This window comes from Schistocerca americana, chromosome 4 (assembly GCF_021461395.2).
Source record: "Schistocerca americana isolate TAMUIC-IGC-003095 chromosome 4, iqSchAmer2.1, whole genome shotgun sequence".
In the NCBI taxonomy this organism is placed as follows: domain Eukaryota; kingdom Metazoa; phylum Arthropoda; class Insecta; order Orthoptera; family Acrididae; genus Schistocerca; species Schistocerca americana.
In genome coordinates this window covers 194,853,349-196,006,781 of record NC_060122.1, presented here as the reverse complement: position 1 = coordinate 196,006,781, position 1,153,433 = coordinate 194,853,349, and the positions used below count along the sequence as shown (strand labels likewise).

The 1,153,433-nt window shown below is 42.9% G+C and overlaps 1 protein-coding gene and 2 pseudogenes across 1 annotated transcript; all 3 read left to right on the top strand.

Annotated features, from left to right (window-relative positions):
• Window positions 1–238,216: 238,216 nt before the first annotated feature.
• LOC124614258 lies at window positions 238,217–238,334 on the top strand (annotated as a pseudogene).
• Window positions 238,335–426,678: 188,344 nt separating this feature from the next.
• On the top strand, window positions 426,679–426,795 carry LOC124614458 (annotated as a pseudogene).
• Window positions 426,796–558,574: 131,779 nt separating this feature from the next.
• Window positions 558,575–1,070,935, top strand: LOC124613343 (nephrin-like). Its single transcript, XM_047142040.1, has 16 exons — window positions 558,575–558,599; window positions 558,686–558,815; window positions 638,287–638,495; window positions 704,816–704,926; window positions 736,287–736,499; window positions 835,482–835,633; window positions 925,315–925,459; window positions 938,391–938,521; window positions 945,139–945,298; window positions 1,015,531–1,015,824; window positions 1,027,998–1,028,294; window positions 1,054,298–1,054,412; window positions 1,054,476–1,054,600; window positions 1,061,568–1,061,773; window positions 1,068,602–1,068,697; window positions 1,068,800–1,070,935. The coding sequence occupies exons 1-16, from the start codon at window positions 558,575–558,577 to the stop codon at window positions 1,068,932–1,068,934; spliced, it is 2,544 nt and encodes an 847-aa protein (XP_046997996.1). The 3' UTR covers window positions 1,068,935–1,070,935.
• Window positions 1,070,936–1,153,433: the final 82,498 nt, after the last annotated feature.

Here is a 1,153,433-nt window from a genome sequence, read left to right as displayed (position 1 = left end):
AGGATTTCTGGTGAGGGGAAGACAGGGTAATATCAGCAGCAACAGACGATGACATAATGGGAGTAGGATTCCTTATTTATTGGAAACTAGGACAGCGGGTAACCTTTAGTTCAGTGATAGGACTGATCTCAGATTCGACAGAAAACCTGTGACAAGAACGATCGATCATGTATACATGACGACATTGCAAGCAGATGCTGAAGATATAGAGAAAGTATTTGAGGACATTCGACGGGGAATTCAATACGTAGGCGGAGATGAAAATTTAATAATCAAAGGAGATTAGAAGGCGATTGTAGGGGAAGGAAAAGCAGAAAGGGTTATGGCAGAATATGGGTTAGGCAATAGGAATGACAGAGAAGAAGGAAAAATTAAGTTCTGCAATAAATTTCAGGTCGTACTAGCGAATACTGTGTTCAAGAAACGTATGAAATGGACGTATACTTGTAAAAGACCCGGAGACACAGGAAGATTGCATCTGTATAACATCACGGTCAAACAGAGATTCCTAAATCAGATATTGGATTGTAAGGGGTACCCAGTAGCCAGTACAGACTCAGATAATAATTTAATAATATAGAATTGAAGATTGAAGTTTAAGAGGATCGAACGGTGTGAAAGAAAGTGGTACACCGAAGTACTAAGCTGTGTTACCACAGTATAAAATTCAGTAAAGAGGAGTGGACGTCAGTAAAACTGGCAAACACAAATACTGAACAGGCAGGGACAGTTCGAAGGAAGTTAAATGCGAAGAAACATTGGGTAACAGGTCCGCAGGTCGTGGTCTAGGGCTGGCGTTGTTGCGTCTGGACCACGGGCTCCCGGGTTCAATTCCCGGACGGGTTGGGGATTTTCTCTGCCCGGGTACTGGGTGTTTGTGTTTTCATTACATAATCATTCTCATTTGCGAGAGTGACTAGATTGGACTGTGAAAATAAAATTGACTGCGTAAAAATTGAGAATTTGTACAGGCGCTGCTGACCGCTCAGCTGAGCGCCCCATAAACCAAACATCATCATCAAAACGTTGGGTAACAGACGAATAACTTCAACCGATCGACGAAAGATGGAATTGCAATAATATCAAGGGGGAGCCAGGAATGCAGCAGTAATAATCACTTAGGTATGTAATCAAGGGGCAGTCCACAACAGCCAAGGAGAAATGGCTGCAGCGAAAAATGTGAAGAAATCAGATAGGAAATTATAGTCGGAAGGACGGATTGATAAATAAAAACAACCTTCACTGAAATAAAAGCAAGGGCGGTAAAATTAAGAGCGCAATGGGAATTCAGCTGTTAAATGCAGAGAAGAGGGCGGATAAGTGGAAAAATACACTGAAAGTCCTTGTGAGTGTGAGGACTTGTTGGATGACTTGATATAAGAAGAAGCCTGGGTCGATGATGAAGACGTAGTGGTTTCTGCATTACCATCAGAAACTGCAGTAGCTCTGGAAGACATGATATTCCATCAGAATTTCTAAAATAGATTGGGGAAAAGGCAACCATTCACGTTAGTGTGTGGAATCTATGAGACTGGTGTCACACCATCACATTTTCGGAAAGGTACGATGCACACAGTTCTCAATACATTAAAGGCAGATGAATGCAAGGTGCCAGCAAGAATAATGGACAGAAGAACGGAAAAGCAAACTGACTATCTGTTAGGTGACGATCAGTTTCGATAAAGAAAAAGTAAAGGGGCCCATGAAGCAGTTCTAACTTCGCGCTTGATAATGCAAGAAGGAATTAAAAAAAAAAAAAGACAAGATACGCGATACGACTTGTTTGTGTGGTAAAATATTCGAAAATTTGTGAATAATAGTAGCAATCTACAGGGACAGACGTGTGATACACGATGTGCACAAGAAACATGAGGGAGTATTAAAATTGGAAGACTAAGAACGAAGTACTCGAATTAAGGAGGGTGTAAGACAGCTATACAGTCTTTTCTCCATACTTTTTAATCTACAGGGTGGTCTATTGATCGTGACCGGGCCAAATATCTCACGAAATAAGCGTCAAACGAAAAAACTACAAAGAACGAAACTCGTCTATCTTGAAAAGGGAAACCAGATGTCGCTATGGTTGGCCCGCTAGATGGTGCTGCCATAGGTCAAACGGACATCAACTGTATTTTTTAAACAGTAACCCCCATTTTTATTACATATTAGTGTAGTACCTAAAAAAATCAATGTTTTATTTGGAGCATTTCTTTGGCTTTGTGATAGATGGCGCTGTAATAGTCGCAAACGTATAAGTACGTGGTATCACGTAACATTTCGCCAATGCGGACGGTATTTGCTTCGTGATACATTACCCGTGTTAAAATGGACAGTTTACAAATTACGGAAAAGGTCGATATCGTGTTGATGTATGGCTATTGTTATCACAATGCCTAACGAGCGTCTGCTATGTATGCTGCTAGGTATTCTGGACGACATCATCCAGGTCGGATATTTGGCCCGGTCAGTATCAATGGACCGTACTGTATACATCGATGAAACAATGACGCAAAGAGCAGTATTGTGAGTACAGAATATACATTAAGAGTAAACCGAAAACAGGTAAATGCAAAGAGAAATAGCGGAAATGGGAACGAGGAACGTAACATCAGAGTTGGTGGTGAAGAAGTAGACAAAGTTACGGAATTCTGCTATCTTGGAATCAAACTAACTCGTGACGGACGAGGCTAGGAAGACGTAAGAAGCAGGATAGACCGGTAGCGAGGGTAACCACACTTCTAAGTCCTGTCACATACTAGGTGTGATGTGTGGTGTACTCGAGTTTTGTTTATTAGGTGTCAGTTCTTAACTGTACTGAATACGGAAATCGAGGAACACGGAAATCTAGGAACGTGGCTTTACCACGGCGCAGGTATCTATCTGCCGCTTTGTGGATCTCGCGGACGAACAGAGCGACCTGGGTTTCACATTACCGTTGTCTCTGGGACCAATGCTGATTCCTGCAGAGAAGATTTTTGGTCTCCAGAAATATCATAATACGCGACCATTAAACATGTGCAACTGACCGATGTCAGAGATAAGGGCTTACAGTTTTGCAAACATGTCCGACAAACCTCCTTGACCACGGGAATGATCCGTGCCTATTTAAAATCATCAGGAACACTTCATTCCTACGAAGTCCTACAGTACACTGCTGCTAGGAGCCTGGTAAGTTCTCAAGCATAAAATCCTACTCGTACCTCGTCATGTTCAGTGGCCTTCCGCCCTGTGAGAGACCAGTTGCTTTTCTATCTCATTGTCACTTCTTTCAGTATCGGCCGTTTTGTCTTTTTTGCAGTGATTTAAAGGAAGAAACAATTGTGGAAAAAGGCGTTTAGTATATGGGGCGTTCAAAAAGAAACGAGCCGGAGTCTGGAATGCGCAAACAAGTGACAGGAGGGTAATATAGTGGCGTGTGTAACAACGTGTGGCTCCGACCAGAGCGTGGAACTTCACAGCCCGTCGCTAGAGGGGACAAGTTGCACGTCACATGACTATACAGAGGTATCAGCTGCATGCATCAATGGTCCAACGCTGCCAGTCGCACTGCAAACAGTGACATGGTGGCGTCAAACGAAGAGCAAAGAGGTATTGTTCGTTTTGTGACAGCAGAAGAAGTAGGAGGAATGGGCATTCACCGACGAATGTCACAAGTGTACGGCGAACACTGCATGTCCTTTGCAAGGGTCAAGGCCTGGCACAAGTGCTTCAGGGAAGGACGGGTGTCGTTAGCCTATGATGCACGGTCTGGAGCACCACACTGCATTACCGATGACATCGTCCAGTTGGTGGATGCACTCATTACCCAGGACCACCGACTGACAGTGGAAGCCATAGCCGCCTTGGTCGGAAGTGTTCACACCATAATGAAGGAACGATTGCACATGTGCAGAGTGTGCGCCCAATGGATGCCCCACAGTCTTCAACCACACCAGGAAGCACGCCGAATGACCCACTGTCTTGCTCATCTGCAGCGCTATGCTCGGGAAGGGAATGCGTTCCTGGCACGAGTGGTGGCAGGAGATGAGTCATGGTGTTATCACTTCGAACAAGAATCAAAACGACAAAGTCTCCAGTGGAAGCATTCAGGGTCACCAGCACCAAAAGAGCCAAGGCCATCCACACGAGTTATGCTGACGTTCTTCTTTGAACAAGATGGCCCCCTTCTGATTCACTTTCGGCCGAACAGGACATCATGGAATGCCCAGCGTTACTCGCAAACCTTGACCACCCTTCGCCAAGCGATCAAATCAAAACGACCAGGCAATCTCACCCGTGGGATAATTCTGCTCCACGACAATTTAAAGCTTCATACGGCCAACACAGTCGTGGCACACTTGCGAAAATTCATAAGGGAGGTTCCCGGCTATACTCCATACAGTCCGGACCTCTCTCCCTGTGATTAAGTCATTTTTGGTTCTCTTAAAAAGGCTCTGATAGGCAGACGATTCATCTAGGAGAACGACGTCAAGCTGTACGTGCGGAACTGATTATCATCGCGGCCCCGGGAATCTTATGAGACAGCCATTCACCACCTTGTGCCACAGTGGGACAAGTGTAACAACATCTACAGTCAATTCTTTTAACATACAGGTACTGGTTTCTGTACTTATGCCTCCGTTTCGCTGCTTTTTGAACGCCCCTTAAATTTCGTACTTTTTTGTGTCGTCCTCGGTTTCTTCTGTCAAACCTACCTCATTCAATTGCGAGTTCTGAACTATTGACACCAAGTGTAAATTATTCTTGTATGGAGAACGCAGATGGTGATTTGCCGTTGCGGTGAAATGTGAATCATTTGCACCTACAAACACGTATCATATTTCATGCTAGTTTGACCTTTGACGAACACAGGTTTCATGATACAATAATTTTATAGGTCAGCTATGTATTTAAACCGTAAGTTATCTCCTGCCTCCGTAGTCTCAGAGTACATATATTTCCATGTGGCCATCAAAAATCTATCTGAATTTGATAGCAACACAGATATTGAAAAGTACAATATAAGGGGAAATTTAGTCTCCAAAACACTTTAATGAATCTCTAATAAAGGAAGCGGTAAAATAATTGGCTGTAAAATTCTTTAACAAACTACTCACCGAACTAAAATAGCTGACACGTAACGGTTTCAATTGTAGATTAAAGAAGTTTCTCTTTAACAACCCCTTTTATACTGTTGACGAATTTTTAAAGAGAAGTAGTCATTCACACTGAAAAAAACCTGTAAATTGTCACCATTTGCCTTTATGTAGTTTTTAAAACGTGTGTTCTGTGTTTGTTAAACTTGTAACGGCACTTGCACGCGATCCGGGCAGCAAAAGAATTGCAAAGAATCATTCTGTCCAAACAGTGTCCAAAGTTGCACTTATTCGATGGTGAATACTGATTTCATCTCACACGAAAACACTGCTACATCAGCTAGAGAGAAAAACAAGTTAAAGCATTTCGTAGTATTAATAACATTGTCATTGCTATGTGCGAGTCCCTCACAGCTTCGTTAAGGAAAATGGAACACGAAAGAATTCAACGACTGCGAAATTTAAAATAATATGTTCACCTATACCTGTTTACACTTGTGCAACAGCTTTCGTCAAACAAAATTTGGAGGTACTATGTGACAAGTATAACTAATCAATATCTCAGTGAGATAACAGCAGTTGGGACTGAACAGATCTTGACCAAGCCATTTAATTCTAGTTGCTAAACCTCACCCTTTCTTTCGTCAGATTGAGATTTAAGTAAAACAAAAGTGCAATGGATTCCTGTTGATTACAAGTTATTACGGAAGAAATAATTGACTTTCATGGACCAAATATGTCCGGACAGACATAATGAAGAACAGGTAACTAGAGAAGAACTAAAAAAGCAAGACCAAAGAACTCATGAGAAACTGAAAGAGATACTCTTTTATTCATGTTAGCGAATGTTATTAATCACCATTATAAAATATTCATGTTGCAACCCCATACAAGTTCGATTCGTGTCATAATATAATTTGATACATTTTTTCTCCAAACTACATATACATGTCAAAATGCACGGCGAGCTTCAAACTTTTTCCTCGAGTTTCGTAAAAAGTTGGCTGCTCGTAGATGACCGTAGAATTATTTGCCAGGAATTGCTCAGTCACATAATTATTCACAAAGCCACATTCTGTTCACATTTCAACTGTCTGTGAAATAGCTGGTTCTACACACTCACTAGTCAGTAACGTACTATGTAGAACAGTTCACTCCAGTGACTTTATTTGTCATTTGATTAAACCGAGCAATCTCTAGTTTACATCAGGGAAATTTCTCGGAAATTCCATTATAATGTAGCGCAGTTAGCGTCCTGGTACTGCTAGGCCTGCCCAATTCCACTGTAGTGACTGAAACCTATTACACAATAGTCAACAGGTAATCAGTTTGGTCAAATACAATCCCAGGCGTCCTCGAGTGCACTGGGGCGCTCTCCATTATCGCCGTATCGCACCTCGCTAATACGTACACTATTAGTGCGGTAGTTCAAACGCAGCGCTCTCCACCAGCGAACTAGCCAGAGGGCTAGGACATTCTACGCTCATAGGGTGACTCCGGGCACATTCCCGTGGTGCAGGCGATTCAAAGTTCTGCCAGTAATACAGGGTGTTTCAAAAAGAATATACGTATTTCGGATGCATATACAGGGCTATTACAAACGATTGAAGCGATTTCATAAATTCACTGTAGCTCCATTCATTGACATATGGTCACGACACACTACAGATACGTAGAAAAACTCATAAAGTTTTGTTCGGCTGAAGCCGCACTTCAGGTTTCTGCCGCCAGAGCGCTCGAGAGCGCAGTGAGACAAAATGGCGACAGGAGCCGAGAAAGCATATGTCGTGCTTGAAATGCACTCACATCAGTCAGTCATAACAGTGCAACGACACTTCAGGACGAAGTTCAACAAAGATCCACCAACTGCTAACTCCATTCGGCGATGGTATGCGCAGTTTAAAGCTTCTGGATGCCTCTGTAAGGGGAAATCAACGGGTCGGCCTGCAGTGAGCGAAGAAACGGTTGAACGCGTGCGGGCAAGTTTCACGCGTAGCCTGCGGAAGTCGACGAATAAAGCAAGCAGGGAGCTAAACGTACCACAGCCGACGGTTTGGAAAATCTTACGGAAAAGGCTAAAGCAGAAGCCTTATTACCGCTTACAAATGCTACAAGCCCTGACACCCGATGACAAAGTCAAACGCTTTGAATTTTCGGCGCAGTTGCAACAGCTCATGGAAGAGGATGCGTTCAGTGCGAAACTTGTTTTCAGTGATGAAGCAACATTTTTTCTTAATGGTGAAGTGAACAGACACAATATGCGAATCTGGGCGGTAGAGAATCCTCACACATTCGTGCAGCAAATTCGCAGTTCACCAAAAGTTAACGTGTTTTGTGCAATGTCACGGTTTAAAGTTTACGGCCCATTTTTCTTCTGCGAAAAAAACGTTACAGGACACGTGTATCTGGACATGCTAGAAAATTGGCTCATGCCACAACTGGAGACCGACAGCGCCGACTTCATCTTTCAACAGGATGGTGCTCCACCGCACTTCCATCATGATGTTCGGCATTTCTTAAACAGGAGATTGGAAAACCGACGGATCGGTCGTGGTGGAGATCATGATCAGCAATTCATGTCATGGCCTCCACGCTCTCCCGACTTAACCCAATGCGATTTCTTTCTGTTGGGTTATGTGAAAGATTCAGTGTTTAAACCTCCTCTACCAAGAAACGTGCCAGAACTGTGAGCTCGCATCAACGATGCTTTCGAACTCATTGATGAGGACATGCTGCGCCGAGTGTGGGAGGAACTTGATTATCGGCTTGATGTCTGCCGAATCACTAAAGGGGCACATATCGAACATTTGTGAATGCCTAAAAAAACTTTTTGAGTTTTTGTATGTGTGTGCAAAGCATTGTGGAAATATCTCAAATAATAAAGTTGTTGTAGAGCTGTGAAATGGCTTCAATCATTTGTAATAACCCTGTATTTATTAAACCTTAAGACACACGAATATGAAACTTTACACACATATTAACGAACCTCTCAAGCTCAGATTACCGATGTTCAATATGTCCTCCATCAGTGACACGAAGAATATCACATCGATACTCGAACTCTTCCCATACTTGGGCAAGCATGTCCTTCGTCACTGATGTTATGGCAGTAGGGATTCGGTACTTCAGCTCTTCCAGCTTCTGTGGGAGTGGTGGTACATGAATGTTGTCTTTAACGAAACCCTACAGGAAGAAGTAAGAGGGTAACAAATCCGGTGACCGTGGAGCCCTGCTGAGATATGTTAAGACGCCAGCTCCTTGACGACCAATCCAGCGATTCGGTAGAGTTTCATTCACATAATCACGCACTTGGCGATTCCAGTCAGGGGGTGCCCCGTCTTATTGAAAAATGAAGCTGTCTTCGTTCAGCCTCGGAAACAACCAGTTTTGCAACATAGCGAGGTACTGCTGACCGTTAACCGTGTTTCCATCAAACAAGAATGGCCCGTAAGTAGATGATCGGGATATCGCACAAAACACAATGCCTTTGTGCGAATCAAGTACATTTTCAATGGCTGCATGTGGGTTCTGTAGGCCCCAAATTCAAACAATGTTTTTGTTTACCTGACCACTAATATGGAACGAAATTAGAACTATATATTAATATCTACAGCTGCTGACGGGCATTGATATATATCAATGGGGACAGGTAAAAATGTGTGCCCCGCCCGGGACTCGAACCCGGGATCACCTGCTTACAAGGCAGTCGCCTTATCCATCTTAACCACCGAGGGCAGTGAGGATAACTCGACTGCAGGAAGTATCTCTCTCTTGCCTCCTGCGGGACCCACATTCCCAACTTAATGTCCACTCACTACATTCGTAGTGTCTCACCTGAACACACTCATTACTCGTGAAAGACATTCTTACCAAGTCCTGTAAAATTCGGGGAATATGTGTGCATCCGCACAGAAGAAGAAGGTCATGGTCGGTATTGCCAGAACTATATACTTATATGGATATGGCGTCTTTTCTCAAGGACATGTCCGAAAAAAAAGACACCATATCCATATAAGTATATACTAACATGGAAAGTCGCTTCATCGCTGGACACGATGCACTATGCGAAAGTGTCATCATTGTCAACAGCATCTCGTTACAAAATGCCACACATTTTCGTGTGTCATCAGGACGCAGAGCTTGTAATAGCTGTAACTTGTACTGTTTCATAACCAACTGACGTCTCAAAACACGCCAAATTGTTGTTGTAGGTAGCTGTAATTCCGGATTGGCACGACGAGTTGATTTTGAAGGACTACATTGGAAAGCAGTTTGAATTCGGGCAACATTTTCATCAGGAACACGAGGGCGGCTAGGACTGTTTCCTTTACGGGGTGTTCAAAAAGTCTCTCCGCACTGCCGTGTGATTGTCAGCTGCACGTGCCGTATGCCGCAGTGAATATACCGAAATGGAACTCAGTGAAATACAAGTTACTGATTTATTGAATATTCATTTTTACTTACAAATTTTCACATTAAATGTTGAAAGTGTCTCCCCTGTTGTTGAATACACAATTCAATTCGTGTAATCACGTTTCCAAAAAAAAATGTTCAAATGTGTGTGAAATCCTATGCGACTTAACTGCTTAGGTCATCAGTCCCTAAGCTTTCACACTACTTATCCTAAATTATCCTAAAGACAAACACACACACCCATGCCCGAGGGAGGACTCGAACCTTCGTCGGGACCAGCCGCAATTCACGTCTCCAAACAGAAGCAGTGAAAGAGGATACTGCAGTTTTCAATTCATCGATCGAGTTTGGGCGGTTTTTATAGACAGTTGCTTTCGCTGCACCCCAGAAGAAAATGTCAGGTGGTGTTAAGTCAGGCGATCGTGGAGGCCAAAGTCCCTGTGCAATTATGAGGTCACCAAAAACATCAGCAAGCAGTGACACTGAAATGCGAGCTGTATGTGCGGTTGCACCATATTGTTGAAAATAACCGTATTTCACTTAACACAAGTCCACCTAAGAATGGGTACAGAATAACACTGCAGTATCGTTGTGCGTTTATTGTTTCGTTGAGAAGCATGGGACCCACAGTCCGACGTCTAGAAATTGCAATCCAAACTCCTAATTTCACAGAATGAAGTGGTTCCTCACGAATACACAATGAATCTGCAATATTCCACTTACGAGAATTTGGCGACTTCATGTACCCGGATAAATGAAACCAAGCCTCATCAGTGCAAAACGTTTCATTAAGAATATCCCTTCCAATTTTTTGAACAAAATTTTAGAATCATTGACAATAATGCAGTCTCTCGCCATGATCAGTATTATTCAGTTCTTGCACGACTGTCACTTTGTGTGGAAAAAGTTCTAATTTATTCCTTACAGCTGTGTGGGCCATTCCGACACTAACATCGATTTCCTGAGTGAGTTTTCTTACTGACTTGTTCGAACTCGTGGACATTTTATTGGAAATATCGAGTAGCTTATCCTCAGACAAAACGCTAGGACAACCACTTCTCGGTGCATCTGTCACTGAATCCTTACTTCGAAATCTGTTAATCAAATCTCGCACGGTATCGCGATGTGGGAGTGTTGTCTCCGGGAAAACTGAATTAAATGTTTTACGAAATGAAACTGTGTATTTACAGCCAGCTTTCAACACTTGTTCGACTAAATACACACGTTCTTCAATGGTTAGCATTTTAACAGTGACAAAAACGAAACAAATGAACAAACGAGCTAAGCTTAAACGCTCACGCCAACACTTAACGACATACACCAACGATACTAGTGACGCTGGATGTGATAAACGAAGCAGTGGAATGTTGGGAGAGTCCACTTGAAGGGAAGTAACCCAGGCAGGCGAACCATCATACGGCATGCGCGGCTAATAACCATACGGCACTGCGGAGAGACTTTTTGAACACCACATACATCCTGTATCTAGAAACTGTCGTTAACATCTGTGAATGTTCCTCAACCTGAAATGTCTTAGCACTTGCAATCATGGAATAGCACTTCGCAAACTCGAGAACACGAAATGTGTCGAAGTAGCCATTTTAAACATATGACGGTTACCGACCAACTCAGAAGACAACTAACATCTAGCGGCTATTAATATAAACTAGACCATGTATTCGTTTCTCCAATAGCCGAGCCGAGGCACAGCGATCGATACTTTGGACAAACTTATACTTTGTAATGCGAATATTCTTTTTGAAACACCCTGTAGATTTTTCCGTATATTGGTTGTATACATGTGGTGCAGGATAGGTTGGAAGTGGTAAGCACCTGGGGATTCTGTATGCATAAATCCTTTTAAACTTACATATTATTTGTTAATAAGACAACCCAACTAATTAGAGCACGTGAGATTTTTAGCGATACTTGCTACGTAGAACAAAAAGGACGTACCTTTACAGTCAGATGCTAAGAACATCTTTTAAGAAAAAACAACACTTGAACCTAGAATACGTCTTTTGCCGACCTCCTGATTACAAGTCATGCACCCAAAGCTCTTCAAGACATCAACATTTGGCACACTGAGAAGAAAGGCCGTTGATTAGATGTTCTCGAAAAATTAGAAATTTTTTAACATCTTTCTCGTAATGATGACCTCTTTCGTAATAAGCATCTACACTTACGTATTAAAAGCTTCTTCAGCAGTATAAAGACGTTACATGAAATTTGGTTTTGTGTTCCCTCGTGTAGTTACCGAAATATATTTTCTATTTAAGTCGACTCATATTTTTTCTTTACTTTTTTAAAAGTTTATATTACCGTACCTGAATTTCAACTTATATCATTCTTTTCTGCAATCTGAGTTATTCAGCTCCCTTTGTGTTTCTAAAATGGCGTTTTCAGCCTTTAAACTGTATTTATAAGCACTTATGTAGACAATTTGTTACGGTGTCTACTGTTGTCAGATTAAATTACTGTCTTTTAATTCATGTACAAAATAATGTTCGTCGTAACATTCGTCTGTCTACATTCTGAATGTTAAGTATCCTGTTTGAATTTGCGGCTACAAGATGGCACTCTGATCGCAGTTGGTAACGCGGGAACCTCAGTCTGATGCTACCGTAGCTCGACGCCTGTGAGCAGCCCATGGTGGCTTGCCTTTTATGTATTCTGTTTTGTAAATTTTGTGAGTAAAGCTTTATCGCTTGATTTTTAGTTTAATATTTGACATGTAAGTATTGTTTCTTTTCTTTTTTTTTTTTTTTACTACTAGCTGGTACTTACACTTACGAAATATTTTATTTCCTGCAATTCTGTAATTATGTTATAGGCCAATTGGAGAATTTTATTGCCGCGCGTAATTGCCGTACCGTTTGAGGCGATAGGTCACGAATTGCGCGGCCCCTCCCACCGGGGTTTTGAGTCCTCCCTCGGGCATGTTGTTCTTAGCATAAGTTAGTTTAAGTAGTGTGTAAGTCTAGGAACCGATGACCTCAGCAGTAAAGTCCCTTAAGAATTTACACACTTTTGAACATTTTTTGAGCGTTTTATCTCTGATGAAGGCACTCGTAGCAGTGCCGAAACCTTGGTCAAAAGACTCATTTTTTCCAACCGAGGATGCTATTGCTGTTAATTTTATATGGATATACTGTCTTTTAGGTAGCTTTACCTTTATGACACTTACATTTTTTGGATGCTGTCCTTTTCCATCGGCTACTTGCATATAGATGCATATGTGTTGTTGATCCTGAATATTCAAAAATGATTAAAATGGCTCTGAGCACTATGGAACTTAACATCTGAGGTCATGAGTCCCCTCGAACTTAACTACTTAAACTTAACTAACCGAAGGACATCACACACATCCATGCCCGAGGCAGGATTCGAACATGCGACCATAGCGGTCGTGCAGTTCCAGATTAAAGTGCCTAGAACCACTCGGCCACATCGGCCTGCCTCCTGAATATTATCTTAGGTTTTGTATATTCTGCATATGGTATGACAGAAGTGTTTTTTTACATTTGGTTCTTTTGACTTTTTCTTCGATATTCGTTTCTTGCATTTGATATAAATACATCCCTATACAGTTTTCATGTCAGCATTTTATATCTTCGCCATGACATAGACATAAATCTATAACATGATTTTTATAGCATTACCTGTAGTGTCTTTTTACACACCAATGCGTATTTCTTTGGTTTACTTATTTCTCACGTTGTTGTAGTTTCTCTCTACATCTATTATTTTCTACAATAATTTTTGTAATTTGGTAGGTTACATTAGTATTTTACATTTTAGTGTATCATCTATCCACAACGTAGAGAGTGTAAAGAAATTCGTTATGGTATTCTATACATAATTCTATTTTAGATATGTGACTATGGTTGAATCTGTTCTTTTTTGTCAAATAACTACTGCAAATTTTTTCTGTAGTATTGTCCCTGCTTTTTATTGTTTTAACTTGTCTTTGTACAGAAACCGTATTGAGTCACCGAAACTGGTTGCTATATAATAAATTATCAACAAAACAATGGATGCAGGTGTTTCATTTCATTACGCAAATGAACGACTGAAGTCCCGCAGACGTTCCGTCACTAGGACAGACATAAAAAACTAAATGTGTGTCAGTGGTAAGCACGGTTTGTTTAAAATGTTGCTGTGTGAATAGCAAAAACTTATGTTATTCCACGGGTAATATAAGTAATTAAATTAAATTTCATTCCTCCTCCTATAAACCTTTAGTCTTAGACAACCACAGCGGTTAGTGACTCATGGGAAAAACAACTTAAACACTAAAAAATTTACAAATGGTTCAAATGGCTCTGAGCACTATGGGACTTAACAGCTGTGGTCATCACTCCCCTAGAACTTAGAACTACTTAAACCTAACTAACCTAAGGACATCACACACATCCATGCCCGAGGCAGGATTCGAACCTGCGACCGTAGCAGTCGCGCGGTAAAAAATTTACATTTCGTATCGTTAAAGTTAGTTACCCACGCACGTACTACACAAATTCAGATCAAAACATGATTTCATTTAAGTACAGATTTCTTAATGTAAGAAACGGCAATGACCATTTGAACTTTACTGATAATAATACGAGGGCCTCCCGTCGAGTAGACCTTTCGCCTGGTCCAAGTCTTTCGATTTGACGCCACTTCGGCGACTTGCGCGTCGATGGGGATGAAATGTTCATGATTTAGGACAACACAACACCCTGGCCCTGAGCGGAGAAAAGCTCCGACCCAGCCGCGAATCGAACCCGGGCCCTTGGAGTGCATTCTGTCGCGCTGACCATTCAGCTACCTGGGGCGGACAACATTACTGATTTAAACAAAACAACAAAACTCACGTTCACCAGCTGAGAAGTGTATACTCTGCGCATGCTGCAGCTCTCAGTCAACGACAACAACCTACAGATTAGGTCAGGCTAGTGCATACACAGCACGTTTGTGCACTTCAGACTTATCCATATTTCTTACAAGCAAAATTGCCCCTGATCTTGTAACTTACATACATTTATTTATAGTAGATCTGTATAGTATTATTAAACTTATTATTAAAATTTTTATGAATAAAAGAGGCGAAATATTAGCCTTATGATGCTCTTTGTTTCTGTAGCGACAAATAATACTGATGAATTATGAGAGACTCCAATATAGCAGAATCAGTTGTGATTTTGATTGTAACACAAATTCGTTTTTTTTTTTTTTTTGTTTAGTTTTGATACAATCCGACGTCACTGACAAACATTTAGCAATCTATACTACTGATGGAATTATATTTACACAGGCGGAAAATCAGTGTTTGTCAGTTTCAAGTTATAAAAATAAAATATCGCGGATCATTGTCTAGTATACCTCAATGCTGTATTACATAACTTTCTTTAGCAACTGTTAGTTGGTACACATCAAGGACATAAAGAAATTTTCTTAATTACAAAACCAACAATGTTCAGGTTAACTAGTGCAGAAGTGAGAGGACGCGTTGTGCTTCTAAATACCTTAACCAAGGATTTAGAAGCAATCTGTTCGATAGCGGTTCAGTTATATGACATTACATGCATCATGTGACGTTCAAGACGATAGAGGCATGTTTTTAACTTGTGTGTTCCCATGTAGCGCCAACGGATTTGCTGCAGTAATAACACTCGTTTCCATCAGATCACATAAGTTAATCTCTGTCGTGCTTGGCTAACACTTGGATGGGACACCGTTCGCGTCTCCCGTCGGCAAGCGACTTGCACTCAGCCTTTGTGAGGCCAACTGAGGAGCTACTTCACTGAGAAGTAGCGGCACCGGTCACAAAAATGACAACGACCCGGAGAGCGGTGAGCTGATCACGTGCTCCTCCGTATCCGCATCCGGTGACGCCTAATGGCTGTGGATGAAACTGCGGCCGATCGGTACCGTTGGGCTTTCCGGGCGTGCTTCTCGTTCCCAAGTAGTGCTAAACAGTTTTTAAATATGTCATATTTTTCAGCTACGCATCTGCACTTTAAAATGTCCTTAGTAACGTGATGCAGTATGTAAAAAAAGTTCATCAGGATAAAGAAAAACAGTTCTGACAGCCTATGGTGGCAGCTAAAAATTTCAAGGCAACAGGAAGCGATGGAATGAATTGTGGAACGTAGGAGACCATAGCTGATGGTATGATAATAGTGGCAGACATAGATTTGGTAGTAGATGTGCTTTTTATTAACTGTACAAATAATTATGATGATAGGAAGTAGTACAGTGTTGGATGTAATGAAATACAGCGTGGTTATAATTAACCTTGAGCCAGAGAAAATGGAAAACTGTTAACCGTATGGAGTATCGAACTTTGTAGGAACGATGTTCAAACCGTATGCTACAGGATGCGCGTTCTTAGCAACGGTAGCGTTGTGACTTGCCATTATGAACCGCCACTGGTGGATGGTAGCACACAGTCAACATGAGTTTGGACAAAGTGAGCAAGGTTTTACTAACATAACTGAGTAGCCCAGATGCAAAAGCTAACTGCATGATAAGTGAAACTGAGATAATCGCGAAAAACTCGTGCCATCCAAACTATTAAATTTAATGAATTCATTTCTTTTCCAAAAGTAAGTAAAAATTAATTAATTACACGATATTAATGACTGAAATCAGCTATTATGTTTTATATGTAAAATTTTTAAGTGAAATACTGACTAAACAGTTTTTGCACCTGATTTATGCAGTTAGCGGATTTTGCAAACTTATATATCCTATTACAGAACCGACATTCGCTTGCAAAATCCGCTACTCAGCGACCTGTTAGGAATGACAGTAATGTGGAAATTAATTATTTCAAATATAAACAGAATACGTTTAATGTCAAAGAGAAGTCTGAAAATTCTACAGTTTTGGCATCTAAAAATACGAAGATGACATTATTTTCCCAGAAAAACTGACTTACTTAACGACAAAGAGATAAAAAATAAGAATGTCCTAAATTAAATTTAATAAAATACACCATCAGAAAATATTGTAGAAAAGCAAATAAGCCGGAAATTGCGTCTTAATAAAGCATCGGTACAATTTCAGAAAATATCTAAATTGGTGGAAAGTTGAATCTTAATTAAATCAGCGAAAAAATTTCTAGAAAATAAATTAGCCGAAAATTGCTTTTAAGTCACGTTTATCTCAACACTGCCCATCAACTCAAAATCGTTTCCGGCGTCTCCTGGTGATTTTTGGCGTCAGAAGTGACTCTGGAGTGCCTTCCTGCTCGTCTAACACCTCGCTGTAGCATTTGAGTTTGTCGTTGCTCGCCCATTCTTCCAAAAGCTTCTTCACGCCTCCGAGTTTGGCTTTTGATAGTTCTACTTCAGCTGTAATTGGTGTTGGGCTCAAATTTTTTCCCCTCTTCAAGATGATCTTTCCCTCTACATCTTTAAAGTTGCGGAAGGGCTCTCGATTGACTAGGCAAATCTTCTTGTTTTTGGTTTTCGTGAACCCGATTTTGTTTTTGCTTTTTTCATTATGGAAATGCTAGTTACCAGTAACATTCACTAATCCTACCAGGTATGTCATAAAAATAAGTGAAAACACAGTTTTCATTGCGTAACATTGGTCTAATAATACTTTCACGTTGTTACCTTCTTCTTCTGGAAACAGTTCTTTTCCACTGATCAGGACGCCTCTCCCTTTCCGGGAAAGATCGTGGCCTTCTGTCTCGTTCCCGTCATTTGCATCTTTCTTGCAGAATACCTAGTATTTCAATTACTCCCACTTCGTTTGTACTATTTAACTCGTTCTGGTCATTTGCATCTTTCTTGCAGAATTCTTACAATTTCAATTACCCCCACTTTGTCTGTACCATCTACTGCATTTAAACCGCCCACAACATTACTTATTTCCTTCAAACCGCCCACGGAAATGTGTCAGAAAGCAGTCTACTGAATAGCTGAACTGAGCTCATTCGCGTTTTATTCGGCAAAGCATCGACAGCGAGAGCTTCATTGTTGCGTACACGTTCGCTTCAGCGCAGCGAACACAACTCTGAATAAGCAAAATATTCCTTCTAATCATACAAAACTGAGGCGTTGCTTTGAATCTCTAGATTAGTAAGTCTGATGTCAGCTGGCATGCTTTTAATCCGGATATGGCGCGGTAACTGCCATGCCTGTTGAACTTCGGGCGTTTTGCAAACATTGGATATTTAGCGGGCTTCGCACCCGAAGTCAATGTGCAGTTAACGGCTTTTGCAACAGAACACGATTTTTACAGCGATTTTCAACGGTTTATAGCCCGTTTTGCACCCTGAAACCTATTCCATCATGCAGGCTCTAAAAAAAAACTGTAAGGTAGTGTTCAACTCAAAATCGACAAGAAATTTATTTAGCGGCCTTTACATATGGGCTGCTCAATTGTTTTTTTTTTATTGAAACAGCAGCTACATTCCTGCTGCCCTTCGGGAATACCGACGCATTACAGAAATACTGAAATTACGATGAAATGAATACCCCTAGCTGCATGTTGGAATTAATATAAGTCAACGGGGACAGTTGAAAATGTGTGCCCCGACCGGGATTCGAATCCGGGATCTCTTGCTTACATGGCAAACGCTCTATCCATCTGAGCCACTGAGGACAGAAAGGACAGTGCGACTGCAGGGACTTACCTCTGTCACGCCTCCCGTGAGACCCACATTCCCATCTTATTGTCCCGCACTATATTCATAGTGCCCCTGTCCATTATACTCATTACTCGCGACTATTTCCCGCGTCCCGTAAGAGTTCGGGCACTGTTTATGCATCTGCACAGGAGAAGAAAATGGTCAAATGGCCGGTGAGCCTTCCCGGTGGGCACTCCATCTTCAGGACATGAGTGGCCCACCGGGACAATCCGACCGCCGTGTCATCCTCAGAGGAGGATGCAGATAGGAGGGGCGTGGTGTCAGCACACCGCTCTTCCGGTCGTTATGATGGTATTCTTGACCTAAGCCGCTACTAATCGGTCGAGTAGCTCCTCAATTGGCATCTCGAGGCTGAGTGCACCCTTAAAAATGGCAAGGCACCTCTTTCGGACATGGGCTGGTTACTGGCTGTTTTTAGACGCCAATTTCAAAGACGTAGTGCTGCTGGTATCTTTGTCCTCGACTGATACTTTCGGTTGCGTGCCGTTGGTCGGGCGGATGGAATTGATTAGGTTGTTGGTCGGTCGTTCAGCCGTCCCTGGGTCGGGTTGCCATCCGATTATTTAACCTTACTCTTGGCTGCCTGTCCCACCCCACCTTACGTTGGAGCTACCTCCTCAGACCGACCCTTGGAACACTTCTGAGCAACACTTGTTCTGTTCGTTTTACATTGTGATTTTCATTTTAGTCTGAAGTAATGTGCGAGGCCTTCAGCCATCTATTAATTTAGTTTGTTTTAATTTTAAAATAAGACCTTCACCCGACTTAAATTAAAATTGCAGATTGATCTGTTTAAAAACTAAATTATGAAAGTTTGTTCTATCTCAAAATCTTGTTATATAGGCCTTAAGCCCTGAGTTGTTCAATGCCCAATGTGTGGCCTTCAGCCGAGCTTTTAAGTGAAATATTTTTAAAATAAGGCCTTTATCCAACTTAAATTAAAATTTGAAGATTCATTTGTTTAAAACGAATTTTTTTTCAGTTTGCTCTATCTGAAATTCTTGTTATTCATGCTCTAAGCCCTGAGTTGTTCAGTGTCTTGTGTGTGGACTTCATCCGAGTATTTACGTGAGATAAGTAAGGCCTCCAGCCGCATGTATTCTTTAAAGCAATTTTTATAACTTGTGTTCAGGCCTTCAGCGGTTCTCCTTTGTGGTGTGGTTATGGGCCTACAGCCCAGGAGGTATTTCAAATTTTCTTAACTAGGCCTTCAGCCATATTGTTGTTATTTTGATCCTTTTAAGGCAATAGGTAATAACGTGGTTCTTAGGAAAATAAAAGTTTGTGTGTTTTGTGCAACTGACAGTAGCTGATTATGGCCCCCTCCCCAACCATAACCTGATCCGTTCTGTTCTGCGAAACCAGATTTCAGTGACGTTGCTGTCAGGGTTCCTCCGAGCCGTAACTAGTAGGGAGAGGTCATCTACTGCAGTAGTAGCCCTTGGGGGGCCTGAGCGAGGCATGTCATCGACAGATCCTATCTCTCTCTATCTCCTCCATGTCCGAACAACAATTCTTTGGTTCACTCCGAGACGCCTGGACACTTCCCTTGTTGAGAGCCCTTCCTGGCATAAAGTTACAATGCGGACTCGATCGAACCGCGGTATTGACAGTCTAGACATGTCTGAACTAAAGACAGCGCGAACCGTGTACCTCCTTCCTGGTGGAATGACTGGAACTGATCGATTGTCGGTCCCTTCCGTGTAACAGTCGCTGCTCATTCATAGTTGTTTACATCTTTGGGTGGGTTTAGTGACATCTCTGAACAGTCGAAGGGACTGTGTCTGTGATACAATATCCGCAGTCAACGTCTGCCTTCAGGAGTTCTGGGAACCGGGGTGATGCAAAACTTTCTTTTTAAACGTGTATATGGCGCCACATAATAAAATGTCGATAGATGAGTGTTAATAGATGACGCAAAAGAACAGACTGTGAAATTAAATAACGATCAGTTGTTATGAAAAAAAGGTTGATCAGATTCATCGAATACCTAATCAGACGTTTCTTCTTTGTCTATCTATGATCTTGAAATGTTCTTGAAATGTGTGGAGCTAGGACGTTACAGATTGTATTTAAAATACCTTAAGAGTGTATCCAAAAGAATGTAGAGTTGAATGAAAGTTGTAGGACACAAATAAGCGATAATGAATGGTTATTTGTAGCACCAAAATATGAAGGCATTACAGTGTTATGTAGCGATAAGAAACTTACTGATGTAGTTATTCGTGGTATAGGAAAATTAAAATTTCTGGCAAGTGTGGAGGATATGGTGCTCAAATATTAATGACATCTTATGACAACAAATGTAACAAATAATGATACTGTTCCGAATTTGGAACCGAGCGCGGTGGCGCAGTCGACAGGACACTAGACTCCCCTTCGGTAGGTCGACGGTTCAAAACCACGTCCGGCAGCCCAGATTTAGGTTTTACTTGATTTCCCTAATCAGTTTAAGGCAAATGCCAGGATGGTTCCTTCGAAAAGGCATGGCCGACTTCCTTCCCGTTCGTTCCCTAGCCCGACGGAACCGATAACCTTACTGTTTGGTCCCCTATCACCCTCCACACCCTCAAATGAATGAACGAACGAAGCGAATTTGAATATGGACATAGAGTGTTACATTGTCAATCAGGAAGAGAGGAAGAACAGAACTTACTTTGAATCTGCCTGTTGAACATGCAGTGAGATAGATGATTAAAATGCAGCAGGGACGAGTGTAAAACGAAATTTTCTATCAACAAAGGACTTTTATTGGATTGTCATTAAGCAGCACACCTGTTTGGAGCTATGTAGGGTCAAACATTGTAATCGCGATTGTAGTAATTTGCATCGGTAAATATTGCAAATATTGTAGAGTGTTTTGGGTTCATGTGTATAAGAATGGGTGACTATTGTTATAAGAAACTATATGTAGAGAACAAGAGTGTATATCAGTATTCAAGTAGAAGATTGATAAGATATCAGCCTGCTCGGAGAGATTTAGGAGAAACAGTAATTTACAATTGAAAGAATGACAATAAGATATGAGGCTAGAGAAAGCGGTAATACAATTTATGAAAGAAGTAATGTTGCAACAAGACGTGTGGAAGATGTAGAAAGAATACAGCCCTTTGCGGCCGCTACGGTCGCACGTTCGAATCCTGCTTCGGGTATGGATGTGTGTGATGTCCTTAGCATGGTTAGGTTTAAGTAGTTCTAAGTTCTAAGGGACTGATGACCTTAGAAGTTAAGTCCCATAGTGCTCAGATCCATTTGAACCATTTTAATACAGCCCTTAATGGTAACGCCAAGAACAGATAAGAGATAAACAGGAAAGTCAAAGTGCTAAATAAGAGAAATGTATAATTATGTGTGGTAATGGTTATGAGAGTGTAGATGAAACGACATTTTGTGAGACCTTGAGAAGGAAGAATTCGTAATGTGTAGATAAGGGAAGGATTTCTCCTACGCCCTTTTACAAGAAAGAAACTATGATGTGTTTTAGAGAAAACGATATTGTGTATATACCCATCATAAGTGAAAGATCATTATGAGCTCATGATGAACTGCTTCACGCAAACGGTTTATTATTAAATGTATATCCGCAAGGTGCTTGTAGAAAACTGCTATGTATCTGAGGATAAATAGTAGCTTATGATGTGCTTATGGTAAATACAGTTGCTTTGTGTTAATGTAAGCCTGTAAAGGAAATCGAGACCAAAGAATTTTTTATGTGTCTCATGTAAAGTAAATTATTATTTTGTGTATCTAAGTTCAACGAAATGCTTTCTTCAGCTGTACATATGTTCCAAGAAATTATTCAAATTAACGTGAAGAGTTAATGCTGCACTGTTTTGATATGAGTGCTATAAAAGAATATAAGTACAAGTAAAAAATAGTAATTGTGAAATATCTGCTGAAAGAAGTATGTGATTAACGCTGCATAGTTATATAATATGTGCTATAAGAGTAATGATTAACTGGAAGACGAACTAATTATGAACAGAGGCAACTTAGTGTAATTTGAAGGAAGGATGGATAAAAGAAGGGGGAGAAATAATTTTGTTTTGGGAAATGTATAGATGAATGTAAATAAAGAATCGAATCCAAGAGTCACGAAATAAAACAGCCGAAAGAAAAATTTTGCAGTCTCTGAGGGCAGCGCGTGACAGCGCGGTACACGCGTGATGTGAGCCTATTTAAGCGACGCCGGCGGCACTGCTGGGGATTGAGATTAGGAATCCGATCTCAGCCTGCCTGGAAGTGCGTTACTCTGCCCCCAGGACGGGACTTTGTTTCTCGTGCCATTTAGGTGCACAGGGTACATGCGGGATTGGACATCATAGTCAATGTGTTTGTGAATCGTAGGGTTCAGCAGTAGTTTTTAATTGTTGTGTACATAGTTCCGCGTAGTCGGCGCGTACACAACTTTCTCACTAGAGCGCGCCCCGTTAATCACAACAGAGCAGGCACAGCGCTCGTCCGTCTCCGCACTACGAGATGGCGCTATCTTAGAGACGGACCAAATTCTGCTTCCGCCGATCCGCGTATTAATATGTAACGCAGACAATGAGATTGCTGCTAAGGTAGAACCTTTTCTCCTCGCGGATCACACTCGCGCAGTGATACCTGAACGCGCGGGGTATTATAACGAGTGTACAGACCTCCCATTAGTCAGTCTGCCTTAGTCTGCATTTGTCTGCACCAGTCTGTACCAGTCTGGATTTGTCTGTACCAGTCTATAGTCGAAGTTTCAGTCTGCGCCTAATAAGATTATCATATTCCTGTAGACAGCCATGAAGAGAAAAGTATAGACAGTTTGTCAAGTATCAGAGATATGTGAGAATAAGATTAACGTACCAAGACCAAAGGAATTTCAGATTGTCAATTGTAAATAGCATCCAGAACCAAGTTAAGTAATTTTTATTCAGGTTATTATTTCAATAAACGTGTGTGAAAATTAATCAAGTTCTGTTTAAAGTGGGTCACCGTCAACCTGCTACTTTAAGCGTGCAAGTGGCATTTCTATCGTCTGACCTAACGACAGAAGATAAACACGCTATAATAAGACCACGAGACATATTGCTGACATTCGCCTACTTCGTTAGAGCGACAAGTCAAATAATCTGATGGTGCGTGTACCGAAGGTCTTACAGTACGCACACCACACTAATCCTGCTTTGTTGTTCAGTCTCTATTATTCAGAGTACCTCGTTCTTTTCGCACCAAGTTTCTTTACCTAAAGATATTTCTGCTTGTATTCTCAGGCACCATGTGTACGAGCTGGACGAGCCACTTCACTACTGGAGACAGCGTCAGCTCGCATCCCGATCCAGTTGCAGCACACTACAATGTTCCTTCCCAAATTATCCAGATAAGCCTGTCGGATATTGCTCCATTCCTCCACAGCGGCCTCTTTGTGGTCTCTCGTGGGACAGAACGATTGTGAACCACTCGTTTTAGCACGACCCAAGCATTTTAAATGCAGATGGGATTTGGAGAACAGGGGGGCCATTCCATACGACTGTTTGTATTCTGCATTAAGAAGATGCTCACAAGATTATGACGATGGGGGCGCGCACTGTCGTCCATCAGCGTGAATCCTGTTCCACTATGATTTTCTCCAAACGGTCCCACAATGCATACAAGGATGGCGTCCTGATACTTTACGCCAGTCATCTTACCATGTATTGGTATAAGCGGTGTCCTGCGGCCATACATGATTCCACCTCAAAACATGATTGAACTGCTTTGATACGGATGGTGGTCTTCGATACAGTGGGAGTATCCTTTGTCCTCCTTGTCTCCACGCACGAATGTGAGTATTGTCAGCGTGGAGACTGATTCGGCTCTCATGAGGAAAGAGCGTTGTGTCTCACTGCTGCCTAATCAAAAAACGGTGGTTTAGTTCGTGTCCATGCGACACGAGCGCCACTCCGAACACGATTTAGTGGAGAAGCCCTGAGAAGCCTTCTGGCACGTAATCCCTGCTCATGGACCCAATTTCGTATCATTTGTGTAGACACCTGTACTCCTGTAATGGTTCAAATGGCTCTGAGCACTATGGGTCTTAACGTCTGAGGCCATCAGTCCCCTAGAACTTTAACTACTTAAACCTAACTAACCTAAGGACATCACACACATCCATGCCCGAAGCAGGATTCGAACGTGCGACCGTAGCAGTCGCGCGGTTCCGGACTGAAGCGCCTAGAACCTCTTGGCCACCGCGGCCGGGTGCACTTCTGTTTGGAACTGCCACCGTAGACATGTAGCATTGTGTAGAGTGTGTCTACTTGCTGTTGTACGTAGATACCGATCCTTGACAACTGTAGGGTTTCTTCCGCGGCAACTGATACGACGATCCTCAAGAGATCCCGTCGCTAGAAACGTGTTCGAGATTCGACAATCACCACTTTGGATCACATCAACACTCGCCACCATGTAAGCCTGTCTAATTGCCTATCCAATTGTGGAGACTATACCGAGCCTCTGATCGTACGTTATTGTTGTCCAAACGATTCTGAAGCGACACAACTGTAGTGGTCACACCCAGCACAAGTACTGCAATGTTTACTGGTGACACGGTTGCCACGGGGTGCACGTACTGCCCCCTCACACGGTAGAAACATGGACTGTTTATGCTACAGTTACATCACAAACCAATCAATATGCTGACATTATAATGTGATTCTGGATCACAACGTCCAGTTTTAAAGTTTCGGCAATATGCAACATTTATTTTGACCACTGTACCTAACGGCCTAGTGAAATCTGTTCTCCCGGCGAAGAAGATGGAGAAAGCCGTAGAAAGCTAGAAAATGACAAATCGAACATGCAAATTCTTCCGTGAAGAATGTTGCAGCGAAAAACTGCAATCGTAATAGCCCTACTTGATTATCCGTTCATTTCAGGTTCTGCTCCGTCTACTGTCCTCTTAGTTTTGTCATATAAAACTTTAATTTTTGGAGGCTACCTCTATCAACATGTACACTACATGAAATTAACGTGGAAATATGCCGCAACATGTAGATGTGTTCCTCCTCTAAATCTGCAATAATAACTCTTGGCGGGAAGGGGAGGGGGGGGGGGTCTTAATGTCTCTGACTACATAGTAAACCATGTGTGCTCATGCAGCTTCTATTGCAGGAAGTGAACCATCATTAAGGTTTAACATGCCTACTGTTCGAAAAGGACGACACCGTCAAGAAAAGCACAATATGACATTATATCAGGTTAACTTCATTTGAACTAACAAGGAAACTTACAAGGAAAGTTAATGACCTACAACGGAAGTCAGATCAGCTTATAAAAATTTTTTTATTCATTCTAAAGTTGAACAAAATGAGTCAAAAGTTATTTGACGTTAAAAGAAGTTTTAAATTCTTTATGTCAATTTAACTGGTGTGCAATGCAATTAATCTACTTTAAGCAGAATCCTACATTCTCCAAAATGCACGTAACAAACGTAAACAGTGAGATAAAGTCAATTCGCCTTTGAGCTGTGTTAACGAACAGGAAGACTGCACGGGTCCTATAGCACCAGGATACTCTTACCTGTGCAGCTCGCTGATGCAAGGTTAAGGAACACAAACGGAAATTGGAGTAATGCCAGCAACTAGGGGTTGTGCATCCAAAATATATAAGAAGCGAAATGCTCCAATTGCGGATCGCGCTACTGCGGATTGCGAAAACTTACCTCGGCTCCAAGCTACCAGAGTGCTGTGAAACAGCCACAGATAGCTGTCTGACGATCAGAGTCCACAAGTCTCTAAATTCCGTTCGCGACGGCCAGAAAAATCCCGTCCCCCTGCCTAACATGAAACTTCTCAAAATAGGAGATGGTGAGGCTGAATCTGTACGAGTGCCAACGTGACAGCTGCCAAGTACCACATAATTTTTTAAAAATCGGGGAAAAGACAGAAAACAACGTCTCTTCAGCGTAAATTATGCACAGTTTCCTTTACGAAGTTGGCACGAGATTGATACCGTGTTATTTCCGATTAGTCTGTTCGTCCATGCTGTACGCTAGGTGAACCGATGCAGGCTCATTGTCGAATCAAGATTTTGATGCGAAAAACGGAAGTGCCATTCTAACGCTTGTACTACCTCCAGGGTGTCAGTCGACAAGGCACAAGCACAGAAAAGCCTCATTATCGTACCAGCTGATCTCCATAAGGTGGGGAGTCCTACGCGAAACACTGTGCACCTCTCACCACCCGCCAACACACAAAAGGCGATTGCAGGAGGTGTTTACACTGACACCAAGTCTCGGCCACGCACAACGGTGGTGAGGCTCATGCAACGAGATTTTTTGTCGGTTTGTCAGGCAAAACCATCCCGATGTAAAGCTCTTTTCTCTCCAACACAGCCCACCAGACTACCAAAGAAAATAGAAAAATATGTTGAACCTGAACTGAATATATACCCCATAGCGGTACATGACATTACTGTCACAATGTGTCTGTGCCATGTCCTATTCTCACATTTAACGTATAATGCCTGCATTTTTGTTGTTGAAAAGCGTTTACAGATATTCTCTAATATTTTCGGCAGGATATTACTCTCCTAGTTCTTCGTGGAGGTCTCTACTTTCCGTGTACATGGGAGATCTTAAGTCACCAGTTCAGGGAATTGTAATGAAAGAGTTGTAAGTTCCTAATGCCGAAAGCACAGTCTGTTCCCAGTGATGTCGCTCCAATAGGATTCTTAGCTGCATCGTAACTGCGTAAAACTTTAGCTTTCTCCCAGTGTACAAAGATATCAGAACTCTAATCATCTTCGACTATTTTTCTTCATCTCACTGCTCCATAGCGTTTGCACACCTCTAATGTGTGTTCGGAGTTTTTTTTTTTTTTTACTTATTCAGTCACTTGAGATGGTTTGTCATATATATATGAGTTACACATATTTCTGGCCGCGATCTGATCTTTTATTTTAAGAGATAAATAAGAATCTTTGGAGCCAAGATCACATGTTGGCATGTTTGTAATTTTTGTTTCCTCAATAAACAGTTTTGACAGTTTCAGCTGCCAACTTCAGATCTTCTTGATATAATATTACTGTGAGTTTCCATGAGAACCGAAGATGATCTGTCGCGACCGGTCACTGAGGAACTAAAGGTATTTCAGCATGAGATCTTGGCAGCTAAAATACTTATTTATTGCCAAGGGATTTGCCTATGCTCTCCATTTCTACATCTACATCTACATTTATACTCCGCAAGCCACCCAACGGTGTGTGGCGGAGGGCACTTTACGTGCCACTGTCATTACCTCCCTTTCCTGTTCCAGTCGCGTATGGTTCGCGGGAAGAATGACTGTCTGAAAGCCTCCGTGCGCGCTCTAATCTCTCTGATTTTACATTCGCGATCTCCTCGAGAGGTATAAGTAGGGGGAAGCAATATATTCGATACCTCGTCCAGAAACGCACCCTCTCGAAACCTGGCGAGCCATCTACACCGCGATGCAGAGCGCCTCTCTTGTAGAGTCTGCCACTTGAGTTTATTAAACATCTCCGTAATGCTATCACGGTTACCAAATAACCCTATGGCGAAACGCGCCGCTCTTCTTTGGATCTTCTCTATCTCCTGACGGGTGTGTGGCTGTAGACGTGTTCCTGGGCTGTTTCTTTTCTCGGAAATAGAAGGCAGTGCTTCTGTGCAAGCTGAGTTGAATTTCGTTGTTTCATTTATGTTATTTGGTCTTGAAGTTTCTTAATGTTCGCCAAATGACATCGTCCACTTGTGAGAACTGCATTATCGTTGGGAAACTGCGTGAAGATAAAAGTAATCACGAGCAGATTTTGTCTTATCTGTTGAACTTTTCTACCCACAGTTCAAATAGGATTAATCACTGTCCATTTACCGTCCGCATTAAGCCATCTCACCACGGCCTGGTTCATCAAGAACAAGATGAAAACTGAGGAGGACGAAACACACAGGATGGTATGAAGCCTCAGTGGAAGTGGAGCACTGAGTGACGCAGCAGCTGTTAAGCTTCTGGGTGTTTTCATTGATGGCAAGTTAACCTGAAAATAGCGAACTAAACATGTATGTTCCAAACCGTCACCGATTTTATACCTATTGTGGAAACAGAAAAGTGTTATATTTCAACAGTATCTGCGAACAACCTCACAGTACCTCCTACGCAATGTTTCACAGCCATATCAGCTTGTGGCTGTAACTGTGGGGCCATTCTGGAGGCTACTAGAATGTGCTTTTGTTGCAAAAGAAAGCATTGAGGATCATTACCTCAAACAAGAAAGCACCTTACAATTGCTAACCATCCCTTTCCAGATTAAGAGTTCTGACTGTTTTCAGCTACTGTATTTGCAGTTGTCTTGTTCACACACAGACAAATAATTAGACCCTCAGAAGAAGAAATGAAGTTCAACAACGATGCACTCACTGCAAAGTCAGTACAGACAGGCTACTACAGGCATCAGTGAGCGTATGTGTTTCTGGCGGGTTTGTACACCACGTCTTGGAATTCCGGTTTTACATGTTTTCGCGACGTTTGCAGAATGACGTGACGTTCGTAACGTGGTATTTATTTTGGCATGCATGCGAAACGGCTAGAGATATGGTCTTCGAAAATTATTCGTGATGCTTCATACTGTCAGCTGTAACTCAAGATCCGAGCTGTGCAATCCGATTGAAATCCTGTATTCGATTTCCTTAATAGTGTTTGCACCATTCGTGCAGTGAGTTCAGTCATGTGCTACGAAACCTGCGCAATTGGATGCTATGCTGTATACCCCTGGAAGTGGGAGTGTCTTTGAACTGTTTTCTGCGCTATCACAAGGCTTATTTCCTTGCCATGGAATGTGAAGGTACAGACTAGCTTCGGCCATGTTCCATCAGCAATAGTTTAGGCTCTGTTTCCTACGGCTAGCGCCGACGAACTGTTGTTAGTGTGGGTTTGTTGGCTGATATAAGTGTTCCTGGAGTGTTCGGGGATCGGTTGTAGCTCCAGTGTGAGTGCTCCGCCATGACATATGTTCAGCGATTAGAGAGACATGTTTCGTGTGTTTTTCGGTAGTCCATCTACTTGAAAGATCGATGGCTTATAGTTCACGTGTCTCGTATTGCATTAGATGTTGCTTTGAGACCCTTGTGACGTGTGTTTGAAATATGATTCATTCCGCACCTCAGTTGTATTGTAACAGCAGAGAATTTTCTTGATGAGGAAATAAGTTCTGCATGTCATCTGGGAGGAACGACAAGAGAGTGCCTCGTGTTTTCTGTGTTCAATCTCGAGCAACTAAATTAAACCTGTGGCACCACTGTGCGTTAGATACATTATGGTGCTGTTCGACGGCTATTGATTTGGGGGAGGTGCATCCCAAACATTGTTAAATGTAACTGGCTGATTTTTGTTAACTGGTCACGATCTTGATGATAGCTGGGTAACACACTTAGTTGTGTAACCGCCTGGTGTTCCTCTGTACGTCTTGAGTGTTCCCATCGTGAATCACATGTTGATCTGCATGAGGCTTTACGATTGCCGTTAAGCGTTACGGTTGGTTCTAGAGAACGAGGTCCTCGCTGCTTTTTACGTGAATATTTCATGTGCTCGTCTGTGTCGAACAAGTGTGTTGTGTCAGGAACAACGGACGTACATGCGTTGTCGACATGGTCTAACTTCCTCAGTGGCGATCTCTATCTTTCATCTGCAACATCCTACACAGACAAATGTTCTAATTCTTTCAGATATAAATTAACCTAGGGCGCAGGTTATTATAACGCTGCTGTGCCGGGTTCTAGTACTACTCAGGCCAGTGCCTGTCTATTTATAGAAAAAGGTTCAGTCCTTCACTTTAAATTGAAAATCTTTTTTACGCTACTTGCCCACATTTTATTATGAGGGCATACGGGCATAATAGCGACGTCAAGCTCATTAAAGTTAAGAAACTGTGAGCTTCGTAGTTGAAGTAGCATTGGGTGTAGCTCAGAGCGAGCGCTACTCTGTCATCTAATGTCTAGTAACTGGTATTACTAACTGGGCACTTGGCAAAATGTTAAGTATATAGCTGCTTGACAGTGAAGTCTTTTAACAACTGTATATGTTGCTAACACGTTCAGTGTTCGTTGAGACAGAAGTTTTATTAAATGCATTTCTGATTAAGTTTCCGGGCGTCGTTCAGTTGAATGTTTTAGTGTGATTTTAAAGGCCGTCAGCCTGCGGTGTTGGTGCTTGAAGTTAAAGTTTTTACTCCCATTTCTGTTTCAGAGCAAGAGTGCTTCTATTCGTCTTTCGTCTTAACACTCCCTACAGTCAAGGTGTGTGCTGCTCCAGCTGTTAATGGTTTCAGTCTGTCGTGTGTTCTTAATAGGTGTCGCATCCGAGCACTCGTTGATGAAATTTGAGAGGAAAGAAAAAGAAAATAAAAGAAAATTGAAAAATAAATTTCTCAGCCCATTCGAGTCACAAACAACTCTGCGGTCCACTCTCCTCCCAGGCTTCCTGCCGTTTCAAATTGGATTTACCATTATCTGATCTCCAAATACTGTTAAAATTTGTATTTTGGAAAGTTTTCAGTATGTTCAGATGTTTCATTCACATCAGATAGAGGCCACTAGGAAATTCTCGACAGGTCATTCCTGATAAAGCTCCTTGCATATCCATCTTCTGCAGCAGCTGTCATACATCACTCATTGGATTTTCCTTCTTAAGCTTACTACAGCTGACTTTCAGCCGAGCGCGTTACGCTTTTATTTATAAAGCATATTCTGTGGACGTTCTGTAAATATGACATACGTACCATTTTGGTATTTGTAAATGAAACACGGTATATTATTATTACTTTTCGTGAAATTTACTTACGGTGTTTTTACCTCTTGTTTACATATTCTCAGGTCCAATATTTTTCCTTTTGTTGTCAGCGAAGACACAGGTCGAAACAATATGGCCGCGCGTCCACATTTTTCGAATTTTTAACTCATTTTGTCTTACACTGCATTTGTATTTGTTCCCTTCCATCTCACTTTTGTAACCTGTAGGGTAAAGGTAGTTTCGCATGTTTTGCACTCAGCATAATTAATTTGTCTTCTATGTAAATTGCGAGCATTGCCAACACAACAGACAAACATATATGATGGTGATGAGGATAATCAAGACATCCTCTTAAGCTATAAGAAAGCTGTCACATTTATAAAACCGTAACAGTACTCTAACTACGCCTAAATGATTATATCATACAGTCAAAACACACTTCTTTTAAATTATTAGACCGGTTAGTAATACTGAAATGCTCAATTCGATATTTGTTACCCACTGCCTGAAAGCTCCGTCACTACTACTCACTTCCCATTCGCCCGAGCCCGAGCACCTCCTGTCATGTCGCATAGTACTCAGAGCCATTTGAACCATTTGAACAAGATGTAGAAACTTACTCTGCTTATAATACATCCATATTGGCCATAGAAGATGCTTTACTAACAAAAACTAAATGGTTTTCGAAAAAAAAAAATCCTTAAGTGCAATAAACTTAAGATTGGCGGTCCAATAACAATAAAGAGAAAGAAGATCCTGCAGAGGATCGTCATGCAAAGAAATATTTCAAATCACTGACGAGTATGGAAGGTTGCTCTTGCTCGTATCTACTACGACAGCTGTGATATTTGCAAATGACAGATAGGAATTCACAGTTGAAAATGATTAACAGTGGAAATCAGCTGATCGTGTTAAATTAATGCCGGCCGTTGAATTGAAATAAAGGAGAACATTGAAACTGTTTTGTAATACACACATATGTTTGAAAGAAAACTTCAGACTGGCAAAAGGTTAGTGTTGCTAACATCGAGTTATCAGTCGTTGATTATTTTAGACGAACATTGGGCAGTGCATATGGTCTCTCACAAGTAGAGCTATTTAACACGACTTCGAGTAAAACTGGTGAATTAGTACTTGAAATATAACTTACAGAAATTACTAAATTTAAATTTAAAAGATATTATATAGATTTTTAATAGATATTATATGATTTATAGTATGCTATGTGCAAATTACCATACAATTTACATGTCTCAATTCTTTAGTTTATGAAATACCCTTGGCATTACTTGCATATGCAGGTGTCATAGTAGCTGCAGACGTGTCTTCTTTCCACTCTCTCTGTTGGTCTTGTCTTTCACTCTCTCTCTCTCTCTCTCTCTCTCTCTCTCTCTCTCTATATATATATATATATATATATATATATATATATATATATATATATCCTCTCACACCTCGTTGTCTTTCTCATACTTTCTCTTATCTCTGCACATCCACTCCTCCCTACTCTCTGCATCCATCTCCCCCTTCCCCCTCCGTCCATTTCCTGTGCACTTCCTCAATCTCTCTGTCCACTTCCCTCCCCTTCTCTGTAGCCATCTCCTCCAACCCCTCTCCTTTCTCACATCCTTCATCTGTCGTACTCATCCTTCCCCTTCTCTCTGTCCATCTCCTTCATGCCTCTGCCTCTATCGATATCTCATCCTCCCCATCTGACTCCTCCTCCCCTATTCCATCTGCTCCTCCTCTCTTTCTGTGTCCTCCATTTCCTCTGTCCACTTCCCATGTCAGCTCCACCGCAACAGCTGCTTGGTGGTCATTATTCCTGCACTCTTTCCAGACAATAAGTGTTACGTGGATCAATTTGAATGACACACACACACACACACACACACACACACACACACACACACACACACACACACACACACACACACTTTATATAAATATGTAGATTAGATTCCCAGAGGGTAATAGCATTAAAGTTATTGTACAGTGAATACTGCATCGTAGAAATTTACATGTTCATTAGCACTTAATATGTGATTTTCATTGTGATTCGAATATGAACTTTTGATAGCCGTTTAATTTGATTGAAGAAACTGCTAATTTATTTATTTATTTATTTATTTATTGTTCCTGGGGACCAAATTAAGGAGAAGTCTCCATGGTCATGGAACGAGTAAATACATGAAATTATGACACGATATTAGAAACAGATAAAATGAAATAAAAAAAAACATATTCAGGTGACAAGTCGTAAGTTTAAATGAAGAAAATCAACAATGTAACACTGGAATTTGCTTAATTTTTTAGCTCTTCCAGGAGCTCCTCGACAGAATAGAAGGAGTGAGCCATGGGGAAACCCTTCCGTTTAGACTTGAAAGAGTTTGGGCTACTGCTAAGATTTTGGAGCTCTTGTGGTAGCTTATTGAAAATGGATGCAGCAGAATACTACACTCTTTTCTGCACAAGAGTCAAAAAGGGCATTCTACTTGCAGATTTGATTTCTGCCTAGTATTAACTGAGTGAAAGCTGCTAACTCTTGGGAATAGGCTAATATTGCTAACAACAAACGACATTAAAGAAATTATGTACTGTGAGGGCACTGTCAGAGTTCCCAGATTTTTGAATAGGGGTCGACAAGAGGTTCTCGAACTTACACCACATATAGCTCGATCAGGCCGTTTTTGAGCCTAAAATACCCTTTTTGAACCAGAAGAATTACCCCAAAAAATAATACCATACGACATAAGCGTATGAAAATATGCGAAGTAGACTACTTTTCGTGTTGAAGTGTCACTTATTTTAGATACTGTTCTAATGGTAAATAAAGCAGAATGTACCTTCTGAACAAGATCCTGGACATGGGCTTTCCATAACAGCTTACGATCCATCCGAACGCCTAGGAACTTGAACTGTTCCGTCTCGCTTATAATATGCCTATTCTGTCTGATCAAAATATCGGTCCTTGTTGAATTGTGAGTTAGAAACTGTAAAAACTGAGTCTTACTGTGATTTAGCATCAAATTATTTTCCACAAACCATGAACTTATTTCATGAACTACATTATTTGTTACTGTTTCAATATTACACACAAGATCCTTCACTATCAAGCTAGTGTCATCAGCAAACAGAAGTATTTTTGAATCACCTATAATACTAGAAGGCATATCATTTATATAAATAAGAAACAGCAGTGGCCCCAGCACCGACCCTTGGGGAACACCCCACTTAACAGTGCCCCATTGGGACTGAACATAACTACCACTCTCAATATTGCGGAGAATTACCCTCTGCTTTCTGTTCTTAAAGTAAGAGGCGAACCAATTGTAAGCTACTCCCCTTACTCCATAATGGTCCAACTTCTGGAGTAATATTTTGTGGTCAACACAGTCAAAAGCCTTCGTTAAATCAAAGAAAACACCTAGCGTTCGCAACCTTTTATTTAATCCGTCCAAAACCTCACAGAGAAAAGAGAATATAGCATTTTCAGTTGTTAAACCATTTCTAAAACCAAACTGAACATTTGACAGCAAATTATGTGAACTTAAATGCTCCAGTAACCTTGTATATACAACCTTCTCGATAACTTTAGCAAACACCGATGGCATAGAAATAGGTCTAAAATTGTCAACATTATCAATGTCTCCCTTTTTATAAAGTGGCTTCACTACCGAGTACTTTAATCGGTCAGGAAACCGACCACTCCTAAAGGAAAAGTTTCAGATATGGCTGGGAACTGGGCTAACATACATAGAACAATACTTCAGTATTCTGCAAGATACCCCGTCATATCCATGAGAGTTCTTGGTCATTCATGATTTAATTATTAACTCAATCTCCCTCTTGTCAGTATCATGGAGGAGCATTTCAAGTAACAGTCTCGGAACACTTTTTTCTAAGAGCGCTATATGGTTTCCTGTTGGGACTAGGTTTCTATTTAGTTCACCTGCTATATTCAACAAGTGATTATTAAATACTGTACATATATGCAACTTATCAATAACACGGACATTCCCACTATGCACTGAATCTATATCCTCGACCCGTCTCTGCAGACCAGCAACTTCCTTTACAACTGACCATATGGTTTTAATTTTATCCTGAGACTTAGCTATTCTATCTGCATACCACATACCTTTTGCCTTCCTAATAACATTTTTAAGCACCTTACAATACTGTTTGTAATGGACTGCTGCATTTAGATTTTAACTGTTTCTAACGTTTCGATATAATTGCCACTTTGTTCTACAAGATATTCTTATCCCTCTAGTCAACCACCCAGGCTGCCTGTTTGTGCTAGTACCCTGTTTTAAACGTTCTAACGGAAAGCAACTTTCAAAGATCATGAGAAAAGTCTTGAGAAAAGCATTATAATTATCGTCTACTGTATCAGCGCTATAAACATCTTGCCACTCTTGTTCCCTTATAAGGTTTACAAAGGTCTCTAGAGCAACTGGATCAGCTTTCCTGAACAGCTGATGACTATATTTAACACTTGTTGCAGCACAAAAATCTTTTAATGTTAAAATTTGTGCATCATGATCTTAAAGGCCATTCACCGTTTTGCTAACAGAATGCCTTCTAGTAATGAGGACTGAACCAAAATGTTATCTATGGTTTTTCTACTGTTCCCTTGCACTCTCGTTGGAAAGAATACGGTTTGCATAAGATTATATGAATTAAAGATGTCTACCAGCATCCTCTTCCTTGCACAATCACTTATACAATTAATATTGAAGTCACCACATATAACTAACTTTTTGTATTTCCTATAAAGTGAACCAAGAACCTCCTCTAGCTTTAGCAAAAATGTTGTGAAATCGGAGTCTGGGGATCTATGAATAACAACAGTTAGAAGTTTAGCTCCGTTAAATTTAACCACACCTGCACAACATTCAAACACCTTTCCAGTGCAGTACTTTGAAACATCAATTGACTCAAATGGGATACCGTTTTTCACATACATGGCTACTCCCCCACACCGCAAAGAGCTCCTCGAAAAGGTGCCAGCCAACCTGTATCCTGGTAAAGGAAGCCTCTGAATTATCTCATTATTTAAGAAGTGTTCAGATATACCAATAATTTCAGAGTCAACATCTATAAGCAATTCGCTAACTTTATCTCTAATACCTTGTATATTTTGATGAAATATACTAATTCCCTCATTACTCGGATACCTAAGCTTTGTCAAAAGTGATTCCCTTGTTAGAGAGACTTCCCTTAATCAGGAATACCTATCAGCTGACTTTAATCTAAAAAACGTGCAGCTCTAACACCCACTACTGCAGGAATTTTCCCATGAGTGATCCCACCACCCCCACCTATGCTGTCACCTATAAGCTTTGCCAACCTCCCCTTCCCATACCTGTTGAGGTGCAGGCCATGTCTAGTGAACCCCGTCCTGCTGATAGACTCCACCGGCACCACTGAAATGTGACCCATGCCTTCTGACGTCAGCGCACCCCCAAGTCTTATGTTATTACGCCTGACGGCTGTATTAAGATGAGGCCGATCGTGACGCTGAAACAGTTCCACGAAATGCACATTCGTGTTGCCAGTCTCAGTGGCTATCTTTTCCAGATCACCATCTACACAATACTACCCATCCCTATCAATACTATTACCAGTCCCACCCACAATCACTACCTGATCCTCTTTAGTAAAATCCCTACATAACCCCCCTATGTTAGCAGTCACCTGAGCCAACCCTGCATTAGGCTTCACAATGCTGGTGACCTGGTACTCACTCCCTAGCACTTCCTGCAACTGCTGGCCTACACCTCTGCCATGAAAACTACCTAACAGCAGAACCTTCTTCTTCCACTTCGACTTTGCAACTGTTCTAGGCACAGTAACTACTGAGGTCTGCTGCATACTTCCTACATCTACAGCTAATAGAGATTCCTCTCCACTAAACTCTGACAGTTGGTCATATCTATTGTAAACACCAATAGTAAAACTATCTGAAAATCTTCTTCTCTTGCCAACAGCCAGCTCCCATCCCCCAACCCCCTTCTCCCTCCTCATCCTATCTAGCTCCTCCTGTGCGTATTTCAACTGCACCTGAAGGGCACAGATCTTACGCTCCTGCTCCTCTATCAACTTACTCTTGCTACATAGCCTGCAGTTCCAGGAGGGGATCTCACCAGAATGCCGACTGGCTTCGCCACTGCATTCCCCCCAGTGAAAATACTTCGAACAAGTCTCACACCGCAATCCACTACTCACGAACCTACGGCAAAGCCCACACTTCTCACTCATGGTAAAATTTTACTTTTTCTAAGTTCCGCTACTACAATAAGAAGAAGTTAAAAACCTGACTACAATAATCACAAACTTACTGTACAAGGGAAGTAACTACTATTATTAGCAGTATTAATAAACAACAAATGTGAATATAACAAAAGACTAATACAGAAAGAGAATCAAACGTCTAAAGACACAGTAACGAAGCTGAAAACAGTTCCCAAAAGGTTCTTCTGAAATTATTTCACCAGAAAACACGAAGAACACCGATTGAAGACTACTAAAGTTCCTAAATAAACCAATATACACAAACATTTAATTAGTACTTAGCTTTCGATGCGCCGCTACAGCTGCAAATGGTCAGCGCGGAATGTAAGCACAGGCAAGAGGTTAAGTTGGTCGATACGAAAGACTCACAAATATCAGGTCACAACACAATAAAGGCAGAGGTGAATGAACAAACCACTAATACGTCACTTATATAGTAAATATTATCACAAAACCCGTTAAAATATGTAGCTGAGACCTAAAAATATATGAAAACTTAGAGAGCGATCTCACACGCAATCACTCGCTTATGACCTCACACCAAAGAATTCAATTGTTGAATGTTGAATATTAACGCTATATGTAATGCTTTTAATAGTGAAGAGTCGAATACTGGTTCTACAACGAACCAAACATCATCTGCTTGCAAAGTGTGCTACTGTTACTTTTATGGAACACATTATTTCTATGACTCGTGCTGTTTTAAGGACTTCGAACAAACTTAAATCGTTTTATCGTATCACAAAAGAAAATATTAGTGTATTTTTGTACTCAGTTTCCTTTAACGCCATGTTAAATGGTTCAGTGAGTGTTTTCATGTTATGTACACGAATAAAACAATCCGACAGGAAAGGTAAAATGGAAATGTCGTGTGGCTAGGGCCTCCCGTCGGGTAGACCGTTCGCCTGGTGCAGGTCTTTCGATTTGACGCCACTTCGGCGACATGCCCGTCGATGGGGATGAAATTTTGATGATTAGGACAACACAACGCCCAGTCCCTGAGCGGAGAAAATCTCCGACCCAGCCGGGAATCGAACACGAGCCCTTAGGATTAACAGTCTGTCACGCTGACCACTCAGCTACCGGGGCGGACACAGGAAATGTAAGGATATATGAGGTTCGTTCATATGATTTCATTTAAGAAACGATAAAGCACAATCTGCCAAGAAGCATGTCGCCACTACACTTTCTCTTGTCACAGTTATTGCGTTGTACTGGATATATCAGAGCTTTATACTCATGTTTATGAAGCCCTTGCATTAGGACGGTCGTTTTTTGATTTGTGTTTGTAACTACGTATGGGCAATCTGTTTAAATGAGATGTACAGTCATGCTCAAAAGTATCCGAACGATCTGAATTGCATTTCGCCTGATTCGCGTGCAACCCGCATAATGCAGCTGTCTAGCAGGTCCTCTAATCGCTCCTTGGTACAGTCGTTTGACTAATGAAAATAATTCCAACAAGTCACCACTAGAAATCTCTGCTCTGTATCGCAAGAACTCAAGATGTAAAGTAATACCACGATACTACAAATATCAGGGAACACTTTATCAAAGATAAGGCTTTTAAGCTCACATTTATTGCAATAAATGACATACCTGAAATGTTACCACTCTTATTACTACGTCAGATAGGTAATGCACGTAGTAAGTTCGTCGTATTCATGATTTCCTCTTCAAAGTGACATAGCGTACTTGTTATTTAACACAAAATGACATTAAAAATTTAAGTTGTGCACAAGCAGCTAGTTGAGAATATGTATGAACTTCAAATGTCACGACGAACCGTCTCGTTCTGCATTAATCTGAGTTATTATCGCTTGAGTTGTAACAAAAGATTGTAAATTTATGGTTTTCAGTCCAGGAAAGCCGTTGAACGTGGAAATCGCAATTAATCTCGTCCTTAAAATAGCGGTTTACGAGTTTTAGTCACTATTGGCCTTGTAGGAGGACGGCGCAACACATACCTCTTCGCTAGGTGTGTGGGGACGTACTGACCTATGAAATAGCGTCTGTTAAGGTTCGCGGTTCCAGTCTCACTGACTTTTTTATCCCTTCTCTGATAGAGTTATATGAAGTCAGATGAAACATCAGTAGGGAAATCGCACGAAAATACTTTCAGCTCATAGTGCTATGGTGAAACACATACAATGCTGCACAACAGGTAACGCTTCTTTCCGCTGCTGACAAGCAAATTTGGGATTTCTAGGCACACATAACTTTATTTATGAGATGCCACATTTGCATACCTGTTGAGTATGACACAGCATACCAATGAAACACAGACCCAATCGAAATCTAAGTAAGTGGTATTTTACTAATTCGTGCCGATAGAAGCACGCTTGTATACAGATTCTCAGTTTTATTAAAAAAGACTTTCGCCGTAAGGTTATCGTGGGTAGCTTTATTTCATTTCTTATAATAAAGAGCACAATTTTCGTAAGGCTTCTTTTAGTTTTGTTAGAACAATACTAAACAGGAGAGAGAAATTAGTTATCAACGATATATGCGAATTCTCTGTTATTATCTACAGCAGGCTGACAATGCACATGCCGTTTATTGATTACATGCATGTAGAAAGCAGTCAAACAAGGTTTGAAGAAGAATAAAATGCCACTACCAGACGACAGCTAATGTAGAAAATACTTTTCTGACTATTTTGGCACTATGCGCTCGCCCCATACATAATACAAAAGCCTCGAGATGCATCTGCTGCCTCGCCGTCTATTAAACCTGAAAAGAACAAAATGTCGCAGAAGTTAGCCCTTTTTCCACATGCGGCTATTTTGGGTTGAGAAGTGAAGGGAATTATGTTCAAAGTTCCATTAAATTGATAACTTCAGAAGACAGCAGAATTACGTTTTAAAAAATGTAGCAGCGAATGTAATAGAACTCGCGACGTCTTATCCACAATGCGCGACGCTTACCATTACGCTAGTAGTTTTCATGTAGCTACAGTGTCTCCAGAAGTCGAGAACAGTTCCTCCAGAACTTCTGCATTCCACAGTACTGTGAGATAATGCATATGGCCGGATCTAGACTTCTGAGAGACAGACAGTTACAGCTTCTCGTCTCACTACACGACGTTTTCAACAAACAGATAACGCAATAGAGTAGCTCAAATGGAGAGGAACACTTCCTACTTAATTATCCGCGTCCTACACTGCTGGCATTTCTGTGTAGGTGGGAGTTGCGTGATTTTATTTCGGTGATTACAATATAGAGTCGAATGTATGCACTGGATCGCCGAGGCAAATAGTTCATGGCGATTCGGTCAACCATGTAAATGGATGTGCTGAACATGCTGCAAACCACCACATGGAGCCTGTGTGTAAGAATTCTCATCGAGTGTGCCGCAACGGTGTTTTGATAGAAAAATGAGTCTGAGAGAAGAACGTTAGGTGGTCTGTTGGATTAAGTCGGCTTTTGGCGGCCGTGGTATGCGGACCTACAGTGTGTGTTGTGCGCTGCGGGTCTGCTGCGCTCCGCTCGGTAAGTCAAGCGCCTGTTGCAGTACTTAGCTGCGTTATTTGAGACTCTTGATGGATTCATATCAGAAGGAGAGATGGATAAGCCTAATAGAAGAGACACATCGAAATTTGTTTTTGACCAGAAAGGGCAGAGACCGAATTCGTTCGAAATTGAGACACGGTTAGAGGAAGTTGTGAAAATTTCGTTTGAGGATATTATAGGTATTCACCTTTCAATTGTGAGTTTCATTGTGTCTGTCAAGCTTAAAAACACGGAATTGTGTGACAAAATTGTTGAATCTAGTGGCGGAACATTTAAGTTCAAACATCACGATGGCAATGTTAGTGAAGTTCGTGTTACGCATGCTGGCTTTGGATTAAGGACAGTCCGTATCTTAGAGCTACCATTTGAAATCACCGCTGAGCAGATCAATTCCGTGATAGCTCCTTATGGGAGAATAATTAGCAATTTTGCAGAAAAGTGGTCTCCTGCTCACAAGTTCCCCGTCTTGAATGATATCCGGCAACTGCGAGTTGATTTACACAAGCACATACCCTCGTATATAAATGTTTGTGGTTATCGGGCTACAGTAATATATGATGGGCAGCCAAGAACCTGCACGTCTTGCGGCGGTACAGGCCATGTCCGCTCGCAGTGTATACAACGCCGAGTGGCCCAGCTACCTGCGGGCGAAGCAGTGAGACCCCCAGCCATGTCAACGTTGCCTTTAACTTACGTAGCGGCAGCCGCTGGACAACTCCATACGCGTGACGCTCCTGACGCTACTCAGGATGATGCAGCTCGCGACAATGAAGTGATAGTGGAAGTTAGCGACTCGACGGTGACAACACAGCCAAAGAGTCAAGAAAAAGAACCAAATATCTCTTTTCAAGTAGAACAAACTCCTGAACCGGTTATAATCCTTCAGAATGAGCAGTCTCCAGAGAACCACAAGGAAACCAACCCATCACTTGCCAGCGAACAGGACCGAGCGCAAGAAACCCAAGAGGTAACGGAAAACGATGAAACCTCCCCAAGAGTCAGTCCTCCAAGGAAACATAAAAAGAGGAGACTAGCTCATAAGGGCGCCGAACAACTGGCACCGTCTTTGCGAGAAAAAGCAAAGCAGATTAGCAACAAACTGCATGAAGAACAACATAGTAATCCGGTTCTGAGTATGCAGGCACCTGACCCCTTGCAAGCCAAATCAAATACGCCATGCCCCATGTCAACGGACCATTCGTCACACGAGAGGTTGAAGCTGCTAGCAAACTTCCATGCAGACAAGGTTTTCCCTGATACTAGAAATGCAGAAAAAGAGACATCGAAAGCTAATCAAAACTTGGGATGGTGAATGGGATGAAATGAATCAAGGTGAAGAATTGAATGAAACTGTAGGAACGGAACAGACTCCTGCCCCAAGAGATCAACTGAACACGATGGATACATCATTGCCGGAACATACATGTGAAAAAGGATTTTCCTCCGACAGCATTTCGTATGACGAATATTGACTTCGGTAATGAATAGGACAATATGAACGCAGCACAAGCCCACAAAATCGCTACGTTGAACATTAGTAAGATACGCTCCTCCCTGCATTTACAACATTTGCAAGACTTTCTATACGCAGCTGACGTTGATATACTACTGTTACAGGAAGTAACAGATATTAAATTAGAAAACATACGTGGATACAACGCCATAATAAACCCCGGTATCGGTGCAGAGCTGGGAACCGCAATTCTCACGAAAGAAGGCATCAGTGTCACACAAACAGCAAAACTTGAAACCAGCAGAGGGGTTGCAGTGACTGTTAATAATGCCCGCATCATCAACGTTTATGCACCGTCAGGTAACAATAACAGGCGTGCTAGAGCGGATTTTTTCTAAAAGTGAAATCATTCATCTCTTTGGTACACGTCAAGATTATGTAATCCTAGCCGGCGATTTTAATTCTGTACTTAGCCCGAAAGACCAGACACCGAATTTCAACAAGTCTTTAGAACTGGAAAGAATAGTCCACCAAATGCAGTTCACCGATACCTGGGAACATACCAATGGCGCACAGGCCGGTTTCACATATTTTGCCAGTCACTCAGCAAGCAGGCTAGACAGAATTTACGTCTCGTCCAACCTTAAGAACCATGTACTCCAGTCTGAGGACTGGCCCGCTACGTTTTCTGACCACGCCGCGTACATCACCACAGTAAATTTGGAAAAACAAGAGACTTACCGAGCGAGGGGCATATGGAAACTCAACATTACACATCTGCAAGATGAGAAATGTTGCGTAGCATTTACTAATGTGTGGCAAGAATGCGAGAAACGATTCCCGCTATACGATTCTGCCATAGCTTGGTGGTTACAATGTGCGAAGCCTAAAAGAAGAAGAATGCTGATCGATTACTCACGACAGAAAAGTTTCTCGGTTAAAAAGACGACTGAAATTTATTTTAGATGCCTTACAGACCCGTACACCTTGGACACACGATTAATGGAGAACTTTAGCCGGATTCAGAAAGTTAAAGCAAAACTTTTAGCACTGAAGAGGCGACAGTCAGAAGGTTTTAAAGTCAGAGCGAGAATACACAACACTGTAGAAGGGGAAGAAACAGCTATGTGCCATGTAATGCGTGAGAATAAGAGAGGAAACAGAAAAATACTGACAGAAGTTAAGTTACCTGATGGGACCAGGCACACAAAACAGCATGAAATTCGAAACGCTGTTCATAAATATATCTCAGATATGATGTCCACCAAACCTACCGTCGTCGAGGCGCGGCGTGATCTTGTTAGAAACGTATCAGGACGAATTAGTACAAAGCAAGTAGAAAATCTCACGGCTGAAATAGAAGAGGACGAATTGAAAGACGCAATAGCACAGAGTCCTAAAAATAAGTCTCCATGACCTGCTGGTATCCCCGTGGAATTCTACCAAGTGTTCTGGCCACAAATGAAAAGCTAGTTGCTATGTATGTACAACGAAATCATGAATGGCACTGTTGCCGCTCTCAAAGAATTTCCTGAAGGGATCATAGTTCTCATTCCTAAAAACTCACTTAGCAAAGCAATTGAAAACCTTCGTCCAGTAACATTACTCAACAGTGATTACAAAATTATGGCCCGCGTATTAGCAAGAAGAATAAAAATGGTTATTAACTCTGTAACTGGTACGTACCAAACATGTGTAGGCAAAGACAGAAACATCTATCAGACTATATGCGAATATAGGGATATAATGTCAACCGCAAATGTATGCCGAATAAATTGTGCTTTAGTGTCATTAGACTTCGAGAAGGCGTTTGACAGAGTAGATCATAAGTATCTCCTTGGTATCATGGAAGTAATGGGATTCCCACCAAGATTCGTGAGGATTATTCAGCAAATTCTGAAAAACAGTGCAGCACGAATAATGACAAACGGACAACTAAGTAGAGAGATTGAATTGACTGGATCCGTACGTCAAGGTTGCCCAATGTCAATGGCCCTTTTCGCAATAGCAATAGAACCTCTCCTCGCGACACTCACGCATCACCTGCAAGGATTGTGTATAAACGGCAAGAAAATAGTGTTCAATGCCTACGTAGATGATGTGGGCGTCCTGGTAATAAATGAAGATAAAGTGGTGAAAGCTCTTCAGATTGTACACACATATGAACTTGCTTCTGGCGCCAAACTAAATAAAAGGAAGTCAGGCATCATGAACCTAGGCAGAGGAAAATGCATGCAAAATCGGGGACAATTGACGGAAGTATCCACATTGCAATGTTTGGGTATTGAATTTGGGAGCAACATCCAACACACTACTGCCGTCAATCATAAAAAACTACTTGCAAGCATACGAGCATCTGTACAAGGAAACAGTATGAGGCAACTGGACGAGATACAGAAAACCAAACTAGTAAATGTGTACATAACATCCAAACTTAACTATGTTGTCCAAGCTTTTCCGATACCATTAGAAACAGCCAGAAGAATTTTATCCGCGATAGGAAGCTTTGTATGCCAAGGCAACATTTTCAAAGTGAAGTTCAATACACCAACACTCCCAACAAGGAAAGGAGGTTTAAACCTTGTTGATGTCAGTTACAGGTCACGAGCGTTATATGAGTGTCGAATGTGCAAGCAATGGAAACAGATGCCCGACAGCTTAACGGCCCATTTGCTGAATGAAATTGCTCCAGCAAGGATGCAGCCGCCAATAGATGTGAAGCATATACCAGCTGGTCTTTGTCACCTAAAAACTTTTCTCGTTGAGTACAGTTATATCTCCTCGAGGCTCTCAGAACAGCAGTTGAGGAGAGTAAAGGACATCTATACATATTTGATGGAAGCTAAGGAAGGAAATATTATTGAAAGAAAATATCCCAACAACGACTGGTCTGCAATTTGGAAAAATATCCACGATCGGAACTTACCCTCTAAGGTGAAAGCAACTTCGTATAATGCAGTCAACAGGAAAATATCAACTAATTCCAAATTGCATGCTATACATCTCACAAATTCGCCCTTGTGCGCGTCATGCAACCTTCTTGACACTGAAGAACACCGATTCGTGTGTGAAAGAGTAAGAGACATATGGCATATATTTAAGCAGAAATTAGCGACCGTTAATAGAACATCTCCATCCGTATTCACCGCCGCTCCAGACGTAGTGTCATATCCTAATACGAAAAGAAATGCTGTTAACTGGCTAAAAGGGCACACAGTGCACTATATCTTGAAGGCAGAAAATAACAGCAAAGAAGATTACTGGGTGTATCTAACGACTCACCACCATCATCTCATGCGGACAAAAGACTACAAAAAAAATTACGCACGCTTCATAAATAGAATCATGGGATAAAATTATACAGAGAACAATAACACATTAAGATTGGTACGGAATTCAGAGATGTCAGCCTTGCATGATTACAGATAACTGGAACCGGAATGTCTTCGATCCTTTCACGAGACACTACAGAAAAGAAATTAAGTCCGTGGCAAGACGCACCGGACACATCCTCATGAAGAAATTAGACATCAAATTTTATGCATTTTTTTTAATCATCTTATGCAATACGCACAGAAGTTTTAAGTTCTAAAAAACGTTTTTCAAGGAGATGCAAGATTTTATGTTTTCCTTATGAAGATGAGAGACTTCAAGTTTCAGTTTATTTTAATATACTTGTCTTTCCATTAGCAAGAGGAAGATTCATTACCTTTAATTAATATTAAGAAGAAATATTCATTCTCATTTATGTTAGCTAAGGTAATTTAGGCATCCAGCTTACAGAAAAAAAATAAGAAGCCGAAATAAAAAGAAAATAAAATATATACAACAAATGAAAAAGTGGTCGAGCACTCGCAAGAAGTAAGAAAAATGAGGATTTGGCATCAAAAACATAAAAAGTACATATAATGAAAAAGTAAAAAAAAAGTTGGTAGAAGGATGGACTCTTAATAACAAGTATAATAATAACAAAAACGACAAAAGCAAAGAAGCTAGCCGAAGAAGGCAAAACAAAGTGAGCGTTTGGAAGGGCTGTAAGGGGAGAAGGGAGGCCCTAAAAAATATAAAAAAATAAAAAAAAGGATTGATTATAGGTTCCTATGATGGTGGTCTGGGTTCGATTCCAGTTTCTGCCGATGATTTTTAATAGAGAGCGACAGAAGATTCCATTCTCTTCTGGCTACGCCAAGTGAAGAAAGTATTAATACCATTGTGGTACGAAATTCACATTAAACAAGTACGGTATGTTACTTTGAAGAGTAAATCATTCTCTACCAAGTAGACGTTACGCTGAACCGGAATAAAGTCAGGAGTGCCGAAATGTGGGCACTCTATCACCAGTAACCTTTATTATACTAGTTATTTATTTCTAGTGACGAAAAAAACGCTATGTGGGGTCACAGGACACTTATTCCATCTTTTATTTGAGCTTCTGTATGTCAATAAAATTGGTTCTGAGCTGGGAATGGAACTCAGACCTCCCTTAACGCGGAATTTGATCCCTTCGCGACAATACAGCTCGACTACAATTTGTTGTTTGTTCAGAACTGCAGATTCCTCAACATGTCCACATATTGCGCGTGAATGGGTTCGAATCCTGGTCCGGCACTAAAGTTTTCATTATGTATTATCAGGCTCTAGCATGAGAACACCTATCTGCTGGTGGATAATAATTTTGTTCTTAATGCATTTTCATTCGTTGCCAACACTAACGATATCTGACGTTTTTGACTTCCAGTGAGACGCAGAACTATTTCAGAGATCGCTGTAAGTTCAAGGATGTTATTCCGAGCTGCTGGTGCAGAAAAATTCGGTAGCTGACGTCTCTTTGTGTGTAGTTAACAACGATATGTGTGGGGTTCGATTCCCAGTCAGCACTGAACACTTCGTCTTATTATTTCTTGTTCAAACATGCTCACCTGTCGCTGCTGGTGTAACAAACCCATATTTAACGTTCGGTTTCTCTAGAATATAACAGTGGTAGGTGCCGGGTTGGGGTCCTTAGAAGGAAAAAATTTGTGTTTCGTCTCGTCATATCAGTTAAAACACCTGGCCACTGCCGAGAAAATCTGATATGTCACAGTTGATTGTGCTTCGATAACAATCCGATTAGGTTCTGATTTCGAATCCCTGTCCAACACATAGATTTACCTCACGGCATTTCAAGTAAGTTACTTGTGAAGAAGCAATATTTAACATCTCTCGTAGTTCGTTAACAGGGACAATAGATGCTGGGTAGGAATTCGCGTCCGTTAAAAATGTTTACGTTATATAATTTAAAGTTGATATTTGCTAACTGATACTGTCTAAAATCGAGGTATATCACTGTCTGTATGCCTAGTCAGGAATGGCTGTTAGTTTCCGTCAGTCACGAAATCTTGGTCTGCATGACCTGGGTTTGAATCCATATGCAGAAGGAGACGGTTCGTTGTGACATTTGAAGTTCATACATATTTCAAATAGCTGCTCGTGAATAACTTAAATTTTTAATGTCATTTTGTGTTAAATAACAAGTACGGTATGTTACTTTGAAGAGGAAATCATGAATACGACGAACTTACTACGTGCATTATCTATCTGACGTAATAATGAGAGTCGTAACATTTCAGGTATGTCATTTATTGCAATAAATGTGAGCTTAAAAGCCTTAAGGTCTGTCTTATCTGTGATAAAATGTTCCCTGATAATTGTAGTATCGTGGTATTACATCTTGAGTCCTTGCGATACAGAGCAGAGATTTCTAGTGGTGACTTGTTGGAACCATTTTCATTAGTCAAACGACTGTACCAAGGAGCGATTAGAGGACCTGGTAGACAGCTGCGTTATGCGGACTGCATGCGAATCAGGCGAAATGCAATTCAGGTCGTTCGCATACTTTTGAGCAAGACAGTACATCTTACTGCAGTGTTGCGAAGATTTATCGAGTGACTCCTTTGCGCGATCGAAACAAATAACCCATTTAGAATACATGCAAATAAAGTGCTTGAGAAACAACTGTATTTACGATGGCTGAGGGAATAACGCTGCTACTTTCATAAAAATGTATATATGATGAATACTGGAGAACGACTGTGAAAGTAAATGGAAATATGAAATGCGCACTGTTTCTTTGTCAAATTGGCAACGTAACTGCAATATGTTTGACATTATCGCAACAAAGACTACGATGTGAACTTAACTTCAAAGGTGAAGTTACGAAACCACTACCATCCTGAATTCTGACTAGTGAAACTGTCATACTGAATGACTATTCAACGTAGGGTGTGATATTTCCGCAAATTTTATGTTTTAGAGATGACGTAGTATGCCAGCATTTCCAGGAGAGTGCATCGGACTATAAATAAGGTAAAGTGAACTGCAATAGCTACGTTTTGCTCTATTCTCTATCTTTGCCACTAGTTCGAACAATTCACGGTATATATCATGACCGCCTTTTTGCCGAGTTCTTCTATTTCACACGACACATTATGTCCTGTGGCAGTACATGTGCGGAAACAGCAAAGCAACGCTAAAATATTCGGACCCTCTGACGTTGACGGAGCTGACTATAAATGAAAACTGACGGTCCCTACGGCGTGATTCTATTGTCACTGACAAACATAAAAAAACACAGAACCGATGTTCATTGTGACCCTGTATACTTTACCATGTACCCTGTGAAGCCACTTTAGGAAACAAAAAGGAAGAGACCAGCAGGTCAGTGCATTAGCACATTAAAACTACGTCAGAGGAGTGCCAATTACAGATTGATGTTATTTACGTCATCACTTTGAATATGACAGAATTATGCTTCTATTACCTTTTCTGACAATACAAATTCCCTTTGTGATGAAACGTGCATTACTACACTAGAACACAGTGCCTCATAGTTATTAGTTTAATAATTTTGCAGTCTTGAAATTAATTTTCTGAATATAAATGAAATACCTTATTATTTTATTTGTTACGATCCTTAACTGAAGTACTATAATGTGTGTTTGTGAAGAAATCTTCAATAATAATACAGTAAAAAAGTATTATAAACGCTGCCAAAGCCTGGAATCATGCTCTGTGCAGAATCCAAAGACAATGTTAAGAGTGTCACATTAACACCGTTGGGGGCTGAGCGCGCACAGACAGGCAAAGAGTTGCAAGTGAACAGAGGTCGACTGCGATCCAAAATGATTGTGCAAGTGTGTGTAATTAAATGTGCTGTCACTGTGATTCTCAAAATGTGGCGATACTCTGTAAATGTTTAATGAGCGAGCATATATCTGGGACACAGTATACAGTTAATCAAGAAGAGTTGGTAAATGGAATAACGGGACGCAAGTAATGTCTGGGCGAGGAGCCTGTTGTCAACTATTGTTTCTATGGAATGCATTACACCACATGCTCTGTAACTCATAACCGAATAAGACTGTGCCACTTAGCTGTGTAGTTCTGTAAACGACTTGCCACTGACTAACATTTATATATTTCGAAGATTATGATAACTTCTGGTAAACTGTAATTAGCATTCAGTGCTTATGATTAATACCATCAGCAGGATCGTTTCCTATCATCGTTCTTTCTGGGTGAAACGTTACATATTATTTCACATGAATGAACATGAATACCCTTGCTATTAAATTTCAACAGATTGAAGGAACTAGAAGCACTGATAATTAACTGATATTCAAGTTTCATTGTAGCACATCCGCTGCATTCTAAAATGATTTGTGAAATAAGTTTATTTCATATTGAGACTAACTTGAAATTACTGGCAATGTGTAGTGTGTCTCTGTATTCAAACAAAAGTGGTTATTTTTTATGTATTGCATATACTTATTAAGGAATCTTTGCCTTCGTAATTTCGGCATTGTTCACAGTGACTGCTGCTTTTTACAAAATCATGGTCGGCGTAACTACTTTAAAATCTGTTGTGAAATACTGAATAGTGCCAGTTACTGCTTCACAAAACCTGACAGTAGTTGAGATTATTGTGGGTGCCGGTATTTACTCCAGTCGCACTACGTATTGCTCATAGATCAGCGGTATTGTTTTCACTGATTTTGAAGTATTTTATTCCATTAATAATTAACTGCCACTCATGTTATTGTACAGGACATAGCATACCATGTTCAACTGCAGAATGCAGTTCAACATGTAGTGTCATTTTCATTCGATTTTCCACGTGCGAATTTGATGTTATGCCTAAGCAATTTTCGTTATTACAGAATATTATTTACAACTAAACACACAAATTCATAACTTTTGCTCCAGATTGGGCCAGCGACCATAGATTATCATTCAGTAGCTGATATTTCAGCTGACCTCAGTTATATATTTATCCAATTCAGCTATCTACACTAAATTAATTAACTACAGTACAGAGACGTCTGCGATGTTTGTTGTACTGTGTATGTAAACATTTGATGACGATCAATGCTAGTGAAGCAAACTTTTATATAGGATAAAGTTTATTTTTCGTGATGGATGCTTTTTCTGTGAAGTGCAGAACTTTAGGTTACAGGGGCCATGAATATACACAAGTGTACAGGAGCAGTTGCAGCCTATGAACATGGTATTCACTTGCTGCCAACAGATGAACCGCACCCACATGTTACATCAGGCTGTTATGATACTACTGAGTCAAACTGTGGTTTCACCGCATCGTAATTAATCGAAGGCAGCAACTCGAATTCACTGATACTGAACCTAGACGTTTTACTCACGCCATGTATCAAAATACGATTACTGTAAGTCCAATAAACCAACAGTGGCTCATAGGTCCAGGAATCAAAATCTCCTTAATTTTTGTAGATTGGGAAGGGCAAAACACTACACTTCTATACGGTCGAACTAGTTGAGAGATTCTGCAAGAATTTGGCATTTTTCTTGTTCCCGACTGGAGGTTTCAACATTTTTTTTTCGGGTCAGTTCGTCATAGATAACAAAACTGCCTGCGTTAAGTTTGATATTCGAAAGTCACTTAGATATGAACAGCAATGGCACCATCACACTTACCTAGGAACACCTGGAATCGATTCCATGTGCCCTTCGTAGTGCACATTGAAGGCTCAAAGGTCATAGGATATCTTCTAATACCGTGTCTGACCTGCTTCTGCCTGGAATAGTGCAGCAACTCTAGCTGGCATCGACTCAACGAGTCGTTGGCAGTACACTGCAGGAATACTAAATCATGCAGTATCTATAGCCGTCCATAATAGGAAATGTGTTGGTGGCGCAGGATTTTGTGCACCAAATGACCTCTCGATTCTGTGTCATAAATGTTCTATGAGATTCACGTCGAGCCATCTGGATGGCCGCATCATTAGCACGAACTGGTCTTCAATCTGGTACCATAGCGCATTGTCATCCATAAAAATTCCATAGTTGTTTTGGAACGCGAAGTCCATGAATGGCTGAAGATGGTCTCTAAGTAGAGGAACATAGTCATTTCCCATCAATGGTCGGTTCAGTTGGACCAGAGGACCAAGTCCATTCTATGTAAACACAGCCCACAACCCTGTGGAGCCAGCATCTGTATGCACAGCGTCTTGTTGACATCTTGGATCCGTGGGTTGGTGGGGTTTGCGACACATACAAACGCTATCATCAGCTCCGATGAACTTAAATCGGGACACATATGACCAGGCCACAGTTTTCCAGTGCCAATGGTCCAACTGATATGGTCACAAGCCCACAAGAGAAGCTGCAGGCGATGTCGTGCTTTTAGCAAAGGCACTCACGTTGGTCATCTGCTGCGAAAGCCCAGTAACGCAAAATGTCACTGTATTGTCCTAATGGGTGCGTTCATCGTGTGTCCCACATTGTTTTATGCGAAAGATAATGCCTGAAATTTTGCATTCTCGGCTCATGTGGGGACTGTGGAACTCGGAATATTGAATATCCTAGCTATTTCCAAATTGGAATGCCCAGTGCGTCTAGCTCCAACTACCATCCCGAGTTCAAGGTCTGTTAATTCCCTAGGGGGGCCATAACAAGGTCGGAAACATTTTCATATGAGTCACCTGTGTACAAATGAAAGCGCAGCCAATGCACTGCCGCTTTATAAATCGTGTACGGAATATTACGACCATCTGTATGTATGTATATCTCTATCCCATGACCTAGGCCTCCTCGATATATTTGTCACCTCGGTATATTGTACAGGCTGTCTTCTGGCTACTATGGGGTAGGGAAATAATCAAGGTTGCAGACAGCAAACGTACTCTAAAACCAAAAATCTCTAACTTCAGTTTTATTATACTGTCTTTCATAGACTTACGGCATTACTGAACAATGACGTAACCAGATGCGAAACATGTTAACAGCATGCAAATTACATATTCGAGCAAAATCATCCAGTAGTGAATTAAATTCGCAACTTAATAATTAATGTCAGTTTATTATTTATCTACGTGTAAAATCTGCCTTTTTATGTCCGTTCATTTGGATTTTTCCTACACGTTTTCACCACAAATATGTAATCACTGTTAAATGTTAACAAGTGAGTACACCAATGAAATTAATTTATTGTAGGTACAGCAAATAGTTCAGATTATTTACGCACGAACCTTCGATTAGCTAGATAATGTAATTATCCAATTACCCGTACCAAAATTATAAAAATACGCGGCATTAGTTATCTACGGCAAACAGCAAACCTCGTCAGTAAAATAAATAAGTCTGTGTGGGCAGGTGCTTAATTAGTTGGTTGCCAAAGGCGAGTAACAGCAGACGAGTTCCAATTTATCCGTCTGGGAAAGGAGTAGCCAAACAAACCACAGCAATGTTTGAAAGCACTGTGATAAAAAGTTTTCGTTAATTTTCTAAATACACTAAATTGCAGCAGGATTTTTTCTCCTAGTGCCTATAAAAATGCATAAATAAATAAGAAGACTCATCCAACATTTACGATGGTACTGCCAAAGGAAATTATAACATTGTCTGGCAATGAATGTTCAAAGAAACTGAATAATCCTACCACTTCTTCATCTCTAATATTGCAGAAAAGAATTGGAGTAAAATAACCTGAATTATTTTAGGGTGAGGATGGCCTAATAAACAGAAAGTTGGTTCACAACGAAGTTTAAAATACATGTCAGGTAACATCAGTGCTGTGTATTTAATATCTAACAACTTTATTTTGTTACATTCCTTCCATACTTCGAACAGCATTTTCTGTTCGTTGTGATGAAATTATTTCATTTCTTGCAGAACAAATATGTATTCCAAAAGAGATGTTAATAAAAGTTTTGTGTCTTGACCATCTTTTCTTTAAAAGCAGTGTCTCTGGTCGTTTTTTTCTTTGTAGTTACTTCACAGAAATGAACAGAAAAGTCGTCATTAAATTGTATTAATATTTTTGTCTCGAGGTATATCTTCCAAATATATCACGACTGAGCCATTAGTGTTTGGAAAACAATAGGTATAACATCGGAAAACCGTTTCCTGCGGAGAACTGTACATTTTACCGATCAACACGCTGTAGTAGCTGAAAGAACGGTAGCTGCAGGATTTATGCTCCCGTTGCTAAATTAGCACGACTACTGTTACGAATTGTCAGTAGGAAAGAAATAAGACTTCCGGTGAGAAAAAATTATGAGGCCTAAAACTACCCTCCAACCCAAAGGTATGTACAAGCTACTACGCATTTTAGTGTTTGAGTGTCATTCTACTATGCTAGTGTGGAAGCGAGGAGAGTTGTCGAGAGTTAGCAGTGGTTGGCAGACGCTTCGTATTTAAAAGAAAGATGTCGAGAAGGACTTCCCTAATGGAAATAATGAGAAGCAGTAACATTTCTGGGAAGGACCGAATGGGTACGTAAAACCGAAGAGAATGAATGCGAAAAATGCAGTGTAATCAAGGCCATTAGATCGCATAGTCATTCGTAATACGATAAGATAACAGAATGGATGAGGATTTACCCAGAGAGAAGGAAACGAGCGTGTTTCGGTTGCCACTGTAGATCTTTATTCTAGATTTAATCAGTGGCTGGGTTCGAACCAGGCACCTGGGACGTTTCGATTAGAAGTGAAAGACCCCAACGCTAAACCAAAGACCCCAAATTCTATGTATCCACACCAAAACTGTCTATATTCGTGTTCTGTAACTGTATGAACTGCATGTTAGCTATTGTAATAAGTTTATCAAGTCTCAGAATATTATTCAACACTTAAGAAGTATGTCCACAACAGAGTACTTCCACTTGTGGCGATGGTGAAACCACACACTGTTGGTGGTGGGTGGTTAGGGGAAAGGACAGACTCACATCCAAGATTCCAGAAATTTATGTTAAGGAAACAATGAAGAGTATTGCACTTTCCTTGGAGCATAATAACCCTTGCAGAATTATCATATATCATTTACCATGTTACATTAACAAAATATGTTATTATCATAAATTCATTAAAATTACATTTTAAAAGACAAGGAATTCAGTTGAGTTATAATCAGCAGTTGATTTTTTCTCGTGGAGAACAAATTACGTCAGTCACGTACTTTACTATATATGATTGACGTCTTCATGTCATGAGGATCTAGATAAACGTAGAACAGGCAGGAGCGCTGCTGTACAGCATTAATTGTGATGACCAGTTTCAGCAAACTATGTTGTTATCATCTGATCTTCTGCAGTACATTTTAGTAAATCTTGATCAGATGCATATAACACTGTGTCATATCACAGAACGGCACTTCATGAACATGAGGAATATAGTTCATAAGTAAGCCAAGCATGAAGTAACTACTACGTGAAACCAGGTACATCTTACATTGTTCTATATAATAGTTATTTCATGATAACTTGCTGATATACTATTGTTCTCATGTTCTTGTGGTATCGTTATATGGTATGCTTTTGAACATGATTCAGTGAAATATACTGCAGAATCTCTCATGATGGCAACGTAGTTTGTTCGAACCAGTCATCACAATAAACGCTTTACCATAGCGATCTTGGATGTCTGAAGTTGAACTTCTGTTTCCAAGACAATATTTATAATCAAGATATTTGTGCTGACCACTGACAATTAAATTAAAATATTTAATAAGAAATGCAGCCTCCAAAAGGACTCAAAATCACAAGATTTAAAATACAAAACAATAAGCGTTAACCACATTAGCATCCTGTCCATAGTCTCTGGCTGGAATTACTCCAAATTCGCTTTAGGAGTAGAACAAGGTGGGATGTATTATTTTCTGTTATCCACACCAACAGAAATCTGGTGTATGGTCATGCCCCTTACACGCAAAAGGAAGCTTTTCATTTTTTACTTACGCACAGAGAGTTCCCTGATACACTAGTACTACACGAACAAAACATTTGGTTGGTTTTTACACAGGCACAAGACAGTTGCACACCAAATCCTCTCCAGAAGCATCATAGATTACTAGTTGTTCACCATTATGAGAGCAAAACCAAAGAATCCATGAAACACTTAGATTAAAATGGTCATATCATTGTTTATGGTGGCATATATTTAGGAAGTGTACACAACTCTAACTGCCCCATATACTCGCGTAACATGCCACCGATGCAAGACGTACGGAACCTACCACGAAAATACGTAGTCACATTGAGTCTACTTATACAAGGAGCGAGCCACTTCCATCACACGACGCTGAACAAACCCGTTATGCACGACGGAGTATCCCAGGGCTCAGCTAAAGGGCAAACATGCTTAGCACTCAGGTCGTTACGTGTGGTTTCCGTACTGCTTTCACTGAGATGAACTTGCACTCCATACTGTACAGTGACTTACGATTCTTGTAAACGACTACCCAGCAATGGTAGTCGAATGCCTCCACTATATCATCCAGTCATTCAACTGCCCAGCAGTAACTCCTTTCCAGCACAAGGAATTATTACCCTGTTCCATCCTGGTAATTCCGAAGCTTAAACAATTTATAAACAATTACCAGTCCGCCGCAGAGTGTATTCAACGCTGTTGTCATCCTCCCACTGCCACTCTAAATTGTCTGTCATTTGATCAAAAATTAAGATATGGAGCTGGAACGTGGTCCGATCTGAGATAGGTTCAGCATGTATGTTAGTTCATTCCTCCAGATCCAACAAAAGTATCGCCAGGGGCGTTGTAACTTTCCGAATCTGAAATGGCCCGTCAAATCTGGGCAGCATATCTTACAACTTTATCAATCCTTTTACTGGATTCCTGAACATTCCTAACAAAAAACTGGTCATCTATCTGCATGGGTTTGGCGCTTTTCCATACTGTAGTGCTGCTTCTGAAGTTGACGTGCTCACAAAATATTCCTCTTTGACCATTTTCACTGAACAGCCAGTTGACCTAGGTTAATTTTTTTCAGGAAAAGGGTCACTAATAGACCATAAGTTGCTCACTGGAATGGCAGTCCTAAGGCTCAGCAGTAACTCTACAGAAGTAGACTTCTGGCTCTCATCGTTTGCTGTCAAAGGCAACCATTGACCATTGGAGCGTACGGTCCCATTTTTCCTGGTCTTTACTATGTCAGGTCACCAGTGGTGCCATCAAATTCTGATTCACCTTTTCCACATATGACTAGCTTGAATAGTAATGGTTTATGGTTCCACGTGTGATGCAAATGTCTGTGGGAAAATTTGTAAACCCACTTGATGTAAAACGCAGCATAATCCCTTGCACTGTATTAAGGTCGCCAAAAAGTGCTAAAAATAAAATTTCTTAACAACAGCTTTTGTTGTCACTACTTTGGTGGCTAAACCCAAGTGAGAAGGGTAAATGGGTCAACACACACCAGTATATATTGGTGCCCCAATCTAGGCAAGAGTCAAACAGGATAAGTGTATAATTTTTAGAAAATGCAGTCAACAGGTGTAAACACCTACCATCCAGCCTTAGTATTTTGTGCAGGTTTTGACGTAGAGCAGACCTTGCAATTACCATCTCTGGTTTTTATATCACTGTCCATCACTTTTCTAATGAATTGTCAGATTTTCACTGTAGTTTTAACACACATTTTATACGTGGAAATAGCATTGACAGACATACAGTGTTTGTGTTCTTAAGTATTTCTGATAAATAATAAAGATGTGGGAGTACCGCAACTGACACACTTTATGTATTTTAATAGACATGTCAGAGATGGAGATAACATTGTGACACTTGACATAAATACTGTCCGTCGGTGGCAAAGCTTACGTATTTTACATGATGATTTAAATACATGATATACTGTAAGTTACGCCTCGTACGTATGTTCTGCAGACATTTCAGATTCGGAAATAGCATTATTTACAGACACTTTGTGTTGGGGGAAAAGTCTACGTTTTTGTGATAAATAATATAGACATTTTAATTGGAGGAAATTTGGTAAGTTGCAGCAGTATTGTCAACGCCATTAAGTATTTTTGGTAATAATTCAGCTCATTCAGATATTTGTGGACTGTGACAACCGAGGTGTGACAAAACAAAACTGGGCTACATCAGCCGTCTTTGGTTTTCTAATTTCCTGTCACTGCCATATTGGTCTGGCGTACCTAAACAATAGTCTGGAGTGAGTCAGGATGCTTATAGTGCTACTAGTGAATATCTATTCAAAGTTGTGATTCAGCTGCTTAATAAACTGCTGTTGTTGGGTAACTAGTTTCAGTCTTGGTACCGGAAAATACTCTGAAAATGCATACCTTACTGTGAGTTCTTCAAGATGGTGTAAAAAAACGAAAATTATGTTAAAAAATAGCAGTTCACGTAGCTATAATCGGTGTGATTATAGACAGTTTCATAAAACAGTTGTAGTGTAGGTGAAAGAATTGCTTTCCTTAAGAAATATTTGGACTCCTCAGGTCAAGGAACAGAAAAGAGGAAATGAAATTTGGTATACGAAAAACTTAGGCTCCTAGTTTTGCTGCAGTTACACTTAAGTTTCGTATCACTGTCTAACATGTTTCAACTATCATCTGAGGATTAAATGAATACCAGCTGTATTGATTCTGTCGTTCTCATGAAGTAGCTATAATGTCTCAGAACAATTGTTTTGTTTACAATTGGAAAAAGAACGCCGGACCTTCTGTACAACATTAACATACCAAGCCTAGAACCCACTGTGCTTGCCTATGCGATTTCTTTTGAAACAGCTCATTCTGATTCCATTACAACCAATGACGTAGATTATGGGTACAAGTGATCTGGAGAATAATTCTGGAAGAACGTGTAACAAGCACTGTGTTTTTCTTTTTTATTCTATTTGTTCAGATGCGTAAACCATTTCTGCAGCGTACACATACACATGTGCGAAAGGGTGTAAGGAGTAGGTTAAGCAAGTAACATCCTGTCCGAAGTTTTCTGCCATTCAAGAGCGAGAGAAAGAGAGGGAAACAGAGAGAGAGAGGGAGGGAAAGAGAGAGAGAACTATAAAGCTATGACTAAAAGGAAGAACAGAAGCAATAAATAGGGACTTCAGAATGTAAGTTACACGTGTCATGTCACGCTAAGAACACTGGCGCATTGTCAGAAGTGAACTCATTTTTCAGGTTCCTAGCAGCCTCCGTTGCTCTGTTGTACGGACGGCAGATGCATCATACTGCAGTAGTCAAACGACGCGGCAACAGGAGACGTACTCCAAAACAGAAGTACGCGGGACAGAACGATTCTTGTGTACTTAACGTCCTAATTTCATAAAGATTCCCCGTGAAATTCTGTCGATATTTCAACCAAACGCAATGTCGATATTTCAACCAAACGCAATGTCACGTCCAGCACCTGTAAAATGACGCCAACAATTTGATCGCGTCAGCACAGACATGGGTGATGCTAATCGGTAAGTCTAGAACTTTCACCAAGCAGTTTCCACCTTTTCGTCACACTGAAAGGACGTCTGATTGACAGGTGTGTCAGCGATGAAGATGTTCACACAGCAGTTCTCGAATGGGTCCAAGTCTCTAATGACCTCATTGTCGACGGCCTGTTAAGCCCTAATACTCCTCTTTTTTTTCGAACCGGTCGTGACCGAGGACCGGACTTCTATCGTCGAGAAAATGAATCAGTTTTAGAAAGGCCCGACCGTTGATTGGTACATTGTGACTGTGTTGAAAAATAGTGTCATATGTCTGTGTCATCTGTGTCACTTTGGATTGTAGTGGAGCATTCAGTGAAAGTTACTTGCCCTCCCACAATAATGTGTTACTTGCATTTAGAAATGCCCTTGTATTACTGCACTAGGCTGTTTCTGCTTTACTGTCGGGCACTGATTATGGTTACCAGAGAACAAGCTGCTCTTGTGCAACTGACGCCAATGCGACCAAGAACTGCAGACTGCATCAGAACAGAACTAACTAAAAGTACAGCAGTAACCACACATAATCCTGCCACACCGACAGAATATGCTGCCGATAGTGTATGCATTTCGTCATTTCATCAAAAAGCTTCAGTTATTACTTAATTATCTGAAGGTTAAAGTGTATGAAAACTAATAGGAACTGATAATGTACACTGACGCAGAGGGGAAACAGTGAATTAGATAAAAAAAGTACAAGCACACACAGCTGCGGCGGAAGAAGATATAGGGAATGATGTAGGTAAGCACAGGAAAGCCGATTAATTTGAGATAATATGATCATCAGGTCAATAAGACAACACCATTAATGGACAATTTTGTAATCGGAAAAATATTTTAAAGGAAGTTAAATGAAACACATGCGCTATGGCCAATGTTTATAAAATGATGAAACAGTTAACTTCTGAAAACGGTTAAATCAAATGTAATACATAGAGCTTACCCTGAGAGTGTTTAAGTATAATAAGTATAAGTTTCTCGGTGGACGTAATTTGCCATAGCTTGACGTCGACGTCTCAATAGTACTCAGCTAGGTTGAGATGGGCTGTAGCACAGTATAAATGCGCTAACCCACAAGTGAACTCGTGTTTCAGCCGTCTATACGAAACGTGCAAAAGTTAGACACTTACCACTACTGGCTTAGACAACTATCTGAATCAGATATTAATTTTAAAGACAGTAGGGATCAGATTTTAAAACATTTTATCTTTGTACATACAAAAATTTTGTTGTTATTGCACGGCATCTGGAGTCGAAGAGGCTACTCAGAAATGAATCTTCACTAGAGGAAAGTGTCACATCGTGTCAGACGAAACCCTTTGCTGCGTATCGAATTCAGAAGGAGCTCTCCGCCCTAAATTTCAGAGAAGGTGTAGCAACTGGTAGGAAATTCTGCGGATTTAATGGTGGTGTATTAAAGGAATAATTGCAGTGGGATACCGTAACTGACATGAAATAGTTTAACAGCTAATTGCGGAAGTGAGTGGCATTTATGCAGATTTTAAACACTGACGACTATACAAGATGCTATTATTCACTTGGAAGCCCTACCTTACATGCCGAATCCATTCAGACGTCTCGAGCACTAGCGTAACAAACTTGCTAATACGTAATGGCCAAACCACATTGTGAAACTTTAGCAAAGCAGACTACGAACTTTGAAGCTCATACAAAATACTGCAACCACGTGTTAACTTAGGTGTTGGCCTCGTCTTTACACAGAGTGGATAGAAAAAGTCTGCAGAGCTTATGGGGGTGTTGCAGGGTAGGTTGTGCTGAGAAATAATTGCTAATATGTTGCACTGTTTCCGATTTAATCAGCGCTGACTTTAGCCAATCAGATCGTTGTGCGATCAAATTCAAGCACCTGCTTGCGCTCAAATGCGGTAATGCACAGAGATCTTTAGATCCTTCAGTTACCACTTGCTCTAATGCTCAGTACTAGTTAAAATGTGTCTTTTTCGGGAGTGAAAAATTTAAGCTTGTTGACCAAAAGCTGCATTTTGTCGGGCATAAGAAACCAAACTAAGACACGTCTGGCCACATTGTCCCTGGCAGGCTACTCTGATTTGCGTGGACGACGGCCTATTTTGTTAACTTCAGTGCTAAATAAACCGGAAATGACGCAACGTATCGTATTTGTTCCTCAACAGTTATTTCTCAGCACAACCTACAATGCAATACCCTTACAAGCTTACCCGATTCTTTCTGACCATCCTGAATATATAGGGTTTATCGAGTGTAAGTGCAGGTACTTTAGTATGTAGTACCTTAATATGTCCTCCCATGAACCATGGACCTTGCCGTTAATGGGGAGGCTTACGTGCCTCAGTGATACAGATAGCCGTACCGTAGGTGCAACCGCAACGGAGTCGTATCTGTTGAGAGGCCAGACAAACGTGTGGTTCCTGGAGAGGGGCAGCAGCCTTTTCAGTAGTTGCAGGGGCAACGGTCTGGATGATTGACTGATCTGGCCTTGTAATACTAACCAAAACGACCTTGCTGTGCTGGTACTGCGAACGGCTGAAAGCAAGGGGAAACTACAGCCGTAATTTTTCCCGAGGGCATGCAGCTTTACTGTATGGTTAAATGATGATGGTGTCCTCTTGGGTACAACATTCCGGAGGTAAAATAATCCCCCATTCGGATCTCCGGGCGGGGACTACTCAGCAGGATGTCATTATCAGGAGAAAGAAAACTGGCGTTCTACGGATCGGAGCGTGGAAGGTTAGATCCCTTAAACGGGCAGGTAGGTTAGAAAATTTAAAAAGGGAAATGGATAGGTTACCGTTAGATATAGTGGGAATTAGTGAAGTTCGGTGGCAGGAGGAACAAGACTTCTGGTCAGGTGACCACACGGTTATAAACACAAAATCAAATATGGGTAATGCAGGAGTAGGTTTAATAATCAATAGGAAAACAGGAATGCGGGTAAGCTACTACAAACAGCATAGTGAACGCATTATTGTGGCCAAGATAGATACGAAGCCCACGCCTACGACAGTAGTACAAGTTTATATGCCGACTAGCTCTGCAGATGACGAAGAAATAGAAGAAATGTATGATGAAATAAATGAAATTATACAGATAGCGAAGGGAGACGAAAATTTAACAGTCATGGCTGACTGGAACTCGTCAGTAGGAAAAGGGAGAGAAGGAAACGTAGTAGGCGAATATGGATTGGGGCTAAGAAATGAAAGAGGAAGCCACCTGGTACAATTTTGCACAGAGCATAACTGAATCATAGCTAACACTTGGTTCAAGAATCATAAAAGAAGGTTGTATACATGGAAGAAGCCTGGAGTTACTGACAGGTTTCAGATATATTATATAATGGTAAGACAGAGATTTAGGAACCAGGTTTTAAATTGTAAGACATTTCCAGGGGCTGATGTGGACTCTGACCACAATCTGTTGGTTATGAACTGTAGATTAAAACTGAAGAAACTACAAAAATGTGGGAATTTAAGGAGATGGGACCTGGATAAGCTGACTAAACCAGAGGTTGTACAGAGTTTCAGGGAGAGCATAAGGGAAGAATTGACAAGAGTGGGGGAAAGGAATACAGTAGAAGAAGAATGGGTAGCTTTGAGGGATGAAATAGTGAAGGCAGCAGAGGATCAGGTAGGTAAAAAGACGAGGGCTAGTAGAAATCCTTGGGTAACAGAAAAAATATTGAATTTAATTGATGAAAGGAGAAAATATAAAAATGCAGTAAATGAAGCAGGCAAAAAGGAATACAAACGTCTCAAAAATGATATCGACAGGAAGTGCATAATGGCTAAGCAGGGATGGCTAGAGGACAATGTAAGGATGTTGAGGCTTATCTCACTAGGGGTGAGATAGGTACTGCCTACAGGAAAATTAAAGAGATGTTTGGAGAAAAGAGAACCACTTGTATGAATATCAAGAGCTCGGATGGAAACCCAGTTCTAAGCAAAGAAGGGAAAGCAGAAAGGTGGAAGGAGTATATAGAGTGTCTATACAATGGCGAAGTACTTGAGGACAATAATATGGAAAGAGGATGTAGATGAAGATGAAATGGGAGATACGATACTGCGTGAAGAGTTTGACACAGCACTGAAAGACCTGAGTCGAAACAAGGGCCCGGGAGTAGACAACATTCCATTGGAACTACTGACGGCCTTGAGAGAGCCAGTCCTGACAAAAGTCTACCATCTGATGAGCAAGATGTACGAGACAGGCGAAATACCCTCAGACTTCAAGAAGAATATAATAATTCCAATCCCAAAGAAAGCAGGTGTTGACAGATGTGAAAATTACCGAACTATCAGTTTAATAAGTCACGGCTGCAAAATACTAACGCGAATTCTTTACAGACGAATGGAAATACTAGTAGAAGCCGACCTCGGGGAAGATCCGTATGGATTCCAAAGAAATATCGGAACACGTGAGGCAATACTGACCCTACGACTTATCTTAGAAGAAAGATTAAGAAAAGGCAAACCTACGTTTCTAGCATTTGTAGACTTAGAGAAAGCTTTTGACAATGCTGACTGGAATACTCTCTTTCAAATTCTGAAGGTGGCAGGGGTAAAACACAGGGAGCGAAAAGATATTTACAATTTGTACAGAAACCTGATGGCAGTTACAAGAGTCGAGGGACATCAAAGGGAAGCAGTGGTTGGGAAGGGAGTGAGACAGGGTTGTAGCCTCTCCCCGATGTTATTCAATCTCTATATTGAGCAAACAGTGAAGAAATCAAAATAAAAATTCGGAGTAGGTGTTAAAATCCATGGAGAAGAAATAAAAACTTTGAGGTTCGCCGATGACATTGTAATTTTGTCAGAGACAGCAAAGGACTTGGAAGAGCAGCTAAGCGGAATGGACAGTGTCTTGAAGGGAGGGTATAAGATGAACATCAACAAAAGCAGAACGAGGATAATGGAATGTAGTCGAATTAAGTCGGGTGATGCTGAGGGAATTAGATTAGGAAATGTGACACTTAAAGTAGTAAAGGAGATTTGCTGTTTGGGGAGCAAAATAACCGATCATGGTCGAAGTAGAGAGGATATAAAATGTAGACTGGCAATGGCAAGGAAAGCATTTCTGAAGAAGAGAAATTTGTTAACATCGAGTGTAGATTTAAGTGTCAGGAAGTCGTTTCTGAAAGTATTTGTATGGAGTGTAGCCATGTATGGAAGTGAAACATGGACGATAAATAGTTTGGACAAGAAGATAGTACAAGCTTTCGAAATGTGGTGATACAGAAGAATGCTGAAGATTAGATGGGTAGATCACATAACTAATGAGGAAGTACTGAATAGGTTTGGGGAGAAGAGAAGTTTGTGGCACAACTTGACCAGACGAAGGGATCGGTTGGTAGGACATGTTCTGAGGCATCAAGGGATCACCAATTTGGTATTGGAAGGCAGCGTGGAGGGTAAAAATCGTAGAGGGAGACCAAGAGATGAATACACCAAACAGATACAGAAGAATGTAGGTTGCAGTAGGTACTGGGAGATGAAGAAACTTGCACAGGATAAAGTAGCATGGAGAGCTGCATCAAGCCAGTCTCAGGACTGAAGACCACAACAACAACAACCTTAATATGTGCTCTCATTAGTGTGCTGGTTGATTTTTATGTGTAACGGTCTTCCCACAGACACGTCACATAATTAACTACCAGATGTATTCTGCGTGGTCGTAGTTGTGTCATTAAGTGGACTACGCCTATCAGTATACACTAACAGACTAAGCATTTGGCGTCCAAGTGTCCACGCTTCAACATCTGACCTGCTGACCAGGGGAGATTAACTCTTGCCACATGTACTTGGAGGTGCCAACCAACATAGGAACATACTACTCCTAACAGCTGTAACTATTACTCTGGAAATGAAGTTAATACTGGTGTAATGAGGTTCAGTACACTGTCCTCAGTCACCAATAAAAATATCTGCACTTTCACACGTTATACCCCATAAACGGTTCTTTCTCCACTGGAGTAGGTAGTTCGAGATCTGACTCATTGTAGAGTCTAGTTGATTTCCCCAGAGTTCAAGGTGTGCTACTAGTAAGGGAAAGAGAGATACAGAGTGAAATTGAGGGATAGAGAGAGAGAGAGAGAGAGAGAGAGAGAGAGAGAGAGAGAGTGAGTGAGCTGGAGGGGGGGGGGGGGGGAGAGGGACACAGGGAGAAGGTGACGGAGAGAATGAGAGGGAAGGGGGTCCCAATATGTGATATGTCTAACAGGAGTTTCATTTCTGGTGTTTTAAATCCAGTGTACTTGGAGGAGAATTGTATTCAGGAAATTAAAGTGTCCCTGCAAGTGTTAAACAATGAAGCGAAGAGGGCTATACTACGCAATTATAGCCTGCATTTTCAATGTCAGTTTCGACTATTGTGAAAAAACTGGCAGACAAAGTTATCACGTCATTAGAGCCACAGGAGAGCATTAGAAATAGGAAACGTGTCCATACAAAGACATCTGTAAAAACGCAATGCACAAAAGAACCGGTTACTTCCTCTAATCAGATAACGACAATTATAATTATCCGTAACTACAAATGGTCCGGTGAACATAGGTCTCTGTTCTTGGACTTAAATACCATGTTAAGAAGAAACCTAAGGCTGAACTTGGGATTAAGTCACAAATACGTAGGGAAAGTAACAGGTCGCCAGATCAGTGATCCCTTGCTACATCTCAAGAGTCAGATGACACCGAGTGAAGCTTCGCAGTGTTACATATGGTGAACTGGACGTCAGGAAGAGATAAGTTCATATCTGACCAGGCCGTAAAATATTACGTTTCCCATGGCTTCCATTAATCGATTAAAAATAATGCTGAAATGGTTACTTGGAAAAGGATGTGGCCAATTTCCTCCTCCATCCTTTACCCGTCCAAACTCCGTATACATATGGCCGTCATGGTCCCAATGTTTTGGCTGCCTTCATTCTCACCGGGGCCCATAGATCTTGCTTCAGTCAATTACGATGCTCGTAGCATTGTAGAAACTTTGGAAGTTACCTATGTAATTCCCACGGAAAAATATAGGTGACCTGAGGCAATAACGCTACGAAAGACTTACCTTCGAAGAAAGTTACGACATATCTTCTGGTCAAAGCCCCATCATATTATATTGCAAAATAAAGCACATGTGGTCTAGGGGAATCAGCCACTGGTGTGGAAAACGGTACACCATCAATTTTTGCCAGCCCCCGTGTGTTCGACGTAGTATCAAAAACAAGAAGAAATACGTGATGAAAGACCGGCTCCACGCTACCGGATTAACGGACTCTCCACTTTATCCAGACTGTCCCTTCCTGGAAACTGATGAACTTCGTTCCACGTGCGTCTCGTCGTCCGGCGTTAAGAGACTGGCACAGAAGTTCTTAGTTTGTTCAAAAATGGTTCAAATGGCTCTGAACACTATGCGACTTAACGTCTGAGGTCATCAGTCGCCTAGAACTTAGAACTAATTAAACCTAACTAACCTAAGGACATCACACACATCCATGCCCGAGGCAGGACTAGAACCTGCGACCGTAGCGGTCTTGCTGTTCCAGACTGCAGCGCCTTTAACCGCACGGCCACTTCGGCCGACCTATCGAAGACAGGATGACCTGAATCGCAAGAAATGAGAGAGGAAACAGACTGGCTGATTTGTGATACGCTGCATTTAGTAAGATATCAGCAAAGCAGCTTGAGTCTTAGATCCTTAGACGGCATTGTTGGAGACAGAAAACTTCAGTGACAGAGGACAGGAAAACCTCAGTTGCACCATTTATTGAAGGAAGGTACTTTTAGTTGAAGTACCGCATATATATACAAAGTTACGAGGGTCGTTCAACAAGTAATCCCCCACCTTTTTTCAAAAAGCCATTCATATACATAGACAAACGTCCTTGTTGGTGCTTCACATTTGATGTTTGCTCTGTGCGCCGGTGAAATTTCGCACCGTTCTGGCGACTTAACGACTGAGGTCATCAGTCGCCTAGAACTCACGTTATAAGCAGCGTGCTGTTATTGAATTCTTATGTGGGGGAAAAGAAACCTTGCTGAACAGCCATAAACATTTGAGTGCAGTAAATGGCGATGATGCAGTTGGTAGAAATACAGTTGGGTGATGCGTAAAGGAAGTTACAGCCTCAGGAAATGCAGAAACTGAGCTCTATGATCAGAAACGCTGGGGACGACCTGTTACAGCCACTGCTCCAGACATGTTGAATCGTGCGGATGCCATTATTGGTGCCGACCGGTGCATCACAACACGACATTTGGCACTATATTGTCGGTCAGCATTGGAAGCGCGTCTGCAATGATCGAGACTCTTGGATATTCAAAGAGGTCCTCACGATATGTTCTACTGAAACGTCCCCTTAGAACAATTATACATGACTGTGCTTAAACTGACACACAATATTTTTAGCGCAACGAAATCTGACTTTCAAAAATCCGTACAAAAGAATGGCCCTGACTAACATTAACCTATACCAGAATGAGATTTTCACTCTGCAGCGGAGTGTGCGCTGATATGAAACTTCCTGGCAGATTAAAACTGTGTGCCCGACCGAGACTCGAACTCGGGACCTTTGCCTTTCGCGGGCAAGTGCTCTACCATCTGAGCTACCGAAGCACGACTCACGTGCGGTACTCACAGCTTTACTTCTGCCAGTATCTCGCCTCCTACCTTCCAAACTTTACAGAAGCTCTCCTGCGAACCTTGCAGAACTAGCACTCCTGAAAGAAAGGATATAGCGGAGACATGGCTTAGCCACAGCCTGGGGATTGTTTCCAGAATGAGATTTTCACTCTGCAGCGGAGTGTGCGCTGATATGAAACTTCCTGGCAGATTAAAACTGTGTGCCCGACCGAGACTCGAACTCGGGACCTTTGCCTTTCGCGGGCAAGTGCTCTACCATCTGAGCTACCGAAGCACGACTCACGTGCGGTACTCACAGCTTTACTTCTGCCAGTATCTCGCCTCCTACCTTCCAAACTTTACAGAAGCTCTCCTGCGAACCTTGCAGAACTAGCACTCCTGAAAGAAAGGATATAGCGGAGACATGGCTTAGCCACAGCCTGGGGATTGTTTCCAGAATGAGATTTTCACTCTGCAGCGGAGTGTGCGCTGATATGAAACTTCCTGGCAGATTAAAACTGTGTGCCCGACCGAGACTCGAACTCGGGACCTTTGCCTTTCGCGGGCAAGTGCTCTACCATCTGAGCTACCGAAGCACGACTCACGTGCGGTACTCACAGCTTTACTTCTGCCAGTATCTCGCCTCCTACCTTCCAAACTTTACAGAAGCTCTCCTGCGAACCTTGCAGAACTAGCACTCCTGAAAGAAAGGATATAGCGGAGACATGGCTTAGCCACAGCCTGGGGATTGTTTCCAGAATGAGATTTTCACTCTGCAGCGGAGTGTGCGCTGATATGAAACTTCCTGGCAGATTAAAACTGTGTGCCCGACCGAGACTCGAACTCGGGACCTTTGCCTTTCGCGGGCAAGTGCTCTACCATCTGAGCTACCGAAGCACGACTCACGTGCGGTACTCACAGCTTTACTTCTGCCAGTATCTCGCCTCCTACCTTCCAAACTTTACAGAAGCTCTCCTGCGAACCTTGCAGAACTAGCACTCCTGAAAGAAAGGATATAGCGGAGACACGGCTTAGCCACAGCCTGGGGATTGTTTCCAGAATGAGATTTTCACCCTGCAGCGGAGTGTGCGCTGATATGAAACTTCCTGGCAGATTAAAACTGTGTGCCCGACCGAGACTCGAACTCGGGACCTTTGCCTTTCGCGGGCAAGTGCTCTACCATCTGAGCTACCGAAGCACGACTCACGTGCGGTACTCACAGCTTTACTTCTGCCAGTATCTCGCCTCCTACCTTCCAAACTTTTCAGAAGCTCTCCTGCGAACCTTGCAGAACTAGCACTCCTGAAAGAAAGGATATAGCGGAGACATGGCTTAGCCACAGCCTGGGGATTGTTTCCAGAATGAGATTTTCACTCTGCAGCGGAGTGTGCGCTGATATGAAACTTCCTGGCAGATTAAAACTGTGTGCCCGACCGAGACTCGAACTCGGGACCTTTGCCTTTCGCGGGCAAGTGCTCTACCATCTGAGCTACCGAAGCACGACTCACGTGCGGTACTCACAGCTTTACTTCTGCCAGTATCTCGCCTCCTACCTTCCAAACTTTACAGAAGCTCTCCTGCGAACCTTGCAGAACTAGCACTCCTGAAAGAAAGGATATAGCGGAGACATGGCTTAGCCACAGCCTGGGGATTGTTTCCAGAATGAGATTTTCACTCTGCAGCGGAGTGTGCGCTGATATGAAACTTCCTGGCAGATTAAAACTGTGTGCCCGACCGAGACTCGAACTCGGGACCTTTGCCTTTCGCGGGCAAGTGCTCTACCATCTGAGCTACCGAAGCACGACTCACGTGCGGTACTCACAGCTTTACTTCTGCCAGTATCTCGCCTCCTACCTTCCAAACTTTACAGAAGCTCTCCTGCGAACCTTGCAGAACTAGCACTCCTGAAAGAAAGGATATAGCGGAGACATGGCTTAGCCACAGCCTGGGGATTGTTTTCAGAATGAGATTTTCACTCTGCAGCGAAGTGTGCGCTGATATGAAACTTCCTGGCAGATTAAAACTGTGTGCCCGACCGAGACTCGAACTCGGGACCTTTGCCTTTCGCGGGCAAGTGCTCTACCATCTGAGCTACCGAAGCACGACTCACGTGCGGTACTCACAGCTTTACTTCTGCCAGTATCTCGCCTCCTACCTTCCAAACTTTACAGAAGCTCTCCTGCGAACCTTGCAGAACTAGCACTCCTGAAAGAAAGGATACAGCAGAAGTAAAGCTGTGAGTACCGCACGTGAGTCGTGCTTCGGTAGCTCAGATGGTAGAGCACTTGCCCGCGAAAGGCAAAAGTCCCGAGTTCGAGTCTCGGTCGGGCACACAGTTTTAATCTGCCAGGAAGTTTCATATCAGCGCACACTCCGCTGCAGAGTGAAAATCTCATTCTGGAAACAATCCCCAGGCTGTGGCTAAGCCATGTCTCCGCTATATCCTTTCTTTCAGGAGTGCTAGTTCTGCAAGGTTCGCAGGAGAGCTTCTGTAAAGTTTGGAAGGTAGGAGGCGAGATACTGGCAGAAGTAAAGCTGTGAGTACCGCACGTGAGTCGTGCTTCGGTAGCTCAGATGGTAGAGCACTTGCCCGCGAAAGGCAAAGGTCCCGAGTTCGAGTCTCGGTCGGGCACACAGTTTTAATCCGCCAGGAAGTTTCATATCAGCGCACACTCCGCTGCAGAGTGAAAATCTCATTCTGGAAACAATCCCCAGGCTGTGGCTAAGCCATGTCTCCGCTATATCCTTTCTTTCAGGAGTGCTAGTTCTGCAAGGTTCGCAGGAGAGCTTCTGTAAAGTTTGGAAGGTAGGAGGCGAGATACTGGCAGAAGTAAAGCTGTGAGTACCGCACGTGAGTCGTGCTTCGGTAGCTCAGATGGTAGAGCACTTGCCCGCGAAAGGCAAAGGTCCCGAGTTCGAGTCTCGGTCGGGCACACAGTTTTAATCTGCCAGGAAGTTTCATTAACCTATACGTTTCACAAAGCACTTACCTCACAAAAATCTTCGTTCGTCTAATTACTCCAATACAGCGAGCGCCACTACTGCCAGATAAATAAAAGATTCAAACTACTGAAGGCACTAACTACTGATAGGCATAGTTAGCAAATGAAAGATTTTGATAGAGAGAGTATCTACGTTATAGAGAGTATCTACGTTAATAGTGTTCAAAAGTCATAATATATATAGCAGTTCATGACATCCATTCTTACAAATGTACTGTTTCTGATGGACACACGTCCAGATCATCCGCTCTCAAAAATCCGCCATCTCACTTCCCCACATCCACCACTGCTGGCGACTCACCTCCAACTGCCCAACGCTACGCGCTGTTAACAGCCAACAGCCCAACACGACAATGGCAGACAACAATGCAAACTAGCCACAGACTGCACAGCCAGTAATTTTCATACAGAGCACTACGTGGCGTTACCAATAAGAAAACATAAACAGCCTACTTACACCACGAATGCTCACAGCGGAGCACAACATTCAAGGAAAAGCCATTTCGTATAAATTGCTGGAGCTTGAAGATTCTCTACGGGCAACACACCCTGACGATGATGAGAATGTTAGTCATGCAGTGAAAACATGGCTACTCCTACAGGACAAGAGCTTTTACCAGCAGAGATTACATTCTCCTCCACAACGGTGGAATAAGGCCATAGAACGTGATGGAGACTACGTAGAATATAGGACATGGACAATACATTTTAATGTAAATTGTCGCCAAAATCTTACTCTTAGCAATAAATATGTTCTGAAAAAAAAGTGGGGTATTACTTATTGAACGACCCTCGTAATTTAGCTTGTGGTTTGAACCACATTTGTTATAACAGTTAGCTTTATAGAATTTCCATTTGTACACATTCACCATTTATAATCATGTAATAAAAAATAAAGAAATAAATCAGTAAATAATTATTGCCGTGGGAGAAAGTTTGGGAATAGTTACGGTCAACGTCACAAGAGGGATAGCTCACTCTTTTACGGCAGCATAAAAGTGGTTGTGCCAAGTAAGGGTAGAGTTGTTTAATAACGAGACAGATGCACAAAAAAAAGAGAGGGGCAGCTAAAGAAAAGTCGCTCCTGGGTCTCAGGTAGGTGCATCGGCTCAGGATCTAATTCGCCTGGCATTCCACGTAATAGCGTTTTTTATTAGCAATCATAACGTCCTTTGTCCAGGGCTCGAACCTAGCCACCGCTTAAATTTGGATTAATGATTAGCATTGGCGGCCCAAGGCCCTGTCAAAGACGGTGGAGGAGCGGACAGAGGTTCAAAGCCCTTTCTTGTCCTTGGTGCTGGAAGCTGCCCGTAAAGGCTGAAGAATCGATCAACGGTATGAGACTGCAGAAGACAATGGAAATCACTGGATTAGAGACACATAACCTGTATCCACAGAACATGTGGCCTGTACTTGAAAAGGTGTCATTCTGATTTCACCGCGGGCATTAGATTCCAGACTAGACCCCCATTCGGGCCTCCGTGAGGTGACTGAGAAGGGATAGGAGACCATGTGAAACTGACTGATTAACAAACGACAACATAATGTTCTACGAGTGGTGGCGTGGGATGTCAGAAGTCTGAACATGGCAGGGCAGCTAGAAAATCAGAAAAGGGAAACACTAAGGCTCAATCGAGACATAGTGGGGGTCAGTGAAATGAAATGGAAAGGAGGCTCCGATATCTGGTAGGACGAGTACAGAGTAATATCTACAGCAGCAGAAAATGATATAACTGAAGTAGGATTCATTATGAATAGGAAGGTATCTGAGTTACTGTGAAGAGTTCAGTGACAGGGTAGTTGTCACCAGAATCGACAGCAAACTAACACCAACAACGATAGTTCAGATATACATGCCGACATCTCACGCCGAAGATGAAGACATACAGAAAGTATATGATGATACTGAACGGGTAATTAAGTATGTAAAGAGAGAGAGGGGTATCTAACAGTCGTGGGTTACTGGAATACACTTTTAGGGGAAGGAGCACAAGAAAAGGTTACAAGAGAACATTGGCTTCGTAAAAGGAATAGGAGAGGAGGAAGACTAAATTCTGCAATAAATTTCAAATCGTAATAGCGAATATTCAGTTCAATAATAACAAGAGCTGGAGGTAAACTTAGAAAATGCCGGCAAACACAGGAAGATTTCGATTGGACTACATCATGGTCAGGCAGAGTTTCGGAAATCAGATATTGGATTGTAAAGCGTACCCAAGAGCAGATATTTCCCCAGGTCACATTTTGGTAATGATGAAGAGTAGGCTGTAATTTAGGACAGGAAGTCAGTAAGAATCAGTGGGCAAAGAAGTGGTTTACGGAAGAACAAAGGATCGAAAAGATACACTCGAATTTTTTCTGAAGCTATAGATACTGCGATAATGAACAGCTCTGTATGCAGTTCAGTTAATGACGAATAAACATCTCTAAAAAGGTAGTCACAGAAGTAGGAAGGAAAACTGTAGGTTTACGAAGATATCTGCGAAGAAATCGAGGGTAACGGAAGAAATACTTCACTTGATCGACGGAAGAAGGAAGTACAAAAATGTTCAGGGAAATTCAGCAATACGGATATACATGTCACTATGGATCGAAATAAAAAGGAAGTGCAGGGAAGATAAGGCGAAATGGCTGCATGAAAAATGCGAAGAAATCGGGTAAGAAATGGTTGTCGGAAGGACTGACAAAGCATATAGACACGTGAAAGGGCGGTAGCATTATGAATGCAATGGGATTTTCGTTGTTGAATGTAGAGAAGGGAGCGGGTAGGTGTAAAAGTACATTGAGCGCCAATATGAGGGGGAGGAGTTTTCTAGTGGTGTGATAGAAGAAGAAACAGGAGTCGACAGGGACGAGATAGGGGATCCAGTATAAGAATCAAAATTTAAAAGAGCTTGGAACAACTTAAGAATAGATAAGGCAGAAGGGGTCTCTAAAAATTATTCACGTTAGTGTGCAGAACGTATCGGACTGATGATATACCATCAGACTCTTGGAAAAACATTGACAACACAACTCCAAATATATCATGAGGATTATCACACGAGAATTATCATACAAGTAGTTTTTCAGTTCATCCATCCAAGTTGCTGGATAAGAAAACGGAGGATGTGTTGGATCCCAATCATTTTGGCTGTAGGGAATGTAAAAGTACCACAGAGGCAGTTCAGACGGAGTGGCTAGTACTGAAAAAAAAGTGAATAATAATTAAGACACGTTCATACGATCTATTTACCTGTAAAAAGCGTCCGACAATGTAAAATGACGCAAGATGTTCCAAATTCCAAGAAAAGGAGGGTAAGCTATTGGGAAAGTTGGGTACTATACAATATGTACAAGAACGAGGACGAATCAATGACACTAGAACAACAAGAAAGAAGTACCCGAATTAAAAATGGTGTAAGGCAGAGATGTAGTCTTTCGCCCCTACTGTTTAATCTACACACACACAAAAAAAGTTTTGCTTCACCTCAGTTCGGAGTGTTCCAGAACCTGTACAGAAAACTGGAATAGAGATCAACATAAATATCATTTCCACGCTTTTTATTGCTCATGAAAACCACACTTGCATGATGTACCACCACACAGCGAGACCAGACTGCTGTACACACCGATACCTCTAATATCCAGTAGCACGTCCTACTGCATTGATGCATGCTTGAATTCGTCGTGGCATACAATCCACAAGTTCATCATGGCACTGTTGGTCCAGACTGTCCCACTCCTCAATTTCGATTCGGCATACATTCCTCAGGGTTGTTGATGCGTCACTCGTCCATAAAAAGCCCTTCTTCATCCGTCCCATGCACAGTCCATATGATTCATGTCTGGAGAACATGCTTTCCCCTCTAGTCGAGCGATGTCGTTATCCTGAAGGAAGTCAGTGCCTCGCCAATATGCTGCAAATATGGTTGCACTATCGGTCAGAGGATGGCATTAACGTATCGTACAGCCGTTACGGCGCATCCCATGACCAACAGCGGTGTTCGTCGGCCCCACAAAATGCCACCCCAAAGCAGCACGGAAGCTCCACCCGGCTGCACTCGCTGGTCAGTGTGTCTAAGGCGTTCACGATGACCCGGTTGCCTCGAAACACGTCTCCGACGATTGTCTGGTTGAAGGCATATGCGACACTCTTCGGTAAAGAGAACGTGATGCCAACCCTGAGTGGTCCATTTGAAATGTTATTGGGCCCATCTGTATCGCGCTGCATGGTGTCGTGGTTGCAAAGATGGACCTCGCCAAGGACGTAGGGAGTGAAGTTGCGCATCATGCAGCCTTTTGCGCACAGTTTGAGTCGTATCACGACGTCCTGTGGCTGCATGGAAAGCATTATTCAACATGTTGGCGTTGCTGTCAGGGTTCCTCCGATCCATAATCCGCAGGTAACGGTCATCCACTGCAGTAGTAGCACTTGGGCGGCTTGAGCGAGGCATGTCATCGACAATTCCTGCCTCTCTGTATCTCCTCCATGATCGAACAAAATCGTTTTGGTTCACGCCGACACGCCTGCACGCTTCCATTGCTGAGAGCCGTTCCTGGCGCAAAGTAACAATGTGCACACGATGTGACCGCGGTATTGACCGTCTAGGCATGGTTGAACTACAGACAACACGAGCTGGGTACCTCCTTCCTGGCGGAATGACGAACAGATCGGCTGTCGGACCCCATCCGTCTAATAAGCGCCGCTCTTTTACGGTTGTTTACATCTTAGGGCGGATGTAGTGACATCTCTGAACAGTCAAAGGGATAGTGCCGTGATGCAGTGTCAACAGTCAACGTCTATCTCCCGAAGTTCTGGGAACTTTGTTTGATGTGTGTATATCGAAGAAGCAGTGACGGAAATAAAAGAAAGTTTCATGTGTGGGCTTAAAATCTTGAGCAACGGGATATCAATGATAAGATTCGCTAGTGGCATTGCTATCCTAAGTGCAAGTGAAGAAGGATTATAGGATGTGCTGAATGGAGTGAACAGTCCAATGAGTACAGAAATTGGACTGAGAGTGAACTGAAGAAAGAGGAAAGTAATGAGAAATTCAGAAATGAGAGCAGCGAGAAACTTAACATCAGGATTGGTGATCAGGAAGTAGATAAACTTAAGGAATTCTGCTCTCTAGGCAGCAAGACATCTGCGAGTAACTTCCATGGTCCTGGAGGGAGCTCCAGAAAGTAGAAACTATAGAGGAAGACAGAGTCTGGAATACATACAGCAAATAATTAAGGATGTGTGATGCAAGGGCTACACTGAGATGGGGAGATTGGCACAAGAGAGGAATCCGTGGTGGCTGCATCAATCGACTCAGAAGACTTACAAAAAAAAAAAAAAAAGAAAGAAAATATTCAGCACTGGGCATATTACTCAGTAAGTATAATAAAATCAGTATCAGTAATGTAGCTAAGGCTGGCTCCCAGTTCAAAAGTAATTGTTAATCAGCTCTGCAGCCGCCGAAAAATCGAATTTGATGCTGGCAGTAAAACGAGAAATAGGGAAAATTTGAAAAATGTAGAATGGCATTTGCAGAAAAATTAAAAACTGAAGATTACTGTGCCGAGAATTTAAAAACGCAAGATGGCGAGATTAGTATGGAATTCAAAAGAAGGAATATAGTGGGACTAGCACAGTTGCCCCACTCTAACCTATGACAGCATAGTGTTTTAGTGGGCATTGTGTGAAGGAAACCAATCACAATGTAGCAACGAAATTAAACAAGATCCATTTTAGTTGCATACAAATTGTGCCATTTTCATAGCTATTTCAAATCACACACTGAAAATATATCTAACCTCCAAATGAATTGCCTAAAAAAGTGGTTCAAACGGTTCTGAGGACTATGCGACTTAACTTCTGAGGTCATCAGTCGCCTAGAACTTAGAACTAATTAAACATAACTAACCTAAGGACATCACACATATCCATGCCCGAGGCAGGATTCGAACCTGGACCATAGTGGTCGCTCGGTTCCTGACTGTAGCGCCTAGAACCGCACGGCCACTCCATCCTGCAACTGCCTAAAATAACGCCTTGTTTCAAAATCAGTATTATATGAGGTTACTTGAAGCCATGTGTAAATGTAGTGGCTACAATCAAAATAATTTGTTTTGAAATTTGTTTTAGAGATCTGTGATTTCATTGCTTCCTGTAGTGGATGTTTTTCTATAACTTATAAGGTCGTTTTTTTGTAATTTCTCTTGTTTGCTTTAATGGTATCTTTGTGAATAGGTTTGTAATAGCAAACGAAATAAGTTTCCAATTTTGTTGTATTTGTATTAATTTTGTGCAATCTACTAATGTTCTCGAGCTTTTATAGTTCACTTTTTGTTGTAGGTAAACAGCATGGAACGAAAAATTTACAACACTTCAATTAAACAACTTGTAGTCATAGCGTTATGAGAAAACTTCCAATAAGGAAAGACAATAAACTGTCAATAAAATTGAAAAAGTAATTACAGAAAAATATGCAACAATCAAATGCAAATCGACAACAATATTCTCAAGACCATAAATCAGAAACTACAACAACAAAACGCAATTCCTATAAAATCTGATAAAGGGAGCAAATTAGTTATTATAAATCACAATGGATATGTAGACAAATTAATGACTTTTTTCAGAGACAACAAGATTAGAGAGTAGTTAATCAACTCAACAAACAAATATTTCACACAAACAAAGAAATGCATTAAAAACTGTGACATAATTTCAATAGACCCACATACACCAACAACAATATTATATTCAACCTAAGATACACAAACATTTAATTCCAATCCACCTGATTATTAACTGTATTGACAGCCCGTCTTGTTTGATGAGTAAAACATAAAGCGTTACTAACCAAACTGTATACCTGTAACAAAACGTACACCATTAGAAACTAGACAACATTAGTACATGCCATAAAAGACATACTAGTACTTAGATATTACAAACCTATAACGAAGCATGCCAGTACAGCAAATAACAAATTATAGAATGTTACTCTCTAAAGTGTAGAGACACATCCTTCACAGGAACCAGTCTCCTAAAACTAACTGTAAATTAAAACTATTCTGAATTGAACCACTAAATTTATACATAAGCTGATGGAGTAGCAGAGGGAAATAACCGCAGACATATTTATCAGCAAACTGGAAGAAAAATTTTGTCCAATTGGTCATTACTCTACAGAATTATATATTACCATTGTTATGTAGACGACACTTTGATACCAATATATGCAAACGACGAAAATATCTTATAGCATCACCAAGAGCTCAACAGTTTGCATTCATAAATTAAATTCAAAATGGAAACAGAAGCAAATAAATCCATAAATTATCTCAACAGTAAAATCAGCAACATTAACAATCATTACCTCTCTGATCAACATAATTAAATAATTCTTATCACCCAAAATCGCAAAAACACACCTATTTTAACTCAATGATCAATAGAACCATCAATTTAATACTGAAACATAAAAAAATGAGCTTAGAATTCTCCAGTACATTGGTCAACAAAATAATTTCAGCCCAAATATAGTGCACAAAAAACCAGCCCCTGCACAAGGACATTAAACTAACAAAAGAAGAATCTAACAAAAAATCATCACTTGTACCAACAATAAATTTGGGACAAATGACGAATAAAATAAATCCAACTCTTACACAAAACAGACATAGGATTATCCTTCGGAACAAACAACAATCTAGAGACGAGAATTCGATCAGGAGAAACCAAAATTCTTGATTTTGCCTACGCAAGCATTCAAAAATTCTTGTAACGATCGCCCGCATCTCGTGGTCGTGCGGTAGCGTTCTCGCTTCCCACGCCCGGGTTCCCGGGTTCGATTCCCGGCGGGGTCAGGGATTTTCTCTGCCTCGTGATGGCTGGGTGTTGTGTGCTGTCCTTAGGTTAGTTAGGTTTAAGTAGTTCTAAGTTCTAGGGGACTTATGACCACAGCAGTTGAGTCCCATAGTGCTCAGAGCCATTTTGAACCTTGTAACGATTGCGCTAAATTCTGTATTGAGAAGAGGGAGACGAAGACCTCGGCCTAATGAAAGAAGAAGAGAGAAGAGCTCCTCACGACGTCAGAGGTGTTCGGTAACTCAGTCCAGGTTCTAACCAGAGCTTCTGCCGCTGTGTAGAGGTGCCAGAATACGCGAGCTCTCCCTCTATCTTATAAAGTAATTGAGGAAGTGGGTATTTTATCAAAATCCGGTCGTTTTACAAAAGTTTTGCTGCCATTTCTTCGTGTGATTTTTCAACTAGATATACAGAAGGATATCTCATTGTTACGAGTATGTTGTACTGTAGAAACATCCTGTTACAGACAGCAGCATGTCACCTTCCAGCAGATACATTCTTGATCTAGTCTCCTGATGGGCTCGAATTTAGTCTACGTGTTTTCTCTCCTTGCCTCCCTCTCCATTCAGCATCCACCTACGAACACCAACCTTCCCCTGCTTGCGTCTAATGCACTTATCTCCCTTTCTGTGTCTGACACTACCTCAGAATGCACCTCTGATAGTGTTCTAATGATCTGGATGGGTGGGACGTCTGTTTCCTGGGCAGACGACCCCGTTTCTGAGGGTGGACGGTCTGGAGGTGCACAGAGCTCCTTGTGCGTCACCAAGCTTGTATTGCTCGTCCTCCTAACGATGGGAGCTTTGCGAACTTTTCAGATAGCCACTGTCAATGTCAATATCATTCTTATGAGCCCGTACTGGCATTACTTCATGAAATGATGTATGCTGTGGACGTTGACTTTGCCCTCCTCCAGGAGATGCATGATTCAACCTTTTGTAGTCTCCATAGCTTTACGGCACGCGCCTCCCATGCGTCCCCCGCAGCTAACGGGATGGTGATACTCCTATGTGACGGTGCCCTCGCTGATGTGATTGCCTCTCTCCCTGATGCCAGATGTGTGGCTCTCACGTTTGGTGGCCTGACGATCATCAGAATCTAGATCGTGTCGCCCCCATGAACGTTCTATTTTCATCTCTGAGGCAGTCACGCCTTTGTTCCTGGGTCGGCAAGAAGCGCTAATGATGGTAGGCCGTTTCACCTCCATTCAGGCGCCTAAAGACCATCTGCCACGTCGCTCTCTGTGCGCAGCGCTAGCGACAATTCTCCAGTACCTCTACGTTTGATAACAATCGTCTGGCTTTTACATATTTCACTAGCCATTCTTCCTGTCGCCTCGATCGTTTTATATCTCCCGCGATGTTGGCGACGGGTGCAAGTTGCTGTAGTCTGGCCTATTATATTCTCTGACCATAATGCACACATCTGTGCCATTCATTTCTGCCTGCAAAGAGTGTGGAGCGGCCGGGGACAACGGAAAATGAACACGATCCATCTTTCCTTTCCTGACTGCCGGCAGCTCTTTGAGACAACGTGGACAGCCTGTGTTGTTTCAGTGATGCGTAACAGTCTGCCCTACCTTGGTGGATCCTCGGTCCAAAGCCTGCCTTCAGCAATGCCTTGATCGGTTACAGAAGGGAAGTGACGGCCTGGCAGCGACGAACCCTGCTTCACCATTCTCCGTGAATGCACTACGACGTGTATTCGCCAGAGTTTCAGGCAGTCAGGCGATAATGAATTGGGCCAAGACACAGATCACATCCCTCTCTCGATGTCACCTTGAAGGAGCTACGGTCAGAGCACACGCACATAATAGGTTGTGCAGGACTGTCCATGTATGTACCACAATGTAGTGGAATGCTGCCACCATCGGAGGACTCTGGTTAATGTTCTTATGATGTAGATACCCCTTCCATCTTCCCTGTACTCTGCACAACGTCACCATCCTTCCAACATTACGGCGGTCTCCCAACTCTCGTTTATGAGTCGGTTCCTGGGGATGCAATGATGGTTCTGCTTGCTGACGTCACAGAGAACGAAGTCCATGATGCCATCCAGGCGGGTACTACAAAGAAGTCGCCTGGCCCCTACGGAGCACTGCCTCATCTCACATATATAATAAGAGATATGGAAGCCGTGCATTCTTTCATCTGTCAAGGGTCAACCACCCGTGATCAGAAAGCGATAAAGACGATATAAGAAGACGGAACCCGCTAACGTGAGTGGCTGTTTAGAAGCTCACCTAGATCTGGCAGAACAGAGCTATAGCGAACACCACAAAGGTCCGGCTTGTTGAAATACTTGTGATTTCGGTCTTCTTCATGTTGCGAAACGTGTACCGTTAGAGTGTTGTCAGACATTTCGTCCCCGGACTGCTCCAGTGTGGACGGAAATTTGTTGGAACCTTATGTCACCTATCGTGTAGATCCCAGACGGTTTGCTCGACAGTATCCACATTCCTATCAGCAAGCGTCGGATACATCACGAATATGCGATTACCTCCCATTGAATTTGTTCAACAGTGTCATGAAGATCTTTACCTGGCTGCTGGTTGCACAGGGTAAACGAACAGGCCAGTACATGGTTTTCCTGATCAAAGTTCTTAAGCAGACGCCAATATCATCCGCACTGCCCTCTGTCACTATCGAGACTTAATAGCTCTTGTTCACGCTCGTCATCTGCACTTTTGGCAGCTCTTGATCTCAGTCAAGCTTTCGATCCGGTCGATCGCGACTACCCGGAAGGACTGCTCCAAAGTATGGGATACCCGATACTACTATCGACATCTTTTTCATGAAGTTACATCCCGTGTCCTCTACAATATCCGTCTCACTTCTCCCATCTTGATCCATCGTTCAGTGCATTAAGGCTGCCTAATCTCCTGCGCTGTTCTATGCTTACACATTGCTCTGCGGCCTTTGTCAGTGGCTATTTGAGTTGTATCTCGGTAGTGATGTGTTCGTTCATATGCACTGGTTATGTGGACCATCTCGTCATCACAGGCTCGGGTTAACCCCGAACGTAAAGCTTCTGGTAGCTGCCTTAACGTCCGCAAATCGAGCACCAGGGCTATAGGTGAAGGTGCTTCATGGGGAAAGCGATGTTCCATTGTGTGTAGCTGCTGTTCTCAGATGTGTAGGCCTTGATCACGCACGAATACCCTCAACTGGCGACGCTTACAGTCCCAAATACGAGACGGGCTCCCACGTCATCGTTTACGACCCTCGAACTTCTGCAATAGATACAATATGTGGTTATCTGTTTGGCATCACATATCCCCTGCCAGTCACAGGCAAGCCACATTCCAATGTCGATGGCCCACTGCATGTTAGCGGTATTGGTCTGTTTGCCACAGCTTGCTGTTCCAGATATGGTATGAGACCCTCACCTACTCACAGTTCAGAGCCGGTTTAGGCCTGCATCATGCCCCTGGCAGAGCGATAGCCATTTTCGTCAGCTCTCAAATGGTGTTGTGGCGCTGTTGTCCCATGCCTTAGAGTTGCTGGAACCTGGAGGCTGGAGGCACCACGCTCTCTCTAAGTCCCTATACAGCTTTCGGACGACCTGCCACCCTTCTTTTGCTTTCGCTATTTTTTCGTTGAACTGAGCTACTGTATTTCCATACTGCGATACTGCCAACGCGCTTGACATCCGCGAAGGCGATCTATGGCTTTCTTCAGCAGCACAGGTCACTGAATGTGGCTACGGAGAAGCATCCCTAGATCGACTGGCGCGCCGTCTGGCGATCGGTGTGCGCTTCTTGCATTGCCGCAGACGTCCAGTTTGCATGGTACCTTACTGTCAATGTGAACCAAGTACGCCGGTCACGCCTTCACTGGATTCACCTTGCAGACAACCCACTGTGTATCACCTGTGGTGCTCTGGACACGGAAGAGGGTCACCTTTTGTGGGAATCGGCGACAAGCGCTGGCCCTAATTACCCGCACGACTCCTCATCAGGTACCTCCTCACCCACTCGTCTTTGCGGACTGAGGATACTTTCCACAAACGAAGACAAACTCCGTGGAGTCGATTTGCGGACACGCAGTTCACTACTTGTTTGATGATGGCGGAAAAAATGTCCTTGATTTTTAACGCTTCCTTAATGAACGTCATTGTGGAGTTATCTGCAATCCCAAATACAGACCATTTTTCTCCAGGTTCCTTTCCAGTGCCTTTCTCTGTCCACTACAGAGATGGGGCGTTACTGCAAAGAGCAGTTGATCCTGCCTTTTCCACCTTTTAGAAGCAGTTATTCTCTAGTCATCGGTATGCTCTCACTAGGCGTCGATATTCTCGCAGAATACAGAGACTGGAAACCCCATCCTATTCGCGACGTCGCTTTCCTGCTCTTCTCGGTGCTATTAACAACGATAAAAGAAAGAAGGAAAGAAAATTTAATAAATAAATCATTGATGTTCTTTCTACCTTTACTCCATGTTCCCTATGCTTTCCTGGCTCTCTTGAGGGAGGAAACTGGAGATGTTGGCCAGGCTTCGGGTTGCGACTCGTGCCCAGTTTGCTCTCGCCCCCTCCTTTGGGACCAAGGAATGTCCCTTGGAAGGAAACAAGGTCAGAGCATACACCTAGTGAGCAGAAACCCTCGTTCCAATCCAAGTCTGCCAAAAAGTATCAACTTACCCCTTTGTGCCGGCCGAAGTGGCCCATCGGTTCTAGGCGCTTCAGTGTGGAACCGGGAGACCGTTACGGTCGCAGGTTCGAATCCTGCCTCGGGCATGGATGAGTGTGATGTCCTTAGGTTAGTTGGGTTTAAGTAGTTCTAAGTTCTAGGGGACTGATGACCTCAGATGTTAATTCCCATAGTGCTCAGAGCCACTTGAACCATTTTTTTACCCCTTTGTCTTAAATTAAGGCCTACTCGCAACCAATGTCTGTAATTCCTTTGTGCTTTATTTCTTGTTTGTCTTACTTCTGTCAATGTTCAGCAGTACTTTCTATGATTCTGCTGTGTATCTACGACATTTGACATGATGGGAAAAAACTGATTTAACCAGAGAACGTTACACTCCAAAATTAGCTAAATGTTTTGCAAACCATATGCAGAAATAGATTTTAAAAAGTTGACTAGTGCTATTAATAAATTGACAGAATAAGTGACGTTTCTGAAAAGAATCTCCTCATCATCGCAAATTGTAATGCTTACCGCAGAACTTCGATCTCATGAACCACGCGTCTGCATCACAGATGGTTGCCAGCTTCTATCGAAGCCTGCTGAAGAGGTACACAAACCTTCTTTGTTTGAACTCTCTGTCTGCTCGCTGCGCTTCCTCTGTGTCCCCAGCCATGGGCCTTCCATTCATGATTATTTGTCTATATTTTCTCTGTCCAAAGAAATGGAATATTTTTTGGTTGACACGAGAAGAGATTATCCTGGAGATACTGACTTGCTCAGTAAGGGACACCTTTGTTCTCCCTTGGGTCCATTTTATGAAACGTACCCTGTGGCAGCACCAAAGCTCGAATACATCAATAAGCTGCTTCGGTCGCAACCATAAGTAAAGCGAAAACCACGAGTGTTTCGAAAAGGCGAACCTTTGTGGTGTTCGTTATCGCTCTTTTCTGCCACATCCAGGTGAGTTTCTAAAGATTCACACGCATCTGCGTGATCCGTCTATTTATCTCAACTTTACTGCTCTCTGTGCCACAGATGGTTGACCCAAGAAAGGTGAAAGAATTCCCGGCTTCCATTCCTTTCAATCTACCTTTTTGCTGATCCTGTGCTCATAGATAATCTATCGTTAGTTCGGACTTGCTATGATGGATGACTAATCGATCAGATAGATTAATGTTCTTTAGTCTTGTTAGTAGTCCAGCTTGTTCATCTTCCCTTCTGACTAAAAACATGGTGTCTCTCTTCGATCTGGAATAGAAGGTCATAACAATACAGGGTGATTCAGTTGAGCTTATCGATATCATTGTATGCAACCCGCGATTGTATAACTGGCCTTCGATAACCACGCGCGAGATATTTATATCCTCTCGCCCAATACGTAAAAACTATTAGTCGCACAGAAAAATAGAACAGGACCGTAACTTACTTGCCACATTAAAACTGTGTGTTTCAGACGAGACACGAATTCGAGAAAATTGCCTTTTGTGGGCAACTGCTCTACCAACTCAGCAACCTAACCACAACTCGCAAACCCTCCTCGTAGCTTTATTTCCGCTAATACCTCGTCTCATGCCTTACAAACTTCGCGGAGGATTTCCTGCAAAACTTGGAAGAGTAGCTCTCCTGGAAGAAAGCATACTGCGAGGACATGTCTTGGCCACCGCCTCAGTGATGTTTCCAAAATGGTTTTTGGAAGATAAGAGACGAGGTACTGACGGAAGTAAAGCTCTGGGGACGCTGCCTGAGTCATGCTTTGGTAGCTCAGTTGGTAGAGTACTTTTTCAAGAAAGGCAAAGTTCCCGAGGTCGAGTCTCGTTGTGGCACACAGTTTTATTTTGCCAGGAAGTTCCACATCAGCGCACACTCCGCTGCAGAGTGAAAATTTCAGTCTAGAATTGGACCGTTTTGTAGGAAATTTAATGTAGTCAAATGTAGTCTCGGGGTACGTCTTCAATGAAGGCCACGTTTTTCGAGTTATCAAGAAAAACGTACAATATTGACCTTCGAGCTCGCCTCCACAATCACACTCATTCCTCACCAGTGAGGATGTCTAGTATATCGTTCGTGGCACCCCCTCCTACCACTGAACAAAAATTTCCGACTACAACGGCTATTCCCTCTCTATTTATATACGTTACCAGCATCGTCAGACATTTCGTTAACACAATTAATTTAAACGTTCCCATGAGGATAATGAAGGAAAACCGACATTTATAGAAGTTACACTAAAACAAATCACATTGACAGTTTTATCCAAACTTAACCCACGCAAGCACAATAGTTCCGTAGTCAGAAGGCCTGTCGAATGTAACAATGTCTTTGTTTATTCTATGCTGATAAAATTCACAAAACTATGAATCAAAATTTACAGAAACGTCAGTTTTATAATTTGTAAGTGCTCGACAAAGCCGCTGGCGTAATAATACCAGTAAGTAGAAGCAAAGATGTTGAATGTGAGAAGTAGTTCGTGCAGTCGTAAATTTTTGTAAGATGGTAGGACGGAGTGCTGTGAACAGCATCCTAGAAAACCACAAAGTGTGCGAATGGGGGTGTGTTTGAAGGTAATTTTTGTACTATTTCTTGCATAGCTAGAAAACTACAGCCTGTACTCGAGAACTACATTAAATTGCCTACAAAATGATAGTGTTCATTTTTTCTGTAAGACTTCTACACTGATTAGTCAGAATATAAATACCACGTATCTACCCTACTGGCCATTAAAATTGCTACACCACGAAGGTGATGCGCTACAGTCGCAAAAATTAACCAACGGGAAGATAATGCTGTGATATGCAAATGATTAGCTTTTCAGAGCATTCACACAAGGTTGGCGCCGGTTGCGACACCTACAACGTGCTGACATGAGGAAAGTTTCCAACCGATTTCTCATACACAAACAGCAGTTGACCGGCGTTGTCTTGTGAAACGTGGTTGTGATGCTTCGTGTAAGGAGGAGAAATGCGTACCATCACGTTTCCGAAATTGATAAAGGTCGGATTGTAGCCTATCGCGATTGCGGTTTCACGTATAGTGACATTGATGCTCGCGTTGGTAGAGATCCAATGACTGTTAGCAGAATATGGAATCGGTGGGTTCAAGAGGGTAATACGGAACGCCGTGCTGGATCCAAACGGCCTCGTATCACTAGCAGTCGAGATGAGAGGCATCCGCATGCCTGTAACGGATCGTACAGCCACGTCTCATTCCCGAGTCAACAAATGGGGAAGTTTGCAAGACAACAACCATCTGCACGAACAGTTCGACGACGTTTGCAGCAGCATGGACTATCATCCCGGAGACCATGGCTGCGGTTACCCTTGACGCTGCATCACAGGCAGGAGCGCCGGCGATGGTGTACTCAACGACGAAACTGGGTGCACGAATGGCAAAACGTCGTTTTTTCCGAAGAATACAGGTTCTGTTTAGAACATCATCATGGTCGCATCAGTGTTTGACGACATCGCGGTGAACGAACATTGGAAGCGTGTATTCGTCATCACCATACTGGCGTATCACCCGGCGTGATGGTATTCGATGCATTTCGTTACATTTCTAGGTCACCTCTTGTTCGCATTGACGGCACTTTGAACAGTGGACGTTACATTTCAGATGTGTTACGGCCCGTGGTTCTACAATCCATTAGATCCCAGCGAAACGCTACATTTCAGCAGGACAATGCTCGACCGCGTGTTGCAGGTCCTGTACGGGCCTTTCTGGATACAGCAAATGTTCGACTGCTGCCCTGGCAAGCACATTTTACAGATATATCACCAATTGAAAACGTCTGGTTAATGGTGGCCGAGCGACTGGCTCGTCACAATACGCCAGTCACTACTCTTGATGAACTGTGTGGTATCGCGTTGAAGCAGCATGGGCAGCTGTACCTCTACGCGCCATTCAAGCTCTGTTTGACTCAATGGCCAGGCGTATCAAGGCCGTTATTACGGCCAGAGGTGGCTGTTCTGGGTACTGGTTTCTCTGGATCTATGCACCCAAATTGCGTGAAAATGTAATCACACGTCAGTTTTAGTATAATATATATCCGATGAATACCTGTTTATCATCTGCGTTTCTTCTTGGTGTATCAAGTTTAATGGCCAGTAGTGTAATAGCTGGCACGTAAACTTTGGCACTAATAACAGCGGTGACGTGTCATTGCATGGTAGCAATGAGGACTTTGTAGGTCGCAGGAGGGAGTTGGCACTACGTCCACACACAGAACTCACCTAAATTCCCGTAAATTCCGGGGAGGTGACGATGAGCTCTGACGCCACGTTCAAACGTGTCCCATATGTGATCGATCGGGTTCATATCTGGCGACTTAGGGTGGCAGCACAAGAACTGGAACTCACCGCTGTATTACTCTAATCACTCCATCACACTCCCGGCCTTATGACGTGGCGCATTAGCTTCCTGAAGAATGCAACTGCTATCGGGAAACATGATTGCCATGAAGGGGTGTATGTGGTTTCCAACCAGTTTACGATACCCCTTGGCAGTCAGGTGCCTTGCAACTGGTCCACTGGACTCATGGATGCCCAGGAGAATGTTCTTCATGTGGTGTCACCGCCAGACACCACACTCGCTAGGTGGTAGCCTTTAAATCGGCCAGGCGGGGTCAGAGATTTTCTCTGCCTCGTGATGGCTGGGTGTTGTGTGATGTCCTTAGGTTAGTTAGGTTTAAGTAGTTCTAAGTTCTAGGGGACTGATGACCTAAGATGTTAAGTCCCATAGCGCTCAGAGCTATTTGAACCATTTTTTTTTTTTTAAATCGACAGCGGTCCATTAGTATACGTCGGACCCGCGTGTCGCCACTATCATTGATTGCAGACCGAGCGCCGCCACACGGCAGGTCTAGAGAGACTTCCTAGCACTCGCCCCAGTTGTACAGCCGACTTTGCTAGCGATGGTTCACTGACAAATAATGCTCTCATTTGCCGAGACGATATTTAGCAAAGCCTTCAGCTACGTCATTTGCTACGACCTAGCAAAGCGCCATTACCAGTTACTATTGATGCTGTAAAACATGTACCGTCAAGAGCGATGTTCACCATTTACGGATTAAAGTTAAGTATTCCAACAGCTACGTCCTTTTTTGCTAAAGTCTAACTTCCTTGTCCTGTTCCAGACGTCACGCCAGCCTGCGTGAGGTAAAAAACGTGCCTTTCGGCTTCCTCTCATAGTGGGTTGGCTCTCTTGCCAATCCACAACACTTCACATCGTAGTGGAGCCGCTGCCAGCTTGTCTTCGTCCTGCGGTGCAGGTGTCAAGGAGCTGTATCCCTGGAAGGTGCCGGGTTCTTGCTATCCCATGACGAAGTTACAATGATTCATCAGACCATTCAGCGCTCTGCAACTGCGGCAAAGCCTAATACCGATGATCATGTGTCTTTTTCTGTCGTAGCTGCTAATGCCGTGGTGTTAACATTGCCAAATGCTTGGGTCATTGGCTGTGGAGGCCTAGTGTTCTGTGCACTGTGTGTTCAGACACACTTGTACTCTGCCCAGCAATAAAGTCTGATGTCAGTTCCGCCACAGTTCGCCGCCTGTCCTCTTTTACTTGTATGCCCGGCCCACGACGTCCGGCGTCTGTAATGAGGTGTGAGGCCACCCAACCCCCACGACGTTTGGACGAGGTGTCATCTTGGTTTCACCACGTATTGAAGACACTCGCCGCAACATACATCTAACTCCCGACAAGTCGCTTCTGATCGAACTTCCAGGCAATTAACATTTCCCTTCGGTCCAACTCTGATGGATCTACATCTACATCTACATCTATACTCCGCGAGCCACCTTACGGTGTGTGGCGGAGGGTACTTATTGTACCACTATCTGATCCCCCCTTCCCTGTTCCATTCACAAATTGTGCGTGGGAAGAACGACTGCTTGTAAGTCTCCGTATTTACTCTAATTTCTCGGATCTTTTCGTTGTGATCATTACGCGAGATATATGTGGGCGGTAGTAATAAGTTGCCCATCTCTTCCCGGAATGTGCTCTCTCGTAATTTCGATAATAAACCTCTCCGTATTGCGTAACGCCTTTCTTGAAGTGTCCGCCACTGGAGCTTGTTCAGCATCTCCGTAACGTTCTCGCGCTGACTAAATGTCCCCATGACGAATCGCGCTGCTTTTCGCTGGATCATGTCTATCTCTTCTATTAATACAACCTGGTAAGGGTCCCATACTGATGAGCAATACTCAAGAATCGGACGAACAAGCGTTTTGTAAGCTACTTCTTTCGTCGATAAGTCACATTTTCTTAGAATTCTTCCTATGAATCTCAACCTGGCGCCTGCTTTTCCCACTATTTGTTTTATGTGATCATTCCACTTCAGATCGCTCCGGATAGTAACTCCTAAGTATTTTACGGTCGTTACCGCTTCCAATGATTTACCACCTATGGCATAATCGTACTGGAATGGATTTCTGCCCCTATGTATGCGCATTATATTACATTTATCTACGTTTAGGGAAAGCTGCCAGCTGTCGCACCATGCATTAATCCTCTGCAGGTCCTCCTGGAGTACGTACGAGTCTTCTGATGTTGCTACTTTCTTGTAGACAACCGTGTCATCTGCAAATAGCCTCACGGAGCTACCGATGTTGTCAACTAAGTCATTTATGTATATTGTAAACAATAAAGGTCCTATCACGCTTCCCTGCGGTACTCCCGAAATTACCTCTACATCTGCAGATTTTGAACCGTTACGAATGACATGTTGTGTTCTTTCTTCTAGGAAATCCTGAATCCAATCACAAACCTGGTCCGATATTCCGTAAGCTCGTATTTTTTTCACTAAACGTAAGTGCGAAACCGTATCAAATGCCTTCCTGAAGTCCAGGAATACGGCATCAATCTGCTCGCCAGTGTCTACGGCACTGTGAATTTCTTGGGCAAATAGGGCGAGCTGAGTTTCACATGATCTCTGTTTGCGGAATCCATGTTGGTTATGATGAAGGAGATTTGTATTATCTAAGAACGTCATAATACGAGATCACAAAACATGTTCCATTATTCTACAACAGATTGACGTAAGCGAAATAGGCCTATAATTATTCGCATCTGATTTATGACCCTTCTTGAAAATGGGAACGACCTGCGCTTTCTTCCATTCGCTAGGTACTTAACGTTCTTCCAGCGATCTACGATAAATTGCTGATAGAAAGGGGGCAAGTTCTTTAGCATAATCACTGTAGAATCTTAAGGGTATCTCGTCTGGTCCGGATGCTTTTCCGCTACTAAGTGATAGCAGTTGTTTTTCAATTCCGATATCGTTTATTTCAATATTTTCCATTTTGGCGTCCGTGCGACGGCTGAAGTCAGGGACCGTGTTACGATTTTCCGCAGTGAAACAGTTTCGGAACACTGAATTCAGTATTTCTGCCTTTCTTCGGTCGTCCTCTGTTTCGGTGCCATCGTGGTCAACGAGTGACTGAATAGGGGATTTAGATCCGCTTACCGATTTTACATATGACCAAAACTTTTTAGGGTTCTTGTTTAGATTGTTTGCCAATGTTTTATGTTCGAATTCGTTGAATGCTTCTCTCATTGCTCTCTTTACGCTCTTTTTCGCTTCGTTCAGCTTTTCCTTATCAGCTATGATTCGACTACTCTTAAACCCATGATGAAGCTTTCTTTGTTTCCGTAGTACCTTTCGTACATGATTGTTATACCACGGTGGATCTTACCCCTCGCTTTGGACCTTAGTCGGTACGAACTTATCTAAGGCGTACTGGACGATGTTTCTGAATTTTTTCCATTTTTGTTCCACATCCTCTTCCTCAGAAATGAACGTTTGATGGTGGTCACTCAGATATTCTGCGATTTGTGCCCTATCACTCTTGTTAAGCAAATATATTTTCCTTCCTTTCTTGGCATTTCTTATTACACTTGTAGTCATTGATGCAACCACTGACTTATGATCACTGATACCCTCTTCTACATTCATGGAGTCGAAAAGTTCCGGTCTATTTGTTGCTATGAGGTCTAAAACGTTAGCTTCACGAGTTGGTTCTCTAACTATCTGCTCGAAGTAATTCTCGGACAAGGCAGTCAGGATAATGTCACAAGAGTCTCTGTCCCTGGCTCCAGTTCTGATTGTGTGACTATCCCATTCTATACCTGGTAGATTGAAGTCTCCCCCTATTACAATAGTATGATCACGAAACTTCTTCACGACGTTCTGCAGGTTCTCTCTGAGGCGCTCAACTACTACGGTTGCTGATGCAGGTGGTCTATAGAAGCATCCGACTATCATATCTGACCCACCTTCGATACTTAACTTAACCCAGATTATTTCACATTCGCATTCGCTAATAACTTCACTGGATATTATTGAATTCTTTACTGCTATAAATACTCCTCCACCATTGGCGTTTATCCTATCCTTGCGGTATATATTCCATTCTGTGTCTAGGATTTCGTTACTGTTCACTTCCGGTTTTAACCAACTTTCCGTTCCTAATACTATATGCGCACTATTTCCTTCAATAAGAGATACTAATTCAGAAACCTTGCCCTGGATACTCCTGCAGTTTACCAATATTACGTTAACTTTTCCTGTTTTTGGTCTCTGAGGACGGACGTTCTTTATCAACGATGATAATGTCCTCTCTGGTAAGCCGTCAGGTATTTTATCGTTTCGCCCAAGGGGGGGTCCCTCTAACCTAAAAATCACGGGCCTTCCCCGTTCGACACACAGACAGCGCGCTCATTGGTATTACATGCACTGTGCGTGTGTCTGATCAGCAGTCATTCCCCGTCAGGTGATGTTGCTATTGCCTGGACGGATTTATGTCGATGGTAGAGCGGAGGTCATAATTTTCAGGCCGAGTGGTCCTAGACGCCAAAGTGTGGAACCGTGAGATCGCTACGGTCACAGGTTCGAATCCTGCCTCGGGCGTGGGTGTGTCTGATGTTCTTAGGTTAGTTAGGTTTAAGTAGGTTCTAAGGTCTAGGGGCTGAAGACCTCAGAAGTTAAGTCCCATAGTGCTCAGAATCATTTGAACGATTTGACCCATAATTTTCAGGCTGATTAGTGCAATACGCGCGCAGTGAGCGAGAGGATATGAAAGTCTCGCACGCCGTTTTTGTAGGCCAGATATATTGAGGGTTGCGCAAAGCGACATCGGTAGGGGCAGCTGAATCATACTGTATATACATCATTCTGGAGAAAGTATAAACAATTACTTAGAGTTGCTCACACATAATGATCATAAAAAGTAGATGTCTCACAGCAAGCTATAAACACCAGTACAAACATAGAATAATGAAACGTTACCACATCACAAGAACGATGAGTGTTGTTAAAATATCAACTGATATTTGCCGGCCGGAGTCGCCATGCGGTTCTAGGCGCACAGTCTGGAGCCGAGCGACCGCTACGGTCGCAGGTACGAATCCTGCCTCGGGCATGGATGTGTGTGATGTCCTTAGGTTAGTTAGGTTTAATTAGTTCTAAGTTCTAGGCGACTGATGACCTCAGCAGTTGAGTCGCATAGTGCTCAGAGCCATTTGAACCATTTTGAACTGATATTTTTTGAGTAACAAAACTGCTACCTTCAGCTCATCAATAATAATTCAGGTGTTTTACCTGGTGAGATACGAGCAAAATTCAAAGTAAGCAATTTACAATCTTTGTTCGTGTTTTGTAAACTGTATGCCTCTTATCTTCTAAAGTGCTGTCAGAATGTAATTCGTAAATGTTCGTCTTGAGAGTGTATACGAATTTTATATCCTGCACTGTTAATTTCGGAGCAGTCTTAAGTGCTTCAGCAGTAATATTAAAAGGAAATATTGTGAGCCAATATGTGCTTGTGTACACGACGGCTGTCGTTCCTTCCGCACCTATTAATAAAGTGACGCGCCGCCGAGCTTCAAAGAATACAAATTGGCGTAACGCACACCAGCCAGCGAATCTCAGCACCAAAGCAAAAGGAGCTCCCCAGCAACGTGTAGGCAGTGTGTTGGTTCACACACGAGCTCTGCTTCAGGCCGCGCATGCGCACTCGGCAACAAACTCAAATAATTGGATTTCGTATCCCATCAGGCAGGCAGTTATCCTAAATAAAACTCGTCCGTGGTGGCTCGCGCAACCCAAGCATTTTTATTCACAACCGACTTCGCCGTCTCGCCGCTTTCCCCACCCAACTAATTTCCATGCTTATTCCAACGTGTATGACCCTAAATAGAGTGACAGCTCTCAGCCTAGGCAACACATCAAATTTATTCCCCCCAAACTTTTAATAAATCACAGAAACATGACACAACGCTGGGAGGCGTAAGGTTGATGCAAAGTTGTCGGCGACTGTTAAAAAACAAACAAAAAAAGGTATTTTTTTAGATAAAATTAAAGCAACAACAGCCCTTTGTCGCAAAAATGAAGTCTTTTGATCTAGGTTTCGGCAGCTACTAAGAGTGCCTTCATTAGTACAAAGCTATAGGAAAATTTTTAAAAAAATGTAGGTACTGACTAGCTGTTCAAAAAAGAAAAGAAAAGGTACTTACATGTCACGTATGAAATAAATATCAAGAGATAAAGTTTTAGTCTCAAAATTTTCAACATAAAAGATAAGACACTAAGAGCTGCTCGCACGTGTTGAGCTACGGGAGCATCAGACTGAGGCGCCAGAGTTAGCAACTGCAGGCAGGTGAACATAACACCAAAAGTGCCATCTAGTAGCCGCAAATGCAAACAGGCTACTCAACATTCAGAATATTGACAGACGACTATTATGTGAATATTATTTAATAAATGAAGTAAGAGGCAATATTTTATCTGACAACGGCAGACAAGGTAACAATTAGTCTACATAAGATCTTAGAAGTACAGTTTAAAGGCTGAAAACGCCATTACAAAATTACAAAGGGGGCTGAATACCTCAGCGAGTAGAAAAACGGTGTAACATGAAATGTAGTTAATACAAATCGTTTAATCAACAAAATATTATGAATCGACTTAGACAGAAAAATATTTCGGTAACTGCACGAGAAAACACGAAGTCAAATATCAAGTTCGGCTTTATATCGTTTAAGAAGCTTTTATTATGTAATTTTAGCTGCTCATTAAGAATGAGGCCATCATCTGCGTGTGCAAAATGTTGACATTGTGAACAGCTACAGACGCGTGACCTGTAATCAGAAGGTGGTCGGAAAAAGACGAATTTTGGGTGATAGTAACAATTTTTCTTAAAAAATGTTCTTTGTATCTGACTGTAAAGGAACGCCTTGTTTCTCCTATGTAGTAAGTGACGCAAAAAATCTTATAGACACGAGAATTTTTCAAAGGGGAAGGGGTCGATTTTAAAGTATGAATAAAATTTTTTGGTTGAAAAGTCGCAATTACAGTTGTCTTTCTTACGAAGAAGGCGTTGACTCCGATGGGAGATAATCCCCAAGAAAGGAATAGACTGAAACTTCTTCTTTAGGCTGGACTCAATGATACAGGGGCCGAGTGTAGTAATTGTTTAACAGTTTTGTTTTTAAGGATGTCATCCATTATGGCAGCTTCGTATTCCTTATTAACTGCTATCGTTTCGATTACATTAATTTCATCTTCGAATTTTTCTTTCGAGAGTGGAACAGGAGTAGGTCTGCGAATAGCAGAATGAAAGACAGCTTTCTTATGATACAGTGGGTGCATGGAAGACTCAGGTACGATCTGATCGGTATATGTTTCTTTAAGAAGAACATTAAATCATATTTTATTTTCTTGTGCTGTAAGCGTCTAGAAAATTCAATTGATGGGCCTCGTTGTAGAGTTCGCTGGTGAAGGATTTTTTCTCGTAAAGTTCATTAAAGAGACTGAAAATACGGTCAATGTTTTTGGATTCCCTTTGTAATTCTGTAATGGCGTTTTCAGCTTTTAAACTGTACTTCTAAGCACTTATGTGGACAAAGTGTTGCCATATTGCTGCTGTCAGACAAAATATTTCCTCTTACTTCATATATTAAATAATATTCATCATAATATTCGTCTGTCTATATTCTGAATGTTAAGTACCCTGTTTGTATTTGCGGCTACTAGGTGGAACTTTTGGTGTTATGTTCACCTGCCTGCAATTGCTAACGCGGGCGCCGCAGTTTGATGCTACTGCAGCTGGACATGTGCGAGCAGCCCATAGTGGCTTGTCTTCTATGTTTTCTATTTTAAAATTTTGTGATTAAAGCTTTACCGTTTCTATTTTCTTCGTGACATGTAAGTAGTGTTTCTTTCCTTTCTTATACTGCTAGTCAGTAATTACACTTAAAAAAAATGTCCTATAATTTTGTACTTTGAATGTTTTACTTCTGACGAAGGCACTCTTAGTATTTGCCGAAACTTAGGTCAAAGGTTTCATTGTATCGAGCGAGGGCTGTTATTGCTTTACTTTTACTCTGTAAATGGTCGCTGACAACGCAGCCATGTTCAGAACATCTGTTGTTGACAATTGTAACTACTGTAATTTCGAAAGTTTGTCTACCTGAAAATGTACTGTTGTCCCAAACATATTGCAACAAACGGTGTATTTCTATCGCTGCTCGTTTAGTTTGTATTGCCGTTTCAAATATACCGGTCATTTTTGAAACACCCTGTAGTTTAAAATTGTGGGAAGGGGGCCAGAATATGGGCTGTCAGTTACACTCGAACATACAACTTTATTACTTGACCAAACATTAAAAGAGAAGAATTCTTTTTTTTAACACACAGCTTTAATCTCTGGGACTTAATTACTGGCTGAAAGCCAATTTAATTTAAAAAGGGCTGAAGGCCAATAACTTAAAACGCAAGCATAATCAGAAATTTAAAAAGGCAAGCCTTATCTTACAACAGTCATTTATTTGCGCTGAAGGCTCAAAGAATCTGAGATTTTCAGAGAAAGCAATTTGAATTCAAAATCGGCTGAAAGCCCAACATTTAAGGCTACACAACATAAATTTAAAAAAAAAAAAACAGAGGCCTTACGTAAAACAGTCCTTAATTAGGCAAAACTCAACCAAAACAGAAATTTAAAAGGCAAAGCCTTATCTTAAAACAGTTCTTCAGTTAAGCTGAAGGCCCAAAGAATCAGACACTTCAAGAGCTAACAAGTTAAATTCAAATCGGCTGAAGGCCTAACACCTAAAATCCAACAACACTAACATTTTTAAAGTGCCAAAGGTCTTACATTGAACATTTCTTTAAATTAGGCTGAAGGCCTAAAGAATCTACCGCCTTAATGGCAAAACAATCTTAATTTAAAGACAAAAGTCGGCTACTAGCCATACAAGTGCAAACAACAAGAACAATTAAAAAAGTGCAGTACACCCAAGGGCACTCAGATGTTCGAGAGTCGGGCTGGAATTCAAACACTAACGCTCACATAGGTGAGACAGGCAGTCGGGCCAACCATTCACGATCCGACGACAACCCAACCGACCAACAGTCATCGGACCCACCGACGGAATAACGTCCACCCCACCCGACCAGAGCACAACAGGGAGTTCAACGGAACAGCGTAGAAGATATTGGCGCCCGCAACCAATCATACATGGAACTGTCACACTACGCCCGTGCTGGACAGCAACAACAAGATGAGGAAACTACACTGCCTGAAAATTACGTCAACGCCCAGGGAAGGTAACCGGAACGTTAACGACAACAAGGCAGAAGATTCCGCTGGTTCACTTCAATTCAAATAACCAAACACAATGAAACTCCACCGGAGAGTGGCTAGAATGTTCCAACTTGAAAACCACATTGTTGCTCGCGGGAATATCCCAAAAGCCGATAACGAACTCCAAACGACACAATATGAACAGTTTTGGCTTCCTGGTGGATTAAATCTAAGTTCAGCTTTCGTGTCCAGGGTCGGTGAGCCACGGACCACGTAGCAATGGGAACAGCACCACACACTCCGACACGCGCAGAAACCTCCAGGGGCCCCGACCAAACTACGTCCTGTGGAGAATTCCTCGTTGCTCCACTCCAATCGACCGACTGGTCGCACGCCGCCCAGCCAGAAACTATATGTGCCAGGTCAAAGATAGTCCAAGGTGCTAATATCGATACGTACCGCTGCTGCCACCCGCGGAAGGAGAGGATAACAGTATAATCGCGATAATCGCGGGAGACTGAACACAGAATCGTAACGAACGTTTAATCCAGCGCAAAACATGAGCCAGCCACGGCTCACTTATGCAGAAACTTCGAATGGTTCATTGTCATAAATCCATGCAGTTATCTTCCCCTGGTATTGACACATAAACCCAGTTAACTATCATTGATCAAATACGATGTTATGAAAATGTTGGTTGAGCGTTGTTCGATAGCAATGTATAAGGCTCAAATGATCAAATGTGTGTGAAATCTTATGGGACTTAACTGCTAAGGTCATCAGTCCCTAAGCTCACACACTACTTAACCTAAGTAATCCTAAGGACAAACACACACATCCATGCCCGACGGAGGACTCGAACCTCCGCCGGGACCATCCGCACAGTCCATGACTGCAGCGCCCTAGACCGCTCGGCTAATCCCAATGTATAAGGTAAGACAAAGAATTATTGCGTATACATATAGTGAGTAATATGATAGTGTCTAGCCCAGCAGTATTTTTCATCATATCAGCTACGATGAAACATACTCAAGGATACATATAAAATATTAATAGACAGTAACCACTTGCTAGTCAGCACCAAGTCATAGTAAATTGTGGAGCACACCAGGGAATAACACAGATAGTCCAGGGTACAGAAAATGCGTGATTAATAAGTTGAAGAACATTCCTAAACCTGGCGCAGTTGAAATCCAATAAACAGCCAGGTCATGAAAGTAGAGTGTAAGTGACGTAGACGCTTCAGTACAACACAGTTCAGATTCATAGTATAAAGGCTTTCACGACCAGATGACATATCTTCTGGTAAACCTTCCGGGATGTAAGGTCGTGGTCCATGAAACTCTTCAGCTCCTAACGTTTCGTCCAGAGCTGCGCTGGACATATTCAGAGGGGTGTTTCTCCTCCGGTGAGTCTTGCCGACTCGGCAAGATGTCCAGCGCAGCTGTGGACGAAACGTTAGGAGCTGAAGAGTTTCATGGGCCACGACCTTACATCCCGGAAGGTTTACCAGAAGACAGTTCAGAGTGTCATGCAAAACTAGAGGTGTATTTTACCTGCGGCTTGGAAGTGAGTGACCTGACTATTGTTACGGTCCACTATATCTTCTGACAGGCCATCGGAGGAGTCGTTTATAGTGGACATTGTAGGGTTTGACCTCGTTGCTGGATGACACAGATATTGAATCCATACCACCTGTAATTGGCGAGTAGGGTCAGAAGTGTCTCGTTTGCCATAGCAATAGAGGGCAGTTGTGGTGGTCAAAACAACAAGAGGTTCAGTGTCCAACGCTTGCAGGGAACGGGGGAGGGGATTCGTACTGGTGGTGATGGCTGGAGATGGTGTCCTGGTCTCCGGATTCTTGCTGGACGGCCAGTGGTGCTGGACTTGAAAAAGGATCACATTCCACCGGAGACCAGCACTAGCGGTACTTTATCTGCGAATGTAAGTCTGCCAGGCATCTGAAGGTGTATTGAGCCAGCTCAAGGGGAGGTTGTGCTTGTATCGAAGTGGAACGTGCTAAGCGGCCCCTTCGGTACCAGTGTAAACACAGATAGTCATCATGGGACCTCTCGATTGGGCGAGCCCTTTCGTACGTATCCAGAGACGACGTAGAAAGTGTGGGCTTGTTGTAGGCCTCTGGACGTCCCAGAGGATCCGGTGTCTTGGCCAAGCAGCAGTTCCACTGTATCGGTATGGTCATAATGAAGGCCAAGAACTAGATCAGGACCTACGCTGCTGACAGCATTTTTCGCGCTTCAGATTGAAGATGCGGATGAACTACTCGGAGGCTGGGTGGAGTAAGACCATTGTCAAGCACGCTATGCCGTTAGAACAGCAAAAGTCCTGAAACAGATTCCATGAAAATCGAGGGGCATTGTTTAAAGCGATTGTTTCTGGAGCTCTTCAATGATGAATATATTCTGCAAGATGTTTATTGTCTCCACTGAGGTATTAATTGACGTACGATCAGGAAGCTTGTAAAATGAGCCAAATCTCCCTGAATAAGTGGCCTATCAGGTTCACACGGACGCTGTCGTGCTGGTCAGTCAAGGAACCTTTGCGGAACTGCTGAATGCTTTGGCACATAGTTCTCGTAGTAGCGGGCTGTACTCTCGATATCCTCCGTGATGCGAAGCCAGCAGACATTCTCCCTTCTGAGCGTCTTTATACAGGTCACTTCCTCGTGCTCAGTGTGCAGTAATGCAGTAAGGGGTGGGGGGCGGGAAGGGGGGAAGGGAGGTGGAGCCACAACTTGGCAGTCCTCGTCGCCCGATGTCAGCGTTAGTACTCCCAGTACAATCTGGATAATGTTTTTTGGGGAAAAAAGTCTGCGCGCTTCTGGAAGGGAGTGGGGTGGAGAGATTTCAGCTCATCATTGTTGAATATGTTTCTTAACTTGTTTTGGCGTAATATCCTCAGCTGTATCCTTCGCTATAACAGATGAACTAAGGTTTTGTACGGCGTAGTCTATTTGGAAGTTGTGTAATGTTTGCCAAAAGTCAACTGAAGAATTCGGTCCCGTAAGTAGTTTTCAATGTGTTGTGCAGTTGGCCGATTTTGTATCGAATAACTGCAATTGCTGAGGCAGAGTGTCGTAGACGTTTTGCCATTTTCTCTGGAAAGGCCAACAAGAAACGAAATTGTTTGTGGTCCGCTATCATGTGAAATTTTGTGCCATAAGGCTATGTCTGGAAATTTTTGATTCCAAGTATTACAGTCAGTGCTCCTTTATGATGTCTGAAAGATTGACGTGTGCTTAAGTCAGCGTTTTAGATGTTTATATAAAAGGTCATCCATGTCCACCATCACTTTGTGAGAAAGAACTGCCCCGATGCCACGTTGAGTCCCGTTGGTCGCTCGCATAAGGAGTTCGATGCTTTATAAGTCGCCAGACTAGAGACGGTCTTTACATAATATCGTAACTTGCGAAAACCTTCCTGACATTGTTGCAACCGTTCCGATTTTGTATCTTTCTTGTGTGTATTGTTAAGTGGTCCGGCAATCTGTTCGGAATTTGGTGTGAATTTAGAAACGTAATTTATTCTCACGAGAAATGATTGAAGTTCTTTTAAATTTGAAGGTGACTAGTATTCTTTTTCTATGGCGTTTAGATGTTGCTTAGTCATTTAAGTATTTATGATCCAACACGTGGCCTAAATGCTCCACATGTTCTTGAAAAAATTCAGTCATCGCAGATTGCACTTTATCCCATATTGTTGAAGTATCCGAAACAGCAGATGTAAGTTCGAAAAATGTTGCCCCATGTAGCTCCACTTTCTAATGCATCTCTCGGATAATTAACCGTGTTCGGGATGTTTCGAGTTAGCTACTCTGAAGAACGTTTGAAATTGCTGTAGCAGTAGCAATGCCAGAAGACAAAAGGTTTTACTTACAAAATACAAATGAGGTGTTAATGAACATTAACTGGTTCAAATGGTTCAAATGGCTCTGAGCACTAAGGGACTTAACTTCTGAGGTCATCAGTCCCCTAGAACGTAGAACTACTTAAACCTAACTAACCTAAGAACATCACACACAGCCACGCCCGAGGCAGGATTCGAACCTGCGACCGTGACGGTCGCGCGATCCCAGACTGTAGCGCCTAGAACAGCTCGGCCACACCGGCCGGCAAACATTAACTGGAGGGATGGTTCGTCTAGTGAGAATGGTAAATAACCTTCAGGTAAATCTATCTTAGAGAAGTACTTTAAAACAGATAATTTTTGACATGAGCTCTGCTGCACTTGGAATGAGATTGACATCAATCTCTGATTAAAAGTCATCACAATGGAGGTAATCAGACACTGAACAAACACTGCCACCAGTGACTATTATTTATTTTGCCCACTGGATGTGAAGAGTTTGTAGATGTCTTGTTGCACCAGACGGTCTATTTCGGATTTGAGGTTATCTTGCAATGCTACTAGCTCTGGTATTGCTGTAAGGTAGAGTGATGCTGCAAAGACTTTAGGGAGGGTGGGGGGGTGAACGTGAGGTTCAGAATTATTTGCGCACATCAAACTTGGTAAAAATAGGTCTGGAAGTTTGGTGCCTAGTGTATCAAGATCACTGAATGGTACAACTACTAATAGAGGGATAGAGTGATAGAAAAGCATCCATCCCTAAAATGTTTTGTTTTTGCCTTGATGGCACAACTAAAAAAGTAATCTAACGGCTGACATTTTATGCAGATTATTAACTCTATGTATTTACCACGCAAAAGTATTTAACGCTTGTCGTAATACTGTAATCTTTGTGATGTCAACTGAAGAGGTGGGGACTCAACTAGATCATAAGCTTACTCCGTTGTAATAGAAACTATTGAACATGTACGATTTTATTAACTAGTATTGATCGTTAGATGGAGAGAAAAATTCTGCGGGTGCTCTGTGAAAGGAATCTACTGTGGCTGTAATGTGTATTTGCGCTTCTGCGGCATTGCCAATGCAAAGCTGTGTTACTCTCGCCAAATTTTGTGACACGTTCCCGTTCCCAACACTGCACACAGGATGTTTCGCTCTAAGGCAACTGAAGGCGCATATATTTAGCAAAACAATCTGAGCCCTCTGCGTATCACTTCCTGCTGTTGTTCAAAAAAAAATGTTCAAATGGGTGTGAAATCTTATGGGACTTAACTGCTAAGGTCATCAGTCCCTAAGCTTACACACTACTTAACCTAAATTATCCTAAGGACAAACACACACACCCATCCCCGAGGGAGGACTCGAACCTCCGCCGGGATCATCCTGCTGTTGTTATAATTAGGTGTGGCTGTAGAGGCCTACATTAGCACTGTGAATGACAAATATGACGTAGCTGACTTGTTGGTCATGGTTTATAAATAGACGCAAGTGGTTTGTTTCCTGAGTAAGACGAAAGCAAACGTGATGAGCTCCGATCACCTGTACTATTGACATGATAATTTGACTGATAGAAGATACGCTGCATTCTTCGCAATAGTGTAGTGCTGCATCTGACGTTTCAAAAGGTATGGTATTGTAAACACTTCTTTGAAGAAGGATTTGTTAGTATCAGTGCCTGTCGACAAACGTGTAGTGTATGTATTATTGCACCAGACACTAACGATTCAGCACAGGATAGTTTGCAATATAGATTTCACAAAAAGTCAACATTTACGGGTCAGCGCTTTGGGACCAGCTGTCCGTGCATCATATTATTCCTCTGCAATAGCGAAAAACTGCGAGGCTTGTTCCAGCAATATCTGATTGCTGCTGATAATACATACAGCAAAAAAAGCATTGCATCACCCCCGTTTCCAGAACTCCTGAAGACTGTGGATATTGTATCACAGACACAGGACCTTTGACTGTTCAGAGATGTCACTAAACCCTCCCAAAGGTGTGAACAACCATGCATAAGCAGCGCCCATTAGCTGGAGGGGGTCGTACAGCCGATCAGTTCCAGTCATTCCACCAGGAAGGATGTACACGGCTCGGGTCGTTTACTGCAGCGTATGACCGCTAGCTACGGATTATGGCTTGTAAGAACCCTGACAGCAACGCCACCATGTGAATATTGCTTTTCGTGCAGCCACAGGACGTCGTGTTACGGCTCAAACTGTGCACAATAGGCTGCATGATGCGCAACTTCACTGCCGACGTCCATGGCGAGGTCCACCTTTGCAACGACGAAACCATGCAGCGCGGTACAGATGGGCCCAACAACATGCCGAATGGACCGCTCAGGACTGGCATCACGCTCTCTTCACCGATGAGTGTCGCATATGCCTTCAACGTCGGAGACGTGTTTGGAGGCAACACGGTGAGGCTGAACGCCGTAGACACACTGTCCAGCGAGTGCAGCAAGTTGGAGGTTCCCTGCTATTTTGGGGCGGTATTACGTGGAGGTGACGTACGCCGCTGGTGCTCATGGAAGGCGCCGTAACGACTATACGATACGTGAATGCCATCCTCCGACTAATAGTGCAATCATATCGGCAGCATACTGGCGAGACATTCGTCTTCATGGACAATTCGCGCCGCCATCGTGCACAACTTGTGAATTATTTCCTTCAGGATAATGACATCGCTCGACTAGAGTGGCCAGCATGTTCTCCAGACATGAACCTTATTGAGCACGCCTGGGATGGATTGAAAAGGACCGTTTACGGACGACGTGACCGACCAACCACTCTGAGAGAACTACACCGAATCGCCGTTGAGGAGTGGGACAATCTGGATCAACAGTGCCTTGATGAACTTGTGGATAGTATGACACGACGAATACAGCCATGCATCCATGAAAGAGGACGTGCTACTGGGTATTAGAGGTATGGTGTGTGCAGCAATCTGGATCAGCACATCTGAACGTCTCGCTTTATGGTGGTACAACATACAATGTGTGGTTTCATGAGCAATAAAATGAGCAGAAATTATGTTTATGTTGATCTCTATTCCAATTTTATGTACAGGTTACGGAACTCTCGGAACCGAGGTGATGCAAAAACCTAAAAACTCCGTAAATCGAGATGGCGTAATTTTTGGGGATTAATAAAATCACAGCGCACACAATTATAGGATCACTTTTAAGCAACGTCGTAATTCTCTCCCAGTTCGCCGCAGAAATTTGAAATTTGGCTTAAAGCTGTAATGATGCAAAACCGTGGACCCCTGCGATGTCATTCATGGATTCGATGACACACACTTAAGGTGTCAACGTTGCGGAAAAAAGGCCAGAGAGCAGAAGTTCTTGTAAGGTATAAGGTAGGTTAATGATTTCACACTGACTCAAAATTGTATCAAAATTCTAACTCAGGATCACCAAGGAAGCTCGTCACATCTTGCCCACATTTCACCGCTTCTTTTGACTCTTCTGCGATGGAGGTCAGAAACGCGATTCCCAGCTTTGAAATAACTTGGTTTTCCTATGGGCCGCGAAAAAGACCATTTCAAACGCATCGCCGCACAGCGTCAACACGAAGGGCCTTTAGGGGTTGCTGGCACAAAGGGTATCGATGAAACCGCTCCCTCCCGGGGGCGTTGATTCCCACAGTTCGCAGTGCAATAAGCAGAAGGACGACGTACGTGACGACCTTTTACAATGCTGATCAGCAGCGGACGATTCAAACGTTCTCTAAGGCCATTGTGGGACAGAAACTACCGTGAACGTTATAACAAAAATTCACTGCGACCGCAATACTTGCTATGGCGTACAGAGTGGAACTATTCAATAACAGTTGAACGTGATCTACAGCGGCAAAGGGTTTTTGCGCTTTTTCAGCCATCCCGCTCTGATCCCTATGGGGGACAAACTGTGACGAGAGTCCTACGTGGCTTCAGGCACTCTACGCTGGCGACCTTGCTCCGGTTAGCAGGTATGCTGCATCCCGAGGGGTTGCCGAGAGATCACCAGTGGATGACTATCTGCAGGCACCTAAGAGTCAGTCATAGTTTCTGTACAAGTACAGTTTTAAAGTGCCCAGCAATGGCAGTCGGATGGCACAGAGGGTTGGCGGAAATGGAAAGAGAGTCTTATAGGGACCGTCTTATTCTCGCGGGTGTCAATGTCGCACACCTCTGTGATCACGCCGCGCAGGACGACATGAGACATGAGTGCTGATGAATCATAAGCATAATTCGCTGCTTCGAATTATGTTCAGATTTCGTCGAATAGTTCTGAACGGTTCTTAGTGGTTTCACCCTAAAAACCAGAGCAAAAAATGTGGTCGCAGCGGATCGTCAAAGGTGTGTGATCACCTACAGTGTATTTGCTGCTCTACGATGGCCTTACAAAAGTATTTAATTGTCGGAGGGGTGTGATCAGCGTCAAAGGTTGCAAAGCAGGACGTCCTCTTGCCCATCACAGTGAGAAGTCCCATTTTGACCGCGAAGTGTGTGGGAATCAAAGCCGCAAGGAAACGGGTGCTTTCATGAATGCGCTAAAGCCTTTTCGTGTCAATCCTAAGCTGCGGTATGTCTGAAATGCTTTCCTCAGCCACACATAAGAAAACCGCGTAATTTCTACCCTGGGCGTCATGCTTCTGACCACCACCGCACAGACGTCAAAGGAAGGGGTGATATTCGGGCAAGATGGTTGTCACGAACTTACCATCGTGCAACACGTCCACGGTGGGTTTGGGCAGAACTGTGGGGAATTTTGGTGCCAAAGTGACATAACTAACCCACCTTATACTTCACATGAACTTTTGCGCTCTGACCGTTTTTTCAATGTCTCGAAACCTCTCTGTCTGAAGCGTCGCCAAACCCTAGGATGACATTGCAGAGCTCCTCAGTTTATTTCTATTATAAAGGAAGGTGGTGGGCTCCTTTGAGGTAAATTTCGAGGTTCTACGTCTCAGTGGGAGGAAATTATGGCATTTCGAAAAAGTGCTCCCTTAATTGTATTGCGCACTGTAGCGGAGGAGTACTTTGTTTATGCAACGTCGCTTATTCTGATCGCCTGGAAGTGAAGCTGTTGGTATCTGTACTTTGATTCCAAAGTCTTCACCTTAGGCACAAAATGAGCAAATAATGGTTGTGAATGTTATTCTAGCTTGACGATACGATGTAGTAATAGCTGTTGTCACATTTGTATAAACTGTTGCTGCATTTGTTGTTCCAGAACTTGCTTTTTTAGTTCTTCTTGTTGTGCGTGATATTGCGTTTGATGTTGCATCTATTGCTTTCGTTGTTCTACTTGATGTGCTTGCTCTTTCATTTGAATGTGGACGTGACCAACTTTGGAATATACACTGATGAACCAAAACCTTATGACCACCTGCTTAATAGCATGCTTGTCTGTCTTTGGAACGAAATACACCACTGATTCTGTGCGTCAGGGATCCGACATGTTTCTTACTAGGTTTGTGGAGGTATGTGGCATTAGATGCCTACGCACAGGTCGTGTAATTCGCACAAATAATGGGCCATTGACTTGAGTACGCAGTGATGTCTCCCTAAAGCGACCCAGATGGATTCCATAGGATTCACATCAGGCGAATTTGGTCGCCGAGACATCAACGTGAGTACAGTACAATGCTCCTCGAACCACTGTAGCAGTGTTCAGGCTCCGAGACACGGACAATAATACTAATGATAGATGACATCGCCGTCGGGGAAGACATCAAGCATGACCGGATAAAGGTGCTTCGCAGCTGTCAGGTTGTCTTCGATTACTACTTCGGGTCCATTGCGAACGCAGGACAACATCTCCCATAGCATAATACTACTCCCAACAGCCTGCGTCCGTGGCGCGCTGCACGTTTCGAGCCACCGTTCACGGTGTTTGTGGAGACGACCATCGACATGGTGTCGGGCAAATGAAGCGTCGATGCACTTCCACTGACCGACGGTCGAATCTCGGTGGTTCCGTGCCCACTGCAGTAGTAATTGAGGAAGTCGTTGGGTCAACATGTGAACACGTAGCGGTGGTCTGCTGCGGAGCTCCAGTGCTCGATGGATCGAGTGCTCCGAAATACTTTTGCGTGCACCAGCACTGTGCTCTTTTGGCAGAGTTGCTACAGATCACCAGCTATACAGCAGACGAGCCTCCGAATCCCATGTTCTGTGACGAGTCGTGCACTCTAACCATTTAGGGCCCAATGGTAGTTTCACTGTCTTGCTACCTCTTTCGTCGATGCTCACGACAATAGCCGGTGAGCATTCGACCAGCTTCGCCGATTTCGAGATACTAGTTCACGCGTTCTGCGTAATAAGAATCTGCCGTTTGTCAAAGTCTCATCTCTCTATGCATTTTCCCATTTGCCGCCCATATCATCGCTAGCGTGAACCCTCGTCTCTGCTTGCTCCGTTTACATGCTTTTATATCGTGTCTCGTGCCTGTGACGTCACCAGACGGCATTCAGTGTCGCCGTGGGCAGTGATCATAATATTTTGTCTGATCTGTGTACTTCCCATCATCAGATGTAGCTGGGACATTAATACTATCTATATCAGTTCAATGATATATATCGACGTATGGACAGCTGATAACTACTGGTATACTATCACTTTACCGCGTAGGTAAACTAACTGCCGCGCGGGATTAGCCGAGCGGTTTAAGGCGCTGCAGTCATGGACTGTGCGGCTGGTCCCAGCGGAGGATCGAGTCCTCCCTCGGGCATGGGTGTGTGTGTTTGTCCTTAGGATTACTTAGGTTCAGTAGTGTGTAAGCTTAGGGACTGATGACCTTAGCAGTTAAGTCCCACAAGATTTCACATACATTTGAAACAAACTTTTAGTATGTTTGTTTAAGAACACACACTAAACCAAAACTAACCGTAGAACACACCAGTCAAAATGGGTTTTGTTTGGTACACTGCGAAGTCCCAACAGGAACCTGGCCCTCTCATTTGTGTCGAATTCGACGAATTCTCAAGCACAGACAGAAGACTTAACACAAAACTTAATGTGGCCTCGCTGCTGCAACGCCATTTTCGGACGCCTGTTAGGCATATACTGTTGATTTCGCGGCCAGGACACATGCTCCAACGATGGTAGCACTTTTGGATTCTACACGACTGTTATTGAAACTACAAGGATCGTAAAGCCGCAACTCGCAATGAGATACCACTGGAGTTTGAAATTTCATGCAAGCAGTCCTAACAGAACTGGGACCCACTGTGTATGTTGATGAGTTCAAGTTCAATATTCTCTAATGACGTAACAACCACGGTCTGCATGTACACATCGAAATTACTGTGGGAAACATTATTCTCAGGCAAATAAGAGGGTCGCTCCAAAAGAAATGCACACTATTTTTGTAAAAATACAGTTTTCTTTCTGCATGTGTGAAAGTTTTACAGTGTGTAGATACATCCTTCCCCCTTGTTTTCAAACTTAGTTCAATCTGTTTCCTTGAGTGCCGCCGTCACAGCATGTTTTCAAGTTTGCTGCTATACTTGACGTTCGTCAGAAGCAACGTGCTGTCATAGAATTCCTACGCTGTGCAAACGAGACAGTAAGAAACATCCACAAGAGGTTGAGAAAGGTGTATGGAGATGCTGTTGTCGATCGCAGTACAGTTAGTCGGTGGGCAAGCAGGTTACGTGATGAAAGCGGGCACGGCAATATTGAGGATTGTCCTCGCAGCGGCAGGCCTCGTACTGCACGCACTCTAGACATTGTGCAGAGAGTTAACGAATTGGTGACTGCTGACAGACGCATCACAGTGAACGAATTATCACGCTACGTTGGGATACGGGAAGGAAGTGTTTGCAGAATACTGAAAGTATTGACGTTAAAAAAGGTTTGTGCCAGATGGGTTCCCAAGATGTTGACAGTGGATCACAAAGAAACAAGAAAAACGGTATGCAGCGAACTTTTGGAACAGTACAAGAATGGTGGAGATTAATTTCTTGGAAGAATTGTGACAGGTGATGAAACATGGCTCCATCATTTTTCACCAGAGACGAAGAGGCAATCAATGGAGTGTCATCATGCAAATTCAGCCAAGAAAGAAAAATCAAAACCACTCCTTCTGCTGGATAAGTTATGGTTACGGTGTTTTTCGATTCCGAAAGACTCTTGCTTGTGGACATCATGCCAAGTGGAACCACTGTAAATTCTGTTGCATATGTGGCGACACTGAAGAAACATCAAGCTCGACTGAGTCGTGTTCGACCACATCGACAAAAGCAGGATGTTTTACTGTTGCACGACAATGCACGGCCACAAGTCAATCAAAAAACCACGAAAGAGATCGCAAAACTCGGATGGACAACACTGAAACACCAGCCTTACAGTCCTGACCTAGCTCCATGTGACTGTCATCTCGTTGGGAAACGGAAAGACTCTCTTCGTGGAACAAGTTTTGAAGATGATGACTTCCTTGTGCACGCCGCCAACATCGGCTCCAACAGGTTGGTACGGAATTTTACCGTGCGGATATACAGGCACTGGTTCCAAGATGGCGTAAGGCAGTTGAGAGGGATGGAAATGATGTGGAGAAATGAAAATATTGTTCCTCAAAGATGTATCTACGCACTGTAAAACTTCGAAACATGTAGAATAAAAGATGAATTAAAAAAAATAGTGTGCATTTCTTTTCGAGTGACCCTGCTAGTTTTTTGTGCAGCAGCGATCGCTGGGAGCTGCTATTTCTGTGCTGCGACACTATCTTCCTCGAACGCAAGTACGGAGAGAGTCTCAGGCAAGGGGTGTCTTCCCAGCTGGCAGCGTCGGATCGCCGACGGCGACGGTGGAGCTGCCTGGTGGCGCGCGGCGGCGGCAGCGCCGGCTCCGCGGAGGAGCGGCCCGCCAGTTGCGGCGCGACTCTTGTGCGTTGCGGAGCTGTGTGGGGGGCGTGTACCGCGCCAGTCTGCTGGCGCCATCCGAGCGCGCCGGCGCGCCAACACATTGTCGAGCGGAAGCATTCCCTGCTACCTTTGGTAGGCCAGAGGCGGTAGCAAACAAGAACTCGAAAACTGTCAGCCTTCATAACAGTTAGGTAATGGAGTAATACACGTGTTTGAAAAGAACCAGTGATTGAAGGAGAGGTGACATAAGATTGCGTGGACCAGTAGATTGTAAATAAACAGTGCTCGTGCCGAGGGAGCGAAAAAATAAATTTGCTAGCCGACCTATAGGGGGTGGTCAGTCACGAATGGTTAAGTGCGCTAATAGGTCTGAATACCGGACGAGAATTGTTGGTCCGCTGCAGAGATGACCGGTGCTTCGGAGTGCGTAGTGCCGGAAGGAGTGGCGAAAGGTGCGTGAGGCCGGTCAGCAGTAGCGGTCTCCAGGAGGGTCCAGTGGGAGCATCCGTGGCATGACGGGCGGCCGGAGGCGGACGACGTCGTCTTCGGCGGCGGCTGCGGGGGCGGTGGCCGCCCGCTACGAGGCGCACCTGCTGCTCGCCGCCGCCGTGCTCGCCGCGGTGCCTGCGCTCGGACAAGGTCTGCACACACCTCACACTACCTGCTCCCCAGCGCCGCGGCCATTGTCGGCAGCAAGCGCTTCCAGCCGCAACAATGTGGTGTAGACAGAGGACGATTCGGGCAGGAGCGGGGATAGTGCGCGATGTGTAGGCCGCTCCGCGTTAGCGCCGCTGCTTGGAAAAGTGGATGCCACAACACTTTCTCTTGTGGGTTGCGGATGACACGGCGGCCGGTCGGAACCGTTGGCCTTCATTTAGTTTCTCTTTCGGGAAAGAAGACTGCCACTGTTATGTATCAATTTGGTTTCATACGTATAACGTTATTTTCACGAGGACTAGCTGCTGCTTCACTATAATATTTTACTGATTACCAGAATCCAACACACCGGTCATCATCATGTCCTTATAGAACTAATCCAATGCCCGTAACAATTGGGAAATACTATAACTGTAACAAATGGGCAGTACTGTAACTCATAAAATAAATGTTTACTGAACATTTCATTTCGAAACATGTCAATGTATGTCACTAGATTTCTTCTGGCTTTACACGAGAGCCTTAAAAAAAATAAAGTACCGATAATAAGACGCCGCTGCTGCCGCTGTTAACCCGTAGGCAGCTAATCTCCTTCTAGATAGTATTCTAAAGTTGTATTTGCTAACTAGCTGGTTTCAAACTCTGCTCATTCTCAAGTGCATAATACATGATGCACAAAATAACAAGGCCCCCAAAACTACTTGATGCACCTTGAGATAGGGAACTCAGCTCATATCATCTACATACATAGGAGATGTGTGTTGGGTTGCCTATCGCAATTTTCCAATGCAGTTTTACTTTTTTCCTCCCTCCCCCCCCCCTCCCCCTGTAGATGTTGATACACCATCCTCGCTAATTGTATAAATCTAAAATTATGTCCAAAATTACATATAGCATAGTAGTCAATGGGCAAGAACTCGGAAAAGGTATCCACAAACAACACATGTGTGTGTACGTGTGGTTGTACATATGTATGTGTGGCTTGTGGATAACTATTCTGTGGTTGTGTACATTGACGCCCATGCTATGCGTAACTAATTATTTATGACTCTTTCAAACAACTTATAAGGCAGATTTAGCCACTGTAATGTACTTGAGAATAAGTAACGATTTAGAGCACAGTAACGTATTATTTTTAAAATAATTTCCTTGTGGAAACGATAGAAGTCTTTATATTTGTCGACGTTGTGGATACGGTTATAAATGAACTAGTCAGGCATCATTATTATTGACGTTATCACTTACATGCTACGCACACTGGATTATTTTCATGGATCTGGTGGTGATCTGTCTCATAGAATCTGGTAGTTATAATACTTGCATTAATTTTTTGTATTCATTGTCCTAGCAATCGTAACGATTTTAAATATCAACGAAGTTGCTTGGTACCACATACATGTTTTTAAAATTTTGTATTACATACATTATCAAAGAAGAAAAGTAACATTAATTTCAAAGGACAGCTGGGGGACGTGAACCCACTTTTCCGGCTCATCATACGTGGGACACGCACTGTTTTTCAACTACAAACCACGCGGGAGTCAAATCATAGTGGCGAGCGATTAAGAGGTTGCACAGTGTTCCTAATTACTGCCTGGCACTACCTACTATGATGAGATCGCGTTTGCTGAGGAAATTAGGTCAAATTACTTAATTTGGAAATACAAAGCAATTAAGTTTTCTGATTTGTAGCTGAAGCTGGTTATTTGGAGTATTTCTCATAGGGCAACTATTAAGAACACTGCAACTCATGTAGACTGGCACATACATATACTCTTTCTGCTACACGCTGACAAATACATGTACTCTTTCTGCTATACACCTTATTACCTAACACGTTAATGACATTACAAGTCTTCACAGCAAAGCTATCATTCTTTTCCCGTACCTCCATGACAGTTAATTTGTGACTTAATATTACTTCATACATTTTTGTTTGATTTGACGTTCTCCACCCATCTAAGGGATCAATGCGAAAAATTTATAGGAACATTTCGTGGGATTTCGTGCATTAGGAACGAAAAGGAGCTACAGCAAAATTCATTACGCATCAGCGTGGAGAGTCAACGTTCATGAAGTATGTGGGTTACTTACTGCATAGACTCAGCTGGTTGCTGTTTCTGTCCGAATCAACCTCTGTCTACACCACAATCACAGTGTCGGATTGTGGATAATACAGACAAAGTAAATTAGTACCTTTAGATTGCCTCCCATTTGCACAATGACACGTTTTACTTGTACTCATATGTCGTATTAAAACGTGGACGTCGCGATAACAAAAAATTACTGAAACAGCACTATTTCTCTGACTTGAGAAGACTGGAGGTGAATTTTGTAATTTTTTCTGCATACAGGAAGACAATTGAGGTTTCTTTCATGCAGTTATCAATAATTGACTGTCCACATTATGGAGATAAAATACTTTTTTGTGCTAAAACTTCGCGTTAAAACTTAAAATTTGTGTTAATATGGAGCAATGTGCTTTCAAATGAGGTTATACAGAAGGTGGTCCATTGATAGTGACCGGGCCAAATATCTCACGAAATAAGCATCAAACGAAAAAACTACGAAGAACGAAACTCGTCTAGCTTGAAGGGGGAAACCAGATGGCGATATGGTTGGCCCGCTAGATGGCGGTGCCATAGGTCAAACGGATATCAACTGTGTTTTTTTTAATTGGAATCCCCATTTTTTTGCATATTCGTGTAGTACGTAAAGAAATAAGAATGTTTTAGTTGGACAACTTTTTTCGCTTTGTAATAGATGGCGCTGTAAGAGTCACAAACGTATAAGTACGTAGTATCACGTAACATTCCACCAGTGCGGACGGTATTTGCTTCGTGATACATTACCCGTGTTAAAATGGACCGTTTACCAATTGCAGAAAAGGTCGATATCGTGTTGATGTATAGCTATTGTGATCAAAATGCTCAACGGGCGTGTGCTATGTATGCTGCTCGGTATCCTGGACGACATCATCCAAGTGTCCGGACCGTTCGCCGGATAGTTACGTTATTTAAGGAGACAGGAAGGGTTCAGCCACATGTGAAACGTCAGCCACGACCTGTAACAAATGATGGTGCCCAAGTAGGTGTTTTAGCTGCTGTCGCGGCTAATCCGCACATCAGTAGCAGACAAATTGCGCAAGAATCGGGAATCTCAAAAACGTCGATGTTGAGAATGCTGCATCAACATCGATTGCACCCGTACCATATTTCTGTGCACCGGGAATTGCATGGCGACGACTTTGAACGTCACGTACAGTTCTGCCACTGGGTACAAGAGAAATTACGGGACGATGGCAGATTTTTTGCAGGCGTTCTGTTTAGCGACGAAGCGTCATTCACCAACAGCGGTAACGTAAACCAGCGTAATATGCACTATTGGGCAACGGAAAATCTACGATGGTTGCGACAAGTGGAACATTAGCGACCTTGGCGGGTTAATGTATGGTGCGGCATTGTGGGAGGAAGGATAATTGGTCCCCGTTTTATAAATGGCAATCTAATTGGTGCAATGTATGCTGATTTCCTTCGTAATCTTCTACCGATTTTACTACAAGCTGTTTCACTGCATGACAGAATGGCGATGTACTTCCAACATGATAGATATTCGGCACATAGCTCGGGTGCGGTTGAAGCGGTATTGAGTAGTATATTTCATGGTCCGCACGTTCACCGGATCAGACGTCCCCGGATTTCTTTCTGTCGGGAAAGTTGAAGGATGTTTGCTATCGTGATCCACCGACAACGCCTGACAACATGTGTCAGCGCATTGTCAACGCATGTGCGAACATTACGGAAAGCGAACTACTCGCTGTTGAGAGGAATGTCGTTACATGTATTGCCAAATGAGATTGACGGACACCATTTTGAGCATTTATTGCATTAATGTGGTATTTACAGATAATCATGCTGTAACAGAATGCGTTCTCAGAAATGATAAGTTCACAAATGTACATGTATCACATTGGAACAACCGAAATAAAATGTTGAAACGTACCTACGTTTTGTATTTTAATTTAATAACCTACCTGTTACCAACTGTTCGTCTAAAATTGTGAGCCATATGTTTGTGACTATTACAGCGCCATCTATCACAAAGCGAAAAAAGTGGTCAAACTAAAACTTTCATATTTCTTTACGTACTACATGAAAATGTAATAAAAATGGGGTTCTAATTTAAAAAGAAAACGCAGTTGATATCCGTTTGACCTATGTCAGCGCCATCTAGTGGGCCAACCATAGCGCCATTGGTTTCCCCCTTCCAGCTAGACAAGTTTCGTTCTGTGTAGTTTTTTTGTTTGACGCTTATTTGGTGAGATACTTGGCCCGGTCACGATCAACAGACCACGCTGACTCTTGACGAAATGTCTACAGTGCTACGGGTGTTGTTAAAACTCACAAGCTTGGAATTTATTGAACAACAAAAAGGCTTCAAAGCACGTCGTTCAGCCAGATTGTCTGGAGTACTTCGAATCATCGTGACACACTTCCTCTTACACGACACAAAAATGTCTATAATAGTTACGTTGGGATATCGTGGTTTTCAAGACCCATCCGTGACAATTCGAAGGTTGTGGCAAACAGCCTGGTGACAGACTCTTTACAGATATCTAGTGGGAAAACATCTAATTTATTCCTGCCAAAGTTTAGTGTTTTATTGTGTCTCCTCAACCGAAGTACTGTTACCAAATTCTTTTGATATTCTCTATTCCGATGCATATGTGGGATTTAAGTCGAGCGTGACGTAAAACTGATCAGTATCTACATACCGCAGTGGACTCGCAGTTAGAATTTATCGCAAAAGGACTTTATAATTTTCCAAGCCATGCACTACAACTCATTACACAGTGTCTGCAGATCTGTGGGAGGATAAAGAGTATTCAATAAAGGTGACCACATTTGACAATTAAAATGCAATCTGTTGTCATCGTTCCCTTGACATACTACGGCAAAGACTTAGGTTAACAAATACTATTCAGTTATTAGTGAAGCTTCAAAGACGGAATTACCGTATTCCAATTTGGATTTTTTTCAATGGTTGGCTTTACCTTCAATCACGAAGGCTTTGTCCCTACCGACAGTATATACCTAATAATTGAACATCGGAACTCGTAATAATGTAGATATTCATCTTGAAAAAAAGTTTTAAACTCGCATGAAAAGAACATTAGTTCAGATATTATTTTAAAGAAACACATGATAAAAAAATGTGGGTAACTGCTAATGAAGGCTCTTCTTCAATAATTGCTGCTAGATATTGTCAGATCGCGTCAGAAGTTTCAAGTGGGTACCTCAAAAGAATAACGACAGAAAATTTGCATGGGGTGACAAGAGATCTACTGAGGACTCCGCGAAGACCAGGATCCAATCTTTAGTCATAAAGTGTAGTGCAGATACGGAAAAAAAGGAAACGATCCCACACAAATTCATTACCACAGACATTTGTAGAGCGCCTAAGGACGCATAAAGACACAAAGAAATCTCCAGGGTCACTCGGAATAATGAGTTAAAAAACAAATATAAGTCCAAATAATATTTACTATATTTGATTACCGTAACTAGTTTATTACAACCACAGAAGTGTTACAATATTTTTTGAATACGTATTACTTTACTGCGTAAAACGATTTTACCGGTCAGTTTGTTGTGTAGATAAACTTTGAAGAAGAGGTATCAGGTGTATTTTCACAAATTTTACTGGAATATCTAACCCGTCGAAGTGGGTTCTACTGGCGACATTCCGTTCGAGAGCGACCTGCTTTAAAACAGTGTAATCGAAATGGAATCGATGTCTTGCCTTCCATTGACTTAATTGAACAGGAAGGTGGAGAAGCATTTAATCTTTGGATTTGTTTTCAGTAGAGCCAAAGTGAAAACTGAGATTGTGCATCCAGACTTTGAAAGGTAAAGGTTCCGTATTCGAGCCCCGGTGCAGTAGACATTGTGAAACTACCGGAAAACTTCATATCAGCGCATCTATCGGAGAGTGAAAATTCATTCTTGAAATAATCCCCTATGTTGTGACTAAGCCATTCATCCGCAATATCGTTTCTTCCAGCGATGGTGGTTCCGCAACTTACTGAGGAGAGCTTCTGTGAAGTTTGTAACATGGGAGAGAGATATTGGCGGAAACAGAGCTGTGATGGCAGGTCGTGATTCGTGCATGGATAGCTCGGCTGGTAGGGCACTTCCACATGCCGACGATAGAGGAAGGTTCCGTTTTCGAGTCCCGATCTGGCAAATAGTTCCAGTCCGCCAGGAAGTTTGAAAATGAGTGCAGACTCCAGTGCAGAGTGAAAATACATTGCAGATCTTGAGTCAACGTAATTCCCTATGCCAGCGATCACCAAACTTTTTTTTTTTTAATCCTACTGTGAGCTAACAAAAGAAAATAGGACAGACGTGACTCTTTTAAAAAATCGTACATATGTTTATTGTCTATAAATTTATATTTTAATAGTATGAAATAAGTATAAATTAAATGTTTTTTCGAAACAATCAAATAATGTATCTGCAGATTATGAAAACATAACATTGCTTAATTCACCTTCTTCGTATGGTGTCTTGTTCTGGGCAACAATTTTTGAAACGCGGAATGATATCTCAGTTCCTACTTTATTCTTGTCAAATTGCTTTAGAAAAGATGTTCTTGAGCATCAAGTTTGAATTTTAGCTGTATTTCGTCTCCTTTCCTTGAAACACATTCGACAAGGAGACCCATTTCAGTCCGTCAATGAACGGTTTTGAAGTGACGTTCAACATTCCTTTCTTCACAAATGATACACGTGAATAGCATAGCAAACACACATAATTTAGTCCTATATCTCGTTAAAGAAGTAATCGGTTCTCCATTCCGAGTGTGCGTAAATCAAACTCACCACGTGAATACTTATGTCTGCTCAGGTCACACCAGTATTCAAGAAAGTAAATAGAAGAAATCGGCTGAATTATGACTGATATCACCAACGTCGATTTGCAATCGAATATGGAACATATACTATGTTCAAACAGTATGAATTACCTCTAACATAACTATCTATTGTCAGCAGTCAGCACACATACAGAAAATATCGTTCTTGTGCAACACAGCTCTTTACTGTCATGAAGTATTGAATGTTTCTGACAGGGGACCTGAAATTGGTTCCAGAATACTTTTGATATCATTGCGACTAGTAATCAAATTGCGTACGTAAGGAGTAATGTTTCCTCTGCGCGACCAGGTTCGTGCTTTGCTTCAGAAAGGTTACAGTTATGCGGCGTTCAAAATGGTTCAAATGGCTCTGAGCACTATGGGACAACATCTGTGGTCATCAGTCCCCTAGAACTTAAAACTACTTAAACCTAAGGGTATCACACACATCCATGCCCGAGGCAGGATTCGAACCTGCGAGCGTAGCAGTCACGCGGTTCCGGACTGAGCGCCTAGAACCGCTAGACCACCGCGGCCCTTCGCCGTTCTTAATCTACATAAACGATTTCGGAGACAGTCGGAGCAGCCCTCTTAGATTGCTTGCATATGATGCTGCCATTTTGCGTCTAGTAAAGCCATCAGAATACCAAAAACAGTTGCAAAATGATTTGGACAAGATACCTCGACGATGCGAAAGGCGGCTGCTCAGCCTAAATAATACAAATTGTGAGGTCATTCACATGAGTACGTGAAAGCATCCGTTAAATTTAGGTTATATGATAAATCACACAAATATAAAGGAGGTCAATTTAATTAAATACATGGGGATAACAATTATGAACAACTTAAAATTGGAACGATCACATTAATGTGGAAGGCAAATCAAAGACTGTGTCATGTTGGTAGGTCGCTTAGGAGATGTTACAGGTCTACTACAAATACTACCTACACTACTATCGAGTGAGGTTGCGCAGTGGTCAGCACACTGGACTCTCATTCGAGGGGACGACGGTCCAAACCCACGTCCTGACATCCTGATTTACGTTTTCCGTGATCACCCAAAATTTCTTCAATTTTATTTGTATTACTGTACCTCCATTTGTGGAAATTATAATGTGTAACCCATGGAGCACTGTGCGAATCACGATGATACTGATCATAGAAAGAAGAAAAACGTCAATTATTGCGAAAAACAGTACATGTAATTAAAGCGGAATTTTTATATATGTCTATTGAAAAACAAACTTGGTTCAAATGGCTCTGAGCACTATGGGACTTAACATCTGAGGTCATCAGTCCCCTAGAACTTAGAACTACTTAAACCTAACTAACCTAAGGACATCACACACATCCATGCCCAAGGAAGGATTCGAACCTGCGACCGTACCAGTCGCGCAGTTCCGGACTGTAGCGCCTAGAACCGCTCGGCCACCCCAGCCGGCCGAAATTTGGTTCACATTCATTAACGGTTCTCTGTGATCAAAACAATTTAGCCGCGTACGACGCATATCTGCTATTAGAATTACGGGGCATGAAAAAACCAAGTATAATGGCATCGCGATTCGATGCGGAGATCTGGTGATTGTGAAATTAGGCGCCTACTCCTTCGACTGCGGCCTCCAAAATACTAGCGTCCGTCATACGAAGTACATTTATCTTTGAGTCATCAGTCTACTGACTAGCTTGATGTAGCACATCCGTGTCAGCCTCTTCATACCAGTGTGGCACATAACGACCTACGCCAGCAACAATTCGCTGCGTGTATTCCAATCTCTGTCTTCCTCTGCAGTACGTAAGCACTCCTAAAAAGTTCAAATGCGATTTTCTTATAACTTCTTGAGAGTAGGGTCTCCCTGTTTACATATGATATAGTCCTAGTCATGCCTACACACCCTGCAAATGTCAATCAAATAGGTGGGGGGGAAGTACGTACGGTATTCTTGTTAGTGATGTAGATCAAAATCTACATCTACATCGATAAGCCACGAGCCACCGTACGGTGCATGCCGGAGAATACCCCGTATTACTATACTCATTTCGTTTCCTGTTCCACCCAAAATAGAGCGAGGAAAAAACGATCACCTTTATGCCTCTGTACGACCCCTGATTTCTCGTATCTTATCTTCGTGGTCTTTACGGTCAATGTGTACTGGTGGCAGAACAATCGTTCGGGACTAATCTACAAATGCCGGTATTCTAAATTTTCTCGAATAGAACTCTGCCTTCCCTCCAGAGATTCCCATGTGGGTTCCCGAAGCTTCTCCGTAACACTTGCGTGTAGTTCGAACCTACCGGTAAAATAATCTTGCAGCCCGCTTCTCAGCTGATTCAATATCTTCCTTGAATCCAACCTGGTACGGATCTGAAACACACGAGCAGTACTCAAAAGTAGATCGCAACAGCGACCTATGTGCGGTATACTTTACAGGTGAACCACTTGTTCCCAAAATTCCTACCACAGTTCTCACACGTTCGTTCCATTTCATATCGCTTTGCAACGTTACGGTCAAATAATGAAAACGTCTTGACTGTGTCAAGCAGGAGACTAGTGATACTGCATCCGAACATTATACATTTGTTTTTCCTACTCTCCTCATTCACTTACTTTTTTCAACATTTAGAGCAATCTGTCATTCTTCGCACAAAATTTTGTCGTAGTCGCCTTGTATCTTCCCTCAGTGTCAGCTTCTGCACCTTACCGTAAACCACAGCATCAGCAGAAAACAACCGCAGAGTGCTGCACGTCCTGTCCGCCAAATCATGTATGTATACAGAGAAAAATAGCGGTCCTGTCGTATTTCCCTAGGACACTCCTGACGATACCCTTGTGTGGAGGACGACGTACGGTGTTCTATTACTTACGAAGTCTTCGAGCCTCTCACATATCTGTGAATTTATTGCATATGCTCGTACCTTCGTTAACAGTCGGCAATCTGCACAGAGTCAAACGCCTGTCGGAGATCTAGAAACATGGCATCCGCCATTTGACCTTCATTCATAGTTCGCTAAGTATCATGTGATAAAAGGGCAAGCTGATTTTCGCACCCGCGATGGTTTCTAAAACCGTGCTAATTCGTGACCATAAGCTTCTCGGTTTGTAGGTTTGATATATTCGAAATGAGAATATACTCAATATGCAGCAAACCGAAATTAGTAATACTGGTTCGTAATTTTGCGAGTCCGTTCTTTTACCGTTCTTATATACTGGAGTCACCTGTGCTTTTTTCTAGTCGCTTGAGCCTTTGTGTTTGGCGAGAGATTCAGGATAAATGCTGACAGTGTAAGAGGCTAATGCCGTAAAGTAGTCTTTGTAAATCCGATTTGGATTCCATCCGGATCTGATGATTTGTTTGATTTCGAATATATTAGGTTTTTCTCTACACCAGGGATGCTTATTACTGCGTCGTCCACACAGGAGTCAGCCCGATGGTCAGATGACGGTATGTTTGTCCGATTCTCCTCTGTGAACGATTTCTTGAACGTCAAATTTATAATTTCAGCTTTCGTTTCGCAATCTTCAACTGCCATTCAGACTGGTATACAAGGGACTGAATGGATGCCTTAGACTTGCTTAGCGATTTTACATAGGACCAGAATTTTCTCGGGTCTCTGTCGGATCTTCACTGGTCAGGGTATTCTTTACTGTCATTTCTTGTGAACAGTATTAGCTTATTCCCAAGAAAAAGCAGCTTTCACTCAATTAATACTCGGCAGAAATCAAACCTGCGTTTGGATCGGACTTACTTAACTCTTGTGCAGAAAAATGTGCAGTATACTGCTGCATCCATTTTCAATAATCTACCACTCGAATTCAAAAATCCTTGCAGTAATCCACGCGCTTTCAAATCTAAATTGAAGAGATTCCTCATGGATCACTCCTTCTATTCTGTCGAGGAGTTCCTTGAAAAATTATGCTGATTCTTGTTGTATTTTTGATTGTGTTTACTTAAACTTATGGACTGGCTTTTTTCGGGTTCATAAATATTTATTTTTATCTGTTATTACTATTATGTTGTAATTTCATGTAGTGACACATTCCATGACCTTGGAGATTTGCTCCTCAATTAGGTCCTACGGAACTTGACGTGTAAATAAATAAAATAAGTATTTCGCTAAAATGTGACCGTTGTAGCACGTGTATGCTTAGGTTTTTTCACAGACGCTCGAATCTCTACTAACCTTTGCTTGTCGTCATTTGTACGTTCTCTTTTGAATCGAGAGTGCAACGGCCTCTGCTTCCTCAGCATCTTGCGAATTTCGTTATTAAATCACGGTAGGTCTTTTCCGTCCTTTATCCATCTGCTAGGCACATAACACTCGAGACCAAGATTTACAATTTGCTTAAAATTTACCCCTAATTCCCCTATGTGCATGTTACTGAAATTAAGTGACACAAATTCACTGTCTAAGTGAGATGTTAAAAACTACTTTCTGTGGTGTCTAGCAGTTACTACAATGCAGAAAATCCAGGTCGTAATGATTGTGATGTGTTTGTGGGAAATGCTCGACATAGAGGAAAAAAACAGCCGACGTACTGTGTGTACATATTAAGATGCGACACATAAAAATATCTTCATAGTTGGTGACTCCTATTGCCGACGACACATGAAACCTTAATCCAGCCCTTATACCTAGAATCTTAAATTTGTAAATCGAAGGAGCGAAAATTAGGCTTCAACGTCCGCGCGACAACGTGGTCGTTACAAGCAGAGTATAAGAATGCCTAGGGTAATAGGTAAGGATGCCGGCCGTGACTTTTTGAAGGGCAACTATCAGGCAACTCAGACCAGGATAGCCGCACCGGATGTGTAAGACCGCCCTCATGAGTGCGATGCTAGAGTCTTGCCACTGTGTCACCTCAGTCGGTTTGTAAGAGAGGATCTATCCAGTGTGCAGTGTGATTATCCCAGTACCCACCGGAGATAAGCTGCGAAGGCGCGTACGCGCTCCTGTTCACTGCTTAAGGCACAGGAGCTCATTAAGCTTGTACCGACAATATGGCGCCACTGCTACTGCTGTTAACTCGCAGGCACCTAATCTACTAGCAATATTGCGCTTCCAAGTTATGTAATACGCGGTAGTAATTATGAATCATCGTAACATGGCTTTGTGTGTGTGTGTGTGTGTGTGTGTGTTTGTGTGTGTGTGTGTGTGTGTGTGTGTGCAGTCGCGAAGAGAGGAGGGGCAGAGAGGCTAGAGGCTGGAAGAAGGTGAATGAGGCAGAGGAAGAGCGGAGGCGCGAAGGAGGTACAGCAAGTGAAAACTAAATGGAAAGAATAAATGAACTCTGCCATCGTTTAAATACCTGTGTGTTTTGCGGCTGATTACTTGATTTCAGAACCCAGAAGTGAAGACATAATTTGTCCCTCATCGAGATGATTGTGATAGGCGTCAGTAACGGAGGTGACCTTAGTCTTCGTTGATAACTCTTATAAAAAAAAATGTTACCTAACAGCAAAAAATGTGCAACCTAAGTGCTAAAGCTTTCAAGTGAACCGACATTTTAAAGTCTGGTAAAGTTGAGGCCGCGCTTTCTTGAAACTCTTTCCTGTGCTCCACACAAATTCGTAATCTCCTGTGACCTATCTGGTGACGCCACGCAGTAAATGATCGTGTCATGTAGGAATCACACCGTCTTCCTGTAACAAATGTGGACAAAGATTTCAGAAACGAGAAAATGACTTCAGAATTTCTCTCTTAGTTTCTCGTGATGATGATGTTAGATACCGCCGGCCGGAGTGGCCGAGCGGTTCTAGGCGCTACAGTCTGGAACCGCGCGACCGCTACGGTCGCAGGTTCAAATCCTGCCTCGGGCATTGATGTGTGTGATGTCCTTAGGTTAGTTACGTTTAAGTAGTTCTGAGTTATAGGGGACTGATGACCTCAGCAGTTAAGTCCCATAGTGCTCAGAGCCATTTGAACCATTTTTGTTAGATACCAATAAGACAGGCGCCCTTCAAAAAGTAACGCATAAGAACTTATGCTTCTAAGTGAACCAGTATGTCTGTGTTCCGTAAATTTGATGTGCTCTTTACTGGAGCTCTATGCTGTGTCCCAGAGAATTTCGTACGTTTTCTGTCACTTTTCTTACGCGATGCCACACCATAAAATTTTGAGACATACAGGTATCATAATCTTCCCCTGTAACATATATAGATTATACGTGCACCGTAAGAAGATTTCAGGAGACAGAACTGACTACAAAATATCTATCTCTAAAGTTCTCGAGATGATGGTGTTAACACTAAAGCGTGGGTGAGGTTAAAAAATGCCACGTAACAGCAACAATTGTACAACACTACTATAACTATATCTACAGGGTTACTCAAAAAGATGGACTGAATTTAACTAATTTGCATTTCACGAGATGTAAATGGGCCATGAACAGTATACATATCTAAGGAAAGAGGTAGGTCCTAAGTTAAGTTTTGTTAGCCACTAGTTGCGTAGACAGCCGCTAGGGCGGTGATAGTTCTAAACGTTCGCTAGGGTGCTCGCGCTAATAACCAGCTGTGAGTAAGGTAGCTTCATTGGAACAGACTGTTTTCAGCGTTTCAAGAATCCTCAAGAAGTGCTTGAGCTCTTACAGTCCAGCGGGAATTCATCGCCGATTCGGCATTGAACCACCGACTAAGAAAATCATAAGCTGTTGCGGTGAACTCCGTGATGCAAGACATGCGTCTTCGTGTGGGGTTGAATCTGGCTATCACATAAATATTTGCTGTGGCGCAAAGGGAGGATACACTGAACATTTACTGTAACACGTGTTTAGAAAAATGGTACATCTTTTTTAATAACGGTTAATTTGTATTCCGTTATTTTAATGCTAGAATTCTTATTCAGTTCTATTCTTTGCTATGCCGCCGTTAATTCCATATGTTCCTTAGGACTCTTTTTGTGCAATGCCATACTATAGAATATCTTGTCATTTAGATAAAACTCGCTTTCTTCTATTGTTACTTAAACTCCTCTACGAAGAGGAGTATGTTGGGAGTATGTGAATCGCTAGAAAACGAATAAAATCGACGGGTATTGATTGCTTTCGAGTTGTCCCCTTCATAGTCTAACAGATAAAGACGTGTTCAGTGCTACGTCTACAAAAGCACAAGTGACATACATAGTTGTTGATCCCTGAAATGTTATATGCACTTTGAAATCATCTTTTTTATCGGCATTTGAGAATCATTAATCACATCTGCTAACTAAGACTGGTGGTGACCGGAATTCGATTTTCACCGAGTCAGCTGTGTCCATCATCCACCTCGTGTAGAATGAGGGTTTAGTAATCACCGCCACACACACACACACACACACACACACACACACACACACATACACACACACACGCAAACAAGGACACGAGTGTAACAACTACCAACGTGACACAGTGGTTTGTAAATAGGAAAGAGTGGAACTGAAACATGCAGTTCGAAATCCGCATATATTACAATTTGCTACGGTTTCCCTCAAAAACTGATAGCAAATGTCGGGATGACTGCTTTGATAAATGCGAACCCTCAATCAGAGCTTGTGTTGCATCACTAATAACTTCGTCATTAACGCGATATTAGTTCCTTCTGTTCTTTCCCCTATTATGTTAGCGTAAAAGATATTCCTAAAGCCGGTACGCGTACAGAAACAAAAATTTATTGCAATGCATTTTTATCATGTCGTGTGCCAAAGGGAAAAATTTGTTAAAAGACGATTTCATTCACCATCTTGGCTGTCATTTATTTGAAGCGACCAGCTGCCACCGTGGATGTTTCATTTTGAAGTGTTTAGTTATGATCTCGTAATTTTGCTCAGTATCCTATGTGGGGAAATAAATGTATTTAAGTGACCTACAAACATACTATGCACCCACATACGACGACAGGGCAAAATTACGATGTTATCAGCCAAAGTGCAATGGTACTCTTTTTCATTCCAACCCAAGTTAAAAGAGAAGGACTCTTACTTGTCTATAAAAATAATAAAACACCTACGACGTCTTAAGGAGAAAGATTTGGAACATTACAGGCGCATCGTGTCTAGTTAGGAAAGATAAAGTTAGCGTTGTAATGGCTTATGGTAAAAGTTTTCCAGAAAACGAGTGCGGAGCTTTGTTAAGACTGCTGTCGTAGTGAACTCTCAGCCGTGTTACGTTCAGCTTAGAAGTGAAGCTAAATGCAACAACACTAAGCCGGCAGCATTAGTTCTACAAGTATTTATGTACCAGCTGTCTGTCATAAGAGTCGTCGAGCGCTTTATTTCCGGCGTGTCGGAAGACATTAGCAGTTTCGTTTCTGGTTTGTTTAAGTGGAATAGTCCTTTCAGATAAGACTCGTCATGTGTTTAATTCGACGTCTAACATCAATGGGAAATGTGAGCTTGTTTGCCTTTACAGTTCACTTTAATCTCTTTTTTATGGTCTCCTGTAAGAAACTAATACCTCTATGGAGTTCAAGAATATCAATTAGTCATTCATTAAACTCACTCAGGCTATGCCGAGCCAATCTTATTACGAGGTAGGCATCCACCGTCTGTCTTTATTTATATTCTTCGTAGTTGCAGTTGTATAGGCGACGGTGTGAGGTACGTCTCTGTGCTTAGCGCTTGGTCTCCTAATGATGGAGACATCAGTTGAGGAACCAATAAGCCCGGAGATATGCCCTACACCACACCCTAATGCCCACACAATTAAAGCCACCAACAATCTGGTTTTTCGTAGTTCATATAAATTACTTAACTTGATCCAAATTTATTTATCTTATCTCTCTTCATCCGAATTAGTTTTCCGTGCCTACCGATTTGGATGCTGCAGATAAGAATGAAACTGCAGCTGCAAACAGAAAGAGCTGAACATCAATGCTGTGAAAGAACATGTAATAGATTCCATTAAACGGAACCCCTCGTAAGGTAGAGACATCACTTGTAACTACAAGGGAGACCACTGCTGTAGCCACTTCTCTCGTTAGTCATTGTAGTAAACAACTGATCTGATCGTCTGCTATTTGGCTGGAAACTCTCTGTCTCTGTAACTGTATAACGGGTCGTTACTGGAACAGACCGTTCAGGAAAAGGAAAAACAAAACCGTGTTATTACTATTTGTAGCTATTTTGTAATTTTACTGCCTGTCACTTCTAATACACCATCAGTTGACTGAGTCCTGTGCGTAACTGAGTCAGTAGCCTCGACGACAAAGAAACTTCGCCGCGCGGAGTGACCGCGCGGATAGAGGCGCCATGTCAAGGATTGCGCGGCCTCTCCCGCCGGAGTTTCGAGTCCTCCATCGGGCATGGGTGTGTGTGCTGTACTTAGCATAAGTTAGTTTAAGTAGTGTGTAAGTCTAGGGACCGATGACCTCAGCAGTTTGGTCCCTTAGGAATTCATACACATTTGAACATTAGAACAAAGAAACATGTAGATCATCGGACACGGCGTATTAACTGAGCTGAACAAAGATGGAGATTTCGTTCACACGACTCGTAAGTCAGCCATTTAAGTGATGTTTCTCTAACAGTTTACTAAGTCCCAAAGGCGATGCGTTGTGCTATTATTTTATTGACATATTGATCTGAGCAAAGTTTCAATTCTGTGATATGAGATTGGTCATCCTCTTTGTATTTTTGATATTATCTGTTAAGGGATGGAATGTCATTCATGTACCCACAAGACACTATAATTCCAAGACTCTTTCTTCTTGATGATAAGTAGTAACATCTGAAACTTGTAGTAACAATAAAGATACCCACGGATGTTACTGTTAGAAGATTATGGTTTCAGATATTCAGTGATAATAATAATAACATTGTGACAAGAGTAGACGCAGCTGCATCCATGGGTGAAATGAAAGTGCGATATTATTGCAAGGCGAGTTCTAAGAAAAAAACATTCATGTGGGATGCACCAGCTGGTGTGTTTGGGAAGTGAGAATGGTGTGGTGGGAAATGAGGGTAAAGCTGAAATGGCGCACAGGATGACTTTATTTTCTGCATTTCGTAGCTGCAGGAGTCTTTCACTTCGTTGATGTGACGGAGGACAGTTATAAAAGATATGGCTCTGAGCACTATGGGACTCAACTTCTGAGGTCATCAGTCGTCTAGAACTTAGAACCTCTTAAACCTAACTAACCTAAGGACATCACACACAGCCATGCCCGAGGCAGAATTCGAACCTGCGACCGTAGCGGTCGCGCGGTTCCAGACTGTAGCGCCTAGAACCGCTCGGCAACCTCGGCCGGCGAGGACATTTAGAAGTCAGGTTTTAGTTGCTGAAAAGGGACAAAGTGTTTATGCGATATAGTGGGACAGGAAGGATTCTTAACAAGTGTATTCGCGATAGCGAATATGGACAATCATCAGCTGTAGAATGGAATGACAACAATGATAATCTGTGCCGGATCGGGACGCGATCTCGGATTTCCCGCTTATCGCGAACGGTCACCTCACCATTTGGCTATAGTGGACGACTCACGGCTAGAACCAAACTTCCATATGTCGTCAACCACGCGTCTAGACCTGTACTCGTACATCCATTTCGTATATTCAGTTTCAGGTGTGACATTTTTCTTGAAACTGACTTGTCCGATGTCAGTAGATAAATATGATATTGCAGTGCCTGTGTTATTCTGAATTACGACGCAAAGTTCCTTTGGACATGCGTGCATCTCCAAAGAAACTTTGCATCGTAATTCAGAATAACTCAGACACCGCAATATCGTAGGAAAGATTCTGATGAACGTAAGATAAATGTGTTAAAGCCAAGCAAATATAGAAGTGGTTGTAAACGTTTATCAGAGGGTAAAACCGAAAATTAATCAAATTCTGCGCACTTGTACTTAGAAAGGACAGCTAGGCGTGAGATGGTGAAACATAGTCAAAATGACGTATATCACTGACTTACGACACGCAAGCATGCATCACCAGATCCAAGCGCGGTGAATTTTCCTCGCAAGTGACGTTGACGTAATGAAGAAGTGTTTTAATCAGGTCTCAAGAAAAGGATGTGCAGAGATGGTGCCTTTTGCATGTTTTTGTTATTTTCTCTAGTGCAATTTTGAACATCACCAAGATCATGCTGTCACCGATCTAGGTACATGTTATCTACTACCATGTCTTATTAAGAGTGATGACCATAAATCTTCGCTACAGATTAAATCTTTGCGCCACACCGGGACTTGAAGCCGGGAACTTTCCCTTTCGCGTGCAAGTGGCATATCAACTGCCCTACCCTAGCTCGTCGTCACGCCTTTGAGGACGCGGAGTCGTGCTCGGATATGGCAGTTGGTATGCCACAAGCACGCGAAAGGGAAACGTTCCGGCATCGAGTCCCGGTGTGGCACACGGCTTTAACCTCCCAAGAATTTTCATGTCAGCGCGAATTCTGGTACAGAATGAAAATTCATTCCGCAAATACTAAAATGCTAAAGTTCTTCCATCATGTTATGCAACGATGCGTACATTCTGTATTTCTGTAAATTATCGCTTGTTGCCATTAATTCTCAGTCTTTTGTTGCTGCAATCAGGAGTGTACGTGTGTTACTTTCTTGTTAAGTGAACGTTAACTCCTGCTTTAATTCCTCTTATGTTACTGGTAAGTAACAGTTTTATCAATTACGTCGAATAATTTGACACACTTTGCTAACGTGTAGTCCGTTTCCAACCCTTGATAAACACATTTTTAATGAACTATTATGTAACTTGTAGAGTCACGTGTTCTGTGCACTTGGCACAAATAAAGGCATTACTCTGTCACTACCACCGAGAAGGAAAGAACTGCCTACAGAGCTTGCACGAAGCTTTGCTTCGCTACGGCTCTAATGCTCTTCACTTCTGAAGGAAAATGATACGTTTGGCTGTCACGGCTACTGACACGCTACATGCACGTTTACATGTCACGCCAGTTAAAAGTCACTTAGAGACTATATTATAACCGGATATAGGATTTTTCTCGTTTCACGCCTTCCCCATCGTATCCTGAAGAGCTGCAGTATCATCGGGTACAGGTAAATATAGTGTGTCACGAGAAGTACAAAACAGTACTAAAAAGGTATATAGGGGAAAACATAACATTAACATTCGCGTTGTTTTTAAGCCGTTCTCAGTAACCTTTTGTGCAAGACTAAATACACAGCTTGATATGAATGTGTGTAGGGCATTGCCGGCGGCCTAGAAGTGGTAATATCTTCCAATTCCTCAGGAAGTCATGATGTGACATTTGTTCCTGTAAGCTTTTAGTATTTTCACTAGCAATTCGTATCGGAGCAAAAGATGCTAATGCATTTTTCGAATTAATGCCTTAGACAGAAGTAATAAAATGAAATAAAATTTCCCATAGTTTCGTATCACAGGGTGGGGAGAGTTAGGACGTATATGACCCACTTCTTTTCTGACGTGGTAACTACGTCCGCAGTGGTAATGAAATGAATGGTCTTCAATACTGAGTGGTTAAAACTAAAGTGCACGTACTTATAGAGGTCCAGTGTGAGTATTAATCATCATATGGTGGAAAGTCTAATGCATTAATACGTAACCGGTTTACGCTGGAAAAAATTAGTTCCAGTTTTGTCCACCAGGTATCAATCTGACACTGTGAATGCAAGAAATCGTATAGAAACGTTTCCATATGTAATGGATTAGAAACGGAACGCGGGTATAAAAGGATAAGCGAGTGAGAAAGGCAAAATTTCGATTTCATTATTAAATGCTGCTTTCACAATTTGTTCAGTACGAGTAGCAGAGACGCCCACGGGTAAACTGACGCGATCAACTGTTGCTCGCAGCATTTCCGGTGGAACCTGTATATTGGCCTCCACATCAGCTACCGTACAGAACGAATGTGTCCCTGGTAAACGTTAGATATCCCCTAGCTGAAAGTCACATGGATCAGACCATGTGGTCACGGAGGTCTTTGTGGTACATTGCACTAAACAGGACTTAGACTAAGCCAGCGGTGTGAGTTGTTCTCCCATCTTGCACTAAAACAGTGGTTTCCTCACAGTTATGCTGAAAACAGTAAATGCTGTCCAAAGAGTTCTTTATAACGTGCAGACGTCACGCTACACCCGAAAGGCCCTCTGTGTGTATTGTCTCCAAAGGAGAGAGGACCGACAGTAAACATTCTTGTGAACTCACATCACACTGTCACATACAGTGAGTACAATGGTTCTTCATGCACAACATGCGGTTTAACAGCACCCAGTTTCGACAGTTCTATGTATTTACTACATCCTGTAGTGTAAAATGTCCTCCGTCACTCCACAGAATGTTGCCCGGCTGCATGTCATCAAATTCGAGTCATGCCGGAAACCGACGAGGAAATTCAGAACGTTGCTGCGGATCATGAGGTTTCAGTTGCTGCATCGTCTGCATCTTGTACGGGTACCAGTGTAAAATACCGCGCAAAATTTTCTGTAGTTTTGACCATGGGATATACGATTCTCGTGGCACTGTACGATTACTAGCGCTATCCAGGGTACGTGCTGCATAGCCAGTTAGTAACAACAACCTCCTCAATGGCTTCTAATGGGACAGGTTGCCATACTTTTCCAAGTGCCACACCAGACTCACCAAAGTTTTCAAACTTCATTATAACTGCCTTTGAATCTTTGCAAACATGGTCTAGGTATAGCGTCTTAGATTACTTAGCCACTTCGGTCCCCTGTTCGAAACCCACCACTGCTTAAATTTTTATTAATAATCAGCATTGGTGGCACTCATTCTGCCAGCGGCTTTGTCAAAGAGGGTGAAGGGCCGGACAGAAGTACAGGGCACTCTCTTGTTCTTGTGAGGGGGACTGCCCCTAAAGGCGGAAGAATCAGCAATGATCAAGGGGCATGAGGATGCAGAAGTAAATGGAAACCACTGCATTAAAGACACATAACGTGGATCCACAAGACATGTGGCCTGTAATTGAAGAAGTGTCATGATGATCTCTCCATTGGCAATAGTCCCCCATTCGGATCTCCGGGAGGGGACTGCCAAGGGGGAAGTTACCATGAGAAAAAGATTGATTAACCGACGGAAGGATAACGTTGTACGAGTCGGGATGTGGAATGTCAGAAGCTTGAACATAGTACGGAAGCTAGAAAATCGGAAAACGGAAATTTAATGACTCAATCTAGGTATATTAGGGGTCAGCGAAGTGAAATTGATATAACAGAAGGATTTCAAATGAGATGAACCTAGGCTAAAATCAACGGGAGCAGAAAATGATATAAAGGCAGTTGGATTCGTTATGAATAGGGATGTAGGGCAGAGAGTGCGTTACTGTTAACAGATTAGTGATAGAGTTGTCCTTATCAGAATCGACAACAAACCAACATTGACAGCTATAGTTCAGAAATATATGTCGACGTAGCAATCTGAAGATGAAGAGATAGAGAAAATATATGAGGGGACTGTACATATAATACAGTATGTAAAGGGAGATGAAAATCTAACAGTCATGGGGGACTGGAATGCAGTTGCAGTGGAATGAGTAGGAGAAAAACGTTACAAGAGAATATGGCCTTGCTACAAGGAATGAGAGAAGAAAAGGCTAATTGAGTTCCGTAATAAATTTCGGCTAGTAACAGTGAATACTCTCTACAAGAATCACAGGAGGACGAAGTATATTTGGTAAAGGCCGGGTGATACGAGAAGATTTGAGTTACATTATATCATGGCCAGACAGAGATTCCGAAGTCAGATAATGGATTGTAAGACATACCCAGGAGCAGATATAGACTCAGATCGCAATATAGTAGCGATGAAGAGTAGGCTGAAGTTTATGAGATTAGTCGGGAAGAATCAATACCCAAAGAAGTGGGATAGGAAAGTACTAAGGAATTACAAGATACGCTTGAAGCTGTCTAAGGCTATAGATACAGCAATAAGGAATAGTTCAGTTGAAGAGGAATGGTCATTTCTAAAAAGGGCAGTCACTGAAGTTGCAAAGAGAAACAATGGTACAAAGAAGGTAACTGTGAAGAATCCATGGATAACAGAAGCAATATCTTATTTGATGCATGAAAGACGAAAGTAAAAAACTGAATACAGAAGTAAAAGTTGCTGTGGAATGAAATAAATAGGAAACTGGCGAAATGGCTTCATGAAAAATGTGTAGAAATCGAAAAAAAAAAGATTGTTACAAGGACTGACCAACATACAGGAAAGTCAAACCCACCCTAGGTGCATATAAATACAAATTTAGTGAACCATCGGTGAAATTAAAAGCAAGGATGATAACATTAAGACTATAACGGGAATTCCACTGTTAAATGCAGAGGTGAGAGCGGATAGTCGGAGAGAGTGCATTGAAGACCTCCATGAGGGGGATGATTTGTTTGATGGAAGAAGAAACAGGAGTCGATTTCGAAGAGATAGGGGATCCAGTATTCGAATTAAAAGAGGTTTGAAGGACTTTTGATCAAATGAGACAGAAGACATAGATAACACTCCATCAGAATTTCTGAAGTCGTCGGGGGAAGTGGCGACAAAACGACTGTTCACTTTGGTGCGTGGAATGCTTTGGTCTGGTGTTATACCATTTGACTGGATAAATATCATCCAAACAATTCGGAAGAGGGCAATAGCTGACCAGCGCGAGTATTATCGCACAATCAGTTAAGAGCTCATTCATCCAAGTTGCTGACAAGAATAATGTATAGACTAATGGAGAAGAAAATTGAGAATCTGTTAGATGTCTATCAGTTTGGCTTTAGCAGAGGTAAAGTATGAGAGAGAGGATTCTGACGTTGCGGTTAATAATGGAGGCAACATTAAAGAAAATTGAGGCACGTTACTAGGTTCGGACAAATCATTCGACAATGTAAAATGTTGGAAGACGTTCGAAATTCTGTGAAAATTAGGAGTAAGCTATAGGGAGAGACGAGTAATATACATTACGTACAAGAGCGAAGAGGGAATAATAAGAGTGGATGTCCAAGAAAGAAGTGCTCGGATTAAAAAGGGTGTAAGACAAGCATGTAGCCTTTCGCCAGTACTGTTCAATCTGCACATCGAAGGACCAATGATGGAAATAAAAGAAAGTTTCCGGAGTGGAATTGAAATTAAAGGTGAAAGGATATCAGTGATAGAATCTGCTGATCACACTGCTATCCTTGTTTAAAGTGAAAGAGAATTACATAATCTGCTGAATAGAATGATCAGTCTACGGAATAGAGTTTATGGACTGAAGACAACTCGAAGAAAGTCGAAAGTAATGTGAAGTAGCTGAAATGAGAGCTGAGGGAAACTTAACATCAAGATCGATGGTTACGAGGTAAATGAAGTTAAGGAACTCTGCTACCTATGCAGCAAAATAACCAATGACGGATGGAACATGGAGAACATCAAATGCAGACTAGCACTAGCAAAAAGGGTATTCCTGTCCAAGAGAAGTCTACTGGTATAAAACATAGGCCTTAATTTGACGAAGAAATTTCTTAGAATGTACGTTTGGAGCACAGCATTATATGGTGGCGAAACATGGACTGTGGAGAAAACCGGAACAGAAGAGAATTGAAGGATTTGAGATGTGATGCTACAGACGAATGTTGAAAATTAGGTGGACTAATAAGGCAAGGAATAAGGAAGTTCTGCGCAGAACCGGAGAGGAAAGCAATATGTGGAAAGCACTGACAATGAGAAGGGAAAGGATAGTAGGATATTTGTTAAGACGCGAGGGAATGACTTCCAAGGTACTAAAGAGGGTTGTAGAGGGCAAAAACTGTAGGGGAGGACAGAGATTCTAATACATCCAGGAAATAGTTGAGGACGTAGTTTGCAAGTGCTACTCTGAGAGGAAGAGCTTGGCACTAAAGAGGAATTTGATGGCTGGCCGCATCAAACCAATTAGAAGATTACAAAAAAGAAATATTCATTTTGGACCTTAGCTTTCATTTACTTGACGCGATGAGCTGCCATCGGCGATGTTTCGTTTTCAAGTGATTAGTCATGACCTCGTAATTTGGCTCAGTGTCCTAAGTGGGGCCGCGCGGGGTAGTCCTGCGGTCTAGGGCGCCTTGCTTCGGTTCGCGCATCTCCCGCCGTCGGAGGTCCGAGTTCTCCCTCGGGTATGGGTGTGTGTGTTGTCTTTAGCGTAAGTTAGAAGTTAGTTTAAGTTAGATTATATAGTGTGTAAGCCTAGGGACCGATGACCTCAGCAGTTTGGTCCCATAAGACCTTACCACAAATTTCCTAATTTATTCCAAATGACAAGATCTGTATCATTACATGCATGTTCGAGCATATCATGAGACACAGACATCGGCCCTTCTCCTCACATCTACATCCACAGCATGCTCCTCAGGATACTTAATGATGTGTTGCAGGGGGTACTTTTTGTACTGCTAACTGTTCCATGAGCGAATAGCACGTGGGAAGAATGATTGTCTGTAAGCCTACGTATTTTCTCCTCGTGGTCATTACCGGAGATGTATGTGTGGGGCAGCAATAAGTTGTCCGAGTCTTCTCGGAAAGCGCTCTTTTGAAATTTGGGTAGTAAATCTCTCAGTGATGCACAACTCCTCTCCTGCAACGTTTGACGATGGAGTTTGTTCAGAACGTCCGTAACGCTCTCGCGCCAACTAAACGGTCCCGTGACGAAACGCGCCGCTTTTCGTTGGGTCTTCTCTATCTCTTCTATCAATCCTATCTGGTGGGAATCCAAGATAAATGAACAATACTCAGGAATTGGTCGATCAAGTGCCTTATCAGCCACTTCCTTTTTGGATAAGTTACATTTCCTTAAGATTATTTCTATGAATCTAAGTCTGGAATCTGTTATTCCCTCTATGTGTTTTTTGTGGTCATTCCACTTAAGATTGCTCTGGATATTTTAGGGTGGATACTTTTTCTAGAATTTTGTCATCAATAGCGTAGCTGCACTTATGGTGTGAAATGGTTTCAGCACAAAGCAGGTCGACCCTTGGTAGATAGCAAAAACATGCAGCAAATTCCCACTGGTTCTCTGATAACCAGTTACGGCACACATACACCTAACTAGTCGTGAAAGGGTTGACATACGCGTTACATCATCCTTCTCAACGTAGGTACACAGATGTAACGTAAATATTTCAGTATGAAGTATTTATCTGTATCTTTATAATAACAGGAGTTTTACTCTCCTCAAGCAACATTATCAGTATGCAGGAAACTGGGAGCTAAGGCATCTGCTGATCGTCTCACTCAGCCCTGAATGTAGCAGTTAACCTGTTTTGATCCACCTCAGTAGCTGCGGAGTCATGCGGCGGGTTCCTAACGGAAGGCGCCGGGTTGATTCCGAGCCGGGTCGGAGGTTTTCTCCTTTTGGGAGCCGGGTGTCGTGTTTCCCTTACGTTAGTTTCGTCGTAACTGACATTCCACACTTGAGGTAATTGTATAGTTGCGTACCGAGAGGTACTAAATTTTAAAAAATGCTAAATAAAATAAACTTCTATTACTGCTGTTAATCGGAGAGGTAAAATTAGGTGTCGCCACAAAGATTTACTCTCTCAACTTAGCCAATGTTTACGACACTGGTATTCCATTCATGACAATCGGCCTAACAAGATGTAAGTTCTCCGTGAATTCCCTAAATCGATTACGACCGTTTCTATAAATATTTGGCATAGTGCTCATCGTCACTAACTGTTAAACCTAAATCTTCGTTTCCATCCTTCTCGAAGGCCACATCGAGGGCATCCATATAGTGTTTGTCATGATCTAGAATTATACTGGTGTTTGTTGCTTATTTTTCATAATTTCTGTACACTGTCCCACAGTTTATGTCTGACGATAATTTTTTGAAGAGTCCCATACTTAATAAAAAACTGTGCTATCAAGACTTTTCATAATTTGCAATTTGTGTCAAATCTGAATACTATTGAACAATTACTGGATCGAATAATCCACGAGAAACATGACCAGCATTCACTCCAACAACTACACATTAATATCTATCATAACATGTCAGCATGGTAAAATTCTTGATAAATAATCGGCAACCATACCACTGATAGTTATACGAACTGGAAGGAATGTCAAGAAAAATAAAATCGCTGGGGTCTAGATATAACCACAACGGATAAAAATTAACTATCTAGACTTTACACGTGAAAGCCCAAAATTAATGTAAATACAGCAAATCGACAAGAGAAGCCGCGCCGAAGCAACCTTCACAATGCTGCCAAACGGGTAAGGTACATCAGACAATTGTTTATCATAATGGTAGAGCAGCTAACCACAACTAACAATAAAATGAAGAAACTCATCAAAGTAAAGTTCGCAAGAAACTCCTCCTACTGATACATATGTCAGGTAACAACACTAGGCTATGCTTTGCAAATATAAAGAAATAATATCCCCAAAGAAAAAGCTGAAACATAGTCACACACAACCGTCCACCCATCATTGTTTATGCCTAGCACAAACGGTACATAATGCTTCTTACGCGCTGCCATTTAAGAGCAAACTTCACCATTGTCATCCGCTTGTGTTTGGTTAACACCTCCTGGAGACAAGACACTATGTGCTGACCTGAACCATGATACAACGTCTCGTGTTTATAACAATTCACCGCTAGCTTAGGTCCAGAGTTAATCAGGCTGTACCCACTGCAGGCCACGTACACTTCCCCATCCATGAATCCGGCCCCCAATTCAGCTGTTGGTTTGTTGTCCTTCCTCGCTGGCCCTCTGCGTACAGTGCCGTCGAGACTCCGTTTTCTTCCAGTCCCCGATAACAGGAGCCGCCTTATCGTCCATCCACAAACTGCGACCATCACTGATTATCAGTAGCCCACCGCCACCATCCTCCCAAGTGCCTCAGCTTGCAGAACCAACCTTCAGGGATGTAACAGCGGGCTAACCATGGCTTGGCGCCACATGCTGAGGTTCATTATGCTATTGTTGCTGCCCGTGGTCCTTAGAGATGACTCCAAGTGGTTTCCTCTTCCCTCTCCCACATCAGACTGCTCTCTGGGGGTCACCACCGACCAATCGTTGCCTCGCTGTGATGCTACACAGTGGGTGACGTTGGTGGGTGGTACACATCACTAGCTACACTTACCAGAAGGGGCTGATATGTGGGGGCACCTGACATAATTGCATATAAAAGAGCTTACTTTGGTTTGATGCGGCCCGCCACGAATTCCTTTCCTGTGCTAACCTCTTCATCTCAGAGTAGCACTTGCAACCTATGTCGTCAATTATTTGCCTGACGTATTCCAATCTCTCTCTTCCTCTACAGTTTTTGCCCTCTACAGCTCCCTCTAGTACCATGGAAGTCATTCCCTCATGTCTTAGCAGATGTCCTATCAACCTGTCCCTTCTCCTTATCAGTGTTTTCCACATATTCCTTTCCTCTCCGATTCTGCGTAGAACCTCCTCGTTCCTTACCTTATCAGTCCACCTAATTTTCAACATTCGTCTATAGCACCACATCTCAAATGTTTCGATTCTCTTCTGTTCCGGTTTTCCCACAGTCCATGTTTCACTACCATACAATGCTGTACTCCAGACGTACATCCTCAGAAATTTCTTCCTCAAATTAAGGCCGGTATTTGATATTAGTAAACTTCTCTTGGCCAGAAATGCCTTTTTTGCCATAGCGAGTCTGCTTTTGATGTCCTCCTTGCTCCGTCCGTCATTGATTATTTTACTGCCTAGGTAGCAGAATTCCTTAACTTCATTGACTTCGTGACCATCAATCCTGATGTTAAGTTTCTCGCTGTTCTCATTTCTACTACTTCTCATTACCTTCGTCTTTCTCCGATCTACTCTCAAACCATACTGTGTACTCATTAGACTGTTCATTCCGTTCAGAAGATCATTTAATTCTTCTTCACTTTCACTCAGGATAGCAATGTCATCAGCGAATCGTATCATTGATATCCTTTCACCTTGTATTTTAATTCCACTCCTGAACCTTTCTTTTATTTCCATCATTGCTTCCTCGATGTACAGATTGAAGTGTAGGGGCGAAAGGCTTCGTTCTTGATCGCCCACTCTTATTATTCCCTCTTGGTTGTTGTACATATTGTATATGACCCGTCTCTCCCTATAGCTTACCCCTACTTTTTTCAGAATCTCGAACAGCTTGCACCATTTTATACTGTCGAACGCTTTTTCCAGGTCGACAAATCCTATGAAAGTGTCTTGATTTTTCTTTAGCCCAGCTTCCATTATTAGCCGTAACGTCAGAATTGCCTCTCTCGTCCCTTTACTTTTCCTAAAGCCAAACTGATCGTCACCTAGCGCATTCTCAATTTTCTTTTCCATTCTTCTGTATTTTATTACTCATCTTAACAAAACTACTCACACATGAGCACAGCCACAGTAACAGCTATATCTGTGAATGTCTGTGTATGTGCATGTATTTATATACGTACACTTCCTGACAAATAAGTGAAGCAACCAAAAGGTATGGTCACAGGTCTATGTAACTTCGTACATGTACACTCGTGAACAGGCATGTAAATGATAGGAGTACCAATTCTCTATGGGAGGTACAACCGTCACCAGAGTGCATTGATGTTCATTTTCAGTGCTATTACCAGGCCTGGTAAGGTAGGTAAGGGGCCTTAAAAGCATTAGATGCTGAGTCATCACTGTTAAAGGCACTGAAATGCTTTGGTCTAGCGGGATATCTTGATAGAGTTCGAAAGAAGACTTCTTTTATGGGTCTCTTATGGCCAGCAGGTCGAATCATGCAGTATCCAGATTTATTATGCATTCACCTGTGACAGTGGCTTGATTTTGGGCTGCTCATGGGTACATGAGAATAGGCCTACTCGTCATGAAGGTCCAGGACGTATCATGTCTGACCACTCCAAGGGAGAATCAATGCATTGTGCACCAAGCACATTGTAACGCCTTCACATCAGTTCTTGATATGTGAGAACAAGTAAGGACTCTCTGAAACATTCTGTGTCATCATTGGTTGTAGACTATCAACAGCCAGTCTAGGGAATGATTGTTCAATGTGCAGTCTGGCATTAATACTGCAACACAAATGGGTGCTGTTGGAATGGTGCTGCGACCCGGAAGTATGGGCTGTTGATGACTGGCATTGCATTTTCCATGGCAAATCCCTTTTCTGCAGTACCTCAGAAGACAATCGTACCAGGATATGGTGGTGACCTAGAGTAAGATTTCATTCAAGTGTTTTCGAAAGGCCTAGGGATGTTAGTCTTGGTGTCATAGTGTGGGGATAAAATGTCCTACCTACACTACTCTTATAATAATTATCGATGGGATATCCTCACTCAATTCATTTCTTTCCAGTCTTTGCAATATTAGTTCACATGTGGTAACATCCATTGTGTTTTGAATTAGAATACTGTATGTTTCTTCATAAGGTCTCAGGTAATCAATCCATGTTGACAGACGATGGTGAAAATTTGTCCTGATGAATCTGTTCAGCTCCCATAAAAGATGAACGAATGTATTTGACTCAAGGTGGTACGCTGTAGTCAGAATGTTCAGATGGTGCGGAAGTGGAGCATGAAATAATCCGGTAACGATCTTTGCAGAAGCACTGTAACAAACTGCACTCCACCACCGGGAGACATTCTTCTATGATACATTCGGAAGTGGTTCTGCATTCATCACTTGTTAATATAAAATATGATGCTATTCCTAAAAAGATACCCACTGTTGTGATCAGATAGCAGAGGAATTTTATGGGTTTTATGCCAAACTCTAATTTCTTTAGATTAGTTGTCATAACAGACTTATTTCTCCTATACTCCTTACACCACTGTACTATTTTCAACCCACGTCTGTGAGGTTATTGAAATGTTGCCTTAGGGTAGCCAAATAAGTAAAGTCTGGGCAAGATCCAGGGCAGATATGAATAGCCAGAGATAACAGAGAGCCCTAATAGCAAGATGGTAAAAGACAACTCCAGCCAGAGCATATCCTCCTGTAATGCCAGGATGATATCTCAAATCGACACTGGTGAGGTTTTCGATGTCAAGATATTCCTGTAAGTGCTCTTCGGTATTTTGCTGTCTCGTTCACACAGGTATGATAAATTTATTATTTCTTGGCCATCCAAGAATAGATCCTCTGCTTTCGGTTTCATGAGTAATGGAGTGCAATAATGATTGTCCGACGGTTACATACGAGAGGCAGTCAATATACACTGCAACACTTTTTACTGAAAACAGGTTGGTTTTATTCAGGATTCCAATACATCATATTACGCCCTAATCTTTTGGCTATCAAACACTACCTTTCAACATAATCTCCTTTCAATATACGGCCTTATGCCACCTTATTTGGAGGGCTGCTTGCCCTCACACGGTACCAGTCTAGTGGTCGATGTTGGAGCCAATGTCTTGCTGCATCAGTAACCTCCCCATAATCCACGTACTGCTTCCCACAGAGTGCATCCTTCATTGGGCTAAACAGAGGTAGTTGAATGGTGTGAGATCCAGGACGTTGGGTGGATAACAGTCCCATGAAGTTTTCTGAGCTATGTTTATTGCATGATGCCTCTTGTACTGACGACCTATAGACATCATAAGCTGGATCAAAATGAATCTATGCGCGGTGTAAAGGATAACAGTGATTGGTGATTTGCCTGTAAATCATTATAAATAAACAACCCTGATTCACCCCCCCCCCAAAAAAAAAGGCTACACACTTATCTTGCCAGAAGCTGAGAAAGGATTGTTGTTACAGGTCTCAGGGGCACTCTGGGATGGTCTCTGTGGGAGGCACGTCTGTACATGTCTGTGAGTCACAGATCGATTGCGTAGTGCAACACAGAGCTGTATTGCCGAGCATGGTCGTGCGAGTAGCCTATGCTGTTGCCCACCACACCGGCACTAGAAGAAGAAGTTCATTTCAATTTTTGTTATAGAAATGGAAATGCCGTGCTGCTATGGCCTCCCTTCGGGTAGACCGCTCACCTGGTGCAAGTCTTTCGAGTTGACGCCACTTCGGTGTCGATGGGGATGAAACGATGATGATAAGGGCAACACAACACTCAGTTCCTGAACGGAGAAAATCTCCGACCCAGCCGCGAATGAACCAGGGCCGTTGGGCATGAAATTCCGTCGCGCTGACCACTCAGCCACCAAAGGCGGACATTGCTGTTCTGATGAAGATGCTGAATTTGTTTCTTCATTTTCACAGCTGTGTGCTGCCGGTCAGCACATGGGAGATCAGGCATGTTGTCATCACCTTGTTTCAATGATGAAGGACACCTCACCCTCTGATTCACCATGATTTCGTTCACTGCCACGTTCTCCATAGACATTCTTCATGTACCTCTAGATATGTGCAATCATCTGGTTCTCTGGCAGAGGAAACTGAACGACAGTTCTCTGCTTGGAACACACCCTTGTTTTATATGCCATTATGAACACTATGAATAGTACTGCCACCTACTGGAATTTTATGGAGCTATGGGGGTTGAAGCGGCGATATTCTGCGATATTCCACAACATACTTTAGATTCTTTCAACCGAATGTGGTCGAGAAAGAAATGTTTTGCATTACTTATTGAATGACCCTAATAATTCCCCATTGGAACTTTCTCCTAATCTCACAGTCTTTGGCTGATCTTAACGCCCAGGGAATTTCGTAATGACTATAGCAAGTGCTAAAATGACACATATGTCCTTTAATTATTTCAGGCCTCTCTTCTAAAACTGGCTCGAAATTCGTTACAAGTTCTGACAGTTAAAATCTGCTCCATGGTTGACGAGGTTGAGGACTCTACGATTTTAGCGCTAATCTGTTCACAAATCAGTATCATCTCTCCATTGATAGGTACCTCTTTTGGTGTGTGAGCCATTCACCTTCTTGTAATAGAATTCCCAAGCCTCAGTAATACTTCCCATGGACATGTTCCTTCATTAAGATGGGTACAGTGGTCTGGGCGCCATTGGTCGAAAATGTTAGCTTGTCAGCAGCAAAGTCAATATCTGTATCCTTCTCTTGGAGACAATCGATGTCTAATATGCAATGAAAGACAAAATTTGGCAGAAGTAGACAACTGCCAAATCTGCTTCCATTACCCAGAATAATTTTTAGTTGTGTTTGCCGGGAATGTCCTAGAACAGCACCTGTTATTCGACATGTCGCTGCTGGAAGAGTAGGTATATTCGCTCCTTCTTTACTTCTTTGGAGCAGAGCTAGAAATATGGCAGTAATACATGTATTGATGGTTAGGCATCTCAATCTGGATTGATGGCTGTGGAGTCTTTGTTGACCTAACATTACATGGATGCAGATTCTGAGTTAGTTTCTCCTGTATCCTTCCTATCTTAACATTACCGATACATCACTCCTGGTACTACTATAGCCTCTGTTACTACTTCCTACTAAAATTTTGGTGTGACAGTTTTTCTGATTATCTGCACAGCATGCATTGCCTCGGATTGTACAACTTTCGACTCAACACCTTCTTGAGCAAACGTTGCTGAACCGCTTCGACCAGCATTTCTCAATGAACGCTTTGTCATACTCTTCATGGGTCCTATAGGAGTCGGTCGCAGCCCTAAACACCCTGCAGTCTTGGATGAAGAACCTTGCTTCTGCACTTCAATTTACAGGCGTGACTATCTTCCTCTGAAAGCACGAATAAACACAAGTGGATAGGTAACTGTCTTTTCAGGGATAAACATCTGAAATTGTCTATGTTTTCATCAACTTTTCCTCTGTCGGAAGCATGGCACAATCATAGTCTGAGCTCCTCAGTAAAAACAACTGCAGTGACATGTTCGGTTTGTTAACGTATACTTATTGTGCCACTTCGTGAAACTGCAAACACAACTAAAAATAATTCAGGGTAATGGAAGAAGATTTTTCAGTTGTCTATTTCTGCCAAATTTAGTCGCTGTTACTTATAACAAAATGATAGTCTTGGAATCCCGCTCTTAAACCCATTAACTCGCGATTAACCGGTTCTACACACTGACTAAGCTCATTGTGCCACTGAGAGCAATTTTCGGTGATCCGAGTCTAGAACTCACTTTAACGTCCCTGGTACTTATTCATTCAATTTATCTTTCCTTGACTTAAGAGTGTCGACAACAGTGAGAACCCCCTCATGTACCTTAGCAGCGAGCTACTCGTCTTTTCGGTTCAGGCACGTGTGGAAGTCTGGATTTAGTTTAGCTTCCTGTTAACTATTGCACCCCGCAGTAGCTCTGTTATAACCGAGAGTCATTCTTGACACATGGGTATTTAAAACCTCTACAGAAAACGCTAAGGTAGAATAACCTTGGTTGGCGTTCATCGTTTCACCATTTGAAGTTTGAACAACGACAACACTTGGAAATCCCTTTCAACAATAAAGAACTCAGCTAAGAGAATTCTTGAATTTTCGTCTTTAAGGCATTTTCAGTAAATTCCCTTTACAGTTTTTTGTTTTTGTGCTGAATTAATGTCTTTATGTAAGCCATTCTGAACTACTTGCAGTTACTTTGATAAATCACACTTTAATTTCTCTGTTAGAGTCTGTTTCAGCCCTTCTGATAGTTATTGCTTTAAGCTTTATGATAATTCTGTTAAAGAGTTCGGGCTCCCAGCACAACTCTTGTTTTAGCTGTAGGGATTCTTCTTGTTTACAACTTTTTTAATAATGTCGAAGTAGTTCACAGGTGAACTGCAGGGTGTCAGTGTGGACAGGGCACAATATTTCTGCAAACGGCGAGTTGCTATCAGCAGGTGAGCTGATGAACTGACTGACGAGGTCCGGTGCCGGGCCTTTATCTCCTCCCACCCTCTCTTTGGTCGGCCGCCCTGTCTGCTGTGGGCGCTCTATCTGCTGTCTCTTCCATGTGGTCATAGGACGATAGTGTCACCTACATAACGGAGGAGAGAGGCAGGTTTCTGCTAGGCTGATTCAAGGGCTCCCTCCTCGAAGTACTCCGTATACATATTGGTGACAAACGGTGAAAGTGGGTTCCCCACGTTTACACCTCCAGTCTGCTTGTACTAGCCACCGTCGAAAAGAAACTGTATGGACGTCAAGACGCCTCTGCGTGAAATATCTGGCCAGTGAGTTCTATGGGTTCTTGTAAAGGCTCTCTGGTAAAAAGAGAGACAACATCGAAACTGACAAGGATGTCGGCACCTTTAAGCTTAAAGTTGTTAACAAGTCCCACAAAATCCACAGAGTTGCGAATGTCATGTGAGCAGTTCCAGAAGTAAGGGCTAAGTAAATTGTTTACGTACTTCACGAGTAAGTATTTTGCATAATTCTTGTTCATGAACGTCTAACATTTGGATAAACGGATACTGCTGTTACTGTTCTGTTGCGGCCTGTTCTTCGCTGTTCACCGCCTACTCAATACTAATTCTGCTCGGTAGTCCCATGTCGTACTATTTTCACGTCAACACCACAACAGAATATTCAAACCGAAAACTCCTACCAGTTTCCTCCAATTTATAAGAAATATTGTCCCTGATCTTCATCAAAGACCGCATTATAAATAATAATAATGATATCGTGAATTGTATCCACACGATGTCAACGCCTGTAAAAAAGAAAATAAATATCTAGTTAAATCTAACTACTGAAGGAAGACGCACAACTTACTGACTGTCTCGAACTGTCCAACAAGAACCTTTATACTAAGAAGCATCGACAGACAAGACTTAACCAGTGTCGAAACATTTCGCAGCCCTGGGTAGAGACAATCATATCTCGTTCGCATACTCGTTGTGATTTGGTCAACATTACGTAAAAACAAAAATACAGTCATTAATTCCCTGTTCTAAAAATTATAAAGAATATAAAATATTTATAACATGAGGTGTATTTCTCACTAGTCAGGCAGTGAATCATTAGACTGAAATGTCCAACATACACAACTGTCACAGTAATTACATGAGTTTCAAATCTTTAAATAAATGAATCTTCGTTTTCCCGACCTTCCTGAAATGATAACAGTAATAATAAAAATAGGTTAGTTATGGCCGGTGGACAACAATTGGTGCGCTGTTTCTCCCGACATGGAGGACATAGTTCTCATAGCGGCGTATAGGAATACAGCTGACCGTTTACTACAGGCTCGTAGGCAGAACTGGTGTTTCTCTATCACGGCCATGCCATCGATCTAAGACCTTTATGACTGATTGGTGCAATGTGTTGGCGTAGAACTGAAATTTAGTCTCACTAGCAACAGAGCAATGGAGACATTTATTAAGTTTTAAATTCTTGCAACCACATAATACACAAAAATGGTTCAAATGGATCTGAGCACTATGGGACTTAACATCTGAGGTCATCAGTCCCTTAGAACTTAGAACTACTTAAACCTAACGAACCTAAGAACATCACACACATCCATGCCCGAGGCAGGATTCGAACCTGCGACCGTAGCGGCAGCATGGTTGTAGACTGAAGCACCTAGAACCGCTCGGCCACACCGGGCGGCCCACATAATTCCATTGACAACAATATCGTAGTTCCTCACTCACCGTATTACAGCTCCTTTCCACACTTCAACGCAAAACTTAATACAAAAACAAATATCTCTCTTGACACAACTGAAGTCAAATTTAGGCCAATGTAGTATCCATACATCGAGAGTTAGCCATAGATCAAAAGCAAAGTGTAAATATCGCATGGAGCGTCAATAACAGAACAGTTCCAACGTTTATTACATCTCCGCTCAGCAAGTAGTTTTACTCCAGTTCTTAATTACTATCACTGTTCGTTTTATATAAGCGTGAACAGCAGTAGAATTTGATCACGATAGGGTATAATGTGGAAGCCGTCGAATTTGACTGCAAGTAGTGACTGAGAGATTCTGAGGGCACAAGGTTACGTCACTATCATCCTAATCCTTATGTGTTACCTCCCAGACTATAGTATCTTTGTGACGATATTCAGCAGGGTAATGCTCGTCCAACTGTAGCACATGTTTCTATGGACTGTAAGTATGACGTTAGTGTACTCCCGTGGCCAACGGGTCTCTCAGATGTGCCACCAACGAGTGTGGGGACAACTCGGACATGAACTCTGTCCCAGTGCCAGTATCGAGAATTTGTTCTGAAGAAACTGCCCATACCAGTTATACTTTTATTTAAAATCACAATCAATTTCGGCCTCCGTGCTATTTACACAGTATCAAACAGCAAAGTGGGCAACGGCCTTGCCGCAGTGGATACACCAGTTCCCGTGAGATCACCGAAGTTAAGCTTCGTCGGGCGTGGCCGGCACTTGGATGGGTGACCATCCAGGCCGCCATGCGCTGTTGCCATTTTTCGGGGTGCACTCAGCCTCGTGATGCCAATTGAGGAGCTACTCGACCGAATAGTAGCGGCTCCGGTCAAAGAAAACCATCTTAACGACCGGGAGAGCGGTGTGCTGACCACACGCCCCTTCTATCTGCATCCTCACCTGAGGATGACCCGGCGGTCGGATGGTCCCGATGGGCCATTTCTGGCCTGAAGACGGAGGGTTTAACAGCAAAGTATTACATGGTTTGTAAAATGGTAGAAATAAGCGTCGCGGGCAAGAGAAGAAATACTTCAGTTGATTTGTGAAAGAAAGAAGTAGAAAAATGTTCAGGGAAATTCAGGAATACAGAAGTCAAGTCGCAGAGAAAAAAAATGCATAGGAAGTGTAGGGAATCTAAGAGGAAATGGCTGCATGATTAATGTGAAGAAATCGAAAAAGAAATGATTGTCGGAAGGACTGACGCTACACGTTGGAAAGTCAAAATAACCTTCGATGAAATTAAAAGGAAGGGTGATAACATTAAGAGCGCAACAAGAATTCCACTGTGGAAAGCAGAGGAGAGGGCAGACAGGTGAAAAGAGTACACTGAAATCATAATTTAAAAGAGCTTTGGAGGACTTACGATCAAATAAGATAGAAGAGACTGGTAACAGTTCATCACAATTTCTAAAAACATTGGAGGAAGTGGCAACAATACGACTATTCATATTGGTGTCTTGTGACAGCCAGAGCGAGAGCACCAGCAGCAGCGAGTACTGTTTGTATAAAGCGTCTATTTTGCATTTTGTTTACGACCTTCCACTAAGGAAGGGATTCTATTTGTGTTTATCTGCTCTGCATAGTAACTAACAGTTCTTGATAAAACTTTACGTAGTTTTCGTGTTAGATTTCTTAGTGTTTTCTTGATCGTTTAGAACAGAAAGCGCCCTAAAACCGTCTTTTGTTTGTTTCGCGGCCGTTAGCCACTAGTCACTTGAATCAGCAGTTGTCTTGTGACAGCCAGAGCGAGAGCACCAGCAGCAGCGAGTACTGTTTGTATAAAGCGTTTTTGTACTTATTTGCTGCGCTTAGCTTTTAAATAGTTTTTCTGGGAAAACCTAGCGTAGTTTTCGCGTCTCGTATTTCAGTGAGTGTTTCTTGATTATCAGAGTAGCTCATCAGAAGATTATCTTGGGAATTTGTCACCGTATAGAGTAGGGTAAACATAGTCATGTGTAGGGACTGTGGTTGTTGTGAGCGGACGCAAGGAGAATTGGCCACTCTTCGGGGGCAGGTGGAGGCTTTGTCTGTTAGGCTCATCGAGCTGGAGGCGCAGGCGTCGGCTCGTAGTGGCGTTGGGGCAACTGTGGTGAGACCTATGCCTACTTCGGTGGCCTTGGAATCACATGGAACCCCTGATGTCGCTGCGTCTTCCGGCAGTGAGCATCTTACCGGTCAGCCATCACTCCAGGGTGAATGGCGGACAGTGGTGGGCTCGCGCGTGCCTGGCCGAAAGGCGAAGGTGGGATCTGGCCGCGTGGCAGCTGCCTTACCCCTTTCCAACAGGTACAGGGTGCTTCCTAGTGGTGATGACATCGTTTCCGAGCCACCTCAGGATGCCTCGCCTGTTGGGCCAGTGGCCGATTCTCCGGCAAGGTCCCGACAGTCACAGAGGCGGGCCTATTAGTTATAGGGAGCTCCAACGTTAGGCGGGTTATGGAGCCCCTCAGGAAAATAGCGGGTAGGTCGGGGAAGAATGCCAGTGTGCACTCGGTGTGCTTGCCGGGGGGTCTCGTCCGTAATGTGGAGGAGGCCCTTCTGGCAGCTATTGAACGCACTGGGTGTGACGGCTGCAGATAGTAGCACATGTCGGAACGAATGACGCCTGCCGCTTGGGTTCTGAGGCCATCCTTGGTTCCTTCCGGCGGCTGGCTGATTTGGTGAAGACAACCAGCATCGCACGCGGAGTGCAAGCTGAGCTTAATATCTGCAGCATAGTGCCCAGAGTCGATCGCGGTCCTCTGGTTTGCAGCCGTGTGGAGGGTCTAAACCAGAGGCTCAGACGACTCTGCGACTATAATGGTTGCAAATTCATCGACCTCCGTTATTGGGTGGAGAACTGTAGGGCCCCCCTAGACAGGTCAGGCGTGCACTACACACCGGAAGCAGCTACTAGGGTAGCAGAGTACGTGTGGCGTGCACACGGGGGTTTTTTAGGTTAGAGGGACCCCCCCTTGGGCGAAACGATAAAATACCTGACGGCTTACCAGAGAGGACATTATCATCGTTGATAAAGAACGTCCGTCCTCAGAGACCAAAAACAGGAAAAGTTAACGTAATATTGGTAAACTGCAGGAGTATCCAGGAAAGGTTCCTGAATTAGTATCTCTTATTGAAGGAAATAGTGCGCATATAGTATTAGGAACGAAAAGTTGGTTAAAACCGGAAGTGAACAGTAACGAAATCCTAGACACAGAATGGAATATATACCGCAAGGATAGGATAAACGCCAATGGTGGAGGAGTATTTATAGCAGTAAAGAATTCAATAATATCCAGTGAAGTTATTAGCGAATGCGAATGTGAAATAATCTGGGTTAAGTTAAGTATCAAAGGTGGGTCAGATATGATATTCGGATGCTTCTATAGACCACCTGCATCAGCAACCGTAGTAGTTGAGCGCCTCAGAGAGAACCTGCAGAACGTCGTGAAGAATTTTCGTGATCATACTATTGTAATAGGGGGAGACTTCAATCTACCAGGTATAGAATGGGATAGTCACACAATCAGAACTGGAGCCAGGGACAGAGACTCTTGTGACATTATCCTGACTGCCTTGTCCGAGAATTACTTCGAGCAGATAGTTAGAGAACCAACTCGTGAAGCTAACGTTTTAGACCTCATAGCAACAAATAGACCGGAACTTTTCGACTCCGTGAATGTAGAAGAGGGTATCAGTGATCATAAGTCAGTGGTTGCATCAATGACTACAAGTGTAATAAGAAATGCCAAGAAAGGAAGGAAAATATATTTGCTTAACAAGAGTGATAGGGCACAAATCGCAGAATATCTGAGTGACCACCATCAAACGTTCATTTCTGAGGAAGAGGATGTGGAACAAAAATGGAAAAAATTCAGAAACATCGTCCAGTACGCCTTAGATAAGTTCGTACCGACTAAGGTCCAAAGCGAGGGGAAAGATCCACCGTGGTATAACAATCATGTACGAAAGGTACTACGGAAACAAAGAAAGCTTCATCATAGGTTTAAGAGTAGTCGAATCACAGCTGATAAGGAAAAGCTGAACGAAGCGAAAAAGAGCGTAAAGAGAGCAATGAGAGAAGCATTCAACGAATTCGAACGTAAAACATTGGCAAACAATCTAGACAAGAACCCTAAAAAGTTTTGGTCATATGTAAAATCGGTAAGCGGATCTAAATCCCCTATTCAGTCACTCGTTGACCACGATGGCACCGAAACAGAGGACGACCGAAGAAAGGCAGAAATACTGAATTCAGTGTTCCGAAACTGTTTCACTGCGGAAAACCGTAACACGGTCCCTGACTTCAGCCGTCGCACGGACGTCAAAATGGAAAATATTGAAATAAACGATATCGGAATTGAAAAACAACTGCTATCACTTAGTAGCGGAAAAGCATCCGGACCAGACGAGATACCCTTAAAATTCTACAGTGATTATGCTAAAGAACTTGCCCCCTTTCTATCAGCAATTTATCGTAGATCGCTGGAAGAACGTAAAGTACCTAGCGACTGGAAGAAAGCGCAGGTCGTTCCCATTTTCAAGAAGGGTCATAAATCAGATGCGAATAATTATAGGCCTATTTCGCTTACGTCAATCTGTTGTAGAATAATGGAACATGTTTTGTGTTCTCGTATTATGACGTTCTTAGATAATACAAATCTCCTTCATCATAACCAACATGGATTCCGCAAACAGAGATCATGTGAAACTCAGCTCGCCCTATTTTCCCAAGAAATTCACAGTGCCGTAGACACTGGCGAGCAGATTGATGCCGTATTCCTGGACTTCAGGAAGGCATTTGATACGGTTCCGCACTTACGTTTAGTGAAAAAAATACGAGCTTACGGAATATCGGACCTGGTTTGTGATTGGATTCAGGATTTCCTAGAAGAAAGAACACAACATGTCATTCTTAACGGTTCAAAATCTGCAGATGTAGAGATAATTTCGGGAGTACCGCAGGGAAGCGTGATAGGACCTTTATTGTTTACAATATACATAAATGACTTAGTTGACAACATCGGTAGCTCCGTGAGGCTATTTGCAGATGACACGGTTGTCTACAAGAAAGTAGCAACATCAGAAGACTCGTACGTACTCCAGGAGGACCTGCAGAGGATTAATGCATGGTGCGACAGCTGGCAGCTTTCCCTAAACGTAGATAAATGTAATGTAATGCGCATACATAGGGGCAGAAATCCATTCCAGTACGATTATGCCATAGGTGGTAAATCATTGGAAGCGGTAACGACCGTAAAATACTTAGGAGTTACTATCCGGAGCGATCTGAAGTGGAATGATCACATAAAACAAATAGTGGGAAAAGCAGGCGCCAGGTTGAGATTCATAGGAAGAATTCTAAGAAAATGTGGCTCATCGACGAAAGAAGTAGCTTACAAAACGCTTGTTCGTCCGATTCTTGAGTATTGCTCATCAGTATGGGACCCTTACCAGGTTGGATTAATAGAAGAGATAGACATGATCCAGCGAAAAGCAGCGCGATTTGTCATGGGGACATTTAGTCAGCGCGAGAGCGTTACGGAGATGCTGAACAAGCTCCAGTGGCGGACACTTCAAGAAAGGCGTTACGCAATACGGAGAGGTTTATTATCGAAATTACGAGAGAGCACATTCCGGGAAGAGATGGGCAACATATTACTACCGCCCACATATATCTCGCGTAATGATCACAACGAAAAGATCCGAGAAATTAGAGCAAATACGGAGACTTACAAGCAGTCGTTCTTCCCACGCACAATTCGTGAATGGAACAGGGAAGGGGGGATCAGATAGTGGTACAATAAGTACCCTCCCCCACACACCGTAAGGTGGCTCGCGGAGTATAGATGTAGATGTAGATGTAGAATGTATGAGCCTGGAGACATATCACGCGACCTTCAGAAAAATATCATCCACACAGTTTCGAAGACCTTAACAGTTGACAAGTGCGAGAATTATCATAAAATCAGCTTAACAGCTCATGCATCCAAGCTGCTGACAAGAATAATATACAGAAGAACGGAAAAGAAAACTGAAGATTTGTTACATGACGATCAGCTTGGCTTTGGGAAAGGTAAGGCACGAGAAAGGCAAATCTGGCGCTGCAGTTGTTAATGGAAACTAGTCTAAACAAAAATCCCGACACGTTAATGGGATTTGTGGACTTGGGAAAAACTTTCGACAATATCAAATTATGCAAGATGTTCGAACTTCTGAGAAAAATAGGGGTAGGCTATAGGGAGAGACAGCTACTATACAATACGTACAAGAGCCAAGAGGGAATAATAAGAGTAGACGACCAACAGTGAAGTGCTCGTATTAAAAAGGATTTAAGACGGGGATGTAGGCTTTCGGTCCTATTGTTCAAACTGTACATCGAAGAAGCCAGTGACGGAAATAAAAGAAACAATCAAGGTGAAAGATTTTCAGTGATACGATTCGCTGATGACATTGCTTTCATGACTGAAAGTGAAGAAGAATTACATAAAATGCTGAATTGAATGAACAGTTTAATGAGTACTGAGTATGGATTGAGGGCAAGTCGAGGAAAGACTGAAGTAATGAGAAGAAGCAGAAGTAAGAATTGCGAGAAGCTACCTAAACAGCATAATAACCAATGGAGAACATTGAAAGAAGATTTGCACTAATAAAAAGGGCATTCCTGACCAAGAAAACTCTACTTGTATCAAACATAGACCTTAATTTGAGGAAGAAATTTCTGTGAATGTACGTTTGGTGCACAGCATTGTATGGTAGTGAAACAAGGGCTGGGAAAACCGGAACAGAAGAGAATTGAAGCATTTCAGATGTGGTGCTAGAGACGAATGTTGAAAATTAGGTGGAATGATAAGGTAAGGAATGAGGAAGTACTGCACAGAATCGGGGACGAAAGGGATATGTGGATAACACGGACAAGGAAAAGGGAAATGATGCTAAGACATCTGTTAAGACGGCAGGGAATGACTTCCACGGTACTAGAGGGAGCTGTAGAGTTCAGTAACTGTAGAGGATGACAGAGACTGGAATACATCCTGTAAGTAATTCAGGACAGGTTGCAAGTGCTACTCTGAAATGAAGAGTTTGGCACAGATGAGGAATACGTAGCGGGCCGCATCAGAGTCAGAAGGCTATCGACAAAACAAAACAAAAAAGAGGTTCCCCAAATGCAATTGAGGTACGTAAATGAAATAAAGACCCTACATAACATTAATTTATTACTTTCATGAAGTATGAGGACGATCTGTTCTGAACATTTGAATTGTTGTTGACGATGCTTATTGCTAGCATTTGAATTATTCGGTTTTACTTTGTTGGTTGATACCTCGCAGATATCACTAGTTAAATGCCCTGGGGCCAAAAGCGTCTGTTGTTTTGCAACTGATGCGGACGACGTTTTCTTCAAAACCATTACAACACTTTCGAAACTATCACCAAGATTTAGTACATACTGGACAAAAAAGTAAAAGTGTCAAGAATATTTAGGATCAGTTGCAAGTGTTGCGGGCCTGCTTGCCTGTAGGGAGGAGACAATGGCGTTGTCATACCTCTTCCAACCGAATCAGTTCATGCATCCAGGTCTGAGTAGCGTGCGCGGTCGTATTGATAAGTGCGCTTTTACTGTCAAGTTCTTTGTAAATTTTACCCAACTCTATACTGACTGAAGTAACATCTCATACCCGTACTCTCTCAAGCTGTGAAATTTTGGTGTTAAGTTTCCGCCTTTCCTTATGGATGCTTGACATTCTTTGTGAGGCAATATATATTATTTAGCTGGCGGTTTTAATTTTATTACTCGTATTTTGCATGCCACGTAGTCACCAATCATTTCTGAACACTTTCTCTCTCTTGCATTCCTCGTCATCTTCGAAGATTGCTTCAATTGAAAGAACAGGTGATAATTGCTGGGTGCGAGGTCTAAATTGTGAGATGGGTGTCGGAAGTTCCCAGATGAAACTCTGATTATTATCCTCGATACGGGAACGGTGTGTGGACGTGCGTTGCCATGGGCAGCTCCCACGAAAACTCAATAAATAGTATTGGGTCCAGGAAGAGCAAATCCATTACCACCAGTTGTAAATCGCCTATAGAATCGAAGCTTTTTATCTAATTTTGGTATGATTTTAACGGTCTCGATACTAAGCCCGCATTTCGGCCCTCCTTTACGCACATTTGTACGGTAGACGCCACTGCCTAACCTTTCCGTCACTCCTTACTGTAGGCCCATAAACTAGGCACAACTGCTGATCGGCCAGTCGCAAACCGCTATACACATATCTAGTTTCAGTATACACTTTACAGCTCCTGGAAGCAACGAATTTAGGAGCCATTGTTGATTGCTTCCAGCTATCGTCAAACGACTGCCGACACGAACCGTTCCATTCTATGGGTTCGCAAAGGATTAGTATATGGCGCTGCAGGCATACCACTTTGTTCCAATCTGCCAACATTTATATACAAGGAAACAGTCCTTACTTTTCGAATACATCTCGTACATTTCAGTATATGCATGTTATGCGGGAATTTTGCTCTAAGAGGCTACGTGTATTCATAAAGTCACGTTCCACGAAGAACTGAAATGTGAGATTTTCTCTTCTAGTACGCAGAAGATTTTTGTATTAACTGTAACATGTGACTCGCACTGTGAGGAGTGCTCGTCCAAAACTCTTAAATTATGATTCCATAGCTATTACATGTGAATACTGAAATTGTTGACTGCTTTCCCTGACGATTCCAGCAGTTGTGCGTTCTTGGCTTAAAGAAATAAAATGAGTGGTGTATGACGGAGTACACACAATTGTGCACCTCTCGCGTCGTGGTAAAGAACCAAATAATACATATCACGTTGCTTGTCGATAACACTCATTGCTCCGAGTCGTCAATGCTTCGACAGTAAAAGTAGCTTACATTAAATTGTTTTATCAGTATCGTCGGTCCTGCATTTATTTCTCGCACCGAAGACCTTAGCGAGGCGTTTGCCAATAGAAGCTTCCGCAGCGCATTTCTGTTCCGTTTCTCGTGTAGTTATCACGTCATCTATTATGTATGATTCTCTCCTCTTGTTGAAAGCATCGCCCAAGCGTCCTCGCTGCCCCATTCATCATCCTGCATTTGCACGCGCACAATAGCTGGTAGCGTGCGCTCCTTAAAGGCGTTGAATACAGAGAGCAACTCCGCGGGACGTATTGACGGGCTAGAATAATGTTTCCGAGGCGCCCATATTTTGGTTCACTGTGGCTGGTTCCACGCAGCTAATATCTCCAGTTTGAACTTCTCATGTAAAGGTACCTAACGCTCTGCAGACATTACTTTGCCGTAGACTGAGCGGCAGCAGTTGATACAAATCGTTGAACGTGAAACATGTAAGGCTGAAAGCATATAAAAGTTGCTAAAAATGGGTTGAAAATTTTTAGAGGCGGTAGTTATATTTAAGCAAGGAAACTGTGACCAATAAACTTAATTACGTGTACGCATATTAATTCGGGTGTGAACGCTTCTTCATAACAGTGGCTGAAAGACGTTCAGTGGCGGCTTTGAACATCGTCGTTGTGTAGGCTCTCCGGCAAAGGGCAACAGGAGGTTTTGAGTATTTATGCGTCGCAGTGATGTGTATACATTTTAGTAAGATCATTAGGTAGCCTCCATTTGATTATGTGTAATGTATAATACAGTAGTTGCAGTAGTGCTGGGGTGTATTATATTGTAATTACCACTGTTTTTGTCGTAAGAGACCACCGTGGTTTAGAGGATAGAGCTCTAGACTGCGAAACAGGAGGTCCCTGCGTTCCATTTCCTCCAGGAAGGCACCAGGTTGAAAAGCATGTTCTCAAAATTAGTACCAGATACCTCTTTGAGGGGTAAGAGCACCTGGGCCGTGGAAATCCCTACTCGTCTTCCTAGTGCCACGGTGAACAGGAAGGCTGCGCTCTTGCTATGGTCAAGCTGGTAGTTTGTTCAGAGCTTGTACCACAGAATTAAAAAAGAAAAGGATCGAAAATTTCGAGATGACAGTAATAATCAAGTAACAAAACTGAGATTTATAAATACTGTTTCGTGAACGTACATTACCTGAGACGAGGGCGCTTCTTCATAGAAGTGCCTGAAAGACGGTTAATAGCGCCTACGAACACTCTACTTAAGTGCTGCCTTTTGTTATATAGACGCACACCAATTCTTAACTTTTTTTTATTTTACTCTTTGTTCAGTAATGCTTTTTTCTCTCTTCCGACCATGTAATTACCATGGAAACTTACTATACCGTGAGTGATACGGCCGAAATGATTTTTTTCTGTGAGTTAACAGAATTGGCCTTCGAACTTGTGGCACCTTACGCTGAAAAATACACACATTAAAAAAAGTTTTGCATCACCCCGATTCCCAGAACTACTGAAGATAGACGTTGACTTTGGATACTGTAACATACACACAGCCCCTTTGACTGTTCACAGATGTCACTGAACCCGCCCAAAAATGTAAACAACCATGCATGAGCAGCGCCTATTGGACGGAGGGGGTCCGACAGCCGATCAGTTCCAGTCATTCCACCAGGAAGGAGGGACACGGCTCGTGTTGTTTTCTTCAGCCATACCTAAACGGTAAATACCGCGGTTCGATCGCGTCCACATTGTTACTTTGTGTCATGAAGGGCTCTCAACAAGGGAAGTATCCAGGTATCTCGGAGTGAACCAAAGCGACGTTGTTGCGGACATGGAGAAGGTACAGAGAGACAGGAACTGTCGATGACATGCCTCGCTCAGGCCACCCTAGGCCTACTACTGCAGTGGATGACCGCTACCTACGGATTATGGCTCAGAGGAACACTGACAGCAACGCCACCGTGTTGAATGATGCTTTTCGTGCAGCCACAAGACGACATGTTACGACTCAATAGCCTGCAAGATGCGCAACATTACTCCCGACGTCCATGCCAAGGTCCATCTTTGCAACCACGACACCATGCAGAGCGGTACAGATGGGCCCAACAACATGCCGAATGAACCGCTCAGGATTGGCATCATGTTCTCTTCACCGATGAGTGTCGCATATTATGCCTTCAACCAGAAAATCGTCAGAGACGTGTTTGTAGGCAACCCGGTCAGGCTGAACGCCTTAGACACACTGTCCAGCGAGTGCTGCAAGGTGGAGGTCCACTGATATTTTGTGGTGGAATTAAGTGGGGCCGACGTACGTCGTTGGTGGTCATGGATGGCGCCGTAACGGATGTACGATACGTGAATGCCATTCTCCGAACGATGGTGCAATAATAACAGTAGCACATTGGACGACAATTCGCGCCCCATCGTGCACGTCTTGTGAATAACTTCCTTCAGGAAAACGACATCTTTCGACTAGGGTGGCCAGCATGTGCAGCCAAAAATATCTCACCAAGTGCAGTGCAATGTTTTCGCTCATGCCTGATGTCTCGCAAGCATAAAGACACAATGGAGGCAGTTAGAATCAGGCGTCTCCGGCACACTAGACTCGCATTCGGGAGGACGACGGTTCAATCCCGCGTCCGGACATTTTGATTTAGCTTTTCCGTGATTTTCCTAAATCGCTCCAGGCAAATGCCGGGATGGTTCCTCTGAAAGGGCACGGCCGACTTCCTTCCCCGTCCTTCCCTAATCCGATGAGACCGATGACCTCGCTGTTTGGTCTCTTCCCCCAAACCAACCAACCAACCAGGCGTCCCCAAGGGTTCGGTATTAGGTCCTATACTCTTTTCATTGTAAGTCAATAATGTGACATCAGTCGTGTCCTACTAAAAATACCATATGCATATTGGTGACCTACAGTTGTAACTACATGCAAAACCAATAAACATGAATACAGCTGCCGAGAATCTAAACACCGACCTTTGTGCGGTGTCAAAATTGGCATAGGAGACAGGATTAACGCTCAATGCATCAAAAACCCAAGTAGGTTGGTCGGTCAAGGCTCAGTAATCTGAAATATCGGGAATCAGAATCATCTTTAACCCTAAAAGGGACAAACATCAATTTCTCTCCTTCAGCAAAGAGTCTAGGAGTAACAATAGACAAGAATCTAAATTTGACTGTGCATATAACTGTAACTTACAAGAGGGCATCAGCATCTCTCCATGCCCTACAAAAATATAAAGGGCTCTTCCGTTTTAATCTGAAAAAGGAACATTTACCTTTTCAGTTGTTGAGTGGAGTGATGTTCTCTTGCAAGGCCTTTCTCAGGAAAGCTCACGGAACTGGTTAAAAATGCCTGTTTTCGTTATACCTGTCATGTTCGACTCTTGTCCCTATTTCACCACCATATGCACAATTGTCCACCCTGCGTACAGACATGCACAGAGGTATCCATGGTCTGTGTCTTCTCTTCTGTCTCAACAACTTACACTGAGGATACAACTGAAGCTGAGACACAACAACAATAGTGTACGCTGGATCAGAATCTGAGGCTATGAACATCAGTCTTCTGAATCAACTATCTCGATGAATTATAGCAGAGTGAGCAAGGCTGATTACAAACTGAAACTGTAGTGAAAATTCTGTGGCAATCTCGTGTGTAAATTGAACATTTTACGCTGTCAGGTCAAAAGTATTTGAATAGCTATTAGGTGCCATTAATATGCATGTGTCCACCCTTTATTATGCCTTAATCTCTGCTGGCGACACTTTCAAAGAAATGTCGGAATATTTGTAGATGAATGGCAGCCCATTGTTCCTCAAAAGTCGAAACCAGAGTAGGAAGTGATGTTGGATAAAGGTTTCTGCACCAATGTCGGCGATCTATCCCATTCCAAAAGTGTTCCGTTGCGTTAAAGTGAGGATAATGGGCGGGAAAGTCCATTTTAGAAATGTAATTGTCCACAAACTATTGCCTTGCATGATAATGCTCTACGACGGTGCATACTGTGACGCTGATACAATCATAGTCCCAGAATTATTCTCCTACTATACACAACGCTACACAGTGTGTAGGGTGTAGTTAAACGCAGTAGGTGGACCAAACCGTAACCACGAAATCACCCCTGTACCATAACACAATTTCTCCTGTTCTTCATTTTTCGGACTACACACGACGGCATGTAACGCTCTAAAGGTATTCGTCAGCCCCGAATCCTGTCATCAGACTGCCAGTGAGTGAAGCATGATTCATGACTCCTAATCACTGGTCACCAGTCTTCACTGTCCAATGTCTTTCGCTTTTTACACCACTCCAGGCGTTGCTCACTGATACAGAAATGTGTGGCATACCAGGAGTTGCTCGATCATGGTAATCTAGTCTTTTACTCCCTACGCATAGTGATTATGCAAGGTACACTGGCAGAAGCTCTTTGGAACTCGCGAGTGATTCCTTCCGCTGATTTCATGCGACTGTTTACAACCACCTTCCGCGATTTCACGAAGTCTACCTGGTCTTGGTTTAGTTGTGGTTGTTCCTTCACGTTTCCTCTTCACAGTTACATCACCAACAGTCGATTTAGGCAGTTTAGAAGGGTTGAAATGTCCCTAACGTGTCTGTTACTGAGAGGGGCAGACCGTGACTATTCTACCTTCCAAGTCACTGAGTTCTCCTAACTTACCGATTATACTGTTACTGCTTCTTTACTACCAACGCACTACTCCCCATCTCCTTTTACACCGGTTTCTAGTGGTCAGTTTTTCGTTGAACAGGAGTGCCCGGGTACTGCTGATCAGATAGTGTAACTAACATTTGCTAAAAATTCAACCCGAACATCACCACGAATTTGAGTCCAGACCCGGGCCGTTGCTCTGCTGCATCATTCACTTTAAGGGAAGGAAGGGGGGGGGGGGGGGGGGGGGAGGAGGACATCAATCGGGATGTTTGGATCAGGAGAGGCATCACAGGACAACTTTAATTTCCATTATGTATACTTGTGCCAATAAATTCATAAAACTTTGTCAGCATGACCAGGAAGGATTCAGGATATTCAAACTCTCACACTCATACCAGTGGAAGTTAAAAATAAATAAATAAATAAATAAAATTTTACATGTGAAATTTCATCGTTTTTTCACTTACTATTGGCTGCATTTGTTGCTAGAGGTACACTTTTCTTCATAAGTAAGAGAGATCCTTCGATGAATTTTGCACAGCATACAGACCATACTTACAGGTGTAAAAACTATAGAATTTTCCAAATATATTAAAAATTGCGGTAAAATTCAGATAATTAACCATAAAATTTGAGTTTTTTTCTAAACATGGAGTTTAAAACGTAAATGCTCATTCATTCTTTCATAAATTAAATTCTAGAGTTACAACATCTGTAAGTATGGTTTGTATGCTGTGCAAAATTCATTAATGAATCTCTCTAAATTTGAAGAAAAGTGTACCCATAGCAACAAACGCAGACAATAGTAAGTGAGAAAAGTATGAAGTTTCAGATGTAAAAAAAATATTTTGTTATGTTTTTTAACTTCCTTATCTCTGAGTGTGAATCTTGAATTCATCCGTGTCATGCTGACAAAGTTCTATGAATTTATTTTTAAAAGTATTGACAGTGGAAATTAAAATGTCCTGTGGTGCCTCTCCTGGTTCAAGTCGACCGCCCTTAAACAGACAAATACGGCTAAGAAACAGGCATAATTTTCTATATCCTTTTGAATCACCTCTTCTCTTCAAGAAAAGAAACTTGTCCAGGACACAAAGAGATACTTTTGAATGAGTCTATATTCGTGTACCATTCTCAAACAGTAAAGAGGTCATTTACATTATCTTATCAGGATTAGTCTCCTTCCAGGACACAGGCAACTACAGAGCTTCTCTTGTACATGTCTAGATTGGAGGCCTGGTCCAGTTAGTTTTCTAACATGTATAGGTTCGAATAAAACAGAAATAAAGTCAAGTACTCCTCAGAATGTCCTACATCTGTACGGTCTAGTCACTTCTATGTGATCACCGCCTACGTTTGGTTATTCGACATGCAAGAGCTATTCACAAACTGCAGCCATTACGCTCCCTAGCAACGCAGGGAATATAAAACGTGTCGGGAGGACGAAGATAACAGAACAGTCGTTCTCGTAACGCGGAAACAGACGTTCGATGTCGACATGCAAGAGCTATTCACGGACTGCTGCTAGTACGCTCCCTAGCAACGGAGGGAATGTAAGAGGTGTCGGGAGAAGCTCCTGGACCTCGGTGTGCCACTGCCATACGTCCGTCTCTTGAAATCCTACCTCGCCGACAGAAGCTTTCATGTACGCACGGAGGACTTGTCGAAGCGCTGCTGGGTCAGGGCTGGAGGTCCCCAAGGCTCCGTCCTCGGCCCCATACTGTACATCCTGTATACCGCACACATGCCGCGGTGGACAGGGTCCACCTCGCTCTCTATGCGGATGATACGGCGATGTACACGCGAAGCATGAATGCAGCTCTGCTCCAACGACGCCTGCAGTCAACAGCTGACACACTTAGCCAGTGGGCCAGGCGATGGGGCCTCAGCTTCAATGGAGCTAAGACGCAAGCCCTCCTCATCACCAAGAAGCATATCCCAGTCGACCTTCAGCAGACAACCATCAGGGGAACCGCCTTACCTTGGAGCATTACAGCCAAGTACCTGGGTGTGACGCTGGATCCGGGGTACAATGACTCAACTTCACCCCTTCCCAAATCCGACAACTGCACTCTCGCCAGAACTGGGTGTTGCACTTTATCTTACACTCACACGCCCGCTCATCGACTGCGCCGTTGTGGTTTGGGGCAATGGTGCAGCGACCCACGTCGACAGACTCCAGAGACTTCGGAACTGGATTCTACGTCTGGCATTGCACCTCCATCGGGACTTCCTGTCGGACGACCTTAAACGAGTCTCCAACATCCCAACTGTTCGAGACAGGTTTCGTCAGGCTGCACGGCACTTTTGCGAAAAGAACGCGCGGTCCGAAAACCCGCTCCTTCGAGTACTGGACCACCGGGTACAGCGTCTTAACGCAACCAGATGGCCCCACCTGCTTCGCGACCAATAAGTTGCCAGCACGTCAAGAACACCGTCCCAGCAGACTGACAGGACATAAAACAAGAAGAAAGGACAACTCACACGCACTGTCAGTTTGGAGGAATAGTCTTCCGGCGTAGACTTCACCAAACCACAGCGGCTCATCTGTCCCTGTCAGGCCGCTTCAGCAGCAGTCGTTCTCGCAAAGCGGAAACAGAAGGATGTATCTGATGTTCAAAAGGCTATGATCATTGGCTTTTGCGATAAGGGTCGAAGCATTTCCGAAACAGCTCAGTCTGTAGACTGTTCGCCTGCTGTCGTAGTCACAGTATGCCGTGTACGGCAGTGTGGTGCTGCCAAACTCGGTGCTGAGGCAACTGTGGTGCACCACGGGCCACAGACGACAAGGGTGAACGACGGCTGTTGAGAAATGCACTGGCGAAAAGATCTGCTACAGTCCAGCAACTGACCGCCAAGATGATGCAAGTGGTTACCAACAGAGTTCCGTCAACGGCCGTTCAGCGAACGTAGCTGTGCACGGGCCTCCGCAGCAGGCGTCTGGTTCTTGCACCCATGCTGACAGCTGTTCATTGACGACGAAGGCTGGAATTTGCACGCCACTACGGCAACTCGACGTCCACTCAGTGGTGACAGGCTTTTCTAATGGATCACGCTCCACTGGACAGAAGGCCTGTAGCAATTGTCGGTAGGGGTGAGGCCACAGGAGAGAGCGTTATGGTCTAGTGAAGGTTTCGCGGCTTATCCTGTGTGAGCTCGTCACTTTGGAAGGTGCCGTGGATCAACGCAAATATACATCTATCCATGGGTACCACATTAACCCCTACATGCAGTTTTTTTCCTTAGAACAAAGGCATCTACGAGCAGTGCAGTGCGAAGTGTCACACAGCTGACACTTTGCGTGAGTGGTACGAAGACAATCAGGATGAGTTTACCGTATTCCCCAGAGCACCAGACTTCCCACATTTTAGGGAACCCGTCCCTGAATAGGCTGCATTTTTAACGTTACCTTCCTCACACAATATTGCTAATTATGAGGCAGAAGTACCTCAAAATTTGTTCAAACAATTACAGTTAATAGTCAAAGCATTTCTGAAAAAAATATATAGACGTCAATGATATTATGATGTTGGCAACAATATTTATCAAAGTCTGAAAACAGATCATTCTTCAACGGAGATATCATTTTCTTTGATACCACTCACTGCACAGAAAACATTAAGGCTACAGATAACATGCAAGGCCGCGCGGGATTAGCCGAGCGGTCTTAGGCGCCCCAGTCCTGGACTGCGGCTGGTCCCGGCGGAGTTTCGAGTCCTCCCTCGGGCATGGGTGTGTGTGTTTGTCCTTAGGATAATGTAGGTAAAGTAGTGTGTAAGCTTAGGGACTGATCACCTTAGCAGTTACGTTCCATAAGATTTCACACACATTTCAACAAATTTTTGAACAACATGTAGGGAAGTACGTATTGCCAACTTCTTTAACTCGGAATAGCACTTGCTAACTGTATTCCAGCCTCTGTTTATCTGTACAGATTTTACCCTCCACTGCTCCCTCTAGTATCAAGGAAGTTATCCCCTGGTGTCTTAACAAAGTCGTACTATCCTGTCCCTTCATTTTGTCAGTGTTTCCTTGCCTGGTCTACGGATCCCTCCTCAGTCCTTACATTACCTCTCCATCTAATTTTCAACATTCTTCCGTAGCAACAAATCTCAAGTGCTTCAATAATCTTCTTTTCGGGTTTTCACACAGTCAACATTTCACTGCCATACAATGCTACACTCCAGACGTACATTCTCAGAAATTTCTTCCTCAAATTAAGGCCTACGTTTGACGCTAGTGGACTTCTCTTGGCCATTAATATCCTACTTTCCAGTGCTAGTCTGCTTTTGATGCCCCCCTTGCTACATCCGTCATAGGTTATTTTGCTTCCTCGGTAGCAGAATTCCTTAACATTTTACTTCGTGATCACCAATCCTGATGTTAAGTTTCTCGCTGTTCTCATTTCTTCTACTCCTCTTTAATTTCATTTTCCTTCCATTTACTTTCACTCCATAATCTGCTCCCTTTAGATTATTCATTACGCTCAGCAAGTATACTTTCCACCTCACCAAATAACGTAATTCTTCTTCACTTTCATCGAGGAAAGCAATGTCTTCAGATCCTTTCACATTGAATTTTATTTCCACTCTGTAACCTTCCTTTTACTTTCATCATTGCTTGTTAGATGTATAGATTGAACTTGGAGGCGAAACCATAAATCCGTGTCTTAAACCCTCTACATCCGAGCAGTTTTTCCTTACTCTTCCACTCTTATTGTTCCCTCTTCGATCTTAAATGTAAGTTAGAACTTAAATAGTGGCAACCCGTCCCCCGTGGATTATGCATTTTTGTAATCGGCGTGAAATCCTCTTTTATACAGAACAGAAATATTTTTAAAAAATTTGCGGTAATTTTTCACTAGTAAGTCCCCTTAAACCAATAGAGAAACTATGCATCCCCATCGATCGCTGTGTTCGAGCCCTGAATCGCCAACCAATCAGCGTAGGACAGTTGGCCACGGCAGTGGCGTCGGCATGGCTCTGCACCACGCTTGGTACCTTCCAGGACCTCACTGACTGTCTTTCTGCACGTCTAGCAGCGGCCTGTGTTCCGAAATGTGGTTATTTAGGCTTCCGACAGGGCTCACATTAATGTGATTGGACAGTGCATACCTGTACTACATCCTAATGTGAGTCCCTTTCCAGCCGTGATTCAGCTGCTCGTTTAAAATGTCCAGATCGGAGTTCCAAACCGGCAGAAAGTCAATTGTTTGAATACATCCAATCCAGCACGTAATAAGCGACGTTTCGACATGGAAATATTTGGGTCAATTTCTATTGTGGTCTTTTCTGGATGCTTTCATATGTCCACCTTGACTTCCACTTCTCTGCTGATCTCTTCATCTAGGGTTAGACTAGCACACAACGTCCCCGCTTATTTGTTGGATGTTTTCCAATCTCTGTCCTCCCAAATGCTTTTTATCCTTTTCAGTTTCCTCATGTACCTCAAAAGTTATTCCCTGACAATTCGACACGTACCCCACCGTCCCGCGTTTTCAACGCATGTCTTTCCTCGTCGTAACTGCAAATAACATCCTCTTTCTTTATCCTCTTAATTTTCAGTACGTCTCTGTAACACATCTCAAACTATTTGATTCTTTTCTTTTCTGCAAGCAACTGCGTGGAGTCCCAATTAGAAACCCAGTAACCCGCATAAAACCTAGTTCCGGATATGTTCAGTAATCTGTCATATGCCGTTAAAGTTCATCACGAAACTTCATTGCCGTTTCTAAACCAATAGTTAAATATAATAATTACATTTATTTCTTTATTTTCAAAGTGTAAAACAGCTGTAGAGTCATAATTCTTCGAATGTATACAATAAATCCCATTAGTCCAGTTAACAGAACAGCATAAATTATAGCCAGTGTTCCGAATGATTCAATTTTTCCGCTTTCTTGACAAACAATATTGAAATAATACCAGATCCTGGTAAAATTAAAACATATACCACGATATTCACTTATTGCGTCAATGAACTGAGAGCTGGAGGCTACGATGTACTTCTTCCTCCGCTGGAACTAGCATTCAGTTTCCAGTATTAACTTACTGCAGTTTACTGCTGGCTGAAAACAGTGATGTGTAGCATTTTGCTTTTTTTTTAAGTTACTGCAGGAACTTCAATACCATATATAAAGAATAGGCTTTGGAATTTACACTAATACCAGTTTTAATCCTCATGGTACACTTTGTAAATTCCATATTCAGCACAAACTCTGTATCACAACTTCTCACTGTGGATCCTTTGCGTCTTGACTTCCAACTAGATATACGCTTCTTGCAGCCACTGTGGAACATTGACGCAGTCCGTTGTGAACACCTGGCGAAACAAGTCCGTCTCAGATATAGGTCGCGAGTTTCCTGTCCAGATCAAGGCCTTCAGATATTTGCAGCGTTGTCTGTCATAATGTCAAACGCTAGTATGACATGGTTGAGCTTTGCAGCCTCAGTTGGGTGGAGTTTGCTGGGACATGCTGAACTTTTATCCCTGAAGGGTAACATCCGTGACCCAGCCGGATGCGCGTTTTATTAGTGGTGTGTTGCCCAGGTAGGCTGATTTTTCGTTGAATACTTGGTTGTACTGCTGCATAATGTGGTGCAGTTAGTAGCCTGATAATCGTACGGAAAACATTGACCATTACATGAAAGTGTTGCTATTGTAATATGAGTGTTACGACATGCGATAAATTATTATCTCTAAAGTGAGTAAGAAGTTAAACGCACTGCTTTTTAACTGCACATGAACTTCCAAATGTGCGCTACGTATAGCTTTTAATAGTTGTTTTTCTCTGTAGATTCACTTGGAGCTTTCTGTCACCTGTATCCTCGCCTGCAGTTGCAGCTGGAAATCTTAGCGCAAAGGTCCTGAAGCAATGACTCTACTCACAGAATCCATCAAAATTGGTGCCCAATTTTTTCATGGAATTACAACGAACTGAATTAGAGAAACTGTGCTTACATTATTTGTAATATTGATTTTATTAAACTTTTCTTCTAGGCTTTGTGACTGCTAGATGTACGAAAGGTAATGAACAATAGCAGGACGACCATCCACATTACATTCAGTACTATTTGGTAATCGGTGAAATTAAGACAGCAGAAAGACATTTTTAAAAAAATTCGAGCAGAAGTTAATATTTTATTCCAATACTTCTTCAGGCAGTTATTAACAACATCGATATTCTTGGAAAAAGGTACAATGAACACATCGTGGTCATGTAAATTATTTATTCACAACTGATTTCAGACACAGAGCATCTTTACAGTGCTGTGCATACGTATGACACAAAAATAAATCCATGAACGTTGGAAAAAACACAATTACCATAGGAAACCTCAATCCAGACTTCAGATATTCACGAAAACAAAAATTTCCCCCATACAGTGCCAGCATCCCATGACATGCATACTAGTACTGTCCATTCATGTCTAAGGGCATGAATACCATGTAATATTTCCACTGCACAAAACGGAGAAAAAAAGAATGCGTAAGCATATTAAATTTTCGATTAAATTTTCGATTAAATTTTCCTTTTATTATTGTATTTCGTTTCGTTATTCATGTCTTTATTATTGTCTCATTCGTATATAAAGGACTGTGAAGATGGTCTATGACCGAAACTGGTCGTGAATAAATAATTTTCAGCCAAGCACTATGTTCGTCATACATTTTTCCGACTAATTTTCTTTGTTGGTCGTGATAGTGGTGGTGGTGGAGGTGGAAGGGGCGGGGGAGGGCAGGGGTGGTAATTGTCAGTCTTCTGTGACTCTCCAGTACTCTAGTTTGACTGGTTTGTTGCTGTCAGGCATGATGACATCTCCTGTGTCAACCTCTTCATCTCAAGTAGCACATGGATCTAACGACCTCTATTTATTCGTTACCGATATTCTAAAATCTCGAAGTTATTTCCTGAACATCCAACACTTGCCCTATCATCTTGCCCCTTCTGCTAGTAGTTTTCTACCTATTCCTTCGATATTTCTACGTTCAATACAGTTCATTTCTATATGGCTCTCATTATCGAATAAATGCAGCTGCAGAGTAGTTATTTTGAGAAATAAAGCTTTCTTTTTCTACTGAAAGTGTAATGTATTACATTATTTAATAACACATATCATTCCGCCTTCTTACGTTGCTAAATAACTACACATTTAGTTGATGTGGCTCTGAGTAACTGAGACAACGTGAAAATCGGTGAAACCTAAGCGTGAACTTAACGTGTTGTCAAAACGTGGGCGACTAAAGTCGTTTCGAATTCAACAACCTTTTCTAGAATTCCAGAGAAGGAAAAGAAAATTTAGAGCTCAAAACCCGTCAATGTTGGAGTCATTGTGTACGGAGTTCGTGCTCTGCTGATTCTGGACAAGGCTGGTAGAAAGAAGCGAGGGCGCTGTTTATGAAGATTTCTATGAAGTAATTTAAGGAGAGGTGGAAAACAGAGATTTAAGACATTGCTACAGCTCACTCACTCTGGAGATTTACGGTAATACTAGAACTCACACGGTCCTCACGAACAAATGCCGTGTGTATCGCTTAGTAACGAAGATAAGAAACTATCTTCCTCGAGCCGTTACAAATAGAAATAGGAGAATGCTGGAATGGCATCTCTTAATGAAAGCTTCGGGTTAATCAAACCGACATGGCGCAGTGTTCAGTCAGAGATGTTCCACAGAGATACGTGGGACCACACGGTCAGTTGGTCATCTGCTGGTTCCGCACTTCAAATCGTGTGCTGAAATGGGAACGCGCATACATATTGGTTCATTAATTCGATTCGTGCTGAAGGCCGATAGGAGTCACTGTCAGGAAACGGAAACCTGGCCTACGAATTTCCTCACCAATTACGTTGCGCATACTGTTCCTGCCGGGAACGTCGAAACTCGTTTAGCAGCCTACACGCATTCGATTACAATGACTAATAATTAAAATCACGCCATCAATGACGTCAAAAAATAGGTGCAATTTGTTATTTAGGCATAACAATATTATTTTCTCCCACAGAACTTCCGAATGCATCCGTATTATGGATTCAGCAACACTGATCGTTCGGGAAACTATTCAGTCTTTTCACATGCGGTTCCTTTCGTGGCATGATGTAATCCTGTAGCCGAATCCCACCCAACAGCTTTGCTTAAAGTTGCAAGTATACGGAATAAGTTCTAAAATCTTTTATTGTTTCTAAAACTTTGTGTGATGTACGTGAGTACGCTCCACTTAAAGGGTAGTGTTAGTAAAGGTAACATCGGGAGTGTACTGGTTTTCCAAGCTCACAAAGGATCGGTTAGATACGTTGGGCAGCAACCTGCCGATCGTGCTAATGTATTAGAGAATGTGTCGCTCATGAGTGACTATAGGATGAAGAGGGACAGAATTTCTGTTTGATGCGACGAATGAAAGAACATATAACGGAAATGGATTTTAAAACGGAAAATTGTAACATAATACAGCTCTTTAGGAGAAAAAATCCAGCAACGTTTGTGGAGTCTACCACGTGCCGAAGATCCACAGAACTACCGGCTGTTATTTATTTATTTATTGCAGTGAATGTAAATTTCCTTGAAGCTGTATTTTTATTATATTCCTCGAATTTTATTCTGTTCTGCTAATGTAATATATGTCCCTTTCTGATGCATAAACATCAAAATTAGAGAAAAATTACATCTGCAAGGAATCTGACTTTCAGTGGAATTAAATTCTCTAATATTCTATTACAGCGTAAGTGGTATACTGCATATGTCCGTTAAGTCGGTTTAAATACCTATCGGTAACGTTACGAGACAGTATTAAAGGTAACGAGCACTTAGGTGTGTTGTACGGAAGGTTTCGTTCAGCTGAGTTGAAATCCTCAAATGTGAATTTGGTTCCGCTAACGTCAGATACTGACAGGAATAATGTGAAAAAGGAGCTTCATCTTGATAGGTAATCTCGTCCCCTTCCCCTCGCCCCCGATCGAGTTAATAGAATTTAGGAAGATGATTAACTAACTCTCAACGATAACTAAATAAATTCAACTACGTTGCTATCGTTACGCGGAGAAGTGATATTATTGGGAGAGTTCTGGGAAATAGGGCACACCTATAAAGTAGACCACTCTCTGAAAGTTTGTGCAGCCCATTATGAAGTACTGCTTGCCTGTTTGGGATCTTCTCCATGTCAGAATAAACGAAAACAGCGAAGCAGCTCAGAGGCGGGCTGCTGCAATTGCTGTCGATAAATTCGATAAGTTCTGTAAAGGTTTCGGAAATTCTCCTTGCGCTGAGGTTACAATTATTTTTATGAAGCAATGCTTGGGATGCTCAGAGACTCAGCGTGTGCGACAGACTGTTGAGCGTTTGTGCTACCTCTGTCCTTGATCTGGAATAAGGTCTGTCAGTACAAAATGTGATAAATTAGGGCTCTATGAGGGGCACGTAGGTCACAATTTTTCCCTCGACGATTTGCAAGTGGATTCAAAAATGGGAGGAATACCAGTGTGACGAAGTAATCACCGCCATTCCATGTATGGCAGCTTTTGGATTGCGTATTTTTATGTCGAAGTAGATACTCTTTCTCTTTGCAGTACTCCCATATAGTTCATTAACATCACATCCCACTTCAATACCATTTCTAACTCTTAACTATTTAGCACCTGCAAATGAAATGGACAATTGCCTCATTACGTGCATATGATATGTACTGTACATCTCAATTTACCAGTGTGTTCTGAGAAAACATAACGCAGTTCTGCGCCACTTCTCTCTAAACTCCATACATGTGTCCTTTTTTGCTTCTTTTTTATTTTGGTTATCCCCTTATCATGTAGTCCGCAGCGGGAGAGCTATATGCATAACCGAAAGCGAAACACCACTACGATAAAAGCTGCTCGCAGAAAATAAAATAAAAAAATAAAAATAAAAAATAAAAGCCGGAGGTAGCCGCGTATAAACAGCCCACTACGTGCTCCACGCGGAAATTCTGTTGTGTTTTCGCTGCCGAGAAATGTCCCTGTGCCCTGCAACACAATGGACGTAAACATGAGCTCCATGTAACTGAGTAAATCATTTTACTGTTTGCGTCCCCCACGGAAAGGTGGCTTGCATTTACGTAAGGAAACGTCCTCAACAAGTGTTTCTCTCTTCAGTTCTTGTTTATTTATTTCTTGAGACTAAGTAAAGTAGCTTCTTCAGAGAAATATGGATCATAGTACGTTACGAAGCTATGAATCTACGGTAAACATTTGTGAAACTGTATGACATTTTAGGAAAAGCTATTAGTTATTTAAAATTACATCAGTCTGTGACATCACGTGCAAGGTCTAAATATTCTCAGTGACTAAATATGTAGGAAAGCAAAACCTGAATCATTTCTTTCAATACATTATTGATATAAATAAGTAGATGTATTACTATGTAGTGGAACTAATACACTTCTACACGAGTTCTCGTTTAGAATCTAATGTGCGAGATATAGGGTAGTTCAGATTACTCCGCAAAAACAAATAGAGAAATATGCAGAAGATTCTGGCTCTAAAACGATTCCTGAAGGTGCTAGACTGCAAATGCGGGTTATGTAACGACAGACTGAAAAACAATGAAACGATAATTGGTGTTCAAGTAAATGTTTACAAGACACGTTACGACACAAAACAATGTTTGGTGACTATGTCCCTATATTTATTGAAGAGAGATTCAGAAATATCTCTTTATGCTTGAAGCATGTTTACATGGCTGGCTTAAAACAGGATGAAAAATGTAATTAAAGAGGTCTTTGCCGTAAATTATTGCAGTTATCGTAAGAAATTATCGGAAGGAATCACATGTTTCAGATGGCAAGCGAGCAGATAGTTGCTGGAAGTTAGGCAACCAGCTCTACTGCTATGCATGTAGCATCAGTCTCCTAGCAAATAGCGGTGAAACACTGAACACCCGTCGTCAGACTGTAAACTTACGAATGTGTAGGCATGTTTCCATTATGACAAACAGTAAGCTTCGAAGACGGATCGTTGTTTGTAATTATTGAAATGCGAGGATGCGTTATCGGAAAGCTGCTTGATATAACATTCAAACTAAGTAGTTTTATCAAAAGCAATAAGATTATCCAGTCTTGTTAAAAAACATAAATCCATTTGCAGATAACATATTGTATTAATACAGTGCAAAATTAATCTAAGAATATATATATGTCCTTACAGCAATGGCATAATTTTCTTTTCTCAAAAGTAAAACGTGTTGTAATACTACTAAGGACCATTCGTGTAGTGGAAATCAGTATATGTTTTTCGACGTTTTCTCATTAGCATGGGAGGAATTCCAGTCGTATAAATGCATAAGTACGGATTTTAAACATAGATGTCGTCTCTAGAACAACGCTATGAGAGTTTATAGGCTACTGTGTGCGATTGAACTTACTTATCGCGAATAACAGAATGAGTAAATGTCATTTGCTGAAGAGAGGCGTTGATTTTTCGTATTCCAGTAGATTAATATGTTCAGAGAATGCTAATTATAAATTATTAGGCTGTGACTTTAAGTCGGTCTAAGAACCTTACTTAACATAATTAAACGATTAAATTACCATCTTCTGTCTCGAAGTATTACAATATGCGTTTTACCTATTCGTCTCTCTCTCTCTATATATATATGTCTATATATGTGCCTCTATGTTCCTTTCAAATTGTGTGTGAGTATTGCAGAATCAGACGTTCTAAAATTTTATTCTTTTTAAAATATTGTTCGGAAGTGTATCTACTCAAATGACAGCTTAGATAATGCTTAAATTTCATAATCGGTTACCTGTTTGTGGACAGGTGTTCAAGTTAGCTTACATACCTAGTTTGCGTTATAAAAGGAGTATTCTCAGTGTCACTGCGATTCAAGACAATCGTATTCGAAAATAATCCTACTTTAGCAACTAGTCCATAAGCTTGTATTCAAATTTAATTGTCATTTCTCATTATCAACCAACCTTAATGATTCAGTAGTTCTTTCAAGAATGTTCGTAATGATTTCACTTTTGCTGAATGTCAAGGTATAACCTACCTGTGCTTGTACAAAGGTAATAATTTATTCGAAGTCCTCCAGTCTTTAGGGTAAATATCACATGTAAGGAAACAACAAGAATTGTAAAAGCCAAGAAAACCCTCCGCAACGACAAAAAAGTCAAATGTTATCAAGCTAGCACGTCCCAACTCATTTCTTACAACACTCTTTTCCTCATTAACTTCGCAATTAGCTCGTCGAACGCTTTCCCACCAAGCTTCATACCTCGTACTGAATTCTTCATATCTTCGTCAGTATGCATGGTTTTCTTATTCCAGGCTTTGTCATTCTACACAATATTTACGTTATATTTCGCGTTTCTGTCGAAAATGACTGCTCCTGGGTCTCGTAGCAGATGCCTCTCTAACAAACTCCTTCTTGTGGAAACTCTGTTTCATTAGTCTCTTCTGGCCCCTTTTTTCCACTGTAGCATGTTCAAAATGTTACCAATTTATTCTCTTCCAGTTTTCCATGGATATCGTTCCACTATAGTGCAGCTGTGTACGCTAGGCTAAACTTTTTGTGGACTACTTCCTGAAACCGGTGTCAAGACTTCACAAAATTATCACAAACGAGGGAGAGGGTAATGCTATTAAAACGTAATTATTCTGTCATGTCTCACATCTCACACAATGTGTCAGGTGCAGGACGCTGGAGGGAAAGTTGTGGGCATTCATTTATTTTCTAAGTGATAGATCTGGTGACTAGCTTTTAGCAGTGGTCCATCTATTTCCATCTTTCACTTTCTTTAGAAACTCTACAAACAAAATCTATCCTGTGATCTCCATAATATAATTCAGACTGTGCATCAAAGACAGTAATTATTTAAACAAAATTTTATTTATCAAATGCTAACGGCATTTCTACAGTTGTAACAACAGTTCCCCACTGATCACCGAAGTTAAGCACCATCGGGCTTGGCTAACGCTTGGATGGATGACCGTCCTGGTCTGCCAAGCGCTGTTGGCAAGAGGAGTGTTCTCAGCCCTTCTGAGGGCAACTAAGGAGCTAATTGATTGAGAAGTAACGGCTTTGGCCTTGAAAGATGACAACGGTCGGAAGAGCGGTGTGCTGACCACCTGCTCCTCCGTATCTGTATTCAGGGAATCCTAAAGACTGGGGATCACACGGTACCTTCCACAGCCTGTCGGGGTGGAGTTTATTTATCAAGATTAACCGTTGGTTGTACACAACTTTTATTTAATACCAGTACTCGTAGCTTAGAGCATCGTCTGATACCACAGAACAGCAAGCGAGAAACATGCTGCTGGGTAAAAAATGGATCAAATGGCTCTGAACACTATGGAACCTAACTTCTGAAGTCATCAGTCCCTTAGAACGTAGAACTACTTAAACGTAACCAACCTAAAGACATCACACACATCCATGCCCGATGCAGGGTTCGAACCTGCGGCCGTAGCGCTCGCGCGGTTCCAGACTGAAGCGCCTAGAACCGCTCGGCCACTCCGGCTGGCATGCTGCTGGTTAAACAAGTATTTTATTTAATACAACAAAATGACACATGAGATGTTTCCAATACCTGGTGGTGGGCTGTGTTACCGAAACTGGTAATAAGGTTCTCGTCTTTTTCAAGAAGCTGTAAGGGCATACGTCTGTCCTTCAATGTTCCTTAATTTATTTAGTGTTTTCTAATTTTCATCACTACCTACAGCCTCTTCTCTGCGCTGCTACCTCCCACCAGACTATTTATGAGCAAGTCTCAGCACTCTGTCTATTTGCCCGCTATGAACGGCTCCTTTTCTACCAAACGAGAACAACCAAATAACAGGTCAATATTATTATTATACAAAGCGCCTTATGAAACGTTATTCTTCAAATGTAGAAGCATTATAAGCAGAGCGCCTCACATTATTACAAGATAATCTTTAGAAAAACACAGTTGCTACGCCCAATCAAACTCTCAAGATGTTCCATTCTTACTGAAGCTGCCAATGTGTAACGAACATGTAAACATAAAAGAGGAAATTGTGTCAAACCTATTCTCTTACTCTGAAGTGATTTGCCCTAAGAGCTTATGACAGAGGTTTGAGGCATTCCGAAGGTATATTATTATCGAAGTATTTAGCCTATCAACAAGTGAAAGATTTTAAAATGCTCTCAATTTCGGCTAGTCATTGCATTAATCAAGTCTTACATTATTTATTTGCTCGTTCCATCAATAAAAACATTTAAACTGTCTAATCAACAGCTCACCTGTAACAAAAGTACCGCATACAAACATAGTGTATTTGTAGAGTTACATGACTTTCTGCAAAACCCACTTTTAGCTAATAATGTCCCGTGGAGTAAAGGACCAATAACGGCTTTAGAATCCATTACGTCTACTGCTAATAACGACTATGTCATTATACTTTATATTCCAAACATTATAACGTTATAATGAGGCCAATGTCATGCCATTATAAGATAAAAATGTAAAAAAGCACAGATATCCACATTAAAAATGTTAAGCCCAGGTCACATAATTACAGTGTAATAGATATGTCCAAATAATTAATAATATTGCATGTTCTTGTCAGAAGCTAAGTAACATCGAACTATTTATCGCATATTGCGTCTCAAATTTACTTTTCTTCGAACAGTTTAAAATAGAGAGATGGTAAATCCACCTCACAGTCGGAGGATAACCGATACTTTAGCTTATTTAATCATACTGTGTAATTCCTTTTGTAAGGAGTTACAATAAGGTTGGTGTATACATATTGTACTGAATGTTATACTATATCGTCACATGCCAACAAAAGCATGAAAATAATGCAATCAAAATGTCTGTCAGAGCCTGATGCTGAAAAACAGTAAACGTATTTATCACATGAATTTTGCTGAACCTAATTTTTTAAATTGTTAAAACCAAGCGACTGCTCATGAACCGCCACACAATTATAAGGTAACAAATGTATCAAAGTGTTTAATGAGATTGGATATATTATTAGAGAGTTAAAGGAAAGTGAGTGCATATGTGAAGCAATGATAGTTGTTTCCTGCTATTATTGTCACATAAATGTGTATTCTGATAATACATAAAAGTGTATTCTGATAATAATACAGGAGAGGTTAATATTTTCAAATTATTACAATTTGTTTCCTCCAAATTTCCTTTTTTAAAGAGTTTAAAGTGAAAAGATTATCATCCACCTATATACAATTACAAAAAATCAAATTCCATTCCATCTCACATGATAACTATATCCTTAGGAGTTCAAAGAATCTGACAAAGCATCTAATGCACTGATGCCTATGTCACAAAACTACAGGTATTAAGGTACATTCACATGCCTGCAGTTGTATGACAGAGGCATCCTCACTTCGTTTGAACTTTTCATGAATATAGTCATCCTGTCTGATTAAATACTGTGATGTATTTGTATCTACCAATAGTGTGTAGGTACAAGGACAGTACTTTTGTTTTAAACTGTTTAAAGAAGAAGATCTGGGGAAAAGTAAAAAAAGGGAAGGATGTGATAATTTCTAAATTTTAATTGTTTTTCTTTATGAAAATGTTTGTCAGTAGGAATACATGAATATGTGTGTGATGGTGCATGGACGAACTCTTGGTTTTAAACTGTTTAAAAAATAAATTTCTAAAAATAGATGTGATAAATACGTTGATGTATTTTTGGCACTGGACTTAGGCAGAATAAATCTGTTTATGTTATTTGGCTTCCGAAAGTGCATGCAGTATTATTAAAGATTTTGATAATATGTGGGCCTGTAATTGTGTAACACTGGCCTCGTTGCACTGTAGGTGCACCCACTTTATTTCATCTCTTCGAGAATGTGGGTAATTATACAGTACAGTTGTGTGCCTTGTTGCATTAGTTATCCTGTAATTGCATGACATTAGCTTCAGTACATCACTATAAGGTTTCGCATGTGGAGGTGCAATGATATAGTCCTTATTAACACTGTAACTAATAATGTATAACACCTTTATTAGCTTTCCTCCACTAAGGAATATTATTGATCTTAACTGCATACATTGTTGGTAGACTATAAGCTCAAGGTTTTGCAGTACACCATATATTTCTACACATAGTCTTTTTTATAGTTGTCTCTAAATCTTATGTATTGTTTCTCTTATTGGCATGCTTTCACACGTGTGTGGTTTAAATGTATTCATTGATGGTTCTATAACAGTGTAATTGCATAACTAATGCTAGATAAGGAACAAATAAAGAAATCAAAGCTCGAATCACACCATAACAGTCGCTTTTCAGTGCATTATGATATCTTTGACATGTTGGTAAGCTGAATACAACGATTGTCTTTGAAATGTCAGGGACCCCTATACCATGAGCTCTATCGCCGATCCAATTCAAAGTAAGAGAAAAGGACTCGCACTAGCTTTTTGACGTTTAAAAGTCATTAAATTGTAAATTGTAAAAATGGTACTGTCAAGAATTTCAATGGACATAGCAGTTGTGCAATGCGTAGCCGAATACCTTCGTGTAAGAGTTACCTTGTAATAATAATACATGATGCTCAGTATTTAATACTGCTCTGTATTTAATACTTCTACTCATGATAATTAATGTTTCATACGGCTCTTCGTATAATACACATGTATTTCTATTATTCTCCTTCTTTACAAAGGGCCTGCATCTGGAGATACATCACCGATGTCGATCATCCTTAACAAAAAATAATGTATTTTAGAGACTTCTGTGTCGCCTGCGAGACCGATTTGGACTCGTTCCTGTTGCCGTTTGAGGATTACTTTCTGCTTCGATATTTTCTCTAGTTTTCTCTGCTCCTTCTTCAACCCACAATCTACACGATACTCGCAATGAACTACCGTTTCCTGGCATTCTTCTTAAAGCCTTCATTAGACCTTAGGGAAAAGAAAAGAATAAGAACGACGAAGAGGATGATAGTGGTATACTGCTGATGATTTACTTGTTAACATATACTGAAGTGGACGAATTCTCTATTCAGATACGAATGTGGGTAGATATGACTTTCCTTGAAGGTGAAAGCAACTCCTTTTCAATTTTATTACTTCCGTTATGTTGCTTTGGTCGCTGTACATTACATGAGTTCCTGGATTTTATCCCACTACGTCTGAAAATTTTCGTAACTTTTTTTCTGTAAATAGTCCAAGGTTACGTCTAAGACCTCCCATACACTGCTCTACAAAATTATAATCACACACAACAGATAGTATCCTGTCTCTATTCGGCATTATCATATAAAATGTTAGGTGTATCATGGTATGCCACAGTCCCTAGATTCTGACGAGGAATTCGGCCGCGTGTATATTCACATGTTGTTGCACTCACGCCGATCAGCCAGAGCATTATGACCATCGACCTATTACCGAAATATCCCCACGCAGGCGATAGCAGCGTGCCTGGAGAGGAATGACTGCTAGTCAGACACACGCACGGTGCATGTGGTATCGGTGATCGTGCTGGGGAAGACACGCGGTTATCTGAGATTGGCTCGGCACTTGAAATTCGGAAACTGCACGACTGGTCGGGTGTTCGACGAATATGTGCTGAGTGTCTTCAATAGAAGATGAAACCAAGATAAAGCCACGTCCAGACCCGTCATTACAGATGTAAGACAGCGTAGGCTGGCAGACTGGTAAAACAGGGCAGGCGACTAACTGTGACAAAACTAACATCAGACTTTAATGGTGGGCAGAGTTCAAGTGTGTCTTAGCGCACAGTGCACCGAACACTCCAAACGATAGGCCTCCGCAGCCGAAGATCCATGCATGTGGCAATATTAACTAGACGACATCAGAAGCAAAGAGTGAAATCGACACATGACGTCGACATTGGATAGTGGCGCAGTGGCGGAATGTTGCATGGTCTGACGAATCCCGATACCTTCTTCATCATGCTGATGGGAGGGCGTGAATCCGTCGTCCTTCTTGGGAACAGCTGTTTGACACCTGTGCTACGGGATGGAGACAAGCTGGCGGCATCTCCATTGTGCTCTGAGCAACACTCACATGGAGCTCGTGCACAGTTACATAACGGCCAAGGAGTATCGTACACTCATTGCACACCACGTACACCCCTTCGTGACGATCGTGTTTCCCGACAGCAGTGGCATTTTTCAACAAGATAATGCACCATGTAACAAGGCCAGGAATGTAATCAAGTGGTTCGAGGAAGACAGCGGGAAACTCTAATTGATGTTATAGCCTTGTGCTGGCCCCTCAACCCGCCACATCTGAGCCCGATGGAAAACGTCTTGGATGTGCTTGAACATGGCGTCACAGTCCATCGCCCCGTCTCTGGAATTTAAGGAATAGGCTATCTGTGTGTGCAGATGTAGTGCCAACTTCCTCCTGCGACCTGCAGGGCTTCATTGATTCCATGTCACGGTCCGTCGCCGCTGTTATCCGTGCCAAAGGTGGACGTAGCGGCTATTAGGTAAGTGGTCGTATTGATCTGGCTGATCAGTGTAGACGATTGTGGGCGGGTAACATCTAACAGTTAGGAGGAGATTTTTACATGGCTTTTCCTCCTTTTCACTTAACTGTGCTCATGCTGTGTCATTTCGTTTATGGTTCAGCGCGTCGTAACGTCGGCGGGAAACGAGGCACGCAATAACACAATAGAGCTACGTGCGTCGCTCCTACATGCTGCCACTGAGTCGCACGAACCTCTCTCTCTCTCTCTTTCTCTCTCTCTCTCTCTCTCTCTCTCTCTTACACACACACACACACACACACACACACACGCGCGCACACAAATACACAGACACGTACACAGGAGCGCAAGTGCGCACGAACACGGTGTTGTGTTGGGGCATAAACTCGACTTTTACCGTCAACTGTTCTGGAGTAGGTGTGTGCTCTAAGGTAACATATGCTACAGTGCGGATCATTGTAGGGACTGTTTCACACACATACGACCCTGTTTTTCTTCACTTAGCGATAGCGTGACCGACTTTGCAAAGTGCAAAGGGGATGTTATGCGCCGGGTATTATCATATTGCGGTAAGACAAATTGTCTCGTTCAATGAAGTCAAGTCTCATTATTCAGTGTAATATCTTCCTATATGCAGCAAAAGGTCATTTTGTGTGGAATGTCAAGGTGTAAGAAGACGTGATTTCGAAATCAACGTTCACATAACCCAGCACATGCTACAACACTATAGAGGCTGAAGTACCATGGTATATTGCGTAGGTACATTTTGCGTCATATGTTGATACTGTCAGCGAAATTTGTTGCGAATGAAGTCCGAAGCAAAGAAGTAATAAATTTTAATGTCTGGCATGATGCGACAATTTTTTACGCATCTCTGTGTTTGCGACATCTTATCTCGTGATCTATGTACTATACGAAGGAGTAATTTAGTACGTACATTATACAGCATCTGCGAATACTGTCTGAAAATTGTGATGAGAATAGAGTTAGAAATAATAAATTAGAAAGTCACGCACAATGCTGCAGTTTTTCAAGCATGTCCTTGTTTATGTCATCATTTCTCCTTAACTATGGTAGTTAGATGGTTCTTACCTCCACAACGATTGTTACCTGACATAAGAGAAATGTGTATCAAGACTGGTTGAAACCGGTCCAGTCGTTTAGGAGAACAGCAGAACATACATACACACACACACACACACACACACACACACACATACACACAATGTACACGTACCTTCATGCATTTGCGGTTATTTATGTATTCCCCTTCGATTAGTTAATCTGCTCCTGACTGTCCACATTATACTACACTCTATCTCTGTCCATCTCATCCTCCCCCCCCCCCCCTCCATTTATTCAATCCATCTCATCCTACCACTCTCTCTGTCCATCCCGTCTGTCTCTGCTCATCTCTACCTCCCCTCCCTCTCTCCACGTCCTGCCCAATTTGTGTCTTCTTTTTCTATCTCTCTCTGTCCAGTTGCTTCTATTCCCTCTATGTCGTCCCATCTTCTCCTCCCTCCACTCCCTGCCCATTTCCTCCCGCCCCCCACTCTTTTCATCACTTCGTCCCACGTCCTCCCACCTTTCTCTGTCCAATCACCTCGTTATCTACCCAACACTACTGGATGGTTGGTGGTTCTTGGACCCACAGTTTCCTTTCCAGACACTGTTAGTAAGAATATATGTATTAATTTTCATTGAACTTGATCCAGGGAATTGTGCAGGAGAATTAGAACATACTCGTATACATGTCTGTCATACATTGCACACATATAGCGGATATCCAGGAAGTTTTTCCTTTTTCATTTTTTACAGTCACGTTAAGTAACTTCTCCCATTTACGTATGAAAAATTATATCTTCCATATGATCACCCTACGCCGCGCGACAACAATCAATGTGTATATTTAAGTTCTCGATGACGCGTTCACTAACATCTGGTGGGATGCCATTAATAATCGTTTTAATTTCTACATCTCCATCTGCATCTACGTGATTACACAAGTAAGTGCCTGGCAGAGGGTTCAATGAACCTTCAGGCTGTCTCTCTACCCTTCCACTCTCGAACGGCACACGAGAAAAACGAGCACTTAAATTTTTCTGTGCCAGCCCTGATTTCTCTTATCGTGATAAACATTTCTCCCATTGTTTTCGCAATGATTGAAAACTAGTGATTCAAATTACATGACAAGGTCCCGTCGCAACGAAAAACGCTCTCATGACTGCCACTTCAATTCACGTATCATGTATGTGACACTATCTCTCGTATTTCGCGATAATACAAAACGAGCTGCTCTTCTTTGTACTTTTTCGATGTCATCCGTCAGTCCCACCTGGATGGCTCTTAGCACTATGGGACTTAACTTCTGAGGTGATCAGTCCCCTAGAACTTAGAACGACTTAAACCTAACTAACCTAAGGGCATCACACACATCCATGCCCGAGGCAGGATTCGAACCTGCGACCGTAGCGGTCGCTCGGTTCCAACTGTAGCGCCTAGAACCGCTCGGCCACCCCGGCCGGCCAGTCCCACCTGATACGGATCCCACACCGCACAGCGATACTCCAGAATGGGGCGGACAAACGTGGTGTAAGCTGTCTCTTTAGCAGACCTGTTGCACCTTCTAAGTATACTGCCAATGAATCGCACTCTTTGGTTTGCTCTACCCACAATATTTTCTATGTGATCGCTCCAACTTAGGTTATTTGTAATTGGAATCCCTAAGTACTTAGTTGAATTTAAAGCCCTCAGATTTGTGTGACTTATCTCGTAATCGAAATTTAGCTGATATCTTTTAGTACTCCTGTGAACAACTTCAAACTTTTCTTTATTCTGGGTCAATTGCCACTTTTCACACCATACAGATATCTTATATAAATCATTTTGCAAGTCGTTTTGATCATCTGATGACTTTAGAAGACGGTAAATGGCAGCATCATCTGCAAACAATCTAAGACGGCTACTCATATTGTCTCCTATGTTGTTAATATAGATCAGGAACAAAAGAAGGCCTATAACTCTTCCTTGGGGAACGTCAGATATTACTTCTGTTCTACTCGATAACATTCCGTCTATTACTACGAACTGTGGCCATTCTGACAGGAAATCACGAATCCAGTCGCACAACTGAGGCGATACTCCGTAGGCACGCAGTTTGGTTAGAAGACGCTTGTGAGGAAGGGTGTCGAAAGCCTTCAATAAATCAAAAAATATGGAATCAATTTGACATCCCCTGTCGATAGCACTCGTTGCGTCATGAGTATAAAGAGCTAGTTGTGTTTCACAAGAACGATATTTTCTGAATCCGTGCTGACTATGTGTCAATTAATCGTTTTCTTCGATGTACTTCATAATGTTCGATTACAGTATATGTTCCAAAACCCTACAGCAAATCGACGTTAGTGATATAGGTTTCTAATTCAGCAGTTTATTCCTACTCCCCTTTTTGTGTATTGGTGTGACTTGAGCAAATTTCCAGTCTTCAGGTACGGATCTTTCTGTGAGCGAGTGGTTGTATATAATTGCTAAATATGGAGCTATTTTATCAGCATTCTCTGAGAGGAAGCTGACTAGTATACAGTCTGGACCGGAGGCCTTGCCTTTAATTGGTGTATTGTTTCTCGTTTGTTCACGTACACTTTTAATGTCACAAATTCCCACAAAAAAGAGGCACAAGGCGTAAGATCGCATGATCTGGCAGGCCATTCCTGGTTGCCACGAAAAGAGATAATTTTCTGAGGAAATTTCTTATTCAGCAAGGCAATCGTTTTACGTGATGTGTGACATGTAGCACCGTCTGGTTGAAACAAAAGCTCGTCACTTTCTTCAATAAGAGGGAAGAAACAATCAGAAAGCATGTTTCGGTAACGGTCATCGTTTACAGGGGCAGCAGCTCCCCCATCAATTTCAAAACATTACGGGCCGATCTCTCCTTCTGCCGAGAATCCACACCTCACAGTCCTGCGTTACTGATGCATCTCATTTTTAGCGGTCACTCGCGGATTTTCGCTATCCGAAATTCTGCCGCTCTGCCTACTGACGTACCCGCTGAGGTATGAGTGCACTTCATTCCTAAAAATTATTCTTTTTGTGATGATCACGTTCCCCGCTTGTCGAGCCAAGACCCATTGATCGAATCGATGTTTCTTTCCACGATCTGCGGGCTTCGACTCTTGTATAAGTTGAACTTCGTACGCACGCATTTTCACGTCTTTTTGAAAGGATTTCATGCAGTGAACTTGGTGATAGATACAATTGCTTAGCTCTTTGACGAACCGATTTTCTGAGGTATGATTTCCAGAACTGACTACTCGGTTGGTGCAGCATTACTTTCGAGTGTCACACGCGATTCACGAATCGTTGCCTGGGACTTCCTCTGTTTTTATAATAACTTTTTACCACTTGGGTTCGTTGCTCAGTTTTCATCTGCTCCATGACGAAAATGAACATCAAACAACAATCTTCGCCACACAAAAGCTAATGGGAAGGATCGCAGATAACAAACATAAGAAAACCAAGGCTGCCATACGTCGGCATATGAGGCAATGGTGCAAAATTCAAATGCGTCATTACTTCCCGGACACCCAGAATTTCTAATTTTCTGCTATTTTGCTCCACAGTACTGCAGAAAGAGTGTTAAGTTTATATGTGATACTCAGACGTGTGGTTTGATCTTGGGTCGCAGAACAGGGTGACACAGTTATTGACACACTGCAGAGGTCATTCAAGCGACATGGTTGACACACCGAACAACACAAAATAGGAGATAAACTGCACTTCATACTTTTAAAGTACTTCAAGTCAATAAAGTACAGGAAATAAAACACTGGGAGGTCCTTTTCTCATTCGCACCAGAAAAACTGAAATACCTTACTGGAGTATCTTAATTCCACAGTACTTTTATACAAATAATAAACCATGTAACTATCCGCCTCCGTAACTCAGCGGTAGCGTTACCGCCTACGACGCAAGGAGGCCCGGGTTCGATTCCCGGCAGGGGACTGGGTGTTGTGTATCCTTCATCATCACTGACACGCAATTCGCCGAAGTGGTGTCAACTATAAAGACGCAATACGGCGGCCGAACCACGAAAGGGATATCCCGGCCAATAAATGTCATTCGATCATTTCATTTCATCTCAGTCATGTAACTAACATTTTTTTAAAAAAATTACTCCAGGCGCTACTGTGTTATGCTTCACTGTCACGCCCTTCCCAATCTCGACCTCTCGCCCCCCCGCCCCCCTTTCCAAGGATTTAGGTGATTCTTAACTCCATAGCACTCCTTCCCGAACTGTAACTAACCAGTAAACCATCAATTCTTTAAGATATCGAACTCACCTTCATAAATCAGCTTCAAACTTCTGATTATTTTACGAACGAATTGGTGAGTTAAAACTTAAACAATAAGTGTGAAACAGTTAAGAAAAACTTCGAAATTATTTTGGAGTTCTTTGGAAGTCTCTTAGCGCTCTCATTATCTAACACTGGATGAATATAGCCTGGGTAATTTGCGCTCCGTTTAAAGAAAACAAAGTTTTTTACGCCTGTCTGTGTTTGTGTTGCCATATTTTCTGACTGGTACAATTATGTAATTCTTCAGGTACATTCTCTGGTATACGTGGATACCGTCTGCTAAAGTGTTACAAATAGAGGTAGTAGTAAACAAGTAACAAATTAAAGCGTCATGCCTGATGCGACAGTGTTACTGCGTGAACAGTGAAAGTGTAGTAAGTGATAAACATTTTTCCTTTCAGCATTCTGTGGCTGGTGTCAGCGAGAAAATGTTTTGTAAAAGGCAAACTTACCAATAAAGCTTTCATAGATTCGGACAAAACTTTTGACAGTGTTGACTTGACTACATTCTTTGAGATTACTACAGTGGTGGGGACACATTACTAGAAAATAAAAGTTGTTCATAAGGTATACAGAATCTAGACTGAAGTTATAAGAATTGAAGGACATGAAAGGAAGCATTATTTCACAAAGGAGTGAGAGACGGTTTTTACGCATATGTCATTGAACCAGTACATTGAGTAGGTGGTGAAGGGAACCAAGGGAAATTTGGGGAAGGAGATTAAAGTTGAGGAAGAAAAGTATTGCAATGTAGTAGAAATAAAACAGGTGATGCTGCCGAATTTAGACACGGAAATAAGACACTGAAAATATTAAATGAGTCCAGCTACTTCTCCTAGAACGCCATTCATCTGGTTTCTCTATTTTTATTAGGGTATGTAGTCTGAATAAACAAGGTTTTGTTTCCGTGATACTATTCTTTTGCACCAGGTCGACTATGCATACATGTACATCAACAACCGTGCTCTGAAAACCACATTGGAATGTGTTGCCATTTCCCCTCTTGTTAGTAACAGTCGCGAAAAAGCGTACGAAGGTCTTCTCGGGCCGACATGGGAGCTCGAGCCTCCTAATATCAGCTCGATGCATTTCTAAGAAATATATGTAGTAATCAAAAATTTATCGTCTCACCACTAGGAAATAAGCCTTCGAATTTTAATACTAAATCAACTAGTTATGCGAACGGCTCTTTTGTAGCTCCTACTATTGGAAGTGGGTGTGAATCAAGTTGAAGGGACCGATCGAAAAACGCGTTTCTCTTCAATGGATCTTTTGTATTTTTCCTATCATTTCTATGAAATGTGGGTTTCAGACCGACGAGCAACAAGTATCCGTCATAGAAGGTTTTTGTGAGCCTCCTCCTTCGTGAGTGGAATACACTTCATGAGGAATCATCCAATGACCCCGGTCTGGTATCTGCCTGCCTTACGACTAGTTTTGTGTGGTCGTTCAGTATGTATATTCCAATACTGAAGAGGTGTGATTATTCAACATTTGTGTAAGGGATGTTTGTCAGATCCCTCTCATATCGTTTTGCTTTGCTAACTAATTATTGGCTTCTCCCTTTTGTAAAAGTTTTCAAATATAACAAGCTTCTCCGCAAGAAGTGTGTCATTGTGTTCTTTAGGCTTGCATGCAGGATAAATGATAATCCAGCTATAACGAAAATCAAGTACGGCAATGTATGACAAAGAAATTAATTATTTAATAAAGGGACTCTACAAAGATGCTTGCGTAAGGGTCATTACTTGCATTCTGAGTGAGACATCCGCCTGCAATGATTAAAATTCGTTTAAGATTGTTTCCACCAGTAATTCCATTGTTAGAATAAGCAACCTGTCTAATAGTTATCTCCCTTCACTAGAATCCTAGCAGGGAAAGGAATAAGAAAGTCAGATTTTATTGAAACAATAGTAGTTTTCGTCTGATGAAATGTCTTCTCCTGACCGAATTCTTACTTAAGGCGCATGCCTCTTAGGCCAGAGCAGTCCACCGTGTCTCACACAACAGAGACCCTCACACAATGTATACAGGACACTCTGCCTTGGGAAGTAGCTTACCAGTTCTTTTCAAAACTGCCAGGGATTCGCCAAGCCAGGATTTTGGTGGAATATGTTGTGATGGTCAGCCTTCTCACTAACGGCGGAGTTATGCGCTGGCACGGACTTGGACAGCTTAGAAATTTGCGATGGGGTAGGTCCAGACAGATTTGATGGCACCAGTCGAGAGTTGACAGTCTGTTGATCAACTGTAAAGTTACACTCCAGTCAAACTTAGTGACTCAAGACACGTTTAAACGATCATGAGAACTTACGCTGTTTAGCTAAACCGCTTGTCAAAAACAGTAGGAATGGTAGGGGAAAATGTGGGCATTTGCTCATGTCCCGCTGGCTAACATCGAGACAAAAACTCTCACTGGCCGCTAATAAGTGAGGGCAGTTGAGTCGTAAATTTTATCCTTTCTGATAGCTTAACAAGTAATAGAGAGTCCTGGTTGGACGAAACAACTTTATGTCGGAATTATTTTTGGTGAGGCGCCAAAATTTGGAACACGAAAAGTCCAGGGTGTATTCGGTTTTGAGAGTGATGCAGAGAGCATACTGTTTCGAAAAGCGTTGGAGGGCAGCAGCTTTTATGATTCTGAGATCGATGGAGAGCCGATGGTGTTCATTCGAAATCCAAGACGGCAGCAGAATGATAAACTGATTGGCGACTCCATAGAGTGCTGTGTGCACAACAACCATATACGTGAAATTAGAAAGTAGGCTACCGTTGGCCGTAATGTTGATGGTTTATTGACAGTAAAATCGATTTTCAATCACACACCACTGAAGATGATCACTATGTGATTGAAAATGGGTTTTGTTGTCAATAAAGTATCAATATGACGGCCAAAGCTGACCTTCTTTCTAAGAATGATAAATGTTCTCGCTGCAGTGCTAGCTTGTAACTGAGGTTAACACTGTGTGAAGTTTAAAGACCTTGTGAGGTACTTACAGTCGTTTTAGAGACGTATTCATGATTCTTAATTTAATCATTTCAGTTCCTTACACTTTCTGACTTAGCGTTTTTTTGTCTGCAATGTGACTTCAAAATGGTTCAAATGGCTCTGAGCACTACGGGACTTAACATCTGAGGTCATCAGTCCCCTAGAACTCAGAACTACTTAAACCTAACTAGCCTAAGGACATCACACACATCCATGCCCGAGGCAGTATTCGAACCTGCGACTGTAGCGGTCCCGCGGTTCCAGACTGAAGCGCCACAACGGCCGACAAATGTGAGTTGCTATGACTTGCTCGTTAACTTGCCAAGTAGACATATTAATTCCGGTGCTTGTCTAGCTACTCCTTGTACCATGGGTAACGAAGTTCTTTCTATTGCAAGATTAAAAATCGATTCGGTCATGATCTCTGGAAGTGAGCCCCATCTATTACTGAGCGTCCAAGTGCTTTAGGGAACCACCGTTCGTGTATTACTTGTAACTGAGACAATTTAATACTGTGTGTTTGTTGTATTTTGAACGAAGATGCTCATTTAATCTTTCCCAAGTGTGTGGACTCTTGTGAAATAAATATGCACTAATCGAATCACGCTTTACATCTTTTTGTTAATTAGTTAACCCTACGTCACCTGAAAGTAGATTAAACAAGCTAAAAAACCGTTTTTATGTTTCAGAGACATTGCTTCTTTTGACAATCCCTTGGCACAAAGCTCCTGTTGAATAACATAGGGCTTCCAATCAGTCGTAGGATATACTCCTTTATTTCAGTGTCAGACACTGTTGCTCAGGTATCTGGCGACCCTTGTAGTGAGTTATTAGTAGAAGCAGTAGCTTGCATAGCCGCCCCCCCCCCCTCCAAAAAAAACTCGATATTGGACCCTTTTCATACCACTTCCATTTGTCTCACATCCTGAGGATAATTCTTCGGGTAGTAATAGACATCTCTCACGTGTAATCATACACTAAAATGTCTTCATGCCTTTTTCTGCGCAGTACGTTACGTTTGGTTTGCTGAGACAACTGTCAGTACCTACGACAGGCGTCGATCCTCCACTTATCTCCATTTCGCTGAAGTTTGCCAGAGTCGTTACTTTTTTGTGTGTACAACAGAATCATCCGTAAACATGCTCATGCAGCTTCTAGTGGTATCAACCAGGTCATTCGTTGTTTATAATTTAAAGATTTTGAGAACATTTTTCGTGGAGAAACAGCAGTCTGGTTAAAAATACGTTAAAATGGGTTAAAAATGTCTTGAGAGCAATAAAACTTTCATTTACAATCGTTACCAGTTTCGGTCAGAATGTGACCATCTTCAGAACAATTACATCTGGATTCTAGGCGGTGGAGGTGAACGGGGCAGGTAGTGACTCAACGAATGTCAATTGCTTAGGCTGTCGTTTATTGAGCAAAATACGAGCTTACCAAGTGTCGAGCCAAATTTATGATTGGGACCGATACTTTCTCGCAAACCAAGATCAGCACTTTGTTTTTAACGCAACAAAATCGAGAGAAATGACTCTGCGTATAAAGTCGGGAGCTCCATCGGGCAGACGATGCGGTTGTCTGTACGAAGATAGCAACGAAAGAAGATTAAAGCGAATTGCAGGAAGACCTGCCGGAGATCCATGATTAATGCGCGTACTGGCAATTGACTTTGAACATAAATAAATGTATTGCTCGTAAATAGATTAATAAATCCACAGCAGTTTGATTACTTTGTTGACTTCAATCACTGCAAATGTTAACTAATGTAAAATACCTAGAAATATCGATCTTGTGGGAAAATTTAAGAAAACATGTAGGAAACGCAGATGCCAGACATAGAGTCATTGGAAGAAATTTATACAATTGTATTACATCTAGTGGCAGCCACTGCAAGACAGGCGATGTATGTCACGGAGAGGCTTACAGTTGTAATTCCGAGAGCGTATGTTGCAAATTGCAGATGGCTCCAAGCATTATGGGGCTTACAAGGGAACCTCCCCATCGCACCCCCCTCAGATGTAGTTATAAGTTGTCACAGTGGATAGGCCTTGAAAAACTGAACACAGATCAACTGAGAAAACAGGAAGAAGTTGTGTGGAACTGTGAAAAAATAAGCAAAATATACAAACTGAGTAATTCAAGGGAAGATAGGCAACATTAAGGACAATAGGAACGCAGGAGCGCCGTGGTCTCGTGGTAACGTGAGCAGCTGCGGAACGAAAGGCCCTAGGTTCAAATCTTCCATCGAGTGATAAGTTTAATTTTTTACTTTCAGTTTATGTGACAAACTCTTATGTTTTCATCACTTTTTTGGGAGTGATTATCATATCCACAAGAAAACCTAAATCGGGCAAGGTAGAAGAATCTTTTTACCCATTCGCCAAGTGTACAAGTTAGGTGGGTCGACAATATATTCCTGTCATGTGACGCACATGCCGTCACCAGTGTCGTATAGAATATATCAGATGTGTTTTCCTGTGGAGGAATCGGTTGACCTATGACCTTGCGACAAATATTTTCTGTTCCCATTGGAGAGGCACGTCCTTTCGTCTACTAATCGCGCGGTTTTGCGATGCGGTCCAAAAACACAGACACTAAACTTATTACAGTGAACAGAGATGTCAATGAACGAACGGACAGATAATAACTATGCAAAAATAAAGATAGTAACATTTTCGGTCGAGGGAAGACTTGAACCAAGGACCTCTCGTTCTCCAGCTGCTCACGCTACCACGGGACCACGGCGCTCCTGATCTCACATAGTCCATTTTGGTGCTTATGTGGCCCATTGACTACTCAGTTTGTATATTTTGCTTATTTTTTCACAGTTCCACACAACTTCTTCCTGTTTTCTCAATTGATCTGTGTTCAGTTTTTCAAGGCCTATCCACTGTGCCAACTTATAACTAAATCTGAGGGGGGTGCGATGGGGAGGTTCCCTTGTTAGCATCTGAGGTCAGGAGTCCCTAGACTTAGAACTACTTAAATTTAACTAACCTAAGGACACAAACCCATACCTGCGGCAGGATTCGAACCTGCGACCGTAGCAGCAGCGCGGTTTCAGACTGAAGCACCTAGAACCGTTTGGTTACAGCGGCCGGCCCGTATGTTGCACGACGATTCGGTCAACATTACTTCCTCCAACATACCTCTCACGAAATATGAAAATCGGAGAAATTAGAGTACATACGGAAACTTACTGACATTCTGCCAACTGCCATTTGATAACGGAACAAAGAAGGTGGCAAGAATAAGCGGCAGCAGAAGTACCGTGCGCCACACACAGCAAAGTAGCTTTCCGAGTATTGTTGTGATGTACAAGTAACAACTGCAGTGCTGATAAAAGCCAAAGGGTACACTGATATCGGTGGGTGCGAATCCCTATTAAGCCAAACCCTAATGGCTGCAAGGCAAAGGTAAAGGACGTCGCTTCCACTGTTTCGTAATAGGTGGCACTAGCGGCAAGTGGTTGTGCACGTGGCAGGTAGTAAACGTCATACAATAAGCTTCTATAAACACAACGTCATGAAAATATTAGTGGATTTGTGGTTGCATTATAAAGCTATTCCCAACTGAATACGTCTTACGAGCGCAGTTCTCGTCATATGCGGGAAGTTCTAATTTTATGCGGGAAGTTTTAATGTTCTGCTTTAACATCAAGAAACCTGCGTATGAGGCTCATAAAACGTTGGGTAATACCTAAGATGAGGAACCTATTAGGGAAAGAACGAGCAGAGAATGGCTTCACCGCTGCAAGAACAGTAATTTTGAGCCGAAGAATGGCATGGCGGTGGAAGAGAGAACGTTTTCGTACTGAAACCGACGGAAATAAAATGGTTCAAATGGCTCTGAGCACTATGGGACTCAACATTTTAGGTCATAAGTCCCCTAGAACTTAGAACTACTTAAACCTAACTAACCTAAGGACATCACACACACCCATGCCCGAGGCAGGATTCGAACCTGCGACCGTAGCAGTCCCGCGGTTCCGGACTGCAGCGCCAGAACCGCTAGACTACCGCGGCCTGCCGACGGAAATAATCACAGGAGACTGTTGTAGAAAGCAGTTGATGAGTCTGTGCCGAACACTGAAAGACAACAGGTCATAATACAGCGATAGTCATCGAAAAGCGATTTTGTAGCATGACAGTGCTCGCAAAACCAGCCTAAACATATCTGGAAACGTTGAAATGGGAAGTTGTACTCCATCAACCGTATTCACCAGACAATGCTCCTTCTGACTTGCACGTTTTCGATCAATGGCACTTAGTCAGGCTGACCAGCACATCCACTGATATGAACAATTGCAATAATGGATCGATTCATGAATCTCCTCAAAAGGTGGCCACGTCTTCCGCCGAGGGATTTGTCTGCTGGGCGGAAAATGGGAGAAAGGAGATCCCAGCGATGGCCAATACTTTGGATAGTAAATGTTCTGCAAGTCTTGCACAATGAAGCCTCGGACTTCGTGAAATAAAGGAAGAAGAAAACTTACTGACCTAATATACAAAATTCAAAATCACTTTCCGTCAGTTTTGTTTCGTATTTGTCGATACATTCATAAGTATCTTTTGATATTTCCTGTACGCTCATCTCGGATAACTATCTTCAGATCCAGTTGCTGCAAGAATCGTCACACCTATATATCAACTGCATCTGGAGATGGCCATTTGTAAGGCCGCAACTGGTTGTCTGAAGAAATGCTTGATTTATGACGGAACATATGAAACACTGTTTTCGCGGTATAATGAAAGTGGTTCAAGTGGATCTGAGCACTATGGGACTTAACATCTGAGGTCATAGAAAAATATAAATTCAAAGATTTCCTGCCTTATGTTGAAAGCCCATCGCCGTAAATACAATAAATACTCAGCAAGCACATGGTAAAAGTAATTTTTCGTCCTCCATCCAAGATAGCACTCTTGAGTTCCGTGTAACATGAGTTCATGTTCCGGGAGGCTGTCGTTGTGAGTGTGGCCCTTTATTCACTGGACAAACGCCTCGTAAGGTAGAAGAAAGATGCCATAGGTACATGGTATAAGCGGGTCTTACAGCCCACTAAATCGACGTTACTGATCACTGTACGGTATACCATAACGTCGAGATTCTAGCGTCGAACTCATCTTTTTGGTACTCGATAATAAAAGCAGCAGCTGAAATTCGTTTGACGACCAATTAAATTAATAGAAATAGCTATTTCAACTTGGATAACTCATGTAATCCGGCGTTTCCTTTAATAAATTCGCAAAGAGGTAGCCACAGTGTAGTTATCATTGAGATATCGAATTTCCAGAGTGGATCGACCGCGTAGCCACGGATCTAATTCATGGAAAGGCGTAGTTCTCCGCCGCCGGCCAGAGTCGCTGGCTCCTACGTATTTTAGGTCGTAAGCGCAGTGCCGCTGTCTGCGATTTTAAAAGGAGGGGGCGAGTGCTGTAGTGTCAGTCTTTCCTGAAGATGGCAGAACGATGTACGGTCTAAATACACTACTGGCCAATAAAATTGCTACACCACGAAGATGACGTGCTACAGACGCGACATTTAACCGACAGGAATAAGAAGCTGTGATATGCAACCAATTAGTTTTTCAGACCATTGACACAAGTTTGGCGCCGGTGGCGACACCTACAACGTGCTGACATGAGGAAAGTTTCCAACCGATTTCTCATACACAAACAGCAGTTGACCGGCGTTGACTGGTAAAACGGAGGAGAAATGCGTACCATCACGTTTCCGACTTTGATAAAGGTCGGATTGTAGCCTATCGCGATTGCGGTTCATCGTATCGCGACATTGCTGCTCGCGTTGGTCGAGATCCAATGACAGTTAGCAGAATGTGGAATCGGTGGGTTCAGGAGTGTAATACAGAACGCCGTGCTGGATGCCAACGGCTTCGTATCACTAGCAGTCGAGATGACAGGCATCTTATTCGCATGGCTGTAACGGATCGTGCAGCCACTTCTCGATCCCTGAGTCAACAGATGGGGACGTTTGCAAGACAACAACCATCTGCATCAACGGTTCGACGACGTTTGCAGCAGTATGGACTATCAGTTCGGAGACCATGGCTGTGTTTACCCTTGACTCTGAATGACAGACAGGAGCGCATGTGATGGTGTACTCAACGACTAACCTGGCTGCATGAATGGCAAAACGTCATTTTTTCGGATGGATCCAGGTTCTGTTTACAGCAATGATGGTCGCATCCGTGATTGGCGACATCGCGGTAAACGCACATTGAAAGCGTCTATTCGTCATCGCCATACTGGCGATATGGGGTGCCACTAGTTATACGTCTCTTGTTCGCAATGATGGTAGTTTGAACAGTGGACATTACATTTCAGATGTGTCACGACCCGTGGGTCTACCCTTCATTCGATCCTTGCGAAACCCTACATTTCAGCAGGATAATGCACGACCGCACGTTGCAGGTCCTGTACGGGCCTATCTGGATACGGTAAATGTTCGACTGCTGTCCTGTCCAGCAACATTCTCCAGATCTCTCACCAATTGAAAACGTCTGATCAATGCTGGCCGAGCAACTGGCTCGTCACAATACGCCAGTCATTACTCTTGATGAACCGTGGTATCGTGTTGAAGCTGCATGGGCAGCTGTACCTGTACACGCTATCCAAGCTCTGTTTGACTCAATGCCCAGGCGTATCAAGGGCGTTATTACAGCCAGAAGTGTTTGTTCTGGGTACAGATTTCTCAGGATCTATGCACCGAAATTGCGTGAAAATGTAATCACATGTCAGGTCCAGTGTAATGTATTTGTCCAATGAATACCAGTTTATCGTCTGCATTTCTTCTTGGTGTAGCAATTTTAATGGCCAGTAGTGTATTAGAAGATGAATTTATGCTGTTTCACGCCCGAAATGTAATGGAGCATAAAGTATTTTAACTATTACCGAAGTCACGGTCATCTCCAAAAGCTACATAAAAATAGTGTCGTGCTTTGCATATCAATCTTCCAATTTTGAAGGTGGAAAGATTACACTGAAGGCTTCCGAGAGGCAGAAAAATTGCAGTGTCACAGCTCCGAAAAGTGCAAAGCAAGGACACAGCGGTCGACTAATATTGTCAGGGTTTTGGAAGTTTTTAGATCAGGAAAAAAGAAAGAGAAAGAAACCTTTAGATTTAACGAGAACTAACAATCAACAAACCATGTAGAATAACAACCAATGTGCTTTAAAAATATTGGGTCTTGGGTGGATTTTAAAGCGTATAAATTTGAATTAACTTTTTTGTTCTATATTATTAGATTTTAACTTTGGTTTTCGAAGTGTTAGACGTGCATAGATCTAAGAAATGACTGGCCATTCCTCCGGTTTATTCCGTGGTCATTGTTTTTTACCGAAGCGCAGCTGTTACTTACATTCAGTCACCTGAGATTTCAAGGTGTGCTAATTATTTAGTTCTTTTAGATTCACATTCTCTGCACCGACTGTTTGTAGATCGTCACATAAAACAGCATTTGTGCCTCCGTTTGAAAGCATCACCAACGGTACCACAGGGATTAAGTTCACTTACGTTTGCATGGTCACATAAACTGTTATTTAGTTACGTTACGTTGTATTCCAATTCCATGTCGATTACTTCGTGTACTTTCTGTACAGCTAAACATTCGAAAATATTACAGCAAGAGTAGATACTTTTCGCCGTCATTCGTTGAACGAGATACTGGCTTGGCTTGGCATGTTCGCTGTGTACGTCCGAACGTAACTTCCTTTCAAGATCACTCGAAAGAATAGACAGCTGAAGCTTCCTAGCAGATTGAAACCGTGTGCCGGACCGAGTCTCGAACTCGGGACCTTCACTTTTCATGAACAAGTGCTCTACCGACTGAGCTACCCAACCACTACTCACGACCCGCCCTCACAGCTTCAATTCTGCCAATACCTCGTCTCCTACCTTCCAAACACAGAAGCTCTTCCGTGAACCTTGCAGAACTAGCACCGCGCGAGATTAGCCGAGCGGTCTAGGGCGCTGCAGTCATGGACTATTCGGCTGGTCCCCGCGGGGGATTCGAGTCCTCCCTCGGGTATGGGTGTGTGTGTTTGTCCTTAGGATAATTTACGTTAAGTAGTGTGTAAGCTTAGGGACTGATGAACTTAGCAGTTAAGTCCCATAAGATTTCACACACATTTGAACATTTTTGAACATTTGCAGAACTAGCACTCCTGGAAGAGAGGATATTGTGGAGACATGGCTTAGCCGTAGCCTGGGGGATTTTTCTAGAATGAGATTTTCACTCTGCATAGGAGTGTGCTCTGATATGAAACGTCCTAGCAGATTAAAACTGTATGCTGGACCGAGACACGAACTCGGGATGTAGAGTGCCCCACAGACCATCCCAGAGTGGCCCGGAGACCATCCCAGAGTGCCCCAGATGCATGGCTGTGTGCGCCGCCATATTGGCGGTTGACCTTGAACGAGTTTCGCTCGGCCGCCGCTAGAGCTCGGCGGATCGCGCTACGGTTTTAACTAAGCGCGATCCGCTACTAAAAATGAAATGCTGCTGCCTCGTAATATAGAGGCACTACAAGTCGTCAACTGGCATCCCAGAGACGAAGGTCCCGAGTTCGAGTCTCTGTCCGGCACACAGTTTTAATCTGCTTTTAAGTTTCATATCAGCGCACACTCGGCTTCAGAGTAAAAATCTCATTCTGATTAGACAGTTGTTCGTGCGTTATCTAAATGCTACCAGATCTGACGACATGGCAGTCGACAGATATGAAATCCAATGTACGACGTATTTAGAGCAAATTGGAGACATGGACGCGCAATCGCACACGCACGGACATTACGGAGATGGATTTTCCGACAGTCCAGTTCAGATCGCCAACGCCGATGACGACCGGCGACCCACATTTCGTTTGGCTGTCTCCGAATATCGCGTCCGTCTCTGTGGCAGAGCCTAATTACAGCACTGCCCTGGCGTTGGTTCATCCCACCGCGACGCCAACATCCCATCGCACGGCGCGCCATCGCTTCGGCTATTTACACGGGCGGGCGTTTGAGCCGCTCGCCGGGTGATCCCCACTACGGTAACCGGTTTAATTTAGTGAACGCGACGATAAAGCCGTTTAAGCTGCAGTTAACGGGCCAATACGCTGATGAGGAGGCGTCGCGTAATAAGCGATGCTGTTATCCCGCTGTTTGCGGCCCGACTTCAAGGGGCGCAGCGCCATCAAACGCACGCCCGGCTCTGCAGGCGCCGAAAACAATGGCGTTATCTCTGGCTTTTCACTGGGGCAGGTGATCCGCGCTCGCGCCCGTTGTCGATATTTACACTCTCCTTTGAAAACATCTGCACCGGGCAGTACAATGCTGCCACCCCGGTTAAAGGCCACCAGAGGGCGGAAAACCGTACGTTTGAAACACAAAACGTTTTCAGGACGGCGAAGCGTTGTTCGGGCTGGTCACTTCCCTGTTACAAAACGGTCTTTCGTTAGTTTCTGTGGTGTTTGAGTAGGATATCTATATCGAAAATGGTGCGATCACACTTTTGAGTAATATTTCGTGAATTCTTGTGGTTTTAAATGTACCGCTGTTTGGAGGACTATAAATTTTCTGCCCCTTACACCGTACTACACTCGACTAAATCCGCACAAATAAAATGAACCTAGGATATAAAGTCTCATCGTTGACGGATAATTAGAGACGAGTTTCGTACTATGTTAGATCAAAGTCTAAGAACCAAATCCGTCGCACCATTTTCATGGCATCTAAACCGCCATTTTCATTACGTGGTTTACGGAAACCATGGAAAACTTAAAATCTACATTAAATAAAACAACAAGTTTACTGTTACCAGTCACTGTCTGTTTATCTCCACGATGCGTTTCAAACGTTTAAACCTCCATCACCAGGTGGATTTACATTTATTACTATGACGTGTGTATGTGTATGTTGTGTTACGCTTTTTTTTTTAACTTGGGGCACTGTCCAGTGGCGACACAAAACACTGTTTCAGAACATGATTTGGACTTCTTTTGACAAAAAACTATACGTATATCTAATGGTATAAATAAATAAGTAAATTAGAGTACTTCCAGTGGTCACAGATCCCTTTTACTGTTGTAAAACATCATATTGTATACTATCATATATTGTACACAAATATGGCGTCCGGAAATTATCAGGTGCAAGGGTCATATAGCAGAAAAGTAACATTGTCACAAAGAAAAAACAATATACATCGTAACAATATCATTAGAGAAAAAGTTTTAAAGGATTTTGTGCATCTTTGTTTCGAGGTGTTGAACACTTGAGTTGGTGTAGTACTTTTTGCTCACTACCAGGTATTAATCAGAATAGAAAGCACTTTCCATACACCGTCTTTAAGTAAAATAGCCAGAGAATACAATCTCAATATCTCCATCACAAACATAAAATCAATAGCAATTTAGTACACCGGGGCTAGTTAACACATTTAAATTTTTCGGGTGCTGCATTATATACAGGACAAACAATAAAATACAAAATAAGTTAGACCTACGTAACTGTTTCTGTGAAACTGTACGCAGAACATAGGAAAAGAAAAGCCACAGAGATATTCTACTAAAGTTCTATAAGGTTATAGCCTTACGAGCATTGCGCTATGGATACGAAAACTGGTCTCTTCAGAAAGAAAGGTGAAATATAATAGAATCAAGTGAAATGAATTTCCTTAGATATGTGGCTGGATATACTTTGCTGGATAAAAAGAGATATTGTGGCATCGGAGCTGATCTGAATATGGGAAACCTTACTGACATAATAATACAGTATCATTAATGATGTAAAAACCATATAGACCATTTGACAGATGCAAGAATCACTTAAGCCCTGAAACGATATAAAGTAAGAGGCAAAAAAATCTTTAAGAAGACCAATTAAGAGATGAAATTACAATTAAATGTAGACCCTTAGCTGCTGACAGGTGTTGATAAGTATCAACGGGCACAGTTGAAAATGTGTGCGCTTACCGGGACTCGAACTCGGGACTTCCGGCTTACATGGCAGACGTTTTACGCCCCTTTTTTTATTATCAGAATAACTTAGTGCTATCTTGACACTTCAGTAGACCACAGTCAAATTATCACGTAATATAAGCCGCAAATGGGAGAAAAAATTAATTATAATAACAGAATAATAATAAAAAAAATGGAAATAAAATAAAAGAAAAAGACAGAGAACATAACCGACAAACACCACCAAGCTCACAAGATGTGTGTCAAAAATTATTTTTATATGTTTTTCGTGACTTTTTTGTTATTTTTTAAATTTATTTTTGTAGTTTGTAATAAAATGTACAACTAGAAGGAAAACGAAACCAGATTAGATTCGAAATATCAAACTAAGAAAACCCTAATCTGATAGCAAGGATTGTCGATGCTCATGTGTATCTATACTTCATCTATACACATTTTACAGTAGAACTGGATCGATCCTGAGTCAATACACGAATCAAAAGAACAGGGAAACCAAGAGAAGACAAGCCGAAGCAAATCAGATGGGAACATACGTAACAAAGGAAAACACTTATTAGAAAAATTAAATTAACCAACACCTTGCCGACGGAAAACAAGATTCAGCATGTTGCGAAGAGGTCTCGATCTCGAGGCATTCGCAAGCAAGTCCAGTAGGGAGTGATCATGTACTGAATGAAGCTCATGTGATCCTCCACCTCGCCTTCTATAACATAATGAACGAAGTGTCCCAGCCACCACATAACGGTGTGGGTTTTCGGCCGTGGAAAGAAAGAAGAATCTGGGCGTAATATGATGTCAGTAGTGTATGCAGTCTCAGAAGATCGAGTAAGGAAAGCCACGCACTAATAGATATAGTCCTGCCGGAAAGCGTCCAACCTGTCAGCTGGGATGCTAGCATCCGAATCAGCGGCTTCAGAGACAACACAAACAGTCATGGACAGCGGGCTTCCTTGAGGCACTCCCCTACGGATATTTATTGGGGGGCGTCAGTTGGCCATTAACAAACACCGAAGCCGAAATACCCGTAAACAGATTTGAGAGCACTTGCCGCGTGTCAAAACAGTGAAACCAGAATCCGAAGTAGAAAGTCGTGATTAACACGATCAAATACCTTATCGTAGAATAGGGAGGGCACAATGAACGGACTTTACAGCGGCAACGAAAACCACGTCACGACACTTAACTATAGGGGTAAGAATGGTACGACCGGGTACGCAGCTTTGATGTTTTGCAACAATCGTCTCCAATAGAGCCGACATTCAACTGTTAACTGCCCTCACCACAAAATCAAAGTTTAACAAAGTAAGTGGGCGACAGCTATCAGGGACAGCCGGTGGAGTGCGTTTCGGGATTAAAATCATTTTTCCCACTTTGAACGAGGATGCACTACTCTACTCTGTAACGCTTCATTCTAAAAGTAAGTAAAGGTAGCACCCAACAACGGCCAAAAGCGCACGTAAAATTCCTTGGAAAGTACATCTAGTGCCGGGTATTTTTGAGAAGGCGATCCCACAATAATTTTGTAAACTTCCTCAGGCTGAAAGGCAGCTAAGAGCGTTGCATTATGTGCGGGTGTAATTGTCGTATCCAAGATGCTGACAAGTGCGTCGTGAAAGGTTTCATTGGACTCATTGACATCATAGATTTCTACAAAGTACTGGTGTAAGATACGCGCTATATCTGCTTGCGCCATTGCGCTATGGCCACCATTTGTCATGAGAGAATGAATACAAGCGCGTCGGCAATGGGTCTGATGCCGAAGCAAATGATATAAGGAAGTTAATTCTGCTGTCACCAATGAACGCGGCTTCGATCGGATTTTCAAACCTTCCATTTGTATTCTCTTCAAGGTCAACAATTTTGCTTTCACACGCCTAACATCCGCAATTCGGAGAGGGGCGTGATCCGAACCAGCATAAAGTTCACGCAGGATGGAATAGTAATATTCATAAGTTCTCCGAAAGTTTAGCGTTTTGGCAGCACGAAAAAGTATCAAAATTTGCCTGAGCCTCGGTTTTGCTAGCTGTGTCCACTAGTCAAAAGTGGAAGAGTATTTTCCAGAGGACCGTAGAGTACGCTCCCGCACGACTCGCATCACGTCATCGAGAGAGGGGTCAGCTAGGTGAGCGACGTGTAACATCCACGGGAGGGGGCGAAACAGTTTGACTGGTTGCCGTTCAAGATTGAGAGCTGTGGCCACAGCACAGTGATCCGTAAAAGAAGCTGGGATGACTTCAACACTAAGAATACTATCGCTCAGGCAGTCTGATAAGTAAAACCTATCTAACGTGCTACTAGAAGTCGCAGTAGAGTGGGTAAATTTAGCTAACGTCGGGTATTTACATATCCAAACGTCTTTTAGGCGCAAGGAGACGACGAATTAATGTAATTCACGAGAGAAATTAAAATTAGGAGATTGATCTGCAGGACGCAATACATAGTTAAAATCACCACCCAACATAATACCCAGAGGGCTCTTGCGCAGCAAATAAACAATATCCTCTTTATAAAAACGCGAACGGTCCACTGCGATACCAGTGCCAGAACGGACATATAAAAGAACCAAGGTGAGATTAAAAAGTGGACAACCTATACCGCTCCCAGGACATTTCCACCTCAGCAATAGGAATGCCTTCGCGAAAGAGTAGGGTAGTTCGCGTAGAATATTCGCGTGCTACATTAAAGATCATACGAAGACCAAGTAAGGAGAAACTACAAAATAACACCTCCTGTAAGAAGACTATGTCCGCACATGAATCATAAATGGACTGGCGCAGCGAAGCCAATCGCATTTCTGATTCCACACGATTAACATTTAAGCAAGGGAACGTATAGGCTTGGGTCATTGATCGCAGCTGGACAGGGATGTACGGAACCTTCGAGTAGAATTAGGTAGACAGCTGAGAGGCAAGGTCCATTGCGAAATCCACAGAGGAATCCGCCATGGGAGGACCAGAACCCCCGTCATCGCAAATTTTTTCTTAGATTTCTTACGTGCCACCGCACGGTGAGGTTGTATACGCTGTTTCTGTCGGCTAAGTGGGATGGCGGCCTCTGCAGACGGAGGTGTGGGAGGGGTGAAAGGAACAGCTACCTGCCTATTAGAACCAGGGTCATGTAATTAAGTTCCAATCACTAAGGCGGATGTATTCTGTGGAACTGCCATTGCAACAGGTGATACTTGGTCGCTAATTTTATTCTCCTCCGGAGTTGCTGTAGTCGGCAAATGCAGGAAACCGTCTGCGGCTGAAGATGAAGGAGCAGGAGGACATTGCATTGTCTCAGACTGTAACGGAGGTCACAAAGACGAGGGGGGTGGGGACTCCGCTCCCTCTCCACACACAGGCAGCGCAGAAGGAGAAACTTCGCGATGAGGAGGGATGCTGGAGACAACTTCTGCGTCACTCAGCCTACTACGGACGGGAGATACCGTAGCATCGAGAGGAGCAGGGAATATAGTTGATTCGGAGGAGGTTGGTGCAGAAGGAACAGCCAAATCCTCACCATCACCATCCTGAGTGCGACGACGCTTGTTAGTCTCCGTTATTAGTTCTGTCCTGGGGCCAATAGGACTCTGAAGCGGTCGCGGAGGCAAAGGCGGAAATTCAAAAAAATAGTTCAAATGGCTCTGAGCATTATGGGACTTAACATCTGAGGTCATCAGTCCCCCTAGAACTTAGAACTACTTAAACCTAACTAACCTAAGGACGTCCCACACATCCATGCCTGAGGCAGGATTCGAACCTGCGACCGTAGCAGTCTCGCGGTTCCGGACTGAAGCGCCTAGAACCGCACGGCCACCGCGGCCGGCTTTCCGCGGACAATTAGACCGAACGTGTCCACTTTCATTACATAGGATGCAGGTTCCTTCTTGACTAGTATATATGACACGGACGCGGTAACCACACACTGGTAAATGTGATGGAATTTTACGCTTGACATGCATTTCCAGGGAACGAATACCACAATGACATTGTAATCTGACTTGAATAGACCAGCGTTCAAGACGAACGTTTTTCACGTTACCATATGGAGTCAATATGTCCTTCAGAAAGTTGTCATCAACTACCGGTGGGACGGCGAACACTCGAACATTGGTATATTCCATTTCAGCATCTGTGAGGGACACCATTCTAACGGAATTATCGCGATGCAGGAATAGGACTTGAGAGCCATGTCGCCACAGTAATCTTTCAACGTGAAGGGGATCCGTAAATATCACGTAAAACACGTACGCGTCTGCATCAGAGTAAGCGGTGTGGATCTGATCAGAGTTCACATGAATTGAATCGACAAGCCAACCGTGGATATCTGCACGTGTCGCGTTGTTTTATCGAAAGTAAAGCTCACAGTACCTTTTCGAGGAACACATGTAGAAACCATGGTAGCCATAGCGGAGCGGCTAATGCTCTGCGAGTAGACAAACACAAACAGACAGTATAGCGGAGCGGAGGCGCTATGACTCACTCGGCTGACAGAACAACACTAACGAGGAAAACACACAATCGACGCTGCGGCAAGTGAAATATACAAGATCCTTCCCGCTCGGCGGTCGAAGCGGAACTACCTCTACCAACCACCGAGGAGACAGAGGATAGTGCGACTGCAACGACTTATCTCTGGCAAGCTCCCCGTGAGACCCACATTCCGAACTTACTGTCCACACGCTACATTTGTAGCGGCCCTGCCCACTATACTGATTACTCGCGGCAGTCAATCTACCGGTTCCCGTAAGATTTCGGGCAATGTGAGTGCATCTGCACTGAAGATGATCATTGGTCGGTAAGCCGTATCTATATAAAGATGGTATCTGTTCTTTCGGACATGTCAGAAAGAGCGGATACCCTCTTCATATTCATATAATTAAGAGATAGTTTGACCAAATTTGAAGGAGACGGAATGGACCAAAGGGTCCAATCCTTGAGGTAGATGTAGATCTAGATGTTCACCTGAAGACGTGGCTGTAATGCCACGAAACCGGTTGTGAGTCCAACAAAATGGTTTTTGATACAGCTGAAGCGGTGTTATAATTTCAGAGAACCTGTCATAAGGACTGTTACCAGGAAACTAGCGATGGAAAACTATGAATTCACAACTGAAACTAGTCAGATCCCAAACTTTCTACTCTGTTCCACTGCTACCAACCCTACCTTTATTCCTAGGAGTGAGACGCGGTTTCCTTCTTAGCCAGTAACCCCAGCGACAACGCAAATTATAGTTCTGACAGGAATAAATGCTCCTTTTCGTATTACTTAGCAACTATTTCCTGTAACTTTCATCCCTCTCGTTGAGGCAGCATTCTGGTATCTTATCTCCTGCAGAGTACTTTTAAGTCAGTCAGCCACGTGTGAGACGAGTGAGAAGTAAACTGTTACAGATGTTTCACCCTCACATCCTAGTCTCATCGGAAGTACGAGAGGAGCTTTTGTGCAACATTACCACAGCCAGACATATCACGTGGGCGTTGCAGATAGAGGCACACTTCAGGCACGCGTCTTGAATGCCCTAACTAATCTTCTTGCGTCTTAATAGCTGTGTCTGCAGTCGCAAAGTCGTAGGCCAGTCGGTAACAATCAACTTCACGGCACAGCTGGCTTCATAAGACTAGGAAGTTTGTTTTCTCTCTGTTCTTGTACAATTTTATTTCTTAAATTCTTTGCTTGATTGTATATTTAAGAGATGTTCAAATGGTTCAAATGGCTCTGAGCACTATGGGACTCAACATCTTAGGTCATAGGTCCCCTAGAACTTAGAACTACTTAAACCTAACTAACCTAAGGACATCACACACACCCATGCCCGAGGCAGGATTCGAACCTGCGACCGTAGCAGTCCCGCGGTTCCGGACTGCAGCGCCAGAACCGCACGGCCACCGCGGCCGGCTAAGAGATGTAATCTCACGTGTTAGTGAACTGTGTTGTGCAGATTTAAGCAGTCTTTATCTCAGTTGTCATCTGTTTTGAACACCTGGCGATCGTTGGAGACAGCACAGTCAGGCACCAACTGCCATTTGTGGTACAATAGGAGAGTAGTTAAGCTACACAGCTGTAATTGTATGATTTTACAGTTTAATTGAAGAATTAGTAGTAGTAAGAAGGATAGTTTATAAAATTCCAGTATAGGGACGCAAGAGGAGTTGCTCGCAGGTTGCAAACGGCTGAAGGCGGCCGCAATCGTACATCTGCAGGTTGCTGCCTGGGGCCACAACGGCGAAGGAGAGTCTGGTGCGTCGCGTGGGACGCCTCAGGTGTTGCTTGTTTCGTCCACGAGCTGTGCCTTACAGTGTACCCGACGCGAGGTGGAGAGTGCAAGTGGAGACTGGTGGTCCGACACAGCCCGTTCACCTCGTGAGCGGACAAGTGACCGCACATTCAACGGGGTCTGAGCAGACATACGACGTGAGGGGCTAAGTTGTTATCGGTACAGCTAGTAGCTCTACGTGAAATCTGCGTATACTATAAATACAAAATACTGTGAAAGTGTAAATAAATGGTTAATTCAGTTGTTCCTGGGTACAGCGCATCATGTTTCCAGCGAAATTTATTAAAATTATTATATTTTAGCGAAATTTATACTTAAGTGCAAAAAATATCTGAATATACAGTCGCTAGACATCTACTGTTTTCATTATCTCCACGATTATATGTGAGATCACCACATAAAGATGACAAAAGAGTGAAAGCTACTGTAAACAAATACGAGTTGCGTAACTACATATTTGCAGATACAGATGATATTGCTATAGTCTCGGAGACAAAAGAACATCTAGAGAGTAATGGAAAGTTTTCTATGCAATCGGTATGGAATGAGAACCAACAAGAAAAAGACTAAAGTGATGGTATGCTGTAAAGAATCAGAATTTGAACTTCTAACAATGAGAATTGAAAGGGAGGAGCTGCAAGTGGTAGAGGAATTTACCTACCTGGGAAGCGTAATCAGAAGGGAAGGTAGAAGCCGGGAAGAAACTGTGAGCAGAAACAACAGGCCAAAACTGCATTTAATCTGAGGAGGAACCTACTCACCAGCTATTGAGAGAAGGAATCGGCGGGGGCTACCAAGGATATCATACATACAACAGATCACGTACGAAGTTGGATGTAACAAGTACGCGAAAATGTAGACGAAGGCAGACAGAAGAGAGGAAAGGCGCTCTGCTGCAAACCAACCTCAGGGATGAACACTAAAAGAAGAAGAAGATCTACATATGTGCATACCGCGGATTAGGCAAAATAAAATGCGTCTCTGTGATATTTTACGTCACTGAAAAGTGAACATTGAAAGAAAGATGTTTTATTTATACGTGGATTGCGTAGTGAACAAATAAAAGTCAGTTAGGAAAGAAACATCAGTTTCGAGATACACAGTAGGAAATCAGTGTCTGCTGCTTACAAAACCTTACTAGATGAATTCGAACAGTACTTTTCTTGCTTTGTTGCCTGCGAAATTATAGTGATGCAGATTTTTTTAAAATTTGCTGCTTACCAATCGTTCGGCTCTGAGCACTATGGCTCTGAGCACTATGGGACTTAACATCTTAGGTCATCAGTCCCCTAGAACTTAGAACTACTTAAACCTAACTAACCTAAGGACATCACACAACACCCAGCCATCACGAGGCAGAGAAAATCCCTGACCCCGCCGGGAATCGAACCCGGGAACCCGGGCGTGGGAAGCGAGAACGCTACCGCACGACCACGAGATGCGGGCACCAATCGTTCGCTTCTATTTTAAAATTGTTCATTCAAATCTGTGTGAAATCTTATGGGACTTAACTGCTAAGGTTATCAGTCCCTAAGCTTACACACTACTTAACCTAAATTATCCTAAGGACAAAAACACACACCCGTACCCGAGGGGGGACTCGAACCTCCTCCGGGATGAGACGCACAGTCCATGACAGCAGCGCCCAAGACCGGCTTCTATTTTATTTTCATTTTCTATCCATATATAAATATATCATCCTTGCACTAAACACAGACATGTTTGCTAGGAAGTCGACGAGCATACGTCGGTCGCTTGAATTTTTGGAATCTGCTGAATTCTGCACGCTTTAGTTTTCGTAACTACTGAACAAGATTTTCTAAAATACGAGAAAAACTACAATTTTTTGTAAATATTTCCGCCAGGTAGATACGGTGCCACGCATTCGAGCGTGCAGAGCACAGTCGTTTGCATGTTGTGAAACGTGTCAGCACCAATAATGCTTGTCGCTTACGTTCTGAAGCTACCGTCGGTTCAAATGGGTGGCTGGCGTAAGTGGTGAAGGCTGCTGGCCTCAATCGCAGGGTGCAAGTGGAGCTCACGGTTTGCGGTATCGTACCCAGAACTGACCGAGGTCCTTTGGCTTGGAGCCGAACGGAAGGCTTCCATCCATTCTGTGATAGCGTTAGCCGTCGATTGCGGGAGCAGCATTCAACGTTGGAGAACTGTAGGATTCCCCTCTAAAGGTCAGACGTTCGCTGCAGACAGGAAGCCGCTACTCGGGTAGCACAGTATTTGTCAAGTTTACTAGGGGTTCTATTAGGATAGGTGGTTGTTTAGGAACTCTGTTGAACGCTCGCCAGTTGATACACAGAGAGAAAGTTAAGGCACTTTTCCTCTCAAAATTTCAGTGGTGAGTTTCCGAGACATTCGTAACAAAGTTCCTGTGCCAACCAGGACAGTTCTTTAGCTCAAATTATTCTTGGAACAAAGCTGGAAGAAAAACGTATTAGAATGATCTAAACTAATTAACGAAGCATGTAATACATACAGGAAGGGCGGGTTAGAGGTAGTGTACTCACTGCAGTACACTAAATTATCGAATGTATTGAGGTTTAAATCAAGTCTAACTCGGATTTTACCAGGATACGAGTAACAGGCCTAGGTGAACTCACTAGTAGGATGACTTTCTCCGCCGCCTAATTCCGCATTAACTATTTCAGAATCATTCGAAGGAGATCTACGCTCAGCAGCTAGAAAACACCCCGACGATGCAATATTAGTTGGAGGGACTTTAACGCGTACAGACCGAAGCGCCCTCTAACATTCTGCGTGGTGTCTGTTTGTTCTAAGTCGTGTCTCCCTACCACTTTCGCGCAACGACGCTCTGCGCGTGTTTTTTAGGGAATTGACTAGTTTGAACCTGGAACTTGTTGCTGGTAAGGAGACGTCAGACCACACATGACATCTAGAGTTCAGAAGAGTTCAGTGAGACTAGCTATGATATAATCAAATACTTAATGATTTCAGCGTCAGCTCCACTGCACTCCCTGTAAAGGAATCTTAATACTAACTAAATTTAGTGGAAGGGGTTCAAGGCTTTCCAATTTTTAGTTAGCTGGTAAAATAACGTCGAAAAAGCAGTTAAGGTTACCACTGGAAATTTTATTCTACTCACAAAACATTGTTTATAAATTGCACTATTGATAAAAGGAAATATTTTAATACAGGATGATAAAAACCAACTGTGTTCAACAAAAATGTGAACGAATATTCCCTGAGTGGGTTTCCAAGTTCTACAATGGATCAAAGGAAGACCTATGCCATATCACATCTATAATCTAGGTTTTAATTAAGTTTCACAATAGAGAAATCTATCAAAATGGTCTACAGTGACCCTCAATTATCTTTAATTACTTATCTAACTTGTCGTAAATTATAGTGGCTGATGTGGCATCTCAATAATTATATAACAGAAAAATCATCGTGTTTCAGATTTTAACTTACGTAGCAAATGTGAATACCATGAGCCTTAATTGACGATCGACACTAGTATTATGCAAAAAGGGGGTGTAACAGATGAGACTTCTGAAGTTCTGAGTGAAGCTTTATGCGCTGTTATGCAGCATCGCATGCGTTCATTACCTTGTCGATGTTCGTCAGGGAGCGGCGGACAGCACAGCTCCGCTCACCTCGCCGTCTCGGAAGCAACTCTCTCCTAACTTCTCCTTACTATAATTTACCGAAGTTGGTTTAAATAAAACAATCTGGCTTTGTTTTCATCTGACCTATCAGGGTCTGAATGTTAACCTTAAGCTCCGCCTACAAAAATTCTGTCTGTCCGATGAGAAACGTTATACTTTTCGTGGTAGGGCCATGTTTTTAACGTTTGCACCGTAACGGAGACGCGTAAAAGTATCACGCTAAAGCTTGCAGCTGGTGTGGCCCTTTTAGTGTTATCATAAGATCCCTACTGTTCTTCTGGGGGGCTCTATCTTTTAACATGGGCTGGGAGGTGGTCCTGGCAGTTACTTTTCGTGGTGGGGCAATGTTTTAGCGTTTGCAACGTAACGGAGACGCGGAAAGTATCACGCTAAAGCTTGCAGCTGGTGTGGCCCTTTTAGTGTTATCATAAGATCTATACTGTTCTTCTGGAGGGCTCTATCTTTTAATATGGGCTGGGGGGGGGGGGGTCCTGGCGGTTGGCTGGCGACGTGGGTGTCCGTCGCTTATCGTAAGGCCTTCTAGCTTAACACGGTTCTGCTCTCGGCGTATGTTCTCGTTTCTCCCCTCGGAACTGCGTCTGTCTCACAGTGGGAAGGTATGACATGCATTTAGGCATTCTTGTGTTAGTCTGTGGTATTCCATTAGCTCACTCGTTACTAGTATTACTTTGGTTAATTTAATGTCATTATTTATTCGGAGCTATGTGACATACTGCTGGATTTGCTTATCATGTCAGGGTTTTCATGGAAGGTGTTGGATTTGCCTGACACCTTACAGCCCGTGGATTCATTGCAGGTGGTACGGATAGACAGTCTCTTGAAATAGATCAGAAAACATTTTCAGAAAGCTGTCTTGAGCAGTTCGACAACCCCTACCAAAGAGAAATGTTTTAGACCTTTCAACTTCAGACAAGCCTCATCTCATCGGCGGTGTTAGCATAGAGACAGGAATTTTTGATCATGACATCATAACAGATCCGGATAAGAAGACTAGGGGAGTATTTGCGCTAGAGAGACTGAATAATCGGTTCTAGCATCCCACTTGAAAATGAACGGACATCATTTGGTCCCAACATGATAGACTTAGAGGAGTTATGGGCAAGTTTTAAATGGATTGTAAAACATGCCTTGGAGAATTATGTGTCAAGCAAATAGATTAAGGACGGGGAAGACCCACAGATTCTGAAATGAAGAGGCTGCAGAGATTATTGCACCCTGGAGTCCAACGGGAAAATGACAGGAAAAGTTAACAGAAATTCTTGCGTCTGTAGGAAGATCGATCTGCGAAACAATCGCCAACTTCCACTGTAATACCATAGTGAAGGATCTTCCCAAAAACCCGAGAAAGTTATGGTTCTACGTAAAATCATCAGGCGGGTTGAAAGCTTTTATCCAGTCACTTGTCGACCAGTCTGGTGTGACAACAGAAGATAGTAAACCGAAAGCTGACGCCCTAAATTCCACGTTTAAAAAATTATTCATAAGGGAGTTTCGTACGGACTGCCTTATGGAGGACATAGGCAAATTGGAAGAGGAGCAAATAGGATGAGCCGGAAACAAATAAGTTGACAGCTTCGTACTACATCGCAGTTCGGTTTTACGGAGAGTACTCTGGGGTATTGGCCTGCTATTTAGCTTGCATTTATCGTGAATGTCTCGCTCTGCGCAGTCCCAAGCGACTGGAGAAAAACGCAAGTGACTCTAGTATATAAGAAGGCCAAAAGAACGGATCCTCTAAAATATGGATCCTTGTCGCTAATGTCAGTATGCTGCACAAGTCTTGAACATTTTTTTAATTTCGAATGTAATAAATTTTCTAGAGCTAGCAAACCAGATTATTAGATATAAAAAACTGGAAAGCATCACTCGTGTGCAACTCAGCTTGCCCTTTCCTCTCATGATATCCTGCGAACTATGAAGGAAGGGCAACAGATGGATTTCATCTTTAGGAAAGCGTTTGATACTGTGCTCCACTGCAAAGTGTTCACGAAATTCCGTGCATACGGAATGGGTTAACAGATATGCGATTTATTAACAGAGCACAGTACGTTGTCGTAGACGGCGAATGTTCATCAGGGACAAGCGTATCGCCAGAAGTGCTTCAGAGAAGCATAATAGGACAGTTCATTCTCTTTGTTTACTAGTACATAAAGGTTAAACGGATAGGGTGAGCAGCAATCTGTGGCTGTTTACTAATGTCACAGTAGTACATGGGAAATTATCGTCGTTGAGTGGCTGTAGACGGGTGCAGGATTAGTTAAAATTTCTGTCTGAAGCGGTGAACGGGAGCATGCTGCAAATATAGAAAAATGTAAGTTAATACACACGAGTAGGAAAAGCAATTATGTACTGTTAGAAAACAATATTACTGGTATGCTGCTAGAGAATGTCACCTCGATTAAATATCTACGCATAACGTTTGAAAGCGATTTGAAATGAAACGAACTCGCAAATCTGGTAGTAGGGAACGCCAATGGTTCAGTTCATTGGGAGAATGCTAGGAAAGTGTGGCTCACCTAAAAAGGAGACCTCGTATAAAACATATGTGCCACCCTCTCTTTAGTACCGCTCGAGTGTTTGGGATCCCCACCAGTTCGGGGAAGACATCGAAATAATTGCAAACTGAGCGGTTAGACTTGTTGTCGGTAGATTTGATCAACACGTTAATGTTACGGAGACGCTTCATTAACTCAAGGGAAATATCTGGAGGGAAGACGACGTTGTTTTCGGGAGCGCTGTTAAGAAAATTTAGAAGACAGTCATTTGCAGATGACTGTAGAACTATTCTACTGCTGCCAACGTACATTTCGCCCGTGAAGGCAAGAGAAAGTCTGCGCTCGTACAGAGGGATATAGACAGCTGTTCTTCCCTCGCTTCATTTGACAGTGGTTTAGGAAAGGAAATCATTGATGTCATACGTGGTAACCTCCGCCAAACACCATAGGGTGGCATACTGAGTCAGTACGTAGCTCAGTGAGAACACCTACTATTTTAATAATCCGCTGAACTGTCGGCAATGAATAATTACATATAATGAGAGATGGTCTAATACTTTTTAATAATATTCATTGAGGTATGCGTACCAAACTTTATCACAACCACTATGAAAACAATGAAACAGAATTTAAATTCAGTAAAATGACAGTCTCTCACTTTCATCTCCAGAGATATTCACCCCTAAAATGACGCCAATTGACCCGTGGGCTAGGGGTAGCGTCTTTGATTCATAATCAAAACGTCTTCGGTCCCGGGTTCGATCCCCGCCACTGCCTAAATTTCGATAAATAATCAGCATCGGCGGCCGAAGACTTCCGGCATAAGAAGTCATCTTCATTCTGCCAACGGCCTTGTCAAAGAGGGCGGAGGCGCGGATAGAGGTTCAGGGCACTCTCTTGTCCTAGGGGTTGGAAATTGCCCCTAAAGGCGGAAGAATCAGCAATTATCAACGACATGAGGATGCAGGAGGCAATGGAAACCACTGCATTAAAGACACGTAACGTGTATCCACAGGACATGTGGCCTGTAATTAAAGAATTGTCATGATCTCTCCATTGGCAAAAGATTCCGGAATAGTCCCCCATTCGGATCTCCGGGAGGGGACTGCCAAGGGGGAGGTTACCATGAGAAAAAATTGAATAATCAACGAAAAGATAACGTTCTACTAGTCGGGGCGTGGAATGTCAGAAGTTTGAACGTGGTAGGGAAACTAGAAAATCTGAAAAGGGAAATGCAAAGGCTCAATCTAGATATAGTAGGGGTCAGTGAAGTGAAGTGGAAGGAAGACAAGGATTTCTGGTCAGATGAGTATCGGGTAATATCAACAGCAGCAGAAAATGGTATAACAGGTGTCGGATTCGTTATGAATAGGAAGGTAGGGCAGAGGGTGTGTTACTGTGAACAGTTCAGTGACCAGGTTGTTCTAATCAGAATCGACAGCAGACCAACACCGACAACCATAGTTCAGGTATACATGCCGACGTCGCAAGCTGAAGATGAACAGATAGAGAAAGTGTATGAGGATATTGAAAGGGTAATGCAGTATGTAAAGGGGGACGAAAATCTAATAGTCATGGGCGACTGGAATGCAGTTGTAGGGGAAGGATTAGAAGAAAAGGTTACAGGAGAATATGGGCTTGGGACTAGGAATGAAAGTGGAGAAAGACTAATTGAGTTCTGTAACAAGTTTCAGCTAGTAATAGCGAATACCCTGCTCAAGAATCACAAGATCAGGAGGTATACTTGGAAAAGGCCGGGAGATACGGGAAGATTTCAATTAGATTTCATCATGGTCAGACAGAGATTCCGAAATCAGATACTGGATTTTAAGGCGTACCCAGGAGCAGATATATAGACTCAGATCACAATATAGTAGAGATGAAGAGTAGGCTGAAGTTCAAGACATTAGTCAGGAAGAATCAATACGCAAAGAAGTGGGATACAGAAGTACTAAGGAATGACGAGATACGTTTGAAGTTCTCTAACGCTATAGATACACCAATAAGGAATAGCGCAGTAGGCAGTACAGTTGAAGAGGAATAGACATCTCTAAAAAAAACATCTCAGAAGTTGGGAAGGAAAACATAGGTACAAAGAAGGTAGCTGCGAGGAAACCATGGGTAACAGAAGAAATACTTCAGTTGATTGATGAAAGGAGAAAGTACAAACATGTTCCGGGAAAATCAGGAATACAGAAATACAAGTCGCTGAGGAATGAAATAAATAGGAAGTGCAGGGAAGCTAAGAGGAAATGGCTGCAGGAAAAATGTGAAGACATCGAAAACGATATGATTGTCGGAAGGACAGACTCAGCATACAGGAAAGTCAAAACAACCTTTGGTGACTTTAAAAGCAACGGTGGTAACATTAAGAGTGCAACGGGAATTCCACTGTTAAATGCAGAGGAGAGAGCAGATAGGTGGAAAGAATACATTGAAAGCCTCTATGAGGGTGAAATTTTGTCTGATGTGATAGAAGAAGAAACAAGAGTCGATTTAGAAGAGATAGGGGATCCAGTATTAGAATCGGAATTTAAAAGAGCTTTGGAGGACTTACGGTCAAATAAGGCAGAAGGGATAGATAACATTCCATCAGAATTTCTAAAATCATTGGGGGAAGTGGCAACAAAACGACTATTCACGTTGGTGTGTAGAATATATGAGTCTGGCGATATACCATCTGACTTTCGGAAAAGCATCATCCACACAATTCCGAAGACAGCAAGAGCTGACAAGTGGGAGAATTATCGCACAGTCAGCTTAACAGCTCATGCATCGAAGCTGCTTACAAGAATAATATACAGAAGAATGGAAAAGAAAATTGAGAATGCGCTAGGTGAAGATCAGTTTGGCTTTAGGAAAAGTAAAGGGACGAGAGAGGCAATTCTGACGTTACGGCTGATAATGGAAGCAAGGCTAAAGAAAAATCAAGACACTTTCATAGGATTTGTCGACCTGGAAAAAGCGTTCGACAATATAAAATGGAGCAAGCTGTTCGAGATTCTGAAAAAAGTAGGGGTAAGCTATAGGGAGAGACGGGTCATATGGAATATGTACAACAAGCAAGAGGGAATAATAAGAGTGGACGATCAAGAACGAAGTGCTCGTATTTAGAAGGGTGTAAGACAAGGCTGTAGCCTTTCGCCGCTTCTCTTCAATTTGTACATCGAGGAAGCAATGATGGAAATAAAAGAAAGGTTCAGGAGTGGAATTAAAATACAAGGTGAAGGGATATCAATGATACGATTCGCTGATGACATTGCTATCCTGAGTGAAAGTGAAGTAGAATTAAATGATCTGCTGAACGGAATGAACAGTCTAATGAGTACACAGTATGGTTTGAGAGTAAATCGGAGAAAGACGAAGATAATGAGAAGTAGTAGAAGTGAGAATAGCGAGGAAATTAACATCAGGATTGATGGTCACGAAGTCAATGAAGTTAAGGAATTCTGCTACCTAGGCAGTAAAATAACCAATGACGGATGGAGCAAGGAGGACATCAAAAGCAGACTCGCTATGGCAAAAAAGGCATTTCTGGCTAAGAGAAGTCTACTAATATCAAATACCGGCCTTAATTTGAGGAAGAAATTTCTGAGGATGTACGTCTGGAGTACAGCATTGTACGGTAGTGAAACATGGACTGTGGGAAAACCGGAACAGAAGAGAATCGAAACATTTGAGATGTGGTGCTATAGACGAATGTTGAAAATTAGGTGGACTGATAAGGTAAGGAGAAAGGAGGTTCTACGCAGAATCGGAGAGGAAAGGAATATGTGGAAAACACTCATAAGGAGGAGGGACAGGATTATAGGACATCTGTTAAGGCATGAGGGAATGACTTCCATAATTGAGGACGTAGGTTGCAAGTGCTACTCTGAGATGAAGAGGTTAACACAGGAAAGGAATTCGTGGCGGGCCGCATCAATCCAGTCAGTAGACTGATGACAAAAAAAAAAAAAAAAAGAATGACGGCAATTAGGTGCCAGACCATAGTGGAAGCTCCATCCTCGTATGGTAGCCAGTCACAGATCAGGAAACGTAACACCTCCTTTTTATGGAAGTACTCTGGACAGCCAGTGCGAGACCACGACATGCATTTCTCAGCTGTTAGACGTGATCCACCACAAATCCACACAACGTATGTTAAGAACCCGGGTTTATCAGTTATAGCACAATAATAGGTTACAAGATACATTATTAATTTACTGTAATAACTGTCTCCCAATAATCCATCTTGTATGACAGTTATCAAGGCTCATCATAGGGCCAGTAGGCTATAAATATTAGAGGTTGTCTTACCGTAATGGTATTTTCTTTCTCATAGTACATTTAACAAGTTCTGTTGTGTCACACTAAAAACGTTTTCGGTTTTCATAAGTCACGGTAGAACTTAGAAACTTGCTGGCAGAGTCTGTTATCCTACCTGTTTCGGTTTACAAGACCTTTATAAAGTCATTTATGTGAGAAATTATCACTATGAATACTGTGCCGCTAATGGCTCTGAGCACTATGCGACTTAACTTCTGAGGTCATCAGTCGCCAAGAACTTAGAACTAATTAAACCTAACTAACCTAAGGACATCACACACATCCATGCCCGAGGCAGGATTCGAACCTGCGACCGTAGCGGCCACGCGGTTCCAGACTGAAGCGCCTTTAACCGCACGGCCACACCGGCCGGCGCTGTGCCGCTAATAATGGAATCTGGAAGTAAAACGTTTTCAAGAACAAGTGCAGCAAATAATTGAGGACGTAGGTAGCAAGTGCTGCTCTGAGGTGAAGAGGTTGGCCCAGGAGAGGAATTCGCATCAAACCAGTCAGAAGACTGATTACTCAAACAACAGTATGTCTGTCTAGTTTCTTTCTACAATTAATGACGTGTCACATTAATACAAATAGCTTCACTGCAACAAATACATAGCCGTAGAATGATGCGTCCTTTTCGGAGAGATCTACGTACTCATTTCATCGAATATCTAGGTAGTCTGGAGTCAGCAGTTTTGCTGTGTTTCGCTCATAATTAGGTCCACGCAAAGAGTGCGGCTGTAATATTGCAAGTGACAGCTTATCTACTATGTGTGCGCCTCTAATCACAATGGCGCGAAGGTGATGGGGTTCTACATTTTAGCTAAAATGTTTCTAAAGGCGTGCCTTTAAGGTACTTAGACGCAATCGGTGTCGCTGTCGTCGGAATAGCAGCGCCGGTGATGGTGCTAGAACACGCGCGCCGGGCAATTTTCCGCCTTGCCTGATAGCACCACAGTCGATACAGGCCTGCGTTGGCGCGAGGTGCGTGACGCATGTGAACTAACTTACGACACTTCAGCGCGTGCTCTGAACAGGTGCACATATTGTACTCACCATCATTTTGACAAATGTGTCGCGACATTTTATGCTTTCTTGTAGAACAAACCTGTGCCGGATTGTCACGTACCGTTACGAGAAATCAATGGGAAGTTACGGTGTCGTAGCACCTTGAAGGGTTATAACGTACTCCGGCAATGGAGGCTCCCTGTAAGAAAAGGGGCACGCTCTGTGCTACGAGGGAGCTTTAGGTTGTATTCTGTACGTTACTTTCTAGAGCACTTTGCCTGCAGTAACGTAAACAGAGGCACGTGTAGTGGTCAGATATTTATGTAAACTATCTATTAACAGAACCAGCTGATGATACTGAAGTCTTCAGTCAGAAGGCCGACCTTGTATAGCTTTTCACTCTAGCCTATCACGTACAAGAGTCCTCAACTCTTCACAGCTTCTGTAATGAACGTCAATATGAATTTGCTTAGTGTTAGATGACGATCACTTTCACTTTACGAAAGATAAAGGAACCAGGGAGGCATTCCGACTGCGCTTGATAGTGGAAGCAAGACTGAAGAGAAAAACTAAATACACATTCGAAGGATTGTCGACGTGTAAAAAGCGGTCGACAATGTCAATAGGTGCAAGATGTTCGAATTTCTAGGAAAAAACGGGGTAAATGATTAGGAAAGACGAGTGATATACATTATGCAAAAGAGCCAAGAGGGAACAATAAGACTGGAAGACGAAGAACAAAGTGCTCGGATTAAGTTGGGTGAAAGCCGGGAATGTACTCTTTCAACGCTGTTATTCAATCTGTACATGGAAGAAGCACTTACGGAAATGAAAGAAAGGTTCAAGAGAGGAATTAAAATCAAGGTCAAAGGATATCAATGAAAAGACTTGCTGATGACATTGCTATCCTTAGTGAAGAATTAGAGGACCTGTTGAACGGAATGGTCTAATGAGTACACAATATTGGTTGAGACTATATCGAAGAAAGACGAAAGTAATGAGAAGTAGCGGAAATGAGAACAGCGAGAAGCTTAACATCAGGACTGATGGTAGCGAGGTGCATGAAGTTAAGGAATTCTTCTACCTAGGCGGCAAAATTACACAAGTCGGACGGAGCAAGGAGGACATCAATAGCAGACTAACCCAGACAGATACGGAGTTCCTGGGGAAGAGACGTCTGCTAGTATCAAAAATAGGCTCTAATTTGAGGAAGAAATTTGTGAGAATGTACGTTAGGGGCATAGCCTTGTATGGTAGTGAGACATGGACTGCCGAAAAACGCAGAAGAGAATCGAAGTATTTGGGATGTGGTGCTACAGAATAATGTTGAAAATTAGGTGGACTGATAAGCTAAGGAACGAGAAGTTTCCGCGCAGAATCGGAGAGGAAGGAATATATGGAAAACACTGACAAGAAGAAGGGGCAGGATTACAAAACATCTGTTAAGACATCAAGGGAGAGCGTCCTTGGTACTAAATGGGGATAAAAACTGTAGAGGAAGACAGAGACTGGTAAATATACAGCAAACAACTGAGGACGTAGATTGCAAGCACTATTCTGAGATGAAGAAATTGGCACAGGAGAGGAAATTGTGGCGGACCGCATCAGTTTGTCAGAAGACTGAAAGAGGCTAAATAAAAACGAAGTTTCCGAGACTTGGTCTGTCTCCAACAATTTTTACCCCTCGAACTTCTTTCCATTACAAAACTGATGATTCTTTGATGTCTCTGGATGTCACAGCTCGGAGCACTATGGGATCAACATCTGAGGTCATCAATCCCCTAGAACTTAGAACTACTTAAACCTAACTAACCTAAGGACATCACACACATCCATGCCCGAGGCAGGATTCGAACCTGCGACCGTAGCAGTTGCGCGATTCCGAACTGAAGTGCCTAGAACCGCTCGTGCACCGCGGCTGGCCGTGTCTTAACAACCTGTCCTTTCTTTAGTCAAGTTCTGCCATACATTTCTTTTTTACCCATATCGTTGAAGTACCTCTTCATTTATTATTCGATCTACCCATATAATTTTCGACATTTCAAAAGACTGTACTTTATTCTTGTCTGAATAGTTTCACTTCGGTACAAGGCTTCACTTCATACAAATACCTCCAGTAAATACTTACTAACATCTAAATTGCTATTTTGGGTTAACAAACTTCTCTTTTCAGCCTACATTAAATAGCCGTTATACGTCGTCCACAGTCATCTAATGTGCTGCCCAAAATAGCGAAACTCATGGATTACTTCTAGTGTCTCACTTCTTAATCTGATTCCGCCAGCGTCACCTGATTTACTTTTGTTGATATTCGTCATTTAGCTTCTTTTGAAGATACTGTCCATTCCGTTCCTCTGTTCTTCCTCATATTTTGATTGCTGATAGAATTATTATGTCATCACCAATCCTCAAAGTCTCAATTTCGTCTCGCTTTGCCGTAAGTCTCTTGCCCAATGTACACGACTGAATAACAGAGAAGAGTGGCTACACATCTGTGATAGGGGCTACTCATATACACTGACTCCTCTCTCAGTTACTGCTTCATTTCCACGTCGTTCGATTCATAACTGGGGGCTAGTTTCTGTACAGGTTGTAGATAACGCTTAATTTCTTGTACTCTTACTGCTGTTACTTTCAGAATGAGCGTAATCAACATAATTATTAATCTGGACTGCATAATGAAATAGCAACTTTAGTATATAATTAAAATTTTTATTTAATTATGCAGTGCAAATGACCACAGGGATGTAATTCTTTTAATTCACGTTGGGGAGAGTCTCGTATTTTAAGGCTAGGGTACGAGGATCACATCCTGTTACCTCGTCGGTGTTTCAACTTAGTGACTGATTTTAATATCTCGTGAAGCACTGTGCTGTAAAAGAGACCATAGGCAGTTTATGATATTATTTAATGTTCTTATAGATGTGAGACATGGGGTTCTGTTTTGTGTGGCATTTATAAATATTAAGAGCTCTGTACAGTTATTTGGTTAATAACTTTGTAGAGTTATTTGGAGGATAATATCAATTTTTCAGTTTTAGGATTATGTGACGATTAAACTTTACATTTTTTAAAAATACTTACATAACGTGTTCAGGGTTAAGCCATACTTTCCCGAATGTGCACCATTTGCTACCTTTGTCTTCAACCGTTAAATTCGTGATATTCGCAAATGAATCAAATTTCTTTAACGTCTTGACTTCCGGCATAAGAAATCACCTTCATTCTGCCAACGGCTTGTCAGAGAGGGCGGAGGAACGGACAGATGTTCTGCGCAATCACTTGTCCTTGGGGTGGGAAACTGCTCGTAAAGGGGGAAGAATCAGCAATGATCAATGACATGGGATGCAGAAGGCAATGGAAACAACTGCATTAAAGATACATAATTTGCATCCCCAGGCCTTGTGGCCTGTAATTGAAAAAGTGTCATGACGATTTCTCCTTTAGCAAAAGATTGCAGACTAGTCCTCCCCCATTCGGATCTCTGAGAGGGGACTGCAAAGGGGGAGGTGACCATGAGAAAAAGCATGAAGAACCAATGAAAGGATAACGTTCTGTGAGTCGGGGCGTGGAATAACAGAAGGTGGAACGTGGTAGGGAAACTAGAAAATCCGAAAAAGGAAATGCAAAGGCTCAATTTACTGTAGGGTTCAGTGAAGTGACATGGAAGGGAGACAAGAATTTCCGGTCACATGAGTGTAGGGTATTATCAACAGCAGTGGAAAATGGTATAACTGAAGTAGGATTCGTTATGAATAGGAGGGTAGGGCAGAGTGGGTTTACTGTGAACAGTTCAGTGATAGGGTTGTTGTTATCAGAATGGACAGCAAACCAACGCCGACAACGATAGTTCGGGTATGCATGACGACGTCGCAAGCTGTAGAAGGAACATAGAGAAAGTATATGACGATACTGAAAGAGTAACACAGTGCGTAAATGGAGATGAAAATCTAATAGTCATGGGGGACCATAATGCAGTTGTAGGAGAGGGAGCAGAAGAAAAGGTTAGAGGAGAATATGGACCTGGGACAATGAATGAGAGAGAAGAAATACTAATTGAGTTCTGTAATAAACTTCTACTAGTAATAGCAAATACTCTGTTCAAGCCGGCCGGTGTGGCCGTGCGGTTAAAGGCGCTTCAGTCTGGAACCGCGTGACCGCTACGGTCGCAGGTTCGAATCCTGCCTCGGGCATGGATGTGTGTGACGTCCTTAGGTTATTTAGGTTTAATTAGTTCTAAGTTCTAGGCGACTGATGACCTCAGAAGTTAAGTCGCATAGTGCTCAGAGCCATTTGAACCATTTACTCTGTTCAATAATCACAAAAGGAAGAGGTATATATGGCAAAGTCCGGGTGATACGTGGAGATAATGGTCAGGCAGTGGCTCCGAAATCAGATACTGGATTGTAAGGCGTACCCAGGAACAGATATAGCCTCAGATCACAACGTAGTATTAATGAAGAGTAGGCTGAAGCTTAAGAGATTAGTCAGGAAGAATCAAATGCAAAGAAGTGGGATACAGAAGTACTGAGAAATGACGAAGTACACTTAAAGTTCTCTAATGCTGTAGATACAGCAATGGAGAATAGTTCAGTAGGCAGTACATTTTAAGAGGAATAGACACCTCTGAAAAGGACAATCACAAAAGTTGGAAAGAAAAACATAGGTCCAAAGAAGGTCATTGCGTAGAAGCCATGGATAACAAAAGAAATACTTCAGTTGATCGAAGAAAGAATGAAGTACAAAAATGTTCTGGGAAATTCAAGAGTACAGAAATGCAGGTCACTGAGGAATAAATAAAAAGGAAGTGGATGAAAAATGTGAAGAAATCGAAAAAGAAAAGTTTGTCTGAAGCACTGACTCAGCATATAGGAAAGCCAAAACAACCTTTGGTGAAATTAAAAGCAAGGGTGGTATCATTAAGAATGCAACGGGTATTCCACTTTCAAATGCAGAGGAGAGAGCGAAAAGTTGGAAAGAGTACAATGAAGGCCTCTATGAGGGGGAAGATTTGTCTGATGTGATACAAGAAAAACCATGAGACGATTTAAAAGAGATAGGGAATCCAGTATTAGAATCAGAATTTAACAGAGCTTAGGACGGCCTAAGGTCAAATACAGCAAAACAAATAGATTACAGTCCATCAGAATTTCTAAAACCATTGGAGCGAAGTGGCAACAAAACGACTATTCACATTGGTGTGTAGAATGTGTGAATCTGGCAACATACTCACCGACTTTCTGAAAAATATCATGCATACAGTTCCGAAGACTGCAAGAGCCGACAAGTGCGAGAATTATCGCACAATCAGCTTGATACCTCATACATAGAAGTTGCTTACAAGAGTAGTACTCGTGTACAAAAGAGTGGGAAAAAAACTGAGGTGTTATATGACGATCAGTTTGACTTCAGCAAAGGTAAAGGCATCAGAGGGGCAATTTTGACCTTTAGGTTGATAATGGAAGCAAGACTAAAGAAAAATCAAGATGCGTTTATAGGATTTGTCGACCTGGAAAAAGCGTTCGACAATGTAAAATGGTGCAAGATGTTCAAAATACAATTAGAGTGGACGGCCAAGAACGAAGTGCTCGGATCAGAAAGGGTGTAAGGGATGTAGTCTATCGCCTCCACTGTTCAATCTGTACATCGAAGAAGCAGCGATGGAAATAAAAGAAAGTCTCAGAAGTGACATTAAAATTCAAGGTAAAGGGATATGAATGACAAGATTCGCTGATGACATTGCTGTCCTGAGTGAATGTGAAGAAGAATTACATATCTGTTGAATGAAATGAACTGTATAATGAGTACAAAATATCGATGGTAAGTAAATCGAAGAAAGAAGTATCAGGATGATTGGATATCTGTAACGGCATCAGGGAATGAGTTTTATAGTACTAGAGGCAGCTGTGGAAGGCAAAAACTGTAGAGGAAGACAGAGTTTGGAATATGCGCTGGAAATAATTGAGGACGTACGTTGCACGTGCTCCTCTGGAATGAAGAGGTTGGCACAGGAGAGGAATATGTGGCTGGCCGCATCAAACCAATCAGAAGACTGATGAGTCAAATGAAAAAGGTCTTGAGAATTTTCATTGTTTTGGAAGTGGATATTTGTGTTAGTTGCCATTAAATTCTCTTTCAAACTCTTTTGAACCTCAGACTGGTTTCTAATAATACTTCTTCTTAATTTTATTTCAGTTATTGATTATTTGTGTGTCGTAGAGTAATAACGTAACACATAGACTATTAAATACAGTAATGACAATATTTTCTCGATTGCAAAACGTGTATGTTTTAATGGAATATTTGTTTCTGGGTACCTTGTAAAAGTTTTTTTTATTTAGAAAAAAACTTTTCCGGAATAATTTATGTAATTTCAAGAAAACTTTGAAGGTAAATTTCAAAACGGAATAGGAAAATTTGTCAAACTTATATTACAGGGCCAGCTGGAGGCGAAATTTTGAACAGTGATCCAAGACGTTAATATTACTCAAATGATATATTAATTTCTATGACAAATTAAGTATTTTGGGTCCAAATGCCTCTTAGAATCGTAAATGAATAGCCGGTAGTACAAGTGCCTTTGTATTACAGTTGGTTTCCGATGTTACGCGTCATTGAGTTTTCCAGAACTGTTCACATTTTTTTATCCATAGAAAACACCTGGTATAATACTTTCCACAATTGCAGCACTCTAAACTAATGGACCAAAGATGGTAGAACTTGGCGTGGAAGTTTCTCATAACATGAGGCACCGTAAAATTGTAGCTATACGGACTTGTCCTCAATAAAATATATTTAATTTAAAATTGGTATTAATATTGTGAGAGATTTCCTTCCATATCAAAAGCTAAAAAATATACACTGTACATGTGGTGTCTGTTCTTTATGACATCTCTCAAAGAAGATACATGAACGATAGACTGCAGCTACCCTTATATTTATAACTAAAGGGTAATTTGTATGACTTAGGTGCTTTGGGTGTTTAAATAATCCAGCAGCTTCACAGCTGCGGACATGTCCGAAAGAACAAACACCAAACATGTAACTGTATAGATCCCCCTCGATGGGCAGTGCGATTGTTTCAATGCGGATGCATACCAAAGTTCGTCGGCTTTCGGAAAGACAGTGGGGCTGTGAGGAAAGGGAAAAATGAAAGGTGTCACAATGTCAGCGGTGAGAAACACCTAGGAATTTGAGTCGTACGTAAAGCGTGCCTGGATAGCTGAGGTGGTCACGGAGTTCATTCGAGAAAAGCAGGGGATCCGGGTTCGAGTCCCGATCCAGTCACAAATTTTCAAGTGCAGCTGTTGAATTATTTCAACACCCAAGGCGGAGAAGTCATACAAATTTTCCCTTAGTTACTGAAAATTGTTGCATATCATGTGATTCTAGACAGAGAGGCGACTCTTCTCTGATCGCAGATTTTTCACTACATCACCGCCTGCCTATCTAGCAAGGAATTTTGGCCTTTCACCTAAAATATATCTGCAACACAGCGAAATCAGCACTTCGATTTCGAGGTAGTACGTTGTCGTCCTGATATTTGTAGACGTAATATCCCTGTTTTCGATTGTTTAAGAGTTCTACCAAGTCTGTAACATATCCTCTGTCATGACTTCTCGAAAATCAAAGCACGGTGACCTATATCGTTTCGCAGAAGCTACTCTGGGATAATCCACGACAGGTATGTCGAAGCTCGTTGAAATAAGTGTGTAGTATGATCTTTCCTTGTAGGCTACATCGTCAGCTAAAGCCGACACTCCGTTGTACCACGTACACGTCACATAGTGCCAAGCGCTACATTGACTTCTGATCGAATGCAGCCGAAAGCCGTGCAATGGTTACCAGGAACTTACGGAAACATAGTAGTGGAAGCTCGGTAGGGATACCGAGATGCCATGCGTTGTTTACCTCTGACACCGTAATATTAGTTGGTGCACAAGTTCGTAGCGGTTTTGTTTTGCATTTTGGTATTCCGTTTTCCATGGGTTTATTTGTCGATTGTTATTTTTTTATTTTTAGATCATGGTTGCTATTTGAGTTTAAATACTGTCCTTTTGTCTTTCGGAAATAGTGAGAGGCCCTGTGGACGCTAGAAAATGGGGAACCAAGTAGAAATCGGAGAATTTCCGACATATTTGTGTTCAATGCAGGGGTGACAGCAGAGGATGGAGACAGAAAAATTTGCCCCATTCCAGAGAGCACGATAAGAAATTGGTTTTCTCGTTTTGAGGAGAATCGTTTCGAGATTAGTGACTCTTCACATCCAGGAAGATATTCGGGGTTTGGTGCATATCGTTTAAACGCATTATCCCACAATGATCCACTTCACTGTACTTGAGAACTGGCAGATTTGACGAACTGTGATCACTTCACTATCGCGCGACATTTTCATACAATGAAGAAGGTTCAAAAATTTGGTGTACGACTACCACATACTCTAAATCAAAACCACAAAAATCAAGAGGTGGCCATATGTGCATCTCTGCTTGCTTCTCATCAGTTGGCTCGTAAACGAAAACGACGATTTCTAACCGGTATCGTTACTGGTGACGAGAAACGGTGTCTTTGTGTTAACATAAAGAAAAGAAGGGAATAGTTGAGACCACACAAATCAGCATCTCTCCGTATTAAGGCCTGCGCGAATACACAAAAGATAATGTTATGCATCAGATGGAACAGCGACGGTGTGGTTTACTAAGAATTGCTTCACAGAGGTGTGACCATCACTACTGACATTTCTTGCTGACATAATCCAAAGACAACGACCAGGGAAAGTGTGTAAAGTGTTACTACTCCACGATAATGCCGGTCCGCATTCTGCCAGACTGACCATATTCTGTATGTCATTCCACACCCAACTTTTCCCCTCTTCTTGCGCCCTCAGATTTTCACCTTTTCCGCTCTTTGTCGAGCAACCTTCAAGGAGCTTCCTTTCATGATGAAAATCACTCCAAAAAGGCTAGAGGATTTCCCGCTTTAAAACTGTGATTTTTACATTCCAGGATTCAGAAATTTACCGCACCGTTGGAAGACTGTTGTAAACATTGAAGGAGAGTATAGTATTGATTATTTAAGTCTCTGTTACGTGTATCTGTTGTGTTTATTAAACTTAAGGAAACCACTACGCACTTATGCACCAACCCAATACACAATACAGAGACTTGTATACTGTAGGACCAGACTGAGTTGGAATACTAAGTAGAAAGCCGGTCGCGGTGGTCTAGCGGTTCTAGGCGCTCAGTCCGGAACCGCGCGACTGCTACGGTCGCAGGTTCGAATCCTGCCTCGGGCATGGATGTGTGTGATGTCCTTAGGTTAGTTAGGTTTAAGTAGTTCTAAGTTCTAGGGGACTGATGACCACAGATGTTAAGTCCCATAGTGCTCAGTGCCATTTTTTTTACTAAGTAGAATTCTATGGTATTCCGTGGTGACTCTCGCTTCTGTCTGGAGCGGTCAGATCGACGCCGACGTGCCGAGACCCATCCCATGGTTTATGAACAACAAGTCACTACTTTATTTTGTTCCCTCTTTTTTTCCCCTTTATGTTTTTATAATACACTACTTTATCGTATGTACCACTCAGTCATTTCTGAAATTTAGTAAATGTAGTTAGGGATTCAAACGAAACCTCTAAAATTTAATTTTATTCTCGAACATTTTTGGAAAAAGCCACAAGGTTTACTCTGACGGCCTCTTTGGAGTCATTTCCTTGATACTAAAATTGGAAGACCTAAGCATATGGCATGCTGCTATTCAGTCACACTAACAGATTACAGGAAACATAAAGAAAATTGATGTAGTTAGAGAACTAGAGACGCAACAGTTCTTCACTAGCGGCATCAACGAAAGGCTTTAATTCCACAAGTTGGGTTGACAATGCACTTCTATGAATGGTATCGTCACATGCTAGAGTTGGAACGGAAGGGATGGCTAACCAGATTAATAGAAAGGAAAAGAGGTTTATAGTAGTTGAAGGACACCCGACATTCTAGAATTTATAATAAATACATGAAAGGGATTGAACTGACGGATTTTCCAGTTGCCCTTTAAAGGAACGTTACTATAAACTACAGGTGATACATGAGGGTTTTCTAGCACACGCTGAAAGTAACTCCAGTAAACGCCTGAAGAGGAAAATATGGATCTATTAGCACTCAAAAATAGAGTGGTCCCTAAGGAAATACACAAGGAAAAAGGAAAGATTACAAGCAAGAAGCTGAGAGCACGTAGCTGTCGGGAGAGTAAAAAACAAGTCTGTTATCTCCAAATCCAATGAAATACGATCTAATATTGGATCGCTGTGGCACTCTTAGCCTAGTGATCTAAAATGGCAGCACATTTTATGATCCAGACTGTTGACGTAAAACACGTCACATCTTTCAGAAGTGAAATGTTTCTGCCTGATCTTGGTATACGTAACAATTTTATTGAACAAAATAGAATTCAAATCAGCGTGTTTACTCATTCGATGTATTTCTTGTGATCACTAACGAAAGTTCTATGTAGGACGTAATCATTTTCACTCTCACTGTTCCTCCATAAGGACACATCTCTATTACTAATAAATACAAGACATTTTGCGTTCTTACTTTCCTCCTGTAAGGATATCTCCATTGGTCCACAGAAATAATTTTGGGGCTGGTTGTTAAGTGGTAGCTCATATGGTACTAAAAGGTAAATCGGAAGTTTTCTTCAGTTTCGAATTTGATATTTTGTGCATGAGAGCGTTATCTTCGGTATCAGAATTGGATGCTTTCTTCAAACATCAGTAAGTAGTTTTCCCGACGCTCAGTGTGCACAGTACCGGTTCTTTGGGAGAACGGACACTCAAAGACAAAAGAGAAAGCTACCAACGTTCTTAAGGTTGGGTGACCTTGCTGGCCAAGGTAGGGTTTGTGTAGCACAAAGACAAACAGTGCGGGCGGGCGTTATCTTGTTGAAATGTAAGAGCATGATGGCTTGCCATGAAGGGCAACAAAACAGAGGTCGAATATCGTAGATGTACCACTGCACTGTAATGTTGCCGTGGATATAACCAAATGGGTTTTGCTATGAAACGAAAACCATTGTCGGGCTGTACTGCAGGCGTCAGTTTGGTTGGTATCCCACAGCTGTCAGGAACGTCTCCACACACGTCTTTGTTACTCATCGGGGCTCAGTTTGAAGCACAACTCATCGCTGAAGACAGTTCTACTCCAGTCAATGGGTTTTCAGGGCGAAGAATTTTCCCACCGCTGTTTAGGGAGTCTCCACATGCGTCTTCACTGGTCAGCGAACCTCAATTATAAGCGGGAATTATCGCAGAAGACAGTTACATTCCAGTCAATGAGATTCCAGGCCCAAGAGTTTTCTGGAGAAGCCCCGAACACCATTGTTCCGACTGTCACTCCCTATACTGCCCGAGAAATAGGAGTGGCGTTCCAGGATACTACCTTTTTTCATAGCTAAACCTCTTTGGCCGTCATCGGCATAACCCTTACGGCACAGGGGTTATTGAGAATATTTCAGGTCCCCTTTTGTTGCCCTTAATCGCAAACCATGCTAATGTTTTAGATACATAATGCCCGCCAGAACACTGCGTGTGTTCATATTGCCTGTCCTCGTGCTTTCCAAACCCTGCTTTGGTGAGCAAAGTCATCAGATGAGTCCCGAGTTCAGAACGTTTGGAGCATTATGGACAGGGCCCTCCAACCATGAAAGGTTTTTGGCCATTTAACGCGCCAGTTGGACAGAATTTGGCACGCTATCCCTCAGGAGGCCAGCCAAAAACACTATCAATCAATTCTTCGAATTTCTTTCTCTTGCATCAATCATCCAATTGTTTGTTTGTAAATGTACATCACTTCTTCCCATTTCCGTCCCATTTGGATAATTCCTTCGTGGTACGTCCCTTTCTTTTGTCTTATAGTGTTTGTGGATTTATATATGGTGCAGTTGTTAGTAGGATGAAGTAAAACGCCACATAGCTTACAAAGAACGAAACTTGTTTCCTTGGATCTGCTTGTTAGAGGATATGGTTGACTGGTTTCCCCACAAATCTGCGGGGTCACGCCGTAGCGCCGTGGGCTGCCTCTTATTTGGTAAACATGTAACAGGGGCCCGTGCCAAGCCGCCAGCGTTGGAGATGAGTGGTATCCTAGGGGAGGACGTGGCCGTGGGCCGCTCCGATGTGAATTGCAAAGTGGACGTGTGGGGGGCGGCCAGCATCTCTGCTGGCATCGCGGCATGCGGGGCTTTTTAGATTCCGATTTAAATGCAGCAGGCAGAAGTCTCCCTCCTTCCCCTCCCCACTCCTACATCCACGGCCGCAGATCGTGGCGACCAGACACCCGTGTCCTCCAGAGGAAATGAAGGCCTCGCTCTGCTATCGCCCTCTCTTAACGTTTAACGGCTCCCCCCATAGCCTTTTTTCAGCCGGTGACTCTTCCCTGCAGGCGGCTGGTCTGTAGAATTGTACCTTTTCCTCGTTCCCCAGTAATACGTGGAGAAAACACTCTGCCCCAGCACTACTTCAGATGTTCACTTTCAAGTCCAGCGTCCAGTGATAACAAGAAGCTGTATGTACACAAAAAATGTAATATGAATTATAATTTTGTATTCATCATAATATACTTCAGTTTAACTTTCTCAACGCCAAGTCCCTAGATTTAACGGGCCGCGCTCCCTTCATAAAGCGCCAAGCGGTATTTTGTTGATTAATAAGCGCTGGGCGTTGTTTTCGCCCCTCCAGCTGTCAATATACGATGTTTATACTGTTATTTATTAGTTTCACGGATAGATGGCGTGAATGTGCGTCTTGTTTTCGCTGTATTTCGTTTATTATGAGACGTTTCTCCTGCGGATAGAGCACATTATTGGTGTTCTGTGCAAAAGAAATAGCGCTCCATGGTTTATTTGACGGATTTTGCAGACATTATCGATGATGTAGGTGGTGAAGATGATTTGACGATACAGGTGTCTTTGAAGGCGACTACAGCACAATGTGTTCAGGCACAGAACTGTAAAATGGTGGCGGAAACATCTTTTTTTTTTTTTTTTTTTTTTTTGTTCTACGAGTTACGAATGCATTTTCGTTACACGGTTTATTTCAGACTAAGAAAATGGCAATAACTAGTTTCATTACCAATCTTGCTAACAGCTCTAAATAACCAACACGGACCTGTAGGCTGAATAAGACAGAGACATTTTCCTGCAACATTTACCTTCCACAAACAAAAAACTTGCATCCCGCGTATTTTATGTCTGTTCTTGAAAATCGAAGAAAGAAAGTGTGTAAACATATCGCAAGGAGACACGGTGTCAGTGCGGACGGTGGTGGGGGTGTCATGTATGAAACCCTGTTTTAAAATATTTCATACGAAAACGCAGTGTAAATCCCTGTAGGAAGTGCGATTGTATTTAAATACGAGATTCAGCACTGGTCATTATGTATTTATGAACTAATTTACTCTACCTATATCAATGTATGACTTTTTTAATTTTACAAAAAGTATGTCATGAATAATAATATAATTTACACATGTTATACCAGACAGTATTTTGTTCATACTTGCGTGCTAAGGAAGACAAAATGGGATTGAAATAGTGTTAATTTTGTGTTTATGTGTTCGGTATATTCCAAGATATCAATTTTTGACGACAGCTAAAATTCCCTCGATTCTGTGGAAATGGACAAGTACAGGAGTGGTAAAACACATACGTTTGAATTTTACAAATGAAAAATTGTCAGTGGGAGAGGAAGGGAATGGATTTTTCTGCGAGGGATTATACAGAGTGTTTCAAAGTCTCTGCAACAAAGTCTAGGTATGGTAGATCACGTCGTGAGGAACTAGTTTTCTCAGGTACAAAAGGTTAGCCGACGCTTCTCGGTCTCACCAGGCGTTGTTGTGCTGAATTTCTGCGGCCCTCGGGCGACGGTATTTATCTGAATTAACAGGATCTGTTAGACAGAGGTCCTGCATCCGCACACTACGTATCCTAGTAAATTGAAAGAGTGATTTTTTTTAAAAAAAATCTGTCATTATGAGTGCCTCTAACTGGTGAAAGTCATAAAGCAGATATCAAATGCCTGGCACACACATTGCAGAGTGTCTAAACCATGCCGTGTCTCAGGAGCATAAGCAATTAATGTAGATGCCTAGCATCGCTTGGAAGGTTCGGCGAACATTTTGTCTCTAACAAACGGTGTTTCCCATTACGTGAGCCGTCAGCCCTAGACTTATGCCACAAGTACTTTGGGACACTATGTATATGAATTTTTACTTGTTTTTGATAAAATTTCTGTTTATAGAGATGTTCGTAGACTTCTAGATGATCAATCAGAAAGTAACGCGTCTTTTTTTTTCATCAAATAGGAAATATAGGTATCACGTATTACCCGCACTCCGCAAACCTCATTCTACATTTCACTGCCGTATCAAAGTCCTACATTAACAGATTTCAGCAGCGCTGTGTAAAGTTAGAAGACAGTGAACATTAACGTACATAAAAGACAGTGTTCTGTGATTGAATTAAAGACGCAATGGGCTCATGACATGGCCCCATACCAAAAGTAATTACTATACGCTTTAAGACATTTACCTCACTGGGAGACGACAGGATCAACTCCTGTTTCGTAGAACGCGGTCGGCAGCTGACAGATACACAACCGCATATACTCCTGCACTTCCTCGTCCGGCTGAGACCGACATCCCCATATGATTTTCTTCAGGTCGCCAAAGAGGTGAAAACTAAGCTGAGAAAGATCTGGGCTGTGCGGATGACGTTGCAGTGTTTCCCAACAAAATCGCTGAAGTATGCCTTTGTCCGACTGACAGTGCGGGTTCAGGAGTCATCGTGCAAGAGGATGTTTCAATCCGACAGCATTCCTCGGCGTTTTGACTTCGTGGCGCGTCACAGTTGCTGCAAAGTCTATTCATAGCGCTGCTCGTTGATTGTGGTTTCACGCTCGAAGAAATCGAAGGGTAGAGGAGTCCTGCAGCAGAAGATGTTGGTCATCATGACATTAGCGGGATCCGTGCTAACAGCTTGGGAGTTTTTGGCGGAGGAGATGTGGGATACTCCAACTGTTGGCTTTGTCGTTTGCTCTAGGGCTGTCGGAATGCCTTCGGATGGAGTCACACTGTTTCATGATAGCGCCCGTCCCACACTGCCAACTGGACAAAGACTGAGCTTCAGCGATTTGGTTGGAAGACAATGCAACAACCTCCGTAAAGCCCGTGTCTGTCACAGTGAGATTCACACACATCTGGCAACCTGGTAAAAGACGTGCGTGGACTTCAGTTTCAGTCGGAAGAGGAAGTGCAAGATTAGGTGAAGTTGTGGATAAGTCAGCAGCTGACCGCATTCCACGATATAGGAATTGATCATTTCGTTTCCCAATGGTATAAATGTCTTAAGGTGCATGGTGATTACTTTTGTATGGAACCCATCCTTGGTCCCTTTGTGCCGGGTGTTAGTCATTCATTTGACTGCACCAACCGCGGAAGGTGAAACGATCAGTCTCATTCATTAAAAGTTGAAGTAGATGTATGTTAAAGATACGATGGGCGTCAGCTCGTCTAGTAAAGTGATCACAAATGCGAAATGATTTAGACGAGATATCTGTATGGCGCGAAGAGTGGAAATTTTTTTTAAATAACGAAAACTTTAAGCGCATCAACATGAGTACATAAATGAGTCCGTTAAATTTCGTTTACACTATAAATTACACATCTAAAGGCGGTCAATTCAACCAGTTACGTACCTAGAGAAGCCAATTACGAACTACTTGTAACGAACACACAGATAATGTTATCGCGAAGTCGAACCACAGACCATTTTTTCGGCAGAACACTTACAAGATGGAATAGGTGTAGTAACGAGACTGCCTAGATTATGCCTGTGAGGCCTCTTCTGGAGTATTCCTGCAAGGTATGTTGTCCACGCTAGACAGAGTTGATGCAGGATATTGATCAACTTAAAAAAGGTAGATCATTTTTTTCACCACGAGATAAGGGAGACAGTGTTACCAATATGATGCATAAGTTGGGATGGCAACCAGTAAAACTATGGCCTTTTTTATTGCACCGAGATCTTATCACGAAATTTCGATCATCTGCTTTCTCATCCGAAGGTGCAAATATTTGGCTGGCGATATTCTACACAGAGAAAAATGACCGTCGTAATAGCGTAAAAGGTATCAGAGCTCACACGAAAATATTTAAGTCCTCGTTGTTCCCATTACCTGTTAGGGAGTGGAACGGTAGAGAAATAGTCTGAAGGTGAATCGATGAACACTCTGCAAGGTACTTAAATGTGAGTAATCATGTAAATGTGGATGTAAGTCGTAATGTTTACCACAAAAAATGTGGACTCACATCACTGTTCACGTGTTTCGGTTAGGCGACACTTTGGTGCCTTGCGCTTCAGTATCGACGTCCTTATAAAGCAGTCCCTCATCTGACTTTATGAGAGTGATTACACAATGTACCAGACAAACTCGCTACAGATAAGCACAATGAAAAACCAGTCAGTTTTTACTTTTTTTATTCACTCGATGACTAGTTTCGAGCCGAAATCCATTTTCAAATCATCGTAACATAGTAAAAAACGATGTTCCCGAAGATGTGAAAACCATGTCAAAAATGTGCAACGAACACTGTGCACACTCTAACCGTTCGTTGCACATTTTTGACGTGGTTTTCGGAAACACCATTTTTCACCGTGTTACAATGATTTGGAAATGGGTCTCGACCCGAACTTGATCATCGAGTGAACAAAAAAGTAAAATTTGGAACTTTGGGCTGGTTTATCGCTGTACTGATTAACAGAAGTTGCTGACTCACAGCTACTGCAGCATCCCTACAAATAAGTCTGACATGGCCGCCAGAAAATCGAACCGGACTCTCCAAGCTAGTTGACAGCCACGCCTATCACCACAGAGGGAATTTAGCCATTGTTATCAGATTTATGAATTCCCACATTTAATTTCCTTCCTTCTTTACCAACAGCACAAGTTCAACGTCCATAGAAAGTCATGCTATTGCTGTACAGTTTCCGATACATCTTTCTGAAATTCATATCAGAATTTTACAGACGTATACCTGGTTTCCTTATGGCGGTATAATTCATCTGCCACACTCATCTCTTATGTCTCCCTGTTTGCGACCACCCGAAGTAATGCAGAAGTGATCCAGACTTCCAGATAGTAGAAATCCTTAGAGTGGTCTACCCCTAGTTTAGCCCAATTTCAGTTTGAAGGAAATGATTATTTTGCATTCTGCAACGATTTTCATATGTTTCATCTTAATCCTATTAATTGTTTGTGTTAAGCTGCCTATTTGCTCTAGACATCCATTACACTAAGACTATCCTACTTAATGGCTTGCAATATACTGGCGGAAAGGAGCACGATCGAGGTAAGGTGCAGATTTCAACATAGCAGGTAAGACGAAAGGTTGCTACGAGATAGATTATCCTAATTATGGCAACGGCTGGTCAGTGAACTAATGCCAAGCCCAGTAGGGCTGTAAAAATTGCAACAGTCGTAAATGAATTCACGAGTGTCATACTGAGAATTATGAGCCATAAAACAGATGAAAGAAGATATCACAGATAAAGAGCTACTCTGTGAATGGAATACCATGGTAATTATAGACCTGAAATTTGGACTAATCATGATAATTAAAAATATTGGAGCTTTTATTCTTATACGATAATCACAAGCAATACGTCACCAGAGAGTGCTGGAGCTGTGTGGTGCGAACAGTTAGTGGTGATAGATCGGGAGTGTTTGTGCGATTTCGTTCATTAGCGGTGTGGCAGTTGCTGTTTGAAAAAGTTGAGAGGAATCCGGGCTAACTCACTATTTCACTCATATTTTTCGAGTTTATTGGAAACAACTTTCTAGCTGTTCCTGTTGTAACGTATAATACTTCAAGGTGTATTATGTACGATCGGGGCCATGATTTTGTGGATTCAATGAACATTAATTTGTGTACCAGGCTTTTTATATCAGGAAAACCTACAATTTATCGCCACATTACAAATATCTGAACTCTGTCATAAAGACCGGTTTTACTTTAAAATTTAATTTGCATTTGTCAACTTCAGTCACGTTTATCACGCCTGCATCTTTTACTCAATCCCACTGAACAATTTTTATGACAATGCAGTGAATGTGTGGCCGTTTCCTATACGACAAACTGTTTATCCTGTAACGCCGTTGCACTTTGTGTCCTGCGTGTTCGTGAAGTCGTAAGACTATCGAGGGTAAATTTATTTTTTATAGTCTTGGCGTAACATGTGTGAGGAAGTTCGATGCACAAGGACAGATATACGCCCCTAGGCGCTCCACCCGGCGACCCCGGCACGCAATGCGTCATATCTCATGCTGAAACGTGACGGATGTGGGACAAGCGACACACGACACCACATCGCGCACACACACACTCACAAAATAGCTTAGAGTGGCGTTCCATGACCCGTTGGTAGGTTATGAAGGCCGTGGATGTGACGATTCATCACGCGGAGGAATGATTTAAGAGAATTAACTAAGCATTCACATGAACACGGTAATTGGCTTTTATTCCCTACCCATGAATATTTCGCACACATAAAGCATGTGATGTGTGAAATTGGAAGTGACAGGAATGAAGCGGACACATGACAGAAACGTGTAATTCTACTGAAATACAGGGTGTCCGTAAATTATCTTTACAACTTAATACTTAAATACAAGGGTTATTCAGAAAGTAAGGAACGATCGGTCGCGAAATGGAAATTACAGTGAAAATGTGATGAAGCCTTGCACAGATGCTTTTGGCACTGTCTCTAGTATGCCCGTCGATCGCATCATGTCGCTCTTTTCACTTCTGAGCTCACAGTGAGAACGTAAAGAGGGCTAGAAATTACCGTGTCCCACCAAGTATGAGGGCCTGGCGAAAGATTTCGCCTGAAGCTATGCAATCCACATATCATAATTGTCATGCGGTTCGTTCTACACGAAAATTCTCGGCTGCACTCTACCGGAGCAATGAAGATGCTCCTGCAGCGTTTTCGATGGGAAGTGTTTGATCATCCACAATACAGCCCGTAATTGGCTACCTCTGATGTTCACCTCTGCTCAAATGAACCGCTGGCAATGAAGACAATATTTTGACACAGACACCGAGCTGCAGTCCGGAGTAAAAAATTGTCGAATAACTCTGGCGGCTGTCTTCTATAACGAGGAAATTGAAAAGTTGGTACAACGCTACGACAGACGTGTAAGTCTGAGCGGCGACTGTCTAGAGAAGTAGCTGGAACTTGTAGCTAACAGTTGCAACGAAAACAGTTTTGATTTTCGCTGTGGTTTCCATTTCGCGACCTATCGTTCCTTACTTTCTGAATATCCCTTGTATCTTGAAAACTGTGCTATATATTACCGAATGGTTTTCAACATGTGATAACATAATTCACAAAGTTTTGTTTCCTTATCCATACACATTAATAAGTGCACCTTTAGCGGCACGGATAATGTCTAGTCGGAATTCCAATTGTCTCCACCTACGAATCGAGATCGCCATGCTGAGATGTTCAAATGCAATGCGAATTTATGCCTTCAAGTCCTGTATGTCTATAACCCTGATTTGGTACGCCAGATCCTTTACAAAACCCCACAGTAACAGTCTAACGTAAAAGATGTCAGGAGATCGTGGCGACCATTGAATTGTTCCATTTCATCCAATCAACCAATTAGGAACTTTTTATCTAGAAGTTGACGGACATTTAGGGACCAGTAGGATGCTGCTCCATTCTGCTGGAATATGACATAAGGTGGGAGAGCTCTCTAGGCAAACTGTATTGTTCTGACATAGTGTGAGCTCTGTATATGAGTGTTTTAAGCACGCTCATAGTTTTCGAAGGGTGATTACAACTTGACGAGTGTGCTTGATACATTCGTACACAGAGCTCACACTGTCTCAGATCTAGACAGTTCCCCTAAAAATCTCGCCAACCTAACGACAATGTTTAGAAAGAAAGGAATATTCCGCCCAGCAGATTAACAGGGTACTGTCAGTTGATAGCATGAATTAGCAAGTGGAGAAAGAGAAGAATGCGCTAGCAAATTTAGCTTTTCTTCCTTTCGTGGACAACATTTCGTTTAAAGTAGCAAGAATACTCTGTAAATTTAAAGTAAAAGTAATTTTCCGTCCACCACCTAAGATTGCAGATCTTTCGGAGTCGGTGAAGGACGATTTTTTCCGTTGAAGGCCGGAACTTGAAAAAAAAAATAGTAGAGACTACACACGCTGTGAAAGAACACTGCACTCGCCTTTTGCAACGAAGCAAGTCCGCTATTGCGGAATACTGTATTGACACTGCACATTCAGTGATATATGATAAAATTGAGATTCTGAAAACAGCAACATGTTTTTGCTACTACACTATCAAACAATCCGTGAAAATACGTCTGGCTGAAAATCTGATGAATCGTGATAGTGGCTAGCAGTGGGACAGTGGATGGAACCCCATCATCTCCGCGATTTGTCCTTATCCTAGACGTCAGAGTGCGCCAACGGCAGCGGCGAGCGCTAACACTATGACCTGGTAGAGTCCGCGGTCCCACCAGCAAAGGTCATACCACAGGGAAGTGTGGCCCGTCTGTCAGTTGGAATTTTGGGGCATGCGCGGAATATTCGCGCCGCGCTTTATAGGACAGAACGAACCAAGTCTTCGTCAGTATTCGATGCCCCACCTGAACACCTGAAGATGACTGGCAGGTGCCCAGTCGAAATACCTTACAATTAATTCAACGACGACCGCCTGCAAGGCCGAAATTGTTTGAACATTCAGTTTGCCGCGAAACTTTCAAAATTTGTACAAGTCCTTGAATGACTCCCAGTAGCCGAACATAACTATTTCCAGCCAATGATCGGTTCGGTTGGACCAGAAGACCAGTCCATGTAAACATAACCCACAGAATAATGGAGCCATAACGAACTTGCAAACTGCCTTATTGATAACTTGGGTCCGTGGCTTCGTGAGTTCTGCGCGCTACTCGAACTCTACCATCAGCTCTTACCAACTGAAGTCGGGACTCACCTAACCGGGCTACTCTTTTCCAGTAGTCTATGGTCCAACCTATATGGTCACGAAACCAGGAAAGGCGCTGCAGGGCATGTCATGTTTTTAACAAAGATACTCGCGTCGGTCAACTGCTGCCGCAGCCCATTAGCGCCGGATTTCGCCGCACTGTCCTAACACATACTTTCGTCATACGTCCCACACTGATTTAAGCGGTTACTTCGCTTAGTACGTGCCTGTTCTCGGTCGTCAAGTGAAGACCACTGGGACTCCGTTGTCCGTGGTGAGAGGTAGAGCCAGAAATTTGGCTTTCTCGGCACACTGTTGAGACTGTGGGTCTCGGAGTACTGAACTCCCTAACGATTCCCGAAATGAAACTGTAATCGGTACTACCCGGCGTATCATAAAACGTCCAAAGGGCTAAACGGAAGGACTGGACCTTAGAGTGCGGGGAGCACTCACCTTTTATTGTTCATAATATTTATTAAAGTCAGTCAACAGATAACAGATGTCATAATCTTCGAACGAGAGAAATTTGTACATGAAACCGATCAGTTAGCTTTTGATAGTAAAAAAGAAAGGGCTACAGTAAGTTACCTCACCGTTTTAAAACCTTGCCGCATTCGGGAGGACGACGGTTCAATCCCGTCTCCGGCCATCCTGATTTAGGTTTTCCGTGATTTCCCTAAATCGCTTCAGGCAAATGCCGGGATGGTTCCTTCGAAAGGGCACGACCGATTTCCTTCCCCATCCTTCCCTCACCCGAGCTTGCGCTCCGTCTCTAATGACCTCGTTGTCGACGGGACGTTAAACACTAATCTCCTCCTCCTTAAAACCTTGGCCAAACATATTCATTTAAAAGAAAGAGTAACCTTACACACGAACTGTGAATAACAGTATTTGGCAATAACAAATAGTGAAAAAATAATATTTTTAATAATAAACTCACAGTCAGAGAACATTTATACATAAAGCCTATCAGTTGGCTTTAGTTACTAACATATGTATAACAACTTTTGAAATGAGACTTCTTATAGAAAACAGAAAACACTGCACGGCCAAACGGCTCTCGTAAGTTCACTTACTGATAGTTTTAAAACCTTGCCCAAATATATTCGTTTAAAAGAAAATGTAACCTTACATACGGACTCCCAACTAGACAGGCAATAATCTACATCAGACACATCTCTTACTAATAGTTTCCAGCTTACGGCATCTGCCAAGTGCGGACATGAACGTCCTACGGAGCGGTCAACACGGCCCACACCAGGTTGTGCCGCTCGGATACGATTTATGGGACCGACCGAGGGTGCGGTGTACAGTAGGTGCGTCCCATTTCACCTCCCCCACAAACGGTTAATTCAGAGGACTGTTATTGGGTGCACCTGGGTCTTAACGGAAGGTTCAATTCCGTCAGATTGAAGAACAACCGAGAACCCGTAGGTGTAGCCGGACCCACCACCTAATCGCAGATGGAGAACAAGTTGTCAACAATTATAGTCCAAGAAATAGCGTGTGAAGACGCAGCAACAGCATGATACAACCATATGTTTCAAACAGTGCTATGTTAACAAAACCAAAATCATCAACTTAAAACAACTTTAAATAAAAATGCGTAGCAAGCAGTATTGCAAGAGTTAAAAGAAATCGCGATTGCTAAATTTAGCTTACAAGTATCAAGTAAACACACTCAGGCCTGAGATATTTTAAGTGAGCGATTGAACTCTCTTCAACACGTGTTGCTCCCCAAAAAACACATAAAATATTTTACCCTTACGATAACTGAGCCCTTGTTGAGCGCAGACATTCAAACATCAGCACAAATGTCTCACGGAGTTAGGGTACTTTGCTATATCAAACAGTTCAAGGGCAACGACCTTGCCGCAGTGGATACTCCGGTTTCCGTCAGATCACCGAAGTTAAGCGCTGTCTGGCTTGATTGGCACTTGGATGGGTGACCATGTGGGACGCCATGTGCTGTTGCCCTTTTTCGGGGTGCACTCAGCCTCGTGATGCCAATTGAGGAGCTACTGGACCAAATAATAGCGGCTCTGGTCAAAGAAAATGATCGTAACGACCGGGAGAGCGGTGTGCTGACCACACGCCCGTCCTACCCGCATCCTCAGCTGAGGATGACCTGGCGGTCGGATGGTCCCGATGGGTCAAACTAAACACTCAGTTTTGAGACATTATACAGAATAAGCCCCACGGCTTGGGTGGCAAGGCAGAATGCCGACGCTACTAGACATCAAACAACAAGAGTTCCATCAAACTGGTGCAACAAATTGTGTAGAGTCCGACCACAACATGGATTACTAACAGATTTTCATAACTCAGCACTCACTGATAGTTTGTCTCAGGTGAGGTACACTTGCAATACGGAAGGCAGAATGTGCGTGGCCAGTGAAATACATAAATAGAATGATGTCATCTTATCAGGTCAGCAGAATAGACGTCCAACAGGATCAGAGAAGTAGGTCGCCACTATAACCTCGCAGTAAAATGTAATCGGTTAACGGCCACCAACTGCTTTGCTGCACAGACCATCTCAAGACACAGCCATTACAACTGTCACCTGTACAACACCTTTTCAAAACAGCTCTTCACCGACCGGGTTACCTCCCCTCCTTGGGCAATCGCACCGTCGACTCTCCACCACCAAACTAACCTCATTCGCGCTCGCCTGGCGATCTCCTCACACCTCGCGACCGACACACAAAAGCTGAAAGTATAGCATCTCTGAACAAATATGGATATCAACAAAGCCGGCAGGGCTCAGGAATATCCCACTCTTCTACCTCCAACTATCTTTCTGTGTTTCCCCCTTTCCATCCTGTTTTTCCCCGCCTACCCTTTCTCTTCCTCCCTTCTCTCCGTCGAGTCCTTTTGTTCTCCCCTCCACTGCCTTTCCCACTCCTTCTCGCGTCCGCCCAGCCCACCCCCCCTTTTCTATGTCCCCTCCCTCCATCGGCTCACCCCTTTTTTTCTTTTCCTCTCCTCCCCCTTTTTGCCCCTTCACCGGTTCGGGTCTCCCCCCCCCCCCCCAAATCAACCACCGTGTCGCCTCTACAGTGCTGTTTTAAGTAAGTGTTCAGTGTTGTGCGCCCCCTGTCAGTGTTGCAAACAGCCACCACACCGTCGCTAGTTGTATTTTTATCTCATGCGAACAGAAACCAGACTGTCGCAGTGTTTTTAATTGTGCATGTCACCTTCTTGTGTGTCATTATCCGCATCGTCCACGCCGTATTTTTGTATTTTAAGTTCCGCAACTTTCCGCCATTTTGCTGTTATTAACAACGTCACCGTTTTATCGCCTTTTGCCGGCTGTTTTGGGTAGCACAGGAGACTGATATTGCCACCAACTTCGTCTCAAATTTCCAGATGAGTACTGTATAATTGCTTGTACCGGTTATGCCTTTTCTTTTTCAGTAATAAGTTTGTGAACTTTGTTTTGAACACCTGTATTTCATCCTTAGTCGTTTACCTAAACAGGATCCAGTCCGAAGTGCTATTATATTTCCGAGTACCCCACTTTACTGAACTGAAAATTCACTTCAGTAAACTTTCACTGCAGTTAATAAACTTTGTGGGGTTGTAAAGCTCATAATTATTTAGTGAGAATAAGTTTTTAAATACTCCACGTAACTTTTTTTAAAGGATAGTTAAAGTTTCATCAACGTACAATTATCAAGAGACGACTTAATGTATTCAGTTGAAAGATTCTTCTCATTGAAATGACAGCGTTTATAATTTCAAGCGTTACGTAGTTAATAGTGTTTCTAATATTATGTTATGACTAAAAAGTGCAGCTTAGATCCGAGTCTACTGACAGACTAGTTTCTGGGTCCCCATACTGATAGCTGAGCCATATTTAAATTTCATATGCCAATAGCAGTACTCAAGAAGCGGAACTTTCATTCTTGTAACTTGTATGTACTATCGTAGCGACATAGCTATAACTATTGGAACTATACTAGATCAAGATATCACATGCCCCATCTGAGTTAAATAGTATAAGGAAGTGAATCCCTTTGACAATACAAATAATAATCACTACAAATAATACGATTACTTCAAAATTATTTCAGTGGTTTTAATTTCTAAATAATTAAACTGACAAAAGAACCCCTTGTCCAAGTTAGTAGCTCTTTGATTAGTAATCATTTACCCGTAATGCTCATTAGCATCTTGCTGTAATGTACAGGCAGTAAGTGTTATTGAGAGACAGTTGTTGCCTAAACTCCTCATGTGTAGTTCATGTTAAACGATTGTACATTACTTACTAAATTCCGCTACAGCATAGTATGTTGTTGGGAAAACAGAATTTCATTATCAAATACAGTCAAACCCAATAGTTAACTTTCTTTATGACCCATTTAGGTACTTGGTACAATTTTACCTAATTAGGCTCGTGACCGTTCCTTTTTACATAATTACAGATTGCTTTATTACTAATAGAACATTTGCTCGATTCCCGTTTGTTCTGCTACTGCCTACTTTCGATAGAAATCTTTACAGAAACAAAAATAATCCGATATCTTTCTATTACGTGCGACCACGGTTGAATAAGCATATTTTACAGGAGTAACATTATCGATGTACTGTTAATTTAGTAGGAGGCTGCAGTGCAATAAACTCGCTGGCTAATACAGAAGCTTCCTGAATGGTGGTCGGTGGCTGAAGGAGTGGTAGTAGCCGCACGGACATATCATGTCAAATCACCTAAGCAACTGCGCGGTAGAGGGTGCTCGCGTCAGTTGAGATCGTTGAAACACAGTAGTTGGTGCACAGAACTCCTGATACTCATGAATGTGGAATATAGAAATTAGGGCCCTGATACGGAACCTTTCTGGTCACCACATGTTGCTGTTTCCCAGTCGGACAAGGACTGATTCCTTAATACAAAATTGTCTGCCGTTGGCTGGAGACTGCAAACTCTTCACCTCTTATACCACATTTCCACAGAGATTATTGTGCAAGACAAAGGCTTTCATAAGGTAGCAGGTGTCTCACGCTCAGTACCTCTCTCATTCCGATTGCAGAAGATAGGCACCGAAACGAGTCCATATGCTTTCACATTTTGACTCTTCCACTTACCTTAGAAACGTGGTTTGAGTGTATAGGCAGAAAAGAACCTCGGTGCTACATTGTTCACCCAAAAATGATACTGGGCTACAAAAAATTCCTTAAAGATAGGAAACCTAGCTATAAACCGATTTTGAAGTTGTATTTTGAGATACATCATACCAGCCTCACAACAACTTTGAATTTAAATATAAGACTTTCTTTACAATCTGTAATAGAGTAATTTGAATTACCAGTCTTATGATCGAATACCAGTTTCATGTCGTGAACTGAAAAGTTCTGTCATTAATATTGTTCAAGTAAGAGCGCCGGGTGTTGCAGATGGTTCCAGTCCATGAGAAAAGTTAGTCAGAATTATGATTATCATTGCAACTGAAATTCTAAGTTTTAGCGAGGTAGCCACAGGAAATAAAGCAGACCAAGACAGAGAGAGGTGATTGGCTTCAGAACTGGAATGTTATCAACGACTGCTGATATCTATCATACTAAAATAAAATATATTCCCTTTACACGCTTCTCATACGACACAAATTGTAAAGGTTTGTATCAAACAACTTACATAGCGAAGTGAGTCACCACCATTTAATTACAAAACTACCTTTCAACTATAGTGCAAATTTAAAAGATCCTGCTAAAATCTCAGATGAAATATTTTCTTGTAATGCATCACCTAATAGAAAGGACCTGAAAATATAGAGGCGTTTTACTCAGCGTAAGCCCAATGCACCCAAATCTCGGAATCCAACATCATGTAAAAAAAAAAGAGAACATAACTAGATGACGACTTGGCCCTTTGTGAAGGGATTTTAACGTCCGCAAGTTCTCTTTTCAACACTCTTAACAGTGGTCAATCGTCCAATAACCCATGGACAATTAAACCTTAGCTGGTCATCTGTGAACAGTACTTCCAGCTTTTTTACCTTTAACTCTTTAGATGGAATATTCATTCTTAGCACCCTGACGTTTAATCGGGTTTTTTATTAGTAACGTAATAAAAAAAAACGCCGTGACACACTGGAAAATGATTCAAACTTTATGTTGTATTTTCTTCAATACGTAGCGAGTACTGCAACTTGCCAGTCCAGTATTTTGAACTGAATGTTTGCTAACCACGAATCCAACAGCGTCAATTTGTTTATTCATTTACTTTATATTTATTTTACACATTTGGCAAATGGCCAGCGAGTGTTTTCATCCGTATTTCAATAAAACAAGCCATCGCTGCCTGTCAAAATTAATTTTAATTTTCCGCATGGCGCATTCGACGACCGACACCGATGGTAGATACATATGAATACAGACCATTTCCTCCCACTGACGGAATTATTTGCAAAATCCTGGGTTTCATCACAGTTCCCGTTACAAATTCTGGCCGCCTTTATCGCGACGGAAAGCACTAAATAGCGTGTGAAGTGGTGCGAGGGACTTGCTTACATTACATTGTTAGGACGTTCAGTTGCATCTTAGTATGGGCGTGAAATGTTTCTTTCTCTGACGTTGAAAAATAATAGCACTACTTTGGCATACACACTTCTTAAGAAGATCTTTGTTTCTAATTATATGTTTGGATGTTTCATCTGCCTTTTGAGTGAACTGATTCAGCCTGCCCCTATTTCCTCTCCTCTGCTTATCTACCCATTACAGAGTTCCACATAAACCCTGCAACACCGTTTGTTATTTAAATCACAGTCTTTGTCTTCCACTCATTTCTCACCTTCTGCGGTTCCATCTGGTATCAATGAGGTAATTCTCTTATAGCCAGCATATGTTGTATTATACTATCATTTCTCGTTAACGTTTTCCATTTGTCGTCCTTTCGCAGAAAGAGCCTTGTCATTTCTTATTGGTGCACCTAATTTTCAGCATACATTTGTCATGCAACTTATCAAATGCATATGTTTCAATCTTCTTTTGGTATTTATACCGCCAACGATTCACTTGCATGCCTGGATATTCTAAGAAATTTCATTCTGAGATTGAAGACTTTGTCTGATAGAAGTAGTCTTACTTTGGCGAGAAATGTTCTGTTCGGCTGAGTTGTGTTTCTTATGTCATTCTTCCTTCGTTTAATTGTTCTACTTACAAGGCAGCAAAAGTATGCCAATTAGTCTACTATTTGGTGCCTCATTTTGGTACCTATTTAGTGACTGATATCATTTCTGCTGTTCCTTAAACCTTTCATCATCGTTTGGTATAGTCTCAGTCAATACTTTGTGCTGAATCTTGATTGATTTCTGGTGTAATTTTAAGTAATTTTTATGTTGTAGTGCCAAACCGAACCTCCAAACTGAATGTGATGTCAATTGTCTCAATCTGCCTTAATATCAGAGCTTACCGACTACGTATCACACAGAATTGACAATTCTGATATAGCTGATCAGTTACAATCTCAAATCTAACATGTGTAATAAAAGGTACAGTGCCTCCCTCCATTCTCCTCCCCAAAAAGTGAACCTTGCGTAGCTGGGCAGATTATGAACTGATAAATACATAATAGGTGCAACCCCATCAGAGGGGTGTAACAATAAAATGGGAAAGGATTGTTGCAATACCACCTCACACAGCTATCCCCTTGACAGGAAGTAGAGTAACGATGATCGTATGTTAATGGAGAGGTTATCATACTTTATTTCATCTCCAGCATGAGCGAGGTATTGGAAGAATGAAAATTAATTCTAGTGGGAGAACAAGAATGTAGTAATGCACAATAAAATACTGTCGCCGGCCCAGAATGTGCTAAGTAATTTCCACCAAAATTTAAGATATTTAGATATTAATGAACTGCGGACTTAAACTTCACTTCAACAAGAAAAATATTTGTAACTGAATACCAATACAGTAGCTGACACTAGAAAAGTGAAAAGTCATAAATTATCCGACATTCTGGCAGATATTGTAGAAACAAACTATTTTATACAAACGTATACTCTTCACATTACATAAGTAAAGAAAAGCGATTATTCCACTAAGCCATTTTCTTGGGGAAAGCACTAATTAGAACGACAGGGATAGACCAGAATCTGTAATTAAGTTAAACAGTACATTCAAAATAGTTACCAAGTACTTCTTTTAACTACCACAAACATCAGTTATATACGTCTATTGATGAGTGTTTGTATTGCGCAAGATATACAAGTGGGAACTCTGAGTTGTTTATGGTTTAAAATAAGTATTTCAGACCTATCTCTTAATTGCACATGAACTTCAAGAGTAAATACGGGAACATTTCATAAAATTCCATTGTTATTGATACTCTAACTATACATGTGGAGAAACTGGAACTGTTCTGTTAATAACTTCCTATTAGATTAGATTAGATTAGATTTACTTTCATTCCAATTGATCCGTAGTGAGGAGGTCCTCCAGGATGTGGAACATGTCAGAAAAACAACATACATGACAAATATTTAAACTAAAACAAATAAGCTAATGTACCATTCCACAGGTCCCAAGTGGAATGATCGTCATTTTTTAATGAACACTAAGAGTCATTTTACAAATACTATTGCACTGAATTTAAAATAAAAAAGTTTTATATTTATTTATAAGGTAAGAAACATGTAATACAACTACTGTAATACTTATTTACAATGAACACATTACTGCACTGAAATGGTGCAGAAGTTAGATTATACTTACACACACACACACACACACACACACACACACACACACACACACACACACACACACACACAAATTTTCAGTGAACACATTACTGCACTGAAATTGTGCAGAAGTTATGTTGTACTTATATACAAATCAGTTGGTTTTCCTCAGAAATTCATCAATGGAGTAGAAGGAGTTGGCCACCAATAAATCCTTTAGGCTTCTCTTAAACTGAATTTCATTGGTTGTTAAGCTTTTTATGGCTGCTGGCAAGTTATTGAAAATGTGTGTTCCTGAATAATGCACACCTTTTTGTACAAGACTAAGTGACTTTAAATCCTTGTGAAGATTATTCTTATTTCTAGTATTGATTCCATGAATTGAGCTGTTGGTTTGAAAAAGTGATATATTTTTAATGACAAATTTCATTAAGGAATAAATATATTGGGAAGCTGTAGTTAGTATCCCTAGTTCCCTAAACAGGCTTCTGCAGGATGTTCTTGAGTTCACACCACATATAATTCTTACTGCACGTTTTTGTGCCCGGAAAACTTTAGCTTGACTTGATGAATTACCCCAGAAAATAATCCCATATGACATTATGGAATGAAAGTAAGCATAGTATGCCAGCTTTTTCATTTTTATATCCCCTATGTCTGACAAAATTCGCATTGCAAACAGAGATTTGTTAAGACGCTTCAGCAGTTCTGTGGTGTGCTCCTCCCAGTTGAATTTATTATCAAGCTGTAATCCCAAGAATTTAACACCGTCCACTTCTTCTATCTTCTTGTCATCATATGTTAGACATATACTCTTGGGACACCCCTTACAAGTTCTGAACTGCATGTAGTGTGTTTTTTCAAAGTTTAGTGACAAAGAATTGGCTAGGAACCAGTGATTAATGTCTACAAATATTTTATTGGCTGATCTTTCTAAGACTACACTTGATTTGCTATTTATTGCAATGTTTGTATCATCAGCAAACAAAACAAACTTGGCATCTGGTAATGTTACTGATGAAAGGTCATTGATATACACAAGAAAAAGTAAGGGCCCCAAAATGGAACCTTGTGGGACCCCACATGTAATTAGTTCCCAGTTGGATGATGCCTGATAGCTTGATACATGTCTCTTTCCTAATAACACCCTTTGTTTCCTGCCAGAGATATAAGATTTGAACCATTTTGCAGCATTTCCTGTTACACTATAATATTCTAGTTTACTTAAAAGGATATTGTGATTTACACAGTCAAATGCCTTTGACAGATCACAAAATATACCAGTTGCCTGCAATTTTTTGTCTAATGAATTAAGTACATTTTCACTGTAAGTGTAGATAGCCTTCTCAATATCAGAACCTTTTAGAAATCCAAACTGTGACTTTGACAGTATGTTATTTGAGATAAGATGGTTATAAAGACGACTGTACATTACTTTTTCGAAAATTTTTGAGAATGCTGGCAACAGTGAAATTGGACGGAAATTTGATGCTATTTCTTTATCTCCCTTCTTAAACAGTGGCTTAACTTCAGCATATTTCAGCCATTCGGGAAATATTCCACTGATAAACGACTGGTTACACAGATAGCTTAATATGTTACTTAGCTCAGAATCACATTCTTTAATTAACTTTGTTGATATTTCATCATACCCACTAGATGTTTTTGATTTTAAAGATTTTATGATGGACATTATTTCTGTTGGGGTAGTGAGGGTCAAATTCATATTATGGAAGTTACTTGAAATGTCTGGTCTAAGGTAATCCATAGCAGCATCTACCGAACCTGACAACCCCATCTTTTCAGTAACAGTTATAAAATGTTTGTTAAAAAGTTCTGCAACACTATACACATCTGTCACCAATGCATCATTTACTCTTAATGCTATTTGTTCCTCTTCATGTCTGGTTCTACCGGTCTCCTCCTTCACTATATCCCATATTGTCTTTATTTTGTTATCTGATATGACTATCTTTTCCTTGTAATATATTTGCTTTGACATCCGTATTACAGTCTTTAATATTTTGCAGTATTTCTTATAATGTGCTATAGCATCAACATTGGAAATGTTTCGGATTGACAGATACAGTTTTCTTTTTGTTTTACAAGATACCCCTATTCCTCGAGTAATCCATGGCTTCTTTGTAGACTTTGCTCTAACCTTGGTAAGTTTTGGGGGAAAGCAGTGTTCAAATAAGGTAAGCACTTTATTAGCAAAAATGTTATATTTTTCATTCATGCCATGAGCACTGTAAACATCAGTCCAGTGAATGTCTCTGAGGAGTGTCCTAAAATAATCAATTTTTGGCTTACTGATTACCCTCTTGAGCTCAGATTTAACAGATTTTATATCCTGTTCAGTATTAACATTTAACAGAAGGAACTGCATGTCATGGTCTGAGAGGCCATTGACTACTGGTTTTGTAATATAATTTTGTTCATTTGACTTTTCTATAAAGATATTAGCAATGGCTGTTTGTGAGCAAGTGGTTATCCTAGTGGGGAACTTTACTGTGGGAATTAAGTTGAATGATAGTGTTACTAACTCAAATAGGTTCTTATTGGGAGAGTCTTTAAGGAAATCTACATTGAAATCACCAGCAACCACTATTTCTTTGTTTTTGGTTGTTAAATGGGCCAGTACAGCTTCAAGGTGGTTTACAAACAGATTAAAGTTACCTGCAGGTGCTCGATATACACTTAATATTATGAAAGATTTTTTGTGAAAATCTAATTCTGTTGCACATGCTTCCATATGCTGTTCTAGGCAAAATTTATGAATGTCTATGTTCTTAAATTTATGACAGTTCCTGATGAATGTGGCAACTCCTCCTTTCTCCATTTCTGATCTACAATAGTGAGATGCTAACCTAAACCCTGTAACACTTAAAAGTTCTATACCAGTGGTCACATGATGTTCAGAGAGGCAGATTATGTCAGCTGGGTTTGAAGACTCTAATTCATCTATGCAGATAGTTAATTCATTAATTTTATTTCTCAGTCCTCGAATATTTTGATGCAATAAAGATAGCTGACATTTCACATTGACTGACTTAAAATTGGATGGAGTTAAAATATCTGCTGACAGTTGAAAATTCTTAACCAATGGCTGTTTATGTTGATGTAATAAGCTGGAATTATGTTTTTTGATTTCTTTCTCAAACTGAAGGTTTGTCTCAGTTCTAACCTCTCTTAAAATTTGTTTTCTTTCTGTCCTCCCTACCCTAAAAAAGGGTCTTTTCTGAATCCTATAACCACTGGTATTTTACCACTCATGACAGTGCCTCCCCCCTTTAACTTTCCTGCTATTTCCCCAGCCAATTTACCCTTCCCCTTCCTGTTGAGGTGAAGGCCATGCCTAGTATAATCCCACCTACTGACAGAATCAACATGAACCACACCAATGTGTGACCCCGCACCCGACATGAGCAGCCGTTCCAGCTCCAAATTAACTCTCTTGACAGAAGAGTTCAAATGAGGTCGGTCATGGCGCCCAAGAACAGATACAAACTCAACACTGGTATGCCTCGATGCTGATGCAATCTTCGCCAGGTCACACTCTATGCTGTACCCAGGATCTCTGTCAATACTGTTACCTGCCCCACCCACTATAACCACGGTGTCTTCCTTAGTGAAATCTTTGCAAAGTGATCCTAAATCCTCTGTCACCTGCTCCAGACCAGCACTAGGTTTAAAAAAATTGGTGACCTGGTATTCTGATCCTAGTTCATCCTGCAAGAGTTGGCCAACACCTCTTCCATGGGAACTACCTAACAACAACACTTTCTTTCTCTTTACTGATTTCCCTACATTCTTACTTTTCAATTTGCTGCTGAAAGTTTGTTGTGCCCTGTCTACACCTGTAACTGCTTGAGGCTCACCAGCTTCTAACTGAAGCAACAGGTCAAATCTATTTTCCACATTCACCATAAAGCTGTCAGACAAAGTTCTAGGCCTGTTCCTCCTGTTGCCTGTTGCCACTTCCCACCTCTCTTTACCCTTCTCCCTCCTTAACCTGTCAAGATCTCCCCTGGCCTTGTCTAACTCAGCCTGAAGGGCAGCAATTTTCCCCTCCTGTTCCAGTATCTTCCTATCTCTACTACAAATCCTACAAAACCACTGATGAGTCTCATTTACTTCCCCTATTCCCACGCCACTACAGTCACCCACATGGAAAAAACTACAGCACCCATCACACCAAAGCCCCGACCTAACAATTCTACGGCAAGTCAAGCACTTTTCACTCATGATAAACGTAATAATTTATTAAGAATAAGTCAGTTAAATTACAGATAAACACGAAAATATGGTTACACAAATTTGGCCTATACGCAACTGTGTGTAAACAAAAACAAAAGTGCAAAGTTTCTGAAACAACAAGTTAAACTTTACGCTACTTTCCGGAAATGCTAGTTAAATAATGAAGAGGTACGCTAAGTTAAATTGCTGGAGAGAGCAAGGAACAACTAAACGAAATTCTATAGATTTGCTGCAGCAGAACGTAAACAGAAAATACGACTGTACGGTCTTTTCGCGTTTTCTGCTATATTACGTAATGAGAAATGAAACCTTTAATGGTACACTTAAACGGCACACTAATACACTTATTTACCACGTAATCAGTACTAATCTATGTGTTTTATAATCTAAAATAACTTATCTTTACGAGAACACCAAACCTCGCGCTAATCGCTTGGCTGCAGGGCTGCAGGGCTCCATACACAATCAAGAACAGGAACTGACATCGCACATAATGCAAACACACACACACACACACACAAACACACACACACACACACACACACACTTGTGTGTGTGTGTGTGTGTGTGTGTGTTTTTGTGAGTTAGAATGTGTGTCTGTAGCTGTAATGTTAGTTTCTGTTCTTGCTTGTGTTTGTCATAGGAAGTTATTAACATATCAGTTCCAGGTTGTCCACATTGATAATTAGAGTATTATTAAGTTAACAGTGAAATATATGTATCTGGAATTTTTATACTTAGTGAAATGATTTTCATAATTATTTTATTATGAAGTGAACTTAGTAGCTTTTAGTACCACATGGAGCACTTTGAACAAAATACTACTTTGAATAGCAAAACAATAGTTCCAAAACGCTATTTAAAGCTTCTTTAAATATTTTAAACATTTTATGGCTGTGAGCTGAGCAACCATATATGGAATTATATAAACTGCCAACTGGTTGCAGAAAATTAAAAAAAAAACACATTAAACTGGTTTCCATAGTTCTAAGACTATCTTCGTCAGTATTGTAAAAGTTACCTAGAAAAATGTACAAGGTATAGATAATATACATAAAATAGATACATATGTCACAATTCTCAAATAAAACCCGATAACTGTACTTGTATGAAATCACATGAATACCTTAAGACCTCACCAACAGTGCTCTCGTCTAACGACATGTTTGTGTTCCATGAGTCAAGAATAAAAATCATAATAAAAACGAGAGAGAGTTGTCAAACAATGATAAAAAAATGCTTACAAGTAATGCGGAAGTTAACTGCCGTAACTGGGTAAGACTGGCACATACACACCACAAGAGGCATCAGACTAAGCGGCATCTTAGCCGACACTGCCATGGGATGGAGACAAGGATTAGTAGTGCCATTAAATAACAAATGGCAGGCAAATCTCTGCGTTAAGAGTAAAATACATGGCTGTAGGTGTACACTAGTAACATATACTACCCAGATAATAGGCAATGTGACGGTTTGCAAGGACAGTAACTCAACCTTTTTACGGGTACTTTTAAACAAGAAATAAACTGACAATGACAGTTGGATAAGGAAAACTGACATTCCCGACGCTACTGTGAGGAAAAATTCTAAAATCAGACAATTCTAAGTAACCGCTTTGAACCGGGAACGCAATTTTAATTACACAACTATAACACTGGTCAACAGCCATTTTGCATCTGGGATGTGATACAACAATAGCATGTATTTTTGAGTGTAGAATGCGAATATACCTTACAAAATGTTGTAGAACTTACCATTTTTGAGTTTTTAAAGTTTTTTTATATTTTTCGTGTTCAGTATTTCGCTTTTTTCTGTTCTTCTGTTTTGATGTTTAATTATTTGTTTTCTTTTGAAAAGGAGAGCAATAAGATCTACAAATAGTCAGTAGATGGTTGGTGTGGTAATCAAGTTGTGTGAAAGAGATCCTCTGTGAGTGTTTTCTATGAAAGATGGTGCAAACTTTTTGTTATTAAAGGTTACACTAAGAGAAACGGCAACTAGTAAATCTCGTTGCTGCCTAACCACCCCAACAACTTTTATTATGTGTGGGAAATTCACTCGAAAAGCCCAAAGAAAACCAGTCACTGATCTGGTTAAGAAGGCATATAAATTGTATTTTCACTGTCCTGTTGGTGATCAAGATAAAAATTTTGCACCTCATATTGCCTGCATAGCCTGTACTACAACCTTAACCGAGTGGTTGAAAGGAAAACGCCGAGGGAAACGCCGAGCCATGCCATTCGCTGTTCCGATGGTGTGGTGTGAGCCTAATGACCATTATTCACACCGTTACTTCACTCTTACAAATATTTCGGGACATTCAAGCAAAGTTAGACATAAAATAAAGTATCCAAATGTATTTTCAGTGCATTTGCCTGTGCCCCATGATGAGGGGTTGCCTGTTCCTGTCTGTAACTTGGTAGCCACGGAACCAGACACCATGTCAGGTGAATCGAAAGATGTTGAACATATAGGAGAGTACTGTCCTCAATATCATGACGCATCGCGTCAGCTCGTTAATCAAAAGGAATTGAACGATTTGGTTCGCGATCTAAAACTTTCGAAACACCAAGGTGAACTCTCGGGGTCGAGACTGCAACAACGGAACCGTCTTGCTCCAGGGTCAAAAATTTCCTGTTTCAGATCAAGAGGTGCTTCCTTCGCTCAGTATTTCGATATCCAGAATTCAATATGTGTAAGTAGAGATGTCAATCGACTGATGATGCAGCTAGGTGTACAACATAATCCACAGGAGTGGCAACTATTTATTGACTCCAGTGAAACCAGCTTGAAAGCAGTACCAGTGCTTAATGGCAATGCATTTCCATCCGTACCTTTCGCTTAAGCAGTAGACATGAAAGAAACTAATGAAACCATGGGTTTACTGCCAGTGGCAATCAAATATAAGGATCATGAATGGCAGCTTTGCTGTGATTTAAAAGTTGTTGCACTGCTTACAGTTTTACAGGCTGGATTCGCGGAATACTGCTGCTTTTTGTGCCTTTGGGAGAGCCGTGACACCAAGCTCCACCATACAGTCAAGGAATGGCCTATAAGGAAGTCATATGTTCCTGGAAACGCAAGTGAGAACAATACGCCATTGGTTGAGCCCGATAAAATGATTTTGCCTCCCCTTCACATGACGTTGGGTCTTCTTAAGAACTTTGTAAAAGCTCTAGATAAAGCAGGTGATGGCTTCAATCACTTAAAAGAAACGTTTCCCAAATTAAATGAGGCAAAGCTGAAAGAGGGTATATTTGTTGGACCACAAATCAGAAAATTGCTGAAAGATCCAGCCTTTGATACCAAACTCACAGATATCCAATTAGCTGCTTCGTCTTCTTTTAAAGAAATTGTGAAGGCCTTTTTGGGTAACAGAAAAAACTATGTCACCATTGTGAAAGACCCGTTACATAACTGTAAAAACATGGGGTGTAGAATGTCGCTTAAAATTCACTTTTTACATTCTCACCTTGATTTCCTCCCGGAAAATTTGGGAGCCGTAAGAGATGAGCATGGCGAACGTTTTCACCAAGACATTCTTACCATGGAACTCAGTTACCAAGGCCGTTGTAATCCTTCGATGGTGGGTGACTACTTCTGGGGTCTGGTTAGGGAGAGTGATGAAACGACAAACGAAAGAAGAGCTATGTCGTCGCATTTTTCAAAAACCAAAGACGATTAAAGATGAAAATATCTTCTGAACTAATGTGGGCCTTTTATTAGCATCATGCTCATATATACATACAAAATAGTATTGATTTCAAACGTTCTAAATGTGTATTTTGGTTTGACTTAATTGTGCCAATTTTTGCTATTACCATTTTTTCTGCTGTGTATCTAGTAAATGTTACATCATAGAGAAAAACAGAGTCTACGAGTGTGGTCAGCACTCCAAAATTAGGTAAATCCATCCATTTACAAACTAGATGCAGAAAAAAATGTTTAAATTTGTTAACTAGTGTAATTGTGCGTTAAGAATGAAACCGTCTTTAAGCGAGAGGTGTTTGAAAATTTAAAATTCTTCAAGGGTATAGAATCTTAGACCGTTTTCCTCGGAGTGTAGGATACTTGAATTTCCCTGTGATTAACAAGTGGTCGGAAAATGATGTATTATGAACATTAGTAGCCTTTTCCCTCTAAATCTTACAGATATAGCTCGCCCTGTTTGTCCTAGGAAATAGACTGGGCAAGAGTCACATACAATTTTATAAACTCCTGACGTTTGCGAATAAGAAAGTGTTGAATCCAAATTGCGAAGAAGATTATTTTTTAGAGAATGATCGATGGAAAAAGCTACTTTGCCATTACATTGGGTTAGCAGAAGACACTGTAGTTTAAAAAGTTTCTAGCTGCTGCCTTAGGCGCATTTCATATTCTAGATATGTTGACGAGATACTGATTATTTATAGAGAAGCGAATAACGAGACAGATCACCTATTCAAATTTTTTAACGAACTTCAAGAAAGAAATTATTATGACCTGCAAGCCTGAAAACGAATTTCGGCAATTACGCTATTTTTGCTAACTCCGACAATAGTAGATGATAAAATTTCCTGTAATATCTTGTGTAATGAAACTTGCATTGATCAAATAGTACCTTCGACTTCAACAGACCGTCAGTCTCATAAAAAGCCTTCTTTCATTCAGCTGTCCATAGAGATCTTTCTATTCTATTTTCCAATAAGAATCTTAAAGAAGAAATACATTTGATCAAACCTGCTGCAGTGAATAATAGCTACGAACAGAACATAGTAAGAAACCTTTTCAATAATAAAACGAAGAACAGAATCACCACTCTGGGCGTTTCCATTATTAACCGAAACGATAGTATATAATTTATTTTAATACCATTTCTTGGACCAGTCTCTTACAGAATACAGCGTCTTCTGCAAAACAAATATGACTGCAAAGTGTCTTTTTCTACCGATAATTCTCTATAAAGTAATCTTATTCGCAATTTGGATTCAACGCAGTCTCATTTGCAAAATTCAGGAGTTTATAAAATCGTCTGTGACTCTTGCCCAGTCTATTATATAGGACAAACAGAGCGAGCTGCATCTGTAAGATTTTTGAGAACATCTTAAAGGTAAAAAGGCTACTAATATTCGTAACTCATCCTTTGCCGAGCACTTGTTAATCACAGGGCATAAACCCAAAGAAGGGCTAACTGTCAGTATCCTACACTCCGAGAAAAAAGGTCTCAGACTCGATATCCCTGAAAAATAGGAAATTGTCAAACACCTTTCGCTTAAAGACTGTTTTATTCTTAACGAACAATTACAGCTGCATAACAAAAACTGCTTTCAAATGTTGTAGCTGTTACTTTGAATGGCCTGATTTTCGAATTTTTCCTCACAGCAGCGTAGGGAATGTCGGTTTCCCTTACCCAATTGTCATTGTCAGATTTTTACTTTATTTAAAACTACCTTTAAAAAGGCCGACTCACTATTTTTGGAAACTTTCATATTGTGAGTTATCTGTAACTATGTTGCTGATATATACCTACAGTAATGTAATTTCGGTCTTCCTTGTTAAGAAGTTTGGTTAAAAGATGGTACAACTAATCCTCGTGTCCATCTCATGGCAGTGTCGTTTAGTCTGATGCCTCTTGTGCTGTATATGTGGCGGTCTTCACTGGCGACAGCAGTTAACTTGTGCCGCTACTTACAATCACGGTTTTATCACTCTATGATAACAGTCTGCATTTTTAATTATGAGTTTTATTCTTGACTCACGGAACACGAACATGTCATTTGAGGAGAGCACTGTTGCTGACGTTTTAAAGTTGTTATGTGATTTCATGTAAGTACAGTCTTCTGGTTTTATTTGGTAATTATCACATATGTACCTATTTTATAGACACATTATCTGTACCTTACATACTTTTCTAGTTAACCTTTGCCGATCTGGTGAAGATAGTCTTAGAACTATCGAAACTTGGTTCGTATGTTTTTTTTAAAAAAAAACCTTTTCAACCATTTGGCTGACTATTACATTTTATATAACTTCTTCAAATGATTTCATTTTGTCATGTCAATATATTCACTTCTTTTTAAAGCTGTGACAATTTGTGGAATCTGAATAGGAGGCTAATAAGGCTAGTGAGGGTAATCAGGGTGTGTGACAAACTGTTACGCTTTAACACATATGTTATGAAATCTTCAGAAGATACTGGTTCATGCGTAAAAGTACAACGCTAAACATTGCTTTGTGTGAAGGTTAATGCGGATATTGTCTTCTGTGCTAATGAAGCGAGACAGTACGATGCATTTGAGACTCTTGATGCAAAGCGCTCTATTGTTTCCTCTTGTCCTCGTTTTTCTACAATTTAAAGCAAACCAAAAAATGCCATGTTGCCGCCACTGATAATGGTTTACGTCCAAGGCACTTTTAATTCTTTCTTCCAGTAACTCTGGTCCCTCTGAGCATTCCAGATGTTAGCATTTCAAGGCTAGCCACAGACGTTTTTTACTCACAAACGTTTAGCACTCTACCTCACGCCTGTCTACATTTTTTATTCATGCCAAAGCCTTTTTGTTGTTGGAAGACCGACCGCCATCTTTTTTTCTAACTACAAACAATATTTTAGTCCCTATGCAGGAACCAGTTAAAACGATTATTTTAGTATGCGTACAATACAGATTTACATGGATTTAAAATGATACTCACACAATATTAAGACATTACATATTTTTAAAACATTTATGTATCTTAAAGTCAAAGAAATTAATGAATTAATGATTACAGCTATTATGCAATCGATACGCTACAAAGCCTTTTCAATAGTTGCAGGAGCATCAGACTGGTTTAGGTTTTGCTTCAATACTATGGTGAACGGCTGAAAGAAATTGTAAACTGCAGTCGTTATATTTTTCCCATGGAAATTTTGCTATACTGTACTGATAGATGATAACATACTCTGGGTAAAAAATTCCGGAAGTAAAACAGCCCTTCATTCGCAAATCCAGCTTCGAATAACCAAAAGGACTTTCGGTCTTTTTAAGCTCTAAGACATCCAAACGAACCTCACCCTGTCTATTTGGAACACTGCGGCACATCACTTTCCTTGAAGATATGTCGTGAATGTTTTCTCTGTTAGACAGTTTGCATGCCGTAAGCCAATGGATGATATTTTGGATCCCGGGTCGTAGCGTTGAGACCACATCTCATGTACACAGATGGCGTTATTTGGTCATTTGGTAACTCAACCTAGTATCGGTCCAGCATGTCTGGACAACGTTCCATTCTGTAACTTTTGGGCCTCGTATAAGCATCTGTGAAATCCGTCTCACACACGCTTTGCGGCAACAGAGGTTGAGTACCATCTTGTGTGAGAGTCTGCAGCCATTATTCAGCTGTGAAAACAATTTCCTGTTCTTGGTCCATCGATATCGTGAATACCTCACTACGTGGCTTTCTGGTGCAATTCCGAGTTCGTGCGTGCCTTGATGAATAAACCTATATATTGTTTCTACGTAGATTTGGCGAAAAGACCATGAAGATAATATTAGGGACACAGGGGAGCAGACAGTGCTGCACGACACTGAATCCACCATACAGTGTTAAGTGGCCTGGTGATTCTAGTTGTAGATGTGGATGAGTTGATCCAGACACTTTTCATTTTGAGGAAGGCATCTAAATACTGTCGACAAAGGCGTGTTTCCTCTTTCACATTCTTCTCATCACTAAGAAAATGCCTTACTCATCGCCTCACATTACTCACGTCCGTCTTAAAGTCACAACACACCCTTAACGTGCGTCAATAGATTTCCCTTGCCGCAGTTTCTTGAGCAGTTGGATTTAAATGAGGCTTTAATATATACACAGCTCGATATTAGACGCCAAATGGGTAGATCCTGTCCCAAGTCAAAGAAGAATACACAGGACGTTAGCTGCAAGAAATAAAACTCAGTAATCCGGCATCTTCGTTAAGCTCGGAAAAAATCCAACATATATTCTGTGAAATCTTTTGTCTAAAAACAAGAAATAGAATTGATTAGAAAAATGCTGATTAAATCGATTCCCTTAGCTGCAAGACATGTGTTGTTGATATATATGATTAGTGACAGCTGAAAATGTGTGCGCGGCCGGGACTTTTACTTTTTTGTTCGATGTTGTTCGTTACATTTCTTCGGTGCGGATGTCCCATGACAACTGTTCAAATTCAGCGTTGAGCCATTGACTCAGTTTTTTATTGCAAAGGGCAGCTACCCCTCTCATAGAAAACGCTGAGCTACCGTGCCGGCAAGGACTCGAACCCGGGACCTCCTACTTACATGGCAGACGCTCTATCCATCTCAGCCACCGAGGGCACGGAGGATAGTGCGACTGCAGGGACCTATCCCTTGCCCGGGTCCAGTGAAACCCACACTTGCAACTGTCCACAACCTACACTCGTAGTGTTCCTAATAGATATTTGCCCGTTCATTCATTGCTCGCGCCAGCGTAAGCTGCTGAGTCCCGTAAGAGTTCGGGAAAAGAGTGCGCATTGGAACAGAAGAAGGTCAAAAGCCTGGTAGCCTTTATCTATATGAAGATGGTGTCTGTTCCCGAAAGAACACTTTGCCCGAACTCTTACGGGTTTTGTCAGATTAGTCTGGCGCGAGTAATGAGATTAGAAAAACATTAGACGCAGCTTTGAATGACGTACGAAACCGCGCACTGCATACGAGATGCTGATTGAGGATACCGTTCCACTTCTTGGGTATTTGGAACATTTTCTATTGAAAAATTTTTAAGGCTATAAACAGTTGTAATTTTTTTTCCCACTTTCGATCACAGATGCCAGAATCATGTCATGGCCATAGAAATGTAGAATCTGCCTTCTACTACTTTTTCATTTCTCAATCGGCTGTACATGACTTCTAGCATAGTTCAAAGGCGCGTAAAATTTTTATCTAATCTGTTTTACTTGTAGTTTTAGAAAAATCAATTCACAAGATATTTCACAGCTCTTTTCATTTTGTTTTTATTTTGACATGCTGTTCGGGTAAAATGGTTTTTCTGACATCTCATTACGTTTTCTAGCGTCATCTGTCCCCGAAATTTCCTGAATTTAGTATATGATTCGAAGGTGATCATTTTCACAGAAATATCGCACCAATGGAACTCTTTATGCTCGGAGCAGCTACGCCTGGATGATATGAATGTTTTGATACCTCATTTGACATCCTAGTCCTTTCTGTTCTCGAAACATCCTAAATTTATTCCCTGAAGGAAGCATTTTCATCGAGCAATATCAAATCAACGCAGCTTTTTTCTCAGTGTTGGTCGGCCATGAAGGAATTAACATTTTGACATTATAAGCAGCTGCTCGCAAAATATATCAATTTTTCGTCAAATGACTAATTAAGTTTCTCACAACTACTTTCAGCCAGTTGCATATGTTTTTACAGAGCTAGACCTGGCGCTGGTCGATTTGATACTTCATTTGTCCGTTCACCACTCCTCGTTTGGCAATAAAAACTCAAACAAAAATGTTCCCTAAAAGCCGACTAAGTTTTTATTAATTCCCCTGATAACTTTTTTGTGTAAAACTAGACCTCGTGCTGGTTATTTTGATACCACATTTGTCCATCCTTTGTCTGGCTGTGAAAATTCAAAAATGGTTCAAATGGCTCTGAGCACTATGGGACTTAACTTCTGAGGTTATCAGCCCCTTAGAACTTAGAACTACTTCAACCTACCTAACCTAAGCACGTCACACACATCCATGCCCGAGGCAGGATTCGAACCTGCGACAGTAGCGGTCGCGCGGTTCCAGACTGTAGCGCCTAGAATGTGAAAATCCGAACACTACTACTCTGTGTAGTTTCCTCTCGAATCACTTGTTAGTTAGTTCTTGATTACCTCGGTTTTCTTCAAGAAAATAATACATATTATGCAAAATTAGACCTCACACTGACCAATTTCCGGCCTCATTTTTTCATTTTCTAATTTTATTTCGCTTAAACGTTTGGGACACAGAAATCTTCCCTCAAATCACTAATTAAATTTGTAGTAATTACTCTACTTATTTTAAAGCAAATAACCGGTTTTTGGGGAAAAAACTGCAGCTCATGCTGGTCAGTTTGATGCCAAATGTCCATTTCGCACTCTGTGAATAGCTATGAAAATTCTGACGAAAATCTATTTTGTAATTTGTAGTCACATTATTTTTCACTACGTTGAGACATCTGAGCAAAAAGCAGGCTGTCGGTTCGGAATGACGCTCGTACATGGAAAGGGTCTTCATTCCCAGAAGAGGCCGCAGGAGTTCGTTAGACGGTGCAGTGGTCAGCGGGAATTGTTGGGAATGTTAGCGAAGGCGGCGGCAGGGCGAAAGCGACAGTGAGGCGAGGCGCGAGCTGCGCAGTAGTTGCGCGCCAGAGTATGACGCTGGCTGGTGTTTACAAGTTTTAATCACATTCCAAAGCCTGCCGCCAACTACGCGCCGGCGTTGCTGTATGGCGCCTGGCGTGAAGGCAACCGGGCGCTCGCCGGCCTGCATACCAACTGGTCCGGGGTGTGAGGCGCGGTGAGGTTTCAACTGCGAGTCGCACCACAGCGCACCGGAAATTTCCGGCAATTCTGCCACGTTCTTCTTTTTTTCCCCTTTTTGTTTTTTGCCGCTCAACCGCTCGGTCGTTGTTTCTAGCGCTCTGCGCCACAATTGGCGTGTAATATTTCCTGCGCTCTGTGGTGTGTCGCATCCTGGTTGACAATCTGTTACCTTCCTGCCTGTGTCTGTATCTGTGTTGTGTGTATGTGTGTGTGTGTGTGTGTGTGTGTGTGTGTGTGTGCTGTAAACAGTAAAGAGCGCACATCTATATGACTTCTTCCGTAATTGCTCGGTGTCCGATTTGACGTAAACATTACATTTTTGCTTCCGCCGTAATTTAACATTTTATTTATATGGATGACTTAGAACTCAGTAAAAATGTGTAGCTATAAAGAGGGACGATAGCTGGTGGTAAGTTGCGTTCCAAAAATGAACAGCATAGAGACAGAAGTGATGACACATTCTGCAGAACCTGACAATCATTTTGCAGGACAATGCTCAAGCACGTACAGTGCAAGCTGTTACTGACTTGTTTGACTGATGGGGCTGCTAAGTGCTATGCCACCAACTGCACTCCCCTGACTTAAGCCCTCCGATTTCTAAAATGAAGGAAACAACTTCACGCCATTCGCTTATGTACTGCTACAAATTCGTCGGACAATAGACCGCGCCGCTCGAACTGTCAATACAACTGGCACTGCTAAGAGTATCCCACGACTTCCACATCGCTGGCAGCGGGTTATACACGATGATGGTGACCACTTTGAAGGTCAGTAAAACTTTCAAACACGTATCTATTTTGTACATATATTCCCAGTGCAGTTCAGTACTTCATTAGTTACTCCATTTACCGATCTAATTGTCATCATTCTTCTGTGGCACCACATTTCAGAAGCTTATGTTCACTTCGTGTCTGAACTGTTTCATTTCTGAACATTTCACAAAAGACTTCCTAACCCATAAATTTATTCACATGAAACTATAGGGTGCCAGAGACCTTTTCACATCTTATACATCTATGGTGTATACATGCAGACTGAAGCAATGAACGAAAATTTATATCAATGTCGGATTTCGAACCTGCATGTCCTGCTTATAGCTAGATGCACTAACCACTACGCCATCCTGGCATGTTGGATTTGAATAACTGCACAGGCTACTCTAGCACGCTTTTTTTCTCAATCCATTTTTATCAGGTATGAACATATTCCTTTTTTCCAGAAATGCTTTTCATGCTGTAGCCAGTCTGCACTTTATAACTTCTCTACTTTGGTCGGTTATTATACTGCTCAAACACCAAGACTCATACGTCACTTTTAGTGTTTTATTTCTTAATCGAATTCTGACAGAGTTACTTGATTTAATTCGAATTGTTTCCAGTGCTTCTGTTATACTTCTGTTGATTTGCATCTTATAACCTCTTTTCAAGACACTGCCCTCTCCCTAAAACTTCTCCTCCAACTCCTTTCCCTTTTCTGACAGAATCACATTGTCATCAACCAACCTCAGAATTATATCTTTTCCTTGAACTTCCCTTTCTTCTTGACTTCCTTTACAGCTTGCTTAATGTACAGACTGAATAACATTGGTGAAGGTCTCAACGCTATCTCACCTCCAGGCTCTGACAGCCCTTCATATAAAGAAACAGCCTCATTACGTTGTACAAGATATTATAATGCCTTTACATATATAGGTCGGTTGCTTATTTCTCTCAGTACTTTTTTAATTGGATAGAGCAATGAAAGAACTTGGTAAAGGTTTGAAGAAATGTATTACATTTGTCGTTCAACTCATCTGTGGGGTGGGCCCCTTGTCAAGATATCCCTTTGCGATTGGCTTTAAATGTCTCCATTTCAAGTAAATTCAAGTTCCTAAATTATTTGTGCACTAATTTTGGATGTGACTGATTTGATGTCTTTGAGTATTACTACATGTGCATGTGCATCTGACACTCTGTTACACATTTTTCTGACACAACACCAATTACGTAGAGAGAGCTACAGAATGTTGCCTTACGCAGCTTTCTTCCTTATCCAGATGGGTTAATCTAGGATATTAGAGGCAGCACTAAGCTCAAGAGCGTACAATAGGACCAAATGAAATGCCTAAAATATATTTTATTTTGGACTTCAACGTCTGCTCAAGGATACTGGCTGACTTTTCAAACTACTGACTCTTTGTGGTTGGAGAAGCTGTGAAAATAAGTCTCTGGAGCATTAACCTCAATGGAAACAGTGTCTAACCATGTAACACGACTAGAAGCGGACGCTTGACAAAGAAATCTCGTAGAGGAACACTGCAAATAATTTATCACTTGATATGCACGGTTGGTCTCCAATTGATGAAGTCCAGCCCATACAAGTGGAATCTCTGACTGCAGAAGGCGGCATCCCCGTACCGGCCATCTCCATAATGCCATTACGACACAGTGAAGTCGGTTTGGTGTTGTCCTCTGTGACATCCTCATCAGTTTACTAGTGACATCCTCATCAGTTTTACAAAGGGCGGACCTAGCCCCAGACAACACAGGTTGAGACAGAAAGGTTGCGTTTGGGTCCGATTTTGCCCCAAAAGATAACAGGGAACCTTTTGGTCCTTAGTACGGGTAATGTTTTGCTTTTCTTCATTCCTGAGACTTGATGCTGCTCTCCATGCTTTGCCCTGTACAAGCCTATTCACCTCTGAATATCTACTGCAGCCTACATACGTTTGTACCTGCTTAGTTAATTCACAACTAAGTCCCCCTCGGCAGTTTTTACATCCTACGCTTATTTACACTACCAATCCGACTGTCCATTGACACCTCAGGATATGTCCTGTTCAGGATTTGTCCTGTTCAGGATATGTCCTGTCCAGGATATGTCCTGTCAACCGTTCCCTTGCTTTTTTCGGGTTATGCTACAAATTTTCTTTCCCCAATCTTACTCAGTACCTCCTGCTTAGTTATTCAATCTGCCCACCTAATCTTCAGCATTCATCCATAGAACCATATTTTAGAAGCTTGTCTGAAATACTTAGCGTCCAAGTCTCACTTCCGTACAGGGCTACACACCAAACAGAATAGATTTCATAACAATTAAGTTTATGTTAGATGCGTACAAGTGTTATTTTTAACACAGATTTCTTTCGTTCTGTTTTCTGTACGCATTTTATATCATTTCTACTTCGGCCATCGTCTATTATTTTGCCATGCAAATGACAAAACTCACATCCCACTTTAAATGTTTTGTTTCCTAATCTAAAACTGTCAGCAGAACCTGATTTCTTTCCACAGCATTTGGTTACTTTGGTTTTATTTTTGATGACGTTCATCTTATAATCTCATTTCAAAATACGATTAATTTGTTCAACTGCAATTCCAAGTCTTTAGCTCTCTGTCTGACAGAATTACAGTGCCATCGGCAAACATCCGAGTTTTATATATACGAAAGTTCTCGAAAGAACGGTTACTGTTGATGACCGTGCAGCTTTTCCCTGGAATAAATGATGATTAACTGACAACGTCAGCTGCCGACAGGTGTTGTTGATATACCTCGATGTGGACAGCTGAAAATGTGTGCCCCGACCGGGACTCGAACCCGGGATCTCTTGGGCAAATGTCTATAAGGTACAATACATACGTAGAATTGTGGACAGTTGGGAATGAGAGTCTCACAGGAAGCGTGCACGGGATAAGTCCCTGCAGTCGCGCTATTCATCTGTGTCGGCTCAGATGGATAGAGCGTCTGCCATGTAAGCAGGAGATCCTGGGTTCGAGTCCCGGTCGGGGCACACATTTTCTGCTGTCCACATCGAGGTATATCAACAACACCTGTCGGCAGCTGAGGTTGTCAGTTAATCATCATTTATCCGAGTTTTATTTCTTTTCCCTGAACTTTAATTCCCTTCTGAGTTTCTCTTTGGTCCTAATTAATGCTTGTTCGGTGTACTGTCGGAATTACACTGGAGTTGGCTACGGCTTTGCCTCATTCCTTTCTCAATTATTGGTTATTTTTCGTATCTTCCATCTGCTTTAACTGCAGCCTGGTTTCTGCACAGCTTACAAAGCACTATCGTTTCCTGTATTGTATCACTGCTACCTTCCGAAACTAAAAGAGGTTAATCCAGTCAACATTATCAAAACATTCTCTAAATCTGCAGTTGCTATAAACGTTTCCCCTTCCTCAGTCTAACTTCTGAGGTAGATTGAAGGGCCAGTATTGTCTAATTTGTTCTTGCAATTCTCTGAAACTCGAATTATTCTGTCCCGACGTCGGATACCATTAAATTTCCATTTATCTATCAGTATCCGAGTCAGTAGTTTGCAACCATGATTTACTAAACTGCTGGCTCTGTAGTATTTACACCTATCAGTGCCTGGGATCTTTGAAATTTGAACCATTACATCCTTCCTGAACTCTCTCACGTATCCTGCACACCAAATACAATATTGATGACGGTTGGCATGATCACTTTGAAGATAACAGCTATACAAGTTTTGACAATATGCAAAAATTAAAATAGTCTGCAGTTGCAAGTATTTGCTTTAATCAGTTACTGGTTTATATCGTAATAATCGTCTTCAGATTGATCCGAAAAAGGAATTCCATTGTGGTGAGTTAACAACATTGTAAGTTGTAGGGTTGATTCACATTTACTGAGAAGCAACTAACAAACACATACCTGTCGCGTTTTAGTTAATAAATAAATGAAATAAAATTTATAGATTGACTTCGTCTCGTGATATGCAAACATTATAAAACTTGCAGTAAACACTCATGGCCCGCAACGTAAGGCCGTCATGAGCATACTGTGCTTGCAGCTACGATACAAAAAGCCACTGTTTGTAATGACGTGTTACATAGCCAGAGATGCTGTCTTCCACATCCTATATGAGGCAAATAGTAGTTAAAATTTAACTAAAAAGAGATACATTTCAATTGTGTGTTCACACTAAAATGTTAATTACAATTATAAACGCTAGCTCTGAAGCAGGGGTCTGCGACGTTTGTAGCACATCATGAAGTTAACTGAAACCACCACTCCGTCTTTAGGCCGCAAGTGGCCCATCGGGACCATCCGACCGCCGTACTATCCTCCGTTGAGAATGCGGATAGGAGGGGCGTGGGGTCAGCACACCGCTCTCCCGGTCATTATGATGGTTTTCTTTGACCGAGCCCTACTATTCGGTCGAGTAGCTCCTCAATTGTCATCACGGGGCTGAATGCACCCCGAAAATGGCAACAGCGCATGGTGAGTGGATGGTCACCCATCCAAGTGCCGACCACGCCCGACAGCGCTTAACGTCGGTGACTCACGGGAACCGGTGTATCCACTGCGGCAAGGCCGTTGCCTAAGTTAACTGAAAGCATCATCGCAAACCACCTAAGAGCCACTGGCACAATGAGCTCATGGAATCAGAGCCAAAAAAATGTGGACAGTGCAGGGCAAGGGCAGAAAAGAAATTGACAAAATTGGAACAGCACGACATGCGAGAACCACAACTGCTTGCCACACCGTGGAAAACAGACGTTCGGTGTAAATTCGTTCCGTTCTCTTAGAAGTCTTGTGGGGTGATTTTTCTTATTTCTGCAGATCTCTGTTTCTTTTTAATGGTCCAATAGGTGGACCTTCGGTGCAGTGTGTATGACCAGCATGTTACAATGTATACTGGTTACAGCAGGCTTTCATACTATCAGGTATTGTCGAAATGGAGTTTAGTCTGTGGATGCGTATCTACCTTAGCACAAAATTCGAGCACCATGATCCGCTGATGACTGAACTGCTAACCAGGCACAATAGTCTGGTGATACGAAGGAAAATAGTTTACGAGGAAGGAAACCGATACGCCAGCCGCGCTGCGCGCTCACCGCCTACAACCCTCGGGCTGCGCACAGTGGTGCCAGGCGTCCCTTCCGCCAGCCGGCATCTCCACCGAGGCTGTCTCCGCTTCCCCTTCGCAGTACAGCGACCCGCCCTAGTTCCAGCTCACCGCAGCAAGCCGCGCCGTCCTCCGCTGTACTGCTGCTGTCCGGGACCAAGTCGGCTGCCGGCGTCTTTGTTCCCGGCCGCATCCCAAGAGACGGCCGGTGCAAACTAGTTCTCCAGCCGCTCGCCGGACCGCCTCCGCACAGCTCGCGTGTGCGATAGAGAACGCCCAACCGCGCGTAACCATTCGTCCATTTCTTTCAGTTTCAAACATCGCGAGCGCGAGCGTACAGTATTTCATGGAATGTGAAATTTTCAATAAAACATTTCGGGTCATGTAACAACTCACCATATACACTACTGGCTACTAAAATTTTTGCTATAAGATGGATAACAAATAATGATATTTTACTTACTGCACCTGTACACAATGAAAGTAAAAAAATAAAAAATAAACAATGAAATTGGTGGAAAGCGAAATATAGAACACTGAACAGCGACTAGGCTGTGCAGAAATGAGAGATACCGTGGTATCATTCTATGTGTTGCTTCATTAATCGCAATGGATGACGAATGGTGCGTGGTGGTCTCTCAGCAACTCAAGACCCGTTGTATCTAGGTAAATGAGGACGGCACGGGTAAAATAGAATCTTGCGTTATTTTGTTGAAAGATAACGTCCTAGAGACATAAGATACAGGTGGTAGAAAAAATACGGAGCACAACACAACCACGCCTAGAACTACGTAGCAAAACCGTTGGCATTCTAAACAACTTCCAATCATTTCGAAATGGATAAATACAGGTCCTCTGTGAGTTTCAATTCCATACCATTATTTCTGCAAAACAGTGTTAAGTTCAGGAACCGACGATGGAGCTGCATAGCGACCAAGCAGTCTTCTCTCCAAGGTAGATATATATAAGTGGTGACTATGGAAGCCATGGGGGATGTGCCAAAACGTCTTCGTTCTTACAAAACTAGTTCCGGATGGTGAAAGCTACACTATGTGATCAAAAGTATATGGGGACCTGGCTGAAAATGACATACAATATCGTGGAACCCTCTATCAGTAACGCTGGAATTCAGTATGGTGTTGACCCACACTTAGCCTTGATGACAGCTTCCACTGCCGCAGGCATACGTTCAATCATGTGCTGGATGGTTTCATGGGGGGTGGCAGCCCATTAATCACGGAAAGCTGCACTGACGAGAGATATCAATGTCGGTCAGTCAGCCTGGAACGCCCGCATCTCGTGGTCGTGCGGTAGCGTTCTCGCTTCCCACGCCCGGGTTCCCGGGTTCGATTCCCGGCGGGGTCAGGGATTTTCTCTGCCTCGTGATGGCTGGGTGTTGTGTGCTGTCCTTAGGTTAGTTCGGTTTAAGTAGTTCTAAGTTCTAGGGGACTGATGACCATAGATGTTCAGTCCCATAGTGCTCAGAGCCATTTGAACCATGCCTGGAACGATGTCGGCGTTCCAAAACATCCCAAGGGTGTTCAATAGGATTCAGGTCAGGACTCTCTGGAGGCCAGTCCATTACAGGGATGTTATTATCGTGTAACCACTAGGCCACAGGCCGTGCATTAAGAACAGGTACTCGATAGTGTTGAAAGATACAATCGCCATCCCCGAATTGCTATTCAATAGTGGGAAGCAAAAAGGTGCTTAAAACATCAGTATATGCCTGTCCTGTGATAGTGCCATGCAAAAGTCCGGGGGGTGCAAGCCCCCTTCCATGAAAAACGCGACCACACCATAACCCCAATTTAATGTTGACATTACACACGCTCCAGATGACGTTCACGGGGAATTCGCCATACCCACACCCTGCCATCGGATCACCACATTGTGTACCGTGATTCGTCACTCCATAAAAACGTTAGTCCACTACTCAATCGTCCAATGTTAAGCTCCTTACACCAAGACAGTCGTCGTTTTGCATTTACCGGCGTGATGTGTGTCTAATGAACAGCCGCTCGACCATGAAATCCAAGTATTATCACCTCCCGCCTAGTCGTCATAGTACTAGCAGTGGATGCTGATGCAGTTTGGAATTCCTGTCTGATGGTCTGGATATATGTCTGCCTATTACACATTATGACCCTTTTCAACTGCCGGCGGTCTCTGTCAGTCAACAGATGAGGTTCGCCTGTACACTTTGTGTTGTACGTGTCCCTTCACGTTTCCACTTCACTATTACATCGGAAACAGTGGGCCAAGGGATTTTCAGGAATGTGTAGATCTCGCGTACAGAAATATGTCACAAGTGACACCCAATCACCTGACCACATTCGAAGCCCTTGAGTTCAGCGGAGCGCCCTATTTTGTTCTCTCACGATGTCTAATGACAACTGAGGTCGCTGATATGGAGTACCTGGCAGTTAGTGGCAGCACAACGCACCTAATACAAAAAAACGTATGTTGTTGTGGGTGTCCGTATACTTTTGATTACATAGTCTATGTGAACATCGGCCCTGTCGTCTTGGAAAACAGTATAAACGTTTTACCACGCGATAGACCTGAAAGCGGAAATAGTTACATAATCATTGGTAGATATGCGACCTCGTAGAGGAACCATGCCCCTACGGAATACCACGAGTTGGCCGCCAAATTATTACCGAACCCCCTCCACTTTTCATTCTTGAGAAGTAAACCCATCCAGAAGACAGAAACGGTGTGATACAAGACTCGTGTGACCAAATCACATTATTCCATCTCTCCATATTACTGGTGTTAACGCTTTCGCTGCGGCATCGGTGCAGGCGCGCAACTCTCCAGTGCGGCACGGCAAGTGCGAGTGTGGGCTGGTAACGCTGGAGTGCGGGCCGACGCTCCTAAGCACACCTGAGCTACAGGCTGACGTCAAGACCTTGTAAGATCTGTAGGATCATGTTCTATATTGACCTAATGATGACACCTTAGGAGCATTACTTCAAATAAGCTTCGACTGTACTGTGGTCATGTTTTAAAGTCGGTTTTCTATCTGACACCTGTAGCGGTCGCAGGCGTCATTCAGATGTTCGTGATTTGTTGATAATGTAACAAAAAAATACAATTTGGATTCCAAAACGCATATTCTTAAGAAGGAAAAAAAGGAAAAAAGAAACTGGATTCATTTGAAATCATATTTACTTTAAATGCGCATTTTTAAGATTGACTCTGATAGAGGTCGTCAATTTAGTAGCATGTTTGTTCCTGGTATGAGAGAATTAGCCGTCTACATTTATCATAGACGCTCAGGGGACGCCCGGATGTTTAGAAATTAGTAAGCGAAACACTTTTCCCGCTCCTTTTCACATTGGAAGGTCCATTAACCGCCATTACGAACAATATACGTTCGATAACTGACCACACAAAACAAACGTTTACACGCTTTGATGCTAGCTTACACGCTGCAACTAGACTGAGTAATCTGACAGTGAGCGCGGACGCTTATAAGCGTCAGCCGCACTGGCTCGTGGCTTGTTGTGACGCTTATAAGCGTCAGCCGCAGCGAAAGTGTTAAGGCTCTAGCACTACGTTTCCCTGTTATGGGCGTTTGCATCATTTATGGGTGGTTTTTTTATTCACTTCTTATGAAGCTCCCTTCATGTTATTGTAGGTGTTGGCACTGTTCTCAAGTGTTCTCTTATATTTCACCTCAATCCTGTTTCGTGGCCGTCCGTCAGGATCACTCGACAAACCGTATGGTTCGCGTGGTTATTTTGACGATTAAGTTATCAGGAGTCCTTGTTTGGGGTATAAATTTCCATATCGTGCCTCTTGACACATCAACGGAAGCACACACAGAAGGAGCACCAATAATGTTCCCATGTTGTAATTCAGTTATGTCCGACATATGAGCTCGTGACTACACAATAATTTGTTCTCATCACGGCTGACACTTACGAGGTATTGAGGGCATTTCAGACGTGTCATTCATGGTCAATACAATAGCACCATCTACAAGCTTGTCTAGCATCTGCATTGATGTTCAAGCATACACTTCTCGCGTTGTTTTTGTGTACCTTCTAAAGGTAATAATCACCGGCCCAAACGCGTCACTAATGTGCTTGTCCATGTAAAAATTTCTGGCTACGTGAATCAGTAGTGATCGTAATCTTAATCCGCTGGCATGTCATATTATACTCCCAGATACTGATGGCGAACGCGATGCGATCTCCTTGGAGACTCCACGAATGGATACTACATTTGGGATGCTGTATGTGGAACCGTTACTCGTCAGAAAAAAACCATGTGGTGGCAGTCCTACGCCTACTGTTGGTGTTGGTTGCAACACTGTTAAAGCACCTGTCTTCGATTTCACGACAATAGAGGGCAACAGTAACAATTTCCGTGATGACTATCCGTGATGCTCCACATGTCGTTGCACTGCCTGTGTGGCTACTTCCCTCACTGAAAACAAGGCTATATCCTGACTCAAGGCCTTATGATTCTGTACCTCTGAGCGCAGATCGCATCTACTTGATACGTAACACAGTTCTCTTCTTTGTCAACAGACTAGCTTTGCTACTGATAGTTGTGGCAGTTTATTTAGTCAACATCTTGCTTGGATATCCTGTTAGGTTACTTTCTCGATTTTTCGTTGCGAGTTCATCCATGGCTAATCTGGTTGATATACCTTACCTGCAAATATCAGAATTATGAAAACATTCACTCTTCTCATAAGTGGTGGTTATAGTTAAACTGACATTACAGCGAGTGCTCCATTACGATGCTGAAATGTCGTAGGAATGCTAGTTAACAGTTGCTGAAAAATGTATTAATTACACTTTCTGCCACGAGGTAAACAATGGCGCTGTCAGCAGTTAAAAATGATGAGTTTGAAGGAAAAGAGGAGCAACCATCAAACGCAAAATAAAAGTGATTCTGGGACGTTTATGGTCAAGAAGCAACATTTGTTCGAAATGGCCTGCCGACTCGGCAGCATGCTGCATACGTAACATGGCTTGGTCGACAGTTGCTCGCAGCATATCTGGTGCAGTCCGAGCGATATGTTGTCTTACGATATCCTTCAGATCAGGAAATGGTTCAAATGGCTCTGAGCACTATGGGACTTAACATCTGAGGTCATCAGTCCCCTAGACTTAGATCTACTTAAACCTAACTAACCTAAGGACATCACACACATCCATGCCCGAGGCAGGATTCGAATCTGCGACCGTAGCGGTCGTGCGGTTCCAGACTGGAGCGCCTAGAACCGCTCGGCCACCCCGGCCGGCTTCAGATCAGGAAGGTTCCGTAACTGACCTATCTCTCAGATCTCCACAGAACCAGAATTCACATGGATGTAGGTTGAGGCGATGCAGGTGTTACCAAAGGTTTCTCAAAACAAATATTTCACCTGGCGGTTGACATACGGTGTCACCTCATCTTGAAAGACAATAGTTTTGTGGCCACAGATACGCCCTTGCAAGTCTGGAATCAGATGTGGCTCAAGGAGGTCTTCATGATGAGCAGATGTCACTGTACACGTAATAGGACCGCGAGGTGTCATCTCCTCGAAGAAGAGCGGACTGAGAATGAAGGAACTTCTGAAACGTAACCACACAATCATATAACCTGAGTGCAGTGGATGTTCCTCCACAGATGTAGCTAAGTAGAACCTCATGTGTGACAATTATGTGCATTAACGGCACCATGCAGAGTAAAATGTGCCTCGTCCGTACAAAGAACATTTATCGGCCACATGTCATCCATTTCCATGCTTGCCAGGACACGAAGGCCTATACTGGGACTTTATTTTGTGCACACCGTGAACCGTATGGGGATACCAGTGAAAAATGCGCCACATGGCCTTTTGAATTGTTAACAACTGCTGCAGCACCTAATTCACCTGTTTCTTCAAATTCCTTGATATATTATTCAGCCCATTCTTAGACAATGGATCCTTATACAGCCGTTTCTGTCGGTGATACTGCCGCAATGTAGCGCAACTGTTGCTGCCGTTGTGGTAAAACAAATTTACCGTTAGCGTACGGTTTTCTTCTCAATATTAATAGCTTTTCGTACAGAAAAATTCAACCATCTTAACCCTATATACCAACTGTCACTTCACAAAACAAAGAAAAGGTGCAGGACCTGTAAACAGGAAAGGCACACCACGAAGTTATCCATGTTTATTGACAGTAAGGTATGTATTTGGTTGAAAGTAACTGTCGGTTAACAGTATTATCGATACAATGCCTCTCTGTCGCTTTATAGTGGTACTGTTCAAATAAGCAACAGTAAAGTACTCGATTCATGAGGATGACTGGAAAACAACAACATTTTTCGACTGATGTAATCAAGAACAAGAACGTATTTTCTTTAAATTTTGTAAGCTACCATTTGAAAAAATATATGCATCACATAAGTACTAGCAACGTTTAGACTGCAGAGTACTCCTAAGAGAAAATGATTAAAAAAGGGGAATACCCCGAGAACTGCCTTCGCTCTTTTTCCACCTCACCTCCCGATTGTCCCCCCCCTTCCCCGGCCCGATCCCCCCCTCCTGCCCAGCGCACGCAGCGGATCATCCTCTTTAACCTCTTCCTGACATCTCCAATATTTTACTGACATTCTGCATTCAGGAATTTTAATAAGTGATTTTAGTGCTCTTCGGTCTTTCTTTAATATGGTCTACCATGCCCATCTGCTTCTCTTTGGGCAGTCGAGATTTTTCGCTTCAGCGATGATGCCCTCCTCAACCCCACCACGTATCAAAAGTCTCATTTCTCAATCCGCTTTGCATAGTCTCCCTCTCTTTTCCTCTCTCCCTCTTTCCGCTTCGGTGGATTTTCTGCTCGAAGCCGCTTTATTATCTCTTTTCTTTGACGGTAAGGCGGTAAGATCTGGGAGCAAAGCAAGCAAAATCTCACACAGAGCAGCTTAATATAAAATATAAGTACTTGAGAATGACCCACTCCGTACCTATGGGCTCTTTGTATTCCTATGAGAACTTTGACCATAGTAAGAATTAACCGAATAAATTAAACGTTACTTTAAAAGAAAATATAAAGCAGGATTTCGCCCCAGCTGCACGCATTAAAGATAACAGTTAAGAAAGAGAATCAGGGCTGGGTTAATAATTTATAGAAAATGAAATGATCACATAGTCCCAATCGTATGCATGGTAGCTGATAAGCTACTGGAAAATGCAATTAATTTGCAAAGGAACTGCTTACGAAATACTCGTACGTCCCATCTTAAAATATATCTCCAGAGTATTAAACCTAAATAACAATAACAGGTGACACTGAAGCTATTCAGAGAAGGGCAGCACGAATCGTTAGTGGATTCACTGACTTACGAATGACGAATGAGCATCAAGGACATGCTGAAATACCTAAATTTGCAGATGCCTAAAAAAAGAAGCTAGGTATTCAATGGAGGTCTGCTTACAAATTTACGAAAACTACTATTATGTAAAGAACATAGGGCGCAGCATATCGCACCTTAGGTACCACGAAAATAATATTAGAATGAATATTGCGCATCTAGAGATATTTCAACAGGTTTCTCCCCACGAACCATACGTGAATGGAAAGAGAAATATCTTAATATGTGGTACAACAGGAAGTATCCTTCGTCATGAGGCTCACAGTATTTTACAGAATATGATTACAGATGCACTCTTCATTTAGAGTAACTTTTATATCTAAAGATCTCAACTATTTGTAGTATGTATTCGTATCTCTGGGCACAATTTTGCCCTAAATGGCTTCCTGTAGTACCGTTCAGTGAAGTCAAAAGACCCATCATCTTGCCCCTTCTTCTGTTTAGTGTTTTCCACATCTTTATTTTCTCACAGTTTGTGTAGAACGCTTTATCTCATAGCATACCTTAATTTCAGCACCGAAAGCACTTTAATCTTCTTTATTTCCATTTCCTGCAGTTCACAATACACATACCTAAAGTATGGTGTTCCAGATGTACATTCCCATTAATTTATTCCTGAAATTAGGAGGTCTGATTGGAACCAGAAAATTTCTTTTGGAGCGTAATACCGTCTACAAATTGTGCTAATGTTTTTCGCAAGTCTTCCTTAATTAATTCCTGATACACTATTCTCCGTTCAGTTTAGCAAATTTCATTCACATATTTAGCTACGTCACCCCTATTTTGACGTAGTGCCACTGAGGTCATCTCTACTACTCATAAGTTCTTTCGTCTGTATTTCCGCTCAACAACATGAAACAGACGAAGCTGAAATCTCCCATCTGCTCTTCTGCACCTCTATTAATAACTGATTTTTCCCTACATTCATTATTCCATTTTGACAGAGTTACCGAAATAATTTGCTTGTAGTATATGCATAAATATTTCAAAACAATAACTGATACGAGATCCAATCGGTTTTATTCTTCAGAGTCTTATCTGTAATGGGCTGACTTCCATAGCCTAGGTAATTTTCATGAAACCCCTGTTAATTAAAAATATGACTAACTGAATTTCTGAATGCAACAGGCAAGAATAAATTTGTAGTTAGTTAATCGGCAACCCTGCTCATACTCACATCACCCATTAAAAAAAACTGTCGTTCCAACGTTTCATTTAAATATTTTATCTGAAACGTTTTACTTGACGAGATACTTAGCATTAAAACGTGTGACCATTTACATTTTCCAATGCAGACTTTGCTGTTGGTCTTGTTAGGTTCCAACAAGTGCCTTATACTTTTCTTCAGCTGATTCTCATTTACTAGATGACATACTTCACTAACTTATTAACCCATTAATCAAGAATTTTGCATAACTAGCCATAATTTTCAGTACGGCGGTTGTACTCGTAAATCGAATATTTCCAATGCAGACGTCCAAAATCGTTTCATAAACTAATATCGTGTGAAATGACGAAACTGATTTATTTCGCTCTGTTTTTTTTTCTAAATTGTTAACACACAACACATTCCATAAATCAAATTACTGTTAATACATAAATTCCATGCTAAGTACAAAAATATAACATAGCCATTTTTCAAATTATAATGTAGTTTCGAAGTTCGCAATACGTCCTTAAGCCCTTCTTTAAATGGTCGGACGTCACCCAAAATTTCTAACCAGACTTGTACAACCTCTATGGGAGATCATGAGGAACCTCGACTAGTATGAATTATGTTGAGGATGTTTCTTGAGTTCGCGGCTTACCACAACAACAATGGTGACCCCTGTATATGAAAGTTGCGGCTCACTATTTCCGTATTGTCATCCAGTACAGCTAATCAGTGTTTGCCAAGTCCGTACTTAACATTTCTGTAAAAATGTTTTGTTTCTGTATAATGAGAAGATTTAATGTGGATTATCTTATCTGACTTTATCAAGCAGTGATTGTATTAATTCTTTTTAACTGATGGAAGTAGTTTAGTTCTGTTGTCGGGTTTTATGCAGTTGTTGTTCACTCATCTCAGCGAATATCTGAAAAACTTTAGTATTCGCACTGTTTTCAAAATCTGCACTTACTGCGTTCTGCTAATAATGTGCCTAATACTGTGTTCAGTCATTATGCTGTTAACACCAAATCTGTGAAGAGGAAAGGTGGAGCTATCTACTTGAACAAAAACATTTTATGTGAAACTCGAGCTATAGAAATGCTTCTTGTATTCATGTACGAGAGGAAACCTTCTTTACCTGGAAATCTGTATAGTGTATATTACTAACACAGTTCTTATAAATAAATTTACATACATCGTTCAAGATTTTGATCATCGAGATTCAGAGGGTCTAATGAATGATGCAGGTTGCCACCGTCTTAAAGTCCCACAATCCTTCCTCATTAATTAAAAATTTACCTATCTTTCGTGAAGTAAAAAACGTCTCAGGTCTTATCTAATGTAAGCCTCGATTAGTTGTCGACCGTTGGTTAGCAGTTTAAAATTTAACCCCTTTTAATATGTCCTTTTACTTCTATTGCTGCTAGCCACTAATTGGCATATTACTTTGTGACAGTATAGACTGTAAGGTTTCGCTACTTTCCTTGTTAACCAATAACGAGAGCTTGTAAATAGGAGCGGCACATGTGCATGTTTTTTTAACTGATGACTGTGGTGCGTTGTTCCACGTTGCCTCTTATATATCCACAGTAAATTTAAAACTTGTTTGCCACTCATGTAAAATGAAAGTTTGCCGCGCGGGATTAGCCGAGCGGTCCAGGGCGCTGCAGTCATGGACTGTGCGGCTGGCCCGGCGGAGGTTCGAGTCCTCCCTCCGGCATTGGTGTGTGTGTGTGTGTGTATGTGTGTGTGTGTGTTTGTTTGTCCTTAGAATAATTTAGGTTAAGTAGTGTGTAATCTTAGGGACTGATGACCTTAGCAGTTAAGTCCCATAAGATTTCACACACATTTGAACATTTGAAAAGAAAGTTTCACTGCGGTTTACGGTTTACACAATAGTTTTATATCGCACCTTCCACTCAGTTTTACCACAGTTCTGTACCGACCTGTTCAATATGCTCCTTTACTGCGCATAATGCACTTTTAAATTATTTCGTGATTTTTTATGTAATTTTTTTTTTTTATTTTAAACGTAAACCACTAAATTCAAACTGTGAGCAGCCGGGCTAGTGGCCCCGCGTTCTTCTCTCCGTCAATAGATGGCAGCACTTTTGCCACTCTGGTTTACCAATTTGCCTCCTCGTTCGCATCCGCTACTCCGAGTTCTGCGCTCATAGGCGGCACATCGCGCCTGATACACGCGGCGCCCGGGGACCACAGCACAACGTAAGTGTCATGATATCATTTATATATTTCCCGTCGTCCGTAGTACTGTCTGGTGCCGCTTTCGCATTGACGTAGGTTTCACAGCACCTAGTCCGACCGGCGGTTTCAAAACGTTTTTTAAAAGTTTATAAAACTTTTTAGAATTTTTTGTTTTCCTTTTATGTGTGTTGCTGCGTGTGAAAATTATCTCCCGTCTTTTGCTATTTCCAATACGATACCTGAAGATGGGCTTATAACAGTCCGAAACCGGTCGTGTGAAAATAAAGAAATTTACAACTCAAGTGGTATTTTCAACCTCTGCTTCTTCATTTTCATATAAGATAGCCATGTAACCCGAGAATCTTATCTCATGAGGAGTATAAAGTTCCGAGCTACATGACACGTTATAGGTCACAAAATATTACAATTCTGTCTCAATTTGTTCGTTTCAAACTGCATATTCTGTCGTGCACCTAGCTCATTGATGTTGCAGAGTAATTATTTTGGACAGTCGGAAACATTTGGGAAGTAGCGGAGCAATCTATCTGCATTTGCTCTGCGAGAGCATTGTGGCTCTTCGCTCAGCTACACAGTAGACGTGCCACTTTGAGATAAGCAAGCTACGGCGAGATATGCTGACCTGCTCGTAGCCGGTGCATTTCCAACACCTGTCAACTTACCCGGTCTGAATGAGACGCAAACAACACGAAACCATGTTACATTCTCTGCCATACAATGATAAAGACATGATGCCACGTGAAATGACAAATCTCATTTATTACTCGCTTTTGTATAAACCATGAGTTGATTTTTTTAAAATAATTGACAGTCAATCGATGCAAGAGGTTGAAATACGGACCCTCAAAATGGAGACCACCGTGTTCCTTTTTGCAACCGGTTATTACTCATTGTGAATGATTGCCTTTACAATTCGAGGAAGTCTTACTGGTGAGCTGTTGTGGTGATCACACCAAAGACTGGTTTGATGCAACTCTCCACCCAAGAATATCTGTGAAAATCCATTCTTCACTGAAAAACTGCTGCAAACTTCATCCATCTGAAGCAGCATACGGTAGTTCTGTCCGTCTCTCCTTCTGCAAAAGTTTATACCTCCCGAAGTTCCCTCCATTGCTAAATTAAATATTCCTTGATGCAATGCGATGTGTACTACAAGCTGTTAACAGTTATAAAAGCAGTGGCCGCGAGGGAAATGACATTTGTTCGGTAATTTTTAAGTTGTGAAAACAAGCAGGGGTCCAAGGCATATTTGTCTAAGTAGCGTTCGCGTCCCTCTACTGGATACATTATCAGAGCCCATAAGGACTCACAAAGCAGTTACAATCTCAAACAAGCTCAGCAAGCCAACAGTCTACACGTATCCACACAACGGTCGGTTCATGACGTCATCTGAGCGCTATCTGAGATCACGGAGTCGGTCGTATGTCCTTCATGAAACTTGGAAGAGTAGACGCTGTTTGTTTTATTTACCACTAAGGCCCACAACTCATAACATTTTAGTCCTTCTTCTTTCGCCTAACGTTCTTGCCGTGCTTTTGAATTTCTATGTGCTCCTGTACATTCTACTAAAGTAATGAGTGGATCATGATGAGCCACAGTATGGGAGAATCTAAACCGGTGTTTTCTTTGTCTGTTTATGCCCATGTATCCGTACAACCCAGCGACTATTACTTATCTGTTCCAAGTGCGTGTTAATGCTTCCTCTTTTAGTTCCCATGCACGCCTCACAGCGTGTGGAAGAGACTTTGCCGGCCAGAGTGGCCGAGCGGTTCTAGGAGCTTCAGTCTGGAACCTCGCGACCGCTACGGTCGCAAGTTCGAATCCTGCCTTGGGGATTGATGAGTGTGATGTCCTTAAGTTAGTTAGGTTTAAGTAATTCTAAGTTCTATAGGACTGATGACCTCAGATGTTAAGTCCCATAGTGCTCAGAGCCATTTGAAGCATTTGGAAGAGACTTTATACACTCTTGCTGCGGCAGGCAAGCGTTGAGCTTCGGTCCTTGGCAGTGTTCACGTATTCACACACTTCGTTGGTGTAAACACTGAGTCAATTCCGAGTCTTCCGAGTACTCTTCTTACGCGATCAGCACCGTTGCTATGAACGGATGGAATACTTTCTGTAGTGTTGCATTTCTTTTACCAATAGCTCCAGATGTCTTAGTGTGTAGTGCGCCATTTATCATTTCTTCTGAAGGCAGTAATCTAAAAGATAATACCGTCCTCCAAGTGCTGTGGTACACATATTCTTTTTGCCTGGCCCATCGTAATTTGAATCACTCCTCTTTCCTGCATACAATTTCTGCGAGAGAGGGCTTTCTGTAGACTTTGAGCCCTGTACGTAATGTCTGCTCTATCCATGGAAAGTAGCGTAGGAATATGGCCTTATCTGTCTACTGAAATCAGTAGGTCGTTCTTAATAGTAAGGAGCTTGTAGTAGAAGAGATGCACTATGCGATCAAAAGTATCCGGACACCTGACTGAAAGTGACTTAAAAGTTCGTGGCGCCCTCCATCGGTATTGCTGGAATTCCAAATGGTGTTGGCCCACCCTAAGCCTTGCTGATGGCTTCCACTCTCGCAGGCATACGTTCAATCAGGTGCTGGAAGGTTTCTTGGGGAATGGCAGCCCATTCTTCACAGAATGCTGCACTGAGGAGAGGTATCGATGTCGGTCGGTGAGGCCTGGCACGATGTCGGCGTTCCAAAACATCCCAAAAGTGTTCTATACCATTCAGGGCATGACCCTGTGGAGACCTGTCGATTACAGGGATGTTATTGTCGTGTAACCACTCCGCCACAGGCCGTATACTATGAACAGGTGCTCGATCGTGTTGAAAGATGCCATCCCCGAATTGCTCTTTAACAGGGGAAGCGAGAAGGTGCTTAAAACATCAATGTATGCCTCTGCTGTGATAGTGCAACGCAAAACAACACGGGGTGCAAGCCCCCTCCATGAAAAACACGACCACACCGTAACACCACCGCCTCCGAATTTTACTGTTGGCACTAAACACGCTGGCAGATGGCGTTCACCGGGCATTCGCCATACCCACACCCTGCCATCGGATCACCACATTGTGTACCGTGATTCGTTACTCCATAAAAGCGTTTTTCCACTGCTCGATCGTCCAATGCTTACGATCCTTACACCAAGCGAGGCTTCGTTTGGCATTTACCAGCGTAATGTGTGGCTCATGAGTAGCAGCTCGACCATGAAATCCAGGTTTTATCACCTCCCGTCTAACTGCAGTAGATTCTGGTACAGTTTGAAATTCCTGGGTGATGGTCTGCATAGATGTCTGCCTATTACAAAATACGAACCTCTTCAACTGTCGGTGGTCTCTGTCAGTCAACAGATGAGGTCGGCCTGTACGCTTGTGCGCTGTACGTGTCCCTTCACCTTTCTTCTTCACTATCACATCGGGAACAGTGGACCTAGGGATGTTTAGGAGTGTGGAAATCTGGCGTACAGACGTATGGCTCAAGTGACACACAATCTCCTGACCATGTTCGAAGTTCGTGAGTTCCGCAGGGAGCCCTATTCTGTTCTCTCACTATGTCTAATGACTACTGAGGTCCGTGATAAGGAATACCTGGCAGTAGCTGTCAGCACAATGCACCTAATATGGAAATGTTATGTTTTTGGGGGTGTCGTATGTCGTGAAGATAAACAAATGTTCGTAGTCTTTAAGGTACGAATTTTAGATCCCATAATTACTAGATATTTTTGTCTTGTTTTAGTCCATACTACCACCTCTCAAAATACCTAGTGCATTTTTTAACACCCTGTACAGTCATGGGTAGGCGACGACTCCCACATGACACACTGTCTTCAATTCACAAATAAGTTGTTCATATTTCGAGCATTACTTGACAGGCATGAAAGCAACTCACCACAAATAAGTAATACCTGACGTAAATGTAAGAAAATCACAGTGCACTGTAATGTAAATGAAAAAGAGAGAGATTTCGTGCATTTAGCATGTAGAGGACCATGGAAACGGAAAATATTGGTACGATACATTGAAGAGATATTGTGTTAATTATGCATGTGTAGTGGGCTGTATTAGACCCACTCAAAACTACACTGACGCGCCAAAGAATTTGGTATAGGTATGCGACTCAAATACAGAGTTACGTAAACGGGACGAATACGGAGATATGGTCGGCAACACGTATATTAGACAAGAAGTGTCTGGTGCAGTTGTTAGGTCGGATACTGAAGTTACAATGGCACGTTATCAAGATTGAAGTGTGTCTGAATGTGGTGTTATAATCGGCGCATGAGCGATGGACACAGTATCTCCGAGGTAGCGATGAAGTGGGGTTTTCCCATACGATCAATTAACGAGTTTTACCGTGAACATCTTGCAGCGTGCGAACCGTTCAACGAAACACCATTGACATGGGCTTTCGGAGCCTAAGGCCCACTAGTGTTCCCTTGATGACTGCAAGACACAAAGCTTTACGCCTCGCCTGGGCCCATCAACACCGACATATTGCCTGGTCGGACGAGTCTCGTTTCAAATTGTTCCGAGCGGATGGACGTGTACGGGTATGGAGACAACATCATGCATCCATGGACTCTGCATCTCTGCAGCGGACTTTTCAAGCTGGTGGAGGCTCTGTAATGGTGTGGGGCGTGTGCTGTTTGAGTGATATGGGACTCCTGTTATGTCTAGATACGAATCTGACAGGTAACACGTACGTAAGCATCCTGACTGATCAGTTGCATCCATTCATGTCCATTGAGCGTTCCGGCGGACTTAGGCAATTCCAGCAGGACAAGGCGGCACCCCTCACCTCTAGAATTGCTACAGACTGGCTTCAGGAACACTCACCTGAGATTAAACACTTCCGCTGGCCACCAGACTCACCAGACATGAACATTATTGAGCATATCTGGGATGCCTTGCAACGTGCTGTTTAGAAGAGATGTCCACCCCCTTGTACTCTTATGAATTTATGGACAGCCCTCTAAGATTAACGCCGGTCGCGGTGGTCGTGCGGTTCTAGGCGCCCCAGTCCGGAGCCGCGCTGCTGCTACGGTCGCAGGATCGAATCCTGCCTCGGGCATGGATGTGTGTGATGTCCTTAGGTTAGTTAGGTTTAAGTAGTTCTAAGTTCTAGGGGACTGATAACCACAGCAGTTCAGTCCCATAGTGCTCAGAGCCATTTGAACCTCTACGATTAATGGTGCTAATTCCCTGAAGCACTACTTCATACATTAGTCGAGTCCACGCCACGTTATGTTGCAGCATTTCTGCGTGCTTGCGGGTGCCCTACACGATATTAGGCAGGTATACCTGTTTCTTTGGATCTTATTTCCGCAGCGTAAACGTAACAGCAAATGGAAGGAGGACCTTCGCCTTTTCTTGAACCAGTCTTCCGTGATCTTTCGATTTCACGTCACTTTGCAGCGTTACGCCTAGGCTGTGCCAAACGCACATATCGAATACCGTATTCGAATACAACGCGATTGTTTTACCTATTCACCTGCATTAATTTACATTTTTCCACATTTACAGCAAGCTGCCATTTACAACATAAAATGGAAATTCTACCCAAGTAATCATGTGGCCTCGTACAGACATTTCAAGACGTCAACTTCCACTACGTTACAGCGTCATTAGGAAGCAGTTGCTAACCTTATACGTCAGATATTTTATGGACATAGCGTAAAAGAGCAACCCTGCCGACACCTCGTTGTCATAATTCGGCCGATACCACCTTCAAACAATTTCAGAATGCCTATGTGGACAGAATTTTTATTTTTCCACGAATTACGAAGTCATATATCACTTTATAAGTCCTTTTAATTTCTAATATCTTTCTGAGTTATGTAATTTCAAAAGTTTTAACTGAAATGTATACATAGAACCAGCTCAAGTACTGTCCCCTAAGAAATCTAATTACCTGAGTCATACCACCGAGTCTGAGGTAACATATCGAAAGTAATCTCTTCCAGCTACTTAAGGATGACATACAGATGCACATTAACAAGAAAGAGAGTGAAACTTGTGCTAATTTATGTTTAAGTACGCTTATAGAAGGTTGCATCTAACAAAATTGACCTTTATACCACCAATTGCATGTATGATCAAAAAAGCAAGTAACGATCCAGTACGGCGTGCAGCTCTCACATGCTGCAGCCAAAGGCTTCAGATGAAACTGCTTCTGGAAATATTTCTGGAGAATTTCACTGTCTTAGATTTGCAATGCATATCGACAGGATAACCACATCCATTCTCTTGGAAAATGCATTTACAGACGGTTTCTGTTATAGGCAATCTTCACACTGGAAAAATATTCAGTGGCAACGTCAAATGACCTACGTGTCTTCAAGTGTGGAAGATAACGTGGTCGAGTCAAAATGTGAGGAATATTTAATACTGTTGTTCAGTATCAAAGCAATGGCTCGATCCACAGTAAGCGAAATACTGGTCCGTATTTGCTTGCTGTCATTCACAGTCTTTGTCACTCATTAATGGCTCAACGCTCTAAACATCCTTATAATTTGAATTCAAGGAGATTGTTGTTTCTGGATGCTGTAGTTTTCACATTGGGCTTAATTTAAGAAACGACTTTCTCCTTTTGGAGTGCAGATTATTACGGAGGTAATTCATGGAATTTGCAGAAAATGGAAAAGAAAGGAATCAAATCGTTCGAGGTAAGATGTAGAAGGATGTTGAAAATTTGATGTAATGAAAAAAAAGAAGAAAAGAAAACAAAAGGTCTCGAGGGTTTCTCTAGGTTCATCGGGGAAAATACTTGGAAACACGGGAAAAAAGATGAGATATGGTGGTGGTAGATATTTTAAGACGTCAAGGAATAAGTTTCATGGTACTAGAGGGAAAGGTAAAGGGGAAAACAAAGATTGGAACACATCCAACAAGTAATGTAAGATGAGGTACACAGGTGCAACACTGAAATAAAAGCGTTATTGCATGAGAGGAATTCGTGGCAGGCCGCATCAGATCAGGTGGATGACTGGAAAAAAGACGTTAATGCTTTTCGCCAAAAAGACTTTAGGTTGTCAGAGAAGAGTCCCATTCTACAGTGGAAATGTTTGGTTCTGGGGACGAGTCTGAAAGTAGAACAGTTCATGCATGTTATTCCATTTTATTGTTTAAATACTTAGCTATCGAAGATCATACGCTGTCGATTTAACGATGTGGTTAACGCTGAAATATAGTCTTCGGCAGCAAAGGAAAATATAGTACTGAGCCGCAACTGTAATACTATGAAAGGTGTCGGTAAATTGTAAAAGTAAATTGATGATTACGTTGTCCTTCGCAGTTTGTGTCTCAAAGTATTACATAAGAAATGATATAGTCGGTGAGTATTACTTTATCCTATCCAGCACTAGTGACAAATATGTCTCATTCTGATTGTTGACTGACAGACCATGACCATGCTACACTATTTTTGTATACTGAACAGATTTGAAATCAGACAAAGTGGGGAAAAAACGAAAACTCATTAGTCCTTCACTGCATAGCAGTATTACTTCTCTCGTCTCGACCAATTACAAAATATTGATATAAGGGCAGACAATGTCCGTAGATAAATACAGCAGCAGTTGGAAAGGTATGGCTGATTATTTAATTTCCTCACATTTGCCATTCATTGCAGGTCATTACTGACAACGGCCATCTTCAGAATTTTTCACCTTTGTTACAGGGTAGTGTGTCAACTTATTCCAGCTGTGTGTTTACCTCAACGTTCAAATGTTTACTTCGATATGTAGTATGGATTACACCTTCAGCTTTACTGATGCCCTATTTTATTTTCTATCTTCAAGTTCCTGAATACATTCAACGTTTCTTTGTCACAGCTGTAGTATTACGCTATCTACCATTACTTGCAAAACGGACCAAACATTATCCCTATTACACTGAAACAGTTACCATAACCTAAACTAACCTAAGTGGCCAGCAAAGTATTAAAGACTTAAGAAGACCAGAGTTAGAAGTAGTATCTACACTTCAACAGATTGATGATTACTGCAGCAATCGGACATCCTGCGATACAGATGCATTAACTTGCAATGAAGACACGCAAACATGTACTGTACATGGAGTTATTTAGTAGGATTTAGATCCTTATTGGGCTACATTAACCTAAGAAGAGGTGTCAGTGACATGAAACACTTCAGGCAGATGGCACATAGCGCATAACTTACATGAGGTGGTACATGGAAGTCTTACAAAAAGGGCAGTAAGATAATGACAAGGTAGTTAAATATTTTAGTCGTGTGGTTAAACTCATCAGTGCAGGGCAGAGTCACATTCATGCTGTAATAAATTATGGATGCCTATTTACGTTGCTCATCCGCTTTGTCTAAGTCAGCTAATGTATGATCTAGTCACTGGTCCGTGTAATCCTGTACGTGGTATTCCATGAATGCAGAATGCCTTTATTAAGAAGGACACACCTAATGTCGTACAGCGGTAAATGGCTACATATTGCACATATGCACTGTGCACTGAGGTGGTGTAAATGTAACACCAGAACAGTAAATACAACAGAATTTTGAGGGAGTTAAGTACTCATTTGCTTAAAAAAATGTGAGAACTATATGGCAGAACCATCATCCAAATCATGAAATGATACACTTAGAAACTTACAACATTCTACAGTATTAACTTTGCTTATGTCAAGAGATCGCGGTGCCACACCGAAGCTGTCAACATATAACGATACCACAGACATTAGCGATGTATGAGAGGCGCTCGTGGAGGCCACACCTCCCCTCTCAATACAGGAAGCGCCCTTTCCCCAGAGATGAGTATAGAGCCAAGCATAGAAGAGCTCTTCCCCAGTTTGTGATCTCGTCTAAAGGAGTCAACATCACAGCGTAGGACCAACGAGTTGTGAAGGGTTCTCATGAACTTTGTGTGTAGGACACACTATGGGAACCCTTATATGAAGTATTCGGTACCACACCTTTACGTATTACACGATAAACAATTCACAGCATAGAAAATGTTAAAAACAACTTTTGGTGCTCTGTCTTGTATCAAGTAACATTGCACACGAGATATACAAAATGAAACACACCAATTTAGTAAAATGCAGTCATTTTAATACAGTTAACACGAATAATTAATTAGTGGAAAACTATCTTACTGTAATCGTCAATTTCGAAATTTACAGAGAAACTAGTTATCTCATTTGCGTAACTATCAGACAACAGCCACGTAGAAACGTTAGTGTTAAATCAGGTCAGTCATTAAATGGGAAATTGTCAAAACTCAATTACTTCAAAAAACGTAAAAATTAATATTTTTGGTAGATTTCTGGCTAACTGATGCACTGAAAGTTACCTTGACTCTCAAGATATTATGTTTTTTTCCAAAAATTCAAGTTAGATTCATTGTAATTAATTCTGTAATTACAAGTTCTGTAGCTATCTGTCACAAGCCAACTATTATTTCAATAGTTTGGTCGAAACGAGATTATTATATAAAATTGGAACCTCAAAATCTATTTCAGCATCATGTAAAGTACTCCAAAATATTTGAGCATCAAAATTCTTGTTGTAATTAAAGATATTTAAACTATTGTATATCAAGTATCTTTAGTAATACTTCCCAAGAAGCATCAAAATTCTTGTTGCAATGAAAGATATTTAAACTATTGTATATCAAGTATCGTTAGTAATACTTCCCACGAAGAATTTGGATACTAAATTTGATAAACAATGTTAGAAATCACATCTGCTGTAATCAGTCACTTATTATCTTCAAATCCGTAACTGTAGTTTCTTGTGAAACAAGGGATTTTAATTATAACTCAATTAATGTGATTTGTTGAACAATCCTTTGAAAGAACTTTTACTGTTAAGAAACTATATAAGCAGTGAGACTAAGAGATCGGCAGTAGGGTGGCAGTAAAGTGGCAGCTATTTCCAGTTTTAAAAAAAGTAGGAGCACGTGATTTATAAAGTCAGTTTCTTTAATCTGTACATTGTACGAATCTTCTAAAACAATATGGACATTAATAAAATATACAAACAACGTATTGGTATACATTATTAAATATCGTCAGTTTTTCACATTGACTACTGGGATTTCCGCAGTTAATCAACTAATGTTATGCAACCGAATTAACATTGGATTTGTGGAGAAATGTCGTTGAAAGCAACAAGGTGAGCACACACTCGTAGCATTTCACAGAATGCTGATGGCTCGTAATCTTCGAGTATGCTAACCAAACATTTTTGGCCAGAACCTGGTAAAAAAAGAGTGTTAGAACTTGTACTTTAATAAAGGTTTCTCGCGAATCAAGTGATGATTTGATAGTTAGTGAGAGCTGCACTTAATCCAGTACTCCTGTGGCGAATAAGTGTGTCAAAGTTAAGTATATTTTTTATTCATTAATGCAATAAAGTGAACTAATATATATTTAGATACGGTGCGAAAGTAGTTTCATTTGGTAAAAACGTAAACTACTATGTGACGTAATAAAGATCATTGGTATTTCTATAGACCTGGTAATCCATGAACAAAGGACACCGATCTAAAATAGACAAAATGAAAGTGTTGCAGACATACCACCGGAACGACAATAGCTGCAGGCTTACAGGAACATATGTCGGCCCAAGGACTGCACTACAGTGTCGAAATCGCCATACACAGGAATGAAGTTGACGCGTTCCCCTCCAACAAAGCTGAAACGTTCTGAGTATGGCCAATAACGGCCGATACTTATAAGCGCTTACATTTAATGGCAAATGTAACAAGAATAAATAATCATCCGTAAAAAATATTATTCTGAATTCCTCCCACGGTTGAAAGTCCTACAGGATGTAGCCAAGTTGGTCCCCGCTGAAGCTGGTACGTGGAGGAACGTGAATCCAAACAAAGGGGTTGTCCGCGGGGGCAGAGCCTGCTGGCCAATCACAGGGGGATGCTCCCCGTCCGCGATAATTAGGGTCATCGCGGGGTGCAGTTAGCGGACGTAACCGCTTTTCAATTAGTGAGGGCCGACGTGCTGAAAGCCAGACCCGGCGGCGAGTTATTGATGTTCGGCGCGGCCGTTAATTTACAGGGATGGATTATAATTAGCGTCCGTCCGACGAAATGCTATTAACGTGAAATTACCGAAAAACGATTCATATTTTATAGAAAAACGGCTCCAAATGGATGGGTAAGCGTTAATGCTTAGGCTGTCTCTACGGATAATGGGCTGGCGTTTTTCGTTATTGCCCGCAGCGGGGGCTGTGCACGACACGGAAACGAACCATATATATTTTAACGAGTCATATGAGGAGGGGTATGTAGGTTGTGACACGTCAGAGAAATAATGGCGGCGATGCGGTGGCGAGAGGTGCAGGGAAGTATGACACCCCGCTGGGATGTGGCATGCACGTTCTCTTTTGCCTCTATCTGCCGATCGATATGAGCTACAAGTTACCCTACTCATTTAGGCCTAGGTATTTTCATTATAAATAGAAATTTTGTTTTTCATGTAGGATATTTCTGATGAAATGCTTCTCTGGCACTTACAAAATATTAAGAGACAAAATATTTATTTATACAGATTAACATGAGAGACGTTATTCTTTCTGTGGAGCTGTGAACATGATCTATTATTTTACAGGTAGATAAAGCAACGAAGCAATTTTCTTTTATTAGAATTTTATTTTCCTCTGTCACAAGGCTGATGTATTAACCCAACTGCGTACATATCAGTTTAATCAAAGAGTGTGGGGTAATATTCTCATAATTACGTATCGGAGTGAAATAATTACATTCACAAAGTTGCACCGTTATTGTCGTGATGCAAGTGAAAAGCGCAGATGAGGCTAGAGAAGGGAATGCGTTGCTTATGTTGTCAGGGTTAAATGTATATTGGACATAGGAATCTGGATGCAAGGCTTCAGAGAGAAGTTTGATGTTACTGAAATTCTATAAAAAAGACTTTACTGTCCTCATGGATCATCTCGCTGTAACGGCTCGATTGCACATTATCTGTGTGCTGTGGTTTGTGAGCATTTGATGCAATCGCATATTTTTTTACGAAAATTTGCCCCATAAAAGAAGTTTATAACGTTATTCGTTACGTTCTTGTTCTGACTCAGATTAAAGTAACACAGGTTGCAGTTCATTTATTGACAACAGCAGTACCGATTAGGAAGCTGCGAAATCATTCGAAAATATTGCTGTTGTTGGTGACACTGAAAATGAAAACGAAGGAGAGAACATTTATGTTGAGCTGGTAAGAACGGTAAATCACTAAAATAATGAAATAACGTTACCGTGACAGCACAACGTTATCTTGCAGTGAAAATAACGTCTAATTACAGGTAAGTGCACAACATGCAGGTCAGGATTCTGTTATAGTTTCAGTGTCTCGTCCCAAAAACAAAAGATCAGAAAATTATCTCGATAAGAAATACTAGCTTTACTAGAGAAGATTAGAATGCCTCGAGAGTGAATATACAATCAAAGTACAGTGCTTGCTTGCAGAGGGTGAAATGAGAAAGGAGACCCTCAAAATGGATAAAGAAATTAAAGAATTGGAACTTAAAGAAATTAAAAGACAATCAGACTTTTAATCTGAAACATTGTAAATTTTCTGTAATCTTCTAACTTTTGGTATAAATACCTCGTTAATAAATTTCGTACTCACTGCATTGTAACTGCTGTGACCTTCGTTTTCCGGTGGTATGTAGCTTACTGGAATTTCTTCTTGTACGTATTTTCATCCCGAAGTTATATAGGATGCTCTGTTTCATATTTCGAGACGAATCTGTTGTGTAAAAGGTACTTTGTTATACCGCTCGAGGTGGTCGTGTTCTGTTACAGAATTCAATAACCAGAAGACAGGCGACTTCAGAACTAAAAGAAAGAAAAGAAAATCTACCTTTCGAACTGATTCTGTGTACACATATTCCTATTTTTTAACTTGTTACATAAATACATTATTAATAAACGCCACCCTCATTGTATTATGAGCCCTGTTGGCTTCATAATCTGAAAGTATTGGAATTTCTGCGTCATCCTTCTCCCGGAAAATACGTTATGATCAATTTCAGGCTCCTCCTCTGAGGCGTAGACAGTCATATTGGGAAAGGCAAATGCTGCAACCATTACGACTGCTGCGTCTTTTTATTACTCCAAACACTTTTTCAACTGCTGATCTAGATTTCTTGTGGGCACGATTATAGACTCGCGCAACCTCCGTTTCTTCACGAACTATCGGCGTCAACAAATATGTCCAACACCAGTAGCCACAGTTTCCCAGAAATGTGCCTTCCGGAATTTCTCCTGTTTTCAACTGAGCATGTACTCGTGAGTTTCAGAAAATAATGCTGTCATAGGCAGATGCTGGCAGTCTCCCGACCGCTGGTGGCCGAGTGGTTCTAGGCGCTTCAGTCTGGAACCGCGCGACCGCTACAGTCGCAGGTTCGAATCCTGCCTCGGGCATGGCTGTGTGTGATGTCCTTAGGTTAGTTAGGTTTAAGTAGTTCTAAGTTCTAGGGGACTGATGGCCACAGATGTTAAGTCCCATAGTGCTCAGAGCCATTTGAACCATTTTTTGCTGGCCGTCTAGTCGCGAGATGTAATCATTGCAGCTCTGCATCTGAGGTCGCCTGTGCATTTAAAGAAAACGATTCGTGACGATATCTAAATACCTCAGCATTGTAGCTACCAGATGACTTACGGATGTGAGTGCAGTGAATAGCGCCTACAACGCCCGGGAAATGCAATATTTGATACAAATAACGCTGAGTTTCCCTAGAGTCATTATCATCCATTCGCATTTTGGTAAATTCATTTTTTAATGAGGCAATTCGGGCCCTACCCTCATGGACAGCTCTGCAAGCTGTTGGTGTGTCTACTTTAAACTGAGCACCTATCGCTATTTGGCATAAAATGTTAAGGAACATACACATTTCCGTAAGTGGATGGTTTCTTTTAGCTGGTTTCATCAGATAGTGTGCGAGCCTTAGTTCCCACTGCTCTGCAGTACTTTTCTTCAGCCGAAACCTCAACAGTGTGTACGCCCTTTCATGGAATGTGCAGGAAGCTCGCTGAATCTCGTCTTTCGCAATGGACATATCTGAATCCTCAGATATCTGTAGAGTAAACAGAAGGAAACAATGTAAGACACATCGCGTTCGGTTGTTGCAAACAGGAATTTTCCCAAGAGTGGTCAAGAAGCGCTCGGAAAACGGAGAATATAGTATGATTTCAACGGTATCGAATGGAACGGAATGGCGTGGTAATGTTGTTATAATTATCTTTACGACCAACGAAATAGAGAATGTAGTAACAAATGGGAAAAAGAACATTCCGAGAATTGACGTAGATTCCAACATGTGACCTTTTGCACTGAAGTTAACAACACAACCTCTGAGCACCGAAATGAATGAAACATCGTTACTTGGTTAGTTTATTTCAAAATACTTGCTTATGTTATATTTACCAAAGCACGTGGAATAGTCATAGCAGTATACGGACGTGGTCGTTAGTTAAAAATTTAATACGAATTACATAGTTACTGCTACTCGAGCCGAGAGAGGACATATATAAAAGATGTTGAACTGTTGTTGGCAGCTGCCGAAATTTCCTTACTTAACTATTCACATAAAATATTTCGAATTTTACTTTCTTACTCTGCTGTTAAGTGTCTATAAAACACCATTGAACTAAGCACATAAGTTACGTGTCGTCTCCCAAGAGCTGTTATGAGACTGATCGTCAATTACACACGATAGCCGGTAGCTTCTATAAACTAAACTTCCAGCTCGGAAAAACGGATTTTCGGCATCAGCGGCGTGGAAGTGGCGTAGTCACATATTAACTTAACATTTTTGGTGTTAATAACAACTTTTTAATAATTTAGTTGGTACACGCTTGAAACAAAAGCGATGAATCGTAATGCCACTACACTACAAACTGACGATTAGAGCTGAACCTGATCCTGCACCGAAAATTATGACCAATGAAATGTGATCCAAGTTCACGACCATATAATCTTGCATTAACGTTTATAGAACGCAGGTTTCCAGGCTAAGCTTGATATGAGGTCATTTTCTGTCTTAACCTAAGATTTAGTGTTTTATACCATCGGCCTTTAATGTCATGAGATATTCCACGAAAAAAGCAGAGCATTCCGGATTCAACGCAAAGACGTGTTCATCCAAATATGACAGCTAATGGAGGGAATTTTGAATAAGTCACTTACGAAAGAGTTTCATTGGGACTCATGTCTGTATCACGACTTTTTTTTCCTCTATGTGTTAAAATTTGTGCTTTAAGTTTTGTCGCCCGTTTTTGTTAAACGCCGTGTAGGGGGGCTTCTGACCCGCTAACGTTAACGAAAAATAAGATTAAGACAGATTTAATATATTCGATATAGCAACGCCATTACTGAACACCACTGGCGGAAGTCCGGTGTCCTTCCATGAGGGAAATTTAACCTCAGCACTAGAGTCGTTCACGAAAATAGAGTCGATGGTAATAAACAAAGCCACAAAAAAGAGCAAAAGATTTGGAATGGAAGAAGAAGATAATTCCGTCACCTGGAACGAAAGTGGACTTGGATCTAAAGTAAACTAGAAAAAATTGTTGAAAACAGAAAAGATACCTGTCACTGAAACGAAGCAAAAACTTACGGGCACAAACAAAGTCCAAAAATACATAATAATATAAAATGAAGTGACAAAAAGTCAAGAGATAGCGAAATGCACGTATACAGAAAGCGGTGGTATCGCTTACACAAGGTATGAAAGGGCAGTGCATTGGCGGAGTTGTCAGTTGTACTCAAGTGATTCATGTAAAAAGGTTTCCACCATACGACGGAAATTATCAAACGTTGAACACGGAATAGTAACTGGAGCTGGATGCATTTGACATTCCATTTCGGAAATCGTTAGAGAAATCAATATTACAAGATTCACATTGTCAAATAGTCTGCAAGAATACCAAACTTGAGGCTTTGCCTCTCATCACGAACAACTTAGAAGGTACGACCGAGAGCAGCAGCGTTCTCTTTGAGTTGTCAGTCCAAACACACAAGTAACACTGCGTTAAGTAGCCACATAAATCAGTCCGGGACACACGACGAACGTATCTCATAGATCAGTGCGAAGAAATTTGGAGACGACCGTTGGGAGTGCCTTTGCTAACAGCAGGACATGGCTTTGAGCATATCGGTTGGAGCTTAGATACGTAGGCCCATGACCTGGTTAGACGAGTCCTGGTTTCAGTTGGTAAGGGCTGATGGTAGGGTTCAGGTATGGCGCAGACCCTGCAAAGCCATGAAACGATGTAGTCAACAAGGCATTGTGCAGGCTAGTGGTGTGTCCATAATGCTGACGGTTGTGTGTGATTCGATCATTAATTGGAAATGGTTATGTTCGGCTACTTGGAGATGTTTTGCCGCCATTCATAGACTGCAAGATCCCAAACAACGATTACCATATTTAGCGATTCGTTGGAAGAACATTCTGGACAATTTGAGCGAAAGATATGGCCACCCAAATCGCCCGTCACGAAGATCATTTATTGGACATAAAATCTTGTAACGTCAACACTTGCGCAATTATGGTCGGCTATAGAGTCAGCGTGGCTCAATATTTCCGCAGGGGACTTCAGAGACTGGTTTTCAAGGCACGTCGAGTTGCTATACTACGCTGAACAAAAGTAGTCATCTCAGTGCATAGTGCAATGCCACATAATATAGGGCAAAAAACTGGAAAACCGATATTCATATCTAGATCATGTAACTCCAGAACTGATAACTGCACAAAAACTAAGAGGTGGTTTCCTGACCATCCTAGGTACGTATGCTCCTGATGAAGAAAAGACAGATGCAAGTGAAAACCTGTATGAACAGCTGCAATGCAAACTGATAAAAAAAAATCATTGAAAAGGACCATATTACAATTTGTGGAAATTAATATGCACAAGTAGCTGAAATATAAATAAGGACATGGCTAGAATATTTGGAGAGGACAATGTAAATAATAATGGTTATGACGTCTGACTGTTAGTCGGCATGAGTCATTTGTGAAGCTGAAAAAGCTTGTTCGGGGAAAACGTTATTTAGAAATGTACATTGTGCTCAAGGGACTTAGATGAATAATAATTTACTTTATAATAAATAAGAAGCTTCGAGGACTGCCCAGAGATTAATGCACTGCATTTTTTTTCTCAGCCGAAAACAATACTACGGAACGTTGCGATGCTATGAAACGTTACGTTTGTATTATTTGGAGTCTCTTGAGTGAGCACGCCAAGTTTCCGTCACTTCCAATAGATAGCGTTGCTGCAGGATAGCTGGCGTCTGTAGGTGATGTAACTTACAAGCAACGTGCCGTCATTGAATTTTTCACTGCAGCGAAAGAAACTGTGGGGAATCTTCACAAACGCTTGTAAAAAGTCTAAAGAGCTTTTGCTGTCGGCAGAAGCGCAGTTAGTCGCCGGGTACGGAGGGTGACGTCATCAAAAGGCAGTTCGGCGGAGTCCCTCGATTTGCAGCGGTCGGGGAGACCATCCACGGCTGTCACGCCTGTCAAGTTGCAGGGAGCTGATGTTGTCATTCGCGAGGGCAGACGCATTACGACTCGGCAATTGGCACTGCATCTGTCAATCAGCAAAGGAAGTTCACACAGTGAAGCACTGGCTCCTCTACCAGGACAAGGATTGGTACCGACAGGGCCTATACGCCCATGTTTCGTGCTCAAGGAAGGCCATAGAACGGGATGGAGTTGTTTGTGTTTAACTGTCATTTTGTTCAATAAGGTATTGTTGAAGAAAAAGTAGCGGTGCACTACTTTCTGGGAAAACCTCGTCACTCCCTAGACTTTAGATGTTGTGACAACGCCTCATAATACTAAATAATTTTGGGTAAAATTTGCACTCTGCAGAAATTCAAGACAATTGATATCTTAAGAATACCACAGAAGTCGCTTGAGGAAGTGTATGCACTTTACTTACTTCAAGATGAATGCGTATAAGGCAGATTTATGAAAGGACACTACAACTCAAAATGATTCGGAAAAGGCACTATGGAGAGACATATTCTTTTTACAAAGTCTCAAAAATTATCAAAAATACAGGCAGGACAACAACTGACTAAACCTTAAAAATAAAATATACTTATATGGATAGGGTGTCTGTTCTTTCGGACATGTCCGAAAGAACAGACACCATATTCATATTCCATATTCCATATCCATATTCCATATTCCCTGAACTCTTACGGAACTTGGTAAGAATGTCTTCCACGAGTAATGAGTGTGTTGGGGTGGGACACTACGAATGTAGTGTGTGGACATACAATGTGAGGATGTGGGTCTCGCGGGAGGCGTGCGCGAGATAGTCCCTGCATTCGCGCTATCCACCGTGCGGTGGCTCAGATGGATATAGCGTCTGCCATGTAAGCAGGAGATCCCGGGTTCGGCTCACGGTCGGGGCACACATTTTCTCCTGTCCCCGTTGATATACATCAACGTCCGTCAGCAGCGGGAGGTATTAATATAATTCTAATTTCGTTAAAAATAAAACGTGTGTAAGGATGGACTTCCAGACTACGAAACGTACTGGAGGGGAAACATAATCATATCTAAGAGGGAGAAGAACAGTTTTTAAAAGACAACGATGAATATTGCACCCAGATAATCGATATTCTGAAATCTGTAGGAAGTTTTCGTGAGACATTGCAAGTAGTTCAAGTCTGTTTATTTATTGCAGCATTCTCGTTGCTATTTCCTGCCATTAAAATTCGCCAGGTACAGATACAGACTCCTTTTTTGGTTATATGGACAAAATACGTTAGCCCTGCCTGATGTGGATCCTACTGGTCAGAATTATTGAACATTAAAACTGAAGTAATCTGTGTGAAACTCCGACAGCTTGCATTTCACCCAACAGTCGGTTACTAGTTGAATTAAATCGACAAAATAAATGGACATGTGTTTACTTCAGTAGTATCAGTCGGCCGGTCAGTGATAGAATGCAGGCGTAAAAGAAAAGAAGTAACAATGTATGCATGAGCGTTCACTCACTGAATAAAACTTCTTGAGGCAGCCAATGAATTTATTGTCGTGGTATCCAAAGACGCTGCCTGTGCTTCTGCAATATGGTACAATGCAATTACTCATGATTTCATCTTCCCGATAGAGGATTTGTCCTTTGAGTTGAAGCGAACGGAGGAATTTATCTCTCAGCAGGTCACAGTCGGAATCTCCCCAAACATTCTCCTTCTTCAAAATCGCAGAAATACGGTGGAACATTTTCTATTGATCCACTCCCATAGCATTGCTTTGACAGCACCGAGAGCTCAATACTGGTGATTTACAAGTAAAACGCCGCTGTAACGTCAGATCGTGTTCGTTAGTTGCAATTAATAGCAATACTGGCCTCTAAAAGTTCTCTGTCCGCTGTACCATCGCTGTAAGTGAATGAGTCCGAAGTTACAGTATCGTTCATTCCTAGCAACTCAAGGGTTCGTGACTGAAGGGGAAAGAAGTAACGCAGCCACCGCATAAGTTCGCGGCACCAGGAACGGTCGTGATCGCCTTGGGATTCACTGAAACTGCGGAGCCGCGAAGAGAGAGCCCAGAGCACCGCGGGCAGTAACCGGTTCCCAGGACCCAGAGGAAGAGTCTCGACAAAAAAGCTTTGTCGGCACGGCGCAGAACCTCTGAGAGTGCCGGAGCTAAATCACTTTGTCGTGACTGTAGGCTGCCGAAGAGCGCATCTGGGGATTAGTGCGTCTGTGAATTCTCATCGTTTATTTTTGCTCCGTCCTCTAAGTAATCGTTACTGTTTTTCCTTGAAGGCTGTTGGTACTTTCCTTACCTATGAATATGTCTAGCTCCAAACAATACTTCTCTCGTTGCTTTTACACACTTAGGGCCTCCATCCGCTGAGGCTAGGCTCCGAATTTACTGACGTGATTAATTAATGACACATTTATTTCGTTACCCATGATATCGATACCAGTATTAGGTTTTCGCTAATTTTTAACTGTAGTGAATTATCATTCTGATGTCACATTTAGTGGCCATGACTCATTATTGTGTTAAATATGCTCTTACCATTCTTCAATAGTGCCATAGGTCATGACTGAATTTTCATCACTGTGTTTCACCGTTCAGACGTATCTAGAGTACTTTAAAATTTAAATGCTTAATCTTCTTGTTAGCCACAGCCACTGACTTGCTTTACATTTGCTTAGTCAGGAAGTTTTATGGTAATGAGGACACGCTACGAGAGTGGACCCAAATAACAATAAGAAACATACATTACCTGACAAAAAAGGATGAAACACCTAGAAGGGAAGGAGGAAACGAAAATTCACGGACTGCAAGAATGTGTTATGTTATTGCTGTGATTACAGAACGATTCACATTTACAAAGAATTCGGCAATATGAGCCGACTTCTCAGTACGACGTTGTACAGCAGCAGACTGGGTGCGTACGCTGACTCGTTAGGAATGGGTATCATAACGCCAATGTATCGCCTCCTGAGGCAGGATGAGGCACAGGTGTTTTAATTGGACCTCGATATCGTGGCTATTGGAGCTGAAGTCCGAGCTGGTCCCACAAAGGTTATGTGTGGGACAGGGTTGGGGTGCTGTTGATTGCGAGAGTATCTGAGCATCACGCACGTAGTTCACAGAGAAACAAGATATGAAGATACATTTTGTCTATTAAATACCCGATCTATTAAACACCAGACTAAGTGGTGATTCAGTCTGCATTATTAAAGCCGTATTCCGAAAATGGAGAAGTAAAATGTTAGCGATTCACTTAAGAAACATAATCTTTCTTCAGTTGTAAAATTATCGAGGGATAAGACAAAACAGCATACTTCATATAGTTGTTCACCATGTGTGATCCCAAGCTACACTGTGAGAGATTATTCTTCACGATCTGTATCCATAATTGTTCGTGTGTCTATCTTTTCGGAGATGGTTTCGCGACCTGGGCTGTTCAGTACAGAATGTCAAATCGAACACCTCTCAGCCGTCTAATGTCCAAACTGTTAATTTGTTGAACCACCAGTTTCGGCGATATATTACGCCATATTCAGAGTCCCTGACTGACGTGTAGGAAGATTCCAACCTTAATTCCAGTCCAACTAGGAGCCAGTATTCAACGACTGGTATCTGTAGCTTTTTGATACAGCGAGCACTCCAAACATCGACAGATCATCGGCAGATGATGTTTGAAGTGATCGCCGTGTCAAAAACCTACAGACAACCGTCTTTGAATACTGGACGCTATTTTGACCGGAACCTTCCTACACATCGATCAGAGGGCCTGAAGATGGCTTAATATATCGCCAAAGCTGGCAATCCAATTAAATAACAGTTTGGAAATTAGACGGCTGAAAAGTGTATGATCTGACATTCTGTAGATACAATTGGAAAGGTTGCTTGCCATTTTAGTGAGATCTGCTACTCAGCTCACTGTACGGTATTGCCGATTCCAGAAAAGATCCAGGACTGAATTGGCGGCCTCATATCTGGCCTCATAGTGGCCTCATATGTGGCCTCATATCCCTCGGATGGGCCGTCAGAGACCGAGAAACTGGTGTTCCTGCTGCTAATAAGGGGAGTACACCGTTCGTTTGTTACATAGTTCTACGAGCTTCCAACAGGAGCGACTTACTCACAGATACCTGTGTAGTTACTAGATTATTTTTGTAATTTCTTGTGTGTTTGAGTGCTCACTCGGCACAAGCTTTTATTTTAATAAGAGTGTAGCTTACAGTACCGTCGTTTCTATCGACCACTATATTGACCCTCACATCGTACAGGCTTTTGTTTGTATTGGTTAGTATAGCTCACTGTTCCATAGAGTGTTAGAGACATGGCACCACATGTTCCCGCTGCTTATGAGGCGAGTATTCGTTTGACACATATTTTTAAGAGCTTCAAACAGGAGCGACTGAAATAATGGATAGGAACTGTGATTGTTGTGTACAGAGGCGAGCTGAGTTGGCAACCCTTCGCTCACAGCTCCAGGCTGCGTTCGCCTCTGTCACATAGCTTGAGGCTGCTGCCAAGAGGCATCACTGTGGAGGGTCGGATGCGGAGATGCGAGGGACGTCGAGCACGTCCCACGTGTCCTCCGATCAGTCCACTGCTGTCATCTCCCCGGGTACTGCTTGCACTGAGGTTGACCCCTCACCTGGGAGATCATTCAAAAATCTGGCAGGCAGCGAAAAACTTTCCGAGGGGCCGATCGTAGGGCCTCTCCGGTTCGTTTGACGAACAGGTTTCGGACGTTATCCGTGGCTGCCGATGTCTCTGAGCCGGATTCAGTCGTCCACCCTGTTCCAGAGGAAGCTTCTCGGCCCGCAAGTTCTGGGCGTTCACAGAGGGTGGGTTTGCTGGTAGTTGAGAGCTCCAACGTTAGGCGCGTAATGGGGCCCCTTAGGAACATGACTGCCAAAGAGGGGAAGGAAGCCAGTGTGTGTGTGCATACCGGGGGAGGAGTCATTCCAGGAAAGGCTGCTTCGGATTGCCATGAAGAGTACAGCGTGCAGCCAACTGCAGGCGGTGGCTCATGAGCATTACGATCGGCCCCTCGTAAAGTTTTTGAGATGTGTCGGTTTCGGGCAGCTTTCGAAAATGGTAAAAACTGCCAGTTTTGCTTGCAAAATTAAGGCGGAGCTCACCATCTGCAGCATCGTCGATAGAACCGACTATGGTCCTTCGGTGCAGAGCCTAGGGGAGGGTCTGAATCAGAGGCTCAGGTGGTTCTGTAACCATGTAGGCTGCAGATTCCTTGATATGCACCATCGGGTGGTGTGTTTCCGGCTTCCACTTAATAGGTCAGGAGTCCACTACACACAGGAAGCGGTTACACGGGTAGCGGGGGCTGCGTGGAATGGACTGGACGGCTTTTTAGGTTAGAGGGTCTCAGGAAACCGCAAAGAGGGCGTCCATCTAAAAGGGGACAGCTGAAACACAGCAAGTTAGCTGTAGAAACGATCGGTATTGTAGTTGTAAATTGTCGCAGCTGTGTCGGGAAAGAACCAGAGCTGCAAGCGCGAATTGAGACCACGGAAGCTCAAATAGTTATACGTACAGAAATCTGGCTAAGGCCGGAAATAAGTTCAGTCGAAATTTCTTTCAAACGATCTATCAGTGTTCAGAAAGGATATATTAAATAAAGTTGATGTTGAAGTATTTATTGCTGTCACAAGTAGTTTGCCTTGCAGTGAAACTGAAGAAGATAGTTCTTGCGATGTAGTATGGGTAGCAGTCATATTAATTGGACCGTTGTATGATCGCGAAATTGAGGAGATAGTGCCACAGGCATGATAACTGAATTGGAGTGTCAATCATTAGAACAAAGGCGTTATTCGTTGCGATGGAAGATTGTCATGAAATTTCAATCAGCAGTTGCCTCCTACGATTGTCAAAACGTTCTGTTGGCACCCACCTACGTAGTGAGAAAGGATCATCACGATAAAATATGAGAACTCAGGGCTCACACAGAAAAATTTAAGTGCTCGTTTTTCGCGAGCGCCGTTCGAGACTGGAACGGTAGAGAGACAGCTTCAAGGTGCTTCATTGAACCCACTGCCAGGCACTTTATTGTGAATAGCAGAGTTATCATGTAGGTGTAAATGCAGATTACACTTCGGAAACATGGGCCAAAGATTACAAGGCATCTTTTACTAATAAAACAGAATATTGCCAGCATATTATTAACAGCAGGTTGGTTCGCCTTTGGTACGCAATAAAGCAGCAGTTCGGCACGGCTACAATTCGAGAGGTCTATTCCAGGTTTTCCGAGGAAAGTGGCAACAGATGTCTACGCACAAGTCACGCAGTTCCCGTAAACCACGGTGACGATGATTTCTGGGTGCGAAAATGGCACTCCATAGCGTCCCCGATGCGTTCCATCAGGTTCAGAATACTCCATGAACGTGTGTTCCCTATTATGCTCCTGAAACCACTGCGGCAAGAGTTTGGCCTTGCAACTCGGTCCGTAATACAACTGGAAGACGCCATCGCCATCGGGGAAGACACTAACCAAGAACGTCTGGCATTACTTGCCATAGCCCTTAGTGCTCATGGTGCTTTCGATTGATACCACTTGTTCCATGGAAGTCATTGTGAGTGATCCCCATAACGTAATACTGTTCCACTCAGCGAGCGTGTGTAACGCAGGTCTTGTTTCGAACAGTGGTCTACAGGGAAGACGGCGTATCTGGACGTAAATGTCAACTAGTGTAACAGTGTACGTGATCCATTCTACTAGGCGACACGTTTCCATTGATGGTAGGTGCAGTCTCCAACGTACCGTGCCTATTACAGTCATAATTGACAGTGTCATTGCGTCAATATGGGAACACGTAGAACACGTCTTATGCAGCGCCCCGTGTCTAGCTGTCCACACTGAACATTGTGCTCCACGACACTTGCACCAGCAGCAGATTGTGCTCTGCCGTCCGATCCGCCGCTCCTGCTTTACAGAGAGCGACAGCTTCTGTTCTCACTACTGTGTGGTGAGGCGTGCACGTCAAACGTATTGTCACTTACTTGTGGCTTCGCCAACCTCGACCACTTTCCATCAATGCTTACCTCAGCCGTCAGCGAACAGACAACCCTATTCGCTGTTTGGAACATGGTCGTGTCCAGACACCAGGCCATAACAATCTGTACTTTGTCAGAATCCTTTATGTCACATGAATTGCCACGTTTGTGCTCTGTACAGTTGCTAGAATGATTCACCTCTGCACCACATACTTTCTTTCCCGCGTTAACTGCTCGCATTGCCACCAGGTGCCATTCAGTCTCGTGGTGCTCATACTGCTCGAAAAGACAGCGGGTGTACTGCCGGTCCATAGTGTCCAACGGGCACAATACTTCGGCAATCAGACATGTCGCCATCGTCAGGTGCGCTGACGAACTAATGTCTTGAGGACGGGCGGCCGTCCTAGATCCCCTTCCCCCGCGAGGCGTTCTCTCCACGGTCCGCGGCCGCGGCCGCGCGTCGGCGGTCGCTGAGAGGCTGCCGTCGGCGTCTGTGGTGGCGTCAGTGTAACTGCCTCGTCCGCCCTGGTCGCTCGTTCGTTTTCTTTACAAAGAAAGGTAAAATTTGCAATGTGCTTGTACTTGCTCGTACATGATGAACGTTCCATAAGGCATTACACCATTTTTCATCTGTGCAATACATGTCTTTTACATGCCTTGGATCTAAGTGTAATCTTACAGTTCCCACCATTGTGTAGTGAGTAACAAAATATTCAATTTTTGCCACCAGTAATCGTTATATAGAGACAGAATGACAAACTTCGTATGATCATACAATGTTTCGAAGCGCAAGTCACCGAAGTGGCGTCAACTCGAAAGATTTGCACCAGGCGACCGGTCTACCCGAAGGGAGGACCTGCCCACACGCCATTTCTTTCCTTCTTATCATACGATATTTCTTTTTTCCACTCGAACGCGAAAACTAAAACGCTACGCTTCTCTAGTCGCCATGTAAACTCGGTAGAGGTTGCTAACAATGATAAGACACAGTACTTACGCATTTAATCTTAGCTAACAGACTACACTTAACAGAACAAATCTTCGCTATTATTGTTCCAATTAATTACAGTTGTATACATATCTTTTACATATGTAATTGTGATACATCACGCATTACAAAGAACCAAAGCAGCACCAGAAAACAGTGTGCCAGAAAGTAACATCAGTCAGTCTTGACGTACATGAACAGTTACTATTACAATTATTTTCCTTTTTCCTTTTAAATTGTATTAAAATAATCATTAAGCTAAATTGTTAAGACTGACACAATTCAATAATAACGTTTCATACACGCGGTAAGGGGTTAGTTTACTGGTAGTCCTTTCCTTTTAACTACACATTTCTCGTGCTTGAACCATATCGTATGCCGTGGTCAGCTCATACCGTAAAATATTAAAATATTAAAACTTTTAAACCCTACCGCGTGCTATATTCATCTGAAATTCTAGGCCACAGTGTGAAAATGAAGATGGTCCGAAAGTAGTCATCCCAAAGAAATAACTACTATAGGAACTGTGACGGACACTGAAGGAAAATATAGACTCAATTACATTTCTGGTAACGCAGTATTTAAATTCTTATGAAAAGTTGAATTTAATTTGTCCATTTCAAATTCAAGCATCTACATTAAGAAAAAATTCGCAGCAGTAGAACATAGTTGATGTAGGGCAATGAAATTTCTGGGATACATCTGTCTAGGCAACATGTTTAAGAGATTACCATGGCAAGATCACAGATTAATGTGAGCGCGAGGTAAGCCTTTGCAAATGTCGACTGCTGGTACGTCAGCAACCGGAGTACCCGCAATAATGCTTAATGCAAGCATGAAAACGTGCATGCATTGTGTTGTCCAGGTGCCGGATGTAATTTCGTCGGATAGACTTCTATGACGCACTTGGACATTTAATACAGGCACGCTTAACGCTGTTTGTGAATGACGCTGGTTCAATTCGTTCTAAGCACTTTGGGACTTAACATCTGAGGTCATCAATCCCCTAGACTTAGAACTACTTAAACCTAACTAAACTGAGGACATCATACACATCCATGACCGAGGGAGGATTCGATTCTGCGACCGTAGCAGCAGCGCGGTTCCGATTTGAAGCGCCTAGAACCGCTCTGCCACACCGGCCGGCAATGACGCTGGAATGTCCCATATGTGCTCGATTGGAGACACATCCGGTGATCGAGCAGTCCAAGGTAACATGTCGACACCCTGTAGAGCATGCTCGGTTACAAAAGCGGCACGTGGGCGAGCGTTATCCTGTTGGAAAACACACGCTGAGATGTTGGTCATGAATGGCAGCACAAACAGCTCGATTTACTAGAATGACGTACATATTTGCAGTGAGGATGCGTGGGATACCCGCGAGACTGCTCCTGTTGCCATACGGAGTAGCACACTAGACAATAGCTCCATGTTTAGGTCCGGTGTGTCTGGCTCGGAGGTGCCCTTAAAGTAACCGATTTTTGACAGTGACAACTGTTGTTCAGATGGCTGTTGCAGATGTAGCTCGATGCTCCAGAGCCATATGCTGGAGCCGAAGGCCGTGGCCGAGCGGTTCTAGGCGCTTCAGTCCAGAACCGCGCGACTGCTACGGTCGCAGGTTCGAATCCTGCCTCGAGCGTGGATGTGTGTAATGTCCTTAGGTTAGTTAGGTTTAAGTAGTTCTAAGTTCTAGGGGAGTGATGACCTCAGATGTGAAGTCCCATAGTGCTCAGAGCCATTTGAACCATATGCCGGACACGATGAACTTCCCTCGCGCTAGGAGGACGTGACCGTCTGGAGCCCAGTCTCCTTGCGACAGTACATTCTCCACCGCTGCTAGCAATCATGCACAGTAGCTGTATTTCTGACAAGTCTTTCTTCAGTGTCGCAGAAGGAACATCCACCATCTCGTAGCCGTATCGGAGAACCTATTCAGTGAGGCGTCGAAATGGCATCTTTGTCGCTTTAAAGACATGCTTTATTGCCATCAACTAACCACGTGCATTCTCAAAGGCAACTAATGCTCATTTCCGTTACGGCGTGATTTCAAAACAAATCTGATTTGCATCCTCATAATGGCGCTACTAGCGCCACCTTGACTCGATTGGCGCGGAAGGGGAATAGACGTCATCTGTAATGTGTAGAATCATCCCTACCAACTTTCGTTTATGTCGCAGAACTCCTTCTTCATGTGGCGCAATTTTTCCGTCAGTGAATTTTCAAATTACAACTAGCTGTGAAGACGTCTCATTTCCGCAATCGTCGATAGCTCGTTTACACACCCTCAGACTATGACGACGTGGAGACCTCACATCCAATTACAATACGTAAATGACTGTCTGATGACGAAAATGAATTCAATAATTTTTTCTGTCATTGAGACTCCATACAATAATGCTAAGCATATGACGAATGTTCGACGGGCGTAAAAGCCGATCATGGATGACCACAGCTAGCTTACTGCGATCGTGACAGTCCTAACTTGTACTGGACGGAGAAGAACAGCCGAACAATCCACGACGCGCAAGCGTCTGAGGATGCTGATTAGTGACACGTCATAAGTTGATGAGGCGGACGGGGGTCTGGAATAGAAGGGCGGCGCGCACTGCTCGTTACGCGACGCTGGCGGCAGCGGGCGCTTCTGCACTGCATGATTGATGACGCCGGGCACGCACAGACTTGTGCTTCATTTAAAATGTAATATTGTTCCGCTCCGCGGCTCAGACTGTCCCCATAAATTTGTGAGATGTAATGGAAAACAATTTTGCCCCGAAGAAATATTTCCCTCTCTGCACGGCTATTTTGCCAGTTCTCCCTTTAACGATACTTTCTCGCTCACCATTTCGCGGGCGTTAGAAGGGACATGCGCTCTACGGAAATTCTGTGTCATCTCTCATACAGTGATTACTAAAAATTTTCCGTTTATGGGTTAATATAAGATAGTTGTTAAGACCGTCAAACACTTCAAAGAAATCGGTACACATAAATGGCAAACAATAACCTCCCAAATGATATAGCATGTGAAAGACAGGCTCTCATTCTTTTTTTTTACAATTTTTATTAACGATCTTTGGGTCTGTCGTTCGGCACACGGCTCACATGCACTAAGGTGACAGAAGTCATGGGATACCTCTAACATTCTGCGCGGTGGATGTTTGTTCTAAGTCGTATGTCCCTACCACTTTCGCGCAACGACGCTCTGAGCGTGTTTTTTAGGGAATTGACTAGTTTGAATCTGGGACCTGTTGCTGGTAAAGAGGCGCCAGACCACACATGACATGTAGAGTTCAGAAGAGTCCAGTGAGACTAGCAATGATATAATCAATTACTTAATGATTTCAGCGTCAGCTCCACTGCACTCCCTGTAAAAGAATCTTAATACTAACTAAATTTAGTGGAAGGGGTTCAAGGCTTTCCTATTTTTAGTTAGCTGGTAAAATAACGTCGAAAAAGCAGTTAAGTTTACCATTGGAATTTTTATTCCACTCATAAAACATTGATTGTAAATTGCACTATTGATAAAATGAAATATTTTAATACAGGATGATAAAAACCAACTGCATTCAACAAAAATGCGAACGAATATTCCCTGAATGGCTTTCCAAGTTCTACAATGGATCGAAGGATGACCTATGCCACATCACGTCTATAATCTAGGTTTAAGTTAAGTTTCATAAAAGAGAAAACTATGATAATGGTCTACAGTGACCCTCAATTATCTTTAATTACTTATTTAACTTGTCGTAAATTGCAGTGGCTGATGTGGCTTCTCAATAATTATATATAACAGAAAAATTATCGCGTTTCAGATTTTAACTTCTAACAGCAAATGTGAATACCATGAAGTTTAATTGACGATCGACACTAGTATTACGTAAAAAGTGGGTGTAACAGATGAGACTTCTGCAATTCTTATGCGGCATCGCGTGCATTCATTACCTTGTCGTTGGTTAGGCAGCTTTAGGGGGCGGCGGGCGGCGCAGCTCCACACACCTCGCCGTCTTGGAAGCAACTCTTTCTAACTTCTCCTTACTACAACTTACCGAAGTTGGTTTTAGAAAAGCTATCTGGCTGTCTTTTCAACTGACCAATCAGGATCTCAATGTTAACCTTAAGCTCCGCCTACAAAACTTCTGTCTATCCAATGAGAATCGGTATACTTTTCGTGGTGGGACAATGTTTTTAACGTTTGTAACGTAACAGAGACGCGTGTAGTCTCACGCTAAAACTTGCAGCTGGTGTGCCCCTTTTAGTCTTATCGTAAGATGTATACTGTTCTTCTGGAGGGCTCTACCTTTTACATGGGCCGGGGGGTGGTCCTGACGGTCGGCAGGAGATGTGGGTGTCCGTCCCTTATCTTAGGGCCTTCTAGCTTAATACGGTTCTCCTCTCAGCTTCTGTTCTTGTTTCTCCCCTCGGAACTGCGTCTGTTTCACTGTAGGAAGGTATGACATGCATTTAGGCGTTCTTGTGTTAGTCTGTGGTATTCCATTTGCTCACTCGTTGATCGTATTACTTTGGTTAATTTAATGTGAGGATTTATTCAGAGCTATGTGACATACTGCCGGATTTGCTATCATGTCAGGGTTTTCATGGAAGGTGTTGGATTTGCCTGACACCTTACATACCTCCGAATATCGTGTCGGATCCCCTTTTACCCGCGTAGTCCAGCAACCCGACGCGACAAGGACTGAACAAATCTTTGGAAATCCTCTGCAGAAATAATCAGAAAATGCCGCCTCTATAGCCAGCCATCCAGTCACGGAAGTGTTGCCGTTGTAGGATCCTTTTGTACGAACTGACCGTCTGATTATGTTTCATAAATTTTGATGGAATTCATGTCAGGCGATCATTTCGCTCGAACTGTCTAGAATGATCAAATCAATAGCGAACGGTTGGTTCATCGTTGTTTAGGAACATGAAATCCATAAATCACTACAGATAGTCCCCAAGTCAAAGAACATAATCAGTTCCAGTCAATCCCGTTCATCTAGACCAGAGGACCCAGTTCACTCCATGTAAACACAATCAACAATATGTAACACTGCATTGTTGACAACCAGGGTGCATGGGTTCGCAGGCCAGAGTGGCCGAGCGGTTCTAGGCGCTACAGTGTGGAACCGCGCGACCGCTACGGTCGCAGGTTCGAATCCTGCCTCGTGCATGGATGTGTGTGTTGTCCTTAGGTTAGTTAGGTGTAAGTAGTTCTATGTTGTTGGGAACCGGTGACCTCAGAAGTAAAGTCCTATAGTGCTCAGAGCCATTTGAACCATTTCTTTGCACGGGTTCTGGTGTCCGCGCCACAGTCGAACTCCACCATCAGCCGCTACGAACTGAAATCGATGCTCATCTGACCAGGCCACCACTTTACAAAGGGACTAGCGTTGGTCGTCTGCTACAATAGCCCATTAACGCCAAATTCCGACACACAGTCATAAGGACACCTTCGACGTACGTACCACATTAATTTCTACTATCAATTCGCGCAGGGTTGCTTGTCTGTTTGGACCGACAACTCTGCGCAAACGCCGCTTCTCTGGGTAGTTAAGTCAAAGCCGTCAGCTACTGTATTGCCCACGCCTGAAATCTGGCGTGTCGGCACACTATTGACATTGTGGATCTCGGAATATTTAATGGGATGTTCCTGCGTCTAGCTCCAACTACCATTCCGCATTCAAAGTCTGTTAATTCCTGTCATCCCACCATAATCACGTAGCAAACGGTTTTGACATCACGTTCATTGGCTTTACGCCTCTGCTGTTTATGTATTCCCATTGGGTAAAATCTCTTTTCCTGTGCTAGTAGACCTATCTTCACTAGACCCGTGACAACAGGACACCTCCATTGGCGTTTCTTTAAAGTCATTGTCTAATGAGAGCATTCGTGCAGTCCACCCTGAGCATGTATTTCACTGTCAAAGTGTCTCACTCGTACACACACGCACGCAAACACACATACACATACACACACACACACACACACACACACACACACACACACACACACACTATTCTCAGTGATAGCAATAGAGCTAATTTTCGATTTGTGGGGCGCCGTTCTACGCGAATAACGGCGTTTGCGCCATTCATTATGACGGGAGCTACGGCTGAGGCGGTACATCGGGAACGTTGGCGACCACGCACCTAGTGTCTGCATTTCCTGACGCTTTAAGTCTCTTTGTCCATCATCCAGTTTTAAATTTTCTTTTCGAATAGATCGCTTTTTGCCAACCTGTTTATCCCATTGTAACATCCTACACCCTCTGTTTTGTGTATGATTTATTCCAGCCTTTGCATTCCCACAGTTTGCATCCTCTACAGCTCCCTCTGATACTACAGAAACTATTCCTTGATGTCGTAGCAACCATTATACCCCAGATGCTGGTTTACTCTTCTTTTCCTTTTTCCCAGAGGCCATGTTTCACTATCATACAATGCTGTGCTCCAAACGCACACTCTCAGAAATTTCTTCCTGAGATTAAATTCTGTGTTTGATATCAACTGACTTCTTTTGTCCAGGAATGCTCTATTTGTCTGTGCTAGTCTGCCATTTGTGTCTTCATTGCTTAACCGACCATTAGTAACCTTGCTTCCAAGGTAGCATAATTGCTCACTTCCCCAACTTCCTAGTCACAATTTTGGTGTGATGCTCATCGCTGATTTCACTTCTGATGCTCCTCATTGCTTTTGATTGTCTTTTCCTTATTCCAAATCCATATTCTTTTCTCACTAGTTTGTACATTACATTCACCTTATCTTGTAATTCTTCTTAACTTCTACTGGGAGTAACAAACTCATCAGCGAATCTTTTCATTGATATCCACGTACTCTGAATTCCAATACTACTTTTGAACCTATCTCTTATTTACGTTATTGATTTATAGATGTATAGATTAGCCGGCCGAAGTGGCCGTGCGGTTAAAGGCGCTGCAGTCTGGAACCGCAAGGCCGCTACGGTCGCAGGTTCGAATCCTGCCTCGGGCATGGATGTTTGTGTTGTCCTTAGGTTAGTTAGGTTTAACTAGTTCTAAGTTCTAGGGGACTAATGACCTCAGCAGTTGAGTCCCATAGTGCTCAGAGCCATTTTTTAGATGTATAGATTGAACAGTCAAGGAGAAAGACTGTATCGTCGCATTACACCCTTTTTACTTCTTAGACATCCATTCTTATTGTTCCGTCTTGGTTCTTAAACACTATGTATATCACCCATCTTTCCCTACAGTTTTCTCCCTTTTTTCTCCAAACCTCGATTATCTTGCGCCATTTTACATTGTCGAAAGCAATTTCTGATTCTCCAGACCCTACGTACGTGTAGTGATGTTTCTTAAGCTTCGTCCGAAAGCCAAATTGATTCTCATCTAATATAGACTAAATTATCTTTTCGATTCATGCATATATTACTCATGAGAGCAGATTCGGTGCATGAGCTGTTAAGCTGATAGTGCGATACATACACAGTTGTGAACCATTGCTGCCTTCGTGATTATGTGGATGAAATTTTGCGAAGGTCTGATGGTATGCCCTAAGTCTCATAGATTCTACACACCCATCTGAATAGTCATTTCGTTACCACTTTTATAAAACCCGAACGAATTTTATGTACCCTTTCTGTGTTATTTGACCAAATGTCATCCAAAGCTCTACGAACATCCGACTGTAATAATGGATCCCCTGTGTCTTCCATACCAACTTCCATTTTTTTCTAGCACATCATCAGACAAGTCTTTTTCTTACATGTTCTCTCTACACCCATCCGGCTTCTCCTCTGCGTTTAACAGTGAAATTACTATATTTCATCTTGCATTTAATTTCACCGAAGTTTGACTATAATTTTCTATACGCTGTGTCAGTCCATTCGACGACCATTTCACTCTTGATTTCCTCACATTTTTCCTGCAGCCATTTCGTTTTGGCTTTCCTGCACTTTCTAAGTATTTCAATCTTAAGCGAATTTTTTGCTGTATTGCTGTCCTCTCCTAAATATTTATATACTTTCTCCTCTCGTTCATTAGGTGAAGTACCTCTTCGCTGTTCCCTTCCTTGTACATTTGTTGTACATCTTTCTAATTTCTGTGATTTCCCTTGTTAGAGATTTCCTTTGTCCTTCAAATGAACTGTGTCAGCTGTGGTATTCGTTATTGCAGTATCTACAGCCTTAGAGACTTTCAACGCATCTCATCGTTGCCCGTAACTTTAGTGTCCCATTTGCTTCTATACTGTTTATTCAGGAATTCTATTAAATTTCGTGCTGTTTTGCTGTGTCTGTGATTTACAGGGTGGCATGTGATGTCCTTGACTCTGGCATGCTTCTCTGAAGAACACTGCACAGTACACCGTAAAATACACACACTACAAAATACTGTAGTATTAATGCCTAGCTAGTCCGCGACAATTCCCCGTGTGGGAATCACAGCAAATGTACGAGTACAGGACATCAATGTACGGTGCAATATGGGGGGTTGCGTCAGTGTAGGAAGCGTTCTCGGGTAGCCTATGTGGATAAGTGGCATGGTTAGGGACCCGATCTAGCACAAATTTCCACATGTGTTAAATGAACTGAGCAATGTGGCCTAATCTTATTCACCACTGTGTACACATTTCTTCCATTAAACAGCAGTCTTCTCTTCATCATTACTAAATTATGAGATGAGTCATCTGTTCTTGGGTAACGGTCCTTTTACAATTATGCCTCCATCTCTTGCGATTTTTGAACCATGTATTCACTGTCATTAGTTGAGATCTATTGCAGAACTCAGTTTGTCTTCCCCTCTCTCATTTATATTATCAGGCACAAATTCTCTAGCAACTATTGCTTCTCTTCCTTCCCTATTAGCGCATGTTGATACACTATGACCACTATGCCATGACAGATTATTATCTCCCTTTACATACTGAATTACCCGATCAGTAGAGCCATATACTTTCCATCTTCTGCTTGTGGTGTCGCCTTATGTATGTGAGCTGTCGGTGTTGGCTTTAGTTTGCTGTCCCTCCTGAAGTGAATAATCTTGGCACGGAACAGTTTAATCACTCTCTGCCTTGTCTTCTTATTCATAACGAATCGTACTACAGTTGCATCATTTTCTGTTGCTGTTTCTATTAGCTGAATTCGTCTGATCAGAAAAGTTTATTTTATTTGCGTTTCAGTCCACTGATTGCGCTCTATCTCGACCAAACATTTTCATTAGCCTCTTCATATTTTCTAGCTTCTTATCACATGGTTCAAATGGCTCTGAGCACTATGGGACTTAACATCTGAGGACATCAGTCCCCTAGAACTTAGAATTACTTAAACCTAACAAACCTAAGGACATCACACACATCCATGCCCGAGGCAGGATTCGAACCTGCGACCGTAGCGGTCCCGCGGTTCCAGACTTTAACGCCCAGAACCGCACGGCCAACCGGCCGGCTAGCTTCATATCAAGTTGATGCTTCTGACACAACACGATTCATTGTTCATTAGATCTTTTTTCATGGCGACTTTCTTCTTTTTAGTTTCCTACAGCTGATCCAAATTTGGGACTAACCCAGCACATTTTATATAGCAGAGCGCGTGACCTGTGGATACTCGTTATGTATCCTTAATGCTGTGGTTTCCATTGCCTTTTGCATACCCACTACGATGATCATAGCTGATTCTCCAGCTTCCAGGGGTTGCTTACCACTGCGTGGAACAGAGACTGCCCTGAAAATCTGTTGCTGATGATTTTTATCCAAGATTTAAGCGGTGGATGAGTACGGACGTGGGGCATGGTTCGTTACCCCTAGTCCGCAGGCGAATTCCCGTTTCCTACCTACTGCATCATTACCACACACTGCACACATATGTTTGCGATTGTCCCCGATGATTTCTTTTTTGTAGCGAAGAATTCATTTACAGCACATTGTTCGTAAGAAGTGTGCTGCATACACGCCTCTTGGATAGTTCACTACGGCAATAACATTTGCCGGAAATGTTTGACACTTCGTACACTTGTAGGAGAAGTACGATATTTCGAGCACGTAAAAAGACGTTCTCTTACACATATTAAAGACTGTGAAGAAAAGAGACACAGCTGGGTTTCCCAAGCTGTGTTCCTCGGAACACTTGTGTATCGCTGGAAGTGAGCAAGTGCTCCGCAAAAACTATTAATACTATTACGTTCTTTTCCAATATTTTGGGAACAGTAATCATTTTTAAACATTTTGTTATGAATTCTGTGATACTAATTATGATATAAAATTGAAGTAATCACAGAGAAAAACTAACTTTTGTCCTTTTTTTTAAATTTTATTAACCTCCAAAATAAATAAGGTGTGCCATCAAAGTACCATGATTTTCAAAGTGATCGTACATGAGAACGGTTTAGGAACAACTGCTCTAGCTAATATCTCTCAAGTCAATACTTCCTGAAACAACATATTACTTAGGAATAGCCTTATAATGTCAGTATATTCAACTAATTTTACTCGCGTACAGAATGAAACAGAATTACAGAATGGTGTTTTGTGAATGGTATCATGTTGCGAAAGTGTAATGCTGAAAAATGTTAATGTTTCTATTCTTCCTGGACTTTTAAATTGTATGAGCATTTAAGCCTACAGGAGTTACTCTTGGTACAGTTTCACCAGACGTGATGTTATAGGTTAAGAACGCTAATGCCGTTTCCCTGCGATGCTCAGCTCTCTGATAGGAAGTTGCGTATTGGGAACGGAATTCCAAAAAATAGACGTTAGCAGCTTTTAATTACAAGTAGACAGTGTATCAAGCAGTGCATAAAAATCACATCTGACATTTCTGTCTGTTACCAGGTAACGCAACCTCATGTAGAACATATAAAAAATAAATGTTTACAGCTTTGTGAGCAGAAATAAAAAATAATGGCCGGTTGGTAGAGTTTCTGAAATGATAAATAAAACAGAGGATCCTAAAATTTTTAAACTCCGCGTACAAGCAGAGCGCGAATAAAGCCCGTGTTTTTCAGCCACAGTTTAAAACTCTATCGTTTCCATCTGTTGCTTCTGAATAGCGACCTTTTAAATTTCGTGACTTTAATACGGCACGAGCTACAGATATCATTCACTCACCATAAAACGTGATAAAAGTGAGCTTGTACGTGCGAAGAATAAAGATATAAAGGTTAAAGAGAGTATTCCAAAATAATCAATGCCAGATCCCTGCAGATCGCTGAATAGGATCCAAGCTAAACAAATAATGGATGATAGTAATGTTCAGGGGTATGGAGGATTTCTTGGACTGATGAAGAAGAATATTCGAACAAAGTCGTATAGAAATCGCGTAAAGTAAACCTAAAAGTTGCAGTTACATACCATTTTTCCAGATGGAATTTGCGTAACAATGCTTTTTACAGTTACGTAGAAGGCAGTTCATATGTGATCATAATGTAGTAAGTGTTCATTTTAATTATTTGGAATAATAATGCTAACAACAACTGTTGGTAAACGTTTTGTGTGTTTCGGGAGGTTTGAGACGTGAGCTCAGCCAAAATATTTATTGAAAATATACAGGGTGTTACAAAAAGGTACGGCCAAACTTTCAGGAAACATTCCTCACACACAAATAAAGAAAAGATGTTATGTGGACATGTGTCCGGGACCGCTTAATTTCCATGTTAGAGCATATATATATATATATATATATATATATATATATATATATATATATATATATATATATATATATATATGAAGTAACTGTGGAATGAAGTAAAATTGTTTTCCGCTTAGATCCTTTCACGAAAACTGTTGTTGTAGTTGTGGCTGGTGCCTTGACCAGTACTTCCTACTCACCCATTGAAAATATCCAGTCCTTGGTTATAGAGAAATTATCACTTCTCACTTGCCAGCCACTGCAACTGATAAAGTGGAGCATAGAGTTGGAGCAGTAAGGAGCGATATAAAGTGACTATCATCCAGGTTCAGTTTGACTCGGTTCCGAGTCACGTTAGAGCCACTGTTACTGTCAGTTGAGGCAGTTCGGTGTGATAAATTTCACACTCTGTACACTGAAAAATCACCTACAAATTTTTTCCGGTAAATACACACCTGCAGAACGCACGAATAAAGTTTAACCAAATAGAACGAATTTCTTACATAACGCGCTCGTCGACCAGACCGTGACAGCCCAAGGAATGTTGACCGGCCGCCGTGTCATCCCTTGCTGCGTCATGTGGATGTGATATGGGTGGGCGTGTGTTACGCACACTTTTAGAAGTGCTGAAGCATCACTCAACTACCTGTCACTCAGGAGACATCAAAGTCAATGAGCTCTTCGACCTATCCACGTTGCTGTCACTGTTTCCCTACTGCCAGGAAAACAATCCCCGCCTTCATAATAGCGGGTCTGCCTCTCTTGACATCTAGTGATCGATGCCACATTTCATAGGGGTATGCGGGTACATCTGACCAGACAGTGTCCATGTGTCACATCCACTATATCAGTGCGATCTTAAAGACTTCCTGCAGGTCATATTATGTTTATATTTCCGACTTCCTTTGAGCTGTGTACGAAATAGGAGTGGGAACTGAAAAGTAATTCTTTTAATTTTATCTTGCAAGCTCTTAAAGATTCTTTAATAAAACAACTTTATTAACGTTACGCGTCTTTATTTTTCTTGTCTACATATTTATTTTTCAACATAATCACCCTGGCGACGAACACTTTCCTGCCAGTGAGAAACCGGTTTGTTCAAGCGTCTCTGTAGAATGTTTGACTTTGTTAATGCAGACACAACCTCACCTCTGCTTGCAGCGCTTCAGTCACTATCGAAGTGGCAGCAAAGACCGTCGAAACTGGCTGTCAAAAATAAAGAAGTATTTGCGCTATCTTCGTTATAATTTTTTTTTCTTTTTTTTTTTTACCAGATCGCTGCTTCTCATTTTTCAACACGATAAAATTCAATCAAAGTGAAGTTCTCGATGATGTTCTGATTGTTCGGATTATTGCGGATGTCGCAGGGCTCGTGTGTGGCTTGCGCATTGTCATGCTGGAAGAGAGGGTGCTCCAGTGTGGACGAACTCTTAGAATTCGAAACTGGATTACAGCAAGCTGTCTCTCACGCTCCGACATTGTTACCTTACACATTACCTTGTCATACGCTACAAGTGGGAAACATCTAGCTGCAGAGGGCTGCGCATATGTAAACCGGAAATAAAGATGTAGAATGTTAATAACGTTTGTATTAATGTTAATAAGGAAAACGTTACCTAATGTTCGGAGAAACTGTATATGTTGGGTCACGTGTTGGTTCTTTGTGTCTCAGATCATCTTCAGGTGACACCTGAAAACGGCTTGAGAAACCGAAAGCCTGTTAGGGACCAAACAAATACAGTTTTTCAGAACTCTGGGAAATGTTTTCCTTTTTGATGTTACTACCATTTTCTGACAAGCTCCGACAGAGATTCAGCTAAAGTTTGTTTTATTTAAAAAGCGTCAACAGTTTTCACGTAAAAAAATCGGATGCATTGCTTTTCAGAAAGTCCTTATACGGTACTTCCAACGGATCGTGCCGAACGGAGTGGCCGAGCGGTTCTAGGCGCTACAGTCTGGAACCACGCGACCGCTACGGTCGCAGGTTCGAATCCTGCCTCGGGCATGGATGTGTGTGATGTCCTTAGGTTAGTTAGGTATAAGTAGTTCTGAGTTCTACGGGACTGATGACCTCCGAAGTTAAATCGCATAGTGCTCAGAGCCGGTGCGGCCGAGTGGCTCTAGGCGCTTCAGTCTGGACCTGCGCGACCCCTGCGGTCGCAGGTTCGAATCATGCCTCGGGCATGGATGTGTGTGATGTCCTTAGGTTAGTTAGGTTTAAGTACAAATTTCTAGGGGATTGATGACCTCAGATGTTAATCCATAGTGCTCAGAGCCACTTGAACCAGCCATTTGAACCATAAACGAATTTATCAGCTTTACTAATTCATGTTTGTGGAAGGAGATCGAGGGCTCGTCAGAAACTGCCAGGCAGAAGACAGGGAGGAAGAAGAAACTGTCTTCGATTCGTGACTTGCAACTCAGCCTGCTGCAAAGGAAAGCAAAAAATGGTTCAGATGGCTCTGACCAGTATGGGACTTAACTGCTGAGGTCATCAGTCCCCTAGAACTTAGAACCAGTTAAACCTAACAGACCTAAGAACATCACACACATCCATGTCCGAGGCAGGATTCGAACCTGCGACCGTTGGGGTCGCGCGGTTCCAGACTGTAGCGCCTAGAACCGCTCGGCTACCCGGTCCGGCAAAGGAAAACACATTGTGTTAATAACGCAGAAGAGGTCGCCGCTACTGACGGTGCGATGCGAGCGGAGAGGTGCTTCGCTGGGCGGCGCTGCAAAGTGAAAATTAACCCAGGGGCTGGCCCAGTGGAAAAATAGTGCAGGCTCGCGGCGCGGCGCGGCGTAGCGCAGGAATTATAGGTGGCGCGCTCCCGCTCGCTGCTCGCCGCCGTGATAAATGCGGCGCCAGGCCGTATTTCCTCATTCCGCGCGCCAGGTGGGCTCCCAGCGCGCGGGGGTGGCTCAGGCGGGGCGGGGGTGGACTGGCTCGTAGCGGCTGAGGCCTCCCGTCCGTCACGTCGCACACTGCGTGCCTCACGCACTCCCACCGGATAAGGCGCTCCCACGCTGCCGCCGCCTCTGATTGGCGTCCCCTATCAACCTGTCACTCGTTCCGGGGAAACTCCTTGACATTACCTCTGTTCGTTAACAAGGTCAGACGAGCATCGAAGCAGAGCAGATAAGAGATTTCCATTGGACGCCAAACGCGGATAAGAAATAGTCTGTACAGTCCACCTGCTGCAGTTGTGCCGTTGCTGCATTTTCAAATGGTAACGCCAAATTTTTGTGGCACATACGGATTATACGGCATATTTCTCAATCACGGAAGATGGTACTGTAGTGTGTGCCTGTTTTTGCAACAAAGAATCGACGCATTTAATTCTACACTACTGGCCATTAAAATTGCTACCCCACGAAGATGACGTGCCACAGACCCCTGACGCTGCATCACAGACGGAGCGCTTGCGATTGTGTACTCAACGACGAACCTGGGTGCACGAATGTCAAAAGGTCCTTTTTTCGGATGAATGCAGGTTCTGTTTACAGCATCATGATGGTCGCATACGTGTTTGGCGACATCGCGGTGAACGCACATTGGAAGCGTGTATTCGTCATTGCCATACTGGTGTGGCACCCGGCGTGATGGTATGGGGTGCCATTGGTTACACGTCTCCGTCACCTCTTGTTCGCATTGACGGCACTTCGAACAGTGGACAATACATTTCAGATGTGTTACAACCAGTGGCTATACCCTTCATTCGATCCCTGCGAAACCCTACATTTCAGCAGGATAATGCACGACCGCAAGTTGCAGGCCCTATACGGGCCTTTCTGGATACAGAAAATGTTCGACAGCTGCCCTGGCCAGCACGTTCTCCAGATATCTCACCAATTGAAAACGTCTGGTCAATGGTGGCCGAGCAACTGGCTCGTCACAATACGCCAGGCACAACTCATGATGAACTGTGGTATCGTACTGAAACAGCATGGGCAGCTGTACCTGTACACGCCGTCGAAGCTCTGTTTGACTCATTGTGTATCAAGGCCATTATTACAGCCGGAGGTGCTATTCTGGGTACTGATTTCTCAGGATATATCCGCCAAAATTGCGTGAAAATGTAATCACATGTCAGTTCTAGTATAATATATTTCTCGAATGAATACCCGTTCATCATCTGCATTTGTTCTTGGTGTAGCAAATTTAATGGCCAGTAGTGTACATTTTTAATTTGCAATGCATATGTAAAACTTTTGTACTGTAAAGCTGATACCTATGTTCTAAACTTTCTTTACTGTTGCAAAGACGATTTTACAGAACAGTATGGTTAGCCGCTTTCCTGTCTGGTTAGAAGCTACGTTTAGAGTGATCCAGGAACAACGATGTGGATGTAATAGCTTTCTGTTCCATCGGCATGCTTCATTTCGGCGACCCGCGTACCTCTTACTATTGGAGTGAGGTGTACATATTCCGCTTTTAACCCGCCCATACTTTTATGTTAGCCAGCAGAACGGCCAGGCTACTTTACTTCCCTCCAAGCCAAGCTCCGCCCGACCCATGCAGGCTAAAGGAACCTGACTAGACTGCCCGTCTTCCTACGGTGATACGCTAAGTACTATTTTATTCACTAAGCAGGGTTCGGTCTTCACGGACACGTACATCGCAAGACGAGGAACATTATGCTATACAGGGTGGTCCATTGATCGTGACCGGGCCAAAATCTCACGAAATAAGGGTAAAACGGTAAAACTACAAAGATCGAAACTTGTCTAGCTAGAAGGGGAAAACCAGATAGCGCTATGGCTGGCCCGCTAGATGGCGCTGCCATAGGTCAAACGGATATGGTTCAAATGGCTCGAAGCACCATGGGAGTTAACAGCTGAGGTCATCAGTCCCCTAGAACTTAGAACTACTTAAACCTAACTAACCTAAGGACACCACACACATCCATGCCCGAGGCAGGATTCGAATCGATGACCGTAGCGGCCGCGTGGTTCCAGACTGAAGGGCCTAGAACCGCTTGGCACACCGGCCGGCTAAACGGATATCAACCGCGTTTTTTAAAAATAGGAACCCCCATTATTTATCACATAGTCATGTAGTACGTAAAGAAATATGAATGTTTTAGTTGGACCACATTTCTCGCTTTGTGACAGATGGCGTTGTAATAGTCACAAACATATGGCTCACAATTTTAGACGTTCATGTGGTAACAGGTAGGTTTTTTAAATTAAAATACAGAACGTAGGTACGTTTGAACATTTTATTTCGGTTGCTCCAATGTGATATATTTACCTTTGTGAACTTATCATTTCTGAGAACTACGCTGTTACTGCGTGATTACCTGTAAATACCACATTAATGCAATAAATGCTCAAAATGATGTCCGTCATCATCAATACATTTGACAACACGTGTAACGACATTTCTCTCAACAGTGAGTAGTTCGCCTTCCGTAATGTTTGCACATGCATTGACAATACGCTGACGCATGTTCTCAGGCGTTGCCGATGGATCACGACAGCAAATATCCTTCAAATTTCCCTACAGAAATCCGGGGACGTCAGATCCGCTGAACGTGCGGGCCATGGTATGGTGCTTCGACGACCAATCCACCTGTCATGAAATATGCTATTCATTACTGTTTCAACCACACGCGAGCTATGTGCCGGACATCCATCATGCTGGAAGGACATCGTAATTCTGACATGGAGTGAAACATTTTGTAGTAACATCGATAGAACAGTACGTGGGAAATCAACATACGTTGCACCATTTAGATTGCCATCGATAAAATGGGGGCCAATTATCCTTCAAATGGCTCTGAGCACTATGGGACTTAACTTCTGAGGTCATCAGTTCCCTAGAATTTAGAGCTACTTAAACCTAACTAACCTTAGGATATCACACACAACCATTCCCGAGACAAGATTCGAACCTGCTACCGTAGCGGTAGCGCGGTTCCGGGCTGTAGCGCCTAGAACCACTCGGCCACTCCGGCCGGCAATTATCCTTCCTCCCATAATGCCGCACCATACGTTAACCCGCCAAGGTCACTGATGTTCCTCTTGTCGCAGCCATCGTGGATGTTTCGTTGCCCAATAGTGCATATTATGCCAGTCTACGTTACCGCTGTTGGTGAATGACGCTTCGTCGCTAAATAGAATGCGTGCAAGAAATCTGTCATCGTCCCGTAATTTCTCTTGTGCCCAGTGGCAGAACTGTACACGACGTTCAAAGTCGTCGCCATGCAATTCCTGGTGCGTAGAAATATGGTACGGGTGCAATCGATGTTGATGTAGCATTCTCAGCCGGCCGGGGTAGCCGAGCGGTTGTAGGCGCTACAGTCTGGAACAGCGCGACTGCTACGGTCGCAGGTTCGAATCCTGCCTCGGGCATGGATGTATGTGATGTACTTAGGTTAGTTGGTTTTAAGTAGTTCCGAGTTCTAGGGGACTGGTGACCTGAGAAGTTAAGTATCATAGTGCTCAGAGCCATTTGAACCATTTAGCATTCTCAACACCGACGTTTTTGAGATTCACGATTCTCGCGCAATTTGTCTGCTACTGATGTGCGGATTAGCCGCGACAGCAGCTAAAACACCTACTTGGGCATCATCATTTGTTGCAGGTCGTGGTTCACGTTTCACATGTGGCTGAACACTTCCTGTTTCCTTAAATAATGTATCTATCCGGCGACCGGTCCGGACACTTGGATGATGTCGTCCAGGATAGCGATCAGCATACATAGCACACGCCCGTTGGGCATTTTGATCACAATGGCCATACATCGATATCGACCTTTTCCGCAATTGTTAAACGGTCCATTTTAACACGGGTAATGTATCACGAAGCAAATATCGTCCGCACAGTCGGAATGTTACGTGATACCACGTTTGTGACTATCAGAGCGCCATGTATCACGAAGCGAAAAAAGTGGTCCAACTAAAACATTCATTTTTCTTTACTAACTACACGAACATGTAATATAAATGGGGGTTCCTATTTTTAAAAAACGCAGTTGATATCCGTTTAACCTATGGCAGCGCCATCTGGCTGGCCAACCATAGCGCCATTTGGTTTTCCCCTTCAAGCTAGACGAGTTTCGCTCTTTGCAGTTTTTTCGTTTGATGCTTATTCCTTGAGATATTAGGCCCGATCACTATCAATGGACCACCCTGTATATATTCATTTTGCATCATTATAGCTCTGAAAATTGTGAATTTTATTTGTCCTGGTTTTTTTTCCTTTTCGTAGTATTTCGGGCATATTTATTTACATCGATTGAACATTTTCCTCTGCGATTTCGCTCTTTTTCTGCTACTAATGGCTATTCTCAATTCGAGCCATCGTCAAGTCGCCTCTATTACATGTTTTCTGTAGTTACCAGAACCATCTCTGAATGTCGAGCTTCTTCGGACTTACTGGCCTGAAGATGAGTATTACACCTCTACGGCAGCTAAAGTAAGGTTTTGGGAGTCTTGTTTCTGTAACCTTATTACGTTTCAGCTAAATATGAACAGATGACGTCTGACAATGACCATGACCAAGAGCTAGGCTCAACTTTCATTTACCAAGAAAAAATAAATATATACCGCAAAACCGCATTTTCTACCAATGAATATAACTGTACAATAAATTACCAAATTAGGTTAAAAAAATTAAAAAATACACTTATTTTAAAAGTCAGCTAAAATGTACCTGTGATGTAATACATTTTATACAGTGAAGAATTACTTAGATAAAAGAGAGTAGAGGTTTGGTAAAAAAAAAGTTATACAAATAAATTATAATAAAGATTATAAAACATCCAACATTCCACATGAGATCTTCACACTATGTTTTTTCCTTCTGTTTTCCTTTTCTAGAAATACTTACCTCCAAGCTATGTACAGCACAATACGAACACCTCTTTCTCTTTCTGAGCTCAACGTTTCACACTTTATAGAGGGATGCTGACTCAGTTTCTCAGGATAGCAATTGGAGAGTTTCGGTTCAGAAAATGGCCCAGTGGTCACCAGTGCGTGTGTGTTTGTGTGTGTAGTGAGTAAAGTGTTATGAAACAATGTGTGTATAGTGTGTGTAGTGACTGATAGTGAGATATGAGTGAACAGTGTGGCATTATATTATTTAATAAGTTATTTGTAAAAAAAGGTATTGTATACCAGGAGTAAATCTAATGACTGTGTCTAACCAGAAGTCTTTTAATGTATGTGCATACGAATTAGCTTATTTTAAATTGGTCTAAACTTGTAAATATTTAGACATGTCCTATATCCTTGTAAAAAGAGATCTATGGAAGAATAAAGCTACTACTACTACTAACAATTTTAATAACTTTTTTCCAGATGCGCGGGTTCAATGAATTTTTTCTAAGTTGCCCAAATAGTTCTTCCTGAATTCCTCAAATGCATTTTATCAAACACAAAGTTACTGTTCCATATTACGTTAATCTTGACTTAGGCACTTTTCCGTCATTGGTGTATATTCCCCAATTCTTAATTTCTCCTCAGTCTCATTTAAATTTGGTTTGTTCATTTTGATGTACCCGCCGTTGAGATAGCTGAGCTGCAGTGAAACTACCATCAATATGGTAGTAATGCTGGGTTGACAGAGCAATCTGTTATCGGGTGCAGCAGGCTAAATAGGACCGGTGAAGCTTTGCCAGGCTTGCTGAAACCCACGTCGTCCTGTTTCAGACACTGTGCTGCAGTACACACGCACTCTTGTGTCTTAGATGCTGCCGGTTCAGCTGCTTTCATGGTTGCGACGGAGATAGGGGCAGGCAAGCTGGACGGAGAATTTGTACACTTCTGTTCCCATTGCTTCTCACAACTGGGTTGTTTAATTTCTTTGGATATCCGTGGCAGGTGCACCTGTCACGATCGCTTCATGTCCATTTTACCTTATTGCAATGATTTTGATCTGTGTTCCGCCGGTAGCTGCGTAGCGACCAGTACAAGGGTTAAGGCGGTTGAATAGTAACACACACCTGATGGCGGGGTACAGGGCGGCCATCAAAATCAGGAATTTCGATGGTTTCGGGACTCAGGACAGTCAGAAAGCTACTAACCACACTAGTAGCTTATTTGCCAAAAATATCAATGTCTAGCTATATTACGAGGGTTGAATGAAAAGTAATGCCTCCACCTTAGTTAATTGCGTTTGTATGGGAATATTTTAATAAATCAAACGTAGAAATAATCCTTAGAATGTGATCTTTAATTACCATTACTCACGTTTCCACATAATCACCAGCCAATTGATACATTTCAGTCAACGATGAACAAGTTTTGTGAAGCCGTCGTCGAAGAACTCGACACCACAGTCTCACAGTTCTCTTCATCAGAAGCAAAATTATGTCCCCACAGATCGTCTTTCATTACCGGGAACGGATGGAAGTCAGACGGTGCTAAATCTGGATTGTATGGAGGATGTTTTACGGTGGTGAGATTCAGTCTCTGATGTTCTGCTGTGGTGGCACGTGAAGTGTGTAGCTTGGCATTGTCATGCTGCAGGAAAAAATTTCCCTTTTCCTGTGGGACCCTTCTTAGGCATCTTTTCAGAGTTCGCAGCGTAGTGATGTAACGCTCTCAATTTATTGTTGTTGCACGATCAAGGAAATCAACACGGATAACACCATCTGCGTCCCAGAACATCGTGGCCATGATTTTTGCAGCTGAGGGCTGCGTCTTGAACTTCATTTTCTGGGGCGAGTCTTTGTATCGATATTCCATAGACTGACGTTTCGTCTCCGGGTTGTAATGGTGTACCCACGTTTCGTCTCCTGTCACAATTGAATGGGGAAAGGCGTCATAATCATTGTCGTAACGCGAGAGGAGTTCCTGGAAAATTTCAAGCCTGTGCGCTTTCATTTCAGGAGTCAGAATCAGGGGTACCCATCGTGCACAGATCTTGCGATAGCCATGAAAAGCAATAATGTGACCCACACGTTCTTGTGAAACGCCGATTGTGCTTGCAGTTTCTCTCTGAGTGATACGACGATCGCCCTGAATCAATCTGTCAACATCATGCTCTAACACTTAAGATGCAAGATGACAATAAAGCAATCACGGCTGCAAGAGTCAGGAATGTTACAACATGATTGACTAAAAAAGCAGTAACAAGTCCATTTTCAAAGTGAATTCCTGAACTACAACCACAACAACAACAAGAGCAACCACAGCAGCAGCAGCAACATCATCATCATCATCAACAACAACAACAAAATGTCATGTCTGTTATTCCACAAGAGCTTATGCTGAAAATTGTAAGATAGCAGATAACGTACTGGACGTTAATACAATGCACTCTTTACTGGCGGCAGCTGCTTCACTATGCGAGGTTTAGTGTTTCGTTAATAGTATCCGTATGCTGGTCTACCAACGTGATTAAACCGAATAATTGCCAATATTGTCCCACTGCTCAATTTAGCCCCTTCTCCAGTACATGTCTCTTACGATGTAGCTGCAAGAATGTCTATTTTTCTTAAATAAAACTGCAGTCATTTTATTATGGAGGAGCCTGGTAAGTGAAAAACTACAAGAGACAAAATCACTGTATATAGCAATAACTGCAAAATAGATAGAAGGAAACATCCAGAGTGAAATAACCCATAACAATAGTTATAGAAAAATCACCATCCACGGTGCAATTTGTTGAAGAAATCTTAAGGAAATGTAATTCATACTCCAGTTCTATTAGAAAACGATATTTTCTAGTATCGATTCTTGTATGTTGATGAACAACGTCGGGCACTCAACAAGGAAGGAAGGAAGGAAGATTGGGTTTAGCGTCACGTCGACATTGAGGTCATTACAGACGGAGCGCAAGCTCGGATTGTGTCAAGCATGGGAAAAGAAATCGGCCGTGCCCTTACAAAAGAACTATCCTGCTAACAGCGTGAAGCTATTTAGGGAGTTCACGGAAAACCTAAATCGGGATAGCCAGACCCGATTTGAAACAGTCGTCCTTCCGAATGCGTGTACATTTCGTCGACGCATCGTTTAGTAAGACTGAGGAAAAGAAGGGCAGATTCTAGGCTGAGAGTCTTTGGACGAACCACAAGGGGAAAAAAAACCTTAAGAAATTGCGATTCATCCACAAAAGAAATGACTTTTGAAATATTTTTAAGACCGATTCTTAAGCATTGCTGATCATTCTGGACACTTACCACGTTGGATTAATAGCAGTGTTATATTGTTAGGGCAAATAGAAAGCATCCCTCTGCAGAAGTTGCTTTATACTGGCTAAAACAAAAGTGTCATCAAAAGTTTTATTTATACTTTTGACCACGACAGTTATGCAAATGAATAGCAGCACTGGGTCCGCATATCATGGTCGTGCGGTAGCGTTCTCGCTTCCCACGCCCGGGTTCCCGGGTTCGATTCCCGGCTGGGTCAGGGATTTTCTCTGCCTCGTGATGACTGGGTGTTGTGTGATGTCCTTAGGTTAGTTAGGTTTAAGTAGTTCTAAGTTCTAGGGGACTGATGACCATAGATGTTAAGTCCCATAGTGCTCAGAGCCATTTGAACCATGTTTTGCAGCACTGGTCTTTTTATAATATCAAGAAGTGGCTACCCTTTCACAGACGATGCAGAAATGTTTTCGGTTTACTTCTGTCGTTTCAGAATGGTGAAAACACTTATCGTAACATACTCTGACCACTTTCTGCGTCGTTGCCTGATATTCACTAGACAGGTAAGCGCCGAGAACCACGCAACACATGGAAACCAATATCCACGCCTAGCTGATAGCCGAAAATTCTGGAAAGGACGAACAGTATGGCTGCAGGTACTTTGAGCCATATCAGAACTTATGAAGCAAGCCAGAATCGTTTTACACTACAGTACAATTCCAAACCAATTTTCAGTTTGAGAAAAGTTCAATGATTTAATGAGGACATCAATGATGAGATAAGAACTGGCGTTCTGTCCGCTTGATGGTTACCTATTTCCGTTAGACGGCTTTCGCTCTTCTCCTCGTAACGTGTGTACCACGAACTCTGGATTCACAGCTGTCGAAAGCGGAAGTATGAGTCGTAAAAATTATATTAGCTTCACTCCCCAACCATGTCTACGTATCGTTGGAGTGGCAGGTTATGTTAAAAAACGTTGCGTTTAGTAAGTCTGAATAGTTTTCTCATAGACCGCTAACGACCACAAATTTCGGTGACTTAAAGTACTTAACAAAGAAACATTTTTTGAGGTACACATGCCATCATTAGGCATCAACGGAAATACAAAAACATTTTAAAAGGCACACATATAAAAAAAATGTTGTTCTCTGCGGCCTTGGCGTGTGCTTTAACCATTGTGTGGAGAAAGAGGAGGATTTTTTAACAGGAGAGCATATTCACATTGTTTGCTGATTTCCTGTTCACATTTTTAAAAAAATAATCATTCACTTTGTTTCTTTGAAACGGTTGTGTTCTTGTGGTGTGTTCTGTTATCTACATTCCCATGACTCCTTGGATCTTGTTAACCACTGTGTATAAACTTGAAAATGTCGCTTCAAACACGTCATCACAATCAATTGTAATGTTCATTAGAAATATGATGTTGTGTTGGAAGAAATGCAAAAGTGGAAAAACGAGATCCAAAACGAAGTTACAGATTTCAAGAACTCAAATTTCTTCACCAACTTCAGTTCAGTACTTTTAATGGAAAATACCTAATGATTATGGATCTGTAACAATCTTGCTTCGAACAGCAGTATTTTTGTAATTGTTTAAAGTTAACTTTATACAGTCATTGTTAACATTAAACAGTCACAGTATCTCTTACTGTAATGTATTTCGTTGAGATGCGTCGGAGATGGGGCAGCAAGATGTGTAGAAGACACTGCAAGTGACAGAAACCACAAGGATCCAACATCGATCGTTAAATCGGAACTAGCTTTGTTTCTTCTGCACAGTAGAGTTGATTAAGGTGCTGTGTTTTAAGTATGATTTGGAACTTTACAAACAGAGATTGACAAGCTACAGGGAGCAGAAAGCTTTTTCATGTGAACAAAGTGAGTGATATTTTTTTTCTTATTATGAGAACAGCAAACCTACAAACTAAGTGAATACTTACAGAACTACATCATAAATTCGCGAATGAGGAAGTTGAATATTCCCTCATATTACATCATCCTCCTGTTTCCCTTCAGGATGGGTGCAGCACATGTCATGACTATAGGGACGACATTAATATATACCGGGTGATAAAAAGTCAGTATAAATTTGAAAACTTAATAAACCACGGAATAATGTAGATAGAGAGGTAAAAATTGACACACATGCTTGGAATGACATGGGGTTTCACTGGAACCACCCCATATTGCTAGACGCGTGAAAGATCTCTTGCGCGCGTCGTTTGGTGATAATCGTGTGCACGCCCGCCACTTTCGTCATGCTTGGCCTCCCAGGTCCCCAGACCTCAGTCCGTGCGATTATTGGCTTTGGGGTTACCTGAAGTCGCAAGTGTATCGTGATCGACCGACATCTCTAGGGATGCTGAAAGACAACATCCGACGCCAATGACTCACCATAACTCCGGATATGCTTTACAGTGCTGTTCACAACATTATTCCTCGACTACAGCTACTGTTGAGGAATGATGGTGGAAATATTGAGTATTTCCTGTAAAGAACATCGTCTTTGCTTTGTCTTACTTTATTATGCTAATTATTGCTATTCTGATCAGATGAAGCGCCATCTGTAGGGCATTTTCTGAACTTTTGTATTATTTTGGTTCTAATAAAACCCCATGTCATTCCAAGCACGTGTGTCAATTTGTACCTCTCTATCTACATTATTCCGTGATTTATTCAGTTTTCAAATTTATAGTGACTTTTTGATCACCCAGTACCTGTGCTTATGTAATTTTTTTGTTTGATATTCCCTTTCCAGTCTGAAGGTGAGGTCTGTACCTCAGAAATGATGCTTTATTAGATTACTTAAATAAGTCAACAAAATTTGTGCCTTATAGCGGTCTCTGAGTAAGTTTCTCACATTCTGAAGCAGTGACTACGGTCGTTTAACAGTCAATACAACTTTAATTTTTTTTTGTAAGTAGGTGAATATAGTTGAGAATTATTAGACATAATTTTTATCACGGCTGCCTCTAGATGAAGTGAAAGTATGAAACTCTAAAGAGGCGCGTTATTTTTCTAACAGACTACAGAGTAACGTAATTCCTGGACACGAATTCCTAAGTTCTGGGATGACGACTGTCGACGATTTCAAGGAAGAGCACTAATCTGGTTGGCAATCGTTTTCTCCGGCCCAGGATCGATTTGTAATCACGACAGACGATTGTAGCGCGGTCATCGTCTTCAAAGTCCGTACTATAGGGGAAAGGTACTGGTGGAAAAATGGCTCTGAGCACTATGTGACTGAAATTCTGAGGTCATCAGTCGCCTAGAACCTAGAACTAATTAAACCTAATTAACCTAAGGACATCACACACATCCATGCCCGACGCAGGATTCGAACCTGCGACCGTAGCGGTCGCTGGGCTCCAGACTGTAGCGCCCAGAACCGCACGGCCACTCCGGCCGGCCGGTACTGGCGGAGCAGAGTAAACAGACGTCGTGAGAGCGTCACACCATTAGGGTTTCGCTGTGTAGTTTGTTGAGAGACGGTGCCGCCTACGCAGCCAGTACACCTGTGCGGAGTGCTCAGAGAGAGGCAGAGCAGAGAGCAGCTGTGACGGGAATTACGGGCGCCTTCGCGTTCCCGGAAGCCGGCGCGGCTTGTGATAAATGCGGCCGCCGTCTGTTCTCATCCGCGGCGGCAGGTAGGAGCGTTGCCGGGGCAACCAGCGTTGCGGGCGGGCGAGCACCTCCGCCTGAGCAACTGTGCACTTTGCGGGCGCATCCGCCACCACACCACCTACACAGCGGCGCCTGCTTTGCCTCGTGTCGCCGCACGTTGTCCCTTTATGTGATATTTCACCGATGAGACTGCTATCCGCAATGAGAGTGAGGAGGAACGGCAGCGACTGTAAGACGCAAATGGCAGTAATGAGCGCACACTGTGAAGTGAGAGTAAATGGAAGACACTAGTTTTTAACGTCCAGTCGACAACGAGGTTATTAGAGACGTAGCATAGAAGAATTACGAGAGTAATGTGCAGTAGCAGAAATAATATTAGCGGTGAATTTAAGATCCAAACTGCTGACCATGTTTTTTCTTGGAAGCATAAAATGCGTGACGGTCGAAACAAGTAGTGGCGATGAGGGACTTCGTGGCTAAAATATACTTTTTGGCATCAAACATCGGCCTTAAATTGAGGAAGAAGTTTCGGAGCATTTACGTTTGGAACGTTAGATCATACAGCTTGTCTGATTCTGCGTGGATACTTTTAAGGATCTTTGCGAGTAGCAGGATGATGATCCGGTGTTTGGTCACCTAAAGGGGAAAAATCAAGAAAGGGGAAACATTTAAGCTGTATTTTCTAAAAGGAAATGTTCTGTGTTGTACAGCGCGGGGTAGACGCGAGGATAATAGTTCTGCATGAAGATGTAGTACCTGTTGTCTTTAAATACAAAGTAACCTCACTTAACGAGCACCTCCCATAACGCGTAAAACGCATAACAAGCAAAACAAATAGTAAAAAAATGACTCACATAAGCAGCGATGTTTTGCACAACGAGTGACGACGATTTAGTGTGACGTCAACAGCGCATGCACGCGGCGGGGGAACGTTCAACATTATGAACACCTTTCATTGTTGACATCGGCACATCAACAATGACTTTAATACGTACTGCAGTCTGGATGTAGCGCTCTTTCTGCCGCCATCTTCGTGCAGCTTGTGATCACACATTTTCCTAAGCTTGAGTTCACTCAGTATTGTTTTGTGTGCAAATTTTAATGATCTTCGTAGAAATGTCCCGAAAGAGTCACAATAAGACAACCATAAAAGAAAGAAAATGACCTTAGAAATTAAACGTAAAATCACTAAAAAGGGAAACGTGTTGTGAGCGTAACTGATTTAGTACGCACACACAGTCGGTCTATACTAACTGTTTGCAGTATCCTGAAGCACAAGGACAAGATTAAGGAGATAGGTTCTTCAAAGGGAGTGACAAGAGTATCTAAAGATAGGATTTGTAGTGTGGATGATGTCGAAGTCTCCTCCTTTTATTTACGAATGAAAAGCAATTGCAAGGGGACGCTATTAACGTGAACATCATTTGTGAGAAGGCGAGAATGATTTTCGCCGACCTCCCGAAGAAGAAGCCAGCATCACCAGCAGCCGAGGAAGTGTTTACTGGAAGTCGTGGGAGACTCGAGATTTTAAAGAGAAGAAACGGTATCCACATAGTTGTGAGGCACTGTGAAGCAGCCAGCTGCGACATAAAGGCAGCAGAAACCTTCATCAGCAACTTCAGGACGCTGGTAGATTCTGAGGGTTATCTGCCAAAACAGGTTTCTAATTGTGGCCAGACCTCCAGGTCTAACTTTTCTATGAACGACGCTCCTGCCCATTCTCGAGGCCTACAAGACCACCTCCTTGAAGAATTTTATTTCGTAAAGAGAGGACTGCAGTCTAGAATCATAACTGATTATAAGATCAGTAATGTTAAGAGAGAAAATACCGCATAAGTTGGGCCCGGATTTTAATTACCTAAAAAACAATGAAATATGCAAGCATTACATAAATATGATCTTAAAAATAAAATATGACTTAATAGAAGTTTATTTATAGCATTCTTGTTTGTTTATTTAATTTTTTACTCACCATAAAGTAATACAAAATTCACTTCTCAAAATATTGTAAGTATAGTTCTTTTTTCTGTAGGGTTTGTGGCTAATTTGCACCTATTTTTTTTAATGTCTGAATGTTTATTTTCTAAACACAAAGTACAGTGAAAAGATCATCTGTCGAAACAGTACAACTTTTTTTTATTTCTATATAGTATTTAAAGCGTTTCACATTATTTAATACTGTATGTCAATCTTCAGTATTCGCAAAGTTGCACTGTATCACAAGGTGCATTTTCAGGATTTCCATCGTCAAAGATCTACGGTTGTCGCTGAGGATAGTTTTGTACCTGGAAAAGCTCCTCTCCACTTCACAAGACGTCACTGGAGAGTATTTGAAGGCAGCCATGTCGCTGGAGTTCAGCTTTGTTTCAGTAACTTTAAATGTTGCGGCATTCTCTGAAGGACTGTCACTGATTTTTCAGAATATCCAGGATTCCGTTGGAGAACACTTTGGAATTTGGTTTTGACTTTGTCAGCCACATGACCACGAACTGGATCCACCTCACTCTGCACATGTTGCACAATACACAGGGCCTCACATAGCTGACTGCCAACAGCTTTCAGTCGTTTGATGGCTTTTTATATCACTGGAAAACTGGCGTTGATGTACGCCAAGTTTCGAGACAATGGATCAGTAAAAACTTCTTCCACAATTGTGATAGCACTTGATTCATCTCTATCAAGCTCACAGAAGATTGACTTTGAGTGTAGTAGGTGCAGTAATACTCAGCAGCATTAAGCCAAGAACCCCATCGTGTAAGAATAGGTTTAGGTGGGAGGGGCGTTGGAGGTGCTTGTTCCTTGAATTTCTGCACCCGTAGCAGAGCCTTTACATAGGTTTTCTTGCCACAGGAAATTAATTTGTCTACGTCAGGGTAATTTGATCGCACCTCTTCGGCAACTCTGTGCAACACATGTGCAAGGCAAGTGGCGTACACCTTACTGGGGTAGAGAATGTGAAGCCCTTTGGCTGCTTTAGCTATACATGAAACACCATCTGTTAGAAGCAGGAAAACTTTGTCTCTTTTCACATCATCCGGCCTCAGTAGCTTCAGAGAGTTGTCAAACAAAATAACAATCGTCGAATTGTTTACTCTATCGACAGCTTCACACGTTAGTAGGAACACAACTCAAGGGCCATCAACTTTTAGAACACCGACAACAACATCTGCTATATATCGTCCATTAATATCCGTAGTTTCATCTATCGACATCTAGATCTTTTGCTCAGCAATAGTAATTCGTATTTTGTTGAGCACATCATTGTAGCATACAGATAAATAGTTCTGATTCATGTGGAACTGGATGTTCAAATGGTTCAAATGGCTCTGAGCACTATGGGACTTAACATCTGTGGTCATCAGTCCCCTAGAACTCAGAACTTCTTAAGCCTAACTAACCTAAGGACATTACACACATCCATGCCCGAGGCAAGATTCGAACCTGCGACCGTAGCGGTCACGCGGTTCCAGACTGAAGCGCCTAAACCGCACGGCCACACCGGCCAGCCGGAACTGGATGTGTTGTGTACTTGTCCAAGTACTGTCTGAAGCGTGGATTCTTCAGCTTTTCCAATGGGATGTTGCAGGACACCATCATCTCACACATATCCTGGCAGAATGATTGCACAGTTAACGATTGACCTGTCTGTTCAAATAACAGCGTTTGCCTGCTGTTATTTTCAGCACTTTGTTTCACACGGCTGCTGTGTTTAGCGGCATTATAGTGTCTTTGCTTGTAAAAGCGCTTTTCTGCGCTAACTTTAGCTTCATACAGTTTTCAAAATAATATTTTCCCATCAGTACTTAAGAACTTCTCTCCAAATTCTTGAACACATCCTCGCAACTTCCCGCTGTCGGAGCACTTTGCTTTAGGCATGTTGAACAAGGTAAGGGCTCTATTCCAACTGGTTATTGGGAACACCTGTGCGACTGCGATGATTATTACGGCAGATGCCGCCTTTGTTGGCTCTGAGAGCGTATTGTCAACTCTGCGCAACAATGTTTTATGTTCGGGATACGATTGTTGTGGTACACCGATTTTCTGCTACAGTCCTGAGAAATAAAGCTGTGTACTAATTTATCTGTTTATCTTTCATAATAGCTCGTTAAATGTTGTCTCATGAGCAACATATTCATTTTCTTATTCGTGTGTCCCGTAAGATACGAGCAAAACGGTATATGCATTTTTGGCAAAAGTTGACGGAAATATGACCTATTATATTAAAAGTTAGCCGCAATATGACCTATTACTAAAATTTGTTGAAATATGACTTTATATGCACAATAGAAATACATTTTTGGACACTAAAATGCCTAGATTTGTGTATAAATTGTTCTAAAATTCACCCTATAGTTCAGAAAAATGATTTGTCATTAAAATCTGGGCCCTACTCATAAGTAGATTTACACTCTATCACATATAACTTTAGCCATCTTACCGAAAAAAATGATCATCCTCAACAAACCATAAGGACAAATTTCTCCCTACCAACACCACTCCTTTGCTCCAGCATATGGATCAGAAGATTATTTCTAACTTTAAGAAACTCTATACTTTGCACTCTTCGGACTTTTTTTTTTTTTTTTGAATTGACTGTAGCTACGAATCTCCCTCTCAGAGAGTTTTGGAAATATTACTTCAGCATCGTTGCCTGCATCAGGATGATCGAAAAGGCGTGGGAAGGGGTTACCAAGAGAACTTCTGCATGGAAGAAGCTTTGGTCGGACTGCGTTGTCAAATGTGACTCTGAGGCATTCGACTCAGTACCTGTGGAGTCTGTAGACAACGAGATTGGTTTGTGTCTTCGGCCAAGAGCGTCGGAATAGAAGTGAATGAGCTTCTGGAAGTTCACAGCCAAGAAATGACCACTGAAGAACTTATGGAATTGCGATGTGTTTCACAGAAGACAGCTGTGGAGAGGTGTTCTTCAAGGAAGGAGGAGGAGGAGGAGGAGGAGGGAGTAGGAGGAGGAGGTGGGGGAGGTGGTAACAGCAAAGCAACAATCTTCTGGCGCAATAAGATAAATGGTGAACGGGTACGAATCTGTTGAATCGTAAATTGAAAATCATCACCCTAATAAAGCAGTGGCTACGCGCACTACAAATTTATTTGACGATAATGCTGTGTCGCATTTTCTCCAAGCGCTGAAGCGTCAGCAGAAACGAATGACTATAGATAGCTTCCTAGTAAAACAGATTTAGTTATGTATCGTGAATAATAAAGTAAATAATACTCTATGTATAATTTTCTTTGAACAAATCGCATGAATAAAATAAAACTTTTAGTACTCTTTCCGCAAGGAACGCATTATAGCATTTTATGTAAATTTATGTGGGACAAACTGTTTCGCGTAACGTGTGTTTTGCACTACGAGCAAGATTCTGGAACTAATTATGCTCGCTATGCGAGATGCCACTATGCTATCATGAAACTCCCATAGATGATCGTCTTGGGGACTTGAAGACCAGAATGAAGAACAGGGAACAGAGTATGTAGTAAAGGATGGACAAACAAGTTTAGGAATTGGTTCTCAAGTGTAAGACTTTTTTTTTAATTTGTGGTAAGGTCTTGTGGGACAAAACTGCTGAGGTCATCGGTCCCTAAGCCTACACACTACTTAATCTAACTTAAACTTACGGTAAGGACAATACACAGACCCATGCCCGAGAGAGGACATGAACCTCCGACGGGGGCAGCCACCCAGACCGTGACAATACGCCCTAGACCATGCGGCTACCCCACGCGGCCAACGTAAGTATTATGCCTTCAGCAAACCAATGCTTGACACACGGCAGTGTATTCTGCCATCTGTGGTTGCTGATCTGCCTATGGCAAGAATGTATGTTTATTAAGTGGGCCCTTTTCCACGTCCGCGAGGGAGGAACCGGTACACACTCATGGGCGTAAACGCATTTACGCGTTTTTGTTGGTTAACGCCTTCACGAGGCTCTACCTCCAGTATTACCAACAAATGTTTCCAGTTAATATTTTTCAAGTTTGGTCTTTCTATTTTATTGGCTAGGGGTAATGTCCCGAACCTGAACTTCACCTCGGGTGCTTTCGTAACTTTTGATTCAATGCGGGTATTAGCCATACCACGACTATGACGTAATCTTCTAATCCGTCTTCAGCGTACTGCGCTCATTGTCTTCAATAGTGCGCCCCACACGCGTTGGGATAGCTCCCGGCCGAGCCTTTAACGCCGCCTCGCAGGAGATCCGTTACCTAACTTCGGTTGCTTTAATGCCTTTAGACCTAGTTACCCACTGTCCAATTTGTGGACGTTGAACGATTCGCTAGTTGAGAAAACTGATGTCATGCAAATTTCGGATAACTGGAAGCGCGCATGGAGCAATTTTGGACTCGCTCAAGAGAAACTAGAGGGCCGTTAGAATGCTGGAAAGAAGCTGATCTCGTTGAAGCCAGGTATAGTGTGCGGTTTAAAAATTTGACAGCAGTAAGCTGCGTGCAGGACAAACTAATGGGGAACTCTTGCCCAGATTTTTGGAAACCGTTCAGATCCTGACACCGGTAACCACGCTCGTCAGGAATCCGCAGACCAAGCGGGTACATGTCTCATAAGGCAGGCCTTTGCAGGAGCGGGGTACAACCGAATGAACATAGGTTGTTTAAGACTGTTGAGTGAGTGCTGATCTATGAAGTGTTCTGTGCAAAGATTAGCGAGTTAGTCTCGTAAGTACTTCAAGGTATCTAGCTAGCCTTGTAGGTAAAACTGAGTGCTCTTCTAAGCAATGGAATGACTACGAAAGATTGCATATATGAGTGAGTGCTGTTCTATGAAGTGTTCTGCGTAAAGATTAGCGAGTTAGTCTCGTAAGTACTTCAAGGTATCTAGCTAGCCTTGTAGGTAAAACTGAGTGCTCTTCTAAGCAATGGAATGACTACGAAAGATTGCATATATAGACGGATTGTGATAGTATTTATAGAATGACACAGTGCTGCAACCCAAGGACTGACATACTTGGTGCGAATTTCAGCGTTGCCTTTCCATGTAAATAATGCAAACAGAAGTTATGATGGTACTTTTACTTCACCAGTACCAGCGGATTTGAATTCTCACTCAGTGAGTCCAGCGCAGCGCGCTCGCACCGCTGAAATAATGCACACGGCGGCTATAGGTGCTGGGAGAGCGCTTCGCGGACTGGACGGGCAGCCTGTGGAGCGATCAACCTGGTCAGGTCGCTCGAACGAGGACGCTGGTGCAGCCACCTGGCTGTGCATCGGGTTCCAATGGCTAATGAGCTCATATTATTGAGAAGCAACTGCACCGTGTATCAAGAGAAAGTGGTTCCTGCATTGCTTGAAATCATTTTCACTCTACCATTCTAAAGCACTCCGTCTTCAGGCCACAAGTTCCCCATCGGGACATCCGACCGCCGTGTCATCCTTAGATGAGGATGCGGATAGGAGGGGTGTGCTCTCCCGGTCGCTACAATGGTCTTCTTTGACCAGAGCCGCTGCTATTCGGTCGAGTAGCTTCTCAATTTGCATCACGAGGCTGAGTGCACCCCGAAAAATGACAACAACACATGGTAGCCAGGATGGTCACCCATCCACGTGCCGGCTACGCCGGACAGCGCTTAATTTCGGTGATCTGACGGGAACCAGTGTATCCACTGCGGCAAGGCCGTTGCTCATACCATTCTAAGTAACAGACATTGAAGTTAATCAGAAATTGAATGTACTATTTCCTATGTGTTGTGACTCGCGTGCAAGTCAAGTTGCAATATTTTGTAATGTAACTAGTGAGGCCCGTGTTGCCGGCTGACATGTAGAGTTTAGTTTAAGAAAGCTTTATCTATTCTTGTAGAAATCATCTGATTAAGGGAGTATCATCTGCTCACTTACTAGCTAAATGAACTCGCTCCCTGAGTCTCTACATCTACATCTACATGGTTACACTGCTATTCACAATAAGGTGCCTAGCAGGGGGTTCAGTGAACAACCTTCAAGCTGTATCTCTACCGTTCCACTCTCGAAGGGCACGCGGGAAAAACGAGCACTTAAATTTTTCTGTGCGAGCCCTGATTTCTCTTATTTTATCGTGATGATAATTTCTCCCTATGTATGTGGGCGCCAACAGAATGTTTTCTCAATCGGAGGAGAAAACTGGTGATTGAATTTTCATGAGAAGATCTCGTCGCAACGAAAAACGCCTTTGTTCTAATGATTGCCACTCCAATTGAGGTACCATATCTGTGACACTATCTCCCCTATTTCGCGATAGTACAAAACGAGCTGCCCTTCTTTATACTTCTTAGATGTCATCCGTCAGTCCCACCTGATGTGGATCCCACACCGCACGGCAATACTCCAGAAAAGGGTGGACTAGCGTGGTGTAAGCAGTTTCTTTAGTAGACCTGTTGCACCTTCTAAGTGTTCTGCCAATGAACCGCAGTCTTTGGTTTGCTCTACCCACTATATTATCTATGTGGTCGTTAATATTTAGGTTATTTTTAGTTGTAATCCCTAAGTATTTAGTTGAATTTACAGCCTTCAGATTTGTCTGACTTATCGCGTAATCGAAATTTAGTGGATTTCTTTTAGTACTCATGTGAATAACTTAGCACTTTTCTTTATTCAGCGTCTTGTTCGGCTGTGTTCAATCGATATTCTGCAGCGCAGATCTGACTATAGTTTTTATACTTCTAATAGGATTTAGAGTTGTAAAACTGCTCCGTTTATAATTAGAATTTCTTTATCAATCTCTATTTCACAGTTGGCCAATTTTTAAGAGAGTTACTTATACTGTTTTTGACATGTTGTAGTCTTCCGCCTGTAGGGCCAGCAACCGTTTGGAACAACAACTTCACGGATTGCCCTTATACTATGCAACCCCTGTGCACCAGATAACAATTTCGCAGCAGTTCCACAGGTGGCTCTTGCAGCGCCACCAGAGATCGCAGAACTGTAAGAGGGGGTGGGGGTGAGAGGGGGGGGGGGTTAGACATATTTGGATCCACGACCCACGTGACGTGATCTCAAAAATTTCCTGCGCTATCCAGCCACGCGACAGTATGTAGGCCCGCGCTCCACCGTGCAGAGCCTGTCCACGTGGAGCCGGAACTACAGGCGGAGATCCACTCCACTACGCCGCTGCTACCTGCTGCCGACCGGCTGCCTCCTCGGCGGGCGGATCCAGTCTGTGCGGCTGGAAGTTGCAAACTCTTTAAAAAAATTGTGGTAGAACACTCATTGTTCCGAGGAACTATATCACTGTGCACGTGCTTGTGGACATTGGTTTCCGTGTGCGGCAGTAGAACATTGTAAATATTAGTCAGAGGAAAACTCGACCAAGTACGAGGCTTCAAGTCAGTCATGTTTGGAAGTCAATTCTCTTTGTTTCGTTGGAACAGACGAGCATACTATATTTTTTTTCCAATAAACATTATTTCTAGAAAATTAAAAACTTAAGTTCCGCCTACAAAGGATGATACAGTTTTAGTGATTGTGGCTTGTTGGTTTCTTAATTAATAAGAAAGTATGAAGCTGGGGTTGGCCTCTCCTGGTAGGAAACTTGTGTTGGCTCTCAGCACTATGGGACTTAACTGCTGTGGTCTTCAGTCACCTAGAACTTAGAACTACTTAAACCTAACTAACCTAAGGACATCACACACATCCATACCCGAGGCAGGATTCGAACTTGCGACCGTAGCTGTCGCTCGGTTCCAGACTGTAGCGCCTAGAGCCGCTCGGCCACTCTGGCCGGCGAACTTGTGTTTCCGATCGTTTTGAGGAATAATGATGTGTTAAGTTATGATTAAACCGATTCGCACACCTCATGATCCGAGTATCACCACTCCTAAAATCGTGACAAGAAGAATGGAAAGGCAAAGTTTTAATCTGTTAAATCACGATGAGTTTTACTTTCGGAAAGAGAAAGGCAGCAAAGAAGTGTTCCGGGCGCTACCTTCTTAATGGAAGCAAGAGCTGGAACCAAGATATGTTTGACGACCTATGAAAGGCATTTGACAATAATAAATGTTGCAAGTTGTTCGAAATTCTGAGAGAAATAGGTGTAACGTATAATGAAAGATGGGTAATATACCGTATGTACATGACACCAGATGCAACAGTAAGAGCGGAAGTAAAAAGAGCTCAGATTAAAATGGGTCTAACACTGTTGATAGTCCTGTTCCAAAGGTAATATGACACGGAAACACGTCAGAGGTTTTACTGAATTTTTTTATTGTAATGAAATCTATGTCACACATGCAATACCCCTAGCTCTATCATACTACAATTAATAATTCGGCTCTTATTGAGGCGGTTGGTCAACAACAACAACAACAACTTCAGAGTTTCCCAAAGCTAAACTTCGTAAGACTGACCCAAATAAAGCCTGAAGCGTAACGTAAAGATTCCCAATTACTTGAACCAGTTACTCTCTGAAATATGTATCAAAGGCTGAAGTCTGAGGTCTTAGAAAGACTTTAACGTACAAAAGTTATTATGGAACCACAGCACTTTGAGCCGTACTTCACTAATGAAGTACCGACGAGAAGCTAACTACTGTTGTTGTTGTTGTTGTTGTTGTGGTCTACAGTCCTGAGACTGGTTTGATGCAGCTCTCCATGTTACTCTATCCTGTGCAAGCTTCTTCATCTCCCAGTGCTTACTGCAACCTACATCCGTCTGAATCTGCTTAGTGTATCCATCTCTTGGTCTCCCTCTACGATTTTTACCCTCCACGCTGCCCTCCAATGCTAAATTTGTGATCCCTTGATGCCTCAGAAGATGTCCTACCAACCGGTCCTTCCTTCTTGTCAAGTTGTGCCACAAACTCCTCTTCTACCCAATTCTGTTCAATACCTCCTCATTAGTTATGTCATCTGCCCATCTAATCTTCAGCATTCTTCTGTAGCACCACATTTCGAAAGCTTCTATTCTCTTCTTGTCCAAACTATTTATCGTCCATGTTTCACTTCCATACATGGCTACACTCCATACAAATACTTTCAGAAACGACTTCCTGACACTTAAATCTATACTCGATGTTAATAAATTTCTCTTCTTTAGAAACGCTTTCCTTGCCATTGCCAGTCTACATTTTATATCCTCTCTACTTCGACCGTCATCAGTTATTTTGCTCCCCAAATAGCAAAACTCCTTTACTACTTTAAGCGTCTCATTTCCTAATCTAATTCCCTCAGCATCACCCAACTTAATTCGACTACATTCCATTATCCTCGTTTTGCTTTTGTTGATGCTCATCTTCTATCCTCCTTTCAAGACACCGTCCATTCCGTTCAACTGCTCTTCCAAGTCCTTTGTTGTCTCTGACAGAATTACAATGTTATCGGCGAACCTCCAAGTTGTTATTTCTTCTCCATGGAGTAGCTAACTATGTTTGTGCAAATACTACCAGCACTAATTCCGAAATTATCAAAGCGGTGAAGAAGTATTGAAGCAGATTATATCGAGAACACTATTAAGAAGTCCGGTGCCTCGGTGACGAGCAAAGTGGAGGGGCGTCCTCGTCGATACGAGTGACGTAGTGGCGAAGTATTTCCGGGGCTGCTGGCAGTGCTGGAACTGATTTCTGGAACGGGACCGCGTGCCTAAATGATTTCCTACGTGTGATTGGTTCCAGTCCATATCCGCGGAAGCAGGCAGTAGTTCAGCCTGTGCGCTCCGATCGTAGCTGCGCGCACGTCTCCCGGTAGTCGGTGCCGCCCTCTGTTGGTCTGGCGGCATGGCTGTTCGGTTTGAGTTGCTGCGGCCGCTGTTCTGTCGGCGCACTGCCGCCATGATTCGGTTGTGCGGGTAGCTGTTGGCTCCTGCTGTCTGTGTAGCCACAGCTGCTGGGCTGCACTTTTTTTCCCTTCCTGTCCAGCTACTAACCGAAGAAACGACGACGGCAGAATAAGAAAGGTACTAGAGTGTGATTAGAAAAAAAAGCAATCAGGAGGGACAGGAATAGGAATAGTTATAACATAAATATCAAAACTTGTGACCAATAAATACACGAAGTTAATGTATTTGGTTGCTTAAGAAGCGAATTAACATACGACAGACGAAGCAAGAAAGGCATTAAAGCTCATTATCACAGGCTAACAGGGCATTCGTGACCAAAATAAAGGGGGAAAAATAAGTGGGAATCATGGAAAAGATGAGAACTGAAGCGTTCTCGATGTGGTTCTAACGAAGGGTATTGAAATTAGTTTAACTGATACGATACGGAATGAGGAGGGTTTCAGCAGAACCGGTGGTAAAAGGAAAATATGGGAAAAAAACTGACAAGAGGCAGAATGATGGAGCATTTGTTAAGATGATGGAGGACTGTACGAGGTACAAATAGCAGGGGAAAAGTGACTGAATCACATCCAACAAAACATTGATGATGTAGGTGCGAGTGCTACTGTCGCATCAATCCAGAGGGCTAATACACCGCTGTGTGTAGATACTCTTTGTAACTATCCATCATGACATAATGCACACTGAGATCGCCGTGATACGCACCACTGGCGTAAGGTTGTGGAAGGACCGGACAAATTAAGGACTGAACATCATTCGTATCAAGATTCGGCTGGTCCCGGCGGAGGTTCCAGTCCTCCCTTGGGCATGGGTGTGTGTGTTTGTCCTTAGGATAATTTAGTTAAGTAGTATGTAAAGTTAGGGACTGATGACCTTAGCAGATAAGTCCCATGAGATTTCCCACACATTTGAAAATTTTTTTCGTAACAAGATTTTTGTTCACACTCCTCAGGATAACTAACTTTACCAAATGGCTGTGAGCACTGTGAGACTTAACATCAGAGATCATCAGTCCCCTAGAAAGTAGAAGTACTTAAACCTAACGAACCTAAGGATACCACACACATCCATGCCCGAGGCAGGATTCGAACTTGCGACCGTTGCGGTCGCGCGGTTCCAGACTGTAGTGCTTAGAACCGCTGGGCCACAGGGAGGGGCCAGTAACTTTACTGATTAGGTCAATAGAACCCTGACATACCAAGGGAAAAACCATCCAATTAAATGAAACAATTTAAGAATGATTACTGATAATCGATAAGACAACCTGTTGAAGTACAAAACTCACGAAAGCCCCAAATAACATTTTATGACACTATAACCCGATAGGAAAAACAGTCTTCAAGAGAGGCAGGCAGTGTGTGAATAAAATAGAACATATAATTCAGGTTTACTTTAAAGGAGTTCACTAAAAGGAAAGACAAACAATTAAAGGTCCTTCATATGAAACCACAAGACATCGGGCAAAGCGGTCCGGGCGAACGTCTTCGAAATTACTGAGGCCAGGCACGATACGCTGCTCACCACACTCCTCAGAGGGTACACTCCCCAATGCACAACATAAATGATAGCCTGATGAACAGAAAAGTAACTTTTAAGTAAAACGAGTAAAGCGGTTCTAGCCGCTTCAGTCTGGAACCGCGCGACCGTTACGGTCGCAGGTTCGAATCCTGCCTCGGGCATGGATGTGTGTGACGTCCTTAGGTTAGTTAGTTTTAAGTAGTTCTAAGTTGTAGGGGACTGATGACCTCAGATGTTAAGTCCCATAGTGCTCAGAGCCATTTTGAACCAAAACGAGTAAAAATTTAGGGTCATCAGATTACACGCTGGTAGCACAGACTAAACAGTTGTGATAAGTCACCTACATTAAACACGAGCCCATCGAAACACGTGCAACAAGATTTGCCCCTTAAGATGCGTAACTATGTGGATTTCAAATAAATAAGGAAAGAAACATGGCGATTTGGTACATAACGTAGCAGAAAAAAAAGATAAAGGGAAGGTGATCACGAATAATGACACATCGAACGCTGAAAATATTTACAGAACTCCAATCAGTTGAAAGGCCCAATAACTTAAAACACACAATCAATCATATCTCTATGACAGTTACCAAACTGAAGGTATTATCTTTTCATACGAGTGACACGCTCCTCAAACCACCTGGCCAGACACAGGCACAAAGAACAATAACAGGAGGCTGACCCGAGTGCGATATAGAAGCAGCGAGACATAAACCCCCGCAGGTACCAGTCACAATTACCATGCACACAGCGGGGAGCTCGACCACTCCTTACTAATGCCGTGTGGTCTCGGTGCCGAAGCAGAAAACTAAAAGTAGCTCTCCGAACACCCAGAACTTGGAGTCGCCTCCAAACCTGATCGACCAAGGGATTAATATGCCCACTCCCGTTTCCGGTTTAGGTTCCTAGTGTCCAGAAGGGAAGTTTGGAAGTCACATGGGTGGTGGAACAAACAGCCAGCCCGTTACACAGTAGAACTGCGTTGTGCGTGCTGTCTCACTGACTGCTCCCGGAAAAACGGCCTCTACGCCACTCGCAGCAAAAGTGCCTGGCCCCCTTCCAGCCGAAAATCGGGTACCAGGAGATGCAGCGAGAGCTATCGACCGCGCAACGGTTCACGTGCTATGCACAGTTACCCGCGGCAAACAGTTCTGTGTGATATTACGGGAACGATACCTGTATATCGGCATCTATTATGGACGCACTCGAAAAATAGTCCATATCCGAAAGTAGCAGTGCTTCCATAAAGTACAGTTTTAAAACACAGCCCGAGGGAATGATGTATTTCCTCGAATTTATCAAAGCTCTACTGCATTTGGATTTTGTTTGTAGTTAATAAAAAAACAGAAAGATCATTACGGTGACACTATTACTACACCTGCTTAACAACTCAGTACGTGGCATTGGTTTACCGTGCATTCACATTCAGGAGCTAGAGAACTGCATGAGGATATCCTGGAATAGACGTAAGCAATGCTATATCGGGGTCGTGAAACATCGATTTTATTCTTACGAGCGTTCGACGATATACCTTCTCGCACATCAGCTGTAGCCATAACGGATAACTAAACACAAACCGCTAATACACCCCAAAGTAACAACGACGTTAAATTACCGTCTAAAGGATGGTAGGAAAGTTAATGTGCCGCTAACATTATGACAAAGAGAAAGGGACCACAACATAAGCTTTCAAAGCATAGCGACGTGGTCAGCTGCGTCCCGTTGAAGAACTTATACAGGCAGGCATTTAGAGCCATACTTTAAAGCTATTGGTTGTGTTGACACTAACTGTTTACTCCTTGCCGGGGTATACGCTATGATGAATACCTGTGAAAACTAGTGGGATATTAAACTTCAGCTGAATGAAAGGTAACTGTTGACAAATCCCATGTCGAACGGCTCATTAGAGAAGCAGTTTCTCATCCTCTGGGCAAAGAATTATACTAAAAGCTAGACAGTCTCCGTATTACAATGAAAACTGTTCTCTTACCGTATGTCTCATTGCCTGATCCTGTCTGTTCCGATACAATGTCCCCTTCCAACAACCATTAAAGATATACGTTGCCTCGGAGGGCTTGGACTGGTCTCCACGTATGAGTAGGGCGAGTCGACAGTGAATTAGGCGTCTGACATAAAGGTTGATCCAGAGGCAGGTGGGGAATTGCGATTACTCCAGATGGGATGACCTTATGCTGTTCGGGTGAAGACCGAGTGGCACCTGGGTGTCTTCCTTGGAGACAGACTAAGGAAAAATTACGAAATACCCAGATCACAATCACTCTACCGAAAATCCTTGTCCATGAAGGGGCTAGCTTCCTTTCACTGTAATACATGCTGACATCAAGGCACACATTACTACCCGAATCTGTGCTTTGTAATAGAATAAAGCGCCTTAACATCCATTTCTCGCTATCACGAAATTTCTATAGGAGATGTTTCCGGTGGAGATAAATACCACTGTTTACAGACACAAAGACCGGAGATGGATCGCTCCAGCGTAAAGCGAGACAACCTATTTATTACATTCTGTCATTTAACTGAAAGGGAAGTATGACAAATTTGATGGTTCTGGAGTATACAGGATTGACTGCAGTAACTGTGGCAAATATTATCTAGATCAAACAGGCCCACTCTTTTAAATTGAGGTCTAAAGAACACTCACAACCACGGAACAAAACTACTTTGGGACAGCATGTATGTGAAATTGATCATTCCATAGCGAGCATTGAGAATGGTATGAAAATTCTCAACAGAGAGGAAAAAGGCCGTGCTCTTAATTTGTTAGGGAAGCTTGAAATTTACAAAGCAATAGAGAGAGAACTAACAAAACTGCTTAACTGGCAGAGCGACTTTGTATGCAATGCTTACTTTGCTTTATTTGACGATGTTTTACTTTGGCCATTGAACGACTCTTTTATATATAGCTCGTTGATAGTTTCACGTGGCATTGAGTGCCTCACATATTTACTTCGTTTTCGTACGTTTTACACATGACTCTAGTATTTTCTTGTTCCTTCTCTTTTCATTTCATTAACTAGATAATGTGGGTCATCCACTGTTACGGAATTTTACCATTTTTTTCTTGCAACTTGCCGCAGGGTACGAGGGGCCCTCTTGCGGTACGTTCCTCCAACCAATTCTCGCTTATGCGTAATTCTGGTGTTAGAGATAACAGAGGGCGCTGATTAAGTGCAGCTCTACGTTTTCTTTCATTGTGACTTCTTTAGCGATTTGTTTATCCTGTGTACTATCAAAGGTGTTTATAACTTATGTCATTATCTAGAATATTGGCACTTGAGCATATGTCAGCTACTGTTTCTTAACACTTCCTCTTTTTAACAATCTGACTTTTGCCGTGTTCTATTTCATCACTTTTTATTACTGTAATGCCTTTTATACGTTATAAGCTCATTACAGACTTCAACTATTGTATCCCCCTTTATTTTGCGCTGTTCAATTAATTATTGAAAACTAGTGTACTCCAACATTAGCGATGTCTGGTGAACTTACAACACAAACATATTGTGGCTACTGTACGGCGGCTTGTTTTGAACAGTAGTGCTACTGACAACATGACTCGTCCATATGATGTAATTTATATATATTTGACGATGCTGGTGCTGATTTTACATTTAATATTTGACGATGCCACTATGGCTGCAGGACATTAGGACTTTGTTTTGAAACATCATATCAGCGCACACTCCGCTGTAGAGTGAAAATTTCATTCTAGGACTTTGTTTTTATAAAACAGGTATGTCTCTTCATACTTAAAGCGGGAAAACGCATATATTTGTCAGCAGTCCTTTTCATTATGCTCTATTTATTGTTTTTAAGCTGCAGACAATCTGTGAGTGTATCTATGTTTTTCCCCCATTTTTTGCTGCAGATCTGATGATGGTTATTATAGACCGAAACCGGTAATCTGTTAACAAAAAAGTTTGTGACCACAGACGTAAATTAAAGGAAACTTATTAACTGTGAATGTCCTATGCAGTTTCCACCATCCATCTAACATCAATGAATCTTGCTATATGACTTGCACATTCTTATGCATTTTTTTGATTTAATATAACAATTGCTGTCCAACTTGTCAACTGTGTTTGCAACAGTTTCCAGTATATTAATGCGACTGATTGATCTACTCGGTACTAGCGCGATAACACACCATTTTTTGCTCAATTATCAGTAAGACAGTTAGTAAGTTATTCTTTGAGGTGGCTGGCGTACTTGTGAGACGGGAGTTGGGACATTCATTACGCAAGTCATGGTAGGGAAAGATCGTCTCTCATACCGCCGCCGACACCAAATTGCGTAGGACGTCTCGCTAACGGCCATGAAGTGTTGTGGCTTATTTCTGTTAGATTGTAGCTGACATGAAGTTGCTCGGTTCCGTAATGGCTCAATTTACCCTGCATCATTTTCAGCTTAGCTACCTTGGTTGATTCCAATCCCCGACGCATTTCAAAAGAGTCACGCAACTTAACGACGAAGCTCTCACTGAAAAAGCGGAGAAGTCCAGTGTACACAGAGGAGAATACGCTCAAACGATATGCTTACACCACGCTGAAATGTTTCTGGACAAGGACAGGTATGTATACGTAAAATGAAGTCGTGTGACTGCGTGAGACCAGAAACGTTGTGAAAATATCATTAGCTGACGCTTAAATAGCAATTATGAGACGTAAGAAGACTTTCGCTGATTTCTGAAAACTTGTAATCTTGCACTTTTGAAGCAGGTCCTATGATGCTTTGAATAAATTCAGTACCGATACACATCGCTATTATCCTTTCTACCTAGCTCTAAGAATGTGAGCCAACATACGCCTTTATACAGTGTAGCTTAATTAATCCACACGTATTATGAAATTGGATGTTTGTATGAAAACGTGTGCTTGTGTGTGTGTGTGTGTGTGTGTGTGTGTCTGTGTGTGTGTGTGTGTGTGTGTGTGTATGAGTATGTGTGTGTTTGCGTGTTCCCCATCCCCTCCTAAACCGCTGGACCGATTTCAACCACATTTGGTTCAAATATCCCTTACTATCAGGCAACAGGCACTGTGGGAGTAATAAGCACCTACCCATCACAGTTCAGGAGATATGACGTCATAAATAATTAGCTGCGTAAAAAACTACAGCAGTATGCATGACGTTCAAATTTATTGTTTGTGTGCCACTTACTCTATTCGCAATAAATTTTTCAGGTGATATCCAAATACTCCGCTAAATGCGTCTACAAAACTATATCGTCGTACCACTCTCAGTTCGGAAGATATGACCACATAAACACTGGGATGCGTGAAAATTTTCCGCATTGTGCATGATTTTTAGATTTGTTACTTATTTGCTGCTAACTGTATTCGTCACTTATTTCGCAGACGTTGTCCACATATGCTGCTGAATGTACCTACACAAACATTTCACTGTACGACACTCAGTTCAGAGGATATGGCGTCATAAATACTCAGATGCGTGAGAAAATGCTGCACCATGCAAGAAGTTTTAATACTTTTGTTCCTTTCTGCTAACACGGTCCTACAGTCGAGTCAACACCTGGCAGCGCTTTTGACAGCTTTGAAGTCTTAATTGGAAACGGCTGTAGGCGAAAAAAAAAAAACAAAAAACAAAAAAAAATTGGAAATTTGTGGTAAGGTCTCACGGGACCAAATTGCTGACGTCATCTGTCCCTAAGCTTACACACTACTTAATCGAACTTAAACAAACTTACGCTAAGGACAACACACACCAATGTCCGTAGGAGCACTCGAACTTCCGACGGGGGATAGTCGAAAACAGTCGCTGTCTGTAGAGCTATGAAGAGACGTTGCCATTGAGGAGTCTACAACATCATGTTGTAGATACAAGAAGCAACTGCGCCCAGTGTACAGAAAATGTGCGTTTCTAGTAGACAATCGGCAAAATGTGTACCCGGGAAATGTCGGGTTTGTCATCTAGTAAGTATGTAGAGTGAAAGTCTGTTTTACTAACAATAACTTGAAATTAAAATAATTGATTACAAATGGAAGAAGAAAGTGAAAAGGAAAAGCTGACATTGTTTTCACCTACATGGAATTCATCTAGCCCTCTGTGATTGTAACTGTATCAGTATAACACATCCACATGCCCACATCTACCGTGGATCACATGACGATCGGCCTGCACATTCCTTCTAAATAGTTTCAAGGTAGGATGAGAGAGTTATGTAAAATATTCACAATGCATGCACAGGAGCCACAAAGGAAAGCAAAGGCTCTTAGCGGATACATCGAATTAATTTAATTTTTTGTTCCGAAAATGCCTTGAACCCTTTATTTACTGTCAACAGAGATCATAATATAGGGAACTATCGTAGCATCCCCTGTACTACAGAAAAAGAGGTGAATTCTGTCGCATTGAATATGGCACTGATTTGAAAACGTTTGAGAACATAAAAATGTAAAATGTATAGTGATCTCAGTTAGTCAGATGGTCCATTTTCACGTTATATCGTAACTATATTTCCATTCAATCACCAATTAATTTGTAAATTTTGTACTCACCTCATTTTAAACATTACAATAATAGAAATCGTTTTACGGACTGCAGGGTGTTATCAGGGAGAAACATTTTCAGTTTACTTTCAAATTTCACTCTGCTGTCTCTCAGACATTTTATATCACTATGTGGGTGATCTAAACATGTAGTTCGAGCACTGTGCACCCCCTTTTGTGCTAAAGACATACTCAATGTGGAGTAATGAATGCCATTTCTCCATCTGGTATTGTAACTATGTACATCATTGTCACTTCGGAACTCTAGTAACTTGCTTATAACATGATACATGAGCGAATAAGTATACCATGAAGCAATAATCTTAATGATAAACTCCTTGAACAGATATCTAAAAGGAAATCGTGGATGATCACCACATGTTGTTCTTACAAAAAGTTCTTGAGCAATTAAGACTTCCTTTCATAAAAATGAGTTACCCAAGAACATTACTCCACATGACGTTACTAAATTAAAATTTGCAAGATATGTTAGCTTACTGATTTGCCTCTCCAGTGGATTTTCAATGATTCTACGGTAAGTGCAAATGTGACTGAACTGAGTTGTTTTAGGAGCTCAAATAGTAACAATAGCAGATATACAGGGTGGCCGAACATATGAAATAAATCGTCATAACTTCAGCACGGTTTGCGTTAGGACGTTAAAACTGCACGGTTGGCCGCGGGGCATGATGGAAATTAGTATGGGCACGCATGGTTTGTTTTAGTGACAAAGCCTACTTTCTCTTGGATGGGTTCATCAATAAGCACCATTTTGAGGGACTAAGAAACCTCATTTTGTGATCTAGAAGTCTCTTCACCCTTAACGGGTCACGGAGTAGTGTGAAACGTCCAGTCACGGAATAGTCGGTGCGATATTCCTTTATAGCAATGTGACTATCGATCGGTACGTGAAGGTTTTGGAAGATGATTTCATCCCCATCATCCAAAGTGGTCCTGATTTCGACAAGACGTGATTCACGCAAGACGGAACTGTCCTAACGAAGCAGGAGAGGGTTTGATGTCCTCGAGGAACACTTTGGGGACCGAATTCTGGCTCTGGGGTGCCCAGAGGCCACTGGCAAGGGCATCGATTGGCCGCCATATTCTCCAGATTTGAACACATTCGACTCCTTTTCGTAGGGCTGTATTGAAGACAAGATGTGCAGCTGAAAACAGCCATTCAGGAGGTCATCGACAGCATCGATGTTCAAAAAAAGGCTTTGAGCACTACGGGACTTAACATCTGAGGTCATCAGTCGCCTAGAACTTAGAACTACTTAAACCTAACTAACCTAAGGACATCACACACATCCATGCCCGAAGCAGGATTCGAGCCTGCGACCGTAGCGGTCACGCAGTTCCAAACTGAAGCGCCTAGAACCGCTCAGTCACACCGGCCGGCGCATCGATGTTCCGACAATTCTGAGGGTCATGCAGAATTTCGCTATTCGTCTGCGCCACATTATCACGCCGTACATTATAATTAATTAGTTTTTTCTCATATAGTTCAATAATTGTCACCCTGTAAGACTGTGCCTTTGGGACCCCCAAAAGTGATTTCTCCCCAGTCAGAATTACGTCCCAGGACTGTAATGGTTGAATTACTAAGTATAGCATTGTGCATTTTTTTTGCACAGATACGACGTTATCCGTTGGTTGAATGTACCATCAGTCCCATAAAACGTCATTTTACCTATGGGAACAGTGTGATTTACAGAGTCGAATACCTTGGTTGTAATTTCTTTTATTTTCTAGGGAACAACTACATGGCAGACACGTTGTGGTGGAATATATTTTAAAGAATCTACTCAGCACTTTCAATGTCCCTGGAATGCACCGGTATGATTCAATTGCAATCAAAATTACATGAACCTCTTTAATAGATCGGTCCCATTTCTTAGGGTGCTACTCGTTTTACCGATATGTCTTTACATCGACAGTTAAACATGAAAAATAGGCAACAACGACTAAGTAACGTTGATGCGTGGCAGTAGCCGTCAGCTCGTGCCTGCGGACTACACAATGTTGATGCTTAAGTAATGGTTACTTCTCGTACTTTCACATACAATGTTAAAAAACATCGATAAAACGACCATAGAATCAGACCAATCTGCGACCGCTCTATCGAATGTATGAGTAAAATTCCACTTTCTTCGTCTTCTACCAATCAAGGATTAGGCCTTATGGTCTGTTTCAGGCTCTCCATCTCTTCCTCAGCCTCCCCACACTCCTTCTCCCTATACGAGCCATTGCAATCCATTGCTTGTCGTGAGATTCCCTGGCGTTACTTTCGCAATACATACAGCTTTTGTAGGATTACTTAGTCACTTAATGAATGTACCCCCATTTCTTCCCTTATTTCTTCATAATTTATTCCGTCTTCCCTTGTGCAGCCTTTCTCAATCTAAGAAGCTACATTACCGCTTTAGTTTTTTTTTTTTTTTTTTTTTTTTTTTTTTTTTTTTTGTTCTGATGATCCCCCAACATGCACGAAGTCAGTGAATGACATATTATGTGTTTGTCCATTTTCTGCTGCGCACCGGTTTTATTATCTAGTTATTTAAATATGACGAGTCTATTTTGAGCTATTATGCCATTTTCTTGTATTCATGCAATATTAAAGATGATATAGTTTTTGCCTAAAGTTACAATAGTATGGCTTACATCAATGTAGTATTTTCTTTACGTTTTAGTTCTCAGAATAAAGGGCTCAGCACTGTTTTCCTTAGAGGTTTTCACAGATTTTGTGCTGTTGCAATTTGTTAGAACTTTATGTATAGTGCTCACTTTCTATTGTCAGCTATATTTATTCGACAGGAAACTTAATTCACTCAAGGTCCATTCCAATGAAGTATATATGTTTAAATTAAGCTTACGTTACAACGATCATACTATTATGTCTTTCAGTGTATCGTGCAGAGGTATAAATTGTGTTGAGAATTCTTATGTTTTTAATTTGTTTCCTAGCGAGGCGCGAAAATTCATATTTTTTCCTTCAGGTTATGAACAGAGTTTCTAAATATTGTTTATAGTTTAGTTCCGTTTGCTGATTAAGAATTTCGTTTTAATATGCGTCTGTGTCAGTATAAATCTAGAGTTACCCAAGAACACTTTGGTCACTCATTTTGTGACATAACGCCTGCCTGCATTGAAAGTTCTTCAGCTGCCTAGCAGAACCAAGAAAATATAGCTGTACAATAACTATTTCAGCTACGTTATAGAATAAAAGTCTTTATTTATCTGCAACACAATAGGCCTACACTAGATCAAACTATTTTACCACCATGGGATCCCTTAGTTAATAGGAGACAGCCACATAACATCTATTTGTCAGCTTCTTTGGCAGTCAGCCGGGATATGAAGGGCGAACAAGTGCGCAACAGCTACAAAAGTATGTAGACGACCAACAGAGGACCGCAAAGTATATTCCAGAATACTACATTATGGATTTATGGTGACGCCGATTATTTCTGCTCTGTAAATTTCCTTCATTACAAAGAGGAAGAAGTTATCTAATGTGGAATGCGAAGTATTTGTCCTAATTACTGGCAAGACACTGTTGAAAGAATATTGATTGTATGTCCATCGTGTAGAGAACATTGTTAGCACCCATTTCCTTGGATCCATTGTTAGAATACAGAGTCCAGCTTTTTTTATTTATCTATCTCGACTCAGTCTGTTGTGGAGCAGATAGTTATTTGTGATAGTCTTCGTTCCATGTGGAACATACTTCCGTCAGCCGCTTCAGAGATCATTCCAGGCACCTGAGAGAACAAATGTGCAAGATATTTTTTTGCCTTTGTGACTTCATTTTTATTACTTCAGAAACATTTGCAGAGATCTGTGCTGCTGGTACATTCGGGATATTGTTTCAAAGGTACGTATGCCTCCAGTGGAGCCTGGGCAAAAGTGTAGTTAAAAATTTGCTATGACGTCTCGAGTATGAGAGTTCGTTACACGAAAAAGAGTGAGTAAACAGAGCGAGTGAGATTCTCTGATTGAGAAAAAACAAAATTAGAAACCATAGAAAAGAAAGGAATTCTGTTCGACGGCATCAATTATATGGCATCCGATAACTGTGAAGTATAAGGGGTGGGGTGGTGGGGGAGGCAGTGAGGGGGGGGGGGGGGCGGTGGAGTGGTCAGACAAACGGAAAGGAGACATACTGTACAGCTTGGTGAGAAACACACTGAAATGGTTGTAACCGCGTTGCAGCGTAAACTGTGCTGAGAAATAGTTGTTAAGAATTAAGAATTAAGAATTATATGGCATCCGATAACTGTGAAGTATAAGGGGTGGGGTGGTGGGGGGGCGGTGAGGGGGGGGGGGCGGTGGAGTGGTCAGACAAACGGAAAGGAGACATACTGTACAGCTTGGTGAGAAACACACTGAAATGGTTGTAACCGCGTTGCAGCGTAAACTGTGCTGAGAAATAGTTGTTAAGAAAAATATTCAATAATTTGCGTCGTTCGCGGGCTACTCATCATTGGAGTTAGTTAATCAGGCCGTTGCGCGCGCTTTTCAGGCAACCCGCTAGAGGCGGTGTCGCCAAATGTGTGTTTTGTTTGGTTTCCTAAAACCGAACAAGGGAGCGATACAAAAATTGGACGAGAGATGATAGTGAGGATTGAACTCGACCCAAAACTGAGCAGTCTCATGCGCTGTCATTTAGGCTACAAGATAAACTGACTAGCAGCGCGGAGTGGCCGTGCGGTGTGAGGCACCATGTCACGGACTGCACGGCCCCTCTTGCCGGAGGTTCGAGTCCTCCCTCGGGTATGAGTGTGTGTGTGTTGTTCTTAGCATAAGTTAGTTTAAGTAGTGTGTAGTGTGCAGGGACGGATGACCTCAGCAGTTTGGTCCCTTAGTAATTCACACGTTAAAAGAAATAAAAAGAAAATAAACAAAACTGACCGTGCATCTGGGCCACTTGAACTTACGAGCCCAACGACCTGATAAACTAGCTTCAATGCTTATCAACTTGGAAACGGCACAGCGTATTGATTTTTTTCCTTAACAGTTATTTCTGAGCAAAACCTACCCTGTGACATGCTTACAAGCTTTTCAGACTCTCTATGGACCTTCCTGTATAACGAGCGTGGTGCGGACGTTCGGAATGTCGGTAGATGTGTGTACGAAAATGCTCCCTATTGGCAATTAGGAAGGAACAGCTCGAACGTTAACCGCTGTGCCATGTGTCTGTTAAACGTGCTCGGCGTGAGATCAGCAAGTCATGTGTGTGTGTGTCCGACGTTACTATGTAGGTCAGAAAAGAGGAATAGCGATGTTTCATAAGGTTTCTGAGAGCCGAAATAGTGTAGGGAAGCGAAATTCATGCATGTGATTTCAATAAAGTCAGCTGTTACTGAGAGACAGTAGTCGGACACGAGAGCCCCATCGTGCCATGACCTCTTTGTCACTGCAGTGGTGCATGCTGCAGTCAGAAATGATAGAGGGGCATAACTGCAGTTCCTGTAAAGGTATCATGATGAAATATATTATCTCCTGTCCCATACTGTCGAGGGAGATGAAATATGATGTCATCATTTTGAACATCATAGCCATTAATAGAAGCACATGGATTCACAAGTACTGAAAAAATCGAGAACCGTGCACGTCAGCCCCAGAAAAGCCCTGATGACCTTTTTCTTTGGCCACAAGGGCCCGCTACACACTGACTTTCTGGAAGACCGCTCCACAATTACAGCGGTACATGGCACACTTCGCAAAAACTAAAGCACGCTGTCAAGTTCAAACGCCCACTAATGTTGGCAGCCTTATTCTGTTGCATAGTAATGTCTGCCCTCGTGCTGCCAACGTTATTTTGACTTCGCTCCAGAACTTTCGCTGGGAAGTCCTCACACACCCTCCATACAGTCCCGAGCCCTTCCCATGCTATTTCCATATTTCTGGAGTACTGAAAAAAGACATTCGTGGCTGTCGATTTGCTTCTCACGAAGAGATGCAAACATTGGTACAATCATGGTACCCTAGGCAATAGCAAACATTTCGCCACGAGGAAATTGACCGTCTACCATTCTGGCTGAACATAGAGAAAACTACTTTTCTGGCCGAATATAGAGAAAATATTTCGAAACGAATACACAGAACGTGATGAAGCGAGATAGACTGGAAAATAACGATCTGCTTTACATCAAAACTGTAAACAAGGAAGTAGTGGAAGAAATCAAATTTTACTTCGATCTAGGAGTCGAAGCATGGAACATGTGAGAAGCAGGTTGGAGAATATGAGATAAATGTTTTTCAATTAAAGTGCCCTACTGCATCTGAAAGTATACACTCGGAAGTCATTTGAGAAGAAACTGAAACGACCCGAAACGTGGACAATCAAAATTTTAATCTTAAACGAAATAAAAATTTAGAAAACTCTTGATATTTCGGCCCACTGTTGTAGAACCCTGTTCTCCTCAACCACTTGTCTCAGGTGGCTGCAAATGTGGTTAAGGGAAACATCTTGGAAACATTTTAATTTATTTTGACTACTGTTGATAATGATCCAGCCAAACATTTTTGTGTATACATACCGAGAGGGAAAGCAACTGCGGCGTGGAACTATGTCTATTTTCAATTTCTGACAAAACTATTTCATGGACGCAAGTTTTTCTGGTTCTTGGATTTTTGTTTCTTTTTTTCTTTTTCTTAAATTTCTCTACGTAGAGTGAGCTGTTGCAGTAATGACCTTCATGGAGTCAGAGACGTTTCTGCTAAATACAGGGTGAGCCAGGGATTACTTTATCCTAGTTATGAGTATTAGGGAATGGATTTCCAGTTCCTGTGTTTATGATGAGATGTATTTTCCTGTGCTACAGCTAAAGCACATCTCATAATTTCTTTAATTAATATCAGAGGATATTTTCAGTTTGGTTTTGAGATTACAAGTTCTCTCTCATGATTTGTTATGTATATAAAGTAGAGTGTTTTGTATGTCGGTATGGCTGGGATATCCTCCAAACACTTGGATCAGTTTAAACGAAGTTTTGCACATAAACAGCAACTCTCACAAGTATCAGGACTGTGGGGTTTGTAACCTCCTAGCTCCAATAGGAGCGGAAATGCGGGGATAAAAGCTTGTTTACCAGCTGCTATTGCATTGTCTGCCCTGCATGGCCGGCATATTACATAGGAAGAGAACGGGCTACCTGATTGACCTGCTCTGCAGTGCAGCCTAGAAATCAGGGACTAGAAACAGTTTTCCAGTGTCTGACATGTGTGATGGCCTGCATGACAGGCATGCAGTGTTGGAGTAGTATAGGCTGGTCGTGCTTTGCTTGGCAGCCTATACCTAAGGGGAAGGATTAAAGAACCTTACAGGTAGGCTGCCATGCATCACAGGAGTGTTGCATTGTAGTACCATCAGCATAAACGGATAGAGAGAGAGCCTGGGGGGTGGATAAAGATAAAAGGGAAGGAGGATAAGGACAGACACAGGAGATAGAGAAGAACAGAGAATGAAGGAGGAGGAGGCAGAGAGTGGAAGAGGAGAAGGTGGATACGAAGAAGAAGGAGAGGGGACAGACAGAGAGAGTTGTAGAAGGAGATGTACAGACAGAGGCGGAGTGAGAGGTAGATGCGTGAGAATGGGAGCGACAGAGAGAGTGGAGGAAGAGGGCGTCAGAGAGAGGGGAGGATGAGGTGGTGAGAGAAAGGGAAAGAGAAGATTGAAGGTTGAGAGGCGAGTATAGAGAAAGAGGTAGATGTGGACGGATGAGGTGGAACATGGCGACAGGAAGAGGTGAAAACAGAGACGGCCGAGGAAGTCCAATCAGTATCAAACATGCAGGCAGAGCCAAGGGAAAACGGTGAGTCTACCTATTAATATTTATTATTTCGAAGTCTCATTATGAAGTGGCCTATATTTCCCTTCAGCGATGTTAGGAACGTTTCTCTGAATGGGGCCACCACAAAGTAACGGCAGTTACGAACAGTGCTGAGAGTGGTGCACACAATGGAAGATTACTGCATGGTAGTACAAGTTAAAACAATGGTCTTTAAGAAAGGAGCATTCTCCTTCAACCACTTCATCATAACAGTATCTGGAAAATCTATTAAAAGTTTTTCAGTGACTTTCCCTTTACACCAAATTTGTTGTGGATATACGCAATAAGAACGTGAATCATGTCTTTGACGAGGTCAGAACGATACTTGACTTTTAGTCGTCTGATGAGGGAGGCGCCACCTAATGTAGAACTCGTAACCTTCGACATAGGGGCGTATGATGGTAATTTTTCTGAGCAATGGCTTCACAACTTTGTCGCAATCACCAACGCGCGACCAGAATCTCGGTGCGGTCTAGAGTTCTCTACACGTGCCGGCCACGTGTTAGCTGGCGGATCGAAGCTGACTGCTCGCGTGCTGCCACGGTGCACGTAACGCCGGGTGGCTGCCGCATTGGGCCTTCTCGCAGACAGTTCGTAAGGCGTGTCACCTGAAGAACTTCCCTGCCACAAACGCGTCCTGGGGGGACTTCCGCGAAGTCAGCGGAACACAGTGGCAGGTTGTTGAAATAGAAAGCATATCGCTTCCTGCTGAGGCAGTCAATATGTATCATTATTAATTATATTCGCTAAATGTCGAGTTGTCTTTTTCTGCTGAGGCAGTGAATATGTATCATTAATAATTATTCTCGCTAAATGTCGAGTTGTCTTTATTACTTGTGACGAAATCCATTCTCTCACGGGAGTGCGAAAGTACATGTTAGAGGATCTTGTGATGCTGCAGCGTGGAATTTCACGTGCCACTACATTTCGAAGCGTGAAATGAAAAATATGACTTGAACGTGGCCAATTAGACGCGGTATCGGGTTTACGTCACAACAAGAACTTCGGAGGCGAGATACTTTATGAATTTAAACTATGTATTTGTTGGACCTGTATATTATAGAGTACACAATATGAATATAATCTGTTGAAAAGCCTCAGGAAATCCATAGTTTCAGGTATGATTTGTTATAATAAAGTGACAGGAAACTACGTATCGTTAGTTAAAAGTCCGCGTGTTGGTACTTCTAGTGGTGTAACTTGCATGCTATGAAACTATGTCGTTTCAGTGCGGCGGCACGAAGACGCTCCATAAAAGCGCGTCGTATTGAGTACAATTTGACATAGCCAAATGTCAGATTATGACATTTGTAGAGACACAAGCTATACCCTATAACCAAGTTGTTACTGCCATATCAAAGCCGTAGTGTCGTGAACTTTAAAGAGAAAAGTTGCATACTCTTGTCTGACTACTACCAAAAGATTCTAGGCCTTTTTTTATTAATTCAGTATAACTATTATCTGAAGTGCGCGATGTTATTTACAATAAATAATGTACTTATTGCAAATATTGTTGCGTAGACCATCGACTGTAGCATTTCCCCAGTTGCCAGAAGTCTTAATGTGACTGTGTCGGAAAGTAAACACAAGCTACACACTGGAAGTATTTACTGTTATGAAACTTTATGTAAAATGTACGAGGGTTGGACCTTTAATAGTGACAACTATTTATTTACAGCTCGTACAAATTTGATACCTGTTTCAAAGTTTTAGTGAGCTTCAAAGTAGTCACCAGCATTGTGTTTAACTCGCTGCCAGCGACGTGGACGTCGTAGGATACTCTTAGCAGTGCCAGTTGTGTTGACACTTCGAGCGGTGCGCTCTATTGCCGACGAATTTGTAGCAGTTCTGAAGCGAATGCCATGAAGTGTTCCCTTCAATTTAGAAATGGTAAGGTAATGCAGAAAGTGTCATCACTTCTGTCTCTATGCTTTTCATTTTTGAAACACAACCTACGACCAGCTTAGATACAGAAGTGATTACACTTTCTGCAGGAGCTAACCATCATTTTGCAGGACAATGCTCAAGCACCTACAGTGCAAGCTGTTAGTGATTTGTTTGACTGATGAGGCTGCTAGGTGCTATACCACCTACTGCACTCCCCTGACTTAAGCCCTCGTGAGTTCAACTCGATTTCTAAACTGAATGAAACACTTCAAGGCATTCGCTTCAGAACTGCTACAAATTCGTCGGGCAATAGACAGCGCCGCTCCAACTGTCAACACAACTGGCACTGTTAAGAGTATCTTACGACTTCCACTTCGCTGGCATCGGGTTATACACAGTGCTGGTGACTACATTGAAGGTCAGTAAAACTTTGAAACACGTATCTATTTTGTACGAGCTGTAAATAAATAGTTGCCACTATTAAAGTTCCAATCCTCGTATATACGAATCTCTCTTCGTTTTATGGACTGCTTCACGTTTATAGCTTGCGGGTAAATACCTTTTTCAATTATGGTGAGTAGCGTTGAAAAAAAATCACCGGTTCTATTCGGATGAAATTAAGAAACGAATCTCCATCTTGAAATCTATGTGAAGAACTCGTACGTTACTTCAGACTGATGGCAATCAATACAACGTCGACGCACTAGCATTAGACGCTGTGGTTTAACTGTATTCAATTTAAAACTGAAAACCGCCACAACGGCCGGCGCAGAGCGCGCAGCAGCCACGGCAGACACCAGGCCTGGTTTGTATCGCGATGAGAAACACCTCCCACATGAGGACGGTTTCAGCAAGTATTTGATAAGATGTAATTGTGAAAATAAAGATTAACGTAACAGTGTGACTGTCAGTATTATGCGCGGCACAATCCAGTTTACCGTTTAGCACCACTGTACATGGTGTGCCATTTTTTGGGTGTCCCAACCCACAGACCGCCACCGTTCGTAGAAGACACACTTTCAACATTACATGTATGAAGGGTAGAGTCAATAGGTAATACGAGGAGTTGTTGCTAGTAAAAGCATTGAACGTGTCTCGCTACAACGTTTAGTATAGTGATCGATATGATGGTCGCATAGCCTATGGTGGAATTCAGTGGGGGAGCTGCTGAAAGATTCTACGCGGAAAGTTTTCCAAACATACTTACTGAACATCATTTCACGTTCGAAGATACCGAGAGATGCCTCAGAGAAGCCGCAAAATTGTACGTAGGTATTTGTGCCTGAGGTGTGACCATTGCACAGGAAAGTAGTAGAACTTTTTGCTTGTTACTTGCGACTACTATCCCCAGTCTATAGCGTGTCCTGTGGTAGATTTCGAAACGCAATGTCGGTCGTCCACACTCGGCTCTAACACTACAGTAGGTGGACGTGCTGACAATGTTCGAAGAGTACCCATCCACCAGCACTCGAGGCGCTGCGAACAGGTAAAGAACTCTGTGGCGTGTTCTCCATGAACACATGCTCCGTTAATACCATCTGCAGAAAGTCCAGGGGCTACTGGAGGAGGACTATCCACGATGGGTACAGTATATGCAGTGGTATTTACAACAATGCATTCTCCAGCCTTAATTCCCGAGCTTACTGCTATTCGCGTATCAGTGCATGTTTGCTAGAGACGGCGTATTAAACTTGCACAAGATGCATCTTCCGGCAGATGAAAATCCGCGTACGCAGGTGATTCAAAATGATCTGCACAGCGTTGGTAATAGCATCTGGGCCGGGATGGCGACGTGCGGATTCAACTCAACGTCGGATTTCCCAATCTATGGGTTGTCAGAGGTGGACCAATTCAATAGCCAGCACGGTCGCCAGATCTGACACCTCTAGACTATTTGGTGTGGGTTAGTACGAAGAGTATGGTATATGGCCGCCTGTAACGTGAGCGGGGACCTCATTGCTGGAGTGCACGCAACAATTGATATTCCTCAAAGACAACGGCTCATGTGGTGATGCTCAGCACCACCGATGTAGTATCTGCATTGACGTAGGAGGTACGCCGTTCGAGGCCCGTTTGCAATGTAGAGAGCGTGACGTGCTACTCATCTTGGGTTTATAGACGTACTGTGGAATGCACTAGCATTTCGGAATTTGACATTCTCCAGCACCCAAGTCGTGCATTTACGTATATGGGTCCCTCTTAAAAACGGATTATTGTGCCTTCCCGCCAACCTACTAAGGGATGTCAGTGTTTATTTTGGACATCCTGTAAAAATGAGTCTCACAGGACTGAATAAGGTATATTCACTGAAATAGGCGGAAGTTGTGTCACTAGACAGCTGGACAGAAAGACAGCACCCACTGTCAGTCAAGTGGTTCACATAGCTGTAAGCACTATGGGACTTAACATCTGAGGTCATCTGTCCCCTAGACTTAGAACTACTTAAACCTAACTAATCTAACGACATCACATACATCCATGTCCTAGACAGGAATCGAACCTGCGATCGTAGCAGCCCCGCGTTTCCGGACTGAAGCGCCTAGAACCACTCCCCCACAGCGGCCGGCCCACTGTCAGGCAATGAAGAAAACCTACATATATGCAGTATACAACACTCCGTCCTCAGGACACGAGTGGCCTAACGGGACCATCCGACCGCCGTGTCATCCTCAGTGGAGGAAGCGGATAGGAGGGGCGTGGGGTCAGCACACCGCTCTCCCGGTCGTGATGATGGTATTCTTGACCGAAGCCGCTACTATTCGGTCGAGTAGCTCCTCAAGTGGCATCACGAGGCTAAGTGCATCCCGAAAAATAGCAACAGCGCCCGACAGCCTTTAACTTCGGTGATCTCACGGGAACCGGTGTATCCACTGCGGCTAGGCCGTTGCCCCAGGATACCTAGTAAATGAAGAAGTAAAAAACGTAGTTGAAGGTGACAGAGAGATATATTGTCTAATGCTGATAGTAAAATGAGACAGATTACCTTATTATAGCCTTGGAGGCTTCGTTGATCTAGATATAACTGTAGTTACTAGTTTATCTCCTAATACTTGATAATCGGTTTGTCGCAACTAACGAGCGACACTATCATTAAATGTGTGTCCTGCAACAAGCAGTCTGCTGTCTGGTGCCTGTAGTTAAATTGTGTCAAGATGGCACCTCAAAAGTAGGATCGTGTGGTCTTGAAACTAACTGTACCAGCCACAGCTTCTTGACAGAATTCACATCTCAGTGATGCAGAGTTCTGGCTGTGGGTTCTCGAGAAAACGTCCGACTGGACAGGGTCCACTATATTTCATAGCCGCCCTAGCGGTGCTCACTTAAGCAGTCTTGTAATGTTCGGTTGGCGGATACTGAAGCATCTTTGGTGACGCTTCCTACGCAAAACTCCGCCCAAACTATGCGAAATTCCTTAATTAATTGCAATTGCGACTAGCAAACACTGTGGATATCACCACTATAACGGTGCATCATCTCTGTCAATTTGGTATCTTCCGTCCATCCTCGAAACACACGAATCACGAATCAAATTTAAGTCAAAGGAATAGTATTGCTAGCCTCAAAGGCTTGTTAATCCCATCCAATGTTATATCTGATTTTCCTAGAAACAAGTAAAACAATACTCAACTATTAGCGTCAGTGGTTTGATATAAGACAATTGGTTGTATTATTCTTTGAAAATAGCGTACCGCAGCTGGAGCTAAACCATACTTTACGCAAGAAATTTACCTCAGTGGAAGACGTGTTTATGTTTTTATTAAATGTACCCGGTTAAATTAGTCTTGTCATGCTGATTTTCACCATTTTGCTATGATGTTAACAAATATTTGTAGCAACCATTTATATGAACTTTTTTGTGTTTCTTTTATATTAATTATTTAGTGGATCATTTAGCAACTATGACGTGAGTGATTACGTAAGAGTTCAGCTTTTGACGCATCTCACACTGAAATGGAATTATGTTTTAATAGGGCGATTTCAGAAAGATTTCAATTTTTTATTTCTAGAGACTATGACACTTTTATTAACCTATTAATTATGTGTTTCATAAGATTTCGTGAATCACTTCACCACCAGTAAATGAACAAACACGTTGTAAATCGGCATTTCTTGAAGTATTTTAAGGGGGATGTGCAAACGTGTTGCTTGAAGAAAAGAGTTTTAAAACACTCTATTGGAATAAAACTGGGTTAGTTAGTTTGTAACATACAGGGCGTTGCTTATACTGCGTGATGCAGACTGAAGCCGCTGTACGTGTTGTAAACAACCGCCTTAGTTTCGTTCTGCCTGTACGTCAGTAAAGTCATATGGTGGCTTGTACTTTTGCGAGTTTACTGGATGGTAACTCACTCAAACGGTACGTTGACTAAAATGGATCATTGCTATTGGATAACACAATGTTTTACTTATTTTTTTAATGTAAACCAGTTCTGATTCTGCAATTTCCTCGCATTTTGACACCTCATAGCCGATATCTAAGTAAGCAAGCATAATAAAAACCAGTGTTCTTTTCCTTCCTTAATTAATCTAGAGTCGCTGTGCACATCGGTTCCCTATTGGGTCAAAGTTGACTAAAGCTCTAATTACTGTAATTTTCATATGGTTTTCCACCAGAGGAGTGTGTGGGCCACTCTTAGACACTTCCGCTAATGTATGAAGATAGTAACTGTTCGGAAAGAACAGATACCACTGATGACCATGCATCTTCTCTATAAAGAAATGAGCCCGCATCTCGTGGTCGTGCGGTAGCGTTCTCGCTTCCCACGCCCGGGTTCCCGGGTTCGATTCCCGGCGGGGTCAGGGATTTTCTCTGCCTCGTGATGGCTGGATGTTGTGTGCTGTCCTTAGGTTAGTTAGGTTTAAGTAGTTCTAAGTTCTAGGGGACTGATGACCATAGATGTTAAGCCCCATAGTGCTCAGAGCCATTTGAACCATTTTTTATAATGAAATGATAATTATTCGAAACCCTCAGCTGCCAACAGGTGTTGTTGATATACCTATATGGGGACAGCTGAAAATGTGTGCGCCCTTCATATAGTTAAAGGCTAGCCGGCCATTGACCTTCTTCTGTGCGAATGCGCATACTTTGCCCGAACTCTTACGGGAATCGTCACCTTAGACGGCGGGAGTAATGTGTGAATGGGCAAATATCCTTTAGGAACATTATGAATGTAAGTTGTGGACAGTTGGGAATGTGGCTCTCACGGGAAGCGTGCAAGGGGTGTCCCTGAAGTCGCAATATCCTCTGTGCCCTCGGTGGCTCAGATGGACGCCGGCGCGGTAGCTCAGCGTGTTCAAAAAATGGCTCTGAGCACTATGGGACTTAACTTCTGAGGTCATCAGTCCCCTAGAACTTAGAACTACTTAAACCTAACTAACCTAAGGACATCACACACATCCGTGCCCGAGGCAGGATTCAAACCTGCGACCGTAGCGATCGCGCGGTTCCAGACTGAAGCGCCTAGAACCACTCGGTCATCAGCGTGTTCGGTCAGAGGGTTAACTGCCCTCTGTAATTAAAAAAGAAAAGAAACTGAGTGACTGGGTTGACGACGAACTAGGACGAGTGCCATGGGACGTCCGCGCCGAACAATTGCAACGAACAGTAAAAAAAAGGGAAAGATGGTTAGCGTTCAAGATCTGTAATCGCTGGATCGGGTCCTGCTCGTCAGTTTCTTAAAAAAAGCCAGCACGGTAACTCAGCGTGTTCGGTCAGAGGGTTAGCTGCCCTCTGTGACAAACAAACTTGAGTTAATGGATCAACGACGAACTGAAACGGGTGTCATGCGACGACCATCCCGACCTGATACAAAGAGCGAAGACGAACAAAATTAGATTAAAAATAAAAAAATAAAAAATGATCGATGGAGCGTCTGCCATATAAGCAGGAGATCCCGGGTTCGAGTCCCGACCGGGGCACACATTTTCAGCTCTCCCCATTGAGGTATATCAACAATACCTATTTCAGCTGAGGGTTTCGATTAATTATAATTTTTTCCGCTAATGTGTCTGGGGCAAGAAATATCAAACGTACAGCGGCGTATTGGCAACAGGTCGTCCAGATTCTCGAACCTCATACCAGAAGTGTCACATCTCGTCACTTTTCGCGGACGTGATGCAATGTCTTTCAATATATGCGTACCCGGTCCGACGCGCGTCACGTCGTCGCGGCGTGAGCCTTCGCGGTAAATGGTGGCGCGCCCACTTGCGCACGGTAAATGCTTGCTCCGGCAGGTAATCACCAGAGAGCCGTCCCAGAGGTCCGCGCGTCCCCTTCCGTCAGTTCCGGGCCGTTCCCCCCCGCCCCCGCGTGACGCACGGCCCCCGGAGGCCGCGCTGTGTGGGGCGGACCTCGCCCGGAATTTAAATGAGCCACCGGCGCCGACTGCCGCCTGTGTCGTGTGAGAACCGATGAGGCCGGCCCCCGCTCTCAAGTTACACTCGTGCCGCCGCGTGACGTGACTGTTTGATCTGCTCTCGCCCCGGCACACACACACACGCACAGACACACACACACACACACACACACACTAACACCTGGCACTCTGCGTCATCATCCGTGTCGCCCGAGTGGAGTCCCGTGTCGTTGCACGTCAACGTGTGAGTGGGAGATCTTCACAATTGTTGTCTCATCTCAGCCCGATTCCCATGGACGCCTTTAGGCTTCGCGTCTTACTCCTAACGACGGTGCTTCGCCCACTTAATAAGGCAGGTCACTGCCCCGTCACTACCGAGACGACTGCGATCGGCATGGCCGTATATACGAAACAGAAGCAGATGTTCCTACAGATATTCGTAACACGCACTAGTTATCATCTTGATTTTACGGTCTCTTTTTCCGCAGTCGCAGATATACATGTTATGTGAGGGGCGTTCAATAAGTAATGCGACGCTGTTTTTTCTGAAACCATGCTGTTTTTATTCAGGATTCCAGTACACCACATTATTACCCACTATTTTGGTTACATACACCACCTGACTGGAGAGCCTCTATGACCGCATGGCACAACACTACTGGTCGAGATCGGAGCCAACGTCTGGCGGCATCAATACCGCCCCATCATCCACAACTCCTTACCGCGAAGTGCATCTTTCATTGGGCTAAATAGGTGGAAGTGAGACGATGCCAGATTCGGGCTATAGGGCGGGTGAGGAAGAACAGCCCAGTGTAGATTTAAGAGGTCCTCTCGCATACGCCGACTTATGTGAGGCCTTGTGTTGTCATGGAGAAAGCGAAGTTCGTTGGAATTTTTGTGAACATGCTGAAATCGTTTCTTCAATTTCCGGAGGGTAGCACACACCCTTGCGTACCCCCACTGGGGGACGAGTTTGTCAGCACTATTAATAGAGACGTCCAGTTGTGCAGCGAGGTGATTTGTTGAGCACCTCGAATGAAAGTGTCCCCACCTTCCAACATTGCAGGAGTCACAGCTGTGTGCGGCCGGCCAGCAGTCGAGAGATCAGAGAGATTTGCGCGATCTTGTTGCGATGATGAGAGATACCTCGCAGAACTACTCACCGTGCTTTTGTTCACTTCCAGGTCTCCGTAGACATTCTGCAATAGCCTACGTTCAGCTGCGATGTTCTGGTTCTCCACCAAAAGAAACTCAATGGCAGCTCTATGCTTGGAACTCACCTCCCACACGCCATTTTGAAGACTACGTGTAGCGCCGACAGCTATCGGAACTTATTTAAGCTATAGGGGCTGAAGCGTGGATATTCCACGATGTCTCACAACAAATTCCACATTCCTTCAATCGAAATTGGCCGAGAAAAAAGAATTGCATTATTTACTCCAAGTCCCTCCTATACTGCATGTTAATACCATCACTTACGAATGTGAGAAAGTTGTAAAACCACATGTCTTTTGCTTTATTTTAAAGCAATTTCTGTGGTCACCAAAACCAAATGGATTTTCTTACAGCACTGATTGCTAGGATCATCAGCGGTTCTCATGATGTAATTAACTACTACAAACAGTACTAAATTATCGAGATTACTTATTCTTACGTCATTCTTAACGGTCTCCGACAAATATTTGTTAATTCTTGTACACAGCATCTTTGCTATTGTGAAATATACAGGTTGGTCAGAAACAGCAAGAAAAACTTGCAAGGATGTTGCAGGATAGGTTGTGCTGAGAAATAATTGTTAAGAAAAAAATTCTGTACTTTTCGCCGTTTCCGAGTTAACTAGCACTGAAGTTACCCAATCAGACCGTTGCGCACACAAACAGAAGCTGCGCGACAGATAGGGTGCTGCCAAAAGTGATCTTGCTTTGGCTTCCTCAATCCGAACAGGAGAACGATACAAAAATTGGACCGCAATAAGGACTGAACTCGAGCCAACGGCTGGAAGGTGTTGTGCGCTTTCCTCTACGCTATGAAAACAACTGACACTTATTATACCCAGCGGGCCGCTTGAATTTGCCCGCGCAGCGGCGTGGTTGACAGAATTCAATATTAAGTAAATCATAAACTGCGAAACGTATCAAATTTGTTTCTTAGCGAATATTACTCAGCACAACCTTCTCCGCAAAACGCTCGCAAGCTTTTCAGACTGTTGCTGACCATTCCCTACTTACGTTTTTATGTTGTGCAGGTCCATTGCTGGATGCGTTAGTTTTTGTTTTATGTCGCGAAGTTGGAGCCTACGCTATTGCAGTGTGTGTGTGTGTGTGTGTGTGTGTGTGTTTGTGAATGTGTGTGCTTATAACGCAAGAAGAACCATGTAGTATTGAACGCAAGTTTGAAGGCGAAGAATATTGATAAAATCGGTACTAATGTGGTCAACAGCAGGTAAAGTGAGCGAATGAAAACAAGACAGACAGATCATATCGTTTCTTTTACAGTGTTGTAAGCTATTTTCAGTGCCATAAAGATTCAAATCTAACAGGGACAAAAAACCGAAGGAAATGTAGTAAGCCAACGACGAGCCGCCGGAGGCTCTTGGCCTCTTATACCAAAATATTTGGACGTTATCTACACCTGCTTCTACTTTCTATGCCCAGGAAGCCACCGCACGCTGCGTGACGGAGTGTAGCCCGTAGCACTACTATTCACATCCTTTCCTGTTCCACTCTCAAATGGAGCGAAGGAAAAGCGACTTAATGCCTCCGTATGGTATAATGAATTCTACTCTGCTTTTGTAAATGATGAAAGTCTATGTGAATGCAGCTTGCCGCTAACTTGGTGTAATGTTTTGTCTGTACAGAAGTGTATCTGTCACCTTTATCGCTCTTTCCCTCTCACACATAAATCGGTACAATAAAGTCAGGGCTTCGTGTTTTCTAGTTAGGCTGATCCGTGAAAAGACAGACAAACAATTATGCTAATGGAGGATTCTGAGTAATTTCTCGAATTTCATTCGCTCTCTCTCTCTCTCTCTCTCTCTCTCTCTGTCCTTTATCTGTGTACAGTTTAACTATATTATTTACGTGAAATCAGCCTAGTAGAATCTCTGGTGGAGCCCTTCGTCTTAATGTTCAGCGGCTGGCTTGCTGGAAAAGATCTTTACATTTGTTATTATTATTAAGCGCTGCATTCAGTTGGGAAAATCGATCGTTTGAACAATTCGTTCAGTTTACGACAGATCTAAAATTTCAGATGTGGACGAAGCCTTTTTGGACGATTTATAAAAACTCAGAGATTGCAGGCTCTCTTCGTCACAGCTGAAACTTCCCAATTAATTACAGGGCCCAGACAATCATCAGTGATTCAGACAGAGAACTCATTCATCATTCACTCTAGAATAAAATGGTCACAAACCTTATTTCTGAGGAAAATTGTATATTGAATCCATTTTCGTACATGTTCCGTTTTCTGTTGGTTCCAAGTCTCATGTAATTTTCTTTTACAGGTTTTTCTTTCTCTTTATCTATCACGCTAGCGGCACAAACTTTCCTAGCTCGCTTTAGCGCGAAGAAGAGTAAATAAATCTCTTTTGGCAATCCGAAAATCTTCCAACCGATACTTCCGAAGCTGTTCCTTTCTCCCACTATAATAACCATGGAGCATACATATCTGTACCTCTGTTGTTCCAAAGAATAAACGTACTAGAAAAATACCTTGGCGTCGACGAGCTGTCGGCGCATATATTACTAGAAAATCTGATCAGATACTTTTCAAACGCAAATAAATGTGGATGACTTGATTGGCCATTATTAATTATTGCGTGGTAGAGGGTAATTTTCCGTGGGGAGATTTTAATGCCCCTCGCAGCGAGCGAAGTTTGTGACCTCAATTTTTATTTACCGAACACACTTCGCGAGCTATCTATTATCGTGGATAACCCGGAAGTGATGATTGTCAGTCCTCCGACTGGAAAAGAATATTATGTTTGCGACAGACGAAGAAAAGAAATGTTGAAGACAGAAGAAATGAAGAGACAGGTACCGCGGCTGTATTGCTTTTACGTGCATCTAGGTGTTATGTTTGCTGTGCACAACCAAGGAAGATTATCTTTCATGAAACTGTTATCAGGGTCTACCCATTCGGGAACTTTCTTAAGCAGGGAAACCTTGGAAAACCTCTTAAGCCTAGACCCCCAGCCTACGGTACATAGAAGATAGGAAAGCCTATAGAAGAACAAAAATAATTTTGAAATTCATCTCTAAAGGAAAAACAGGGATCAATTTGTATCACGATTTGGAGAAGAGTGGTTTGTGCCTCTAGCAAAACAAAACGTTTTACAATGAATAACGTGAATTCTAGTTTTACGATCTTGTTCCTAGTACAATATCTTGCGGTGGTAAACTCCCCCTGGTCTTGCATGTCCCCGACGTCCACATTTGTAGTCGGTCTTCTACGCGGCCCCCTTTGGAGTTGATCTTCTACGCGGCCCACAATGGGAAGAGTAGAAGGGACAGGGATACTCGAATTCACATGCAACATTCATTCCAAAAGAATTAGCAATGACCAAAAGGGAAACTCTTCCAGTAAGAGAACTGATTAGGTTGCACCGTCCAAGATTCTCCTTTTTGAAAGCAAAATCTTTATGGCTTCATGGATCCTTTTTGTTACGACGTACTTCAAGGAATTCAACCATTACTTAATGATGTTGCCAAAAGCATCATCCGATTTACTCTCGTTTGAATACACCTTTTGACTTTGCCTCCCCACTTGTGCTTATAAGTCCAAAAGTTCTAACACATTTTCTATCACTGATTTGTTCTTCGTAATTTAAACGATTCATGTAACTTACTATAGATTTTGGATTCAAATCATCGAATAATGCAAAGATGGAAAGTGTAGTTCATTTTATACCAAGACATCATCCATATTTCCTTGATAAGTCATATAATTTAGCTATACTCAAAACTTTTTATTCTAAATACATATATTTTTACGCTTGAGTGCTGAAATGTAAAATTTATTAGCATTGAGGAATGCGGATTCACTTCTTTCATTTACTCTCTGATTCATACGGCGTTCATCCATGCTCATATATGGAAATGGATTTTTCACACAAAATTCCCAAACGAACACGAACCATTAAATTACTACTGAATCTATGAATATTACTTTCTTTAATCATTCGTTAATAAATTAAAAACTCTTAACTTCTAATCATAACACCTACTCCTTTTAAAGTTCAACATGAATCAGTTTATCCTCGCGTTTGGTGCGAGTCTCTTACAAAGCATATCTGTGTCGTCTATATCGATTTTAATTCTCGCGCCGACGTCAACTGTTTTGCGCGGGAAATTATCTTTGCGGCGTTAACCGTCACTCACGATTCACTACCACAACACATCCCTTCACACGTTTACACATGTAAGCGTTCACATGAGATTATATATGAATATTCACTCGGAACCTCTTTTGATTATTCCGCGTCATTTGCGGGAAACATTTCATTCTTCTTGAAGGTCAGTTAGATCCTTAATCATTCTTGATGACATTAGCAATGCTAAAGTTCTATGTTCACCCAAACCACAGGTGAAGCCTATCTCCACTATCTTCTTTACAACACTCGATAATAATAGTCAGTCACTATTTCTATACTCTATGTCACTGATTAACTATTTCAATTTAAAGGTTTCTATCACTACACACACAGTTTATTGTTATGTTTTTTACGAGCGTTCATTTCTGTCACTCGGAACACCATTCCTCCCTATCTTCTAATCTTCATTATACTTTTTTAAGTCGTTATGAGAAAATAACCCTTTTATTTTGTTCGATCCCGGGTATGCTAACAGATAAGCCCCCGGATTCGGAATTTGTAGGATACTGTATGGTCCAGTATATAGTAACTCCCATTTCTTTATACTTTTCTTTATTACGGATGATTTGGTATGTCGTTTAACTAGTACCTTCTCTCCGACATGGTATGTCTGTACCCTTTTGATTAATTTGTCATATCGTTGTTTTCTTTGATCAGCCTTTTTCGTCATATTTGTGATAGCTTGTCTTATTTTTTCTTCCCAAGGCATCTCAGATTCCTGAGTTTTGGGGATATGGTCAGTCCAGAAGTTTTCCTCTTTTGTTTCGAACATCAATTCACGAGGTGTATATCCCGTTGAGGAGTGGGGCATGTTATTGTATATTTGCTCAAACTCTTCCACATAATTTGCCCATGCAGTTTGCTTATTATGACAATACGTCCTCATAAATCGATTGAATTCTCTAAAAATCCTCTCAACCAAATTGCCTTGTGGGTGGTAAAATGATGTTAGTATGTGTTTCACACCGATTTGAGACATAGTCTGCTTCCATCGGAGTCCCGTGAATATTTTAGCATTGTCTGTTATGATCGCCTTAGGTGTACCCACATGTGGAAGATAATCCCTTATCAATCTTAATACAATTACTTTGGCTGTAGCCGCCTTTATCGGGTATAGCTTTACGTATTTCGTACACACATCGAGAAATACCAACACATATTTAACACCACCTCTTGAAGTAGGTAACGGTCCACACAGATCGCATGAAATTAATTCTTTTGGTTCTTGTACTAATATTGAGCATAGTGGGTGCTTAGTCCCTTTTGAATCCGGCTTTGTTTTTTGACATATTATGCATCTCTTTAAGACCTCATGCACTCTGCGCTTTATGTTGGGAAAATAACAGTACCCACTTATTTTGTCTGCACATTTTGTCGCACCGAAATGTCCCCAGGTTAAATGAGTGAACCATACAAGTTTCTCTATTTGTGCCTCAGGTGTACAAACACACCAACGGACTTTGTTTGGCCTTCCACAGCGGAAAAATAATACGCCATTTACCAGCTTGTAATAGTTTGCCATCTGATCCGAAGGTTGCTGTTGTAACCTTTGAATGACACTTCCCCATTGAGCATCCTTTTTCTGTAACTGGGCCATATGCACACACAAATTGACGTAGTACGTCATAAATGGATTTTCCTGCAGCAGCAATACAGGGAATTCTGAGGAATTATTTACTTCAATCTCTTTTGTTAAACCCTGCGGTGCCCTTGATAGAGCGTCAGCAATAATGTTTTGCTGCCCTGAGACACGTACGATCTTAAACTGGTATTGTTGCAGAGCGAGCGTCCATCTAGCCAGCCTGGGGTGTAACAGTTTACACGTTTGTAAAAACGTTAATGATTGGTGATCGCAATATACGATAGTCTTCGACCCATATAAATAATAATGAAATTTTTTAAATCCCCAGACGACCGCAAGAGCCTCTAATTCTGTCGTCGTGTACGTTCGTTCACAGTTGGACAAAACACGACTAGCAAACGCAATAGGACAAAAGGTAAGCTGTCCATTTATCTTGCGTACTTGGAAAAGGCACACTCCAAGACCCACATTTGACGAATCTGTTGACAAGTAGAATTCCTCTTGCATGTCCGGATGGTACAAAAGCGGTGCATTTACTAATTGCTTCTTTATCTCTTCAAATGCTTCTTGACACTCTAATGTCCAGAGCCAGGGCACATCCTTCTTGACCAAACTATTTAGAGCTGCTGCATTCATGGCCTGATTCGTTATAAATCTTCTAAAAAATGAGGCAAGGCCCATAAACCCTTTTAATTGCCTCCTATTTCTCGGTGTTGGAAACTTACTAATCGCAATTAGCTTCTCCTTGGTCGGTTAAATTTCCCAACACTCGACTCAGTTAGGTAATATGCTCCTCCCAGGTCTACGATGCAATAAGCATATCATCAACAAATACTGTTATCCTGCTTCTTAGTTCTGGGCCTAGAGCATAATCTAGAGCTGCTATAAAGATTCCAGCACTAATGTTGAGTCCGAAAAGAACTACAGTAAATTGGTAACTTCTTCCGGCATAAATGAAAGCTGTATATTTCCTTGATAACTCATCCAGCTTGACCTGCCAATACGAACTCCGCAAATCGATGCTCGTCAAATATTGGACATCCTGGAACCGTTGTATCAGTTCGTCTATGTTTTCCGGATGTGTTCTCACTGGAATTATGATTTTATTTATTTCCCTGGCGTCGAGTACCAGTCTCACAGTTCCATTTGCTTTTGGCACGACCTACAATGGGGAGCAGTATGGGCTTGTGGAGGGTTCGATCAAACCCCATTTCAACATGCGATCTATTTCTTTTTGAACTTGAGCCTTTAACCTCCAGGGAACAGGATAGAAAGTTCTACAATACGTTTCGTGCGGCTTAACGTAGAGATGGCATATGTATCCCTTAATAACTCCTGGCCTTTCATGAAACACGTTTTCATACACTAATATTAATTCTTTGAGCTGCTTCTTCTGCTCTTCAATAATGCAGTCGGATTCCTTTAACTTCTCATACACTAATTGACCGAAATCTCCTTTGACTTGGAACTCATTATTTACGTGCTGTTTAGAATTTTGTGCAGTCCTAATTACTTGCACACTGATCCCACTATTATATTTCCTGGTAAGGCTTTCCTTTTTCCGTGGGGAGATTACAATGGGCCCTACTTTCTCTTATCCTATGTTTGTGGCCCTTGAGCGAAATGTTCGTCGGCGGCAGTAGAATCCCTCCGCATCCAGCCTCATACGTCGGTTCTCTAAATTTTCTCAAGAGGATCCTCGAAAAGATTGTCACTTTCCCTCCAGCGACCCCATTTCAGTTGCCGAAGCGTCCCCGTAGCACTTGGGTGTTGTTCGAACCTAACCGTAAGAAATATAGCAGCACGCCTCAGAACTGTTTCGACGCCTTCCTTAAATATCGCCTTGTACGGGTTCAAAACATTCTAGTACTCAAGAATAGGTCGCAGTGCCGTCCAATGTGAGGTCTCGTTTACAGATAGACTTTCCCAAGATTCTCCAAATAAACCTAAGTCGACCAGTCGCCTTCCCTACCTCATATCTCACATCCTCGTTCCATTTCATAGCACTTTGAAACGTTACGCCGAGACATTTAAACGACTTGACTGCGTCAAGTAGAACACTGCTAATGATGTACCCGAACATTATGGGTTTGTTTTTCCTATTCATCCGCATTAATTTGCATTTTTCTACATTCAGAACCGGCTGACACTGATCACACCAAGCGGAACTATTGTCTAAGCCCTCTTGCATTTTCCTACAGTCAGCTAACTTCGACACCTTCCCTTACACAATTGCATCATCAGCAGACAACCGTAGATTGCTGTCCATCCTGTCGGCCATATCATTTATGTAAACAGAAAATGACAGCGGTCCTATCACTCGTCCCTGGGGCACTCCTGACGAAACCCTTCTGATGAGTAATCGTTGTCGAGGACCGAGTACTGGGTTCCGATACTTACGAAGTCCGTGAGCCACTCGCATTTCTGGAAACCTATTCAATTTTATCGTGTCTTCTTGAATAGTTTCCAATGGGGCATCTTGACGAATTCTCTCCAAAAATCTACAAATATGGAATCTCCATGTTGCGCTTCGTGCATGATCCGCAATACATCATTTGAGAAAAGGGCAAACGAAGTTTCGCACAAGTGATGCTTTCTAAAACGGTGCTGTTTAATGCACACATGCTTCTCGGTCTCAAGAAAAAGTATTGTATTCGAATTGAGAATGTGTTCAAGGAGTGTGCAGCAAACGGATGTAACGGATATTACTCTATAAATTAGCTCGTCCGTTCTTTTACCCTTCTTATATACAGGAGACACCTGCGCTTTCTTCTGTTCGATAGGGACTCTGCACCGGGTGAGAGATTCGCGATACGCGCGTGCTGAGTAACGGGTCAATGTCGCAAACGAAATACTCTTTGTAAAACCGAACTGTGGCTCCACCCGGAAATGGCTACTTACTTGTTTATAACCAAGCGAAATTTAGAACTTCAGCTTCCGTTTTTCTGTCTTCACCTGACGCATCAGACTGATCAACAAGGGGGTGGATGGAAGCCTTACAACCGCTTAGTGATTTTACATACGACAAGATTTTTCTCGTGTTCTCGGACAGATCTTTAGATGAAGTAGTTGTATGCTTCGCGGATAGATCTTTCAACAGACGCACATATCTCTACTAACCTTTGCCTCTCGTCATTTGCACGTTCTCTTTTCAATCGACAGCACAACAGCCTCTGCTTCCTCAGCATTGCCCGAAATTCGTTGTTAGACCATGATGGGTCTTTTCCGTCATTTATCAATTTACTAGGCACGTAGTTCTCCAGAACACGATACACAATCCGTTAACATTTGCCTGTAACTCCTCTTGAAGGTATTTCAGTGGGGCTCTGGTTCAACCACATTGCCATACAATATGTAGTTTTGTATTGTACTGTATGTTAACCGGGGACCTAGAAACGACGGAGAGGCTCCGTCCCCTCCGCAGCCGCAGTGGTCCGCAACCCCACAACGACTATCACAGTCCACTTTACCCCTCCGCCGCCCCACACCGAACCCAGGGTTATCGTGCGGTTCGGCCCCCGTTGGACCCCCCAGGGAACGTCTCACACCAGATGAGTGTAACCCCTATGTTTGCGTGGTAGAGTAATGGTGATGGACGCGTACGTGGAGAACTTGTTTGCGCAGCAATCGCCGACATAGTGTAATTGAGGCGGAATAAGGGTAAGCAGCCCGCATTCGCCGAGGCAGATGGAAAACCGCCTAAAAACCATCCACAGGCTGGCCGGTTCACCGGACGTCGACGCAGATCCGCCGGACGGATTCGTGCCGGGGACAAGGCGCTCCTTCCTGCCCGGAAAACCGTGCGTTAGACCTCACGGCCAACCGGGCGGGCTATATGTGGTTTACGTGGCTAAATATTGTTTCTGATCCATTCGGATCATCATGAGTAACGAATAATATTAGTGGAACGGTTAACATTCACAGTCGAATGTCTCATTCGTAATACAAAACACGTATTTGCCCTTTGACATACAAAGACGCCTGATAGACCACGAACACACGACAATCTGAGCAACCGGACTTTTTTTCACGGCTGTTGTCACTAGGGTTTTTTAATATTATTTTTTTATTTATTGGCTTTCCGGACTTGGCTCGTACAGCCACATCAATAGTGAAATGTCAATTATGACGATACAACCGTGACAACAGCAGAGAAAAGGGCCCCTTTGGTTAGCAGTCGTCACCACTTATCAGGCAATTACCGAGAGGAACTCCACTAGGGCTACGTCGTCGGCACACGGACTGCACCTTTGAAAGCTGAAGGTGCCCCGTTTTTCACGACATAGTGCGAAGAAAGCACGTTGGGGAGTCTTTCATGAATGAGCAATATCTAGCATTTCAGATAGTCTGATAGTGCGTTTGAACGTAGACCAGTCAAAGAACGCCACGTACGTCACATGCACATCATCTCTCTTTAGTACAGAGCCGCGAGACGCCATGCTAACTATAAGTTGAAGCCCATATTTATATATGCCATTTCTATGCAGCAGCAAATTGACAATCTCGGCAAAACCTCTCATTAATTGTATGATTTGTTGTAATAAAGTAACGGAAAACGTCATATTGGTGGTTAACGAGCTATTGTAGCTTGGCTGTTATGAAAGTATTCCGTTTCAAGGCAACGGCACATTGAAAATCCAGAAAGAGAGCTTTTTTCAAATGCCTTTAAGCACTACGGGACTTAACATCTGAGGTAATCAGTCCCCTAGACTTAGAAATACATAAACCTAACTAACCTAAAGACATCACAGACATCCATGCCGAGGCACGATTAGAACCTACGACCGTAGCAGCAGCGCTTTCTCGGGCTGAAGTGCCTAGAACCGCTCTGCCACAGCGGCTGGCTAAAAGAACGCATTTTTGTTGGTACAATATGTAATAATTAAATGTCTATTAATAACATATCTGCCATTAAAGTTTTCAGGAGATGGTAAGAAGCAAAGTACGACCGCCCATCAATCGTGGTTGATGTAGCATAGTGTGTTGAGTAGCAGAATTAAGAAATATCAGGTGACGCGTTGCTGGTTCGCATTTCACTCGATCCAAATTTTCCTTACTAACCTTAGCGTTTTCCACTAGGTTCTGATGCTTTCTTGTTAGTTCAGTAAACGTATATTCTGTAATATTCGGTGTTCCGTAAATATAAGAACGCAGTTTCTGAGAAGCGACTTTGTTCTACTGGTTTAATCTACAAGACAGCTTGTACTACTTGCAGCGAGATATTTTGAACTTCCTTGTTTTAAGCTCTGAATTTCACGTATTGTAAAGAATCTGTTTCTTAGAAGGGATAGTGATCAAGTGAGACAACCTTAGCGTTTTACTGAAAAGAGAAAATGATGAAATAATATTTATCTTGTTTGGAAAACTACTGCAATTTTTCATCGAAATATTTATAATGAAATTTTTATAGGCCGGTGTCACTGAGTGGACACGGTACTTCCCCTTTTGCCTTATAACATGCTTATCAAGTTTTTATTGATGTGTACCGCAAACAGAACCATATAACTAACATTTGCCGTTTTGGAACTGCTTCCAAACTTGGCGCGAATGCCAATGATCATGCCCATTGGGCCCCAGAAAAATCGCTCCGTTTCCGCATCACGATAATGACTGCACTGTTTCCCGTGAGTCCCAGACATATATACCCTCCAATGCCAACGCTGCCACGTGCAGTCTGTGATTTCGAATCAGGTACATCAGAAAAGGTGGTTATATTAATATGACTGGACCGCGTAATCTTCACCTGCCTTCTGTGTCTCACAGCCCTTTGTCGGTGTTTATTGCCCGAAGCCAATGAGAAACAGTCCTTCCGTCCCAACCTCTGACCTGATGCGGCGTCATATGAGGGCTTATTCACTGACACGTCGTGAATCCTCGCACCCTTATCGTTGTGCTGCGCGGTGTAGCCGCGTTGTCTCAGGCGCCTTGTCACGGTCGACGCGGCTCCCCCCGTCGGAGGCTCGAGTCCTTCCTTGGGCATGGGTGTGTGTGTGTGTGTCATCCTTAGCTTAGGCTAGCTTACGATAGATTAAATAGTGTGTAAGCTTAGGGACCGATGACCTCAGCAGTTTGGTCCCATAATACCTTACCACAAATTTTTAAACCTTGTCGTTGTCCCGCGCGCGAGACAAATTGCGTGGCGTATTGCTCCGTAGACGGACTCCAAAACGTTTATCGGCGGAGCTGGATTAACTCTGCAGCACTGAAGGGCTGTTGTATCTATCTATATAAGATTATCAGCCTCACTTTTTTCGTCGCGACAGGGTTAAAATTGGCACTAATCCTATGTCACATTCAAAGATCAGATCCACTAGCTTGGATTTCGAGCACCGTTTCAATTGTATTTTCTAGCAGCTCACGTAGGTTATAAATGTTGTCCTAATCATCGTCATTTCATCCCCATCGACGCGCAGGTCGCCGAAGTGGCGTCAAATCGAAAGACCTGCACCAGGCGAACGGTCTACCCGACGGGAGGCCCTAGCCACACGACATTTCCATCTACTTTATAAACGTAATAGGATACATGTTAGAATTCAAAATGGAGTAGAACGTACAGAATCATCTCACTTCCCGTTACCACGTGAACAAATGGTATTTGTCTTCTGTTTGACTTCACAAAGACCAACTCATTCATTAAGCGATCCAAGCAGCTATCAGATGGCTCCATCGTCTGCTACGCAGTGTGGCACATTTGCTAAATTAAAGTCTTCTCAGTGTCGGACACAGGCTTGTGTGCAAAACTTCAGGATGAAACTAACTTTCGAATGATGTGTCATTGCCAAGTAACATTACTCTATGAGCCTTGGACCATACATCGAGAGAACTGCCACAGTATTGTGCAGAAGGTAACTGAAAGAAATTCGCACTCAGACGAACGGAAATGACACTCCTATTTGAAGACAATAGATAATCATACTGTAGGTGCTGTGATTCTTGATGGTTGCGCGGGAGTCACAAAATGCATTACAATGGACGGCAGTGCATTCTCTCCAACGTGTCGCCATGCTGGCAGCATGGTGGATTAGGCGTTCAGTGTTATAGAACGTTCCATTCGTGCACAACCGCCTTTATCAGCTGATGGATGCTCATCGGTACATGTGAAAGCTTACAGTACTTGTCCACAACACCTCCCAAATTTAAATGGGGATGGCGCTGGAGGGGGGAACGATGGAGGCCAAACCCTTTTCGAGTATCTTCGCGTAACAAGAGCTTCCCCATCTGCACTTGCTGCTCCGCTCGTGCATTGTCATGTGTAAATACACTCCTGGAAATTGAAATAAGAACACCGTGAATTCATTGTCCCAGGAAGGGGACACTTTATTGACACATTCCTGGGGTCAGATACATCACATGATCACACTGACAGAACCACAGGCACATAGACACAGGCAACAGAGCATGCACAATGTCGGCACTAGTACAGTGTATATCCACCTTTCGCAGCAATGCAGGCTGCTATTCTCCCATGGAGACGATCGTAGAGATGCTGGATGTAGTCCTGTGGAACGGCTTGCCATGCCATTTCCACCTGGCGCCTCAGTTGGACCAGCGTTCGTGCTGGACGTGCAGACCGCGTGAGACGACGCTTCATCCAGTCCCAAACATGCTCAATGGGGGACAGATCCGGAGATCTTGCTGGCCAGGGTAGTTGACTTACACTTTCTAGAGCACGTTGAGTGGCACGGGATACATGCGGACGTGCATTGTCCTGTTGGAACAGCAAGATCCCTTGCCGGTCTAGGAATGGTAGAACGATGGGTTCGATGACGGTTTGGATGTACCGTGCACTATTCAGTGTCCCCTCGACGATCACCAGTGGTGTACGGCCAGTGTAGGAGATCGCTCCCCACACCATGATGCCGGGTGTTGGCCCTGGGTGCCTCGGTCGTATGCAGTCCTGATTGTGGCGCTCACCTGCACGGCGCGAAACACGCATACGACCATAATTGGCACCAAGGCAGAAGCGACTCTCATCGCTGAAGACGACACGTCTCCATTCGTCCCTCCATTCACGCCTGTCGCGGCACCACTGGAGGCGGGCTGCACGATGTTGGGGCGTGAGCGGAAGACGGCCTAACGGTGTGCGGGACCGTAGCCCAGCGTCATGGAGACGGTTGCGAATGGTCCTCGCCGATACCCCAGGAGCAACAGTGTCCCTAATTTGCTGGGAAGTGGCGGTGCGGTCCCCTACGGCACTGCGTAGGATCCTACGGTCTTGGCATGCATCCGTGCGTCGCTGCGGTCCGGTCCCAGGTCGACGGGCACGTGCACCTTCCGCCGACCACTGGCGACAACATCGATGTACTGTGGAGACCTCACGCCCCACGTGTTGAGCAATTCGGCGGTACGTCCACCCGGCCTCCCGCATGCCCACTATACGCCCTCGCTCAAAGTCCGTCAACTGCACATACGATTCACGTCCACGCTGTCGCGGCATGCTACCAGTGTTAAAGACTGCGATGGAGCTCCGTATGCCACGGCAAACTGGCTGACACTGACGGCGGCGGTGCACAAATGCTGCGTAGCTAGCGCCATTCGACGGCCAACACCTAGGTTTCTGGTGTGTCCGCTGTGCCGTGCGTGTGATCATTGCTTGTACAGCCCTCTCGCAGTGTCCGGAGCAAGTATGGTGGGTCTGACACACCGGTGTCAATGTGTTCTTTTTTCCATTTCCAGGAGTGTATTAAATCAGGGAACTCACCCCTGAAAAGACGAACATCGGGAAAGAGTAGAGTGTCACAATAATGTTGATCGTTGAGTGTACCGTGTTGAAAGGTAAGGAGGTCAGTACTCACATGCAACATAATGCTCTCCACTGCATTGCATCTGCACCATTGAAGTGGTCACGTTCGGCAGTGTTCCACGTAACCTCATATGACGAGAGGTGGAAACAGGCTGTGAAGACAGAAAAATTGAAGAACATTATCGTTTTTTGGTGGTCCAGATATTAAGAGTGGTGGTAAGCATATTGTTGTACTCGTGTACTGGTCTCCAGATCTTTGAACACGGGAGACTCAGCTGTCAATGTTATTGTGAAATCGTACTCCTCAGAGGTGCATTCGGTCATTTCTTCATGATTGTGAATGACAATGCCCTACCGCGTCGAACTGCGCATGTGGAGAACGTCTTGGAACGAGAAGATATCCGACGAGTGGAGTGGCCTATCCGTTCTCCCGTGTAACGTCCTAACCCGCACATGTGGGACGCGTTGGGGAGAGCTACTGCAGCATATCCACATGCAACGTCGGCCATACAGCAGTTGCCTACAGCGCTGGTGGAGGACCGGAACACCTTACCACTATAACTTCTGACCAACATTGTAACCAGCATGGGAGCACGTTGCAGAGAGTGAACTGCCGTCCGTGGCCATCACACACCATATTAAGAATCATTTCCGGTTTTTGTAACGTCCATGGAACCACCACGAATCATGGTGTCTTTAGTGTAATTATTTTCTATGAATGAAAGTGTCATTTCTGTTCGTCTCGTTTCATACTGGTTTCAGTGACGTTCTGTACTCGACGCAGCATTTCTTTCCACGTAAGGTCCTAGTTTCATCAATCTACGTCACTTTTCAGTGAAAAATCATGCAAACGTTACTATTATCCTTAAGTTTTGCACATCACTGTAATTTTTTGATCACCGGAGTATCACCCACAAGCGATTTGACATGCTTAATAATTCTGTAAGATTACCTTTTTTGCACTCGACGAAGTATTTACATGGGTGGTTTCTCAGCTTTTCTCCTGGAGCAGGGCGAGTTGATTCTGCAACGTATAAAATATTAGACCACTTTATTGAAACCTGACGAATATTAAATACTTAAATTTGTAGCAATTCACTTCCACAGAATGTCATTAGTATTTTTTAATGTCAGTCAACAACTTCGTATCACTTGATACAGAACAAGATACTAGTACCTTCTCACAGAGCACAATTGACTATAAACATTTATGCAGAGTTCTGTGCAATATAACTGTCGCAGTGCTAGCTTGGTTAGAGAGATGCTGTTGTCTTCGGCGATGACTTCAGATGGGCATACTGATGCTGTAGCGTAAGGAAATTCTTCTGGGCGTGTCTGCGCGGATTACGACCATTCGTCTGGCAGCAACTACGCTTACTTGTTGTTTTGTCGTGCGGTACAAACGTTGCTTATAAATATGTCTTGTTTGCGGGGTGAGAAACTGTTTCCGCCCAGAATCGAATCGTGCATTTCAGCATGTTAGGATGACGGGATACTGCTACTGTCCATCCTGCTTCAAAGCGAACTTGTTTGCAAGTTGTCATTTTAGCTTAAAAATTAAAAAAATGTGATGCTAGCAAAACGAAGGTGTATGCAGCAGATCCTCACATGAGGTGGCTCACTGGAGTAGAACCGATAAAGGGACGAAATAGTGTTTCCGTTCGGGATCGAACCGGGGAAGCAGACGTGATAACCGCCACACTGGGGAATCGACGGACACGATAGCGTCATCCTTGTGCACTTGTAAGAGCCTCAGATTCTCTCCCGTTCGCACGGGCACACTTGGTCGACAATATTTTTGCCTGCCTGAAACCCATAACAAGTAAGGGCTCAAAAAGCTTCTCGGTGATCTAGCGGGTGGCTTCCGTAACATGCTGAACAAGATAGCGTCATTTTACGCAGCCATTATTGCAAACCATATGTCCAAGAACAATAATTTTGTTAGCAACATGCAGTGCGAGCCCACCTAACTCAACATTCAGTCCAGTCGGCCAAATGACCTCCACATCGGGCAATGCAATAGTGCTCTTCACTCCATTCCTTTCCTCTACTGGTACCTCTAACAGGCACTACGAAACACCCGCCAGCGTAGGAATAACCACCAGTAATGACATAGTAGGCCCAGATCATAAAGTGTGGACAGGGATTACGGAATGCCCAATCCGCTGCACATACACACTCTCCCACCGCTACCAGAAAACAGCTCTGGTCTCCATAACATCCAAGCCTCGCTCAACACTGAGGACTGTCAGCTAATCGGCCTTCAGATCTGGCATTTCCAATAGTATTCCTCAGCTAAGGACCCTTCCTTCTAGGACTTCTAACAGGCACCGCAAAACACCTGCCTACATAGGAATAATCATTGGCCATGGCATAAAACGCCCAGGCCATGAACCAATGACAGGAATTACGGAATACCCGATCCGCTGGACATACCCACTTTCCCATAGGTAATGGAAACGAGCTCTGGTGTCCATAATATCCAACGGATGCGCCGACGGACGTGGACGGAACTGATACGTCAGAAAGTCTTCATGGTGTTCGTTGGTAGCACAAATAGCACTGTGAGTGCACTCTTCCTGCGTACTTCCACCGTTCTTCCGTGAGCGGCCGCAAAGCGCCATCTTGTGGCTGCCTCTCCTCTCGCCCTAGCGCAGGGCTCGCGTTTAGCCGCGCAGCGAGCCCTACGTGCTCCCAATTTGAATGCGAGATTATGTTTACGGCTCCCGGGGGAACTATTGGTCTCCGGCCGCGTCGCCCCCGCAAACAGCTTGGAGGAGCCGCAGCCCCACATAATCCGGTGACCATCCTTTACGGCCGCACACGTCCCACGCCACCAGAAATACACTTCTGCGTGCGATATATTCTTCCCCGTTCTCTTTTTCCACTCGACTGTAGCGAGATGGTGGTATCCTTCGTCACCGAGCTCTACAATTCCTTTTCCGCTTCCCTTTCCTGCTCTCCCGTCGCCCGAACCGCGAAACCACCTACGTTCCTCGACTCGCAAATACTATTGCTTGCTTCCAACTCCCTCTCGGTTCCCAGTGAATGATCTCTGTAGCTCCAGAGCGGATAGGTAACCTCCTTCTTGTTAGTGCTTCCTTATTCAAAATGCAAATCCATTTTGGCAAGAAGAAAGCGTATCTTGCAGTCGTCTAGCAGTTTCTGATAACAGTACCGTACTAATCACACTAATTCTTAGCGATCATCGTATCATTCGTACTTTCGCTTTCTCTACTTTCTATCACAGCAGGATCTACACTACTGGCCAGTAAAATTGCTACCCCAAGAAGAAATGTAGATGATAAACGGGTATTCATTGGACAAATATATTATACTAGAACTGACATGTGATTACATTTTCACGCAATTTGGGAGCATAGACCCTGAGAAATCAGTACCCAGGACAACCATCTCCGGCCGTAATAACGGCCTTGATACGCCTGGGCATTGAGTCAAACAGAGTTTGGATGGCGTGTATAGGTACAGCTGCCCATGCATCTTCAACACGATACCACAGTTCATCAATATTAGTGACTGGCGTATTGTGACGAGCCACTTGCTCAGCAACCATTGACCAGACGTTTTCAAATAGTGAGAGGTCCGGAGAATGTGCTGGCCAGGGGAGCACTCGAACATTTTCTGTATCCAGAAAGGCCCGTACAGGACGTACAACATGCGGTCGTGGGTAATCCTGCTGAAATGTAGGGATTCGCAGGGATCGAATGAAGGGTAGTGCCGTCAATGCGAATAAGAGGTGACCGAGACTTGTAACCAATGGCACCCCATACCATCACGCCTGGTAGTACGCCAGTATTGCGATATCGAATACACGCTTCCAACGTGCGTTCACCGCGATGTCGCCAAACACGGATGCGACCATCATAATGCTGTAAAAAGTACCTGGATTCATCCAAAAAAATGACATTTTGCCATTCGTGCACCCAGGTTCGTCGTTGAGTACACCATCGCAGGCGCTCCCGTCTGTGATGCAGCGTCAGGGGTAACCGCAGCCATGGTCTCCGGGCTGATAGACCATGCTGCTGCAAACGTCGTCGATCTGTTCGTGCAGATGTTTGTTGTCTTGGATACGTCCCCATCTGTTGACTCAGGGATCGAGACGTGGCTGCACGATCCATTACAGCCATGCGGATAAGATGCCTGTCATCTCGACTGCTAGTGATACGACGCCGTTGGGATCCAGCACGGTGTTCCGTATTACCCTCCTGAACCCACCGAGTCCATATCCTGCTAACACTCATTGGATCTCGACCAACGCGACCAGCAATGTCGCGATACGATAAAGCGAAATCCCGATAGGCTACAATCCGACCTTCATCAAAGTCGGACACGTGATGGTACGCATTTCTCCTCCTTACACGAGGCATCACAATGACATTTCACCTGGAAACGCCGGTCAACTGCTGTTTGTGAATGAGAAATCTGTTGAAGACTTTCCTCATGTCAGCAAGTTCTACGTGTCGCCACCGCCACCAACCTTGTGTGAATGCTCTGTAAAGCTAATCATTTGCATATCACAGCATCTTCTTCCTGTCGGTTAAATTTCGCGTCTGTAGCACGTCATCTTCGTGATGTTGCAATTAAATGGCCAGTAGTGTAGTTGTGACAGACGATATTCCGTTGTGGAGTTAGTCCCATATAAGTTCGCTCAGCCTCTAAGGAAACGAAATTTACAATATTTAGATTTCTTTACAGACTATTTTTTGATCTGCTACGTTCAATAGAATCATAATTTTGTGGCTAAAAATTCATTCGTCGGGAAAATAACTCGAACCCCGTATAAAGTCAGGAAGTGTAACCTAACAGCTGCTGTACACCGATAAGCCAAAACATCATGACCGCCGTTCACCGCGACGTTTTATGCCACCCGGTGGCGGTGCGTGCACGTGACGGGGCAAAGAAGTATGTAAGAGGACCAGACACGGACGGGGGATCAACCTAGCAAAGATATATGCTGCAAATAGGGAACTCCACGGAGATAAACGGCTTTGCAAAGGGAACGGCCTGTGAACGAGTATCCCGAAAACGGCGAATCTGGTTGAATGTTCAAGTGCTAGAGTCATGAGCATCTGAGGAAAGAGGTAGAAGAACAGTGAAACTATCATTAGGCGCTAGGTGATTGGACGTCCACGACTCTTCGGAGGATGTGGAGTTCGGAGGCATGTGTGCTCCGTGAAGTAGGACAGATCTGTGGCATCGTCGCCAGAAGGGCACAATGGTGATGCACGTACAAGTGTTTCGGAGCACACTGTTCATCGTACATTGATGAACATGGAACACCACAACAGACCACCACTACGTGTTCACATGCTGATCCAGCGACATCGTCAATAACGACTGCAGTGGGCATGGGACCCTAGGGACTCGACCGTCGATCAATGGAAACGTGTCGTTCTTCGGGTGAATCACATTTTTGCTGCACTAGGCCGACGGTTGTCTCCACAAACTCCGCCATCCAGGTGAACATTTGATCGAAATGCGCAGCGCCCCAGAGACCCAAACTGGTGGGAGCAGTATTACGCTGTGGGACACATTCTCCTGCGTCTGCATGGGACCTGTGACAGCAATCGAAGACACGCTGACAGCTGGGAACCACCTGTATCCCTTCATCCGACGGTGATGTCATCTTCCAGCAATATAGCTGTCGGTGCTACAGTGCATTGAGGACTAAATTGCCTATGGAACCCATCTGAGTCGCTATCGGGTACCCTCACTGTGTACGCAAATCAGCGGCCTTTATTAACTCGAAATACATGACTTGGGAGTAGACATCGTATGCTACATATCTCCACAAACCTACCAACATACTGTCGGATCTTAGATATGCAGAATCAGGGACGTATTTCATTCCGAAGTCGGAAAAACAAATTATTAAAACGGTGGCCTCAATGCCTTGGCTCATCTGTGTAAATTCTGAAATGTGTAAAAGGTAAATTTTTAGAATAAAGAAATGAAAAAGAGACAAGAATGGCCCAGAAATTGTTCCAACACTCGGATTCATGCAGCGAATGATTTCAACTGATGAGGGTACAGGTAATCAAGTCTGATACACACTTTGAACCCTTCGATAACAATAGGTATCGGTAATTTCATGTATGAGTAGATAAGTTCGTATAAAACTAACTAAAATTCATTATTTCTTGAATGTGATTAGGATGGTTTAGAACTGTTACATGAAACATGTAAATTTATCTGCACTATGTTTTGCTAAATATGTATCAATTAAATGAAACAATGTCTTTGACAACGATATAAATTATTTAAAACTCCAGCATCAAATGTAATCATCTTCCTTCTTGTGATTCCCACTTGACGGGAAGTTTCGCCGTAATGGAATCAAGAAGTGTTTGTGATGATGTTGTAGAAAGTAGACATGTTTAGCTGGAATTTCTAGCTCAAGGGAGCTCTGGTTGCTAAATTTTTTCGACCACATGTGCGAAGAGTTTAACAGAAACTGGAGATATTTTATTTGATTCAGCAATCAATGATTTGTCAAACAGTCATGATTCTGGAAAAAATTTACGTTCTTTGTATAATCAAGACTTACGGCAATAGTTGTATTCTTGATAAATGGGCAATCAGCTGGCTAAAATGATGAAGTAGTAAAACGGAATTGCCCTTCAATGACTCTACGTTCAGACTAATGAGGAAAGTCCGTTCAGCGGACGCGACATTGTACAGACATTTTCGAAGTACTGTGATACACAGTCTGCCTAAATGTGTCATCATTGAAGAAATTAATTATGATACAGTCAGATAGTTTTTGTATAAAGGCATTATGGTTAACGATCCATATAAGAACTTCCTCTCTAGTTTTTGTATAAATGCATTATGGTTCATGACCAGTATAAAAACTTCCTGTCTCCCTTTAGCAAATCACAGGAAAGCCCCAGTTGTTGTTTAACAGGAAATCTTTGAGCTGACTGCTGACAATCTTAACTGCTGACACTACCCGGAAGGGTATGGTAGAGCAAAGTAAATTGAACTACAAGTCAAATATACATGTGAATATTAGCCTTGAACTTCCCGCACCACTCCCTCAGCACAGCATCACTCACAACATCACCCCTGTACACATGACACAATCGTTGATAATCCCAGTGGCATCGTCTCCTGTTTGCAGGAAGCGACTGAAAGAATGTACCTCAGAACTGGAGCGACACACACTGACACTGTCATTTTTAATCGCTTGCTGATTACACACTGGCGAATGCAGCACAGAGCTAATTGATTCAACGTTACTTTTAAAGTCTCCTTCTAAATCCAGACAAGCACCATGAAGCTTCAAAAGATTTCTTTATTTTTAATGGTCAGCTGGAGTTTAAACCGTCTATAACACTTGTATAACGTATTTCGGACCTGCGGTGTTGATACTTTCCTCGTAAAAATCTTCGTCGGAATGTTTTCGGTTAACAAGAATTTTTACGTAAACCGAAAACGGCGAATAGAATAGTGAACTTTAAATTGTCCGGGAAATGCTGTAAAATGGAGAGAACGAACTCAGTTTCGTAATGTAAAATAAGAACATGAGAAAAAATTATTACTATCCGAATAAGTCCTCTATATTAACCATTTGTTTTGCATATCTTCCGCTGTGACGAAAAACTTCGCAAGACGGTGTTAGCATGTGGCAAATACACAATAATTTAAACATTATTAACCTATATATGCTTGTGGCAACCAACACAGCTTCGAAGGTGTGAATTAAATGTTAGAAGGTACCGTACCATTCACAGATTACAGTGGTCCTCGTATCTCGTCCTCACGCCTGAGTAGAGTACGGTGGCCACGAAGTATCACCAGAATGCAAGAGACGACAGTTTCGGACTCGGTGCCCACATTTGGCTATTATATGGAATGTACAGTGATGTACACTTTAATCTCATTAACTCTCGTTTATGCACTGTAGTTCTGGTATTGGCAGGCAGTGTTACAGTGGGTGATCGCTCTCAGGTAATTACGCCAATATACCGGGGTGGAATTTACGGTCTTCGAATTTTCATTTCATTTTATAAATCGATCTGCGTGGCACAGCAACAAATTATGGAACTGACCCAACTAACATTTAACGGTAAATCCAAGCGCCAACTGCTGACTTTATTCAGAACTGAGTTCTGTTTGCAAACTGAGCTGAAAAGGCTCGTGTAATACACACGGTGGTTCAGAACAACTGTAAAGCAATTTTTCTTCTAAAACATGCATCTGATATTATTCAATCAAAATGTGTTTCACGTATTCCTATAAGGGCGAAGAGAATGGAGAACCTTACACTGCCTGGGAACTGTTAAAAAACAAAAGAAAAGAAGAACTGAGTTTCAAAACTGCAAACAGGAACGTAGTACAAAATTCAAATCATTGAGAAAAGTCTTAACTGAACATGTTTGAAAGTTGAAAAATAAAAGAACTGTATTATTTTCCACTGATAAATATTCTATCCTGATAATAGCCTAATAAACCGAAACTGTTTCGTAACAAACTAACATCGAACAGAAACCAGCTCAAACTACCGACCAAGCGTCGTTCTCTGTCAACATCGTCATTAGGATGCCATATGCGGAAGGGGGAAACCCGATCGCTATGTTCCTATACGTTTGACCAGATTGATAAATGTGATTCGTGGAAGCAGATGTATTAAAAGTAAACCATTGAGTTAGTAAAAGCACACAGCCATGGACTTAAGTTCAGCTACTTTTACACAATTTCTAATAAATAGACATTTTATGAAGAATTTCAGTCACTAATTGGTTTACCGTTAAGTATAACTGAATTAGTTTTCTTCAGAATCAGTTTCCACAAAAAATAATTGGATTCGATGAAATGAGAACGCATTCGCTAAATAAAATATTTAAAATCTTCTAAAACATATAGAAATGTTGGTTTGCCCAGCGGACGTAGTTCACTAAAGTTGGCGTTAACTCTTTGCTGTCATTAGAATCGAGAGAGTATTCCATTTAGCGGGATGAATTATCGGATCCGTGACCAAAGCTGCAGCGAACGGAAAGTACGACCGCCTCATGAATAGATATAGAGCCATTCATAATCTTTGAAAGGCTTTCACTGGCAACGTTTGATTTAAAGGATTCTGTGAAAAGAATTTCATCTGAACGTTCGGTTCAGAAGTAATGCATGCTTGAAAAACTTAATAATTTCTCCAATACGATGGTTTTGTGCTGCAAATAGATTTCATTAACTCGTCTTTTGATTCTCGAAGGAATTCAGAAACAAAGTGCAGCTACTGAAAGTTACCAACAGTCACTAGTTCATAAGAAATAAGCGCAGGATATTTAGGTTTCTAAAAGTGAATTGTTACCATTAGGATCAGTAGCTCAGCAGTCTTCTGGTACATTACCTTCTACATCTACATACATATTCCGCAATCCACCATACGGTGCGTGGCGGAGGGTACCTCGTACCACAACCAGCTACTTCTCTCCCTGTTCCACTCCCAAACAGAACGAGGGAAAAATGACTGCCTATTTGCCTCTGTACGAGCCCTAATCTCCCTTATCTTATCTTTGTGGTCTTTCCGCGAAATGTAAGTTGGCGGCAGTAAAATTGTACTGCAGTCAGCCTCAAATGCTGGTTCTCTAAATTTCCTCAGTAGCGATTCACGAAAAGAGCGCCTCCTTTCCTCCAGAGACTCCCACCCGAAGCATTTCCGTAACACTCGCGTGATGATCAATCCTACCAGTAACAAATCTAGCCCGCCTCTGAATTGCTTCTATGTCCTCCCTCAATCCGACCTGATAGGGATCCAAACCCCTCGAGCAGTACTCAAGAATAGGTCGTATTAGTGTTTTATAAGCGGTCTCCTTTACAGATGAACCCCATCTACCCAAAATTCTACCAATGACCCGAAGACGACTATCCGCCTTCCCCACAACTGCCATTACATGCTTGTCCCACTTCATATCGCTCTGCAATGTAACGCCCAAATATTTACCGACGTGACTGCGTCAAGCGCTACACTACTAATGGAGCATTCAAACATTACAGGATTCTTTTTCCTATTCATCTGAATTAATTTACATTTATCTATGTTTAGAGTTAGCTGCCATCCTTTACACCAATCACAAATCCTGTCCAAGTCATCCTGTATCCTCCTTGAGTCACTCAACGACGACAGCTTCCCGTACACCACAGCATCATCAGCATCCAGCCGCACATTGCTATCCACCCTATCCAAAAGATTATTTATGTAGATAGAAAACAACAGTGGACCTACCACACTTCTCTGGGGCACTCCAGATGATACCCTCACCTCCGATGAACAACACCACACTTCTCTGGGGCACTCCAGATGATACCCTCACCTCCGATGAACAATCACCATAGAGGACAACGTACTGGGTTCTATTACTTAAGAAGTCTTCGAGGCACTCACACACTTGCGAACCAATCCCATATGCTCGTACCTTAGTTAGGAGTCTGCAGTGGGGCACCGAGTCAAACGCTTTCCGGAAGTCAAGGAATATGGCATCCGTCTGATACCCTTCATCCATGGTTCGCAAGATATCATGTGAAAAAAGGCGAGTTGCGTTTCGCAGGAGCGATGCTTTCTAAAGCCGTGCTGATGCATGGACAGCAACTTCTCTGTCTCAAGGGAATTCATTATATTCGAACTGAGAATGAGTTCGAGAATCCTGCGCAAACCGATGTTAAGGACATTGGTCTGCCGTATCTAAAACTTATGGGACCAAACGGAAGGATAAAGTCTTTTGTTGGAGGGTCTAATGTAAACTTCAAGAGCTGTTTTGAGTCTATAGTCTCTTTCAGGCTGTAATGGTTTAATGTTGTTATTGTTTGAAATATCTTGTAATTGTGGCGAAATACTTTTCAAGGACAGCGATTGATACTTGAAAAAGATTACATATCGTCACCGATGTAGTAAGAAAGGAGGAAGATTCCTGTTTTAAATCTGTTGACAACGAAGTTGTTAGACACGGAGCATATGCTCGAAGGAAGGAAGGAAGAAGATTTCGTTTAACGTACCGCTGACATCGGGGTCACTGGAGACGGACACAAGCTCGGGTTGTGTCAAGGGTAGGAAAGGAAATTGGCTGTGCCCTTACGAGAGAACCATCAAGGCATTTGCCTGGAGCGATTTAGGAAATCACGGAAAACCTAAGTCCGGATGGCCGGACGCGGGTATGAACCGTCGTCCCCCGAATGCGAGTCCAGTGTGGCTCCGTGTGTTAACCACTGAGCCCCCTCGATCGGTCATATGTTCGAACTTTTCAAGGAAGAATGCCTTGTACCACGTCTGCGTTTAGGATGTTCAGGCAAGAACTATAATGCTGGATTTAGAAGCGAATAATACAGCATCTCAAGATTAGTAATTAATTTTGCGGAATTTTGCTGTGCAAATTAAGGTTTAAGGAACTGATAATATAATAAATGATGAATTCAGTTTTTGATTGGCAATTCTAATTTTTAATTTCGTCCTTCTTTCATGGTAATTAGTTTGTATTTTATGGAAGTCCATGTATTCGATATTATTGGACACCTAAAACGGACACCTGGTCCTACAATTTCAGTTGCTAGTACCGTATGTAACGGCTTTCAGTGACAAAAAAAAAAAATTGTCGACTGAATTTGTAAATCTAAAATGCTGTCATAGTATATTCATTACATGTTATGATCTGATGTTAAAAGCTTAAGACAATAACTCAAGAAAAGAAAGGATCAAGCATCAAGTATTACGTTTAAATTTATTACTTCTTTGCTGCTGAGCATATTTTACAGACGCCATCCATATTTACCACTGAATGTACCTGCAAAATTATACATTGTACTGCACATAGTACAGGAGACATGACCTCATAAACAGTAAAATGCGTGGAACACTAGCTTCTCTCAAAACGGAGGAATTGACAATTTACAAACCTAGCGTCACATTTGTAATACATGAACTCATTTTCACAGTAATCAGATGTGTGAAACTGTTTTGTAGAGTACAGGGGAGCTCGATTCTGCAAAGGATCTTGGAGGAGATTACAACTAATAATAACAGATTTAACGGAATGATGTATAAACGTCTTATTACACAGATAGGTTTACTTCGCGGTTACTGTGACGGCTACAGCAGCTACAATAGTAGTAGGCATTGGGCTGCCACTGCGGGTTCAGCCCGCTTGATGATGTTTTAGGGGCTTTGGTAAATTTTTGTAGCTTTGTCCCACATATTCACGGAAAAAATCGCAACACTAAGAGACAGGTCCGCAGCTCGTAGTCTAGTGGCTAGGGTTGCTGCCTCTAGATCACAGGTTCCCGTGTTCGATTCCCGGCCGTTTTGGGGATTTTCTCTGCCCGGGGACTGGGTGTTTGTGTTGTCCTCATTATTTCATCATCATTAGTGAACGTGGAGAGACTGGTCTGTGCCGGCCGCGGTGGTCTAGTGGTTCCGGCGCTCAGTCCGGAACCGCGCGACTGCTACGGTCGCAGGTTCGAATCCTGCCTCGGGCATGGATGTGTGTGATGTCCTTAGGTTAGTTAGGTTTAAGTAGTTCTAAGTTCTAGGGGACTGATGACCAGAGATGTTAAGTCCCATAGTGCTCAGGGCCTTAGACTGGTCTGTGTAAAGATTGGGACTTTGTGCGGGCGTGCTAACGGCGCAGTTGAGCGCCCCACAAAGCAAACATCATCACCACAAAAAGACGGTTAACATATAGTAATGACATTTCGGGAGTACATTCGTCTAGTTAACATATTTAAGTGATTAACATTGCAAAACCACAGTTTAATACAACCGCAAGATAAGCAATTACAAATGTGAAATGATGGTACATTAATAACCAGCGTAATCGCTACAATTTTGAATGCAACCATGCAAACGTTCATGCATTGTGTTTCACAGGTGCCGGACGTCAGCTAGTGGGATGGAGTGCCATGCCTGTTGCACTTGGTTGGCCAATGCAGGAACGGTTAATCCCGGTTGTGGATGACGCTGGAGTTGTCAGATGTTGTCCCAGAGTCAGGATGCGTGGGATAACCACGATAGTGCTCCTTCTCTCATACGAAATCGGACCCCAGACCATAACTCCAGGTGTAGGTCCGGTGTGTCTACCATGAAGACAGGATGGTTGCAGCCTCTCAATTGGCCGCCTTCTAACCAACACAGGGCCACCACTGGCAGCGAGGCAGGACCAGCTTTCATGAGAAAACACATTACACCATCATCGTCCACTCCAATGAGCTTTCACCTGGCACCAATGAAGTTACAAATGACGGTAGTTTCGGGTCAGTGGAGTACTCGCTAACAAGGCGTCTGGCTCGGAGCTCTCTTCAAAGCATATGTGCAGCAATAGTGGTCTAAGAGTAACGTCGTTGATTAACATGCCCGCATCTCGTGGTCGTGCGGTAGCGTTCTCGCTTCCCACGCCCGGGTTCCCGGGTTGGGTTCGATTCCCGGCGGGGTCAGGGATTTTCTCTGCCTCGTGATGGCTGGGTGTTGTGTGCTGTCCTTAGGTTAGTTAGGTTTAAGTAGTTGTAAGTTCTAGGGGACTGATGACCTCAGATGTTAAGTCCCATAGTGCTGAGAGCCATCTGAACCATTTGATTAACAATCAAAACGTCCTCGGTCTCGGGTTCGAACCACAGCACGGATGAAATTTCGATCAAAAATCAGTAGCAAAGACGATAGAAGTTATTCAGCTTAAGATGTCACTCTTATTCTCTCAACAGCCTTGTCAAAGAGGGTGGAGGAGCGAACCGAAGTTTGGAGCACACTTTTCGTTAGGGTGGGAAACTGGCTCTAAAAGCTCAAAGCATAAGGATGCAGAAGCCAGTGGAAACCACTGCATTAAAATACATATAACGTTTATCCACAGGGTATGTGGCCTGTAATTGGAAAAGTGTCATGATCTCTCCACTGATAAGAGATTCCGGACAAGTCCCATATCCGCCAACTCCGGAAGGGGACTGGCAAGGGGGAGGTGACCATGAGAGAAGGCTAAATGACTAACGAAAGGATAACGTTCCACGAGTCGGGGAGTGAAATGTCAGACGTTTGAACGTGTTTGAGAAGCTTCAAATATGTAAAGGAAAATGCTAATATAATGGGGGTCAGTGGAATGAAATGGAAGGAAGACAAGGATTTCTGGTCAGATGAGTATAGGCTAATATCAACCTCAGCAGAAAATGGTATAACGGGAGCAGGAGTCGTTACGAATAGGAAGATATGGCAGGTAGTGTGTTAGTGTGAACAGTTCAGCCATAGGATTGTTCTTATCAGAATCGGCAGCAAACCAATACCGACAACGATAGTTCAGATATACATGCCAACGATACATGCCAACGTCACAAGCAGAGTATCAATATATGGAGAATGTATATGAGAATATTAAACAGGCGATTAAGTACGGAAAGGTAGAAGAAAATCTAGTAGCCATGGAGGATTGGAAAACGGTTGTAGAGTAAGGAGTGGAAGAAAGATATGGTGTAAGGGAGAAGAACGAATAACTGAATTCTGTAATAAATTTCAGATGGTCATAGCGAATACTCGGCTCATACTCACAAGAGGAGGAGATATAGTCAGAAAAGAGACGATTTCATTTAGAATACATCGTGCTGAGGCAGGTATTGCGAAATGAGACATTGGATTGTAAGATCTACTCAGGGGAGATAAACACTAAGATCAAAATTAGACGAAGATGAAGAATAGCCTGAAGTTTAATACTAGCCAAGACGAATCACTTAGCAAAGAAGTTTGATACTTAACCCTAAGGAATCAAGAAATACGCATCTAGCTCTCTGAAGCTGTGTATGCTGCGATAACGAATAGCTCAGTAGGCAGTTCAGATGAAAAGGTATTGATATTTCTAAAAAGGCAACTACAGAAGTTAGTAAGACAAACGTAGCCACAAGGAAGATAATTGCGAAGAAACCATGGGTAACAGAAGCAATAATTCTTGTGATCGACAAAAAAAGACAGTCAAAAAAACTCAGGACAATTAAAGAATATGGAAATACAAGTTACTTAGGGATGAAAGGAACAGGAAGTGCAGGGGTGCTAAGGCGAAATAGATACATGGAAACGTTAAGAAATCGAATAAGGAATGATTGTTGGAAGCACTCACTCGGCAATCAGAAAAGTCAGAAAGTCTTTGGTGAAATTAAGAGTAAGGGGAGTAATATTATGAGCGCAAAGTGACCTCCACTGTTAAACGCAGAGGAGAGAGTGGATAGGTGGGATGAGTATACCGAGGCCCTTTATGAGGAGGAGGCTTATGAAGTGATAGAAAGGAAGTAGGAGTTGACAGGGAAGAGATATGGGATCCAGTATTAGAATTTAGAAGGGCTAGGAAGACTTAAAAATCAAATAAAGCAGAAGGAATAGATAACATTCCATCGAAATTTCTAAAATCATTCGTGGAACTGGCAGCAAAACGATTATTCAGGAAGGTGTGTAGAGTGTATGAGACTGGCAATACACTATGAGACTTTCGAAGAAACATCATCCATACGGTTCCCCAGATAGCAAAAGCCGACAAGTGCGAAAATTACAGCTCAATCATCTTAACTGCTCATGCACCCAAGTTGCTGATAAGAATAATATACATAAGAATGGAAAAAACATTTAGAATCTGTCAGTTTAGATTTATGAAAAGTAAAGGCAATGGGGGAAGGGAGAAATTCTGACGTTGTGGTTAGTGTTGTAACCGCGACCGGAACGGTCACGGGGTTGCCGTGATGGAAAGCGCGGCAGGAACAATGGAGCGGCTTGCAAACAACAACACAAATGGGAAAGGACGGACATGAACAACGAAGGACAACCAAGCGGGACCTTACGAACAACAACACGCAACAAGCAACCGAGTCACAAGAAAACCCCACGAATCAACCACGTCCACTAATACACGGAACAAAGTAACGTAAACACGTTGCCGGTAGGCGAGATGTCGATAGACGCAAGCAAAGGTCTGAGTGGCTCTGCGAGAGGCAGGCGCCCTAATACATGATCGGGGACGTCACTATTGGCCGCTGGGACCACGTGTTCCACCATGGCGCCCTCACATTATACGTGGGCCAGGAGCCGCGCGCCGCCACGGCTTACGGCACAACGGTGCAGAGACCTCTAGGGGTCTTCGACGTTCACGCCGTCTGGCGCGGATTCAAAACCCTCGGCTCGCGGTACCAGAGTTAGTAATGAAAGCTTGACTGAAGAAAAATCAAGATACGTTCATAGGATTTGTCTATGCGGGAATAAGCGTCCGACAAAGTGAAATGGTGCAGATTGTTCGAATTTCTGATTAAAAATATGGGTAAGCGACAGGGAAATATCGGTATTACGCAATACACACAAGAACCAAGAAGGAACAATAAGAGTGGATGACCAAGAACGAGGCCTCCGATTAAAAAGGGTGTAAGACAAGGATGCAGTTTCTCGCCCCCTCTGTTCAGTCAATAAGTCGAAGAAGCAATGACGGAAACAAGAGGAATATTCAAGAGAGAAATAAAATTCGAGGTGACAGTGTATCAATGTTAAGATTCAATGACGACATTGCTGTCCCCAGTGAATGTGAAGAGGAATTAATGAAACTGTTGAATGGAGAGAACAGTCCAATGAGTACAGAACATGGATCGAGAGTAAATCGAAGAAAGGTGAAAATAATGAAATGGTTCAAATGGCTCTGAGCACTAAGGGACTCAACTGCTGAGGTCATTAGTCCCCTAGAACTTAGAACTAGTTAAACCTAACTAACCTAAGGACATCACAAACATCCATGCCCCAGGCAGGATTCGAACCTGCGACCGTAGCGGTCTTGCGGTGCCAGACTGCAGCGCCTTTAACCGCACGGCCACTTCGGCCGGCGAAAATAATGAGAAGTAGCAGAAAGGAGAACAGCGACTAACTTAACATCGTAATTGGCGATCACCAAGTAGATAAGGTTAAGGAATTGTGCCACCCTGGCAGGAAAATAATCCATGACGGACAGAACAAGTAGGACATCAAAAGCAGACTAGCAATTGGCAAAAAGGGCATTCCTGGCCAAGAGACATCTGCTGATATCAAACATAAGTCGCAATTTGTAGAAGATATATGTGAGAATGTACATTTGGAGTACAGCATTGTATGGAAGTGGGATATGGACAGTGGGAAAACCGGTACGAAAGAGAATCGAAGCGTTTCAGGTGTGGTGCTATAAAAGAACGTTGAAAATTACTTGGTCTGATAAGGTCAGAAGTCTGATGACTCAAAAATATTTCATTGTGTATTGTGGTGGCAAGTGTTGCTCACATTGCTGCTGCCAGAGCCGTATGTTGAACACGATGGCCTTCGCTCTCGGTAATGCCACGTGGCCATATGGAAACCTGCCTTCTAGCGGCCGTACATTTTCATCACTATCGCTGCCAGCAGTCATGTGCTGTGGCTACATTCCTGCCAATTCTTTTTGCATCATCCCGTAGCCTTACAAGTCGACCTCGTTGAAGCTCAGTGCCGTGTTGACAATGGCGTTTTGGTCACCTTAAAGATATTCTTGACAACAGCAACTCACCACGTGCAGTGTCAAAAGGAACTAACGCTCCGAACGCTACAGCATGTATTTAAAGTAAACCTGATTTACATTCTCATGTTGCGCAACTTAGTACACGTTTTTCTTATTGATTATTGAAGACAGTGTACTGAGTAACATTACATCACAATTCTTATTTCACCCTGGGCAGCAGGTCATGTGTTGAAGTATGGAATGACGAACGCAAAACGCTCAGTCTATACTGGCAGGCACAGTCCACTTAGTTGTGCAGCGACAACCGTACAGAAAACATCAGGTAGTAAAGGTAGTAAATTTACATCAAGAAAGGAAGAATGAATTGGATGTTGGTGTTAATAACGATCACCCTCCTTTACCTCCTCTGCATTACTACAGATGACGTGTCACTGGGCACATTTGTTCTGTGCGTGCAGTACACGTGAGGCACCTAGTTGTTTCCACTGCACTGTTGGAATACGAAGGTTCTGTTATGGTACACTAACCTGCTGTCTTCAAGTTGATGTCCCCAGCGCAGAAAACAACACGCAGGTTGTAGGTTCTGTATCATGAGGCTGAAACTGACTTTTAGCGATGTTCTGTTCTGAAATAATGTATCACTTCTTTGGGATGCCACTCGCGTATTTTAATATAGCCACACGAGAAGAGTGCATGATCTTAACACAACATCTTCTGATACAGCAAAGTACATGATCAAAAACAATGTTTACGAAAATGTATCTTTACACTATTTGTAGCAAGTGTCTGTGCATCATGACTACTGGGGTGAATCTTTTAATACTGAATACTGGCAATCACATCCTGCCGCAACAACATGACTGTACATCTCGACTGCCTAATCCAGAGTGACGAACAGGAACTTAAACAAAAATTGGAAACACATCCTACGACAGACAACATGTCTGTTCTTCTCGACTGCCTAATCCAGAGTGACGAACAGCCCGAAACACTTCGCGCGCCATACCAGAAAAGGCGTGATCCGAACGCTTCCGAAGTGCTTCGTCTGCAGTTTCGTCAGTCTTTTGTTTCTGATTTCTGTTTTTAATAGTTCTAAAATGACTGATTTATAGTCAGTTGTTGAGAGATACTTATATTAAAAAGTGAAGTCATTACAATGAGTAGTTTAACTAATAATAATAAGTATACTTTAACTTTTTGGAGCCCTTGCTCCGAACACAGCAACCAATCACAGAGCAGTAGCATGATGCAGGCGGTCTTTCTCACGGGAATGGTACCGAATCTAATATCTGTCACAGGTACCTCACACCACATTTCGACGTCTATATACTTCTTGCATCTCCATTGCTCTGGGAACACCTTCTTGGAGCCTAATATGATGCTGGAAGTCTGTTAGATGCAGTGAAATAACAACACACGAAACTGTACACAAATCAGATGGAAAGTTCAAGAGGAGAGGAATTTGTGGCAGGCCGCATCAAACCAATCAGAAGACCGATGACCCCCAAAAAATACTATCATTGACTCGGCATCACGTGACCAGCTTTGCGGTTACGAATTCAAGTGTTCTTATCCTTACGAACGTGTCAGTCTTATTCGACCAAATCTTATATAAGTATTAATCGCAGTACGATCGTAACTGTTCAGACAGTAAGCTCAAAACCACAGCTAAAACTGTGGGCGTGAATCAACGTCTTCTCGACAAACGCCCACAGCAAGTCTCGGCGGCAGGTGAGCACTCCCTCTTCCTGCGAGCTCCCCAGGGCCAGAGACGCCGCCTGCCTCCTGACGGAATCGCGGCGGCGCGTCTCCTGACAGCTTTACGACGCCGGCCGCGGCGCGGCGCTGGCGGCGCCGTATTTCGGAGCGCGCGTGCGCCCGCCACCGCGGGGGCGGCTGGGGGCGGCGCCACCCATCGCTCAACCGAGCGCGCCTTTTTACTGCCTGCAGCGCCGGTACTTGCGATGACGTAGCACACCTGCCCGAGCGCAGGGGCCAACATTTCCCGGCCTGCCGAGCCGCTGCATGTTTCACGAGATGCCACCCCGACAACGTCCGGGCCACTGTATGCCGTTAACCATATATCGCGGACTCCGCTGTCGTTAATAGCGCACTTGCATAAAGAAGTGGATTGTGTCCACGCCTCTCTCCCCGCCGTGTGAGATTAAAATTCCCGATGTTGTTTTTTTTCGTTTGTCCACTGTAGTGTCTCATAATAAATTTCATATCATCCTCATGAATTCCTTATGCAGAATATCTATATGTAGACATATTTTAAATTAAGGACCACCGACGCTTTTTTCTCTCCGTACGTGAAGGCTTATCTCAGGTACTACTGTAGGGATATTGATGCGGTTTTCATAAAAGAAGCACTAACTTATGCTACAAGATTATGTATAATATATCGCCACTCTAGCGAACATCAGTCGTAGATCCCTACTGCTACGCGTGCGTAAATTTTGCAAAAGTTATGAAAAAATTTTGATCTTGAAATTAATATTAAAATAAAGACGAATAATTGTAGCAAGTAAATAGAAATTTTGAAGAGCACCTGACAAGAGAAACAAAAGAGAAATTGTTGGAAAATTTTAGCTGTTTCGGGTCCTTAATTACAGTAGACAAGGTCGAGTCTGTGGAATAGCGGTAAAAGTGCGTGTCTCGACTGGAATTTCCGGAGTAACCTACGGTCTGCTGATTGTATTTCTAGAAAAAAATCCGCCATTTTAATATAAATTTATATTAATTTATATTGTACACACATGTTGTCGGCTTTGTAGCTATTCCAAGAGTAATTTGAAACCTCAGATGATGAGACTTGCTTATTATACGCTGTCCATTCACATTAATGCGACCACCTGTCGGTAGATGGAATAATGACACTTTGCAGCAAGGCCCACTGCAAGATGTGCAGGAAGACAGTCATTGAGGTTATGGATGGTACCGACATTGATGTGAAGCCATGCTGACTCCAGCACCCTGGCCAGCGGCGCGTGGTTTCACAGTTGAGGATCTAGACGAAGAGCCCCATCAAGGTGGTCCCGCACTTTTCGATTGTGTTTGAATTCGGGTGATTTTGGGGCCCGGGGGCACGGTAGTTTCATCCTGGCGTTCTTCGTACCACGCACCTACACTGCAAGCTGCGTGACACGTTGCGGTGTCCTGTTGGAAGATGTCCATCGCGTGGAGCACAAACAAACTGCATTTAGTGGTGGTCATTGCCCCCAAAGATAAATGCATACTTCTGTTGACCCATTGTGCCTTCCAGAACGACGACATCATCCAGGGAATGCACTCCGGCCAGGAACCTCCAAATGTCTGTCACGAGATGTTTCACGTCTTACCAGCCAATAGCCATCTGTCCGCTGGAACATAAAACGTGACTCATCTGAACAGTCATTGTGGGGACACTGCTGGTAGCGCCCTATTTCATCTGGGTGGTCAGCTGCTCAACATTTGCAGCCCTGTTCGTCGTTACAATTTACACTTCTCTGCAGCCGTCGTCCACCCTTGTCATTTACAACAGTAGTTTCGGCGGCAGTTTTGGATAGCGCCATTTTGCCATGCACGGTATACTTTAACCACGGTAGCATGGGAACAGTTTATAAACTTGGCCGTTTCCGAAATGGTTCCATCTTTGACCGGTGGTCTGGCCACGGCACTAGATTAGTCACGATTCCACATCCAGGTTGGTACCTTCCATAACCTCAATTGCTCTCTCACTGCACATCTCGCATTTCAGGACTGTAATTCCCTGGCTAGTCTCTTTTGCAGTCAGACTGGGCATTACTGTTTCTTTGGAATTCCGTTGCGTTTTGGTGGAAGGGTAATAAAGAAATGCATATTGAGCTTTCTTACCAAATCTACACTGGCATACCAGTTACCAGTATATCGGTACATAATGTGCCTATTGTTGAATACACAAATTCATCAAAATATTTGTCGCTTCGTTCTTTTATCCATGAATTACCTTACGATTATCAGTTCGAAAACCGTAGTTTTATTCATTATCGCAGGCCATACTAGTGTCTATGTGCAGTGCGAACGTAACCGCCCTTTGGAGGCAGTTCGATGTCGATAATTCGCGCATGTAGTCTCTGATTTGGCTGGGCGGAGCCTGTGACTTACGCCGGAAGACGGCAGTTTTAGCCACTGAGTAGCGTATTTATGCTCCGTTCATCATAAGAATAAACCTCATGTAAACATTACACTATATATATTCGCCCATGTATGCTGCAACCTCGTTGGATTTCGTTTCATGTGGAGAGGAAGCCAAGATGCCTCGAGTGCAGTCAAGTACGATAGTGAGGATACGTTTTATGTTGTGCATTACGCGTACATCGACTCAACGATGATAAGGGGCAACATGTAACTTGGACAGCACTGGCCAGGCAAGTGATCCACCTAATCTGCAGTGATGTGGAAGTTGAGGTAATGACGAATGTAATTTAATTTTTGAACAGAAGGGAATAATATATGGCTAAACTCAGACGGAAAACAACATGCTCTCGATCTTGGCGAACATAGTATTGTAATTAAAAACAAGAGCGATGAAAATTCCTGACTTTAACAAGGGTAATTTTTCGGCATGAGTTGTGTGGCGTAAGAGCGCACTGCTGATTTTCCCTGCAGTTAAATATTTGAAGACACTGAAGGTTTTACAATCAGTCGTCTGGTAACCTCTGAACTTCTTCTATATCGGACTCCGAGGAATACGGTACGTTTCAGTACTGCTCCGGTGCCCTGCCCACCCGGCTAGCCTAGCGGTCTAAGGCGCTGCTTCTCGAGCGGGAAGGCGTGCTGTTTCCCGGCACGAATCCACCCTTCGGATTACTGTCGAGGTCCTGTGTGCCGGCCAGAATGTGAGTGGTTTTTAAGGTGTTTTTCCATCTGCCTCGGCGAATGCGGGCTGGTTCCCCTTATTCCGCCTCAGTTACACTAAGACGGCGATTGCTGCAGAAACACTGTAAATACTGTCTCCACGTACGCGTACAACATATTTACTCTACCACCGCATAATAACCCTGGCTTCGGTGTGGAGCGGCGCACTGCGGTGGCTTGTTGTGGGGTTGTGAACCACTGAAGGCTACAGCGGGACGAAGCCTCTTCGTCGTTTCTAGGTCCCCGGTTCAGTACACACAATACACAACACACACTACTACGTTGATACACTGATAACGAAGCAATCAGCAACGGAATCCCTAGCCACCAAAAAATTTGTATTTCCTCTTCCTCTTTTATGACGTCTGTTCTGCTTTTTGCTATTAGGCAGTGATGTTCAAATGGCTCTGAGCACTATGGGACTTAACTTCCGTGGTCATCAGTCCCCTAGAACTTAGAACTACTTAAACCTAACTAACCTAAGGACACTTTTTTTTTCACTTGCCGCCCTGATTTTACGACCCACCACCTAAGTGCTTAAGGTGGGTCTATTTTGACCACTTGGCCGCTACGACCGGTGTGCGGACACTGATGTAGTTGATGAAACTCACACCAGTTCCCGCATCCAGTCGCACCGTTGCCTGTGTCCCGCCACGTGGATGCGGGTCTGTGCTTTTTTTTTTTTTTTTTTTTCTTATTTCTTTCTTTACTTTGGCAGCTTTCCCAAAACCGATTTAACAAAATTTTTACAAAAATTAATTTTGAATTGGAAGAAGGAAATACAAGGAATAGTTTAGTCTGAAGAGGAGAAAAGACGATAGGGAAGGAAGAGATGATAGTCCCACCACCGTAGGGGACTGAGGATGAGCGCCTTGGGATTTATCTTCAAGCCTCTGATCCTCAGTCCCCTAACCTTAGCCTAGGAAGTTCTATTCTATTCTATTTATGGCGTTTGATATCTCTATTTATGTTCTATCTGGTTACTTGTATACAGGTTTAGAGTGCCGTGGTAGCTGATGGCAATTGCGACGGTGCGCCGACACTGTTTATGTCTAATTTTATACATTGATCTATTGTCGGTTTTAGGTCTACTTATGTAAGTCTATTGCATGTCAGTTGTTTTATATTGAGACTTAGTTTAGTTCTTCCACACTATGGTGTCTGTCTGGGTGCTGCATATAGGTTTATTGTCTGTGTGGTCTTCTGTTCCTGTACTCTTTGTGGCATTCGTCAGAAATTTTGTCTGTTAGTGCGTTCAGTATGTCCCAAAGTTCAGGTGTTCTGATCGCATCGTATATGTGTTCCTCTGTCTGTAGGTGTTGTATCCCAGGTGTGTTCCTGTGCTGTCTGTATTTCCCGCAGAATAGGATTGTGTGTTCGGGGTTCCCATACCTCCACATGTACACGTTGATGTGTCTCTAAGACTCACGCGATTTAAGTGCGTGGGATAAGGTCCGTGGCCAGTCAAGAAATGCACCATGCCGCGGCTAGGATCGGCATGTTTCATTCTTAATCTTTCCGTTATGTTCGGAAAAAATGTATAGACTCTCCGTCCCTTATCACTTGTGCCCCATTCCTGTTGCCATATGTCGATTTTCCATTTTTTGAGGTCCCGCTTATTGTTCAGCGGGGAACCAGTCAATATGTAAACCTGGTCTAGTCTACCCATCTTTAACCAGTACAGAGCGGCCCGATATTTGATTGTGATATCTATCGGGAAGATTCCTAGCACGACGCACAGTGCTTCAACTGATGTAGTGCCGAAGGATCCCGATAGTCGCAGAAGGACGCTTCTCTGCCCTCGCCTAACCGCTGTTCTGTTTGTGACGAGGTTGAGTCTGTGCGCCCATGTACTGGCCGCAAAGCTTAGCACTGATTCGAAGAGTGCGCAGTGGTAAGTTCGTGTGACTGACAGAGGAAGTCTGTATTGTCCTGAATTAATCCTTGCCAGTTTATGTAGTAATTTTTCTGCCTTGTTTGTTGTTATTCTGATATGTTCATGGAAGTTCAGCTTCTCATCTATGTATACGCCCAAGCAGCGGGTTACCGTCATTCTCTTTATGTTGTTGTTCTGTATTTTAATAGATGGATTGCGTCTGAGTTGCCCTTTGAGCAGTGTGTATGTTGTTGCCCGCTATCTTGAGCTTGTTTGTGTTGCACCATTGTGTTATTGTTTGCAGTGTGCCACTCGCCTTCTCCTCTAGCTGGGCTCTTGTATTTGCTGAGATAACCACCAATAGGTCATCTGCATAGGCGACAGCACCGTCTGTCCTCATATCCTCCTCCAGCAGTTGCAGGAGAGGTTCAAAAATTATGTCCCAGAAGATGGGTCCACAGATCGATCCCTGCGGACATCCCTTGGTAATTTTCCTTATTACCTTCCGGTTGCCCACGCGCCATTCCACTATTCTGTCTCTGCAGTAGTCTAAAAGACTGTTGTATAGGGCTGCGGGTACTTCCATCTGGCGTAACCTCAGAAACAGTGCTGGCCACCACAGGTTGTCAAATGCTCCTGCGATGTCTATCATGATTGCCAAAGAGTATGTTTTATCTGTGTTTTGTGTAATTTCTAAAGCTCTGTTTATTGCATCATCGATGCTTTTCCCTTTCCGAAATCCAAACTGGTGGGGATTCATTCCAAGTAGGGTTCTGTGAGCCTGCAAGCGGTCACACAGTAGCCTCTCTTGGATTTTTGCCATGGTGTTTATGAGGCATATTGGTCTGTAGGATTTCGGATCTGATTGGTCTCTGTCTGATGATTTTCGTATGATGACTGCATTTGAGGTTTTCCAGACTGTCGGTACACGGCCTAGCCTTAAGGCGTCGTTTAGTAGTTCTGTTAAGTATGGGGTGATCTGTGGTGCTAGCCTCTTAAGCACTTCTGCATGGATCCTGTCGGGTCCAGGTGCTTTTTTATTCTTTAGCTCTCTTATCGTTACCGCAACTTCCTCGTGCGCAAAGGGACAGGTGACGGCGTCGGTGTTATACTGTTCATGAAGTTCTTGTCTGAGTGTGATCTGTTCCTGTGTGTCTGAGTCTGTGGCATCTTCCGGGAGGAGTTTGTTCAGCAGATATTGTGCTGTGTTTCTCCATCCCACTGTCATTGTGCCGTCATCCTGCCGTAGCGTGCTTAATGCCAATGGGGTCTTTATTTTTTCTGTCAGGATCTTGTATTGTTCCCCCCAGATAGTCTGTTGTGTGTGTGTGGTCAAGTAGCTCTCCCAATGTTGTTTCCTGGTCTGAAATAATGTCTTTTTGAAGAGTTCTTTGGCTTCCCTATATGCAGCTAGTCTTAGTAGTTTGTCTCTTTGTATCCATGTCCTCTGGTATAGTTTTCGTTTCCTTGTCATGTCACGTTTGAGTCTGGTTAATTCGTCTGACCATGGTGTTTCCCGTTGTTTGCTGTGTGTGTGCGTAGGTATTGCTGTTTCTTGTGCTGTTTGGATGATTTGTGTCAGTTTGTGTGCCCTTTAGTCCACGCTTCCCTGTATGTTGTATATATTCTCATTTTGAACAATTTGTTGTAGTCTGTCCCAATTCGCTCTTTTAAAGTTGAAGTGTGTTGTATTGTGTGTGGTGCGATAATTGTTTGTTCAAAATGGCTCTGAGCACTATGGGGACTTAACATCTTAGGTCATCAGTCCCCTAGAACTTAGAACTACTTAAACCTAACTAACCTAAGGACATCACACACATCCATGCCCGAGGCAGGATTCGAACCTGCGACCGTAGCAGCCCCGCGGTTCCGGACTGCAGCGCTAGAACCGCACGGCCACCGCGGCCGGCAATTGTTTGTTGTGAGACTTATTTCTATTATGTTGTGATCACTTGTGGTCAGAGAGTCGTGTATGGTCCATCTTTGAAGTCGTCCTAATGTTCTGTCATTCGCCAGAGTAATATCGATTTTGGTGGCAGATCCGCCTGCACCTCTGTATGTAGGTGTAGGTCCGTCTTCATTTATAATATGTAGTTGTGTCTCCTGTATGACGTCGTTGACTTTCCGTCCTCTGTCGTCCGTTCTGTCCGAGTGCCATAGTGTGGATTTAGCGTTGATATCTGCACATATAATTAGGTTCTTATTTCTAGAGTACTCATCAATGTCTTGTATCATATGTAGGTATGGCTCTATGTCGTCACTGTACTGTGCGTATAGTGATGAGACCACCCATGTGTCTCGACCCTTAGTTATTTCTGCCGTGGCCAGATGACTGTTACATAGCTGCGTAATCTTAGTGATATTTAAAGTTTTGTTGAGGACAACTATGGCAGCCTTGTAGTTTCGTCTGTCTGAGATTGTGACAGCGTCCCAGGGTAGGTTAGTTAAGTTTCCCTGGGTTGTCACATAAGGTTCTTGCAGGCAAAGAATATCCGCCTGCAAGTCCAGAGCTACTCGCGGCAGTTCTGCACTAACGAGTGTGCTTCTATTAGCATTAAGTTGTATTATTTTCATGGGTGTTTCACATGAAGGTAGAATTTGTGTCCTGTTTGCGAGTAGTCAAAGTCAGTTCTGCCATGTGCCCTCACTTGGTCCTTGTACACTTGGTGTGGGTTATATGTTTCCCCCCTCCGACTACACGCTAGTATGACTAATTTTTCTAGCTCTGCTGGGTCTGTAGGTATGTTTGCGGTCTTTAAAGTCATTCTGTCAGATTGTTCAGTGGTCGGGAAGCATACATAGCTGCCTAGTGGGTGAAGTAGTCTGGTTAGCAGTCTTTGTGCTGTGATGAAAGTATCCTTATATTCTAGCCTACTTAGTCTTAAGTTTAGTTCTACATTGTTGCAGTCAGCATGCCATGGTGTTTGGCCGACTTTTCCCTTCTGCTCTTTTTCTACATATGGGATGATTCCGCTATATTTATCTCGAAGTGCAGATGTCACCGGTGTGGTGTCTTGTTCCGTCTTCGATGGTGGTGAGGCTGATGAGCTGCTACCTGCGGCTCTTCTTCTTTCACCTTTACTTTTTCTTATGTTTACACTACCTATTGCACTGTCGTCACCTTTCTTTTTGCTATCACTATTTGTACACTCATCGTCACTATCGTGATCACCCGTAAGTAGGTTTGTGTCAAGGACTACTACCTTTTTCTTATATGTCTCGTTACATCCGGTCATCTGTTGTGTTTCATTATGTTGTTGAGGTGTTATGCGTTGTTGTGTATGATCTGCAGGGTTAATTATCCCTCCAGATACAAAATTCACTGGTTTTATATATCCTATACATCTTTTTGTATTATACCTTTTTGGTGTGTTGTCGTTTATTCTTTCTTCGCTGCTAGCTTTGGCATAGTCAGGTGTTGGGTGAGATTTCTGTGTATTGTCCATTTGTTCGTTTTCCGTGTGTTTGTTTAGGTTTACAGACTTGTCTGTGTTCGTGTTTGTTTGTGTGCTATTGTTTTGTATTTGATCGGTGTTGCTGTGTGCATTGTATAGCACTTCAAATTCCAGCTCGTCAATTCTCGCCTGCAGCGATTGCTGGTAGCTGACCCAGTATTGCATCTGTTTTTTAAGTTGTTTGGCTATGTTATAATGTATAGCTTCTATTAAGTACCATGTCGTCGATGAAGTCCATGGTATTTATATAACTGTCATGTAATGCGTGCATGCCTTGAAGAGATGGAATATCGTCTGTGTGTGTGGGGTGAGTGGGAAGCAGTCCCATCTGCCTGCGCCAGCTTATAGCTCTTTGGTGGTTTCGATTAATGGTCGATGGTGATTTATAGTTCGTTTTTTGCATTCTTGATTGGGGCAGTGTTGGGCTGCTTTCATTCTCCATAATCGAAGCTCTGTAGCAGTCGATCTTGGAGGAATTTATGTGTTTGACAATCAAGACCTCTTCGTCTGGCACACAATTTGCCTCGGATTCTGCAGGGGATGTAGATGTCTTGTTCTGCTAGTTTGCACTGATTTCTTATGTGGCCCTTCCCTTTGCAATTGGAGCACGTGATTTCGGTGTCTTTACACTGCTTTGTGGTGTGTCCAATATCACAGCACTTGTAGCAGGTGGGGACTTGGGCGAAATTTTTGACAGTTAGAGACTGGAAATCTATATAGACTCTATCCCGTTTTGTCAAAATTTTGTACAGATTCGGCGTGACTTCAATTACTTGATGATTGTATCCCCGCCCTCTTGGTCCTGTTCGGAATTTGATTTTTGTCTCTTTCAGGAAAGCCTCTTTCTCAACTTCCTCACTAAGGTTCAGTTCATAGAGGCTTTCAAGAAAGTCTTTGTCGCTGATTGTGTCTGGCACGTGGTGTATGATCACTAGCGGTCATCTCTTCCGTGGTGGCTCGCACTTGATTGTGTTAATGTTCTTTGCTGACTCGAGCAGTTTTTTACAGTCGTCCTGTGTTGCAGTCTCAACTATGACAGCTGTTGCTGTAGTTTTGACCTAAGGACATCACACACATCCATGCCCGAGGCAGGATTCGAACCTGCGACCGGAGCGGTCACGCGGTTCCAGACTGAAGCGCCCAGACCGCACGGCTACACCGGCCGGCGGCAGTGATGTGTCACAAAGCTTCTGGATTATAATAATTCCAGTATGACTGTTATTTCTCCCAAAAATCCAATAATTTGGCTCCAGATGATTTCTATTTGGTTCAGATTGCAACTGTAAAAATGCAGCTTTTGTACAGGGTATTCGACGCCGTGAAAATTATTGTTTTCCATGCTTCTACGACGCTTATCGCTCTGGCTTGCGTGAAACCACATCTCTCACACAAAACAATGGACATACTCAAATAAAGAGTATTTGATTTTCCATTTTATTCCAAAAAATTTAGTTCTGTAATATTTTCTTAACTTCAACAATCTTTAACAACCTTTTATAAATTATCGATAATTAATAATGTATATTTGCAATGAAAACCAGAATTTTGCGTGCAATACGTAACTAGAAACTAGAAGATGTGCATTTCTCAAGAAAAATGATGGTTCAGTATCAGTTAATCAACATATATTTGATGAGTTTCATGTTTAAATGATTTATGCGTTCAAACCGAACAAAAAAATTAATACACTGAGTTTCGAACTGCCACCCGCCCGTACGCATGTTCATCGATCTAGGAAGCTGCTGTTTACACCACGTGTACTATCGAGACAGTTTTGTAACATTTATAGATACTGTTCCTCGAAACACCTCAAAGCTGATTTTTCTAGGTATTCTCGTGAAACATATTAAGAATAACTTGTTTCTTGTCATTAACACTGTTCCATGCGAGTGTGTTAAAACACACAATCACACAAGCAAGAATCAAAAACTCAAGGTTTTAACGAAAGACGTCCTATGATTTAATTTAGATCGGCTGAAGGGCGCATCGAAAATCCAAGGCACAAGGCCTAAGCAAGGAGCTGAGGTAGAGGAGTTATTCTGGAGGTTTCACTTCTCCAGAACAATTTTTTTTTATCTTCAATATAAAGAGGCTGAAAGCCTTAGCTTAAATTTTTCCCATAGAACTCGGCTGAAGGCCTCGCATGAAATCAAGAACAGTGTTACTGCTTAAGGCCGAGACAAAGATTTCCAGAGATTAATCTAAATAGACTGAAAACTCAGCTGAAAGCCGCATATGAACAAAACAATTTAACGGCCTAAGGCCTACCAAGAACAGCTTTCAATTTGAAAAGGCTGAAGGCCTTATCTTAAAATATTTCGTGTAAAACTCGGCTGAAGGCCACACACCATACAGAAAACAATTTTACAGCTTAAGGTCCAAAGAGAAGAGCTTCTAAATTTCAACTAAAATACGCTAAAGGCTTTATCCTAAAATGCTTCACATAACTCTCGGATGACGGCCACATACGAAAACCAAATAATCTCACGGCTTAAAGCTCAGACAAAGAAATTTCCAATTTTCAATTTAAGCTGGAAAACTCGGCTGAAGGCCACATAACTTGAAACCAATTTACGGCTTAAGGCTTAGGCACAAGGGATTTTCAATTTTAATTTTGAAAGGCTGAAACTCGGCTGAAGGCCACATACCAAACAGAAACAATTTTTTATGGCTTAAGGCCTAAGAAGAAAAGCCTTGCAATTTCAATAAGCTAAAACTCGGCTGAAGGTCACACAGAGTACTTAAGAGTAAAAAGGAAATCACCATGTAAGACACAAGGAGCGGCGCTCAGAAGGTTCGAAGAATCGGACTGGGAAGGTCACACTAACGCAGGTTTAGGTGATACAGGCAGCCACACCGACAACCTTTTAATTGGAAGGCAACCCAACCAAAGCCTAACCGAGGAACCAACCAACAAGAGTAATGCTGCTCCACCCAACCAGAAAAACGGTAACAAAATGTTAATAGCACAACGTTCTGGATGCTGGTGCCCAATCCAGCCAGGTCAGATTAAACGCCGAAAACCACCAACAACACCTCAGCTGTCGATCTACACGCCATGCTGGACAGCGTCAACACGACGAGGAAAATACACTGCCCAAAACTACGTCAACGACCAGGGCAGGTCACCGGAACGTCAACGGCCACAAGGCAAAAGATACAGCTGGTACACTTCATTAGTGAAGGAACGAATTAAATTAAGTTAAACAGCACACAGGAAGACGGCTGCAATTCTAGCCGACTTCAATGCACACACATTGTTGCTCGCGGGAATCTCCCAGAAAGCGACAACCAGGATCAAACGAAGAGATGTGATAGCAGTTGAGGTTCGATTAGTAGGTTAAGTGAGCACTCAACTTTAGTGCCTAGGATCGGTCGGCGACGAAATTGGTAACCCTCACAAGAAGCACCTCACAATTCCAATCGCGCGTGCACACCGCCAGCGGCTCTGGCCTGACTATGCGCCACGGAGACTTCCTCGCTGCTCTGTCCCAAAACAACCGACTGCAACTCACAGCACACCCGGCAAATATATCCACCACACAAAAGATAGTACAGCAGTACTAGTATCGATACACGCTACTGCTGCCACTGACGGAGAGAAGACACCAATGTTATGGTGGTAACCGAAGAAGAAATAAGACACCACTGGACTGCAATTAATGATAAAAAACAAGGCATGACGCGAGCCAGCCATTGCTCAGAGGTGTTTTACGCATTTTATCACATCATTTGTTGCAGCCAGGAAATATTCGAAAGTACCCTTGAAGGTATGTGTGGGACACGTTGATAAAACATGAGTAACTGTCTGTCGTTCCGCACTAGTCACACAATGGTGATGCAGATTTGCCCAACTAGGAGAGAGTGTCTGTACATCGTCCACAGCCCGCTCTGGTCGAATTCAGAGGGAGTCCTGTGGATGCAAGGCAGTTTCAGGTATTGAAAAAGGACAGTTCTGTTGCAAGCTATGTATCCATTCGCAGATGGTAATGAAATCAGATGGTTCAAATGACTCTGAGCACTATGGGACTTAACTCTGAGGTCATCAGTCGCCTAGAACTTAGAGCAACTTAAGCCTAACTAAGCTAAGGACATCACACGAATCCATGCCCGAGGCAAGATTCAAACCTACGACCATAGCCGTCGCGCATTTCCAGACTGAAGCGCCTAGAACCGCTCAGCCACTCCGGGCGGCACGGTAATGAAATCAGTCTCCATGAGACTCCTGAGTGAGACAAGAGTGGAGTGGCTTGATCTTGGCCTTTCTCGCTCCGCACTGAATACAGGGTTAACTATGGGAAGGGCGTTGTTATATGCAATCTTTAGGCATTCACGCGTAGCGCCCCCAACCTTCTGAAACAAGGATGTGTAATGTGGCTCAAGATAGGTAAGCGTTCATCGTATCGACTCACTAACAATGCGCTTGGTCTCGTTAAGTTGTACGTCTATCTTTTTTTACATGTCGGCTACTAAGCCAGACAGGAGCACAATACTCTTCCGCTACGTATACACCCGAGGAGTGTCTGCTGACGATCGGGAACGAGCGCCGCAGAATTTATGAAGAACGTTGTTTCTGCTTTTGAGCTTAGAAAACATTCAAGTACTCCTTAAGAGAAAGTTTTCTATCTAGCGTGGTCCCATGGGATTCTGGATGCATGTTATGATGCAGTTTGCCTTCCTCAAAAGACATTGACGTCTCTGAGTGCCAGTTTATTGGATAAATAAAAAATGAAACCTGTTCGGTTGTAACCCCATTTACGGAAATATTCACTTCATATGTTTAGATCAGAAAATAGGATTTCCTCAGTTGTTTCAAACGTTTTGTGTTAAGTACCTATTGGCCAGTTGTCCGTACAGAGAAACTTCCTGGATATATTGGGGGAATATCAGAGATATATAAATTAAACAAGTGAGGAGCAAGGACAGATCCCTGTGGTAAGCCATAATTCAGTACTTCTGGAGAGGTAGTGGCGTTTCCTGTAGTTTCTATAAATGTCCTTCCGCTAACAATTAGTCAATTAGTTTTGTTATCCGTCAGCATGGGATAAGTTGCAGTAATTCATAGAGCAGTTCATGCCTCCAACCAGTGTCATATGCTGCACTTACATCAATGAAAGCAATGGATGTTTTCTGCTTCATTTGGTATCCTGCTTCAGTCAATACTGTTAAAGATGACTTGATCACCAGCTACGTCCTAGACGGAAACCAGCTTGATCACTAGCAAGGTTCTGAAATATCACGGACTAATGTGATTGTACAGAATTCTTTCAAGGAACTTATAGATAGTTCTCAGTAGTGAAACTGGGTGATAGGTCTCAGGCTGGTCTCATGCCTTGCCAGACATTAGCGTTCTTATGATTTTTGATTGCTTGCTTCTTTGTGATACTGAAAAAGATATCATAATGTCCAGATATAATGTTCAAATTGTTCAAATGACTCTGAGCACTACTTAAACCTAACTAAGCTAAGGACATCACACACATCCGTGCCCGAAGTAGGATTCGAACCTGTGACCGTAGCAGTTGAGCGGTTCCAGACTGAAGCGCCTAGAACCGCTCCGCCAAACCGGCCGGCAGATATAATGTCAGAGAAGAAATGCTCCAGATATCTTTGTTCATAGTTCCCACTTTGCAGGAAGAAATTCTGGGTGGAGCCCATCTTTTCCCGATACATTTCCAGGTCTTAGAGTTTTAAGAGCTACAGTGATGGCTGTTCGCGTCCGCGACGTTCCACGAATGGTACTTGACCTCTAGATTGTGCTAAAGAAGAGTCACTTCATGACTACAGTCAAGAAGGAGAGGCAGCCAGATAATCTCAAAGGTCTCCTGGTTAAAATGGATTTTTCACAAGACATGGACTCATACGGTTCCTCTTAGGACTCTCCAGCTGCAAATACTGGAAAAAGAAGAAATTGGACGAAATCGATGGGCGTGGCAGCGAATCGTAAAACAATTCATGTTGTTCTGAGCTGAGAAATATGAATGTGCTGGCCCATTATCGCAAGTGGGTCCTTTCTTCTTCCGTTGATTGTATTGTTTTTCCTTCATTTTCTTGCCTAATTAGTTCAATATGCCCTCTGATCCGGCTTTTTGTTCAATGAAGTCTTAGAGAAGTATGCCTTGGCATTTAAAAATTTCTCCGGCGTCAGAGGCCGTTTTCACATTCATTGGTTCCATACAATTATTATAACTGTTGTATGGCTTCCGAAACATAATAAGGAATTCACGTCTTACCGATTGTGACAAGTACATGCAAAATGCCTTCTGTTCTCGCTTAAATTACTCCAAATACCACTTAGAAGGTGAAAGTCATATCAGGCTCCTGTCAGCAAAGGTATCACTCGTCGGGCAGACATCTTTTTCATTGCCAACTTGCCAGGTTTCATACCAGTAGTCGTTGTTATCGACAGTTCTATGGCCTTTGCTTCGTTTTAAATAATTATTTGTTAATTACGCTTTCAGGGATTTTGGCCGAGCCTCATCAGAAATTTATGTTCGACCATGTTTGATTTTGTTGATTCAATATGTAACTCTTGTCGCTGATGGTGGAGGGTCACAAGCTTTTCTATACAAAACACAAGGTGAGTCACTCAACGATATTGCCACTTTTACTTCTCATCTGAAAGTCATGCCGTTCGACATACTGTACTAATCTTCCTTTCAAATACACTGATAAACCAAAACATTACGACCACTGCCATCCGCGATGTTGGCTGCCTCCTGGTGGTGTTGCAGGCACATGACGCAATAAGGAAAAGATGTAAACTGAAGAGAGACGAGTGGGGAGTCATTAAGGTTAAGATAAGGGCCGCAAATGCGGAAATCCACTGATATAAGCGGTTTTGGCAAAGGGCACGTTGTTGTATCACTGGGATGGAAACGAGAATCTCTGAAAAGGTGAAGTTGACCGGCTGGTTGTGTACTACTGTCTTGAGCACATATGGAAAGTACTTGAAGGATAGTTGAATAACGCCTAGGCCTTATGGTACTGGACGACGACGTCTCTTCACAAAATATAGAGGTCGGAGGGCCCCTTCATCCTGTAAACGAGGACAGGTAGCATGTGTGGCAGATCTGACGGTAGAGTAGAATGCTGGTCCAGGCACAAGTTTTTCGGAGCGCACCGTTCAAAGACATTGTTGAACGCAGAGCTCAATATCACACGTGTTCCTACGTTGACCCAACGACATCGTCAGTTATGATTGCAATGGGCACCGCATCACTAAGTTTTCCACCTTGGATCGATAGAAATGTGTCGCATGTCAAATAAATCACATTTATTGTTACACCAGGTCAGAAGTATGCTGTGGGGTACATTGAGTTGGGCTTCCATGGGATCTGTGGTGCTAATCAAAGGTATCGTGACAGCAGTGAATTATGTGAACGTCACCACTGACCGCATGCATTGCATGATGCTTGAAGCCTCCCCCTACGGCGATGACCTTCCAGTAGGAAATGTGTCGGCGTTGCATAGTCAGAGGAGTGCTACAGTGGTTTGAGCGGTATTGTAGTTGACTCACATTGATGTCTTGGCCAGAAAAAGGAGGTAAACTTCCCCGATTCTAACCAATGGTTCATCAGCATTTCATTAGTTTTAAGAGAAATTCTGTAACATCCCACATCTAAATCGACATGTATACTACGCAAGCCACCTTACTTTTTGTGGCGGAGGATGTTTCCTGTACTACTACGTCCTTACCTATTTACATACTCCGCAAGACACAGTGTGGTGCACGGCGCAGGGTACCTCGTACCTTTCATGTTCCAACTGCAAATTTAGCGACGGGGAAACAGCTGTGAGTACGCTTTCGTACGAGCATTAATTTGTCTTGTTTTCGCCGCCTTGCGCCAGCTTATGACTAACGGCAGCAGAATCGTTGTGCAGTCAACTGCAAAATCCGGCTCTCTGAATTATCTCAGTAGTGTTTCATGAAAAGAATGTCTTCTCTCCCATCAGATTCCATGAAGCATGTCCGTAATACTCGCATATTGATCGAACTTACTGGTAAAATATCAAGCAGGTCGCCCCTTCAATGAAATGACCGCCTATAATCCTCCTTGATTCCCAACATTATAGGAGTACTCAAGAATCGGTCGCAGTAGTGTTCTATACGTTGTCGCCTTTGTTAATGAGCTGTACTTCCCTAAATTCGACTTCCCTACAATCGTCCTTGCGTCCTCGTTCAATTTCCTATCACCATGCAACGTAACGCCAGCTTTATAAAAGCAGAAGGATTAAAAATAAAACAATGAAACCGTTAATAAAATTAAGTTAACTTTGTAACCAAAAAAGAAATATTGTAGAGTGCATAAAATTTTGTTTCCGGTTTCTTCAGTCTGATGAGTATTACTAAGTTGCACTTTTCGCTAATTATTTTTGTTTGTATCAAACAGGATTTTATCAGTCAATCTGAATTCTTTCTAGTTGACATTTTTAATTTTCAACATGAACATAACGTCATAGGTACGGTATGTGTTGCCTACCTTTGTTTCCTAATACGTTGTAACGCTCGATTTGATTGTTTATGGATGTAACATCAGATTATTAAATCAATTAACTCACATTAATATTATAATGCATTATGCTATTGAAACATGTTTACCTTTTAGATATAAAATCTTTGCGTGGTTAACTGTTGATTTCGATACAATAAATAATAAATCAGATAAAATCATCTATAGGCCACGTCATTACGAAACAATGCTGAAGTCAGTTGCGGTGAAAAAGATCACTCCAGAGTCGGTCGGAACCATGCCATTTCAGCTGTTGTTGACTTCAGGATTCTAGTGAATGTCATTCTCTGTATTTCGATCGTCGGGTTTCTGCCGACGTCATATTCTGCATGGCCAACGGAAAATTTGAAACAAATATTGCTATGGCGGAAAGGATGTCCGTTAGGCTATTGAGTGTGCAAATCTGGCAAGTTAGTGGTAGATTGGACTAAAAGGTAGTGTCTTCGTGTGTTATTGCCTACTAGTCACCTTCCAGAGAAGCACAGGCAGTAGCCTACGGTACAGCCAACCGTCCATAGCTATCTTTTATTTCAACTATTCAATGGCATCCAACAATGTGACCTTGCTAGACACTTGATATAGTATCGATAGCAACGATGCCACGGCGTAAATACAAGTTCTAAAGTTGGCACTACGACACCGACACCGACTACAGCGCCCTCTAGCAGGCGCTGTCCGGCTCTACGAGCTCCGCTACATATTCTGCACATTTGATGAAGAACAGACGGCCGGGACACTTCGCACCTCATTACAAAGTTATGTAATATGTTTGCATATATAATTGCGTAGGCTTCCGCGGCCAGAGTCAGTCGACATAAAAGTTAGACCCAGAAGAAGGCCGCTGCAATCGTCGCCGAAACGTTGGTTTTTCTCCAGCAGCAGTAGTTTTTACATTATGACGCGGTACCAAACCCAGAAAACTTTTATGTCGAATGTTTGCATATGTTTATACAATAGTGAAGGTGCTTTAACTGTATTTGCAGTACCCACGTGTATTCCCTTTTCCTGCTCCTACTCACGCGCCACATTCCAGGCGGGACACAAAACTTGACAAGGAAACAGACAGAATTTATGGGATGACCTTCACCAGAATCCAGCTATTAGTCGCTCTGAAGAGTATCGCTGGAAATTCGGCCGAAACGTCGGCGTTTTAGCTGCTTTAACGTTCCATGATGTCGCAGACCATTACCCTACTTCAACTTGTTCACATTAACACTGGTTGTGGAACCGTAGAATTCATGTTAAGATATAATAAGTTATTCGTACTTGCTATCAAATTTAGTTTTTGGAGCATCAAAAAATCTGACTCATTACATTATTCAAAATGACGATTTTAGAGTCTTGGTTACCCTTGGATCAACCATTGAAGGAACAAGTATCTGCCCTAGTGATACTTTTGTGCCCTACAATGGAGCGGATGCACAAGAGTTTGCTGTGCCATTACGAATACAGAGTGAAAGGCCAATCACAACCTCAATATTTATAGCGCAATAATTATGTATTGTGCGCGAAATTGCGACGCCAAGGGAGGTGCAATATTATAGAGCAATATTTATGCTCAGGACGCGCCAGTTAAGATTCTACTTTCGTAGCGAAACTGTGAGCACTCTACGATGTAAAACTTGCATGTATTGCAACTACAACTACGGAAAATGGAAACTCGCCAAATGTGGCCTAGAAGACGCTATACACAGGAAGACACTAACATGCTACGAGAACTTTCAGCAGTACCAGGGAACTATCGGAAGATTTTAAGGACGATGAGAAATGTTTCAATGAATTATCTTTTTTTATGGACACAGAAAAGATACTGTCCAAATATTCCACGGATTCCAGTTTACACAATGCCGAAGTGATCTGTTAGTCTGGAAATACTAAGAGACATTGTTGCGGAGGATCGGTAGATAGTGCTGTTATGTATTTTTGCTATAAATAATTCAGGCTTCTGAAACGAACGAAGAGACAGTTACAGTGTTATTTTCCGGCACTAACGGTTAACTGTCAACGACAGGTCAACGAAGTTAAGCGCCGTCGTGCTTTGCTAGCCCTCGGATGAATGACCGTCAGAGTCTGCCGAGCGCTGTTCGCCAGCGGGGAGACCAACTGAGGGGCTACTTAATAGAAAAGTAGCAGCTCCAGTCACGAAAGCTGCCAACGGCCGGGAGAACGGTGTGCTGACTATAAGCTCCTCAATATTAGCATCCAGTGACGCCTGTCGGCTGAAGATAACACGGCGGTCGGTCGGTCGGTCGGTCCCGCTATGCCTTCGTAGGCCTCTTGAGACTAGAGTTATTTCTGCAGCTAATTGTTGAATATGCATTAAATACGTCATGAAACGGTCCGCATCTCGTGGTCTTGCTGTAGCTTTCCCGGTTCCTGCGAATAGGGTCCCGGGTACGATTACCAGCGGGGTCAGGTTTTTTCCCTGTCTCGAGATGACTGGGTGTTGCTGTGTTGTCTTCATCATCATCATTCATCCCCATTACGGTCGGAGGAAGGCAATAGCAGACTACTTCCGCTACGACATTCCCTAGTCGACGGTGCGAATCTCCCACATCGTTCCCGACGCTGCTGGGAGTATCATCATCATGTCATGAAACGACTCCACTGAATGCACTTCAGCCGATGATCTGTTTTCATCTGATTTCCCTAAGGTATTCATATTCATATGGCTTCTATGTATCACTTGTTTTCTGATCCACAAATTACGATTTTTCGGCAGGAGCTGACGTGCGTTACGTAATATCGCTCGTAGACCTTACAATCTACACTCCTGGAAACTGAAATAAGAACACCGTGAATTCATTGTCCCAGGAAGGGGAAACTTTATTGACACATTCCTGTGGTCAGATACATCACATGATCACACTGACAGAACCACAGGCACATAGACACAGGCAACAGAGCATGCACAATGTCGGCACTAGTACAGTGAATATCCACCATTCGCAGCAATGCAGGCTGCTATTCTCCCATGGAGACGATCGTAGAGATGCTGGATGTAGTCCTGTGGAACGGCTTGCCATGCCATTTCCACCTGGCGCCTCAGTTGGACCAGCGTTCGTGCTGGACGTGCAGACCGCGTGAGACGACGCTTCATCCAGTCCCAAACATGCTCAATGGGGGACAGATCCGGAGATCTTGCTGGCCAGGGTAGTTGACTTACACCTTCTAGAGCACGTTAGGTGGCACGGGATACATGCGGACGTGCATTGTCCTGTTGGAACAGCAAGTTCCCTTGCCGGTCTCGGAATGGTAGAACGATGGGTTCGATGACGGTTTGGATGTGCCGTGCACTATTCAGTGTCCCCTCGACGATCACCAGTGGTGTACGGCCAGTGTAGGAGATCGCTCCCCACACCATGATGCCGGGTGTTGGCCCTGTGTGCCTCGGTCGTATGCAGTCCTGATTGTGGCGCTCACCTGCACGGCGCCAAACACGCATACGACCATCATTGGCACCAAGGCAGAAGCGACTCTCATCGCTGAAGACGACACGTCTCCATTCGTCCCTCCATTCACGCCTGTCGCGACACCACTGGAGGCGGGCTGCACGATGTTGGGGCGTGAGCGGAAGACGGCCTAACGGTGTGCGGGACCGTAGCCCAGCTTCATGGAGACGGTTGCGAATGGTCCTCGCCGATACCCCTGGAGCAACAGTGTCCCTAATTTGCCGGGAAGTGGCGGTGCGGTCCCCTACGGCACTGCGTAGGATCCTACGGTCTTGGCGTGCATCCGTGCGTCGCTGCGGTCCGGTCCCAGGTCGACGGGCACATGCACCTTCCGCCGACCACTGGCGACAACATCGATGTACTGTGGAGACCTCACGCCCCACGTGTTGAGCAATTCGGCGGTACGTCCACCCGGCCTCCCGCATGCCCACTATACGCCCTCGCTCAAAGTCCGTCAACTGCACATACGGTTCACGTCCACGCTGTCGCGGCATGCTACCAGTGTTAAAGACTGCGATGGAGCTCCGTATGCCACGGCAAACTGGCTGACACTCACGGCGGCGGTGCACAAATGCTGCGCAGCTAGCGCCATTCGACGGCCAACACCGCGGTTCCTGGTGTGTCCGCTGTGCCTTGCGTGTGATCATTGCTTGTACAGCCCTCTCGCAGTGTCCGGAGCAAGTATGGTGGGTCTGACACACCGGTGTCAATCTGTTCTTTTTTCCATTTTCAGGAGTGTATACATCGATCTTCAATACTTTTAAGGCATTGCAGTCTCCTTCCATACCTTCAATACCGTTCTAAGAGGGTCAGTAATATTGTGCAATCCTCTGTTCTGCGCTATAAATAATCAGAGTGTGAGGGCCCATTAAGAAACTTGTATAAAAAAAACAATAAAATAATATAAACATGTACATTAGTTTCTTTTTTCGCAGCATAAGCCTAATGTAACAGAATTTGGAACGGTGGTAACGTCATCTTGCATTGGTGACGACCTCTTTATTAAAACACGGACACTTGCTGAACCGCCCTCGTACTGCAACGCTCGGTGCTTTATTTCACGGACGGCAGTAGCGCACAGTGGTTCGCGAGCCGGAGTCTCGAGCCCGCCGCCCGCCGCCTGGTGCCGCGTGACGGATGCCGTCGCATTTTCCGAGTGGCGGCGCCGCGCGCTAAATCAGCGCCGAACGCCAGTGGTGCGGAGCGCCGGCGCCGTTTCGGCCTCCGCCTCCGCCTCCGCCGTCGCTGCCGTCGCCGTGGGCGTCGCGGCGCTTCACGCTCCGGCGCCCTCGCCGCGCACTGTTATCGGCCTAGCGCGGCGACCACCGAGCCTGGGACGTTTATCAGGCCTTAAACTCGGCGCCGGCGCCGTTACTGCTGTCGCGACGTGTGCTCCCGACGCTGCAACTTCTGGTGCTACCTCATCTTCCCACGTAAGGCGATTACTTCACTGTACAAATAATCGCACCTCTCAACTGTAAAAAAAATTACAGCGTGTACTAAGAGCGACAAAAATCTGCGTAAGAATGTTTAGTTTTCTTTCAGGTGTGATACCGGGTGATCAAAAAGTCAGCATAAATTTGAAAACTTAATAAACAACGGAATAATGTAGATAGAGAGGTAAAAATTGACACACATGCTTGGAATGACATGGGGCTTTAATAGAACCAAAAAACAAAATATTGCTAGACGCATGAAAGGTCTCTTGCGCGCGTCGTTTGGTGATGATCGTGTGCTCAGCCGCCTCTTTCGTCATGCTTGGCCTCCCAGGTCCCCAGACCTCAGTCCGTGCGATTATTGGCTTTGGGGTTACCTGACGTCGCAAGTGTATCGTGACCGACCGACATCTCTAGGGATGCTGAAAGACAACATCCGACGCCAGTGCCTCACCATAACTCCGGACATTCTTTATAGTGCTGTTCACAACATTATTCCTCGACTACAGCTGTTGTTGAGGAATGATGGCGGACATATGGAGTATTTCCTGTAAAGAACATCACCTTTGCTTTGTCTAACTTTGTTATGCTAATTATTGCTATTCTGATCTGATGAAGCGCCATCTGTCGGACATTTTTTGAACGTTTGTATTTTTTTGGTTATAATAAAACCCCAAGTCATTCCAAGCATGTGAGTTAATTTGTACCTCTCTATCTAGATTATTCCGTGACTTATTCAGTTTTCAAATTTATACTGACTGTTTGATCACCCGGTACTTATTCAACTGAGGAAACGTATATCTTAGACATTACAGCACAGGATATTCATTGTCAGTCAGCATGGTAGATGTCACAGTTATTACGCACTCAGGATGCCTTTAAAGAAATATATGGTTAGAACGCGCTAAACAAGTGCAGCATCAAGTAGGCGATACAAGTTCCGGAAGACAGTAATACCCGAATCTCTTTGATGCAATGATGTACGCGATACGATACATTGCAGTACGATAGGCGATATGATACGTTGCAATATGCTCCGTGCTGTGGCCTTCTCCACCAGACATCACGGCGCCCAGAGTATTAGCAACCTAACTGACAGCCTGCAGCCACGGTTGCCCGACTCGCAGGCACACCGAAGCACTACACAACCGACAGGCAATATTGATGAACGGCCACAACAACAACCACAACAACAACACCACAGCAAAGAAACCAGCGGCCACCGGGAGCCACTACCGGCCCACATAAACATAAGAAAGAGGTCGCTGCAGATCCCGGAACTATTTTCACACGTCAAACCACGCGATGGAAAATAGTTCAGAGGTACTCATCCGTCGAAGCGCTACAAAGTCCGGTGCTCGTCTACACATCGGCAGTTCATCGACCGTAAGCAGACATGGATAGCTGCCGCCCCTGCAGCCCGGCTTGGATCTTCTCGCGGAACTCTGGATTAGGCTTGGTATATAGGAGAAGTCTCTGGCGGAGACTAGTAGGAAATTATTTCAGTTGTTTTCTATATTATTCTTGTATGTAGTCGTGATTCGAAGACGGATCACTGTTTTGTGTTGGTGTTATACTTGGAGAATTTCGTTTGGTTAATTGAACAGTCCAAATAAATTGTTTTCAGACTTGATCGTTAGTTTCTTCTGCTTACGCAGACATAGCACTCTGAACGTCCAAATTTTCACAGGCGTTTGCGGGACGTGTTGAGTACAGAATGTCAAATGACACAACTTCCAGCCGACTAAATTGTTATTTCATTGGTCTACCGCTTTCGATGATATATTACACCATCCTCAGGCCCGGCGTGTAGGAGGATTCCCACCTTTGGTCCACTAAAAATAGGAGCCTGGTATCCGTAGACTTTGGAGACAGCGCCACTTCAAACAGCACTGGTGATGTCTGAAGTGATCGCAAACTCAAAAATAGTCGGATGCGAGCTGACCAGCGGGTGCAGTTTTTATTTCAGAACTTTCAAAATATGCACACTGCTCTACCCAATTTCGAAGTATCACAGTAGCCATGGGCAGTAGCGAAAAGAAAACCAGTTCATTATCAAGCTGTCATAAAAGACTATCTGATACAGACAATTTTTTACCGATTTCGTTGCTCAAAATCGAATGAGAAAGATCACATACTGGAGAACATGCCCAAATCCCAAAACAGTGCTTTTAATTTTTGACATGGAGAGGAAAGAGTTTCATGGAGAAGCAACTACAGGGACAAATGTTGAACTGCTTCATCTACATGAAACTATGTCTTTGAGGCATGTGAGATGATATTTCCCTTCCCACGTGTCGTACGACACAGTCGCGACGAACAATCAGCACAACGTGTTGTGACGTGCGATACAATGGAGAATCATACCGCTGTCATCTCAGTGTGAAGCAGTTAATTCGCTTCAACTACGTTTCTCCCTACTCCACCTATGCGGTTTGTTTCTGTGTTGTGTGAATCCAGACATTCCATTAACAAAGCAGGTAAGCCAAGAATAATTTAAGGAATTAAAGTTTCATGTAAGAGAAATAGGGAAATTTATGTAGAGACATAAATAGCTCAAGATCCTCCTTTATTTGCATTCTACAAAGAGTGCTGTAATATTTTAAGGGAAGCCATTCAGTTGTCCAGAAATAAGAACGTCCTGATGGAAACTAATGATGCATGTAATTGGATTAAAACCGTAGGGAATATTGTGAAACAGGATACAGGACGACCAGTTAGTGCACAATATGCCACAACAGAAACATGATGATAATGTTGCGACTGATAATACACGAATTTCAATAATTGTTAATAATGGTTTTATAAATTTGAGAGCAAAAATAGGTTTAAATTGTTCAGTTGAAGAAGCAAATGCATATAAAATGTTATTCCAGAAAACATCGAACAGCTAGACGAAGCACGAACATCCCTCGCCGAAATTAATTGAATTATAAATGCTAAAATACAAGAACTCATAAAGTGCAATTTCAAACGAAATTCGAAGAAGTTATTGCAACTTAATATGTAATGTTCTTAGTTGTAGGCTGTAATGCATCCCCGGTGCAGTGAATTTTACCAGATTATTTTACCTGATTAAAGAATGCAGTTGTTTAACCTCTTCATAAGAAAGATGAGAAGAAAGACCTAAATAAATATCATTCTTTACGAAAACATTAAAAAAGCGATGTACTGCAGAGCGATCTCACATTTAAGTAGAAAATGGTTCAAATGACTTTGAGCACTATGGGACTTAACATCTGAGGCCATCAGTCGCCTATAACTTAGAACTACTTAAACAGCCTAACTAACTTAAGGACATCACACACATCCATGCCCGAGGCAGGATTCGAAAGTGCGACCGTAGCGGTCTCGCGGTTCCAGACTGAAGAGCCTAAAACCACTCGGCCACAGCGGCCGGCATTTAAGTAGAAACAGCTTAGTCCACCATAGTTTGCTCGACTCAGAATACTGTTTATTCACTCATTCACAATATATTACAACCCACAAATAATAAAATGTCACAAGCTTGTATTTATTGTGGTCTTTTCAAGGCTTTTGACTGTGTACATCATGTTACTGTCGTAGAAAACTGATGGTTTTATACACGACTCTTCTGATTCACACTCAAAAACCAAAATTAAAAAAGAAAAAAATATGCTGAATAACTCAAACAGTGTAGAAAGGAGAGTAACTTCAGTGACTGGAGAGATATCTCGAAGGAAGTTCCACGTGGTTCAATTTCGGTTCCATTCATATGCATTATATATATATATATGTCAATGATCTTCCAGTTAATATGCATCAAGCAGAAGGTACTTTTGCCGACTATACTATGGTTATAATATATCAAAATTCTAGTGAAAGCTAGAGAAGATATGATGATGGTTTTCAAAGAAATATTAACTGGTTCTCTTAAAACGAACCCTACTATGATTTTCAGAAAAATACTAAATTCACTTCTGTACGATTGATGTAGCACATAAACAGGAGACAGAAAACACGATAAAACACTCCCAATCTTTGGATGTCCATAATGATGAAAGGTTCAGTTAGAATAAGCATATTACTGAGTTGCTCAAACAGTTAAGATCAGCTGCTTTTGATCTTCCTATAACTAGAAAGAAACTGTGTGAACAAAAGCGATTAGTAGTAATATATTTGATGTTTACCTAAGGTCATCATTTAGACACCTCTTCAAGGAGACAAGCATTTTAAATGCGTCTTGACAGAACACATACTTCCTGTTAAAATTCGTCATAAACAGCCCAGACAAATTTGAGAAGAATAGTAATGTCCAGATTTATAACTCTAGAAGAAAAGATGTCCTTCATTAACTGGTACTAAAGCTATCAGCGACTCAGGAAGAAGTTCAAGTTGTAACAACGAAAAATGTTTGATAATTTAGAAATTCCATAAAATGTATGACAAGCAGCAAAGCAAGTTTTAAATGTAACCTAAAATCACTTCTCTTCAGCATGACCTACTATTACAACGATGAATTTGTATTTAAAAACTGGTAGCCTGTTTCATAAGAAAAAGAACTTAATTTATAAGTATATTTTCTTGAGTAGGAATAAAAAAAGTAATATGCTAATTAATCCTAACGCTAATCACAAATGCATATCCCTTAACCTGACTCCTTTCACATCGTTTCAGTGAACGAATCGGTCAGATGATCTGTGTAAGTAACTAACTGTCTAGCGTCAGTTTCTTATACACACATCTCCTATTTCATGTTGAACGGATTTATTTATATTTCGAAGTTTTTATCTTTAGGTGTCTGCCTGTGTACCCATCAGCTGACCTCAGCTTTTAAATAGTACGCTGACACCGTGTCCGCCCCTGGTAGCTGAGTGGTCAGCGCTACAGACTGTCATACCTAACGGCCAAGGTTCTATTCCCGGCTGGTCGGAGATTTTCTCCGCTCATAGACAGTATGCTGTGTTGCCCTTATAATCATCATTTCATCCCCATGGACACGCAAGTTGCCGACGTGGCGTCAACTCGAAAGACTTGCACCAGGCGAACGGTCTACCCGACGGGAGGCCCTAGCCATACGGCATTTCCATTTCCATACCGACTCTGTGAGGTAATCACCGCCGACGACGGTTGCCGTGTGCGAGGACAATAAACACCACGTCAGCCGCCGGTCCGCACTCCACCTGGAGAGAGATTAGGGAGGAAGCCTCGATATGAGCTGCCAGAGCATTGCCTCCGTGCTGTGGAAGGTACAACATAAAGAGGGCTAGCTGCCAACGAGCAGCATGAGAGAAGATCAACACATCACAGCGACATCCATCACCCGCACACGCCAGCAAATAAAGCTGACATCGTCGAGTAGTCATTAGTGAGATGAAGTGGGTTAGTACCCCATCTCCCTCCCATTTACGGCCACCATGGAACGCATTAAATTACCGGTTCGGGTCTACGCCCAGTCAAATTGACCCTTTGACCCTGAAATAATATTTCTATTGTAGATCTGCGAATGTGTGGCAGAAAATCCGAAGAGATTCCGATCGTATATGAATCTTCAACTCTACGATATCAGTGGTAATGTTGCCGATGAAAGTATCACTAAATCAGAGCTACCAAGCACGGTTTTTTTCAAACTTGCATCACCGAAGTGGCCGAAAGAAATGTACCAGAATCAGAATCAAGAACAGCTGTGAGCAAGATTAAATAACAAATACATACACTCTGTGTATCGAAGATGCTTACATTACATAATAAAGGAAAGTCTTCTCTTCTAGAGGGCAACGGCCTTGCCGCAGTGGATACACCGGTTCCCGTGAGATCACCGTAGTTAAGCGCTGTTGGGCGTGGCCGGCAGTCGGATGGGTGACCATACAGCAGCCATGCGCTGTTGCGGTTTTTCAGGGTGCACTCAGCCTCGTGATGCCAAATGAGGAGCTACTCGACCGAATAGTAGCGGCTTCGGTGAAGAATACCATCATAACGACCTGGAGAGCGGTGCACTGACCCCACGCCCCTCCTATCCGTATCCTCCTCTAAGGAAGACACGGTGGTCGGATGGTCCCGCTAGGCCACTCGTGGCCTGAAGACGGAGTGCTTCTCTTCTAGACTGTATACCATTTAGGTACCTACTGGATTGTGCTGATGCTGCAGGTCCATATTTGGCAATCATATAAAACAGTTCATTCGACGAAAGATCCGTATGTAAGGACTGCAACGTTGCACACCTTATAGGAAGCCCAAGATAGGAAAAAGTAGTAATCCACTAAAGTACAGACCCGTATCACTAACGTAGATTTGCAGCATGACTGGAATATATACTGTGTTCGAATATTATGAATCACCTCGAAGAAAACGATCTGTTGACACGCAGCACGGATTCGGAAAATATCACTCTTATGAAACATAACCGACTCTTCACTCACACGAAGACATCAGTGCTACTGATTGGGGACACCGAATTGCTCCCATATATATGGATTTCCAGAGGACCTATAACTCCGTCCCTCATAAGAAAGTTCTAATAAAATTGCGTGTCGGCGGAGTATCGTCGCTGTTGCGTGACTGGATTCGTGATTTCCCGTCAGAAGGGGCACAGTTCGTCGTAATTAACGGAAAGTAAGAGCGTAAAATAGCAGTGACATCTGGTGCCTCCCAGCGACGTGTTATAGACCCTCCGGTGTTCCTCATTTACAGAAACGATTTAGGAGACTATCTGTGCAGCCCATTACATTGTTTGCAGATGACGCTATTGTTTGCCGTCTAGAAAAGTCATAAAAAGATCAATATTGGTTAAAAACAGTCTTGGTTGCATTTTTATATATATATATTTCAACGAAGTGTTTCGCGTTTTTACTGAGTTTAACGAAGGCGATGTTGGCCTGATATATTTGACGATGCACTTTGGCTACACTGACTAAAGGATTCTTAAGAAATACCAAATTAAGATAACCTGAAGATGCCTAAATAAGGCCAAACGCGTTGTTGAAAATTAAAAAATAAAACTAAATTGCAACCAAGACTGTTTTTAACCAATACTGTTAAACACTGGTTTGCTGTTATGCCACATTTATATACTGGAAGAATTTCTATAAAAAGGTCAAAATCAACTGAGAATTGACTTAGACAATATGTCTGTGTCATATGAAAACTGGCAATTTTTTCTAAACAATGAAATGTTTGATTTCATGAGCATGAGTACTGAAAGGAATCTGTTAAATTTGGTATCACGAAAAATCACACAAAATTATTGGTTGTGAATTGAACTAAATACACAGATGGTAACAATATGAAGACTTTAAATTGAAACGGTCCCATAGAAAATGTTGTAGGGAGGCCAACCAAACACTGCGTTTTATTAGCTCAGCTGGTAGAAGATGCAACAAATCTACTAAACAAACTGAATGCGTTGTGTTTGTGCTTCCCCCTCTGCGTGTACTCAGGTGATAAAAGTCATGGGATAGCGATATGCACATATACAAAAGGCAGGAATATCGCGTACAAAAGGTATAAAAGGGAGCACAAAGATGGAACAGTCACTTGTACTTCAAATGGTTCAAATGGCTCTGAGCACTATGGGACTTAACATCTTAGGTCATCAGTCCCCTAGAACTTAGAACTACCTAAACCTAATAACCTAAGGACATCACACACATCCATGCCCGAGGCAGGATTCGAACCTGCGGCCGTAGCAGCAGCGTGGTTCCTGACTGAAGCGCCTAGAACCGTTCGGCCACCATGGCCGGCTCACTTGTACTCAGGTGATTCATGTGAAAATGATCCCGACGTGATTTTGGCCGCACTACGGAAATTAGCAGACTCTGAACGAGGAATACTAGTTGGAGCTAGACGCATTGGGCATTCCATTCCGGATGCCGTTGGGAAATTCAGTACTCTGAGATCCACAATGTCAAGAGTGTCCCGTGAATACCAAACTTCATGTTTTACCTCTCACCGCAGACAACGTAGGGGCTGATGGCACTTAACGACGGAGAGCAGCGTCATTTGCGTACAGTAGTCAGTGTTAATAGACAACAACATTGCGTGAAATAACAGCAGAAATGTTTGCTTGACGTATAACAAACGTATCGGTTAGGATATTGTGGCAAAATAAGGCGTTAATGGGGTGTGGCAGCAGACCATCGATGCGAATGCCTTTGAAAACTGCACGGCTCTGCCTGCTGCGCCTTCCCTGAGCTCGTGACCATATCAGTGTGACCCTAGACGACTGGAAAACCGTGGTCTGCCCAGATGACTCCCGATTTAGGTTGGTTGCAGCTAATGAGAATGTTTGAGTGTGCCGCAGACCCCATCAATCCGTTGATTTAATTTGTGAACAAGACGCTGTACAAGTTGGTTGAAGCTACACAAGTGTGTGGGCTGTGTTTACATTGAATGTACTGGGTCTTTTGGTTCAACTGGATCGATCATTGAGTGAAAATGGTTGTGATTTGGCTACCAACACCGCCCGGCATGTATAGCAACGAACGTGTATTGGACATAATCGAGCTGCACCGGAAACACTTTCGCAATTATGAATGGCTATAGAGGCAGAATGGCTCAATATTTCTTTCCGGAGTCCATGCCACGTCGGGTTGCTGCACTACGCCAGGAGAAAGAAAGTCCGAAACGATATATGGGGTATCCTACAATGTTTGTTATCTCAATGTATTTCAGCATGGTATAGGAGCTTTGATCGAGGACATCGAGAAAGGTCGAAGAAATCCAACTCGTTTCGAATGCGTACAAGAAAGGGGAGGAAGTGTCGCAGAGTTAAGTTGGTAATCATTAAGACAAAGGCATTTTTCGTTTCCTTGAGATCTTTTCACGGAATTTCAATCCCAAACTTCCTTCTCAGAACTTGAAAATATTTATTTGACTCATACCTGAATAAGAAGAAATAACAATCGTAATGAAATAGAGACGACAGACCTCATACAAAAATGGTTCAAATGGCTCTGAGCACTATTGGACTTAACTTCTGAGGTCATCAGTCCCATAGAACTTAGAACTACTTAACCCTAACTAACCCAAGAACATCACACACATCCATGCCCAAGGCAGGATTCGAACCTGCGACCGTAGCGGTCGCGCGGTTCCAGACTGTTGCGCCTAGAACCGCTCGGCCTCTACCGCCGGAAGAGGAAGACCTCATACAGAAAGATTTTGTCGCACGTGCAGATCACATCATGAAATGACTTCCGTTTTACGTGAAGGAACTGTAGATGGTAAAATGTGTAGGGGAAGACCTATGTTGGAATATATCAGTCAAAATATCGAGTAATTCCGTGTTTCACATGAAACCAGGCAGACTGGGAAAAATTGTTTAGTGACAGCACTTTGAGGGGACCTAAATACTTTAGTTAGATGCAATTGCTGAACTGCAGTTTAGTAAATTTATTGACACATATGTAGCGTTCGTCCATTGGCTCTTACGTAAGCGCTGTGGACCGAAATGTTTTTCATATGTATTCATTCAAGTGCTTCCGAAAGCCTTATGTTCTGCACTACATTTATCCTTGCCGCTATAGCTTTGGTGCTCACTATATTTATGCTTACTGGTGAGTAAATTGAGAGTGTATGGGAACTCTAGCACAGACACCACGCAGAATCCGCAACTAGGAAACATTTTATGTAAATCAAAGGGGGATCGCTGCTGTCATCTGCAACCCGATATGAAAAGGAATCAGGGGTGACGAGGGAAAATGTGTTCCGAGCCGGGTTTCGAACCCGGGATCTCCTGCTTTCCTGGCAGGTGCGGTAACCACTGTGCCATTCGGGACACAGCGCTATCGCAACTGCACAGACCATCTCGGTAAGCCCCATGGCCGATCAACACACCCACACTTTTTCAAGTGCGAATGCACGAGAGTGTCCGAACTCTTGTGGGGAACCTATGAGAAGCGAACAGGAGTGTAAGGTCAGGGACAGTGGATAGGTGGCGCTCTATGGGAGTATGGATCGGTCGTGAGGCGTGCCAAGATAGTCCGTGCAGTTGCAAAAACGCTGTGTCCCGGATAGTTCAAGTTCTGCTTCGAGCGACGAGCGGGAAAGTTGTTGTTTATTTCACTTGCCGCAGCGTCGCTTGTGTGTTTTCCTCGTTAGTGTTGTTCTGTCTGTGAGTCGTGGCGCCTCCGCTCCGCGTTGCTGTCTGTTTGTGTTCATCTACTTACAGCAGCTTCGGGCGTTCCGCTATGACTACAATGGCTCCCACGTATATTCCACGAAAAGGTACTGTGAGCTTTACGTTCGATACAACAATGCGACACGTGCAGCACGGCTAGTCGACACAGTCCACGTGTACTCTAATCAGGTCAACATTGCTTATTTTGACGCAGACGAGTGCGTGTTTCACTTGAAATTTATGGATCCCCTGACGTTGAAAGATTACTGTCGTGACATGGTTCTCAAGTCGTGTTTAAGCATCGCGATAATTTCTTTAGTATGATGTCACTCGCAGATGCTGAGATTGACTATACCATTGCTGGAGTGTTCAACTTCAAAAACGTCCTTCGTGAACGTTTGTCTACTCAACACAAATTACATCTTACTGTGGAATTCTTTCCGTGGAAATGCATGTCAAACACAATATTTTATCACATTTACAACTGTGTAGTCGCCGCACTCGTGTCATATATACTGGTCAAGAAGGAACCTATTTCCTATGTAATGAAATTGGACACTTTCGGTATAATTGACTGCGGAGGGTTTTTGTATTAAAGCCGTCATTAGTGCAGCGTCGCAAATTTTCAGTTGCTGATCTTGTTCCTTCCACTCCCTACGTCTGCTTCGGATCATAATGAACAAAATCACAGTTCTGATAATCGTGTAAATGAATATCCGCCTTTCCCTCTGTAACAGGTTCAGAATACTATGGTCCCCTGGAGAGAACCTGTAACAGTGACAAATAAGCGACGTCACATTCACGATGCTGAGGGCGAGGTTTTGGCTGTGCCTCTTGCCCCAACCTCCTGAAGCTTTCTGTCAGAGGTTAATGAACAATTAGGGCAATCGTGGCTGGCCTAAGTAGAAGCTGCGTCTTGAATCAGATAATAATGACCTTATCAGTAGACAATATACATAAGAGTAGTGCATTTTAAAAACGTTGACTTGGCAGTACAGAGAGCATTTTCGTATAATAGATAACTATGCTCCCTTTGAGGAAGGTACTCTTACCTCTAAGAACTAACATTAGCTTTCAGATGAGCTCATACATCGAAACTGAAATAAGCTGTATTTAAATAGCCAAAGGCTCATAGTGGCTTTCTACTTTCGATACGAACGTTGCTGACGATTTTCAGTGTGCCTTCCTTCACCCAACACACGGGAGGGTACACACAAATACATGCTGAAAGCGCCAGACGCCGCGATCGGACCGTACCCATGTACGCAACGACTCTTAGCAGTGCCCAAAAGAAAACAACTAAGACACACTGAAGTTTTAATATTAGGAAAAAAGGAAAACTATAACACACAAATTTTTCGCAATATCGTACCAAGAGCTACTTTCTTATCAAAATCAAGTTTACGACAGCTCAACAGTAAACTTAGATAACACTGAAAAGGAAAACAGGTGCAATTTTTTTCTTTTCTTTTCCTTTTTTTTTTATAAAAAATGAACCGTGCCACAAGTAAAAGAGATTACCCACATGTAATCCCACAGCTTCCCGGTACCCAACACATAAATTTCCAGTAACAAAGAGTAAGTCATAACCATAACACCTTAAAAAACATGGCAACGTTCAAGAAGGTGCTACGGATGGACCACCCCGAGCCCGGGAGCGTTACGGTCAGGCATATTCCAAATCACACAGCCCGGCCATACGGAGAGGCACTGCTTGCCTCTATTCACGTCGTGTCCACCTTCTCACTGGCCGCTTGTACTCGTCACAGCACTGCTGCCATCGCCGCGCGTCACCGAGCCGACTCGAACAGCCTGAAATCAAAGACATCGACTCCGATCAAAACTACAAACGATACTATCCGCCACAGGTCAGTTAATGTTACCTGTGACGTCAGATGGGCCACAGTGCAATGATAAGTTTTGGGCTGATTCGTGAATGCAAAGAATTCACGAATTTGAGCTACGAAAATTGCTCAACAACTTCGCCAATGCCCTCTTCACGCACAAAAAGTGGGCGTTGGTGTGTAGTACCACTATGGTGAATCTTTATCACACTACCATGACATAGTCAACAACGTACTTAACATAGAGTGAGGGACAATCGGTAAATACCATACCTGAAGAGCAGCAACGTTACAAATTATTTCGGTGAAACAGTGCCACAGCGCGAAAATCAATAGCACGTGATGATATGGTGTCATTTTTTTCGTAGACAAGTGATTAGGAAAGACTTTCGTGTTCCTATGTGTTTAGTAATAACGCCTTCTAAGTTTTATAGCTTACAAAACTGACCATAACATTACTTCTAATCATGGACTGTGCGGCTGGACCCGGCGGAGGTTCGAGTCCTCATTCGGGCATGGGTGTGTGTGTTTGTCCTTAGGATAATTTAGGTTAAGAATTGTGTAACCTTAGGGACTGATGACCGTAGCAGTTAAGTCCCATAAGATTTCACACACAGTTGAACATTTCTTCTAAACACTAGAAGTAATTTGAAGGACGCATCCCCACAATTACATATCAAACGTCATAACATCTGTTTAAGAGTAAACATCTTTTTATTCAACAATGTGGATTACACAACGAGGGTTGATTTCAGGATTAACATGTTTTCGCGGAACGTGAAATTACTTTTTCAGCATTCTGCATGTGATACAACTCGTATTAAGCTCTCTATTACAGTGACATTATTGCAGAGCAGATACTTTATTTTAAACTAGACAGTGGTGAAGATAAGATGTGACTGTATGCAAGTGGTCATAGGAAGACATTTAACCTGTAGACGAAAAGTTTCCTGTGCAGTTCAGTACTCACTAAACGTACAAATGGTTGTAAATTTGCAGTGGATTGGGAACAACTTTGGCAGGCTTACAAGAGCTCGTGAGAATTAAGCGTATGAGAAGACCGAAATTTTAATATCTGCGTTTAGTCATTGAGTTAATAGACCAGAGCAAATTGTATGATGAGAGAGGCTTTGCAATACATGTGGGGTAAACTAACTTTTGATACAGGCAAACAGTACAGACAATAAACAGTTCTGGGCAGAAGAGTTGCGAAAGATGACCCTAAGGATTCGGGATAAGTCATTGTTGTCAGGGTTCTTGCTTTGGTAAGATATGTATTTCTGTCAATGTCGCTGAAGCGTCTTCTGCAGAGTCATTTACATTAAGTAATATGTAACTGTAGACACATTAGTTTATGACTGTTTTTGCAGTCTTATTTGACCTTTATACAGCATTTGTAACAATACTCGTTCTAGATATGGAGTTCTTTCATTTGGGATTTTAAGTCCAGTTTCTGTTGTCTTTGTAAATTTTCTCTGACATCGTGAGTAATTTAATATCATATTAACGTGCTCATAACATAGTAGGGCTAATTTCGATCGTTCACTTGTAAAAGATATCGATTGTTTCCGTTTTGATGAATGCGACTTTGTTGACTTTATAAGATAGGCCACTCACATAATTAACGGCGACAGAAGTACATTAATGTGTAAAAAAAAATTTAGTAACATTATTGTATCAAGTGATTATGTGCAGATTGGAGGTAAATTTTAATTACCACTTAGAACAAACGAAATTAAGCCAAAAATGACTGATTTCTCCGTCTTAAGCTTACTGCAATTAATTAAAGAAAATTTTATGCCAGGCAAGTATCGTTTTTATTTACAAACCATGTTCTGTGGTCACTCTGGATATATGGATACGTATGTTCATGTGTTTGTACAGTTTGATTATTAAAGCTTAAAACAGTATTTTCTTAGAAAGTTGGTGTGCGGTTTACTTAGGGTGATTCAGTCTCTTGTTCACATATTGCTGAAACCACTGCTTTTTTATTCTTTGTTAGCGGAGTCGAAGTCGGAAGAAGCTTCATTGTACGTATGCAGTCGGCAGTATTTTGTCTTTTTTCACTTTTTCTTACGCTGCGTTGGCGTTATTTGCACTTCATCTCACTTTCGGAAATAGAACTGCTGTTATATATGTGTTTCCACTCAGCACATTATTCCATTGCTTATGTTCGTTCATTTGTTTTTCGTCTGTGTTGTGAGTGTTGCCTATCTGTGCATTTGTCCTTTTTTAAAAAGAAGTAACATATAATTCGTGTATTTGTGTGTGTGTGTGTGTGTGTGTGTGTGTGTGTGTGTGTGTGCTACTGACAGACATCCGCACTAAATTAGTAGTGGATGGAGGTTGCGAGGATGGGGGGTGGCCGGCCGCGGTGGTCTAGCGGTTCTAGGCGCTCAGTCCGGAGCCGCGTGACTGCTACGGTCGCAGGTTCGAATAATGCCTCGGGCATGGATGTGTGTGATGTCCTTAGGTTAGTTAGGTTTAAGTAGTTCTAAGTTCTAGGGGACTGATGACCATAGATGTTAAGTCCTATAGTGCTCAGAGCCATTTGAACCATAGCACGCCGCAAGAAGAGGAAAGACAAAATGGATAAGTCCATTGATAAGCCGCAGTATCTCCAAGTTTAGTCACGGAGCATTAATTGTCAACATATGAACTTTACCTATGCGCTGCGCCATGTTGTTTTGACTTCTCTAGCAGCATGCTACGGTTCTGTGGCGCTGGGATTATAGAGTGTACTACGACAGTAGACATGTTTATGGGAACAAGCAGGAAATTGATTACATAATTATGTTATGACTAGATGGAGTCTGGCCGTGACAGTGGGTTCTTTGACTGGTCTGGCAGATGGCTCATTAGAAATACAGCACATGAAAAATTAGTTCATTTATTATAACAATGAGGCAATGGCCTTGCCGCAGTGGATACACCAGTTCCCGAGAGGTTCCCGAAGTTAAGCGCTGTCGGGCGTGATCGGCACTTGGATGGGTGACCATCCAGGCCGCCATGCGCTGTTGCCATTTTTCGGGGTGCACTCAGCCTCGTGATGCCAATTGAGGAGCTACTCGACCGAATAGTAGCGGCTTCGGTCAAGAATACCATCATAACGATCGGAAGCGAGATGTGCTGAACCCCTCGTATGCGCATCCTCCACTGAGGATGACACGGTGGTCGGATCGTACAGGTAGGCCTCTCGTGGCCTGAAGACGGAGTGCATTTCTATTATTACAACAATGATAAAAACTTTTACTTAACTTGAAACAATCCTTTGCTACAGCAGTGGTTGGTGATTTACAACTTTCGTTGACTTTGCTTCACTTGATACACTAATTAAAAGACCTCTTGTTGGACATTTACATAAGTACTTGAGTAACTCTTTAATCCGACTCGATGATGCTGACTGCTTCAGATGAGGTCATCAACTGAGGCAGAGCATTTTCATGCTCTGCTCTTTATTGACCGTGCGTGTGCACCGCTGTGCTCAGAGGCCGTGTCTTCTTGAGCCTCTCCAGTCGTTGGCGGGTTGAAGAGAAACATTTCTAGTGTCAGTGGAACCGATGTGCATTGTTACGGTGACCTTTTTTTTTTTTTTTTTTCTTTTGACGATACCACAACTTTTAATTTTTCAGTGTAATAAGTTTTCTCCGTATTTATTTTTCGGCTTTGTGAATATGGCAGGTAGAATAGTTAAGAAATTCACAGTCCGGTTCGGCGAACGCGGCAGCAAGTGGTCAGTCAAAGCGAGAAATCCGCGCCCTGTTGTCGTCCCCCTGCACAAGCCCGTGATCTATCGCTTAATCTCCAATTCGGCGTGCGCTGCTCTGTCGAGTGGAAGATATTTAATTAAGACGGGAACTGATACGTCGGGAGTACACCAGCCGGGCGCCGAGCTGGCAGGAGCCCAAACACACACGCACACGCACACACAATTACGATCGCAGCCGTGACAGCGCGCAGCACGCTACAGTAATCGGGTTACGGGCGGAGCAGAGCCGCCGCGACGGACGGGTGCAGGCTGCAGCCGGCAGAGCGCAGCACCGTCGTAACGCAATTAGGCCGGCACTCCGGCACCTGGCGAGGTCCGCCCGTCCCGCCTGCCAATTGTACGGCCATCGAGCCGCGCCTGGCACCGCTCCCAGAGGGCGGCCGGGCGTGCCAAGCGCTGCCCTGCCGCTGCCGCGGTGCGTCCGCCAATCTCTCAGTTCACACCTGATCTCCAGTCAGTCAGCATCGTGCAAGCTTTCTGCTTTCAGTGTACGGATACGTTATTTTTAGCGTACGCCGATAGCCGTAAGGGTCTCCTACATGCTCAGTGTTTACTGCGCATTACAGGGAATTAGCCCTTTAGCCGTTGCCTCGCCTGCATATACGTAGGACACAATAGTGCACACAACTCCTCCCCACTCTCTGTTGCCACTGTATTATAATAACAAGAAAAATGGATATAAAATTAAAACCGAAACGTTAAAGAACAGTAGAATTGCATTATTATTAAATGTTCTGCGTGTACGAAATTGTGCTATTGTTCTCTTTTTTTGTGTCCATCGATATACATATTTTGATTATATATGTCGTCTTCTGAAAGGCTTCGCCTTCTTGTTAATCTTGCGCAGACATGACCGTGGACTTCCTTTCCTTTATTTCAATTAAAGATGCAGGCAGCCGACTCCAGGGAACAACAGTGCCTCTCAAGATGATAGAAATGAAGGAAAATCCTCCCAACTTGGCTCCACTCTAATAAAAATACTTAATACAGTTGTCAAGTCTTCTCTTATTCAGAATCACATACAGGGTGAAAAGTATTTAAACCGACAAACTCTGAGAAGTTGTAGCGGACATCAAAACAAATATTTTTCCCTAATGTCATTTTTTCCTATGAGGAGTATTTAAACCGGTAGAGGAAGATTTCTCTGGCGGCGAATTAATTAAACCATCAAACACCTTTCCATTTTTTAATGATCAAGAGACAACACATTAACACAACCCAATTTCATTTATAGTAGATTTTCAAAAATGCCTCCATTGACACGTAAACAAATGTTAAACCGTCGGATCATGATCTGTCTGACACGGGCAAAAACCCAAGGAGTATCCTGAAGTGTTCCTGCTGCTGCTACTATCCGGGCAACCAGATCCTTTTCTGATGCAGCAGGAGTTGCCTAAACAAGGTTACACATCTCTCCCCACACAAAAAAGTCCAGAGGGGACGTATATGGTGATCGAGCAGGCAATGATACAGGACCACCTCTGCCAATCCACGTTTCTGGGAACCGTCGGTCCAGGAATCGACGCACACGACGACTGAAATGTGCCGGCGCCCCGTCATGTTGGAACCACATGTGTTGTCTTGTAGCGAGCGGGACGTCTTCCAGCAACTTCCTCAAATTGCAGCATTCTTGCTGGGCGACGGCGTCCTTATCCAGGTAATCTGCTAAATGACCCGGTCTCACGCAGACGTTAGTACACAGCAGCAAAGGTCGTATGATGCGGGATACGGCGATTAGGATAATGTTGTTGATAAACCCGCTGTACAGCTCGTCCGTTGTGATGTGCTACGTAGTATTCGCCAACCACATCAGTGTACTGACTGCAGGTGTGTCCATCCATTAGTAAACAGAGACAATGCACTGCTACACTGGTCGACAGCAGTTACTTACAACTGAAGAGCGTAATACGCCCTCTAACAACCGTAATACGGCCTCTAACAACTGAAGAGCGTAATATGACTTCCACTGGTTTAAATAATCCTCATAGGAAAAAATGACATTAGGGAAAAGTATTTGTTTTGATGTCCCCCTACAACCTCCCAGAGTTTGTCGGTTTAAATACTTTTCACCCTGTATACGGGGTGTTTCAAAATGAATGTACGGTTTTCAAGGTTTCATAGCATTTATTACATTCAACTTACAATTATAAATAACACATAAAATAAAAGAGCAACTCAAACAGTTTCGTTTTAACAGCTGTGAGCAAAGGGAACAGTATGGAACGACCAAGAGTGACTGAAGAACGTCTTGAACCTTGAGGAACATCTACTCAATGACAACAGTGAAACAGGCTAAATAAACATTCTCAAAAGCTTTGGCAAAGTACTTAAACCGTTCTCATAATTTACAGTTTCAAACCACAGCAATTAGTGTAATCACTTCCATTCATCCCTCAATAATTACAATGCACACGATCCTCTATGAACCCCCAAAGGAAAAAATTGCGTGGCATCAGACAGTGTGTGAAAGGCCATATCATACTTCTGATATGTTGTAACCGTTTTATATATAAGAAATTAATATAATAATTGAAGTGTTCGTGTATATACATTCAAGAGCATCCCATTAACATTTTTTTAAATAAAAGGAAAACATATTTGTGTATATAAGCATTTAATCATTTTTATCCAATGCATTTGTATCCAATGCTGCAGCACACTCACATTTAAAAAAAAGAATGTATGTATAGCTTCCTAATGAAATAACTGAGATGCGCACATGTCAGTATTCTGGTGCAGACCATTCACATATTTAAAAAAGAAAAATATATTTTTGAAGATTGGATCTCCGTATCCAACGTAAACAGACAAATCTGTGCTATGTACAATTTCTTTGAAAAGGCAGTGTAAATGAAATGTACAGTGGAGAGTACAGACATCAAGTAACAGATGAAGATCTTACAGTTCTGTCGTCGCAGCAAAGTACAATTCACCCCTAAAAATTTATCTTTCTGTATCTCTTTTCTAAATCAACAATTATTATCTTTAGCAAAAGACGCAAAATAACGTACACTGCCCTTGTTCTGCGACAGTGAAAAGACGTCTGCACTCTTCACGCGTAGCCCCAAGAAATCAGTCCGGAAGAGTAGTCGTCAGTTAGCAGTTCCAGGGACGTCTGTGTGGAGACTTTTAAGGAGACGCTTAGAACTACGTCCTTAACGTTTGCAGCTGTTACAAACGCTAAAGCCTACAGACTACGGTTTACGTGCCAACTTAGCAAAAGGAGTGTTCCTGCAAGACGATAAAGATTTTCTGGATCGGGTCGTCTTCAGTGATGAATCGACATTTCATCAACGTTGAAATGTGTACACACATAATGTGAATTGAATGTTTAGTGTGCCATATCCCGGCGAAAAGTTTATGGGCCTTTCTTTTTCTTACCTCCTCAACTGGAAGAAGCTGAAAAACAGAACTTTATTTAGCAGCAAGATGGTGCGCCACCTCACTGGCATAAAACAGTACCCGATTGGTTAAACGACGCTGTACCCGACCACTGGATTGGCCTTTCACACACTGTCTGATGCCAAGCAATTTTTTCCCTCGGGGGTTCATAGAGGATCGTGTGCATGCGTCTCCTCTACCAGATAACCTATACGACTTTAGAAACAGCATTGTTGCAACAATTACTCCCGACACACTGACCAAAGTTTGGAAAAAATCCTATATGTGCTTCATCAAGGTGGTGAACAGCTAAACTTTTACTATCCATTACGCTGAAGAAGCTGCAGCTGCTGGTCGGTCTTGAAGCTCAAACTGGAATGGAAAGACATTGCTACGCCCATAGATTTGCGCCCACGCTGTTCTAAGCTTCCACCCTCAAAAAACAGAGGTGTTGCCAACTGTATGGGAATAGAGGGCCCTGCTTAGGAACTGACCCTCTCTTTTTGCCGACAGGGGTTTCCATCTCTGTCTCAGCCCCAACCCTCAGAAGAGTGGTCTCACTGTATCGGTATGCCTCCACGAAGAAGAAGAAATAGAAGAAGAAGAAATACAGTTTAAAACTTGAGTGGTTTTTAGCGGTTGCCACCATTTCCTGCTAATCATGAATTTCTCTCAAAATGATGGCTGCCAAACTGTTTTTCCAGATTTTGATATCTCAGCGTTTTAACTGATTAAAACGAAGTTTCATTTCTATCGGAAATTTTGTTAGTGGTTTAAACCGTTACTGAATTTTCAAGGAACTGAAATTAATCGAAGAGTTTTGGACATACCGGTGGGTTGTTCTTTACCAAAGTGACTAATTACCTGTCAGTTTCTTCTTGACCCTGTCTTTGTTTGCAACCTTTGGGGTTGGGGATGCGCATACCTGGTCACGTGGTGGTCGTACAGGTCTTGGTGTTACTAGATCAGTATTGAAAGTTTACTTAATACATTGAAGATGGTCGCTGAATTTAAAAAATATTGGTGCTCGTACAATATTTTGTGCCATGTAAGGGCGATATTACATAATACCGGTAAATTCCTGCCGATGACGAATGGAATCCCGTTCGCTCGGAAAGAACTGCGATAAAGAACTGAAAAAATAAATAATGAAAGATCAGGAATTTTGCTGGAAGATGCCTGTGGAAGCACCACGTTGAGCTCACAACAAGTTAAGTTCCTGCTTGAACAGGAAACGCCAGATACTCCATTGTCCACAATAGCGGCAAAAATCTGAAGACCATAGCGTAATGACAGTAAATGGAAATGATTATTTTATTGTAGTAGTTCTCGGAAGACACACCTAATGTCATGTTACCTGTGAAATGCTTATAAATGTTCTTTTTTTTTTCATTTCCAACAGTTGTCACAGACACAAATTCACGGAAGTTATCAGTCGGCGTAATCCTTTTATGTTCATTCACTAGTATGATCAAAATGTTCAAATGTGTGTGAAATCCTATTGGACATAACTGCTAAGGTCTTCAGTCCCTAAGCTTACACACTAGTTAATCTCAATTATCCTAAGGACAAACATACACACCCATGCCCAAGGGAGGACTCGAACCTCCGCAGGGAACAGCCGCACAGTCCATGACTGCAACGCCGGAGACCGCTCGGCTAACCCCGCGCGGCCAGCAGTATGTACAGGGAAAAAAAAAGAGCTTTTGGCGTTCAATAAGTTACGTGACACATTATTTTCTGGGGCAGCTTTGATTGAAAATTTGTTGTAGTACATCGTGGAATATTCCCGCTTCAACCTCTCTAGTTTATTTAACTGCCAGTGAGTGGAGGCTCTTTACGTAGGATTCAGAATGGCGGTTGGTGCGCTGCAAGAGGAGGGCTGCAATTGAGTTTCTTTAGCGGGAAACAGGAGCATTGCTAGTATTCATCGGAGCTTGGCGAATAACTAGGGAGACCCGACAGTGAACAACAAAAGCACCGTGGGTCGTTGGGTGAGGCGTCTGTCATTATCGCAAACAGGTTGCGTAAACGTGTCCTCTATCAGGGTACAACTATCAAGTCTGAAGTGTACTGCGCTCAGGAAATTGAAGAAACAACTTCAGCGTGCTCTTCGCCACAAAAATGGAAACGAACTTCTTCTTCTTCATGACAAATCAAGACCTTAACAAGCTCGCACACCTGAGAGGAACTCACAAACCTTCATCTGACTGTCCGCCCCCACGCTCCTTACAACCCGTATCTCTCACCTTCCGACGTCCATCTCTTTGGGCTCTGCGGGAAGCAGTGCGTCGATGATGACGAAGTTATTCATTGAGCTAAGACGACGACTCCAACGTCAACGAGTACAGTGGTACCATGCAGTCATACAACCCCTCCCAGAAAGGTAGCGTAAGGTCGTCACATTGAATAGAGATTATGTTGAATAATAGGGTTTTGTAAACAAAATAGTGGAGAGTAATATGGTGTATGGGAACCCTGAATAAGACCAACGGGAATTTAGAAAGTAAGAACACTCGAAGAGGCGACTGTCTAGAGAAGCAGAAGGGAGGTATAGCCAACTGTTGCCAACAAAACGGTTTTGATTGTCACAGTGATTTACAATTCGCGACCGATAGTTTCTTACTCGCCGTACAGCTCTCGTGTTATTCGACCACAATGTTATTGCATCTGGAATTAAGGGTGCTTTGGCCGAATTATGGTGAGTTTTTATCGTGGTATTTCACGGAGACACGCTGAACCGTTCGATAGTCTTTAAAACATTCACAGTACGATATGCTTTCCTTATTCACAAACGTAATTATATACTATAACGTCACCACACGTTTCTTATGACGGCTACGGGAGGCCAATTGCAGTGATATCGTGGTCTGTCCGCGCTGGTGGCCGCGCGGTCAGTGCGGTGGATGGCTAACCGAAGGGGCCTGGGTTAGATTGCCGGACGGGGATTTTCTTCACTCGTGAACTAGGTGCGCTTGTTGTCCTTATTTTCGTATCGTCGTAACTGACATTCCACTTTTGAGATATCTATATGGGCACCACGTCCCGAAAGCCAGTAAGAAAGATCGTGGTCGGGTAATAGAAAGAAGTACACGAAGAAAGGTAGCACGAAAGGTCACAGGTTTATTTGATCTATGGGAGAGTATCACGCAGGCGCTGCTAAAACTAAACCGACAAAAATTCGAAGACAGACACAAGCTACAGTGTGAAAGCCGGTTTAGAAAAGTTCAAGAACTAACAGTAAGTGCAAAATCAGGGGTATCCCATGACCGACATGTAACGGTCCGGCAGAGATCTGGAAGACTAGATTAGATTATTTTACTGGGCGCACAGGACAGTTTAAGCAGTCACTCTCCCTGGTAGCTATACGTGAATGGAACGGAAAGATATACATTAAGTGGTATAATAGGAAGCGTAGTCTGGCATGCTTTTCACAGAGCCGTGCAGACTACGGATGAACGTGTAGGTGTAAATGCCTCAAATGTTCCCCCTCCACACACACACACACACACACACACACACACACACACATCTCCTTTTCCTTTTTGTCTGTTTGATTCATTTTCATTCAAACGAGAACATTTTAGGCTAAGACTAACAGAAACTGTTGTGAATACCAACAGGCGTTGAAAATGAATGTAACCAGGCATATCTGTTATATTTTTCACGAAACGTTTCGGAGGACTTTACCAGCATCATCGAGTGAATTAATTCAGTGATGCACGGATGTATTGCATGTACTACTTAATGGTAATTTTTGGTACTGACTGTGAGCAGAACAAGAGAAAACGGTTTTAGAACAAAGATAAAAGTTGTGTCTACGTTTTGATGGTATAGCTAAACAAATTTTTAAATGTCAATACCTCTCACTGTGACCACACGCTACTTTTGCAGTCGTATTAACAACACCTGCACATTTTATAAACTGAACTCAGCAAAGATGGAACTAGCAAGTGCAAAATCAAATAAATGAAGATGCTGCCAACCGTGATACATTTTATACAACATTTAAATGGCTGTCTTCATATTGCATTTTTCGTATGTATGTGTTTGTGTGTGTGTGTGTGTGTGTTCCTTTTTTTAAAATTGCTATTAGTCATCAAATGCTTAACAACTCACTGTTCTGTCGTCATAAAATTGTGCTCACTCTCTTACAAACATACGTACACATATTTTCAGACACCCAAACACGCACACATACACACCATGTCATCGTCAAAATGGCGTTCAAAGCCATTTATTGAAATCCAATGCGAGAAAACTACGTGACATAATAATAAAATTATTAAATATTTCATGGTCCACGACCATATAACACATAAGATTCAGTAACATTTTAACGTCACGGTATCACATCCCTTCGATTCGCCATATCACAATGAAACTGTAGCCAACTAGCCTAGGCTCAAACGTCATCTACGCTACAGAACGACCTGTCGCCACATCGTTCAACTTACTTAGTGCTCATGTTTGTTGGCTCCTCCAACTGTCAAACATAGCCTAAACCACGAAAAGTGCTATAGATTAATCACAACTATGTACACTCTAAAAATTGATGAGTACTGTATGCCACCAGTACTTCTCGCTAATTCCTACTCTCACGTCAAGACGTTCTCCAAAAAACATAAAATGAGAGCCAAAAGAATAATTATAACTATTCGCATGATTTGTCGTAACGAAATGGCTCTCTTCAAAACAAGCATATTTCACTGGCTATCTTACCATACATTAGAGTTTCATATGTATCTACTTATACATGACTACTTCGCAATTTACATTTAAGAGTTTAGCAGAAAGTTTATACTACATCTTTCAGACTATTTCCCCACCGTCCCACTCTCGAATAGCATGTGGAAGAAATGAACACTTACGGGTAAATATTCCCCAGCGATCTCTGATTTCCCATATTTTAGTAAATAATCATTTGTCCCTAAGTAGGCAAGAATCAACTAAATATCTTCGCATTTGGAGGAGAAAGTTCCTGATTGAAATTTCGTGAAAATGTCTCAGTGCAGAACGTTTTTGTTTTAATGATTACCTCCACAATTGGCTTACCATAACTGGAGCACTGTCATCCCAAAACACAAAACGAGCTGTGATGTGTCGACAGAAGTGCCGACACAGTGTTATTTTGAGGGGGCCGATAGGCACGCTATCTAACGCAGACGGGCGTGAAGTCTGGAACAGAATAACTATTGAATGGTAGCAAGAAAAGTACGTAGCTGGAATATACATAACTTTATTCACTCCTTGTGATACATCTCTCTTGACTATACAAATGAGACTCGTAAGATACATGCACTGTTACAATTGGCGCCTTGCTAGGTCGTAGCCATGGACTTAGCAGAAGGCTATTCTAACTGACTCTCGGCAAATGAGAGGAAGGCTTCGTCCGTATTGTCGCTAGCAATGTCGTTCGTACAACTGGGGCGAGTGCTATATCGTATCTCGAGACCTGCCTTGTGGTGGCGCTAGGTCTGCGATCACACAGTGGCGACACGCGGGTCCGACATGTACTAAATGGACCGCGGCCGATTTAAGCTACCACCTAGCAAGTGTGGTGTCTGGCGGTGACACCACAAGCTGTCCTTATTGGATCTTTTTCGATGACCTCCATCAATCGTGTCTAGCAAGGATCCCATACCGCGTTGCAATACAGCATGAGAGAATGGACAAGTATGGTGGCAGCATTCCCTTGAGTAAGTTCGTGGCATATTCTAAGTGTTCTGTCAACGAAATGTAGTCTTTGATTAGACTTTTTCTATGTATTTATTTCAATTTACATTATTCGTTATTGAAAGCGCAAGGTACTTAATTGAATAGCTTAAAAATTGTGATTTATTGCGTATTCCAAAATTAAAGGGAGTTTTCGTATTCTAGCGCAAGATCTCAAACTTTTTACCATGTTGATGTCTTGTACAAATCATCCTGCATTTCAGTTTTATGTTTTAACTCTACTTGACGGTAAGCGGCAGCATCGTCCGCGTACAGTCGTGAAGGGATGCTCAGATAGCATCAAAACAGCAGAATGCCAGTAACAGTTGCTTGGGGAACTCCAGATGGTCCGTTAGTTCCACTGGATGGATTACAGAACGAGGTGGCGTCGTGGTAGCACACTGGACTCGCATTTCGGAGAACGACGTCTCCAGTTTTCGTCCACTCTTTTTTATGTTTTCTGTGATTACCTTAAATCGCTTCAGGTAAATGCTGGACTGCTTCTTCCAAAAGGGCACGGCCGATTCTCTTTCCGTTCCTTGAAACAATCTGAGTTTGTGCTCTGTCTCTATTAACTTCGTTGTCGACGTGGCGTTAAACCTTAATTTTTCTTCCCTTCTTTTCTTCACTAGGCGACTTCTCGTCAATGAATAAGAGCTGTGTCCTTTCCCACTAGAAATCACGATACTCTGCATGCACACAGTTTGATAAAAAGCTACTTCTGCAAAGCGGTTTCAAAAGCCTTTGCCAAATTTTGAAATATGAAATCAACGTGACGTTCCCTGATGACAATATTCGTTATTTCTTGTGAATAAAGAGCAAGTTATGTTGCACAAGAAAACTTATTTCTAAATCCATGCTGGTTACGTATTAACACGTTTTCGTCGATGTATTATATTATATTGGAACATGATACATATTCCAGTATCGTACTACAGTTCGATACCAGTGATATGAGGCTACAATTCGGAGTATAACTTCCATATCCTGTGCTGCGTATTGATGTCGCCCGTGCAGCTTATCAATCTTTAGGTAGGGCCTTTCGCCTAGCGATCGGTTGTAAGTGACTGTTAAAACGAAAATCATTTCATCAGTTTACAGTCGGGGTGGTGATATAGTGGCAAAGCGCTGGATTAGAAGCGCGAGTGGCCGTGCGATAGGATCACAGCTGAACCAAGGTAATTTTCAGTGTCCCCTTAATCTAATCTTCACCTCTCACCGATGTGACGAGCCACCAGGAGCGCGCCGTGATTCCTATTCCACGTTAAACTGTGGTCCTCTTCCTCCGGTTGAATAACTGTAGTTAGGGACACGCTGAAGTGCCCTACAATTGAAACAGTTCTACCCCATCATTGAGACCCACTAAATTATTACTATTGTCAACATAATCCGAAAGGAACCTTACTGTTATACATTGTTTTACCACTTAGCGACCCAGTGTCGTTGACGCCTACCGTGTGATCACTGGTTCAGTGCGGTGGCGCCAGCTGTGTGCTGAAGCTGAGGACATAGGCAAGAGTGGCAGCGAGTGGAGACAAGAAGGTTCTGAGGTGATAGTAACTGACTATGGGAATTGTCAGTTTGGGGACTGAGTGTTATTGTACGGTATATGAGGTGGAGTGGCGTAGTGGCGTGATTGTTTACAATGTTACTTGGGAAACTTTTGGTTTCCATCTGTCCTGGAATTTGGGATGGAGGGCAGCGCTGTGGATGTTCCATATCAAGCTTCTCAACGAAAGCCTAGCGCAACAGCTTGCAAGTAAATGAATTTCCAGGTAGGTATAGGTTTTGGACTGATGCACTCTACTCAGTGAAACACAGAATGCAAGCGTACATTCTCACTGTTATCTGTGGACTCATTAATTGTAGTATTCGCAGTGTGCGGGCTGTAAAGTGTACTAAGCAAAGTACGAGGGTTGGAACTTAAATAGTGGCAACTACTTATTCACAACCGATACAAAAGAGTTACGCGTTTGTATGTGTTACTATCCTTCAAAGTAGTCACCAGCGTTGTGTAGAACCCGTTGCCAGCGATGTGGAAGGCGTAGTGTACCGTTAGCAGAGCCTGTTCTGTTGATGGTGCGAATGGAGCGTTCTACTGCCTGTCGAATCTCTCGAACAGTTCTGAAGCGAATGCCACGAACTGGTTCCTTCATCTGCGGAATAAAATCAAAGTCACAACGACTTAAGTCCAGGGAGGATGGCGGGTGGAACAATACTTCCCAGTTCCATCGACCGACCAGAGCAGGCACAGCTTGCGCTGTATTGACCCGCGCATTGTCTTGCAAAATGATGGGTGGGTTGCACAGAAAGTGTCGCCGCTTCTTTCGCAGAGCTGGTCGCAGGTGATGCTCCAAAAACGAACAGCAGTACTATGAATTGACGGTCTGCCGTGGAGGAACGTAATGCTTTAGGATAACGACATCACAGTCGTACACGAGAATCACCATGACTGTAGACCGCTCCATTCGCACCATCAACAGTACAGGCTCTGCTAACGGTATACCACGCCTTCCACATCGCTGGCAACGGATTCCACACAACTCTGATGACTACTCTGAAGGACAGTAACAGGTGCAAACACGTAACTCTTTTGTATCGGTTGTGAGTAAATGGTTGCCACTGTTTAAGTTCCAACCCTCGTAAAATACAAACACTGGATATATTATTTCATGCCTAGATAAGGTCGCGACAGTAATAAAGATAGCCTCTTCCTGTCAGGAATCAGAGCAAATGTGGAAGTTCAGGATGTAGACACAAAGTGACAAAGTGGGTCGGCTCTAGAGGCACGCTCGGATAGTCTAAGAAGTTACGGCGACAGAAATCCAGATTCGAGTGCCACACTCCCACAAATCTTCATTGTACTAATCAGTTCTGCAGATGATGTCTAACAGTATTCGCAATTACGAAAACATGTAACTCAATCCATAATTGTTGACTGCGTTTCTGGTGGGTCAACTCCCCATAGTTTGTGAACTTGGAAGTGCCAGGGAATTTCAAGGGTTGATTTATAGACTCCTCGTGGTATGGCTTGGGCAAGAGAGCCAGATCGGATCGCAGTCGGCGCGATTCCGACTCGATTTTAGTCACAGCCGACGCAACTAAGTAACTCTGGTGTCAGTGCTGATTCAGCATGTCGATGCTGTGGGTGTGGTGCATGAATGGGGCGTGGCCTACTCGAAAGACGTTTGGTTCTTCGCGTATTAAATGTAACTATAATCTCGAAAAATTACGGAAGGCCCGAAGTGATTGGATTTTAATGTGTCTGACAGGTTGTGTAATTTATGATTTCTTGAGGATTTGAAAGTTAATTGAGCTCTAAAAGCTACTTCTTTTTTCAAATTTTATATTGTTTCCCTTGTCTGTACCTATTAAATTTTAAGCTCTAAGCTATGATAGTACTGTTTAAAAGAGATGTTCTCCAGCACATCGTAATCATTTTACGAAGTAATAATTTGTCTTTTCACTAGTGTGCTCGTCTGAGCCCGGAGTATTGTATTAAAATACGAGCTACTTTAGTAAAGCCGTTAGAAGGAATTTTCTTGCCTCAAGTGTGAAGGCTTGTCCAAATCCTAATGCGATTTATTTTGCAGCTCAGCATAGCATCGCTTATATATTGCATTCTGTTTTGTGAGTGGTTACGAATGATCCTAAGTATTGGCTTTGTGTAACCGGTGAGGGAACGTTCTTTGAAAGAGTGAAATAAACCATTTATTGAAATTGTCTAATGTTTAATTGCAGCGGCAGACAATTATTTGTTTCGATTTTTTGCTATTGTAAAATTTTTAATTAATAAATGGCAAGCAACATTCATAAATTCATCCAGCTACCGACCTGTGGTACAGTTGCGCCTGTAGGAATTGCCTATGTCCTAAGCAGCTTTGCTATATCGATGATTTCTACTACCAATTACTCACGTTGGCAGCTGTTCTTGATTCTAAGTCTTGAATACTTACGAAAGGCGTTCAATAAATAATGCAACAGCTTTTCCTCTTGGCCGATTTCGGCCGAAAACGTGCGGAATTTTTTGTGGGACATCGTGGAATATTCCCTCTTTAGCCCCTACGGTTTCATTAATTTCGTATGGGTGCCAGCGCTATACATAACCTTTCCGGTGAGGGAACGTTCTTTGAAAGAGTGAAATAAACCATTTATTGAAATTGTCTAATGTTTAATTGCAGCGGCAGACAATTATTTGTTTCGATTTTTTGCTATTGTAAAATTTTTAATTAATAAATGGCAAGCAACATTCATAAATTCATCCAACTACCGACCTGTGGTACAGTTGCGCCTGTAGGAATTGCCTATGTCCTAAGCAGCTTTGCTATATCGATGATTTCTACTACCAATTACTCACGTTGGCAGCTGTTCTTGATTCTAAGTCTTGAATACTTACGAAAGGCGTTCAATAAATAATGCAACAGCTTTTCCTCTTGGCCGATTTCGGCCGAAAACGTGCGGAATTTTTTGTGGGACATCGTGGAATATTCCCTCTTTAGCCCCTACGGTTTCATTAATTTCGTATGGGTGCCAGCGCTATACATAACCTTTAAAACGGCGTCTGTAACGGAGGTTCGTACCAAGAAAAGAGCCGTCATTGAGATTCTTTCCGCGGAAAACCAGAGCATCGCAGCTATTCATGGGCGTATGTAGAGCGCCTACGGTGATCTGACAGTGAACAAGAACGTGGCTGAGTAGTTGCACAAGAAGTCTGTCACCATCGCAACAACGTGGCGCAAACCAGTCCAATCTCGCGCGTATTAGGCGGCTTCTGGCAACCGATATAACGTTTTGTGTTACAACATTGCAAAACTGAATGTAGGACGGAGTTTTAATATGACGATAAATGTAAAATACCTGCGTGAAAGATAAATATAAGCATCTCCGTGTGAACTCGATAACAAAGATAAATAAACTGTATTAAACAACGGCAAAGAGATAACTATTCAATGTTGGACATTGGAAGAGAGATGTTCTATGTCGGATTGAGAGGAGATTGTTGGAAGCCGCCATTAAGGCAGTAATCTATGTTTTATGGTAGCGAAGAAAATAAATATATATAAAAGCACAAAAGGAGTATCAGGTGTGTAGAGTTCATAACCCTTAAATCATTTCAAAAGAAATATTCAGTGATTATAAAGACCCAAGTCGTTCGGAAGTGTTATGTGGTTTGGTGGTGAGAAACTGCAGTTTTAGATGATTTTGGATTTCCTTGAGAATATTTCTCCGAAGACCTAAATAATTTCACAAAATAAAGTTGCACGCCACATTCCATACACATGACACAGCATAGCACTTCGCTGTACCGATCGATTTCCGTATAGCGATAAATTATCAGTAGCGATTTCAGGTGGAGAAATTCCAACAAGGAGAATCAACGAGATCTGCTGCTGCGAAACGCATATGGTATTACCGTACCTTTAACTTACGGAGAACAGTAAGCAATATACACTTCATAACTACCACAAACATAATTAAAATGACTCAACTTAAATAAAAGGAGCAAACAGTAAAAAGGAATCGCTAAACAAAACTTTGAATAAAAATCAATTAATAATAATACGCAATCACACTAATAAAATGCTCATTAAATAATAGAGAAAATAAAAATAAGAACTTTAAATCCTCAAACTTTGGAAATGAGGAAAAGACTGCAGCCTGTTGGTCACAACAAGAAAAGAAACGAACTTCTCCTTCTCCATGACAACTCAGGCCCTCATATAAGTCTGCGCACCCGAGAGGAGCTTACAAAAGTTGACGGTTGACGGGACTGTTCTACCTCACCCACCCCACAGCGTGGATCTCGCATCTTCGGACTTCCATCAGGCCCAAAAAAGGATGCTCTCGGCCGGAAGCGCTACGTGGATGATGAGGATGTTATTGATGCAGCAAGGCGTTGACTTCGACGTCGACCAATGGAGTAGTACAATCAGGGCATACTGGTCCTGACGGTAAGGTAGCGTATGGCCGGCGCTATGATCGAAGATTATGTTTAAAAATCAGATTTCGTAGCTAAATAGAGCGGGGAATAATACGGTGTATTGGAGCCCCAAGTAACTCCAACCTTCATTCAGAAAAAGTGTTGCTTACTTATTGAACGTCCCTCGTATTTAGTGGACAAATTTCGGAAAGCCGTGTCCAGTGACTTTGATTCATTGACGCTTGAGACGCCATGCTAAACCAGCAAGACAGGACAGGTAGTTTAAGTTGTGGAAAGGGGCCAAAATATTCGGCTGTCCGTTACACTAGAACATACAACCTTTTATTTGATCAAACATTACAAGAGCCAAGAAAGTTTTTTTTTTTTTTTTTAAATAAACCACAGCTTTAGGTTTGGAACTTAATTAGCGGCTGAATGCAGCGTACAATCGCATACCTTGAGGGCAAGACCACTGGCTGAAAGCCAATAACTTAAAGCTCAACCAAAATCAGAAATTTAAAAGGCAAAGCCTTATCTTCAAACAGTTCCTTAATCAGGCTGAAGGCCCAAAGAATCTGACACTTCAAGAACCAACAAATTAAATTCAAAATCGGATGAAGGCCCAACACTTAAGGCTCAATAACATTGATTTTAAAAATTCCAAAGGATTTACGTAAAACAGTTCTCAAATTAGGCTGAAGGCCCAAACCATCTGATGCCTTAAGGGTAAAATAACCTTAATCTACAAATCGGCTAGAAGCCATACAAGTACAAGGAACAAGAACAAACAACAAAAGGCAGTACACCCAAGAGCGCTCAGAAGTTCCGAGGGTCGGCCTCGGAATTCAAACACTAACGTTAGCTTAGGTGAGACAAAAAAATGGCTCAAATGGCTCTGAGCACTATGGGGCTTAACTTCTGAGGTCATCAGTCCCCTAGAACTTAGAACTACTTAAACCTAACTAACCTAAGGACATCACACTCATCCATGCCAGAGGCAGGATTCCAACCTGCGACCTTAGCGGTCGCGCAGACTGTAGCGCCTACAACCGCTCGTCCACTCCGGCCGGCTAGGTGAGACAGGCAGTCGGCCTAACAATTGTCGATCCGATGACAACCCAACTGACCGACAGTCAACCGACCCACTGACAAGATAACTTCCACTTCACCCAACCAGCACACAGCAGGGAGTTAAATGGAACAACGTAGAAGGTATTGGCGCCCACAACCAATTATACATTGAGCTGTCAAACTACTCACCGCGCTGGTCTGCGACAACATTATGAGGAAAATAGTTTGCCTGAATTTACGTCAACGACCAAGACAGGTAACCGGAACGTTAACAGCCACAAGGCAGAAGATTCCGTTAGTGAACTTCAGTTTAAATAGTCAAGTACAGTTAAACTCCGCTGGAGGGTGGCCAAAGTATGCCAACTTGAAAACACACGTTGTTGCTCGCAGGAATATCCCAACAGCGAACTATAAACGACACAATGTGAACAGTCGTGACTTGCTCGTAGATTCAGTCAAAACTCAACTTTCATGTCCAGGATCGGTGAGCCACGAGCCTCGTAGCAATGGGAACAGCACCCCACACTCTGACACTGCATAGAGGCTGCCGGTGGTTCCAGCCAAACCATGCGCCGCGGAGATTTCCTCGCTGCTCGACGCCAACCTACCAACTGCCGGCACACAGCCCAGCCGGAAACTATAAGCGCCAGGCCTAAGATAGTCCAAGGTGCGAATATCAATACACACCGCTGCTGCCACCCGCGGAAAGAGAGGATAGCAGCATAATCGCGATAACCACGGGAGACTAAACACAGAATAGCAACCAAGTATTAAACCAACGCTTAGCATAAGCCAGCCACTGCTCAACGCTGTCTTAAGTACGAAATAATTTTTAGTGTTTATTTTTTGAATGCGGACGTACAGCGACATGTGCCATAACGAGTGGCCAACGGAAAATACGGGCCCCACAATGGATTTGCCTGGTCCGACATTTATCGCTGTGGGGGGAGCCTGGCGCGAAATCAGTATTTTAATGGAAAGGTACCGTCTAAAATCCTTGACGTTATCATGGTTTATCAGGAATGTGAGTGCATTTAAACGCACAGCTACGAAATATAAGACTGGTCTAAAATAATAACTTATTCTCCTCCGGAGACGGTAGCTGCATCTCCTAAGACCTGCAGTGTCACGTGCTGTGACACGCCACAAGGCCGTATGTCTCGGTACCCCGACGCATCGTCATTATGTGACGGGTAAACGCGACGTCCGTCACGGGCAGGTTTAAAGCTGCCCAGCCACCAGCGCCTCTAGCACGCACGGTCGCTGGCGCCCCGCTGGGAGGAGACCCAGCTGACGTCACGGGGCTTCGCGGCGCTGCCCGGCCCGCATTCACTGTGCGCCCTGCGCTGCTTCTTGACGTTAATTGCTGCCGCCTCCTCCGCCCGCGCCGACGTGTTCTCTAATTGCTCCCGAACGGAGCGACTCCCCAGCGGCCTGGCCGGCTCACGTATTTTGTTAATTAACGCTCCTTTCCAGAAAGAGAGTGAGGTGTCGAACGCCGCCAGTCTCCTCGTAAACACGACTCCCTGGGCTCTCTTTTGGGAAATGCACCATTTTGTACACGTACAGGCAACGGAATACACGGGACAGTTTTACTCACTGGCCCATCAGGTACACCTATTCCCGTCATTCTTCTACATATACAGGGTGAGTCACCTAACGTTACCGCTGGATATATTTCGTAAACCACATCAGATACTGACGAACCGATTCCACAGACCAAACGTGAGGAGAGGGGCTAGTGTAATTGGTTAATGCAAACGATACAAAAATACACGGAAGTATGTTTTTTAACACAAACCTACGTTATTTAAAATGGAACCCCGTTAGTTTTGTTAGCACATCTGAACATATAAACAAATACGTAATCAGTGCCGTTTGTTGCATTGTAAAATGTTAATTACATCCGGAGATATTGTAATCTAAAGTTGACGCTTGAGTACCACTCCTCTGCTGTTCGATCGTGTGTATCGGTGAGCACCGAATTACGTAGGGGTCCAAAGGTACGGTGATGGACCTTAGGTACAGAAGAGACTGGAACAGCACATTACGTCCACATGCTAACACCTTTTTTTGGTCTTTTTCACTGACGCACATGTACATTACCATGAGGGGTGAGGTACACGTACATACGTGGTTTCCGTTTTCAATTAAGGAGTGGAATAGAGTGTGTCCCGACATGTCAGGCCAATAGATGTTCATTGTGGTGGCCATCATGAACCGTGTGTACCGTAATGTGCCTACAACCCCAGAGGATATGAAACAACGTATTGTGGCAACCTGCGGCGACATTACACCAGATGTACTGCGGCGTGTACGACATTCACTACGCCAGAAATTGCAATTGTGTGCAGCAAATGACGGCCACCACATTGAACATCTATTGGCCTGACATGTCGGGACACACTCTATTCCACTCCGTAATTGAAGACGGAAACCACGTGTGTACGTGTACCTCACCCCTCATGGTAATGTACATGTGCGACTTGGTTAAAATAGATGCAGATCGTGTAACAGTATGTGCGCGGACATATTTAGATTACACACAGTCACGTAGCACATGTTTTGAACATGTAAAACTTTCGGCATAAGAAGTCACCCTCATTCTGCCAAAGTTCTTTTCAAAGAGGGTGGAGGACCCGACGGAGTTTCAGAGCACTCTCTTGTCCTTGTGTTGGGAAACTGCCCTAAAGGCGGAAGAATCGACAATGATCGAAGGCATGTGGATACAGAAGGCATCGGAAACCACTGCCTTAAAGACGCATAACGTGTATCCACAGGATATATGGTCTGTAATTGGAAAAGTGTCATGGCAAAAGATTTCGGAATAGCCCCCATTCAGATATCCGGGACGGGACTGCCAAGGGGGAGGTGAACATGAGAAGATGATTGAATAACCATCAAAAGGATAATGTTTTACGATTTTGAGGGTGGAATTTCCAAAGCTTGAACGTGGTAGGAAGGCTAGAAATTCTGAAAAGGAAAATGCAAAGGCTCAACCTAGACATAGTAGGGGTCAGTGAAGTGAAATGGAAAGATGACAGGGATTTCTAGTCAGATGAGTATAGAATAATACCAACAGCAGGATAATGGGAGTAGGAGTCGTTAGGCATAGGAAGATAGGGCAGTGAGTTTGTTACTGTGAACAGTTATGCGATAGGGTTGTTCTCATCAGAATAGACAGCAAACCAACAGCGACAATGATAGTTTAGGTATACGTGCCGACATCGCAAGCTGAAGCTGAAGCTGAGGAGATAGGGAAAGTATATGAGGATACTGAAAGGTTAATACGGTACGTAAAGGGAGATGAAAATCTGAAAGTAACAGGGGACTGGAATGAAGTTTTAGGGGAAGGAGTATAAGAACAGGTTACAAGAGAACATTGGTTTGGGACAAGAATGAGAGATGAGGAGGATTAATTGATTTCTGTGATAAATTTCAGCTGGTAACAGCAAATACTACGTTCAAGATTAACAAGAGGATGAGTATACTTGGAAAAGTAGTACGGGAAGAGTTCATCCAGATTACCTCATGCCAGGCACAGATTCCGAAATCAGATACTGGATCATAAGGCGTACCCAGGAGCAGATATAGACTAAGATTACAATGTAATAGTGATGAGGAATAGGCTGAAGTTTAAAAGATTTATCAGGATGAATCAAGATGTAAAGGGGTGCGATTGGGGGATTTGTTTTTTTTTCATCAGTCTTCTGTCTGGTTTGACGCGGCTAGCCACGAATTCATCTTCTGTGCCAGCCTCTTCATCTCAGAGGAGCACTTACAACCTCGTCTTCAAATATTTGCTGCATGTCGTACAATCTGTATCTTCCTCTACAGCTCCCTCTAGCACATTGGAAGTCATTCCCTCATGTTTTAACAGACGTTCCATTATCCTGTCCCTTCTCCTTGACGGTGTTTTCTACATATTCTTTTTCTCTCCGATTCTGCTCAGAACCTCTTCTCCTTATCAGCCAACCCTGTTTTTAACATTCGTCTGTAGCTCAACATCTCAAATGCTTCAATTCTCTTCTGTTCCCGTTTATCAACATTCCATGTTTCATTACCATTCAATGCTGTGATCCAAACGTACATTTTCCGAAATGTATTCCTCAAATTAAGTCCTAGGTTTTATACTAGTAGACTTCCCTTGACGCCTACGCTAGTCTGCTTTTGATGTTCTCCTTGCTCCGTTCGTCATTGGTTATTTTGCATCCTAGGGAGTAGAATTCCTTAACTTCATTTACTTTGTGACCGTATATCCGGTTGTTAAGATTCTTGCTGTTTTTATTTCTGCTACTTCTCATTACTTCCGTCTTTCTTCGATTTCTCCTCAATCCATATTTGATACTCAGTAGACAGTTCATTCAATTTAGCAATTCATGTAATTCTTCTTCTCTTTCACTCAGGATAGCAACGTCATCAGCGATTCGTATCATTGATGTCCTCTCACCTTGAACTTAATTCCATTTATGAAACTTTCTTTTATTTCCGCCATTGCTTCTTCGATGTACAGATTGAACAGTTGGGGCGAAAGACTACGTCTCTCGCTTACACCCTTTCTAACCCGAACACTTCGTTCTTCGTAGTCCACTCTTATTATTTCCTCTTCTCTCTTGTACTTATTGTGTATTACCTTACTCCAGTTTTTCTCAGAATTTGAATATGTTGCACCATTTTACATTGTCGAACACTTTTTCCAAGTCAGCATATCATATGGACGTGTCTTGATTTTACGTTAGTCTTGCTTCCATTGCCAACCGCGACGTTAGAATTGCCTCTCTGGTGTCGTTACCTGTCCAAAAGACAAACTGCTTATCATCTAACACATCCTCAATTTTTTTTCCTTTCTTCTGTATCATTCTTGTTAGCAACTTGGTTGCATGAGCTGTTAAGGTGGTTGTGCAATAGTTCTAGCACTTGTCATCTCTTGCCATCTTCGGAATTGTGTGGATGATATTTTTCCAAAAGTCAGATGGCATGTTGCCAGATTCATATATTATACACACCATCGTGAATTGTCGTTTTGTTGCCACTTCTTCCAATGATTTTAGAAATTCTGTCCCTTCTGCCTTATTTGATATTAATTCCTCCCAAGCTCTCTTAAATTATGATTCTAATACTTGGTACCCTTTCCTCCTAAATCAAATGCCGTTTCTTCTTCTATACAAATATTCCCCCTCTTCCACTTATCCGCTCTCTCCACTACATTTAACGGTGGAATTCCAATTGCACAATTAATGTTTCCACCCCTGCTTTTAATGTCGCCGAAGGTTGTTTATACTTTGCTGTATGCTGAGTCTGTAATTCCGACAACATTTCTTTTTCGATTTCGTCGCATATTTCATGCGGCCATTTCGTCTTAGCTCCCCTCCACTTCCTATTTATTTCATTTCTCACTACTTGTATTTTTGTATTTCTGAATTCCCCTGAACGCTTTTGTACTTCCTTCTTTCATCGATCAGCTGAAGTATTTCTTTCGTTGCCCATGGTTTCTTCGCAGTTGCCTTCTCTGTACCTATGATTTTCTTTCCAACTTCTTTGATATCCCTCTTTACAGATGTTCAATCCTCTTGAACTGTACTGCCTACTGAGCTATTCGTTATTGCTGTAGCTATAGCTTTAGAGAACTCAAGCGTATTTAGTCATTCCGTAGCACTTCTGTATGCCACTTCTTTGCATATTGATTCTTCTTGACCGATTTCTTTAAGATCAGCCAACTCTTCATCACTACTAATATGTGATGTGAGTCTACAACCTCTCCTGGATACACCTTGGTATCCAGTACCTGATCAGAACTTCTAAAATCATTGGGGGAAGTGGCAGCAAAACGACTATTCACGTTTGTGTGTAGAATGTACGTGTCTGGAGATATATCATCTGAATTTCGGAAAAATATCATCCAAACTATTCCTAAGACTGCAAGAACTGAGAAGTGCGAAAATTATCTCACAGTCAGCTAATTCACATTGAAGTTGCTGAAAACAATAATATACAGAGGACTGGAAATAAATATTGAGGACGTGTTAGATGCTCAGTTTGGCTTTAGAAAAGGTAAAGATGCCAGAGAGGCAGTTCTGACGTAGGGGTTAGATAATGCAAGAAAGACTAAAGAAAAATAAAGATACGTTCATAGGATTAGTCGACCTGGAAAAAGCGTTCGACAATTTAAAATGATAGAAGATGATCGAAATTGTGAGAAAAATGTGGGTAAGCTACAAGGAAAGACAGGTAATATACGATATTTACAGGAGCCAAGAGGGAACAATACAATTGGACTACCTAGAACGGAGTGCTCGGATGAAAAACGTGTAAGACAGTTAGCCGTTCGCCATTTCTGTTCAAGCTGTACACTGAAGAAGCAAGTGTGACAATAAAAGTATCACAATGGAATCAAAATTGAAGGTGAAAGGATATCAATGACACAATTCGCTGATGACACTGCTATTGTAAGTGAAAGCGAAGAAAAATTACATGATCCGATGAACGGAATGAACAGCCTAATGAGCACAGAATGTGGGCTGAGAGTAAGTCGAAGAATGACGACAGTGATGAGAAGTTGCAGAAATGAGAACAGCGAGAAACTAAACATCACGATTGATGACCACATAGCAGATGAAGTTAAGGAATTCTACTACCTAGACAGCAAAATTACCAATGGCGTACAGAGCTAGGAAGACATCAAAAGCAGACTAGCACTGGCAAAAAGGGCATTCCTGGTCAAGAGGAGTCTACCAGTATCAAACATACGCCTTAATTTGGGGAAGGAATTTCTGAAAATGTACGTTTTGAGCACGGCATTGTATGGTAACGAAACATGGGATGTGCGAAAACCGGAACAAAAGAGAATCTAAGGATATGAGACGTGATACTACAGACAGATGTAGAAAATTAGGTGGACTCATAACGTAAGTAATGAGGAGGTTCTGCGCAGAATCTGACAGGAAAGGAGCATGTGGAAAACGCTGACAAAGAGAAGGGAGAGAAGGTAGAGTATGATAGGACACTTCCATGGTACTAAAGGGATCTGTAGAGGGCAGAAACGGTTGACGAACTGAGATTGGAATACATCCAGGAAATAGTTGAGGACGTAGGTTGCAAGAGCTACTCTGTGATGAAGAGGTTGGCACAGGACAGGAATTCGTGGCGGGATGACTGATGACAAAAAAAAACCACCTAGACCACACAGACACAAAATGTATATATTGCTGCACAATACAAGAAACAGTAGAACAGTTACCGCGGAAATTCCGAAAGGAGCACAAGTCCTGGAGCCCGACTTCACGTGATTACAAGAACCTTCTAATAGGAATTGGCAACTAATACGTCTACCAAAACATACTACCATAAAAACAGGTAGCAACAACTGTAAGTCTGCTACAGTAATTTTAAACGTAACCTACACGTAACTAAGATAACACAGTTATGCGAATAACATGTCGTTACCATAGAGATAACTAATGGGAACGTTACTTGGGTGTCTGTAGCCACGTACGATAAATACAGCCGTGAAAGGTAATTACAGCCGTGAAATACAACCTCACGCAGACATCAGACAACTATTACCGCATGACATAGACAAAAAAATTAGTGGTAAGTGCTGACATCAATTCAAGATCCACCTTCTGCAACGTAGACATAACAGATAACAGATGACAGAGGACACATAATTACCGATCTAATACAAGAAACATAATTACATGTCATGACCAAAAAAGGACCTCTACTTACACAAGCAGGGTTCGATGGTACGACAAGTAATATCGACTTAACGCTAGCAAATAATACAGCAGTTCAATCCGTACTTAAGTGGACCTTACACGACAATTTCACCAGTACTGACTACAATGCCATACATAGACACTATCATACTCTCATAACACAACCGCCAGAATACACACCAGGCACATTGGTCCACAAAGCAGATTCGAAAAAATTAACGGAAATTACCCAACAACACGAGCTAGAAATCTTGAAGGTATCGTTTACAGAGCACAAAAACTAACACAGGTAATACAACGTGCACAAAACACATTGATACCAACGGCAAAGAACACAAAACGCTTACCAGTACCAAGAACCAACGAACTCACGAAACTCAAACAAGATGCTAGACGCAAACAAAAATATCGTCAAAGAACGATAGTATACAGAGACATACAGGCTTCCTCAAGACCTATATAAACAGACTCTATACAACAAGCGTAAATAACGTTGGGAATGATTTGTAGCAACGCGAACAGATCAAAATCTCTGACGAGAACCATTCAAAGTACTGAAAAGGAAGATAAAAACCACACTCATTCTGAGAACGTTAAGACAGGAAGACAGCACAATGACGAAAGGATGGAGAAACATACAGGAATTTCTACTGTATAAACTGCTCCGGGACGACGTTATCGATAGAGACCCAACGCTTAAAGAAGACCTACAATCGCCGTACAGCACAGCCACTGTCACCCGTTCTTTTCCACCAGAAGAGGTTGCGCTAGCAATTTCAGAGCTAAAAATCAAAAAGCACCTGGACTAGATGGTATCGACTCGGAAACATTGAAAAAACCAGCTCCACAAATCACCCCGTTCCTAACAAAGTTACTAGATATCATTCAATACTGAGACTTACAAACCAATATGCTTAATAAACAGTCTATCAAAGATTCGGGGAAATTAATGTGTAAGCCCTTGGAAACCCACGCAGATCTCAGGACGTGAGCCAACACTGGTTCGGCCTTAGAACCGGAAAATCCATACATGATACCATCAAGATTGCACTGCGCACTGCTAATAATAAATCACAGAAATACGCCATGGCAAGGCAACTATGACTGACATTGCCGGGACATTCTATAACCTCTGATGTCTAGCAATGTTTCAAAGGTTAAGACATATGGAGGTACCGCAATCACTGTACAAGGTTTCTAGATTATTGTATAGGCCGAGTAGTGGATGGACAGCCGGAAATTAATTAAAAGAATTACCAAGGGGTGTACCCACGGGTCAACCTGCGGCCACATCTTCTGGGACATTACAATTGAACCCCTGCTGCAACTTCTAGAAGGGGATGACGGGTCAGACGGAATTGTTACTTACGTCGATGACTTATTAGTTGTAGTCACAGCAAACAACGAAGCCCACTAGAAGAGAAAGTCAATGGAATGGTTCGCATTCGGGAGGACGACGGTTCAATCCCGTCTCCGGCCATCCTGATTTAGGTTTTCCGTGATTTCCCTAAATCGCTTCAGGCAAATGCCGGGATGGTTCCTTTGAAAGGGCACGACCGATTTCCTTCCCCATCCTTCCCTCACCCGAGCTTGCGCTCCGTCTCTAATGACCTCGTTGTCGACGGGACCTTAAACACTAATCTCCTCCTCCTCAATGGAATGGTAAAAACAGTTACACAAGGGTCTCACAACAATACACTCTTGGATATCCGAAAAGAAAACAACATACATATTAGTGAAATGGTAAGTCCAAAGGAATCCTTCATTTAAATCACGAGACACAAGTATCAAAAGAGGGCATGTTACACGCTATCTTGGTGTTCACATAGATGAGAAATTGAATGTCCGCGACACATCTAACAACAGAAAAAGCATAAAAAATAGTATGTAAACTTCTGTGGCTAATTTTTTTTAAAAAAAAATCTGCTACCATTCATACGGACATACCACTAAGCACTCTTCGCATCAGTTCGCAGCTAGCACCTGGGTACACAGACTGGCACCCACTAAAGCATCAGTAAGACGAGGGTAGAGAAGTGCCCTACTTAAGCTATCTGGAACCTTAGGCACCACCTCATTGGATGCACTGTGTGTGGTGTTGGGAATACGCCCCACAGACATCACGATCAAATACAGAACTGCTAGGTACTGCTTGAAGATAGGGACACTAGACACTGTACACACTGTAACTGGTCTGCTGGTACAGATGACACTTCGCTTTTGGATAAAAATGGTTCAAATGTCTCTGAGCACTATGGGACTTAACATCTGAGGTCATCAGTCCCCTACACTTAGAACTACTTAAACCCAACTAACCTAAGGACATCACACACAGCCATGCCCGAGGCAGGACTCGAACCTGCGACCGTAGCGGTCGCGCGGTTCCAGACTGAAGCGCCTAGAACCGCTCGGCCACACCGGCCGGCTGCTTTTGAATACATGACAAGGTGAATGCGATGTAGGTGATAAGGGACATACAATGTACGACTTCTTCCCTGACATAAGGAAGTGGTTGAGAAGGAAACATGTCAATCGCAGCCGCGGTACGGTATCTTTCTTAACTGGACGTGGACCTTAACGCATGAATTTTAACCGAGTGAGTTTGAGACAGACACTTGCATGCTCATGTCGGGATAGTGAAGAGGATAGTAAAGCGGAGCAAGATGAGGAGGAAGATGAGATGCAACAGTAAATAAGACACCTAGAATTATGAACCAGAAAGAACACACCAAAATACACTGACAAATTTTACGTACCAGTCAAATGATAGTTAAGGATAGCGAATACCAGGGTAAAAAGTAGTGTAAGGTACTAGACATCTAACCAGTAAAGCACCCAATGTCGTACGCTGACAAGTATCTGAAGTTCTTTTGCAGTAGTACTAGCTACGAACTACACTCCTGGAAATGGAAAAAAGAACACATTGACACCGGTGTGTCAGACCCACCATACTTGCTCCGGACACTGCGAGAGGGCTGTACAAGCAATGATCACACGCACGGCACAGCGGACACACCAGGAACCGCGGTGTTGGCCGTCGAATGGCGCTAGCTGCGCAGAATTTGTGCACCGCCGCCGTCAGTGTCAGCCAGTTTGCCGTGGCATACGGAGCTCCATCGCAGTCTTTAACACTGGTAGCATGCCGCGACAGCGTGGACGTGAACCGTATGTGCAGTTGACGGACTTTGAGCGAGGGCGTATAGTGGGCATGCGGGAGGCCGGGTGGACGTACCGCCTAATTGCTCAACACGTGGGGCGTGAGGTCTCCACAGTACATCGATGTTGTCGCCAGTGGTCGGCGGAAGGTGCACGTGCCCGTCGACCTGGGACCGGACCGCAGCGACGCACGGATGCACGCCAAGACCGTAGGATCCTACGCAGTGCCGTAGGGGACCGCACCGCCACTTCCCAGCAAATTAGGGACACTGTTGCTCCTGGGGTATCGGCGAGGACCATTCGCAACCGTCTCCATGAAGCTGGGCTACGGTCCCGCACACCGTTAGGCCGTCTTCCGCTCACGCCCCAACATCGTGCAGCCCGCCTCCAGTGGTGTCGCGACAGGCGTGAATGGAGGGACGAATGGAGACGTGTCGTCTTCAGCGATGAGAGTCGCTTCTGCCTTGGTGCCAATGATGGTCGTATGCGTGTTTGGCGCCGTGCAGGTGAGCGCCACAATCAGGACGGCATACGACCGAGGCACACAGGGCCAACACCCGGCATCATGGTGTGGGGAGCGATCTCCTACACTGGCCGTACACCACTGGTGATCGTCGAGGGGACACAGAATAGTGCACGGTACATCCAAACCGTCATCGAACCCATCGTTCTACCATTCCTAGACCGGCAAGGGAACTTGCTATTCCAACAGGACAATGCACGTCCGCATGTATCCCGTGCCACCCAACGTGCTCTAGAAGGTGTAAGTCAACTACCCTGGCCAGCAAGATCTCCGGATCTGTCCCCTATTGAGCATGTTTGGGACTGGATGAAGCGTCGTCTCACGCGGTCTGCACATCCAGCACGAACGCTGGTCCAACTGAGGCGCCAGGTGGAAATGGCATGGCAAGCCGTTCCACAGGACTACATCCAGCATCTCTACGATCGTCTCCATGGGAGAATAGCAGCCTGCATTGCTGCGAAAGGTGGATATACACTGTACTAGTGCCGACATTGTGCATGCTCTGTTGCCTGTGTCTATGTGCCTGTGGTTCTGTCAGTGTGATCATGTGATGTATCTGACTCCAGGAATGTGTCAATAAAGTTTCCCCTTCCTGGGACAATGAATTCACGGTGTTCTTATTTCAATTTTCAGGAGTGTATTTTGTTGTGACTGGTGGTCAACAGCTCGAAGAAACCAATCCGAGATATTCATCGACAGTCGCAATGGGTGACAACACTAAGAAATCTCTCTTCTATCCTGTCACCTTTCTACATTCTTCTAAAGAACATCAAAATATTTTTTTTATTTCAACCTCATACTACTGTAACTTTTTATAAAGAAGTATTATTATTTTTTTGTAAAATGTGGCAGATAAAAAGCGAAGGAAGAGACTATAAAAAAGGTGACCAACGAAACTCAGATGTACGACTTTTTGAAAGGTGGGTTAACAGGTCTTTAAATTTGCAATAAATAAATGGTAGGTGTTGGATCGTGCCTAGTCGTCGAATATGGGTTGTCTAGGAATCCTGATTCCTCGGATCGCGAGACAACAATTCAAGCAAATCCTACTAATCAGTTTTATTACGGAAAGTAAATGACAGTACTTAAGTTTGAGAACTACATGGATGTGTCTCAAACGAAGGGCGATATCCGGAATAAACAAGCTTCTTCAGCATATTACCAATTCTAATACAAGTGAAGTAATACTGTTAACGCTTCTATTCAGGTCTCTAGTTTTGAGGCTTCTGTAGAACTGGGCCGCGGCCAGTCGGGCGCGGCGCTTGTGTTCTCTTCACGTAGAGGCCACTACTGTCACGTTGTCATCCTGGAGAGGGTTAGGTCAGATTGCTATTGACTGACTCTTCAGAGGCCTTGCTGCTCTCTTGTTCCCGACTGGTGTGCCGGCGCTTGACTTAACGCCTAACAGTAGGAATCAACGATGTCTGTATAAAACAACAGACATGGTCAGAGTTATAGCCATAGAGAGTATACCACAGACAGCGATGGGATGGAGGTAGCTATCCAGCAGAAAGGTCCTCCTGTCTGTCATGGCAACACCACACCCCCCCCCCCCCACTCCCGCCACCCTGACTAGAGAGCGCCGCATTCGCTCTCCCGGAGACCGGGATCGGGAAATGGAGCAGTGTCCAGAGATACAAGATGCTGATGTTATGTCACTGGTTAGCACCAACAAAGAGTCGGTAGAAAGCCATGACTGCGGCAACTAATGTAATAGGACAGTTGTCAGCTATAGAGAAAACTCTGAAGTCATGCTAATCGATGTTGTTTGGATCACCAACAGATCCACCTGATTCTAATGTTGCAGGATTATGGCTTGAGTACCCTAAACGTCAATGATATTAGCAACTAAATAAGATTGATGATGATGATGATTCCCATACTTCTTTACAGAGCGTAGGGGAGCGACGCGGGAGAACCGCGTCGCCTTACTAGGCAAGGTCCTAGTGGAGGTGGTTTGCCATTGCCTTCCTCCGACCGTAATGGGGATGCATGATAATGATGAAGACGACACAATAACACCCAGTCATCTCGAGGCAGGAAAAATTCATGACCCCGCCGGGAATCGAACGCGGGATTACAAATGGTTAAATAGATGTTGCAGGCAACGGACGAGGATACTTTGTTCCTACAGGAGGCAGAGAGCTTTGTGGAATACGACATTTATAGTTCCGCTGGTGACGAAGCTGATGTCGCCACAGCCATTGCGTTAGGCCAGAGAGTAGCGGCGGAGGGTGTGACCTACACTCCTGGAAATTGAAATAAGAACACCGTGAATTCATTGTCCCAGGAAGGGGAAACTTTATTGACACATTCCTGGGGTCAGATACATCACATGATCACACTGACAGAACCACAGGCACATAGACACAGGCAACAGAGCATGCACAATGTCGGCACTAGTACAGTGTATATCCACCTTTCGCAGCAATGCAGGCTGCTATTCTCCCATGGAGACGATCGTAGAGATGCTGGATGTAGTCCTGTGGAACGGCTTGCCATGCCATTTCCACCTGGCGCCCCAGTTGGACCAGCGTTCGTGCTGGACGTGCAGACCGCGTGAGACGACGCTTCATCCAGTCTCAAACACGCTCAATGGGGGACAGATCCAGAGATCTTGCTGGCCAGGGTAGTTGACTTACACCTTCTAGAGCACGTTGGGTGGCACGGGATACATGCGGACGTGCATTGTCCTGTTGGAACAGCAAGTTCCCTTGCCGGTCTAGGAATGGTAGAACGATGGGTTCGATGACTGTTTGGATGTACCGTGCACTATTCAGTGTCCACTCGACGATCACCAGTGGTGTACGGCCAGTGTAGGAGATCGCTCTCCACACCATGCATGCCGGGTGTTGGCCCTGTGTGCCTCGGTCGTATGCAGTCCTGATTGTGGCGCTCACCTGCACGGCGCCAAACACGCATACGACCATCATTGGCACCAAGGCAGAAGCGACTCTCATCGCTGAAGACGACACGTCTCCATTCGTCCCTCCATTCACGCCTGTCGCGACACCACTGGAGGCGGGCTGCACGATGTTGGGGCGTGAGCGGAAGACGGCCTAACGGTGTGCGGGACCGTAGCCCAGCTTCATGGAGACGGTTGCGAATGGTCCTCGCCGATACCCCAGGAGCAACAGTGTCCCTAATTTGCTGGGAAGTGGCGGTGCGGTCCCCTACGGCACTGCGTAGCATCCTACGGTCTTGGCGTGCATCCGTGCGTCGCTGCGGTCCGGTCCCAGGTCGACGGGCACGTGCACCTTCCGCCGACCACTGGCGACAACATCGATGTACCGTGGAGACCTCACGCCCCACGCGTTGAGCAATTCGGTGGTACGTCCACCCAGCCTCCCGCATGCCCACTATACGCCCTCGCTCAAAGTCCGTCAATTGCACATACGGTTCACGTCCACGCTGTCGCGGCATGCTACCAGTGTTAAAGACTGCGATGGAGCTCCGTATGCCACGGCAAACTGGCTGACACTGACGGCGGCGGTGCACAAATGCTGCGCAGCTAGCGCCATTCGACGGCCAACACCGCGGTTCCTGGTGTGTCCGCTGTGCCGTGCGTGTGATCATTGCTTGTACAGCCCTCTCGCAGTGTCCGGAGCAAGTATGGTGGGTCTGACACACCGGTGTCAATGTGTTCTTTTTTCCATTTCCAGGAGTGTACTTACCATCCACCCTCAGTGTTGCACTTACTGCACGGGACGTCCGCTTGGTGAAGGTGCCGTCTGGATCTATGAACAGACGTGAGAGGGAAGCCTTTTATACGACAGATGTAACAAATCTCTTTGGAGGACGTATGGAGCATTACATTGTTGGTGGCGAATTCAGACTTGGTTCTTTGACAGGCGCTACAAATACTGGTCCCGGAATTTGCTCTTCACACCTGAGAACTGAAACACGTACATCACGAGCCATTCGTCTAGTTGCTTAGACAGAATCTATTTGACGCGTGGGCTATGTGCGGGAACGTTTGGTGCTGAGGTGTGACCAATGGCCATTACAGTTCGCCGAGCTTACATGTGCACCAAGACTCTACCAAAATAGATGACACGGCGCAGCATAAGCCCTCTGGAGTTTATTGTCACTCAATTACGGGAGGACGACTGTTCCCAGCAGTGGCATCAGTGCCCTCTACATCACAGAGTATACGATTCGACACCTATGCTGTGGCTCCGCCGTGTAAAGCCCTTTATATGACGGGCTCTCGCCGGCCAGCGTGGCCGAGCGGTTCTAGGCGCTACATTCTGGAACCGCGCGACCGCTACGGTCGCAGGTTCGAATACTACTTCGGGCATGGATGTGTGTGGTGTCCTTAGGTTAGTTGGGTTTAAGTAGTTCTAAGTTCTAGGGGACTGATGACCTCAGAAGTTAAGTCCCATAGTGCTCAGAGCCATTTGAACCATTTGAACGACGGGCTTTCCTCAGATACGGCCGCGAAAAGTTAGAATGTCACCGGGCGACCACCGAATTTTCGAATTTTACTTCACGGCTCTGCAGCAGCTGGCAACGCAACCTCCATTCCCAGGACGGCAGACAGCTGTTCGCCGTATAAAGGCTCAACTGCTGTGACCCAAGACTAATAAGATGGAAGGAGTCAAGGTATTTGAGAGAATGCTCGATGGGCTACCCACCGAACGACCATGTTACACTACGTCGTTAGAAAAATTCTGAAACGTCGTGGAGTACTCGTTAGGGAAGCAAACGGACGAAGGTATATGGATCACTTCACAGAGAGACATTGCATGTGCTTTTACCGAACATAATCATAGTTGCGGTGCGGAGGACCTATTGAACAGAACAGTAGGTGGCGCACGTACTCCGCAACATGCCAGCGGATGACCGCTCACTGAAGCGGACGATCTGTCGGTGGAGGTTACGCTTGAAGATTTGGAGCTGCCTAGAAGTGCGGTACTTCTAGCAAGTCATTCGGACGAGATGGGTTCGCGATTGACTTCCACCGAACCTCCTCCTCTCATGGCACCGAAGATATACAACGAACTGCTGACGATTATGTTCTACATCTCTTCCGAGTTCACGGAGAGTATATAATGTGTTACCTTGATGCACGCCAACCACAAAACGACCCCTGACTATGTTGAACGCCGATTACAAGATCTTACACCGATCCTTCGCGTCCGCGTCCACTCTGTGGTATCAGACAAGACGGACAAGATGCATTTCGATCAAACGTTCGCGCCGGAAACAGCAACGTACACACGGCGCTGGGGGCGTATAACAATGGCATAACACCGATGTTAGCCTCCAGATTGCGAGGCGCTATGGTGGAAACATATCCCTACGAAGTCTTCGACCGGATGGACCACATTTTTCTTCTTGGCATCATGGAACGGATGGAAATCCCCAGTTCGTTGACTTGATTATGAAGTTGTTTCATCAAACGAATTTTCGAGTTTCTCGTGCTTTCGCTGAACAGATCCAAATTCGGCGTTCGGTGAAGCAGAATTGCCCTCTGTCTCCCATTCTGTCTACAAGCGCTCTCGAGTCAGCACTAAATGGACTCATGGACTCCGATGACGCCACCTTTTGATACCGTGCGTACGCCGACGAACGTCATTCTACTCGCTAAATTCGGAGACGAAATCTGCGAGCCGCTGGGATGGTTTCAGCAGTAGAGGGCAGCGGCCGAAAGCGTCATTAACTTGCGGAAGACCCTTTACATGGATATGGTTAAGGGGCTGCGACCAAGTTCCCCACCCTAAACGTTTGGGAGTGGTTTTTCATGGGAACACGAGAAATGTACAGTGGCAGATAATTATAGAAGGTTGCTACGACAGATTCGTGCTTTAGTACAGCAACATGTCCTGCGTGCCACGGACATGCTACAGACACTGCAGTACGTTAACGTCTATTTGACATCAGAAGTAGATTACCTGGCACACTTACTGCTCTTGTCTTGATGTTGGTTGGTTGAACTGGGGGAGGGGACCGAACAGGGCGGTCATCGGTCCCATCGGATTAGGGAAGGATGGAGAAGTATGTCTTCCATGCGCATTCAAAGGAACCATCTCGGAGTTTTCCCGAGGAGATTTAGGGAAATCACATAAAAACTAAATCAGGGTTGCCGGACGCGGGTTTGAGCCGTCGTCGTTCCGAATGCTAGTCCAGTTTGCTAACCACTGCCCCACCTCGCTCGGTGTGTGTCGATGTTACAATCAGCCTTCGGACATTGGGGTCTAGCTTCCTATTCAAAATCCTATACTACGCATTGACGCTGCCACGTGGGGAAGGAGGCATCGCACTTGTCCATGTGAGGAACAGGGCATGGGCGATACGTCTTGATATAATGCATCGATTATGGAGGAGTGAGTGAGTCACTTTAATGGCCATAGTGATAGACGAAGTCGCCGCCATCGATTGGCCCACCGGCTAACGTCGGCCACATTACGCAGCCGCTCGATCACGTCCGGGCTTTGTTGACTATAGACACGTATGGGAGGAGTTGCCGGCGCCTAGGCAGCTCAGAACGAAGGATGTTCATCACTGCTTTCTACGAAACCGCTCACGTAACGTGGTTGAACAGAAATACCAGGCGATGCGGTTGAGGAACGTCTTTTCATATTGCGGTTCAGACTCTGTGGTACATTGTGGAGAACGGCAAATTCCCGAACCGTTAACGACTGCAGGCCATTCATCAGGCAGACAGGCCTCTATGCCTCCACTGTGCGGTCACCGTCTTCGTCGAACATCGTTTAGTTTGTGTCACAGCGACTGAGTGTTGGCTTATAACGAGGAAAGTCTTAGCCCTGTTGTTAACTACTGCGCACACAGCAATTACTGCCGCCGCCCTACTCTTCATGCAAGAAAGCTATCTCCCCGCTACCAGGACACGCGCAGTGAATTGGATAAAGGCACGGTAACACGTTATCTTTATCGAGAAGGTGATACGGTTCTCCTATAATTTTGGTATATAGTACAGTAGGGGCATACGATCCTACAGCGACACAACAATACGGAACAAGTTTCGGCAATTATTTAAAAACGTTACTCGCAGGCCCTTTAGTTAGATGGAGTGTTCTAGGTGCCCGACGAGGAGTATGAAGATAATGTTCAGTCAGAAGGCTACATTCACGCCTGAGGTAATCAGGGGACGATGTTACTGTTTATCGAGAAGACAATGTGGATTGATCCACTGGCTCGGTGCAGGGCATTCCGACATAAGAAAGCAAAGTATGCCTCGTTTCCTCACCTTTTTGATTCTTGGAAGGTACGTTTGTAACTAAATAATTTATTATACGTAAAAGATACTGATATAGCATTCCTTGGCCGCAATTTAAAAAAAAAGCGGAGTGCAACCTCTTCGAGCAAGAATCAAAAGGTCATGGGTCTCGAGTTCGAACATGAGCACTCTTAAATTTTGAATAAAAGTCATCAGCGCTGGTGACCGAAGGCTTCCGGCATAAGAAGTCACCCTTGTTCTCCATAATATAAGAGGTCGTAGGAACAGGTTCAGGGCACTCTCCTGCCCTTGAGGTGGTAAACTGATCCTAAAAGGCGCCAAAATCGGCAATAATTAAAAGGCCGGATATCCCAGAAGGTAATGGAACCTACTGCATTAAGGACACGTTATATATGCAGGACATGTGGTCCAGAGCTGAAAAAGCGCCATGAGAGTCTTTCAATTGGCAAAAGATTCCAGATTTCCGGGACGCGGTTTCTACGAGGAAGGTCACCAAGAGAAAAGGATGAAATAACCAACCACGGGATACACTTTTGGGAGCCGGGGTGTGGAATGTCGAAATCTGAAAACAGTGGGGAATCTAGAAAATCTGGGGAGGGGAATGCAAAGGGTTAATAATCGAGATACGGGGGGTGACGAGGAGGAGGGGAGGTGGGTCGGGGGGGGGGGGGGGGGTAATCACTGAAGTGAAATGGAAGGAATACAAGGATTTCTGGTCGGACGATCATAGGGTAATGTCAACAGTAGCGAGAAATGGTGTAACGAGAGTAGGATTCGTTACGAATAGGAAAGTGGAGATACTGTGAACTGATCAGTGATAGGGTTGTTCTCATCAGATTAGACAGCACACCAAACTCCACAACTACGGCTCAGGTTTACGTAGAAAGATGAAGAGATAGAGAATGTATATGACAATATTGACTGCGTAAAGCAGTATGCAAAGAGAGATGATAATTCACTAGTCGTGGTGAATGGAACGCGGTTACAGAAGAAGAAATAGAGGAAAATATGAGCTTGGTACTGGGAACAACAGAGGAGAATGTCGAGTTCTGCAAAAAATTTCAGGTGGTAACAGCGAGTACCCTGTTTAAGACTTGCAAGAGGAGGAGGTTTACTTGGAAAATTGTATGAAGACATCGGAAAATTCCAGCTGGATTATATAGTGGTCAGACAGACATTCAGAAATCAGATATTGAGCTGTAAGGCACACCAGTAGCAGATGTAAGCTCAGATCAAAATTTATTAATGGTGAGGAGTAGTCTGCTGTATAAGAGAATCGCCCAGAAGAATCAGTGCTTAAGGAAATGGGATGCTCAAATACTAACGAATGATGAGACGCGTTTAAAGTTCGCTAACAGTCTGGACACTGCGATAAGGAGTACCAGAGCAGGCAGTTGAAGGGGAATGGACATCTCCAAAAAGCACTGTCACCTGTCTTGGACAAGCAGACAAAGATACAAGGAAGGTAGCTGCGAGGAAACATTTACAGAAGAAGTAAATTGATCGACGCAAGAAGGAAATACAGAAAGAGTCTGGGAATGATAGAGACACAGCAACATAAATTAGGGTTAGATAAATAAGAGATTAAATAAGTAGGAAGTGTAGGACAGCTAAGTCGAAATGGCCACATGACAAATGAGAAAAAATCAAAAGATAAATGATCGTTGGGAGTACTGACTCATTGCACAGGAAAGTCTAAACAAACTTCGCTGAAATGAAAAGCAAAGGTGATAACTTTAAGAGTCGACTAGGAATATACATGCAGAGGAAACGCCGATAGGTAGAAAGAGTACATTGCAGGTCTGTAAGAGAAGGTGGACTTGCCTGAAGACGTGACAGAAGAAGAAACTGCAGTCGCATAGAAGAATTAGTGGATCTAGTATTAGCGACAATTTAAAAGGTCTCTGGAAAGTTTGAGATTAGAAGGGACAGACAACATTCCAATGGAATTTCTAAAATCATTTTCATGAGTGGCACCATAACAACTATTGAAGTTGGTGCGTAGAATCTTTGAGAATGGCGACGTACCATCAGACGTTCGGAAAAAACTCACCCAAAAAGTTCCAAAGATAGCAGGGGCAGATAGCTGCAACAACAACGGCCCAATCAGCTGAACAGCGTATGCATGCAAACTGCTGATTTACAGAAAATTGATGATTTGTGTGGTGACAATCAGTTTGGTTTCAAGAAGGGTAAGCTAATCACAGAGGCAGTTCAGACCACGTGATTGATATGGGAATCAAGAGTGATGAAAAATGAAGACATATTCATTGGATGTCTATTTAGGAAAAGCATTCTACAATGTAAAATGGTGCAAGATTTTCAAAGGTTTGAAAAAATAGGGGTCAACTATAGAGAAAGACGTGGAATATATATTACGTACAAGAATCTAGAGAGAACGATAAGACAGGAAGCCCATTAACGAAGTTCTTAAATTGAAGAGTGTAAGACAGAATACAGTCTTTCTCTCCTAGAGTTCAATCTATACCTCGAAGGAGCGATGACGGAGATAAAAGAAAGGTTCAAGAGTGGGAAGAATATTGGGGGTGATAGGATATAAATGATTTGCTGCTGACATTCCTTTCGACAGTGAAAGTGAACAATTACAGCGTGCGTTGAATGGAATGAACAGACTAAGTGTAATATGATGAGAAGAAGCATAAATAAGAGTAGCGTAAAGCCTCATATGAAAAATGATGGTCACAAAATTAATGAATTCTGCTACTTTAGAGGCAAAATAACCGATTACAGTCCATACCAGAAGGACAAAAAAATGTTCAAATGCGTGTGAAATCTTATGGGACTTAACTGCCAAGGTCATCAGTTCCTAAGCATACACACTACTTAACCTAAATTACCCTAAGGAGAAAGACACACGCACCCATACCCGAGGGAGGACTCGAACCTCCGCCGGGACCAGCAGCACAGTCCATGACTGCAGCGCCCTAGACCGCTCGGTTAATCCCGCGCGGCCCAGAAGGACATAACAAGTAGAATAACACAAGCAAAGAGTGCATTCGAAACCAAGAGAAGCTGAAAATTAGTTGGACCAGACATATAAGGAATGAGGAAATTCTCCACAGAATTGGCGAAGAGAGCAACGTATGGAAAACCCAAACAAGAAGAAGGGACAGGATTAAGACATCAGGGAATAACTTCGATGGTACTAGAGCGAACTAGAGGGAACTGCAGAGGGTAAAAGTCTGTAGAGGAATATAGAGATTCATGTAACAAATGGCTGACGACGTAGAGTGTGGTGTAGAGTGAAACTCCAAGGCTGAGATGAAAAGGTTAGCGCGAGAGCGGAATTCGTGGTGGGCTGAATCAAACCAGTCAGAAAACCGATAAAAAAAGACGTCTACTGCCGGCCGATTAGGTGAATGTATGTTACCTGTTTATAGTTTTGTACTAGAACTTTCTGCGTTGATTGTTTCCTATTTTGGAAAGACTCCTTTCTTTCCAATTTGATTCATAAATATTTTGCAGGAAGAAAAATCAAGTGGTAACACATACATTTCTTTAAATTCAATCCAACGTAATGCACGGATAAATTTCAGTTATCGAGTCACGTTCAGGCTTTTCCCCGTGCTATGACTGTGATGTGACTGCTTTGCTGCGTGACTGCTTTAGTCCCACACTTCCCGGATGATACGGAAGGAAATCTCTTTTGTCGGTTCCAATAGCTAGAGAAGCTAGTTACTTGAACCAGCATGTTATTCTTTAATAGCTGTATTTACTCAATAGCCAACGACCTTTCCGCACTAGTAACACCGGTTCCCGTCATACCACCGAAGTTAAGCGCTGTCGGGCTTGGATAGAACTTCGATGGTCGACCGGTCGGTCTTCCGAGTGCTATTGGCAAGCAGGGTGCACTCAGCCCTTGTGAGGCAGATTGGGGAGCTACTTGACTGAGAAGTAGCGGCTCCGGTCACGAAAACTGACATCGGCCGGGAGAGCAGTGTGGTGACTACATAACCCTTCATATCCGCATCCAGTGATGCCTATATGCTGAGGATGACGCGGCGGTCGGTCAGTCCCATTAAGGTCTTTATTGGCCTGTTCAGACGGAGTTAACTCAATGACAAAAACATGTATATATCTAATGTGGCTGAATGGGAATAATACAGCGCTAACAGTGCAGCAGTTAAGAGAGTGGAGACACATTTGTTAAAATGTTTATGTAATTTCATGTTTATGTAGTTTCACTTAGAAAGATAAAAAAGTATCGGTGAAACATTTACGCTCTATGTTTTCGGTTGGCAAACTTTACACAGCTCGCTAACGTCGCATATCTTTTCGGTGAAATACGAGTGTAGTGTTACTGCAGCTCGCGTACACCTTTCAGTGAAGACCACAGAAGGGTATTTTGTAGGCAGTCGTCCGTGCGTGCCCTGGGTCGGCCTTCATATCGGAAATACAGTCCGGAAACCTCCACGTGAGGCCATCCTTCATCCGTCTGAATAAATGTAAATCCGATATCGCCGAAACCGGGCGGTATCGCGGAATGGTCACAGCGGTACGACAACTTTTTGAAAGCGCTACTGTTGCTGAAACTTATTGATGCTTTTTCAGAGACTTAATATGGAACACTCGGGTGTAGAAAGACCCTGTATTTTACATACTTTACGTAACAATTTCAGATATTCAGCTTCGATTACTCTTCTCACGCAGATACATACCATCGCTGAACTTCTGCATTTTCTCTCGCAAAAGACGTTCCGCCGCATTAAAATCTTGGATCTTGTTTCTGTACGTCGACGTTATACTTCACATGTCACTGCACGTAGATTCACTACTCTGAGCCGGGTTCGATTCCCGGCGGGGTCGGGGATTTTCTCTGCCTCGTGGTGGCTGGGTGTTGTGTGCTGTCCTTAGGTTAGTTAGGTTTATGTAGTTCTAAGTTCTAGGGGACTGATGACCATAGATGTTAAGTCCCATAGTGCTCAGAGCCATTTGAACTACTCTAAGAATAATGGTTTGAAGGACAGGTAGGGGTGATGAAGGAAGTAAGAAGAAATTCTGTGTAGATAATGATTATCAAAGAATCTCCTTTGTGAACCTAAGTCGCTGAGTAAAGCAGCAATTTTAATTGTGCTGTCACAGGCCATCGGACGTTCTCGTGTAGTCTATTATAATATATTTAGATGTTTACTTGCTCATGATAACAAGAGACAACAGACTCAACAAAATTTACCTTAGGAACAATAGCTTCATAGCGAATATTTTTCTGACTTAGAAGCTATAATTGGTTTATATGAAAGACACTACTGGCCGTTAAAACTGATACACAAAGAAGAAATGCAGATGATAAACGGGTATTCATTGGACAAATATATTACACTAGAACTGACATGTGATTATATTTTCACGCAATTTGGGTCCATAGACCCTGAGAAATCAGTACCCAGAACAACCGACTCCTACCGTAATAACGGCCTTGATACGCCTAGGCATTGAGTCAAACAGAGCTTGGATGGCGTGCACAGGTACAGCAGCCCATGCAGCTTCAACAGGACACCACTACTCATCAAGAGTAGTGACTGGCGTATTGTGACGAGCCAGTTGCTCGGCCACCTTGGACCAGACGTTTTCAATTGGTGATCGATCTGGAAAACGTGCTGTTCAGGGCAGCAGTCGAACATTTTCTGTATCCAGAAAGGCTCGTACAAGACCTGCAACATGCGGTCGTGCATTATCGTGCTGAAATATAGGGTTTTGCAGTGATCGAATGAAGGGTAGAGCCACGGGTTGTAACACATCTGAAATGTAACGTCCACTGTTCAAAGTGCCGTTAATGCGAACAAGAGCTGGCCGAGGCGTGTAACCAGTGGCATCCCAAGCATCAAGCCCGGTGATACGCCAGTATGGCGATGACGAATACATACTTCCAATGTGCGTTCACCACGATGTCGCCAAACACGGATGCGACCATCATCATGCTGTAAGCAGAACCTGGATTCATCCCAAAAAATGATTTGCCATTCGTGCACCCAGGTTCGTCGTTGAGTACACCATCGCAGGCGCTCCTGTCTGTGATGCAGCGTCAAGGGTAACTGCAGCCATGGTCTTCGAGCAGATAGCCCATGGTGCTGCAAACGTCGTCGAAATGTTCTTGAAGGGTAACTGCAGCCATGGTCTTCGAGCAGATAGCCCATGGTGCTGCAAACGTCGTCGAAATGTTCGTGCAGATGGTTGTTGTCTTGCAAAGGCCCCATATATTGTCAGGGATCGAGACGTGGCTGCACGATCCGTTACAGCCATGCGGCTAAGATGCCTGTCATCTCGACTGCTAGTGATACGAGGCCGTTGGGATCCAGCACGGCGTTCCGTATTACCCTCCTGAACCCTCCGATTCCATATTCTACTATCAGTCATTGGATCTCGACCAACGCGAGCAGCAATGTGGCGATACGATAAACCGCAATCGCGATAGGTCACAATCCGATCTTTATCAAAGTCGGAAACGTGATGGTACGCATTTCTCCCCTTTAAACGAGGCATCACAACAACGTTTCACAACGCAACGCCCGTCAACTGCTGATTGTGTATGAGAAATTGGTTGGCAACTTTCCTCATGTCAGCACGTTCTAGGTGTCGCCACCAGCGCCAACCTTATGTGAATGCTCTGAAAAGCTAATCATTTGTATATCCCAGCATCTTCTTCCTGTCGGTTAAATTTCGCGTCTGTAGCACGTCATCTTCGTGGTGTAGTAATTTTAAGGCCAGTAGTGTAATTGTATCAAAAAATTGTAAAACTGAACAAATATTGTAATTGATTTTATTAAGTACCTTTATCATATTGCCAAAAGTATGACATGTTACACCACGCTACTCCGTTTAAGCATTTTATACGAGGGCTATTCAGAAAGTAGGGGACGTTTTGGCATTAAAAAAAGCTAAGTACAAACATACATTTTATTTTATACATCTGAAAGAGCGACTGTCATACTACTTTTCCACATAGTCACCAAACACATTGATGCACTTATCATAGACATGGACAAGCTTTGAAAGACATTCGTCGTAAAATTCTGCCACCTGAGACTTTAGCCAGTGAGTCACGCTCGTCTGGAGTTCCGCGTCGTCATCAAAGCGCTACGTTGGAAGCTAGTTCTTCATCTTGGGAAACAAGTGGAAATCGCTTGGTGCAAGATCGGAGTTGTAGGGCGGATGAGGAAAAATTTCCCATTTGAACGAATTGCCGTGTGAGGCCGGGCATTGCGTGCAAAAATAAAATTTTGGAGGTCAGCTTTCCTCTGCGTTTGTTCTGAACTGCTCTTTTAAGGTTGTGCAAAGTTTGTCAGTACCGGACAAAATTCGTGGTTGCTCCACGTTCGAGGTAAGTTATTTGTGAAAGGTATAGGTTATTGTTAGTCAGGGCCATTCTTTTGTAGGGATTATTGAAAGTCAGATTGCGTTGCGCTAAAAAAATATTGTGTGTCAGTTTAAACACAGTCATGTATAATTTTTCTAAGGGGACGTTTCATATGTCGACCTTTAGCCGAGGATACCTCACAAAAATCTTCGTTACTCGAACTACTGCAATACAGCGAGCGCCGCTACTGCCAGCTAAATAAAAGATTCAAACTACGGAAGGCACTAACTACTGATAGGCATAGTTAGAAAATGAAAGATTTTAATAGAGAACAAACAATGTATTTACCGTAATAGTCATAATATATATAGCAGTTCATGACATCCAGTCTTACAAATTTCAAAACTCCGTCATCTCTCTTCCCACATCCACCACTGCTGGCGGCTCACCTCCAACTGAGCAACGCTACGCGCTGCTAGCATCCATCTGCCCAACACTACAATGGCAGACAACAATGCAAACCAGCCACAGACTGCACACAACACAGCCAGTGATTTTCATACAGAGGTGGCGTTACCAATAAAAAAACCTAAACAGCCTACTTACACACTTAGCACAGTTCATAATAAATTTCTACAGGTTTTAGGTTTTTTGCCAACAAAAACCGTACCACAGACCGCACCTCGCAACTGGCGGGATTTAAGATTTTAGCGTACATTTCAAATTCGAATATCGAAGAAACCAGACGCGCAGAGACTTCCCCACTGTCACGGATGGATGCCGACTGAGCTCCGAGCACGAGCATACCAAAATATACGCGAACAGCGCGCACCTAGCGGCGTCAGTCGGAATCGCTCCCTGCTTTCTGAATAGCCCTCGTATGTTATCATGTACGTTGTAAACATTTTAGTAGTTTTGCAAAAATGATCGCTGCTCGACAGACTTGCCACTTAATCAGTGAGAGTGGAAGAAGGTAGTAAATGGCTGTAAGACGAATGTTAAAATGTTGAGGTAGCAATGGGACTTAGACAGATTAACTTGTGGAAGTGTCGGAGCGGACAAACATCAGAAACAATGATTTTCATAGTTTCGAACGTCGAATATTTTTGATAATTACCTCACTGACAAAACCTTGCAGCTGCAGTCAAGCTAATATTACGATGCTGACTCAGAAGAATGCCACACTTTACATTTCGATGTATGCAGTTCAACGGAAAACTTAATGCTGAATTCCTGGATGATAACGCGTGAAGAGCTTCCCGATCACAATAACATCAGCAACAATTATTACAAACAAAATATTTATGAAATTTTCTCTTCTGAGAGAGAATAGTTATTTACTATATCCTGAGGTGAACTTCGTACTTTTAAGCTTTCCTTATTGAAAGATTTTGCTGCGTAAGTTCGAAATTGTGACATCAATTCCGACTCGGGCAACGGGCGAGTGTTTTAAACATGGCATGCATCACTCGCGGTTAATTCATGACGGAATCGATCGAATTCATCTATGTATACATTGTGTTTCTTTATTATCTGAAAATATGACCTATCTAGATCTCTTGATTGAAGCATGTGAATCGGTTATTTGAGAAACCACGTCTGTCTACTACCAACAGTTTTTGAAAGAACTGGAAAGAAACTGTCTACACCTTATGTCATTTGGTCTTTTGACGTAATGTTTATCTAGTGAACTCAGAAAATTCTTTGTAACAGATCTGCTTTATTTCTTCTAAATTAACTTTTCATATAATTATATTTATGAAGCACTATTTGGCACGTCTATTAAAACTTAAGGCAGCAAATGTTAAAACCAACAACTATTCGCCGAGGAAATCGTTCAACGAAGTTAGTTTTACGGGTCGTGTCGAAAGTACTTACTTGTGTTCTTCTCCAGATTGTCTTTCTTCCACGGTTTTTCCTTTGCAATTTTCATACTGTATGCCTTTAACTCGAGCTCTTTTTAATTAATCACGCTTATACTCCACTTGCTTCTGCCCTCTATTTCATTTTTTTAACTTCAACACCCATGCTCTTCCTCCAAGAGCAATTACAATACCACCTTACTATCAGTGGGAAAACATTGTTAACAGCGTCGGTGGTTCATATAGTTGTCGTCAGAATTTTTAATCGAGCAAAGATACTTGTCCTGGACGTATGTGATTTCTGAAAGTTCACAGCAGTATCAAGAGTCGGGCAATACTGTTTAAACGAAGCAGAGAAGCATGATTCCTCTCGAGATTTTAAGCTCATCGGTACCATCCGACCGCCGTGTCATCCTTAGCTGAGGATGCGGATTGGAGGGGCGTGTGGTCTGCACACCGCTTTCCCTATCGAAATGTTAAGGTATATCTATTACTATCGCATATAAAATGAGGTAACGACGTTACCGCTCAACTAATCAATACGGTCACTGCACCTATTCATACATTAAACTGTGTCTGAACCTTAATACGGCTAGAACGTTGTAACCCTGAACTAAAAAAGTTGTTAGGAAGCCGAAATCAAAACCCAATGAAAAGATAGCCGACTAATAAATGCTACTGCTCACAGTTAACTAAGGAATCATTATTTCTTTTAAAGCGGATGTGTCGCTTATGACAGTAACGCTGTTCATCCTAAAATTCCATGCATTTCTACCCTCATGCAGCTGATTTGGAAATATGAAAAGTTATCGTCGATAAGTGCCTCATGTCATTGGTTTTTGGTATCATATGAAACCAGTCAAAAAACTTCATACATCAAATATATTTTTTTAAGTTTCAAGATATAAGTTGGTATATCATCCTTTTCCGGTCTTCACAAAGAATTTTTCACAAATACTATTGTTAACATTTTTATGTGAGATTCGCACTCATCTTTTGGTAAAAAAAAGTTACTCCAGTTTCCTAAAAACTACATTTTATAGAGGCGGAAAGGACATCTCGAGATAGCATGTTTCGCCTCCATGTGGCTTTTGATTTTCTACTACATATCCTACGAAGTACACTAATTGACATAGATGTTATGGATTTTTTGTGACATTAGGCCTCATTTTAAGAACAGTAGACCCCTGTGACGTGAAGAACGAAAAGAAAACCTTCCGGCTAATTAGCGGCATTGATTGCTCATAACTGACACAAAAGGTAATTCGAGTTAGTTGCCACACGAATTACAGAAACTTCCCTCGGTTCGTCTGAGGAAAGCGAACAGTAATAATTAGTATGACGAGGGTATGTACGAATGAAACCGACGAATGGATGTGCTTGCTCTAGCGTTTCGTCGAAATAAATGTCGGGGTAGAACAATAGTGCCGTCTGTAATTTGTTCGTCCATTACAGAGTGTGGAATTTCTGTACGGTGATTATTTCAGCCACTTAGTCGCCATTAACGAATTTCGTCCCAGGCGGCCACTGGCGGAGAATTACGCCGCCATCGCTCATGTGTGTGTTGGTGTAAGAGAGAGTGCGTGTGAGTTTGTGCGTCTGGATTCGAAGCTGTTTCCGGTCGACATTTGACCCTAAAAGGCGCGGCGTAGCGGTCCGTGGCCCACTGCTGGCGCAACAACCAGGTGTCAATAATTACCCAGAACGTGAAATACGGCACGCCGGCATAAACATGGGGGATATTAAATTACAATGTAATCTCCAGCGCCTGCACAGAACACCCCCACTGCGTAAACACAAGGGCTGCCGTAATGCACGTTCGCCCGGTCGAAAATATATGGCTGTGTGTGGGTAGTAATTCTTCCTCCTGGACGTGATCCGAGGCTATATTCTCTTTTTATCGCATGCGTACCGTTGCTGTCTATTTCAAGATATCCATTCGAGAAAACATAGGCACCTCTCATTGTTATTACGTGTCGGTGTGTACAGACACGTAATGTAGACAACTTCACAAGCGAAGACCGTTAAAAAAGCACCCGTAGTTAAATATTATTTCGTTTCAAATTCTTGTCTATCTTTAGAATAGTGCGAGTCTAACTCTTGTTCCCTAGTGTATGTCATACACACGTTATCCTACAAAATTATCAAAGGTACATACACAGGGTGTCCCAAAATAATGTGTACACCTTTTGAAACTGAACATCTCTTTAATTAAAGGAAACAGAAATGCCATTTTTGTGGATAATTATTAATTACTAAGAACGAAAACAAAACTTTCCTTTGTTCCAGGATTGTAAACGTATTGTTATTGTTAGCTCAACGGAACTCAGTGCTAAAATGTTACTGGAAAACAGAGAATATGAGTGAGGTACGATGATGGAGGGCTGAATTTGGAACACCATCACCACCAAGGGTAACAACTGCAAGAGCCGGCCAGTGTGGCCGTGCGGTTCTAGGCGCTTCAGTCTGGAACCGCGTGACCGCTACGGTCGCAGGTTCGAATCCTGCCTCGGGCATAGATGTGTGTGATGTCCTTAGGTTAGTTAGGTTTAATTAGTTCTAAGTTCTAGGCGACTGATGACCTCATAAGTTAAGTCGCATAGTGCTCAGAGCCATTTTGAACAACTGCAAGAATCTGAGACAAGTTTGACATCAGAGAAACAGTACAAAGATTTGAAGAAGGGACATTGAGGAAGGAAGAGACGTTCAGCAGGCAATGAAAGGGTTCATGCAGTGATCCAGGCATACACAAAATCCCGAATAAATCTGCAAGGCAGTGCTCTCATGAGATTGGCACCTGCAAACGCAGTGATCATAGAATTCAGTGGACTCAGAAATTGAAGCCTTAAATTCAAAGACTTTTCATTGCTCTTAAAGAGTGAATTTTGTGAGTGATTCATTAACAGATGCGCTGAAGAGCAACATTTCCATTGACAGATGAAGTGACCTTTAAACTTAATGAAACAATTAACTGCCATAAGTGCATGTACGGGGCCAGTGAGAACCCCTACATAGCAGAGGAAAGCCATGTTAATCTACCAGGAGTATGAGTCTAGCGTGGTCTGTCTTGTGGAAGGTTAATTGGACTGTACTACTTTGAAAACACGGTCACAAGTGACTCTTATTTAGAAATGTTGCTTATGATACCTCCTGGTCTTAATGACTGTTTTGAAAATGAACATTATTGCTTTCAGCAGGGTGGTGCGCCACATTACTTTCACATTGATGTGAGGGTATTTGTCAGTCGTACATTCCCTGCAAAATGGATAGGACAAAGAGAGAGAGCAGAGTTTCCAGCCTGAGCCCCTAATTTAATCCCTCTAGACTTCTGTCTGTGGGGTGCTCTCAAGAACACAGTTTACACTGCGAGACCGCAAACACTGGATGATGATAGAGAACAAATTGAGGAGGCCTGTGATGCTATTCCATTAGGAACAATACAGTTGGCATGTCACTCAGTTTTGAGTCATTGTCAATGGTGAATTGCAGCTGAAGGAGGCCACTTTGTATATTTTCCACCTTCAGTTGGGCCTTAAAATACATTACAAACATTGTACTGTATTTCTATTTCATTTAATTAAAGAGATATTCAGTTTCAAAAAGTGTATACATTTTTTTGGTGCACCCTGTGTTCATGAAAATTTCTATATTTCTCCGGTTTGGATTGTACAATAGCGTGAACAGAAATGGTCCGTAATAACGTATTGCCACTAATTTGCATTTATGTACTTGTGTTGTATACCAAATACAACATGATAATCCAGACAACCGCGATAGTGCCACGTTTGGGAAGTACATGGTAGTCGTTGTATTCGCAACAGTTGTGACAGTTGCCAGCTGGTGGTGAACATAAACACTTGTAATCGGCGCTCATAGTTTCATTAATCTTTGTACATAGCACTTTCACACTTCACATGCCAATGTATAGTGATCTTTATGGTAGTGGCAAGTGCATAAGCATTGTGAAGAGACTTGCAACACTGATGGGCAATATACTGTAACAATTTTAAAGCATAATGTAGGTTACAATTCCATAGGTTATAAACAAGGCAGTTTATGAGGTTGTAATATCATGGTAGTAAAATATTTTCCTATTAAGTTCTGTTCACTTTCTTGAGGATCCGATGATGACAGCACAACTGTTTAGAAACTGGTCATCATACAAAACGCTTTTTCAGCGCTCTTGGTTTCTGTTATCTTACACTGCAGACACCTCCTCCCCCCCCCCCCTCTGACAATGCCAGGAATATATATATAGATACGAATCGGTCGTCACAATTGCGTTTTGCCCCGAAGTCATTTACGTATTACTAAGTTCTTTGTCAGATTTTGAAATTTTAGAGAAAACAGCAAGTCGTTTAACACGTTTAATATAGCTATAATTATAGAGTAATATGTACGAAATATGTATCAGTTTCTTACTGACGAGTTATTCAGTAACATGCGCATCGATCTACATTTTCCTGCAGCGAATTTTGAAGTAACCTTGTGTGTGGGAACGTTTGTTGCTGACTGTAATGTGGCCTTCCGCTTATACTTTCATCCGGATGCTTGTTAGAATAGTGGCGGACTGACGTCTGTTTCCTGCATCTACATCAACACATTTCTTTCTCAAGCTAGTTGACGTTGTATGTGCATCACTGCCCCTCTGCCCCCTCTCCCCCCTCTCCCCCTTCTGCCCCCTCTCCCTACCCCAACCTCTGACGGTATTGTGTTGTTGAATACAGTGGTTCATGTCAGATCATCAAAGTAGTGAAACGCCGGGCCTGGCTAGTATTTGGACGGGTAACCACTCGGGAGTATCCACCACCACATAAACAGATGGCCGCGACGCGCTCTCTTATATTACTGTAATCCGATACAGGAGGCTTGGTCAATAATTTCTTTTTTCATAAGACATACTATTTCAAGATTTTGTCACAGTACCTTTTGAAAGGTTATTCTATGGAAATTATACTGTGCTTTGGCAAAAGAAGCAAACTTTAACCTGTCAACAAAAGAAATATAGACGTCGCTCATAACAGATGACGCTTCTTCAGAGAAGAAAAGGTTAACATCTCAGACCAAAATAAAACCCCAATTCTTTTGCAGTTGGGGCAGAATCGTACAACCCATCGTATTTTTAATAATGAGCAGCTGCGACTGAAACTTATCTAAGTATTTTCTTTCTGTTCTTCATCAGATAAATATAAATAATTCACAGCAAATACTGTACCATCTTGTCGTTCCTATACGCTTTCAGAGTGAAGTGCTTAACGTCTTCAACATAATTATCTCTGATGTGTTGAAAGTTAAATTATAGGTATGTGTATATATAGAAAGAAACTGGTATGGCCATGCCTATTGAAATAAAGTGTTTGAAATACAGTGTTTAAAACAGGCAGAATGGCGTTGCAGTCGGCAACGCCTATGTAGGACAACAAGTGTCTGGCGCAGTTGTTAGATCGGTTAGTGCTGCTACAACGGCAAATTCTCAACATTTAACTGAGTTTGAACGTGGTGTTATAAACGGTGCACGGTAGATCGGACACAGCATCTCCGAAATAGCGATAAAGTGGGGATTTTCGAGTACGATCATTTCGCGAGTGTACCGTGGATATCAGAAATCTGGCAAAACATCAAATTTCCGACATCGCCGCGACCTGAAAAAAATCCTGCAACACAGTGCCAAAGACGTCTGAAGAGAATAACTCAACGCAACGGAAGTGCAACCCTTCCGCAAATTGCTGCAGATCTCAATGCTGGGTCATCAACAAGTGTCAGTGTCCGATCCATTCAACGAAACGCAACGATATGGGCTTTCGGAATCGGAGACCCAATCGTGTACCCTTGATGACTGCATGACACAAAGTTTTACGCCTCTCTTGGTCCCGTCTACACCGACAATGGACTGCTGATGACTGGAAACATGTTGCCTGGCCGGACGACTCTAGTTTTAAATTGTATCGAGCCGATGGACGTGTACGGGTATGAAGACAACCCCATGAATCGATGTACCCAGCATGTCAGCTGGGAGCTGTTCAAGCTGGTTGTAATTCTAACATTTCCTGTTTAAATTTCCTATTTTCCTCTTCACTCTTTCTAAAACATTCCTCTCTTTCTGTGCCAGATATTCATCTCTCCCTTTATCACGTGTCACCATTTCAAGTCTAAATGGCTTATCTCTTTCTGCTTGACGTGAATCACGTTCTTACATACGGGACATAAAATTGAACAGCACGTTCATATCAAAGATCTGCATGGAAGAAACATTCGCCAACCCAGAAGTATCTCTTTGATCATTAATTACTGTCACTTGAGCTTCCTCGACATCCGGAATTTTTTTCTCTCTCATATTCGGAAGTCGCAAACACTTTCGGGTCATCCATTATTTCTCTTGGTTCATTATCTGTGGAAGAGAAAGAATGTTATCTATAGTTTGACTTATTTCCTCTACCGACTCTTTTCTGATTTCAGGTTTGTCATTTTCGTGTTCTAATTTACCCTCTCTTGTCCTCTTTGACATTTTTAAACGTTATACCAATTAACAATTTAATAAATCTCTCTGCACACTCAGTACGAAATTGTCTTTCTGGTTGTACACACAATGTTACACATGTACATCTACATCTACGTCTACATCTACATCCGTACTCCACAATCTACCATACGGTGCTTGGCGGAGGGTACCTCGTACCACAACTAGCATCTTTTCTCCCTGTTCCACTCCCAAACAGATCGAGGGAATAATGACTGCCTATATGCCTCTGTACGAGCCCTAATCTCTCTTATCTTTGTGGTCTTTCCGCGAAATATAAGTTGGTTGCAGTAAAATTGCACTGCAGTCAGCCTCAAATGCTGGTTCTCTACATTTCCTCAGTAGCGATTCACGAAAAGAACGCCTCCTTTCCTCCAGAGACTCCCACCCGAGTTCCTGAAGCATTTCCGTAACACTCGCGTGATGATCAAACCTACCAGTAACAAATCTAGCAGCCCGCCTCTGAATTTCTTCTATGTCCTCCCTCAATCCGACCTGATAAGGATCCCAAACGCTCGAGCAGTACTCAAGAATAGGTCGTATTAGTGTTTTATAAGCGGTCTCCTTTACAGATGAACCACATCTTCCCAAAATTCTACCAATGAACCGAAGACGACTATCCGCCTTCCCCACAACTGCCATTACATGCTTGTCCCACTTCATATGGCTCTGCAATGTTACGCCCAAATATTTAAACGACGTGACTACGTCAAGCGCTACAGTACTAATGAAGTATTCAAACATTACGGGATTCTTTTTCCTACTCATCTGCATTAATTTACATTTATCTATGTTTAGAGTTAGCTGCCATTCTTTACACTAATCACAAATCCTGTCCAAGTCATCTTGTATCCTCCTACAGTCACTCAACGACGGCACCTTCCCGTACACCACATCATCATCAGCAAACAGCCGCACATTGCTATCCACACTATCCAAGAGGTCTTTTATGAAGATAGAAAACAACAGCGGACCTACCACACTTCCCTGGGGCACTCTAGATGATACCCTCACCTCCGATGAACACTCACCATCAAGGACAACGTACTGGGTTCTATTACATATTTGGGAACCAACCCCATATGCTCGTAACTTATTTAGGAGTCTGCAGTGGGGCACCGAGCCAAACGCTTTCCGGAAGTCAAGGAATATGGCATCCGTCTGAAACCCTTCATCCATGCTTCGCAAGATATCATGTGAAAAAGGGCGAGTTGCGTTTCGCAGGAGCGATGCTTTCTAAAGCCGTGCTGATGCATGGACAGCAACTTCTGTCTCAAGAAAATTCATTATATTCGAACTGAGAATATGTTCGAGAATCCTGCAACAAACCGATGTTAAGGATGTTTGTCTGTAATTTTGAGTATCCGTTCTTCTGCCCTTCTTATGTACAGGCGTCACCTGCGCTTTTTTCCAGTCGCTCGGGACTTTACATTGGGCGAGAGATTCGCGGTAAATGCAAGCTAAGTAAGGAGCCAATGCAGTAGAATACCCTCTGTAATACCGATTTGGAGTCCCATCAGGACATGGAGATTTATATATTTTCAACCCATTCAGATGGTTCAAATGGCTCCGAGCACTATGGGACTTAACTTCTCAGGTCATCAGTCCCATAGAACTGCTTAATCCTAACTAACCTAAGGACATCACACATATCCATGCCCGAGGCAGGATTCGAACCTGCGACCATAGCGGTCGCGCGGTTCCAGACTGTAGCGCCTAGAACAGTTCAACCCATTCAGCTGCTTCACAAACCCAAGGATGTCTTATCACTATGTCCTCCATACGGGAATCTGTACGAGACTCAAACGTCGGTATGTTTGTACGATCCTCCTGAGTGAAAGATTTCTCAAATGCTAAATTTAAAATTTCAGCTTTCCTTTTGCTGTCTTCCGTTGCCAGGCCAGACTGAATAGAATGATTCGCGCATCGCTCTTTTTACAGCAGCACGAATCTCTACTAACTTTCGCCTGTCCTCATTCTCCCGATCTTTCTTGTACCGCGAGTGCAACTGTGTTTGCTTCCTGAGCATTCTCCGACTTCCGCTGTTAAACCACGGTGGGTCTTTTCCGTCCGTAACCCACTTTTTTACACGAATAATGGTACAAGTTTTTCGGTGTTGGACCACGATGAAGAAAATTTAACTAGAACTCACTAGCCAGAGTTGTACAGTTTATTACTTGCTAGTGTTTTGTTGAGCTGAGGCGGTGGATGTGCAGTCAGCTTTGGCAACAACAACACCCCCAGTCCTCATGGCGTCGGAAGTCGTCGCTCGCAACAGTCGGCGGCTTCCGCGTTGTCGAAGTCGCGAGTCGTCGTAGCTCTGCCTCCACTGCGTTCCCCGACGTCGACCCAAAGTTCTGCGTAGTCGTGTGTGTGTGTATGTGCGTGTATGTGTGTGTGTGTGTGTGTGTGTGTGTGTGTGTGTGGGTGGGTGGGTGGGTGTGTGGGTGGGTGTGTGTGGTTCAAGGTGACACCTAGTTGAAGTTCTAATGGAATCTGACCCCGCTGTACGTTTTGTAACTTATGTCCTATACGTGGTGTCCTAGTTCCTCAATGGAATCTGGCCCCACGTTGGGCGACATTTTTTTGTAACTGCTACTTATACTGAATATGTTCGTTTATGAAGTTCGTCCTCCAACCAGCTAGCAGTAGGATGTCTTGATACTGTCTGATAAGGAACGTTACAAAAGAAGTCTGTCCTGCTGCACTACATTCACGCCGACTGCGTATTATTTGTACCGGTCAGCTCAAATAACCACACGCACAGCTACCCGTAGATGCATACAAACTGCTATTATCGATTTAATCATGGTTACAATCTACATACAGCAATAGTTTCTCCACTTAAGTTTTTAGTTTACGTAAATTTAAAATAGTCTGAACCAGTAGGATAACATTTTTAGAGCGGCAAAGAATATATATATATATATATATAGCGCTCTGTTATCAATCTGTATCGTTGCACTGATAAAATATACCGTAAGCGTGTAATATTATTTGGTTTGAAATAAATGTCAAACATGGTAAATTAACGTTATGCTGGTTTCTTATAGTCTAAGCACATCCTATCATTGTCTTAAAGATGTAACCTTTCACTAAGCTGGGTGGAATTGGTTACGTAAATTTCAGTCATAGGGTTTGCAATATGAACCAAATTTCACTAGTTGCTTTAACTAAATCTATTTTCCCACAAATAGATACTAATATTCACTTCCTTTTTCGTTAAATTATTAAAACCCTATCATTTTGGGACAAAATTCAGTCTTTCATCGATAATGATCAATTTAAGACAAATTTAGGTTGTTTTCCTATATTGACTTTACCTAATGATGTACTCAAAGTTGCTTATCTACCTATTTCGAGCTTAATGATTTCTAGCAGATCGCAAATCTCCATTATGTAAAAACAATTTCGTATCGCCCACGTACAAGAGCACACGTTAAGTTACGACACGATCAGGCAAGTGCTAGAAGCACTTTATCAGTGCATAACTTTCTCTTCTGTATTCCGCCGTGTCCTCAAAGAGTACTCGCAAAGAGTATTCTTTGAGGTCACATGTTCGACTCCGTGATCTGTAAGTACACTACTTTGCGATCTACTTTTAGTTTAATATGATAGAAAAGGGATTCTATTTCACTTTCTTTTGCAAAAATACTAAGTTACTTTATACTGAATTACTTTTCTATTTCGTTTTACATTGCTCTCTTCAATATACTTGCTACTATTCGAGTGATGCTGTCACAGTGCGACTTTGTTTCCTTTTTTTCTGAAATTTGGATCTTGGGTTTGGGTCTTGTATGGGGTTTTGGTTACTATTTTTAAATTTCCATCTTTGCGTCCAAAGGAAGCGGCGTTACATGTTGGAGGCACTATAATGGTGTGGGGCGTGTGCAGCTGGATTGATATGGAACCTCCGATACGTCTAGATCTGACTCTGACAGTTGTCACGTACGCAAGCATCATGTCTTATCACTTGCATCCATTCATGTCCATTGTGTATTCCGACGGACTTGGGCAATTCCAACAAGACAATGCGATACCCCACACGTGCAGAATAGCTACAGAGTGGTTCCAGGAGCACTCTTTTGAGTTTCCGCTGGCCGCCAGACTCCCCAGACATGAACATTATTGAGCATATATGCTCAGACGAGATCTCCGCCTCCTCGTACTCTTCCGAATTTATGGACAGCACCGTAGGATTCATGGCGTTAGTTCCCCCCAGCACTACTTCAAATATTAGTCGAGTGAATGCCTCGTCGTGTTGCGGCACGTCTGCCTGCTCGCGTAGGCCCTACACGATATTAGGCAGGTCTACCAGTTTCCACCCCACCAACTGCACACACATGTTGTGCTTTGTCTTGTATATCGCTGATGATCAAAGTGACAGATACTGAATATTCCAACAAAATGTCTTCTCAAGTCGTAGTTGGTACTCGCAGTAGTCCAGAAATTGATTCATTACTCGCTTCGAAACAGACAAGTGAATTAATTGACAACACAACAGAGAATTAGCTACATACTGTTTTGCGCAATATTATTATTGATGTTACTGTTAGTGGTTGTTGTCAGACACAATGCATTAACAGTCTGAAATCTTTCAACTTCTGCCAGTTCAGAAGTAGGGAGTGCAGCAATAAAATTATTTACGAGCAGTAACTATAGTGCACACCTTTTTACTTCGTTGATTTTAAATGGGGTTGCAGCGTGTAGTTTAAGCAAGAGCAGCAATGGAGAGGGGTAATGATGGGGAAGTACATTTTGTAACTAGTGTCTACCCTCTTTGTGGGTAGCTGGCTTTCTTATCTTAGAAGGAGTTGTGTGGAACACTTGCGATGCGCCACGATTTCCTTCATTCAGGCACACACACACACAGTTAAGAACTGTTGATCGTTTGTTACACAGTGCGACAGCAGCACACCAGGTGACTAGTAAGATACACTGATGAATACGGTATCTGTTGAGTGCAGATAGTACAGTTTATTTGATTTGTAACATATTTTGTACGAAAGGGAGCCTACATAGCTCAAAAAGTTACAGCAATAACAAAGGGAAGACAAGACATTGATCATTTATCAGCTTCCCTAACGGCCATGAGAGGTAGGAGGCACATTACAGGACAGCTTGTTTACGATTCTCTTCTAACCAGTATTGAATGAGGTACAAATTTTCTTTCCAGTAATAAGGAACGGAAAGAAAATTTCAGACAATATGACGTATTTCAGAAAGACGTCAAATGTCAATACAATACGGTAATGTTTTGTTCACTACACTTCGAGACAAATCAGATTATGAACGTGTAAAAAGGAAACCGGCATGGATTGCAGTACAAAAATTATTTAAGGTATTAAATGAGTCACCATATTTATAAATGAAGAGAACGCTACGATACACGCGTGGTAACAAAACGCCGAAAGCTATAATACCCCTTCCTGACTCAGACAAAACCAGTTCTACAGTTGTTGCTATCTCAGAGGCACAAACATCAGTATTATTCAACACGGTCGTCCTTTGAAAAAGAAGTAATTATATTAAAGAAATATTTGTCTACTGGAAAGTCGAGTCTAGTCCAAGGAAGTGCAAAATTTTTCGTGCCAAAGAAAGTGCGTATCGCAATAAAAACTTTCAGCAAAAGAGGTAATTGCTCCTTATGCGGGAAACATGGTATTTATTTTCCTTGCCGTCAGTGGGGTAACTGGCAATTATAAGATGTTTCGCCTATGTTTCTTATCTCTTTTCATCCATGAGTTTAACTTGTTTACATTTATTTCGTGATCATTTATCTATCATGATATTTTACTAAAGCTTGGAACGAAAAAATATAATAAATAATCCGTAAATTAAGTATAATTGGAGCTGAAAACAAACATTAATCTTACGGCACGGGAACATGGGAACCAGGTCAGCAATGTCCGGGAGATTGCTCTCTCTGCTAAAACAGAGGAAAATGTAGATAGCATATACTTATTGGAGAAAATGATGATGTATGCAACCGGTGATTATCAGACAACTATGTGAGGATTCATAGCTGTAAAATTATTATTACTTCAGAAAACTTGGTTGCATTGCAATACCTTATGTAATCAAGACAAGATGTACTGACTGTTATTTGTAGATACTGACACATTCGTTTTTAGATTACCATCTTAGTAAAAACTATGTCAGTTTGCTAGCTTGGCCCGTTGTCCGTCAACTAACATGTCAATATGTTTCCATCACAAAATGTCTCCATCACAAAAAATCTAAATGTCAATTAACATACAGGGTGATTATAATTAAAGTTTCAAATTGCTATAGAAATAACGCCACTGGTCAGAATGACGTCAAATTCCAAAGGAATACTATCGGAGAAGGGGGAAAACGTACGGCAGAAGGAAACATAGTGTGAAAATTGATCAGTAGACGGCGCTGCATGTGACAGAATACGTAAATGAAAACATCTGTCATGCGCACGACCCATTCAAGTTGGTATAAACACGCCGCGTATACGGCTTTTCCTCCTTTTGCGTCTGCGACTTCGCCGTGGCTGTCTCAGTGCAGGATGGCGCTCTGCTTGTAAAGCTGTATTACAAGAATGATGACTGTGCACACGTCGCTCTGCAGAAGTTCCTGACCTGCAGGGTTTGAGAAAAGGCGTTGGTCCGAAGACTGCAGTGGATCTGGGGGAAATGATTCGGAAATTCGAAACGACGGGTTATTTTAGTGTGTAACGTGGTAGATGGAGGAAACGAATTGATTCGACGTCAGGGGAAGCAGTGGCCACAACAGTGCAGGATGAGTCGAGTGGTGGTGTGCAAACGGTGCAGCGCACGGAGTATTGCCAAAACATTGGACATACCAGTGAGAACGGTGCGTAAAATCCTACGAAACATTCTTATTCTGCTATCCATTCAAAATTATCTATTTGTACGTCTTTCTTCATGTTGACCTGCCACCTAGAGAGAAGTTTGCTTCAGAATTTCTTGCTCGCGTTGAAGTGGACAATGATTGGACGTGGAAGAAGCAGCCCATTCCCATATGAAAGGACATGCCAATTCACAGAACTCTCGAATAAGGGAAACGGAAATCTACACCCAAATCAACCCGTGCCATTTCATACTGAAAAATCCACGGTGTGGTGCGGGTTTACTGTATCATTTATTATATGGCCATATTTTTTCGAAAAGAGAGGTGCTTCCATTCCTGTTACCTGTACCGTCACTGGTAAGCGCTATGAGTGTCTTTTACGCAAGCACTTCATTCCAACTCTCCAACAGCGTGAATGTGTGGATGGGATAATTTTTAGGCAAGATGCGCGCACCTCCGCACATTGCAAATCCAGTTAAGCAGCTGCTAAAGCGCCATTTCGGAAATGCTAGAACTATTAGCCGGCATTTCCCTTACAGTCTGGCCTTCCCGATCACCTGATCTTAATCTGTGTGACTTCTTGCTGTGGGGTTATCTGAAATGTGTTGTGTTCAGTGTTCTGACAGCAAACTTAGCTGCATTAAAGGCACGCATTGCGCAACACATTCTGAACGTTACCCCGGAAACACTTCCATCATTTGTGGAACATGATGTTTCTCGGTTTCAACTTGTTGCAGAAAACGTTGGGCAGCATATTAAACATGTTTTCCGCCAGGCAAACGGAAATTAACAATCCGATTTGATTTTTTAAATGCTTTTTAAGCTATTTTTGGCCTCAGGACCATTAAAAACCAATTTTCCCCATCCGATGTGATACGGCCTAGCCGTCGTGGATGGGCTTACGTAACTAACAGTATCACACCTGTACACCCATGCACACTAAGTATTTACAGTTTGTTTAACGCCAAACGTACACCTTAGGCAATGTTGTATGATTCATTTGTCAGTCGTAATCGACCACCATTAAAGTAAGATGCTTATAGAGCCATCTATTGCTACATTTTGTAACTACTTAGTTTTCTTCTGCCATACGTTTTCCCCCTTCTCTGCTAATATTACAGTCAAATTTGACGTCATTCTGACCAGTGGTGTTATTTCTACAGCGGCTTGAAAGTTTAACTTTAATTATAATCACCCTGTACATTTTAATATTGACGTGTAACATGATTAGTTTAATATATGACGCACTCCTGGGCTGGAACTCCTACTGTTTGGTCACGCTATGTGGCCAGATGATCCTTGGGTGCCGCGAGGCGCCAGTGGAACCAGATGAATTATTACTCTCGCAGCTGTAGCCTCGGCGACGACATGGGCTGAAGTGGAATCTGAAGGCTGCTGGAGGTCGCTGTGTCAGCCGAAGCATCGGCTAGCGACTCGTGATCTGCCCATATGCTAATCTGTAGGCGCTTCCGAGCAGATCACTGCAAAGAGGGCGTGATTGTGGTCCGTCTCTGGTCACTTCCTGTGTTGTCCCTTGAGATGGACTGTTATTCACATCCTGTGAAGTCTGATGTCAAGGTGTATGCTGATACTGGCCCATTGCTTAGGCAGGCCCTCTGATCCATATGAAGCAGAAATATCAGAGCAGTTGTTGCCCTGAACTGGAACGGTGATCGTTGACACACAGATGCCTCATCAGTAGCAGCTGCAGTCCTTGACTCTCGTGCCACTCACCTGCAGTTACGAAACTGCTGTCATTATACCAGGCTGTGAGAGTGTGACTGGCACAGTGAAACAATACTGGAAGTAGCTCACTCAAGACACAATAGAACGAGAGAATGGAATGTGAACGACTTGGATAGCATTCACCCCTACTGAAGAACTGAATAAAAGTCGGCTGCTCAGAGTATTTGTATTGATCTGAGGAGAGGCTTTCCTGTGAGACTTCGTTCATAACGACTGAAACGGAGCCGTTTACTACGAGTGACCGACAGTCTCAGACCTGCTACATCTGCTTAACAAGTATATTTCAGTCCCGTAATTGTTCTGTTAGGTCACTGATATGCGTTGTTAAGTCCTACCTGGTACATCATAATGTTACGAGGGCAACGAGGACAATTCCGTGTGCACTTGTGTCACATTTTTACCAGCAAGAAAATTTTTACTCACTCATTCCCGACTATGTTGGTGGGTAACTGTAATGTCGAAGTTGGCTGCAACTGGTTGTATGAAATTACCATCATTGCTGTCAAGATTGTAAAAGTATTTGATAGTTAACTTTTGGCTAAAATATGAAAGAAAATAATACATGAAAACAACGGAAGGAGTAGACTGAAGGCCAACTAGCATAGTCAACAAGGGCATACCTGGCGAAACCGTCCGTGTATTGACCGACCAAGTGCTATAGGCAATCAACTCCACCCGACAAACTGACATCAAGCACCAGTACAAAACAGTACAAAACAATGGATGCACTTTTACATGCTTGCATTCAAAATTCTGTCGGTTACACCGGTTATTGACAAACCAGTACTTCGCATATGGCTTATATCGCGCTTGAATTAACCTGTGATCTCGCAACGTTAATCACTTACGTATGTTCTCTAGACAAATGTATTCCCGAAATTTCTCTAGTCTACATTAATTATTAATTGCTGTTGGAATTTTCCTTCAGTATATACATACAACCCGTCTCCCGCGCAACATTATGAAACAAACAACTCTTACTACACAAGTAAGTAACGAAAACACCAACATTACTCAAAAATGGTTCAAATGGCTCTGAGCACTATGGGACTCAACTGCTGAGGTCATTGGTCCCCTAGAACTTAGAACTAGTTAAACCTAACTAACCTAAGGACATCACAAACATCCATGCCCGAGGCAGGATTCGAACCTGCGACCGCAGCGGTGTTGCGGTTCCAGACTGCAGCGCCTTTAACCGCACGGCCACTTCGGCCGGCACCCACATTACTATTGAGCAGAAAAATAAGAATTTAATATGCTGGCACCACAGTATAGATTATCATCTTTTAGCCAGATGCACCAGTGTGAAGCTAGTTCATGTTTCTAAAATGGAGCGTAACGAAGTTTAACGTCTGATAGAAGACGAGACGCATGAACTGGACGGCTGGTCCCGGCGGAGGTTCCAGTAAGTTTAAGTAGTGTGTAAGCTTAGGTTCAAAATGGCTCTGAGCACAATGGGACTTAACTTATGAGGTCATCAGTCGCTCAGAACTTAGAACTACTTAAACCTAACTAACCTAAGGACATCACACACATCCATGCCCGAGGCAGAATTCTAACCTGTGAATGTAGCGGTCGCGCCGTTCCAGATTGTAGCGCCTAGAACCGCTCGGCCGCCCAAGCCGGCTGTAAGTTTAGGGACTGATGACCATACCAGTTAAGTCCCATAAGATTTCACACACATTTGAACATTGGAGAAGACGATATGGAGAACTCGTTGGGATTATGGAAGGTACCATCTCACTATTTTCCTTAAATGGTTTTACAGAACCACGGAAACCCAAACTGAGATGGTAGAACGAAAATTTAAGTACGAATTTATTGTCGTAATCAACGAAGTTGGTGTACTAAAGCGTGCCGCACTGGGGACCTACAGAGAGTTTGCAGACCGCACAGAAAAATAAGAACCGAGAATTATTTTAAGAATCATACCATTTTGAACCGACTGACACATGGAAATCGTGACAGTTAACTCGTAGTTAGTAGTAGCTTTGTTCAAAACCTTCTGCGTGAGGTACCAGCTGAAATTTTCTTGTTGTTTCAGCTGTCATACATTATAGCGAACGGCAAACGGGAGGATGGTTTTCCCCTTTTCAGCCACCGCCGATGAGTGAGACAACAAACCTTGGCCGTAACTACAGGAAGCAATTTCTGAGAATGTGCATCAGGAACACAGCACTGTATGGAAGTGAGTCACGGACCACGGAGAAATCGAAAAAGAAGAAAACCGCGGGGTCGGAGACGTGGTGCTACGGAACGACGTGGAAAATTTGGTGGACTGTTAAGGAATGGGAGAATCGACGCAGATGCGGAAACAGGAAAGAGAAAGATGGAAAACATTGACAGTAAGAAGGACAAGAACATAAGACGTATGTTGGTAAATCAGTGAATAACATCCACGTTACTAGATAGGGCAACTGAGCGTAAGAACAAGGAGGAAAAAAAGCTCTCCTACAGAGATCGTTTCGATAAGTATTTTATATTATTGTCATTAATCCCATTGAAAGTATACGATTATGTCAAACTTACTTAAGTAACACTCATTTTTTTCCTTATGGAATGGTTTCGTTCACCAACCACAATTTTGAATTTAGCCTACCAGTAACGTACTAGAGGCTTCCACGTGAAGCTATAATGAAATGATTCGGTTATAGCATATTCAGCACTCAGTGTCACAAACAAGCTCGAACAAATTGCCGATTTACACTCCAAATTGTTGTGTAGTACGCAAAACAATATTAAGAGCTGCGGGGTACTCGACTAAAGCCAAAGTAGTCCTCTCACTCATTTCTTTTTTTGTTTTTTTTGTTTTCGTATTCACCTGAAAAGCCTCCAAACATAATTACTGGACAAAATTGAGATAATTCCCCTGGTTCGTGCGTGCGGAGGAATGTAATTTAAATCCATTTTCGATGGCAATTTACGGATAATACGTAACCACGCAATCCGCTTGCCATATTAAGTTATTTGATTCTATTAGCCACTGAAAAGCGTAAGCGTTGTACCGATACGGAGGCACCAAATGTACTCTGTGATGGGCAGCTAATTTTTCCTTCCCCCGGCACCCCTTTACTGCTCTTACTGTATGCTGTGCAAATAAAACATCAGTGGCAAGTATCATTTATTGAAACAGATATACAGTGTGAGTATTTGTCTTTCGCTTAAAAAAAGAAAAAGAAATCTATTTCTTCTGGATGGAACATGCGTTGGCAGTCGGCTTCGGACTGAAAAATGAAAGTAGACGTAGCACTATGACCTCAATAGTTAACATACGCACGCTCATAATACAAAAACAACACGATATGTCCTGGAAATGGTATAGGTATTATGCATAGTTTTTCCTCTTCGTTAGGAACTGAAAACCCATAAAGGCAATATCACACAAGAAATCTTCTTTATTTGGATTGCTTACTAGTTTCGGCTAACAATCTAGCCATCTTCAGATGATATTCCTGATTAGTGTTGCTGACACTATGGCTTCACACACGATTAAAATCCTTCTTAAATCGACAGTATACGTACATGACATTATGAAAAAGAGGTCTTCATCGTTCGTGGACAGTGTAATTAAACGGTGGTCGAAGAAAAGCGCTATGCCGTTACTACTTAGTAACTGACACAATCAGTATTTACATAATTGCGTAATGGAGATTGCGTATCTCCTGGTTGACAGTGGCAACAGACTTGATGGCACGGTTACGTTGCAGCCTGCTTGTAGCATGAAAGTAATTAATCAGGGCACCAAGAAATACAGTGTACCTCCGTAGCTCGGTGCGTCTCACAGCCATAAGGAATTCCCACTTCGATTACCGGTAATTTCAAGGATTTTTCCGTGCGTGGAATGCATTTAGCGTCCTGATACAACCTAGAGAACTATAGTCTGCCGGTAAACTCACGATCGATTAGCTCATCGATGGAGAATAGTACCCCCCCCCGACACCCTACCGAACAGAACGATTAACCGGTTTACCGTCTAGTAGTGCAATCCAGGGTTCGGTGATTTGCGTAGATTTTCTTGATGTAAGTTTATTCCGTTAGTTGTATTAGATACCCGTATCAGTATACCGTTATCGCATACAGTGAAAAACACTGTCAGCGTCTGAAAACTGCGTAACCACTCTTTATAAAAGGCTCTGCGGAAGGGATGTATCAGCTTTGTGAAACAGCCTGTAGCAGCTTTCTGAGACGTAGTTGGGTGGAGAGAGGCCTGCTCTTCATTTTAGCGACAGACTATGCAACCCAGTCAATGAAGACCGAAACAGGTCTTTTAGAGGAAAAAAAGTCGTTTAGCAGCAAATGTTTGTACAGTGGTAGAAGGGAGTGTCACGAACAATATACCGAACATCCTGACCGATGGGGTCTGAAAGGGAGGATGGGCGATTCACTTAAAGGTCAGTTCTTACTGGGTTTCTTTTCCCTTCAATATCTCGAAAACCGTGACTTATAGAGAAAATGTTTCTAGACAAAATTAAACTACGTTAAAATAAAATTGCTAAATTAAGTGTGTTACGAACGAATATTAAATACCATATTGCAGTGCATGTGTTGTTCCGAATGGTGGTGCAATGCGCCTTTGGGCATTATGAAATACGTTAAACATATTCGCAATTGCGAATATGGACAACGATCAGCTGCAGAATAGAATGACTGCAATGAAACTTGAGCTCGGATATCCCGCTTATCGAGAGCGGCATATCGGAGTTCGAGTCCCGGCTCGGAACAAATATTTATTTATTTCCGCAGATGATGGTTATATTTAATGCACTTCACAAAAAATCGTATTTATCTGCCGACACTGGGCAAGCGACTGTCAAGTAAAATGTCCCACCTGTACCGGAATATACGTAATGGACGTACGAGTACTGGTTCTAGATACAGGGCTGACGACATATGGAGGTTTGGGTCTGCCCGTGAGTCCTGCACGCATAACAGAATGATAACCCAAATACTCGCAGTAAGCGGGAAATCTGGGTTCGAGACTCGGACCAGCACACATTTTAACTGTCGTCATTCCATTCTATAGATGATGGGTGTACTTTTTCGCAATTGTGAATACATTTCATGTCAACAAATTTAATGTAATAAGTGAGCCACATCTAAGTGCGTTAGAATCATAGTATGGGATAAATTGTGTTCTATCGGTGTGATGGGCTGTAGTGGACATGGGTGGGGAATGGATAGTTGACGCGTGACTGAAAGCACTAACAGTGCACTTCCCCAATTCGTCGGTCTGCAAACTGAAGAGCAAGCCGACGATTCCCACTCTCTCTTCCCCACTACGTCACGAGATGCAAAGTGTCCAACAAAGATAATACGACTCTTCCACAGCTGCACGCGCGCTTTATGAATCACTGACGTACACACGCTCATGGGGTGTGTATTTTCCACAAAATACGTTAACATTACATGGAATAGATATAAAAGTTACTGATTGTAGTAACGCAAGAAGTGTATATGGACAGTTTCAAAAAAATAACTGGACACAGTATTACAGTGCTGGAGTGGAAATTGATTATTGTTAGTTTTGGTGAGATAGGCACTGGATTGGTAAATGTGGACCTTCTTTCTATTACGAATTCCTCTCCTGTGCAAACTCCTGCATCTCAGAGTGGCACTAGCAACCTACGTCCTCAATTATTTGCTGGATGTACTCTTGTCTCCTCTGCAACCATGGAGTTATTCTTTGATGTCTTAACAGACATCCTGTCATTCTGTACCTTCTTCTTGTCAGTGTTTTCCGCATATTCCTTGCTTCTTCGATTCTACACAGAACCTCCACGTTCCTTACCTTATCAGTCCACCTAAAGCTCAAAAATCATTTGTAATATCACATCTCAAATGCCTCGATTCTCTTCTTTTTTCCGGTTTTACCAAGCTCCGTATTTCACTATCAGACAATGCTATGCTCCAAACGTACATTCTCAGAATGTCTTCCTCAAATTAAGGCCTATGATACTAATAGACTTCTCTGGGACCTTTGCTGCCTGGGTAGCAGAATTTTTTAACTTCATCTACTTATTCAGCATCAATCCTTATGTTAATTACCTCGTTGTTTTCATTTCTGCTACTTCTCACTACTTTCATCTTTCTTCGATTTACTCACAATCCACGTTCTATGCACATTAGACAGTTCCATTCAGCAGATAATACAATTCTTCTTCACTTTCATTAAGGATAGCAATGTCATCAGCGAATCGTATAATAGATACCCTTTCACCCTTAATTTTAATTCCACTCCAGGAACTTTCTTTAGTTCCTGTCATTGCTTCTTCGATGTACAGATTGAACAGTAGAGGTGAAAGACTCAGGCCTGCCTTACATCCTGTTCAAAACGAGCAGTTCGTTCTTTGCCTTCTATTCTTATTATTCTCTCGCGGCTCTTGTACACGTTGTATATGATCAATCTCTCCCTGTGTCTTACCCCTACTTAACTCAGAATTTCGAACATTTAGCACCATTTTACACAGTCGAACGCATTCTCCAGGTCGACAAATACAGATGATCGTGTCTTGATTTTTCTTTTGTCTTGCTTCCATTATAAAGCGTAACGTTAGAATTGCCTCTCTGTTGCCTTTACTTTTCCTAAAGCCAAACTAATCATCATCTAACACATTATCATTTTTCTTTTTCATTCTTCCGTACACTATTCCGGTCTATAATTTGGATGCATGTCTTTTAAGCTGATTGTGTGGTGATTCTCTCACTTGTCAGTTATTGCAATATTGGGAATTGTGTGGATGATTTTTTTCCGAAAGGCAGATGGTATATCGCAAGACTTATAGAATCTACACCCTGAAGTGAATAGTCATTTTGTTGCCACTTCCCTCTATGATTTGAAAGATTCTGATCGAATGTTATCTATCCATTCTGTCTTACTTGATCTTAAGTCTTCCAAAGTTCATTTAAATTTTGGTCCTAATAGTGGTTCCCCTCTCTCTTCTAAATCGATTCTTGTTTTTTCTTCTTTCGCGTCAGACAAGTCGTCCAACATATAGAAGCCTTCAATGTTCCCTTTCCACTTATATGCTCTCTCGTCGACATTAAACAGTAGAATTCCCTTTGCTCTCTTAATGTTGCCACCCTTGCATTTAATTTCACTGAAGGTTGGTTTGATTTTCCTATATCTTGAGTAGGTCCTTTGGTCAATCATTTCTTTTCCGATATCTTCACATTTTTCATGCAGATATTTGGTCTTAGCTTACCTGTACTTCCTGTTTATTTCATTTCTAATTGACTTGTATTTCTATGTTCATGAATTTTCGTCAACTTTTTTGTACTTCCTTTTTTCATCGATAAACTCACGCATTTCTTTTGTTACCCGTAGTTCCTTTACAGTAAACTTCTTTATACCTATGTTTTTCTTTCCAACTTCTGTGATTGCCCTTTTTAGAGATGTCCACTCCTCTTCAACTGTACTGCCCACTGAACTATTCCTTGTTACATTATCTATGTCCTTAGAGAACTTAAAGCATATCTCTTCATCCCTGAGTATTTCCGTATCCCTCTTCTTTGCCTAATGATCACTCCTGAGTAATGTCTTAAACTTCAGCCTAATCTTCATCATTACTATATTGTGCTATGAGTATGTATCTGTTCCCGGGTACACCTCACAATCCAGTATCTGATTTCGAAACTTCTGTCTGACCATGATGTGATCTAACTGAAATCTTCCCAAATCGGTCGGCCTTTGCCATGTATATCTTTCCCTCTTGTGACTGTTGAACAGATTATTCGCTATTAAAAGCTGAAATTTATTACAGAACTCAGTAAATCTTCCTCTTCTCTCATCTCTAGGACCAAGCCCAAATTCTCCTATAACACTTTCTTCTCCCCAACAACTGTATTCCAGTTACCCATAATTAATAGATTTTCATCTCTCTTAAGAACTGAACTACCCTTTCTGCACCCTCATACAATTTCGCTCTCTCTCCAATTCCAGCTTGCGACATCGGCATGCACATCTGATCTATAATTGTCGGTGTTGGTTTGCTGTTAGTTACGATGAGAACAATTCTGCCGTTGAAGTGTTCTGAACAGAACACTCTCTGTCCTATCTTCTCACTCATAACGAATCCTACTCCCATTATACCATTTTCTGCTGCTGTTGATATTACTCTATGTTCATCCGACCAGAAATGCTTTTCTGCTTTCCATTTCACTTCAGTGATGCTCATTGTATCTAGACTGAGCCTTTGAATTTCCCTTTCCAGGTTTTTTTAGGTTCCCTATGAAGTTCAACCTTCTGATCCATGCCCGACTCGTAGAACGTTACCCTTTCGTTGATTATTCAATCTTCCTCTCATAGTCATCTCCCCCTTGGCAACCCTCTCTTGGAGATTCGATTAGAAATGCACGTTCCTTGTCTTAAATGCAGTGGTTTCTATTATCTTTTGCGATCTCATGCCGTTGATCTTCGCTGATTCTTCCGCCTTTAGAGAATTTTCCCATCTCAAGGGGCAAAAGAGGGACCTGAAAGTTTGTTCGTTGCTGTTCCCTCTTTGACAAGGTCGGTGTCAGAATGAGGTTGACTTCTTATTACCTCCTTCTATCGTATAAAAATCTGTGACTACACGAAAATTTCCCCTAGTTTTTCTTCGTTGACTGGACTAAAACGTGAATGAGATGTAACGCTTCAAAGATCTGGACAACCGTCAATACTTGGGGGACAGCTTTTCTCAACACATGCCAATTCATACAGCATGAACGACGTTACAGGCAAGAATGATAAGGGAAATGGCCAGCATGGTATTGTCGTCTGGGTCAGGTGACGTAAGTAATTTTTCTTTTCTAAGATTTTTTGAGAGTTTATCCGATGGTGTTATGTGGCTCCATCTCTGCGACATTAAGGACAATTACATCTTAGTTACATTTTTTTCTAATTTCATAGTAATAATTACTTTGACTAAGATTTCCTGTATCAGAAAACTGAAAAACTTCTTAAGTATTCAGTTCCTAAACTTGTGAGTCAGTTCTGCGTAGTAAATCCAAATGTGTAACAACGTACCATATCTTGCACCTTACATATTTTGTAAGTTATTTGTAACTTAATTATATACAGAAGATAGGATGAACTTCTGGAGGTCCATATCACGTAACTAGTGGACTCATGAGGTAAGATAAGGTAGACTAATACCGTATGGAATCACGAGGCTCATCAGAGAATCGAGGCGGAAAGGGGTATAAGGAAAACACTGATAAGGAGAAGTGTCAGGAACATGTGTTAAGATGCATGACTCAAAGAAAAAATAAGTCGCGTAAGATGATTTGAGTTCTAGAGAACTGAAATAATCATCGAGGAAATACTGATCTTACGAAGTATAACACAGCGTCGTAGAAAAGTAAATCTACGTTTGTAGCATATGTGGATTTAGAGATTTTGTTTCCTTTTTTTCATAACGTTGGTTACAATTCTGGTAGAAGTAGAGAGTTAAAATAATAACCGAAATTTTATTTACGACTTGTACGGAAACCTGAATACAGTTGACGAAGGATGTGTAAGGGAAGCAGCTAAAAGAAGGAAGTGAGGCAGTGTTGTATCCTTTACCGTACTCTATTTAGTTTGTATGTGGTACGCGCTGAAGGAAACCTAGGAAAAGTAGGGGAATGGAATTAAAGTTCAAGGACAATACATAAATTCTTTGATGTTGGCCGATGACATTGTGGTCGTAATTCTGTCGCATACGACAGAGGATTTGGATGAGCCATAAGTGAACCAAAAAAGGCTATAAGATGTAGATCGACATTATTAATACTAGAGAAATGGAATGTGTACGCATTAAAGTACATGGTGCTGAGGGAATATGAGTACGGAATGGTATTTTGAAAAGTAGCAGATGAGTTTGCTGTTCGGGCAACAAAGTAACTGATGATGGCCGAAGCAGAGAGGATATCAAATGTGAACAGTAAAAATGATAAACGCCTTTCAGAAAAAGAAGAATTTGTTAACATCGAATATAAACTGAAGTGTTAGGAAGTCTTTGATGCAGGTGCTGACATCAAAAAGAGTTTTTCATCATCTCAGTTCCGAGAGTTCCGAAACCTATACAGAGAATTGGAATAGAGACCAAAATAAATATAATTCCCGTCCTTTTTTTGTTGTTGTTCAAGAGAACCACATATTGCATGTTGTACCACCACACAGCGAGACCTTCAGAGGTGGTGGTGGTGCAGACAGCTGTGCACACCGGTACCTCTAATACTCAGCAACACGTCCTCTTGCATTGATGAATGCGTGTATTCGTCGTGGCATACTATCCACAAGTTCATCAAGGCACTGTTGGTCCAGATTGTCCCACTCCTCAACGGTCATTCGGCGTAGATCCCTCAGAGCCACGTCGCCCATAAACAGCCCTTTTAAATCTATTCCATGCATGTCCGATACGGTTCATGTCTGGAGAACATGCTGGCCACTCTAGTGGAGCTATGTCGTTATCCTGAAAGAAGTCATTCTCAAGATGTGCACAATGCGGACGCGAATTGTCGTCCATGAAGACTAATGCCTCGCCAGTATGCTGCCGATATGGTTGCACTATCGGTCGGAGGATGGCATTCAAGTGTCATACAGCAGTAACGGCGTACGTCGGCCACACATAATGCTACCCCAGAACAGCACTGAACCTCCATCTTGCTGTACTCGTTGGACAGTGTGTCTCAGGCGTTCAGCCTGACCAGGTTGCCTCCAAACACGTCAGCGACGATTGTCTGGTTGAATGCATATGCAACATTGATCGGTGAAGAGAACGTGATGCCAATCCTGAGCGGTCCATTCGGCACGTTGGTGGGCCCCTATCTACCGCGCTGCATGTCGTCGTGGCTGCAAAGATAGACCTCACCATTAACGTCGGGAGTGAAGTTGCGCATCATGCAGCCTATTGCGCACAGTTTGAGCCGTAACACGACGTCCTGTGGCTGCACGAAAAGCAGTATTCAACGTGGTGGCGTTGCTCCGAGCCATCATCCTTAGTTACCGGTCATTCGCTGCAGTAGTAGCCCTCGGGTGGACTGAGCGAGGCATGTCATTGACAGTTCGTCTTTCTGTATCTCCTCTATATCTGAACAACATCGCTTTCTTTCACTCACGCCTGGATTCTTCCCTTGTTGAGAGCCCACCCTGGCTTAAAGTAACAATGCGGTCGCGATCGAACCGAGGTACTGACCGTCTAGGCATGGTTGAACTGCAGACAACACGAGCCGTGTACCTCCTTCCTTGTGGAATGCCTGGAACTGATCGGCTGTCGGAACCCATCCGTCTAATAGGCGCTCCTCATGCATCGTTGTTTACATCTTTGGGCAGGTTTAGTGACTTCTCTGAACAGCCAAATGGACTGTGTTTGTGATGCAGTATCCATAGTCAACGTCTATCTTCAGGAGTTCAAGGAACCGGGCTGCTGCAAAACTTTTATTGATGTTCGTATTCGTCTTTTGTGTTAAGTCACGCAAGAGCAATGCCCCCATTTTTACATGATTGGAAGGTTGTATCAGTGCTATTGTGGAGGCTATAAAATATTTGGAAGCAACAGGTTGTATGGTGAGTATTTTTTTTTTTTAGTACGCTTTCCGATTTATACGTAATCATCAGATTAATCATGCTTTGCACAAGTTTCACGTTGTGTTGTGTGATAGCGAGAGGAACCTATGCATATGGCGGCAGGTTCCCGGCACTGCCAAGGATTTTTCATTGTTTGGAGTACTGGAACAAGATTTAGCTTCGTGACATCAACTGAGAAGTTACTTGAATTACAACTAGCGGCTCCACAGTCTGATAAGTCGGAAGATGTACAGAACATTGACGGGGTTGTCATTCATACTCAGATGATTAACTGAAAAATTTTCCGACGTGATTATGGCCACACGGGAGGAATTGAAGGAACTTGACCGCGGAATGGTAGTTGCAGTTAGACGCATGGTAGATCTCAGGCAGTAAACCGTTGGGATATGCAGTATTACGAGTTCCACAGTATCGAGAGTGTGACGAGAGTACTAAATTTCTGGCATTACCTCTCACTACAGACAACCCAGTGGTCGACGACCTTCACATAAGAACCGAGGGCAGCGTCGTTTGCGTAGAGTTGTCTGTGCTAACACACAAGCAACACTGCGTGAAATAACCACAGGAATCAATGTGAAAGGTACGACGAACGTATTCGTTAGCACTCTGAGGCGAAATTTGACGTTAATTGGCTATGGCAGCAGGCGACAGACGCGAGTGCATTTGCCAACAGCACGACATCGCCAGTAACGCCTCTCCTGGGCTCGTGATGGACCCTGGACGACTGGGAAACTGTGTCCATGTCAGATTAATCTTCAAAATTTGTTTAGAATATACTTTAGTTCTGAATGGAATGAGAATTAATTCATATAATTTTTGGTATGTTATAAATGTCTAGACAAAGTAGGGTAAATATGGAAAGGTGCTTGATAATGTAACCTTTTCCATTGCTGTACAGTATTTACCAAAAGTGTACACGTTTAGAAATTGGTATAGATCCGCACGTCTTTTAAATTTATCAGTCTGTGTTTTACTGTCTGGAAATCATTTGTTTTATGAATGGAGCTGATAAATTCTAAAGTGCTAGAAGTCATCCTCCATAGCTGTGTGGTCAGCGTAGATGGCTACCATGCGGAGGACCCACGTTCGATTCCTGGTACTGTCGCAAATGTTTCCTTCTTTGGAGGACTGGTACGAGATGCAGCCTCGTGACATTAACTGAGAAGCTACTTGAATTAGTACTAGCGGTTTCACATTCTGGTAAGTGGGAGAGTGGTGTGCTGACTGTATGCCCTCCTTGACGTATCCACATGACGCCGAATGGCAGAGGATGACAAGGCGGTCGGTCGACATCCATCGGGCCTTCAGTGCTTTACGAGAAGCTCTTTCTAAAACAACTACTGATTGCCAATGGTTTAAAATTCCCAGGACTATTGAATGACAAACATTATTTTCCACATTGTAGCTATTATTAAATTTTTTAAGATATGAATTAACCTTCATCAGCGCATAGTGTTCTTCTTGTATGGCTGCCAATGGTGTAGTGGCAGCAACAAACTTGCCAAGATAGAAAAAACGTGTGAGTTGTACGAACTTCCCCCTTCTAAGCTTTAATCTTAAATAAGAGAGGAACTATCTTAAATAATTTTAAGTTTTCTCTTTAACAACATATGTTTGTTAGGCTAAGAATCCGTCTATAAGGTTTTACTTTTAATGCTCTGTAATGTTTAATGTGCTAATTATTTCAATATTTTATTTTTGAATCTGATCCTAAGCGTTGTTTATTTTTTACTTTTTGATAGCACTCAGTAGGCTTTTTACACCTTCAAATTCTTTGAAATCTTAATATAGTGCGTCTGTGTACAAAATAAGCTTTAATATGGGACAGTGAAATTGATAGTCATTCTTTATGACCAGTTACGCTGTAACTTCGAAAATGGTCTTTTTTTCTCCCTCTAATAATGTAAACACAGGATTGGAAGCATACTGTTATTTACTTCGTTTTTAAAAGACTTGAAGATACGTGACACGCCCCGGAATTTGTAATTTTGCTTAGACGACAGCGATCGCCAGAGAGGAGAAGTGTATTGTCGTGTTTGATGTTATCCATGCAGATTCATCAACTTTCCTCATTATGGCAGTACTCTGCGGAAGAAGGTTGCTAGTTACCACAAATGTATTCTGTCAGTCAGGCTGTCAGAGAATTCTACGCAACTTGCTGCCTGTACACAAAGAAACCAGCACAGAGCGCCCAGACGTGAGGGCCAAGTCCCCGGAGGCGGCAAGAAGGGGCCGGCGCCTCCTCCTTCTTCTGGCTGGCGGCTGCTCGTGCATTAATTAGCCGCCGTTTTTGCAGTGCGGGGCGGAGCGGCTTGGCGACCCGTGTGCGCCCTTCGCCGTGTCCCCGGGGCACGGCCAGCTGTCCTTTATGCTGCGCCGCCCGCCTAATGGCGAAGCGTTGCTACCAGCCATGCGCCGAAGAAAACAGCGACGGGTACGGAGGGGCATGGGGGCGGCATCGGAGGCGACCGGGACGGGAGGCCGTCGCGGCGCTGCGCCGCTTCATCCATCACGCCGCCTCCAGCGCCGGCGGGCGAGCCTTTGTGCTCGCCACCCACCAGGCAGCGCAGTAGCGCGGGCGGCCTACCCACTGCATACTCGACGCACGCTTCCAGCGCCGCCGGCCCTTGCTGGCGATTACCGCCGCCAATTGCATTGACCGCCGCGCTTTAAATGGCTGAAAGGCTAACGGGAACGGCAGCGGTGAAGAGGCGGCTGCGCCACCTTCACAAATATTCTGGTTCCCTGTTTGTCTGCAAACAGGATGCAGCGCTTCCTGTAGGTCGGTATTGTAAACACTTTTCACCAAGCGCGAAAATGTTTTACATCATAGATATGTGCCTCCACTGCTTGAGTTATACAGTGGAATTTCCAGGCAAGACCCTTGCCAATGAATGCTGTAACTGTTTGTCACGCATACTGCATCTGTATGGTGCTGGCACAAGCGTGCAAGTGTGTCACTATAAGAATTCCTATGGTATGAAAGCCATAAATAACTGTCAGACAGGAAAGACAACTGAGTGAATGAGACTTCGTAAATACCCTTCATCTTTGCTGCCGATTGTGATTACAGGATTTATCAACCATATATCTGTACCTAATTGCTTGAGTGATGAATGTAAATACACAGGGTGTAAATTTTAAGTTGACAAACCAGAATAACTCGAAAACTAAGCTTCGCAGGAAAAATATGTGGAATCCTAAGTTGATTATTTTCGAGGGGGACATCAGCTGGTGCTAAAAGTAGCCCACCACCCAAGCCCCTGGGGGTGAGGCCGGGGGCAACTTTAAAATTTCAAAGGGGAGCCCCCTATTTTTGTTTCAGAATCAGATTCTACATAAAAAATTACGTAAATTTTGTATTAAACATTTGTTTTGATTCTTGGTTGTTGGCGCTGTAATTCAAGAAAATCCATGTTCTCATTTTTGTGTGGAAAATGGTTACGGATGAATAAAAAACACTTATTTAATTATTAAATTTTGATTCGCTACAACTAAATCTCTCCCTCTCTCCTCATTAAAAGTTATGCAGCCTCATGACCACGAAACAAACTAAACTTATCCGAATCCGCAGAAAAAATTAATATTTGGGTCAACATTTGTAAAACTCTAATTGCTCTCACTCAAACTCCACACTATGGAGAGAGAGGGAGAGTTTTACTTGTAGCGAATCAAAATTTAAGAAGCAAATAAGTATTTTTTATTCATCTGTAATCATTTTCCACACAAAGATGAAAGCATGGTTTTTTCTTGAATTACAAGAATAAAAACAAATACTTAAGACAAAATGTACGTACTTTTTTATGTAGAATCTGATTCCGCAATAAAAAATGGGGATTTCCATTGAAATTTAAAATTTTAGCACCAGCAGATTTCCCATTCGAAATTAATCAACTTTGTATGCTACACTTTTTTTCGTGTGAAGTTTATTTTTCTAGTTGTTCTGTTTTGTCAACCTAATATTTACACCCTGTATATATTCGTGAGAATTTGGCAGACCACATTATTGTTGCGATTGTGTCATCTGATGTTGCAGGTGATTTTCGGGTGCTGAAGCAACAGGCGTACAAAAACAGGAAGTAACTGTAGCCAAAAGTTTCATTTCATTGTTTGACTTCGTGAACGTGGGAAGTGAGAGGAAGAAGTCTGGGAAACATCTCGCGCCCTCTTAGTTCAGACGGACGCCTTACAGTCACCTCCCTACTTGTTTTATTCGCCCATACGTGCTATGGACGTAGCTTGTTCCGTATGAGTGACATACTGCGTGTGCCAAAACGGGGAATCGATAAAAAAATAATAAATTTATGCCCTTCCATGAAGTATGTATTTCTAGCAACAGAAGATGCTAGATCACCATGATCACCGGCATTGTGGATGTAATGACTGGACCAAACTTGATGTGTGGGACAGTGTTGAACCTGGAGGACAGTGTACCTGAGAAGATATGGTGTTTCCTGGACAGTGTTTCAATCGCGATTGATTTTGGAGTCACATTAAGGAATGCGCAGTATAAACTCGCATAAGCAGATTCCGGCGTTTTCTAATGTTTCTGTTTTTGTGGGCCATGAGGTTGTGTTTTGTGCAGCATTTATAAATATTACGAGTTTTACATATGTAAGTGACATGTAATACGTTACAGATATTTGGAGGTTACTGTAAATTCTTGAGTTACAGAATTATATGGTGTGTAAAATTATGTATATTTTTTAAAACCAGTTACTTAATCGTGTGAACGTCTAAGCTGTATTTCGTCAGTCGTTAGCGGTCCTGTGCCTTGGAACGGAACATCGTCTTCTGCCGTGGGACATGTGTTGTTAGCAAATGAACTGAGTTTATTTAATGTCTAACAATTTTTCCTGTCTAGAATTTGGAAATTTATATTTGTTGCCAAGAAATTGCGCTTCAAAATATTTTTAACTTATAACTCGTTTTCAATACTATTGTTTCTGAATTTTATCCACTTGCTGAGTACTGGAGCGTAGTACAGTAATAACGTAACACAGGGGCTAAAATACAGCCCTGAGAAGATTTTCTTGGTTGCAGCACATCCAAATTTGAATGGAGTGATAATGGAGAAAGACTGCAGCGCTCATAAAATCAAATATCACCATTTCAAATCGTAGTAAAGAAATGTATTAAAATTTCGCCACAGGACTGTCTAGAGGCCAAAGTCTGTAAAGTATTCCAGCGTACAATACTGTCTCTTACGCTACTGTAAGGAACACAGTCTGACAATGTAATTTTTTAGTGGAAGACTGCAGAAACACCACTTTTGATATGCGGAAGAAGGCTTCTGTGGCCCTTGTCAAGTGCAACAAATACATTGCCCTGATCAAGGCCACACCTAATAGTAGCCGACATGTTGATCACGAATATGACGACGTGGTTACATACCCATGATATTTCCATTGAAGACAAGTGTAATTGCTTGGAGCGATCTATGCCTATACACTGAACAGAACCTGACAAGCATGTGCTACATCAGAGTGATATGCTAATTCTTCTTCAGATTTAATACATATTGTATTCAATATTACAATGTGCGGCGTTACACTCTGAGAAACGTGCAGTTGTCTTCGAATCAATTATTAACACCATGTGTCCTTAGTACACTCCCATCGCAGACCGAACAGAGAGGCAGATGAGTATATTGGCTGACAATTTCTTCATCACAGTACGCATATTCCACTGCTGACGCATAAGGTGTTCATAGGGAAATTACCAGGAACACAGTCTCTGAGTCAGCTACAGTTCAGAAATGTAGTTCCATCGCGTATTGTCATCAACCCCAACACTTCATTTAGACTGTGCCATCTTCAAAAGTATCCTGTTGGTGTTAAAATAGTCTCAAAAGTTATTTTCTTAATGATTCTGTGATAAAAAAATGGTTCAAATGGCTCTGAGCACTATGGGACTTAACATCTGTGGTCATCAGTCCCCTAGATCTTAGAACTACTTAAACCTAACTAACCTAAGGACATCACACACTGAGAGGCACCCACATGCCTTGCTCATACTGTGGCATCAAGCAGTCAGGACTGCAAGATGAGTGGTCTGCCAAGCGAGTGGATTCATTCTTAATTTTATCGAGTAACATGAACTCTCGTACTCACAATTTAAGTTACAAGTTATCCTCCTATATGATTAATACGCAACGGAAACACGCATCTGACTATCAATAATCTACAGAACTCTGACTGTACACTACGCACTGGCAATACCACATTTTCTTTTTGTCTTTTACTTAACGGCTTTTGTCAGCACGTGGCCACCGCACTGAATATGAATGGCGCACACATTATAAATTCGGGACATTATGACAACATACAATTCGAAGGAAAAGTCCGCCAATCTTTTTCTTTTCACTATCTTATTTATTCCGACAAATTCTCTAACCTAAACACACAAATTCTATAACCTACAACAATAACACACGAGAAATTCCGCCCAGTGGGCATGGCTTTACATTGGTGAATCTCCATATTATGGTCTCGTAATTACTTTTAACGCTACAGTGCACTTTCTGGATAGGATGGTGGATCTTTTATTATACCTCACACTTCGACTCTCATAATCATCATCACGAAACTTTCCTCCAGACCGAGCGGTACCGAAGGAACAAGCATAACCCACTAATCTTTTGAAACTACCTCGCTACTCTCCCATGCAAACCACACATACCCAAATTACATGACATACACCACACTACAATATGAAATACTACACAAAGAATGGTTACAACATTTTCACTTTCAGCTTTCCCACTTCAATTAATATTTATCCCACTTTGTAATTCTACCTTCCTACTGTGAACTCTGGAGATATATGCACGTCTTCCTGTGCAATGCAAGCCAAGTGGCGTTGCTGGATAGACGGCCGACTCACCTTGATTCTCTCTCGGAGTTTAAATCTAGCGTCACACGGAATCATATCACACAATTTAACATTAAGAACATCACACACGCGAGTCCTCAACTGATACCCTGGACGAGTACTTCTCTTTATCCTTTGTCTCATACACCGATTGAGACTCATACAGTACTCACCACGTGGAAGTACTCGTCTCTAATTTCAAGTCCTGCACACGCTATTTCTTAAATATTTCAACTTATGGTACACACGCTATTTCTTAAATATTTCAACTTATTGTACACACGCTAGTAATTCAGCTTAACTTAAGCACACGGAAGTATTTCAACTTATTGCTACACGTGGTTTCACTGTGACCGTTGGTCACTTCCGAAGATTACTACAATCCCTTTAATATTACCTGCCTGACATTTAATTCTCCCCACAAAAGTTCCTGAAATAGAGAAATTATTATTTCAAACTACTCTTAAATATTCCACATGCATACCATGTCTCCACTCTTTCATCACTACGAAGCACAACTAAAACAGGTCTTAACAGCACAGGATCCAGCGTCAGAGTGCTGAAACATGGCCGTTCCTGAGGTTCTCTCCCATCTCTGTCGAGGTGGGGGAAGCACCTTGCTATCGTATTGGTCAGCCACATTTCAGGGGCTCAAAGCTCTGGTAATTTTCATCTCTTTGGTCCCACCAAAGGTGGCCAAAGGATCGACTCAAAGATGATCATATATTCACATTCACTATCTGCGGTTAGCAGACGACCATACATTCATTCATTTCACAGATCTCACCAAACTGGATGTAGGGATTTACTTTGTGGGAGTGCACATGTGATCAATTAAATAAATAAATTGTCATTCTTTCCCACACTGGTATCCGGCTTCGCTGTATTAATTGAAATTGAGTTATTTTACAAAAAAATGTGTTCTTCTGACAAAAATAATGAAGTATGTTGTACCTATTTTCAATGTCGGGTGGTACTGTACCCTTTCAACACATCCATGCCCGAGGCAGGATTCGAACCTGCGACCGTAGCAGTCGCGCGGTTCCGGACTGAGCGCCTAGAACCGCAAGACGATTCTGTGGTAAATAGTGCTACATAATATATCCAATTAAATTCAAGTAGCATTTAATGTCGTCAAGAAACTTAACCACTACCAGGTCATGAGTATATTAACAAAAGTAATCAGCGCTTCATTAACCATTATTCCAAACTCTAACAATGATTGTGTTCTAAGACCAGCGGATTTAATTCTTTAGGAAGAAAAGTGAAAGAAGTTTTGGGTTTAAAATCCCGTCGATGATGAGGTCTTTAGAGACACACCAGTACTTCTGCTTCTCCAAAGATGCTGAGGGCAATCAGCTGTGCCTTTCAAGTAAGTCATCCAGGCTACTGCGTTCAACAATATACGGAAAAACTAAATTTAGAAGTCTGGGCGAGAATAAGTACTGCCATCTTCCCGAACACTACTTCATTGCTGCTTTATCTCGCTTGGTTATTTTGAAGGAACAAACTTAGGAGAATGACGGAAATTAGGTGAACTGATAAGGTTACGACGAGGTTCCCTGCAGAATCGGCGAACAGAGAAACATGTAAAAAACACTGACATGAAGAACAGACAGGATTATAGGACACGTGTTAAGACAACAAGGTGTCCATTGTACTTCACTAGCAGGTAGGATCTTTACTGGAAGAAGGTGAGTGGAATATATGCAACATACAATTTACTGAGGAAGTTGGCTACAAGTGATCCCTGCAAGTGATAATCTGAGACGAAGAGATTGACAAAGGAGAGTAATTCGTGGTGGAACACATCAAATTAGTTGCATGAGTGACGTAAAAAAGATCACAAGTTTTAATTTGTAGACTCTAAGTTCCGATGTTCGGCCACGCCACAACAAACGTATTTCGGCACTACACAGACAGTAAAATTCCTTTCTAATCTGACAGTATAACGGGAAGCATAGTGGGAGAGAGCGATATCGTTAAAATCTGCCCCTAAAAAACGCTGAGACCAGCTCAGATCACTCAAAACTGTCTTATCACTTACCCTTGTTAGCACTGATGCTGTAAAGAAATGTCAACGCCGTTCGCAGGGCAGTAGGGTCACTTATGTTGTCTTAACTGTCGTTCATTTCCTTGTTGGAGACTTTTGGGGTAGCCGTGCTGTCAGGGGCGCCTTGTCACGGTTAGCGCTGCTCTCCCCGTCGGAGGATCGAATCCTCCTTCGGGCATGGATATATGTGTTGTCCTTAGCGTAAATTAGTTCAAGTTAGATTAAGTAGTGTGTAAACCTAGGGACCGATGACCTCAGCAGTTTGGTCCCATAGTCGTTACCACAAATTTCCATTCCTTGTTGGAGATTACATACCACGTATTCGACTCACCAGCATATGTGACGACTGCAGTCTTGAAAAAGGTGTACCATCGTAAACAGGAACTAGCCGAGAACATTGGTAAGCAATGAGAAATGAGTATCTCTTGTCACGATGTTCGACAGACAGAAACCTTCACTGTTTCAAGAGACAGAAACGTAATTTCTCCTACAAGAAGACGTACGTCCAGGACACATGTGCCAGCTTGCCCGTAACGAAGAATTGCCACAAGACTGAAGTAAACATATACCACACTCCATAGATAACTCAACCGGCCCATACAGATCGTCATTCCCATCGATCTGGTCAAAGTGGTGTGTTGAGAAATGGAAAGTACTATCTGTGACTTAAATCTCTTTGATTTGTACCTTCGCAAAACAAGTTCTCTGAAAATAATGTCATTAGCTTTTAAGCCATTATGCACTGTTGTCATCGACAGTTTCCGCACATACAGTAATCACGCACCGGTGACACTTCATTTTGGAATACGCTTTCAGTCGGCCATCCCGCGTTTTCCAATATGCGTAACGCTCGTATGCAAAGCGATACACAGTGATTAAACCAAAATGAAACGAGCAAATGTTTAATCCGCCAACAGCGTGCCACTAGCTGAAAGCTAAAATAAGGGTACTCTCGTACGTAGGAATTCACTGACGACATGCTACGCAATGATAAACGAAACTGAATATTCTGGGATTACTTGTGAATTATTGTACATAAACCAGTCGACAACGTAATAATAAAGGGCTCATACTAAGAGCAAATTAAACGAGGAAACGAAATATAGTCCACTAGAAGTTGAAATTTAGAGAAAAAGTTTTCGACAGTCCATTGTAATTCCAGTGTGAGGTTTTTTAAATTTAAGGTTAGCATTTTCATTTTATATGGAATATTTTTTAGTGAAAAATAAATGACACTTCAGGGTAAAAGTACCCTAGTCAAATTACTATCTGATAAGGTTTCTCATCTTCCGCAGTTCCAACATTTTGCTAAGAAAAATAATTTATTCTAAAGTATACCCGCATTCCGTGAAACACATCGGCTACCACTACCACATGGTCGTCATAACGTAGAATCTGTGTTGTAATCAATATTGACCGTCAATTAATTCAGACTTTACCACTTGAATAATTACGCAGTTGTTTTCTCTGCTTCATCAAGTGCCACAAATTCTGTCACTGGTGTAATATTAGTGAAAGTTGTGTCTCAAGCCCTTGATGGACTTTCCCTTCAAAGATACAATTGCTCTCAACAAGCATTGACGCACCATTATAAGGGCTTCAATATATTCTTTTGTCAAACTTTTGTAGCTTGCAGAAACTTATCAGCCAACGGCGCAAACCATCATGATAAATAGGTCACTCTCAGTAATGAAATGGTACAGTAGGGACTATTTTTCTCTTACCGAGGGAGACTGGCACAATGATTGAGCCACAGGGCTGGCGTACAAAAGGAGTGGTATTCGAATCCCCGTCCGGTGATCAAGAGTTTGGTGATTGTCGGTATGGTTCCTCCTGCTATCCTTCTCCTGTATTTCACTGGGCTCTTTCCACATTGACTTAGTGGTCAATGATACATTAAACACTGTTTCCTTCCGTTGTCCCTTTCCACAGTCTATTCCGCAGCGTGAGAGATATTTTACGTAGTAATTTCCTATACGTTAGCATGACAAAAGATTATACGAGGGAGTTCAGAATGTTTTGCAACACATTTTTTCCCTGAAATTAGGTTGACTGTATTTACGACATCAATATATTTACCGACCTTTTGGCACCAAAATCTAATTTTTCAGCATAATCTTCGTTCAATACAACGGCCTTACGCCAAGTCATTTGGACGGCCTGTATGCCCGCATGGTACGACTCTGTTCGTCGATGTCGGAGCCAACGCCTTGATGCATCAATAACCTCCCCATCGTCCACTTACAGCTTCCGACTGAAATCATCCTTCACTGGGGAAACAGATGGAGATCGGAATGTGCGAAATACTAGCTGTAGGGTGGGTGAGGAAGAACAGTCCAAACATCTGTGAGCTCCTCTCGGATACGCAGGTTTGGTGAGGTCTTGCGTCGTTTGCCGCGCGTGGTAGCCACGTGATCTGGGGCGCCCTATCAGGTTCGCGCGGCTTCTCCCCGTCGGAGGTTCGAGTCCTACCTCGGGCAAGGGTGTCAGTGTTATCCTTAGCGTAAGTTAGTTTAAGATAGAGTAAGTAGTGTGTAAACCTAGGGACCGATGACATCAGCAGTTTGATCCCATAAGAAGATGCCACAAACTACCAAATTGGTGCCTTGCATTGTCGTGGAGAAGGAGCAATTCGTTTGCATCTTAGTGGCGAAGAACATGCTGTAGTCATTTCTTAAGCTTTCTGAGGTTGGTTCAAATGGCTCTGAGCACTATGGGACTTAACATCTGTGGTCATTAGTCCCCTAGAACTTAGAACTACTTAAACCTAAATAACCTAAGGACATCACACACATCCATGCCCGAGGCAGGATTCGAGCCTGCGACCGTAGCGGTTGCGCGGTTCCGGACTGAAGCGCCTAGAACCACTCGGCCACCGCAGCCGGCTGTAGTCGGATTTTTCACAATCAACAGTATCACAATGCCTCGCTGGATGAGACTTGGCGAAAAGGTTTAGAATTTAATCCAAGTTAACGATGGAAAGTCTGGTCATCAGAAACTTTATGCTGCCACTTCTCCTTCCCACCCAGACGGACACTGATGACGAAAAATTTCCTCCACACCCGGATTTGAACCAGTTAACCCCGAGACCAGCCTATGGAGGAGCCTACGTTACTGGTAATTTTCTAATTGAACAAATACGACAAAACAGTTTTCAGATCGAGTATCATTCTGTAACATATTCTTAACATTGAAGTGCCCTAAAGACTGTGCTAACGCCACGGACCCACTCAAAGTCTTAAGTCGCCACCAGTTTTTCCACATACTTTGGGTCAGAATCATGATCACAGATTTTTACAACTAAAAGTACAGGACGTTCGTTCTATAAAACAATTAGTGCCTAATTCTTACTGCAGTTTTTGTAATCGGAAATATCATATCATTAAACGAGCATAAAGATCGTATTCAGAAGCAGTTTTTAGGCAAATAGCCGGGCTCTGTGGAAGCCACATTGCCACCAGCGGTATTACCGAACCATAGAATCTATTAAACCAATACCGCAGAAATACAAACTACCCAAAAGTAAGAAATAAAACAAAGAAACGTTTAACTCACCATGGATTGGTGCTCGATATCATGTACAGTGGCTGATATGCTCGTACGTTATATACGAAGTGTGAAATTCCACAGGACCAATATCCTCTAGCTCCCTTTTAAATTTCAAGATTTTAATTTAAATACTAAACTTTAAATTATCGATCAGCTGTAAATGATCTCGGTCATCATTCAAAGGCAAGCCAGATATTTCTACAATATATTTTATATTTTCGATAAGGATATAAGCTGAAGTAATGTATTAAAATCCATGGCATGGCCACGGCTTTTACCCGATTCTCCTGTTTACTAGGCAGATGTGCTTTCCACTATACAACCCTGGCACCATGAATAACACTGCTGCTCGTAATACTCTTGTCGAATGCCGTTCCTAACATATACTTCAGTTCATATCACAGCCCATATTAATTTTCCCCTTCTTAAATAGGCAGTATTGCTGAGGCCTCCCGATAGTGAAATAGTTTCGTATGTAACGAGGAAATTCTACCTGTACCTCAGGCAAAGGTGATCTGTTGTCTAACGTAATACGTTTTCCTCGAGACATACTTAAGCATACATGAGATTCTACCATTATCGATGATGAAGTTGAGACTCGGTATGTCTCCAGAAAAATATAATTACGTACTTTATTTCTGACTGTTAAACAATCATTTCACAAACGTTTGACCATTTTTGTCTCAATTATTTTTATTTTCAGGTTTTTTCAGGTAGCGTGAAATAATTCTTAATTATCGATTTTTATTCTCTTATTATTTTCCCTCAAACGACGAATTAAATTTTTCGTAAAAACGTTGATTACTGTCAAGCAATTAAATCATTTTTCAAAACTACCGCTCAGGTTGGACAACTTGATATCCAGTTTTCCCATTTCTCACTCTTTGTTTTGTTACGAAAATTCGAACAAAAATCCATTGTAGAACATTTTCCAATTCATGGTGGTGTGATAGAGAAACTAGTGGTGACACTATGAAAGAACAAACACTCTTGGTTGCAAAACTGGAATTTTTATTTTATTTATTCTCCAGAACACCTTCTTTCACAAGAATGCAGTGTGGTCATTTCATTACACCGTTCAAACTTTTGAACAAATATTCGCAGTCTGCGAATCTTTGTTTCACATAGAAGCTGGAACGCCTTAAGAAATCGCTCCTGGATATTTGCTGATGGATGAGTTACGAAACGCGTCGTGTGATCTTTAGACATTCCTTGCCTGATATATGACGTTAACCATTGCCTGCCAGTCAGCCTGAATACAGAATTTTTTATTATTATTAACTGTGGTCGCATGCCTCCTCTCTGTCTTTAAGTCACATCTGCATTACTTGACCAAAGACTATGTGATGATAAGTCAAGGAACTAGTTACATACTGTACCACAGGCTAATAACAGACGTAAACGAATCATCACAATGTAGAAATTTCTTCTGTTTACTTCCCGTTACTGTGGCAGGGTATGCTTAGAAAAAGTGCTGCGGACAGGTGCCCAGAACACATTGCTCATACTGTAACATAGATACCTAAGGCTCCCTTTGATCAAATTTATTTCCGGAATACCCCACACCACCAATTGTGACCTGATTTTTGGTAAATGCCGGGTTTTCATTTTGCAGCATACGCTCTCATGCGCAACATAGTTTTGCGTCGAACTCTTTGGCGCCAGTATACTTTGTCGCGTGTCTGTTGGATCTAAAATACACGCTACCTTTCAGTACAAATGAGCAGTTAACGAGAACACCGCGTCTGTGAAGCGCGTCTGAAATGTGTTAACGAGCGTCGCTAACTTTGCATGGGTGACCTCGACAAGAATTTTATTCCAGATAGCGCTACATAGTGTGAAGGACGCAAATCAGGTGTGTTCTGCCGGTAAACAGCAAAGCACGAAAACAAACAGTGCTACGGAACATACAGAGCGGAGTGGACAAAGCAGGTGATGAAAAGCGCCGTTATGGAAGCACACAGAAGAGCTCTCGCTAAATAGGGGATCCTGCACAGTGTATCATGTTGACAAAACGTATTCCTCTGGAAAATGTCAAGCAACTGCTGGTTTCCACTTCAATTGCGAAATTTTTTATGGTAGCCCAGAATTGAGAAAAATGAGACCGAACTATATCATAACTAGTAACCAGGGTTTTTTACTGACAAGGGTACCTCCCCCAACGCACTCCCCTCAGATTTAGTTACAAGTTGGCACAGTGGATAGGCCTTCAGAAACTGAACACAGATCAATCGAGAAAGCAGGAAGAAGTTGTGTGGAACTACGAAAAAAATAAGCAAAATATACAAACTGAGTAGTCCATGCGCAATATGAGCAAGATCAAGGGCATGTGAGCTTAGGAGCGCCGTGGTCCCGTGGTTAGCGTGAGCAGCTGCAGCAGCTGCGTAACGAGAGGTCCTTGGTTCAAGTCTTCTTTCGCGTGAAATGTTTAATTCTTTATTTTCAGACAATTATTATCTGACAGAGCACAGGGAAAACTGTGCGACTGTGAAACTGTTGCAATCATTTGTTGCAGTTTATGTGACAAACTCTTATGCTTTCATCACTTTTTTTGGAGTGATTATCACGTCTACAAGAAAACCTAAATCGGGCAAGGTAGAAGAATCTTTTTGCCCATTTGCCAAGTGTACAAGTTAGGTGGGTCGACAACATATTCCTGTCATGTGACGCACGTGCCGTCACCAGTGTCGTATAGAATATATCAGACGTGTTTTCCTGTGGAGGAATCGGTTGATCTATGACCTTGCGATCAAATGTTTTCGGTTCCCACTGAAGAGGCACGTCATTTCGTCTACTAATTGCACGGTTTTGCGGTGCGGTCGCAAAACACAGACACTAAACTTATTACGATGAACAGAGACGTCAATGAACGAACGGACAGATCATAACTTTTCAAAAACAAAGAAAGTAAACCTTTCACTCGAGGGAAGACTTGAACCAAGGACCTCTCGTTCCGCAGACGGTCACGCTAACCACGGGACCACGGCGCTTCTGAGCTCACACTATCCTTGATGTTGCCTATCTTGGGCACGGCCTACTCAATTTGTATATTTTGCTTATTTTTTTCATAGTTCCGAACAACTTCTACCTGTTTTCTCCCTTGATCTGTGTTCAGTTTTTCAAGGCCTATCCACTGTGCCAACTTATAACTAAATCCGAGGAGGGTGCGATGGGGAGGTTCCCTTGTGAGTACGTGTCAGACTGCTAACCAGAGAATCCTCAATTCCATGTCCTGTCAGACTTGAGGTTTATAGAGAGGGAACATTAATGAAACCGACAAATTCCACTGAGTGGAAATGAAGGAAAAAAGGCGCTATGAACTTGTTTCTGGAAATGATTCGTTGCCAATGTAGATGGCGCTGATGAATGAAAGTTATTCTAATCGCTTGTCGTGTGTTCCTTGCAACAGAATTTTTCGGCATTCATGTCGGGAACAAGCCGAGAGGGTTTTTGCGAACGGCCAAGCAGATGGGAGCAGATGGGAGGCTGCACGAGTGCACTAAAAAAATTACCCTCTCACACATCTACCACATGACACAACATTTCAAGCCCCTTTTGGGCGTCTGCGTATCAGAACATGGAGGAAGGCGGCGCACTGTTCGTACGCCAGATCTGGCGGATAGGGTTCTACACAATATTCAGACGAAACCTAACACAAGCTCCAGGCAAGTAGCCCGTCGACATTGTGTTGGCCAAAGTACGATTACGTGTAACCTGGGATGACAACCGCTACTACCCCTATCTCCTGCAATAAGTGCAAGGATTTTCACCAGCGGATTTCCCTCTACAGGAAGGATATTGTCTCTGGTTTTCGCACCAGACCATCACAACTATGGCACTTCCGTCACCAGTCCTCTTTACCGACGAAGAAGCCTTTGCTGGCCGTTGTGGCAGAGCGGTTCTAGGCACTTCAGTCTGGAATCGCTCGACCGGTACGATCGCAGGTTCGAATCCTACCTCGGGCATGGGTGTTTGTGATGTCCTTAGGTTACTTAGGTTGAAGTAGTTCTAAGTTCCAGGGAACTGATGACCTCAGATGTTAAGTCCCATAGTGCTCAGAGCCATTTGAACCATTTTTGAAGCAGCCTTTACTAGTACTGGCATTAGCTATCTGCATAATCGTCATCTGTAGGCTACAGACAACCAATGGCGAATTCTTCAGGCACCTTTTCACTATCGGTTAAGCATCGATTATGTGGACAGGTATTCTTGGTTCGACGGAGGAACTTACCAGGATTTACTGCGGAATACTCTTCCTGGGCTACTTTAGAATGCACCTTTATCATTACTACAGATTATGTGGTTTGTGTATGACGGAGCAGCACCCCACTTTCGCATTACAGTTCGCCAGCACCTCAACAACATCTTTCACGGACGTTGGACAGGACGCGGAAGTCCAGTAGCATAGCCTGCTTGATCACCAGATTTTTACCTCTGGGGTCATCCGAAAAGCGTTGTGTTTGCTAATCCAGTTCGTGATGCGCTTACTCTTCAACAGATTGTTCACGATTCGTGTGAAGCTATTCGGAGAGTGGCCGGAAATTTCGAAAGAGTGCGGAAACCCATGATACGACGTGTGAAAGCGTGCACTGCATCCGATGGAAGCCATTTTCAACATAAGTAGCTACGTGGATGCGATGCAGCTCTGTACCGTTTTCCGCGATGTTTTGTTGTTGCGCTACCACCGCCCATTTCCAGGCACACGTTCATATGACGTTCTTTCCTCTATTTCCCATCAGGAATCTGTCTCTGCCGTTTGGTGGTTTTATTAAGTTCACCCTGTATTTTTTACTGACAATTCCTTTCACGATTGGAAACTATTGAAGACAGCGAAGGTTGCAAATTTAAACCCTGATCTACAATATAACTTTCAGGTTTCCCCGTAAATGGAAGTCAGTTCAGAAATTTGTATAAGGCAAGGCCTACATCAAAAAAAATGGCTCAAATGGCTCTGAGTACTATGGGACTCAACTGCTGAGGTCATTAGTCCCCTAGAACTTAGAACTACTTAAACCTAACTAACCTAAGGACATCACAAACATCCATGCTCGAGGCAGGATTCGAACCTGCGACCGTAGCGGTCTTGCGGTTCCAGACTGCAGCGCCTTTAACCGCACGGCCACTTCGGCCGGCAAGGCCTACATCAAATTCCACAAATAGTGCATTTGCAATACTCTTATGTGTTCGAATCAACTTTCCGTTTGAGGACAACTCTGCGTACGCTGAAAGTGAGTTTCAGTAACAGTGAAATCTAAAATGTCCTCCTCGTCCGCGCAAGCCAAGACAGGAGATACTTACTTTCACATAGGCAGGAACAATTTTTTGAATAAATTTTGAGTAACAGTGATGGAGACAAATGAAGTGCCAAGTGAATGATACAAACATATACGCAAACACTAAAACACGTATAGAAAATGTCAGATACGAAGTAATTAGCCTTAATCCTCATGCAAACTTTATAAAGCTTCTGGAAGCAGACAAGGAAGTTTCATATCAGCGCACACTCCGCTGTAGAGTGAAAATCTCATCCTGGAAGTCTTCATGTATTTGTCTAACGTCCACTACTGGTGTTCTTTTTCTGTGACCAAGATTTTAGTGGCAGCGATCCTGCATCTATTTGAAACTTGGCTGTTGACTTAAATGTATCATCATCGATGTTGCGAGACGAAAGGTGACAGTGTAGTGAGATGACTACTTGTGGTGATATTTACAGTTATTACGTGTAATTGGCCAATTACTCTTTGATACTCCAAAAATAAGTAATTAATTTTTTCACGTGAACGAATTCGTTATACGGCACCCATTCAATCCTCCAATTAGCAATAAGCTAATAGTTTCTATATTTATGTTATGTCTTTTTTAAGAGAGGAGGGCAGCTGCTCCCATTTAGGTAACGAAGTGCTACAGATAATTCCAAGTTTCATTTATTGAGGCATCGTGTGAAACTGAGAGTTAATTCCATTTGTGTTTTACATTGTTTTAAGTAGTACAAACAATGACCATAAGTATCTTCGTCAATTTTAAGAATTGAAATAATAACGGCAACAAAGAGGAATGACCGTATAAAACAAGTCGTAGACAAAGCATGTTCCAAACTGAGATGTGAGGATCCAGAAGAACTGCAGTTCATCACCGAAAGAAGTGGCTAGAGTATTTCCAGTCAATCAGGGATCCTTGCCAGGTACGGTTAATAAAGGACGTAGAGAAGATCCAAAGGAGAGACATGTCTTTTATCTCGGATTCGTATAATAGGTTCAAGAATGCTTCGGAGATGTTCGTCAAACTGCAGTATCAGCGCAAAAGAATCGATGTGCATCGCAGAGAGGTTTACTTTCAGTCTGCTAGCTGTTTTGATGCGGTGAGCCAAGAATTCCTCTCTTGTGCTGACCTCATTTCAGGATATAACAGTCAGTCAACAAGTGATTTTTAGGTGGTTTTCCACGCTCATTTAGGCAAACTGTTTGGTCTCTTCCTTTGCTCCGCCTCAGTATGTACAGGATACTCAAATCGTGGAAATACAATAACAGACGGTGTAAATGTTTCACAATCCACAGATTTTTTTGGTCGTCAGTATTCTGATCGTTTGATGCGGCTCACCATGACTTCCTATTCTGTACTCAGAGCAACACTTGTACTCAACGATCTCAATTATTTGTTGGATATAGCATACTTCAGTCTCTATCGTCACTTACAATTTTACACTACACAGCTCCCTCAAATACCATGGAAGTTATTTCCTGATGTCTTAACACGTGTCCTATTACCCTCCACTTTCTATCACCTATTTTAACGTCCTGTTGCACCACAGTTTTTCAGGTTTTCCCCAGATTCCATGATGCAGTATTTCAGGTAAATTCTCATAAATTTCTTCCTCATATTAGTGTCTAGGTTAAGTAGTGGTAGACTTCTTTTGTAAAGAAAATTCCATTCTCTCTGAGCTAGTCTGTCTCTCAAACCCACCTTTCTTCGCCAGCCATGAGTAATTTTTCTTCCACAATAACACAATTCCTTCCCTTCTTCTACTTAGTGATCACTAATTGTTATGTAAAATTTATTGATGACCTCATGCCCGCTGTTCGTCATTACTTCTCCCTTTCATAAGTTTACTCTCAGTCCATATATTCTGGTCATTAATCTGTGCATTCCTTTCAACACGTTATGATACAAACGTCAAACTGAAATTTTATTACTAATATCGCAGTGCGTCAGTGAGAAAACATTTTTCGCAAATGAAGGTGTTCTTTATGTATTTATGCCTCATAAATTATAAAGTAGTACTCAAAACATCACATCACCCACAATTTTGACACCAACCCAGGATTTTGCCAATACTGATATTACATATTGAAGTAGTACGTTTATACGGCACACGAAACATGCTGAAGTAGAATATAAGTAAAAAAGTACTAAGATATGCACACAGTGAACAGATGCCTGCAGAAAATGTGGTACAAAAAATGAAACGTTCTTGTTCATTCCGTGTTCTCTTAGTTGTCATGGCCTAGCCACTACTTTTTCTCTTACTGGGTATTTCAGTGTGCTCAGGTGAAGCCTCCAGCAGTAGCAACCCATCATCCGAACATGCTAAGTTCTTTGGTATTGTCGTTCCACGTCCTTGATATCCTATGGAATTTTTCTCTGTTCCTCACGGTATGTTTGCAGTATTGTCGTTCCCTGTCCTTGTTATCCTATGGAGTCTTTCTCTGTTCTTCACTGTAAGTTTGCAGGAGAAAAGTCAAGATGCGAACTTAGAAAAAAAGTGTAACTTCAATCTCATTGAATATCCCAATATTTTGAATTTCGTCAGCATATTCTCAAATGTGTCGATGCACTCTGCGCTACGATTGTTTTCAATGAATTTTTCAGACACATCCTTATACGCAGTCGAGACTTTTTTCTCCACGTCGTTCATTTCATTATGGAGATCTTCATCTAGCATTAGTTTCCGAATAACGGGGCAAGTGAATATGCCCTCTAGTATTTGACAGGTTGCGGAACTTCTAAAATATGAAGGACATGTGAGCTGCTAACAAATTTCATTGTTGCAGTCTCGAAAATAGGAGCTATGGCTTATCCTTTGTCAGTACCAGATCACGGATTAAATCATTTAGATCTGGTTGAGTGGGGAGAAGAGGACCCTCGTCAACGCCTACTTCGAAGTCAGTATCGTCCGTCTCCTGCACGGTATTTTCTCTGTCATCATTGTCGCCCGTATCTAATGACTGAGGAGGCTATGGTATCGATACATCCTGACCATGTGGAACAGGGCGAATTGCTGAGCGAATGTCGTTCGGGCACCCAATAACCTTTTATTTATTTATTTATTTATTTATTTTTGAAAGCAAGAAATCTTACCAGAGCAGAAGTAACAGGCGTTGGTTTAGTTCTGTTTCTACTGCCAGACCATAGGGATGTTAAATCGAAGCTACTTCTTCTTCCCTGCCGCCCACAGTCCTAAATCGTACGGGACACACGACATGTGGAGCACATGTTCTCTCCGAAATAGACGTGGTAGACCTTTCTCACGAAATGCGGAATGTTCCTTCTGTCTTTTGTCTACAAAAGTCCACCGCAAAATAACAAAAACTGGAGAGTGTTCACAGCCTCGGGTACATATAGCACGCTAGCCCTAACTTTTTCCTTTTTCCATAAACACAACATGGTGACGGACAGGCAACGCCATTTGCTCGCTGTGCGCTGCTAGGGATGAAAGTATTAAACCTAGGAGAGGATGCGCCACTTCTGAGGTACATTTGGTGTTTTCGTGTACATTACCATTGCTGGAATTGTATGTGATTTGTGCAAAAACTGTGCGCGTTGTATTTCGAGTATCATTTTCGAATTCAGGAAGTCTAAATACATAAAGAACGCCTACATTTTCGAATAGTTGGAATCTGGCAGTTTTTAAGCTATGGCGTACCGTCTTTTAGCGATGTTCTGTTTTGGCGGACAACGAATGTTGGGAAAAAAGATTCCAAGCTTTTCCGCTCTAATAATATGTCAACTGAAGATGAGGCTTTTAGCGTCAGGAAACCGGTAGTGGTAAAGTAATACAGGCCAAATACACTTGAAGCGGATATTAGATGAATAGTCACAGCCGTGGTTAGCCCACCAGTAAGATTGTCTGCAGTTTTCCGAAATTGTTTTAGACCTTGTAGTTCGCTACATTGTCTATCCAGTCTCTATGAAAAAAAAAGCAATCCGTCTTCAGGCCACAAGTGGCCCGTCGGGACCATCCGACCGCCGTGTCATCCTCAGTTGAGGATGCGGATAGGAGGGGCATGTGGTCAGCACACCTCTCTCCTGGTCGTTAAGATGGTTTTCTTTGACCGGGGCCGCTACTATTCGGTCGAGTAGCTCCTCAATTGGCATCACGAGGCTGAGTGCACCCCGAAAAATGGCAACAGCGCATGGCGGCTGGATGGTCACCCATCCAAACGCCGGCCACACCCAACAGCGCTTAACTTCGGTGATCTCATGTGAACCTGTGTATCTACTGCGGCAAGGCCTTTGCCAGTCTCTATGAGTCACAGCCTTATTCATGAATCTTTCTTTTGTTTTCATTACTTCCTCCATGTCTGTATTGAACAGTAGTTGAGATTGCATTCCAATCTTACATCCTTTTTAATCTAAGCACTTTCTTCTTCGTCTTACATTCCTCTTGTTTCCGAAGACAGATGGCAGTGCCAGCTACAAAATTAAGACAGAAACAGTCTTAATCATGGAAACGCCAGTCGCAGTGACGGAATAACTTCCGGGGAAGATAGTCCACCGAAGCTCTCCGCTGAGCTACATACACAGCACGGTGCTGGAGGAACGGGAGGCGGCGAGTTATCCCCTCGTTAGCTGGTGCACGATGTAAGTAAGACGGTGCTTGTCCCCACTCGCATGCTAATAGACGCGCCGGCTGTCCCATTGTGGCAGTGAGGCGCGCTGCCGCTGGGAGTGGCTCTCTCCGGGCCGCCGTAAATACCGTGCCCGGGGGGGGGGGGAGGGGGGGGGGGGGCGTCCCGACCTCGCGGGCTGCCCCGAATAACAAGTGGCGAACCCCACTCAGTGCGCGACACTCGGTGTTATTCACGCGTGGCCGCCCACCTCGCTACCCGACTGCATCAGCAGCGCACTGATGTTTGTTTTGCACGCTGCCGCAGCTCTTCCCCTCCAAATGGCGAATTTATGCAAACACCGTCTAGCTGTTCCTTCTCTTCTACCCAGGACTGACAGGGTGAAGAAAATAGTGACACCTCTCTATTTCCCGTGATAATGTGTGGTACGGCCTGCTTAACAGCTGTTTTGTTTAACCTTTAAATCTAAAGTAGGTGGAAGGGCTCAATGAAGTGAACAATTCACTTCCAATGGGTTTATTAATTTACCAAAACAATCTCACTTAAAATTTGACAAGCGCCACTCGGGCAAGATTATTTAAGAGACATTCATTACGTAAATCATGAGCAAGTTAATAAATAACTTTAACAAACAACTCTAGTTAAGACACAATACGTAAGACCCTTTCTGTTAACATTACAGCCTCGCGGGATTAGCCGAGCGGTCTTAGGCGATGCAGTCATGGACTGTACGGCTGGTCACGGCGGAGGTTCGAGTCCTCCCTCGGGCGTGTGTATTTCTCCTAAGGAAAATGTAGGTTATGTAGTATGTAAGCTTAGGGACTGTTAACTTTAGCAGTTAAGTCCCATAAGATTTAACACACATTTGAACAGTTAACATTAAATGTAGCCAGCGATTTCCCACCAAGATTGACAGAAGCCACTGAGGATGAATTTAACCATAACTTTAACAATCAATACTAGTTAAGACACATTATTTAAAACCCTTTGAATTAAAACCTTGCATTACATCTTAAATAACATTTGACACACAGCCTCAACTTTAAATGGTTCAAATGTCTCTCAGCACTACGGGACTTAACATCTGAGGTCATCAGTTCCCTAGACTTAGAACTACTTAAGCCTAACTAACCTAAGGACATCACACACATCCACGCCCGAGGCAGGATTCGAGCCTGCGACCGCAACAGCCGCGTGGTTCCGGACTGAAACGCCTAGAACCGCTTGGCCACAGCGGCCGGCGCCTCAACTTTAACACGAATACTTAAAACATATATATATACACTCCTGAAAATTGAAATAAGAACACCGTGAATTCATTGTCCCAGGAAGGGGAAACTTTATTGACACATTCCTGGGGTCAGATACATCACATGATCACACTGACAGAACCACAGGCACATAGACACAGGCAACAGAGCATGCACAATGTCGGCACTAGTACAGTGTATATCCACCTTTCGCAGCAATGCAGGCTGCTATTCTCCCATGGAGACGATCGTAGAGATGCTGGATGTAGTCCTGTGGAACGGCTTGCCATGCCATTTCCACCTGGCGCCTCAGTTGGACCAGCGTTCGTGCTGGACGTGCAGACCGCGTGAGACGACGCTTCATCCAGTCGCAAACATGCTCAATGGGGGACAGATCCGGAGATCTTGCTGGCCAGGGTAGTTGACTTACACCTTCTAGAGCACGTTGGGTGGCACGGGATACATGCGGACGTGCATTGTCCTGTTGGAACAGCAAGTTCCCTTGCCGGTCTAGGAATGGTAGAACGATGGGTTCGATGACGGTTTGGATGTACCGTGCACTATTCAGTGCCCCCTTGACGATCACCAGTGGTGTACGGCCAGTGTAGGAGATCGCTCCCCACACCATGATGCCGGGTGTTGGCCCTGTGTGCCTCGGTCGTATGCAGTCCTGATTGTGGCGCTCACCTGCACGGCGCCAAACACGTATACGACCATCATTGGCACCAAGGCAGAAGCGACTCTCATCGCTGAAGACGACACGTCTCCATTCGTTCCTCCATTCACGCCTGTCGCGACACCACTGGAGGCGGGCTGCACTATGTTGGGGCGTGAGCGGAAGACGGCCTAACGGTGTGCGGGACCGTAGCCCAGCTTCATGGAGACGGTTGCGAATGGTCCTCGCCGATACCCCAGGAGCAACAGTGTCCCTAATTTGCTGGGAAGTGGCGGTGCGGTCCCCTACGGCACTGCGTAGGATCCTACGGTCTTGGCGTGCATCCGTGCGTCGCTGCGGTCCGGTCCCAGGTCGACGGGCGCGTGCACCTTCCGCCGACCACTGGCGACAACATCGATGTACTGTGGAGACCTCACGCCCCACGTGTTGAGCAATTCGGCGGTACGTCCACCCGGCCTCCCGCATGCCCACTATACGCCCTCGCTCAAAGTCCGTCAACTGCACATACGGTTCACGTCCACGCTGTCGCGGCATGCTACCAGTGTTAAAGACTGCGATGGAGCTCCGTATGCCACGGCAAACTGGCTGACACTGACGGCGGCGGTGCACAAATGCTGCGCAACTAGCGCCATTCGACGCCCAACACCGCGGTTCCTGGTGTGTCCGCTGTGCCGTGCGTGTGATCATTGCTTGTACAGCCCTCTCGCAGTGTCCGGAGCAAGTATGGTGGGTCTGACACACCGGTGTCAATGTGTTCTTTTTTCCATTTCCAGGAGTGTATATATATAACTTGGTCAATCTTACAGAGCAACCCGGAAATTTTTCAAATGCCATTTGACTTGTAAGCTAGGCTTTTAGGGGATAGAAAGTTACAACTTTGCACAATGATAAGTGTGTAACAACAGAAGCAAAGTACAGGCTTGTAAGACAGCAGTTTAAACACGAACGTTGGAACCGATTGAGAGAAGTAATACTTACCTTCGAACCAAGACGTGGCTTCATTTGCAATCCCACGTTGAGTAGGCCACTAAAATGCGAACCAAGCAAACGCTACCGAAGAGGAACTCACGAGCTCAGGCGAAGTCCACCACCCGTAAGCCAGACTTGTAATATAAAGTGAAGCCCTGCGTTTCGGTTGCCCGCAGCCTCAGCTCACTGAAACACAGACCACACCCGACAACAGAAGGCAGAAAAACCTTTCTTAACCTTTACGAAAATGAAGTCCCATTCTCCTTGACAGAGCGTAGGGGAGACCCGCACCGCCGTACTAGTCAAGGTCCTAGTGGAGGTGGTTTGCCATTGCCTTTCTCCGACCGTTCTTAACCTTATCATTTAAGATTGACCAGTAAATGAACTCTATTAAATCAAGGCTAAACAACAACCAATCTGACTCCGAAGTGCTTCGTCTAACTGAAACAGTATTTGACAAACAAACTCTACGAAAGGGAAATGAACTGGCTCACGAGAACCGACACTCACTAGAACTCAATAACACACTTCTGCAAATACATCAATATTATGCGGAAGTAAAGCATACGCTTAGTAGGAGGCCTCAAATGAAATGGAACAAACATAACATCACACGTCGTGCAACGTCTTACTGTATCAAGAGCGATCACAATCTCAGTTAACTAAACGCTCTTAGTAATTAGCGTACTTAACTGGGTGTATTGATGCTGGGGCGATTTTGCGAAGATGCCACACCATCACTTCGCAAGACCATAACAGCGTGTCCCTCCAAGGAAGCGGGCAGATCCACAGCTCATGAGGTTGCCGGAGAATGCACAGCGTCGGCCAACTCCCGGCGACTCCAGTACAACGACGTGACAACCGGCACCCGGCCTCAGGCACGCAGTCTTCACTTCTGTCCGCCCGCCAATCGCCGATTCGCGCTCAGCTGCGTTCCGTTCTCGCAGGGTTCTCCTCCACTCCCTACTCGCGGTCGGCACTCCCTTATATCCCGAGCCGGCCAAAGCCCAATGACAAACCCCTGCACTAGGAAATCAATTGTACTCATGTCAGAGATGCTACTGGCGCCTGTCCCGCCACGGCTCACTATGTACATATATCGCATCCCGGCGAGAACAGTGACACAACTCAAAAATTCAGTACTTGAGAATAACCTACTTAAATAATCCTGGAAGTCTTATATTGAAATAATACTCTGAAGCGCCAAAGAAACTGGTATAGGCATGAGTATTCAAATACAGAGTCACGTAAACAAGTAGAATACGGCGCTGCTGTTGCCACGCCTATTTGAGACAACAAGTGTCTGGCGCAGTTGTCAGATCGGTTACTGCTGCTACAATGGCAGGTTCTCAAGATTTAAGTGACTTTGAATGTGGTGTTATAGGCGGCGCACGAGCTATGGGCCACAGCATCTCAGAGGTGGCGATGTAATGGAAGTTTTCCCGTACCACCATTTCACGGGTGTACCGCGAATATCAGGAATCCGGTGAAACATCAAATCTCCGACATCGTTGTGGTCTCAAAAAGTTCCTGCAAGAACGGGACTAATGACGACTGAAGATAATCGTTCAACCTGACAGAAGTGCAACCCTTCCGCAAACTGCTGCAGATTTCAACGCTGGGCCATCAACAAGTGTCAGCGTCCGAACCATTCAACGAAACGTCATCGATATGGGCTTTAGCAGCCAGACGCCCACTAGTGTACCCTTGATAACAGCATGACGCAAAACTTGACGCCCCGCCTGGGCCCGTCAGCATCGCAATTGCACTGTTGATGACTGGAAACATGTTGCTTGGTCGAACGAGTCTCGTTTGAAATTGTATCGCGCGGATGGACGTGTGTGGGTATGGAGACGACCTTATGAATTCATGGACCATGTATGTCAACAGGGGACTGTTCGAGTTGGAGAGTCCACGCCACGTAGTGTTGCCGCTCTTCTGCGTGCTCGTAAGGGCCTAGACGATATTAGGACGGTGTACCAGCCTCTTTGCCTCTTCAGTGTATATATTTTCCATTTCAACTCCATGGAAAATGAAAAACCAATCTGAAGTTTTTGTGCTAGAAACATACAAAATGCGAAATTGTAATTTATGTAAATGAATATCATTTAATAAGGAACTTCATTCAAATACTGTTTGAGTAACACAATTTACGAAAACGCAGAATAGCCGAGAAAAGAGATTCAGTGTTAAGTGCGTTTATAGCAAAAATCTCCAGTTATTTCTCTTGCACCTGCTTTTGTCCCTTGTACACTGCAACACACGAAATTACGTAATAATGTAACGCATCTGGATACACAGATGTAGTATGCTATAAAAGTCTTACTGGTAACACAATAAGATATGATAAATCGCCATTGGTATACATTTGGGGTATTACCAGGTCAATTCACATTAATGAGTGTGTATCTGAATGAAAATAAAATTTTCTTTTCTATGCCCTGTAATAACTGCTTCAGAAGCCGCGTAGAGAGACTTCATTATTTGTGTAGGTCTAAAAGTACCATCTAGACAGAGCAATATACGAGAATCACGTTTTGGTTTTACAGCCAGATACATAGTGACATTACAGTTACAGCCTGAGCGTTCCACATCTTGCTGAGTAGCCCGTGTGAATATAGTCAACCAATCGAGCTTCAGTCTTGCCCTGGCGTTCTGAGTACCAAGAGCATTGGATTAGCATCATAGGGGTCTATATCGGGATGTCGGCACTATTGACGAACTCGTATAGGATTTTGTACATTGCTATATCTTTGGATGCTAAAAAGGTTTGGAGAATGCTAGGAGACTATCGGCGTTGAACCAGAAGACTACTTGCAAAGACGTTCAGCTGATATGGATTCGATCTTCTTCCTCTTCGCAAACACTGAGAGGTTGGCACTTAGGTCGAGACGATAGTGTTGTGAAGCTCCGCGATGTTTTTATCTTGCTATAGGATGCCACTCATGGATAGTGGATTGAACTAATTGGTAGTCGCAACCTTTGGTTTAGATGTCCTCGAGACCCTACAACCACTGTTGGGCTGGTACAACTAATTTGTTGGTTTTTATTCAGTTGTAGGCAGGCATGCGAACAGATGTGATGACTGTATTTGTCCGCTGTGGTCGCTTGTGGGAGTAGCAGGTCTTCCAGAATGATAATCACCTCGGATGTCGTAATAGTTGAGTGCGAATCCAGCTTGTATAGGCCTTGTCCTTTGCTTCAGTGCACTCTATATATACCAACAGCGCCGACACTAGATTTGGACCCATCTATATAGTCTACGTACGACAGGAATTCCATTACCGTTGCGGTAGTAGGGTCCTGGTTTTGAAATGTTAAAACTAGTCCTGGCAGCGTAAGGACTGATGTGTTGTGATGGTAGAGGACTTTTCCGCATCTTGTGCCTTAATGCCTGTATCACAATATACGAGGGCTGTCCAGAAAATAAGTTACGATCGGTCGCGAAATGGAAACGACTATGAAAATCCGATAAAGCTTTGCAAAGATGTGTTTGGCAGTGTCTCTAGTATGACTCTAGGTAGATTTATGTCGCTCTTTTCATTCCTGAGCTCTTAGTGAGCGCGTAAAGATGTTATAGAAAATAGTGTCTCCCGCCAAGTACGAGGGACTGGTGCGAATTTTCCCCTGAAGCTATGCAACCAACATTACATAACTGTCGTGCGGTTTCTTCTTCAAGACAACTCTGAGCCTCATTCTGCAGGGGCAATGAAGATGTTCCTGCATCGTTTCAATTGGAAATGTTTGATTACCCACAATACAGCCCGTAATTGTCTCCCACTGAGTTTCATCTCTGCTCAAACGAACCGCTGGCTATGAAGACATTTTGGCACAGACAACGAGCTTTAGGCCAGCGTAGAGAATTGGCGGAAAGCACTGGCGGCTGCCTCCTATGATGAGGGTATTGGAAAGTTGGTACAACGCTACGACGAATGTCTGAGTCGGAACGGCGACTATGTAAAGAAGTAGCTGAAAGGTGTTGCTAACTGATACAAATGAAACATTTCTGATTTTCACTGTGTTTTTCATTTCGCGATCAATCGTAACTTTCTTTCTGGACAGCCCTCGTATTTAACACGGTTGGGTGGAAGTTGCTTATTTATCGAATATCTTCTGCAAACACATTAGGCTATTAATTCCCGAATTTTTTAGTCGAAATAGAGCCGCAAGAGGAATATCCCGCAGATTAACATTCGTTGCAACTGTAATGGCATTTCATTCGTTTTAACCTGTAATACGTTGTTTGGGGTTGACACTATCGACCCAGTAACTATACGCAAGGTTTTGTATTGCATGTGTTTTGTCTTTGAAATGTGCTGTCTGATTCTGGTCCGTAGCACATGTGTCTATAGTGAAGGTGTGTCCTTAGTACGGACCGATGCTGACAGCAGACTTCGTTCGTAACTAAAGGGATCAGAAGAGGCTTGTATGGAAACATATCCGAAGCGTTGCATGCATGACCTGACTACGACGTGGTTCGGGTTAATGTACTGGTTGTAATGTCCCTCCACGGTCTTGATCGCTGATATGCTGGCGGATTCAGTCGCTTTATTCCATTTACAACAGTTGCTGGAAGCTAAGATTACGGTTTAACGTGGATTCGTGGATGAGACTGTTAGAGGTGTAGCTCAGCTTCAACTTTGGGAAAGATAAGGAAGGATATTGACTGAGTCCTTTCCAAAGCAATCATCCCCTCGTTTGTATTAAGTGACTAATGAAGCCACAGAAAACCTAAATCAGGACAATTGCAGGAAGAGTAAGATTATGGTTCAATGTGCCTTCAAGCATGAGATTATGAAGAGGTGTCGTGTAACATCAGTTTCGGGAAAGATGCGGAAAGACATTGAGTAAGTCCTTTTCAAAGGGTGACGGGAGGTGAATTTAAAAAGCCGTCCTATGGAATAGAGTCTAGTGTGTTGTCACAGAACCACTCGCTCGGTGCGGCAGCTTGGAGACAGTCCGCAGTCACGGTCGGATAATTGTTCAGTGGCAAGCTGGGTGTGTTAAGAGACTTTAGACTAAAATTTATTACAAACTTCCGTTTATACACTTCGACAAATACTCCTGTGAAAAATGAGACGCAGTTTACATACGCCATGTGTCTGAATCCGTCATTGCTACGCACATAGCTTCAACATCTTTGATCACAGTCATCTCAATCAATCAAATATACGAGGGGCGTTCAATAAATAATGCAACACATTTTTGCTATGAAAGTAGGTAGGTTTTATTCAGGCTTCCAATACTCCATATTACTGTCTCACTCTTTTGGCTACAGATATTAAGCATAATCTCCAACCATTGTGACGATCTCATGCAGCCTTAATGGAAAGACCTGGTTGCCCGCATGGTACCACTATACTGGTCAAAATCGCATTCAACATCTTGCTGCTCAGTAATCTCTGCATCATCCACGTATTGCTTCCCACAGATTACATGCTTCATTGGCCCAAACAGATGGAAGTCAGAAGGTGCGAGATCAGGGCTCAATGACGAATAAGGAAAATCAGTCGAATGAAATTTTGTAAGCCCCTCTGGAGTGCGCAGACTTGTGGGAGGCCCTGTGTTGTCATGGGGAAAGTCAGGTTCGTCTGAATTTTTGTGGCGACAAATACACTGAAGTTATTTCTTCAGTTTGCTCAGTCACGTGTGTGTGGAGCCGCGCGGCACGCAGGAGATAGGACAAGTTTGTGCGATTTTGTTGCGATGATGATAGAGGCCTCACCCAGCGACTCACAGCGCTTTTGTTCACTGCCAGGTCTTCGTAGACATTCTGCAAGCACCTATGAATATCTGCGACGATCTGCTTTTCCACCAAAAGAACCTCACTGACAGCTTTCTGCTTGGAACGCACCTCCGTCACACTCGCTATGTATAGCGCTCCGCCAGTAGAAACTTCATGAAACTACAGGTGCTAAAAAGTTCGAATGTTCTGCTACGTAAAACAAAAAGTACTACATTTTTCAGCCGAAATTAGTCTAGAAGAAATCTCGCTTGTCTTCTATCATCATGAAATGTGAACTGAGGGTAAGTGAAGTCAACGTAATCTTACAACAGCTACTACGCCTAGGTGTCTATTCATGGGTCAACAACAGACTATATTCAAAGTGTAACTACTGCAAAACGAATGTATAAATACAGAATGCAATAGAAAACTAGATTATAATTTAAAGGTCCCCTGATAGGTTGACAAATTTTGTACGGCTGAAAATCGCCACCGAAGCTGCCTTTCAGTGCACCACAGTCAGATGTCCAATTTCTCGACATTGCGTCCACCTCAGTGTTTGCACAAAATTAACATGTAACACGTCGCGCTGTCGTCTCAAGGAATTTGTGACTTTAGAAAACACGTCAGTTCGTTTCTCTAAATTTTACGGTAAATGACCAAAACTATATATCATTTGAAAAGTGAGATCACATTCCCCCTTTTTCATACACACAAGTCTCACACATGAAAACTTTTAGCCCCTCCCGCTGGAGGTTCGAATCCTCCCTCGGACATGGATGTGTCTATTGTTCTTAGCATAAGTTAGTTTGTTAGTGTAAGTACTGTGTGAGCCGTGGCTGGCTCTTGCTATGCGCTGGATTAAACCTTCGTTGCGATTCTGTGTTTAGTCTCCCGCGGTTATCGCTATTAATCTGTTATCCTCTCCTTCCGCGGGTGGCAGCAGCAGTGTGTATCGATATTCACAACTTGGACTATCTTTGACCTGACACTCATAGTTTCCAGCTGGGCTGTGTGCGACCAGTCGGTCGGTTGGCATGGATCAGCGAGGAATTCTCTGTGGGACGTAGTATGGCCGGCATCCCTCTCGGTCTTTACGCGGCGTCGGAGTGTGGGGGGCTGTTCCCATTTCTGCGAGGTCCGTGGTTCACTGACTCTGGACACGAAAGTTGAGTTTTCATTAATCTACCAGCAAGTCAAGGCTGTTCATATTGTGTCGTTTGGAGTTCCTTGTCGGCTGTTGGGATATTCCCGCGAGCAACAACGTGGTTTTCAAGTTGGAAAATTCTAGCCACCCTCCGGTGGAGATTCACTGTATGTGGTTATTTGAATTGAAATGCACCAGCGGAATCTTCTGCCTTGTGGCAGTTAACGTTCCGGTTACCTGCCCTGGCCGTTGACGTAAATTTCAGGCAGTGTAGTTTCCTAATCGTGTTGTTGCTGTGCAGCACGGTGTATAGTTTGACAGCTCCATGTATGATTGGTTGGGGGCGCCAATATCTTCTACGTTGTTCCGTTGAACTCCCTGTTGTGCCCTGGTCGAGTGAAGTGGAAGTTATCTTGTCGGTGGGTCCGTTGACTGTCGGTCGGTTGGATTGTGATCGGATCGACAATGGTTGGGCCGACTGCCTGTCTCACCTAAGCGAGCGTTAGTGTTTGAATTCCAGACCGACGCTCGGAACTTCTGAGCGCCCTTGGGTGTACTGCCTTTTCTTTTTTTCTTCTTGTTCATTGTACTTGTATGGCTTCTAGACGATTTTTTTAAAAATTAATATTGTTTTGCCTCTAAGACGTAAGATTCTTTAGGCCATCAGCCTAATTTAAAGAACTCTGTCATGTATGACCTTTGGTATTTTAAAGGTTTTAGTGTTTTTGATATTTAAGTGTTGTGCTGTCAGCCGATTTTCAGTTTGAGGTGCTTTGCTCTTTAGGCCTCCAGCCTTAATTGGCATTAAAAAAAAATTAATCTTGTTGAATTTTAAGTGTTGGGCCTTCAGCCCTTTTTTGAGTTTGAGTTGTTTGCTCTTAAGGCCTTCAGCCTAAATTAAAGAACTGCCTTTGGTTTTTTTTTATTATTAATAATGTTATGGAGTTTAAAGTGTAAGGCCTTCAGCCAATTAGAATTTAACTTGTTTCCTCTTGAAATGTCTGATTCTTTGTGCTTTCATACCTAACTGAAGAATGTTTTAACGTATGGTTTTGCCTTTTAAATTTCTGTTTTGGTTGCATTTTACATAGTTAAGAACTGTTTTACGTAAGGCCTCGTTTCTTTAAGAAAAAAATAATGTTGTTTGGCCTAAAGTGTTGGGCTTTTAGCCGATCTTGAATTCAAATTGTTTGCTCTGAAAATCTCAGATTCTTTGGGCCTTCAGCCTAAATAAAGAACTGTTGTAAGATAAGGCTTGCCTTTTAAATTTCTGATTATGCTTGCGTTTTAAGTTATTGGCCTTCAGCCGTTCTTAAATTAAAGTGGCTTTCAGCCGGTGATTAAGTCCCAAAGATTAAACGTGTGGATTTAAAAAAAAATTGGGCTCTTGTAATGTTTGATCAAATAATGAAGATGTATGTTTGAGTGTAACTGACTGCTCCTTGTTTTGGGTTCCTTTCCATAATTTAAACTACCTGTCCTGTACTGCGGGTAAAGCTGGGGTCTCACTGGGTAAGCCTAGGAACCGATAACCTAAGCATTTTGGTCCTCTACTAATTCACACACACCTGAATATTTCAAAACTTTTAGGTATTCAGAACATCGGCCTCAGTACAAGGTTTCTATAGCAGTTTCTAAAAACGGAAAATCTAAGTTGGCTCCGCAATAAATGAATTAGACTTGAATGACGAAATCAATACCACTTACAAAAGGTAGGTATTTTACACTGAAGAGCCAAAGAAAATGGTACACTGCCTAATACCGTGAAGGGCCCCCGAGAGCGCGCCGAAGTGCCTCATCACGACGCGGCATAGACTCGACTAATGTCTGAAGTAGTGCTAGAGGAACTGACACCATGAATCCTGCCGGCTTATCCATAAATCTGTAAGAGTACGAGTGGCTGTAGACCTCTTCTCAACAGAACGTTGCAAGACATCCCAGATAAGCTCAGTAATGTTCATGTCTGGGAAGTTAGGTGGCAAACGAAAGTGTTTAAATTCAGAAGAGTGTTCCTGTAGCCATTCTGTAGCAATTCTGGGCGCCTGGTGTTTCGCATTGTCCTGCTGAAATTTCCCAAGTCCGTCAGAATGCACAATGGATATGAATGGATGTAGGTCTTCAGACAGGATGCTTACTTACGTACCACCTGTCAGAGTCGTATCTATGAGGGTGTCACATCACTCCAACAGCACACGCTCCACGCCGTTACACAGCCTCCGTCAGCTTGAACAGCCCCCTGCTGACATGCAGGGTCCATGGATTCATGAGGTCGTCTCCATACCCATGCACGTCCATCCGCTCGATAGAATTTCAAACTAGTCTTGTCCTGCCAGTCAATATATCCACTGGCGGTCTTGACGGGCCCAGGAAAGGCGTAAAGCTTTGTGTCGTACAGTCATCAAGGGTACACGAGTGGGCCTTCGGCTCCGAAAGCCCATATCGATGATGTTTCGTTGAATTGTTCGCACGCTTATAGTTGTTGATGGCACAGCATTGAAATCTGCATCAATCTGCGGAAGTATTTCACTTCTGTCACGTTGAGCGATTCTCTTCAGTTGTCGTTGGTCCCATTATTGAAGGATCTTTTTCCGGTCGCAGCGGTGTCGGAGATTTGATGTTTTATCGGATTCACGATATTCGGTACGCTCGTGAAACAGTCGTACGGGAAAATCCCCACTACATTGCCACCTCAGGGATGCTGTGTCCCATCGATCGAGCGCCGATTATAACACCACATTTAAACTCACTTAAATCTTGATAACCTGTCATTGTAGCAGCAGTAACCGATGTAACAACTGCGCCAGACACTTGCTATGTGGTATAGGCGTTGCCAGCCGCAGTGCTGTATTCTACATGTTTACATTTCTCTGTATTTGAATACGAATGCCTGTACCAGTGTCTTTGGCACTTCAGTGATTAATCAACATAGATGGAACAGCAGATGAAAAATAAGAACTGGAAGTACTACAAAGCACACGCCTTTATCAACATTTGCACTAAAACGCTTCACATAAAAGAGATGTCATATAACGCGATATACCAAAAATTTACAAGAGTAAGTCAGATAAACAAAACAATTACGTGAAGGTAAAAATTAAAAAAAAACACTGTAAGTGTGTTGTGATATTCCTGGCTGGGGCCGCGAGTATTTTATCTTGGTAAAAGCTCGCCTTGTTGTAGCTAGATACACGTGATGTAGCATATGGTACGAAAGTGGACTGAGTTACAGGCAGCATTACCGTTGGCGAGTCAACAAATTGTTCTGAACTTGCTTCTGATTGGTCTGCACATTCGGGTGTTAGGCGCCAAAACGCCTAACTCCTCTTCTTACTTATATACGTTTTTTTCATTGTATTTCGCCCAGTTTTCAGTATGACAGTCTCTCATGGTTACCCTATGAGTCTACCGTTTTTGTTTATTACATTTCACTAGTTTTGAGAAACATAGGAGTGTTGATATATACGATTGCAGTCTTTCTCGGCTTATTCCAATGATGGGTATGAACTCATCGAAACGTTGCGACAAGAAGACGCTACCACTCAGCTGATAAGTGTAATGATATTACCAGCGAAGTGCTTCGGACACTTTCGGGTCGCTTTGGCGCCCCTGGGAGACGAAGTTATTCGGCTGCGCTAGTCACTCTGTTTCGGGCTTTCTGAAGGTCCGGTCACGCAATTTTGTTTCGGGTGTTCTTCAGCGCCAAACGTGCATCACTTTTTCGGACGCACATGTCGTACTCTATATCGGAAGTTGTCAGAAATGTTACCGTACTATTAAGAGAGCTATGTCGAGTGTTGTAAAAGAGAGTGCAAAAAGTGATATTTTAAAATATAAGCAAACAGGATACATTAATGAGAGGTTTCTCTTACCATCTTTGTCTGTACTACAAATCTTGCCCTCTGTAGATACAGAGACTAACCTGCGCAAAAGAAAGAACAGGATCAAGTTTGAGATGACAACATAGCAGCCTCCGCCGAAGTAGATTCCACGACTGAAGAACTGTCTTCTGCCCTGGGGGCACAACTTTAAGAGACGACAGGTTAGTAGAAGAAACTGTTAGGGACTCTTATTCAGTCTCTACAGGTCTCTCCAGCTTCCAGATCTGACTTCCAGCACAAAACGTATATGGTGGAAATTTGTGGTAAGGTCTTATGGGACCAAACTGCTGAGGTCATGGGTCCCTAAGCTTACATACTATTTAATCTAACATTAACTTACGCTAAGGGCGACACACATTCATGCCCGAAGGAGTACTCGAACCTCCGACGGGGGGAGCCACGCGGACCGTTACAAGACGCCTAAGACCGCGCGGCTAACACCGTATAATTTATACTTCATTTTCGTTACGAGACCCATGACTAGCGTACCTTCTGCAAACTTGGACTCCGACAAGCCCATTAACGCCATGACACTTGTTGTGAAAATTCCAGACTTAAGTGGTTTCTACAGTGATGGATTCAGTTGCTCCGAGACCCTGACGCTTTATTTTATGTTACAGTAAATTTCACGATGTGCTTTGCGATCTGTATGCTGGAAAACAGTAGCCCTTAGAGAAGGTCAGTTTATTGCCGTACGTAGCGCTCCGTCGGACAATTCGTGTAAATCAGGGCGTAGCAAGTCTCGCTGCCCCAGTGGCAAGTTACACCCTAGCGCCGGCCCCCGTCGCTTCCTGTAAGTGATGGGCTGCAGCCTACCTGCGAGCAGGAGAGAATGCTCCGTGGGAGGCGTGAGACGCCGCACCTGCTGATATACGAGCCGCAATTTGCATAACAAAAAATGGGGTGCCAGGCAGCGCCACTAATAATGACATTAATAGCGAGAGCTGCCGCGCAGAACACGGCGGGGGGGCGTATTGGTCGCGGCGGGCAGACAAGAACGCTCGTGCGGAGGTTCTGTGCGGCCCGGGGCTGTCTGGAGGAGCTCGCAAAACAAGCCACTGCGCGACGTGTACACAGCGCCGCGGGTGGCAGAATGCGGAATGAGCGCTGCCGGCGGTGGGGAACCCAGTTCTCCGTGTCGCTTGCTCCGGCAGCGCGAACACGACACAAGGTACGGGCCGTTTTACACAGGCGAGAGACCCTACGTATACAGGCTCTATTCTGCACACCACAAACCACTGTGCAGAGCGCGGCACAGAGTTCTTCCCATTGTAGCACTAGTTAAGCTTTCTTCTCGTTCCACTGGCATAGGGTGAGCGGGAAGAGTGATCTTTTAAGCGCCTCTGTGGGCGCTGTAATTAGTCTGAACTGACAACTGCGATGCTTACGGGAGCGTTGCTTTACGTAGGGACCTACAGTAAACTTCTAGATCTCTCACGTGAAGATAATTTTCAAGTCAGGGCAGCCACAGCTACACAGTGGTATACATACAGACGTAAAAATTTTTAAAAACACGAAAATAAACAAAAAGTGTAATAGTCCGCAACAGCTGTACTTATTTAAGTCGATTAGAGAGAGTCACACAACCCGTTCCACAACTTTAAGTTGCATCTTCTGGTGTATACTTGTACAGAATTGTGTATACCACGGTTGCCTAGAAACTAGTGCACCACATTTTTTTTTTCTCAGCCGAAAACAATGCTAAGAATGTGAAACGTTACGTATGTATTATTTGAAGTCTCCTGAGCGAGCGCGCCAAGTTTCCGACACTTCCTACAGGTAGCGTAGCTGTAGGACGATTTCAAAATGGCATCTGTAGGTGATGTAATTTACAAGCAACGAGCCGTCACTGAATTTCTCACTGTAGGGAAAGAAATTGTGGGGAATATTAACAAACGCTTCTGCAAAGTCTATGGAGAATCTGCTGTCAACAGAAGTGTAGTTAGTCACTGGGCACGGAGGGTGAGGTCATCAGAAGGTGGTTCGGTGGAGCTCCTCTGTAAATGTCATCCAGTAAAATGTTGGGGTGTGGAGAGCTTGAAGAATAAAAAAGTAAATAAAGTTGGTGACGAATACTAGTAAAATTAATCTATAAAATACACTGAATAAAATTATTTGTAACACGTTTCGGGGGCCATCAGTGAACGAAAGGAAGAAGATTGTGCTGAAGGTCAAACTTACCAGAAGCCGACACGATTATTTGCGTGTGTCACCAACATAACAGTAATCCTAGAGGCCGGAAACACAAGCTGCATGATGTCCGGTGCGTTGTCGGAGAGTGGTTTCGTAGTCTGTGATTAATTTCTGATTCCTAATTACATTCCTAACTTTTATAGACTGGACATTTATCACTGTTGATGGTTTTACCAACTGAAGAAGGCTGGGAACTTTGTCTTGTTACACCAGGTATATCACAGAATTATGAGTAACCATGTTTTGGTATTTCCTAATTAGATGCATAATACTTTCTCCCTTATTATATGTATTCACTCATTACTGTGAGAATCACAGATAACTTCGTTTCCCGTTATCAAAATATTAACTTTCAAAAATTTCTGTACAGATATACACCAGAAGAAGTGACTTAAAAGCTGCTAGACGGTTGTGTGAATCTTTAATCGACGTTCGTAAACACGGGTATTGCGGAATATCGGACTTTTCAATCAGTTTTCTATTTTTAAAAATTTTTTCATCTGTATGTAAACACCTCGGTTCGACTGTGTGACTTATCAATCAGTTATGTATCCTTATTATGCTAACCCTTGAATCCTTGCAAATAGACTTTAACGGGATAGTTTATCTTCGAGCCTCTGCTCGATCAGTTTCTTCAGCACTGCCTTGACCTCTCCCTAGGGTCGAACAAATAGGTTATCATTTATGCTTCCCTTCTTTGAATACATCCAATATCCTTTGCTAGTTCTATCTGCAATAGGTCTTCCACACTGCGCAATATACTGTCGTGGTTAATGTTACTAATAACCGCCGGCCAGAGTGGCCGAGCGGTTGTAGGCGCTTCAGTCTGGAACCAAGCGACCGCAACGGTCGCAGGTTCGAATCCTGCCTCGGGCATGGACGTGTGTGATGTCCTTAGGTTAGTTAGGTTTAATTAGTTCTAAGTTCTACGCGACTGATGACCTAAGAAGTTAGGTCGCATAGTGCTCAGAGCCATTTCACCCTATTTTGAACTAATAACCACCACAGTTACATTTAACATTCGTTTATTACGTCAAAACCAGTTTCGTTGTAAAATGAGCATCATTCGTGACACTGAAAATTGCACAATATTCTGCGTACTTAATTCTCCCAGAACTGTGGCGAAGACAACACAATAAAATTTATTTTATGGTGGGTCCCAGGTGTGTCCTGCAGGATTTCTGTTTCGTAGATTGTGAATGCAGTTCCCTAGTATCCTTCTATTGAACCGAAGTTTGTCACCTGACATACACAAGAGTGAAACTATGTGACTGTTCGATTTCATATCCCCAAACCTATTACCCCCACAGATTGAATATACGTGCAGCTTTATTCAGCCAATGGTGCATCATCTGCAAAACAATAAATATTGAATATCAAATAAATATACAATATGAACAATAAGTGTCTCAAAAATACTTCGTTAGGCCACTTCTGAATTTTTTTCCATTTCTCTTGATGATGCTCTACCCAGCATAACATGCTGCGTCCTACCAAACAAGAAATCTCTATTTCAGTCACAAATTTCACGTTCTGCGTCATACTCTCGTACTTCCGGTAATAAACGTGGATGTCAAATGCTTTTCGGAAGCATCTACTAAATCAGATGCAACTGATTGACTACCTAGGTCCATAGGGTTCAATACGTCATGTGACAAAAGCAGAGGTTGTGTTTCATATGAACAATATTTTCGGAATTCAAGTCCGTTGTAATTAAGGAGGATATTCAGTACGACGTACCTCCTTACTTTTGTCCTCAAAATGTTTATTAATATTCTACAACGGTTTGAGATGGTGGATACAGGCCGGTAGTTTTGACCATCCCGTGTAAGAACCTTCTTCAAGATAGATATGACCTGTTCATTCTTCCAACTACTATACACAGTTTCCTGTTCGATGTATCAGTAATATATTATGGTTGAAAGAGGGATGGAGCAGCTAGTATTAACGGTGGCAGGGAGTATTGTGTTGCCCATGGACAAGCATTAACAGTGGAGGCGTTTATTTAGAGAGCTTAGTGACTTCGAAGGTGGACTAGTCGTTAGATGTCAACTGAGCAATGAATCGATCAGACCCTCTAATGGTGTCCAAGTCGACAATTGGGGCTATGATTGTGTAGAGCAACAACGAAAGAACAACCGTAGCTAAACCAAGACCAGGTAGATCTCATTATATGGAGGGTGTCTCAAACCTTTAGGATTTGTTGAAACAGCTGATAGTGCGTCCACAACCGACTATATTGAGATATGGAACCAATAGCCGGAAACAAACATTTATTGTGTTATGGGCACACACAGGGTACATAGCCTGACAACAACGTATCTGATAGTAATTGTTCAGTGCATGCGTGGCAGCGGTGCATGAGGACCTGCTGCACTCTCTCGAAAGTCCCTGGTATTTGTTGTTACAGGAGACAGGTAGCTTGGACCCTTGCAAGTAGATCTCCATCTGTTATACAGAGGTTTTACACACTAACGTCTTGACGTAATCCCAGAGGAAATACTCCAGAGGCGTGACATACGGCGATCGCGAAGGCCATTGGAAAGTACCTCCCGTTTCCAGTCCAGGGATGAGGGTATCTATCATTCAGGTGCTCGCGAACATTAACATGGAAGTAGGCTTGTCCCCTGTAATATTAAAACCACATCGTTTTGCGGATAACAAGAGGCACAGTTTTCGAGAACTGTGGCATTATACTACACAGGAATACAATATAACATACACCAGTCAAACAAGGAGGTCTTAGGTCCTAGAGGTGACACTGGACAACGCCCGCCCATATGTCGACAGAGAATCGTTGCTGGTGGCAACTGACTTGGGTGACTTGGTGATTGTCCTCGAAACAGACATCGCAGATGAATGAGGTCTCATCAGTGAACAATACTGCAGTACTGCAGTGGATAATACATTGACAAAAGTGAATGCGGAGCTCAAAATCCGTTGCTTCCAGTGCTTGCACAGATTCTTTACGATATGGGTATAATACCAGTTCCACCGGTGCTCTCCACCCTGTATCCTCCGAGTGGTACGATTTACGGGCAAGTTGACAGGGTGCTTATTGCTCTGTGGTCGGCCACACGATCCAAAACCATCTCTTCAGAATCTATATCCGGACATACGAGGGGCGACAATAAAGTATTGAGACTGATGTGAAAAAGAAATGTTGCATACCGTTTGAGTCAAGTTTAGTGTTGTCTCCTTCAAAGTGGTTCCCTTCTGATTCCACACAGTTTTTCCAGCGCTTCTGCCATTGATGACAATATTTCTGCAGCTCATCTTGTGTAATATCTTCCAAGACACTCGTCACTGCTTTTTGGACATCTTGTTTAAAAATGGTATCCATTGACCGCCGTTTTGACTCTTGGAAATAGAAAAAAGTCTCACGGAGCGATTTCTGGTGAATAAGGTGGCTGTGGTAGTACTTAAATTTGTTTCGAGGTTAAAACTGCTGTACTGATAGAGCAGTATGGGATGGCGCATTATCGTGATGCAGAATCCAATTATCACACGGACACGAAGAACTCTTTCACAAAGTATTTCTAAAATTTCTTTGTAGTAATATTGGCTAACTGTTTGTCCAGAAGGCACCCGCTCTTTATGAACAGTTCCCTTGGAATCGAAGACGCACACAAGCATGCATTTCACTTTTGAATTTGACATGCGAGCATTTTTGGTCTCGGTGATCCCTTTGAGCACCATTGCGAACTCTGGTATTTTGTCTCTGGGTCGTACTGAAAAAAACATCTTTCATCACCAGTGATAACACGGCTCAACAGTTCTGCATTGATTTCCGTTTGCTGTAGCAGATCAGCTGCCACGTTTTTCCGTGTTTCTCGCTGTTGTGATGTGAGACTTTTCGGGACAATTTTTGCAAAAATCTTTCTCACACCAAGATGTTCAGTTAATATTAGACGAACCGTTTCTCGATTGATGTTCAGTTCTTCTGCAATCATTTTCACGGATAATCTTAAATCAGGTCGTACGAGTTCACGCACCGTGGCCATGTTGGCCGTAAGTTGTCGTCGCGTTTTCACCCAATTTAACGCAAAAGAAATGGCATTCCGCTGCACAATATTAAGCGGTGCCATTTCCGTGACGAGAGACTCAAACACGTGTTAACTTATTACAGCACAACTCATGACTGAGCAGTTGCATCGATGTGCCGCTTGGACTTGAAGCATCTTATAGACAAAGGTCAAAGATATTGCTCCTACTCAAGCCTCCAGGGTTGCCACATCTTGCAAAGAAAATCAGTCTCATTACTTTATTGTCGCACCTCGTATCTTCTTCAAGTTAGTATGATACCTGGTGGGAAAGTGTTTTATGTTCATTCGTGCTGCACTGGCCCTACACCCGTAGCCATGTATATTAAATGCACGTCTACCAACTCTCGTGATGAGAGTACGTTCCATTTTCGACTATGCATCATTCACTGTACGCAGTAACACACCTCACGACTGACACATCGCAAGCTGTCTGATGCAATGCACAGCTGGAACAACAGATAGTGGTAAAGACACTATGAGCTAAGTTGTGTACATTATGCCTGTATACTGGCCGGGGTGTACCCTACCGATCACCTGCTGCCTGTTCCAGTATACAACAAACATCCGGGATCTTCGCTACAGTGCAGCACAACTGCATGCGCCGATGAAATACTTGCATTGGGACTGGCGGTCGTCGCTCTGAACAATCACTGTGAGATACATTGTTGTTATGCGACGTACGCTTTGTATGCCCATGGCAATAAATATCTATTTCAGACCATTGGTTCCCTGCCTCATTATAACCGGTTGTGTACCCACTGTCACCTCTTCTGGTTTGACAGAAAAGAATCGAGACGTCATGTATACTTCCGACTGGAACAATGACCAACACAATTTGTTTTGTTTTTTATTTTGCTTAATGGTTGTTTGTTTCACTGCCCCAGAACCATTCTCACGACAGAACCATTCTCACGACATCATATTATCAAAAAGTCACAGTACATAATTAAATACATAATGTAATAATGTAAGATACGCCTTAAAGATATCTTCTCTCTCTAATAGCAAACATATGCTGCCGAGTGATGTCCCTTAAATTCCTCGCGCTCTCTCCCCAAAGAGATGTGTCAGAAATAAAAAGCAAAGGTCAATGCTAAGCTTTAAATAAAGGCAAACTGCTGCTAGTAGTGAGAATAGTACCCCCTGTGTAATGAATACTTTTTTCTTCTTAAAAAACGAGTTTCAGCTTCTGTACTGACGAACCGGGAACATAGAGCACTGGCGATTGAAGGGTGAGGGTGTCCAAAGTGCTATCACCAGTCCAGCTACACAGAAGCTCCTATACAAGATAACAAGTGTCTGGTGCAGTTGTTAGACCAGTTATTGCTGCTATAATGACAGGATATCAAGATTGAAGTGAGTCTGAACGATAAGAAAATGGCTCTGAGCACTATGGAACTTAACTTCTGAGGTCATAAGTCCCCTAGAACTTAGAACTATTTAAACCTAACCTGCGACCGTAGTCTGAACGATATGCTATTGTCGGAGCACGAACGATGGGACACCGCAACTCCGAGGTAGCGATAAAGTGGAGATTTTCCCATTAGACCATTTCACAAATGTACTGTGAATATTAGCAAACTGGTAAAATATCAGTCTCCGACATCGCTGCAATCGGAAAAATGTCTTGCAAGAACGGAACCAACGACCGCTGAAGATAATCGTTCAGCGAGACGTAAGTCCATCCATTCCTCAAATTGCAGCAGATTAAATGTGGACCATCAGTAAGTGTCAGTGTGCGAACCATTCAAAGAAACATCATCGATAAGGGCTTTCGGAGCCGGAGGCCCACTCGTATACCCTTGATGACAGAACTATACAAGCTGTAAGTCTTGTCCGGGCCCGTCAACACCGACATGACTATTGATGACTGGAAACATGTTGCCTGTCAGATGAGTCTCGTTTTAAATTGTATCGAGTGGGTAGACGCCTAGGGGTATGGAGACAACCTCATTAATCCGTATACCCTCCAAGTCAGCAGGAGCCTATCAAGCTGCTGCAGGCTCTGTAATGGTGTGGTCGTGAGAAGTTGGAGTGACACGGTACCCCTGTTATGTCTAGATACGACTGTGATGGATGACACGTCCATTGAGCTTTCCGACAGACTTGGGCAATTCCAGCGGTACAATGCGACACCCCATACCTCCAGAACTGCTATATAGCGGTTCCAAGAACAGCTGTGTTTAAACAATTTCGGTGGCCACCAACTTCCCCAGACATGAACACCGTGGAGCATGTCTGGGATTCCTTTCAACGTGCTGTTCAGAAGAGGTCTCCACCTCTTCGTACTCTTACGAATTTACGGACAGCCCTGCCGGATTCATGGTGTCAATTCCCTCCAGTACTACTTGAGGCGTCGAGTCCACGCCACGTCGTGTTGCGGCACTTCTGCGTTCTCTCGGGGGACCTACACGATATTAGGCAGGTGTATCAGTTTCTTTTGTTCTCCAGTGTAGTCCAATGACTGTGCGTAGGGAGTTGGAAGGAATGGGGAGCAATAGTTGAGCATCTCCTCATAATCCACAATGCGAAGTGAAGCTTGAAGTAGTGTAAAGCGCGACGGCATTGCATAGTGAATTAATGAAACGATGTTTTGACGAATTCCTGGAGTGCCAACAATGAAGCACGCAGGAGATTGTGTTACGGTATTCGAGGTATTTCTCGTAGATAGGGCGTGGTCTGTTTTGCGTGCTTAAGAGAATGTTGAACGCGGAAGGATATGAACACGTTTTACAGCTTTTTGTGCTGCGTACAATAGAGGATCAGTTAGAAGACGTTGATTATAACAGAATGACAGTGCATCTTGTCATAAAGCAACATTTGCGAGGCAGTGGTTTATGGACAAATACATTCCTTGTCTGGCCTGCTAGAATCCCAAAGTAAACCTTTGCGATGAGTTGGAATGTCGACTTTGCCTCAGCGTCCAACGTTGCAGCTTTTCCTGGTATCAGGAATAGGCTGTTATCCATCCAGAGACATTCAGACACCTCACTGAAACTATTCTCAGCGGAGCTGAAGCCGTCATATAGGCGGAGGTTGGACACACCCAGATGTCCACATAGTGTTGACAGTGACGTGGATTCTATCGATCTCTTGAGCTTCGTCCAGTTTTAAAGACTGTTTCTCAACGCCACAGCCACTAGTATCTGCTTCACTCATCTCTGCAGCGGTGAGAGAATTATTCCAGGAAAATACACCTATAATTTCCTTCCTAAAGATACATTTGAAAAAAAGACTTCAGCATTTATCATTGCTAAGGTCTAATTTCGTCTCTTATACTGCATACTTTTAATTTGTGTCCACTTTATCAATGATTAACTGAACTGAATAAATTACACACTTCTCTAAGAAGACGTACAATATATTGACTAGGTATACTGCTTAAAGAAAAAACATAGATTTTCTGTGGCCTAGCGGTTAAAGGCGCTACAGTCTGGAACCGCACGACCGCTACGGACGCAGGTTCGAATCCTGCCTCGGGCATGGATGTGTGTGATGTCCTTAGGTTAGTTAGGTTTAAGTAGTTCTAAGTTCTAGGGGACTTATGACCACAGCAGTTGAGTCCCATAGTGCTCAGAGCCATTTTTTGAACCATAGATTTTCTTGTGAAAATAATTGACCTACTCAATTTTTCAGCCTAGGGTCACACAATTGGTGTCATGAACATTCGACTTCTATGTAGCTTGAGTGTGATTTTTCTTTTACTTTTTGGTTATCCATTGGAAATTATTGGAGACTTTGAAAACAACGATTTTGTTTGTTTAGAGATAAATTCCCCTATCAAGAGTGTTTTTCAAGTATTACTCATAGTGTTGTTAGTGATATGAGAGCTGCTCCAATATTCTGGTTGATCACTTATGCAGAAAATCCCACATGCTGTGCACCACGTACACTGCAGACAGTCCACAGTACACGCTAAAAGCAGTGCACTGTAGACTGACTCCTGTATGTCTAGTGTAAATACGCACCAGTTTGTCCATTAGAGGAGAGGAAGAAATCCCAAATGTATCAGAATAATGAAGAAATCCGCACTTCACTAGCATTGCACATAAAATATAACAATAGACGAAAAATTCACTTTACATTGGAATTACCTCCAGAAGCGAGTCATGCGGAAATAATGGCAAATCGGGAGTAGCAGCGGAATACTGACATCCGATCAGGCCTTCAGGATGCTTCACTTTTTTTAAGCAGTGTTCTTATATTTTCCACACTACAGATGAACATTAACTTTTTATTTAATTAATTCGATCACATGTGCTTTGCCATTTTAACAAGGCATTGTCAGTGGCTGTTCTGGAAAGTTTTACTGTACACTGAAAAGGTAGTTACAGTAAAACATTTAATTCATTACTTCAAAATTACTTCAAAATTACTTCAAAAATTGGTTCACAGTTTCCGTCTCCATATACCAGCAGTAATTTCGTAATGAAGGGCTAATATTACAAGTATTTTCAATCTGAAATCGAATATGTGAAAAGGAAAACATGACATATCCCAGGACACACGCTGAAGCTGCCTTGTTAAAAAAAGTCGAAATGGGTCTGGCGGTACCCATACAAACAATAAAAACAGATGAACATATCTATGTATGTTCCATATCTCCTCCTGAAGCAATGGACCGACTTTAACCAAACGAGGTACACATATTAATTACTGTCTGGAATGACTCACTGGAGGTGTAACAACCACACGTCTCTCAGGATGTTGGGGTGGTGGTGAAAAAGGTGTGTAGCCCAAGACGTCAGAATACCCATACTTTTGTTACCTAGTACGAGGGCCGTTCAGAAAGTAACTTCCGGTTGATTTAAAAAAATACACCAAGTTAAATAAATATATTTTAATATATACATCTTACAACTACATCTTTGCACTATTTTTCTACATAGTCTCCATAGCGATTGAGGCACTTATCGTATCTCTTCACAAGCTTTGCAATTCCTTCTGCATAAAAATCACCCGCTTGTGCCTGGAGCCAGCCTGTGACCGCTTCTTTGAGCTCTTCGTCGTCATCAAACCGCCGTGACCCGAGCCATTTCTTCAAATGCATGAAGAGGTGATAATCACTTGGCGCCAGGTCTGGGCTGTAAGGTGGATGGTTGATAACGTCCCACTTGAAGCACTCAAGAAGGGCCGTTGTTCTGCGAGCAGAGTGAGGACGGGCGCTATCGTGCAAAAAAACGATACCGGAAGTCAGCACACCACGGCGTTTGTTCTGTATAGCCCGTCGTAACTTTTTTATTGTTTCACAGTACACGTCTTGATTAATGGTCGTACCACGTTCCATGAATTCAACCAACAACACCCCTTTGGCATCCCAAAACACCGTTGCCATCAGTTTTCTGGCAGAAAAATCTTGCGAGGCTTTTCTTGGTTTGGTAGGCGAATTTGAATGTGCCCACATCTTTGATTGTTCATTTGTCTCAGGGTTCACGTACTTAATCCAGGTTTCGTCACCGGTCACGATTCTGTTTAACAATGGTTCTCCTTCGTCCTCATAACGTGACAGAAAGTCTAATGCAGAGGCCATTCTTTGAGTTTTGTGGTGGTCGGTAAGAATTTTGGGCACCCATCGTGCACAGAACTTACGGTAACCCAATCTTGCTGTCACTATCTCGTACAAGAGAGTCTTAGAAATCTGTGGAAAACCAGTAGACAACTCCGACATTGAGAAACGTCGATTTTCACGAACTTTTGCATCAACTGTCTGAACGAGTTCGTCAGTCACCAATGATGGTCTACCACTCCTCTCTTCATCATGAACGTTTTCTCGTCCACTTTTAAATAAACGTACCCATTCACGGACAACTCCTTCACTCATAACTCTTGGTCCGTACACGGCACAAAGCTCACGATGAATAGCTGCTGCAGAATATCCTTTGGCTGTAAAAAACCTTATGACAGCACGCACTTCACATTTGGCGGGGTTTTCTATTGCAGCACACATTTCAAACTGCCACAAAAACTAAACTAGCGCAGGTACGACGTTCACTCTACCACGGCTTGATGCCGACTGACCTGTTGAGTGCGTGAACGCACAGATGGCGTCGCTACTCCCCCCACAACCCGCACTGTGACCAATCGGAGGTTACTTTCTGAACCGCCCTCGTATTTGAGAATGAGAGCTCTTCAAAGGCTTGCAACAAACTTTGCACATAATTTCAAATCTTTATGAAATTCTTTGTCGCTGACGTATTCCACAAAATGGTGAAAGAAAAAGAGTTTGTCGCTCACTATATTTTTGCTCTTCGTCCAGTAGAACTGTCACATGAAGCGTGATGGTTTAGTTTATTACTCCTTTACTACCAACTGCATTCGTGACACATTATATAGACAGCATTCACATACACCCCTGAATATACCAGAAAAGTCACGTGACTGTACGAGTCTTAGCTCAGGAGATACGTCATAAACACTGAATGTGTGGAACATTACCGCATCATGCAAGATGTTTATATTTATTATTTTGTTGCTTTTAACTCTGTTTGTAACAATTTTCTCAGGCAGTATCCACATTTTACGCTGAATGTACCTACAAACACGTAACATTGTACTACACACAGTTCGTGATATATGACGCCAAGCACTGAAATGCGATAAAAACTGCCAAATGATGGATGTCGTACTTGCTTCTACGCAACTAGTTCTATTCGCAATACATTTAGTACAAAGTATCCACGTATAACGCTGAACGTAACTACAAGAATGTATCATTTTTCGACACGTAGCTCTGGACATATGGTGTCATAGACACTTAGTTGCGTCCGATACTGCCTCATCATGCGTGACGTTTTAATTTATTACATCTTCACTACTAAATCTATTCGCAACACATTTAGATGACAATAGCCATGTATACCACTGCACGTACCTGCAAAATTATATCACTGTACAGCACATATCTCAGGAAACATAACACCGTAAACATTAAGTTCCGTAAAATTTTCAACTCGCAGTTTGAGTTGAAACTCGGTAGACGAACAACTAAATTATGCTAAATACTTGTTAAATGTGTTTGACTTGTGTTTTGGCGTGCAAGGTAGATTGGTGTTGTACAGTTATGGGCAGGACTACAGTAAAACCGGTTGCTAATTATTAGCGTAACGTAAGGTTCTATTTAATCACTACTTCTCCCGTCTAAGGATCATTATTTTGTTAAAGAAATCTCCACCTGGGAACGTGTAGCAGTGTTGTCTGTCAAACACTGTAAATGACACTAAATTCATGCTCAAAAGTTATCTTATACAACCAGCAAACAAGCTAAATGCATGTTGAGTAATCTCAACTATACAAGAGTAAGGATTTTTATCATTTTTCAATGCTGATGCATAATAATGTCACTACTAGTTGCAGATCGTCTATCCAATTTACCGTCACTCTCATTCGAGATAGACCACTTTGTTTTAAGCAAAATGAACAGTTTTGACACACAATACCACACGCTCACAACACTAATGTATTATTCCCTGTTAAAAATATTTCATAAATGTTTGCCGCGCCAAGTAGCCGCACGGTCTAGGGATCCTTGTCACGGTCCATGCGGCTTCCCCCGTCGGAGGTTCGAGTCCTCCCTCGGTCATGGGTATGTGTGTTTTCCTTAGCGTAAGTTAAAGTTAGAATAAGTAGTGTGTAAGCTTAGGGACGGACGACCTCAGCACTTTGGTCCCATAAGACCTTACCACAAATTTCCAAATTTCCATAAAAGTTGTTATGAAATAACCAGGCTTCATACATCAGCAGAGAACAATTTTTTATTAGGTAAGATACTGTTTGCGATATAATTAGAGATTGTTCACAGTCTAAATTGAATTTATTACCTCTGAGTGGGTTCTGAGCCGCCAATACACAGTTATTATTGCAATAATCACCACTAAGATATATATCTGTTTCAAAATTCAGTTTAAAACTGCCGCTGCAATATTTCACAAAGATGGCGGCTAACATAAGACAATCACTTACCGAATCTCCTTCAGGCACTGTTTTACTACTAACAAATAATATATTCATAATCTTTTCTGCACCTTTACAATATGCATCAACATTTAGAAGTATATCTCAGTGTTAATCACTTATTATTCAGCATTTACCAAGAAACCGCACCGTAGATCAATAGCGCTAATAGCTGCACTCCACTGTAGCTGATAAGAAAACTTATGATTCATATTGGACGAGATTCAAATTGAAATAAAAGTTCAAATAAAAGGTTGATTTCAATGACACAGAAACTCAATTTTTCAAGCATTACTTAACAACATCATACAGTTTTTTACAGACCTCTGTGTTATGAGACATTAATCACATCTGATCAGTACAATAGTTCGAACAAGAAGATGGATTATTCAAGAAGAATCATAGACAACAAAAGATTGAGATTTTCATTATCTTTGTCCATAGGTATTGTTTGAGATACAAGTTTGTTACAGGCTATTTAATTATGTTATTGACAATAACTATTTATTATTTTAATAAAGATGAAGTCATTTTTATTAATATCACGAGAATGTTCATTTAGATTCCACACACAATGATGTCGTAAATATTTTTCTGATAAAATATGTGCGTGGATGATAAAGTACCTATGCGAGTAAACACATGCTCAAAATCTCATCATGAACCTCTGAAACGATTTCAACCAGATTTGGTATAGTCATAATCAGGAAAAAAATACTGTAATGGTAAGAATCACCTGCTTTCTCTAGGAGAGACGATGATAACATGGAGAGACAAGGGTGGAGGAGGAGACAGGGAGAGGGAGATAGAGGTAGGAGACGGAGTTATGACAGAGTGCGGGGAGAGTAGGAGATGGACCAAGAAAGGAAAGAGGAGGAGATGGATAAAAGAAAAGGAGAAGATTGGCAGAGGTAGTGGGGAGGAGCATATGAACAGACAAGTTGGGATGAGGAGATAGAAAATAGGGAGTATCGGATAAAGAGAGGGAGAGGTGCAGGTGGTGGACAGGAGCCTTTGAGGTGGTTAGAGGAAGGAGGAAGGAGAGCAGAGAAACGGAGTATAAGGAGGTGGACAGAGAGAGGGGAAAGCGGAAATGCATAGAGTGATTTGGCAAGAGGAGATGGACAGAGAGAGTAGGAGATGACCTAGTAGATGATATACCAAGGGAACGCCAGCTTTCTCAGCTAATAAATAAGATAAAAAATTCTTTTCCAGCATGCAAAAGCGCGTTTACTTGTAAATTGATGCATTTTTTTATTCTAGTGCATGTTTGACTTCCAAAAAGGACGAGGCAAACATCCAGTGGTAATTAGTCTGCCGCTGCCTGAACTGCGCACGCCTAGTTCTGAAGGCGTGTGGTTTGTGCGCGTGTTGCAGGCCCGCTGGTCGAGGTGCAGGCGATCGTGCGCGGCACGGCGCTGCTGCCCTGCGACATCGAGCCGCCCGCGCCCAACGACAGCGTCATCCTCGCCATCTGGTTCAAGAACGAGATGACGCCCTTCTACAGGTGAGAACGCCACACGCGGCGCGAGCCACATTGCCACGCACCCGTGTAAAAATTGTGAAATTGTGTGGAAATCGTCCGCAAGTACCACAAACAGCGACACAAAGAAATGATAAAATCCATCAAGCAATAGAAATACCTCTGCTGTAATCTAGGGCAAATAAATAAATGCTTCTAATGTTACGGTATTTACTGGATATCAAAAATCGTTAAATATAAATAGATAGTCGTCTGGGAAAAGGAGCGTAAAAAAATAATGCCCCATGAATCGCAGATTGCACTGATGGGGTGTGTCGTATGACTCAACGACACATAGCCGTACCGTCGGTGAAAATATAACGGTGTGGTGGTGGAGATGGCAGAGGAAACATGTGGTTCTTGCAGAGGGCAGCAGCCTTTTCAGCACTTGCAGCGGCAGCAGTATGCATATCTGATCAGGTTACATCAGCCAAACTGCCCTTGCTATCCTGGTATTGAAAACGCCGGAAACGGGGAAACTATAGCCGCGATTTTTCCCGAGGATATGCAGATTTATTGTATGGTTAAACGGCGATGTCATCCTCTATGTTAAAATATTCCGGAAGTGAAATAGCCTCCCACTCGGATCTCCAAGTTGAGAGTACACAGGAAGATATCGTCAACAAGAAAAATAAAACTGGCATTCTGCGGGTAAGTGTGTGTAATGTTAGATTCCTTAGTCATGTAGGTAGGTTAGAGAATTTAAAAAGATGAGTTGATAGGCTGAAGTTAGATATAGTAAGGACTTAGTGAAGTAAGATGGCAGGATCGAAAGGGCTTCTGGTCATGTGAGTACTCGATTATAAATACAAAATCAGTTAGAGGTAACGCAAAGAATAAGTTAATAAAGAATAAGACCATAGGAATACTGGTAAGGTACTATGAGCGTCATAGTGAATGCATTATAGTAGCCAAATTGGACAGAAAGCCAACACTCTCCGAAATAGTTCAAGTTAATATTCGAAACAGCGGCGCAAATGATGAAGAGATAGAAAGAATGTATGATGCAGTTAAAGAAGTTGTTCACATACGTAACGGAGGGACAAATTTAATTGTGCTGGGTGACTAGAATTCGCTAGTACGAAGAGGAATAGAAGGAAAAATAATAGTACGTATCGACTGGGACCACGACTGAAAGAGATAGCCTCCTGGAAGAATTTTACAGAAAGCATAGTTTAATCGTCGCTAACACTTGGTTTCAGAATTACGAAAGAAAGTTGTAAACGTGAATGGAAGGTTTCAGACTGATTCAGTAACGCTAAAACATAGAAATCGGAAACAGATTTAAAACTGTAAGATAGTTCGAAGGTTTAATCGGGAGTTAACCATAAGTTATTGCTTATGAACTGTAGATTACAACTGAAGAAATTGCAAAAATGTAGTAAATTAAAAACATGGGACTTGGATAAATTGAAACAACCAGATGATATTGAGAATTTCAAAGGGAGCGTGAGGCAACGATTGAGTGAAACAGATTAAAGAAATACAGTAACAGATGAATGGGTGACTTTGAGAAGTAAAATAAAGAGGGTAGCAGATGGTCAAATAAGTAAGATATCATGGAAGATATTGAGTTTATTGATGAAACGAAAAGATTTAAAAATTTAGCAAATCAAGCAATCGAAATGGCCTATAAAGCTCTAAAAATCAGACTGAGATAAAGTGCAAAATGGCTTAGCGGGAATTGCTAGATGACAAATATGTATAGCAGCATGTATAACTCGCGGTATACCACCTAGGGAAAATTTAAATATGCCATTGGAGAAAACGGATACCGCTATCTGAATATCAAGAGCACAGGTAGAAAACCAGTACTAAGCAAACAAGGGAAAGATGAAAAGGAGAAGAAACATGTGGAGTGGCTACACAAGAGAAACGAGAGTAATATTATAAAAAGAGATGAGGAAATAGATGAAGATGAGATGGGAATTGCGATTAAGCAAAAATTGAGACGGAAAACCTACTAATACCGTAAGCACGTCCAAATGAATGTTTCTTGCTGTACATATTTGGCTGTAAAGAGGCTTGTACAGGACAAAGTAGCTAGGAGAGCTGCATCAGACAAAAACCACAACAAAAACAACAAGAAAATAATTGAAATGCAAGGGAGGGATGCATGGTATTCCAGAAATTCAGCCTCTATAAAACTGCGCTCTCATTTACACTTGGTAATAACGTTTCCACAAGACACAGACCAAGTACCACAGATATCCTTAGAAAAGCTTCACAATTGTAGTGAATGGAATATGAAATTGAGGATTCCTTACATGACGACCAGTTTGGGTTCCGGTAAGTAAAGGGTGCCAAAGAGGCTGTCAGACGGTGCGATGGATAAGGGGAAACAAGACATTTTGAAAAATTGAGACACTTTCGTAGAATTTGAAGACCGAAAAGCGTTCAACAATACAAAATGATATAACATGTTCGAAATTACGAGCAAAGTTTTAGTAAACAATGGAGAAAAATTGGTAACGTGCAAAATGTACAAATTCTAAAGGGAAGATCAAGAGCGAAGTGCTCGGATTTGAAAGTGTGTAAAACAAGTACGTAACTTTCACTTCCAGTGTTCAATATATGCATCGAAGAACCAATAATCAGACCAAAGGAACAAGAATGGGGTTAAAATTCAGAGTGACAATATTGCTACCTTCAATGAAAGTAAAGAAGAATTATAAGACGTGTTCAAAGGAATGGTCTAATGAAACACAATGTGGGTTGGAAGTAAACTGAGGAAAGTCGAAAATAATAAGGAGTAGCAAGTATTAGTTCAGTGAACAAGTTAACAAGCGGGTGTCGTGCCCATTTGTTCTAGATAATTGTTGTAGATGTTGTTTTGTAGTCTGTGCCCCGATTAGGGGCAGTCTTGTATCAGTCTCCTAATTGTAAGACTTTTTGCAATCAAATGATAACGAGACAAATCGAAAAAAGTAGATAAACTGTTTATCGCCTAAACTCTTGATACATATATAACTCGGTGAGACAAGATGGTCAATGCCCTCATGGAAAAACTTTTTAGGTTGCTTACGGAACAGTGATTACACCCAAGTTTGCACCTCTTCGTCTGAAGCAAATAAAAGTTTCTTTTTTTTTTTTTTTTTTTGAGTCATCCGTCTTCTGACTGGTTTGATGCGGCCCGACACGGATTTCTCTCCTGTACCAAACTACCAAACTCTTCATCCCAAAGTAACACTTGCAACGTACGTCATCAATTATTTTCTGGATTTATTCCAATCTCTGTCTTCCTCTAAAGCTTTTACCCTCCACGACTCCCTCTGGTACCATGGTATTTGTTCCATGATATCTTAAGAGACTCCTATCATCCTGTCCCCTCACCTTGTCAGTGTTTTCCACATATTCCTTTCCTCTCCGATTCTGCGCAGAACCTCCTCATTCCTAATCTTATCAGTCCGCCTAATCTTCAACATTCGTCTGTAGCACCACAGCTCAAATTTTTCGATCCTCTTCTGTTCCGGTTTTCCCACAGACCACGTTTCACTACCATGCAATGCTGTGCTCCACACGTACATTCTCAGAAATTTCTTCCAAAAATTAAGGCCTATGTTTGATACTAGCACAGTTCTCTTGGCCAGGAATGCCCTTTTTGCAAGGGCTGGTCTGCTTTTGATGTTTTCCTTGCTCCGTCCGTCACTGTTTATTTCGCTGCCTAGATAGTAGAATTCCGTAACTGCATGTATATCCTGACCATCAATCCTAATGTTAAGTTCCTCGCTGTTCTCATTTCTGCTACCTCTCATTACTTTCGTCTTTCTTCGATTTGCTCTCATTCCATATTCTGTGCTCATTGCACTGTTCATTCCATTTAGCAGATCATGTAATTCTTCTTGACTTTCACTCAGGATAGCAAAGTCATAAGCGAATCGTATAATTGATATCCTTCACCTTGAACTTTAATTGCACTCTTGAACCTTTACTTTAATACCGTCATTGCTTCTTCGATGTACAGATTAAACAGTAAGGGCGACCGTCTACATTAATGTCTTACACTCTTCTTAATCCGAGCACCTCGTTCTTGGTCGCCCACACTTATTATTCCTTCGTGACGTACATATGATCGTCAGGGCTCCAATGATATCTAACTCGTATGGGGAGGATGTGAACCGTATTTTGGATATGCAGGTCTTCAACGAAAGCCTTCTGCAGCGTACTCGAAAGAAATTTGTCAACTTGTTGTTGGAAATTTTTTCGGTAGGTTGTTTCGACTACGACGCAGAAATCTCGCTGGAATGCCCTTAGTCATCATCCACATAGTCCCGGTCTCCTCTCATGTGATTTCCAAAATTTTGTATCCCTTAAGGAAGATATTCGTGGCTATCGATTTACGTCGGACGAACAGATGCGTGCCTGGTTGCAATCGTGGCTATGTAGGCAATCGATTTTTTTTCGATTAAGCACTGATTGTCTTGTCTCAAAGTGAGATAAATATATTTATCGTTACGGCAATTACTTTTGGAATAATAAAAGCTTATCTTACTTTATTCCATCTCTCTCGTCATTACTGGACTGCCTCTTACAAGATATACGGTGCTTGTAGGGTAACAGAGACAATCATGTTTAGAACGTGTAGTTGCTATTTGCCAAAGAGCCTCCACAGTGTGCCCCAGATACGTCGTAAGCGACTTAATTGGAACTCAGAAACTTAAATTTTACTGGGAGACGATGACCTGAGATGTATTTATCGCAAGTGCTTGTTAAGTGCTTTAAAACCTGATTCACTTAGCGTGGTCTTCGTACTCAAAGTAGAGTTTTCCTAAATACAGCGCAGTACGTATCATATATGAAAAGGTCGTTTCACCAAACGTTCAGTTATAGCAACACTTAAAAATACAGGGTGGACAAACTAAAACTGGCCCAGAAAATATTTATGCACCTTAAAGTAGGCACTCCAACGTACATCAGCAACAGAATCAGATGATGTAAGTCAGGTTGCCTATCTTAAAGTGCATTTTTTCGGTGTTGGTTTCATTCTCCCCACCCAGTATAAATCTTTCCCGAGTAGAGTCATAAAACAGCACATGTCTGACTTATTGAACGAATCCTACGAAAATTGCTCTCACAAGAGATCGCTTGCAAGATATCCATGTTCGACTTATTCTTGTGTATTGGTCACGGGCCTGATTTCAATGAAAGAGAGGAAAGATTGAATGAAAGGCTGCAGCGTTCACCTCGCACTGGTTTAGGAAATGAGAATGTGACAGAGCGCAATAGAAATGCAAAAACAAACTGTGGTGGGAGACACCGCGGGAAAGACTCAGCGAGCAACGGAAACGCTTACAAACTTCCAATAATCAGATTTTGAAACTGAGTCAATAAACATACCACTGCCTCCAGTACACGTATTTCGCAGTGACCCAAAATTTAAGTGAAATTTGGGCTCGTATAGAAGGGTGACAATGATCTTTTATCCCGTATTCCACTCGTGAACTGAATAGGAAAGTGCAGGAGCGGCAGTGATGGGAGAATATTCCGCAACACGCTGTTCAATCCCTTTTGGAATACAGATGCTTAAATTTTTCTACACATCATGTTTCTCTTTTAAGGTGATTGTTGAGCAGCGTAGCTAAATGTTACATCAGTAGTCTCTTCAGCCTTTTTTCCCTTAATTTCTATTATATATCGCAGAAAGGAATTCAAAATTCAAAAATGGCTCAAATGTCTCTGAGCACTATGGGAATTAACTTCTGAGATCATCAGTCCCCTAGAACTTAGAACTACTTAAACCTAACTAACCTAAGGATATCACACAGATCCATGCCCGAGGCAGCATTCGAACCTGCGACTGTAGCGGTCACGCGGTTCCAGACTGTAGCGCCTAGAACCGCTCGGCCACTCTGGCCGATGAATTCGAAATAGTATGAGTCATAGACCTACATTCGCTCAACTTTTGTGAGAACCGTACGATTAATCTGTATTAAGTTTCTTAAATTTAGTATCGCTTTTAATGTATCTTCTAACCGAGTACGTTAAATGAATAGAAGTAGGATAACTGCAAAAGTTTTCTTGGTTGCAAAATGGTTCAAATTTCTCTGAGCAGTATGGGACTTGGCATGTGTGGTCATCAACCCCTTAGAATTAGTTACACGTAACTAACCTAAGGACATCACACACATCCATGCCCGAGGCAGGATTCGAACCTGCGAACGTAGCAGTCCCGCGGTTCTGGACTGTAGCGCCTAGAACCGGACGGCCACCGCGGCCGTCTCGCTTAGTCAAATAGCGTTCTTCGAAAACATCTTACTTCCCTTCTTGTATATTTAGTAACGAGAGACAGTTCGCTTATTCCTAAGAAATGCAAATCATTCGTTTCATATACTTTTTGGTTTGATTTCCTTTTGTATGGGTCCTTAGTTACAGTAAATGTTTTGGGATGCGCAACGCCATATTTTCCTTCCTGAACTTTGTAAATTTAATCTTACTTGTTTCATCATTAGTTTGTAAGTTATCAGCTGATCCCGGCGTGTAGTTCGCACCAGGCATCCAACACAAAGACAAATAAAAATAATTAGTTAGTGACAGACGAACATGGCACAAATTACCATTTCTCCGTCGTCAAACATTAAAAAGGTTATATGCTACTACTACTTACTGTGGATAAAGCATTTTCTTATCCACCCACACCGAAATAATCTTTAAACGTGATTTGAAAATGCAGTTTTGAATAATTTGTGATAGTTTCCTTTTGTCACTACTACGGGGACGTTATTTCTTCTGGTGTTGGACATTGTAAGAAGTATAAAAGTATATTCACTAATATTCCTCATATATCACTGTATCCATTAATTAGAGCAGTTTCAAAGTCCAGCCACTGATTTCTGGTATTTGCATGCACTTATGTACAGGCAAACACGTTGGGAGGTGTGGTACTGCAGTTACACTAGCTGAATGTTCGAAATCTCTAGTTTAATCAGCGTCCTGCGGAATAACGTTCCAGCCTCAGAAACGTTAAACTACATTACAGTGAATTATGACGATTCGACTGAAATTGCCGCTTTTCTGTGGTTTGTATTAGCTCTCGTAGACAATTATTCTCCTACCAAACGCTGCCGTACCTAGCGGAGAATAGGTATTGGGGTTGTCGCCGTGTTTATTCTACTGTCATCGAACGTGAAACCCTCTCTGGCAAGGAAAACGTATAGCCTGCCAGCTCATCCATTGGGGTGGAGGGAAGGGGAACTGACAGTCATCGCGCTGCGCAAGTGGAAACGATGTTTACTTAGGATCCGCTTGCCTGCCTTTACGACCGGTAACGCTGTCCGATCGTCTCCCTTGTGACAGACCTCCATTGTCCTTGATAAACCATTGTTCCTGGCACGTATTTTTTCGTATTTGTGACCTTAATGTGCATGATTAATTACTCAAATTCGCACATAACTGGTAAATGCATCCTGATATCACATATTCTGTTGTATTCACTCGGTTTCCAGTAAGTGGACTTCAAGTCATATAGTAATTTAATTTCAGTTGTCGTCCATTAATTGTCTGAAATTCAAACTCTCGTATTATACGTGCAAGAGATATTCGTTCATACTAGGTCTTATTCTTCCACGCATTTTTTTTAGTGAAAATCACCCACTTTCATTTTTGAATACTTCAAAAAATATTTATGATATCTCACGTTTGCCTTCGCTGTTAGCATTAGAAAAGAATCGACTTATTTGTTCTGCCCGTCCTCTTTTTATACCTTTATTAGTAAACAAAGTATATGTTCCGATGTCATTAGGGTTGTTAAGGGTATTGAATGTCATCTTAGAAATGTTTCCGGAACAAATGATTAAAAATATTTAATGTACTGTAATTCCGAGGGCATTAAGACCATTCCAATTTTCAGAGCACAGTATCACCCATCTCGAATTACTATCGCCGTAATGCATCTTTCATTCTGGCATGAACATTCATAAAGAGAAATTTGCTGGCATAGTAAAACTGCGTGCCGGACCGAGACTCGAACTCGGGACTTTTCATCTACATCTACATGGATACTCCGCAAATCACATTCAAGTGCCTGCCAGAGGCTTCATCGAACCATCTTCACAATTGTCTATTATTCCAATATCCTTTAGCGCGCTGAGAGAATGAACACCTATATCTTTCCGTTCGAGCTCTGAATTCCCTTATTTCTTTTTTTTCCTTTTCCTTTTTTTTTTTTTTTTAAATCTCATTTTGTTAGTTGCATTTGTTCGGGGTTGACGTCCCACGATGCTTGTTCAAGTTCATTCTTGATCCATTCATTCAGTTTTTTTTTTTTTATTACTACAGAGGGCAGCTATCCCTCTAACCGAACACGCTGAGCTACCGCGCCAGCTCTGATTGAGCTATCCAAGCACGACTCACGAGCCCTTCTTACAGGTTCAATTCCGCCAGTACATTGTCTCCTGCCTTCCATACTCGCGCAATTGAAGCTGTGAGGACGGGTCGTGAGTCATGCCTGGGTAGCTCAGTCGGTAGAGCACTTGCCTGCGACAGGCAAAGGTACCGAATTCGAGTCTCGGTCAGGCAAACAGTTGTCATCTACCAGGAAGTTCCTTATCAGTGCACACTCCTCTGCAGAACGAAAATTCCATTCTTAAAGAGGTTTTTAGTGATTAGTTTCGTCGTCGGTTCTCTGCATCGCCTTACTTGTATTGTGACACAATTTGTTCTGCAATCTTGAGGTCGAAATAATGATACGGTGACGTTTTCCTTTTTATTCGAGTGTGTCTGGATTCGTTTCATTTCTTCGGTGTGTATTGACTTATCACCTTCACTTTACGTCGAAGTCCGTGAAGATAGATAACAAAAAGAGAATTCCCATGTTAACGTTTAATCACTCCTTTGGCCATTAATTAGCTATGTAGATGGAAGAGCAGTATTACGTAGTGACGAGGGCTGTATTTTCTTGAAGCACTGATCGGTCGTACAATGGAAACCACGGAGAAAATGTTAAAAACTGTTTCGTTTGCTGCATTTATCTCCACCTTTCACTTTCTTCTCCAGATAGTCGCCAATCTGACTTTGATATTTGTCGTAGCGTCGCAGCAACTTTCCAGTACCTTCGTCATAGAAGGCGACCTCCTGGGCTTTCCACCGATTCTCTAAGCTGATGTTTAAATCGTTGTCTGTTCCAAGATGCTTGCTTCATAACCTGCGGTTCATGCGAACGAGGGTTGCGAATCAGAGGAACCCTGTCTGGTTCGTATGGTGAGTGATCGAACACTCCTCTTCGAAAAAGCTGCAGGTGAATTTTCGTTGCAGGTGGAGTGTGTTCCTGCATCATTCGGAAATCTTAAGGGAATGACAGAACGTACTTCAAACATGGAGGCAGACTCTCTTATCCGGGAAGCTTACACATCTGTGGTAAATCTCATTGGTTTTTCACTGTTATTTAAGTTTCGTGACCGATCGGAGCTTGAAAAAAAGTAACCCTCATAATAAAGAAATCTTATAAAATTGAGCAGTAGATTTAGAGAATACCAACTGAATATGGTAGTTATGTTAATTGCATCTCAAGGAAACAGCAAACAGCAAGACATTTTTAAAAGTACCCAACGGACTACGTTTACCATGAGCGTACAAAAAGTTATCTTAGCACGAACGGAAATCCATTGAAACAGTGTAATGATGTATTTTTACGCTTTCACGCGTTAATTTTTGTTAGTAGCTCAATTTGTGAGACGCAGTCTGCAACTGCATAAAGCAGGCACGATTTTTTTGTGAATTATAACTGCAACAAAGCAATAGTTTGGGAGGATGAATCTTATGGTTTATTCTGTATAAGATGCTAAAAAATGATTCAAATGGCTCTGAGCACTATGGGACTCAACATCTTAGGTCATAAGGCCCCTAGAACTTAGAACTACTTAAACCTAACTAACCTAAGGACATCACACACACCCATGCCCGAGGCAGGATTCGAACCTGCGACCGTAGCAGTCCCGCGGTTCCGGGCTGCAGCGCCAGAACCGCTAGACCACCGCGGCCGGCTATAAGATGCTACCCACTTATTCAATTCGATGAGGAACTGGCAGGGCAGATAGCCAAACGTCCAGAACCACTACTCCACAGTTGACTCTTTCTCTCTGTACCCCACTCTCTCTCTCTCTCTCTGTCTCTCTCTCTCTCTCTCTCTCTCTCTCACACACACACACACACACACACACACACAAACACACACATACACATAGATACCCACAGACTGCTCACTCTGATGCATAAAGAGGCACATACAAAACACGCACGCGCAAGTACGCACGCACAACCTTACACAAACACACACACACACACACGTTGTTACTCTGGCTGACCCTCAGATTGTAATGCAATCTGAACCTGTACATTCGAAATTTTTTACTTATTTTAGTTGACAGCGCCGATGTATTTGGGCTGCGTTGACGTGAAGCAAAGTAGTGCTGCCGGATTTCATTCCCAATCGCTGAATTATGGGTTCTAAGTGCATTAGTAATGCATGCTTCCGGTTCAAGTCTAATCCAAAATGATTACAAGGAAGGAAAATCATTTATTAACATTCCTGAATAGATTATGGTGATGATGTTTACGGAAAACTTATTTTGCTATCTTATCTATTTTTATACGTAGTCACTGTGGAGACTAAAATATTTGTTGTAGCCCTCCAAAAGTTAACATATATGATTTGCATACTCAGCTGCTGCCAAGTTTTTGCACTAGTCATTAACGACCTCTTTCAGTTCATTCTCATTTCCATAGAGCGTTCCACCGTCGTCTTTCAGAAAAGAGATGGTAATAAGTCATGGCCAAGTACTGGCTTCCCAGTTACACTGACGAAGAAAGTCCGTCGTCATCACAGCACACTTCAGGCAAGAATTGTCGTGAAGAATCACATTGTCACTGTAAAAGAATAAACACTTGGTTATGAACGAGGCAGCTTCGCTTCATTTATAGTCCCTCCCCTATGCATAAAGTTGATGAGTAGGGTGCACTTTCCGTTCCGAAATACGGTTGCCGTTAACATTTTGTTTGGCTTTTCTTTGATTTGCTGCAGATGCGATTCGGTTAACAGGCCGCTTGTTTCTAGACTTTTATGCGAAACCCAGGTCTCGTCACCAAAAACAGTGTGTCACAAAAGCTCCTTGTCATCCTCGTCGAGGGGGACAAGTCAGGGTAGCTCCCATTCGTTGTTGCTAGTTTTCATCTGTCGAAACTCGAAGAATCCACCAGAGACACACATTTCCATGTCCGAATCACCACTACCAATTTGGTAACGAACTGATAGTGGAATTTCACAACAGCACAAGCATGGCCCTTCGATAGTGAAACTTCTGTTGAATTTTTTCTTCAGTCCTTGAATTGTTCAGTCACGACTATAGATCGGCCAGATCGTTCTTCATCTTGAACATTGTTTCGTCCGCCATTAAAACTATGGAACACAGTGTACAATTTTCGAGCTGAAGCTTCATTTGGCCCCTCTCGTCGGAGGTTCGAGACCTCCCTCGGGCATACGTGTGGAGATTAAGTTGTATGTAAATCTATGACCGACGACCTGAGCAGTTTGGTCCCTTAGAAATTCACACACATTTGAACACTTGAAGCTATATTCACGACTTAGGTTACATGTACAGTTTGCTAACTTGGCGTTTTTTGTACTCAGAAACGGTATCATATTTCGAGAGATCTTTAATGTTGCCACATTTTTCAAATGGCCCAAATACACAGTAAATGACTGTTCCAGCTCTCTGCTACGGTTTCACTAGCGCGAACGATTAGAAAGCTCCATGACACGGAGGTGGTGGTGGAAAGAAAATTACTTGGGCTATTTCGCTGCTCGACAGATTTTAAAGTTCTTTATTTTCAGAATGACTGTAAGTAACAAGATAACGGGCAGAAAGCCACATTTCCGCCGTCAGTGTGCTAAATGCAAACAAACACGTAAATCATACACTGTTCTAGGTGCTTCAGAACCACGCGGCTACTACGGTCGCAGGTTCGAGTCCTGCCTCGGGCGTGGATGTGTGTCATGTCCTTAGGTTAATTATGTTTAAGTGGTTCTATTTCTAGGGGACTGATGATATCAGATGTAAAGTCCCATAGTGCTCAGAGCCATTTGAACCAAGCTTTGTTCCTCCATGAGATCCATAGCGCTGTACACAACAAAGCTCAGTTAGATGCCGTGTTCATTGACTTCAGGAAGGCATTTTACACCGTCCTGCGTTGCTGTTTAGTGGAAAAGAAAAATACGCACTCATCTACTATCGGACCGTGTTTACGACTAGACTCAAGACTTCTTTGCATAGATTACTCAACACCTCGCAATAAAATCGAGAGATGAAAAAGTAATTTACGGAGCACCCCAAGGAAGTGTGACAGGACCGTTGCTGTACAAAAATGATATAAAGCGACGAAGGTCTTTAAGACTGTCCGTAGATGAAGAGGTTGTCTGTAAGAATATAGCAACGCCAGAAGGTAGTATCGATTTTCACAATGATATGGAGAAGATGGATGAATCACGCAGGGCCTGGCAATTGACGCTGGACCTAAATATATGTAACATATTGCGCATACATAGGAAAAAAACATTGCTAGTATACAACTACACTATTGATGACACACCGCTGGAGTTTCTGCCGTAAAATATCTAGGAGTAACTATGACAGCGACTTTAAATGGAATGACAGCATAAATCATATAGTAGGAAAATCAGATGTCAGACTGAGATTCATAGAAAGAACCTTAAGAAAATATAACTGATTCGCGAAGAATGTGGATTATGAGGCGCTTGTTCGACCGATTCTTTAGTACTGTTCATCAATAGGAGATCCTTACCGGATGGGACTGGTGGAACAGATACAGAAGATCCAACGAGGAGTGGCGCGTTTCGCCACGGGATCGTTTTTTCTCGAGAGAATTACAGAGATTCTCAGCAAACCCCGGCCCGCATCTCGTGGTCGTGCGGTAGCGTTCTCGCTTCCCACGCCCGGGTTCCCGGGTTCGATTCCCGGCGGGGTCAGGGATTTTCTCTACTTCGTGATGGCTGGGTGTTGTGTGATGTCCTTAGGTTAGTTAGGTTTAAGTAGTTCTAAGTTCTAGGGGACTTATGACCACAGCAGTTGAGTCCCATAGTGCTCAGAGCCTCAGCAAACCCCAGTGGCATGATGTGCTACAAGAGAGGCGTTGTGCATCGCGGAGAGGGCTACCACCGAAATTTCGAGAGAACACTTTCCGGGAAGAGTTGGAGAATATATTTATCCCTCCCCCTTCATCCGCCCTCCCCCTACCCCCGCCCACAAACAAACATCTCGTGAAACAACTTTGACGAGAAAATTCGAGAATTTATGGCTAATACAGAGGCTTACAGACAATCATTCTTTTCCAGGCGTCATTCACAAGTCGAGCAATGTAGGGAGGTACCAGAAGCACCCCACGCCACACATCGTTAGGTGGCTCGCGGGGTATTATACAGTTGGAAGTGCAGTATTTTACACCACTGGAACTCAATACAGCGTTGATGCAGAATTGCATGGATTCGACAATTCCTCGACAGGTCTCAGGAAGTATGCAGCACCTGACGTCTACCCACAGGTTTCTCAATTCCCCTAAATTATTGTTCCGTGATGTCTGAACGAGGAGCTGACATCAGCCGCGTCTCAGATGTATTCGGTCGGGTTCAGTTTAGAAAAATTTGGTTGGCGACATTAACTTGGTTTCACTATAATGCTCCTCAAACCATTCTAGCACTAGTATAGTCAAGTGGTTCAAACAGTTACCCTGATGAAAGACGCCACAGCCATATGCACTCCGTCTTCAGGCCACAGGTGGCCCATCGGGACCATCCGACCGCCGTGTCATCCCGCCATCGCCATAGGGGTAGACAAAAGCGTAAGGAGATGAGCGTGCTCCGTAAAAACTTTCACGCCGTCCGTAACTGTCATGGTTGATTCGATTTTCACAACATGTCAAATATAAGCCCAGATGTACGACTGGCTTTGAATAATAAGTGCAGCTTTTCTTTTATAGGCCAGTTTTGGTTGAAAAACGGGAAATTTGTTACAAGACATCGACGAATATTTCCACTGCAGCCGCTATTGCTTCATGAAGTTCCGATGGGCAGCGGCGCTATGCACAACCCTCAAAGTGGTGTGTGTATAGGAGATGCGTTCCAAGCAGAGAGCGGTCATTAAGTTTCTTTTGGCGGAGAACCAGAGCGCCGCAGATGTAGTAACGGGCACTTGCAGGTAGTCTACGGAGACTTGGCAGTGAACAAAAGCTAGGCGAATCGTTGGGCCGTACATAGCGGTGACACCTGCAGCGTTGTAACGTGTGAATACTCATTCGAGGTGTCCGACGGATCACAATCAAACACCTCACTGCTGAGCTGGACGTCTCTGCTGGCAGTGCTGACACATTTGTCCACCGGTTGTATCACTGCAAGGTGTTTGCCCGCTGGGTTCCTCAACGCGTAAGAGAAGACCATTATAAAAACAGGAATGAGTCTGCGCGCACAATATGTTGGCGAAACGCCGAGGCATTGAACAGAGTCTGTACTGGAAACTTGGATTTTATAGCCAAAAGGGTGTGATACATTTTTTTTATTGGAAGCCTGTACAAAACCAACCTACTTTCAGAAAAATATTTAGGATTACTTATTGAACGCCCATTGCATGATGCCCACACCAATACTGCCCCCACTGGGCTGCGTCCGTGGTGCAGTTTATGTTTCCAGCAGCCTTTCTCCTAGCTGTTGTCTTATCTGGACGCGACCGTCTACGTAGAACAATAAGGAACGTGGGTCATTCAATCAGGAGACAAGTTTTCATTGTTCCAAGGTCCAATTTCGAAGATTCATTGCCCACTACAATCGTATTGACGATGCTGTCCAGTCAACATGAGTAATCTAAGGTGTCGTCTATCACATGTTCTACAAGTGCGCTGAACGGTTAGCTCCACACACATGTGCCGGCACCACAAGTGTATTGTGCCGTGAAAACTACCAGACATCTACGCCTATCCTAGTTTCTAGAGTGGCCTAGTATCCGAATTGCACTGCCTGTGATTGAGCAGGAACGTCAGACACTTTGTCGCGTACTGTTAATTTTATCTTACACAACTTGCCATGAATGTTCCCTGCTGTAACACGTATCAGCGAAGACCTTCGCTGTTCCCGGAATGCACTCTTCCAGATGCCGGGCCACAATGCTCTGCTCTTTGTCAAAGTCGGCTATGTGAGTGGATTTCCTCATTCGCGGCACTTACTGCCTTTAGAATCATTTAGTCTGCGCTCGTGTTGTCTACTTTCCTTACCGCGTAACGCGTCCGCAGTGCCATAAAGATGCATTCATTCTTGTTATGGGCAACAGCCATAATGGTTTGCCTTATCAGCATGTGTAGATGAACATGTAGATGTAAACGCAGATTTGAGTAGTGTCACAAATAATTTGTTTATGCGAGTGGGGTCAGCGTAATACTGTTACTGTTATACAACATCCCACTCACTTCATTCTTCTCTACATTTAATGGTGTTAGTAGTTTCATCTCATTGAACTCCCAGTTCTATGGAGCAGCTTAGCTATGGAATATCATTTACAAACCATGGGCAAATCGATTTTAGGAATATGTGCTATTGCTCAGCCGAAAATCAACTCTGGCTGAAAAAAGTATATTAATAGTGACTTTGGTCTGTTAACGATTGGTGACGGTTCAAAAATTGCATTATCTGCCTCAGTTCTTTTTCTATGGGGGTGGAGAGGGGTGGGAGGACACACTAAAGAGTCAAAAGTACATCAGCTTCCTGAAAGATAAGCTGCAGCAATTATTAGGGAACTTCTCGCAGGAATTAAGACATTTGATTTAATACAAACTTGATGACGAACCTGATGCGCACTAGCACAGATAAAACCAGTTCTTAAGGCGATCGTTAAATTCGTCATTCGTGGTAAACAAAAAGGCCTACACGCTCACCAGCCTTACATCTGGACCATTGTCTACGTGAAAAGTAAGAAGATAGCATCTACAGCTATTATTGAATAAATAAAGCTATAATAACAGCACATCTGAAGATACGTTCTCTCTCTCTCTCTCTCTCTCTCTCTCTCACACACACACATACACACACACACACACACACACACACACACACACACACACACACACACACACAGAAAGAGAGAGAGAGAGAGATAATCTACTCAAAAGTTTTCTATGAACAGTAAGATATTTCCATGCATAATGATTTTTTTGAGCCTGAAGCGTTTCTGCGTGGCCATCTTGAAACACTAGTTTGGACACGAGGGACATCTGAGGGGACAACACCATACCACATTACAAAATCAGATTCACTGATAATAGTAACAGGGAGTCATTCACACATATAGAAGCGTCATACCCAAGAGTTTTTCATTCTTGCTTTCTTAAGTCACAGCATCTGAAAACTGGAGTGAGAAAGGATATACAACGCAAATCAGCTCGCCGCGAGCTGGCGCTTAACCAATAAAGTTTGTCGAATACACCTCCGAAGACATTCATAGAATATATTTCAATAATGTGACTGCTCTTGGCATGCATGGACATTAATTTTCTATTACCACGATAGCTTTCACAACATTGGGAAAGTTAAGTTATTAAACAGATTTCTTTAATTCACTGCGACAATTAATGAATTAATAAATGAACGTAATTAAAACTTGAACATATGGTCTCTGCCTATACCTATTTCCACGCAAAACTGGACGCATTTGTGAAAGTGTAACATGTCTTTTCTGCGTTAGTTTAAGTCGTGAATAGAAAAAACCGAATCATAGCCCCACGTTCTCGTTCACACGGGCCATTAGGCACCGACCGACCACCGTGTCATCCTCTGACAGTGCCTTTAGTAGGATGCTTCATGGAGGATAAAGTTTTAAAACACTGCTCTTCCGACCGTTGTTGGCTTTCCTGATCTTTGAGCCGCTACTTCTCTTTAAAATTGCTCCGAGAATGGGCAGCGCGAGGCTAAGTGCACCACCTTTCCGGCTCTCCAGCCAAGGAGAAATGTCGGGCAGTACCGGGAATCGAAACAGGGTCGTCTGCATAGCAAACACGTTGACCACGCAGCTGCGAAGGGGGATCATTCACTCCATGTCGGTTTGCGACGTTAAGCCTTGATATGTAATCGACGTGACTGTGTCAAGAAGGACACTATTAATGTTGTATTCCAACATTAAAGGTTTGTTTTCCCTGTCGTCTGCATTAGGTGCATTTTTTTTTTTTTTTTTTTTACATTTAGAGATAGTTGCCATTCATCACATCAACTACAGATATTGTCTACGTCATCCTTTATTCTTCTACAATCATTAAAAGACGACACCTTCCCGTACAGCACTGCATCATCAGGAAACAGCAGCAGATTGCTGCTCACCCTGTCAGAAGATCGTTAACGATCCGAAAAACAACAGCGGTCCCATCACACTTCCCTGGAACACTTCTCAAGATAGCCTTATCTGTAACAAAAATTCGCTGTCGAAGACAAACTACTGAGCTCTGATACTAAGGAAGTCTTCTAATCATTCACGAATCTGATAACCTATTCCATATTCTCGCAGTGGGTCACTGTGTCAAATGCTTTTCGGAAATTTACGAATCTCCCTGTTGCCCTTCATCCAAAGTTCTCAGAGAAGGACAAGCTGAATTTCGCACGAGAGATGCTTTCTAAAACCTTACTGAGCTGTGGACGAAACTTTTCCACATCAGTCAAATCTATTATTTTTGAACTGGGAATATGTTAAAGAATTCTGCAGCAAACCCATGTTAAGGAGATTGGTCCGTAATTTTGTGGGTTAGTATTTTTATTCTTCTTATATACAGGAGTCACCTACGCATTTTCTCAGTCGCTTGGGTCTTGCGCTGAGCGTGATACTCGCAATACATGCGAGCTAAGTAACAATGCAATGCCGTTGAGTGCTCTTTGTAAAACCAAACTGAGTTTCTTCCCGGACCTGGCGACCTATCTGCTTTCAGATTTTTCCGTTGTTTCTCTACGCGAGATATGCCTATCACTAGGTCGTCCATACGGGAGCCTGTGCGATGGTCAAACGACGGCATGTTAGTACGATTCTCCTGCTTGAACAACTTGTTAAATGCAAAATTTAAAACTTCGGTCTTACCTTCTGTTGTAAACCGACGGTGGATCTTTTCCCCCCTTAATCCACTTGCCTCAGCACATATATCTCCAGAGCACCGTTTTGCTCCATTTAAAATTCTCCTACATTTCCCCTACGTCCAGCACAATGGAAGTAAAAGACACTAATTCATTGTCTAAGAAGGAAGCTAACGACTGTTTAGGTGCTCTTTTCAGCTGAAATACTCTCCTACCCTTTATTTTACATGTGTATCTTAATGACCTGTCATCTGTTACATTACCAGATACTAAGTCTGTCTTATTTTCAGATAATACAAACATTGCAATAAATTGTAAATCAAATATAAATTTAGAAAGGGCAGCTAATCAAATTTTTACTGAGATTAATAAGTGGTTCATAGCCAACTCACTGTCATTGAACTTTGAAAAGACCCATTATATGCAGTTCAGAACTTAAAAGAGATTTCATTCTAGTGTGTGTATAAAATATGGTCACATGGAAATAGCAGAAGTTCAGAGTGTAAGATTCTTGGGATTACGACTTGAGAACAACTTCAGTTGGGACGACATACTAACGAACTGTAAAGCACCTAAACAAATCTATGGATGAAATGCGAATGATGTCAGACATAGGAGATATAAATGTAAAGAAACTGACATATTTTGCTTATTTTCACTCCATTATGTCATGCGGTATCATATTTTGGGGTAACTCCACAAACCGAAAATTTTTTTTTAGGGTACAGAAGCTTATAATAAATGTAATGTGTAGTGTAAATCCAAGAACATCATGTCGAAACCTATTCAAAGAATTGAGCTTACTAACCACACCTTCTCATTATATTTATTCCATAATGAAGTTTGTTGTAAATAATACATCTCTTTTTCCAACTAACTGCTTAGTACACAGTATCAATACTAGGATTAAGACCAATATGCATAAAGATTGAAAATCTCTTACTCTTGCCCAGAAAGGAGTCCAGTATGCAGCTACGCATATTTTCAATAAGTCACCAGGAACCATTAAGAGTTTAGTTTCAGACAAGGCACAATTTAAACATAATTTAAAAGACCTTTTGGTGGCCAACTCCCTCTATTCCATCCATGAATTTCTCAACAAGTGCAGTAGACCATTTTAATGAAAATTTATTATACTTTAATTTTTGACAATACTTGGTTGTAACAGCCAAGTAACTACCTGATGTGTGAATGATGGATGTATGAAAAGCCGATGTAGGTCTTAAGTCTGTAAATAGTGAAGTTCAATTTTAAACCTTGTACATAATTTGTCTATTCTTAACTGAGGATAATTGAAATGAATAATTTACTTTAATTTTTGACAATACTTGGTTGTAATAGCCAAGTAACTCGCTACTGTGTGAATGATGGATTTAATGAAAGCAGATGTAAGTATTAAACCTGTAAATATTAAATGTTTAATTCTAATTCATGTACATAATTTTACTGTTTATTGACTGAGGACATTAAAATTAATGAAAATCAAGTTTTTTAATTACATTTTTGTAATGTGTTTATCTGACATGTTCCATACCTAGGAGGATCCCCCCTTCTGTGGGTCTATGGAATGAATAATTAATCTAATCTAATCTAATCTAATCTAATGATTAACTGCCGTGCGGTACGGGCTCGCTGTTAGAAGCGCCATGTCACGGATTACGCGGCCTCTCCTGCAGGAGGTTCGAGTCCTCCCTCGGGAATGGGTGTGTGCGTGTGTGAGTTCTTCTTAGCATAGGTTAGTATAAGTTAGTCTAAGTAGTGTATAAGTCTAGGGACAGATAACATTAGCAGTTTAGTCCCTTAGGCATTCACTCTCCCACACATGACTAACTTATTAACTTCAATAACCATAGTCGCTACGATGACGTCAAGGGCAGTAACCCCTGTCTCTATATTCACACCGTCGATAAGCCAGCCGTATTTGTAGCTATAACACCTAAAATATTTCCATTTCGTATGGGCTATCTAAGTAGCTACTCGAGACAGTATGTTGTATGCATCCCACGCAATGTATCCAAAGACGTCAAAGTCGATAAACGGTTGGTAAAAGTCACATCCAACTAATCTTACGTGATCTGGGTTTTTCCACGCTGCTGACCGTAGACTTTATTTCAACGACTCCAAAAGTGTCACAACGAAATCGTATGTCCCGTAAAAACATCCAATAGTTAACTTGATTTCACCTAGATCTGTAATAAGCGGCCGTGTAACTTGACTTTCACACTCAAATTTGAACTCAATAGAGGCCATATTTTTGTCTGCCACCCAAGGTGTCTAATCTGTCTTCTCCATCACCGCTAAAAGACTCAGAGTCTTCTACTTCGTGTTCAGCCGGCTCTCAGCATGGAGAATAATTTGAGCGCGAGAAATTTCCTGAAGAGCAGTAAATTCGGGAAATTTCTTACTTGTACTTCGACAAATTACTGATAATGTTGAAGGTCGAAGAGTCATTGCTCTGAACAGGTCTGGTTTCGCTGTCTACCTGTCGTGTGGTGACTATTCGTCAGAGTATATCAGACTACCGAATAACCTAATGCCCCCTTATGTGCACTCCACAAGTACTCTGCTACCCAAGTTTCCCTTGTCTAGTGAAACCCTGAGCTACCAATGGGGGATCCACATTCCTACCCGATAATTGGAGGTCCACGATAGTCACCGAGCCGACGAAGCCTCTGGTTGGAATACGAAATGGTTCCGTTCAACTATGGAGAAAATTCTGCAGATTACCAGATCTTCTTGCACCCAACATGCGTAACCAGCACCCTACACCCCTTCCGCGAACTGCCCTTACGAACTTAGGAAAGCTTGGAATCCAAGCCATAGCCCAGATAGTAGGTGTCAAGGTGAGGCACAATTTGCAGACGACTGCACCCCGCATGCACGATAGCTGCAGGAAAGGCCTCTCCTACGTCTCAGATGAGGCTCCCAGGCCGAAATACTGAGTGCGCACTGGCTTTTTATCCGCCTCTGCTCGCTGTATCCCTGAAGGGGACCGAAAAGTACTAATGTAGGAGCTCCAGATAACTATCCACGTATGACTGCTGAAGGACCCGCCACCTGCCCACTCACAGGGCGAATAGTCAATGCCAGACGGCCAGTCAACACATTGGTCCTCTGCCTCGAGCGACGCGAACATGTTACAACTCGCCGCTCACTGTGCGCCACCACTACCACTGGCCTGTGCGGGATGAGAGAGAGAGAGAGAGAGAGAGAGAGAGAGAGAGAGAGAGACATTTACAATACAGTAGGCAACACATTGGTCCTCTGCCTCGAGCGACGCGAACATGTTACAACTCGCTGCTCACTGTGCTATGAGGACACATCCCCCGCATTAGGCAGACCAGGAGCTGTCGCGCCAGCAGAGACTGTGCACAAAACAAGCGACACCTGAGGTACCACGTGCGACGCGCCACCACTACCACTGGCCTGTGCGGGATGAAAGAGAGAGAGAGAGAGAGAGAGAGAGAGAGAGAGAGAGAGGGAGAGAGAGAGAGAGATTTACAATACAGTAGTTTCATTTTAGTTTACATTGATATCATTACAATATCCGGGTGCCACATGTATGTGTACCCCAGTATACTCCCTTCACGGCACTGTTTTACGTAATCCATTTCCGAATAATGAAATAGACGCTTTAGTTTGGTGATTTTTTTACACTCCGTAAGATAACAATCATTTCTATATGTATAAACACGTTGACTCCGCTAGACTCCGGTCGATTAAAAAGCAGCCAGCATCGCACGTTAGTCAATCACAATGAAAAATTTGTCCGCGAGATCAGAGCCTCGCAGCACTTCGGATCGTGGAACGATTACCACGACATGCGGGACGAACACGTTAATGAATACCTGTCAGCGCGTCCGCGTCCCTCAACGAGGCGGAACCAATTCATATAAGCTCATTCTGCAGGATAATGTGGGAGTATTCTCATTTCAAGCAGAGTGGAACTGGTAATTACCGACGCAATTAGGAAGCAATATTGGGACGTTCTCGACTATACACAGACATAGCCTCTTTCGTTTTATGCATACTCACTATTTTCCATCAGAGCCAGAACTAATTTAACCACTGCATTTTTAATCATATTCCTATATCTGTTTTCAGATATAAATAATGTAGCATTTTATACTGTTTATATGCAGAGTGATTACCCGCTGTTTTGCAGCGATTTTCGCAGTACCATCCTTGTGTAGCTATGGGATTACTTATTGAAATTATAATTGTCGAGAGTCTAGGTATTTCCATCAGTGGCTGACAACGGTGTAACGAGCAACATTATATAAATATTTTAGTCATTTGCAGTAGCTATTAAATGACACTGCTTTTAGGTTAGTTAGTACCTTCAGTTACTTGTGGCAAGAACATGCCATTAATGGTTATTTTCCCCTGAGAAGCAGATCAGGTGTCGGACGCGTGGGGGCTAAATGGGTAGTCTATACTGACAAGGCTTCGTCCCCTTAGCGATCACTTACGACCATGCAGAAACATCATGTTGTGCAGTTTGTAACATTATCGTGGGAAGAGTGGTCGATGTAGAAAAAAAAAAACAAGCAGCACACTATATTAAGGCACCCAGGATAAAGAATATTGCACTTATACTCGTTAGATCCTGTGAATTTAAATGTTTGGTTGAGATTGCTGCAGGTTTGGTTCAAATGGCTATGAGCACAATGGGACTTAACTTCTAAGGTCAACAGTCCCCTAGGACTTAGAACTACTTAAACCTAACTAACCTTAGGACATCACACTCATTCATGCCCGAGGCAGGGAGCGAACCTGCGACCGTAGCGGTCTTGTGGTTCCAGACTATAGCGCCTAGAACCTCACGGCCACGCCAGCTGGCGCTACAGGTTTCTACGGTTGTGCATTACATACCAGATTCTCCCGCTTTATCGACAGGAAATGTGGAAAATTTCAATATAATCTACACCACTGGCCATAAAAATAGCTACACCAAGAAGAAATGCAGATGATAAACGGGTATTCATTGGACAAATATATTATTCCAGAGCTGACATGTGATTACATTTTCACCCAATTTGGGTGCATAGATCCTGAGAAATCACTACCCAGAACAACCACCTCTGGCCATAATAACGGCCTTGATACGCCTGGGTATTGAGTCAAACAGAGCTTGGATGGCGTGTACAGGTACAGCTACCCATGCAGCTTCAACACGATATCACAGTTCATCAAGAGTAGTGACTGGCGTGTTATGGCCAGCCAGTTGCTCGGCCACCATTGACCAGACGTTTTCAATTGGTGAGAGATCCTGAGAATGTGCTGGCCAGGGCAGCAGTCCAAAATTTTCTTTATCCAGAAAGACCCGTACAGGACTTGCAACATGCGGTCGTGCATTATGCTGCTGAAATGTAGTGTTTGGCAGTGATGGAATGAAGGGGAGAGCCACGGTTCGTAACACATCTGAAATGTAACGTCCACTGTTCAAGGTGCTGTCAATGCGAACAAGAGGCGACCGAGACGTGTAACCAATGGCACCCCATACCATCACGCCCGGTGATACGCCAGTATGGCGATGACGAATACACGCTTCCAATGTGCGTTCACCGCGATGTCGCCAAACGCGGATGCGACGATCGTGATGCTGTAAACAGAACTTGTATTCATCCGAAGAAATGACGTTTTTGCCATTCGTGCATCCAGGTTCGTCGTTGAGTACACCATCGCAGGCGATCCTGCTGGTGATGCAGCGTCGAGGGTAACCGCAGCCAAGACCTCCGAGCTGATAGTCCATGCTGCTGCAAACGTCGTCGAACTGTTCGTGCAGATGGTTGTCGTCTTTCAAACGTCCGCATCTGTTGACTAAGGGATCGAGACGTGGCTGCGCGATCCGTTACAGCCACGCGGATAAGTTGCCTGTCATCTCGACTGCTAGTGATACGAGGCCGTTGGGATCCAGGACAGTGTTCCGTATTACCCTCCTGAACCCACCGATTCCATATACTGCTAAGTGTTATTGGATCTCGATCAACGCGAGCAGCAGTGTCGCGATACGATAAACCGCAATCGCGATAGGCTACAATCCGACCTTTATCAAAGTCGGAAACGTGATGGTACGCATTTCTCCTCCTTACACGAGGCATCACAATTTTTCACCAGGCAACGCCGGTCAACTGCTGTTGGTGTATGACAAAGGGGTTGGAAACTTTCCTCATGTCAGCACGGCGCCAACCATGTGTGAATGCTCTGAAAAGGTAATCATTTTCATATCACAGCATCTTCTTCCTGTCGGTTAAATTTCGCGTCTGTACCACATCATCTTCGTGGTGTAGCAATTTTAATGGCCAGTAGTGTATAAAAAGAACGATTTAGTATCTGGTAGACTGAAGTAAGGCAATCCTACGTATACAGCATTAATAGGCGTCGAGAAAAATTTTGTTTGGAGCACCCTCTTTCACTTTCTGAAGGTAGCAGGGACACAGCACAGGTTATGTACAGTTATAAGAGTCGAAGTGCGTGAAAGAGAAGCAGTTGTGTCGCGTGAAACGGCATGGCTGTGTTCCACGGCGCTGCCGATCTTGTTCTTGGCAGCATGGTACTGGTCCCGCCAGAGGGTGGCCGCTGCTAGAAATGCGACGTACGGAGGCGCCGGCGTGGCCGCGCTGGGGAGAGGTGTGGGCTATACGGGCAGTCAGGTGGACTCAAGTGGAATGGACGCATCTCGCGGAAGCGAGCGCCGGCGGGTCTGGCGGCGAGACGTCGACGTTTACCGAGGGGTGCGGCTGGATGTGACGGCGGTCGGTGATGGAGGCTCGGCTCGTGCTTGGACATTCATTATTGGACATACTCAAAAGTAAGCAGTTCCGCGGGGAGCCGAGACCTTCACCGAGTTGACGCGTACATCGACACCGAATGGTCACGGTCAGCACAGGTTTCACTTGCTTGTGAACAGAAACATTTTGTTGTGGGTGTTACCCATTACCAGAACGACTGAATATTTTATGATTAATTGAAAAATGGGAGATCTTACGGCGAAGCAACCTAATAAATCTTACCTTCAAGAAAAAAAGTCTTTGCAGTTTGGCGAGAAAATCGTAATTCTATAATAGATGATAAAGGATTTGGAAGAGCAGTTGAATGGAATGAATAGCGTGCCGATAAGAGGTTATTAGATGAAAAAATCAACAAAAGTAAAAGAACATAACAATATGTAGTTTTATTAAATCAGTTGACGATGAATATACTGATAGTGGGAGAGTATGCTCCTATTGCAGACTTGTCATGGAAGGTAAAAGAAGGTTTTGAACAGGATACAGATAGTAGAAACAGTTCCAACTGGCCATAAACTGTTACTGGCAGCAGATTTTTAACAACGGAGTAGTGAAAGAAAGGAGTGAACACGGGTAAAATTTGGTGGATCTATTACACTAGTGTGAATTATCAGTAGAAAGTACAGTCCTTGAACACGAGGACAAACAAAATTTCGCGTGGTAAAACAGTACAAACGGTTGAAATTAATTATTGGCTATCTAAACCTGAGGAAAAAGGCATTCTTAAAAATACAGGGTGTCATTGTTAAAAGGGGGGAAGACTGCGGAAGTGGCCATACTTTCTGAAAGAGGACAAGATCTCTCTAAGATGTAATTTGGAAGATGGTAGGTACTTATACCAACAGCGACTGGCAAAGATATTGGAAAGTACAGAAAGACCAGTAGAAACCTGAGGATATAAAGGAGGCCACAGATCAATCAGCGAAAGAAGCCCTTGCAGAATATGAAGAGCAGATAAAACCAGTTTGGCGGGATGTAGAAATAGCAGTCATCATGATAAGGAAAAAAGGTGGTTATTTGACGTTTTTGAATCCGAATGACTGTCAAAATAGAGATAGAGGTAGGTGACTACATAGGTAAGTAAAAATAGAAGTGCTCAAAGCCAGAGGTTAATCAGCGAAAGAAGACCAGATAACACGTTTGGCGGGATGTACAAATGGCAAGGATCATGAGAAGGAAGAAAAGTGCTTATTTGACGTTTATGAACCTGAATGATTGTCAGAATAGAGTCAGAGTTAGGTGACAAAATAGCACAGTAAAATGAGAAGTGTTGAAAGACAAATAGTCACGGGAAGAAAGATATGAACCTGTGGAGAAGATGATTGATGGGGAACGTAGTGCTGAGCCCCGATGATCAGCGAAGATTTCCTACCGCTTGTCTTCGTGCTTGCCAAACCTTTGCCGTAGAGGTCGCTGGATCTCTCTCCAACTGAGAACTTATGGAGCATTGTGGGCAAGGTCTTCAAGCAGCTCGGGACTCTGAAGATCTAAAGCACGAATTGGACACACTTTGGCTCTATATGCCTCAGGACCTCTAATCATTCTAAGCTCAATGTCAAGACAGATAACTGCTTGCTTAAGGGTTAGATGTGGACCAACGTATTAGCGAGTTGCTCAGTCTGTGAAGCCCTTTCTGTGGAATAAATCATGCAGTTGTTCTGAAACTGTAATTTTTTTTGCTGCACGCGTATATCACATCTACGTCATTTCGGTCCCATTCGGATAATTCCTTCGTAGTGCACCGTTCTTTCTGTTAGAGCGAATTTCGTTATATTTTACACGATAATCCTATGTTACGGTTTGTCCATAATCATTGTTAGCTCTGTGGTGTATGAATGTGTAGTTAATGGGGGGAAATGTGTGTTGTGCAATCAGGTTCCTCAGTTCTCGTTGTAGAAGCGTGGGGATCTCCAATGAATGTTTAGTTGCCAAACGTGGCTTATAGCGTGAAAGGTCTGGAATCAACAGTTTGTCCCGATTTTTTCAAAAGTTCGTCTTGGTCACGATAAATGAAACGAATGCGCAAGCTGTGAAATTTCCCAGCGAACATTTTCTCGAATATGTGTTCCGTGAACTTCAGGGAGAGTGAATAATATGCGATGGCATCTTTAACATACATTTTAGTGGACGAAGCGCTTGGCGCCGTGAGGTCGTTTCTCGTGACGAATGACCGTCAGACTCGCCAAATTGGGAAACTGCACAACAGCGCAGCATCTGGTAAGTTCTAGCAAAATTTTAGCGACAATCACTCATGGCCTAATGCTGGTGATGCTGTTGATGGTAAGACGTGCTTCTTTCGAGTGAACTTAGAATGAAACCTTTTCGTTGGGAATCCAGTTTGTCGATTCGTTTCGTAGTGCGAGTAATCCGTGCAGTAACGAAATTCGCTTCAGGTATGTGGCTAAATACTGCAAGTATAAATTTTATCGGTTTTCAACTTAGCTTCTGGAAGAGCAGCCTAATGTCATTATCAATGCCTGTAGCGCTGTATAGATTTTCTTCCAGCGAGCTTTGGCGGCATCTGCTAGCGTTCCGTAGGAATTAATGGTGAACTTGTCTTTCAGTGCCTTCCTTTATGTAATGCAATGAATGTTCGAGCTTTTAATGAATTCCAAAGAGTAACCGTGTCCTACCTCTCCGTTGGCACGCCGCCTCTTGCTTGACAGTATAATAACCATGGGATTAGTTAAGAAATCAACCTCCACAAGAAACCGTAATACTAAGATGATTTTTGCTTTGTTAAATTATTACTTAAATACGAGGAGAGTACTTAGTGTTCATAAATGTCGTTTTTTTGTGCAGTGTACCTCGCTAGTCTTTTCGCAGTCGTGCATTCCAGCGATCTCATTCCATTCCTTGACAGTAATGACAATAGCTTTCTTGCATGGGAAATGTCTTTTAAAATTATCAGTAAAATTCATTCCCTGATAAGTCGTGTTGTAGTCGCTTAGTGAGATTACGTTGCGCGTTCTCGATAAATTATAAATTCAAATGTCACTATCTTCCTTAACCTACTTAAGGCGACATTCCACTCAATGGAATTTACTGACAGAGGCATTGTGTCTCCTGATAGAAAGAACAGTGTCTTCCCAAAGTTGATTGCACATGGCATCATATGAATCCAATATATTCAATAGTGCTGAAGTTCAGAATTGAACAGAATGACACTGTCAATAGGATCAATACGTAAGGTTAAATCTAATTTAAAAAATAAAGGGGATCTTTTCATTTGAAGGCTGTGCATTCTGTCCTGCGTCAATCTCTTCATCTCAGAGTGTCGCTGGAACGCTCCTCTGTTATTTGTTTGATATATTCTAATCTCTGCCATTCGCCTACAGTTTTTATCCTCTACAACTGGAAGTACTCCATGATGTCTTTTCCATGTCCTATCATCCCATTCAATCTTGTTGACACTGTTTTCCTTATGTTCTTTTCAGTCACTAATCTGCGGATGATCTCCTCACTTCTGATCCTCTAAGAACAGCTTATATTCACTGTCATTCTACTACACCACATTCCAAACTCTTCGATTCTCCTCTTTTCCGATTTTTCACAGGCCAATGGTGCGCTGGAAACATGTATTCTCAGAAATTTCTTCCTCAAATTATGACTTATGTTTGATACTTGTAAGGACTTACTTTCCCCAAGAAAGCCTTCCTTTCGTGTGGTAGTCTGCTTTTTGGTTCCTTCTTGCTTCATTCATCATGAATTATTTTGCTTCCAAGGTACCAGAACTTCTTAACGTCACCTACTTCTTCATCCAATACCTTCGTTTTAATTTTGACGCTAATCTCATTTCTGCCGCTTAATATTACATTTTACTTCAGTTTATCATCATTACATTGTGGGTGCTCGTTAGACTGTTCATTCCATTCAAGATGTCCTACAATTCTTACACACTTTCACGGTGATTAGCAACATCAGAGGGAATGTTATCATTGATAAACTTTTGCTCCGAATTTCTGCCCTACTTTCCAATCTCTGCTTCTTCCCGCTACTGTTTCTTCGATGTAGGGATCAAATTTAACGGCAAAAGTCTTATAGTTCCCTCTTGGCTCTTATTCATATATTTTATTATCCGTCTTTCCCTGCAGTTAAACCTATTTTTTCTAATAATTACTAAGATCTTACACCATTTTCTGTTCTCAAACGCTATTCTCATGTCGACAGATCCTACGTACCTGTCACCATTTTTCTTAATTCATACTTCCAATACTAACTGAAGTGTCAGAACAGCCTTTTTGGTGCCTTTAACTTATCACCCTCTAAGAGATCGTCAACTGTCTTTTCGATCCTTCTGTACAAAATTCCTGTCAGTAGCATGTTTGAATGATCTGTTAAGCTGATTTTTAGGAATTTCTCCCACATATCTGCCCTTGCCATCTTCGGAACAGTGTGGATGGTATTTCTTCGAGAAGCTGATAGGATGCCTCCAGACTCATAGATTCTACACGCCGACTTGAATAGTCGTTTGGCTGCTAGTTTCTCCAAGGATTTTAGAAATTCCAAAGGAATGTTATCTATCCCTTTTGCCTTTCTTGACATTAGTACTTATAAAGCACTGTTGAACTCAGACTCTAATACTGGATCGTTTACGTGTTCCATGTTGTCACCCCTTACATCTTCAATTACGTCATCAGGCAAATCCATTCATACAAGTCCGAATTTGACATCCATCCACAGAAGAACTTCATTCGCCCTTTGTTCTTAAGCTGCATCGCTCATGGGTTCTCACAACTGTATTATTAGCTTTCTGATGAAATACAATGCAGATCATGTTAATGTTTACGTATTGTTTCACAAATGGACTAATGGGCTAATTTGTATGTCACATCCGTTGCGACATGTTGCTTAGAGATATTCTGTATGCTGTACAGTCGTAATTAGCCAGTAGCAAATAAACGGAAATACTTTCCAGCCTTTATTGGACAATGTTTTGTTTTGAAACATATGTCGAGGCTGTGGACCCGGTTACAAAAATGAAATAAAATAAAAATAAAAAAATAAAAAATAAAAAAATTATAAATCAATATTGGCATAATTACAGACTTTCTAAGAATCTCTCGATGGATGAAAGTAAACTAACAATGTTGTCAGTAAATCCTTAAACAAATAATGATCATGCATAAATGATGTATTATTCTTTAAAACCATTAGTTAACCGCTTTAGGAATGATTTCAGCAAGGAAAGATACAAAGTAATGTATTTCTGTGAAACTATTAAAGGTAACTTGGTGTCTGCAACTACTCCAAGAGATAAAGAAGGAAATCACTTGTGCTACATATTGAAAGACTTCAGAATAGTCGACTGCAACATTTTTGGATTCGCTTCACATCGGTTGAGGCTGATTCACTCTGGCAGCGGCTCTCGCGCATTATGTTCCTTGCCATTTATACGGCGGCATTTTCCTTTCTCTACGGTCCCCCTACATCCAATTCCGGCCTAATGGTCTGCTATCACGCCACTCGCTACACAGTCTGATGTGCACCGTAAGCTCTGCGACTGAGCCATTTTCACAATTTTTTCCCTTGGACAGTAGATCCGCTTCACGTCGAAAGCAATTCACCGTAAATGTCCTTGTAAATTCTTTCTGTAAAATAACTGAACTGTCCTTCAGTGGAATTGACAGTAACAGCTGGCTTCGGACTACGTCACATGGTTCAAGCCGTAAGCTAGCGACGTGCGTGGGGAAATAATTTGTCACATTACTGTTTAATAAATTGAGACAGCGTATAATTTATTGTATAAACTATCTGAAAGAATTTATTCTGTTGTTCACGCGATGAATTATAAGGCGACTTGTTACCGACGCTTGAATGAGAAGAGACACTAAAAAGTGTTGTACTTTGAGCTCCGAGGACTGCATGGCGCCATAGGTAACAATGCTAGAGAATGCAGTCTTTTTGCACAGGGTTTTGCCAATTCCTTCTCCACCATAGTTTATTACTGCACCTCTTGGAGACAACTATGGTAGGTTTCAAGTAATGTAAATTTTCGGATGACATTCTAGGATGTAAGTCTCTCGTTCTTCTTGCCAATTTACGTGCAGATCATATCTTAAACATTTGACAACTTACTCTGTCGTCTTGTCAAACGGTGTAGAATCATTCAGTTCCTGTCGATAACGTAGGAGGAGTTCGTCGGGAACTTCATACATCATGTAACCCAATATTTTCGGACACGGGACAGCAAGTTAAGCAATGTGCCCAAGTGTTGCCGAAATGAAAGTTTTTAGCCCAAAATATGCCTAAATGATGTATTTTCTTTTTAAAAGATTAGTTCATATCTTTCGGAATGATCGCTGCTTGGAAAGTTCGACAGTCACATGCAGGAAATCGGTGATTCTGTGCATTGCACACACACACACACACACACACAAGGTGTCCCTCCCAAAACAAGTCTGACGTATTATCTCTGGTATGCTGGCAAATTTCGTTTTCACGATGTGGAGCTAGACCCTTTAATGCGATGCGCAGTATGGATAGAAAGTATCGTTTTATTTCCCGTAACGAAAAAAATTTTAAAGTAGTATTTTTACGAGCCCATTAGATAGAGCAGACCCAGATTAGTCTAGTGCGATATTACTTTTATAGATATGTAATAACAATACTCTAGCAGCAACTGAGCACCAGTGCTCTTGGCGGGAGAAATCACTGCGAGACGTGAGATGATGTCGCTACTGGATTTTCTTTGTGTTTTAATGTTCCTGTTACTACATATCAATAACACAAATGCAGTACTAGACTAATTTGGGACCATTCCAGCTAATGGACACGTTAAAATTCACTATAAAATTTTTTTGTGCTTGTAACGGGATATATACCGATGCTCTAACTCAACACCGGGCAGCGCATTGATTACATGATTAGCAGTATTTGCTTTGGTTAATCCAGCTACACAGCATAAAAACAAAATTACTAACTTTCGTCGAAACAGCAGAGAAAATGTTAACTATGTCTCTTAGGGGACACTCCTGGTAAATAAATATAAGAATTTTTCTAGAACTATGAATTAAATAATCTCGCAAACATTTGATAAACAGTTCCACTTCGCCTGTTACGTACAATACATTCGTGTGGTTTACCTTAGCTATTAAGGCAATTGCCGGAACCGCGGTTCCCCTCATAGATGTTCCCGGTTTGGAACCCTTGGCTTAAGCGAACGAAGTTCTGTACCAGCTCCCATGAACAGGAAATAACAGGTGACGAAAAACCTTACTGCATTGCTTAAAGGGGTAACGCCGCCATCAACCCAAATGTTGCCTTGAACATCACTGTTTTGGCCCTGTTGGAGGTGATAGGCCTTGCCTTCCTTCCACCTGTGATCTGACTTTCTCGCATAATAATGGAGGGACTTCGTGTGTAGAGTAGACTCCGAACGACGGTCTGCATTTGTATTTTTGACATACGTTGATTATTATCATTCTAGAATGAAACTTTGGAAATTTGTGATAAGTTCCAGTGGGACCAAACTGCTGAGGTCATCAGGTCCTATGCTTACACACTACTTAATCTAACTTAAACAAACTTACGCTAAGGACAACACACACATCCATGCCCGAGAGAGGACTCGAACATCCAACGGGGCAAGGCGCCTAGACCGCGCATCTACACCGTGTGGCCTTGAATGAAATGGTATGTGAGAGAAAATTAAATTCTGCTAATGACTGCGTTGTAGTCTTAAGCTTACACATTTGCCAACCGAGTCATACTTACGTGGTGTATATGTTTCGTATTTTCTTTCATCCCTTTCTCCCATCCTATTACTTTGTTTCTAAATTAGCAACATAATGACTGTGAATTACCATGATCACCATATCAACAGTAGTAACAATAGTGTTCTAATCTGATAGCATTTATGTCATACGAACTACACTCTTGTCAGTAAGGAACGTAAACGAGTCGTTGTGAGCTTTGTAAAATGTATCGTAATTTCTAAAACAGCAAGTATTCTGAAACTAACAATGACCATGATAATGATGCTAATGTTTCAGCTTACGACAAAGGCATAGTGCAGGAAGAAGTAATGTAGTTTTATGAATGACCGAACGCTGGGGCGACAATTTATACGATAGGCGGTATGAAGATCGTCTCCAATCATTAAATCCGCAATGAAGCAATTTCCTTTTACAATAGTCACATAATAAAGAAATTTTTGAAACAACTGAACGATTCAGGTAGTGTTAAAGGACTATCCTAGAGTGATGAACCAGATGGAAAATAATCGATAGAACAGGGTGTTCCAGAAAGGACTTCACAATTTTGAAAAGTCATATAAATTATTTCATAGTACCTAGAGAGATGACTGCAGCGTCAATTTTCGGAGAAGCACATCAAGATTCGTCTAGCGTAGTTTGCTAGTGCCGAATCGCACCGTAAGGAGTGCTAGCGACAGTTGCGTTAAAGATGGGTGCCATCACTGGACCCAAAAGTGGTAGCTCTGTGTTTTGGTGTGAAGAATCGAAGTGGGCGGCAACAGTTCAGCGCAATTCCTTTGCCAAGTACGCTAAATATCCTCCAGGTAGGCTTAAAATTTATGAGTGGCGTAACTGTTTTGTAGAAACAGGGTGCTCGGTAAGATATGTAAAATCGTTAGGTAGTCCAAGCACATCCGAAGACGTCGGTGAGTTAGTGAAACAACGTTTTACAGGCAGCCCTACGACATCGACCCGGCGTGCATCTCGCGAACGGCAAATCCCACATACACTATGTGATCAAAAGTATCCGGACACGTGCCTGAAAATGACTTACAAGTACGTGGCGCCCTCTATCGGTAACGCTAGAATTCAATATGGTGTTGGCCAACCCTTATCCTTGATGACAGCTTCCACTCTCGCAAGGATACGATCAATCAGGCGCTGGAAGCTTTATTCGGGAATGGCAGCCCATTCTTGACGGAGTGCAGCACTGGGGGAGGTATCGATGTCGGGCGATGACTCCTGGCACGAAGTCGGCGTTCCAAAATATCCTAAAGGTGTTCTATAGGATTCAGGTCAGGACTCTGTCCAGGCCAGGCCATTACAGGGATGTTATTGTCGTGTAACCACTCTGCCACAGGCCGTGCATTATGAACAGGGGCTCGATCTGTTGAAAGATGCAAACGCCATCCCCGAACTGCTCTGCAACACTGGGAAGGAGGAAGGTGCTTAAAACATCAATGTAGGCCTTTGCTGTGATTGTGTCACGCCGAACAAAAAGGGGTGCAAGCCCCCCTCCATGGGAAATACTGCCACGCCATAACACCACCGCCTCCGAATTTTACTGTTATCACTACAGACGCTGAAAGATGACGTTCACCGGGCATTCGCCATACCCACATCCTGCCATTGAATCACCACATCGTGTACCATGATTCGTTACTCCACACAACGTTTTTCCACGGTTCAATCGTCCAATGATTATGCTTCTTACGCCAAGCGAGGCGTCGTTTGGCATTATCGGCGTGATTTGTGGCTTGTGAGCAGCCGCTCGACCATGAAATCCAAGTTTTCTCACCTCCCGCCTAACTGTCATAGTACTTGCAGTGGATCCTGGCGCAGTTTGGAATACCTTTGTGATGGTCTGGATAGATGTCTCCTATTACACATTACGACCCTATTCACGACCTGAAGCTGCAGTACTGGTCTATTTATCTACAGGTCATAGCTACACGAGACGGGTAGTGTGCTAGTAGTGCCGGCCGCGGTGGTCTAGCGGTTCAGGCGCTCAGTCCGGAACCGCGCGACTGCTACGGTCGCAGGTTCGAATCCTGCCTCGGGCATGGTTCTGTGTGATGTCCTTAGGTTAGTTAGGTTTAAGTAGTTCTAAGTTCTAGGGGACTGATGACCACAGATGTTAAGTCCCATAGTGCTCAGAGCCATTTGAACCATTTTGCTAGTAGTGGCATGTAAGTCGCACCGGAGGTGCCCTACGCAGCGTGCGAGTAGCTTCGCACTGACAGTGATACCACAAGGAGAGTATGAGGTGATGCAGTAAAGTGGCGATTAGGATGAGGAGTGGCACAGAACATTCCTCCAACGGGAGTCGCGGATAGCTGCTTTTGTGACCCATCTGGTCTGCAGGCGTTGCACTGGAATGTCGCAACATTATTTTATTCACTCTTCGATATCACTTCTGCTAAGAACTGGAAGTAGAAGAAAGAGCAGATGCCCAACATCAGTTCTTGTCTGTTGACAGAAGCGGTAATGAGATATTGTTATATCCCTTGTGTTGAAGTAACGAGAGAGGTGGCGTAGTGGTCAGCACTCTTGAATCTCAGTCGGAAGGATTACGGTTCACATACACGTCCTGCCATACAAAATTAGGTTTTCAGTGATTTCTCTTAACAGCTTCAGAGAAATACCACGATGGTTCCTTTGATTGGGCACGTGTGATTTTCTTCCCATTCTTGAAACAATCAGAGTTTGTGCCTCGTCTCAAATTACCTGAATGCCGCAAAAGACACATTATTCATCCCTCGCAGGACGAAAGCAATGGTTGGCATTGGTTGCAAGTCATCCGATGAAAACAGAAATGAGCGGCTGGCGTTATTGGCCGGGAGGCCCCTCGCGAGGCAGGTCCAGCCGCCTTAATGCAGGTCTTATTACACTCGACGCCAGATTGGCTGACCTGCGTGCAAGACGGGGATGAAATGATGTTGAAAACAGCACAACACCCAGTCCCTGAGCGGAGGAAATCCCCGACACAACCGAGAATCGAACCCGGGGCGTAGGTCAGCAATCCGTCACGCTGACCACTCAGCTATCTGGGCGGACAAGTCATCTGATGGTGATCACTGAAAGAAGGGCTAATTTTCACTTGGCACTTTTTGTGTCTATGTTAGTATATTGCAATGTTATACAACGGACTCCCGATTGTTCATTACTTGTATTTCATCACTCAGATAATACACAAGATGTATGACGTGCGTCCGTATGGACTCAAGTGCTCAGAAGGCTGACGGTCTCCTAGCACGCAGCGAACGCTCACATGAAAGTAGCTTTCGTTGAAACTGCACAATCATCTTGATGCGCTTGCTCCAAGCGTAGTCTTCCTGCAGACTGCACAAATACTTCTACCGACCTTCAGTGGATTCCTAACAGAATTGAAAAGGAAAATAAGTTGCAGTTCTTAGTTTTAATTTACAGCGGACGTACTTCCATGGTTAATCACAAGTACAGAACATTTCTGTAGATCTGAGTAATTCGATGTGCACTCCAGGCGTAACACGCAAATAAGAAGTGGCATGTTACGAACAGTATCCTATTATCGCGCTGCTGTGGTAATCGACGAACTAACTCCGGCATTAGATTTGTTGGTCCATTGCGTCATAAGCGATAGGACAAATATCCTGTAGATAATTAAAGAGTCAGTAGCGTCTTCGTGCTTAGCTACTAACTGAACAATCTGATCATGCACACAAAACGTCGATGTAGGTGAAACACTCGTTGACTCATATGTTTCCACACTTGCCACAGAGCTACAGCAAGCGATAATGTATCACGATAACGTATATTTCAGCAAAATTTACATGCTGAGTTGATGTAATTATGATTCGCATTACCATGAAGCTAACGAGACATTTACACTGACGCTGCAAATAAATACATTGTCCAGCAATAATTTGTAGCGGAACTCTCGATCCATCACACATAACTCTGAATGCCGAAGGGTGTTATCATGCATCACGATATAAAAAATAACGATTATATGAAGGGTAAGTGCAGAGTAATGGCGTTAACTTGCGACGTTCAGAGGAGCGAAATTGCATTGGTATTATTATACGGCTTTTCGCTGCTGCAGGTTGGAAAGTGCCCGTGAATTTACTGACCAGCATTGTGAGGCAGCACGTTTTTCTTTTACAGGCTGACACTTATTGAACTATATGAAAAAAAATCGTAATAACTTCTGAACGGTTTGCGTTAGGACATTCAATCTGCAGGCTGGCAGCGAGACGTCATGGGAATTAGTATGCGCATGCTCATTTGGTTTAGCGACAAAGCCCAGTTTCATTTGGATGTTTTCGTCCATAAAGAAAATTGGCGCATTTGGGGGACTGAGAATCAGCATTTCGCGATCGAGAAGTCTTTTCGCTCTCAGCTGGTGACTGTATTATGTGCAATGATCAGTCACGGAATAATCGGTGCATTATTTTTTGATGGCATGGTGACTACTGAACCGCGCTTGAAGCTTTTGGAAGATGATTTCATCTCCATTATTCGGAGCGACCCTGATTTCGACAAGATATGCTTCACGCAAGATGGAGCTCGGCCCCATGAAGCAGGAGAGAGTTTGACTTCCTGGAGAAGCACTTTCGGTACCACATTCTGGCTCTTGGGGTACCAGGAGGCCAATGGCATGGGCCTTGATTGGTCGTCATATTCTTCGGATCTGAAAACATGCGACTCTGTTTTGTGGGACTATGTGTAAAGACAAGGTGTGCAGCTTTAACCTCAAAACAACTTCTGAGATGAAAACATCCATTCAGGAGGTCATCAACAGCATCGATGTTGCAACACTTCAGCGGGTCATGCAGAATTTCGCTATTCGTCTGCGCCATATTATCGCCAATGGAGGCTGGCATATCGAAAATGACATAACATATACTGAAATAGTTGTAGTGACGTTTACATGTTGAATAAAGTGCTTGCACGCCGAGTCTGTAACTAATTTACGTTTTTATCATATAGTTTAATAATTGTCACTATGTACATACATGAACAGAAAAGACATCGTTCCACGCCGTGAAGTAAAAACGTATCCTCATTTGGATATTAGCTCACAAGCTTCAGCGCTAGTGCTACACACTTGAAATCATCTATCTACTAATCCAATGTGGTTAAACGATGTCCCTTCTTCAATCCTTTATCAAAAATTAGGTATAAAGCTACGTTGGGATAAGTAAGGGTGAATTTCATAAAAGTAATACATATTTGGTCTCCTGTATTTCGTAATAAACTCAAGTGAAAGTGCTTCACGGGACCGGGGCTTCAGGTACCGAGAGAAATATCACGAAAAGCGTACAGTCCCATTATAAGAATTTACATTCGTCGTCTACTTAATTACTGAATTTCTTTCACGAATTATTTATCGAAATCCGTTTGTTAAACTCATTAAGAGATGGACATTTGACGGTATTCCAGCCCGTTGACCCACACGGATTTCTTCGCCATATTCTGTCCACACAATATGAGTGCACATGGAAAACTCAGCAGCAAAATTCCACAGAGGAAACTGGAAATCTGCTTGTAGATAACCACTACAATTAAGCGCCTCGGCAGAACATTTGCACAATGAAGGTTTCAACGGCACGTGTTTACTTCAGTTGAAACTTGCGCCCTGATTGTCTGGGAGGGATGTCTAAAACTCTTCCCTGACGATTAGTCTCCATCTACGAAAGACATCTTCAGAGATTAATTGGCAACACAACTGAAAAGCTTGAGGGCACCCCGAAGTTAAAGACCATATCGCGTGCTGCTACATGCTGAAGTGCTTCTGGCAGGTAGCATCACTCTCGATTAAAAGCGATCGATCGTTGCAGTCTGGGCGCAAAGTCAGCATGAATATTTTATTTTATTTAACCTGTTTTTACGACGGTCAGACCACGAGAAGTAGTATTAACACTCGCTTAGTCGAACGGCAAAGAAACTATCGATTTGGAAGCACAGGTGGGTTGGCTGCAGAAGGACATGCTTTTCAAATTGGAGACCATGAAATAAAATTTAGTGACACTATTGTTTTAACCAAGACAACCTATTATTATGAGCACTTGCACAGAGAAGTAATAAATATTCATGAACATCATGATTATTTTAAAAGAAAAAAGTGAAATGAAATGCCGATTTCGACTATGCTACAGGAGAATAACGAACTATTGCTTCTAATCGACAATATGATTAATGGTGCCCTCCACACAGCTCAGAATGCGCCTATAAATTCGGGCGCACTTGAGTTTTCGATGCACTTGCCGATTTATCGCTGAAGATCTCTGCCACAGATGGGGACGAAACTTTGGTGAGTGATACTATAAATCAGCAAAGCCTCCCAGTTCGAAGTTTTAAGTGAAGTGTTCTTCGATGTTTGCAGCCCAATATGCCCTACGCTTTTCCCTTACGTACTAATGGGACCAGCTTTAGAGAGATTCCAGCAAACTGCTATCGTAGTAGTATCTAACTCGGGAAATAGAGGTGGATATAACTTCATTATCGTCTTATTTCAGAGTAGCGTAATTGCGTAACTGAAAGTTTTCACTAGCAATTTCCGTTGCAACTAGCTACCTGTCGGATAAAGAAAATTTCCAAAATTTTTCCTCGCTTCCGTAATGGATAATGTTCCTATCTTTTTGCGGTGACTAGTGTTTTAACTGGCTTTATGCGGGTCTCAATTTGCTGTCATCTGCCAACCTCTTTAATCCACACCAGCACTTGCACCGAACGTTCTCTATTTTTTTGCTTCACATATTCAAGTCTCCGTCTTCCCCTACAGTTTTCACTCTCTACATCTCCCTCTAGTGCCAAGAAAGTTATACCGGCGGAGATTCGAGTCCTCCCTCGGGCATGGGTGTGTGCGTTTGTCCTTAGGATAATTTAGGTTAAGTGGTGTGTAAGCTTAGGGACTGATGACCTTAGCAGTAAAGTCCCATAAGATTTCACACAAATTTGAACATTTTTGAACAAGAAAGTTATTCCCTGATGTCTTAACAGATGTAGGTCTATTATATCCTGTCTTTCTTCATGCCCGCATCTCGTGGTCGTGCGGTAGCGTTCTCGCTTTCCACGCCCGGGTTCCCGGGTTCGATTCCCGGCGGGGTCAGGGATTTTCTCTGCCTCGTGATGGCTGGGTGTTGTGTGCTGTCCTTAGGTTAGTTAGGTTTAAGTAGTTCTAAGTTCTAGGGGACTGATGACCATAGATGTTAAGTCCCATAGTGCTCAGAGCCATTTTTTTCTTCATCTCAGTGTTCCCCAAATGTTGCTTTCGTCGTCAGTTCTGTGGAGAACGAGCTCATTCTTCACCCATCCGTCTATTTTTCAAAGTCCTTCTATAGCACCACAATACAAATGCATCGATTCTTTTTTTTTCTATTTTTCCAACAAGCTGTAATTAAATTCCACACAATTCTGTGCTCCTAAAGTACAGTTTCAGATTTCTTCCTCAATTTAAGCGTAATATTTAATAGTAGAAGAACGCTTTTGGCCATGAGTGCTCTCTTCGCCTTACTCGGCTTTTTATGTCCTCTTTGTTTAATTATACCCAGAAATATTCATATGTCAACCAACATTGAAAACAGATCTGAGTGTTGAAATCGTCGAACGATATACAGCTAGTTCTTTTCTTTTCATTTGTTTAAACCACTGTGGAAGACGGAACGCTCATTCTCCATGGATATTATTTGGACTAACTGAGAAAATTAAATTTCTTTTAGATATTCTCACCGTTTTACGTTTAATGTACGTGTGTCATTCAAAGAGACCTGAACAACGTAGCCAACAATGCCGAACTAGAAATTCAATTCTATAATTTCAAGGAACAATTATGAATACTAAATGCCATGACGTTCGGTTTTCTGCAATGTGAAATATAAGTGGTACAGAGATAATATCACCATTGTTTTCAGTGATTTATTTGTGTGTATTTTTGCATACTGAGCCAATGTATTACAAGCTCCAAACGATGGTAAAGTAGGTATTATAAAATAATGGTAAAACAACTTTTCATGAGGTTTCGGGACTGAATCCTGATGATGTCGATTTCATACCACGGCATTTCGGCTGATAACCTCTCATCCATCTTCACTCGAGCTTGACAACAGCAAATTGCAACTGTAATACAAAAATTGGCCCGGTGGCGCACGGGCATAGAACTTGACTGCCTGAGCGCCCTCTTTCGTGCTTAGCGCCCGCTATTGGGTATTACTCCAGCTGGGGCACGCAGATCCATGCTTAAAATGGCTCTGAGCACTATGGGACTTAACTTCTGTGGTCATCAGTCCCCTAGAACTTAGAACTACTTAAATCTTACTAACCTAAGGACATCACACACATCCATGCCCGAGGCAGGATTCGAACCGGCGACCGTAGCGGTAACGTGGTTCCAGACTGAAGCGCCTAGAACCGCACGGCCACACAGGCCGGCTATCCATGCTTAAAGGTATTATTTAAAGCACGGAGATCGCAACGAGTTGGATGTGCCACTAGACGTAAAATTTTTCCCTTGTGAAACAGAAATCACAGGATCCCAAGGCTTATTCAGATGAAAGTCATCATCATAAGTAATGAGTTCATCTGTCAACATATTTCTGCATATTTATTTAAAATTCATGTCATTATCAGGCCTTTCGTGTCTCTGTTATCCATGCAACGTACTGTGGAAATGCAGAACTCAGTTATGGCCGAATATTTGGCAGCGACGTGTGGGTACGGCGATCAAGTTCCACACAGTTTTCATACATTGTGCGTGTGGTCTGGTCAATGTAGGCTTTGCCACAGTGTCATGGTACTCTGTAGACCGCACCAACAGCTAACCCATATTATTTATTACACACAGGACGTGAACAACTTCTTTCGCTGTGTATCACCTGACTGGATGTCTATATTCTTCACTGAAGCTTTATAAAGCATCCGTGAGAACTGCCCATTTTTCTTGATCATAGACAGCAAGTGTTCCTCCTTTTTTTCATGGTTTTCCCTATCAGTATGTCAATTGTAGTTGAACATTCTGCTTCCAAAGGACGATCCATCTATTGCTCTGTTATGTATTACTCTGTCCACGACGAGATCATCCTGGGAAACAACTACGTACGGATGTACCTTTCGCAGATGCTCGTACTTATAGTAATGATGGTTCTCAACTGCTTAGTTCGTTGGACTGCTCATTCTTCTACCCAACGACAAAATTGTACGCTTGTACCATATTTAAAAACAATTAATTTTGCCAGTACCTAATTATCCTAAAAATCCACGATGAGACTAGAAAAAAATTCTGAAAAGCTACGTTTGAAACGCAACTCAGTACTGATGTGAAGACCGTTGTAGATGCAAAGGATTCATCGAATGGGCAAGGATGGTATCCTACAACGAATCCACAAGAAAGAAATTCAGAATGACTGTAAGAGATAGAATAGTTGGACACAGCTTACAACACAAGTCGTTGTTGAAAGCTGTACGCGACGGGATTTGGATGGAACATTGTAACGGTAGCAAACCTAGAAACGAATAGGACTATTTATATCGTTGGCTCTGAGCACTATGGGACTTAACTTCTGAGGTCATCAGTACCCTAGACCTTAGAACTACTTAAACCTAACTAACCTAAGGACATCACACACATCCATGCCCGATGGGGGATTCGAACCTGTGACTGTAGCGGTCGCGCGGTTCCAGACTGTAGCGCCTAGAACCGCTCGGCGACTCCGGCCGACATTTATATCGTTGACTGTATGGGACGCTGTTGATATGTTGTTGACACTTCGGTGTGAGAAGACGTCTGCGGTGACTTTAGGGCCTGTTCTAAATTTTTATGTAAGACACACACACCCACACCCACACAAGCACACACAATGATAAAACGATTATTTTTAAATCTTATATATTACGCGAAATAATTACTGTATACTATTGTTTCTCTGGTTTCTCTAATGTCACAGTCGACGTTATTATGAGGTTGACTTTTGTGTTGCTGAAAAGACACCAGTAAAGTAAATTTCACATATTTGTTAGCAACAGTCCTTGACAAAAAGGCTATAGTTTCCATTACAATGCCAGAAAATACGAGATAATATATTCCAGATTTATCTAGCAAGCAAACGGCTAACTAGGAGGGGGTTGTGAATCAGTACGATTCTTCTTAAAATAATTTTGCAGAATAGTGGTATATCACCTCTTGTTGTGTAAACACACAATTGCAAGAAATTTCCATAGGTCAAAACGGAGAGTCAAAGATATTCGACGAACTACAGTCCATTCTGACTCTCATATACCACGTAAATAAGTCCATGAGCATTAGGAGGGTTGCACTCTTGACAGATTGTGTGTGACGTTAAGTCCAGCTGTGCATCCTAGAAAAGTAAGTCTGACTAGGATAAATTCAGCACTTGAGAACAAACTTGAGAAATGAATGTGTAGTTGCTATTTTTGGCAGTGGATTATTAAAGAAAAAATCAACGATTGAGGAATTCTTCTAATAGGAAATAATTCGTAACCTTTTTTTTTAATTTTTTGCCATTTGGACTACTAATTTTTATCTTATGTTTGCAATTTTTGTATCCAGCTCGAAACTGGCGATATCAAAAATTCCGAAATATCTGCCTAGGTCCAAATAACCATATTCAATTTGTGAGAAGTGATATTATTGAGACGTGGTACTTAGGGAAAGGCAGGATTCATTGTGGACAGGGCAGTACTCAGTTACCGTTGGTTCCTCAGTTTTTTTTTTAATCACGTACACTTCATTTGAAAACAATTGCAAATAAGGAACAATTATCAAATTTGACTGCTAAGACACAATGTCTAACAAAAAATTCCTTAAGCAAGTTGCACTCACTGCTGAAGGCCTTATTGACCATAAATTCAACTTATTTGTTGGCTGAAGGCCCCAATTGTAATAACTCAAAAAACAATTTGACGGCTGAGAGCCTGGATAGAATATTCTTAAGAGCGAATTGAGCTTCTCCAAGAGACACTAAAATATTATAAAAAGGACAATCATCAAATTTTCACTATTAAGAGATAATATATAATTACAATTTCTTAAGAGTAATTTCATTCACGGCTGAAGGCCTCATTAATAATTATCACAATCTGGCCAAATCAAGAGAGAAGTGGGCCTCAGACAGAGCTCCAAGGATAGACCTGGGAAAGTGGCTCAACTTCGTAAAAGATGAGACAGGCAGCCAAGAGTTGTATTCACTTAACCGGATGGCAACTCAAACTAGTGACAGTTTAAATGCAGGCCAACACTCTTGCAACGTCTACCTAACGTCTGATAACCAACACAATAATGGAATAACCCAGGCAAGGCAGAACCAGCGGAACGCTCTGCGTCTTCAGAATCAGGTGTTTAGAACATCCAGTAACAGAAGGACCCACTACGACCAAAGTAGTCCAAAAGAAACAAATATCCGAATCACAATCAAGGAGGCTGTCGAACCACGCGCCTTACCGAACATCAGCGGCAAGGTGACAAAAGGTGCACTGCTGCGAAAATACGCTAACCTCCAGAACAGGTAACTGGGGCGCTAGCGACCACTAGGCAGAAAAACACCGCTGGTTGAACTTCATCAACAAACACAAGGAATTTAATGATTAATTATAAAAGGTGGAGGATGGCTAATTAATTTCACCAACTCCAAACATTCCACTCGTTGCTCTTCGTCTCGGCGACCCTGCGAGCAGCAACGCACAAACACATGGCGTGATCTCAAAATAGCGGAGGTTTCACTACTGGATTAATGTTCACTCAACTCAAATGTCCTGGATCCAGTGGAGAACGAGGTTGTCGCCCTCGCAACTGCAGCCCCTCGATCCGGCAGTGCCTGCTTGCCGCCAGTGGTCCAAGCATGTCCTCACTGCTTCTCCGTCCCAACTGATCTACCCAACACACTCCGACCCGGAAAACACCTGACGCCCTTCCAGAGTTAGTACTACAGTACTAGATATCGATAACCGTTGCTGCTGCCACTCGTGGACAGACAACGCTAACAAACGTAGTGGCGCCAGTAAACACGAGAAGAAAACGAGAAGTCACTATCCCTGTTACACGATGTCAACCTACCAACGGCACAAAATCGAGCCGCAACACGGCTCAATTATATTCGTTAGCAGAAACGTCAGAAACACCACTACACCGGTTTATGGGTACACTGGATTTTTCCCATTGTTTGGTTACGTGTCGCTGAGTGTCAGCAGCGTAAATATAGGGGAGGGGTCAATTGGCGTGGACGACTTGGACGCGAGTGTGTGGACGCTTTGGATGCCTGGTCCGGACGGGAGAGAAGCGTGTCCCACTTGGCAGCACTGGTTGGAGCTGTGGAGACAGCTGCCGATAAACTGTGCGGACGAGCGAGTGCAGGCTGCGAGGCAAATTACGATTTGACAAAGCTTCCTCGAGGACGAGTATGTCCAGTAACAGTTGAGGTCGTTACTGGAACGGCAGGTTTTTTACTGACCCAAGGGGTTGTGGTATTACTTCACTAAGGACAGAGGTCTCAAGTAGGGTCATGGTAGATGAAATTTTCAAGTTACTTAAATCAACAATTATGGCAACAACATCGTATATTTGATATCAACTGGCCGGATTGCGAGAGGTGCTGTTGTATAGGAATTTGAGCCGTGCTCCTACCACTTTCCACTTGCTGTTAGATGTTTTACTTCATTACCGGAGTCCCGAATCTCAGCGACAGGAATCTGAACCTCACTTGTGCTAAGAGGCCGCAGCTGTAGAAGAAAGAGGCGAGAAAAAATTCCATTAAATTTATATCTGGAACCACACTGACAAATGATACCCGAAATTACTGAGCTACTAGTTTTAATCTGCTGAATCATCATCTACAACGTCCAGTCACTTCAATGTGGCAGAAGGGTGGACATGACCCTCGAGAATAGATGCAACATTCTGTTGATTCATTGTGTCTTCCAGAACGACGACATCACGCAGGGAGTTTCACGAAAGAATTCCCCGTACAATAACGCTCTCTCATACGTCCTGGACCCTTCCGACGATTATTACAGAGTGTCTGCTTTCACACGTTTCACATCGTACATGGAACGGTCTTCTGTCCGATGGAGCATGAAACATGATTCTGAATAGACCACCTCCCTCCAGTCAGTGGACCTCCAGTTCGGTACTGGTATGAACTGTCGTTGAGAAGACACTATTGGTAGCCCCTTCGTTCATCTGGTTAGTTACACAACCGATGCATGCCTATTCGCCGAAAATCATCTCAATAACAGTTATTAACCTCGGTCATCTACAGCCCGTGGGGCACCAAATTTGCTTTAGCACCGGTTTGGCTAGCGTCGTTTTTCCATGCATGATATTTGTTTTATATTAAATAGAAGTGAAGGATATGGGTGAGGCCTCTATGGAGAGGAGTGCGTCAGAGGAAACATGTTTTCCAACAAGCGTCTACTGTCAATGCGCACAGTTAGCTTTCGTTTCTGAGGATTAGGATCAATCCAGAAATCAAATGTATTAGAGATAATCGGTACCAGTTTTCTCACTGTTCATTAATTCGTGGTTTCATAAAACACCTAAGCATTATTCATCATCTGTCTCTTTGAAAATAAAGTTGTTCTTATCTTCATGCACTAAAGGGTAAGGCCTCAGGGCCTCAGAAAGTTTCACTACGTTGGACGAAACGATATATTGATCGATTCTCTCAGAAACTTACACTCTCTCAGTTTTTACAGTAAGCCGCACCGTGATGCAAGGTGTCATTCCCGTAGCTTCTGCCGCTGGATTTGTCTGAGCATCTCCTTGACGTTTCCGCTCTTACTAAACGAACTTGTAGCGAAACCTGCTCCTGTTCGTTGGCTCTTCTCTATTTCTTCTATCAATCCTACCCGGCTGCGACTGACATGTAATGAAGCACCGGTGAAAGGTTTACGTGCTACCTTCTTTTTCACACAGACTACACCTCCTGTAGATTATACCAGTGAATCTCTAGCATCTGGATTACGGGTGACTAGTTTTAGCTGGTTTCTGCGGTTTAAGTCGCTCCATAGGCATAATGGATGTGACTGCTTCCAGTGATTCTTATGCAATGGCGTAATCACTGAATAAAGGTTTTTCTACATGTTCATGTTCGATACGCCAGAATTACTTGTGTTCATGATTAACTCCAAACTCTCAATCCATGCTCCAGGCGTACATCCTCTACAATCTTCCTGCATTTCGCTGCAGTTTTCAAGCGTTGCAAAGTCTCTGTAGGAAACAGTATCACTTATGAATTTTAACCGTTAAACGCTAGATCACTTATGTGCATTGTGTAAAGTAATAACCCTATAATACTACCTTATCGGATGTTCCTTTTACGTCTGGAGTCTCCGTTGACAATGATGCGTTGTGTCCTGTTTGATAGAAATTCTTCGGTGCATTAACACAGTCTAAATGATATTCTGCACACTCGTATTTCGTTCATTCGGCAGCTGTGCGAAACTGTGTCAAACCCCTTTCAGAAGTCAAGGATCACGGCGTCAGCATGAGTGGCTGTATCTGTTGCTGTCTGGATCTTGGTGACGAACAAAAGAAGCAGGATTTCACTTGATCTTTGTTTTCTGAATCCATGTTGATTTCTACAAAATAAATGTTAGGCCTACAGAAATCTCATAAAATGCGAGTAAAAAACATTTTCCAGAACTATACAGCAGATCGATGCCAGAGATATAAGCTTATAGTTTAGTGCTTCGACGGTAATTTCCTTAAGCATTAGGAACAGTTTGCTCCTCCAGCTATATATGGAACACTGTTGTTGGAAGGACAGCAAGTTCTTTCGTATACTCTATGTACAATCGTACTTGTATTCCAACATGTCCAATGTCTTTCACCTGATTCATTTGAATTTCTGTTCCGTTGTCACCTTCATTTTAATTTTTTTTGCTCATGTTTATACAAGAAAGCCCTGTACGATCTTCCTGAGTAAAACAGTTTTCGAAAAATGAGAATCTCGGTTTTTTCTTTGCCATTACCTATTTCGATGCCATTATGATCACAGTCTCCGAGCAGATGGCAGATGGCTTCAGTTCAACAGAAGCTCACATCTTCTTAGAATTTTCTATTAGATCAGTAGACAGAATTTTACTTTCGAGTTCTTTGAACGCTTCATGCCTGTCTCCCCTCAGCTTAATACTGACTTCGTTCAGGTTTTGTCTATATGTGAGGATCTGGCTATGTCAAAATTTGCTGTGAAATTCACCTAGCTTTCGAAGCAGCTTTCTGACACAACAATCTAATTACTGTGTATCTTTCTCATCCCTCACAAATGATTTGCACATTATTAGTGTTTCATGTTGACCACTGTGAAGAAATCTGTTCTAAGAGATGAACTTCACGAAATTTTTACTGTGAATTAATATGAACATGTAAGCAGAAGAAGTAATGTATTCTGTATCAGAATTTTGAAAGCAAACCTCGTAAACAACAGCAGAACAGTCCGTAATGTTGCATAATAAAACTATGACAACCAAGTAAATTCACACTTCGTGATGAGTATGTTGTTATATGACAATCTAATGAATGAAAACATAGCCTGCGTTCCCAGAATGAAATTTTCACTCTGCAGCAGAGTGTGCGCTAATATTAAACTTCCTGGCAGATGAACACTGTGTGCCCGACCGAGACTCGAAATCGGAATTTTCGCCTTTCATCGGCAAATGCTGTACCGATCACAAAGTTTTAATCTGCCAGGGAGATTCATAATCCGAATTATAAAATGTTATTGGACTCTGAGCCACACCCACGAGCTTTTGACCGCGCTCTCCTCAACCATTGTCAAGTGGTAAATGGCTGCCATGTCGCCGTGTCCTCGCCGTTCATAGCCGCGCTACTGACTGTGACGTCGCTGGTGCACTCATTTTCGTCAAGTGTGGTGATGTTTTCGTCCTGCGTCCGTCGCTCTCGCTTCAACCGTGCAGTGGTCGGGTCACAGGCTATGCTGAGTCGTCACTGTTGATGGTGTTTTCAGATATTTTTATTTCTGTAGCTTCTTTTAAAACGCTACCGCAAAATCTCTTTATCCTCGTAACAACAGATGTTTCGTTTAACACAGTCCGGTGTCAATTCTCTAAAGCACGTTCTGCCATAGCTGATTTTTCAGTATAGCATAGGCATAAGCACCTCATGTTGCTCCACAGTGCGTTCTGTTCGGCCAACTTAGTAGAAGCAGCACTGACATTGTATCTTGTATACTCTAGCCGTTTTGAAAATTAGATCACTTTTCGTAGGCCTCATCAGTTGAATTATATTTGCTGGGAGCCTGAACACCGATGAAATGTTGTGTTTCTTCAGCAGCTGGCTTATCTTTCTCGACACTACACCGCAGAAAGACAGAAACTCACGGCATTTGCACTTATCTTCAGTGGTGTTTTTTAGTCCCCTCCAAGAGATACAAATGGGAGACTTTTTCAGTACAAGCTACATGTCTTGTGGATACACAGTATGTATAATTAATTCATTTGTTTCCATTGCTTCGGCATTCTCATACCGTTGATCATTAATGATTCTTCTCCCTTTAGGGGCAGTTTCTCACCCGAAAGGCGTGAGAGAGCCCTGGACTTCTGTATGTCATTCCGCTCTCTATGATGTGGCCGTTGACAGAATAAATGGGACTTCTTACCAAGAAGTCTTTGGCCGCCATTGCTGATGACTTTTATTCAAAATCGAGGTAGAGGCGGGCTTAGAACTCGGGGATGAGGACTTTTTGATCGGTAATCAATGACGCTAGCCCTAAGTTATAGGTGTGGACGCATAGAAATTAAAATTTCTCAGTACACCATCAGCAAGGACAGCGGTTTCCAGCTCAGCACAGCCTGGGACAAGGCCATTGCCAGCCTGAAGTAGGCGTGATAGGCCTGGGACCAAAACATTGCCACAGTTGGCTAGGAAGAGAGCACCAGTGAAGTCACAGCCCTCAGTGCGGCTATTCAACGGCGAAACGGGAGTCCTTTACCACTTGACTATGGCCAAGTAGAGGTCATTCGGAAGTTCGTGGGATTTTAACCAATTGACGCGGCTGGAGACCGGAGGAGATTTTATTGATCCATATCGCTGGGATGTAAGCATTCGTACATAATCTGCGTACTTGAGTAGCTGTCAAAATTTTCCACAGATTTGATGCCTAGCTCCAATAGAAACCAAGAAGCCCTCGTAACTCCCCAGATATAGTAATCTCCCCCTCTTTCCTTCTTCCATCTATTGTCCACGTTAAACAACACCCAGTACAAGTAATTAATCAATAAAGTCTTTTATGAAAATTCGAGAGAAGCGAAGATTAGAATAAACTTTAAAGTTTACTTAGCTTATCATATTGAGATCTCTCCAGTTCTTCTTGTCTACGGGTCTAATTCTTGAAGCTTAAAATGTAACATCAGGTCCTCACGGTTGGTATGAAGTAGTTGTTGCAGAACTTTTTTGCGTAAATATATTTTGAACCGATTCTCTGACATTTTTTGTGTATCTCGCAGTATGCCGTGCGGTATAACGCACTGCTTTCCGGGCGGAAAGGCGTGCCGGTCCCCGGCACGAATTCGTCCAGCGGATTAGTGTTGAGGTCCGTTGTGCCGGCCAGTCTGTGGATGGTTTTTAAGGCGGTTTTCCATCTAGCTCGGCAAATGCGGGCTGGTTCCTCTTCTTTCGCCTCAGTTACACTATGTCGGCGATTGCTGCGCAAACTCTGTCTCCACGTACACACATACCACCATTACTCTACCACACAAACATTTGGGGGTACAGTTGTCTGGTGAGAGACGCTCCAGGGGGTGTCCACTTGGGGCCGAACCGCTCAATAACCGGTTTGGGGCGTCGGTGGGGTAGTGGACTGCTGTACCTTGTTGTGGGTTTGTGAACCAATGGGAGCTATGGCGGGGACGAAGCCTCCTCGCCGATTCTAGGTCTCCAGTCCAATACAATACAATACAATACAATACAAAATCTTACAGTATTTTGATCTTTCACATTACAAAGCCGAAATTACATTGTTCGCAGCTATTATACAAAAAGACGTCTGATCACATCAGAGGCAAGCGTGCGAATCTCTCACTCTGCGGAAATAACAATATTCCAAATGATTTACAATTTTTCTGAACAAATGAATTCCTACTCATTTTCGTTACATTATACACTTCAATTATTATTTCATAAATGAATTCGGAAATAAACTTAGTATACAATACAGGATTGCGTAATTAATAATATAAATATTAAGTGTGCAAATAATTCGTAATTTGAAATGTTTCTAAAAAAAATCGGTGCTTCTGGATTATAACATCTAACCTTTTTTATAAAGTAATTCCTTTTCATAAATTTTGGCTTGAAGTATAACATACTATACATAAATTAAACAAAAGTTTTCAGAAAAGCAACTGAGATAATACTGACGTGTCCAAAAATCGAAAAATGAAACTAGTATCGACAAATAGTGTTGAGGAAACTTAATGCTAGTGCAGGATGTCGTGGATTCCTTGCAACGTGCTGTTGAGAAGGAATCTCCACCCCCTCGTACTCTTACCAATTTATGGACAACCCAGCAGGATTCATGGTGTCAGTTCCCTCCAGCAGCACTTCAGACATTACTCGAGTCCATGTCACGTCGTGATGCGGCACTTCTACGTGTTCGCGGGGGCCCTCCACGATATAAGGCAGGTGTAACAGTTTCTTGGCTCTTCATTGTATTACACGACGCACCGTATCGATGCTATTACCGTATCCCAAGAGCACTATGACCAAGACACCTATACACTAAAATTAGTACCCACAAATAAAGAATTTGATTCCAACATTAGTGAAAAAAGAATTCCCAATAAGAATCTTAAGAAGTAAGCCAGGTCGATACTATGCTCAGTTTCCAACGTAGATGGTGTAGCTTACTTTCTGTAGGTGAAATGTCAAATAGGTATCAAAATTTTAAAGATGTCTCACAGAGGTCAGGTAGATGTTCATTCAGTTCAAAAGACAATCAACCAGCCAACCAGCCATACTAAAAGTGGATTTTATAAGATCATCAGGAGTGTCAGTCCTGCTGGTATATTGGTCAGACTGAGAAGTCTATGTGTACTAGGCTCAGAGAACACCATAGAAGCTGGAGATTTAAGACGCCTGATTCATCCGTTGTACCCGGCCACGGTAAATGAAAACCAGAAGTACATAATAGACAAAGGTGCCTAATACACAAAAAAAGGGTGCAAAACACGCTCAGAAGTATTTGAGATTAATAACCCGACTGTTGTATCCCTTCACTTACTGTTGCATGAGCAGTATCAGTTCAATTATTCAACCCTTTCAGGCAGTATTACAATCTCTACAAATGAGAAGAAAGTTGGTGTCTTCATTCACAAACAGATAATTGTACAAATGATCCGGTATTTTGGAAATTTGTGCTAAGTTCTGTGTTACCAAACTGCTGCGGTCATCGGTCCCTAGGCTTACACACTATTTAATCTAACGTAAAGTAAGTTACGCTAAGGACAACGCGTACACCCATGCCCAAGAGAGGACTCGAACCTCCGACGGGCGGAGCAGCGCGAACTGTGGAAAGGCGCCCCAGACCGCACGGCTAACCCGCATGGCAAATGCTTCAGTTGATCGATGAAAGAAGGAAGCACAAAATGTTCAGGCAAACGCGGAAATACAGAAAAAACTCTCTTGGGAGTTAAATAAACATGAGGTTTACGGATACTAAGGTGAAATGAAGAAATCTAAACAGAAATCACTGTCGGGAATCGTGCCTCAGAATACAAAAAGCCAAAGCAACCGTCGATGAAATTAAAAGCAAAGGTGTAATGGAATTCCAGCCTTAAATGCAGAGGAGAGTACATGCAGGTGGAAGAAGTACACTGTAGTCCTTTGTGTGTGTGAATTCTTAAGGGACCAAACTGCTTAGGTCATCGGTCTCTAGACTTACACACTACTTAAACTAACTTATGCTAAGAACAACACACACACCCATGCCCGAGGGAGGACTCAAACCTCCGGCAGCAAGCGCCGCGCAGTCTGTGACATGACGCCTCAAACCGCGCGGCCACTCCGCACGGCTGTAGGCCTTTATGAGGAGAAGACTTCTCTAATGACGTGATACAAGAAAAAACAGGAGTCGATGTAGAAAAGATGGGGGATCTAGTATTATAATAAGAATTTAGAAGATCTTCGGAAGACAGATAACATTCCATCAGAATTTCTAAAATCGTTGAGGGAAGTGGCAACAAAACGAGTATTCACGTTGGTGTTGAGAATGTGTGAGTGTAGCGATACATCATTCCGAGAACTTCTGAGAAAAATAGGAGTAAACTGTAAGGAAATTTGACTAATATACAATATGCACAAGAACAAAGGGGGAACAATAATAGTGGAAGACCAAGTTCGAAGTCCGAAGTACGGATTAAAATGGGTGGAGGGAAGGGATGCAATCTTTCGCCTGTACTGTTCAATCTATTCATCGAAGAAAAGACGACGGTATTAAAAGAAAGGTTCACTAGTGGAATTAAAATTCAAGGTGAAATATATCAATTGCACGATTCGTTGATGACATTACTATCCACAGTATAAATGAAAAAGAATTACAGAAGCTGCTAAATGGAATGAAGTGCCGAACGAGTGCAGAAGGTGAATTAAGGGTAAATCCAAGAAATACCAAAGTAATGAAAGTCGTAGAAATGAGAACTGCGAGAAATTTAACATCATGATTGATAGTCATCAAAAGCAGACTAGCAGAGACAAAAATTGGATTCCTGGCCAAAAGAAATGTGCTAGTACCAAACATAGGCTTCATCTTGAGGAAGAAATTTATGAGAATTTACGTTTGGATCACAGCATTGTACGGAGAAACTTGGTGGCAATTCCATTCGCAGACGTGCCTTTAGATGGGACACTAGAACAAGATGTTTGCACGCCGAATGTGACCACTATCCAACGTAGAAAATCTGTCATTCACGTTACGTGTGGTTGTAACACGTGAACTTGAAAAGTTGCAGACAATGTTCCTGACCCAACTATGTAATCCAAAATAAATACACAGACCAATGACGACCAATAAAAAAAAGGCCGAATGACAGGTAGGACATAAATTGTAGGACACAGATACTACAGCAATCAACAGTGTGCAACCTTTTGTGAAGGTCGTGAGTGATCGAAAATGAAAATATCTTCGCAGGTATGTTGTCAAGAATGTCTTCTAGAGTATCCGTGAGATCCTGGATGTTAGCTGTCTCTAACGATGAGACAGATGTTCTGCATATTGCGACAATGGACAAGATAGACAGTGAGTGTGAGACAGCCAGCAGCGTAACACCTCTGTGACAACGAGCGCCACATAATAGGCTTATTACACACGAACTAAATTTAACATTAAAAACAGAAACTAACAAGAAGAATTAAATTGTAACAATAATGTAGAACTTTAATGAAGAAAAACAATTACGCTGGCAACTTACGGAATTAGATATGAGCATGGCATCGTGCTCTTAATTCATTGCATGTTCAAAATGGTTCAAACGGCTCTGAGCACTATAGGACTTAACATCTATGGTCATCAGTCCCCTAGAACTTAGAACTACTTAAACCTAACTCACCTAAGGACATCACACAACACCTCATTGCATGTATGTTGTACACAAACAAGTTATTGAGGTTTATTATGGCTGTGAACTTTATTTTGATATCTGAAGAGGGAAACTTTTACGTATCGGAAAAGTTGCTGTTAATACGTGTTTCAGACGAATTAGCTTCAGAAACACTATTCCGGACATGTTTTAGCACCACTAGATAAGAAATGGTAACAAGAATTTGACATTAAATACACGGCAGTGAGATTCACCTTGATTGTGAAATGCCAGCACTCCCCAGTTTTGGTGTCGTCCGCCTCTGTAACTCAATGGACTTCAGTCTTCGCGCACCTGGGCAGCAGGTTGTTCTACTTCCGTCTCTTACCGTTAGCGCCGCGTGTATTACTTGTTTACGTTCCGTGACGTGTTAGTTCTCGTGCGCCTCGTATCGCCGTTTGCAATCTAGTCTCTAGTGTTGGCGCAGCCTTTCCTGATGCGGCGTTTTCTCCCGCCGTGATGACCTTCATGGTTCCCACTTGTATTCCACGTAGAGTTTTCGTCAGCTTCAGTTTCGATAAATCCACGAGGCATGTGCAGTCCGGCTGTTTAGAGACAGACGACTGGTTGGTGGCCAAGATCAAAATTAAAGCAGATCAAATGCATTCTGAGTATTTTGATTCGGAATTATAGGCATTTTGTGTGTAACTTCTTGACCCACTTCAAAAAATGGCTCTGAGCACTATGGGACTTGACATCTGAGGTCATAGTCCCCTAGAACATACTAGAACATAGAACTACTTAAACCTAACTAACCTAAGGACATCACACACATCCATGCCCGAGGCAGGATTCGAACCTGCGACTGTAGCGGCAGCGCGGTTCCAGACTGAAGCCCCTAGAACCGCTCGGCCACAACGGCCGGCGACCCACTTCAAGTTAACAGGATATTATCACCTCATGGTACCCGGCAGATATTCTAAACTCGTCATGGCGGTTCCACTATTTGGCGAATGCAGTTGTGTTCTACTCATATGTTGGGCTTTTTAAACTTCCGCCCTAGATAGATAACACTTTTTGAGATCCACCCTGCTCGCTTATTGGGATGTACAGCACATTCTAAAGGGGCGCTAGTCAGATCAGCACCGATTACAGGTCTATAGTGGTGTTCAGTCGGTAGAAGCGCTGATTAAAAAAAAATGTTCCCTCTTACTTGCACGTATGTGTTTAACGGTTTCATACTGTTCTTACCTACCAGAAAGGAACCTACTTTTTTGTAATCACACAGGCCGCCTCCGTACCAACTCTCCGCGTCGTTTGGTTGTATTCAAACCCGCTTACGAAAAAAAAAAAAATTTGGAAATCTCCTCCCACAGGTTTATGAAGCTGAGCCAGCACCGGTTATTGGGGATCAAAGAGGATCTTTGAGAGATGTTATTCGTGATTTCTCCCCACTGCCCACGCGTAAACACATTAACGCCGTCAATCCAGAGGTATCAGCTACGGTTTTTCGAAACAAGCGTCATAGTGCACTAGACGATCATGCAGTTAAGGAGCCTTTTCCTTTGGCTCGCTCTTCGGACACCACTCCATCGAAGTACCCTCTTCTCTGTGCTGAGTTTGTGGACGAGAAGCCCATGAGTGCCTCTGCACCAGATCAGGTCGTTACGGATATGTCTACTGACGATTCTCCCATCATCCAGGCTGCCTCGTCGCCGCCGCCTGTTAAAGAGTCTGTTTCAGGACCCCACCTGTCTCCCTTGACTCTATCGGGTACCTCTGCAGTGGACTCAGCTTTCCAAAGTACTTCTTCACCTTCCGGAGCGGCCTGAACGTCAGAGCTTCTTGATGAGCATAACTTGATAGGCAGGGCAGGAAGACCCTGTCGTTAGTATGCAAATGTCCATGTCTGTTGGCGAGAGGCGTGTGGAGGTCTTTCCCTCTTAGTGTGACACGAATTTTTTGCTTGATCCACCTACACAACCTCATGAGGTAGCGACAATTCTCAGTAGCCGGCCGGAGTGACCGAGCGGTTCTGGGCGCTACAGTCTGGAACCGCGCGAACGCTACGGTCGCAGGTTCGAATCCTGCCTCGGGCTTGGATGTGTGTGATGTCCTTAGGTTAGTTAGGTTTAAGTAGTTCTAAGTTCTAGGGGACTGATGACCTCAGTAGTTAAGTCCCATAGTGCTCAGAGCCATTTGAACCAATTCTCAGGAGCCGCAGTAAACAACGTATGCAGCCTGAGAGAGACGCATCACGGAAGAAGAAAAAACAGAAGATGGGGGAGATGTTCACAAATCTTCTCCCTCCGTTTAGTACACTGATTATGCCATGGACACTGGGAGATAGCTCCGTTCGATTACACTGTTATAACTTTGTACTTTTTGGTACAGTTCAACTGTCTATCCAAGCATATACCTTCCTCACTTTGAACATCAACAGGATTGCTCTGAACTCCTGCTCGCCGCTTTGCGGCGGTTTATATATGACTCTGGTTCAGATGTAATTTTTTTACGGGAAGTATTATTCGACCAGTTTTCAATTCCTGGTTTGTCGACCGTTTTTAATGTGGGTTCCGAACTTTCTACGGACACTGCCTTGTTTTATAGGGAAGGAATTCCCTTACGACATTTCTAAATTCTCGACGATGGTAGGGGTATAGCATTCGCCTTTTGCGGTTTCACTTTACTTCCGCTTCTGGGTCTGGAACGTTCGCGTTCCTACAAAGAGGAAATCGTTTACCTACTTCGTAAATCCTTTTCAAAGATTCTTTTGGGTGTTGACTGTAATTTTGTTCTCCGACCATTGGATCAGTCTCCTAACTTTAGATTTAGTAAAGAATTCGACAAAATGGTACGCCCGTGGCACGAACGTCACGCATGGATTTATCGGTATCCTACACTTGTCCGATGTACCTATTTCACTACCACCTCTACCACTCGATTTATTTTAAATTTCTGATACCTTGTGCGGGCAGCTTTCGGACGTTGTCCTGTTAACCGCCGGTTTTACTGATCACTGCGCCGTAACCGTCATATTTAATTACGTGCAGCAGCCGGTAAAATTGTATCGTCGTCCCTGGATGCTCAGTATAATCTATCTACAAGACCATTCCCTTGGTGTTGTCATTCAGGATGCTCCTTGCTCGCGTGCTATACAAATGCACCAGGCTATTGCGGAATGGTGGACATTGCATACCAAGCCAGAAATCGTGAATATCTCATGCGTTTTGGTGCCCTAATGGCGGCGGACGCCCGGAGGTTACAAGAATTATACTACTCCTTATTACGTCAACTTTGTCCACAGCTCGTGGTCTTGCGGTAGCGTTCTCGTTTCCCGCGCACTGGGTCCCGAGTTCGATTCACTGCAGGGTCAGGGATTTTCCGTTCGTCGAGATGACTGAGTGTTGTTTCGTCTTCATCATCATCATTCATCCTCTTTACGGCCGGAGGAAGGCAATAGCAAATTAACTCCGCTAGGACCTTGCCTAGTACGGCAGTGCGGATCTCCCGCATCGTCCTCTACGCTCCTCTGAGTATGGGACCTCATCATCATCACCTTATGTCAACTTTACGACAGCGCTACGCAACCTCCTTTGCAGATTAGGGATGTACTGCAAATGAAAGCCAAGCTACTACAGTTAAAACAGTTTCAGATGGAAGGATTTCTGACAAAATCTTAACCACGTCCTATATTACAAGGTGAACTGACTTCACTATATCTCTTATACGATGCTGTCGCACCGGAAGCGCGTTTGCATTGCATCCCTCGCTAACGCTGATAGTCGAGTGTAAATGTCTCGCGGTGACATTTTCAGTTTAATTTTTAACTGCCTCACTGAACCATATGATGCCCTCGTTCCAACAGAAAATTTTCCTGTATACTTTTCACCTTTGCTGGACTGTGTCATCAACCCTGAAGTAAATGACGTTTTTTAGTGACGATACGATTTTTTAATCCGTTCTTAATCACGCACGTCACCGGGACTGGGTAGTATTCCTAAAGAATTCTATGTTCATTTTTGGCTTCTTGTAGATGACAACATAGTAACGTTGATGGTCAATAAAGTGATATGGTGGGTCTCGCTACCGCCTCCTTTTAAAACAGGTAAAATGGTCCTCGGCCGGAAAACCAAGGGTTGACCTGACCTTGACTCGCTTCGTCCGGTCCCTGTAAGTTACTCGATAAAATTTTGCCAGATTTGTTTGTCTGGACGCACAATACTGACTTCTGTTATCGAACTTCGTGATGTCGTTTCGGTGGCTGCGGCAACAGCGGCCTCAAAGAAGGAGTGTATTGACTGCTTCGGGCTTTACTCATGCCAGGTTCTAGCCATTCTTTTCACTGGTATCCATGCCTCAGTGGCTGTGCACCGTCACGTTACTCCGAATTTCGATCCGACGGGGTCTACCGCAATGAAGCCCCTTAACCATGTCACATTTTGCTTTGTTATTAGAACCCTTGCTTCTCCGTTTTACCATGCAGCTACTTGCCTCGACTGTATAAGTTAAACGATTTTTGGTACGCCCTTACGCCTTTCATGTCTTGGTTTTAGCACGAAATGCCGACGACGTTTCGGTGCCCAAGGATAACATGGATTCCTTTTGTCTCCTTGCTGGTGCCCATATTAATGATCTCAAATGCATGTTCCTACCATTCCGGGGCTTTAACCAAGTAGTAATTCATTGGACGACGGTAGTCAATCGCCAGAAGACCTTAGGAACCATTGGAGATCGAATCTCGATCAAAATGACGGCACTTAACTGGCAAGAGGGTACAAGCCGTGTTCATTTAGCTATTCTTGAACACCAACGCCATTCCCCTAGAGTCCTTCACCGTGTGCTGTTCTTACCCACCTACATTTTCAGGAAATTGTGTTACACTGCGATGGTGGCCTGTAGACTCAAACAATTATCCTAGTGGCTGGTCCCGGCGGAGGTTCGAGTCCTCCCTCGGGCATGGGAGTGTGTGTTTCTCCTTAGGATAATTTAGGTTCAGTAGTGTGTAAGCTTAGGGACTGATGACTTTAACATTTAAGTCCAATAAGATTTCACACAAATTTTTTTAATCATCCTAGTGGCGTGGACACACCTGTCGAGTTCAGTATAAAGTAGAGGCTAGACCCCGCAAGCTTGGAGGATTAGGTCTTCCCGATATAAGGTGAAGGCGTCCGTCTTACGCTGTTTCACTTTATATTTATTTTATAAGTGACGTGTAAGTACTGCTTCTTTTTGTACTGTTAGTCAGTTATCAAACTGTATTTCTATGCTTCTACATAAGCAAAATGTGAACATGTCTGCTGTTGTCACATAAAACTTTGCCTGTAAGTTCAAGTACTAAATACTGTTCTTTTTAACATTGAGATGTATATATTTTAAATGTTAAGTAGCCTACTTACATTTACGGCTACCAGATGGCACTCTTGGTGACATGCTCACCTGCTCGCACTTGTTAACGCTGGCGCCTCAGTCCATTGCTACCTGTGGCGTTACGGATATGAGCAGCACATAGTGGCTCACCTTCATGCATTCTTTTTCAAAAAAAAATTTAGACTAAAGATCTTTTGGCCTGTTATTTATTTTTTACGTGACATGTAAGTACTGTCTCTGTCTTGTATTGTTAGTCAGTACATTTCCTTTCCCATAAATTTGTAATTATGTTATAGGCCACTTTAAACATTTAAACTCTGATGAAGGCACTCTTAGAAGTGTTGAAACCTGGTAGATAAAACTAAACTGAAGGGGGGCTCATTTGTTTCAACTTTAATTTATAAACGGTCACTCAAGCACCCATGTTTAAAAAATATACATTTGGCTCCATTGGAATCCAAAACGTGCCTCCCAATCTCCAGTGGGTATCGATTTAATAATAGAGGAATACATGTTGTCTTCGTTTAAATGGTTCAAATGGCTCTAAGCACTATGGGACTTAACAGCTGTGGTCATCAGTCCCATAGAACTTAGAACTACTTAAACCTAACTAACCTAAGGACATCACACACATCCATGCCCGAGGCAGGATTCGAACCTGCGACCGTAGCAGTCGCACGGTTCCGGACTGCGCGCCTAGAACCGCGTCTTCGTTTAAATGAACAACGTTGTTTGTCTTGTGTTAGTAAAATATGTAGATTTATTGACAAGAAAAGAAATATGTCTGTACCCTTGAATACAGGTCAAAAGCAGGTTAACACATCAATCCGAGCAGATGAAGAAATATTGCGTGTCTTGCACACATGGTGCTAAAATGCAGATTTTATTCGCATTCGCCATGTTGATTATTAAGAATAAATACATTGATATGGTGGCTGACAGTATACAAAATGTAAAAAAAAAAAAAAAAAAAAAAAAAAAAAAACCAGTTAAATTTGCATCTTTTCTTTGTTCTTTGTACTTCTATGATGGTACTTTGTAAGCGAAAATATAGTAGATTGCTTTCGTCGTGACGAAATATTCATATAAAGTACACCAAAGTTTAAAATTTATATGCAGAATAATGCAAAAAGTTTTAGCTTCGTTTCGTCTGCTTACATTTTTCATAATTTATGTCGTAAGTTTTTATACTTCCCGTACAGTGTGAAAAGAAAAGGAAAATCTACATATTTTGGATTTAACACAGTGATTGAATTAAGTTATGTACACTCTCGTCTACTGGTTACGTTACCCTATGTTAGTACAATATAACCCATGATACCAGTACAAGTAAATGAAATAAATTTAACAAGTGGAAAAGACGATACGCGCCTGTCTTTCGAAGCGTTCTCGGAATCTCATCCTGTAAGAAAGAAACGAAACAATCATGATCCTTTCAGCATTTACAACATCTGTTAGTAAAAACCTTTCTGAAATTTAGTGCAGCAACGCAGAAATGCTAGGTGCCAATGATCCATACCACATAGGAAAGAAACCTGGAACTGCTTCATTTATCAAAGGTATATCCAAGATTGTACTATTTCGAATGTATTTCTAATTTTACGAGTCAGATTGACTGTTAATTATTACGATAAATGCTTTTGTATTTCGAAGACCCCCTGTTATGCTTTTATTTGGAGCTTCTTCAAGCAGAGCAGCTCACCTTTCCCTGCACAGTACTCGCGCTCGAAACAAATTTGCAGCTTCTCGATGAATTGTAATAAACTCTCAAGCACTGGAATACATTCTTAAGCCATGAGCCGTAGGACTGAAGTTCCATTCGTGTCAACGGCACTGCCGCTCTGCCTATAGCGTGTTTCCCACGGCCCTCCAGGGCTTTCCGCATAATGAAGCAGAACAGCTCCCCAGCGCCAGTCGTGCGGGTTAATATAGCGTAATGTCAACAACATACCCATTCATACCTAATTACGAACGTATTGTGTTTCTGTACCACGTAACCTATTATTAAAGTATTCACGGTTAATCAGTTCATTAGTGGAAGCGTGGAGAATAATGCAGTGGCGCTCAACTCGTTCGCCGGTTCCCGAGGTTGGAGGTTGAATAAAGGTTCTTAAACATGTTCAGCCGACCTTTGCCCTTTATACATTATAATTCGATGGTTTAATTTTGAAGGGAATTTTTTCTCATTCCAGGCACGTAGTAAGGGCAGCTTAGGACTAGGTAATGGTAAGCCACAGACTTAACAATTCTGAGATTTGTACACTGTACAAGACGTGGTCTTGCTGAGGAAACAGCGCAAGTTGTGCGGGTGAAGAAAAATTGCTTTGTGGATCCGAAACAGAAGCTGATTGTTTTGAGAGTAATTCCTCGACTTATGATAATGTGAAGCCGGCCGTTGTGGCCGAGTGGTTCTAGGCGCTTCAGTCTGGAACCGCACGACCGCTACGGTCGCAGGTTCGAATCCTGCCTCTGGCATGGATGTATGTGACGTCCTTAGGTTAGTTAGGTTTAAGTACTTCAAAGTTCTAAGGGACTGGTGACCTCAGATGTTAAGTCCCATAGTGCTCAGAGCCATTTGATAATGTGAAGATGTGTATTATCAGCAAAATCCATGTGATACTACATCTCCAACAGAGATATACACAAACGAAAATAAATTGTATGGCATGCAACGTTACAGTGATTAAGCAGCATATCACGACTTTGTGGTACATGTAGTACTCTTGAATAATACTGGTATTTAATGGAACCTTGAACTATGAAAAAATTTCTGAGATTATATGAACGTAGTATTATATGAATATGTCCGAAAGAACAGATACCATCTTCATACATAGTTAAGGCTAACCGGCCATTGACCTCCTGCGCTGGATGCACACGCTTGCCCGAACTCTTACGGGAGCCGGTAAGACTGTCTGCCGCGAGTATTGAGTGTAATAGGCAGTGTGTGGACGTTAAGTTTGGAATGTGGGTCTACAGGGAGCCTGCAAAGGATAAATCTCCGCAGTAACACTATTCTCTGTTTCCTCGGGGGCTCAGATGGATAGAGCGCATGCCATGTAAGCAGGAGATCCCGGGTTCTAGTGCCGGTTGGGGCACACATTTTCATCTATCCCCGTTGATTTATATCAACGCCTGTCGACAGCTTAGGGTCTTGATTTAATTATCATTTCATTTCTAAGATTAATATCTGAATCCGTTAACCATATACGACTGTTGTTTATCAATGGATATTACTGGGTGCCTAACTCTAAGAGTTATGGTGGCTTTCCATTAGTTAGCTGTTAAATTTCTGTATTGCTCACTGAAGTTTCATCAGTTTATACTATCAGTCATTTCAGCACTTTTTTCTTATTTAACTAGAAAGACTTGACCAATAACACAACAAAAACAAATACAGCGACGATTGGCCATCCCATCAATTTCCCAGGAACTACAGTGTTTCTGACCTCGTTTTCTGATTCAAATTTTCTGAAGCACGCTCTTGACGAAATCTTCCTTAAAATTAATGCCGTCCTACAAAGACAACATGGACTGAGACCTTAAAACCAAAATTCTTAAGCCTATTCCTGTATAACATAAGAAACTGTGTAGTATCATATGCCTGCTTCCCTTATATACCGGCGGTGCATCACGCATATTGTTTATCGCTGACTGAATACTAAGCCACAGAGCCGGTTGATGGACCTGAATTATTTGAAGGCAGTATTTTACATTACGCAGAAAGCTGCGAGGATTGTGATCAGTGAAACAAAATGTTGTCATTCAAACTTCAGTGATAACAAGCCTCAAACTTATATGTATTCTTTGTAGTTAATATTGTTTTACATTACATGCAGTAGTTATTTTAATATATGCAGTACCTTATAAAAGAATATACGTTTCTCTTCAAATGGTTCAAATGTCTCTGAGCACTATCTGACTTAACATCTGATGTCATAAGTCCTCTAAACTTAGAACTACTTAAAACTAAATAACCTAAGGACATCACACACATCCAAGCCCGAGGCAGGATTCGAACCTTCGACCGTACCAGCAGCGCGGTTCCTGTCTGAATTGCCTGGAACCGCTCAGCCACAACGGCCGGCTGAACGTTTCTGAAACTTCATATGTCTCTCCTGTAAAATTTACTTACTGTGGCTTACCATTATCTAGCCCCAAGCGCCTTATATGTATAGTCTTACAAACTTACAACAACAGATTTCAGTGGGTTGTAGATGGCTTCATGAGGAACTAACCGAGGACAGGAAAGAGCGTACAAAAATGGTTCAAATGGCTCTGAGCACTATGCGACTTAACTACAGAGGTCATAAATCGCCTAGAACTTAGAACTAATTAAACCTAACTAACCTAAGGACATCACACACATCCATGCCCGAGGCAGGATTCGAACCTGCGACCGAAGCGGTCGCTCGGCTCCAGACTGTAGCGCCGAGAACCGCACGGCCACTCCGGCCGGCAAGAGCGTACAGAAACGTCATCCAACGACGCTACACTACGTCGAAAATATAAGCGCTGGCGGCTGCCGCTAGTCCATCCCTTAGGCAGTAAACCTGACTTTGTACGCTGGTGGACCGTAGGCGCGGCTCCTTTCAGTGCTGTTTGTTATTCACTGAGAGCGATGGTTGTCGCCTTGGTGGATGATGGTTTCGGACATGGATTTTTAATCGGCAGTTTTTATTCCTTTATACCCAAAAACATTGGAGACTTTAGAAGGTTACTTGACAAAAGTTAACTGCAGATGGAAGCGCTTGTCCGACCATCATACAACGAGACAAAATAGGTCTCATTCATAAGTGACTGTCTACACAGAGGGCTAGCTCCATCTCCTCCACTGAGACAGCAGCAATCAGACGCGGTCGTTTTGTTAACAAACTTACGCCTACGGTCAGCCAGTGCGCCAAATTTGCTGCCGAAAGAGTGCGTAGTGGCAGGCGTCGGCGACATTAACTTCGGCCTTCCGCAGCGTCGTTGCATGATGTTTCCGGACACGATTTTCTACCCTCAATTCGTTCCAGTAGGCATCTTATACTACCCCTCGAAGTTTGGCGGTATCTTTTTGTAACACCTATTTACAGTACAGGGTAAACATTTATCAAACCGACAAATTGCAGGGACGGAGTCTTGAATGGAAATTGAGGAAGAAAGATCCTATGAAAATGTGTCCGGTATGGGACGGCGTGCGTGCAACGACAACAAACCCTCCCGGAACACAGTTCAGATCGGCATCTCATCCACGTCACAGCCGATATTTAGAGTGGCTTCCTTGGATTTGCAGGTGATAGGGCTAGTAGCGATTGTCAGGAAGGATACACATAATCGTACCGTCTAGCCCTGTACCCGACTTGAATAACAGACCATTCTGCTGCTTACAACACGCTGCGTAAATCACACAGAGGACAACACACAAGGAACGCACAGCACTTGATCAGAGGCACTGGCCGATCGCTGTGGATGAGCGGTTCTAGGCGTTTCAGTCCGGAACCACGCGGCTGCTATGGTCGCAGATTAGAATCCTGCCTCGGGCATGGATGTGTGTGATGTTCTTAGGTTAGTTAGGTTTCAGTAGTTCTTAAGAATAGGGGACTGATGACCTCATATGTTATGTCCCATAGTGCTTAGAGACATTTGAACCATTTTCAGAGGGTCCGTCATTCTTCAGCGCCATCTTCCATTGCAACGATGGATTTCCGGACACACTGTGCATACGCCGCATTTTGAGGACCAGGTTCTACAGGATATTAAGACGAACCCGAGTACAAGCTGCAAGCAAGCGGTGTGCCAACGTGGTGTTAGCGATAGCACGATTATGTGTATTCTGCACGACAACCGCTACTACCCGTATCACCTGCAATGAGTGCAAGGATTGTCATCAGTGGATTTCTTTCAAGGGGAAGGATTTTGTCGATGTTTTTGCACCAGACTATCGCAATTATGGGATTCCTAGCATCGAATGCTGGACATTTGCCACGCCGGACATTTGCCACACTTGCCCCTTCGCCAGGTAGCTTGAGGTCCCTCAGTTAAGGGACGCCCTTCTTCGTACTACTTCTGTCCGCTTTCAAACCGCCGTCTCCACATCTTACTCGATACAACCAGTACGTAAGGGGCCTTCTTCTTCGACATCTTGGCGAAATACAGACCTCCTTTTCCGAAATCGAAATATTTATAACTTTTGGGAAACGAAAGCAGTACCGACGATTATGTCAGTATGTAACGAGTTCTGCCAAGTATAAATATAGATCCCTCTGTCTGTAAGGTAGCTTCCTTTCACGCTTACTAATTGCGATAGAAACAGTCCATCGCCATGGGAGTAGCAAGAAAGGAACGATGCAACAAGAATGCGAATGTACGCTAATCATTTCTTTTTGATCACTGCATTTGTGCCTACTTTAATTACTACAAGTGCATACCCAAATACAATAAGGAAAGAATAAGTGGGTATGTGAATGTCTGAAAAAAAGAACGACATACTGCATATTAATTTACTCTCTAAAAACATTAGTTAATAAAGTGTAGCGAGACAATATTCAAAACATATCTAAATAGTTCACTATATAGAGATGAGAACATCTATGATTGACCTGTGATTTAAAGTCGACGTACAGTTTTAAAATGTTAGAAATAAGGAAATGAAGTAATACAGAATGCTACGCTTGTAAACGTATGTTGTTGTTCTACATTGTTTAGCTCTGGTATGTACAGGGTCACAGAGAAAGCATCCTAGGTTTTGGAGGGAAAAGCCGTAATTGTAATGGTCTGCACTACACCAGAAACAAGAAGGACAACTTAAGGAAAAATAATGTAATGTGTGTTCAAGCTCACAATCGACATTGAAGCAGATAGTTCCTGTGAATTAGTATGGGCAGAGGTTATATTCGACAACCAGAATAACTTAATAACTGACTCATTTTACCTACCCCCTTTCTCAGATGAAACAGTTGCTGAACAGTTCAAAGAAAACTTGAGTCTCATCACAAATAGTTACCCTACTCATAGAATAATATTTGGCAGTGGCTTCAATCTACCTTTCGTGTGTTGACAAAAATACATTTTCATACCCTATTGTAAATAGAAAACAACTTCCGTAATTGTTCTAAATGCCTTTTTAAAAATTGTTTTTGATAATTAGTTGACGAGGCCATTCAAATTGTAAACGGTTACGAAAACACACTTGACCTCTTAGCCACAAATAATCCTGAGCATCACGATGGGTACAGGAATTAGTGAACACACAGTCGTAGCGAGGCTTAATTCCGTAACAAAGAAATTCACCAAAAGTAAACACGAAATATATATATATATATATTTAAAAGCAACTAAAAATTCGGTTGACGTCTTTCTAAGAGACAGTCTCCAATCCTTCCAAACTATGCAAGTGAAGACCATATGTGGCTTAAGTTCAAAGAAATAGTATCAACAGCACTCAAGATATTCATACCAAAGAAATTAATAATAGACGGAACTGATCCCCCATCGTACACAAAACGCGACAGGAGCACCGCAAAAGGCACGTAAAATTTAGACGAACGCAAAATCTCCAAGATTGATGAAGTTTTACTGAGGCTCAAAGTTTCGTGCGGATTTCAATGCGAGATTCATTTAATAATTTCCACAACAAAACTCGCTCTAGAAATGTGGCGGAAAATCCAAAGAGATTCTGGTCCTATGTTGAGTAAACCAGCGGAAAGGCTCAGTAAGTACCTTTACTGCGCGACAGCGACGGTAATGTTACTGATGACAGTGCCACTAAAGTGAAGTTACTAAATACATTTTCCGAAATTCCTTCACCAAAGAACCTGAAGTAAATGTTGCAGAATTCGAAATTAGAACAGCTGCAAACATAATTTAGAAGTAGATATCCCTGGTGTTGCAAAGCAACTCAAATTACACTATCAAAGAATTAATGTTGCATAAGTGCCTGGACTGTCAGTGACAGAGGAAATGATCAAATATCTTTTCAAAACCTCTCTAATGTATAAGAAAAGTAGGTCTAATACATTTGTTTCTGATGTTCATTTGTAACAATTAATTTTCAGTAGTAATCTGCTTGCCTAGTTTCAGTTGCTTTTACTGGCCTGTTTAAAGATAATCAACAATTTAGTAGGAAATTATAATTTTCAAAGAACTATATCTAAATGTACTTAGGTAGATTTACATCTACTATAAATGTTTGCAGCTTAATTTAATAAAAAAATATTTGAGGTGCCAAAATTGTCAACCTTAGGATCAGATGAGTTTTGGGATGTCAGTTTTAGGTGCAATTCAAAGGTTCAGTTCCCATTTTCTTTTACAAAACCGTATACATTTTGTTTAACAAACCATCATATTTTAGGTGATAGTTGCGGCTCTGAAGCTTCAGCAAATAATTTTAGAACTCACAATTATTTAATAGTATGGCCATAATATTCGAAGGTAGAAAATAGTTATCTTAAACGTGACAACACTAGGGATACTTTTGTGATGCTTGAAACACTCTTTAATTTTTACATTAAAGGCTGATTCCCATTATACTTAGCACAGGCTTTGGGCCGTCAAAATGTCAAATGACCATTTACCATTGTGGCGTGTGTAAAATCAGCCTAAACACGCTGAATTAATGTACTCTCTATTTACAATGACAACTTAATATTAGCGCCGATAATGCTGCTTCAGTGTTTTAATAATTATAACTCAGTAATCTGCGAGGACTCAGTGGTCTTCATAGTTTTTTAATACATTATTTTTAACGTATTATAGTCCAGTTTCTGAATATGGGCAATGGCTTTCAAGCAAGGACTAATGTTGCCAGTCTCTTCATAATTCTTTACGATTCTCTCTATCCTGTCGTCCAGCTTCAAGTACTTCTTCTTCCTCTTCTTACCTTCAAGATTCATTTCCAATTTCATGTACATGCAGTTTGTGAGCTCTGCTTCCTTTTTCAAGCACTCCACCAAATAGTTGATTCCAGGGTGAGGGTTTCCAATAATAGTATTTATTTTGTTGTGCCACCCTTCAACAGCATTCGTCGTTCGTGGCCTTTTCTCCCGAAACAGTCCCACACTTCTATCGCGATATCCTCATTCTCTATCCAGTTATCCACAAAGTACTCAAAAAATTGAGAGAACCATCCGTTATCAGGAGCTTCAGAATGAATTTCAATCCATCCATTGCTTACGTCCTCCGGTTTTACAAATTCCAGCGCTGCACACATGCTGACGTGAAGTCTTAAATCCTCGTTCTGGCGGTACTCCTCAGTTAGACGGAGAACTCGAATTCTTCTCCATAAACTCTACTTCATATGGAAATAGAATCCATTTATTTCAATTGTGGGAAAAAATTGACGAATGGCCGATATCGTAGCTGCCTCAAAGTCGACGTTTACTTGTTTAGGACACCAATCAGGGACTACCTGTTTTATCAGAAGAAGCAGACGAACAGATGTGTCTTTCTTCTTATTAGGGAGCTGTGCAAATACAGTAGGAAGAATGTTTGTTTCTTTAATCGGGCCTCCTAAGTATACTTGAATGGTGTAGATGTGTGCAAACTGCTTGCTGCATCTCTTAAATGTTCCATCCATAAAAAATGGGAACATGTTTTTAAACTTTCTTTTCCTTTGCTTCCACTAAAAATCATTATTTTCTCCTCTAATCTATCTTCTTCCAGAAGAAAACTACTGCCATCTCCTGTTATTAATAGATCTTCGTGAAGATCAATTTCATAAGAGTTCTTGGGCTCTTGTTGATTCCCCGGCGCTTGACTCCATCGACGACGCATGATTCTCTTCATAGATTCTGAATTAAGCATCGCTGTAACAAAGTCATAAACTTTATTACGTAGATTTTCCATTTCAACCTCGTTTATCTCCGATGACTGTGTAGTTGCTTCTCGAGACCTTCTCTTCGCCCGTTCCACTTGCTTTCTCACTCTCAGAGCTGCATCGTCAGGTGGTCCACAGAGATGTTCTAATATGTTCAACACTTCTCCGTTCCTCGAAAGCAGCTTTCCCTTGCAATGATCCGCTTTTAGGCGTAAGCACATCCACGTAACAACACCTTCTTTAGATTCCCTCTGTTTAAGATATGCGTAACCTTTGTAACGAGCAGGTGGCCTGCCCTTGTTCGTTGTAATAACTTCCATACTGAGGGTCACGTTAGGAACTTCGAAAGCAAACTGGGCGGGCGGGTGAGGAGGAGGAGGAGGGGGGGGGGGGGGGACACAAGGGATCGAACCCTTCGGAGCAGGTAAAACCGTGGCAAATGTCCGGCGTGGCAAATGTCCGCATACCTAGCATCAGTGCTCTTTACCTACGAAGCATCGTTTACCTAAATTGGCATCCTCAAGCAGCATAATCGTAATCTGTGGACCACTCGTTCTCTCCTAGAGTGTTTAAAACGGATTCTGTGTGATTACAGAAAACCAGATCACCTCTATTGAAGAAATATTCAGAAAATAGGGCATGGCAGTCACGATAAAGACTCATTTTCGTGACATGGGAATAAAACGCACTTCTTTTTATCGGGGATGAGTCTCAGCCTGTTACTTCAAAAAGTTTAAATCACGAATAAATTCACTTGAGAAAAAAATTTATTGGATTTACAGGGGGCATAATATACGTGTAGGCATGCATATCTCTTTCTCCGTCTTCTAAGCGTTCATTTCTGCATTCATCTTCACTCATTGCCACAGTCTCAGGACGCACTGGTACCCATAATCCGTCACTGTGACATATACATCTTAAAGTAGATGTTAATTTAGGATATTCCACAGTTTTGTTTGTTTTAAAGGTGCTTCCAGCTATTTGTCGCACACAGAAAACCAGTACCCGCTATTTGCCTCATAGAGAAAAACAGTTCGTTGTGTGATCTCCAGGTTCCTTCCGCTTCATAAGAACACCATAGGACACGTGAAGCTACAAGAGGATTAAGTTTTCATGTTTACGATCTCAAACTTAACTCACCACAGATACAACAAAACATACGTTATTCACACTTGTACAAGATATTTCTGATCCTGAATTCACACAAAACACAAATCTTGGCGAACCTACAGCAACTCACTTCACAAGGTCAGAGCTCTCTCACTACTGAGACTGATGCAACAAACACAAAGTGATTCAATCGAACGTGACCGTAACTCATCAGCCTCCTTTGTATCCTGGCGGAGAATGCCGGAACTGAAGATCGTGTATGGAAGTCCTTGCATATATTTCGCATGTTACCAGAATTAAAACCACAAAAATAAATAAAAGCAAATTAATTAAGTAGCGACAGAGTAATCAATAAGCAACATTTTCAAGTTATTTTAGAAACCGAGGGTACCGTAACACGAAAACTGCGCTCGGTGAGCAGAAAAGGATTTCATTCTCGAATGCAGTAACCACAACTTAGCTAAGACACCATTCATATTCTTTGTGACAAAAATTCAGTTGGCCAGTGTAATTTTAGTAACTGAGCATCACAGACGTTAATAAAGTAAGTAATGGAAGTGGTGCACCACAGCCATAGTTTCAAAGTATTAATTATTCGTACGACTAGTTTCAATGCTATGTTTGCATTATCTTTAGGTTCTGCTATTAAGCAAGTATGTGCATCCTGTCATTGGCTCATTTGTCATAGGACCCATAAAATACCTAGGTGCTGCGGATCTCTATTCATCAGATGTTTATATACCTAACGTGTAGTCACCACTGTGATATCATGGACATAATGTGATATAGCAGATGCTAGTACACAACGAGAAAAATACCTGTGCTAAAATGGAACGAAATACCGACACAATACAGCAGGAAATTTCAGAAGAGTGAAAGTTATAGTCGGAGTGCGGTGGAAGCTTACATCGTGAAATACGGATACTGACACTCAATGCACAGAGTCGTTGCTAAGACGAAACGCACGAAACAAAAAGGCGTTTAACGATTTCTATCAGTCAGTTTTCTTTTGTAGTGTGACGACTGTACATGGGGAGTAATGTTCGCAACAGTAATATTGCGATAATACTCTATGGGAGACGCGTGCTCTCCATGGTTGACTCTTCAATTGAATGTTCGTGGTCGTGTATTAACGCAGATGTGTCCACTTCTGTGTTTTGTAGGATGAACACCAGAAATTCAAATGAAATGTAAATTAATTAATTTTTAATCGTATATGTGGCATTCAGTGTGGCAATTTTAATGGAATATTTAAATGGGATGAAGTTTGTAGCTGCAGGAATGAAATATCGATACTCCATAACTGTTTTTTTTTTTTTTTTTACTTTAAGCAACAAGATTTTATATTCGTAGCCCATATCAAGAAACCTCTATCTTCGAAACATTCTGTTTTTTAAATATCTCATGATTTACGAATTTTTTATTATAATTTTTGTATATCATAAAATTATTGGCCATTCTGTTTACGATTACAGGGTCGATTTTTATAGGTATCGAATCAAGACAATTTCGGAAATGTTGCTCTCCCAACTTCTGTTCAAGTATGCAAGCATATTTTCCTACCAGATGGTGGGCAGTAATTTGCGCAAGTTTCTTTTAGTCATCGTCCATCACAATCGGCACTGTTTGAAAGTCATATGCACAGCCTCACAAACAAATGTAGTTTTAGATAAACAGAGGAAGTATAGTGTAACTGTACAGGATCGCCTCAGACAAAATTTATCTCTGTCTTGAAGAAGCAATGTGGCACTCTCTCTCAACCGGCGGAGGATCACAATACTACCTCACAGCAGTATGGCACTATGGTTCTGTCTATATTAGCCGAAATCCATGCACTTACAATAAAACCATTAGACTGACACAAAAATATAATCAGTCTTTTCTGTGCTACAATACTCGCCTAGAAAAACCTATGGTTGTCTATTATGTTATACTGGAATGTTCAAATTTGAAACCGTTCAGTAAATACTTTATATAACATACTCTATTCAGGATTAACTCTACTCATCAAAATTAGGCCAGATACTTGCAAGTAAGCCCGTTGATAAAGATTAAATTTGTGGAAACAGCGAATACGGTATTCAACTCTAAAGAAGTTATAGGAATATTAAGAATGCCTACCGAACAAAATACGTCCTGACTTACCTAGACTTGCAGTCAGATTTGACATTTACTCTCTGTAGTTTCACTTTACCTTTACATATTACATATGAATGTGTGAAGACGTTCAAAAGTGTGAAAGTTATTAGACTGTATAAAAAATTTTAGAAACTGCTACTTACCTTCACTCCCGATCTAAATAAGGCATTAAACAGATTTTCCAAAGCAAAATTTTTATCACATGTTTCAGCTTTACAGCTTTAATGAATTTATTACCTCTGTATTGAACCAGGATCGGTAACACTGCTTAGTGATCTGCATACGTTTTAAGAGTGACGTGCGCTTTGTCAACAATTAAAAGTGTTGATGTCTTTATGTTGTACAGATATCATAATTTTATGGACTATTTTGGACTGAATTAAAGTTTTGAAGGTATTACAGATAAAGTGTAGTTCCTTCTTCAAAATGTGCTATTAGAAGGGTCCTACTGCAAGAAAAATGTATACACAATAAAATACATAAATTACTATAAAAAGTACAATAACCCGTAATCTGTATAACACTAGAATTAAATACTGGACTCGACAAGGAAGATGCGTACGACAGTGTACGAAGAATCAAAGAAATTAACGCAAACTAGCCAAGTCGCTGAAGCCAAAAGAGGGGTTACCAGTCAACATAAAGAAGCCCTTGGGAGATGATAAATTATAATTTTTTTCTTCCAGAAAGAAAAGAAATCGCTCTAGATCCTCTACGACTCCAGACATCAAAGAAACCCGAATTAACTTCTGGAGTGGCTCAAAAGAGAAGCTGTAACACCCATACACCCATATTGGTTAAGACGCAAGGACCATGTGATGGTAAGTGTGACAGTACGGAAACAAAGATATCGGTTCCGAAGCACAACAGCAACGAGATAGAAAACTGTACATAAGCTTCCTAAAATGACAGTCCTCTCTTCTACTCAATTTCATACAGTTTTGATAGATGCTGTTGAAATCGGAGTTAGTGTGAATTGCTCAAATTGTCACTAATCACCAAAGTAGAATCAGAAAAACGTTTTTCCTAAATGCGCCCTTTTCGATTCATAATCAGTGTACTCTAATTTAGGAAGAGACGCTTTCTACCATATTCTGAAGAATGGATAATACCAAAATATTTACTGGAAATTCTGTTACTCAAATAACAGCTAGACAACACTGGAAGTTCGTAGCGACACTAGATTACTGATACTGACACAGTTACACTGTCTAAACTCATCACATACATTTTCTGAATGATATATAAAATTTTATGCACTTCGTATGACAAGCCATCACAAGGTAAATACAGTAAAAGCCCTGACACATTAATCAGTTTAATAGTATGACAAACTTTTTGCCAGATTAATTCCCAGGAGAGTAATTTATTTTACTGGCGCTTATTATAAGTTCAGGACCTGACAAATGTTGGGACTCATTTATATAACATACTCGTATATACATCTACATGCAGGTTATTTCATTAACCCAGTGAAACCAGTTTTAAAAAGTGAATGGGAGTCGGATGTTATCCTAAGTAGTAACGAGAAGTGGATAATGATAGAAATTATATACTAAATGTTAACTGGAGCCACATCGATCTGCTATTATTGTTCGAATAGAAAAAACATACACCGAGACTTCCTTCTACATAGTAATCAATATTTATCGCCGTCATGATCGTTATGGAAAGGGACAATCCACCGGTATTGTCCCTCAAGCTCAGAGCCAGGAAGTTTTGTCAGATACAACCTGGCTGGCTGCAAGTTGTTGTTATTTATTTTCCTTTTTTTCATTTCGATCCCGTCTGTCTTTACAGTTCTTACCTAATAGTGCTTGCTCTCGTGCCTGATGTCTTAAACATACCCTGTCAACCTGTCCCATTTTCTTGTCACTGCTCTCCATACGTTTCTTTCCTCGCTGATTCTGAAGAGAACCTCCTCATTCCCTGTCAGTCCACCTAATTTTCAGCATCCTTCGGTAACATCATCTAAAATGCATCGACGTCCTTTTTTTTCGGATATCCCATACTCCATGATTCACTTTCGTAAAATGCTGTGTCACAAACAAAAAATTCAGCTTCGTCTATCATATGCTGTTTTGTTTGCAAGGCAGCAGAATTCTTACAGAAATTGCGGTTTATGTCAGGGTCGCCATATGACATTAAACCTGTAATTTCCTTTCTGCCGCTCCGCATTACTTTCATCTTGCTTCAATTAAAATTCAGTCCATATTCTCTACTCATGAGACTGTTTATTCCATTCAGCAGAACTTGTAATTCTGCTTTACTTTCACTGAGGATAGCAATGTCACCATCGAATGTTATCACTGATGGCGTTTCACCTTGAATTTTAATCGTAGTCATGAATTCTCCGTTTTTTCCGTCGTTGCTTCATCGACGTGCAGATTGATCAGTGGAGGAGAAATACTACAGCTCCCTCTTCATGCGGGTACTTCGTTTCTGGTGTTCCGTTCTTGTTGTTCCCTTTTAGTTCTTGTATGTATTCTATATTACCCGTGTTATTCAGCAGCTTACTAATACTTCTCTGAAAATTTCGAACATATTGTGCCATTTTACATTGTAGAACGCTTTATCTTGGCTGACAAACCCTATGAAGTTGTTTTGTTTTTTCTTCAGTCGTCCTGAAGGTGCCTTATAACACGACCACCACCCGATTCACAAGTGTTACAGCGTGCCTCTCGTCCAGTACCGAGCGCTATGTGTGTCCAGACAACTTCACATAAGGAAAGAGCGTCAGAGCGGGTACTGAGGAGCCCTTTAGGTCTGTTTACAAGGAACTCTGGAAGACCACGCACCTCTAACAGTTACCATTTACAGTTCTGTCCTCCAATGATTTAGACCATATTAACAAATACATTTTACATGTTGGGAGTACAGTATGATTTGATTTCAGGCTCAGTTTTGCAATGTTCTCGTAAAAGCTCATGCACATATAGCAGAGATTTTCGAACATAAAAACATGCACTTGTGGTTCCATGTGCGATGACTCGTTACAGCACGGTGTTGTCAGTGATACTAAAAATCTGTTTGGGAACGACTGGAGCATGGCACAAGAACCTAGTATACAACTTCTAACACACTCTGAAGTAATGTTCAACAAATAAGTGGTTTCGTCTAGACAACCCACTGAAGAAGGTGCGATTTCCGCCATCTGTTCAAACAATCATCGAAACTCTGAAATGTACGAGTATATGTTTCTTTATCAGTCAGTCTTTTTATTCTTACTGTTTGGCATTCTAGGTGAGGCCATTTCCTCCATATCTGAAGAAAGCAGCCGGTATTTCAAAGGAGCTAGGAATTAAAGAGTTCTGTATATTAACTGTGGCTCAGTCTGTGAAGCAAGTGGTGTGGGGTTTCATTTGCTTGTACAGCACTTGTAATGTGTGTATTGTTTAAGTGCCTTTATATGAATCGTCTGAATAATAAAAAAATGATCCGGACATAAAATTATCCATCACGGTTGAAATAGAGGTTTTCAGGCGGTGGTTCTCTTTTGTGTGTACGATACACCACCGTCATAAAGGCATATCAATGACATTAAATCTTGCCATGAGCTATAATCAGGCCCGCATCTCGTGGTCGTGCGGTAGCGTTCTCGCTTCCCACGCCCGGGTTCCCGGATTCGATTCCCGGCGGGGTCAGGGATTTTCTCTGCCTCGTGATGGCTGGATGTTGTGTCCTGTCCTTAGGTTAGTTAGGTTTAATTAGTTCTAAGTTCTAGGCGACTAATGACCTCAGCAGTTGAGTCGCATAGTGCTCAGAGCCATTAGAGCTGTAATCAGTCTAGAGTACGCATTAAGGTATTCACGGGACATAGAGATGCCAATGCAAATTTTCAATAAAACCACACTTACAGGGCTGGTATAACTCATCAAGAAACTTACAGACATATGGACTTCTTATAAATAAATGTTTCCCTGAGACATTTAACTATCTTTTTATTACGTATGATAATTATCGAAGCAGACGAAATGAATTAAAATTTGTGCTATAGCCGGGACTCGAAAAAATGGCTCTGAACACTATGGGACTTAACATCTCAGGTCATCAGTCCCCTAGAACCTAGAACTACTTAAACCTAACTAAGCTAAGAACATCACATACATCCATGCCCGAGGCAGGATTCGAACCAGAGACCGTAGCGGTCGCGCGGTTCCAGACTGAAGCGCCTAGAACCGCTCGGCCACCAGCGGCCGGCCCCGGACTCGAATCCGGGACTTTTTGTTTGCTAGGCAGAAATGCTAGTCATTACACTACAGCAAGACGGTGTTCTACTTTGCTGCACGAAGTGCCCTCCCCAACACAAGTTTCAATTCATTTTTCCATTATACATTGTTACTATTGCCAGGGCTCTCCGATATTGGCAAGCACACGAGCATTGGAGGTAATGGGTCGTCCTTGTACCATTGGTGATCTTATAGATATTATAATTAAATGTTTCCCTGAAACATTTAAGTCTATTTTTATTATCTACGATAATGATCGAATCAGACTAATAGTTCGTGCAGCAATGTTGACCATCGTGCTGTGGTAGTGTAATGGTTAGCATTTCTGCCTAATAAGTGCCGGCACGGTAGATCAGCGTGTTCGGTCAGAGGGTTAGCTGCCCTCTGTAATAAAAAATCTGAGCTAACAGATCAACGACAAACTTGAACGTATAACTTACGAAGTCCACCCCGAGCAGATGCAGCGAACGAAAACGAAGGAAATGAGAGTAATCAAAATAAAAAGTAAGCAAGAAGACCTGTGTTCAAGCCCCAGCTATGGCAAGAAAAACAAGTAAACAAACACTGGTTCAATATCCGGCTGCACCACAAATTTTAATTCATTTCGTCTGCTTTGATCATTATATAGACTTCTGCTGAAGAATGAGAAAATGTCAACCCAGTTCTAATAGCAAGCATTCCAATTAAACTGAATCGATAATAAACCTGTAAGCCACAGAGAGAAAACACCATTGTGTTACATCCTCCTTTATTCAACAGTTAAATGTTACGTAATTTTTCAAAAAAAGACGATGTAATACAAAAGAAGTTTTTCTATTTTTGTTTTGAAAAATATAAACGTTGGTCTGTTATGAAGTCTGTTGAGGACTCTGGAAGGTGTCTCCTATACATGGAGCTGAACCATACATGCGTTAGAGGCATGTAGAAAAATTTCTGTAAATTTTTTGTTTCTGTAGCTCTTTTCCTAGATCTGTGTGCTAGAGTCGAGATTTGTGGGTACTGTATAACACTGCTTTCTTGAGATTGATGGTAAGCATACAAGAGTTTGGTATAGTTGTGTGTGTATCAATATGTTTCCGGTGAACATAGACTCACACCTGATGCTCTGTTTCGATATCTTCAAGTCAAGAAACGGACGTGCTGTCGAATTCGACCAGGACGAGAGATACTTTGCTGAGTACAACAACAAAATAATCACAGCAACAGTATGTCGCCGGCCGAAGTGGCCGTGCGGTTAAAGGCGCTGCAGTCTGGAACCGCAAGACCGCTACGGTCGCAGGTTCGAATCCTGCCTCGGGCATGGATGTTTGTGATGTCCTTACGTTAGTTAGGTTTAACTAGTTCTAAGTTCTAGGGGACTAATGACCTCAGCAGTTGAGTCCCATAGTGCTCAGAGCCATTTTTGCCCGCATCTCGTGGTCGTGCGGTAGCGTTCTCACTTCCCACGCCCGGGTTCCCGGGTTCGATTCCCGGCGGGGTCAGGGATTTTCTCTGCCTCGTGATGGCTGGGTGTTGTGTGCTGTCCTTAGGTTAGTTAGGTTTAATTAGTTGTAAGTTCTAGGGGACTGATGACCACAGATCTTAAGTCCCATAGTGCTCAGAGCCATTTTTTTGAACAGTATGTCGAATTCCGGCCATCCCTGCCCCCCCCCCCCCCCCCTCCACAAGCACATCCCTCAAAAGCAACTCCATCAGTAGAAAAGTGGTTTTAGTAATTTTGTCATAATATATATTAGTTAAGACAATTTATCATTCGTAATACATTTGTCTATGCAGAGTGATTTCCCCTACCTATGGGTCTTAGGCAATCCGCAGTATCTTCAAACAACATGTGCAAACTTTTCGCAATTTCTCCCTCGATTTCCACAAACTGTGAATCCTACAGAGAAAATGAATAGGACCTTGTTGTATAAAATTTATTGTAGTTAAATTTTGTACTGTGGTACGTTTTCGATAGAGGCCGCAGTTTTCAAATTAGTCAAAAAAATCGTACAAAACTCACATTAAAATATACTTTTCTGGAAAAACCTGAGAACTGTGGTTTCCAACGAAATTATATTCTGGTACAAAATAAAACTATATAAACTTTCTACAGAAAGGTCCTGTCCATTTTATTGCAGGTCTAATAGTTTACACTTAACAAGAGGTTCAAGTGGTTCAAATGGCTCTGAGCACTATGGGACTTAATTAACACCTGTGGTCATCAGTCCCCTAGAACTTAGAACTACTTATACCTAACTAATCTAAGGACATCACACACATTCATGCTCGAGGCAGGATTCGAACCTGCGACCATAGCAGTCACGCTGTTCCGGACTGAGCGCCTGGATTAACAAGAGGAATAATATGAAAATTTCGTGTGTGTTTTTTGACGGTTCGTGTGTTGCGGGTTGCATAAAACTTACAGGTATGGCAGTTGAATCACCCTCTATTTATTCTCTCCTGAACATGGGCAGCATGCGATCGAAACGTACACTCTTATGTTGAGTCGAAATAACTATAAGTGTGACTGGTAGTAGTTTAACACAAATAATTATAAACTAGACTAATTAGAAATATTTAAGTGCCCATTTCTCCCCAACAGTAGATTTAAAATACCTACTCCCTAGCTGCTTTTGATTTGACATCTGGAATGTGCATAACAACACGATACGAGTGCCGTAGTGGTAGCTGTAGACAGACGCCGGTGCTGTTGGCAGCTACGACGCGCGCGGCCGCGCCTCGGAGTCGGCGTCGCACTGGCGCGACAAGGCGATCCTGGGTGAGCGCGGCTACTTCCGCACCGTCACCACGCCGGCCACGCTGTCGCTCAGCGAGATCTCGGAGCGCGACGAGGGCGTCTACCGCTGCCGCGTCGACTTCCGACAGTCACCGTCCCGCAACACACGCCTCAACCTCACCGTCGTAGGTGCGTACACAGCACAGCCGGCTAGCTGCCTGCCCGCCTTTGCGCCAAGCAATGCCCTGCTTCTGAAACTCTCGTCGCTGCTGCAAGGTATTCGTAAGATCCCGATCCCGTCAGTCAGATCCGTGCTGATTTAGGCCAACCAATCAACAACTAAAACATGAAATTATTAAAAAAACTGTCTTGATTGCAGCCAATTTTAACTTCTGACGGGTTTCGGCCTTTTAATTACGGGCCATCGTCAGGGTTTGCACCATCTGGATGACGGATATGGCGCCTCACTCGCTATTGAGTCCTCAGTCACTCATGATTCGAGACAGTGACTGCGGACACCACAGCGCGTCAAGCCCCATCGTCGTCATCCAGATGGTGCAAACTCTGACGATGGCCCTTAATTAAAAGGCCAAAACCCGTCAGAAGTTAATTCCGCTGCGATCAAGACTTTTTTAAAAGTACTTTTATGTCAATAAGATCGCTGTTCTGCAGCAGTGCTGTAATAAAACTATAAATACTAAGACACGGGTCGTGCAAAACCCAGCTCACTCATTCCTCACATACATCAAGACAATAGGGTGCATGCAGTATCTCTTGACTTCCGAAAAGCCTTTGACTCACAAGGGGAGGCCACGACATTTGGGACGCGGATTTACTGCAAACTTCGTACACTCGTAGTACTCCATGAGGACAACAAAATGTGTAAGCAATAGCACGTACTTCTCAAGCGTTATTGAGAAAATCGCAAGACAATTTCGTTCTGTGCGTGGCCATTTTAACCATGACGCGGCTGCAGCCGAGTGGCGCCGGCACGGTAGCTCAGCGTGTTCGGCCAGAGCGTCAGCTACCCTTTTTAATAAAAAACTGAGCGAACGGATCAACGAACAAAGTGAACGGGGGTCATCGGACGTCCGCCCAGAACAATTTCAACGAACAATATAGAAATTTTTTTTTTTAAATAGTTGGCGTTCAAGCCGCTGGATCGAGTTCCGTACGTCAGTCTTTCATTTTTATTTTCAACACAGTCATTTTCTTTACTATTTATATTACAATTGGTATAATGGGAAAAATATGTGTAATCAGATAAACTTTCATTAAATTTACAATGTTATTTGGCAGTCTACTAATCTTTATCGTCACAAATAACGTAATATTCGTAACTATCGACTAGTAAACGACCAAACGCATAAAGTGATACTGAAAATGTATGCTTGTCCGTGATTTGAGAAATCTCTTACATCTAGAAGGAGCCCGAAACAACCTGTTACCTCCAAGTTTTGACCGCCACAGACGGCTTTCGAAAGATGTCCCATTAATCGTCACTTTCGACATTACGAGTATAAGTAGCAGGATGGTATTTTTCGTAAAAAACATGGAAAACATAAATTTAAACGGCACCAGCAGCATTCAATAAATGCTATGTTTCCGCATACGCAAGGTCTTCTGACGTTTTCCGTGGAAAAGCAAGCCTGGTTAACATTTTCAAAAACCTCTCTTTCACACGATAGTTTGGAAGCAAACCATGCATAATGCTTTTTTTCCTTAAAGATCGGCGTTGATAATTGGTTATGCAGTATCGAGTGTATTTTAATAGCGTCTTCCGGGAAGCAATTTCTCGTTCTCTTTCGATTAAATACAAACAGCTTCGACGACGCGGACAAGCATACATTTTCAGTATCACTTTATGCGTTTGGTCGTTTACTAGTCGATAGTTATGAACATTATATTATTTGTGATAATAAAAATTAGTAGACTGCCAAATAACATTGTAAATTTAATAAAAGTTCATCCGATTACACGTATTTTTTCCATTATATCAATTGTAATATGAATAGTAAAGAAAATGATTGTGTTGAGAATAAAAATAAAAAAACTGACGAACGGAACTCGATCCAGCGATTTGAACGCTAACCACTTGTTTTTAAATAAAAAAACATTTTGTTCTATATTGTTCGCTGAATTAGTTCAGGGCGGACGTCCGACAACACCCGTTTAGTTTGTTCGTTCATCCGTTCGCTCGAACACGCTGAGCTACCGTGCCGGCACCACTCGGCTACAGCCGCTTCATTGTTAAAATGGCCACGCATATATATATGACGACAGAAATTATCTTGCGATTTTCTCAGTAACGCTTGGGAAGTACGCGCTACTGCTGACACATTTTGTTTTCCTAATGGAGCACTACGAGTGTACGAAGTTTGCAGTAAATCCGCGTTCCAAACGTCGTGGCCTCCCCTTGTCGGTACTTCCACAGGCTAACGTGTACAGTTGTGACACTCACTGCTGAGAAAGTTGTCATCGTCTGACAGCTGGAACGACAACAGGGGCCCAGCAGTGATAAATCAACTCATAAGTTCAATGTTAATTTTTAATTTATTTTTCTGCTTAATTGTCATAACAGTTACTGTACTTTTCTGTTCAAATAATTATTGAATTATCAAGAGACACGTATGATCAAGAAACGTAAAAACAGCCCAGTCTCACAGATTCAGTGACAAAACCTACATCTTATTCATGTGATGTACTTTCGAGCGTGCATATATTTATACCTTTCTCCACAGAAAGCAAGAGAATGTAAGTTGTGTCCAGGTGGAACTACTTCTGCCTGGCCACAACCGTGTGTTCTTTGATTGCTCTGGGAGAAGATTGATCAAATCGGACCACATGAAATATTCGATAAAAATAGAAGCTGGAGTAATGGTTTAATATCTGTGCCACAGCTGGGATCTGAACCCAGCTCTCCTGCCCGCATCTCGTGGTCGTGCGGTAGCGTTCTCGCTTCCCACGCCCAGGTTCCCGGGTTCGATTCCCAGCGGGGTCAGGGATTTTCTCTGCCTCGTGATGGCTGGGTGTTGTGTGCTGTCCTTAGGTTAGTTACGTTTAAGTAGTTCTAAGTTCTAGGGGACTGATGACCATAGATGTTAAGTCACATAGTGCTCAGAGCCATTTGAACCATTTGAACCAGCTCTCCTGACTGCAAGGCAGATGTGCTAACCGCTACAGAAGGTATGGTTTGAAGTTTGTGTAAGGAAAGGCAATAGACTAGGGCAATCTGTGGACGTGGGACAGTCACAGTGCTCCAGCCAGGTGGAGGTTAGCACCTTCGCTTACTAAGCAGCAGCGCGGTTCCGGACTGAACCACCTGGAACCACTAGGGCACAGCGGCCGCCACTGCCTGTCAGTACAGAAAAGTTAACTAATAGAATAGATAGAAGGAATAACACATTCAACGAAGAGCAGCGCGCTTCGGCATAGTTTCATTTAGTAAGTACGAAAGTGTCACGGAGATGCTGAGTCCATGAGTTGCAGACGCTGCAAGAGAAGCGTTTTGAATCTCAGCCTTCTAGAGGAGTCAAATACATTGCTTTCTCCTACGTATATCTCGGGAAAGTACAGTGTAGATAAAATGAGAGAGATTCGTGCCAACTTTAGAGAAAGAGGAAATCGGAACGGTTAAAAATTATACTGGTATTTTTGTCTACACAGTCTAAAATGCCGGTATCGGGTTTAACCGTTCGCTTTCTCTCTAATTCAACCGGTATTTTTGGTATTTGTTTGGTCTCTGTTGTATCAGGATTTTCCTTAATTTTTTATTAATAACCTGACAAAAAACAGTAACTAGCCGTAGCAGCAGTGATAAAATTTTTGGTTTTAAAGTTAACCTTTTTAAAAAGCGAGTAATTTTTATTTGTAAAATTTCCATTCCTTTGAAATACTGCGTTACCGTAGAAAAATGGTAAGGCGATCAATACTATTTTGATAACAATGCCTCCAAAAACGATTAACAAACACGTGGCACAAGAATTTTTACAGAATATCTGAGACAATAAAGAACGTCTTACCATGTGGCGTGAGCCTATTGAATGGTAAGCGCGTACTTGCAATGTGAGACTTGCCTCATCTGGTCGACATGGAAGTTTCACGCAGTGTCGTCGTGGGACATTAGTTGTATTACAAAATGACACCATTCCTTGTCTCGAAGATTTAACGAAGTGCAGCACCAGTGAAGTACAAGGCCAAATTTTTCAAAAAGATTATGATCGGGAGGATCAACAACAAACTTTCAACATCATGTAAGGAGAAAACTTGGAACTTAACATTTCGTTCGTGGGTTACAATAAAAACTGAATGTAATTGATCTCTGGCCTGTGTCTATGCAATACGCCTTTATCTGCTCGTAACCCCCAAAACCAGACAAATTAACACGAACACTAGAGAATGTCAGTTTACACCCTTTAGCACTGAAATGAAATGGTCGAATGGCATTGATGGCCGGGAGTCTCAAACTGGGGAATTTCGGCCATCAAGTGGCAACTCTTTTCAGTGGAAATCACATTGACCGACTGGCGTGTGGGTGATAATGGAATGATGATGACAACACAACACCCAATCCTCGAGAGGTGAAAATCTCCCATCCGGCCGGGAATCGAATGCCGTCCTGCTGCGAGGCAGTCAGACGCCATGATACGTCAGCTAACGAGACGACCATCCTTTAACACCGGCTATTACTAAACCCGAAATAGCGGTATGATCCTCAATTGCAACATTATTTTTGATCAGAGTTACAGAAAATTAGAATCACTGGCTACTAGTATCTTTTTTTATTAAAGGGTTCAACTATTAGTTTTAACCATTTATGTGAATTCTCTAGCAGATAATGTCGAAGAGAAAAGCAGCCAACTGTAGACTGACTAAGTTTTCTTTTGTTTGTATGTTTAATTTAGTATTTTGATTCCATGCATCTTGAAACTGAGGAAGTCACATTATTTTCAGTCATTAATCGATTTCTAAATTTATTACAGCAAAAAATAGGAATAAAACACCTATAATTGGTTGTTTCAATGAACAGTTGTTTTGAGCGGTTTTAAATCTGAGGTTAAACTGACGTTAAAGAAATCCGATAAAGCCAAAAAATTGCCGTTTCAGCGGTAATCGCTATTCGTAGCAAAAATGCCATCCCTAGCCCACGTGGAATCTCCTGAGAATTTTTTTTCCCGCGTACAATTCGCGAATGGAACAGGAGAGGTTAAATGTGACAGTGGTACACAGCATACACTTCTGTACACTCAGAAAGGTGGCTTCCGAAGTATTCGTGAAGATGTAGGTGTCAAATTTCACATGACCAGTATTCTTGTACAAGAGACCGACGTTTGAGTGAATCGACTGTTACAATTACTACTCTTCCTCACCTTCACCTTGCTTACATGGTATGTTTCGTGCGTTATTCAGAAAACATCCAGACCAAGGGCTGATGAACAACGTTGTGCTCTGTTCTACTTGTCTTACTCATTCTTCAGCCTGTTAGATAGGCGCCCTACATTCGCACCCTTCCATCCTCCTGGGAACCCCTGTTGGCGTGTGCACACCCATGCGGAGTCCATGTTGCGGCGAGCGCTCGCCAGGTGCTGGGACAGCCTCCTCCACCCCCCTCCACTCCGTCACGGCCGACCGCAACTATAAGACGGCACGGGGGGGGGGGGGGGAAGGGAGGGCGGAGGAAGGTCTACCCTCGTGGGAAGGCCTTGCAGCTGCCTTGTTAATTGCTGCTCAAACAGTGTTCCTTTTTTTTCCCCCACTATTTGGCACCTGAGCTGCTGACGTAAGGGTGCTATCACAAGCCTACGTAATACTCCCCCCATTTACACGCCTGCTGTCAGCGTGGCTCGCTTGTCATAGTGATCGATTCCACGGCCGTTGCGGCAACATAAGACTGTGGGCCGCTGTTCGTGTCTCGGGTTACTTCAAGCGCATTCCTGCTTTTGCTTTCCTTGTTTCCCTTCACTTGGCTTCTAATGGACAGCGGAAGCGTTCGTGAAAACATACTCATCAGAAAATGTGTGCTGACGGAAAAAAAAGACGCAGCACCAAGAAGGAGTTGTGCAATTTAAACGAAAGCTGGTAGGCATACTTCCACATCTATGAGACGATGCCAATTCAGTTTTCGCGCCAGTCATATAAAAGTGGCGCTAGTTACTTTACTTTAAACAAATGTTGTAACGGTAGAGAGCGTTAGCTACCTTTGTGATTGGACGTCCTGGATGTATGTTAACCGAGAATGCCTTTAAGGCAATGCAAAAGTCATTATCATCATCACACTGAGTTTGAAAGAGGTCGTGTAATAGGGCTACGAATAGCTGGAGGTTCCTTCTGCGATACAGCACAAAGGCTTGACAGGAATGTAGCCACTGTACACGACTGCTGGCAGAGATGCTCACGAGAATGTACTGTCGCAAGGAGACTGGCCCGCTGGCGGCCAATGGCGTTCGGCGTATGGCTCTGATGCATCGTACTGCATTTGCAGCAGCAATATGGGCAGTAGTTGGCACCACAGTGACACGACAAGCTGTTACAAATCGGTTACGTCAAGGACAGCTCCGAGATAGACGCCCCGTGGAATGCATTCAACTGACCCCAAACCACCGCCATTTGAGACTTCAGTGGTGTCAAAGGAGAGCTCATTGGAGGGCAGGCTTGAGGGCTGTTGCGTTTTCTCAGAAACGCTGGTTCTGCCTCCCAACCAGCGATGTCCGTGTATTGGTTAGGAGCAGGCCTTTTGAGGACTTGCAACCAGCCTGTCGGTATGCAGATAGAATGGACCTACACCTGGAGTAATGGTCTCGGGTGTGATTTTGCATGACAGCAGAAGCGCTCTCGTGTTTATCTCACGCTCTCTGACTGCAAGTTATACGTCAGTCTGGTAATTCTACCTTTTGTGCTGCCAATCGTGAACAGCCTTCCAGGTGGTGCTTCCCAACGGAAGCCCACATACAACTGCTGGGCTCCTCGATTAGCAAGTCTCTCACCGATCGAGCAGATATGGGACATCATCTGACAACTTCATGTCATCCACAAACAGTATAAACCGTCTCTGTACAGACCGAACAAGTACAGCAGGCGTGAAACTCCAATCCACAAACAGATATCCGGCACCTGAATAACACATTGCGTACTTGCTTTCCACTTTCTGACAGTTACGTTGGTTATTAATGTACTAGAATTCCACATTTTGCAGTAGCTTATATCACGCTTACATTAACGTGTGACCATGCCATGTTTACACGTGGCTGTGGCTGCTCTGTTCGGTCGATGGGACTGGGAAGTACTGTACTATCCACCATACTCCCCGGACTTAAGTCCTTGTGACTTTGATTTGATTCCAAAGATGAAAGAACCACTTCGTGGCATTCTGTTCAGTACAGTTCCAGAGATTCGACAGGCAGTAGACTGCTCCATTCGCACCATCAACAGAAAAGGCTCTGCTAACAGTATACTACGCCTTCCACATCGCTGGCAACGGGCTCTACACAGCGCTGGTCACTACATTGAAGGACAGAAACAGGTGCGAACATGTAACTCTTTTGTATCGGTGCCGGCCGGAGTGGCCGAGCGGTTCTAGGCGCTACAGTCTGGAACCACTAGACCGCTACGGTCGCAGGTTAGAATCCTGCCTGGGGTATGGATGTGTGTGTTGTCTTTAGGTTAGTTAGGTTTAAGTAGTTCTAAGTTCTAGGGGACTGATGACCACAGATGTTAAGTCCCATAGTGCTCAGAGCCATTTGAACCATTTTTTTATCGGTTTTGAATAAACAGCTGCCACTATTTAAGTTCCAACCCTCGTACTTACATATGTTACTTACACATACCTATTCCCGAATTTTCATTAGTCTACGTTAATTATTTTTTGGTGTTGCGATTTTCTTCTGTCATGTGTGTCTATATGGGACAAAAGACTTCTCTGCTTTTAGACCGAGATTTTCGCTCTGCAGCGAAATGTGCGATGATATGAAACTTTCTGGCAGAATAAATCTGTGCCGGGCGGAGTCCTGAGTTCGAGTGTCGGTCGAGCGCGTTGTTTTAAACACTCAGAAAGTTTCATATCAGCCCAATTCTTCGCATGAGAGTGAAAATTTCTTTCTGAAAACATCCCTCAGACTATGGATAAGCCATTTCTCCTCAATATTCTTTCTTCCGGGATTGCTAGTCTTGTAAGTTTCCAAGGAGAACTGTTATGCTGTGCGGGTGATAGAAGACGTCTTACTGTTTGAGATAAAGCTCTGGCGACGAAGTATGACTAGTGCTTTGGTAGCTCAACTAGTACAGCACTTGCTCTCAAAAAGCAGAGGTCCGGAGTTCGAGTCTGAGACTGGCCCACAGTTTTAAGCGGATAGGAAATTTCTCTTCTCTTATTTATTTGTTTATTTATATTTTATCACCAATGCGGTGGGTTAAATCGACCAAAGAGTCTGCTACGCGCAGAATTCTACGTTTTTTTGCAGACAAAGTAACTTCATTTGACTACATGTCTGCATAACGATGTTAATGTGGAACCACTTGTCCAGTCGTAGCTGTCATCTTGTTTTTGTTCAAAACTGTTGGTATTTCTGTCACAACTGCAGTATGATGCAGATGCTACAACGACTTTCATTGTGTGTATGCCGTCTTGATATACACAGTACATAACAATTTGTAGTTCCAATGACAGCGTCTGACGATCGAAAACACTTTCGCAAATGTGATTGCGTGTAATGAGCAGCCATAACTCGTAAGTTAATTTATTTCTTATAGATATTATGCCTGGCCTTACAAGATTTTCCAGAACGTTATGATGTCGGTGTAGGTTCAGATGTACTTACGGCTTGCTTAAGATGGATCTGGCACTTTTTTGAGTCATCTGTCTCCTACAACATCCATATCCGTGCCAGCCTCCTCACCTCACAGTAGCAGTTGCACTCAGCGTCCACAGTTATTTGTCGCATACATTGAATAACTGTCTTATTCTACAGCTTTTTCTCTCCTGCCGGTATGGAGGTTATTCCCCGATGTCTTAACAAGCACATTTTCAAATGGTTCAAATGGCTCTGAGCACTATGGGACTTAACAGCTGAGGTCAACAGCCCCCTAGAACCTAGAAGTACTTAAACCTAACCAACCTAAGGACATCACACACATCCATACCCGAGGCAGGATTCGAAACTGCGACCGTAGCGGTCGCGTGGTTCCAGACTGAAGCGCCTAGAACCGCTCGGCCACTCCGCCTGGCGGTACATTTTCATTGTACATCTTTCAGTCAGTGTTTTCCACGTAACCCTTTCCTCGTGGGTGCTGGAAGCAACCCATTTGTAATGAATACAGCTAATTTACAACATCCTCCTATGGTACTAAATTTCAGACACTTCCCCTTTTACTGTTTCCAGACACCCCACGAGTAGCTTCCAAACAAAGTTGTGCCCTAAACTTACATTATCAGAAATTTCTTCCCAGAATTAAGGCACACCTCTGATATTAGTGGACATCTTCCGGCCTAGAATACCCTTTTAGGTTATTCTAGTTTTCGTGTTAGATCCTCCTTGCTTTGTTTTTCCTATTTGGCTTCCAGGCACCTGATACACTGGATAAATCAAAGGCCATTATGACGACTGTATGACCGACTATTTCTCTAGCAAATAAATGCATCTCATAGTGTGCAACAAGAGGTCCTTTTTCAAATACATACAACCTCCAGAGAACGCAACACTCGATATTTACCTTTAATTGCTCGGTTGTTCCTTTGATGGCTCTGAGCACTATGGAACTTAACATCTGAGGTCATCAGTCCCCTAGAACTTAGAACTAATTAAACCTAACTAACCTAAGGTCATCACTCACATCCATGCTCTAGGCAGGATTCGAACCTGCGACCGTAGCGGTCGCTCGGTCCCAGACTGAAGCGCCTAGAACCGCTCGGCCACTCCAGCCGGCGTTCTTTTGATAAACAGGTGCAGGAATAGAGGGGAAATTCTGTCCTTGGCTTATGTCCATTTTCTTCCCAGACATCTCGCTGTCTCTCATACTTATTCTTCTGTTTCTTGTTCATCCTGAATTTTACCCGTCTTTCCCTATAATTTACACTTTTTGTGAGAACCTCGAACACTATTTTACGCTTTCTCGAGGGAAACAGATTCACTGAAAGTGTGTTTATTTTCTTAAGTCACACTTTCGTTACCAACTGCTGTGTCTGAACACGTCCATAAACATTTGTTGAGAAATCTACACGAGCAGTTACGCAGGTTCATTCAGTTAAAATTAAGATAATACTCTCTGGAATGCAACCTATTTCGCGAATAATAGTCATTTGGCGCCTGACACAGTCATGTTAATCTGCGAGAGATTTCCTTTTCAGCTTTATCAACTCGTAGATATTTACACCAGTGCCAGGAAATGGAATCGGTGTACGCGTCGCTGTCCCTGTAGCGACTCGGGGAATGTCACACGCGCCTGCATTACGCGGAGTCGTGCTCGTTATCATTCACGTTAATTAGCGGTAATTGAAGCAATAATCCGTAATAGACGCTCCGACGCGGCGCAGGAGGGCCCACGCATTGCGGAGAACGCCGGGGAAAATCTGGTCGGTGGCAGGTGGCGCCGTCGGCAACTGCGGTAAATGGCGTGTCCTTTCAGGGTGAGCGTCGGCTCAGAAAACCTTGCCCCGTCCCGGTAATGAAGACTGACGCAGCCAGGCGGCTACGAAATTAATGGTAAGTTTAGGTAATTAAATTATGTTAATGTTAAAGTTAACAGCGGCGATTACAGCGCGATTTACATAATAACTCTGTTTCTGGCGGGAATTAATTTTCCGTCACTGTCAGTGTCCGTAGAGGATCCCAGCATTTGAATGAAACTCGCCGCGTACCTTTAGCGGTCCGCCGACGAGGTGACAGCGTCGTTGCGTTTATTAATTATCTCCGTGAAGGACCACAATTAATTTAACAATCAAAAGGATTTTTATTTTATTGTGTCTGTTCGCTTTATTGTGGTATGGTGTCCATTCAGTCCGCTCAGTGACGTAATTTTGCAACTGAATGCTGTACTGTCAAAGGGCTTGTCCCGGCATTCCTCTGCACTGCTGAGGAACAGCATCAACTCGGAATGCCTGAGCTGCAGGTGGAACGCGTGCAACGACAACATTCGGTCGCCTCTGTAATCGTAGCATTGTAGTTATTTCACAGGAAACGTAATTGGAAGAAGGTGTGCCTAAACTCGCTTAGAGCTAAATGGATTTTCGTGGCAATGATCACAACGCCTTCTCAAATTCTTACGATTTACGTCCATTAATAATGCAACACTTTTTTTCTCGGCCAATTTCGGTTGAAAAAAATGCAGTATTCGTTTTGGGACGTCTTGGAATATTACCGATTGAACCACTATAGTTTCTTTAAGTTCTTACGATTGACGTCCATAATTAATACAACACTTTTTTTCTCGGCTAATTTCGGTTGAAAAAATGCAGAATTCGTTTTTGGAAGTGGTGGAATATTTCCGATTGAAACACTGTAATTTCTTTAAGTTCCTACAGGTGGCAGCGCTATTCATGGGCTTCAAAATGGCGTGTCTAATGGAGGTGCATTCCAAGCAGACAGCTGTCATTGAGTTTCTTTTGGCGGAAAACCAGAGCACCTGCGGAATGTCTACGGAAACCTGACAGTGAATAAAATCGCGGGGATCTGTTGGACGATGCGTCTGCCAATATTGCAACAAGGTCTCTCAAACCTGTCCGATCGCCCGCCTGCCTGCCGACCGCATGCAGATGCGACTCACGCAGCATTGAAAAGTGCAGACACTCTTATTCGAACTCATCTACGGATGCCAATCCATCACTTCGCTGTTCAACTGGACGTCTCTTTTGGTAGCTCTAACACACTCGTCCACCAGTTAGGGTACTCAAAGTTGTGTGCGCACTGGGTTCCTCGCCTCCTAACAAAGGACCACACGAGACGTCGCATTGATCTCAGATTACGTTAATAAAGGGGTTTTTTAGTCAAAAGAGTGGGAAATAGTGAGGTGTATTGGAATATTGAGTAAAAACAAACTGATTTCTGAAAAAAAAAATTGTTGCATTACTTATTCAACGCTCCTCGTACACAAAGTTGGAAACGTAATTAGTGGTGTGATCTATACTTACTCTAGCCGAAAACATATATTTTTTGACTTATCACGAAGACTGTTTTATTCAACATAACTAATAAATCACAAACTTTTGTTATTTATGGTGTGGTGAAGCGATACTCTTGTAGTATGGCTCTACCATATGAAATGAAGTACTGAATACCAGTATTTCGAAAATTTTATTAGTGAAAAACAAAAATAAATCCTGTATTGGGATGACTTTCATAGTAAACAGTGACTAATTTTCCTCGTCTCAACAGTCGTATAAGACATTTTCAGAGGACTCAGAGTCACCCTTCTTCACGAAATTCACCATAGCATTCTTGGTCATTTAACATTTTCCAAGGCCACGTTGGAGCTTCAGCATGTTTCAAATTTTTGACATTATCATACATAAACAGGGTATTAAAAAAAGTATTTATTTTTTGAGAGGTCATAGTATGGACCCAAAAAACGAAAAAAAGTTCCAATAGACATTGGACCTGAAATGCATACCTTAAGGCGTAAGAGCTATGACAACTTGCTCATATTTCCTAATTCAAAAGACATCTCTTCTACTGTAAGATCTCGCTGTTATGAGCGACCTCCAGAGTGCCTTAAAAATGAATAAACAAATGAGAACACATTATTCTGTCGCTGGGAGAAAGAAGAGCTTCTAATGTAACCTCTTTGCTATTATATACGACCTGCAATCGTGAGAACTCGATAAAAGAACTCTTCGATATGGTGTCTGTTCATAGTAAGGCTTGGCATAATAGGCTTGTATTAGGCTTGTAGGTGCAAAGAAAAAATCCTGCAATGTAAATGCCTTTCTCAAACCTATCAAAACACAAACTGGCTCCATCAGAACTAATGTATGTAATGCAATTGTCCGGAACTTATAATACAGTTCACAGTAACGACACTAACAAAGTTTTGTTGGATACTGTGACCGTGGACAATAACAGAGGAATATGTTCACATTTGTTTACTGGACTCTGTTGATCGTTCGTAATAGTAAACAGCTTGCGGTAGAGCAGACGTGTGTCAGGATAGTGGCGATGAACGAGTGCTCGTAGCACTTAATGTATGCATTTTTAGAGCCCATGTCTACTTTGCTCGTGTAGACTATATAGTCTGCACAGATTTTTGTTGTTTCTTAATCGAATTTTTATGTTTTTCGCCAATTGCAACATCTCAACATCTTTTACACCTTTTGATCGATAAAATCATACAGCAAATCGATTATTCTTTCTTTTCTTTCAGGTTTTAATGGGAAAAAATCTAGATTTTGGCTAGTGCCTAGCCATTCTCAGTGGACTATTTCATAGTAACAATGCATGTCCTAGTACGTCAGTCCCCTGTTGTTCCGGTTTCTGTCACAGTTCGTTGAGCAGTATTATGACAGAAAGCGATCTACCACTTCAAAGTTATGAAACAGTCGTTGAATGCACCCACATTCCAATCGGAAGGTAACTTAATGAAACTTTTTTCTCTAGTCGAGGCTATAGAAGCATGGTCTTGTCCGAATGTACTTCTGGTACCTTGAGTCGGTGCTCTTTGTTAATCCTGCTTTTTAGGTTCCTGGGGTGCTATTTCTATAAAAACTTCCATCCCCTCATACACGTTTCTTTAGAAGTCAAATACCAAATTTTCTTAGATTAAGCGTTAAATACCTTTTCATATAACGAAATATTTTCTTAGAAAATTTCATCCCGTATTTCACCACCTCACCGGTTGAATTTCCAAAATTGTTGTAAGCATTCGTTTTATTTTCGTTCGAGAAAAAAATATCAATACCAATAGTTTTAGATGAACACTGCCTTAGTAGCAACACGCTTTCAAAAAATCTTTCATCCCCTCTTCCATTCGCTTAGGGATGGAATGTCTAAATATCCCGTACTAAATGATGCCTACAGGCTAAAATCATCACTCTCTCCAAATTTCACGTTTGTGTCCACAGAGGTTTGGGCTGGGCGATGATGAGTCAGTGAATGAATAAGGCTCTATTTCATCCCCACAGGGCTTGAATTTCCAGAAATGAAGACAGACATAATTTTACGTAGAGGTATGTACGGTCTATGCAACTAAATGAAAGCAGTTTGTTTGTTCCCATAAGCGCTTCGCATCTTTTATCATGGGAAGCATCCTCAGTGACCTGATAGACATGTATCTTTTTATACACACATTAAACGTATTATGTGATAGATTTGATATGCTGCTATATTACATTTCATAGTGTTTTTCTCTTGCTTTTTAGGTTAAAAGCAACTTTTGTAGCACAAGTTCCGTATTGTGAATGTATCGTTCGGTATTACGATTTAAAGCGCTAGCACCGACCGAAGTGTTAATGTCAAGTGAAATCCAAAGCGAATATATCGTTCAGAATTAGAAAAGAGTGACGAAATTCGTAAAGATTGATGTATATTGCAATTGACAAATAACACACCAGTAAACATAAATTTCCTCTGTTTCCACACTAAAAGAAATATGTAACTGGTGAATGGCTCCTGTTGCTTACAATAATAATAATAATAATGATAATAATAATAATGAAACGGCAAAGAATGTTGGAATAGGGGACAGATCTCAGTTCATCATTTATTAACAAGAGACCAAATATACACATTAAGAGTAACTATTAGAAGGACTTCACCCTGGCTAATCACAAGAGTTTGATCTCTAAGTACAGTTTACCACATTTGGCCATAGAACAAAGAATGTTCACACCTTCAAGTCGAAATATACTTAATGAGATTTAACTGCAAGAAAATGAATATTTGGCCATACAGATGGAAGCAAAACATGTCTGGCTGTAATGTCTAATGTACACTATATAGCTAACATGACGAAACTGACAAAGGCATGCTCTTCAGGTGCGTTGATTTACCAAAGATGATGAAAAACTGAACGCATGTGATTAAAATGAATACAAAGACTACCATGTTAAATATTTATATCTACAGTTACTGCAACTTCGCAATTAGTGATATTTTCTGCTTGTGAATAGTGAAAGACGTTTAGAAGGAACCATCAAATTCTAACTCACGTACATCAGTTACATTACCCTTAGCGCAAATGTTGGACTAAACTTTACAGAATCCAACGATAGCAACCTTATATCAGTAGCTTCACATATGTGGAACCAGCTTATATAAGACCTCAGCGCTACCAGAGAAATAAATATTTAATGCAACCGGGATGGCAGGGAACTTCGCAATAAAAGATGACTGTCCTATGAAGCAAGTTGCACACATGGACACAGATAGAGATAGCAAAATGACAAGAAAAGCTAAACACCAAACTCAACCGACAGGAGCAACCAGGAAAGAAGTTTCACATTCGAAAACAGTCCACACACTGAGACTCAATTCTGTAAGTACACTGGCTCAGGCAGCACCAAAACAACTCAATGAATTAAACGAAAATGACGTCACAGATACCTGTAAAAACATAACACCGAACGAAGCACAATGGACAACGAAACCACTTCGCTCACACACATGGTCGACCTATTAAAGCATCATCTGAGCGCTTTGGTATTCTGATAGTGTTACTTTTGCATCCACACCAAAAGAGTCGTGACAGGCGTAACACGTAACCGTACGCCGAACTCGACACATAGGAGAGATAAAGTGGTATGCCGACCCCTTACACTCGTCGGAGGTGAACCCGCGGCGTCCATCCCAGGGTCGTATTCGTTACATGGCACCGAAGCAGTGACAGGCAGACTGCATGCATTCATTGCTGGTTATGCCACAACGCTAATATTAGCGCCGCGAAGTGGCAAACAAACGAACTGCCTGCACTCGGTAGGAGAACACGGGGCTTCTCTCATCGCTCATGCTGGCGACCACAGCTCCAATACACAAGCTGGCTGCTACCCAAGGCACACCAGCGCACCATGTCTTCGTTTCCTGTTTCCTCTTTGTAGGTAGACTTTAGACCGACAGACCGCACCAGCCTATGCTGCTGCATTTGTGCCTGTACCACAGGTAACAAGTCCCACAGTGCACTCGCGGTAAGACTCGTTGATATCGATACCCACAGACGTAACGGCAGGTCTGAAATAATAACAGTAATAAGAATAGTAATGAAGCAGTTATTCGAAACCCCGTCAGAGCGGCGAAATTCTGTAGCTTCATTATAAATTCAGTAGCTTCATTAAAAATCCATTCACCCGAATCTCTCTCTCTCTCTCTCTCTCTCTCTCTCTATCGAAAAGTATAACAGTAGTCACGAACGCAGCTAATTTCAGGTCTTTCAAAATGATGTTAAATTTCACAGAATCTTAGATCACGGTCTCCACATTTTCGGAGAAACATAATGTACGACAGCTCTCAGTTTCCGAATCATATTTTCACATGCTCCTTGCGCTGTCTTCAGGATTTTTACGTGCTGCTAAGTTTAGAATGTTCTAACAGGTATGCGATGCTGATTCAAAGGTGTTTAGGCACACGTTGTACGGATGCTAGATAAACATTTGCAAAGTGATACCTGTAGAACATTGACTACGTCCACTATAAGTCTACGCAGTTTATTCATACTTTCTTTAAGCTCTAGTCAGGCCTTCCTGCTTCTACCTGTGGATCTCACAAGCAGTGTGTGAACTCAGTCTTTCTGTCTGCCTCCTACCTCTGTCCGTCTTTCTCCACCCTTCCTCTCTCTCTACTCTCACTTACACACGCACATACATGAGGATAGGAGAGAGAAAGAAAGGAGAGTGAGACACGCGTATTGACGCGACACACACACAAAATGAACCACATTTAATGTTTTTCAAATTATGCTCCTATCCTTCCGTATAATTTCTCGTAAAGTTACTATCTGATGAGCCTCTACAGTGACTATACATCTTTATGTATTTGCATCTAGCGGTAAACTAACTGTAGGACATCGTAGATCAAATTACATACTCACTTTGCATTGTTCGCTAAATTTAGACGACGTGAATTACGTTACTCACAGTGTTAATAATGAGAAAGTCTAAACGCCGATACCAAAAAGATATACTTCTGATGATAGAAACAATTAGCGAGAAAAACTCAAAGAACTACTACAAAATATTTTGCAGAGAGCTATTAAGACATGGCTCTTTAACTTTAAAGTTAGAGGATAAAAATGATCAGATGGCCCATAGCAACAGAGAAATACAGAAATTGTAGCAGAAACATTTAGGAAAATATTAACCCACCCGCAAACTCATTAAGTCTAAAAAGTTTTGAAAGAGCATAAAAACAACAAAACAGGTGTAGAAATCAAACATTTGCGGAACTTTGGAAATATGCAGCAAAACGAGCGAAGACATCTGGAGTACGTGATGAGGGAATGGCACAGCAAAAATCGTAAAGAAATAATAATTAGAACCAAGAAAGGGCATTTAAATTGCTTGTAACTCGCAGATGACTTAGCGTTACTAGGTAATAACATAAAAGTAGCCAGAAATCAAATAACAAGGCTACAAAATACAGAATGAGAAATAGTACTCCAGATATCATTCGCAAAGACTGAAATAATGATAGCAGATCCACTGATAATCAATCGCATAACAGTAAATAACAAGAAAATAAAAACATCAAAAAAGTTTAAATGCTTAGCAGAAATTGTAGCATTAAACTTGGACAGGAACATGCATGGTAAGAGGTGACGAATAAAAAACTGTCAAAAGCTAAAAAAAATGATAAAAGTTAAAAAATCGTCACGACTACGTTCAATAAGAAAATCTGTCAATAAAATCTAAATTAAAACGTTACAAGACGCTGTCTCCACCAGAGATGACATATGGAAGTGAAGCTCTTTTCAAGGTCATCCAGGAAAACAGAATCGACAAAATCCTAAAAGTTGAGATGAGAAAGGTTAGAACACACATTAATAAGAAATATGAAAAACTAGGACAATGGCGCATAGTCTCAAATGAAGTGGTGCACAGTGAATTGCAGCTCGTTACAGAAACTGTAAGGAAGAACAGGATCTCTTTTCTCGGTCACATTGTGTGTAAACAATAAACAGGATTATCAAGAAAAATTTATCGAGAAATTTTGGAACGTGAAACAATTAGGATGGGTAAAGAAAAATCATGGTGATTTTGAAGCAGCTAGAATAAACGCTGGACGATTTGCAGAACAAAATAGGAACTGAAAGAAACCGAAAAACATTTAAATAATATTTTAAACCAAAAATAGACAACGACATAGATTAAAAAAGCTATTTACAGATGAGGATCGACAAAAGAGATCAGAATAAATGAAAAGGTAGTGGACAATTCGGAAGAAGATGACCAGAAAATAACTGACTGAAGTGTTCCAACGGAGCCGTAAAAGCAAACGAAGAAGCAGAAAGTAAAAATAACAATACGCGATGGCAGCGAACTTAAACTGAAAGAAGGGTACTGAGTTCGAGAGGTGACATGGGTTGCTGTAATGAGTATGAATAATATAATTCTCTCGTCTACTGAGTCTTTCTCGTGACGAGATCTACAGTTTAGTAATACGCGAAATCTTTACAAGTAATGTTGTAGATTTACGTATGAAATAATCCTGACCTCTCCAAAAACTGAAGGTGTCTGTGGTAAACAAGTAAATTCAGATGAAATGTATTTCGAAACACAAAAAAAAATTCATGTAAAAAGTGCTTTACGACCACATAGTGTCGCCAAGAGAACGCGGCAATTTTAGGACCAAGACACCAATTTACCCCGAAGTATGCCATCATCATCATCTCTAAAATACGGAGAGAGATCGCAGCTATCTGCGGTATCACCTGATGCGCGTTATCGTTAAGTGAAGTAAGTACTAAACCGTACTTCTGCTAGACGAAGAGCTGGCCTAATTTGTCAACAAAACCACAACTCCAGTAAAAATTCTATGATGTAGACTGTGATTTGTTAACAAATGAAAGATGACTAGACGTACGCCATTTTGAGATGTCACTACACGACGATAGTGCCACTGTTTCTAAGGGAAAATTTCTCATGTGGTGCTTCATGTGAACTGGGAAAAATTCAACAGGTGCAGACAGTACAGGACTGAAATTAACATCGCTATTACAATGTCTTCTTGGTTATAGAGCTCCATTTCGTTCGTTGATCTACTGGGAGCATAACGCCCTTCCTCTGATATCAGCAGTGGCGACCGGTCACAAACGCCTCTGGTTCTGCTCTCGATATTTACCGCTGGATCGCCTCGGTACAGTCGCTAAATAATCCACGACACGCCGAGCAGTAGCGTCATCCCGAGATACCGACTGCACCTCTCGTCTTTTGCAGCCTGAATAAAATATAGCCAGCTGAGTTCAGTTCTTAAAGCGGGAAGCTAACTTCACGTCGAGGACGATGAAAGTTTCAGCGCGCCAGGGAAAAGAAGTTAGCGGAAATGCTGTCAGGAAGGTGCCGTGTCGAAGATGGAAGTTTTATGCCTATAAAAGACGACCCGGGGGCCCTAGCAGGGAGATCGGCGCGCAGCCTCACCGGATCCGGCAGCGAGTCAGTTCCCTGAGATGACTGACGCTCCAGCCCTAAATACGACCGCTAGGGAAAACGGGCCGACTTACACATGACAGTCTATGCGTGTTCAGTTTACGTTTTGTGACATTAACGACCATAGGTATGACACGTTTACCGTAATTCACCACCACACTTGTCTCGACTGACGCTGTATACCGCACCACTTGCGCTTTATGTACGAGAAAAAGGAAAACATGGATAGGGCACTATATGTAGCGTCATATGTAAATTAATTACTTGTTACTGCTAAATGAATAAACAATGTGAAACTGAACTAATCCGACAAAATTTCGAAGGTTGTTCGGGGATTTGAAGGATATTTTCTAAAAATTTTTAAAAGGGAGTAGTAGCATCCTGCACCTCATTACAGAGTAATGGTGTGATACATATTTCATTTATTTACTGCCCCAGTTTTTTGTGTTTCTGAGGAAATACTTTCACAAACAGTATAAAAGATACTAAGACGTGCAGTGGCCAAAATATACAACAAATAACGCCGATTAATGCAACAACTAGCACACGAACCACATTGGTTCAGTCTGTTCAGTCAGTTTTGATGATACAAGCATTGGAATGTGGGATTTAAAATGCTGTTGTTGTCGTGCTCTTCAGTCCGCAGAAGCCAGCGGACCGACATATGCTTTGTGTGCTGAAGCATAATACATCATTACTTATACCTTTACCTCTCTGCCCCGTCACGCAACAGAAGCACCCAACACATCGGGTGGATGTGAAACAGCATCAGTAAAAATTAATTAGAATAAAAAGATCGCCCCTCAGTTCTTTTCATTTATTTATGTATTTGTTTAAGGATTTCTGTATTTATCTATCATAGACGACTTTCTTCATTCACTTCCTTCGTTACGCAAGTGGACTTACATATATAATTATGTGTTCGTGGATCCACACGATAAAATATTCATTTATTGCCCCTTTTTTCTGTTCTGAACATGAATTAAATTTACTTTGTCTGTAATGTTGTATTACCAGTATGCCAAATAACATCAGTAATATCTAGTTAATATAAGCACCTATGTCCAAGAAATTACCACATATGCATGTGAAATACCTCGCTATATTGAGCACAAAACTGAAGCAGAAGAAATGATGCTGAAGAAAATAACTAAAATTTGTGTCATGACCTGCAATTGAACTCTGGTCTTGCTGCTACTACGCAGATATTCTAACCTTTTCCATTTTTTTTTGCATTTTGTTCGTCATTGTTCGTTACGTCACATGACATCCGTTGTAGTTCGTTTATGACCTGTTCACTCATGTTTTCTTTTTATTTTTATTTTTACCTAGACCAGCCAGCTCTCTGAAAGAACACGCTGAGCTACGATGCCGGCTTACCATTACACCACCACAGCACTTTGGTCAACACTGCTGCACGAACTTCCCATGTCGAGTGCCATCCCCAACACAAACTTCAGTTCATATCTTCAGCTTCTTTTCTCCTTAAATTGTCACCACTTCCAGGGCTCTCCGGCATTGGAATAACACCCCAGCGGTGGACGTACTAGGGAAGACTTGTGCCATGCGTGATCTGCGGTGGTGTAATGGCCAGCATTTCTGTCTAGCGAGCAAAAAGACCCGGGTCCGGGTCCCGCCTGTGGCATAAATTCTGATTCATTTCTTCAGTTTCCATCATTATCGTACATCAACATGAGGCTTAAAGCTGACCGGAGTGGACGAGTGGTTCTAAGCGCTACACTTCGGAACCGCGCCATCGCTACGGTCGCAGGTCGAATCCTGCCGCGGGCATGGAAGTGTGTGATGTCCTTAGGTTAGCTAGGTTTAAGTAGTTCTAAGTTCTAGGCGACTGATGACCTCAGATGTTAAGTCCCATAGTGCTCAGAGCCATTTGAATTTTTTTGAGGCTTAAATGTCTCCTGCAAAATACAATTATAAGATGAAGTAGAAGTCATCCCTTGTTTGTGTATCAAGCATCCCAACAACACATGTATAGATATTATGTGAGACGCGATTTTTTTGTAACTTATATTTTTCAACAGTTTTGTTCATGTGACATTCGAAGACGTTTTTCTTCATCGACTTTAGAGATTGTACCATACACAAGAAAAAAACAATTAATGTTTTCATACCAAACTAGGGCACTTTGCTCATTAAGTAATTATGTGATCTTCAGACTTTTACTTCAGTTCCTTACTCAATATAATTAGGTGTTTCACATGTAGATGTAGTAATTGCTAGGACGTAGGTGCTGATACTAGCCTAACGTTACTGATGTTACTTTATATTCCGACACCAAGCACATGTGAAATTCTTAATATATTGTATCAAAAAATGTTCCATTATATATCGGATATTTTCATAATGAACGATTGTAAATCATGTTCGCTACTTTGATTGTAATATCTTTGACGGATAGACTCTTTGGCGTGGGTCCATATATTTCCTGTGGATCTACAAGTATCCTCGACGTTCAGGCTCTATATCTAAGTTGAATGAGTCACTATATTTCACCGATAACTGTTGACGTGTATCATAACGTGGCCTGCTATATGGTATTCGTCGGTAGCATGATATATGATATTTAAAAGTTGTATTATTTTTTGCTTTTTAAGTACTTCTTTCAGTTATCTTTATGCAACATGTTCAGTACATCACTACTGTGGGACGTGTATTTTTCGTCAGTCACGAGTATTGCTCATTTCTAACTATGTAGTATAGTCCGTGGATGATCGCTGAAAACCGAAACCGATTGATATAAATGTGTAAAATTCAGTATTACAAAATTAAAATGCGTTTTGTAACATATAATCATGCTGAAGACTGTGGCGTAAGTAAGTGTAATGAATAAGGCTGCAATACCAAAAGGAATGGCGTCTTATGTGGAATCGCGACTGTCACGGAACTTGCCGCACCACTTCACAGTGTCTTCATTTTCCGATTGACTCCTACCGGTGTCTGTTCTTCGACAGCCAAGAAAAGAATAAAAGCATGTAGGCCCGGTCTGGACGTATTTTCGGCAGACATGATGCTCCACACAGTCTTCATTTTCCGATTGATTCCTACCGGTGTCTGTTCTTCGATAGCCAAGAAAAGAATAAAAGCATGTCGCCCCAGTCTGGACGCATTTCGTAATGGTTTTGTTCACGCTTCCACATTTATCCCGCTTACGCACGTTGAATGACACATTGATCCCTTCCGTCGATATTGGTGCTTATATACCTTCAAAGTAGTCAAGATGGGTTGCATATCCGCTACAGCAAAGCCCTCAAACGGAAGCTTTTTTGTTCGCCCCTCACATGTAAATCTTCCTCCAAAGGTTCTAAAGACACTCGTACCTATTCAGCGCAACGGAAAGTTTTATTTCGTTTTATATTTTCTAGATTAGCAAACACAGACTCAGAATTTAGCTTTCATATGTAAAGCTGTTATATGTTGTCGAAATGACCTCGAAACGCGGCAACACCACAAAACAATTGAATAAAGTGTCATTTAGTTGCCGTCTTAAAGCTATCGAAGTGACTTACCTTACCTGCTAATGCAAAATATTGTTTTCTGTGACCACCTACTACGAATAGTTCTTCGACTAAAAAAGTGAGTTAGATTAGATGTGAGAGTGTTTAGTTTAAGCACTTCCACACAGTATAATAGTCCATCTTTCAAGTACCTCTAATCTGCGCAGCTTATAGTTCATCACTAGGCATTCACATCAATGGAAACGTTCTGGTATAGTGTTTAACTCTGTTTTTCTATATGTGCTTGTACATTCTTTGTCAAACCATATGCTCTATCCATTTTATTAAACATTCCCTGACTGCAAATTTTTTCTAGTCCAAATGGCTGTATATCTTCTCCAAACTCTTTAAAGTTACGTCCTCGCTTTATTTACCTATTCGAGTTTCTATGAAATATGAATAATTTTTTTATAATTGCCATGAACTTTTTTCAACTGAAGTTTTTGAGACCTGTTCCATCAGTGTTTTTCGCAGAACGTCTGTTTGAATAACTGTTTCCGTTAGGTCTTCTGAAAGAATTGTAAAATCGTCTGCAAAAACTTGGCACTTATCTTAATTTCATATCTTTTCCTTCCCAAAATTATTGGTTCAATATTTTAATTTTTTGGCTCCAAATTCCAGATCATTACAATTTTTTACTGAACTCAGTGAAACAGTAAAGGTGGTCAATAATCCCCTTGTCTGACAGTAGCTTTTTTCCAGGTGACTGAAATATTTCTCCCAGAAATTTAACTTTTGTTACAGTTCAATGAATTATGTGTTAATTTTACTTCACACTAAATTTTATAATGATTTATCTGTAGTTTCTCAGTCTACTGAATCAAATGCTTCCCTGATGTCAAAATATCATACTATTATACGTTTGCTGGTTAACATGCTATGATGAAATATTTATTTTAAGTCAAAACCTGTTATGTGAAGGCTCTTCCCTTTGGAAACCACCCTGATACTCCATAACTCTGTCCAGGAGAATTTTCTGTAGTACTTTGTATGCTGCTGGCCTGCATTTTGACACTTTCCTCTAACTTTTGACACATGGTATGTCTCCCATTATATGTATGAGGTCCATTAATGCTATTTTACTCTCTTCTGGAGTCTTTTCAGTTTTGCAAATGTTCTATAAAGCAGTTATAAATCATTTACATTTTTCCTTACTTTTTTGTTGACGATTGTTTTGATGGATTCGTGAATTTCTAGCTGTGTTGGTGAGAAATCTTCCTACATATTTTACGGTATTGCTGGAATTTCCAAATTAAGTGTTTTAATCAAGCAGTTTAAGAGCTTGCCAAAAAATTTTACTAATATTGGTGTGTAATCCAGTTTTGCCATTTTCATCTCGCAAACAAATGCTTCAAACCCCCTTAAGTACAAAGTTGAAACACTGATAAAAAAAGTTCTTGTATTATTTTCTTTTGAAATTTTCTTATATGTCCACAAGATGAAATTTTTCAAATGTTCTTTTGATTTTCCTGACCATTTTCGTTGTTACTTTTGTTTGTTGTCTGAACTGTTTTAAGTGTTCTTCTTTTTTCGAAAATGTCTGTTTTCTCCATTTCTCCATTTCTCTTTCTTCTAGAGCTTCGTCACACCTTTCATTCCACCGTGTCTTGTTTTTATTCTTCGCCAATCCTAAAATTTTCTTTGCTGTTTCAGTAATTTATCCGTGCAGTTCACCCTAGCCTCTTTTTTCTGCTCTTTCAGTTCTGTTTATTGTAATATTAGCTGCAGTGGAGTTACGTCTCATTATGTCCTCCGTTTCCTTTTTTGATTTAGTTGGGAGAAATCGTAGATTAATCATATAAGGACAATGATCGGGACCAAATTCCCCATTTATAATTACTGCAACATCCATAATTCCCACAATATTCCTTTTACACACATAAAAAAAAGTTTTGCATTACCTCGGTTCCGAGAGTTCGGGAACCTGTACATAAAACTGGAATAGAGATTTTATTGCTCATGAAAACCACACATTACACGTTGTACCTCCATACAGAGAGAACTTCACAGGTAGTGGTCCACATTGCTGTACACACCGGTACCTCTGATAACCAGTAGCACGTCCCCTTGCATTGATGGATGTATGTATTCGTCGTGGCATAGTGTCCACAAGTTCGTCAAGGCACTATTGGTCCACAGTGTCCCACTCCTCAACGGCGATTAGGCGTAAATCCCTCAGAGTGGTTGGTGGGTCACATCGTCCGTAAGCAATCCTTTTAAATTTATCGTAGTAATGTTCGATAGGTTTCACGTCTGGAGAACATGCTGATCACTCGAATCAAGCGATGTCGCTGTCCTGAAGGAAGTCAGTCACAACATGTGCACGATGGAGGCGCAAATTGTCGTCCATGAAGACGAATACCTCGCCAGTATACTACCGATATGGTTGCACTACCGACAGGAGTATAACATTCACGTATCGTACAGCCGTTACGGCGCCTTCCATGACCACCAGTGGCGTACGTCGGACCCACATAATGCCACCCCAAAACAGAAGGGAACCTGCAACTTGCTGCATTCAATGGACAGTGCGTTCAGGCTGACCGGGTTGCCTCCAAACACGTCTTCGACGATTTTCTGGTTGAAGGCATATGCGACACTCATCGGTGAAGACAACGTGATGCCAATCCTGAGCGGTTTATTCGGCATGTTGTTGGGCCCATCTGTACCCGCGTTGCATGGTGTCGTGGTTGTAAAGATGGACCTCGCCATGGACGTCGGGAGTGAAGTTGCGCATCATTCAGTCTATTGCGCACAATTTGAATGGTAACACGACATTCTCTCGCTGCTCGAAAAGCATTATTCAACATGGTGGCGTTAGCAGGTAGCGGTCATCCAGTGCAGTAATAGCTCTTGGGCGACCTGAGAGAGGCATGTCATCGACAGTTCCTGTCTCTCTATATCTGCTCCATGTTCGAACAACATCACTTTGGTACACTCCGAGACGCCTGGACACTTCCCTTCTGCCTTTCTGAATGGCTACGCCTGCAATGTAGGCCGCATGTGGCACTGAAATGGGCGGAGGTTTGACGTCCACGGAGGCGTCGCGTTTGTAACATGTTCAAAACGCTATGGCGACTGTTTCAGGAAAATATCTTGCTATTTTCTTCCCATACGTTTCCTCTACAAGTAAGCACTGTTTTAAAGGCATTTTCTACTGTCACTTGCTTGAGGATGCGTATTCGGTCAAGGGCTCTTTTTCTGTTGTGTAGTGTACTAAGAATTTTCGCTCATGTTATCAAAAAATATCGACTTTCTGTGCATTTTGAATATGTGTCTTCCAATATTTTATGTGATGGTAACTTCCGATAGGTTATAGGTTTATTATCTTCATTTTTAGCTGCGAAGCTTATTGCTGGATGCAGTTTGTTGAATTTATCTGTTAGGTGCTTGATATCTTATTTCCATCCTTTAAGAAATATGACCGTAGGGACAGCTAGTGTAGCGGCAAAATACTTGTCTGAAAGCCGAAAGTTCATGGGACCGGATTACAGCTCGATTACAGTTTTTCCAGTCTCCGTTTGAACATTGCATTCACATTTTTGTAATGTAGATGTTCGCCAAGAACAACAGTTGATTCGGATTCCACGTTAAACAGTAGGCCTGCTTTCCCTGGGCGAAAAAATGGGTTAGAATAGTGAAACACAAGGTGTTCAAGTGGCGTCGAATTGAAAATCTTTGTATCAGGCCGTTACGTCACACGAAATTATTATCGATATTTCTTTTTTGCCTACGATATGCGCTTAATAACCGAATAAAATAATTGATTAGGAAATTAATTACAAAATTCCCGTTGTGCAACTGTCGCCGTTTCTCTTGTATCTTCATGACGTGTGTCCTGTGATTATTCCTGCCTTTTAAAGTGACAGCAGCCTTGTTACGAAGGCTGTACGCATATTTTCACAGTACAATTAAAATTCGGACATCTTATCGCACCTCCATTGGCCCACTACTTCACTTGATCTTAATCCTGTAGAAAATGTCTACGACTATTTGCAGCAGCAGGTGAAACGTATGTCATAATCCTCTCAGTCATCAATGAATGTTGTCGAAGCGCCCTTGAGGGTATAAATCCGATATTTCCTGTACTTCTCTTTTCCATAAGTACTAGGAAAAGTAACTCTGAAAAGCCAGTGATTCCTTGCGTCCGGTTATTACTTAAAGTGTAGTTACTGAACAATTCTGGGAGCTCTAATGTCAACAACAGTATTATTCCTGCCTCCAAGATATCACCTCTAATCCTTAGATCTTTCATCAATCGTGATTTGAACAGTCGACAAGAGTACACAACGTGCCTTATAACTCCTGTCTTGTTTAAAAGGTGCGATGTTTCGTCACTCCAAAGTGCGTTATAATCGATTACTTTTTTGCAGAGTGTGCCTGAAACTGGGGATATTGGGCGTGCAAAAAGGCTAGATCTGTGAACAGTTAACACACCTGTGATTTTATCTGGGTTAATGGAACCATGACAGGTAACCGTAGCAAATTTGCCACATATGTATACCCGATGTGTACTTTGACTATCTTAGCCAGCACGCAATTTATACCCTTAGGGGCCCTGTACACCTGCTAATGAATCTTGTGTCAGACGTGTTTCAATCCTAATAGTTCAGGAAAATAGCTGAGGTCCAATTCCTTACAAAGGAGAGACTAAAGAGAATTTTAATTGAAGAACCATCCTTTCGAAACATTGGTACAACATGGACTTCGCGCTTATTGAATGCTGCAGAATATCATGGCGATGACGAGTTTCTCAGCATCAACTGGCGTGGATTAAAGTGAGTACAGTTTTTTACTGCCAGTTGTCTTTTTGTTGAGATGAGTGTCTCTCCCAAACAAATATTGTTCAAAGTAGTCGATGAAAGCTAGTTGTGCTGCACCAAAAAGTTGTAATCAGTTTCATCTGCCGAAAGGGTTATACACATTTTTCTAGAAAGGAAAAATACTATTTTTTACTAACTCCCAAACGTTAAAACCATAAATCGCAAATAGTTCGTCAGCTTTCTGGAAGAATTAAATAAAAAACACTCGAAACGATAGCTGTCAAATCAAATAAAAAATAAAATAAAGGTTGTTTGATCGCAAAGTCCATATAGATGTACGCACTGGGAACAGTCATAAACTAAGCTGAGAAGCGGATTTTTTTGCGTGAAAACAGTATTTCTCTGCTAGAAGTAGCACTCATCCTGTTCGTGCTCTGTGGCTAAGCTGCACAAAATACTGTCACTAGGATAATACAGGTAATAGACAGGTGTAAACAACACTTTACAGCACAGCTCTTCAATAATCCTCTACAATCTGCAGATAACTCCAACATTTTCGTCGAGAGTGCACAACAGCGTTTATACCCTTTGAAATCCTCGCAAGTTCCGCTCTGATTTCTATTTTTAGTCGGTGTTCCTGCGTCAGAGTTTCACAAATGTCGATATAAAAACCGAAATGCGAATATGTACAAAGTAATATCTACATAAGTATGAAAACCAAAACACGTGAAAGAGAATACTATAATTTCTTTACATCCTCGAAGAATGTTGTAGTCATAAGTATTCTTAATAGTAGCTGCACGTATAAATCCCTCAGGATATGTCAATCATAGATTGTTATTCTGCCCCTTTGCTGTGGTTACATGAAACTGATATGACTCATAAGCGATTTCGCTCTGTAAGGGGTGTGTTCGAGTAACTGTACAGAATGTTACGATTCATTTATTTCACTTGAAGCTCCAATTAGTAGTAGCCTGTGAATTCACGTCGGAAATCCCAGCTAGGGTGTGCAGCCGTGGACGTTCACATCCCTTTTGTTCAAGTCGGAAGCGCGAAACTAGCCGGTCCATCCCAGTGCCTTTCGACTCAATGCGCGCTCCGGAAGACGAGGGGAACCACTCTGAACTGAAGTGAATCTTGCATTCCCAGATTACTGAAACCAAATTCCGAAGGCGAGAGACTGTCAGACTTGTACGCCTGACGCCTCTTTATAGAGCAGGTTGACCTCAAAGACTACAATTTTCCAACTTTCAGCCACATGAAGAGCAAACTTGTATCAGGGGATCTTTTCCACTTGACTTGCAACCTTCCCATTTGCTAACAGCAAGAAAACTGTCGAGTCGAGAGCGATGGAGATAATCTGAGGGAGGCGGAAAATAGTTGTAACCGAGAGGACTGGTGGTGGAAACTAAGTGTTACAACTTGAAATGACACCCCACCACTGTCTGCAGAGAGCGAAGTGGTTATCGAGAGCTCATTTCTGCCCCCTGAAAAACTAGTGGCTAACCACAGTAAACTACACTCCTGGAAATGGAAAAAAGAACACATTGACACCGGTGTGTCAGACCCACCATACTTGCTCCGGACACTGCGAGAGGGCTGTACAAGCAATGATCACACGCACGGCACAGCGGACACACCAGGAACCGCGGTGTTGGCCGTCGAATGGCGCTAGCTGCGCAGCATTTGTGCACCGCCGCCGTCAGTGTCAGCCAGTTTGCCGTGGCATACGGAGCTCCATCGCAGTCTTTAACACTGGTAGCATGCCGTGACAGCGTGGACGTGAACCGTATGTGCAGTTGACGGACTTTGAGCGAGGGCGTATAGTGGGCATGCGGGAGGCCGGGTGGACGTACCGCCGAATTGCTCAACACGTGGGGCGTGAGGTCTCCACAGTACATCGATGTTGTCGCCAGTGGTCGGCGGAAGGTGCACGTGCCCGTCGACCTGGGACCGGACCGCAGCGACGCACGGATGCACGCCAAGACCGTAGGATCCTACGCAGTGCCGTAGGGGACCGCACCGCCACTTCCCAGCAAATTAGGGACACTGTTGCTCCTGGGGTATCGGCGAGGACCATTCGCAACCGTCTCCATGAAGCTGGGCTACGGTCCCGCACACCGTTAGGCCGTCTTCCGCTCACGCCCCAACATCGTGCAGCCCGCCTCCATTGGTGTTGCGACAGGCGTGAATGGAGGGACGAATGGAGACGTGTCGTCTTCAGCGATGAGAGTCGCTTCTGCCTTGGTGCCAATGATGGTCGTATGCGTGTTTGGCGCCGTGCAGGTGAGCGCCACAATCAGGACTGCATACGACCGAGGCACACAGGGCCAACACCCGGCATCATGGTGTGGGGAGCGATCTCCTACACTGGCCGTACACCACTGGTGATCGTCGAGGGGACACTGAATACTGCGCGGTACATCCAAACCGTCATCGAACCCATCGTTCTACCATTCCTAGACCGGCAAGGGAACTTGCTGTTCCAACAGGACAATGCACGTCCGCATGTATCCCGTGCCACCCAACGTGCTCTAGAAGGTGTAAGTCAACTACCCTGGCCAGCAAGATCTCCGGATCTGTCCCCCATTGAGCATGTTTGGGACTGGATGAAGCGTCGTCTCACGCGGTCTGCACGTCCAGCACGAACGCTGGTCCAACTGAGGCGCCAGGTGGAAATGGCATGGCAAGCCGTTCCACAGGACTACATCCAGCATCTCTACGATCGTCTCCATGGGAGAATAGCAGCCTGCATTGCTGCGAAAGGTGGATATACACTGTACTAGTGCCGACATTGTGCATGCTCTGTTGCCTGTGTCTATGTGCCTGTGGTTCTGTCAGTGTGATCATGTGATGTATCTGAACCCAGGAATGTGTCAATAAAGTTTCCCCTTCCTGGGACAATGAATTCACGGTGTTCTTATTTCAATTTCCAGGAGTATATGTTATAGGATGTAGAAGTTTATAAAAGTAATAACAGTTGTGATTCGCTAAAGTCCTCCGCACCTTACCTTAGAGGCAACTCGCCCCACATAAACTGAACCGAAAAGATAAATCTCATAACTTCAGAAATGACTCTTTTTGCTGCCGTCGAGTGAGACTGTTCTCGCTGACCTCGTCCGAGAAGCGGCGCTTCGCGACATCTGCGGTAGCTGTCCTCGTAAAACTGTAAGTTCACAACAGGTGGCCTTTCAGCATGTTCTGCATCCCAGTAGATAACTTTGTGAGACAGAAGAAGCAGCAGTCACGGTGTAGGGAATTTTATTGGATGAGAGATACTCAATACGATTTACTTGTTCCTGTTTAGAATCCAGATTCAGGATTGATCCAGATTCAGGCTTGCATTTGCTAATACCTTGATATCAGCTACAGTACGTTCGATGAATTTTCATTTGTGAGTTGTGCATTGGACTGAATAAGTTGCTTCCCACTATTTTCACAATCAATCACAGGTGCCAGTTTAACTTTACAGTGACATGGCGTTTTTAAGTATTTCCTTTACTTTGAAGTCAGATTGCACTGTGGGAATCTTTATCCCTTCAATGTTAGATTGCATATCAGAAGCTATTAAGTCTAATTTAAGGTCAGACTGCGTATTAGATGCCCTGACCCTTATTCCAAGCATATCTGAATACTTCAGTAGTAAGATTTTATGCAGTAAGATTCTCGACTGTGATTAATGAATAAATTATATTACACATCAATTTAAATCCATTGTCCCATTCGTTTATCTACAGATCCACCAAAAATTTGTAAACACATAAATAGGAGACCGAAACCCAATTAACACTACAAGCCAACTATCTCACTTAAGGAATTGTCATATTGGACTCTTAAAAGTTTAACCCAGAAAAGAAGAAGAAAACTGAAATAGTAATTTCAACGTAATGTTTGATAAAAGTTTTTAAATAGAATTAGAAACTCTTCACGACATTCTCAAGTCTCACAAAAGCTTTACAAGTGTGGTTCAACGGAAGAGCATTCTGAAGATTGAGGGAAACAACGCTAAAGTATATACTGACGTCGAATTTTATTATTTTAGGAAAAACCATCCGTGTTCCCCTCCCGTCTCAAATCCGTATATTAGTGAGATAATTCAGACACAGAAGGGAAGGTCTACAGCATAGGTGGAATATGATGCGAAATTACAAAAGTCTTAAGCTTTAAAGTTGTCATTGGTGTTCTGACTGAATATGTAGATCACGACACGGAAAAAAAGTGTGGTTCGGATAAGAAAACGGTTCAAGTACAATCTGAGGAAACGTAAAAGGGAAAATAACAGCATTCTCATGGTAATTGTAGGAACAACATGCAGAACAAATAATCTCAATGCGTCTACAAATCATAGTACACAACAGACCAAAGCGGCGAAGGTCGAATGGCTCTCCACAGTCACTGTTATAAATAAAGCTACAAATTCGTCGAATTACTCATCTAGAGCTCACATTCCATTGGAGTTCTAGAAATGTTGGGAAAGGTTTAAGGCAAAAGTATGATAACACCGAAGACAGTTGATATGTTGCAATAACGTACCAAGCAACGTTAAGCCACAAAGATAATTTAGTATGAAAATCCTTGAGGGGAGTAATCTACAGACCCACGCAAATATGATTTAAAATGAAGTAATTTGGAACAGTGTAGAGAGTTTTCCGTTGAAAAATGTAGGTTACACACAGTGAACATACATTTAACAGAATCTTGGATCTAGGACTCAAATAAAGGAAAGTGCAACGACTGGTAGAGAATGGAATGTGTCTAACCATCCAGAAACGTTAATTAAGTAAGTAAATAATATTGAGCACAAATAGAGTTGCTAGCACTTAGTGCTACATGCCAACATTACCGCTCGTAAAGCAATAGAGGGGTTAGCAGTGTGTATAGATTAGAAAAAAAAGGAATCGAAGCATTCGTCGTAGAAAATAAACGATTTATTTACTTATCCATCAAACAAATACCCCACCTCAAAGAACAACAGAAAAAATATAAAATGTTAGCTCATTACATTTTTTACACATATAATCAAAATAATTGCAAACAAATACTTTTAGTAAATATTCTGAATCACATGTGTAATTTGATAAGTATTCATCGTACAACTTGTATGCCTGAGGTCATCGGCATTAATTTCACTAATGGCACCTGCTGCTAAAATTGTTTCCTTATACTTTGTCGAATTGCCAGTGACAGTTGAGTACTGCTATTATTATGGAGTAGTAAGTGATAGGGTACGCTGCACTGGTATGTTGTCAGCTCTTACTACATTATTGCAATTTAGTCTTTTAAATATCTACTGTAATATCTCATATTACATGCAACAGATATTACGACAGGCTTTTCTTAACCTTTCCATGTGATAATGAATAAAACTATTTAGGCGACGATGGTATTATACCATTTAGTGCCAATACGCTCGCAGGTCTCCTTAAAGACAATTTGTCAAAAGTAATACAAAATGCACAATTACGGACTAAACTCTCAATTCAGTGCGTCTTCCAATGATTGTCGGAGACATGTTAGCCTTCCGTGTAGGCGTAATTCGCTTAGCAGCAGGCAGCACAAATTCATGCAGATATCGTGCACTGAGAATCCCATCCTGATGGACCGAAAGATGGGACAAGCACAGAGATGCCGACATATTTCGTCGTTTGATAATAAAAATATAATTAGCCCCTGTGATTTCTTTCTTATTACATACTTTGGTACGCGTTTGTTCTTATATCGTGCATGATGTGAGCGGAGAGTCGGAAAAAAAAGTAATGCTATTCGGTAATCTGGCGACACATTATCTCAGGTGCCCACCTTTAACGCTATGCTTAGAGCGATCACGCAGTCACTTGCAAACAGTGACTGCTTATCTTCGGCTATGGCGCCTGCTACTTTAGCCGAAGCGTGGGCCGTGGGAACATTCCAGGCTGTCCACGCGACAGTTCGTGCAGGAGCGCCATTGCGTTCGTGAAGGCCGCCTTGAGTGACGTCCACTTTGCGGAAAGGTGCGGTCGTTTCCAGAGGCCTTTACTGTCGGGCGCCATTCTCTTTCCTCCAGCTGAAGACATCGTTGAGCAATGTTTATTGTGTCTACTTTTTTTAGAATTCCTTTGTGATCGTTAGGTATATGGTGCGAACCATGGCCTCTCATCGTTCCATTAGTTTGTTTTAATACATTAATTGCTCATCAGGATGGTTCTTATCGAAGGCTAAAGAGTCTCTGTCAAATATGCAATAATTGAAAAAGAATCCCAACACAAGAAAATAATTAATGCAGGGTAATGAAATTTCTCGACTACACTTGTATGGGTAACACATATAAGTGATTAACTCGGCGAGATCACAGGTTAATGAAAGCGAGAGGCAAGCCATTGCAAATGTGAAATGCTGGTCCGTTAATAAGCTACACATGTGATGAAAAGTATCCGGATACTCCAAGAAACATACGTTTCTCATATTAGGTGCATTGTGATGCCACCTACTGCCATGTACTTCATATCAGCGACATCAGTAGTCATTAGGAATCGTGAGTGAGCAAAGTGTTGCGCTCCGTAGAACTCACGGACTCCGAACGTGGTCAGGTGAATGGGTGTCACTTGTGTCATACGTCTGTAACCGAGATAAGCCACACATCACGCCGGTAAATGCCAAACGACGACTCGCTTGGTGTAAGGAGCGTGCAAATTGGACGATCGAACAATGGAGAAACGTTGTGTGGAGTGACGAATCACGGCACACAATGTGGCGATCCGATGGCAGGTTGTGGGTATGGCGAATGCCCGGTGAACGTCATCTGCCAGCGTGTGTAATGCCAACAGTAGAATTCAGAGGTGGTATTGTAACGGTGTGGTCCTGTTTTCCATGGAGGGTGCTTGCACCCCTTGTGGTTTTGCGTGGCACTATCACAGCACAGGCCTATACTGAAGTTTTAAACACCTTCTTGCTTCCCACTATTTAAGAGCAATTCGGGGAGGGCTATTGCATCTTTCAAGACTGTCGAGCACCTGTCCATAATGCACGGCCTGTGGCGGAGTGGTTACACGACAATAACATCCGTGTGATGGACTGGCCTGCACAGAGTCCTTACCTGAATCCTATAGAACACCTTTGGGATGTTTTGGAACGCCCACTTCATGCCAGGCCTCACCGACCGAAATAAATACCTCTCTTCAGTACAACACTCCGTGGAGAGTGGGCTGCCATTCCCCAAGTAATCTTACAGCACCTGACTGAAATAATGCTTGCGAGAGTGGAAGCTGCCACCAAGGCTAAGGGTGGGCCAACACCATATTGAATTCCAGCATTGCCGATGGAGGGCGTCACGAACTTGTAAGTCATTATCTGCAGATGTGCAGATACTTTTGATCACATAGTGTATACAGCCGCCAATATGTTGAAAGCAAGTATGCAAACGTGTATGCACTGTGTTGTGTGTTGTACAGAAGCCCGATGTCAGTTTGTGGGTGGCGTTCCATTCCTGTCACACTAGGTCGCTCAAAGAAGGAACATTTAATGATGATAGTGAATGATGTTGCAGTTTTTGTCCAACGATGTCCCATATGTGCTCGAATGGAGGCAGATTTGGTGACTGAGCGTGCCAAGCGACACACGTCAACTCTCTGTAGAGCATCTTGGGGTATTACAGCGGTATGTGGGTGAGCGTTATCCTGTTCGAAAACACTCTGGAATTTTGTTCATGATTGGGAGAACAACTGGCCAAATCACCAGGTCGACGTACAGATTTGCAATAATGGTGCGTGGGGACAACCACGAGAGAGCACATGTTGTCACATGAAATCACACCCCAGACCGTAACTGCAGGTGTATATCTAGTGAGTCTAGCAAGCATACAGGATGGTAGCAGGCACCCAGCTGGTCTTCTTCTAACCAACATGCGCCCATCACTGGCTCAGAGGCAGAACCAACTTTCATTAGAAAACACAACAGACCTCCACCCTGCCTTTCAATGTGGTCTGGCCGAAGTAACCAACTTGAAACAGTTCATTGTGTCTCTGTGGTGCCAACTGGTGCTCAGATTGTTGCTGCGGATGCAGTTAAGTTGCGACGAACACGATGGTCTTCCCTCTTGGTGGCGTCACGTTGGCTTCCGGAGTCCGTCTTCTTCCGATCGTTCCTCTTCATGACGACCGCTGCCAGTATTCATGTACAGTGGCTACATTCCTGTTCATTCTTTCTGCAATAACGCAGAAGGAATCCAGCTTCTAGTATCCCCATTACACGAACTCTTTCAAACTCGGTGAAGTGTTGACAGTGTCTTCTTTGTCGCTTTAGAGGCATTCTTGACTAACATTTACTCATCACGTTCAGTCTCGTAGGCATCTAACGCTCACGACCTTTACATCGCGTATTTAAAGCAAATCTGAGCTGCGTCCTAACTGTGGCGTTACTAATGCCACCGTGATGCGACTAGCGGAAATTAGAACAAACATTACCTTTCTGATGTAGAAGGACGCCCAACAACTTCCGTTGCTTTTGTTGCTGTTGTGAATTTTCTTTTTTCGCCAGTGTACTTGTCAGAAGAGATGTAAATTGCTTCTTCCCCATACTGTATGAATTTCGGAGACAATAAACTAGAATAAAAAACCAAAAACAGATTAGGGATAGAAATCAGACCTCTCTATGAGTTTTAGTTCCAAGAGATAGAAGTGTAATACTGTATGAAAATCGAGGTCGTCTGTTGGTGTATGGAAAATGTATCAAAGACGAAGGTTCCCCAAGTGAAAGCATTGAGAAACCATGTATTTCTGGAAAATACATTTTTATTATTGATAAGATATACTCTGCCTTCCCTATAATGAATTCCTACCAACATACACCACTGAAATTAGATAAAGCTTTCGTAATACGTGTTTAACATAGTCCAATGTAGCTGATGTAAGTGAATCATTATACCGCCAGAAACATACTGATGTAACCTGCGTGTATTGTGAAAAAAATGAGTGGTAAACGTGTCACGCACTAATACAAGTTTTGTAAAGTAGTGGAAGTAATTTAATTGAAGGCTTAATGACACTAATAATAGTGTGGAGGGTGTGGAGTGCGTGGTGGTGGAAATTTGTGTTAAGTTCCTATGGGATCGAAATGCTGAGATCGTCGGTTCCTAGGCTTACACACTACTTAGTATTACTTAAACTAACTTACGCTAAGGACAACACACATACACCCATGCCCGAGGGAGGACTCAAACCTCCGACGGGGGGAATCGCGCGACCCGTGGCAAGGCGCCTCAGAACACAAGATTACTACGCGCCACTGCAGCGCATGAATAAAGTCTTCCGATTCTGCTGTAGCACCTTATTCCCCAGGAATGTCAATTCTTAAATCTGATTCCCCTTCAGATTACAGTCAAATTCGAACTGATTAATATGGATCACAAAAAGAGGAGTAAAGCAATCACTGACGTGGTGAAACGAAAACAATAATTGAGTTATGTACTTCATTAAATTGTTGTACTTCTGCCCGCAATAACCATATGGTGACTTCATTTGAAGTGTTTCCAGTGGTAAGCCAGTGGTAAGTGTTCGGGAGGGCGACGTTTCAAGTCTCTGTCAAGCCATCCACTGTTTTTAATCACCGTTTCCATGAGTACCGAGATGTCTCCTTTAAAGGGTATGGCCAGTTTCCTTCCACATCCTTCCCCAATTGAAAATTGTGCTCTATTTCTAATGATCTAGTCGTCGACTGGCGGGAACTCTAATCTTACTGATATAGTTACGCTGTTAATCTAATTGTCAGTCAGAGTAAACTGCTAGTCAATGAGATACCTAATGATGAATGCTGTTATTTAGTGACTAATGAAAATATGGTCGTAAAACAGATTATAAGCCAACTGAATTTCTTTGTACTTTTAAAATGGATAGAAAATGGTAACAGAACGGAAACCGCCTTTAAGACACGTTCTTTACTAGAATGCAGTATTTACTGACGTAAGCAGTCGTATTAACCTTCACAGTCCTGTTGCTATTGTAAGGACCGTCTGTCATGTGTGTGATATCTCAGGATTTTTTGTCAGGGCAATGGCTGACAGAGAACAGAAATATTTGAAAATGGAGAAGTGTATTCATGTGAAGCTTAAAACTACACTTCCTGATAAAAGATGCGAGACGTTGTCTAATGCCACTGTAACTTCGTTCGCTTACACATCATCAGCATGTACGTAAATTTTTGGAATTGCAATTCTCTGTGACCGATAAACAGCCACCAGAGGGCGTTAGTGCCTTTGCATATTTATCATCCTTACCAGACGTGGTAGGTTGTGTAAGTGGCGTGAAGAGCGTGAGACGCTGAGTGATCGCTGTGATAGACATGGGAGTACCGTGTAAGCTTGTAACACAGCGTTATCAGCATTTGACAGTTTCATAGCGGCCCCATTGTGGTGTCCACTTGGACAATTGGTGGCATTGTTCAATATCCTTATAAGTAGAGCATTCGGGTGAGGAACTGATCTGACGTTGGGCCTCATGGGAACAAGTGAGCAGGTTCACACGTCCGGTCGACCATGTGTGACCACTAGAAGAGAGGGTCGTCGTATTGTGAACCAAGAATATGGGAATCCCTTCGTATCTGCGTCTGCCATCCGAGAACAAGTAATTGGCTCCCTGCAACAGTCTGCTGGGAGACTAGTAGCAGCCACGCTAGAGAATTACTGTCCCACGCATAGATTGACGTTAATATCACACCAAAAACGTTTGCGTTTAGAGTGATGCCATGACCAGAAAGGACGGACGGCTGATGAATGGCGTTACGCTGTGTTCAGTGATGAATCGCTGTCCTACACTGCTACGAATGACTAAGGTCGAGTTTGACGAGTTTGGCGGCGATCTTGGGAGAGATTCCATTCTTCCACTGTTTTGGAAAGGCACAGTGTGGTTACTCCGGGCGTCATGGTGTGGGCAGCTATCAGGTATAATGGCTGGTGACGGGTGGTACTAATTGAAGGACTGAGAGCACAACAGTGCGTCACATACTTGCCTAGTCCTCATGTATTACCTCATGCTACACAATCGTCTTACTTCTTCAGCGGTATAATGCTCGTCCACACGCAGAACTTGTATCTGTGAACTGTCTGTGTGATGTTAAGACATTTCAGTGTCCATCATGCAACGGAATGTTCGCAGAGAGCTGTTGTCGGAGTGCCTGAAAGATTAGGTAGATGAACACAGTGTACCTCCGCGGTAGAAGAAAACTGTCTTATAGCCAACGGGTGTTATGGTTCCGACTGGAGCGGCCAAGATGCAGCCTTCAGGTTGGGTGACTCTAACTGCTGCTGATTTCCAGAACGTGAGAGAACTGTGTATGTCTCCGCCAGAGGCTGTGTTTAATGACGATTCGTAATAACGCCCAGGGAACCAAGCTACATTGGCCGTCTTGAGCGTTTTCTGGGTTAAACACACGGGAAAAGCCAAAATTATCCTGCCACCTCCAACGGATGATCCTGTATGCAGACAATATTTCGGTAGTCTGTGTGGATCTGGGAAAATTAGTCTAGTAGAATTAAATGCGCAACTGAGATTAACGATTTGTCAATTAATTAACTAACCAGTGTGTGCTTGCTATGGGTTCAGTAAGAATTTTTCTTGGGGAATAGGAACTTTTATCAATATTAACTTTATTACTGTCTCTACCTTCGTGGTTGGAACTGGTCTGGACATGCGCGATAGCCTAGTTACGCGTGTTATGTGCTTGTTAATTTTACTGTGTTACACTTTGTTCCTATGTTTTTGACATTAACTGCTTCATATACCTTCAGTCTCAGACCGCTCAGTACTGCCTTCTACACGTCCTTTAGCTTTAGAACTCCACCAAGGTAATCATTTTCAAGATAACTATAGTCACAACCGCAACTCATCAAGTCCAGCCGCGCGAGGTAGCCGCGCGGTCTGGGGTGTCTTGCACGGTCCGCGAGGCTTCCTCCATCAGAGCTTCGAGTCCTCCCTCTGGCAGAACTGTGTGTGTTGTCCTTAGCGTAAGTTAGTTTAAGTTAGATTAAATAATGCGTAAGCATAGGGACCGATGAACTCAGCAGTTTGGTCCCATAAGGCCTTACCATAAATTTCCATGAAGTCTTGGATGGATGATTTATTATGACTCTGACTGCACAACGTGCATAAAATACGTTTCGAGCGTGGCCGCTGTTACGCTGGACAACCGCAGCACACCGCAGAAATCGAGATTCATTGACATCGGAGCCTCCGAAGAACCACTACAGGAGGCGGCCTGCAGCTCGATACAGCTGGTATGCGGCCTTGCAGACGCAGCGCGTAATTTCTGCCACATCTGGCGATGTACAGAGCGCCAGTGACGCCACCGCCCACAGCACAGCTTAATGAGAACGTTGTCAACGCCGACGCGGTAGTCAGTTAGAGTCCATGCAAACTACAGTGGCCGCTAGGTCCGCAGTCGGCAAGCCACACATGGGGAGAATAGTAAGCGGCGGAGGTCACGGACAGGCGCTGTAGGGGTAATGCCGAGTGCTGGAGAGCAAGTACCGTTCTAAACCGAAGCTGAATTTCTCTGTAAATATTAAGTGGAGCCCCTCCTTGCCCACATTTGGATGGTGACCATTCATAAAACTCTGTCACCTCTGCTTTGGTTACAATCCAAAAAGAATTCCGTTGAAAATGCAGCCGTTAATGTCCACTTGGCTGTTTAATCGTTTGTAACTTTCGAAGCGTCATGACTGGCAAATTATTAGTAAAACCTACACATTTATCTTGTCCCCATGTTAAAATGTGCTTCGTTTGTGAAAACACAGTGATTTTTACGAAATTTCGGCTAACTAACATGTTGCGCAGACACTATTGGGAATGAATTCTGAAACAGTGGTACAGGAACTGAGTAAAGGTAAGGTCAGTAGCTTATGAGAAAGCACATCCTTGGTACAAAAAAAACGTTTAATGTATTACTTTCTGTTGTTCCGAAAGTCATAACATTTATAGTTTCACCAGCTATCAGTGGCCCATAAAAACTAAATTCTTTCAATAAAAAAGTCTGTAGTTAGTGGAATAACATTGTACATAATAAAGTTTTGCGTAATAAACATATGGCAAAATACTCTCCTCTTTGTGTGCTATGACTTGCCAAAAACTCTTTCCGATATCTCGAACCGTTTATGAAATATGAGTAATGTTGTGGGTTTTCACTCTGTTAATGTCTTTTATAGTGTTGTCCCTTTTAGTTGCTGTTTTAACCTTGTGCTCGCGGTGCATTCCTAACTTAATCTGGGAGCTAATGACCATTGTAGTTGTGCGTCCTAAAACCACAAAAAAACTCTGATTTTATCACTGGCGCGGCGTGATCGCAAGTGAGTGTGCTACATCACGTGAATTTTCTCGATATTGGTGACAGATTGAGACCTGTAGACAAGTCTAAAGAATAATTCGAAATTTTAACTCAATTTCGTATGGAGCAACATGTTATGTAATATGCACCAAATGCAAAACGTAATGACTCATAATTACATTGCAAACATTTTCGAATTTCTCGGAGTGTCTTACCTCCATGTAAATATCGCAATAACATTGACCATTAACGAAATGACGGTTACATCATCATGAACCTGACATAGAAAGCTATAAGTAACGCAAAAATGAAGTTTATTTACCGAAGAGTTTTCGAAAACTTTTTTGAGAAAGTTTGCAAGGCGTATGCCTCGATTCCGTCATCACCGACCGGCCGGAAGGTGGCAAACACTGTCGGTCTCCCTTACTGAACAAAAAAATTAACACGCCGAGTACTCTGGACGAAACCTGATCACTGTGCATCGGCCATCGTATCCTGCGCAGACTCTGATTACTGGTTGAGCGTTATAAGATGGAAAAATTGTCGGAACACAGCCTCTAATACGTAGAATTGCAGATATTTTTAACGGGGACTTAGAACCGTTTAGTGAGAACATTACTTCTCTTGACGTTAATAGTTATAGCTGCTTGGAGTAGTATATTTTTAGCTTCGTTATTACCTCCAAGTAAATGTGGCAGGAGCAACCCAGTAATGCTTATTTTCGCCTGGCCAGCAGATCGTGTGTTAAAATGTAGACACATGGTCGCAAAACAGTCAGCCTATAGTGACAGGTGTAGTCCACGTAGTTATACAGGTACCATCATGCAGAAAACAGAGGTGACGTGTTTCTGCGAAGACTTAGACTCAAAGAAATGTGTACATTTTAAGGTTCGACTTATAAAAATTTCTTTAATTACATCCGTTACACCCTGTATGAACCGATCGACATGCCTTTTAACCAGAGAAGGTATTAATAACTAGAGCCCCATATAAATTCTGCCACTCACTTTTTAACTGTCGGAAATTGTCTCCACGTTGTTACAGGACACACAACACTACTTTTAAACCCATATGAAGTAAACTACTCCACCGAACATGATATGTTTTATACAGAGATACGATCGAAGAAACCTCAGTGGAAGTCAGCATAGTGAAGCGTCAACGACGCTAGTAAAACGTTATCAGATTTCAGTTACTTGTTCACAAAGCTTACAAACCGTCGTTCTTCATCAGCAGCCTCGGCTGTTCCTCACTCTGATGGTTTCTGCATCCCAGCTGACGTCCGTCGACAGAGCTCAGCGCTTGCAAGCCTAGGAGAAGACGTCACCGACTCTGGCACCGCGGCGAACCGCCCGCGAGTCGGAGAGGCTGTTTCGAGCTGGCTGCTGTAGTGTACTCGGTCCCGCTCTGAATTCTACAACGACTCATCACTACCCATTCATGATATACCTGGTGTTGGTATTGGTGTGGTCAGTTGATCTCCTCCCTACCCTCGGTAGGTGTCAGCATCCGAAGTCAATTAACTGCTGAAAAGGGAACGTGGACCCTAGGAGATCTTTTACTGGCTTCCGTGTTGATGTCCAGTATTGGCAGCACTCTCTGATGTGGTGTTGTCATCAGCAAACGGCAGGTAGCAAACAGTTCATCATACGAAGGCGATCATCTTCAATACATTTTCGTCTAGTACTTAGACTGTTCAAAATGGCTCGGAGCACTATGGGACTTAACATCTGAGGTCATCAGTCCCCTCGAACTTAGAACTACTTGAACATAGCTAACCTAAGGACATCACATTCATCCATGCCCGAGGCAGGATTCGAATCTGCGACCGTAGCAGTCGCGCGGTTCCGGACTGAAGCGCCTAGAACCGCTTGGTCACCGCGGCCGGCTCATAGACTGTGCTGGAGTACCTAGGACATAAATTCAATATAAGATCATATTCGAGTAATCGGTGCTATTACTGTGAATGTCATCATTACGATAGCTAGATGGTTCATATGCCTCTGAGCACTATGGGACTTAAAATCTGAGGTCATCAGTCCCCTAGAAATTAGAAGCACTTAAACCTAACTAACCTAAGGACATCACACACATCCATGCCCAAGGACGATTCGAACTGGCCACCGTAGCAGTCGCACGGATCCGAACTGAAACGCCTAGAACCGGTCGGCCACCGGGCCGGCACGTTAGCTAGAGAGCTGGTGTATTTGAAGAGAGAGAGCGTGAAACTATGACAGAGAGGTCTGTTCAGAATGACCGAATGTGGTCTCCTTCTTTCCCTTATGAAAGAGATAGTCTCTCTCGCTACATGTCTTACGCGTTAACAAATATACTCGTCTCACTTGCTTTGGTTTTCTGCCACAGTCTATTTTCTATGTCCTTACTCGGCAGCCAGTGTCGTCGAACTGACCCACATGTGACTATGGATCGCTTCCTGCTTTCCGCCTCTGTCTGTGGCTTGACTCGAATTTGCTTAGAGCGGACCGATTAGATTACGTTACTGCCCAACGTATATAAATGTAACGAACTGCAATGTAACTGAAGTCAACGTTGTTTCGGTTGTAAGGCGGAGATCTGTACGTGTGACAGTTGTAATGTCTCATAGGTGACTGCTCATTTCCAAAAAAATTAAAAAAATTAAAAAAATTCGAAGTACGTTTATAAATTTTACTCCGAACAATAGTAAGCTACGCCAGTCGACAGTATCTGTGTAAAAATTTTTATGACAGTTCATACTAAAGGCACTGCAATCTAATGATCAAATGCCTTGTTAGTATTTTCTGCGTCTCTTCCGCTGTTGCTACTTCAACGCTAATTGTCTTGTAGATAACTCTAACTACCATCTGTCTTTTACTGTTTGATTTTATTCGTACCTAATGTAGTTCACTTAGTGGTTTTAGGGATCTTCAGTGGTCACTGTTAACGGAGGAGCCCCTCCACGCCCACACCAACGTGGTGACCATCTCTAAAGATCTGCTGCCACCTCCGTACTCATTAGTTGTTAATCGAGGATGTGGCGCCATGATGTTATCCGTGCTTCTATATACGATTACCCACTAACACAGTCGCATCGATGTAATAGCAGTGGACGGAAAGTGGAAGAAGGGCAGCAGTTTCAAGGGCAGAGTGAAGGAAGTGCCAAGGTAAGCATCAAGGGAAAAAGGTTCCTGCGGTATTCTGGACGGGGTAGTAAGAGCTGTCTGCGACAGTTCATGAGAGGGTAGGTTATGTTAGTAGTGGGTATCGTACATCGATACCGTGCCAGAGTTGAAGGTCGTAAAAGCAATCCAGTCCGACAGCGCATTGCGCTGCTGTGAGCCATTTGCTGTGCCGTATCATTGGTGATTAGTCGCAGCATCTGGCTGTTGTTGGCCGGCGGCAGCTCGCTGATGTTCGGCGACTTCTGTTGTCTGCTTGGCGCACTTCTGCTACACTTGTTGCTCCTGAAGGGCCGCCTGTTCGTCGGTATCTGTGAGGATGTTTAAGCCGGCCTTTCGCGCACTGGCGATGAGTTCAGCCTTCCTCTCTTCAGCCATGGCGTTGGCTACATCTCTAGCTTTCGGCGTCGCCGCCGCTGCTGCGGGGCCGACAGACGACTTCTTGGCGCTGTTCTCCCACGGCGCTGGTGGGGTGGTCGCAGGAGCAAGCATTCTGGGAACCTTCTACTTGTCAGCGGTGCTGTTCTGGTTGGGTACAAAAGCGGTCGTCGGGAGTAGCTCCCCTGTTGCTGTGCGTAGGCCTTGGGAGAACACTGTTCGCGGCTGTCTCAAAGCCTCCTCTTTCTCTGTAGCCAGGGCGTCTGCGAAGGCTGCCGTCTCTGCCTCCATGACAGCTTTGAGGGTCGCTGTGGCTTCCTCCACGCCGGTGCAGAAGTAGAGGCCACTGTTATTCTCAAGCGCTCGAGATACACCTTGGCGGTCCGCCTATGTGCGGTCGTCGCAGCGGTTGGCGAGTGGAGCTGTTTCTGCGCTGTCCCTAAACTGTGCCGCGCTGGTCTGTGCCCGACGTCGTCGCAGTCGTCGTATTCTTCTCCGCTGCGCCGGTGCGGCCGCCGCCACCTCGCCGTCTTCGGCCCGGCTATGGCTTCAAAAAGCTGGGCCTGCGCGGTAGCTGGCGACGTGCGGTGTGTGACACCGGGCACAAGTCAGCTGAACTTTATCTGCCGCGGTCGCAGGCGTGGCTGTCCTGCTCGCCAGAGCACTCGACGCACTGCGCCGCGTTGCGGCAGTACATGGCGAAAAGGCCCACGCCCTGGCACCTGAAGCACTGAGGCTCATGGTCCTTGCCAGACGGGAAAGCATCTGCCGTGCCCAGCAGCTTCCGCAACGCGAAGATGTCACCCTCGCTGTCTTTCGTTTGCACGGTCACGGCATACAGCGGCTGTCTCCTCTTATTCGTCCGGTTATGCAACCTTGCGGCCGCGTTACTGAAACCGGCACACAGAAGCCCATCTCGGACTGCCGCCTCATCACAGCACGAAGGCCGCCCCCTTAGGAATGCATTTGTCGTGCTCATTCTTCCTGGGAAATGTGTCTTCTCAGGCGGTTACCTTCTGTGGCTCTTCGACTATATGGGCAGCGACAGCGCTTTGATCACCATGTGGACCCCATGTTCGCTGCCAGAACGCAGATCAGCGAGTCTGAATCGGCAGACTCGTAGACCAGGTCGTTGTTGACGCAGCTCGTCATTAAGACGAACAGCGCTGCCCACCCGTTCTGCCCTTGTACAAAGGGAGGAGTGGCTGCGACTCGCCTTCGGGATTTTTCTTTCCCTGGTCGGCAGACTCAGTGAGTCGCATGACCGATGGTCATTCGTGGCAGCAGGTTCCTTCTGAGTAATCTTCTTTCCTTTGGTGTGACGCAGAGAACACAATCTGCTTGCGTTGCGAGGACAACGCACGACAATTAGCTCCTCGCCGCGGCCACAGCACAGCACCACTCCCCAAGTTCTCTTCGGTCCAGTAAGTGTAGCAAGCAGCGGTGCTCACCACAACAAATCATTTTTATAATAGTTATTTGTTTAATTATCAAGATTATTTGCCTTGAATCATTATAATTTGGACTCCTGCAATTACACAGCTGAAATCAGAGGTTTATTAGATATATTAATCAAAAAGAAACTAGTGTGTGCACTTATAAGTTACTTCTGTCGGTTATGTGTTTTAAAAATCCTGTCCACACTTTTAGACGCATACTACAATGTACTTAAGTGTGCACTCAAGTGAATTTCACGTACCACAGTCATCGCTTTGCATTTCGGCCTGCCGCTACATTCAGTGCAGATTCTAGAAGGAGGAGATGCGTGTTTGTGTGTGTAATTTTTATTTATTTCTGTGTTTATTTACTACATTTCTTCATTTATAAAGGCGTTCATACTCTCGTATATATTTTTTTTTTCAAACTCAGAAATGCGCCACTGAGAATAGGGTTCTCTTATTTGTGATGTTTTAGTTTATTTAACATAAATTCGTTTCTCGTTATTGAACTCTGTACGAAATTCTCTTCCTTGATAGCGAGCGTGCACTTCGTTGCACTATTTTTGCACAAGACTATCACGTTTGCTACTGATTCTGATGCGGACTGTTGAAGATGTCTAACGCTTGGGTCGTAAAAATATTTGGTTGAGTAAAAAATGAAAATATATTACTGTATATTAACTGTGAGATAAGAAATATCAGCTTTATATGTTACACACATTAATGCATATATGCAATGCTAAATAAATGAGTCTTTCTGGAAGGTGGTCACTGTCTATTGATTTGAAGGGGACCAATATTACTCTCTGTGTGTATGCTACTGCCTGGGAGGCCCAGAGGAGGGGAGCTGGTGGCGGTGACAGGAATGGCAAAATCCGCGAGGCCCTAGCCTTTCAAGAGTTCCGGTGTCCCAGGGTGCCCAGTTGGTGAATATGAAATTCCCATTGTAAAATAACTATTGTTTCATATAAAAAATCAACAAAATTACTCCGGTACCAGCGTTACTTTCCACTTCATTTCTTCACTTTCAGTATTGTTATAGGCCAGTTGCATACGGCTGTATTTCATGTTTAATCTAAATATTTTCTTTGGACATCACGCACTAATACTGCCTTTTGATGGAGTGGAAAATGCGATTTCCTTATATTTTGTGGGGAATCTTACCAAAAAATGTCCCAACAAATGTACACAACATTAGTTGCGAAACATTTTATAATTTGGTAGGTTTTTCAACAACATTCAAAGATATGACACTTCTGATTCCACCACAAAGTTTTTTTACACGAAATACACAGAAAATATTTTACGTGCTCAGAAATAAAGCGAAAATGTTCTTCCTCTGTCGTCCATAGAACAGCCAACTTACATGGGAAGTCTGGCATTACTTAATGCGAGATTTGTAGACTGTAATCGGAAAACTGGAATACGTACTGCATATTTAATTCGATCAATACTTGTAAAACCTTCAATTTCTGTCAGGGAATGCTGTGGACAAAGTTACGATGTTGAGAATCACTTGTAAAGGACCTCAGACACATTTCTTTTTCTCATGGAAAGCTCTTCAAAATTTTTCTCTGTGTGCCTGTCATACCCTCATGTGAAGTACACGAAGTAAGAGCTGTCATGAAACGGACAGTTTTTGAGAGTGATTCCAATTTATGAAAACCTGTTCAGTTGCGGTCAGCAATGATTTTAGAAGAACAAATTAAATATTTGAAAACAATTCACACTTCAATGTTCGAATAAATTATTTCTTAATCATTAGACCTTTTGAATAAAATGCATGAGCTTAAAATTTCAAACATATTTCCGAATGTATGTGTAGTTACGTGGATATTTTAGACTCTTCCAGTGGTTCTAGCTGAAGGAGAAAGACGAGAAATTGAAGTCTCTAAGCCAACGCGTTCCGACACTCTGTTGAACCAGGACGGCTGCCATAGATATTCCATGTTTACCGTGGACCGGACGCTATCGAGGTAGCCGTCAAGTGGATTCATCCCTTTGGCTGCCGAGTTTTTGGGAAGCCCTAGGCCTTCGAGACAGATTCAGAATATCATTTCACTAGCACTGGTCTTAACTGGGGAGGCTGTGGTGTGGTCTATCTGTACCCACAGTTTAGACCTCAGTTATCTCGAACAACTCCCTGTGTAGATAGCAATCTTATTCGCGTCAGGTCTGCTGCCTTGACATTTGATCTCGTTGTGCACTCTGCCTTATGAGTCAAATTGGTCCATGGTATGATCGGCGAACATGAGTGTCACACGCTAGAATCTACTGAGATTTCAAGCCTTCATTGGAGAGTCATGGCGAGCTGTCTAGCAGACGCGACTTTGCGTATTTTGTGCCCACGATAGTGTCTGCAGACACTTGAACAACGATCGTCACCTTAGACAGCGCTACAAAAGGAGAAAGGTCTGTATTGCTGCTCCTGATTGTTAGGGGAAACGGAATCAGTCCCGCCACTTGTTCTCAGCTGCACCAACGTTATATGACTTGTGTGTGGAATAAATCCAAAAAAGTCTACTCGGCACTAGACAATTTCGGATTGCGTTATCCATGTATTGAGCCACAGTAAACAGTTCAATAAGACAAACCTTAGTCTTTGCCAACAAGTCACCACCCAGTCGACTGTTTACTACTTGTTGTTTCTAGTTGTGTTGCTGACATCTCATGATTTCCAGAATGAGATTTTCACTCTGCAGCGGAGTGTGCGCTGATATGAAACTTCCTGGCAGATTAAAAATGTGTGCCCGACCGAGACTCGAACTCGGGACCTTTGCCTTTTGCGGGCAAGGGCTCTACCATCTGAGCTACCGAAGCACGACTCACGCCCCATACTCAAAGCTTTACTTCTGCCAGTATCTCGTCTCCTACCTTCCAAACTTTACAGAAGCTCTCCTGCGAACCTTGCAGAACTAGCACTCCTGAAAGAAAGGATATTGTGGAGACATGGCTTAGCCACAGCCTGGGGGACGTTTCCAGAATGAGATTTTCACTCTGCAGCGGAATGTGCGCTGATAACAAACTTTCTGGCAGATTAAAACTGTTTGCCCGACGGAGACTCGAACTCGGGGCCTTTGCCTTTCGCGGGCAAGTGCTCTACCTTCTGAGCTACCGAAGCACGACTCACGGCCGGTACTCACAGCTTTACTTCTGCCAGTATCTCGTCTCCTACCTTCCAAGCAGAAGAGCTTCCGTAAAGTTTGGAAGGTAGGAGACAAGATACTGGCAGAAGTAAAGCTGTGAGTACCGGGCGTGAGTCGTGCTTCGGTAGCCCGCGAAAGGCAAAGGTCCCCAGTTAGAGTCTCGGTCGGGCACACAGTTTTAATCTGCCAGGAAGTTTCATATGAGCGCACACTCCGCTGCATAGTGAAATTCTCATTCTGTAAACGTCCCCCAGGCTGTGGCTAAGCTATGTCTCCGCAATATCGTTTCTTTCAGGAGTGCTAGTTCTGCAACTTTCGCAGGAGAGCTTCTGTAAAGTTTGGAAGGTAGGAGACGAGATACTGGCCGAAGTAAAGCTGTGAGTACCGGGCGTGAGGCGTGCTTCGGTAGCTCAGATGGTAGAACACTTGCCCGCGAGTGGCAAAGGTCCCGAGTTCGAGTCTCGGTCGGGCACACACTTTTAATCTGCCAGGAAGTTTCATCTCATGATTTATTTGTCATCACACTTAAATTCTATTTTTGTTCCTATTATATAATGAATGTTGCGGTGCCATAATTTTTATGAAAGCTCAATCTCATGATGATATAATAATCACCCATCAACCATTGAGTACAATACTGACAGGACCAGCATTTCATTAAGTTATTTCGTCGTTCAAGTTCATCTAGATTCTGATGAAAGTGACAACCTCTAATGCAGACTTACAACAACAACCACAGTCACAGAGCAAAATCTAATTTAACAGACACATGGGCCAGGTAGTCAAGTGGAAGGCTTACTAGTTAAACTTTAACCCGTAGGTTAAAGTGACTGCTCTCAGACCGTAAACTCGTATCACCTGTAGCCTTTCAAATCCTACTCCACGTACAGTGAAGTCTTGCAGTGTATCGAGTCATAGTAAGTTGATCTCGGTCTAGCGAACTAATTATATTAGCAACCATTTTTGTAGTACGTTGAACTCATAAGTATGTGATTGTTGTTCTAATACAGTTTGCAATGAATGAAGGAATCTTTGCAGAAAATAAAATTACAAATAGCAGTTCTTCCAGTTGTCAGACACAGCGCCCTATAATTATATTTCGATAACACGTATGTAGGAATATTTTCACGGAAATTTGATGGCGAATATCCATCATCATCAGAATAATCGCTGAAAAAGACATTTTCGCGTGCCTGAACTTCTATATTTCAAGACATATTTTGGAGTATTCTACCAATGGATACATAAGTGATGGAAAGACATGTATACAACTATTTGTCGATATGAAATCGAATATGAAAATACTGCTTGAAGAAAGATGTAGAATACATTTTGCTGACACATTATAAATTGTGTTAGCAAAAATCCTGACCCGGATACTGCTGACCATTTGATATGCAGGAGCTAATTTTTTCCGTTCAGTTTTTAGTTAGGTGCTGATTTTTGTTGGGGGTGCTCTCTGATATCGGATCTCGTTAAGATTAATCGTCTCAGGATGGCTGAGTATTACAGATCTAAACGAATATACCGCTCGTCATATTGCATATAACAGTCAGCAAGACTGCTGAGAACTAGGACAGGTTCGGGGGCCGGATGTATGACTGTGCTCCAAGTGCAAATAAAGCAATTTAATTTTATTGTTACAATGAAAAACGTTTCACATGATTTAAACATAACATAATTTGGAGCAGACGATACACTAAAAATACTAATTGGGATGAAATACAGAATAAACATAATTTCTTATTAAACACTGTGTTCACAGCTGCAAGTTACAGTACGCTACTATATGTAGCATAAAAACTTACTGTCGGAGTTCAAGTAAAGTAAAATATATTCTAAGATTCTTACACCTTTATTGTCGTATGTTATAAATGATGTGAAACTATCATAATTTGCATTCCTTCGTATAAAGTGCTTTGTAATGTGAAATTTTTATGGTTTATTTTATCTATTTTTTATATTTTATTTAATTTTTTTACTTTTCTTCCCGTTTCGCAGTTCTAGCGTTTTTCATACAACTGAAGTTGTTTTTGCCACACCTGTCATTCTACCTTCCCCCTCCGCCCCAAATCATCCCCGCTCCCAATACCAAAAGCAGGAGATATTACCTCCACTTCAGGGCAGATCTACCCAGTCAGTACTACACCGAAATAAGGCAAACAATTACCTGAAAGTAGCTCTTTGTACTCCACCGGAAGGGTGTGGAACGACCGCACTGAGGAAGGGAACACCGACTTGGGATGAGATGTCCCACTTCCAGCCACCTGCTCCTGAATGCTGAATCTGCGGGAATGTGTTCGTGTCTGTGTCTGTGTGTGTGTGTGTGTGTGTGTGTTGGGCTGGTGGGTGGGGGTGAATGGGGGGGGGGGGGCGCTGTGAGTCGACGGTGTGGAGAGAGTTGTCGCGTGTCCCGGATCGACTCTCCCGTCGGCCATTGAAATGTCCCAGCGGCGCGCAACATGGCGCCGAAATGACGTCATTAAGGTGCGCGAACACGTGCGCGTGGTTCCAAATGTGTCCCGAGCGGGACCGGCACACGCACAGCCCTAAGCGATGGACTGGCCGTTATGTGATTGCAATTTAACTGGGTATTCAGCACCGGTGCGCGTTTACTCCCCGACAAAAGAACAGTTGCTCCGCTGAAAAAGGAATAAAAAAAAGGAAAAAGATAAATCACCTACCCCTCTTTTTTCCTCGTCTTTCTTTCGGCTGACGCGACCATCGAAATCCGCAGCCGGCGTCAGTGGCAGCTGCGTGGAAGGGCGGTGGGACAGGGGGAGGCGTACAGCTGACGCACGTTGTCAGAGGCAGCATTGGTCTGAAACGCACAGCCTGCCGGAAAGAGAGGACGGCACAGAGACGCCACCTGTCCATTTGAAAGAGAGGTCCAGGCGATCGGAGGCTTTTCGTCAGGTATTACGCAGCAGGATTATTAAAACTGCCTCCACGAAACGAGAACAGTGGATCCATGTAGAACGGAAAGTAATTGCAGAGTAATGAAAGCAGTCGTATAGACACGAGTCTCTCTTGGGTCTCACATGCCCTTGGGCGGTTGTACACAAACAGCAAACACTTGTCATTTACCAACGTGAAAGAACTGTGCCACCGAAAAGCCTACCTGTGTGATTAGGAGTAATCGAACCTTTTGAAAACTGCGTAGGGAGAGGACTTACCTGAACTGCGAACTATATAGCAATCAATCAGCAACTGAATTTCCTCATCTAGTTTCCCCTCTGAAGAAGCATTTTCGGCGGATTCACACAAGCGAAAGCATGTGCAGCAATTCCAAGCCAGGATGCAGTTTATCATATACAGATCAGGCCCGTGCTATCTGTTTACAAAGGAAAGAGTGACAATGTATGGCCTCTGCTACAATGTAAATGTTTTGTGTTTCTTTTGCCATTGCAGCTGCTCTTTTTGGTCAATTCTAATTCTGTATCTGTTGGATTAAATATATATCCCTTTAAATCTATTCCATATTCGCAAAATGTCTCCCCTCCTCCTCTGGGAACACCTTTCATGACTATTATCAGCTAGAATGAGATTTTCACTCTGCAGCGGAGTGTGCGCTGATATGAAACTTCCTGGCAGATTAAAACTGTGTGCCCGACCGAGACTTGAACTCGGGACCTTTGCCTTTCGCGGGCAAGTGCTCTACTAACTGAGCTACCGAAGCACGACTCACGCCCGGTACTCACAGCTTTACTTCTGCCAGTACCTCGTCTCCTAACTTCCAAACTTTACAGAAGCTCTCCTGCGAACCTTGCAGAACTAGCACTCCTGAAAGAAAGGATATTGCGGAGACATGGCTTAGCCACAGCCTGGGGGATGTTTCCAGAATGAGATTTTCACTCTGCAGCGGAGTGTGCGCTGATATGAAACTTCCTGGCAGATTTCTTTCAGGAGTGCTAGTTCTGCAAGGTTCCCAGGAGAGCTTCTGTAAAGTTTGGAAGGTAGGAGACGAGGTACTGGCAGAAGTAAAGCTGTGAGTACCGGGCGTGAGTCGTGCTTCGGTAGCTCAGTCAGCCTTCGGCGGCGCAGCGGTTCGGACGGTGTTTACGTCCCTGCCGCACGTCTGTGCGAGAGGTGTTTACGTTACGTGTGTAGCGGTGTGTGGCGGTATACATAGAACGAATCATGGCTTTGTCGTTCCGCAAATCGACACTGAAATTTAGTTTTGCTAACGAATATGCTCGACCGAAGGCTTACGAGATCGAACGTTATTTACGGGACGAGGTGAAAATCGAACCTGACGTTCTAGTTGGAATACACTTATCTATAGTCAGCAGCGTGGTCTATGTCAAGCTCATAAATGAAGCGGCATGCGACGAACTACTACTTCGACACCGACAAGGACTTCGTTTCTGTCATTCGGACGGGAATGTTGGAGCGGTAACTGTTGAACACGCCGGCATGGGCCTCCGAACGATCCGCGTATTTGAGCTTCCATTCGAAGTGCCAGAAGAATTGGTGACAGACGCCCTGCGTCCTTACGGAACGGTTCTATCCCACGTGGCTGAAAAATGGGCGAGTTTCAAGGCGTATCCTGTCCTCAATGGCGTCAGACAAATACGAATCGAACTCCGAAAACACGTCCCGTCATACTTATACATCGCCGGTTGTCGGGCGATTGTCATTTACGACTGACAACCAAGGACGTGCTCTGGATGTGGGAAGGAGGGACACATACGTTGTGAGTGTGCTCAACGAAGGTTATTACAGCTGCCACGGGATGATCCACCCCTCACGCCGCATCCGACTGTGCTCCCCATGACTTACGTCGCCGCATTACGCGATGACGTGGGCCGCGAGACAGACGCGTACCAGAACACACAGACAGCGACGGATCGTGGCGAGCCACAGAAAGACGACGTTGCGGTGGACCGCCTGCAGCAGTCACAGGGCGCCCTCTCTTCGGTTCCGCTTGCGGCCCCTTCAGATACCGCACTTGGAGACGTCGATCATACGACGACGCATGACTCCGACGCCCCCCACGAACAACTGGAGACCATGCTGACCTCTGATTCCGAGGCCCGGCAACGTAAACAGCGATCACCAAAACGCCGGAAGAAGCGTCGCCTCACGGTGGAGAACGACCACTCTGATCTAGCAGACAATTCTGAGAAGTTTACGGGTACAGAACAGACGACCATGGATACAGAAGAACTGCCTAGCGTGGATGCAACGGTGGCCAGCGGGACGGCGGCACGACCTACCGCTGACGATGCTCCAGACACAGCGAAGGCGCTCGATCGACGGCAACAGGCTACTGAGGAAGCTACGGCGCCTGCACCGCGCGACAACGATGGGACACTAGGGGACTGGTCAGAAGACCCACCCCCGTGGGGAACTGATGATGCTAGAGGAACTGCTCCCACGCACTCTCCCGGTGTAAGACCGGAAGGGTGCACGGAATAACGGCAGACCATATGAGGGTACGGCGGGGGACGTTAGTACGACAGCAGCCTATGTACGGAAGAATTAGCGACCGTACGGTGCCCTATCTACGTTGACAGCCATGCAACAAGCTTATCGGATAGGGTCTGTTAACATCAATAGCATTGGGACGCCGGTAAAAATCAAGATGCTCAGTGACATGATAAAGGCTGCGGATTTAGACATAGCACTATTACAAGAAGTTCGGGTACCTGCCCCCTCGGACTTTTACGGTTACGACATTTACTGTTCCCCGTGTGACGAGAGGGGCGTTGGCACAGCTATTCTATTAAAGGAAGGGATACGTGCAGACGAAGTGGAATATTTGCCTTCTGCCCGTGGTACGGCCGTGACCATAGGTGGAATACGTTTGATCAACATATACGCACCGTCAGGCTCGGATAAGAGAAGGGACAGAGCAGATTTTTACGCCCATGAGGTTACACCGTTGTTCCAGGGACGACACGATGGTTGCATACTCGGCGGAGATTTTAATTGTGTGCTCGATAGAAAGGACCAACAACCTAACTATACTACTAGCCAAGAACTTAGGGAGCTGGTCAACGGGACGGAATTAGTCGATACATGGGACCTGAAGTATCGAAACCAACCAGGATATGCATTTTTTACTAGCCACTCCGCGGGCCGTTTGGACCGGATCTACGTTTCAAGGGCGTTAGCAACGTCGACGGTGGACGCAGAAATATGGCCGACGGCATTTACAGACCACGAGGCATATATTTGTACGGTTAACCTTAATAGACAGCAGGTGTGGAGACGGAGGGGTAATTGGAAGATGAACGTCTCCCACCTGCGAGATGCAGAATGCCGACGCATGGTGGAGGACACGTGGCATGGCTGCCTCCGTCGACGAAATTCTTTCGGTTCTGTCCTGCAGTGGTGGATCGAGTGCGCGAAGCCAGCTTTACGGAGGACGTTAATAGGTTACGGGAAGGAAGTTTCTCAATGGCAGCGCACGACCACTGAGTTTTACTTTACGGCTCTCCGGGAACTGTTAGCACAACCACCTACACCAGAACGCCAGACGGCCGTCCACCGAGTTAAGGCGAAGCTGGTACAACTTGCGAAGCAGAGGATGGCAGGTACGATAATACGAGCGAGGTCGCAGGATTTCCTGCCCAACGAGGTTCCCTCGATGCATTATGTGATAAAGGAAAGACGAAGAAGACGCAGGAATTTAATACATGAGGTCGATCTCGGCGATGGCCGTCGTTTTACAACACAGAAGGGCATAGCACAGGCGTTCACGGATCATTTTAGCAGATTCTATGCGAGCAACGGGGAGGGTCAGAGGGAGCTGGGGAACGTCCTGGAAGAGATCCCAGACGCGACGAGTGTGAACGGGGAAGCGGACGGGTTATCTGAAATTACGTGTGAAGAGCTGGAGGAAGCGATTACACGAGGTGCTTGCAACAAGTCCCCAGGTCCAGACGGATTCCCGTTGGAATTTTACCGTGCCTTTGTGACCATTATGACACCGATGTGGCTATGTATGTTTAATGAGCTTCTGCAGCAAGAAGTACCGGTTCACATTCAATTCACGGAAGGGCTCATGATACCAATACCGAAGCCCCGTGGTGGCAAACGGCCTTGTGATTATCGCCCCTTGACCCTCCTTAATAGTGACTACAAGATATTCATGCGCATCCTGGGAAGTCGTATCAAAAAGTCGCTGGAGAATCGAATACATGCCGGACTTGTCTTGGCGGCATCAGTAATATCCACACAGCCTTGGGAGACTATCGTGACGTCGTCGCCCTCGCGGCTGCATGCCGCCTCCGGGGGGCGATGGTTGCAGTAGATTTCGATCATGCTTTTGATCGCGTGGATCATGTGTACCTCGCGGCGGTGATGAATAGGATGGGTGTCTCGCCATTATTGACCAATGCTGTGATGCGTTTGTTGCACGGCGCCAGATCAGCGATGGTGGTCAACGGAGGGAGAACTGAGTATTTTAAGATCTTAAGATCAGTGAGACAGGGTTGCCCCTCATCGATCCTCCTTTATGCAATCGCCTTAGAACCGTGCCTCGCAGGCCTTCGCCGCCGTCTTAGCGGGATCTCCCTACGGCAATTATCATTCAAATGCAGAGCATACGCGGATGATATTGTGTTCCTCGTACGGAATGAGAGGGAGACTCAAACAGCACTGGATTGGCTACAGACGTATGGGATGGCAGCTGGAAGTGTGGTCAACTACCGAAAATCACAATTCATGCATGTGGGGCGTGGACTAGAACCAGGAACGGAAGGACCCTTACCTGCGGTGGAAACCCTCCGCTGTTTGGGTATCACCTTTCATAAAGAGACAGCGAGAACGGCTGCGGACAACTACCGAAGATTGTTACTCAGAGTCCGCACGGCAGTACGACTAAACGCCCTACGGTCGATGGATATGCTGCAGCGAGTGTTACTCGTCAACCTTTATCTCGCGCCCATGATGTGCCACCTGACGCACCTTCTTCCCTTGACGCGCACGTTGGCTATGAGGATTCAGGCGGCTTTTGGGTACTATGTGTGCGTGGGACAACTCTTTAAGGTACAGTACAACACGCTTAGCCTCCCAGCGCGAGAGGGGGGCGTTGGTTTAGTGAACGTGCACGAGAAGGCGCGTGCCATGTATATTAATACTATGCTCAAACGGTGGCGCAACAGGATTCACTCGCTTACGGGGACGATCATCGAAGAACTCGTACCCACATCGCATCTTCCTCCAGTCAGTGTCGGCCATATATCGCCCCCTTTAACGTATGTGCGCACGTTCATCGTGGAACACAGTTACGTTAGAGAGCGTTTACCGACGACCCGACAGTCGACATCGAAGGACGTGTACCATCTGCTTCTTCGACAGATCGCCCGGAATAGGGTGGAACGCAAACATCCAGCTGTTAATTGGCACGTGGTGTGGCGCACGGTCCACCACCCCCACCTACCTACATCTGTCAGGTCGACATGGTACATTGTCGTCAACAGAAAATACCCTACAAATGATAAAAAGTACGCAATACATTTGGCGGATTCGCCCTTGTGTTAGCAATGCGGCGTGCTGGATACGGACGACCATCGGCTGGTCTGCGGCGAGGCATTGGCTGTCTGGACTCTCGCAAGAAAGATAATAGCGTTCATGCGGCGTACTATCTATACAGCAGTCTGTTCTGACATAGTATTTTTTCCAGAGGAAACGTATTTTCCGCGTCATAAGACGAACGCAGTGGCGTGGATCACAGGTATGACGGTCCATTACATCTATAGAGACACACGTACGAACTTACTGAACGTCCTGGATTACTGGCAATACTTGCAAGATGGACACACGAAACTATTACGGCTACAAAAGTACAGGGATTGGTATGCCAATTTCCTGGTAACGGTATTTGCGGACCCGCCATATACTTGGGGTGTGCCAGGTGCGCAAAGATGAGCGGCGGTGCTTTCGTTGTGAAACCGACCAAGTAATGTGATCGACTAAGAACACTATGCGAGTATGCGACCTACGAAAAACTCACGCTTGAACAGTTAGCAATTGGATGTACTTCAAATTTTGTTTTCATATCCATAAATACTTTTCTTTAGGGTGCCGGAAGTGGCCCCATTTTGATTTTGTTGTTATTTCATGCTGCATGGTAGGACGGCAGCGAGGTTCCTTCCAGGACAGTTATTATGTGTCAGGACGTACTATGTTTATTTTGTGAATAATAAAGGTTTCTGTTTCTCCTTTCTCTTACCTTCCTTCATATATATAAAAACAAAAAAAAAAAAGTTGAAGCTTCTAAGTTGTTGCAGTCACCAAGGAAGGAACACAGCAAGTCAAGTGTTAGTTTTTGAAAATTTAATTTTTTGCCGCTTTTGCTGCCTTGTAGTTGACAAAAAAAAGGCGCTGCAGCCTGGAACCACAAGACCGCTACGGTCGTAAAAAAAAAAAAAAAAAAAAAAAAAAAAAAAAAAAAAAAAAAAAAAAAAAAAAAAAAAAAAGGATACACCGGTAAAAAAAAGTGGTTCCGTTGTGCGTTGTGATGCTACTGCATAAAAAAAAAAAAACAAAAAGAAAAGAAAAGTTGGTAGAGCACTTGCCCGCGAAAGGCAAAGGTCCCGAGTTCGAGTCTCGGTCGGGCACACAGTTTTAATCTGCCAGGAAGTTTTATTATCACCTAGTTTACAAGCCAGTAGCAAATTACTGCTTTCACGCCGTTCCGCTTTCAGTTCTTTTTGTCATGTCTGATTTCATATTTATTCTACTATCAAGTCATTTACGGCTACTTTCAGAAAAACTTTCTTGTACTTCATATTTTGCATAGCACAAGGATCCAGTGTAAAAATTATGGCAGAAATGCGTACTCTCGCATCAGAAACTTGTATATTGTCATATTTACGTTGGGAAGGCATTCGTACCGTTCATGGAGAGATTGCTGTCAAATTGTTACTGAACTAATATAGTTTACACCTATGTAGCAAGAAATCTCATACATCTAGATATATTAGACAACAGTAGCTAATCCAGTTCTGACACAGTTTGCATTGTTCAGAGATTTCTGATGACCTCATCTAAGATACCATTGTGAACTGATGCCAGATTTCTACCTCTACTCCTCCCCCCAACCATCTGAAGTCTCAGTGGTGCAAGGCCAATAGCCCTAGGTATAAAATGGCGTGATATTAAAAACTATTGGACAATTCAAACTAGCATAACTGTGCCACAAAGGTTCCTCTATCACTATAACAGCAATGACTGTTATGCTATTTATAAAATACTGGGAAATTCAAACCTACAAGATGGGTGTCGCTCTATTAGCCGAAAATAGAAAACTGCGAACTTGGGGATACTAGCACAGACGGCATGGTTGTCAAATTTCCTGGGTTGTCCTCAGCTCTATTACAACAGGATCGAAGACGGTGTACCTGAGAGTACTGGCACAGCTAACAAGGTTGCTAACACTGCTTGGCTTTTCCCGAGTCTACAACGTCACAACACAAGGTGATGAGACAGGGAATACTGATGCAGTGTGCGTGTTTCTCAGATCACCTGTGCCAAGTTTAGAATCTAAAATAATCGCTCTGTAGATACCGGTGCAGACTGCATTATTGATAGGTTTCTTAGAGCACTGATTCAGCCTGCATGGTTATTTCACTTCATCTAATAAGAGAAATTTCCCATCGCACCCACCTCACATTTAGTAGTAAACTGACTGTGGATACTTAGCCAAAAAACTGAACACAGATGAAGCATGAAAATAGAAAGAAAGTGTACTGAATTGTGAAGATAGAAGCAAAGTAGAAACACTGAACGATCCTAGTTCAGACTTCCTTCGTGCCACTTTTTTTTCACAAAATTATGAACTTGCCTTCAGGTCAGTGACTTATCTGTTCTCCTTCTGTAGTCTTGGCAATTCTCATACTATACAATGGTTATAGAATGTGAGTCACGTGCTAAGAACATATTATCGTCGCAAGTAAAAGTGACGTATAGTAAGAGAAGGCGTGGTGCCGCATAGACCTCTCACAGAAATGAAAACAACAAATGGATGGGTGTGAACTATGTTACACCAAAGCAATTCAAGAGTCAAATCTTTCAAAACGGAATGCAAGAGTTATAAAATAAGCTACTTGTATAGAAAAAAGACGATTTATGTACGTCTGGAAGTTCCTTTATTGCACCTCGCTGTTACAAACGAGCGTTACATCACTATACAACAACAAATTTGAATGCGGCGAACAGATGCGTCAATGACCAGGCGGACAGTTCACAGTTTTGTGAAAAAAATGTGGCACTAGGGAGATTTCAACAAGGATCTCCCACATCGCCATCCAACACATTGACAACATAACCATGTCGCTGTGACTTTTCAAATTCGATCGATGTGTTACTTCTTAAACTTGGGCCGTTCACTGTTTCTATTTTGCTTCTCATTTTGTAGTTCGGTACACCTTCTTCCTGTTTTCATGCTTGATCTGTGTTCAGTTTTTGACAGACTTACCACTAAATCTGCGGGAGGGGGGGCAAGGAGGTGCGATGGGAAGTTTCCCTAGTAAGTATGAAATGACAGAAAATTAAAGATTCCACCTTGCCCTAACGTTGAAACTGACAAATCTTTAATGTTGAAGCGAGTTTCCCTACGTTCAACACTGGATACGTGTATTGTGGGTAATTTTTGCTTCATTTTAAGAAAAGCTAATTTTCATTCACTTCAGTGTTTATGACGAGATACATTCCGAACTATGTGCTGCACAACGATACAATACAGTTGTGCAGGTATATTGTCCGCCTGCTTAGCTGAGTGGTAACGTGTTTGCCTCCCATGCTGCGGGCTCATGTTCGATTCCCGGCTGGGTTGCAGATTTTCTCCGTTCGTGGACTCAGTGTTGTGTTGTCCTCCTCATCATCGACGCGCAAGTCGCTCAATGTAGCGTCTCCTGAAATACGAGGCCATAGTTCCCCTGATGGCGCCTCCCAGCCAACAATGCCACAGGACCATAACTTTTTTTTCTGCAGGTGCTTTCATTTGGTATGTGGCTATCGTGTGCAACATGTGCTGCGAAAAGTAGAAAACAAGTAAAAAGTTAAAACTTCATGCCTGATGGTGAAGACACTGCATGAACAGTGACAAACATTTCCCTTTCATTATTTTTTTGGGGTCCTCAACATGAAACAACTTCGAAAAGTTGTGAAAATAAACTACATGAAAAGAAAAGTTAAGCACCCAGAAGACGCTATCAGTTTTGAATGAAATTTAGTAAACCTACACACCATCGGCGGAGGTTTAAATGATGGATATTGCAATTCTGTGAGATACAGCATTCATGGTCTGTGTTGTTCTCTTGTCTTCAGGCGCGAGCAGCATCAGATTTTGAGCTATCGCTGTGATATAAAAGGGGATGTCACTGCGACAGCCGCATTAACTGGCTGGTAGAATCGGGAAATCTACAGGATATGGAAACGACGCGATGTTGTACTTTATGGGAACCTGGGGGCAGACAGACTAACTTGACATCTGGGTTCATGTCGACCATGTCTGACCACCACTAACAAAGCTTGTAACTCAATTGTATCCGTATCTGCCATACGATAAAAAGTAATGGACTGTCTACCACATTATACGCCATCCTGTATCATTGGTCAGAGACTAGCAACCTACGGAATTGCTGCCCAAACTCCTGGCTCCCATTACCACCACGACACGAACGACTGCGTTTGTAGTTGTGCTGTGGCTGGGAAGTATACTCTGCTGATGAATGGTGTTGCACTATGTTCAGCGATGAATTGAGGTTCTGCGTTATCCGGGTGTCCTTCACTGACAACTATGTTGGTGACTTGGGGAGAGGTCCTACTCTTACAATGTTTTGGAAAGGCACAGCGGTGATACACGTGACGTCATGGAGGGAACTGCCATGAGATCACCGCTAGTAGTGATTAACGGAACTTTGCCATTATAAAGGTACTTCACGGAGAGCCTGTGACCTAATGTGTTTACCTGTCATATGAGAGTGTTGTTGTGCCATTTTTCAACAGGACAATATTCCTGAAAAGGAGGAGTCTCTAGGAACTGTGCTCGTGATGCCGAGGTACAGCCGTGGCCAGAAAGTTCCCCAGATCTGTCTCCGATTGAACACATATTGGACCAGTCGGACGTCATTTCTGTTGTGGGCTTGCTTTTCCCAGGGGTGGGTTCAACTAGTTTATGACACCTTTCACAAGTGAATAACCACACACATCCAGGCCAGACGTGAAGCAACATCATATGGGTAAGTGATCTCATACACCATATTCACTGAAACAACAAAACATACCTTCTGAATCCGTAAACTTTCATTTCGTTTTTTTTCGTATACATGTGCGTGCTTCACATTTTTGTCACAAAGCGTAAGTGTGGAATTCGTTGGAAGTCATTAATAGCTCCCCATCTCAACTACTGGCTGAATGTAGCCTGGATAATCTGCATCCTGTGAGTTACACTACTTCAAAGTAGATACACAGCATTTAGCTTTTACAGTTGACGTATTGTGCTAAACCTTCAACTCAACATTCTAAATTCTTAATGAGTAGGCAATTACAGAATTTTAAATTTCTGAGTGTTGTTGATAGTCATGTGAAACACTGAATGTCAACTTTTTCTTTTGCTGGAAGCCGCTAGACAGACAGCCTTACACAGAGACTCGGGGACCAGGTGACCGTTTTAAACTGTTCAGATACTTAGATACGCAAATCCGCCAGAGATGTGTGCACATAAGCTTGTTAACATCTCTTAATTTACTATACTAATAGTCTTCCTTGTAATTGCCCTTCCCTGTCTTTATAAAATTCAGAATATATTTGTTCCGTAATTTTTTTTCTAGACTGAAAACTTTGAAAATGGATTATAACAGCCTTGACTTGAATGAAATATTTATTTCACATCAGTTATGCCATGATGGTAGTGCTGGCTGTGAGCGGGTTAGGTCATAAATGGTATGGAGATGGTCACGACGATAATCACTGTAAATAAACATTTTAATCCCAGCCGCTGTTGTTCTCTCCGATAAATGTTCTCGAAATTAGAGAGAACTTTGTGATGTATTTTAACTTGATAAGCAATACTTGTGCACCCTACTCCCTCTACTCTCAGTGCAAAATATTAGTTTGCTTGGGTAAAAGTAAATTAAAGATCTATATTACGTTTCAGTTATCAAATGGAATTTCGGCTCTTGCCGTTTCCTCCGACGCTTCCGATGAGTGATCAGTGTCAGAAATGGCTACCTGACTCGCACCTGTGTGTGAGATCGACTATGATTCTTCAAATACGTTCAGATGTGTGTGAAATCTTATGGGACTTAACTGCTAAAGCCATCAGCCCCTAAGCCTACACACCACTTAACCTAAATTATCCTAAGGACAAACACAACACCCATGCCCGAGGGAGGACTCGAACCTCCGCCGGGACCAGCCGCACAGTCCATGACTACAGCGCCCTAGACCGTATGATTCTTCCATGCCACATTGGCGGGTAGGGTAATGTTGCTCAAGTCGTGATTCTTAAGGGAGAACTATTGTGTTAGGGTAATGTAAATAACACGTTTTGCTAAGTGCACACCGAATCTTTATTTTTCAAACTTTCAACCAACTTCCACAAAACTATAAAAACTAAAATTAATTTATAATCTTTTTCAAATCGGTACTCCCTACACCCCAAGGTCATACTTATGATAGGAAGTCTGCGATGAGATATTAAACCCATGGAATAATCTAGCAAACCGTCACAATAACAAATTACGTACCATGAAGGTAACGTTACTTCCTTAGTTACACGTAATGAAATTACACATAGGAAACAAAATATAAATTCTAAACAAATTAAATAGCTTAAATTGTCATATCGAGAATCTGTGGGTTTTAAAACATTTATCAGAGTGATATATCTCAATGTTACATTCCAGCCAGCGCGCTGTACCCAGACTTAATATTACACACTTGACATAACCAATTCACTCTGTTCTTAACTTTATATTCTTGTTAAAGTTTCCATCTGTATGTCTCTCTTTTATAGGTTTGTGCTCAGGTTTCTTCTTTTTAATCGTCTTTTCTCAGGCTTCTATTTCCTTTCTGTAAGAACTTGATGTTAAATAATTGTTAATCAGGGAATTTCGTCTTATCTTATCAAATGTTGTTGTACACGAGTTAAGAGATAAAGACTTTATTTGTTGACGGTTAATTTCGGCTACTGTTGCAAATATTGTTTTCGGGTTCACGTTCTTGAGACATTGTAGAAGATCAGGACTGATCACCGTACTGTGTGGCAACGCTAGGCGGCCTGCCAGACTTTCGCGTTGTTACTTTAATTCCATCAGCTCATTCTTTGTGTGACTGATAAACCATATATACAGTAGTAGCAACAAAGTCCTCTTCTCTAATGACATTTCTATCACATGGCCACACGTCTGTTGGCTTAAAATTGTTTAGAGCTATCCCCATACAATTTTATCTTGGGTATGCATTACCAAAGGGTTCTACAATGTTAGTTTGTTTTATGACACTGCCACGGTAGCCAAGAAGATGCAGCTTCATCGTAGATACTTTTTAGTGTTTTAAAGAACTGTCTGTCCAGTGGCTGTAGATGATGAGCCGTGATAGTATGAAACGATAGCGTGCTTACAGCACAACCACGAGTTATCTGAAATTGTTGGCGAGTGCTCTATATCCAACAGTAAAAGCAAAATTTGTTTCTGATCCCTTTTTTCTCTTTTTGTACATTTTATGCAGTGTTCTAACCATCGGAAAACGGTTCTGATGTTATCCATCCTGTGATTGGTGGAGCTCCCCTTTTTAAGCTGCGCTTAAATATTAACGTCGGAGGTATAACTTTGCCTGCTGGCATCATTGCACATACACATGTGGTGTTAAGGCCCCTTCCTCCGCTTGTGATTGCACCCACCTGGTTTTGCCTTTTCGGGCAATTACTTGAAACGGTTTGTGAAATGTGTATATTGCGATTTAGTCCACGTTATATACTTGGTCTCCAGTAAACTAATGTTCATATAGTATTTGCTCATATTTGTCAAAAAACTCATTAACTTTCTCTTTATTAAACCCATTGCTTTTGTGCCACCGATATTGTGTCTGGAACTCCCAAGGACAAAGTGGGATGATCTTTCATAAACTTGTAATACCAATTTTACCAGCTATCACTATTTCTTTATTGAAGCAATACGCTAGGTGTTATTTCTCAGCAAGTTGGTAGGCAAGTTTCCTTAAGTCAGCAATAGCTACTCCGAAGAAACAAGACCCTAAGTGAATTATATGCTATGCTAATTCACCTTCCATCTTTGCTGTTGTATCATTAGGTCTTTAAAACTTTGATTTTTTAATTAAATCCTTCAGATTCTTAGGTGTTGGGGTGTTGGTATATTTTATCTCCTACATGCTTCATTGAGTCCAATTTCACCATTCCGATATTTCAGTAAAGCTTCGTCCTCACCCCCCTCCTTCCACTTAGAGTACACTCTTTTCGTCTGATTCGTTAGCTGCAACAGTTTTCAGTTAGTATGTATTTCCCATCAACGTCTAGTCGTACCCGTACGACTAAGAGTTCTCCACATATATAACTTATGCATTGAGACTTATGTATTAAAACCAGAACTACAGACATAATCGTAAAGTTTCCTACTATTTGATGATGCTCAAATGAATGGGAGATTACCACGAAAATAGCCTTGATGCAGAACAGTTATTGTATCATAATCTGAAATTGCTTACGAATGGGAGAGAGACTGTCAGAAAGACAGTCAAACAAAGTTACTTGCTAATCATTTTTCTGTCACGACAGCCAGCGGAGCGATCACTTGTTTTTGCTTACTCGCACGACTATTTAGTTCTGTTTTACAACATTTGCTGTCTCATTTTGTAAAGAAGGGACCAGGTATTACGGGAATACTATTTGGGCTGTGGTATGACTATTCCCTTCTTTGCGGTCTGCGTGTAACGGGAACACTGGGTAGGTCAGGTGTAATGAAACAATTTGCTGGGATGGCTTCTGTGCCATTCGATAAGACAAGTATCCTTTAAGAGAATTACAATTCAGGATGTTAGTTGGCACATGAACCTCCAAAATGACACTCTTACAGTCTGTGATTATTCGGACAGGAGTACAGAAATATGTTTAGTATATGATATAATAAAACTGTTCTCCTAGAGTGTGCAATGGTGTATAGCAGACTAATTATGATGAAGTCCTTAGGACAATAGGTGCTATACATGAACAGAGCTCTATTCACGTGGGGTCTTTGGGGTGGCGTGCCTTCCTTGTACCTGCTGCATTTTTGACACGACTTTCTCCTGTTACAGTTCCTCCGCAGAGGCCGACCATCTTCGACGAACTGGGCCGTGAGCTGGTGGACCGCGCAGGACCTTACGAAGAGGGGGGCCAGATGCGGCTCACATGCATCGTGACTGGAGGTACCTGTTTATCAGTGATGGTTCCTTAACAAAAACTGTTTACGCATTATGACTAGAGGATCATGGCTATCGCCTTTGTTCCTTATCTAAAAATGTGATGCATCATGGTGGTAGGTACAGGCTTGTCAATGACTTTCCCATAACTGAAACTGTGTACTCATCGTGACCGTGCCTATCAGTGACGTTCATTTACTGATACTGTGTACGCTTCGTTAGTTGAGGTATTTGGCAATCACTAGAATTCCCTCAATGGACACTGCATTATATTTGTTCCTACGGTAAGTTATCTTCTCTGAGATCATCTTTTTATTCGATTGTTGCTCTGTTGGACATTAAAAATAACATGAAGCTCAAGAATATCACATATATCCCTACTAATATTATACACGTGAAAGGCTGAATCAGTTTTGAAAAATTTTTGTGTGGAAATAGCTTCAACGTTGAGGAAGAACATAGTTTACCTTCGAAAGTGTATAGTACAACATGTTTATTGATCTGAAGAGTATAACGTGAAATATGGAACAGTAGTTACTCTTTCAAAAAGTTGCTCTTCAACTTACGAACTTCATCATGTTTGTGCATATGCTTTTATTGTTTGATAGGTTCTACATAATACGATTCAACGTAATGGAATGCAACTTTTATACAATCCTCTATATTATGCTTATCCATTACGGATATTTTAGAACCGTGACTGTATATTGAATGTAAATAAGTTATACAGAACTGCAACCAGTCACTTTTTTTAATAGTAATGTTTTATTCCATGAACCGGTTTTCGAACCTTTTCAGGTTCATCTTCAGATGGTTTCGGGAGGATCCGGGAAGTTACATCATTACTGGTAGTAGCATAATGCTGGGTGCTGGTTCTATGGCAGAAAGATGGGTCACACTTTAATGTATCGCCATGACTGTAGCTTATCTGTCGGTATGGATGTAAATTTAGCTTTTACTTACTGTGACAGTATAGGCGGCTTTATTCGGTTAGTGTCCATCTGTCTGCCTCCATTTTGATATCCAGAACACCTTCACACAAACTATATTAATTTATACGTTGACAGTGACACTTTTTCAGCATCCAGCATGCGCTTTACAACTGTTGCTTGTAACAAAGATCTTGACAGAAAGATATGGCATAGGCCTACTTTGTACAGAGATGTTGTTCTTTACATGCATTAAAGTCGATATAAGGGCAAGTATTTTAATCAGAATGGCGATAACATGAGAGCACAAGATAAAATAAATAAATAAATTACTGCAAGAACAAACTTCAGGTGATCTGATATCTTATTTCTACTTGTATATTACAGGCAGTTCATAGTAAATTTTTTTAATTTTTTTTAATAGCGATTATCATGTTTGGCATTAACATGAATCCCAAGGAATCAATAATACAGAGTTATTGTATCTGCAGTGAGATGCAGCTGTCTGTATGACTAGGACCTGTATATTTAAATTAACAACAAATCTTCAGATGAACTGTTGGCTTACTTCTGTTGTTACGTTAACATGATCTGGGGTATTATCATGAGCAGACTCTGTTTATTTTAGCTAAAGGTGTATGTATAAGAGTTACAGTGATTGTAATGGACTAAAATTGTTTGTATGGCTGCGCATTTAATATTAAAAAAAAAACATGAAGAAAAATTTTTTAACTGTTGATTTATTTTTATTCTATCATTAGAGTGATCTGGGATATTGGTAAAGGCAGCTTATGTTTGTTCCTGCTAGAATTAATATGTATAAAGTGCTGATTTATGTTAGCAATGGAGGGCTTTAATATTTAGAGATATGGTACAGGTTTTATTCTGTGGTAGTATATTACATTGACACCGGTGTGGTTAGGATGTAAGGAGAGGGAGGGGGTGGGTCATTCGGAGGGGGAGAGGACTGGGGAGCCGGTGTAGGGTTCGTTGGGTGATTACCTGTTTTGAACTATTAGGTCTTCAAAGTTCTGAAGGAAAAATTTGTTTCTCAGGTCAGTTCGATCATTGAGTAGGTAATCAGTTGCTGTATTTGTGTAGATAAATATTTCAATTTCTTCAAGAAGGTCAAGTATTGTGCCTTTGTTGGCAAAATGTATTATTCGGAGATTCTGTTCTATTTTGTTTTTGTGGAAAGATCGTGTTGGGCAAGATGTGAGGCAAAGCTGAACTTGTTTAGGTTGTTAAGACGATGTGCATCTATGTGTTCTTTAAATCTTGTTGTGAAGCTTCTACCAGTTTGTCCAATCTAGGAGCTGGACATGAGTTACAAGTGAGCTTGTACACACCTGACTTATGATACTTTTGTACAGTGGTTTTGGTGATGTGTATGATTTTATTTTGTATTTTGTTGTTGGTGAAGAAACTTATTTTTATGTTGTATGTCTTGAAGAACTGGGCAATTTGGTGCGAAATCTTACCTATGAAAGGCAGGCGAACACATGTGGTTTTCTTTTTTGTGGGTGGTTGTTCAGCAGTTGGTTGATTTAGTTTTGCTGTATGGATCAGTTTATCTATTATTGCAGGGTTGTACCCACTGGTGGAGGCAACTGATTTAAAAAAACAACATTCCTATAAACTGCCTGTAATAAACAAGTAGAAATAAGATATCAGATTATCTGAAGTTTGTTTTTGTAGTAATTTATTTATTTATTTTATCTTGTTAAAGCCCTCCATTGCTAACCTAAATCTGTACTTTATGCATATTAATTCTAGCTGGAACAAAAATAAGCTGCCTTTACCAATATCCCAGATCACTCTAATGTTAGAATAAAAATAAGTCAACAGTTAAAGAATTTTTGTGCATGATTTTTTAAATATTAACTCTACAGCCATACAAACAGCTTTAGTCCATTACATATACCTTTAGGTAAAATAAACAGAATCTGCTTTTGATAATACCCCAGATCATGTTAACGTAATAACAGAAATAAGCCAACAGTTCATCTGAAGATTTGTTATTAACTTAAATATACAGGTCCTAGTCATACAGACAGCTGTATCTCACTGCAGGTACAATAACTTTGTATTATTGATTCCTTGGGATTCATGTTAATGCCAATCATGATAATCGCTATTTAAAAAATTAAAAAAAATTACTATAAACTGCCTGTAATATACAAGTAGAAATAAGATATCAGATCACCTGAAGTTTGTTCTCGTAGTAATTTATTTATTTATTTTATCTTGTGCTCTCATGTTATCGCCATTCTGATTAAAATACTTGCCCTTATATGACTTTAATACATGTAAAGAATAACAAATTTCATTTCTGTACAAAGTAGGCATATGCCATATCTTTCTGTCAAGATCTTTGTTACAAGCAACAGTTGTAAAGCGCATGCTGGATGCTGGAAAAGTGTCACTATCAAAGTATAAATTAATATAGTTTGTGTGAAAGTGTTCTGGACATCAAAATGGAGGCAGACAGATGGACACTAACCGAAAAAAGCCGCCTATACTGTCACAGCAAGTAAAAACTAAATTTACATCCATACCGACAGATAAGCTATAGTCATGGCGATACATTAAAGTGTGACCCATCTTTCTGCCATAGAACCAGCACCCAGCATTATGCTACTACCAGTAATGATGTAACTTCCCGGATCCTCCCGAAACCATCTGAAGATGAACCTGAAAAGGTTCGAAAACTGGTTCATGGAATAAAGCATTATTATTAAAAAAAAGTGGTTGCAGTTCTGTATAACTTATTTACATTAAATCCTCTATATGTTTAGCAATACTTCCAGTGTAATCAGTTACAAACCCGTCACAATTTAGCATCAGAGCGTCTTGAGTCTCTTACAACTTCTTCGCTGCGTTCACACTTGCGTAAACAGCTCGTGGTCATGGGGGTTGCCGTTTCACGATTATGCATTCCCGGCTCCTATTCCTGCTCAGGTCGATTTCTTTCTGCTAGCGTATTGATATCTATGTTGTCTTCGTCAGCTTTTTATCATCATTGACGTGCAAGTCACCGATACGGCGTCAAATAAAAAGACTTGCACCAAGCTTCTGAGCATTTCAAATTGGCGTCTCGCGGCCAGTGAAGCCATATGCACATTTCATTTCGTTCTACTGATACCCAAGAGCAACCGTGTGTAACACCCAGAATACAATGTTTATCCAGTCCTCAACGTGTTTAATCCATGGCAATCCATATTTTCATACTGAAATTATAAATGCGATATTAACTCTGTGTGATACGTTTTCATGACTAAACGGCTTAACATATATCCATGAAACTTGTGATGATGTTCGGTTTGTGGGGCACCCAACTGCGCGGTCATCAGCGCCCGTACAAAGTCCCAATTATTACACAGTCCTGTTTTTCCACACAGTCCAGTCTAGTCATTATATCAAATGATGATGATGAAATGTTGAGGACAACACAAAAACCCAGTCCCCGGGCAGAGAAAATCTCCAACACGACCAGGAATTGAACCCAGGACCCGATGATCCAGAGGCAGGAACGCTAGCCACTAGACCATGAGCTGCGGACTCTATGAAACTTGTCGTGAGATAACTTGGACCCTGATGAAGAAGGTAGGATACTCTGCCAAGTATATAGTACAAGATATTTATTTATGTGAAGAATATTACGCAAATTAAGGAAATGTATTTACTCTTGAAGAAGCTATTTATCCTCACTTTAGAAATTTATCGTATTTATGAGATTTTTCCCAACCCACTATGAGTCAAGATAATCAATACAATGTTTATTCAATTCTCAACGTGTTCAGTCAATACCAATACAAGAATTATTAATTGCGAAAGCAGCTTACTCTGTTACATTTTCACGACTCTACCGCTGAACCGATTACTTTGGTGTTTGGTATGGAGAGATCTTCAGTGCTGTCGACAGGATACCTTAGAAAGTTGTATCTTTTTGAGCATTATTAACATTTCTAAATATGGAATACGTGAGAAGCATGCAGACGACGCTGGCGTGATGGTTGGAGAGTCTAGGTGTCTGTAGATTATTCCATGACAGTGCAAATCCAATGTTATGCGCGCGTGGTTTGTGACATTGTGTTACTACACCACCTGGCATAGCTGGCGAGTTTTGAAGGAGATACAACAATAAAATCCGAAGGTAAGACAGAGGACCATATTTAATACTATTGCTATAAGCCTCACAAACTTTAAGTCTGAATTAACATGTAGTTCTAAGAGGATTTAAGCTGGAAATCTCAATATCATGTCCGGTGGGAGTTCGATGCAGAACGTCAGGCGGTTCTAACAGTTACAGAGACTGTAGAACCGTCACAATCTTGTCGCATTTTAAGCGCTGAGCGTCTTTTGGAGCTCCCGAAGCGACTGAAGACTCACCGCGACGGCTGTAAGACAAGCATATCGAGTTGTACCTTTCTTTACATGTGAAACGTAGGAGTGTCTTAGTGAGGCTATATTTGAATTGGTCTGTCAACTGCCTGTGTTAATCTTAAATTTTTCATCACGGTGGAGGGAGGGGGGGAAGAATGAAAAATGGAGGCACTACAACACATTGGAATGGAAGGGAGAAACGGCTGGTAAGAGTCGCTCTGGAGGCAAAATCTCACATCCAGTACTAGGTCAGCCAAAGGAACCCCTAAAAGCTCTACTTATCCACGAATGTAATGATCGAAGCATTTTTAAATATAATTACAAAGTATAATGCGTGTTCGCAGATTCTACATACATCAAAATAATAGAAACACATTCATCATGTACCCACATACCGGCACTGCATAAATTTCATAGATACGTCTCTAAATTATAAACACAGAAAACCTCGTAAAATTCCTGGCCTACTTACCCGCCATCACTCATCGTATCAAAACTACTGATGTGCACGCGACGCTGTAATTTTTTTTTTTTGGTCAGTAGTCTTGCGTGCTAACCTCTTCATCTCAGAGTAGCACTTGCAACCTACGTCCTCAATTATTTGCAGGATGTATTCCAATCTCTGTCTTCCTATACAGTTTTTGCTCTCTACAGCTCGCTCTAGTACCATGGAAGTCATTCCCTCACGTCTTAACAGATGTAATATCATCCTGTCCCTTCTCCTTGTCAGCGTTTTCCACATGTTCCTTTCCTATCCGATTCTGCGCTGAACCTCTGCATTCATTACCTTATCAGTCCACCTAATTTTCAACATACGTCTGTAGCACCACATCTCAAACGCTTCCATTCTCTTCTGTTCCGATTTTCTCTCAGTCCATGTTTCACCACCATACAATGCTGTGCTCCAGACGTACATTCTCAGAAATGTCTTCCGCAAATTAAGGCCGGTATTTGATATTAATGGACTTCTCTTGACCAGGAATACCCTTTTTTCCATTGCTAGTCTACTTTTAATGTCCTCCTTGCTCCGTCCTTGGTTATTTTACTGCCTAGGTAACAGACTTCCTTCATTTCATCTACTTCGTGACTACCAATCCTGATGTTAAGTTTCTCGCTGTTCTCATTTCTACTATTTCTCATTACCTTCGTCTTCCTTCGATTTACTCTCAATCCATACTCTGTACTCATCAGATTGTTCATTCCGTTGAGAAGATAATGTAATTCTTCTTCACTTTCACTCAAGATAGCCATGTCATCAGAGAATCGCGTAACTGATATCCTTTAACCTTGAATTTTAATTCCACTCCTGAACCTTTCTTTTATTTCCGTCATGATTCCTCGATGTACAGATTGAACAGTGGGGGCGAAATGTTACATCCTTGTTTTACATCCTTTTTAATACGAGCACTTCATTTTTGGTCGTCAACTCTCATTATTCCCTCTTGGCTGTTGTACATATTGTGTATGACCCGTCTCTCCCTCTACCTTACCCCAACTTTTTTCAGAATTTCGAACATCTTGAACCATTTTATATCGTGGAACGCTTTTTCCAGGTCGACAAATCCTATAAACGTGTCTTTGTTTTTCTTTAGTCCTGCTTCCATTATTATTAACCCCAACGTCAGAATTGCCCTCTCGAGCCTTTACCTTTCCTAAAGCCAAACTGATCAGCTGTGGTGGGTAACAGCAAATAATACCCAAATCCCTCGGAACCGCTACTCTGCAATACTGCTATGAGTTGATAAAAGACCCTTTGGATGTCTTGATACTGAACAGCCATACAGTACTGTTTATTCCTCTGGCCCTTTATTAACGAAAACTATTTGGTCATTTGATTCTCTGCGTCGTAGACAGGGAGAACAGTTATGTTGTGACTCTGTAGAACTATCAATCGCTTTAAAGAATAATTCAATAAATTTATGGCTGTTGGATATCTGTGTACTGCAATGAAAGTAACTGGTATGATTCAATAGTTTTAAGACTTCAAGTATAAGAAAAGAACAACTGTTTCGAAAGTCGTTGACTTCGCAATTTGCGAAGTGCGTTTTGTAATTTGACTATTATGTGAATTACGACTTCTCACATTCTGCAGGATTTATGCCTAATTTATGAGTTCACAGGGATTCGTCAAGGAAAAGCTACACATTGGGGCGGAGTCTTCAAATGTGAATGATGTTGAGAAGCAGACCCATTACTCACACTGCTGAAATCGTTCGACAAGTGGGCTATAATATGCAATCGAATAGACGGTTGACGTCATGTGCTCTTCCTGCATAAAGTTTCAATTGTATAGCTCTAATTATCAGTAGCGTATGCGATTGTTCTTGGAACTGAGGCAGAAGAAGGATCGATTCATTGAACAGGGCACTCTGAGAATTATTTGAGAACAAAACAGGAGTGTGGGATTTTAAGGATAATCTGAGGAGTTGGGGATGGTGGGCCCAAAAGGATGAAGTGAATGGAACGTTAAAGGGGTTTTGCAGGGTGGCTTCCAACTTACGATTTGCATCCCCGTTAGTGCGGAGGTAGTCTTTCGTGTATTTGTAGGGGTGAAGTGTATTTCTTCCGTCGGGTGTGATACGAGTGATAATGAATTATTCTGGGGGATGGACAGCCATGCGACCAGTGATGCAATGATGCAACTGCTCCAGTTTGGGAGTGGCTAAGGAGACAGAGGACTGCAGCATTAATGTAGATGCAGACTGTCCGCTTAATTGTAATGGAATTTCAAAAGTAGACGGTGGGGACAGTTACATGTTGGCAGGGATTAGATTTAGATTATGGAGGTAAATGTTAAGGACGAGAAGCACAACAGAATGATTGTATAGAGGACAGTTTTATTATGTGGTTAAGTCGAGGATAAAGGCGTTAACGTTCAGCTGGCTGCCATGACGAATGACGGCAAGAGGTTAGTAAAGGTAGTTAAATATGAGTAGGCGATGTGGACGTTGATGTGAAGGCACGTCAGGCAACTAGGGTTGGAGGATAAAAGAACTTTAAGAGAGATATATTGAGGTGACAGATGTCATTAGATAGCGATATGCACTCACAGAGATGGCAGTAGTATAGCGTAAACCAGATATACAAAAGCAGTGCGTTGGCGGACCTCTCATTTGTACTGAGGTGATTCACGTGAACAGATTTCCGACGTGATTATGCCGCACGACGGGAGTAAACAGACTTTGAACGTGGAATGGAAGCTGTAGCTAGAGGCGTGGGACATTCCATTTCGGAAATCGTTAGGGAATTGAGTATTCCGCCATCCACAGTATCAAGAACGTGCCAAGAATACCACATTTCGCCGGCCGGTGTGGCCGAGTGGCTCTAGGCGCTTCAGTCTGGAACCGCGCGACCGCTACGGTCGCAGGTACGAATCCTGCCTCGGACATGGACGTGCGTGATGTCCTTAGGTTAGTTAGGTTTAAGTAGTTCTAACTTCTAGGGGACTGATGACCTCAGCTGTTAAGTCCCACAGTGCACAGAGCCAAGCCAATACCACGTTTCAGGCAGTACGTCTCACCACGGACAGTACAGTGGACGATGGCCTTCACTAAACGACACGAGAGCAGTGGTGTTTGTCATGTTGTCAGTGCTAACAGAGAAGCAACACTGCGTCAAATAACCGCAGAAATCAGTGTGGAACGTATCCGTTAGGACAGTGCGGCGATATATGCTGTAAAAGGGCTATGGTTGCAGATGACCGACGCAAGTACTTTTTCTAACAGCATGATATCGCTTGCAGAGCCTTTCCTGGCCTCGTGACCATGTCGGTTGGACCCTATACGACTGGAAAACCGTGGCCTGGTCAAATGAGTCCCGATTTCAGTTGGTAAGAACCGACGGTAGGGTTCGAGTATGGTGCAGACCACCGAAGCCATGGACTGAAGTTGGATGTGAACAAGGAGCTATGCAAGCCGGTAGTGCCTCCATAATGGGGTGGGCTGTGTTGGAATGGATGGGGTCCTCTGGATGTTCCGTTACTAGGAGACCACTTGTAGCCATTCCTGTACTTCATGTTTCCAAACAACTATGGAATTTTTATGGATGACAATGCGCCATCTCACCTGGCCACAATTATTCACGATCTTAATTCCACCGAACATATGTGGGACATATTCCGGGCGAGAGTTCGTGCACAAAATCCTGCACCGGCAACACTTCCCTAATTATGGACGGCTGTAGAGGCACCATGGCACAATATTTCTGCAGAGTGCTTCCAAAGACCTGTTGAGTCAACGCCACGTCAAGTTGCTGCACTACGCCGTAAAGAAAGAGGCCCAACACGATACTAGCAGGTATGCCATGACTTTTATCACCTCAGTGTACATCTTGTTGGGTACAGTAGTAGAGTAATGGAGGTGTTCGGGTGTGGTGAAAGGACTCCTTTGGAAAAGGGTGTGTGTGGGTACAGACTAACGTTTACGTCTCAGTTGGTAGTGTGTGTGGTTTGTATTAATGGGAATATGTGGAATAGGACCTGTTGTAAGTTTCTGCCGAAGGTGGGCGTTGTAGGCTGCCCTCTGATCATAGTCATACCGTGCTTTATTAGTAACTGAAGCAGACTGGTGGAGCGGTGTCGGTGTAGCTGCCTTACCAGGAGCGGCACCGCCAAGTTGCCGTTTGGGAATCTGCCTTCCGCAACATCGTCAAGTTGAGTCACGTTTCACTGCCAGGATCTTTTCTTACAATGCTGATTGGAGGTTATAGCCCCACCACCGGCTTATGACATAGACGGCCCTTCAAGTTCAGTAATACTATAATTTATAATACATATTTACCAAAAGTGATTGGAAGTTAAATACGTCGCTTGTTTACGAACTCAGATACTATATCTGAATTAGTTAGCTTGGGTAACATAACCACACAAACAAAGAATCGTGTTTCAGTCCATTTGAAAACAACTCATTAATAGTGAATCACGTACGGTGTAGTATGACATCGGTAAAGAACTTTACATTATTTTTTGAGTTATTGCTGCTTCCATTGGACTGATAGATATGAAGGTTATGAGCGACTAATGAGCTGAAATATTAATAAGCCCTTTCTCATGAATTGGTACTAAGCTCTACGATAAAATAATAGGCAATAAAAACCGCATTATAAAGAAAAATTCGTAAAACTATTACTGGCTGACCAAAAAGAAAAGGTTTGAAATAAATCATAAACTTGTGAATGTTGGGCTCCATAACGTTCCCTTTCTGTGCAGCGACCGTGGAATATAAAATTATGAATAATGTAGCAACCAGTCGCAGATACATAATTTATTTGTTTTGTTGCAAATCGATTTCGACTGATATCAGTGTTCATCAGTGCATTTTTCTAACCGACACATTCCATAAGCAGAAGAACTGTCCTTGGCAGATTTATACCATGATATAAACCTGCCAAGGACAGTTCTTCTACTTATGACAGATTTCTATCTTGATAGAAATCTGCCAAGAACAGTTCTTCTACTTATGGCATGTGTCGGTTAGAAAAATGCACTGATGATGACTGATATCACTCTTAATCGATTGGAAACAAGATAAATAAATTATGTATCCGCGAATGGTTGCTACATTCTTTATAATTTTAAATCAAATACTAATACAAATGTTAAAAGCGTAACACTGGTGTGTAATCGACCACTCACGCAGTCTCTCTCTCTCTCTCTCTCTCTCTCTGTCTCTCTCTCTCTCTCTCTCTCTCTCTCTCTCTCTCTCTCTCTCTCACACACACACACACACACACACACACACACACATACATGTACACGTATCATCCGAGTTGTCGCAATGAAAGGCCAAGATATAAAAGATGAAATAGGGAAATATGACAAAAAAATATCATAAAAGTTTGTGACCAACTGTTTCAAAGTGTTGGTGATAAAAGTCTAGGAGTAATAAAGCACGTCATGGGAAAGAACTTTTCTTAGAGACAAAATGTTTGCCGATGCTTCCAGGTGACGATAGGGTAACTTATGACGGGTTGTGCACCTGGGAGGCGGAGGTCCGGCCGTAGTGGCCGAGCTGTTCTAGGCGCATCAGTCTGGAACCGCGCGACCGCTACGGTCGCAGGTTCGAATCCTGCCTCGGGCACGGATGTTTGTGATGTCCTTAGTTTAGCTAGGCTTAAGTAGTTCTAAGGTGTAGGGAACTGATGACTTCTGATGTTAAGTCCCACAGAGCTCAGAGGGATTTGAACCATTTGAAGAGGCGGAGCAGCAATGGGTGCTCTGCGGCGTTCGTATGCAACATGTGCTGCCTATCATTCAGTCATCTGCTGCGCGTCATAGGCAGTAGGCCGGGCCAAATTAAAGTTCCTGACCCCTTTTAAATGATCTTTTCTCGATTTTAGGCACCTATTGATAGGGTTTCCTGGTTGAAAATCACTTTATCAGTTTACTAGCGTAGGCAACATGCTGCACATTTGGTTAGTAGACATTGCTAGATCGGAGAAATTGTTATCATCTCACTACCTTTGAATATTTAAGGTCGCCTAGTGTCACAGGAAACTGTCAGTTCTTCCTCATCACGTGTTATAACACGCGTAGACGTTTGCCACCAAGCCTTTGAGAGAAAATATAGCTTGGAAGCTGTACTAGAAACGAGTACACCCCGCCTTCCTTAAAAGCAAGTCCACAGTTGTTAAGACACTCGGATTTTTAGACCAATTTTACGTAAGATTGCTTGTCACAAGTTTCATGTTTGCGATTCAAATGCTGCTGGCTAGACATCTTGTCGACCTGACCTGATGGACCTTTAGTCCCGCTTGGCAATGGCGTAATAATAAAATCTGCTGTCAACAGAAATGTAACACGTTCGTACTTAGGGCATACATAACATTCGTTTGGAATTTCTGAAACCGTTGAAGGTAGTGGCAACCAAACGACTGTTCAGATTGGTATGTAGAATATATGCGACGGGAAACATATGATTCAGTTTTTGGAAATATTCCATCCACACAATTCCGACAGGTAAGGCACATAGGCGTTAGAACTATCAGTCAGATTAACAGCACATGCAAGAAACAATATAAAACGCAACCTAGCAAAGAAAGCACTCCGTGAAAATTAAGTCAGATATTGTCAAGCACTGGCCTTAATTTGAAGAAGAAAATTATTCAGAATATACGTTTAGAGCACATCAATGGAGGGAAGAGAATCAAGGACAGTGTAGGAACGATGTAGTGCTGTAGGAGGATGTTGAAAACTAAATGGAGTAATAGGATGAGAAATGAGGACGCTCTCCGCCAAATCGGTGAAGAGAAGAACACTAACAAGAAAGAGGGACATATATTAAAGCATCAGCGATAGTTTCCACACTATTATGTGAGGTGACAGCCTAATCGCCTTCCCTCTCACATTCCGTTGTGACGTTAATCACATTCGAGTTTATGCGATTTTGTTTCCGTGTTAGCTATAATTTTGTTTTCCATCACTTAGTGTGGGACAAGGTTCATGGGTAATATTTCTTCAGTGATTTCTTTTCACACATTTTTATCTATTTAAGACTCTTACAATGTATGTTCACGCAGGTGTAGATTCCTGGGGCAGCGTTTTCGTTACCTCGACCCTGCTCTGCGGTACGAATTGGGAAATATTCTTATGTCTCGCAGGAGGGCGGCTGGGTGACACCACCCAGCCACACGCCTGCTGGCTAATGTGCAGTCGCTTTCAGATGCTGTTGAGCGGCCGCCAAAGAGCTCTTGGTGACAGCAGGAAGTGTTTTCTCTGTATGGAAGTCGCCGGACTGGCAGTTTAGTCCTACTCAGAGACCCAAGAGCGAACAATACTCAGGGACGGAGATATGGCATTAACTTTAGCTTCAGTCGCAGCAGTCACCTAATGTCTGTCTCATTCGCATCCGAGGAATGCGAGCAACAGGACTTTCCGGGCCTAATAGCGTCTTTGCGGGACTCTAACGATTAGATAAGCATCTTAATAACATGAATGATGTTTGTGTAAATTTTTTAGGAGAGGAAGCCCCCCCAACGGCGTGTTGTTGGAGGGGTGGGTTAGGGTTCGCTTTCTGCATTAGGCGTCGCTTTCTGACAGGCTCTTCCCTCTTCATCAGGCGAGTCAGAACTTAAATTTATTGCAAGCTTTTCTGACTAAAAGATGTGTCTTGAATGTGCTCAACGCTTGGGAGAGGGCTAAGTGAGGAGTACTGTTTCTAGGCTAGGTAAAGAGTAGGTGTCTGGAAGTGGTAACCATTTGGTAGACATCGGACACAGTGGTTGATTGTCGGTGCAACTTGATGTGGAGACTGTCGCTGGTCGACGAAGACAGACGGCGGGCGTAGAGATGTGGCCGCACCCCGAAGCCTACCGCGAACCAACGGTAAGATCAGCTAAATGCGGAATAGTAGGTGAGCACCCGAAGAGATAGAGACGGATTTCAGTTTGTATATATCGGGCAACATTCAATTAGAGAATCGACCCACGTCAAGCAGTATTCATTGCCTTCCTTTCGATATTTAACCTGCCACAACTGAGCGGTCAAACATTTAAAGAAATTGACTTGCGATATCATGTGCTGTGATATCTGATCCCACTGAAATGTTCCAGTTTCTTGGCTCAGCCCCGGGTTTCCCTCAACATGTTACAAATAATGCCAGTATTTAATTGTTTCTGTCACCTGTTAAATTTAACTCATTGCATTAACATATTTGAGATTGATTACACAGTTAGATAGATTAAAATATAACGAATAAATAATGGAAATTAAATTACTTAGATGTTGAAGTTCTCGCCGAATTGTACCCCATCACATGCCGTTATGACCTGCACTCATTAAGGTCCTCAGCTCTGTGAGAGAAAATTGCTAAATAGAGTATTATAGGCCCTTTGCTGTTCCATACCTACACAAACTATTTTGGAGACAATATGAGCAGCCGTTTTTTCGTTGTTTGAAGATGACGCTGTCGTTTATCGACTAGAAAAGTCATCAGAAGGTCAAAATAAATTGCAAAACGGTTAAGGAAAGATATCTGTATGGTGCGAAAAATGGTAATTGGCTCTAAATAACGAAAAGTGTGAGGTCATCCACATGAATGCTAAAAGGAATCCGTTAAACTTGGCTTACACGATAAATCAGTCAAATCTAAAGGCCATAAAATCAACTAAATACCTAGGAATTACACTATGAAAAACTTAAATTGGAAGGAACGCTTAGAAAATGTTGTGGGGAAGTCTAACCAAAGACTGCGTTTTATTGGCTGGACACTTAGAAAATGTGACAGGTCTACTAAAGAGACTGCTTCCACTACACATGGCCGTCCTCTTTTAGAATATTGCTGCACGGTGTGGGTTCCTTACCTGATAGGATTAACGGAGTACATAGAAAAAGCTCAAAGAAGGACAACACGTTTTCTATTATCGCGAAACAGTGGGGAGAGCGTCACTGGAATGATACAGGATTTGGAATGGGCATAATTAAAAGAAAGGCGTTTTTCGTTGCGGAGGACTCTTCTTACGAAATTACAATCACCAACTTTCTCCTCCGAATGTGAAAATATTTTGTTGACGCTGACCTACATAGGGAGAAACGATCACCATGATAAAATAAGGGAAATTAGAGCCCGTACGGATGATATATGTGTTCGTTCCTCTCGCGCGCTATACGAGATTGGAATAACAGAGGATTGTCAAGGTGGTTCTTTGAACCCTCTGCCAGACACTTAAGTATGATTTGCAGAGTAACTATGTAGATGTGTATGTTAGAAATCAGTGATACCTTACCGGTCGTTCTGAAGTTCAGCAATTATAGTCGGTTGTACAGGTTTCTCTCTATGGCAGAAATTAGAGCTAATAATAAGATCAAAATTCAAGGGATTCCAGACGATTTGGCACTTAGGACCGAATAAATAACGTCAATCACGTCTTAATGAACAGTGAGCTCAGCTACCCAAAGTGCTTGTTATAAGGCGAATTGACCCGCTGGGAGAAAAAGCAGATTTGGGACATAACAGCATCAGCAAACGCTCCCTCACGAGAATTTGGGGGGTAGTTCTTATAGGACTCAGTTACAGCTTTCTGCAAATACAGCTTTTCAACTTTGTCACGCACCGCTTGTTCGCACTCAGCCCACCCCACTGCAGCCGCCTAATGTCCGAGCGCCAGGCACTGTACAGCGGAGTGAGTGTCCTACTAAAGAGATGTATAGGTGATATGCCATTCATCAATGTCACTGCCATGATTAAATTGTAAATCGAAAATCAATAATTTCATTTCATAATTACTCTGCAGGTGATTACATTTATTAATTTTGATTTGAGGCTTACACATATGGCTGCAGAATGCCGGTACCGGAATATCATTAAATTAATATTAAATGTATGTATGTACGAAGTTGATCTATTACAGACTTATATCAGCTAAACATAAATCTGTCCGAACAGGCCCCGGAAGGCCCAACAGTAGCTTCCGATCACTGTGTCATCCTCAAGCGACGGATGTTACTGGATTTGAACATGGAGGGGCATGTGGTCAGAACACTGCTCCCCCGTCCATTGTCAGTTTTTGTGTCCGGAGGCGCTACTTCTCTATCAAGTAGCTCCTCTATTTGCCTCTAAGAGGGTGAGTGCACCCTGCTTGTGTACAGCGCTCAGCAGACTAGGACAGTCATCTATTCAAGTGCTAGCCAAGTCAAGCAGTGCTTAACTTCGATAGATGTATTACTTACCATTTTTATCGTAATATGAACTCACCGATCTCGAAGAAGTTTTCAGAACACATTGGGCAGCCTTCAGTATCCCGCGAATAGGAGGGCTCGGATTGTTACTGTGCCGGACAGTACTTCATACGGGCCATTTGCCTGCTGAGGGGACCGAGCGAGGTGGCGCAGTGTATAGCACACTGGACTCGCATTCGGGAGGACGACGGTTTAATCCCGCGTCCGGCCATTCTGATTTAGGTTTTCCGTGATTTCCCTAAATCGCTCCAGGCAAATGCCGTGATGGCTCCTTTGAAAGGGCATGGCCGACTTCCTTCACCGTCCTTCCCTAATCCGATGAGACCGATGACCTCGCTGTTTGGTCTCTTCCCCCAAACAACCCATCCCTGCTGAGTGGGACGGAAAGAGCGACAATCAACCGAAGCCCGTGAGGTTTGAAAGCTTTACGTTCAGAAATTCATGATTGCCTACTACCTGAATTATGGCCCAAATTTTCGAGCGGGATCGGTTACTGGATTTGATGACTTGAATGTGCTCTCTCGCCTCCGTAAAATATGATGACGATTTGGTGATGTTTCCTTGTGCGAGGAAGAGATTGGCACAGGAGACAAATTCGTTGCAGGCCACATCGAACGTCAGGAGACGGTTAAGAAGAAAAATAAATCGGTTGACCAACGAAAACCCAACGGTATACGAGATATCCAAGACCTTATATCATTTGCACGAAGGAAGGGAAAATCTTTAGCGTTTCCAAGAAAGACAGGTACAGCTATCAGAGTCAGAGTTCACGACTGCGCCCTGCGATATCGCGCCTCGCCTAATAGCGAGGGAAGATAGGGGAGGTGGGGCGGCTGCTGCCCCCAGGGTCTTATCAGTCCATGCAAATCCAGAACCGCCTCCAGGTCCCTACCACTGCTTCCCTCCACCTTTTCGTCTGTCTTGTCTGTCTCTCTCTCTCCCTCTCTCCCTCCCTCCCTCCCTCATTTCTCCTTCCGTCCTTACGTTTCCGTGCCTGCGGCGAAGCCGCCACCTCTTTCCAGATAAAATATTGACATTCTGCGGCCAGCGCTACGTCGCAACCGGTCCCGACACCCTTGGCCACTGCGCATGGCGTGGGGAGGGAAATCCATTCACGTCCCACCCGTTACCTGACGTGTTGTCTCTGAATATTCTGAGTCACATATTCGAATATGTCCGATCACCCCACCACAAAAAGGAAATATCGAAGTTTCTGTGGTTACCAAGATCAGTAGCGGCAGGTGATCTCCTTCAGACACCGTGGTCTCGGGGTAGAGTATTTCACTAAAGTTTCGGTCCCGGACTCTGTCCTAGTCACAATGATGGCCAAAGACGTCTGAGATAAGATGTGACCAACATTCTCATAACGATCTTGTCAAAGAGGACGAAGATGCGTAAATAGGTTCAAGGCGTCAACTTGCCAATCAGGATGGGGAACTGCCCCTGCCGGCCGAAGTGGCCGTGCGGTTAAAGGCGGTGCAGTCTGGAACCGCAAGACCGCTACGGTCGCAGGTTCGAATCCTGCCTCGGGCATGGATGTTTGTGATGTCCTTAGGTTAGTTAGGTTTAACTAGTTCTAAGTTCTAGGGGACTAATGACCTCAGCAGTTGAGTCCCATAGTGCTCAGAGCCATTTGAACCATTTTTTTGAACTGCCCCTAAAAAGCAGATGAAACAGCAATCATCAATGGTATGAAGATGCAGATGCACTTAAGCGGACCTCGACGTTAAAATGACTGAAAATCGAAGAAAAATTTTGCCGCCATCTAAAGACAAATTTCTCGTGTTTCCACAAATGCGTCGTTTGTTAACTTTTAAATTGTTGTTATATTCCTAAACGCTCGTTGAACAAATGTCTGAACACTGGTTTCAGGAAAGGAATTTCACCATAAACATTTCATGCCTGCCAAAGTCATGGAAACAATAAAGCCAACACACAGGGACCTTGCAGATAAAAAGTAACGTAGCAAATGTCTACATGACCGTATACAAATCCATAATGAGAGTTTCAACAGCTGCGAGTAGCAAAAACAGTGTTTACTGGATGGACAGTATTCAAAATGGGTGTGATGGATGCTGCCATCTGTTACAATAATGGTGTAATCAGTAGGACAAAAGTAATGGACAAATTAGGCATCCATCCAGAAAATAATATGATAGCTGCTCTGACTGACATAGATCGTCAGCGACTAGTTGAAGCTCAAGGGGCTGTGGAAGCCACCACTGAAGAGTCAAGAGTAAGGAAAAGGCTCCTAAAGAAGTCTACAGAGGATAAAGAAGCAGCTGGCCAGCAAGACTATGCTGCTGGAATGGTGAGTCAAACACACTAGTATAAATGTTTTCTCATTTTCTTGAAACTACATTTTCAGAACATTAGGTACACATAACTTCACAATCGTTTTATCCATGTTCACCAAATTTCTACCAAGTGAAGAATGGTATAAGATCTTTGTATTATGCCTAATACATGGCAGAAATGATGTATCTTTGTTAATCTGTATATAATTTTAGCGGTATTTTTAGACAAAATATTAAGTTCCTATAATAAGGTTTCCTTCTGTTTTCTCAGATATACTCAAAACTGCAAACCGAGAGGCATAATGTGTTCCTATGAATGTTGACAGCAGCCTGCCACAGTTTTAATGCTGTTATACTGATGATGGGCCAGGAAGTGGTACCAGAATGGGAACTTGTATTACAAAAACATCTATTAGGCAAAATACTGTAATTCTTAAACTGTAACAGATATTAGAGCTTCAGTTAATGGCATTTATTGTTGGTAAAAAACCACAGCTTCCTCCGCATTGTAGATCAAGAGTAATGTGCACTGAGGGCGAGGTATAAAAATGAGGCCCGTTCACTTCCAGGCCCCTTAACGTGAAGCCACAGAACGTAGTGCCTGTAATTCAAAAAGCGTACTGAAGTTCGCTCCGTTTACAAAAGATTCTGAGCTAGTACCCTATTCAGATACCTAGGAGGGTACTGTCAAGAGTGGATGACAACCAGAAAAGTATTCAGTAATCAACAAAGGCCTACCATTCTACGAGTCACAGCACGGAATATCGTATTTAAACGTCGTAGGGAAAGACAAAAATCTCAAATGCAAGGCTCAATCCAGATATAGTGTAATAAATACAGAAAGTAGGTACAGTGAAGTGGAATAAAACGAAAACAATGTCCTTGTCTGATGACTGTACAGTGAAACCTGCAGCCACCGGATAAGATGTAACTGGAACAGGATTCAGTACAAACAAGAAGTCTGGACAGAGAGTTAGTTACTTCGAAAAAATCAGTGACTGGGTCCATTGTCATCAGATTCGACGGCAAATTAATACTAAAAATAAGAGCACAAGTATATACTGTATACCAACGCCAAAAGCAGAAGATGATCAAAAGAATATCGCAAATGTTGCTGGACGCGATCTGATCTTTAGTGATAAATACGAATTTTTGCAGCCAAGATCGCTTCTTGAAATACTTTTATTTCCTCTATTAGCCGTTTCGATAGGTGTAACTGTCATCTTCGGATCTTCTGGATATATTTGCAGAAGATCCCATATAGACTCCTAGGGTTGTTGAAACCGGTCACTGAAGAAATAAAAATATTTCATCATGCGATCTTGACAGCAAAATTCGTAGTTATAGCTAGAGAAAGTATATTAGGACGTTGTAAGGGCAACTCAGTAGGTCAAAGAAGACGAAATTACAATTACTATGGGTGATTTGAAAACGCAGTAGTATGGGAAGGAATAGAAGACATGATTGAGAGAGAATTGGGCTAGGTTGTAGGAATGAGAGAGAAGAAAGGCTAATATAGCTCTGTATTAAACTTCATCTATTAGAAATCAATGGACAGTTCAGAAATCACAATAAGAGGAGGTGTGTAATTGTTCTTGGTAACGGCCTAGACACACGGGAAGATTCCAGCTGGATTACATTATGGTCCCAGCTAGATTACAAAGTCAGATTTTCAATTCTAATTGTAAGACGTACCCAGTAGTAGATATAGATTCAGACACCAATTTAGTAGTGACGAACAACAGGCCGAAGTTTAAGAGAACCGTCAGCAACGATGAGGAATGATGATGTACGTTTGAATTTCTCTAAGACAGTAGATATTGAGATTATGAATACCACTGCAGGCTGTTTAGTTGAAATGGAATGATCGTCTTTACGAAGGGCATTCACAGAAGTTGGACAGCCAAATATAGATGCAAGGAAGGTAACTGCGAGGAAACCTTGATAAGAGAAATACTTCAATTTATCGACAAAAGGAGGAAGCTGAAAAATTTTCAGGAAAATCCTACACATCTACATACGTGAACATCAGAACATAATTAGGCTTTTATTTTGTAAAACATGTTCTGATACGACTATTTCCTCAGTATTTCAGAATCATAAACACCCCTTGTACTCTATCCTGCGTTGCTAAATATTGCACACTGTTTGTAACACTAACAAGGTACCATATATACGCTGAACATGCAGTCATGTTTCATCCATATTCAGTACAGTATCCCACAAGAATACTATTCCATCAATATTGCGCCTATGTTTAAACCACGACACAGCCAAGCCCTGCCGTAATTAATTATTATGATGTAATGTGACATGGCCCTCACGTTATATGGACTCTAAAACTGTGCAGAGCAAGGGAAATGCATTCGCACCGGAATCTGCACTATGTGGGCAGTAAAGAGAAGCAATCTTCTCTGGAGAGGAGCGCCATTTTCCGACGAGTAACCCGATGGAGGGAAGCGTGTGGTGCTGTGGGACAAGCAAGACGAATATGGAGTCGAGAGGGACGGCTCTTGCGAAATAAACCAGCGCCGTGAATGGAGACCCCGGCTGACACCTGCCATATAACATGCGAGCGCTTCAAGTGCGTCGTAGAGTCTCAGGCAAGAATGCCAGGGCAGCCACGCATAAGTTGCATCTGTGCTCGTAAAATACTGTACTGGCAAGTATAAGAAATAAACTATAGAACAGACTTCTGCTTCGCAAAGCAGAACACACAACTAAAAGGAAATTAAAGGTGCACTACACCGTACAGCACAAAAAGTTGTTTGTGACAGCAGTAATTTTCATTTTAAGCATCAAGAGATAATTTATCGGATGTAAAGGTTTACGAAAACTACACATAGATACGATTATTTCAAATTCAGTTTTAGAGAAGATGTGAAATTATTAAATAGCATTGACAAAAACATATAACTGTAATTCTTCACATTTCTCTGTATCTTTTTCAGATGATGTATGTTAGCTACGGCTGTCACAATGACGGCTACTATCATAGAGGTCTTCCACTACGTATCTAATTACAGAAGTGCTGATATACAGAGAGGGAAAAATAAAAATTGGCTACAAAATATTTCGCGCACCTTAAGATAGCAACCCAACTTGTATCTTTCATATTTTGGGTGGATGATGTTAGTAGGTTCGAAGCCAGTTGTACTTCGTCCGCTAAGTACCTCAAAGTAAACGGATGGACTGTTAGTATTAGGCCGGTCGGGGTGGCCGAGCGGTTCTAGCCGCTACAGTCTGGAACCGCGTGACCGCTACGGTCGCAGGTTCGAATCCTGCATCGGGCATGGATGTGTGTGATGTCCTTAGGTTAGTTAGGTTTAAGTAGTTCTAAGTTCTAGGAGATGATGAACTCATTAGTTAAGTCCCATAGTGCTCAGAGCCATTTTCTTGTTAGTATTAGTATTATGTTTGTGGTACGGTACACCAACGATAAAAAATAAGGATTCAGATAAATAGGTCCATATACAAAAAAACATTAATCCCCAAGAGCTGTTGTTCAAATGTAGGATAACGTCAAAAAGTGTAAAGTGTACGTCGAAGCCTTCAAGTTTTAGTAACTTCGAAATATCTTCCAAACAAGAAAGTTTATTTGGTTAAAACCAGATTCATAGAGATACGAAATGTCGCCCACTAGCCCATACGAATAAGCCATTGATAACCAAACATTTACTGCATATGTGTCACTCAGATAAAGTCATAGTTTAGTATAATGGTACCCAATGTCTTAGCTTACTTGGGGCGCACTGGTAGAAGACGAGTATTTTTGTACCACACATAATAAAATAATGAGTCGGGGTGTACCAATAAGAGTAGCATCTTTCGGCGAGAGTTTCATATTGAATACCTTCAATATATCATAAGTTCATATTAAAGGAACTTCACGAATTTTTTTAAAATTTGTTTTGAATCAGTCGTGTGTTACACGATGTCACTCAACCTTTTTATATTTTCTCGCCTCAGTCATGTATTAATGTTTGAATGAGTTTTCCGCCATTTGAAAGTAGAAGCTCTTTTTTATTTTATGTTACCATCATGGTTTCGGCCTTAAACCATCATGAGTACAATTACATTCTGTTAAGTGAAGTCATTGTCAAGATCTATTTAACTGGGCGTCCCAGCGTGTAGATAAGTACACACCGAAGTGGAGGTATCAAACATGTTATCCAGCCACATTGTAGCTCAATTGATTTTTGACTGGAAAACCTGTTTGGTACCTGTCTGGAAGTTACTGGTCAATCAGTAACTTGCGCAGTAAATTTTCACACCATGTTCACTGCACATGTAGCAACTGTATTGCTGTTCATTCTGTAGTTCGATTATTTTATGGATAGAAAATATGTTTGCTGCCTGTCTGTCATACGTTTCGGTGGTTTCATACTTATCTACACGCTGGACACTCAGTTCAATAGATCATCGTGATGGCTTCACTTAACGGAGCCTAATTGCACCCAACATGGTTGTACTTGATAATGGCTTAAGGCCGAAATCCCATAGTAATGTAAAATAAAAAGCCGGCCGGAGTAGCCGTGCGGTTCTGGGCGCTACTGTCTGGAGCCGAGCGACCGCTACGGTCGCAGGTTCGAAATCTGCCTCGGGCATGGATGTGTGTGATGTCCTGAGGTTAGTTAGGTTTAATTAGTTCTAAGTTCTAGGCGACTGATGACCGCAGAAGTTAAGTCGCGTAGTGCTCAGAGCCATTTGAACCACTGAAAAATAAAATTGTTTGTATAGTCAAATGGCGGAAATGCCATTTACATAATAGGTGCTCATTTACTGGGCCGATCTGATACTTGCTTTGGGATAGAACACCTCTGATATAGTAGTTAGCATCGCTTCCTCTAAATTACGGGGTCACAAGTTCGATTCCTGGCTGGATTGAAAGTTTCCTTCACTCAGGGACTGCGTGTTTGTATTGTTATGATCATTTATTCTCGTCTTGATCACGAAGACGGGAAACTCGCCAGCGTGACGTAGAAATGAAGCATTAGCTCTAGGCAGGCATACAACCCCACACGGAGTCTTCCGGCTAGTAATTCGATCTTTTCCATTTCACGAACAGTGCATATAATATACGGAAAGTCCCGTGCTAAATTGCGAACAGTTGTCTCATTAGCAAGCTCAGGCTAATTCCAAAATATGGAATATTGACAATGCTATGGCCAACAACGTCAACTGACTGATACTTTGACCAAAGTAGGAATCCATACATTACGCAGAAATACCCTACTCGGAGGCTAGCGAGCAGGGCTTCGTTTCGTCTTATATGAGGAAGCAAATGCGCCCAGCTGAGTAGTAGATTGTATAAACTGTATCTGGCCGTCACTTCTAACTAATTCTCTTTCCGTTTAATGAACCGCATCATTTTAGCATAAGAACCTGTTGTAGTCGATAAGGTAGAGACACAGACATGTGCGGAGCGCAGCGATATAGTGATATACTGGAAGCTGAAAAGGAACTTTAACACTTTGTTGACATTCAGTAACCCTACACGCAAAACAGCATTGCTTGAACAGTCACAACGTGCTCTATCACAATCACTGATAATCATAATTTAGAAAAAAGCTGTTTCATGAACGTGATTTCTAAATACTTTTCAAAATTAATTAAACTGTACATTACAAAAAATTAATTGTGCTTGGTCTCAACGTCAATTTAGCAATACAAAACCTCACTGTGTCTCAAAGTGTCATTAAACCAAAAGCTATGGAAAAAACGCACTTATTCCTCGAAAGATCTTTTTGCAGAAAGCTCTCAGTCAGCAGTGTTTTCAGTATCCCATCACGCTTCTAAAAGAACCACTTTCGTAACACATTTCTACCGTGCTCTTCAACATGACCACTTCCTTTGGCGAGGCCCGCAGTTCGAATGGCCACAAGTCTAAAACGCTCCGAAGTTCCACATACTGTACATCAGTCCACCGTAACCGACAAGCACTTCCCATCTTTACCATCATGATGGCGACACTAAATTCATTTGCCTTCCTTGGCACACCATGCACCTGCTGTCGATACCCGCACGGAGTCCTAACACTGTTTTGACCACCTCGTCTGCATGTCTCTTCTCTCGTTGGGCGCGCAGCGGTACTCACCTACGATGACCGGAGGCCACTCTCCAACCAATGCCGACCGTTGTTTCTTTCATTCCGAATCTCAACAAAGCAATAATATCACGCTTACAGCAGTAAATGTCCTTGGAAACACACTCAAGGTAATCGAGTATAACCAAAAATAATTGGCCTTATCTATAATACGGCTCAATACTATATTTTTATTAACAGGAATAGGTTTGGCCAAAAGACCATCCTCGTCTCGGATTAAATTTACATCAAGTAAAAGCAAGATTCTTTGGCGTCAAATGATTAACTGTCTTTGGTTGCAACATCTGTCACGTATGCACTGTGTAAATAACAACACACTTACGCCAAGGAACATTCATACGCTTCAACTAATGCTAATCAGTGACTTGAAAATGGCCGTTTGTCCGAAACTGCTTGTCTGTAAACAAATATACATTGCAGCAGCTTTTGGTAGTTCCATGTTTTCATTCTTGAAGCTGCACTGCACTGTTTGCAGAAAACATCCGTGTGCAGTGGCGTTACCACATATAGGATGGCTTCATATTTTGCAGCCGCAGGCAGTGTTTGGGCATTCTTTTATGTCACGTACGCACTTTCGCTGCACAAAATTCTAACATGACCACCAGTGCCATGGTGGTCAGGAGAAACTCAGCACTTTGGCTAGATGAGAGTTTCTGGCACACCCTGGAATAGCTTCTGTGTGGGATGCGTACACACACACACACAACCTGCTACGGGGACAATTTAAAAACATTACATGCAGCAAACTACTCCTTTGATGTCAGTTTGAAAAATATCGGCCGAGTACTGGACGGAACTGTTTCATAGGACGAGAGATATTAAATCGCCATTTGCTATAAAAGAGTAAACTATAAGAGATAATGAGAGAAATGACACCTGTAATTGGGAGTAATGGATGATTGACCTATCTTCTCTGACCTTAATTTTTTTTAAATATTACTTTACGTAATTTCCCATGTGCCACGGTTTCCAATTCCTTAAATAAGTCGTCGTATCTGTCCGGCTCTGATCACGTGTAGCGACATGGATTTTTCTTATGTCCTCTGGTTTCAGACTGATTATTCTCCCTCATACTTCTTTCTTCTTTTGCTGGTGCCTTGTCCCGCGGTTTCGCAGGGTCGGTAAGGTTAGAACAGATTTGCCAAGGTTAATTTTTAAGGGGTGGCCAGATGCCCTTCCCCCGGGGTGGAACTGGTGTATCCTAGCTGTCTGCGGCTAGTGTAATCCATGGAATAGTGCTAACGTGTTCACATATCTGCGGCTCGTGTAACTGAGGCAGAACGTGAGGACCAGCCTTGCATTCACCTATCAGGATGTGGAAAACCGCCTAAAAGCCACATCCAGGCTGGCCGGTACACCGGCGGATTCGATCCAGGGCCGGTGGGCCAACCTGAGTTTAGAGAGCAGTGCGTTAGCGTTTTCGGCTAACCTGTCGAGTCTGATTTTTCTTCGATATATCTCCTTAAATAATGTTTCTTCATCTTTTCCTATAATTCAAGAGCGTAAATTTCATAACCAAACGAACGCACCCTTGTGATTGGCTGCACGTGATACGCTATAATGTTTCATGATTCTCGAGGTATTTTAGTTCCCACAGTGTTTCTTCTCAGCGTAGATTGGTTAGATACTGATCTAAAATCATTCCCGTCAATTTCTGTTGTAATTCGTAACACTTTATCAAGATTTCTTGGCAGCTGACGAGAGTTGTGCTAGGTAGACATTTCATTGCCACGTGGCTTTTGAAAATATGGGTTATTGTGCTCAATTTTTGCTGAGATTTGTTTCGATAGTGCTGTAATATCAGTGCTGACCCTTCGGTACCAGAACTGACACGATTCATCTGGCGTATCTTTGCTAGTTCTCCCACGCGGAGACGTTCATAGAAGTTGGTAGTACATCCTACACTTTTACCGCACTCCCATTTGTCTTGCGTGTTGCCCTTATCCATGTAGTACAACAAAATCAGTCATTTCTCCACAAATTCGTTACACTGTTTGGCATGCATCAATCATTTTATCATCCGATTCCTCCTGTCGCCACAGTGGTGATACGCTTCAGTGATTATAAAGGTATGTTCTCTTGTATTCGGGAGGAAAAGGTTTGAGAACTATGATTCTTTGAATAAGATTAATGCGTACGTTACTGATATGAATACATTTTGACATGATTTCACCTCCATTCCTTTAATCAAAGATTATTGCTAATGTTCCACTTCCATAAGTTATGCTAATGAATTAACTGAATATCCACGAGGCCCGACCCACTGTTCTAGTACGTCAGGGACCACAATTGAAATAATTTTTCTGTGTAGCTTCACTCAGTTGTAACGGTCGAGCGGATATTCTTTTGGGCTCTTGCACAAAATGGAGTCCCGTTCAGACATTTTCACACGCATCTTACACGTTGCAACTTGCGTTGGCTTTTCAGGAGGAGTAAATCGACTGCTGACTAATGAGGAGCAGTGTACCACTTTCCTTACTATGCAAGTTCTGCTATTGATGTCAGCGGCAAAGAAACTGAAATTGACAGCACTTTTTTGGGATATTTCTTTCTTCTGCTCGAACCAGTCCCCTAGAACTTCCTCTACCTATCGCTGAGAAAGGAGGAGCTCTACTGGTGGAGCTTCTGAAATTGTTATGCCAATAAAATGTCATTTTAAGATTGACGAAAAATGTGCCTACCTTTTGTGCCGTATGTTCCAGCAAGATAAGGTTAGAAAAAATTTAATGATATGCCCTGAAGTTGCACTACAATCTATTAAATGCAGTCAGCATTAAAAATGCCATACAATAATTTACTATTTATTGAATGATATTTTTTATTCGGCCCTCTCGGGAAATACTGTAATAAGTTTGGTCAAGTACGGTATTTCCTTAGCTTCAGATGAGAGATGGCCATAGCTTGCTGCTGTGAGTGGTTTCCTGACGCAGTTGAAATATGAGGGAAAGATTTCTCTTGGTGCCTTTGTGAGGCGTTGCAGTATGATGTAATTCACCTTACAATCACCGGGTAAAATGTAGGATGAGTAGATAAAGCCTACTGCAGCTCCCATGTTAAGGAGAGCCCCTCGGAGAGCTCCACATTGTTGAATCGAAACACCAAATTGTCATTCTCAGCGACGATTTCGCACTGCCAGAAAGACGGATTCTGAGTGGCGATGGCTCCATTTCACTCAACTGTCTCTCCATGGCCCCTGCTGACTTGGTTGGATATAGAGACCACTGTTTCTCTTTACATTAGTAATCAGGCATCTCCAACATCTGCTGTAAGTTACATTGAAGGTTTCTCATAGTAATAATAATAATAATAATAATAGTTTGAGATAAGTATTTTTTGCAGTTCAGTAATCCACGTTACAATCCCTTTCTGCTTTCTTTGATAATATCACAATACTCTGCTTACGATAATGCACTATTGCACGTTTTCAGCAGTCGGCCGTCACCTGAAGCGTCACGGAGCCACATTTCTGCTCCTGATTAGAGAACGGCACCTCTCAGTCCAGCCTGGGACGTGCATGACTTCTTTGGAGATGATACATCAGATGTAATGTGATACACTTAATTCTGGACGTTGTTACAATGTTCTTTTCTATCTGCGTAGCATCTTGTTAGCCGTGTTGACCATTCATACTAGTGGCGACAGTCTATCATTCAAATCGTAGACCACCACCAGTTCGGCCGCGCCCGTAAGGGCTGCAAGCATGTTGCTAGACTAATGGCCGAGATATACTCTGCAGTAATCCTAAATTTCACTCTACGTCCAAGTCCTGAGCTTCCTCTCTTGTGTCACTCTGCCTATCTTCGTCTCTGAGTAACAACTACGCACTGAATTCAATATTATTTTTTTGTTGTATGAACTTCTGCCTTTGTTTTCCCATATAATGTTTGTCCTATCACGATGTGTCTTCACACACTGGTCGAAGCGCTTCGAACCTGTTGTTCTCTTCACCGTCTTAGCTTGCTTTACTAATATTATTTCAATTTTATTTCTTTAAATAATAATGGTTACATGGGGAATTCGTGTGTCATAGTATGAATATAAAAAGAAATATAAAAATAACATAAGGAAAATAACTTTGTCAAAACGAAAGATTAAATATTAATGGTTTTTATTTTATATAATTTCTGTTCAGTTTGATATCTGTCTCAAAATATAACGAGATATTTTGAAACAAAGATCAGAATAATAAAACGTTGAATGAGGATAATAATAATAATAATAATAATAATTGTACGTGTACTGTGTGTATTATACATAAACACAAAGAATAAAATTTATAAATTTCTCACATCTATAGACTGTTTAATTTCGTCAAATGAAACAAAAACATTTGTCTATCGTTGAATGAGCCCATCTTACATATCTTGATGAAGACAAGTTGAAACATTGGCCGAAAGTTAGTACATCATTGTACAGCATGGCATTTTCTATAGCTCAAAATAATACCACTAATGGCTATGAGCTGACATACAGCATAATAAATATCTGCAGTACAGAAATGTTAGTTGGTGAGCAATTCCCTTACGATGCCTAAAATCGTAAAACATAAAATACGAAGAAACATAATATCCTCTGATACCATCAGTGACTCATAACTGCAGTTAGTCACCACATACAGTAACCTCACTATAACATTTCGTAATAACATGAAATGGAATGATCACATTGGCTCAGTTGTAAGCGAACTTTTGATTGTTAGCAACCTGAGAAAATACCATGTCTATAAAAAAAGACTGTCCAGACTCCTAGAATATTGCTCACCTGTAGGTCTGATAACAGATAACACTATTAGGGGATCATGACCATATACAACTAACGGAGGCATGAATGTTTATTGCTTTGCCACCTGGGGGAGCCTCACAGAGAAGCTGAAATACCTGGCTTGGCAGCAACTTTAAGCTAAATGTCAAATATCTAATGAAACACTAAATTAAATGTTTCCAAATTAATATACAACAATCCCCATGTATCACTCTTATAGGGGCTGCAAATACAAGATTAGAATAATTACAGCACGCGCGGTGGCATTTCAGTAAGCATTATTTCCACATGTTTATGCGAGTGGAATACGAAGGGTGCCCCAACAGACGGTACATTGAGAAGTACCCTCCACCATTTAACAGCGATTTACATTATACAGACGCATAAACGAAAATGTGATGCCCACAGGCTATTGGTAGTAACGATTTTGGTACTCCACTGCTTTATAAGTTTTTGGGGATGAACTGGTGGCAGCTGTTCCCCTCATTGCTCATAAAGAGGGGTCAAGAAGCAGCTGCTGATGTGCTGTGTGAAACTGCAGACCAGTACGATGAGTGGCTGCTACACACCATGGATCTGCCCAGCTCCTCCTCCTTCTGCAAATTGAATGTTCAAAAATGTTCAGATGTGTGTGAAAATCTTATGAAACTTAACTGCTAAGGTCATCAGTCCGTAAGCTTACACACTACTGAACCTAAATTATCCTAAGGACAAACACACACCCATGCCCCAGGGAGGACTCGAACCTCGGCCGGGACCAGCCGCACAGTCCATGACTGCAGCTCCTCAGACCGCTCGGCTAATCCCTCGCTGCACCAATTGAATGACACCTACTTTCTTCTTACTTCTGGACACATGTCATGAGCCATCTCACTTGTTTCACTGGTCGGACACCACCCACAGTCTTTGGTTGCGCAATGAATGGCTGTTGGGCACCATGGACTTGCCCACCCACCCTCCTCCCACTGTTTGAATGACAGCTGCTTTCCTGTGGGGCACTTATCATTAGCCAGCTCTTTTGTTCAATAGGTTACCCACCACCCATGGTGGTGCTGTGATGCAGCGAGCAGCTGATGGACACATTGGATCAGCCAAGTTCGTCCTTCTCCCGCTATTTGAATGATACCTGCTTTATTCTTGCTGCTGGACATCTGTCGTGAGCTAGGTCTGTTGTTCCACAGGTTGGCCATCACAAAAGTCATTTCATTGTCAGATAGTCATTTTTGTTACTGTTTTGTGGAAAAAAAGGCGCTATGGTAGCACAATGAACAGCTGCTGGGTACCCTGGATCCGTCTGGCTTGCCCTCCTACCACTGTTTGAATGACATCTGCTTTCTTTCTGCCACTTGACATACTGTGGTGAGCCATATTTGTTGTGCCACAGTCCAACCGTCACCCACAGTCTATGGTGGCACACATAGCAGCTGCTAGACGCCCTGGATCTGCCCACCCTGCCCCCTCCCACCCTATGAACCACAGCTGCTATCATCTTGCTACTGGATCATAAATGAAAAGCACGAGTTTGCTTTTGTTCTCCAATATTACTTTTATTGTTAAACGGTTTTCAGCTTACAAGGCCATCTTCTGACATTTACATGTCTGAAGATGGCCTTGTAAGCCTAAAACCGTTTAACAATAAAAGTAATATTGTAGAACAAAAGCAAACTCGTGCTTCTCATTTATGATAATGTTGTTCTACCAAGAACCGACGGAAGATTCTGTTAATTTGCTACTGGATACCTGTCGTGATCTACCTTTGTCGTTCCATAGACCAGCCATCATTCAAGGTGCTGTAGTGGTGTGGTGAGTGACTGTTTGATGCCCTGGATGAGACCAGTTAGTCCTCTTCAAAACATCTGAATGATAGCTGCTCTCCTGTTGCTGTGACCCAGCTTTGTTGTCCCACAGTCTGACCACCACCAAAGATGCTATGGTGGTGCAGCCAACGGCTGGTGGGCATCCAGTATCTGCCCAGCTAATGCTCCTCCAGCCATTTGATTTACAGCAGCTTTCCTCTTTCCGCTAGACACCTGTCGTCAGTCGGCTCTGTTATCCACAGGCCAGGGACTGCACACAGTCTTGTGGTGATATGACGTGTGGCTTCTGACACACTGATGTGCCCAGCTCCTTGTCTTCCTCCTACCACCATTTGATTGATATCTGCTCTCCTGTTGTTACTGGACACCTCTAGTGAGCCAGCTTTGTTGTTCCATAGGGCGGCCACCACCCTCGGTGCTGTGGTGGCGAGGAGAGCGGCTGCTGGATGCGCTGGAGCTGCCCAGCTCTTCGTCCTTCCCAAACGTCCGCAAGAGCCAGCTAGTGGTACCGAGGTTGCGGCGTGCAGACCTAGGCGCCATCTTCACCTGCCAAGCGGCCAATAACAACATTAGCCAGCCCGCACAGGCCAGCGTCTCCCTGGACCTCAACTGTGAGTAGCGACAGCGCATCTGCCTATTTGTAGTCTCAGTGAAATTATTTATTAGTTGTGATTTCATACCTTGTAATTCGGGTCCTCTTTTATAACCTAACTAAGTAATCTAGCATTCAGTATTAACCGAGCATAAAACATTATTGGAACTTCAACTGATAGATCTTTGTACCTGGGGAAATGAAAGAGCTACAATAAAATAAACGAAATAAAAATCAGGTTTTGTAACAGTATATAAGTTGTGTCATCCGATAGCAACGTGAACAAATGTGGAGGCCATAGTCGCACAGGTATAAAGAGAAAAAGTTTCTGTCTTAGCAATACTGACAAAGCCTCACATCAAAACAGCAAGGGAATATGACAAATTCGGCAGTGCAGCAGAGCAGTGCAGTGTTCTTCTGAGCATTCACCGTCAGAGTCGGTGAGAAGGTGGCGTAGTATACCTGGTGATGATCTCCTGAAAACGAATTCAACCTATTCTGCAGCTTGTTGTACTGACTGCCACCGCCATAGTCCTCTGCACGACCGGCATGCACGTCCAGTGGTCACTTGGCGTGGCTACTGCCACTTGCAATGGCAGTCCTACACCGAAAATGTTCGTGACATCTGCTAGCGATTCATCTCAGTTCAACGTTATTCTTTAGAAAACAGATGTACTCGGCAAGAAATATAAAAACAGAAATTAAATTATTAATATTTTTATCACTTTCACAGCGCTCAAAGTCACACCTCAAATGTCTCTCGTTGTTGTGTCAGTTGAAAAAAATCAGTACCTATAATTTGATATTGTCGTAAACTATTTGAATGTTGCTAACCACAGCGAACATAAACACACTCTACCTGTGGTGGCAGTCCTCCCACTGTTCTCTTAATTATAGCTGTGGCACACCTGACACCCACTGTGCCAACACTGAAGCGCCAAGTGACAAACGTCAAATAAGAAGTAGTCAGCGTGTCATAATTCCCAAATTTTGCTGCCACATTATGAAGGTTGCCTCTGGGATATTATGCAGTAGTAAGATGCAGTACCTATGCTTTCCTCTTCCTTGTGTGTCAACAGTCTACCACTGTGGATAGTCGTAATAATTCCCTGTAGTCTGTATATAATTGTGATAAAGGACCTTCATCCACTTAGTTTCGCCCACGACATCGACACTATTGTCTAATCGCCCATTGGACACAGATATGGAAATGGAGGCCCTTTTGTTAGTAGAGTCTTAGTACCCTCCCTCCATCATGCACTGTACCGCCACATGCTGATTTGTATATGTGGTACGTAAATGTAGAGCTTTCCATATAATTTCTTCCTTTTGAGAAGTCACCATAGTAAGCTCCTCAGGGAAGGCTCCTTTGTGGACAACAATCGAGAAGCATTGATAACGTCTACCGTTAAACACCGTATTGTTGTTTAATTATTGACATTGGGTTTGTTTCGGACAATCATTAGGATTCGAAATGGAGTTCCAGCATTTCACTCACAAGTATTTTGGCTTTCACAGCTACCTCCGCGCAGTAATTTGTCGCTACAGGGCGGCTTGCACCAAATCTGAGCGTCACACTAGTTGTATTGTACCTCACGTTCATAGACATATAAGACAGTGTTTACAAATAGTTAAACTGAACTGAGCGACTGTGAATAACGGAAAATTAGAAAAGAACAGAAGCCAACCAATTGAGATGCGTTGTTACACAAGAATTCCGAAAATTAAAACAAGAAGCCGTGTTCTCCACGTTATCGGAGAGAAAGGACAATAAAGTAAGCTCAATCTAAAAGAAGAATGATGAAAATCATGATAAGACGCCAAGGAGTAACTTCCATGGTACCTGAGGAACTTGTAGAGGGAAGTACTGTAGGAGAATGGCTCTGAGCACTATGGGACTCAACTGCTGAGGTCATTAGTCCCCTAGAACTTAGAACTAGTTAAACCTAACTAACCTAAGGACATCACAAACATCCACGCCCGAGACAGGATTCGAACCTGCGACCGTAGCGGTCTTGCGGTTCCAGACTGCAGCGCCTTTAACCGCACGGCCACTTCGGCCGGCACCGTAGGCGAAGAGGGAGCTTGATACATGTCCCAGGTCCTTGTAATTAAAGTGCAGCTTCTCACAGAAGTCCAGTGAGGACTATAATTAACGTAGAGCAGCGAAACTTGGTGAATAAGCTAATGAGTTCATTCGGAAGCGAAATACGCTGAAAAAAGTAATTGTAATTTTGCTCACCAGGTGCAAAGCTAGCGCTGTAGAGCATCTCGTCGACGTCTCCAGTTCTGATACTGTGCAAGCGGCAGTTAATAATAAAATCAACGTTATTCCATGTTGATAACGACATTGTTGTGTATATTTTCAGTTAGCAATAAGAGGCTTTATTGCCTAGGCATTCTCCAGTTGAGTTGAAGAAAAAGGAATAATATGAAGACAAGTGAAACGATATAGTTATTAAATATTACAGTGTTCATTGTCCTTGCTGGCCACGGATAAATAGCTAAATCCGCTTTTCAGTCAACTTACTTTTGAATTCGTACATATCGGTACTAACAAACTAGTTCATGACCGTTACACAAATAATTAGCGGAACTTAAGGTTTTGCTAACATATTAAAATGTTAGATTATTCAGTCTCATCTTTGGTGCCTTGGTACTTAATACTGACGAGTCTATGGCGTAAATGGGAACAACATGAGCCTTCCTAGCTTACACAAAGACGTCGTTGCTCTACTAGTATGGCGGCTGTTAATAAGCTCCTACGGATGCGCTTTATCTACACAGATTTATGAGTAGTTCAGCGAATTTGGAATTAATAGTACCGAGTACCTTATCTTGATGGCGACTGTTCGACAAACTGGGCCCAATGAAGCGAAATATGACATTAAATTCTCTCAAGATACAGCCACATCATAACACTGCTCGCTAACTTGGCTGTTGACCACGGAAATGTATTGTCGCTTAACGACCGTAATGAACTGAAAAATGACTTAGGCAAAACATTTACACAGGATAAAATACAAGGTGATTATTAATGATCGAAGCGATTTCACAGATTTATTGTAGCTATTTTATTTAGAAGTGCTCTGTTGTGGACACCTACAGATTCCGCAGACATCTTGGCTGAGGCGCACCTGACACCCACTGTGCCAACACAGAAGAGCCAAGTGACTAATATCAAATAAGAGGGAATCAGAGTGTAATCATTACCAAATTTTGCGTCCAAATTATCAACGCTGTCCCTGGGATCTACATCTACAGCGACATACACACTCCACAATCCACCGTAGTGTTTGTTTCTGACGGTACTTCGTTCCACAACTAGCATCTTCTCTCCCTGTTCCAGTCCCATACAGAACGAGGGAAAAATGACTGCCTATATGCCTCTGTACGAGCCTCAATCTCTTTTATCTTATCGTTGTGGTCTTTCCGTGAAATATAAGTTGGCGGCAGTAAAATTGTACTCCAGTCAGCCTCAAATGTTGGTTCTCTAAATGCAGTATTCAAACATTACGGGATTCTTTTTCCTATTCATCTGCATTAATTTACATTTATCTACATTTAGAGTTAGCTGCAATTCCACACACCAATCACAAATACTGTCCAAGTCATCCTGTATCCTCCTACAGTCACTCATCGACGACACCTTCACGTACACCACAGCATCATCAGCAAACAGCCGCACATTGCTATCCACTCTATCCAAAATATCATTTACGTAGATAGGAAACAACAGCGGACCCACCACACTTCCCTGGGGCACTCGAGATGATACCCTCACCTCCGATGAACACTCACCACCGAGGACAATGTACTGGGTTCTATTACTTAAGAAGTCTTCCAGCCACTCACATATTTGGGAACCAGGCCCATATGCCCGTACCTTAGTTAGGAGTCTGTAGTGGGGCACCGAGTCAAACGCTTTCCGGAAGTCAAGGAATATGGCATCCGTCTGATACCCTTCATCCATGGTTCGCAAGATATCATGTGAAAAGAGGGCAAGTGGCGTTCCGCAGGAGCGATGCTTTCTAAAGCCGTGCTGATGCATAGACAGCAACTTCTCTGCCTCAAAGAAATTCATTATATTTGAACTGAGAATATGTTCGATAATGAAATAATAAGTTTCAATACTTCTGCTTTCCACTTCGTTGTATGTCAACAGCGTACTGACGTGTGTAGTGGTAATGATTCCTCGTAGTTCCGGTAGGTTTGTTGCCATACGAGGCGTAAACACTGAGTTTTTCACATAACCCCAAGCACAAAAAATATCGTGGGGTAGGATCGGCAGAGTCTGGAGGCTATGACATGTATTGATGATCATCAACCCCACCATGACCAATTCACCAGTTTCTTAATTCTCTGATTAAGAAGTCACAAACATCATAATGTAAATGTGGTGGAGCGCCATCCTGTTGAGAGTCCACACTGTCGGTCTCCAGATGTGACATATGCCGATTTTTTAACGTGTCCAGACACACGTGTTCTGTAATGGTCTTTTAGCAGTAAATAAAAGCATCGCAAACTTCAAATTGTTAGACTGCACACTACACATTATCTTCTGGTGCTGCAGGATAACATGGGAATTCTCTGTCGCCCGGATTCGCACGTTGTGCGTTTTTCACTGCGCCTTTCACAAAAAAAGTTGCATCATCACTGAAGGTGAATTTCTCAAAAAACCTATCTTTCGAATAAGCTGTTGCAACTCTGCCAAAAATTCAAAGCGTCTGACTTTATCATCGGAATCTAGGCTTTTAGCAATTTCAAGCGATAAGACTTCTGCTTCAGTCGTTGCATTAAAATCTTCCTAACGTTCTGATGTGGTGTGTTCAGTTCTCTACTTACTGTGTTAGTCGACTTCTGCATGGTACGTACAAAACGAGCATGTATTCGGTCAACCGCTTCTTCACTCATTGCCGGTTGACCCGCCGACATGCCTTGCAGAGGCGTCTTCAAATCTTGACCTGGGAATAACATCGCCTAATGGAGTTGGTAGCTCGTGGATATTATTTCAATTCCGTTCTGAAGTCCCGTTGGTGACAGACTGATGCGAAAGCAGTACAAGCACGAAACATAGGCTTTTATGGAGCCTATCGCCATGTTGGCTAATATCTCACTGCTGCACTCTTGTGACGGAGTGCGACTGCAAACCAAAAAATTTTTTGGTCATTTTTACATGTGTGTTGAGTTTTATGACAATATGTAATTTAATGTTGCTACAATGAATTTATGACGCTGCCTCAACCATTTATAATAACCTAGTCCCACAGAAAACGCTACAATGAACAATGTTAGAGTATTATTCAAGATTTCGGAATTCTTGTTATGGAGACATGATAACGTAAATTAAATTCAGAGGAATACCACTAGGATCGTATAGATCGGTATTATCCTCACAAAAGTGAAACAGAAGTGCTCCAGAAATGAAAACGAGAATCCTTAGAAGAAAGGCAGCATCGTCGTCGCTAAATCGTGTTGAGAGAGAACCGATATTGGAAGAAGAATATGTGAGACAGTCTTCTGTTGCTGTCCTATATATCACATAGTTGTCATGAAAATACGATAAGAGATTAGAGAGCCTGCAGAGACAAATTGACATTCCCTTTCTGCTCTCTCGGTATCCGACGAAATAGTACAGGAAGTTGCTGATACTGCTATGAAATACTCTCCACTACGCCACATACATTGGCCTTGGGAGTAATAAGTAGATTTAATCGTAGCACCCCGGAAACTCTTCTTACAGGATTATATTTGTGTAGGCTCCAGAAAATTTCAGTCGATTATTCTTTACTGAGTTCCACGCGTATTCTCCAAAGTAATAGTACTTCACACAACCTAGAATGTATTCCTCAGAATCATCTAAACATTTGATATACACTCCTGGGAATGGAAAAAAGAACACATTGACACCGGTGTGTCAGACCCACCATACTTGCTCCGGACACTGCGAGAGGGCTGTACAAGCAATGATCACACGCACGGCACAGCGGACACACCAGGAACCGCGGTGTTGGCCGTCGAATGGCGCTAGCTGCGCACCATTTGTGCACCGCCGCCGTCAGTGTCAGCCAGTTTGCCGTGGCATACGGAGCTCCATCGCAGTCTTTAACACTGGTAGCATGCCGCGACAGCGTGGACGTGAACCGTATGTGCAGTTGACGGACTTTGAGCGAGGGCGTATAGTGGGCATGCGGGAGGCCGGGTGGACGTACCGCCGAATTGCTCAACACGTGGGGCGTGAGGTCTCCACAGTACATCGATGTTGTCGCCAGTGGTCGGCGGAAGGTGCACGTGTCCGTCGACCTGGGACCGGACTGCAGCGACGCACGGATGCACGCCAAGACCGTAGGATCCTACGCAGTGCTGTAGGGGACCGCACCGCCACTTCCCAGCAAATTAGGGACACTGTTGCTCCTGGGGTATCGGCGAGGACCATTCGCAACCGTCTCCATGAAGCTGGGCTACGGTCCCGCACACCGTTACGCCGTCTTTCGCTCACGCCCCAACATTGTGCAGCCCACCTCCAGTGGTGTCGCGACAGGCGTGAATGGAGGGACGAATGGAGACGTGTCGTCTTCAGCGATGAGAGTCGCTTCTGCCTTGGTGCCAATGATGGTCGTATGCGTGTTTGGCGCCGTGCAGGTGAGCGCCACAATCAGGACTGCATACGACCGAGGCACACAGGCCCAACACCCGGCATCATGGTGTGGGGAGCGATCTCCTACACTGGCCATACACCACTGGTGATCGTCGAGGGGACACTGAATAGTGCACGGTACATCCAAACCGTCATCGAACCCATCGTTCTACCATTCCTAGACCGGCAAGGGAACTTGCTGTTCCAACAGGACAATGCACGTCCGCATGTATCCCGTGCCACCCAACGTGCTCTAGAAGGTGTAAGTCAACTACCCTGGCCAGCAAGATCTCCGGATCTGTCCCCCATTGAGCATGTTTGGGACTGGATGAAGCGTCGTCTCACGCGGTCTGCACGTCCAGCACGAACGCTGGTCCAACTGAGGCGCCAGGTGGAAATGGCATGGCAAGCCGTTCCACAGGACTACATCCAGCATCTCTACGATCGTCTCCATGGGAGAATAGCAGCCTGCATTGCTGCGAAAGGTGGATATACACTGTACTAGTGCCAACATTGTGCATGCTCTGTTGCCTGTGTCCATGTGCCTGTGGTTCTGTCAGTGCGATCATGTGATGTATCTGACCCCAGGAATGTGTCAATAAAGTTTCCCCTTCCTGGGACAATGAATTCACGGTGTTCTTATTTCAATTTCCAGGAGTGTATGAAGGAGAATACATCGGCGGAAATAGTCTGTATTTATAGCTCAGCGAGCAGAAAATACAGCGAGACTACATCAACAGTTGCGTTTTGTTCTAGTGCATTCCTTTAACAGCTCTTATGAAGTGCTTTTCTCTATTTTTAGAATGCACGTGAAGTGTCACTAAGAAAGCGCTTTTTTTTTTATCGCGTTTACGAGCAATGTACGTATTGCAGTGTGTATTGTGACTGCACTGGCAGGCAGCTGGAGAATTTTTATGGAAAGCTTTTACTGCGAATCGAAACGATAACGTTTTCTCGGACTCTGCACTTCATAAAAACCTCGAAACAACTCTATTTAGCTGCTTTTACGTTAATGGCTTCCTCTGAAAAATGAATCCCGTTCGTATATGGAACTGAATTGTTCACATCACTACGAGGATTCTGTAAGCCCTCGTGACTTTCGTTAAAAATGTCATCATCACAGTCATGTAAATGACAAGAGGCGCCTTTTTAATAATACGTAATATCATATTCGACCCTTAATTCAAAGACCAGTGTGATTGTAGTAGACAGGACACTACTTTAACTTTTCATATAATACCTAACGATACCGATTCGTGAACTCAAGTTTCAACATTATGGAATACAAGCGATCCGTTCAAAAACTGACACACAAAGAAATTTGAACACAGACTAATAATGTACAGTCGTATTGGGTGTTATGCTATTGTGAGTGTTCTATTATTAAACAGGTTTTTCAGAGAAACTTGATGTTGTGACGGCATAATACTTGATCCATAAAATTGTGGAAACTCAGCAACAACCAAACATCGTCTGCTGCAAATATTTCGCCCGTTAACCGTTCGGGCATCTCCGATGATGGCTGATCGGTTTACAGCCGAAGTTTTAATGGCAGGTAAAGTTTTATTACGACTTAATTTTCGCATTTTAATGGATTAGTTTTAGTAGAGATGGCTGTCATTCCCTATTCCACGTATTTCATTAAGTTATTTTATTTCTGCAAAATTTTGGGAAGTATGACGTCACCAGGCAGAAATATAAAGGAAAAAGCTTTTAACGTATATTTGCATAAATTGCAGTTTATTATTCTCAGTATGTGGTGGTGACAGCCTGTTTAGAAAGCGAAATCTACCACGTTTGAGACAGCGATACCATAACTTGCTGATTTGTTGTTGACACAGCAATGTACGTAAATACATAGCCTTCTAATCACAATTAGCTGTGTTGTGGCATGGTTTCCTTTATCGTTACTGTGGACAGCCATTCATAGAGGCTTACAATGTCGAGAAAAGGTCAGTATGCATCAAGAAGACACATAATTCTGATAAACAAAATGATTAATATTTGCATTTTCTCAGATGTGGGATGCATCTCTTTCTTCATAATGTTCAAATGTGTGTGAATTCCTAAAAAACCACACTGCTGTCATCGACCCCTAGACGTACACACTACTTAAACTAACTTATTAAAAGAACGACACACATACCCATGCCCAAGGGAGGACTCGAACCTCCGGCGGGAGGGGCCGCGCAATCCGCGACATTGCGACTCAAACCGCGCGGTCACTCCACCCGGATCTCTTTCTTCGAGGGCAGTCTGTAGCACAAAGCGGGACTTACAAACTTTACATTACAGTATGTGTATATTTGTGCACACATCTAACTCTTTCGAGTTAACTATTCCTTAAGACCTCTCGATGTTTTCTATCAACGGAACACTTCTTTTCACCTAGTTGTACTATAATATCAATAATTCCACGTTTTAATTGTGTTCCTCTTCATTAATTATCGAAACCGTCCATCTAATCTTCATAGTTCATCTGTAACAATACGTTTCCATGGCTTCTATTCCGTTCTTGTCTGTACTCTATATCGTGCTCTTCTTGTTTCCATCTCCGTCTTCACTATAGAATAAAACTTCCATCAGTATTCGAGTTGGCGCCTATTTTCGATATAAACATTCCTTACCAGTATGAAAAATGTATTCCTTTCACTTCTGTCGACGTCAGGTATTTTGCTGCTCAAATCTTAGAATTTTTCCGCCTACTTTTGTGTCTCGTTTATTAATCTAACGATTTCAGCAACACCTGATTTAATGCATCAATTATATGTAGCCGGCCGGGGTGGCCGAGCGGTTCTAAGCGCTACAGTCTGGAACCGCGCGACCGCTCCATCGCAGGTTCGAATCCTGCCTCGGGCATGTATGTGTGTGATGTCCTTAGGTTGGTTAGGTTTAAGTAGTTCTAAGTTCTAGGGGACTGATGACCTGAGAAGTTAAGTCCCATGGTGCTCAGAGCCATTTGAACCATTTTTTGAATTATATGTAGACTTTTTCCTAATCCTCTCTAATCAAATTGTGTGTGAATGGAATATCATGTCAGATGTGCGACTCGATTCGTAACTTGCTGTCGGAAATGTCAGAATTTGTAGTAACTGGCAGCATGTCACAGAGTGGCTGTCCTCCACGAAATGTCATAGGTCCACTGCTATTCCTGTCTACATAGAAGGTGTATTGACAGTCTGACCACCTGTCTTACGTTTTATGTAGATGGTGCTGTCGTTTACCGTCTAGTAAAATCGTCAGCCCATCAATAAGAATCACCCAATGCTTTTGAGAAGACATTTGTATGGTGCAAAAGTGGCAATTGATCCTAAACAATATAAAGTGTGAGGTCCTCCACATGAGTATTAAAAAGGATTCCGTTAAATTTGGGGTCCACTATAAATAAGACAGATTCAAAAGTTGTGGATTCAACTAATTAGCTTGAGATTACGAAAATGAATAATTGAAACTGGAACTGTCACACAGAAAACGTTGTGGGGAAAGCGATCCTTAGGCTATCGGTCTTGGTCGGTAGAAAACTTGTAAGATGCAGAAATCTACTAAAGAGAGAGGCTACACTAAGCTTGTCCGTTTTCTTCTGGAGTATCGCTGGGACGAATGGGATAATTACCAGGCAGAATTGACGGAGGACGTCGGAAAAGCTGAAAAAAAAAGGCAGATCGTTTAGTATTAACGAGTATTAGGGGACAGAGTGCCACGGATATAATACGCAAAGCTGGGGTGACAGTCATTAAAACAAATGGGGTTTTCGTTGCGGCGAAATCTAGTCACGAAATTTCAGTCAACAGCTTTTCCTCCGAATCCGAAAGTATACACTACTGGCCATTAAAACTGCTACACCAAGATGACATGCAGATGATAAACGGGTATTCATTGGACAAATATGCGCTGGCCGCGGTGGCCGTGCGGTTCTGGCGCTGCAGTCCGCAACCGCAGGACTGCTATGGTCGCAGGTTCGAATCCTGCCTCGGGCATGGGTGTGTGTGATGTCCTTAGGTTAGTTAGGTTTAAGTAGTTCTAAGTTCTAGGGGACATATGACCTAAGATGTTGAGTCCCATAGTGCTCAGAGCCATTCGAACCATTGGACAAATATATTATACTGGAACTGACATGTGATTACATTTTCACGCAATTTGGGTGCATAGATCCTGAGAAATCAGTACACCGAACAACCAACTCTGGCCGTAATAACGGCCTTGATACGCCTGGGCATTGAGTCAAACAGAGCTTGGATGGCGTGTATAGGTACAGCTGTCCATGCAGCTTCAACACGATACCACAGTTCATCAAGAGTAGTGACTGTCGTATTGTGACGAGCCATTTGCTCGCCCACCATTGACCAGACGTTTTCAATTGGTGAGAGACCTGGAGAATGTGCTGGCCAGGGCAGCAGTCGAACATTTTCTGTATCCAGAAAGGCCCGTACAGCACCTACAACATGCGGTCGTCCATTATCCTGCTGAAATGTAAGGTTTCGGAGGGATCGAATGAACGGTAGAACCACGGGTCGTAACACATCTGAAATGTAACATCCACTGTTCAAAGTGCCGTCAATTCGAACAAGAGGTGACCGAGACGTGTAACGAATGGTACAGCATACCATCACGCTGGATGATACGCCAGTATGGCGATGACGAATACACGCTTCCAATGTGCGTTCACCGCGATGTAGGCAAACACGGATGCGACCATCATGATGCTGTAAACAAAACCTGGGTTCATCCGAAAAGATGACGTTTTGCCATTCGTGCACTCAGGTTCGTTGTTGAGTACACCATCGCAGGCGCTCCTGTCTGTGATGCAGCGTCAAGGGTATCCGCAGCCATAGTCTCCGAGCTGATAGTCCGTGTTGCTGCAAACGTCGTCGAAGTGTTCGTACAGATGGTTGTTGTCTTGCAAACGTCCCCTTCTGTTGGCTCCGGGATCGAGACGTGGCTACACGATCCATTACAGCCATGCGGATAAGATGCCTGTCATCGCGACTGCTAGTGATACGAGGCCGTTGGGATCCAGCACGGCGTCCCGTATTACCCTCCTGAACCCACCGATTCCATATTCTGCTAACAGTCATTGGATCTCGACCAACACGAGCAGCAATGTCACGATACGATAAACCACAATCGCGATAGGCTACAATATGACCTTTATCAAAGTCGGAAGCGTGATGATACGCTTTTCTCATCTTTACACGAGGCATCACAACAACGTTTCACCAGGCAATGCCGGTCAACTGCTGTTTGTATATGAGAAATCGGTTGGAAACTTTCCTCATGTAAGCACGTTGTAGGTGTCGCCACCGGCGCCATCCTTGTGTGAATGCTCTGAAAAAGCTAATCATTTGCATATCATAGCGTCTTCTTCCTGTCGGTTAAATGTCGAGTCTGTAGCACGTCATCTTCGTGGTGTAGCAATTTTAATGGCTAGTAGTGTAAGAATGACCCAATGGACAGAGCGAGAAATGACCATTGGAATAAGCTAAATCACAGATCACACGGGAAGATCAGGGTGTTCATTTTTCAAACGTTCCCTTCGAAATTGGAACGGTCGAAACATTGTTGTAAAGTGTTTGTGTGAAGGACTTAAACGAGAATTACAAGGTAGCCATGTAGACGTAATATGTAGGTACAAAACGTATGAGCTGCAAAGAATGTACCAAGGGAAATAGGAGCCACAGTTGTTTGACTCAGCGGGACACACTTTGGCTCACAGTCGGAGGACGCACCCTCTGGGTAAGTGGGCGGGTTCAACTGTCAAAGTAGTGGACGCGGTGCCTTGGTTGTGGGCAGCAGAGACGGGAGCTGGCGCGGCTCGTGTGCCCTTAGAGGCTGCCTTTGTACGCCGCCGCCGCCGCCGCCGCCGCCGCCTTGCCTGGCGCACAGGTAGATGCAGCGCTGTTGGTGCAGCAGGCAGTGCAGCGTGCAGCTGCTGCGGTGGGGGCCACCCTCCGTGGCTTGCAGTCTGCACCTCTGTGCTGTCAGAAGCGCGGGCCCCTCTGACGTGCTCTATCTGCCTCGAAGCAAAAGGGTCGAGTCAAGTGCATTCAAATGAAGAGAGATGGCTTGACAGAATGGCGTGTGGCGGTTGCTGAAGGACCCCAGTGTTTTGCGAAAGTTCGCAGCGTTTTCACTCTCGAGCCTCTGGGTATACCAATACGACCACCTTGAACACAGAACGCAGCGTTTCCACGTATTAATCGACGTAAGTTTTCATAAACCGATATATACTGGACTGATTTCAACCAAACTGGGTACATGTATCACTGTCTGGAAAGAATCGCTGTTGGGATAAGAAAGACCTACGTACCACTGGGCTTGGATTGTGTTCTTCTCATCATCAATTCATCGTCATTGACACACAAGTCGCAGAAGTGGCTCTAATAAAATGACTTGCACGAGGCAGCCGAGCAACACTAGCTGGGGTCTCCCGGCCTGTAATGTCATACGCTCAATTCATTTCATCTGGTATCTCAAAAGGAGAGCACTGAGCGACTTGCAGCAAACTTTACACAAAATTTCATAACTTTGCAAAAATATCTCTCCGACAACCCCACAAAATGATGAAAGGAAAACAATTTATCGCTTACGATATTTACGCCGTTCATCCATGAAACATAACATTATACTTTTCTTCTTCTTTACTACTAATAGTTTTCACGATGCATTTTGCTAACATTATTCTCATATACCAATCAAAGTAATAGCAAAATTACATACTTGTACAACATAATAAATCAGGATTAATCAAAATATTTCACCAGGTGAACATCCGCAACTGAGGAAATTACTATAAATAAAAAGAAAAATGCTTCAATTACCAGTAATTTCTTATTATTGCACGATCGCTTTCGAAGCATAAAGCTTTAGCATCAAGTGCCAATAATAATTTCAGAAAATTAAATGTGTTGCGCTAGAGCCAGTCAAACGTAGTCACACCCACAGCAAACTGACTGGCCCGTTTCCATAATTGATTTGTGGCACCTAAAGATGAAGGTTTTGGCTTCGAAACCGATCGTACAACAATTTTAAAATTGCTGGCAACTGAAGCGGATCTTGCATTGTTTTCTTGATTTATCAGTCTTCTGCCGTGCTAACCTCTTTTTCTCGGAATAGCACTTGCAACATACGTCCTCAATTATTTGCTGAACGTATTCCAAAACTTCCCCTAAAGTTTCTACACTCTAAAGCTCCTTCTAGTACCACTGAACTTTTTCCGTGATGTCTTAACACATGTCTTCGTATTCTAGCCCTTCTTCTTGTTAGTGTTTTCCATATATTCCTTTCCTCGACGATTCTTCAGATAACCCCCTCATTGCATAACTCATCAGTCCTTCTAAGGTTCAGTATTCTTCTGTAGCATCATGTCTGCATGCTTTGATTCTTTTATGTTCTGTTTCCAAAAAAATGGTTCAAATGGCTATGAGCACTATGGGACTTAACATCTTAGGTCATCAGTCCCATAGAACTTAGAACTACTTAAACCTAACTAACCTAAGGACATCACACACATCCATGCCCGAGGCAGGATTCGAACCTGCGACCGTAGCAGTCCCGCGGTTCCGGACTAAAGCACCTAGAACTGCACGGCCACCGCGGCCGGCTGTTTCCAAAAGTCCATTTTTCACTACCATAAAACGCTGTTTTCCACACGTATATTCTCATAAATTTCTTCCTCAAATTAAAGCCTACGTTTGGTATTAGTAGACTTATCTTGCCTGAAATGCACTTTTGCCAGTGCTAGTCTGCTTTTGATGTTCTCCTTGCTCCGTCCGACATGGGTTATTTTGCTATTTAAGTTGCAGATTTCCTTAACTTCATCTACATAATGATCACCGATCGTGATGTTAAGTTCTCGCTTTTCTCATTTCTGAAACTTCTTATTACTTTCGCCTTTCTTCGATTTACTCCCAATCCATATTCTGTACTCATTGGACTGTTAATTCCATTTATTAGACCGTGCACATTGTTCTTGGTCTCCCACTCCTATTGTCCCCTCTTGGCTCTTTTTCATGTTGTATATAATCCCCTTTCCTGTAGCTTACTGTGGTATCAACGTACGATACCGCACTTTTTAGGGGTTGCAGTTATCGACCACGGTCCGTTTTAGTATCGTTGGACCCGTGAGTCGAGACCAGCGCCGCTAGCGCCGCTCTGCGGCTTGTATCAAGTTTCTAGCGAGCTCTCGGCCACTCTTGATCGGTACGTCAAGTAGTAAAGCAGCATAGCCTTCAGCTGATAGGAAGCAACCTCTAACAAGGCGCTATCAGTTTATAATTATATGTATACAGCCAAGAAGAATCCCTTACAACCATTTAAGTACAATATATATCAATTTTTACCAACGATTTCTAATTATTTTAGTTGTTGCAGATCCAGACCATGCAGCCACCACCTTATCGACGTTAGTGAAAAAACCTGCTGTGATTTATATGTTTCTATTTAGCATTCGCCACCAGTCAACACTGGCGACGACTCGTTCGTAGTCGTCATAACACTTACCCCAGCTTTTCGCAAGATATCGAACATGCTGCACCATTTTGTATTGTTGAACGGTTTTTCCAGGTCGACAAATCCTATGGACATGTCTTGATTTTTAGCCTTCCTTCCATTGTCAACAGCAACGTCAGATCTGCCTCTCTCGTGCCTTTATCTTGCCTAAAGCCAAACTGACGCCCATCTAACACGTCCTCAGTTTTCTTATCCATTCATCTGTATATTATCCTTGTCAGCAGCTTCGATGCATGAGCTGATAAACTCATTGCGCAATACTTCTCGCACCTGTCGGATCTTGCAACCTTAAGAATTATGTGGAAGATGTTTTTCCGAAAGTCATATGGTATATCGCCAGACTCATACATTCAACATACCATGGTGAATAGCCATTTTCTTGCCACTTCCACCAATGTTTTTAGAGATTATAATGGAGTGTCGTATATCCCTTTTGTCTTATTCGGTTTTAAGTGCTACAAACTTATTTTAAATTCCGATTCTATTACTGCACCCCCTATGTCTTCTATGTCGACTCTTGTTTCTGCTTCTATCGCGTCATCAGACGTCTTCACCCTAGTAGACGCATTCTGTGTGCTCTTTCCCCCTATGTGCTCTATCCTCTGTATTTAACAGAGGAGTTCCCATTGCACTCTTGATGTTACCACCCTTGCTTTTAATTTCACCGAAGGTTGTTTTGAATTTTCTACACGGTGTTTACGAATTGTTGTTACGTACTTCTAGAGGTTGTAGAGGGGACGTAGGGATTGAGTTTTACATAGGAGCCCATGTCCGGAAATGGTTAGTTTCTACGAAGGTTATTCGGAAATTAAGGAACGATCGGTCACGAAGTGGAAACCACAGTGAAAATCCGATGAAGTTTTAAACAGGTGTGTTGGGCAGTGTCTCTGTATGCCCGTCGATAGCGTTACGTCATTCTTTTCAGTTCTGAGCACACAAGGAGCACATAAACATATCTACAACAATAGTGTCTTCCACCAAGTACGATGGTCTGGTGAGAAATTTCGCCTCAAGCTATGCAGCCGATATTACATAATAATTGTGCGTTTTCTTCTTCAAGACATTTCTCAGCCGCATTCTGCAGGGACAATGAAGATGCTCCTGCATCGTTTTCAATTGGAAATGTTTGATTACCCACAATACAGCCCGTAATTGTCTCAATCTGAGTTTCATCTCTGCTCACATGAACCGCTGACTATGAAGACAACATTTTGGCGCAGACAACGAGCTGTAGGCGAGCGTAGAGAATTGGAGGAAAGCAATGGCGGCTGCCTTTTATAAAGAGGGTATTGGAACCTTGGTAGAACGCTACTACAAACGTTTAAGTTGGATCTGCGACTGTGGAGATAAGTAGCTGGAAGTTGTAGCTAACTGTTGCAAATAAAACACTTTTGATTTTCACTGTGGTTTCCATTTCGCAACCTATCGTTCCTTACTTTCCGAATAGCCCTCGTACGTTACAAGAAAAACAATAGCTAATAAGTCACGCACTACAAGTTTCTTATTCACTTCGCCTTTTATGATGGGCTACCCACATTAACGAATGGTACGATGACACGTTGTCCAACTGCCTTGCTTTCAAGCTTCTTGGTGATGTGTCATTTGACGTTACGGTGACTAGCACTGCAATAACAGGATGCCTGCCTTTACGTTCGCAGAGTACACTGATATGCTGTTAATTTACGGTGAAGGTCGCCGTAATCGCAAAGAAGCTCAACGTCTGTACGATGATTTCTTTCCAAATCGTGTGACTCCATCTCATCCCGTGTCTGCCAGAGTAGAACAACGGTTGCGGAAAAGTGGGAAAGTCACAAGCGATAGAGGAAGCTGTGGTGCTCCAAAGAGGCTACGCACTGTCGAATTGGAAGAGAAAGTGCTTCATGAAGCTGAAGAGAACCGAGCCACTGTACGTCCCTTGCATGTGTCTCACTCGTCTGTCTGACGTGTTCTGCATGAACAGCAACTCCACACATGTCACCCTCAGATGGTACTCACTATGTTCCCGGCAGACATTTTCTGTGCCATGTGTCAATTGCTGTATTTGGTTTTTACAAAGTCGGGTGCATTTTCCTCATTTTCCATAGAGAATATTGTTCACCGACGAGACGTGTTTCGGCACTGAAATAGCCACATTTGGGATCAAGAAAACCTGAAAGCCATTTGTACACTAAAATTTCAGCACAGATTCGGTGTTAATAGCTGGACAGGTACAGGCAAGGGTCATGTGGTTGGATCGTACATACTTTCTCCCCACCAAACGGGTGCCAGGTACGTGACATTTCTGCAACAAGAGCTGTCGGAGTTTTTCGAAGATGTGCCACTGGACATTAGCCAAGAATTGTGTTTCCAACGGAGCGGCAGTACATTTTGCAGTGCGCGTCAGAAACAATCTGAATGGAGTCGGCAGGGACAGGGGGATCCATCAACGTGGATCACATGATTTGTCACAAAGGTCGACAAAATTTAACTCCTGGGGACTTCTACGTATGAGTATACTTGAAGGGTCTTGGCCGCGCGCTATTAGCCGAGCGGTCTAAGGTGCTGCAGTCATGGACTATGCGGCTGGTCCTGGCGGAGGTTCGACTCCTCCCTCGGGCATAGGTATGTGTGTTTTTGTCCTTAGGATAATTTAGGTTAAGTAGTGTTTAAGCTTAGGGACTGATGACCTTATCAGTTAAGTCCCATAAGATTTCCACACATTTGAACATTTTTTTGAAGAGTCTTGTTCACGAGACTCTGTCAAGTCGGAGGGACATCTGTTGCACGGATCGCTGCTGTCTAAGAGGTGATTAAGCATAAACTATGCATATTGGAAAGAGTTTAGGCAAATTTACTGCGTACATACACATTGTGCATCGAACTTGGCGGTCGTCATACCGAACAGCTGTTGTAATATCGAAGTAAATAGGAGTGAAACTTGCACAACTTGATTTCCTTGTAACATGGAAACGAATCGTTTACGAAACTGAGTTCCTAAGTAAAACTTGATATACTAAGTCCTCTCTACAATCTAAGTGTGTAACATGAACTGTGAAACACCCTGTACATGCTCTGTCAGTCCTCCCGACGGTCATTTCATTTCCTATTTCTTCTCATTTTTCATGCATCGACTTCGCCTTAGCTTCCCTGGACTTCGAGTTTATTTCAGTTCTAAGCGACGCATATTTCTGTATTCCTGTATATCCCTTAAAATTTTTGTTCTTCTTTCTTTCATCGATCAACTGAAGCATTACTTCTGTTAGCCATGGTATCTCCGCAGTTACATTCGTTGTACCTGTTTCTTTCTTTCGATCCTCTGTGACTGCCCTTGTTAGTAACGTCCGTTCCTCTCTGACTAAACTGCCTAGTGAGCTATTCATTCTCACAGTATCTATAGTCTCAGTGAATTTCAAGCGTACGTCTTCATTCATTAGCACTTCCGTATCCAAATCTTTGTGGATTGATTGTCCGTGACGAGTCACTTAAACTTCAGCCTACACTTCATCACAAGTAAATTGTGACCTGTGTCTATATCTGCTCATGGGTACGCCTTGCAGTCCAGTACCTGATTTCGGAGTCCGCCTAGACATGGTGTAACATAACTGAAATATTCCTGTATCTTCATGTCTTTTAGAAGTATACCTTCTCGTGATCCTTGAACAGAGTATTCGCCATTACTAGATGAAGTGGGGACCGAAGACTTCTGTCGTAAGAAGTCACCCTCATTTGCCAATGGTGTTGTCAAAATGGCGCAGGAACGGACAGAGGTTCAGACACTTTGTGTCTCTTAGGGAGGGGAACTGCCCATTAATGTTGGAAGAGTCAGAAGTGATCAACGGTATGAGAACGCAGAAGGCAATGGAAACCACTACATTATAGACACTTAACTTGTAAAATCTGGAAACGGAAATGATAAGCCTTAAAGTAGATATACTGGGTGTCAGTGAGGTGAAATGGAAAGAAGACAAGAATTTTCGGTTAGATGAGTATAGGAAAAAATCAACATCATCGAAAAATGGTATAATGGGAGTAAGGTTCGTTATGAATCAGGAGGTAGGACAGAGAGTAAGTTTCTGTGAACAGTTGACTGCTGCGTTTGTTCTCTTCGGAGTTGACAGCAAAACAACACCGACAACATTAGTACAAGCCGGCCAGAGTGGCCGAGCGTTTCTAGGCGCTACAGTCTGGAATCGTGCCACCCCTACGGTCTCAGGTTCGAATCCTGCCTCGGGTACGGATGTTTGTGATGTCTTTAGGTTACTTAGGTTTAAGTAGTTCTAAGTTCTAGGAGACTGGTGACCTCAGAAGTTAACTCCCACAGTGCTCAGAGCCATTTGACCCATTTGAACATTAGTTCAGGAAAACATGCGCAAGTCCCTCGCAGAACACTAAGAGACAGAGAAAGGATATGAGGGTATTGAACGGGAAATTCAGTACGTAATGGGAGATGAAAATCTAAAAGGTATGGCGGATCTGAATGTGATTATTGGGGGAGAAATAGATGAAGTAGCTAAGGGAGAATATGAGATTGGTTGTAGGAATCGCTTTTCGTTTCACTTATCACATTTTCCATCTGTGACAGGGAATTGATAACGCGAAAATTTACTTACACTAAATCTTACGTCACACTATAACTGACTGCGTAAGTAAATCATAGACTTAAGAAAACAAGTGCACACCAGCTACAGTAGGAGCACTGCCTTGCTGAATGCAACATTCAGCTTGAGGGCAACTTTACTTACTTTTTGCGATCATAAGTGTTACATTACTCTTACGCGCTAAAATATTAAATAAACAAGGCCAGTTGAAGTTAAAATCTTCTGGCTTATTAGGGCGCTTCATATTTCCTCTAAAATAATCGACTTTTCGATCCCTCTGCTGGGATCTTCCTCAGGATCTTCCGGTGTTCATTACAGCTAGTGTTCTAACAGTAGTGAACACCGGAAGATCCTGAGGAAGATACCAGCACAGGGATCGAAACGTCGATTATTTTAGAGGAAATCTGACGCAGCCTATTAGCCCAGAAGATTTTAACTTCAGTGAAAACGGTCACGACAGCTTGCAGACTTACATACAAGGTGTCACTTTCTCATGTCACAATTGTCATGAGCAACTTCGTGGTAAGATTTAGCTTTTTGGGAGGAGCTGGTCATTTCGTCCGTATTACGTGCTAGAATCATTTGTTAGAAGAAAATATGATCTGTTGACTGTTTCCAATGGAAAACAAAGTTAAAATTTACTGTTTGAATGTTTATGGCATCATGAAACAGCCTTCATCTTCCTATGGCTCTTGATCGGTCCGACAACTGACTTCAGTAATCTTCTGTAGCTGAAATTGCAGCTGCAGAAGTTAAAAGCATCAATGAATCAGACAAGCAGTCGGAAATTTATAGAAGAGGAATCTTTTGATCCAGTGATTTGGGGGGTACTTGGGAGAAGTTAACGCCTGTAGATCTGAATAGGACCTTAACACCACTCCTTCCGACGCCATATCTCACAGTTTCTTCAATGAGTGTGTTACTGTTGTCTGTATTCATAAAAAAGGATGAAACATCTTTTTAATGATTTTGACTCTGGAGTCAGCATATGCTCATGGTAACTAGTGCGTATCATGTAAACTAGTCTAGTTTATGAAAGTTCCTGGCAGATTAAAACTCTGTACCGACCGAGACTCGAACTCGGGACCTTTGCCTTTCGCGGACCAAATGGAAGGCTGCGAGGACACGCCGAGAGTCGTGCTTGGGTAGCACACCAGGATACCGTACGCTCTTTTCAAATTATGTACGCAGTGTTTTCGTTAACCCCCCACTCAGCTGGGGAGTGCCAAGCTGCGGTTAATGTTCTGTGCTGCATCATACTTACGGCTGAACGTGCTGCCTTGTCAGCGATGTTAGAAGGAAGAGACAGGCTACTTCAGGGATTGCTGTTTTCCTTGAGGCACTAGCGATGCAGAATGCCTCCGTTGCAGATACCCTTCAAAGGCACTGTTGTAAATATCAGATAACGATGGCGAAATACCAAATCGAACCATTTACGGTTTTTGAAGAACTTTTTTATCTGGAATTGCGTTAGTGATTTACGTTTTTATTTATTCCTTGTTTACTCTTTGAATGCCACCTTTGTTGTTGTAACACTCAGTTAATAGAACTATCATTTGCACACTTTTCCTAAATGTAATCTTGTAAAATAAAAAAATAAATAAAAAAATAAAAAAAGATGGTTGAGCACATGCCGGCGAATGGCAAAGTTCCTGAGTTCGAGCCACGGTCCGGCACACAGTTTTAATCTGCCAGGAAGTTTCATATCTGCGCACACTCCGCCGCAGAGTGAAAATCTCAGTCTAGTGTAGTTCATGATTTTTTTTGTTACTCCCCTTATTGAATGCCTTCATAACATGAGGAACTACTTTGCTTTTTGATATCATTTAAGAGTAGGATGCTTGTTTCTTCTACTCTGGACCTTGCTTTGAGTCTCACTTTAGTACATCCGTCAGAAACATCTTCAGGTACTAACTAAGATCAAAACAAAAATATACCACAGCTATGTTGTTGTTTATGTAAAAAAATGCCACGAACAAAAAACAACCTCTACGAGAGAATTTGCAACTTGGAGATTAATTATTACATTATTTTCTATTAAAGGACGAAATTTATGAACGCCTTCGCATGTTGCGTCAGCTAAAAGTAGTAGTATGACATCGACAGAATTGTTCTTAATATCTGTAATGACGATTTTTGGGTGAATCCTTACAGACGCGTATTTATTGCGCTGGTTCAAAACTGCAAGGTAATTTGGTGAACATATATACTACTGGAAATGGGAACACCAAATACAGAAGGTAATATGCACAAGACGAGTATGTGATAGGATATTTTTAGGAAATTTAGGCTTCAGATGCTACATAATGTGTAGAATAATCCGTGCCATGAGGAAATCATGAATTTAGTAAAACACATCATCTCCAACAATCTCGATGCAGTTTACATGTGCACATCATGTTATAGGTACGTTTCGATCTTTTACGTTTGTTATCTAATCTTGCCAATAAAAATTAAAATGTGTATCTTGTAAGATTGCATTTGCTGCTGAAATTGGATGAACGAAAGCTGTAATACCCCACCCATATTTTTGTTATACGTATCGCGGATCCTATGAGTAGAAATAAATTTCTAAAATATTTGTGTCATGATTCGTGTTACGTGTTTCGATTGGCTTCATTTAAACAGCAAATTGCGTACTATATTGGCAGCATCCGGTGACAGATCGGCAATTGATGGTTGCCATTCCATCACGCCGAAACTCTCATTAATATTCATTATGATTCCCCATTCAACATATGCTGGAAAATTTAGTTTATATGACGACATGAGAGCTTCAGGACAAAGTATGAAGCAACTCACTTTTGAGCCGGCCGGTGTGGCCGAGCGGTTCTAGGCGCTTCAGTCTGGAACCCCGCGACCACTACGGTCGCAGGTTCGACTCCTGCCTCGGGCATGGGTGTGTGTGATGTCCTTAAGTTAGTTAGGTTTCAGTAGTTCCTTGTTCTAGGGGACTGATGACCTCAGAAGTTAAGTCCCATAGTGCTCAGAGCCATTTGAAACATTTTTTTAAATTTTTATGAATGACAATCTGCGATCGCGGGGATCGACGGAGGTAGAGGAGCTTTTAGAGCAGTTGGATAACAAGAGCCCAGAAACGTAAAATAAATTCCTCAAAAATTATTTTCCATTAATGCTAAAGATAATTTTCCACTACCGCAAAAGATAAATTTTCAGTATAGCTAAATTAAACTGATATTTTCAGATTATATAAATTTTGTAAATCCGCGTTCATTCTATCCCATCCTGTGCACATAACTATTACAGTTTGTAGATGACGCTAGATTGTAGATTGTTCCCTTACTCTGTGGTTGCAGGTGGAAGTTACTGTAGATGGTGTTGACCAAGCTAGAACGCTGTATGCTGTGTTCGGTACTGTGCTGGGTACCTCCATGTACACAATCAGAAGTTATTGCGTTACGTGGGTAGAGGGAACGAAATCTCGACTGTTGTAGCGAAGTGCTTTTATCTGTCTCTTGTCGTTTGAAGTGATTAAGCAATCGACGTCATATATATGTTTCGGAATGTGCAGTTCATTGTATTATTGGTAACGACAAATTCAAATGTTGAAAGCAGCGTAAAATGAGGTCATGTGAGACTTAATGGACGTGCTCGGAGAAGAACTCTGTCGGATTAATGTGGAAGTGAGTGAAATAGAGTACTTAACAGACAGCCATAATCATGGAAACAAAAGCGTTAGGCTGATTGACTTTCCACGGTCGGGGTTCATATTCACGTAGAATTTTTTAAAGGGCGTCGTATTCGCCATTGTTTGTAGAAATTATTTATTTCACAATTAGAATTTCGGCCGTTGGGTTATTTTTAAGTGGTGCTGCAAAAGATTTAGCATCAGTATATTTATGCATGCTCGACGATTGTAAAGTCTGACATGTTTTGAAGCTAAACCTTTTGCAATGACACTTGAGAATGATCCAAAACCCGAAATTGCAGTTCTAAAATAAATAGTTTTCACAGTCAGCAGCGAATATGTAGTCTTTTAAAAAAGCATTATTGAATCACATTATTTGCAGTTCTAAAATAAATAAATTCCACAGTCGTAGACGAATGTGGTAGCCCTTTAAAAAAGCATTTTTGAATCAAATGTTACGCAGAATAACTGCAAAAGCAAAGCGTGTGCAAAACTAACGTTACAACCTAGTAAAACAATACGAGCAAAATTATCCATGTCAGCTAGCAATGAAATACAGAAAAATGAGATAGCAAATTTTCGTTTATATCTGTATAGAACACATAGAAAACAGCTTCCCCCACATTATTGTACTGCATAGGAGGAATTAAAGTAGTCAAACACCTTAGATATTTTAACAAATCGAAGCGAAAGTTTCTCCTTCATACGCCTAGAAAGTAACATAGTATTTATCAATTATGAACAAAATCTGCATTTCTATGAATAATGTACGTACTGCATTTGAAGATGGGACATTTTGGGTCTTACCAAATAGTTCCACCAGCCTTACACGTTACATACAGATGCTGCCTCGGCGTGTGTCCCTGTAGACTTTTGTTGAACGTTATCAAAATCTGTATCAGCCTGTAACGCTATTGGAAAAGTATTCGTACTTTATGCGCTAAAAATTTAATCCTGAGACGTGTGGTGGCACAGAAATTGCTCTCAAGTATTAATATTAAAGCCTGCAATTTTGAATTAGGTCGGGGATGGTATCGACAGATACTCGAACTTATACTTCGTTCTGAGTATACCAATCCTGAATCAGAAGTCGGAAACTTAGTGAAATATGTTTGGTCTCAGATTTCCACCCCAAACCACAGTCGAGGATGCGTTCTTAGAGTTGCATATTGCTGCTCCAAATGACAATCAGTTAAATTATTTTCTAGGCTACTTACTTGAAAACTGTGTAAGTGGAGATGTTAAATTTCCCCCTAATTTAAGGCCCAATATACCATCAGATGAAATCGGAACTACAAATAGTGAGGAGTCGTTTCATCGAAATTTAAAACAAATATTTTTCAATCCCAAGTTCACGGAGGTCTGAAAGCAATTTCAAAGTGAATCTTACCTGTGCCTTAGCACAGTACATTATAAAAGAAAAATAAATAGACGTGACCGTGAAAATTATCTGTTACTACTGAATTGTGGGACAAATATCAGCATGGTGAACTATCGTTACTGGAGTACGTGAAAAGAATTCCATATCCTTTCTAGCCTATCCCACTCTATACGACAAGTGTTTCACCGGGGCAAGCAGTGTGCTGCACTGCCATTTTTAAAAGTAAGCTGTTGCAGTCGTAATTTCTCATATTTTGCGGTAGAGATATGTGAAACTTCGTAGAGACATGTGAAACTTCGCAGTAATGAAAATGTGATTTCTGCGGTAAAGCTAGACTGTCTTACGGAAATGCAATCCGCGCTTAGAACGAGAGGATATTTGGCGAATGGACTGGTCTGCCCCTTCTTTCGTCTTACATATCAACAATCATCCAGCAGTAGGCAACCGCATTGTTTAAGGAATGGAACTGTTGACCTCAACAACTCCTTAGCAACCTCGTAGCCTGCATGGCAGCACGTTGTAGAGCATTAATTTCCGCCCATGACTATCACACTCCTATTAAGAACACTGTTCCGCATTATGTAATGTCCAGGGGACGATCATAAGTCGCGTCGACTTCAGTGTAATTACCGTATTTGAAAAATGTGTCATTTCTGTTCATGTCGCTGCGCACTTCTTTCAATTTACCTTCTGTACTACCCTTACTAAGGAGTTAGTAGCATATAAAATAACTGACGGAGTAGTGTGTATCAGATCATACGCAAAGTCTCCGATAAAGTAGGCTGGTTTGTGGCAGTTAGCGCGTCTGAACATGAGAGAAGCTGGAGATAAGGATACACAGATATACCCTTGACCAGCACCTTTTAACAGAAATCACCCGTATGATGTAGAGTGTGAAGTTTCACATTCTGTTAAAAAAAGCAGAAAGATGACGCTATAAGAAATACTGCAAATCTGACGCAGAATTCCACCTTAGTATTTAATGACCGTCGTCAGCTTCCCCTTTTCCCCTCTGTTCAATAAAGTTTTATTTATACAGACAGTAGATTACAATTGTAAATTGAACTTTAATTTTCACCTTAAATTTAACTCCATATTAAAAGAATAACGGAAACAAAACTTTAATTTCTTCTTTTGGTTAAATGAAACCGTTTCTGCTTCACGTGGAAACTTAGTGTTTTTCTACGTAAACATTCCACGTGTTATTTCTTATTTCTTGTTTCTTCTGTATATAATAATATCTCTCTATGACGCGCGTCATTTTATCTGTGTTTGCGGCATTCTGTTGTCATTTGACGATGGCCTACGAAGCCGAAAGCATGTTAAAGACCGAACAAATTCACTTCTAATAATGAATTATGGCTAGGTCCGCCTTTTTCCAAGTACACTATTTATTGATTTATATTAATACCCAAACAGCTTTCACCACAGCTATGGCATCCTCAGTGAGTTTTTCGTTTTACTTTTCCCATTATTTTAGATTTTGTGTGTTCTGTGGCAGCCAACCGATATCAGCCACATGTCTAAATTAGTACACCACGTCATCATTATAGTGTTTGACAAGTCCAGATCTGTGACAAGTTTGTTTTCATGTACCGAAAAGTGTTTTTGCGTAGCTGTGCAGATGTTTATTTCCACTAATTTGTGATTATTGGATCTTGCTATGTTGCAGTAGCGTTGATGCACATTTCACTGCACAAATTAATGTTTCTGATGGCCTTCCGACTGCAGACTATTAGGAAGGTGTTTCTTATTTGATTCTAACTTGCTGTTACTTAAAAAATAGGCAAGTCAGAATGCGAGCCTGACATTCGTAAATATGTTGATTGTAACCTAAGAGAAGTCTGACCTCTGGTTGTTGGCGCACCGCTATGGAAAAGCCATGTGTTAAAAGTCTCCCAGCGAGAGCCGTGGCTGCGTGTCTGTTCTAACGTTTAAAGCCATTGTATGCTGCAGCAGCCACAGATGTATTTCAAGAGAACAATAAAATCCAGCAACAAGTGGGATATCTCTTTCACGTGGACAATGTGGCTTTTTGTAACAAAAGGTTGTATAGGGCAATGCTCGTAAAGAAAACCGCAGTCTGCCTAATTCAGCTGCCAGACAATTGGGAAGCAGCCTTTATTCTTGATAGAACGACACATTGTTAACCCACATAAAGGTCTCTGAACATACGCAAGATGATGTCTCGCTCTGCGAGATACAATAAAGCTCATCCGCCAGCAGACGCGTTCATATTTTGTGCAGCCATTTGCAAGCCGTAGTTTACGCGACTGAAAACTGAAGCCTTTCTACGCCTCGACATTACATGTCTAGTCGTGACAAACTACGTCTGCCTCACCCTAACACCACTGTCCACCTGTGTCAGTCTCGGCGCTCGTAGGACGTAAAACACTATTTTTCCCCTCTACCCTTCCTGAACTCACTTCTGTATACTTTAATTCCCTGCACGATGGTAACATCAGTAACATATAAATTAATTTTAAAACAACCCGCTAAACAGCCCCTTGGCCTTAACATAAAGCACATGTCCTCGAACCATTTCTGTAAATACGTTTCATGGAAGTCATGTACGAAAAAAAAGTAACTGCTCATTGAATCTCTTCCCTGTACGACCAGCATACATCAATGAGAATAGTAAACATGCGAGAGCGTGCTGTTCTCAATATCGGCTCAGGTATTACATATCGCGCATACTAATCGGATTACATTCACGCTCCGTCGACGCCGTTGCAACGTTCTGCTGATAGAAGGTTCGGAATTGTAGCGTGTAATACACTCAAGCGCCATAAAACTGGTATAGGTATGCGTATTCAAATACCGAGATATGTAAACAGGCAGAATACGGCGCTGCGGTCGGCAACGCCTCTATAAGACAAGTGTCTGGCGTAGTTGTTTGATAAGTTAATGTAGCTACAAGGGCAGGTTACAAATATTTAAGTGATTTTGAATGTGTTGTTATAGTCGGTTCACGAATGATGGGACACAGCATCTCTGAGGTAGCGAGGAAGTAGGGATTTTTCCGTTCGACCATTTGACAAGAGTACCTTGAATATCAGGAATATGGTAAAACATCAAGTCTCCGACATCGCCGGATAAAGATCCTTAAGAACGGGGCAAACGACGACTGAAGAGAATCGTTCAATATGATTGATGTGCAACCCTCCCTCAAACAGCCAGATTTAAGTGCTTGGCCATCATCGTGTGTCAATGGACGAACCATTGAAAGAAACATCATCGATAGTTGCTTCCGGAGCCGAGGGCCGAACGTGTATCCTTGATGATTGCGCGACACAAAACCTTAAGCCTCTCCTGGGCCCGTCAACACCGATATTGGATAGTTGATGACTGGAAACACGTTCCTTGAACGGACGAGTCTCGTTTCAGATCGTATCGAGCGGATGGACGTGTACGGGTATGGAGAGAACCTCATGAATCCATGGACCCTGCATGTCAACAGGGAGATTGTTCAGGCTGGTGGGGGCTCTGTGATGGTATGGGCCGTGTGCAGCTGGAGTGATATGGACCCCTGATACTTCTATATACGACTATGACAGGTAACATGTACTTAACCATCCGGTCTGATCACCTGCATCCATTCATGTCTATTGTGCATTCCAGCCGACTTGGACGATTCCAGCAGGACAATGCGACACCCCACGCGTCTAGAATTGCTACATAGTGGTTCCAGGAACACTCTTCTAGTTTAAGCACTTCAACTGTCTACCAAAATCCCGAGACATGAACTTCATTGAGCATATCTCGGATGCTTCGCAACGTGCTTTTCAGAAGAGATCTCCAGCCCTCGTACTCTTACGAATTTATGTACAGCCCTGTAGGATTCACGGTGTCACTTCCCTCCAGCACTACTTCAGGTATTAGTCGAATCCATGCTACTTCGTGTTGTGGCACTTCTGTGGGTTCGCGTGTGCCCTACACTATATTAGGCAGATGTAACAGTTCCTTTGGCTCTTCATTGTATATAGGTTTTCACGTAACTGCGACGCTGCGTGAGAAAGAGCTTGCTGCAGTCTAGTTCGTAACCGTAGAAATCATGCCTTCCATTGAAATCCGTGCTCCGCGATGATTGCATCGGCATCAGTAATGCGCGATGTTGTGTTGTTCACGCTCGTAATGTAGGAGACCGTCTTGCTAATCTAAACATGTGTCAAACAAACCACCGTCGCAGTTTACTGAAGTCAATACATTCATCTCCGATGGATTTTAATTGGTGCCACGTTTTCCGTGCCTGGAAAGAGATTTCAGCACCGTTTCTCACGTGTCGACGTACTTACGTAACTCACCGCCGTGTTACACGCTACAATACGGATCCCTCTAACGGCGGAGCGAAGTGCGTGAGCGAAGTGGAAAATTCGACTGGATAATACGCTCGACATGTAGTAACGTATCTGATACTGAGTGCAGATTAAAAATGTAGGAGGAACTGCTTCTTGCACGTCCTGTAGTGTTTCATTCGAGTCTAAATACGAAATAAATTATGAAATTCCCCTTGTTTCCCACAGTTAATATAAAACTTTACTCGGGTCAGAAGTGAACAGCTGATCATATATCAGGTTGTAGTTCCTCGGTGACAGCAATCACGTCGACAAATTGGCTGTAAATATGGATAGGTAACACTATCTACATTCGGTTATGTAGTAGACTCACACGCATTTGGTTTCACAAGTTTTACTTCCAGAAACATTAAACCCCTTTCACTGAGCCATTTATGGCCAGCCAATGTCTTAATTACGTAATTACGTCTCATTTACCAGGTACATACACACTGCACCTTCTAATTGTACGTTAATAGTCACTGTGCGGTATAACCTAATCAACGATAAAATAAGAGAAATCAGGGCTCGCACAGAAAAACTTAAGTGATCCTTTTTCCCGCGTGCCGTTCGAGAGTGGAACGTTAGAGAGACAGGTTGAAGGTGGTTCATTGAACCCTCTGTCAGGCACTTTATTGTGTATAGCAGCGTAATCACGTAAATGTATATGTAGAATCAGATAGTAGTCTTACAAAAATGAACAATAGTGTTGCACGTTTGTATTAATCAGTAATCACTGATAATTGTCTAACTTCACTGTCCGTCTTCATATTCACGCCGATACATCATTGCACCATTACATTATTGCTGTTTTGACTGGAAAGGGTTCCATCCTCGAAGTCTCGGAACAGACTGACTTGAAAATTGATTCAGGTCCAGTGCTTTTATAGCTTTGCAAAAATGACTACTGAAGTATCACATTGTTAAATACGTAATTTCGAGAATTTACAATTAGAATTTTACATCTCAAATTAATTGAATAGTGCAGCAAAGTTGGTTTTGGTCTGAACTCTACGTTACAATAAGAATCTTAACTGATGATGACAAAAGCTGCTAAAATAGGTAAATAAACAGTAACAAACATAAAAATGTTGATTAATTTGAAACTAATTAAGAGCTGATGTTTCTACCATGTTTTGGAAATTAGCTTCATGCATTATTTGAGCACTTCTCTAGGCTGCTTCTTTAACTTTATCAGTAATATAGTCTTTACACCCGTTTACATGTCAACAATGTTACTGGACTAAGAAATAATTACTGTTACTTAATTGAACTGAGCTGTAACAGAACTAGTTACTTTAAATTGTTCAAATTAATTATAAAATTATTCTGACTAATGTAATGACCTTATACTAGGAATTACAGAGTGTCAGCTCTATCATTTGGCACATCTCTTGCTAACACCAACTCTAATTAAGAATCAAAAACAAATTTCTGTAAGGAGGCAAATAACAAAACAAAAGGGGAATGGGTCACAGATTGCTTTGCTCTAGTGGATTTGGTTTTATCCTGCTTGTAGGAACAGAAAGAAAAAAGGAGTATTCGCTATAACTGTTAGATAAGACGGTAAATGCCTTCACGGAAAAATGCAGTTGTCTATGGAACCACGATTCTACGCAGACGTGCACTTCTTAGTACGAAGCAAATCGACGGCCTGGAACGTCTTTCTTAACGGCTCCAACAACGTGTAAATCAGATGGAAACATATCGCGACTGTATGAAGGTGTGTAAGTGTTTCCCAGCGAAACCTCTGCAGTAGAGTCGATACAGCCTTGGGAACGTGTGGGTGGACGAAGAGGTGCACCCCTGGATATAATATTGGTTCCGTAGGCAAAAGGAAAAATGTTTCCGTGAAGGTACTGACTATGTTATCTAACTATGGAATAAGGGTATTAAGATTTTTGGCCACTTCGAGAACAGAAGACACCAGGGAGATTATAAAGATTATGCTTTCTTACCGGAAGTTGAAAAAATAAAAAGTTCAGTAAAATTATTTATCTGAAGATAAGAAATAAAACAGTTTAGAAAAAAAATTGGTGCTGCTCTCAGTGATGCTTGAAAGCATGTAAAGCAAATGAGGTGCCGACTGAGAACTTAAAGTTCAATGTTCAACTTGCAATTTTAAAGAGTTGGGATTGGGGTTGGGTTGTTTGGGGAAGGAGACCGGAAAGCGAAGTCATCGGTCTCAGCGGATTAGGGAAGCACGTGGAAGGAAGCGGTAGGTGCCCTTTCAAAGGAACCAAACCCGTGAATTTGCCTGGAGCGATTTAGGGAAATCACTGAAAACATGAATCAGGAAGGCCGGACGCGGGATTGAACCGTCGTCCTCCCAAATGCCAGTCCAGTGTGTTAGCCACTGCGCCAACCTCGCTCGGTTTTTAAAGAGTTCATGAGGATATTTATCAGGTGGATTATGTAGACCATGCAATGTACTTCTGTGTGATCTTGGCATAATTCTGTCCTCTATGCCCGCCGGTGTAAAACAGTTCCATCAGTCCTTCAGTTTAAAAGTTTTTCGTTAGAGTTTCATAGAAATATCAGGAAAGAGAAAGGTGTATTCCCAATCGGTACCTAATTTTCTGTACATGATTCAAAGATGAAGCAAATGTTTCTCTAATCAATTTTACTTTCAGTTTTAGATAAATCATTTCAGAGAACACTTGTTTTATTTCCCTAAAACTTTTAATGAGTCACTGAAGAGCTAAAATATTATTATGAATCTATTAATAATACTTGCTTCATTAGGGATAATCACAATATGTATGAGAGTAACATTATTCAGAGTGAATTATAATTTATTTTACAGACGAACCTTATACAAAGTTGTAGAGCGATTTTACGTTGTATTACAGTATTATCTAAAGTTCATTCTAAAGAAGTAGTTGTGTCACGTCATGTTCAAAAATCACTTCCATCAAGTTAAACGCGATTAGGTAGATTATATGATCTTATGTAGCTGGATTATGTTAACGTTTCGCTTCATGAGTTCCTTTCCTGTCTTCATATAAATTTCGTTTCGGAAATAATTCCAGAGGTAGTTTTGGTGTCAACGTTTGAAGTCTGCGTATGGTCAGCGAGCGAAACAGCTCTTTGGTTGAGGGATTATACTCGAGTTGCGAGGATCATAATTCAAACTACCACCCTGTCCGTTACCAAATTCAATACCGATTTACGTTTATCTTTCCGTAGCACTGAAAGCTGTAAGCTGGGAAACCTGGTAGCTTTAGAACCTGAGTGTCAGCTGATAATATACTAACACTGACATCACTATCCTAACTGGGAGCATTGTACAGGGAATTTCTGGATATTCTGTGACTTTTGTCGGAAAGTGACGTCTGCAAATACTGTACAATAATTTTCAGGTGGTAATAGCCCTCGTTCATCAAGCTTCCAGTAAAAAATTGTTAGTATCTCTTTTACGTATAGAACCAAAAGTGGCAACAACCTGGAATTTATCTAGCATCCCCTCTCATAATCGATGCGCCCCCAAGATCAACCTTGTGTGTATTTGATGTCCTTCACTTGAGGTACCCACAAGCAGACCTGGAATTTTCTTTATCTGTATCTGAACTTGCCTCATGTGTTTCGAAACTCAGGGTTCTAACTGAAACGATATTTTTAAGTATCGTGATGTGCTCTCAATATCATTTGTTTTATGTAATTGTCAGTTTCTGAAAATGGTTATACCCCATACCATATCAAAATATGATATTGCTTTCACTGTCATTCTTTCGACAGTGAGTAAGACATTTACATCCTTAAAGATCCAACGTAAAATGTATTCCGTAGCTGTAGTCGTACCAAACGCGATTTTTGCATGTACTTTTTTACTAAGGCTGTTGCTTACAGAACGCTATTTTGTAAAAATATCACGCAGCCCGCACAAAGAACTTTCACGTCGATGTTTAGCGTTTGCGAACAGTGTCGTTTTTCAAATTACATACAAAACATTTAGAGACTCATTGAAACTACAAATATATCTGAGCACAACACGTTAATCGTTGTATAAAAATTTAGACTATTTGTAAAGAGCATTGGAAAAGATATTAGTCATCTAGACTGAAGCTCGGACAAACAGTAAATGTCATCTTTGACAGCGTAGTGCTAATGCAGATAAAAAGATAAAACGTTGGACAGAAAGTAAATGTGAAGGGGGCAACTTTTTTCCTGTGTTTCACCTAGCCTTTAATTTAGGCAATCAGTCCTCTGACCGCTTCGAGGCGGCACCGCATTGTTATCTCTTGTACGAAGACCTCTGCATTTCAAAGCACTTCCACTCATCGTTCTCAATTTTTTCTTAAATTTAGTACTGAGCAAACTGGCGCAGTGGTCAGCACACTGGACTCGCATACGGGAGAACGGCGGTACAAACCAGCGTCTGGTCATCTTGATTTATGTTTTCTGTGATTTCCCTAAATCGCCTCAGGCAAATACCGGCATAATTCCTTCGAAAGGGCACGGCCGATTTCCTTCCCCATCCTTCCCTAACTCGATGGGACCGATGACCTCCCTGTTTGGTTCCTTCCCCAAACCAACGGACCAACCAGATTTAGTGCTGTTGAATAGTGGATTGTTTAAGAGAAACGTCCAGAAGGATCAACCTGGAAAGAAGCGAGATGATGAAGTACTAAGGAATAATGCGTTCCGTTTGAAGTTTGCCGTAGATAAGAAAAACAATGAATGACGCAATAAGCAAGTCAGTTGAAGAGGTATGGACATCTTCAAAAGGGTCAACAGAGAAGTTGGACAGACAGACACAGGTGCACCGAAAGTAGCTGTGTAGAACCGAAGATATGCTTCAGTTGATCGACAAAAAAAGAATGTAAAACAAAGTTGCACAGGAGAGAGAGTGGGAAATACCGCAGTGTTAGTCACTTACGAATGAAATAATTAGGAACTACAGGGAATCAAAAGCGAAGTAGCTCTAGGAAAAAAGTAAAAAAGAATCGAAAAAGAAATTGTATTTGGCAGGACTGGTGCAAGTTTTTTTCTCGAATCACCAGTCTCTCCGCTGATTCAATGCGGCCAAGCACGATTTCCTGTTCTTTACCAACCTCTTAATCACAGAGTAGAATTCTAACCAAACTTCCTCAATGAACTGTTAGGGCGGTGTCGTCTCAATCGCGATAGCGCAACATCACTGGTACTCGCAGCCGGAATATTACAAAAATATTACTTAATCGCTCCTCTGAACTGTAAATGTTTGTGTGCGGTTTGTTAAATAATGTTAACGAAGTATTCCCGCCTCTGTCCTGCACCACGGTTGCTTCATCTTCACAACACCTTCAGGTAGAGTGGAAGCTCCTCCACATGTGCATGTGACTTACGCGGTATATGAGGTAGATGTGGATGAACAGTCACGAAATATTGCCTCACAATGGATGATGTAAACGGAGTATTCCCGCCTCTGTCCTGCGTTACTTTCTTGTTCTTCACAGCACCTTCAGGTAGGGTTGAAGCTCTTCCACATATGCATGTGACTTACGTGATATTTGAGGTAGATGTGGATGAACACTCACGAAATATCACCTCAGAATGGATAGTCCTACCAAGCGCTGTTCCACAGACTTTGCACAGTAATGTTCCGGGTCGAATCTTCATAACTTTATTTACGTTTCAGTAATGTTTAAATTAAACTGGTGAAATTATATTCAGTATGGACAATCTGTATTCAAATTGTATTCCTGTACTTCCTTTCCTTTATTATAGACAATAATAACAGTTTTTGGTGGAGACGAACCACCGTTTTGTCGTCAGAGGATGTAGAGAACATCGTTTTCGATTTGCAGTGCAAGTAATCCACTCAGCTGTTGATGTTATTGTTGTTGTGGTCTCCAGTCCTGAGACTAGTTTGATGCAGCTCTCCATGCTACTCTACCCTGTGCAAGATTCTTCATCTCCCAGAACCTACTGCAACCTACATCCTTCTGAATCTGCTTAGTGTATTCATCTCTTGGTCTCCCTCTACGATTTTTACCCTCCTCGCTGCCCTCAAACACTAAATTGGTGATCCCTCGATGTCTCATAACATGTCCTACCAACCAATCCCTTCTTCTAGTCAAGTTGTGCCACAAGCTCCGCTTCTCCCCAATTCTGTTCAATACCTCCTCATTAGTTATGTGATCTACACATCTAATCCTCTGCATTGTTCTGTAGCACCACATTTCGAAAGCTTCTATTATTTTCTTATCTAAACTATTTATCGTCCGCGTTTCACTTCCATACATGGCTACACTCCATACAAATACTTTCAGAAACGACTTCCTGACATTTAAATCTATACTCGATGTTAACAAATTTTTCTTCTTCAGAAACGCTTTCCTTGCCATTGCCAGTCTACACTTTATATCCTCTCTACTTCGACCACCATCAGTTATTTTGCTCCCCAAATAGCAAAACTCCTTTTCTACCTTAAGTGTCTCATTTCCTAATCTAATTCCCTCAGGATCACCTGACTTAATTCGACTACATTCCATTATCCTCGTTTTTCTTTCGTTGATGTTCATCGTATACTCTCCTTTCAAGACACTGTCCATTCCGTTCAGCTGCTCTTTCAAGTCCTTTGCTGTCTCTGACAGAATTACAATGTCATCGGCGAACCTCAAAGTTTTTATTTCTTCTCCATGGATTTTAATACCTACTCCGAACTTTTCTTTTGTTTCCTTTATTGCTTGCTCAATATACAGATTGAATAACATCGGTGAGAGGCTACAACCCTGTCTCACTCCCTTCCCAACCACTGCTTCCCTTTCATACCCCTCGACTCATATAACTGCCATCTGCTATCTGTACAAATTGTAAATAGCCTTTCGCTCACTGTATTGTACCCCTGCCACCTTCAAAGTTTGAAAGAGAGTATTCCAATCAGCATTGTCAGAAGCTTTCTCTAAGTCTACAAATGCTAGAAACGTAGGTTTGCCTTTCCATAATCTTTCTTCTAAGATAAGTCGTAGGGTCTGTATTGCCTAACGTGTTCCAACATTTCCACGGAATCCAAACTGATCTTCCCCGAGGTCGGCTTCTACCAGTTTTTCCATCCGTCTGTAAACAATTCGCGTTAGTATTTTGCAGCTGTGACTTATTAAACTGATAGTTCGGTAATTTTTGCATCTGTCAACACCTGCTTTCTTTGGGATTGGAATTATTATATTCTTCTTGAAGTCTGAGGGTATTTCGCCTGTTTCATACATCTTCCTCACCAGATGGTAGAGTTTTGTCAGGACTGGCTTTCCCAAGGCTGTCAGTACTTCTAATGGAATGTTGTCTACTCCGGGGGCCTTGTTTCGACTCAGGTCTTTCAGTGCTGTGTCAAACTCTTCACGCAGTATCATATCTCCCATTTCATCGTCATCTACATCCTCTTCCATTTCCATAATATTGTCCTCTATGCATGTTCATGCAAGTGGTTCGCCTTTCTCCAGAGGTCTCTTTAATTTTCCTGTAGGCAGTATCTATAGCGACGCGAAAACTGAAGGCTCCCAGCGAGCTACGATGTTTCAAAAGCGAGCTATGATGATTCAAAAGCGAGAAACGGGGTGCTAGCACCGAGGCTGCTGCTTAAAGGTGTCCCAACAAGAGCTGTATTGTACTGGTCGTAATAACGGCGAAACACAGCACTGCATCGCACTGGCTAATTAGAAACTTTAGTATCGTAGTTTATGGGTGGTAATCGACGGTGGAGCAGCCGCTAGAGGCGTCAGCGGCGGCGTCGACGTCTGCGTCATGTCTGCTCCTACTGCCACGGCGCCCGACGTCAGCCACAGTCTCTACTCATTACTGGGTGACTGGGAGCGCGTTGGCGGCCGATCGGCTGTGAAACAGTTTGACTCAGGGAGCGCCAGAAATCGCTAACGAGACCGCCGCCGCCGCCGAACTGCCTGAGCGCTCTCCCACCAGCGCTTCGCCGTTTCTTCGCACTTCCCGAGCACCCTACGTCCCGTCCCGAGTGTCTCGCCGACGGAGGAGGCAGCTGTTTCCATTACTCTCAGCCTCCACTCCGTTCTTGTCGCGTCTCTCTCTCTCTCTCTCTCTCTGTCTTTCTCCATCTCTTTCTCCGTCTCTGGTTCAAATGGTCCAAATGGCTCTGAGCACTATGGGACTTAACATCTATGGTCATCAGTCCCCTAGAACTTAGAACTACTTAAACCTAACTAACCTAAGGACAGCACACAACACCCAGCCATCACGAGGCAGAGAAAATCCCTGACCCCGCCGGGAAACGAACCCGGGCGTGGGAAGCGAGAACGCTACCGCACGACCACGAGATGCGGGCGTCTCCGTCTCTCTCTTTCTCTCTCCTTCTCTCGCTTTTGGTGGTTTTTACTCTCTGTATTACAATACTTCGTGCACCTTGCAGCGCCAACTGTTTAGCTACTCATAGTAAGTACTATTGCTTGCTCTATAGAGCTTATTCTTGAGTCATCAGTCTTCTGACTGGCCAGTGTTCCTCTCGTGTAACAACTTCTTCATGTCAGAGTAGCTCTTGCAACCTACGTCCTCAGTCGTTTGTTAGATGTACTCAAATCTGTGTCTTATGAAGGTTTCACCTTCCACAGCTCCATCTGATACCATGAAACTTATTTCATTTATTTCGTGACGTCTTAATAGATCTCCTACCATTCTGCCCGATCTTCTTGACAGTGTTTCCCATATATTGCTTTTCTGCCGGTTGATTGGTTTGTTGTTTGTGGGGGAAGAGACCAAACAGCGAGGTCATCGGTCTCATCGGACTAGCGAAGGACAGGGAAGGAAGTCAGTCTTTCCCTTTCAAAGGAACCATCCCGGCATTAGCCTGGAACGAGTTAGGGAATTCACGGAAAATTTAAATCAGGATGGCCGGACACGGGATTGAACCGTCGTCCTCCCGAATGCGAGTCCAGTGTGCTAACCACTGCGCTACCTCGCTCCGTTTTCTGCCAGTGATACTCTGCATTTTATGTCCTCCTTGATCCGTCCGTCACGGATTATTTAGCTTCAAAGGTAACAAATATCTTTAACTACTTCGTTGTCACCTACTTTGATGTTAAGTTTATCGCTAACATCATTTCTGCTACTGCATATTATTTTCGTTTTTCTTTGGATTACTCTCAATCCATTTTCTGTGTCCCTTGACTGGTCCTTTCTTTGAACACGCTTCGTAAATTTTCTTCTGATTTACTGAGGCTGGCAATGTCACAAACGAACCTTATGACTGACATTCTTTCACCCTGAATTTTAATCCCACTCATGGACCTTTCTCTTTTTCCATCATCGCTCCTTTGATGTATAGATTCAACAGTACGGGCGAATTATTACATCCATGAGCTACACCCTTTCTAATCCGAGCACTTCGTACTTGGTCTTCCATTCCTACTTTTCACTCATGCTTCTTCTGCATATTTTATGTTACCGATATTGACAAAAAATGCCATCTTCCGTAGATAAGTTATTTCGGTTATCAACTGTATTTTTGACGTATGATGCGATAAGTTTCATATTGCTTTTCGAACGGAAAAATTTCATCAGTTTCAAAAAACTTACATAACTTTGCTCCTAATATTATCAAGAATGAAATACCATATGCATAGAGAGACGCGATCATGTTCCAAACAAGCTGATTGTTATGTTTCAACGGCTGTTCCCAGTAGTTCCATATATTAACAAGGGATAAAGATCGAGCGATTTAGCAGGCCAGTCAATGTCGGACAGAATTCCTTAGTGTTCGTCAGATCACCAAGACAGAAGTGTCCAGATGGAACTCACCATAAAGATGCAGAAAAAGCCACACTCGTACATCGTCGTATTGAAAAACACTTCGAAGTTCATATTCAGAGTAACTTGATGAGTGAACCAAACTCAAGGTACCGAAAATATCAGAAAAACACCTCTGACCTGAGATACCCCTGTCACGCACTGACGGTTAAACACCTCATTGGACGGTTTTGCATGCGTCAACTGACATAATTTGAAAACAGGCAAAACAGCTACGCTTCTGACCAGCTTGCACACTCTAGTCAGTTACCGCACAGTTGGTGAAACTTGAATTTCCCCCGATGTGTAAAATGTTCAAATAACAATACGGAAATTTAGCCGACTGACGTCTTCGACCACAGTTGATATTTCGACAGGTGCTAACCTTGTCGTTTTAAAGGCGCAAATGCAGCAAAAAACTTCTGTGCAAAAGAATTTCTCTTGCCCAGTGCTTCCTTGCTGCATTTGTCCCTTGGAAATGACATTCGTGGGGATGCACGGCAAAAGCTGGTTTAACCCTCTGGCAAAGGTAGACTGCCAAAAAAAATTTAATTAATACTTTCGATTAAAGATTCAGTCTCGCCATCAAGTTACGATCCGACCGATATAGGTCACGGGTGAATCGGCCCACTAGTTTCAAAATCAATTTGATTAAATGCTGATTAAATGATATCAAACAAATATTCCCTGGTAATCAGGGACATCTGTAAGCCTGCCTAACCACCGGACTCCTGACTCGTGAAGATATTATAAATTCCCGACGACTAGTTTAATTAAAAATGAATTAGCACAATATGGCGTAGTCCTGAAAGGCCAAGGTAGCCTCAGTTTGAATTTCAGTCCTTCTTCATCAGCGATGGAGGGATACACCTCGTCTGCCGTTTTCGTAGGAAACCCACTACTGCAGGTCTCCAAACTTGTGGACCACAGGCAGTGCCTTCACAGGACGGAACAAATTCGCAAGATGCCCACTTGTTAGGTTGGTCTCGGGGCATTCTTCTTGCCGGTGGAGGCATACAGTGTCGTTGCGTCTTTGTGAACAAAAGTGACGAGAGACACCATCGACGGCAGTTCTCCGTTGGAGCAGGTTCGTGACCAACGTCAGTCGGTGAGTTGCCACCAATATGCACGGCTAGGTATGCTTGTTGCCGGCCGGTGTGGCCGAGCAATTCTTGGGGCTACAGTCTGGAATCGCGCGACCGCAACGGTCGCAGGTTCGAATCTTGCCTCGGGCATGGATGTGTGTGATGTCCTTAGGTTAGTTAGGTTTAAGTAGTTCTAAGTTTTATGGGGCTGATGACCTCAGAAGTTAAGTCCCATAGTGCTCAGAGACACTTGAATCATTTTTTTTTTGTATTTTTTTTTGTATGCTAGTTGCTTCGTTAGCGGTCATTGATCGCGAACTGGCTATAGTATTACCAGCCATCAGTTTCCGCGTGCTAATCGGTAATAACAAAGAAGCGATGCAGTAGGGCGCGTACCCAACCGTAGACGCCAAGAGGCATCATGTTTCCAGAATAGTAATAAACCAAACCTAGACCCGCCTCCACAATTCTCGTGAGTATTAGTACTTAACGTATCTCTCGGCGCACTCTCTCTTAATTCAGGGGTTAGACTATTCATCGATTTGTCCGTAATTTATTTCCTGGTTAATGGATCTTGTGTCTTAACCTGCAACAAACTACTCGTCAGCTTCATAGCTTAATTTTGTGCAGTAACCCTTAATCACTTGTAACAGGATACCTCACACTTTATGTTTTCTTCTGGGACAATATATGCTAGATTTTATCAGATATGTCTTTTTTTCCTTGGTCTGTGGCTTCCCCCTTTTTATTATCAGTTCGAATAGTGAAACCAACAAGAACCCCTAAGTTTTAGTAAACCTCCAAAAATGTCTCACTATAATCAGTGAGTCCGCAGAGGCCAATATAACAGTCTGTCAAAGTTCATGTCCCTTGTAGAAGCAATATCGGCGCCGTCGGGTTCTCTCCAAACTGCAGTTCTACTTCATGTGACTCTGAGTGATGAAGCAGGAAGCTATATTATTGAAAATAACGTTCAAAAGGGATGCCATTATGATGTTTTTATTTAGTAGACGCCATAAACCGATAATATAGACACAGTTAATAGTGATTAACTGAAAGCTAAAAATTTCGTGAGAGTCTATGCTAGTTCGGAAGGTATTCTGTCGACGTATTGCGATTACGAAGCGCATCCTCTGTCTCGTACTTCCACTTGTGATATTTCGTAGCCGTTTCTACATTTTCGTTAGCCTGAATATTATTCATTTATTTATTAAGACGATCGATTTCTGGCATTGCAACATATTGTAAAAAAGTACTTATGATTCACAGTCTCTCCTAATATTTGTATTGGAAAAAGGGGCTTTAATTGGCAACTGCTTATTAAGCCAGATTAATTAGATTACTTGCTTCGCGCAAGAATAACTGTGTTTTCCCTACTTTCCTCGCTGCTAACGTAAAGGGCTTTCTTATGTCTAGCCGCAGCGCCCCGGACCACAGTCCACTGGGAACGCCATTTGGTCTACCTGCTCCTTCATCCTTCGTGGGAACTGAAATTTTACTCCCGACTGTGTGCCTTCTGCAGCACCCCTGTACCAACTGAATGATGCGAGATATCCGCAGACGCAATAAAAAATTGCAAAACTGGCATATAAGGAAATAATATGTGGCTTGAAGAGAAGGGGTAGCTCACAAACCAGCTAGACGTGATGGAAGTTCGTCCCGGCCGGCGTCGGGACGTTGTAAGAGTCGCTAATTAGATTTAACATCGCCAGCTCATTAGGAGAACAAGGAACACTGACTGCCAATTTAATCACTGCCATCATATTTTCAACTAAACTCATCACCTCACGCCATCTCAAGAAGCTGCAACCACGGGCGACTGTCGAAGACGTCACCTAACTGTATTTCCGTGAGTTACTTCAGTAGTGTCCGTGTTGATTTGCCATTGTGAGCAATTACGTTTTCCGAAATTTTAGGTCATTTCCCTAAATCACTTACGGCAAATGTTGGAGTAACTAAAGAAAACGAACCACCATAGCCGTATCATCGAAGAAATTTATTCCAAACAACACCTACGTCATCTTCAGGTGCACTATAAACCAGAAGAGTATTTTCATTCCTATTCTGGTTTATAGTGGTTGCGCCGAAACTAGTCGTTTGAAATAACTTTCTTTCGCAGTTCGTTTTCTTTATTTACATCATCAGCCGCTCTGTCACGTCGACGAGAACGATGGCCCTCCACAAATGTCGAGATGGTTATATGTAAAACAACACTGACGATTCCCTTCCCCATCCTTTCCCCCATCCGAGTTTGCGCAATCACCTAGTCTCCGACGGGATGCTAAACCCTTATCTTTATTGTAATTTTGGTTACTCGCAACTGGTGTAACCATTGTGGAGACGGAAAGCCAACCTCTTCTTTCCTATTTTTAAAAGAAAAATGAAAAGAAATAAACGGGCATTTGCTAGACGGTTTCGTACAAACCTAATTACGTGAGTATGTAGTTCATCTATAGGTTCTGATGAGTGACTTTCCGAATATCAAAATATGTATATGAATGGCTGTATCTTTTGACTGCAATGACTTAGAAGCTTACATATTTTATGCCACCAAAAGACCGTAGGCCTTAGTATTTCTCATAACAACGTGATACTTCTCCGTGTTCCTGATAAAATGGGGGATCTTAATTGACGGACGGGCAGACGGATATCCAAATAACTTTGTAATGGTTTCGATTTTTCAGATTGAGGTGCAGAAACAAAAAATCACAATGGCTATAACATCTGCACAAACATCGTCCGATGGTAAAACGATGGTAGCCTAATATTATTTAACAACAATTCTCCTAATTGCACACTATACACAATCATAAGTTACTTAGAAAATGGTAAAAGTGTGGTGGGTAGTAAATATCGCGTGCCATACTGATCCCTGCGTAACACGAGTACAGGGTGTTTCACAGTGTTTGAAAATTTCAAATTTGAATAACAGGCACTAAAAGCAAGACACAGCGACAGTGGAGTCATTTGTTAACAGTGCGAAGTGACAAGTTTCATGCCATGTAAAGGTTAGTAATTATGTCGTATTGATCGATATCCGATTCCTGCGCGCGGAACAAAATTGAATTGGGTAAGAAACTTTCGTGCAACTGCCTGTACATCGAATCGAATGTCAATCATTCCTCGAAAATCCAGCCGAACTCCCGAGAACATCAAACGTGTGCATAGCGGTTTACAGGCAAGGCGACGTCGTTCGATACGAAAACTTGGTTCCAACAAAACGGCACGACGTGCCACACATCCAGCAAGACCGTGAGTAAGTCCTCCGTAAGGCGTTCGTAACCGCATGATTTCCGAACACGCTTGTGTCGAATGGCCGGCTCGCTCGTCTGATTTAACCGTGTCATACTTTTACCTATGGTGTTATTTGAAGCCGAGAGCGTACTCCGCCCGGCACAGAAGCTTGAGTCAGTTCAAAGGTCGAATTCTCGGTGCGATTTCCAGAATTGCTCCACCAGTTACGAAAGATGTGTTCAAAAACTGGACGAAACGGTCCGGGTATTGTGTAGCCGAGAACTGTCGTCATTTGCCCGATGCAGTATTTCATAAGTAAACTTGATTAAATCTTGTACCTTGTGTAAAATGTTCAGCTTTGTTTGGCTATTATTTTGTGTTTTATTCAACTCTGAAGTTGTTAAAACACTGTGAAACATCATGTACAAGGTCTCACAAATACTGGTACACATGTCGAGAGCGTACTCCTTACACGAAAGCTGGAACAAATTTAATTGGTAACGGATCCAATAGTTGTGTGTTTACGTGTTACTAATGAAATACAACGTTCAACGCTTTTCAGTAACTAGGAATACGAAATCTGCTTTTGATGGAACGCAATCCGTACCACCACGAACAATGTTTCCGACCATATGATTTACGGATACGATTCACGATTACACTTAACCAGGATGAATGGATGCGGATTTACCAGTTGGCTAAGTATTCCCTGTTCCCACTAATACGTAGCTCGTTGTGGCTTGTTCTTAGTTTTCAACGCTCCCAATCATTATGGATACAATTGAAAATGTTTTCAAATAAGTGCACAGGATTTGGAGCTTGAGCCATTATGAAGTGAGGGCATGCGTTCTCTGTCACTTAGCATGCCCTCGATCAATTTCAATGATGATTCATGCCCATGCTGTGTGTGTGTAAATGTATATGACCGTCGTTATGGTCGGTTGTTATATTTATCTTTTGTATTTCCTTTTTACTTACATTTATTCTAAATTTTAGATACACAACAATTTATTTATATCAGTCTTTACTGTGCTACACTCTTAACGTAACACGTAAATTACTTGTGATCTATGTAACTCACAACAGTTCGTATTTGTTTCTTAGTTCGGATGCAATAACAACTCCCTTAATATAAATATCTCTTAATTCTTCATGACTCATATAACTCAAAAGTGTTCGTTTATGTTACTTAATTCGCATTCTGTAACAGAGTATAGCTACAAATCACCATCAGTGAAACCCAATATTTCGCTAGGTGAGGTAAGCCTATTAGAATATCAATTTCTGTGCAATATTGCGCTTATCATTTGGATAATTGAATACTGCTTTTATGTGGATGGACTGTGTAATTACTGATAACAAAATAGACAGTGGAACTGATTGAGCTGGCCGCTGTGGCCGAGCGGTTCTAGGCGCTTAACTCCGGATCCGCGCTGCTGCTACGGTCGCAGGTTCGAATCCTGCCTCGGGCATGGATGTGTATGATGTACTTACATTAGTTAGGTTTAAGTAGTTCTGAGTCTATGGGACTGATGACCTCAGATAGCCCCATACCGCTCAGAGCCATTTGAACCATTTGGTACTGATTATAGATAACATTAGTGATGAGAGCAATATAAGACCTGTCGTCGATGAAATTCTTCCTGACTGTTGACCGCATTGTCAATAAATAAAATAGTCCGAGGTTTCGGCCACTATTGGAAGTAGCCTTCCTCAGGGCTTTCCGCTGGGCTGAATACCCTCAGACTTCAGGAAGAATATAATAATTCCAATCTCAAAGAAGGCGGGTGTTGACAGATGTGAAAATTACCGAACTATCAGTTTAATAAACCACGGATGCAAAATACTGACGCGAATTCTTTACAGACGAATGCAAAAACCGATAGAAGCCGACCTCGGGGAAGATCAGTTTGGATTCCGTAGAAATGTTGGAACACGTGAGGCAATACTGACCCTACGACTTATCTTAGAAGAAAGATTAAGGAGAGGCAAACCAACGTTTCTAGCATTTGTAGACTTAGAGAAAGCTTCTGACAATGTTGATTGGAATACTCTCTTTCAAATTCTGAAGGTGGCAGGTGTAAAATACAGGGAGCGAAAGGCTATTTACAATTTTTAAAGAAAGCAGATGGCAGTTATAAGAGTCGAGGGGTATGAAAGGGAAGCAGTGGTTGGGAAGGGAGTGAGACAGGGTTGTAGCCTATCCCCGATGTTATTCAATCTGTATATTGAGCAAGCAATAAAGGAAACAAAAGAAAAATTCGGAGTAGGTATTAAAATGTAGAATGGCAGTGGCAAGGAAAGCGTTTCTGAAGAAGAAAAATTTGTTAACATATGGGATAGATTTAAATATTAGGAAGTCGTTTCTGAAAGTATTTGTATGGAGTGTAGCCATGTATGGATGTGAAATGTGGACGATAAATAGTTCGGACAAGAAGAGAATAGAAGCTTTAGAAATGTGGTGCTACAGAAGAATGTTGAAGATTAGATGGGTAGATCACATAACTAATGAGGAGGTATTGAATAGAATTGGGGAGAAGAGGAACTTGTGGCACAACTAGACTAGAAGAAGGGATCGATTGATACGACATGTTCTGAGACATAGCGGAATCACCAATTTAGTAGTGGGGGGCAGCGTGGAGGGTAAAAATCGTAGAGGGAGACCAAGAGATGAATACACTAAGCAGATTCAGAAGGATGTAGGCTGCAGTAGGTACTGGGAGATGATGAAGCTTGCACAGGATAGAGTAGCACGGAGAGATGCATCAAACCAGTCTCAGGACTGAAGACCACAACAACAACACGACTGCGGAACGAGACAGACTTCAGGTCTTGTATAGTAGCGAAAGAAGTTGTTTACGTAATCTGATAGTGTACTTTAGGATAGGGGGGCGGGTGTTAGGCGTTCCTTATTGTTCTGTATATTATTCCTTGTCATTGTTGGACTAACACTTGCTTCGCTGATGTTTGCATTATGTCTTGCCATTGGTGGAAACAGGCGAATGAGAAACGGGCGGTGGCTGTTACGTAGCGCTGTTTACTTGTTTCCAGGTGCGCCCTGCGAGGTGCCTGCGCTCGGCGGAAATACGCTCACCGCGGTCTCCCCTCCCTCGTGCTAGTTTGAGTTGTTCTCCCATAGCGTTGTCACAGCTGGCAGAACGACGGAAGCCTACACCCATCCTCTGTAATCGTGATGGCGGGTCGCTTGGCTGTTTCTAGCGCCTCTCTAATCTTCCTCCTCAATGTAAATGGCTGTTCGCTAGTACGCGGGTTTCACGGAATATTATCTCCTTATCGCACAGGTGTCCCGCCACCGCTTACCCGGTGCGTTGTCTCCGACCACGGAAGCCTACGCTGACATATTATGCCCTATTGTCATGGCACAATTAACTCACCCGGGTTGTCGCGCATTTTAACACATCATTCCCGGGTTTCAAGGAGCGCGCCAGCCTCGAATCGAACCTTCCCGGAGGGTTAACAGCGAAAGCCGCTGGGCCGGCCAGCCTAGATGCACTTTCAAGCAATTTCCTTCGTTCGGCTAGGTGAATACCGGTGTGGTACCCAAGTCCCGCTCCAGTTATATATTGCGGAAACTTTCTCACGTTCTCATGTGAGATAATACTGGAAGTACACTAAAATTACGACACCAGGATGGAAAAGATGGCATATGGTCCTCCCTTCAACACTATCATTGCCAGAAACCAGAATAATACGTCGACCCTGTGAAGCTACGGGAATGACAGGAAAAAGGAAGTCATGAAGCCATAGCAAGTGGTCCGAACATAGTAGAATTTGCACACGTCCTTAATTTCAGATATTTTCCTTATTCTAAGAACATTTACATCTACCTCATAGCTCTGCAAGCCATAGGATGGTGAGTGGCGGAGGGTACTTCTGGTACCAGTAACTGATCTCCCCTTCCCTGTTCCATAAAAATGTTAAGAATTACGCCACTCGCGAATCGTGCGTAGGAAGAATGACTCCAGTTTTCTGGTAGTAGTCATTATGCGAAAGCTGTGTCGGAGGAAGTAATACCCTGACCGATGCTGCCCAGAAAGGACTGTCTAGAAATTTGAGTAGTAAGCATCTGTGTGACGCACAACGCCAGTCATGTAGCTTCTGCTACTGACGTATTTTGGTCATTTCTGCAACGCTCTCACACCGACTGAATGATCCCGTACGAAACACATTGCCCTTCGTTGGATCTTCTCTGTCTCCTCTATCAGTCCTCGGTAAGGGTCTCAAATCGATGAAAAGTACTCAGAAATCAAACCAGCACCTTATAAGCCAATTCTTTCGCGGGTGAGTAGCATTTCCTTAACACTCTTCCTGCTGATCTAAGTATGACATCTGCTGTTCCTGCTATTTGTTTTATGTGGTCATTTCACTAAGCGTGTCATGGGTAGTTACTCCACGATATTTTACGGTAGATACCTTTTCCAGCATTTGTCGTCAATAGTGTAGTTGTAGAGTAGTGCATTTTTCGTCCTATGTATGCCCAATTTTACATTTATTTACGTTCAGGGATCAGCTGCTAGAGTCTACAGCATTCGTCAGTCCTGTGCAGGTAATTTTGAAAATTGAGGCTGCCTTCTGGCGTTGCCAATTTCTTAAAGACAACCGCATCATCTGCGAAAATCTTTAAGAGTTTCTCACGCTTTCTGCTAGATCATTAATATACACTGTAAAAAGTAACGGTTTTATTTCACTTTCTTGGAGTTTCCAGGAAATAACCTTTACATGTGTCGATTTTATTCCGTTAAGAGTGACATGTTGAGTTCTGTCTGCAAGAAAGTCTTGAATCAACTCGAAAATCTGGTCCGATACTAGCTAAGTTCGTATTCGTTTCACAAACCGGTAATGCGGTACGGTTTCAAATGCATTTCAGAAGTCAAGTAACACAGCATCAACCTGATCGCTGACACCTACGGAGGTATTGACCTCATGGAGGAACAGAGCGAGTTCAGTTTCGTAAGGCGTCCGTTTGAGGAATCCATGTTGATTTTTATAGGGGAGATTTTATTTCTCCGAAGACGTCCTACTTCTTAAGCATAAAATATATACCATAACCCTAATTCACTTCAACAATACAGTTCTATAATTATGAACTTGTCTCCTGCAACCCTTCTTGAAAACGAGAATGATCTAAGCTTTTTTTCCAGTGGCTAGGTACCATTCGCCGCTCCTGCGAACTATGTGAAACTGCTGCCAGAAACGGAGCAAGTTTTTTCCCGAATCCTTTGTAGAATGGTCCTGATGCCTCTCCACTACTAAGCGAATGTAGTTTATTTTGTATTACGCGAACGGTTATCTGAATACCTGTCATTTCAAAGTTCGTATGATGTTTGAACGGAGGGACCGTATTACGATCTTCCGCGGTGAAACGTTTCCGTTTGACCGAATTCGGTGTTTCGGTTTTCTTTCTGTTATCCTCCGTTCCAGTTCCTGTGTGGTCACTGAGTAACTGAATAGATGATTTCGAACGGAGTATTGATTTTACTTAAGATCTCTTATGGCTTTTAGTCAGATAGGTCGACAGAATTTTACTTTCAGAGTCATAGAATGCTACTCTCATTGCTCTCCTTACGCTCATTTTCACTTAGTTCAGCTATTGTTTGTCTGCTTGGTTTTAACGTATCTTCAATCTGTGTTGAAGCTCTCTTTATTTAAGTAGCAGTTCTCTAACACTGCTGTTAAATTACTTGAGTCTCTTCCACCCCGTAGAACATCTCTCGGAGCACACTCGTCTAAGGCATACTGAAAACTTCTTTTGAATTTCTTTCACTTGTGTTCCAGATATGCTCAATTTACGTTTTGTACTACGTATTTATTGGTAACTAACGAAATCATAAGTGGGCAGTCACACATTTTTACGAGCAGATTTACGATCAAACGTGTGTTTCGAAGTTGTGGCAGGGGTACAGTGATGCACTCATCCACTGATTCTGTCACATCGGGCAGGGAGCACAGACAAGCAAGTACAAACAGGCCGTCTCTACCAGGGTACCGACTGCTTTCCAACCTGCCTTCTTCTTCTGGAGTAGTGACTTGTTTATACGAGACGTCTCCGCACATGGGCCCGCCACCGGTGAACAGTTACAATAACCAACAGAACGCCTTTGCCAGTCGCATCCCTCTGCCACAACGAGTCCGCAAGTGCGCTTCATCGTCAGCATCCTATACTCCTGTCAGCAAGAGCGTTTGCGTGGCGTGGATGAAAGGGTGGGATTAACAGAGTTTATTAAATACAAAGAAAGAGAAAACACGAACCTCACACATTCGGAAACTTTCCTTGTATGTATCTTTGAAGGTGTGCGAGTGTATGTATGTGTATGTGTCTGCGTGTGTGTGTGTGTGTGTGTGTGCGTGTGTGTGTGTGTGTGTGTGTGTGTGTGTGTGTGTAAGAAAGTGGGGGGGGGGGGGGAGGGAGGGAGTGACAGGTTGGATGAAATGGTGGGAGGAAGGAGTTTATTAAACTCAGACAAAGAGAACGTTCCGCAATCACGCGAACCTCAGATATTCGGACACTTTCCTTTGTATGTATCTTTGACGGGCTTTCACAGCATCATGGATTACCTGAATAAATTTGACATTCTAGAATGTTAATTTCTGACATCAGCTTATCCAGCTTTCTTTCTTTGCGTCAGTGGCCGGTGTTCTACTGTGGCTGTGAGGCCACATGGAACTAGGAGACACTGAGACGCGAATGTTTAAGAACACGGGCGTGAGAAGGTTTAATTCTCGAAACAGCAAAGTTTTCTACTTTTTCTTTCCATTCCAATGAAAATTCTTTGAATGCGTTTCTTGCAGTGATAACTCTTCTAGCTATCCTTAACATCGAGAACTTATTGTCCAATATTTTTAATCACCTTAACTCATGTGTTATGTTTTCGTTTCGATCGGCAGAAAAAGTTCTTTTGATCGAAAATATACTTATAAGAATTAACATTTGCAGTTGTGTTTTCATAATAAAGACTTCTTTAAATTTTAAATGTCTTCCCCATTCTACAGACGAGCAGCACGTTTACTGATACCCCAAGCAACGTGTGTGTGTCTGACTAGCAGTTACTCCTCGCTAGGTGACGCTGCTGTCCCCTGGACGCGTTTGTATCGACATTAGGTCAGTGGTCATTATGTTCTGGATGGTCAGTCTATATTAAAAGATGTATAGCCTATATCTGTCCAAATGTTCATCAGAGTATCGAAAAGAAATTAAAGTAAATTGGTCAAGTACCTTTCGTAATTTTTGGTAGCAACGTTTCCTCTTTCTTTGTTGAACATGTTTTATATATTACATATATGTAAAAAAAAAATAGGGCATATATCCGGTCGAATGTTCATTAGAGTGTTTTGTAGAAGTTTGAAGTACATCGGCCAGTTACTTGTCGAGTTGTCTGGTAACAATGTTAAACAAGGACGTGTCTTTATCTAGTAGTACAGGGAGCCGGCCGGAGTGGCCGAGCGGCTCTAGACGCTTCAGCCTGGAACCGCGCGACAGCTACGGTCGCAGGTTCGAATCCCGCCTCGGGCACGGATGTGTGTGTCTTCCTTAGGTTAGTTAGGATTAAGTAGTTCTAAGTCCTAAGGGACTGATGACCTCAGATGTGAAGTCCCATAGTGCTCAGAGCCTTTTGAACCAGTAGTACATGATACGTATTTACTATCCATGTGCATTAAAAATATGACGCCTCTGGCAATCCGAACGTTTATTAGAGAACGACTTTGACCGAAGGCAGACTGTGGTTGCCCGCAGGCTCGGCATGAGCATTTTGGAAATTGCACGACTTGAAGGGGGTTTGAGGAATGCTGTGGTGTGTGTCTTCAACACACTGCGAAACCAAGGTAAAACCACGTCCAGACGTTGGGAATTGGGTGGTCACCCCTTATTTCACTTGTCTTGCGTCATAGAATTGTAAAATAGGACAGGCGCGAGCTAAGCCATAACCAAAATCAGACTTCAGTTCTGGGCAGAGTAAGGTACCGGTGCGTCTGAGCTCACAGTGTACCGAACACAGTCTCTGCCTCATACATGTGTCATTGTTAAAACCACGACATCAGCAACTGCGACTCAAAAGGGCGTGTGACCACCGGCACTGGAATTCGGCGCAATGGCAAAGCGCTGCATGGTGTGATGAATCCCGAACTTCCTTCATCACGCCGGTGAGTGGGCGCGAATCCGTCGTCTCCCAGCGGAACAGCTGCTTTATACCAGTACTGCGGGACAGAGACAAGCTGGCGGTGGCTCGATTAGCCTCGGAGAACATTCACAAGGGCATCCTTCCGTCCAATAGAGCTTGTGCAAGGCAACATGACGGCCAAGAAGGATCGTATACTGGTTGCAGATTATGTACAGCCCTTCATGACGATCATGTTTCCCTACAGCAGTGGATTTTTCAGAAAGATAATGCGTCATAAGGTACGGCCAGGAGTGTGATAGATTCGGGGAATAAAATGACTAGTTCTGACTGATGTGCTAGCCATGCAATTCGCAGGATCTGATCCCGATCGAACACATCTGGAATGTGATTAAGCGTGGCGTAAGAGCTCATCGCCCTCACCGGAATTTGGTGACTTCTAGCGACGTACAAGGGCTTCATTGCTTCCACGCCACGACGTGTCCCCGTTGTTATCCGTGACAGAGATCAACGTACCAGCGATTAGGCATGTGGTCAGAATGCTCTAGCTGATTAGTGAACAGTAGAGCAGGCCGTTGTGGCCCAGCGGTTCTAGGCGTTTCAGTCCGGAACCGCGCTGCTGCTACGGTCGCAGGTTCGAATTCTGCCTCGGGCATGCATGTGTGTCGTATCCTTTTGGTTAGTTGGGTTTAAGTAGTTCTATGTCTAGGGAACTAATGACCTCGGATGTTCAGTTCCATAGTGCTCTGAGCCACTTGAACAGTACAACGTTATGTACAAGGTTATTTAAAAGGGAGGTTGGGCCCGGAGCTAAATCGGCTGTGATTGGCTGGCGCAGTGACGTCACTGTAGGAGCAAAGCGAGGCAGCGGCCAGCGCAGCAAGCGACTCTTACTAAGGACAAGCAACTACTTATAACACCAATAAGTTCTCAGGAAATTATTTAAAACAGTTGATTTACCTGTTTAGATGTTTGCAGTAGAAGAAGAGTGCCACGGTCTAGATTTCCGCTTCTGTGCTGCTGCTGCTGCTTTCTGCATTTTATGCTTCGTATTGAGGAACCGCATACGAATGAAAAGTCGTGTCCTGACAAACAGTTTTATAACGTGTGACGAAAATTCCGGATATTTAGTTTGGACAGCAGTGCATATTGTTTTCACTATATTTTTTTCCTTGGAAATACTATCCAATCCATTAAATTCATTAAAAATTAGTTCAAACTGAGACACCTTACGTAGCTACTCATGTGTAGGAACTGTAGGCCCACCGCGAGATAGAAATTCAATCCAACCATAATTTTCATTTGTTGGAGGACTTAAAATATCAGCAGACGGCGTTCCCAGTGTCTTGTCACAGTTCTTTGCACGATATGCAATGCAGCCAGCCAGGTAACGGAATCCTTCTGCAGAGCAGTCACATCCCTCTTTGACAGCAGATTCTTCTGGTGCAGGTTGAAGAGGAAAGTTAATATTTCGTAGCTCTTTTTCACCATCTATCATCTGCAGTGCTTCGCTCATGTCAGGCAAAATTCCTGTGAACAGATGTGACGCCAAAAATCCGTCACACTCATCTGCCTCTACTGATGTATCACTTGACAGAGGAATGTCATGAGCATTGTGTCCCAGCAGTAACAGCCGTAATCGATATTTTACTTGTGTTGGAGAAGGGTTCCAGTGGAAATAACCAACTCCTCTGATCTGTGAGAAAAATTTTCCAGTGCACCCTAGTTCAATCTTGCAGTTAAAATACATGTCATTTGTAGTGGCTGAAGGTCTGAAAACAGTCTAAATAATGACCGAACAGTCGTCATAATGCCTTTCTGGGATGGGAGCAAGTGATTTGCATTGCCTACTCGCATTTTTTCGGCACACGTATACAGTTCTTTCTTGAACATCTTTATGTATCCCATAACAACATGATAACGCATTCTTATTGTACCTCGGAGGATTCAGAATGTCAAATGCGTCGTTTGCTAACTGAAAAAAAAAATTTGCTGCTTCCTCTTCTTCAGGCATTAGGTACTTTATGGCTTTAGCTGTGGTACTCGAAAATAGTTGCATTGCCAAATAAACCCTTTGACTCTCTCTCCCCTTGACACTGAGATGAAGCTGTGACAGTTTAGGACACAACTTCATTTGACTCCTATCTAATGCGAGCAGTCTTTCAACAATAGATTAATTAACAATTCTCCCACTTGGAAGCTTTAGTCCGTGATCCAGAAAGTGGTTCCTCATTAATTTAAACAAACTCGGAACATCTGAAAACACCCAGAGTCGTTTATTTTCATACTGCGGATTGGAAAAGCAGGAATTAGTGTCCGTCACATTAAAATCATTTCCCCAGTACTACACATATCTGGAAGGCTTTCCTCTTTCCGCCACCTGGGGAGGCGCTCGATGGGTGACCCAACAACACCACAAATATATACAAGGTGTTACAAAAAGGTACGGCCAAACTTTCAGGAAACATTCCTCACACACAAATAAAGAAAAGATGTGATGTGGACATGTGTCCGGAAACGCTTAATTTCCATGTTAGAGCTCATTTTAGTTTCGTCAGTATTTACTGTACTTCCTCGATTCACTGCCAGTTGGCCCAATTAAAGGAAGGTAATGTTGACTTCGGTGCTTGTGTTGACATGCGACTCATTGCTCTACAGTACTATCATCAAGCAGGCATTGTTGGTGATGTCTTGATTGGGCCCCATGTTCTTCCGCCTACGCTCAATGGAGCACGTTATCATGATTTCATACGGGATACTCTATCTGTGCTGCTAGAACATGTGCCTTTACAAGTATGACACAACGTGTGGTTCATCCACGATGGAGCTCCTGCACATTTCAGTCGAAGTGTTCGTACGCTTCTCAACAACAGATTCGGTGACCGATGGATTGGTAGAGGTGGACCAATTCCATGGCCTCCACGCTCTCCTGACCACAACCCTCTTGACTTTCATTTATGGGGGCATTTGAAAGCTCTTGTCTATGCAACCCCGGTACCAAATGTAGAGACTCTTCGTGCTCGTATTGTGGACGTCTGTGATACAATGCACCATTATCCAGGGCTGCATCAGCGCATCAGGGATTCCATGCGACGGAGGGTGGATGTATGCATCCTCGCTAACGGAGGACATTTTGAACATTTCGTGTAACAAAGTGTTTGAAGTCACGTTGGTACGTTCTGTTGCTGTGTGTTTCCATTCCATGATTAATGTGATTTGAAGAAAAGTAATAAAATGAGCTGTAACATGGAAAGTAAGCGTTTCCGGACACATGTCCACATAACATATTTTCTTTCTTTGTGTGTGAGGAATGTTTCCTGAAAGTTTGGCCGTACCTTTTTGTAACACCCTGTATATATATATACATACATACATATATATATATATATATATATATATATATATCATGGAAAACCTGTATATGGTTGAGTCGACATGGAGTTTCCAAATACGAGGCCACTTCCCTGATGAGATGTAATTTCGTCACTCTGGAGATGAGAGGTGACATCAGAATTCATGAGTTATTCCGTTCGTTTTTTCGTGTTATCCTTATAATGATGGATATAATGAAGTATTCGAATTATGCTGAGCATATAATACATTTCCTTTTATAGACGTACATATCTACATCTACATCTACATCCATACTCCGCAAGCCACCTGACGATGTGTGGCGGAGGGTACCCTGAGTACCTCTATCGGTTCTCATACATCTGCTTGGTGGAATTCGTGTTTTTATGTTGTGATTAAATCCCCGTTTTCTGCTATGCTTACCGCAATAATTTCTGTTTTATCTGTGCCCAGTGAAGAGAATTTATGCGTGTAAAGGCGTAAATTCCCGCATTGCCGCGTCAGCCCATAAAATCCACAGACATGCGAGTGGGACTCGCACATCGAAGTTTCCGTAAAAACCTAATAGAGTATATAGGTAGTTCATCCCTTCCGGGAATCGAAACTTTCGATGATTTTTACCTGTTATCGATATCGACACTTGCAAGACATCGAAATATGCGACAGAAATGGCCCTATCTGTTGACTGGATTGACTTAGAGGCTTCAGTGTTTTGCAGTTTGAAGGGAAAGTAGGTCAAAGTATGTGAGATAAATTTCAGATTCATATATGTCCACCCGCTCCTGAGAAAAGCGTTGTCAACTCTCAAACTGACAGACAGACAAACAGACATATAACACATATAAAAAAATTGTGTTATAATTACAAACTGACAGACTTCTATCAACACTCAACTCAGTTTTCGCCTAGTGGTCACCTTCTGTTCAGAAGGCATTTAATGTCGTTCGTCAGGAGACAAGAGCATTACATAGCCGGTGGCTGGCGTTGTAATAACGTCCCAATCAGTGTTTTTCCGGCTCACAGGGGTGTGATGGCATACTAAGCATTTTACATGGCCTTGAAACGATATGAAGAGTACGAGCATTCCCATTCGGCATTGGACACTTCCTTCTCCCCTCACCTTTTTCGGACAAGTGTGTAGATACCGTACCATTTCTGGTGCACAACGTAAATCCAACTTAATATAAGTAGTATTCTCAGCAAACTACTTGCTGTCTGACAAGGTGACTGCTTTCCTCTGACGGTGTCCGGTTGCGGCATCTTACCGTTCCTTCTCACCCCCTCTTCCCCCTTTGCCGCTGCACTTGGAGCAATAGCCAGGAGCACTGTCGGAGTGCTGACGATCGCGGAGCGTGTTTTTAGCCAGGCGTGCTGTGGATATTGATAAGTCAATTTGCGAGTATCGAAATACGTGACGTAAGTGGGCGATTTACTACATTTACTACATCGCCCAACGACTATAGATCCGTTCCTGATAAGAAGAGGTTTCAACAAATGGACAGACAGACAGTAGTCAGATAACAAATGAACGATAATGAGTGTGAGATAATTACAGACTATGATTATCGGATTTTTTCCTTTAGTTACACTCTGCAATATGGTTTCTTGCGAAATGTCATGATTCTAGGTCAACAGAAAGTACCATAAAGGTTTGATGAATGAGTGTGTCAGTATCAAAATATGCGATATAGAAGGCTACATAATTTAGTTGCATTGAGTTAGAAGCTCACATTTCTTACACTGCCAGGGGACCGCATTCCTTAGAACACTGATCAGCCAGAACATTATGGTCACCTACCCAATAACTGGTATGTCCACCATTGGCACGGATAGGCAGCGATGCATCATGACATGGAAGTAATGTGGCCTTGGTAGGTCTCTGGAGGAGCAGGCACAACAACTGCAAACACAACTCACCTAATTCCTATAAATTATTGCGAGGGGGGTGATGAGCTCTGACGCCACATTCAATCACATTCCTGATGTGCTCAATCGGGTTAGTGTCCGGCAGTTGTGGGGCCAGCACGTCAATTGGAACTCGTCATTCCGTCACACTCCTGGCCTTGTGACATGCCGCATGATCTTGTTGAAAAATGACACTGCCGTCGGGAAGAATGATCAACATGAAGGGGTGTACGTGGTCTCCATCCAGTTTACGACATTCCGTGGCCCTCATGGTGCCTTGTGCGAGCTCCTCTGGACCCGTAGGTGACCACGTGAATGTGTCCCAGAGCATACCGGAGCCGCCCAATACTTGTCTCCGTCACGGAGTACAGGTGACAAAGAGCTCTTCCCCTGGAAGACGTCGGATTCGTGCCATTCCTTCGGTATGATGAAAAAGGTATCCAGATTCATCACACCAAGGAACGCTCCGCCACGGTGCCAACGTCCACTGCCGACGCTCACGTGCTCATTTCAGTCGTAGTTACCGATGTCGTAGTGTTAACATTGCTCACGCATGGGACCCCGACTGCAGAGGTCCATCGCTAGGAGTGTTCGGTGCACTGTGTCTTCAGACATACCTCTACTCTGCCCGTCGTTAAAGTCTGATGTTAGCTCCGCCGTAGTTCGCCACCTGTCCTGTTAAATCAGTCTGCCCAGCTTACGACGTCCGACGCTTGTAATGAGGGCTGGCCGACAAATTCCACGACATCTGGACGTGTTTCACTCTGGTTTCGCCACGTATTGAAGACACTGACCACAGCGCTCCTCGCACGCCCGACAAGTTTTGCAGTTTCCGAAACGCTCGTGCTGAGACTGTGGGCGATCACAGTCTGCCCTCGGACAAACGCAGATAGATCGCACGCCTTCCTCATTCTCGTACGCACGGTTAGCAGGCTCCCTGATGCTGCATGCACTGTGCTTGTGTCTGACTGGCAGTCATTCCTCGCCAGATGACGCTGCTACCGCCTAGACAATGTATACCGATAGTAGGTCGGTGAACATAAGCTTTCAACTGATCAGTGTATGTGGCACAAAATACAAGTTGATACATCAATCTGTTCCTGACAAGAAGGTTTTGAAGAGTCTGACAGATAGAGAGACAGACGGATAACGAGGAGACCCTATACGGGTTCTGTTTTTATCAACTGAGGTATGGAATCTTCAAAATAATTAGTATAGCAAGTACGGGTATGGAAAAGGTAATTTGGTCACAGTTGTGTTGGAAAGAATGGTCGACCATGCTGCACATGTAATTTGTGACTGAACGTAGTCTTTTTCAGCTCCAGCTTCCGTATCGATAAATCAGTCATCAGTGCACTTTCACAAGCATGCGTAAAAAAAAAGATACGTTCAAAACGCCCAGAGAAGTTTGTGAAAACTAAATTAGGAGAGCAAAGGTCCAGAAATCGAGTCTTAGGTTTGGTGTGTGCTATTTGCACCGATCGATGAATGAGAAAACACTCTGCTGAGAAATTTCTCTTGGCGAATATGTCAAAACTTCGGGCTCGAAACCCGTTTAGCCCCGGTAAATGAAGAGTTCATCATCCCGCGGTTGCTCCCTGGCAGTGGGGATGTCTCGTCCGGATGTTAAACCTAAACCGAATCTGTTTCAGACAGAGAATGAAATAAATTGCGTACGCGATTGGAGAGGATTTCCCTTAATAGATGAGCAAAGTTCCCTACAAAAGCGTTTAATTAACTAAATATCTTTGCAGCTATCAAAGAAAAGCGCGGCTTTGCTGGCGCCGCTGCGGGGAATTGCACTGGAACAGCGTGTAATTAGTTTCACACTAAGTTGGTAGGGAGAATCCAATTAACCCGAAACTTGCTAAATAAGACTAGCGACGGCGGCGGGCACTTTTGAGTGGACGCGCTTCGCCGGCGCTTCGGCTGAAAGCGTCGCAGCCCAGAATCCGCAATTAGCGCGGAGGCGACTGCAACGCGTCTCCGGCAGGCGTCTCTCGCTCTCCTCTGGCAGGTGGAGTGGAGCCCTCCCTCCTCCCATCTCTCAGCAGACTGCCGCAATGAGTAAGGCAGAGCATTCAGACCGTCTGAGAGGCAGCAACAGGCTCGCCCCCAGAAATAAAAAGAAAGAATATGCTCGTCGCTGTTTAATGGCAGAACAGCAAACTCTAAAGCACGTGGAGATTAAGAGGTCTCTATCTCTCTTGTGTCCACAGTGTCTCAGAGGTTTACGAGTTAGATGCACTACCTCATCATGTAATAAGGGTCGGTAGGTCTTCGAAATATTCTCAAACATTTAGGGCGGACTAAATTTACGTCCTGTCTTAGCCAGTCGAAGTAATGTTCACTAGCTGGTTGTGCGCGGCCTTTACCCGGAGCACCTGTCTACATCTACAGGGCGTGGAGAAAAATATGGGAACACCAAAAACACAGCACATTACCTTCCCTAGCCGTTCGCATTCCAAACATTTTCCAGTCAAATCGAAATAGGTAAACGAGTGTCCTGTTGGACAGTTCAGGTAATCATCATGAAAGGGGACAGCGATCACACAACCCTGCAAAGTAGACCACAAAGGGTCAATAATATGGAGATCTGGTGACTAAGCTGCGCTCACAAAACCAAACCTGGACGATGCGAGCTGTGAGAACAGGGCCCCTGTCGCCTTGAAACACTACCATGATGAGGACCTGATCATTCAAAACGGGTCACATAATTCTTGGAAGAAATGTGACCCTGGAAAGGGGCTCAAGGAATACCACGATATGACAGCCAAATTCATCACCGAACCGGTCCGGCCCCGGTAGCTGAGTGGTCAGAGCGACAGAACGTCAATCCTAAGGGCCATGGTTCGATTCCTGGCTGGGTCGGAGATCTCCACTCAGGGACTGTGTGTTGTGTTGTCCTCATGATCATCATTTTATGCCCAACGACGCGCAAGTCATCGAAGTGGCTTCAAATAGAAAGACTTGCACCCGGCGAACTGTCTACTGTAGTCACACGACATCACCGAACCCATGCCATGAAGCAAATAGTTTGCACCAAGGGCTTGCAACGGCGTATGCTAGACATCAACTCAGCTCGAAGTACGAAAATGTGTGAGACAAGATTCATCTAACCAAATGATTTTCTTCCTTTGTTCCAAAATCCAGATTTTAAGATTACGGCAGCCCGTTTTCCTCTTACGGGTATTTACAGTACTAATGTACTGCTCTGAAATTCCGTCTCAATCTGAAATCTCCGTGCGTGTTGGTTTGGTGTTAACAGGGTTTGCGAGTTCGACATTCAGTTCTGCAGTGATTCTTGTTACTGTTGTTCTCTTGTTTTTCTTCATAATCCACTGATCATCTGTCTCGATCAATCAACACACACTCTTATCTGCGTAGTGAGTCAGTGGATGATGTTTCACCGATTTCCCTGTATGCGGCATAAATCTTTCGAATTACCAGACGGTTACCTTGTTTACGGAAACACCCACCATACGAGTGACAACACTTTACCCTCGTTCGAATTCAGTTACCAACGAGCTAATGCACGAACAAGTACACAGGGACCTGTTCTGATCGCTCCATACACTTGAAATGTATTGAGGGTATTGCACAGGTACCGTCTGTAATCAAATGCTCGTACAACAGCATCGCCTGCAGCACCATATGGACTTAGGTTTAGTATACATTTCTGGCGGTGGTTTAATATTTTTATCCAACTTCTGTATATAATTGCTCTGCATTTCATACGTACGTGTTTGGCATTGGGTCGTTAGATGTATTTCAGACTGTTTCTCGATCGTTTCGCCCTCGAATAGCACATGATGAAAATGAATATGTATTTTGATACGATGGCGTCTCTCCTTACGAAGGAGGAACACAACAAATATTTCAGGATTTGGTGAGACGTTTGGTGACTGAAATATCATGAAAAGACGTCGCGCAAGGAAAAACGCTTTTTTTCTTTTTTTAACTGCTGCTATCCCAACACGACTATCAAGTCCATGACGCTGTCTTCCCTATTTATTGATAATACAAATCGAAGTGACCTTTCAACTTTTTCGATATCTTCCGTCAATCCTGTTTGGCAACGATCCCATTCTGCGCCGAAGACGACGGAAAGTGTGACGTAGGCAATCTCTTTAGTAGAGCCGTTGCATTATACAATTGTTATACCAGTAAGACAAAAAAGAAAAAGGTTCAAATGGCTCTGAGCACGATGGGACTTAACATCTGAGCTCATCAGTCCCCTAGAACTTAGAACTACTTAAACGTAACTAACCTAAGGACATCACACCCACCCATGCCCGAGGCAGGATTCGAACCTGCGACCGTAGCGGTCTCGCGGTTCCAGACTGAAGCGCCTAGAACCGCATGGCCACACCGGCCCGCATACCAGTAAGACACATTCTTGGTTTGGCTACCTCACAAAATTTTCTAAGCCATGGATTCTATTTCAGTTGTTTGTCATTTTATTTCCTAAATAATTAGTTGAAAACTACAACTTCGAATTTGTGTTATTTACACTGCAACTGAAATTGAACGGCACCGTCTTAGTAATCGTGTAGAGGATCTCAAGCTCTGTATTTTTTAGCACCAATTGCTACTTTTCTCCCCATGAAGATATCTTGTATAAATTATTTTGCAATTGATTGATCTACTGATGACATTACCAGGTGATAAGCGATAGCATCATCTGCAAACAGCTTAACAAAACTGCTCAGATTGTCTTCTAAATCCTTTACGTACATTGAGACCAGCAGAGGGTCCTTAGTCCACCTGAGATACCATTTCGCTTTCACTAGGTGATTGTCTGCCAATTACTACCAATTGTGACCTTTCTGACAGGAAATCGCGGCTGAGACGATAATCTGAGGGCACGCTTCTTAGAAAAGGTGACAAAAGCTTTCAAGATCTCTAGAAATAAGAGGTTGTGAACAGTATGCATTTTCTTTTGAGCTGTAATATGAATACTACAAGTGTCAGAGAGATCTGAATAACAGTGCTTACAGCACACAATACCCGCAGTGCATGGCGGAGGGTACCCTGTACCGACACCAGTCATTTCCTTTCCTGTTCCACTCACAAGTACAGCGTGGGGGAAACAACTGCCTATATTTCTCAGTACAAATCCCGATTTCTCTTACCTTCATGGTTCTTACGTGAAACGTATGCTGTCGGCTGTAGAATCTTTCTGCAGTCAGCTTCAAATACCGGTTCTCTAAATTGTCTCTATATTGCTCCTCGGAAAGAACATCCAGTGACAGCTCTCATTACTTCGTGGGAATAAAGAGCCACTTGTGTTTCCTGAATTTTCTTCGAGGTATTTCATAGTGTTTGGAAGACAGTATATCTCCCATAATCATGCTAATAATCGATGTCAGAGATATAGCTCTGTAATTTAGTGGATTACTTCTGTTTCCTTTCTTGTGTGTTGATGTGACCTGTGCACCTTTCCACTCTCACGTAGGAATCTTCCGTCAAGCGAGCGGTTATATATGAACGTTAAAATAAAAGACATTTCATAAGCATACTCCGACAGGAAACTAACCACCATGTGGTAGTCCAGAGAGGATAATTTGTCTTTATCAAATTACTTTGCTTCTTCATGCCACGGGTGTCAAGTTCCAAATTAATTAGGTTGGTAGCTGTTCTTGATTTGAATTCTGGAACATTTATTGCATCTTCCTTCATAAAGGAATTTCAGAAATCAATGTTTTTAACGCTGCTTTAGAGGCGCTGTCGACGGTTAATATTACCGTAACAATCACACAGTGAGAGTACTTATTGTGTCTTTTCAATGGTATTTACATTGGACCAGAATTTCTTTGGAGATTCCAATTGCGACAGACAGGAGCATGCGATTCCGACCAGCTTTGTTTCGCAGAAAACAGTATAATCTAATTCCCGCTTCACATCCTACAGAGACGTGAGATGTTGGATGAAAACCAAGTAAACGCTATTGTTTGAAGAGAGAGAGTGATGTGAGGTTACGCATTTCCTTTTGTGCTGTTATGTGAATACTACAAGCGTCAGAGAGGTCTGAATAACCGGCTTACAGCACGCAATTTCCCACAGTGTAAGTGATATTGTAAGTTGAAGAGCGAGTAACGAAGCAATTAGCGAAGCACTACGTGAAGCAGCTTGAATTGGTTGGTGCAGACTGTGAAGTTCCCCGTCACCCAAATGGTCGTAATCTCATCCTAGAGCCACAGATGTATGAACAGCTGATAACACCTGAACGTTACTTAAATGTTAATCAGTGATTAAGGAGCAGTATTTTTTTAATGTAAAAGTACTGTTAATGTGTCGCAGTGTTTTCGTTTACTTGAAAAATAGAAGCAGTGTGTAATCTTTAGAACATCAGTTTCCCTTCGTAAATGCCGTACATTAGGTCCAATACGCCACGACAACAGACGTAGTAATACGAAAACAGTGTCTTCCGCAATGGCTTCCATACAAACTCGTTGCCTTTCACGCCGTGGCCCTCAGGAGTATCTTATAGCTATTCGGACGCTAGTAGTTTCACAACGACAGTGTCATTTACATTTACATGTAGAACGTGGTAGGCTTTTCGTGAGGCTGGACTTTAAAACGATGTCCAAATGTATCCGCTGATAACAGACACGCACGTGAGGGCAGATGACGTTGTCGCTCGTACAAATATTATAAAATCTGCACTGCTCAGAACTAGAAATTGCTTATTCTCTTTTCATCGTCGAGTTAGTACGATTGTTACTCCTTCACACTTAATCAGCTGGACAGCTTTGGATGAGGTTCGAAATGAGGAGAGCCTACACCTCGAACTAAGTCGTAGGCTACCTTTAACCCGAAAGAAATTACAGTTTGCGGGGGATGGTCAATGTGACTGCTGATCCCGTGGGATGGACAACGTGACTAAAAAGTCATCCAGGATAATTAACCATCAAATGAACGCATTAAGTTTGGCGTTGGGACTAGTTTTTAACTGCCCCCCAGTTATAATCCTGTAGAAGGAAATCACTAAACTTTGTAACGACGTATGTTCTTGAAAATGTTGTGCACCATTTGGAGTATTTTGGATGTGTATTGGATTTGATATTATCGAGTTCTTAACAATGACTTGACTCTTCTGTTTGGATTTGAATTATTTACCATTTGTTAGTAGACATCGTTGCTTATAGCGTATCTATAATTCAGAAGAATTAATGTTGAGAGTTTGGAAACTGGAAGGGCATTGATCGTCAAATTTTTGAACGTTGACTAAGTTTTCTCTTTGGATATTAGTTAATCTTGATACACTAATATTGTACAATGACACCAGGTTACAAACCGCCATCAACATCGGCGGAGCCAGAAGAGAGACGGTACTGGTACCACGAGTTCTTATCGCCCCATGAAACTTGCCTTTCCAATTCAAACGCTTGCTGCTCCCATTGAAAGTGACCTTCTGGTTCACTATAAATAAGAGTCAAGGTCAAACGTTATAAGTGTCAGGCAGTCATCTGGACACGCCATATTTTATGCACGGACCACTCTACGTTGGCTGCTCGTGTGTATCGAGAGCCAGAAATCTCTACATAATCTTATACGCATAGAACAAGGAATTTCGGAAAGTTGCTTACACAGCCGTATTACAGTAGGTTTCTGCCTCTCCATGTACACCAAGATAATTATGATCTTTTCCGAGCTAATCATGTCCCTTTGATGACACATTTTATAACTCGCTATTCGGTCGCATAAATTTTATTTCCTCAAGTAAACAAGTGAGTTGTGAGCGACATAATACACTGTCAACTTCTACCTTCGTCTCATGGGACGTTTTCCCCTGATATCGCTCGGTTTGATGGGCCGCAAGTTGGTCGCGCCTCAGTACATTCAAGAGGTAACATTTGTGATGGCGCATCCGCATGGTTAATGAGTTTGGGCACTAAAATTTCTTTGTAAATAACTACTCGTCTTCTGGCGACACCTTCGAGTGCAGCAATGAAGTTAAAAATGAAGTTCCGCTCGGGTAGCTAATGAACGATTCACGAAACTTGCAGCCAGAATAAAAAAGTGTGTACAATCAGAACTCGAACCCATAACTCTGCCATTCACAGGCAATGCCCCTACCAACTAAACAACTGGCGACCTGCGCTGACAGCCTTAGTTTTGTCCACTGCATCTCGAAAGTATAGAGGAGGCAACGGATTCAGTTACCTGTAGATTAAACTCAGAAGTGGGTGCCACGTGGTACACGAAGGGAAGCTTGGACACAAAATAAAGCATAGCGCAGGAAACATGGAGACTGCGCGAAGCAGACTACCAACTGCAAAGAGAACATTCCACGGGAAATAACAGTGTATTAGTATCAGACACAGACCTTAACTTAAAAGAATTCCGCGAATTCAGGATTTGGGTACAGCACTGCATGAAAAGAAGAGAGTAGAAAGGCTTTAGGCATCATGTCACTGAAGGAGGACAGTAATTATATGGACAGCTAACACAAGAAATGAGGAGCTTCTCTGCAGAATTTGTAAGGAAATGAAGACATGAAGAATCATGAAATTTTTCTAGATAAGCTTGAGTACTGTGATATGAGTGGGACAGTGCACAAACGGTTTAATTGATACTTAACTGGACGAATGCAGATGGTTAAAATTAACAGTACAGATAGCCTGCAAAACCACAGAGTCCTCTAACTGGGGAGGTATCAAGAATGGTGTCCCGCAGGGTTCAGTCTTGAGTCCATTATTGTTCTTAATATATATTAACGACTTGCCACTCTATATTCATGGAGATGCCAAGCTAGTTCTCTTTGCTGATGATGCAAGTATAGTAATCACACCCAACAAGCAAAAATCAGCTGAGGAAATTGCAAATAATGTCTTTCAGGAAACTGTTAAGTGGTTCTCTGCAAAAGGACTCTCATAACATTTTGAGGAAACACATTTTATACAATTCAGTGCAGTAAATGACATAACACCATTGATAAATATAGACTATGAACAGAAGTCTGTTGCTAACGCACAATACTCAAAATTTCTGGGTGTGTGCATTGATGAGAAATTTGAATTGAAAGAGACACATCGATGATCTGCTGAAACGGTTGGGTTCAGATCCTTATGCCATTAGGGCTATTGCAAATTTTGGTGATAAACATATCAGTAAATTAGCCTACTATGCCTATGTTCTTACACTGCTTTCATATGTCATCACATTTTGGGGTAATTCGTCACTAAGAGAGAAAGTATTCAATGCACAAAAGCTTGTAATCAGAATAATTGCTGGAGCACACCCAAGATCACCTTGCAGACATTTGTTTAAAGAACTCGGGAAATTCACAGTACCGTCCCAATACATATATTCACTTTACGAAATGTCCGCCCCCGGTAGCTGAATGGTCAGCGTGAAGGATTATCAATCCTCTGGATCTGGGTTCGATTCCCAGCTGTGTCGGGGAATTTTCTCCGCCCAGGGACTGGGTCTTGTGTTGTCATCATCATCCTATCATCCTCACTGACTGCAGGTCGCTGAAGTGGCGTCAAATCGAAAGACCGGAACCTAGTGTAGGGTCTGCCCGGCAGGGGACCCTAGACATACGCTTAGATTAATAAAAAAAATTACGAAATTTGGCATTGATAACCCATCTCAATTAAAAAATAACCGCTAAGTGCATAGCTACAACACTGGAAGAAAGTATGATCTTCACTATTCTTGATTAAATCTCACTTTGACACAGAAGGGCTGAAATATACTGCCTCAAAAATCTTGGGTCATTTGCCAAATAATATGAAAAGTCTGAGCAATATTTAAAAGCTAATTAAAAGAATTTCAGAATGACAACACCTTCTACTCATAAGATGAATTCTTAGTTTCATATAAGTAAACTATCTAAATTTTACTGACCACTACATTTTATTTCACATCAGTTGCATGCCCTGCTGCAGTAGGAAAAAGAAGAGACCCATTGAAAAATGCTTATATCGGAGCAAAAAGATAGTATATGTTCCTGTCTACTTAAAAGACTCTGACTAAAAAGTGGGGTACTAGCTGCCTCATCCTACCTCCGTCAGCACCTTTAAAAATTTTGGGAAAAAATTTGGCATGATACCACATTCGCGCTTTCTTATGCTGAGAGAGAAGGAGACAGTGGCAGTGGCAAAGGGACGGAAAATAGTAGACAGTGTTTGTGTTATAGAAAGAGCGAAGGAGACAATGTTGTGAGAGAAAGAGAGGAACACAGTGGCAGTGGAACATAGTGAGAGTGACAGTTGTAGGAAAAGTGTGAAGGAGACAGTGCCAAGGGGGTTGGGTGGGGTGAGAATAAAGAGAAAGAGAAAGGAGAAATGGGTGAGAGCCAGTGATAATGACAGACACAGTATTCGACAATGACAACGAAGAAGAGAGTAATAGTGACAGTGAGAACAGACAGCAGCGGTAGGGAAGAAGGAATGAGCTATTAGCAGTAAGAGAGAGCAATAGGGAGACAGTGACAGTGAGAGACGACTGTGCTGGTGATAGGACAGAGAGGGGGGGGGGGGGGGACTATGGCTGTGATATAGAGGACAGTTACAAAAAGGATACAAAGAGATAAGGAAGACGAGTGGGCTGAATGAGTAAGTGAGAAAGCTCAACCGGCAGTGGATGGGTGTGAGCGACTTACAGCAATGGACCAGTGAGTGTGAGTGAGTTATAATTTAGGAAGCTTACGGGAGTTTGAAGTGAGTTGCATGTCGAAAAAAATGCGAATAGGATTACATGTCAAAAATTTTCGGTACATTGTTAAAGGTGCTGAGAAATATAGAATGAAACAGCTGGTACAGATCTTCTCAGTATACGTCTTTTAAGGGGGGGGGGGGGGGGGGGTAGGACGTCAAACGGGCCGACTTGGAGCAGGAGAGTCACTACAGGACATTTTAATTTCTACTGTCTATACTTTTTTACAAATAAATTCATAAAACTTTGTCACCATGACCAGGAAGGATTGAGGACTCACACTCATTGCAGTGGGCAGTGAAAGTTCAAAAACATGGTAAAATATCGTTTTCTTAACTTGTGAAATTTCATCATTTTTTCACTTATTACTGGCTGCATTTGTTGCTATATGTGCACTTTTCTTCCTAAGTAAGAGAGATTCTTCGACGAATTTTGCATAGCATATAAACAGTAGTTACACGTGTATGAAACTCTAGAATTTTCCATATCTATTAAAAAACTGTGGAAAAAATTGAGATAATTAACTATAAAACTTGAATTTTTTCTAAACATGAAGTTTAAAATCTACCAGTTCATTCATAAATTAAATAACTTCTAAGGTTTCATACACCTGTAACTATGGTTTGTATGCTGTGCAAAGGTCATCGAAGAATCTCTCTTACTGCCGGCCGGAGTGGCCGAGCGGTTCTAGGCGCTACAGTCTGGAGCCGCGCGGCCGCTACGGTCGCAGGTTCGAATCCTGCGTCGGGCGTGGTTGTGTGTGTTGTCCTTAGGTTGGGTAGGTTTAAGTACTTCTAAGTTCTAGGGGACTGATGCCTCAGCAGTTAAGTCCCATAGTCCTCAGAGCCATTTGAACCATTTGAATCTCTCTTACTTAGGAAGAAAAGTGTACCTATAGCAACAAATGCAACCAATAGTAAGTGGAAAAAATTATGAAATTTCACATGTTAAAAAAAGTGTTTTGTTAAGTTTTTGAGCTTCCACTGCTATGAATATGAATCCTGAATCCTTCCTGGGCATGCTGTTAAACTTTTATGAATGTATTTGTAAAAGTATAGACAGCGGAAATTAAAATATCCTGTGGTGCCTCTCCTGCTCCAAGTCGGCCAGTTTGACGTCCTAACCCTCTTAAATAAACAGGAACATAATCACTTTTTTGCATCCATAGGAGAATTCTTTTTACGCTGGATAAATTGCATTTAATCCACAATTTATCAAGCTGTGGGACAGTGTACAGAATAATTGGAAGTGTCAGCATAATACAGGAGCTAGTATTACGGAAGCTAATTAGTGGCACGTAAAACTCACGTGAATCGACGGCTTGCTTTTCAAGACCTAAGGACAGGAGCTGAGAACGCAGTACAGTGTTGACGCTGTCGCTTTGAGTTGGGGATCCGCGTCAGCTGTTTAGGACCTAGACAGTGTACACCCAGCTCCTCTATCGGCCCGAGTCCTGTCTCGCGAAGGCGTCCTGTGCCCTGGGCGACTTGCTGCAAGATGAAGGAGCCAATTACGCGCAGCGGGCGGACGGCGGAGGAGGCCGCTTCCAGGGAGGCCATCAGAGCGGCCACCGGCCTCAGAGGCGCACACAGGCCCGGGGCCGTGCTGTGCGCTGCATTGTGGTGCCCCGGGCAGCTCGCACTACTGTGCGGTGCTCCTCCCGCACCTCCCCGCCTCTTTGCGGCCACAGCCGGTGCGCGGCACAGGAATTCTGCCGCAGGGTCGCCGACACGCTGAAAGCGCTCGCCGGGCGCACTGCTTTGCTCCGCATCCTGCCGTGCTGTACTCTGTAGCCTCTATACCTCTTCGTGTTGCTGCTGCTGCTGGGGTGTAACCGCGAGGAAGCGGAGGGCTAAGAACCTCGGCCGAGCTCCGAACGTTGGACGTGCCTTTCACTGAACAGCCAGCGCAACATTTCTTTTCGTATTTACGGTGGACTACCACAAAGGGGAACGTCAAATTTTCCACAATGGATGTGAGATGGAAGCGTTCACTCAAGCCGACGACGGAGTGGTTTCTCGAGAATTATTGTTCTGATCTTGACGTTGGCTGCGCGATGTTGGCGTCGTCTGCCAACATTCATACTACACTACTGGCCATTAAAATTGCTACACCAAGAAGAAATGGCTCTGAGCACTATGGGACTCAACAGCTGAGGTCATTAGTCCCCTAGAACCTAGAACTAGTTAAACCTAACTAACCTAAGGACATCACGCACATCCATGCCCAAGGCAGGATTCGAACCTGCGACCGTAGCGGTCACGCGGTTCCAGACTGCAGCGCCAGAACCGCGCGGCCACTTCGGCCGGCAATAAGAAATGGAGATGATAAGCGGTTACTCATTGGACAGATATATTATGCTAGAACTGACATGTCATTACATTTTCATGCACTTTGGATTCATAGATCCTGAGAAAGCAGTACCCAGAACAACCACCTCTGGCCGTAATAACGGCCTTGATACGCCTGGATATAGAGTCAAACACAGCATCGACGGTGTGTGCAGGTACAGCTGCCCACGTAGCTTCAACACGATACCACTGTTCATCAAGAATAGTGACTGGAGTATTTTGATGAGCCAGTTGCTCGGCCACCATTGAGCAGACGTTTTCAATTGCTGAGAGATCTGGAGAATGTGCTGGCCAGGGCAGCAGTCGAACATTTTCTGTATCCAGAAAGGCCCGTACAGGACCTGCAACATGTGGTCATGCATTATCCTGCTGAAATGTAGGGTTTCGCAGGGATCGAATGAAGGGTAGAGCCACGGGTCGTAACACATTTGAAATGTAACGTCCACTGTTCAAAGTGCCGTCGGTGCGAACAAGAGGTTACCGATACGTGTAACCAATGGGACCCCATACCATCACGGCGGGTGATACGCCAGTATGGCGATAACGCATACACGCTTCCAATGTGCGCTCACCGCGATGTCGCCAAACACGGATGCAACCATCATGATGCTGTAAACAGAACCTCGATTCATCCGAAAAAATGACGTTTTGCCATTGGTGCACCCAGGTTCGATGTTGAGTACCCCATCGCAGGCGCTCCTGTCTGTGATGCAGCGTCAAGGGTATCCGCAGCCATGGTCTCCGAGCTGATAGCCCGTGTTGCTGCAAACGTCGTCGAACTGTTCGTGTAGATGGTTGTTGTCTTGCAAACGTCCCCATCTGTTGACTCAGGGATCGAGACGTGGCTGCACGATCCGTTACAGCCATGCGGATAAGTTGCCTGTCATCTCGACTGCTAGTGATGCGAGGCCGTTGGGATCCAGCTCGGCGCTCCATATTACCCTCCTGAACCCACCGATTCCATATTCTGCTAACAGTCATCGGATCTCGACAAACGCGGGCACCAATGTCGCGATACGATAAACCGCAATCGCGATAGGCTACAGTCCGACATTTATCAAAGTCGGAAACGTGATGGTACGCATTTCTCATCCTTACACGAGGCATCACAACAACGTTTCACCAGGCATCACAACAACGTTTCACCAGGCAACGACAGTCAACTGCTGTTTGTGTATGAGAAATTGATTGTAACCTTTCCTCATGTCAGCACGTTGTAGGTGTCGCCACCTGCGCCAACCTTGTGTGAATGCTCTGAAAAGCTAATCATTGGCATATCACAACATCTTCTTCCTGTCGGTTAAATTTCGCGCCTGTAGCACGTCATCTTCGTGGCGTAGCAATTTTAATGGCCAGTAGCGTAATACAAGGGGTCTCCAAGAGGAACATAATTTTTGTTTATAAAGTCAGTTATTACTCAGATACAATTCTGTGACATTAGTCACGTTCAATGTGGTCCCCTTCACCTTCTACACGCCTCTCTCAACGCTGGCGCCATTGCAGGAAGCATCACTGGAAAGCCTGTTTTGGTACGGTGCGTATCTGCTCCGTCCAAATCGGTCCGTTTCAAACTCCTTTTAAGTTTAGAGAAAAGCCAGCAACCAAACGGTGCTAGGTTAGGCTAATACGGAGGCTCAAGGACCACAGTCTTGTAGCGTTTTGCCAAAGTCTCTCCATTTACGGGGGAGATGAGCGGGTGCGTTGCCGCGGTGAAGGTTCCAACTGCATGCTGCCCACAAAACCGGCTGTTTGCGTCTCATCGCTTCACGAAGGCGACGCAAAACCTTTTGGTAATGCTCCTTACTGACATTAGTACCTTCTGAGGATGGACCACGCCATTGGAATTGAAAATGACGGGCAGGATGAATTTCACATTGCTGTGGACCTACCTTGCTTGTTTGGTTCCCAGGGATGGAGAACGCTTCCGTTCAGATGATCGGAACTTTGTTTATAGCTCGTATCCATACACGCAGGACACATCACCGGTCAATGCTCCGTTAAAGAGTTTGCGATTACTGTCCACACTATCCAGTGAGGGACAGTGAAGTGAAATGAAAATAAGGTATTATAATCAGCAGCAGAAAATGGTGTAACGTTATGAATAGGAACGCAGGGCATACAGTGAGCTTCTGTAAACCGTTCAGTGATAGAATTGTTTTCGTCAGAATCGACAGCACACCAACACAGGCAACAGTAGTTCTAGTATAAATGCTGATTTCCCAAGAAGACGATGAAGAAATAGAGAAAGTATATGAGGAGACTGAACGGGTAATTCGGTATGCAAAGGGAGATCAAAATCTAACAAAAAAATGGTTCAAATGGCTCTGAGCACTATGGGACTTAACATCTGAGGTCATCAGTCCCCTAGAACTTAGAACTACTTAAACCTAACCAATCTAAGGACATCACACTCATCCATGCCCGAGGCAGGATTCGAACCTGCGTCCGTAGCAGCCGCGCGGTTCCGGACTGAAGCGCCTAGATCCGCTCGGCCACAACGGCCGGCTAAAATCTAACAGTAGTGGGGGATTCGAATGCGGGTGTAGCGAGGGAGTAGGAGAAAACGTTACGGAAGAATATGAGTTTGGTTGTAGGAACAGGAGAAAAAAAATTGAGTTCTGCGATAAATATCAGTTAATAACAGCGAATATTCTGTTGGAGAATCACAAGATGAAGGGGTATACTTCGAAAAGGTCTGGAAATACAGGGAGATTTCGGTTAGATTATACCACGGTCAGGCACATATCGGGCTGTGAGGGGTACCTAGGAGAAGATAGGGACTCAGCTCACAATTTAGTAATGATGAAGAGGAAGCTGAGGTTTATGAGACTATTCAGGACGAATCAGTGCGCAAAGAAGTGGGATGAGGAAGTTCTAAAGAATGAAGAGAGACGCTTTAAGTTCTCAGTTCTCTGAGGCGATTATGGACATCTCAGTAGGCAGTCATTTGAAGAGAAATGGGCATATTTATTGAGGGCAATCACAGAAGTTGGAAAGAAAACTGTAGGTAGGGCAAGTAAGGCAACTGTGAAGAAACCGTGGATAACATATGAAATACTTAAGCTGACCGACGAAAGAAGGAAGTACAGGAAGTACAAAAATGTTCAGGGAAATTCAGGTATATAGAAATACTTAGGAACGAAATAAAGAGGAAGTGCTTGGAAGTTAAGGCTAAATGGCTGCATGAAAAATCTGAAGAAATCGTGAAGGAATGATTGTCGGCAGGACGAACTCAGTATATTCACTGATGGCAAAAATTCCTAACCATAAAATAATTAATTTATTGTAATGAAATTTTTAGAATACATTTACCTAGGTAACATAATTGAGTGATTAACACTGAAATATAACAGGTTAGTTTAAGCATGAAATAAGCCACTGCAATTATGCAGTTCTGGTACATTAAAAACAATCTAACCGCCAGAATGTTGAATGCAAGCGTGCCAACGCGCATGTATTGTGTTCTACAGGTGTCGGATGTCAGTTTGTAGGATGGAGTTCCATGCCTGTTACGCTTGTTCAGTCAATACACGGACTGTTAATGCTGTCCGAGGGTGGTGCTCGTCGTCGGATGATGTCCCGGACGTACTCGTTTAGACACAAACCTGGTAATCGAGCGGCCAAAGTAACATGCACATACTCTGTAGAGCAACCTGGGTTTCAACAGAGGTATGTGGGCGAGCGTTATCCTGTTGGAAAACGCCCCTTGGAATGCTGTTGATGAATGGCAGCACAACAGATCGAATCAGCAGTTTGAAGAACAATCACGCTGTCAGGTTACATAGGATAACCACGTGAGAGCTCCTGCTGTCATACGAAGCACTCCCGCCAGACAAGACGTCGAGGAATAGGTCTAGTGTCCCTAGCACGCAAAAAGCCCCTTCTAACCGACAAACGGCCATCACTGGCACCGAGGCAGAACAAGCTTCCTTCAAGAACATCCCATCCCCCTACACTGCTCTCCAATGAGCTCTCGCTTGACACCATTGAAGACGCAGATGTTCGTGGTTTGGCGTCACTGGAACGCACAGTGTGTCTGAGACGGAGCTTCCCTTGAAGTAACCAGTTCGTAAGAGTTTGGTCTGTCACTGTGTTGCCAACTGCTGCTCAAATTGCTGCAGCAGATCCAGTACGATGCGACAGAGCTGTACGTCGAACACGGTGGTCCTCCCTCCGGGTGGTGAGACGTAGCCAAGCGGAGCCCTGTCTTCTTGCGACCGTACATCCTCTTGACCGCCGTTGCCTTCAGTCATCTACAGTCGCTACATTTCACCCAAGTCTTTCTGCAGTATCGCAGAAGGGACCTCTAGCGTCTAGTAGCCTTATTACACGACCTCGTTCAAATTCAGTGAGGTGTTAGTAACATCCACTTTTTCATCTTAAAGGGATTCTCGACTGACATCATTCATCACATCTGTTCTCAAAGGTATGCGTATGTAAGGCAAATCTTATTTGCGTCCTCATAGTGGCGCCACTAGCGCCACTTTTACGCAGCAAGCACGAAATTTGTACAGACAACGCCTTGCAGATGCGGAAACACACCTACCAACGTTCGTCTACTCCTTTTTGGCGTTGCGAATTTTCTTATGTTAGTGTAGCAGAAGTCAATACAACCTTCCGTGAAATTGAACCAAGTGCGGTAATGTTACAAGTACAGTCGGAATTCCACTGTTAAATTCATATGAGTGAGCGGATAAGTGGAAAGAGTATACTGAAGCCGTCAACGACTGGGAGACTTTTCTGATGACGTGATAGAAGAAGAAACAGTCGTCGACAGGGGAGAGAGAGACAGGGGATCCTGTGTTAGAATCAGAACTTAAAGGAACGTTGGAAGACTAAGATCAAATAAGGCAGAAGGCACAGATAAACTTTATCGAAGTATCTAAAATCATTGGGGGAAGTAGAAAAAAAAAGGCTATTCACGTTGGTGTGTAGAATGTATGATTCTGGTGATTACCGTTAGACTTTCGAATAAACATCATCCACACAATTCTGAAAATGTAAAGGGTCTACAAGTGCGAGAATTATCGCACCGTCAGCTTAACAGCTGATGCATCCAAGTTGCAGACAAAAATAATACGGAGAAAAACGGAAGAAAGAACTGAGGATGTGTTATATGATGATCTTATTTTGCTTTAGGAAACATAAAGGCACCATAGAGGCATTTCTGACGCTGCGATTGATAATGGAAACAAGAGTGAAGAAAAATCGAGACATGTTCATGGGATTTGCGGACCAAGAAAAAGTATTCGAGAATATTAAATGATGCAAGATGTTAGAAATTCTGAGAGAAACACAATGACTGCTTGAAATGTGTCCATATCCTTAAGCATTTAACGTTTTCCTAAGTGCAATATGGGGACGACATCCTAACCATGAAAAACACTCCGATAACGGTCCACCACATTCCGTACTTCTCTGTTAACGTTATACAAGACGGCATGTAACCATTCTCCATGCAAACCCTTCCATCGGATTTTCAAAAGATACAGCGTGATTCATCAATCTAAATCAGTTTTTCCTGTCGCCCACAGTCCAGTGCCGTCGCTCGTTAGAGCACCTCAACCACCACTTAGCACTGACTACCGAAATGGCGGGCTCATGAGGATCTGCTCGCCCATTGTACTAGCTGTAATTCTGTTAGTAGTTTGGAAATCACGTATGATTCCTTCGGCTGATTGCACGCAATTTTTTATAATCACCCTCCGCAAAGCTCGACGGTCCCTCTCCAACCGAACAAGGGTCTCACAGGTAGTGTTTAAGCTGCAGTTGTTCCTTCGCGTTTTTACCTCACAGTTACATGAACAACACTCGACTTCAGGAGTTTTAGAAGGCCTGGAATGACTTTGGTGTATTCGGTTCTTAGTTGACGTCCAATGACGAGTCCACGTTCGAAGTCACTGAGCTTTCCTAAAGAACCAAGTCTGCTGTTATTGCTTCTCTTCTCTATTCATAATTTTATCCCTCTGTCTCGTTTTATGTTGGCTGGTGACGTCTAGACATCAATTTCGCTTAACGCTTGTGGAAGTTTTGAATAACTCTCTAGGGGGAGCTACGTTCAGGTATTTATAAAAAAATATTACGAAATAAATATACGTTCTCTTTCATTATGCAGGATGATCTACAACAGCGGCCACAGACTCTCACAGGAGGTAATATGTACCAAACAAGTAAAATATTGCTAATAAACTTGGTCACTAAAACGCATTCCTAAGATCTGTGAGCGCTTGTTCAGCTTCTTTGAATCACGTCTATTCTATAGCAAGATCTTTGATTTCCCGGTTTTGGGAGGAGGTATTATGGGCCAAAACAAGAAAGAATATCATTAAACATGTGCTTTAAAATGCATGCCATGAGAGCTGAGAGTACCTAGAGGAGATATTTATCTTGCCACCGAAGATGAACAAGTGTACAGTCGATGTTTTTGTCCATGTTTTGGTCCATACTACAACAGCGCAAAATACGGAAAAGAAGGAGCTTGCCGTTAAAGAGATGGTTCAAATGGTTCTGATGGCTCTGAGCACTATGGGAGTCAACTGCTGCGGTCATCAGTCCCCTAGAACTTAGAACTACTTAAACGTAACTAACCTAAGGACATCACACACACCCATGCCCGAGGCAGGATTCGAACCTGCGACCGTAGCAGCAGCGAGGCTCCGGGCTGGAGCTCCTAGAACCGCACGACCACCACGGCCGACAGTTGGTTCAAATGGCCCTTAGCACTATGGGACTCAACTGCTGTGGTCATAAGTCCCCTAGAACTTAGAACTACTGAAACCTAACTAACCTAAGGACATCACACACATCCATTCCCGAGGCAGGATTCGAACCTGCGACCGTAGCGGTCGTGCGGTTCCAGACTGTAGCGCCTTTAACCGACGGCCGACAGTTAAAGATATATTTCCCACAGTAGGAAAGACGAACACGTGCACATAGCTGTCAAGGTATGCATTGTGGGGCTCATGTTTACCCCACCTTTCTTTCTTGTTTTGGTCCATACTATCACTTTGAATGATTTCACTGGAGTTCTGGTTGACCCCGTACGATTCACTCCAATCTATTGCTTGTATAGGAATTCTTCCAATACATCTGTGGCATGAAACAGCAAACCAGTGTTTAATAGTATTAGTTGAAAACAGTCCTAGTTGCAATTTTAGTTGATAATTAAAAAAAAAACTAAAATTGCAACCAAGACTGTTTTCAACTAATACTGTTGAAGGTATCATAGTTTTAAGAATCAGGTATCATAAATAATCATTAAATAAGTGTGGGATTAGAACGCAGGACAGCAGGATCACTTCAAAAATCATGAATAACAATTTCAGGAACCTCTTAGAAGTTGCACCATAATTTGGTACACAGAAGAGATGAGTGAGTTTCTCGACTTCTTGCTTCGAAAAGAGCTAAAAAGTTGAAGGAAGATGCTACATCTAATATCAGAATGGCTGAGAAATTCGGCCTCATTCCTTTTCCTCCTCTGCGCCCCCTTACTCTAGTCGGAGGCAGCCTCTGAGATGGTCTGCGTGGATGTCGGCGTCTATTCGGGGCAAGACGTCCGCGCAACCCGTTGGCAAGTTGTTCGCCGCCTCTCCAAATTTCTACAGCGGGCGAACTCTTGCCGAAGTTTGCGCATTCTCTAGTGCCGCGTAGAAGTGGTACTCTGTCTGCGCCGCTCTTCAAACAGCAGCCCTCGCTACCCCTCCCTAGCCTCCGTCAGCGCTGTTCCGCGTCTCACTCAGGCGTTATCGGTGTCACGGACAGAACGCACCTTCTCAGCGGTAGGACGCTGCAGCAGACAATACGCGTTCGTTTTTTCGCCTATGTCTTCTATGATACGTTGCGTATCTCTTCGTCAGACGCTGCCGAGGAATATGCTGGATTAATGAAGCGTATTACGAGCGTGGGCTCACAATTCCATGAAATTTTCATGAGGGCACACCTCATCCTTACATCCATAAAGGGCCGGCCCGTGTGGCCGAGCGGTTCTAGGCGCTTCAGTCTGAAACCGCGTGACCGCTACGGTCGCAGGTTCGAATCCTGCCTCGGGCGTGGATGTGTGTGATGTCCTTAGGTTAGTTAGGTTTAAGTAGTACTAAGTTCTAGGGGACTGATGACCTCAGATGTTAAGTCCCATAGTGCTCAGAACCATTTGAACCCACCCATAAAGGTGATAAAAGAAGAAAGTGAATGTAATGTTTCATGTTATCGATAACCCTGCTAAAGACGACCGATATCAGAAATTCGTTTCTGGTGGTTGAATAGCTAGAGATTTCGCGCCAAAGTTGGGAATTTTTGTATGTTTATCAAAAATGGTTCAAATGGCTCTGAGCACTATGGGACTTAACTTCTGAGGTCATCAGTCCCATTGAACTTTGAACTACTTCAACCTAACTAACCTACGGACATCACACATCCATGCCTGAGGCAGGATTCGAACCTGCGACAGTAGTGGTCGCGCTGTATTTCTATCCTTCTGATCGGAGGTCTGAGGGACTTCGGCCGTTGTCTTATGTAAGAAAATTAACCACCTACAGCCGTCCTTCTGAAGTCATTTATCGTATGGCTATCAGTTTCGGTGCTTCAGGGCACCGTCTTCAGGCCTTTGCTAATGTCGAAAGGGTCCACTCATATACATGGTATGTATGGATGGTGATAACACTATCTACAACTGCTAAGGCCTCAAGATGGTGCCCTGAAGCACCGAAACTGGTAGACATACAGTAAATGAGATCATAACTACTGCTGTAGGTGTCTCATTTTCTTACAAAAGTTGGAGAATGTCGTGCAATGTCTGAGCACTTACGAGAAGAAGCGCAGATAAACGATTAATCATGAAGAATTATTATTCTGAATGTGAAAAGAAGAAATAATTCAGTCGTGTCGGTAATTCGGAATGTATGGAAATCATTCTTGTTTTTCGTATACAACGAAATCTTCTTCTTCTGTAGTGGTCAATCCAAGGATTGGTTTGCAACAGCTACAATGGCAGCTTGTCTCCATTCTGTGCGTCTTTCAGCTTTTCTCTTCATTTCTTTATAGGTGTCACATCCCACATCTTTCACGATTTGATCCATGTACCTCAGTCGTGGTCTTCCTCTTGGTCTTTTTCCCTCGACATATCCCTCTATGATTGTGTTCAGGAGTCCTTTATGTCGTAATAGATGGCCTGTAAATTGCACTCTTCTTTTAACAATGAAACTCCGGAAGCTTCTCTTCTCACCTGCTCTTTCCAGAACCACTTCGTTGGTGACCTTGTCAATCCATTTTATTTTGAGCATGCGTCTATAGCACCACATTTCAAAAGAATTTAGCTTCTGCTGTTCCTCTGTCCCGAGAGTCCATGTTTCACACCCATAGCGTGCCACACTCCACACATATGATTTCAAAAATCTTTTCCTGGTTTCAAGGCTGATGCTCTTAGACGTTAATATGTTTTTCTTCTTGTTAAAAGCAGCCTTTGCTTGAGCTATTCTACTTCTCACTTCTGCCTTGCTCCTTCCATCCCTGGTAATATTACTGCCCAGATAAGTAAATTTATCAACTTGTTCAAGCAGTTCATTGCCTACATGAACTTGGACTTTCACTTGATCTTCTTTGTCGCATGCCATTACTTTTGTTTTTGCTTTATTAATTCTCATATTATATTCTTCACCCATAACTTTATCCATTCTATTCAGTAGGACGAAATATCCACGAGATAATGAGAGAAATTCGACGTGTTTTTGGAGAAATGCAAGTCGAGTGTTCTCAGGAAGATGCAGTAAATGTCACGAAGAGAGTTATGAACATGTTAATACAAGTCAGACATCATTTTCCATACCTGAAATGGGATGATGTGATTAACAGCCGGCCGATGTGGTCGTGCGGTTCTACGCGCTTCAGTCTGGAACCGCGTGACCGCTACGGTCGCAGGTTCAAATCCTGCCTCGGGCATGGATGTGTGTGATGTCCTTAGGGGACTGTTCACCACAGATGTAAGTCCCATAGTGCTCAGAGCCATTTGAACCATTTTTTTGTGAATAACATTTGGTTATATCTTTTGAAAAAATGAAGTTCATAATTTGATATATCGAAACTTGTGCGCTTCATAGAGGCTGGAGATTTGACTTCTACTGTGCCGGAGGAAACAGCTGTTCAAAGGTCGGGAATTAGGTCACCTTGCTTTGGTGGGAGCTGGGTTGAGAGAGGTGGAGCTTACTGGAATCTAGCAGTGGACCGCTTGCGAAATATATCTGTTTGAATTAGACTTTTATTCATGTTAAGTAAAAAGATATGGTTGCGACTGGGAGAGAAGTTATCAACCTAAGGATGACACAGTGGGCTATAGAGTTCGGTAAGCCGCTGTCAGCAGGTACACTGGGCAGCGGCGTGCGTAACTAGCGCAGGCTGTAGCAGTGACTAGGATGGTCGTAGATGACAGCGATCGCACGTCACCGACGACGTACGACAGCCACGACCAGACTGATGTAGCGCCTGTGGGCTGCAACATTCAGTACAGGGAGGAACTGTACTCTAAATGTAGCCTCCACCGGGACCGACATCGAAGGCGTGCGCATATCCTGGGCTATGACCAGTGTCAGTGGAAACTTCCACAGAACCTCTGCGAAGCAACAGATGGATAGGGCCGCCAACAGTCCAGGACGTAACAGGCGTCCTACTAGAGGGATAAATGAAAGGAAATGATCGTATGGATTTTAGACCAGAAGTCAACATCTGGGATATACGGACTGCTGGTGCAAGACTTTTTACTTGACGCCACTACAGCGACTTGTGTGTTGTTGAAGATAACATGAAACGATGAGAAACACGAATATTCTTCCGTCAGACAAAGAAAATCTTCAGTTTTGCTGGGAATCGAACATGTGACCTTGCGATCCAGAGGTAACAACGCTAACCATTAGACCATGAGCTGCGGGAATTAGAGAGAATCAGTGCTTTGGCACTATGGACATCCAGTGGTATGGCACTAGTGAGATCCATTGTTGAAGCTCTAGAGGGGTCCAGTGGAGCAGAGAGGTCCAATGGTGTTCCACTAAGTAGGACCGGTGGTGCAGCACCAGAGAGGTATAGCGTTTTGGTACTAGATAGGTCCAGGGGTGAAGGGAAAGGAAAGAGAAGGAATTAATCACGTCAGCCGCGTCGACTGTATGCGGTGCAGATACAGTGGTGACGAATGTGAATGTGTGCTAGACCAAGAACCCAGATTCTCCTACTTATTAGGAGCTTGTTTAAATAATTGCGCCACCCAGACACACTGTTTATTGCAAATGCGTGGCCTATCTCAGCTCGCTTTGCACTGATCCACAACTGCCAACTATCCACAGTCCCCGACGACCATGTTCTCCAGTGTCGCTAGTTTTATATTGACGATGGGGGTTGAGCGCAAATGGGCATCTGAATTGATAGCTTTGGATTCATTGCCCATCGAGGCAAATCAGTTATACAAACGTGTGTTGTCTGTACTCTCGGAAACGTCCAAAAGAGTACACACTACGTATTCATTTCCTTCTTTTTTTTTTGTTCATTCATTTTGTTCTTTACTGTTCGTTCAATTTGTTCAGGGCGGACGTCTCATGACACTCGTTCAAATTCGTCGTTGATTCACAAACTCAATTTCTTTTTATTACTGACGGCAGCTAACCCTCTGACACAACACGCTGAGCAATCGTACCGGGTGTCCTCAGGCGCAGTAATACACAATCGCATGAATACACAGTACATAGCACACACTTGTATAATTCATTCGCTTCGGTGGGCAATGAATCCACAACCTTCAGTGCAGTTTCACATCTACGTTCAACGTTGCCGAGAATGGAGGACAAGGACAGGGACTACCAGTAAGTGCTACTAGGTCGGAATGTGGGTCGTCTAGGAGGTGTGCAGAGATGTTGTGTCCAGATGGCGCAATGTGTACCGAAATTGCCTATTAATCAGGCGATCGCAGGTTCAATTAACGGTCTGGTGGAGATTTTAACTCGTCGCTGCTCATTCGGAATGAACCCCCGATGAAGCTATTATCATTAGTTCCTTCCCTTTCCTTTCCACCCTCCACTCTCCACTCCTTCAGTTTGCATACCACTGATATAGTCAATACTTTGTAGCAGAAGACGGTAAGTAAATGTCGTTCCGCTTCTATCGCAAACACGTCAAGAGCATTTTGTCGTATTGCTGTGGAATGTTTAGAGCAGAATGAATGTCAGTACACTCAGATTCGTAACGACGGAGAACCAGTATATCATTTTTGGCATCCCTGATTTCAACCAGCAATTGGAACATGGGTGCTATAATAGGTGAAGGCACTTATTCGAATGAGTAGTCACTTGCCACTGCATTGCGAAGCTCCTAGCGTATATGCAGAAAAACTTAAACGTTACAATGAATAACCTTCCCCATACGCTATTAATAGACCACATCGATCCAGATTTATTTGGGAATGAATAGTCGTACACATTTAAATTCTGTTATATTACGATATATCCGCGTCAGGTACTATGGCGGATTCTGGCTTTCATGGATTTTTCTGGTTTTCTTATTTCTTACTTCGAAATTGTGGCTTGCTCTTCTTTAATAAAAGTTGCCATACTCCCATAAAATTATTTATCAGAATTTGACGATATTCATTTTTCCCAGGTCTTTAAACAATTGAAGTCACTCTTCATAACGTGTAGAATCACCGAAATAATTATTACATGAAAGAAGAAAAATGCCCTTACGTATCAGGGGTGTCACTAAGTGTTACATTGACGAGCCAGAGACACTGGTACACCTGCCTAATATCGTATTGGGCCCACACGAGCAACACGACGTGTCATGGACTCGACTAATGTCTGAAGTAGCGCTGGAGGGAACTGACACCATGGATCCCGCAGGACTGTCCATAAATCCGTAAGAATACGAGGCAGTGAAGATCTCTTCTAAGCACCACGTTGCAAGACATCCCAGATATGTTCATGTCCGGGCAGTTTGGTGGCCATCGGAAGTGTTTAAAATGAGAAGAGAGTTCCTGGAGCCACTCTGTAGCAATTATGGAAATTTGGGGTGTCGCATTATACTGTTGGAATTGCCCAAGCCCGTTGGACTGCATAATGGATATGAATGGATGCAGGTGTTCAGATAAGATGCTTACGTACGTGTTACCTGTCAGAGTCGCATCTAGACGTATCAGGGGTCAAATATCACTCCAGCTGCACACGACCCGTACCATTACAGAGCCTGCTGACATGCAAGTCCATGGATTCATGACGTTGTCTCCATGCCTGTACATGTCTATCAGCTCGATACAGTTTGAAACGAAACTGTTTCCAGTCACCAACATTACAATGTCGGTATTGACGGACCACGGCGAGGCGTCAGGCCTTGTGCCGTGCAGTCATTAAGGGGCCACGAGTGGGCCTTCGACTCCGAAAGCCCATATCGATGATGTTTCATTGAATGGTTCGCACGCTGCGGCTTGTTTATTGCCCAGCACTGAAATATGCAGAAATTTGCGGAAGGGTTTCACTTCTATCACATTGAACGATTGTCTTCAGTCGTCGTTGATCCCGTTCTTGCAGGATCTCCTTCTGGCCGCAGCGATGTCGGGGATTTGACGTTTTACCGGAATCCTGATATTCACGGTACACTCGCGAAATGGTCGTACGGGAAAGTCCCCACTTCATCGCTACCTCTGAGATTCTGACAAAGGAACCTCCCCATCGCACCCCCCTCAGATTTAGTTATAGGTTGGCACAGTGGATAGGCCTTGAAAAACTGAACACAGATCAATTGAGAAAACAGGAAGAAGTTGTGTGGAACTGTGAAAAAATAAGCAAAATATACAAACTGAGTAGTTCATGGGAACATATGCAACATCAAGGACAATAGGATCGCAGGATCCCAATGGTCTCGTGGTAACGTGAGCAGCTGCGGAACGAAAGGTCCTTGGTTCAAATCTTCCATTGAGTGAAATCTTTTATTTTTTATTTTCAGTTTATGTGACAAACTCTTATGTTTTCATCACTTTTTTGGGAGTGATTATCACATCCACAAGAAAACCTAAATCGGGCAAGGTAGAAGAATCGCCAAGTGTACAAGTTAGATGGGTCGACAACATATTCCTGTCATGTGGTGCACATGCCGTCACCAGTGTCGTATAGAATACATCAGATGTGTTTGCCTGTGGAGGAATCGGTTGACCTATGACCTTGCGATCAAATGTTTTCGGTTCCCATTGGAGAGGCACGTCCTTTCGTCTACTAATCGCACGGTTTTGCGATGCGGTCGCAAAACACAGACACTAAACTTATTACAGTGAACAGAGACGTCAATGAACGAACGGACAGCTAATAACTATGAAAAAATAAATAAAGTAAAATTTTTACTCCAGGGAAGACTTGAACCAAGGACCTCTCGTTGTGCAGCTGCTCACGCTACCACGGGACCACGGCGCTCCTGAGTTCACATTGTGCATGATGTTGCCTATGTGGCCCATGGACTACTCAGTTTGTATATTTTGCTTATTTTTTCACAGTTCCACACAACTTCTTCCTGTTTTCTCAATTGATCTGTGTTCAGTTTATCAAGGCCTATCCACTGTGCCAACTTATAACTAAATCTGAGGGGGGTGCGATGGGGAGGTTCCCTTGTGAGTGCCATCGCTCGTGCGCCGACTGTAACACCATGTTCAAACTCATTTAAATCTTGATAACCTGTCATTGTAGCAGCAGTAACCGATCTAACAACTGTAAAATACACTTGTTGTCTTATATAGGCGCTGCCGACCATAGCACCGTATTCTGCCTCTTTAAATGTCACTGTATTTGAATACGTATGCCTATAGGAATTTCTTTGGATCTTCAGTGTAAATGAATTTACTATTATTCTACAAAATAACAGCTCATAGATTCCCTCTATTTCTAATACAAACTCCCTCGTATCCAAAATTCTATGTCATGATTCCACTTTTCATTACCATTCAGAAGGACGGAGCGCGGCCAAGATCGATCGGAATCGATTTCCTTTGATGTAATTCAGGACGCTGCAGCGCTGTACTGTTCGACACGCTCTGGGATCGCACCTCCGACGTGGAGCATGCACTCGTATTAGTGGCTACACATAGTTGCATCTTAGTCCAGCACGATTACTGGCTCATCATGGATGTTATGCTGCTTCTCAGTATTGCAAGCAGATATGTAATAAGAAGAAAATCACTGATTCTCCCTAGTTGTATAACATTTCATATAAATGTATTCATAGATATATTCTTGTCCATTGAATTGACAATAGAACATAAGCTTTCATGTGTAGCCACGCAACTGTGTATTTGTGCTATACGAGAGGGGCCGGGGAAGGGGGGGGGGGAGGATGACTGCATCAAGTGTACCGTGATTCGGTGAAAATATGACCCACAATGTGGTGTGTGGTGTGTGTGTGTGTTTGTGTGTGTGTGTGTGTGTGAGAGAGAGAGAGAGAAAGAGAGAGAGAAAGAGAGTGGGGGGGGGGGGGGGAGGGTTGGAAGAACACTTACACATTGAATACATTCTACATACTGCACGAGATAAATAAAGAACGAACTTTAAAAAAAAGATACTTCTTTCCCCGTTGCGACTCAGAAGTGTGAAATGTGTCTCTCAGCAACGTGTCCGCACGGAAAAATGGCCACAGCTCAGAAGATGACGCGCGGTGTAAGGTTGGTTAACGATGTCGCAATGACACCAAGTTTCCCCACAACTGAGGCCATCGCCAACCTGGATATGTCACACAATGGCAGTTTGAAGATTATCCAAAGCTACAAAGGCTGTTTATGCTTTTTGAGCCCTCCCAGTGTGATACCTCCATGGTAGCGTTGGGCAGAGTTATGTAGCAACGTGACATCAGTAACCCACTTTGTACCCCACATTAGCTACTGAGCTTTGGCCTTTTTCTCCGAGAGTGGCGACTCCTTGCTGTTTTGAAGTGTCTCCGAGCGCGGGCTGACGTTTCAGGACGCCACGCCTTTGACCCTTGCAAGGGAACGTTTTAGTCACCGTGACACCTTCGAGTCAAATTTCAAACTGCTACCCCTCAAAAAGGGAAAATTATGGGGTTTCAAAGAAGTGATCTGTTAATTCTTTTACACAGTGTATTCATGTTCTCCGACGCTCTTAGTTATTTGTCTCTCAGTTTTAAGTATTTTCGTAAAGTAATTCCCATGTTGCGAGCAGCATATTTCCACTGTCACTACTGTTAGCGCGAAATTCTCCTTACTTTATGATAGCCGGTTAACTGCAATTTAGTGGCTATATTATCGCGGAAGAGTATGGAAATCGTGACACATGGGCTACGTGTGAAATTTACGGCTCGGAAGTGGCGCACTCTTTATTAGAATCATGAAGATTCGTGGAACTGTGGCATTAATCGATGAACCCATGAGTTGAATGTAAAGTTGGACTTTCGTGACGATCTATGACTGGACCATTTCCGTTCATTATATACTGACATAAGTTACCTACAAGGTTTAGATACTGTGCCGAGGTAATCGTCGAATAACTTTCGATATTATCTTGGACATCATTACGTGGGACTGTGTCATAAACCCCAAACAGTCATTTCTCAGAAGGTCTACATTCAAGGATAGAGGAAGCATACTGTTAGGACTACATCGCGTAGTCCTTATCCCAGGCGTGTTTTGTGGGGGTCTTGCCAAAGATAATACGGGCATAGGTCGAGAGTCCACCACAAATAAGTCATTTTCACTGTCTCAGACGACTAAAGACAGGTCAGAACTTAGATATACATTTTGTTCATGAAGGGGCCACGGTGTGGCAATTGATACTAATAGTGGATTGCCAATAACCCAACACCGATGCTTAATAAATATTTTACGAAATGTGTTGAGGACAGCACAGTACTGAACAACATTTTGAGCTATGTTTGGATGTTCAGTAGGGGAAAACAACACTTCGGTTTCAAGTGCAGTCACGTGACGCGAATTTAATACTGCTCAAGTAACAATTCGGTCATTTCTGTAGTGATATTCTGTTGTCTAACATTGTTTGTATTTAAATATGTTGTCCCTATTGCTTTATCAGTGCAGAAAACTATATGAGGACCGACTTTGCAGGATTTAAATTTAGAAACGACAAATAAAACATTTCGCGGAAAGATGATTCTGCATTGGATGAAATAATGCGGATACTTTTCATGAAAATTAGACAGCACAATGTCCCAACCCCTGCTAGACGACGACTTACCTGATTCATTTTCCTCCATGTTTTCTTGAACTTTTTGCCTTTTCGCTTCTATAAAAGTGTCCTAAATTCGGGCATCCTTTCTACATATTTAACTCTTCCTTTAAAGGAAGCGAGAAGATCCAAAGTGGAAGACATCTTGTAAAATTCTACTCACGAAGAATTCTTGGGACTCCCAACCACTTCTATTCTCTTGCATTTTACTGAATACTAACTCAGTTCTTCCTTCAGCAGAGAGTGAGATTATCATTTAGCCACACTTGACTACATGATAGTAACACTTATTTGAAAGATTTTCATGCACAATTGGGATTACAATTGAAATTTTAACTGCAATGCAAATATTTCAGCCATACACGCTAGCTGGTATAGTCCATATCTTCGTCTTCACAAGCACGGCCGTATGCAGTTCTGTCTACAGATTTAGTACAACCAGTTTCGAACTGTACTACGCAGGCTTTTGGGTATTGCCGAAAGTCTGTATGAAGACCGTCTTTGCAGTGTTTACATCTAGAAACGACAAATAAAACCTTTCTCGGAAGGATGATGTCTATATTTGGTGAAATAATGCGGATAGTTTTCATGAAAAGTAGACAGCACATTGTCCAACCCCTGCTAGACTACCAATTACCTGCATCATTTTCTACAATGTTTTTTGAGCTTTCCGCCTTTTCAGTTTCATAAAGGTGTCCGAAATTCAGGCAACCTTTTTGCATGTTTTACTCTTCCATTAAACGAAGCAAGCATAACCACAACTATTTTGAGTATTGCTGTAAATCATATTGCTCCTCTACTATAACCACCAGTTTCGATTGTCACATATCATCAACATAGACAGGAAGTTTTTCAGTCACAATATCAGTATTAACGAAAAATTTTAGTTCCATGATGATATGAGACTATTAACACCAGTACCAATGATGGTTTCCATAGCAGATGTTTGAAATAGAATATCATTTTAGATAAGTACTACAAGCTGTGCGACACCACCTACTCAAAATATTATAGTATAGAGTCACGTGACTGAGGTGTAGTGTTTCAATTAGGAACTGAGCTTCCTGCTTCTCGTGGATTTGTAAATGAGACATAGTGAATGAAAACTCTACTCATGATCAAGTGAAATATATGCCACTGTCTAGGTGCATGTGGCTCTCCTTTTCTTCTTGATGACACACGAGACGTATCATGGTACGGGCGCCATGGAATGTCATAAACATTGGGATCCTTCCTATTCCCAGAGCCCTCAACCGCCACCCACAATTCAATGAGAATTGGCGTAGGTGAGTCCAAGGCGTGTACATCCCTCTTAATGGCATCTCAGAAGTACACATAGTGTTTGAACCTAGGTGACCTGTGGGACCAGGAGATCACCCTAACCTTCGTACAGTGGTACTTAAACTGTACTTTCGTGTGAAATTTGAGGCGGAAAGTAATCTTCGCACGTTTTTTCACCAGCAACTAACATAGATCGATGATACTTGAATGATACGTAGAAAGAACTGCTCTAATGCTCCACAAAAGGTAAATAAAAGATATACGCAATGATACAGACAGAAGTGACACTATCATGCCAAGACAGTAGTTACATTGAAGTCACTGCGATTTATGATGGTCCCCCGGACATTGCAAAAGGCGGGACTTCTTACTTAATTGGGCGCGTAATCACCACAGACAGTACTGAATGCCGCGCAACGTGCTCCAATGCAGCCAGCGAGATTAGTAAGGAGGGTAGACGGTTCCATTCACTCACCAGTGCGGCTGACGGCTGATGGGCGGTCTTTGGTGCATGTGGACGTGCTGCAGTCCGTCTTCCCAACGCATCGCAAAAGTGTTAGATGCTACGCGAGTCCGATATAGAGACAGGCCACTCCAGTCACCAAACACCCTCTCGTTCAAACAGCTCCTCCACCAGTGCTGTTCGATGTGGTCGAGCATTGTCATAAAAAATGACGTCAGGGCTGAATGCAACCGTGAAAATCCGCACATAGGCAAGGAGAACAGTCTCACCACGTGTGTGTATATAGTTCAAGGATATGGATGTAAGTACGACCATGCAGACTCAAGCTTCCATACACAGTAATACCAGGACCACCAAAACGATCATGCTAGACTAACTCCCTGGATGCATTACGTGTTCTCACGTCTCGCCATACGAGGGCTAAGTGCAGAATCACTACTCAGACAGAAATTGCTCTCATCCGAGAAGAGCGCGAGACACCACCCCTCGCTGGTGCCGCCGACGTCCAGGTGCCAACAGAACACAACATACCGGTCGTCTGCCAAAGATACTACCTCCATGTAGCCGCCGTTCCGTTTTGGGGGGGCGAGATTGCGTGCCATGCAGTGCTGCTAAATGTGTAGTAACTGCACTCAGTGCCTGAAGTGGTCCTTGCCTATTGCACAATGCAGCAGTTATCTGCTTCTGTAGCTGCTTCGGGTAGCAGCGTCTGTGTTTCTGAACGCTTCTGTGCAAGTGTAACAATGCTGTGAGCAATACCAAACGCCTGTCACACTTCACCCTTATGAAGTTTCCAGATGATTCTTCCTCGTGTGATGACATCTAGATGTTGTCACCAAGCAGTGGTGTGATGAAGAACACTTCCACAGTGAACCATGACTACCGGTTTCCTCAGCCGCCTCTTGTTGCAATGCCATCCCCATTTGGCGCTATAGTCACGCTGACCTCACGCCATGTGACTGCCAGCTTCCTGTGAACAAGTAGGAAACTTCTGTAACCATGTTCATGCACATTCATTCATTTTGACAGAGTGATTAATATGCAATCTTACTTTGTCTATCAAGTCCTTAAGTCTTGCAGTGGAGGGCTATTCACTAGAAAGTGATACATCGGTTGGTTACCTGACAATTAGACGGTGGAAAACGGTAACAGAACAAAGTGATGTGCATGTTTGGACTAAACGTTCCTATGTGGTTTAGTAGACGGCTGACGTGGGAGACGATCATCGACGTCCTATGCATTCAAACCACACACTATTACACGTCTATCTTGCCGAAACATTTTCCTGTTGGTGGTGACATGTGTTGCCTCATTTTGTTATCAACTTATTTGACCATTCCATCTTATTCATCCACCACAGTCACTACTGAGTACTTCACGGCCACTTTTCTGATACTTATAGCGTACAATGACGATTTGTCTCTCGCCGTGCTATTCTGCATCCACATTCATGCATTTTTGCACTATGTCAAGAGCATAATTGTTGGTAACTCCCACTGTACCATGTTTTAGAGATTCTTCCCGTTTTATTCTCGTACGAAGTGCGGGCAGAATAACTTTACAATGCCTCTTTGCGCGCACTAATCAACTTAATCTAGCCATTGTGGTCTCACAAGAGCGACACTTAGCAGCAGCCAGTAGAATATTCCCATACTCCTCAATACCGGTTCTTGAACTTTGACACATGAGTTTTCGCGGGATGGAAATCTGTCTTCAAACCATTGAAATTCTGTTTATAGATCCAGCACTCCTGGGTAATATTCAAGGATGAGTCGTATCGTTGTTTTGCAAGCGGCTGCCTTCGACGTGCAAGTCGCCGAAGTGGCGTCACATCAAAAGACTTGCAGCAGGTGATGAAATCTACCCGCCGGTAGGCCCTCGCCACACGATATCTCATTTCAGTAGTTGCCGTAGTAGCCTGACTGCACATTCCCAGTACACTAATAATTAATCTAACTCTACCATCTGCTTTGCCTAACCGAGGTGTTCATTCCATTTAACATCCCAAAAATTTGATTCACTTGAGTATTCTTAGGAGTTGACTGATTCCAGTTGTAATTCCTTGACATTTCAGTCGTAGGATACTAGTATTTACAATTTGTGAAATCCTCAAACTTTCATTTATGAAATGGCAAGTAACTTTTATCTGAGGGTAGTAAGGTTCTGGGAATTAGATAGACGTTCCTTTTCTACATAATGTTTTATCCTCCGAGGCCACGTTTATCATAAACTGTCGGACGATAAAGTTCCAGGAACCGCCACAAATAGTTCTCCACGTTACTACCAGATAGGGACCCGCCGAGAATCACTATCCAAACCAAATCGTGACTCATGTATGAAAAGAACAATAGCCCACTGTTCGACCATCTAGGTGGCATGTGGATGTCTTCACGGTATAGGTTTTCTCCTGTGAAGAAGCGTCAGAGGTACATATACAACAGTTTTACGACAGTAAAGGCCACTCCGCTGAAGCCTTCTGTACACCGTCTACATCGATAAAACACGTCCAGTGGATGCTGCGAGGTTCAAAAACATTGCTCTTTGCACTATGGGACTCAACATCTGAGGTCATCAGTCCCCTAGAACATAGAACTACTTGAACCTAACTAACCTAAGGACATCACATACATCCATGCCCGAGCAGGATTCTAATCTGCGACCGAAGCAGCAGCGCGGTTCCGGACTGAAGCGCCTAGAACCACTGCGAGGTCAGATGCCAGTTGCCGTGCAGTACTAAGGCGGTACCACCGTGCCCTTACAGCCAGATAAGGTCCTCGCTTTCTGGTGCCACACGTGGGCCTGGCCCGCTCTTTGAGCTACAGTTACGGTCTCTATAACCTGTCACCACATCTAAGAAACAAGAGAGCGATTCACATTAAACCATCGGGTCACATCAGTTTGCGACTCTCCTGCTTCCATTCTTCGTACGACCCTCCGCCGGAGGTGTCTGGTATGTGTCTTCTCTGTGCCATACTGCACCGTCAGTGTCTATGCACACAGCGGCTGTGGATGTGGGACTACCTGTCATACACTACACCTTTTCACAGGTACCGTGACTTCATTGCTGGTGTGGTTGTCCGTTGACAGGAGTGCCATCTTCCGTGTAGAGCGCGATCGTACGGACGTCTGTTGACAGCATGTATGATTATATCTTGAATTAGACACAGAAATTAGAACATACCAGTAATGCTAGCAAAGGATAATCATTCTAGAATTCTAGAACAGGTACTCACAAAACAGGACTACGTAAAATGCAAACCATCTTATAGAATCAGGCATACTGGAAGGACACTCAACGAACTCTCCAGCAATGCACAGTGGCTTTTACTAACCTTGGCAAGATAATGTAGTCACCTTTATTCCTGGGTTGGGCCTTTGAGAATTATGGACGATGTATTCAGGTTCGCCCACAAACCAAGGCGAAAGGAAACAGGCGTAGTGGAACTTTTGCTTACTGCTCACTACCGCCAAGACAGAGGGAAGCGTCGACTCCACTGTATTTGAAGGCGCTCCCCTCAAAGTAGACATCCGCCATCCACACGTAGCGTGCAGAGCTGCACGCCTATCCACTTCAGTTTACGACCCAAATAGATTCATTCTCTGACAGAGAACCCATTGCAGGCCGGAGTGCGAACTACGCATAATCTTAAATCGCCGTAAGGTACTAAAACGGCCACCTATCGAGACTGGAGGAAAGCCATAGTTTGGTAACGGAACTCAAAGAAATTACACAAGCAAATAAATCGAATTCAGCATGTGCTCACAGCTCAAGCTTTTGCAATACTGTTGAGTGTGTCTAGAGTCCTGACTAACAGTCAGTGCTCTCATTTGTCCCTTCTACTAACTAAAAGCAGCTGACCTTAGTGAGGACCACCTTCTGTGATTTATCAGCGTTCATACCAGTATTTCCATGATCCCCTAAACTTCATAGATGCAAAGGGTTTTGTAAGTACCTTTCAAAAAGTCCATGTAGAGCTTCAAAGCGTTGCATTAATGAAGGCGTTTACAAGATATAAACAGAGACTTTTTCCACAACGTAGGAATGAACAGATTTTTGGGTCACCTTGCAATCGGCCAAATACTGCACTAGTCGGGCCAGTAATTGGAGGTGTTATAAAGGAGAGATAACACTACACCGATAATCCAAGACATTATGTACACTGCTCACCGCAACGTTGGATGCCGCGTGGTGGCTTTGTAGTCACATGACGCGGTAACGAAAGAATGTAAGCGGAGCAGACGCGGAAAAGGGATCGCCCTAGCGAAGATATGTGATGAAACTGGGGAAATCCATTTACATAAACGACTTTGATAAAGGACATATTATTATTACGCAGAGCCAGTGAACGAGTATCTCGAAAACGACAAAACTGGTCGAATGTTCAAGTGCTGCTGTCATGAACATCTACGGAAAGAGATACATGGAATGTGAAACTACAACGAGGCAATGATTGGACGTCCACTACTCTTCACAGAACGTGCGATTCGGCGGCTTGTCTGCTCTGTAAAGTAGTACAGATGGTGATATGCGGCGTCTCTGCCGAAAGAGCAGAATGCTGGTGCACGCCCAAGTGTTCCGGAGCACACCGCTCATCGTCCATTGAACATGGAGGTCCGCAGCAGGCCACCCCGAAATGTTCGCAAGTTGACCCAACGAAATCGTTATTTACGATTACAATGGGCACGGAACCATGGTGGTTTGACCGTCGATCGATGAGAACCTGCCGACTCTTCGGGTAAATCACATTTCTGCTATACTAGGTCGATGGTTGTCGCCACAAACGCCGTCATCGCGATGAACGGCGGGTACAAACTTTCAGCTTGCCACGGGCGCCGGCGGGTGGGAGCAGTATTATGCTGTGGGAGACATGTACTACGTTTGTAAGTCTCGACTACCAAAGTCGCCTGATGTAAGTCCTGTGGAATCTACCTGCGTCGCTATCAGGTACCATCAACGCATACACAAATCAGCGACCCTTTGTTTATGCGAATTACATTACCTCTGCGTTAACATCTAAGGCCATATACCTCCACAATCCTATCAACAAACTATCGATCCCTGATACGCAGAATCAGCCATTTATTTCGTTCCAGTGACGGAGAAACAAGCTATTAAGAATGTGGTCGTAATGTTTTCGCTCATGAATGTGTTTCACACTTTACCTATACACAAGTGAAACCTGCTGTACACGGCGTTATTATTTTTCATCTCTGTGCTGGCCACAGGTTTGTTTTGTACAAAGATATTGTCGTCAACAGAAACCCATACACTGAGACAAACGGTTTCTGCCGTGGAACTGTTACGATCAAAACCACATGCGGCACGAAAGTACGATAGTGACACTTCTCAGAGCACAGCTGCACTAGCAGCTTACCGTATCCCGGGTTCGAGTCCCGGTCGGGGCACACATTTTCAACATGTCCCCAACGAAGTGTATCAACGCCTGCTTGCAGCTAGGGTGTCCATTTAATTATCATTTCGTAACACGTAAATATTAAATGAACAAGACAGTTGTACCACGACACTAAATTAATTATATCATCAATTATAATGTCATTCAGTTTAGTTTTGTATTTGTAAACTGTTGTGATGTATAATGATACTTTGACTTGATAGTGACAATTGCCTTTACACTCACGTGAACTAGTTACATTTATGTAATGATATATGCTCATTAGTTCTGCTTAAGTAGTAGTTAATGTTACGATAGGTAGACATTTTAATATGTGATTTATAATAAACATTTAGGGGTGTTTGGTTATGTATTCTCAAACTGCGACCTACAATTGTTTGGATTACCCTTAAGGCAATAGTATTGTCCTGAAAGGTTCAGTGGTTGCTAAATTAGGCCCTTTTCCCAGTCGTTTGTCACATACGCTACACTTCTTACCATACTCATTCATTTAATGACTGAGAGACACCCATTACACTACAGTACTTGTATTCAACAATGGAATGAGGAAGAGTGCAAACTTACTTGCTGACTTTTACTCCTGGTAACAACACTAATTGTTGAAGGAAATGGTCAGCAGTCCTGAAGGGACCAACATTGAAACTAGTTTCTGTGTATTCCCTCAAAATCATTGACATATCTGAATTTTACTTGACTTAAACGCAAAAATTGAAGCAAGCAAGTAGGATTTTGTTTTTCTACTTTCACAATCACATTATTGAATTATTCAAAAAGGAGTGAAAAGAATTGTTAATTTTGTTGTTTTTCGTAATTATGTGACATCCTATAAGGAAAATTAATCATGAGCTATAGCGAAGCTGAAATTTCAATAAATGAGCAAAACTTTCGTTTATCTTTGAAGTGTAACTCCTTTAGTTATTTTTCAAAGCGAAATATCGAAGTAACAATAAGAAATTAAACGTTAATTTTTTTTCTTTTTGCTGAAAATGTTTCACGTATAGTGTTGTTAGGTCATATTATCATTACAGTGACTATAGAACACAGCATGTGATGAACAAATAATGACCTTTCGAAGAATACATGTTATTAAAAATCTTGTCTATGTATTGTACAGAGGTAATGAATATTCACATTTACAAAGAGAACAGATCCTCATTCCACGGCTGTAAAACGAAAACGAAGATCTCCTGTGTATCAAACAGAAGAAAAGACGAGTAAGCGGTGACCAGCCTACAAACTGTGACATCTTCTCCTATTAAACGGGTAGCTGCTGTTGGCCATCTTGCGTTCGTTGGCCACAGTACTTGCTGGATTCGTCATGTGTGCTATTACGACATATGTATATTCTAGAAAAACACTTCCATCCGTGGCAGTTAGTCAGCCGAGACGACTTTCTACTGTACATGCACCAAACTGACAATTCCCATCTCCATTCATCATTGAACAATATCTAACTGCACAAAGTTAATTGCTTGTTGTATACACTAGCCGTCAACTGCACTGCATCACCCTCTAACTACGACTGACTTTTACTGGCTACAAGCCTCATTAAACTGTGTGTTCCAAGGAAAGAACAAAGGTGTTACTCTGACATCCCCTGCTTTTGTGGTTGAAGATCGTATGCATAAAGTTGTTAGAAAAACCATTCCCTAAGGAGGAATTCAATTATTTACGAACATTAATGATGACACTAATTTTATGTGCAACAAAATTTCAATGAAGCAAAATATTAAATGGTTCAAAAAATGGTTCAAATGGCTCTGAGCACTATGGGACTTAACATCTGAGGTCATCAGTCCCCTAGAACTTAGAACTACTTAAACCTAACTAACCTAAGGTCATCACACACATCCATGCCCGAGGCAGGATTCAAACCTGCGACCGTAGCGGTCGCGCGGCTCCAGACTGGAGCGCCTAGAACCGCTCGGCCACTCCGGCCGGCCTATTAAATACGTGTTGCATAGTTATCAATAGTTAATTGTTGATTTCATACAAAATGGCTGAAAAATATACGTGATATTAAAATACGATGCGAGGCAAATGAGCAGCGGTTGAGTTAGTAATGGTAGTTTCTACAAGCCTGACTGTTTTTTCTTATAGCAATTTAAACTGTTCTGTTAGGTTACAGCTTTAGCATAACGTCATAATTCACGACATATTCCAAAAAACAGTCAAACATTTGTGACAACAAAGGTTATTAATTTAACTGTAGCTCGATTCACTCGTAGCAATTTACAGGCAAATATTTGTTGCAGCTAACGTTCTTAATTTTTCTAAGTGAAACCTGCAGCAATTTAAGTTCTGCCATTCGGTCCCAACTTAACAACAACCTCAGTCGTGTCTGCTGTGTTGTGGTTAGCTGATGAGGTAACGTGTCCGGTGCTCTGAATAGCTGACAGGAGCAAACCGAGCAGTCACCCGGATGATTTCAGTGTTTGTGTAGCTCACAAGCCTTGTTCGGTGTTTTTCGTGTCAATATACTCTTAACTAAAAGGACGACGCACCATTAACGACCTATGGAAATCGATCACAAATTGATTTTCACACAGATATCGACGGAAAATGAAAAATTGTAAGCTTTGGCGGCGGATGGATGAATGTGTGACGCTGTATCGCAGTTTCACCGTGCAGCTGCAAGGATAGTAAACAGGGCACATATCTATACCAGGGCATAAAGACACAGCGAATTTCACTACGTGTGCTCAGTTGGACAGTAACTATGCCTCGTAGGCAGCTGCGTGAACAATAAAAGTAGGTTTCAGCATTTGAGAGACGAGGTGTAGCAGTTGTGCTCAAAAAAGCCGTTTGGATAAATCGGTGACTCTCTCGGTGTTATAGGAGCGATGCCAGTATTCAGTACTGTTGGCAGGATTTGGTGGACCATGGTCGAGCTTAGCGTGAAGAAGGAGCGATCCCCGTAGACAGACGGCAGAACATGAGGACTGAGCAGTCGTCAAAGAGGCACTCAGAGCACTGGATTCATCAGTATCAGCAATCCGACGTGCAACTGGCGTGGCAGTGACCACAACGGCGTCAACCAACAGGCGGCTCACAGAAAGTGGGCAGAGCTATCGGTGTCCGTTACTCTGACTACTGTCAAGATCTCTGCACTGACAAGCCAGCTTGCAGTGGATTCGGGTGAATTGAGCCTTGAATCTCATCGACTGAAGTACAATTCCATTCAGTGATGAGTCCTGCTTCGAAATGATACCCGATGACCACTGGAGACATGTCAGGAGACACCACGGACAGTAGTGGGACACCAGACTGATTTCACCCACCATGCAGTACATCTGGGAGTTATGGTCTGGGTGGTATTTCATCTGATAGTAAGATCCCCTTTAATTGTCATTCTCAGCAGCCTTGCAGCACGGCGGTTCGTCGACGATATTCTACACTCCCGTTTGTTGCCTTTAATGGCAAGCAATCCTCAGCTTACATTTCAGCAAGATAAAGGCGAGCGTTTCTACTGCTTGTCTTCGTGCTTACCAAAAAGTGACTTGGTCAGCAGAGTCAGCAGATCTCACGCCAACTGAGAAAATTGGGAGCATTATGGCCAGGGCTCTCCGATCATCGGGGAAATTTGAGGGTCAAAGGTGCTAACTGGACAGAATTTGACAAGGTATCTATCAGGAGGATATCCAACAATTCAGTCAGTCAGTGCCAAGCCGAATCTACATCTACATCTACATGGTTACTCTGCACTTCAGACTTGAGTGCCTGGCAGAGGGTTCATCGAACCATTTTCATACTACTTCTCTACCATTCCACTCTCGAATGGCGCGTGAGAAAAAGGAACACCTAAATCTCTCCGTTTGAGCTCTGATATCTATTATTTTATTATTATGATCATTTCTCCCTACGTAGGTGGGTGTCAACAAAGTATTTAGGCATTCGGAAGAGAAAGTCGGTGATTGAAATTTCGTAAACAGGTCTCGCCGCAGAGAAAACCGCCTTTGTTTCAGTGACTGATACCTCAACTCGCGTATCAAATCAGTGAAACTCTCACCCCTATTGCGCTTTAACACGAAACGAGCTGCCCTTCTTTGCACTTTTTCGATGTCCTCCGTCGATACCACCTGGTAAGGATCCCAAATGGATGGTTCAAATGGCTCTGAGCACTATGGGACTTAACATCTTAAGTCATCAGTCCCTTAGAACTTAGAACTACTTAAACCTAACTAACTTAAGGACATCACACACATCCATGCCCGAGGCAGGATTCGAACCTGCGACCGTAGCAGTCCCGCGGTTCCGGACTGCAGCGCCTAGAACCGCACGGCCACCGCGGCCGGCGGTAAGGATCCCATACCGCGCAGCAATATTCCAGCAGAGGACGGACAAGAGTAATGTAGGCTGTCTCTTTAGTAGGTTTGTCGCATCTTCTAAGTGATCTGCCAACAAAGCGCAGTCTTAGTTTCGTCTTCCCAACAATATTATCTATGTGGTCTTTCCAGTTTAAGTTGCTCGTAATTGTAATTCCTAGGTATTTAGTCGAAAAGACAGCCCTTACATTTGTGTGATTTGTCGTATACCAAAAATTAACCGGATTTCTTTTAGTACCCATGTCGATGACCTCGCACTCTTCTTTGTTTTGTGCTAATTGACACTTTTCGCTCCATAGAGAAATTCTCACTAGATCGTTTTGTAATTGGAATAATTGCTTGCATGAGAGCCAGAGATGCACCAAGGTGTTATTGACTTTCCCACTCTATGGAGCTCTTTCTTCCGTATAACTGTTCATTTTTTTCTGAGATTGTAGTAATTTGATTGTCTGTGAATGCATATGATATCTATTGATTTCCGTCACATTCGGATAACTTCTTCGAGGTGCGTGGTTTTTGTCTCTTTCTCTCTCTTTAATGTGAGTGTGTGTGTGTGTGTGTGTGTGTATGCGTTTGTTACTAGTGTGTACCGGCTTATTACGAAAATATGCAGTTTCAATGACACACTGCGTTAAAGATCTGTCCAAAAATTTTTTGTATGGATTGTTGTGCTAAACCATCGGGAAACGTGGCGCGGGCGTACTTTCTGCGTCGCGCACGGTGCCGGTGGAGTGTGGATACGGTGCCTGTACGCGGCACGCGTGGTGTTGCAGTCAGGCCGCTGTCGGCGAGCATCCTGAGCAGCGAGCAGCCGCTGTCGGCCGGCCGCAGCTACGAGCTCACCTGCCGCTCCGTGGGGTCGCGGCCGCCCGCCCGCATCTCCTGGTGGCTGGACAGCACCATGCTGCAGGGCGCCGTCGAGTCGGTGAGTGCTGTTGACACAGGAGAGTAGTAGCTGTAATACATTTATTCGGCGGTAGATCACTGTTACAATGATGTTCGATATCTCACAGTAATACGCTTTAAGCACAGGTAACACAACACATATATGCAGACGTTTACTTCACTCGTAAACAACACCACTGTCTGTGAAAATTGGAACACGCAAAATGAATGGGACAACGTTTACAATAGTGGAACTACTGGCTGGTAAAATATTCAAACTAATAGTGTTCCGAAGGATGCATTGCGGGCTGTATACGCTGCAGGATGCTGAAACATCGTAGGTATCTTCATTAATTGGCCCAAGTGCGTAGTATACTGAAAAGATAATTCCGCTTTGTGCCACCAGCTGAAAATATGGCGTTGTCAACGGTCAGTGTGTGAAATGTTCCCTGTTTTGATGTTTGTAAGCTGTTTATCACTTGGCGACAGATGTTGATTTAGTTTGTGACGTGACTGTTGACATAAGCTTTCAGAAGGTTGAAGTTTTATGTACAATATTCAATGTCTGCACACAAGAAACTCTGTGCCCTGCTGATGAAGTTGATTTACCAGCTTGGCAACAACAACTGCGCTGCCTTACGGGAGCGATGGGATGAAGAATATGACCCAGAAATTTGAAGAATCGTGTGAGTTAGGTGGTGTTGTGGGAACTGTCTTTTTCCTGGCCAACAGTTGAAAAGGTTTTACACTCCTTTTTACGCTGGTCGCTCCACAAGATTCAAAATGTGTACCAAACGAAGCACCAAAATAACCTAAATAGCCCTTCTTTCACGGGTATGGAAGTGGATGACATGTAGCTGGGGAAAATTCTGTCGATCGACGAGGCACGCCTTACTCTGCACAGTACAGTGAATGCACAGACCTGCTTGCTATATATGGTGTCCTACTCCGCGAATCTTGTGCAGAAACATCGAACGCACTCAGCATGTGTGACTGTGTGTTTTTTCCTAAATCTCATTTTTCTTCGAGAAGATGAAACGTCATGTGCCTGTTACGTGCTCAGTAACATCTACACGTTTGAAGGACCTCCTCGTGCAACACGTGATTCCAGCTTCGAAAGAACGCAACAGTGTCCTTACCACTATTTTCATGCAACAAGGTGTGATACCACATGTCACTTTGCATCAAGACACCGTCGGTAACGACCACATCATCTCTAGGCAGTTTCAAAATGTGTGACGTTCGAGGTGCACCGACTGATTGATTAGCTCCATGTAACTTCTGCTTGTTGGGGGATATCTGAAAGATCACATCTCTCACGGAAATATCGGGAATCTTCTTGACCTGAAGGATGGCATACGATGACACATCACTTTGCTTACACTGGATACGCTCTGATCAACTGTCGACCATGCCACGTTATAGATGCAGATTGTTGCTGAGTCGGAAGACTATACTGAGCACATGTTGTAACTTGCGACCGTCTCGTAATAAACGTACCAGATCGACCGTTATCATGTGTTCGATCGTTCTTACCCTCTTACTATACCCACTTCCTGACTGCTAAGAGCGCCGTATTTTCACCTGGTGGCAGACAGTGGATCTATAATTTTTTCAGCATACTATGCAAGCACAACCAACAATGAACATATCTGCGATGTTTCAGCGTCCTGCGATGTATACAGCCTACACTGGAACACTCAGAATATTATAATCACCTGGTATAATAAATGTATAAGACCGCAGGGAAGTAGTGTTAATATAGACCAAACAGCACCCTCTTCTCTGTTACCAGGCAGGTAAGTGTTACGGCACACTCAGTCGCCATCGAACTGCCAGACAAAGTGGAAACGTGCAAGCAAGTGCCAGCGTGCTCCATCTACGTCAAAGGGCGCAATATCAGCATGTTAGTGAGTTTGGACAGGCAGAATGGTTAGTATCTTCTTTCTTTCTTTCTTTCTTTCTTTCTTTGGGCCTTGTCCCACTCCAACGCGGGGTCGGCCTTGTTATGAAGGATTTGGTAGTGTTAATGACAGAGGGTGGCCAGATGCCCTTCCTGCCGCCACCCCAAAACCCCGGGACGGAAGTAGTGTACCCCAGCTGTCTGCATCTAGTGTAAGTCATGAAATAGTCCGAACGTATTCTAATGTCTGTGAGTTGTGTAACAGGCGGAACGTGGAAACGAGCCCGATATTCACCCAGCGGGATGTGGAAAACCACCTAAAAACCACACCCAGGCGGGCGGCAAACCGGACTTCGTCGTTAATCCACTGGGCGGATTCGATTCGGGGCTGATGCGTGTACCCGAGTCCAGGAAGCAGAGTATTAGCGCTCTCGGCTACCCTGGCGGGTATACAGAATGATTAGTATCTGGGAATCGTATTTGTTCTACCGAGACACTGCGGTTTACACATGGCGTGGAACAACGACGGTGGTACGTGTATGTAACCGTTGGAGGGGAGACTGTCATACACTGCCACGAGCGGGTATTGGACCACACAGCTGCGTGATCGTCACTTTCTCTGAATGGACGTAAAGGGCAGGAAAAATCTGACCACAGTGCTTATTCGATGTTGGAGCATTCAAATGACTTAAGACGTTCTGAAGACTGGTCTTGTGGCACAGAAGCGATTGTTTCGACTTCCATTCACATGAAACCGCCTACGTTTCAGACTACAGTGGGCGGATGAACTCGATCACTAGGGTTCCGAGTGTCTAAATATACTGTTTTCGGACAAGTTCTGCTTAAATTTATACTACAGTCATGGTTGCAAACATATTAGACGCTACAGTAGTGAATGCAGATGTGCAGATTGCATCGCCGACCGGCACAGCGAGAAAACATGAGATATGATGCGTAGGGGCGCCACCGTCCATAAATGCGACCTCGCCTCCTAGGCATTAAGGCCAATCTGAATAGCAGCCGCTATGTCATGGACGTTTTACAGCCCGTGACTATAATCCTCCTGCTGGCAATTCCACATGCCCGATTTCCGCTGAACAGTGGACCACCTGCGACAGAGTCGTGAAAAACTTCTTCGAAGAAATGCAGGTACCGCCACTTCCCTGGCTTGCACGTTCGTCACACAAGCCCATGACACATATCTGGAATGTTATACGTCGGCAAATTGTTTTGTTCCTCCTGCAACCACTATCGATGGTTTGTGGATGTACCTGCAAATGTTCCCAGCAACATATCCAGGTCCTCTTGGATTCCATGCCGCAAAGTCTGGAGTCTTGTAGCACGTGGTACCGTTGTGTGTACCTGAAACCTACAGTGTCACTTGCAGAAGCGGTGCTGGATTGAGACTCCACTTTCTGTTTTTAAATCAACCGTCTTGTGACTGGTTTGACGCAGTTCCCCACGAATGCCTCTCCTGTGACAACGTTTTCGTCTCAGAGTAAAATGGTTCAAATGGCTGTGAGCACTATGGGACTCAACTTCTGAGGTCATTAGTCCCCTAGAACTTAGAACAAGTTAAACCTATCTAACCTAAGGACATCACACACATCCATGCCCGAGGCAGGATTCGAACCTGCGAGCGTAGCGGTCTCGCGGTTCCAGACTGCAGCGCCAGAACCGCACGGCCACTTCGGCCGGCCGTCTCAGAGTAGCCGCTGTCACTACGTCCTCAATTATTTGATGGATATATTAAAATCTTTGTCTTCCTCTACAGTTTTTAACCTTTACAATGCCGTCTAGTACCATTGAAGGTATTATCGCGATGTCTTAAAAGATGTCCTATAATCCTGTCCCTTCTTCCTGTCATTGTTTCCATTATGCTCTTTCCCTTGCCTATTCTGCAAAGAACCTCATTAATTACGTTATTAGTCCACCTAATTTCCAAATTTCTTCCGTAGTAGCACATCTAAAATTCTTCGATTCTCTCCTGTTCCGGTTGTCCCCACAGTCTCTGTATCACTACCATACAGTGCTGTGCTGCAAACGTACAGTCTCAGAAATTTCTTCTTCTAATTAAGACCTATGTCTGATACTAGTACGTTTCTCTTGGCCAGGAATGCCCTTTTCGCAAGTGCTAGTCTGCTTTTTACGTCCCCCTTGCCCCGTCAAACTTGGGTTATTTTGTTACCTGCTTAGCAAAATTCCTTAACTTCATCTACTTGAGTGATCGATAGGTGACACTACTATCTCTAGTAGAACATCTTTGATTTGGGAGGGCGTGGTTCGCGCAGATATTGGAGGTGCGAGGGCAGTGAGGGTGCGACCGGTAGGGTGAAACAGTTGGCACGGAGTGAGGTGGCTGAGCTGGAACCGGACGGAGGGGTGAGTTAGGTGCCGGCAGTCAACAGTCACAGGCTCTAAGTGTAGCAGCGATACCACGAAGAGACACTCAGGCGAGTTCCTGTGCTGCGAACCATTATTACCCCGGTTGCGGTTGGCTGTAGACCTTTGGACGTGTAGGGCGTGTGCTGAGGGAAAGAGAATGTTGTGTGTTTCAGCGGCCGATCGGCTCTAGAGGCGGTCGTAGGACCGCCGCTGTGTTCAGGTTGTGTGTCGGCTCCAAGCTGTTCTTTCTGTACCGTTACACGGATATGTTTCGTGAGCTTCCTATTTCGTTTGTGGCATGCAAGCGAAGTCGGGCATCGGCAGTAGCCTCACGTGCAATTTTCATTTTCCGTACCAGTATTTTGGCGATTTAGTTCGGTAGTTTTATGGTTGCTTATTTTTGAGGTTAACGTCCGGTTCCGTATCGAACTTCTGCTTATTGATCCTGCTTCTGTCTCTTTGCAGGAAAGTTGCGCGTATATTCCTATAAAACTACTGAATTAGCTTTTTTTATTTTATTCTCCAGTCTGAGTGTTAATTGCAAAGCTCGGTCTCAACTTCCTATCTGGCTGCTGTAAGGCGTCGGATTTGTCGCGTCGCAGATTATATGTCAAGTGGGTTCATTCCATGTGCCGCACTCTGCATGTACTAATGTACTATTATTGGAGAACACAATTTAATTCGTTGTCTTGTTGAGTGTTTACCCTACCAAGATTCACGGTACATTTTTTTTCCTCAGTGAGGACTCTATTTTGAGTTTTTTACTAGTATATTATAAGTGGTTGTAATGTTATTCAAAAGGGTATCCAATGTCTGCTCTCAGTCTGGGGTTTAGTGTTCCGCGCCGTGTGGCAGTTACTTATTTACCTCTCGCCCACATGGCACGAGTGTGGTAGAATTTGTGGTTGGCAGTCGAACTTATTGTTCGATAACCGCACTAGGAACTGTGCTTAGATCTTGGCCGCCTTACAAGTTTCACTGATTTGACTCCATTAACTTATAGAAAAGTTATGTACTTACTTTTTTTGGGCCGGCCAGGGTGGCCGAGTGGTTCCCGGTGCTACAGTCTGGAACCGCGCGACCGCTACGGTCGCAGGTTCGAATGCTGCTTCGGGCATGGATGTGTGTGATGTCCTTAGGTTACATAGGCTTAAGTAGTTCTAAGATCTAGGGGACTGATGAAAAAAAATGGTTCAAATGGCTCTGAGCACTCTGGGACTTAACTACTCAGGTCACCAGTCCCCTAGAACTTAGAACTACTTAAACCTAACTAACCTAAGGACATCACACACATCCATGCCTGAGGCAGAATTCGAACCTGCGACCGTAGCGGTCGCGCGGTTCCAGACTGTAGCGCCTAGAACCGCTCGGCTACTCTGGCCGGCGGGGCTGATGACCTCGGAAGTTGAGTCCCATAGTGCTCAGAGCCATTTGAACCATTTTACTTTTCTTGTTGTAATTTTGACTGTCGTGCGTGGCGTTCGGTCTATAGCAACGCCGGGCACAATTGCTGGATTAAATTCCGTACTCCTCTGTTATTACGCTACAATTTATGTTTCTTTTCTTTGGACTTGGGTGAAATATGCCTGCCTGATAGAGCAGGCGCAGCGTCCAAATGCGGAGCAAAGTCCGCGCTCAAACGAACGGCCAACCGGGTGCAGGTGGTTCTGCACCACTTCATGCCTTCGAGTCCACCACACCTTGCCAAGCCACAGTTGCCAAGGTTGTGTAGCACGTCGATGAATTTATTTGTGTCTTAATCAATGCGCGCCTACTTGAATTCTCCTTTAATTTTTTTCTAGCTCATATAAATTGTTGAAGTGTTAATCGCCTATTTTACCGATTGAGTAATTACTAGATTTATGTACTTAAAGGTGTTTATTTAAGTGTGGCTAGGCCAAATGAATGGTTGAAAGCCCGCATCTCGTGGTCGTGCGGTAGCGTTCTCGCTTCCCACGCCCGGGTTCCCGGGTTCGATTCCCGGCGGGGTCAGGGATTTTCTCTACCTCGTGATGGCTGGGTGTTGTGTGCTGTCATTAGGTTAGTTAGGTTTAAGTAGTTCTAAGTTCTAGGGGACTTATGACCACAGCAGTTGAGTCCCATAGTGCTCAGAGCCATTTAATGGTTGTAAATCTTACTGCTTGTATGTAATGTTGGTTTTTGAACTACCTAAACATAGGAGATTTTAGATCTGTTAATGGAATGAAGGTTCTCACTGACTCTTTGTACCATTCAGGGCGTAATATTTAACAACTATTTTGCCTGGATATTTTCCGTGTGCCTTGCGCACCTTTGCTATCCGGCGTGTAGTTATTTTCACAAACGGAGCTTATTTGCGGAGTATGCTTCTATTTTAGATTGTAAATCTTACTTTCTTTCGAGAAATAATTTTTGGCTCTTTTATTGTACTGCTACAATTTTTATTATTGTACTTTATCTGTTTGCTATTAGCCAGTCAGGTATAGGTTTGTGATTGCAAATTATTCTGTTTCTTAGTAGTCAGTACCACTTGAGTGTTTTTTCCAAGATATGTTTAGTGAATGTAACTTCGAGTGTTTTGTTCAGATAAAGTTAACAACACGAATGATGTTCAGTCTCTTTGGCCCCATCCCTGCTGCCACAGACAGCCTGAGACGGATGTTGCGTGCCAGTGATCCCCTGATCTGATGGTTATCTTGTGACTGTTGTCATTTCTGGTACTTCTCATTGCTTTCGCCTTTCTTCGATTTATTCTCAGTGACGACTTTATGCCATAAGCAATTCTAATGGTGGGCGATCGGACTTTTCCACCTTGTTTTTTTCTATTCCATTACTGATTATTACTTTTATTCTGGTTTCCAAACAATTCAAGAAGACAATATTTGACTTCTTGAAGTATATTTCAGTAAAATATAAAAATTTTGTCGTGAATAATTAAAACAAACACTGCATAACGTGCAGTTCACTCGAGAACACAGAATACGTGCAGAAGATATAATATGTCAAGAAACGTTCATTTTTATTAATACCGCTTTTTATTTCTTCAGTAATATTATTTCTTAATTATATCTTTATAAAACGTGATTGTAAACTATCAATAAAGTTTGTTCTAATCGTCTGTCTTTGTACCACCTGTAACTAAAAACTACCGTCTCATATTGTCCGTACATACGTTACACCACAAAATGTAAATTCAGAAATGCCTCTCTGGTGCCTCTGCCTTCTCTAAACCAAACTGATCATCTTCTAAAAGAACCTCAGTTTTCTTTTCCACTCTTCTGTGTATTATTCTTGTCAGCAACTTGGATAAATGAGCTATTAATATGAGCGGGCGATTATTATCTCACTTCTCGCCTCTCGCTACGTTCGGAATTGTGTAGATGATGTTCCTCGGAATGTCTGATGGTATATGGCCAATCACATACATTTTACACACCAGCATGAGTAGCCGTTTTATATCCATTTCTCAGTGATTTTAGAAATCTCGATGGAATATTGTCTGTGTCTTCGGAGTTATTTGTTATTAAGTTGTACAAAGCTCTTTTAAATTCGGATTCTAATACTGGATGCCCTGTTTCTTTCCTGTTGCCTAGTGTTGCTCACATGACGTCATCAAACAAGTCCTCTCCTTCACAGAGGCCTTCAACGTAGTCTTTCCATCCATCTGCTGTCTCTCCTCTACTTTTAACAGTGGCTTTACCGCTGCTCACTTAATGTTACCACTCTCGCTTTTAAATTCACCAAAGGTTGTTTAGACTTTTCTGTAAACTGAGTCAGTTTCTCCCACAATCATTTCCTATTCGATTTTTCACATTTATCATGCAGCTATTTCCTTTTAGGTTCCTTACATTTCCTATTTTTTTCTTTCTCAAATAACTTGAATTGCTGTATTCCTACATTCCCATAAATATTTCTGTGCTTCCTCCTTTCATCATTCAACTGAAGTATTTCTTCTTTTACACATGGCTTTTTCACAGATCGATCCCTTCCTTGTATGTATGTTTTTCCTTCCGAACTTATATGATTGCCATTTTTAGAGATGTCCATTACGTTTCAACGAACCTTCCTGGACAGTTATTCTTTATCGCAGTGTATATAGCTGCAGAGAACTTCTAGCGCACTCTTTCAGTGCTTAGACTTTGCTTACCCCACTTCTTTTCACACTGATTCTTCCTCCGTAGTATCTTATACTTCAGCCAACGCTTCATCACTACTAAGTTATGAAATGAGTTTATATCTGCATCTGGGTACGCCTTACAATCCAGTATCTGATTTCGGAATCTCTAACTGGCCCCGATGTAATGTAACTCAGATACATCCCCAATCTCCCAGCCTTTTGCTTTTCGTGTGATTCTTGAACGGAATATTGGCTGGTACCAGCTGAAATTTATTGCAGAACTTAGTTTTTCTCCTCTCTCATCATTAGTATTGAGCCCATATTATGCTGTAACCCCTTCTCTCCTTTCCCTACAACCACATTCAAATCCGTCATGAAGATTAGATTTTCATCTCCCTTTGCGTACTGGATACTAGTTGAATATCCTCATATACTTTCTATGTCTCTTCATCTTCTACTTGCGACGTTGGAATATAAACTTGAACTAATGTTGTCGCTGTTGGTTTGTTGTTATTTCTGATGAGAGCAACCCTGTTCACAGCGACTCCCCCGCTGCCCCAGTTACCTATTCATAACGAATCCTAATCCCTTTATACCATTTTCTGCCGCTTCTATCATCGCAACTATTTACATGGCAGCAGAGTTTTGCAGTAAGTTTCATTCCATGAAGTCAACTGTATTGGAGGCTGGCAATGAAGCTTCCAGCCCCGGCCATTGTGTAGTCGGCTGCTGGTGTCATAATGCCATCTGTCGCGGTGTGCAGACCGTGAGAACTGCTCTGTGTGGAGCGTATTATGATCACTTATTCATCTCACCCAAGAAACTAAATAACTACAATAAATATGTTTGTTTTAAAATTTGGTGTAGGAACTTTTATAATTTAGAAGAACAGTGTGTAAAATTTTCGTGCGGGTAATTTTAATAGTTTTGGAAACATATGAAACCTATAAAAATACTTAACTGACACTTAGTAAAGTAAATTAAGATAGGAATCCTGACAGTTTAAGTTTCTTTGTTATTTGAAAACAATAACAGCACTCTCAGTGCGCGTAAGTTACTTTTAAGGAATTTTGATTCTAAACTTGTATTAATTTTACTTTCGGAATGGGAATAATAGTGTAAAAGTTGATATTTATATATTGTGTTTAGGTGGGACTAGATGAGAGTGAATGTGAGTGTGTATGTGGGGACATACGTCAAATTTCAATATTATAATGTATTACACCATCCGTAACTAACAAGTGTTGTGTAACCTGGATGTCCTGAAAACGGTGAGTCCCCGTAATTGGTGGATGACGTATGTCTAGGAGTCCCAGCTTTTGTAATAAGGCAGCCAGGAAGATAGTATGAGGATACTTAGTTCTAAAGGATATTTCAAGAATAGTGTTCTTTTAATTTTCGTTTGGTTTGGTTTTGTGGAACATTTTGTGACTTTTTGCAATATGAAATGACGTAGGTGCATCTGCGAGTGCTGATTGGAGTAAGGCGGTTTGCGCGCGAAATTGATCATGAAAGGTTAATCTTATTCGCTGATCATTTTGATAAACCAATAAGAGAAAATCATGGACTCGCTGTCGGACGAGAAGGTCATGTTAAATGTGTCCGAAAAAATTATCTGTAAGATGAAGAAATGAGGGATTAATCGCCCTCTGCTTATATCTCTGTGCTAGCGGATGCAATTACGGACATTTTGGTGAAGTTAGGAGAGGTTTTGGAATGTTGATTGCAGAATGAACCGCGATTGAAACTATCGGCTTTTGTGAATATTCTACGTGGCGTGTTCCGTATGCATGTACAGAACGTTTTGGCGAGTATCTTCTTTCGAAGAATCCACCGAAAAGGACAGAATGTGAATTTATTTTGTAACAGAGTGCGGCCTAAGTGAATCTCGTAATATTTCGGGTTGGACGTAGCACATTTCTAGCTGTCTTAAGTGTGATATAAGCTTCACGAATTAGTAGCAGATGTACTACCAACGTAAATGTGGGCTTGGTGACACCTTAAATGAGAAGGACCGTAATAAAACCTCAGTATCTACAAACAAACATTTTCAATGAAGGCAGGAAGCACCCACTTTGCCCGTTATTAATAGAGATTTACAGGATAATCTTGTTACTTGAGTTACGCGGACTTTGTAATCGTAAATATGGACGGTGGTTTTCTTCAACGCTGCTTTTCTCATCGCCTACGTAGTACCTACGAATGCAGAGCAATGGGTGGTGAATGGACACTATACTGAGGTGGGTGAACATCAATAAATAAATCGGAAAACGAGACCCGCCAACGCCGCCCCGCCACACGCTGTTGATATCACCTTATATTCGTCTGACCAGTAATTCTTATCTTACTTTTCACTTTATTGACCCCCACTATATCTATATTGAGTATTATTCTGTCCATTTTCAAGTTGTATAGCGTTTGTACTATGCTTAAATTTGTGACAGTCCAAGTCCCAGTTCGTAGAAAGTTATCCTTTAATTGGTTATTCAGTCATTTTCTCATGGTGACCTTCACGTTGGCAGTCCCTATCCTGAGATCCGATTGAGGGCCTAGTCGGGAATCCTTTGCCAATGGAGAGCTCATCACGACAGTTACAGTTCGTCAAAGTGCGCTGTACAATCTGTACACTAAACAATATCTCATTGCAATGAGAAGTGCGAGCGCTGAGCTCTCGGATGTTGACAAGAGTTTGGATTTCAGCATCATGTCCTGCGTAATTATTCTGACTCTACTCGTTAATCAATATTTGTATTTAAAGCAGGTGAACATTACGACTGGGAAGTATTTAGTGTGTTACTACCAGCTTTGACTTAATCAAAGGATAATTCAGCACCTATTCAACAACGGATGCACGCTGAGCGATCCAAGGAGATGTCAATATTTCGACAAGACAGATACAAACAAATGGATCACGGAACAGGCTGTATTGGACCGGAAAACATAATTGCGAGTATAATGAAAATGAAATGGGAGCGAATCTGTCATGTGCCTAACGAATCGTTAGGAGACAGCTCAAGAAAATTTATATGAAGACGATGATCTAATAAAAGGTGACTGAATGATATTAAAAAACACGTAGCATCAAGGTGTGTGCAGATAGCGGAAGGCTGTAATGGATTGAAGGGGCTAATGAAGGCCCTTTACCCTCAGTGGATATTAAATGGATCGCGATGCTGAATGCAGTCTTCGTTCGGTTGTTCCGAATCACTTTACTAACGGCGACGGAGAGTCCAAGAACTCACTTGGAGTGTTTAGAAGTTGTTGTCCCAGTTTCAGCCTGAGAAGGGTCCCCAGTTCGTTGCAAACTGTTGCAACAGCCCACGCAGATACGTTTTCTCTCCAGGAAAATATAAATTTCAAATTGATGCTTAGTGATAGGAGTAGGGCGGCAAGTGACGAGAATGTCTTTTATCAACTTTTCTAAAAAAGCTATTTTTCATATCGTACTCTGAACCCGAATGGTGTGGAGCGAAAGCGATATAGATTAAGGATTTATACTACTAAATGACTAATCCGATTCATAGTGCGCTGTCCCAATAGCTGATTACTTCTTGGTCGCTTTCCAGGGGCAACAGAATTTTGATTTTCATTATTTCACACAATTATCGGCCGAATTTAAAAAAATTAACTTTCTGTCATAATCTAGTCACTAGGAGCACTAAGTGTTACTTTCAGAAACTTTATGTTTAAGACAGCTTAACTCACGACACGCAGATAACACAGATTATATTTATCCAATATCTGAGAATGAGAGTGCTTGGTGATTTTTCACAAACGAAAGATACTATTTGAAATATGATCTTGGAAGTCGTAGTTTTGAATCGAATTACGGACTGACGTATTTTTGGTTACTCCAGGCTAGCGTTATTGCTATCTTTATTAACATTGATTTACAACACTTTGGAAGTTTTATATTGCGAGACGCAGTGCCTGTACGTTACTTCACGAAATATATCATTGTACTAGTTGCCGGTAGTTGTTTCTTTTACTCTCTGGACTAATTTGAAATGCAGTTATGTTATTTTTAACCAGTTTCAGGCCGTGCAGCGTTTTTTTAAATGCAGCGTGGATGTGGCAAGGAGCCCTTTGAGGGCCAGGGCGCTACTTCACTCTTTAGTAAGGCATATTTAAACGTTTTGTGTTAACATTACTTGAGGATAAATGTTACCTGCAAACGACTCACCATTTACACAAGGACGGCAACATTAAATCATTACCCGTGAGGTGCAGACATGAACCATCTATTGCATGTATGTATTACACTTCAGAATATGGACATTGCCGACATTGAAGAAATGATCAAAACAAACCATCAGCTTTCACCATGAACACTGAATGAAAAATGGCGCCCCACAGTGAACACAAAGATTTGCACCATAAAGATCGAAGGTGAACTCCTTGGTAGCTAGAAACCATGCAGGACCTCTAGCTCGGTATCCACTCTCAAAGAATGTATACCGTTTGACATAGGCGTAACGGGGTGATGGGAACTGATACAGAGCGATTGCATGCCAGCGAATGCGAAATGGTCTGTCGTGGAGCTTATCGTGAAACTGGCTACCCTTGAAGGCGTAGCTGCAGATAGTTCTATAATATGATTTATAGGCGTGGTACAAACAAACATCCAGAGGCTGAATTTGTCCATTGCTCCCAGTAGGTATGAACTGCAATGTCACATACATTTCAGAAGGAATACGCAGACATGAAAACAAGCAAAAGCAAGCTATTTTGACCAACTTTTGGCCAAAAACAGTGCTCATATCATAGCTATTGCTCTGTCACGTCCATTTTGCCACCCTTGCTTGCTGTGACGTGAATAATCCTTACAGCCTTTGCAAGATAACACACACAATAAAGAATCGTAGGTGGCAAAGCTCCTGAAACTCCTCGCACTACAATAAATAAATTTCCAGGCAGTTTACCATCCAGATTAACAGTCAGCATAATTATATAGGACTGCGTTAAGGCATTAATCTTAGTCGATGTTGATGCTACTCTATTGGTATCTCTCAATTTCTAGTGTTTCTTTCGTATGTATTTCCTCTTCAAATCCAAATTGGTTGCAATGGAAAACAAACTCCTTACTGAACGATGGGAAAGTTTTTTATTTTATCACAGAATAAAACTCTTCACAACGAGCATGAGTAGTCTGTAAACCGACAGTCGCAACATCCCGAATACCAAAAACATTTTCAATTAAGTGGAATTATCATTTAGAAAATACTGTGCTACTAACATTACTAAAACGTCTGCAGTTCTTTCTGGGATATTAAATGTTACGAGGTGTAACACTGACTGTCTGCTCGAAGTCGGTCGTGCGAGATGCAGGAGTTCGTAAAACATAATCAAATTCCGAAAATGCGTGTATATCATTAAGCTACTCCGTTTTATACGATACTAGCTAAGCGCCCACTGCGTGACTAGCGTAGGATGTATGGCCTGCACAGATTTTGCACTTCTTTTTGTTTTTCTTTAATTGATTTGGTGTATTTTCCCGCCCACTGCTCGTGTGTAAATTTACACGCCATAAAAGAGTTAGTGACCGTTTATATGGATGCCGATCTTTGCGTGCCTAAAATGTTCCAGCGAGTTTGATTGAACTTCATGTATGGAATCTAAAAAATGAATAAGCAAATCGGTTAATTGGTTCTGTACTTATTAGCATCAGTATTACACGCAGCACAGAATTCTCTCATCCTAAACGGATACCCCTGTAGAGTCGCCAGTAGTGATCAGTCTGCTTCGTAATTACAACAATAATAGTTCTATAAACCTACATTATGCATGCTGAGAAATTAATGTAGTGAAAAACCTTTTTGTTAGGAATTTCTAACAAAGACGAATACTCGTGGTAACTGTTTAGTAGCTTTCTATCGTTTAGTTCACCAATTGCCACACTTTAGAAACTTTTCATACTAATGAGTCATACAAGTATGGTCTTTTCCGAATGCATTTCTGACCAAGAAATGATTCTGCTTTCATAATCAAACATTTTCGTAAAAGGCTTCATTCCCTTTTTGACCCTCTCGGCGATTGGATACCCAGAAACAATGAAACACGTATCTTTTATTTCCAACCGACCACTCAAACATCAAGTTTTATATTAAAAATGTGCTAGTAGTTCTTTAATAATTTATTATCAAAAAGTGAAAGTATCTGCTTTTTTACCCAAGTAGGGGATTTATTTCCAAAAACTCTCAGACACGTAGTTTTATTTTCCTGACGAAGAGAATAAATACCAGTTTTCGTAGTTTAAACTTCAAAATCAGCTTAATACCGGCACATTTTCAAAAAATCTTTCACCCTCTACTTCATTCCCTTACGAACGGAATTTCGAAAAATCGCTTCAACGACTCCTGTATTATTACCACAATACCCTCTATGTTTCAGTATAACAAAATAATTTCATAAAAATTTTCATCCTCTGTTTCCCTCTCATTCCCCCATCCACCCACCCTCCTTTGTGGCTATATTCCCAATAACTATGAAAGAGATATGAAATATTTCCATGAAAACTCTCATCCCTATTTCATTCTCTTGGTGATTGAATTTCCAAAAATACTGGAACATCTTTTTTCTCATTTCCAATCGAGAAGCCAAATGCAAATTTTTATGGATTCAACGTTTCGTCCCTTAGTTCACCCTCTTAGGGGGTTGACTTTTCCAAAAACAGCGGAACACACATAATTTACTTCTAATCCAGAAGTTAACTGCCAATTTTTAATTTAAAAAATACCTCAGTAGTTCTTTAACAATAAATTATTTTCAAAAATTTGACCCTCTGTTTCACCTCCTTACGTGTTTCATTTCCACAAATGTTGAATAACGATTCCTTCTGTTTCTTACAGAGGAATCATATACGAATATTCATTGTTCTGGCATCAAAAAACGTTTCATCCCCAATTTCACCCCTTTAGGTTTTTTGAATTTCGAAAATACCTTTTTTAACGATTCCTGCAGTACTAAACAAATATCTGGTTTCTGTACTTAGCGGTCTGACAAGTTATTTGCTTTTATATAGAGAGATGAGCAAATTAAATGATACATAAATGTAGTCCATAAAAATTAACGTAAATTTAAACAGTTAATAAAAATACATTTCTGATTGCTTCACATGGAAGCAACTGGTTTTCGTTTTGTTAACATTATATCGTTGCCCTGGAATACTAGATGATCTTTCGTTATCACATATTGGATTTTGGATATAAATTAGTACATCGATATATTTTATATCAAAATGAAAAGTTACAGTACAACATACAGTTCCTCCTCATGCGGAAACCAACATGGAAGTCATCCTTCTTCGTCTTGAGTCACTGTAATTTCCTAATGTAACATTAATTAAACTTCAATTTATGGTGTGTAGTGCGTCATTTTTTCAGTAATTGATTAAGTGAAGCCAACATCCCCAATACATTTTTATTACTCTCTTCTTTCCCTCTGTATGTGTGTTTATCTGTATACAGGTTAGGCGTACCGCCTTTGATCAGTAATCAGAGAGCACTCGGCCATAGTTCGAAGCCCACCACTGCTTGATTTTAAAATAAAAACTATCAGCAGTGGCGGCCGAAGACTTCTAGAATAACAAATCATCCCTCATTCAGTCAACGGCCTCGCCAAAAAGGGTGGAGGAGCGGACAGAGGCTCAGGGCACCCTCTTGCCCTTCAGGTGGAAAACTTCCCGTAAGGGCAGAAGAATCAGCAATGATCAACGGCTTGAGGATGCAGAAGGTAATCGAAACCACATGAGCCTTGTAATTGTAAAGTGTCATGATGATCTCTCCAGAACGCGCGGGATTAGCCGAGCGGTCTAAGTGCGCTGCAGTCATGGACTGTGCGGCTGGTCCAGGCGGAGGTTCGAGTCCTCCCTCGGGCATGGGTGTGTGTGTTTGTCATTAGGATAATTCAGGTTAAGTAATGTGTAAGCTTAGGGACTGATGACATTAGCAGTTAAGTACCATAAGATTTCACACACAGTTATACATTTTGATCTCTCCATTGGAAAGAGATTTCGGAGTAGGCCCCCATTCGGACCATGAGAAAAAGATTCATTAACCAACGAAAGGATTACTTTCTACGAGTTGAGGTGCGGAATGTCAGAAGTTTAAACGCGGTAGGGAATGAAGAAAATCTGAAAAGAGATATGTTAAGGCTCAATCGAGACAGAGTGGGGGTCTGTGAAGCGAAGTGGAAGAAAGACGATTTCTGATCAGATGAGTGCCGGGTAATATCAGCAGCAGCAGAAAATGATAAAACGGGAGTAGGATTCATTATGAATCGGAAGGTAGGGCAGGGTGTGAGTTACTGTGAACAGTTCAATGATAGGGTGGTTCTAATCAGAATCGACTGGGAAACACAGATACAAAAAGTATATGAGCATACTGATCGGGTAATTCAGCACGTAACTGGGAAGATGAAAATCTACTTGTCATAGAAGATTGTAATACAGATGCAGGGGAAGGGGTAGAAGAGAGGGTTATGGGATAATATTGGCTTGGTACAAGTAATGAGAAAGGGAAAGATTTTCAGCTAGTAATAGCGAATACTACGTTCAACAACAAGAGGGGGAGACACAAGAAGACTTCAGTTAGATTACATTATGGCCACACAGAGATACCGAAATCAGATATTGGATTATAAAGTTTACACAAGGTCAGAAATAGATTCAGATCACAATTTAGTAGTGTTAAAGAGTAGGCTGAAGTTCAACAACTAGTGAGGAAGAATCAATGATCAAAGAGGTGAAATAAGAAAGTACTAAGGAATGAAGAGGCAAACTTGAAGTTCTCTGAGACTGTAGGTACTCCGATGCCGAATAGCTCAACTAGCAGTTCAAAATGGCTCTGAGCACTATGGGACTTCTGCGGTCATCAGTCCCCTAGAACTTAGAACTACTTAAACCTAACTAACCTAAGGACATCACACACATCCATGCCCGAGGCAGGATTCGAACCTGCGACCGTAGCGGTCGCGCGGTTCCAGACTGTAGCGCCTAGAACCGCTCGGCCACTTAGGCCGGCTCAGCTAGCAGTGCTATTGAAGAGGAATAGTCATCTCTGAATAGGTAATCAAAGTAGTTTAAAGTATTCCATAATTAGTCTAGCACGCTAACATTTGGTGTACACTCGTCTGGTATGAGTTTGGTGTGAGGCGGCGGTGGTGTGGGTGGACTGCTGTGGCCTGTTGTGGTGTTGTGAAGCACTGAGTGCTACGGCGGGACGAGGCCTCTCTGTTTCTAGGTCCCTGGTTCAATACACAAAATATTGTGAACTGCGAAGAAGCCATGGAAAAAAAAAAATACCAAGTAGTTCAGCTGATCGATTAAAGAAAGAAGTACTAATGTATTCAGGGAAATTCAGGAATATTGAAACACAAGTAACTTAGGAATGAAATAAAAGGAAGTTCAGGGAAGCTAAAGCGAAATGGCTTCATGAAAAATGTGAAGAAATCGAAAACGAAATGATTGTGAGAAGGACTCAGCATATAGGAAAGTCAAAAACTACCTCCGCTGCAACTAAAAGCAACGGCGATAACATTAACAGCGCAATGGAATATCACAATTAAATACAGAGGAGAGAGCGGATGGGTGGAGAGAGTACACTAAAGGCCTGAAAGAGTGGGAGGACGTGTCTGAAGACATGATAGAAGTAGAAACAGAATTCGATACGGACTAGATAGGTTATCCAGTGTTGGAAGTAGAATATAAATGAGCTCCTGACAACTTAAAACTAAACAAGGCAGAAGGGATGGAGTACATTCCATCAGAATGTATAAACTCATTCGGGGAAGTGACAACAAAACCACTTTTCAAGTTTGCGTGTAGAATGTATGAGACCGGCGATACACCACCTGACTTTTGGAAAAATATCATCCACACAATTCCGAAGATTGTAAGAGCCGATAATTACGAGAGTTAATGCACTGTCAGTTTAACTAACACCTGACGCACTGAAGTTGCAAACAAGTATATTATTAAGACGAATGGAAAAGATAATTGAGGTTACGGTTGTTAACAGAAAGAAGACTGAGGAAAAATCAAGACACGTTCTTAGATATGACAACCAGGGAGAGGCGTTCGACAATTTCAAATGGTGCTAGATGTTCGAAATTCTGAGAAAAAGGGGTTAGCTATGGGCAAAGACAGATAATATGAAGCACATAGAAGAACCAGCAGGGAACAATTAGAGTGGAAGCCCAAGAACGAAGTGTTCGGAATAAAAAGGATGGAAGGAAGGGATATAGTTTTTCGCCCATGCTGTTCAATCTGAACATTGAAGAAGAAACGGGGAAATAAATGAAAGGGATTAAAGTTCAAGGTGCAAGGACATCAGTGATGAGATTCGCTGATGATATTGTTGAATTGAATGAACAGTCTAAAGAGTACAGAATATAGATTGAGAGTAAATCGAATAAAGACGACATTCATAAGTTGCAGGAATGAGAGCTGCGAGGAACTTAACAAAAGGATTGATGGGCATGAAGAAGATGTTGAGGAATTCTGATATGTAGGCATCAAAACAACAAACGGCGGACAGAGGAAGGACAACAAAAGCTGACTAGTGCTGGCAAAAACGACTCTCCTGTCCAAGATAAATATACTAGTATCAAACATGGACATTACTTTGAGGAAGATATTTCTGAGAATGTACGTTTGGAGCACAGGATTGTATGGTAGTGAATTATGGACTGTGAGAAAATCGGAACAGAAGAGAATGAAAGTATCTCAGCTGTGGTGCTATTGAAGAATGTCAAAAATTAAATGAACTGCTAAGGTATGGAATGTGAAGGCACCCAGTAGAATCGGTTAGGAAAGGAATATAAGGAAAACTTTGACGAAAAGAAGGTACAGGGTGATAGGGCATTTGTTAAGTCATCAGAGAGTATCTTCCAGGGTACTAGAGGGAGCTGTAGAGGGTAAAAACAGTAGAGGAAGACAGAGTTTTAGTACATTTAGCAAATAATTGAGGACGTAGGTTGCAAGTGCTACTCTCAGATGAAGAGGTCCGTGGCAAGCCGCATCAAACCAGTCAGGTGACGGACGACAAAAAAAATCGTAAGTAGTAAAACAGAAATTATAATAATGTTTAAAAAATAATTATTATTCTAAAAATGTCGGAAATACACCGTGTTACTAATAGTTTCTTGTGGAGCACTTTTTCACTTCCCGCGGAGTACTAGTATTCCACGGAACACGTCTGGGAAACCCAGCGGTAATGAACTACTTGAGGGTGCGACAGTAAGCTATAATTATTTTTCATTTCTATTTCAGTTTCAGAAGCTACTTGGTTTCACATATAGTTAATAACTGCCGTTCGTGGTCTCGAGACTGAGTTCATTCTACTCAAGTGCTTTGCACACTTTCTAAGGCCTTCAAATTATGATTGAGAAGATAAAGATAGTGTTGTTTCTTATGTGATATTTATAATTCCCCTACGAATTGAATTTACGAAGAAATTTGTGGCTTGTCGAGGTGTTCGATTGCTCATTCGAATATCGTGGAGTGCATTTGAAACGACCAACTGCAAGCTCGAAATGTCTTCGAATGCTCTTATTCCTGTTTCACTTTTGTATAATGAATTTTACATGTGCCTTAGGCTAAAGCATTTCATGGGGCACGTACAGGATTAGGGCGATATTTTGAGAGAAATTTAGGACAGAAAGACCAGAAAAGGTAAATGGAAATATTTGCTCAGTGACAGCTGTGAAAGCTCACGATCACATAGCAAAATAAAAGCGTGATTGTAACAAGAAAAAGTAAGTGAAATAGAACGCCACGGAAAAGAAACGGGATAACAATATATATTATAAAGCAAGTGTAGAACGTGCGTTTCGCTAAGGCAGGGGGTTAGAATAGGCCCGAGGTAATCTTGCCTATTGTAAGAGGCGACTAAAAGGAGTCTCACAATTTTCGGCCCAGTGAGTTCAGGTCCAATTCTATGGTTTCACTTGCCACTTTCAAAATTCTACAGAAGTGTGGGCCTTATGGGGAAGGACGCTTTATGTGGTGCACGAGTTACCCGTAGTGCCCTTAGATTCGATCTCCTGAATCTCTTGTCATGTCTTTGCATCTCCACCTGCGATTCAAGTATTTGGGAGAGAACACATTCCTGGGTACGCCATCTTCATCCGTTGTAACCTGTTCTCTTTCGCCCCCATGACAATACTGGATTTCTCTGCGCCCAATATCAAGCATGGTAGCCAATCCTTTGTGTGTCATGTATCCATTTGGTGGTAGCCCCATAATAATACAGGGATCGCACTGCTGATGCCTGAGCCGTAAAATCCCCACGTATGCCAAGGAGTAGATGCTCGTCTTCCTGGGGCTTCAGGACTCCCGGCAACGGTCATCATGCCAGTTGGCATATGCTGTGGCGCCTGATCAAAGTGGGTAGCATCAGGGCGGATAACATTTAATGAAGCGGACTAAGTCATCTCTTGCTGGTGATCATAGGGCATCAGCAGTTTCAAAGAAGGGCAAGGTCTAATACAATACCGACAGGTATGACCCTACATCGTTTCCCTCCCTAACTACAGCATGGGTGAAACGTAGGGCTAAAGAATGGTGAGAGCCATATTCGCCTCGGTTTTTAGTCTGTAGCAGAACTGATGGGGACTCCTTTCTACCTACGAACCCTCACGTTTTCGTTGAACACTTTGAGGATAAGTTTGGAGAATTGAAAGAGCTGTCTAAGATGCGAAAAGGCTTTGGCTTGATTCAGACAGCATCCATGGCCTAACCCCAAGCGTTACTCGCCTGTGACAAGCTGGGTGATATTCGTGCTACCGTCCTCGCCATAAAAGCCTCAGCATTATCCAGGGGATCATTTTCCATCGCGATCTCCTCTTGCAGTCTGATGACGAGCTTTGCGCCAATTTAGAACGGCGGGGTTTCATTTCATCCAGCGCTTTTACAGAGGACCCAAAGACAACTATGTAACTACTGGTGCCTTTATCTTGGCCTTTGAGGGTGAGTCATTACCTGAAAAGGTCGATGGTTTACCACTGTGACATCAAACCATACGTCTCTCGCCCTAAGCTGTGGTTTACGTGCTGGATGTACAGGCACCTGTCTTCCCGCTGAACTTACAGAGCCACATGTCGAGACTGCAAACGTCCATTGTGGATACTTCATGTGTGTCACCTCCCACTTGCATCAGCTGGGGAGATCACCACTCTCCCGCTCGCCAGTGTCCGTTACTCAAAAAGGAGCGGAAAATCATGGAGTACAAGTCCCTTGACCGGTTGACTTACACAGAGGCCAAACGTAAATTTGAAAGATTACACCCTTTTCAGTTGACGTCGTCATGTGCTGCGGCTACATCGCGATCACCGTCCCAAGTGCCAGTGAGTCCTAACTCTGTGCCAATAACAATGGGCCCTCCAGGCCACCAGAATACATCTGCCCCCTTCGTGACAGGGAGAAAATCTTCCTCCACTGGTCCCAAAGTACCTACTTAGGGAGTAAGGCCCCCCCAAACGCAGGGAATATCGATCCCCTCTCCCCTGCCGGACAAGTAACAGCCTCCTCTGGCTCCTCCCGTGCTGATAGGGTCCCTTCAGGCCCTCTCTACCAAGGTCTCCAATAATGCCATGGTGGCCACTCTCCAATGGTTCAAGGAGCAAAAAGCTGCTGGACAAAGAGCTTCATGGTCTTCTTATGTGTCTGAAGCTGCTTTGGAGACATCTTCCCAGCAAACCCATAAAGAGAAGCGAGAGAGCAAGCAAACTGAGCTGTAGTCTGCTAAGAAACAGGACCCTCTGGTGGCCCTAGCACCACCTTCATCTATTAGTTCTACATCAGAGGATGTGGTGGAGATCTTAGCATCTCCTGTGCGCTTGGATCTCACTGATGCCTCGTCCACTGTAGAAAAGGCTACAAACACCCAATCGGTCGCAGCAGATGACCCTGAAGCATAACCGGCCTCCTTGTGCGCTTCATGATGTGTTGGTAAATGTGCCAACACCTTGTAGTTAGAGGAAGGCCGAAATGCACGCTATCTAACGCAGACGGGCGTGAATTCTGGAACAGGATAAGTATTGAATGCTAATAAGAAAAGTACGCAGCTCCTCGAATACTTAACTTTATTCGATCCTTGTGGTACATCGCTCTTGATAATACAAATAAGACTATCTTCAGATACGGTTAATGGCGCTTTGCTAGGTCGTAGCCATGGACTTAGCTGAAGGCTATTCTAACTGTCTCTCGGCAAATGAGAGAAAGGCTTCGTCAGTGTAGTCGCTAGCAATGTCGTCGTACAACTGGGGGCGAGTGCTATTCCGTATCTCGAGACCTGCCTTGTGGTGGCGCTCGGTCTGCGATCACACTGTGGCGACACGCGGGTCCGACATGTACTAAATGGACCGCGGCCGATTTAAGCTACCACCTAGCAAGTGTGGTGTCTGGCGGTGACACCACACTTCATGCCTTCCAAGCCTCACGATAACGTCATCCACCAGTGGAAATGTGGCGGTTTTTTCCACCACCTTGCTGAGCTAAGGCAACTCTTAAGCTTTACACCTGCTTTCTAGATTGCCCTTCAGGAAACCTGGTTCCCAGAAATGCGTACCTCTGCCCTCCATTGATCAAGAACTGTAGTGACTATAATGGAATGTCAGTTGTCTACGTGCTGAACTGAGTATGCAGTGAACCTGTGCTCTTTCAAAGCCTTATTGAAGCTGTGGCTGTCAGGATAAAGACGACGCAGGAAATAACTGTCTGCAACGTATATCTTCCTCCAGATGGTGCAGTACCCCTAAACGCATTGGCTGCACAGATTGATCAATACCATAAACCTTTCCTAATTTTGGGAGATTTTAACGCTTGTAACCCATCGTGGGGTGGCACCATGTTTACTGGCTAAGGCAGACATGTCGAAAACTTACTGTCACAACTGGACCTCTACCTCATAAATACAGGTACCCCCACACATTTCAGTGTGGCACATGGTACACGTTCGACCATTGATCTCTGGGTTTGCAGTCCTGGCCTTCTCCCATCTATCCACTGAAGAGCACATGACGACCTGTTGTGTTGACCACTTCACCACCTTCCTGTCGCTCCCCCGGCGTCAGGTCCATAGATGCCTGCACAGATGGACTTTAAAAAAGGCAGAATGGGGAGCCTTCACCTCTGCTGTCACCACTGAAACTCCCCCACATGGTAACATCGATGTTTCTGTGGTGGAAAACGCGGTCCCTCGTTCTTTAGGGTGCCCCCGGCCAAAGATATCCCCTTGGCGGTCGCCGGAATTCGCTGAGGCAGGTAAGGAGCGTCGACGAGCACCCTTCCATAGAACACCTAATAGCCTTTAAACGGTTCCGTGCCTACGTTATCAAACGACGGAAACAGTATTGTTGGGAGAGAGACGCCTCGACCATTGGGTGGCATAGGTCACCTGCCCAATTCTGGGCAAAGACCAAACGAGTTTTAGGGTACCAGACCCCAACAGGTGTTCCTGGCGTTAACATAAATGGCGTATTATCTACCGACGCAAACACGATTGCCGATAACTTTGCTGAGCACTACGCTCGCGCCTCTGCGTCAGAGAACTATCCCCCACAGCCTTTTGCACTCTCAAACGGCGGATGGGAGGGAAAGTCCTCTCATTCACTACACGCCAAAGTGAACCCTATAACGCCCCATTTATAGAGTGGGAGCTAATGAGTGCCCTTGCACATTGCCCCAACACAGCTCCTGGGCCAGATCGGATCCACAGTCAGATGATTAAACATCTCTAGTCTGACTACAAGCGACATCTCCTCATGCTCTTCAACCGGATCTGCTGCGATGGCGTCTTTCCATCGCACTGACGGGAGAGCACCATCATACCAGTGGTCACGGACGTCCTTTGTAAGCTGGTGGAACGTATGGTGTGTCGGCAGCTGGGTTGGGTCCTGGATTCACGTGGAGTACTTGCTCTGTGCCAGGGTGGTTTCCGCCTGGGTCGCTCTACCGCTGATAATATTGTGTCACTCGAGTCTGCCATCCGAACAGCATTTTCCAGACGCCAACACCTTGTTGCCGTCTTTTCATATTTACGAAAAGCTTGTCAAACCACCTGGCGACATCATATCCTTGCCACATTATAGAAGTGGGATCTCGGAGGCCTGCTCCCGATTTTTGTCCAGAATTTCCTGTCGCTTCGTACTTTCCGTTTCAGAGTTGGTGCCTCCCATGGTTCCCCCATATCCAGGAGAACGGGATCCTGCTGGGCTGTGTATTGAGTTTATCTCAATTTTTGGTGGCCATTAACGGTCTAGCAGCAGCTGTAGGGCTACTCGTTTCACGTTCTCAGTATGCAGACGACTTCTGCATTTCGTATTGCTCCACCAGTACTGGTTTTGCTGAGCGGCGCCTACAGGGAGCCATCTACAAGGTGCAGTCATGGGCTCTAGGTCACGGCTTCTAGTTTTTGGCCCCAAAGTCATGTGTTATGCACTTCTGTCGCCATAGTGCCGTTCATTCGTAACCAGAACTATACCTTACTGACGATCCTCTCACTGTAGTGGAGACATATCGATTTTTAGGACTGGTTTTCGACGCCTGATTGTCTTGGCTTCCTCACCTTAGCCAGCTTAAGCGGAAGTGCTGGCAGCACCCCAATGCCCTCTGGTATCTGAACAACACCAACTGAGGTGCAGATCGCTCTACAGATCAAATGGTTCAAATGGCTCTGAGCACTATGAGACTCAACATCTTAGGTCATAAGTCCCCTAGAACTTAGAACTACTTAAACCCAACTAACCTGAGGGCATCACACACACCCATGCCCGAGGCAGGATTCGAACCTGCGACCGTAGCAGTCCCGCGGTTCCGGACTGCAGCGCCAGAACCGCACGGCCACCGCGGCCGGCTTTGCTCTACGCTGCTGCAGCTCTACAGAGCCCTTGTTCAACCCGTCTTGACTATGGGAGTCTGTTTTATGGTTCGGAGGCGCCCCCAGCGTTGCGTTTACTCGACCCTGTGCACCACTGTGGCCTTCGACTACCGATGGGAGCTTTTAGGGCGAGTCTGGTGATCAGCGTAGTGGCTGAGGCTGGAGTCCCTCCATCGCAGGTCAGGCGTGCACAACTGTTCGCCAGTTACGTTGCACACGTTCGTAGATCTCTAGCACGTCCGAATTACCGTCTCCTTTTCCCACCCACGGAAATTCATCTCCTGCATCGGCGGCCCAGGTCAGGGCTCCCGATGGCAGTTCGCGTCCGATCCCTTCTATCTGAACTGGAGTCGTTGCCTTTACCACCTGTACTCGAAGTCCACTCGCGTACACCTCCATGGTGTACACCTAGGCCGCGGCTCTGCCTGGACCTTCCACATGGCTCAAAGGACTCAGTTCACCCTGCGGTTCTCTGCTGTCACTTCCTCTCGATTCTTGACATGTACTGAGGCCATGAACTGGTTTCCACCGACTGCTCGGTGGTTGATGGTCACGTCGGCTTCACGTATGTCCATTGAGGACATATTGAACTGCATTCCTCGCCCGATGGGAGCAGTGTTTTCTCTGCAGAGTTGGTGGCTATATCTCGTGCTCTTATGCACATCCTTTCATGCCTTGTGGAGTCGTTTCTTCTGTGTACTGACTCCTTGAGCAACCTACAAGCTATCGACCAGTACTACCCTCGTCATCCCTAGGTAGCGACCATCCAGGTGTCCAGCTATGCCCTGGAACGATCCGGTCGTTCAGTGGTGTTTGTGTGGACCCCAGGACACGTTGGAATGCCAGGCAACGAACTTGCTGACAGGCTACACGGAAATCGCTTATGTAGATCGGCATTCCAGTAACTGACCTGCGTTTGTTTTTACGCTTCCAGGTTTTTCAGCTTTGGGAGATGGAATGGCACAGTCTCAGTACGCACAGCAGAGTACGTGCTATTAAGAAGACTACGAATGTGTGGCAGTCCTCCATGCGGGACTTTCGCAGGGACTCTGTCGTTCTCTTCCGGCTCCGCATTTGTCACGCTTGAGCGACCCACGGTTACCTCCTACGCCGTGAAGACCCGCCTCAGTGTCGATGCGACAGTGGACCATATTCTAGTGCACTGCCCCACTTTGACTCCCATGCGACGATATCTCCGGTTACTGGACTCGTTTCCGCTAATTTTATCTGACAACGCCTCATCGGCTAATTTAGTTTTTCGTTTCATTCGTGAGGGTGGGTTTTATGATTTGATTCAAATTTTAGCGCATGTCCTTTGTCCCTCTGTGTCCCCCACCACAGTGTTTTTAGGAGGGAGGTTTTACTGGGTTGCAGAGTGGCTGGCTTCTCCTTTTTATTCTCATGGTCAGCCACCCATGGTGATCTGTTTTGTCGTTTTAATCTCTTCTACCTGTATCTTTCGTTTCTGTGTTTTTCTTCCCGCCTTTCGTCTATTTAAGTGTTTGTCGCCCTTCCGTCGTTCTTGTGGTTTTTCCTTTCTCTCCGTTATGTTGTCAGTCTCGCTTGTTTCATTCTCATCCCTGTAGCATTGTTTTACTCGGAACAAGGGACTGATGACCTAGCAGTTTGGTGCCTTCCAACCCCCTTTAAACCAATCAACCAGCCAACCAACCGCTAAGACTCAGAAACGAGAATATTCGAGAACATTCAAAAACTTCCCACAATGCTCCGGAATGTTCCACAATATTCGGTAAATTCTAGCACGTTCGGGAATAGTCTGAAACATTCATGAATATTCCAGAAATTTCGGGAACTTCTCGGAACATACAAGATCATTGTGGAATATTCCAGAATAATCTTGAATGTTATGGAATGTTCTCGAACATTGTGGGCCTTTCCAAGTCTTTTTGGTATGCTCTGGAACTACCCACTGGTGAGGCAACCCATTGGTAGTTGCATATAAAGCATGACCCTTCGTGGGTTAGAACGCCACTTTCTTACCAGTGACGAAGAGAGGAACCGAAAAAGTTGTGGAATGAATGAATAAAAACCAACAGTGAAGTATGTGTAGTCAAAGTGATACAGGACTGAAGACAAATCGAATATTAAATATGAAATGTGTAAAAAAAATCTAGTTAGTGTATTTCTTAGTAAAAAGTTGATTTGGATTATATTTTAGAAAACGACGAAACGTAAACGAAGAGATCTTGTCAGTTCTGAAGGAAACCAGTAAAAACAAAAACAACAACGGAAAAACAAAACAGACCAAGAGTTCGAAGCACGTTTAAATTCCCCGCTAACGAGAATGAGCTCCTTGAGAAGCAGAGAAACCGAAGAAATGAACGGTTTGAAGAATCAAGAATTACAACACAAACTTGTCATTTAATAATAATAATAATAAAAATAACAATAATAAAATAAACGTGTCGAATAACATCATCGAAGCCGAAAATATGACTGGTAAGTACAATTGAACTCTACTGAACTGCCATTCCAATTTAAGACACGGCAATTTCCAATGAAATTAGCCTAAAGTTCTACAATTAACAAATCGCAAGGACAAACTTTAAAATACACTCCTGGAAATAGAAATAAGAACACCGTGAATTCATTGTCCCAGGAAGGGGAAACTTTATTGACACATTCCTGGGGTCAGATACATCACATGATCACACTGACAGAACCACAGGCACATAGACACAGGCAACAGAGCATGCACAATGTCGGCACTAGTACAGTGTATATCCACCTTTCGCAGCAATGCAGGCTGCTATTCTCCCATGGAGACGATCGTAGAGATGCTGGGTGTAGTCCTGTGGAACGGCTTGCCATGCCATTTCCACCTGGCGCCTCAGTTGGACCAGCGTTCGTGCTGGACGTGCAGACCGCGTGAGACGACGCTTCATCCAGTCCCAAACATGCTCAATGGGGGACAGATCCGGAGATCTTGCTGGCCAGTGTAGTTGACTTACACCTTCTAGAGCACGTTGGGTGGCACGGGATACATGCGGACGTGCATTGTCCTGTTGGAACAGCAAGTTCCCTCGCCGGTCTAGGAATGGTAGAACGATGGGTTCGATGACGGTTTGGATGTACCGTGCACTATTCAGTGTCCCCTCGACGATCACCAGTGGTGTACGGCCAGTGTAGGAGATCGCTCCCCACACCATGATGCCGGGTGTTGGCCCTGTGTGCCTCGGTCGTATGCAGTCCTGATTGTGGCGCTCACCTGCACGGCGCCAAACACGCATACGACCATCATTGGCACCAAGGCAGAAGCGACTCTCATCGCTGAAGACGACACGTCTCCATTCGTCCCTCCATTCACGCGTGTCGCGACACCACTGGAGGCGGGCTGCACGATGTTGGGGCGTGAGCGGAAGACGGCCTAACGGTGTGCGGGACCGTAGCCCAGCTTCATGGAGACGGTTGCGAATGGTCCTCGCCGATACCCCAGGAGCAACAGTGTCCCTAATTTGCTGGGAAGTGGCGGTGCGGTCCCCTACGGCACTGCGTAGGATCCTATGGTCTTGGCGTGCATCCGTGCGTCGCTGCGGTCCGGTCCCAGGTCGACGGGCACGTGCACCTTCCGCCGACCACTGGCGACAACATCGATGTACTGTGGAAACCTCACGCCCCACGTGTTGAGCAATTCGGCGGTACGTCCACCCGGCCTCCCGCATGCCCACTATACGCCCTCGCTCAAAGTCCGTCAACTGCACATACGGTTCACGTCCACGCTGTCGCGGCATGCTACCAGTGTTAAAGACTGCGATGGAGCTCCGTATGCCACGGCAAACTGGCTGACACTGACGGCGGCGGTGCACAAATGCTGCGCAGCTAGCGCCATTCGACGGCCAACACCGCGGTTCCTGGTATGTCCGCTGTGCCGTGCGTGTGATCATTGCTTGTACAGCCCTCTCACAGTGTCCGGAGCAAGTATGGTGGATCTGACACACCGGTGTCAATGTGTTCTTTTTTCCATTTCCAGGAGTGTATTACGGCGTCAGTCTCAAAGACACCTGCTTCTCTCACGATCAACCATAGGGAGGTTGCTCTCGAGTAGGATTTTTGAAAAATTTGTATATCTACACCATGGATAACAAAATGAAAAATGTTGTTTATGAACAAGTACAGCAAATAGTTAGAATATACACTCCTGGAAATTGAAATAAGAACACCGTGAATTCATTGTCCCCTGGAAATTGAAATAAGAACACCGTGAATTCATTGTCCCAGGAAGGGGAAACTTTATTGACACATTCCTGGGGTCAGATACATCACATGATCACACTGACAGAACCACAGGCACATAGACACAGGCAACAGAGCATGCACAATGTCGGCACTAGTACAGTGTATATCCACCTTTCGCAGCAATGCAGGCTGCTATTCTCCCATGGAGACGATCGTAGAGATGCTGGGTGTAGTCCTGTGGAACGGCTTGCCATGCCATTTCCACCTGGCGCCTCAGTTGGACCAGCGTTCGTGCTGGACGTGCAGACCGCGTGAGACGACGCTTCATCCAGTCCCAAACATGCTCAATGGGGGACAGATCCGGAGATCTTGCTGGCCAGTGTAGTTGACTTACACCTTCTAGAGCACGTTGGGTGGCACGGGATACATGCGGACGTGCTTTGTCCTGTTGGAACAGCAAGTTCCCTTGCCGGTCTAGGAATGGTAGAACGATGGGTTCGATGACGGTTTGGATGTACCGTGCACTATTCAGTGTTCCCTCGACGATCACCAGTGGTGTACGGCCAGTGTAGGAGATCGCTCCCCACACCATGATGCCGGGTGTTGGCCCTGTGTGCCTCGTCGTATGCAGTCCTGATTGTGGCGCTCACCTGCACGGCGCCAAACACGCATACGGCCATCATTGGCACCAAAGCAGAAGCGACTCTCATCGCTGAAGACGACACGTCTCCATTCGTCCCTCCATTCACGCTTGTCGCGACACCACTGGAGGCGGGCTGCACGATGTTGGGGCATGAGCGGAAGACGGCCTAACGGTGTGCGGGACCATAGCCCAGCTTCATTGAAACGGTTGCGAATGGTCCTCGCCGATACCCCAGGAGGAACAGTGTCCCTAATTTGCTGGGAAGTGGCGGTGCGGTCCCCTACGGCACTGCGTAGGATCCTACGGTCTTGGAGTGCATCCGTGCGTCGCTGCGGTCCGGTCCCAGGTCGACGGGCACGTGCACCTTCCGCCGACCACTGGCGACAACATCGATGTACTGTGGAGACCTCACGCCCCACGTGTTGAGCAATTCGGCGGTACGTCCACCCGGCCTCCCGCATGCCCACTATACGCCCTCGCTCAAAGTCCGTCAACTGCACATACGGTTCACGTCCATGCTGTCGCGGCATGCTACCAGTGTTAAAGACTGCGATGGAGCTCCGTGTGCCACGGCAAACTGGCTGACACTGACGGCGGCGGTGCACAAATGCTGCGCAGCTAGCGCCATTCGACGGCCAACACCGCGGTTCCTGGTGTGTCCGCTGTGCCGTGCGTGTGATCATTGCTTGTACAGCCCTCTCGCAGTGTCCGGAGCAAGTATGTTGGGTCTGACACACCGGTGTCAATGTGTTCTTTTTTCCATTTCCAGGAGTGTATTTTCAATGAAATTTTTTATCTCCTATAGTTAAAAGTCTGCCCTTTTATTCCAACTACCAAACAGTCTACTATCAGCTGTCTGAGCGAAGCCAGGTACCCCAGCTATTTACGATAAAATTTAGCAACTGAATCGCTTAAACAGCAATGTTACTGTAGTATCTTTTCTTATTAGTGGAAATAATGCTAATGTTTCTTGGACATAGGTGGAAACGATAGAAAAGTGGCTCTGTAAGCTACTTCGATGACACTGGTGATTAAAATGGTCAGGGAATCCTTTCCTTTGTACTTGGACAGGCTTCCTTCAGAGTTCTTCCTATGGCATTTCCGTGCTTCAGATCGAACTACTGTTCAACCGCAAGTTGCACAAAGAAGTTAATAAGATTAAAATATACTATCCTGACCAGGATAAAATCGTACACGGAAAAAATTCGAAATATTTAAAAATAATGAAGGACTTCATCCATATCCTTTACAAAATAACTATTACTATGATCGTCTCGAATAAAGCAAATGAAATAAAGGGGAAAAAATCGCTTGAGCCGATGGGAATATGCAACTCTAGAATGCTCTTTGCAGAAATCCGCAACTCAATTTACATAGTGTGCCAACACGTGTGGGAAAGTGACTTCCATGATAGAAAGCATGTTTCGAAAGAAGTTCAACGGCCAAGTGAGTCTTAGAAGTTTCAGCACTATGGGGAAATTCATTTAGAAGTGGATATAAGGGAAGGTGATAGCAAGGTGAACACAATCCATTTTCTGTCCGTTAGCCCATTTCAAATGAATACTTTTCTGTGTATTTAACTAGCACATTGCAACTGAATACGTTTCATATGTAATTGCTCAATAGCAGTAAACTGCTATATTTGGTCAGGTAATTATCTGAAAGATTGCGGTACGCTGTTGTCAACGTTGACTCCATTATATTACAGTAAGGCTATTAGTGCTTGTACACAGTCAAAAGCAGACGAGAACAAATCAGTGAAAGTAATGAACAAGCACGTAAAATACGGTTTGGAATCATTCTGATGAATAATTAGATTACTTTCTCTGTAGCTCATTTCCTGGTGCTAACCTAACAGCAGGACGCAAATTCAGCGGTTTTGGCATCTAGTTTATGCATCAGTGTGACTGATTATGATAAGTACGTTTAGAGTGTAGTGTGAATGAGCTGTTAATACTGATGAGAGGGAAAAGTGACAGGGATCCGGTGTTGCCACACAGACAACTCCTCTTGACAAGTAACAGTATTCTGCAGAGTTCTGAGTAGCAATCCAGCGGTCGGATCACAATTAATAGTATCAAGTTCTCATGCAATGGGACACCGCTGAGAGGTCTGGAATTCAACCCAGGTCAACAGTACGTAATGAGAAGATCCAACAACAAGTAATTGTAGACTTCAGTTCATTGCGCTACTAGAGGACAGACTGGCGCATTAAATAAACCAGTCAGAAAAACAAATAAAGGACTAACTTAACTTTTACTTCCTGCTTCTCATCTTGTATGGTAAAACAAATGCCTGTGGAAATTCATCCCAACATCGGAATAACAACCGCAGTCATCGGCGCAATGTGTCAGGGCACTGGTAAGCATTTTGTGGTCTCTGCATCGGAACCAGTCACGTGCTTAGAGCAGTTCAAAATCAGTCCTCCATGGAGGTCTGCATGAAAAGTGCTTATTGCTCTATATTTCTGGGTAAATCGTAGAGATAACTCTCCTCTGGATAAAAGTTTTGCGAAAATACACGTTATAAGTTTCTGACATATAGGAACTTCGTAATCCACATATCCATACTTACTCTTCAATACACCTTTAAGTGGTTGGCAGAGTGTTCATCGAGCCACTTTAGGACTATTTGTCGACCATCCCATTCCCCAAGGGAACGTGGAAAGAAAATAACACCTTAATATTCCCGTACGAGATCTTATTTCTCTGTAGTAAGTGGGAGCCAAGAAAATATTTCGGCATTTGGAGAAGAAAGTGGATAACCATCTCTTATGATGTTTTCTGCCACAAAGAACTTCTCATCACCTTGACACGATTTCACGATAATAATATATGAGCTGCCATTACTTATTAATTTTTTTCGGTGTTCTCCGTCAATCGTCTGTGGTAGGGATCCCACACCACGCAGCAATAATCAAGAAGAGAACGGACAAGCGTAGTGCAGGCAGTCTCTTTAGACTGATACATCTTCTAAGTGTTCTGCCAATAAAACGCAGTCTTAGGTTCACCTTTCCGTCTATATTTTCAACATGATCGTTCCATTAGTTTGTAATCGTAACCCCTAGGTAATTATCTGAATGTAAAACCTTTAAATTTGTGTTATTTATCACGTAGCGGAAATATAGTTGAATTATTTTGTACACAAGTGGAGGATCGCAAAATTTTATTGTTAAGGGTCAATTGCAACTTTTCGTCCAATGTAGATATCTTGTACAAATCATTTTGCAACACGTTTTGGTCTTCTGTTAACTTTATTAGATGATAAACGACAGCTCTATCTACAACATAAAGGACTTCTAAAATGGTTCTCCTAACAAATTGCGCATATTTAGAATAGTGGCGGGCACATAACACTTCAGTGAGGAACCACAGATATCATTTCGATTCTACTAACGTCTTTCCGTCAGGTACCTCCATGAACCCAGGACTTTCGGGAAGAAACTGGAACCTGACTCCGTCGTAGGCTCTTTTTCTTTTATTGTACATTGTCCTGCCAACTTTTGGAACATGTCCCAGGCACCAATCTTGCGTCTTATAACACCACACCTATTATACTGTATTCTCGGGTACACCATGTTGGATTAATAGCTATGAGGGAAAGTACGTGGGACTCACGCACATCAAAAGCGTTAGTTAGAGGGCTTGCATTTCAGCAGGTGTTCAGCGTTCCGTTAGCCATATTGACAATAAACGACTGCCTTGTCTGTTCTTGTTTTTCTTATGTTTTAATTAACTAGGTGAGCACTCGTTGTTGCCAGGATACGTATTTATTTCATCTGCTAGTCCATCTCCTCCTTTTCCCCTCTCTTCATTTCTTCTTCCCTATTTTCTCGTTGCTCATCTGCTCCTCCCTGTCTTACTGTCGATCACATCCTCCTCCCCCCCCCTTCCTCACTCTTTCCTCTCCTCTTCGCCCTCTTTCTTCTCCTCAAAACCCGTTAAGTCAGCCTCCTCCCCATCTCTCTTTCTCTTTCTCTGTCCGTCCCCTCCTCTCCATCTCATTGTCAATGTCATCTTCCTATTCTCTTGTACATCTCATCTTCCCCTTTTTTCTCTGCACCTCCGTCTTCCCCTCTCCCTACCCCGCTCTCTTCCCTTCCTATGTCCACCTCCCCCTCTACCTTACCTGTTGCCACCTTCTTCTATCTCCTTCTTCCCCCTCTTTGTCCATCTTCGCCTTGAGACCTGGTCTCGGAATCATCAAGTTATCCACCAGTTTCCAGGGGTGTGGGAGTGAACCAAAGCGACCTTGTTCGGACATGGAGGAGATACAGAGAGACAGGAACTGTTGATGACATGCCTCGCTGAGGCCGCCCAAGGGATGACTGCTACCTACGGATTCTGGCTCGGAGGAAACCTGGCATCAACCCCACCATGTTGAATAATTCTTTTGTGCAGCCACAGGACGTCGTGCTACGACTCAAACTCTGCACAATAGGCTGCATGATGCGCAACTTTACTCCAGACGTCCGTGGCGAGGTCCATCTATGCAACCACGACAACATGCAGCGCGGTACAGATGGGCCGAGCAACATGACGAATGGACCGCTCAGGATGGAAGTCAAATTCTCTTTATCGATGAGTGTCGCTCATGCCTTCAACCAGACAACCGTCGGAGACGTGTTTGGAGGGGCAACCCAGTCAGGCTGAACGCCTTAGACACACTGTCCAGCGAGTGCAGCAAGGTGGAGGTTCCCTACTGTTTTGCGGTAGCATTATGTGTGGCCAACGTACACAGCTGGTGGTCATGGAAGGCACCGTAACGCCTGTACGGTATGTGAATGCTATCCTCCGACCGATAGTGTAACCATATCGGTAGCATAGGCATTCGTCTTTATGGACGTCAATTCGCACCCTGTCCGTGCACATCTTGTGAATGACTTGCTTCAGGATAACGACATCGCTCAACTAGAGTGGCCATCACGATCTCCAGACATGAACCATGTGGAATATGCCTGGGATAGATTGAAAATAGCTGTTTATGGACGACGTGACCGACCAAACACTCTGAGGGATCTACGCCGAACCGCCGATGAGGAGTGTGGCAATCTGTAACGACAGTGCCTTGACGAACTTGTGGATAGTATGCCACGAGGAATACAGCCACGCATCAGTGCAAGAGAACGTGCTACTGGGTAATAGAGGCACCGGTGTGTACATCAATCTGGACCACCACCTCTGAAGGTCTCGCTATATGGTGGTACAACATGCAGTGAGTGGTTTTCATAACCAGTAAAAAGGGCAAATATGATGTGTATGTTGATCTCTATTCCAATTTTCTGTACAGTTTCCGGAACTCTCGGAACCGAGATGATGTAAAACTTTATTTGATGTGTGTATATCATGTACCAAATTTGGTCGAAATCGATCCATGGGATTAGGACGAAGTTTATACCCGTGCTTTTCCCAGAGTACGCACATGTCACGTATATTTCACGTTGATTTAACGTATTTCATAATTATCTGTACCTCTACCGAACTTTGCCCTGCAATTTCGTTATCACCTAGTTCAATCCTTACGACGTCGTGTACCCTGAACACTGTATTGTAATATGGTATAATTTTGGAGTGTATTGAGTAGTACATTAGGACATTGTATGCAAAATGTGTTGCCATTTGTTACTCGTAATAAATTACGCCATGCATTACTCGCCGGTTTACATATGGTTCAAATGGCTCTGAGCACAATGGGACTTAACAACTGAGGTCATCAGTCCCCTAGAACTTAGAACTACTTAAACCTAACTAACCTAAGGACATCACACACATCCAAGCCCGAGACAGGATTCGAACCTGCGACCGTAGCGGTCGCACGGTTCCAGACTGAAGCGCCTAGAACCGCTCGGCCACTCCAGCCGGCACCGGTTTACAAAGTAGGACGTAATGAAGCTAACGTCTTAGAGTTAGCTAACTTTCAACAAGAACATGTTATTATAATCAAAAGGGCACAGTAAATTACGATGTTTCTGGAAAGAATTTGAAGATAATATGAACGTCAATAGATGACGCTATTCTAGGTCTCTACACATAAACCGATTTTTGGTCGAGAATTATTTAGCAAGCTGATCAACAGATACGCTTATTTCACGTTTCATGTATTTTATCGTTGAAAGTGCTTTCTGTTGTAAGAATCTCATAAACTGGAGAAGACACATTAATAACTAATTTATTCCTAGAGACACTGTTACAGTTCGAACTTTTTGACGAGATTGATTGATTCAGATTACCGATGTAGAGCAAGAGAGTTACTTCTCTGATTTGTGTAATGTTGGTAAGAATGATTCGTCTTATTGATTGACTTCGCGATTGAAATTCAGATTTACAGAAAATAAGTGTTTGAATTTGATTGTGAAACTGGAGACTCTCAAAAGGGAGACGAGTAAGCCACATTTAACAGGGATACCTAATGTTCAGGAATTCTGCTACCTAGGCAGTAAAATAACCAATGACGGACGGGGCAAGGAGGACATCGAAAGCAGACTAGCTATGACGAAACAGGCATTACTGGCGAAGAGAAGTCTACTAATATCAAGTATCGGCCTTAATTTGAGGAAGAAATTTCTGAGAATGTACGTCTGGAGTACAGAATTGTATGGTAGTGAAACATGGGCTGTGTGAAAACCGGGACAGAAGAGAGTCGAAGCATTGGAGATGTGGTGCTACAGACGAATGTTGAAAATTAGGTAGGCTGATAAGGTAAGGAATGATGAGGTCCTACGCAGAATCGGAGAGGAAAGGAATATGTGGAAAACACTGATTAGGAAAAGGGACAGGATGATAGGACATCTGCTAAGACATGAGGGGATGGTTTCCACGGTACTAGAGGGAGCTGTAGATGGCTAAAACTGTAGAGGAAGACAGATTGGAATACATCTAGCAAATAATTAAGGTCGTAGGTTGCAAGTGCTGCTCTGAGATGAATAGGTTAGTACAGGAGAGGAATTCGTGGCGGTCCGCATCAAACCAGTAAGAACATTGATGACAAAAAAAAGAACCTGTTCAGATGATTCTGGGATAACAACAACAGAATTAGTGAACTGAATAAGAGCTGTTGTTATAGTTAAGAAATAGAATTGGCCACAGCATCTCTCCTCTCAGAGGCCGGCGTTAGGGGAACCTGGGAGTCATGAGGGCCTCAAAAATGGAAATTATTTTCATTTAATAAAATTTTGTCATTCCTCCTTCTTCAATAATATATACTTTATGAACAATATCACAGTCTTTTCTGATGCAGATGCGGCGCGTGAATGCCTAGCTGTCGCACTAGTGAGAAACAAAACTCTGCCTACAATGTCTCGTTATTTAATTTTGGCACCGCTGTTTCCATAGCATCTCGTTTGAGTTAATATCGTTGAAAAGCATATCCACTGTACTGTGAGTATGGATTTATTGCAATCGATCTTTCTGTCAATACAAGTAAATTATTTGAGTTTACTTACGTTCTTCGCGTGCGTTCATGCCGTCAACGTATTCTTGTGACTGCATATTTCAACCATTTTACATCATAAAATAGACCGATGACCGTAGCAGTCTGGTCCCTTTAATCCCACATCGTAAAATACCAGTTACATCGTTAAAGTTTCATTCCAGTATCCAATAAAGTTTTGAGTTACTGAATTTCAGAATACTAGTAAAAACCTCAGGCCATGACGTACGGGTTCCCATAAGGCTAAGGTTAGCGTACATGTCCTTATAAATAGGGGAAACTATCTGAGATGTTAAATATTTGACACATTGTATGATGGTGTAATGTGCATCTTCAAAAGTTGTCCAATGTTTTGTCCTCAGAGTCGGTGTTATTCATTATTTTGAAGTGAACTGCAGCGAAGGACACTTACAAATAAAAAACATGAAGTTCTGCTTATTTCATGTTCGTTACGTTGTGTTCTGTAGTTGCATGTAACGTCCGCAAGCTCTCATCTACAACGGAGAAAGTTACCTGATGAAAGGATTGTGAAACTAAGGTAATTCTGTAAATATAAATTAAGCAGACTATCTGAACTTTTAAACGTTTGTATTCTGCAACATTTCACATATTCTGATGGCACAAATTGAACAAACAAAGAGAAAAATACATCTACTTTCTGCAGCCTCACATAATAAATCGATTACATTTACAGTCTACGCCCGCCATGTTTCTACACAATGAAGAAGAACAGAGGTTTTATAGAAAGCAAAATTTTTATATCTTTGTCAGAGAGAATCGTGGTGCATGTTTCGTAAAATTAATATTAATTAATTTATGAAATGTGTGTTAAAACTTGTTTTTAAATTAGTGTTTAGTCGCGAAGCAGTTGATTTTTATGAACATAGCTTTTCAAAGAGAGTTATTCTTTCTGTAAACGAAGATATCGCTACCCCTGGTGTCGTACGATTCCTAATTTAGCACCGTTTTATTAGACTTGGATGAAAAAAAGTGACACCTCGAGACAAGTTATCACGAAATGTTGGTAGACGTCCTGGAAACAACAGAAAAAAGTAAATTTAAGAGGAGAGTCATTGAACTGGCTGCGTAACACTTTGGATTAAGCAACGAGAAAAGATTCTGTAATCATATTGGGGTCTATTGAACCCACAAAACACGATTCTTTCGTAACAGTGTGCACACGGACGCCAACTCGCTTCCGCAATTCACAGAATGTTTAGCAAACGAAGATATTGGAATGTGACTGAAGGATACGAACACCACACGAATGGTCTGATAGAGAACCTTGCTTATAACAACCACTTCGAATAACCGCCGTTAATGAAAATTTCTCGCTAGTACTGCAGAGCCGCAGCAACTCCAGTCAGGCCGTCTAGCCACATCACGCGCCCGCAAATAAGTGCGTATTCTGAAGCTTTTACAGGTCTGATGTCACAGTCACTCGCATGCTGACTGACAAGTGGCCCGGAAACTCCTGACCGAAAGCTTTCGCCCACCACTTCTGAGAGACAACTCAGAGATCTAGACAGATTATATCGATACCGATTACAGGAACATCAATGAAAGAGAAGTATGCAAGTTAATGAAGGCATGTCAATGAAATATCGGGAGTGGCCTTTTATCAGGCAAGTTGCTAAATTTAAATCATTTGCTAGTTCATCATCCGTTCCTACTTCGAATAAATCTGTCACGAAAGCAGAGGAATGATTCGAGTAGTATACATTCTCAATGACGCACCGCACTATGGTTTGTGGAAAATACTCAAGTGTTTAAAATACATATTATGGATAGGCAGACTTAGTAACGTATTTTATTATATCAGCAGTTAAATGACCTATGAAATGTTTATCAATGGGTAATCTTGTTCACAAAGTAGTAGCGTCAACCAAAGATTCTTAGGGTGTAGAATACTATAGTAAAACGCGGAAGTCAATTGGGACCTAACTAGAGGAATCTCAGACTTCACATAACACTGGTTGGCAAGGCACTGTATGCTATATCGAATATGCAGTGTTTCCTATGAAAGTCAGACTCCATGAGATGGCAGATTACTTCCCCACTAGACGTTACTGTGATACCTTTGCCATTTCATGACCACTTCACTTAGTCTGCGGTAATGCACGACACGGAACGGGGGATGTTCGCAGGCTGCCACGACTGTGTATCAAACAACATTATCGGAGTCCTGAACAGGTTTCAGGGGCATTACTCTCATGACATCTATCCTGGGTTTGGCTGGGGATACGCCGCCAGAGTTAGCGTGACACGTGAGCGATGGACTGATTAGGGTCCCGAGCTCAGAGACGTAGCTGGTGTGGCTAATCTGCCTAGATGCTGTAACGCATTACAGGATTGATTCCGAGTCGGGGGTGATCCGGGTGCGCGCTGTGCGTGCCTCCGGCGTCCGTCAGACACTGTGTTACCTGTCCATCTGGCGGGTCGTTGCCGGCCGCATTTTGCGAGCGCAGAATTGCCGACTCGTTCCATGTCTTCGACAAATTATTCTACTGGCAAATTATTCTACGCGAAACACCTGTGAAACTTTTACAGTATTCGAAAATTATTTCTTCACAATAATGAATGTTCTGCATTTCACATAAATGAACGCATAGCTAGACAAATACGACTGGGAGAGTTATTTGCTTCGAAGTAACTGAATATGGCCTTGATTAATTAATGAGCGTATGACATTGGTGGCCGGGAGACCCCTCGCGGGGCGGTTCGGCCGCCGCTTCACAAGGTCTTTAACGCCACGACGGCGACTTGCGAGTGAATGAGGGTGAAAAGATTATGAAAGACACACAACATCCAGTCATCTCGAGGCAGAGAAAATCCCTGACTCCGCCGGGAATCGGACCCGGGAACCGGTGCGCGGGAAGCGAGAACGCTACTCCTCCAAGACCACGAGGTGCGGACAATATAGCCGTATTAACTGTCCAGTATGCACCTGTGGTTTAGAGGTACCTCCTTCTATCCGTAATAAAAACGTCTTCTATTGTGGGTTCAACACCCGATACTGCTTAAATTTTGATTAATTATCAGCATTGGCAGCCGATGGCTTGCGGCATAAGAAGTCACTCTCATTCTACCAACGGTCTTATCAAAGAGGGCAGAGGGTCGGACACTGGTTCACGGCACCGTATTGTCCTTGGGGTGGGAAACTGCCCATAAAGGCCAAAGAATCAGCCATGACAACAGCATGACGATGCAGAAGGCAACGAAAACCACTGCATTAAAGACACATAACGTGTATCCACAGGATGTGGCCTGTAATTGAAAAAGTATCGTGATGATCCGGAAGTCCCCCATTAGGATCTCCGGGGGGGGAGAGACTGCCAAGGAGGAGGTGATCGTGGTGAGTACTTAACGAAAGGATCACGTTCTACGAGTCGAGGCGTGGAATGTCAGAAGCTAGAACGTGCTAGGGAAGCTACCAATTCGATAAAGGAAATACAACGGCTCAATCTAGATACAGTTGTGTTTAGTGAAGTGAAATGGAAGGAGGACAAAACGTTTTGGTCAGATGACTACAGGGTAATATCAACAGCGGCAGAAAACTATATAAAATGAGTAGGATTCGTTATGAGTAGGAAGGTAGGGCAGGCAGTGTGTTACTGTGAACTGATCAGTGATAAGTTTGTTGTTATCAGAATCGACAGCAAAACAACACCGACCCGGTAGTTCAGGTACTGTATACATGCCGACGTTGCTAGCTGAAGATGGAGAGATAGTGAAAGAATACGAGGATACGGATAGGGTAATACAGTACATAAAGGGAGACGAAAATCTAATACTCATGGGGGACTGGAATGCTGTTGTAGGGGAAAGGGTAAAAGAAAAGGTTACAGGTGAATATGGACTAGTGATAAGGAATGAGAGAGAGGAAAGCCTTATTGAGTTCTATAGTAAATTTTAGCTAGTAATAGCGAATACTCTGTTCAAGAGTCAAAAGAAAAGGAGCTGCGCGTGGAAAAGGCCAGGAGGTAGGGATGATTTCAGTTAGATTATATCACAGTCAGGCAGAGGTTCCTAAATCAGATACTTGTTTGTAAGGCGTACCCAGGAGCAGGTATAGACTCAAACGAAAATGTAATAATGATTAAGAGTAGGCTAAAGTTCAAGAGATTAGTGAGGAAGAATCAATCCGCAAAGAAGTGGTATACGGAAGTACTAAGGAATCACGAGATACGCTTGAAGTTCTCTAAGGCAATAGAAGCAGCAATAAGGAATAGCTTAGTAGGCAGAACAGTTGAAGGGAATCGACATCTCTGGAAAGGGCAATGACAAGAGTTAAACAAAAACATAGGCACGAAGAAGGTAACGGCGAAAATCCATGGTTGGCAGAAGAAAATAGTTCAGTTGATCGATGAAGGAATGAAGTAAAAAAGTGTTCAGCGAAATTCAGGAATACAGGAATACAAGTCGCTGAGGAATCAAATAAATAGAAAGTGCAGGGAAGCTAAGAAAATGCCTGCATGAAAAATGTGAGGAAATCGAAAAAGAAATGATTGTTGGAAGGACTGACTTAGCATATAGGAAAGTCAAAACAACTTCTGGTGAAATTAAAAACAAGGGTGGAAACATTGAGGGTGCTACGGAAATTCCACTGTTAAATGCAGGGGAGGGAGTGGATATGTGTAAAAAGTTACATTGAAGGTAGCTATGAGGGGGAAATTTTCCTGATGTAATTGAGGAAGAGACAGGAAGCGATTAAGAATGGAATGGGCATCCAGTATTAGAATCAGAATTTAAAAGAGCTTTGGAAGATAAAATATCAAACAAAGCACAAGGGATAGATAACAGCCCATCAGAATTTCTAAAATCATTTGGGGAAGTGGCAACAAAACGGCTATTCACGTTGGTGTGTAGAATGTATGAGTCTGGCGACATACCATCTCACTTCCGGAAAATGATCAACATAATTCTGAAGACTACAAGAGCTGACAAGTGCGAGGATTATTATTAACGACTCAATCATTCCAAGTTTCTACGAAAAATAATATACAGGAAAATGGAACAGAAAATTCAGAATGTGTTGGCTCACGATCAGTTTGGCTTTAGGAAATGTAAAGGTGCTAGAGAGGTATTTCTGACATTGCAGTTCATAATGGATGCAAAACTAAAGAAAAATAACGACACATTGACCTGATTTGCCTACCTGGAAAAAGCGTTGGACAATGTAAAATGGTTGAAGATGCTCTGAATTCTGAGAAAAATAAGAATAAGCTATAGGGACAGATCGATGATATACAATATATACAAGAGCCAAGAGGGAATAATAAGAGTGGAAGACCAAGGACCAAATGCTCGGATTAAAATGTGTCTAAGACATGGATGTCGTCTTTCACCCCTACTGTTCAATCTGTATATCGAAGAAGCAATGATGGAAATAAAAGGAAGTTTCAAGAGTGGGATTGAAATTGAAGAACAAAGGATATCAGCGATAAGATTCGCTGCTGACATTGCTATCCTGAGTGAAAGTGAAGAAGAATTACGTGATCTACTGAGTTTTCTGAAGAGAACATGGCCTGAGAGTAAATCGAAGAAAGACGAAAGTAATGAGAAGTGCGAGAATTGTGAACAGAGTGAGACTTAAGATCAGGACTGATGATCACGAAGTAAATGAAGTTAAGGAATTCTGCTACCTACGCAACAAAATAACCAGTGACAGAGAGACCAAGGAGGACATAAGAAGCAGGCTAGCTCTGGAAAAAGGCCATTGATGGCCAAGGGTAGTCTAGTAGTATCAAGCATAGGCCTTAATTTGAGGAAGAAATTCATGAGACGGTACGTTTGGAGCACAGCGTTGTATGGCAGTGAGACACGGAGTGTGGGTAACACTGCATGAAGAGAATCGAAGCACTAGAGATGTGGTGCTACAGACGAATGTTGAAAATGGGATGGACTGATAAGGTAAGGAATGAGGAGATTCTACGCGCGATCTGAGAGAAAAGGAATATGTGGAAAACACTGACAAGAAGAAGGGACTGGATGACTGGACATCTGTTAAGACATCAGATAATGACTTCCTTGGTTCTAGAAGTAGCTATAGAGGGCAAAAGTGTAGACAGATATTGGAATACCTCCTGCAAATAATTGAGGACGTACGTTGCAAGTACTCCTCTGAGATGAAGAGGTTGACACAGCAGAATTCGTGGCGGACGGCATCAAACCAGTCAGAAGCCTGATGACTCACAAAAAAAGAACTATCCAGTCACACTGAAATGACCAGCTGTCAAAAACTTGAATAACCACCTTCTGCAGCGCTGACTGCTACAAGATGTGCAGGAAAAGAGTCAGTGTTTCTGGAAGTTATAGACAGGAATGTTCAGTTATGCCAGTTCCACTGCCGTGGCCAACAGCGGCAAGTTTTCTCCGTCGAGGATCCATAGCACCAACAGCCCCAATTATTTTGTCCCATAGATTCTCGACTGGATTTAAATCCGGGGAGTCTGGTGTACGAGAGAGTACGGTAAACTCATCCTGGGTTCTTCGTAACACAAACGTACATTGAGAGCTGTGTGGCATATTGCATTGTCCTGCTGGTACGTCCCACCATGCCGAGGAAAACCAAACTGCGTGTACTGGTAGACATGGTGCATAGGCATGGATGCATACTAGTATTGATCCACTGCGCCTTCCAGGATAACGAGATCACACAGGGAATGCCGTATAGCCTGGAAACTTACCAGATTGGTGCACCGTGTTGACTTTCAGATGTTTCACGTCATACGCGCTAACGGCCATCTGTCTGATGGAGTGTAAAACTTGGTTAATCTGGAAGAACCATCTGTCACCCCTCAGTGGACGTCCAGTTTCGGTATCGGCACTCAAATTCCTACCTTCGTCGCTGATGAACAGCAGTCAGCATGGCTGCAGGAAACAGGCGCCTGGTGCGGCAATTTTCGGTGAAAGGGCGTTGAGAAGACACTGTTGGTAGGCTGTTGGTTCAACTGGGCGTTCAGTTGCTCAGCAGTTGCACGTCAGTTCGCATGTACACATCTCCACAGCCATGGTTCAACCCTGTGACCTATGTCCCATGGTGCACTTCAGTTGATTCGGTGCGGCCTTTGGATAGTGTTCTTTTGCCATGCGTGGTGTACTCTATCCCCAACGTCACGTGAACAGTTTACTGAATCAGTCGTTTCTGAAACGCTTAGCCAGAAACCCAATGATCATGCTCTTTTGACCGTCAGATAAATTGCTCCGTTTTCGCATTACGAAGATGACTGCACTATTCCTCTACATCCCCTCTGACATTTTTTATGTGCCATTGACTGCTAGTGTTGCCACTTGCTGTCCGTGAGTGGTTACTGCACGTCGACGTCGAACATTCGTAGTGGCCACATTGATGTGAAGCTTCATACTAGGCAAAAGTAGCCGTTCCTCCAGTTGTCACAGTTGATGGAAATCTATGACATTGGTACGGCTAATGTAACGCCGCCTACAGTCACTGCAAGGAATATTTTGACGGCTGCCGTACTCCGATATGACAGCTTCGGGAGATGACTTGCTTCTGTGTAAAATATTCTTGAGGTAATAGAGCTGCCAGGTTTCAACTCCTGGCAACAGTCTCAGGAGGCTTTATCAGACGAAAATACCCTACTAATTACACTGTACACTTCTAATGTTACAACACAAAGACAGTGTGGGAAACTAGAATGGCTACTGGATTAACTACGGCCGTTCACTAGGACGAAACTTGTGTATGGACTCCAAGAGAACGGGCGATGTGTTCCAACCTGTGACTCTTATTGCTTATTGCCCTGTCCCATTCGCCTCAAAAACAATTGATTTTCGTGGTAACTCTGGCAACAGACCTGTGCGAGGTTTGGACAGCAGCAGTCAACGAGCTGGTCAGTAATTCAATTCATCTAGATAGATGGTTCAGAAATCGGCAACAGTTTGATACAAAATGGGGATTTTTTGTAGTATAAATCATAGTCAAATTGTGCTCTTGGAGCTTGTAGTCCGATCAAACAACTACTAGCCGTATTGTAGACGAGTGTAATTAACAACATTAACTGGCCAGTGTAGTTTCAAACCATGCACCCCTGTGATCTGCATTTAAATGTTAACGTCTAGTTTTTGCCGTATGGATCCCATTAACTTTAATTTGGAGACTACACGCGAATAGTGCTAGAAATAAGGATAGGAATAAGTGTGTCTGGTCCTACCCTCTGATATCAGTGACGAACCATCGCTGATAACTTACAAGGAAACTCCTTAGTGCAAGGTCGCAAAAGGGTAATAAAGTTTACGGCATTCAATATCCCAGGTACTGTTTGCAATGCAGGCATAATATTGGCTGCTAATGGCAACATTGGGTGGAACCGGAGGTATTCAATGGCGAGCACAGCGTGAGGTTACGAAGTGTAGTTGAACTGCTTAGTCGACGAGTAACTCACAACAGTGCTAGTGGTGCTGACGCAAAGCAGAGCAATGGCAACGATAGACAAAGCAAACACTGAATTATATCTATAACGACAGTTGCCGAAGTTGACACTTCGTCAGGAAGCAACCGAAGGAACTTCGCAGAGTGAGATAGAAATCGCAGATGAAATATTAGCGTTTCTGCAAGATGATTCAGTGGAACGTGTGGTGTATACGCTCGACTGTGCAAACCACGATGACTATACGTGGTTAACAAGTGGACGTGATATTGAAACAAGTGTTGAGCCATGTAGCTAATCATCCTTTTCACACAGGGAGCTATAAATTCCGTCCCCAGCGAATCTTAGTAAAGCACAATCGTTGTTGAAAGAGCGGCCACTAAACATAATTGTGTTAATGGAAGATCATCCGCGGCGTAGTAAAAAACAATTATGAACAGATTTAGAATAAGCCTGCAGGACCATGACCATGTGGTGCACGAGAAATAAGACGGATATTCTAGGGTGAAAAAGGAGCACTTGTTACAAAAGCTTGTACCACGTGGCCGTCCGTACCCCAGTCTTCTTGCGACCGTACAGTTTCGTCACCATGGCTACCGGTAGTCATGTACAGTGGCTACAATCCTGCCTAGGGTTTCAGCAGTACAGACCAGGGAACATCCACCTTCTCGCCGCCGTATTACATGATCTCGTTCAAACATAGTGAGGTGTTGATAATGGCGTCTTCGTCGCCTTAGAGAGATTCTTGACTAACATCAACTCATCACATCCGATCTGAAAGGTAAATAACGCTCACAACATGTAGAGCGTGTATTTAAAGCAATCCTTATCTGCATCCTCGTAGTAGTGCTACTAGCTCCACGCTTATGCGACTTGCGTCAAGTGTGAATAGGCTTTAGCAGTCAGATGTAGAAACAGACCCACAACTTTAGTTTATGTCGCACAACTCCTCCTTGGTGATGTGTTCGTTTGGAACCTCTATCGATTTAGGACAGTCATTGAGCAGTCACGGGGAGTGCGAAATCTGTTTTAATACGTACTGGAAGACAATGGATTCGCGCCCTCCCAGTGGCATGATGAAGAAGTTTCCGAGATTCTTCAGATCATTCAACACTCTGTCACTACACCAACGTCCAGTGCCAGTGGTCACGTACCCATTTCAGCAGTAGTTGCTGATGTCGTAGGGTAAACATTGGCATTTACATAGGTCGTCGGCTGCAGAGGCGCATCATAAGCGTGTTTGGAGCACTGTGTGTTCAGACACACTTGTACTCTGCCCAGCATTGAAGTCTGATGTTAGTTCCGCAATAGTTCTTTGCCTCTCCTGTTTGACCAGTCTGCCTACGACGTCCGATATCTGTAATAAGGGGTGGCCGCCTAACCCCACGATGTCTGGACGTTGTTTTACCTACGTTTCGCCACGTGTTAAAGACACTCACCACATTACTCCTCGAACACCCCGCAATCGTTTCCGATATGCTCGTGCCGAGCCTCTGGTCCTTCACAATCCGGTCTCCGTCGGACTCAGATAGATCGAGTGACTTCCCCATTCTTCACATGGACACCACACTCACTGACACTACATGCACCGTGCGTGTGTCCGACTAGCAGTCACCCTCGCCAGGTGACGCTGCTATCTCCTGGACAGGTTTATATCGATAGCAGGTCTGTGGTCATAATGTTCTGGCTGATCAGAGTAGACTGCTGACAAAACGTGAATCATCCAGAAGTGAAGGAGGAAACCAAAAGAAAGTTCAAGGGCTGATAGGCTATGTGATGCTATTTCAGTAATTAAAACATCAAGTTAAATTTACTAACAACTTGGCAATATGTGACCACTATCACACTCTCTGGCCTGGGCAGATATATTGATTCCATTGGGAAGGGTGTTATATAACCGTTGTATCTTTTGTCGTGGTGAGCTGGCCTACAACTGTTGTAACAGGTTCTTGATATACCCGCTACTTCGCACTGGACCAGAGGTGTCATCAGAGATGCTCCCACATATATTCTATTGAGGGTACATCTGGGGACCCTGTTGGTCAGAGGAACACCTCAACATCACGCAGGCACGTAACAGACGCACGTCCCGTGGTGGAACAGCAATGCCCCAGTCCACAAATAAAGGTGTGGAATGTCCCAAAATGTCGTAGGTAGTCTAGTAGTTGCTCTCGTATGGCAGGCGCACATATGTAGGGGTTACGATGCGCTTGGGGTAGGTTAAAACACGGTGCTTATCCCTTGCGGTGGTCAGACGTGGTCGACGGGAAGCGAGAACGCTACCGCAAGACCACGAGCCGTTTCCTTATCCATATCCATAAAAATTATAAAAATGTATGTGTATGGATGGATGGATGTATTTTCAGCATCTCCTCCTAGACCACTGGACCGACTACAACCACTCATGGTACACATATCACTTAACAATTAGAGGGAATCACTGTGGGGGTAAGAATCAGCTGCATATCAGAGGGATAGAGGTGATAATACCCTAACTTTATTCATCCACTATTTGAGAGTGAGAGCACTTTGTGATTTGCAAAAAAATTTACTTAAAGTACCTTACGAAACTCTTTTTTTGCTGACAGTCCCTAAAAATTATGACAGGAAAAGAGTTTATCGCTCGCATCAGGCATGGCGTTTAATTGTATTGTTTAATTGTATTTACTACTAATTGTATTCGATACACATTTTACAGAGAATATTCACATACATCACGAGATGTAGCTGCAAAATTATTTCATTTTACGACAGAGAGTTCAGAATATACGACATAAAAGAGGTTGAGCTGCATGAGAGTGAAACTGAAGGGACAAATTCGATAGTGATACAGATGAAATATGTGTACACATAAGGGTTCAATACCTTAAATATGTGTGAAATATATTTGACATTTGCATACATGGGAAAGACGTGTCTAGCAAGCTCATCCTAAACCCCTGGAACGATTTCAAATAAATTTGGTACACATATCGATTAAGATTTGGGAAGAAGTACTTTAGCAGCAAGAAACACCAGCTCCATATTGTGGTGGGGATTATAACGTGGAGAGGTAAGAGGGAAGGAGGAAATGGAGAGAAACTCGTAAGGAGAACACAGATAGAGGGAGGAGAAGATGAGCAGAGATATAGGAAGGTAAATTGGAGAGAGAGGGACGAGAGAAGGAGAGGAACAGAGAAAGGATGGAGGAGGAGATGGACAGGGAGGAAGAAGAGATGGGCAGAGGGGAGGCGGATGGACAAACAGAGTGGAGAGGAGGAAATGGACAGAGAAATGAAAGAGGAGATGGAGAGAGAGGAGGGGGGAAACAGCGAGAGAGCAGGAATTGGAAAGGGAGAGGGAGAGGAGGAGATGGATAGAGAAAGGTGTGAAGGAGTGATAGACAGCAGGGGGGAGTAGGAGAGGAACAGAGGTAGGGGAGAAGGGAGAGATGGACAGAGAGAGGTGGGAGGACAAAATGGACCATGAAAGGGGTAGCACAAGGAGGTAGGCATAGAAAGGGGGAAGGTGAACATGGACAGAGATTCGGGGAGGAGCAGATGGACAGAGAGTTGGGAGAGAGGTACATGGACAGAAAGGGTGGAGGAGTTGGGTAGAACAGGAGGAGATGAACAGAGTGAGGAAGGTGGAGGAGATGCAGACAGTGGGGGAGGAGCAGATGGACAGAGAGTGGTGGGAGTAGTAGATCATAGAGAGAGCGGGATTGGACGGAATGAACAGAGAGAGGGAGGCGGAGCTGGGCACACAGTGGGAGAAGAGCAGATGGACAGGGAGTGGGAGGAGAAGTAAGTGGAGAAAGGGAGGGGTGGAACGGGTTGGACTTATGGTGGGGAAGGAGGAAATAGGCTAGTGGAAGACTGAATAAATAATCACCCAGGAAACGCCAGGTACTTAGGTGGCATTCATATATTTCGGCACTTCACGAGCCACTCTATGCTTTGTGGTTGAAGGTACTCTTAGTGTCATTACCATTTCTCCCCTGCCTGGTTAATTCACGAATCCTGAGAGGAAAAAACTATAGCTGAGGCTAGAAGTGAACTCTTCTGATATTTTCGGTTGACATACGTGAGTGTAAGTAAATCGTAGTCCGACTTTTTAAGGAAAGCACGGTTTCGAAATTTTACGGTGATGTTCTCCTCGGTCCACTACACTTCCATTGTATGCCACTAGAATATCTTCAACATCCCCGTAATGCTCTCCAGTGCACATAACGAAACAAGAGAAAACGGCAGCTCATATCAGATGGCCTCTGTCTTTCTGTTAATCGAACCTGGTAAGAGCGCAGACTGTCGAACAGTTCTCAAGGATCGTTTACATAATTTATTGTGATCCACTTCTTTTATTGATCTATCACATCTCATGGTCATTCTTTGAATGAACCTCAGCACAGCATTTGCCTTTCTATGACTCCATTTATGTGGCCTTTCCTGATCTTCTCGCTCAGATCGTTTACTTGTGGATTAGCACCACCAGAGACGACATCGCATAGGAAAACCTATATAACTTCACCAACATTGCGTCATGTTTATAGTTACCGTTTAGCCTATTAAAAGTTATTCTATAATGCTTTTGCTTCTTTGAAACAAATGTTTCAAGTCCGTTATTGGTATGTGCCACTCCTTCACTAATGGGACCGATGTATAAATAATAAATGAAAAGAATTTCATCATCCAGTGGACATAGACATATAAAAATAAACATCAGCATATATATTCCACAAGGCACCGTATGGTGCTTGGTGTAGGGTCCCTGCACCACTACTAGACATTTCCTTTCCTTTTCCACTGTCTGTATGCCTCCGTACGAATTCTGATGTCCCCAATCTTATCGTCGTGATCCTCACGAGAAACGTATGTTGGCGGCAGTAGAATAGTTCTGCACTCAGCCTCAAACGCCGGTTCTCCAAATTTTCTCAATAGTGCTCCTCGAAAAGAGTGTCGCCTTCGCTCCATTGATTCCCATGTGAGTTCCTGAAGCATTTCCGCAATATTTGTGTGTTCTCGAACCTGCCCGTAAAAAACCTATTAGCTCGCCTCTGTATTACTTCGAGATGCTCCTTTAATCCTACCTGGTGCGGATTCCAAAAACCCGAAGAATATTCAACAATGGGTGACACTAGTGTCCTGTATGCAGTCTCCTTTAAAGATGAACCAGTTTCCGAAAATTTTCGTAATAAACCAAAGTTGACCATTTGGTTTCCCTACTACAGTACATACATGCTCGTTCAATTTCCCATTGCTTTACCATGATACTCGTAAATATTTAATCGGCATTACTGTGTCAAGGAGAACACTATTAGTGCTGTACTCGAATGTCATGGTTTTGTGTTTGCTACTCATCTACATAAAATTACATTTTTCTTCATTTAGAGCTAGCTGCCATTCATCACACTAACTATAAATTTTGTCTAAACCATCGCCACCCTCTTACCACCACTTAATTACAACACTTTCCCATAAGCTATAAGATTCTAATGCTCGACTGGACGCTATTCTTGAAGTTTAGCACCCTAAGAACGAACCATTAGTTTGATGCAGCGAGTTGTCTATTTTCCAAATGGTTCAAATGGCTCTGAACACTATGGGACTTAACTTCTGAGGTCATCAGTCCCCTAGAACTTAGAACTACTTAAACCTAAGTAACCTAAGGATATCACACACATCGAAGCCCGAGGCAGGATTCGAACATGCGACCGTAGCGGTCGCGTGGTTCCAGACTTTAGCGCCTAGAACCACTTGGCCATTCCGGCCGGCTGTCTGCTTTCATTGTGAGTTATGCTTACACGTGAATTTCGTATGTCTTTACAGCCTACGAAGTGTCATTCGTATAACATCAGCGTCCGTGTTTGACTCAGAAAGAACAGACATCACGCAATCGCAAAAGCTTCGTTTATTGCATTTCGCTGCAGTGATGCATTAAATTACTAGCGGCAAGGTCTTTGTTGCTGGTGAACTCATTTCGTATTTAATTAATAGTTTTACAAGGTGGCTAGGTATTTGTGGTGAGTAGCCACTTGTAAAATTTCAATTTAAGCTTGTAGGTTTTATATAGAATTTCCGGAAATGTTAACGAAATTTTATTGGGAAGCTACCCACGGGCACAGCGTGTATCTAAGCAAAGGACACGAGCTAATTTTCTCGTGTAGCCGCTTTCATGTAACGAGATTACATTTGCCGCATTTTTAAAACGCAGAATTAATGCTGTATATACTCTGGATGTTTCTTTCGCTTGTTTATTTATGTATTTCCGAGAATCGCAACTGAGACCGTACACACAACAGAAAAAGCCGCTCTTAGTACGGTTATTGAGTATACTATTGCAAAAAGCAAAATTGGACCAAACGTCAGCTAATTAGACCACGCTTGCACAGGCGGGCCTTGTAAATCCGTGTCATCAGTGGGACATGTGTGTGTGTGTGTGTGTGTGTGTGTGTGTGTGTGTGTGTGTGTGTTTGTGTGTGTATGTTTGTGAGTGTGTCGGTCCGCTACAGAAAGCAATTCCCGTACGGTACTTGCACTGTGCGTATGCGCGCGGCAGCGGCAGTTCAGAATTTCCGGAAGGCGTAGTTGAATTCCGTACTGTCCGGTGGCGGTCCCTTTCTTTTCTCCCTTTTTCCCTCTCACTCCTTTCATTAATTTTTTGTGCGTTACGCAGCGGCGCTCATATGCTCCCGTGGACTGGAGCGAAGGGAAGATAAGGGCGCAGCGCAGAATGCGCAACTCTGCCGACTGGTCGGACGGACGCCGACTCTGTTCCCTCGCAAATGGCGTCCCGACGCGTCACGAAGCGACGCGGCGCGTCCGTCCTTTGTCACCGGCCAGTGGGTGTGCGTTCCGAATGGTCCCGGGATTACAATCTGGCAGCAGTATCTGGCGCGCCCGCGCCTCACGCTGAAACGTAATAACGCTCTGAAACTGCAGCCTCCGTGCGCGTACCTGGTGCATATCACGCGGAAACGGCCAGAGAAAATTTCGGCCGATAAAATGGAATATTTGTAGCATCCATAACTTGCCGTTAAAGTGGCGCAGTGTGTTCCGAAGTGATGCTTTCGACAGCGTATCGCCTCCGTGTATCTGCCGTGTTTTATGCGTGCAGTTACTTAGTGCGCGGAGGGAGGGCAAAAAAGTATTTGATGTGAATTATCTGTCTGTGTCTGCAAAGATCGCAGAAACAGCAGGTGACGAACATATCGTGTCGTAAAGCTAGCGTGCATCGGGAGAAAAAGCGCCCAAAAGAATGCGAAGACTAAAAGAGGATCGAATCGGCACTCTGCGAATGTTTTATCTATATTACAAATCTTTAACGACCAAAAAAGCATCCATGGAAGAGAATTGTCAATATACCCCGCTCGCCATTACCGTTGCAATGCCACAAAGGATATCGGTCTCCGCGTAGCCTAGGTCTGTAACACACAACTGTGCAGTGAATCTCGACTGGGAAGTAAGCCGGTTCGAGTTGTATGATGTTAGACTTTTCACTGGAAGTATTTTGGTGGCTAGGGGAGGAGAGCTAGTGGCTTTAAATTTTTGACCATCAGTCTTTGTGCCAGTGTCTGGTATTAAATTACAAACTTATCCGCAGTGTGTCATGAGATGAGGGTATGTGACACTGTTGATGATGATCTGTCTACCAGATGGGAAAGGTAAGTTCGACGTCATCCATAGTTCTGTTTGCGAGGAGTGCACTACGTGATGGCACCGGCTTACAAAATGTCCCTTCTGCCATCATCATCACACAACACAAGAGCAGCACTGCAATGTACACGCATCCATTAAACTCACTGTGTTTTTTATTTGTCGGTCTTTTGGCAGGTACGATGCGGTCCGCCACGAATACTTCTCCTGCACCGAACCCATCATCCCAGAGCAGCGCTTGCGTCCTTCACTTTACGTCCCTAACTATTTGTTGGATGTGTTCCAGTCTCTCTCTTCCTCTACAATTCCACCCTATACACCTCCCTCTAATACCATGGAGATTACTCCCTGATGTTTTAACACATGTGCTATCATCCAGTCCATTTTTCTTGTAAGGATCTTTCATTTGTTTCTTCCTTCATCAGTTGTGTGGAGAAATTCCACATTCCTTATCAGTCGACCTACTTACTCTGTACCTACAGTATGATTTGACTTTGATACCTACATGAGAATATTTTATGATCTGAAGATGACAGTAGCCAAAACCGGTAATAGTGAAGTGTGAAAGTTTGTGTGAATGCAAGGCTACACTTGTATTGCGGTATAATTTGGAAGGTTACAGGCGACTAAGGGTTTACGCCCTGACAGCAATCTCTTTAACTTGTAAGCCTTTGATCTGTCTATCTGGCCCATGCGTCAGCTGAATTGTTTCTGTCGTTTGACAGTGGTTGTTGTTGGTAGTCTTCGTTGGCGATGGTCATTTTTACCAAAATATGAATAAAACATGAATGCTGAAATAAATTAATGAAATGATGGCTTGTCATTATTGTAGTTAATGATTGATGGATGAGTAAAATATGACATGGGATTAATCTTTTATAAAATATCATGGCAGAAATTCATTGCTCATAAAACACGATAAACAAGTTAAGCTGGATGACAAATAAATCATGAACTGTTGGCAAAAGAAGTAGATACAACAGATAGTTACCACGGCAGTGTGTGGCGATTGCTTGGCAAAGAGTAGAGTTTGCCTGATTAATCTACTTACTCTGGCTCAATACATGGATGCAATCTGAAATTACTTAACTCTGAATAAACTTTGATAGATTTATTCTGCAAATACGTTATACTGCGTTGGTGCATGTGAGAACAAGTGGAAAGACTGTCATTCTGTTTGTCCTGCCAAGCTGGGAACGCCAACACTATACCCCATTCTTGATGTGTAGAGCTGTCTGCGATGACGGTCGTGGTGCAAGCGTCTGTAGAGTAGCTATGTGCGCCGCCTGCAATTCGTTTCGCGAGCAGAAACTATGCAAAGCTGCAAGCTAGCAATATGTTAGACAGATGACACTGTCTCTCTAATGGTGCCCTGGAATCTTGTAAGATTGCAGCGTGTAACACTCCCGTTCGCCAATCATTCCATGAACCATTTTGACTCACTTCTATGGCAGTGCACATACGGAGATCAAACATCAAGGTGGCAGACCTGATGTGAATAAGATAGCCCTCAGCACTGTGAGTTGTCTGAGATGACTGAGGTCTAAACGGTCGGTACGACTAAGACTTCACGACGGACTGCCCAGTCAAGACCAGCACCAGCGCAAAATCATGCTCAGGACGATTGCCTCAGGTGCAGCAAACTCATAACAAAAGTCAAGACCAGAATTCTCTCCAGACTGGAGTCTGAATCAGAGGAATAAATTTCCCCACTCCCCCCTTTCCATACCCCGCTCCCACTAGTGTTTCACACCATTCAAAAGGCTCCATGAGCTCCATGTCTCCCTTCTAATTTCTTTGCTCTATCCACAGGCTAGTCCTAATCAAAGTTTACAACATTATTTTTTTCTGGAGAAGCAGCCGAACCCTGACTCCCACGCAGGAAGAAGAGGACATTATGGTTCCAATTTTTTTTCCCATGGCCGTATTAGGTAGCATGTTTGAGTATCCCTTTAGGCCTAAAGTAAACAACGCGTTTATCATAGAGGTCATTATCTGGATGGGCTGAACGTTACACTGTGTCCGACCAAGGGCCTCAGCTAAGCTAAAGGAAGGACCTTCTCTCTCCCAGTATGGACCATTTCAAAACCACCATAAATGTTGCATTTTATTCTAAAATTCTTCTGAAGACCTGAGACTTCTCAAAAAACTCAGCAGGCAGAGGGACGCCACCATCTGACGGCTCCCTCAATAGTGCCTGGTCCAAGTCAACATGGGAACTCACGAAATTTTATGGCCGCCATCCCTTTGCACAATGGGTCTTTGCGACACTGTCGAAACACCTTGGCTGGGCGACCTACTCCCTTGGTCTCTGATCCTGCGATGGGTAGAGGCACCTAACAAGTAGATCCAGGTAGGCAGTATTTCACCATTTCGGTTGAAAGCATTGTCTGCACACCGGTGCGAGAAACTCTTGGGGCCAGCATTCTGTCTTTCTCTTATAACTGCACGAGGCTTCCAAGCCCCAAACGTCCACTACCAGATTTTTGGCTAACTGACCAAACAGCCTACTTTCCCTGACCGCTAGAAAATACTACTCGAAGGAGAGCCACCATAAAGATCCTGCATGCGTTAACAAAGTACATGCTCCTGTTAATGTCTGCTCATGCTGATAAATTCCTGTTGTCTCACAAACATGTTTACTGGGGTCTCATCTAACAACATTAAAGAGCAATCTTGAATATGAAAAGTAGTGGGAATATGCCTCATCCTCTCTCTTGATCAAAACGGACTTTTGAAATACAGTGCCAAAATATTGTCATGGACTTATTTTCAGACTTCGTCTTCAACTGATACACCTAAGAGTCTCAAACAATTTTCTTGTGTTCCGGTTTTCCCACTGCTTATGATTCATTATCACACAATACTGTGCTTCAAACGTACGTTCTTAGAAATTTCTTCCTCAAATTAAAGACTATATTTGGTACTAGAAAACCTTTCATGACCAGGAATGCCTCTTTGCCTCTACTAGTACGATTTTTACGTCGATCTTGCTTTGTCTATCATGAGTTATTTTGATTCCAATGTAGCAGAATTCCTTAACTACTTCCATTTTGTGATAATCAACTCTAAAGCTCTCTCGCTGTTTCTATTTCTGCTACTGCTCGTAACTTTCGTCTTCCTTCAATTTACTCTCAATACATATTCTGCGCTCTGTATACTGTTCATTGAATTGAACAGATCGTGTAAGTTTTCGCTCTCACTGAGGATAGCGGCGTCATCAGAAAATCTAGCCGTTTATATCCTTTCACCTTGAACTTTAATCTCACTCTTAATCTTTGTTTTATTTCCTTCATTGCTTTCTTCGATGTATAGATTGAACACTAGACTGCTTACACCCTTCTGAATTTTAGCACTTCTATCTCGGTTATTCCGATTTAATTCTACAGCTTGGTCCTTGTACATATTGTGTATTGCCCGTCGTTCGCTATAGCTTAATCCGTTTTATCTCAGAATTTAGAAAATTCTGCACCATTTTACATTGTTGGACGCTTTTTTCAGCTCGACAGATCGTTTGAACGTGACTTATTTTTCTTCAGTCTTATTCCCATTAACAAGCGGATCTTCTGAACTGCCTTTCTCGTGACTTCATCTTTCATAAAGTGAAACTGATAGATTCTCAGTTTTCTCTTTGATTCTTCGGTATGTTATTGTTGTCAGCAGCTTAAATGCATGAACTGATGTGAGTGTGAGATAGTTCTCGCATTTATCTGAATTTACAGAAGAATGCTCAAGATTAGATGGGTAGATCACATAACTAACGAGGAGGTATTGAATAGAATTGGGGAGAAGAGTAGTGTGTGGCACATCTTGACAAGAAGAAGGGATCGGTTGGTAGGACATGTTCTGAGGCATCAAGGGATCACAAATTTAGCATTGGAGGGCAGCGTGGAGGGTAAAAATCGTAGAGTGAGACCAATAGATGAATACACTAAGCAGATACAGAAGGATGTAGGTTGCAGTAAGAACTGGGAGATGAAGAAGCTTGCACAGGATAGAGTAGCATGGAGAGCTGCATCAAACCAGTCTCAAGACTGAAGACCACAACAACAACATCTTAGGAATTGTGCGGATGATATTTTTTCCGAAAGTCTAATGGTAGGTCTCCAGTCTCATACATCGTAAACACCAAGCCAGTCTCATACACTGTAAACACCAACCTGAATACCGGGTTTGGTAAATGGAGCTACGTACACCCTGCAAATACACAAACAACCCAATATCACCTATCCGTAAGCTAAGGGGCAAAAGGGTGCAGAGGAAGAGCACCATTTTTGAGAGGCAGCTGAACCTACCCCGTGGGTTTGATTTTCCAGAAAGCAAAGCAAGCATTGAAATTTTATTTATTGCGCATATATGCTATCGAAATAAGCGTGGATGGTTAAAGTTGTAAGTGATTTGCGGTACACATGGCGCAAAATTCAGTGTACGGAGGGCAGAGTAACCAGCCTTAGCACGTCAGTAGGGTTAGCACCTGCTGTCAAAATTACCGACTGTGAGGATCCCAGGTGGTCCTTTTCTGTAAGCTGTCTCAACCCATAGTTCCACACCAAGTGCTGGGCTCATATGAAGACGACGAATATAGACTGCTTAGTTGCTTAGTCACATTCTCTTCTGCATCTTAAAATAACGATATTTCTGCTGTGATGCTGTAAGCAGAACCATAATTCGTCTGAAACGACAAGGTGAGGACAGTGCGTTCTGTGTTATTTGGTGCACTACTGCCGGCGTACCTCTGACTTCTGTCACGTTAGGGGACGCCACAACTTCTGCAGACGTCGTCACACTTGCCTTGCTGCAAAAAATGGCTCTGAACACTATGGGACTTAACTTCTGAGGTCATCAGTCCCCTAGAACTTAGAACTACTTAAACCTAACTAACCTAAGGACATCACACACACCCATGCCCTAGGCAGGATACGAATCTGCGACCGTAGCGGTCTCGCTGTTCCAGACTGTAGCGCCTAGGACCGCTCGGCCACAGCGGCCGGCTGCCTTGCTGCAAATAAGAGTACTTGCTGGTATTGGCTGCACAGTGCTGCACGGCTGACGAGCAGTATTTGTGTCCTCTTGGCACTACTCAGTTGTGGTCCTTGAAATGGTGATGAGAATTGCCTTCCAGAATTCATAGCTTTCTTTATTCTCGTGACAACAGCCAACAGTGTATTATAATGTTTCTTTATTCCTAGTAAAGTAGAGGGCGCGAGTAAATACACGGTCCAGTCACCGCCTGTGTTCGGAACCCACGTGCAGTAGTCACTCCCAAATGGCTGGTTAGCGCTAGCAGTGGAGGTACATAAATCGTATCATGGGATGCGAAAGCGATGCGGTCACTGTTGTAATACGTTATCGGAGCGATTTATCTGACGTGCAAATTGGCGTAGTCATTGGCTTTGGGCCAAGGAGGAAAGAATTTCCTCAACGACTGATTCTGTAATCCGTTCGTGTGTCGCCATGATCAAAATATATTGTGCTTGGCAAAAAGGCGCTATCCGAAATCGGCACCGAGGCAACTGGGGATCACCCGTGCGCAGTAAATGACAGAGGTGAACTACAGCTGCGGAGATGTGTACGGGCGCACAGGCGTATAACTGTTGAGTAACTGACAGCCTAGCTGAAACAAGGGGCCAACGGTTTGTCCTCGACAACCGTTCCGAGAGCTTGCCGTGTATGGTACTTCACAGCAAGCGCCTCGTTAATGCGCCCATGCTTACTGCGGTTCACTAGCGACGAAGGTTGAAATTTGTGTGCCAATACTGTAACAGGACGTCGACTGAATGGCGAGAGGAGGCCTATTCAGAGAAATCATGTTTTAATGTTTGCGGTGTAAAACGGCTGAAAGCAGTGTCCAGGAATTTTCGTGGTTTTCCTCGGTGATCTTGTCCTTCTGCAAGGCACAATGGATCAACAAAGGTATGTATCTATTCTTGGAGACCATGCTCACCCCTACATGCCGTTTGTTTCTCCTCGGCGCGATGGCATCTACCAGCAAGACAATGCAAATCACCACACATTTCACAGTGTTCGTGCGTGGTTCAAAAAGCACCAGGATGAGTTTATCGCACTTCCCGGGCTACCAAATTCCTCAGTTTTAAACACAATCTGAAGTATGTGGGAGCACCTCGATCGGGCTGTTCGCTCCAGGGAGCCGCAACCCGGAAACCTAGCACACCCGACCACCGCACTGGAGTCGACATCGCTCCATATAACAGTCGCCACCTTCCAGAACCACCACAGAAATGTTGCACACATAAAAAGTTGTAAACGTTAGTAGTTACTGAAATGAAACAAATGTTTTGTGTACCTCTAGGTTCGAATCCTGCCTCGGGCATGGATGTTTGTGATGTCCTTAGGTTAGTTAGGTTTAACTAGTTCTAAGTTCTAGGGGACTAATGACCTCAGAAGTTGAGTCCCATAGTGCTCAGAGCCATTTGAACCATTTTTTTGTACCTCTAGTTCGGACACTCTCTATTTTGGTGTGCAGAAACAGAATTTACCTTTTAAAATATTCTAGCATGTAATATTTCTGATTTTCGTATTATTGCTTATTTTGAATTTCGCTTTTTACTGCCCTGATTAATCTATTTTATTATTTTTTTGGTACATGCGTGGTAGATCTACAGCCCGTCACTTCAAGGTAGACGTGAGAAATAAGGTAAACTTTACGCACAAGGAATGGCAACTTCGTTGTGATTTAAAATGTTTTACACTCATTATATGTTTTCTGGGTGGGTTCACGAAATATGCCTGTTTTTTGTGCCTGTGGGACAGCCTTGACACCAAGAACCACTATAAAGTCAAGTATTTTCCTATAAGAAAACCATAATTATGTTACTTAAATGGAAAATGTGAAGAGCACTCCCTCTATAAAGCCCAAAAGACATTTTAACCGCCTTTTCATCTCAATTTAGATCTTAGGAGAAACTCTGTAAAAGCTGTGGATAAAGACGTTGGGCTTTCAGTCATTTGAAAGAATAGTTTCCTAAACTGAGTGAAGCAAAACTGAAAGAAGGTATATTCGTTAGACCACCACTAAGAAAATTTATGAAAGACCTAACCTTTCACATCAAAATCACAAATATCGAATAAGCTGATTGGTCCTCTTACAAAGCAACTGTGAAGGGCTTCTGGGCCAGCGCAAGTGATGCTAAGTGTATTTCCTTTGTGAGTGACCTGTGTCATTGGGATATAGTATGACGCTTACAATTCATTTTTTTACATTATAACTTTCATTTCTTCCGGAAAATTTGACAGCAGTAAGCGATGAGCTGCGTGAACCCTTTAACCAAGACATCCGTATCATGGAAAACCGTTATCAAGGTCACTGAAATCCTTCAAAGATGGGCGACTACTGTTGGGGTCCCGTTATGAAGAGTGATGAAACCCAAACAAAAGAGGAGCATCATTGTCAAATTTTTCAAATCCCAAAGAATATTGAGGTTGAAAATACGTTGTGAACAGACATACTACTGGCATCATTTCCATATAGACGTATTAAATAGCAATGAGTTCTAGAGCTCTCAATTTTGTCAATGTACACCAGTACCGTTTTTGATTATGCTGTGTGGATATGAAATGTAAGGTGATAGAGGAAAACATTTTCACAGTGAATTCAGCGCGCCAAAACGTTTAATTTTGTCGTCTAGTGTACTGTTACTAACAATACTTAGACCCTGTTGTCGAAGAGGACAAGGTAAGGATGCTGCCATAAATTATGTCAAAGTGTGAGCTGGTGGTGCTACTGCTCTCGAAGGAACGTAGCCGACCGAAGTGGCTGTGCGGCTCTAGGCGCTGCAGTCTGGAACCGCAAGACCGCTACGGTCGCAGGTTCGAATCCTACCTCGGGCATGGATGTGTGTGATGTCCTTAGGCTAGGTTAGTTAGGTTTAACTAGTTCTAAGTTCTAGGGGACTAATGACCTCAGAAGTTGAGTCCTATAGTGCTCAGAGCCATTTGAACCATTTTTTGAAGGAACGTAAACAATTCAACGCATTTTTCCTTCACTACATTACTTGAAACGTCTTTTTAAGTTCAGAAACGGTTGACATAAATGCACTTATGTCCAAGAATTTGCTTTTGACGAAATGTTAACAGCGTATTACTGACAGAATTTTCATATATTCAACCGAAATTAGAATGAAGAGGGAACTGACACAATATATCCACCGTACAGGGCATTGCCCAATTTAGTACGATATTGCTACCCAACCATTGCCATCAGTTTTCAAAATCACACTAACACAGTTCACCAGCTTATGTAGCTTCTTCTTCAGTGGCATAATTTTATACGTATGAAGTTAGAAGCTCTTTGTCGTTTTCAAGTGTGACGTGGTTCAACAGTGGAACTTTTTGCGTTCTCTTCTCTGGTGAATTCAGTCTGTTTTGAATCTTTGTACCAAACCCCACGAACAAGATGTGGCAAAAGAACAAGCACAATTCTCGTGATACAAGTTTTGTTATTTCTGTTACCGTCTACTTATTCTTCCATTACGCTCGTGAATCACAATGCCGTAGTCAGGCAATGAACGACTAACTTTCTTCCGCTCACCGAATTCATCTAACCAAAGTTCACCAAATTTATTTTTATCCATTTGGCAGAATATCGTGTGTGTTTAGTTTTCGGGGTTGACCCGTCGTTGGTTATTTTCACCATTACACTGACTGCTGTCATAAAGTTCTAACGTATTTTCTCGTCTGGAAACGTATCGATTCCCATCTAGATCATACCTGTTAAAGCCCATTTTATATTGTCTTCAAGTTTGTATTCATATGTGGCAAAATGTGCAAATAAAATGTCTTTAATGTCTGTAATCCCATTTACATTTGCATCTGACATTCTAACTACGTGTTTTTTCAGACTACGATGCGCCCCCATATGTAGAGTTCTCGCATATCTTTTTGGACTCTTCAATCACTTAGATGGTCTTCCAGTAAGCCTTTCCACCATCCCAGAATTTCCACATAAGAAAGTTGAGTGTTTTGCCTAAGATCCTCGAATTTCTCAGGTTTGAGTTCGCTGTTTTGTTTTCCCAGAATCTACAAGTATGTTCAAAGAAAATTACTCCGCCACTGGCTCCTACATCTCCGCTCCCTACAGAGAGACGCAAGTGTACGAATTTTCAATCATCTTCCCCGCAAGCTACGCTACAGGACTAATAGGTTACCTGACGACGCCTCCGCGCCTGACTGAAACCCTCTATGGCACCGATGGTTCCACCAACGATTTCGGAACATTACTCTCAGGGCTACTCCCAAAGGATATTTGCCAAAAGCGGACAAATTTGGCTTTGAGTTCTTTTTTCAAAAGAATTCTAATTTATACAATATATTCATTACTTGTAGGTTCCGCGTAGGCTACCAGCCTGGTTTTCGCTGTCCTTATTTCATGTTATTGCATCTTCTTTCACACCAGCTGGTCATTTTGTTCACTGAATTTCAGTGAATGTAGCTGAACTGACATTGTACTTAGTTGTACAGGACGACTCCGCCTTTATCGGTACAGACCGTGTCTGCGTCATATTCGGTAGCTGCTCACATAACTGTACCCTATCGCCGTACTTGTTATTTATTTATTAATTTCTGAAAACCATCACTCCTGTTTGTCTAAATCAGGAAATATAATTTGTACAGAGAATGTTTGTCTTTTTATTCTTAGCTCTAATAACGCTAGTAAAGTTGTTAATTTTTGCAATGCTATCCAACAGTAATTACATGTATAAAAATCATAATTAAAATAATGTGACACACAAATTAGTGTAGTTAATGACAGTAGTTAATGACAATGAACCTGATTATTTACTTGCTCTTAATGTTTTGAACTATGTGTATTTTTCTTTTTACCCTTCCGTTTGGGGTTACCTCGGTACGTCTTCGCGTTTCGCCTGCACTGAGAGAGTGAATTACCTACCCTTATAGATATCTGTACAGTTTCTGTCCTACAAAGGCTATATGTATTCTACAGTGGGAGTAACTCTCCGGTTACTGCATAGGCCAAACAATGTCAAGCAAGGAGTATGGTTTTCATAAACTGTTTATTTGTTACTACTAAATGAAATTTACGCTTAACATTGCTATTATGATAAATTGTCCGGTAACTGTGTGACGCTGTGAAACATTGAGCCATCACAATTCTTTGTAGAGGAACTTACTATCCTGTTGCTTGTCGCTGGTGTATTTATATTAAACTGTCTACATAATACTGTAATGTGTACATAATACTGTACAACACATACTTCACTGATCACACAGTGTTTTTCAACGCTTGTGAGCACATATTCATGTATTTAGTCGCAATCACTTTCATTTCCGTATCGCATCACGACATTGTCTTCCTCCTTGAATTTACTTCATTTTGGAGAACACTAATTCGACCACTAACATTTACTCGACACTTCTGGAATTTTGCCCGCAGTTTCGAAAGAGCACCTTCATTTACATCAATGTCTCTACAGATGACCGCGGTACGGGATGCGCAGTTGTCCTAGTTGCAGACGGTTTTCGTTAATGTCTTTCAGAACAGAACTTGTTTCTTGCTATTGAGTTATTTGTCGTTCAATAGGCCAACTCGTAGGCCTGGTGACGCGGTATCTCTCAATCTATCGCATGCTCCGATTCCCTCAATACTCTCCATAGCATCTGTGAGTTATACGTGTACCACCCTTCAGTTCAATGGGTCTGGAAACTCTATCACTCACTGGCTGTTGTTCTCACCAGCGCGTCGTTCGCACAGAGTTTCTGGATGAATTGGTTTCTGGATGAATCGGTTTCTGGTGAATTGGGAACGAGAGCGGTGAAGCACCTACCAACCGTGTAACACCTCTACTCAGGACTTTCGGTAGTTCTGCCCCCTCGGATGATCTCAGCGTTGCTACACTTAGTAACATGGTGTCTCTCCAGACAAGCAGTGAGCGTCTGCCTGTGGGAACAGGTGCAGGGGATTAAACTCCTCGCTACTAGGTGGGCGACTTTCCGTCACCCATTTCCTCGTGAAGAGATAATTTCAGCTAGACTGTGTGTAGGGCACTGTATTTTCAGCCATTGTCGTCTGTAAACCGGCGACTTTGTATCAGTTTTGTTTCACTGTAACAGACAACTGACGCTGCGGGACTTTTAAAATGGAGTTTTATTTTGTAATCTATTTTGCTGTAGCGTGTGTTTATCATCTGAGCTACACTATTTTTTTGCAGATACAACACGGGCTGTAGAACGCGTTGTAGTCTTTACTCGCCGCAACAACACCGACTTGCTGCGAGTGGCGTAGAGGGTGCTGCGCGACAGAAGACACAAAATAGAATCCAGTGGAAGATGAGCTTTGAAACTCCGTGCGGTCCTCTGTAAAATAACAACATGGCGAAGAAAATTTAATTTTCGACCCCTCGTATGCGACTGTTACCGAACATTATTGTGTTTGTTCATATTACAGGGCGTTCCAAAACCGTTAGTTCAACTTAAAACAAGTCGTACAGAACATCAAAACAAACGAATTTCGATAAGGAGCATGATGATCACTGAAGTCAACTTGTAATGTTAGTAGTCATTTTGTTACTAGTGCTCCCGCGCGGGATTAGCCGAGCGGTTTGGGACGCTGCAGTCATGGACTGTGCGGCTGGTCCCGGCGGAGGTTAGAGTTCTCCCTCGGGCATGGGTGTGTGTGTTTGTCCTTAGGATAATTTAGGTTAAGTAGTGTGTAAGATTAGAGACTGATGACCTTAGCAGTTAAGTCCCATAAGATTTCACCCACATTTTTGCTACTAGTGCTGCCGTAAGCTGATACGTCGGTGTCGCAGAGTGGGAATGTGTACCTACGTTCAGACTACTCTGCGTACGAATGGTTGGCTCTAAGGTCTGCTTGGAAACACGCAGATTCATCCGGGTGCATCGCCACCTTCTGACAACAACGGTGACTTAATTGTAAATACATCGACTCGAGCCCAACCATGACCGCTAGTTAACAACAACAATAAAAACGAAGCAGGCTTGCATGAACTTGAGTGGACGAGCTGCAGTGTAAGAGTCTCGACAGCGCTTTCCCATGCAACGGGTTCCACAGCATCAGACAATCGGTCGGCTGCATTAGCTTCTATGCGGAACATGTACTTTCCGTGCAAGCACGCATGATACAGGTCGGCATCGAACAGTACGAATTCGCGTAACTGAAGACATTCTGCGATGTGTTGAAGACATTCCATTTACAAGTATACGACGCATTGCACACACTCTTGGCATCAGATATAGCTTTGTGTGGAATGTGTTACATGACCAGTAGCTTAATCTTCTCCACCTCCAGCGCGTGGCAGCATTAGCACCTGAATATTTTTCCCATCTCGTGCAGTTCACACCAAGAGTCAAAAGAGACCGCGCTACAACTCTTATTTCCGGCCGAGACCCCGTACAACGACGAGGCTGTATTTAGTCGTGAAGGTTGGTCAACATCCACAATTCTCATTTTCGGCCACATGCGAGTTCATAAGATATTAGACCTGGAGTTCATCTACATTCATTCGGTGTTAACCTGTACGCCGGCGTTCTCGGTGACAGGCTGACGACCCCATGAATTCTTTCATTCCACCTCAACTTTCGCACCGTAACTACTGTTCTTTGGAATCCTCAGTGAAAAATGGGTCCTCTAACGACATGATTATTATGAATACCAGCCAGTCATACTGCCCTTTAAATGTTTTTATTTTATAAGTCACTTTACGTTGGAGACGTTGTGTGGCTACGGTCGGTTTGACGTACATCTAAGGAGAAACTAATTATTATAAAAAGGCCGGACATAGCAGCAACGATATTTCATGTAAGAGCACCTGATGAGAGCAGTATGCCGCAATGAGCTCATCGTAAGTGATTTATAAAATGGACAAGTTGTGTTTGCATAAGGCTGATTTTCAAAACAACCCAATTTTAAATCGCAAACACGAATGAACATCAAGGGGACCTTCAGACCTTAGTAAAATCAGTATATTAAAGAGCACTGTAGCTGGCTGACATTAATGATAAACATGTCGCACCTTCGTGTAGCATGAGTTGCCAGTACTGCTGGAGGATGCACCTCTGAATTTTAGACAAAGAACCTACTTCCAGCAAGATTGGGGGCCGGCGCATTTCTGGAATGCTGCGAGGAATCATTTAAGAGCCGTCTTTGGGAAACGGTAGGTCGGCCGAGTTCGCCCTGTGGCTTAGCCACACAATTCACCTGACCTCACGTGTATGGATTTCTTCCTCTGAGGTCATATGAAGCCGCTGGTGTATGAAACCGTTGCGGAAACGGAAGACCACCTCGTCGCTACAATTGTCGTCACTGCCGGTACCGCTGCTGACATGCCAGGAATCTTCGAACGGACAAGTCAGTCAACGGATCGACGATGAACCTGCGTGCATTCAGGCCAATGGTCGCCCAATGGAGCCGTTCCTGTGAAAGCCACTGCTGTAATTAGCATGATAGACGCATCATATGAAAAACGTTCCTAGCACCAGAAATTGCCGTCACAGACCGTATGTGCCGTAACTAAGGTAAATATATAGTTTTCTCCTGTATAAATCTGAACTAATAGCTTCGGAACACCCTGTATACTGCAGTGCAGTGTGTGAGACCCTGCTTTGACGATCAACAGCTGGAATATATTACTGTGAACTCGCAAATTACGATTACGGCTCCGCATCAACTGTAGAATACACCAAAACGAATGAAACTTTGTGCTGGATGGCGTTCGAATCATAGTCCATCATAATTTTTCATCTGGTCTCAAACACTCTACAGCTGATGCGGAACCAACACTCTACAGCTGATGCGGAACCATAATCACAATTTGGTGGTTAATTCTTGTTCATTTAGTCTTTCCCTTACCTTGTTCTTAATAAGCGTCCGTGGTTCAGTGTCAGTATTCATTGCAGATTTTCCAGCATACCAAGTCTTTTCCTAGGAAACGGTCCATTCTAAGGCATCATATCGGCGCTTATCACCTTGACTGTTTTATCGCCTAAGGTCTCCACAAACAAACAGACCACCAGCACTACTGACTTCTCTTCAATCCTCCGCCGTCAATTGCACCTTCCCCCTCACGCAAACTCTGTCCGCTGATAATACCTCTCACACATACACTACCCGATCAAAGGTACCTGGATCTCTAACAGTTGGCATTTACAAGGGATAAGTCCACCGTTCACCATTATGAAGACTTGAACCCATCTGGGGACACTTCCAATAAAGTGTTTGAATGTCTGTAGAGAGATAGCAGCCCATTTGTGCTGCAACCAGAGAGAGTAATGATGTTAGACGCTGGGTCTGCAGCGTTATTGATGTTCTAATCATCTAAAAGGTTACCGGATGGAATCATGTCGGGATTCTGATTAGGCTGCTCTATTAACATGGTGCTTCCCACGAACTATTGCGTCACAGACGCTGCTTTAGGACAAAGTACTTATCTAGCAGATACAAACAATGATCGTCTCCGAATTGTTCCTTTTCTGTGAGAAGTAGGCACAACGATGTAAAATGCATGTTCATATCCAGCATTTCACGTTTTCTTAATCGCAGTAGGGAGATCGTACATTAATAACAATGAAAAATCCGCCTCGATTGCACAAACTACCTGTGGTTTTTATTTTTTTTATTTTTAATTTTTTATTTATTTTTTACCTAGGTTTCAGCGTGGGTAACCACGCCTACTTCAGAACAAATATAAAACAGCTTGCCTAAATAGGCATAGTCAAAGGGTAAACATATGTACCGAGTCAATAATATTACTTATCTCAACCCTGTGTGTGCTTCCTCGCCCCAGCTAACGTACAATGGTCACAGGCTCTCCACCGAACTGCCGGCCGGAGTGACCGAGCGGTTCTCGGTGCTTCAGTCTGGAACTGCGCGACTGCTACGGTCGCAGGTTCAAATCCTGCCTCGGGCAAGAGTGTGTGTGATGTCCTTAGGTGAGTTAGGTTTAAGTAGTTCTAAGTTCTAGGGGACTGATGACCTCAGAAGTTAAGTCCCATAGTGCTCAGAGCCATTTTTTTCCCCACCGAGCTGAGGCACCGCAGGCTGCTCACATGCGCGGCTATCGAAATCACTGCGCATACGCGCGGCCAGGAAACGCTCTTCTTATGCATGGGAGCGGGATTACAAAGTTAACACGGATCGGGACCTAACTGATTGCCAAAAGTTGCCGCACAAATAGCAAATTCAGCACATGATAAAAGCGATGATGCGGGAATTAAGACAATTTTAATAGCTACGCACGACAAACTTTGTGCACTGATGGTAAATTAGACACAAGTTAATATGGAGGCCCTAAAATTGTGTAGAAATTACAACTAAACTAAAAAGATAGCTATGCTAAGGACGTTATAGTTAACGGATAAAACCGCACTAATAATATATGCAGCAGAAACAACCATAGTCGCTACAGCGCCATAATACTAAGAAGCCGACCATGATTATTTAGATACTTACGATTGCTGACGCACCGCAATGCTGGAAGTTCTTAGACCGTACCTCTCCCACTCCCTCATACTGTAACGCTACATACTCTGCAGGTACTTCACTGCTGCCAAATATAAAGCCTTCCATCCGATAGCCACAGGCTATAACAAGATTCATCACTCAAAATGACTCGTTTACACCACCTCAGGTATCGATTAGCACTGCTCTTCGGCTAATAAGCAGCTGTTAGAGCACTGTGTCCCGTTATTTTGAACTCTTATGCACAGTCATTGTGGTACTTGGACTGTAGACAGAACTTCGTAACTCACCACACATTCCTCCCGATGCTTTAATGCAATTATCCACAGCCACCATTCGCAGCGCTTGACCGCCCCTGTCCGTTAGTACGTAAGATCTGCCTGGTCTTGATTTAGCTGCGGTTGTTCCTTCCGATTCCTCGCCGAAATCTCAGCATCAACAGATGGACAGGTTTACAAGCGTTGGAATGCCACTGACTGATCTGTTACTCGGATGATATTCAGCGAAAAGTCCACATTCAAAGTCACTGGCAGGCCCAATATGCTGTTATTTCTCTACAGGCAACACATTACTCACCACATAATTTTTGTATTAGCTTCTGGTGGTCAGTTCTGCATTGTGTAGCGGTGTTCGGGTACTTCTAATCAGCTAGTGTATGTTCACGACAATGTGCTTGAGTGTTTGCTCTCCATCAAGGTGTGTTCTCAATGCTTGGAAGAACACTTACGGTACTGGACGAAGCCTCGTAGTTGTAGAAAGAGTTATGCCACTGAGCAGGCAGGCGGCTCCTTGCCGCTACATAATGCAGGAGGCAGGCTGTCGCTCGCCTGCTTACACACGTGGTGGCCACGTGTCCGGTGGTGGCATTAGCGGCGTGGCTCCCCACGGCGCACGTGCATTATGCACCGCCCCTAAATTTTGCAGCGCGCCTCGCGCGGCTTTTGTTTTGCGGACCTGCTGGGAGAAGCTCCCCGCGGTAGAATAAATAATTCAGTCACTTCAGCGGAAAAATTCCGGATTTTTAGCAAGCCGTTCCCGTTCCAGACAAATGACCACGGCGCGGCGGAAATAAAAAAAAAAATAAATTAATGCGGCCACGGGACATTGCGCAGCACCCCGTTCCGCGGGCGTTATTAATGCGCTTGTTTGTTCTTGGCAATTCGGCACTTGTAATTTCAGCGCTGAAGGTGCTAAATTTTCCTTCTACTGCGCGCGCGGAACATCCGAGGAATGCCCGCTGTAAAACAGCGCCCTACAACACCGCCAGCGCACCGCGTTATTAAGTGGCTGGTGGGGGTGCCAGGGTGCGTCCCCCCTACACGTGTTTTGTCTCCATGTGAAACACGGAGCTTTCAACAAGGAAATTTCTTACTTTACTACGTAAATCTGCGGAGAAATGTAGGAAATCACAAGGCCCTGTAACTTCTCTTGTGTTGAAGAAAGGCAAACCTACGTGTATAGCATTTGCAGATTTAAACTTGGAACACTAAAGGGGCAAAACGTTAAAATGTTACTAAAGCATCGCAAATTTTAGTATACCATATTTTATCCACTGGAAGTCATAATTTATAGTTTATACATTAGTTAATTACAATTATAAGGTCTCGAATTGTATGTCACATACAACATAAGTACAAAATGTACACTCCTGGAAATGGAAAAAAGAACACATTGACACCGGTGTGTCAGACCCACCATACTTGCTCCGGACACTGCGAGAGGGCTGTACAAGCAATGATCACACGCACGGCACAGCGGACACACCAGGAACCGAGGTGTTGGCCGTCGAATGGCGCTAGCTGCGGAGCATCTGTGCACCGCCGCCGTCAGTGTCAGCCAGTTTGCCGTGGCATACGGAGCTCCATCGGAGTCTTTAACTCTGGTAGCATGCCGCGACAGCGTGGACGTGAACCGCATGTGCAGTTGACGGACTTTGAGCGAGGGCGTATAGTGGGCATGCGGGAGGCCGGGTGGACGTACCGCCGAATTGCTCAACACGTGGGGCGTGAGGTCTCCACAGTACATCGATGTTGTCGCCAGTGGTCGGCGGAAGGTGCACGTGCCCGTCGACCTGGGGCCGGACCGCAGCGACGCACGGATGCACGCCAAGACCGTAGGATCCTACGCAGTGCCGTAGGGGACCGCACCGCCACTTCCCAGCAAATTAGGGACACTGTTGCTCCTGGGGTATCGGCGAGGACCATTCGCAACCGTCTCCATGAAGCTGGGCTACGGTCCCGCACACCGTTAGGCCGTCTTCCGCTCACGCCCCAACATCGTGCAGCCCGCCTCCAGTGGTGTCGCGACAGGCGTGAATGGAGGGACGAATGGAGACGTGTCGTCTTCAGCGATGAGAGTCGCTTCTGCCTTGGTGCCAATGATGGTCGTATGCGTGTTTGGTGCCGTGCAGGTGAGCGCCACAATCAGGACTGCATACGACCGAGGCACACAGGGCCAACACCCGGCATCATGGTGTGGGGAGCGATCTCCTACACTGGCCGTACACCACTGGTGATCGTCGAGGGGACACTGAATAGTGCACGGTACATCCAAACCGTCATCGAACCCATCGTTCTACCATTCCTAAACCGGCAAGGGAACTTGCTGTTCCAACAGGACAATGCACGTCCGCATGTATCCCGTGCCACCCAACGTGCTCTAGAAGGTGTAAGTCAACTACCCTGGCCAGCAAGATCTCCGGATCTGTCCCCAATTGAGCATGTTTGGGACTGGATGAAGCGTCGTCTCACGCGGTCTGCACGTCCAGCACGAACGCTGGTCCAACTGAGGCGCCAGGTGGAAATGGCATGGCAAGCCGTTCCACAGGACTACATCCAGCATCTCTACGATCGTCTCCATGGGAGAATAGCAGCCTGCATTGCTGCGAAAGGTGGATATACACTGTACTAGTGCCGACATTGTGCATGCTCTGTTGCCTGTGTCTATGTGCCTGTGGTTCTGTCAGTGTGATCACGTGAAGTATCTGACCCCAGGAATGTGTCAATGAAGTTTCCCCTTCCTGGGACAATGAATTCACGGTGTTCTTATTTCAATTTCCAGGAGTGTATTTAGCAACATTCTCAACTTCGCAGTGACTTTCAGAAACATGCCCGTGCCGCCTTTATCATTCCAGTCGAGCAAGCTGCCAGTACTCTTCTAATGGCCGAAGAGGTACGACGAGGCCTGCAGGGCGCTAAGCAGGACCAAGCTGCCCAAGTCCAACGTCTTAGGTCATTAGGCAATTCCGGGAGAATGACAGCATTGCGATGATGCTAGCAGTTATCCTGCAGAAGGCAGTCTATGACAGAAGAGTGAGACAACTTTTGGAACATCCAGCATATGGACCAATAGGGACAGAGCCCATGGACAAAGTCGACCAAAGACCAGTGCTTCTCTGAAGGAGACTGGCCTTCGTGAAAAATACCTATGGAAGCAGCGGTCAAAAGTACCAGTGCTATCCACACCGTATGAACGGCCCAAAGTTTACAAAGATGAGGTACCTCTGCTATCCATTGTCAGCAACGTGCACAACTACCTACATCACAGCTGCTTATCCGAAGAAGATCCTTTCATCATGTGTGGGTAAATGTGCACCCCATATTCGGGACTCAAAAGATTTCTTACAACCCCTTCGACAGCTACGTATCACGAAATCTGACATTAGAGTCAAGTTTGATGTAGTCTCCCCGTACATTCGGGTAGCACTGAATGACTCATTCTTTCTTATTGGAGAAAAGGTCGATGGGGCTGTCCGAAACTCGGTCAGGCACATATTTACTTCCATGTACTTCCTTTGTTGGGTTAAAATTTGGAGTAAACAGAAAGTGTGGAGATGGGCAACCTATTCCGGAAGTATTTGAGAAGGAGGCACTTACATCAGTGACATTTCAGTCCAAACGCATTTTTGGGTACGTGGATGACACATTTGGCATCTGGCCCAAGGCGGGAAGAAGGTCGATGATTTCGTGGAAAATCTGGATTCATGCCACCATAATTCTCCGTGGAAATGGATAAGCATAGAACACTCACATCCCTGAGTGCACTAGTGAAGACGAATGCAGATGGCTCTTTTGGACCTAGTGTGCACCGCAAACCTGCACACATCGACTTATATCTGCAAGCTAGTAGTTGCCACCATCTGCCATAGAGGAACGGAGTACTCAAAACCCTAATTCGTCAGGCCCTAACCCTTTTAGATCACCACAGTTTGGCGGTGGGAATGGAACGCTTACAATCGCTGTTCTGCGAAAATGAATACTCTTCCAGCGATATTCAGAAGGTACTTTCCCTTGCTACTCATCCAGAGCGACTAGAAGAGGACCAAAAGGAGACGAGGAAGATGGCATATCTGGCATATGCTGTACCGATCTCGGCCGAAATAATCAGAATGATTTTGAAACACAGCATCGAAAGTGTGTTTTTCCTACCCACTAAAATTGGGGTACTGCTGGGATGATATGGAACTACTGAAGCCAGGTATTTACAAATTACTATACCAGTGTGGGGTGTCATTCATCGGCCAGAAGACTAGGATGGTGGGCATAAGGTGTAATGAACAAAGAGGCATACCAGACTTAGACAGCCAATCAAATCAGTAATAGCAGAGCACTGTCTAGAAATCGTTTATTCGATGGAATTCAGTGACACCAAGGTAGTGACACACACCACGAGATATTGGGACAGTAAGATAAATGAATCCTTTGAGATCAAGATCACGGTGAACCTCATCATCTGCGACACTGGATACCAGCTCAGCATCGCCGAGAATCCACCAATTGTGTTTCTGAAAACATGACGGAGACAACACCGTGATTCCGTGAGAAACATAAATGGGAGTAGAGACCAGGAAAACAGCTCTTGGACAGAGCACCAGGCGGTACAGGTCGGAGGTGGCAGTTCACTATACAGGCTCAACAAAAGTGGACAGCCTTCTGGTTTGATGCAGCCCGTTTATGCCAACCTCTTCACCTCGGAGTAGCATTTGCCGCCTTTCTCCTCAAATATTTGGTGGATTTATTCCAGTCCCTCTTTTCCTCTACAGTTTTCACCCGCCACAGCTTCCTCTAATAACATGCACGTTACTCCTTGATGACTTAACTGATGTCCTACCAACACGCCCCTTCTTCTTGTCAGTGTTTTCCTTTCCGCGCAAATTCTCTGGAGAACCTCCTCATTTCCTAACTTATCAGTCCACCTAATTTTCAACATTCTTCTGTAGCATCGCATTTCAAATTCATCGATTCTCTTCTTTTCCGGTTTTTCGACAGTCCATGTTTCACTGCCGAACAGAGCTGTGCTCTGAGCGTACATTCTCAGAATTTGTTTCCCCGTATTAAGGTTTATGTTTGATACTAGTAGACTAGTAGACTTCTCTTGTTCAGGAATGCTCTTTTGCCACTGCTAGTCTTTTTTAGTCATACTTGCTCCGTCACGGGTTATTTTGTTGCCTAGGTAGCAAAATACCTTAACTTCATTTGTTTTGTGATCACGAATTATGATGTTAAATTTTTCATTGTTCTTATTTCTGTTACTTCTTATTACTTTCATCTCTTTCCGATTTAGCCTCAGTTCACATTCTGTGCTCATTAGACTGGTAATTATATTGAGCAGATCCCGTAATTCTTAACCACTTTCACTGAGGATAGCTATGTCATCAGCGAATCTTTTCACTGATATCCTTTCACCTTTAATTCTAATTCCATCTTTGAAGCATTCTTTTGTATCCGTCATTGCTTCTTCGATGTATAGGTTGAACAGCAGGGGCGAAAGACAACATTCCTACCCACTTACTTCTTTCCTGATCCTACACTCTTACTGTTATCTCTTTGCTGTTGTACATATTAAATGTAAAGTGTTTTTTCCTGTAGCGTACCCATATTTCTCTGAGAACTTCAAACGTCTTGCCCCACTGTACCTTTTCAAACGCTTTTTCCATTTCGACAAAATCTATCAAAGTGTATTGACTTTTCTTTAGTCTTGCTTTCATTATCAACCGCGAAGTCAGAATTGACTCTCTGGTGTCTTTACTTTTCCTAAAGCTAAACTGATCATCGTCTAACACATCCTCAGTTTTCCCTTACATATGGTTGTTGTCATAAATTTGGATGCATGAGATATTATGGTGACTGTATGATAATTTCTCGAACTTATCGGTTCTTACGATCTTCAGAATTTTGCGGATAATGATGTTTTCCGAATGTCAGATGGTATATCGCAAGAACCATACGGTTTATAGATCAACGTAGATAGTTGTTTAACTACCCCCCCCCCCACCCTCCCGAATGAGGTTACAAATTCAGACTGAATACTGTCCATCTTTAAAATTCTGATTCTAACACTGGACCACTTATCTCTTCTATATCGACACCTTTTTTCTTTCTGTCATCTCATAAGCTAAGTCTTCCAATTATAGAGGCGTTCAGTGTACTCTTTCCACCTCTATCCTCAGTATTTAATAGTGGAATTCCCATTGCGCTCTTAATGTTATAACTTCTGCTTTTAATTTTACTGAAGGCTGGTTCGACTATCCTGTATGCTGAATCAGTCATTCCGAGAATGATTATTTTTTCGACGTCTTCAGATTTTTCATGTAGCCGTTTCACCTTAGCTTCCCTGCACGTCCTATATATTTTGTTCCTCAGTTTTCATAGTTCTTTCACAGTTGCCGCTTTGTACTTATGTTTTTCTTTCCAACTTCTCTGACTGCCTTTTTTTATTTTTTTTATTTTTTTATTTCCTTTTAAGATACGTCCATTCCTCTTCAACTAAAGATCCTACTGAGCTTTTTCTTACCGCAGTATCTACGACCTGAGAGAACTTCAAACCTTCATTCCTTATTACTTCAGTAGCTCACTTCTTTGCGCATTGATTATTCATGACAAGTGTCTTAAAATTCAGCCTACTCTTCATCACTACTAAATTGTGATCTGAGTCTATATCTGCTTCTGAGTATGCCTTACAATACATTATTTTTTCGTGACTTCTGCCTGACAATGATGTAATCTAATTGAAATCTTCCCGTATCTCCCGGCCTTTTCCAAGTATACCTGCTCTTCATACGTTCTTGAACAGAGCATTCGCTAATACTAGCTGTAATTTATTGCAAAATGAATTAGTCTCTCTTCTCTCTCATTTCTACTACCGGGCCCATATTTTCCCGTAAACATTTCTTCTACTCCTTCCCCTTAAAATCATTCCAATACCCGATGACTAATAACTCTACCTTTTCTCTTTACTTGCTTAGCCAACCATTCATTATCCTCAATAGTTCGTCTACCTCTTCTGTTGGCGGCGTCGACATACACTTTGATCAGCCAGAACATTATGACCACCGTCCTACTGTCGATATAAACAAGTCCAGGCAATAGCAGCGTCACCTGGCGAGGAGACTACTAGTCAGACAAGTGCACTGTGGATATAGTACCTGTGAGAGTGTTGTTGATGATGTTTGGTTTGTGGGACGCTCAACTGCGCGGTCATCAGCACACAAACCAATTTTTTACACGATCCAATCTGTCCACTGTCACGAATAATGGTGATGATGATGATGATGAAATAATGGGGACAACACAAATAGCCACTCTATATGCAGAATGGAGAATGCGTACTACCTACCTGAGTTTGAACAAGAGTAGATTTTGATGTCCAGAGGCTCGGCATGAGTATTTCAGAAACAGCAAGACTTGCTTCTTGTTGGAGGAGGGCTGTGTTGAGAGTATTCAACACGTAGCGAATGAAAGTTGACGCACGTCCTGATGTCGGGTTGGGCGGCAACCCCTCGTTACAGATACAGAACGCCGTAGGCTGGGCAGACTGGTAAAAACAGGACAGGTGGTGAACTCTGGCCTAACTAACATCAGCTTTAATGCTGGGCAGAGAACGAGTGCGTGTGATCACATAGTAAGCGGAACACTTCCTTTCCTCTGACATTGTTAACACCACAACATCCTGGAAAGGGGACGTGACTATCGGTTCTGTACGTTCGCGTGGTGGCAGGAAGTTGCACGGTCTGATGAATCCCGATAACTTCTTCATCACTCCGATGGGAGGTTGCGAATTCGTCGTCCTCCAGGGAACTGCTCCCTAGCACTCGTATTGCAGGAAGGAGACAAGTAGGCGGCGTTTCCAGTTTGCTCTGGAGAACAAGCACCTTGTCATCCGTGGGCCAGTAAGAGATCATGCAGGGCACGATGACTGCCTAGTAATATTGTACACTGGTCGCAGACCATATGAAACCCTTCTTCACAACCGTGTTTCCCGACAGCAGTGACATTTTCAAAAAGATAATGCAGCATGTCACAAGGCTAGAAGTGTGACTGAATTGCTCGTGGAACCCAGTGACGAGTTCCAGTTGATGTGCTGGGCCTCCAGCTCACCATATAAGTAGTAGTCGCGCGGTTCCGGACTGAAGCGCCTAGAACCGCTCGGCCACCGCGGCAGGCTGCCCTTCCCACAGTTGACAAACATCAATGTAGTTTCACAGTACCTGGTACGTTGTAACAATTATGTGGGGACCAAACTGCTGCAATCACTCTAGCCATTCATTTTGTTTTTCATTAAACTGGCAACACGGCAGTATGGCACTCAGGGGTACAGATGTTGCTTGTTGTACTGTTAGGCGCGCAGTGTTCATGGCGTGACACATCAGGAGCTGCTCTACCGTGTTTAGCAGTGTTGAGATTTGCTGTGTCTGAAATTGTACATGTCTGTTACATGTGCTGCATCTATCACTTGCAGCTGAGACGCCTGGTTCAAATGGTTCAAATGGCTCTGAGCACTATGGGACTTAACATCTATGGTCATCAGTCTCCTAGAACTTAGAACTACTTAAACCTAATCAACCTAAGGACATCACACACATCCATGCCCGAGGCAGGATTCGAACCTGCGACCGTAGCGGTCACGCGTATCCAGACTGAAGCGCCTAGAACCGCACGGCCACACCGGGCGGCTGAGGCACCTGAGCATGGGGTGGGATAGATGGCTTGTTCTTATTGGAATACGCAAACGCATTAAGGCGACAAGGCAAGCAATAAAAGTGAGCAAAAAAAAAAAATTCTGCAATGCCCACCTGAAAACACTAACTAGCAAAAACACTAGAAGAGACACTATTAAAGGAAGTAAACACACCCCTTCAAAGAAAAGGCAACGAGAATTAAAGCACTAGCCAAACAAAACCCTCGAAAAACTGTGGCAACCAGGCACTGGGTTGTCGCTATGAGATCCGTTGACCTCTCGTCGCCAAATGTTGAATCCAGACCAGTCGTCAAATCTGGGGTGTTTAGGAAACATGCTTTCTTGGATCGCTAGACAACATTCAAGAAAATCGTATTAATGAGTTTTATTACAAAAGGAAAAGATTACAATCCTTAAGTTTGTCTATTACACAGAAGTGTCGCATGCAAAGGGCGACTTGCAAATAAGCAATATTCCTCAATATAAACAAGTACAAGCGAATTAACTGGAGTTGGCGCCTCTACGAAAGTCGCTAGTCTTGAAGATACCCTTAAACCGGGTCCAGACCAGTCGGGCGCTTACGTCCTCTTCACCTAGGTATAGCTGCTGTCGCGTTGTCGTCCTGAAGAGGGGTCGGTCAGCGTGTGATATTTTGACGTCGTCTCACAGCCTCTCTCTCTTTCCCGACTGGTGTGCCAGTTCTTGAGTATATGACGTAACAGTTATTCGCTTATGTATGTAAGGATATAAAGGAGTGGTGTGCAACGAAACCCCTGTGCAGACGAGCCGTTTAACAGGTTGTGCACTCGCCCACTGCTGGATTGATAGCTGCAGTTGTTACAGCTAGTCATGGTAACGTTACAGTTGTCTCCTCTTTACACTTTCCCAAAATTCTCCCCAACCCCCAAAAAAAGATTCTTCCTGACTATGAACCTGACGTACTCAATCGATTTCATATCGCTTCGCAAAATTACACCTCGATATTTAATCGATATGACTGTGTCAAGCAGCACATTATTAGTACCGTATTCGACAATTAAAGGACTGTTTTTTTCTACTCATCCGAATTAACTTATCCGTGTAAGCCAGAGTACGACTATGTACAATACTGGCCATTAAAATTGCTACAGACGCGAAATTTAACCGACAGTAAGAAAATGCTGTGATATGCAAATTATTAGCTTTTCAGAGCATTCACACAAGGTTGGCGCCGGTGGCGACACCTACAACGTGCTGGCATGAGGAAAGTTTGCAACCGATTTCTCATACACAAACAGCAGTTGACCGGCGTTGCCTGGTGAAACGTTGTTGTGATGCCTCGTGTAAGGAGGAGAAATGCGTACCATCACGTTTCCGACATTGATAAAGGTCGGATTGTAGCCTATCGCGATTGCGGTTTATCGTATCGCGACATTTCTGCACGCGTTGGTCCAGATCCAATGACTGTTAGCGGATTACGGAATCAGTGGGTTCAGGAGGGTAATACTCTCATCACAGCATTTCTACAACAAGCGACAAGTCGTGCAGTTTCTGAAATGCTCATGCCGTGCTGGATCCAAACGGCATCGTATCAATCAGTCGAGATGACATGCATCTAATCCGCGTGGCTGTAACGGATCCCTCGTCTCGATCCCTGAGTCAACAGATGGGGACTTTTACAAGACAACAACCACCTGCACGAACAGTTCGACGACGTATGCAGCAGCATGGACTATCAGCTCGGAGACCATGGTTGCGGCTACCCTTGACGCTGCATCACAGACAGGAACGCCTTCGACGGTGTGCTCAACGACGAACCTGGCTGCACGAAAAGCAAAGCGTCATTTTTTCAGATGAATCCAGGTTCTGTTTACAGCATCATGATGGTCGCATCCGTGTTTGGCGACATCGCGGTGAACGCACATTGGAAGCGTGTATTCGTCATCGCCACACTGGCGTTATCACCCAGTGTGATGGTACGGGGGTACCATTGGTTACACGTCTTTGTCACCTCTTGTTCGCATTGACGGCACTTTAAACAGTTAACGTTACATTTCAAATGTGTTACGATCCGTGGCTCTACCCTTCATTGGATCCCTGGGAAACCCTTCATTTCAGGATAATGCACAACCGCATGTTGCAGGTCCTATACGGGCCTATCTGGATACAGAAAATGTTCGACTGCTGACCTGGCCAGCACATTCTCCAGATCTCTCACCAATTGAATACGTCTGGTCAATGGTGGCCGAGCAACTGGCTCGTCACAATACGCCAGTCACTATTGTTATTGAACTGTGGTATCGAGTTGAATCTGCATGGGCAGCTGTAACTGTACACACCATCGATGCTGTGTTTGACTCTATACCCAGGCGTATCAAGGCCGTTATTACGGCCGGAGGTGGTTGTTCTGGGTACTTATTTCTCAGGATCTATCCACCCAAACTGCGTGAAAATGTAATCACATGTCAGTTCTAGTATAATATAGTTGTCCAATACAGGGTAAAAGATAAACATCAACAAAAGCAAAACGAGGATAATGGAATGCAGTGGAATTAATTCGGGTGATGCTGAGGGAATTAGATTAGGGAATGAGACACTTAAAGTAGTAAAGGAGTTTTGCTATTTGGGGAGCAAAATAACTGATGATGGTCGAAGTAGAGAGGATATAAAATGTAGACTGGCAATGGCAAGGAAAGCGTTTCTGAAGAAGAGAAATTTGTTAACATCGAGTATAGATTTAACTGTCAGGAAGTCGTTTCTGAAAGTATTTGTATGGAGCGTAGCCATGTATGGAAGTGAAACATGGACGCTAACTAGTTTGGACAAGAAGAGAATAGAAGCTTTCGAGATGTGGTGCTACAGAAGAATGCTGAAGATTAGATGAGTAGATCATATAACTAATAAGGAGGTAGTGAATAGGATTGGGGAGGAGAGACGTTTGTGGCACAACTTGACTAGAAGAAGGGATCGGTTGGTAGGACATGTTCTGAGGCATCAAGGGATCACCTATTTAGTATTGGAGGGCAGCGTGGAGGGTAAAAATCGTAGAGGGAGACCAAGAGATGAATACACTTAGCAGATTCAGAAGGATGTAGGTTTCAGTATGTACTGGGAGATGAAGAAGCTTGCGCAGGATAGAGCAGCATGGAGAGCTGCATCAAACCAGTCTCAGGACTGAAGACCACAACAACAAACAACATAGTTGTCCAATGAATACCCGTGTGTCATCTACATTTCTTTTTGTTGTAGCAATTTTAATGGCCAGTAGTGTATATAGTGCGTGACCACCGTTACTACTTTGAACGTCTCTTCCGACGTGGATGCGATGCAGCTCTGTACAGTGTTCGGAACGATTTGTCGTCGTTTCACGCACGCCGTCCATTTTCGGACCTTTTTGCCAGAATTTCAATAAGGAATCTGTTCCTGTAGTTCTTGGGTTTCTCTATATTGATCCTGTATACCGGAAAATATACAAACTTATTGCTTGTTCATTGTATACACGTGTGTAGGAGAGACTTTAGTCTGTGATTGAAATTTGTGTTTCAACATGTCAGACATTGCCAATAAGGCACGTATCATTCACGCTCGGTGTCTCTGTTGCGCCAGTGGCGCGCAGCATTTCTGGAGCGATTTGCTGAAAGGCCGCTGTAGTCTGCCTCCATAGACTGGATGGACTGTGTGGTCTTGGTGCGCGTAGACTGTTCACCTGGCATAGTCGATCTCCTTCCCCTCCCTCCCCCCCTACACACCCACACACCCACCCACCCACCCACCCACCCACACACACACACACACACACACACACACACACACACACACACACACACACAAATCAGTAGACATAAGATTTAGGCTGTTAGAGGACATTGGGATTGGTCTACCACGATCACACCGGCCAATGGGTCACTCCGCACTATACATACACTTCAGGGCTGGCTCTTACTAGTTTGTGTGAGGCATGTGAAATCTCGGTTCAAAAAATAATGCAGTTATTCGTATTGTCTTGGTCACTCACATAAAATGTGGCTTCGACCGTGAAAATCCATCGAGTTAACAACTGATCGTAAGCTTGCTGCCTTTCACATAACTTCATATGGAATTGGGCTCGAGCTGCGTAATTCAACTGCGTCAGTTTTTTCGTGCTCTGAATACGGTATGCTGGCCGGGGTGGCCGAGCGGTTCTAGGGGCTACAATCTGGAAACCCGCGATCCCTACGGTCGCAGGTTCGAATCCTGCCTCGGGCATGAATGTGTGTGATGTCCTTAGGTTAGTTAGGTTTAAGTAGTTCTAAGTTCTAGGGGACTGATGACCTCAGAAGTTAAGTCCCATAGTGCTCAGAGCCATTTGAACCATTTTTTGAATACGGTATGGATATGTGATAGGGTACCATATGACACGTTGATCGCGTTGTTGTAGCGTAAATACCATTTTCACGTAAGAGTCGAGACACACTGAACGTGCGCTAACTTCTTCCGCTGCCGCACAGTGTGTTTCTGACTACTAAGTAAGCGCTGTTGGCTTGCCTCATTCATTGTTAACAGCCATCATTTTCATGTATATTACAGAAAATTGCTCAGAGGTATAGACATTAGTTTCATGAGTATAACGTTACCCTCTCCTGACATCTCAAACGGACCGCACTATATTTTAGTAAATGGTAAACTATATTTTCTTGGGACCACAATAAACGCCACGTGGTAAACAGTTTGTTCACTTGTACTGATTCTGTAGTCGTAGGAAGTAGAGTTACACGAACTGGGTAAAGGCGCAACTACACAGTCTAGGTTTGCCCACAAGGATGGGGATCGACTGTAGGATCAAGTAAAACTAAGCGTTTTATTACTAGATCTATAGATTTTTCGAACATCTTCGGTGTTAGGTATTTTTCACAACCTTTCATGTGGATTGTTCCAGTTTAAATTCGAAACACTACCGCCCACTAAACACTTGCTTTTCAAAGGACAAGTAGAATGTACTCCCAAGCTGATGCATGTGCAGGGATCGTAAGAGCATTCAAATGAAACTTATCTTAAAAGTGCGATTTTTCTTTGGTTCCGCGCAAGTAGCTATACGAAAAGAACAAACTCCATGAACTGACGTAACAACTGATACAATGACATGGAAACATGCCGAACAGTAGCATTTGCCACCTCTCTGACAACGCGTATCTGAGTATTATGAACAGTAAGAATAAGTTTTTACTTTTCATTTCCGTGAAATATGGACAGGTAACAGTATACCTTGAATCCGTCTACATGTACAAAATATAGGTGTGGGAACCCGAAGATAATCTATTGAACAACATTAACAGTAACTATCAGTTACTTGTCCTGATGTATTCTGTTGGGTGGCCATGCATTCGGAGAAGTTCTTACTTCCTCCAGCGGAAATACTACGTTGACTGCGAATGCTAAGTAGCAGCATAGTAACTGAGTAAGACTTTTCTGTAGTTTTCGAAATACATACATAAGTTATCCGTGAGTACGTCGTTAGATAATTTTACATAATCTGGCTTTTATATAAGCCAGGAACTGGAAAATATGGACAGCCGAAAGACGCCGTTCTGTGGTACCCAGAAAAAGGTCGTGTTTACGTTGAAATAAACTGTACATACATTAGCATGGGAAGCGAAGTTTGCGAAATTAATTGAAAGCTTAGAAACAGGGATTTTGCACATTTCAACGGTTAGCTGACAAAGTAAGCAAGAGATACTGATGCCACTAACGAGGCGGTCTCCGTACGAGCTTCTTTTCTGTATTTTCCTCACATCCAGCTTCCATAGAAAGCTTCCCTTATCGTCTGAAGAAACTTACATATGGTTGTCCCTGGTTGAAGTCCTTGCCTCTTACTATCTGCTAACGAACTGGTGCATTTTTTTTAAAAAAATTCTGCATTACTGTGCCAGTTTTCCCATGCAATTAGTCGAACCAACGTAGATACCTCAGTGCTGTTGTGCCTCAGCTTCTTGATGTTTACGTTGCCGCAGTGCGCTGTTTGTTGATAAAACAGGCGCACCGTTTCTAGGTACAGGTCGAGCAGTGGGAGAGGGAAAAAGACGGGACGTGATTGGCCGGCCGGGGGGGGGGGGGGGGGCGGGGGAGGGGGGGGGATGGGAAATTCGGTCAAGATGATTTCAGCCAGCAAGTAAAGTTCCTCATTCGCCGTAGCCTTAGTTTAAAGGCGGCCACACTTACCGTCCTCCGGGTCGGATGTCGCACACAAATTATCCTCTGAACCTAGCGAGAACTGGTTGAAATCCGAAGGAGAACGCTGCGAAATATTTATATACATATGTGCCACATGTCTGTTGTTTTGGACATGTTCGGATGAACAGATACCACATATACATAATTAAGACGAGGACGGCCAATGATCTCTTCAGTCCCGAAGCACAACAGGCTTGTAGTCTTACTGGAATCGGCAAAATGCGGCGAGTATTGAGGTTAACGGACAATGGCACTACTTTAAAAGTGTGTGGGTAAGTTGCGAATATGGGTCTCACGGTACGCGTGCTAGAATAGTCTGTGCAGTTGCGATACCGAAGTGGTTACATAATCTGCCTAGGATGCACGAGACCGGGGATAGAGTGAAATTTTCAATTTCCCCAGCTGACTTAAATCTGTTCTCACTCACAGCCAATGTTTATACCGAAATCTAAATTGGGTCTGATTGTGAATTTGTCTGAACACAATTAGGAGGCTTTAGCTGAACTTACATTAATTACCTGTTGTTTTTACTGGCAACTTGATTCCGCCGTAACACTTTTAGAATCATTCAGAGAAAGTCTAGGCTCGGTAATGCAAAAACACCCAGGTCATGCAGTGTTGATTGGAGGTGACTTTAATGAGTACTCACTGGGACATCTATGGATTCGGTATAGGTAGTACCAGTCTTGTCGACAGTTTTAGAATAGAGACAGGTATTAGCGATCACGCTATCAACAAAGCGACGATGGTTGCTGAAGTATATAAATTTAGGCCAGGAGAGTATTTATGCTTAATGATCTCAGAGAAACAGTTATTAGAATCTCATTCAGACAATAAACAGACATCGCTTAGTTCCAGTACGACGGACGTACAGAAATTATTGGTAAAGGTTAAACTGGTCGTCAATCGCACTATGGAAACATATGTTTCCGGTAAGTGGATGAAGTATGGAAAAGGCCGCCGGTGGTTTACTTAACAGATTCGACAGATGATGAGGAAACAGATTTCGTTGTACTGTCAGATAAGAACGCACAAATGTCGGCAGGCAAAAGTTAATAGAAGTTCATGCGTGCGTAAGACGCTCAATGCGCAAAGCATACAAGTTCCACTGTCATATCTTAGCGAAAGATCTTGCTGAGAATCTGATCAATTCTGGTCGTACGAAACATCGCTAAAATCGCCTTCTGTACAGTCACTCGTTGACCACCCTAGTGCGGCAACAGACTCCTTCATGCAGGACATACGTAGAAATCGTCATCTTTGGCATGCGAAAGCAACTCAAAGAGTTGAAAAAAACAGGGCGCCATACCCCGATGGAACCCCACTTCGGTTTTACAGGAAGTACTCTGTGCCATTGGCCCCGTACATAGCTTCTTTTTATCGCGAATATTTCGACCAGTGCAAAGTCCCAAGTGACTGGAAAAAAGCGTTGATGCCTCCTGTATCCAAAAGGGCAAAACAACGGACCAACTACATTAGAGACAAACGTCCTTAACATCGGTTTGCTGGATAGTTCTTGAACACATTCTGAGAACGAATATAATAAATTTCCTCGACAGAAAAGCTAATTCCCACAAATCAGCACGGATTTAGGAAGCCTCACTCGTGCGGTACTAGCTTGCTTGTGTATCACAAGATATCCTATAAACGATGGGTAGAAGGTGTAATGGTTCTTGATTTACGTAACCATTACGGCACTCCAACCCCAGTTCTCGATACCAGTAATATCGTACTACTTTTCTGCGAAGTAACAGACATATTTTTGTGACAGTATTCACATTAGGTTTTATTAATGTATAGGTAATCCGATGTATCGATATATTACAGCAATTTGGTTCTTGTGTGTATTAATTTTTGTGAGACTGTAATAATCTTTGACTTACTTGTAACCGTTTTGGCACGAATGCACACAGAGCAGTCCTTGTTTCACCTTGCAGAAGTTAAGTTGTTATTTCGCTTTGTAAAAGAACAGTCAAGTCTTGTGTTTGGTTAAAGTGGAAAATTACATATATGAAGATTGATACAAAATTGTTTTCTTGATGATGTGACAATTAAGAAGAAGTATATGTGAATTTACAAGAAGTTTAATAAAAATGTGAATCGTGATCACCAAATAAAAAGTTATTTCTACCATACCATTGTTCTGATCTGGGATTGTTTGGTCATTAAGAATTTCCTGAAAAACGCATTTGTTAGGTCTTCAAATATTGCTAAAATACAGATCTGGACCTTCTAGCAGTCAAAGTGGAATCACCCTAGAATCAACAAGATGAGCCATAACAACTTCGACGAAATCTACGTGGGAATCCATTCAAGATAAGTGCCATAATTAATGACATTTTTACAGTGACTTCATTATTTCCATTCTGACGATACCATCAACAGTCAACAACTTTGTTGCCGCCCGATAAAGCGAACATATGCTGCGTGAGCAACATTATTAATCTGATTTCTAACCTACTTTGCAAGTGGTGGTATTGTTAGAAAGGTTAACAGGCAGATTCCATATTCCTAGATTTCCGTGACCCACTACTGACTGCTGATGAAGGTCTGACCACGTGGAATACGTTCCCAGACATGTCAGTGCCTCGAGGACTTCTTAAGCAATAGGTGTATGTTCAACAGAGACAAGGGTGCCATCAGGAGTGCAACACAGAATTATGATGAGATCTCTCTTCTTCTCTATACACATAAATGATCTAGCGGCAATGCCAAACAGTAATTCACGGCTGTTTGCTGATGACGCTGCGGTGCACGAGAAGGTGTCGTGCTTGAGAGACTTGTAGGGTGACATAGACAAAGTTTTTAGGTGGCGTGGTGAATAGCTGCTTGTTCCAAAACTAGAGAAATGAAAGGAAATTTAAGAGACACAATCCTTTAATGGTCGAATACAGTACGAATAATGTGCTGCTTGACACAGTCACATAGATTAAATATCGATGCGTAACTTTGCGAAGCGATGTTAAATGGAGTGAGCACGTCTGGTAGATAATCAGGAAGAATCTCTTTGTGAGGGTGGAGGAGAATTTTGGTGAAGTATAACTCATCTATAGAGGAGACGACAGCAACTCTACTTTCGACTAGCGGTATCTTCTTCTGCTACTAATCCAGCAGCGGGAGAGTGCAGAGGCTATTAAAAGGCTGGCATGCACAGGGGTTTCGTTGCACACCGTTGCTTTATGCTGTTACATAAGCGAATAACGATTATTAAGGTGGCCTGAGAGATCTGTTATGGAAGTAATGATACACAAGACAAAAGTAAATTGAGTAATGAAATCGGGAATGAGGGCTATGATCCTTCTGGCTATTAATGTACGTTTAGCACTTGTTTGAATTATACTGTTGCTTTATTAAGAGAAAATTGCTTTGCTGTGAATGGAATCCTACACATAATATACACAATGGTACAAACAGCATCTGAAAGGAGTACTTCTAGCAGAGCAGTTGCAAGCGAATAAACAGTTCACTACATCACGGTCGCTGTAAGTTGCACTACGTTCACAGTTCAAATTCTGAACTCGGAAGCTGACAAACCGAAGACTAACTTCCGAATAATGCTGTAGACATATTGCTACCTCGAAATCCAAACGCTTGCGGACTCCAGGCTATTCCAGCCAACCTTACCAACACGGCTCCCTTTGGCAAAAATATCGCGACTATCTGCCTTGCATCTCTGTCCAGCGTTCTGTCACGTGACACAATTCTGTAGTCAAATTATCACTCGTTTACAAATACTCTTCATGATATTCATATACGTCTACGAAACACATTACACAATTCTGAACACTATTGTTTCTATCGCACTCTATTATATTTGCTTCTCACAATTACTTTTATTTCAACATGTTGTACGAACGGGAACAGCAATCGCTCGTCAAAACAACTACTTTGTTCTTTCTTGCCCGTTTCGCATTACATTAATCAAATTCCTCTTCAGTTGTTAATACATATAGTTATTATTAAATAAACAAGAAAGTTAATATCAGTATAAATTACCCAGGCATAGGCTAATAGCTTTATGTATTTGTGGATAACTCCGTTTTAGGTACGCAGTTTCACCTGTTTTGTTACACGGCGTATAGGACGATAGGGCAACTCGTTATTGAGTACTGCTCGAGTGTTCGGGGTCCCCACAAAGTCAGAGTAAAGGAAGACATCGAAGCTATTCAGAGCCGCGCTGATAGATTTGTTACCGATAGGTTCGATCACTGTAGATCGACTGTACTAAGGTCAACTTCGCGCATGGACCACGAGATAAAATGTGAGATATGATGACTCGTACAGTGACTTCTCCTGTTCTGTGTGCGGGTGGAACACGAAAGGAAGAGACTAGTAGTGGTACCCAGTACGGAAAAAGGTGTTGATGATATCTTCATCCAGAAAAGGTGACAGACTAGCCCACGTTTGAGTCTTGGGAATCGACTCCCAATGGGGGGTGAACATAAGGAAAAGACTGAATAACTAACGAAAGGATAACGTTCTATGAGTCGGGGAGGTTTGAACGTGGAAGGGAAGTAGGAAAATCTCAAAAGTGAAATGTCAAGTCTAAATATAAAAGAAGTGGGAGTAAATGAAGTGAAATAGAAGAGACAAGAATTTCTGATCAGATGAGTATAAGGTTATATCAACAGATGCAGAAAATGGTGTAACGGTAGTAGGATTCGTTGTGAATAGAAAGGTAGGGTAAAGAGTGAGTTACTGAGAATACAGACTATGAGTGTCTATGAGATATAAATCATGTTACCATATGATGCTATGAACTAATGAATTACCACATATTATCGAAATTAGTGTCATCAGTCTCTTAACAACTTTATCTCGGGTTGCATCTAACAGTTCCCACCTAATTCGACACTTTTCATAGTACATGTAAAATAATTTCATCCTACTTAAAGCATTTCGATTTGCTACATCGAAATAAAAGATGTTATGATAAGAAATGCCTCAGTAAAGTGTCAGAGTTTTCCATCAATTCTTTTAGATCACGTTTGTCGGTACTTCAATTTTTCTGAACAGGCTGTAGGAACAAAATGGTTTTCTTTAGATACTTAATTGAAACATTAGGTTTTTTAATCTCCTGTAACAAGTAGCTAAGATATTTGCTTCACGTAGAGATCATACATATCATACACAAAACTATTGTCATCTAGTATTGTTTGGGAATTTTTAAAGCAGAATTCGGTTGACAGAGCACACCACGAGGCATCAAGTAAACTTAAGTTTGGTATGGAAGGTAGTGTGTGTATGTGCGGAGTAGGGATGGTAAAACTGGAAAGAATGGCGAATTCTTGATCACAGAAAGCAGGTTCGGATGGATCTAAGTTTCAGCAGCCACACAGAGACAAAGTGTCTTGTACAGGATGGACTAGCTTGTACAGCTGCTTTATTGTTCAAACAGAAGATCACAACTACGTCATTTGAAATTATCGCACATCGGCAAAAGTATTAATAAGACACCATAAAATAAAGTAGGGATTGTGTAAGGCTTTCCCAGATGTCGTATCCCCTTGCCGTCAGCACGACCCAGGCCACAACACGGCCCTGTGAGTTACGTTGTGCTGTCGTTGCAGGTGACGTCTGACGGCAACGAGACCATCTCCCGGCTGCAGCTGACGCCGGCGCCGGCTGACCACGACAAGATGCTCACCTGCCGCGCCGAGAACCCGCAGCTGCCCGCTGCCGTTGAGGAGGACTCCTGGCGCCTCAACATCTTCTGTGAGTCACCTCGCATTGTCTCTGCACTTTCCTCAACTAAATTTCGTTTCCCATGTGTTTAAATGAGGCAGTTTGTGCGAAATACAGATCTAAGGACCACTGTACCATTGCAAGGTGGGAATCAACAACGGCCTAAGTGACAAAAAAAGTACTTTTTTTTTTTTTTTGTTAGACACGAAAAACCAAGTTAAGTGCCGTTGCCAATAACCTGAAAAGTGAGCAGTAATCATTTCTAGTAGTGCATATAAGGGCCGAAAGATAACATGAGCGGTACGTGCCGGCCTATTTGGTGAGGCTAAAGCGGGCTAATTGCCGCAAAGCTTTGTAACTGTTTCCAGCGTGTGACAGAGATATTGCCCGTAGTGGAAAACGTAAGAGGTTGGATTAACTTGAAGTAACTAATAACCTTCTAAATTTATGCAGAACACGACACCTAACAATTCATTTGTGGCCACTATCTCCTGCATGAGGACTTTTTTGTTCTGAACAAACAGCCTATGCACATATTAACACAATGAAAATAAATATTTACAAATGTAATTGCATTCAAGTGAAAAAAATGCACCTGGTGTCGTCAAGATGAGAACAATGTTTAACGAACTTGAAAACTGGAGATTTTCAAGCGGGGACTACCACTGACATAATAAAGAACTATGTTTTACCGTTACACCAACGCAAAAGTAGCTTGTCACTTGAATCGAAAAGGGATTCGCAACAGACAATGCTGTACTTGAATGTAGCTAAAAGAACATTGTTTGAACACTTAATCACTTAAAATTGCTTTGTGGTGTACAAAATTAAAAGAAGGATGAAAAATAATTTAAACGCAGGAAAGTGTATCTGTAAAACATGTCTGTAAAATGTTTATTACTAACGAAAGTGATTAATGCTTGAAATTTCTTTCACTGGTGCTTACCTCGTTTTTGTCGATACCTGTACGGCATTTAGCTCATTCTGCGTTTTCCAGAATAAAACATTCATGTCACTGATAAAAAGAAGAGAGCGTAAAAAACTAAAATTAAAAAAAAAATATTGTTGAGGGTTTTTTTCTTAAAACAATTTTGGTAAAAAATCTGAATATCTCGGAATCAGTCTTTTGGCACTTAGCCCGTTATTGATATCCACTCTACAATTACGTCTACATATGAATACACTGCTCTGCAAAACTTAAGGACAAAATATATAAAGCATTGTAACACATTAATAACACTGATAATTGATATCCTCTCACACTGATTTTTATTCCCACTGTTGAACGTTTCTTTTATTTCCACGATTGCTTGTTCGATGTATAGATTGAACAATAGAGGCGAAAGACTGCGTCCTTCTCTTACTTCCGTTTTAATCCTTGCACGCCGTACTTTGTCTTCCAATTACACTGGCCCCTCTTGACTCTTGTACAGCCTCTTCTATTTTCCTCACTATGCAAAATACCCTCGCTGTACTAAACAAATTTAAAAGTTTATCACTTTATCCAAGATTCCGTAGAAAGTGATGTACAGTATAGCTGGCCATACGTTCACATTCGAAACTGACCTAGTTGAACTAATCCTTTCATGGTTTATCTTGACAGGTCAGCGGGTAAGATTTCCTTTAACCGCTTTTCTATCAATCACTTGTAGATGTTATCCCTGAAGAAGTTCTCGTTGTGCGTTGTGTTCGTCAGAAGATCTAAGCTGCCTACCTCTGATTATAAGTGAACATACAGATACCCAGTTTCCTTGAAATAAGTTCAGGAATGATATAACGAAGCGTCTTTTTTTTTTCAAACATAAAAAATTAGTAACAAGGAAATTCTGAGTTTCACATCAGAGCGCTTTTGGTTTCCCTCCGCATTCATTGCCAAACAAGAGTCACTCTCAAGGCTTGCAGGCTTGCTTATTTCTTCCCACTCCTGAAATTTCTCTAACTGTTTCGTCAACTTTCTGCATCAAATTATCAGTAATGACTGAAGGTTGCCCACTCTGTTCCTATCATGCACATTTGCACAGCCATCTTTAAACGCTCTCGCCCATTTCCGGATCATCCCATGCGTCATATTGGTTTCGTCGTGCACTTCACTAATGTGACGATGGATTTCAGCCGCTTCACGCTTTTAGCACTAAGGAAATGAATCGCAGAGCGTATTTCACAGTCAGTGGGATTCCCGATTGGAGGGGGTATTTCAGATACTCACTCAAAACGCAAACACGGTGGATAATGCTGGGAATGATGTAGAAAAGTAGATTAAAGTAAAGCTAATAAAAGTATACTTTTTTATTTCAGAATGGTACTTACTTAAAAAAAACCACGACTCGTATTTCATAAGAAATCAGGAAACGTTATAAAACTTTCTTAGAATATATGTTTATAAACATCATTTGACAGTACTACTGTTTCGACTTTCTGTATACAAACACCCTGTACAATGGCGAGTCCCTGGTTATATCATCTTAGCATTCCTCTGCTTGTTGGTATTCACATCTGAACGTCGTCCTCTGAGAGGCCGTTAGAACCGGACGTCTGTCCACTCAGTTTAAATGTCACATCAGTAGTTGTCTTCCACCTGCTTCCTTACCTAAAACAAACTGTGCACCATTCCTTTACATTAATTGTCTCTTCCGTATGTCTGTCCTTTCTACAGTACACATTCAAACCCATTTAATATTTGGTTCCTTAATCATCCTCCATTTATTCTTAAAGGAAGTGCTTCTTTCTGTACCGGGTATTCCTGCTGGTCATAGCGAAACTGGTTTTCCCTAATTACAGAGGTTTTTTTTTCTTTTTAACGTGATCCACATTACATATGCCTTTTACTGACTGGGATTGAGGATGTCACACTTTTACTGGATTTTAATTAGATACTGTGCTCATAATATACTTCTTTTCAAAATTCTCGTAATAAATCTTTACTTTGTCCTTAAAACTGTACGATTTTCCTTCATTTTTCATCAAATGTTTACTGTTCGAACACACTTCCTCGCATTCCAAAATCAGTTCTTTAAACCTCCTTTTACAGGTTTGTAGGTTACTTCTACCTTGTCAGTAATATTGTATGGCTTTTCATCACTTATGTGGACACACAGCGAAATTCGAAGAGACAAAAATCCTGACGGCCACAAGTGCCTACTGGGACAGTATCTACAAGGAGACTGTTGTGGACTGACAAGACAGCCAGTCCACAGTGACGGGTAACCGAAAGGCACGCGCTTAAACTCACGCAGGATGGCGTGAGGTCTGAAACAGGATACGTAATGAATGCTATAAAGAAAAGTACGTAGCTTCTGGAATACTTAACTTAATCCATCATTTGTATACATCGTTCTTGATGCGACATGCTTCATACGATAACTATCAATTGCTACGGCGCCTTGCTAGGTCGTAGTCATTGACTTAGCTGACGGCTATTCTAACTATCTTCTCGGCAAATAAACGAGGCTTCGTCAGTGTTGCATCGCTAGCTAAGTCGTCCGTACAACTGGGGCGAGTGCTAGTAAGTCTCTCGAGACCTGCCGTGTGGTGGCGCTCGGTCTGCTATAACTGAAAGTGGCGACACGCGGGTCCGACATGTACTAATGGACCGCGGCCGATTTAAAGCTACCACCTAGCAAGTGTGGTGTCTGGCGGTGACACCAAAGAGACTATAGAAATTCGCGTAACAGATAACCTCATTAACAGGGACACCGGGTTTCAACTTAGCAAGGCCTGGAAACCATTATTAAACACCATCAAGGAGCTACGGCGCGAGCGGACGCGAGATCCTTCCGCCACGGCGGACGGAGATGAACTGCGCCTACCACCGGACGTGGCTGCATCTACCCCCACCCATCCCACCACGCGGCGCCCCGCCGGCCGCCCGCGCCGGGGTACGACTCGGGACCCAGCGGGCATAAATACCATGGACACAGCGCAGACAGATCATTCCATCAGCACCACCTGATGATGGCGGAACGGTTATTCGCCGAAATATCGTGGAACTTCGACGATCGGATCCGGCTGGACACCCGATAACCTTGGATACCAGAATTACTCTCTACTACACACCAAACAAGAAAGCGAGTACATTAGTAGGTTGTTTAAGATAATTTACGCAATTTCTGCCAAACGGCTAAACAGACAAACAACAGAGCTGGTTAGTAAAAACATAGTAAAGTAAGTCATTTATATGTCACGTTTGGTTCTAAATTGCTCCAAGTGTCCCTGAGTTATGTTTTTATGTTCCCTCCTGTCACCCTTAACCTCAGTTGACGGGTTCTAGGGAGCTATATTTCCACAGTAACTTTTTCTCAGGTTGCAGCTGATATGTGTTTTCACCTACGTAGAAACCGCTTCAGGCCTTACTCAGGTGCACATATAAATCGAATAGTTGTTGCACATGACTTCTGCAACAGGTAATTAGGCACTTTGCTCCGGTGGGGGCTTTGACATTATCTGTCAAGCAGTCATCGTAGACAAACTCCAATTGGACAGGCGGTGTTCTGTGTTATGCTTCTTTGTTAACCTGTTTTCAACCCCACCTCTTCTTTATTACACAATCACCCTGTTCTGAGCTATTTTTAAATAACAAGTATCTAGGTCACGGGAAAGTTAATTTAAAATCAGCTGTAAATTTTGTACCGAACAGATAGGTAGTGAAGAAAGTGACATACAAGAGACGTTTTAAAGTAAATCTGGTATCTTACGTTAGTTTAATTACTAGAATGATACTGTCACTTTGTTTTGTAATTGCTCTAAATTTATTTTCCGAGTAACACAACGTAACTAACAGTGCACTAATAGGTAATATTTTTATTTATGTGATGTGTCAATGAAGATGTACAATGAACGCAAAGAATAAATATAAATGTTATCTTTAAGTGGTTGCCACTAGTTGACCCGGTAAACTCCGAGGTGAGGAATTCTTCAGTGCCCTGAAACCTGAATCGGCGCAGTTTGTGTTTCGCTCCCAGTATCTTCTGTCTACAGTGACTGTGGCGTCTGGCGTACTGCCATTCCGCGGCCTTCTGCGGGAGCCAAAATAAACCCCGGCGCACGCAGCGGCACTAAGCGGAACTTCTGGTAAATAGACAGAAGTCGCGGCGCGGCGCGGTGCGCAGGATGTCCCGACTTAGAGCCGTGTATAAGCAAAGAACGACACAAAGCCCTGCAAAGAGGTCTGAAGTGAGAGAGGTCTCCGGCGCGGAGAAGCCGGCGGAACAAAGGCGCGACGGGTCTCCCGCCTGGAACAAATGCCGGCCGCCGGAAGCTGCTCCCCACCACTCTCCTGCAGGCAGCAGCACTGTCGCGGAACAGCCCGCGGGGAAGTCCCGCGCTCGTAGCTGTTGATTCTTCCTTACGTGGCGAGTCGTTTAGTGTGTTCAGCTGGTGCTCACGTAAGCTCCCAACCAAGAGCATCGACTTTCGTGATTCAAGTAACTCAAATTGTATTGCTTGAGGTATTTATGAAAATAACTGTGTCTGTGTTCAGTACTCTTTATTCTTTGAAGGACAATATTTTAATCCTTTTCTGGTGCCAACAATTGCAGTTTCAGCCATAATGTCATTTTAAGTGAAAATTACATATCGAAACACAGAGAAAAGTTTAACCAACGAGAAAGAGAGAGAAGGCTCATATTGTTAGAATAATTATCGAGAACAATATGAAATGTGTATCCAGACTGACCTCCAAGTCTATTTGCCATGAGAAATTAACTACGAATTCTATATGGTAACTCCAAAAATATGTTAAGAATACAAAACATAGGAGACACAAAGGCAGTAGAAAATTTTTTTTCGGAATATAACTTGGAGGTAGCTCTTGAAAACCTCGTAACTCCACCTAATTGTGAAAACCTCTTAAGTCCATTAACCAGTAACACCATTATCAGATATTTGAAAGTGAATGAATTTCTCTTGTCTGTCAATAGTCAATAACTACAATTCTAATATATATAGTGCATTTAAAATTAGTGGCAACTTTTGACATTTGGCTGACCGGAGAGAGATGTGACGCTATTGCCCAGGTAACACCAACAGCGAGCTGGCTTCCCCACCAGGCCGCCAGAGGTTCGGCTGGTAAAGCACCCCTGTTGTCACATTATGAATACACAGTACCACGTGGTGTTACGCATTAGATGCATCAAAGTTCGTCAGCTCTCTTAAAGTAGTGTTTTCAGGCGTTGAAGTGTTCTGTGATCGTCAGATATTGCGAACAAGTGTTTTGTATTGGTGTCCCATTAATAACAACAGCGCAGTACCTTTGAATGCAAGTTCCTCGGAATTCGACAATACTTAAGGGCAAAACGCCATAGCACTCCGTTGTGATGCATAAAGCTCCAACAATGCAGTGGAGGAAAGCGGATGTTTTTGCTCTCGATACAAAGAAAGTTTCCATGAGGTAAGGTTGAACCTCCTTAAGGCGCAGTTAATGGAACCTGTAGTGTTGTGCATGCCAAAACTTCACGCTACCAGGTCAACGAACTGGCTAATGGCAGTTAATGGAACCTGTAGTGTTGTGCATGCCAAAACTTCACGCTACCTGGTCAACAAAGCGGCTAATGGCAAAGGAAATAGTTTAGGTTTCCTCCGACGAAAGGAGCCACTGTAAATGTTACATGACAGGACTGATGTTGAGTTGTCAGCCATTATAAGAAGGTAGTTGCGGAAACATTGATTCATGAAGGACATATTCCTCAAAACGAGGAATATGTAACTTCTCTTGTTTCCATGTTAAAATCTGATTCTTTTTGTTGTCAAAACACATCAGAGTTTGAAATATTCATGCTACTAACATTATAATTCAGTTTAAATTACGTCAGAATCCTCAAATGCGTAATATTAAACTAACAACTGACTGCAAGCCAGGTCAATAGTTTATGAAATAGTCCATCGGCGGTATAAAAATAAACTTGTAACTTCTTCACTTACATTGTTACAAAACCCACAGCAGTTCTCGTTTCACCAGCTATCGATGGTCGTCAACAATTACATTATTTCACAGAAAAAATTTGCAGTCACTTGAATATCGCGGTAGATATGGAAGTTTTGCATATTAATCATATGGTAAAACACTATCGTCTTTGCGCGCTGTCATTTGCCAAAATACATGCATTACATTTTCTCGAGATAGGAAACAGACGGCTATATCCTTCCAAGTCAAAAGAATAATTCAATATATAATCTACATTTAAAGCCGGCCGCGGTGGCCGTGCGGTTCTAGGCGCTGCAGTCCGGAACCGCGGAACTGCTACGGTCGCAGGTTCGAATCCTGCCTCGGGCATGGACGTGTGTGTTGTCCTTAGGTTAGTTAGGTTTAAGTAGTTCTAAGTTCTAGGGGACTGATGACCTCAGACGTTAAGCCCCATAGTGCTCCGAGCCATTTGAACCAATCTGCATTTAATACGCAGAAACACGTAACCTAACACGCACCAAACACAAACTCATATCGTTACCTATGTTTCACTGCAAGCTACGAATTTTTGGCAGTAGTTTACCTACTATCGAAATATCACAATAACTATGACCATTGACGGAACGATAGGTGGTTCATCATGAAGCTGACAAACTGAACTACAAGCTGCCCGAGAAGGGCAGTTTATTACCGAACATTTTCTTTAAATCGTTTGTGAAAGATCGCTGATCGACCGACTTGCTCTTCACACAGTCAAACGCCGCGCCGAATAGACCTGGCATTATACTATGGTCACCTGCTGACGCGTCCAGCAAACGGTGGCAACTACGCTACCCTCCACTCGCTGCGTACTGAACTGTCAAAAGCAGCAACTTGATTTAAACGTACTATAGTTACGCATATAGCATCACTATCAGTATCACTTTATACATTTTTAAGAAACCGTCTTTACTTCTCCTGTAAATTTAACAAAATGGAGTTACGAGGTTTTCATCGCCTACCATCTAAATGTTAAAATTAGAAAGATTCCAAAGCAAAAGAGGTGAGAGAATATTTACGAAATTTGGAGAAAGCGAATGATACGTAGTGGATACATATTGGAATGTGAGTCGTGTAACCTGCAACGGAGATCAAGTTTAAACACCCAAATAGTCACTTGCAAGCATTAATCAATATTTCTTGAGATTAATTATGTGGACTATACCTGAAATTTTATATATACTACACGATGCGTAAATTTGTTCAGTCTGCTTACGCGCTAAGATTTCCGCTCCTGAAAGGCCCTGAATGAGGTATTGCAGTGGTAGCGCTTATAAATAAGTCCAACAACGAAATGAGAAAATATTTTCCATCAAATCATATTACACGACGGTGAACCCACGACGGAAAATGGGATTCAGTAGCACGTTTTTTCGCACTGCCGGAGCTGAATGAAAAACAAGAAAAAATTGTTCGTTCTATAAACATCTCAGCCGCAGACGTCTGTAATCGTTTGTCATCTGTTACAACATCTAAATTTGAATACACTGCATGCTTGAAGACGTTAATATCCTCCCCAGTACAGAGATCGAGGCAATGACTATGTCCTAATCATATTCTTTTCTAACACAAGCATGATACGAAGACTTTTTAATCGCCGCCGAAGACACGTGTTGCCTGTAGGACAACAGAAAAAGAAGAATATCGTTTACGAAGGTCTTCATTTCAGAGCAAAACCAGAAAATAGTTTATCGTTATATGTATAATGAAGGAATCATGTCGTTCTATTTCTACAAATTAACTGAAGTTAAGCTTCAAGACGAATCTCATCGACCGTAAAACTTCTTTTACGAATAGGCCTAGTAATTGTTAAGAAGTAAGGTCACCTGTAATATTACCCCTTTCTCACTGCAGAAGCTCCGAATCTCAGGGGGAATGTTCAGCAGACTAATAACGTTGCAAAAATTGACGTTTTCATTCTAAATTTATAACGCTGTGGCATTTCTTACCTTGTCAAATGTGAAAATTTTTCGGCAGCATGGATCCAGATCGTAAAATTATTCCATAAGAGCAAGTATTCCGCAATGATAACAGAGCATTTGCAACTCATCTGCCCTTCTCATATAAAAGTAGCTGTCATGAAGGCCAGTATCTATAAATACTGAAATGTTGCTGTGAGCAAATACTTGTGATACTTAGTGGCAAAAGTGACTACTCAGTGATAAGACACACTCTGAACGACTTTTTTTTTTTTTTTTAGAATACATTGGACGGTAGAATCCCTTATTACAGAAACTGTGGCCGTCAAATTAATCAGAGCCCGGCAGAAGTAATCCCCATGAGATTATGGAAATAGTAACATAGTTGAGGCACTTCACTTACTTTTTCTTAATCAGAAAGCTTCTTTTTTTGTACAGCTTAACACGCGGACTTGCCAGAAACAATGCGCAAGCAAACCAAAGACGGAGACGGGTAGAACTCTATAGAAAAAGAAAATACTGAGCACGACTCGATTTAACAATTTGTGCTATTTCTGAAACTAGATTGTAAATTGTGAGCAGTAAAAATTTACAAGTTCAGAAATGAGCTGATCCTGGTATGTTAAACACCAGTGATTCCTTGCACTCATATCGTTATTTCTAAAATGGTAATGATTTCATTAATGCTGAGTTTTTGCAGTAACATATTTGTTTCTTGTATTTATGTATTGCCTAGAGAGACGCCTGTTGAAGAAGGTTAATTGTTTGTTAGTGAGACTGTGTATAGGACAGTTTTCAACGAGAGATTTTCTCAGCACAAGGAAGCCCTCAGTACCATCAGAAGAATGATTTAACAGGTCACCGATGGCTAAACAGTCGTCAGTAGCATGAAAAACAGTCTAAATCAAATCACCTGTATTTTTACGTCGATGAAGTCTCTCCTCTTCCCGTTTATAATACACACTTAATTTGAAGATGAGACTAGTGTCACCTTCTCAGTGGGCCACTATAGTAATTTAGTTTCCCTCAACAAGAGCTCTTGTAACTATAATACGTAGTGCTCATTGATAATCCCGTTTAATTCCTTCATAACTGTTACGGGACTGTGCGGCACTTCAGTTACCTGTCACACACAAATATACTCTGCTCTACATCACTCAATTTCTCTTCCACTTACACCAAATTATGGTAGTACAATGATTTTTCTGGTATCTGTCCTGAAGTATATCACATCGCTTGCCATCGGCAGTTCTAGTAGCCAACGTCGTGCAGATTTAACATCGTGTACTCTTTGGAAACAATGGTTTATGAAGATGTATGACAAGCGAAGTAAGAGAGTACATATTGAAGCCAGATGTGTACGAGACAGTTTGTTGGAGACTCCGTTCGAGCGTGTAACAAACATATCCTGTAATGCCTCTCAGTTCGCTGTGCCCGATAAGGTATAAGTGCGGTCTCGACCATTGATTGTGAACTCCAGAAGCAGGGAAAAATACGATTCAAATTCCCGTCGGGTCAATCCGATAAAATTTTATAGGCAAACGTCAAGAGATGTTTCCTTAAAGTGATCGACAAGAGATTTAGTTCCCCAGTCTTATCAAATAACGCTTGAACTTCTTTTCTAATGACCTGTTGCTCAACTGGATGTCAGACTTCAGTTTCCAATCCTTTCCTACCCTATAACCAGGTATGAAGCGTCGTCTCTACGTAAGCCAATAAGAAAACTAATTTTTCAGTCAGTATCACCGAACAACCATGGCTTTGTCATGCAGGTGTAGTAGTGTTGATTTCTCAAAGTATACCCGTCACATTGTTAACGAGTTAAAAGAACATATGCTAACAGAACAATTATGGATTTATGGGCCGTCACCTCTGGCACCTAGAAATTTTCCACCTTTTCACATTACTCTCGAACCCCTTATTAGGGATTTTCTCTCTGGCGCAGGTCCCTGGCATTTGTATGAAGTATTTCAAACTGGAAAGACCAAAGTTATTACTATTAGATGAAACAATTTACTTACATTAAGCTCCTCCATGATCTCGTAGAAAGCCACAAATTTCTGCTTTCATCGATGACACTGAGTGAAATACACTGTTTCTGAATAACGGCAGACAGAAAACCAGATCAGTTTCTCTGTCAGTAGTACAACTACAGCGTGTGATACGCTTGGATGTCGACACTCTGCTTGCAAATATATCTCAGTTTCATTAAGAGTCGTATGTTGTCACTGAAGATTGCCTTTTTACTTCGGAGGAAAAAATTCTATGACTGTTCTTTTAAATGTAGCGGCAGAGAGAGAGAGAGAGAGAGAGAGAGAGAGAGAAAGAGAGATAGATAGATAAACGGAATGACACGGTTATTATTATGTTTGGATGTGAACAGGTGTTACCTGAGTACCTGCATATTATGAAATGCAGTATGTCGCAATAATTTCACCAATAAGATATTGAAGCAGGAACCCCAGTTGCGAAGACTTATGTAAAGAAGTGAAACAAGCTGCAAAGGAATGGAGACAAACTGATAAACGAACTGAATTAATAATTAATGCAGAAGAGCACCTTCACATATTTCTTGCATATAAAGAAACTTTATTCACTTAAAAGGTAATGAATTTGTAGATGTTCTACCTCACGTCAGTCATGAAGTCTACGTAGAAACTACTCTCTCTGAAACACAAACAGCACAAGTTAGAGAGCAAACATTCTACACATCCGCTTTTGTAGCCAACCAGTCGCAATGTTATGTCATTCTCTGTCTGACTGAACAAATATTTGGAATTTGGTGTTGGTACAATATTTTACGGAAGCCATTGGAAGAACAAACGGTTAATTTTTTTCTGTTGCAGTGTCATTTCCTATACGTGATTGTGTCACAGGATATAACCGCTTCATCAGATAATTAATATATGCCTTGGATATTATGTCACTGTGTTGTACGTCTAATAAAGTCCTTATATAAACAAACGTAGATCACATTAGCACTGAAATTTGTTCACCAATAAAAATTATATTAAGGACTTATGTAATAAAGATGGTATTGTATAACCTCACTCTATTTTTCCCCTGTTTGGCAGTCATGATAGCCCATACTCTCATGTGCCTGCTAATCTTGTCTGCTACATCTCCTTCAACTTACAATGAAGCATAAATAATTCGTCAAACCCATTAGCGCTGGCCGGGGTGGCCGATCGGTTCTAGGCGCTACAGTCTGGAGCAGCGCAACCGCTACCGTCGAAGGTTCGAATCCTACCTCGGGCATGAATGTGGGTGATGTCCTTAGGTTAGTTAGGTTATGTAGTTCTACGTTCTATGGAACTGATGACCTCAGAAGTTAAGTCCCATAGTGCTCAGAGACATTCGAACCATTTTTTTCAAACCCATTGGCAAAACACACATACTGGTCTGTTGATATCCTAACTAATAGATACTGACATGTTTGTTTTCTTAAAAGAAAATGAAGTAATGTTTATGGTGATATTGTGGTTGATTGAAAAGGTTCTTTTTGTTTCCTTGTGCCACACTGACACGATAATTCACAACGGCGCAACCGCTTCTACCAGTCGGTGGTTGTATTCAGACTATCAACAGACACAAAGAGGAGACCAAGAATCGCTACACAAATTGTAAAACCAGCGAACTAATCAATGATTAAAAAGAATATAACCATATCCAAACGTACGTTATGCAAACGGTTTCCGTTTCGTTTTAAATACTGAAGCTGACAGTTGACAGATTTCGAGATTTTGTAGGGGAAGTGAAATTCTATCTTTGTCTAACCTTAGGTGTCTATATTTGTGAAGGTAATTATTGCTCCTGCAGATTTTACAGTTATTTTCTTTAGAATAATGTGAGATGATTGTTTATACAATGTGTAAAGGTTTTTAGACAATTTTTAACTTTTTACGTTTATAAGAATGGCAAGATGGATACTGGTGTGGGGAATGGCTCATAGGCACAAGAACCTATCCAGTAATTACCTTGTTTGGAATATAAACTTACATAGAAAGTTGTAATAATTTATAGAAGTTCATTTGTATTATTAATATGTGTTGCAATAGTTCGCTGCCCGATTTACAACGCATTGCTTTCTCTCTCTTCTTCACAGATGTTCCTCAGACTGAGCTTCGCTTAGGAGCAAACCTGAATCCTAACGACATCGAGGAAGGGGACGATGTGTACTTCGAATGTGAAGTCAACGCCAATCCCAGTGCCTACAAAGTGATGTGGAAGCACAACGTAAGTACATTTCTGGTTATTTTTAGACATATTCATTTTCAAGCGTCTTCTAACCAAACTGCGTGTCTATGGAATATCGCCGGCCGCGTTGGTCTAGCGGTTCTAGGCGCGCAGTCCGGAACCGCGCGACTGCTACGGTCGCAGGTTCGAATCCTGCCTCGGGCATGGATGTGTGTGATGTCCTTAGGTTAGTTAGGATTAAGTCGTTCTAAGTTCTAGGGGACTGATGACCACAGATGTCAAGTCCCATAGTGCTCAGAGCCATTTTCTATGGAATATCACCTCAGTTGTGCGACTGGGTTGGTGTTTTCCTGTCAGAAAAGTCACACTTTCGTTGTCATAGACGGAAAGTCATCGAGTTAAACAGAAATATCATCTGGCGTTCTCCAATGAAGTGTTATAGGCCCCCTATTGTTCCTGATCTATGTTAACGACATAGGAGTCAGTCTGCATAGTCCTCTTAGATTATTTGCGGATGATGCTGTCATTTACCGTCTTGTATAGTCATCTGATGACCAAAACTATTTCCAAAATGATTTAGATAAGATATCTGTATGATTCGAAAACTGGCAATCGATCCTGAATAAGGAAAGGTGTGAAGTTATTTACATGAGCACTAAAAGAAATTAGCTAAATTTCGAGTACGCGATAAGTCACACGAATCTGAAGGCTGTAAATTCAACCAAATAATTAGGGATTACAATTACAAATAACCTAAATTGGAACAATCACATACGCAATATTATGGGTAGAGCAAACGAAAGACTGCGATTGATTGGAAGAACACTTAGAAGGTGCAACAGGTCTACTAAAGAGACTGCATACATTACACTTGTCCGCTTTATTCTGGAGAATTGCTCTGCAGTGTGGGATCTGAGTCAGGTGGGCCTGTCGGATGATATCTAAAAAGTTAAGAGAAGGGCGGCTCGTTTTATATTATCGCAAAATAGGGGAGATAGTGCCACATACAAGTTACGTGAATTGGAGTGACAATCAGTAAAACAAAATCGTTTTCGTTGCGACGGGTATCTTCTCATGAAATTTCAATCCCCAGTTTTCTCCTCCGACTTCGGAAACATTCTGTTGCCACCCACCTACATAGGGAGAAATGACCATCACGATAAAATAAGAGAAATCACGGCTCGCACAGAAAAATTTAAGAGCTCGTTTTTCCCGCGCGTCGTTAGAGAGTGGAATGGTAGAGAGACAGCTTGAAGGTGGTTCATTGAATTCTTTTCCAGGCACTTAATTGTGAATAACAGAGTAATCATGTAGATGTAGATAAATGTTTGGCACATGGTCTGTGGTGAGGTGATATGCTGGTGCCCTATTGGGCACCAATCATGTTGGAAACTTTCTGTTTTTTTAGTCTTTTAAGAATTGTTGGACACGAGGCAGCAACGATGGGATATATCAGGGACATAATGCACAAAGGAAAAAATGGTTAATTGGAAGCCTCACACAACTAAAAACAATTACGTCAATAATTTATATTTTGACGTATACTTTTGAAATCATTTCAAATTGTCCATTTGTCTTTCTTCTGTGCCACCTTCGACACGATACTTCATTCATTCTTAAACTAGTGGTCTGCAGTACTGTGTTATTCCGCCATTAGTGGAGGCTGTTACTTTCCGTCAAAGCTTCGTACTTGCTCCTAGTATATCGATGCGTCTCTCCTGCTACGGCAGTTGATTAGACTACACCTTGATGAATAAAAGTATCATTGACAATTTCTGTTTGCTCGTAGGCATCATATACACTGAAGAGCCAAAGAAACTGGTACACATTGCTAATACCGTGTAGGGCATCTGCGAACACGCAGAGCCAATATAGCGATAGGTTGTATAGCGAATCATTAGCGATATTAATGTGGTAGAGGTAATGTAATGGTATCTTGATTCAGGAGATAGAAAAGTTATGTACCAGCGTTCGAAACTGCGGCGTTAGTTATAGCGGATGAAGGGAACCGAAAACTGCCAAATATGCACGAGCTTTGAAAATACGACTATGTGACACGATCCACCGGCGTGGGAATACGCGGTAACGAATTTCTATTTCTATTTGTTAAAAGAATCAGCAACCAGTTGCTCAAGAGGAATTTTACTTCTTTATCGGTTTCAGGCACCTTTCAGGGACATATTCTTGAAGGAAAAAAACCTTGTTTCACAAAGCACCTAGCATCTAGCAAACGTTGGTCTATCGTTTATTCATGTGATTTTGAAACACACCTCTGTCGGTTTTTGAAAATTTTTGAACACATTATAAGTAGATTTCTGCTCAAATCATAAGTTGATTTTTGAATGCGTGCATAGTGTAGGTGAAATCCCTCCCAAGGGAAGCACCGTGTTGTCAAGACATTGAAAACTTTCCCGCACACATAAGGGACCGGGCTGTACGAGCTGAACCGAATAAACCCCAATGGGTGAATACCAATCGTTGTTAGTTTATGTGGTTGATAGGATGTGTGAATGATAAGAGTTGTTACAATTATTAGCGGAATCCACAGACCCAGAGTACCAGAGTGGAAATTAACCACTACCAGGAATAACAGGTGAGCAAGATCACATATTACCTTCTCGGTGTAACCAAGAAAATGAAATTTTGAGAAATTTTTTTTTGCAAGATCACTACACAAATAAGGGTCAGTTGTTCAGACCCGGTTAGCAGCCACTAAAGTTCTATTCTCTGAATATCGTGGAAAACACGTTGTACGAACACGTCATAACGCCTAAGCTGAGAATAAAAGCAGGATAACTCAACTCATGATTCTGGCAGCGTTAGTGAAATTAACAGGAGAATAGGTTTTGACAGTCTACATCTACATCTACATTTATACTCCGCAAGCCACCCAAAGGTGTGTGGCTGAGAGCATTTTACGTGCCACTGTCATTACCTCCCTTTCCTGCTCCAGTCGCGTATGGTTCGCGGGAAGAACGACAGTCTGAAAGCCTCCGTGCGCGCTCTAATCTCTCTAATTTTACATTCGTGATCTCCTCGGGAGGTATAAGTAGGGGAAAGCAATATATTCGATACCTCATCCAGAAACGCACCCTCTCGAAACCTGGCGAGCAATCTACACCGCGATGCAGAGCGCCTCTCTTGCAGAGTCTGCCACTTGCGTTTATTAAACATCTCCGTAACGCTATCACGGTTACCAAATAACCCTGTGACGAAACGCGCCGCTCTTCTTTGGATCTTCTCTATCTCTTCCGTCAAACCGATCTGGTACGGATCCCACACTGATGAGCAATACTCAAGTATAGGTCGAACGAGAGTTTTGTAAGCCACCTCCTTTGTTGATGGACTACATTTTCTAAGCACTCTCCCAATGAATCTCAACCTTGTACCCGCCTTACCAACAATCAATTTTATATGATCATTCCACTTCAAATCGTTCCGTACGCATACTCCCAGATATTTTACAGAAGTAACTGCTACCAGTGTTTGTTCCGCTATCATATAATCATACAATAAAGGATCCTTCTTTCTATGTATTCGCAATACATTACATTTGTCTATGTTAAGGGACAGTTGCCACTCCCTGCACCAAGTGCCTATCCGCTGCAGACCTTCCTGCATTTCGCTACAATTTTCTAATGCTGCAACTTCTCTGTATACTACAGCATCATCCGCGAAAAGCCGCATGGAACTTCCGACACAATCTACTAGGTCATTTATATATATTGTGAAAACCAATGGTCCCATAACACTCCCCTATGGCACGCCAGAGGTTACTTTAACGTCTGTAGACGTCTCTCCATTGATAACAACATGCTGTGTTCTGTTTGCTAAAAACTCTTCAATCCAGCCACACAGCTGGTCTGATATTCCGTAGGCTCTTACTTTGATTATCAGGCGACAGTGCGGAACTGTATCGAACGCCTTCCGGAAGTCAAGAAAAATAGCATCTACCTGGGAGCCTGTATCTAATATTTTCTGGGTCTCATGAACAAATAACGCGAGTTGGGTCTCACACGATCGCTGTTTCCGGAACCCACGTTGATTCCTACATACTAGATTCTGGGTTTCCAAAAACGACATGATACTCGAGCAAAAAACATGTTCTAAAATTCTACAACAGATCGACGTCAGAGATGTAGGTCTATAGTTTTGCGCAACTGCTCGACGACCCTTCTTGAAGACTGGGACTACCTGTGCTCTTTTCCAATCATTTGGAACCCTCCGTTCCTCTAGAGACTTGCGGTACACGGCTGTTAGAAGGGGGGCAAGTTCTTTCGCGTACTCTGTGTAGAATCGAATTGGTATCCCGTCAGGTCCAGTGGACTTTCCTCTATTGAGTGACTCCAGTTGCTTTTCTATTCCTTGGACACTTATTTCGATATCAGCCATTTTTTCGTTTGTGCGAGGATTTAGAGAAGGAATTGCAGTGCGGTCTTCCACTGTGAAACAGCTTTGGAAAAAGGTGTTTAGTATTTCAGCTTTACGCGTGTCATCCTCTGTTTCAATGCCATCATCATCCCGGAGTGTCTGGATATGCTGTTTCGAGCCACTTACTGATTTAACGTAAGACCAGAACTTCCTAGGATTTTCTGTCAAGTCGGTAGATAGAATTTTACTTTCGAATTCTCTGAACGCTTCACGCATAGCCCTCCTTACGCTAACTTTGACATCGTTTAGCTTCTGTTTGTCTGAGAGGCTTTGGCTGCGTTTAAACTTGGAGTGAAGCTCTCTTTGCTTTCGCAGTAGTTTCCTAACTTTGTTGTTGTACCTCGGTGGGATTTTCCCGTCCCTCACAGTTTTACTCGGCACGTACCTGTCTAAAACGCATTTTACGGTTGCCTTGAACTTTTTCCATAAACACTCAACATTGTCAGTGTCGGAACAGAAATTTTCGATTTGATCTGTTAGGTAGTCTGAAATCTGCCTTCTATTACTCTTGCTAAACAGATAAACCTTCCTCCCTTTTTTTATATTCCTATTAACATCCATATTCAGGGATGCTGCAACGGCCTTATGATCACTGATTCCCTGTTCTGTACTTAAAGAGTCGAAAAGTTCGGGTCTGTTTGTTATCAGTAGGTCCAAGATGTTATCTCCACGAGTCGGTTTTCTGTTTAATTGCTCGAGGTAATTTTCGGATAGTGCACTCAGTATAATGTCACTCGATGCTCTGTCCCTGCCACCCGTCCTAAACATCTGAGTGTCCCAGTCTATATCTGGTAAATTGAAATCTCCACCTAAGACTATAACATGCTGAGAAAATTTATGTGAAATGTATTCCAAATTTTCTCTCAGTTGTTCTGCCACTAATGCTGCTGAGTCGGGAGGTCGGTAAAAGGAGCCAATTATTAACCTAGCTCGGTTGTTGAGTATAACCTCCACCCATAATAATTCACAGGAACTATCCACTTCTACTTCACTACAGGATAGACTACTACTAACAGCGACGAACACTCCACTACCGGTTGCATGTAATCTATCCTTTCTAAACACCGTCTAAACACCGTCTGTACCAATGACAAGAATAGTTGCAGAATTAGTGACAAGGTTGTATATTAGAACAGGGAAGGAGAACAAACGTGGATTTCACACAAATTATATGGATGAATGTGACAATCCCAAATTTATGTAAACATTTCGCGCTACTACTATTTCTAATACTTGAGAACCTGGAGCGTATGAATGAAATATGAAACTATTTCCTAACATAAAACTTTTTGCTTGTGATAAGCCTAATAGGCATCTCACATTGGTAGTTCGTTATTTATATTCTTTCGTGCTATTTACGTAAATGAGGTAAATAAAAATTACAATTTATGCCAGAACAGTCTGCCTAATTTCGTGAATTACAATTGCTGCAATATCAGAAAGGCAAGCAGTGACAAAATTGACGTAATAAAAGCGATAAACCACGGCACTCTTGGCTAGTATTCATATTAACAGCGTGTGCATTATGCTTTGTAGTGCATTGCTTTAGAACTGTGTCTTCATAAAGCAATTAAAGGACAACTGTAACAACATACAATCAGATCCACAAGCAAGTGTATGTTGTTATCTCTATGAAATAAAAGACACTGTTATAAATACAGGTTTACGTGAAAATACATGTTATTACTATTTGCACAGTAGCCCAATAGTTAATCCAATCCCCGCCATTATCGATTATAGCTTGGCACTTTAGCCCTCTCTCCGGTAAATTATACACGTTCCCAACCTCTAAATACCGTTTGATCTACTTCGCAAGGAATGTCTTTGACTTTCTAAGAATTTTAGCAGCAGCTTCATATGAAAGCTTTGGTCCCTTTGGATGATTTACGAGGAACACTGCCTGGTGACGCTTCAGGTATTCTGCTCTCATTTTAAACTGCAACAGACAAAACAAAACGTTCGTCTTTCAGACTGTTTATCTATGCACTGTGCAAAAAGCGCATTGATTACAGATTCGAGACCACTACCGGAGATGTCACTGTGGACGTTACATTTACAATTATGGCATACTCTTTCTTAGGAAACTGACCGTACATGCTATCGACGAGCAGGCAGAGGATTCTGCAGTCTTGTTGAGCTGCCACCCCAAAGATGAGCCAAACGGAGAAGGATACCAGACGTTTCAAATACAGGATAGTACTTCATGTGAGGCTCACATGTTGCAGGGGGCGCCGCTGCATCACAGCACGTCTGACGGCATCATCGTAAGTACGCACAACCTGGCGCTGCAGATGGTGAGCAAGCACCAGGCTGGCAACTACACCTGTTCCGCCTCCAACATCGAAGGCGACGGCGCCAGCAACACCGTCCAGCTCAGGGTCATGTGTGAGTACGCGGCAGGGCGCACTTACATCTTCACTGTGCATGCCTCCATACAAAGTGTGGTGGAAGGTACTTGTGGTACAGGAGTTCCCTCCTCCCGTCTTCCATTCGCAAACGGTACGTGGGGTGAACGACTATCGATAAATCTCCGTGCGACATTAATTTTTCTGTTTTTTCTCATCGCGATCATTTAGGGAGACATATGAGGGAGGAAATAATATGTTGCACGATTCTTCTCCGAACTTACGCTTTCGAAGTTTCAAAAGGAAAGTTCACTGTGTGAAGCGTCTTGCAGCATCTGCCACTGGAGTTTTATGAGCATTTATGCAAAACTTTCGAATTAATTAACTAATTACATAATTAATTGTGCCACTCTTCATTTGATCTCTGTCTCGCTTGCTAAGCTTGCTTAGTACTTTTCCTTCTGTTACAATATTTACCCCATTTAGCTCGCGATATTTCTCAAACGTGTCTTTCAAACTGCTTTTTTCCCGAGAAGAAAATATTTTCTCTTTTTCTGATACAGCCATTCAAACGAATCAAGATAGCTGTAGCATGTTTAAGAACAAAGCGTGTTCCTCTGCAGAGCCTCCTACCATCAGTGAAATATTGCCATGAACCCAACCATGACAGAAAAATTCTACTGGAACTCATTACTTACCTGCTGCATTGATTATAAAATTACAGTCATTGTAGGACGTACTTTTACCATTGATATGAAAACATTGCCTAAGCAAGCATGGAGTATGTTTTCATATCCAGAGCATGAAATCAGTCTATGAAGGTGATGTGTAAAGCCTTGCTGTTCTCACTATACTGGCTGACGCTAAAATGAGGGAGCACGTTAAAATTTACAATAATGAAACTAGAAGCAATAGGATTGGAGATGGTGGGGCTGGGAACCTACTTTAAGGCGATTCTTGAAAAAGCCATATAACACTTTTATGACCTGCCTTATGTAAAAATAAATTAATCCTGTGCAGTCTTCCACAGACTGACCACTCCACCGTTCTGCGGATACCCTTCACTTTGTAAAGTGCATCTGCGAAAACCAGCTAAACAGAAAGCAGCAAAAACTGCATCTTTCTGGTTTAAGTGATGGCTTAATGGGCGCTCTTACTTCTGTAACACCGTTGAAGGAACTGCATGTAATAGATAAAAAGCAGTTGCTATGAGTGGTAACACCTTTACGCTGAAGTCCCTGTGTCCAAATTCAATTGAACAGTAATGTGTGGAGCGAACAATGACTATTTTTAACGTAATTAAAGTTTGAAGTAGAACAGAACCAAATTTGAAGTTCTGTTCATTTTATTTAACTGATGACAGGTTTTGGGTTTCAGAACGCATTATCAATTCAATCACACAGAAAAAATGGCGTATTCCTTGACAGGAGGCAAACCATGTTAATACTGCTCATACGTACCTATGCTAAGTCAAGTTTTTCAGTGATCATTGGCAGGAATAACATAAAACTGTACGGAGTTGTATGATTGTACTGCTAATGGTCACTGAAAACTTGATTTAGAGCTTAGAGACAAGTATGTAAAATATTAACATGATTTGCGTTTCAACATGGAATAAACCTTTTTCTTCTCTTCGGATGATTTCGAAATGGGTTCTGATACACGAATTCGGTCTTGAATTAAATAAAATGGATTGAAATACGCAACTTTTGCAGTTTTCTACATCAAACTGTTTTACACAAGTTGCTATCCTGTTATTAACCCAGCATGATGGAATGACAATTGTTGCCTTGTCACCATTCAGGCCCAGCGAAAGCAACAGACAACATTAAGAGTCTGCCACATTTATAAACATAAGAAGTGCTAGGCTATTTCTAATGTTAAAACATTGCTTAAGTGTTTTCAAATGAATCTCTTTGGTCAGTAGGATGACTGCTTTCTACTTTATATGTAAGACGGTATGATGCCTGTTAAAGTGGATGAGATTTTGCTAGTAAAAGAGGACGTTAGAGTTCCAGTTGAAATGGCCCCTATCAGAGGTGCCATATTTACGATTGGATGAACCCCAAAGGAAATAACATTATTACACAATCTCTCTATCCTCCTAAATAATTCCCCAAAGATACCCATAAGTAATGCAAAATAAATTCTCCTGGCACCTGAAATAATTTATTCTTATTTGTGGTGACTTAGTAATGTAGCGCTGTTACAGAGCATAATGATTGGACGACAGAACAGCTGTTGTCCAGAAACTCGAGAGGCATACTTACCTTTCGTGATCTGAAAATCATTCACTATTTCTGACAGAAGTAGTTTCATTTGAACTATCGATTGAATGAAGGAACGAGAATATTTTTGTACCTACCTCTGCGTAAGGCATCAGTGCATTCCTCTTGATCATCCAGGGCTACTGGATAATTAGTAGTCTAATAGTTTAATACTCCTAAGTTAAATTAATGAAACTGACGAGACATTAGTACAGATGTGACATGTTTTTTTAACTTCAGGGTTACTACTTGATCCCAAAACACAAGAATTCTACACAGATGACACATGTACTCATCGAAAACATTGCCTAAGAAAAAAACACTGTTCTAATATAGCCCGGCAGGTCATAACACAAAGAAAAACATTACCGTCTGGTGCATGGTAGGTACATAGAAAGAAGCTGTTAATGCTTGTTATAACCACTTAGTCAGTATAAGCCCTTTGCCTTCATGCTTTCCTGCGTGGTTCCCTGTGTCTCAGTATATGCTAATGCAGCTACGCTGGTTAGCACACCATATCACAAGTAAGAAAAATTCAACTTCAGTCCAGAGCAGCCATAATGTCACAGATTGAGGCAGGACGCTTTGTTTTTCTTCTGAACCGGAAAGCCATTCTAAATCCCTCACTGAACATTGGCTAAAGCCACTCCCGTGTCAATGACATCAGATGCATACACTCAGCGTAGGCAGAGCAGCCGTGAACATGTGTAAATCGACTAATAAGCCACAGATATAAAAGCAAAGACTGCTCGTGACACGAAGCAACGGAAAGAAGTAAAAGAAAAACGGAATACATGGAAGATGACCGAATATATTGGACGCCTTTAGCCAGTCTCTGAGGCAATTGTTTCTGTGAAATAATTAGCAGAACATAATCCAATCTGATCTTTAGGATTACCCTAACCAGAAAAATGGTCCTCATTCACCAACTCGAATAAGAGATAACGTAGTTCAAGATTCATGAATAAAGATCAATGATCTCTCATGGTCTGAAAACTGGCCATAAAGGACCATAAAGGACGTACAAAAGCTACAAATGAAAAGAAAATATTAATAAGCACTTTTGAGCATAGGACGATTAAACAGCGTAATTTCTGTTGAAAGTATGATCATATTGTGGCTTGAATTGGTAACATGTAACACATAATTATCCAAAAAAAAATGTCATGTTCAAAAGACACAACAGGATGTTTCAGAAGTTATGGTCGTTTTTCAGGGACGTGGCAGGAATGATATTCGAAACAAAAATGTCGAGAAATACGGGTTCTAAAACGCATACCTTAGGAGCTAGGAACAATTCTTGATCTTCGATAGTGTGAAACCGATCTCGTCTACAGCAAGCTCTTTGCTTTCCATATTTTGTGAGTGACAGTATAGACGAAAACAAGAAAAAAGTCCACTAAACATGTACTCTAAAATGCAGACCTTAAGAACTATGGGCAATTGTTCGTTTTGCTACTTTGAAACACAACTCTTCTAGTAAAAAACAGTTCTTAAATGTCTACTGGAAATTTTTGTCTTGTTTTGGTCCATGCTACCGCTTCCCAATGTTTGGAAAGCAAAGAGCAGTAGCAAGTACAGCAGCAGCAAGTAGAAGAGATTTGTCTCGCAGTATCGAAGATCAAGAATTGCTCATAGCCCTTAAGGTATGTGTTTTAGAGACCATGTTTACTTGACTATTATGTTTCGAATGATCATTCGTGTCATATCTCTGAATACTGATCATTAGTTCTGAAACACCGTATAAATAATTAAATTAAAAGATTGAAACATGAATTTGAGAAATTGGCTTCAATTTAGCCGTGATGCAATACTAATGTAAGTAAATATCTTTAGTTTATTTACAATTCTTTTAGGGTCCTGAAATATTATTGTGCATTCACATATATTACACTCATTGGTTGTACTCTTTCTGCTGAGCTCGTTATCACTTCAACTACCTTCACATAAATGTAGCCAAATCTACAACTACTCACTGCACCAGTCTACACCCAATTACACTAATTACAACAACTCCTACAGCATCTACATATTCTCTAATACTTGCTGTTAACAAATATGCAGTCTTGTCACAATCATTTACAAAGAAAGCTCAGATAACTGCTGGAGAAAGACCAGCAGTTATGAGTAAATATCAACTCAGTAAACAGTCAATGTGAAACAGGCAGGTAATGCGTTCGCTTCCTGTGCAGAAAACACTGATAGTAAAAAATGGAAATACGCCTAAAGGGTAGTCAATAAATGGTCCAAAGTAACTTCCAAAGATAACCAGTACACAAGCATGAATGAATCTGTAACATAAACTTAGTATAATGGGATCACTACATAAATATTATAATAAAGATAAGAATATGGCCATGTGAATTATTATTAACTTTGTATCAATAATATAAAACATTTCCACTGACAAGAACTTCAAATGTAATATTATAGACAGGATATATGCACAGAACTCAGCTAACTGGACAACTCAGCACTTCAAACAAGAAATATCATCATCATGACGTAATTGGCTCAAGTATAAATAAATAACCGTCGTAAAATCATACTTAGATCACATACATACTCATAGCCTTACATACTTCACAGGTGTTAACATGGTATATCACTTTGATACTTGAGAAGAAAGCCTGCATACTTGGTTCACTAGACAACAATCAAGCAACTCGTACTAAGGAGTTCTATTACAACAAAACAACACAATACTCAAATCTTTGATGGATGTGTCACAAGGAAGGGTGACATACAAAATCATCGGTCTTGTTCAGAACAGGCAAACAAACGTATGTGCTACATAGATTCCTAACGAAGCGACTTCTTTGACACTGCCGCTGAAGTACGTAACTTTGAAGTAACTATCGAAGTGGGTCATCACCAGTCGTGCGCGGCGCTTATGTCCTCTTCACCTAGGGGCCGCTTTTGTCACGTTGTCATCCTGGAAGGGAGTCGGTCAGCGTGCAGTCGGCTGACTTCTTCTCACAGCCTTCTCTTCTTTGTCGTTCGCGACTGGCGTGCCGGCGCTGACTTTACGCCAAAACTTTGACAAGAATTAAAGTTCATTCAAGATATTCGGTTTAACAATCACCAAGTGCTTACCATGGCGTCATTTTTTTCTTTTTTTTCCATCAGTCATCTGATTGGTTTGATGCGCCCTCTCACGAATTCCTCTCGTATGCTAACCTCTTCACCTCAGAGTAGCACTTGCAACCTACATCCCCAATTATTTGTTCAATGTATTCCAATCCTGTCTTCCTCTTCAGTTTTTGCGCTCTAAAGCTCTCTCTAATACCATCGAAGTCATTCCCTGATGTCTTAACAGATGCTCTATCATCCTGTCCCTTCTCCTTGTCAGTGTTTTAAAACATATTCCTTTCCTCTCCGATTCTGCATAGAACCTCCTCATTCCTTACCTTATCAGTCCACCTAATTTTTAACATTCGTCTGTAGCACCCCATAGATACAATGCTTGTTGGCTATTGTACATATTGTATATTACCCTTGTCTCCCTACAGCTTACCTCTACTTTTTTCAGAATTTCGAACATCTAGCACCATTTTACATTGTGGAACGCTTTTTCCAGGTCGACAAATCCTATGAACAAGTCTTGATACTTCTTTTCCATTATGAACTGCAACGTCAGAATTGCCTCTTTCGTGCCTTTGCTTTTCCTAAAGCCAAACTGATCGTCACCTAGCGCATCCTCAACTTTCTTTTCCATTCTTCTGTATATTATTCTTGTAAACAATTTGGATGCATGAGCTGTTACGCTGATAGTGCGATAATTCTCGCACTTGTCAGCTGTTGCCGTCTTCGGAATTGTGTGGATGATGCTGTTCCGAAAGTCAGATGGTATGTCGCTAGACTCATACATTCAACACACCAACGTGAATAGTTGTTTCCTTGCCACTTCCATCAATGATTTTAGAAATTCTGATGGAATTTTATCTATCATTTCTGCCTTATTTGACCTTCAAAGTCCTCCAAATTTCTTTTAGATTCTGATTCTAAGATGGATACCCTATCTCTTCTAAATCGACTCCTCTTTATTCTTCTATAACAGCAGACAAATTTTACCCCTCATAGAGGCCTTCTGTATACTCTTTCCATCTATTTGCTCTCTCCTCTGCTTTTCATAGTGGAATTCCCGTTGCACTCGTAATGTTGCCGCCCTTGCTTTTAATGTCACCTAAGGTTGTTTTGACTTTCCTCTATGCTGAGTCTTTCCTTCCGACAAGCATTTCTTTTTCGATGTCATCACATTTTTCCTGCAGCCATTTCATCTTAGCTTCAGTGCACTTCCTATTTATTTCATCCCTCAGCGACTTGTATTTCTATAGCCGGCCGCGGTGGTCTCGCGGTTCTAGGCGCGCAGTCCGGAACCGTGGGACTGCTACGGTCGCAGGTTCGAATCCTGCCTCGGGCATGGATGTGCGTGATGTCCTTAGGTTAGTTAGGTTTAAGTAGTTCTAAGTTCTAGGGGACTGATAACCACAGCAGTTGAGTCCCATAGTGCTCAGAGCCATTTGAACCATTTTTTTCTATATTGCTGAGTTTCCTCGAACATTTTTGTACTTCCTCCTTACATCAATGAACTGAAGTATTTCTTCCGTTACCCACGGTTTCTTCGCAGGTATCTTCTTTGTACCTATGTTTTGCTTCCCAACTTCTGTGATGGCCCTCTTTAGAGTTATCCATTCCTTTTTAACTTTACTGTTTACTGAACTATTCCTTATTGCTGAAGCTTCTTTGTACCTATGTTTTCCTTCCAAACTTCTGTGATGGCCCTCTTTAGAGATATACATTCCTCTTCAACTTTACTGTTTACTGAACTATTCCTTATTGCTGTAGCTATAGCCTTAGAGAACTTCAAGCATATCTCATCATTCCTTAGTACTTCCATAACACACTTATTTGCGTATTGATTCTTCTTGACTGATGTCTTGAACTTCAGCGTACTTTTCATCACTACTATTTTGTGATATGAGTCTATATCTGGTCCTGGGTACACCTTACAATTCAGTATCTGATTTCAGAATCTCTGTCTGGCCTTGATTTAATCTAACTTAAATCTTCCCGTATCGCCCGGCCTTTTCCCAATATACCTCGCCCTCTTGTGATTCTTGAACAAGGTATTCGCTATTACTAGCTGAAACTTGTTACAGAACTCAATTAATCTTTCTCCTCTCTCATTCCTTGTCTGAAGCCCGTGGAAATGGAAAGGAGTGTTTGGCGTCATTGGCCGGGAGGTCCCTTGCGTGGTAGGTCCGGCCGCCTTGGTGCAGGTCTTATTATATTCGACGCCACATCTGGCGTCCTGCGCGCCGGATGGGGATGAAATGATGATGAAGACAGCATAACACCCAATCCTTGAGCGGAGAAAATCTCCGACCCAGCCGGGGATCGAATCCGGGCCCGTAGGAGGGCAATCCTTCACGCTGACCGTTCAGCTATCGGGACGGATGTCTCAAGCCCATATTCTCCTGTAACCTTTTCTTCTACTATTACCCCAACAACTGCATTCTACTCACCCATGACTATTACATTTTCATCGCCCTTTACATACTGTATTACCCTTTCAGTATCCTCTACGTCTTCACCTTCAGCTGGCGACGTCGGCATGTATACCTGAACTATCGTAGTCGATGCTAGTTTGGAGTCGATTCTGACAAGAACAACCCTGTCAATGAACTGTTCACAGTAACACTCTCTCTGCTCTACCTTCCTATTCATAACGGATCCTACTCCTGTTATACCATTTTCTGGTGCTGTCGGTATTACCCTATACTCATCTGACCAGGAATCCTTGTCTTATTTCAACTTCAATTCACTGACCCCTATTATATCTAGATTGAGTCTTTGCATTTCCCTTTTCTGATTTTCTAGTTTCCCTATCACATTCAAGCTTCTGACATTCCACGCCCCCAACGTAGAACGTTATCCTTCCGTTAACTATTCACTCTTTTTCTCATGCTAACCTCCCCATCGGCCGTCCCCCCCGAGAGATCCGAATGGAGGACTATTCTGGAATCTTTTGCCAATGGAGAAATCATGATGACACTTCTTCAATTACAGGCCTCATGTCCTGTGTCTACACGTTACATGTCTTTAATGCAGTGGCTCCATTGCCTTCTGCATCGTCATACCGTTGATCATTGCTGATTCTTCCGCCTTTAGGGGCAGTTTCCCAACTCTAGGACAAGAGAGTGCCCTGAAAGTCTGTCCGCTCCACCGGCCTCTTTGACAAGGCCGTTGGAAGAATGAGGCTGGCTCTTTATGCCGAAAGTCTTCGGCCGCCAATGCTGATTATTAATCAAAATGTAAGCAGCGGCGGGATTCGAACCTGGGACCAAAGATTATGAACCAAAGACGCTACCCCCTCCCCATTTTATTTATCGTTGTGTTTGGTCGTTGCGGACGTCACATGACATCCGTTTGTTGACAGTTCCACTCAGTTTTTTATTACAGAGGCCAACCAGCTCTCTGACCCAACACGCTGAGATACCGTGCCGACGCAATTTAAGTGGTGGCGAGTTTCGAACCTGAGACCGAGGCACTTTTGATTAGTAATCAATAACGCTACCCTTAGACCACGGAAGGGTATACCCTTAGACCACGAGGCACTGCTTGAGTGGTTATACTTGAGTCCAAAATCGTTTTCATCGTTATACAGGCTAAAAGAGTAAAGGTTCTGACATTATTATCCTTCTTATATTTGCAAAACAGTACTATTATTTCGTTAAAGACCAAATGCTGATCATTCCTGTGATGATTACACTCGATCTATAATGTCCTGTGTCCCTGTTAAAAATAAATAAAATGGCCTCACTCTGTGAAATAAATCTCAAGTAGTATACCACCAAACTTACAGTTGCATAAAAGTTGATATGCTGGTTGCAGTTTAAATGATGAAGTGGGTTATTTCTTCCCCATATGGTCAACACCATTCCCACTGAATCCTATCCATACACGAATGATAGACTGCCAAACCTCTGAAACCAACCAATGAACTTTAATAATCCTAGCATTTGCCCTTTTATATTGTGGCACAAGCAACATTAAAATTTTAATTCACAAGTAGGCAGAAATGTTCTTGACACCAACATGTACTTTATATTCATTCCCTCATAACCTCAGGAACAGAGATAAGTACTATATAGGCTTTTTCACCACATGCCCAATGTCAACCAAGAACCAAAACAAGTCACATAAATTGACACAACGTTCATTCAGTGGAGAATCAATAGTTCTCAAACGCTCCTTCCCACAACTCAGACACACACAACTACATCATCAGTCTCTGCTTTGGAAGGAATTCGTAACAACGCAACATTCATTACACCTAACCTCATATTCAGCAGACACCAGACAAGTAAACATATCTACTTCACGCATTACTGATTCACCATCATAGTCTAAAGACATCATTAATCATCAAACATAATTGACCTTACTCGAGGGAACCTTATTAATAATGTGTTCAAAAGTTTTCATTCCATGACAACTTCTAACATTCCACACTGTGAAAAACTAACATTGTACTTTCACTAACCATATACACTCAAAGCCCATGGTTGGAAATTAGAGACCTAAACCCAATTTTAATTAACTAAACAGTCTTGATTACAAAATATTTTATGAACAATGACTTGATTCTAGTGGATCCTTTAGCGACCTGTGGAGATGGCAGGAAGGGTCAACATATGCCAGATGGGACGGAAGGGGAAGCAGTTGACGAATGTGCTTTCAGGCATATGTTTGGTTCCACCTGACATCTTCATGTAACAGTAGAAGACACTCTTAGTGATGTTAACATTATCTTCAAAGACTGAAACCGGTTACCATAAACAAAATATTTGGCAGTCAAGACTTATTACTTAATCAAAACACTCACATCCATTAATTCATTCATTTTTCTCTAGTTACACCTCAGAAGATAAAATTAATTCAGAAGATTCAACATTCTTTATAGCCAAATAATTTTCTATAAACTCAGATGTACAAATCCTTTCCTATCAACCGCACTTCGAATCAGGTTCAGTCAGCTGCGCAGTGTACTCATAATAGTTAATTAAGGTGACACAAGGAAGTCATGGTTTTCAACATGTTATCCAACGTTCACACACCTCCATTATCAATGCATTAAACTGTCCTCTCACGTTCTGGTGACAAAATTCATCCTCCAGTATAATTTCCTATCACTTGCACAGTCAGTAACGTGTAATGAGAAGCATTAATAAAATTACGCACACAGACTTATATCCTGTGCTGTCGATGTTAACTACTATACGAAAGGCAATACTTAGTCCTCATACCATGTCACACATCCAGACAAAGAAGAAGGTATCACTCAGGTAAAAAACTAGGTCTCCAAAGTAATAACAACAGCACAATAAAATATTCATAATGCATGTGAAACCCCACTCTCAATCACTAGCAAGGGCCAACCATCTTCACTTGATATGTGCCATCCGTAATAGAAAATTTAGCAATAAATTTGAGACTGGTGCCTGATTCTTCCAGGAACAATTACTAGTAGGGAAAATATACATTAGTAACCATGGATGCTGCCTGGTTTCTTGCACATACAGAGGAATATTTAAGTAAGACACAAAATGAGAATATTGAGTACTCCCTTCTTTTGATCCCAACAAACCCACAAGACTGCAAATTCCTACAACAGTGGAACTAAATCTTCCTTCACCTCCTTTCATTTGTATCTGATCCTCCTTCAGTTCTAATCCAATTCTTTTATCTGTGGTACAACACAGTTTAAAGCTTTATGTAACACTTGCTGAAATTTTCTTACAGAGAACTCACTAAGTCCCAGGCATACGAGACTTCAACTTCTCCTGGTATCAATTAGTACCACAAAGAAAATCAGACATTGTTCGACATGTCCATATTAGTTCTCAGAAAAGGCGTGACATGTATTGAAGCTTTCCCCCCATTGGCAGATATTCACTGTTCGCATTCCCAATTCAACTCTTAACTTTCGTTCAAGTGGTAAGGGGTGACAGAAAGTTGAACGTAAGCCTCCACTAAGTCACAAACACTAGCTGGTATTATGCCATATGAGGAAGGCTTATTATTAAGTCCACTGTGCTGTAGTAGCAGCAGGGTCATCTTATCGTACAGTTTCATGTAATTTCGATTCATCTGGTGTCTCTGCTGTTCTTCCTGTGCTACACACTGAAGACATTATTTTCTCGTACTAAGCATCTAACACGTTCGGAGTACCAGGTAGAAGGACTGGTGGCGCGCGAAAACATGTTCAGAGCGCACAGAGACAGGTACAAAGGCGCGCGCGTTAACACGTCCAGGGCAGTTAAAGGGATAGATATTTGAACGGCGCTACTGTGGCAAGAAGGACACTACTAACGCTTTACCGAAACGTACGAGTTTGTTCCTCCACTCGTCCGCATTAGCTTACATTTTTCTACAGTTAGACTCAGTTGCCATTTATCACACCAATTAGATAGTGTGTGTAAGTCGTCTTGTATCACCTTAGAGTTACTCATCTTCGACACTTTCCTGTACCCCCCAACGCCATCACTAAACAACCAGAGATCGCTGCCCATCCTGTCCACCAGATCATTTATGTGTGTAGAAAATAACAGCCCTCCTGTCACACTTTCCTGAGGCACTTCATCCGATGTCCTTGTCTCTAATGAACGCTCGCCGTGGAGGACGACATACTAGGCTCTATTACACAAGAAGTCTTCGAGCCACTCACATTTCTGAGAACCCATTCAGTGTTCTCGTACCTTCGTTACCAGTCTGCAGTGGGACACCGTGTCAAATGCTTCTCGGAAATCTAGAAATATAGACTCTGCCTGTTGCCATCTGTCCATGGTTTGTAGGACATCAGGTGAGGAAAAAATCAAGCTGACTTTCACACGAGCGATGTTTTGTGAAACATTGCTAATTTGTCACAAAAGTTTTCGGTCTCGAGGAAGTTTATCGTATTCGATCTCAGAAAATCTTATAGAATTTTGCTGCAAATCGATGTTAAGGATACTGATCTGTGTCACCTGAGTGTTTTTTTTCCAGTCGCTTGGGACTCTGCACTTTGCGAGAGATTTGCGATAAATGCAAGCTAAATAAGGGGCCAATGGCGTAGAGTACTCTTTGTAAAACCGAACTGGAATTCCATCTGGATTTGGCGACTTATTTGTTTTCAACTCTTTCAACTGTTTCTCTACGCCAGGAACGCTTATTACTTTCGTCGTCCATATGGGACTCTATGCGATGGTCAAACGACGGTATGTTTGTACGAATCCGCTGCATAAATTATGTCTTAAACGTGGAATCTAAAACTTTGGCTTTCGTTTTGTTATATTCTACTGCCACATTAGACTGGTCAGTGAGTGACTGGATAGTAGTCCCGCTTAGCAGTTTTATATAAAACCACAATTTCCTTAGTTCTCGGCCAGACGTTATGCTAATATATGACAGTGTTAGTTGTCCTATCCTTCGTGCATGGATCTTATCACAGACGCAAGAATCTCTACAAACTTTCGCGTCTCGCCATTTGCGCGTTATCTGTAAACCGAGAGTGCAACAGCCTTTGCTTCCTCAGAATTTTCCAAATTTCTTTGCTAAACGACGGTGGATCTTTTACTTCCTTAATCCAAAAACACGCACATACTTTTCCAAAGCACGATTTACACTCTGCTTAAACTTTTCCCATAATTCTTCTACGTCCATCGTACTGGACCTAAATGATTGCAATTCGTAGTCTATGTGGGATGCTAACAACTGCGAATCTAAAGTTTCTAGCATTCATACGCTCCTAACTTTCGTGACTGATTTATTAAGTTTCGTAACCGTAGTCGCAATTATGACACCCTGATCACTAATCGCCATCTCTATACTGACGCGATCGACAAGCTCCGTCCTATTTGTAGCTACAAGGTCTAAGAAACTGCCATTCCGTGTGGGCTGCCGAAATAGCTGCCCGAGACAGTTTTCGGAAAACGCATTCAAAAGTACTTCGTAAGACTGTCTATCTGCGCCTCTTGCAACGAATGCATAGACGTCCCAATGTAAACTCGGTGGGTTGAAATCGCGCCCAACTAGTACTGCGTGATCTGAGTAGCTAGGTGGTACCAACCATAGATTATCTTTGAATGACTCTGTAACTGTCACGGCGGAATCGGGTTACCGGTAAAAGGGTTCAACAATTACCTTCATTGAACCTACACCTGTTATACGCGAACAGGTAATTTCGCTGTCACACTCAGTTTTAACCTCAGTGGTGAACGATTGTTCTTCACAATCCCGGACACCGTCGTTGGTGAGTATGGCGACGGTGTGGGGAGAGGTCGCATTCTTTCAGTGTTTTGGAGAGGCACAGTGGTTTCACTCCTGGAGTCATGATGTGAGAATCATCGCATAGGACTTCAGGTGATCGCTGCTAGAGACTGAGAGAACTCTGACGGCAAAGCAGTTCTTCAAGGACATCGCCCTTCCTCATGAGTTACCCCTTCATGCGACAGTTTCACGGTGTCACTTTTCAACAGGACAATGTTTGCACATACATGATACGTGTCTTTATGAACTTCTTACACGATGCTGAGGTACTCCAATGGCCATAAAGATGCCCAGAACTGCCACCGGTGTGTGTGGAAAGGGGGGGGGGGGGGGGGAGTTCCGATGACAAGGAGGATGTTACAAAAGTTTTGGCCATGTTGTAGCAGGAGAGTAAGCAGCCGCTTCATGAGACTCTTCTCAACTGAATATGAGCATGTATCCAAGCCAGAACTGTTGCTTACGCTGCCAAGTTGTTTGTGAATTTAACTGCATTTAGCAGTCACTGCAATAACATCACATACCCTATCAACCGTGAACCTTAATTTCTTTCTTCCTTCCCTTCTGTATTCCCCGCTTCTCTTTTTTTTCTGTCACTGTAGTCTATATCACACCAGAAAACAGCGAGATTTCCGCAAAACATGTAACGAGCGCAGTGATTAAAGACAAATGTTTCGGCTACCTGCAGCCGCATACCTATGATGTCACAGATATCTCAGGTGTAAGAGTAGAGGCTCTTTTTCTAGGTGGCGTTGGATGTATGGAGAGAGCACGTAGTTGAATATTCTAGAAAAAGTAAACTGATACGCAACACAAGTCGCTTACATTACCCTATTATTTATTGGTGCATAAGTTCGTAGCCTTTCTTCGTAAGTTCAATAAACACAAAAATACCCACAAAAAAGAATTTAAACCCAAAAGTATATGTTCCTTCACATTATACAACATCTGCTAACTTGTCTATTTCGAGACTTTAGAAATCATGTGGGTTTGAGGTGAAGAACTCGTCGAAACATGTTCGGAGAGTATTTTCATCCGGGAAGGAAGTTCCTTGAAAGTTGTTCGACAGAGAGCGGAAAATGTCAAAATCTAACGAAGCAAGATCAGATGAATGAGGTGGATGATGAACATCTTCCTAACCCAGTTCCTATATAGTGTCTTTTTTCAGTCGAGCAGAATTCGGACCTGCGTTATTGTGGAGTTGCATCACTTCACGCAGTCTTCGTGGTCATTGTTCTTGGGCTGCATCTTAGTTGTCGACAATAAACATCACCAGTGATGGTTACACCTCAGGTAAACAATTCGTAGTACATCACACCGCCACTGTTCCTGTAGATGCATAACATTATCTTTCGACGATGCGCACATGTCTTTCTGCAGGAAGCTACTGCTTTGTTTGGGCTCAACTTTCGTTTCTTTTCCGTATGTTAACATGATGACACCATTTCTCGTCAGCAGTAACGATGCAAGATAGGAACGGTCGGTGTCGTTCAAGTACCAATTGATGACAAGCAAGCAGAAATCCATACATGGACACCGGCTGACTTTTGTGATTTTGTCTTGGGGCATGCCTCAGCCGTACACCAGATATTTTAAACTTGTCCATTACATACAAATGTCGCACGATGGTGGAATGATCACAGTACATCATATTTGCTAATTCTCGAATAAACTGACGTGGCTCATTGTGGATTAACGTATTTAAAATATTCTCGTCAAACCCTGACGGTCTGCCTGGACATGGAAGGTAGCTGTTGCCAAACCGACCCCCTTAAAACGAGAAAACCATTTTCGTGCGATTCTCTGTCCAATGGCACTACCCCCACACTCGGCACAAATGTTTCTGACTTCGTCCGCTGCCGTCACTCCTCTATTGAACTCAAATAGAAAAATACGACTTCTCCATTTGGCACTCAGTTTTCTAGAACTACAGCCCTCTTCGCTATTCCCATATCACAAAATGATTATATGGAAAGGCAAATAATACACTTCTGGCCATCACGAAGATGACGTGCTGCAGACGCGAAATTCAACCGCCAGGAAGAAGATCCTGTGATGTGCAAATTATTAGCTTTTCAAAGCGTTCACACAAGGTTGGCGCCGGTGGCGAAACCTACAACGTGCTGACATGAGGAAAGTTTCCAACCGATTTCTCATACACAAACAGCAGTTGACCAGCGTTGCCTGGTGCAACGTTGTTGTCACGTCTCGTGTAAGAGGAGAAATGCGTACCATCACGTTTCCGACTTTGATAAAGGTCGAATTGTAGCCTATCGCAATTGCGGTTTATCGTATCGCGACATTGCTGCTCGCGTTGGTCGAGTTCCAGTGACTATTAACTGAATATGGAATCGGTGGGTTCAGGAGGGAAATACGGAACACCGTGCTGGATCCGAACGGCCTCATATCACTAGCAGTCGACATTACAGGCATCTTATCCGCATGGCTGTAACGGATCGTGCAGCCACGTCTCGATCCCTGGGTCAACAGATGGGGACGTTTGCAAGACAACAACCATCTGCACGAACAGTTCAACGACGTTTGCAGCAGCATGGACTATCAGCTCGGAGACCATGGCTGCGGTAACCTTTGACGCTGGATCACAGACCGGATCGCCTGCGCCTGTGATGGTGTACTCAACGACGAACCTGGGTTCACGAATGGCAAAATGTCATTTTTTCGGATGAATCCAGGTTTTGTTTACAGCATCATGATGGCCGCATCCGTGTTTGGCGACATCGCGGTGAACGCACATTGGAAGCGTCTATTCGTCTTCGCCATACTGGCGTATCACGCAGCGTGATGGTATGGGGTGCCATTGGTTACACGACTCGGTCGCCTCTTGTTCGCATTGACGGGACTTTGAACAGTGGACATTACATTTCACATGTGTTACGACCCGTTGCTCTACCCTTCATTTGATCCCTGCGAAACCCTACATTTCACCAGGAAAATGCACGACCGCATGTTGCAGGTCCTGTTCGGGTCTTTCTGGATACAGAAAATGTTCGACTGCTACCCTGGCCAGCACATTCTCCAGATCTCTCACCAATTGAAAACGTCTGGTCAATGGTGGCCGAGCAACTGGCTCATCAAAATACTCCAGTCACTACTCTTGATGAACCGTGGTATCGTGTTGACGCTGCATGGGCAGCTGTACCAGTACACGCCATCCAAGCTCTGTTTTACTCAATGCCCAGGCGTATCAAAGCCTTTATTACGGCCAGAGGTGGTTGTTCTGCTTACTGATTTCTCAGGATCTACGCATCCAAATTGCGTGAAAATGTAGTCACATGTCAGTTCTGGTATAATATATTGGTCCAATGAATACCTTTTTATCATCTGCATTTCTTCTTGGTGTAGCAATTTTAATGGCCAGTAGTGTCAAAGTGAGCTACAAATAACAAATGACAATCGGTAAATGAACTCATAGCAACCGGAATACCAGCATGCGAAACAAAATGCGCTATGAACTTGTGTACCAACCTGATGCAAATGTAATGGTGCTAATTATTTATTATTCGGCTAAGAAACAGCATTTTTGGACGTATTCCTTAACTATCACCCATCCCTTCTGCCAACGGATGTAGCGAATGGATTGCAGACAACAATACGGGTAAAATGCTTTTGGACTCTTAATGCGTGTACGATTGCTATTGGAAATCGGTGTTTCGTGTGAACAACATCGCCAGTAAGAGATGTTAGTGACAGGAAGGTGCAGCTGAAACTCTCTCTCCTCGTGTTTATTCCTGTGCACGAGACCGTAGGACGACACGCTAATTCCCGCGGGAACGGCGTTCTATTGGGGGCGGAGCCCGCGCTTTGAGCCGCCGGATCTGGGTAGCACGCGCGCACGTGTCTGCAGTTATTCATGTCGGCGTTCTGCGGTCAGAATGGACGTCCGCGGTGACAGCGGTTGGCAAACCGCGGGAAGCCGCAGCCCGACACGTTCCGATCAGCGGCCGCGAGCGGCGGGCGGGCAATACGCGCCGACGCCCCGTGCCGCCGCAGCGACAGCTGTTCCGTCCTCGCTCCAGCGATCGCGTCGTTTACACAGGTCGTTACACGGAGAGCTGCTTCTGGCCACGGACAGGATACTACCGTGTGCCAACCATCCGCGTATGGGGTGAAAATCATTTAAACCGACAGTCTCTAGGAGACTGTGTAACCTCCCCCTCACTTATTGACCTTAATGACAGTGAAAAATTAAACCGCGTGTACCTACATCTACATCTACATGATTACTCTGCAATTCACATTTAAGTGCTTGGCAAAGGGTTCATCGAACCACAATCATACTATCTCTCTACCATTCCACTCCCGAACAGCGCGCGGGAAAAACGAACATCTAAACCTTTCTGTCCGAGCTCTGATTTATTTTATTTTGATGATCATTCCTACCTATGTACGATGGGCTATTCAAAATACTTTCGCATTCGGAAGAGAAAGTTGGTGACTGAAATTTCGTACATAGATCTCGCCGAGACGAAAAACGTCTTTGCTTTAATGACTTCCATCCCAACTCGCGTATCATATCTGCCACACTCTCTCCCCTATTACGTGATAATACAAAACGAGCTGCCCTTTTTTGCACCCTTCCGATGTCCTCCGTCAATCCCACCCGGTAAGGATCCCACACCGCGCAGCAATATTCTAACAGAGGACGAACGAGTGTAGTGTAAGCTGTCACTTTAGTGGACTTGTTGCATCTTCTAAGTGTCCTGCCAATGAAAGGCAACCTTTGGCTCGCCTTCCCCACAATATTATCTATGTGGTCTTTCCAACTGAAGTTGTGCGTAACTTTAACACCCAGGTACTTAGTTGAATTGACAGCCTTGAGAATTGTACTATTTATCGAGTAATTGAATTCCAACGGATTTCTTTTGGAACTCATGTGGATCACCTCACCCTTTTCGTTATTTAGCGTCAACTGCCACCTGCCACAGCATACAGCAATCTTTTCTAAATCGCTTTGCAACTGATACTGGTCTTCGTATGACCTTACTAGACGGTAAATTACAGCATCATCTGCGAACAACCTAAGAGAACTACTCAGATTGCCACTCAGGTCATTTATATACATCAGGAACAGCAGAGGCCCAGGACGCTTCCCTGGGGAACACCTGATATCACTTCAGTTTTACTCGATGATTTGCCGTCTATTACTACGAACTGCGACCTTCGTGACAGGAAATCACCAATCCAGTCGCACAACTGGGACGATACCCCATAGGCCCGCAGCTTGATTAGAAGTCGCTTGTGAGGAATGGTGTCAAAAGCTTTCCGGAAATCTAGAAATACGGATTCAACTTGAGATCCCCTGTCGACAGCGGCCATTACTTCGTGCGAATAAAGAGCTAGCTGCGTTGCACAAGAACGATGTTTTCTGAAACCATGCTGATTACGTATCAATATATCGTCTCCTTCGAGGTGATTGATAATGTTTGAATACAGTATATGGAAATTTGGAAAAAGCAATCGTCACCAAAGTTAATCTGTCCGTAAATAGGGAGGAAAGGGTTACATCTAATGCAAATGAAACTCGTGGATATTAATTTTGAAAAGGGATAAAGTTAATAAAGGAAGTAAATGTGCGGTCGTTACGTAAACAATTAACTGGCGTTAATTAGATGTTTGAGATTTGGGGAAAATTACGGTCGCCAGTCCTATGGACAACTACTATAGTAACCGAAAAAGGAAGGTTAACGCACGTATAAATAGCACTAAAAGCGTGGCAACTGAAGGTTGACACGTGTTGTGTGAAAACTGAATGTTTGTCAGAAGTAATAAATTTCGCTACACTCTGGCTTAATTTAGCAAAAGAATTCATAAAACCGGAAAACTGAATGTTAATTTAGTGACTGAAATTAATAGTGAACTTCTGAAGCACTACGAAATTCAATAAAATAAGGTTAGTCTTGGGCTACCTCAACAATCATTTCAAAAGCTACTTGAATCTACGCAATTTAGAAATAAGAGATTTAACTTTGAACTCGAATTAAATGATTCTGAACAATTAACAATAGTAAAATTTAGTACATACCAAGCTGGGCTGCAGTCACAGGTAAACTAAAATACGGTAAAAAAACTCGCACTCTTAATTTGTGCTTGTGTAATCTAACTATCGTAGCCAGCTATGAATACCTTAACTGAACTTTAAATTAAAGCAGTGAAATCAAATGATATTACTTTAATGCTGGCGTTCGAATTTCAATGACACTCGAGTTCATTTCGGGAAAGGAAGGGACCCTGCTTGGTGATGCAATTGGAACAATCAGCAACAAAGGTTCATGCTAAGTTGCTGTATTTTTGTGATGCTAATGGAATAATTTGAAAAGCTGAGGTCTGCCATACAGTTCTAAAACTTTTCATGCTTTCAGTCTTCCTTGTTGGTTGATTGAAAGTTTGAAGTCGTCGATCGAGGAGGTGGCGACAATCACTTATTGTCGGCCGCAGCTGTGGCAGAAGCTGGATCTTGGCGCGCCTTCTTCTCGACACGGTCACCAGGCAAAACGGGCTCTTGATGTGTGCCAGCTAATGTTTCCCGTCCGCGACACCATGCCAGAAACTATCACAGCAAGTCGAGTGCAATTACATGCTGTCCAACCCCGGAAGCGCGGCAACTCGCGGGAGCATCACTCAACACACCTGCTCCACCGCCCTACTCCAGCCAGACTCTGTTCTGCCCGCGCTCCACGCGGGAGAGTTAACACTACCAAAGATCCTAAACACTTTCGTTCTCCACACGACCTATCGATGTAATCGTTCGACAGCATAGTTGTCCCTAGGCAAGACCCAGCGTAAAAATACAAATAATATTTAAAAAACATACCAATTATACATAAATGCATAAATATATACATATATACAAATATTAAAACAATTACAATATATAAAGACACAGGAATGTCATATCTTCAGGTAACAAAATAAGGAAAGACTTTATAGTACAACAGATGGAAATAGGAGGATATGCATTTCCAGCGTTACAACTGCACTGGACACAAAAACCAACATTTTTCTCTAATGTCATCATTACCTATGAAAATTTTTTATTCTGCTATGGGACGTAATAGGAGATCCTTCAAGTTATGCGCTGTCGGGCGTGGTCGGCAATTGGATGGGTGACCGTCCAAGCCACGATGCGCTGTTGCCATTTTGCGGGGTGCACTCAGCCTCGTGACGGAAATTGAGGAGCTACTCAACCGAAATGTAGCGGCTTCGGTCAAGAATACCATCTTACGGCCAGGAGAGCAGTTTGCAGACCCCACATCCCTCCTATACGCATCCTCCAGTGGGGATGACATGGCGGTCGGATGGTCCCGGTAGGCCATTCTTAGCCTGAAGACGGTTTGCTAGGGGACGTAATAGGTCTCAGCACTCGTGCAATGGCGCATAACATGGGGACGAATCAGACAAATGTAGGACACGTCCTTCGTAAGCAATTGTTAATCCATTTCACATATAGCGTGTGAAACAACATGTTTACTGTTACCACTCACTGTTTTTCCATCTCCACGATGCGTTTCGTAGGTTTAAATCTCCACCATCAGGTGGATTTACATTTGTCAGTATATCATAAGTGTGTGTTGTGTAACGACTTGTGGAGGAATTTCTGGCAATGTCTCCAGCGGTCACAGGTTCCTTTCACTGTCGTAACACATGACATGTACACTGCCATATTTTGTAAACTAAGATGGCGTCTTTGTTTACAAAACATACAGTATACATGTGGTCTGTTACGACAGTGAAAGGAACCTATGACCACTGGAGACAGTGCTACAAATTCTCCCAAAAATTTATCAAACTAAAAATGTAAATCCACCTGATGATGGAGGTTTAAACCATTGAAAAGGGCCGTTTAGATGAATAAACAGTGACTGGTAACATTAAACTTGTTGTTTTATTCGTTGTCAATAACAGTCACGGTAAAGCCTAACGTAAAATTTAGCATTTAAAGTTATAGCGTGTGCACAACCTAACCTGGAACCACACGATATCTGCTCACTTACTGTTTCCGCAGTGGTAGCTGAAACAGTGTCAAATTCATCCTATACAGGGTGGTCCAGTCATCGTGACCGTTCCAAATGTCTTACGAAATAACCGTCAAACGAAAAAACTACAAACAACGAAACTTGTCTAGCTTGAACGGAGAAACCATATGGCGCTATGGTTGGCCCGCTAGACGACGCTGCCATACGTCAAACGGATATCAACTGCGCTTTTTTAAATAGAAACCCCGTTTTTACCACATATTCATGTAGCACGTAAAGAACTATGAACGTTTTAGTTGGACCACTTTCTTTGCTTTGTGATAGATGGCGCTCTAATAGTCACAAACATAAGGCACACAATGTTAGACGAACAGTTGGTAACAGGTAGTTTTTTTTAAATTAAAATACAGAAATTAGGTACGTTTGAACATGCGGGCCATGGTATGGTGGTTCGACGACCAATCCACCTGTCATGAAATATGGTATTCAATGCCACTTCAATCGCACGCGAGCTATGTGCCGGACAGGCATCATGTTGGAAGTACATCGCCATTCTGTCATTCAGTGAAACATCTTGTAGTAACATCGGTAGAACATTACGTAGGAAATCAGCATACGTTGCACCATTTAGATTGCCATCGATAAAATGGGGGCCAATTATCCTTCCTCCCATAATGCCGCACCATACATTAACCCACCAAAGTCGCTGATGTTCCACTTGTCGCAGCCATCGTCGATTTTCCGTTGCCCAATAGTGCATATTATGCCGGTTTACGTTACCGCTGTTGGTGAATGACGCTTCGTCGCTAAATAGAACGCGTGCAAAAAAAGCTGTCACCGTCCCGTAACTTCTCTTGTGCACAGTGGCAGAACTCTACACGACCTTAAAAGTCGTCGCCAAGCAATTCCTGGTGCATAGAAATATTGTACGATTGAATCGATTTTGATGTAGCTTTCTCAACACCGGCGTTTTTGAGATTCCCGATTCTCGCGCAGTTTGTCTGCTACTGATGTGCGGATTAGCCGCGACAGCAGCTGAAACATCTACTTGGGCATCATCATTTGTTGCAGGTCGTGGTTAACGTTTCACATGTGGCTGAACACTTCCTGTTTACTTAAATAACGTAGCTATCCGGTGAACGGTCCAGACACTTCGGTGATGTCGTCCTGGATACCGAGCAGCATACATAGCACACGCCCGTTGGGCATTTTGATCACAATAGCCATACATCAACACGATTTCGACCTTTTCCGCAATTGGTAAAGGGTCCTTTTTAACATAATTCTTTACGTACTACACGAATATGTAATAAAAAATTGGGGTTCCTAGTTTAAGAAACGCAGTTGATATCCGTTTGACCTACGGCAGCGCCATCTAGCCGGCCAACCATAGCGCCTTCTGGTTTCTCCCTTCAAGCTAGACGAGCTTCGTTCTTTGTAGTTTTACGGTTTGATGCTTATTTGGTGTGATATTTGGCTCGGTCACTATCAATGCACCACCCTGTATACCCGTCCTCTGTGCTGTTTGGAAATGAAGCAACGTTCGGGCTTGTTGAGGTCTTCAACATCCACATTTCACATGTTTTGAGTCAGGTTAATCGATATGCACATTTCCTCTCGTTAATCAGTTGCTGTTCTACGTGTGGACAGACGTTGTTGGTGACTCCTACCTATGGCATTAAATGGCAATTATTATTGCAATTTCCTCGCTGGAGCAATACCTAAGTTGATGGATGACGTACCACTCGCTACAAGACAGCGCATGTGGTTTCAGTATGACGAGGCATCGGTACATTTCAGTCATCCCGTGCGTAGATTCTTGAACCGATGGTTTCCTGGAAAGTGCATTGGCAGTGGTGATCCTGTACTATGGCCTACTCTATTCCCTGATATTAACCCACTGGAATTCTTTGTGTGACGAGAGATGTACAACCTTGTTTATAAAACCCCTGTTGAATCAGAAGAGTATTTATTTGCCCAGATAGTATCGGCAACAATAGGAATTAAGGCCACGCCTGCAATCTTTGACATTATTATAAAGAACATGACCCGTCAGTATAACCTCTCCAAACTCTACTGTAATTCAAGTAACTGTGTTGTGTTACTGTTGTTGTCTCTTGGTAAAAAGAAGTATAACATTTTTGTTATTGTTTGTTATCACAGGACAACAAATTAGAAATAAAGTGTATTCATTGTCTTTTACACATCCCAGAGTTTGTTAGTTTAAGTAATTCTCAGCCAGAGAAAACAATGTGTACCGGTCTAGAGGATCCACGCAGGAAAACATGGCATTAGAGAAATATGTTTGTTTTGGAACCCCATCCAACCTTCCAGAATTGGTAGGTTTAAATATTTGTCACCTTGTGTAAATAAAACGGAAAAGAGTCATTCGTCATCTTTAAAACAGTACTTCTTACGAGATATGTTATGCAAAGTCGCTACTTATGGGATCCGTACTATCGGAATTCGTATTATGGGAATCTGTATTATCGCGAAATATGAGAGAGAGTGTCACAGAAATGATATAGTCATTAAAAGAAAGGCGTTTTATCGTTGCGACGGAATCTTTTCACGAAATTCCAGTCACCAACTTTCGCCTCCGGATGCGAAAATATTTTGTTGACACCGACCTATACAGGGAGGAACAAAAAAAAATGGTTCAAATGGCTCTGAGCACTATGGGACTTAACATCTGTGGTCATTAGTCCCCTAGAACTTAGAACTACTTAAACCCAACTAACCTAAGGAAATCACACACATCCATGCCTGAGGCAGGATTCGAACCTGTGACCGTAGCGGTGACACAGTTCCAGACTGAAGCTCCTAGAACCGCACGGCCACGCTGGCCGGCAGGGAGGAACGGTCACCACGATAAAATAAGGGAAATCAGAGCTCGCACGGAAAGATATTGGTGTTCATACATTCCGCTCGCTATAGGAGATGGGAATAATAGAGAATTGTGAAGGTGGTTCGATGAACGCTCTGCCAGGCACTTGAATGTGGTTTGCAGAGTATCCATATAGATGTAGATGTAGAAACTTAATATTTCAGATATTTTCTGGGCTTTATCAGAGCAGAGCAACATTTCCTCTAAAATGCATATTCTTTCTAAATTACTATTTCATGTTGGTGCAGGAGTGGAGAAAAGCTGATAATGTCTTATAATTCTGTGTCTTTTTTCCATTTAATTTTCTTTTATTTCTTTGGTAATGCTCTCCCACTATGTATCTTTATTTCAGTGGTAAAATTGCATTCACAAAATACAATATGCCTCTCACTTGGTCACGTATGTGGATACCTCTAACGAACTTCTGACTCTAAATGTCTCTAAGACAAAGAACCACCTCTTCAATGACACTACCGCGATAATTACACGCACCGAATTCTAAACACGAATGACAAGACATGTGGCCGTTTGTAGAGAATCTGAAGACGACGAATTACATTTTTACCCCGAAAAATGTGCTGGTATTTCGCACATTACAAACTAAAATTAATATGGGAATCTTGTCCACTTCAACAATAGATGGAATTCAGTACCACGACAGATTTATTTCTAAAAGACGTGAATTAAATTGTGCACGAGGTGTTAGTAGGAGCCAAAGCACAGGACGGTAACTCCGTAGTCTGGCTGCTGCAAGTCTCTGGTCAGTGGTGCGGGATGAAAAAACTTTTTCAAGAAGTCCACTACTTGTTCCTCGATGGCAGGCGTAAGTGTGAAAAGGCTGCGATGTGCTTAGTGTTCAGTACGACAATCTGCCCTTGTCGTGGTCAGACGCGGGCAACCGGAATCTTGACTATGAGTAACACGTTGGCCCTCACTTCCGTATGCCGCCTAACACTGAACCACTGTCACATCTGAATGCCCCACAACTGGACAATGCACGATTTGACCACCCGGCCAAATGGAGGCCCCTTCATACTGTACTACACACGGTACTTCACGTTGATCATTCAGAATCTGACGAATTTCAGACTTCTTATATGCCTTACCAGGCCTAACTCTAATCACGAACTATAGTAATGCACTCTGGTGGTCATTTTTCCTGTCCCAGAGAATTACAACCATAATAATATATGTACTCCCTTCTGAATGCTTCACTTTTGTTGTCAGGCAGTGTACTTTTTCTTTCAAGAAACAGATGGCTACAAGTATGTTCTGAATTATGACGGGTATCTTTTAAACAGCTGTTCTTATTTATTTTGTAACGTTACGGTCTTTACGCGAAGCAGAACAGCGAGTTTTTCATATCCGGTCCCTTTTAACAAAACCAAATAAAAATCTAGAATGTTTGGTGCACCGCAGCTCGTCAATGTTTGTTAACGGACTTCTGTGTATATCTCCATCAATGACATGCGTGTTAGTAGTATGTTCTTTGCGACCTTCAAATCGATATTCACCTGGAAGGCACACTACTATGTCTATAGTTAAAATATTAATACACGAATGCTTATGTCACTGTGATAGGATATGAAATCTGTCCTACTTTACAGTACTTTGATCATCGAATATGTTACTGCTCTCAGATCTTAAACTGTAGTACACGAGTGACATAAAAATAGATATCTTAGGTGCTTCGAATCAACTCAAATGGCTTAAGAAAGGCAAGTCTTCCGGTCCAGATGGTATACCAATCAGGTTCCTCTCAGAGTATGCAGACACAATAGCGCCTTTCTTAGCAATCATATACAACCGCTCACTTGACGTAAGGTCTGTTCTTAAGGAATGGAAAGTAGCACAGGTCACACCAATATTGAAGAAAGGAAATAGGAGTAACCCATTGAATTACAGACCCAGATCACTGACCTCAATTTGCAGTATGATTTTGGGGCGTATACTGTAGTCGCACAATACAAATTACCTTGAAGAAAATGACTTATTGATACATAACCAACATGGATTCTTGAGCAACACAGCTAGTACTTTTCTCCCATGAAGTAACGAGTGCTGTCGACAAGGGATCTCAGATCGATTCCATAGTCTTAGATTTCCAGAAGGGTTTAGATAGTGTTACTCACAAGTGACTATTAATCACATTACATGCATGTGGAATATCGTCTTAGTTGTGTGACTAGATTCGTGATTTGCTCTCAAAGAGGTCACAGTTCGAAGTGATAAACGCTAATTCATCGAGTAGAACAGAAGTGATGTCTGGCGTTCCGCAAGGTATTGCTGTTCCTGATTTACATAAATGATCTAGGTGATAATCTGAGTAGCCCCCGTAGATTGTTCGCAGATTATGCTGTAATTTACCGTCCAGCAAAATCATCTGACGATAAATTTCAATTACAAAATGATATAGAGAGAATTTCTGTATGGTGCAAAAAATGGCAATTGGCACTAAACAAAGAAAAGTGCGAGGTCGTCCACATGGGTACTAAAAGAAATCCGATAAATTTTGGGTATACGATAAATCGTACAAATCTAAGGGCTGTCAATTCGACTAAATACCTAGCAATTACAATTACGAGCAACTTAAATTGGAAAGATGACATAGATAATATTGTGGGGAAGGCGAAACAAAGACTGTGATTTGTTGGCAGAACACTTAGAAGATGCGACAAACCCACTAAAGAGAGAGCCTACAATACACTTGCCCGTCCTCTGCTGGAATATTGTTGCGCAGTATGGGATACTTACCAGGTAGGATTGACGTAGGACATCGAAAAAGTGCAAAGAAGGGCAGAGAGTTTCTTATTATCGCTCAATAGGGGTGAGAGTGCCACTGATTGATACTCTAGTTGGGTTGGCAATAACTGAAACAAAGGCGGTTTTCTTTGCGGCGAGATCTATTTACGAACTTTCAATCATCAACTTTCTCTTCCAAATGCATAACTATTTTGTTGACACCCACCTACGTAGGGAGAAATGATCATCGTAATAAAATAAGAGAAATCAGAGCTCGAACGAAAATATTTAGATGTTCCTTTTTCCCACGCGCCATTCGAGATGGAATGGTAGAGAAATAGTATGAAAAGAGTTCGATGAACCCTCTGCCAGGCACTTAAGTATGAATTGCAGAGTAACGATGTAGATATAGACAACTGTAATATAGCGTAAACGTGGAGCTGACAGGAAGGCCAAAGAGTCTATATTAAAAGTCTGTAATTGTTCCTGAGATCATATTTATGTACAGCTAAGAAATGCGTTCACATTCGTAAAATATCGTACTTGGACTGCTATTATATGAGGGTAGGATGTTTAAAATACAAAAGTGTATACTACATCAAAAATATAAGGCACGTTCAAATGAAAACCGAACACCTACCTAACGGGACTATGGAATGGTCCCATTCAAAAGCAATCACCACATCCATTAAGACATTTATCCACTGGCAGACGAGATAATCAATTCCTATCCCGTAGAACATGGTCGGCTGCTGATTGAACCAAAATCGCATTCACTCCTGAGCTACGTCTTCTGACTAAAACCAACGTCCACTTACGTTTTTCATCAGGTCGCCAAAGATATGAGAATCACAAAGTGACAGATCTGGTCTGTACGGAGGATCTTACAGTGTTTCCCAACCAAATCGCTGAAGCGCAGCCTTCATCCGATTGGCAGCGTGGGGGTGAGCGTTATAGTGCAACATGATGATTCCGTTCGACAGCATTCCCTGTCATAAAGATAATAGTCTTATGTAAATTATAAAATCGTTGGTAACATTTATTAACTTCATCAACAGTGCCATCGAACAAGACAAGTGTATCATCTACATAACGGAAATAGTGTACGACATTTCAAGGAATTTGCTGTCAACATGATCCAAAAATATATTTGCGACCATTCGTAGAAAAAGAGTTCCAAATACTCTAGGCCTTCTTTTTTATCATATAAGGAAACACTGAAGATAAAATTCTCGACTAGGACTAGGACATGTGATTCATTAATTTCTATTAAACTCGATTCGTTAAACATAGTTTTAGTTCTTGCCGATAATGATTACAATTCCATATTTTATCTCTTTCACAATCGAATTAAAAATATTCGTAACGGAAACTTCTTCGACGACTATCGACGATATGCTATAGAGCTACGAAATAATTAGATAAATTTTTCTGCAGTTGAAGAAACAAAGTAAATATATGAAATGTAAACTATTTTTCCGCTGCGAGTTTGCTGCTAGATAACTCCAGTGATTATTATTCCATATTCTACACATGAAAGGAAGTTTTTTATTTGTTCATTGGTTCAAAATATAAATTCTTGTTATACGTTGAATTCTCTTGGTACCCAGTTCTTTTTTGGTTCTCTTCAACTGTTGTTTTTCTGTGATCAAAGATGTACGTAAGCAAGTTACGTCTATCTCGTGATATATGAAGACGGAGAATAATGCTCCAATCTATGAAGCTATATCCAGTATTGCGACTCCTCATTGAATACTGCGTGATTCACTCTTGAAATTATTCATGCAGGTAAATGACTACAACGGATCGCTGTAATATGACACGGTCTTGAAATCGGATTTCTTAAGAATAGTTTATGGTGGGACTGGAGATTAAATGCTCACAGAGATCGGTATCTTTCATATAACATCACACCGTCTATATTGTGTGAGTGTGTGTGTGTGTGTGTGTGTGTGTGTGTGTGTGTTGGGGCTTATGGATGCTCAACGTCGAGGTCATCAGCGCCCTGACACACATTAAACACAGTCTATGTTTAAGCGGGCAATCGTTATACATTATTAACCACAACTAATTCGTCGTACTATGCCTACACCATTTGCGTACGTAACTTTTTTTTGAATAAATGTAGAGCACCATAAAACACGCTCCCTACAGTTACAATCAAACATTACAATTTGCCCCCCGACAGTCTACTCACACTTTCCAAGCCTTTCCAAACCAGTAATTAATTTTTTGTGTCATTTATATACATCTTCTTGGGTTTCTCACGCATCGTACCGCTTACTAGTCCAACGAACGGCATTAGTTTTTTCTTTCGGAGCAAATGTCAAGGGACTGCCCGTTTCTCCGACACACTATTACACTTACTTATGTGATATGGTATATACAATATTAATTAAATTAATATTATCTGAAACGTTATACAAAAACTTTCATCATAACTGACTATAATAGGTTTTGTCATGAATAACTGCTGGCGGGGAAGGCGAGCACAAGGCATCTGGTGAGGAACAACAATCGTTAGAATAACACAGCAATACAGGAACACAGAATTAAAACTTCTGCAGGCCTCATTGGCATTCTCCAATACGATGAAGCCTTTGTGGGGAAAACGACGAAGGTGCTTCTGCGACCTATGCAGAGGGCTCTGCTAGTCTTTGTGGTTGGTGACATGGTGATCTGGACGCCGATATGAGGGCCTTGACTTACGCTATGTCCGACAGTTTCCACCGACGCATCGGACGATCACGCAGCTAGCTGGGCATCCCAAAGTAAGCTTGTGTCTCACAACGAGGAAAGAATGTCACCGACCTCACAACGACCAAAAAGGCCTGGAACTATTTTAGGGACCATATACCGTGACCTGATTAAAAATACATTTCTGCAACAGAAATGTGCATCGTGCACGTCGAAGGTCATTTCCACAGCACCACTTGTAACGGAACCATGAACCTTCTTTTTATTCACGCTAAGTTTGCCCGCAGCTCGTGGTCTCGCGGTAGCGTTCTCGCTTCCAGAGCACGGGGTCCCGGGTTCGATTTCCGACGTGGTCAGGGATTTTCACCTGGCTCGAGATGACTGGGTGTTGTGTCGTCTTCATCATCATCATTCATCGCCATTACAGTCCGAGGAAGGCAACGGCAAACCACTTCCACTAGGACCTTGCCTATTACGGCAGTGAGGGTCTCCCACATTGTTTCCCTACGCTTTGTTAAGAAGCATGGGACTTTATTTCCGTCCCATGCTAAGTTTCTTACTCACGATGGGCAGTCCATCTGAATAGAACTACCTCTACCAGAAGGTTAGATCCACAACTAATGCGTATTAACAGTCCGTCTTATTAATCATTGTCCTGAATAAGTCAACACGATCACCCAATAATTTGTACAACGGATTCCCACTGTACACCTGTTACACATCTCGTTGACTAATACTGCGACAAACAGATGCCCTGAAAGGGAAAATTTGTATACCTCTTTGCAGTCCACGTAGCTGAGATGAAATTGTGACCGTGGGAAAGACAGGCAGAGGAATACGGAAGATTATGGAGAAGAAGGGTACAATAAGTAACAACTATTTCGATTAAATCTATATTAAGTCAACGATAGCGAAAACAATGGGGTTCCAATAACAGTGGAGGGATACATACGACTTTGGTAAATTCACACAATAAGTGACGAAGTGTTACAGAAAGTGCTAGCCACGCGAACTTTTTAAGTAATTATGCTTATAACAAGACATTCAAAAACACACTGGGAATTGGCATAAGACAAAACAAAGAAAAAATATGGGAAGCAAGAACGTTAATGAGGACCAGAGCACGTGACAGATAGCCGAATGATTACGCAAGTTAAGATTCGTGGAAAACCACTATTCGAGATTCTGCGGCTATAACTAGCCCAGTTTAGTTTTAACTTTGACTGAAATGAAATGATAGTATGGCATTGTTGGCCGGGAGGCCCCATGCGGGGGAGTTCGGCAGCCCTATTGCAAGTCCTTTTTAGTTGACGCCACTTCGGCGACTTGCGAGCCAATGACTATGAAATGATGATGAAGGACACACAACACCCAGCCATCACGACACACAGAAAATCCCTGATCCCGCCGGGAATCGAACCCGGAACCCCGTGCGCAGGAAGCGAGAACGCTACCGCAAGACCACAAGCTTCGACTGATAACTCAGGTTATACGAATCGTCATACGCTTTTCACGAAAGACATATAAGAGTAATGAAGGTTTAAAGTCTGCGTGATGTTGGAAGGCGGCCCAATTTTCAGCCGTTCTGCGCATCCCCCTCCGCTAGCCACTGGCAGCCAATAATGTTCATTCACTTTTCGAGCGGCTAGCAGCAGGTTTCAGCTAGACAGCGAGAATGTCGCTCGTACATGCATGCTGCACTGTAGCCGTGTTTCGCGGCAACCGTATTTTTCGTTCAACTATCAGTTTTCTTTTGCTTGCTTTATTTTTTTTTCTTGTAGCTGTATAGGTGTGAATGTTTAAGTGCGATTAAAAGAAAAAAAGCCAGGGCGGCAAAAAAATTTGAAGTCCTTCACAAGCAGGCGAGAGGAATTATTTACCGCATTTATAACTTTGTCAATTGTGACTTTGAAGGCAGTCTCCTACTGTTGACAGTTCAAGACACAAGAAAGGACTCTAGGACCATGTGGTGTCGGCAAGAGAACTGTAAAGAGAATTGTAAGCGAGAGGGTCAGAGTTGGTTTCGTGTCGTCTGGAAAGCATCGAAATCGCAAGGAACCCTTAATACAAATGGATGGTCTTAACGGCGATGTATTAAAGTGCTCCATGTGAATGATGAATGCCTGGCATCACAAAAAGTGTTACAGCTATGCAAGAGGAAAATATCTTCACTGCTAAACACTTCGTCACTGAAAAGAATTTTAAAAGACGTTAGTTCCTTATATGTTAAGAAGAGATTGTTTAGTTCAAGGAGGTGACAAAGGTACAGCACGAAATACATCCCATATATAGAATCACGATACACAAGAAGTAGGTACTTCAAAGGTGTACTACCATGATGAAACATGGGCCAATTACAATAATTGCAGGAAGATCTGCTGGAAAATGGGTGATCCGAATGGGTGAATATTTTACCTCCGGAATATTTTACCCAAGAGGACGCCATCATCATTTAATCATACAGTAAAGCTGCATGCCCTCGGGAATAATTACGGCTGTAGTTTCCCCTTGCTTTCAGCCGTTCGCAGTACCACAACAGCAAGGCCGTTTTGGTTAGTGTTACAAGGCCAGATCAGTCAATCATCCAGACTGTTGCCCCTGCAACTACTGAAAAGGCTGGTGCCCGTCTTCAGGAACCACACGTTTGTCTGGCCTCTCAACAGGTACCCCTCCGTTGTGGTTACACCTACGGTACGGCTATCTGTATCGTTGAGGCACGCTAGCCTCCCCACCAACGGCAAGGTCCATGGTTCATGGGGGGGGGGGGGGGGGGGGGGGAATTTCTATTTAAAGTAAACAAAAATGTTCAGAAATTTTCATCATCGAAGACGAAAGCGTGCAGCCTCGAAGGCATTTGCTCTCTTTGCCAGACAATTGAAGGGTAATTAAAACGGAAAATTTTTCACATTTGCGGAATTTTATGTCACTAAAAAATTCACAATTTTTCTTATAAACATTGGTAGGGTGAAATTGCTATAGCATTTGGGAATTAATCCTGGAGCAAACTGCATCAGAGAACTTGAGTGGATGGACAAGGTTCGCATTCACAAAGCAGAGTATGCAGCACAGTTGGCCACTAAGGAGTCCAGAAAGAAGGATAGAAGAAAAAACTTGGAAAAAGATGAAGAAGATGATATACAGTATGCTTCATTGTCCTTCTGAGTGACTAAAAATAAAAAATTAAGCGTATATTAAGTGAGCTACAGTCTTTTGAAAATGTAGAGACCGTTCATGAGAATTTAAATTTTCTGTTAGATTTTTTCCTAAATCTCAGAAACTATTTCGAGTAGAGTATTCAAATTTTCAGGGAATAATATCATACATGTCCTGAGTCTACTGAACTAGAAGAAGAGCGTAATGTTAGGTATAATTAAAATTATTTAGAATAACGTTCAAAAAGTACACCTAATGTTAACTGAGTAATTAAAAAATTGTGTTTCTGAAAGCAGTGGCTGAAATACAAATTTTGTAGTTGAGTAGACTCAAAACATGCAGTTTAATGTCCTGTAAAAGTTTATCTCAATGGCTAAAGTGGTTCCTGAAATACAGGGAAGCCAAGTCACTAAATTTATCATTGTCGGCATAGGGCGTTCCAACTCCCTTTACAAAAAAACATTTAAAATGTGATTCTTTACTATATTTCTACCTAAGCGAACGTTAATATTTAGGGAAACTTCGGAAAACCTGAGGCTGGATTGCCGTGCTCGCAGAATCTTTTATACTCTGTGGTAACGGGGAAGTTAGCTAGCTAGCTAACTAACAGTTTCGCGCGAAGAGGATATTATTGACATGATTTGAATTTAGAGATACATTTAAGGAGTAAAACTGAAACATTTAAAAAAGCAAAAAGAGAGAACCACAACAGGATCTGGTTATAAGTACTTGCATGATATTCTGCGCGCGCTATCTTTACAGTTCGAAGAGCATCCCTTATTATCATTCATACGCTGCTACATTGCAATGTCTTAAATTCTCTCAGTCCTGGGAGCCGTCTGCATATACTTACACTCTGAGTTTACCATGGATCTGAGACAATTGGCGTCAAATTAGGCGAACGTAATTTCTGACTGACAATGGTTCGTTGAGCAGGAAAGATGTGTCTGTAACCCATCCTAGCCACAGTTGAGAAGTGAAACAGGTTTTGAACGTGCTAGGTTCAAAAAGTGCTCTGAGCACTATGGGACTTAACGTCTGAGGTCATCAGTCCCCTAGAACTTAGAAATACTTAAACCTAACTAACCTAAGGACATCACACAAATCAATGCTCGAGGCAGGATTCGAACCTGCGACCGTAGCGGTCGCAAGGTTCCAGACTGTAGCGCCTAGAACTGCTCGGCCACCTCGGCCGGCCAACGTGCTAGGGGTAAGCTATACGGAGAGACGGCTAATATACAAAATATACAAGATCCAGGTAATAAGTAATAAGAGTGCACTACCAAGAATGAAGTGCTCGGATTAAAATCGGTGTAAGACAGGGATGTAGTGAAACTTCCTGGCAGGTTAAACTGTGTGCCGGACCGAGACTCGAACTCGGGACCTTTGCCTTTCGCGGGAAAGTGCTCTACCACTTTCCCGCGAAAGGCAAAGGTGCCGAGTTCAAGCCTCGGTCCGGCACACAGTTTTAATATGTCAGGAAGTTTCATTACAGCGCACACTCCGCTGCAGAGTGAAAATCTCATTAAGGGATGTAGTCTTTCACTACTACTGTTCAATCTGTACATTGGATAAACAATGATGGAAATAAATGGAAGTGTCAGTAGTGGTATTAAAATTCAAGGCGAAAGGATATCAATGATATGATTGGCTCATGACATCCTGAGCGAAAGTAAGAAAGAACTACATGATCAGCTAATTGGGACGAAGAGTCTAATGAGTACAAAATATGGACTGAGAGTAAATCAAAGAAAGACGAAAGCAATGAGAAGTAGCATGAGTGAGAAAAGCGAGGAGTTTAACATCAGGACTGATGATTACAAAGCAGATGAAGTTAAGGAATTCTGCTACCTAGGCATCAAAATAGCAAATGACAGACAAATGTCAAAAAGAACATTCCTGGCCAAGAGAAGTCTACTAGTATCAAACACAGGCCTTCATTTGAGTAAGAAATATCTCAGAAGGTACTTTTGGAGCACTGCATTGTTTGGTACTGAAACGTGGACTGTGGGAAAACCGGAACAGAAGATAATCGAAGTATTTGAGATGTGGTGCACAGAAAAACGTTGGAAATTAGGTTGACTAATAAGGTAAGGAATGTGGAGGTTCTTGACAGACTCGGGGAGGAAAGAGATACGTGGAAAACATTGATAAGAAGAATGGACAGGATGAGGGGACATCTGCTAAGAAATCAGGAAATTGTTTCCACGGTCCTAGAGGGAGCTGTAGAGGCCGGAAACTGTTGAGGAATACAGAGGTTGGAATAAATACAGCAAATCATTGAGGACTTAGGTTGCAAGTGCTATTCTCAAATGAAGAGGTTGGCACAGGAGAGGAATTTGTGGGGGGGCTGCAACAAACCAGTCAGAAGCAGCAGCAGCACTCCGTCTTCAGGCCACAAGTGGCCCATCGGGACCATCCGAACGCTGTGTCATCCTCAGTTGAGGATGTGGATAAGACGGGCATGTGGTCAGCACACCGCTTTCCCAGTCGTTTTCTTTGACCGGAGCCGCTACTATTCGGTCGAGTAGCTCCTCAATTGGCATCACGAGGCTGAGTGCACCCCAAAAAATGGCAACAGCGCATGGAGACCTGGATGGTCACCCATCCAAGTGCCGGCCACGCCCGACAGCGCTTAACTTCAGTAATATCACGGGAACCGGTGTAGCCACTGTGGCAAGGTCGTTGCCAAACCAGTCAGAAGACTGGTGACTAAAAGAAAAAGTACCGTTCTTATCTACGTCAGTGTCGGCCACATCGTGCAAAACTTCACATTTCATTGCCTGCGTGCGATAGGAGTCTCGGCTTGCCTCGATCGAGCGAAGTGGCAGAGTGGTTAATACACGGGACTCGCATTCTAGAGGACGACGGTTCAGTCCGGCGTCGGGCCATCCTGATTTAGGTTTTCCGTGATTTTCTTAAATCTCTTCAGGCAAACGCCGGGATGGTTCCATTGAAAAGGGCACGGCCGACGTCCTTCCCCATCCTTCCCTAATCCACTGAGACCGATGACCTCGCTGTTTGGTCTCCTTCCCCAAAACAACCCAACCCTCGGCCTGCCTCGACTTTTCTCGGCCCTCCTCGGTATAGCGCTACGACTAGTTTAGCAGGGCGATGTGAAGTTTTCTGCCAGTATATTTTGGGTCACCACGAACTTCTGCAAGTAGCAAATATCGTGGAGCGAGCCCTGTTTAATCTTTACTATTTGTTCGTGGTATAATGGAAATTCACAAATCCAGTGTCTCTCCGCGCAAAAAGTGTCAGTTCAGCGATCTTTCATCGCAATCGTTTAAAAACGAATGTTAATTACAGCGGAGAAGGATGAAAACTCTCAATATTACAACATAGCAGCATAATCAATGAAACTGCAAATTAACTACGGAACAGCATTACAACACCATGAATGAAGACTTAATGATCAGAGCTAAAAGTTATAACGACCGACAGACGATATGTAAGGGATTCATTGTTCTGTGCATCAAAGAGCACACTGTGCTAAATTAGCATGCATGGAATACGTGATGGAATCGGTGGTACGAAAAGTACATTTTCTGTAGTCGTACGAATTATTACATCGACAGTTGCAAATTTTTATGTAGAAGGGAACAAAGCGTATGGAGACTTTATATTTTACTGGAAAGTACCTTGGTTACATCAAAGTACATGCCTGGAATGAGTTTTCATTTCAAGAACGTCTCTTGTTGAATTTTCGCAGGAAATAGGAAAGCAAGAACGAAAATTAGAAGTTGTGCAATGGATTGAAGACGTTGCATTTTAAACAGGGTTGACTGCAGACTGCCCTCAGTAAGTCATTGCAAGGAGAGCAGCAACTTATTTGTAATTTGATGGCGAAAGCGTATGCATTTAAAAAGAAAATGGCACTAGGAAGGGAGCACCTCTCACAGGGAACACCGTCCAATTCCCTGGGCGAGTTCTGAGCAATTCACTGTGACCTTCAAAAAGTTCTAAATTTTTTAGGACACTGGCAGTCTTTCATCTATTTTTGATCTGTGTTAGAGACTGTATGCCATTTCACCTGAAAGTGCCCATGAGTAGTCGCAAATCGTTCTGGTCGATGTGCAACGTAATTCCCGTTTAAAAGGCAAATTTCCTAACTTTAAAACTCTCCAGGAATTCTACTTTGTTATCATCCGGAACAGTTTCCACGTCTCCACAGTGAGGTTGCATATGTGACATCTGTGTTTCGATCAACGTATGTCGACGAAAAGACGTTTTAGATTATAAAACTAAATAAGTCACAAATATTTGGCAACCCGAGTGACGAAGAACCGCAAACCTGTCTCCATCTGTTCGTATTAGGACTATGAGGACAGTTTGTACCAGATACAAGTTCTATTATGTCTTCAGTGCGCCAAAAATAATTAAAGAATACAAAGAACTAGCTTTTTGTGGTCTACGTTGCTGAGAAGTATGAGGCTCTTTGACAATTTCCCTCCTCTCCTTTCGTATACAGCGAGGTTTGGTAGAAGGGGAAAAGTACGCTCGAATGAGAGAGATTAGCACGTGTGCAAAAACACCTCATGTTTGTTGAGTTCTTGGCCACCTCCGTACTACGTATGTAGGTGATACCGCACTATTAAACCACTCATCGAAAACTGCAGTGCACAGAAAAATGCGATCCGACTTAGTGTTAACAAAAAATGGTTCAAATGGCTCTGAGCACTATGGGACTTAACATCTGTGGTCATCAGTCCCCTAGAACTTAGAACTACTTAAACCGAACTAACCTAAGTACATCACACACATCCATGCCCGAGGCAGGATTCGAAACTGCGACCGTAGCAGCCGCGCGGTTCCGGACTGAGCGCCTAGAACCGCTAGACCACCGCGGCCGGCTTAGTGTTAACTTCCTGAATATACAGGGTGCGGTAGCTTCATAGTAGGATACTAAAAACACACTATCAGGCAATAACTGTAACTTATTTATCACCTCTTATGTCAATTAATAGTTAAAGGTATTTACTAATGTGTAAGTCATTGTCCATTGCGTGGATAACTTTTTGAATATGACTCCTGTCAAGTGATGCTCCCTCTGCGTAATACATTCATCTAGGCGGCGTTGGAAACTTTCCATAACTCGGCGTAACGTATTCCCTGGGACACTGCGATGGCAGTTCTGATGCGATCCTTCAACTCAGTAATGGTGGCACAACGTAATCGGAACACTTCTTGCTTCAGGTAGCCCCAAAGGAAAAATGCTGCACATGAAATGTCAGGTGAACGAGGCGGCATGAAATGTCACCAAAACGGGAAATTACTCTACCGGGGCCGGCCGGAGTGGCCGTGCGGTTCTAGGCGCTACAGTCTGGAACCGAGCGACCGCTACGGTCGCAGGTTAGAATCCTGCCTCGGGCATGGATGTGAGTGATGTCCTTAGGTTAGTTAGGTTTAATTAGTTCCAAGTTCTAGGCGAGTGATGACCTCAGAAGTTCAGTCACATAATGCTCAGAGCCATTTGAACCATACTCTACCGGGAAATGTCTGTCGCTAGAAATCCATACAAATTCTGGCTGTATGCGAGGTCGCTCCGTCTTGTTGGAACCTTAATTGTTCCACATCCACATCGACCATACCTAATTGGGGAAGAACGAAGTCTTGCAGCATCTTTAGGTAGCGTTCACTGGTGACAGTTACAGCCACACCGCTGTTATGCTGGAAGAAGTAAGCGCCAGTAATCCCAAAGGAAGCAACTCCACACCACACTGTGACGCGAGAACTGTGCAAGGGCTTGATGTGCAGTTCATACGGGTTTACATCACTCCAATAACGCATATTCTGTTTATTCACTGAATCAGATAACTCGAAATGAGCCTCATCTGACATCAGGATGGTGTGCAACATTTTTGGATTTTGGCGAAGGAGATCACGCGTGGTTAAGCAGGATGTTTAGCGTAAAACCCAAACGCGAGGCCTAATTTACTGAAGAATCTGCTGTTTATATGGGTGAAAAGGGAGATCTTCATGCAATATTCTCCTGAATGAGCAATCGGACATATGCAAAGTTTGCGCATGAAGACGAGCAGATCTTTTGGGGCTACGCAATAGTGCAGCACGAACATTTTCCACGGCTTCAGGTGTCCGCACAGCTCTTTCACCTCTTCCCGGTTGGTCATTGCAAACAGAACCTGTTGGAAATGCATGTATCCACCTCACAATGGTCTGTCCATCTGGAACTTTCCCATGACGTCCCAAGTTGAAATGTTGCCGAAATAGGCGCTGTGTAACAATAACAGACCGCTGCGGTAGGAGGTTCGAATCCTGCCTTGGGCATAGATGTGTGTGATATCCTTAGGTTAGTTAGGTTTAAGTAGTTCTAAGTTCTACGGGACTTATGGCCTCAGAAGTTAAGTCCCGTAGTGTTCAGAGCCATTTTAACCATTTTTCAACAATAACTAGTTATTCTTGAAATAACTTTCAACAGCAAAGACACGATGGTGTGCAGTCCACCGCTCCATATCACTGTCACACTCGAAATGGCAGCTCATTAGTACACGAATGCGGCACGAGCTGGCGCGCATTCCAGCAGTACGTAATTGGCCCTGTAGTATCCATCTTTCTTTGACCAGTAATTACGTGCTGAGGAATAGTTATGCACTGATGAGTGATGTGATGTGTGTCAATATGTGCAGCGCCAGCATAAGGGGGAAGTGGAGGTAGACACTTCATTTGGGCTCCGGGGTATGGATTTTGTCATATCGTGGGAAATGGCGCTCTTACAGATAATGCTACTTCTATGATGATGCCAAAGTGCTACACACTGTATGGTGTTCCTATAGGTCCAAGAATGTGTAATAGTTTGCCAATTATATGACTGGCTTCAAGATTTTTCGAATGATAGAGCCCAGTCCATAGACAGCGAGTGTTCATCATAGAGAAATGTAGGAAATATGGAAGAATCGTTTAGAATCCGTTCGAGTTGTATTTGAGGAAGAAAGCTCTCTGTAATTAGGAACGTTCCCGTGCTTTGTTTCGGTTGCTGTATTTTCCACTCTTTGGTAGGAAAATGAAAGCTGTCACAAAATTTATCCATTGTTGTTTCAAAATGAAACAAACTTCATTGTAAACAAGGATATGAAACACTTTTCTTTCCTTCTTCTCATCACCTAAATTGATCGCATATTTTGTCCGGAAAAAAGCAAAAATATTATACACAATTTGTGCTAAGAGCATCGAAAATATGTCTTCAAAGTTCGAGGACATGTATGTTGAACACAATTTTCCTCAGGGACAGTCACATTTCTTTCATTTCAAACAATAATATGTACATTTCGTGAGAACGTTTCCTCTTTTGTAAACAGTAAAAAACATTGCAAAAATGCGAGTCGACTCCACGAGCACGGAAACTGACTGTATTCCAAACAAACCCTTAAAACACTTCTCGACAACCATCCCAATTAGCAACAGTTTCTCTCCAGAAGCACGGGAAGTTGAGGTAATTGCGGACGCCGGATTATGTCGGACAAGATCTGTTTATGAACTCTAGTGCTGGTAGAAGCGCCGAAAGCGCTATTGCAATGTGAGTTACGAAGGAACGAGGGTACTCACGCGATTCTAGAACATAACTATAGAGCGTTTAGAGAGGCAGCTGGTTACTGTTCGTAGCGTGTTTATTTTCGGAATGTTGCGTTTTGTTTGCAAGTAAGTAAAATACACGTTAAGTGTGTATTTAGACACAACTTATATTATTTTTTATGTTGTGGGCTGTGACAGTTTCAGTCCCAGTATTAATGACAGTGGGGATGTTAAACTGTCAGAGTGGTACATTCGTGCCGTAGCGGGCTAAGGCCGTTCCAAATCAGTCCGGATAAGCCTATATTTTTCCTTGTTTCCCTAACAGGCGTATGTGGACAAGTAAGGACATAAATTTGAAGAGAATAACATGAAGGAAGCCCCAGAAAAATTTAGGCTTATGTAAATGACAAGCAAGGAACCGAGTGAGAAATATTCAATCCTAAGGAATATATTAGGTGGTAGATCTAAAGCTTAATGGGAAAAATTTTCTTCCTAGGTCGTTCACTTCATGAACAGGAAACAATATTGTACTATGATGTTTAGATTTAGTCAGCTTAATGCCTTTGAGTAAAGCAGAGTTCTGAAATCAATTGTACAAATACGCAGAGCAGCTAAATATGTAGCACCCTTTCAATGAGGCCAAATGAAAGCGCATAGAGAATTTTACTGTGATTTTGTGAAAAGACCTGAAGACATAAAGACTTAAAGCTGAGGACAGTGTCTGCAGGAAGTTTCAGGAAGGAAAAAGATGAAAGGTTCTTTGACTGACTAGATGAGTTGACGCACAGTTTCACATTTTTATCCATTTACGACCCAATTAAAATCTTTTTGTGACAAAAAGCATTTCTTTAGACATTATAACGTCTTGTATAATACAAATTTCTAGAAATTCAAACTACCAAAACACAGAGGCTGGAAAAAATATTAAAAAATAAACGATGAAGTAAACAAACGTACATTCTTTGACATCGAATTTTGTACTTCTGCTAAGTAATTACCATAATATTGTTTAGTGTACCAATATATAGCTGCGAAAGAAAGTACCCGTCCAACGCCACTTCCTTCCTCCTGTTTCTGCTACCTAGCAACGTTACAAATTCATGGTTTTTGAGGACACTTTTAGATTGCAGGCCTGGTTGTACAAACAAGACTCCCTTATTTGCCAATCTTCTACAGATTCCACCTGGTCTGATACGCTTTCATCATCATGAATTTTTTGTACATGGCAAGCATAACGCCCTTAATATTTCTCAAAACGTATGCTGAACTTGCTTGTAGAAAGTTTGGTCTCTACTTAAGAGGTCCCATTTGTCTGTTTTGTAACGTTTCAAGATGCTAGTGGTCAACATTCTTAATACAGCTTTGGCTTGAGGTTGTTGTGTCGTTGTGTCTCCCACAAGAGGATTAAAAACTTCAATGGTGAAACTTCGAGGCAGATCAAAACTGTATGCCAGAGCTAGACTTAAACTAGGAACGTCTTTATTTCGCGGCAAGTGTTCTACCGTATAAACTATCCAAGCACGACTCACGCCTCGCGCTCACATTTCTGCTTCTGCCATAACCTCGTATCCAACCTTCTAAACTTCACAGTAGAGAGCACAGGACCTTGCTTCGAGTCATAATTCGGCTAAAAGATTTAACCAGCCAGGAAGTTTAGAATCACCACGCACTCCATTGCGGAGTGAAAAGTCGTTATGGAATCTACACCTTGTTTATTTTCACGCTCTCGTGGCTACCATGCTTTTTTGCTCTGAGAAGGATGAGAGAAAGTGTCGGCGATCTGCAGTAGGGTTTTCTACAAAGGCATAAGATTTAAGATTAGAACAGAGAGTAATAATGAGTGAGACTGCTGCGTTTCGTGCTCACGCTTGGACCTAAGCCGTCTTTCTGCCACGGTGGGATCATTTCAGCAAGCACTTTCGAAGAACATGCAAGAATTTGAAATATGATAATGGGCCTTGTGATGTGACACGTAAATGGCGAAGCTTCTATTTAGGATCACATACTGCAACGTCGATCATACTCAAATGAATAAATATTTGATTCCTGTTTGGAGACACAATTTTTAAATAACTGATAAAATTTTCATAAAAATTTTCAGTTGCTGGTACGTCGTTGCCTATCGGTAGGTGTGTGGCGACCGATAGGCAGCGTGCCGTGCATCGCTGGAAGGACGGCGGCGTCAATGAGAACGGTTCTTACAAGGGGGACCGCGGAGCGACGCCGAGCCAGTGCGGGCTATATGTGGGCAGGACGTAATCAAACCTGTATGTAACAAGTGGAGCTACAGCCGTCGGTGCTCTGTGACTGACGTTGAACCATGCGGTGATTAGAGGTTTAAGTCTGTGGAGACTCTGAGCCACTGCACTCACTGAGGAACGAGGCCCCTTACGGGATGGACATGATGGTATGTTTGTTTTCATGGAACGTGGTAGATGGGAGCAGCTTCCTCTTCTGTATGGTTCAAATGGCTCTGAGCACTATGGGACTTAACATCTGAGGTCATCAGTCCCCTAGAGCTTAGAACTACTTAAACCTAACCAACCTAAGCACATCACACACAACCATGCCCGAGGCAGGATTCGAACCTGCTACCGTAGCAGTCACGCGGTTCCGGACTGACGCGCCTAGAACCGCACGGCCACCGCGGCCGGCTCCTCTTCTGTAGTACGGATGGGATGAGACGTGGGAGTGTTATGTGGTAGGCCTTCTGAGTAATTCCTTATGGAAGAGAATATGATGCTCTGAACGGACATCATTCATTGCTTGTTGTCAGTGTGTTTATCTGCAAAATCATGGGCAGTGTCGTTGGTCTTTGCCTCGTGACGCTGTAAGTAATATAAAACTCACGTAACTGAACAGACGTTTTTGTTGGTTGTTCGCTTATCGGGTTGTTGCGTATGCTGTGGTACGAGTATACAATTCACAGTACGGCGATTTGACGTTGGGTTATAGTGCATTTTGAGATCAAATGATTTTCACTCAACTGTGGAGTGCAAAATGTGTAGTCGGATAGCACGTGGACTTTTCGTTATAATGCTGGGAAGCATAAACTGTGCCGCATAAAATCTCTGTTTCAGATGAAACTTAGGCATGATAACTACCTGTTATCTGTGTGGACAGTAAACAGAACGGCCCGAACAAGTAACGGCAGTCAGATGAGTGGAAATGTATCATGCTGATGACAGAAGATGCAACTGCTTGAGCCACTGCACCATTTTTTGCAAATTCCATAAATGTTTTCGCATCTTCATGATCCTTATATCCTATATATATATGTGCTTATAAAGTTCTTCATAAATGAATTAGATTGTAATTGTGGATAATAGTAGCGCTGTTGTAGGTTTCAGATTTTTATAACGCTATTAGTACTGGTATTAAGTGAAACTTTTCAAATATGACCTCATGAGGCCCTGTGTAGAAATTTATAACATACAGATGTGTGAATATACACACATCAAGAAAAGTTTTGCATCTCTTCGGTTCCGAGAGATCCGGATCCTGTACAGACAATTGGAATAGTGATCACCATAAACATCATTTCCGCCCTTTTTATTGCTCATGAAAGCCATCAATTGCACATTGTACCATCATACAGCGAGAACTTCATAGGTGGTGATCCAGATTGCTGCACAAACCTGTACCTCTAATACCCAGTAGTACGTCCCCTTTCATTGATGCACGCCTCTATTCGTCGTGGCGTATTATCCACAACTTTATCAAGGCACTGTCGGTCCAGATTGTCCTTCTCCTCAACCGCGGTTCGGTGTAGATCCACCAGAGTGGTTGTTGGGTCACGTCACACATAAATTTTTCAATCTATCCCAGTCATGTTCAATAGCGTTCATGTCTGGATAACATGCTGGCCACTCTAGTCGAGCGATGTCGTTATCGTGAATGGAGTCATTCAAATGATGTGCACGATGTGGGCGAATTCTTGTCTTTGAAGACGAATGCCTTGCCAATATGCAGCCGAAATGGTTGCATTATCGGTCGGTGGATGGCGTTCACGTATCGTACAGCCGTTACGGCGCCTTCCATAACCATCAGCGGCGTACATAGGCCCAACATAATGCCACCGCAAGACAGTAGGGAACCTCCACCTTGTTGCACTCGTTGGACCGTGGGTTGCCTCCAAACACGTCTCCGACGATTGTCTGGTTGAAGACATATGCGACACTCGTCAGTGAAGAGAACGTGACACCAATCCTGAGCGATCTATTCGGTATGTTCTTGGGCCCATCTGTACCGCGCTGCATGGTGTCGTGGTTCCGAAGATGGACCTCGCCTTGAACGTCGTGACTGAAGTTGCGCATTATGCAGCCTATTGCGCACAGTTTGAGCCGTAACACGACATCCTGTGGCTGCACGAGAAGTATTATTCAACATGGTGGTGTTGCTGTCAGGGTTCCTCCGAGTCATAATCTTTAGGTAGCGGTCATCCACTGCAGTAGTAGCGTTTGGGTGCCCTGAACGAAGCATGTCATCGTCCGTTCCTGTCTCTCTGTATGTCCTTCATGTCACGTATCGTACAGCCGTTACGGCGCCTTCCATAACCACCAGCGGCGTACATAGGCCCAACATAATGCCACCGCAAGACAGTAGGGAACCTCCACCTTGTTGCACTCGTTGGACCGTGGGTTGCCTCCAAACACGTCTCCGACGATTGTCTGGTTGAAGACATATGCGACACTCGTTAGTGAAGAGAGGCCTGGACACTTCCCATGTTGAAAGCCCTTCCTGGCACAAAGTAACAATGAGGCCGCGATCATACCACGGTATTGACCTTTCAGGCATGGTTGAACTACAGACTACACGAGCCATCTACTTCCTTCTTCCTTCCTGGCGGAATGACTGGAACTGATGGGCTGTCGGAAGCCCCCCCCCCCCCCCCCCCCGTCTAACTGGCGCTGCTCATCCATGGTTGTTTACGTCTTTAACATCTCTGTACAGTCAAAGGGTCTGATACAATACCCACAGTCGGTACCTATCCTTAGGAGTTCTGGGAACTGGGATGATGCAAAACTTTTTTTTGATGTGTGTAGAACGACTAGGAGTAGATGAAATACTCACACTAAAGTCTGTGTTAGAATAGTTCTCGTTCTGGAGCCACATATGTTCTGCTAGTATTTCGAGATTGTTATCACTTTGAAATGTGGGACAATTTGTATGTAAGGGAATAAGCGTTAGGGAACCCATGTGGTGTTAGTTTCGAATACATCATGAACTCTTTCCTTTTCCAATGGGTTATTGCACGTTCCTGCTCGCTTTTTTATAAAGATTTTGTTGTGATGTCTTTAGTAACATACTGGATAAATCTAATACTAATGTTTTACACATGTCACTTTGTACTCACTTTCCGAGTTTCTTTTGCGTAGCTGAATTTCCGCAGCACACTATATATTTCCGAGACTAGAGATGAGGAGAAAATGGAAATAAAAATTCATGACGTAGTAGATAATATTTATAATTTGGAAAGAGTTACATTAAATTTCAAACTGTCAATTAACTTCAAACGGAAGGAGATACTCTTTCGTCGAGTGGATGGCTCTCTTTGCTGCTGGTGGGCAGAACTGGAAGACGAGAGGAAAAGTTTGGTTGGTTGCTAGTGAGACGTCGGTAGGGTGATTGAACGAGTCAAGAGACAAGAAAGGGCAAAGTTGTTGTTTGTAACTTGAAATACATTGTTGTCGTGAATAGGAAGTGGTATTTGATGTGTTCCATGTCATGATTTGGTTTTACGACTGGTTGTGTTTTCTAAGGAAGTTAACAGGAAATGAACATCACTTTCGAACCTTAATTATTGGTACCGTATTTACGAACGTTATTTGTTAACTAATATAGTAACCATTAGGTTTTTAATTTTTTTAATTGCTTTCAAACAAAAATCGTGTTCCTATTTACATAATAGTGATCGTTGCCCATAATGTTTTAATTTTTTCGGAAACCTACTTATAACAAAATTGATTTCCTTTGCGTTATTACTAACAAAGAGTTAATAATTTCCGATTTAGTAAGTTCATGACAAGCAGTTTATTGTATGTTACAAACCTTTTTTACATTTCGTCAGTCTTTAAAAGCAACTAGCAACAAAAAAGGTTAGCATCACCCCGGTTCCCAGAACTCCTGAAGACAGACGTTGATAGTGGATATTGTAACACAGATACAATCCGTCCTTTGGACTGATCACAGATTTCACTAAACCTGCCCAAAGATGTAAACAACCATGCATGAGCAGTGCCCATTAGACAGAGGGGGTCCGACAGCCCGTCAGTTCCAGTCATTCCACCAGGAAGGAAGTACACGTCTCGTGTTGTCTGTAGTTCAACCATGCCTGAAAGGTCAATACCGCAGTTCGATCGCATCCTCATTGTTACTTTGTGCCAGGAAGGGATCTCAACAAGGGTAGTGTCCAGGCGTCTCGGAGTGAACCAAAGAGATGTTGTTCGGACATGAAGGAGATACAGAGAGACAGGAACAGTCGATGACATGCATCGCTTGGGTCGCTCAAGGGTTACTGCTACAGTGGATGACCACTGCCTAAGGATTATGGCTCTGAGGAACCCTAACAGCAACACCACCATGTTGAATAATACTTCTCGCGCAGCCACAGGACGACGTGTTACGACTCAAACTGTGCGCAATGGGCTGCATGATGCGCAACTTCAGTCACGACGTTCATGGCGAGGTCCATCTTCGGAATCACGACACCATGCAGCGCGGAACAGATGGGCCCAACAACATACCGAATGGATCGCTCAGGATTGGTATCACGTTCTCTTCACCGATGAGTGTTGCATATGCCTTCAACCAGACAATCGTCGGAGACATGTTTGGAGGCAACCCACGGTCCAGCGAGTGTAGCAAGGTGGAGGTTCTCTGTTGTTTTGGCGTGGTATTATGTGGCGCCGACGCACGCCACTGGTGGTCATGGAAGGTGCCGTAACGGCTGTACGATGCGTGAATGTCATCCTCCGACCGATAGTGCAACCATATCGGCAGCATATTGGTGAGGCATTCGTCTTCGTGGACGATAATACGCGCCACCATCGTGCACATCTTCTGAATGACTTCCTTCACGATAACGACATCGCTCGTCTAGAGTGGCCAGCATGTTCTCCACACATAAACCCTATCGAACATGCCTGGGATAGACTGAAAAGGGTGGGTTGACCTATTATCCACTCTGAGGGATCTACGCTGAATCGCAGTTGAGGTGTGGGACAATCTGGACCAACAGTGCCCTGATGAACATGTGGATAGTACGCCACGAAGGTATGCATCTGGGGAATAGGACATGCTACTGGGTATTAGAGGTGCTGGCGTGTAGAGGAATCTTGGTCACGCCCTCTGAAGGTCTCGCTGTATGGTGGTACGACATGCAATGTGTGGTTTCTATGAGCAATAAAATGGGCAGAAATGATACTTATGTTGATCTCTGTTCCAGTTTTATGCACAGGTTACGGATCTCGCCGAGCCGTGGTGATGCAAAACGTTATTTGATGTGTGTAGAAACATACTGGGATGTAATCTTAAATACCTTTTACAGATTAGGCATTAGTCCCATTCTGACTTTCTGAATGCTGCTTAAATGCCAGGACGAGGAGCGATCTATGATCGTGGGACAATGGGAACGCCATGTTGTCAATTCCTCCTGCCGTCGTTGCCAGCAGATGAATCATAGTGATGCTAGTGTATCTTTGTTCAAGTAGCTCTTCATTTGGCGTCACGAAGCTGAGTAGAATCCGCTCCAGTCCCTTCTACCTCAGAAAGATCCAAGGAGATACCAGGAATCCAATGCGAGTCCTTCCTCACCAAATGCACCGACGTTAACCGTTTTGGTTACGGAGGCGTTCGCAGAGAAGTACATGAGAGGTTTTTGGGTAGACTGCATTGAGTGATAATTCTTGGTTATTTTGGCACGAATGATAATAAGTAATCGTTAGGGAATTTTTAGGATAAGTATGGATGAATTGTAATTTGTTGACCGGCTGGGGTGCCCGAGCGGTTCTAGGCGCTACATTCTGGACACAGCGACCGCTACGGTCGCTGGTTCGAATCCTGCCGCGGGCATGGATGTGTGTGATGTCCTTAGGTTACTGAGGTTTAAGTAGTTCTAAGTTCTAGGGGACTGATGACCTCAGAAGTTAAGTCCCATAGTGCTCAGAGCCATTTGAACCATTTTCTTTTATTTTTTATTTTTTGTAAATTGTTGTCCTTTGCTTTGTGGTCATTAAAAATTGACTGTAAAGATATTTTGTTATTTTAGGCTTAGCAGAAGTTGGTTTACAGGTTGGGATCCATGTTAATCAATTAATTTACTTTACCGCTACTGACTGCATGCCAAGTATTTTGTTTGAAGCTCTCTAAGAAGGAGGAACCTTTGAGTCTAAGGATAGTCAGTGGTTACCACAACCACTTTGCGTCAGCTAAAAGTATTTTAAGGGTTCTTCAGGTCTAGTGTATAATAGACGTCTAGAACATTTAGTCATTTCCCTTGGGCTAATGACGACAGTAGTCAGACAGTGGTGTACCACCACAATAAACCTCGTTCTTGGCACTATTTTGCGGCGTCTTGAATTGAGAACCCCTGACCCCCAAATATTATTTGAATCACTGTTACAGATTTTCAAATTTAATTTTGCGTAGGTGTAAAATTTTCTTTACAATTTTAGTGACGGGAAAAATCTTACAAGCGAACTAACGCACCAGCATTTTCAGTTTCCCATCTTTCACTAGCTTCCTTGCTTGTCCCGCCCCCATAGTCCATACCTAAATATAAAAATATATTAATTCTTTACATTTTCTACATTGACATATTTGCTAATGCTTGGAACCCGAGTTCCAGTACTTGAGCCAATTTTCCTATAACTACGGGGCTAAGTGTATTTTCTAAAATAAACGTATATCTCTCGTGTATGAGATATTTCGATACCAGTTCTATGACTGAAGTCTGGCCTTTCGTGTCAATCCACATTCCAGTCGCTATTTATGTGCTGTCATAAAGCATCCACTGCACATCGACTAGTGCATTTCCGCGGAACGGTATCAAGAAGGTGGTGGCCCGCGCGGCAAATGAAGGAGCGGGCAGCGACACACCTCCAGGAAGAAAGAGTTCAGCGCCCCATGTCAATACTTACCTAACCCGCCGCCCATCGCTGGTCGAGCATTTGTTCGGTCGCAGACGTCGGGAGCATCAAGACTGAGTAATAGGAAGACGGTACTTAGCATACAGTCTGCGTGTAGCCACAGTGTGTAAAGTACACTACTGGCCAATAAAATTGCTACACCAAGAGGAAATGCAGTGATAAACGGGTATTCATTGGACAAATATATTATACTAGAACAGACATGTGATTACATTTTCACGCAATTTGGGTGCATAGATCCTGATAAATCAGTACCCAGAACAACCACCACTGGCCGTAAGAAAAATGTTCAAATGTGTGTGAAATATTATGGGAGTTAACTGCTAAGGTCATCAGTCCCTAAGCTTGCACACTACTTAACCCAAATTATCGTGAAGACAAACACACACACCCATGCCCGAGGGAGGATTCGAGCCTCCGCCGGGACCAGCTGCACAGTCCATGACTACAGCGCCTGAGACCGCTCGGCTAAAGTCGCGCGGCCCTCTGGCGGTAATAACGGCTTTGATACGCCTAGGCATTGAGTCAAACAGAGCTTGGATGGCGTGTACAGGTACAGCTGCCCATACAGCGTCAACACGATACCACAGTTCATCAAGAGTAGTGACTGGCGTATTGTGGCAAGACAGTTGTTCGGCCACCACGGACCAGACGTTTTCAGTTGGTGAGAGATCTGGAGAATGTGCTGGCCAGGGCAGCAGTCGAACATTTTCTGTATCCAGAAAGACCCGTACAGGACCTGCAACATGCGGTCGTGCATTATCCTGCTGAAATGTAGGGGTTTCGCAGGGATCGAATGAAGGGTAGAGGCACGGGTCGTAACACATCTGAAATGTAACTTTCACTTTTCAAAGTGCCGTCATTGCGGACAAGAGGTGACCTAGACGTGTAACCAATGGCACCCCATACCATTACGCCGGGAGATGCGCCACTATGGCGCTTCCAATGTGCATATTCCGCGATGTCACCAAACACGGATGCGACTCAGGAGGACGTCGTTATCAGGAAAAAGAAAACTGGCATTCTACGGATCGGAGCGTGGAATGTCAGATCCCTTAATCGGGCAGGTAGGTTAGAAAATTTTAAAAGGAAAATGGATAGGTTAAAGTTAGATATAGTGGGAATTAGTGAAGTTCGGTAGCAGGAGGAACAAGACTTCTGGTCAGGTGAATACAGGGTTATAAATACAAAATCAAATAGTGGTAATGCAGGACTAGGTTTAATAATGAATAAAAAAATAGGAGTGCGGCTAAACTACTACAAACAGCATAGTGAACGTATTATAGTGGCCAAGATAGGCACGAAGCCCATGCTTACTACAGTAGTACAAGTTTATATGCCAACTAGCTCTGCAGATAACGAAGAAATTGAAGAAATGTATGATGAGATGAAAGAAATTATTCAGGTAGTGAATGGAGACGAAAATTTAATAGTCGTGGGTGACTGGAATTCGACAGTAGGAAAAGGGAGAGAAGGAAACATAGTAGGTGAACATGGATTGGGGCTAAGAAATGAAAGCGGAAGCCGCCTTGTAGAATTTTGCACAGTGCATAACTTAGTTATAGCTAACACTTGGTTCAAGGATCATAGAAGAAGGTTGTATACATGGAAGAATCCTGGAGATACTAAAAGGTATGAGATTATATAATGGTAAGACAGAGATTTAGGAACCAGGTTTTAAATTGTAGGACATTTCCAGGGGCAGATGTGGACTCTGACCACAATTTATCGGATATGAACTGTAGATTAAAACTGAAGAAATTGCAAAAAGGTGGGAATTTAAGGAGATGGGACCTGGATAAACTGAAAGAACCAGAGGTTGTACAGAGTTTCAGGGAGAGCATAAGGGAACAAGTGACAGGAATGGGGGAAACAAATACAGTAGAAGACGAATGGGTAGCTCTGGGGGATGAAGTAGTGAAGGCAGCAGAGGATCAAGTAGGTAAAAAGACGAGGGCTAATAGAAATCCTTGGGTAACAAAAGAAATATTAAATTTAATTGATGAAACGAAAAAAAATAAAAAAAATGCAGTAAATGAAGCAGGCAAAAAGGAATACAAACGCCTCAAAAATGAGATCGACAGGAAGTGCTAAATGGCTAAGCAGGGATGGCTAGAGGACAAATCTAAGGATGTAGAGGCTTATCTCACTAGGGGTAAGATAGATACAGCCTACAGGAAAATTAAAGAGACCTTTGGAGAAAAGAGAGCCACTTGTATGAAATCAAGAGCTCAGATGGAAACCCAGTTCTAAGCAAAGAGGGGAAAGCAGAAAGGAAGGAGTATATAGAGGGTCTATACAAGGGCGATGTACTTGAAGACAATACTATGGAAATGGAAGAGGATGTAGATGAAGATGAAATGGGAGATAAGATACTGCGTGAAGAGTTTGACAGAGCACTGAAAGACCTGATTCGAAACAAGGCCCCCAGAGTAGACAACATTCCATTAGAACTACTGACGGCCTTCGGAGAGAAGGTCCTGACAAAACTCTACCATCTGGTGAGCAAGATGTACGAGACAAGCGAAATACCCTCAGACTTCAAGAAGCATATACTAATTCCAATCCCAAAGAAAGCAGGTGTTGACAGATGTGAAAAGTACCGAACTATCAGTTTAATAAGTCACAGCTGCAAAATAATAACGCGAATTGTTTACAGACGAATGCAAAAACTGGTAGAAGCCGACATCGGGGAAGATCAGTTTGGATTCCGTAGAAATGTTGGAACACGTGAAGCAATACTGACCTTACGACTTATCTTAGAAGGTAAATTAAGGAAAGGCAAACCTACGTTTCTAGCGTTTGTAGACTTAGAGAAAGCTTTTGACAATGTTGACTGGAATACTCTCTTTCAAATTCTAAAGGTGGCAGGGGTAAAATACAGGGATCGAAAGGCTATTTAAAATTTGTACAGAAAGCAGATGGCAGTTATAAGAGTCGAGTGACATGAAAGGGAAGCAGTGGTTGGGAAGGGAGTGAGACATGGTTGTAGCCTCTCCCCGATGTTATTCAATCAGTATATTGAGCAAGCAGTAAAGGAAACAAAAGAAAAGTTCGGAGTAGGTATTAAAATCAAGGGAGAAGAAATAAAAACTTTGATGTTCGCCGATGACATTGTAATTCTGTCAGAGACAGCAAAGGACTTGGAAGAGCAGTTGAACGGAATGGACAGTGTCTAGTAAGGAGGGTATAAGATGAACATCAACAAAAGCAAAACGAGGATAATGGAATGTAGTCGAATTCAGTCAGGTGATGCTGAGGGAATTAGGTTAGGAAATGAGACACTTAAAGTAGTAAAGGAGTTTTGCTATTTGGGGGGCAAAATAACTGGTGATGGTCGAAGTAGAGAGGATATAAAATGTAGACTGGCTATGGCAAGGAAAGCGTTTCTGAAGAAGAGAATTTTGTTAACATCGAGTATAGATTTAAGTGTCAGGAAGTTGTTTCTGAAAGTATTTGTATGGCGTGTAGCCATGTATGGAAGTGAAACATGGACAATAAATAGTTTGGACAAGAAGAGAATAGAAGCTTTCGAAATGTGGTGCTACAGACGAATGTTGAAGATTAGGTGGGTAGATCACGTAACTAATGAGGAGGTATTGAATAGGATTGGGGAGAAGAGAAGTTTGTGGCTCAACTTGACTAGAAGAAGGGATCGGTTGGTAGGACATGTCCTGAGGCATCAAGGGATCACAAATTTAGCATTGGAGGGCAGTGTGGAGGGTAAAAATCGTAGAGGGAGGCCAAGAGATGAATACACTAAGCAGATTCAGAAGGATGTAGGTTGCAGTAGGAACTGGGAGATGAAGGAGCTTGCACAGGCTAGGTTAGCATGGAGATCTTCATCAAACCAGTCTCAGGACTGAAGACAACCACAACAACAAATAGAAATTACATGCATTCTGTAATTTCGTTTTATGTTGCTATGTATCATTGCTTCTGACACGAACACACAAAGAATTTGTAGCTACCTGACACTTTCAGTAACGAGGAGAATAGTGATTAACTATGAAATGGCGTTGAGAAGAATGGAGACACACGTATAAGATTTGTCGACCTAATAAAAGTGTTCGACAATGAGAAACGGTCCATGATGTTCTAAATTCTCAGGAAAATTTGTATAAGCTACGGGGAAACGCCGGTAATATAGTGCATTATACACGAGTACGGAGAGAAAAAAGAAATAGAATGGAAGACAAGGGATTAGTGCTCAGATTTGAGATCGTGAAACAGGAGTGCAGTGCCACTCTAATTGTTCAGTTTGTACGTAGTAAAAGCAATAACGGAAATGAAAGAACGCTGAAAGATTGGGATTAAAATTCAACGTCTTATCATATGATTAGTAACATTCAATGATGAAGTTGCTATCCTCAGTGAAAATGAGGAAGAGCTGCAGGAGCCATTGAATAGAACGATAAGAGTAATGATTGCAGAATACGAAATCATAGTAAACTGCAGAAAGGCGAAATTAATGAGGAGCAACCGAAATGAGATTAATGATACACTTGAAATCAGAAATGGGGAATACTAGGTAACAGAGTAGAGGAATTCTTTTAGCTTGGCACATGAAGCCAGGAGGACAAAAATAAGTAAAGAGGGAATTCCTGGTGCATAGGATATCGTTATCATATATCAGGCTAACTCTGGCGTAATTTGTGAGAACGTACGTCTGGAGCACAGCACCGTACGAAAGTGAGACTGTGGAAAACCGGAACGGAAGAGAATTGAAGTGGTTGAAATGTGGTGCTATGGAAAGATGTGAACTCTATCAGGGCTGATAATGAATGAGGAGGTTCTCTGCAGAATTGGCGACGAGAGGCACTTGTAGAAAACATTGACAAGAATGAGGGACAGGTTTTATCTGGAATGTGTAAAGACCCGAAGTGTTCACACCCATGATAACTGATGGGGATGTAGATGGTAAGAATTGTAGGGGAAGACATGGAATATAGTTGACAATTACTTGGGGTAGGAGCGTGTGCTACTCACAAATGAAGAGGTCGGCACAGGAGCAGGTTTCGTTAAGCTAAGCGCGGCATCAGATTAGTGACGAAGCTGATAAACAAATGAAAGAAACCTTTTTTGTTTTGGGGCGGGAAGGGGGGGGGGGAGCGTTGTGTGACATGTGCGATTTCCTCTGCCCGCCACAAGGTTTACTCTTGACACTGACGATCTCCTTCCCCATTCATTCTCCCAATCTAAGATTTAGCTTCTTCTCGAATGACATCGCCGTCGACAGGGCGTTAAAACCCAGTTTCCATTTTGGATTTTCAATTTCTTGTTTTACAAATGAATTCAGACTGTGGCATTCTCCATTTTTACTAAGTCTGGCTGAAAAAAGAGCAGACCTGTTACCGTATGTAACTAATGAAAATTATTTGCTTTTTAGTTGTTTCATTAATCAATAGCCTCCTGATCTTAGTTTCAGTTTAAACTTAATATTTCCATTTGCTATGAACATATAACCAAACACTCTTAGCTACATTAAGCTGGTGAGCCCTTTCAGCGGCATTTGTCGGCCCCGTTATACAACTTTTGCACATAAGGCAGCAGTTGATTTGATACTGAAAATAAATTAATCTTTAAGTCTTAATGTTTGCGTTCCTACTTGTGGATGTATCAAAATGAAAAGAGGTTTAATTCATCTCATTCATATCCAAATTACCAGCAGCATAATTTACATGGTGCATACGATCTCTCTGTGTAATGTGCTGAGGCTACATCAAGAGTACACTCGTATACATTATGAATGATAAACTGCGACTGTGATTTAAATTGGCGGCTGATGTAGGTATGAAATGCTACATGCGCTTTTAAAATTTAATTCGATTTATTGTGTCATTAACAAGTTTTCGAATCACTGCAGGCTTTCCATCAGATGCAGATGCAACAGTAACGTTGTATTCTGGACCGAATGCTGCTGTGTGCTGGGGTCGTGGTGCTCGAAAAAATATAGAAAATTGTTTTTCCAGTAAACAGATTCTCAACCTGATTGGAAGGAATATGTTGGTTTTATGGATTAAAGTTGGCCGTAGTTATGTGAAAGAGTTCTGAGTATGGGGCCGACGTGAATGAACGTGGAAAACAGTTGAGACGTTTGTGCATTGAGCTTTTGTTTCTGGAGACAAGGAAACAGAAAATAACAAAGAGCAAACTGAATACAGGTACAATAGCAAGACGAAATAGCAGTTACGTGAATTAATGGTCATCAAACGGCACAACTAGATTTGGAAATCTTGTACATGGGATGCTTTAAATTACAGAATAAAATATTTACGAGCGTAGATAATTGGCAAAGTGAACACTGGAATTTCTAAATGTGTCCATGTGTTACAAAAGTACGTGAAACATGGATCAAAAAGTTATGGATAAACGAATTAGGTTCAGTGTTTCGTGGTGTGTATGGTTTGACTGCGTGTTGTACAATTTCAGCAAGATTACTATAAAAGTAGTTACTTGTTATTATTGTAATATGAAGTTTTATTTAACCAAGCTTTTCCCGGATAATGATGGTCATTTCGTTAAAGAAATCTCCACCTTGGAACGTGTAGCAATGTTGCCTGTCAAGCAGTGTAAATGGCACTAAGTTCATGCACAAAGGTAATCATATATAACCAGGAAAGAAGCTAGATGTATGATAAGTAAACGGAACTAAACAAGAGTAACGATTTTTAGTAATTTTCAGGGCTGTTGTATAGTAGTCTCTTTATTAGTTGCAGATCGTTTATCTAGAAATGGCAGTTTATTGTCCATTTCTACTTCCATGGTAAATGTTATGTTGGCATCAAAAAGCTCTTCCATGCATGTCTCACCACGAGCTATTTCACGTGGAATGGCGATTTCTACGAACAGCTGGAAGGTGTCGCCATGGGTAGTCCTCTCAGTCCAGTGGTGGCCGACTTCTTCATGGAACAATTCGAAGCACAGGCACTGGACTCGGCGACTTGCAAATCTAAGGTGTGGTACAGGTACGTCGATGATACTTTCGTGGTGTGGAGCCATGGTGAAGAACAGCTCGGTGAATTCCTGAGACACTTGAACAGCCTCCATGCCAACATAACTTTTACAATGGAAGTAGAAATGGACAATAAACTGCCATTTCTAGATGTGCTGGTCACAAGGGACGGCGAAAACCTGGGACACAGCGTGTATCGGAAACCGACACACACGGACCGATACCTGCACAATCTGTCAAACCACCACCCGAGCCAGAAAAGAGGCATCATTAGTACGCTCGTAACGAGAGCAGGACGAATATGTCAGCCTCAACACCTCAAACGAGAAATGCAACACCTGGAAACTGTTCTGCGGAGCAATGGGTACTCCACAAATTACATTAGAAGTGTAACAGAACCAAACACTCAGGGATGTAAGGAACCAGAAAAAGAAATGTTGGGTACGGCCTTTCTGCCATACATTCCCAGAGTGACGGACAGAATCGGCCGTATATTGCACTAACACGACGTAAAGACGATTTTCAAACCGACAAGGAAGATCAAAGAGTGTCTTAGATCGGCGAAGGAGAAAAGAGACCCGCCTGCAATGTCGGGAATATACCGTATACCATGCACATGCGGAAAAGTTTATGTCGGAATGACTGCACGATCAATTAACACCAGAATCAAAGAGCATAAGCGACATTGCAGGTTGGGGCAGGTGGAGAAATCGGCCGTGGCAGAGCATGCACTGAATGAGACCGACCACGCAATAAAATTCGCCGAGACGGAAGTTCTGGCTGTAGAGAAGCACTATCACACGCGCTTGTTCAGAGAAGCTGTAGAAACCCAAAAACACGCGAACAGTTTCAACAAAAAAGAGGAAAGCCTTAAGGTAAACGGATCCTGGCTGCCCGTACTGCAGCGAACGACCGTCGCAGGTAGCAAGAGGAGAACCGCACCGGAAATGACCGCGGAGAAGCCCTCGGACGTTGGCGCACCAGGTACATATAGTCTGCGGCCGCGAGCTCGCCTCCAGTTCACCACCGGCAATGGAGGGTGAAGCTTTGACAATGCCAGCCACTCGTGCTGGCGAAACGTCAGAAAAATCATTAGATGAACGTCGGCCGAAGAACCCGAGACAGAAGCCAATAGGCAGTTTGTCAATTTAAAACTGTCACTGCAATATTGCACTAAGATGGCGGCTAAGATAAGACAGTCACTTATCGAATCTGCTTCAGGCCCTGTTTTAGTACTAACAAATAATGTATTTTAAATTTTTTTGCACCATCACTATATGCATTAACGTTTGAAAATATTTCTCAATGTTAATCGCTTATTATTCAGCATTTACCAATAAACGGCGCTGTAGATCAGTAGAGCTAGTGGCTGCGCTCTTTTGTAGGGGAGCAGAAAACTTAAAATTTATATAGGACGTGAATTACAACGAAATGAAACTTCAAAGAAAGAAGATTCATTTCTGTGACACATAAAGTCTATTTTTTAAATATTAAGTTAGCAACATAACTCAGTTTTTTTACAGATTTCTGTGTTACGAGATATCAATTACATACTATCGGTACAACAGTTCGAACAAAAAGAACAAGGATTTTTCTAGAAGAACCATAAGTAACAAAGGATTGATATTTTCTTAATCTTTCTCCATGGGTATCGTCTGAGATATAATTATTTCAAAATATTAAATTATGTCATTGACAATAATTATCTTTTATTTTACTAACGATGCAGTCCTTTTTATTCACGAGAATATGATTAATGTTACTAACATTCCTCGCACAATGCTGTCGTTAATATTATTCTGAATAAAATATAGACGTGGCTATTACAGTTTATTACATAAATAAAAGGGCGAACTAGTTTTATTTCGTAATTCATTGTTTATACATTATTGGTTATTAGCTCTAATAAGGTGAAACTGAAAAACATAAATGTTAATAGTAAAAATAAAACATAAATGTCCCAGTTAGTATACGCCAACATATTTTTCTGTAGAAAGGTACCTTCGATGATGTTTGTACTACAGATCTGGCCGAAGAAAGTAGTTTCCTTTATAAATTCCTCATTTTCTTTATGTCGATGTTTTATACAGTTGATATTTTCGCCTAGGAATCACAACACTATTTCATATAAACTGATAATAAGAAAAAACGCTGAATGAAGCTTTACCGGAAAATATAAAGCTTTTTATCTTGGGACCAAAGATGAAAACTAATACCTGAGGCCTACAGACTTCCTATGTTGCATCGTCGTTGTATTATATTGTTCCTTTCTCTTCTGTCGTGTAGCTGACATTCACATCTCGTGCGAATTCAGTGTTTCAATGGTTCCGATGGCAGCGGAGCAAATAAGGTGTGGGATGGGCACGATATTCTTCCTCTTCTCCGGTCCCCCAGGGCTCTCCTCTCAATACATGGCATGTATCCTGCAGGAGTAGCTGGCGTAATCCCTAAGGACACCTTTACGCCTTTCGAAAGACAACGAAAGGAGGTAGGCTATCATTCCTCTGAAACATTCACTCCTTCCTGCTCCGAGGGGACCTCCCATCACTGTTTCGAGCCGTGTGACGTCACGTCACGTGTTACGTAGAATGTACTTCATTCTGAGCTGTGAAACGGCTTTTGGTCTACCTGGGGTTATACTACAATACATTGTCATGGCTCGAGTAACAAATGAAACCGTATTGTAGTATTCAAACTAATCGCCTTATAAGCGGTATGCGTTTACTTCCCCGAGATGATATGAATACATCGCGCAGACATTGTCCGTAATATGTTTTAGCATTCTTCAGGTAATGGAGTTATTTCTCCTCCTGATGGTAATTGATTATTAACACAGCACTGCTAATTTTGATATTTGTAGAAGGCTGAATATGGAAGACGAACTATTGGCGCAACGGCAGCAGCAACTGTAGTATCAACAATTATAACAACGATAAATTGGTCGAAATTTAGGTAACTTGCAAGGGAGTAAACAGTTCAACAGTTTAATATACTCTTCAACTCTTCAAATTCATATATAAGGTTGAACAGTAGACAGCTTGCTGTAAGTTGCACTAATATTTGTTTGGTACGAACCAGGCTTCTTTATTAGGCCATCTTAAGATAAAACAATTTTTGTTGACTCTGAAGAACTATTTTTAGACTTTTCTGTTCAGTTATGGGTATGAATAGTAGTATCTCAGATTGTTGCAGAAATGATCTGTCGAAGAAGGATTATCACCATCACGCATGATGGTGTTTGGTTTGTGGGGCGGTCAATTGCGCGGTCATCAGCACCCGTACAAAGTCCCATTTGTTACACAATCCAATCTTACGACGGTCCAATCTAGCCACCGGTACGAATGATGATGTCGACCATGATGATGATGATGAGTACAACACAAACACACAGTCCCCGGGCAGAGAGAGTCCCCAGTCCCACAGGAAATCGAACCCGGGAGCACATTCTCCAGAGGCAGCAACGCAATTCCCTAGACCACGAGCTGCGGACTGCAGTATTTTTGAGCCGTCCTCGAATCTGGAAGTGTGGACTTCATTACAAAATTCTATCACGTTTCTAGCAAAGACTATCTGCAATCCTACGACATTTCAGACTTAGGATTGTCAGTTGGAATGGGAAGTACTGGAGTATTTTACAGTTTATATCTGTTAAGCGCCTATGAGAAATGTTAATTTGTTGTTGTTTGATAGTTTTTGTTGGTATCCAAAAGGATTTTTGAGTCAGTTTTGTTTACTTTTCTATTTCAGATCTGTAATTTACAATGACAACCTAACTTTCTTGGTAGGCCAATATGACAAAAATATATGTTGCGAATAACTCGTGGAATAACCAGGAATTAATCATTCGTTGACTATAAATTCTGATATTCTACTCATACTAATAATATAGATACACAAATATAGCATGTGGTAGTGAAATATGCTTACTATTTCATTATCAAAACCACTGAGAGAATAGCTACCCGTGGTTTAAGATACTATAAGTTTTGTGCAGTTGCTGTGAAATGTAATTCACGAACTGCTTCCTGTAATATTCATTACCGCATTTATCTACAACCTCAGAAAATTCAAACACAACCCATCATTTCTCAGTACTTCTGTACACCACTTCTTTCCACGTTTATTCTTCTGGGCAGTTCCCATAATATTCAATTTACTCTTCCCCTTCATTGGATTGTGATCCATATATATATATATAAACCTTAAAATCCAATAACTGATTTCCGAATCTCTGTCTGACAATGCTGTAAGCTGGCTGGAATCTTCACATGTCTCGTTTTTCACGTATATCTCTTTCTCTTGTGATTTTTGGACGGTGTATTACTGGCTAAAATTCAGAACTGAGTTAACTTTTCTCTTCTGTTATTCCTACTACCTAGTACATATTCTGAGGTAACTCTAGCTTCTATTCCTTCCCCTACTTGCGCTTTTTAGTAGCACATGATTATTAGATAATTATTTTATTTTACGTATTACATTAACTATCTAGTGCCACCGTATACTTTCTCTATCTATTGATCTTATGCCTGTGGAGACAACGTGTATGCCCGAACTATTGATGTTGACGTTTTATAAATTCCACTGATAACTGGCCTATCACTATAATGCACACATTAACAAATTATCTGCCCGGCCTGCCTAATCATAACGAATCGAACTCGCAGTATACTATTTTATCCTGATGTTGTATTACTCGAAAATCGACAGGCTTGAGATCCTTTTCTTCTTCCCATTTGACTTCACTGACAATTATCATATCAGGACTGGGTCGAAGCATTTCACTTTTTAGTTTTTTTTAGCATCCTAGCAGTTTCATACTTCTGACATTCCACGCCCATTGCCTTAGCTCGTTACCTTCTCGTTACTTACTCAATCTGCATCTCACAGTTACTTTCCCCTTCGCAGTGCCCTCGCAGAGATTTGGAATCTTTGCCCAGTTTGACAAGGTCGCTGTCAGAACAAGGGTTACGTCTTCTAGCGGAAGTCTTCGTTCACCATTGCTAACGATTTTTTTTTTAGAACATAAGCAGTGGCTGGATTAGACCGAAGAGGCAGGAAGTTTTGGTTACCAGTGAAGGGTGAAATTCCTAGGACACTGACGGCTTTTGATATATACACAATTTCAACCCGTTTTCACTCGTAATCGCTTTGGCACACGTGGATAGCAACGTGGCACTCTAGGAGTTTAATGAGGTTCAGAAATGGTCATAAATGAGACGATCGCCTAGCTGATATGCTCTTATGACGCTCCCTAATGGAAGCACTATCGACAAGATTTTCGAAATGCATGAGCTCACTGCGGCAGCTTTGTCAACGATTTGCGACGAATAACAGGAGGAAAATCTCGACGGATATTGTAGAGGCGTCTATGAAATTACTGCACGTAATACGTTAAACAGAAAGTAATAAAAATGTCGTGATCATGTAGCTTAACGCACAGCGCTCTACTTGCGAGAGCCGGAGGTGAGACAGGCACAGACGAAACTCTCACGGCGAATATCTATTCTGGCATTCCGCTAGGAATCCTACCGTACGAGCATGAGAGTAATCCATGTACCACTGTCTTTTCCCCCATCCCTGTCCCACTCATGCGGACGCTACGCGAAAAGGACAGTTGGTAAGTTTCCGTGTAAGCTCCAATATTTCCCATTCTACATTCCTGATCAATTCTTGACTTACATATAGGTCGACGCAATCTATTGGTTTACTGTTAAACGGATGTAAGCTTTCGAATAGACAACGACGCTCTGCCGACCAGGGTGGCCGAGCGGTTCTAGGCGCTACAGTCTGGAACCGCCCTACGGTCACTGGTTCAAATCCTGCTTCGGGCATGGATGTGTGTGATGTCCTTAGGTTAGTTAGGTTTAAGTAGTTCTAAGTTCTAGGGGACTGATGGCCTCAGAAGTTAAGTCCCATAATGCTCAGAGCCATTTGAACCATTTTGAACGGCGCTCTTGTAGCGTGTGGCAATGGGCCTCTTTGAGATGCTGTGTGACGTTTTTCCCCTTACTCCAACTCATTTCTTCTGACAGATTAATGTAATCTGGTAAATGTCCGAGACTGAGGAGCAGTACCCCAGAAATGGTCGAACAACGGTTTTGTAAGCTATCTCTTCCGTGGAAAGACCACATTTGCATTCTTCCAATAAATCTCAGTCTGGCATCTGACTTTCCTGCGATTAGTTATCTGTCGTAGATCTACTTCAAATTTCAGATTGTGACTAAGCTATCACTCTACGGATATATGAAAGCTCAATCGCAAATAAAGAGATGATAATGGTTGCTTGCCATCTGAAACTTGTGATGAACAAATTGTAATGTGCAGTGGGAGATTATGTACTACACAATGTATTAAGATGTACTACATAATGTATTCAGACTACTGGCTATTGCTCCGTGCGACCATGGCGAACATCTCCAATAAAACTAATAGCTCACTGAGCTGAGTGATGTATTTGCATCTGCTGAAGCATGAGAACATTGATTGTTCGATACTTAATAAAACATTATGTTTCGCAGGGCCAAGGATGGGAGGTGTTCTACCATGGCAGGAAAGACGTTAGGCTTTGGATGACTAAATTTACTGTTTTACAACTATTTATGCACAACAACTTACATTTGTTTTAGTTTACGATCAACTGTCAATCTTCACACTAAGTATTACGCTAGTTTTGTAGCTTTGAGGCATTCTGTGCGCACAGTCATCGTTATGAAACTTAGAACCTTCTTTGGCTCATTTATATATTTTTCTAAATAATAGAAAGTATTTCATGCGCCTCAAAACAGCAAACCCCATTTACATCACATGCCCTGAGTGTGGATGGGTTGCCTATCTTGATGTACATAAAATGTTTTCTTGGCCAGTTATATTTTGCCCAACCTTTACAACAGTTCGTTGGGGATCAGAATTATTTTGTCTGAAGCTTTCCATCCGTTAGGAATGACAGGCTTTTTGTTCTATCTCCAACGAACTATTACACAATTTAAAAGCTGAATCAACTTGGTGTGTGTTAGTGAACCTAAGCGCTGGAATGTACGTCCTTCTGTCTTACTCCACGCCTTCCAGGCTAGAATATTAGTATCAGGAAATGCTTCAAGACCACCGTAGTCTGCATGGTTCACCCATACAACAGCCAAGGTCAGCTCCACTGTACTGCCTCCAAACACAGCTGAAACATCACACGTGAACTGCATTCTAAGTCCACGAAAGACAATGGCACCACCAATAAGCTGCTTCTTATTAAATTGCCCAGTGAGGTCAATGTTTATTGATCTCAGTGACCTATACACTTGCACGAAATGCCGCAAACGTCTAGGCACTGCATAGGCACGTTAACACACTGTGATGAAGAGAGCAAATTGTGTGTCGAATCCTATGCAGAAGATTTTTCGCTGCCAGAAAGTTCCCAATAAACGTGGTAATGTGCTGACGTTGGTGTGGGTGCATAACAGTAAAGTCATTAGCACCCATACCAAGAATATGTGAAGTAAGTGTGGATGCACACACTCAAGGAAACGAGAAAATCACATAGTTAGTCACACCATAAAATGACAGTAAAGAAGAAAGAGCAGTGCAAAAAATTAAAATAATATTTTATTAAGTAGTGGCTGGATGATCGATGGAATGCAAAGGACGAGACACCCTGCAATACAATGACACGAAACTCAACCACAATTTCACTCAAAGCCACCGTGGGCACGACACATGATAGGAACGTCGTCACACCCTCTCTTACCTACATTTCACTATTTCTGTGAATACTCCAAGGCGCAAAGCTTCCAAATCACACACTTTTCTTACGTTTTATTCTTTATGATTGGAGTCATCACTTCTCTGTGTGTTCTGATGCGGACCTCCATCAATTTCTCTCCTGTGCAAACCTCTTCATCTCAGAGTAGCACTTACAACCTACATCCTCAGTTATTTGCTGGATGTATTCCAACCTTTGTATTCCTCTACAACTTTCATCCTCTGCAGCTTCTTCTAGTACCATGGAAGCTATTCCATGATGTCTTAACGGATCTCCTATCATCCTGTCACTTCTTCTTGTCAGTGTTTCCATATATTTCTTTCCTAGCCGATTCTCCGAAGAACCTCCTCATTTCTTACCATATCAGTTCACCTAATTTTCATCATTTTGCTGTAATACCACGTCTCAAATGATTCGATTCTCTTCTTTCCTGATTTTCCCACTGTCCATGTCTCACTACTCCAAACGTATATTCTCAAAATTTTCTTCCTCAGATTAAGCCCTAGGTTTGATACTAGTAGACATGTCTTAGCCAGTAACGCCCTTTTTGCAGGTGCTAGACAGTGTTTTGCGTCCTCCTTGCTCTGGCCGTTACGGGTTATTTTGCTGCCTAGTTAGAAGAATTCCTTAACTTCATCTACTTCGTGATCACCAAGTATGATGTTAAGTTTGTCTCTTTTCGCGTTTCTGATACTTCTCATTACTTCGATTTACTGTCAATCCATATATTGTACTTACTAGACTATTCATAGCATTCAGCAGATCCTGTAGTTTTTCTTCACTTTCAGATAGGAATGTCATCAGCGAATCTTATCATTGATATCCTTTCACCTTCAATTTACTTCCACTCTTGAGTTTTCTTTCGTTTCCTTCATTGCTTCCTTGAAGCATAAATCGTACAGTAGACGCATGGGACTACATCCCTGTCTTACACACCCTTTTTAATACGAGCAATTAGTTCTACGTCTCCCACTCTCATTTTCCCTCTCGATTCTTATGCATATTGTGTACCCTACATTTCTCAGAATTTGGATCATCCTGCACTATTTGATATTTCCGGACACATTTCCATGTCCAGAGATCTTGTGAACGTGTCTTTATTTTTTATTAATCTTGTTTCCCTGATCAGAATTTCCTCTCTGGTGCCTTTAGCTTTCCTAAACGCAAACTGATCGTCATCGAACAAATCCTCATTTTTTCCATTCTCCTCTGTACTATTCTTGTCAGCAAGATGGTTGAATGACGTTTTAAGCCGGTTGTGCACTAATTCTCTCACTTGCTGACTACTGCACTCGGAATAGTGTGAATGACGTTTTTCCGGATGTCAGATGGTACATCGTCAGACTCATACAATCTACACACCAACGTGAATAATCGTGTTGTTGCCACTTTCACACAGCAACATGAATAATCGTTTTGTTGCCACGTCCTCCAGCGATTTTATAAATTCTGATTGAACGTTAACCATCCCTTCTGTCTTATTTGATCTTAAGTATTCCAACGCTCTTTTGAATTCTGATTCTAATACTGGATTCTCTATCCCTCATATATCGATTGGTGTTTCTTGTTCTATTACATCAAAGGAAACTTTAGCCCCATAGAGGCCTTCAACGTATTTTTTCCGTCTATCCGCTCTCTCCTCTGGATTTAACAGTGGAATTCCCTTTTTACTCTTAATGTTACCACACGCACTTTTAATTTCACTGATGGTAGCGTAGGAAAACATTTGACATACACCGCCAGCCAGAATCGACATTAAAAGGCCTTAGTGATTGCATAAAGGGCATCGATGAAACTACCCCCTTCCTTGGATCGATTATTCTCACACGTATCGTGGTCGAAATCGACAGTCCGCAATGTTACGAGCCACAGAACGACATTCTTGGCACCCTTTGATACCAATAAAAACACTCCCCCGAATCCAATAATTCATAGCTTGTCTAAGGAGATCGTGAGGGAGCCCACCCACTGAATGTTATCGCACCCCGTTTGAGTCCAGTGCAATGACCGCAGTTTTTCCTGCGGCATACAGGGTGGCATCACTAGGGACCACTCACAGCTTCTAGACGAAAACTAAACTCGGTCCACTTCAGCAAAGGGTGCTTATTCGTTCTCAGCCCTCCTGCTTCACGCCTTACTGTGGCGTGATCATAGAGGTGTGTGACATTCACACAAGCATGAATAAAATGGCAAAGATACCCAATTTTGGCTACATCCTCGGCGCCACCTATATGGGATTGTTGAGCAGAACCTGTGACGAAAGTGGTAAGCGCCTGCAGGCTGCAGTGCTGCTCTTGGCCTGCTAGTGGACACGTAGAATTGAGGGGGTGTCAAGGAGTTGCCTCTCTTCAAGCGCCTAGGACTCTGTCAGGGTTTGCCTATGTACAGGTGGATTTTTAAAGTGCTCAACAAAGGTGGGTAGAGGGTGCCTATATTTGCGTCTGCAATCTAATCATAATACATAGTACCCCCCCCCCCCCGCCATACCAGAAGCTATATGCTAGGTGACAGTGCCCTGTTCAAAGATGGGTCTGGGTCACCTGATAGTTGGCTTCACCAACCACAACTTACTGTCATTCACTGCCTGCCACCTGTGCTGGGACAGTTGCGTAGCTCTGTAACACAACAGTGAAATGACACCCTACAGCGGAATGTCACATGTTCTCAGCAGTCGCCCCATTAGAACACGTTTCAGCATTTAATCACAGTTTCTCAGCAGTATCGGTCTACTGTTGTGGTCACCTAGACAATAAAAAAGAAAGTGATCCATCACCTAAATATACCGGCGTCTTGCTAGTGTTAATGTTCTTGTGCTAATCGGAAATTCACCACTGACGTTCTATGTAAACATAAACACAGTTATTATGAGCTCTACTTACGGGTGTCGTAATCTGTGACTTCTAAGTCAAAGGAACCGTGGACAGAGTGCTCCAGAAGCCAACTCGGCGTTCTACGTGGCTACAAGCCGTCAAGTATCGCATCATATTGGTAGGAGGTGGCTGCACTATAGGAACATTCATCCCTGAAGACCTCGGTGAGCACCACATAACACAGCGCCACAATGTGGACTGCGTTACAGATGGGCAAGAAATCACGCGGAGTGGATACTCTAGGATTAGCGTCCTCCATTGTTCACGGACTAAATTCGGGTCTGTTTGTACCCTAATACCCTGATAATCGGAGGCAAAACGTCTGGAGGCCGGCCAGTAACAGCGGACACCTCCAACACAGCGTCACACATGGCCAAGAAGGTTGTTCTAGACCGATGTTCTGGGATGGCGTTACATGGGTCCACAGTACATCTCGCTCTTGTTGATGGAAATCCCACTTCCTTACAATGCAAGGACGAGATTCTGCAAACATATCGCCAACATGATGAGTGATGACCTGCGCCTTCATCGGGCTATTCACACGAACACGTCCTTTCAGCATGCTGTGAATGGAGTGGATTGCGTGTTCTCTGACATGAACCCAATCGAGCATGTGTTGGATCGATTGAAACTTTGTGCGAGTTACACAGAATCGACATTGAATAGTGCGGCAATTTGAACCAGGTTTGAGTTGATGATTTCATCGATAGTATGCCCCAACTGATTAGAAGTGCATCCTAACAAAGGGGTCGTCTCAGCAGACATCTGAAAATGTCTTTAGTGATCTGGACACATTGCAAAGGAATAAATACGCATGCCTCAGAGCGAGTTTTGGTTTTATGTGCAATACATTTCTATTTAAAGCGGTGACGATGCTGTGTGTATTTCACGCCACTGCTTGGAAACGCGAGTGACGGTCGCATACTTCCAAACCGCTAGCAATTGTTCCGCCTCATAGTACGTCTTTCTTTGACATTGTCTATGGCGAGATACGCAGTCTGTTTATTTAAAACACCTGTGGATAAAAAGCCTACATCGAGGTCGCAAATTTTCTTTATTGATTATCGGTTTCAACTCACTCACGATCCACTTCCAGATCAATCTAAAGTTTCGTTCAGTGTATGATAATCATCACACGCGATCGTATTCGTAGAGCTAAGACGACCTAAAATTGAAAAAAAAAGTAAGTGATTATTTAAATTGATAATGTTAATCACTAATCACATATACGAACGACGGTGCAACTATCACTGACGGCGGTCGTTTGAATGCATGTGTTGCATTATGGACACTGTAATAATAATCGATTAGTGATGAACGCTGTCAATTTGCATAGGTTTATTTTCCTTGCATTTTTATTAGTTTCCCACAACTTTGTGCATGTACGTATTAGTGACAATTTGGGGCTATGCTCTCTCAGTGTCCTATATAAACTCTCGAGTGACATTGCAGGAATTATACAAATCTAGTTTGGTTTGACTCTACTGGTTGGTTTGCTATGTATTCACGTGCAAACGCGGTAATCTGTAATCACTGCCTCGCTATTACATGACAGAAGTTAGCTGTCACTGCAGTGGATGACAGTTTTTGGCTTCTTAGACCTGCTGCTGGCCGGTACATTATTCTAAATTTTGACCATCAGATGGCATTAGCAGTCCACTCGCTAACGTCACGGGTTCACGGCAGCTCTCGCCGGCATTTGAGCTTTTGGTTGTGTTTCGTACTGGTCTGATGGGTGTCTATGAAACATGGGTGAGATGCAAATATTACTTAGAGAGTTATATTATTTCCTGGACATAACCGCAGGTGCGCAGTCTGTGTGACTCTTGTTTGACGTTTTAATGTTCGAAAGATCGCTCGCCTATCTTCATACGGATCTATATGGGGCGCGCCGCTAAAGCCTGGACCCTTGTAAATTTTGTAATGAGGCATTTGAGTTGTAGAGCCATTAATTCTTTATATTTTTATTCCATTTAACGGTGATATCGGCTCTCCTAATTGAGGATGTTTATCCTTTTATGCAGATCCTCCTCTCCAATACGCTTGATGCCGGACCTAGCATTGAAGAGGCTGTTCTCTTGTGTGTCATGCACCAGGGTTACATTAATTTAACATACTTTAACGTGTTCTAAACTTAGTTATGCAATATTCGTGAACCCACATTTTAATGTACGTATACGGTTTTTTCGAAGAATTTCTGTTGCTTCTCTCCAGCTTTGGTTATCTTAACCATGTAGATAGGTATTGATGATGAGGTCCCATACTCCGAGGAGCGTAGGGGACGATGTAGGAGACCTACACCGACGTACTAAGCAAGGTCCTGGCGGAGGTGATTAGCCATTGTCTTCCTCCGACCGTAATGGAAATGAATGATGATGATGATGAAGACGACACAACAACACCCAGTCACCTCGGGGCAGGAAAAATCCCTGACCCCGCCGGGAATCGAACCTGGGACCTCGTGCGCGGGAAGAGAGAATGCTACCGCTAGACCACGAGCTGGGTATTACTATTAATTAAAACATTTTGCAGATGCGCCTGAAGGGGGGACATATGACCTGAAACAGGAAAATGAATGCATAAATAATTTTTGCAAAGAAATGGCTCTGAGCACTATGCAACTTAACTTCTGCGGTCATCAGTCGCCTAGAACTTAGAACTAATTAAACCTAACTAACCTAAGGACATCACGCACATCCAATCCCGAGGCAGGATTCGAACCTGCGACCGTTGCGGTCGCTCGGTTCCAGACTGTAGCGCCTAGAAACGCACGGCCACTCCGGCCGACTAATTTTTGCAACTCTATCTGATTTGATGATTAACATTGCCGGTTTACATACCCAAATAACTACGGTCTTTCATTTTAGAGCGACTTAGGTCTAAGAAGACGATGATTATAGTGATTGTATGTGTTACGGTCTGTCGTGACAGAGGACGTTTGCTGAGTGGTGTGTCCGTGTCGCAGACAAGCCGGTGTGCCGGCCCGGGCTGCAGCGCGTGTACGCCGTGGCGCGGCACGAGGTGGCGCGCGTGCAGTGCCGCGTGGACGCCTTCCCGCTGCCCGACGCCTTCCGCTGGTCCTTCAACAACTCGGCGGAGAGCGTCGAGGTGCCGCCGCACCGCTTCAACTCGTCCGCCACCGCCTCCGTGCTGGCCTACACGCCCGTCGCCGAGATGGACTACGGCACCGTGCTCTGCTGGGCCGACAACACGGCGGGCCGCCAGCCGCACCCCTGCGTCTTCCACGTCATACCTGCTGGCAAGTACTCCAGCGAGCGTTTCATTCTACCTACAGGGAGGTCACATCCGTATCATCAGATCACGTTATCAAGAACTTGTCAGGTACTCCCAGAGGCTAGGAAAGTTTCGTACGTTTAGAAAATAATTATAGCAGGTAAATATAATAATATCCATTTTAGTTAGAACACTGGATTTCTCTTTTCGCATCACAGTCTAAAAAGGAGTTACTGTCCCACCATACCCAGCAAGCTGGAGCTATGCAAATACATCAAAACTGTCACAGCATAAGCTTGACTAATCATGCATCCAAGTTTCCGGCACCAATAATATATTGAGAATGGAAAATAAAATCGAGGAGCTTTTAAGTGATGACTAGTGCAACATACGGAAAGGTGCGCGTAATAGAAAAACAGCGCTTACTAATGGAAACATGACATCCATTTTTGTCATACATCCTCTGACTCATTTTGTGTTACAGTTTCCTCTCCATTGCAATACATCTCAGAGTGCCACATACACCCAACGTCGTCTATTATTTGTTGGATGTATTCCTCACTCTGCTACCCTTACAGTTTGTAACCTCTATAAGCCTCTCTCGTACCACTAAAGTAACTCCGTCATAACACATGCCTCATTCTTCTTGTAAGTGTTTCCCGCACATTCCTTTCATCGCCGATCCTACAGAGAGCCTCTTTATTTCTTGGAAATTCACCCAAATTTCAACGTCTAAAGCAGATCTCAAACTCTCTCATTATCTTCTTTTCTGGTTTTCCCACAGTCTGCGATTGACAACCATACATTAATATGCTCCAGACGTATATTCCTAAGAATTTCTTCGGTAAATTTTGGGTAAGAATGGTCCCCTTTGTACGTGGTAGTTTGCTTTTTGTTCCCTCCTTGATTCGTGTTTCACGTTTTATTTATTTATTTGTATTTTTCAGGGCAGCACATTTTCTTAACTACGTCTACTTCACGATCAATAAAGTTGATGTTAATTTTCTCACTTTCTCAGTACTGGTTTTTCTCCTTGCTTTCGTCTCTCCTCGCTTCACTCTCAATCCACATTCGGTAATCATTAGACCGACCATTGCACTATCAACGAACCTAAAACTAGTATCCTTTCAACCTGAATTTAAATCCAACTCTGATTTTTTTTATATCCATTACTGCATTTTCGATGTATGGGTTGAACAAGGAGTGAGAAGCAATGCATCCTTGTCTTACACTCTTTTAGTCCAAGTACTTTGCTTTCTCCTTTCATTACTTTTGTTTAATCTTGGTTCTTGCACATACTGTGCAATACCAGTTATTTGCTACATGCTACACACACTTTTCTGAGAATTCCTAACATCTTGCATCATTTTAAGTTTTATGGCGCGTATTGCGGATTGGCAACTCGTTTGCGCGATTGTCCATTTTTTTGTTTTTTATTTATTTTCTATACGCCTTTCGTCCATTATCAAGTGCAGCTACGTAACTGCCTCTCTGCTCCCTTTAACTTTCCCTAATCTAAATTAAATGTCACTGAAGAGCTCTTCGAAATTATGAGACATGTAGGGGAAGACAAGAAATATATAATTTGTACTAGAAGCAAGAGGCCACAATAAGAATGGAAGACCAAGAACGAAGTGCCCTGACTAAGAAGTAGTTAAGACAGGCATTTAGCCTTTTGCCCGTACTATTCAGTATATATATCGGAGAAGCAATGTCGGAAATAAAAGAAAGACTCAAGTGTGGAATTAAAATCTAAGATGAAAAGATATAATGATAAAATTTGCTGATGACATTGCTATCCTCAGTAAAAGCGAAGAAGAATTACAGGAGCTGCTGAATGAAATCAAGAATCTAATGCTTACAGAATGTGGATTGAGAGTAGCAGGATTGAGAGTAACAGTCTAATGAGCCCAGAATACGGACTGAGAGTAAATCGTCGAAGATGGACAGTAATAAGAAGTAGCAGAAATGCGAGCAGCGAGAAACTTCAGGTTTGATGTTCACAAAGTAGACGCAGTTAAGGAATTCTTTTACCTAGGCGACAGAATAACCCATAACGGACGAAGTAAGTAGGGCATCAAAAGTATACTAATACTGCAAAAAGAATATTCATGGCCAAGAGAAGTCTACTAGTATCAAACATATGTCTTAAGATGAGGAAGAAATTTCTAACAAACATGGACTGTGGGAAAATTGAGAAAGAAATGGATGGAAGCATATGAGAGATAATGCTGCAGAAAGTGGACTGGTAACGTGAGTAATGAAGAGGTTCCCCCCAGAATTAGTATGGAATGAATATATAGGAAACACTGGCAAGGAGAAGGAACAGGATGGTAGGACATCTGTTAAGACATCAGGGAATCACTTCCGTAGTACTAGAGGGAACTAAAGAGAGTAAAAACTGTAGAGGAAGACAGAGATTGGAATACATCCAGCAAATAATTCTGAAAGTAGATTGGAAGTGCTACTCGGAGATGAAAAAATTGGCACAGGAGAGGAATTCATGGCGCGCCGCAGCAGATCACTCGGAAGACTGATGACTCACAAGAAAAAAAAAAAAAAAAAAAAAGAAAAAAAAGAAAGGTCTTCAGTTTTCTTTCCGTTCTTCCGCATATTTTATCTCTTCAGTAACTTGACTGCATGGTGGTAGGTTGATTGTGCTGTAGTTCTCGCAATTATCTGCCTGTAGTACCTGCAGTATTGTGTGCGTGGTAATTTTCGGAAAACAAGTTAGTAGGGTATGACTCCTAGCCCATAGATTCTACAGTCCAGCATGGTCGCTTAGTTGCAATTCCCCCCCCCCCCCCCCCCTCACCCCGAAGGAATGTTTTTCATACCTAAAGCCATGTCTAATCGAAAGTCCTCGAAACCTCTGTCAAACTCTGTAATTCGATACCATATGTCTTCGAAGTTGGCTTTCATTTATTCTTCTATCACGTCAGCAGACGGTTCCTTCCCCTCGTACTGTTTTTCACCTGTCCGCTTTGTCCTCTACGTCAAAAGGCAGAAATTCTTGTGCTCTCTTAACGCTGAGTTTTACTGTTGTATGCCTGTCTTTTCATGTGTTCATTTGTAGTTCTTTCTTTCGTTGATGAATAGAAGTATTTCTTCCTTTGTGCAAGGGTACTGTGCAATTACCTGCCTAGAACATATCTACTGGTCCAACTTTTCTGACTATTCTTTTGGTTATGACTAGCAACACTCACGAACTACTAAACTCCCAAGAGATATGATGGCCTACAAACAGTGTTCGGTAGGCGAAAGTGACTGAGGTTGTTAGAGATATTCAAAAGGAGGATAGTATTGAGAAGCAACAGGAATGATACGGCTGAAAATCCCAACACTTATATCGGGGACTGTAGTAAATGAGATTTCTTCTGCCTTGGAAGCATGCTATCTCATAAGAAACGAAGAGAGTAGGGCATGCGGAGGAGATTAGAAAAATCAAAGACTGGATAGTTTGCGAAAAGAAGGCCACTATTATCAAGCATACGCCTCCATTAGAGAAGGAATTGTCTGAGGTGCAGCATGATATCGAAGTGAATCTAGCACTGTGCGAACACCGGAAAAGAAGAGAATCAAAGTGTTGGAGATACGATGTTACAGAAGCATACTGAAATATGAATGATCTAGTAGGGTAAGAGTACGATCCCTGAGGAATCGTTGATGAGCGAACCACGTGTAAAACACTCACCGTATGGACTGAATGTCAAGACATACGGGTAAACATTAGAGAATAATCTCCACTGTATTAGATGGTTGAGTATAATGCTTAATTTTAGGGAACGACGAACATATACAACTAATGATTTCGACCTTAGGACGTAGATACTGCTCTGAGACTGTCGCAGGAGATAAAATTGTCAGAACATGAATGTAAAAAAGAAAGCAAATGGGTTAGTTGTGTATGATAGATCCGTCTGTGCTGATGGTATCAACAATCGTTTTGTGTTGTGATGCCAGTGTGACTTCTTTCATGAAAGAGATTGGATTTGTGGGTAACACATTAAAAAGAAAATTGGCAGCTCATGATGCTGTTCGCTGCAGAGACTGAAAAGTAAGATACACTACTGGCCATTCAAATTGCTACACCATGAAGATGACGTGCTACAGACGCGAAATTTAACCGACAAGATGAAGATGCTGCGATATGCAAATGATTAGCTTTACAGAGCATTCACACAAGGTTGGCGCCGGTGGCGTGCTGACATGAAGAAAGTTTCCAGCCGATTTCTCATACACAATCAGCAGTTGACCGGCGTTGCCTGGTGAAACGTTGTTGTGTTGCCTCGTGTAAGGAGGATAAATGCGTACCATCACGTTTCGGACTTTGATACATGTTGGATTGTAGCCTATCGCGATTGTAGTTTATCGCATCGCGACATTGCCGCTCGCGTTGGTAGAGATCCAGGAATCTATGGGTTCTGGAGAGTAACACGGAACGCCGTGCTGGATCTCAATGGCCTTGTGTCACTAGCAGTCGAGATGACAGTCATGTTATCCACATGGCTGTAACGGATCGTTCAGCCACGTCTCGATCCCTGAATTAAAAGAAAGGGATGTTTTCAAGACAACAACCATCTGCGCGAACAGTTCGACGACGTTTGCAGCAGCATGGACTATCGGCTCGGAGCCCATGGCTGCGGTTACCCTTGACGCTGCATCACAGACAGGAGCGCCTGCGATGGTGTACTCAACGACGAACCTGGGTCATTTTTTCGGATGAATCCAGGTTCTGTTTACAGCATCATGATGGTCGCATTCGTGTTTGGCGACATCGCGGTGAACGCACATTGGAAGCGTGTATACGTCATCGCCCGGCGTGATGGTATGGGATGCCATTGGTTACACGTCTCGGTCACCTCTTGTTCGCATTGACGGCGCTTTGAACAGCAGACGCTACATTTCAGATGTGTTACGACCCGTGGCTCTACCCTTCATTCGATCCCTGCGAAACCCTACATTTCAGCACATGCACGACCGCATGTTGCAGGTCCTGTACAGGCCTTTTTGGATACAGAAAATGTTCGACTGCTTCCCTGGCCAGCACATTCTCCAGATATCTCACCAATTGAAAACGTCTGGTCAATGGTGGCCGAGCAACTGGCTCGTCACAATACGCCAGTCACTACTCTTGATGAACTGTTGTATCGTGTTGAAGCTGCATGGGCAGCTGTACCTGTACACGCCATCCAAGCTCTGTATGACTCAATGCCCAGGCGTATCAAGGCCGTTATTACGGCCAGAGGTGGTTTTTCTGGGTACTGATTTCTCAGGATCTATGCACCGAAACTGCGTGAAAATGTAATCACAAGTCAGTTCTAGTATAATATATTTGTCCAGTGAATGCCCGTTTATCATCTGCATTTCTTCTTGGTGTAGCAATTTTAATGGCCAGTAGTGTAATATGTAGATTTTCGTTCTTTTCCACCATGCTTTCTTTCGCTTGCACACTACAACAACTTAACAGCACATCATTTTCCTAGAGATGTAATGTGTGCCTAATAAGCACGTGATTATAGAAGCAGTGCACTATCCTCTCTCTATGTTAACACAGATGGGGCATTGTCGTCATTTCTACATAGGTAGTAGAACGTGTAAGTGGCCTAGTCTTATCTGCTGTGTTACAACAAGATGCTGAAGTTCTAATAGCTCCACTAATCTGACATCCTCACGTGATTTCGTTGCCCCTGCACTGATCCAGCAATTAAATCTATAATGCTTTTGATGAGAGATTGTGCGGAATTTAGCGTAATGGGCTATGTCCGCTACCCATCTAAACAATGAAGTTCACAGTTTATGGACTTGCAGCATGTTTTCATTGCGTTACCCGAATTTGTATTTATTCAAGTATTCTATTAGCCCATCTCCTGCTTCCTCCTCTAAATCCCCTCCCCCCCACTTATTGTTCATTTACTCCTGCCCCTCCCCCTGTCAATCAGCCCCTCCCCCTCTTTCCCACGCCTCCAGCCCCTTTCTCAGTCCAACTCCACCAGCCGCACTCTCTATCCATATCCTCCTGCCCCTCTGTCCACCTCCTTGTCCGTTCAGTCTCCTTCATCTCCTTCCATCCACCTCCCCCCCCCCCTCCCTACCTCCACTTCCTCCACAACCCTACTCCATGTTCACCTCCCACTGCACCTCTCTCTCCCTTTCTCCTCCTCCCCTCTTTCTTTGTTCATTTCCTCTTCCCCTCGTCCTGTCCATGTTCTGCTACCTCTCTCTCTGCCAATCTCTACCTCTCCTGCCCCTTCATCTTTCCTTTCTCTGCCCATCTCCTTCTCTCACACTTCTCTGCTCATCTCCCTGCCCTCCTCATTCACTGGCCATTTCCTCCTCCTCCCTCCCTCCCTCCCCCCCTCTCTCTCTCTTCTTCAAACCAGTCGCAAAAAAATTGCACCCTGTGACATTCTGCATTCGGATCGATATGAATTCCATCTTTATTTAGGGACTTGACGTCCATGAATGGTTTCAAATGTTCTCCAAGTGGCTGAACATCGAGAGGACCCAGCCCACATCATTATGAAGTCACCGCAAGCTTGCACAGTGCCTTGTTGACAACTTGGGTCCATGACGTCGTGGGGTCTACGGCACACTCGAACCGTTCCATCAGCTCGTGACTCACCTGACCAGGTCACGGTTTTCCAGTCGTCTTGGGCACAAGCGATATGGTCACGAGCCCAGGAGAGGCGCTGCAGGTGATGTCGTGCTGTCAGTAGAGGCATTTGCGTCGATATTGTGCTATCATAGTCCATTAACGCCAAATTTCACCGCACTGTTATAATGGATGATTTCGTCGACGGTCTACATTCACTACGGTTTTTCACTCTCCTCGGTTGTTAGGTGTAGGCTGTCGACCACTGCATTGTCCTTGGTGAGAGGTAACGCATGAAATTTTGTATTCTTATCACACTCTTGACACTGTGGATGTAAGAATACTGAATTTCCCAACAGTTTCCGAAATGGAATGTCGCATGCTCCGACTACCGTTACGCATTCAAAGTCTGTTAATTCCTATCGCGCGACCAAACTCACGTCGAAAACCCTTCCATATGAATCGTCTGACTACAAATGGCAGCTCCACCAATGCAGAGCTCTGTTATACACTGCGTACGAGATACTGATGCCATCTGTGTGTGTGCGTATCGCTATCCCATGACTTTTGCCGCCTCAGTGTACAGTCTTCTTTACCCATAGATGAAAGAGCTTAATCGCACAGGCTCTGACGTTTTTCTATCGTTCTTGCGACTCTGTGGTTGTCGCAAAGCACATCCCTGGACTTTTATCCGTTAGAAAGATGACACACGACGAGATTCGTGCCTGCTTAGTGTTATCAGCAGATTTATAATTAAGTATAAAATGATGGTCTGGATACCTCGTCTCCCCTACCTTCCACCTCCACACACACTTCATCTCCTTTCCCAAAGTGGCTTCCATCAACTTCTCCTTCCGGATGATGCCCTCTCTCCCTCCACTTATCTCTCTTATCAACTGTGATCCTCATATCCCCATCCCTACCTCTTCCCGGGCTCCCTCTCTCCGTACCTTCCATCTTGTTTGTTTCCTGCCTACCCTCTCTCTGACTCCATTCTCTCCCCCAAGTCCTTTAGCTATCCCCTCCTCTGCTTCCCCCACTCCATCTGATGTCCATCCGCAGAGGCTCATTCACGCTGCTGCTGCTGAACAGGCAACTGCCTTGAACGCCGCCACGATGCCGTACAGGAGATTTCGTCGCCGTTCTAAACAGACAGTCTATAAAACCATCGAGAACATCGAGTTCGCCACAACAGCTGGAGACAAGAAGAACCGCATACCAGTTAGGAGTGTTGCTGCTACTGCACTTGTCGACGGACCTTGTGTTTTTTGTGGTTGTAGACTTAATTTTAGTATTGACATTAATGATACTTTCTCACATGGTAATGGTTGGCTCACTGTAGCCATTGTACGTGGAGGTACGGGAGTTCCAGGACTTGAAAGGACATTTATGTGTCCTCTCCCTGCACCGGTTCCCCCTTTTGTTTCTCCTCTCCTCTCCTCCTTTCTCCCCCTGATCTGTCCGGGTCCTCCCCCCTCCCTCTTCTCGATCTGCCTTCGTGTTTACTCTATAGTGCAATGTTTAAGTGAGTGTTCAGTGTTGTGTGTCCCCTGTTTTTAAGTGTTACGAACAGACACCAACCATACTGCCCCTAGGTGTGTTTTTTAACTTTTGCGAACAGAAACCAGACTGTCACCATGTTTTTTAGTTGTGCCTGTCCATTTACTATGTGTCTTAATCAGCATCACCAACACTTTGATTTTACATTTTCACTTCCGCAACTTTTCACCACTTTACAGTTTCTAAGTCGCCGATTTATCGCCTGTTTTATTGGTTCTTACCTATTCATTATATTTTTAACTCTTATGTAGGCTGCAGAGCGGCATATTACCCTGCTGCCAACCCACCCCCCAACTTGTGTGTGTGTGTGTGTGGGGGGGGGGGGGGGGGGGAATCGAAATTGTATAAAGAAAAAAAATCTGAATACGTTATATTAGCAACAACTGTGCAGGGATCCCACGATATTTTGAGTACATCTGAAGATTAATTTTGTTACTATTAATAAATGAAAAGAAGTGGTTAAACGCAGAGACAGGGTATGATCGTCTCTAATGTCACTACAGTAGCCAGTTATAAAAATATGTGAAGATTAACTTAGTTGCTGTTAATAAACTGAAATAAGTTGATTGTCACGCAGACAAGAGGATAATCCCCTCAGGTATTCAATAACCGGCCAACCACAGCACAAGTAGCTGCTGCAAATTTTCGGGAGTTCTACATAATGCTAGCAGTTTCTGTCATACCTGCATCACAACTTGTGGCGTCATGGATCTGATGTTATGACTTCGTTCAAGTGAGGTATACTACATAAATACCTGTTCACGTCATGAAAACCACCTTGTGTTTGATATGAGATAGTCACTCCAGGATACAATTATTTTTACTGAGTGTTAGAAGACGATGCAAAGCTAGGAGAACATATGAGAAATAAATTTCTGATTGCAATAAATGTACGAAACAAAGTTATTGATTGTCATTTTGTAAAGTTTGATACTTAGGGAGTTAGTCCCTATTTCCGGATTTCTTCTGTTTCTTTCATAGATGACCACTGTGTACCTGAAATGTTCATATGACTACATGTACAGTAGAGTGACAGAATATATCCGTATTCCATTACCCATTGTCAGTCAAATACGCTTCGATTTCCTGTTTCTTCCTAGCAGCAATATTGCGGATCATTTAAAGAGCGCGAATCTAATGCTGTACGGTCAATGACGAATGTGTTCACTGCACATGATACGTAGAACATTGTCTACACCACACACTGTGCACGCCCTCGAAAAGTGTGTACATGGAAATGTGACGACATTTCTAGTAGTGGAATAAAAGAATCTAAAACCCTATTTGTAAAGCTTAATAAGCAGCGCGCTAAAATTCGAAACAAGGAGATGCGCTAAACCCAAACTGAATACGTTCGCAAATCAACGACGACTCGTCTGGTACACCGGTCATTCTGAGTGTAGTTTGTTGGCGATTTTCCACGCCCGTTTAGGTAACCGCATTGTCGCATTACTGGTGCCTAATATCCACCCCAGAAAACAGTACGCGGTTCTAGGCGCTGCAGTACGGAACCGCGCGACTGCTACAGTCGCAGGTTCGAATCCTGCCTCGGGAATGGATATGTGTGATGTCCTTAGGTTAGTTAGGTTTAAATAGTTCTAAGTTCTAGGGGACTTATGACCTCAGATGTTAAGTCCCATAGTGCTCAGAGCCATTTGAACCATTTTTGAACCAGATAACAGTATAGTGAGGTAGTGAAAATACGGTAGTAAAAAGAGTTTGCAAGGTTAACAGACTGATGGTGGAAGGGATTCATACTCCTATCTATCGCAACCCTCACGAACCGATTCTACATTTACTGTCAAATGTAGCAACAAGCTACAAAAACAAAGTAAATTTATCAAGTCATGAGAATAGCCAACCCCAAATGACAAAGGAAATGGAGGAAGTGATGCATGGAACGAGAGAATAAACAATGCTCATAAACTCCGTTTTATGGAAAACTAGTCCTCTCCGTCTACCTCTCCCTCTCCCTCACACACACACACACACACACACACACACACACACACATACATACATACATACATACGTACATACATATGCAATACTTTCTACCCTAGTAGACAAACCACAAAATGTTTCACTGTAGAATCAATATTTAGCGTCACACTGGACAGAACCATAAAGATGAGCAAGTGAGCGGTGACAATAGCAGAGCGGCTCTCGGTGAGTATGATGGCATAAGTTTTTCTCAAATCTCTTTATTCTGTAAAAACTATGTAAAAACAGCTAAGAGAGACGTATGAAAGGTTTTGGGAAACAGTGCAAAGAAATGGTTCAAAAGGCTCTGAGCACTATGGGACTCAACTTCTGAGGTCATCAGTGCCATAGAACTTAGAACTACTTAAACCTAACTAACCTAAGGACATCACACACATCCATGCCCGAGGCAGGATTCGAACCTGCGACCGTAGCGGTCTCGCGGTTCCAGACTGTAGCGCCTAGAACCGCACGGCCACTCCGGCCGGCGAAAACAGTGCATAGAATTACAATGAAAACATAACACACGAAAAATTTTCGAAATTTTTGGTAAGTTCCTTTGTGGCTAAACTGCTGAGGTCATCGCTCCCTACGCTTACACGCTACTTAACCTAACTTAGACTAACTTACACTAAGCACAACACACACATCCATCCTCGAGAGAGAATACCTAGTATACGAGGGATGTACGCTACTGATGGTTAGAATCCTATACAGAAGGTAGACAGAAATACGGAGATACCACACACGTAAGACGTTGTCATCTCTAATGTGGTATAGGAAAACAGTTGGCATTTAAAATAGCTTCCAGTCGTATAACAGTGGGTAAATGCAGGTCCTGTATGGTTTGCAAGGTAATTTTACACCTTTCTCCTTGCAAAGTAATATCTGGCAAGCTGAGGTAGGAATGATGGAGGTGGAGGCGATCACGTCCATTTCTCACGAAAGCAAATGGTTCAGATGGATCTGAGCACTATGAGACTTAACATCTGATGTCATCAGTCCCCTAGAGCTCAGAACTACTTAAAACTAGCCTAAGGACATCACACGCATCCATGCCCGAGGCAGGATTCGAACCTGCGACCGTAGCAGTCGGGCGTTTCCGGAATGAAGCCCCAAGAAACGCTCGGCCACCGCGGCCGACTCTCACCAAAGGGGAACACAAAGTCTCAGCAGTAATGAGACCTGTTGAATGTGGTGGCCAGGTCAGATGGGACAATTCGTCCTCGTACTCACCAAACCAGTCCTGGACGATGCAAGCTTTGTGAACGTGGAGACAGTTAGGGAGCAAATATTGTGTCATGGAATGGACCTGATGAGCCAAAATGGGCACATACTCATGGGCAGTAACGCGAGCTTTCATAGTTACAATGGGGGCATGAAATACCATCATATGGCTTCTCAAATTCCGGTCATGTTTCTTTCATGGGACGTAAACTCGGTTAGAATTTGGAAACAGTGTGAAACGAGACACAACATTCCAGCTGAATTTCTTTCCTCCACAGTCCAAGTGTTATGGCTTCTGCACCACGTTTCCGTGTTACATTTTCATCACTAATGATTAATCTGGGAATTCAAGCTCGCCCTGAATTCACTGCTTATGGAGTTCCCTAGGCATCGGTTTGGTGTAGTGACTGCTGAAGCTGTCGACCTGTTACTTTTCGTCACAATATTTTTATATGACGGTGTATCACTTTCACTCAACACAAACCTTGTGACTTGGGGGATGATGATACTTCGCTGCTATAACAAATCACTTGAAAAACCGGACACTTCAGTATACCTTGGTTGCGGAAGCATTAACCATACGAAAACCAACAATTTGCCGGCGTTCGAATACTCTTCGCTCCGGCAAAACGCAATCACAGCTACACAGCAAACTTTTCTGTCCGCGACCGACACTTGCAACGTATTGAGGACATTGCACAAGTTCCGTTCATGGTGAAATACAGCAGTGCAACCTGCAGGCTTGATCAGGCGTGCATTTCTCGCAAGGTTTCCATATTTTCGTCCATTCCCTGTGTGTGGTACTACTCACCGAGCTGACTGTGTCTTCACAGGCATCCCGGAACCGCCGTTCAACTGCTCGGTGGCGAACCAGACGTCCGAGACGGTGCACGTGCGCTGCCTGGAGGGCTTCGACGGCGGGCAGCCGCAGCTGTTCGTGCTGGAGGTGGCGGACGCGGCGGGCGGCCTCGTGCTGGCCAACCTGTCGTCGCGTGCGCCGCTCTTCACGGTGGAGGGGCTGGCGCCGGGCCAGGCGCTGCGCCTCTCCGTGTACGCCGCCAACTCCAAGGGCCGCAGCGACGCCGTCCACTTCGAAGGCGCCACGCTCAAGGCGGCCGAGAAGCAGACAGGTACCGACCGGCGCACTCCAGAGATCCACACACGATAGATCTCTGGAAACATGTGGTTGGACACGCTTCCACAAATTCTGGTACACTGAAACGCTGCTCCTTTTATAGGTTCACAGAAAAAAATGGGCTTCAGTGATCACTCATGTGATGTTTGTCTTGCTTTTCGGGAAGCCTGAAACAGCATTTCTGTATCCCATTGTTAGAGATATAGTTTCCTGGCACGGTCGCCACGTCCAAGAAGGTGTGAGCTGGCTTCCACCTCCACTCACTAAATATATGCCCTAATGCTGCACGATGTAATTGTCCCAGACTGCTATTGAGAGCAGCGCAACACGATATATAAATTGAAGGGATTTTGAAATGTAAATTGCCTACCACGGTCTGGTAATCGTTCTATGCTGGGTAACTAGATAAAATTCTCCGACTACTTTTCTGAACAACTCCAGGCTCAGGCTGAACGTTAAACTAAGAAAATTACATTTAAAATTTGTAACATAGTCGCGCCAATGGCGGGTCGATGCTATGTCGAAATGTTGCGTCTCTCCCACAACAGACCGAAAGATTAAATTGTTAATTCAGTGTTAGTTAGTTAATATCTAGACTGAGGTGGCAAGAAAGTATTTGAACACATTTTGTTGGAGAATTAACTTAACGTATTGTAATTTATGCAGAGATACAGAGCACTATGCTTACATGATTAAGGCAGGCAGGATAGTAAAAGACAAAATCAAACAGCCAGGCAAAAAAAAAAAAAAGGCTGAGAAAAACAATCTTAGTGTTATCCGCAAGAGTTTTTTGTAGATTTATTATTCCTATACTTGTTATAATCCTTGAAACAACATTATGAGTACAGACAATGCAGATGTTATCATATGGATTCTTTGGTCCAGAATCATTACACAATAACCATAAATCCTTAGTAAAATCAATTTATTTTCATTTACTAATCTCATGAAAGTTCTAGTATTTACAATTTACATCTGGTACAAAAATGTTAACCATCAGATTAATAGTAACGTTTTTAGAGACTAAACAGTGTCATTGATGTGGCGTTTGAGGTTTTCCCAAGCTAATAACTGCCTCAGTGGTTCACGGGCGTCTCCTCGAATATCAGACGCAATGCCTGTGAACCACTTACGGAGTAATACGATGTATACAACTACTTCATTTAGCAATAGCTCATATCTCACGTCAATATCAAATTTTAATGCATATTGACCCATTAAATGTTTTAAAGCAAAACTACGTTATTTTTGTTAAAAATGCAATTTACTATTTGTTAAGTAATAGTTACCCTTGATACTAAACATATAATTTACATTAAATGAAAACAACTTACTTCCAGTGACTTTCAAATGAAGGGCTTTTCAACTAAAAAATTTACATAGTACGCACTCATTCTAGCAGACAAACCTGTCTAGCGCTCGAAACGATTTGTATTCAACAGTGCTCTGAAATTTCCAGATTTTCCAAGGCGATTTATTCAAAACTTTTTTTTTTTGAAGGATATGGGTATTTACGTCATACTGCAGTAGGGAACTGATATCCCTGCACTGGTTTTCAGTATTTGAAAATATAGCGAAATTGAACTTCTAAGACTACAATATGCTTCAGCCGATTCACCACATTTTTAAAACATGGATGAGGGGATGACACGGCATGCGTTTGGACTTCAAGGAATAATTTCCATGATATTAGGGAAAACTGTCTAGGTTAAAAACTGTAGGGGAAATAAATATATACCGTACATATAACTAGACTGGCTTTGTATTCTACTTTGAGATGAAAAATGACCACTATCTTACTTTTCAGAAGAGTGATAACCCAAAAAATATCATAAATCTTGCAGCTAACTTGATGTTGTCCTCCATATCTTCCTGGCTTCAGCTAGTATTTCCATCTATATTGTTACATCAAACATCTTCTATTTTGTGAACTCTAGTTCTGACCTGCCCCTATCATTTTCTTCCCTACTGCTCCTTCCAGTGTCAGGTGTGTTATACCTGCATGCTGTAGCAGATGCATCGTTAACATCTGCTTCCTTAAGCAAAAGTCATTCACTTAGTTATGTCTTCATCTATTAATTTGAGTTGTTCTACGCTTTATATTTCATCTAGCCCCTAGATTGTTTCGTTCTTGGATAGGATTCCATTCTTCTTGATCTTTCGATTCTTGAACATTTCTCTTCTGCACAACGCAGTACTCCCGATTTTTCAACCTTCGCTTTTCGTAAGCTGTTCCTCATTTCAGTATGAATGTATGCCAGCAGAACTCTTTTGCTACACAAATTGTTCGTCGTCCGTCATTACTCTGGCACCGCGCGCTGCGGAATTCGAATCCCTGCCAGACGTCATGGACGTCGAAGACCCATAGAGGTCTCTGTACCATCGCTCCGTAAGCTGTGACGGTGCGCGCCTCCTGGCCCGCATTTAGGTTGAAGGCGCCACAGTGGAACACGTGGTTGCAGCAGCCAATAGCGGCGTCCCCGATAGAGTACTTAAGCGCCTGCCTGTCGCTCAGCCTGCCAGTCTAACCTCGCGTGCGTCTCAGGACATAACGCCTCGCATTAGACAGCGTATTGAATTTCGTGTTGCTTTAGGAGTGGACGTGGTTGTCTTGTTTGGTTAGTGACTCTGTTGTCTGTTCTTGTTTTGTGTCGTAAGGTCCTTCGTTGGTCGTGTCCGTTCTCTCCCGTTGTGTTGTTGTTCGCGGGCCGCTCCGCGGGTACCGCCGCGTTTCCGTCACTACAACCCCGCGACCGTTCCGGTCGCCGTTATAACAACTACTTTCCATATTTTCCTTACTTCGCCTAAGCGGAGCATTTTTCATATATTCCTCTATCTTGTTGTTTCTAGTTATGATGTTAAGAAAATCGTTATCCTTATTTCAACTACTCTCCATCACCTTCGTGATCGCTTTGTTAATCCTTAAGTCTAACATACAGTCTCTAAATTGCTGTATGAGATTACGTTGTACTGTCTTGGTAGCCACTTTTGGGACTACCGTTTGCTGTCCCAGCGTTGTCAATAACTATAATGAACCATCCATAGCAACAAAACGTAACAATGATTTATACAACGATTTCTTTGGCCTTTACTTACAGATTTAATGATCATTGCTCCATAAACACGACGAAAAGCAAATGTCACTAGTTCATCTTCCAGTACAGAAATAATCCTACCTCACAAAACAAAGATGTCAATACTCATTTGTTCTTCGTACTCTGTAGAATGTTAGCCACTCTAGCTGGGAGTATTATTACTAGTTTCCCACTGTAGACTGCTAAACAAAAACACACTTCCTAGCAATGGAAGGAGTATTATTTCTCTAGCAGATGTAGCAAATTGCGTTCATAATAGTGAGAAGCGAATGCGAAATGTAATTGAAGGGAAATGCATAACCTTGAACGAAGGCTCAGAACCGTACGGTAATGTTCATAAAATACAAATCGCTCATCCAGAAAAACAGTGGTATGAGTTATTCCACATGCAAATCTCCCCGTATTACCACGAAAGACAAATGAATGACAACCTATTCATGGTCGAAGTGAAGAATATTGGTAACGCGACGGAACAGGATATCGATATAATAGGACCAAGTAACATGTACACTTCAATGTCGTGACTTAATGCTGTATTACCTTCTGCTTAAAATAATTGCAAGATATGAACAATAACCTTTGTCTACTGAATTTACAGCACTGCACAGCTAATCAAAGTACATGTGGGTTTTGAATGCTCAAAGTGAAGTGAAACAGAGCATTGCGCAAATCTAATGAATCCCACTTTTTCACATGCATCCAACATTTATTCCACATTAAACCAGCACTGTGTCAAAAGGCACACTAATTGCATTTTCAAACATTAATACTGATATGTCAACGTAATAACCTGCTTTGCTATTGCCATTCATATTGCAACATAGGCTTGTTTGAGTGCATTCAGTACGCAATGCAGCACATTCTTCTTTGTCGGTAAGTTTCGGTTGTGAAATTGCGACATTTGGTGTAAGACATCGTGTATGTTTCCGCATTACCCCATGTAGTTTTATGAAATTCCGAGAACTGGCGGCGCAATACGTATCGTTCAAAGTGGCGTCTGTAATGGTTGTGCGTTCCAAGCAGAGAGCTGTCAATAAGTTTCTTTTGGCAGAAAACCCAAGCACTGCAGATATTCGTAGGCGCTTGCAGCAAGTCTGATAAGAGGTGATCGATGGATCACTGTCAGGCACCTCGTAGCCCAACCGGACATCTTTTCGTTAGTGTTGACACACTCGTCCATCGGTTTGGGTACTCAAGGTTGTGTGCCCGACGGCCAACTAACAATAGACCACAAGGAGCAACGAAGAATCATCTACGCGTACTTGACTGCGGGTTACGAGGCTGATGGTGAAAGCTTATTGTCGAAAATCGTCACAGGCGATGGACCATAGGTTCATCACTTCGAACCGGAAACAAGACGGCAATCCATGAAGTGGCGCCATATTACATCTCTTCGGAAGAAAAAGTTCAAAGCCGCTCCGTCAGCCGGTGAAGTAATGGCGACGATAATGTTGAAAAAATCGGTTTTTGTAGCCAGAAGAGTGGGGGACAATGTGGTGTATTGGAATCTAAATAAAACCAACCTGCTCTCAGAAAAAAGTGTGCTGCGTTCCTTGCTGAACACCCCTCGTACTTCAGTGCAGAAAATTGATTGTATAGCACAGTAAAGTCTGATGATGAAATGATGATCGTATAACGTCACTTCTGAGTTTTCACACTGTAGTTTTACACGACCAACGATCCTTACCACGCACGGCATATAGTATGTAAAGTAGTACAAAGGAAGTGGTTGATAGTATTTCATCGTCTACGGTGGCAGTATATTAAGCGTAACGTCCTTGATCTGCAAACTTTCATCTACATTGTTCGATTTGGACAAAGTTTTGTCACCGTCCAATGGCACGAGCAGAGAACAGCTCCGTTCTGCATACGAATGAGTCATACCACTGTTTTCTGGATGAGCGATTTATATTCAAAGCACATTCCGGTTCTGAGAGTTTGAGTCTACGCACTTCCCTTCCTATAGGAAGTCAAACCATTACAGTCCAAGATACTTGTATATGAACTTGCACGTAACACTCCTATTACTTTGAGTCTGTTCAGAGACCACATAATTTTATACAAGGACATACGTCCTTATGAAACTATAACGATACTCAAAAACATGGGCAGACGGGAGAACTAACAGTTTACGTCAAGAAATAGAATCGGAATTTAATCACTGTCTAGGACGCGTATTCAGAGTTGCGTGACTGGAATAATTCAAGGTGAACGACCATAGAAACATAGTCGTAGAAATGATCGATGAAAGACAGAGGCTCCTTGGAAGGATCCATGAAAGTGTATTTCACCGACAAACGATGTTACTAAAAGAAATTTCCTTGGAGTTGTTGAATACTGCTGATCAGTCAGTTAGAATAAGGAAATAGTTAGTGTGAAAACAACTAACATTTTGTCATGCGCTTTTTTAGCGACACTGGTGTGTGGGGATGTGTAGGGGAAATTACACATTTACTTTTCTTCTATGGAATTGCTTTTGGTCATATTCTCCCTCCTACTGATTTCCATAGACATTGAATTCTCCTGCGAGGAAAATATCTTTGCTTGCCATTCTACAGTGGAAGCGCAAACGTTTGTGACACTTGAAAAACAATGGAGGAACAGTAAATAAAAATAAATGTCCTGTGGCTCTACCGGCTGGTGCAAGTCTTTCAATTGGGCACCACTTCGGCGTCTTGCGAAACAGTGACCTTGGAATACTCGCAACTCTAGGTTTCTTTTCAGGTGTCTTGCTTAAAACTTTTATATTCTCCGTCATAGCACATACGTAATATAAGTTAATACTTGGAAGGGACTACTATTGCTTACTAATATCCTCCACGCAATTTTTTGTAACAAAAAGATTATAGTCTTGAATTAATTTCAAGGAAGTACGACCAGTTCGTCTGCACTCTGTGACTTAAAAACGTAGTCGCCAGTGACAGAAATTTTCCTTCCTAACAGCTGCCTTCGAGAGAAAGCAAACCTACTACTACTGTTTTCGTAACATGGAAAAGTTGCTAGGTGGTTGCCGTCTGTAAATTTGCTCTACTTAACTGGAGAACATTGATCAACAAACGTAGTATAATTCACATCATGACATCCAAAACACCAGACTTGCCACACACATTTTAACATGGGCTACATTAGGGAAGACAGCCACTAAAAAGTACGCACAGACCGCTTCATCGCTCTCATTTCGAAGTTCCCTAAAACACAGTCCTAAAATTTATCAAAGTGTAACACATCCGTGGGAGAATGTGGAGAGGCGTGGATAGAGCGCCTCGTCGTCTGCGGCCCGCAGTAGCACATGTCGTGGACGAGCTTTAGATCATCCTGCACTGACTCGTGAGCAACTTGTTATAGCAGCTACTTCTGTCACCCAACCCTTTCCGATCATTATGAGCGATCCTGGCATTATCATTTATATTTCACTGATCAGGCAATATTTTACTGAACAGTGATCTTTCCCTGAGTAAAGCACGACAAAAAATGTGTCTGTTTATCAATGTGAAACTAGTAGAACTTTTCAAAAACATGGCGTGAAAGATAGTGTGCTCTGAGAGGTCGGTTCAGAAATAGACTGTAGCTAAAATATTTGACATACAATGGTCAAAAGCCGCAGCGCACCATTAGCTTCCTGATTCCAAAACTTAGTAAAATTTCGAAATTCTCACTTCAAATAAAAAAGTAGTTACACTAGACAGATTACACCGAACTCCACGTAAAAGTAGGTTTTATTGAATTAACATACTTGTAATTGTATACAGGGAGGATAAAACTGCTGAAAGTTATGCTGTTACATCAGATTAAACGTTTTTACCAACGGTGAAATTACTGTCTTACTTTCCTGGGTGCCGTAAAAACATTGAGAAATGCATAACGGGCGAAAAAAGTTAAGCACCCAAATGACAAGGTCTGTTGTCAATGAAACTCCCTGTTTGTAGACACCATCCATATGTGTGTAAGTGATTAGAGCTGCAGTTTTCTGTGACAACTAGAACAGCAACCAGAATGCGTTAGATTTGTTGGTATTTAGTGTTGTTACCAGGCATATAGCGTCTTGAACAGGGTCAGTTGCTGAGTGATTAATTTGAAGGACACATCAGTTGTTGAGTGATTAATTTGAAGGACACCGGGATGTCACGTACTCATATGAGACAGCGTCATCAGCTTTATCAGCTCCTGACAGGTTTTGGAAGTGGCCATGTAGTGTGTCTCCATTTGGCTAGATGGTCAAATCGTGCAGTATCCTGATCCGTCCACAATTCGGTGGTGACCGTGGGCCAGTGATGGCCTGCCTGAGAACAGAAGGGCAAGCCTAATCTCCGTCAAGGTTCCTGTCGATCACGTATGACTACCACACGAGAGGGTCGCTATATTGTGTATCAAACACATCGTAACGCATTCACATCTGTAACTGACATCCGAAAACTGGTAGTGGACTCCCTGTAACATTCTGTGTAATCCCGCACATTTGGTCGGAGATTACCAGCAACCAGACTAGGGAATTATGAATCCTTTATCACTATCACATGGCCTGTGACTGGAGTCGTGACGGGATCAGGATGCGTGCTCAGCTGATGAATGGTGTTGCATTGTGTTCAGCTATGAAACACTGTTCTGCACTCTCCAGGATGACCATGGTCTGTGAGTATCGTGGCGACCTGGGGAGATTCCAATTCTTAACAATTTTACTTCTGGCGTACAGTTTTGAGAATCCATTGGGGAAGACTTCAGGCCACGGCTAGTACTGATTGAGGGAACGCTAGCGGCACAACAAAGGTGCCTCATGGACATGCTGGGTTTTCTTGTGTTACCTCTCAACGATGGTATTGTTGTGTTATTTTCTAACAGGAATATGCTCATCGACACATGGTTAATTAATTAACGGGTTATATGATGCTCAGGTACTTCCGTGGCCTGGAATATTCCTAGATCTGCCCCCGATAGAACGTCTGGGACCAGTTCGGAAGTGCACTACGTCGTAGTGGCAATATCCACAATATCAAGGACCATCTAAAACAGTAGTATGCCAGTTCGCGTGAGTAGAGGATAAAACGGCCTTAGACACTCTTCCCAACAGTATCAGTGATTGCAATCCGAGTCAGAGGAACTGCAGCTTCATATTGGTAAGTTGCTTCATACTGCCAAGATCTTAGGAAATTTAAATACCGAGATAACATCACGTACCTTCTCAGGCTGTAAGGTTTCCTTACGTTTCCTCCTTTCCTTCCAGCTGTTGTGTTTCTTTTTCATTAGGTTGTATAATAACTACAATATCCTTACCTCACCTTCCTGAAACTTACACTGAAGCGCCAAAGGAACTAGTACAAACATGCTTATTCAAATACAGGGATACGCAAATAGGCAGTATACGGCGCTGCGGACGGTAACGCCTATATAAGACAACAAGTAGTGTCTGCCTAAGATCGGTTACTGCTGCTCCACTGGCAGGGTATCAAGATTTAAGTGAGTTTGAACGTAGTGCTATAGTCGGTGCAAGAGTAATGGGACACAGAATCTCCCAGGTACCGTTGAAGTGGGGATTTTCCGGTACGAGCATTTCACGAGTGTACCGTGAATAACAGAAAACCGGCAAAACACGAAATATCCAACATTGCTGCGGACGGAAAGAAATATCCTGCAAGAACGTGGTCAACGACGCCTGAAGATAATCGTTCAGCGTGACAGAAGCGCAACCCTTCCACAAATTGCTGCAGACTTCACAGCTGGCAGTCAGCAAATGTCAGCGTGCGAACCATACAAGGAAACATAATCTATATGGGATTTCGGAGCTGAGAGCCAAATCGTTTACCCTTACTGCACTGCATTAAGTTTTACGCCTCGCCTGAGCCCGTCAACACCGGCATTGGACTGTTGATGACTGGAAACGTGTTGCCTGATCAGACGAGTCTCGTTTCAAATTGTATCGAGCTGGTGGATGTGCACGGTGTGGTGACACCATCATGAATCCATGGATGCTGCAAGTAAGCTGGGGACTGTACAAGCAGGTGGAGGCTCCGTAATGGTGTGCAGCGTGCGCAGATGGAGTGATATGAGACCCCTGAAACGTTTAAGTACGACTCTGGCAGGTGACACTCACGTAAGCATCCTGTTTGATCACCTCCATTCATTCATGTCCACAGCTCATTCCGACTGACTTTGGCAGTTGCAGTAGCACAATATGACAGCCCACACGCCCAGAAGTGCTACAGAGTGGTTCCAGCAACGCTATTTGGAGTTTAGACTCTTCCACTGGCCACTAGACCCCACTGACATGAACATTATTCATCATATATGGGATATGGGATACGTGGCAGTGTGCTGTTCAGAAGAAATTGCCCCCCCCCCCCGCCCTCCCCCAAATATATGGTGTCAGTTTCCTCCAGCAGTACTCCAGACACTAGTCGAATCCATGCCACGTCGTGTTGCAGCACCGCTGCTTGCTCGAGTAGGCCCTACACGATATTAGGCATGTGTACCTGTTTGTATGGGTGTTCACTGTAGTAAAAAGTAATTTTTCATTATATTCCGTAACTTATTGGTAGGTGTACAGTACTTACAATTTTTGTTATTGATATATAAAGACTGGACAAGAATCGTGACGTCATACAATTGTGGTAGGAGCCAAGGCCTAAGACAGTTAGTGTTCTCGTAATAAAAACCATTCCGCGAAGCGCTCCGAATATAGAGCGTCGTATATGCAGGATGGTCAGAAACAGTCTGGAAGGCTTGTTACGTTGCTGCTGGATACGTTGAGCCGAGAAATGATGTTTAAGAAAAAAAAAAAAACATATATTACACCGTTGCCGAGTTAACAACGATTAGCACTGAAATTAGACAATCAGGCTACTGCGCGCAAAATCCAAGGGGCTCTCTAGAGAAAGTACCTCCGAAAGTGGTCTTCGTTTGGTGTGCTAAGATCGGACAAGGCAGCGAAGCAAGAACTGGACTTGGGACGGTAGTTAGGATAGAACCCGAGCCAAACGCCGGGCAGCCTCTTGCACTAACACCTGCGCTACCAGTACAGCTGACATTGATTATATCTGGAGCGTTATGAATTTGCTTGCGCACGCGATGGCCTGATTGGCTAAGGTCAGTGCTAATTAAATCGGAAACGGTGCGAAGTATCGAATTTCTTTCAACAATTATTTCTCGGCACATCCTACACTGCAACACCCTTACAAGGTTTTCTGTCTGTTTCTATCCACCCTGTGTATCAAACAATAAGGCAAGGAAGGCCAAGCTGTCTACACAGGTAGTCACAACCGCGCTGATCATAGACATATGGTAATAACATCAGGGTGAGAGTTTTTGTCAAAATTCAGAGACTGCACATTCGAGTACGACTCTTAAAACTAACCACACCAATCAAAAAAAGTTTTTCATCACCTCGTTTCCGAGAGTTCCGGAACCTGTACAGAAAAGTGGAATACAGATCAACATAAACATCATTTCCCCCCTTTTTATTGCTCATGAAAACCACACATTGCATGTTGTGTCACCATACAGCGAGACCTTCAGAGGTGGTGGTCCAGATTGCTGTACACGCTGGTACCTCTAATACACAGTAGCACGTCCTCTTGCATTGATGCATGCCTCTATTCGTCGTGGCATACTATCCATACGTTCATCAAGGCACTGTGGCCAAGATTGTCCCACTCCTCAACGGCGATTCGGGGTAGATCCCTCAGAGTGGTTGGTGGGTCATTTCGTCCATAAACAGCCCTTTTCAATCCATTCCAGGCGTGTACGGTAGGAATGAGATTTTCACTCTGCAGCGGAGTGTGCGCTCATATGAAACTTCCTGGTAGATTAAAACTGTGTGCCGGACCGAGACTCGCACTCGGGACCTTTGCCTTTCGTGGGCAAGTGCTCTACCATCTGCGCTACCGAAGCACGACTCACGATCCATTTTCGGGTTAAATCTGCGTTCGATAACACAGTCAGTACCTGAGGGCGGTACCGAGTGGTGTATTTAGCTCTATAACACGTTGCCAAAACGGCAGTCTGTATTACTAAACGGCTGAAACTATCGAAAGGTCTCAGTTTAAATTTGATTACGTAACGGCTTCAAGAGGCAACAAAAATACGATTATTAGAGGTTCATAAAGTTATTGACCGGGATCAAAAATTTAAAGTGATGTCGAAATCTACTTATTTTGAGATACAAACTCTTTAACAAAATAAGAGGTAATAGTGAAAGAAAGGTTATGTTTGTATTGAGGCATAAGGGCCTGCAAATTTCTCAAAAAATATTGATCCAGTATTTGAGAGTTCCAACGAACTTAACAAATAATTTGAAATCATTTAAGAAGTTTTCCTCGCTGATATCAGCCATAAAATAAAGGTTTATCGCTTACTACACTTTCGCTTTTCATGTAGTACATCTTCAGCATGAGGCATGAGATTTTAATTTATTGCCACTCTGCTACTAACTGCATTCACAATACTTTTTGGAGACAGTGTCAATAAATACCACTCCATATACCTGCAAATGTGTACGAAATATAGTTCATGGGATATGACAGTAAACATTGAGATTCAGCTTTTGTTAAGACTAATAATCCTGATTATTCTCGTCCAGTGTTCGATAAAGAAGCAATTATTAACTTCGAACAAAAGTTAAAAATAATTTCACTCTTTTTCCTGCCAACTGTAGTTTCTACCTTTTAAGTGCTAATCGTCAGATGAAACTTCCTGCCGAATCGCGATTGGAACTGGAGACCTTGGCCTATTGCGGACAAATGCTGCACCATCTGGACTACCCGATTACGACTCACGACCCGTTCTCACAGCTTTACTTCTGCTAGCACCTCATCTCTTTACCATCCAAACTTCACAGAATTAGTCCTTGCGGGACTAACACTCCTGGAAGAAGGATATTGGGGGGAAATGTCTTGACCACGGCCTAGGGGAATTGTTTCCAGAATGAAATTTTCACTCTGCAGTAGAATGGACGCTAATACGAAACTTTCTGGCAACTTGTGCCAGATAGGGAATCGAAACCTGTTCAAATGGTTCAAATGGCTCTAAACACTATGGGACTTAACATCTGGGGTCAACAGTCCCCTAGACTCATAACTACTTAAACGTAAGGACATCACACACAACCAAGCCCGATGCAGGACTCGAACCTGCGACCGTAGCAGCAGCGCGGCTCCCGACAGAAGTGCCTAGAACCGCTCGGCCACGGCGGCCGGCCTCGAAACCGGGCCGGACCTTTGCCTTCTGCGGTCAAGGGCCGCACAAACTGATATACCCAGTTATCTTCTTTTTTTTAGTCCCTGTCCTCCTCTACAGTTTTTAACCTCTACAGCTCCCTCTAACACCATGGAAGTTAATCAATGCTGTCTTAACAAATGTACTGTCAACCTGTCCGTTCTTATTGTCAGTGTTTCCAGTATATCTCTTTCCTCGTTGATTCTGCGGAGAATCTCCTCGTTCCTCACCATATGAGCCGACCTAATTTTCAGCATTGGTCTGTAGCACCACGTCTCAAATGCTTCGATTATCTTCTTTTCCGTTTTTCCCATAATGCATGTTTCGCTACCATTCAATGCTGTGCTCCAGACGTACATTCTCAGAAATCTCTTCGTCAATGCCTATGTTTGATACTAGCAGATATCTCTTGGCCATGAATGCCCCATTATCTATTGATAGTCTCCTTATGTCGTCCTTGTTCCGTCCAGGGATAGTTCTTTCGTTGCCAACGAAGCAGAATGGGTAATACAGACTCTTTGTCGACATTTCCTGATATTCGTCTGTAGATTTTACACCACTCAAACAACACTGCGGAAGTCAGACCTTACTGACATTTAAAATGCTCGTCATGTTATAAAATTCATGGTAAGACACACTAGCAAACATTCTATCAGCTTACGTTACAGATATTATAATTTAAAAGTACTGGAGCACTTCGTCTCTTTAAACATAAACAAAAAATAACAGAATTCAAAAACAATTAATTTTTAGTGCTGCAGTAAGAGCATGTTTTAGAAGAATCCGTCCACCCTGTACCCTATTTCTGGGATAGTCCACTACATTGTACAATTAACTTTCCCTGTCTACAGCTCCACTCAACATACAAACCATGCTATCGATATTTCCTGGTATGTCGGTATTCCCGTGGTGTCCCCTAACAGAGCTTATTAGGGCTTTAAAAAGATAGCGATCGTCACGCGTGCGTCTAGTTTAAAAAGTGATGATGTGACTACAGAACAGCGAATTATCATCAGGTTGAGACAATAAAAGCTTATAGCACATTAACTAAATGTTAGAATATTAATTGTACCATCTATAACACTGTAGTTGTGGTATATACTTTCGCGACGTGAAGCGTTTGCATTCATGTTTTCCCTCAGTACCATGTGAATTTTTTCACTATTATTCCATAAATAAAACAGTTGTATGCTTAAATTTATTTAATATTCTGCGCTGTTAGACGAAGTCCTACGATCAGTCGGTATCAAACGTAATTGCTGGCAACTACATAACACGACGAGTTTCTAGTTAAAGCCGGGCCTCGGTAATGTTATTAATCACTCACGAAATTCGACAATAATTAATAAAACGGTCTGTTTACAGTAGTTGCTGTTACGATCAGGCAGTATGTGGGTTTGGATCGTCCCAGGAGAGAGTGTTGAGGTAATTTGGTCCGAGCGCTGCTTGTTGCACTTTATCGCTCTGTGGAACCGAAATTTTGTTGTCCTAATTACCATGTTTTGACAGTGGCCCACAGGATATGTTTACTCATTCACCGGTATGTACAATCATATCAGTGTTGAAGTCAATGAAATTGCTGTCACTTGGAATCTTTCCAGTTGCATTGGTGAACGGTCACGAGAATCGTATGAAGCCGGAACGGTTTACGAAACATTACCCGACTTCTCGTTTTCTCCACAAATTATGTTTCACTAATACATGTTATGTGTAGTTCCATTTTCCGCGACACCAAAGGCTCATAAATTGACACAAACACGTTTTGGCGACTTCATTAATTATTGATGTGAAGAACAACTTTTTTAATTGAATCGTGATTTTCGAACTGTAAAAATGCCAGATGTCCGAAAAAGCAAAGTTAGCTTCTATTTCTCAATGATTAAAGACTTGCAAAATTTTATAGGTCTTTATTTCATGAGTACATGTTCGCTAATCCGTGTAACAGCGTAGATTTTCGCGGCTATTTTCATCTTCAGTCGTCTGTTTCTGGATTTGCCAACTCGTTACCATTTTATTTTATAGACTAATGCTTCTGTCACTGTATGTACAACATCCTCATGAAGGCCATTTGTAACAATGGCCGCAACACATTTTTGTAAAAGAGCATGAGGACCTGGTGATGTACGTGGTAACGTGTTACTGAATACTGTAAATACCTCTACGAGTCAGAAGTTACGTCTAGCCGTAAAAGTATTTTCTGATTTACCTACACATTTCGACGTTTTTTCAGATGGTTTCTTTGAAACTGACACGGGCAGTTTATATCACTGTTCTGCTCCAGCCCCAGTTTGTGTTTCAACCCGAGTGATCTCCATGTCGACTGATCGAAGGAAAGTTAAAGTTGAATCTTCTGTTCGCTTTCTTCGTGGAACCAAAATGAAAGCAACTTCTTCGTAATTGCACATTTGTGTAATTAACAAATAATGGGATAATATTCCGTATCGCCTTCCTCCACACTGTTCACTGTAACGCACTTGAATTCTTATTTCCACGCTACCTACGAAGTTTCAGAGACAGTAAGAGACGCCACTTCTCATATCTTTCTCGTTCTACGATTGCTGCTCTACAGAGTGTGAGAAGAGTTCCTGAGACGGGTCCAAAGCTCGTGGTCTCGCGATCTCGTTCTCGCTTCCCGAGCACGGGGTCCCGGGTTCGATTCTCGGCGGGGTAAGGGATTTTCACCTGCCTGGAAATGACTGAGTACTTGTGCTGTCCCCATCATTTCATCATCATTCATAAACCGGCGAGATTGGACTGAGCAAAGGTAGGAATTTGTACAGGTGCTGATAACCGCGCAGTTGAGCGCTCCGCAATCCAATCATCATCATCATCATTATCCTGCGACGGTGCACTTTAACTTTCAAACGATCCCAAGCAAGTGCGGTCAGATTCAAGGCAATAGTTAAGCACGCCATTCCATTCTGGTGATTACTGCATATTGGGTGAGGGTCTGTGATATGCCGTCGCTCAATATTGACTGTTTGGCTGATCAGAGTTGCCGTATCAGTCGTACAGAGGAGTCGGCGTCTGGGTTGGAAGAGCTCTCCCAGGTTTTTCCAAACGGAAGCGAACAGTTTCGGGATAACCATGTGCCACCATCAGTTGATGTATGAATCATATCCTCTGTGTTCTGTGTCTCACGATAGCGGTTATTTGTTCGGATAACAAAATCACTTTACCTGCCAGCTTTACATTTTCGCCATCCTTCTTGCCAACAGGTAACAACGTCTTTATGTAGGCCTCGTTGTCCCGTTTATGACAGAAAAGACAGCGTGGTATGCTGAAACGCACAATAATGGCGCTTTAATTTTTCCCGATTTGTACAGTTGTCGGATGGCAGCAATTTTATGTGTACAAAAGAGTACTGAGATCAATAAAGGATTCCGCTAAGCTTTTATTTTCGAGCCTCGTATGTGATATTCATGACAGGTCTTTGGACTTAAACGAACTTCGTAGTTCGAAAAATTGTCTCTTTTCTTCCATTTCACCTCGCGGGATTAGCCGAGCGGTCTAGGCCCTGCAGTCGTGGAATGTGTGGCCGGTCCCGGTGGAGGTTCGAGTCCTCCCTCGGGCATAGGTGTGTGTGTTTGTCCTTAGGATAATTTAGGTCAAGCACTGTGTAAGCTTAGGGACTGATGACCTCAGCAGTTAAGTCCCATATGATTTGACACACATTGGAACTTTTTTTTCTTCCATTTTCTCCTGTAACAGTGGTCAGATTCATAAAAGAAATTTTAACCTGCTCTGTGCATATTAATGCTACATAATAAGTGTCAATATGTGTTCGCTTCTAGCTTCATTATTCGGAAAGTTGAATTTCTCGGCATTTTGCACTATATCCCCAACCAACCTATAGAGCTCATGTTCGTTGTGACTTAATGTCTGTGGTCCATGGACGCCTTCCTTTGCTTTTTACAGTTTTTTAGTAACTGTTACAACTTTATGGAAAACTTTACTATTTTCTCCAAGTATTACAAATATCAATTTCTAACTACATACAGGAGAACACACTTATATTACCGGAAATATGAAAGTTTAAATGTTTAGCAACTACCATAGTGAATTATTTAAACAAATACATTGATATCCAACTACTTTAATGTTTGCGCATTGGCGCAGTGTAACAAGCAACAAATACGCTCTTCCTACGTTTCGCTGTAAGGATTTTATCCTTGTCTTATTACAAGACATCCCTCTTACGATTCCTGAGAGCACTCTAACACTACGACATAGCTGCGGACGCCTAAAAGCAGCGACGAATTAGAGTCCATGTGTGGTGGGTGGATTTGAGGAAGAGATTAAACAACGAGGTCATCGATCTCATCGGATTAGGGAAGGATGGGGAAGGTAGTAGGTCGTGTCCTGTCAAAGGAACCATCCCGGCATTTGCCTGAAGCGATTTAGGGAAATCACGGAATACCTAAATCAGAATGGCTGGGCGCGGGATTGAACCGACGTCCTCCCAAATGCGAGTCCAGTGTGCTAACCACTTTGTTCTTAGTCGTACACTCTTGTTATTCCCTCTTGTCCGTTCTATATATTGTATATGCCCAAGCTCTTCCTATAGCTTACCCCTGCCTTTTCAGAATTTCGAACTTCTTGCCCCATTTTACACTGTCGAACGCTTTTTCCAGGTCGACAAATCCTATGAACGCGTCTTGATTTTTCTTTAGTCTTACTTATAGTATTAACCGCAACGTCAGAATTACCTCGCTTGTGCCTTTACCTTTCCTAAAGCCAAACTGATCGTCGTCTACCGCATCCTCAATTTTCTTTTCCAATCTGTGTGTTATTCTTTTCAGTAAATAGGATGCATGAGCTGTTAAGCTGATGTTGCGTTAATTCTCGCACTAGTCAGCTCTTGCCGTCATCGAAATTGTGTGGATGATGCTTGTCAGAGGGTATGTCGCCAGACTCATACATTCCAAAGACCAACGTGAATAGTGGTTTTGTTGCCATTTCCCCAATGATTTTAGAAATTATGATTGAATATTATCTACCCTTTGTGTCTTATTTGATCTTAAAATCTCCAAAGCCATTTTAAATTGTGATTCTAATACTGGATCCCCTGTCTCTTCTAAATCGTCTCCTATTTCGAAACTTCCTGGCATATTAAAACTATGTGCCGGACCGAGACTCGAACTCGGGACATTTGCCATTCACGGGCAAGTGCTCTACCAACTGTGCTACCCAAGCATGACTCACGATCCGTCTCCCCAGCTTTAATTCCGCCCGTGCCTCGTCTCCTATCAACGAAACTTCACAGAAGCAAGAGATCTAACACATTCGATTCATCCAAACACACAGAGATTTATCAATAAAAATATTCAGTTAAGTACCAGTTCTAGTCGCAACTTCAATCAGATCACGAAGTCAGCCGCAATTGTACTGTAAGAACAATCAAATTTAGAAGATATGACTGGATGTGCGGACATGACCACGTAGCTGAAGGTGTTACTCTCTTGGATCTATACAGTATTCGGGGAGGCTTGATACCCAGTCCTCTATAACAGCATAAAGTGTCAACATGGATTCACCTTAAGTGCTAAGTATCCCTCATTTATTATGGAGGAGTACGAGCCTTACCAAAGACCACTTTAGTTTGTGGTTGTTATTGGAGAAACTAGTTATTCTTGTGACTGTTACTGACCACGTAAATTACACAGAAAGTGGTATGCTCCCTGGAAGAATTTAAATGTTTACACACCTCCTACAGAGCCGTATTTTGGCAACATTACAGTGGTTAAAATCTATGATCAATCCGACTGTCGAGAACATTTGGAAGAGGAACTGTTTGTAATATCAAAGAAAGAGATGAGTGTGTAGTTTAACAATATATACTTATTTGTCTTATTTCACCTCTGTGAAACACGGCGCCAGGACCGTGGTACTGTTTCAGCTACACAGGAATGACGATGTGACTGGAAGAGATATATTGCAATTATTAGGCAAGGAATAGCCACAAACCTTTTCAAAGAAGCATAAACATCACATAATTATACTATATAACATGGAATTGGCTGATGTTAATGTGGTCATACTAAAGGTGGATCTGCTTGAGCTATTGCAGTCCCATTGTGTAGATGACTATTATGAACATGTGTACAATGCCAGGTTTTGATACGCCTTTTAAAAAAATGGAGATGTGACTAATATCAAATCACGACATATGTATGCAAGGAGACTATCAGGGTAACAGTAATTTGATTGAAAACAACGGTAAGACGGCTAGGGTTGACTGTTTGACGTGGGTGAGCTGCTATTGTGGAGTAAAAATGTCCTGGGGGTTTCAAAATTAATATCTGTATTTTAAGCCTTTGTAGTGCTTATTACATTCAGCTTACAATATTAATAATGAAAAAACAACCAAACAGTTTTTCTTACAATCTGGCACACATCGAGACGACAGGGCAGATCTTCTCAAACCCTAATCAGTGCATCAGGAGTAATTGTTGCAACAGCTACATACATACTATTTCGTAAGTCACATAGGTAGGTGGTAGCGGAGACACATGCAACTGATACTTTTTAAACCCCCAGCGGTAAAAATCGTATAGCATAAGACAGAGTGAAGTTGGTGACCACGGGAAAGAAGCTCTGCCATCCAGCACATTGCATTGAATCCAGCGTTCGTGTTCTGAGTTATGCCAGAGAGGCGGCGCACCATATAGTTGCCAAACACAGTCTTGTGGTTCAGCTTCTTCCAGTTCAAAAAAGAGCCATAGATGTAATGCATCAAGATTACAAAGAACCGTTACATTTGTCTCACCGAAAAAAGGCCTACAATCTTTCTTCCGATATGTGGCACAAAGAATTTCAGTTCAGGGGAGTCTCGTGGCACCTGTATCATCTCGTTTGCATTTGGTGACCCACAGCTGCAACCATTATGTGTGTACACGGTTAATGCTAGGTGAAATATCGATTCATCACGGAAAATGACACCATCCAGAAAATCTTCATCGTCATTCAGCAACATTTCTTTACCAAAGTTGATACGTTAACCGTAATCTGTATCTGTTGGAGCTTGTAACAATTGCGAACGAAGAGTCTCCACACGGACGTTACTCTAGGTCGCCCCATACTCTTCTGTTTCCTAAGACAGCAGCTACCTTCAAACCATATTACCATTTGCGAATGTTATTATCATTTGGAGGATTACATACAAAGGAACTTAATACAGAATGCACGTTGCACTGTAATAACAGAATCAGACCTTGAAAATTATGAAATTCAAAAAGTTTTCTATTCATAAGTCGCCATATTTCCTAATACCTCATTTTAATGTAAGACACAGGAAACAGTGTATCAGAACATGTTTAAAAACAAAGATGACTGAGTTGTTCTTTAATTTGATGTGTACTATATGTTGCATAAATACTGCAAAGCCTAAAAACCACAATATTCATTTTGAAAAACGTGGCATAATAAATTTATATATCAAATCACGAGTCTAACAACAAAGATATCAGTAACCACCTTACTGATTTCATCAAGTGCCTTGGTATGCGTGTATGACAAACTCTTATATCTTCCTTGGCTACAGAACATGAAACATATATGAAACCAAAGTTTATAGCTACAGAACGGACAGCGTTTCCAGTCAAGTAGAGAGCTGTCTATGCGTGTTTATCACAAACAGTATTGGTGCTATGCATGCTAGTCACTTCCATGAGTAGTAAATATCGGATAGCTTGCATTTATAGTGTTCCGAAATTTGTGTGCTGTGTCAACAAAAATGCCTGAAAGTTGACTAGAGTGGAAATAAACCTTACAGACTATCATTGCGGATAGACCACGATAAATTATGTTCTGTCTGCCTTTGGTTTATTTGTTTGCCTGTGAACTACGTGGAGATTGTTAATACAGGCTCCAACAAGGACGATATAAGTATTATACATAAATCTTATGGAGAAAGCTTACTATTCTCAATCTTTGACATTATTCTTTACAAAACCGTCAAACATAGATATTGGTGGTTTAGTATTGATTAACACGAATGGTGGTCACACACAATTCTTAAGAATAAGACGAAATGTATGTAACATACTTAAAACATAACCTATTAAAGACATTACACCCAAAAGTCGAGTTAATGTGTTACACATACGAAAAGAAAACTGGAGCAGAAAAATATGAAAACTGGCGTATATCGAAATTCAAGAAGCTGTGGGAAATGTACAGACAAAGCTCACGTATTTCTTTGAACAAAGGGTATGAATACCCATGGATATGAGTAGGGTGTGCCAAATATCGGCATGTACTTTAAATAGCAATGGAAACTAGTCACAAACTTGAATGCTTACAGAAATCAGTAGATCAATCGATATTTACTACTTTAGACGATACAACAATTATTTTGAGAAACATCTACTCCCATCTGAATCAGCAGGAAAAGGATGGTTTCATCATATCCAAACGAGGCTGAATGGGCGTTCTGCATCTTGCAACAGAGTAACCCTTTGCAGAAACTAATATAAAACTACATTAAATGGGCATTTGTTTGCGAAAGTAGTAAACAACGGCAAACAGCATTTCGCCTACATGAGATAAACAATGTGTGGTGTGAGAGAAAATTAAGAGAAGTACAATAGCAGGTGCAATAAGAAGGCTTATTTGATCATAGATCCGCGGAATCGTTAATCTGTTATCCTTTACATTCTCGCCGTTAATGAACTGTTTTCTGCGAGAAATGCACCAGTTACATCACTCTGACTTTAAAGTACAGTTTGCACATTGACGTCAGTACCTCTATTTCCCTAATTGCCACATCAGTATTTGGCAGTGTGAACCCATCCTCACAGGTCGGAGGGTATTTGCTACCCCGAAACTCCACACAGCACGTTGGCAGCCGTAACTTCCAGATAACTGCACAACCAAACACACGTAAGGATTTTAAGGAGACAGCGTAAATGGTGTGTCAAACTGGGACGCTGGTGCACTTTTAATAGCATGTATATGGGGAAAGTGACTTTTCATCGACTGGATGGCTTCTATATTACACATCAGACCTCATTTTGTGCTTAGCGGACATCGATTGATTATTGACGTGTTGGACTTTGCAATGCTGGAGTACTGGCTGTTGTTTATGTTTTAACGCACATGTTAATACATTTCGAGTAAGTGGATATAGAAATACTCTTACTTGGGACGCTCCGTCGTATGTATATCCGGTCGCCGTGGTAGCGTAATTTAAACGAAGGAAAAGCATTATACCGTCGAAGTAACCTGAATTTTCTGTTATCTGCATGTAATTTCACGTATTTCGAGATTGAAAGTCCCTTCCGTTGTTAGTGCAGCATCTGACATATGGCGAACTATATTCTGTTAAATATTTTCTCTCTTGCCACCACTGCCAAAATCTTAAAAGTCTCCGTTTTACAATAACCTAATGTCTTTTTTGAATTGTATCGTTCCTATGTACACGAAAGTGAATTGTAGGAACGTCGGTTTCTGAGTCAGCTGTAAGTCGGTTAGGTGTCCATATACGTCCCATTAAAAATAAAAAGTAAAGCAAGAAAAAGCTAAGGATTATGTGACAGCCAGAGGAGTACTGGGAAGCAATTTGATGAGGTAAAAAACATTATTTTACTGGGGAGCGAAAACTGTATGCAGCTGTGCATTAAAAAAGGGTTGGGAGCAGTATTTATATTATGTAATCCTGTACATGAAGTGCTAAAGACGTCACTGTGGTTAAATCATGTGCATTATTGTGCAACTGTATGTTTGGATATACATTTTAGTCAACTGCTATATAGTACGCTCCACTAAGGTAAAGTCGTAGAACTCCTCTGCAGGTCAGTATTATGTTTTTTATGTTCTCTGCATTTTTTTCTGTTTAATACCTACTGCACATTAAGAGGTTTGAGAACAGATGAATTACACACGACAGTGACTGAATAGACCTGGATGACTAGCTATGTGCAGTGCCTATTACAGCGACATGTGCATAGCCATCCTTACTCGTCTAAATATAGTACTTCCAAAATATGAGTGTTTACTATACAGGACTCGTTACAGGAAAAAATATGTCAGAGAGCTGGAGTGTTAACACACCTCTCTTACAAGGGAGAGGCCACATTTCTAATCGCTACAATAGTGGTAGTAATGTACGTTGCTGTCAAATTGTTTTGATCAGCTCGTGTATGCATAATGTACGTTGAACATTAATAAGACAGAGGCAATTACAGTTTTGTAATTAGATACGGATTATTAAGTGTTATATATATTAGTGTTTATTTCAAGGCTACTGGTCTCTTCCTCTTCAGGAACCTGCCTGAGTTCTAAAGCAAAGGTCTCTCTGTCTGCACTACCGCGTGCTTATGGACGTACCGTTGGTAGCACTTGGCCAGTCCCTCCTGCCATCACTGCACTAGTAAAATCATCCTCAGAGACAGTGCCTACGTCTCTCAGATGAGAATCGGCTGTGGGAGTGAAAGTGCGGTGCAGGGGTGCTGGTGGTGGTGGACAGTGACATTTGTAGCGCAGAGACAGGGTGGACCCAGGCTGAAGGCAGTGATAAGCCTGGTTTTGATCAGACCCTGCGGGAGACATCCTGCATTTTACATGTTTTAAAATAAACACGTAATCGTGACCACGAAAATCCAGTGATAGTTGCACAAGTGCCACTAATTGTTTACAGTGTACAATGTCTTGTGTGGGTTGAAACATGTGTCTATAAATGTTTCAACATGAACTTTCCGATGCTTGTACTATTTCACAGTAATGTCATAGTGTGGCACTTCTCTAAAGTTTTTTTTATATCGCTAAGGATGCAAGGACGACTTCCTTACAGTGAAATATAGACTTAGCAAGTGCGTATTTCTTGTACTGAGGTAATTTTCAAATATTTAACTATTGACATAAAATTTTATTTGTTTTGATAATGAACTGCACTAATTTTTATACATTTGAGGTATTGGACGTCTTGTACTTATTTTAATCTATGTGTGTCTTCTTGAGATGAGATTAAAGTTGGGTACTTGGAACAATAGGAAAAATACAACAAGGTTGCAGCAAAGTTGCAACAAATTCCTACAAAACTGTAAGTAGCAATGAAAGGCGGTCATTCACTGGAGTGATAGCACAAAATGCCATTGTGCACAATACTCTGCTGCAGACTGCAGAAAACAAAGTTGCAAATATTACTTGAAAGTCACACATAATCTGCATATGATCTGAAGTGATTTTTGGGTTATAACTTACATTAAATCTGCCTGATCTGACATTTATACATCATTCAGTTGACCTAGAGGAGCAGAGGCAGAGGAGGGACAGGCATTTCGAGTCACACATAATTGTAATTTACATAAATCTGAAAGCATGACATAAATTGGACTTGCATAAATATAAGAGCGCAAGTGCTCTACTTGGAGAGAGTTGGCACCGATTTTGGGTCATAAATTTGGTAATTAAGATCAGGCTAAAAGCATTTGACCATAACTGAATTTACATGTCCCTTACTAAGATCACAAATGAGCAGTATTTTACATTAAAGTCTTCATTACGCCAGATTGTTTACGTGACGTCGATTGACCAAATGTCAGATTTCTTATCATCAGGAGGGAAATAGGCCATTTCACTTGTATGCCTACAGTTCCAGTAAGTTCTATTTGATAATAACGCACACTTTCGAGGTTCTTTTTTGCTTGTTCCCCCTTAGCGTTTTGTTCGTTTAATTTTTTTGTAGGACTGGACATTAAACTGGTCATTACACTGATCAGTATAAAAAAGTCTGTTAGTAGCACCCAATCTTATAGAAATCTGTGAGCATGTTTCTTGCTGAACCATGTTGACAGATTTCTAAAGGATTGGGTGCCACTAACAGACTCATCTCGTCTATTCAGCTGTTCTTAGTCGTAGATATTAATGCCTATTCATTGGAAATACATTATCCGCTCCCATTCTTGTCTTATTCAACCAATAATAATTATTTATCTTCAGCTGCACTGCATATTTCTATACTGGATTTAAGAAGCTGTCTTGACTGAAGGACGAAAGCTTCCCATTTACGATAAATTTTTAAAATGGCACCGCAATACTGTTTCCTGTTCCTCTGTGAATTTTTCGGATAATACTTATTAGTTCGTAAATCAGATTTTCTAACATCTTTATTATCCCACAAAGCTTTGTCAGTCACCCAGTGAACTTCCTGGAACTGAGTATTTGTCATTTTCTTCCGTGCTATTAATTTCAAGAAGTCACATTAGTCTACGACTTGATATTATTTCCATCCCATTTTTATCTTGACTTATTATTTTACTGCCTAAATACCCTTAAAATTTTTGTATTTATACCCATATGATTCGTCCAATACAGTACGAAATTGTTTTGTCCGAGACAACCCAAAAGCACCACTGTGGTATTTTAAGTATCCGTAGGCATCCCATTGTTATTACGTGGGCTAAGCTTTGTCGCATCCTACAAAAAATTATAGGGAATAATATCAATTCCATGTAAAGATAAAATAAAAATATACTATTTCTTTCTAGAAAACGAAACACAACACTACAGCCTCACTTTCGTGCGGCGAAAAACCCACTAGAAATATAGAAATAGACAACTGGTTGCTCTCGTCAAACACACAGTTATTTTATTTAAAACCGCATGCGTAGTCTTGTTCCTTCGTAGTTCAAACTGTCGTGGGTTGATATGTTCTGTCACCATCGTCAGAGTTTCGACAGAAATCATCTCCGATAAAACCCGTTGTCGGAAAGGCTTGCTACCCAATCTTCCCCCCCCCCCCCCCCCCCCTTATTTCTTACAACGCCGCATCAGATGAGCTATCAATTCTGCATTGTAGTATTAGGGTTTATGGACTTGCCGTATGATGGACTGCAGACTTTTCCGAAATACAGCTATTGCTAATGCAAGTCCTCGGGCTTTTTGACTGTTGTCATTGAAGCTAAAGTGTTCAGATTGTTAGGCCTCATTACGTTCAATTTCTTCTACACGAACGATTCCTCTCCTGTTCCTCGCTACTCCCCCCTCCCCACTATTCTAGGATTTTCTTCAAGATACTCTGGTTCTCAAGAGTATTATTGTACTATATTGTAGTGTTGTTTATGTCCCTTCCGTATTTTTCACATTATTCTCCAAAATATACTGTTGATAATGCAAGTCTGAAGCCTTTGTGACCATTGTCATTGTTGGCAAAATCTTTGAGGTTGTTAGTCTTCATCCGCTTCAATTTCTTCTGTACGATTGACGATTCGATGTCCTCCCCCCGATGGGATTTTCTTCATGATATTCTGGTGCACAGAATCGGCTCACCATGAACCCAAAGAGCTCCTGAAGAATATATCTGGCTGGTACCTGTGACCAAGCGGTTCTAGCCGCTTCAGTCTTGAACGACGCTACCGCTACGGTCGCAGGTTCGAATCCTGTCTTGGGCATGGATGTGTGTGATGTCCTTAGGTTAGTTAGGTTTAAGTAGTTTTAAGTCCCAGGTGACTGATGACCTCTGATGTTAAGTCCCATAGTGCTCAGAGCCATTTGAACCGTTTGAAGATGTCAGTTGTGTGGTCGAAATGTCGATCTCTCAGAAGAAATATGACGTGGCTTTAGAACCTAGAATAATCTCTAACCTGTTGCTTGTATGAACTGCATTCACTGTCAGCTACGTACGGCTCACTTTATTAAGCACAGCGCCGTTTATGCTGAGACTGGCGACACTACAACGCTTTTGGTCACACTGTTTTAGGCCCGCCCGACCAGCTGGAGATGTCGCCGCTGTTGGGGGTGCTCCTCGGCTTGGTGCTGGTGCTGGTGGTGGTGACGGCCGTGGTGGTGGGCACGCTGAGAGCGCGCTTCAAGCGGCACCCTCGCAGGGGCGCGGCCGACGGCGGCGCCGGGGGCGGCGGGGGCGGCGAAGGCCGCAGGCGGCGCATTCCGCGGCCCGGCGACCTCGCCTTCAAAGAGAAGGCTGCCGCGCTGTTCGCGCCCGCGCGCCACGACCGGCACGACAAGGACGAGATCAACCCGGACGTCATACCCTCCAACTCCGGTGCGGGCGCCAGCTGCTCTAATGCGCATCGTGTATTCAGCTGTAGCTCGTACAGTATAATTTGGTCAATGCACGGAGCCGCATTCTCTTCCTGACTTCTGGGCTAGTCCGTCACTTTGATCGGCAGTGCGGCCATCTCAATTAACTCCATTCGGAGTAGCCACCTCAGTTGTTGCAATGAAATTGGATTTCGGCAATCTACTCGGAGAATGAAAGTGTTTATTTATTGAAATCTGGCCGTTACTGACTCGACGCCTTGGAATAATTACTTGTGGACACGCCACCTTTTAGCTTAAAAATTCTAAGAGGTAAATGTTCATGCGTGAGGTCCGTTCGCAACGGAAACCCCACCTACAACATTTTCCTTTCCTCAGTTTTGCCATATTCACAGTTAAAGAGACTGGATTTCAGTAATCTACTCAGACAATGAACGTGTTTATTAAAAAATATATGTCTGAAGGCTTTTGTGACCTTTGTCATATCAGCGCACACTCCACTGCAGAATGAAAATCTCATTCTGGAAACATCTTACAGGCTATGGCTAAGCCATGTTTCCGCAATATCCTTTCTTCCAGGAGTGCTAGTTCTGCAACGTTCGCGGGAGAACTGCTTTAAAATTTGGAAGGTGGGAGACGAGATACTGGCAGAAGCAAAGCTGTGAAGAAGGGCATCAGTCGTGTATGTATAGCTCAGATGGTAGACTACTTGCCCGTGAAAGATAAAGGTCCAGGTCCCGAATTCGAGTCTCGGTCCGGTACACACGTTAACCTGCAGAGTGTAAATCTCATTCTTCGGCCGGTCGCGGTGGCCGAGCGGTTCTAGGCGCAACAGTCTGGAACCGCGGGACCGCTACGGTCGCAGTTTAGAATCCTGCCTCGGGCATGGATGTGTGTGATGTCCTTAGTTTAGTTAGGTTTAAGTAGTTCTAAGTTCTGAGGGACTGATGACCTCAGAATTTAAGTCCCATATTGCTCAGAGCCATTTCAATCATAGAAACCATCATTTTTTAAACGTGTTTATTTATTGAAATCTTGCCGGTACTGGCTCGAAGTCTTACAATAATTACTTGCAGACACACTGCCTTTTAGCTTAAAAATTCTAAGAGATAAATGTTGATGTGTAAAGTCAGTTTGCAACGGAAACCCCACCAAGTTATTATGAGTGCACCGTAACAGCTATAACTGTAACAAATCACAGGTATTCTGTGCATAGTAGACGAAAGTGTCAGAATTTGACGCACCTAAGGGATTATGACTATAATCTTTATTCTGTAATACGCAGGGGCTCAAATATTCGTGTAGCGTTAGCCACATGTGTTTATTGCACCATATCTTAAATTTCACCAGCCGTCCAAAAACTTACTCTGTTTTATATGTGTCCGTCCTCCACATCTGAACAGAGGAACCCATTCTTATAAAAATGAAACGCAATGGTATTCTGATTTTCATCAAATATGCATTAACGTGTTTCATTTAGCTATCTACTTTCATTAGTGTGAAACTGAAATGGGCTAAAATGACGCACTCGGCCTCCGTGTGTCAAATTACCCCGACAAGCATGGCTTATATGAAACTATAGTTCCTCTCTCGGGCTTTGGTTATGGCTAATAATACTTTCATAATCCTGTGTTTTAATGTGCAGAGATAGTCATAACAACAAAAACTTGTATTTTAACATCACTGAAAATGGTATACCTCACATCATCAAGAGATCAAATATTAGAAGAGACAAGGACAAAATACCCTCTTGCTTCTTGCACCGACAACTGGCAAGTAACGGTTCCTGCGATCTACGTGCTTGTTTATATTACTTACCACCAGATAATAGCACATATCAGATATGACACACTCTCATAGTTAAAGATACACTGACGTGCGTCATTTTACCCGCTGCGCGAAATTCCCCCACCTTCCCCTAATAGGGAATGCACGAGACTCGACGTACAGGGTGAGCAAAATAAACTGAAATATTTCGTGTACGTTACAACAGGGAACCCATCTTACTTTATCTATAACCAGGATGGGTGAAGTAAGTTTGATGCACTTTCTTATAAGGTACGAACTATCTGTAGGTCGATTAGCATTTTGCACAAACTGTTAAAAGTGGAAACCACGATATAAGATAACACCAAGAAATCTGATAGGTACATGGAAACGTATGAGGGCAGAATCTAAATCTAATTTTAAAATGGTTGTGAATCACGACATGCGGCCATACTTACAAGTGAAACTCCACATGGCAGCCCGCTCAGATAAGGTGGTAAGATGGGCCAGTGAACGCCATGACAACTGAAGTATGACAACTGTCAAGACTACAGAAGTACAAGCAAGTCAATGACCGAACCGAGAGTTCATAATTTTGTGAAAAAAAAGGGCACTAGGGAAGTTTCAACCTAGATTTCCCGGTTTTCAGTTCACTGTAGTGACCACACAAGCATGAAGCTGCGGGTCTTGCAATTCACTCATTGTTGTACATCTAGAGCTTGGAGCGTTCACTGTTTCTGTTTTGCATCATTTTACACAACTAAATACAGATTTTTCCCGTTTTCATATTTGATCTGTGTTAAGTTTTTCACAGGCTGTCCACTGGGCAATTTTACCATTAAATCTGAGGGGGGTGCAATGGGAAGTTTCCCTTTTTAGAGGTCGCAATACGTGCCCAAATTGCCATGAATCTTTGTTATCAGTCTGGCGTCTAGAACACTTCCAAGAATTATTTTTCAGCCTATCGACATGTTAATGTTACAATAAACAAAGATTTGCCTATTTATTGAAATAAATTAGCATATACATTGTAAAACGTATCCAGACGTGACTAGTAATGCAGAATAGACACCAAAAGAGGCTGACCAACTAACATAAAACGAGGCAGCGAGTACTGTGTTGTCCATAGAGAAGCAGTAATAGAACAGTGGATCAGTCAGGAGACCGCATTGACTTCGAATATGGAGTGGCCATTGAATGTCATCAGAGTACTGAATCGATTAGGAACATTTCAATCCTTCTAAAGGTTCCCAAATCGAATGTTGATGACGTGAATGTAAAGTGCAAATGTGAAGGAACAACCACAGCTAAATCAAGACCAGGAAGATCTCTTGTGCTTATGTACAGTTACCGAGTAATTGTATAAAATCGCATTAAATCTGCAGAAGAATTCACTTGTGGATACTAAAGTGCTCACACCATTCAACCTTGCACAATGTCTGTGCATAGGTAGGAGAAATGGATGAACTACAGTGGTCGTGCTGCTACTCAAAAGTCACGGTTTCTGTAGTCAGAGCTGAATGGATCGGATCTCATGGGCGGTCAAAGGCGATGTTATCAGCGTGGAGTCAGTTCCATGCGACACTTGAGGTGGTGTGAAGAGCGACGAGCGACTCCACTGTGCAGTGGATAACTGGAGAATACTGATTTGGAGTGATGAATCAAGTTATTGCCTGTGGAAACCTGGTGTTTGGGCTAGGAGAAAGCCGGTTGAACGTTACCTGTCAACATTTATGGTGCCAACAATGAAGTACGGAGGAGGTGGTGTTGCGGTATGGGGCTCTTTTTTATGATAGGGGAGTGGTATGCTTATAGCTTAAGTAAATGCTAAATTCGGGGGCTGCCATTCTCCCACAGACAGATACCTCATCGAGAGTGTCACGTGCAGAGTCCAAGTTGTCATAAAGGTGAAGTATGGACGCACCCCATATTAATGTCCACAAAATACGTCCTGGTACCTCTTATCCGAAAGTGTATTTTAGGTAATAGTTATCATAGATATCACCTTGCTCCTTGTGAAGTGTTTCCAGAGAACTTTTATTTATCCTAAAAGTTTCGATTTTTTGCAATACATCGAGTGACCTTCCTACGACTATTTATTTAGTACCTGTAATTAATAAAGAAATAAACAATGAAATCGGCCAGGATAGGGGCACTTCTTCCACCAGTGGTAAGTATTTTCATCTGAAAACTAAATAATTGCTCATGACTAAAGAACTTGAAATACAATTATTCACCATATAGAATTACTTACTTAATTGAAACTTAGTCCTGTGGAGTCATGTATATTGCTTACAGAGTTATGTTGAGAACAGATAACTGTTTCTGCAGTATTGTTGTAAACTGAAGCATTAACTGTTTGGTTGGTACGCCACTTATTCTCTGTATATCTATTAAAATAGCAGTTCAAACCGTCGAAAGCCGTTTTTTTACTGGGTCATAAAAAAGTTGGTGTGGCATGATTTCTTTTGGGGGACGCCAAGGGATAGTTTCAGATGTCTGCCGAAGAGGACCTTCTTCCTATGCTTGCAATAGTACACTTCCGTCTTGAAGTGTGAGACTTGCATGTTGACGTCTGCCTACTGAGTATAGGTGACTGTGATAGTTGTAGGGGCTGTATAGTGTAGTGTCATGTTTTCCTTGTATTATAATGACAGAAGGGCCGGTATATATCTTGCTTCTCTTGATTAACACCAGTGACGCCATTGGTCTTAATATTGGCATCCAGTGGACTTATTATCACCACCAACACCACCACTATCATCATCGTTTTGCACAGTTTCCAAATGCAGGTTGGGTCTTCTCAGTCTCCATCTCGACAAAGAACTGTAGTTCTTTTGCATGCAGACCTTCAGTGCTTTTATCCTCCTGTCCCTTGGTTTCCCACTTAGTCTTTCTCTATTCTCTTTCATCTCTTGTTTATTTCTGTCGTAGCGGCTCCTTATCAGTTAGAGGGCCCGCACAAGAGACAACAATGGTGGGCTGCCGACCTCCCTTTAAGAGCTCATATAAAAACAGAGCCAGTGAATGTAAACATCAACAGACCTTCCGCATAAAAACGGCACTACTACATGAAATGCCATGTGACAGAGACTCACCATTGGAACCACTGGACTAAGTCTAGAACTCCACAGATTTGATGTTATATGCATGCCAGCGGAGTCAGACGGCAGTGTGTACCTACAGCTAGGACAGTTCCAGCCAATACCTACGCTGGCTCTTCTGTAGAAATCTGAAATCTGTACCTTGTTGGGTAACACCACTTTAGAATTGTGTAAGGTAGTATTTTGGTTGTTGTTATTTCTTTTTATTGTCTCGTCACTTTTCTCTGAATTTTGCCACTACAAGAATTACTGTGTTTCTTCTTGTTCTTGAGTTTGTAAATTAGTGCTCACCAAGAAGGCATTTTAGTTAAATAGAGTGTGTTCAAACTTGATCGTTAATTCTTTCTTGCTGATCACAGGACACAACACTTTCTGGGTATCCCCCTCTCCAACTTCGCTTAACTTGTCTATACCACCTAAACATTGATTCCTCTATCAGATTCCGTAATTGTTCCTTCTTCATTACCTCTCTGACCCTCTCATTCCTTAACCTCTTCATCTTTATCACGCGAATTCTGTTTCTAAAGAATTTCATCTCAGTAGCATGTATTTTGCTTCGGTCTCTTGCTTTGATTACCTAGTTCTCATAGACATACGTCAATGTTGGGACGTACTATACCCGATATATAGCCCTTTTACTGTTTTGAGTGACATCTTTGCTCTACATTCAGCTTCTAAGAATTCTTCCTGAATGCGTCTGATTGTCTCTCATGCTCATTTGTTTCTTTGTCGTTTCTGCACTCCTCGTGTATGAAGCTCCCTTTGCCCAGTCGATTCCCACCAATTGTTATTCTACTTGTGCCTCTCTCTGTCTTCATGCTTTTGATCAACATTTCACTCCATATCCCTGTACCATACGTTCAATGTTGCAACAATTTCTCCACCTTGTTTCCTCGAATGATCAGATCGTTGGCAGGCACCATTGTTTTCACCTTTCCTTCACCAACTACTGGCCATGCTGGTCATTATGTCATCCATCATTACAATGAAGAGATTTAGTGAAAGTGTACTTCAATGCCTAAGTCCATGCTCCTCACAGTTCAGCACAGCTCACATTCCCATTGTATACATCATTAAACCTTCATGTAGTCTGCTTTTCTACTCCTCTGTTCGCCAGGGATTTCCATACCTTGTTTTCACACACACCTTCGCATGTTTTTCCACTGTCCATGAAGGCCATCAGTAGATCCATTCCACATTTATAGTGATGTTACTGTAGCTGCTTTAGGGCGAAAATAAGATCTACTTTGGACATTTCTATTCTGAACCCATGTAGATTTCCCTTCCTTGCTTCTATTTTTGCCCGAATTCGTGTTTCTAGAACTTTCTGAAAGACATTTCCCCAGTGGCTCACAAATATTTTTCCCTGATAATGTCTGCACCCCTTTCTATTACTTTTCTTCACGATCAGGAAAAATTTTCCCATCTTCCATTCTTCTAGGACGCTTTTGTCCCATACATATTTTATCACTTGATTGGACCATTGCTCTTCTGCCTGTCCGGATGCTCTCAGATGCCATCTTTCTTTTCGTATTTCTCAATGCTACTCCCACTTTTCTCCTTTTCTGTTTGTAGTTCTTCTTCCCACTTGGTTTCTTCCTTCACATTCAGGTCTCCATTTGGGTTTAGAGGTTATTAAAATACTGCTAACACATAATATTGAATTCCTGTTCATTACCTACGTATTGTCACTTTTATTCACCTTGCGAAAATAGTCCGTCGTGCCATATCGTCTCTCACTTCCAACAATACTAGTAGGACGTGATATGAACCTTCACTATCATTGTGTATCATTCTACTTCACTCTTCCATCTACCTTTCTCTCATCTGAGACCTACATTTTTGCTTCTTTCTTTGAATACTGCCAGTGAGCATCTCGTCCACCATTAGAAATCTAACTGTATATGTCCATACAGATGTGTGTTACCGACTCACCGGTGGAGACGGGTATGAAACTGCTTCTGTATTATTATTTACTAATTGCAAATTTTATGTTACTTCGTGACTGCCATATTTAGATTGATCCTGAAGTGATTTATGTATGTAAGGCGCTTTGAGGTTAAACTACAGGCCGGTAGATAAAGTGAGTGGTTGTTACAGTGGCAGAGACGGCGCAGGACTCGTGCGCTCAGACGCCTGCAGCGGACGTCGAGACGGAGGAGGCGGGGCTGTTGCCCGCAACGCCGGGTCAACCGCCGCCCCCTGGTGGCCCCGTCGCTGACGCCGCCCTCGTTGCAGAGCAGCGGCTGCAACTTACGTCCAACGGACAGCCGCCTCCCACGAGAAGGGACGTTTGGGACTGTCAGGTAAGTCCACTCATGAGATAACTCGTATTCTTTATGGTAGGTCCTATACCAATATACAGACTGCTGCCTAGTCCACAAATAACTATCAACTCTGAAAGATTTTTTTTTCTTTTTTGTCATCAGTCTTCTGATCGGTTGCATTTGGCCCTCCACGAATCCTTTACCCTGCCAAACTTTTCCTCTCACAGCAGCACTTTCAAACTACATCTTCATTTATTTTCTCGATGTATACAAATCTCTATCTTCCTCTACAGTTTTTACCATCTACAGCTTGCTCTAGTACCAAGGAAGTCATTCCTTGATGTCTTAACATATGTGCTATCATCCATTTCCGGATTATTTTTAGTGTTTTCATACATTCATTCCTCCTAGAATCTACGGAGAACTTTCTCATTTCCTACCTTATCAGTCCACTAAATTTTCAACATGCTTATCTACCGACACATCTCAACAGCTTCGAATCTCTTATTTTCAGGTTTTCCCGTAGGCCATGTCTCATTACCATACAATGTTGTGCTCCAAAAGTACGTTGCCAAAGATTTCTTCCTCGAATTAAGACCTATGTTTGATATCAGCAGACTTCTCTTGGCCAGGAACGCCCTCTTTACTAGCGCTAGTCCGCTTTTTGTTTAGTCTTTGCTCCGTCCGTCATGGGTTGTTTTGCTGTCTAGGAACACGAATGTACTGTTCGTGTCAGCCACTGTAGTGCATGAGCTCTTAATCTGCCTGTACTATAATTCCCGCACTTGTCGCTCTTGCTGTCCTCCGAATTATGCGGATGATGTTTTTCCGAAAGTCGGATGGTATGTCACGAGACCCATACATTCCACACGCCGACGTGAATAGCTGTCGTTTGACACTTCCAACAATGATTTTAAAAATTCTGATGGAGTGTTGTCTATCCCTAGTACCTCATTTGATCTTAGGTCGCCTGGGGCTCTTTTAAATTGTGATTCTAATACTGTTTCCCGTATCTCTTCCTGTCGACTCCTGTTTATTTTTCTGTCACGTCATCAGACAAGTCCACCCCCTCATAGAGGCATTCAGTGTAGTCCTTCCACCTATACGATGTCTCCTCTGCGTTTAACAGTGGAATTCGCATTGCACTCTTTACGTTAACGCCCATGCGTTTAACTTCATTGGAGGATGTTTTAACGAATCTCTTCCGTATTTTGAGTCGATCCCTCCGACAGTCGTCCCTTTTTGGAGTTCTTCATGTTTTTCATGTATCCTGTATTTCATTCCTAAATGACGTATATTTTCCTGAATTTCTCTGAACATTTTTGGGCTTCCTTCCTCCAACAGTTAAAACAACGCAAATAATGTACGGGACATAGTCGAAGCCCATGTGTTACATTATTGATTTCAACCTGTTGCCCGCGTAAAATGCGAGCATCCACACATATATTTCTCTAGTGGCAACCCATTACAAACTAAATGCTTTTGTTTATTCATCGTTTCGTATTGAATCTCTTGCAGTATCCGTGTTTTCAGAAAAAATTGTGGGTTTCAGTCAAGCCAGTTACGCAAACAATATATTTCAGAATTATTGAGCCGTCGTTAGTGCGTACACGTTAATCAGTTCTTAATTTTTTATCCTCCCAGTTAAGAAATTAGCAAAGAGTACTCACCAACGATCGAATGAAGTGACTGATACAGATTCGGGTTTATATAAAAAGTATTTTTCTGTATAGCAGGGGAAACTGAAGTCCAGCAATAAAACATTTCAGTTCGTACTGGACTGGCATCAGAGCGGTGAATACCTGTTCTCGTGTCTGGTGAACGAAGCAGCATAAAATAAATTCAATAATTCGCGACGTATGATTATGTTCGGTAATTAATTACAACTGCCGGCCGTGGTGGCCGAGCGGTTCTAGGCGTTTCAGTCTGGAACCGAGCGACCGCTACGGTCGCAGGTTCGAATCCTGACCCGGGCATGGATGTGTGTGATGTCCTTAGGTTTAAGTAGTTCTAAGGTCTAGGGGACTGATGACCTAAGATGGTAAGTCCCATAGTGCTCAGAGCCATTCGAACCATTTTTTTTTTTTTTTTTTTTTTTTTTTTTTTTAATCAATTCCTGAGTTAACTAGAATTTGACAGCAATTCGAATCCCTGCTGCAAGGTACCGTAGCACGCCGCCACTGGAGAAGTAAAGGCCCCTCATAATGTGGATATGAGCTGGAACATCTAGTTTTGCCTGCTGTAACCGCATGCTGCGGTACTTTGGCGCGTGCAGTCGAACGTTTTCCAAGACTGCTTACATACCTGTACACTCGCAAACAAACTAAAATTTTATAATGCAACTTCAGTTTTTCGAGGCGACGATTACAACTTAATGACTAATCCTCGTAAGAATTATGGCACAGCAAACGCACTCACTGTTCTGGATTAAAGGTCGAAGGTGTCACAATATATGTCACATGAGCGATTACTATATAATTACAGATGAAATAAAAAGTAATTGCGATTTTTATTTTTGTGTGCACCATTCCTTGTGCTAAATCTACAGAGCAAGAATCAACTTGTTTTTCCAACTTATTTGTTATGGAAACTACAATAAACCACCGACAGTAACATACTCTAAAAAAATTAGGACCCCTTATAACTACTAATTCCTGCAATCAGAGTGCCCTTCGCCTCTGTACCCGTACAGCTATTCCACGTCGACGTCTGATGTTTTGCAGCTAGTAGATAGCGTACCGCGACGAAAGTGACGTAGCACAATCGTTGCGGCAGAGAGGATGGTGAAGGACGGTCCAGGCGGAAGGATATTTCAGGGACTGTTTGCACACACGCGCCCTTCTCCTCTATTGCTGGTTGATGGCCGCTGATGGACGTTGGCCGCACGTATGTATTTGTTGTCAGCTGTGGTATTTGGTTGTAAACACTACTACGTCGGCCAGATTCCGCATCAGATTTGGCAACCCGCATCGCTGGTCAGCCTGCTGTGCTGACGCTGCAATAGGCGTCTGTGGTGGCTGTAGTAGTCCTTCCCCCACCCCCCACCCCCCACCCCCCCCCCCCAACCACCCAACCCGCCCAGGGCTAGGGGAAGGTACATCTGAGGTTGGTCTCAGGTTCCACTGGTGGAACGGCATCATGGGGGTGTTAAAGTTGCCGATGGTTCAGAAATGGCTCTGGGCACTATGGGACTTAACTTCTAAGGCCATCAGTCCCCTAGAACTTAGAACTACTTAAACCTAACTAACCTAAGGACATCACACATATCCATGCCCGAGGCAGGATTCGGACCAACGACCGTAGAGGTCGCGCGGTTTCAGACTGTAGCGCCAAGAACCGCTTGGTTGCCGATGGTGGGGGCCTCACATCGACATCCATAAGATAAGTCTGTGCGAAAACTGGGGTCGGCGGTGGCGGCGCGGCGGTGGCCATGGCTGAAATGTCGGTATCTGCGATGGAAGTGGCTGTGACTGTGGCGGCTTCGACGGCGGCGGCGAAAGGACGTCCAATGAGCCCCCAGCCTCCTGGAAGATCCCAGACCAAAGGCGTGGCGCCAGAGACAATGGCAGTGCTGATCCTGGCCCACGATGGTGCCATAGCTGGTCGAAATGCCTCCGACAGAGGTAACCATCATCAAGGACAACAGTTGCCATGGTGCTGCTGAGAAGCGTGGAGACCTTGGCGGTAACGCAGCAGGGATGGTCCTTGGGAAACACCAACGCCCAGAATGGATCTTGCAGAGAGAACCACAGCTGCACCGAGGCAGTAGCAGCTGGATGAGGGGAAGCAGAAAACGGGAGTGACCATGGCGTCCAATGAGGGCGGCCATGCAGCTTCTCCACCTTAGAGTACCCTGTGGGACCAGAAGAACGATAAGTAGAGCGGAAGACGTCGAGGCCAGTTGCTTGGAAGTGATGCTGACCCAGTTTGGCCAACTGCAGATCAAATGTGAAGAAAAAACTTTCAGCCAAGCCATCAGACGCAGGATGCAACATCACGGTATGGAGCTGCTGGATGCCCGACATAGCGCAGAAGGATGTAAACGATGCCAATGTGAACTGCAGGCTGTTGTCCATCACAATCGCCTGTGGTAGACCCTCATGGCAAATATTGAGAGAGTGCTCGAATGGTGTGACCAGCCGTCGTCACAGGCCATGTGGCAATATATGGAAAACCACTGTCGGCATCAACCAAAACGAAACAGTAGGACCCTAGGAACGCACCGAAAAACGAGATGGAGCCGGGAGCACAGGGAGGCAGTCGGAGGCAACGGAAGCAGGCGTTGTGGCAGTGCCAACTGCTGACACTGACAGCAGCTGCAGGAACCCACCATGTGGGTGATGTCACCGTCGATTCCCCGCCAGTAGATATGTTGGTAGGCGAGGCGCTTTGTCAGAATAATCTGCAGTCCCTGACATATAGGAGCGCGAGGACTCGCTGATGGTGGAAGGACGATCAGCGTCCACTAAGAGCAGAAGAACCCTGTTGTGAATGGAAAGGTCATTGCAGCAAGGCCAGTTAGCCCGAACCTCAGGGTCCGACACCTGACGGCAATCAGAGGAACACCTGAGTTCAACGTGGTGCAGTCGTCCAGAGGCTGTGTGATGAGCTAGGTGTCCAGAGACAATACGGTGACAGCTGAGGAGGCTATGGCATCCAGATGAAAACAAGCAACTGAATCAGCATAGATGTCAGAAACTGCTCCCATAGGAAGTCAAGAAAGATCAGCGTTGTCGTGGAGAGCCATGGCCTGGTAATGGATGTCGTAGATGTATCCTGCTAGGAACAACGCCCAGTGCTGCAGGCGGCGAACTGTCCCGGTAGGAATGGTTTATGAGGCTTCATACATGGAAACCAAGGGCATGTGGTCCATGTAGATCGTAAACCAGCAGACACAGTAGAAGATGTGGAACTTCGTGAATCCAAGTACAATGGCTATCGCCTCCTTCTCGATGTGGTTATAGTTGCGCTGTGTTTGTGATAGGGCTTTCGAGGGGAAAGCAACTGGATGCCAATCACCATAAACAATTTGAGACAACACAGCCCCCAGTCCATTATCTGAAGCATCAGTGGCCAAATTAAGAGTCTTGGCGTGGTCGTTTGGGACAAGGCAGAGTGGAGGGAGAAGAGCAGATGTAAGATGCTCAAAAGCTCAACCACATCCTGGCGACCAGGTCCAGGGAACATTATTGTAAAGTAGGCTATGCAGAGGCTCCGACAGAGCCGCAGCATGTGGGACGAAACACCGATAACAGTTTAGTTGACCCAAGATGGATTCGAGCTGGGAGACATTTGTCAGTGTCAGGAACAAGTGAATGGCCTCGAAGTATTACAGCGTAGGCCGAATGCGAGTGGAGCTCAAGACATGACCAAGATAGGTCAACTGTCGCACAAATAATTTGCATTTGGCCCTGTAGCACCATAATCCCCTGGAGCGCAAGCGATCACAAAGTGCAGGCAGTTGTACTGGAAGAGCCCAAAGGAAGTACTGAAGATAAGGACCTCTTTAGAGGGAACGTCGACTGGCAGCTGAAGGTATGCTACCCAAAGATCAATCTTGGCGAAGATCTTTCCATAAGCCAACTTGTCTAGAGTATCTTAGACCTCTGGAATAAGGCAAGAGTCAATGACATCCTGGGCATTGACGGTGGCCTTAAAATCATCGTTTAGCCTGAGGAACTCATTCGGTTTTTTTATTTCATAGTCATCTTGATCCAAAATCTGCTCAATGATTGCTGATGGGCAACCAATACTGTGCATCCTAAAATACGTTCCAGTGAACTTAAAATCAAGTTTTACTGAATACGTTAACTGAAATGGTAGAGAATTTTCTTTGCTGTTGTGATCTTACTAAAAGTCTTCTAGTATCTTTTGTTTCCTTGAGTGTCTATAGCAACATTGTCCTTTGCTATGCCATCCATGGCTTCCATTAAAAGAAAGTTTTCTCTCTTTATTTGCAGTGCAGAAACTTTTAGACTGACCTCCGTCACTTCTTCCATCCAATCTTAGGGAACATGTACATATTTCAAATGATTCTTTGCGTTATCTTTGCATGTATGTACGGCGAGATTCAAGGAACTTGTGTTCTGTTGTGTGATTATGTTGATTTTGCCTCAATATATAAATTCACTATGTAGATATGCCTATTTAAACATGCATTAAACACTGCTATAAGGAGTGTTAAAGGAATAGACATTAGGATACAGCACTCTGTTCAGAACGGTGTCCTGGGTTCGAATCCCGGAGGGGACAGGGATTTTTACCTCCCTCTAGATGACTGGGTGTTTGTGTTGTCCTCATCATTTCATCATCATTCATGAAAAGTGACGAAATTGGGCTCAGCAAAGGCTGGGAATTTGTATGGGCGATGATAATCGCGCAGTTGAGCGCCCCACAAACCTAACATCTTTTTCTTTTCAGAAAAATGCATAACACAAACCTCGTCAAAGGTAACAACAAATCTACTTTTATTTCACATCTCCTTTTATTTCACATCTACTAGTTATATTCTAAATACAATCCAGGCTCTCAGTTTTCAACTTTATCATCAGAGTGCAGAACTAAGCAGGAAGTGGTTTGTGCTTCTTTTACACTGAAGAGATACTCGTTCTGGCTGGAAAAATGTGCCCTTGGATTCCTTTCTTGTAAAATGTACCGCGTGCACTCTAAGCTCCTCATTTCGCGGTTTTGTTGTAAGGACTCATTGTTGATTCATTAACTTGTTATACATTATTGCTGTCTCTGTCATTTCTTTATGTATATTGCAAATGTTTCTTTTGTGACTCTCATAACTGCGCTATTGTTATCATTCAACTGTACAATTACAATTATAAATCGTATTCTGAGAGAACGACGACGCTGTTGCAGGGGCCCGGTGTAGACAGCCCTACAGAGCCTGCGCTGCCGGCTGCGGCCTTTGCGCCTGAGCGGCCTTCGGCGCTGCCCAGCAGACTGCCGCCCCTGGTGGGCTCCGCCACGCTGCCGCGGCGCACCCCCGCCGCCGCCCCCGCGCCGACGCCCCCGCTGTCACCGCCGGCCCCCGCCCCTGCGCTGCCACCTCGCCAGGTGCCGGCACCGCCCTCCGTCGCGTCGGTGCTGGCGTCACCTGTCACGCCCACGGGCTGCGGTCACCCACTCCGAGAGATCGTCACCGTGCGTACGCCGCTCATGGCCGCCGCCCACCAGGAGAGCTGCGTCTAGCGCGTGGGACTGACTGCAGACTGATACACCTCGTGTTCCAGTATCGACTTCTCACGAGAACAGCGCAACTGTAGCTGTCACAACTCGTCATACGGTATCCGGCGACAATAGTGCAAAATAGAAATGGAAGGTCCTGTTGGGGAAGGGTTATGAACTGTGGGAACACATTTCCTACTTCTCAGTATCACCTCCGTACCAGGAACTTAGTTTACTGACGTGAAATTTGATGGCCCTCGAACGCATACCTCTCACGGTCAGAAAACGTACTCTCGCATTACTCGCCTGCAGATTTGCTTAAGTTCTGCTGTGCTTCTGAAGGTTAAAGACGTAACGTATTTGCTCAGAAGCTACCAGTGGATGATACTACAGCGCTCAAATGTATACCTGCTAATCCTGTACCCAGATCCAGCGTGACATGGTGCATAATTATAGTACACTGAAACAGGATTATCAACTGTATTGATCACTTACATAGGGCATTGATCACAGTCGTATTAGGTTGATTCGATATTTAATCATAACTGCTGGGTGGTTTTCCATTGGCACTTAATGATTAAATATATTCCAATGACCAGAGCAGCGTCTTGTGTTCTCTCTCCTCTTTACAAATGACTCATTATGCTACTGACTTTGTGGTGCGTCTCGTCTACTCTCCACTTAAAAATGGTTCACTTCCTGCCTTTCAGATATGGTTCATTATGTGACTGAGATCATTGGTGTTGCATTAAAATTCACAGAAAAATTTGAACACTTTGCTCGTTAGAAAATATTTCTCAACTTGTCATATTTTCCTGTTCAAAGGAAAGATAAGTGATCAGGAACTGTGACAGTTCTTTCCTTTACTCTTTAGTCTCTCTTGTTTATCAAAAGTTTCATTGAGTGTTATTATCTACTGAAATGGATACTATACTCGTTTACATATGTGATGAGTAGTAAAACTGTAACCTACAAAATTTTGCAATTATCCTCTTTGTCCATGAAATTACATTCAAATTTTCTGAGCCGAGTTCATTTGCTTGATATAATAACACCACCCTAGAGAAAGGAGGAGTGTGTCACTGAGTTTGTAAGTTGATGGCGTTGTTTTCGATATAATATACAAATTCCCTTCTAACGATCTCTTCTGCACTATGCTAATAACACAAAGAATAACCTGAGTATATTTTATGGTGTTTCAAACTGTACATTATTAAGTGACTTCCTCAGTTTCACTAATACATGTGTACAGTAAATATACGGGATTTAAGTCACACTGGAGATCAGTTGTGCAGCCAGAATGTAATAATTCAATAAGTGCATGTTTATGTACAAGCTATGATCGTTTTGAAAATGCAGTATTTATATGTGATGTAATTGTTAATGAATACTGATATTTATACATGTGTTACCATGTGCTTGGAAAATTTTTATGAAGCAACATTGATCGCAGAGGATATAAATGTCTGTATAAAAACCGTTGGGTGTTAAACATTTATGAAGACTGTTTGCTGAAAAGAATGCATATCGATGACATGTTTATTCTTCGAATGTACGAGCGAGGAGAGTTTATAACAAATCCTACTCAATACTGTTCAGCGTTCTATGAAGAACTGTTGTGAGGCCACATTTTAGCTTATATATGCCTATTCCTAAAGACCAATGCGAAATTACATACAAATTGTCGGAACTGATGTGACTGTGAGATGTGAGATAAAAGTTTATTAAGTTTTGTACATCTTTCACAAACTTCACGTGTCATATGATTTTGGTATTTTTGTATTTGTCGAGATAGATCTCTAATTAGTCAGAAGTGTAATCCCAAATTAGTTCAGCTGAATGAAACTGCAGTTATCTCTGATGTATGTGTCATGATTTCCTAACAATGCAATAATGTTGTAATTTTATGTAAAGAGATTTAATTTGTGTGTCTACAACACTATACCGAGAAACATGTTTACACTTCTCTTTTACTTTTCCGAACTTACTAATAATATTGTAACGTTAACAAAATGGATTGTATACTTGGTGTGAAAAGAAGCTGCTCGAAACTGTAAGAGCCATAAAATTCTGTAAATCTTCCATATATGTAATTACGTGAAATAAATATATTTTGATATGTTATTCTGCAGGGAATTCGTCATAGTTCAGAATCTATTCGAGAAAATAATATTTGAACAGAAAAAACAACTGAGTGAAGTATTACCTCAACCTCTTTCACATGCATCGTGGAGAATTAGTGACCTGAATATCTTTGCATTTACTGTTGTAGTTGTGACGTGCTTTTAAGCTCACATGGTAGAATGCAGAAGCACAGATCTGCTTACTATTTCATTTTTTCTAACTCTGAATACTGGAAAGGAGTAGTGGTTGCATGGCTATTAATCGCAGCACAGTATGTGATGTAAAATCATGAAACGTTATTAGATGTACACATTGGCGTATTTCACATGATTTCTCTCTCATGACTGGGGCACTGTATTGTAGCGTGGATTCCACGAAACACTGCATTCGGAAGCTAACGTCAGCTACAACAAATCGCTGTTCATAACAGGCGCGGTATGTGTAGGAGACTCAATCAATGCTCGATAGCTGCCAAAATGTGATTGTACCTGTAGGTAGATGTGTAAGTGTGATAGACAGAAGATGGTTCAACTGAGTGAGACACAAGCAGGTCGTTGTCAATAGAAGCCTTTTGCTTATTCTCCAATCGTATTAATAACGCTGGCTCACATCTGGCGAACAGTGGTCGGTGGACGTTACACTCTTGTACCATGGTGGAGAAGTACTGCCGGGATTATGTCAGTAGCTGTTACGCCCGGCTCAGGACAGCAGTGGATAGCTCTCATGACACGAGCAATCCTGTATGAGCTGCTGAGCTGCCTCAGCAGCTGATGAGACACACTCTCGTGACCGGCCAAGTACAGGAAATACAGCCAACATTTCTCAGCTGTAAATAGGAAAATGAAACACACCTACGATAACATCAAAGAAATGTATTTCAAACGACTAGTTTCGACGCGAACCTTTCGCCATCATCAGGTTCATGTATAGTGGAGCCCATATAATAGTAGTTGTCATGGATTCCCTACTATGTCACTTGGGTGTGTTCTGCAACGCGTTGTCAGCACCTGTTGTCTGTCTCATGATTGCGAGAATGATGGACTCCCTCAAAATGTCTCAGCTGTGGCAGTTCACGGGAGGATGGATGTCTACTGTGCAAGCCCCAGTCCGGTGGATGCCCTGTGCCCCAGTGGCTTGGTGGTCCCAGTTTGAATCCCGGCCCAACAGTTCTGTGGATTTACACTCGTGGCAGATAATCCTATTAGAATGGAGGTGGAACAATGGTAGCCTCAAGGGAAAGCCAAAAGTAGAGTAGATGCTTGTCGATGACACTCTGATTCGATGAAGTGCCTTTCTGCAGGTTAGTACTTACACAAAGTTTGCTGTGGTGTGGCTGCTGCCAGCGACATGTGTGCTGTGTGCTGTAGCGTCCCTCATTTCAGCAACACAATGGCTACTGAACGATTTGGTGGTGTCGCCTGTGAGGGTACCATCTGCAATCCCCTGTCAGCGTATTGTAGCAAGAGACTGCTTGCAACAGTGAGCCCACTTGCATTAGACTTGAGACCTGCACGGTTACATGAACAACATTTAATGAACAAATCTCAGGAATGCCAAATAAACAATGCGTTTCATTCAATTCACGAAATAACACAACATCAAGTTAAAGCCACGTTCCTTGATATCTAATAAATAATTGTTTTTAGCTGCAGTATCTATCACACATATGAGCACACGAAAAATAATTATGTATTTAGGACCAAGGAATTATCATTTATCCTCATGTAATGTTAATCCATGACTTGAAAACGGTCGTTTTACTGAAACTGATGGGCTGTGAATGTACATTAAAACGCTTTTAATGGTTCCAAGATATCATTCTTTAAAAACATATTAAGTATTCAACACCGTTTACCAAAAATACGGTGATCTTTAATACATTGTAGCTATCGTATCATCAGAAGACCAATCACTTTACTGGATTTGAAGTGTTCTTCAAACCGTCCTAACAAGATGATCCATTGTCTTGCTAGCAGCACATCTCAGCAGGGGACACTTTGGCAACAAACGGTTGCATATGATTGGATAGCGGTAGACAATAGTAGATATATTGAGGGACTAGTTCGTCTCAGATAACGTCACACAAGATTACCTTCACCACCGTTCCGACCAGTGTCCTGGCGGGATGCATTCGTATTACGATTTTTCGACAACCTCGTGCCCGATGTCCACCGTGTTTCATCGTGTACCACACCGCTTGTAGGGCACAAGATAGTATTCCTACTGGCATGCTAATTTCAATATCCTGTGACTTTCGGTAAAGAGAGGCGCACGTGTAGGAAAGCAGTTTATATACGCCATGGCGAGTTGGTAAATCTCAATTTTATGGCTCGTGACTGATGTTGAATTATCAGACGATTGGTTACACAATGACACATTCATCGGTGTTGCATTCTCCAAGTGACTATGGCCGTTGCCGCTATTTCCTATTTAAGGAACGCATCGTATCACAAGTCTCGTACGTCGTACAGTGGACTGTTACGTTAATGGACAGTGTAAGGTCTCACAAAATCCGAGTATCATGATCTGCAAAGTTATGCGTTTCACAATGGCGCCAGTACCGCTCTCTCACACAGCAGTCATCTCTACTCAAGTTTCTCTTACGTCCACTGGCAAGACATTATTGAGCCGGCCGGTGTGGCCGTGCGGTTCTAAGCGCGTCAGTTTGGAACCGCGTGACCGCTACGGTCGCAGGTTCGAATCCTGCCTCGGGCATGGATGTGTGTGATGTCCTTAGGTTAGTTAGGTTTAAGTAGTTCTAAGTTCTAGGGGACTGATGACCTCAGTAGTTAAGTCCCATAGTGCTCAGAGCCATTTTGAAGACATTATTGCATTCATATAAAATGACTAAAAAAGCAAATATACTTTGAAGTAGAATATTCTTTTATTTTTCTGACAGGCTTGATGCAATATTTGTCTTACTATATACAGTGACCTTGCTGCAGTGGTAACGCACGTTCCTGTCAGATCACCGAATTTAAGCGCTATTGGGTTGGGCTAGCACTTGGATGGGTGACCATGCGGTCTGCCGAGCATTGTTGGCAAGCAGGGTGCACTCAGCCCTTGTGAGGTCAACTGAGGATCTACTTGATTGAGAAGCAGCTGTTCCGGTCTTGTCAACCACATACGGCCAGAGAGCGGTGTGTTGACCATATGCACCTCCAAATCTGTATCCAATGACGCCTGTGGGCTGAAGATGACACGGCGGCCGGTCGGTACCGTTGGGCATTCCAAGGCCGATTCAGGCGGATGTAGAATGGTATACACTGAATATTTATGTCGAGGTACGACGTAGTTCAATACGTTAATTCTTATTAAGGCTTCTGCAAAGCGTCTCTACTCCTGTAAAGTGATCGTATGGTGTCTGTCGGCCAATACGGTATGGAAATATTGAGAGGAACTGCAGCTGCATCCCGTTTCAGTATTATGCGTAATATCCCATAACGAAGGCTATTTTCGATACATTTTTTCTAATCACTTACTCACATACGATATATGTAGTTTGACAGATAAAGTTCTTTGCAGAGTTGCGCAAACTGAAAAAAACACTTTAAGCCATATTTACTATTTAGTACTTAATTTAAAACTACATGCTATGTTCCAGTGGAAGAATTAACAGTAAAAATACAAGTACGAGGTGCAGTCAAGTACTAAGGCCTCCGATTTTTTTTCTAATTAACTACTCACCCGAAATCGATGAAACTGGCGTTACTTCTCGACGTAATCGCCCTGCAGACGTACACATTTTTCACAACGCTGACGCCATGATTCCATGGCAGCGGCGAAGGCTTCTTTAGGAGTCTGTTTTGACCACTGGAAAATCGCTAAGGCAATAGCAGCACGGCTGGTGAATGTGCGGCCACGGAGAGTGTCTTTCATTGTTGCAAAAAGCCAAAAGTCATTAGGAGCCAGGTCAGGTGAGTAGGGAGCATGAGGAATCACTTCAAAGTTGTTATCACGAAGAAACTGTTGCGTAACGTTAGATCGATGTGCGGGTGCGTTGTCTTGGTGAAACAGCACACGCGCAGCCCTTCCCGGACGTTTTTGTTGCAGCGCAGGAAGGAATTTGTTCTTCAAAACATTTTCGTAGGATGCACCTGTTACCGTAGTGCCCTTTGGAACGCAATGGGTAAGGATTACGCCCTCGCTGTCCCAGAACATGGACACCATCATTTTTTCAGCACTGGCTGTTTCCCGAAATTTGTTTGGTGACTGTGAATCTGTGTGCTTCCATTGAGCTGACTGGCGCTTTGTTTCTGGATTAAAAAATGGCATCCACGTCTCATCCATTGTCACAACCGACGAAAACAAAGTCCCGTTCATGCTGTCGTTGTGCGTCAACATTGCTTGGCAACATGCCACACGGGCAGCCATGTGGTCGTCCGTCAACATTCGTGGCACCCTCTTGGATGACACTTTTCGCATTTTCAGGTCGTCATGCAGGATTGTGTGCACAGAACCCACAGCAATGCCAACTCTGGAGGCGATCTGTTCAACAGTCATTCGGCGATCCCCCAAAACAATTCTCTCCACTTTCTCGATCATGTCGTCAGACCGGCTTGTGCGAGCCGGAGGTTGTTTCGGTTTGTTGTCACACGATGTTCTGCCTTCATTAAACTGTCGCACCCACGAACGCACTTTCGACACATCCATAACTCCATCACCACATGTCTCCTTCAACTGTCGATGAATTTCAATTGGTTTCACACCACGCAAATTCAGAAAACGAATGATTGCACGCTGTTCAAGTAAGGAAAACGACGCCATTTTAAGTATTTAAAACCGTTGTCATTCTCGCCGCTGGCGGTAAAATTCCATCTGCCGTACGGTGCTGCCATCTCTGGGACGTATTGAGAATGAACGCGGCCTCATTTTAAAACAATGCGCATGTTTCTATCTCTTCCAGTCCGGAGAAAAAAAATCGGAGGCCTTAGAACTTGAATGCACCTCGTAAGCCAGATCCTTACGGGCGTACGACATCAGTGTATTACTTTAACAACAATTCTGTAGTAACGATTTGATTAAGGCCTGCTGCCAATCTGGTATTATTCTGGACAATGTTTCCATAGTGGTGAAGTTGATTTTAATTGGGTTACTTCGTTCTTTATGAAGGTAGGGTCCCTGCGCCAGTCGTTTATACTGGTGACACTCATTTCCTCTCGAGAGAGAGAAAGCAAAACTGTCCTCACTGCGCTTTTGTTTAGAAACACAACAGTGATGTCATGTGTACGGCACAGTTCATGGCGGTGTACATTGACCTCATACGTCTGTTTAACGGATTTGCTCAGCCAGTAACACGGAGAATTACGGAGTCCCTACTCTCATGTAGCTTATTTATCACTCATAGAAAGCACTTTTGGAAGTGGAAAACCATCGTCCTCACTCCAGTAAGGCGTTGTTAACGAGCGAATTTTTCTATGTCTTGTTAGAAAACCCAATATGCTCCTATTGTATCCAGGTAGTTAACATTCCAAACGAAAACAGGACAAGAGGCACAGACATTACTTCCATTCGTAACAAGGATGAACCTAATCCTTACGATCAAGCTTATCAAGCCCTTGCGTCGGTCTCCTTCCACTGCCAAGATTACTTGAAGCCTCAGGATGTTTGTTATCAAGTGATCTGTGTTCATAAATCAAGTTGCTTCATAAGTATTTTACCCTCATTTAGATTCAGGACTCCTCCATCTTCCTTCATCTACACCCCCATATGAATGACTACTCTGTAGCTCAGTTTTAAGTGTAAGTTAGAGGATTTACACAATCGCTTTCAGTCTATTTCCTGACCATTCCTCCCTCGAATAAGTAATTTTTCAGTGGGATCTCTGATTTTACTTATTTTATTACGACGGTCAATTCTCAGTTTGTAGGTAGAAAGCAGCAAAATATTTTCCCATTCGGAGAAGAAATTTGCTGAGTGAAATTTCGTTAAAGGATCTCTCCTCAACTAAGAACGCCTTTGATGTAATTACTGCCACCCCGAGTATAATATCCATATCTATTACATCTGCTCCCCTGTTTCGCCATAACACATTGGTACGCATGCGATTGCATGCGCCATCTAATGTGTTCCGAAACGCCCCTCATATAAACGCGATTTCTTCAGGACTCATACCTCTGGTTCTATTTGTGATAGAAAGGTGGGATCAAGTGTTGTGCATAGCGCTTGGGGTTCGAACTATTTGTATAGCCACCAGAAAGACCAGCTTACTGTAATTATCCTACAGTACAGCGGCAAAAATACGAATGTTACACACTTCACCTGCTTAGGCAAATGGAGAAAATCGATTGGTTCTTTTTGCATTAGATGCGATCTACGGTTAGGCTTAAGGAGCTTATGGAGGCACCGTTTAGTTCAAGGGTGGTTCCTGAGAAAACCAGAAAAACTTTTTCCGAGTTCCAAAAAGACGGCTATTCACAGCAAACGTCTGTAATTTTAACGATATATTCCTAAGATCTTGATGTTGAACAACCCACAAATGTTTTTGACATCTTCATCCGTTACCGAGATACAAAGATTCAAAGTTACCCCACTTGTACACCTAAAATATGCACGTAAATTCTGTGTGAGGAACTCAGAAAGTGACGTAGCACGGACAAATGTGCTGTAAAGTTTCTTGGTTATCATCAGAATTGTTCTGAGAACCGCATGTAGTAGTAGTACCGAAGCAAATGCAGAATCCTTTTGCATAGAGGATCCTGTACGAGGCGTAAAATCACTTAGTTTTTTGTTATTTCAATTTCTCTTAAATAAAATATCTAAACATTGTTGACCCATAAAGTTGTTTTCCTATGAGTCATATGAGTAAAAGAAATCTGTGGGAGAATGCTTCTATCAGAGCACATAAAAGGCATACGAGCCTGTTCATTGAACGACTCTGACTGAAAAGTAGGGTACCAGCTGTTGCATTCTACCTTCCTCGACACCTTTAAAACCTTTGACAAAAGCGTTGGCATGAGAAAGCTGTGGGTCCTTTTTTATGCTAAGGGAGAAGGAGACAGTGGCAATTGGAAGGAGACGGAAAGAAATACTGGAAGACAGTGGATAGTGATTGTGGTATAGAAGAAGTGAAGAAGTCAACGGCAATGTGAGAGAAAGAGAGGGTCACAGTGGCAGTAGAAAATAGTAACAGAATATTGCTAGGAGTAGAGTGAGAGGCCGCCCGCTGTGGCCGAGCAGCTCTGGCCACGTCAGACTGGAACCGCGAGACCGCTATGGTCGCTGGTTCAAATCCTGCTTCGGGCATGGATATGTGCGATTTCCTTCACTTAGTTAGGTTTAAGTAGTTCTAAGTTCTAGGGGCTGATGACCTCAGATGTTACCAGACGTTACCAGACTGTAAACTATACCACCACATTCAAGACTCTAACAGTGCTGTTCAAACTGTATAGAAAATGAGCTCGTCGAACTTAAAGAAGAACCGTTAAGTATACTCGGGAGGAGAGACAGCATTGGTCGTATTTTTATTTTTTGTTTTTTTTTGTTTTATTAAACGCAAAATCGATTTTCGGTCACTTAGTGACCATCTTCAGTGCTAGAAGTTAAAAATTATTTCACATTACGATCAGAGAGTATAAAACAGAAAATCACAACTACATCTGCATATGAACATAACAGTTGGTAGGAACATACCTGTAATATATAATTTAAATTGGTAGGCACTGGTGTCAACAAGCTGACAGCGATCTCACAAACTGAGGCCGCTGTTTACATGCACTTGTTCAGCAGACCACGGTGTGACAGGGCTTGGCACGCCCTCTATGTGACATTTGTCACGTGAAGACTTAATATTACTGGTTTTGCGAGATATTAACACTAAATAACTCTTGTGCATTTGTGAATCATGAAGTAATTCAAATTTAAAATGTACGTAAAACACATAGCAGACGAAGGGGGAAGGAAATATCTAAAATACATTGGCGTATTGTTTTTAAAAAACAAACTTATAAAACATAAAACAGATCGATGATAAGTTGTCAGAGTGCAGGACAGGTAAAAGAGCAAAAGACAATGAAAAAGAATAATGTATGAATAACATGAAATGAGGTATAACACAAGTTTTTTAAAAAGCATAATACCCACCATCTGGCGTGGGAAGTTAGAAGTACAACGTTCGTGATTTACGTAAAATGTTACGTTAAGACTAAGGAGTCAAATATATAAAAATAGTAATAGTACGAAACTGCCATTACTTAATAATTAAAATGTGTGAAACACAATATTCATTACAAAAAAGTTTGTAGGTGTGGATAAACAATTTTGTTATCATATTTAACCGACATGCTGATGTACGTCTCGTTTGTCCCTTTGGACAAGCTAGCAGTGTTATAACCGTGATTATAGGCTTCCGCAAAAGCACTGGGTCAGAACCCATACATACGTGACATCAAATATACACGGTTGCTTATTGTAAAACATAGCTCCATCATTTTGCGTGGGAAGTTAGAAGTATATCGTTCTTGATTTACGTAAATATTACGTTAAAACTGAGAAGTCAAATATATAGAAATAGTAATAGTACGAAAATGCCACTACGTAACAATTCAAATGCCATTAAACAATATTCACTACAACAACAAAAACGGTTTGAGGGTGTAGAGTAACAATTTTGTTATCATATTTAACGGCGTGATAATGTACGTATCATTCGTCCTATCACTGGTTGTACGCTTCCGCATAAGCACAGGGTCAGAATCCATACGTACATTCACAGGTTGATAAAACAGTAATAAAATTGCCAAGCAACTGGTTTTGAATATTAATAAAATAATTTGATTTTACAATAACATATAGTAGTAGTGGGACCCATATGAAATACAAGCAGACTTACGATGTACCTATAATTTTTTTTTTTTGTGTATTGTACTTCAATTCCCCATTGGGGCGTGCTGGCAGCAGCATATGCGCTGCTCTTCAGCCGAAAGACATAGAACAAAACAATAGAAGACATTTAAAAACAGCAAAGGAGAGAATAAGGTGAACATAGATATAAAAAAGGGGGAACATCATGGAAGGCAATAGACAAAAAACGGGGGTGACTATAAAATGGAGATAAAAAACAGTTTAAAAGTAGCACACACAAAAAGCCACACACTGCGACGATTAAAAGAACACAAGGCACAGTATGACTGGAGCATAAAGGTATCGACGGATGGGGTAGCACATAGCGTAACACTGACGGCGAACCTCAATGCAGCACACAATTAAAATCACACCTCTTGATGCACAGGAGAAACAGCACTAAACACAACACTGATGTAGCACACTGATGATGATCAATACAGAGGATCTGCCAGGCGCTAGGAGATGAGGGAGACCTGAAGAAGGGAGGGAGGGAGAGAGATGGGGGAGATGAGCGGGGGGCGCGCTGAAGAGGACCAGGTAGGGAGGGATGTGGGAAGGTAAGAGGCAAGTATGAGGTACAGGGTCTCAGGGGAGGGGGGGATGGAGGAAAATCCGCTCTGGGAGAAGGAGGGAAGAGGAAAAAGGGGGCCCGGTGAGGGGGGGGGGGGGAACACGGCCAGGTTACAGTTGGAAGGAAGGGTAGGTGTCGCGGCGAAGTTGGTCATCCGGGAGGGGGAGGAGTTGGTAATGGCCCTGATGAAGGAGGGTGTGAAGGTGGAGGGAGGGAGGGATACAGCGATAGAGGCGCAGCAATGGGCGGGGGGTGGAGAGGAAGGAGGAAACCAGAGGGTTGGGGGGATGAAGCCTGCGAACAATGTAAAGGATGCGGAGATGTTGGAGGAACTGGAGGAGGTGGGGAAGGGGATCAGTTCATACAGGAGCCGTGTGGGGGAAAGAAGGCAGATACGGAAGGCAAGGCGGAGCGCATGGCGTTCAAGGATTTGGAGGGCCTTATAAAAGCGGGTGGGGGCGGAGATCCAGGCCACGTTGGCATAACAGAGGATAGGACAGATGAGGGATTTGTAGATGTGGAGGATGTTAGAAGGATGCAATCCCCATGTCCAGCCAGACAGGAGTTTCAGAAGGCGGAGGCGGGAATGGGGTTTCTGCTGGATGGTCTGGAGATGGGGGGTCCAGGTGAGGTGTCGGTCGAGGGTGAGGCCAAGGTATTTCAGGGTGGGGGTGAGCTGGATAGGATGACCATAAAGGGTGAGGTAGAAATCATGGACGTGAAAGGAGCGAGTGGTGCAGCCTACGATGATTGCCTGGGTTTTGGAGGGGTTGAGACGGAGGAACCACTGGTTACACCAAGTGGTGAACTGGTTAAGGTGGGTTTGGAGGGTACGTTGAGACCGTTGAAGGGTAGGATAGAGAGCCAGGAAGGTGGTGTCATCAGCATACTGGAGAAGGTGGACTGGTGGGGTGGCTTGGGCATATCAGCTGTATACAAGAGATAAAGGAGAGGGGAGAGGACAGAACCGTGGGGGACACCAGCCGTGGGATAAAAGATACGGGAGTTGGTGTTGTGGAGGGTGACTTAGGAAGGACGGTGCGAGAGGAAGGAAGCGACCAGATGGACAAAATTGATAGGCAGGGCGTAGGTTTGGAGTTTAAAGAGGAGACCGGGATGCCATACACGGTCATAGGCATTTTGGAGGTCAAGGGAAACAAAAATGGCGGAGCGACCGGAGTTGAGCTGGAGGGACAGAAGGTGAACAAGGTTGAGGAGTTGGTCTTCAGCAAAGAAGGAGGGTCTTCCACAGGTCAGGGTAGAAGCCAGTAGAGAGGACGACATTATAGAGATGGGCGAGGACAGTCAGGAAGGAATAGGGGCTTTCTCGAAGCTGACGGTAGGTGACACAGTCGTGACCAGGGGCCGTATTGCGTTTGGACTGGAGGATAAGTTTAATGTCCTGTGCTGTGATGGGAGTGTTGACGTCAGAGGGGGGCAACTGCCCCAAGTACTGGAGACTAGGAGCAAGTGGAGCGACTGAGGTATCGGCATGTTCCATGACGGTGGGGAAAAGAGAATAATCAAAGTGGGGATCATCGGGGATGGAGAAGACCTCGGAAAGGTGGGAAGTGAAGTGGTTGGCCTTACTGAGTTTGTCAGGAAGGGGGCGATCGTTATGGAGAAGGGGGTAGTGGGGAGCGGAAAAGGAACCAGTAAGACGATGGAAGGCGGACTGGTACTTGGAGGAGTTGATAGGGAGGGTGGCGTTGAGTCGTGTACAGGTCTGGTGCAAGTCTCCTAGTTTCGTTGCTGTAATAAGGTTCCGTACGTGTTGCTATATTTGCCGGTGGCGTTGGAGTGTATCCCTGTCACGAGTGCACAGGAAGGAGCAATATAGGCGGCAGGATTCATGGAGGAGGAGGACAGCCCGCGGAGGGAGAGTGGGGCGGTGTGGGTGGATGGTTTTAGTAGGAACATGGGCCTCCACGGCGTCAGTAATTACCTTCTGAAGGAAGGACGAGGTGTGGATGATGTCGTCAGGATGGCGATAGGTAAGAGGGTGGCTTTCGACCTGGGTGGAGATGGAGTCCTGGTGGGCATCCCAGCTGGCACGGCGGTAGTCAAGGACGACCTTGGGAGGGGGTGCAGGGTGCGGAGCCGGAGGGGGGCGGTGAGCAGACGTTATGGTGAGAAGGGGTCAAGGACGGCGACAGCGATACACCCAAGGAGGTTGGCGGAGGCAATGACAACATCGGGGGTGGTGTCACTTTCGGGTCGGGTGTGCTGGGGAAGGGGAACAAGGTCACCTTGGATTGTGGAGAGGAACTGATGCCACCGCAGAAGGGCAGCAGGAGTGCGGCTATGGATGTTGAGGTCGGCGGCAATCACATAGGTAGAGAAGTTGTGGTCAAAGTGTGAGAGGAAGTCATAAGGAAGAGGAGCAGTAGAGCGGACATAGATGGTAGCACAGGTAATGGTGAGGGAGGGGAAGAAGACACTAAGGATAAGGTGTTCAGTGGGGTCATTGAGGAGAGGTTGTGGCCGGACGGGGATATGCTTAAGGTGGCCAATTGCAACTCCACCCTGCGCACGAGGACCAGGAGCGTCGGTGCGGTGGAGGATATAGGGTGAGGTGTGGATAGAATGGTGGGGCTGGAGAAAGGTTTCGTTCAAGAGGAAGGTGTCGACCTGGTGGTGGGAGAGGGTGTGCATGAGGAGGTATTTGTGAGGAGCAGAAGGAGCAAATGTTCTGGAAGAGGATGCGAGACTCGTGCTGCCTCATGACGGGAAGGAGGGGGGGGGAAGAGAGGGAAGGGAAGAAACTTAAACTAGGGTATCGAGGCGGGTGAAGGTGAAGTGGGCTTGGTTGTGGGAGTAAGTGGCGAAGGTGTTCAGGTGGAAAACAGAGCGAGCAGCAAGGGAGATTTGGTGAAAGGTGTGGGAGCGCTGAAAAGGGTGAATGTTTTGGAGTACAACGGTAATGAACCGGATGATGTCCTCGGCCGTGGGGGGTGGGTGGAGGGAATTGTTGGGATGGACAGGGGGATCGACAGGACGAACTGAGACGGTAAGTTCAGGGGTGGCTGGAGGGGATTTAGCTTTACACTTGTGGGAGTATGTGGGGTGGGGGCCATTACAGGTATTACAGGAAGGAGGAGTATCGAGGTTGGGGCAGTTCTTAAGAAAGTGGGAGGCCTTGCAATGGGGACAGGTGGGGGGGTTTTTGCAGTTGGGAGTCAGGTGGTCATTGTACATCAGGCACCGCTGGCAAAGGTAAGATTGGGGAGGGGATTTGGAGGATTCAACAGGGTGGCGATGGTGGTATATCAGGGCACCCTGGGTGAGGAGATGTTCTATGGATGGGGCGGCCTCAGAGAATACCCGCATGAGGTAGGTGGGACCAGAGGCATTGTGGATACGGCGGGCAGAGCAGATTTCCAAGTCTGGGTGGGAGTCAAGTTCTACCAACACTTCATCCTCTGTGATCACCGGGCTGAGCTTGGTGATCACAGCAGTGTAGGTGGGGGGGGGGGGGGTGCGATGGGGAGGCTGGGGCTGACGAGGAGTGGAAGCAGAAAGGAAGGGTGTCAGAGAGGCGTGGGGGCCGAACATAACTCGTGGGAGTTTTCACAGGACGTCTGTGTGAAAGGATGGGGACGGGAACTTGATAAGGACTGAGTCCCTGCAGGGAATGAGTTGGGAGATGGGAGCACCAGGTAAGTACTTTCGTATTTCCTTGGTGAGGGTATGAGCATCGAGGAACTTAGAATCAGGAGTCGACAGGACAAAGGTGTGGAGGGGGGGCCAAGGTATGGGTGGCAGGAGGAGGGGTGGTGTCCATGGTGGCGGCAGGGGGAGGGGGAGGTGGTGTTAATTTTTTGTGGGAAGTGGCGGGAGCATAGTCGGTAAGGACGCGCTTTTGGGGTTTTTTGGAGATTGGAGGCTGGGAGGAGGGGAGAGGGATGGGGAGGAGAGGGAGGTGGTGGGTGGCAGATCCCTGCGGCATAGTGGAGGCACCGGGAGAAGCAGCTGGTTCAGTGGTGGCGATGGTGGCTCGGCGCGACGTGATGCGTGCGGGAGATGCAGATGACGAAGCGACGGCGCCGGTGAGAGAGGGGAAGCCAACCACCTGAGGGGCGGCAGCAGAGGCGGCAACAGATGCGTACGTGAGGGTGGGGGTAGTAGAGGGAGCTGTTGAGGGTGTAGAGGCTGGAGGAAGGGTGTAGAGGTGTGGGTATACAGCAGGGGAGGAGATTGGGGGATGGATGAGTGGGGGAAGGGAAGGGGAGGTGTAAGGAGGGAGGCCAGGGGCGGCACTCCAGGAAGTGACTGTGGGAGAGGGGGAGGGGGAGGGGGAGGGGGAGGGGGAGGTGTAGATGATGGTGGAGGTGGGAGTACTCATTGCAGACGAACGGCGACGGACAGACGGACGTGCAGCTGCAGGTGGCGGCGGTGGCGGCAACAGCGAGCAGGCAGGCAGGCGGACGGACGGACGAACAGCGACAGCAGCAAGCGGCAGGCAGACAGACAGGCAGACAAACAAACACAATCTTCGAAGACGGAGATTCCACCCTGAGAGTAGCCCAGGCTTTGCAATCTGACGCTTTCGAAGGAGGGACCCAACCCTCTAGATGTACCTATTGTATTTTTTTTTCTTTATTGTAATTTTTATCACCTTACACAAGGCGGGCTGTCAGCAGCTGAGTACGCCGCTCTTCAGCCTTGAGATTTAGAAAAAGTAATAAATAGAGGGGACACAGAGAATACAATCAAAAATGGCGGCAAAACAATGTGGACACCAAAAAACAAAAAAGACGGAGCCTTTCATGCCTGACGAGAAAACAACACTGACACTAGTCGACACGGCGCACAAAACAGGGATGATGGCGATGGTACACGTGAACAGTGGCGGCGTTTCGGCGAACAAACACTAAACACAAACGAAGGCACACACACGAGACACTAATGGCGATGACCTCCGGCGCGCGAATGTTCACTATGCGTGTGCGAGTCTGGGGACCTGCCAAGAGAGGAGGAGGAGCAGGAAGGGGAGCCGGAGAGCGAGAGGCGAGAGCAGAGATACCACAGGCAGGGGAGATGGGGGGGGGGAGGGAGGAAGGGGGAGGGGAAGCCCGGGGGAAGAAGGGTGGATGGAGGGGATGGGGGAAAAGGAAAGAGAAGGGAAGGGAAGAGAAGGGAGGGAGGGTGCCTAAAGGAAAGGACACCGGAAGTGGGGGATGGGGCAGGGTCAATATCTTTCCTCTCAAGTGCAACGTGCTCACGGAACCTTGTTTCTAATTTTCGTCCGGTTTGCCCTATGTAACCTGCATTACACGTGGCACACATAAGTTTGTAAACACCTGATTCATGCAAGACGTTGCATTCATGAATGTTATTCCTTAAAAGCACGCCCAGTCTGTTCGCCGTCGAGAAACCTACATTAATAGATAACTTCTTGAATACTCTGGCAATTTTATTGCTAATGGGACCATAGAAAGACAAAGTGATACATTTTTGATTTTTAGTTTCGCTTGTCTCATTCTGGCTTAAATTATCTTTACTATATTTTTTGGATACCATATCATAAATGTCCATGACGTATTTCATAGGGTAATTATTATTTCTTGCAATTTGTTTGACTATGTTTAACTCTTTCTCATGGTTTTCATTAGATAATGGTAATGGGAACATACGATGAAATGCAAAATGGAAAAATGCTTTTTTGTGTTGGTCAGGGTGTTGTGAACCATAATCTAAGATGATATCTGTGAATGTTGACCTTCTGTAAATGTCAAATGTGTGTTTTCCATTTTCCCTTCTAATGGTTAGGTCTAAAAAATGAATGACTCCATTCCGTTCTTTTTCAACTGTGAAAGCAATTTTGTTGTGTAAACCATTAAATGTACTGACGACTTCGTCAATGTCAGATTGACTGCCATTAATAAGCAATAGCGTGTCGTCCACATATCTATAGTAGTATGCGATCTTTTTAGCTAATGTGGGAAAATCTTTTAGTAACTTCAGTTCAAGATAGTTAATAAAGGTGTCCTCCATAATCCCTGACACAGAGTTTCCCATGCTGAGTCCGTCCTTTCGGACATAAATTTTGTCATTAAATGTGAAGTAGTTATACTTTAAGCAGAGTGATAATAGTTCTATGAACTCATTGATTTCCACGCTGGACATATTACTGTGGTGTCTGAGATTAGCGTCAATAATTTGTATTGTTTCCTCAATCGGGATATTCGTATATAAATTGACAATGTCTAGCGAAAGAAACGTCATAGTGTCTGTAATAGGTATATCTTTTATTTTCTCTACTAATTGGGTACTATTTTTGATCGAGGACTGTTGCACAAATTTATAATGCTTACTCAAAATAGTTAGGCATTTTTTTGCAATATTCACCAACTTCCCATGAACTACCGGCCTAATGGGGTTAGACTCTTTATGAACCTTGAATTGTGATCGTAGCTTAGGAATTTTTGGATTCATTATCTTGATAATATATTTAATATATATATATATATATATATATATATATATATATATATATATATATATATATATACATCAGACGTATCTCACGAGGTGCTATTACATTTGAAAGTGATTTAAGTTTCCCATTTAACTTTCTTTGAATCTCATTTTTCTACATACATTTCTTTTGTAACAATAATAACAGAATTCCCTACTTAACGAGCAAACGATATCGAGAAGCACACATTTTTGGGAATGCTTCTCCGATTTCCTGTGAAAAAAGTCAACAACTCGTTGTCAATTATCTCAGTTTCGAATTCGTAGCCAGTTCTTTTTTTTTTTCTTTATTGTGATTTTAAACACCTTATACAAAAGCGGGCTGTCAGCAGCACAATACGCCGCTCTTCAGCCTCGGGTTTGATAACAAGTAGCACATAAAGGTGGCACAGAGAAGATAATCAAAACGGTGGGCAAAAAAACATGTAGACACTAAAAATCGAAAAAACATGGAGCCGTTCACGCTGGACGAGAAACAGCATTAACACTAGGCGACACGGTGCACAGAACATGAATGATGGCGACGGCATGTGAACGGTGGTGCCGTGACGACGAACAACACTACACACAAACGAAGGCACACACACGAAACACTGATGGCGACGATCTCCGGCGCGCGAATGTTCACTGAGCGTGTATGAGTCCGGGGACCTGCCAAGAATGGAGGTGGAGGAGGAGGAGGAGGGGAATGGGAGAGGGGAGAGCAGAAACGCCATGGGCAGAGGAGAGAGGGGGAGGGAGGAAGGGGGAGGAGAAGCCCAGGAGAAGAGGGGAGGAGGAAGGGGGAAAGGAAAGAGAAGGGAAGGGTAGGGAGGGAGGGAGGGAGGGAGGGAGGGTGCCTAAAGGAAAGGACACAGGAAGGGGGGGAGGATCAAAGTTGATAGGAGGGGTAGATGGAGGGGAGGAGGACATCATCAGGGAGGGGGAGCTGGCGGAAGCCACCTTGGGAGAGGGTAAGGAGGGTGGAGAGATGGAGACCGGGTGGGACATGAGAATACAGGCGCGGCAGCAGGCAGGGGTGGGAGAGCATCGGGGAGACTAGCGAGTGAGGAGGATCGAGTTTACGGGAGGTGTACAGGATCCGTATCCTTTCAAGGAAAAGGAGGAGGTGGGGGAAGGGGATGAGATCGTACAGGATCCGCGTGGGGGAGGGGAGACAGATGCGATAGGCGAGGCGGAGAGCATGGTGTTCAAGGATTTGGAGGGGTTTGTAAATGGTAGGGGGGCGGAGATCCAAGGTGGATGGGCATAACAAAGGATAGGGCGGATGAGGGATTTATAGGTGTGGAGGATGGTGGAGGGGTCCAGACCCCACGTATGGCTGGAGAGGAGCTTAAGGAGACTGAGTCGGGAGCGTGCCTTGGCTTGGATTGTCCGGAGGTGGGGAGTCAAGGAGAGGCGACGGTCGAGGGTGACGCCAAGGTACTTAAGGGTGGGAGTGAGGGCGATAGGATGGCCATTGATGGTGAGATAGAAATCAAGGAGGCGGAAGGAAGGGGTGGTTTTGCCTACAATGATCGCCTGAGTTTTGGAGGGATTGACCTTGAGCAACCACTGGTTGCACCAAGCGGTGAACCAGTCAAGATGGGATTGGAGAAGGTGTTGGGAGCGCTGCAGGGTGGGGGCAAGGGCAAGGAAGGCGGTGTCATCGGCAAACTGGAGAAGGTGGATGGGGGGTGATGGCGGCTGCATGTCCGCCGTGTACAAAAGGTACAGAAGGGGGGAGAGGACGGAGTCTTGGGGCACACCGGCGGAGGGGAAAAAGGTGTAGGAATCCGTGTTATGGATGGTGACATAGGAAAGACGGCGGGAGAGAAAGGAGCCGATCAGACGGACATAGTTAATGGGAAGGGCGAAGGTTTGGAGCTTGAAGAGGAGACCGGAATGCCATATGCGGTCATAAGCACGTTCGAAGTCCAGGGAGAGGAAGATTGCGGAGCGACGGGAATTAAGCTATTCGGAAAGGAGATGAGTGAGGTGAAGTAGAAGGTCGTCGGAAGAGAAGGATGGCCGAAAGCCACACTGGGTAACGGGAAGGAGGCGGTGCTGATGGAGAAGCTGGTGGATGCGTCGGGTGAGGATAGATTCCAGGACCTAGCTGGAGACCGAGGTAAGGCTGATGGGACGGTAGGAGGAGACAGTGGACGGCGGTTTGCCAGGTTTAAGGAACATGAGGATATGGGAGGTTTTCCACAGGTCGGGGTAGTAACCGGTGGACAGGACTACATTGTAGAGCCTGGCCAGGGTGGAGAGGAAAGAGACAGGAGCTTCACGAAGGTGACGGTAGGTAACACGATCGTGACCAGATGCGGTGTTGCGTTTTGTGCGGAGTGTAGCAATGAGATCCTGTGTAGTGATAGGGGCATTGAGTTCCGTGTGTGCAATGTTGTCCAAGTACTGGAAACCAGGAGCGAGGGGAGGGACAGAGGTGTCAGTTCGATCGCGGATATCCGGGAAGGAGTAATCGAACTGGGGGTCATCGGGGATGGAAAACACATCAGACAGGTAGGAGGCAAAGTGATTGGCCTTACTAAGGGCGTCAGGGAAGGGGTGACCATCATGGAGAAGAGGATAGTAGGGGGAGGGCTTAGTTCCGGTAAGGCGACGGAAGGCTGACCAGAACTTGGACGAGTTGATAGGTAGGGTAGCATTTAAACGGGTGCATGTCTGTCAGCAGTCCCGGCATTTCTTAGCCGTGAGCAAATTTTGAATGTGTCACTGGAGTTGCCGGTGGCGTCGTAGGGTGTCCGGGTCACGCATACGGAGGAAGGCACGGTACAGACGGCGGGATTCACGGAGGAGGAGGACGGCCTGTGGGGGTAAGGTAGGACGTTGGGGGTGGATGGAGACAGTAGGGACGTGGGCCTCCACGTCCTCAGACAAGGTCTGCTGGAGAAATGAGGCGTCATGGGTTACATCATCTGGGTGGTGGTAGGTGAGAGGGTGGCTATCGACCTGGGTGGAGAGGGTATCCCGGTAGGTATTCCAGTTGGCACGGGAATAGTCATGGATGTACGTAGGGGGAGGGTCATTACGAGGGTCAGGGCGGGGGCGACGACCGTCTGAAATGGTGAGGAGGACAGGGAGATGGTCGCTACCAATGGGCTCCAGGACATTGACCGTTATGCGGCCAAGGAGATTGGGGGAGGAGAGGATAACATCGGGAGTGGAGTTGGATTCGGGACGGGTGTGCTGGGGGATGCGAATGAGGTCGCCTTGAAGGGAGGAGACAACCGATGCCACCGCCATAACTGGGCAGTGGAACGACTATGGATGTTGAGGTCGGCGGCGATCACGTAGGAGGAGAAGGTACAGTTGATGTGGGAGAGGAAGTCGAAGGGAATAGGGGCGTTGGGGCGGACATAGATGGTGGCGCAGGTAACGGTAAGGCCGGGGAAGAAGAGACTAAGGATCAGGTGTTCGGTGGGGTCGGGAAGGAGAGGTTGAAGCCAAATGGGGATCTGGCAGTGGTGCCCAATGGCAACTCCGCCACGCGCAATCGGCAGGGGATTATCGGAGCGGTGGAGGCGGTAGGGCGAAGTGTGGATGGTGTGGTAATGTTGCAGGAAGGTTTCATTGAGGAGGAAGGCATCCATGCGGTGGGTGGCAAAGGTGTGCAGGAAGAGGTTCTTGTTGGCGGGAAGCGAGCGGATGTTGTTGAAAAGGACACGGTGCTGCCATGCCATGACAGGGAGTTAAACGAGGGTGTCAAGATGGGAGAAGGTAAAATGGGCCTGGTTGTTGGAGTAGGTGGCGTACATTTTGAGTTGGAAAACGAAACGGGCGGCGAGGGAGATCTGTTGGAGGGTGTGCGGGCGCTGAAAAGGATGAACATTCTGAAGGACAACGGTGAGGAAGCTGATAATGTCCTCAGCGGTAGGGGGTGGGCGAAGAAAGTTGCCAGGAGGGGTGGGGGCGTCCAGAGGGCGGACAGAAACGGTGAGTTCAGGAGTGGTAGGAGGGGCCGGGCTTTACACTTCTGGGAGTATGTAGGATGAGGGAGGTTACAGGTGTTACAGGAGGGGGGGGACTGGAGATTGGGGCACTGCCGTAAAAAGTGGGCTTGCCTACAGTGCGGGCAGGTGGGGGCCTTGCGGTACTCAGATGTTGGGTGCGCATTATACCGCAAGCACCTTTGGCAGTGGAAGGATTGAGGAGGGGAACGGGAGGGGTCAACCTTATAACGCTGGTTAAAAAGGAGGGCACCCTCCTTCAGGAGACGGTCTATGGAGGGGGCGAGCTCAGAAAAAACCCGCATAAGACAGGTGGGGCCAGCAGCGTTGTGGATGCGGCGAACCAAACGCACCTCCAGATGGGGATGGGCCTGAAGCTCCGCCAACACCTCCTCCTCCGTGATCACCAGACTGAGCCTAGTGATCATGGCGGTGAGGGTTAGCGGGCGACGTGGGGGTTGGGGTTGGTGGGAGGTAGGTGGGGAAGGAGCAGGGGTGAGGGAGGCATGAGGGCCAAAGCGGGTGACAGGGATGCGGGAAAGGAGGTCTGTGTGGAGGGTAGGGCTGGGGGAGGAGATGAGTACCGAATCACGGTGAGGAGTGAGGAGGGAGATGGGGGCACCAGGACAATTCTGGTTGGTTGGTTGGGTTAAACATTAAAGGGACCAAACTATAAAGGTCATCGGTCCCTTGTTTCATGAAAACACAGAGCACAGTGAAACTATCCACCAGTCCGCCGAAGCACTAAAAGAAAAATTCCGGGGGAAGAAAAGCCCATGGTCCATTGTAAGACAACACGGAATACAGAGCACAGCAACAAAAACAACATAGAGAACAAAGGCAGAAGGAATTTAAAATGCACAGCAGAGGACTGTGGCTGGCTGATCACGAAAATAATAGGATGAGCCAGCCACACTGCAACATGTTAAAACCTCCAGCGTAAAAGTTTAGGGTAGAGTCGAATTACAACACAAAACTAATTAAAAGATACAGCTCAAAAGAGGCTGATGTTAAAAAAAAATTTAAATGGACCTATAAAAACCGCTTGCGCGAATAAAACTTAAAACCCGATCTGCTATAGAGACATTGTCACCTAAAAGAGAAGATATATCACCCAGGAGATTAAAATCACACCTGAGAGCGGTTAAAAGAGGACATTCCAACAATATATGGGCCACCGTCATGTTCGCACAACAGCGACAATGAGGGGGGTCCTCTCGACGCAGCAGATGACCATGCGTCAGCCAAGAGTGACCAATGCGGAGCCTACAGAGAATAACAGAATCCCTGCGAGAGACCCGCATGGAGGAACCCCACACAGTCGTGGTCTCCTTTACACGCCGCAGCTTCTTGGGTACAGACAGCGTGCGCCATTTCTGCCCACATCCCAAAGACCCGACGGCGTAACACCGATCGGAGATCAGTTGCCGGGAGGCCGATCTCCAACGGCAGTTTGCGGGTGGCTTCTTTAGCTAACTTGTCGGCGTGTTCGTTTCCCGCTACCCAATGTGTCCTGGGGTCCATATGAACACCACTGAACGTCCACGCTGTTCAAGAGCATGAACGGACTCCTGGATAGCAACAACAATGGGATGGCGTGGGTAGCACTGGTCAAGAGCCTGTAGACTACTGAGAGAGTCACTGCAAATGACAAAAGACTCGCCAGTGCTGGTACAAATACGCTAAAGGGTACGAAAATTGGCTGTTAGCTGTGCGGTGTAAACACTGCAGCCTGCCGGCAAAGAGCACTGGTCCACATAGTCCGCATGAGCATAAGTGTACCCCACACAGCCATCAACCATCGAGCCATCTGTATAGATAACCTCCGAGTCATGAAATGCGCCTAGGAGAGCAAGGAATTGGCGGCGCAAGACTGCAGGAGGAACTGAATCATTTGGCCATCGGGAAAGTTCCAGCCGAAGCTGCGGCCGACGAATACACCAAGGTGGTGTATGTGGGCGGACATGGAAAGCAGATGGAAGAGTCAAACACTCGAGGGCACTAAGGAGTGACCAAACACGGATCCCAATTGCGTGTCCTGATCGCGGCCGCCGGTGTGGGATATGGACTGCCGCATCGGCGAAAAGGAGACGGTAGTTAGGGTGACGGGGAGAACAACGGACGTGGGCAGCATAGTTGGCTATCAATTGTTGACGCCGAATACGAAGCGGAGGAACCCCAGCCTCAGCAAGGAGGCTAGTAACAGGTCTGGTGCGGAATTCTCCTGTCGCCTGTCGAACCCCACAGTGGTGAACGGGGTCCAGCAGTTGCAATGCCGAGGGCGACGCTGAGCCATACGCCACACTCCCATAATCAAGCCAGGACAGCACAAGGGCTTTGTAGAGCTGCAGCAGCGTATTACGATCTGCACCCCTAGTTGTGTTGCTGAGGCAGCGAAGGGCATTCAGATGCCGCCAGCACTGACGCTTGAGTTGACGAATATGTAGAAGCCAAGTAAGCCGGGCATCGAACAGCAATCCCAGAAAACGGTAAGTGTCAACAACCCTGAGCATGGCATCCTGAAGATAGAGTGCAGGGTGGGGATGGACAGTTCGACACCGACAAAAGTGCATAACACAAGTCTTCGCAGGAGAAAATTGAAACCCATGGGCTAGGGCCCACGTCTGCGCCTTGCGTATGGCTCCCTGCAACCTGCGTTCTGCAACACTAATGGTGGAAGAGCTGAAAAAGGTGCAGAAATCGTCAGCATATAACGTGGGTGAGACAGACGACCCTACTGCTGCTGCAAGGCCATTAATGGCCACAAGGAAAAGGGGCACGCTCAATACAGAGCCCTGTGGAACGCCGTTCTCCTGGATATGAAGCGAACTATGGGAAGTGCCAATTAAAACGCGGAATGTCCGAAGAGATACAAAATTCTGAATAAAAATGGGGAGAGAGCCCCAGAGACCCCACCCGTGCAATGTGGCGAGAATATGGTGCCGCCACGTTGTATCATATGCTCTGGAGAGGTCGAAAAAGACGGAGACGAGGTGTTGGCGCCCTGGAAAAGCAGTGCGGATTGCAGACTCAAGAAAGACCAAAGCATCGGCGGTAGAACAGCCCTGACGGAAGCCGCTCTGGCACGGAGCCAGAGGACCCCGAGACTCGAGCAGCCAACATAGCCGTCGACTCACCATGCGTTCCAATAGCTTGCACAGAGTATTTGTCAAGCTGATGGGCCGATAGCTATCCACATTAAGCGGGTCCTTACCAGGCTTCAGCACCAGAATGACGGTACTCTGCCGCCACTGCGACGGAAAGACACCATCGCCCCATATGCGGTTGAAGATGGCAAGAACACACTGCTGACAATCCAGGGAACGGTGTTTGATCATCTGATTGTGGATGCCATCCGGCCCAGAGGCTGTATCGGGGCACTGTGCCAGGGCGCTTTGGAGTTCCTACAAACTAAATGGGGAGTTATACGCCTCGGGGTGGCGAGAAGCAAAACAAAGCCGTTTGCATTCCTCCTGGCGTTTGAGCGCGCGGAACGCGGGCGGGTAATTCCCCGACGCAGAGGCCCGAACATAGTGCTGAGCGAAATGCTCGGCGATTGCATCAGCATCGGTGGAGACCGCCCCATTGATGAGAAGCCCTGCGTCACCTGTAGAGTGCTGCAATCCAAACATGCGCCGAATCTTCATCCACACCTGTGAGGGTGAAGTACGGGAACCTATGGTGGAAACGTACCTCTCCCAGCACTCCTGTTTCCGCCTTTTGATGAGCCGCCGTGCCTGAGCACGGAGAAGCTTGAAAAAAATTAGGTTCTCTAAAGACGGGTGGCGCTGAAGAGCCCGCCGACGTTCTTTAATGGCTTCAGCGACCTCCAGAGACCACCAAGGCACTGACTTTCGCCGGGGGCACCCTAACGAACGAGGAATGGTACGTTCCGCAGCGGAAACAACCGCTGCAGTCAGTGTCTCAACCGCCACATCGATGGTACCGTGGGGGAGAGATTCAACGGTGGCAGCAGAGGAAAACGTTTCCCAGTTTGCCTTGCTAAATGCCCATAGAGGCAGGCGTTTGTGGGATCGACGCTGGGGTAGTGAAAGGAAGATGGGAAAATGGTCACTACCACACAAGTCGTCGTGGACTCTCCAGTGGACCAATGGTACTAGCCCTGGGCTGCACAACGACAGATCTATGGTCGAGAACGTGCCATGCGCCACACTGAAATGTGTGGCGGCGCCAGTGTTTAAGAGGCAGAGGTCGAGGTGGGAGATGAGATTGTCGACCTCTCTGCCTTGGCCAGTAACCTTCGTTCCACCCCACAGGGGACTGTGGGCGTTAAAATCCCCCAGGAGAAGAAAAGGCGTGGGGAGTTGGGCGACAAGTGCATCCAATTCGGTAAGAGAGACTGTACCACCTGGAGGGAGATAAACACTACAGACAGTTATGTCCCAGGTAGTCCTTACGTGTACAGCCAAAGCTTCCAATGATGTTTGAAGGGGCACAGGAGCACTATATACAGAGGTAACGACATACACGCAGGCTCCACCTGACACACAATTGTAAGTGCTACGGTTGCAGTAATATCCCCTGTATCCACGAAGGACAGGGGTCCGCATTGCTGGGAACCAGGTTTTCTGGAGGGCAATGCAGAAAGCAGGTGTCAGGCTTAGAAGCTGTCATAGCTCAGGGAGATGGCTAAAATAACCGCCACAATTCCACTGGAGGATCGTACAAAGCGTGTCCTGTAAGGGTATGAAGGTACTGAATAAGCAAATTACTTCACAGAGTCACATGCTGCCACCGACTGAGTGACTGACGTCGCAACTGCCATCGTTTCTGACACGGCGATATCGAGGTCATCTGGGGACGCAAAGAGCTCGACCTCATCCTCAGAGGCTGAGCTTACAGGAAGCATTGGCGCGGGAACCACTGGGTCCTTAGGCTTCTTAGAGAGCTTCCTCTTCTCTCTCTTGTCTGTGGGAGGAGGGTTCGCATGCTGGGAGAGCTTTCCTGATGCATTGTCAGGAACAGAGGAAGAGCGTGAAGCCCTTCGACCAGCAGCCGGTGGCTTCCTGAGCCACTGGCTAGCGTCTTGCGAGACACTGGTAAAATCCTTGGAAGGGACTCCCCCAAGGGACCCCTTCCGAACTAGTGAGGCCTGAGGAGGCTGTTGCCTCTCTGGCTGAGCAGCCGGAGGAGGCTGTTGCCTCTCCAGCTGAGGAGCCGGAAGAGGCTCTTGCCTCTCTGGCTGAGCAGCTGGAGGAGGCTGGTGTCTCTCCGGCTGAGAGGTGGGGATGGATGTCCCCAGTTGTTCAGGGTCCACTGCCCCCAAACCGGGTGTTTTGGGTGCAGTGGAAGAGAGTGTGGCCCCTACCAGCGGTGGGGCAGGCGTAACTTTACTGTTCTGTGGGCCAACTGAGAAGGGAGTCTTTGCAGGAACTGGTGGCGGCAGAGTTGCAGCAGCATAACTCCTCAACACAGATGTGGGGTTGAGCTGGTCTAGCTTCTTCCTTGCCTCTTGGTAAGTTAAACGGTCCAGGGTCTTAATTTCTTGTATCTTCCGCTCTCTTTGGTAGACTGCACAGTCTGGCGAGCAGGGAGAATGATGCTCCCCTCAGTTAATGTAGGTGGGAGGCGGAGCACATGGAGCATTAGGATGGGAAGGTCGTCCACAATCACGACATGTGGGGCTGGCAGTGCATCTGGAGGACATATGTCCGAACTTCCAGAACTGGAAGCATCACATAGGGGGCGGGACATAGGGCTTGACATCGCACCAGTAGATCATGACCTTGACCTTCTCAGGCAAGCAGTCACCCTCAAAGGCCAGGATGAAGGCACCGGTAGCGACCCTATTATCCTTGGGCGCCCTAAAGACACGACGGACAAAGTGCACACCTCGTCGTGCCAGGTTCTCCCGTAGCTCGTCATCAGACTGTAGCAGAAGATCTTTATGAAAGATAATCCCCTGGACCAAATTTAAGGACTTATGGGGAGTAACATGAACGGGGATGTCACCGAGCTTCTCACAGGCGAGTAACGCTCGTGATTGTGCAGATGAAACTGCTTGTATCAAAATACCCCCGCCCCTCATTTTGGAAACAGATGCCACTTCCCCAAACTTATCTTCAAGATGGTAAACAAAGAAGACAGGCTTAGTCCCCAAAAACGAATCCCCATCGGTTCTGCTGCACACAAGATATCGCGGTGAATACGGCTCCTGTCTGTCCGCAGCCCTACGTTCCTCCCATGGTGTTGCTAGGGAAGGGAACGATTTGGGGTTATATGTCAAAGCATTAAATTCTGTCTCACCTCGCTTAGAGACATTGGTGGTCGTGCGACCGCCGGATTGAGACTTCACCTGCTTCATTGCGGGGCATCCGCCCCGATGCCACCCACTCCGACCAGGGGCTCTCCCCACGGACGCCACCCAGCCACAGTAAAGGCCACCTGGCAGGATGGCCGTTGCCGGGAGTCCTGATGCCCCAGAGAGATGAGCATCGACTCCTTGGCTTACGTGGGGAGGTGTCAGCTCAGGCATCGGCAATACGATCCCTGTGTTGTCAGGGGGCTACAACCTAGAGGGTACATGACGACTCCACCACAACGGGCTGGCTACTGTGCTGGATTTTCGGTGCCATGGGTAGTCCATAGTGATCGTGGGTGCAGATGGTGACACACTAAGGGCATTACGTACTCAATCCATCAGGTGTGTATGCCCAAAATGATGGATGGAGGGTGCAGTTACGGCGCCAAGACGATCAAGAGTGCCAAGGCCTTAGGGCACAGAGGACTGATGGTGCACCACGTAAGGTGTCCTTCCCCAAAAGGCTCGTACTTCTGTGGAATTTGGAAAAATGAAGGTCAAACGCTAATGGGGACCATCACATTAAGGTTGAAACGTTTGAGACTCCTTTTAGTCGCCTCTTACGACAGGCAGGAATACCGCGGGCCTATTCTAACCCCCGAACCCGCAGGGGGGCAGGACAATTCTGGCAAAGGAAGAGGGTGAGGTTCCGGGCTTCAAGGAGGTAGCGGTAGGAGGAGGGGTTAGAGGAGGAGGAGAATGGGGCAGGGACGGGCGGCGAGACAACCATGGCATCAGGGGTGGGGGAAGGGGGATGTGGCGGAGCCTTTTTGGGAGCAGAGGAGGCAGGGGTGCCACTGGGGCGCTTGACGGCGGTGAAAGAGGTGTGGGGGATGGGAACAACTGGAATGTGGCAGGGAGTGGCAGGTCCCGGGGCTGGAGTCGGCGCCGGAGATGGTGAGAGCGGCGGCGGCGGCGGCGGCGGCGGCGACGGCGAAGGCGAAGGCGAGAGTGGAGCGTGGGCCGTAGCCCACCGGGCGACCACCCTGGCGGGGGCCGCAGAAACGGAATAAGCAGGGGGAGGGAGCGGAGGGAAGAGATCAGAGGAGGTGCGGGAGGGAGGAGCTGGGGACCGGGCGACAAATAGGGAGGGAGATGAGAGAGTGAGGAATGGGGGGATGGACTGAGGGGGAAGTGAAGCGGCACACCACGTGATAGTGGTGGCAGCAGCGGAGGGGGAGGTGTATATAAAGGCAGTGGTGGTGGCTGTAGAAGAGGTGGTGAGGGTTGACATTATGATAAGGGGGAAAAAAACACAGTACATGACAAAGGAGCAAACGAGAGATGGGCAGGGCGACGTGAGACACAGAGGAGAAAGGGACAGAGAGTGACGAAGGAGACCGGGGCCGAAGCCGCTGGCTGCTGGCTGCTGGCTGCTGGCTGCTGGCTGAGGCCAGCGCTGGCGAGGACCGCCGCTGGCGAAGACCGCTGCTGGCTGCTGGCGAGGACCGCCGCTGGCTGCTGGCTGGAACCTGCAACACCTATCACTTCGATTGGTACCAGAACAGCACAAATCGAAGGGCGGTATTCAACCGAATTACCGCCGGAGATGTTCGTAGCCAGTATTTTTTTTTTTCTTTATTGTATTTCATTTCCCCATCGGGGCGGGCTGGCAGCAGCATATGCGCTGCTCTTCAGCCGAAAGACATAGAACAAAACAATAGAAGACATTTAAAAACAGCAAAGGAGAGAATAAGGGAACATAGATACAACAAAGGGGGAACATCATGGAAGGCAATAGACAAAAAAACGGGGTGACTGTAAAATGGAGATAAAAAACTGTTTAAAAGTAGCACACACAAAAAGCCACACACTACGACGGTTAAAAGGCGCAGTACGACAGGAGCATAAAAGTAACGATGGATTGCATAGCACATAACTTAACACTGACGGCGAACCTCAAGGCAGTACACAATTAAAATCACATCTCTTGATGCACACGAGAAACAGCACTAAACACAACACTGATGTGGCAGACTGATGATTATCAGTACAGAGGATCTGCCAGGCGCTAGGAGATGAGGGAGACCTGAAGAAGGGAGGGAGGGGAAGAGATGGGGGAGGGGAGGGGGGGCCCGCAGAAGAGGGCCAGGTAGGGAGGGACGTGGGAAGGAGAGAGGCAAGTATGGGGTGCAGGGTCTCAGGGGAGGGGGGGGACGGAGGAAAATTCGCTCTGGGAGAAGGAGGAATGAGGAAAAGGGGGCCCTAGGGAGGGGGGGGGGAACAAGGCCAGGTTATAGTTGGAAGGAAGGGTAGATGTCATGGCGAAGTTCGTCATCTGGGAGGGGGAGGCGTTGGAAATTGCCCTGATGAAGGAGATGGAGGATGTGGAGGTGGAGAGAGGGAGGGATACAGCGATAGAGGCGCGGCAACAGGCGAGGGGCCTTGTAAAAGCGGGTGGGGGCGGAGATCCAGGCTACGCTGGCATAACAGAGGATAGGACGGATGAGGGATTTGTAGGTGTGGAGGATGGTAGAAGGATGCAATCCCCATGTCCAGCCAGACAGGAGTTTCAGAAGGCGGAGGCGGGAATGGGCTTCCTGCTGGATGGTCAGGATATGAGGGGTCCAGGTGAGACATCGGTCAAGGGTGAGGCCAAGGTATTTCAGGGTGGGGGCGAGTTGGATAGGACGACCATAAAGGGTGAGGTAGAAATCATGGAGGCGAGAGGAGCGAGTGGTGCAGCCTACGATGATTGCCTGGGTTTTGGAGCGGTTGAGACGGAGGAACCACTGGTTACACGAAGTGGTGAACTGGTTAAGGTGGGTTTGGAGGGTACGTTGAGACCGTTGAAGGGTAGGATAGAGTGCCAGGAAGGCTGTGTCATCAGCATAATGGAGAAGGTGGACTGGTGGGGGTGGCTTGGGCATATCAGCTGTATACAAGAGATAAAGGAGAGGGGAGAGGACAGAACCCTGGGGGACGCCAGCCGTGGGATAAAATATACGGGAGTTGGTGTTGTGGAGGGCAACATAGGAAGGACGGTGCGAGAGGAAGGAAGCTACCAGACGGACAAAATTGATAGGCAGGGCGTAGGTTTGGAGTTTAAAGAGGAGACTGGGATACCATACACGGTCATAGGCATTTTGAAGGTCAAGGGAAACAAAAATGGCGGAGCGACGGGAGTTGAGCTGGAGGGACAGAAGGTGAACAATGTTGAGGAGTAGGTCGTCCGCAGAGAAGGAGGGTCGGAAGCCACACTGGGTAAGGGGGAGGAGGTGGTGTTGAGCAAGGTGCTGATGGATACGGTGGGAGAGGATTGATTCAAGTACCTTACTGAAGACGGAGGTGAGGCAGATGGGACGATAGGAAGAGGCGGCAGAAGGGGGTTTGTTGGGTTTGAGGAATAAGTGGACGCGGGAGGTCTTCCACAGGTCAGGGTAGAAGCCAATAGAGAGGACGACATTATAGAGATGGGCGAGGACAGACAGGAAGGAATAGGGGCTTTCACAAAGGTGACGGTAGGATGCGGAAGCCTATAACCACGGTTATAACACTGCTAGCTTGTCCAAAGGGACAAACGAGACGTACATCAGCATGTCGGTTAAATATGATAACAAAATTGTTTATACACACCTACAAACTTTTTTGTAATGAATATTGTGTTTCACGGCATTTTATTTATTAAGTAATGTCAGTTTCGTACTATTACTATTTTTATATATTTGACTCCTAAGTCTTAACGTAACATTGTACGTAAATCATTAACGTTGTACTTCTAACTTCCCACGCCAGATGGTGGGTATTATGCTTTTTAAAAAACCTGTGTTATACCTCTTTTCATGTTATTCATACATTATTCTTTTTCATTGTCTTTTGCTCTTTTACCTGTCCTGCACTATGACAACTTATCATCGATCTGTTTTATGTTTTATAAGTTTGTTTTTTAAAAACAATACGCCAATGTATTTTAGATATTTCCTTCCCCCTTCGTTTGCTATGTGTTTTACGTACATTTTAAATTTGAATTACTTCATGATTCACAAATGCACAAGAGTTATTTAGTGTTAATATCTCGCAAAACCAGTAATATTAAGTCTTCACGTGACACATGTCACATAGAGGGCGCGCCAAGCCCTGTCACACCGTGGTCTGCTGAACAAGTGCATGTAAACAGCGGCCTCAGTTTGTGAGATCGCTGTAAGCTTGTTGACACCAGTGCCTACCAATTTAAATTATATATGACAGGTATGTTCCTACCAACTGTTATGTTCATATGCAGATGCAGTTGTGATTTTCTGTTTTATACTCTCTGATCGTAATGTGAAATAATTTTTAACTTCTGGCACTGAAGACGGTCACTAAGTGACCGAAAATCGATTTTGCGTTTAATAAAACAAAAAACAAAAAAAAAAAATACGACCAATGCTGTCTCTCCTTCCAAGTATACCCATAATATGGTCGTGGTGCACAGCACACTCCATGGAGTCGCCAATCAACGAAACGTTAAGCCTTTACAGATGGTGCAGTAGAGGAGTCACGTATTCATTTGCACTCGCACTGCCTCTATGTGAGCGTAAGGCAGAAGCTATCAGTGACACATTCATGTCTTCAACGGACATCATACGTAAGCATGGGTAAACGTAACGACGTGACAGAATGAGGAAAGGAGCAAACATTTTTGGCCATGCCCATGGTCAAACGGTTTCTGAAGTTGCCGGATTCGTTGATGTGTTGCGTTGGATTGTTGCTCGTGCCTACAAGCAATGGTATAACACAAGTGGTAGTGAAACACGATGGCAGAATTTTGGATGGAGACAGTCCTGACAGAGGGATCAGAGACACATTTCGCGGCTTGTGAATCGAAATGGCTTCCAAACCCAACCGGAAGTCCTGAAAGCAGTGAATTAAGGTCCATCCCAACCCGTTAGTGAGAGAATATAGCGACGGGAGCTGCATGCAATGGCATATGGAGTTTGTCACCTCGCAAGAGGTAGCTGACACACTTTTTTTTTTTTTTCGCGGCGAAAACATCAAAGTTCATCGGGCAGGAAGAATATGTGACAGGCTTGCTGAACATTCTCCTACCCTTTTACATTTCGATTGGCCTTCAAGATAAATTCACTTGAAACGCATAAAAAATTGTATGGGTAATGTTGGAAGAGTGATTAATACGCCGACGTCAGAATCTCCTCAATTTGGTGGAACTGCACGATCAGAAGCTGAGTGAATGACATACCCTCTGTGCGACGTACCTGCACAACCACATGGACTGGCCACCAAACCGAGGCCGTGCGCTTATGTGGTCCAATGGATGAACAACACGGTATTAAATGATGCTTTAAATGGTATCTCAATGGGTTACGAAATTTATGTCGGGTGAGCTTAATTATTACAGATGTTACTCCATTTTCAATTAATGATTTTCCGTCCATTAGTACGATTGTGGCCTTTCTGACAGGAAACAGCGAAACCTGACAATTCATAATTAGACTCGATGCTTGTTGTGAGGGATCTTCTGAAAATCTAGAAACATGCAATGAACGTCAGATCCCCTTTCATTATTTTGGTTTAATAGAGGGACATTTTTGTTTCACAAAAACGGTAAGTTCTGAATCCGCGCTGGTTATATATCAGTAGATCGTTTTCTTCGAGCTATGTGATAACGTTCGAACACTAAATATGTTCCGAAATGCTACTGCAAATCGACTTCAACGGTATGGGTATATAATTCAGTGGATTACTTGTAATTACTTTTTAGAGTATGGGTGTCACATCTGCAACTCTCCAGCCTCTAGAGACTAATCTTTTGTAGCGCCGGTGGTAATATGTTTTTGCGGAAAATGGAGCTAATTCGTCAGCATACTCCTCAAGGAGCCTAATTAGAGAACAGTGTAAGCCGCAACGATTGCATTTACAGACTTTTAGCTGCTTCGCAAAACGAAGCGCATCTGCTTCTACGTTAGTCATGTTTCCAGCTGTTCTTAATTCAAATTTTTATATATATTCTGCATCTTCTTTGCTGCATGTCTTGCGAAAAACCATGTTTGGGAATCCGCTTTAGCGGCGCTGTCAATGGTAACAAAAAAAAAAAAAAGGATCAAATGGCTCTAAGCAATATGGGACTTAACATCTGAGGTCATAAGTCCCCATCACTTAGAACTACTTAAACCTAACTAACCTAAGGACGTCACACACATCCATGCCCGAGGCAGGATTCGAACCTGCGACCGTAGCAGCAGCGCGGTTCCGGACTGAAGCGCCTAGAACCGCTCGGCCCAACGGCCGGCGCAATGGTAACATTATGATTGGTATAGCAGGATGGAGATATTGATAGTGTCTCACTGTAGTATAGGTATGTCTACGGACTTTCTTCCAGATTTTAAGACTGATTTTCATTGTGGAAACTATTAAAACATCTGCCACTGATGTCCGGGCTACGTTAAGAGTTCTTCTGCATATCTAATACTCGGCGTTCTGCTGAGCATCACAGTTTAAAAGCTTCTCTTCTTGTCCGAACTGTTTAGCATGCACTATGTTCTTGTGCACGAGGCTACACTCAAGACGAATAAGTTCAAAATAAATTTTCTAGCTCATACGTTATACTCAGTGTTAATAATTATCAATTTTTTAGAAACTATTTTATTTCTGTTGAGTCTCTGTTTTTGAGATCGGCTCTAACCATCTTCAGTTATTTTTGTGCCCGAGCAGCAAAGCTCACCATCTACTTGTAATCCCTCACTATAATAATCAATTACTTCAGCATCGTGTGATTTATTTTAGGTACACTACTCTACACGTGTTTCACTTTCGTTGATACTTTTAATCTCTTCTCGAGAAGACACTATACATCCCGCTCAACTGATCTTCTAAGCCCTCAGCCTTCATCGATAGACTTCTCATCTCATCGGTAAAGCCTGAAACCTTTACTTCCATTCCTTCTCCCTGAATTGATGCGATGTACTATCTTCGACCTTATCACATAGTTTTTTTTTTTTTAGCTATCAGTCTGAATATTCTCCGAATAAACCCTTCGAAAATAAGTCTCAATAAAACCGCAAATTCTCTGGGCAAAACATGAATTAATTTTGAAGGAGAATGTTCGTTTTAACACTCAGGATTGAATTGCGCACAAAAGCGAAATGAGATGAAAAATTGTAAGATATTTTGATTTCAAAACATATTAACTAGCTAAAGAACAGGGAAATAAAAACACATTTTTCTCACCTTTAGGATTTAGACTGAAATTATGTTTAGATAAACACAAACACGTTTAATTTATCACATAAAGCATATGTAGCACATCAGGAAAGAGGCATTGATGAACAAAGAATTTCTCAAGGTTGAAGCAAGAATCTATTTCCATTTGTGGAAATACATATATATATATATATATATATATATATATATATATATATATATATATATATATAATAAAAATATAACAAAATAATGGAAATGAATGTATTACTTGAGCCTTGTAACACTTAAATGCTTCCTTGCTCATGACTGACATACAGGTTTCACTTGCACACATTCAATAAAATTGTCCCAAGATACCAGGGATAACTATTATTTATTACATGATATGAGAGAAAGTACCCCTTTTTCACAAAAAAGATCTCGCTAATCAACACGGTCACTAACAGTCAAGTGGTGTAGAAGATCTCAGATGAAAATGACAAATTACTACGATCATATTACACAGTTCAATGTCATAAATTCAGAACTTTTTGCGAAACAAGTTTACTTCACAAATGACCTACATTAACTCTTTATATTTCCTTCCAAAGCAACCATTATTGCAACATATTGTTGGCACTGGGAAGCATAATTTACAGACTGTAATAGAGTTACTTACCGTTTCATCATCGTAGGTTAAAACAGTAGTAGAAGACCATTGGCATCAGCGTCTTTGTGGGACAGGTTCTCACACTTAAAATTGAAACACTCGTTTGTACATTCCCTTGTTATTTATCGTCTTCCATTTTGACGTATTGACCATCACAGCTTAAGAATAAAGGTTTTAATTAGTAATTATTTAAGAGAATTTATAACATTTGACAGAATGAACTCATTTTTACATCTTGACAAGTGAATATCTGACACTAATTAGAAGAAGTGCGGTACTGAACATCCAGTTGGTATATGTCACCTGTATTTATTAAACAAATTTTATCATATGAATGTTCTTGAAACAAAACTATTTTACTTACAATAATTTTATATTTATAATTGAAACTTGGAATTTAACATAGTTATATATTTTCTTAAAAAGGAAACTGAGCAATGTCAGAAATGTGATCATAAATTGTCAAAGAGATAACTAGACCGCAGATTCTAGGTAAAAACCTAATTTGTTTCTGAGTTCCTATTTGCATAAAAATTTGTATTTATGCGTTTCATGACTATTTACACTTAATAGCGTTAATTCTATAGGACCTAAAAAAGCCTATTTCGACGTTAGTGCCTATTTTTGCCTATTTCGGCTTTAATGTCCTAAAAAGTGCCTAGTTCATCATGTAAGACAGTGGCTCCAAGTATTTCTACACTATACGACAGATGGAAAAAAATATTTTCTGCCCAGCGTGCAGCAAGGTGGCTAGTTGATATGCACCCATGCTTCGTATTTGCCTAACACTTCGGTCTTTTTTTATTTTTTTATATCGCTATCCCTGTTAATACCTAATACGATTTATAGGAGTTTTATTATTCGTATGTAAAAAATAGATCACGGATCTTTAGGTTAAAACCTATTGTTTTTCCTAAGCTCCAATTTGCATATAAGTTGGTACTTATGCGTTTCATGACTAACTAAACTGAATACCGTTAGTTCTATAGGATGTAAAATTGCGTATTTCGACATTGACGCCTAATTTTGCCTATTTTGGCATCAAAATCCTAAAAAGTACCTATTTCGTTAATCTGACATAGAGTTCTTGTGTTTTCAAAGATTAGAAAAAGGAAGTAAACTTGGGGCTTTACGTCTCGTCGAAGGCCGTTAGAGACTGTCTACAATTCCTTTGCTTGCCTTACTAAAAACAGCATTCGGCAGGGTTGAATGGTCATCCATCCAAGTACGTACCGAGCGCGACGGTGCTTAACTTCGGCGAGCGAACGGAAACCGGTCAAAGATTTGAGTTACACATTAGAATCGAACGTGGGAGTACTAAATGTTGTATTTTAAAATATTTCGTTCGTAGGATTCTGGCCAGCTGTGTATTTTCGCAAAGAAACGGTTTCATAGGCCGTAAGCTGAGCACGGATTAAAAAATCACAATGTTAACCGTAGACGCCCTCTACAGCTAAATTACTGCCCTTCGCGCATTTTCTCGCTGCTGTGCACAGGCAGTCTTATCAAACTACTCTGTTTCTAGAAAGGTATTATACGTGAATTTTCCGGTTCGAAAAATAATTTGCCAGTAGTGAGATGTTTTCATCTGAAGCACAGTAGTGAGATGTTTTCATCTGAAGCACCATCCGCTCCGGTAGCTGAGTGGTCAGCGTGACAGACTGTCAATCCTAAGGGCCCGGGTTCGATTCCCGGCTGGGTCGGAAATTTTCTCCGCTCAGGGACAGGGTGTTGTGTTGTCCTAATCATCATCATTTCATCCCCATCAACGCGCAGGTCGCCGAAGTGGCGTCAAATCGAAAGACCTGCACCAGGCGAACGGTCTACCCGACGGGAGGCCCTAGCCACACGACATTTCCATCTGAAGCACCGGTAGATTTCATTCGCTTGTTAAGCTTGTTCAGAAGGGGCGGCCATCTGTCAGGTGCCATATGTCCAGCAACGAGTAAGGTACGTCCCCTACCGCTCCCATGCACCGCAGTGTATATATATATATATATATATATATATATATATATATATATATATATATATATATATACTTACTTATCGCGAATGGACCCAGAAGGATCACGCAAAGCTTTCTGACGTCGTTTCTTCCATACTTCTTTCATTCGTTCTCCATGTTTTCTTTTTCTTTCTTCTGTCCATTTTGTTCCTGGTCTCTTTAGTGCTTCCTTCTCCGACAATACAATCCACTTTTCCACCTTATTTCTAAAAGTTTTTCTATCTTTGACATCTTTAAGTTCAATATTTGCTTTTTGTAAATCTAATTTTACTTGGCTAATCCATGGTGTTGTTGATTTGACTTTTTCTATGTAAGTGAGAATTCTGTTGGTGAGTCGTGTGGGGGGAAGTCTAGTGACATGTCCATAAAATTTTAATCTTCGCCTTCTTATGTCTGCTGCCAGGTTTGATATAGTTTCTGTGGTTCTTCTTGATTGTATCCGGTATCCTTCTTCTGTTAATTTTGGACCTAAAATCTTTCTCATAATTTTGCGTTCTTCTTTTAGTATTTTTTCTAAATCACATTTTGTGTGGAGTGTGAGCGTTTCACTAGCATATAGTGCTGCTGGCTTAATTACTGCGCAGTAGTGTCTGATTTTTGTGTTCGAGGAGATGCATTTTTTATTGTATATTTCATGTGTCATACCATATGCTCTCTTCATTTTCTGTTGTCTGATCTTCTGTGCAACTTTCTCTCCTCCGGTTGGCTCCAAAATTTCACCTAGGTATTTGAAATGTTTTACTCTATTTATTTTTCCATATTTTGTGTTCAAACTGTGTATATGGAATTTCGTACAGAAAAATTCTGTCTTTTGAAACGAAATTTGTAAACCTACTTTATCCGCGCATTCCTTAAGGATCTCTATTTGTTTGGTGGCGATTTCTTCATCATCTGCAAGTATGGCCAAGTCGTCCGCGAATGCTAAACAAGATATCTCCACGTTGTCTTTGGTTCTACCAAGATGGATTGGTTTCCAGTAGGATTGATTTTTTAATTCTTTTTCCCATTCCTTAATGACTTTATCCAGGACTATATTAAACAGAAGTGGAGATAGCCCGTCACCTTGACGTACTCCAGTTTTTATGAGAAAAGGTTCAGAGATTTCTCCCCTGAATTTAACTTTAGATACAGTGTCTGTCAGTGATTCTTTGATAAGCCTTAGTGTTTTGGAGTCAAGTCCAAGTTCCTCTAAAATGTTAAACAAAGATTGCCGGTCAATTGAGTCATAGGCTTTCTTAAAATCTACAAATGTACAAATTATGGGGGCATTTCTAATTGCTTTGTGTTTTAATATTGTCTTTAAATTAAATATTTGTTCTATGCATGAGCGACCGGGGCGGAAGTCTGCTTGATAATCACCAATTTGGCGTTCCAGCTGCTCTTGTGTTCTTTTCAGCAGGCATGTTGAGAGAATTTTGTAGGTGACTTGTAAAAGTTAGATTCCCCTGTAGTTATTGACATTTGTTCTGTCTCCTTTTTTATGTAGCGGGTGAATAAGGGCACATTTCCAATCCTCTGGTAATTTTTCTGTTTCCCATATTTTTGTTATTATTTTTGTGAGCTCTTGCAACGTCTTTGGTCCTAGGTTTTTTAATAGCTCTGCAACAATGCCATCTTCGCCAGATGTTCTATTATTTTTTAAGTTTTTAATGTGACATTTGACTTCTTCCTGTGTTCGTGGTAATGAATCCGGTTGAGCGTTGGCACTGATTTCTTTGGGAAACCTTAAACTAGGTTCTGGGCAATTTAGTAGGTTAGAAAAATATTGAGCCAATACTTGACAGTTTTCCTGGTTTGTTAGGGCTAATTTACCATCAGGTTTTCTGAAACATAAATTTTTGAGGGATATATCCTCGTATTTTATCTGCGAAAGTTCTGTAGAAGTTTCTTGTATTATAGTTTTGGAAATTTTCTTCTATGGCATCCAGTTGTGCCTTTGTGTACTTCCTCTTTGCTTGCCTAATGGATTTTGAAACCTGTTTTCTAACCTCGTTAAATAAATGTAGACATTCTTGTGATTTTTTGCTGTTATATTCTTGAAATGCCTTTTTTCTCCTTTCCAATGCATTTTCACAGTCTGAATCCCACCAAGGGTGTTTGAATATCTTTTTCAAGGGAATAGTTTCCTTAGCTATTCGCGTGATTTTAGAATGAAATTCTTCCCATGTATTTGCCTTTTCCTTCTCCCATTCTTCTTTTACTTTAGATTCTTTAATCTTCTTGGTGTCATATTTCTGTATTTCTGTTTTCTTCTGATGACTTCTTCGTGCTGTAAACTTGATTTTAATTCTAGTTAGGTAATGGTCTGAATCAATGTTTGCTCCTCTGCGTACTTGGACGCCGTAAATTTCTTTTTGTACTGGGTATGAAATCGCCACATGATCTATTTGAAACTCGCCAATTTGTTGTATAGGAGATCTCCATGTCTTTTGTTTTCTTGGACATTTTCTTAGAGATGTTGACATTATCTTCAGGTTATTCTGCTTACATAGTTCGACGAGCCTTGTACCATTTTTACTGGTAAATTTATGTGCAGGATATTTGCTACGGTTTTTTGGTGGATTTTCTCTCTACCAATTTGGGCATTAAAATCGCCGAGTAGAACTTTTGTATCATCTTTTGGAATCTTGGCCATTATATTCTCCAAATTTTCCCAGAACTTTTCTGTTTCTATGGGGTTTTTCTTGTTGTCTCCGTTTGTGGGAGCATGAACATTAACCATTGTGTATGTTTTGTTGGCACATTGTAAGCGCATCGTCATTATCCTATTATTTACGGGAGTAACTTCCTTGATGGAGCTGAGCACGCTCTTGTGTATGATAAACGCCATCCCGAGATGGGGGGCTCCTCTTCAGATTCGTTTATCCGTCTTGCTCTTAAAGATGCGATAGTTGCCATAATCTGATGTTTCTTCATCTGTAAAACGTGTCTCCTGTAAAGCTAGTATTACTATCTTTTGCTTTTCAAGTTCTGTTGTAAGGTTTAGAAGTTTTCCTGGTTGCTTTAATGTATTTATGTTAAAGGTTCCAATGTATGTAGGTGTTTTAAGTGGAAGTTTGCCAGAGAGCTCCGACTTTCTCTGGTGTAATCGTGTAAGTCCAGGTTCCCCAGAATCCGAATTCCTGGTTGCCATCTGTTGATGGGTGGATTGGTTACCACCTGGGGTAATGTTGTTATTACTTGCACGAGTCATACTTGCTTGTAATCAAGTTGATCCAGTGTTTCCACTGGGTGTTTAGAACCAGGGATTGTTAGTTCCTGGCGCATTATGACCAGCCGCACATTGTGTGAACAGACGCTGACCAGGATGCCGATGGTTCCCACTTCAGACGCGTCCTGGATTTGGGTGTTGACAGTGCTTATTGTAATGGCGGCACTTACTCGCCATGACACAGCAACGTCTTCGGGTTCTGTGGTTTTTGAATGAGTGTGACCCTTGCCAAAAGTCACCCTCCCACACCCTCGTGATGCTGCCGCCTCGGTCCGGGACTGCTTATTTGGGTTTCCCCTTATTCGCAGCTGTCCACCATATCTGATGGATCGCTCGCTATCCGCCACCTGCGACCCGCCCTGTACCTGAGGCTCGGCTAGGGTATATATATATATATATATATATATATATATATATATATATATATATATATAAAGCCTAAAATAGGCTCCTTCAGTAATTCATTTAGGCTATATAAAACCCAAAATAGGCTCTAATAAAAATGATGCAGAGAAAATAAAAATAAAGAAAAATACACAGTGTTGACAGTATGAAATAATTTTCCCATCTGTTGTATAATGCGGAAAATCTTGCAGCCACTGCCTTATATCAGTAGACTTTGAACTAGCTGTTTTCGGCTTGGCGTAGTATTCTCACACCGAAACTAGAATTTATTTTGCACTTAGAACGTCAGTAACACTTAACACGTCGGTCGCTACACAGTGTACTGATTTGTTTTCGCTGGGAAAAAGTGAACGATGACCTGTGTTTTTATATATATATATATATATATATATATATATATATATATATATATATAAACACAGGTCATATATATATATATATTTAAAAAAATACACAGGTCATATATATATATATTTAAAAAAAAACACAGGTCATCGTTCACTTTTTCCCAGCGAAAACAAATCAGTACACTGTGTAGCGACCGACGTGTTAAGTGTTACTGACGTTCTAAGTGCAAAATAAATTCTAGTTTCGGTGTGAGAATACTACGCCAAGCCGAAAACAGCTAGTTCAAAGTCTACTCATATAAGGCAGTGGCTGCAAGATTTTCCGCATTATACAACAGATGGGAAAATTATTTCATACTGTCAACACTGTGTATTTTTCATTATTTTTATTTTCTCTGCATCATTTTTATTAGAGCCTATTTTGGGTTTTATATAGCCTAAATGAATTACTGAAGGAGCCTATTTTAGGTGCCTAAAACCTACTTTTTTACGACCTAAATATCCGTGGTCTTGAGATAACGTTTTCAAACTAGAAATTTCTACAACATAAAAATACTGCTTACCAATAACTTTAGAACCATACTTTTTCAGTGAAAATAAGACATTTGTTTAAAAGATCATAACAAGGTCTGACAAACTTAATTCATGAAATTTTCATTTTCGTAGAAGTTTTACATAATATATTTTGTCTGCAATTACATTTTAATTACATGTTTCCAACAAAAGAAATTATGTAATTAGAACCAAGACATAGATAATTAAATACTGGATAACAAAGTTTAATCTAAAATTTCGTGAATAAAATTTTCACATTTTTCGAAAATCTGCATGTTCCTATTTGCTTATTTAACGGAATGTTCAGAGCCCAGGTGGTAACTGAATGAATTTCTTTTCAGATATATTCCTCATAAATGATAGTATAACGAACCGTCTTTGGTAAATATTCTATTTACAAACTGTAGTTAACAAAAAGCCAAACTAAATCCTTCTGTCAGATTTAACCCACAATGGATACTAATGTTACCAACACGTGGTCATTTGTGTCGTGCTATACCTATACAGAAATGTGTTGTATCGTATATGAGAGGCTACAGATAACCCACCTCACTAAAGGAAGCCAGCCGACCCTGTGATAAACTTTAGTGAGAGAATTGATATAAATAGCTTGTGGTTCTTTTCTGTTCCACAAACGTGTGCAAGTAAAACATAAAAATGTACTGGCTTAATTATTCTAATTAAAGTCTAAAATTTAAAATACACTCCTGGAAATTGAAATAAGAACACCGTGATTTCATTGTCCCAGGAAGGGGAAACTTTATTGACACATTCCTGGGGTCAGATACATCACATGATCACACTGACAGAACCACAGGCACATACACACAGGCAACAGAGCATGCACAATGTCCGCACTAGTACAGTGTATATCCACCTTTCGCAGCAATGCAGGCTGCTATTCTCCCATGGAGACGATCGTAGAGATGCTGGATGTAGTCCTGTGGAACAGCTTGCCATGCCATTTCCACCTGGCGCCTCAGTTGGACCAGCGTTCGTGCTGGACGTGCAGACCGCGTGAGACGACGCTTCATCCAGTCCCAAACATGCTCAATGGGGGACAGATCCGGAGATCTTGCAGGCCAGGGTAGTTGACTTACACCTTCTAGAGCCCGTTGGGTGGCACGGGATACATGCGGACGTGCATTGTCCTGTTGGAACAGCAAGTTCCCTTGCCGGTCTAGGAATGGTAGAACGATGGGTTCGATGACGGTTTGGATGTACTGTGCACTATTCAGTGTCCCCTCGACGATCACCAGTGGTGTACGGCCAGTGTAGGAGATCGCTCCCCACACCATGATGCCAGGTGTTGGCCCTGTGTGCCTCGGTCGTATGCAGTCCTGATTGTGGCGCTCACCTGCACGGCGCCAAACACGCATACGACCATCATTGGCACCAAGGCAGAAGCGACTCTCATCGCTGAAGACGACACGTCTCCATTCGTCCCTCCATTCACGCCTGTCGCGACACCACTGGAGGCGGGCAGCACGACGTTGGGGCGTGAGCGGAAGACGGCCTAACGGTGTGCGGGACCGTAGCCCAGCTTCATGGAGACGGTTGCGAATGGTCCTCGCCGATACCCCAGGAGCAACAGTGTCCCTAATTTGCTGGGAAGTGGTGGTGCGGTCCCCTACGGCACTGCGTAGGATCCTACGGTCTTGGCGTGCATCCGTGCGTCGCTGCGGTCCGGTCCCAGGTCGACGGGCACGTGCACCTTCCGCCGACCACTGGCGACAACATCGATGTACTGTGGAGACCTCACGCCCCACGTGTTGAGCAATTCGGCGGTACGTCCACCCGGCCTCCCGCATGCCCACTATACGCCCTCGCTCAAAGTCCGTCAACTGCACATACGGTTCACGTCCACGCTCTCGCGGCATGCTACCAGTGTTAAAGACTGCGATGGAGCTCCGTATGCCACGGCAAACTGGCTGACACTGACGGCGGCGGTGCACAAATGCTGCGCAGCTAGCGCCATTCGACGGCCAACACCGCGGTTCCTGGTGTGTCCGCTGTGCCGTGCGTGTGATCATTGCTTGTACAGCCCTCTCGCAGTGTCCGGAGCAAGTATGGTGGATCTGACACACCGGTGTTAATGTGTTCTTTTTTCCATTTCCAGGAGTGTACTTTCCTCGATAAGTGTGCGGGACATCATATCCTTCAGTGGACTTTAGTTTCATGTAAGTACTGGCCTACACAGGTCTTAAAAAATTGTCTCGAAAATCATGAGTACATCACAGAAATTAGGTTGTAGCACTTGCAGCAACACATGTCGCACATGTAATAGCTGAATTCATACTAGGGTGAACTCTAAAAGTAACTTTCATGCACTTAATAGTAAACAATTCCACGATTTACACATGTATACCACTGCAGGGGAACTTCCATAATTATCGCTCTTTGCATGCAGCTTCTGTCGCATGTCAGACGACAACCCACTTCATCTAAGTGCAAATAATAACAACGAACACAGGAAAGACGAAGCAATCTACCACGAAACTATACTAATGCGCTAGAGAAATCACCCATATGCTGGAAACCGAACACGAGTTTTCATTGCTTAGGTCGTCTGATAACTAGTAAGTAATCTCATCTAAATACTTGATGCCGAAAGCTAAAAGCCTAATTTCATTATTTGCATTCATTGAGAAAACATGAAATGGTAAAACAATAGAAGAAAGTAACAGTACATTTCGCTGACATCAATGTGGCACATGAGAGTGTGATTCATGTTCAAGAACACTGCCATTTAATTGAATGTCAGTGGTAATCCTTTCAGTTAGCGTATAAAGTACTTTGGGGGCACTTGCAAGTAACTCAGATCGTAGATAGAAATGAAGTTACGTGCATGAAATACAGAAGACCGACTTAAAGTGCTTTGAAGTACGTCATTCATAATAGAAGTACAGTGCTTGACAGAAAGTGCTTAATGGCCGGCAAGATAAATATGCGGTATTTTAGCTGGGAGACTGGAGTTGGATGAAAGAGTGCTGTGGATGTTAAATTGAGTATGGGTGAAAGCAGCTGTTCCACATATTCCTTCATGAAGCGCCATTAAGCTTGCCCTAGATGTGAGACACTTTATTGTATGTTCTATATTAATAAAAGTGTGGAGTCGTTTCGGCTATTTATTACAAGCTTCCTTATTCAAAAGGAGTATAATCTGTCTCTTTATGATGCCTATTAAAAAATTTTAAGTAACCTCTTTCCTCGTTCAGGGTGAACTTAAAGCAAGGGGAGAGTTGTAAAGGTAGGCGGATCTCGCGAAAAGAGAGAACAATAGCAGATTATTTACGAGCAAGTGGACGTTTATTACAATCTAATTTTGATTACTTTGCAGAAACACCCGAAGCGATATGGCTACGATATTCATTATGAACGGTCCTGTAACATACACTGCGAATTTATGCACAGTCTTGCGCATAAATACACTGCTCCCCAAATAAATGGACAAACTTATTGATATATTTTTTTATGATTCCTCCTCAATGTATGTGATGCAGCGCAGATCAGTGTTAGCCTCTGTCTTATCAAGCCCAGAATATCATAAAACTTATATTTTAGAATTGCGCAAGGGTGTCGCCATTGCCTCGCTACAACTAAAACATGCACAATTTACACATTGGAATTATTATATTACACATCAGAACAGTCTTTCCTTTTCTGGAAAACTGAGTGACAAAAATTACCTCCTTAAGATTTTGAATGCTTTGTTTTATAATCTATTTGTGAGTATGAAGGTAGGCAGATCATGTGCAGGATAAGAACACTAGCAGATCATATACGAGATAGGGGGAAGTTATAGTGAACGGAAGTGAAACAGAAAACATTCTAACGAAAACACATTTAGTATGATAGAGTTTGATTATTGAAAAGACCTCCACACCTAAAAGGGTTGGTTCACATAGAGCAATTTGCTCTATCGAATTGAATTACCCTCCAACAGAAAATAAATGCTTTCAATAAACAGGGTAGTCGGTCGTCACAAATGGCCGGTTGAAATATCGGGGGAAAATGACTATGAAACCGCTGCAAAATGAATGAATGGCACACACAATTACTACTAGTAAATCGCAGAGGGCGAATACATAACTGAATAAGACTTTACATAATTTTAACAAAGAACCGGGGATGGTTCCTCAAGTCACATGAATGTGATTATATTGCAAGAATTCCATTGAAATCACTGTCCCAAACGAGTTTAATACCGGTATATATTAATTATTAGGCTTTGGGTGAATTAGTTCAATTAACAAGCAGAACGGCTGAAGGCACATGATCAGGTAAGGACCAGAAACAAAGGAAAATTACAAATCGACACACATCCCTGAGATTTAACCACATAATAGCGCAGGAAACATTTCTGAGGACGTAAATGTGACAAACGAGTGACTTGCTAAAAGAGGGCAACATTTTACTTCACGAAGCAACATGAACTCACAAGAGAACTGCTGCGAAGAATAGTAACACTCAGTTGTTCCTGGTGCACACAAGCGTGTCGCAGAAAGTGCCAACGGTCGCCCGTTGAAGACCGGGGCCAGTTTTTTTATCGTGGTATAGATCGTTTCCGTAGCTGGACCTAGCCGACTACACTAACTGAAAATGTGGGAAATTTTTGGATCGACAGCGAACTAGAAATAGAAAAGTCGATCCAATGTCTGGTTTTCCCACTCTCTTAACCAGAAAAAAAACATAATTTCTGAGTCATTTTAATACGATAGCAAGACATGAAAACTGAACGAAATTAAAAGGAGGCCATGACAGGCCTCCTTCATAGGTTCTGGATTCTTATGTACTTCGTTTAGTGTGCCGTTGACAACTAATCTAATTTCCTATGAAGTACGAGAAACACCTAGGGGAAAGAGGCCGCTCATTGCATAATCAATGGCGAAAACTGTAAAGGTTTAGGAGCAAGTGTCTCACCAACTGTTCTGAATTTGTTTCAGATAGTAATTTTCTCACAGAGACGTAAGATATTTATCTGCCTGCTCTTCTAACACGAAGAGAATTATTTATTCAATTGATTGTTTATTTGTTTGATCCTCTAAACTGCTGATCTATTTTCTAAGATTCGGAAATGTCGGCCAGTCGGTGTACGTAAAGTACTACTTCAGAAATACGGATAAGGTCACTAAAAACGCGAGAAATAAAAAGAAAGCGGGAATAACTGTAGAAAAAATTGTTGCAAAACCGGAAGCTAATTCTCATATCTGATGTAAGAAGGATGATTACAACAGGGAGGAGGCGGAGGGGCGAAGTGGCTGGGAAAAAAAGAAAAGAATCCATTCGCCGCTACAGATATCGCTGTAGCTTGAACGGCTCTTAGATCTTTGGTCAATCTTCATTGAGTCCGTACACAGTATGCATAGTCCCCATGCACACTGATGAGCCAAAACATTATGACTACCTGGTTAATAGCTTGATTGTCTGTCTTTGTAATGAAATGCATCACTCATTCTGCATGTCGAGGATACGAAATTTTTTTGGTAGGTTTGTGCAGGTATATCGCATTAAATGTCTACGCACATGTCATGTAATTCGCGTAAATAACGAACCGCTGATTTGCATAGGCGGTGATGGCGTCCGATAGCGACCCATATTGGTTCCATAGCATTTACATCAGGAGAGTTTGGTCGCCGAGACATCAACGTGAGTTCACCATTATGCTCCTCAGATCACTGTAGGATGTTTCTGGCTCCGATACACAGACATTTATCCTGCTGAAGGTGACATCACCGTCGCGGGAAACATCAAACAGAAAGCGATGCAGGTGGTTCGTAGCTGTCTGCGTGTCTTCGATTACTACCACAGCTCCCACGCAAGCGCAGGGAGCTGTCTCCGATAGCGTAATACTTCTCCCACCAGCTTGAGCGCGTGGCGTGCCGCATGCTACGAGCCGCTGATCGCGTCGATGGCGGCGTTTGTGAAGACGACCCCAGATCTAGTGTAGCAACAATGTTATTCGGAGAGTCCACACTTTTCCTTTGATTGGATTTCGAATCCCGTTGGCCCCGTGCCTACTGCAATCCTAACTGACGATGTTGTTGTGTCAAAATGTAAACACGCGAAGCTCCTCGTTCAACAAAGTTCAATGAACGGAGCGCTCGAAAACACTTGTGCGTTCACCGGCATTGCGATGATTCCCAATCTGTTCTGCTTTACAGAGCAGGGAAGCCTTCGAATCTCACGTTCTGTGAAGAGTTTTTGGCGTCCACTGGCGCCCAGTGATGGTTTCACTGTCCTTCTACCTCTTTAGGTAGATGCTCACAACAATGGCACATGAACATTCGACAAACTTCGCCGTTTTAGAGAACTCGTTAACAGGCTCTGCGTAATAACAATTCACCCCTTGTCAAAACCTCTTATCTCAAAGGATTTCCTCATTTGCAGCCCATATCTTCGCTAGGGTGATCCCCTATCCGTGTCTATTCAACTTCCCAACTATTGTTACCGCATCACGCGCCCGCAACTCCACCAAGCGACATCGAAAGTACAGTGGGCAGTGGTCTTAACGTTATGGCTAATCAGTCTTTACTTCTCTTAGGAGTGCATCCGATAAAGAACAAAGAGATCTAATGATTTCTTATCTTAGAGTGTAAGTAATTATGACTGAAGGTGGCACGCGTTTGATACATACGAAACATTTACCAAAGAAAACAAATACTGCACTGAACACACAAATAGACAACGTCTGTCAACTTGGAAACAGAATCGTGTGAGAAACGGAAGTGCAATTGATCAACATGAATGTCGTCCTGTTCGGCTCACTTGTATCTGTAGCAGAATACACGATCATACTCAGAGCTTAGACATTATTACTAACGTCGAACAAAATAACCCTCCCCCTTCAGTAAACTGAAAAAAAAAGAAAAAGAAAAACAGAGAGACATAGCGAACTCTCCAGCTTAACGCCTTTGGTAGTGGAAGCCAGGCTCACCCGGTGTTTGATAATTTTAAAAAGCTTCTGATTTACAGTTATCTCCACCTCTTCTTAGTAAATTTTGTTTAAGTGGGATATGTTAACTTGCGACTTGATAGATAATTTTCTGATACGTCGCCAACATAGTATGCAGGCTGTCACGAACTGTTGTCTCAATAAATTAGAGGTTCATCTTCCGGGTTGTATCCATTAAACTTTTTTGTTCCTGACGTTTCGTCCACAGCTGCGGTGAATATCCTCTGAGGTCATCCAGGTTCGTTTCAGTCGGAAAGGCTTTTTATAGCTCTTCATATTTTTCCAGCTACTATTTTACGTTGACTCTGATGCACTGCCAATGTTTCATTCCTAAGTCATTTATATTGCTGCACTCCCTTTTTTGTAAGTATTTTTGTGCTTTCTTCTTTCGTCTATCAATTAAAGGATTGATTCTGTTACGCAACGCTTCTTCATAGTTACCATCCATGTCCTTGTATTTGTCTGCAAAACGTCTCATTTTGCCACTTTCAACAGAAGTGCCTATTGTGATATTCATTACTGCTGTATCAACACACTTACATAGTTCCTTACCTAGAGCTTGTTTCAAAATTCATATTACGCACTTCTAGATGTTGTAGAGGGGAAGTTCTACTTATGAACTCATATCCGGAAACATCATCCAACGACTCTACAGTGCGTCAAAGCTGTACGCGCCGGCGCCTGTAAATGTATGTATTTACAGAGGGATTCCATGGTGATGTTACAGACGTCGGACAAGTTTTACATGAGTTTCCATGTAAAATTTGATCTACTACGCCAGCCCAACGACCTCTAGAAATGTGTAACGTGAGCTGTTAAACACCCTCTACACTCTCTTCTCTATTTGACCACAATTATTCCAAAGCTGCGTTAACCTCTGACTATAATGATGGATCCCCATGCCTTCCATAAACAGTACCTTTTGGTTTCACAAATTGAAGAAAACCACAGCACTCATTGCACCAACAGTATGTTACACTTAACGGCCGGTTTTGAATACTGTAATTCCGGCTTCAGGCTTAAACTGTAACGTTGGAGGCAATGGAAAATTTAGAAATTTGTGGTAAGGTCTTACGGGACCAACCTGCAGAGGTCATCGGTCCCTAAGCTTACACACTATTTAATCTAACTTACACTAACTTACGCTAACGACGACACACACACCCATGCCCGAGTGAGGACTCGAGCCTCCGACAGGGGGAGCCGCGCGGACCGTGACAAGGGGCCCTTGACCGCGCGTCTACCTCGCGCGGCAAAGGAGGCAATGTTACAATTATGGCAAGCTGTCACTCAAAATTTAAAAAATGCGTCAGCAAACTGATAGCCAGGCCTTACACACATAAAGCAAAAATGAACTAAGCTTGTCTTTCATCTTATGTCGTCTGTGGAACAAAAGCTCCTTGTCTCTGTTTATAAAATAGATACGTTAATGGGGTTGAAGGAGGACACCTTTTATAATTTCTACCTCTTCAAGCACATTAAGTATGCACCTATACCTAAAATTTGCAGAACTAACTCATTAACAGTAACATGTAATTCATATTGATTATCAATCAAGTTCATTGTCAAAGATGACTTGGAATGAGCAACAACTTTCTGTTTCTAAAATCGAGTATAAAGTTCCTTCCCGTCTGACCAATCTATCTTAAATTACACACCAATTAAAATCAGTGTGATAGACACCAGAATTGTAAAATGGTCCTTCTAGTATGCTTCATGATTTATTAACCCAGAGGGTGAACCTCTCAGTGCAAAATATGCTAAACAGTATTAGCTGTCAAAAGTTTTCTTCCAATCTCATCAGATACACAACAGTGCTTTGGGTCTCTAGAAAGCATAATATTGTTTCTTGTTCACCTGGAGAAAGAGTGAATCGTTCCGTGTTACGGCCAGTCTCGTTCTTATTCTCTTATTCAACTTATCAATAACATCTGCACAGTAAGAATTGGTTCAAATTGTTCAAATGGTTCTGAGCACTATGGGACTTAACATCTATGGTCATCAGTCCCCTATAACTTAGAACTACTTAAACCTAACTAACCTAAAGACATCACACAACAACCAGTATCACGAGGCAGAGAAAATCCCTGACCCCGCCGGGAATCGAACCCGGGAACCCGGGCGCGGGAAGCGAGAACGCTACCGCACGACCTCGAGCTGCGGACAATAAGAATTATGTAGAGCAGTATATCCTAATTTACCCAACTCGCTGCCATAAGCATCGGACTCAGAGGAACACTATTTAATCTGCCAAGAAGGGACCTGAAGGCAGAAATTTTATACTAATATGGGTTGTTGGAAGAGATCTAGGTGAGTAGTGGACTTTTTTTTATGCATGTCTTATTCTAACAAACACTGAGGTCAGGAAAGTCATGGGATAGCGATGTGAATATGTACAGACGGCGGTATTAGTGCGAACACCAGGTATAAAAAGGGCAGTCATTGGCGGAGCTACCATTTCAACTCAAATGATTCATGTGAAATGGTTTCCGACTTGATTGTTGCAACAGAATGGGAATCAAGAGACTGCGAAAGTGGAACGGTAGTTGAAGCTAGACGCATGGGGCATTATATTTCGGAAATCGTTATGGAATTCAATATTCCAAGATAGACAGTGTCAAGAGTGTACCGAGGATATCAAATTTCAGGCCCTACCTCTCACCATCACCTACCGACCGAGAGCAGCGGCGTTTGCGTACATTTATCCATGCTAGCAGACAAGTAACACTGCGTGAAATACCTACAGAAATCAAATTGGGACGAACATATCCGTGTGGACAGTGCGGCGGAATTTGGTGTTAATGGGCTACGGCAGCAGACGACCAACGCGAGTGCCTTTGCTAACAGCACTACATCGCCTGCAGCCTCCCTCTGGGGCTTGCGATCGCGTCGATTGGACACTAGAGGAATGGAAATCCGTGGCCTAGTCAGATGAGCCCCGAATTTACTTGGTACGCGCTGTTGGTATGGTTCGCGAGTAGCGCAGATCCCACGAAGCCAATGGACCCAAGTTGAGAACAAGGCAGTGTGCAAGCAGGTGGTTCTAATGGTTCAGATGGCTCTGAGCAGTACGGGACTTAACTTCTGAGGTCATCAGTCTCCTAGAAGTTTGGAATACTTAAACCTAACTAACCTAAGGACATCACACACATCCATGCCCGAGGCAGGATTCGAACCTGCGACCGTAGCGGTCGAGCGGTTCCAAGCTGTAGCGCCAGAACCGCTCGGCCACCCTGGCCGGCCAAGCGGGTGGTGCTCCATAGTAGTGTGGGCTGTGTTTACATGGAATAGACTGGGTCCTCAGGTCCAACTGAATCGATCATTGACTAGAAATTTTAATGTTCGGATTTTTGGAGAACTTTGTAGCCAATCGTGGACTTTATGTTCCCAAACACCAATGGAATTTTTATGGATGACGATGCACCTTGTCACTGGGCAGCAGGTGTTCGCGATTAGTCTGAAGATCATTCTGGACAATTCGAGCGAATAATTTGGCCACCCGGACCGCGTGACATGAATACCATTCATCATTTATGGTTCGTAATCGAGAGGTCAGTTGGTGCACGAAAACACGCACCGGGAACTCTTCGCAATTACGGATGGCTACAGTAGCAGTATGGGTCACTATTTATGAAGGGGACTACCAACGACTTGTTGAGTCTACGCCTCGTCGAGTTGCTGCGCTACTCCGGCAGGAGGATGTCTAACACAACATTTGGAGGTATCCCATGACTTCTGCTACGTCAGCGTGTAGCTGTTTAATGTGCTCACCCAATCTAAGTTCAAGTCCCATTAATCTGTTGAATTCAACAGCTATTCTTTCCATGGCTGCAGTTTTTCTTGCAAACTGTCGCGTTCACACTTAACGTCCTCGTGGAGATCAATAACGACATCTGGATAACGTTTTCAGTATCCAATGTTATAGCCTCATCCAGATGCTTCTTATGAAATTTGTACTCAAAATGCGACATAAAAGCGTTCGCTAAAATGCTTTCTAACGGGAAGCATAGCCAAACTTCACGCTTCCTAGCACTTGAGCGTGAAATTTAAAATAATTAAAACCCAAAACCCAATGCTATAATTTTAGTAACCTCTTTATTTTCATCAGGTTGCCTACCACTGAACCTACTAAGATTTTCAAGAACAGTGTCACAAATTTGATCTGTAGGTAGATTAGTGTACGTATTACAAACATCGAAGGTTGTCATGTGAAAGCTTTGATGTTCTTGCAATATGTGATAAATGCAATTTTTTATCAGTCTGGACTACCTATAATAGTAATGTTTTTAAGAATATATAAGTGATCAATTTTACGGAACTTACTCGTCCTACGAAGTCTAGACGTTTTCGGATTCATAACGAGAAGCTCTTCTACTTTTTTACATATTGGAACATGTTAATTTCTTTTTGTGCTTTGCAAATTTTACTAGAATTCTTCATAGTGAAGTCTGCACACTTAAATAACTCATTAACGGCAGTGAATTGCTCCTCCTTGTCCGTAAAGTCCTGCTGAGAAAGCACAACCGAAGTTTTGTCTTTATCCGTCCAAACAATTGTGGCATTATTGCATGTTTGTCATCAATTTCAATGATTGCCATTCTCTCCTCGAGTATTGTCTACTCTTTTGTTTAATTTCTCTCCCCATATTATCTTGTAAAAAGCTACTAGGCCGCAAGGACACCTTACTTTTAAGAGGAACCGAGACATTGGCAAACTCTACAACTACTGTTGTGTGTTCAACCGTCCCTGAATTCCTTTAAACAGAGATGTTCTGTCTTAGATTACACGGCAGTCCCTTAGCTGTCTATTCTCGTTTTTATTGAAAAGAATATCTGCCTTCCATATCGACTTCCATTCCTTTTTATATCATCATATAAGTCCTCTCCTCCCAGATATCTTCAGTGTAGTCTTTACTTCTATCCACTCTCCCTCCTGCACGAAATAGTGAAATTCCGCCCATACTCTTCATTATGATGCCCTTGCTTCTAATTTCACACATGGTTCTTCTGACTTTTCCATATACTGAATCTGTTTTACCGACAATCATTTGCTTTTAGGTATCTTCATATTTAACCTGCAGCCATATCGCCTTGGCCACCGTTGCATTCGTACTTATTTCATTGAAACTGAATTATTCTACTGTATTGTTGCGTCTCTCCGAACGATTTTCTACATCCATCTTTAGTCGATCTGTTGCCTTCTTCTCTTACGAAAGGTTTCTTCGCAATTGCTTTCACTGTACCAGTTTCTGCTAGTCCACCTTCTGTGACTGTAACTGCCCTTTCTAGAGATGCTAGTCGTACCGTCATATGACGACAAGTTGAAATTCGTAACGTACTCTGGAAAATTCAAGAACGTGAAGTGGTGCAGTTGATAAGGTTTGGGAAGGAATTATATGACATGGGAGTGCCGGCCTCCAGACCTTCGAAACTGGTATACTCACTGGTCAACTTTATTGTGACACTGTACTTCTTCCTGATGCTCGTCTTTTCGGAGACGCATTTGTTTCTGACTTTGTTTCCATGGTTGGTGACTCGGGACCGCATGGAACTGTGCAGGTGGAAGAGCTCTTGAAACGATATGTATTTGGCGAAATTATGGACTGGCCAATCTCTTCCTCCGACTTGAGTCCCATCGCGCACATGAGAGATGCATGTGTTACGCCACTTCCACGTGTACCACTTTCATTTACCAGATCAGAAACGGGAGTAATGAGGAATGTTTTTCCAAAAAAGAGATGATCATGACTTTTTCTCACATACATGCCACATATCCACTATATACACATTATGTGCATTGCTTTCTGGATCCTCATGTTGTTGTTCATTGTTGATTTTTCCTCCTTTTAGGGACAAATAGCCTAAAAGTCCTCCGCTCTCTTCAAAAAAGCCGTCATATTGTTGCTCATGATCTTTCATTAAAATTATAAGCAGCAGCTATGGTCGTACCCAGTATCCCCGACGCTTTGATTGCTACTGGAAGAAATTATCGCCATACGAAGGTGACGCTTTGAGAACACTGATGTTATGTTATCTTTAAGATAATGATAGAAACATTTAGGGAGTAGACAACTAGCTGTATGAACAGCAACAATTGTAAATGAACTCAGAAAGAGACAATAACCTTAGAACTGAAAACCACAAGGAGTGTCATGAACAACAGATAGAGAGCAAGTAAATAAAATTACATAGTAGAATTAGAGCTGCGGGAAGAAAGTGACTGAGCACTGAGCGTCTTTAGTCGAAGCGGAGCACCTTGAGTAGACGATACACCTTCAGAATTACTGAGATCTTATGGAAGAAATACTACAAAAATACTATTCTGCTTAGGGTGAAAGATATATGAGACAAGAAAGGCAGACGACACACTCTCAGAATTACTGAGATCTTATGCAAGAAATACTACAAAAATACTATTCTGCTTAGTGTGAAAGATATATGAGACAAGAAAGGCAAAATACAGTCAGAATTCAGGAATGTAATGATTCAGTGCTATGAAAGGCAGGTGCTGACAGATGAAAGTATTATAGAACTATTAATTTAATACGTAAATCTGAAAAAATACCAACACAGATTATACGTAGAGGAATAGCAAGTCGGGTAAGAGTTTTCGGCAGAGTAGATCGGTGCGGGTTCCGGAAAAATCCAGGAATCGGCGTAGTATAGTGCTCCAAATTGGTGAGCAGCATTGCCTTATTTTTCATTGAGAGGCGTCAGGTAAGCCGCAACATTATAAGAGTGCAACGTTTACCATGTCCTGAATATGCCGTTATGTCACTGCGGGAAGCAATTTAATTATTAAGATTTTATTCAAGAAGAGAGAACGTAACCGTGGAAAACAGTATCGCATGTAGTAATAGGACGGACCATCTGAGAGAAATACTGACCCTACGACTCATCTTACAAGATAGGTGAAAGAAAGCAAATCCCATGATCGAAGCAATCGTATGTCTCCAGAAGACTTTTAACAGTTTCAATTCGTATACATGTTTAGATACATTGCATCGGAATGAAGGAAGAAGCGTTTAACGTTCCGTCGACATGGAAGTCATTAGAAACGGAGCACAATGTTGGATTCTGTCAGGGATCGGGAAGGAAACAGGCCATACCCACTTCAAAGTAACCATCCCGGCATTTGCCTGGAGAGATTTGGGGAGCTGACACCGTCCGGGGTTAGATACAAGCAGTGGGAGCTTATCTAAAACTCATACAGAAACAAGACTGCAGTTAACAGAGTCAAAGGAAGAGTATGATTCAGAGTTGTAGCCTATTCAGGATATTATTCAATCTGTACCTTGAACATGCAATAAAGGAAACCAAGGACATACGAGGAAAGGAGATGAAAGATCAGAAGAAGGAAATACAAAGTTTGACGTTTGCCGATAACGTTGTTTTGGGAAGACTAAGGATCTCAAAGTGCCGTTGCACAGAATGGTCAGTGTCTAGAAAAGAAATTACTGGGTGAAAAATTACAAAAAAATTAAAACAGGAATAATAGAATGTAATCGCATTACATCAAGTAAAGCGGATGGAGTTAGATTCGCAAATCTACTATGCTATCAAAACAAGTTTCCCGAAGTACAGTGAAGATAAAACGTAGTGTGGCAATAGTAATTAGCGCGAATATAAACTCAAATCTTAGGAAATTTTTCAAGATATTTATCGTGATGTAAAGAAGTGAAACATGGACATTAAAAATTTCAGGCAAGAACAGTATAGAATGTTTCGATTTGTGGTGCTGCAGAAGACCGCTGAAAATTACACGGATAGAACAGATATTTAATGAATAGGTACTAAATCGAATTAGAGAGTACTGAAATTGCATGTTGATTCAAAGAAACAACAGCAACCAGTCGCTACTGATAATGCTGTTTATTTACACAAATAGCGCCGTTACCAGTTTCCAAACCGACACGTTCATTTACAGACTGCTGTTCACGTCTCAATACACATTTTTTGATGATTACCAAAATTTTTCACTCTTCTTATTTCCTTTTGTGTGTATGTACTTAGGGTGCCGGGGTCGTCGAAAATTCCGCATCGTTTTCATGTACATCTACATGGATACTCTGCAAATCACGCTTAAGTGCCTGGCAGGAGGTTCATCCAACCACCTTCACAATATTTCTCTATTATTACACTCTCGAACAGCGATCGGAAAAAATCCAACACCTGTATCTTTCACTGCGAGCTCTGATTTCCCTTATTTTATTATGATGATCGTTTCTCCTTATGTAGGTAGGCGTCAACAAAACGCATTCGGAGGAGAAAGCTGGTGACTGAAATTTCGTGAGAAGATCCCGCCATAAGGAGAAACGGCTCTGTTGTAATGATGCCCACCCCAAATAATCATGTCCGTGACACTCTCTCCCATATTTCTTGATAATACCAAACGTTCTGCTCTTCTCTGAACTTTCACGATGTACTCCGTTAATCCTATCTGGCAAGGATCCCACAGTGCGGAGCATTTCCCCAGAAAATGACGGACAAGCGTAGTGTAAGGAGTCTCTTTATTAGATCTGTTGCATCTTCTAAGTGCTCTGCCAAAAAATCTCAGTCTTTGTTTCACCTTCCACATAACATTCTCTATGTGTTCTTCCCAAATTACGTTGTTCGCAGTTGTAATTCCTTGCTATTTATTTGAATTTACTGCCTTTATATTTAATTGATTTATCGTGCAACCAAGGTTTAACGGTTTCCTCTTAGCTCTCATGTGTATGAGCACACACGTTTCATATTTTAGGGCCAAAGGCCAAATTTCGCACCATACAAATATCATTTTTTCTTTTGATCTTTTGCTGAATTTACTAGAAGATAAACTACTGCATCATCTGAAAACATCCTAACACAGCTGCTCAGATTGTCTCCTAAAGGACCCGGGGCGCCGCCAGAGATCAGTTGTTTTACTCGACGACTTTCCGTCAATTATTACGGACTGTGACCTCACTGACAGGAAATGGCGAACCCAGTCGTATAACTGTTTTGTTGTAGTGTTGTTTACTTGTATTCACGATACAGTGCAGAGCATATAAAAGTTGATTTCTTGTGTGTATATCCACATAGCGTAAAGTACCGCAGCAGTAACACACACACACACACACACACACACACACACACACACACACACACACACACGCACTGTTGTTCCCGCTGCTTCAGATTTTTAGTGTTCCAAGACAAGCCCTATTTGGCACTATAATCACGCTGACATCACGCGATAGTCTTCCAACTCTCTGTGCAGGACTAGGAGATCTATGCCAACATGCTTCCGCCCTCTCATTCATTTCCGCCGACTGGTTTATATGCTACGTTACTTTGTCTCTCTCATCCTCAAGGTCTAGACCAGAGGGGCAGTTTTGACAGTACGGCTGATAATGGAAGCAATACTAAAGAAAAATCAGGACACGTTCACACGATTTGTCAACCTGCAAAAAGAGTTTGACAACGTAAAATGGAGTAAGATGTTCGAAATTCCGAGAAAAAAGGTGGTAAACGATATGGCACGACGGGTAATATGCAATGTGTACAAGAGCCAAGAGAGAACAATAGGAATGGAAGACCAAGAACGAAGTTTTTGTATTAAAAAGGCTGTAAGGCTGGAATGTAGTCTTTCGCCTCTCCTGTTCAATCTATACATCAAAGAAGCAATGCCGTAGATGAAAGGAAGATTCAAGAGTGGAGTTAAAATTCGAAGTCAAAGTGTATCAATGACAAGATTAGCTGATAACATGCTATCCTCATTGATATTAGAGAAGTATTACAAGATCTGCTGAGTGGAATGTACAGTTTAACGAGTACAGAATATGAACTGAGAGTAACTCGGAGAAAGACAAAAGTAATTGGAGCTAGCAGAAATTGTAAGAGTGATAAACATAGCATCAGGATTGGTGATAGCGTGGCCGATAAGAAATGTAATCATGCTATCTAGGCAGCAAAATAACCCTGACGGGCGGAACAAGGACGACATGAAAAGCAGACTAGCTCAGGCGAAAAGGGCATTCGTGACCAATAGAACTCTATTAGTATCAAACATAGGCGTTAATTTGAGGAAGTAATTTGTGAGAACGTATGTTTGGAGCACAGTATTGTGTGGAGGTGAAAGATGGAGTGCATGAAAACCGGAACAGAAGAGAACTGAAGCATTTCAGATGTGGTGCCATGGTTCATATTGGTCTAAGCACTATGTGATTTAACACTGGAGGTCATCAGTACCCTAGACTTAGAACTGCTTAAACCTAGCTTAACCTAAGCACATCACACACATCCATGCCCGAGGCAGCATTCGAACGTGCGACTGTAGTAGCAGCGCGGTTCCGGACTGAAGCGCCTAGAACCGCTCGGCCACAGCGACCGGCTCGTGGTGCTATAGAAGAATGTTGAAAATTATTTGTACTGGTAAGAAATGGAGTGGGCAGGTTCTCCGAAGATTCTGCGAGGAAAGGAATGTATGGAAAAACACTGACGAGAAGACGGGACAGGATGGTATGACATCTGTTAAGACATCACGGAATAACTTCTATAGTATTAGAGGGAGCTGTCAAGGGTAAAACCTGCAGAGAAAGACAGAGATTTGAATACGTCCAGCAAATAATTTAGGACGTAGGTTGTAACTGCTGCTCTGATATGAAGAGTTTGGCACAAGGTAGGAATGGGTGGCGAGCCGCATCAAACTAGTCACAATACTGATACCTGAAGAAAAAAGTTTTGTAAAGCAGTGTCCATTAATCAATCACGGCAGAGAGGGTGCAGACAGGAAACCACTATAAGAGTAGAATACACCCGACTCACGTGGTGCCGCTGAAACGGCCATGTCTGAGTCAAAGACGCTGTCACTGTCACTGCACATTATCTAGGTCAATCGCTCACCAAAGTAATTCACATGAAACATCCCTTTAAATTCGCCAACGATTTCTATATTGTAATGATCGATTATCTGATACAGAAGCGTCTTTGCAGTATATGTCCAATTTTAGAATACGTGGGAAGACGTCAGTTTCGAAAATTCTCGTTATAACAGGCAGTTCTGAATTGGCTGAAGCCAAATTCGGTTGGTGACCACGAAGTCGTTCCAGCTCGGTACTCGCGTGCCTGTGCTCCAGAGGTATGGTTATTACAGCGGCTCAGGGGAAGGGAACAACGCATGCAAGCGGCCTGAAGCGGCCTCGTGGGCCGTTTAATCTGGCTGAGTGACCTCGCGAGGATAGGCTGCCCGCATCGCATCGCCTGAGCTCGGCTCACGCCACGCCACGCCACGTCAAGGCTTCAGCTGCTGCTCCTGCTCCACGTCACATCACGTCGCCTCATGCCATCAGCAATCGATCTTCATAGCGGCGCTGAGCCAGCCGGAGCCCTGCCACTGCAGGCAGCTCAGCGCGAGGTCGCGCAAGGGCCGACTGACTGCCCTTCCCCTTCTATTAGCTTCAATGGAGCAGGGCGTCGTTTACGCTCTGTGATGGCAATCCCATTATTGCTACGTCGAACAGTTAGTCGGCAACGTACAATGCTGTGCTTGAAACGGAAAGCAATAAATACTAACATACAGGATGGTCAGAAACAGCCTCCAAAGTTTCTAAGGATGCAGCAGGGAGGCTGTGTTGAGAAAAAATAAATACGAAACAAATTCGATGGGTTTTGTCGTTTCCAATGTATTGAGGTGATGCATAGGTTATAACATTTCTCTCCGTAAGTTTAATAAACACAACAAACAAACATAAGAGAGACCTTAGTTATCAATAATATTCCGTCAACGCTGGGGTAATATTTCGAATCTGCGGCTGCAGGCGAAGATCTAGTGTAGCCATGTTCGGAGTGTATTTTCATCTGGAAGGGAAGTTCCTTGAAGGCTGTTCGATAGAGAGCGGAAAAGGTAAAAATAGGATGGCGCAAGAACAGGTGAATGAGGTGGGTGCGGAATGACTTCTCAACCGGTCTAGCAGAATGCAGGCGGGCGCTATAGAGGAATATAATTACTCCACGCAGTCTTCCTGGTCGTTGTTTTTGGATTGAGTCTGCAAAATGTCTCAGTTCTTGACAACAAACGTCAGTACTGATGGTTGCAACTCGAGGAAGCAATTGGTAGAACACAATACCGCGTTGTTCCACTAGATACATAACGTCACCTTTTTTGACCGCGGGCAGGTCTTTGGGGGGGGGGGGGGGGGGAGCTGCTGTTTTACTTGGGGCGTACGATTCCTTTCTTTTCCTAATATTAGTATAAAGACACGATTGCTCGCCACCAGTAACGCTACATGACGGGAATGATAGGTGTTGTTCAAGAGGCAATTGATGACATGCAAGCAAAGATGCTAATATGACCCCCCACTGATTTTTGGGATTTTGGCTTAGAGCATGCTCTACCTATACTCAATTTCTGAACGTTTCCCCATTGCATGCAAATGTTACACGATGGTGGAATGACGGCAGTTCATCACATTTTCTAGTTCTAGATAATGTGTTTAATCGATCTTCCTAAAACGACGAAAGTTGTCCTGAACATGGAGTGTCACTAACGTCAAGAAGTTTGTCCTTAAAACGAGAAAACCAATATCTTGCCGTGATCTATCCAGTGACGTTATCTCCATAAACGGCACAAATGAGGAGACTAGTTAAGAGAAATAGACAGGAGTTTGCACCATGTTTACCGCAAGTAAACCTGTGAGAACGGGTCGTGTGTCGTGCTGTGGTGAGTCAGTTGATAGAGCACTTGCCCGTGAAAGGGGAAGGTCCTGAGTTCGAGTCTCGATACTGCACACGGTATTAATCTGCCGGTTACACGCGGCGCCAATGTTTCCGGCTGCGTCTGATGCTGTCACCCTTCTGTTGAACTGAACAAGCGACAAAATAGCAACAGTGAATTACAAAGAAAATCCGAGAGTCGATAAATAAATCCATAGCAAGCAGAATGCCATCATGCGAAACAGAAACGCTGAGCAACTTACGCAACAGCCTAATAATTAGCATTGTAGTTAGCCGATAATGCAGTTACCGTCGCTAATTGAAGCAGCCGGCCAGAGATGGTGCCTCCTAACGTGTTCTTCGTTTGGTTTCCTCAAACCAAACAAACGTAGCCTTTTCTCACCTATCATAAATTTATCACTTCCGAAAAAGGCACATTGTAACTGGTAATGAGCATATCAAGAAGTGATACCTCACGGACCCACTGATCTTTGTCCATTACCACATACTAGGGCACGAAAGTATTTTAATCCTCTCTCGCAAACACCTGATTGGTTAACGTGAATTCCAGTTAAATCGGAAACGGCGCAAGGTAACGTGTTTATTTCTTAACAATTGTATGTCAGCACAACCCACACTCCAAAACGGTTACGTGCTTTCCATGCTGTTTCCGACCATGTTGTATAAAGGGAATCTTATCTACACGATACTCTAATAAACAGTAGGACGAATATAGGCTATATACATTTTTTAAGACAGCTATGCTCTTGAAACCGACAAAACAATGCTGTGCCTCGAAAATCTGCGGTTTCGTTTTATTTCTAGCAGTCGGTTTGAAGTATGAAAGTAGGATATTTATACCACTAGAAAAACTGTTATTTCTACTGATATTGTTTCACTGTTTTAAAAAATAATGAATGTACAGTATAAATACTCAATAATGAATACACAACAATGTACTGTTTTGTTTTCTCCCTCGCCGACACATTTTACAGAAGACCAGTGCATTGGGAAAGTTTTATAACGGTTCGTATGTAATATCTAAGTAATAAAAATGTAACCAAAATTAGTGAAACACGTAAATAAATACTCAACGACTTAATTACACATAAATCCTAAATTTTCTTTGTTTCCTAGAAAATTTAAGTTCACTGGTTGGCTGGTCTGGCATCTATGTTAATTCTTAATCAGTTCACTTCTGCTAGAAAGTTTTCAAGTTTAACTGTCTCCTGTTCATCCATTTATGTCACAACGGAACTGGATGCATAATGAATTATAGTATACTTTTCCAAATGTTCTATTCTCACACACAATCATCCGTCTGACAACATGTTTTTAGGAATAGAGCGCTCATCTTCAGAAGAAGTCAACGGTGGATGTTTATACATAGGAAGGGAGATAGTAACAATAATCTCAGGGGTCCTACAATTTCACCATTGAATAAGCATGACAAAATAACAAGATTTCATGAGCCAGGGTTCTTATTCAGCACAGATTGCAGTTTATTGGAAACTACACTACCCGTATCATTAGTAAAACACGACCTTCAGAAATGCTTATTCCATTTCTCTCACAAGCTCTTGGAGAGGCATATTTCAAGTTTACAATTACTTGATACTGTCGGTAATAAACCTGAAGTGACTTGCGGTGTATGGAACTCAAATCAACACATTAGAACTGTTGAATGTTGAGAAGGATTCACTCACAGACACTGCAGGATCATAAGAAAAGTTTACATCATTGACTTCATAGTGCCAAACTGCTTACTGTAGAAAATCGCAACTTCAAACCATGCTGTCCACCTCGTTATCACTGGCTCTGGAGGCAGTTACATCAGGTAGCTACTGCTTATAGCGTTGTATACGGTAAGGAAGTTTCAACAAAACTTCCTTGTTTGCCTCTGGGAGTTGATGTCCAATCGTCTCTACCGCTGGTTTCAATGCATGATCAACACGAGTAACATGCACTGGATAAAATACATTAAAAGACTTTCCCGCTGCAAATGTGTACATCTATAGGGCCCTCTCTTCTTTTGCTCCATCTGGCCACAGTGCCATCAATCCTCCATTAATGATTCTAGCAAATCTTCAACTATTTATAACTTCTAAATGTTCACAATAAATTAAACAGGGTTTAGATGCAGCCTCAAAGTCCTGCCGTCCAACAATTACATCAGCAATGGAACGGGCTACCGCATCTATCGTCTCATCAGCAGAAATCCATGTAGTGGATATGGCAAATTCAGCATTGAGTTTTTCCTAATATGTCAACATAAAAATAATCCAGGTAATCTTCCATGATGGTGGACGCGTCGGGAATGGTTCAAATGGAACTGAGAACTATGGGACTTAACTTCTGAGGTCATCAGTCCCCTAGGACTTAGAACTGCTTAAACCTAAGGACATCACACACGTCCATGCCCGAGGCAGGATTCGAACCTGCGACCGTAGCGGTCGCGCGGTTCCAGACTGTAGCGCCTAGAACCGCTCTGCCACACATGTCGGCTCGTCGGGAATGCTGTGGTTTTAATATTCCTGATACAAACGTTTAAATTCAGTTATCTGAAGTTTGTTCGAGGGTATGGTCCCCGCAATCTGTGCAAGACTGGGTTCTTTGTAAAAGTCATTGTTAGATGACGTAGGTTGTCCCTGCAACTATGTAAGTGGAAGGTGTTCCTTTGAAAAAATCCGTTACTTATACTTGATACATAGGTTACTTTGTAAATTTTGTTTAGTTTGAGATTTCACCGTACATGTTATACGTTTATCACAATTTGGCAGAGTATTATTTTACTATCAGTGGTTAAAGCACTGTCAATAAGAACCCATGTTTTCTGCTTTGAAGACAACGAGGACGCAACTGGTGCCATGGTTAACTTAAATGCAGCCGACTGTTACACAGTGTGAAGCTCTTAAGAACTACAAGTGTTTAGGATGGAGCTGATGCTGATGATGACGATTTTGATTTGTGGAGCACTCAACGCCGTGGTTATCAGCACCCGTACCAATCCCCCATCCTTTTACTTTCCAGTCTCGCCATTTTCCAGTATGATGATGAAACGATGAGGAAAATACCAATACCCAATCCCTAGGCCGAGAATATCCCCGAACAAGCCGGATATCGAACAAGGGACGCCGTGATCGACAGACAACAACGCAATGCAGAGACAGCGAAACTACTCATTATTGTCTAAATCAAATTTATGTAATCTAGTTTTGAGTGTAATGGGACTGACGACAGTATGAAAAACACAATAGTAAAACAGTTTTTTCCCTTTCTTGGATGTAACGAAAATCTGTGGGACTCAAGAAAACGTATAATAATTCCGCAATAACATTAAAATATGAAAACGTATGCAGTTTAGTGTGAAACACGTATTATACCACAGAATATATAATAAAAACATGTAATTTTAAACTTTGAAATAAGTGTCCTTTCAATGTAATTCGAAAACATTTTACGTTTTCTTATAAAGCATATTAAGGAACAGAATATGTAATTATATAAAGTGCAGGCTTTACTCTTGAGCACATAATTACAACACTACTGAGCAATCTTAATCGTCCGAAACTGTAACGCTACCCGTTCACAGATTAAAAGTAGCAAAAAAAATTTCATTCAGGCTGCACTCTTAACAGATCCAACTGCTGCGGAGATCTGCCTCATACCCATTTTACCAATTATTCCATTCAATTTACCATTTCAGTTTAAGGAAATTAACGTTTTGTGTCCAATAACAACATAGAAAGCTTGAGGTCAGACATTGAAATACGTTGTAATTGATTTACGATCAGAGTGTTTTTACCATGGTCAACTAACTGTAAGTGGCCTTTCAAAATTGGTAGTTCAGTAACCCAGTCCATACGCATACCGTAAGGTAACCGAACATGGTGTATATTCTGAAGTTCTGGAACTGCACTAAATACAAAAAAAAAAATCTCAGAAAACAATATGAACCAAAAACGGAAACCAAGTAGCCTTTTTCATTCATATTCTGTATGACTTGTTACAATTTTAGGTCACATGGTTACATGCAACAGTTTTCCTTTGGTTTTACTGGGTCAGATTTTTAGTTGGTCCTGGAGATCACATGTTGTATTGTTGACGAATTGGTAATATAAGACAAGTGGAGCCAAAGAATATAATATTACATGAGGATTTTCACACCAGAATCTTGTGAGGACTATTGGCTACATATTCATTTCTGTTTTGTGCTCGGTTTCGCCAGAACGTTGAGACGGAGCTGTCTGTGTGGTCCTATAGAGCGTCTGGTGTCTGATTTCCTGTCTTCCTCCTGGCATGCGGGCTACATGGCCTGCCGACTAGATTCTTTTGCCGTTCACCTCCTGTAGTATTGTTAGTTGTTGCATTAAGAGATAAATTTCCTCATTATGTCTCTTTCTCAGTTCTCCTTTATCTAAGATCGATCTCCATATCTTCCTCATTAATCGTCTTTCAAATATTAATAGTTTCTACTTTTCGAGTTTTGTCATCCTCCAGGTTTCTGAACTGTAAATGACTGCTGGGGATATCACTGTGCCATACATTGTCAATTATTGTTCGCTGATATTGATTTTGTTCTATGTGTCCCTCTGAGGGTGTACATTCACTTCATTCCCATTGCTATGCTTTTCTTGATGTCGATTTATATGCTGTTGTTGCTGGTAAACCATGATCCCGAATACTTGAACTCAAGACATTCTCGCTGCTTGTTTTCTTTCCAATTGCATAAACTCCGTCTCATCTTGATTCACCTTTAGTCCAACATTCTGTGCATAGTTGCCCATTGCTTAGTACACGTTTTTCAACTCATAGCTTCATTTGCTTGGCAGTAGTATATCACCTGCGTATGGAGACAACTGAAACTACCATCCATCTGTATTCCAGTTTATTTCTGCTACCTACATTCCATCATTATTTCCTCTAAGATGACGATGAACGGAACACGTGAGAGAGCATCCCCTTGTCTTAGACCTGTCTCACTCTCTAACGGTTCTGACATAATGCCTGATAATCGCACTGCTGCTCTTGACCCATCCATACAAGTTTGCCCTATTCTCACTAGCTTCTCAAGGGTTCTGCTGTCGAACAAACTACAGATATTTGTATCATATTCCCAGCGGTTGTCAACCAATTCTCTTAGGGTGAAAATGTAGCCTGCTATCGATCGGTTTGGTCGAAAGCCAGCTTGGTATTCCTGTAAGTTGTTCATTGTGAATTGTTGTAATTTTCTGAGAATGACGATAGACAATACCTTGTACATTACATTCAGCAAGCTGATTCGTCTGTAATTAACACATTATATTTCGCTACCCTTCTTGTATATCTGGCATGTTAAGGGGAACTTCCGTTGCTCTGACAATGTCTCATCTTCCATAAAAACACTGTCTGTTTTGTCGCGCAGGGTAGCCGTGCAGTCTAAGGCGTCTTGTCACGGTTCGTACGGCTCCCCCAGTCGGAGGTTCGACTACTCCCTCGAGCATGGATGTTTGTGTGTCTTTAGCATAAGTTAGCTTAAGTTAGTTTACTTAGTGTGTAAGCCGAGGGACCGATGAACTCAGCAGTTTGGTCCCATAATCTTTACCACAAAATTCCAAATTTCTGTCTGTTTATTTGTCTTTAAGTGCAAGCTCTCGACACCTTCTTTGATTAATTCTCTTGTTAACCTGGGCTCATCTTGGGCTTTGTTTTTCTGAGTGCTTTCACTCCACTTCCACATTTTTCTCAGGCATTTCCCGTTGTTCTTCATCCCTTCTTTCCTGCGCGATATCTATATGTAGTAGACAGTGGATAGGGAGATCCAAGAGTTCTGAGAATTATTCTCTCCAATTATTTCCTTGTCATTTATCAAGTTTCCATTCTTCTCTCCTGCGCGATAGGTCGGGCTCTTCAAGCCACGCCAGTGATTCTGTATTGCGAAGTTGGTCCTCAGTTCTCGCTGTGGCTCAATGCTTCAGCTTGTTCTCAGGATTCGCTTTGACCCCTACTGCTCATTCTCTCTGTCAGCCAGCCATCTCTTCCTTTTCCTTCACTTGTCTGTAGCCTTCTGACATGTCTCGTTGAACCATACTCTCTTCTTCCTTCTTCCCAACTTATGGTGTGCTACACTTAGTGGGGTTTCAAAACGGCTTTTGATGTCTATAACACATTATTGGACTTTCACGCAGTTTCCTAAGATTCAAAGTATGTTCTAGAATCTCCTGCTTCTTCTTATGCGTGTAGCTGAACATCATTTTAAATTTACACACAACTAGCGACTGGTCTGATGCGTAGTCGGCTTCTCTATACAACCTGATGTTCACGACCCTGTGGCTACAGCGCTGGTCCACCAATACGTGATCTGTTTCGTTGAGAGTTCCTCCTTCCGGTGAGCATTATATTAACTTATGTATTCCCTTATGTTCATAGTAAGCAGAACTTTCTCACAGGTTCTTTGAGATAGCAAAGTTGATCATCCAGTGGCCATTATTATTGGTCTAGTCATGTAAACTCGCCCTTCCTATAGTTGGTATATAGAATTTCACTTTTCCTGGATTTGCATTAAAATGTCCCAGCATTATTTTGGTATTTTTAGCTGGTGTTCCGTCCACTGTTTGTCCTAGTTAGTTATAGAACTGTACCTTCTCCTTACCTGATTGTCTTCTCACATTTTATGTCTGCGTACTATCTATGATATTCTTTTGTTAACAGCTTTGAATTCCTTAACCGAATTTGCTTCTTTGTCATGTATCACTAAACCAGTTCCGAATTCATGTTTATCTATACATTGTCCATAAAATAGCATCCATCCATCTTGCTTGCTGGTATCCTCACCCAGCCATCTCCTCTTTTGTGCTACCACGAAGTCCAGTTTATATCACTTAATTTCTGAGGCCGTGGCCTGCATGGTTCCTGGTCTACACATGATTTGAACATTTCAGGACCGAAAATGGATATTTCCAAATCTTAGGCCATATTTATTTAGAGCTTGTATCCATCCACACTTGAAGGCAATTTGTGTTTCGTAAAAAGACCTCTTTGTGGAATTGGGTTGTTAGCCCAATGCCCAACCCTTCTTCCTCACCCGGTCAAGGAACTAGCAATGGCTGTTGCAACATAACTTACTCCAAGGATGAATATTACATTAAAATAAAATATTTTAGTCTTTATGAGATAAGTAAAATCATTTTTTATGGAAGTGGTTTACTCTATTCACCCACTGTAGTCTGTTTTATGATTCGAAGAGTTCATTAATTTCATGAAAGTTAGATATATAATAATTTTTGTTTTGTTTTTAGTTTTCATTCATGTAACTGTCCATTATCCTTTCCTGCGTTCATGCGACTTTTTTTTTATTATATGACTGCGTGGAGTGTCTTCTTTCGGACAATTCCGAAAGAGCAGACACCATGCGGAATCCGCAGCTGTGATACATATTACGTAAATTGAAGATGGATTGAGGAGAAAGGTAAGGAAGGGGAAGATACTATTGATGTCAGCTGCGTTGGGACTTTATGCGGGAGACAGAGGCGAGTGAAAATATATGCCCTGGTCACTAGGCAGTTGCATTAACGGGAGGTAGAACGTAATTGTGCATTCAAAGAACTGACATTACGCATTCATATACCTGATTCGCATCAGTGGGCAATGACTCCACCACCTTCAATGTAGATCCATTACGTTCAACGTCCTGCACGATTTGAAAGTAGCGAACTCTGAGGACACGGACAGGGACTAGGGATAGGTGGCAGCCGGCCGGTGTGGCCAAACGGTTCTAGGCACTTTAGTCTGGCACCGCGCGACCGCTGCGGTCGCAGGTTCGAATCCTGCCTCGGGCATGGATGTGTGTGATACCCTTAGTTTAGTTAGGTTTAAGTAGTTCTAAGTTCTAGTGGATTGATGACCTTAGATATTAAGTCCCATAGTGCTCAGAGCCATTTGAACAATTTTTGGATGGGTGGAACTGGATGGGAACGTGGGACGGCTGAGAGGTGTGCCGAGATAGTCCGAGAAATTACTGTCGGCAGAGTGTCGAGGTGGCACAGTGGTTAAAACAAATGCGTAATGAGCAGGAGGTCACGTGTTCGGACCTCAGTCCAACACACGTTTCCTCTCGTCACCGATGATTCCGCATAAGGTCCTGATGCATCTGACATTAACATTTCCTTCTCTTTCCTTTCCTTTCTCTCACCTCCCACTTCGATTTACATAACTTGTTGCATTCCATTATTCCTGTTCCGTTTCACGGTTTGTCAATCTTTCCTTTTTCTTAACATTTTTTTATGTATAGTATCCAATTTTGTCCTAGTATAAAACAACAAATCCGCTCTATAAATAATACTTTGAATCTATCATTGTTCCGCGTGAGAATGAAAATCCTGTTTAGAACACTAACTGACTGTTTCAGCTGCTGTCAATCATTAAGCTCTAAAAGTGTCCTTGGAAGATTTAGAATGTCTTTATATGTGTGCGTGTGTGTGCCTGTGTGTGTGTGTGTGTGTGTGTGTGTGTGTGCGTGTGTGTGGGTGTATTTGTGTGTGTGTTTGTGTGTGTGTGTGTGTATGTGTGTTTATGCATTTGTTTGGGTGTGTAGGTACAGTTAAGGATGATGGCAGTAGGCAGAGGGAGGAAGTACAAACGAAGGGAAGTTGTAAACAATTACCTCAGAATACCTGTATGATGTCCATAATCTGTATGTAATTGCGAAGTTACGCCATGTAAATACTAATACAACGCCATGTAATTACTAATACAAATTGCCCAGCCGCTTGTTGGTAAACAGTTCTGTCTCGGTGGGAAAAATTCGCGCCCATATTGTAGTGGTCACTCATTATACCAATGCACAGCGCAGTCCAGTCCTATTGTGTTTCGCGCTCAATAGGCGCGTATTCCACTTCGCCATTAGCGCTACGACATTTGCGTGAATTGTGTTTGCCGCCGACAATGGGGGAACGTCAGGTATTAACCTGCCGGGAGAGTGTGGGCAGCCCGCGCCGGTCCGTTTGCATAAGTCGTGTTTGAGTACAACAGGCGTGAGCGCTCAAATATTAGTCGTGGCGCCTGCGAGGGATGAGTTATCTCTCGCGCTTGCCTTCCAAAGCGCTCACCGCGCGCGAGCTGAACAATGTAATCGCTGAATGCGTCGCTTTCTCCCTCTGTGTGGCTCAAACGGTAGCAAAAAGGGGTGATGTGCACTCCATTAACGGACAGCTTTAAATATCTACATTACAAAGGGCAAGAGTGTGAGTGTGGATCAAATATTTCAACAGTGGGGGGAGGTCTCATAATGTTTCATGTTGTTTTCGTAATAAACTAACGTCGAAAATCTGAAAAGAGTAGGACGTACCACACCCATTAAACTAGTTTAGTAACGTAATGGATGTTAGTGACACATTCGTACTATCTCTTCTATAGCTAGCATCGTCGTACTATGGCTGCTAGAAAGTATGGATAATTTCTAATGTTATATTTGTTTCATAGACTGTCGGGAAAAAAATTAGTACACCTGGAAAGACGACGTCGATTTTCATCTGATGACGACGAATGCAATCTGGAACATAATAGAAGTACTGATAATGGTTTCAATGTCGTAGGTAAACAGATAGCGTAGTTGCATAGATATCACAGTGCCATCTGTGTCCATCCTTTAGTAAGGAATGTTGAGAGTCAGATGGCTCCACACTGCTCACTGCTCCTGGTACTCCACTGTGCCTCTACCACCACATTCCCTCAACACTACACCAATATACCCACCGCACTCTCTCCCAACGAAACTTTAATTACCTTCCCTACCCGACCATGCAATCTGTACAGATATACACCTGTTCTACCAGATGTAAGAAATCCCTACCTTCCAACTCTCATGAGTGCTCCCTTACCCCTCCAATCCACTCCACTCACTCTCTAAGACTTGATTCGGAACGGCATAGTTCTCGACTCTTCCCCCATCTTGTCAACCATCCATCTACAAACACCATCCTTAAAATGCTACGTTCCCCTGATATCTTTCTCCCTGGCAGTCTATTCCCACGCATCTCTTCACCATGCATCTCTTTTAGTAAGTCACACATTAGCCTTTCCGTTTTACTTTACGCAACTGTCTATCTGTTGTGATTCTTGAGTTTCTCCCGGCGTATTTGATAATCAAAATATCCACGGGTATGCTGCCGGTCTATAGTGTCCAACGGGCACAATATTTCGGCGATCAAACATGTCGCCATCATCAGGTGAACTGACGGACTGAGCTCCTGTGAACGTGCCGGCACGGAGATCCGTACGCTATGGCTGCTCAGAGGGAACTGGGTTCGGTCGCGGCGGCGGCCGATTTAAATACCCTCCGCCCGCGGCGCGCTCCCTCCGCCGTCCGCGCCCAGCGCCACGGTCGCGCGGTGGAACAGATTGCGACGGCGTCTGAGATGACGTCGGTGTGATGGCTCTGTCCACCGTGGTCGTCACAACTATATGTCTGCTCGATTTACTCTTGATTAACCCGATCGCTGGTTCCCAAGCCTTGCTAAGATTATAGCCACAGTCACGGTTTATGAGGTCGTCATTGGTGCGACCTTCTTTGTAGGGTCAACGCTGATCTTCCGGTAGGAATCGTCACTTAGCAGGCTCTGCATCTTATCAGTGTAGTCCTTATGGGAGACAACAACTGTAGCATTGCCTTTGTCAGCCGGTAAGACAACAATTTCAGAGCGCTCCCTCAGATCACGAATGGCCGCCCTCTCATTACTGCTGATATTTGACTTCATCGGCTTGGATTTCGTCAACGCACCCTACAAAGAAGGTGGAGAACAAGACGAGGGCGCTTCTCAAGGACGCAGATTTACCGGAGGGTGACGCTAAGAAATTGTTACCCCAAGGTCCGGTACCGCCTAGACTATATGGACTCCCGAAGGTTCACAAAGAGGGGGTACCATTACGTCCCATTGTCAGCAACATCAGGGCACCTACATATTTGTTGGCCAAATACCTGACGGGAATATTAAGTCCTTATGTGGGTAAATGCGCTCATCACATCCGTAATTCCGTGGATTTTGTTAAACGCCTTGATAGCTTCAGGTTGGATGAGTCAGATATCATGGTGAGTTTTGACGTCGTTTCCTTGTTTACGAGGGTACCCCTGCGAGAGTCACTAGAATTGATTAGTCAGAAGTTTGACGAGAAGACCACTGAACTTTTTAGGCATGTCTTGACTTCCACGTATTTTCTTTTTAATGGAGAATACTACGAACAAACGGAGGGAGTCGCCATGGGTAGCCCACTCTCACCGGTGGTAGCGAATTTGTACATGGAGAACTTCGAGGAGGAAGCCCTGTCGTCATCCGTATGGAAACCTACTTGCTTTTTCCGTTACGTGGACGACACGTTCGTCATCTGGCCACATGGTATGGATAAAATCCTTGACTTCCTTACACATCTAAACTCCATACACCCCAACATCAAATTCACTATGGAGACTGAAACGGAGGGTAAATTACCTTTCCTTGACGTCTTGGTCAAGAGACGGGCTGACGGCACCCTAGGTCATGGGGTGTATCGGAAGGCTACGCACACTGATCTGTATTTGCATGCAGACAGCTGCCACCACCCTTCACAGAGGAATGGGGTACTTAAAACTCTAGTACATAGGGCATGCACTATCTCTGACGCAGAGAGTCTACCCCAGGAATTGGAACATCTGAGAACTGTATTTCGAAAAATTGGGTACTCAGAGTGGCAGATTCAACGTGCTCTCCGCCCAACCACTGTAGCACAACCTGTTGAGATGGATGAAGTCACGAGGGAGGAGGTAGGCACTGCATTTATTCCATACACAGGCGCACTCTCGGGGAAAATCGCCCGCATTCTGAAGAAACACCGGGTCGGAACTGTGTTTTGTCCTCCAAATAAATCTCGTGCACTGGTGGTGAGCGCCGAAGATGACCTCGGTTTGAGGAAGGCCGGCGTGTACCAGATTCCGTGTCAATGTGGCAAGTCGTATATTGGTCAGACGATGCGTACCGTCGAGGATCGCTGCCGTGAACACCAGAGGCACACTCGACTGATGTATCCGAGCAAGTCGGCGGTCGCTGAACATTGTTTGTCGGAAAATCACGCCATGGAGTATGACCGCACGAGGATTCTGGTACAGACGTCGAGATACTGGGACAGCGTTGTTAGAGAGGCCATCGATATTCGCACCAATGACGACCTCATAAACCGTGACTGTGGCTATAATCTTAGCAAGGCTTGGGAACCAGCGATCGGGTTAATCAAGAGTAAATCGAGCAGACGTATAGTTGTGACGACCACGGCGGACAGAGCCATCACACCGACGTCATCTCAGACGCCGTCGCAATCTGTTCCACCGCGCGACCGTGGCGCTGGGCGCGGACGGCGGAGGGAGCGCGCCGCGGGCGGAGGGTATTTAAATCGGCCGCCGCCGCTACCGAACCCAGTTCCCTCTGAGCAGCCATAGCGTACGGATCTCCGTGCCGGCACGTTCACAGGAGCTCAGTCCGTCAGTTCACCTGATGATGGCGACATGTTTGATCCCCGAAATATTGTGCCCGTTGGACACTATAGACCGGCAGCATACCCGTGGATATTTTGATTGTCTATCTGTTGGTAAGTGACTCGTGTGACTTGTCAACTAAACACTCCTATAGGAAAAAAGGTCGAATCAAAACATATTCAGCCGTCTAAATATCCAGTTTTTATTCTATTTGAGCAACGAGATTCTGCGCTACGTCATGCCATCGCCAGGCTCACTTACCGACGCGTAGGAAGAAACCCACTTCCGTTGCAGTCAAAATGGGGCTTGGTATCCATAGAGTTCTTCTTATCTCAAGGATTCCTCCGATCATCATTTACTTCAGTCGGCAAGTGACGTTAATCACGCATTCGTACTAACTCTTCAAATGCTAGCATCGCGATACTGTGACAGCATGAAAGTACGGGTAATTTCTAATGCAATATTTGTTTCATAAATTGCCAAAAAAGTTAGTACACCTTTCGATTTTTACCTGATGACGGCGTACGGCATTTGGGCATAGTAGATGTACTGAAAATGGCTTCAACCTCGTCCGTCAATAGATAGCGTTGTGGCATAGCTACGAGGTGGCCGTGTAGTGAATGTTCAGAGCCAGAAGGTTCAGTGTAGTGAAAGGTGGGAAGCAAGCAGGCAATCACTCTACGGAGATACACTCGCGCTGTGTACAGCCAACGGACTGAGTTTCAGAGGGATCAAATTATGGTCGTCCGAGTGGTTGGATGGTCGTTTTTCTGAGATTTGCCACACAAGTTTTACGTGCCACATCAGTTTTGAAACGTACACCTTTGGTGATTCTGGAGGGGACTCTAACCATAGAGCGGTACGTGCCAAAAATTGTTAGATCCGTTTCCTCACTATTCTTGCCACGGGAAAATGATTTATTGTTCCAACAGGAAAACTACAAACTGCCCTTGAAACTCATTGTGCTCTGCAATACGTTCAGCAACTTCCTTGACCAGCACGAACTTTTGGTTAGTCTAGAGTTGAGAACGTGTGAGATGTGATGGGTCGAGAATTGACTCGTGCGACACGTCAACCAATATCTCTTATTGAACTACGTGAGCAGTTCGAGCAGGCGTGGCATAACGGATCCCAGGACCGTATTCGCCGGCCATATGATCGACCGGATGCTAAAGTCATTGCCCTCGAGAAGCTGCAGCATCGGTCGATACCTAATGCCTCAGAACCACTTGTGCTGTTGATCTGTAAATGTAATCATTTCGTGTACTCCATATGTATTGCACCAACAATAAGTACTGAGTGAATTGGAAACCTCTAAAGTGTGTACTAATTTTTTCTTGCATGTTTAAGGTACACTCGGGAAGTTAAATAAAAAATTTATAGTATTCTACAAGAATCATGATGAAATGTGCCGATATTGTGCGATTTTGACAACCTGGCAGTCTATTCCCACGCATCTCTTCACCATGCATCTCTTTTAGTAAGTCACACATTAGCCTTTCCGTTTTACTTTACACAACTGTCTATCTGTTGGTAAGTGACTCATGTGACTTGTCAACCAAACACTCCTATAGGAAAAAAGGTCGACTGTAACGCTCATAGGGGAGGAAAGAATTTCGACGAGGGATGGCTAAAAATGAGCTCTCGTCTGAAGTAGATCAGCAGTAAACGAACATTTGTTGCGAATCCATAGTATGGTAACATCACAGTCTAGTTATTTCTTCTATTTTGTTTGTGTAATACCTCTAACTTCAGCAGAATACAGATAGGCAGTTCAAGAAAGCAAACTGGTCTCCATTAGCATGATAAAGTAGTCGGATTTCACCTGTAACTAGAAGGAAAGACGCATGAGAAAATAAAAGAGTCAACAGTTTGTATCAACTGATTCTATAGAACAGACTCCTTCCACAGTCACGAGAGAAATTCAAGTAATGTAGGCCTACTAGATGTATGGAGATTGCTGCTCACCCTTTCTGTCAGATGGTTTATGTACATACAGAATTAGAGTCCTTCTATCGTACTTCCGGGTGACACTCCTGACGATACCCTTTTCTGGGGATGAACACGCGCCATACAGGACAACGCACTAGGTTCTATTACTCAGAACGTCTTTGAGCCACTCACATATCGGAGATTCTATTCCATATACTCTAACCTTCAGTCTGCGGTGGAGCACTGTGTCAAATCTTTCCCAAAAATCTGGGAATATGGAAACTACCTGTTGCCCATTGTCCATGGTTCTCGGGATACCACGCGAGAACAAGGGAAGCGACATTCTGCAAGAGCGATGCTTTCTAAATTCTTGCTGCTTCGTGTGCCAGAAGCGTTTCTGCATCAGGGAAATTTACTTGAGGCGTTCCAGAATGATTAGCGCTATATTTTTCTGTTCGTATTAAGCAATACAGATTATATTACAGATACTTCCTGCCGTTATCTATTCCCTTTGGCAACGTTCTGACAGCTTCCATATTAGCGCAGCAAATAATTCTTTGGGGGGATTTCCAGTGCCAGTGGTGAGCAACTGCATGAGGCTCGTCATTGATGGTGAACATGTTACTACTATGACCTATTTCATTGAGTCAAGTAGCACACACTGGCTAGGAGCCGGATTCGAGGAGTATGGAATGTCGTGGAAGAACCATGAGTCATCCATCCTGACAAGACTCAAAGAACTCCTCTGCATTTTCACTGTACTCTTACATCAACTGTTGGGCTTATCTCGAGACGCTTCAGTTCATGCACAATGGTGCGGGAACAAGGCACTCTTTCTGTGCACATCCCGTTCCTCTTCAGATCCTCATGGACGATGGAGTTGAGGGTTCCCCGTGATAGACATTTTGCCTTACTTCATCAAACGGGGTTCACCTTTGCCCCATTATTAAGTCATTGACACGTTAGTACTGTTTCGTTTCGGGCGCCCAGTGCTTCTGCATTTTCAATTGAGCCCCTTCCACATCTGAACTCTGATACCCAACGTAACAAATGGTTCAAATGGCTCTGAGCACTATGGGACTTAACATCTATGGTTATCAGTCCCCTAGAACTTAGAACTACTTAAACCTAACTAACCTAAGGTCAGCACACAACACCCAGTCATCACGAGGCAGAGAAAATCCCTGACCCCGCCGGGAATCGAACCCAACGTAACGCAGATCTCTGACTTGGGGCTGCTTTCTTAGATACCTTACTAACCTCTTGTGGATATCTGAAACAACCGCTCCTTCCCCCCAGAGAAACCACACTGTCCACCGTTTCCCATTCTTGTCAGCATCCATGTTGTCTTATCGATATCCTACCGGCAAACCGCAACAAGTGCCTCTGCGATGCGCCTCCCACGAGAAGCAGCAACACCATCTTGTGGCGGTAGACAGTACTATAGTCTGTCTCCACCCATACATCAACACACATTTAAACTGCTACTTTGCGCGAGTTATGGGGATGGAGCCATTAAATACTGTACGAAGCAAATATTACGTTTGATCGTGGAATATGCGCAGGAATTCTGCAGCAGAGCAACGTTAAGGTTATTGGTCAGTAATTTTGCAGATTCATCATTTTACTCTTCTTACGTACCGAAGGTTAACTGCGCATTTCTCCAGTCGCTTGGGACTATATAATGGGTGGTAGATTCGCGATAAACGCAAGCTAAATACAGTGCCTGCGCCGAAAAGTGCTCCCTGCAAAATTAAATTGGGATTTCACCCGGACCTGGCGATTAATTTCTCTTTGGTGTAGGTTTTGCCTTCTGCACATCCGTTTAGTATCATGGAAGCTATTCCCTGATTACCCTGGTGCCTTATCGCGTCACCCATCATTGTGTCCATTCCTCTCGTTAGTGTTTTCCATGCATCCATTTTCGCACCGACTGCCTGAAGAGCCTCCTCATTTTCTGTCAGTTCACTTAATTTTTGGCATCGAGCCGAAATATCACATCTCAAATGCTTCGTTTCTTTTATTTTGTGATATTTCTGTAGTCCAGTGCTGTTCACAAGACATGCATTATTGTAAAAGCCTTCCTCAAAATGATACATGTGTTTGACATTGGACGACTTCTCTTAGTGAGGAATGCCTTGCAAAGTAACAATACCCCTTCACTTCTTGTACTTCGTGGGCCCCAGTTCTTTTAAGTATATCGCTAATCTCATTTCCGCAACTGGTTGTTACTATCGCCTTTCTTTCGTTTCCTCGCAGTCCATAAAATGTGATAATTTTTGTAAAACAAATTCTTTTATTACCTGGGAATAAATCTTACAGATTGAAACCGCATGTGTCTGATGAGAATTACTTGGTTTTTGTTGTTGTGCTGGTAACTGTTGCTGTATTTAGTTTCACTTACTACTAACTATTCGGCGCCTTACATTAAAATTCTGTGTGTTCTTCCTATCCATTTAACGCTGCATCAACAGCCGTCTCCAAGATGCAATTCTCCTTTCAGTGCTGCTTAGTTTGCCAGTAAACGTTGTGTATATGAGATTGTGTTCAGCTAAGGGTGACTGTGAAGGAATACAGTTTAGGAACTGCTCCACACGATCATAGTGTTTCCGCTCATTTGAAGATATGAAACTCTTTAGATTACTCCACTCATTATGTCATATCATTTACGATGTGTACAAAATACGGTTATAAGGAATGCCTATTAAAAGATTAATTTTTAAGCGTTTTAAGCATAGAAAAGAAGAACAAATTGGTGCAGAAATACACATGCAATGCAGAGGTTCAAATACTAGTCCCCCAGTCGTTGAACAATCGACCTGAAAATCAAACTTACTAAGGTTATTTTGAGGAATGAAATTCGCAAGAATGTCACTGGTCACCAGCAGAACGTGAGCAATTTTGCGCTTTCACTTATAACGGAGGAGTTATTCCATGAGGTAGTGACGGAAGAATCAGTTAATAAAATTAATCAAGTAGTGTTTTGTCACTGATAAATATGTTCGAGAGGCACAGCCAACAATATAAAATCCAGCGAAGAACTTACTTGATCGAATAAGATGTTCTTGGGCTTTCAGCAGCTTCGTGTGGCTGAAATTCCACGAGCTTCCGACCACGCACAGCGCTCCAATTTGGGAGGAGGTAATATGGCACAAAACTAGTAAAAACTATGTAGTAAATATCGACCTATAATGCTTACCTTAGCAGCTATGAGCAACATGTGTTTCACACTAACAGAGATGACCAAGTGCTCATAGCTCTTACGGTATGTGCTTCACATTGGACACTTTTCGATTATTTTCGTCCATACTACCAACTCTCAAACTATGCTAAGCAATGAACCTGCAGTAGGAGAAGCCCAGTGTTAGAGGTATAGGAATGATTTTCGCTTATGTCTTTCAACTCGGTTGTTTCTGGACCAGGGTCCCTTACTTCAAGTTGACGATTTACCCTACTCCATCATCCCTAAATGTTTGTAACATTGTCGTGGAATCACTCTGTATACTCAACCTGCCGGCTGTGATGTCACCGGTGCTCACGGCATCGCTGTGTATGGGCAGGCTATACGTTGACCCGCATTCGGTTTGCCAGCTTCAACCTCACGGTCGCTTGGCACCACGCCGCACTGAGCTGTCGATCGTCATCTCAGTTAATGTTGTTGTGTGTGATTTTCATTGTTATGGAACCTTTCGTTAAGTAGCGCCAGAAGGAGCTTGAGCAGATGACCAATGCACTAAAGGAGGCTGCCAGCAAATTTGGGCTAAACATAAACGAAGCCAAGACAGAGTACCTCGTTATGACGCGTGGTCATTGTCAGACTGCTGATCATCTTCAATCACTGAACGTTGGGGACCAGTCCTACAAGAGAGTGCAAGAATTCAAATACCTAGTGCCACTTTTCACTGAGAACTCGTGATGTGAAGCAGAGATCAATGCCAGAATACAGGCGCAACTGCTTCGGTCTAGATATCTCTCCAGACAGTTCAAGAATCGACTGTACAAAACCCTGATCCAGCCTGTTGTTTTATATGGCTCTGAGACATGGAGTGTCCGGAAACAGGTCTTCCATGTTTCTGAGAGAAAAGTGCTTCGGAAGATCTTCGGTCCGGTTCTGGATGCAGACACAGGAGAATGGGGGATCAGATACAACCAAGAGCTTGAGGAACTATACCAGCAGCCAAACATAGCAGGAACTGTCAAAGCCAAACGAATGCAGTGGGCCAGCCATGTGTCCCGGATGGAGGATCACAGATGGCCTCGGAAACTCCGTGATTTCATACCTACAGGAAAGAGACCGCCAGGGAGACCCAAGAAGCGTTGGAGGGAAGGACTCCATGAAGATTTAAACCAAGTGTCAATAGATGTGAACGGATGGCGGATAGCAGCAATGGACAGAATACAGTGGAGGAGGAAACTTGTAGATGCGTTCGGTCCACTGGGCCTGATCACGTAGTAGTAGTAGTAGTAGTAGTAGAAGGCTCCTACCAACAGAGAGTCTCTACTAAGAAAAACATTTCCATACACTTCTCTATCCACTCGCTAATTGCCAGTCCGCCCAACTACTAGTCCGCCCAACCAGCGATATTAACACATTCTATAGCGCTGCCAACATACAAACAGGCTACTTACATCTTTGAGTAAAGACATCTTAATTCGCAATCGTAAGATACTGATACTGATAGAGGCAAGCCGATATGCTTGTCTTCGTTCCGTCGCATGTGCATCGGCCATGGGAGCTTATGCCGTCTCTTGTTGTACTGACGCATTATGTGAGTCCGTCCTGTAAGCCGCCGTTGGTTATAAGCTTAGCTTTAGAGGGACGCCGCCCCGCCACGTTTCCTGTTGCGACCGTCAGTGGGCTTCCTTCACAATCATCACCCTAGTTTCTTTGTGACAAGGTTGCGTGATACCGAACTTTCCACCCCCGTCTGTCTGTGTCGCCTCTTCGACTACCTGGTATTGGCAGAGGACTGCTGGTAGCTGATCGTTGTCAAACTTTTCAAGACGCTCTTTTCGTATGCTGCTGTCAAGACGGTGGGGTTTTGGATCTGAAGTCTCGGTACCCTCTGTAAGGTGGCCGTTTTCCTCGGTATTTTATTGATCGTCGCCCTGCGTACATTTAAGCAGTCGTTAGACGCGATGAGACGTCGTACCTTAGGTCGTTCCGGGGAGCGTTGCTTACGCATGTGCGCTTCTGTGTCCGAATCTGTGTGCATTTGTAGCATACCATTAAGGACCGGATACGTGGGAAAGTTTTTCCACTTTTCTGCTATGTGGCTAAGTACTCGACCAGTGGGTTGTAGCACGGCAACTACAATGTCAGCCCGACCGGAACTTCAAATGGTAGCTCAAATAATCTGACAGTTTCTAAACCAAGCCCGACATGATCCGTAACCACCGCCCCAACATGGCAGTTAGATTGATAAAATTTAAGTCCGTTTTCGTGGTCATGTACCCTCTTGTCAAATATCGTGTATTTGATGAGATTGACGTAGACCACAGTGCTTGTGATAGAGACGTGGATTCGAATCGGTTTAATTTTAATTTCTTCATATATAAATCGTGCGACTTCAAATGCCTTCGGTCATGCAAATTCATTATTAAACTTGATCTCGATGGTAGACTGTCGGTGCGAATGAGCCATCTTACTTCCTACGTGCCGACCGGCGTGCCCAGGCGGTTCTAGGCTCTTCAGTCTGGAACCGCGTGACCGCTACGGTCGCAGGTTCGAGCCCTGCCTCGGGCATGGATGTGTGTATTGTCCTTAGGTTAGTTAGGTTTGAGTAGTTCTAAGTTCTAGGGGACTGATGACCTTAGATGTTAAGTCCCACAGTGCTCAGAGCCATTTTTGAACTTACTATGTGCAAGCACTAGTGAAAGCGAACACATACTAAATAACTACGTGCTCGTGAAGCCCCGCATCAGGGACGTAGACAGACTTCCGATCCGCGCAAATGCAGAAAGCAGACGTTTACTAGGCAGTGGCGTCAAGCACAGCACAAACCCACACTTTCTCCCCCACTGCCTCCATTTTACGCATTACGTATCACAGCTGCGATTCAGTGTGATGTCTGTTCTCTCAGACATATGCGAAAGAACGACCACCACACATTCGTGTAATTGATTGGCCTCTATGGGCAAAGAATCCACAAGCTCCTGTGTGGATGCATATCAACGTTCGACTTCGGGCGGGACTCTGTAATTAGTGAGCGGGGAGGACATGGAAGGGGGACAGCGAGTAGATGCCGATAGATAGGAATGTGGGTCGGCAGAGAGAATTCCGAGGAGTCCCGGCATTTCTGATAAATACTGTGTCCGTGGGGCGAGAGGTTAACGCAACCGCGTAGTAAACACGAGATCCCAGGATCGAATCGCGGTATGGCTTACGTTTGCACCCGTAGGGGTTGATTCCGCACAATGTCGATGCAATTGATATCAATATTCCCCTCCCTTCCTTCTCCTTTCCTTTCTCCCCCCCCCCCCCCTCCACCGTCAATTTACATGATTACTAAGGAGTTTATGGTGCAGATTACAGTACGGACAAATGCCCCCTCCCCTTGCCCTCCTCGCTCTCCTCTGGCGAGCGCCTAAGTTTGTGTGTGTGTGTGTGTGTGTGTGTGTGTGTGTGTATGTGTGTGTGTCTAAGCGTTGATTAATTAACAGTAGAAACAAGTTGGGAATTTATGAATCGGTCATGCTCAGTAATTTCGTGCCTAAACTCGAGGCCAGCGTTTCAACGATTTCGGATGGCAGAACTTGTGTCACGGTTTCCTATGGACCGCAGCGGATCCAGTGTGGCCGTGTTTGCAGTTGTACCTGGAAGCAGCGAGTGGGCTCCGCCACTAGTGACCGACCCTCGCTTGGGGTTGGGCCATTAGCCGGCTTTGCGGTTCGCACCGCGTATCGAACGCAATACGCATGCCACGCACCGGAGCGCGGAGGCCCACATGCGCCGTTAGCTGTCGCCGTAATTCTCCGTCCCCAGTCTCTCTCCTGCCATGCTAGTACAAGTCTTGCTGACACAACTACTGTGTGTCCGGGTACAGATACTTAAGTTTAAATTGCGAAACGTCGCTAAGCTTCAGCTGATACCGATTACAAATATCACTAAGACTTGGATTTCTTTGCTCGCAGTAAAACTTACTTTACTTTCAATCCATTACTGCGAATTTCGGTTCTGTGTCCATTTTCGAGTGGCTGTCTGGGAAAGTTACCAAGCGGAGCACAGTTGAAATACAAACAATAAAAGGTAACATTTACGCTGTAAAGGAAAGAATAAAAATAGAATTTAAGATTGGTAGACAGGTGAGAGTTATTCTCTGTCAGAGAGCTTTCACGAGTAATTCGTGTGGTGTAAACAGCCCCGACAGTCAATTCGCCGGCAGTATCCGCGAGTGGGACGAGATCGCCGATAGTCGTGCTCCAGCGACAATCTCCACATCTCGAGAGCTGCTCGCCGTAGCTCTCATACCAGAGGAATTATCCCGGCTTTGCCGGTAGAGTAGAGAGTACTCTGAGACTGATTATCGGCCATATTGCGTCGTAGACATGTGCCGTATTTCACAGTTTGTACACCACCGCATCTTGGTAATGTATTTTGCTGAACTTATGCAGAAAATAAATCAACGTACCCATGAATCTGCACTTTTTAGCCATAAAATGTGGCCCTGGCGTGTAACTGAGGGAAGATATCGCCACTTTTACCTGATAAACATACAACGCGGTTAGCCTATTTCGAAAGTTCTGCACTTAAATAGTAATCCGCAGCAATTAACATGTGAAATCGTCATAGGCATATTATATCGAATTAACAAACTGAAATCAACAAAATTTGTCACTGAAGAAACTCGATACCATGTTAATATGAGTGAA

Excerpts from the sequence above, each read along its gene's own strand:
- LOC124613343 (XM_047142040.1), top strand. The coding sequence starts at position 558,575 with ATGTTTGACTTCCAAAAAGGACGAG. Across the intron at positions 835,634-925,314 it reads TGCAGGGCGCCGTCGAGTCG|GTGACGTCTGACGGCAACGA; the intron begins GTGAGTGCTGTT and ends CTGTCGTTGCAG. Across the intron at positions 1,061,774-1,068,601 it reads GGGACGTTTGGGACTGTCAG|GGGCCCGGTGTAGACAGCCC; the intron begins GTAAGTCCACTC and ends ACGCTGTTGCAG.